The 1,120,649-nt window shown below is 51.3% G+C and overlaps 36 protein-coding genes, 10 long non-coding RNA genes, 6 other non-coding genes and 4 pseudogenes across 201 annotated transcripts; 24 read left to right on the top strand and 32 right to left on the bottom strand.

The window, feature by feature from the left end:
• Window positions 1-22,216: 22,216 nt before the first annotated feature.
• LOC139030828 (uncharacterized) lies at window positions 22,217-78,734 on the bottom strand. 3 transcript variants are annotated; one of them, XR_011483237.1, is made up of 5 exons: window positions 78,667-78,734; window positions 70,082-70,555; window positions 29,916-30,193; window positions 29,088-29,623; window positions 22,217-27,875 (listed from the first exon to the last, which is right to left on the bottom strand). It is a non-coding gene; the product is annotated as an uncharacterized lncRNA (long non-coding RNA). The 3 variants fall into 3 exon arrangements; XR_011483236.1 differs by having other exon boundaries at window positions 29,088-30,193; XR_011483238.1 differs by lacking the exons at window positions 22,217-27,875; window positions 29,088-29,623; window positions 29,916-30,193 and adding an exon at window positions 42,655-42,906.
• A 35,334-nt stretch (window positions 78,735-114,068) lies between these two features.
• On the top strand, window positions 114,069-122,592 carry LOC110125717 (uncharacterized). 2 transcript variants are annotated; one of them, XR_002310153.2, is made up of 5 exons: window positions 114,069-114,424; window positions 117,270-117,300; window positions 117,410-119,100; window positions 120,919-121,157; window positions 121,907-122,590. It is a non-coding gene; the product is annotated as an uncharacterized lncRNA (long non-coding RNA). The 2 variants fall into 2 exon arrangements; XR_002310149.2 differs by having other exon boundaries at window positions 117,270-119,100; window positions 121,907-122,592.
• On the bottom strand, window positions 114,757-115,752 carry LOC110125719 (uncharacterized). Its single transcript, XR_002310157.2, has 2 exons — window positions 115,538-115,752; window positions 114,757-115,025 (listed from the first exon to the last, which is right to left on the bottom strand). It is a non-coding gene; the product is annotated as an uncharacterized lncRNA (long non-coding RNA).
• On the bottom strand, window positions 117,134-118,216 carry LOC110125718 (uncharacterized). Its single transcript, XR_002310156.2, has 2 exons — window positions 118,127-118,216; window positions 117,134-117,654 (listed from the first exon to the last, which is right to left on the bottom strand). It is a non-coding gene; the product is annotated as an uncharacterized lncRNA (long non-coding RNA).
• Window positions 122,593-209,612: 87,020 nt separating the features above from the next.
• Window positions 209,613-211,217, top strand: IER5L (immediate early response 5 like). Its single transcript, XM_020874922.2, has one exon. It carries the CDS (start codon window positions 209,819-209,821, stop codon window positions 211,037-211,039), a length of 1,221 nt encoding a protein of 406 aa, XP_020730581.2. The 5' UTR covers window positions 209,613-209,818; the 3' UTR covers window positions 211,040-211,217.
• A 22,657-nt stretch (window positions 211,218-233,874) lies between these two features.
• PTPA (protein phosphatase 2 phosphatase activator) lies at window positions 233,875-265,657 on the bottom strand. 3 transcript variants are annotated; one of them, XM_070454369.1, is made up of 11 exons: window positions 265,350-265,657; window positions 261,305-261,396; window positions 258,261-258,358; window positions 254,642-254,728; window positions 248,934-249,059; window positions 247,059-247,176; window positions 245,703-245,802; window positions 244,663-244,787; window positions 243,627-243,727; window positions 239,176-239,283; window positions 233,875-235,308 (listed from the first exon to the last, which is right to left on the bottom strand). In XM_070454369.1, the coding sequence occupies exons 2-11, from the start codon at window positions 261,306-261,308 to the stop codon at window positions 235,228-235,230; spliced, it is 948 nt and encodes a 315-aa protein (XP_070310470.1). In that variant the 5' UTR covers window positions 261,309-261,396; window positions 265,350-265,657; the 3' UTR covers window positions 233,875-235,227. The 3 variants fall into 3 exon arrangements, with proteins under 3 accessions (XP_070310470.1, XP_020730397.1, XP_020730399.1); XM_020874738.2 differs by lacking the exon at window positions 261,305-261,396 and having other exon boundaries at window positions 265,350-265,656; XM_020874740.2 differs by lacking the exons at window positions 261,305-261,396; window positions 265,350-265,657 and adding an exon at window positions 265,166-265,238.
• Window positions 265,658-265,780: 123 nt separating this feature from the next.
• CRAT (carnitine O-acetyltransferase) lies at window positions 265,781-280,537 on the top strand. Of its 4 annotated transcripts, XM_020874832.2 has the most exons (15): window positions 265,782-266,365; window positions 267,877-268,017; window positions 268,693-268,956; window positions 271,407-271,525; window positions 272,627-272,680; window positions 273,238-273,403; window positions 273,736-273,910; window positions 274,317-274,495; window positions 275,041-275,141; window positions 275,482-275,601; window positions 275,751-275,873; window positions 275,958-276,093; window positions 276,636-276,698; window positions 277,449-277,586; window positions 278,080-278,914. In XM_020874832.2, the coding sequence occupies exons 2-15, from the start codon at window positions 267,991-267,993 to the stop codon at window positions 278,293-278,295; spliced, it is 1,881 nt and encodes a 626-aa protein (XP_020730491.1). In that variant the 5' UTR covers window positions 265,782-266,365; window positions 267,877-267,990; the 3' UTR covers window positions 278,296-278,914. The 4 variants fall into 4 exon arrangements, with proteins under 4 accessions (XP_070310466.1, XP_020730492.1, XP_020730491.1 ...); XM_070454365.1 differs by lacking the exons at window positions 267,877-268,017; window positions 278,080-278,914 and adding an exon at window positions 279,992-280,537 and having other exon boundaries at window positions 265,781-266,365; XM_020874833.2 differs by lacking the exon at window positions 267,877-268,017 and having other exon boundaries at window positions 265,781-266,365.
• Window positions 280,538-282,262: 1,725 nt separating this feature from the next.
• DOLPP1 (dolichyldiphosphatase 1) lies at window positions 282,263-292,675 on the bottom strand. Of its 4 annotated transcripts, XR_011483227.1 has the most exons (9): window positions 292,565-292,675; window positions 287,518-287,618; window positions 287,223-287,307; window positions 287,038-287,137; window positions 286,719-286,817; window positions 286,059-286,187; window positions 285,500-285,589; window positions 284,167-284,291; window positions 282,263-283,735 (listed from the first exon to the last, which is right to left on the bottom strand). XR_011483227.1 is itself a non-coding variant. In XM_020874936.2 (8 exons), the coding sequence occupies exons 1-8, from the start codon at window positions 292,603-292,605 to the stop codon at window positions 283,699-283,701; spliced, it is 696 nt and encodes a 231-aa protein (XP_020730595.1). In that variant the 5' UTR covers window positions 292,606-292,675; the 3' UTR covers window positions 282,263-283,698. The 4 variants fall into 4 exon arrangements, 3 of the variants coding, with proteins under 3 accessions (XP_020730595.1, XP_020730594.1, XP_020730596.1); XM_020874936.2 differs by lacking the exon at window positions 284,167-284,291 and having other exon boundaries at window positions 286,719-286,831; XM_020874935.2 differs by lacking the exon at window positions 284,167-284,291.
• Window positions 292,676-294,171: 1,496 nt separating this feature from the next.
• On the top strand, window positions 294,172-295,709 carry LOC110125726 (cytochrome c oxidase subunit 7C, mitochondrial pseudogene; annotated as a pseudogene).
• Window positions 295,710-302,099: 6,390 nt separating this feature from the next.
• MIGA2 (mitoguardin 2) lies at window positions 302,100-325,848 on the bottom strand. 2 transcript variants are annotated; one of them, XM_020874867.2, is made up of 16 exons: window positions 325,761-325,848; window positions 322,722-322,961; window positions 321,662-321,872; window positions 320,352-320,464; window positions 319,332-319,449; window positions 318,821-318,957; window positions 312,181-312,298; window positions 311,082-311,182; window positions 310,182-310,297; window positions 308,970-309,042; window positions 308,732-308,818; window positions 306,505-306,603; window positions 306,082-306,216; window positions 305,272-305,325; window positions 304,198-304,314; window positions 302,100-303,926 (listed from the first exon to the last, which is right to left on the bottom strand). In XM_020874867.2, exons 2-16 carry the CDS (start codon window positions 322,815-322,817, stop codon window positions 303,720-303,722), a joined length of 1,782 nt encoding a protein of 593 aa, XP_020730526.2. In that variant the 5' UTR covers window positions 322,818-322,961; window positions 325,761-325,848; the 3' UTR covers window positions 302,100-303,719. The 2 variants fall into 2 exon arrangements, with proteins under 2 accessions (XP_020730526.2, XP_070310453.1); XM_070454352.1 differs by lacking the exon at window positions 325,761-325,848 and adding an exon at window positions 325,655-325,748.
• TRNAG-GCC (transfer RNA glycine (anticodon GCC)) lies at window positions 314,941-315,013 on the bottom strand. Its single transcript has one exon. It is a non-coding gene; the product is annotated as a tRNA-Gly (tRNA).
• A 3,772-nt stretch (window positions 325,849-329,620) lies between the features above and the next one.
• On the top strand, window positions 329,621-344,871 carry SH3GLB2 (SH3 domain containing GRB2 like, endophilin B2). Of its 8 annotated transcripts, XM_020874875.2 has the most exons (14): window positions 329,622-329,869; window positions 334,096-334,237; window positions 335,196-335,324; window positions 338,146-338,279; window positions 338,559-338,651; window positions 340,015-340,026; window positions 340,804-340,866; window positions 342,025-342,174; window positions 342,614-342,637; window positions 343,175-343,264; window positions 343,549-343,649; window positions 343,911-343,925; window positions 344,062-344,302; window positions 344,604-344,871. In XM_020874875.2, the coding sequence occupies exons 1-14, from the start codon at window positions 329,807-329,809 to the stop codon at window positions 344,709-344,711; spliced, it is 1,365 nt and encodes a 454-aa protein (XP_020730534.1). In that variant the 5' UTR covers window positions 329,622-329,806; the 3' UTR covers window positions 344,712-344,871. The 8 variants fall into 8 exon arrangements, with proteins under 8 accessions (XP_070310292.1, XP_020730534.1, XP_020730535.1 ...); XM_070454191.1 differs by lacking the exon at window positions 335,196-335,324 and having other exon boundaries at window positions 329,621-329,869; XM_020874876.2 differs by lacking the exon at window positions 340,015-340,026.
• A 1,276-nt stretch (window positions 344,872-346,147) lies between these two features.
• NUP188 (nucleoporin 188) lies at window positions 346,148-388,422 on the bottom strand. Its single transcript, XM_020874741.2, has 44 exons — window positions 388,342-388,422; window positions 382,490-382,544; window positions 381,213-381,286; window positions 378,355-378,439; window positions 377,710-377,790; window positions 377,042-377,086; window positions 373,044-373,136; window positions 372,786-372,905; window positions 370,605-370,816; window positions 369,465-369,579; window positions 368,399-368,599; window positions 367,442-367,531; window positions 366,067-366,132; window positions 365,028-365,147; window positions 364,136-364,262; window positions 362,457-362,609; window positions 362,137-362,263; window positions 361,839-361,926; window positions 361,667-361,743; window positions 360,857-360,971; window positions 359,375-359,495; window positions 359,197-359,263; window positions 358,391-358,519; window positions 357,945-358,084; window positions 357,027-357,133; window positions 355,835-356,041; window positions 355,548-355,717; window positions 354,967-355,036; window positions 354,507-354,574; window positions 353,879-354,074; window positions 352,157-352,234; window positions 351,796-351,881; window positions 351,466-351,611; window positions 351,052-351,233; window positions 349,914-350,114; window positions 349,674-349,766; window positions 349,138-349,296; window positions 348,709-348,846; window positions 348,015-348,089; window positions 347,689-347,922; window positions 347,452-347,583; window positions 347,146-347,219; window positions 346,872-347,001; window positions 346,148-346,753 (listed from the first exon to the last, which is right to left on the bottom strand). The coding sequence occupies exons 1-44, from the start codon at window positions 388,371-388,373 to the stop codon at window positions 346,577-346,579; spliced, it is 5,256 nt and encodes a 1,751-aa protein (XP_020730400.2). The 5' UTR covers window positions 388,374-388,422; the 3' UTR covers window positions 346,148-346,576.
• A 14-nt stretch (window positions 388,423-388,436) lies between these two features.
• Window positions 388,437-390,551, top strand: DOLK (dolichol kinase). The gene has a single exon (XM_020874745.2). It carries the CDS (start codon window positions 388,784-388,786, stop codon window positions 390,398-390,400), a length of 1,617 nt encoding a protein of 538 aa, XP_020730404.1. The 5' UTR covers window positions 388,437-388,783; the 3' UTR covers window positions 390,401-390,551.
• Window positions 390,552-392,691: 2,140 nt separating this feature from the next.
• On the bottom strand, window positions 392,692-405,883 carry PHYHD1 (phytanoyl-CoA dioxygenase domain containing 1). Of its 9 annotated transcripts, none has more exons than XM_020874754.2 (13): window positions 405,487-405,878; window positions 405,106-405,194; window positions 404,924-405,004; window positions 400,987-401,145; window positions 397,494-397,569; window positions 397,309-397,356; window positions 396,979-397,034; window positions 396,831-396,893; window positions 395,986-396,007; window positions 394,640-394,783; window positions 394,208-394,324; window positions 393,217-393,343; window positions 392,692-393,104 (listed from the first exon to the last, which is right to left on the bottom strand). In XM_020874754.2, the coding sequence occupies exons 2-13, from the start codon at window positions 405,136-405,138 to the stop codon at window positions 393,059-393,061; spliced, it is 972 nt and encodes a 323-aa protein (XP_020730413.2). In that variant the 5' UTR covers window positions 405,139-405,194; window positions 405,487-405,878; the 3' UTR covers window positions 392,692-393,058. The 9 variants fall into 9 exon arrangements, with proteins under 9 accessions (XP_020730413.2, XP_020730415.2, XP_020730416.2 ...); XM_020874756.2 differs by having other exon boundaries at window positions 394,640-394,768; window positions 405,487-405,875; XM_020874757.2 differs by lacking the exon at window positions 396,831-396,893.
• A 2,183-nt stretch (window positions 405,884-408,066) lies between these two features.
• Window positions 408,067-435,713, bottom strand: LRRC8A (leucine rich repeat containing 8 VRAC subunit A). Of its 4 annotated transcripts, none has more exons than XM_020874742.2 (4): window positions 435,582-435,713; window positions 432,075-432,181; window positions 414,838-417,002; window positions 408,067-409,964 (listed from the first exon to the last, which is right to left on the bottom strand). In XM_020874742.2, exons 3-4 carry the CDS (start codon window positions 416,992-416,994, stop codon window positions 409,689-409,691), a joined length of 2,433 nt encoding a protein of 810 aa, XP_020730401.1. In that variant the 5' UTR covers window positions 416,995-417,002; window positions 432,075-432,181; window positions 435,582-435,713; the 3' UTR covers window positions 408,067-409,688. The 4 variants fall into 4 exon arrangements, with proteins under 4 accessions (XP_020730401.1, XP_070310272.1, XP_020730403.1 ...); XM_070454171.1 differs by having other exon boundaries at window positions 432,075-432,177; XM_020874744.2 differs by lacking the exon at window positions 435,582-435,713 and adding an exon at window positions 434,809-434,911.
• A 150-nt stretch (window positions 435,714-435,863) lies between these two features.
• On the top strand, window positions 435,864-468,496 carry KYAT1 (kynurenine aminotransferase 1). 8 transcript variants are annotated; one of them, XM_070454183.1, is made up of 15 exons: window positions 439,573-439,807; window positions 442,866-443,024; window positions 455,509-455,713; window positions 458,062-458,120; window positions 460,272-460,422; window positions 463,716-463,865; window positions 463,946-464,032; window positions 464,272-464,400; window positions 466,006-466,126; window positions 466,461-466,537; window positions 466,667-466,756; window positions 466,879-467,065; window positions 467,145-467,224; window positions 467,771-467,857; window positions 467,946-468,496. In XM_070454183.1, exons 2-15 carry the CDS (start codon window positions 442,936-442,938, stop codon window positions 468,009-468,011), a joined length of 1,578 nt encoding a protein of 525 aa, XP_070310284.1. In that variant the 5' UTR covers window positions 439,573-439,807; window positions 442,866-442,935; the 3' UTR covers window positions 468,012-468,496. The 8 variants fall into 8 exon arrangements, with proteins under 8 accessions (XP_070310287.1, XP_070310289.1, XP_020730409.1 ...); XM_070454186.1 differs by lacking the exons at window positions 439,573-439,807; window positions 442,866-443,024 and adding an exon at window positions 435,864-435,931; XM_070454188.1 differs by lacking the exons at window positions 439,573-439,807; window positions 442,866-443,024; window positions 455,509-455,713 and adding exons at window positions 435,866-435,931; window positions 457,685-457,871.
• Window positions 468,497-474,294: 5,798 nt separating this feature from the next.
• SPOUT1 (SPOUT domain containing methyltransferase 1) lies at window positions 474,295-482,739 on the top strand. 6 transcript variants are annotated; one of them, XM_070454228.1, is made up of 13 exons: window positions 474,302-474,397; window positions 474,797-474,861; window positions 475,312-475,357; window positions 475,671-475,796; window positions 477,730-477,889; window positions 478,127-478,216; window positions 478,320-478,369; window positions 478,594-478,724; window positions 479,796-479,868; window positions 479,976-480,074; window positions 480,532-480,634; window positions 480,828-480,944; window positions 481,962-482,739. In XM_070454228.1, the coding sequence occupies exons 2-13, from the start codon at window positions 474,823-474,825 to the stop codon at window positions 482,068-482,070; spliced, it is 1,143 nt and encodes a 380-aa protein (XP_070310329.1). In that variant the 5' UTR covers window positions 474,302-474,397; window positions 474,797-474,822; the 3' UTR covers window positions 482,071-482,739. The 6 variants fall into 6 exon arrangements, with proteins under 6 accessions (XP_020730481.1, XP_020730482.1, XP_070310329.1 ...); XM_070454217.1 differs by having other exon boundaries at window positions 474,347-474,397; window positions 474,841-474,861; XM_070454225.1 differs by having other exon boundaries at window positions 474,347-474,397; window positions 474,841-474,861; window positions 480,797-480,944.
• Window positions 482,119-485,982, bottom strand: ENDOG (endonuclease G). Its single transcript, XM_020874826.2, has 3 exons — window positions 485,126-485,982; window positions 483,867-483,976; window positions 482,119-482,466 (listed from the first exon to the last, which is right to left on the bottom strand). Exons 1-3 carry the CDS (start codon window positions 485,630-485,632, stop codon window positions 482,184-482,186), a joined length of 900 nt encoding a protein of 299 aa, XP_020730485.1. The 5' UTR covers window positions 485,633-485,982; the 3' UTR covers window positions 482,119-482,183.
• A 739-nt stretch (window positions 485,983-486,721) lies between these two features.
• TBC1D13 (TBC1 domain family member 13) lies at window positions 486,722-517,034 on the bottom strand. Of its 4 annotated transcripts, none has more exons than XM_020874820.2 (12): window positions 516,953-517,034; window positions 502,909-503,040; window positions 501,439-501,512; window positions 498,990-499,051; window positions 498,762-498,861; window positions 497,810-497,892; window positions 495,901-496,060; window positions 492,676-492,883; window positions 491,622-491,785; window positions 490,350-490,510; window positions 490,084-490,141; window positions 486,722-489,145 (listed from the first exon to the last, which is right to left on the bottom strand). In XM_020874820.2, the coding sequence occupies exons 5-12, from the start codon at window positions 498,831-498,833 to the stop codon at window positions 489,080-489,082; spliced, it is 972 nt and encodes a 323-aa protein (XP_020730479.1). In that variant the 5' UTR covers window positions 498,834-498,861; window positions 498,990-499,051; window positions 501,439-501,512; window positions 502,909-503,040; window positions 516,953-517,034; the 3' UTR covers window positions 486,722-489,079. The 4 variants fall into 4 exon arrangements, with proteins under 4 accessions (XP_020730479.1, XP_070310069.1, XP_020730475.1 ...); XM_070453968.1 differs by lacking the exons at window positions 502,909-503,040; window positions 516,953-517,034 and adding exons at window positions 499,655-499,695; window positions 502,516-502,632 and having other exon boundaries at window positions 490,350-490,447; XM_020874816.2 differs by lacking the exons at window positions 502,909-503,040; window positions 516,953-517,034 and adding exons at window positions 499,655-499,695; window positions 502,516-502,630.
• Window positions 517,035-517,105: 71 nt separating this feature from the next.
• Window positions 517,106-547,054, top strand: ZER1 (zyg-11 related cell cycle regulator). Of its 3 annotated transcripts, none has more exons than XM_020874815.2 (16): window positions 517,106-517,215; window positions 528,518-528,769; window positions 530,060-530,210; window positions 530,649-531,085; window positions 531,347-531,523; window positions 532,783-532,897; window positions 533,043-533,189; window positions 533,529-533,696; window positions 536,949-537,164; window positions 538,080-538,121; window positions 538,266-538,385; window positions 539,317-539,432; window positions 540,053-540,241; window positions 541,290-541,387; window positions 543,514-543,616; window positions 545,371-547,054. In XM_020874815.2, exons 2-16 carry the CDS (start codon window positions 528,612-528,614, stop codon window positions 545,426-545,428), a joined length of 2,295 nt encoding a protein of 764 aa, XP_020730474.2. In that variant the 5' UTR covers window positions 517,106-517,215; window positions 528,518-528,611; the 3' UTR covers window positions 545,429-547,054. The 3 variants fall into 3 exon arrangements, with proteins under 3 accessions (XP_020730474.2, XP_020730473.2, XP_070310052.1); XM_020874814.2 differs by having other exon boundaries at window positions 533,529-533,702; XM_070453951.1 differs by lacking the exon at window positions 517,106-517,215 and adding an exon at window positions 517,553-517,574 and having other exon boundaries at window positions 533,529-533,702.
• A 4,406-nt stretch (window positions 547,055-551,460) lies between these two features.
• On the top strand, window positions 551,461-554,960 carry ZDHHC12 (zinc finger DHHC-type palmitoyltransferase 12). 3 transcript variants are annotated; one of them, XM_020874827.2, is made up of 5 exons: window positions 551,461-551,602; window positions 553,255-553,391; window positions 553,749-553,826; window positions 553,995-554,161; window positions 554,301-554,960. In XM_020874827.2, exons 1-5 carry the CDS (start codon window positions 551,503-551,505, stop codon window positions 554,623-554,625), a joined length of 807 nt encoding a protein of 268 aa, XP_020730486.2. In that variant the 5' UTR covers window positions 551,461-551,502; the 3' UTR covers window positions 554,626-554,960. The 3 variants fall into 3 exon arrangements, with proteins under 3 accessions (XP_020730486.2, XP_070310428.1, XP_020730487.2); XM_070454327.1 differs by having other exon boundaries at window positions 554,285-554,960; XM_020874828.2 differs by having other exon boundaries at window positions 554,323-554,624.
• PKN3 (protein kinase N3) lies at window positions 554,900-568,122 on the bottom strand. 3 transcript variants are annotated; one of them, XM_020874831.2, is made up of 22 exons: window positions 567,951-568,122; window positions 565,410-565,650; window positions 565,062-565,207; window positions 563,788-563,899; window positions 563,584-563,711; window positions 562,448-562,631; window positions 560,692-560,838; window positions 560,495-560,604; window positions 560,240-560,383; window positions 559,732-559,807; window positions 559,487-559,655; window positions 559,194-559,296; window positions 559,018-559,085; window positions 558,640-558,703; window positions 558,404-558,495; window positions 557,797-557,973; window positions 556,735-556,797; window positions 556,516-556,592; window positions 555,934-556,076; window positions 555,738-555,845; window positions 555,568-555,604; window positions 554,900-555,417 (listed from the first exon to the last, which is right to left on the bottom strand). In XM_020874831.2, the coding sequence occupies exons 1-22, from the start codon at window positions 567,972-567,974 to the stop codon at window positions 555,224-555,226; spliced, it is 2,607 nt and encodes an 868-aa protein (XP_020730490.2). In that variant the 5' UTR covers window positions 567,975-568,122; the 3' UTR covers window positions 554,900-555,223. The 3 variants fall into 3 exon arrangements, with proteins under 3 accessions (XP_020730490.2, XP_070310265.1, XP_020730488.2); XM_070454164.1 differs by having other exon boundaries at window positions 555,524-555,604; window positions 563,596-563,711; window positions 567,951-568,121; XM_020874829.2 differs by having other exon boundaries at window positions 555,524-555,604; window positions 567,951-568,120.
• Window positions 568,123-571,576: 3,454 nt separating this feature from the next.
• SET (SET nuclear proto-oncogene) lies at window positions 571,577-600,267 on the bottom strand. Of its 6 annotated transcripts, none has more exons than XM_020874842.2 (11): window positions 600,195-600,267; window positions 592,188-592,249; window positions 584,370-584,441; window positions 583,202-583,282; window positions 577,009-577,066; window positions 576,239-576,381; window positions 575,814-575,917; window positions 575,601-575,714; window positions 574,833-575,003; window positions 574,593-574,739; window positions 571,577-573,387 (listed from the first exon to the last, which is right to left on the bottom strand). In XM_020874842.2, exons 2-11 carry the CDS (start codon window positions 592,225-592,227, stop codon window positions 573,364-573,366), a joined length of 954 nt encoding a protein of 317 aa, XP_020730501.1. In that variant the 5' UTR covers window positions 592,228-592,249; window positions 600,195-600,267; the 3' UTR covers window positions 571,577-573,363. The 6 variants fall into 6 exon arrangements, with proteins under 6 accessions (XP_020730501.1, XP_020730502.2, XP_070310359.1 ...); XM_020874843.2 differs by lacking the exon at window positions 600,195-600,267 and adding an exon at window positions 583,752-583,825 and having other exon boundaries at window positions 583,202-583,343; window positions 592,188-592,242; XM_070454258.1 differs by lacking the exon at window positions 592,188-592,249 and having other exon boundaries at window positions 583,202-583,343; window positions 600,195-600,204.
• DYNC2I2 (dynein 2 intermediate chain 2) lies at window positions 593,388-618,952 on the top strand. 2 transcript variants are annotated; one of them, XM_070454181.1, is made up of 9 exons: window positions 593,388-593,578; window positions 608,317-608,565; window positions 615,584-615,693; window positions 616,213-616,370; window positions 616,845-616,954; window positions 617,436-617,603; window positions 617,767-617,999; window positions 618,311-618,468; window positions 618,641-618,952. In XM_070454181.1, exons 1-9 carry the CDS (start codon window positions 593,573-593,575, stop codon window positions 618,877-618,879), a joined length of 1,431 nt encoding a protein of 476 aa, XP_070310282.1. In that variant the 5' UTR covers window positions 593,388-593,572; the 3' UTR covers window positions 618,880-618,952. The 2 variants fall into 2 exon arrangements, with proteins under 2 accessions (XP_070310282.1, XP_020730550.2); XM_020874891.2 differs by lacking the exon at window positions 593,388-593,578 and adding an exon at window positions 600,357-600,559.
• Window positions 613,781-613,887, bottom strand: LOC139031564 (U6 spliceosomal RNA). The gene has a single exon (XR_011484055.1). It is a non-coding gene; the product is annotated as a U6 spliceosomal RNA (small nuclear RNA).
• Window positions 618,943-679,530, bottom strand: SPTAN1 (spectrin alpha, non-erythrocytic 1). Of its 10 annotated transcripts, XM_070453976.1 has the most exons (59): window positions 679,406-679,530; window positions 676,700-676,833; window positions 668,238-668,477; window positions 667,114-667,239; window positions 663,226-663,366; window positions 662,895-663,041; window positions 661,416-661,549; window positions 661,105-661,249; window positions 660,868-661,022; window positions 660,032-660,167; window positions 658,558-658,659; window positions 657,558-657,695; window positions 656,958-657,068; window positions 656,053-656,130; window positions 655,789-655,944; window positions 655,369-655,573; window positions 654,673-654,854; window positions 654,078-654,321; window positions 653,766-653,888; window positions 653,025-653,242; window positions 652,207-652,299; window positions 651,491-651,625; window positions 650,260-650,408; window positions 649,127-649,186; window positions 647,834-648,032; window positions 646,341-646,445; window positions 645,886-645,909; window positions 645,310-645,345; window positions 643,186-643,233; window positions 642,365-642,456; window positions 641,906-642,050; window positions 641,627-641,808; window positions 641,002-641,101; window positions 640,679-640,876; window positions 640,429-640,575; window positions 638,932-639,035; window positions 638,664-638,826; window positions 638,267-638,281; window positions 636,508-636,639; window positions 636,116-636,253; window positions 634,219-634,323; window positions 632,453-632,661; window positions 630,623-630,743; window positions 630,315-630,436; window positions 629,842-629,974; window positions 628,178-628,276; window positions 626,456-626,615; window positions 625,792-625,868; window positions 624,987-625,196; window positions 624,355-624,651; window positions 623,722-623,834; window positions 623,380-623,397; window positions 622,232-622,294; window positions 620,951-621,005; window positions 620,335-620,531; window positions 620,193-620,246; window positions 619,961-620,107; window positions 619,726-619,873; window positions 618,943-619,418 (listed from the first exon to the last, which is right to left on the bottom strand). In XM_070453976.1, exons 2-59 carry the CDS (start codon window positions 676,730-676,732, stop codon window positions 619,293-619,295), a joined length of 7,533 nt encoding a protein of 2,510 aa, XP_070310077.1. In that variant the 5' UTR covers window positions 676,733-676,833; window positions 679,406-679,530; the 3' UTR covers window positions 618,943-619,292. The 10 variants fall into 10 exon arrangements, with proteins under 10 accessions (XP_070310077.1, XP_070310103.1, XP_070310080.1 ...); XM_070454002.1 differs by lacking the exon at window positions 622,232-622,294; XM_070453979.1 differs by lacking the exon at window positions 638,267-638,281.
• Window positions 624,634-626,862, top strand: LOC139030814 (uncharacterized). Its single transcript, XR_011483214.1, has 2 exons — window positions 624,634-624,718; window positions 624,817-626,862. It is a non-coding gene; the product is annotated as an uncharacterized lncRNA (long non-coding RNA).
• Window positions 679,531-679,751: 221 nt separating the features above from the next.
• LOC139030812 (uncharacterized) lies at window positions 679,752-703,781 on the top strand. Of its 4 annotated transcripts, none has more exons than XR_011483210.1 (5): window positions 679,752-680,026; window positions 692,960-693,203; window positions 694,349-694,502; window positions 699,838-700,095; window positions 701,299-703,781. It is a non-coding gene; the product is annotated as an uncharacterized lncRNA (long non-coding RNA). The 4 variants fall into 4 exon arrangements; XR_011483211.1 differs by having other exon boundaries at window positions 679,752-680,096; window positions 692,963-693,203; XR_011483208.1 differs by having other exon boundaries at window positions 679,752-680,096.
• GLE1 (GLE1 RNA export mediator) lies at window positions 688,588-713,018 on the bottom strand. The gene is made up of 16 exons (XM_020874808.2): window positions 712,814-713,018; window positions 707,533-707,754; window positions 704,135-704,245; window positions 702,096-702,244; window positions 701,787-701,847; window positions 701,348-701,602; window positions 699,704-699,935; window positions 698,940-699,052; window positions 698,705-698,774; window positions 695,347-695,489; window positions 695,057-695,247; window positions 694,366-694,495; window positions 693,468-693,572; window positions 692,292-692,374; window positions 691,325-691,388; window positions 688,588-689,754 (listed from the first exon to the last, which is right to left on the bottom strand). The coding sequence occupies exons 1-16, from the start codon at window positions 712,910-712,912 to the stop codon at window positions 689,686-689,688; spliced, it is 2,097 nt and encodes a 698-aa protein (XP_020730467.2). The 5' UTR covers window positions 712,913-713,018; the 3' UTR covers window positions 688,588-689,685.
• A 1,411-nt stretch (window positions 713,019-714,429) lies between these two features.
• ODF2 (outer dense fiber of sperm tails 2) lies at window positions 714,430-745,209 on the bottom strand. 23 transcript variants are annotated; one of them, XM_070454066.1, is made up of 22 exons: window positions 745,120-745,163; window positions 742,867-743,100; window positions 741,405-741,495; window positions 740,430-740,546; window positions 740,093-740,218; window positions 735,639-735,809; window positions 734,552-734,712; window positions 733,689-733,818; window positions 733,015-733,146; window positions 728,886-728,957; window positions 727,755-727,826; window positions 727,505-727,621; window positions 726,708-726,893; window positions 726,084-726,193; window positions 724,295-724,430; window positions 721,886-721,996; window positions 721,634-721,738; window positions 720,516-720,674; window positions 719,096-719,196; window positions 717,297-717,459; window positions 716,764-716,889; window positions 714,430-716,346 (listed from the first exon to the last, which is right to left on the bottom strand). In XM_070454066.1, exons 2-22 carry the CDS (start codon window positions 742,896-742,898, stop codon window positions 716,158-716,160), a joined length of 2,607 nt encoding a protein of 868 aa, XP_070310167.1. In that variant the 5' UTR covers window positions 742,899-743,100; window positions 745,120-745,163; the 3' UTR covers window positions 714,430-716,157. The 23 variants fall into 23 exon arrangements, with proteins under 23 accessions (XP_070310167.1, XP_070310156.1, XP_070310149.1 ...); XM_070454055.1 differs by lacking the exon at window positions 745,120-745,163 and adding an exon at window positions 744,215-744,304; XM_070454048.1 differs by lacking the exon at window positions 745,120-745,163 and adding an exon at window positions 743,888-744,023.
• Window positions 743,902-747,138, top strand: LOC139030813 (uncharacterized). Its single transcript, XR_011483212.1, has 2 exons — window positions 743,902-743,991; window positions 744,976-747,138. It is a non-coding gene; the product is annotated as an uncharacterized lncRNA (long non-coding RNA).
• Window positions 747,139-748,922: 1,784 nt separating this feature from the next.
• Window positions 748,923-749,497, top strand: LOC110125705 (glycine cleavage system H protein, mitochondrial pseudogene; annotated as a pseudogene).
• Window positions 749,498-758,627: 9,130 nt separating this feature from the next.
• On the bottom strand, window positions 758,628-762,310 carry LOC139030627 (peptidyl-prolyl cis-trans isomerase A pseudogene; annotated as a pseudogene).
• Window positions 762,311-762,792: 482 nt separating this feature from the next.
• CERCAM (cerebral endothelial cell adhesion molecule) lies at window positions 762,793-786,731 on the bottom strand. 9 transcript variants are annotated; one of them, XM_070453849.1, is made up of 15 exons: window positions 786,386-786,609; window positions 780,208-780,289; window positions 775,290-775,380; window positions 772,378-772,530; window positions 772,153-772,270; window positions 771,364-771,498; window positions 771,022-771,226; window positions 767,925-768,044; window positions 767,533-767,609; window positions 767,329-767,435; window positions 766,060-766,192; window positions 764,614-764,741; window positions 764,228-764,431; window positions 763,591-763,843; window positions 762,793-763,311 (listed from the first exon to the last, which is right to left on the bottom strand). In XM_070453849.1, exons 4-14 carry the CDS (start codon window positions 772,491-772,493, stop codon window positions 763,591-763,593), a joined length of 1,596 nt encoding a protein of 531 aa, XP_070309950.1. In that variant the 5' UTR covers window positions 772,494-772,530; window positions 775,290-775,380; window positions 780,208-780,289; window positions 786,386-786,609; the 3' UTR covers window positions 762,793-763,311. The 9 variants fall into 9 exon arrangements, with proteins under 9 accessions (XP_070309950.1, XP_070309954.1, XP_070309922.1 ...); XM_070453853.1 differs by lacking the exon at window positions 786,386-786,609 and adding an exon at window positions 781,630-781,751; XM_070453821.1 differs by lacking the exon at window positions 780,208-780,289 and having other exon boundaries at window positions 774,476-775,380; window positions 786,386-786,731.
• Window positions 773,242-773,336, bottom strand: LOC139031698 (small nucleolar RNA SNORA70; annotated as a pseudogene).
• On the bottom strand, window positions 784,680-784,889 carry LOC139031781 (small nucleolar RNA U3). Its single transcript, XR_011484290.1, has one exon. It is a non-coding gene; the product is annotated as a small nucleolar RNA U3 (small nucleolar RNA).
• A 9,436-nt stretch (window positions 786,732-796,167) lies between the features above and the next one.
• Window positions 796,168-812,194, bottom strand: URM1 (ubiquitin related modifier 1). Of its 2 annotated transcripts, none has more exons than XM_020874868.2 (5): window positions 812,087-812,194; window positions 807,632-807,702; window positions 799,364-799,445; window positions 797,835-797,883; window positions 796,168-797,466 (listed from the first exon to the last, which is right to left on the bottom strand). In XM_020874868.2, exons 1-5 carry the CDS (start codon window positions 812,119-812,121, stop codon window positions 797,398-797,400), a joined length of 306 nt encoding a protein of 101 aa, XP_020730527.1. In that variant the 5' UTR covers window positions 812,122-812,194; the 3' UTR covers window positions 796,168-797,397. The 2 variants fall into 2 exon arrangements, with proteins under 2 accessions (XP_020730527.1, XP_070310040.1); XM_070453939.1 differs by lacking the exon at window positions 812,087-812,194 and adding an exon at window positions 811,873-812,072.
• A 7,158-nt stretch (window positions 812,195-819,352) lies between these two features.
• SLC27A4 (solute carrier family 27 member 4) lies at window positions 819,353-833,370 on the bottom strand. Its single transcript, XM_020874938.2, has 13 exons — window positions 833,001-833,370; window positions 831,537-831,703; window positions 829,581-829,975; window positions 827,731-827,889; window positions 826,272-826,341; window positions 826,071-826,162; window positions 824,902-825,011; window positions 824,445-824,654; window positions 824,141-824,267; window positions 823,458-823,595; window positions 823,164-823,328; window positions 822,920-823,066; window positions 819,353-820,164 (listed from the first exon to the last, which is right to left on the bottom strand). The coding sequence occupies exons 2-13, from the start codon at window positions 831,695-831,697 to the stop codon at window positions 820,007-820,009; spliced, it is 1,932 nt and encodes a 643-aa protein (XP_020730597.2). The 5' UTR covers window positions 831,698-831,703; window positions 833,001-833,370; the 3' UTR covers window positions 819,353-820,006.
• Window positions 833,371-833,645: 275 nt separating this feature from the next.
• TRNAR-UCU (transfer RNA arginine (anticodon UCU)) lies at window positions 833,646-833,736 on the top strand. The gene is given in 2 exon segments: window positions 833,646-833,682; window positions 833,701-833,736. It is a non-coding gene; the product is annotated as a tRNA-Arg (tRNA).
• An 8,148-nt stretch (window positions 833,737-841,884) lies between these two features.
• On the bottom strand, window positions 841,885-854,083 carry COQ4 (coenzyme Q4). 3 transcript variants are annotated; one of them, XM_020874782.2, is made up of 7 exons: window positions 853,646-854,083; window positions 853,429-853,560; window positions 851,745-851,841; window positions 851,127-851,229; window positions 843,695-843,824; window positions 842,998-843,091; window positions 841,885-842,449 (listed from the first exon to the last, which is right to left on the bottom strand). In XM_020874782.2, the coding sequence occupies exons 1-7, from the start codon at window positions 853,728-853,730 to the stop codon at window positions 842,278-842,280; spliced, it is 813 nt and encodes a 270-aa protein (XP_020730441.2). In that variant the 5' UTR covers window positions 853,731-854,083; the 3' UTR covers window positions 841,885-842,277. The 3 variants fall into 3 exon arrangements, with proteins under 3 accessions (XP_020730441.2, XP_020730442.2, XP_070310022.1); XM_020874783.2 differs by having other exon boundaries at window positions 842,309-842,516; XM_070453921.1 differs by lacking the exons at window positions 841,885-842,449; window positions 842,998-843,091 and adding an exon at window positions 843,100-843,303.
• A 48-nt stretch (window positions 854,084-854,131) lies between these two features.
• TRUB2 (TruB pseudouridine synthase family member 2) lies at window positions 854,132-872,424 on the top strand. 3 transcript variants are annotated; one of them, XM_070453901.1, is made up of 8 exons: window positions 854,132-854,305; window positions 854,637-854,768; window positions 858,211-858,285; window positions 859,424-859,485; window positions 860,782-860,863; window positions 862,670-862,742; window positions 863,596-863,732; window positions 864,630-864,762. In XM_070453901.1, exons 1-8 carry the CDS (start codon window positions 854,197-854,199, stop codon window positions 864,665-864,667), a joined length of 708 nt encoding a protein of 235 aa, XP_070310002.1. In that variant the 5' UTR covers window positions 854,132-854,196; the 3' UTR covers window positions 864,668-864,762. The 3 variants fall into 3 exon arrangements, with proteins under 3 accessions (XP_070310002.1, XP_020730439.2, XP_020730440.2); XM_020874780.2 differs by having other exon boundaries at window positions 854,133-854,305; window positions 864,538-872,424; XM_020874781.2 differs by lacking the exon at window positions 854,637-854,768 and having other exon boundaries at window positions 854,133-854,305; window positions 864,538-872,424.
• An 8,536-nt stretch (window positions 872,425-880,960) lies between these two features.
• SWI5 (SWI5 homologous recombination repair protein) lies at window positions 880,961-887,416 on the bottom strand. Its single transcript, XM_070472839.1, has 6 exons — window positions 887,357-887,416; window positions 887,107-887,228; window positions 886,736-886,784; window positions 884,556-884,677; window positions 883,418-883,512; window positions 880,961-881,301 (listed from the first exon to the last, which is right to left on the bottom strand). Exons 1-6 carry the CDS (start codon window positions 887,414-887,416, stop codon window positions 881,237-881,239), a joined length of 513 nt encoding a protein of 170 aa, XP_070328940.1. The 3' UTR covers window positions 880,961-881,236.
• Window positions 887,213-904,119, top strand: GOLGA2 (golgin A2). 16 transcript variants are annotated; one of them, XM_020874772.2, is made up of 27 exons: window positions 887,213-887,610; window positions 889,121-889,243; window positions 890,210-890,290; window positions 893,336-893,452; window positions 893,720-893,763; window positions 893,866-893,929; window positions 894,332-894,391; window positions 894,582-894,662; window positions 895,447-895,485; window positions 895,980-896,042; window positions 896,131-896,224; window positions 896,315-896,421; window positions 897,500-897,558; window positions 897,845-897,986; window positions 898,850-898,936; window positions 899,040-899,147; window positions 899,362-899,449; window positions 899,795-900,132; window positions 900,443-900,556; window positions 901,200-901,445; window positions 901,527-901,602; window positions 901,850-901,938; window positions 902,222-902,440; window positions 902,534-902,636; window positions 902,734-902,840; window positions 902,914-903,067; window positions 903,153-904,119. In XM_020874772.2, the coding sequence occupies exons 1-27, from the start codon at window positions 887,530-887,532 to the stop codon at window positions 903,365-903,367; spliced, it is 3,099 nt and encodes a 1,032-aa protein (XP_020730431.2). In that variant the 5' UTR covers window positions 887,213-887,529; the 3' UTR covers window positions 903,368-904,119. The 16 variants fall into 16 exon arrangements, with proteins under 16 accessions (XP_020730431.2, XP_020730430.2, XP_020730437.1 ...); XM_020874771.2 differs by having other exon boundaries at window positions 901,847-901,938; XM_020874778.2 differs by lacking the exon at window positions 890,210-890,290.
• A 592-nt stretch (window positions 904,120-904,711) lies between these two features.
• Window positions 904,712-949,055, bottom strand: DNM1 (dynamin 1). 19 transcript variants are annotated; one of them, XM_020874768.2, is made up of 23 exons: window positions 948,757-949,053; window positions 934,780-934,853; window positions 934,383-934,532; window positions 933,843-934,046; window positions 933,450-933,548; window positions 933,184-933,344; window positions 932,066-932,208; window positions 931,815-931,950; window positions 931,547-931,614; window positions 928,530-928,668; window positions 923,064-923,150; window positions 920,309-920,379; window positions 920,050-920,101; window positions 919,833-919,844; window positions 917,380-917,493; window positions 913,308-913,417; window positions 912,268-912,379; window positions 911,801-911,812; window positions 911,239-911,409; window positions 909,704-909,945; window positions 909,117-909,332; window positions 906,938-906,974; window positions 905,253-905,332 (listed from the first exon to the last, which is right to left on the bottom strand). In XM_020874768.2, the coding sequence occupies exons 1-22, from the start codon at window positions 948,915-948,917 to the stop codon at window positions 906,953-906,955; spliced, it is 2,556 nt and encodes an 851-aa protein (XP_020730427.1). In that variant the 5' UTR covers window positions 948,918-949,053; the 3' UTR covers window positions 905,253-905,332; window positions 906,938-906,952. The 19 variants fall into 19 exon arrangements, 16 of the variants coding, with proteins under 16 accessions (XP_070309754.1, XP_070309749.1, XP_070309766.1 ...); XM_020874766.2 differs by lacking the exon at window positions 905,253-905,332 and adding an exon at window positions 905,929-905,997; XM_070453709.1 differs by lacking the exons at window positions 905,253-905,332; window positions 928,530-928,668 and adding exons at window positions 905,947-905,994; window positions 930,282-930,420 and having other exon boundaries at window positions 948,757-949,054.
• LOC139031583 (U6 spliceosomal RNA) lies at window positions 921,443-921,550 on the bottom strand. The gene has a single exon (XR_011484078.1). It is a non-coding gene; the product is annotated as a U6 spliceosomal RNA (small nuclear RNA).
• Window positions 949,056-956,165: 7,110 nt separating the features above from the next.
• On the bottom strand, window positions 956,166-957,458 carry LOC139030615 (uncharacterized). The gene is made up of 2 exons (XR_011483007.1): window positions 957,308-957,458; window positions 956,166-956,518 (listed from the first exon to the last, which is right to left on the bottom strand). It is a non-coding gene; the product is annotated as an uncharacterized lncRNA (long non-coding RNA).
• Window positions 957,459-957,549: 91 nt separating this feature from the next.
• CIZ1 (CDKN1A interacting zinc finger protein 1) lies at window positions 957,550-975,381 on the top strand. 6 transcript variants are annotated; one of them, XM_070453756.1, is made up of 17 exons: window positions 957,550-957,650; window positions 958,381-958,513; window positions 958,743-958,858; window positions 960,347-960,418; window positions 962,452-962,681; window positions 964,922-965,015; window positions 965,197-965,329; window positions 965,837-966,453; window positions 966,713-966,834; window positions 967,684-967,881; window positions 968,633-968,757; window positions 971,240-971,327; window positions 971,824-971,937; window positions 972,137-972,286; window positions 974,277-974,346; window positions 974,538-974,659; window positions 975,038-975,381. In XM_070453756.1, exons 2-17 carry the CDS (start codon window positions 958,386-958,388, stop codon window positions 975,251-975,253), a joined length of 2,595 nt encoding a protein of 864 aa, XP_070309857.1. In that variant the 5' UTR covers window positions 957,550-957,650; window positions 958,381-958,385; the 3' UTR covers window positions 975,254-975,381. The 6 variants fall into 6 exon arrangements, with proteins under 6 accessions (XP_070309857.1, XP_020730555.2, XP_020730553.2 ...); XM_020874896.2 differs by lacking the exon at window positions 957,550-957,650 and adding an exon at window positions 957,684-957,798 and having other exon boundaries at window positions 964,937-965,015; window positions 965,221-965,329; XM_020874894.2 differs by lacking the exon at window positions 957,550-957,650 and adding an exon at window positions 957,684-957,798 and having other exon boundaries at window positions 964,937-965,015.
• A 1,006-nt stretch (window positions 975,382-976,387) lies between these two features.
• BBLN (bublin coiled coil protein) lies at window positions 976,388-979,943 on the bottom strand. Its single transcript, XM_020874944.2, has 2 exons — window positions 979,702-979,943; window positions 976,388-976,867 (listed from the first exon to the last, which is right to left on the bottom strand). The coding sequence occupies exons 1-2, from the start codon at window positions 979,778-979,780 to the stop codon at window positions 976,695-976,697; spliced, it is 252 nt and encodes an 83-aa protein (XP_020730603.1). The 5' UTR covers window positions 979,781-979,943; the 3' UTR covers window positions 976,388-976,694.
• A 4,004-nt stretch (window positions 979,944-983,947) lies between these two features.
• LCN2 (lipocalin 2) lies at window positions 983,948-988,649 on the bottom strand. The gene is made up of 7 exons (XM_070473814.1): window positions 987,890-988,649; window positions 987,210-987,346; window positions 985,706-985,785; window positions 985,377-985,496; window positions 985,070-985,171; window positions 984,284-984,313; window positions 983,948-984,156 (listed from the first exon to the last, which is right to left on the bottom strand). Exons 1-6 carry the CDS (start codon window positions 988,025-988,027, stop codon window positions 984,291-984,293), a joined length of 600 nt encoding a protein of 199 aa, XP_070329915.1. The 5' UTR covers window positions 988,028-988,649; the 3' UTR covers window positions 983,948-984,156; window positions 984,284-984,290.
• A 15,462-nt stretch (window positions 988,650-1,004,111) lies between these two features.
• Window positions 1,004,112-1,009,697, top strand: PTGES2 (prostaglandin E synthase 2). Its single transcript, XM_020874836.2, has 7 exons — window positions 1,004,112-1,004,417; window positions 1,005,713-1,005,910; window positions 1,006,602-1,006,660; window positions 1,007,026-1,007,175; window positions 1,007,439-1,007,639; window positions 1,007,931-1,008,048; window positions 1,009,059-1,009,697. Exons 1-7 carry the CDS (start codon window positions 1,004,148-1,004,150, stop codon window positions 1,009,179-1,009,181), a joined length of 1,119 nt encoding a protein of 372 aa, XP_020730495.1. The 5' UTR covers window positions 1,004,112-1,004,147; the 3' UTR covers window positions 1,009,182-1,009,697.
• A 3,034-nt stretch (window positions 1,009,698-1,012,731) lies between these two features.
• On the top strand, window positions 1,012,732-1,012,804 carry TRNAG-CCC (transfer RNA glycine (anticodon CCC)). Its single transcript has one exon. It is a non-coding gene; the product is annotated as a tRNA-Gly (tRNA).
• A 7,355-nt stretch (window positions 1,012,805-1,020,159) lies between these two features.
• Window positions 1,020,160-1,053,356, bottom strand: SLC25A25 (solute carrier family 25 member 25). 6 transcript variants are annotated; one of them, XM_020874844.2, is made up of 11 exons: window positions 1,052,998-1,053,356; window positions 1,027,948-1,028,074; window positions 1,027,770-1,027,857; window positions 1,027,058-1,027,093; window positions 1,026,674-1,026,785; window positions 1,025,204-1,025,362; window positions 1,023,797-1,023,949; window positions 1,023,347-1,023,454; window positions 1,023,078-1,023,245; window positions 1,022,336-1,022,486; window positions 1,020,160-1,022,232 (listed from the first exon to the last, which is right to left on the bottom strand). In XM_020874844.2, the coding sequence occupies exons 1-11, from the start codon at window positions 1,053,250-1,053,252 to the stop codon at window positions 1,022,048-1,022,050; spliced, it is 1,542 nt and encodes a 513-aa protein (XP_020730503.2). In that variant the 5' UTR covers window positions 1,053,253-1,053,356; the 3' UTR covers window positions 1,020,160-1,022,047. The 6 variants fall into 6 exon arrangements, with proteins under 6 accessions (XP_020730503.2, XP_020730506.2, XP_020730508.2 ...); XM_020874847.2 differs by lacking the exon at window positions 1,052,998-1,053,356 and adding an exon at window positions 1,037,199-1,037,815; XM_020874849.2 differs by lacking the exon at window positions 1,052,998-1,053,356 and adding an exon at window positions 1,030,396-1,030,673.
• On the top strand, window positions 1,038,017-1,040,065 carry LOC139030586 (uncharacterized). Its single transcript, XR_011482978.1, has 2 exons — window positions 1,038,017-1,038,247; window positions 1,039,982-1,040,065. It is a non-coding gene; the product is annotated as an uncharacterized lncRNA (long non-coding RNA).
• Window positions 1,053,357-1,054,191: 835 nt separating the features above from the next.
• Window positions 1,054,192-1,059,199, top strand: NAIF1 (nuclear apoptosis inducing factor 1). Of its 3 annotated transcripts, none has more exons than XR_011482977.1 (3): window positions 1,054,192-1,054,959; window positions 1,056,906-1,057,432; window positions 1,058,268-1,059,199. XR_011482977.1 is itself a non-coding variant. In XM_020874840.2 (2 exons), the coding sequence occupies exons 1-2, from the start codon at window positions 1,054,449-1,054,451 to the stop codon at window positions 1,057,376-1,057,378; spliced, it is 984 nt and encodes a 327-aa protein (XP_020730499.1). In that variant the 5' UTR covers window positions 1,054,192-1,054,448; the 3' UTR covers window positions 1,057,379-1,059,199. The 3 variants fall into 3 exon arrangements, 1 of the variants encoding a protein (XP_020730499.1); XR_002310143.2 differs by having other exon boundaries at window positions 1,056,906-1,058,576; window positions 1,058,661-1,059,199; XM_020874840.2 differs by having other exon boundaries at window positions 1,056,906-1,059,199.
• Window positions 1,059,200-1,083,097: 23,898 nt separating this feature from the next.
• Window positions 1,083,098-1,087,397, top strand: LOC139030572 (uncharacterized). The gene is made up of 2 exons (XR_011482956.1): window positions 1,083,098-1,083,229; window positions 1,086,260-1,087,397. It is a non-coding gene; the product is annotated as an uncharacterized lncRNA (long non-coding RNA).
• Window positions 1,087,398-1,120,649: the final 33,252 nt, after the last annotated feature.

The raw sequence follows: 1,120,649 nt of genomic DNA, 5'->3' as shown, positions 1-1,120,649 counted from the left end.
AGCAGAGAACCGGCTATATATAACCAGTAACATCCTGAAGACCCTCTGGGAGCTGGGCAGGGAGGAGCGCTCATAACACACTGACCACCTGGTGAGACAGCCAGTGGCTCTGCGCATCCCGAATTTATGGAAGAAAAACTGAGGATACCGAGGAGGTTAAGTGCTTGGCCAAAGCTTCACTGCCAGGAAGGGACAAGGCCAGGATTCAAATGTAGGCAGTGGACGCTACAGCCGGGGCCATTTCCTGCCTGGAGAGGGAACAAAGCCTAGGGTGTGTGGGCGGGGCTGGGGGGCTGCCTCTCCCACCAGGGCCTTAAAATGACAGCCCAGCAGAGGGGAGGGGGCGCTGGGACAATAACGGAGATTTATGGCTTCCAACTCAATTAACCGCAGCATCTGGATGCCACACGAGACACCTGAAAGTATGGGGGACCCCAACCCTCGGCGATAAATAGCAGGGAGGAACAGACACGGTGGGAGAACTGGGGTGAGCTGCCAGGTTGACCGCAGTGCCTGGTGGGGCCCACCTGGCTCTCCTCAAGCAGATGCACCCCTGAGGGTGTCTCCAACAGAGAGTGATCAGTCTCTGCCGGTCTCAGGAGGGCCCGGAGTGTCGACTCAGAGGGAGAGCTGTGGTCTGAGCCACAGAAAAGGTCAGAGGATGAGCAGGAAGGTGGGGAGAACAGTAGTAATAGAAACAACCCAATGCTTGCTCTCAGTGTTCATGACCACCCACCATGTGACCAACTTTGCGATACCGGCCACCTTCTAGCTGTGTAATCCCCAGCCAGTGACTTCATCCAAGGCTGTCCTCTCACCTGTGACAATGGGATCATCCTGGTACTTACCTCTCAGGGTTATCTGAAGGCTAAAATAGATAAGGAAATGCACAGACTGTGCAGGAGTGCCTGGCAAAGAGTTAAGTTCCTCACCAGTGGTTTTAAGTATTATCCCCATTGGCCAGATGGGAAGATTGAGGCCTCAAGAAGGTAAACGACTTGCCTCAGATTGTACAGTGGGCTGGTGGCAGAGCCTGTACCAAAGCGGGACCTCAGGGCCCAAGGCGGCAATCCTGAGTCACACCACGGAGAGTGGTAAACCTCTTCCAGCTCCAGTAAGAGCTGCCATGTTCTGGGCACCTACTCTGTGCCTGGCACTGTGCTAAGAGCTTTTGTGCGTAACTTAACAGAACCATCACAACTTTCGAGATAGGCATTGCATTGTTCTTATTGTCCAGACGTACAAGCTCTGGGGAAGCCAAGGGGGTTGACCACCAGGACTGATTCTGAAGTCCTGGTTCTCAGCACAGGCTACTGTCCTCTGAACGGAGGTGGTCTTTATTTTATCTTTATTTTACCAACTGCTCCCAGCTCCCTTCTGTGTCTTTCTTTCCTCCTCCAACAAGAGGAGGGATAAATACGATGCTAAATAGGCCACAGTGGACCGGAAGTCTTCTGATCAATCCCTTCAGGGCTGGGGCCCCTCTCTCGCGCCTCAAAAGAGGGAGAGAGAAGGCGAGAAGAAAACTCACCCAAGCCCCTCCTACTTGCCTTTGCTCTCCCCAGGCTGAGTGGCCAGAAACCCCAGCCTACACAAGGTCACACTGGGGAACCAGGCTGGATGGAGGGGACGGGGGAGGGGATTTGAAGCAGCAGTCCCCTTTCTGCGCACACACGCTCCCTACATTCCCATCTGGTCAGCCTGGATGCTGAAAATCTAAGTCTGCCCCATACAAAAAACAAAAGCGTCTCTTTTCCATTATAGAAAACCCTAGAGACCTGGGCTGCTCTGCTTGCCTTCTCTCTTGGCCAGTGTGGCCGGGGCAGGGGCTGGGTGAAATGACAGTTGTCCTGGCCAGTGACGAGAGGTCTCAGCCCTTGGCCTGGGTTCCCACTGGAGCCATACCTTGGGGAGCAGCCCAGAGAGCCTGGAGCCCACCGACACCGCCCTGCCTGCCAGGAGCAGTGCCAGATGAGGAGGCTCCAGGCTCCTGGCTTCCACCCCAGCACATGGGCCCCCTAACCTGTCCTGAGATCTCCTGGCCTGTCCATCTGAGGTGACCCTTTCTCCTTCCCCACAGAAGCCCAGACCTCTGACCCTTATTAAAAACAAACAAAATCCAAAGAGAGAAAAAAAATCCTGCACCAACAGTCTGAGATGTGTCCCCTCCCTCCCTCCAAAACACACACACACACACACACACACGCACGCACGCACACGCACAGCCTCAGACGTGCAAGGTTGCAGCCAGGCCTCCACATAAACAAGTTGTCGCAGAGTTGCTTTTGTTTATGAAACATTTAGGTTTCCCTCAACTTTACGGGGGGTGGGTGGTGGACTGTTTCACAGTTTTTTGGTGAACAGGGAGTGGAGAGGGAGCCTGGGGTTTGCCTAGATTTCACTTCTCCCTCTGTGTCCTCTGCCGGTTAGAATCTGGGAAGGTGATACGAGGGGAAAGGGACCAGGCAACTCAGGAGGTGTATGTGGGGACGGGGGAACCCCTGGGCATCACCCGAAAGAAGTCACCCCGCGCACCCCATGGGAAGGTCAGGCTGAGAGAGGGCTTCAGGCAGCCAGGTCAGCCCCAGGGCCTCGTTAGACCGTCCCAGGCCAGGCCTCCGGGAGGGCAGAGCGGGTGTTCCGCGTCCCCTCGGCGTCCCGGACGCAACCCAGCGCCTGGCGCTCAGAAAACATATGGGACCGCGCGGGCTGACGTGTCCCTGCCCCCCACCCCCACCAGGCACCCCGCCTTCGACGCCTGGAAACCAGCGAATCCGCCAGAAACAAAGGCGGGGCTGCTTTTACAAACGCAAACAACAAACAGTTTAGCTTTTTCGTCTTTTTTTTTTTTTTTTTCCTTCCCATCCAAGCGGGCAGCTAGGCAGGTTTGGGGTCCGGGTGGGGCCAGAGCTGCAGCGTTTGACCCCCCCTCGGCGCCCCCCCACCCCGCGTCCGTCGCGCGGGGCTGGCCCCGGGCGCATGCGCGGGCCGGGGCGCCGGAGGCCGCGGCCGCCCGCGCAGCCTCGCGCGAGCCGGTCTCCGTGGCAACGGGCTCGCAGGGGGGAGGGGGCCGGGCGCGCGGGCCTCGGCGGCAGCTATTTCTGCTGCTTCCTGTTCCTCCCGGCCACGTCGCCATAGCAACGGTGTTACTCACCGAGGCCGCTTCCCGGCTCTGCCGGCGCGCGTGACCCCGGCCGCCCGCGCCCCCTCGTCTCTCACTTGCTGTGCTCGGGCTCTCTCCCCCCACCCACCCCGGCGTCGTCCTCCTCCGCCACCGAGCCCCCCGGTACTCCCTCCTTCCCGCCCTGCCGGTGCCCGCGGCCGCCCGGGAGCGAGCGAGCGAGGGAGGGAGAGATTGATGGGGGACGCTTATTAAAAAACATTGTAACCGTTTCCGTTTTTATTACGTTGACAAGGCAGCGTTATTTACTGTTATTGTTTGCCGAGCGGGCCGCGCCAGAACGCGAGCGGCCCTCCCGGGAGCTCACCTTTCGGGCGTTCCCGGGGTTAGTCGAGGGTGGAAGCGGGGGGTGGGCTGGGCAAGGGCCACCGGGGCGGAGAAGGGGGCGCGCTCCCCACCCCCGGGCAGCCCCCCCACGGCCCGTGGGGTTCGCTCCTCGCCCCATCCCCACGCAGGCCCGGCCGACCCCACCTCGCCAGGCCTGTTTGCGCGGGGGAGAGAGCGCAGAGGCCGGGTGACTCGTGTTGAAGGAGAAGGCAACAAAAAATAAAAAAAACAAGGAACAGATGACTTCATTCTCCTCGGGAAGGCTCTGTCCTACGTGGACAATTTCCTGGGGACTGTGGTGGAACAGCCCCGCTGCCGCTAGAAGCACACGAAACTAAACCGGATAAAGACCAGAAAATTCTCGGTCTTGCCTGAAACCCAGCCAGGGGAGGCTGGTGGCGCATGAACCGCGGGGAGGGTCGAATTCCTCCACTCGCGCTTGGGGCTTGGCTTCCAACAAACCACCCCACTTAAAACTCCTATACCCTAAGACAGTGAGCAAGTGGCCCAAGGTCACACAGCCAGGTTTCATTCTGCCCAGACATCTGCAGGGACAAACCCAGCAGAGACCGGGGAGCAGAGCCAGTGTTTGGACCCGGGGCCTGGGAAGAGGGGTGAGGCTCAGCTTGAGGCCGGGCGAGGGGAGATTAACTCGGCAGGTATAAACTCTGGTTCCTCCGACTCCAGGCTTACCCCCACCGGGAGCCCTCAACTGGGGAGGGGGGGGGGGTGCCCGTTGGGGATCGGATGGACCTGAAAGATGCCCCACCCCCCAGGCCCTGCTGAGATGTTAATCTCACCTGCTAATGAAAGTTTGCAATTCTGTCCCTAACTTAACTCCCCACTCTTGAACAGTATTAGCTGAAATGCAAACAGTGGTGCTCTGTACAGAGAAGCAGAGGAAAAAGCCAGAGGAAAAGAGCCTGAGTTCACAATGTTTATACTTATAAACAAACGACTCCCAATGAGCAGGCCAGGTTTTGGAAGGGACGTTCAGAGACTCCCCTCAGCCTGTTCTGTGTTTTTCCCCCCTTCTAAGGGTAGGAGGCTTGGGATTGGGTCGCTGTGGCCTCTCCCAGTCTCTTGGCCTTAGATGATCAACGAGGACCTTTCCAGCCCCTGGATGGTTTCTGGAGTCTACTGTGAGGGCCAGCTCCTGGCTAAGGCCTGTAGGTCTGTTGCTCTGTTTCCAACAACCATGCTGAGCTGTCAGCTTCGGAATCCCTCCCTGAATGGATCAAAAGGCTTGGGCTCCAAGAGAAGAGAGTACCCCCACTCCCTAGTCCTTCCACAACAGGATGCTGCCAGCCTAGTGGTACGGGAAGAGAAAGGGTAAGTAGGGAAGCCAGCACCACCCTTCGTGTCCGTCACCAGTACTTGCTATCCGTTTTGCCAGCCTTCCAAGCAAACCCATCTATGGCAGTAGGTAGCAGATTTAGAGAGTTGAGCTGTGGGTAGCGTTTGAATAGAAGCAAGTTGACAGATGACACCCAGCATCACAGAACTTCAGAGCTGGGAGGATCTTGGAGATTATCCAAACCAACCGCTTTCCGATTTTACCAATGGGCACACTGAGGCCCAGAGTGGGGAAGAGACCTGGCTGCCATCTGCCACTGTCTAGTGGCAGAACCTAGATCAGAACCCAGGCACCTTGCCACCCATTCGGGTGCTCATTGCCTGACACTGATTCTTCCATGGAATTATCTGTATGATCAGAAACAGGATGCTGGTGGAGCATGATAACCATGGCAAGGCAGGAGCCACTGAAATCAGACTGCCTGGGTTTTAAGGGAGACCCTGGACAAGCAACTTCTCCCTTATCCTCGCTTTCCTTATTAAATGGGGATAATGACAGTACTTGCCCTAAGTTTGTCTTAAGGAGTAGAGGAGATGGAAAAGCACCTGGACTAAGCCTGGTACACACTAGTACTTAACTGATGTTGGGAAGGATGCTGATAGCAGCATAACGGTGGCTCCCGCAAAAGATACGTCCACATCCTCGTCCCTGGAACCTGTGGATGTGACGTTATCTGGAGAAAGGGTCCTTTGTAGATGTCAAGGATACTGAGATCCGATCATCCTAGATTACCCAGGTGGGGTCTCCATGTCATCAAAAGTGTCCTTAGAGGGGATAAGGCAGGGACACAGAGGAGGAGAAGCCACGTTCAGGCTGAGGCAGACAGTGGTGGTGACGGTAACAGGCCTCAGCCTTGGACCTCCAGGCTCTGCAGGAGCTCGCTGGGGAGCTGTGGTCAGTCCCCAAGGCTTTCTGGAGCTCAGGAGTCTGTTCTCTGCAGTGAGGAGCTGGGATGGAGTGTCCAGCTGAAAGAGCAGAAAAATGATAAGGATGATCCCAGGACATCACTGCCCAGTGAGGGCCACGGGAAGAGCCAGACACCCTTCTGGAAGCTCTGCCATACCAGCTGCAAGGCCCCAAGCAAACACTTTAATCTGTTGGCCTCCTGTGGGGCCTGATGTTAGAGAAGATGCTACTTCATTCCTGGGTGCCAAGAACCTGGGACTCCAGCACTGCAGAAGTAGGGGCCCTTCCGCTCCAGGCCACGGGGCTGCATTAGGGTGAGGGGCCAGCAGGAAGGAGGGGACAGGAGTGTGCTCTCCCTGGCTCCCTGGGTGCCTGTCCCCTCCTTCTTAGGCAGAGAGAGCACGGGCTATTTTTATACACAGCTAAGCCTGCCCTGGTCTCCTGCCCCTCCCAGCTGCCAGAAACCTCCCTGCAGGAAGGGACCACGTACCACTGACCTGAGAGAGGGGGAATGAGAAGTCCTGGGCAGGGAACAGGCCCCTCCGGAGCCTGACCTGGTCCTCAACACGTGCGGATTGAGCGTGGACCATTTTCCAGAACAGCCAGCCCCTCCGTCCTTTCTCCATCCGGCACAATGGAGCCAAGACAAGATGGGGGTGGCCACCTCTCTTTGAATGTGATCTTTCTCCACCAGACCCTGGGCCACTCAAGGAAGACGTGTGACAAGCTGAGTAGAATAGCAGAGTCAGCCTGGCCTTGCCTTTCTTCCGGAGCCCGTGGCTCCCGGTAACCATAGCAGCAGGCAGACTGAGCCCCAGCCAGAGAAAGCCCACTGGTCTCTGGCAGAAGACGGCCAGGGTCAGGCCACTGGATTTTCTCTTATTAGGCACACTTGTATTAACTCCTCCCTCAACTTCTCTCTCTCTGGCTTTTTGCAGGGCAAGAATGATCCTAATAGCACTCATTCATTCACTTGGCCCATCAGGACAATCAACAAGCACATGCTCTTGCTAGGGACTGTCCTAGAAACGGGAGGCTTTCTGGACAGCAAGACACAGTTCCCGATCTTGGGAGGCACATATTCTAGGGAAGAAAGAGATAAAGAAACAGGCCAATATCAAGAGCCAGGGAACAAGACAAGTTAGAGAGAAAATAGGGTGAGGAGTTAGGCTAGAGAACAAAAAGGCTGGAGTTTAGAGAGGAAGGTCAGGGCGATGAGGATGGGGACAGTGGACTGACTGGGTGAAGGGAGGCAGTGAGCCCCGCAGAGAGGGGGAATGGGAAGTCCTGGGCAGGGGAAGAGCAAGTGCAATGAGGTGGTGTCTCCCGGTGCCCTGAGGGCTGGTGCAGGTCTTATGGGGGCGGGACTCAGATTTTCTCTATGAACGCCTGAAGCCAAAGGGGAGAGCGAGCCAGGGGCTGATCTGTGTTTTTAAAGAATCTCTCTGGTTTCTGAGTAGATCATAGCCTGAAGAAGCCCAAGGAAAGGTGGGAAAAGTCAGAAGCTGATGGGGTCCAGGCGAGAGACGGTGCTGGCCTGGCTGGGGACAGCAGCAGAGGGAGAGATAGACGTGGCTGAACTCAGGCTTTCTTTAAAGGAGAGTCATCAGGATTTGCCAAAGGATCGGATGTGGGTGTGGAAGAAAGAGAAAAGACAAGGATGACTGCTGTGTCACGAACAGTGGGAGGTACCATCCCGAGATGAAGAAGACTACAGGGGGAGTGGAGGTGGGGCAGGGGGAATCAAGGGTTGGCATTTGTACAGGGGATGTCTGCAAAGCCTACCTGATACTCACATACTGTGTGCTTAGCACTATCAGAGCTGTCATTTAATCCACACCACAGAAAGAGACTGAGACCTAGAAGACAAGCCTATGGTTACCAAAGGGGAAAGGCTGGGAGGGATAAATTAGGATGTTGGGATTAAGTATGCATTACTGTCCATAAAATGGGGAAGGGGATCCATGTATGCTTAGAACTGATTTGCACTGCTGTAAGCAGAAAGTAACACAACATTGTAAAGCAAGCCTGTGCGAACGGACTCAGTCACTAAGTCAGGCCTTTGAGACCCTATGGACTGTAGACTGCCGGGCTCCTCTGTCTATAGGATTTCCCTGGCAAGAATACTGGAGTGGGTTGCCATCTCCTCCTGCAGGGGATCTTACCCACCCGGGGATCAAACCCACGTCTCCTGCATTGGCAGGCAGATTCTTTACCACTGAGCCTATACGCCAATCAAAAATAGATAACCAACCAGGACCTACTGTACAGCACAAGGAACTATACTAAATATTTTATAATAACCTAGGAGGGAAATGAATCATTATGCTGTACACCTAAAACTAACAAGACAATGTAAATCAACTGTACTCCAATACATGATAATAATAAATCCACACAACCACCCTACGAGGTAATCACCCTTGTTATCCCCATTTTACAGATGAGGAAACTGAAATCTAGAGACAAATCTGCCCAAGGATGGCAGATGGTGAGGCTGCAAACCCAGGCAATCTAATTTCAAAGGCCATCCTCTTATTTATCCAATCACTGGCTCATGTGTCCATTCATTCTCTGTTGTCTGCACCACAGGCTAGGCCTTGCTCTAAGGTCCGGCAATGCAGGGATCCTTTCATGCTACACACCGTGCAAGCACTGGGGAAGCAAGCCAGACCCTGGCCCAGGCAGGAGTTGACTTTCTAAGGAGATAGGCAGGTGATGAGCAAAGAGAAGCAACGTGACGAGAGGCTCACAGATTTGTGCTAAGTGCAACGGAGCAGAGCAGCAGTGTGCTTATTCAAGAGAGTAATCGGGCCACATGCTGCAGAGCGGTTGGGGCTGCCCCAGAGGACGGGAGACATCTCAGAAGCAGTCAAGCCAAGAGCAAGAGGAATGGCATTCCCAGCAGAGGGAACAGTAGATGCGAAGGTTCTTGTGGTGGGAGAGCGGGCAGGGGAGGGGGCTAGACCGGCAGCATGTCCAGGGGGTTGAGTGCCCACAGAAACCAACTGCAAAGAGGAGGCAAGCAGGGCCAGGGGCTAGTGCAACGGGGAAACAAACCAAAGCCTCACAGACAAGTGGCCCTGGGGCGCCAAGAAGGATATCAACATCGAGGCAGCAGTGACAGATAAACCTGAAACATGTCTGGGGGCTGTGACCCTGGTGGACACTAGAACAGGGCTGGCCCAGGCCCACAAAGCGTGAAGGACACCACCCCCCACCCCCAGGTCTTCCCCCTTCTAATCTGAGCCCAGGGCTGACTCCACAGCTGTGCCCTAAAGCACCAGGCCGTTCCACCCCTCTTGGGGTTAACCGTGGCCTTCACGGGAACCCAGGGCCCAGCAGTGTCCCCTCTGGCACCACTGAGACTGGCTATCTAGAAAGAGCCAGGCTGACTCTTGGCCACCTGATGAGTCATTCATTCACTCACTTGTTCAACATTTATTAGTCACTGCTCCATCACTGGTACTGGGGAAGCAGGGAGTAAGACCAAGACCTTCCCATCACGGAGCTGAAGGTTTAGAAACAAATGGAAAGTCAGGGAGAGGTATAGGTATGAGGCGAGGACAGAGGGTTTCACTGTCAGAGCTGGAACGGTAACTCCAGCTTTGGAACTTTGGGACCCAAGGCTTGATGGATGCTCCCTGAGTTCAGGGGTCCTCTGGCCCACCCCGTCCCCTGCTCACGGTGATGCAAGGAAGAGTGAGCAGGGCTCCTGGGCTCCCGGAATCATTGTTCCCCTCCCCTCTCCTCCCCTCTTGGCCCTCCCTCGAACCTGGGTCCCTCCTTTCTTTGGGCAGCTGCCAATCTGGGGACAAAGCCAGTCATACAGGCACAGCAACCTCTCAAAGCCCAGAGGCCTGGATCTGAGCTGGGGAAAGCTGGCCTCAAAGTCTAGGCCAAAGCAGACTCAGCTCTGCCTCCCCAGCACACAAACGTTGTGCAGGACTCGGGCCCTGAGCCCCAGGCCTAAGATTGAACGCTTCCTGCCAGCTGGAGGGCAGGAAGCAAGCCTTACTCTTCAGAACAACACGCAGCAACATAAAACAGCTTTCGACAGCTACTCCCTTCTTACCCTCTACACTCCCTGAGTCAAGCATCCCCAGGTGAGTTCAGAGCAGCCCATGAGGGCTGGACTATCAATAGCCCCATTTTATGGAGGAGGAAAACTGAGGCTCCATGGATCCAATGACTTTCTCAGGTGGTAGAACCAAGGCTCCAACTCAGGGCTGACACCCAGCCAGTGCTGGCAGAAAGGCCGAGAAATCGGGTGACGGGGGCAGGAGTGGCAGCTGCCTTAGCCCCACGTTACAGGTGAAGTCAGTCACTCCCAAAGTTGCACAGCTAGTAAGAGGGAGCAAGGCTTGAACCCCAGACTGTTGGTCTCCAGGACCCAGGCTCTCAGGTACCTAGATGAACAAGGGGGGAAGAAGAGGGGATTGGAGGCCTGAGAACTCTGATGGCCTTTGGTTCGGGCCTTCCGAATCCACATGCGCTGGGCAGAGAGGAGCCTGGAGGACCAGGCGCCTCCGAGGCAGGCTTGGTGGTCACCCAGCTACTCTCTCCTTCCCCGTTACCAACTCTGGGGTCCCAGCCCCGACCTGACCCCTCTGCCCTCGGGGCTGCTGTCAACTCCTGGGTCCCTGCAAAACTTTGGCCGGGTCAGGGATAAGCCTTGCCCCAGAGCCTCAAATAATGCAGCCGCTAAACTGCTAGAATGCCAGCCCACCCCAGCCTTAGCTTTAGGCTGAGCCAGGAGGAGCCTCCAGGGATGGGGATGTGGGGTCTCCTCCTGGGGTCAGTCCTCACCCATCACTGCTGCAGGGGTGCAGAGCAGGAGTGTGTGTGTGTGTGTGTGTGTGTGTGTGTGTGTGTGTGTGGGTGGGCAGAGTGTGTGTGTGGTGGGCAGAGTGTGTGTGTGTGTGTGTGTGTGTGTGTGTGTGTGTGTGGTGGGCAGAGTGTGTGTGTGTGTGTGTGTGTGGTGGGCAGAGTGAGTGTGTGTGTGTGTGTGGTGTGTGTGTGTGTGTGGTGGGCAGAAACAGTGGATGGGAGAGGGAGGGAGAGAGAGAGAAAGAGACCCAGACTGAGCAGAGGGCGGGGTGACAGAGACAGCAACGCAAACCCAGAGAGCAGGAGGAAGCTTGGCAGCTGGGGAAGGAGCTGAGAGAGAGGGCGAGAGGACAGAAGGAAGAGAGGGGCACCAGCGAGGGACCAGCCTGGCAGCAGAATCAGCGCAGCCTGAAAGCAGAGCCCTGAAGGGCTGGATGGGGAGCGAGACCAGGAGAAGGAAGGGGTGCGGGGACCAGGAGTGGGTGCGGGAGCTGACCCAGAGTACAGCTGGGGGCCCTGAGCGGGGATGGGAGCTGAGGCTGTGGGTCTGAGACGGGCCAGTGCTGTCTCCATATGACAGCCTTCATCAGCCCCAGGATGGGGAGAGGCAGGGGCCCAACGCCTGGCCCCCTCAACCCCCGCTCCCCAGCTGCCCTGCGGAGAGGATGGGCATGCCAGGGTTCCAGCTGCTGCTGGGATCCCTCAGGGCCATGGACCCCCTGTCCTCAAGCCCCCAAACCCCTCTTCTCTCTACATCAGCCTGGGCTGTGTGACCTTGGGCAGGGACCATGCCTCTCTGGGCCTCCAAGCCCCCCTGAAAGATGCTGAGCTTAGGGTGGGGGGCAGGGTCCAGCAGACCCAGATGGCCAAGGGTCTGTACCTAGGATGCTTAGCCTCCCTGAGCCCCATAACACCCCTCGGGGGACGGGGATAAAATAGGGTCACAGCCACCGTGACAAGGAACAGAGAACTGTGTAAACTGTAAAGTGCCATGCACAGAGGGTTGCTTCTCTTACAGGATCATTCACAAAGGTTGAGGCTTTTGAGACCAGTTCCCCCGCCCCTACACCCGCACAGGACTCTGCCCCAGTGGACCAGAGGCAGTGGCATTCCCTGGGGCGCAGGGCTGTCCGGGGGCATTTGTCCGTCAGCAGCAGGTCCCACTGGGGTCAGGCTCGACCCGAGGGAGTCCTGGAAAGACATCCAGGTGACCCCCCCCCCCACCCCGCCGCTGACGGTTAGCCTTGGAGAAGGGGTGGGGGGCGAAGCTCGAAGAACCCTCAGGCTCCAGGGTCCCTTCACGACCTCCCGCATCCTGTGGTCCAGGAGGAACCCACCAGGGGCGGAGGGAACAGAGAACCGGGCACAAGGCTGGGGTCGGCGCGCACACCGGGGACCAGCTTCTTTGCCCAGAAGGCAGGAGGGAGAAGGGTGGGGAGCAGGGAGAAGAAGGGGAGGTGGGAAGAGCAAGGGAGGGGAGAGGGGCCCGGAGAGGGAGGCGGGCAGGAGAGGCGCACGCGGAGAGGGACTGAACCTTGAGAGGAGCAGCCCAAGGAAAGGAGTAAATGAGGAGAGAAGGGAGGGAACAGCCGCGGGGCCGCGGGAGCCCCGCGTGCGGCGGGCAGGCTCCGCTGCGGAGGCTTCCAGAGACAAAGGCCCGGAGGCCCGCGGAGGAGGTGGGGGGAGGAGGGGGAGCTGGGGAAGGGGAGGAGGGAGGAGGGGGGAGGGGAGGGCATCGCTCGGCCCCGACGCCGCGCCAGGGGGCTCCGAACCGGCCAAGACCCCGCGCCACCCCCCACCTCCATCCAGCTGAGGCTCTGACCCGCGGGAGAGGGAGCGCGCTCCAAACTTAAGAGGGAGAAAAGTCTGCCAGCTGCCCTTGGGGCTGTCACAACAGATAAAACCTCATCCAGGCTTCACCAGGAGCGCCCCTGCACACTAATGCACCGCAGCGAGCTAAAAATACTGGCTGGAGCTGGGAGTTGGGGGGAGCAGGATGGTGGGTGGAGGAAGAGGAAGGAGGGTGGGAGGTTGGAGAAGGATGGAGAGGGGGCTGGGGGGAGGAGGAAGGGGAAGGGGGGAGGAAGAGGGAGGGGAGGAGCAGGGGCTCAGGCAGCCCCGGTTTTCCGGAGCGTCCTAATGACCCAGATGTGCAGCTGCGGAGATGGCTGCTCGGGGAAACTGCAAATCCCCTGGCCCCTGGCGGCCCCTCCCCTTGGACGGGGCGAGGTGGGGGGAAGAACTGGAGGCAGAAAAGGAGAGAGGCAGGGAGGGAGAGAAGCCTGAGTAAGAGGGGAACATGGGAGATGGGGGTGCTCTGAAGGGCAAGGATGGGGTTGAAGGGGAAAGATGAGGACGGAGGGGAGGATGGGGAGGGAGGAGGGAGGACCAGGGAGTGGAGGATTCGAGGCAAGAGGATGGAGGACCATCCCTGGGGCTCTGAGGAAGAGACCTCCAGCTCTCTGCCCTGCCCCCTGCCCCTGGATATCGAGGAGTCTGGCTAGGGGTGTCTGGGTTGAGCAGCTGGCCTGTGTCTGGTGGCAGCCCAGTCTTTGGTCCCATCACTGGAAGGATGGGTCCAATATTGGGGTTTGGCTCCTTGGAGAAGACCTGCTAGTCATGGAACCAGGACCCAAGCCCAGCCCCAGCTAAGCTTTGACATCCCACTTAGTTGAACACTCGGAATGTCCTGGGGAGGGAGGGACCCATGCTATCCCTGTTGGTCAGATTCACTCATTCATTCACCACCATCTACTGAGCACCTTTTCTGGGCCGGCCTGTGCCGGGTGCCGGGTGCTGGGGAGAGCAAGACAGGAAAGTGCCTGTCCCACTTGGACAAAGACGTCCTTGGACCCATGATGGTGCAAGGAAGGGAGAGAGAGATCATGGTCAGGGAAGGACGGTCATGAGGGCCTCTTCCAGGGGATGACACGAACCTAAAACCTGAGTGGTGAGAAGCCACCAAATCTCCAAGAGCCCCGCCTCCTTGGTTCCTTACCATCCTGGGGGCCCACGGTCCCCGCGCACTGTGTGACCTGGTGCCTGCGTGTCATCCGTGTGACAGTGGGTGGCTGTGCCAGCATCTGGGACAGACCCCACCAGCCCATGCAGGGCCCGGTGACCACCTCACCTCTCTGCAAAGCAAGGCCTTTTTTTCTTTCTTTTGCCCATCTTGTTCATTCTGAGTCAGGATGCGGCGGCCATGGCCTTGTGGGGCGGGATGGCCAGGTGGGCTGGGACGGTAGGGCAGATTGTCTCGAAAGCCCCAAGCCACTCTCCCTGCTCTTGAACACCAGGTCTGTCCCTTAACCTCCATGCCTCAGTCTCCTAATCTCTAACGTGGGCCTCCGGTGAGGTCTTGATGGGCTGCCTGGTGCAGGGTCCAGAACAGTCAGCATGCCCCAGCTAGAAGCCCTTTCTCCCAGGGAGGCACCACCCCTCCCAGAGCACCCTTCCCTGCAGCCTTGTTTCTCCACAGTTATAATCCAGTCAGAGGCAGCAGCTTGCAGTCCAGCTACAGTGGTTACCAGTGGGGACCCTGGGCCGTGACTTAACTGGCTTTGCCTCAGTTTCCCCAGGCTCTACGGGGATGACGGCTGCCTCCTGGAGCTGAGGTAACTGCCAGCTGTCGGCAGCGTACCTGACCCAGGGACTCTCCAGCAGGCCTTGGCCCGTGGCCCCCTTGCTCTCTGCAGCTCTCTTGTTTCCTCTGCGTCTCCCGCCCTGGATGGTGAGTCCCCTGGAGCAGGGCCTGTCTGACCCGTGCCCGGAACACCAGGCGCCTGCTATGAGTCAGCTCCTGCCAAGTGCTGTGGCCAGCTGGGGCTGAGTAAATACGGACTTCTGGAGCTCCTCCCGCTGCTGGGGAATGCCTATCTTAGTTTCTTCTTCAAATTATCTTCGCTGACAGGGTACAGGGTTCAAAACCCCACACCAGGATCAAACAGGATGCCCAGCTCCTCCCCGCCCACTCTTCCTGACTGTCGCCCCCTCCTCCACTCCTGCAGCGCCACCTGGGCCCCAGGATGCCCTTCCTGGGTGTGGTCCCTTCCCCTCAGACCACCCTGGTCCCAGCAGCCTGCAGCTGGGTGCCCTCATGCACAGAGCACAGAGAAGGGGTGTCATCAAAAGAGGGACAGGAAGAAGGAGGAGGAGGGTCAGAGAGACCTGGAAGTGAATCCCAGGAGGTCAGAGGTTGTATATGGATCTGGCTTTTCCTTGGACTTCCTTATATTTTTATCCTACTGTCTTGCTAACCATGCAGTTCTAGCTTCTTAGGGTTATTCCTAACATCTCTGTCCCCTTGGCTACCTGGCCCCCTCTTGTAACTCCCCCTGTGTGTGTGTGTGTGTGCACGTGCGTGTGTATGTGTGTGTGGGGGTGGGGGGATCTGGGGCTGGGGCTGCAGAGTCCAGGGAGTGGCCTCTGGGGCTTCAGAGGGAAAGCGTTTGCCCCAGAGCTGAGCCTAGCAGGACAAGTGCCCCCAGCACCCGGGGCACGGCCAGATTTTGCTAAGGTGGCACCAGGCTGTGTGGCTGTTTGTTTGATTTCCCCCTACTTTCCAAACTAGTTGAAATTACACACCAAGCATCGATTTAATTAAGTTTTCCGGTGTGTGGCATAATTAGTAAGACACACGACTGGAACAGGGTGGGCGGGCCCATCCCTGTTCTTGCCTGTTAGAATTCTCAGCCCTCGGGCCACAAAATATGGCGAGTTGTAAGATGGGAGATGGAGGAGACGTGGGTGGGGGGAGCCAGCCGGAGCTGCCAGGCCACTCTGCGGGCTTCTGTTCCATGTGATGGGAGACGGACAGGTGGCCCTGCCCCATGGGGAATCAGCCTCACATGTGGTGCCAGACACTGAACTCGAGTGAAGTTCATGGAGCCTGTCACCCTCACGGGAACATCGGAACGGGCAGTAGGGAGCTAAAGAGGGGCCTCGCTATCCCCGGAGAATCAGTGCTTTGTCTATAAGGATGTGTTTCCAGGACAGGGTCACGCAGGCCACAGGCCACGGGGCCCGCCCAGCCTCTTGGCTGTGTTCTAACACAGATGGACAGATCCAGAGACACAGAGCCCCATCGAAGGCGGCGGGATGCTCTCCTCCCATCGACCCCTCCCTAACACTTTCATGTCACTCTTACACGTGGGCTGGACCGCGGGAGGGCAGCCTGTGGCCTGGAGGCTGCTTCTGCATTCCTGTTAGGAAGGGCAGGCCACCATGGCAGGTGCCCTCCCCAACAGGAGAGAGCTCCATGCTCCCATCCACCTGGATGAGGCTCAGACTGTCCCCAAATCTAGAAACACCTCTAGGAACCTACAGCCCACGTACACCTGGGGGAACTGAGGCAGGAGTGAGGCCAGGTCCTAGATACTGACTGAGTGAAGGAGACACCGCTGGCATAGACCCTCTGTTGAAAAGCACCCCACTGGACCCCACCTTGTCCAGCCTGTCTCTCCCCTGTGTGAACCACAGTTACCGCCTCACCCCTGCTCCCGGCCGCCCTCCTGCCCTGCCCCTGTCTTGATCCCCCCGGGATACAGATTGCACATCCCCTCCCCGCCTCCCCTTTTCCTTCCTTCCTTCTCCACCCCAAGGGGCCCTGCGTCAGAGCTGATCACCTCCCCCAGTGGACTCGAGCCCCCAAGGGCGGCCCCCGCATTTCTTTACTCCCCACGGTGTCCCCCAAGGCTGAGTTTAATGAAATGATAGTGCGAACATTGATTAAGCACTCACTGTGTGCTTTACATGGGTGAGCCCCCAGTTTATTGCTCCTTCCACTGGTCCTACACATCTGCCCTTCCGCCCAGAACACTGCGGCTCAGAGAGATTGCAGAAGCTTGTCCGAGGTGACGACAGCTGCTGGGGGTCTGAGTCTCAGAGCCTGTGGCCGTAGCCCACGAGCCTAACCGCCATGTGGAACAGCCTCCTGCCAGCCCTCTGTCCATTCTCTGTCCATCCTTTACCCACCTCATCCATCTTCCCATCCCTGTCCCACCCAGCCTCCCATCGGCCTCCCATCCATCTTCCATCCATCCCCATCCAGCCCCCTGTCCGGCCTGCCATCCGTTTTCCATCCATCCTCCCAAAGGCCAGTGTCCCAAGCCTTCACTACACTTCGCCACGCCTCCAAGTGCTTTATTCAGCTTCCTGTCCTTCATTGGCCCAGCCTCACACCTGCCTGGAGCTTTCCCTGTCTGCTGCCTGCTCCCCCCATGTGTACCTGGTCCTGTCCCTGCAGCATCAACGCCTCTGCCCCCAGGACGGCGCCTCAGTGCCCACCACCGAGCCAGCCCCAGTCAGGGGCCCAGGGGCCGTTGCTGGTCCACCATCTCATCGGGTCCTGCCTTCCGGAGTTCATTCTCGGTGGTGGAGGGAGCAGTGCCACCTTAGGGGCATGCACAGTGGGCTGGCCCTTGGGGGACACAACTAATTTTAACAACAGCCCTAGGAAAAAGATGCTTTTGTCCCTTTTTTCCCCTCCTTTGGGGAAGAATGTGTGTGCACATATGCCCCTGTATCTGCACATGTGATTCAGAGCATCAGAAATCAGAAAGCCTCGACTTAAGCATCACCTGGCCACCTCTGCAGCAGCCTTGCATGCTGATCCTTGGAACCCAGGGCCCCAAGTTTGCTCAGACACCCAAACTCTTAGCAACACCCTCACCTGCCTGCCTCGGTGCCCAGTAGCATCTCAGTGACCTCTGACCCACCTTGGGAGGCAGCTGAGCGGAGAGGGGAGAGCAGGAGCCTGGCCGGGGCAAGCTAGGCACCTTCGGGCCAGCTAATGACCTCTGCGGCCCTCAGCCACCTTCCCTGACCGGTGGGGAGGTGGACAGGCTGCCAGGAGGAGGCCAGGCTAGGCCCGGAGAGCACTGGGCACGCTGCTGGTGCTTCAGGCCTCTGTGTGCCCTCGTCTCCACGGACAGGCTGATTCGCCCAGCCCAGACCGGCTGACAGGCCAGACAAATGAGGGCATGGGACCCCATTCACTCTCTGTGGAACTACCTTGGAGTTTGGGGGCCTCTTGGGAGTATGAAGCCTTTGGAAACTCTCTCCCCAGTACCCACCACCATCCTTTTCCCTTCCAAGGCAGGATCCAGCCTCTTGAAATTCTGCACACTAATAAAATTGTAACTAATTTACATCCGAGATGGGGAGTGAGTGGCAGCGGTTGTCATGGAGACCATCTCCAGGGCCCTGGCTGCCTCCGCCTCTTGGTGCAGCCAAGAGATCAAGAGATTCTCGCTCCAGCTCTGCAGCTGGGGCCAGTCTTCATGCCTCCCGGGCACCCTGTCCTCCCCCCCTTCACTGGGCAGGACCCTAGGGGATGGGATGAGGGCAGGCACCCAGACTACACAGCTGTTCTAAGCTGAGGCTCAGCGTCCACCCTGATCCCTGCTTTTCTTTCACCCTCTGGGCTCTGCGGGCTTCTCTCACTTCTAATGGATGCCCCCAGAGGAACGTGAGGCCCTTTCCCTAAGCACTCAGGATGGGGACAGTTTCCAGGGATGGGACAGAGCAGCAGAGTCTTGTGCTACCCTGCAACCTGTCCTCCCGCGGTCCACACTGGGAGAAGCCCCAAGGGTCTAAAGACAAGGAGAAGCACTCATGGATGTCACGGAACTTGCCCAACATCAGGAAAGACATCAAAACCACGGAACAGTGACTGTGCCATGCACTGTGCCAAGTCCCACAGATGGGTCATCTCATTCAAATGTCAAAGCAACCCAATGCAGAGGGAATATTTTAATTTCCATTTTATCAATAATGAAAATGTCTCAGAGAGATGAATAGACAGCACCCAAGTTCAGATCCCTGGTAAGCATCAGGGCCAGAGGTAAAACCAACTCTCCTGATTTCTAAAACCATTATAGCAAAGATCATAAACTGCCTCCAAGGAAGCAATAAGACAAAATCATTATAACAAAGCAGTGTATGTGCAACCAGAAAAGGAGGTGAGGGCACGATGGGGCCCTCAGGAACTATGGAATCTAAATGGGGTTTTGAGGGCTGAATAGGAGTTCTCCAAGGGGACAAGTGGGAGAAGAGTGTTCCAGGCAGAGGGAACATGTACAAAGGCACAAGGGTGATAAGCTGCCTGCTGCCTTCAAAGACCATGAGCTGGATGCTGGAGGGGAATGGAGAAGCGAGGGGGTCAGATCTAAGCCAAGCTAAGCCCCCTGGTGCTTATCCTGCAGATGAGGCAATAAAAAGCTGAGGTCCAAGCAAAACCATGCCTGGCATTTGTGGACCCCAAGGCCAAAGTGAAAGTCCACGTCTAGACATTTAAGGCTAGCAATCTGGTGAGAAAACTGCTCTCTGAAAACCTGGTCTAGCCACCTTCCTTGATAACACAACTTCTCAGTGCTCCAGAAGGCCAGGTTCACATTTATATACTTGTGACCTTAGCGTTTTGAGCCAGAATGTGACAGTATGAGTGGGTTCCTGTCTTCAGCCCTGAAGGGGGACTTATTTGTGAAATGCAGGTTCCTGGGCCTTGCTCCAAAGCCCAGAAATCGTGCTCTTGGGAGATGGGTCCTAATGCCTCTCCATTTCAATAGGATCCCCAGGTGATGACTGTGAGTCAAAAGATGGAGAGGCCCCTGATGAAGAGAGTCAGAGTCTGGGGAGTAGAGGGGAACACCATTCTGATCTGTGTTCTAGAAAGATGTCCCCAGCATTGATCAAGAGTGGGTGAGACAGGCGAGGCAGCAGAACCAGCGTTCAGATGGGAGGGGTCGGAGGCCAGGGCCAGTGGCAGGTTGCCAGCTGTGTTTGAGATGCAAGGCCCGAACTGGATGAGGCCGAGGCCGGGTGCTGATGAGGTTTGGAGGTGAGCAAGGATCCAGGGTGGCTCCTTGGGGATCATAAAATCTAATTAGGCTGCAGGAGGTCTGGGCTCTGGGCAGACTTCATTAGGCAAGAGGCTGCTCTCCTCTGCCTGACCCCAGCCTCCCTGGGGCCCCTTCAGTGTCACACTGAGGGTCAACTCCAGGCTATGAGAGGGGAAAGGAATTAAAAGCTGGTCCTTCTCCCTGCCCCCACCTTGCCCCTAGGAGCTTGCAGCCCTGCAGTGGGGGCTGGAGCAGGCTGCATGGACAAGGCGGGCGTGATGGGCTTGTTCCAGTTCTAGGCTGGTGGGGGTGGGGAGGAAGGGAGGTTTCCTGCTGCAGTAAGACTTAGCCTTCCTCCGGAGAGCAGCAGACCCTCTCAGCATCCACACCTGGCTACACCACTCCAGAAAGCATCCTGGGAATAAAAATAAGAGCCCTGAAAACAACAGCAGCATCTCTTCCCATGGATGGGGCATTTATGGAAAGCCAGACACTTTCAGTGGAGGGACTGATGTTGAAACTGAAGTTCCAATACTTTGGCCATCTGATGCAAAGACTCGACTCATTGGAAAAGACCCTGATGCTGGGAAAGATTGAGGGCAGGAGGAGAAGGGGACGACAGAGGATGAGATGGTTGGATGGCATCACCGACTCAGTGGACTGAGTTTGAGCAAACTCAGGGAGATGGTGAAGGACAGGGAAGCCTGGCATGCTGCAGTCCATGGGGCCACAGAGTCAGACACGACTGAGCGACTGAACAAGAAGACAATGAGTCACACAGCAAGGGAGGTGGTGGCAGAGCTGGGCTGATGGACTGGGAGCCGGCCTCCTCTGGGCCCAGCAGAGAGGATTAAGACTCAGCTCCCAGGGGGTTCCCTGGTGGCCTAGTAGTTAGGATTCGAAGCTTTCACTGCCGTGCAGCCTGGGTTCAATCCCTGATCAGAGAACTGAGATTCCATAAGCTGTGTAGTGTGGCTAAAACAAAAACAAAAAAACATTTTAAAAAAAGACTCAGCCCCTGTCCTCACAGTCTGTTTGGGGCTGATACTGCTCCTAGATACATTTGAGGTGCATCTAGAAGGCTCTGGAGAGACCCATGCATCCCTAGAAGGTTATACTGCCAAACGCTGGCTTTTCAGACCATATGGGACTAGACTGTATTTATCAGCAGCAGGAAGACGGAGAGCCCAGAGGAGCTGCTGGGGAAGGCATCACTTGAGCTGAATGCTGAACCAGCAGTCATGTTTAAACAAGGGAGAAGAAGTGGAGAGGGCGACCTAGGTGGGGGGTTACAGGCTGGGCAGGGGTGGGGGTGGGGACGCTCTAGGAACAAAGGAAAGGCCCAGGGGCTGGAAGGACCAGTCACGGAGGCAGGGATGAAGATCCGAGCAGCCCAGGCCTGGCATGTACCCTCACTCGCATGCACTTTCCGGAGGCTCTCCACACCATCAGGCCCGAGTTGGTTCCCCTGAGTTCCCTCAAACAAGAGCCATCCAGGAGGAGGCATCATCATGAAGGGGATTAAGTTGAGCCTCTCCAGAGAACGAGGGGCCTCCGATCTCCCCAGAATCCTGGGAGAAAAGCTCATACGTGCTCCCTCCACACGTAGCCCCACCAGCGCCTGGTAACTACGTGATCCATCAACAGCATAGTACCAGCTATTACCTTGGCCCGACTGGGCCCTGCCTGCCACTAGCAGAAGTGAACGCTCTGGTTTCAAACGTTTCTCCTCCACTTACTATGAGAATTTAGGCGAGTTTCTCAACTTCTCTGAGCTCAATTTCCTTATGTATAGAGTGAGGACAAAAACACCAAACCCTAAATCACCAACTTCTGAAAGTGTGTTGATTTGTTTCAGGATTAAATGAGAGGATGTGGGGCACTCTTTCTGCCCCCTTCTGATGTCTATTTCAGACGCTTTCTCTACCTCTTTTATATTTTAATAAAATTTTTAAAAAAAATGAGAGGATGCAAAGAGAGCCTTCAGGGGAACACTTGGTGCAGGGTTCCCACGTGATAAATGGCGTGGCCGCAGAAGGTTCACACTTGACTTACCCTTTGAAAGTGAAAGTGAAGTCGCTCAGTCGTGTCCAACTCTTTGCGACCCCATGGCCCACCAGGCTCCTCTGTCCATTGGATTTTCCAGGCAAGAATACTGGAGTGGGTTGCCATTTCCTTCTCCAGGGGACCTTCCCAACCCAAGGATCAAACTCAGGTCTCCCACACTGCAGGCAGACTCGTTACCGTCTGAGGCACCAGGGACTACCTTACTTTGTGCTTGTGTAATTCTCACCACTCCTGCGTCATCTAACAGCAGAGCAGGGCTGGGAATCTCCTATGACGTAGATGGGGTTACTGGTGGCCTTTACTTTTTATATTTAAGTCTACGATCCATTGAGAGTCATTTTTTTTGTTTTGTATAAGATAGATTGAGTTTCATTTATTTTTTTTTTTAATGTCTAACACCATTTGCTGAAAAAAGTCCTTTACCCATTGACTAGTTTTACATCATCTTGATCTCCGCCATTTGGCCCCTTTGCTACCTGATCCTTTGTGCCTTTCATTCATTAATTTCATAAATACTGTGGGATACATAAAAAGAAAGGAATCTTGACCTTTACCTTACCCCATATTAAAAAAGACAATCAACCCACAATGGTTGACAGACTTAAATCTCTAACATAAAACTTAGAAAACACAGGAGAAAGATCTTTGAGACAGGATTAGACAGAGTTCTTAGACATAACAATAAAGTACAATTAGCAAAAGAAAAAAATTTTTGATATAATTTACTTCATCAAAATTTAACACTTCTGTTCTATAAAAGAAACTGTTATGGGAATGCAAAGACAAACCTCAGATTGGGAGAAAATATTTGCAAATCACATATCTGGACAAAGGACTTGTATACAGACTATATAAACAACTGTCAAAACTCAATAGTTTCATAACAGTCCAATTTAAAAACAAAAGACTTTTATAGACACTTCACCAGAGATTTACCAGATGAAAAATAAATGCGTGAAAAAATACTCAATATTGTTAACCATCAGGGACATGGGAATCAAAAGTATAAGGTGCCACTTCACACCCACTGGGATGGCTAAAATAAAAACTGACAATATTAAGTGCTGATAAGAACAGAGCAACTGGAACTCTCATACATTACAGATCAGGATACCCGACGGGACAGTCAGCCTGGAAAACAGTGTGCCAGGTTCTTAAAGTTAATCATACTCTTGCCCTCTAACACAGCTATCCTACTCCTGGGCTTTATCCCAGAGAAATGAAAACCTAGGTCCATGCAAAGACGTGTGTGTTCATAGGCACAGAGACATGGATGTTCATAATAGCTTTATTTGTAAAAGCCCTGAAGTAGAAACAACCCAGATGTCCTTCGGTAGATGAACGGATAAAATGGTACATCCTGACCATGGACTACCATTAGGAAATAAAAAGGAACAAACTATTGATACCCACATTACCTTGGATGACTCTCAAGGCCACAATGCTGAATGAAAAAGGCCAGTCTCAAAATATCACATACTGCATGATTCCATTTTCTCAGAGACAAATGATGCAGAACAAATCTGTGGTTGCCAGGAATGAGGAGCAAGGGAGGATGTGACTATGGAAGAACAGCACAACGGAGACTTTTGGGGTGATAGAAGACTGTTTTGCATCCCGCTTGTGGTGGTTACACGAAGTTATACACATGATACAAGTCACAGAACTGTACTCCAAAAAGGTGTCAGTAAAAATGCAATTTTTAACAAAGTCGATGCAGGGCCTCGAGTTCTCGGATGGCTCCTTTCTGCAGCCCACATAGGCCACAGCTCTCACTTAAGGCTCCTTTGAATGGGTTAGAAAAGGGCACCATCTCCTATGTGGGATGCAGCCTGTGTCAGGGCCCGTCATCTGGGACGTGGAGGACTGGCTGAATCATAGTTCTGCTTGCCTGCTAAGCAGTACTTTTGTGCAGTGAACAACCTATACACATGTCCACGTGGGTCCTAGAAGCCCCATTTCTCGTCTTAGCCACTGTTCTCTCCTCCAAGGATGGAGCTTTAATAAGCATCCCCCAGGGAGCTGGGGCCAGGGATGGGCTGTGCATTCGCCCTGACTGGCCAAGCGGGGGCTTCTTGCTAATGGCTGCAAATATACTTAATGCTGAGGCTGCAGGCCAGTGCTTTTCGGGCCTGGCGCTTAATGGCTCGCCTGCCAGGGAGAAAGAAGGATGGTCAGTCGGCCAGACACATAGCCAAGCTCTGATGGATGGAGGGAGTGGGGCAACCCCTCCCAGCCTGGAAACCCCCCTCCGACTGATGTGTGCGGGTTGTGAGCAGGTGCAGGAAGGACTCTGCTGGAGAGACCAGGCTGGGCCTGTCCCCTGCTCACCCTTTTGGCTCATCGACCCCGAAGCCTGGTCTGGTGCTGCCTTCACTTCACTATGAGTAAGTTGAGGTTCAGGAAGGTGAGGCCGGCTTGCCTGAGGCCACACAGCCTGAGGCTCTGGGCCAGACCTGTCTGCAAAATGGGAACTTGACCTGTTGACTTGCTTCATGCAGTCCCTGCAGACCACTTCAGCCTCTTCAATCCCACGACTTAACTTTTCTGAGTCTCAGGTTTCCATAGAGATGAAAGGGCACTTTGCTTTCTCATACATGAAAGACTCTCAACTCTCCCAACATGGGTTCTTCAAGATTAGTTCAGGCCCCACCTCATCCGGGAAGTCTTCTTTGACCCCCTCCAGGCTGGATCAGAACACCTCCGAGAAACAGGACTCCGCGCTCATCCTTGGGAAGTAAGAATGGGCCCCTGTTGCCCTCCTAACTGGCTCAGCTGACACCGTGAGGAGGGCAGAGGGACAACAACTGCAGAGAAGTCAAGCCAGAGCCCCAAGAGCATCATGAACCTCTGGATCAAACCATACCTGAATCAAAACCGTGCTGCGTTTTTCTATTACATGAGCCCACACTTTCTGTTTTGATTGGGTTTTCTGCCTGCTATAACAGAGTCTAAAGAGATATAGGAGTTGACCAAATGTGGGCAGTAGCTATTTCTGGGGGGACAAATATGAAGGAACTTCCATTCTTCAATGTATGTGTTTTATTTTATTATTTTTATTTACTCTAATTAGGTGAAACTGAAACGTACTGTCAGGTGAGCTCACAGCAAGAAGCAAGCAGCCTGATTCATGAGACATGAAGCTGCCCAGTCATGTGTGACTCTTTGCCATCCCATGGACTATAGCTTCCAGGCAAGAGTACTGGAGTGGGTTGCCATTTCCTTCTCCAGCAGATCTTCCTGACCCAGGGATTGAACGTGGGTCTCCCGCATTGCAGGCGGATGCTTTACCCTCTGAGTCACCAGGGAAGCCCCAATGTATGTGTTTTATACTGTTTGCAGTTTTACAGTGAATATGCAGCAAATCAATGCTGGTGTTTTTATCTGGAGCAAACAAGTTGGCCACGGACTTGTGGCTTGAAGAATCAGTGGCAATTCCCAGTAACAAAGGAGGAGTGAACTGGGGGGAAAGATGGCAGTTTAACCTGGCACATGGGAGGCTTCTATGGAGCCCACACTTAGGAGAAAGAAACTGATGCAAGTGTACGGCCATACCACCCTGAACACGCCCGATCTCGTCTGGTCTCAGAAGCTAAGCAGGGTCGGGCCTGGTTAGTACTTGGATGGGAGAAACTGAGGCAAAAGAGAGTCAAGATGGGGGCCAAGTGGCAGGGCTGAGGAAGGGGACACACTACAACCCACAGTCAAGATCTTATGCATCAGCCAAGGACATGAGGCTTCCCTCCCCCCACCCCGGATGCTCCCTTTGGGGGCTGTTACAGTGCCTCAAGCACCCCTGTTGTTGGAACTGATGACTAAGGCCAGCTGTGAGTGGCAGAACCCATCAGGCTCCACATTTCTTGGAAGTGGCCTTCCAGCCACCTTCCATTAGCACAGGTGGCAGAGACCCCTCAGATCCAGCTGACAAGTTGATTCCTCAAGCCTGGGCTGATGCCCTGTGGATGGTTGTAAATTACTGCAGCAACGTGCTCCCATCTGAGGCTTTTCACTGCCTGGAATGACATCCCACCCACAGTCTGCTTTGTCCACCCGGGGACCTGCGATGTGAGCCAGGCAGCCTTCTGCTGCAGTTTCACACAGAAAGAAATGCGGCACAGAGAGGCCAAGCTCCTGGCTCACAATCACCCGGTGAGGAAGAATTTGCTGGAAACTGAAGCCAGTTCTGCCTCCTGACCTGGTCACCTTTCTCTTGCCTCCTGGTCCTGGTCCTCACAGCAGGAATTGGGGCAGGAAATTGTTTTGGGTGAGGTTCCTCCAAAGAGGCCTTGAGAAGACCTTGGCAGGGACTGGGGAGGTGAGCAGTGAAGAGGCTCCCTGAACAAGTGAGGACGGGGGAGTCCCTGGCAAGGGATTGCTTTCTGCCCAACCCCCACATCTGCCCTGGGCCCACCAGGGTCCCTCCTCTGCCGTAAGCGCCTGGTCCTGTTCTCTGTATAGGTCAGCACTTTGAAGCCCCAAACATCCTATTATGACCCCATTTCACAGGCAAGGAGATGAAGGTTCAGAACAGTCAGGTAATTTGCCTAAAGTCACACAGCTAGTGGGGAAAGGAGGTCTTTGGCCCCTTGGGAGCCCAGAGCCGGTGCAAAGGCCCTGAGGTGCACAGGATGCACTAAAAGTGTTGTAAGGGAGACCAGCAGGCTGGGGCCGTAAAGAAAGCCGCAGGGGCCCTTCTCAGCCTCGTCCAAACCTTACGTTCTGAAGCAAAGGGCTCTGGCTTCCACCGGATGTGGCTTTCTGCTTAGTGGAGCAAGGCTCCATCCATCCTGGCCTCGGTTTCCTGTTTAGAGGGGGAAAGGCTACAGAGAGGCCTCTGGAGTACGAAGAAGTAGCAGCAGCTTCTGGGCAAATCGTGCTTTTTCTTTTTTTTTCTTTTTAAAAAAAGACCCAGAATGTGAAAGAAGTCGGTGAGGGCAGAGGGGGGAGGCCTGTTCACAGACTCAGGACGAAGACAGCTCTTTTTTCTGGTCTGCTCCACTTGGGACCCCAATCTGCCCGGGCAGCGCAGGGCGGGGTGCAACTGGGGCCGAAGAAACGAGCAGGGCTGGGCTGGGGGCCCATCGGAGCCAGTTCTCAGCGCCGTAGGACGCTAGGCGGCCGACCCCGCGATGCCAGAGCGCGCCCTCCCCAGTGCACGCTCCCCGTGGGCCGGGGTCGTGTCCGCCGGGAGCGCGCGGGCACAGGCGCCCCTCCCCCCCACCCCCACCCCACGCGGACACGCGCTCACGGAGCCGGCGGAGGAGCCGAAAGGAAGCAAGAAGTGAAAGTGAGCAACCTCTAGTGAAAGAAAAAGACATGCACAGACAGCTCGGGAATTTATGCCGGTGGCGACGGGCTGGGCGCGCGAGCGCAGCGCATTCCGGGCAGCTTAGGCGCGTGCTTGGTGGCCTGGCCAGGCAGTCATTCGGCTCGATGGCGTCCCCAGGCCCTACGGCGACCAGGCTCCTTCCCTTTCCCTTGGTTCCGGCCACAGCTGCCTCTTCTGGCCTGGCGGAGAGCCCAGGGCTGGGCACCCTGCGGCGCTCAAAACCCCCCTGGGCGGTGGCCAAGTCCTGCTACTAGGCTTGTCCCAGAGCCCAAAGGACCCTTAGCCTTGAGCCCTTTCCTCCTGTCTCCTTCCCCAGCCCCTTCCCCGAGGCTCCCTGGAGGATGAGACCCTGCAGCTGGTCCTGGCTCAGGTGGCCTTGGCCAGAGCCGGAATCCCAGAGACAGAACCTCCAAGTGACTGCCTTGGGAGGCTGAGGGCCACATGGCCGGTGAGAACGGCTCCCAGACCACGGCCTTGGGGCCTCAGGAGCCCCCTCCCCTCTTCCTTCCCTTCCAGAACCAGCTTTTCCAGCCCTGCCGCTGCAGAGCCAGGTCTCTGGCTGTGTGGATTGTTTTCCACCCCTGGGGCTTGGGTGGCAAGGAGGAACACAGGGAAGCTGGTTGCCCACGTGGTGTTCTGCTTTTCCCTCAACGCCTCCTCCAGAGGCGCCCCAGGGACCCTCACAGCTGAAACAAACACAGAAACCAGACCCAGTCTTAACAGAAAAGGCATAGATGCTGGGGCGCTCATCAAGTCGGGCCTTTTGGACACACATCAGGTAGAAGCTGTGAATAAGCCTGCCAGGGCTGCCCGGTCTGGAGCTCTGGGTGGGTAGGTAGTCCAGGGGCACGAGTGTTTCTCCAGACACCGAGAAGGGCGTGGCTTCTTTTCCAGTGGAAAGCAAATTGGTGGGAGAGGGGAAGACCCATCCCAGACCTTGTCTCAGCTGGGTGAAGTCCTGGGGTCCTGCAGGGTGTCCCCCACTGAGCCAGGATGCTGCAAGAAAACACGTGTCCCAGGCCTCTCGCAGCTCAGAGCCTAGAAGTAAACAAACAAAGCATGGTGGGCTGAGAGCTCCCCAAAACCCCCAGCCAGGGAAGCAATCCAGGGGAGGCGCAGTCAGACTGCCAAGATGCTCCCTGCAAAGGCAGGCTGGTGGTAAAGCAGAGCAGGCTAAGGAGGCCACAGACCCCCACACCCCATGTTCCCCAGTTCTATAGACTGGCCATGTTGCAGAGAGCCAGAGACACCATCAGAATGGAAGTGAGTTTCTCTCAAGGGGCCTGGGGCTGGCTTTCACTCTACAGATGGAGAAACTGAAGGCCTGAGAGGTCAGGGCAGGTGGCCCAGGGTCCCCCAGCTGGCTAGACTTCCGGCTGCACCCTGGCACATGCTGCCTGCCAAGTCACTTCAGTCGTGTCCGACTCTGTGCAAATCCATGGCTGTAGCCTGCCAGGCTCCTCTGTTCATGGGGATGCTCCAGGCGAGAATACTGAAGTGGGTTGCCATTTCCTTCTCCAGGGGATCTTCCTGACCCAGGGATCGAACCCAAGTGCCTTAAGTCTCTTGTGTTGAAAGGCAGGTTCTTTACCACTAACATCACCCCTGGCACACAATAGGTGCTAAATAAATAGAACTATGGGGATCGGGGATCGGAGCCAGGCCCCTCCCTCTCCCCTACAAATCTCTGTTGACTAGTTTTCACAAGATGATTAAGACACAAACAATAGCCTGATAAAAGTGTCAAGTGCTAAAACTGTTAAGTTTAGCCGTTGATAAGTGGTGTGATGGTGAGTGAATGGGGACACTGAGGAGGGGCCCTCTGAGCTGAACGAGGAGAGGAGCAGGGGCCACCAGCCGTAAGACCATTTGGGGACCCGGTACCCCAGGCAGAGAGAATGGCAGATGCGAAGGCCCTGGGGCAGAAACCTGCCTGGAGTGGAAGAAGAGCAGAAAGACAGACCTGAGGCCTGAGCAAAGGGAGGGAGGAGATGCAGGCCACAGAGAAGAGCTGGGGTTTGATTTCAAGTACATCGCCCACGTGTGATGGGAGTGGGGCTGCCAAGTGCTGCTGTGGGAGAGCCCACGCCCCGACCGCAGCGGGCGGGGAGGCAGCTCCAGGATGAGCCCTGGGGCTGCACATCTGCTCCTCGTTCCCTGACTCCTTCCACCGCGGCGTTTTCTGGGAGCCCATGGCCAGGAGGGAGGGGTGTCATCACTCACCCAGGGCAGGGCGCTGCTTTGGCTTACCTTCGCCACGTCCTCTGGATCACCCTGGTTTGCAGTTGCTGGAGGAACAAAAGACCCTGATGCTGGGAAAGATGGAAGTCAGGAGGAGAAGGGGGCGACAGAGGATGAGATGGTTGGATGGCATCACCAACTCAGCGGACGTGAGTGTGAGCAAGCTCCGGGAGATGGTGAAGGACAGGCATGCTGCAGTCCATGGGGTGGCAAAGAGTCAGGACACGACTGAGGGGCAGAATGACAAAAGAAACATCACCACCATTATCACCACCGGGGACATCGCGGTGGGTAGCATTTGTCCAGCGCTCCCTATATACCAGGTCCCGTGCCAAGCCTTTCATGCGTGTCTGTGAGTTTGGTGTCCACTTTACAGACCAGAAGATGGAGCAAGGCGAAGGCACCCAGCCGAGATAACAGGCTTGTGGTGTTCCAGGGAACATCTGGGCCTTGAGTGCTGGAATGAGCTGGAATGTCAGAGCTGAAGCCGAGCTGGAGCTAGAGTCTTTGCTCGGGCTGCGAGAGGTGGGGGCTGGGATTGGAGGCTGCAGAAAGCAGAAAAGTAGGCTGCAGGTCACGGAGAGAGAGCAAACCTGAGAGAAAGATGTTGACACGCCTCCATCCTGCAGCAAGAGGCAGCGTGGACTCACACGGGTGTAAACACAGACCTGCACACGCTGGCATATAGAAATGCATGGACCCACATACATGCACACACATGTGTGACACACACACAAGCACTGGATGCCTTGTGCACACCGCCATGCGCCCCCCCCCCTCCGGCAGACATGTGCATGCACGTGTCCATGAAGGCACCATACCCACACGTGAGCCCACCTCAGTGCTCGGGCACGTGGACACAAACCCAATCCGTGCTCACAGAACTTCATAATAGACCATCTGCACACTTCTTTTCTTAGCAATTATCATGGTTCATTCATTCATGCAACAAACATATGTTGAGCCATTTTCGGTGCCTGGCCAGGGGGTGGGCACGGCACACCCAGCCAAGAGGACCCACAGTTTCAGCCTGCCTTCCTCGGAGCTCACAGGCTGTGAGAAGACAGACGGGTAACAGTGGACCAAAATCTTCAAGGATGCTTGACGTGGGGGCCCTGGAGGAGAAGCACAGGGAGCTGTAGGCTGGAGGGACTGGAGGGCTGGTCCACGGGGACTTCCCAGAGGGGGTGTGTTTTCACGAGTGAGGGGACCTGCTTTGGTTCAAAGACAGACAAGTCAGCAGGGGGGGGTTGACCAGACAGAAGAGGCTCGTGTGATGGGTGGGTGAAGCTCAGATAGGCCTCAAGAGCACGGGGTAGAGGTCTGCTGCCCCAGAGTGGCCAGCTCCGGCCCAAGAGTGCCCACACACGGACTCCTTTTCCCATTGGGAGCCTCCGAGGGCAGGGCCAAAGGGGGTGACTCTTGTCTGTGCCCCCACCCCCGGCACCCAGCCCAGGTGAGCGCTGGTGTCTTAGGTGGGGTTCTGGTCTGCAGTCCGGGAGTGGCCACAGGGTGGTCTCTCTCCCCTTCCCCTCCCCACTCTGTCCCCCCTTCCCCCTTCTGCTTCTCTCCTCCCCCTTCCCCTTTCACTGTTCCTCCTCCCCTCCCTGGAACTCCTTTTCTCTCTCACACACACACACAGCCTCAGTTTTCCCATCTGTGTAGTGGGTGGGTACCAGCCCCGTCCTCACTGAGCTGTGAGGGTGAGTTGAGGGGAGCCTACTTCACGGAGGGGGCTTAGGAGGCTCCCTGATTCTCTAGGCAAAGCTCAGCCTTGGCACCTGGCAGTGGGCAAAGTCACCCCCACCCTACCCTATTTCCTATTCTGCCCCCATGTCATCCACACACACAACTCACCACATACAGCCCCTGCAGCCCCCACCCCACATCTCACATATACTCCCCCCACCACACCTATCTTGCATCAGCCCCCACACCACAGGCCACCTGCTACACACGGGCGTGCACGCACACACGCACACACAACACATTCACGGGGCCATTGGGGGAAGCCTGGCCAGGCTTCCCTACCCCACCCCCCCAGCCAGTCTCCCCCTCCAGCCCTGGGCAGGGCAGTGACAGACGGCCCGCGAAACCCCCCTGACCCTGGCTGCGGGGCTCTGCTCATTGATCCAGAGATGCTCTTTCCTTTTCCTCAGGCGCTTCTCTGAAGGATGGAAAAATCGATGCCCGCGGATGAGCGGGTGCAAAGAAGGTGCGGACAGCAGTGCTGGGGAGAAGGCCAAGGGCAGGGGGAGTCAGGCGTCTGGGGTCCCGCGGCTGTTTCCCATCTCCTAGGGCACACTCCGGGCACACTCCAAGGCGGGTGTGGTCCGCCCAGCCCGGCAGCGTGGTTTTGGTTTTTATCATTTTGTTCTGATTACCAAAGCTATAAGATGTGCATGTAGAACATCAAAATCACCAAAGCCCTCCCCAGAGGTCACCTCCCTGTTAACGTGCATAGTAAATCCTTCCAGTCTTTTTGCCTCTGCACATGGAAGGCACTTTTTATTTCTGCAAAAATAGGACGTGCTCCACCGCTTTTTTTTTCATCCGACACTCTACTGCCCAGCATCCGTCTGTTCTGTTACCTGGTGATCTGATGTTGCTCCTATCGCTTGGTGGATATGTGCACAGCGCAGGGCTTGAGGTCAGAATCTTGGCCCCTTGGCTGTGTCACATTGGACAGTTGGCCTCCACCCTCTGACCTTGCCACCCTCCTCTGTGTGGTTGGGGCCACTGATGCCAGCCTTACAGCCTTACTATGAGAATTACATGAGGTCAGAGGCAGAAAGGACTCATTCATTGCAAGCACATCAAAACTATTCCATCCATTGTGGGTATTATTATTTTTTGTCTCTCTGGTTATAGGGCTAAAGCATCATTTACTTAGCCAACCCTCTCTCATTGACCATTGAGGTTGTTTATTCAAATACCCTTAAAGAAGGCTTTTATGAATATCCTTGTCGAGAAATCTTTAACAAATCCTCAACTATTAATGTTGAGTAATTTCTAGGTGGAAAGTTAGACATGTTAGGAGAAGCAGGCTCGCTTTAGGACCAGTCTGTCTGCATACTGCCTCATGGCCCTCCTGAAAATGTTCTGATGACCGTGTCCTGGGACTGCCATGGCGAATTATCACAAACCTGGTGGCTTAAAATAACAGAAATGTATTCCCTCACATATCTGGAGGCTGGAAGCCCAAAATCAAGGTGTCAGCAGGACCGCCCTCACCCTGAAGGCTCTAGGGGAGCATCTTTCCTTTTCTGCTTCAGCTTCTGCTAGTGGCCCACATTCACCGGCCCTGTCCCCAGACTCTGCCTTGTGGTCACATGGCCTCCTCTATTTTTTCGCCTTGTGCCTCTTACAAGGACCCTGTCTGTAATCCAGGTTGGTCGCTTCATCTCAGGATCCTTAATTTAATTGTATCAGCAAGGACTGTTTTTTTCCAAATAAGGTAACATTTACGGCTTCTGGGGGTTAGGTCATTGTCATATCTTTGGGGGCTACCATTCAACCTCTACACGCTCCTACCAAGGAAAGAGAGTAGTGTTAAATTCCTTTGCCCCCTCACCACACAGGATATTCCAACTTTTTTGAACCGTTTGGCCAATTTGATAAGGTAAAAAGGATCTCTTGTTTTAAAGTGCTTTTTTTTTTAGTGAAGAGAAACCTATTTTCATAAACTTGCTGGTCATCTGTTTTTCTTATTTTGCAATTCTTATTTCACGTGCTTGTTGGTCATTTGTTTTTCTTATTTTTTTTTTAACTGATTCATGTCCTTTGCTCAATTCCCTGTCCGCTGTTGTCTTTTTTGGGGTGTATGAGAGCTCTTTGTAGGTGAAGATGAACCTTCATTATACCTTATAAATATCTCCCTAATTACTCACTTGTTTTGGGGTTTTTTCATAGTTCTTCAACATACATAACTTTTAAACTTTTTTGTAGTCAAAGTTTCAAGAGCATTTTACCATCAACTGAATAATTAAACAGACTTTTCCCACTCACATTATTTTCATCTAGCACTTTTACAGTTTGACTTTCATATTTTTGTTATCTCTGCAATTTATTTTACTTTAGGTGCATGTTAAGATGAATTACCTTCCCTGCTAATTATTGAACAGTTGTCTTAATAGCATTTAATAAATAGCCCATACTTTCCCTATTGATTTTAAATAATATTTTTTTATTCACTTTGGCTTCTGGTTCCAGTGACCTAGCAGACTGCGTTAATGGTGATACTCCGCTCACTCCTCCTGATGAGGAACACCAACAAAATTTAGCAACAACAACAGAAATAATCTAGAAAGAAACAATGGGAAATTCCCAGGTCTTGGAAGTTGGGAGGGGAAAACCAGAGCCAGAAACTATTTCATAACTGAAGACCCCCCGCAAAAGGACAGGATCCTCAGTGGAGAGGTCTTAGCTGACAGCTAAAAATAGAAACCTGTTTTAGACAGCTAAAAACAGGACAAAATGATCTACCGCAAGGGAGAGTAGGCATAATCTGAAACTGAGATCATAGCACATCTGAAAGAGACTATAAACCAAGTGTGCTTTAAATTGTTAAAAGGGGAAAAAAGACACCATAAGAAAATAAAAAACACCTTTTGAAAGAGGCAGGTTCAAAGAAAAACAAAGATCTAAGAATGAAGAACATGACTGCTGAAATTAAAATTTCAGTGGGTGAGTTAAATAGCAGATTAGACACAATTAAAGAAATGTTCATGAACTTAAAGACAGAACTGAGGAAATGTTGAATGCAGTTTATAGAGATAAAAAGAAAAACCAAAAATAGAAGCAAATAAGATAGAGTGAGGAGGTCTGACATATGTCCTAAAAGAGAGATTGTGAAGAAAATGGGAGAGAGATCATATTCCACATGGTAATGTCAGAATATTCCAAGAGTGATGAAAGACACTACTCCTCAGATTTTAAAAGTGTATTAATGCCAAGAAGAGTGTATAACATTAATCTACACTTAGATATAGATACTAAATATACAATGCTAAACACAAAGAAAATTATTTAAAGCAACCAGATGGGAAAACAGTGCTCTTAGTACTTTACACATTAACTTCTTTGGGGAGAGGCTATGCCATGCAACATGTGGAATCTTAGTTCCCCGACCAGGGATCAAACCCATACCCCCTGCATTGGAAGCATGGAGTCTTAACCTCTGAACCACCAGGGAAGTCCCCTACACTTAGCTCTTTAATTCTTCAAAACAGCAGTGTTAGCATTATCATGATCCACATTTTAAGGGTGGAAAATTAAGGCACAGAAAAGTGGTTAATCTTCATTACTTCACATTCCTTCAGTTATTTTGCTACAGTCATGGCCCCTGAAGAATCATATTTTCCCTTGATGGTAACCTTTTGTGAGGTGACTTTGCTGCTCTCCCTTCAAGAGGACACACTTGCCACAAGGGAGAATCTCTTTTCCCAACCTTGATTGTGGTCTGGTCTTGAGACGTGCTTTGACCAATGGAATGCAGCTGAGATGATGCTGTGTGGCTTTCAAAGCCAGACATCAAGGAGCCTTGCAGCTTCTACTTTTGCTCTTAGATTGCTTCTGCCATCTTGTCAAGAAACTCAATGTGGACTCCTGGTGGAAGAGAATTGAGATGACCTACCTGGCAACCCTGATAGCTCAGCTGGTAAAGAGTCCGCCTGTAATGCAGGAGACCCCCGTTTGACTCCTTGGTTGGGAAGATCCCTTGGAGAAGGGATAGTCTGCCCATTCCGGTATCCATGGGCTTTCCTGGTGACTCAGATGATAAAGAATCTGCCTGCAATGCGGGAAAGCTGGGTTCGATCCCTGGGTTGGGAAGATCCCCTGGTGGAGGGCATGGCAACCCACTCCACTATTCTTGCCCGGAGAATCCCCATGGACAAAGGAGTCTAGCAGACTACAGTCCATGGGGTCGCAAAGAGTCGGCCATGACTGAGCACACATACCTGGCAGCCAGACTAACTGCCAGGCTTTTAAGTGAGGCCGTGCTAAACCCTTTACCCCATTCAAGCCCCAAATGAGAGCGGGCACATGAACTACTCTAGGCAGGGCTAGCAGAAGAACTTACCAGCTGAATCCAACTCATACAGCAAAACTGAGAGCAGTAAATACCTGGGCACAGAATTACACAGTGACTAATGGCAGGGCCAGGATGTGGACCTAGTCCGCCCAGAACTCCAGGTCATGTGCTTTGACCACAATCCCACACATGCCACAAACAAATAACAAAAACTATCAACAACAATAAAGGCCAAAAGACAATGCAATAATAAATATATTCCAGATGATGAAAGAAAATATTTGTCAACTGAAAGTGTCTTTAAGCTAAACTGTCTTTCAAGAGTGAAAGCAAAATATAGATATTTCAGGGATTTCCCTGATGATCCAGTGACTAAGACTCCTCCCTCCCAATGCAGGGGGCTGAGATTCAATCCCTGATCAGGGAACTAGATCCTATATGCCACAGCTAAAGATTCCACGTGCTGCAATGAAGATTGAAAATCCTGCATGCTGCAACTAAGACCCAATGCAACCAAATAAATAATTTTAAAAAAAAAGAAATTTCAGACAAAGACTAAGAAACTTTACCACTCACAGAGCTTTGCTTAAAGAATTAATAAGGGGTTATCTAAGGAGCAAGGAGCTCGAGCCCTGTATCAGGTATGTGATGGGTGATGAGCAAAGATATTAAAATGTGGATAAAGTCTAAAGAAGAGTTGACTGTAAAAATCAATAATAATGACAAATGTAGGCTCAAAACGAGATGGAACCAAAATACTAGGCAATCATACATGGGGACTGGAAGGTATGGTTGGAGTTAAATCACTCTAAGACTCTGTACTGTCTAGGAGGAGGGAGGAGAATGTTGATTTAGACTATGTTAAGTCAATTATGCATGATAAAAATTTAAAAATAGCATCTAAAAGGCACAAATGCAATGTATAACTTTTAAACTGATAGAAGGAAAAGGGAAATAAAATGCAATCAGTCCAATATAAAGCAAAAAAGAGGACAGAGGGAAGAAAGCTATTGACTTTTTTGTATGTTTATCTTATAACTGACTACTTTTGTAGAAAGCTCCTAAATATCTAATAGTTTTTCATTTGCTTCCCTTGGGTTTTCAAGTAGGTGATTATCCACAAATAAGGATAATTTTGTCTTCTTTTTAGTGATTATCCTTTAGTTTATGTTTCTTGTCTTATTGCATTGTCTAGAACTTTCAGAACCATGTAAAATTATGGAAGGATTATTAAGCATCCTTGCCTTATTCTGGACATGGCTTGAATGCTTCCAGTATTTTACCATTAAATAAGGTATTGGCTTTTGGCTTGCAATAGATATTCTTTGTCATGTCATTGGATTAGTCAAGATAAGTAGATTATGCCACAGCAACAAATTATCTCAAAATATGATGGCTTGAGAGAAGTTTATTTCTTGTTCATATTAAGTTGGCTGTGTTTGCAGGTAGTTCTCCAGGACAGCTGTGATTGGCTCAGCATTGCACCTCCACATCACCAAATGCTCCTGTACTTACTGAAGCAAGGAATATAGAATTGGAGAGCCTTGCACCAGCAATTCATACTGTTCTTGATACTGTTCATGGGGTTCTCGTTGCAAGAATACTGGGGTGGTTTACCATTCCCTCCTCTAGATTTTATTTTCTTGGCCTCCAAAATCACTGCAGATGGTGACTGCAGCCATGAAATTAAAAGATGCTTGCTCTTTGGAAGGAAAGCTATGACAAACCTAGACAGCATATTAAAAAGCAAAGACATCACTTTGCCAACAAAGGTCCATATAGTCAAAGCTATGGTTTTTCCAGTAGTCATGTACAGAGGTGAGAGTGGGACCATAAAGAAGAATGAATGCCGAAGAACTGATGCTTTTGAACTGTGGTGCTGGAGAAGATTCTTGAGGGTCCCTTGGACTGCAAGGAGATCAACTCAGTCAATCCTAAAGGAAACCAACCCTAATATTCTTTGAAAGGACTGATGCTGAAGCTGAAGCTCCAGTACTTTGGCCACCTGATGAGAAGAGCCGACTCATTGGATTAGACCCTGATGCTGGGAAAGACTGAAGGCAGAAGGAGAAGAGGGCAGCGGAGGATGAGATGGTTAGAGAGCATCATCGACTCAATGGTTATGAATTTGAGCAAACTGGAGGAAATGGCAACCCACTCCAGTATTCTTGCCTGGAGAATCCCGTGGACAGAGTAGGTGGGCTATGGTCAAGGGGTGGCAAAGAGTTGGACACGAACTTAGCGACTGAACAAGTACCAGCAATTAAGTGCTTCTACCCAGAAGTGACATACATTAGCTCACAGAAACTGCCAAACCCAGTGGAAAGTGCAGTCCCAGCCTGGAAGGAGTACTGGAGAGACTGGCAAACATTGCAGATGTCACCATACACATATAAAGGAAACATGCTTTTTTGCTAATTTTAGACTTGGGACCCTGAAAGACCTTAAGAATCAACTTGAAAAGTCATTTGGCCTTGGCTATGGGATGAGTAGCAGAGGAGGTTAGTATTTTTTTTTTTTTAAGTGAAATCAGGACTTCCCTGGTGGTCCACTGGGTTAAGAATCCACCTTGCAAGGCAGGGGACTTGGGTTTGGTCGGGGAACCCTGGTCGGGGAACTAAGAATCCACATGCCGCAGAGCAACTAAGTCTACATACTGCAGCTACTGAAGCCCTTGAGCTCTGGACCTCGAGCCACAACTGGAAAGTCTGTTCTTGGCAACAAGGGATCCCACACATTGCAATGAAGATCCTGTGCGCCACAACTAAGACCTGATGCAGTCAAATAAATAAATTTTTTTTAAAAAGGTGAACTCATGCATTCATAGGCTCTGATGACTTCTGTCTCCATTGGAGCTGAGCTAACATGCTTTCCTCTTTAATTTCGTAAGGCCTCTGAATCTTTATAAGGCATCTTCCCCTTTTCTGAGCTCATTTAGCAGATTTCTATTTCTCCCTGCCCCTGAGTCTCAACCAGGATAATTTGCTGGTGTTTTAATTAGGATTTTTATCATATTCCCAAGCAAGGCTGGTCTATGGTTTTATGCTGTCTCCCAGCTCTTCATTTTTAGGTTGTGCTACATTCTTAAGATGTTGCTAAGTCAAGTCTGACTCTTTGCAACCCATGGACTGTAGCCCACCAGGTTCAGACTTTGTCCACGGGATTTCCTAGGCAAGAATACTGGAGTGGGTTGCCATTTCCTTCTCCGACATTCTTAAGATAGTTAGGGAAGTTTTCCATCTTTCCTGTATCCTGAGACACAATGTTTGAAATGTTTGAATATTTGCCAGTAAAAGTAAAGGACCTAACACTTCTCGAGGAAGTAGCTCTTTACCTACCATTTCAATTTACTCTATTAGGTTTTTTGGTTTTCTCCTACTTGTTGAATTGATTTTGGTTATATGTATTTTCTTATTAAAAATATCTGCTTTTTCTCATTTTTAAATTTATTATCATAAGGTTTTACTTAGTATAATTTAATTTAAAAAATTTTGTTCCAATTGTGCATTCACTTCTCTCTGCTTATTATCTTTGGATCTGCTGAAGTTTTCCTAATTTATTAGACTTTCCAAAAAAACAAGTCATTGGTTTATCTTTTATTTCTATTTTTCTTCTCAAATTTATTAAATTCTGCTTTTTGCCTTTTTCACCTTCCACTCTTCCTTATTTAAAACAATTCACATCATTGAGCTATGAATTTTCTTCCTTGTAACATTTTTAACCACCTTCCTATATGTTTAGATAAATATCTGGTATTTGTAGTGTTATTATTTTAAAATAGCTGTCACATAGGTTTTACTTAGGAGTTATTTACAAAAGTGGTTTTTAATTTTCAAATGGTTGGTTTTTCATTTAAACTTTTTGTTAATAATTTCTAGCTTAATTGCACTGTGGTCAAAGAATGAGGCTTTCACTATATCTGCTTTGGGGATTATATTGAATTTTTCTTTATGGCTTAATATATGATCAATTTTCATAAATGTTTGATGGGCTCTGGCAAAGAAATGAGTATCTTTTATTTGTTGGGCACCAAGTTCAATTATTAAATCAACCTTATTAATTATATTATTCCAATCCTATACAGACATGGGAGGGAGAGAACATTATTTAACTATGTCAAACACAGAAGTATGTTAAGTCTCCTCCAGGGGGTTTTATTTTGTTTGGGTGTTTTGTGTCTTTTGTTTTTCTTTTTGCCACTCCACATGACATGTTGGGTCTTATTTCGTGGACCAGGGATCAAAGACAAGCCCCCTGCAGTGGAAGCGTGGAGTCTTAACCACTAGATCACTAGGGAAGTCGCAGCAGTCTTTTTGGTTATCTTTCTATGTATTTAAGTTATTCCTCCCCTGGTCAGGTCTAATCATATAGGATGTAAAAAATTCTGACAGTCGGATCTTTATTGTGACCTGTACTCTTTATCCATTCAAAGGATCTGTCCCATCTCATGCTTTTTGCTGTGATTCTTGGTCCAATATGAATATTACTATCTTTGCTTTCCTTTGACTTGAACTAGTCTCATATAACTGTGCTCGACCTTTTATTTTCAACTGTTTCTCGTCCTTTGGTTTTAAGTGAATTTCTTTTTTTTTTAAGTGTATTTCTTATTAGCACTATGTAGTCAAATTTCCATCTTGGTCTTTGTTTTATCCAATCCAAGAGTCTTTGGTATTTTACTAGGAAAAATCACGCACTCACATTCATTGTTAACATCGACCCTGTGGATCTCACCTCCATGGGAGAGCTGGTCTCTGCCTTTTTCTCTTTATTTCCTCAGCTGCTTCCTTTTGTTCTTGAATTTTGTTTTATGGACTTCGAATTTTTGCTTTAATCTTCTGCAGACTTTGGTTAGTAGCTATTTCATTTCTTTTTAAAAAATTTTCATTGGAGTATAGTTGATTTACAATGTTGTGTTAATTTCAGATGTACAGCAGAGTGAGTCAATTATTTTGGATTGTTTTCCCGTATAGACCATTATAGAGTATTGAGTGGCATTCCCTATGCTATACAGCAGGTCCTTATGCATTATCTATTTTATATATAGCAGTGCATATATGTCACTACTTCATTTCTAATTGCACTCAAAGTTATCTTAATTGAAAAAGTCTTCTATTTGCAGCTGCCTAATCATTCAAGGAGAAACAGTGCCTCCTGAAACCCTCATTAAAGATATCTCTCAGGTACCCCCCCACCTTTTGATCTGCTTTTTCTACTCTATGACGTGCCATGTAAGAACAATTTTTGACATTTGTATTTAGTCTGGAAGTGATATTGACAGCAAATCTTTAGACTCACTGCTTTTTAACTGGCTTTTGTACTAATACCCAGGCTTATTTAAGGCCTAGGGGTTGTCATTCTTAGACTCCCAGCTGATGGGAATATACCTCTTAGTAATGAGTGTTCAGTAGTTCCCCCCAAACCTCATAAACATGGCTCCCTTACCATTTAGTGTGACACAACTTAAATCAGCCTGGGTTTGTTCTTTTAGAAGTAAAGCTCTTTCCTTCCTGGCGGCATATACAAGTTGTCATTATTTGTATGAATCGCAGTGTTTTTCCAGAACATGTCTCAGCAGAAGCCTCAATTTATTTCCCCAGAACACAACGAGCCTTTCCAATCTGCATATTCAGATCTTTTTGTTTCTTTTTAAAACACAGGTGAGTTTTCTTCATTGTATTCTAAGTCATCTCTTATTCTAGCCTTTTCTTCAAGAATCTCAGCTATGTGTTTGCTGTCTTCTCCTCCTTATCCCTTTCTCATGTTTTGTCATCTCTCAATTTCTGTCACACTCTAGGCAATGTCTCAAGATGGACCTCTCCCCATCACCGGTTCCACTTTCCTGCATTACAATGTCTGCTTTTTACGGTCTCCAGCGTGGACTTCAATGCATTGTTGTTGTCGTTCAATCGCTAAGTCCTGTCTGACTCTGCGACCCCGTGGACTGCAGCACGCCAGTATCCTTTGTCGTCCACTGTCTCCCAGAGTTGGCTCAAATTTATGTCCACTGAGTTGGTGATGCTATCTAACCATCTCATGCTCTGCCGCCCCTTCTCCTCTCGCCTTCACTCTTTCCCAGCATTAGGGTCTTTTAACTCCATCTGTCTCAGTTTCCTAGGGTCACTACACCAAACTGCCACAACTGGGTGACTTACAACAGAAATGTGTTCTCTCATGGCTCTGGAGGCCGGAAGTCTGCAGTCCAGGTGATGGCAGGGTTGGTTCCTTCTGGAAGCTCCGAGAGTGAATCTGTTCCATGCCCGTCTCCTGGCTTACGGCATTCCTTGACTTGTGTTTGCATCGCTCCAGTCTCTGCCTTCACCTTCCCCAGCCTCCTCCTGTTTCTTTCCTGTCTGTGTCTTCTCTCTCTTTTTAAATAAGTTTTATTATTTTTTTGGCTGTACCGAGCAGCATGAGGAGTCTCTTCTTCCCCCAGCCAGAGATCTAACGGGCACCCTTGCATTAGAAGCACACGGTCTTAACCCCTGGACAGCCAGGAAAGTCTCCAGGCTTTCTTTTCACATCTTTCAGGGCTGCCCTGTGCTTTGTGACTCCTGATTTATAGAGCGGGTCTTCCCATTAAAGTGGTCACATGGTTTCCTGAAGTCTTCTTCTGGTTCCTTTAGGAAACTGCTGTCAATCGCCTGATCTCCAGTGTTTCAGAATGCCAATTTCCTTCCATGTTCAGAAGTGTTTTTTCACAGTCCATTGTGGTTGATGCTTTTGCCTCTGCATTGTCCCTCAAACACAGAAACATTCATCCACACTCCACAATCAGAAGTAGACAGGATGTGTAGATTGCCTCTGGCCTCGTCCTCTTATTTACTTGTTTGATGGTTCCATCCCATTCTCAGTGTTTGGTCCAGGCAACAGAATCAAGTAGGCTTTTCTCAGTCCATGTCCCAGTTTCCAGCAGGCTCTGCCAACTGCAGCTCTGCTGAAAGAAGGCAGCCTTCTCTCCAGCTTAGTTAAATGATGCTTGGATTTTCTGAACAGACGAAATGAACAGAAGTCCCAGCATGCACTGCTACTAGGGAGTTCTCTGTTTTTCTCCCTCCACCCAGCTTCCCAGAATATGATCATGTTTGCTTCCCAGAATACCTTGTACCATGAAAACCCCCTGCCCTGCCCACTTTTTCTGAATGACCAGGGATATCAGTAGCATGTGGGAGAAGGACAACTGTCCAGTTTCCAGACTGGTGCAGATTCAGGTCTCTGAGTGGGAGCAACTGATGGAGAAGGTTCTGAGCACCTTCCTACCTTTGTCCCCAGTCTCTGTGTCCTGAGCTTTCTCTCCAACACTGCTCCCTACTATTACCCTCAGTATGGCTCCTCCCAGATTCTGGCATGAGGTTGGCAGCTATTTCCCACAATGAGGGAGGTTTCATCTTTCTACCTTCATGGGTATTTAGCGAAAAAATAAGAATGACTATCAGGGTTTCTAGCAATTTTTTTTTAGATAGAACTCCACAGGTTTTTAGTGCCTTTTTTTTTTTTTTAAAGCCCAAACTCACTCATTCACTCACGTTTATTTATTCCAAAAAAAAAAAAAAGTAGTGCATTAATGTCTTGGCTTCATAGTGAATGTTAGGATAAATCAGTTAATAATCCAGGAGAGTTCTGCAGTGATGGAGGAACAAGGAAAAGGCCCAGACCCCCGCCCCTTCGTCCCTGTGCTGTGCAAAGCTGACTTCTCCAGAAATCTCTCCATCTTGAAGGCCTTGTTCTTATGCTCCCAAATTAGCAGTCTGTAAAATCAGACACATTTACTGAGAACCTCCTTTTGGTCCAGGTAGTCTAGACGAGAGCAAAATAGAATCATTAGAATCCCTGCCCTCTTGGTGCATGGTTTCCATCTCCCTGCTTTAGAGCATGGCGCCTGTTTGTGTTCATGGTTTGTGATGATTATTTGATTAATCATTAATCATTAATGATTATTTGATTAATCACTTGGCTAGATTCCTGTCAGACTGATAGCTCTGTGAGGGCAGGGGCAGAGTCTGTATCCTTGTTTGTTAGCAGAGCTAGGACTGGGTTCAGTTCAGTCGCTCAGTCGTGTCCGACTCTTTGCGACCCCATGAATCGCAGCACGCCAGGCCTCCCTGTCCATCACAAACTCTGGAGTTTACTCAAACTCATGTCCATCGAGTCAGTGATGCCATCCAGCCATCTCATCCTCTGTCGTCCCCTTCTCCTCCTGCCCCCAATCCCTCCCAGCATCAGGGTCTTTTCCAATGAGTCAACTCTTTGCATGAGGTGGCCAAAGTATCGGAGTTTCAGCTTCAAGCATCAGTCCTTCCAATGAACACCTGGAACTGATCTCCTTTAGGATGGCCTGGTTGGATCTCCTTACAGTCCAAGGGACTCTCAAGAGTCTTCTCCAACACCACAGTTCAAAACTAGGGCTGCCTAAAGGAGAGGCCATGTGAGCTGGGCTCTGAAGGGTCAATGGGAGTTTGGTGTAGATAAGGTGGTCAATCCCTCTAAGCAAGAAAGAAGACTGAAATCTCTATCTCTGGGGTGTCCTCAGCCCAAACCTTCTTGGCTTTGTTCTCACTGTGGTTTCCACTGCTCCATGGAGAAAGTTCCTCTCTGGATCTCTTTAGAGGCTGAACAACCCCATGTCTGGGCAGTGCCCAGAGAAGGATGAGTTCTGCAGGAAAGGGACGCCCAGGTCATCTAGGCCTAAAAGCTCAGGGGTGGGGCTGCAAATAGACAGAGGCCGGAGTCTGCCTCCTCTGGGCTCCTATTCTTTAGCTTTTTAAAAAGCAGGCAAAAGTAATGCCGTCCCACCGTGGCAGCCTCGGGTTGTCCTCACTTTCCAACAGGAACATTCATGGCTGGGTCTCCTGGACGGGAGCCAAAAGCCATTTGCTTTGGAGGTAAGATTTGAATCAGGCCCAGCTGGGTCTTCCCATCCTTGATTTGCCCGATCCTATTAATAATTAATGGTACAGTAATGAGAACTGCTTTTAATAGAATCTGCTGCCATCAGTGTATTCTGCTCGCTCTTCACCGAGGGTTTCCCCAAAAGGATTCACAGTCACATGACTGCTCTTCCTGCCATGGCACCGGAAGGCCCCCTGCCATTGTCCTTCCCTCCTCTCTTCTGAGCCTGAGCCCCCTCCCCGCTGACCTGGAAGCCCCTCTTGCTTCTCTTACCATTTCCGGTCCCCTCCCTAAAGCCCCGCCCACCATCACTTCAAGGTTCCCACCGTGGACTGAGGCCACGCTATCCACCCAGGCAAGCTTCATCTGTCACCGGGGCAAACTGGCCCCGCTGGGCATGGACAGGGACATCCAGAAGCTGCCGTGTGCCCAGCTTGGGACAGTCACATAAGACCCACCTCACGCAAACAGGAGCTGACACTGGACCAAAAACTCACAGCAAAGGCCAATAGGATGGGTGTGGAAGAAAGGAAACCTGGCCAGGCTGGGTTAAGCCCTGGCTTGGCCACTGTTTATGGGACCCTGGAGAGTATTGTCATCCCTGCCCCCAGCCTCATTTTATTCACCTGCAGAATGGGGATGAAGATGGGCCCTATCCCACCCCCAGAATGTTCTGGGGGAGAAGGGGAGTGGAGCAGAATCAAGGGAAGCTTGGTAATACCTGCTCCTGGAAAATACCCACAGTGCGCCCAGGGTTTAGCTATCATGATGCTCTTTACTGTGGCCTTGTTTATGATCTCACAACTTGGAAGCCACCCACACGTTCAATAATAAGGGGTTGGCGCAAATAAATGTAAGCGTAGCCACACCTTGGGGCACTCAGCTGCCATTGGAAACCTTTGGGCCTCCTGGGATCCTGGGGAAATGCAGGTTCTGGGGCCCCTGGGCTGAGATCATGTACTTCTTTTCTTCGCTTTTTTTTTTTTTTTTGTCATGCTGCATGGCTTGCAGGATCTGTTCTCTCACCAGGGATTGAACACAGGCCACAGCAGTGAAAGCCCAGAATCCTAACCACTAGGCCACCAGGGAACTTACCTGAGACTGTGAACTTCTAACAGCTGCTGCTGGGGGTGGGGTGGGGTGGGGGACTCTCTGGGTACCAGCAGGCAGAGGCCTTGGGCAGAGAAGTTTGAGTTCTGCTGGTAAGAGGAAGAACCAGGTTGCAAACCAGAATGTTCTGTGAGCCCCTTGCTGGGCTCCAAGCAGATCCAGTGCTGCACACCTAGTACGAAGAGTCTGGAGGCTGGAGGCTCAGGCACTCAAAGTTCTATGGATGGGTGATGAATTATAGATCATTTAAAATTTTCTCTTTGGTTTATCTTAATTTCAAAATTATCCACAGTTTACATGTATTCCTTTTGTAAATAGGGGGAAATGTTATTTTCTTTAAAAAGAGAACAAATGTTCTCTTCCTTTCTCTACAACATGATCAGGATAATATTCAGCCTGGAAAGACGGGGAATTCTGGTCTCTTTCCAGAGCCTGTGTGCAGGGCTATGGGCTGGCCCAAACTGACCACGAGGCTCCGGTGCCCAGCGCACCCCCCCATACTAGGCCAGCTGTTTGCACCCAGGGTCCCTGTTGCCCACACCCCCAGGGAAGGGACCACCAAGAGGCACTGGTATCAGTGCCACTTTGCAGCTGAGGGATCCAGAAACTCTGGGAAGTAAAAGACCCACCTAGGGTCACCCAGCTTCCTGTTGGGGTGGGGAGGGGACTTCCAGAAGGACTTCTTTTGGCCAGTAGTCAGGGCAGCCTCGGGGCTTCCCAGGTGACACAGTGGTAAAGAATAGTCTACCTGTCAATCCAGGAGACACGAGAGAGGCGGGTTCAGTCCCTTGGTCGGGAAGGTCCCCTGGAGTAGGAAGTAGCAAGCCACTTCAGTATTCTTGCCTGAAAAATTTCATGGACAGGAACCTGGAGGTTCCTACAGTCCGTGGGGTTGCAAGGAGTTGGACATGACTGACGTGCGCGTGCACGCGCGCGCGCGCACACACACACACACACGGCAGCCTCACCAGAAAAGCAGGTGATGAAGAGCTTTGAAAATTAGCTGGAGCTTTTATGTCCTGGGGGAGGCGATGGGGAGCCATTGAGTGTTCTAAGTGAAGATGAAATGATTCAAGTTGTGGGCAGCTTGGAGCAGAGAGCTATAGTGACAGGGGCCCCAGACCCAGGCCAGGAGGAGATTACAGCCTGCCCAGCTGGGTAATACAGAACAAGGACAACAATATTAGTTAACATTTACTGAACTCCTATGACGTCCAAGGATACGATTAACGCTCTTCACTTAATCCTTGCAGCTACCCTAGGATAGCCGTGCAGTGGTTCTCTCCATCTCTGCGGATGGAGAACTGAGGCTCAGCGCCATGAGGAGGTGCAGGTCACGAGACTTCAATGTGGATGCCCTTAGCACAATGCTATGCCACCCAGAGAACAGAGGGAAAGGAAGATGGCTTCCAGGGAAGGAGTGGGGTGTGTGGATGGAGCGGGAGTGGAACGGGGTGGGATCGAGCCATCCTTCCACCATCACAAGTGACCCCACCTCCCAAGCTGGAGCCAAGCTGGAGGTTTAGAGATAAACAAGACGCACAGCCCCTTCCCGGATAGCCTAGTGTGGGTGACAGACAAGTAGACAGACCATGGCATGGGGGTCAGGGGCACCTCCCTGGAGAAGAGGAAGCCTGGGCTGAGTCCTAAAGAATGAACAGTTGGTCCGATGACCCGGGAGAAAACTCCAGTCCTCCGAACAGCGTGTCCCAGGGCACAGAGGCTGGAAGAGAGCTGGTCTGTCTGGAGCAGAGGTGGGGGTGGGGAGCCGAAAGGCTGCAGGGGTGAGCAGGAACCAGGTCCCCAGAGTCTTCAAAGCCAAGGAGACGAGCCAATTTCAGGCTATCAGAGTTGCTGGGTCATCGTGAGCTGGCGTGACGCTTCACTAGACCTACAGGGCCCTTTGTGGAGAGTGTGGGTCCCTGGGGCCATCCTGGAGGGGTTCCTGGAAGAGGCTGGTGTGGCATTCCAGGCAGGAGATGAAGGAGGAGTAGAGGGGGAACGGCAGCTGGGAGGGTGGGCAGATGTCAGTTCCCTGGGGAGGCAAAGTGGCTGCAGACTGTGGGAGGTGAGAGGAGGGGAGGAAGCAGGGTGGCTGGGTAAGACCCTTGGATGGTAGTTCCTGGGGACAGGGGATGAAGTCTGGGGGCTCACTGGCTCTTGGCAGCATGAAGGGGCTGGTATAGAGGGCCGCTGCCCACCCTGGATGTCCCAACCCCTAACTGTGGTCCTCCGATCAGGCTGCTGGGAAATTCTGGCCTCTGTTCCTGTGACTCCAGGCCCCTGACTCCGCTGTAGTAGGGCGCTGGCTGGAATCTCTGATGTGGTAGAAGGTGCCAATCCAAAGTTTGCTGGAGCTGCCCTGAGCTGAGGTGTGTGCAGCAGCGCATCACATCCTCCCTCTGGCCTTTCTCAGCAGGAACATCCATGGGTTAGTCTGCAGAGGGGGAAACTGAGGTCTGGTGTTGTGCGCCCAAGGACCCACATGGAGGGTGATGGGATCCACTGGAGAGGCTCCAAGACTGTGCCCCAGGCCCTTTGCTGGTCCAGGCTAGAGGAGGGGGAAGTGCGTTGTGACCCCTGCTCTCTGGGAGCCAGCCCTCCCCTGCCAGCCTCTGCCAGGGGACACCAGGTACGGGGGCGTGGCACCCTGGAGCCTTGGAGAGCTGGCCTTGGACCAGGAACGAGGGAGGGAGGGGGAAGCAGCCTGTGGAGGGAGCAGGGGAGGCAACTTGAGCCGCGCCTTCCTTAGCAGACTCTGGAAAGCAGACAGCCTGCTCTGCACAGTGTCACACGGACACTGCACCCGAGGCACGCAGCCACAACCTGCGGCACTGCCCGCCCGCCACGCTCAGCCAGCAGCCAGGACCACAAAAGTTGAGGCCTTTGGGCTGGGAGGCCTTGGGTCTCCATCTCTTTCCTCCATGGCTGTGACCCGGTTAATTCTCACTGAACCTTAGAGGGCAGGTACTATTGTTGCTGTTCAGTCGCCAAGTCGTGGCCAACTCTAAGACCCCATGGACTGCAGCATGTCAGGCTTCCCTGTCCTCCACTGTCTCCCAGAGTTTGCTCAAGCCTACGATGAGTGAAGTTAAAAGCCGCTCAGTTGTGTCCGACTCTTTGGCCCCATGGAGCATAGAGTCCATGGAATTCTCTAGGCCAGAATTCTGGAGTGGGTAGCCTTTCCCTTCTCCAGGGGATCTTCCCAACCCAGGGATTGAACCCAGGTCTCCTGCATTGCGAGCAGATTCTTTACCAGTTGAGCCACAAGGAAAGCCCAAGAATACTGGAGTGGGTGGCCTACCCCTTCTCCAGGGGATCTTCCGAACCCAGGAATCAAACCTGCGCCTCCTGCATTGCAGGCGGATTCTTTACCAACTGAGCCCTCAGGGAAGCCTCCGGTAGGTGCCGTATAAGTGGTGGTCGGCACTGGGGCTTCCGTGGTGGTCCAGTAGCTGAGAACACCTGGCATTGCAGGGGACCTGGGTTCCCCCCCTGGTCTGGGAAGATTCCATGTGCCTTGGGACAATAGGCCCGTGCGCCACGGCCCCTGAGTCCGCGCTCTAGAGCCCGCGCTCCTCTGCCAAAGAAGCCACCCAAGTGAGACGCCTGCGCACCACGACCAAGAGCAGCCCCTGCTTCCTGCAGCTAGAGAAAGCCCTTGCGGTAGCAAGAAGACCTAGCACCGCCACAAATAAATACATAAAATTATTTTCTAACATGGTGGCCACTGCTGGCCGCTCAGGTTCGCTGCTGGCACGTGGCCCGGCCCTGGGAGAGGGGCATGTGCCCTCTGGCTCCCCGAGACCAGGCGCTCCCTCTCCAGACCACCTGGGAGGGTCCTCGGAGGTTAGGGAGCACAGCCCCCTTCGTTTTATTGAGGCCCAGAGAGACAGCGGGCCTGACCCGAAGTCACACAGCTGGTTCTAGAACTGGATCCCGGGCCTCAGGTCCCCATCCTGTGCCTTGTCGGACACGGGGGTCCCCGAGTCTCATCCCGCTCGTGTCCTCCCTGCCCCTGGAGCCCCCTGAGGTGCATGTTACCCCACAGTCTGAGCTGTGGCTCCACGGTGAGACCGGCACAGCCTGACCAAAGGTCCTCCTTGGTCCCCGTTCTCTATACAGAAGGGGTCAGCCAGGGAACGTGAAGTGGGCACCCATAACATGCCAGGTGGGGACGCGAGCCACCCTGTCAGCCACAGTCGGCCACGCGGAAACCCCCAAACCTGCATTTGGGAAAAGATGGCGGGATGCTGTCGACTGCGCTGGGCTGTGAGTGCACAGTGAGTGAGAGCCTGGGCCCCAGCCACGCAGCTCGAATCCCAGCCGATCCTCTCACTGGCTGGGGATCTCGGGTGTGCTGCTCCTCCCAGTCTCATGGTCCCCATCTCTCAGCTCGGGGAGTAAGACCCCTCCCACCAGGCATGAGCTGCAGCGTGGAGAGCCAGGGGCTGCGTGGGCATGTGGGCCAGTCTCCTCCTTCAAGATCCGACAGCTCCGCCCACCACCTCTCCACCCTTTCTTCCTCTTAGTTCCTAGTGGGTCCAGGTTCTAAACCCACTTGGGGTATTCCAGGGCCGCAAGGAGTGGAGTCTAGAATCTTTGAGAAGGGCCATAATGTTCCAGAGAAATCCTTCCTGCAGAGGAAAAGTGGTTGGCCTGGGGGCCCACAGGCCACAGACACCAATGCCAAGCCACACGGTAGTCACGGGATTCTCTCTCCCTGGGTCTGAGAGGATGCATTTGTGTGTTTGTTGCATAGATAGAAAGGTGTATGTGTGTGTGTGTGTGTGTGTGTGTGTGTGTGTGTGTGCGCATGTAGCATCTGCCTGTTGTGGGGACCTGGGGACGGGGAGGGGGTGGTCCTCCAGCCTGGGAGAGCTCCACAAGCCAGGCCCATCCTTCCTCTGGAGCAACCACAGGACCCCGATTTGGGAGCATTGCTGCTGCAGCCGGATTAGAGCCGAGAGAGCTTCAAACAGAGCCCGCCTGGCAACAGGCCTGGAGCCCAAGCTTAAAGGGGCCGCTGAAATTATAAATAGCCATGTTCCCAGTGACTCCTCAGTCCTTCTTGGAGGGGGGATCATCCCACCAGCCCCTTCACCATCTTTCAGTCCAGTCAGCTTCGGGGAGGGAGGGTTGGGGCAAGAAGGAGCTGATGCCTGTCAGAAGGGTTGTGCTCAAACAAACAAGAATTCGCCTATTAAATGACACACGGATTTTAGGATGTAGGGAACAGGGCGTGTGTGCCAAGAGACCCTGCCAGCTGGACCCTGAGGACACTACCTGAGGAGTCCTTCAAGACTAGAGAACATGCTCATCCTCCCCAGCTTTTTGGCAATTGAGTGTCAGGCTCAGAAATGGCTTAAGGGGAGGGGCCGGAATCCACCTCTCGGGTCTAGGCAACCATGCCCGCCAGCTGACTTCTCTGGAACTCGGTCTCCCCACAGGTTGGGGAGAGAAGGGGGGCAGAGAGGAGACAGAAAGGGAGGCAGGGCAAACAGGACCGGCTCTGGGTCAGGCCTCGAGCCAGGTGCTGTCAGGGATCACCTCTGAGTCCAGGTCCCAGCTCACAAAAAGCATGACGACCGGAGGAAGTCAGTTTTGCTGAGTTTGTTAAATGGCTGGTAACCCTGCCCCAGGTCCCCCTCCCCTCCGAGGGCCTCCCTTTTCCATGTGTGAACTAAAGGATGGACAAAGGCAACGGAGGACCCGCCTGGAGGGCTGACCCTGCTGCAGGTAGGGGCTGCTGTAGCCGCCCCTGCACAGATGGGAGATACCGGCCAGATGTGCAGAGACTCAGCTCTGGGGACCACACTGCCAGGACAAGGCCCGTGAGGGTTCAGAACTCAGCTCCGTGTCACTCCACCGGGAGCTCTTAAACTCCCCCCGTTGTGCGTGCCTGTGAACTGATTGCCCCACCATTGGTTAACTGATTGATTAAGTGATCCACTTATTACCTGCCAAAGCTCCTCCTCCTGCCGGGCCTTCCAGGGAGTCCCCTCCCACCCCTACCGCCAGGTCCCAGGGCCTTCCCTAAGCCACCCCCAGGGGCGCCCCAGCAGGCTTTTGGAAGGGGGCGTGGTCGGGGGCGGGTCAGGGGCGGGGTTCTCGCCGCTTCCCGCCCCCGCCCGCTGGGAGCCTACTTCTTAATCTTCAGTGAAGCTCTGCCCATCGCCCGCCGGTTGTCAGGGAAACGACCTCTCCCCTCTGAGCCTTCCAAGGGCTACCCCCCGCCCCAATCCATGCGGACCCGAACTGAGGTCCTGGGATGGGAGAGACTGGGAGACAGACGGGGTAGAGACACCCAGAGATGGAGGGACAGGGAGACCGAGACGGAGATGCACCCAGCCAGGGAGAGACTTAGGCCGCAGAGATGGAGAAAAGAGAGATACGGGCGAGAAAACACACCCCCGCCCCCCACCCCAGTCACGGAGGCCGAGAAGGGGAGACAGACGGTCACGGCCGCGCGCGGAGACAAGGAGAGAGGCCGTGGGAGAGACAGGGTCAACAAAAGCTGGGGGGGGGGGAAATGGAGAAAGATCGAGGGCCAGCCAGGGAAAGAAGAGTCGGGAGGGGGCGAACTTGTGAAAATAAATATTTATAAATTGAGAGTTTCTAAATTCTTCCTGCATTTCCCGTAGTAAATTATTCATCTGTATATCTCCCTCTCTCCTAACTGCTTAGGGAGCTGCGAGGTTGGGGGTGGGGGGGTGCCTTCCGTGCCCCCCCCCCCACGTCTTCCTCTGCCCCTCCCCCACCTCGTTCCCTCCACCCCCTGCCCCCCTCCCTAATCTTCTCCTTCCTGCCCCTTCCTTCCCCCCTCCTCCCTCTTCCCTCCTCTCCACTTCCTATTCCCTCTAACCCCTCTCTCGTCCCCCACACCGCCACCCTCCTGGCCCTCCCACTCCCGCTTCCCATCTCCCCCCCTCCCCTTTCCCGCTCAGGTCGGAGCTGAGCACCGGAGGCAGGCGGGGAGGGGCCGCCGCCCGGAGGTGACCGGCTGCCACGCTCGCGCGTTTCCTCCCTGCCTTAAATAAGAATGATCATCTAAGTCAGCGGGGCTGGGATTAAAAAAACACTCGTCGCTGGCAGTCTGGCACCCCCAACCGGGACCACGGAAATCTTCCTCCGGAGGACTGGGGACACTGGAGATGGGGGGGAAGGTAGAAGCTGGACCAGAAGGGCTCTGCGGCCCAAGGAGCCTCCCCCACCCCCACCCCCACTCCACAGCTGGAGTCGGAGGGCCCACTGCTTCCAGAGAACCTGGCTGAGCCTCAGTTTTCTCCTCTGTGGGATGGGGCCAAAGACTTCACTTCCTGTTCTCTGGGGCCAAAAAGTGCTAGTGTTAGTCACTCAGTCGTGTCCAACTCTTTGTGACCCCATGGACTGTAGCCCACCAGGCTCCTCTGTCCATGGAATCCTCCAAGCAAGAATATTGGAGTGAGTTCCCTTCTAGAGGGCATTTTCCCGACCCTGGGATAGAACCTGGGTCGCCTGCACTGCAGGCAGATTCTTTACCATCTGAGCCACCAGGGAAGCCCCTCTCTAGGGCCCACTGGCTCTCAAATCTGGGAGTCTAGAAGTTTTCAAGGCCCCTCTGACCAGTCCCCACAGCTGATCAGGCATAGAGGAATAACAAGTCTTCGAGGTATGCTGTGAGTCCCAAAAATCAGGTCAGGAGTGGGGAAGAGCAGCCCAGTCACAGTGGACCATGCTGCTCTCTGTCTGTGGCCTGAAGAGCCTCGGTTTCCTCACCTGCAGACTGGGCCAGTGATGGTCCCCTCCCCCGGATGGAGGACGAGGTGCTGCCCCTGTGAACTGGCATGCTGCTGCACACGCCATCCTCCCCGCGGCCTCCAGGTCACCTGCGCGCAACAGCAGCAGGAAAGGAGGCAGGTGCCTCTTCTCTCCCAGCAAGGAGCGGTCAGAGGAGCCAGGGTAGGTGACAGAGCAGAGCCTGCCCTGCCACCAAGACCAGCTCAGAAGTCAGAAGCAAACTTCTGGGGGTTCTTCAGAGATCTGTATCCTTTTTCTTCCTGCGATGCTGCAGGAAGAAAGTAGCCTTACCTTTCTGGACCAGGAGGCCTGGTGTCAGGTCCTGAGTTTCATTCCTGACCCTGCTATTTGACCTTAGCCTTTGACAGCATATTAAAAAGCAGAGATATTACTTTGTCAACAAAGGTCCATCTAGTCAAAGCTATGGTTTTTCCAGTGGTCATGTATGGATGTAAGAGTTGGGCTATAAAGAAAGCTGAGCATTGAAGAATTGATGCTTTTGAATTGTGGTGTTGGAGAAGACTCTTGAGAGTCCCTTGGACTGCAAGGAGATCCAGCCAGTCCATCCTAAAGGAGATCAGTCCTGAGTGTTCATTGGAAGGACTGATGATGAAACTGAAACTCCAATACTTTGGCCACCTGATGTGAAGAACTGACTCATTGGAAAAGACCCTGATGCTGGGAAAGATTGAGGGCAGGAGGAGAAGGGGACGACAGAGGATGAGATGGTTGGATGGCATCACCGACTCGCTGGACATGAGTTTGGGTAAACTCCACAAGTTGGTGATGGACAGGGAGGCCTGGCGTGCTGCAGTTCATGGGGTCGCAAAGAGTCAGATATGACTGAGCGACTGAACTGAACTGAACTTTGACCTTTCCCCTCTCGGGGGTGAGAGTTCCAAGTTTCTTTCCAGCCCCCACCTGCTTAGGATTTAGTACTGCTCTTGACAACAGTGAGTATTACTGGTCTTTGACTCCCCAGGTGCCAGGAGCAGTGCTCAGAGTTTCATGGCTCCTTTCATGCCCCCCTCAACCTTGCTCACCTGGGACCAGTCACTGCTGCACCATTTTACAGATGAGGAAGCTGAGGCTCAGAGTGGGGACTTGCCCCAGGTCGAGTAGCTGGACAGTGGCTGATGGAGATTCTGGCTTCGGTGACACAGAGGGGTGTCCTCACCCAGCTCCTTGTGCTGCCCACAGGGACACCCTAGGCCAGGTCAGTGCTGCCCAGCCTGCCCCAGCCTGGTGACCCCAGGCCCACCAGGATCCTCGGAAACTCCAGTCTCTTATCTGGAGCCTTCTCTTCCTTCTGTCATTTTTCATGAGCACAGTGAGAGATACATGGGGAAAATGACCCCGTCTAGATAATTATCTGCCACCTCTACATCCTGTGACCAGTGACGCCCTCGCTGGCCTAGAGCGGTGGCTTCCAAGCCTTTCATAGACCCTTAAGGGGCATTGGGAGGAGGGGACAGAGGGTCAGGGTGGGCTCCTCCTTCCAGTGTGGATCACTTGGGTAAGATTTAGCTTGAGAAGGTCTAAGGCACAACGCTAAATATTCATTGGAAGGACTGATGCTGAAGCTGAAGCTCCAATACTTTGGACACCTGATGCGAAGAGCTGACTCTTTGGGAAAGACCCTGATGCTGGGAAATATTGAAGGCAGGAGGAGAAGGGGACGACAGAGGATAAGATGGTTGGGTGGCATCACTGACTCAATGGACGAGTTTGAGCAAACTCTGGGAGATAGCGAAGGGCAGAGAGGCCTGGCGTGCTGCAGTCCATGGGGTCACAAAGAGTCGGACACAACTGCATGACTGAACGACGACAACAAGGCACCAGGTTGAAACCTTGTGTAAGATGCGTGTGAAACATCAGTTTCAAACCCACTATCGTGAATAATTAGGAGCCATTTAGGACAGAAAATTGCCGCTTTCTGAGGTTTCCTCCCCAACTTACATAACTTGGCTCTCCCCTGGCTGCCACCCCAAGGGTGAGCAGATAAGCAAAACCAGAACTAAGGAGGCCTCTCCCAGGACTCAGGCCTGCCCAGAATCCTTTATGAGGTCACTGCATTCAGTCATTCAAACAGGCCCAGCACGTGGGGGTGCAAACTGAGGTTCAGAGACCTTCAATCATTTGCCAAACATCACACAGCCAAGTCCAGCCCAGCTAGGACACTCGGGCTTCTGACAGCGCCCAGCCTGCCCTGAAGAGGCAGCACAGTCACCCAGCACGTGCCATTCATTGGCTCTTGGCCCCGTCCTGCTCATGGTCAATGTCAAGCCATCCCCAAGGGCTTCTTTGGGCACCAGAAGGGCTCACAGATCCTCAGGAACAGATCTGAGGAGCTGCTGACAAAAACAGCCACGGCCCCGGGCAGAGCTGCCCTGTGGGTACTGCCAGATCCTCCGCATACCCACCCCTCAGCCACGCTCCCCACCCCCCTCTGCTGTGGATGATACAGCACCGGGGCCCTTGTGCCTCCGAGAGGCCCCAGAGGAGGGCTGCCAGGCTTCCAGGAGCCCCTCTTCCTTCTGGCCCGCTCTCTGCCTCACATCTCTTCTGGGCTAGGTTCTAGGGGCACCACTACATTGCCCCCATCAAGCCGGGTCCTAGTGAGTCCTGAGCTGCAGCCCCTTCCTCCCGAGAGATGGTCTGATGAAAGTAGCCTGGGGTGGACCCACCCCCCACCTTGCTAGACAGAGACCCAAACACATGGGACCACCTCAGTCCAAGCTGGGTCCTGCTGTGAACTTAGGAGGACTCACTGTCTGGAAGGACTGATGCTGAAGCTGAAACTCCAATCCTTTGGCCACCTGATGCGAAGAACTGACTCATTGGAAAAGACTCTGACGCAGGGAAAGACTGAAGGCGGGAGGAGAAGATTGAAGGTGGGAGGAGAAGGTGACGACAGAGGATAAGATGGTTGGATGGCATCACTGACTCAATGGACATGAGTTTGAGTAAGCTCTGGGAGTTGGTGATGGACAGGGAAGCCTGGCGTGCTGCAGTCCATGCGGTGGCAAAGAGACAGACACGACTGAGCGACTGAATAAAACTGACTGTTGCTGATGGAGGTGGGGGGCAGGGGTGAGAGGCAGAAAACCAGGGCAGAGGGATCAACTGTCCTTCCCACCAGCTGAAGGTGCAGCAGGGCAAACTGGGCCGGATCTTGGCCTCTGGGTGTCTGCGAGGTGAGGGAATGAAATCCCTGCTCTTGGGTATAGAGCAAGCGGAACTCTCTGGGGATGGGAAGTCATCAGCCCCTGCTTCACTGGTACCAAACCGTGCAGGCTCTGCTCCCCGAAGCTGGAAGAGCAGCTTCCAAAGTGGAAGCAGAGGGTGGGAGGGGAGTCCCAGGGGAGGCTGTGGGTGAAGGATGGGGGGCCAGGGAGGGGAGGGGGCGACTAAGAGCGACTTTCAGTCCCACTCAGGTGACTCACGCACCACCTTTAGCGAGAAAGGTAGAGATTTTCATTATCATTAGAAGGGGTGGTTGGAAATGTTTAGAATCTACGCAAGAGGAAGGTTAACGCACACGTTAACCAGAGTTAGTCATCGCTGACTGATGCTTTTTACCTCCTTGCTCGTAGTTTTCCGTGTTGCTTGAATTTATTTATTTATTTTACAAGAAGAGTGTTTGGGTTTTTTTCCAGAAACAACAGGGATGGTACCGCCCCCAGCGCCCCGAAAAAAGAAAATTTAAAAATCAACAAGACTAAACTCTACATACCAAGATGCTCTTGCAAAATGATGCATCAGATACAACGAAGGGGGAAAGTGAGAGGCTGATGGTTCTACAACCCAAGCAACCAGAGAACTGGACCCGGTGAGTCCCAAGAAAGCGAAGATGAGTTTTAGCAATTCCCTTGGGGAGGGACTTCCCTGGTGGTCCAGTGATTAAGAATTCACCTGACAGTGCAGGGGACACGGGTTTGATCCCTGGTCTGGGAAGATCCCACGTACCAAGGGGCAACTAAGCCTGTGCATCGCAACTACAGAAGCCTGTGTACCTAGAGCCCGTGCTCTGCAACGAGAGAAGCCGCTGCAGTGAGAAGCCTTTGCACCACAACTTGCACAAGCTTCCACTTGCTGCAACTAGAGAAGAGTCCTCATAGCAACAAAGACCCAGCACAGCCAAAAAAAAAAAAAAAAGAATTTTTTTTAAAGAAAGCTCTTGGGGAAACATGAGTGCCTTTGAGACGAGTCAGTAAAGAAAGGATCCATGAGGTCTCCAACAGGGAGCTGGGATCTTGGAACCCAGGAGGACTCAGCCGTCTGGGACCGTGGCTCAAAGGATGCTCGCTGGGCACCACAGCAAGCGACTCATCCCTCTGGAACTCGGCATTTGCTCTGTGTAAGATGGGCATGGCAGAGTCAAGACGCAAGGGGCACCCCCTCTTCCTGCTCCCTCTCTTGTGTCTGCTTTGGAAACCCCCAGGGATGGGAAACCCACTGGGGTCCATTAGCACCTGTTCTTAAAAGCCCCTCCTGACCCTGGAGGCAGCACCTGCCGCCAGAGAGTTGTCAGATGGCTCCTTGCACCTGCCCTCTGACCAAGCGATTCCATTTTTAGGAATTTAAACCACAGAAACACTCACACGGGTGACAAGGGAAAATGCACAGGAAATTGATTTCATCACTGTTTATAACAGCAGAACTTTGGAAAACGCCTAGACGCCCGTGGGCACGGGGTGGGGGTCACTGATTGCATAATGGGAAGGCACTGCCCAGTGAAAGAGCAAAAAGCTATGACAAATACCTGCCTGCTCCTTCAAGGAGTGAGAAAGAGCACTAAGCCCTCACTGGTATTTTAATGGGGGCAGCTGGTACGCACCTCGCTCGTCCACATGCAGAGTAGCCCTGGTAGCTGTGGTTGCCCTGGGAAGGGAGCCGGGGGCTTGGGTAGGAGAGGAAGTGATTCTAGCCTTAAACCCTCCTCTCTCTGATCCAGTTCACCGTGCACACGGACTGCCTGGGGAAGCCATCCGCTGGCCTTCCTCCCTCTCGGGTACTGAGTAGAAACTTCTGGTGCTTACCTGTCTTTAGTTCTCCTTCTCAGGACCCATCAGCCTTGCCATGGGGTGAAGTCGTGTGACCAGTGCTGGCCAGTGAGTTGTGGGAAGAAGTGATGTGATTCTCCTTCCCGTCTCAGTGACCTAGATGTGGAGGTGCCACGAGACAAAGGCAGTCTGGCCCACTGAGTTTGGTTTTTTTCTTTTTAACAATTTTGTTTATTATTTTTGGCTGTGCTGGATCTTCATTGCTGGGAGGGCTTTCTTCAGTTGGGGCAAGTGGGGGCTACTTTCTAGTTGTGGCGCGTGGACTTCTCGTTACGGGGGCTTCTCTCGTTGCAGCTCCTGGGTTCCAGGTACACAGGCTCACTAGTTGTGGCACACAAGGCTTACTTGCTCTGAAGCATGGGGGGTCGGGTCTTCCCAGGATCAGGGATCAAATCCGTGACTCCTACGTTGGCAGGTGGATTCTTTGCCACTGAGCCACCAGGGAAGCCCCCACCCTGAGCTTTCACGCGGAGGGGGGTTGCCATGGAGAATCACCTGGACTCACGGCAGCCTTTTGTTGTGCAAAACAAACTTTCGCTGTGTTGAGACACTTCGGTGTGGGGCTCATTTGTTACTGCAGCACAACCTAGCCTGGCTAACTGATGCAGATTTGGAAAACCGCATTCTGGTTCAAGGGATTTCAGAGAACCTGGACAGGTCCCTTGACTTCTCCAGGCCTCAGTTTCCCCATGTGTGTAGTGAGGCAAGTAGGCTTTTCTCCTCCGACTAGGTCCCGTGCTGCTCATTTCCCCAAACCCCAGAGGCCTGAGGAACATCTGCCAGTACTAAGTACCGCTGGTTCAGAGTGCTCACGGGACACTGGGTCGGCCCCCTCGGGGGCATCATGGAATCCTCAGGAGGCCCAGGAGGGAGGCACTGTCTTTATCCCCACTTCCTCAGGAGGAAACTGGGGCTCAAGGAGGTGAGATCACTTGCCCAGAAACCCCAGCATCTATGATTCTTACCTGCTGTAATGCAATTACCATCTGACATTTTAATTTAGCTCTTATAAACACAACTTAAAAGGAGCCCAGTGTTGACCACTTGGGAGAGCTTAGAATAAGGATTTTTTTTTAATTTACCATCTTCACCATTTGAAAGTATACAGCTCAGTGCCATTAAGTCCATCCACATTCTTGGGCAACCATCACCACCATCCAACTCCCGAACTTTTGTTTTTTTGTTCATGCCCCATGGCATGCAGGATCCTAGTTGCCTGACCAGAGATGGAACCCATGCCCCCTTCAGTGGAAGTTCGGATTCTTAACCACTGGACTGCCAGGGAATTCCCAGAACTCCTTTTACCTTGCCAAACTCTGTACCTATTAAACATTAACTAACTCCCTATTTCCCTCTCTCCCCAGGCCTTGGCATCCACCACTCCCTATGAACTTACCCATTCTAGGAACCTAATATAAGTGAAATCATACAATATTTGTCCTTTGGTGTTTGGCTTATTTCACTTAGCCTAATGTCCTCCAGGCTCACCCAAAGTGAACTGAGTGTCCAAACAGCCTTCCTTTTCAAGGCTGAATGATATTCCGTTATGTTTATGTACCACACTTGGCTTATCTGTTCATCTGTTGACAGACGCTTGGTTGTTCCCACCTTTTGGCTATTGTGAATAATACTGCAGTGACCACGGAGCATATACCTGTTGGAGACCTTGACTTCAATTCTTTGGGTTATATACCCAAAAGTGGAATTGCTAGATCATATGGTAATTCTATTTTTAATTTTTGAGGAACTATTGTACTGTTTTCCATAGTACAATGGACCATTGTACTGGACCATTCTACATTCCCACCAACAGTGTACAAGCTTCCAATTTCTCCACATCCTCACCTGCACTCGCTATTTTCTGAGCTTTGATAGTAACCATCTTAGTAGGTGTTATGTGGTGTGGTATCTCATTGTGGTTTTGATTTGCATTTCCCTGATGGCCACTGAGGGAACAGGATTTTTTAAATATTTGATTTATGTATTTGGCTCTTCTGGGTCTTAGTTACAGCACATAGGATTTTCATTGCAGCATTTGACATCTTTAGTTGAGGCATGCAAACTTTTAGTTGAGTCATGGGGGATCTAGCCCCCGGCCAGGGATCGAACCAGAGCCCCCTGCATCAGGAGCATGGAGTCTTAGCCACTGGACTAGCAGGGAAGTCCTGGGAATAGGATTTTTTAAAATGTCACAGGTGTGATCCCCTGGACTTGCTTCCAGAGGAGGAAGCAGGGGGCAAAGATGCTGCTCTGGTCCTGGGGACACTCTGTGCTGTGCTTAGTCGCTCAGTCGTGTCTGACCCTTTGTGACCCCATGGACTGTAGCCTGCCAGGCTCCTCTGTCCATAGGGATTCTCTAGGCAAAGAATACTGGAGTAGGTTGCTATGCCCCCTTCCAGGGGAATCTTCCCAAGCCAGGGATCAAACCCAGGTCTCCCGCACTGCAGGTAGATTCTTTACCATCTGAGCCACAGGGAAGCCCGGGAATGCTCTAGCCGTATCGCAAAGTCCCTGAGTCCCAAACAGATGAGCGGGGCTGTGCTCTCCTGGGAATTGTGCCGCAGTGACCTGTCCACCCCCGCTGGGGCCCCAGCTTCTCCAGAAACCCAGCCTCTGATGTTGCAGCCTCTGCTTCCCTCCTGGGCCTGAGCAGGGACTGAGCTGGGCCTTTCCGCCCCAGCTGACCTGGTGACACAGAGTCCCCGCCCACACCTGGGACACAGTAGAGAGGTTGGGGGAGGGGGCGGTCATCTGCATGTGCCTTGTCCTTCTGTATCCAAACTAGGGCAACTTTGTGTGGGGGACAAGGGTAGAGACTCTGGAGCCAGTGGACTCAGAGTTCCATCTTTGCTATTTGCCAGCCATGTGACCTCAGATAAGCCACTTCTCTTCCCAGCCTTCACTTTGCTCATCTGTAGAATGGCTGAAATGGTGCTTGCATGCGTACGTGCACACTTAAGTCTCTCAGTTGTGTCTGACTCTTTGCAACCTCATGGACTGTAGCCAGGCTCCTCTGTCCATGGGCTTCTCCAGGCAAGAATACTGGAATGGGTAGCCAGTGCTTGGCACACAGTAAGTTCACTAAACACTTCCCTTAATAATCAACGTTATCATCATTCTTATTATTATCCACATCCCACGATGTGGGATCCACGATGTGGGACCTGTACGATCAGGTCCCACCTATGCCAAACACCCTTGGCTTCCCATTGCCAGCAGGAGAATATCCACCACCTTCTCAGGGACTGGTAGGCACTGCCTGCACTGGCCCCTGCCGACCTCTCCCACCTCCTCTTCCCCTCGCTCACCACACTGCAGTCACTTGGGCTGCCTCCTGTCACTCAAAGGCTGCCTCCTTTGTGCCACTGGCCCTTTGCACATACCTTTCCTCCTGCCTAAAATGTACTTCCCTCACTCCACTCCACTCCCATCCCTCCCACAGTAAATGCCCAAAAAGCTCAGTGTCATTTCAAACTTTGCTTCTTCAACGATGTCTTCCTGGGACTTCGCTGGTGGTCCAGTGGATGAGAGTCTGCCTGCCAAGGCAGGGGACACGGGTTCGATCCCTGATCTGGGAAGATTCTACAGACAGAGGAGCCATGAAGCCTGTGCCCTGCAAGTACTGAAGCCTGCCCACCCTGGAGCCTGTGCTCTGCAACAAGAGAAGCCACTGCATTGAGAAGCTCACACACCAAAACAAACAGCAGCCCATGCTCACCACAACCAGGGAAAGGCCTCAGCGACAAAGACCCAGTGCAGCCAAAAATAAATAAATAATAAAAAAGATATCTTCCTGGACATCCCCACCTGCAGTCCACATGGGAACCGTTGACCTTCATGGCCCTGTACGCACCCCCCACACACACACTCCCATACCACTTCTCTTGGTCCTAAAATGTGAAACTATTTAAGGAATGTCAGCCTCCCCACATGAGCTCTGTGAGGCCAGGATCACCCGTTTTGCTCCCCATTATTGCCCAAGCTCCAAGGACAGGGTTGACCCAGGGACCCCCCCCCCCAGATATTCGTCAAATTGAAGTATTAATTTCCAGAATCTCCCTGATTTGTGAAACTCAGAGGCTTTTCAACAAGACAGTGCATTACCTACATAACTACATAAGTTTTAGGTTTCGTACTTTTGTAAGACTTTCGCGCTCATCGAATGAACAAATCTGAGAAAACCCTCTGCTACATCCTGTGTCCTAATTTTTCAGCTCAGAAAAATATGGTCATTGCACTCAGAGCAGCTGCTCGCAGTTCCTGCTGTGCCTCCTCGAAGCCCAGCCTCCGGCCAGCCCTTCCTCAGAACACGCGGGAGGCTGCGGGCTGCTCCGAGGGTCACCCCTTGCTTGGGGATAAATGCCAACGATGAGTAATGGTGGGTTGCTGAGGGAGGTGCAGATGCAAATTCAGCCCAGTCAGCAAGATCGGCGGGAGCCAAGGTGGCCCCTTGCCTGGGGTTAGGGCCTGACTCAGCCGGTCCACACACAGCAGCCTCCCCCCTCCAACTCCGCCCAACCAGCTGGGGAGTAAGAGTGTGGACCCCAAGGGGGCCACAGGGCAAGCCCATGCATTCATCCTCTCCCTCATCTATTGCAACAGTCCAGAGACTCCCGTGTGCTTGGCCCAGTTAGGGGGAGGGCTTAGTGAGGCCCAGGGCTCAGCCTCTCCCCATGCCCACAGGTTCTCTGAGCTTAGTTCCTCTGTGCATGCAAGCTCAGTTGCTCAGTTGTGTCCGACCCTCTTCATCCCCATGGACTGTAGCCCACCAGGCTCCTCTGTCCATGGGATTCGCCAGGCGAGAATACTGGAGTGGGCTACCATTTCCTACTCCAGGGAATCGAACCAGAGTGTCTTGTGTCTCCTACATTGGCAGGCAGATTCTTTATCACTAGGGCCACCTGGGAAGCTGGTAGGAGGCCCTAAAGAATGCTTCAGAGGGCCCCAGGGGAAGAGGTATTCAGAGAGGGGCAGTATTGAGGTCCATTCAGAATGGTTCTCAATGAAATAATTTTCTTGAGAGGCTGCAGGAAACAGTCACTTTAGTACCACTGGTGCGATGACTGAGGTGGGGACCAGTTCAGGGGAGGTGACACCTTGAGACCTGGAAGAAGGGTGGACTGTCCCAAAACACAAACCAGTTATAGGGAGGACTTAGAACAAGGGGTCATCACCATCTGGTTGGGCTCCGTGGACACGGAGGGTAAGCCTCGGGGTGAATGAGATCTGTCAAGAGCAAAGGACCTGAGCCTGGAAAAGGAGCCTGGCCTGGGCTGGGGTCCCGAGATGTTCACGAACATCAGGAACGTCCTGGAGAGAACCCCCCACTTTTTAGGTTCCCCCAGGGTTCACATTCCTGAGGGATAGATGATGGAGACAAATTGAAACAGACAAGCAACCGGTTGGGACATGGGAGGTGGTGAGGGCAAGGGGAAGACGTGGCTGGTCAAGGAGGATTCCCACAGGGAGCAGAGTTCGGGGGTGGGGTGGGGCGGGATGGGCCCAGGGGGTATCTGGGGGAAACTCCAGGAGAGATGGCCCAAGGGACTCCTGGGCAGGGTGAACTTGAGAGACTGGAAGAGAGTGGGGTGGGGTGGGGGGTTGGGGATGGACCTAGGGGAGGGGTGGGAGGCGAAGGAGGGATGGGGGCTGTCACACTCAGGCGCATATACACAAGGTGAGCTTCTCCAGAGAGCTGTGCATGGCCCTCGTTTTCTTCCCAGAATTCCCAGGCTCACCCATCAGGCAACAGGCTACACCCCATCCCCTGGTAACCACAGTCCTCATCAATGCGGGGCTTTAGTGGAGGGGAGGGGGTGGCTCAGCCTTTTTGGATCCTCACAACTGCCTGTGGGGTGTCCCGCCCTCCATTCTGCTGCCAAAACAGCAGAGATTTTCGCTGGAGAGGGGAGCAGATTTCCGGGTGGGGATGGAGGACGCAGGAGGCCTACACTGCAGGGAGATGGAAACCCTCAGGGAAATTCACACTCCAGCTGCTCGCCAGCCTGAGGACAGGCGCTCTCAGCTGCTGTCACATCGACACACACACATGCACGCTGACACACACGTGTGTACATGGACACATGCACAATCCCACCCTCACACTGAGACACACACTGGCAAACAGATAAACACCCACGATGACACACACACAGACCAACATACTGTCACACTGCACACACATACACACAAAACTGCCTCTCCAGTTGGTCTGAGCTTACACTAAAGAGATGGAATGGCCATCTCTTTAGGTTGGAGCCTCCTCTGGGAAATCTTTGCATCTTCATATGATCCTCCAGGCTGCCCCGCAGCTGCCACTGTCACCTAAAATCCTGAGAACTAAGGAAAAAATCCTTTAAAACTCACACTTCAGATTTTAGGCTGAAACAATATTTCGGAAATTCGAGTCTTCAGGCTCGTTCTGATGTGGGCTTGTGTTACCAGGCAGGTGGGGACAGGTAGGATGCTGAGGGCCCTGCAAGGGGAGCTAGGATTGGAGAGCAAGGGTTGTTAGTCTGGGCAGATTCCACACCCACCCCATCCTCCATGACTGGGAGCAAACTCCACAAAGCAAGAGCTGGCCAAGGGCTGAGTGGGTCAAGGAATGGCTCTGAGAATCCCACCCAACCCCACTACTCACTCTGCAACCCTCTGCAAGGGACTGCGAGCCTCAATTTCCCCATCTGAACAATGGGTGTGATCTACCTTTTGGGGCTAGTGCCAAGAGTTAAATGACACCCATTATACCTAAAAAGTTAAAAGCCCTGGAAGCCCAAGAAAATTAAGTTGGGGTGGTGGGGGGCACGGGTAGGATGGTAAAAACTCGCAGCAGTGGCCTCTCGGGTGTAACAGGGCTGAAAATAACCGGCATTTTCCTTTTCTCTGCGACTGAAGCAGCGCTTCCCATAGGACCGAGCCTGCTTATCAGTAGCAAAGCCGCTCTCTCTGCCAGAAGGTGACTGTGGGGCTCGGCTCCCCCTCCAGTCTTCAGCCCGACTACCACGGAGGAGAACAGTGAATTCCCTCCTCCTGGTTCGGGTTTCTACACCGCCCCCCCCCCAAACCCCCAAACAATTTTGCATATATTTAAATCTCCTCTGCTGTTTCTAGGCTTGAGCCGCCCACCCCCCGCCCCCGAAAAAGGGAGAAAGAAATTACAAAAGCCCGTCATTTGTCTCCGTCCCCGCACCCCATCTATCAGGGCCGCCGAGCCCGTCGCCTCGAATGATGCGCGCGCCCGGACGGCGCTTTAATGGGGCGCCGCGTGTGACTGTGCAGCCGGCCGGCATTTGCATACATATTAAACGGAGCAGTAAAAAATGCAGACATGCAAACCATTTGGACGGGCTCCTCGGCGAGCCTGCCAGGAAATCAATCTTCTGGTTTCTTAAAGGAAACCTGCTCGGGAGGAGGTGGTAAAGCCTCGCAGCCCACCGACGCTGGGAGGGGGGCGGCCAGCATCTGTCCATCTGTCTGCGGAGGGCAGTCGGTTGTGAGGGTCCTTCCCGGCCACGGACTTGGTGGAGCCCCAACAGGGAGCCAGGGAAGCAGAAGGCATCATCAGTCGCTTTGAGAGTGGGTCCTGGCTGGACCGGCTGTGCGCCCTGGAGTTAGAGGCTTGCCCTCTGTGAGTTCTGCTTACCCAGTGTAGTGATAATTTTGCGCAGCGCCTCCCCCATCCCCAGAGGACGCTGGAGATTTTTCCCCTCAATTCATGGTTCTGGGGCTTAACGACTAACCCAAGGTGGCCCATATCCTCTGTGAAGAGCCTGGATCCCAAACCAGGTGTGGAAGGGATCCCTTAAGAGCACGGGTTCTGGAGGCTTGAGTTCCAAGTCAGGCTCCACTCCTTACAAGCTGTGTGACCTTGAGCAAATGCATCAACCTCTCTCTTTTCTCTTAAAAAAAAAAGTGTGGGGGGGGGGGGCAATATACTTCCTTCTTAGGTGCGTTGTTGGAATAAAGTAGGTCAGTCATTATCTGGCTCACAGTAGGACTTAGCCGCAGAGCAGCGTGTAGGAAGGTCCTTGGTGATTACCACTGGTGTGGTTTTTCAGGTGAAAATTCCTCACCATGCCTTGATGGCTTGGGGACACTTGTCCTACAAGCCTCCTCATCTCTAAACGCGGTGTTTGATTCTCACGGGAACTCCTAGCTCACACGGATCGCCCACTCTGCCCTCTGCAGAGGTGGGGGGTCCCGGGGGCTCCACTGCCCATTCCAGAGAGATGTGGCCAGGACGGCACCTCTGTAGGCTCTGAGACCATCATCTGCTGGCAAATTGGGCAAAGCCCAGGGTCTCGGCGGGGGACACCATGAGCCAGCCCCAAGCAGACTGAATGTCTGTGGGACCAGAAAAGGCAAGTGGCTCAGAGTCTCCGCAGAGCCAGAGCAGTCCTGCTGCTCCACCCACCCTCTCCCTGAACCCCACTTTACAGATGAGGAAACTGAGGCTCACAAAGAGGTGCATGGCCACAGACTTGAAGGTGGTAGAACCAGGGTTGGAATTGGGTCTGAAGAGGTCACTTGTAAATACTGTAGACAGAAGGAGCTCTTTCTGCACTGTCAGGAACGCTGCTGTCCCTAAAGAAGGTGTGTGCTTGTGGAGAAAGACCAGTTTTGTGTGATCAACATGCTATTGAGAATTCATGAAGCTTCTTCCTTGAAGGGAACTGGAGGAAGGAGTGGACTGGTTTTTTGTTTGTTTTGTTTCGGCTGTACTGAGTCTTCACTGCCCTGTGGCAGGAAAGATCTTAGTTCAGTGTAGGATCTTAGTTCCCCTGCGGGGGATCAAACCCATGTCCCCTGCATTGGAAGGTAGAGCCATTACCACGGCACCATCAAGGAAGTCCCAGGAGTGCGTGGCTTTTGAGAACCAGCTTGAGTGTGGTGGGTGTTCCATCCATTTCCTCCACACTCCTGGAGGGGACCAGTGTCCCCAGGACAGGCCGAGTCGTGGACAGTGCTGGGCCGGTGATGGAGATGGTGGTTGATCCCAGCCCAGTGAGAGCCACCCTCCTCTCTGAGACCCTAGCCCTGAGCAAAGAACCAGGCTAGGGGCAGGAGAGGCCCTGGCCTTCAGGTGGGAGAGAGTCTCTGGGAATCAGAGCTTCCCATCTGAGTGGCAAAGTGGCCTCCACACAGTGCTGTTGTAGCCTGCTACCATAGGAACAAAAATGTCTGAACCCAGGGTGTGGCCCAGTTGGATGGTGGCGCCTCCCTGTGTGACCTTGGGCAAAAGCGTTACCCTCTCTGGGCCAGGGCGGGTGAGCTGACTGCACTCCTCTCTCTCTTTGGAAGCCCCTCCCTTTCACCCCTGGCCTCCAGGCTCTTGGGGGCCCGTGTCCCTCAACCTCTCGCTGCAGGCCCCAAAGGACAGGCCGCCCCCACTGCCCGGCAGGCGGCGGGTGGAGGAAGCCGGCAGGGCAGGAAAAGGCAGGAGGGGCAGGATTTACAGGAACCGGCTGGGCCTGGGCGATTGCTCAACTGGGGAGCCCGGCCTGGCCCGGCCTCCACAGGCCCCCACTTCCACCAGCCGCCCTCCCTCCTAGCTCTGCATTGCAAACATTCCTCGCCAACCTCGGTTGCTGAAGCCCCGGAAGGGGGAACTGCCGCAGACACAGCACGAGGCCTCCAGAAACACTTAACCCCTTCCTTGCTTCCAGGCAGAGCCCGCAGGCCGGAGGATGGGGCTGGGCCTGGGTTCCCAGACTCCGGTGTGACCCAGTCAGGTGCACCGCCGGCAGCCCTGGCTGGCCCCAGGTTAGCAACCTGGGTCAACAGGCCGCCTGTAAGATCACAGAGTGACCACTCAAGGACTTACTGGGCAGACATTTCCAGACTGTTCACTGGGTGCCCAGCACTGCATCTGGTATAAACAGAAAAATCCAATGGGGCACCCACAGAGCCCACCTTCTAGTAGGGGGAGGAGTGTGGATCAGATAAACAGGGTTTTTTTTTTAGCTCACGACAGTGATGAGTGTGCTCAAAGGAAAAGTACAGGGTGAGCCTGAGTGTGACCTTAAGTCGCTCAATTAGGCAGGGAGGGCTTCCTGGAAGAAGTGACATTTACCAAGCAACAAGAAAAAAAGAGGAGAGTATGTCAGGCAGAAGGTGTGAGGCTCCCGAGAGGGAAGAGAGTTTTCATGGTTCAGTCTGTGTGCCTGGAAGGCATAGGGTGAGGGGTCAAGAGCCCCTAGCTGGGAGAGCTAGGCCTATGCCAGACCCCAAAAGGTTTGGGGTCACTTTCAAGCTTGGATTGTCTTCTAAGGGCAGTGAGGAGCCATGGAAAACCTTTACCTGGGGAATGACATGGTCAAGTTCAGTGTCAGGCACTAAGAATCCCATAGCCAAGAATGAAACCAGCACGGATTTCAGATACAGATCAAATACACGCAAAGACCAGAATACCTGCAACTTACCAAAGTGCCACCAACAGGAGACATTTCAAATGGCAGCCTGGCAGCTGGGCCTGGCACCTGGTCATCCTGGGGCCCAGGGGCCACTCTGAGCCCTGCCATCCCCAGTCCAGCCAGAGGCAGCCAGCTGAGGGGGCTCCTCCTCCCAAGGCAGGATCCACCCCTCCCCCATCCCAGACCCCACTCTGCAGACAGCTGGAGCTCCATAAATGCAGCAATTAGTGTTGAAGTTGGGAGGGGCTGAGAGACCATCCAGGCCCACAGACTCCTCACTTCAGAGGCGGCAAGGGTTGGCTCTGGCTTCCACTGGGGGCCCATGTGCAGCTGGGCCTTGGGCCCAAGCTGGGGATGCTTGGGCACAGGGAGGCCGAAGGGGCACGCGTCCGAGCTGCCCACAGCACATGTCCAGAGAGGAGGCCAGCACACCCAGCCTGTCCATGACCTTGGCACCTCAAGATCTCTGTGGCCCTCCCCTGCCCCCCACCCCAACTAAAGCCCCTTCCCCTCCCCACCTTTCATGGGACCTCACAGAGGCTGAAAAACACAGAGATTCAAATCCAGGAGACTAGGAACTATTTGGAAAGGAGCAGTCACTAAACCTAGCTGATGGACTGCTCCCACTCCTGTAGAGCTTGAAGGCATGAGTCAGGGGACAAAGTAAGTTGGTGGGAAACTTCTGTATTGTTTTCATTGTAGCTGAGTTTACTTTTCTTTTCTCTTCTTCTTTTTTTTTAAAATGAAGTGCTACTTAGATCATCAATATACCAGACATGAAAATGGAGCTCTCTTGATTGGTAAGGAAGCGGGTGGCCTGGGACTTCCCCATGCACACCTATGTAAGCTCTGTGTCCTCCTGGGCAACCCCAGGTTCCTAGGGTGGGCAGGCAAGCCCAGCCTGAGACTTTAGGGATGGGGAAACTCAGGGCCTGGGAGGCAGAGACACTTGTCTGGAGTCACACAGCCCTGAGGGATGGAGTCAAGGGCTGTCAGGCCAGCCTGAGCCAAAAACCTTCCATCAGGCCAGGCCCAGGCTGCAGGATCAGGAACTTACACCCCCACTCTGTTTTCTGAGCATCTCTAAACCTGGCCTGTTTGTTAGGACAGCAAATTTAGCCAGAGCTCCCCAAATCCCGCCTTAGCGGGTTGAGACTTCCGAGGGGAAAACACGCCCAGGACACTCCCTCTGTTGAAATCATGCTGGGACAGGACAGGAAAGGGCCGGGCCAGCTCCATGCCCACACATGCCCCCAGCAGAAGCAAAGGCTGAGTTCCTTCCAGCCCCCGGGGTCGCCCATACAGGGGGCCCCAGCAGCAGCGACTGTCTGCTCTGGGTCTACTCTCCGTCACAGAGCAATGGTCTTTCCAGGCAATGGCACTTCTACAAAGGTTCTTTGAACCTAGGGTGCCACCACCTTGGTGATCCACCATCAGCTTTGCCAGGATAAAGCATACCAGAACCTTCTGAAGCCTCAGCATAACCGGAGGAGTTGGCCATTATCGACCCATTTCACAGACGAGAGACAGGGCCGTGAAGTCACTTGCCTGGTCAAAGAGTTAGTAACAGACATGGTGACTCGAGAAGCCAGGTGTCCTCGCCACCAGGCCACCACCAGAGATGTGACCCTTTTTCCCAGCATGAGAACTGGGGCAAAACCAAAGAACCCTCGGCTCACCCTGACTCCTCATGTTGTTTGTATTTTAGAATTTTACCTGTTTTATTTACGTCTGCGCTGGATCTTCACTGCTGCAAGATCTTCACTGCGTGGAGAATGGGCTACTCTGTTGCGGTGTGTGGGCTCCTTGCGGTGGCTCCTCTCGTTGCAGAGCACAGGCTCTAAGGGATGTGGGCTTCGTACCTTAGTTGCAGCACGTGGGCTCAGCAGTTGCGGTCCATGGGGCTTAGTTGCTCTGCGGCATGTGAGATCGTCCCAGACCAGTGATTGAATTCACGTCCCCCGCATTGGCAGATCGATTCTTAACCACTGGACCACCACGCAAGTCCCCCTCGTATTGCTAATGCACACAAAATAAATATTTCATCTCACCTATTCACTGTATCTTTGGCATTTATCCATCCTGAGTTTATACCCTACTTCAGTCTTCCCCCACATGGGTTCACACGGGTCATGGAATTTTTCTCTGCGTCTCCAGAAGGCAAAGCTACGTGTGTCCTTGTAGCCATCACTGCCAAAACAAACAAACAAACAAAAATCTCACTTTATACATTTCATAAAAATGAGCAACCTAACAGGAAATCCCATGGACGGAGGAGCCTGGTAGGCTACAGTCCACGGGGTCGCGAAGAGTCGGACCCGACTGAGCGACTTCACTTTCACTTTTCACTTTTTCAAACTTGGAAATATTGTGGAACCGTCTCCTTGGGGACGTGGATTGCACTATGCCATGATGCTGCTGAGGAACCAGGCATGGGATGAGGGCTCAACAAATAGGCCCGGATGATTGTTACTGCTGCTGTTCATGGGGGTTGGTGTAGCTGATAATTCCTAGTCTTTTCCTCCTTCACATCAGAGGTTAGCAGGGTCACTTCTCAAAGCTACTAATTGGCACTAAATGGTAAGAAACCAATTGTGAGAATGAGGCAAGTTATCCGTCCTTGTGCCGGAGAGATGGTTGCCGTGGCAGTCAGCCTGCAAGATGGTCTCCAGACGATTTCCACCCCCTTCAGCCCTCCCCACAATGAAGAGGGCTGCCCCCCATGGGGCCAAGAGGACAGTGTGGACAGGACCACATGTGCATTCCAAGGCACTGTGGCTTCAGTCTTTCTCGCTAGTGTCCATCTACGGGAAGCCATATAGTGAGGAAACTCAAGCAGCTCTGTGGAGGACTCCATGGAGCAAGAAACCAAGGCTTACTGCCAACAGCCAGGCAGTGAGCACATCATCTTGGAAGCCAATCCTGCAGCCCCAGTCAGATGAGAGCAGCCCCAGCTGATGTTTGGACTGCAACTTCAGTGGAGACCCCAAACTGGGACCAGCCAGTTATGCTGTGCAGTTGCTGAGTCATGTCTGACTCTTTGCAACCCCATGGACTGCAGCAGGGCAGGCTTCCCTGTCCTTCACTGTCTCCCAGAGTTTGCTCAAATTCGTGTCCATTGAATTGGCGATGCCATCCAACCATCTCATCCTCTGTTGCCCCCTTCTCCTCCTGCCCAGTTATGGCAATTCTGAATTCCTGAGACACAGACCCTTTGAGATAATAAATACCTATTGTTTTAAAGCGCTATGTCAGGGGTGATTTGTTACACAGCAGTAGGTAACTGATAGAAAAACAGAGAGACCCTAAGTTATGAGGGCTCTTCCTTGACTGGACTCCCAAAGCGTGTCCTTGGAATATCGACCCCAGGCTATGCTCGGGAAAAGTAATGGCAAGTAATGGCAGACTGTGGGCTTTCATCTCTTATTTAAGATTCCCAGTGTACCTTGGCATATTCAAGCAAACCCCTCTGGGCAAGGAGGCTGTTCCTCTGGAGTCTTGGTGGAACTCTGACATCATAGTTTCTTTGAGAAATACAGCTGAACTGCCACGGGAGTAGGCTCCTACTGCACATTAGACAATCGCATCCAATATAAAGACAAAAACACTTCCAGCCGGATATCCAGAGTGTGGCTGACGGTGTCCTATACAAAGACAAGATGGCCAGCCTCTCTGAGCTCCTCTTCTGGCTGAGGGGGCCGGTTTGCCCTGTGTCGCTCTGGTCCCACCAGTCACACCATCAGTGGTGTTGGTCAGGGCTCTGGGCCCATGTTTGGCCGTGAGCCTCAGCGTATCGGGACCACTGGGGCCTCCGATTTTGGCTCCTGCCTTCTGCAGCGTCGGCTCTCATCGCTCCGAAGCGATGGCCTTGAACTCCCCACCCCTCGTGTTTGCCACATCCTCAACGACAATGCCTCAGAGTCAGAGCCTGCTCAGCGGGAACACAACCATGGTCTTAAAACACGCACCACTGGAAAATAACGTTTGATATAGAGGAAAAAATCATTTCGCAGGCAACTTTTTCAGAGCGAATCCACCCCCTTCAGCGAGGAAAAGCTGTGCTCAGAAAACCACATTCTTTCAAACCCCTGGGGCTGTGTGGGGGTGGGAACAGAGATCTTTCTACACGCTAGGAGGCAGAGGCCTTTTCTTCTGTTGAAAACGTAATTTTACCCTCATGTTGCTTCATCTTTCCCTGCATGGCCTTTTGGGGGGCTCTCGGGCCTTTCTGGAGCCACCGCTTCCAGACACCAAGCAGCCGGCCCTCTTCCCTCCCACCTGAGGCCTTGGTGTGTAGCCCTGGCTGTCCCCAGCCCCGGCCTCCCCGGGAGCCCTGCCTAGGCCTGCTCCGGCAGAATCTGCACTGGGACAAGGTTCCCAGGTGATTCCAGGCACATGAAAGATGGGGAGTGCCCAGCTGCACCCCGAAACTGCCATCTCAAGGTGCCCTCCGCCTGCCCGCTAATGGGCCGCCAAGCCTGCCTTCCTCACCCGGCTTCCAGGCTCCCATCACAGACAGCTTCTCAGAAGTGCACTCCTGGAGCCCCATTTCCACACGCATGCTGCCCACCCCTGCATCATGCTCTCATCACGTTTGAAATCCAGCCAGAGGGTCACACACCACAGGGTGGGTAAGTCGGGACCCCTGAACAAGAGGTCATGGCAACAATAAAGACTCCCAGCCTTTACAGGGCACTGCCAACCAAGGAGGAAGCAGTGGGACCCAGCGGTTTACAGGGAAAGCCATCACCCCAAGGTCACACAGCTGGCTAGCGGTAGAGTCAGAGCCGCTGAGCTCGCCCCCGACACCCTGCGGCAGGAAGCCTTCCCTATGAGAAGATGGGAGGGGCTGCAGGGAGTACCAAAGACTTGTACCCCTACCCAACTTAGCCTGGTGGTTCCCAATCTGGGGTTCCTTGGGGGATCCTCCAAGGCTTTCTGCAGCAGTGGCGGGGGGGGGGGGGGGGGGGTTGGGTTCTGTGGTCTTTTGAAATCCCTGATAGTCACCACACCTTGACCAAGGGCCAGGCCACCACGGGGTCCATACAGCATTGCCTTTGTTTGCTTTGGATGGGATTATATCAACCCACCGTGCTGGTTCAGACTCTCCGACCCAATGGGAGTTGCAAGGCATTGGCATGGATGCCCTTGATTATCCCAAACTGAAGAAGCTTCTAGTACTTAACAAAGGCATCTTTCTTGTTGGGCCAATGTGAGACTGGAGACAGATAAGAACAGGAGGAGCTTTTCTGGTGGGAATGGAGAGAGGAATTAGCTTAGAAATTTGAGTTACTGAGGGGAGGGGATTTGTCACCGGGATTTTCGGCAGCAGCAGGCGCTTTCTTCTATTTTCTCTAAATCGAAGCTGGTGCTGCCCCACTCCCACCCAGCCTGGCCAGTGTTGGTGAAGGCGGAGGCAGCCCGGAAGGGCAGGGCTGAGCCATCCAGGCTTACTGCCCAGGTCTTCACGAGATGCCCTCTCGCCACGCTCTCCACGGAAGCAGACCTTAAAGACGGCGGGTGAACTCCTGTTCGTGGGAAGCCAGCCACAGACAAACCCTGAGTTTCTTGCAGAAACCTGCAGCAAGATGGGCGTGGGCTTCTGTGTGCAGTTTCCACGCCGCCCTGCACCTTTCTTCCCATCTTGGCTTGTCTGAGCACACGTGTGGGGCTGGAGTGGTGCCTCCTTGCTCCTCCCGGGCAGACCCTTCCCCTCCGCCCCCCACCTCCACCCCACACCCATGGGAGGTGCCAGGCCCTGGAGGTTCTGTGTCAGGAGAGCTCAGAGGTTAACAGCGGCTAGCGGCTCTAAAGTCTAAAGGGTACAGGTGGCTTGTGATCAATGTGAGCAACTGACAGCTTCACCTCACAGCCCCGACCACATGCTTCCTCCGTCTGGAGACACCCTTTTGGTGTGGGGACCCCAGATTCTTGACCACTGGAAGCTGACCTTCAAGGAGGGACTTGAAATCACCTTTGAATGGAGCGGGGAAGGGCATGGTCACTTTTTTAAAAATGATCCCCGTGGGTCTGAGTAGCAGGAGCTGGAGCCCTCTGTCCAGAGACCCCGTGACCATGGACTAGAACATCACAGTGAAGGACAAGCCAGCTGGGCTTCAAATATGACTCAGGAGGAGTCCATTTTAAGGTATAAGAAAAATGCACCATCCATTGGCCACAGTGAAGGGCTAGAACTGACATCAGTGCACCAACCAGGAGACTTTTCTTTTTGGGGGGCCACTCCAGGCGATATCCAGTGATCGAACCCGTCCTCCATGCAGTGGAAGCATGGAGTCAACCACTGGACCGCCAGGGACATCCCCCAAGGGACATTTTTAAAGCAAGTTCCTTCTGGGGTCTTTTCTGGTGCTTCTTTATGAGATGGATCAGCTCTGCAGCCTTGGGTGGCCCCTCTTACACCACATGCTTCACTGGTCTGTCCATGAGTCCCCCTCTCCTAGGAGATGTAGCTCCTCCCGGGCAGGGGCACCCCAGGTTGGTCTTTGTGCCCTGAGAGCTCACTTCGGGCCCTGCCATCAGGACTCACGTTTCTGTTCATCCGTAGAACTGAGCGCCCAGCTCCAAAGCCAGGCTCTTCAGTTTCTCAGGGTGGAAGCTTAAGCTCATCAGGTCCCCTCTCTGCGCCTGCCTCTTCTCTCTGGAAATGGCGATCCTGGTCCCTGGCATCTCACGGTTGCTGTGAGGATGGCCTGGGCAAGGACATGCCCACAAGGGGGGTACCACTCTCCAGACAAACTCCGATGCAAGGCTGGGCACACAGCCTTGGGACTCAGGGACTGTTTGGCGTTCAGATTTTTTTTTAAACTAACATTTCTTTTTTTCCCCCTAAATTTTATTTCTCTGTTTTTGGCTGTGCTGGGTCTTGGTTGCTGCACAAGGGCTTTCTCTAGTTGCGGAGAAACTCACTAGTTTTCGGTGCTCAGGCGTCTCCTTGCATTGGCTTCTCTTGTTTCGGAGCACAGGGTTCCAGAGTACACACGCTTCAGTAGTTCTGCCTCACGGGTTAGTTACCCTGAGGTTAGTGGGATCTTCCTGGACCAGGGATGGAACCCATGTCCGGTGCATTGGTAGCAGATTCTGAACCACCTGGGAAGCCCTACATTAACATTTCTTAAAGTACAAGGATAAACATTGTATACGACTTGTGGAGAATGTGATTTTTTTGCAAAAGAGAAAACTTGGGACTTCCCTGGTGGTCCAGTGGTTAAGACTCTGTGCTTCCAATGCAGGGGGTGCAGGTTTGATCCCAGGTCAGGGAAGTAGGATCCCATATGCAGTGCAGTGCAGCCCCAAAATAAATAAAAGTAAAGAAAATTTGACCTCTTTTTCCCCCACCAACAGCCAGCATTCAAGATAGATATTCCCCACGCATGTCTCCTTTTTACAAAAGAGTAAGTCAAGGCTCAGAGAGGTCAAATGAGTTTCCCAGGATCACTCAGTGACAGAATCAAGCTCTTAATCAAGAGGGTCTTGGATTTATAACCCCTGGCCTCCCTGAGGAACTTAAACCACTCAGAACTAGGGGCTCCATCCCAGAGAGGAGCAGCAAAGATCAAGTGCACCTATGAATTAACCAGGCCGAGAATCACATAGTAAAGTCATCTCCACTTCAAAGAACTCTTGAGTGGGAACCAATGTGACAAGGGAGGAAAATCTGAATCACGTCCCACCCAAAACACTGGGCAATTCCAGCAGAATACAGCTTCCTCAAGCCTGAGCTAACTCGGGCCACCTTCCATACAGGTCCCTGGGAAGCAAGCAATAGATGCAAAAAGGGCAGATTCAAGTCAGAAGCCTCTTGGGTTTTAGTACAAGAGCGGAGACCAGGGGGCAGGGGGGAGAGGGTGGGGGGACTCGTGCTCTGTGGCTTTCTTGAGGCAGGGGGTTTTCAAGAGGGTCTTTCAAGCTGCCATGTGAGTTGGTGAGTAGAATCTGGGTTCTCAAGCCACAGAAACCTAGGATTCCCTCCTGGCAAGCTGTGTGACCTCTCTGACCCTCAGTCTCTTCATCTGAAATGTGCTCAGCCAAGCTTTATTGTCCAGCTGCTCCTTGAGGAGCTGGTGCTGGGTACTGGGGACTCAGCAATGAATGGGAGAGACCAGACTGGGGCCTTCACCAAGCTCACTGCCTCACAGGGGAGACAGTGAGTGTGGAGACAAACAAGTCTAGGTATCCGCTACAAGGGAATAATCCGAGGATGAGAGTCAACTCTCTCTCAAGCTGGTGGTGAGGGGGCAGAGCGTGCATCCAAGTCAAGGCTGAGCCCATGGTGAGTGCTCAGTCCGTGAAAATGGCTTTAGTTGCTGCTGTGGCGACTATTATTACCGTAACCTGAATAAAACTGGGCTGCCTTGGGGCCCAGTCTTGTCACGATGTTATGTTCAAAAGCAATATCAGCCTGACATCCCCAAATCATTGCAAAGCAGTTTAAATCTTCCTGACGATCTCTCAGAGACACCAAAGGCGAATTCCTTTGCACACCACACAAAAAAAGCGTTCTCAAGACTCTCCGTGACAATGTGTCTGCCTAGAAGGTCTCAGAGCAGTTGCTCCAGAAACATCTCTGTTCCCAGCACCTCTCTGTCATCCTTCTCAGAGAGGCGGGGGCCGGGGGCTTGACCGCGGGAGAAGGGGTGCGGGGTATGTCCAGGCTCTGCCCTCACTAGCCATGTGGCCGTAGTTTGCTCATTTGCAAAATGTGGATGACAACAGCACTGCCTCCAACGAGGTATTGTGGGGACTCAATGAGATGGACGGAAGGCATCATCAACTCAATGGACATGAGTTTGAGCGAACTCCGGGAGATGAAGGACAGGGAAGCCTGGCGTGCTGCAACCCACGGGGTCGCCAAGAGTCGGACACGACTGAGCGACTAAACAACAATGATACAATGGCTTTAAAGTGTTGAGGATGGGCAGGAACAGCTGGGCGACCCCTTCTCCTGCCTCCCCGACCTGCCCTTTGCACCTCATCATTGATAGGAGCACCAGCAGGGTCTCCTGTAGTCAGTCTGGGCTTTCTAGGGCCTAGCATCCAGCGGCAGCCACTCCACCCAGCACAGGGAAAGGTCAGTGCCCAGCAGGTAGAAAGACACCCACCATCGAGGCCACTGCTTGCCAGAAGCCTGGGCAGTGTGGCCCAAGCTGGCTTCTCCTCTTCCTCCTGCATCAAGGATCTGGTATCTGTCTTCTCAAGGGTCTCTGGCCCAGGCCCTTGCCAGGCATGTGGTTCCTGCCCCCATAGGGCTCACAGATCCAGATAATCAGGGCCTGACTTCAGGGGAGACACCCAGAGCTGTAGGAGAAGACCAGCTGGAATATCAAGGAGGGCTTCCCGGAGGAGGTGGTACGGAAAGGAAGCCCACACCCAGGCAAAGGCCTGGAAGGAAAAAAGTGGTGGGTTCTAGAAGCTACAAAAAGTTCTCACCCACCTGCCCCAACAGTACGGTTTGCTGAGCTCTGTCACCTATACTATGTCACTTGGCACTCTTGTCCCTCAGATCCCAGAGGACAGAGGGGAAGAACTCTTACTCTCAATTCACAGAGGGGTAGACAAGTAGAAGAGAGAAAGAGACAATTCCTAGTTGGGACTAGAGCCCACATGGCCTGTCTTCTGGCTCAGGTGAGAAAATCAAGATGCAAGACTGGGCCCTGAACATCCCTAGCATCTGCCTGTGATCATCACTCCCATTTTACAGATGAAGAAACTGAGGCTCGGTGAGACCACAACATCCCTCCAGTCCTGCTCTTTCTGTGTATCTCTGGGTCCTAGGACAAGCCTGGAGTGCCCAGATGCCCTCCCCAGGCGGGGCAGGAAACAGCCAGGAACACGGGTGACAGGGGGTGATGGAAGGAAGGGAGCCAGGATGGGCTTGCAAATCAACAGCAGGCTGGGGAAGGCGGAGGAATGTGGGTCGGGAAGAGGTGAACCTACAAGGGAGGCCAGAATGGGAGGAGCCCGGAGCCCAGAGCCCTAGGCAGGACCCCCCCACCCCAAACACCGGAGGGTGAGACCCTGACTTCCCGGAAGACACCACCCCCCAGCTGGGCGGGGTGAAGGACCACTGCCTCCTGGCTTGCCCAATCAAACGCACTCCCAGTCCAATGGGGGAGGCGGCCAGGGCGGAGGGCTCCCACGGCCTTCCTGGGGGAGCCCCCCGGGACCTGCCCAGGACTCGGCCGCCCACCGCCCACTGCCCACCCCCAGCCTCAGTAGCCCCGACGCCCGGCGTCCTCCCCTCGGCTTTCGGTGGCTCCAGAATTTAAAGGTTAAATCCTAACCTCGTCTCAGCAGTTTCTCCCGGCTTTGCCTACCCAGCGCCAGTTGCTGGTAATTATATGCATCTCCGAGCAGCCAATCAGCTGTCAGACTGACAGATACTGATCTTTTCGTTTTATTTTTAGCTCTGTGCTTCCCCCTCTAGTTGCAAAAAAAAATTCTGTTTGTTCTGTGTGTGGCTGCTTGACTCCCAGCTCTGCACCCGGCTCTCATCTCCGCCAGCCAGGCGGGAGCAGGAAGCCGGAGGGGCTGGAGCCCCCTGCCCCTCCTGAGACAGCGGTGGGGTGGGATGGGGGGAAATGCACCCGCTCCACACACACACCGCCCCCCAACCCCGGCCCCAGCTGCAGACCCTGGGCTGCGATGGGGAGGGGAGGAGGCCGGTGCTGCCCAGAGGCGCCTTTGGAGGCCGACGGAGCAAGAGAGGAGCTGGACTTGGCGTGGGAGGGGAGCAGGTCCTCACCTACAGGCTGGAGACTGGAGGAGAGACAGAGACGGAGAGACATGCAGAGGCAGAGAGGAAGCTAGACTGAGAACAAAGCAGAGAAGGGAGTGGAAGGGGAAAGACCAGCTCTCGATCCCTGGAAATATTACCCCCCCACCCCCGAACTGAACAGAAGCGGGCAGGGATGTCAGCCCGGGGAGCCCAGCCCGGCCTGCAGGGCCCAGGCGTGGCCCCTCCCAGGCCCGCGTGCCTCCCCTGCTCTGTGAAGGGCAAGCGAAGTGCTCTTCAGAGTCCCTTTTGGGGGAACGTTCTGGAAGGTTCTGGGACCTCCTGGAAGCACCAGGAGGCAGGCAGGTGTGGGGCTGGGCTGTCAGGAGGCCCCTGTTCACCCATGGTCTGTGGAAGGAAAGGCCGGGCAAGCTTTTAGGTCCCAAAGGGTCTCCCAGTCAAGGGCTCTGGTCCAGGAGTCGTTGTTTAGTCGCCTAATCATGTCCAACTCTTTGCAACCCCATGGGCTGTAGCCCTCCAGGCTCCTCTGTCCTTGGGATTCTCCAGGCAAGAGTACTGGAGGCAGTTGCCATTCCCTTCTCCAAGGGAATCTTCCTGACCCAGGGATTGAACCCGCATCTCCCTGGTATCACTGATTCAATGGACATGAGTTTGGGTAAACTCTGGGAGTTGGTGATGGACAGGGAGGTCTGGCGTGCTGCGGTTCATGGGGTCGCAAAGAGTCGGACAGGACTGAGCGACTGAACTGAACTGACTCCCTGGTCCAGGAGCAGGGTCAGCAGATGATGGTCAATGCTTTTTTCCATCATCAAGGCACTCTACAGTTTGCAGAGCGTCTCGCCTCACCCCAGGGGTCTCCGCTTCTCCTCACAGTTAGCCTCAGGATGAAGTGACACTGAGGGGGCCAGGAGGACTGGCAGGGGTCGCCCCCCTTAACAGTGTAGCCTAGTGGTTTGGGGCAAACAGACAGGTTCAGGCCCCAGGGCTGCTCTTCAAGCTCCGTGAGGCCGAGCGAACGCCCCGAGCTCTCCAGGCCCCAGGGTCCCCATCTGGAAGGTGGGTCCCAGGCCACCCCCCTCCCTCACAAAACTGCCTGGGGAGCGCAGTCACCCTGCACGGTGCTCCGGACAGCCCCAGCATCCCCAGCCCGCTGGTGAGCAGGTAATATCAGTGTCTCCGTTTTGCGGTTGGGGAAACTGAGGTTCATGTGACTCGTGTTTGGCAGAACTGGGACCAGAACACTCCACCTACCCCCCTCTTTCTTGGCTTCCTTTTCTCTGACACCACAGATGGCGCGCTGAGAAAAAAGAGAGAGGAGAGCGGAGAGAAGGGAATTAGGAGATGGAGCGAGGTGGAGGGAGGCAGCAGCACCGTGATCAATTACTTGGGCTGTAAATTTCTGCTGTTTTGCAAAGTGAGCACACAACCTCGGAGAGGCATCACTCCCTGGTCTGCTTGGAAGAAACCAAACGGCCAAGCTCACAGCAGACGCTCCGTTGGTGGGAGCCCGAGAGGGAGAGGGGAGATCCCCTGGGTGGGGTCAGAGCTGCTCACAGCATGGATGGAGGGCAAGGGCCCCCGGAAAGAACCAAGGGAAGGCAAGCTTGGAAGCTGCCTAGAGCCCCCTTGGGAGGGCACTTGCCTTCCTCTTCTCTTTCCAGAAGATTCCTCTCCTGCTGTTGGGTGTGGGAAAGCCAGCACCCCTGCATGGCCAGACCCTGACTGCTGCCTCCACCGTTGCTCCTGGGAGTTGCTGGGGACGTGAGAGAGGGGGGAGGAGGTCTCAACTTTCTCACCTATAAAATGGGAGTAATAACAGCACTCATTCCCAGGAGCTGATCCAAAGGATCAGAAAAGTCTAGGATATAAATAGTCTAGCATGGGGCCTGCCACACACAGAGCAAGGAGAGTTCATGTTGTTATTATTACTGTTAATATTACAAAGATAAACAGGGCTAAAGGCTTCCCTGGTGGCTCAGATGGTAAAGAATCTGCCTGCAATGCAGGTGACTCGGGTCCGATCCCTGGGTTGGGAAGATCCTTTGGAGAAGGAAATGGCAACCCTCTCCAGTATTCTTGCTTGGAAAATTCCATGGACAGAGGAGCCTGGCGGGCTACAGTCCACAGGGTCACAAAGAGTCAGACATGACTGAGCGACCAACATTTTCACTTTCATTTTCAAAGGTAGTTTGGAAACTGATTGAATTACTTAAAAAGTGGGAACCAGTCCTCCCTTGGAGGTTCAGTGATGGAAAGAGTGGTCCACATATCATGGCCTTGACCTGTCTCCATCTCCCAGCATGTAGGGTTGGGGGACGGAGTCAGGGTACAATTTGTGCTTGGGAGATGTGGTCAGAGCGAGGCAGCCCAGGCCCGGAGTGCTGGCCTTGACCTTCCGGGAGCCTTGTTACAGCCCATCTGGGGAATGAGCATCAGTGGAGTCCAGCTTCTTCCTCTGGAACCCAGGTGCTCCAGGGAGGTGGATTCTAGCCACGGCTCTCTCAGGGCTTTCCACACAGTGGAACTGCAAAGACCGCAGCATTTCCAAAGCACTTACTGTGTGCTCATCTTCTGCTGGGCACAAGGAAATTCAGCAGTGAGCACTCCCCAAGCCCTGCCCTCAAGGAGAAAAGCAAATAGATTCAGCTGACTCTGAACCATGGTCTTTGGACCCCAGACAACAGCCAAAGTAGTGGGAAGCCTTGAGAAGGAACACGATCCCAGACTACAGACACAGTGAAATGAAGGAAGCCAGGTGGAGGGGCCTGGGGGCAAGGGGTGAGGCCAAGACTGGTGGTAAATCCGGGTCCTGGAAAAGATGCCTGGAGTTCAGGTGGGTGCTAGGCACAAGGCCTGCCCATGCACCCTTGGCAGTCTTGAGGGTCCAGGCTGAAGGCAGTGGCGGAGCTTTCTGCTTTAAAGGCAACCTAGGATGGATTCCTTTACAACAAAGAGCAGCTCCCCTGGATGCAGATAATAAAAATATTGTATTAGTCAGGATGGGCTAACGGATATAACAAACCATCCCCAAATAAAAGTTTATTTCTTATTCACATCACTGTCTACTCTGGGCTGGTAGAGAGGAAGTGGGGGCCCTGCTCCAGGCAGTAACTTGGGGCCCAGGCTCCCTCATCCTGTGGTTCATCATCTTCTAGGGCCTTTTCCTCCTCTGCAGTAATCTTGTGGAAGGGTAAAGAGAGTGTGGAGGAAGGCATAGAAGGAATTTATGGAGCAGGGTAAAAGGAGTGGTGGGGCAGATCACTTCAGCTCACGTGCCATTGGCCAGAACTCAGTCATGTGGCTACACATAACCACAAGGGAGGCTGGGAAATGTAGTCCTGCTGGGTGCCCAAGAAGAAAATAACGACCTAGGATTTGGTGAACACATAGCAGTTTCTACCACAAGTGCGGTTCTCCTTACATGGATGAGCTGATGCTCACAAAGCACCTGATGTAGGCTGGGCCACTGACTTGTGTGTTGAAGCTGGTTATTTGTCTTATAAAAGGAGAAGCTGCTTGCCTGAGGGTTAGGACTGGCATCAGAAGCCTGTGCCTAGTTCTCCTCCTGAAATGGTGTGTTAAGGTATGTGAGTGAGAGAGAGAGAGAAAGGAAGGGCGGGAAGAAGGGAGAGAGAGAGGGATGAGGGGATATTTTTTGGTCTCAGGGGAGCATCCAGAGGTTTCACCAGATTCTCAAAACTATGAGCATAATGGCTAAAAGCAACAGCTTAGTAGGGACTTTCCTGGTGGTCCAGTGGCTAAGACTCTGCATTCCACTGGGACCCAGGTTTGATCCCTGATCAGGGAACTAGATCCCACATGCCTCAACTAGAAGATTCCATGTGCCATGACGAAGATGGAAGATTCAGAGAGGCGCAACTCAGACCTAGCACAGCCAAATAAATAAAAGTAAATATTTTTTAAAAAAATAAAAATAAAGCAACAGCTTAGCTGTGCAACGCTGATATTTGGGAGGTTAGCAAGGTCTTGGTGCCGAGTACATCAATCCTTATGTACTCAGATGTACACATGGCCCCTTATGTACTTATGGTCCCACATAAGTAGGAGGTAAAACCAATGATTCTACAGCCACCGTCTTCCCTCCCTCGCTAAGCACACCCCCAGAGACTCCAGGGTTGAGCAGAGAAGGCCTCAGCTGATCCATGACAGCAGACACATCACTGCTGGTCAGCTGCAGTTGCCACGGCAGCTGTGGGGTCATCGATGTCAGCATAGGAGGCCAGCTGAGAGGCACAGGTAGAGAAACTGAGGCCAGAAAGGGGCCGCTTTGCCCAGGGTCACACAATGAGTCAGGGCAGAGCCAGGACGGACATTCAGAGGCAGTCAGCTTCCTGTGGTTGTAAGCAACAGAAATTGGGCTCTGTTTGCCTTGAGCAGTAAAAGGTTTCATCCCCAGACTGGGGGGAAGTTCAGATTGGAAGGAAACACAGGAGAGGCAGACAGGCCCCAGCAAGGATGCAACCAGGGAGGGCATGTTAGAGAGGAGTGACCCCGCCTCGGGCTGGCCATCAGGACAAGGAATGAGAGTCCCGTCCTCAGGGAAGGGGGACTGCTGACCTAGCCGGGGCTATAGGCCCATCCCTTGGCATGGAAGGACGGGCATCTGGACTGGCAGCCCACTCCCTAGGCTGCACACATAGGGGGAATTCCCCATGACGCATGGGGGACTTTTGCCAGAAAGAGGGGGGCCAGGGGTGTTGGGCGGCCAAAACAGCAGATGTCCGCTCTGGCCTATTGCTCCAGGGTTGTGCAATCAAAACAAAACAACCACGGGTTTGGTTTCCTGCAACCCAGAGCTGCAGGCTAACCAGACAATCCAGCCCAGAGCCAGGCCTGAAGGCTCAGAAAACAGGCGCTCAGCAGACTGGTGTTCTGGATTCTTGACGGCTCCTCTAAATGACCGGCAGCTCCCTGAGGGTGGCTCCACACCACGCTGGGCTCCCAGGGGGCTTGCCCAGGCTGGTTAAGGGAGATTTCACAAGCAAGGGACATACAGCTGGCGGAGGAGCTGGGCTGAGCGCTGGGGGTCCAGGCGAATTCATGGCAGGAGGGAGCTGGGAGCCCTGCCAATCTCACCCTGCCTCTGGTGGGGGCTGTCTGAGAGTTGAGGCTTGAGCTGGAAGGAGCTAGAAACCACTGACAGAGGAGGAATGAAGGGACACTTGGTGCCTGCCTGGTAAAGCTACAATCCCCAGCTCTTCCATCAAACACTAATCTTGGTGTCACTCCAAAGGTGCCCCGTGGATGTGATTACAGTCCATAATCGGTTGACTTAAAGTGAGACAGATTGTGCTAGATACTCTAGGTGAGCCTGAGTCCATCCCTTGGAAGACCTTAAGAGCAGAGCTGAGGCTTCCCTGATGGGGAAGAAATTCCGCCCACGGACAGCACCATCAGCCCTGGCCCCACCGTCCAGCCTGCTCTTCAGATTCCAGGCTTGTCTAGCCAGCTCCACAGTTGCATAACTGATTCTTTACGATAAATCTCTTCACATAGATCTCCTGCTGGTTCTGTTTCTCTGATTGCAGCCTGAGTGAGGCAGGTGGGGAAGGGAGGCTGCAGGGGTGCGCTTACTAGGAGGCTCCCAGTTCTCTCGGAGAAGCACCCACATCCCTACAGAGGAGTGCTAACTGGGTTGGGTCCCTTCATGCGGCCGGGGAGGCAAGGACAGGGGTGCCTGGAGGGGCTCACAGCCGCTGCTGTCAGTGTTCAGAAAGGTGGCTCAGAGCCCCGGGGCTGGAGCCTGACACCTGCCCCCGCCGTTTGCGCCCTGCCCACCTGCCACCCCCTTGTGTAGCAGACATGTCACTGAGCTGTGTTTTCCTGGACTTTCGGAAACATGGGGGCACTGATAGACTCTTGGACAAACCAGGAGACTGAGGCCTGGACTCACTCACCCGTCTGGGGGGTTCAGATGGCCTTGCACCCTCCCCTCTCTCAATGCAGCCCCTCCCTGCCCACTCCACAGGTGCTGTGGGCATGGACAGAGGCTGAGGTGCCCAGGAGATGGGCAGCCCCCCTCGCGGTGATGCCAGGGGGTCTGAGCTATCCTGGCATTGTATAGGGGCTTCCAGATCCCCACGGGCAGAAACCAGCCCCAGCTGACTGGTAGGGCTCAGGGAAGGGCAGGGCCCTGGTGGGGAAGAGGCTCCCAAACCAGGGGTCGCTGGAGACCTCAGGCACCCTAACGGTGCTCCCCAGCCTGTTAGTAGGGGACCACATACAGAGGCTTGCAAAGCCCCCACTCTGCCTTCTAGGGGCCTCAGCCATCACCAGAGTGGGGCGTTAGGGGCAACACTCTGCTTAGCATCCCCACTTCCCCTGCAACAAGCAGATTGCAGGCAGGGGAGAGGATGAAGAAAAGGGGCGACTCCCTGACACGAGCTGCAGGCCTACACCGACAAGCACCTGGGCTAGCAGGCGTCCCCGGGACATGTGCGGGTGGGCGGGGCTTCCACTCTTATTTATCCATAAAACTTGAGTGTAGAGCCCACCCTGCCAGGCTCAGCTCCAAGCACTGTTGGTTGTTCCCTCCTTTCATCCCGACGACCACCCTGAGAGGTGGAGGGGCTGCTGGTACCTTCATCATCCCCATTTTACAGAGGGGAACACTGAGGCGTCTCTTACCCAAGCCTCCACAGCTGGCAAGTGGCAGGCAAGCTGTTACCCCGAGGTTCAGCTCTGTCTCTTTGATCCCAGGGTCTGGCCCATCTCTCCTTCTTCGCAGGCCTCCAAGGGACCTCCCAGAGGAGGCCTCCTTGGGGCATCATCTAACCATCACCCCCCCACCCCATGTCAAGAAGATTCTGTCTTCTATTGTAGTGCACAGCGCAGCCCTGGCCCTTTTCTCAATTTCTGCTTCTCTCTCATCATGCTGTTTGTTTGGTCTTTGGGTCTTCCACCCCCCATTATCACAGCAATAAACACTCATGATGGAAAGTTTGGAAAGCACAGAGACCTCACACTGTGATGTAATTGATCTGTTCCCACACCCACCGGTTTCCCCCCAGACTTGTGGCTTCTGGAGGGGTGAGTGGGGGCCCAGCCCAGGGCAGGAGCGGGGAGGGTCCCTGCCGCCCGCTGAAGCCTTGCAAATCTTGGATTGGTTTGTTAACCCAGAACCCGGTGACATCCATCAGAGCCATCATTTGGGGGCACCAGGTTAGGCACTTATTTCCCCTTGTCCTCCCAGCCTTCTGAGACGTGCTGCTGTCAGCACCCCCACTTCTCAGATGAAGACACTGAGGCTCAGGAACACGGTTTGTACAAGATCTTACATCGTCTGGTCTCAGCGCTGGTGGCTGTCAGCAGCCTCGCCTCCCCTGGAGAGGCATTTCCAGGGCTTTGTTAAGTGACTTATTGCTGGCTTGGTGCAGACACGTTCTGCCTAAGACCTCATGATGCTAAGATGGAAACAAGAGGCTGCACGGAACAGCATCCACACACTCTATAGACTGGGACTTCCCTGGCAGCCCAATGGTTAAAATTCCATACTTCCACTGCAGGGGATGTGGGTTCGATCCCTGATCGGGGAACTAAGATTCCAGGTGTGGTGCACAGCCACGAAAAAAAAAAAAAATTTAAAAGATGATGGGCGAATGTCACCCTGAGACTATGCACCCAGCAGACCCTGAGGCTAACTAGTATTTTTACCTTAACTGGGGTCCCAGAGAGTCCCATAAACCTGATTTGCTGGAAGCAAAGGAAATGGGGATTAACTGAGTCTGGGTGGTCTCCATGGAGCCCGGATTGTACAAAACAACATTGAGCTTCTGCCAGGGGTACAGGCACCACAGATTGGGCAGGAAGTCTCCTAAGAAGGAGCCTGAGAGATTGTTCCACCACCATCCGCCAGCATCAGCAGAATGTCTGGGTCCCCGCACCATCCTAGCAGATGACACAGGGGCCATTGGGCACTGGCCATTCTTGCTGACCCCTTCGCTGGCCGGGAAAACACGGTTTTTATGGACATACTGGCTCTGGGTCTCTCGAGGCCCAGCTGCGGCAGCTCTGCCCAGCACTCTGTTCCCCAAGACCTGTCTAGGGCCAGGGGATGCCACGAAGATAGAATTTCACTATCAGGCAAGGAATTCCTCAGGGTCTCCAATGCAATCATTTGTTCATTCGGTCCATGTATTCGTCACAAAGTCTTTAATTTTTAGATCCTTTCTCAACTGTAGCTAAGGGGTTGGGAGCAGTCATTCCCTACTCCCCAAATCCCCCAAACCCACACTGACTCTCCATACCCCGCATTTCACTGAGGCTGAGCTGATGGGTGTGATGAATTGCATGCCTACGCAACACCTTCTCTGGGCATCAGATTCAATTAGACCATATCTTTAGAGATAACAGCAAGAGTTGGCACAGAGCTCTTATCATGGGCACAGTCTGTCGTATATCAGCCCATTTACAATAGCTCAAGATGTCAGTGCTAACACTGTATTCATTGTCATAAAATAATGTATTCGTTCATTAACGCTCTCAACAAATTCTGATTTGGGCACGGACTCCACCCTCCACCCCAGCCTGCGCGGGACCCTGGGGAAGCCCAAATTGAGTAAAGCAGAACTTGCTCTTGAGGAGCTAAGGGCACGGTGGCCAACTTCCAAGACGGCGCCTCCAGCTATTCACATCCTTAAGCCATGACCAGCAGAGTGGACACGACGATGTGTGATGATATGTGACTTCCCAGGCTGAGTCGCAGGGGGCGCTGTGGCTCCCGCCTTGCTCCCGTGAATCTAAAGGAAGCTGGCTGCCATGCTGTGAGGTCACTCAAGCAGCCTTGAACGGAGAGGCCAGGAGCTGAGCAGGCTTGCACGTGAGCCGCGGGGGACGCAGTTTCTCTAGCCTCGAGCAGTCCCTGTGGACACCTGAGTACAGCCTCCTGGTGACTCTGAGCCGGAAATACCCAGCTAAGCCTTCAGCCGGACTTCTGACCCGTGGAAATAATGAGCTAATAAGTGTCTATTGTTGTCTTAAGCTATTGTGTGTTTGGGGGGAGTGTATTTGTTATACACTAACAGATTACTAAGTGTGTGTGTGTGTGTGTGTGTGTGTGTGTGTCCGACACACGCAAGTGACAAACTTGTAAACAGATGACTCAAGTGCAAACGGGGATATAAGGGACGGTCTGGGGAAGGAAGGAAGGACTCCCGGAGCTAAGTGAGCTATTCCCAAACCTGATATCCTCAGAGTAGAGTGGAGGAGATGCACAGGAAATAATGATTCACAAGCTGTTTCGTTCATTCAAAAGACACAACTCTGAGGGACTTCCCTGGTGGTCCAGTGGCTAAGACTCTGTGTTCTCAATCCTAGGGGCCCAGGTTCAATCCCTGGTCAGGGAACATGCCACATGCCACAACTAAGTGTTCATACACCACAACTGAAAGATCCCACATGCCGCCACTAAAGATCAAAGCTTCCACATGCCACAACGAAGACACAGAGCAGCTAAATAAATAAAAAGAAACACAACTGTGAGTGGATATATGCATATATACGACTGATTCACTTTGCTGTATGCCTGAAACTAACATAACACTGTAAATCAATTATACCCCAATAAATATTTTTTAAAAAGATACACCTGTGCACTTGTGTGGGCTCCACAGTAGTAGGCCCAGGGGCCAGCAGACCCAGTGCCATCTGTAATAAAGCTTTCATTCCAGTGGGGGAGACAGATGCTAGATAAAGTCATAAACACACAATTCCAGATGAGATGAGGGCCATAAGAGAAGAGATGGGGAAGGTCTCACTTAAGGCCATACAAACTGAGGCCAAAAGGATCTGAGAACTTAACCAGGTGCTGCAGGGAGATGCAGGTAGAGAGCATTCCGGCCAGAGGGTACAGCATGTGCAAAGGCCTGGAGGTGGCGAGAAGCCTGGTGAGTGGGAAGAAAAAACTGAAGGTCAGTGTTGTGAGAAGAGAGTGAGCTCAGGACAGAGGGATGTGGGGTGTGGCTGCAAAGGTTAGGCACAGGCTTTGTGGGTCAGGCTAAGGCTTTCCATTCTATGCTAAGCAGAATGGAGAACTGCTGATGGTTGGAGTAGAAGAATAAGGGTGTGTCTCTGCTACCAGTAATAGAACACCAAGCTAGCTCCGAGTGGATTGAACCATAAAGTGTATTCAAGAAGAATTACTGACGTAAGAAGTTCTGAGGTCAGTCCAGTAGCTTGAGTCAAGATCAAAATTCATAATCACATCTGCAAAATTCTTTTTGCCACATAAGGCAACATGGGAAAGAGTGCCCTTCACCCTTTCACTCTGTTGTCCTTGGGTTTTTGTTTTTTTTTTTTTAATCTCAAATTTGTCACCTCATAGTTGCAAGATGGTTGCCACAGCTCCAGGCATCACACCCTCACACACCAGCATCCAGAAAGCTCTCTCTATACTTGTGAAGTGGAGGGAGGGACTCTTCCCAGAAGCTCCCAGCAGACTTCCCTTTCTATCTCATTAACCAGAATTGGGTCACATGCTCACCTCTGTCTAATCATTAGAAACGGGGAACAAGATTGCCATGAATAATGAACTAATCATGACTGATCCCCTGGGGTTGGCCTCGGTGTCCTTCAAACAAGACTGGGATTTGGTGAACAAGGAGAATTGACATGATTATGTAATCTTGATGTAATTTTCAAAAGAGAAGTACCCCACCTCTTCCTAAATTTTACATGTGTTTGTCTAGTACAGGCTGTGTCCAATGCTGAAAGGAGAGCAAGCCCCAGCAAGAAGGAGCCTGCACGAGGTCAAAGATTGTAAGCAGCCTGAGGAAGTGAACGATTCCCAAGACCCACGTCCACATCCAAGCAGATTCAGACCCTTCATCATCCAACTGGCCTCTCCAAATATTGGCTCCAATCTCTGGTTCCTGTTGTTCAAGCGGGGAGCTCAGGGGTCTAGCCAACCCCACCCCCCCTTAGCAGGGTGGGAGTCAGGTTAATGCTATTACTCTCAGGTATGAGAAGAGAGAGGCTTCCCAGGTGGTGTCAGTGGTGAAGAACCCGCCTACCTATGCAGGAGATTTAAGAGATTCAGGTTCAATCCCTGGATGGGGAAAATCCCCTGGAGGAGGGCATGGCAACTCACTCTAGTATTCTTGCCTGGAGAATCCCATGGACAGAGGAACCTTGGCGGGTTACAGTCCACAGTGTCGCAAAGAGTCGGACACAACTGAAGCGACTTAGCACGCACGCATGAGAAGAGAATGATACCCTTGACACCCAGGCCTTTGCCAGGTCACATCTTTTGTCAATAAAGGTCACATACTAACAGGGTCATTATTCTGCCTTCCACCAGAATGTAAGCCCCTGAGGCCAAAGGTACTTCCCTGATTTGCCCACTTGCAGGTCCCAAGAATCTTCAGGACCTAGCACACAGCAGGAGCTGAATGAATATTTGGTGATTTATGAACATGGGAATGAAAATGCTCCAGATTTCACAGGGAAATCTTTACAGAACTGTGTCTGGAATGAAGACGCCCAGTTCCCAGGCAAGTTCTGATTGCAAGGAGCAGGGCAGTGGTCCCCAGGGGGAGGTCAATCGAAGCACAACATTGGTCCTTGGCATGGTGGAGGGTGGCCCATCGGAGGACGTGTAAATTGAGCAGGTTGTGCCCATGATGTAGAGAGAGCAGACGTGAACTGCCTTCCAGATACAGAGAGGCAAAGTGATGCTGTGGCGGCAATGCCAAGGGGCACCTCCCATCTCTAGAATGTGGGAGAACTTTGCTTGTGACTGTGGGCAAGTAGTCAGGGCAGCAAAGAGTTCTGCCTTCACCACGCTTGGGGTGGCCAAGCGAAGATGCCATGAACTGGGGGTCGTTCACAGATCCAAGAGTCATGAACAGTGGCCATCATTCCACTGTAACACCTGCTGTTTGTTCAGTATTATTCTGAATCTATGTTTGTCTACAGAATTTTTTAAGGCAAAATGTGCATAGAGTGAAATGCACAAGTCTCACGCGTATGATTCTATGAGTTTGGACAAATGCATGCACCCATGTAACCCACACACTTATCAAGATATAGAACCTTTTCACCAACCCCAAAAGTATCTTTGTAACTTCCAAGACGATCCTACACCTCGTAAAAAAAAACCAATATTCTGACTTTTTTCATCATTGAATAGTTTTGCCTATTCTAGAACTTCATATAAATGGCATCATACAGTTTGTGCTCTTTTGCATCCAGTTTTTTCATTCAACACAGTGTCTGTGAGATTCATCTGTGTTGTGTACACTGATAGATCATTCCCATTTTATTAATAACTAGGATGCCATGGTATTAGATACACCACAGTTTGTATATCCACTCTCCCGGTAATGGACATTTGGGTTGTTCCCCGTTAGAGGTGTATTCTAAATAAAAGCTGCTATAAACAGTCACATACACATCTTTTTTGTGAACATGTGCACTTATTTCTATCAGGAATATACTTAGTAGTGGAGAATTCCTGGGTTAGAGGGTAAGTGTGTGTTTTACTTTATAAGCCACTGGTGAAACATTTTCCAAAATACTTGTAATATTCTGTGTCCCCATCAGCAATTTAGGAGCGTTCTGGTTGTTCCACATTCATACCAACATTTGGTGTTGTCAATCTTCTAAAATTTTAATCATAAAAATATCTTAATCATGAGACACTGCCGTGGTGTCTCATGGACTGTAATTAGCATTTCCCAGATAACTGATGATGTTGAGCACTCATTGCCCATTCATATGCATTCTTCATTTTTGTTTGTTTGTGTTTTTTTGACCATGCTTTACAGCTTGCAGAGTCTCAGTTACCCTACTAGGGACTGAACTCTGCCACCTGCAGTGGAAATGCAGAGCCCTAACTACTGGACCACCAGGGAATTCCCATATGCATTTGTTTCCTAAGAGTTTGTTCAGATCTTTTGACCATTTTGAACTGATCACGTGCCCTTTGATCATTCAGTTGTAGGATTTTCTGTCAAATCTGGACGCCAGTTCTTTACCAGTTATTTGTTCTGCAGTATTTTCTCCATCTTTGTGGTTTCCCTTTTCATTTTCTTCACAGTAAGCAGAAGTTTTCAACTTTGATGAAGTCAGTCTGTTGATCTTCTTTCTGGTCATTGCTTCCTGTGCCACATCTGAGGAATTTCATCCGGTTCATAGGTCATGAAGATTTTTCTTTATGTTTTCTTTGAGAAGCTTTATGGTTTGGGCTTTTACATTTAGATCTATGATCCATGTTGAATGTCACGTATGATGTGAAGTAAAGATAAAGTTTCATTCATCTCAATATGGACATCCAGCTGTTCCAGTACCGTTTGTTCAAAAGACTTCTTTTCCCCACTGAAATGCTTTTGCCCCTTTGTCAAAAATCAACATGCTGATTAAGTGTGGATCTACTTCTGATGCTCCAGTCAGCTACATTAATCTGTCTGTTATGCTTTGATTTCTTAGTCCTGAAATCAGTTTGGGTAAGTTTTCCAACTTTCAGCAATACAACAATTATTTTGGCTGCAATAAGACATTTGCATTTTCATATATGTATTAGAATCAGCTTGACAATTTACATATTTCCACAAGGCTGCTGAGAATATAATTGAGATTGTGCTGAATCTATTGGTCACTGGGGGGAACTAGCCACTTTGACAACACCGAGTCTTCCAATTCATGAATATACTATTTTTTTCATTTATCTTAAGACGTTTAAAATTTTGTTCTTTTGCTAAATTCATCGCTAAGTATTTATGTCTTTGTGTCATTACAAATGGAATTTAAAACTTTTTCATTTCTACCACTGTACACCTACTAAAATAGCCAAAATCCAGAACACTGACAGTGCCAAATGCTGCCAAGGATGTGGAGCAACAAGAATTCTCATTCATTGCTGACAGGAATGTGAAATGGTACAATCACATTGGAAGATGGTTTGGCAGCTTTTACAAAATTAAACATAGTATTATCATATGATCCACCCATCAAGCTCTTTGGTATTTATTCAAAGGAGTTAAAAACTTATGTCCACACAAAACCCTGCACACAGGTGTTTATAGCAGCTTTATTCATAATTGCCAAACCTTGGAAGCAACCAATATGTCTTTCATCAGGTGAATGGATAGATAGACTGTGCTAATCCAGACAACGGAATATTATTCAATGATAAAACAAAATGAGCTATCAAGCCAGGAAAAGACATGGAGGAAACTTAAACATATATTAATAAGTGAAAGTCAATCTGAAAATGTTGCATCCTGCATGATTCACAAAATTTTGAAAAAGGGAAAACTATGGAGATAGTAAAAAAATTAGTGGTTGCCAGGGATTAGGGGAAGGGAGAGTATAGATACAGCACTTTCTGGGCAGTGAAAATTTTCACTATGGTGAATACTCTCTATGTGGCTAATGGTAGATATGTGTCATTCATTTTACAGTTAGCCAAACCCATAGAATATACAACACCAAGAGTGAACCCTAGTGTAAGCTATGAACTTTGGGTTATAATGATGAGTCAATTTTGCTTCATCAGTTGTAATAAATGTACCACTGTGGTAAAGAATGTTGATAATGGAGGAGGCTATGCAAATATGTCATATCTGTTTTTTCACTGATGCTGAAGCTAAAGCTCCAATACTTTGACCACCTGATGGGAAGACCTGACTCACTGGAAAAGACCCTGATGCTGGGAAAGATTGAAGGTGGGAGGAGAAGAGGACAACAGAGGATGAGATGGTTGGATGGCATCACTGATTCAATGGACATGAGTTTGAGCAAGCTCCAGGAGTTGGTGATGGACAAGGAAGCCTGGCATGCTGCAGTCCATGGGGTCGAAAAAAGTCAGACATGACTGAATGACTGAACTGAACTGATGCAAATGTGAAGGTAGGGGTTATGTGAGAAATCTCAACAAATTTATTTATTTTTATTTTATTTATTTATTTTTTGGCTGTGTCTCAGGGCTTGTGGGATCTTAGTTTCCCAATCAGGGATTGAACCCTGGGCTACGGCAGTGAAAGCATCAAGTCCTAACCAGTGGGCCACCAGAGAATTCTCAAATCTCAACAAATTGAAAAGAAGTGAAATCAGAATGTGTTCTCTGATCGTGAGAGAATCGAAGCAGAAATTAATATCAGAAAGACAAGAAGAAAATATCCAAACATTGGAAACGAACAACACACTTCTAAAAATTATCCATAGGTCAAAGAAGTCTCAAAGGAAATTTTAAAACACATAGAACTGAATGAAAACAAAAACACAGAATATCAAAATTTGTGGAATGCCGCTAAAGTAGTGTGGTGAGGGAATTTATAGCACTAATTCTTACATTCAGTTCAGTTCAGTTCAGTCGCTCAGTCGTGTCCGACTCTTTGCAACCCCATGAAGTACAGCACACCAGGATTTCCAGTCCATCACCAACTCCCGGAGCTTACTCAAACTCATGTCCATCCAGTCAGTGACGCCATTCAACCATCTCATCCTCTGTCATCCTCTTCTCCTCCTGCCTGCAATCTTTCCCAGCATCAGGGTCTTTTCCAACCAGTCAGCTCCTCCCGTCAGGAGGCCAAAGTATTGGAACTTCAGCTTCAGCATCAGTCTTTCCAATGAATGTTCAGTATTTATTTCCTTTTGGATTGACTGGTTTGATTTTCTTGCTGTCCAAGGGACCCTCAAGAGTCTTCTCCAACACCACAGTTCAAAAGCATCAATTCTTCGGTGCTCAGCCTTCTTTATGGCCCAACTCTCACATTTGTACAAAACTACTGGAAAAACCATAGCTTTGACTGTCCATAGCTATGGACATTTGTTGGCAAAATGATGCCACTGCGTTTTAATACACTGTCTAGATTTGACATAGCTTTTCTTCCAAGGAGCAAGCTTCTTTTGATTTTGTGACTGTAGTCACCACCTGCAGTGATTTTGGAGCCCCAAAAAATAAAGTCTGTCACTGTTTCCATTGTTTCCCCATATATTTGCCATGAAGTGATGGAACCAGATGCCATGATCTTAGTTTTCTGAATGTTGAGTTTTAAGCCAACTTTTTCACTCTCCTCTTTCACTTTCATCAAGAGGCTCTTTAGTTCTTCTTTTCTTTCTGCCATAAGGGTGGTGTCATCTGCATATCTGAGGTTATTGATATTTCTCCTGGCAAACTTGATTCCAGCTTGTGCTTCTTCCAGCCTGGCATTTCACATGATATACACTGCACGTGAGTTAAATAAGCAGGGTGACAATATACAGCCTTGACATACTCCTTTCCCGATTTGGAACCAGTCTGTAGTTCCATGTCCAGTTCTTAGTGTTGCTTCTTGACCTGCATACAGATTTCTCAGGAGGCAGGGAAGGTGGTCTGGTATTCCCATCTCTTGAAGAATTTTCCAGTTTGTTGTGATCCACATAGTCAAAGGCTTTGGCATAGTCAATAAAGCAGAAGTAGATTTTTTCTGGAACTCTCTGGCTTTTTCAATGATCCAATGGATGTTGGCAGTTTGATCTCTGGTCCCTCTGCCTTTTCTAAATCCAGCTTGAACATCTGGAAGTCCATGGTTCACATACTGTTGAAGCCTGGCTTAGAGAATTTTGAGCATTACTTTTCTAGGATGTGAGATGAGTGCAATTGTGCAGGAGTTTCAGCATTCTTTGGCATTGCCTTTCTTTGGGATTGGAGTGAAAACGGACCTTTTCCAGTCCTGTGGCCACTACTGAGTTTTCCAAATTTGCTGGCATATTGAGTGCAGCACTTTCACAGCATCATCTTTTAAGATTTGAAATAGCTCAACTTGAATTCCATCACCTCTACTAGCTTTGTTTGTAGTGATGCTTCCTTAGGCCCGCCTGACTTTGCATTCCAGGATGTCCAGCTCTAGTCCAGTGATCACACCATCATGATTATCTGGGTCATGAAGATCTTTTTTGTATAGTTCGTCTGTGTATTCTTGTCACCTCTTCTTCATATCTTCTGCTTCTGTTAGGTCCATACCATTTCTGTCCTTTATTGTGCCCTTTTTTTGCACGAAATGTTCCCTTGGTATCTCTAATTTTCTTGAAGAGATCTCTAGTCTTTCCCATTCTATTGTTTTCCTCTATTTCTTTGCACTGATCACTGAGGAAGGTTTTTTTTTTTTTTTTTATCTCTCCTTACTATTCTTTGGAACTCTACATTCAAATGGGTATATCTTTCCTTTTCTCCTTTGCCTTTAGCTTCTCTTCTTTTCTCAGCTATTTGTCAGGCCTCCTCAGACAACCATTTTGCCCTTTTGCATTTCTTTTTCTTGGGGATGGTCTTGATCACTGCCTCCTGTACAATGTCACAAACCTCCATTCATAGTTCTTCAGGCACTCTATCTAATCTGTTTTTGTGACTTCTACCATACAATCATAAGATATTTGATTTAGGTCATACCTGAATGGTCTAGTGGTTTTCCCTACTTTCTTCAGTTTAAGTCTGAATTTTACAATGAAAAGTTCATGATCTGAGCCACAGTCAGCTCCCAGTCTTGTTTTTGCTGACTGTATAGAGCGTCTCCATCTTTGGCTGCAAAGAATATAATCAATCTGATTTCAGTTTTGACCATCTGTTGATGTCCATGTATAGAGTCTTCTCTTGTGTTGTTGGAAGAGGGTGATTGCTATGACCAGTGTGTTCTCGTCAAAACTCTGTTAACCTTTGTCCTGCTTCATTTTGCAGTCCAAGGCCAAATTTGCCTGTTACTCTGACAAAACAGTAAGTACTGTTACTCTGATAAAACATGGTCCAATGGAGAAGGAAATGGCAAACCACTTCAATATTCTTGCCTTGAGAACACCATGAACAGGATGAAAAGGCAAAAAGATGTGACACTGAAAGATGAACTCCCCAGGTTGGTAGGTGCCCAATATGCTACTGGAGATCAGTGGAGAAATAACTCCAGAAAGAATGAAGGGACAGAGCCAAAGCAAAAACAACACCCAGTTGTGGATATGACTGGTGATGGAAGTAAAGTCTGATGCTGTAAAGAACAATATTGCATAGGAACCTGGAATGTTAGATCCACGAATCAAGATAAATTGGAAGTGATCAAACAGGAGATGGGAAGAGTGAAGATCAACATTTTAGCAACAGTGAACTAAAATGGACTGGAAAGGGTGAATTTAACTCAGATGACCATTTATCTACTACTGTGGGCAAGAATCCCTTAGAAGAAATGGAGTAGCCCTCATAGTCAATAATAGAGTTCGAAATTCAGTACTTAGATGCAATCTCAAAAATGACAGAATGATCTCTGTTCGTTTCTAAGGCAAACCATTCAATATCACAGTAATCCAAGTCTATGCCCCAACCAGTAATGCTGAAGAAGCTGAAGTTGAACAGTTCTATGAAGACCTACAAGACCTTCTAGAACTAACACCAAAAAAAGATGTCCTTTTCATTATAGGGGACTGGAATGCAAAAGCCGGAAATCAAGAGATACCCAGAGTAACAGGCAAATTTGACCTTGAAAATACTTACATTGAAAGAGAGAAAGTCTCAGGTCATTCATCTAATCTCTCACCTTAAGAAAGTAGACTTTAGAAAGTTTCATGTGAATGAAATATCCCACTTACAAAGTATAAACTTTAAATGCAATATTGTATTGGTGGTGGAAATTAAAGATGAAACTAGGGGGAAAAGAGCAAAATAAGCCCAAAGCAAACAGAAAGAAGGAAGTAATTACAAAAGCAAAAACTCAATAAATTAAAATAATAAAAGTAGAGAAAATCATAGAAACAAAAAGCTGATTCCAATGCTCAATAAAATTAAGAATCTCTGGCAAGAATAACAAAGGGGGAAAAAAGAAGACAAATCACCAGTATCAGGTATGGAACAAGGGGTACTCTACAGACTATAAAGACATTGAAAGGATAGAAAGAGAATGCTGTGAATGGCTCTACAAATGTAAATCTAACAACATAGATGAAATGGACCAATTCCTTGGAAAGCACAAATTATCACAACTTACCCAATATGAAATAAATCATTTGAATAACACCATAAGTATTAAAGAAATTGAAAAAAAAAAAGAAGGAAACATTTCCAAGTCATTTTATGAGGGCAGTATTACCCTGATACCAACACAATACAGTACAAAAAAAGAAAAGTACAGATCATCATACATACAGATCAACATCCCTAATTAATGTAGATATAAACATCCTTAACAAAACACTAGAATTTGGCAATATATTTAAAAGATTTATACATTGTGACCAAATGGGACTTATTTTAGGAGTGTAAGACTATTTCAGTATTTGAAATAGATCAATGCAATCCACTGTAAACAGGCTTAAGAAGAAAAATCACATGATTATACTAAAGAATGGGCTTCCCTTGTGGCTCAGCTGGTAAAGAATCTGCCTGCAATGTGGGAGACCTGGGTTTGATCCCTGGGTTGGGAAGATCCCCTAGAGAAGGGAAAGGCTACCCACTCCAGTATTCTGGCCTGGAGAATTCCATGGACTGTAAGCCCATGGGGTTGCAAAGAGTCAGACACAACTGAGTGACTTTCACTTCCATACTTATGAATACAGAAAAAAAATGGACAAAATTCAACTCCTAGTCAAAAAATTCTTTAAGGAAACTAGGAGTAGAGGGGAATTTCCTCCACCTGATGGAGAACATCTACAGAAAAAAAAAAAAAAAGTCTACAACTAACTTTGTATAACAGTGAAAAATTGAGTTTTCACCTCCAAATAATGTGAAAAAGGATGTCTATTCTCAACAATCTATGTTTAGTGCTAGAAGTTCTATCCAAAGCAATAAGGTAAGAAAAGGAAATTAAAGGCATACAGATCAGAAATAAAATTAAAATGTCATATTTGCAGATAAGAATGTTTATGTAGAAAATCCAAAACAAAAAAAAAAAACTACAAAAAATCTCCCAGAACTAGTAACAGAGTTCATTCTGATCACAGGATACAAGATCAGCACACAAAAATCAATTGTGTATCTATATATTAGCAATGAACACATGGAAACTAAAAGGTATAATAACAACTCCAAAAAATGAAATAATTAGGTATAAATACTAAACATATACAGGGCTTACATGTTAAAAACTATAAAACATTGGTGAAAGACATTTTTTAAAGATCTAAATAAATGGAGAGAGAATTCATGTTCGTGGATTGGAAAATCAACATATTAAAAACATCAATTCTCCCAGAGTTGACATGTAAAGTTTAATGTAATTCCTGTCAAAATTCAATAAAGATTTTCAAAGATATGGATGATATTATACAATTTACATTGAACAATCAAAGGAATTAGAAAACCTAGAACAATTTTGAAAAAGAGTAATAAAGTGAGAGGAATCACTCCACCCAGTTAAAAACTATTACATAGCTACAATAATCAAGACTGTGTGATACTGGTGGAGGGATAAACACATAAATCAATGGTCAGGGACAGAGAACCAGAAAAAGACACACACAAATATATACATGTGATTTTTTTTTTATTAAGGTACAAAATGATTCAATGGAGAAAGGATAGCATTTTCAACAAATGGTCCTGGAACAACTAGACATCTGTAGACCCCTCAAAAAAAATTGAACCACAGACTAAACCTTACTTATATAAAAATAACTCAGGATGGATCACAAACTTATATGTAAAACTGTAAAATGTTTATTAAAAACTCTTCTGGGGCTAGTATCTGGGTCTAGGAAAAGAGTTCTTAGACATAACACAAAAAGCACAGAAAAAAATTGATAAATTGGACTTCATCAAACTTTAAAAGTTTTGCTTTGCCAAAGACTCTAGTAAGAGGATGAAAAGACAAACCACAAACCAGGAGAAAATATTTGCAAATCACCTAACATTTAACATCACAAATAATCCAACAAAAAACATATCTAGATTATAAAGAATTCTCAAAACTCAATAGCAAAAAATCCCACAAGCAATCCAATTAGAAAATGAACTCAATAGCAAAAAACCCCACAAACAATCCAATCAGAAAATGGACAGAATATATGAAGAGATACTTCACTGACAGTATACAGATGGCAAATAGGCATGTAAAAAAGATGTTCAACATCATTAGCCATTAAGGAAATGCAAATATAGTCCACAATGAGATAGCACTACAGACCTATTAAGACAGCTAAAATAATAAAACAAGATACAAAAGAAAAAATCAAATGCTGGTGAAGATGCAGAGAAACTGGGTCATTCATGAATTCTTGTTGTGGAAAACAGTCAGGCCACTCTGCAATATAGTTTGATAGCTTTTCAAAACACTAAATGTAGAGTTACCTTATGGCCCAGCAATCAAGCTTCTGGACATTTATCCCAGAGAAATGAAAGCTTATTGCCACACTAAAACCTGTACATGAGTGTTCATAGCACTTTTATTTGTAATAGCCAAAAACTGGAAACAACCCACATGCTCTTCAGGAGGCGAACAGTTTTAAACAAACCATGGAATAGTAAGTACTCAGCAACAAAAAAGGAATGAACTATTTTATATACACAAAGCATGGATGGATCTCAAGGGCATCACACTGAGTGAAAAAGTCATTCTGAAAAGATGACATGGTGTATAATTTCATACACAACATTCCCTAAATGAGAAAATGATAGAACTGGAGAAGAGATGAGTGGTTTGCTAGGATTAGGGGTGTAGGTGGCAGAAGTTGGGTGTGACTATAAAGGAGCCATTTGAGGATGATCTTTGGTCAATGGAATAGCCTGCATCTTGGTGGCTGTGGTAGTTACAAGAATCCACTCATGTGAAAAAGCGACACAGAACTCTGAACACACGCTGCACCAATGTCAGTCTCTGGGCTTTGCCATCGTTCTGCTGTGTGAGGTATAACCACTGGGGGAAGCTGGTTCAGAGTACTCTCTCTGTTCTGTTTCGAACTTCCTATGAATCTATAACTACTTCAAAACTAAAGGTTTTTTTTTAAAAGAGAAAGGGAAAATTCTTCAACCCAATAATTCTATATCCAGCAAACATATCCTATATGGTTGCAGACAAGACAGTTGCTTTCAGATTGAACACAAGTTGAGACTTTTAAAAACCATTTTTAAAATTGAAAGATAGTTAATTTACAATATTGTGTTAGTTTCAGGTGATGAGCAAAGTGGTTCAGCTTTACATATAAGTAAATATTATTTTTCAGATGAGTAAAAGTTGTGTTTTAGATAGGGACTTTTCACCAGAAGACATGTACTATAAGCGATCCTAAAAGCGAAAGAGTATAAAATGGAAATTCAGATCTCCAGGAGCACAGACCTAAAACTATCATAACATTGTTAATCGGCCATATCCCAATACAAACTGCTTCTGGTGTTAAAAAAATTAAAATTAAATAATCTTGAAAAAATTCTTTTAAATGATAAACATCTAAGTAAGTAGAAAAGATTATTTTTCCCTCTTAATTTCTGTAAACCATATAGAACTGTCTAAAGTAAAAACTGTATACATTTACCTATGACAACTATAGCATAATGGGTAGCAGGGTGGGAGCCGATGGACCTCCACAGATACCAGGAGTTTACATTTTATGTGATGTGGTTCAATGTTAACTACAAGTTGAAAAGTTAGGGAGGAATGAATATTTTAATCCTTTAAGCAATCACCAAATAATAATAATAGTGCAAAGAGGGTAGGAAAGAAGAAATAGTACAAAGAGGGCTTTTTAGCAACCACTAAATAATAATAATAGGGCAAAGAGGATAGGAAAGAAATTGCAGAGTTAAGCTTTAAATATAGAGACACAGATGGATTGAAAGTAAATCGATTGGGTCTTCCCTAGCAGTCCAGTAGTTAAGACTTTGCCTTCTAATGCAGGGGGTAAGGGTTCACCCCCTGGTTGGGGAGTCAAGATCCCATATGCCTTGTGGCCAAAATATCAAAACATAAAACTGAAGCAATATTGTGACAAATTCAATAAAGACTTTAAAAATGGTCCACATTAAAAAAAAAATCTTAAAAAAAAAGTAAATGGATGGGAAAAGATAACACAGGCGCACAGTAAGCCAGGGGAGGCTGGTGAGTTATATAAATATCACAGCAAAGACAGCTCTATCGCACGTGTCCTCAAGACTCGCTCCTTAACTTCATGCCCAGCTTCATCTGGGACCCTCTTCTGGGAAGCCTCCTGTGATACTGAGGAGGGATGGCTAAGGGCACGTCAGGCAGGGCTGTGTGTGAACTCAGGCTGGGTCTTCCTCCAGCCCCTTTCCACCGACCGAAGAAGCCTGGCCTTGGTTTGGCACCTATGCGAGGGGTGCTCAGTGAGGACTGGCAGATTCTGACAGATTCTCTGGGTTGCTGGGTGGTCTCTTGATACTGAAGGCTGTCATTGCCTTGGTCTACCAGCTCCTGATGAGCCAGAGGGTGGGGAGGGATTCAGGGGGTCAGCAAAATACTGACTGAGCACCTACTGTGTGCCAGACCTAGGGTTACACTGTGCATGCCAAGTTGCTCAGTCATGTCTGACTCTTTGCAACCCTATGGACTGCAGCCCACCAGACTCCTCTGTCCATGGGATCCTCCAAGCAAGAATACTGGAGTGAGTTGCCAAATCCTCCTCAGGGTTACATTAGTGGACAAAACAAACCCAGACCCTTGCTTCAAGGAACTCACATTCTGATGATGGGCTGAAGAGAGGGCACTGTAAACAGGAAACAGCCTAAAAAATAAATCGTGAAGTTGGTTAGGAGGCTAGTGCTATGGGTTTGTCATATGTGACCTTTATTATGTTGAGGTATGTTCCCTCTATACCCACTTTCTGGAGAGTTTTTAGCATAAATAGGTGTTGAATTCTGTCGAAAGCTTTTTCTGCATCTATGAAGATGACCATGTGGTTTTTACTCTTCAATTTGTTGATATGGTGTATCACACTGATTGATTTGCAGGTATTGAAAAATCCTTGCATCCCCAGAATTTGTGGGCTTCCCTGGTGGCTCAGATGGTAAGGAATCTGCTTGCAATGCAGGAGACCCGGCTTTGATCCCTGCGTCAGGAAGATCCCCTGGAGAAGGGAATGGCTACCCACTCCAGTATTCTCGTCTGGAGAATTCATGGACAGAGGAGCCTGGCGGGCTACAGTCCATAGGGCTGCAAAGAGTGGGACACGGCTGAGGGACTAAGACTTAACCCCACTTGATCATGGGGAACCGAGTGAGGCAGGGTAAAGGGCGGGGTGTGCAGGAGTGGGTCTGGACAGGTTGCTCGGAGTGGACTTGAGGTGAAGCTTGAGCCAAGACTTGAAGGGGAGGGAGCGAGCCCCCTGATCTCTGACGAAGAGCTCCAGGCAGAGGGAACCAAGGGAGTCTGGAAGTTTCCAGGAAGAACAGAGTCTGGGAGGAAGGTGAGCACTGCTGGGATGCTCCTGCTACGTAGGGCACACAAAGGCGAGGCGCAAGCTCTGTCCCTCGACTTTCGAAAGGACAGGCAATCGTCAGGGGGCTGGGGAGCTAGGCTGAGTCCCCAGTCTGGGAGGACTTGTTGGGGAAACAGACTTCCTGTTATCGTGGGCCAAGTCAGTCTAGGCTGCCTGGCGGCCAAGCTGTCAGAGTCCATGCGCTATCCTTCCCAAACCCGGACTTGTTTGCCCTGCCCACCCTCTGAACAGACCCCCACGTGTCCTTCCAATGGAGCTGGAGAATGTTTGCTGCAGGTCTCAATCTTGGACACATCTGCTCCCAAACCCTCCTTATAGGTGTCTAAGGAACCCTGGTGGTTCAGAGGGTAAAAAATCTGCTTGCAGTGTAGGAGACCGGGGTTTGATCCCTGGGTTGGGAAGATCCCCTGGAGAAGGGAATGGCAACCCACTCCAGTATTCTTGCCTGGAAAATTCTGTGGACAGAGGAAAATTCTGTGGCAGGCTAGTGTCTGTGAGGTTGCAAAGAGTCGGACACAACTGAGCGACTAACACTCTCACTTCTTGCTTTCAAGGAACCCACAGTCTAGATCCAGTGATCCCTCTTGTCCCTTTCTGCTCCTAAGGGCACCCAGCCTGGCTCCTTGACAACCACTGTGGTGTCACCTCCCTCTTCACTGGTTAACGGGCCTGTTTCACTCCAGAGGCTTCCTCACACCACCCTTCCAGCACCCAGCTCATCTCCTGTGCACCGCCCCCCTCCCCTTGGCTGGTATTAGCAAGCTCCATTTAGGAACATTCCATATTATACAGGTATTTGATATGCCAAATAAAATCTCAGCAACCCCCGTGAACCATCTTAACTGCCGAAATGCCCACAGGACTTGAGATTAGCTCCGCAGCACATGTGAATTGAGGGGATTTTGTTTGGTGTTTAGGATTTATACACGTATATTGTGTGGGGAGGGGTCCCAAATATGTATTTAAATCAAGTAACTTAATCCATGGAGTTCAAGGCTAAAACCACCCTAGGAAAATGGTATTTGCATATATTAATCTCTTACCAACCACAAGGGAGACCGTGTGGGAGACAGCGGAGCGACCTGGAATTGGAGGAGCCCAGAGAAATTGCCAGGTGGTGTTTGCTTTCTGTCCTCACCTGCTCTGGACCTACCTCACTGCCCCAGCCCCGCCCCCTCCAACACACACACCTGGCTGGACGCAGATTCACCAGGGTAGGGGCCGCCGGCATCTACCTTGAACTTTCCAGGACCTAGTGTTTCTTGTTGAACGAACAAAGGAATGAATGAATGTGTGCACTGTCAGGATGATGCCCTAAACAAAAACACGAGTTTAATGACGCAGCCCACTTCCTACTCCATTCAACAGATACTGAGGAGTCGGACAGGGTATGAAGACTGAGCCTGGAGGAGGTTGTGTGCTGGCTGGGGTGAGAGAACCGTGGAGGGGGCTTGAGGATGCCCCCTCTCTGGGACCTCTCTGGGGAGGCAGAGAGGAATCAGCCGATGGGTGATGGATATCCGCTCCGGTGGAGGGCACGGGGCAGGCCAAGGCAAGAGCTCGGGGTGATTGAGACAGGCTGTGGGGTGAGCCCCATGGCAGGAGCCAGCTCCTGGGGCCCCAAGAGCCATGGGGCAGTTTGCATTTTATTCCAAGCACACGTGAGAGGCAGCGGTGACAATCTGAGAAAGCGGCCACCTTCCTGGAGCAAGGACAGCTACTCTTCTCAGCCAGGTGACATACACCCTTGTGAGCACACACCCTTCCTCCTGCCAACTGCAGCCCACGCCTCCTCCTCATCACACACACACACACTCACACGCGTACACACATGCGCGCACACACACCAACAGTCAAGATAGCCTCAGTGACGGGGCCCACTGATCAGTGCTTTGGCTGACCTTGACCGTGGTGCCCTAGGCCAGGTGGAGAGGCCGGTTTCTTTTCTCAGCAGTTCCCAGTGGAGGAGCCAGAGCCAGGCCCTACCTGCAAAGATGCCCGAGGGCTCCTCGGAGTCCAGTGCTCCCGGCTCCTCTGCGGCAGGGCCCCCAGGGAAAGGCGGCCATGCCCTGTTCCTAATTACCTCCAGCAGCAGCAGCAGCAGCAGTGGCACTTCTGGGGCCTTGCGGTGTCTAAATTAATTAACTCCCTCTTGAGAAATGGTGAAACCAAGGCAGTGACTTGCCCGAAGACAGAGCCGATCAAGGGTAGGGCCTGGATTTGAACACCTCCTGGTCTACTCAGCCTGTCCCCCTTCTCCCGTCACCCGGCCACCTCCCTGCTATGTCAGGAGTTTCTGTTCAGCAGACTCTCATTCGTTCAAAGCCGCCTTAAATCAGAATTCTGGAGAGGAGCAAAGTCTCCTTGGCACCAAACGTGGAGAGAAGCAGGACTTGTAGAATAAAGCATCTGCATTCGCAAGATTAGTGGGGAAAGGGTTAACCTGGGAAGAAAGGCAGCTCAAAACCTTGAGTTCACGCAAGCTCCACACTGTAAGTCCACTCAGCCAGCATCTTCACTGCAGCCTCTTCCATCCCAGTTCACACCATGGGGAAGGGGGAGGCGCTAGCCTGGCTGGAGGAAGGTTTGCCTTTGCTCCCCACTGTGTGACCTGGGGCTGGTACACCCCTCTCTGAACCTCACTTTCCCATTGAAAGTGTAACTAAAAATGCCTTCCCCGTAGAGCTGCTGTTAGAGGTGATGTGTATAAAACCGTGTGAGGCTTGGTGTTTAGTAGGTGCTCTGTAAATCATAGGCATCTTACGAGAGTTAAAAACGCATCTCTTGAGACTTCCCTGGTGGTCCAGGGGCTAAGACTCTGCCCTCTCGATGCAGAGGGCCTGGGTTTGATCCCTGGTCAGGGAACTAGATCTCACATGCCACAACTAAGGGTTCACATGCTGCAACTAAAGATCCTGCGTCCCACAACTAAAAAGAAAAGAGATCTCGTGTGCCACAATAAGACCTGGTGTGACCAAACAAGTAAATAAATAAAGTACATCTTGAACCAAAGGAGTGAATCAGACATGAATCTGAGCAAACTCCGCGAGACAGTGAAGGACAGGGGAGCCTGGCACGCCACCGTCCATGGGATTGCACAGAATCGGACATGACTTAGCAACTGAACAGCAACAACTTGACCCAAATTGCCTGCATCTCATCTTCTCACTAATTCACACAGGTCTTCCCAGAAACGGATGAGAGCTCCACACCCAGTGCTTGCACCGGGCTCAGGGTGGGGTTCCCTGCACTTGACCCATCGATGGGTATCAGTCCGGCAGCAGATTCATGTCCGGTTCTCTGCTGAGGGCTGGCTGAGACAGGTAAGACCCTGCCGCCACCCCCTACCAGCAGTTCACCCCCATCATCTGGCTATTGACCGTGCCAGACAAGGGGGAGAGGAGGAGTGTAAGGGAGTAGGGTTGCCAGGTTAAATATAAGACTCCGAGTTACATTTGAATTTGAGATAAACAACATATTTTCAAAGTAAAAGTATATCCCATTCAATATTCAGGATATACTTATACTTGAAAGTTGCTGCTTATCTGAAATTTGTGCTGTTCTTTTCCTTTTGTCGCTACATCTGGCAGCCCTATAACACAGGTCTTTCTGTGTTTGGCAGTTACCCAGCCCCTTCAACAAAAGTCTCCTGAATAAACAGACCTGTGGGCCGGGGGATAAACAGAGGGATGAGAGAAGTATTACTACAAGAGGTGGTCCCGCAGGTTCCTGACAAGGTGACTTTTGAGCTCCAACCTGAAGCTTGGAAGGCAAGAGAAGTGATGTTACATTTACGAGGAGAAGGAGGGGTAGGAGAGCTAGGGAAGGTGAGGCAGAGAGTCACAGGCTTTGGAGGAGAGAGCACGGGCTTGGGGTGGCGGGGGATGGCAGGCTTCATGGAGGAGGCAGAACTGAGCCAAGCCTTGAAGCCTGAGGGTGGGGTCCCTGGACAGAGGGAAGGGGTGCTGAGGGACCCAGTTTGATAGGGGGAGGGCTCCCCTTCCTGGTAATCCAGGCGGCAGACCCCTGAGGCATGGTGTCCCACAACATGCAGCACCGCTCACAAGGAAATCTGACACATGGGGACATGCACACAATACAGTGTTGGATGAGGAGTTCAAGTTACAAGACAGGCGGCAGCTATGGTGTTTCAAGTGTTGAACTAGACCATCTGACCAGCACATCACAGGCGATCAAGAAATGTGGAATCAATGAAATCATCATTTTCCCATTTGCAAACAAACTCAGGGAAAGTAGAGGTATCTCTAAGGAGTCTTTCAGTTTTGAGAATATTTTACTGAATGGATGGATGGATGGATGGATGGATGGATGGATGGATGAATCCAATAGATGGAAGTTTAATAGGTTCTCCATCCAGAAGCCACTGGTCCCAGACTTAGAAAGTAATGAAACAACAAGCAAAGACAGAACCTGCCTCCTGGTCCCCGACAAGAGCCATGGCTGTTGAACTTGAGATAATTAATGCGTTTGCGAATTCCTGCTCCCTTCTCAGCCTGCCAGGTCTGCGAAGCCTCCTGCCAAGCACAGCAGGACAGATCAGCTCCACAGCCTCCAACACCTCAGCCCTGTGTTCTGGTCCGAATGGCTGTAAAATCCTGGCTTGCCCAGGAGGGTGTGGGGCCGAGGCAGGGAGCTCTGCGGGGAGCCCATCTGGCATAGCCTGGAGGGCTCATTCCCACCACCCTCCTGTGTGTCCTCAGGCCAATGGCTGCACCTCTCTGGGCCTCAGCGTCCTCTGTGAGGCAGGGACGGATAACCGGGACACCGCCCTTCCCTAATTCACAAAGGCTCCACGCCCATTCCATGCCAGGCTCCACACCAGGGGTGGAGTTACCGGAGGAAGGTGCTGGGACGCCCAGCTCAGGCTCTCACACGGAAGCACCAGACGATGAACCGGAGGCTCAGCCCACGGGATGACCACGTAGGGAGGTCTGGGAGGCACCCCAACCCCACAGGATGATCTTGGAGGAGGGGACAAGACAGACCCCTCCCTTACAGGCTGCGGGCAAGGGGGTTCCTGACATCCCACTCCTGCTGCATAAAAGGACCTCCTGCCCTAAGATCCCACCGTCGTGCTTAAAAGCCTGTGTGCGCTCAGTCGTGTCCGACTCTTCGCGACCCCACGGACTGTAGCCTACCGGGCTCCTCTGTCCGTGGGATTTCCCAGGCAATACTGAAATGGGTTGTCATTTCCTTCTCCAGGGGATCTTTCTGATCCAGAGATCGAATCCGCGTCTCCTGTATTAGCAGGCGGTTCTTTACCACTTGAGCCAGCAGGGAAAGTGGTGCTTAAAAGGCCCCTCTTAATCCCTCCGGGTTTTTTGTTTTTGTTTTTGTTTTTTGAGTAGGGCTGGCAATGACTTTTTACACTGAAGTGTAGTAGATGCACAATATAATGTAAATTACGGGTGTACAGTATAGTGATTCACAGTTTTTAAAGGTTATGCTTCATTTATAGTTATTATAAAATACTTCGATTCCTCTAGTTTTTTAAGCACTTTGGTATTAATGATAACACATGGGTTAAGTTTATTGAGCAATTATCACGAGTCCATTCCTCCATGCTTTGAGGGGTTAACGTGCTCTGACCACACAGTGGGATGGGGCAGAGGGGAGCGGAGGAGCCCTGCCAGGGCAACATGATGCAGCCAGCAGCAGGCAGAGCTGATGCAGTGGGACAGCCTGGATGCACCCTGTGCTGGCACCTCCTGGGACCTCTCCTAAGGGGAGGAGGGAGACCAGGGCAGGGAGGAACCCTTCCACGCATCCCTCCACCATCAGGCCCCTCCACCAAAGCCCCTCTGGCCATCAGGCCTCCCCCTTTCCCTCTCCAGGGAAGGAGAAGCTGAGGCTCCCAACTCCCACCCTTCTCCTCTACACCGATGCGCCCTCAGTGCACCCCACCCAGCAAAGCCCCTCCAGAGCCCCTCCTGGGACTGATGGGCAGATGACACACAGGGACAGGATGGGGGTGGGGAGGAGATCCAGACCTCTGCTCTGTGGCCGGGAGCCAGACCTGGGTGCCCAGCACCCCTCTAGGCCCACCCAGGTGCGCCAGGCCAGTGGCCACCAATGGCCAGCATAGCGACCCCTCCCTATGCACATTGCCACCCCCACCCGAAGTGTCTTGTTCAATGCCATTGTATGCCCCAGGGGTTGCAATGGTGGGGGTGGGGTGGTGCTTGGTAAGAGGAGACCCCTGCAGAATGGTGCGGTGGGATGGACAGCAGATCCTGGGAAGGCAGGGTGCCTGGGTTCCAGGCTTCTCCTTCCAAGGCCCATACACACTGCCCAGACTCCTGGGCCCCACTCTGTCTCCCCAGCCCCTCCCGTCACAACACACTCCCATTTCTCCAGCCCCTTCCCCTTCCAAATGATGAGGACTGGGTGACCAGGAATGACCCCATCACTGCTAGACCTCTCACCCTGAGGTGAAGCCAGGCCCACGCCCCAACTCGCCAGCTGGGTGACCTTGGGCACATCACTGGCCCTCTCTCATCAGCTTTCTCATCTTAAAATAGGGGTCACATCAGCCCCAATCTTGCCAGGCTGCTGGAGGAGGGAGGGTCCCCGAAGCTACACTCAGCACAGACACAACACCCAGGGCCCGAACCCCTCCTGCCAAACACAGGATCATCCACCTTTGGGACAACCACAAAATGAGCATCAGCCGAGTCTGCTGATGAGAATGAAAGAGCAAAACCCTATCCATGGCTGCTGCTCTTGGTCCCGTCCTTCAGGTACCGCCTTCAGTAGTCAATCTGAATCGCTGTATTATTTGATATTTTTCTTTAAATGAATCAACTATTCTTACCTGTAAATGTGTCTATCTGGGAACTTTATATGAATACTGAAAGTGGAAACTAAGACACCCCCCCCCCCATGCCATAAATAGAATCTAAAAGTAAAGGTAAATTACAATGAAAATAAACAGTTATCAACAGGTTCTATCCGGCTGTCACTGCCTGCCACGGTGTTCTGTTAGAAAGGGTTAGAGTGTATAAGCCGCTTTTCCAGGAAACGAAGGGAGAGAGAAAAGGGGAGTCAGTAGGACTCCTGGAATCACCCCCTCCTATGTCACTGGGGCTGTTTACCTACAGCGGGGAAGCCCTGACCAGTGGGGGACACAGCCTTCCCCACCACTGATCCTGGGGATGGGGCTCCCTGCAAGGGAGGGACCAACCTCATTTATTGCTGACAGGTACTGTCATTACCTCCCGGCAAGAGACAAGTGAAAGACATTGTGAAAACCGCAATCACAGAAAACTAATCAAACTGATCACATGGACCACAGCCTTGTCTAACTCAAAGAAACAATGAGCCATGCCATGTTGCGCCACCCAAGACGGATGGGTCATGGTGGAGAGTTCTGACAAAACGTGGTCCACTGGAGAAGGGAATGGCAAACCACTTCAGTATTCTTGCCTTGAGAACCCCATGAACAGGATGAAAAGGCAAAAAGATAGGACACTGAAATATGAACTCCCCAGGTCGGTAAGTGCCCAATATGCTACTGGACATCAGTGGAGAAATAACTACAGAAAGAACGAAGAGATGGAGCCAAAGGGAAAACAATGCACAGTTGTGAGTGTGACTGGTGATGGAAGTGAAGTCCGATGCTGTAAAAAACAACATTGCATAGGAACCTGGAATGTTAGGTCCATGAATCAAGGCAAATTGGAAGTGGTCAAACAGGAGATGGCAAGAGAAAACGTCGACATTTTAGGAATCAGCGAACTAAAATGGACTGAAATGGATGAATTCAACTCAAATGACCATTATATCTACTACTGTGGGCAAGAATCCCTTAGAAGAAATGGAGTAATCCTCATAGTCAACAAAAGAGTCCGAAATGCAGTACTTGGGTGCAATCTTAAAAATGACAGAATGATCTCTGTTCATTTCTAAGGCAAACCATTCAATATCACGGTAATCCAAGTCTATGCCCCAACCTCTAATGCTGAAGAAGCTGAAGTTGAACAGTTATATAAAGACATAAAACTAACACCAGGCTCCTCTGTCCATGGGATTCTCCAGGCAAGAATACTGGAGTGGGTTGCCATTTCCTTCTCCAAGAGGAAGGAGGCCACCCCCCAAATCTTCAGAAACTACCCTCGATTTCTCAGTGAAGTAGGTAAGCCAGATGATAATCATTACATAATACTAACAATTTTCTTTATGAGAATGCAATTCTAAGTCTCAGAAAGTGATATGTGAGTGAAAACGGGCAGTGATGACAAAGAGGGTAAGAAACTCACCAGTGTGCTAGGACAGTCCCTGAATGGTCCTCCATGTGGGAGGCCAGCCAAGATGGAAGGAGCACTTCATCCATGAAAGGACTGGCAGCTTTCTGTCCCATCCTGTCTCCCCAAAGCAGAGGAGGCAGAGACAGTCCATGCTGTGCACTGGCTGGCAGTGTCAGGGGCCAGACACACAGGCTGGTGGCATATGTCTCAGGTGTCAGTCGACCACTCGGCCCAAGTGCGGGCAGGAAGGCCTCTGTCTACATGGGTCCCACTGAGCCATGACCCGCTTCTGAAGCCTGTAACGTTCCCTACTCTGACCCCACAATTTCCCGGGTTCCCCTCCAGTCTGGAGAGCAGGCTGGACCCTCTTGAGATCCAGAAACTTCAGTACCCCCCTCATAAAGTGTGATCAGCCCTGGTGGGGAAAAGACGAGAGTTCCCAGACTCCGTCTGGGGAGCGTCTGCCTTAAACCCAGATCGCAGGATGAATTCAAAGGTGAACAGCCCTTTGCAGCCTAGAAGGGTAATTTTGCAAGTGAGGGCCTAGCTGGGGCTGTGGGGAAACCCCCTTGCCTACACACAGACCCATCATGAGAAACACTCAGTCCCAGGACCCTCACCCTCAGGGTCCTCAGATCCATCTTCTCTGGTCAGGGAGCAGGCAAGCAGGAGGGTCAGTGGTTGACAAGGCCAGCCCCCAGGCCTCCCACCCCACCCCTCAGGTCACCCTATACCTTGAGTCCTCCTAGGTCTTAGCCTGAAAGTCACATCTCAGCAAGTGAAACAGGAGCATCCCTCTCAAAAGGACTCTCTAGGGCAGAACTCGGGCTTCCCAGGTGGCGCAGTGGTAAAGAACCCACCTGCCAATGCAGGAAACTCAAGAGACACGGGTTCGATCCCTGGGTCGGAAAGATCTCCTGCAGTAGAAAATGGCAACCCACTCCATGAGAAAACTCCATGGACAGAGGAGACTGGCGGGCTATAGTCTCTGGGATCCCAAAGAGTCGGACACTACTGAGCAATTAAGCAGAACACAACGACAGGGCAGAACGCCCAAAACGCAAGGACGACCACCACGAGACACAGAGGGCAAGCAGAAAGCATGCTCCTAAAACATCTAAGTGCTCCGGTGCCAACAAGGAGGAGACAGGAGGGGCTTCCCTGCTGGTCCAGTAGTTAAGGCTCCATGCTTCCAATGCAGGGGCACAGGTTCAATCCCTGGTCAGGAAACTAACATCTCACATGCCTAGCAGCTTGGCCAAAAAACAAAAAAAGGAGACGGGAGAAGGTGATGGGTAGAGCAGGGGCTTTAGTGCTACCTGGACCTGGGTTCAAATCTCAGCTGCATCCAAGCCCGCTGTGTGATTCTAGGCAATTGGCTTCCCTTCTCAGAGCTTTGGTTTTCTCCTCGGCAAAACAGTTAAGATGGTAGCGCTGACCCAACACAGGCTTTCTGTAGATTTCCAGGCATTTCTATGGAAAGTGCACAATGCCTGGGATATATCTAATAAATAACATTGGCATGTTGTTGAGTAGCTTCAGTCGTGTCCAGTTCTTTGTGATCCCATGGACTGTAGCCACCAGGCTCCCCTGTCCATGGATTTTTCCCAGCAAGAATACTGGAATGGGTTGCCTTTCCCTTCTTCAGGGGATCTTCCCAACCCAGGGATGGAACCTGCATCTCCTGCGTTGCAGGAGGATGTTTTACTGCTGAGCCACTGGGAAAGGTTCAAATTGGCATCAAATTGGCATGCTGCTGCTGCTGCTAAGTCACGTTAGTCATGTCCGACTCTGTGCGACCCCATAGACGGCAGTAGGTGACAGCAATTATTATTACTGAATGCTATGTACAGACAAATATTGGCAGGTGTTAAACATAAGAAAAATTTAAGTAAAGAAACTTAAAACTGAGAATTCCTATACATCAGTTCAATTCAGTCTGCAGATTGGAGCAGATCCCTGCAGTTCTATTTCTGTTCAGCTCCTGTCAAGTCAGGAGTGAGGAGCAAGGCTCCTGGCTCTTTGGGGACACACGTGCTGGAGGGGTCCACAACAGGCTCTGAGCTTGAGTCGGTATTCCTCGACTCCCTGTTTGGGACAAGTGGCCTCCTCCTCAAAGTGAAGGTGAGAAGCCTGAGGGACCTGACTGCTGGATGCCAACTTTTGCAAGTCTGGGCTTCCTGAAGCTTGGTTGGCTTAAAGAGGGGCGTGGCCAAAGGGTGTGTGTCGTAAAGGGGCGTGGTCACAACGGGGCGTGGTCGCGGCTCCCTCTGTCACGCCCACCAGTGGAAGGAAGGGCCCCTGGGAGGGTAACCAAGAGAGATTCACACGGGCTCACGAGGATTTGGTAGCCCCACAAATCCCTGGTCCCTGGGGCACCCCGTTTGCAGACGAGAGTTGGCAACCAGACAGAACAGTTCTTGAGGCTGCACACCTGGCCCAGGGGGAGGGCCCGGGGGCCAGGTGCAGCCCGGGGCAGGCGGAGGGACTGCAGGAAGCTGGGCCAGGCTCCAGCGCAGGGCGGAGCCTCCCAGGGAAGGGCCGTGGCCTGTTCCTCGCTTACTCATTCATCTAGTTTGCACCATTGTGTGGCCTGGGTGCGGGTCACGGTACCAGGGAAGCCGGCTAAGACCAAACACACAGCCCAGCCCTCGGGGGGGCTCAGAAGGGGTCGGCAAGGTAAGGGAGAGGCGAGATCAGATCAGGACTGTGGAACAAGGGCTTCGTATCCCCCTCTCCCTGCCTTGAGAAGCCACTGGAGGATTCTGAGCCTGCGAGAGACATGGTTGGACTTGCATTTTAAAAGGATGGTTTGGGCTTCAGTGTGGAAAACAGGCTGAAGAGGAACGAGAGGGTGAGGCCTGGAGAAGGTCAGCTCATGCAGAGGAGCAGGGACAGCAGCTGGCCCCCGGTTCCCAGGAGACCAGGGGAAGGGGCTGTGTTTCCCATGTGTTTCAAGCTAGAGCTGACAAGACTCACTGGTCTGGATGAGGACGCGAGAGAGACAGGAGTCGAGGACACTTCCAAGCATTTTTGACCTGAGAAAATGAAAGCAAGGTGTTTCCATTTGCTGTGGGAGGGCAGGTTAGAGGTTAGCAGGTGGAGGACACACTGTTGGGACCGGTTAAGTGTCAGGAGCCACGAGCTGTCCACCGGAGATGCTGGGGAGGCCTGGAATGCAGGTGGATGGGGCTGGCTAGAGACAGGCGTCTTTTGGGGGACAGTGTCCCTGGAAAGCTGGTTCTCAGCCCCACGGAAGGAAGAGACCATCCATGGAGAGCTGCAGACAGACAGAAGAAGCGGAGTAGGACCAGCCCTGGAGCAGGTCCAGGTTAACAGGGAGACAGGAGCAAGAGGAAAAGTGGGAGGTCAAGAGAAGGGCATATTCAGGGCTGAGAGAGTGACCAGCTGCGCCCATTGCTGCTGGCGAGTAGACCAAGGGTAACCTCTGGGGCCAGCCACATAGCAGTCAGCACTGACTTTGGCAAAGGCTGTTTGGGTGCAGTGGCCAAGAGATCACTGATTGCAGTGGGCTCAGGAGATCACAGGAGGAGAGCAGTCGTGGAGAGACCACCCTGATGATGGAGTGTCCTAGAAGAGGGTCAGATAAACAGGGTGGAAGTTGGGGGATTTGGGGGTCAAGGGTGGTGTTTTTTTTTAAATGTGGGAGACATTCCAGCATGTTTGTTGCCTGCTGATAAAGATGATCCAGGAGAGGGGACGTGGGTGACACGGTGCTGCAGAGAAGCCAGAGAAGGGAAATGGAGGTGAAAAGATGCAAAGGCCCCTCACCAGTTCCATGCTTGGGGGCCGGATCACTAAAGGCAGAACGCTGGACTCCACTGGGACCAGGATTTATCCGGCAAATAGGTGGAGGGAAAGGGCAGGGGGCTGAAGGTGGATGCAACCAAGGGATTCATCTGTAACCTAAGGAGAGGAGAGGTGACGGGGGGAGGGGAAAGACAAGGCAAAGGGGGTCACAGGTTGCCGGGCAAGGAATGATCAGGTTCAAGGTCACAGAGAGAGTGTGTCGAAAGACAGGAGGTGGGAAATAGAGGAGTCGTCGTAGAGAGAGAGGCTGGAAGTGGGGACTCCAGGCGGGGGGAGGCTGTCCCTGGAGAAGCCAAGATCCAGGTGTGGCCTTGGAAGTGGCCGCTGGTGGGGGGGGGGGGGGTGGTGGTGGTGAAAGGTCTTTGGAGGAGAAGATTTCAGGGAACTGAGAGGTGAGGCCAGGTAAGAGGAGGATGAGGACAGAGGGAACCCTGTGGCAACCCTGCTTATCATGGAGGTCTATGTCTTTTCATGGTGGAGTCGCGAATGTTCCAGGGGGCCTGGCTCCAGCATCAGGGCAGAGGGCTGCCTGCACTTTCTGTGCAGACCACCCTCTGTCCCACTACATGAGGATATCTCTTGATGGTGGCTTCTGGCAAAGGCAATCTTCAAAGTTTTGTTTTTTTTTCAAGTGTGAAATACATAAAACTCAACGTTTACCATCTCCATCATTTTCAAGTGGCATTAAGCACATTCATGTTGTTGAGCCACCCATCTCCAGAACTATGTTCATCTTCCCCAACCTAATCTCTGTTAAACAATGACTCCCCACTCCCTCCTTCCCCAACCCCGTGGCAACCACACATGCTACTTTCTGACTCCATGATCTTTTTCTATTATTATTTTTTGGCCATACCACCTGGCGTGTGGGATCTTAGTTCCCTGACCAGGGATCGAACCCATCCCCCTTGCATTGGAAGGGTGGAGTCTTAACCACTGGACCAAGGAAGTCCTCTGACTCTACGACCGTGACTACTTTAGGGACCTCATTTAAGTGGAGTTGGGTTTCCTTAGTGGCTCAGCAGTAAAGAACCCACCTGCAGTGCAGGAGTTGCGAGAGACACTTGTTCAGTTCCTGGGTCGGAAAGATCCCCTGGAGGAGGGCATGGCAACCCAATCCAGCATTCTTATTTGGAGAATCCCATGGACAGAGGAGCCTGGCGGGCTATAGTCTATGGGGTCACAAACGGTCAGACATGACTAAGTGACCAACATACACAGACATAAGTGGAATCATACAGTTTTTGTCTTTTTGTGGTTGGCATATTTTACTTAGTATAATATTAGTATAATGTTGTAGCAGGTGTTCAGAATTCCTTTTTAAGGCTGAATAATATCTCATTGTATGGATAAACCACATTTTGTTAATCACTCATCTGTCTGTGGACATTTGGGGTGCTTTAACCTCCTGGCTACTGGGAATGATGCTGCTATGAACATAGGTGTACAAATATCTCTTCAAGTCCCTACTTTCAATTCTTTGGGACATACACCCAGAAGTAGGATTGCTAGATTATATGATAATTTGTACGTCTAGCTATTTGAGGAACCACCATATTGTTTCCCACAGCAGTTGCACCATTTTACGTTACTACCAGCAGAGCACAAGGGTTTCAAGGTATCCACATTCTCTCCAACCCCTTATTTCCTGTTGTTTTTTTCTTCTTTTTATGTTGGCCATCTGACATCAAAGTTCGTTGACAAACATCATCTCATTTGGTGAGGTAAGAACATCCCTGGTAGAAGGAACAGCTTGAGTGGAACAGGAGTCTGGAAGCTACGTGGGGTTGGGGCAGAAACAGTAAGTGACAGACATGTCTGGTTGAAGCGCAGGAGTGTCATCAGAGCCGAGGCTGGAAATGTGGCTGGGTGAGGCTGACCTCAGAGAGCCTCTCAGAGGTCACAGAAGGAGCCTGGACATCACTTGAGAGGCAAGGAGGAGCTCCTGCTGAGCTCTGAGCAGCGAGTGATAAGACCGCAGACGACAGCACTGATTAATCCTTGGGTGAGGGGCGCCGGGCGGCCGGAGCAGAAGAAATAGGAAGTTGGGAAGCCAGATGAGACAGACTTAGAACATTCTGGAAGAGAAGAGAGGGCGCTGCTGAGAGACACCCACCACCATCAACTCCCACCGCTGTGAAGCCTCACGTGGACCGAAACCCAAGGCCAACAAAGCCCTTTACATCAGTCATCTCCATCTGGTGGATACATGGTTACCCCAGTGGATGGGTGAGGAGACAGAGACTCAGAGAGCGTAAGTAACTTGCCCAAGACCTCGAAGTTAATAAATAGCAGAGCTGGGACTCAAACTCCAGTCTGTTTTCCATCATTCCTCAAGCATTTATTGTGCCAGGCCCCACAATGAGGGCTGTCTGACACTAAATCCACTGCTCTTAGCAGCGAGGCTACACCAGCTCATACGGTGGTCAACCTCCAAGCCATGATGCAGGAAGGTAACTCATGAGTGCATGGAGGAACTGGAGAACAATTAGAAATTGGAGACGGTGGCTAAACCATGTGGGCTATTCGATCACACACATTCAGACTCACCCAACACAGAATCTTCTGGGCCTGGAAAGGTTGATGGCCAACACGAGAGGGGAAGAGGGAAAGGAGAGTCCCAGGAAATTTCAGACCATCTGCAGCCCCCTCATTCAGCCAAGAACCTGATCGTCACCCAGTGATGGGAGTCCACAAAAAAAGGAGAGCTTGGGAAGGCTTCAGTCACAGGCAATTGCAATTCTTGGAGGTCAAAACCGACCACATTTTGTTGGATGCTCACATGGTCCAATCTAATACAGACGCTGTCGTGTCACTTTCGCTGCTTTTCATTCCTTCACCCAACACTGGGTGGGGTCCTATCAAATGCCAACAGTGGGAACACGGGAACAAAGCATGTGTGGCTCCTGTCCCCCTGAAGCTGTGGTCTGCTGCGGGTCACAGACAGAAGACACACAGTCACAAGTGTAACAGGTGATGGCAGCATGTCATAGGGGATTACCTGTCTGGGGGATTGGGAACAGCTTCCCCAGTGACGTGTAGTCCAAGCTGAGAACCACAGCATGAGCTGGAAATGCCCCAGCACATGAGGTAGGAGGAAGGTGTCCCAGAAGAAGAAATCAAGGGCCAGAAGGCTTTGGAGGAAAAGACAGGGAAGTCTGGCCAGGATTTACTATGGGAGTAACAGGCTGCCAGATAAAGGGAGACCAGGGTTTTCTTCTGTTTAGACTTTCAAAGGTCAAGCCAAATACGGCTTACCATCAAAAACATTTTAACAGGCGTAGGATCTTTGAAATGTTTCCTGCTGTGTTCTCCCTTTTGCTAATTCAGTATTTTTTTTCCTCTTCTCTCTCGAATTGCCACCACCATGAAACTTAAACCATGAGGCTTTTGTCCCATGACGGAATGCGGGATAACATCTGTAGCACAGAGAAGATTTGTTGCCAGACAGTGCAGGCGAATGGAAGGCCCTTTCAGGGCAGGAGGAGATGGTCGGAGGGTCCTAGGGCAGCAGAACGATTCAGGTAGGTTTAGGGGATGGGAAGGGCTTCCCTGGTGACTCAGATAGTAAAGAATCTGCCCGCACTGTGGGAGAACTGAGTGCGATCCCTGGGGCAGGAAGATCCCCTGGAGAAGGAAATGGCAACCCACTCCAGCATTCTTGCCTGGAAAATCCCATGGATGGAGGAGCCTGGCGGGCTACAGTCCATGGGGTCCCAAAGAGTCGGACACGACTGAGCGACTTCACTTTCACTTTCAGGGGATGTGCGGACACCCAAGGTGGTGCCTGTGTTCCCCCCCAGGGATGTGTCCATGTTGGGCCTGATGCTGCAGCCCACAGGGCCAGGCTGCCGGATGGAGGAAACGGCTGTGGGTCCCCAGGCAGGTGAGACTGAGGACAGTCTCATAGTAGGGACCCTCGCTGCCACACCGAGCCAAGGGAGCCCTGAGGATCCCGGGAGGCTATTACAATTGAATTGTATTCCCCAGAAAGCTATGTTGAGGTCCTAACCACCCCGGCCCTGTACTTGTGAATGTGAATTATTTGAAATGGACTCTTGAAAGATGTCACTGAGTTAAGATGAGGACATTAGGTGGGTATCCTCATATGACCAACGTCCTTATGAGAAGAGGAGGAGATGCACGCAGAGATGGGAGTGATATGGCTACAAGCCTGGGGCTGCCAGCAGTGGGCAGAGGCGACGAAGGATCCCCCCGTAGAGGCTTCATGGCACAGACAGCACCTTGATCTCAGACTTCTAGACTCCAGAATAAGTAAATATCTGCTGTTTGAAGTCACCCAGTTTGCAACAGCCCCAGTAAACCAACACGGAGAAGAAGAGGCTTAACTCAGAGATGAGAAGTATGGTCCATAAAGCAAGGTCCACAGTCACCATCATCAGCAAGATGCCCAAAGGTCAGTGCGTACCAAACCAGTCACACCTGAGCAGGTGCAGTGACAGCAAGCAGGACAAGACACTGCTTCCTCAACCCCTTTAGACGACATAAGCTTCTCCCTGCAGCCAGACACCACCTACAAAAGAAAACGGCAAGGAGACACGCTGGGGACAGAGGAACCGCCCTCACAAGGAGTCAGGGCTTTGAATTGACCAGATATTTACCTGGAAGAGGCTGTTTGACAAAGGAAGAGACTGACTTTCAGTTTTGTCACCCCACCTCCTCCACTGCCACAAAGTAGGCAGACAAGGGGACACAAAGGCAAATGAGGTCAATTCTAGAAAAATCAAGATTTTCACACACATTGATCCTAGAATGTACGTTTCATCCCACTACACTCGTTTTTACATATAGTGTCAATGGAATTGGGGCACCTCCTTAAGCCCAGGTAAAGGAGGAGCTCAGACAGGAAACAGAGGTGAATGAATGGGAACATATCCAGATCTGGTGACCTAATATATCATGAGGATGTTCACTGGAGCATGACTTATAAAAGCAAAATGTTGGAAGCAACCTAAATATCCAGCCATATGGGACTGAGAAATAAATAATTATAAGGGACTACCATTAAAATCTAGCTATCCAAAACTGCTTAATAATATGAAAGAAGATTGTAGTAAATGGTAAGTAATAATAATTTGTTTTTCATTCGCTCAGTCGTGTCCAACTCTTTGCGACCTCATGGACTGCAGCACGCCAGGCTTCCCTCTCCTTCACCATCTCCCAGAGTTTCCTCAAACTCAAGTTCATTGAGTTGGTGAGGCCATCTAACCATCTCATCCTGTCATCCCCTTCTCTTATAATAATAGTAATAATAAATACAAATCAGCTTAAAACTGCATCCACAGTACGATTCCAGTATTTATGTGATGGTGCTGTCTCAGGTCTTAACGAACAATGCCCAGAGTCCAGTGACAACACAGCCAAGGTTCATTCACCTTCATGGAACGATGAGGGGAGGGGGATCTCTATCCCACTGAGTCACTTCGGAACACAAGAGCCTTCTGACAATGATCTAGCTGCCCTCTAGGGTCCTGGAGTCCTTCACCGAGCACTTCCCACTTCCCATCCCATGAGCAGCAAGAGGAGAGAGCATGGAAGATCAGAAGAGCTTATGGGTCAGGTATGGGTGTGTGTGTGTGTGTGTGTGTGTGTGTGTGTGTGTGAGAGAGAGAGAGAGAGAGATCACTCCCTCCCACCTTCCATTGGTCAGACTCAATCACATCCCCAACTGCAGGGGAGGCTGGGAAATGTAGTCTAGTTGCCTGCCAGGAAGAGAAAGGAAACAGAATTTGCTGAACACATTACATCTGCCACTGTTAATATGCATTGAAAAAACTACTGCAAAGAAATCACATTCTAACAGTAATTATTTCTTGGCGGTGAAATTAAAGCCATTTAAAATTTTTTTCTTATTTATGTGACTTTGAATTTTCTAATTTTCTGAAATAAACAATCAGTACTTCTACAGACAGGAGGGAAAAAAATGTAACTTAATAATTGACAAAATTAAAGTCCCCAGGCTTCCTGTGGGATTTGGACAGACTTGTTCAGCAGTCAGGCTTCAGGTCAGACTTACAGGTTATATGATGCAAGGAAAGTTACATCACCTTCCTAAGTCTTAAAGTCTCCACGTCTGTAAAACAGACAATGAAAATGTATGTCGCATAGAGTTGATGGGTGAAATACCATTCATGTGGTGCCTGACATGGGGTAAGTCTGCAGCTGACAAATAGCAGCCATTTTTCTTTCTGCACCCACGCTGCACTTCCCCATGTCCGCTCACTCCTCCTCTGTGCTTGGTCACTCCCCAGACCGTGTCAGCATCACCTCCTCTCTGACTCTCTCACCTACAACCCTGTTCTGTTTCAGATGGACATGAGAAGAATATCCAGGGAGCTTCCCCGGTGGCTCAGTGATAAAGAATCCGCCTGCCAGTGCGGGAGATGTGGATTTGATCCCTGATCTGGAAAGATCCCACAGGCCGAGGGATCACCAAGCGCCTGAGCCACAATACTGAGCCTGTACTCTAGAGCCCAGGAACAGCAACTACTGAGGCCACGAACTGCAACTCCTGAAGCCCAGGGGGCCTAGAGCCTGTGCTCTTCAACAGGAGAGAAGTGAGAACAGTGAGAAGTCCAAGCACCACAGTGGAGGCTACCCCCTGCTTGCCGCAACTAGAGAAAGCCTGCTCACAGCAGCAACAACCCAGCAGAGCCAAAAATAAATACTAATACAATTATTTTTTTAAAAAAGAATATCCAGGGACTGCCACCACCACCCCGACCCCTGGCACCTGACCCCTCCTGCTTCCAGAGGTGCCCAGCCCTGCCCGGGTCACCAAGTCCCACCCCCCTGCCCTCTGGACATGCCCCAGCCACGCCCCCTTTCCTCCGCCTTCATCAATTTCCCCTCCCTGCTGGATAATCCTCACTCGCATTCAAAGGAGCCAGTAACTACTCTCATCTTTACAAAACCTCTGACTGCATGTCTCTCTCCAGCTATCACCCCATTTCTCAGCTCCCTTTTATTACAAAATTTATCAAAAGCGTTATCTGCCTGCTCTGCCTGCTGCTTCTCATCCCAGTCTCTCCAAACCTGCTGCCAACAGGCTTCTGTCCTCCCCCTCCACCAATACCGGTCTGGCCCAGGTCGCCAGTGTCCTCTCAGTTGCTAATCCCCAGGGCCCGTTGCCTTCCACCTCCTGTTTGACCGGAAGGGGCCCTGGTGCTGACCATCACTCTCCCTTGGCACTGAAGGCACATCCTCCTGATTTCCCTCCGCCTCCCCACCACTCCTCAACTTTCTTTGCTGTTGTATTCTTTGCCTCTTAATATTGGGATGACCAAGACTCGGTCTTCCGACTCCAATAATAGGTTGAATTGCGTCCCTCCCCGCCCCGCTCCGCAAGACATATGTTGGTGTGTGTTAAAGTGAAAGTGTTATTTGCTCAGTCGGATCCGACTGTTTGCAACCCCATGAACTGTATAGCCTGTCAGGCTCCTCTGTCCATGGAATCCAACAGGCAAGAATACTGAGTGGATTGCCATTTCCTTCTCCAGGGGATCTTCCCCACCCAGGCATCGAACCCAGGTCTCTTGCATTGCAGGCAGATTCTTTACCGTCTGAACCACCAGAAAAGCCCTTGTTGTTCCATTGCTCAGTCGTGTCTGACTCTTGCAACCCCATGGACTGCAGCACGCCAGGCTTCCCTGTCCTTCGCTATCTCCTGGAGCTTGCTCAAACTCATGTCCATTGAGTCGGTGACGCCATCCAACCATGTCATCCTCTGTCATCCCCTTCTCCTTCTGCCTTCAGTCTTTCCCAGCATGATAACACCTTTATTAAGGAAGGAGATCCTGACTCATGCTACAACGTGGATGCACCTTAAGGACATGAAGCTAAGTGAAATAAGCCAGTTATAAGAGGACAAATACTGTGTAATTCTGCTTCTGTAAGGAACCTACAGCAGTCAGATTCATAGAGACAGTAGAATAGTGGTTGCCAGGGATTGGGGGAGGGGCGAATGGGGACAGAATTTCAGTTTTTGCAAAATGAAAAGAGTTCTGGGAATGGATGTTGGGATGGTTGCATAAAAACATGACTGTGCTTAATGCCACAAAACTATACACTTCATTTTTAAATTTTTGGCTGTGTTGGGTCTTCGCTCCTGTGTGCGGGCTTTCCTCTCGCTGTGGCAAGCAGGGGCTATGCTCTAGCTGCAGTGTGCAGGCTTCCTGTTGCAGTGGCTTCTCCTGTTGTGGAGCACTGGCTCTAGGGCGCATGGATTCCGAAGTCATGACACATAGGTTTAGTTGCTCCCCAGCATGTGGGACTTTCCTGACCAGGGATCAAAACAGTGTCCCCATTTCAAGATGGATTCTTAACCACTGGACCACCAGGGAACCCCAGAACTGTACACTTTAAATGGAGTATAATCTAGAAAAATAGTGAGTCATTATGCTGGTCACTAATATGATACCATAAATCGATTATACTTCAATTTAAAAAAAAAGAAGTCTACACTTAAAAATGGTTAGGATGGTAAGTTTCATGTCTTGCGTATTTTTCCACAATATGCCAAAAAAGATAACCTAAAAATATTTCTAATACAATGCTTTTTAAAAGATATTTTGGGGACTTCCCTGGTGGTCCAGGGGCTAACAGTCTATGCTCTCCATGCTGGGGGCCCGGGTTCAGTCCCTGGTCTGGGAACTAGACCCCACACTACAGCCACAATTAAGAGTTCAAATGCTGCAACTAAAGATTCCACATGTCACAAACAAGACCCGCGCAGCCAAATAAATATATATCTTTTAAAGATATCTGAAGTTCTACCCTCACACTGTACCTCAGAATGTGTCCTTGTTGGAAACAAGGTTGTGTCAGTGTAATCAGTCAAGATGAGGTCATGGAGGGCGGGTCTTCTCCAGTTTGACTTGTGTCCTTACAAGAAGAGGACAGAGACACACCGTGAGAAATCAGATGAAATGTGACAATGGAGACAGAGATCGGAGTGGTGCAGCTGCAAGCCAAGGACTGCCGGCCACCACCCAAAGCCAGAAGGAGGCAATGACGGATTCTATCCAGAGTCTCCAGGAGGTATGGCTGTGCTGACACCTTGATCTCCAGAACTTTGAGAGAGGCACTTTCTACTGTTTTAGGCTACCAGCTTTGGCTTCCCAGGTGGCACTAGTGTTAAAGAATCTACCTGCAAGGCAGGAGACCCGGGTTCAATCCCTGGATTGGGAAGATGCCCTGAAGAAGGAAATGGCAACCCACTCCAGAATTCTTGCCTGGAGAATCCCATGACAGAGGAGCTTGGTAGGCTACAGTCCACGGGGTCATTAAAAGTCAGAACCAAGTGAACAACTAATACTTTCACTTTCACCAGCTTTGGTACTCTGTCACAGCAGTTCCCAGGAAACAACACAAGCTTCCCCTCTTCTCTCACTTCCTGGGTGGTCTCATCATATCTGGGGCCTTCCAGTACCCCTCTGGAGCCCACACTCACATCTTCACCCAGCCCTCCCCACCGACCCTGGAAGCCTCTTGTCAACACCTACCTAGTGGTCTAATTTGCATCTCAAATGTAAAATACTGGAAAAGAACTTCTGTTCTCCCTGCCAGAACTTGCTTTCTCATCTCAGCTAATGGTTCCTTATCCACCAAGTAGCCCCTGGGACCCAAAACTCTGGGGTCAGCCCTGACCCTGCCTTCTCTCAAAAACCCTCTTCCATCAGCTAATGCTGACACCAGCCAAACCCCCATGCGACTGCTAAGCCCCCCACCCCGAAGGAGACCTCTCCTCCCTCATCTCTTTCAGTTGCTGCCCACCTCTTCCCATCCCCACTCCAGTCACACCAGCCATCACACAGCTAGTCAGTTCTTTTTTTTCTTTTCTTTCTTTCTTTCTTTTTTTTTTTTTTTGCTGCATGGCTTGTGGGATCTTAGTTCCCTGACCCAGGGCCCCAGCATTGAGAGCACTAACCACTGGACCACCAGGGAATTTCCACACAGCCCAGTTCTCGTTTTCTAAGTACTCTGTGCTGAGCACTGTTTAAACCACACAGTCCATCCCAGAGTCCCCAGGGTGCTCCAGCCCACCTGCCCTGCCCTGCTCTGTGCATGTTCTGCCTTCCAGCCTGCAGCTGAAACTCCACCCTTCTTTTTTTCTTGACCTCAGCATCCAGCGACCTAAGACTGGTGTTTCTGAGGAACCACCCTTGGGCCCAGCCCCTTGAAGATGGTGGGAGGTACTGTAAAAACAAAGCCATCTCTGAGATCCTGAAACTCACATGGAGTTGTGAGTCCATACAAGTGAGTCCACACACAGTCCGTACAAGTGTTTTGTACCCAGAACCACCAGGAAACAATCCAAGTCAATGGCAGGAACCGGTCAGAATTCACCCTGGAGTGGCCAGAGTTCCTGCTTGTGCTTCTGTCAGAGCCCAAGTCTGTCCCCAACCTTGGCCCACGTGGCTGGCAGAGATTGGTACTCTGGGATCCTAAAACTCTGATATCTTCCTCTTGCTGGGATGAAACATTCCTGAAAAAATCAGAAGGTAGAAGTATAACTGGAGATCTGGCCCAACCCTTCCAACAGGAGGATGGGCCAGACAGGGAGCGCTGATTCTAAAGATGTCTAGGCTATGAATGAAACCCTAGAAACCCAGAACTGGACAGAGCCCTGCAGACCTACTCCCTCCTAACTTTTTTTTAATTGGAGTTTAGCTGCTTTATACTGCGATATCAGTTTCTGCTGCACGGCAAAGTGAGTGAAAATGTGAACGTGTGTTAGTCACTCAGTTGTGTCCAACTCTTTACAGCCCCATGGACTGTAGCCTGCCAGACTCCTCTGTCCATGGACTTCTCCAGGCAAGAATACTGGAGTGGGAGCCATTCCCTTCTCCAGGGGATCTTCCCAACCCAGGGGTCGAACCTGGGTCTCCCGTACTGCGAGCAGATTCTTTACTGTCTGAGCCACCTCGGAATCATCCATATGTATCCATATGTACCCTCTTTTTTGGATTTCCTTTCCATGTCGTTCGCCACCAAGCGCCAATCCCACCTAATTTATTGAGAAATATGAGGCCCAGGGAGGGGAGGGGACCTCCCCAAGGTCACAGAGAAAATCAGTGTCAGGCTGACATGGGTCTTCTGGTCTCACAGCCAGCCCTGTGTCCACTGAAGCACCAAAAGGGGGCCCCAACAGGACTCCAGAGGGAATTTTACTCTTGATGGTGGCCAAGGCCCTGTGCTAAGACTTTCCAACATCATTGCATCAAATCCTCCCACCGTACTTGGGAAGACACTGTTATTGTCCCCAGTTGTCAGAATAGAAAGGTCAGTGATAGGAAACATTTGCTCAAGGGCTCGTGGCAGTCAGGAGATGAGCCCATTTTAAGCCCAAACTCCTAACACTTCCCTCACACTGCACCTAAGAACTAGAGGCCATCTGTCTTTAAACACAGCCTCACCACTTTGGTCCCTAAGCCTCAGTCTCCTCATCGGCCAGGGAGGAGGCCACCTCTCTCCTGGAGGTTGTTTCAGATGAAGTGAGAACACATGTGGCCTGGCCCCTGGGAGGGGCTTGAGAAACAACAAAGGTGCAGTGGGAAAGCCGATCTTCAAAATTTCTGCGAATGTGACGTGCTTTTCTTCCCTTTTTTGGGTTTGGTTTGGGTTTTTTTTTTTTTTTTTTGCTATTTATTCACTGAAGTAAAATACACATAACACAAGAAACACCATTTGAACCATCTTTAAGTGTACTGTTCAGGGGCCTTAAGTGCATTCCCACTGTTGTACAACTATCACCATCATCCATACATAGAACTTTTTCATCTTCCCAAACTGAGACTCTGTCCCTGTCAACTCCCCATTCCTCTTCTTTACTTTTGAAAATGAAACTCTTACCTACATGTCCTGGTCCAACAGGCCAGAGAGGGAAGAAGAGGACAATAGGCTGGCAGAAGCATGAGGAAAAGGAAACAGGAAGTGAGGTCAAAGAAGAGGTCACAGGAAGTACATCCTGGAAGTTGCTCTCCGGTGGTTGGGGGTGGTCAGGCCAATTCCACCCAAGGCTGAGCCAGCCATAGCTCCCTGCCCAAGGAGGGGGACTCTTCGCTGTTGACCACCCGTCCACTGGTTCCCACTATCCCCGCTCCAGACAGGGCCCCGGGATGGCCAAGATGCTTTCCTGGCCCAAGCTTAACCTCCCAAGCTTCAGGTTCTCAGCTGTTAACTGAGGCTTCAGACAAGGTTGGTCCCGCCAAGGCTGTTGTCTGAATCAGTTGACAACACAGGTGTAAAGTGCTTAGCAGATCCTGCTGCGGAGCAGCGGGCAGTGTCGGCTGCCATTTTGTGGCTGTTATTACTCTATTCCGACGGCCAGAATCTGAGCAAAGGTCCTCTCATATCAGGAAGGAAACGGCTTTTCCATCCATTTTATCCTTCCCAGAATAGCCCAGCTGGTCTCCTCACACCCACCACCATGCCCCTGAACTGAATGTGGCCAACAGATGCTGGCGGATGTGGGCAAAAGAGGCGAGTGACATACAGTGCCCCTGGCGAGGGGCTCATCACAGGGGGCTCACGGAGACGTGAGGAGGCAAGGGTGAGATCTCTTAAAGTCACCATGGTCAGTGCACATTTAGGTTCTGGGGACGGACAATGAAGCGGCCCCTTTACTCGACCTAGGGGTCAGAGGAGGTTTCCTGGGGGAGATAAATAAAGATGGGCGAACAATCCAGAAAGGCCAGGAGGTGTCAGATGCACTGGGAAATAAAGAGAACCAGAAGTGATTTAGTATTACAGGAGCAAAGGGCAGTGAGGCAGAAAGAGTGAGGATGGGCCTGGGGGAGCCAACAGGGACGAGTGGGTGGGGAAGGTGGGTGGAGGCCCTTTGTGCCCAAGTACAGTTTGAACTCTCGCCTGCAGGTGACTGGGGCCAGGGGCTTGTATTTTATTTTATGTTTTTAATTTTTTTTACTTTTGGCTATTCTGGGTCTTTGATGCAGGTTTTTCTGTAGTTGCGGCAAGCATGGGCTTCTCATTGCAGTGGCTCCTCTTGTTGTGGAGCAGGGGCTCTAGGACGCCCAGGCTTCAGTAGTTGCAGCATGTGGGCTCAGTAGTTCCCAGCTCTCGAGCACAGGCTCAGTAGTTGTGGCGCATGGGCTTAGTTGCTCCTCAGCATGTGGGATCCTCCTGGATCAGGGGGTGAACCCATGTCTCCTGCATTGGCAGGTGAATTCTTTACCACTGAACCACCAGGGAAGCCTGGGGCTTGTATCTTGAAGCACTCACCCTAGGGGCTGAGGACAGAGAAGGGGTGAGAAATAGGAAGGTGATAGAAAGGTGGCCACTGTGAGTATCCTGCCAGAGACGGGGGCAGCCAGAACGGGAGGAGAGAGGAGAAGGACTGCACAGAGGTTTGGAAGGTCCAACTGTCAGGACTAGTGTGGTCAGCAGAATAGTGCCCTCAAAGATGTCCATATCCTGATCCCCACATGGATGAATATTTTGTGTTACTTGGCAGGGAGAATTAAGATTGCAGATGGAATTGAAATTGCTGATCACCTGGCTTTGAGATAAGATTATTCTGAATGATCCAATTGGCCAATGTGATCACAAGGGTCCTTAACCTGAAAGAGGGAAGAAGAGCCAGTCTCACAGTAAAGGAAGACCCAACTTCTGACTCTGGAGATGAAATGGGTCACAGGCCAAGCAACAAGGGCAGCCTCTACACTTGGAAATGGCAAGGAAATGTTTCTCCCCCACGGCCTCCAGAAGGAAAGCTGGGCTGCCAGCACCTTGAGTTTAGTCCAGTGAGATTTGTGTCAGATTTCTGACTTATAGAACTGCAAGAGAGTACATCTGTGTTGTTTTAATTGCTGAATTTGTGATGAGTTTTTACAGCAGCAATAGGAAGCAGATACAACTGGTGATGGGAATGGGGGGTAGGGGAATATTAAGGACATCTGGCCTGGAAACTGGAAAGATGGCAATGCCCCCAACCAGGGCCACGAGGACAGGATGAGTATCTTGTCTACTGCACTGACCTTAATGGCCCAGCCCAGGCCCTGCCTAGGCACAGAGTCCAGGGACTCAGTGAAGAAATTGGGGGCAGGGGTTAAATCATCATGACTAGGGATGCAGTAGCCCTTGTAGGATGGATGGATGACAAAATGCCCCACAATTCCGTGGGTTTCATTTTTCAAGCATCAAAACAACCATACTTAAGCTTCTGCTTCCCGAACAAGCCAGCGAAAGAGAATTGAAACCTCAAGGACTGAAGTCAAGGCGGGGTTAGAAGACCAGGGCATAAGTAAGGACCCTGTGGGCTCTCACGCCTTAAAAGATGCCCACGTACCAGATTTTTCCCGGAGGAAGGAGGGCAGGTGGGACTGGCTGGAATCCTCTCCCCTAGCGCTTTTCGCATTAATTCTTTTTTGTTTTTTCTTTCCTCCAAAAATACAAAAAGGCGGAGGTGGAGGGCTCCTCCTCCTTGCAGGAGGAGCGTGGAGCTCACCCCCGCCGGCTCCGACGGCCACGCTGGCCTCTCCGCAGGCTTCGTTCCCCGCCTTCCCGGCCCTTTGTCTGGCTCCCGCGCTGCGGCGCACGTGGTCGCCTGTCAAATTCCGGGCTGCTCCGGGGGACACGTGTCGGGAAACCAACGCTCCACGGGCCCCACGTAACCATGGAAACGGTGGCCAATGGGAGTCACGCTCTGCCTGCGGGGGCGGAGCCAAGCGCTGCCGGAGCTGGAGGGGCGGAGCCGAACTGTCAGCGAACTGAGGGCGGGGTCCAGATCGCCCGCGGCCTCACAGGATGCTCCCCAGGCCACAGCTGTGCAGTTATCTGGACCAGGCAGCTTTGCTAACATTTGGGCAGCCTTTCCTTGACACTTCTGGGATTTTCTTTGTCTTTAAGTATAAATATAAGATTCTAGACCCCAGTAGATCTGGGTTCAGATTCCGCCAGCAACATTTACCAGTTGCGTGCCTTGCACAAGTGACTGAAACTTTCTGTGCTTCCATTTCTTCAGCGGGTAAATTGAATAATTGTAAAGTTCCAGCAAGATAACAAGCAGTTCACCCAGGTGTGTCACCAGTAGGTGATCAATAAACAGCAGTGATCCTTGTGACTCAGATCCTTCTTCTGACCCTCCAGAAAGGAGGAAGAATTTGGGTGTGAAGAATCTGCTGGGGACCCAGGGTACTAACCTCTGACTCATTTGCCTAAGTCTGGTTCCACCACCAGTGTCAACATGCCCGTCAACAAAATGGGAAGATGGCCTGGAGTGTGTCAAGGTTCCCATGGCAACAGGTGTGCTGCTGAGTTCGTGGAGGCAGACATAGAGCTGAGCACCTTCAGGTTCAGGGGCAGAAGGAAAGGAAGAGTCAATGCCAAGTGCTAGGGACCAGGAGACAGTGCTGCCAACCAGCCAGGTGACCCACACAAGCGGTTTTCCTTCTCCGGGCAAAAGCATCTTGTAGAACAGTGAGTACGATACCTGTGACCCTCCCACTCAGCATGCTGGAGACTCTGAAATGAGGAAACGGATTCTCAGAAAAAACCTCTGTTTGTTTCCAAGTAAGCCTGGAAGCAGAAATGGATGGTCGCCTGCTCTGAAAGGCACCTCCCCTCTCTCCTGGCTTCCCCAGGGCTCAGCAAAGGGCATAGGACAAACTCCCTAGTCAGGAGCTGCCTTTAGCTGGAACCTTTCTTTCACTTTTATGAAGAAGCGGAAATTGCACTCCTTCATTCATTCCTTTGTTCGATCACCCAAGTTTTCTGCAGGTCTGCTGTATGCCAAGCCCTGTGCTGGTTCCTGGGGCTAGAGCAGTGAACAAAACAACATCTCTGCCCTGAAAGAGGTCACTGTCTGGCTGGGGAGACAGACATTAAAGAAATAAACATGCAAACAAACACGTGGCCACAAATATCCACAAATGCCCTGCAAGGAAACCTTGGGATTCATGAGCATGAAAGATATAAAAAAGGAGCCTGGGGGGAGAAGTCAGGCGGAGCAGGAAGTGACATTTCAGAGGGACTTGAGGACTGAGCAGGAGTCAGCCAGGTGAGGAGGAGAGGAAAGGTATTTCAGGCGAGGGGACCGACACATGGGTGCCTTGAGGTCAGAAGGAGCTCAAGGCATTCACATAAAGAAGAGGTCTGTGTGACCCAGAGATCAACGACGGGAGGAGTCGGCAGATACCAGTTGAGTCAGGCAGGGTTGCACTAAGGATAGTAATTTTGGGAAATGGGCCGTGACATAGGGTCTTGGGGACTTACATGACAATATACACCCCTGTTTTTCAAAGTTATCCCCTGGATTGGGCTGGTGTTCATCCTGGTCTTACCTGCCTTCTACCTTTTCCAGTCTGAAGGCACTGGCTCATCCAGAATCAGGTGAGTTTCCTTACTACTCGGCACAATCCACTGTCTACAACAGAAAAGGAGACAAACATTTACTAAAAGATTTTTAACCCAAAGGTTAGAATTAGGGTTGGGGTTAGGTTTCGGTTAAGGGTAGACTTAGTATTGGCTTTGGTCAGGAAAGGAATGAGGTTAGATCAGGGTTAGCATCGGGTTTGGGATTGGGGTTGGCATTGGGATTAGGGCTGGTATTGGGATAAGGGTTGTGTTTAAGGTTGGTGCTGGGTTAGGGTTTGGATTGTAGACTTGAATTCCACTAAGTATACTTTTATCACCAGCACTCAACAGAATATCTGGGAGGTGGTAGGTAACCAAAGGATATTTTTAATAAATTAATTACTGTGGTTTATTGTGAACCAGAAAGGCAAAGTGCCAGGCAATCCCACTTCCCTGGATATTCTACTTGTCTGCACGTTGTGCTGAGTGTAAACAGACGTAAAACTCACCTGTGAGCTACGTTTACATTCATCTGTCTAAGACTGCATTAAAAGTCATACTAAAGGAGAAAACAAGAGGAAAGTAGTCTGGGCATGTCAACCCAATGACCGAGGGAGAAGAGAGAGAAAGTGCACACAGAAGACCAAATGCTTCAAAACAGTCCTGGTGTAGGGGCAGAGGTAGTTCCAGGCAGAGGTCACAGCAAGGCCAGTGGGAGGTCAAAGGATCAGGCTGTAATGCAGGGTTTGGATGAGGAGTTGGGGGAGGGAAAAGGTGAAGAGATAAGTGATAAAGTTGAAAAGTTGGGCAGACCACAGATCGTGGAAAGCCCAGTAAGCCATGTAATGTAACCCTAGTAACTGCTGGGCCCCACGAGGCCCCTTCCCTACAAAGTCTCATTAAAAGGAGTTTGGGTGACCTTCCTGACTATGCAGTGGTTAAGACTCCGCACTCCCACTGCAGAGGACAAGGGTTTCATCTTTAGTTAGAGAACTAAGAAGATCCTGTATCCCACATGCCTCAAGGTATGAAGGGGTCCAAAAAAAAGGAGTTTAGGACAGCACCCACATATTATTTACAGGGATTTCCAATTTAAAAAAATATTTATTTGCTATTTTTGGTTGCACTGGGTCTTTGTTGATGCACGTGGCCTTCCTCTAGTTGCAGAGAGCGGGGGGCAACTCTTCACTGCGCTGAGTGGGCTTCTCGCGGTGGCTTTCCTTGTTGCAGAGCACGGGCTCTAGGCACACAGGCTCAGTCGCTCCAGCATGTGGGCTCAGAAGTTGTGGCTCACGGGCCCTAGAGCCCAGGCTCAGAAATTGTGGCTCGCGGGCTTAGTCGCCCCGCAGCATATGGAATCTTCCCAGACTAGGGATCAAAGCCATGTCCCCTGCATTAGCAGGGGAACTCATCCACTGTACCACGAGGGAAGTCCCTTTGATATTTTTTGTCTTGCAAAGAAGATCAGGGAGGGTCCTGTTTCTACCCCTCAGCGACCATTTCCAGTCCCCTCTCCTGTCCTTGCGGGGCTCTCGTATCTACTCCAGAACCCCTCGCTAGCAGCCCCGAATGAACATGGCTCTCCTGCCTCTCTCTGCCCACTGAAGTCTTTGTTTACAACTCCACTCAGTCTCAGGAACTCCAGTCCCTTCCTGCGCTCTCTGTTTGGCAGAGCCCCGGGTAAAGAAAAGCCCAAAACTGCCCCAGCAAGCACGCCCCTCTGCATGGCATTCCCCCTTCTCCTGGAGAACCAGGCTGGGAAAGGGAGAGCTCTCTGCAGAGGGGAGAAGGAAGCGCTGAATGGGCAAGTTTAAGATCCTCTTTTACGAGGCCTAAGTGAGGGGGGAGGGAACATCGCCGTGTCTCTTCCTTGTCACAGTATAAAGATTACAGCGTCTCCCGTGGACACTGGGGGCTGAGGCCTCGGGTAGGAGGGGTTGTTGAGTTGGAGAGTGAAGCAGTCAGATCTGTGAGCTCCTTGGAAGCAGGGCTCCATGTGTTTGGTGGGTGATCACCCCCCGACCCCACACCAAGAAGATCTTGGTTCAATATGTGATGAATGAATGGATGGATGGATGGACGATGGATGACTGAATTTCATGAGCATTCTGAATTTTCACGCAGGCCTCAGAGACCCCAAGACGACTGCATCCTTTACACAGCCTCTGTGAATCCTCATTCCTCATCTTTGTGCCAACCAACCAGGGGCCTTGCAACGATGACCTCCAGGCTCTAGGGGAACGAGCGCCAGGCTCCGCCCCTACACACACACACACACACACACACACACACACACACACACGCACGCACACAGTGGAGTATTTGGACGGACTCCATCAGTCTGCTAGGAATGGCCCGAGCTCCGCTGGGCAAGACCCACAGTACAAGGGGAAACCTCCCCGTGCTTTTGGCTCTGTCTACAATTCAGGTTTCCAGCAACACATAAAAATAGCTTCAAGGACATCCAGTTGGGGCGGGAGGAGGGAGACCTGGTCCCCTGACTTCCAGAAGAACTAGATAAATACAAGTTCTATCTCTCCTTTCTCCAAGGGCCCACGGCTGCCCGGATGACTCTGGACTTGAACCTGGGTCTGTATCTGTCTGTGAACCACAGGCCTAGACTTGCAAAGCTCCTTGGTGTTCAGCCCCCATCACCCAGCTTCAGGCAAAGAGAGGCAGATGGAAAAGTCATGCTGGGGAAAAAAACACCTGAAATCCCTCCCACTGCCGGCTCTGAGCACGACTCCTGCAGTGCATCATGGGAGGAGGCTGCAGAACTGGGCGGACCAGAGGAGCCAGCAGGAGAACCGGGGAGCAGTGCTGGGGAGGGGAAGCGAGGTGGGGGGCTTGCGGGCCTCTGCCTGGGCTCCAGTGCTTTGATTCCCCTGAACAGGGATGATGTAAAACTGTGCCACAGATCACCTTTCAGGCCCTGCAGGGCCCATCCAGGGACAGGAGCAGCCCCCTGCCAGAGGCAGGAAGAAGAGGTGGTAGAAACACTTTAATAACAGGTACATCATGAGCACAGACTAGTCCCAGAGCTGCGCATGCATCATAGGAATCCTTGCAACCCATGAAGGCCTCATGGTTTGTCCCACAGTACAGATGAGCAAAGTAAGGCTCACGGCAGGAAATAACCAATTGCATGGCCAGCAGACCACATGCCCAGTGGGCACAGAGGCAGGGTTTGCACCCAGAGGGACTCAGGATCCTGTGTTCACGCCTCTGCACTAAGGAGAGGTGCTGAGCGTGGATGTTTTCAGGGCCGGTGCCCATTTTCCTCCCTGCCTCCCGAAGGCCCCAAAATAGGCCTGCTTTCCTGACGAAGCTCTCCTCCCCTCAGCGCCACAAATACCCACATTCCCAGGCTGAATCCAGGGCGGGGCCTTCAGGAGCTCGTGCCCAGCAGGACCTATTTCTGGCTGCATCCTCGACCAGCCACAAGCGACCTTCTGTGGCGGCCTCGGCCGCAGCCCATAGCCAAGGCCCAGGCTCTGGTCAGGCCTCCAAAGGGCCCATTGTCTGGCTGCCTGGGCTGCCGAGCCTGGCTCCTGGACATCCGGAGCGAGGGGCAGAGGGTGACCGAGGGCAGGGTGGACTGAGGGGCCCGTGTGAGAGCTGCTGCCAGCTCAAAGATGTCCCAGTGTCTACCATGCCCGCTAGGGAAAGAAAACAGACTCCACCTCCGGACAGGCCTCAGGCTGGCCTCATACAGGCCCTGAGGTCTCACAGATACACACACACGGCCCCCAAAGGTGAAAAGTGCTGAGGGCAGCCACCACGTCGTCAGAGAAGCAAGGAGGTGACAGGCAGGGTTTAGAGCTGAGTGGGTTCATATTCAAATGCTGGCTTCTCCAGTGCTGACCTGGGCAGGTCATACCACCCCTCTGAACCTCAGTCTCCTCATTTGTGAAATGGGACAGCTACCAACCCCATTTTATAGAGGCCACCTTCAGAGGAGGGGCTTGCCTGAGGCCGCAGAGGCAGGATCTTTTTCATAACATTAAAAAAGTTTGGGGGCTTCCCTGGTGATCCAATGGTTAAGAATCCGCCTGCCGAGGCAGGGAACACGAGTTCGATCCCCAGTCTGGGAAGATTCCATGTGCTGCAGGACAACTAAGCCAGTGAGCCGCAACTACTGAGCCCGTGTGCTGCAGCTACTGAAGCCTGTGCGCCTAGAGCCTATGCTCTGCAACGAGAGAAGCCACTGCAATGAGGAGCCCGCTCACCACCGCTGGAGAGCATCCCCCACTCTGCAACTAGAGAAAGCCTGTACACAGCAACCAAGGCCAAGGGCGACCAAAACTAGAAAGTAAATAATTTTTTAAAGTTTTTATTAGGGACGTTTCAAACATTCACAACAGTAAAAAGAGCAGAAGTCCCGGCAGACCATCATTCACATTCAAAGATTACTGAGATTTTACCTGCTTTATTTGTCCCTTTCCATTATTTTGTTGCCATGAAAGGGCATATAAAGCCAAACACAGGAGGAGTTCCCTTGATATCCAGGGATTAGAACTCTGTGCTTCTACTGCAGGGCACACAGGTTCAATCCCTGGTTGGGGAAATAAGATCCTGCACGCTGCACAGCTCAACCCTATAAATAGATAAAGCCAACCCAGGACACGTCATCTCATCTCTACACACATCCGTATTCCTCTAATGTAAGGACATAATATCAATAGCATTCACTGTCACACCTAGCAAAATTAACAGCAATCCCACAGCATCATCTAATATCCAGTGAATAATCTAGTTATCCTGATACTGTCATCAACATGGATTTCCAGGTGATTTGTTTGAGTTAGGATCCTTGGAAAGTCTACACAAAGCATTCAGTTGTTGTGTCTTGTTGACTGTTTAAAAATGTTTTTCCATGCCATTGACTTATTGAAGAAACTGAGTCCGTTGTCCTGTGAAATGTTCACAGCCTGGTTGTCTGTTTGATTCCTCATAGTGTCACTTAAGCCCATAAGAGCTTATGGAAAAATCCAAATGAATTTTTGGCCAACCCAATATTTTCATCCATGTTTTATCATGTTTGAGTACTTTGTTCCTTTTTATTACCAAATCATATTCCATTGTATAAATATGCCATATGCTGTTTATCCACCCATTGTTGATGGACATTAAGGTTGTCTCTACTTCTTGCCCCTTATAAATAATGAACATACAAATATAATATAATAAGTTAATATAAATATAAAATAAAATATCTATGCACATGTTTGTACATGTGTTTGTGCAAATATTTATTTTCAATTATCTTGGGTGTATATACATAGGAATGGATGCCGGGTCTTATGTAACTCTGTCTTTAGCATTTTGAGGAATCACCTATCTGTTTTCCAAAGTAACTGTACCATTTTACAACACCACCAGCAATGTGAGAGGGTTCCGTTTTCTCTGCATCCTCACCAATGCTTGTAAGGGTCTACCTTTTTTATTTGAGTCATTCTAGAGAGAGTGAAGTTGTCTCTCATTGCAGTTTTGATTTGTGTTTTCCTAATGGCAAGTGGTCCCATCACTTCATTGGAAATAGATGGGGAAACAGTGGAAACAGTGTCAGACTTTATTTTTGGGGGCTCCAAAATCACTGCAGATGGTGATTGCAGCCATGAAATTAAAAGACGCTTACTCCTTGGAAGGAAAGTTATGACCAACCTAGATAGCATATTAAAAAGCAGAGACATTACTTTGCCAATAAAGGTCCGTCTGGTCAAGGCTATGGTTTTTCCAGCGGTCATGTATGGATGTGAGAGTTGGACTGTGAAGAAAGCTGAGCACCGAAGAATTGATGCTTTTGAACTGTGGTGTTGGAGAAGACTCTTGAGAGTCCCTTGGACTGCAAGGAGATCCAGCCAGTCTGTCCTAAAGGAAATCAGTCCTGGGTGTTCATTGGAAGGACTGATGCTGAAGCTGAAACTCCAATACTTTGGTCACCTCACGCGAAGAGTTGACTCATTGGAAAAAACCCTGATGCTGGAAGGGATTGAGGGCAGGAGGAGAAGGGGACGACAGAGGATGAGATGGCTGGATGGCATCACCGACTCGATGGACATGAGTTTGGGTAAACTCCGGGAGTTGGTGAGGGGCAGGGAGGCCTGGCGTGCTGCGATTCATGGGGTCGCAGAGTCGGACACGACTGAGCGACTGAACTGAACTGAATGGCAAGTGGTGTTGAGCCCATCTTTTCATGGGCTTATTGCAATTTGTATGTCTTCCTTGGTATTTTTTATTTGGATTACTTGTCTTTTACTATTGAGTTGTAAATAATTCTCTATATAGACAAGATCCTTATCAGATACATGATTTATAAATTTTTTTCTCCCATTATATGGGCTGTCTTTTCACTTTCTTGCCATCCTTTGAAGCACAAGCCTTTAAAATTTTGATGAAGCCCTATTTATCTATCTGTTTTGTATCCTTGTGGGTTTTGTTGTCACATGCCTAAGGAAGATCATGAACATTAACTCCTTTGTTTTATTCTGAGTGTTTATAGTTCCCACTGTTACATTAGGACTATGATCCATTTTGTGTTAACTTTTGTATATGGTGTGAGGTGGGGATCTAACCTTACTCTTTGCGTGTGTGATTCCAGTTGTCACTACCATTTTTTTTTTTAAGATTATTTAATGTGGACCACTTTTTAAAGTCTTTGTTGCATTTATTACAACATTGCTTCTACTTTGTTTTGTTTTTTGACTCCAAAGCATGTGGGATCTTAGCTCCCCAACCAGGGATCGAACCTGCACTCCCTGCATTGGAAGGTAACGTCTTAACCACTGAACCATCAGGGAAGTCCCACCATTTCTTAAAAAGACTCATCTTTCCCCATTACATGATCTTGGCACCCATGTAAAAAATCAGTTAAACATCAATATATGGATTTATTTCTGGACTCCCAATTCTATCCCGTCGATCTATAGTCTAGCCTTTTGCCACTGCCACACAGTCTCAGTTCCTATAACTGTGCAATAAGTTTGAAATTAGAAGGTGTGAGTTCTCCAGTTCTGTTCTTCTTTTCTGAAATTGTTTGAAGATTTTAGGTCTCTCATATTTCTATGTACATTTTAGCATCAGTTTTTACCAAATGCCAACTGAATTTTGATAGAGATTGCATTAAATCTATAGATCAGTTTGGTTGGTGTTGCTCAGTTCAGTTCAGTCACTCAGTCATGCCTGATTCTGCCGCCCCATGTACTGCAGCATGCCGGGCTTCCCTGTCCATCACCAACTTCCAAAGCTTGCTCAAACTCATGTCCATCAAGTCAGTGATGCCATCCAATGATGGTGTTGCTATCTTAACAATATTAAGTCTTCTAATCCATAAACATAAGATGTTTTTCGATTTAGGCCTGTCTTTCCATTTGTTTAGGCCTTCTTTCTTTCAATTCCTTTCAGCAATGTTTGTAGTTTCCAGTGTGCGAATTTTACAGTTCTTTAGTTAAACTTATTCCTAAGTATTTTATTCTTTCAGATATAAATGTAAATGGAATTATTTGCTTAATTTCATTTTACAGTGTTCATTGCTAGTATATAGAACTTGGTTTTGTATTTTGACCTTGTATTCTGAAACCTTTCTGAACTCATATATTTGTTCTAATATATACTTTCAGTGAATTCCTTACAGTTTTCTATACATAAGATCATGTCGCCTGCAAATAAAGATAGTTTTACTTTTTTTGCTTCCTAATCTTGATGACATTTATTTCTTTTTCTTGTCCAATTGTGCTGGCTAGAATTTCCAGTACAATATTGAACAAGAGTAGAGAGGCTGGGAATGCCTCTCTTGTTCCTAATTTGGTGAAAGCTTTCAGTCTTTCACCATTAAGCATGATGTTAGCTGCAGGTTTTTCTTAGATGCACTCAGAATTTTAATCCAGGTGTGAGGGATTCTAAAGCCTTGACTCTTATCCTAGCCCTAAGATATAAGAGCAGTGACCTGGTCAGGAGGGTCAGCAAGGAAGAGGCTCAAAGGGCTGTCAAAATTCAAGATGGGAGTGGAGGGTCTGAGTGACTTGGGCGGAGTCGGTTCCAGCAGGGAGCACCAGGTCCCACTGGCAGTGGGCCCTGTCCCCATTGTCCCTGTAGTCTTACAGAGCCCTTGGCCAGGCAGAACAAATATGAGAAATGCAGTATCAGAGTTCTGAGGCCCTCATCAATGTTCATTTCCTCGCAATCTTGGCACATATCCTCTGACCTCCCAAGCTGTTCTGAGACAGAATGTCTGTGGAAAAAGCAAGTGGGAACAGCTGACATCAGCACAGGTAGGGAGGAAGAAGGTGGGAGAAAACAGGCAGCCAGGTGGAGAGGTTGAGCGACTTGGGAGCTGGGCTTCTGGGTTCAAGCCTGGAGGTCCTCCGCACAATGTACCGAGGAAATGACCTTGGCCAAGTCATTTCAGCTCCCAGAGTATGCGTTTTCTCTCTTTAAAATAGGGAAAGTATTTAAAAGTCCAGAAATAGCCAGCACTGGAGAGGGTGTGGAGAGAAGGGAACCTTCCTACACGGTCGGCAGGGATGTAAATTGAAGCAGCCACTGTGGGAACAGACTGGAGTTTCCTCACCAAACTAAAAATAGCGCTGCCACATAATCTTGCAGTTTCACTCTTAGACACACATCCAGAGAAAACTAAAATTTGAAAAGAAGCATTCACCCCAATGTCTGTAGCAGATTATTTACAATAGCCAAGACATGGAAGCAACCTAAATGTCTGTTGATATGACAAGATGAATGAATAAAGAAGATGTTTATATACACACACACACACACACACACACACACACACACACACAATGGAATATTACCCAGCCATAAAAAAGAATGAAATAATGCCATTTTCAGCAACATGGATGGACCTAGAGAATATAAAGTAAGTCAGAAAGAGAAAGATAATACCATATGATATCACTTACATGTGGAATCTAAAATATGATACCAATGGACCTACCTAAGGAACAGGAACAGACTCACAGAGGTAGAAAACAAAGTTACAGGATTTCTCTGGTGATCTATAGTTAAGATGCTGCACTTCCAGTGCAGGGGGCATGGGTTTGATCCCTGGTCTAGGAACTAAGATCCTATTAATACATGCCTCATGGTGTAGCAAAAAAGACAATAAAGTTAGGGTTACCAAAGGGGAAAGGGATAGGGGAGGAATAAAGTAGGAATTTGGAGTTAGCAAATACAAACTACTATATATAAAATAGATAAGCAGCAAGGTCTTACTATATAGCACAGGGAAGTATATTCAATATCCTGTAATAAACCATAATGGAAAAGAATATGAAAAAGAATATATATATATATTTCTTACTCACTTTGCTATTATACACCAGAAACTAACACAACATTATAAATAAATCAACTCTACTTCAATTAAAAAAATTAAAAAATAAAACCCCAGCTTTGGGGGAAAGAATTCCAGGGAAGAGAAAAAAATAAAGTGAAATAGGGATATGACAAAATCCACCTTTCAGGGCCACTGTGAGGATGACTTGGGGTAATACTTGTAAGGTGTTCAGCACAGCATAAAGCACATTGTTGGCACTCCATAATTCTGGCTATTATTGCCTTTATGATTGTCATTTTTACTCTTACCTCCATCTGTAGTATTGCTGCTGGAATGATGGTGGCTGATCCAGCATTCCCAGGAGAGAAATAGCCTTCCTGAATGTTCAGCCCTTTTTTGGTGTTCAGCCCTTGTTCGGTCCAGCGGCCCCAGGGTCCCAGGTAGTCTCCCACACTCCTGTGCACACTGCACCCCATGTGAGGGAGCTCCTTCCACCAGAGCAAGAGCTCAGAAGGCTCCCCAAGGTCTTTGTAAGGCTCTATACCAGGCACTCCAGAGATGTTGCCTCATGGACTGCTCACCCCATTTTACAGAAGGGAAAACTGAGACTCAGGGAAATTGAGCAATCATCTAAGATCCCCTAGCTAGTAAGAGTCAGAGACAAGATCTGATCATAGGTGATTGCCCTCACCTACTGGGCTACACCCGTCTTCTCAGTCATTGGCCAAATTGGAAAGTTCAAGAAGTCACCTTGGGACAAGGAGGAGGGGGCCCAGGTAGAGGTCCCAGAGCGCCCCCAGAAAGGTCCATGACAAGACAGCAAAGCAAAGCCTACATCAGCAATGCGGTGTGATGTACTGGGCCCCAAGGATCTATCATTCTGACGCCAAGTGCCCACAGAGACCTTGCCCTGGGTAGCTGTCAGGGGCTGAGGGGCCAGCTGGGTACCTCTGGGGGCCTATGCATGCATGCTAAGTCACCTCAGTCATGTCTGACTCTTTAAGACCCTACAGACCTTAGCCTGCCAGGCTCCTCTGTCCTTGGGATTCCCCCAGGCAAGAATCCTGAAGCAGGTTGCCATTCCTTTCTCCAGGGGATCTTCCCAACCCAGGGGTTGAACCCGCCTCTCTTACGTCTCCTACATTGGCTGGCGGGTTCTTCACCACTAGTGCCACCTGGTAAAGCCCCTGGGGGTCCCTACTATTCTGTAATCAACCAAAGACCCATGGAGCTTCCAGACAATTGCTGACAGGACGACTGTCAACCCCATTCTTCAGCTGACTTTTGGAGCCAAAATGCAGGTGCTTTTTTTTTTTTTAGAACATTGGTGGAGTGATGACCATTTATGTATTTAGTGACTGTGCTGGGTCTTCGTTGCTGTGGCCGGCTTTTTCTAGGTGTGGTGAGCGGGGGCTACTCTTTGTTGCAAGGCCTCTCGTGGCGGTGGCTGCTCTTGGTGTGGAGCACAGGCTCAGGTGCCCAGGCTTCAGTAGCTGCCACATGCAGGCTCAGAAGCTGGGGCGCTCGGGCTTAGCTACTGCACAGCATGTGGGATCTTCCGGGACTGAACCTGTGTTCCTTGCATTGGCAGGTGGACTCTTATCCACTGCACCACCAGGGAAGTCCCAAAATGCAGATGTTAGCATTCCTTATGATAAACTCCCTCAATAAGTTGTAGACACCAGAGAAATCAAGAAATCATTGTGGATCTTAATTCTGCCCCGACAGGAACCAGCACCTCCCCCAGCTTTGGGCCCTGCAGAGTTGGGAACCCACCCAAGCCCCTCTCCCTTCTGCTCATTTGTGATGGAGGCTCTTTACTTCCTGGGTCCTTCACGACCCGTTCTTCATCCACAAAGTCACTCACCTCTGAGGATGGGGGTGGGCGTTCCTAGGCAACAAAAACCGTCGCTGAGCACAAGGACTCTAACCCTATTTCCCTGTCTTGTAAATCTCTCATTCAAGCAGTCCGCAGATTTACTGCGAAGCTGTACCGGGCGTGGTAGGAACTTGAGGCTCAGACTCCCAAGCCAGGGGAGGGACACGAGCCTCCATCTTTAGCCCCTGCTCTTGCTAAGAGCCACGTGCCTCATGCTTTCAGGCACCGACCCCTGAAAAGCCCAAGAACAATGCCAGGAAGTATGTGTTATCACTACTTCATGGATGAATGTGTCACTTTACCCAGAAAATATATGCCTTGAGCAGCTGCTAAGTGCTTGACTTGTGCAAGGGGGCGGGTGCACAATGATGGCAAAGATTCCCTAAGTCCCCTCCCTGCTTCCTTCAAAGATGGTCCCCAGTAGGAGAGGCAGACCCTGAAGAAGAGAAGAAAATAAGGAAGGGAGGAAAGCGGGTGGCAGAATGCAGTAAACACCGTGGGTGACAAGACTTCGGGAAAGCAACACGCGAGACCTACTTTAAGTATGCTGATCGGGGAAGGGACTGTCTGAGGAGGCGACATCCAAACCACTCCAGTCTCGTCTCCTTCCTTTCTGGAGCTTCGGGCCATGTCCACCCCCGGCAAGGATGCTGGGCCAGCTGGAGAGGCAGGCAGCCCTGTCCTCATCCTCTCCTTCCTCCTGCTTCCCCCATGGCGGGGGAAGTGGGAGGAAATATCACATCCTCCACCAAAGAGCTGTGTGACCTTAGGCAGTCACTGAGCCTCTCTGGGCTTGTGTCGGGAAAATGATCCACCCCATCCTGTCCTCCATAACTGAGGTCGGATATGAGAATGTGAGGGAGCATTTCATCTAGTTTAAAGCACTTTACAAGGCGCAGGGTAAACAGGCTTCTTCATCGCCCCCAAGCTCTTACTTACAAGGGCATCTGTGGGCCTTTGGGATCCTCCAGTGCCTAGCGGGGGCCCCATCACGTGCTCCTCTTCCTGAAGGGGAACTGAGGCTTGGGCCACATGGCCAGCCCGAAGTCTCCCAAAATTAGGGAGTGAGAAATAAACCCCCTGGTAATACTCGTGGCAGACACTATTGAGCACTTGCTGTGTCCAGGTCAATACCAAGGGTCTTACATGGATGGTCACAGTTCATCCCCCCAGCAGTCCTGCCCGGAAAGCTTTACGGCCGTTAGCTCTGTTTTATGGGAAGGTGGGCAGCCAGCAACCGTTCACGACCCTGTTTAGACCCAGAAAGAGGCAGGAAGGCCCTGGCCTGGATTTAAGACAAATGGGAAGTCATTCACTCATCCAACCCCAACAGATCCTGCCACATGCCAGACACGTTCTAGGCACTGACGAACCACAGACACACATGCAGGTCCTCATGGGGCTCATGTCCTAGCGGGAAGACAACAGTGAGTGAGGGAAAATGTGCTACGTTAGATGCCAGGGGGGACAAGCCCCCAGACCCTCTTACTCCAAGCACCACACCGTTGGGACAGCAAGCCTATGCTTTGCAGCCATTGGTGCTGGGAGGTGGGGTCACCTGCATCTACGGCTGCATCATGAGTGTCTGAATCTATCTATCTATCCTTCTGTCATGAGTGTCTGAATTCCCGAGACGGCAGACAGTCTGAGGCAGGAACTCACTTGAAGTGCACTGCCCGGAGGAGCAGGCCGGAGGGACCAAACGTGGGCCTCGGAGTCCTCCCACAAGCCCGGGGCCACACCTCCCTCATCACGGAGTAAGCATGTGATTAAGTAATCTTATTATGGGAGTCCCACATGATCAGACGCCAGGCGACACTTCAAACTGAAATTAATTCCAAGGTTCAGCCAAGTCCCTGGGTGTCTGCCTTCCAGGGAGGCTGTTGAGCAGGAAATGAGGTCTGCGTGTTCCCAAGACCCCAAGGAACCAGCCCCGAGGGCTGAGGCTGCCAGAGGTCGGGACTGGGGAGGGGATTCAACTGGTCACTGGTCATCACTCACCCCTCAATCCCAGCCACCTTCATGGACACGGGGTGTCTACAAGAATGCCCCACACATGTCTTGATCAAAACCAGGTTCCTGGGACTTCCTTGGCGGTTCAGTGGTTAAGGTTGCATCCTTCCACTTCAGGGGTCAGGAGTTCAATCCCTGATCGGGGAGCTAAGATCGTGCATGCCACACGGCAAGGCCAAAAAACAGAAAAAAATTAAAAAACCAGATCCCTTGTTGCACCTTCGTCAGAGAGGTTCCTCCTCCAAGGGCCCCTCACTCCACAAATGACCCCATCATCCTGTCAGCCATCCTCTTGAAGCTCTGAGTACCCCCTGCCCCACGGCCTCATGTCCAACCTGTTGCCGGGCCTGCCCGACTTCTAGAGGTGTCTCAAATGCCTTCTTTTGTCTCCACCCCTTCAGCCTCCTCCTCGCCCCCAGCCTCCAGCCTCCTCACTGACACTGGCTTCCTGGCTGTGGACTCTCCCGGGACTCCCCCTGCACAGGAAGTGATCCCCCTCCCGCCCAGAATGCCAGGTCCCGAGCAGTTGCTAGGGAGACCATGTCTCCAGCCCTCAGAATCCCTAACCCCCGCTCAGCAGCCCCCGAGGACGTGATCCCAGGAGGAAGCGGGCAGGTCCACACACGGCCTCTGTCGAGCGGGCCTCGGGCTGTGAAGGCTGAGTTGAGTGAAATAACGTGCTGTGTGAGCTTCAGGAGTCACTGTCCTTCTCTGGCCTTGGGTCTTCTCATCTCTAAAATGATCAGCCCACCCTGTCCTCTGTCACTGAGACCCACAGAGGAATGAAAGGGAAGCATTTTATGTATCTTCAAGCTTATACCAGGGTCTGGGAATGTTACCATCACTCCTGAAAACCCCAGGAGAAGAACATGTGTCTCCACCTGACATTGCCCCCCAAGTCCCACTGGCCTCCTCCAAGTCACAGCTAGGGGTCAGAGGAGATGGGAACCAGCAAAAGACCAAGCAAACATCTTCTGTAAGAAGCAAGGAAAAAAACAAGAGAATAGGACCTTGCAGGTCTCACTCATCACCGCACCCCCAGCACAAGGCCCCGCACACAGGAGGTGCTCAATCAACGCTCCAAATGAACAGTGAGGCCCCCACCCCACGTAGCTGCTCCTCACATCAGGGAGGATGATGCCAGCGAAGACCTGCATGGACCAGGGTGGTCAGCACGAGCTTCTTGAGGAGCAGAGCCTGGCCTCACAGGACTCGGCAAATGTGACTAGTCAAAGAAAGGGAAAGGTCGTTCTGGAAAGGCAGAGGGACACGGAGGGACAGGGAGGGTGGGACAAGGTCATGGAAGGACAGTAGCTAGAATCTAGTGAGAATGCCGCATCAGCCCGGCCCTGCATCAGTGCTCTGAGATGAATGATACAGATGGTGGAAAGTCCCACCGCCAGGGATTCTACCCCAAGTCAGAGATCCAGAGTCCTTGGACGTCATCGCTGAACTGGACGCCTCCCTGCTTGGCTTTCTTCTCAAAGCAGGCCTTGGAATTTGTGTGCACAGGAAGGAACTTTATAAGAAATAGGGTTTCCCATAGTTTGAATTAAAACTGTCCTCCTCTGATATATTCTCCTATTTCTGAGATTTATAGTCCCACTTCTTGACTTAAGGGCCAGGGAGAGGGTATGAACTTCAAGGAAAGTGTATGTTAGAAGGAACCTGAAGTCACTCTGGGCAAAGGATCAAGCAGGTAATGTAGAGGGAGAACAAAGAAGGGATACCTTCTAGCAGGCAATACCAGTTCAGTTGCAGGGTATGGGATGGGTCCCCAAAAAGCCAGAATGATTGACAATGTCAGGAAAAAAGTGAGATGTCATTCTTCCATTTATCCATCTATACATCCATTCATTCATTCCAGATTATTAATTAAGCCCATAGTGATAGACAGGGAAGCATGTAATTACAGTCAGTATTATCATGGGGTATAGGGTACCATGGGAGCCCAGAGGGGACACCTAACATAGCAAGAGGTTGGAGTGGTGAAGTCAAGGAAGGCTTCCTGGAAGAGGTGATGCCTAGCCTGATACTTAGAGGGCAAATAGGACTTGGTCCACAGGCTGAAGGAACCAAACAGCACCTGCCTACATTCAGAGGTGTGTGACTTTCAGGGACCAGAACAACTCCATGTGACTGAAGCAGAGAACACCAAAGAGGAGGCGTGAGAGGTGAGTTTACAGAGGAGGATGGCCAAAGCCAGATCTGCCTGGATCTTGGGAGAGCAGTGAAGACTTTAGTCTTTATTGGAGAGCAGTGGGAGCCTGTCAAGACTTCTAAATAGAGGAGAGATGTGGCCAGATTTCCTGTTTAGAAAAAGAACTCAGACTTCTGCTCAGTGGGGACTGGGTCATTTCGACCAGGCTTCTAATTGAAGCTAACTTAAAAAGCTGAAGTATCTATATTCATATAGAGACAGAGATGCATGCGTGTGTGCGTGCTCAGTTCAGTTGTGTCTCACTCTTTGCAACTCTGAGGACTATTGCCCACCAGGCTCCTCATTCCATGGGATTCTCTAGGCAAGAATACTGGAGTGGGTTGCCATGCCCTCCTCCAAGGGATCTTCCCCACCCGGGGATCAAATCCATGTCTCCTGCATTGCAGGTGGATTCTTTACCACTGAGCCAACAGAGAAGCCCAGAGATAGAGATCTATATTTGCAAAAGAATTACAAGTTTATAAGAGACTAAAAAATTTTCAAACCATACCTGAAGGTCAAGTAGGAACCCAGAGAAGAGAATGTACATGGAGACCATTCTTGCCTAAAGAGCTTTCCCAAGCCTAGAGGAGTCTTCCCTTTGTCAGCTATGAAGAACTAGATTCAGTTCAGTTCAGTTCAGTTGCTCAGTCATGTCCAGCTCTTTGCAACCCCATGGACTGCAGCATGCCAGGCCTCCCTGTCCCTCACTAACTCCCAGAGTTTACTCAAACTCATGCCCATTGAGTCAGTGATGCCATCCAACCATCTCATCCTCTGTCGTCCCCTTCTCCTCCCGCCTTCAATCTTTCCCAGCATTAGGGTCTTTTCAAATGAGTCACCTCTTCGCATCAGGTGGCCAAAGTGTTGGAGTTTCAGCTTCAACATCAGTCCTTCCAATGAATATTCAGACTGATTTCCTTTAGGACAGACTGGTTGGATCTCCTTGCAGTCCAAGGGACTCTCAAGAGTCTTCTCCAACACCACAGTTCAAAAGCATCAATTCTTCGGTGCTCAGCTTTCTCTATAGTCCAACTCTCACATCACACATGACTACTGGAAAAACCATAGCCTTGGCTAGATGGACCTTTGTTGGCAAAGTAATGTCTCTGCTTTTTAATATGCTGTTAGGGTGGTCATAACTCTTCTTCCAAAGAGTAAGTGTCTTTTAATTTCATGGCTGCAGTCATTTCACCATCTGCAGTGATTTTGGAGCCCCCCAAAATAAAGTCTGCCACTGTTTCTCCATCTATTTGCTGTGAAGTGATGTGACCAGATGCCATGATCTTAGTTTTCTGAATGTTGAGCTTTAAGCCAACTTTTTCAATCTCCTCTTTCACTTTCATCAAGAGGCTCTTTACTTCTTCTTCACTTTCTGCCATAAGGGTGGTGTCATCTGCATATCTGAGGTTACTGATATTACTCCTGGCAATGTTGATTCCAGCTTGTGCTTCATCCAGCCCAGCGTTTCTCACGATGTACTCTGCATATAAGCTAAATAAGCACAGTGACAACATACAGTCTTGACGTACTCCGTAAGAACTAGGTGGATAGGAACAAAAGCCCAGAACCTACAGTCTAACCAGAGATCCTCCCAACAATTAGCTGGGACCCCAAGGGCTACATCCTCAGGGTGAGAGTGACCGGAACCATACCAGCACTTCTAAGGGCCTATGGCTGGGTTTGAATGACTCAGGTCTTCCCGGGAACCTCAACCTTGGGTGAGGCTTGGTCCAGACAGGGATTACACGTGCACGGTAGAAGCAGCCAAAATCCTCTCTGGAAGAAGGTAACTTCATTCCATGCCTTGGATTTCCTTGCACTCAAGTTTTCAAATACTGTGACCAAATGTACAAAGAAAACTGGCACACAGCAAAGCAAGACATCACAAGAAAAAAAAAAAGAACAATAGAAACATACCTGTAAAGTTTTCAGATATTGGAGTTAGCATGAAACAACTATGTTTACTATGTTTTTGAAAATAAAAACACAAGAAACATCAACAGAGAACATAAAACTGTAAGTGACATAGCAAACTTACCAAACAGAAGTTCTAAAAATGAACATTACAATAACTGAAATTTAAAAAATCTGAGGCTTTACTTCTTGACCTTTTGGTGATGGTCCCATACTCTTCCACAAAGCTGTATGTTTATAATTTATGTGTTTTATGCATGTATGATATATTTCAAAATAGAAAAAGGTAAAAAAAAACACTCAGTGAATGGGTGTAAGAGCAGGTTAAATGAAAACAAAGCGAGAACTGGGTCAAAGGAAGATAAATAAACAGAAAGAATCCTGAATGTGTTGCAGAGAGACCCAAAGATAGGGGAAAAGAGAGAGTAAGAGACAGAGAAGATTGAAAAGATGGAGTTTAAAAGAAAAATAGAAGAAGAGAGTTGGGCAAAGGCAATGTTTAAGAGATAAAGGCTGATAATTTTCCAGAAATAATTAGCAGCATCAAGACACCCAAAGAGTCCCAGGAAAGACAAATTTTAAAAATTCACACCTCAGGACTTCCCTAGTGGTCCAGTGGCTAGGACTCTGCACTCCCAATGCAGAGGGCCTGGATTCAATCTCTGATCAGGGAACTAGATCCCACATGCCACAGCTAAGAGTTCACATGCCACAGCTAAGAGTTCACATGCCACAACCAAGATCTGGTAGAGCCAAATTAATTAATTTTTTAAAAAAATCCACACCTCAGTCCAGCATGGCGAACCTGCAGAAAGCCAAAGGTAAGGAGATAAGATACCTAACAGCAGTCAGAGATTTAAATTTAAAAAATAAAAAAATCAGATTCACTTTCAACCGCTCCCTAGTTAGACTGACAGCCAACTCCTCCACAGCAACAATGGAAGCCAGAAGCCATGGGAGATACTTCCCAGCCTGGAGGGTTAGAGGCAATGAAAGGACACTCCGGACTGCTGGGTGGAGAAGAGCACAAGGGCCAGAGCAGAGGCTGAGAAACCAGCCAGGGGCTGAGATGATGGCCCCCTGGACCAGTTCAGCAGCAGTGGGGAAGGAGATGAGTGGACGGGTCTGAGAGAAGCTGAGGATGCAGAGCCAGGATGACTCGGTAAGTGACTGATTTGGTTATGACTTGATGTCTGACTGTTCATGGGGAAGGAGAAGGTGAGCATGAAAGCCAGGTCTGACTCAAGGGGTTTCTGGGCTGGAGGGGTCCCACGGGGATGGGATTGAAGAGAAGGACCAGGTTTAGGAGGGGGTTCGGAGAAGGCAATGGCACCCCACTCCATTACTCTTGCCTGGAAAATCCCATGGATGGAGGTGCCTGGTAGGCTGCAGTCCATGGGGTCTCTAAGAGTCGGACATGACTGAGCGACTTCCCTTTCACTTTTCACTTTCATGCATTGGGGAAGGAAATGGCAACCCACTCCAGTATTCTTGCCTGGAGAATCTCAGGGACCGGGGAGCCTGGTGGGCTTCCATCTATGGGGTCGCACAGAGTCGGACACAACTGAAGTGACTTAGCAGCAGCAGCAGCAGGGCTTAGATTGGGATGTGGTAGTCAAGAAAATCAAGGCCATTGGTACCCAACAGAAGGAAAATCTTCCAGGCAGAAGGAGACAGGACAGACATCCGGAGGAAGAGGAAATATGTGAGTGTGTGCATGCTAAGTCGCTTCAGTCGTTTTTTATTCTTTGCGACCCCATGGACTGTAGCCTGCCAGGCTCCTCCGTCCATGGAATTCTCCAGGCAAGAATACTGGAGTGGGTTGCCATTTCCTTCTCCAGGGGATCTTCCCAACCCAGGGATCGAACACACATCTCCTGCGGCTCCTGCACTGCAGGCAGACTCTTCACTGCTGAGCCACTGAGGAAGCCCAAGAGGAAACACAGTCAGCTCTAAAGGGCAGGAGGTGGGAGCGCGGAGATCTACATGGTGGCAGGTCTGCAGAGCAAAGCAGTCACAGCTCTAGGAGGCAGCAAGATTGACAGAAGACTACGAGATCGAGCAAGCCTGGACAGGGAGGCTGGGCGGGCAGAGCCCCTGCAACCAGCAGAGGGTGGCTCAATACATGCGTTCAGCCAGCCCTTCAGTTTACCCTCAAGGAAAGCAACGACTGCTCCACACATAGTGGGTGATCATGCTTGGAGGCCACAGTGAGAGCAGCGCTTTGCCTGGTTTCCCTTCTCCATCCTGGTGCAGAGAGCCAGACCTGCTCACTTGTTATCTTCTCCTTCAGTGGTGGCTTCTGAACCATAGTAACGCCTCCTGCAAACTCCAGCAGGTGCAACACGAAGTCGGAAAACTGAGGCAATCAGAAGCAATGATTCCTTGGCAGAGTTTTTTCTCTTTTCTTAAATTTATTTAGTTTAGACTGAAGGATAACTACAATATTGTGCTGATTTCTGCCCTACATCAACATGAATCAGCCTTCAGTCATAGGTGTACACATGTCCCCTCCTTCTTGAGGCTTCTTCCCTTTTCCCTCCCCATACCATCCCTCTAGGTGGTCACAGAGCCTCCGTTTGAGTTCCCTGAGTCACACAGTTCCCACTGGCTATCTATTTCACACATGTTAGTGTACATGTTTCCATGCACCCAGCCCTTCCTGCCTGTCTCCCTGCTACCCCACTGAACCCTCCCCGCCTCACCCAGAGAGGATGTCTGCAGAGAAAGGCATGTATTCTCATCTCTCCTCATCACAAACTGAAAGTCAACAGCTCAGCCTTGCTGGTGTCCCCAGAGGTCCCACCTCAGGAGCTAAATGCACAGCCATCTAAGGACACAGAGACCTCTCCTCCCACAGCAGAGAAACCCCAGGGTTCCCCAAAGCCTGTAAAGTTGGGGGAACTGAAGCTTCTCGGAGCCCTCCTGCTCCTGCCTGCCTCGCAGCAGCTCGTTTCTACAAAACCTGTGGGCTGAGACTCTGCGTGTGACTCACCTCCCTCCCTTCCTCTCTCTGAGTAAATGTCAAGTAACATCAGTTATCCCGTCTCCTTCAGCAGCCTCACTCCCCACTCAGTTCTGGCGGAGCTGTTTACCTCGGCTGGATCAATCAACGTTTGGGGAGAAAATAGAAACCCTTTTAGATCCAATTAATGAAAATTGGGCAGCAGGAATGTGCCTGTTTAAAATTTCACTACCTGGGCAGGGAAAAGACTGGCAATGCAGGAACGTGGGCCCCGTTGTCAAGCCCTGGACCCTGCCAACATTCAGAAAAAAGAAAACCTATTTCTGCAGGGGAAATAGCTGGAGCCACCCTCCCTCCAAACTTGCTTCTGGTCAGACACTTCTTTGCGGGTACAGAGCTGGAAGCAGCCTGTTTGCCGGCTCCTTGCGGGGCAAGCAGGGACAGGATGAAGGAGTAGGTAGGGTTTGCGGTGAGACGGGGACCACGTGAGTAGCACAAAAGCTTGGGGGAGATTCAGGGTCCAGCAGCTGCTTTGGGTGGGGTTTCTGGCACGCAGACCACCCTGCATTGCAAGGGCCTCTGCTTCTGTCTCCCTCTCCCACCCTTCACACAGTCCCCTGGGAGCCCTTCCCAGCAAACCATCTGCACCCAGGCCTTTGCTGGGCTCAGACAGGGACAAGAAGTAACACAGTTCTTCTAAGCACGCATGATGATCACCTGGGCTGATGGTGTCCCACGCAGATCCCAGCACCGCATTATGACAGGCCCAGCACGTGGCAGATGCCCAATAACCAGGGTAGCTCCCCAGGGCGTGGCAGCGCGCATTCACCCACACCACGCGGGGTTGAGGGGACACCCAGGAGTAACACGTTCCCTGCCCTCGAGGGCCACGGTCTCCTAGGGCAGACGGAGAAGCTGACCATGGGCTGCAAAGCCTAGTGACCAGCGTCATGTCAGAGCCATAGGGGAGAGTGGGGTGTGATGGGAGAAAAAAGGAGGGATGAGTAGGGGCAGGAATGAAGTGCTTACAGGCACATAAGGCAGGAAACGCATTCCAGGCAAAGGGGACGGCTCGAGCCAGGGTTCCAAGACAGAAGACGGCACCAGGCGGTGGGCACAGTTGGCGGGGAGTGAGGGCGGGAGGAGGGGGCGGGCAGGGGTGAGGCTGGCTGGGCCCAGAGCCACGGGCTCCCCGCAGACTGTCTCCTGCCAGCGGGCCCTTCGCTGGCGGAGGGGGTATGCCTGGCTCCCGGCACTGGAAGAAGCACCTGGGCGAGCGTGGCACGAACGCCTCTCCACCCTGCCAGCCGCAGCTGGGGCTCTCGTGGAAGCGCCTAGCTCCGGAGGGGCGCACGCAGGAAGGACCCCAGCTGTGATCCACATGGCCCTGCCAGGTTCAGAAAGGCCCAGCAGAGAAGGCAGGCTGCCCTGTGCCAGCCCAGAGCTGAGGGCCCCGCTGTCCTGGCGTGGAGACGAGGCCACAGCTGAGAGGACTGGGTCTTCTGTGCAGCTGTGCGGCCCGGCCTCGCTCAGACTGTTCCAGGAAGCAACGCTCGAGCCCTCCCAGGGGCGCTCATGGCTCAGGGCTGGGGCTCAGTGTCCTGCCACCCTCTCACACGTGGAGGGCGGGGGCCTGGAGGTGGGAGAGTCGGGCTCAGCTGGAACAAACCCCCAACTCTCAATCTCGGTGCCTCCGCACAAGAGAAGTTGTTTTTTTCGCTAACACCTCGTAGCTCCCCACGGGGCTTTCTCGGTCACTGAGACAGGGAAAGACAGGGAAGTCAGTGTTCAGCCCAGAGGGGACCCCTGTCACTTCAAGTCTCGGCCCGTTGGACAGAGACAGAGCGAAGGAGCCAGGGCGGGAGACACAGATGGGTCGCTTGGCATGACCATCCTTGACACAAGCGACAATGAAGATCCTTCACGTGGGGCCCCAGACCTGGGGGCCTCGGGCACTCCGGCTCAACCTCTCAGAGTCTCAGTCTCTTGGCTGGTGGAACAGGGACCGGGCGGTCTCGGCCTCTCTGGGTTGGAGTGGGGAGCTAAGAAGTAGAGTCAGCAAAGCGCTTCCTGCCACACGAGACCCACAGACAGCTGTTCCCTGTGTGTGGGTCCTCCTCCCGTCTCTGACTGCAACGGTTATTAGTGAGAACTGTCAAAACATTTTGTTGCATTTGCTCTTATTTTATAAAAATGAGTTGGGAAATGCACGAGCAGAACCATGAGCGGAAAGGGAGGAAGGGTGAGCTTGGTTGGTGTAACATGACCAAGGGCAGACATCCAGAGCCACACCAGGAACCATGGATGCTGATCGTCCTTTGGCCATGCCCCAGATATACACACAAACTGCTGAACCTGTAGCACCTTGACAACTGTGAATAAAAAGACACAGTTGTCTTTTGCTGCTTTGAAACTGAAACTGAAGTCGCTCAGTTGTGTCCAACTCTTTGGGACCCCATGGACTGCAGACTACCACGCCCCTCCGTCCACGGGATTTTCCAGGCAAGAGTGCTGGAGTGGGTGGCCACTTCCTTCTCCAGAGGATCTTCCCAACCCAGGGATCGAACCTGGGTCTACCTGCATTGTAGGCAGACGCTTTACTGTCTGAGCCACCAGGAGACTGCTGCTTTAGGGGAACAGAAACCCCGTTATAACACTCAAGTGTGTATCATATTCACACATTCACCTGCCAAGAGTTTTCTTCAGGAACATCATATGTTGAAAGGAAAGGACTCCTGAGGCAAGATTCTGGGTGTCCTAGAGGTGAGGGGCAGAGGAAGGCTTAACAAGTTGCCAAGGAAAGTTGGCTCCACAGAAAAGGCAATATTTAGGGTTGACCAGAAAGGGTGACTATTTGGGGCCTGACCCGAAAGGGCTTCCCTGGAGGTTGAGATGGTGAAGAATCCGCCTGCAGTGCAGGAGACCCGGATTCAATCCTTGGGTCAGGAAGCTCCTCTGGAGAAGGGAATGGCAACCCACTCCAGTATTCTTGCCTGGAGAATTTCATGGGCTACAGTACATAGGGTCACAAAGAGTCAGACACGACTGAGTGACTAACACACACACAAAAGTGTGAATAGTCACATCCTGGAAAAAGGGAAACTAACAGACATCGAAGGTGAACTCTCCTGCCAGCGATTCCCCCAATTGCCTCCCATCACAGGGGCTGTAAAAGTCATGTGCTTACTTTCCCAGCCTCCCTTGCAGACGGAAGAGGCCATGGGACTGTGGCATATGAGGCAAAGGCTTCCGGGGTCTCGGGGGGGACTCCCTCCCTCCCTGATGAAAGGGCGGACGCACAGGAGGAGAGCACTGTCCCCCCACCCTCACTGTACCTTCCGTCACACACATCCTCACGCTTCCCACTTCGGGTGTGCAGACGGTGAAGACAGGGATGCTGGGGCTCTGGCAGCCATCTTGTCAGCATGAGGGCAGTACCTGGAGCTGAGCAGTCATCGTGTCACCATGAAAGATGCGCCAAGAGAGTCGCAGAGAAGCAACCCGGGCCCTGACCCTGACCCTAAGGTGGAATAAGCCTTGTAAGCGCCTTCCCTGGTCTTCTTTTCAGGTAAACTTTCATTGGTCTGGGAGTTTGTCTAACACCTGTGGCTAAAGGCATTTCTAAGGATATAAGGTAGGATATACGATCCTACCCAACAGGGAACTCACAACAATGAGCAGCCTTTGCCTCTAGAAACCATCTCAGGAAAGAAAGTAAATTCCCATTTAGGCACAGAATGTTTTCATTGTATCATCTAAAATCGGAAGAAAGGGTGTTCCTACATAGCAGCAAATCTGAATGTTACTCAAGGCCCCCCGGCCTCCCAGCTAGAGCCCACTCTCCTGCACCTTCTCCACGTTCCCAACTGCCCTTCAGCTCACCATGACCTGTGGTTCCTTAAACACACGGAGCTGTGTGCTATCTCCAAGCCCTGCCGGCTGTGCCCGACCACTGCCCTCCTGTCTTAGCTTGGGCTGCTGCACGAAACTCCATAGCCCGGGGGGGCTTCGACAGCAGGAGTGGATGTCTCACAGTTCTAGAGGCTGGGCGTGGAGGCCCGGTGCCAGCATGGTACAGTTCTGGTGAGAGCCCTCTGTCTGGCCATTGGGAGTCATTGGGTCTGAGGGGCTGTGGAGCGGTGGGATCAAGGGAGACCTCCTTTCTGACATTTGGGAACAAAAGGCACTGCTCTCAAGGAGACCCCACCTGGAGGCCAGGATACAGGAGACAGAGCCCCAGGTCCAGGGCAGGCAAGTTGTGAAAAGCAAGCAGAGGCTTGGCCAGGCCAGCAAGGGGTCAGGGGTCAGAGAGGGGACCCCAAGGCTGGGAAGGGCAATGAGTCTTGGAATTGAGAGGCAAGTCCTAGAGTCAGACAGACCCCGGTGGGCTCCAGTCCCCATCCTGCCACTTGGAGTTGAGTGATGGGGCCGCTCAGGGCCCCTGGAGCCTCTGCACCCTCAACAGAGACATGGGGCCCCAGAGGGCGGATGAGGACAAGGGCTCACTGCGTGTTCCCATCCTGTCACTAGTGACAAGCAGCGCTGGCATCTCTGTGGGAACCACCGTGTAAACGTGCCTGACCGGGGGTCAAACCCATGCCGCCTGCATCGGAAGCACAGAGTCTTAACCGCTGGACCGCCAAGGCAGTCTGGGAACCACAGTTTAGCAAGCTGTGAAAACTGCTGTATGCCTCCACCCTGCCCCCCAACCTTGCACCTAGCAACGCCCGCACCTCTGTAGCCCTTCCCATCTGCCCTCAGTTTCAGGAAAAAGCTCCTGAAGTCAAGGACAGGGGTGAAGCAACACCCAGGAGATTCTGGAATCCCATGGTGGGCTAGGCCTCCTCCCCCTCCCCTTCTTGGCCAGCTGCAGCTCACACCCTGGGCCTGGAGAAATATTTGTTCCATTTGGGATTGCCAGATTTAGCAAATAAAAATATAGGATGCTTTGTTACATCTGAGATTTCAGATAAACAGCATATAAAATCTTAACTCAAGTCTGTCCCATGCAATATTGAGGACATACCCACCCTGAAAAATGACTATTTACCAGAAATTTAAATTTAACTGGGTGTCCTGTATTTTATGTGGCAACTCTAATCCCCTTATGTCCGTATACCATACCCTCCCTAAAGATCCATCCGTGGCTCCCCAGGCCTTAGGCCAATGTCCAGCCTGCAGCATGCGGCATGACAGAGACCTAGCAGAGAGACTCCTGCTCTATGCCAGCCCCCGCAGGAAGGAGCAGTAGGGCCCAGAGTGTGAACAGCCATGAAAATCGTGTTGGGGGCAGGGTGGAGTGGTGTCAATTTTTCTTTTTTGAAGACAATGAGGAGACAAGAAAAGAAAACCCCATGCCACCCACCCCCATCCTGGCACCCTGCCCTCATCAGAGAGTAAAAAGGGCCAGAAAAGGCCCTTTTATGTTGCAGTGACCCCCCGACGGGAAGGGCAACAGAGCGATCCCTCCATCCATGTCACAGTGACCGAGCCCAGCATAGGCCTGGCGACCCTCCCGCTGTGGCCGCCCTGGATTCCCACCACGAACCTCATCCCCATCACAGACTTTTGCCTAAAAAGGCATTTCTTTTTGTTTTAAGCCGCTACATCCTCCTCTGCCTGGGTGGGAAACCCCTGGTTTCAGATCAAAGGGACCCAAAAATTCATATGGCATTTCAAGTTGAGTCGCAGTTGAACCGCTGACTTCAGAGAGTTCCCAAGGGCATCGCTGGGCAGAGTCGTCCTGCCCTTTGTCCTCCCGGCCACGGGAGGGAGAGACGCCCACTTCCCAGAACCCTGGACCAGCTACAAAGACCATGGGCCTCCCTGCCTTCAGACTGAGCAAGAGGCCAACCTGGGGTGTGACTTGGGGTCCAACGCAGGGATGAGACCCTAAAAGAAGAGATTAAAGCAGCAATAGTCGGGGTGTTTACAAGGCACGGTGCAGGAGCTTCCCAGGTGGTTCAGTGGTAAAGAATCAGCCTGCCAGTGCAGGAGACGCAGGTTCGATCCCTGGGTTAGGAAGATCCCCTAGAGAAGGAAATAGCAACCCACTCCAGTATTCTTGCCTGGAGAATCCCATGGATGGAGGAGCCTGGTGGGCTACAGTCCGTGGAGTGGCAAATGCAACTGAGCACACACATGCTTCACAAACAAATCTAATCCTTTGAAAGCAAGCTGGGTCCATAAGTGACCGACATCTGAGCCCCTGACCTGGGGCTCATCAGTCTCATTTACTTACTTGGGGAATGATGTGGTCAAGGTCGGTCTCCCCCATTGCTGGGGGTGGGGGGCACTGGTGCCCATCTGTCCGCCTCCCTGCTAACCCCCAGCACCCCAGCATCATGCCGGACATAGAGCAGGAACTCAGGGCAGATTCGTGGGACAGAGGAGGGAGGAGGGCCGTGAACTCCGTGAGAGCAGGCGTCTGGCCTGACCCGCTCCCCACTCTGCTCCCTGTGCTCCCGGGAGCACCAGGCACTTACGCGGTGGACCCCCCAGGAGCCTGTGTTGAAGCAACCAGGGCTCCCTCCATCAGCACCATAAAATCGGTTCCTGGAATTTAACCAGTGAGCCATCATCAGGAAATGCAATGTCTCACTTCTACGTTGTGCCCCCTCCGTCTCCCGGGGCAGGGGTTGGGGGTGGCATGGGTTGGGCTCAACGCACGATGAGGAAGCGCACGGAGCCTACTTCCTCATCACAGGCGGGCCAGCCTAAATCCCGGGGCAGAGACACGTGAAACTCTAGAGGAAGGCAGGGGAGGGATTCCTCCAAAAGTTAGGACGGGGGCTACCTCTAGGGGAGACAAGGGGGTGTGAACAGCAAGGGACACACGGTGGTGGGGGGCAGTGCAGAGGGGAAGGGGGTCTCTGGATGCTAGTGGCAACACTCTATGCCCTTACTCTCTGTAAGCATGTGAGAGAGGGATTTCCTGACCTGTGAAAGCTTTGCCGGGACTTCCCTGATGGCCCAGTGGTTAGGGCTCTGTGCTTTCACTGTGGGGGGTGTGGGTTTGATCCCTGTGTGGTGCAGCCAAGGGGAAAAAAAACAACTTTGGCTTCCACGTTCTGCTGCTCCTTTATAACCCGCTCCTCCTCTGAGGGTCCCCTAACGGTCTGCTCCTTAGGGCTCTGGCCCAGGTCCTCTCCTCACTCCTCCATCCCACACCCCCACCTCCAGGTCCCCTCCAGGTCTGGCTCCAGTCCCGTCTGCACACTCCCAGGCTTCAGCCCAGCTTAACCAGCTGCTGGTCGAACGGCAGAAGCTCCTCCGGGCCCCCGCGACATCCAGGCTGAGACCCAGGAACAGGTCAGGAGAGAGTGTTCAAGGAGCGGAGACAGTGCGTCCAAAGGCCCTGAGGCCAACATGAGCCCTCTGTGTTGCAGGAACTCAAAGCCACCCCTCGTGGCCGAGAGGGGGAAAAGGAAGGGACTGAAGGGGGTGAAACTGAGCAGTGGCAAGGACTCTGGGGTCCTCGCGGCACAAACGCCCATGTTTTCACAGAGCATCCACCTTACACCCCAGCATCCCCCAGAGGCACCAACTCAGGCCTCGTGTGTTCTCACAAGCGGGGTTTATCCTTCCAGCCCAATTCACGCCCTCACCTTCCAAAGCCACTCTCCCTCTGTCCTTCCTCCTCTCCCTCCTCGTCCTCACCCTTCTCCCTCCCCCCTTTTCCTCCTCCCCCTCCCTCCTATTTCACACACACTCCTGACTGTACGTGTTCAGCACGCTGTGCACAGCCCTTTTTGTTTTTGTTGTTGTCTAGTTGCTAAGTTATGTCCAAATCTTTTGCACCCCCATGGACAGTAGCCCGCCAGGCTCCTCGGTCCGTGGGATTTCTCAGGAAAGAACACTGGAGCGGCTTGCCATTTCCTCCTCTAGGAGATCTTCCCAACCCAGGGATCGAACCCATGTCTCCTGCCTTGGCAGATGGATTCTTTACCACTGAACCCCAGGGAAGCCCTCTCCTATTTCACACACGCTTTTCATCTGAACAAGGAAGCAGGGACTAGCACAGCCCACCTCACGTCCCCACCAGCTGGCAGAGCCGACACGACAGCCCAGGACCCTGGGAGCCAGGAGGTATGTTAAGCATCCACAACCAGCCCGGAAGCTTCTTTCCAAGAATGGCCTCAGTCTCCTTCCTGCTTTCTCATCCCACCCCTCCTCCGGTGGGTGCACCCAGCACACTGTCCACTTCCTGGACTGCTCCGACTGCCGAGGGTGGTCGAGCTCAGGCCTGGCTTTCTTCAAACACCACCCATCCCGAAGGGCATGAGCTGACGTGGAGGAGGAAGGGGTCAGGGGAGGGGGCGGAATTCTCCAGATTTTCTCCCAGCCTCCAAAGGGCCTCCAGAGAGGTGGTTATATAAGCTTTCTTTTTAAAAAGCGTGGAAAAGAATGTTCTCCAAACATTAAGAAGTGCCACACAGGACAAATAATGGGTGGATACCCTGCCCATGGGTAGGGCCAATCGTGAGCCAAGAAGACCCAACTGCTCCCTGGGGTTGGGGGCTGGACCAGCCTGTCACCTTTGGTCCTCAGGCCAAGCTTGGAGCCAGGCAGGAGAAGGCGCTCAGAGAATATTTGCAGACTTGGCAAATGAAATCAAGGGGGAAAAAAAGATCTAAAAAGGAGGAGAAACAGGCCAGGATTGGGGGTGCAAGGAGGGAGCCCGGGAGAGAAGGCAGGAGGGTAGCTCCTGATGGGAACGGGGCTCTGGAATCAGAAAAACTGCTGAGTAAAAACCGTCTTTGAAAAGGCCCCAGATTGTTCATCTAAGTAAGTCCTCATCTCGCTAAATTTCAGTTCAAGCGGCTGCAAATATTTGAAATGAGTAATTTCTCCTGATGAAGAGAGTCTGATTTTGATTCTGCCTGATTTATTTCAAGATTTCGGGGAGCACCCAGAGAAGAGGGGGCTGCGGCTGTCATCAAGTGGCTCCTGGCTGCCCTCTCCTGCAGGTGGCCTCCCTGCCCTGTCCCGCCCCACCCCAGAGCGGAGATCCTTGGAAGAGATCGGTGGACTGGTGCCCTGGACCAACGGAGGGGCCTGCCTGGACCACACGTGAGCCCTGAGGCCCAGGCAGCAGAGGGGCCCCCATCAGGGGACAGAATCAGAGCCGGGTGGCCCCAGGCCTCCATGAGCTCCTGGCCACTGCAGACTCCTCTGGGCCTCCAGGTCTCTGGTCTAGTCTGTCACAGCTGCCAGCCCTGGGCCCCTGGGCCCCTACAGGAATCCCTGAACCCAGTTAGTCTGGCCTCAGTTAACCTTCCGGCCCTGACCCTTCCAGGGCCCTTCTCTCCTCAACTCAGTAAGACAGTTCAGTCGCTCAGTCATGTCCGACTGTTTGCGACCCCATGGACTGCAGCACACCAGGCTTCCCTGTGCATCACCAACTCCTGGAGTTTGCTCAAACTCCTGTCCACCAATTCAGTGATGCCATCCAACCATCTCATCCTCTGTCGTCCCCTTCTCCTCCCGCCTTCAATCTTTCCCAGCATTAGGGTCTTTTCCAATCAGTCAGTTCTTCACATCAGGTGGCCAAAGTATTGGAGTTTCAGCTTTAGCATCAGTTCTTCCAATGAATATTCAGGACTGATTTCCTTTAGGACAGACTGGTTGGATCTCCTTGCAGTCCAAGGGACTCTCAAGAGTCTTCTCCAACACCACAGTTCAAAAGCATCAATTCTTCAGTGCTCAGCTTTCTTTATAGTCCAACTCTCACATCACACATGACTACTGGAGAAATCATAGCTTTGACTAGATGGACCTTTGTTGGCAAAGTAATGTCTCTGCTTTTTAATATGTTGTCTAGGTTGGTCGTAACTTTTCTTCCAAGGAGTGTCTTTTAATTTCATGGCTGCAATCACCATCTGCAGTGATTTTGCAGCCCAAGAAAAGAAAGTCTGTCACTGTTTCCATTGTTTCCCCATCTATTTGCCATGAAGTGATGGGACCAGATGCCATGATCTTAGTTTTCTGAATGTTGAGTTTTAGGCCAACTTTTTCACTCTCCTCTTTCATTTTCATCAAGAAGTTCTTTGGTTCTTCTTCACTTTCTGCCATAAGGTCGGTGTCATCTGCACATCTGAGGTTATTGATATTTCTCCTGGCAATCTTGATTCCAGCTTGTGCTTCATCCAGCCTGGCATTTTGCATGATATACTCTGCACATGAGTTAAATTAGCAGGGTGACAATATACAGCCTTGACATACTCCTTTCCCGATTTGGAACCAGTCTATTGTTTCATGTCCAGTTCTAACTGTTGCTTCTGGACCTGCAAACAGATTTCTCAGGAGGCAGGTAAGGTGGTCTGGTATTCCCATCTCTTGAAGAATTTTCCACAATTTGTTGTGATCCACACAATCAAAGGCTTTGGCATAGTCAATAAAGCAGAAGTAGAAGTTTTTCTGGAACTTTCTTGCTTTTTCTATGATCCAACAGATGTTGCCAATCTGATCTCTAGTTCCTCTGCCTTTTCTAAATCCAGCTTGGACATCTGGAAGTTCATGTTTCACATATTGTTGAGCGTGGCTTGGAGAACTTTGAGCATTACTTTGCTATCATGTGAGATGAGTGCACGTGTGCAGTAGTTTGAACATTCTTTGGCACTGCCCTTCTTTGGGACTGGAATGAAAACTGACCTTTTCCAGTCCTGTGGCCACTGCTGAGTTTTCCAAATTTGCTAACATATTGAGTGCAGCACTTTCACAACATCATCTTTTAGGATTTGAAATAGCTCAACTGGAATTCCATCACCTCCACTAGCTTTGTTCATAGTGATCTTCCTAAGGCCCACTTGACTTCACATTCCAGGATGTCTAGCTCTAGAGCAGTGATCACACCATCATGGTTATCTGGGTTGTGAAGATCTTTTTTGTATAGTTCTTCTGTGTATTCTTGCCACCTCTTCTTCATATCTTCTGCTTCTGTTAGGTCCATGCCATTTCTGTCCTTTATTGTGCCCATCTTTGCATGAAATGTTCCCTTGGTATCTCTGATTTTCTTGAAGAGATCTCTAGTCTTTCCCATTCTATAGTTTTCCTCTATTTCTTTGAAGTGATCACTGAGGAAGGCTTTCTTATCTGTCCTTGCTATTCTTTGGAACTCTACATTCAAATGGTTATATCTTTCCTTTGCTCCTTTGCCTTTAGCTTCTCTTCTTTTCTCGGCTATTTGTAAGGCCTCCTCATACAACCATTTTGCTTTCTTGCATTTCTTTTTCTTGGGATGGTCTTGATCACTGCCTCCTGTACAATGTCACAAACCTCTGTTCATAGTTCTTCAGACACTGTCTATCAGATCTAATCCCTTGAATCTATTTGTCACTTCCACTGTATAATTGTAAGTGATTTGAATTAGGACATACCTGAAAGGTCTAGTGGTTTTCCCTACTTTCCTCAATTTAAGTCTGAATTTTACAATAAGAAGTTCATGATCTGAGCCACAGTCAGCTCCCGGTCTTGTTTTTGTTGACTGTATAGAGCTTCTCCATCTTTAGCTGCAAAGAATATAATCAATCTGATTTCAGTGTTGACCATCTGGTGATGTCCATGTGCAGAGTCTTCTCTTGTGTTGCTGGAAGAGGGTGTTTGCTATGACCAATGCATTCTCTTGGCAAAACTCTGCTAGCCTTTGCCCTACTTCATTTTGTACTCCAAGGCCAAATTTGTTTTTACTCCAGGGATCTCTTGACTTCCTACTTTTGCATTCCAATCCCCTATGATGAAAAAGACATCTTTTTTGGGTGTTAGTTCTAGGAGGTCTTGTGGTCTTCATAGAACCATTCAACTTTAGCTTCTTCAGCATTACTGGTCAGGGCATAGACTTGGATTACTGTGATATTGAATAGTTTGCCTTGGAAATGAACAGAGATCATCCCGTCATTTTTGAGATTGCATCCAAGTACTGCATTTTAGACTCTTTTGTTGACTATGATGGCTACTCCATTTCTTCTAAGGGATTCTTGCCCATAGTAGTAGATATAATGGTCATCTGAGTTAGATCTTACAAGATAGCACAGTAGAAGGACATGCGCTCATCTTCTCCTGTGAGAACTCCAAAATTACAACTCGCTGCTGAACAGTCATCGACAGGAGAATGTTGGATCTCACCAAAAAATGATATCCCATGACCAAGGGCAAAGGAGAAGCCCCAGCAAGATGATAGGAGGGACGAAATGGCATTATGAATCAAACCCTATACCTGCCAGGGATGCTCAGAGGGCTCAGACAAAACCTTGTGCGCACCAGGACTCCCCACAGAGACTGAGCCAGACCTGCCTTTGGGTGTTTGAGTGTCTCCTGAGGAGGTCTGGGTCAGCAGTGGCCTGCCACAGGGGCAGGAACTCTGGGTGCAGCAGACCTGGGTATGGCATCAGCCCTCTTGGAGGAGGTCGCCATTAACCCCGCCATAGAGCTGCCCGAACTTACACAGGCCTGGGGAAACAGACTCTTGGAGGCACCAACAAACCGTGTGCACACCAGGACCCAGGAGAAAGGAGCAGTGACCCCACGAGGGACTGACCCAGACTTGCCCATGAGTGTCCAGGAGTCTCCAGTGGAGGCGTGGGTCGGCGGTGGCCTGCTGCAGGGTCAGGGGCACTGAGTTTGGGAGGAGGTCATCATTACCTTCATTAGCTCCACCACAGTTTGGTCTCAAGTCAACAACAGGAAAGGAACACAGCACTGCCCATCAAGAGAAAGTTGGATTAAAGATTTACTGAGCATGGCCCCACCTATCAGAACAAGACCCAGTTTCCCCCACAGTCAGTCTCTTCCATCAAGAAGCTTCCATAAGCCTCTTATCCTTATCCCTCAGAGGGCAGACAGACTGAAAACCACAATCACAGAAAACTAACCAAACTGATCACATGGACCACAGCCTTGTTTAACTCAATGAAACAATGAGCCATGCCATGTAGCACCACCCAAGAAGGACGGGTCATGGTGGAGAGTTCTGACAAAACGTGGTCCACTGGAGAACGGAATGGCAAACCACTTCAGTATTCTTGCCTTGAGAACCCCATGAAAAGGATGAAAAGGCAAAAAGATATGATGCTGAAAGATGAACTCCTCAGGTTGGTAGGTGCCCAGTACGCGACTGGAGAAGAGTGGAGAGGTAACTCCAGAAAGAATGAAGAGATGGAGCCAAAGCGAAAACAACGCCCAGCTGTGGGTGTGACTGGTGATGGAAGTGAAGTCCGACGCTCCTCTACTCACTATTGCCAAAGTGTCCCTGGGCCCTGGTGGCGTCTCATCACTCAGGCGGGCACCAAGCAGTCCCTTGTTTTTTCTACAAGGATTTCGAGCCCAATATCACCTCCTCTTGTGAAACCTGCCCTGCCCCATGGGAGGCAGGGAGCAACTAGGGTTCCCGCACCCTTCAGAACCCTTGACCTGAAAAGTTGCCATCTAGAGGCTTCCCTGCTTTCCTCCCAGGAGTGAAGCCCAGGGATGCTCTGTGACTTGTGGCTTCCCAACCTGGCGCACACAGCGTGCCAGGGAAATATTGGGGCTGAGAATTAACTATAAGTGCACAAACGAAGAAGTGATGAGTGTCCGGATAAACACACAAGGGAACCAGCAGATAAACTCAGAGTCCATCCTGAATGAACAGAGGTCCCCACATCCTCTCTGGCTCCAGGGGAGGTCAGTCTTTGGAACCTCTCCAGAGTCCACCCACCTAGACAGGAAATAAAAGGTCGGCCTTGGCCTGGGACCCAGACAACACAGTATCTCATCGGCCCCTCACCACATGCAGAGTGTGGCTGGCTCAGGGCCATATGTTGCCACTGGGAGAAGGCCACTGAAATGGCATACATTGGGCACTCAATAAACATTTGCCAAATGAATGAATGGATGGATGCAGACAGAGATGAGGGAATGGAGGGAGGGATGCAGGGATGGATGAATTGATGGATAGATGGATATAGACGGATGGAGAGATGGAAGCAGGGATGGTGGTGGTGGTTTAGTCGCTAAGTTGTGTCCGACTCTTGCAATCCCATGGACTGTAGCCTGTCAGGCTCCTTTGTCCATCAGATTCTCACGGCAAGAATACTGGAATGGGTAGCCATTCCCTTCTCCAGGGGATCTTCCTGACCCAGGAATCAAACCCAGGTCTCCTGCATTGCAGGCAGATGATTTACCAACTGAGCTATGAGGGAAGCCTAGAAGGAGAGATGGATGAATGTAAAGAGGGATGGATGGATGGAGGTACGGATGGAGGAATGAATGGAGGGAGTGGTAGAGAGATGGAAGGATGGCTGGAAGGACGGATGGATGGGTGAAGGGATGGATGGATAGATTGGAGGGATGGATGGATGGAAAGAGGGATGGATAGATGGATGGAGAGATGAAGGGATGGGTGGAAGGATGAATGGAGGGGTGGAAGGAGGGAGGGAGGGGTAAGGACGTTCCTTCTGATTCTAGAACCCTAGTAAGGAACACAGGCTCTGGATAAGAGAGCCTGAGCTTCAGTGAGGTTTTGCCACTTCCTGAACTCAAGAACACGTCAATCCACTTAACCTGGAGTGTGGGGCTTCCAGAGTATCTGATGTGCCTTCTCTCCAGGGGCCCCAGGAACCCGAGGCCCTGACAACCCAGATAACAGCTGCAACAACCCGGAGGAGCACTGACCGGGTGCCTGGCCTATGCCAAAATGTCTCCATACCATGTCACCGACAGATATACCACACTGACCTCGTTTCAACAGATGAGACTGAAGTGGGAGGAGATACAATACAGCGACAGGTCCCAGTTTAGAGAGGGGAACTATGTGCCCGCCCCAAATTAACTCAGTAAGAAGGGGAAAAAGCAGAGGGACAAGAACACAAAACCTGGGTCCAGGCCAGCTCTGCCCCTGCCAGGACGCCCACAGCCCACGGTCCTCCTGTCTCCGACTGTGAGCCTGCTGCCCCCAACTCTAGATCAAGCGACCCCCAACACAGGTGGGGGAAACAGGAGCTCCAGAGGACGGAGCTCAGCCCAGAGGCCTCAGTTGAGTCCTGAGCCCTAGAGACGGGGCAGGTGGGTGCCCAGTGGGCAGGGGCGTCAGAGGGCAGCAGCACAGAACAGGAAAAGGTGGGTGTGTTGATGCCTGGGTGCAGCGCCAGCTGCTGTCGCTTGCCTTTTCCCTGTAGAGGAAACTCAGCCTGCAGGTCAGGCATGTTAAAGTCACCAGGCAGGTGGCGACGGGCTGTACACCCAGGCCCAGGAGCCCTGGTCCATTTCAAGGATGCTTGACCCGGCCCTATAGGGCTCCAGGATCTATGCTGGGGTGGAATTCAAAACTGAGTGAGGGTGGGGGGGTCCCTGCCCTTGAGGGTTCGAGGTGGGGGAGGTGAGAGCTAGAAGGATCATTCGTGGGGGCAGGGACTGCACTCCAAGGCGGACAGGGCTGGCAGCTCCCACCACCGAGGATCAGCTTCAGGATAGAGGTGATACCAGGCCAAGAACTCCACCTTGACCCACAGGGACCAGTACGGACATTGCCTCCCATCCTCCCAGCAAGGCTGGGCTGGGCCTAGACCCCAGAGGGGAAATACATGAGCTGAGCAAGCAACTGCGTTCCCAGATTTCAGGATGCCTGCCCACGAGGGCTGGGGTAGGAAAAAGGAGGGGAATGTCTGGTTTAAAATGTAGGTTCCCAGGCCCCACTCCAGAGATTCTGATTCTGTCCATCTGGGCCCAGTCCCTGGAATCTGCGTTTAACCAATTACCCAGGTGACTCTTGGGCAACGGGTCCGGCAGGGCGTCACTGTTCGACGCTGTGTGGATGGAGAGCCTGGCAGACGTGAGGGCAGGCCCCGCCTTTGCCCCTTCCCTGCTGCGTGGCCTTCCACCTTCTACTGGTGCCACACCCAGCCAGTGGGTGCAGGGTTTAAAAGCTCAGGCTCCCCACTCAGGTGTCCTGAGTTTCTGTCCGACCTCGGCACCTCACCGCCGGTGTGACCTTCCACAGGCTAATTAACCTCTCTGGGCCGCAGTTCTTTCCTCTGCACAGGGAAGGTAATAATAGCACCTGCTCCCAGGGGTGTTGATGGAAAATACATGTGTACACTCAACACTCAATGAACCGTGACTCTTGGGCACCAATTCTCCACTTCCCAACAGTCTCCCTGCACCTGCCTTCACCCCCAGAGTAGCAAGAGGGATCCTATTAAAATCTGTGTTCCATCAGGTCACACCCCGACTGACCACCTGCAGAGGCCTCCTGGCCAGTCGCCTTCTTTCTCACCCTGGACCACTGAGATGCTGTCCGTGTCTGCACACTCAGCCCCATGCACCACCCGGCCCCTGGCTCACGGGCTCCTGCCCAGGAACCCTCCCTGGATTGGCTCCTTCCATCCAGGCCCCAGTCCAATCGTTAGTACCCATTGTGTGCTGACTTTTTTCGTTTGAAGAAACTATTCACATTTGTTCCAACAGGCACACCTCGTTTTACCAGGCTTCCATTTATTGCACTTCGCAGATGCGGTGTTTTTTACACATTGAAGGTTTGTGGCACCCCTGCGTCGAGCAAATCTCTTGGTGCCATTTTTTCCAACAGCATTGGCTCGCTTCACATCTCTGTGTCACATTTTGGTCTTTAAAATATTTCAAAAACAACAACAACAAAAATTATGATTCACTGAAGGATCAGGTGATGGTTAGCATTTTTTTGGCAACAGAGTTTTTTTAATTAAGGCGTGTACTTTGAGGGTTTTTTTAGACACAATAATATTGCACACTTAATAGACTGTTATAGTGTAAATATAACTTTCATATGCACTGGGAAACAAAAAAATACCTATGTCTCGGGCTTCCTTGGTGACTCAGTGGTAAAGAATCTGCCTGCCAATGCAGGAGACATGGGTTCTCTCCCTGGTCTGGGAAGATCCCACAAGCTAAGGAGCAACTAAGGCTGTATACCCCAACTATTGAGCCTGTGCTCTAGAGCCCAAGAGCCTCAACTACTGAAGCCCATGTACCCTAGAGCCCGTGGTCCACAACAAGAGAAACCATGGCAATGAGAAGCCCGCGCACCGCAAGTAGAGAAAAGCCAGCATAGCAACAAAGACCCAGTGCAGTCAAAAATCAAATAAATAAATAATTTTTTTAAAATGCGTGTGACTCGTTTTATTGCAATATTCACTTTATTGCAGTGGTCTACAACCAAATTTACAGTATCTCCAAGGTATGATTGTATCTACCAAAAGAAACTCTGAAAACTTCTTTAAAAACTAAGAACAATGATTACTGGGACAGGGAACCAGGCAGATAGGAAGTCTATTCTGGACTTTGAACCACATAAATGTCTTATATATTCACCCAAAAATAGTCTAAATAAACGGACGGATACTTCTTTTAAAAGAGTCTCCACTTTTTTCATTGAAAAAAATGAAAAGACAGCTTACTGAGTGAGAGCAAATTTTGCAAATGATGACAAATACGGGGCTAACCAGTCGGTCAATTCAGTTGCTCAGTCATGTCCAACTCTTTGCCACCCCATGGACTGCAGCATGCCAGACTTCCCAGTTCATAACCAACTCCCGGAGCTTGCTCAAATTCATGTCCATAGAGTCGGTGATGCCATCCAACCATCTCATCCTCTGTCGTCCCCTTCTCTTCCTGCCTTCAATCTTTCCCAGCATCAGGGTCTTTTCCAGTTCAATATATATATAAGCAGCTCATGCAACCCAACATCAAAAAAAAAAAAAAACAGATAAAAAATGGGCAGAAGAACTGAATAGACATTTCTCCAGGAGGAAATACAGATGGCCAACAGACACATGAAACTCAACATTGCTAATCATCAGGGAAATGCAAACCAAAACTACCCTGAGATATCACCCCACACCTATCAAAATGGCTATCATCAGAAAGAACACAAATAGCAAATACTGGTGAGGATGTGGAAAAAAGGGAATCCTCTTACACTCTTGGTGGGAATATAAATGGGTGCAGCCACTGCGGAAAGCAATATGGAGGTTTCTGAAAAGAACTACCATATGACCCAGCAATTCCACTCCTGGGTGTACATTGTCCAAAAATGAACACACTAACTTGAAAAGATATATGTATCCCAATGCTCATAGCAGCATTATCTACAATTGCCAAGATATGGAAGCAACCCAAGTGTCCATCAACAGATGGATGAAATTGGTTAGATGAAATAGGTTTCCCAGGTGGTGCTAGTGGTAAAGAACCCACCTGCCAATGCAGGAGGCTTAAGAGATATGGGTTCAATCCCATGGTTGGGAAGATCCCCTGGAGGAGGGCATGGCAATCCACTCCAGTATTATTGCATGGAGAATCCCATGGACAGAAGATCCTGGCAGGATACAGTCCATAGGGTTGCACAAAGTTGGACACAATTGAAGCAACTTAGCATGCACACATGAATACACACACACACACACAACACAACACACAACACACAAAACACAAACTCAGGCATATACCATGGAATACTATGCAGCCATTAAAAAGAATGAAAATTTGCCATTTGCAGCAACTTGGATAGACTTGGAAGACATTATGCTAGGTGAAATGTCAGAAAGAGAAAGACAAATACTGTAAGATATACAGAGTCTAAAAAATATAACAAACTAGTGAATAAAACAAAAAAGAAGTAAACTCACAGATATAGAGAACGAAATAGTGGCTATCAGAGGGGAGAGGAGAAGGAGAGAGGCAATATAAGTGTGAGGGAGAAAGGGGTTATTATGGGATTGTATGAAATCATGTGCATGAAACTTGAAAACTGTAAAGCACTACAGAATTTAAAGGTGCTTTCATTCAATTTTTTAAAAAAAGTGTGAACTATTACCTAAAATAAAAGTGACCTCAAAACTTGAAAAAAAAAATTTTAATAAATAAATTTTAGGGAATTTCCTGGCAGTCCAGAGGTTAGGACTCCAGTTTTCACTGCCAAGGGCCTGGGTTCAATCCCTGGTCAGGGAACTAAGATCCCACAAGCCGTGCAGTGCAGCCAAAAATAAATAAAATATATAAATAAATTTAAATTTTTTTAAATTCCTTTTTTAGAGAGGCTCTCCATGACCAACCTTAATAAACTATCTCCTTTCCATCACTCTCATCCCCTCATCTGCTTTATTTTTATTCATAATCCTGTCATTGACTACCATCATTTTAAATGTGCATTGGCTGATGATTGTATATCCCTCCCATTGAAATGTCACCCTGTTTGCAGGGGACCATATCTTGCCCCAGTGTCAGAAATGTGTCATAGATCCCAGAGGAAAAGAGTGAAAATCATCCCAGAGCTGCTCACCTGCCCAGCTGTGTGCATCTCCACACACTATCCAGGGCTGGTTGATGTCACACCCAGGCTTGAACCTGGCACACCATCGGTGCTCAATAAACGTTTGTTGAGTGAATAAAGAAATGAACGTCTGAAAGAATTTTTAATAGATGGGCACATATCATCCAGAGGGACAAGCAAAACCTTTTAAGAGGAAAACACCTAGAAGAGCTACTGGCATGGAGGAGTTAGGCCATATGTGGTAGTGACTAGAACTATACTAAATTGTACATGACTTACCTGAGTCTCTTTCTTTGAGCAGAAAGAAGAGAGCCCTGAGAAGATTGAGAGGAAGCGGTTCCAGAGACCCAAAAGTCTTCTTTGGAGTTTTTCTCCAATAATTGTATCATTTCCTTTTCCTTTTCAAAAATCGTGTGTTGGTGAGGGCCTCTGCTTGCCTTCTCCCCTCCCTGCCGTAGGACATCTAGACAGGAGCCCCCATCAGAGAAGCTACAGCTTCAGATTCATGATCAGGAACCCACAGCCCCCACAAGGGACAAAGGGGCCACACTTAGGTGTTGGGGACTAGGAGAGCAGGGGGTGACCGTCTCTTACTCCCCATCCACCCCCAGGGCCCCTCCAGGCCCTACTCCTAGCTGCCTTGAGAGGCTACAAATGTGCAGTGGAAGGACCTTGACTTCTAGAATGTGGATCCTGTCCCAGCTCTCGACCTTCCAGTACATTCTATGCCTCAGTCATCTTACCCACTATTGGATATGTCTGGTTTTATTTCACCCCCACATCTTTGGGAAACAATTGTGCTATTGCCCCACTTCACAGCTGGGGAGGTTGAGACCAGAGAATCGCTTGCCCCCACATTATAAGAGTGTCCTAAGCCAGGAGTCCCTCCCAGCTGATCTGTGCTCCCATCCCCTACCACGCTGCCTTAGGCAGGTGCTCCGACCAGGGATCCTCAGTTTCCCTATCAGGAAAATGAGGAAGATGGAGGCTCCTCTTCAAGTTTATTGTGAACACCGAGTCACTTGAAAAATGACTCACGGAAGCGTTTGACCCAGGAGGGGCTCGTCAAACGTCTCCTTCCCTCCCATGGGAAGCCTTGCATCCGCTCCCATGGACGACAGCCTTGGACGTACGGCTTCTTCCGTTTCCCGTGGGAGTGGGATGAGGGTGTGGGGAGGCACAGATGGAGGACGGCTGGGAGGACCTGCAGGGGCGCTGTGCCCACCAAGCCCGGCGTGGGGAGGGGCTGGGGCTGACAGCCCACGTGCCAGGACCCTGGACCCCCTCCGCACCTGTCCCCACAGTACGTGGTGCCTGCTGCCGTCCGCGCTCCACAGGGCTGCGAGGATCTGGCAAAGGAAACTAGACAGAGAGGAGACAGTAGCCCCCTCCCAGCTTTTGTCTCTTTGCAGCGCTGATTTTTGGTGGGTTTTTTTTCTTTTTTTTTTTTTAAATCCAGCCACACTGTGGTCCCATCCGGGGCCCCCTGCCTCCTCCCATCTCCTCACTGGTGGCTGTCACACGATAGACATTTTTAGTGGTGACAGCTGGCCTTGTGGAACTCGGCTCCAGTATGGGAATGGTTTTTTAAAAAACGAGCGAGCCAAACCACCGTCACTTTAAATAGCACTGCCTGGGGAGGAGAGGCGGGGAAACACGTGCAGGCAGGAGCTCCGTGTCCCCACGTCCCCACGTCCCCACGTAGGGCTGGGCTTCCACACGCAGCAGCATCGCTGGAGGCAGGTCCAAGCCGCCAAGACCTCAGAACCCCTGGCCCACCACCCCCTCTGCATTTGACTAAGGGAGAAACTGAGGTCCAGAGCCGGAGGACGTCACACCCAGGATCACAGGCGCTTGGGGTTGGCGCGGTGTGTGTGCGCGGGCGCGCGTGCTGGTCTGGCGCCACACCCTTCACTGTGACAAGACTCCGCCTCCCGATGCCCCCTGTCCTTCCCTGACTTTGAAGACAACCCACTGCAATGGACGTGACTGGGGACCGCTGCTGAGACCAGTGTTCCCAGACTGAGCCACCATGAAAGCAAAGCCCCTGCCACCCTGCCCGGGAACCTAGAACAGGCTGGACCTCAGTTAACATCTGTAAAGGAAAGTCAGGTCCAGGCTTGGATTCCCAGGGGTCCACAAGCCTCCCGGGAACCCTTCCTCCTTGTAACTGCAGGGATCTGAAGCCTGTGGCCTCCCCTTGGCCCCGTCCAACGCCAAGTCCTGTCACGTCTGTCCCCGCCACATTCCCTTCGGTAGTGTGAAACTGACCACCACGGGCCACCGACATCACAGAATGGACAGATGCCACCACCGCTTCACACACAGACTCTGCGCTTCTGCTCCAAGCCCAGGAGACCTGGGCTCCGATCTCGCCTCTTCTCCTCCTTGCTGTGGGCCGGGCAGTTCATGCCACACTGAGCCTCCGTCGGCATCTTTGTGGGTGAGGATAAGACTATCTGTGGACCTGACTGTGAGAATCAATCACAAAATGCACGTAGCACCCAGAGCCCAGCACGTGCCTCAGTAGGTGGCGGCCGCTCTTATAGTTACTAAGGCGAAACAGTCCCTTGCCCCTTCACCACCCAGGTCACCCCTCTCTGGACATCTGCCCTTTGCTCTGACACCCTTGCGGGGCAGCCGATGCCCAGCACAGAGTAGACGAGGTACACGCCCTTCCTTGTTCCAGAGACCGCGCGGCTCCTAGTGTCCCCTGAGGCCGAATCCCCCAGGCTTCCCCACCCCTGCGCTTTCCTGCCGCGTTCTCTCCGTGACACTTACCTTCAATGCCGTGTTGGCTGGTTTCACGTGCATCTCCCCACCACCTACACAATGGGGCTCCATGAGGGCAAAGGGTTTGCTACAACATTCAGAGCCCTGCCTGGCACACCCTGGGAATTTAATACACAACCATGAGGCTTGATGGGGCTTCCCTGGTAGCTCAGCTGGTAAAGAAACTGCCTGCAATGCAGGACACCCCGGTTCAATTCCTGGATCGGGAAGATCCCCTGGAGAAGGGATAGGCTACCCACTCCTGTATTCTTGCCTGGAGAATTCCATGGACAGACAAGCCTGGCAGGCTACAGTCCATGGGGTCACAAAGAGTCAAACACAACTGAGCGATTTTCACTCACTCATGAGGCTCTAACGTGGCCCTGGGGGCATCTCAGTTAACTGACAGCTTCTCCCTGTCTCATCCAGAACAACCTGGGCAGTCATGGGAGATGTTAAAAATTAGAGAAAGGAAGCATGAAGTGAAAGGGAGAAGTGAGAGAACAACTCTCGCATAGCAAGAGCGAACCTTTGTATCCTAGGAACCTTGGTTTAAATACAAACCTCCACATGCTCTCCTCTGCTGACCTACTGGGTGTCTCTCATTTGATCTGAAAACAGCCTGGGAGGTGAATTTTTTTTTTTTTTTTACCATCTCTTTACCTGATTTAACAGAGGACACTGAGGCTCAGAGAGCCTTGGACACTTGCCCAAGGTCACAAAGCACGAAATGTGAGACTTAGAATTCTAACCCAGCTCTGACCCTAGTGCCTAAACTCTTGCTATTAGTAACCTATTGACCGTCTTCAGCCCTGCCCAAGAGTCATCCTGCATCAGGGCAAAGAGAGAATCCTCTTCACCATAAGGAAGATTCGGAAATTAAACAGGTTGGGGACTTCCCTGGCAGTCCAGTGGTGAAGACTCCATCCCTGGTCCCTGGTCAGGGAACTAAGATCCCACATGCCATGGAGTGTGGCCAAATTTTTCTTTTAATTAAAAAATTAAACAGGCTGTTATGTAAAGCAAGGAGCTCGCCATCATTAGAAGTTTTCACACAGAGGCTTAGCAACCCCCAGAGATGGACAGGATGCCAGGGTTCCTCTACTGGGTGTGAGAGTGGGTGTCAACTAGAGGGACTTTAGGATCTCGATGCTGACTTTTTGATTCTGTGATCTATACCACAAACTGTGACCTGTGGGTCTGTACTTCCATAAGCAACACAGTTACTCTATGTTTCAAGGCTTAGAAAAGAAAAAACTAACCCAAAGGGTTAAAAAAATGTACTAGCATATCATGTCATAAACTGAGAAACACACTTATTTTTACCTAAGAAAAAATTTTGTTAATATCTAATATTTCATGGAGTTAATACATGCCAGACTATAACAATTATTTTACTATATCAAGTTATTTAAACATATTAGCCCATTTAATCCACACTACAATCCTGTGTAGTGTTTCCTATGATCATACATGTGGATTAGTCAGCTTTCTCCTTCAATCCTGCTGTGTAACAAACTGCCCCACCAATCTAGAGGCTTGCCACAATTTCTCCTCCTCTCTCATAGCCCTGTGGGTCAACCCGGGTGACAGTGCTTCATTCTGTGGGTCAGCTTGATTTAGCTTCAGTCCACGGGTCAGATTCAGGTCAGCTCCATGAGTGTCTCCTTCTAGAACCATCAGCTATGTGGGACATTTTGCCTTGTAGCACATGGCGGAAGCTCAGGCAGCCAAGCCCCAAACTCAACCATTTATCAAGCTGGTGCTTTCATCACATCCACTATGACCAACCTAGACAGCATATTAAAAAGCAAAGACATTACTTTGCCAACAAAGGTCCGTCTAGTCAAGGCTATGGTTTTTCCAGTGGCCATGTATGGATGTGAGAGCTGGACTATAAAGAAAGCTGAGCACCAAAGATTTGATGCTTTTGAACTGTGATGTTGAAGACTCTTGAGAGTCCCTTGAACTGCAAGGAGATCCAACCAGTCCATCCTAAAGGAAATCAGTCCTGGGTGTTCATTGGAAGGACTGATGTTGAAGCTGAAACTCCAATACTTTGGCCACAAAGCGAAAGAGCTGACTCATTGGAAAAGACCCTGATGCTGGGAAAGATTGAGGGCAGGAGGAGAAGGGGACAACAGAGGATGAGATGGTTGGATGGCGTCACCGACTCAACGGACATGGGTTTGGGTGGACTCGGGGAGTTGGTGATGGACAGGGAGGCCTGGCGTGCTGCGATTCATGGGGTCACGAAGAGTCGGACATGACTGAGCGACTGAACTGAACTAAGTCAAACTGGCCAAGGCAAGTCACATGGCCGAGCCCACACTTCAGCGGGCTGGGGATTATACTCTGGCGACTGCAGTTGGGAGGTGTACCACAAACTCACATAGCAAAGAGCATGGACATGTCATCCTGTTACAGGAGGGAATGAAAATTTGAGAATAATATCCAATCTACCCCCAAGAGGTGTCACAGGTGAGAACCCAGCCTCACCTAATGACACAAGTGACCCAAGGTCACATGGCTGGTAACTGGAATTCCAATCGAGATTCTGAACTAGGTTGTCTGACAGCGAAGCTCTCCACTCCCACAGGCTGTAGGGCAAGTACCTGATACGTACTAGGTGCTCCATAAATTATCTGTTCACTGTTAAGGTATGCACTTCAAATGGATGCAGTTTATTGCACATCAATTATAGTCAATGAAACTGATGAACTGTCTTTAAGAAGAAAATTTAAAGAACAAGAGAGAAATGATCAGTCGATGCCTGGCGCATCAATGCTAGTTTCTGGCGCGAGACTTGGTTTTGAAGAATGTCAGCTAAGGACTGGAGCTCAGCTTCCACAGTGAGAACCAGGAAGCCTCTGTGATGTTCGTAAGGGGCTGTTCACGGGGGAGGTCAGGCCTCCACGGTGAGGCTGCCCTGGAGAAGAGGCCAAAGAAGCTCTCATTCTTCAGAACCAAAGGTTGAGAGCGAGCAACTATAGTCAGCCTGAACATCGAGGAGGTAAGGAGAGAGATGGGTGCACTGCTTGCTGGGATCTGCCCCAAACATCCCTTGCACTGAACCAAAGAGGGTGATGGCCCAGACTCAGCCAGTGAGCTGGGGTGGTCTGCCAGATGCAGGGGACAGGACCAAGGCTGTGGCCCAACGTCAATCCCGACACTACATCTGCCCTTGCACCCCCTGGGTTGCAGAAGTGACCAAGGGTGACCACAGTGAGGATGGAGCCCTTGCCCAGAAAGGGCCCTTTGCCTTGCAACCCAGAATTTGGGTCCCACGTTGCCGCAGAGTCCCAGATTCCTCCTTAGTTAAAAATAAGAGGGCAGGAGAGGAGGTGGTAAAAGATGGTAAATAAAGGTAAAGGTTGGACCATCTGTTCTACCTGTCCAAGCAAACTGTATCACCTGGTGCCCAAACGTGGACGAGGAACATCCCAGCTAATTGGTGAAGCCAGGAGAGTGCTGGGCTAGCTGCACTGGGTGGCCCCCTGTGATTTAATGGGTCTGGGCCATGATGGGCAGCCGGCTGCAAACCTCCCCAAACCAGAAACCAGAGGGTATCGTGCCCAGCGGGGAAACATGCCACCACTGTGAAGTCATCTTACTAAAAACAGCGAACTCAAATCTGGAAGAGCCTCAGACCCAAATACCAATTTACAGAAAATACAAGAGCGGAGAAACAGGTTAGAAACTGTCACGGAGACGTAGTCGGCAAGATCCAGATCAAGGGGAACTCTTCATGACAAATATATCGCAAGGAAAACAAGACTCAGAGAGCCTATTTAAGAACAGATTAAAAACACTTGTCAATTTCAGTGTGTAGTCCTTATTTAGATGCTGATTCAAATGAAAATAATCACATATGAATGCATGTTGCATATATATTTTCACATATTAAATACATAAATATAAGTATACATTAAATATCTAATATAAGAATACCCTAAATATCATATTAAATAGATAAGTGTTTATATGTTTAACATAAATTGAGACCACTGGAAATGTGATGACACCGTGTGTTTTATGTGTATAATTAGGTATGAAATATATTTACACTTAGAAACGTGATTATTTGATTTGAGGTTTTTAGGTGTTAGAGTGATAGGTTACAATTTTTTCTTTTTTAATTAATTTTTAATGGAGTATAGTTGCTTTACATGTTGTGTTATTTTCTACTGTACAGCAAATTGAACCAGCTATACATATATATGTGTGCATGTGTGTGTGTGTGTGTATATATATATATATATATATATATCTCCCCTCTTTTTTGGACTTCCTTCCCATTTCTCACCACAGAGCACTGCGTAGCATTCCCTGAGCTGTACCGTAGGTTCTCATTAGTATCATTAGTAATCTATTTTGTAATAGTAGTGTATATATGTAATCCCCATCCCCCAGTTCAACCTATCCCACTTTCCCCCCTTGAGGTCCACACGTTTGTTTTCTCCTTCCATGTCTCTTGATGGGCCCCGTGTTCCTCAGTTGGTAAAAGCATCTGCCTGCAATGTGGGAGACCTGGGTTCAATTCCTGAGTCGGGAAGATCCCCTGGAGAAGGAAATGGCAACCCACTCCAGTATTCTTACCTGAAGAATCCCAGGGACAGAGGAGCCTGGCAGGCTACAGTTCACGGGATCACAAGAGTTGGACATGACTTAGTGCTACCTTTTTCTTTGGTTTCTGTGTCTCTATTTCTGTTTTGCAGATAAGATTACCTATACGGTCTTTCTAGATTTTATGTGTGTGTGCACCGTTGCTCAGTCATGTCTGATTCTCTGTGACCCCATGGACTGTAGCCCACCAGGCTCCTCCGTCCATGGGACTCTCCAGGCAAGAATACAGGAGTGGGTTACCATTTCCTACCCCAGGGGATCTTCCTGACCCAGGGATGGAACGTGAATCTCCCGAGTCTCCTGCATTGGCAAGCAAATTCTTTACCACTGAGCCACCTGGGAAGCCCCCAGATTCTACATATATGCATTAATATACAATACTTACTCTTCTCTTTCTGACTTACTATGCTCTGTATGGCAGTCTCTAGGTCCATCCACTTGGATAGGGCTTTATTTTCCAGAGCTTCATTCTGAAGTATTTCCAGATGAAACAATATGATGTATAGGATTTGCTTCAAGGTGAATAGAGAGGAAAAGCAAGTGGGACAAGAGGTGAAATGACACTGATCATGAGCCGGGTTACAGGCACACGAGCTCACTGCACCATCCTCTCCATTTTGGGGAAATGCTTTATATTTTCCATCCTGAGAAATTAAAGCTAAATAACTCCCATAATAGAAAAAAATTTAGAAAGGTTTTTTTTCCATTTTTCATTGGAAACACAGAAAAACAAAATTTACTGCCTTAGATATTCTTAAGTGTACCATTCCGTAACATTAAGCACATTCATACTGTTATGCAACCATCACCACCATCCATCACCAGAATCCTTCTCATCTTGCAACACTGGAACTCTATCCCCATCAAACAATGCCCCATTTCTCCCTCCCCACAGCCCCTGGACAGTTCAGTGCAGTTCAGTCACTCAGTCGTGTCTGACTCTTTGCCACCCCATGGACTGTAGCACACCAGGCCTCCCTGTCCATCACCAACTCCCAGAGTTTACTCAAACTCATGTCCATCAAGTCGGTGATGCCATCCAACCATCTGATCCTGTCATCCCCTTCTCCTCCTGCCTTCAACCTTTCCAGCATCAGGGTCTTTTCAAATGAGTCAGCTCTTTACATCAGGTGGCCAAAGTATTGGAGTTTCAGTTCTCACAGTTACAACTCTCACATTCAAACATGACTACTGGAAAAACTATGACCTTGACTAGATGGACCTTTGTTGGCAAAGTAATGTCTCTGCTTTTTAATATGCTGTCTAGGTTGATCATAGCTTTTCCTCCAAGAAGCAATCGTCTTTAATTTCATGGCTGCAGTCACCATCTGCAGTGATTTCAAAGCCCAAAAAAATAAAGTCTGTCACTGTTTCTATTGTTTCCCCATTTATTTGCCATGAAGTGATGGGACCAGATGCCATGAACTTAGTTTTTTGAATGCTGAGTTTTAAGCCAGCTTTTTCACTTTTCTCTTTCACTTTCATCAAGAGGCTCTTTAGTTCCTCTTTGCTTTCTGCCATAAGGGTGGTGTCATCTGCATATCTGAGATTATTGATATTTCTCTCAGCAATCTTGATTCCAGCTTGTGCTTTGTCCAGCCCAGCATTTCTCATGATGTACTCTGCATATAAGTTAAACAAGCAGGGTGACAATATACAGCCTTGACATACTCCTTTCCCAATTTGGAACCGGTCTGTTGTTCCATGTCCAGTTCTAACTGTTGCTTCTTGACCTACATACAGATTTCTCAGGAGGCAGGTCAGGTGGTCTGGTATTCCCATCTCTTGAAGAATTTTCCACAGTTTGTTGTGATCCACACAGGCAAAGGCTTTGGCATAGTCAATAAAGCAGAAGTAGATGTTTTCTGGAACTCTCGTGCTTTTTCAATGATCCAACAGATGTTTCCAATTTGATCTCTGGTTCCTCTGCCTTTTCTAAATCCAGCTTGAACATCTGGAAGTACATGGTTCACATACTGTTGAAGCCTTGCTTGGAGAATTTTGAGTATTACTTTGCTAGTCTGTGAATGAGTGCAAGTGTGCAGTAGTTTGAACATTCTTTGGCACTGCCCTTCTTTGGGACTGGAATGGAAACTGACCTTTTCCAATCCTGTGACCACTGCTGAGTTTTCCAAATTTGCTGGCATATTGAATGCAGCACTTTAACAGCATCATCTTTTAGGATTTGAAATAGCTCAACTGGAATTCCATCACCTCCACTCAGTTCAGTTCAGTTCAGTCGCTCAGTTGTGTCCGACTCTTTTCGACCCCATGAACTGCAGCCTGTCGGGCCTCCCTGTCCATCACCAACTCCCAGAGTCTACCCAAACTCATGTCCATTGAGTCAGTGATGCCATCCAACCATCTCATCCTCTGTTGTCCCCTTCTCCTCCTGCCTTCAATCTTTCCCAGCATCAGGGTCTTTTCAAATGAGTCAGCTCTTTGCATCAGGTGGCCAAAGTATTAGAGTTTCAGCTTCAACATCAGTCCTTCCAACGAACACTCAGGACTGATTTCCTTTAGGGTGGACTGGTTTGATCTCCTTGCAGTCCAAGGGACTCTCAAGAGTCTTCTCCAACATCACAGTTCAAAAGCATCAATTCTTTGGCACTCAGCTTTCTTTATAGTCCACTGCTCACATGCATTCATGACTACTGGAAAAACCATAGCCTTGACTAGATGGACCTTTGTCAGCAAAGTAATGTCTCTGCTTTTTAATATGTTGTCTAGGTTGGTCATAACTTTCCTTCCAAAGAGTAAGTGTCCTTTAATTTCATGGCTGCAATCACCATCTGCAGTGATTTTGGAGCCCCAAAAAATAAAGTCAGCCACTGTTTCCACTGTTTCCTCATCTATTTGCCATGAAGTGATGGGACCAGATGACATGATCTTAGTTTTCTGAATGTTGAGCTTTAAGCCAACTTTTTCAATCTCCTCCTTCACTTTCATCAAGAGGCTCTTCAGTTCTTCTTCACCTTCTGCCATAAGGGTGGTGTCATCTGCATATCTGAGGTTATTTATATTTCTCCCAACAATCTTGATTCTAGCTTGTGCTTCATCCAGCCCAGCATTTCTCATGATGTACTCTGCATATAAGTTAAATAAGCAGGGTGACAATATACAGCCTTGACATACTCCTTTTCCTATTTGGAACCAGTCTGTTGTTCACTAGCTTTGTTCATAGTGATACCCTCTAAGGGCCACTTGACTTTGCATTCCAGGATGTCTGGCTCTAGGTGAGTGATCACACCATTGTGGTTTTATATGGGTCATGAAGATATTTTTTGTATAGCTCTTCTCTGTGTATTCTTGCCACCTCTTGTTAATATCTTCTGCTTCTGTTAGGTCCATACCATTTCTGTCCTTTATTGTGCCCATCTTTGCATGATGGTCCCTTGGTATCTCTAATTTTCTGTGAGAGATCTCTAATCTGTTCCATTCTATTGTTTTCCTCTATTGCTTTGCATTGATCACTGAGGAAGGCTTTCTTAGCTCTCCTTGCTATTCTTTGGAACTCTGCATTCAGATGGTTTTATCTTTCCTTTTCTCCTTTGACGTCAGCTTCTCTTCTTTTCTCAGCTATTTTGTAAGGCCTCTTCAGACAACCATTTTGCCTTTTTGCATTTCTTTTTTGGGGGGGGACTGTCTTGATCACTTCCTCCTCTACAATGTCACAAATCTCTGTCCATAGTGCTTCAGACACTCTATCAGACCTAATCCCTTGAATGTATTTGTCACTTCCACTGTATAGTCATAAGGGATTTGATTTAGGTCATACCTGAATGGTCTAGTTGTTTTCCCTACTTTCTTCAATTTAAGTCTGAATTTGGCAATAAGGAGATCATGATCTGAGCCACAGTCAGTTCCCAGTCTTGTTTAGCTGACTGTTTAGAGCTTCTCCATCTTCAGGTGCTAAGAATATAATCAGTCTGATTTCGGTGTTGACCATCTGGTGATGTCCATGTGCAAAGTCTTCTCTTGTGTTGTTGGAAGAGGGTGTTTGCTATGACCAGTGTGTTCTCTTGGCAAAACTCTGTTAGCCTTTGCCCTGCTTCATTCTGTACTCCAAGGCCAAATTTGCCTGTTACTCCGGGGATCTCTTGACTTCCTACTTTTGCATTTCAGTCCCCTATGATGAAAAGGGCATTTTTTTTTTTTTTTTTTTTTTTTGCTGTTCTAGAAGGCCCTGGACACCACACATAGCCCCTGGACACCACCATTCTATTTTCTGTCTCTATGAATTTGACACCTCTGGTACCTCATATGAGTGGAATCATACAGCATTTGTCCATTTGTAACTGACTTATTTCACATAGCAGAGGAGCCTAGCGGGCTACCATCCATGGGATTGCAAAGAGTCAGACACAACTTAGTGAGTCAACAACAATGTCCTCAAGCTTCATTCATGCTGCAGTATGAGTCAGGATTTCCTTCCTCTTTAAGCTAATATTCCATTGCATGCATAGACCACATTGTGTTTATCCATTCATCCATCAGCGGTCACCTGGTGGCTTCCACAGTTTGACTATTTAAATAATGCCATGATGAACATGTCTGTATAAATATCCTTTTAAGTTTCTCTAAGAAGATAATTAAGGCAGCCATTCTTTCCACATCAGAAATGGGAACTCATAGCCTGACATCCCTGCAATATTCAAAATAAGACACATTAGGGGATTTCCCTGGTGGTCCAGTGGTTAAAACTCCATGCGTCCAGTGCAAGGGACACCAGTTCAATCCCTAGTCAGGGAACTAAGAATCTGTCTGCCATGTGGCATGATCAAAGACTTTTAAATAAATAAATGAAAAATGCTGGCACCTGCTAAATGCCAGGTGCCATTTTAGAGTCTATGGATCCCCCAATGAGCAAGACAGATACACCCTTGGCTGAGTGGAGCTGCCTGTCCCTTAGGACCCGTAAGGGCACGGGCCTCAAGGGCATTGCAGGTCAGGCCTGTGCTTTAGGGAGCTCTAGCAGGGTGTCAGGCTGAAAGGGAACAAGTTTACCAGGCAAGCAAAGGGCAACAGCATCATCAATGTCACTGTCCTGCCCCATCGAGGATGTGACCCCTCATCCCTTCCCTCCATCCCTCCCTCCTAACATTGGACTCAGGCAGCCCTGCCTGTCAGGCCAGCCAGCCCAGCAAGACTCAAGGGGTCACCTCTGCTTTTAAAGTGAAAGTGTTAGTCGCTCAGTCGTGCCCAACTCTTTGCGACCCCATGGACTGCAGCCCTCCAGGCTCCTCTGCCCATGGAATTCTCCAGGCAAGAATACTGGAGTGGGTAGCCATTCCCTTCTCCAGAGGATCTTCCAGACCCAGAGATGGAATCCGGGTCACCCACATTACAGGTGGCTTCCTCGCCATCTGAGCCACGAGGGAAGCCCTTACTGGAAAGGGCTTGCCCTACAGACAAGCCTTTTGAGAGACGTAGAATGCCTTTCTTTTCTCTTTCCCAATCAGTGTCCAGGCAAGGAGGGCAGTGCTTGAAGTGATGATGGCTTCTTTTCAGAACCTAAGAAAGCTGGGCCCATGCATTCTATCCACTCACTGTGAGCCCGCATGTGCCAAGGCTTGAGGGACCATCAGGGAGACGGAGGTGGGCACATCCCGGTTTCTGTTCTCAAGGGGTTCGCAGTCTAATTGGAGAGCCAGACACACACCCAACGGCAATACATCCCGGAAAGTGCTGTGATGGGAGATGTACAGGCACAAAGAAGGTCCCAGCCCACTGCACGGGGCTACCTGGGCCAGAAGGCACACCTGGCCTGACTCTGGGGCGTGGGGAGGCAGTGTGCCTCCTGTGGCTCAGAGGGGAGGGTGGCTGTGGGACTTCAGGAAAGAGGCTGGGCAGTGGGCAGGGCCAGGGAATGAAGGGCCTGCAGGCAAAAGGTCTGGATCTTACCCAAAGGCATTAGGGAGCCATCAAAGACTGTTCAGTGAGAGAGAGAGAACTGAGCACATATGCCCTCGAAAGTTCCATCACTCCGGCTGCTGTGGCAAAGATGGGAAGTAGGAGGGGGCAGGGTAGAAGATGGCAGATCGGTTGGAAGCTTCCACAGCATCAAAGAGGGACTCCAGCACCTTCTTGGGAAACTGCCTACAGGGAAAACCCCCTCCCCGCCACCCTCAGCACTGGAAAACTCCAGAAATGACTAGGGCCACTTCTTTGGCCTCCACCCCAGTCCCCTGCTAAGGCATTCAGGAAGACATGGCTAAAAACGCAGAGCTGCGAAGAGTCCACACGGGCCTAAATGGTTAGGAACTTGGGATGGAGATCAGAGAGACCGGCTGGCACACCTGGTATTTGCAAAGCCTTGAGGTCATCACTTCTCTGGGCTTCAGTTTCCTTGCCTATAAAATGGAGATAATGTATGTGCTTCCCCTTCAGGGAGGCAGAAAGAATCAATGAGAAAATAAAATCCAGTGCTACCACGGTGCTCACTCAACAAAGGTTAGCTACTGATCATCAGTAACAGTATTACTATGACACATGTCCCAGCAGTTCACAAACTCTCAACCCCTCCACCACAAGCAGCTTTGTTCAAGTGTTCCTGGCCTTTGCTACCTGCTCTTTTGTGACTCTTTCTGCTCTGAAGAGTCCCTTCCTTGACTCTCAAGCCAGTGAAATCCTGCCTGTGCCTCAAAGCCCAGCCCAAAGATCACCTCCTCTGCAAAGCCTGCCCGAAATCCCCCTCCCCACAACACAGAGACTCTCACACCCACAGCCTTCAGGGCTCACCTCTGGTAGCAGTTCCCAGTTTCCCACGAGGTAAGAAGCTTGTGTCACCTTGTCACCTCCCCCTTTGGTCTTTGAAGGCTGAGGTTCCAGCATAGGGGCTGGCATACTGACAGAAGTTCAGTAAATGTGGGATGGCTGTGTGGACAGATGGACAGAAGAATGAGTGAAATGAGCTTTCTGCATCAGTCAGAACTAGTTGCAAGTACAGAAACCCAACTCAAACTACTATAAACCGGAAGGCAGAGACTGCTTCAGGCAAGGCTGGATCCAAGTGTTCAAACAATGGCCTTTCTTTTTCTCCGTCTCTCTCCAGCTCTCAGCACTGCTATTATGTTGGCTTCATCTTTTCCCAGGCTGTCCACTGATGGTTGACCATATATCTTATACCTTACCAACTTTGACCACCAGCAGAAAAGGTTTTCACATTCCCCTTTATCTGAGCCCACGTCTCAGGATCATGTCTTGTTGCCCTTCCTTGAGTCACATGATGACACCCACAAGCCCTCTGGCCAGGGAGATGGCCAGGCCAGGATCACAGGCTCATCCCCAACAGAGGATGAGGAAACCACTTGAACCAGGAAACTGAGGGTGAGGCTGGGGTGCTGGGCAGGTAAAAACAACAGCCACATCCCATGTTCCCAGCCCCATCCCCAGTAGTGGATCTGCAGGCAAGGTTTGGCTCTGACCAAAGTGGAAAGAGTAGACAAGAGGGCCGTCCTCAGAGAACTCAGCCCCAAAGAGGAAACGGATGAGTAAACATATCACTAGGAGCCTCGCTGTCCGGCCATAGGAGCCAAGCAGATGGCCTGAAGGAGGTGACCAAGGAGGAAGCCTCCTGGATGGTCAGGAGGGGCGTCCCCAGGAGAACTGAGCAGGGTCATCACACCCACCTTGGCCAGGCATCCCAGAGCCTCCTCCACGGGCTCACCTGCCACCCCCGCCCCACAGGCCACACTCAGACGGGGTAGAACAAGGCCCACAGGTCTCCAGTTCCCACTGGCTCTGATCCAGAGGGTGGTTTCCCCCAACGCACAAGAGAAGGGCACCCACTCCACAGTGCGCACGCAACGCAATAAGAACAGGAGTCATTTAGATGGCAGTCAATTCAAAAGCTGTCACCTCCTCTTCTGCACTCCTAGGAACCATGACAATAATAATAACAATATGCACACCACACCCCGTGCAACCCCGGGAAGCAGCTGCACACCACGTTATCACCATTTCCAGACAAGGACTCGAGGGCCAGAGAAGGACGTCCCCTGCCCAGTGTCCCACAGTAAGCGCCGAGCTGGGACTGGAGCCTGGGTCTGTGTGACCCCGGAGCTGTGTTTTCAATGCTTCACTGCTGCCTTTCACTCCAGCCCACTGGCTCCACACTCAGATGCCCATCACCACTGCCTGGGGAGCTGTGTATAAAGCCTTATTCCTGGACCCCTCTTCAGATCCTCTGCACCAGGGTCTCAGGACAGGAGCCTAGGAATCTGCATTTCACCAGTCTCCAGGTAGACTCTGATACAGCCAGATTAGCAGGAGCCTGGGAAAACCATTTGGTTCCCAGAATAGCCCCATCAAAAGGGTGAGGAGCCAGATAGAGACAGTTCCCAAGGAAGGGACCTGAGTGACAAACACCCTCCTTGGTCTTCCTTCCTCCTCCTCGTGGCCCCACATATTCTAATCTTTTAACTTAAATGTTCAGAGTCCCCGCCCCTGTTCAAGCACAAATGTGCAGTTTCCACCAGGACTTCAGGGGGTGTGGGGGTAAGGTCTCAGGCCAACACTTTCTGTGTGTCCCAATCTTCTCATGAAGAAGAGGCCCTCGACCCTCAAGATAGATTTTTTTTCCCTACCATCTGAATTGCATTTGTGAAGGGGTCATTGATTCGCTTCCCCATTTTTTATTAATCAAAGACAAACCACAGCCAGACAGGCCTCTGATCTGGGGGACGTGGCCACTCTGACATGACCCCATCCTCACCCGGACCACAGACACCCAACGTTTCTGAGGGGATCCCGGGAGCTTCGTTCCTATTGGACTTTCTCGAGAATCCAAAACACTCCTCATAAGTCCAGGAGCCTGAGGTGCCAGTTAGGGGGCCTGGGTTCCAGGCAGAGGTGACAGAGTAGGCTGAGAACAATCTGCCAAGATTACCTTGTAAGCAAAAAACCCACGTGCTGTGAGCAGTAAGGCAGGGCTTCCTGCCAGTCCCTGTAGATGTGACCAGAGCCCAGAGCGTCCCCAGGGTCTCTTGGCCACAGGGCCAGAGCAGAGCAAACCAGAGCGGAGACCCAGGCAGAGCTCATTGTCAACAGCAGAGATCCAAACACACACCCCCCAACCCACCCCCATGCAACTAGCTGGGCCTGCAGACCCCCAACATCTGGCCTGAATCCTTCCTGCTTCTGCCACATCTGGGATGGGAGGGAGGGTGTGAAAATAACCTCCCCTATTTCCCAGGGCTGGTCCCTGACAGTTGGGAGAGTCGGAGGAGGAGAAGGTTCCTCTTGGATCTCACACAGAAGTTCATTTGGCAGAAATTTGCCAAAGTCTCAGTTTCCCCTCCCAGTAACAGGGATGCTGAGCCTCCTCCGCCCCCAGGCCGCAATTCCGCTGTCTCCCTGCCTGACTCCTGGAACAGCTCCACGACGGTAGCAGACTGGCTCCTGCTGCAGCCCTGCCCTGGAACAAGCCAGGACCCGGAAACAGGGTCCCATAGGCTGGGCCAGGCTCCACCACTGACCCCTTAGGCCGGACATCCTGCCCGAGAAACAGCCACCCATCCATTTGAGATCAAATGAACACTGCTCCCCGTGATTCCAGGTCCTTCAGAGGCCCCCCACTCGACTCACCACCTCTCACACTGGCCTCAGCCCCCAGACCCCTCTAATAAGCCTGAGTGAGAGCCCTCCCTCATGCTGTTCCCTCCGACTGGAACACCTTCACCTGCTCCTGATCTGGCCAGCCCGGGCCCAGTCTTAATAACACCGTCCAGTATCTTGAGCCTTTTTCAGGCCCCTGGGCCGCCCTCCCCACGATTCAGGTGGGGTCATCATTATGTGTTATTGATGGTTGAATGTGATCCTTCCCTCTCATGCGCACTCTAACCCCAAAGCACCAGACACACAATTGACAACGTTTGGCCAACGGAGACTGGAAAGTTTTCCGTGAGATCACAGGTTTTATAGCGCGGGCTCGGACGCCGCTGGGGGCTGTCAGTGAGAGGAGGGTGGGTGACTCAGGGATGGGGGCAGGCGCCCGGCTCCGCCCCTTAAAGGGCTCCCGGGGGAATGCGAGCGAGTGATCTAGAGGTCTTCAGCGTCCTGAGGGTTAATGCAAAGGGTCTTCCAAGAGTGTGATCTCCACCCAGGAGAAGGGCCTGCACTCCCACGCCGACAACGAGCCCCGCGGGTGCCTGGGTGCCCGGCGGCTCGGCGTACCTCCGCGCGGGCGGCGGCGCGCCCGGGGCGATGGGGATGGACTACAACTCCCATGATGCCGCGTTCCGTGGTGTGCCCGGGCGGAGCGAGAGCCGGCAGCACCGCCCCTCACGGCCTTCTGGGGACTGTAGTTCTCCCCAGAGGGGCGCGGCCTGGGCACTGAGGCGTCTGGGCGGTCTCTTAAGGGAAATACGGAGTCTCCGCGGCCTGCTGGTAGGGAGGGGCTGAGGACGCCGACGGCCCGGCTGGGGCTCCCTCCACTCCAGTAGCTGTGTCTCCCACCATCATTTCTTCTTCATCTTCATCGTCATCATCGCCACCGTCAGCAGCAGCAGCAGCATCACAAACTGTTTCGTGAGCTGCTACTTTGTGCCAAACCCTGAGCTAATCTCTTGGAAGACAGGGATGAAGACAGACATGGTCCTCCGTCGTTGCTGGCACACAGTCCGGGCAGGGAGACAGACTTGGGAGATTTAACTGCACAAATAATTACTTGTGTCTGAAAGAGTACAGCATGAGGCTCTAAGACAGGGAAGGTGACGGTGACTATTTTCTGAGCTAAAGACAGACATTGAGTGTAGACTGGAACCTCTGAAATTCAAAGAGTGAATTTGATGGGTGGAGTGGGAAAATCTAGAACCCTTCCTGTGCAAATCTCTTCATTCTCCCCCAAAAGGAATTTGTCCAGAGAGGTTTGGGGACTTGCCGGAAGTCACATAGCAAGTCAGAGGAAGCTGGTACAAGGAGGCAGCCCCGGAGGTTAAACTCCCCAGGGACTGGGCCTGGGTCTTCTGTCTTCTAGATGCGCCACCATTCTCCCTCACACATACACACCCCTCTCATCCCACCTTGCACACAGTGGTATGAGAAAGAGTTCCAGGGGCAAAGATGTCTCATGCCCAGCGTCTCCCTCAATGTGGCAGAACCCAGCCCTTCACCCCCTTGCAAAAGTCTTCTCCCTGAGCTGTTTCCCCATCACGGTAAAGGGGGCACAAAAGGCCCGCCCCGCAGGGGTAGTTCTAGCAGAAAAACCAGAGATGATGGACCTGAAACCCATGTTTGACAAGCAGGAGAGGTGTCAGTGCGAGCCACTTTCTGTTCTGTGTCCCAGTGCAATATTGTGGGCCGACCAGGAGCCATCTGTGGACAGTCACTGGGTGCCAGCCGACGGACAGCTGCAGCGCGGGAGGTGAGCAAAGGAGAGAGCTGGGAGCTGGAGGCCCTTCTCTGAGGAGTTCAAGTTTAACCTGAGCCCTGAGGACGCCCCCCTTCAAGTCCCCAAAGTGAGGGTGGAATGTGTCTCCTCAACAACACACTGCAGGTACTCAGCTTACATAGCACAGCTTCAGTGCAAATACAGCCATGTCACCCCTCCTGAAAAGTCATCCGTGGCTCCCTGTGGCCCTCCGGTAAACTCCACAGTCCATTGTCTGATCCCTGCCCACTCCTTACCCCAGAATTCACCAAATCCTTCTCTTTAGGGAGGGAGGGCCTTTGGCCAAAGCTATGAATTGGCAACCCAGAGAGCATTCCAGTCCCTCTCTCTCTCTCTTTTCTCTACTGTAGAGATGAGCAAAATTGTAAAATTCCTTTTTTCCCAGCCTCTCTTGCAGTTTGAGGCAGCCAGGTAACCCAGTTCTAGCTAATGAAAGGGAACAGAAGTCCCTGGGGAACAATTCTTTTCTGAATAAGGAGATGGAGTTGGGCAAGGAAAAGGCCTTTTCACCCTTTGCTCTTTGGCTTCTATCTCTTTCTTATTCTTCCTGCCTGGAACACAGACATGAGGCCCAGAGGTTCGGCAGCCATATTGTGACCATGAGGCAGCAATGTGCATTTTGAAGGCCACCCTGCTGAGGATAGTGAAAAGGAAGATAGAAAGAGCCAGGGTACCTGGTGGCATCTATAAACCTCTATATCACCCCCTGATTTCTCACCACCCCCCACCCCACCTGCCATTTGTTGTTGTCCAAGTCAGAACCCCCTATCTGTTTAAGCTGCTATAGTATAGTTTATTTATTTGACATGAAAGCAATGCTGATGGTACATGACCCTACCTGAATGTCCCCTGTTGCTCTCCTTGGGGTTCAGTGCTGCAGCCTCTGTCCTGGCCTCTTTTGGTGCTTTGACCACACTGAGTTCATTTCTGCCTCAGGGCCTTTGCACTGCCCATATCCACTCTTGACTGGCTCCTTCCATCATCCAAGCCTCAGCTGAAATGTTACCTCCTCCAAAAGTCCCTCCCTGGTCACTACACAATCTGGGGAAGCCTCCCTAGAGCCTCCCCTCTACCATTATGACCTTGCTTAATTTTACCACCATTCCTATTGCTAGCTGATAGTTTCTCTGTAAATTTATTTCTTAATTTGCTTTTTATACAGAACATGAGCTTTGTGGGAGGGAAGTTGTCAGGATTTTTGCCTGAATTATTCACCTCTGTATCCCCAGTGAAAGGCACATAGTAGGCGCTAAGGGTTTGTTGGATTGATTAATTAATTAATATGTTAATTAATGCTGCTGCCCTGCCTGACATGTGCTGTCTCTCCCTCTTTGCTTGGGAACTGGAAATACCCACTCTTTCTTGGAGCCACCCCTCCTAGGAAAGCCTTCTTGGTGCTCCTCTATTTGAGCTTGTCCAGGTCTGGTTCCCACACTCAGGACTTTGCATGTCTCTCCTCCTCTGCCCTTTCACAATCATGATCACAGGGCGGACGACATCTTCATCTGTTAGATGTCATCTCCCCCTCCAGGACGTAAACTCTTAAGAAGACTGTTTTCTTTGTTCCTCATTCCATGGCCAGTACCTGGCACAGGTAGAAGTGTTTGGGGTTGTTTTTTTCTTTGTTTTTAAATTTTATTTATTTATTTTTGGCTGCACTGGGTCTTCATTGCTGCATGCAGTCTTTCTCTAGTTGTGAGCAGGGACTTCTCTCTAAATTGCAGTGCACGGGCTTCTCATTGCAGTGGCTTCTCTTGTTACAGATCACGGGCTCTAGGGTGTGCGGGCTTCAGTAGTTGTGGCTCACGGGCTTAGTTGCTCCACGGCATGTGGGGTCGTCATGGATCCAGGATCAAACCCGTGTCCCCTGCACTGACAGGTGGATTCTTCACCACTGGACCACCAGGGAAGTCCCAGAAGTGTTTGTTGAGTGAATGAATGAATGATAGGAGCTACTTGCTGACTGTGTGCCAAGTACTGGGGAAGGGGCTGTTTCGATGACTTGATCACTGCCCCAGCCTGGAAGATCTCAGTCTTAAGGGCAGGGACCACTCAAGTACCATCTCCCCTGCCCTACCTGCTACAGGAAAAAACGAAATCAAAGCCGCGCAGCTGGTTCAGATCTGCCCTGCTCTGAACAAAGGGGCAGCCGGGGCTTCTGCCCAGACAGGCGCCGGCACCAGCAACCAGGTTGCCTGCGCAACCCCAGGGGCTCCGGGCTACTTCTCTGCCAGAGTTTGCCCCTTCCCTTCACCACATCCTTCTTCCTCACCCTTTCCCCCAAATAACAGCACAAACCCTCAGCCCTCACGTGGAATTTTTCGTCTTCTAAGCACTTTACAAACATTAGCTCATTAGCCAAGCGGCCCCTTGACACCAGGAGGGTGCTCCCTGGGTGTCTTCTGAGTCATAGCACTGGAGTTTACCGACAAAAACAAGTTTTTCCCATAGAGCGAGTGCTGCGCCACAGCCAAGAGCACTGTCTCAGAAAAAAGGAAGAAGGAAGGAAAGAAACACTGCCTCTGGTGAGCACAGCCAAGCCTGGTGTCAGCATCAGGAGAGCTGAGGGGTGCCAGGCTTGGGGTGGTGCCACCCAGTTTCGGTCCCCTGCCCAGGGCCCAAGACCCCCACGCGAGAGGAGCTGCTGGAGCATCGCCCCTGGCATCCTGGCACCTCTTCCTGCCTCTCCCTCCTGATCCACATCTGCCTCCCCACCACTGGGGAGCTCCTCACCCTCCCACCCCCCCAGCCACATGCAACCCATCCATGGTGAGTGGAGGATCACCACCCCCAAATCTCAAAGAGGTGGTATCAGTCATTGATACCTGATTTGGGATGGCTGATTTGGGACTGGGCGACCCGGGTTCAATCCAAGATTGGCACCCACAATCGTGGGGGCCCACGGGCAAGGGACTGAGAGTCTGTCTCCCCCTCTGCAGGGCAGGGCCAAGTTGGCACCACCTCCCTCAGGGGTGGTCCTGAGCCCTCGGTGGAAGACAAGTGAGAAGCATCTGGCACTCGGGGGTCTGCACTGTTCTCAGCGAAGGGGGCAGCCCCCTCCCTCCCTCTGCAGGGTGTGTCAGAGGTAGGCAGGTCTCCGTGGAGGGACCTCACCCCCGGGCATCACTGAAGCCCATCGCAGAAGTAGGCTCTCTCTCCCAGGGAGGGCCTGATCCCAGCCACCCCCTCCTGCATCGCCTGCGCGCCTCATCCACAGAGGAGGCATTTAGTGAAGGCCTAACTGAGGGCCCAGAGAACCCCACCTAAACCGCTGCAGAAGCTAGACTGGCTTAGGGTAAAAGCCCGGCGATACTGCTTTCTGGAACTCCCTCCCCTTTTTCCCAACAAATATTGACTGAGACCCTACTGTGTGCCAGGCATCGCATTGGACAGAGGATCCTACTTCCAAGGATAGTAAGAGAGAGCTAAGGGTCTCTCCTGTGCACACACCAGCTACTTGCTACTTCCTCCTACAGTGGAAAGCTCCAAATGTATGTGGCCCCCCAAACGTGGGCTCCTTGAGGACAGAGAGTCTGTTAGGCGGATAAGAACACTGCTGACCAACTGGGTGTCCATTTCACCCCCATCTCCCCTCCTAGGGGAACCTTGGTTTTAAGTGAGCAAGTATGCTCATATAAAATATTCACCTCCCAGACCCCATTGCAGCTAGCTGGGCTGGTTGACCCAATTCTGGCCAATGAAATGGAATTAGGAGTCCCCTGCTGGGAACACCCAGGAAATCAGTTGTTTTTTCTGATAAAAAAGAGGAATTCATTTGACAGAGGCCTTTTGTCCTTTTCCCTTCACTTTTCCCCAATCTTCGCCCTAATTTTCCTGCCTGGAATGCTGTCATGGTACCTGGAGTTAAAGCAGCCATTTTGTGCCATAAGGATAAATGGCACATCATAGGGATAGTGGAGCAGGAAACCAGAACATCTTGAGGTTGCCCAGCTATGACCTCCTCTCCTAGGACTGTCTGGGATGTGTAAGCTATCTTGGTTGGGTTTCTATAACTTGCAGCTAACTGTAACTCCTGCCTCATCACCAGACCACCTCAGAGACCCTCACAATGCCCAGTAGAAGTGCCAACAGGGAGCGCCTGCTTAATACACATGAGTGAACAACAGAGTGAATGAATGGGTGGGGGCAGACCAGCCCGGAGACTGCAGGGTCTGAACTGCAAACTCAACCCAAAGGGAAGCACAGCAGACAATCCCATCAGTTACGAGACCTGCATTCCCAGCCAGCCCTCCTTGAGCCATGCTGTGTGACCTTGAGCGAGTTTCTTCCCTTCTCTGAGCCTGTTTTCCTATCTGAAAAATTCATGTGAGCCTTTGATGGGTTTGCCAAGGGAGCAACTAGATTCACAGGCAGTGGCCACTGTGGTTCTTCTTTCTTTTCTTTCTGGTGAGAGCAGAAGGGCGCTCCTATCACTGTCAAGTCAAATTCCACAGTGGGGGCAATAAAGGAAGAAGCTGCTGGGTTTGGCTGTTATCTGGGAAGCGCTGGCCTTGAAAGAGCTTGCCCCTGTGCCAGACACCACCAGCTGTGTGTCATCTCCCTGAATCTTCACCTCACCCAACTAACTGGGTGCTCTTACTATCCCAACTTAACAAATGAGGAAACTGAGGCTCATGAGTTAAAAAGTTGGGCCTACTTTACAAGGTGAGCATTTGGCAGAGCAAGGACTTGTGAGCCAAAGGGATGAGTCCAGACACAACTGTGATCCCCACTGATGGGAACAGACAACCGGAACCTACAAGAGGTGACATTAGTTTTTCCAAGGTCCCAGGGAAAAATTCAACAGGAAGTCCCCAGGACCCGACCCCAGGTCTTTCTGCCTCCAAAGTAGCTGCCTCCTTCCAGAAGGAGCTGGCTATTGAGGTGAGAGAAGGATAGGAGAGACCGACATCAGTGTGAACCCAGCCCACGGAACGGGCTTGCTCAGCAGAGATGCTCAGAGCCACGGAGACAAATAGAAATGAATGATTCTGATGGGGACATCAAGAAAGGCTTCCTGGAGGAAGGGGCATTAAAAAGAGACATTTTAAAGGGGTGGGAACAGGGAAGGGATTGGAGTCCAGGCCTGAAGAGCCAAAGGAGGGCAGGACACTTGCTCTACCGTGTTCTCTGAGTGTGGGGGAGGCCGACAGTGGAGGCAGCCTGCCCATGACTGTCTCCCCCATCAGACAATGTGCCCCTCAGAGTCTTCCTCACGACTTAGCACAGGCTGGGGATCAGGGGAGGGAGAGTGGCCAGCTGAGGTCTAGCTGAGTCCCAGAACATCTTGGGGTGAGCAGGGAACGAAGGCAGGACTTTTTGCCAATCCCAGCATGGCATACAAGGTGGCATCCTCCCTGATGGGCTCTTACCTTTTCCTGCCACTCCCACCTCTGACATCCCCCGCCCCCACCCAAAAATCCCCAGCTGCCCCTGGGCTGCAGGAAGTGCTGGCTGGCTGTGGAGGCCAGAGGGGAGTCGGGGGTGATTAAACTCACCACTCCAGAGGGCCTTTATGATCTTACTCTCCCTCCATACATTTCTACATGATTAACAAGCCTTCATGTGGTCCTGAGGCACAGCCAGGTTTGAGAACCACTGACTTAACCTGCTCGAGTCTCAGTTTCCTTATCTGGAAAATGGGCCAATACATGTCCCACTCCCATAGCCTAGCTATAGAGACTGTGAGATGCTGGACAGGAGTGTTTAGCAAGGGGGAAGAGCCCTGCAGAAAGGTGCTGGTGACTGGCCTTCCACACATTCAACTAGTAACTGACCACAGCAATGGCCCTGACCTCCACCATAGCCCAGGAAGTGGCCCAGAATCTGTGCAAGAAGTGGAAGTGTTATTTTATTTGTGAAAAATTCATTGTGACCAAGTAGTTATTCAATACCTCCCAGACCATTTTTTAAAATGCAAATTTTATCAACAAAGAGAAGAGCCTAGTGCAGTAATTAGCGGAAGGGAAAGCAGAAAAGTGAATAAAATTGAAAACTAAATCAGCCTCTTCTACCCACTCCCACACATCCCCAGCAGGAGTCAAATATTAATTAATTGCTTCTTCCACTTGGACTCCCTGTTTGCAGGATTCATTCATGTTTGTTATAACAAACACTGCAGGAGCCAACCAACAAAGCCCATCCATCCCTTCAGAGGAAGAAGTAGAACCCAGTCACCAGCAGGACAGACACCAGGGTGGGCTGGACCTTGCAAAGTTCTCTCTTAAAACAAATGTACCCTAATTTTCAGTCATTTGTATATGATACCAGGGAGTGAGAGTAGGGTGAATTTACCTGGAATACAAGTATTCACAGGTGTTTGTAGCTATCAAAAACTTGCATTCTTGAAAACAGTAATCTCACAGAACATTTAAATAATAATCATGGTATGCAGGCACAGAGATCATTTCAACAAATTCCAAAGTCAAACACATTCTCCACACAGTGAAATAAAATTAATAGCTATAGAGTGTTCTTTTAATCTAACTTGGTGGAAATTTGAATCCTTTTTTCCAAGTTAACTCTTGAGATAAACAGGGAATTTGAAAGGAGATTACATCCTACTTTGATGTTTCATACTATTTGAACATTAAATACAATGAGAGCGTTGAACACTAAAACTTACAGGGTTCAGCCAAAGCAATACTCAAAGGAAAATTCATATCCATAAATATACCTAAAAGATATTAAGTCCCTAAGAAAGAGATTCTTTTGGCAAAAAGTTGGCTTACCCATCAAATAGCCCCCAATAAAAGGAAAAAGTTCTGTCTAGTTGCCTTGCCAAGGTTCCTTAAAGCTCATACAAAAGACAGATTGTGAATACACAGTTTTCTTTCCATTTCCAAACTTGAGATGTATGGTGATGAAATTCCAAGAACAGCACAGATGCATCAGTATATACTGGGTTTACTATTTTCAATAGACAAATAAAGAAAACAAGCTAGAGAAAGTCAGTAATGCCTACACAGAACCCTCAGCCCTGGTTCTATTCTCTTTACTGGCTTAGTTACCAGAAGCCTCCAGATAAGCAGTGGACTGGAAGTATCAGTTCAATTCAGTTCAGTTGCTCAGTCGTGTCTGACTCTTTGCAACCCCGTGGACTACAGCATGCCAGGTTTCTCTGTCTATCACCAACTCCCAGAGCTTACTCAAACTCATGTCCATCGAGTCGGTGATGCCATCCAACCATCTCATCCTCTGTCATCCCCTTCTCCTCTCACCTTCAATCTTTCCCAGCATCCGGGTATAAAAAGACCAAAATTCTAAACCCTGGCTCTTCCATTCATTAGCTGTGTGACCTGAATGAAATCACTGAACCTTTATGTAGTAGTCAGCTTTTGCCATAATGATGCTGTTTAACAAACAGCCTCAAACTCTCAGGAGCTTCCTCAGTTCAGTAGCTCAGTTGTGTCCAACTCTTTGTGACCCAATGAACTGCAGCACGCCAGGCCTTCCTGTCCAACACCAACTCCTGGAGCTTGCTCAAACTCATGTCCATCAAGTCAGTGATGCCATCCAACCATCTTATCCTCTGTTGTCCCCTTGTACTGCTGACTTCGCTCTTTCCCAGCATTAAGTTCTTTTCCAGTGAGTCAGTTCTTCGCATCAGGTGGCCAAAGTGTTGGAGCTTCAGCTTCAGCATCAGTCCTTTCAATGACTATTCAGGACTGATTTCCTTTCGGATTGACTGGTTTGATCTCCTTGCAGTCCAAGGACTCTCAAGAGTCTTCTCCAACCCCACAGTTCAGAAGCATCAATTCTTTGGCACTCAGCTTTCTTTATAATCCAACTCTCACATCCATACATGACTCCTGGAAAAACTATAGCTTTGACTAGATGGATCTTTGTTTGCAAAGTAATGTCTCTGCTTTTTAATATGCTGTCTAGGTTTGTCATAGCTTTTCTTCCAAGAACAAGTGTCTTTTAATTTCATGGCTGCAGTCACCATCGGCAGTGATTTTGCAACCCAAGAAAAGAAAGTCTGTCACTGTTTCCATTGTTTCCCCGTCTATTTGCCATGAAGTGGTGGGACCAGATGCCATGATCTTAGTTTTTTGAATGCTGAGTTTTAAGCCAGCTTTTCAGTCTCCTCTTTCACTTTCATCAAGAGGCTCTTCAGCTCCTCTTCACTTTCTGCCATGAGAGTGCTGTTATCTGCATACATGAGGTTATTGATATTTCTCCTGAATTCCATCTGTGCTTCATCCAGCCTGGCATTTTGCATGATATACTCTGCATATAAGTTAAATAAGCAGGGTGACAATATACAGCCTCCTTTCCCAATTTGGAACCAGCCCATTGTTCCATGTCCAGTTCTAACTGTTGCTTCTTGACCTACATACAGATTTTTCAGGAGGCAGGTAAGGTGGTCTGGTATTCTCATGTTTTTAAGAATTTTACAGTTTGTTGTGATCCACACAGTCAAAGGCTTTGGCATAGTCAATGAAGCAGAAGTAGATGTTTTTCTGGAACTCTCTTGCTTTTTCTATGATCCAATGGATGCCTATTCATTTATTCTCATTGGTCTGTAGGTTGATTGCAGTTGTCTGGACTCAGCTAGGTAGTTCTGCTTTAGGCTGTGGATCCCTTGAACTTGGCTCCAGACTATGAGCTGGGCTCATGCATCCCATGAGTTTCCAAATTCTTTTTATGATCAGAATCTAAATGGGATATATTTTGTTGTGACAGATCACAAACATGCAAGATGTAGGGCAGTAGCATGCACTATCTCCCAAGGCCTCCTCTTCAGAGACATATCATCTCTTCTTCCCACAGTCCCTTGGCCAAAGTCAGTGGGTCAGGAAAAATGATTCTACCTCAAGGAGAAGGGGAGTGAAGAATTGCTGAACAATAATCCAATCTCTTCTACTTTCTTAGCTTCAACTTCCTTATCTGTGAAAGGTAGTTGATGGAAATTTCTGGGTTTGATCCCTGGGTTGGGAAGAACCCCTGGAGGAGGGCATGGCAACCTACTCCAGTATTCTTGCCTGGAGAATCCCCGTGGACAGAGAGGAACCTGGTGGGCTACTGTCCACAAGGTTGGGAAGAGTCAAATACGGCTGAGCAAGGGAGCACAGCACAGAAAAGCTCGGGTCTCTTCGTCCGTAGATTGGGGATGATACAGCAAGCTGCCCAACACGGTGTATGATAGCCCTGCGGTGTGAACCAGCAAGTGCAGGGCCTCGTATGTACTCAGTTCTCAGTAATTGATGGTTCCCATCCCTTCCCCATGATTGTGAAATACCAAACAGGCTGCCTTTATCAACACGGGGTCAGAACTAGTCACTAAATGTGGGGTGACAGGGCAAGTTGTATGAAGTCCCTTATAAATGTTAATTAGTCCAATGAGTCAAACATCCAGACTTTAGTAAATCTAAGATGTTATCAATGGTAAGACACATAGAAATTTCAAGGGTGTTAGATTGAGGTCAGGGGACGGGCAGGGTGGGGAGTGGGTGCCTTAGATAGATTAAACTCAGTGTTTGGTACTACAGGTGAGAAATCAAGCCATGGTCCCAAGGAATTCAATGGCATCTGCTTCTATTACCTTGAAATCACCTCATCTCCCTGAGTATATTTCATCCCCTGGAGAACGACTGTCCTTTCCCTTTCCCTAGTGCCCTGAAAGGGATTAGCACATAGCAGATACCCCACACACATCTGTTAAAGAGTGAATCAGTCTCTCCTGCCATGCGTCTGAGAATCAGTGAACAAATCAGCAATGAATGACACTTGTTTTCTTTTTAATAATTGTATTTATTTATTTATTTGGGCTGTGCTGGGTCTTTTCTCTAGTTGCAGAGAGTAAGGGGCTCCTCTCCAGCTGCGGAGCGCGGGCTTCTCATCGCAGTGGCTTCTCTCGCTGCAGAGTGTGGGCTCTAGGGCACAGGGGCTTTGGTGGGTGCAGCATGTGGGATTTATAGTTGCATCTCCCAGGCTCTAGAGCACAGGCTCAATAATTGTGGCGCATGGGCTCAGCTGTTCCCAAGGCATGCGGGATCTTCCCGGATGAGGGATCAAACTCACGTCTCCTGCAGGCAGATTCTTTACCACTGAGCCACCAGGGAAGCCCGACACTTGTTAATTTAAAAAAAAAAAAAACCGTGTTCACCACTAGGAAAGGACTGCTGCTGCTGCTGCTGCTAAGTCACTTCAGTCGTGTCTGACTCTGTGTGACCCCATAGACGTCAGCCTACCAGGCTCCCCTGTTGGGGATTCTCCAGGCAAGAACACTGGAGTGGGTTGCGATTTCCTTCTCCAATGAGTGAAAGTGAAAAGTGAAAGTGAAGTCGCTTAGTCATGTCCGACTCTTAGCGACCACATCCAGATGGGCTCCTCCATCCACAGGATTTTCCAGGCAAGAGTACTGGAGTGGGGTGCCATTGCCTTCTCCAACTAGGAAAGGACTAGACTGGTTAAAACACTTTTTTTTTCCTTTCAAGAGGGATTTCCATGCTAGTTCAGTTGCTCAGTCGTGTCTGACTCTTTGAGATCCCATGGACTGCAGCACGCCAGGCCTCCCTGTCCATCACCAACTCCCAGAACTTGCTCAAACTCAAACCCATCGAGTCGGTGATGCCCTCCAACCATCTCATCCTCTGTTGTCCCCTTCTCCTCCCACTTTCAATCTTTCCCAGCATCAGGGTCTTTTCCAAAGAGTCAGTTCTTTGTATCAGGTAGCCAAGATGGACATTAAAAAAATATTTTTGTCCACATCTGATCCATGCGAAGCTAAAACAGTTGCTCACCAAGATCCTTTCACACAGAGAATGTTTGTTCATGGGACAGATAGAAATTGGGCACCTATTAAGTTAGGGACTAAACAAGGTACCAAGTACAGAGAGTTGTTTGTGGGTTCTGCCCATGCGGGGCTTCCCTGGTGTTTCAGTGGTAAAGAATCTGCCTGCCAATGCAGGAGACATGGGTTTGATTCCTGATCCGAGAAAATCCCACATGCCACAGAGCAACTAGACCTGTGCACCACAACTATTGAGCCTGTGCTCTAGAGTCTGGATGCCACTGAGGCCACAGGCCACAAATACTGAAATCCACGCACCCTAGAGCCCATGAATGCTAAGTAGCAGTCCAACTTTTTGAGACCCCATGGACGGCAGCCCACCAGGCTCCTCTGCCCATGGGATTCTCCAGGCAAGAACACTGGAGTGGGTTGCCAAAACCTCCAGGGGGGTTTCCCAACCCAGGAATCGAACCCACGTCTCTGATGTTTCCTGCGCTGCTAGGCAGGTTCTTTACCACTAGTGCCACCTGGGAAGCCCCCCTGGAGCCCATGCTCTGCAATGAGAAGCCCATGCACCGCACCTAGAGAAAAGTCCATGCAGCAACAAAGACCCAGCACAGCCAATAAATAAATAAATAATACACAACTATTTAAAAAAAAAAAGAAATGAACAGAACTAATGATGTCCTCACTGCCAAGGAGGAAAACCAGGCACTGAGGAAAGATCCTGCCATGAGGAGACTGCCCGAAGGGCAGATGAGGCTCTAGCTTCACTGTCCAGAGAGGTTCAGTAATGGGGCAAACCACCCTCCCAGCCCTGAGCGCTACAAACCGGAGAAATCAGGCTAAAAAGATGAACCAGCCCTGCATCAGAGGTTCACGAGTTCACAAGGACAGTCACCAGCCTCAGCTCTCAGAGTCCTGGAGGCCACCTTCTTCTTCCGGCCACCTGCATATCCAGGTGTCAAGGTTAAATGAGCCGGCTCCGGAGGCACGCCAGGCTAGATTGCAGTCAATTCACCTCTCTGAGCCTCAGCCTCCTCTGTAAAGTGGACAGGATAACAGAAGGATCTTAGTCATAGATTCTATCATGAGGATTCAACAAGATGATTCATGTCTAGAGCTTGGCGGCTAGTACCCAGTAAGTGCTCAATAAACAGGCTAAGAGGAGGACACTGGGAGCCGCTACCAAGGACACAAGGCAGAGAACCACTTTGCTACATCGTGGGGTCAGTTCCAGGGAAAGGTTCTGATCCTCTAGCACTAACCACTAAGGTTCACTCTCCAACCTGTAGGTCTCTCCCCTCTTCCTCCTTCTCGGCCAGATTATTCCCAGCCCCTTTGAGGTCACAGGCTGGGGTCCTTCCCTCATTCCCACCCCTCTTGAAGCCAGAGTTGTCTTGAGGTGTGTGTGTGTGTGTGTGTGTGTGTGTGTGTGTGTGTGTGTGTGATGGGGCAGGCAGTGTGAAGCCATGTGCTCCAGCCTCCCTCTCCACCACGCATTAGTGGAAGGACCCACACAGATACTTCTTATTTCTGTACCTCGGTCTCCTCATCTGTATGACAAAGGTAATGATGGGGCCCAGGTCCCCAAGGGCCTGGGTGGGTTTGCTTAGGACATGGATATCGAGGACCCTCCCGGGTGCCCTTTCACCAGCACAGAGTGGGAATTGACACCCTATTTAGGCCCATGTTTTTAAAAATCTCTAAATAAAAAGGAGCTCAGGAGATGAATTGAGGACAGATCATCAGTACTCACAGGGCTGTCTCTTTCGCACTCTCTTTCTTCACACACACCCGGTTGAGAAATTATTTTTTTGTTGTTGTTTGAGAAATGCTCTCAAAACAAAAACAAAAACTCTGCTCTGTTCCATGTAAGCAGCATTAAAAATTCACCAGTTGTGGGGAAGCAGGAGGGACAGAAGTGCAGCCTGAGCTCAGAACAGATTGCTGGAGAGTCTGCACCTCTGAAGCAGGGACTTGGACCTGGAGAAGGCCAAGGGATGGACGGAGGGGGCCCAGGGAGGGGTGGGAGCTTGGGAGCCTGGGAGCCTGGGAGGCTGGTCAATTCCCCACCACAAAGCCCTGTTTACTTCGTTATCACTCTCTTTGCAATCTTGTTTATTTATCTGCTTACTTTTTGCTTGTTTCCTGTCTGGTCTAGAATGTAAGGTCCTCGAGAGTGGGGTTGTCGTGGTTCTAGGAGTTGATGCAGAGCCTGGCGCACAGTGGGAACTTAACATTTGTGAAAGAACAAAAATACGAAGTGAATGAAGAAGTAAATGGGTGAATGGACAGAAGAGCCAGGACAAGGCACAGTCAGTCAAGACAAATGAGACAGTCTTTCTCTAGCTCGGATCAGAGCCTGGTACCCACAGACCAGCAGCAGCCTGGAGGTGTGTGGCCTCCGAGTTTCAGTTCCCTGGGCCTCAGTTTCCTCAACGGTGAAATGGGGATTACTCTGCTACCCACATCATCAGACTGTTTTGAGCATTAATGGGTAAAATCCATGTTAAACATAGCTCTGCGCCTGGCACAATGGTCTAGTTTTAATCACTGAGTGGGGACGTGGAGGAGGCAGGTGGCACACACACCAGCTCCCACCAGTCAAATGAAAACAAACAAACAAAAATTCTAAGATTCAGTTCCTTAGATCCAAGGAGCTTCTTACTCCTTAGAAACTCCCAGCTGAGGCCAGGGAGGGGACAAAGGTCTGTACTAAGTGAGTTATAAAAACAACTCCGAGACAGGAACCGCTGAGGGGCCCCCCACCCACCAGTACACACACACACACACACACACACACACACACACACACACACAGAGGACCGTCGGGATTAACTCTACCCTACCCAGAGTGTTCCATTTCTGGAAAGATTTTGAGAAAGAAGAAAAGAGGGAGGGGAGCAGTTTCCCATTTCCTTTCATTACCAGTCTCCTCAACTCTTCAAACACTTTCCTGTCATTTGATGTTCACAGTGCCTCCTGGAGGAAGGTGACAAATGAGGAAACTGAGGCCCGAAAAGGCTGATGTGCATTTCCTGAAGATTACAGGGCCAGTCTGGGGCTAGAACCCATTTCTCCCAACCTCCAGACCCAATCTGTCTGCTTAACCAACCCAGATGTCCAAAGCACTGAGCAGACACTCCATCCTCATCCCAGGGGCAGCTACCCAGCAGGTTTGCCATAAAGACTCCCAGCTGAGCCCTTGGCAGACATCACTAATCAACTGGGGCACCCGCCAAATCCCTTCCAACCCAGGGTTCCAGGCAGACACTACCAATCAATCAGAGTTGGCCAAGGAGATTAAAAGGATCCTCTCAGCCCTGCTCTGGGCAGACAGAGCTGTCTGGTGTTCCTTTAGCATGGCGACTGCTCATTGGCCGGTATTTGTTGCCGTTCGGTCACTAAGTCGTGTCCGACTCTTTGCGGCCCCATAGACTGCAGCAGGCCAGGCTTCCCTGTCCTTCACTATCTCTGTCCATGGTTATTGAGTGAGTGAATGAATGAGTGAGTGAGTGAGTGAACGAACAAATGAGCACCCAACCTGTGCCAGGTGCTCGGGCAGAGGCCCCCAGGTGAGATCACATCCGCTCTGTATGCACATTCCATCGGTAAGGACAGAATTCGTTCAAAAGCCAACAAATCCAAAACTAGCAGCAGGGGTCTCCACTCCTCCCCTGCTGCTCGTGGTGCCCCCCACTTCCCCAGAGCCCTGGGATCAGAGTCGCTTTTCCTCCCTTGCTGGAGGATCCCAGTCAAGTCACCGAAGCCCTATGAGCCTCACATGCTTCATCCATAAAATGCAGATGATAACCAAACCTGCCTCAAAGGTGGCTGTGGGGCTTCAGGAGACCAGCGCAGGAGGCAGTGGCTGGCAGAGAACAAGAGCTCCGAAAAGCCAAGCTGCTGTCAACCTTCCGCATTGCATGTAAGACCTTGAAGCCAGGAGCCATGATGTCTTCCTGGGCACTGAGCCTGTTGCCTTGGACCATGCTGGGCAAACACAGACGGGTCATTAACCTGTATGTGGGACAGTGACAGGATGCTGGGTCTTCAGGGCAGGAGGGGTGTTCCCCAGCTCTGGGATCCCAGCCAAGCTCCCCAGTGCCCAATAGCCACAGAACAACTTTCTCAGGGTGTAGCACCAGGCTCCCACATGCAAGCACCATGGACTCTGAACCTCAGAGAGGACTCAACAGTGACCCCTGCGTCCAGTCCTGCCCCACACTTTCTCTGCCACTGCCCACAGTGTCAAATCTCAGTCCCCATGGAGTAACCCCCACTCCAAGCCTCAGAGACAGCAAGCTGGGGCAGCCAGAGGCTGGACTGGGAGGTGGGATGTCTGGGTTTCAGTTCCATCTCTGGGCAACGCACTCAGCACATCCTTCCTCCTCTCTAGACCTCAGTTTGTGTGCGTGTATGTTCAGTTGCTCAGTCATGCCTGACTCTTTGCTACCCTGCCAGGCTTCTCTGTCCATGGGATTTTTCAGGTCAGAATACTGCAGTGAGTTGCCATTTCCTCCTCCAGGGGATCTTTCCAACTCAGGGATCGAACCCACATCTCCCGTATCTCCTGCGTTGGCAGGCAAATTCTTTATCACTGAGCCATCTGGGAAGACCTTGAGCCTCAGTTTACCTATCTGAAATTAGGGATGGGGGCAGCCTGATGCCTAGGACCCTTCCAATTCTAACAGTGTCTTCTGCATACTTACACTTACTGATTGATTGATTTCACAAGTGTTTATTGAGCGCCTACTGCATACCAGGCCCTGTGCTGAGCCTCAAGCTGTTCTCTCTGCTAAAAGACCCCTCCCCATCCTTGGCCTCCCAGTCTCAGCTTCCCGCAGGAAGCCTTCTCCAGGACAGCTCTGGGGACCCTCCTGTGCCCTCCTGCAGCCTCTTCCTTCCTATCATAGACTTACCGCTCTGCATCATCTGGTCTGTTTATCTCCCCTGCTTCCCTCTGAGTTGTGGTCTCCTGAGGGCAGGATCACAACTTGCTCCCTCTAATCCATTTGCAGGGATTCCAGAGTAAGGCTCTAGAAACATCTCTCTGGCCAGTGAACAAAGGATTGAAGAGGTCAATTCCAAATCCTCCTTCTCCCAACACAGACCTTCAATTAACCTTTTTGCCTCTGCATCCTCTTCCCGAAATTGGTCCCTGAGAACCCACCAGGCCAGTCCCAAAGCTGACTAGGAACTTCCTGGCATGTCTTCCCCTCTGAGCCCAGTGACCAAAGGTGTCCTCAGGCCTAAGTGGCATTTCAAGGTGTTCTCAGCTCCAGTGACACTCCCTGGGGTTTGACAGGAGCCCAAGTCCCGATTGGTTTTGTGACCTGCTCTTCACTGTCCCAGCATTCTCTCAGTAAATATTTAGGCATGAATTAACTTCCTCCAGAGAGGAGTGACTCAAGGCCAGATGTAATCCTCCAGCTTTAGGGGGAAAGGTGAGTGCCCCAACCTTTCTCAGGCACCCAGACCAATAAGGCCAGTTCTTCATCCCAAGAAGCCTTGTCTCACTTGGACCTGCCCTCCTGCACACATGCGCCCGCGGATATTCATACACACATGTATACATACACATACTCGATGCCCTGGACAGTCCGTAGTCCCCTGCTCTGAGCCATTGGCTATCGGAACAGAAGCCTTGTGTGAGACCCACCCATTCAGTAAATATCTGTGAATTCATACTGTGTACCCTCCCGTTTTCACTGTTCCCAGGGGCACCAAATAGCTCAGCTGTTGTGTTACCTCCTTCAGCAACTGTGTCCTTACAACAGCTGCAGCAACTCCCCCTCTCCAGGCCACCCCAAAAAAGATCAAGGGTTTTTATTAAGCTAGACAACTGCTTAGCCCTCTCCACTAGCCCACCTCTCCATTCCCGAGAAGGAGATGAGACCAAGTGAACATGGGCCCCAGAAAGGAGGACCCAAAGAATGGGGCCACACAGATGGGACTGACCACTCCTCAGCTGGCCCCAGGGAGCAGAAGAGCCTTAGCAGAGCTCAGACTTGAGGCAGGGGCTGAAGGGGAGGCTGGTTCCCCTGCCCTCAACCTGTGCTAGGGAATCCATTTCCCTCCCTACCCTGGTGTCCCATCTAGGCCCCCAGAGTGAGGAGGTGCTGCTCTGAGAACGGCTGTCAGTGATGAGCTGAGCTGTGAGAGGGATTTTCTTTGTGGATCCCACAGGCCCTGGTTTCAGAGCAGTTGGCAGGAAAGTGGTGGGATGTTGACCAATCAAGGTTACGTTCATCATGAGCTGAGCCCTGAGAACTGGACTCAGATTCACCCACGGCAGAAGCAAGTGGCTGATTTCAAAGAACCTGAAGCAAGTTCTACTGCTGGAAACAGACCTGGGTTCAAATCCTGCCTTCACCCCTTCTTGACTGCGAGACCTTGAGCAAGACACAAACGCTCAAAATCTTAGCTTGCCCCAATAAATTCTGGGCAAAGACAGAATGAAGGTCCCAAATGAGCATTAATAACACATTCTTAGACTCTCGCAACGTGCCAGACACTGTCCATCCCAGACTTGACTATAGAAACAGAACCTCCCACTCCTCTCCACACGGTAATGACATCTCAAAGGTGGACTTCAAAAATAAATGAATGAGGGATCCCCCTGGCAGTCCAGAGGTTAAGACTCTGAGCTTTCAATGCAGGGGGCGCAGGTTCGATTCCCTGGTCAGGGACTGAGATCCCACATACCTTGCAGTATGGTCAAAACAAAATAAATAGAAGAATGAAGTCTTTGTGTGTCTTTAAGATAGGCCCTAGGGAGGTAAGAAGCAGTATATTTTTATTTTTACAAATACTATCACATGAACAAGTTGCATTCTGTGTGTCCCTGTCAGCAGATCACCAATACAATGGAAGTAAGACACCTTTTCTCACAGTTCCCATAAAGTGTCAATCCTGGCTTCTCTGGGTGGGGGCAGAAGAGGTTCTTCCGATCACAGGGGCTCAGACCAGTCTGGGGTTGTGCACATGGCATGCAAACGCCAGAGCACTGGACCTGGAGCTGTGGGACCTTGGGCAAGTCCCTTCTGCTGTCAGCGCCCCAAGTTTCATCTGAAAAGTGGGGTATGTGCTCCTTAAATCTGTTTTTATCCTTGCTGCCTGGCACTGAGTAGATGCTGAAAAATTGTTGGAGGAAACAGACTTGGAGAATTCCTAAATCTGAGGGGACACTGAGAGAGCACTGGGTGGGCTGGCTAGGTCTCTTTACTCCTGCCAAGGGAAGAAGCAGGTGCTGAGGACAACAGGCCCAACGAAAGAAGAGACTCGGAAGAAACCCCAAGGAGAGGGTGAAACAGCAGGAAGTTTGCTCCTGAAACCTCCTCCCACCCAGCACCCCCTCCACACACACACAAGGCCCACCTAACCTTCACACTCTCTGTGAAGCCTGTTCCTCCTTCAAGGGCCAACTCAAGGACCCCCTCCTCAGGAAAATGTCCTGCCCACTTCAAAGAGACCCTCCCACCCAGGTGCCTTGGACACCCCATCAACTCTAAGCAGCAGTCACCCCCTTTCAGGGTAACAGTCAAGATCAAAAGCCCTCTGGAGAAAATCCCCACCGTCTCAGCTCCCAGCTGGAAGGAGGTGGCCCCATGAACGATTCAGGACAAGAAGGGACACTATCAACAAGAGTTAATTTGGCGAGTTCCTCAGCAGCATGATTTCCCGAGAGTCACCCTTCTCCTCTAAGACTGAGGTCCCTATCTGCAGGCAGTCTCTGGGAGGGAGTCAGGGGGTTTCTGGAAGGGCCTCTCCCATACTAGGTACATAATAATAGTCCCTATTGTCATTATTATTAGTTAGGAAAGAAAGGAGAGGTTACAGGACGGGTGATTAGGACACTGGATGTCAGCTCCCAGAACGCCTTTAGACTTCAGGTGTTTGCCAGGGGCACGCCTCCAAGCCTTCTCCATCTGGGGAATTCAAAATTCACCGTGTTTGGGGTTCTTCCGTCAGACCAACGGAGAGGACGGCCCTTCTCCGAGTGTTCTCTGAGGCCCCTCGACCAAAAAGTCAAGGAGTCAGATCCCACATTCCCAGCGACTGAGGGGACTTCTTTCCCCTGAGGAGTCCCCACAGGTCAAGCCGGCGGCCCCACGAGTCTCTTGCAAAAGCCTTGGGTCCAGTGGGTCACCCAGGGGGGCGAGAGATCAGAAAAGAGGTGCCGCGTGGCCGGGAGTGGGAGTTGCGCGCACCTGCCGCAGGTGAGGCCCAGCCATGCGGAAGGGGGAGGAGCTGTCGCGGCAGCACGCAGGTGAACCGACCCTGGGCTCCCAGGAACTAGGCCGAGGGCTGCCACGGGCTCCAACGTGACGGCTGCGAGGCGGCCACGTCGCAGACAGCGGCCCCCGTGACTCCAAGTCCCGCGCGGCGCAGCAGCCCCATGAGAACATTCGAGGCAGCGGCGGCGTTGGAGGCCCCGGGTCCGTTCGGTATTTGAATAGCACAAAGGAACCGCCTTGGTCTGATTGGCCAGCTTAGTGGCCCCGGGGCGGGCAGCGTCTGTCACTCGGGAGGTTTGGGGAACTCTGATTGGCTTATCAGGTGTGGGGCGGGGCCCGGACGCCCGGCTAAATAGCTGGGGCCCGGGCCGGCCGAGGCTCATTGCTTTGGCGCCGTCTGGGGAGCACGAGCCCGCGGTGGCGCGCAGCGCATGGTGGCGGCTCCTCTCGGAGCGCAGCCGACCCGCCGACCCGGGCTCCCTTTCCCCTGCCCAGCGCGTCCCGGAGGCCGGCTGGAAGCCGAAACAGCAGCAGCCTTAGCAGCAGCAACAGCCGCGGCTGCTCCGCCGCCGCCGTCTTCAAGGGAGCATGGAGTGCGCCCTGGACGCCCAGAGCCTGATCAGCATCTCCCTGCGCAAGATCCACAGCTCCCGGACCCAGCGCGGCGGCATCAAGCTGCACAAGAACCTCCTGGTGTCCTACGTGCTCCGCAACGCGCGCCAGCTCTACCTGAGCGAGCGCTACGCCGAGCTCTACCGGCGCCAGCAGCAGCAGCAGCAGCAGCAGCAGCAGCCGCCCCACCACCAGCACCAGCACCTCGCGTACGCGGCGCCGGGCATGCCGGCCAGCGCGGCCGACTTCGGCCCTCTGCAACTTGGCGGCGGCGGGGACGCGGAGGCGCGCGAACCGGTCGCCCGTCACCAGCTGCACCAGCTCCACCAGCTCCACCAGCTGCACCTCCAGCAGCAGCTGCACCAGCACCCGGCGCCCAGGGGCTGCGCGGCGGCGGCAGCGGCCGGGGCGCCCGCGGGCGGCGCGGGGGCGCTCTCGGAGCTGCCCGGGTGCGCCGCGCTCCAGCCGCCGCACGGCGCGCCCCACCGCGGGCAGCCCTTGGAGCCGCTGCAGCCGGGTCCTGCGCCGCTGCCGCCGCCGCCGCCACCCGCTGCTCTCTGCCCGCGAGACCCTCGCGCCTCGGCCGCCTGCTCCGCGCCCTCCGCGCCCCCTGGGGCCGCCCCTCAGGCCGCAGCCGCCGCCTCCCCGCCCGCCTCCCCGGCCCCCGCCTCCTCCCCCGGCTTCTACCGGGGCGCGTACCCGGCCCCCTCGGACTTTGGCGTGCACTGCAGCAGCCAGACCACCGTGCTGGACCTGGACACTCACGTGGTGACCACGGTGGAGAACGGCTACTTGCACCAGGACTGCTGCGCCTCCGCCCACTGCCCCTGCTGTGGCCAGGGCGCCCCGGGACCCGGCCTGGCGTCCGCCACCGGCTGCAAGCGCAAGTATTACCCTGGCCAGGAGGAGGAGGAGGACGACGACGACGACGATGCGGGCGACCTGGGGGCCGAGCCCCCCGGGGGTGTCCCGTTCGCCCCCTGCAAGCGCGCTCGCTTCGAGGACTTCTGTCCGGACTCGTCCCCGGACGCGTCCAACATCTCAAACTTGATCTCCATCTTTGGCTCGGGCTTCTCCGGGCTGGTGAGCCGACAGCCGGACTCCTCCGAGCAGCCGCCGCCACTCAACGGGCAGCTGTGCGCTAAGCAGGCGCTCGCCAGCCTCGGCGCCTGGACTCGAGCCATTGTCGCCTTCTAGGGACCCCCGAGGGCATGGGGACCCGGGGCCCCGCGGGGCTGGGGCCAGACAAAGACTCGGCCAAGGGGCGAGAGGAGGGAACGAACGGGCGCCCGGCCACTTCGGGCTGAGCAGGGGGCGAGCAGAGGGAGAGGGCTGATGTTTTATAAATTGTAAAATAAAAAAAAAAGAAATCTAAGATCTTGGACTTTATTTTTGCAGAGAGAAAAAGCGCCTATTTAAGTATGCTTTGTGTTTCTCCTACTCTTTTTTTTTTTTTTTTTTTTTATTGTAGTGATTGCAGTGGTGTTTAGCGAGGAGCCAGCCACGTGAGGAGGGGCTGCTGCCCGGAGGAGGTGCCGGGCAGCCGGGGGGCGAGGCAGGGCGCCGGGACCGACGGGGCGCGCCGGGGGCGCAGCGCAGGAGGGCGCGGGGTCCCGGACGCCGATTCCAATCAGTTGTCAGACCCAGGAAGCCCGGAGCTCTGTTCTCTCGAGTCCCTCCGCGGGGTGAGGAATGGGTCTTGTGAAATCCTGAGCAAAAACAAAGGCAAACTCTATCTCCGAAAGGGAGGTTTGGGTCACATTTCCTCTCTGGGGGCGGCCTCCAAAGTTCTCAAAATGAGAAGGCAGAAATGAAAACACTTCAACTTTTTTTTCTTTTCTTCCCGGGGCGGGTGTCTTGAACCCCTCGTCTCCCCGCCCCTCTGGCTCTGTTATCCTCCCCTCCTCCACCCGTCTTCCAGACTCGGGGGTGGCGCCGGACACCCCGACACTCTCGGACACTGTTTAGGGAAGGGGTGGGGGGCGGGCACGGCCGACTACATTTCCCATCATGCCCAGCACTGCGGTCCCCACTAAACAAAAAAGGAAGTCGATTCCTTCACCTGGATCCCCGGCGGCCCCGAGAGAGGGAGGGGCCGGGACCGCCGACTGCGTTGGAGACTTCACTAAGTTCCTGGTCAGATGTGGTGTTTGTGTGTGTGTGTGTGTGTGTGTGTGTGCTTCTAAGTTGCACTATCCTGGTTCAGCCTTCGGTTGCATTTCATGAAACCAGCATTGTTAGAGCCTGTGAGAACCCCGTCCTGTGTCTTCAGCTTGATAGATTTTGTTTAATTTAAAGCCTTTTGTTGTTTAAAAAAAAAAAAAAAAAAAGGTGGGGTTCGCCTGCAGCCCCTCTGGTTCTCTGCCATCAGCACCATGTGGACTCCAAAACAAGTTGCCAACCCTTCCTTTCTTGGCCCTTCTCCCTCCTTCCCCTGTATTTTTGTGCATTCTGAATTGTGTATCAACCGGGTAAAACTGTTCAGATGATTTGTTTAAATTTATCATCTTAATAAAAAAAGTCGACTCTAGAGGATGGCGGTGCCTTGTTTTCAGGTCGGCCTGGAGGTGGCGGGGAGGATAGAGGGAGGTGACACGAGACCCCTACCCTCCTGCAAAGCCCAGCTTTCCTAGCCTGGGAGGGCAGGAGCTGCCCACATCCGCAGGGCCGGGGGTGGGAGAGAGATGGGAGAGTGCTGTTTGCTGGGGAAGAAGCCGGTGCTGCGCGCTTCCCCGGCCCCCCCGCCTCTGCAGAGGTGCCTGCCCCCCACGGGAACCGGTTCCCCCCGCCCCCAGGATCTCCTGCGGGAAGCCGAGCGAGCCACCGTCACATTTCCTAACTCAGCCAGGGGCGCAGAGCCTGCTCGGCCTCAACTCAGAGCTCTCTTGGGCCGGGGAGAGCCGCCGGGGGACATCGGGGGCTGCTGGGCCACCCACAGTCCCCGCCCTGCGCCTCCGCCCGCACGTCCGCACATCTCCGGCTGCAACTTGGGGAAGTTTTTTCCTTTTTTTTTTTTTTAAGTTGAGTTTGTTATCACTGCTCGGTGCCACTTGGTGGTGTGCTGGCGGCGTCTCCCTCCCTCCTCGCGCCCCTCCCCTCTCCCTCTCCGCGCCCTCCCGCCCGCCTCTCTTCTTCCCTCCCCAGTGGATGGAGGCAGGAAGGCTCCAGGCGCGCTCTGCGCTCTGACCACCTACGGAATGACCTCAGAGTGGGAGAATGTGCCAAGGCCCCGAGGAAGCTCGCGTCCTCCCCACTGGAACCAAATTCACATCTGGAGCCGCGCCTCGGGCCCGGGGGCGCGCGGGGTGGTTCCAGCTTAAGAGGGGATAGGAAAGAAAGACTGAAGGGGAGGGCAAAAAAAGAAAGAAAGAAAGAAAAAGCAAAGAGGCAGCTTGCTCTCGATTTGATAGCCGCCCCTCTCTCTCTCTCTCTCTCTCTCTCTCTCGGTCCCTGGCTGTCTCCCCAGTGCTCTAGCTCGCTTTCTCGCCCCTGCGCTCCCTTTGGCTGCGCAAGCCCCCACTCCCACCCCGCGCAAGACGGCTCACGGCCCCCACCCTAGCCTTCACGCCCCTCGCAGGTAGAGGAAGGGCTGCAGCTGCGAGGACCCCCACCCCCCACCCCAAGCCGCCGAGAGGCGGACGCAAGCCAGTCCCAGGAGTCCGCTGGGCTCTGGGTCCCGGTGACGCGCGAGGCGAAGTTCTCGGGGACACTCCAGAGCCAAGGGGTTTGGGGGGGCGGAGGTGGCCGCGAAGGGCCTACGATGGGGGCGGAGGAAAGAAGGAGGCTACGGAGGCGTGAGTTCCGGGGAGGAAAGGCACCTTCACCCCCGCCCCCCACCAGGGCTGTTTTTTCGGCCTCCCACGGGAAGAGAAGAGTCTGGAGCTGCTGAGGAGGGGGAACAGTGGGTCGCCCTCCTCCCCGTGCGCCCCCCGCCCACACACCCCCTGCAAGTCCAAGGAATAGCCGTTTGATGCGCGGTTTTGATTCCATCCACCAAGCCAGTTGCCACAGCTCCCCCTAGCGCCTCTTCCAGGGCGCTGCAGAGGCTGCGGCTGGGAGTGGGCGAGGCACAACTCGGGGTGGCGGGGGTGGGGGGGGTGCTGTGGGGGGCTGCTCCGCGTCCACCCGGGGCGCAGCGCGGTCTGGCTCGAACCCTGGCTGGAGCGGAAACCCGGGGGCTGCGTGCGTTCCCCACTCCGGGCCCGCCTCGAGAAAGGGCACGTGGTCGGCCGCCTTTGTTGGGAGGGCGGACCAGGGCACCCGAAGGGACCGGCCGAGCGGCTTGGGACCTCCCACCTCTCCCTTAGGGGCAAAGGAGCGTGGGTGGTGGTCTGCAAAATAAGAGCTCTAAACTGAACGGGACCGCGGACCCGGGTTATCCTCCCCTTTGCTAGGTTTTCTTGAGCTTCAGCTGTGCCCAGAGACCTCAGGCATATTGGGATCCGGGGATCCCCGTGGGCAGGGGGTGGAGGACTCCGGGAGCACCCGGAAGAGAGATGCTCTCCCACTCAATTATCTTTTCAGGGCCGAGGGACCTTGGGCAGCCACGCAAACGGTCAGTCCCCTGAGCACAGCGTGCAGCAACCAATAACACAATCCCCGGGCCGGCCACCTCTCACACTAAGAGGGTCCAAGAAATCCCAACACAAGCCGTGCTGATGTTACAGCACACACCACACTGAAGGCCACACCCACCCAAACGCCCCGTCCCCAACACAAGAGCCCCAAGGAGCATCCCACTCCACTCGATGCCATGGCCCCACCCCTGGAGGCTGGCAAGAGCTCAGCCTACTCTCTCAGGACATCCTGAGAAACTAACTTATGCTCCCCAGCAGAGCACAGCTGAAAGGCTGGGAGTGGGGGGTGGGGATGGAGTGCGGGCAGTGTGGTCTTGGGGAAGGAGGAAGAGGGGCAAGCTGGCAGGCAAACCAGGAGTCCACAGACCCAGGTCCACAGACAAGCCCTGCTCCTTCCAGGAAAATGACTCAGACAGAGCCCCTAGGCAAGACTTGGGGTTGGGGGACACTCATTGAGGAGATAGGGAGATTGGAAAAGACTGGGGACTTAGTGGTGAGGCAGAGCTTTCAGAGAAGAGCAGTTCTGGAAGCCAGGGCTCTAGAAAGCTCTCCGCCCCTCCTCCCCCAAGTTAACCAGCGCACGCACACACACACACACATGCACACACATGCACACACACACACACAATTCCCCTAGCTCCTAGAACAGCGCAGGTTCTGCTGCCCTTGATACGTGGTGTAGGGCTGAGCCAGGCTCTGAGTTGCGCTCCTAGCAATATGGAGCTGCTGGGATGACAGCTGAGGGCCTGGGAGAGCTGCAGGCTGCCCTCCAGAGAAGCCAGGGGCTGGGGATGCCCTGGGCTCCCAGGAGGGTCACTGTGTGGGATGCTGAGATCTGAGTGTTTCTATTCTGTGTATGTGTGTGTTTGTGTGTGCGGGGGGTGGGTGTCACTCTGGTAACAGGGCATCTCTTTCTGCCTCTCCGTGTGGGGGACAGACATTTGCCCCACTTAGTGCCTAGCCAGGGCAAAGCACTGAGCTGATCACTGCAAAAAAAGAACATCAAAGAAGAGGACAGCAAAGTCCCTCTGTATGAATTCACTGAGGTTTTCCAGCTATTCTCAGAGAAAGATACTATGAGCATCCTTGTTTTAAAAGTGAGAAATCTTGCCCGAAATCACACAACTATGATGTGGCCAGTCTTACTGCTGGAGTTCACAGTCTAGTGGAGAAGAATTTATTACATACCTCAGTGTGAGCTGTCAAATGACCCTGATGTTGTCTAAATAGCAACACTGGTTAGTTCCAGCTGAACCTGAACTAACAGATTGGGTGCACACATCTTCTAACGCTTCATGCTCTGGGTGGAGGGATGGAGAAACACATAGGACACACAGGAGAGACACAGGGTGTCTGTATCCCACCCCACCCAGCGCAGAAACTGACCTCTTCCTGGTATTTGTCAGGACCCTTGTGATAGGGAACAGTGAGCTGACTGGAACCAGCATGGGAAGAAGTGGGATCTCTTGGTTCATGGCACGCAGCTGTACAGTGGGCAGAGATGGAGTGGGCTTCAGGTACAACTGGATCCAGGGACAAACCAAACAAGACTTTCTCCTCTGCACTGGGCGCCCACCCTCCTACTGCTGACCCATTTCTCATGACAGCAGCCCCTGGCTTCCCGTCCCACATCTTCACCACCCAAGAACGACTATCCTCTTCTCTTGTCAGCCCAGAAGACCTCAGGGAAGGACCCCATCCTGTCCCAAACCTGCAGCAGAGTTGGAGGGTGGGTGGTCGCCCCCACTGAAAGCTCACGGGCAGAGAAGGGGCTCTCTTTTCAGAAAAGGGGTACTCTACTCAGAAAAGTGACAGACCAAAGATGGCCTCCAGAGAGAGGAAGTTAAAGCGGGCATTTTCGTGTGGGACTTGGGGAGACCCAGGGCACAGGCATGGTTGCTTCAGGGCCCGGGTGATTAAATGCAGCCAACACAGCTCTGGAAAGGAAATACTCGCCCTGCTCCTCGCCAGGATAATGAGGCCACAGGGCCATCTGATTCTTCCCGGGGCTGCCACTCAGGACTCACCAGGGGAGGGGAGGCTGCAGGCCCCGGGGCAAGGACAGTGACACGAGCCACGCTCGGGGGACTAGGGCAGTGGGTACCTGCAAGGAGGCCAAAGTGGAGGATCTTGGCTGGAGCTCATAGATGGTTCCCCCTGGCATTCCCAGACTCAGCTGAAAAGGCTTTGAAGGGAGGCCAAGGTGCTGGCCGGCGGAATGGAGAGGGACATGCTGAAATTAACATGCCCACCTGTACACCCCCAGCTGGCAGGGCCCAGGGACATCTGGGGAACAGGTAACATTATCGATCACATGTGCAGACGAAACCAACAGAATAGAAGCTGGAAAATACTGAAACAGTTGAAAGGTGGAGAGAATACAGATGACCTTCGTTTCACCATTCGCACATTTCTGTGTTTTACAAATTTTCTACAATGAGCATGTATTACTTTTATATTTAGAAGAAAAAAATTAACACCACATTTTTAAGAGGAAAAAAATGTGACGTGACAGGTGCTATCATCAATGCACAGCATGCTACAGAGCAGAGTGCAGGGAGCACTGCTATTCAACCTTTCTGAGGCAGGCTCAACCCCTGAGAACAGAGCTCTCGACCAAGAAGCCTTGGCTCCCCAGAATTCAGCATCCCGCACTCTGTCTCTGCTAAGAGACTGTGAGACAAAAAGACAAACCCCAAGGAGGTATTCTGGAGGGAGCCTTGCTTGTTCTCACCTCTGACCCCTGTCCCAACTCCACCCTGTCCTTCCCATCAATCATCATAGAATGTTTTGCTCAGAGTTTTGCTAGATTATCTGGCCAGGTGGGTGGTAAGAGGAAAATGTGCTTGGGAAGTGTCTTCAGTGACTTAAGCTGAAACTAAAGACGAAGTGGCAAAGCTCAGCACAAAGGGCTGTGGACCAGGAGTCTGGAGACCCAGGGGCAGACTCTGGCTTGGCCACAGGCTCGGCTTGGGACCTGGGATGAGTCTTTTTCCTAGCCAGCCCACATTCCCAGGTCTAAAGGGACAGAGTGGGAGGAGACAAGGAAGGTCCGAATCCAATGTTGACACTCCAGACGTAGACAAAAGAACCATTGCTTCCAGGCTTCTGATGTCCAATCACAGTAAGAAAACCACCGGTGGCAAGATCAGACTCCACACTACTCACGAGTATGGCCACCTGCCTCTGTCACTGACTCATTCAAGAAATGCATGTACTCACCCATTCATTCAAATATATTGAGTACCTGTATATGCCAGGCACTGTGCTAGGCACCGAGGATGTGGCATGAACAAGACAGACGAGCACCCTGCTTTTATGGAGCTTATATGCTCATGGAGAGACAGACAATAAGTAAGTGAACCACTGAAAACTGAGGTGAGTGTTGTGGGGAAATGAAACAGTGAGGAGCTGGCAGCATCACTGTAAATCTGGTGATCGGAGAGGACGATACATGAGCTGAGATCTAAATAGACCAGCTGTATCAGTCAGTATGGGATAAGTTCTGCTGCAGTAACACATTAATCCCCAAATCTCAGCAGTTCAATACAACGCAGATTAATTTCTTGACCATGCAAAGGCCAACCGAATGGGACAACTCTCCGGGATGCTTCCTCCCACGCGGTGGCTCAGCGGCGATTCAGGAGTTGGATTATTCTGCAAGGGAAGGAATTCTTCTCACTTAACACTCACAGACCATTGGCCAGAATTACCCCCATGACCCCGCCTAACTGCAAGGGGCCTGGGAAAGAGAAGTGAAGTGCAGATGGGTGAGCCCTAGAGATCTCTGCCACACTAGCTGGGTGAACAATGGGGGAAGAGCATTCCAGGCAAAAGGACTAAACACAGGAACTCATTGGCATGCTGGAACTGGAAGATGGCTTTCAAGAGGCAGAGGGCAATGGACAGAGTGTCAGTAAGTGGGACCAAAGAGGAAGGCAGGGATGGGAGGATTCAGTTATCACCCAAGAAGGGGCTTCTTGGAATGCCTGGCACACAGCAAGCACTCAAGAAATGGTAGTGATTATTGGTGTTATAGAAATTTCCTGCCTTCCCCCAGGGCAATGGTGGGGAGGGGGTTGCTGATGCGGACAGAAGGAGGGGATAAACCTGTATAACAACAGTCTGGGGCAGCTGTCCAAACCAGTTCCCCTGGTGATGCTGGAGAGGCGGAGGCTCCAGGCCAATCCGAGCTTTGTCCTTCTTTCCAATGGATGGAGGAGGGTGGGAGGGCTGTCCTAGGGCAATACACCAGTTCGCTGTGAGACATCCCCTCCCTGGAAGTATTAGTATCAGATGAGAGAGCGTCGACCATCACGCAGAAACCAAGCACCAGAGGGCTTCCTGGGGCCACCTCCCCACGAGGGGGCGTGTCCAAAGTTGGGACTTGTCGTTCTAAGTTCAGCCACCGGAGCCACACTGACCTGGTTACACACGGGGCTCTGCCACTTTCAAGGTGACACTAGGCTCTTCGCAGCCCTTTTCCAAGTCTCCAAACCTTTGTCTGCACAGTGAGGATGCTCGTGAGCACCCACCTATGCCATGAGCCTTCTACAGCCCCACACCTGCCATACAGCCAGCGCCCAATAAACCAGAGTCGCAATATCGTCACTTGTCAGCTCTGCTCAGATAATACACACCCTCTGCAAAACGCAGGACACTTTTTCTACTGACTCTCCCCTGTTGAACAAAACTGATGACCTAAGAAGTAAGAAGATGCGCCTTTATCCAGAGGGACTCAGTCAAGAGCTTTTCACTGCTGGGACTGCTGGGACTCCAGAAGGGGAGTTAAAACTCTGGTGGATTTTTTGGGTCTTTCCACAAATTGGCACTCGTGTCTTCAAAAAGGTTAATCTCCAGTGAGGTGTCTGGGTATCTTTGAGGCCTGGCTATGCCTGACAGTCAACATTCACTTGGTGCGGGTTTAATGATTTCATTCAGGATGTAGGCTTGGCGATGGAATGGATGAAGGGATGGATTCAGGGAGTGGGTTAAAGGAAAAACAGTGGGTGAGCGATGATTTGTCCACCCTCCCCCAATCAACCCCTTCCCCACTCCCAACCCCCTGAGTCTCTAACTCCTCCCCCACTCTACCCTCCCCCCCGACCCAGTCATTTTCTGATGTTTTTTAAACACTCCCTAGAGCCTTTCTCAATTTCCTTCCCTGGCTCCCAGCCACCCTCCAGGCCACACACACACACACCTACATCCCCCAGCCCAGGGGGGAACGTGAAGGTCTCCTTTGACACCCACATCAACCAGCATGAGGAAGGTTGGAAGGCTGAGGAATAAAGCTTCCCTTTGTTGGGACAAAGAACAGGCAGTCTAACTCAGATAAAGGACCTGGCCAAGAACAGGATAGGTCCATTTGGGGAGGGGGCAGTCAGATCTCTGCGTGACTCACAGACATTTTGGATGAATTGTGTTGTTCAGTCACCAAGTCATGTCCGACTCTTTTGCGACCCCGTGAACTGCAGCACGCTAGGCTTCCCTGTCCTTCACTATCTCCGGGAGTTTGCTCAAACTCATGTCCACTGAGTTGGTGATGCCATCCAACCATTTGGATGGATGGACAGTTCCAAAACGCTTTAAGCCAAGCAAGGAGTCCAGGTGTCCAGATTCCCAGGCCTGGATCCTCTCCTCTGCAGGCCCCCCCTTATTCAGGCCTCAGAAACTCAATCGAAGCTGACTGAAGCAAAAAAGAACTTCACTGGCTCAGGAACTGGAAAGTCCGTGGTGTTTTAGCTCCAGGCACAGCTGGACCCAGAGGCTCACATGATGTCACCAGGGCTCACTCACTGTCTCTTGGCATTTCCTGTTTCTTCTTGGCCTTTTCTTGGGTTTTCTCTGGGGCGTGAGCAAGAGGGCCACCAGCCAGGGCCAGCTCCACCGGCACATGACCAGTACAGTCACCACCAGGGCCCCACGTTCAAAAGACTCCAGGCCTGGGGTTTCACGCCCTGCTGTCTTGATGGGGCTTAACATTTATGCTGTCCTGAAATCCATAATCATTTTGACTTTGAATCTGCATTTTGTAAGTGAAATGTGACGAGACAATGAAGCATGAGCTGAGGGCTTGGAATTTCAACTCCCTTGCCATCCTGCCTCCTGGTACCTCCTTCCCTCCCTGGAACAGGTTCTCTGCCCCTGACTCCCCTATCTCTGGCCCCCGGCCCTGCCTGGCATCACCCCTCCCCATGTGACCACTGCTCCCCTTCACCCCAGGAACAGACAGGGAGGTTGGGGTCAGACTACGTGCCCAGCAGCGCCACAGGGCATGGCGACAGCCCTTGTTACCCTGGGTTGGAAGCACCACGACCCATCTAGAAACCAACCAGAGACTGTGACTAGGAGGAGGCGGGCCTCTTACCTACCCTCTATCCAGGGACTGAGATCCTTAGGGAGAGGGAGGGGTCACCCCTCTGCTGGAGATTGAGGTGAGTCCTGTGGGAGGGGAGGTGCCTAGATCCAAACTCTGGTCAGAACTCAGCACATCAGCCTGGTGGTCGGTGGAAGGAGTAATTCAGTAACAGTCAGGCCCAAGGGAGGGAGGGAACGTGCATGTAGTCACGCATGGCCCGGAGGGGGGGTGTCTGCGAGGTTCCGCGACATCCCCTCAGCCACGCCACTGGCCTGGGGGTCCTCTCCTCCTGTGTGTGTGTGTGTGTGTGTGTGTGTGTGTGTGTGTGTTAGTCACTCAGTCGTGTCCAACTCTTTGCGACCCCATGGACTATAGCCCACCAGGCTCTTCTGTCCATGGGATTCTCCAGGCCAGAATACTGGAGTGGGTAACCATTACCTTCTCCAGGGGATCTTCCCAACCCAGGGATCAAACTTGGGTCTCCTGCATTGCAGGCAGATTCTTTACCATCTGAACCACCAGGGAAGCCCTGTCTCCTCACATAACCTTCCTGAATTTGGTTTGTATTTGTCTTTTCTGGCCATGTCAAGGTACCGTCAAGGACAAGCCACAAAATACAAATTGTGTAACTTGTGTTACATGAATTAAATGCTCTGATATTTGCATTTTAAACTGGTATTGCACAATATGAAGATGAATGGTAAAAATTTGTGCTAACCACTTAACATTTTTATTTCTTCCTTACTCAAAATGACATAGCAAATAAAAAAACACCATGACACGTTGAGAGCCTGTGGAGGAAGGAAAAGTGTTTCAGCTACTGCTAGTGGTACTTTTCTTGCTTTTTGAGCAGGGGATCCTGCATTTGTATTTTGCACTGGGCCCACAATTACACTGCTGGCCCTGCCATTAGCATCCCCAGGATAACTTTTCCCCAGCTTAGCAACCCTGGCAGAAGGGGCGTCTTCCCATGGCTCCAACAGGAAGTGCCAGGGATGCCACTCATTGGCACAGTCTGGGTCACGTGCTCTTTCCTGACCCAATCACAGCTGATGGGGAGGCAGGAGCCCTCTGATTGGCCAGGTCTGGGCATGTGCCCATCCCTAAGATTAAGGGGATTGGTCAGCTCACTTCAGCCCCTTTCCATAGGTTCTCCATAGGGAAGAGGGATTCTATTCCCAGGGGAATGAGGGTTGCACAGCCACCAATCCCTGATACCCTTCCTCTCACCCCTCTTACTTAGTGTGAGAAACAAAACCAAAAAATATCAGCTGGGCAGAGAGCAATTTAGTTCTATTCTCCTGGCTCATCACTCCCCAGTCTCCTTTGTGGGGCCCAAATGGCAACCCACTCCAGTATTCTTGCCTGGAGAATCCCCATGGACAGAGGAGCCTGGCAGGCTACAGTCCATGGGGTCGCAAAGAGTCAGACACAAAGTGAGTGACTAACACTTTCACTTTCTCCCCTTCCTCGAAATGAGGGGAGGCTCTGGGCTCAGACCTTGGCCCCCTTCTCCTTCCTGTTAACCTTCTCCCAGCAAAACTCATGCAGTCCCATCGACCTGCTGACAACTCTATCTCCAGCTGAACCTGCTGACAACTCCATCTCCAGCTGGGACCTCTATGCCAAATGCAATCCAGAGGTCCCAGCCCTGTGTGACTTCTCCTCTCGGGGTACCAGGCATCTCAGAACCCAAACCCCTGAGAGCCACCCCCAACACCTGCTTCCCATGCCTGTTCCCTGGGTCTTTCCCATTCCATCAATGGCACCATCATCCAGTAAGTTGTGCAGATGAAAAACATCAGAATATCTGAGCTCCTTCTTTTCTCAAAAACCCAAATCCAGTCCATCAGCAAATTCTGGCAGCTCCCCTTCAGAGGAGATTCACAGCCCACCCTCTTCTCACCACCATCGATTTTGCTCTCCTAGTCCAACCACACCATCACTCCCCTGGATCACTGCACTAACCTGCTAACTAGACGTTCTAGTTTTGTGATTGCTGGTGGTGTTGTTTTTTAAATATTTATTAATTTGGTTTTGATGCATCTTAGTTGCAGCCTGCGGGATCTTTAATTATGTCATATGGTAGTTACTTCCCTGACCAGGGATCAAACCTGAGCCCCCTGCACTGGGAGTCCAGAGTTGTAGCCACTGGACCACCAGGGAAGTCTAGACTTCCTATTTTGCTCTCAGCCTCCTATTGCCCACTCTCCTTCTCTCCATCCTGTGACATTTGAAGATGTTTAAAACAGACCATGTCCCTCCCCAACTCAAAACTTCCAGTAGTGTAAATGTTTAAATCCAGTTGGAAGATGGAGGACAGGGTTCATCTGTAGAAACTGCCCACCCCTGTGGTGTAAATACTCCCACCTCGGCGATTCCAAGCTGCCAATGTGACGTCACTGAACATCACAGAGTGGGAAAGAGATGTACATGACCAGCTTGCAGAAGCCAGCCGGTGGGACTCCAGCACACTCTCCTGCTGGCCCACTGAGATCAAAGCACAGCGCCCTTCTGTGGCCCACCTGACTCTGCCCAGCCTGGCTGCCTCTCCACTCGTCCCCTTGCCTCCCATCACTCACTGCCCCCCAGCCTCTACCCTGCCCTCCTACCTGCCAAGGCTGTTCCCGCTTCAGGGGCTTAGCAGGTGCTCTGCGGGTGTGCTCTCATGGCTCTCTCCACGGCTGAATCTCCCACGTCACCCTGACTCCCTCTCTAAGGTAGCACCCCACTATTGCATTCTCCCTTATTTTTTCATAAGCTGAATCACTGCCTGATGGATTCATTTCCCCTTTTTTTTTTTAAATTTGGTTGCACCAGGTCTTAGCTGTGGCATGTGGGATCTAGTTCCCTGACCAGGGATCGAACCCAGGTCCCCTGCACTGGGAGCACAGAGTCTTAGCCGCTGGACCACCAGGGAAGTCCCACTGCCTGATGTTTTACGGTAGATTTATTTGTTCATTCGTCCCTCTGCCTCACTAGGGCAAGAAGTCATCCGCCCACTTATCTGTCCCCAGTTCCTGGAGAGAACAGGGTACCGCACACAGTAGGTGCTCAGTAAACTTCCGTTAGCTGAATGGGTCCACTTCTCTAGGTCAGCAAGGCACTGGGAAGATGGTATGAATAAGTGCTGGCTTCCGTCAGTGAAGCAGAGGAGACCCAGGGGGGAGGCCTCAGAGGCAGAGAAGAGGCCAGCTAGGAGGCCTGCTCCCAGCAGAGCCCTGACTGCCAGGATGGACACTTCGACCTTTCCCTTGTATGTTAGGTGGCATCTGTATGTTATCCAAAGCAGGGCTTCTCCTGTTCCATCTCTTTCCTTGCTGCTCTGCCTCTCCACCCCTGGGGATCTCCCACAGACTCAGCCTACCCAAAGCCAAGTTCACATGGTCTGCCCTGCCTCCATCCAGGATGCTGCCTTGTGGTTCTCTGAATGAACCACAGAACCATGAAACTTCAGAGTTAGGGACCATAGAAAGTTGTCCTGCCAGCCTGACCATCCACGGGGCCCCAGGGCTCCTGCATTGGGCCCCAGGGAAGGTCAACTTGGCACCTAGGACCCTGCCCAGGCCATGCTGTCCAGCTTTTCCTAGAACAACTTCAGGAAGTTTTATTCATTCTTTCATTCTGGCAGCACAGGCAGTGAAGAATCTGCCTGCAATGCAGAAGAAGCAGGAGATCCGGGTGGATTCCTGGGTTGGGAAGATCCCCTGGAGAAAGGAATGGCAACCCACTCCAATATTCATTCCTGGAGAAGTCCGTGGACAGAGGAAACTGGCGGATTACAGCCCAAGGGGTCACAAAGAGTCGGACACAACTGAGTGACTAACACTTTTGCACTTTTCACTCAACAAAGAACTACTGGGCACCTACCGGCTCTGATAGGACCTTGATTCTGGGAAGGATTGAGGGCTGGAGGAGAAGGGGGTAAGAGAGGATGAGATGATTGGATAGCATCACCAACTCAATGGACATGAGGTTGAGCAAACTCTGGGAGATAGTGAAGGACAGGGAAGTCTAACGTGCTGCAGTCCATGGAGTGGCAAAGAATCAGATATGACTTATTGACTGAACAACAACCTACTCTGGGGCAGTCACTATTCCAGGCATTGGAGATTCAGTGGTGACCACAATCGACCTAGTTCTTGCCCTCACCAAGCTTCCAATCTATAGAACAGAGGGCCTACCTATGTCAGGACAGAGAACAGCTGAGGTGGTCAGGGCTCCCTCTGCAACCTAGAGAGAGCAGGGAGGGTCCCTGGGAGTTGGTGGCATCTGCGCTGAGCCCTAAACAACCAGACAGAGCCACTGTTCACCCTGGGGCCCAGGCAGTCCAAGCAGAGAGAACAGCAGGTGCAAAGACCCTGGGGCAGGAGTGAGTTTGGCATCTTAGAGGGCCAGGGAGGGAGCACAGGAAGTGGGAGGAAAATGGAAAGGGTCAGAGGGGTCAGATCGGAGTGTGAGTTTCCTGTTAGGAGTGAGAAGCCACTCGTGGAATACAATGGGACTCACCTGTGATCAGCTCAGTGTAGAAGCCAGTTTCAGAGGGCAGAGTGAAACCACAGAGGAGGATAGCATAGGGGCCTGCCGAGAGCTGACAGCAACTGACACCAAGGTGGCCACAGTGCAGATCAGGGAGAAGTGGGCAGAGCTGGGTTATAATTTGGATGGACCCAGGCTTCCCTGGTGGCTCCGAGGGTAAAGAATCTGCCTGCAATGCGGGAGACCCAGGTTCAATCTCTGGGTTGGAAAGATCCCCTGGAGAAGGGAATGGCTACCCACTCCAGTATTCTTGCCTGGAGAATCCCATGGACAGAGGAGCCTGGTGGGCTATATAGTCCATGGGGTCACAAAGAATTGGACACAACTGAACAAATAACACTTTCACTTTCACTTGGATGGACCCCATTGGACCTGCTCATGGGTTGGATTTGGGGAATGGAAGAAAGACAGGCTAATGCCTGCATTGGGGATCAGATGGGTGGTGCTGTCCACAGAGACAGGCTGCGTGGGCCTGGGGGAGAAGCAGGAGCCACCAGCCACCAGCAGTTTCCAGGGCTGTAGAGAATCCTCCTCTTGCCCAGCTGAAGTGTCTCGTCCTGCTCACCAACACAGGACCCGCATCATACAAGCCCACTTCCCCTCCAATTCCACAGGAGGAGCCAGAGGCCTTGCGCCGCAACTAAAATCCTCCAAGCCCATTTCATCATCCCTAAAATGTGAAAGTGATGCCAGTTTCCGGGATCGCTGAGGGGGCTCCGTGAAGGCACATGTAAGCACATCTTGCAAGATGACACGTGGCTGCCCGCCAGCACTGTCATTACCGGCCTTGCTATCCAGCTCTTCGTTGTCTTTGTGTGGACCAGCCCTGCCTCCCAGAAGGAAGCAGGGTTCTGGGAGAAGGTGCCTCTCAGACAGGACCCTGGAGAGACGAGCTCTAAAGCAGGAAGAGGAGGGGGCTCTCAGGCCAACTGAGTGAGCGTAGCACAAGGCAGCCAGGGCCACCCTGAGACCTCAGTCCAGGAGAGGCTCCTGGAGCAGGAACTTTGACAGGAAAGAGAGACTCAGCACTGCCCCCATCCAGCCAGCACCTTGACCCGCTTGGGCCTTGATTTACTCCTCCAAGAAATGGGTACATAGTTGGCCCATAGTGAGGCTGAGGTAAGACATGCTTTCAGGCACTTCACCCAGGGTCAGACACACAGGCCAGGCTCAGGAGCCACCAGCACTGAGGTCCCTCAGAGGACACCGGCAGGGGTTAGGGTGCATGTGGCTCCTGGGGCCTGGAGCAGCAGTGGCAAATGAGGATAAGCTCTGTGGGGGTGGGGGGGTGCAGGAATGTGTATGGAGTGGGGTGGGAACAGCCCCTAAAGGAGATTGTTCAGCTAGGAGGACTCACCAGGCCAGTGTGATCCAGGCTGGAGGTCAGGTCCGGGGTCGGCAGTCAGCAGTGGGACCACCAGGCCCAAGCCACACTTCAGAGCCTCCCCGGGGGTTCTCGCTGCTAGGGGGCCTTGACCAGCCTGCAGGGAAGCCTCCCTGCCCCCCTCCCATCCTCTACACTCCCATCACCCACCACAGGCCCTCTTGTATCATCCTGAAACATCCATGAGAAACTAAAAGCTACACTGGAGCTCAAGGGTTAGAACGTCCACGTGCTGTGAATGCGCGCTCAGTCGTGTCCAACTGTTTGCAACCCCATGGACCATAGCCCGCCAGGCTCCTCTGTCCATGGGATTCTCCAGGAAAGAACACTGGAGTGGGTCGCCATTCCCTTCTCCAGGGATATCTTCCTGACACAGGGATTGAACCCGGGTCTCCTGCATTGCATGTGAATTCTTTACCGACTGAACCCACCAGGGAAGCTCCAGTATAGTCCCAAGCATATAAAGAGGGGAAAAGGACCAGCAGGCCAGGAAGTCTATGTAGATAGAGGTCAGCGAAAATCCAGCTGCAGAAGCCCAGGAACAGCAGACAGAGACCAGCCCGGGACACAGCCCACTGCCCAGCGGAAGGGAAGATGAAGCCCCCTGCTTCTTTCTGCTCGTGGGGAGTTGACTACGTGCTGGGCGCTGTGAATGCCACCCCAGCCTCGGGGCTCTGGACTGCCATCCACATGCACACATAGGAAAACAGAGGTTCAGAGCATTGAAGACCCTTATTCAAGGTCACACAGGCTTGCTTGGTTCCCGGGTCCTTCCCACCATCACACGCCCTAAGAGCCCTGGTGCTGTCCCCAACATACCTGGTGTTGGGCATGGGGCCCTCAACGTCCCTTGCTCAGTGGAGGGTGCTGCCTTGAGGCTCTGCACCTTTGCTGGGACTTGGAAAACCAGCCTCCACAGTATTGAAAGCTCTGGGAAGAATGGAACCATTCATCCCACTGGTCCCTTGGTTTGTAACTGCGACCACTGCCACCCCTAACGCAGGTCGCAGGCAGGGGAAAGTACACTTGACTCTAGCATTAGTTTCTATACCCAGCCTTTGTTTGCTGTCATCCTGCAGGTGCCAACCAGGGGGCCACAAGCTCCCCTCAACTCCCCCCCCGCCCAAAGGCTCCAGGAGGAATCCCAGCTGCCTCCCCGGCTGGCCCAGCCTGCAGGAGTTCTCGTTACTGGTCCTTGACGGGCTAGAGTCCATGGGGTCACAGAGAGTCAGACATGACTGAAAAGACTTAGTCCCCCAGTACACTACTCCTGGAAGCCTCCAGCCCACCTGCCTGCCTCCCTCTCAGAGAGACTCTGCTAGAACATACCTCTTTTCTCCTGACAGATCTGAGCAAGTCTTCCCTCCCCACCTCTCTCCCACCTACCTTGCTGTCAGAAGTACACCAGACTCCAATGCTCTTTAGGGGGAAAGTTTTTTTAATTCTAAAAAATGACATGTGGATATTATGCGTGTGTGTGTGTGTGTGTGTGTGTGTGTGTGTGTGTGTGCACTCAGTCATGTCCGACTCTTTGTGACCCCATGGACTGTAGTCTGTACATGAGATTTTCCAGGCAAGAATACTGGACTAAGTTGCCATTTCCTACCCCAAGGGGGATCTTCCCGACCCAGGGATTGAACCCATACCTCTTGCATCTCCTGCATTTGCAGACAGATTCTTTATCACTGTGCTACCTGGGAAGCCCATGCCTTTGGATATTATAGAAATGCCTGTGGACATTATAGAAAGATTTAAAAATAAAATAGGAACAACAAAAAGCAAAGTCAAAAGTTCCCCATAATCGTTTGTTTTTTTCTTTTTGTGAGTTCAGTAATGATGTTTAACACTTTCATAACCATCTTTTGGAGGCAGAAATAGTGACGCAGTTTCCCAAAATCCTCACACCCCCACCACTCAGCAATAAGCACATTACTATCCAGAGAAACAGCCTTCTAGTCCTTAGTCCATGTACATGGACAAACAGAGGGACAGACTGATCAAAAATATAGATTTTTCTCTTTTTTACAAAAAGGGGTTGTACTTTCCTCCAGCGGTAAAGAATCTACCTGCCAATGCAGGAGATGCAGTTTCAATCCCTGGGTTGGGAAGATCCCCTGGAGATGGAAATGGTAACCCACTCCAGTATTCTTGCCTGGGAAATCCCATGGACAGAGGAGCCTGGGCGGGGGCGGCTACTGTCCATGGGGTCGCTAAGAGTTAGACATGAGTTAGCAGCTAAACAGCAAACAAGCAGTCGTTTTAGCTACCTTCCCTGCTTCACAACAGGTCGGAAGCATCTCTCTAGAAGAATACATGAAAAGGCATCGTCTGATGGCCCGCTGTATGGTTGCTCATCCAGCCTCTAACAATCCCCCACTGCTGGACACCAAGGATATGTCCAGTGTTCCATTAGGAGAAGTCATGCTAGAACAGGCTCTCGGAGGAGTGGTGGAAGGTGAGGAGGGGTTGAGGGGAGCTGTCTGTCTTGTTCACTGTAGCACCCCAGCACTCGGCACAGGTCTTGGAGCCAAGCGGGCGATGTTTGCTGGATGAATGAACCAACACAAGCTAGCCCTCCAGCTCCCCTCTACCCGTGACTCTGGTGCTCGGCCTGCGGGGGCACTCAGGTTCCCCAGGGTCGCCCACTGCACTTCTGTCTTGGTCTTTGTGCCTTGGAACTGCTCTCTGAGGTCCCTCGCATACCCCAGCTCCAGCGCTGGCCGGCTGGCTTCAGGACCCCCTCCACCTTTGCAGTGTCTCCCTGCCTGCGGGCTGGGTGCCCAGCTTCCTCTCCTCCCTCCCGATTCTCCTGGGCGATCTGGCCCACTTCTGTGCCTCCAGTGTCTGCGCTGTCCAGCACCCTCCTAGGGATGGTGGGGGACCAGACCCATGGCAAGGAGCAGGGAGGGATGATGAGCCCTGAGCTAAGGGGGTGGGCCTCAGGAACCCCAAGGAACACCAAGTAGAGAAGCTGTGTCTGCAAAGCAAACAGCCCCCTACCAGCCCAACTTCCAACTAGGTGGCTGCCCCCCCAAGTCCCCTCAAAGACCCTGGAGCAGCTGCACAGACACAGGCAGCCAGGTGTGCAGAGCGCTCAGAGCAGGGACAGGTGGACGGTCACACAAGCACACCCAGGACACCTGCCTGGTCGGGGGGTGGGGGGCGAGGCGAGGATCTCAGAGGAAGTGAGGGTGAGGCCTCAGCTGAGCCCTGAAGAAGGGCCAGGGGCTCCCAGCGGGGGAAAGAGTTCTGGGGAAGGAGCTGAACCCTAATTATTCAGTGGCCCCGAGAGTCTGAGAAGCTGAGAGGAGGCCAGGGTCGCTGATACCCAGAGAGACGGGGTGGGAAGGGAGCCTGAGGCTGGAGCACAGGCAGGGCAGGGGGGCAGGGTGCGTGGCGGGGGAACCTGGAAAACCCTGCAGCCTGACTCCTCTCCCCACTGGGGACAGGGTCTCAGCAGCCCCGCCAGCTTCCCCATCAGCCAGGTCCAGCAGGTCTACCCCACAGAGCTCCCCAAACTCTGCAGCTATGACCCAGTCCTGCTCCCTCCCCTGGGTGTGTCCAGGGTCCTCAAGAACCCCACCTTCTCCCTTGGCACCAAATCCCACCCCAACCTTCCCCTCCCAGCCCAGGGCGTCTCTCCGGCCTTCACAGGTGGGTCTCCTTCACCACCCCCCAGCCCTGGCACCAGAGCCAGCTTCCAACCCTGCACGTGGACAGCTGCCCCCCATTTCCCAAATCCCAGGCGGGCAATCGGGGTCATAGGTTTCTTTCTCTCCATCTCCACACACACACAGGTGCCCACTACACCCCCTCTGTGGTCACTGCTCCGGGGTTTACCACTACCTACCATGTGCTAGTCTTCGCCGGCACTGGGATCCAGCCCAAGCTGGTCCCTGTCATCCTGTGGCTCGTCTTCTAGTGGAGAAAACAGACAGTAACCATACATCTCACAGATAATTAAACGCAGTGGTGTTGCGCATCTTGAGGATGTATACAGGGCTTTGGGAGCCTCGCAGAGGTGACTCGGAGCCCCCAGGGGCCTCCCCCACCTGCCTTTCCAGCACTGCCCAATTGCCACACCTCAGCGCACAGCAGGGCCCCACCAGAATGCCCTCCGTCTGTGCATGCTCACGTTCAAGGCCTGGCTGAAACATCACCACCTCCCCAGAGCCATCCTTGAGCTCCCCTGGAGTCCTTTATCCCCCTTCCTCTACAGCTGGTCCACTAGCTATTTTAACATATATATATATATATATATATGGGTTTTTTTTTTTTTTTTGGATGCATGGGGTCTTAGTCACGGCTTGTGGGATCTTTTGCTGCAGTGTCTGGTCTTCTGGTTGCTGCCCGTGCCTGCACAGGTGGATTTAGTTGCCCCAGGCATGGGAGATCTTAGTTCCCAACCAGGAATTGAATCCAAGTCCCCCACGTTGTAAGGCAGATTCTTAACTACTGGACCACCAGGGAAGTCCCTCCACTAGCTCTTATTCCTCCCATTCAGAAGTTTCTTGAAAGCTGGACACTCACCTTTTCATCTCTGCATTCCCCCAAATGCCTTGGATGGAGTATGCATAAACTTAGTAATTTTTGGATTCAGAAAAAACATGTCGCCGGACTTGGGTACAAGAAAACCCTCACCTTTGTTCTCCTCCTAGGAGAACTCCTGCCTGGGCTTTTCCTCCTAGAAAAAAACCTCTTTGCTCTCACGTCCCCTGAGCGTGGCTCCAGCCTTGGCCCTTTCGAGCCAGAAACGAGCAGAGCTGGGTTCACCCTGTGCTCTGGGGCCCCGCTGGTGCAGGGCAGTGGGAAGCCAACACCCACTCCCCTCCAGCTTTGCGGCCAGCTCTCAGATTCCCCGGGACCCAGTGACAGCGGTCCATCCTTCACTGAGCACCGAGTGGGTGGGAGGCACAGACCCTCGCCAGGTTCCCTCTTCCTGGTCCTGTTGGACTTCCCACCCGGCCCCAAGTCCTGGCCCACATCCTGCCTTTCCCCACCCCAGGGGCAATTGATGGCCTTGCCTCACATCTCCAAGCCAGAAGTAATTCCCATAAGATCCGTCCAATGGATGCCCCTCTGTCAGAAAGGACAGGCAGCACGGCGCCTCCTCCAAGGCCCGCTCCCATCACTTGGCCTCTCCCACCAGCATCGCCACCTTCTCGCCTCTCCTGGGTCATTCCCAGCATACGGTGGACACGGACACAGTAGCCTGCAAGCTGGCCTGAACGTCCCCCACCCCAAAGCCTTCCCTGATCTCAAGCCCCCGCCCACCCACACACCCACCCAGTCTCTGCTCACTTCTCAACACAAAAGGGGAGGTAAGCTCTCAAGCGTGAGGCCCTGCTGCACACTCTTCCTTCTGGACTGGGGGACTTGCGGGGGAGGGGGCACTCCGGACTTTCACGAGCCCATCAAGCCTCATTGTGAGCATCTGGCCCACTTGCACGTGTGCGTTCTGTGGCCCCTCCCTGCCCCCCAGCCCGCGCTCTCCCCACCCCCTCAGCTGGAGCAGCCCTTGGTAAGGACAGCCCCTTCTCTGACCTTAAGTCACATGTCCAGCAGGTCACCGCCTCCTCCAGGGCCTTGACCTTGAGGTCTGCCGCAGCTCCCCTCCAAGTCTGCCCAGGGTCAGCCCCTTCTCTCTTTCATCTCCGGCTCCCAGTGAGCCGGGAGCCTGGGACCCATCACTTGCTGACCCCGCCCTGATCGGCTCCAGCAGCCCAGCTGCCTGCCCACACCTCTTCCTGGCACCTGACAGCCTCTGCCACCTCCAACAGCAGATCCTCACTTCGCTCTGCCCTGACCTGAGGAAGTGGCATCAAGCTGCAAATCCCAGGAAGTGGGGGTCTTCTTGGCTCCTGTTTTCCTCCTTGCACCCTCTTCCTGTTGGTGATACTCTGAACACAGCCTAAACCAGACCACTTACCACCTCCACCCTGAACCCTAATCCAGGCCACCAGCCTCACAGACTGGGTCACCTCCACCCATACCCCAGGCCCTTTCCAGGTGCAAGACCCTCCACAGCTTCCCAGACTACTCCGAGCCCCGCCCCTGACTCCAAACACTGACAGAGCTCACAAGTACTGCCCCACTGCAGACCCCCAGCCGGCCTCCTCCCCCTCCCCTCCCTCCACCCCTCCCCATACGGGCTCCACCACCTCTGCTGCTCCCCTGCCTTTGCCAGCAGATCCTTCTCCTCTTTGGGGTCTCAGCTCAGGTCATTCCTGACCCTGGTAGCTCAAGTAAACTGCCCCCCTCGCTGACCCTCTCTAGTTAACTGCTTTCCTTTTCTTCTTTATAGTAACACACCACCACCTGACATCTTGGTATTTTTGGATTTACTGTCATCAACATTAGAATGAGGAGTGTACAGCCACTAACTGTGAAATGAATGAATCCCAGAATCCATGACCTAAGTATTACTTTGCTCATTTTTCTGATCAGTGGCTCAGACATGAAGTCAACTATCAGGGTCTCCAAGCCACCAAGTGGCGCAGGCTTTGGGTTGAACTCACATCAGTCTGACTCCAAAGGCAGGGCTCTTGGCCACCAGGCTCTCCTTGCCCTGTGCGAGGCCTCCCCCACCGAGGCTGGGCCAAAGGCCAAGGGCTCTTGTTTTCGAAGGAGGGTTCGTCTGAAGACAGAAGCCAAGTCTAGGGCACAGCAGCCCAACCCAGACTCCCAACTCCAGCAGAACATGGACATGAGGAGTGGAGACAGCACAGGGGTACCCCCTTAAAAACTGCAGGGACCCGGTTCACAGTCAGGCCCAGTCCAATGACTGCTCAGGCCAGTTCAGGGCTGACCCAGGGACTCAGGAACAGCCACAGTGACCGCAGAGCGTTTGCTGCAGGCCAGGCCTTGTGCTGAGAATCTCACACCCCGCACTGGCTCCTCGCAATCACCCTGTGAGTATCCCCTTTTTATAGATGAGGAAGCTGAGGATCAGAAAGAATCAGTAATTTACCTAAGACCTTGTAGCTGGGCATGGCAACAACCAGGATTTGAACACAGGGCTCAGCTTTCAGCCTGCTCAGGCCCCCCAGACCCCAGCTGAAACAGCTCAAGCCCTAGACTCCTTGGCCCGAGGGAAGGGGACTTCAAGGGGGGACAGACTGCCGTATGGAGAGAACAAGCACGTGGCTTGAAAAGACACACCTCACACAGATTGACAGGTGCAAAACAGAGGCTTTAATCTGAACAGCAATGAAGGTGCCAGGGCTGGGGGGGCCCCGGGGGGCACAGGGAAGGAGGAGCCAAGAAGGCGGTGGTATGGGCCCGGCAGGGGAGGCAGGCGCTGAGCCTCTCCTAGGAAACTATTTCTGTGACTCTTGCGGCCCCTATCCCAGCCTGTGCCCAGGCCATCGGCCCAGACCCAAAGGCCAAGCCCCTCATTTGTGCTTCTCAGGTGCTCCCCCTTCCCAGAAGGGTGGGTGGGCCCAGATACGGGGAACAGGCAGCAGAGAGTCAGAACTGGGAGCAGCCCTCCCCGCAGAAGAAAACTCTGGAGCTGGCCAGCTGTTGCTAGCACCCCCCCCACCCCCCAGTCTGGCCCAGCCCTGCCCCTGCCCCTCTTCACAGCTCCTCCTGGAGCCCCAGCGGGCGAGTCCGGGGAGGCAGGAGGACAAGGGAGCTCGAGCTCCTGGAGGAGCTCTCCTGCGTCCACTCACCCACCACCCAGAGAGAGGGGCAGGGAAACAGCGTCACGGGCTTGCAGAAGCAGCAGCAATGAGGGAGCGGGAGCAGCCGGACAGGAGAACACAGGGAGCAGCCCAGGTGCTACCCGGCGGCAACCGGCCCCTGGCCCACCCTCTCTCCCCCAGAGTTTCTGCCACCCGCTCCCAGCCAGGGAGAGCCTGAGGAACAAGCCCTGCGGGCCCTCCAGAGGACACCCTGGAGCCAGAGAGCAGAAGACCAAGGATGAGGCACTGGCCAGGGGCCCACACAGGCCAGGGGTCAGCATGAGGAGGGGCTGGCAGGGTCACCGGCCAGAACAGTCCACGCTCCTCCCTTCCCAACCCCACTCCAGGCTGGCTGCCAGCCTCAGCCTCCAGCCCTCAGAACCCCCAGACACCCACCCAAACATGGCTTAGGAAACTGCCCCACCCCATGGGGGGAGCAGCTGCTCCAACCCCTAAAAAGGCAACCTGCGAGGGAAAGTGATGGCCACGGCAGAGTACCTCCCCCTGCCCCATGATGGCCGGGTTGGCCTGGGCTCAGATGGGACTGAATGGAAGGAGAGGGAGGCCAGGGCAGGAGCGGGGCCCGGGACCCTGCGCTGGCCCCCTCACCTTGCCCGTCCACCACAGGGCAAGTCGGGAAACTGGCCACACTTTGGTCATTTGTCCCAACCTCGGTCCTTCAGCCCTATGCCCTGAGCCTCCATCAGCCCCGCACTTACCACCCACCCCAGTAAACAGCCTCTCATCAAACAGAAAGAACAAGGGGAGGGGGTGGGGAGGGGGCGGCAGCTGGAGTCGGGGAGGGCAGGCATGGGAGCGGCAGCCGGGACGGGCCACTCTCAGCATGACGACGTGACGGGATGGATGGGCAGCAGGCTCCCGAACTTGAAGTGCTGGATCACGGGGAACTTCTCCAGGCACTGTGAGGAGACGGGGCAGACAGACCAGGTGAGGGCTGCATGGCGCCCTGCCAAGGCCCGCCCGGCTGCTCAGGCCTTGGACGGACCCTCGGACGGACCCCCGGACAGCTCCTGAGGCCCAGAGCAGTGTGGTTACAAGTGTCCGCCCGGGGCCCGGGAAGTGGCCCGGCTCCAGAGCAGTCCCCAAGCCTTTGGGGAAGAACAGAGCTTCCCACCCGTTCCTGACCAGCCCTTCCCACCCAAAGCCCCCCAACTCCATGACCATCAGGCCAGGCCCTGGTGAGGACAGGAGAGTGAGAGGGAAGGAGGAGATGGGGGGAGAAGGCAGCCCAACCCCACGAGGCAGCAGCCAAGAAGAGGGGCAGCCAAGTGACACCACTAGGCCCAGAGGGACAAGCTGGGGCCCAGAGGGGAAAAGAACCCTCCAGACCACAGGGACCCCTTGCCCAGGGCCCGCCCTGGAGAAGAGGCATGGGGACACCCTGGGACACCAGCTGAGACGGGCCCCAGGCCCGTTTTCCCACTTTTCAGTTCTCCAGGCTGAAAACGGCATCCTGGCACTTCAGAGTGAGGCAGGAGGAACCGGCTGACAGCCCCCCGCTCCCCCCACCGCAGGGCAGTTCCCAGCAGCCCCGTACTCGGACAGAAAACAAGTGCACCGGGCAGGGGGATGGCTCCCTGAAGTCAGTCGGGCCAGGGCCTCGGCAGAGGAAGGGAGACGGGAGCAGCAGGGCCTGGTCCCCAGGCAGACGGGCCCCGGGCCTGCCCTCTGGCCCAGGTGCTGTGGCCGCGCCACGCGGGACCCGCCCACACCCCCCACCCCAGCCCACCGCACAGGCGGCAGCCCCATGCATGCGAGGGAGGGGGCCTCCTCTCAGAACTCCGGCTGCACAGGCCGGCAGGATGTGCACCTCCTGGCTGGGCTGGAACAGGGTTCTGGCCTCAGAGAGGGCGAGGGTCCATCCTGTTACTGTCCCCTCCTCCTGCTACCTCAGAGGAACAAAGGCCAGCGCTGGCCCGCAAGAGCCAGCAGCAGAGAGATGAGGGGGCCTCTGCCAGTTGTGTGTGTGTGTGTGTGTGTGTTTCAGAGGGGTGCCTGTGTGTGTCAGAGCAGGGTGTGTGTCTCAGAGTGGGGGATGGTCCACAAGGCCTGAAAGGGGATGGAAGGATGGGGAGCTAAGCTGCGTGAGGGAGCAGAGCTCCAGGCCACAGTCAGACTCCCGGGCCCGGGGCAGACAAAGTGGGGGAAGGCAGCTGGGGGCGGCCCCTGGGCAGGGAGGAGCAGCAGATCCAGGCCAGAGGCAAAGGCAGCTGCCTCTGTGCTTAGGTCATGGAGGAAGTGGTAGGAGTTTGTCAAAGGGGGGCCCCCCAGGGCCCTGGAATTCCAGAAAGGGTCAAAGGTCAACCTGCTTCTAGCTTTCAGGCCTGAGAAGTTACAAAGCAAGAGGCTTAGGGGACTGGAGCAGGGGTTCTGTTCACTCCGCCCTCAGGGACCCCCCAGACAAACTTCCCCAGGGCCAGAGGAGGCAAGGAACTGGGCTCAAGGCAAAGGGCTGCTTGGGGCAAAGCAAGAGGAGCTCCAGGGTCACAGCAGAGGCGCCCTGGGCCGGGCCTTTTCTCCAGAGCACTGACCTGTGCCGCCAACACCTGTGCTCTGGACAGAGCAACTGCTTCAGCCGGGCTGAGGCCAGCGGGCAGCCCTCCCAGCTCCCAGTGACTCAGGGAGAGAAGGGGCTCCTGGGTCCTGACAGACCCTTCTTTTTTTTTTTTTTCTTTTCTGACAGACCCTTCTAAAGGGAGCACCAGCATGGGGCCAGCTCTCAGGTAAGACAGGCCCACCCCCACAAGGGCCCAGAAGCATCTGGTTCTTCCGCTCAGAAAGGCCAAGACAGGTAGCTTGAAGGTGCAGACAGTTGGGCCCAATCTGACGCCAGGCCCCGAAAGGCCTTTGTGGCAGCTCAGGGGACCAGCTCCCCTCCCACAGCCAACTCTGGCTGGGGCTCTGGCCTCTGCTAACCCCCATCTGCACTTCAGAACTGGCAGGCCTCGGAGGTCCCCAAGGACCAGAACCCGTTTGGAAGAGCGAGTCCTTACCTCGCTTTCCTCTGCTCAGGGAGCGTGACTCCACAGCCCCAGGGATCACAGACTAAGGGTGACCTGCTAGCAACTTAGAAACGGCTGCTGCAGGGCACAGGGACTCGGTGGCCCTAGACTCATGAGGCCACGAGTGCCAGGGCTGTCCTACCAAGGCACAGCCACCACACAGTGCCTGGCAGGCTGCATGCACCCAGAGCCACGATTTCTAGGTTTCAGGAAGGGCGCTGGGTTATCTGCTCAGCGCTCCCTCTGTCTGGTCCTGAGCTGCGGGCAGCTTTCAGTCGCTGACCTCCTGTGTTCAACAGGGAGAGACACGCGGACAACTGTTCCACCTTCAACCGCTGTGTCTGTGCGGCACCATCAGGGCTGCAGTCTTACTCTGCTCCTCCCTCATCCTGTTGGCCAGGGTTCTTTTGCCTCTGGACACAGGTAGGGACCGAAGGCAGGGCCTCCTGTTCCGCCCTTAGGGGCCCAGGTCAAGATAAGTTTAGTCACTCAAGTAAGAGCCTGCAGGAAGGACATCATCTAAGATTCCAGGCAGGAAAAGCACAGAGTCCAGCCTATGGGGGTGGGGGTGGGGAGACCCCTTCAGCACCCACTGTGGGAATGGGGTGGGGAGGGGTCAAGAACAACAGAACACACAGTGGACACTGACCCGGGGGCTCTCCAGCAGGAGGGCCAGTGTGGAGGGCGCCTGCCCAGCCCCAGCAAAGGCTCCTCTCAGATTATAGAGGCATGTGGGCTGGAACCTAAACACAGGATGTGAAGTCCAGAGGAAGGGGACCGGAGGGGGAGGGGCGGAAGGGAGGGAGAGGGGCAGGCCTGGTCAGTCCAGCACCTTTAACCCCTTCAGGGCCGCACAGAGGGGTCCAAGCCACTGGAAGCACTGGTACTCCCAGCCACACCCAGCGCCCTGCACCCTGCCCTCCCTGCTCCTCTGCCTCTGCTGACAGCCCTGAGTGAGCTCTGGGTGTAAGGAGGCCACCTAGACAACCTTCCCCTTCCCCAGAGAGGGATGACCAAGGATCAAGAGAGGAGCACCTCCAGGGCAACATGTGAGACCACCAGCTGAAGGGTGAAAAGAGGGGCATTTGGGACCCACTGCTCTGGGTGAGGGACTTCACACCAGGCCCTCTCAGGTCAAGGTCAAGCAGTTCTAGGACTGGTCTAAGATGTGGAAGGAGCTAGAGGAAAGGACAGGGTGGGAAGAAACGTCTCCTCCCTACTTGCCAGAGAAAAAGTCACGTCCTTGGCTGAGAGAAGGGTGCCAAAGAGGACGAGCAGAGGGGGCAGGAGAGAGGGCGGCCGCCTCCCAGCAGGGGGAGCTCCGGAAGCCCACACCTCTCACTGCTGCTCTGACTGGAGAGCAGGGAGGCCCCAGAAGCGATTATTAAAAATGTAGCCCCAGGCCTCCCCGCAAGACCTCCCACCTGCCCAGCCATCAGACACACCAAAGTGGGAGAGACATCACTCTGGATGATGTCTCCAAAGGACAGAGCCTCTTCCCAAGCCTGTTTCCTTCTTCACGTCCACACAGGACACAGAGCTGAGAAGGGCCTCCAGCCATTTGACAAGTGGGAAGAGACCCTGGAGCAACAGGGTCTGGCCTCAGTCACAGGGCTTTTCCGGCTGCCCATCCCACAGACAGAGATTCAGAGGCCTCAGGTGTCAGAAGGGGCTGGCCCACAACTCAGAGCTGGACGGAGAGCAGAACAGCGGGGTGGGGGTGAGGGCGCCCAGAACCGAGAGTGCCAGCCAGTCCCTGCTCACCTCGGCCTTATACATGCGGATGAGACCCTGGTTCACTTTGGACCAGGAGGGGACAGCGCTGATGTTCCACAGCTGGTTGGAGTGCTCTGCAAATGGGCCTGTCTTCATCTGGAAAAGAAGAGTTCACAAGCTGAAGAGGTGTGCCCTGGAGCCTATCCCCTGCTCCCCTGCAACAAGGCTGCTCCAGCACACACATGTGTACACACACACATAAGCAGATACATACACACGCATACAAACACACACGGACATATATACACAGACACACGCACACACACTCTCATGAAGACCAGGCGGAAGCATGTACCTATGGGGTGGCAGTCGTGCAGGCAAGCGCGTGTGTGCGTGTGTGCCCACACACACGCACACACACACGTGCGAGATACAGGGTCTCTCTTAGCCTGCCATAGGCAGAGCTGGAAGAGCCTAGGGAAGGGTCGGTTTGGGAGAGGGCCTGGACCAAGCCCAAACACCTGACTGCCCTCTTCATGGCAGGCGGAGGGAGGAAGAGGGGAAAAACATGGACCACCTGCAGCAGATTCGGGAAGAAGGTCTTTAGAAAGCCAGCCTGACCTGCCAGCCGAGTGGAGAAGGGATGGCAACCCCAGCAGCAAGGGACAGGAAGGAGCAAGGACCATATGGTCCCAGGCCCTCCTCTTGGAAGAAATCCTGCAGCAGGCCCAATGGAGCCCCCATGATCTCAGAAACCAGCACTGAGACGAGGAAGCACGTGCGCCTGAGTGAACCCCTCAGAAAGCACAAGGCCAGCACGTCTGTATTTATTAACAGGCAGTTCACAATCCCCTCCACACTGCCCCCTTCCCGGCTGATGCTGGGGGACAGGGCTCAGCACCCTGAGCGCAGGCTTCAGAAGAAAGAGTCTGAAACGTAGAGGCTGAGCTGGCAAGAAAGCAGACTTGGACCTTGAGTAGGTGGAAGGTTCCAGAAGAGGCTGTGTGTGGAGGCGGGGCTGGTGGAGAGCTGTTCTAGGGAGAAGGGATGGATGGGGGTCCCTCAGCCCCCTCTCCACACTGGGCATGAGTGCAGCTCCCACGAGCACAAAGTCCTCACCCATGGCTGTGGACTCGCCTGGTGACCCACTCTCTCACTCGCCCAGTGAGGGCAACTCTTACAAAACTGCAAGATCGAAGCTGAAAAAGCTGCCATTTTACCTGTCATCTCCCTCCCCGGCCCAAGTGCCCCCCCAAAACCTATCTCAATCCCCAGGTTCAGGAACATGGACAATGGACTCCTTCCCTGAGCAGTGAGGCCACAGCCCAAGGTCCCCACTGGGCTTCTCCTGGGCCGGTCCCTTCACCCAGACGTCCCCCTCCTACGACTCCCTCCTCCAGGAGGGCAGCCAGGAGCCCCCAGCCTGCATGTGCCAGCCCTCGGCCTCATGGAGCTTTGTTCCCAAGCCCCACTCCATCAAGCTCCACCCCATCCTCCCCTGGCCCCGCCCCTTCCCCAGGCGCCCTGCCCCAGGAGAGGAGCCCAGGCTCCAGCCCTCTCTTGCACAGTTCCAGGCCCTGAGAAGCTCAGGATCACTGGAGCTATAGAACCAGTCTCACTCTGGACTGAGCCCTGTGAGAAACCACCCAGGAGGCACCCTGCCGGCCTCTGTCACAGCAGCAGCTCCGAGAGTCTGCTCAGCAAGGGCTCTTCGGCCAAGGCTAGCAAGGGGGCGTGGGAAACCAGAGGCTCTTCTTGCTGGGCCAGCCTTCCCCACTAGGGGCACGGAATGGCAAGCCAAAAGGCCTCTCTGGCATCCTGGCAGAGTCAGGGGGAGGCCTGAGCCCCAAGGCCCCAGAGGCCCTGGCCCCCTCCCTGGAAAGGCCAAAGATGCTTTCTCTAGAGGGGCTGCCCCACCCCCGCCACCCTCACCCATCAGTCCTTTGGAAGGGCCTCTGCAACTCTGGAAAGGAAAGCAGATGAGGGGAAAAGGGAATGGGGTCGAGAAGACCAAAAAAAAAAAAAAAAAATTAGCTCATTCTAGCCACAAAGGGAGAAGAGAAAGCTAGAAGGAGCAAGAGAGCTGCAGTCCCGCAGTGACCCCAGGGGAATTGTGTGAGTCAGAGCAGCCATATTGAGCAGGAAATTACTCACAGACGCTGCGTTCCTGCCTCTCCACTCCCAAGAGAATCGGCCTTTTGTAAATGGTTCCTCTGTCAGTAACTGAGGGGGGATGGGGTGGGGGGGAGGCTCTACACAGCGCCTTCCTGTCAGCTCCTTCCCTTCCAGCTGAAATCTGATCCCTCCCTTCCCAAAACTCCAAATTTAGAAGCCAGATTGAAACTGAAATTCTTTTCCTGCCTGCCCTGGGCTCTTAAAGGCGCCAGGGCTGCATTTCCTGAGGTGGAGCAGCCTGCCCGCTGAGGGCCTTGGGTGGGAGGCCCAGGGCCACCAGGGCAGGTCCCAGGCTGGCCGGGTCCCCAGTCCGAGGCTTATCTGTTCAGTCTCCCAGCTGCGCCAGCCCTAGTGAATCCCTGGGTCTGCAGAGGCAACACTGCCCCCACCCCAGCCACAGCACACAGGCCATGATACACAGAGCTCCTCGCAGCCATCAGGGCCCCGCGGCCAGGCTCAGGCCTTGGGCCTCCCTCACCACACCGAGGGGCTGCAGGAACCCTGTCTGGGTGCTGAGCCCAGACTCTGGAGAACTAGCACAATATGTGCCTTCAACAGGAACCGCGCCAGCCAGCTCAGGGCCGGCCAAGTAGGTGAGAGGGGCCCCTGCCAGCCCTCTGAGCTCCGGGGCCTAGTGTCCAGCGTCTCCCACCACTCCCAAGCACCCAGACCCAGGGTAAGAACCAGGCCTTGAACAGAGGGTGCGGAACAACCTAGAATGTGAGGGCCTGCCGGCCTCCTCCCAGTTCAGGCCTCTCCCTCAACTGTTACCAAAACCTCCGCTAAGTTCAGTGTGTCTTTGGCACCACCTAGCGGCCACTGCAGGATTTCCTCCAGCAGAAGACCTGCGTCCCAAATTTTGGGAAGGCTTTTGGGTTTTCATACATACAAAGCATAACCAAACAAACAAAAATACAAAATTTTAACGTGGAGTCAATTCCCATATTCCCTGAGGCCCAGCCTGGTCTTCTGTCTCATTAGTTACTGATAGGGGCCCTGGGGCTTGGCCAGCCACCTGGAGGAGCCTAACCGGCTTAGCCTCTTAGAGGGGCCAGTGAAGCCACCCCTTCTCCCCGCCCAGCCCCAGGTATCTCTGGGCTCTGCAGACCCTCCTGACCTAGTCTGGAGACAGCAGCATGTGACTGGCTCTCAAGGCAGCGAGCCAGGCTGCCCTGGAGTCCTTCCGACCTTGGGCTGCCTACAGTGCTGAAGGCAGCAGATCTCAGAGAATGAAGCGGCGGCCACTCAGCCGTCAGAACAGGCTTCATTTGCTGACTTGGAAAAACGTGTCATTCCCCTCTGGCCTCTGGAGTTTGGCAGAGGCCTGAGCCGAATGCTGACCAGGAGAGCCTGGAGCTACGGCTGTTTAACCGGGTGGCCCCCTCTTCAGGGGACACAATGGGCAGCAGAGAGAGCAGCCCCCACAGGAAGGGGGGATTCACGAGTGTGCCAGGGATGTTGCTGGGGCCAGGGTGAATGTGTGCAGGCGTCAGGAAAGAGAATGGGAGCAGGACCTCTGCAAGAGGCAGAGCCAGGACACCCCTTGGCAGTCTGTGGGGGTCAGGCACTAGGCAGGGAAGATGAAAGGGCCTCCTGAGAAGCCCCAAAGCAGTGGGTCCCCAACTTTGATGCACAGTCACCTGGCTCATGTCATGTGTTTAAATTCAGGGTCCTAGCGTTTGTCCCCCAAGATTCGAATTCAGAAAGCTGAGGTAAGGGCATTTTAACAAGCTCTCCAGGTGACCCTGAGGAAGTGGTCCAAGGCCACATTGTGGGAGATCCTACTTTAGCAGGATAACAACACCCACCTAAATGATCCCTGCTGGGTGGCCTGAGGGTCCAGGCCTACTAACTTTCACTTCCAGCACTTCATGTGGCCCCTGTCCTCAGACACCAACAGAGGTGTGTCCCTTCAACAGAAATCTGTCCGGCTGTCCACTCCAGTCTCTCCAACTCCTGCAAAGGCTACATTACACACATCCACACACGCGTAGCTCTACAGACACTGGGGGGCCCACTCAAGAGATGATGATACCCACCAACCCTTCAGACCTGCTTCATCGGTCACCAAGTCCACCTAATGACCAGGTCTTAATCCGTCAGCTCCAACAGAAAGTGATCTAGGGAAGGAGATCCTGGATAGCCAGAAGGTGGCTTAGCCTTTCAGAGAGGCCTAGCTGGGCTTCCTCTTCAATAACCTACTTCAGGGGGTGGCCCTGCCACCTTCAGAGAGCAGCTCTGGCTCCTCTGTCCAAAGCCCCCAGCCTCAGTTCCTTTTGGCCCAGGGACTGCCGGGGGCTCCTTCCTCCCTCCTTTCCTCTCACCTCGGTGATAAACAGGATGCACTCCAGGAACATGTAGTCCTTGTGGTTCTCGTTCACAGCCTTCTCATCCACAAAGTGCCGGGGCTCCAGATATGGGTGGTCTGGAAACAGCAAAGAGCCCTGGGGTTCAGAACCAGGCACTGGCACCACCAGGCCACAGCAGACCAGCCCTGTTAACACCTGCCCGAGGGCCTAAGATCTGCCCCTGTGCCCTCAACACTTGATCTCACAGAAGCAATAAATGGCCCTGTGTGTGTACTCTAGTGTAATGAGTATCAGCTCTGCTTCTTTCTAGCCATGCGACTCAGTTTCCTCATCCGTGCAGTGGGAAAAGAACACCCTGTAAGGGCTGGGGAAGGTACCTGACCATCAGCACCGCCCTAAAGCCCTCAGCATGGCGCCTGCACAGGTCAGTGCTGACGGTCTGCTGGCAAAGAACCTGCCCAGGGTCCTCGCGATGATCTCCCTGAAGCACTGAGAGCAGGGCCTGGCACCAGGCAAGGGCTCTTTACTAATGTTATTTTGAAGACAGTTAATTCTACATGCAAGTAGACATGGAACCCTCACCCACTCTGGCTTGCCCGTGGGAAAGTGAGGGGAGCCACCACCAGAGCGAGCCCGTAGTAGGTGGGCCCCGGACCAGCATCTGGCAACAGCTCCCTGACAGCCCCCTGTGCACAGCTCGATAACAGTGGATAACGTTGGTCACCAAATCAAAAGAACCCCTTATTTTCAACACAAAACCCTGCAGCTGTGGCCAGGAGCGGGGGTGCATCTCACACCAGTCCACTGTGCACCAGGCGTGTGCCCTCAACCCAGCCCGTGTCACTTCCCATTATCTTGGTGGTGCGTGGCCTTGGCCTCCGTGGCCTGCCACGCCGCCGGCTGCAGCAGCAGGTCAGCAGCAAGCCGGCTCCATCAATAGCTGGTCTAATGCCTACTTTATAAGCTGTCAGCGCATGCCCTGGGAGGGAGGGGAAGGAAGGAGGGGATAAAGGAGGGCCAGGGGTGGGGGGTCTGTGCCCCACTTCAGTACCTATCAGCTGCGAACTGCCCCAGATGAAGGGCAGAAACTGGAAGTCATCCAGGCCCCACACACCCTGGCTGCCGGCCGGCTCCATCCGGTATGTCTTCTGGAGCTTCCTCATAACCTCAAGGTACCTGCACCGGAGGGCGGGGAAGGGCAGGCGGGTGGCAAAAAGCAGAAAGACAGTCTCAACCCTTCAGCCAGTAGAGCAGAGGAGGCTAGAAAGAACCACCGAGGAGTGTAACAGGTCAATTAAAACCTACATGCCAGAGTTACACATCAGCTGATACCCTCAAAATGATGTCGCTTCATTTTCCTCTCGCATTCAGCCTCCTCTGGCCCAGGAAACAGGTGACACACGGACCGGGAAAGGGCCTGGTGCCACGACGTCCTGACAACGTGAGAGCCGGGCAGGGGCTTCTCTAGCCAGGGTCTAAGGAGCTCCCCCCTCAGACCCCTTCAGGAGCTGCCCTGGAGCTGCCGCTTCCGCAGCACCTGAGTGGGGCCCAGACGGAAGTGTCAACGCCCTCTGGTGACTGAGACACACCCATGTGCAGGGAGGTGGCCTGGCTGGTGAGGGGAACAGTTCAGAGCCTGCCTGCCTGGGTTCAGCTGGCCATGACCTCAGTGAAGAGACCTGATTTCTCTATGCCTCAGTTTCCTCATCTGTAAAATGAAAACGACAGTTGCTACTTTCTCGGGTAGTCATGAGGATTAAAAGACTTGCATGTAAGGTGCTTAAAAAGAACCTCTACATGATAAACGCCACAGAAGCGTCAGCAGCCAGTATGTAACTTTCCCTTCACCGATTTTTTACTTGCATCTGAAGCTCTCAGGAGGCGTCTTGGACACCCCATCCACAGTCATGGCTTGACTAGGACAGAAGGAGAGGACTCCCGGTCACTCAGGAGCCCCACTAGGCCCCGGTCCCCAGTCTGACGGCAACGAGGAGGAGGCCCCGGTCCCCAGTCTGACGGCAACAAGGAGGAGGGACCCCTCCCCGGCCTCTCCTTCCACTGGCAGCCACCCTTCCCGCCTGGCTCACTCACCGATTGAACACCTGGAAGACTATGGCTATTTGGTCATCTACCCGCAGCACCCCAATCTTGCAGAGACAGCAGAGGAAAGCAGCGAAGGCTGCTTCATGTCCTGGGGAAGAAAAAACAGCCGCGGTTGCCAGTCTTCCAGAAGGAGTAGGACTGTTCTCAGCCTCATCAGAGTCCAAATCACCAATAACTTCCCATCTAAGGCAGGACGGTCAACATGGAGGTAGAGGGGCCTCTTCCCCATCCAGAAAGACTGGGGTCCTTTTAAGAACCACCAGTACTATAATTCTACTCTTAAAGGCCCAGGCTGGCGATTCTTACATAGGCATTCACATTTTATTTGGGAGGTTTAACTCACTCATCAATTCTACCCTGATTATTGAGCACCTACTATAGGAGCAGTCATGGTCCAGGTCAGGCACTAACGGGACAGAGGCAAAAGTCCCTGCCCTTGTTTGCTAGTTTATGATTCCTTGGGCCCCTCCAAGGGCCTGGAATGCTTATGAGCTGTTACTTTCAGCTGCACGGCTTGGGATCGTGACCAGCTAGAGTCCAAGCCACCACCACACAGGGGCGGTCATCACCCCCGTACAACAAGGAGCGTCTGAGAGTGCAGGGAAGACCCAGTCCCTGCTGACCTGGTCCCTCTCCCCTACAGATTGCTTGGTCACAGTCAAAGCTCTGCCCCTGAAAGTCTCACTTGATAATAAGCCTGTTCCTCAGCATCAGGGGAGCAGACGACAAAACCTTCCCATGACCCAGGTCCAAGGGGGCCCTTCTCCAGGCCTGCCCCTCTGGCCTAGGCTCCTCTAGAGGCAAGGGAATGGCCCGAGAGAGCAGCAGCTCCTGCATTTGCCTGCTTCAGTGAGGAAAGGCAAGGCAAGGCAAGACGGGCCTATCAAAGCAGGGACTCTCTCCAGCCACCCCAACCTACATAATAGAGAAAACCCTCTTTCTTTTTTAAGGTGCCTACAGCGCTCCCTCTAATGGGCACTGAGTGACTGAGAGTAATGCTCCACAGCACTGCCACAGACTGCCAGGCTCTTTCAGTTCTCAGGGTTTCTATAAGTGCTGTTTTGGGATATAGTAAGTGCTCAGTAAGTAGTCAGTTTGGGGATGGTGATGAGCTCAGTCAGGCCATCTTACAAGGAAGTGAAATCAGCTCTGTGCTTAAGGTCACCACACGTGTGACACCAGCTCCCCCTGGTGGACCAAGTCGGAGCAGCAGGCTTCTCTGCACCGACTGCACCCCAAGGATGCCTGTTCAGCGCTCCCTCATCCCACATGACCCAGAGCAAACAGGCAACCAAGAAAGAAACGCAGTGAAACCAAGCAGGCGCCGCCGGGAGTCACAGGTACCTGTGCCATAGTCGATGCGTGTGGAGTTCCCCACGGACTCCTTTAGGTAAACAGCCACCTCGGGCACAGCGGCTGCCAGGTGGGTGGGGACCACTGTGGCCACCAAGTTTTCTGCTTCCTGATAACACAAGAGACACGGTGGCAGCAGCAGATTAGGCAGGGGCCCAGGGGCAGCATCTCGGCGTGATATCCCAACTCCCTGCTCTGACTACCCACTGAAGAGATGGGAGAGCGTTTATTTCTACACAACAAAGACCACCCTGGGGTGGCTTTTCATCGGCTGACACTCCCTCCAGGGGACACAGCTTTGGGGACAAGAGGAGAGAGATCTAAAAAGAAGCCATTTGACTTTTCCATCGAGTAACTCACTGACATCCCCAGAGATGTCCTCCTTCTTCATACTCCCAGCAAGGGAGTTTGTGCCCAATGTTCACCAAAGACATATGCAAGGATGTTCACGGCAGTATCATTTATAGCAGCCAAAACGTGGAAACATCCCACAACTAAACTGCCCATCAGCAGCACAACAGATAACCTATGCTATGGTCCTACACTGGAATACTACATAGCAAGGAAGAAGGGGCACTGTTCCACATAACACAGGTGAATCACAAAGTTGAGCAAAAGAAGCCAGACATATGAAGTTCAAAAAGAGACAAAATCAATCTATAGGGGAGCAGTGAGAAAAATCTGGGCGATATCAACTAGAAAGGGGCACAAGGGCCCTGGGGAAGTGCTGGAATGTTCCATGGGAGGTGGATGCAAGGTTAAAAACAGGTTAAGATCTATCAAGTTGTGTAACTATGACTTGCTTGTCAGCTTTCTTTACATTATAACTCAACTAAAAAATAAGCCATGTGCCACCTTAGCACCCAGAGGCAGCCCCAGGTCACTCTTACACAAGGACAATGTTTTGCTGGGTCCTTGGGACTCCCCTCTGTTGCATCATGTGAAAATACCGGGACAAGAAATTAGGACCCAAGTTTCTTTAAGTTCAGTCTGTAAACACCCAGCATGAGACTCTCCTGGAGACCTGGTGAAAATCTGGATCCCCAGGCCCCGCCCCAGACCTACAGACCTATGGGATAGGGTGGCTACTCTGCATTTTTATCTTTTGTTTGCTTTGAACAAATATTACCTTTGCATGACTCAAAAATGAATACACTGTAGGAGGGATGTACTCAGAAATCTTACTTCACCCTTCTCTCCTCTGCATCCACCCCCGCCCCTCCCCCCGCCGCCCCCCAGCAACGCTCAAAATGAAACCACCACTTTATTTGCCTCTTCTGTATCCTTCCAGTGCACACTGAGAAATACAAACATATCTTTTTCGTTTCCCCTCTTTCTTACCAAAAGGCAGCTTGCCATGCGCACCACACCTTGCCTCCCCTCTAACAGGAGAGTCAGCCCTTCGGACCCACTGATGGAGAACCCGTGGACACAGAGGACCAACGGACCCGCCTCATTTTATACAAGGGGGTATCTACGGGGGATCCTGGACCCAATCCCCCACAGACACCGAGAGAGGGACCACTGGAAGTCGCAGTCCTTCCCCTGAGTTCCTGACTCACCTCCCTGTTCTTTGTTAGAGCTGTATGGTACTCCCTGGGTGGCCTTACTAGCTTATTCAACTGATAATAAACTGCAGATGGACACGTGGGCCATTTCAGTCTGCTGCTACACACAATCACCCCCGAACAGCCCTGTGCAGAGGGCTGTGCACCCATGGTGGTGATTCCCAGAGGACAGCGGGGGCAGAGGGTAAACGCATTTGTACTTTCAGGGAACAGAACTGCCATTTCAACAAACTTCCCAGTACTGATATCTGAATGCTTCCCCCGCGCAACCCCCAAGCCCATCCTGCGGTAGCCTCACCTGGTCAAGTTTGGCATACCAGGTCCTGTAGGCCTTGTTCCCAAATCGAGACGGCTGGTCCACTGGAGGGGTCTCATCAATCCACCTGTCCAGCGTGTTGAGAAGAGCGACCAGCTTCTCAATGGCCTGTGGAGGCAAATAGAGGGGGCCCAGCCAAAATCACTGCAGATGGTGACTGCAGCCATGAAATTAAAAGACACTTACTCCTTGGAAGGAAAGTTATGACCAACCTAGATAGCATATTAAAAAACAGAGACATTACTTTGCCAATAAAGGTCAGTTTGGTCAAGGCTATGGTTTTTCCAGTGGTCATGTATGGATGTGAGAGTTGGACTGCGAAGAAAGCTGAGCGCTGAAAAATTGATGCTTTTGAACTGTGGTGTTGGAGAAGACTCTGGAGAGTCCCTTGGACTGCAAGGAGATCCAACCAGTCCATCCTAAAGGATCAGTCCTGATCAGTCCTGGGTGTTCATTGGAAGGACTGATGGCTGAAGCTGAAATTCCAATACTTTGGCCACCTGATGTGAAGAGTTGACTCACTGGAAAAGACCCTGATGCTGGGAGGGATTGGGGGCAGGAGGAGAAGGGGATGACAGAGGATGAGATGGCTGGATGGGATCACCGACTCGATGGGCATGAGTTTGAGTAAACTCCGGGAGTTTGTGATGGAAGGGAGGCCTGGCGTGCTGCGATTCATGGAGTTGCAAAGAGTCGGACACAACTGAGCGACTGAACTGAACTGATCCACCATGCCTAGTGGCCCCATGCTAGAGCCACAGAGGGAAGCCCCAACGGCTGCTGGACAGTGACCACCAGGCCTGGCACCACTGGCACCTCCCTGCTGTCCCCCTTTCTTCCCAACCCTCCTGAGCGTGAAGGAGGGGCCAGGGGAACACAGTGAGCCTTCCAGAAAGGGCCCAGCACGAGGCTGAGGGACAGGCACGGCTCCCGCGCCCGGCTTCTCCAGTCAGCCTACCCAGGGTGGGGCGGCTGCTGGACAAGCATAAGCAGCAGCCCTGACTTTCCTTACTGCATTTTATCGAGGTCTTCTGTCTAATGCATAATACCTGCTCATCACTGACAACACAAACGTAAAAAGAAAGGAAACAAAGATGACCGGTAATCCCGCCACCCAGAAATCAATACCACAAGGTATCCCCTGCTTGTTGTAAGTTCACTTTCTAGCACTTCACTCTTGCTGAAGCCCTACAGTAGCAATGGTTCTTGCTAACCAAAAGAAACCTGAAGAGGCTTTTCAGTGCAAAGGATTTTCCCTTTGCACCACTTCTACTCACAAAAGCTTTCACAGAAACACTCTACTTTCAGATAGCAGGGGAGTCTATCTTAACATTTTAACATACTCTTCCATATCATCGTTTTATAGTGTTTTCCACTGCTTATCATAGTTAGAATTTTGAAGGCAGCTGGACCTGGATTTATATCCCAGCTAAGGGTGGGCCACTGGTGGCCCAGTGGTTAAGAATCTGTCTTCCCATTTAGGCGATGTGGGCTCAATTCCTGATCTGGGAACTAAGCGCCCACAAGCTGTGGTGCAACTAACTGCGCATGCCACAACTAGAAAGAGGACCCTGGGCTGCAACTAAGACCCAAAACTGCAAAAATAAAATAAATGTTTTATAAATAAATCCCAGTTAAAACATCATTTGGTTGCTGCAAGACCCTGACCAAGTAACTTCAACTCTCTGAGCCTGTTTGCTCATCTCAAAGCATAAAAATGGGTAATTAACTCTGAGGGCCACCTCAAGGCCTGAGTGACAAGCCATGAAGCACACCAGCGTGGTGTCTGGCATGGGGTGATGCGGTACAGCTACACACGCACACAGACCCTCAAACCAGGGTCTTGGGGCACACACTACTTTGTAGACTGATCAGCTCCCTCTCAACCCTCGTTCCAAGCAGCACAGAAACATAACCTTTGTGAAAGTCTCTTACGAGTGAGTGACATTTCACTATACCAATGTGCTGTGATTATTTACTCACTGCTAAACGCTTGGGCTATTTCAGTTGTTCACTCTGTGAACGATACCCTTTGTGGAAAGCTGGCGCCACAGGTCTGCATGTGGGCAGCAGTGGCTAAGACCCAGCTCTTATCTCTCAGCTCCACCTTTCCCACAGAGGGCAGGCTCTAAACAGTGGGACAGGTGTGACAGGCCAGGCCGTGTTAGCACACCTAACATTACTCAATGAGGAAATCAGGTGAGGCTGTCTCTCTCCAGCTCAGGTCTGTGAGGGTGACTCCCAAGGTACCTGTTCCAGATTCAGCACATGAGATGAGTCAGGACAGGGGTGTGGAAGGCTCGGGGAGCACGTGACACGGGGACATACGGAGGCAGGTGGCCTGGGAGGAGGGGTCCTGCCCAGAAGCAGGTCCTGCCTGAGTCCGCCAGGCACAAGTGGGCTGAGGAGACATCTCCGGGAGTTCCACGCTGGTAGGAACTCACAAGGGGCACCTGTGGGAACAGCTGTGACCCAGAGGGCAAGGCATGGCCAGGTATGCAACTGCTGAGCCCACGCAGAGAAGCGGCCCCGGGAGCTGAGCATGTATCTGTAAGGAGGGCTTGAGCTAACGGAGTATGCGGGAATCAGGGCACCCCCTCCCCACCGCACCACAGCTCCAGGAGGCACGGGCCACACGGCAGTCCACACAAACAGCACGACGGTGGCCCCGGTGCTGCCCTCCCTCACCTACGCTTGGGGCCTGTGGGGAGAGCAAAGTTACCTGTAAGAGCAGTAGGTTTCCCTTCCAGCTGGCCACAGGGCCAGGATGACACAAATCTGCACTGCTGAAATGTGACCAAAAGCACTGCCACTGTCTGGTGCTGTGATGAACTAGGTAACCAGGAAGAGCTGACAGGGTCCGAGCAAACCTGGCCCCACAAAGCAACTGAGATTTCTGAGGACGGGTTCAGTAATCATGGCCCCAGGAGGCACCAGACTGCCGGTCCCCCACCAAATAGGATAAAGAAGGTGCTCAGAGGCGGGCAGGGGCCAGGCCCCAGCTACCAGCTCATCTTGGCCAATGAGTAATTAGAGGCTCCCAGATCCTGCTGGAAAGGGCTTTCTGAGTGCAGGGGCAGCTTCTGTTGCTCCGCTGGCTGGGGGAGAGGGGCTGCAGGCGAAGGAGTCGTGGGCAGAGACCCCCAGAAAGCATGGGGAATCATTGGAGCCACCTTCTTTCTCCTTGGACCAAAGAGTCCTTTTTCGATTTCATGAACCAGTACAATTTTACTTGCTGATTTTAAATTCTGCCTTCATTTTAAAAATCACACAGAACTACAGCAAAATGTAAGCCTCCTATCTACTGTCAGCTATATTTTACAAAAAAAGAGAAAAACTTTTAAAAAAAATTTTATCCCACCCCCCCCCCCAAAATAGGACAATTCCAAAAGGAAGGAGACCCTTCTAAACGTGGGTCTAGACAGTCCCACCCCACGGCCTTGCCTGCTCCCTGTGCTGCAGGTGGTCTGGAAGCCGATCCCAGGCCCGGCGGCCCTTTCCCCATCTCCTGCACCAAGAGCTAGGAGTAAACAGCAGCAGGGGAGGCAAGCAGCTGCCCCGGGCAGCACAGGAGGCCACATGCTGGGTACGGTGCCTTCAGCTGCCCCTGCCAGCTGTGAGCAGCAGCTGAGAGACCCCCGGAGACCACGCTAGCCACCTCTGTCCCCCAAGTGAGGATGAACCCAGCTGAGGAAGAGCCCCAAGTGAAGCAACAACATTACTGGAAACTGAAAAACAGCTATTGATAACAATGGCTAATAAATGATAATGCCACCTGGTACATGCCAGGCACAGTGCCCAAAAAAACGCCTACACGTGGGATCACAGTGAATGCTCCCCAGTGGCCATGTCTGCAGCTCTTCCCACTCAACAGATGAGGAGATGGAGTGTCAGAGGGGACAAGGCCACCCAGCTCAGAAGTGAGAGGTTATCAAAACATGGTCAGCCTGACTCTAGAACCCCAGCACTCAAGCAGGGTGCAATCCTGCCTAAAGCACAGCCTCTGCACTAAGACAATGCCTGGCTGGTATGGACAGCTACCATCAAAGTCTCAGGGCTAATTAAGGGACCTGAGAGGGACTTAGCAGCTCAGGATCTGCTGGGGTAATTACAGCTCTCCTTTAATCAGACTTCCCCCGCCACATTCCCCAGCCCACTGAGCACAGCTCAGCGTTCCTTACCACAGGCTCAAGGAGGCGACCTCTCTCCCCACAGCCAAAGCCCCAGAGCAGTGACCAGGCCCAAGAGGAACCAAGAAGTCACTGGTGGGCCAGCTCCCTTATCTTGAAGGCTGTCAATCCCCAACACAGGTCTGGTGTCCCACAGGACCTTGGCCACCCAGCAGCCAGTCAGCGGCCAGGAGCATGAGGCCTATGCCAGCCTTGCGGCACGTGGACAGCCAGGCCAGGGCCAGGCCGTCCCCAACCAGCCAAAGCTAAGGCTAGAGAGCTGGGTGGCCAAGGCATTGAGAGGCTGCTCAGGCCTACAGTCTGAGATAAGAGAAAGCTCAAGGGAGTGCGAGGCTGCCTGGGACAAGACCTCCGGAGGCCCGGGACCCAGGGCTGGGTGGTGGAGTCCAGCAAGAGCCAGCAGTTGGCGAGACCACACCTTCCCCGAGTAGGAGCTTCCCCAGAACTCCTGCCCTTCCTCCATAAACAAGCCTGCCTTTGAAACACAGATAAAGAGCCCCCATCAAGCAATGTGTGCCCTTCAACTCAGCATCGCCACCTCTAGGAATCAATCTTTAGGAAAGAATGCCCACACAGACCTATGTGCAATGGCGTTCAGAGCAGCAATGTTTGGAGAAATGACCTCAAAGTCTAATTTGGGGGCTGTTTAAACCAGTGAGGGCATGGCTCAAGAGCAGAGGCGCTCCCGGGGCAGGTCTGGGTGACAGTTCCCACACTGTTAATAGGGGGCTGTCCCCAGGAATCAGTTATGTGGAGAAATATAGGGTGCTGCTGCTGCTAACTCACTTCAGTCATGTCTGACTCTGTATGACCCCATAGACGGCAGCCCACCAGGCTCCCCCGCCCCTGGGATTCTCCAGGCAAGAACAATGGAGTGGGATGCCACTGCCTTCTCCAGTGCATGAAAGTGAAAAGTGAAAGTGAAGTCGCTCAGTCGTGTCCGACTCTTACAGACCCCATGGACTGCAGCCCACCAGGCTCCTCCGTCCATGGGATTTTCCAGGCAAAAGTGAGAGTGGGGTGCATTGCCTTCTCCATGGAATACAAGGTGAGGCCAAGCTTTTTTATTAGTGTTACACGTTTCTAACAGCAACCTCTTCAGTTGGCATGTTTACTTCTTTTGTGATCGTTTTTAATTTAAAAATTACATGAAACACCAGTTAACAAAAGTACAGGCTGGAGAATTCCCTGACAGTCCAGTGGTTAGAACTCCAAGTTTCCAATGCCAGCACCTGAGGTTCAATCCCTCATCAGGGAACTAAGATCCCACAAGCTACAAGGCTTGCCCCCACTCCAAAACGCAAGCTATAAAATAGCTTGTATACCTTGATCACAATTCTATAAATATACATCTATACAGATTTTTTAAAAAATTGAAATATAGACACCTCAGTGTCAACTGCACACATGTCTGGGTGATCTTCCCAAAATAGCTCCCAGAGCCCGCAGTGGGACCGGTGGGCCGGGTACAGAAAATAAGATCACCCAGACCGAGCCTACCTCGGAGACCTTGTACTCAAAGCTCAGCTTCTTCCCCTTCACACCTTCGTTGAGGGTGAGGATGAATCCGATGTAGTCAGCGTATGCCTGCCAAACAGAGAGGGGAGTGAGGACGTGGAGAAGGTGTCAGATTTTCACTCTCTACACCCCAGCCAGCCCCCAGCTCCACCCAGTCACCGGAGAGCTCCAAGCTGCCCCCGGCTCCCAACTCCATAGCAGGAGAGTAGAAAGACAATGCCAAATACCCAACCCTGAGCCTCCAACCAAAACCGCTGGCAGGCCAATGACCACAATGACACCAAGACCTCTGGCCAGGCTACTGTGCACTCACTATTGCTGCCAGTCGTTTCTTCACACAACAACCCTATCGCTGTCCTCACTTTACACATGAGGAAACCAAGGCTTCAGGGAAAGTGACTCCTAAGACCAAGATCTCACTAGACATGGAGCTAGGACCCAGCCAGTCAAACTCCAAAGCAGAGAGGGGAGTGCTCCATCATTATACTATACCAAGGGTCCGTCCCCTGGGAACTTTCCAGATGTTTCCCTCAACAGGTAGACTGGCTGTGTGCCTGTGTGCAAATGCCCTGCCCCCAGGAGATGAAGCTGTTTTCCACCCATGGCCAGGTCTCCCACCACCCCCATCCCCAGCTTCCAACGGGGCACCCTCTTCCCTGGGGCTGCAGGTTACAGCCAACACACGATTAAGAAAGCACTGAGGTGCAGGCCTCTGGAGAGGCAGTTCTTGGGAGCTAGCAACTTCCCTGTGGTCTTGTTTCTTCATCCTTTTCGCGTCTCACTTCCTTTCTTCTTCTTTGCCCAAGCCTTAGGGATGCCAGTGGGGATCTCCCTTGGCAGCCCAGTGATTTAGACTCTATGCTCCCAGTGCAGGGGGCATGGGTTTGATCCTTGGGTCAGGGAACTATGATCTCGCATGGCATGGCCCAAAAAAAAAAAGCAAAAACAATGCTTGAGTTGCCACAGCAAGACAAGGTAAGCCCTGAGAGGTGACTGCTTGGGGTCTGGAAGGGAACACTCCTACAGCGGCCTGTGGAATGGCTGCAGGTGGAGTGCAGGTCACAGGACGGGCCCACTACATCAGCCACAGCAACACCCTCAGCCCAGGGCAAGCCTGAGTTCTCGTCCTGACTGCACCGGTGCTCACAACCATTCCTGCGAAGTACACCAGGATGCAAGAAGCAGCAGCAGAGGGCATGTTGCTGTCCACGGTCACTGTTCCCACATGGTTCCCGGACTCTCAGTGACTAAAACTTGTGAACATGACTGTGCGAAGTCTCTGCCCACACCATCAGCAATAATCGCCATGCCTACAGCTCCGTAAAGCTCACTGCGCACCCATGAGCACTGGGCCACATGCTCTTCTGGCTTTATATCATTTGAGCCCCCAACCAACCCCATTTTATAGTAGAGGAAACAGAGGCTTGGCCGGTTAGGCACTGTGCCTAAGTCACAAGAAGATAACAAGGCAGCCCTGAGGTTCCAGCCCTGAGCTCTCTGACCCCAGACCTGAGCTCCTGGCCGCTGCACTCTGCCACGTGATGAAGCACTGGTGAAGGGCTGGTCAACGCACAGCCCCTTGTCTGGCCACAGTAGTTTCACACATTTGATTGATGAGCTTCAGAGCAAGTAAAAGACTTCCATCAAGCATTGGTCAAAACACACTTCCCAAAAGTGTGGGTGCCTAGAGCGGGGATGGCAAACCACTTGCAAAGCACCAGAGAGTCAATATTTTAGGCTCCAAGGGCCACATGTTCTGGTTCACAAATTCTCAACTCTGCTCTTACAGGATGAAAGTAATGACAAACAACAAGTAAATTAAATGAACAAGGCTGTTTGCCAATAAAACTTTACTTACAAAAACAGATGGGTCAGGTTAGGCTGCCAACCTGTGGCCTAGGGCCCAGCAGCTCAGTCCATGGGGCTCCAGAGTCTTGGGGGCAACTCTCTGGAATCTCACCTCAACCAGTGACTATGCCACCAGGCTAAATGTCTTCACCTCCTGGCCTCAGTTTTCTCACTTTCAAAATGGAGATGACCTCAGAGTCCACCTCCCAGGTTTTCTGTGGCAATTAAATGAGCTAAAGTACCTGGCACATTATAAACACCCCATCTTTTTTGGAAAACATATAAGGGAAAGCAAGGAACTACAGCCACATTTGGATTCAGACAATCCTGCAGGTTCAGGGAAGAGAAGAACAGTGGTCCTCAACCTGGACGAGATGGCTCTCAGGAGACTTCCCACATGCTTAGAGACACTCTTGGTTGTGCTAAGCAGGAGGGCTGCTACTGGCATGGAGTAGGGAGAGGCTGGGGTGTTACAAAACATCCTACAGTGCACAGGACAGCTCCTATGACAAAGGATTATCTAGCAACATCAACAGTGCTGAGGTTGAGAAACTCTGAGGGACAGCAATCAAGATGATGAAAGGCCTAGAGCCACATCCTTTGATGAGTCAAGGGACTAAGGCGTTTATCCTGAAGACTTGGGGAGAAGACGAAAAGACATGATAACTTGATATCATCTCCTGATATTCAAAGGGCAGGCTTGTGAAAGAGAAGCCAGGCAGGCTTGTGTGGCCACAGCCCCAGTGAGGCCAGGACATGGTGGCAGTAGGGCCTGGGCTCAAGGTCAGCACAGCAGACTCCTCACAGAGAACCTGCCAAGCTCACCAGGACCCCCAGCCACCCTTCTGCACAAGCAACGCTTCCTGCCCCACCTGCCCAGACCAGGTACAGGCAACTGAAAGCAACTAGACCCAAGGCCATTCCTGAGAACTTGAAATTGGTTTCTTTTTCATAGTCCCAGTCTTTTCCACAGGCTGTACCAGAAGCCTGGCAGGTATAAGCTATTATCTTCTGACTACCATGGGGATGAAGTGCAGAAAGCTGGCTGAGATCCCAGTTCCCTGGTGTTTTAGGCTCAGCGACCTCTCTGGCCTCGGACTTCCCTGGCGACTCGGATGGTAAAGAATCCACCTGCCAAAGCAGGATACAGGTTCAACCCCTGAGTCAGGAAGATTCCCCTGGAGTAGGAAATGGCAACCCACTCCAGTATTCTTGCCTGAGAAATCCCATGGACAGAGGAGCCTGGTGGGCTACAGTCTACAGGGTCGCAAAAGAGTCAGACATGACTTAGCAACTAAACAACCACCACCTCCTTGGCCTAGGTTTCCATGTGGTAACCTCTTATCCATGTGATATGCTGATTCCCAGACCTGCTATTACTTGCAACCAGACATCAAAGGGATCCACTCCATCATTTCAGATGTACAGTCAATACAATAATACCCAAGGAGCAATGGCTTATAAGAACCAGGAGCAGAACTCTCCATGGCTATCTTCACCCTGGCTCCCAGAGACCTTCCCACTAAAGTGCCCTGTGCACTGCCCGTGAGCGGGGAGACCTTTCCACTAAAGTGCCCTGTGGGAGAAACAGCCAGCTCCCCTGTCACCTCTTTCCCTAGCTTCTAAACAGCTCTGGCTCCAAAAGCAAGAAGGGTCAAGAGCTCACAGCCCCACCCCAGCCTAGAAAACCACTTTGAAAAAGCCCAAGTCTCTCATGCCAGGTCTGAATCCAAAGTGCAGACACCACTGGTACCTGAGAACGCTTCCATTTGCCCATATCTGGAACAGTGTGGATCTCTTTCTTTGGAATGATGAAGTTCTGAGTGGTGGGAGGGGCATCCTCTGAAGAATCTTGACAAAGAAAATGAGAAAGCAATCAGATAAATAAAATCCTCCCCTCCCAACACACACACACACACACACACACACACACACACACACACACTTTTAAACCAACACTCCAACACCCAAGACCTTGCATAACGAGACATGTACTCCCAGGATTAAGTAATTGGGTTGTTAAGCCAAACTCACTGGCTTCCTGTCTCTCCCTACACTGTCTGCAAGGAGCTGGGCAGTGCTGGCAGTGCCCTCAGCAACTGATATATCCAGTGGCTCTGCCATGCTCTCTCCTCCTGCTCTCCAACCAGGCAGAAAGCTTAGAAAAGTAAAGCCAAGTTGACCTTTTAGACATAAACAGGCAACTCAAAGAAGAAAAAAAAAATGGCCGATAAACCAAATTTAAAAATTACCAACATCCAGAATAAGCAATGAGATGGAAATCAGATGAGACTGCTTTTCTAAATTAGGTCAGCAGATTAAAAACATCTGGCACTGATCAGGGACAGGGAGAGAGGAGCGCTCCTGCACAGCTGGTGGAGCCTTAGATGGTACATTCTGCTGAGGGGGCGACTCGGTGCTGTCCCGTGAAATAAAACTATACAACTTAAGCCAACAGTAGGAATCAACTCTACAGATGTGCCCAAAGCAATAGATAAAGATGTATATAAAAGTGCTTACTGCACCGAAAAAATCAGAAACAACCCAATTATCAATCAATAAGGTGATAGGTTAATAATGATATGCCCACATGATGGAAATCTTCCTGGCTTTTTGAAAAGAATAAAATCTAAATGACCGACATGAAAAAAACAGCCTAAATATTAATAAGTGAAGAAATAAAACTGTACCATTCAACATCACAGTAATCCAAGTCTATGCCCCAACCCCTAATGCCAAAGAAGATGAACAGTTCTATGAAGACCTACAAAACCTTCTAGAACTAACATCAAAAAAAGATGTCCTTTTCATCACAGGGAACTAGAATGCAAAAGCAGGAAGTTAAGAGATACCTGGAGTAACAGGCAAGTTTGGCCTTGGAATGCAAAATGAAGCAGAGCAAAACCTAAAAGAGTTTTGCCAGGAGAAGGCACTGGTCATAGCAGAACTCTTTCTTCCAACAACACTAGAGATGACTCTACACATGGACATCACCAGACGGTCAAGACCGAAATCAGACTGATTATATTGTTTGCAGCCGAAGATGAAGAAGCTCTAAACAGTCAGCAAAAACAAGACCTGGAGCTGACTGTGACTCAGATCATGAGCTTCTTATTGCAATATTCAGACTAAAATTGAAGAAACAGGGAACACCACTAGACCATTTAAGTGTGACTTAATCAAATCCCTTATGATTATACAGTGGAGATGATGAATAGATTCAATAGATTAGATCTGGAAGACAGAGTGCCTGAAGAATTATGGACAAAGGTTGGTAACACTGTACAGGAGGTGGTGACCAAAAGCATCCCAAAGAAAAGAAATGCAATAAGGCAACGTGGTTGTCTGAGGAGGCCTTACAAATAGCTGAGAAGAGAAACAAAAGGCAGAGTTCCAGAGAATAGAAAGAAGAGATAAGAAAGTCTTCTTAAATGAACAATGCAAAGAAATAGAGGAAAACAATAGAATGCAAAAGACTAGGTATCTCTTCAAAACAAACTGGGTACCAAGGAAACATTTCATGCAAAGATGGGCACAATAATGGACAGAAGCAGTAAGGACTTAACAGAAGCCGAAGAGATTAAGAAGTGATGAGAATACACAGAAGAACTGTACAAAAAAGATCTTCACGACCCAGATAACCATGATGGTGTGATCACCCACCTAGGGCCAGACATCCTGGAATGTGAAGTCAAGTGGGCCTTAGCATAACTATAAACAAAGCTAGTGGAGGTGATGGAATTCCAGTTGAGCTATTTCAAATCCTAAAAGATGATGCTGTGAAAGTGCTGCACTCAATATGCCAGCAAATTTGGAAAACTCAGCAGTGGCCACAGGACTGGAAAAGGTCAGTTTTCATTCCAATCCCAAAGAAAGTTCAGATTAGCACACAACTGCACTCATTTCACGCGCTAGCAAGGTCATGCTTAAGATCTTTCAAGCCAGGTTTCAACAGTACACAAACTGAGAACTTCAGATATACAAGCTGGATTTAGAAAAGGCAGAGGAACCAGAGACCAAATTGCCAATATCCATCGGATCACAGAAAAAGCAAAGGAATTCCAGAAAAACATCTACTTCTGCTTCATTGACTACACTAAAGCCTTTGACTGTGTGGATCACAACAAACTGTGGAAAATTCTTAAGATGAGAATACCAGACCACCTTACCTGTCTCTTGAGAAACCTATATGCAGGTCAAGAAGAAACAGTTAAAACCAAACATGGAACAACAGACTGGTTCAAAACTGGGAAAGGAGTATGTCAAAGCTGTATATTGTCACCCTGTTTATTTAACTTGTATGCAGAGTATATAAAAAAATTCTGGGCTGGATGAATCACAAGCTGGAATCAAGATTGCTGGGAGAAATATCAACCACCTCAGATATGCACATGACACCACTCTAATGGCCAAAAGCGAAGAACTAAAGAGTCTCTTGATGAGGGTAAAAGGGAGTGAAAAACCTAGCTTAAAACTCAACATTCAAAAAACTAAGATCATGGCATCCAAGTCTCATTATCTCATAGCAAATAGATGGAGAAAAAGTAGAAACAGTGACAGATTTTATTTTCCTGGGCTCCAAAATCACTGCAGACGGTGACTGCAGCCATGAAATTAAGACACTTGCTCCTTGGAAGCAAAGCTATGACAACCTAGATCGCGTATTAAAAAGCAGAGACATCACTTTGCCAACAAAGGTCCGTATAGTCAAACATATATGTGTGTGTGTGTGTGTGTGTGTGTGTGTATATATACGTATATATATATATACATATAAGGTTTCCAGTAGTCACTTACACATGGGAGCCTCGGACCATAAAGAAGGCTGAGCACCGAAGAACTGATGTTTCAAATTGTGGTGCTGGAAAAGACTCTTGAGAGCCCCTGGACTGCAAGGAAATCAAACCAGTCAATCCTAGAGGAAATCAATCCTGAATATTCACTGGAAGGACTGATGCTGAAACCAAGCTCCAATACATTGGCCACCTGATGGGAAGAGCTGATTTACTGGAAAAGATTCTGATGCTGGAAAAGATTGAGGGCAGGAGGAGAAGGGGGGGACAGAGGATGAAATGGTTGGATGGCATCACCAACTCAATGGACACGAATCTGAGCAAACTCCAGGAGACAGTAAAGGACAGGGAAGCCTGGCTACAGTCGATGATGGCACAAAGAGGCGGACAGGACTTGGCAACTGAACTTCAATGACATACTATATACAATATAATCTTACTGCTATTAAAAAAAACTATTTACATACTAACATTAACAATACATACACCTATTAGCTCATGTCTTAGAAAAATCTAAAGAGTTAAACACCAAAGTTAATAGTTGTCATCTCTAGGAGGTAAGATTTATAAAGGACTTCCATTTTCTAAGCTACATATTACTACTAAAAACTAGCATTATGATACTTTTGTAATCATAAATAAACTATTTTAAATGGATTTTCTATATTTTCAGAAGCTGAGGAAAAGAAAAACAGAGTAACATGTGTATCCCATTTAGCTGGAATTTATGTTTTGCTGCATAAATCTTCCTGTTTGACTATGGAACACTGCCTTCTGAAATCTGAAAAACTGTGAATTCCAAATACACCTATTTTGTAGGTTGGTAGTTGTGGGCCTGAATCTACTATTGGAGTTGTGTCAGATTATTAAGACCCTTCCTTTAAAAATGAAAACTCTCAAAAAAAAAAAGAAAGAAAAGAAAACTCTCAAAACTTCCCTAGTGATCCAGTGGTTAAGAATCTGCCTTCCACCCCAGGTGATGCAGGTTTGATCCCTGGTCGAGGAACTAAGATCTCACATCCCAGGGCTACTGAGCCCGTAAGCCACAACTACTAAGCCTGCATGCCACAACTAAGACCCAACACAGCCAAATAAAAATGTAAATAAATAAAAATGAAAACTCTCAAAAAATAGTTTTAATAAATAAATGAAAATGAAAACTTTCCAAGAAGAGTGATAGGCTATCAGTCACTCACAATGTAATATACTCTGTCCCAATGCCATCCTCCTAAAACCTAGCTCACATCAGTTACATGAACAAAGGGGACAAAGATCTAAGTAGGTTCTAGAGCATGTGACATCTGGGGGACTAGAGCCTTCCTGGAGTGGCCTTGAGGAAAGGAAATGTCCCAGGAGACGTGGAGACCTAAAGAGACGCGTGGAGAATGGGGGATGAGAGCAAGGCAAAGCTCTGCCTAATTCAAATTCAACCCAGGGCCAAAAAAAGACACCAGAAACTCTTTTCTTCAGCCCACCTGTTTTGCAAGTCCTGTTCCCAGAACCTCAAATTGATGACCCTACTATTAGCAAATTGCTACTTCAAGTAAGATGCTGAATTAAAAGCTTTTTAGGTCAGGCGGGTGACCTAACCACATTGTTTTTATGGGAAAATGTACTCCACATTTCAAATTACCCATTTGCAAATGATCCTTGGGAACAGAGTCCTTTTCTAAATTTAAGAGAGCTATTCCTCTCTCTAAAGGAAGAACCCTCCTGATATTATTTCACAGGGTCCTGTTCTCAGAGGAAAAGCTACTTGGAAGTTTTGTATCAAATCACTGATGAAATACACATACACTATCACCAGAACATGTAATTCCAAATTAAAAAAAAAAACAAGTATTCAGACTTGAAACTATGATCAATGAGGTCAGATCCAGTTTCTCTAGCCTCAGGTTATTGCTTCTCTGACAAAGGTGACATAGCATAGCTGAATCCCCAATAACTTCTCAGTATAAGATGGAAATATCCAGGGTTTTAGAGATGTTCCTAAAAACCCTAAAGAGTATATTACCATCTACCATTTGGGAACCTATCTATATGTTCAACTCAAACCACCTTTACTGACTGTCACCATGTCACGATTTGCCTGCATCACCTAGGGAATGCATACTACCAACCCTGCCAAGATGAGATAAGGAAACGGGCTCACAGAGGCTGCAGTTTGCCAAGTAGAGCCAGGTCTATGTAACTGCAAAATCCAAGGTTTTTATCACTACACCGAGTTAAGTAGTTTTTCTACTACTTGTTCCTAAATATCCTGAGTTTCAAACTTCCAAGAAGGACCACCTCCTAGGAATCTGAATCTTCTCAGACATAGAGAATTCTCTGAGCCCACCTCTGTCTCAGGGCATAGGTCCTCCCGCCACCCATCTTCAGGGACACATTCATCTCACTGATAATTCTGGTTGCCTTATATACCCTGATGTCATTACCAGAATTCCTAAGGGCATATGCACAGAAGTTTTGTACCAAGTAAAATAAATTTTGTACCAAGTAAAATAAATTTCAGTTGCCTTGACAGACCATACCCAACTCTTTGTCCAACTCTTTTGTGACCCCCTGGACTGTAGCCTGCCAGGCTCCTCTGTCCATCGGATTTTCCAGGCAAGAGTACTGGCGTGGGCTGCCATTTACTTCCCCAGGGGAACTTCTTGACCTAGGGATCGAACCCGAGTCTCCCGCACTGCAGGCAGACTCTTTACCATCTGAGCCACTAGGGAAGCCCTGGCAATGTTCGTGTGTGTGTGTGTGTGTGTGTGTGTGTGTGTCTAGGGAAGCCCTGGCAATGTTCGTGTGTGTGTGTGTGTGTGTGTGTGTGTGTGTCTAGGGAAGCCCTGGCAATGTTCGTGTGGCAATGTTCGTGTGTGTGTGTGTGTGTGTGTGTGTGTCTAGAGAAGCCCTGGCAATGTTCGTGTGTGTGTGTGTGTGTGTGTGTGTGTGTGTGTGTCTAGGGAAGCCCTGGCAATGTTCGTGTGTGTGTGTGTGTGTGTGTGTGTGTGAGACTAGGGAAGCCCTGGCAATGTTCGTGTGTGTGTGTGTGTGTGTGTGTGTGTGTGAGAGATGCGAGGGTATACCTCTTTGATCTTCAAAATTTCTCCCTCCTGAGACCTTCCCAGAAGCAAGACAGAGTAGAAGGAATATAGAATGGTTTACACTAGCTGTTTTGAAACAGCTGTTTGGCCAACCTATTTACACCTCTGACAATTGTAAAAGTCATCTATTGTCAGTTCTTCTAAACTCAAGGAAGGGGCAAGGGGAGTGGTCAGCAAATACACTTCCATTCCCCTAGGTAACCGGTCTCTCTAAGAGGATCCTTTCCCTATTACCTCCATGCCAATTATTCGAAATGAACTAAAAAGAAACAACAGCCCCGTAAACAAAAGTTACAGAAAATGATGCCAGAAAAGTGACTCGTCTCCTTGCACAACCAGCCTTTTAAAATTAGTGGTTTAGACGGCCGAGGGGCAGTATGTCTCGATAATTTCTCAGCCACTGAAACTCGAGTCCCTTTTTCCCAGGGGAAGAGAGGGGAGGTGATAAGGAGAGGTCAGAGAGCGGAGGGAGGCCGGCAAAGCGGGGCGAGGAAAGCCCCACGGAGCACCAGCCCCCACCCCCAAGGCCGGGTCTAACAAAGACAGCAGTCCCCATCCGTGGGGTGGGGGTTGGGGTGCTTACCCACCAGCTCAAGAGCTGAATTGAGCCCGAACAGCCCGGATGTAGAAAAGGCCTCCCCTTCTGGGCTCTGCCCACCCGACCCCTCGGGCCGCTCAGGCTCCCCGAGTCCCGGTGTCACGCCCCATTCATCACTCCTTTTCGGCCCCGGGATCCTGCCCTCCCTCACGACGCCCCCAGCACTCCTCACCCGGGGGCCCCGTCAACTCTTGGTCCTTCTCGAGGGCCCAAGAGCGTTTGCCCCTCGAGGTCCTCCAGCTCCCGAACCCCGCTTCCCCTCGCCGAGGCGCCCCCCTACACAACACACCCCTTCCCCGCCCCCACGCCTAGCACCGCCCCCGAGCCCCCACTCCACACGGGCCCCACCGTCCTACCTGACGGCGTCTGCCGCTCGCCCTCAGCCATCTTCCTATCGCCGGAAGCCGGCCGGGATGCCTGCAGTACCCTCTCCCTTTTCACCCCTGCACCACCCCGCCTTGCCTCGGCCCCACCACGCGCTCAGGGCTTGCTGAAAAAAAACGAGCCCCGGCAGGCTATAACCGAAAACCGAGAATTAAAGTCACCCCAGCGAAGACGTGCGCCATGTTGGTGCGGGGCACTCAGGGAGCATGCCCAGCAACGGCCGGCTCCGGGCAGCCGCGCTCAGCGGGGGGCGGCAGCCATGTTGGTGCGGGGCGCCGGCGAGCATGCGCACCAACGGCCGACTCGGGGCGGTGCGCTCAGCGGGGCGCCGGCGAGCATGCGCACCAACGGCCGGCTCGCCGCCCACGCGCCAACCGCCTGCGGGGAGTGTGCTGGGATCGCGGCAGCCATGCTTTTGCGGGGCGGTCCCCACTTGTCATCTTCGAGCCGGGCTCTGACCCGACCCCGAGAACTATTAGAAGACCTGCCTCTGTCAACATGGTTGTGTTTTCCTACCACTCTGAGGGCAACGTTCAAGGCCACCAAAAGGACTGAGAAGGAGTCCACACCACTGCCTCCCACAGTCTGTGGACGCCTTAATGGATGTGGCAGAGGGCGAACTGGACGGCGGCCTTCGGCTTGCTCCTCTTCCCGGGTTCCACCGCCTCGCGGCTTTCCCCAACCGCTCTTTACGCCCCGGTCCCGCCCCGGCCCCGCCCCGCGCTCGTGGCTTAGCCTCCGGGGCAGCAACCGGCCCGAGGCCCCGCCCCACGAGTCCGCCTTCCCCAGGCCGCCCGCCCGTCCGGCCCGGTGGGTGGGCGCGGGGCCGCCTCTACCGTCTAGCGGCCGTGACTCGGCGACCTTGGCCTGGAGGCTCTAGCAGGGACCCGTCGGCGGCGGCGCGGACTTTGCCCAGTCCGTCGGAAGTAGCGGACTGTGCGTCCGCGAGCGGGCCGCAGAGATGTTGGCATTCGCTACCAGGACCGTGGTGAGTGTGGCCGGGCAGCCGGCCTGGCGGGCCCTGGAGCGGGGCGGGCGGGCGGCGGACGGGGCCAGCAGGGCAGCTACGCCCGAGTGGGAAAACCGGCCGTCGAGGCGCTGGGATCTGGCGGCCTCTGTCCAACCCAGCTAGGAGCTGCTGGGGTGGGGTCAGCAGGTGAACTAACCCCGTTTGGCAGAGGGGGAGACTGAGGCTCAAGGTCAAGAGGCTTTTTGTGGCACTAAATTCCAGCGACCCAGAAAAGACAGTGAAGACCCTGGCTTCGGGCAGCACCTCCACCCTTAGACCCAGAGCCAAGGAGCGGAGAGACCAGGAATGTCTCCCCATGGTTATTCTCTGACTCAAACACCTGTCCATGGCTCAGCCTGAGCCATTTCTTCCCCGGCCACTTCTCCAACCCCATCCAGTTGGTCACCCTCCCTGGGTTGATCAAATAGCCCCTGGGGAACTGTGTGTGGCCAGAGGCACTCCAGTGAGGGTATCAAGCTGAAAGTCCTCCGAATTGGCGAAAGACTGCCGGCTGCCGGCGGAAGCCCCACGCCCCCCACTCCACTAGCCCCTCCCCGCAACTTGATTAGCATCTACAATCCCCCACCCCCAGTCTTCCCCAGGGCCGCTTGGAGCCGGTGTCGCTGCTCTCTGATTTAGATCCCTCTCCTCTCTACACCTAGCATATCTCTGTATCTCCCTGTGTTTGTGCCAAGAAGGATATTTAGACACTGCTAGGCCCCGAGGGCTGAGGTACCAATCTACTCTCTCGGAGGCTTTTCCAGATATTCCAGTGCCCCAGAGTTCCACGTCCTCCTTGCTGGCACCACCTGAGCCGTGTGCCCATCCCACAGATGGCCTGTAAGTCATCCCAATGACCTGATCACTGCCAGGAAAACTGAGGCAAACAGGCCTGCCTCCCCTGGTCAGGTGACTCAAATCTAGCCCAATCCCAAAGCCAGCATTCTTTGGTTTATTTTTAATGCCCAAAGGTCACTACTGGTAACCCCCAGCTGAAAGAACCACACCTCAAAGGAACTAGACTTTAGGAGAAGGGTGGCCCAGAGGGGTCAGAAGTCCTGGAGGGAATGCCCACTGGCTGCCCCTTCCCGGGGTCTGCTTCTCGGCTCCATCCCCAGTTTTCAGGACCACATTCACAGTTACATATAACCTTGGTGGTCTAGCAGTTTCTGTCCTCCAGCCAAGTATTCCCTCATCACATGGACCGATGCACATTCCAGCAGGTGGAGTTTTAATACCTCTTGGCCTGACTCCCTGGCACTGGGCCCGTCCAGGGAAGAAAGGGAAAAGTTTTCCAGGTTTCCTTCTCCTCCAGTGCACAGCGTTAGCCCTCTTACCTGCTCCCCATTCCTCCATTTCTGGAAGCTGGAGAGGGTGGAGCAGCCTCTCCCGTGGCAGTCAGAAGCCCAGATACCACCACAGCCGCTGCAGCCACCACCACTACCCTGTCTGCCTCCCCCTGAATCTTGGCTCTTGTCTTCTCTTTCCAGCCCAGGCAAGTGGCTGCCTCTTGCTAGGTTCTGCTCACCCACTTGGTAGCACAGTTAGGCTTAGAGATCCAGCCCAAGAGGCAGACAGACAGGGCTCAGAACCTCAGTCCTGCCATGGAGAACGAGCAGCAAAAAGAGAAGGTATGAAACGGAACCTCTGCCGCTTGCCTGCCCACTGCTGCCAGCAGCCTCGGACCTTCCTGTCTCTCTCTCTCTCTGCCACCAGAGCCTCTACACTCTCCCTGTCTTCCAACTCTCACCCTCCTGCCAGGCCACTCAGGTCTCTCTTGGCACAGCACTGTTCCCATGCCACCCCTCTCCCCAACCCACAGACAGGAAAAAGCCTAAAGCTCCTGTCATTGTCTAGCTCTGATTTTCTCTTCTTCCCTCCTATTTCTCAACCTGGTAAGGGTGGGAGAAAAGGAGGTGGGGACCTCCGAGAGGGAGCCATCACGTCACCACTGGTTGGCCCATCATCCCAGGGTGAGAAAGGCAGGGCCCTATGCATCCAGCAGGTGAGAGGCCCCTCTGATCTCTGCTGCCCCCAGGCAGGTGCCATCCATTCTGACTTGGTTGCTCTGAGCCCTGCCAAGATCAGTGGCCCCTCCCCACCCTCCCCCATCCCTACCTGCATCTCCAGGCCCCTAAGAGGTGGAGACACCTACAGCTCGAGGGCTGGGAAACCAGGGCAAGCCCCACCCAAGAGGCTGTCTCTGACACCAGGAATGGGCACATAAGTGCCCAGGACTTCAGCTTGGAGAGTGCCAGTCTCCCAGAGCTGGTGAGAGAATGAGCAGGATGTTCTGCTGCCTGCAGGTGAAGCCCCTGGGCCTCCTCAAGCCCTCCTCCTTGATGAAGGTTTCCAGTCGCTTTAAGGCACACCAAGACTCGCTCCCCCGGCTGCCCGTGCCCCCGCTCCAGCAGACCCTGGACCATTATCTCAAGGCACTGCAGCCCATCGTGAGCGAGGAGGAATGGACCCAAACCAAGCAGCTGGTGGAAGAGTTCCAGGTGGCAGGCGGCGTAGGGGAGCGCCTGCAGAAAGGGCTGGAGCGCAGGGCCAGGAAGATGGAGAACTGGGTGAGTGAGAAGGCAGGGGGCACACCAGTCCCTTTGGCGCATGTGGAGGGTAAGGGGAACAGGGCCACTCCCCTGAGGCCTGGGTGGTTGTGAGCGTCCCTCCTGTGGCCTGTTGCTGGCTGTACAGCCCCAATTTTCCAACACAGGCTGCGCTGGTGCATCCATTTGCACCACAGAGTTTCCTGAGCACTTACTCTGTGCCCAGCACCAAGCAGGGTGCTGGGTGAGCAAGAAGGACATTGTCAGCAGCCTGTTGGAGTTGACATTCAAGTATACAGGGTGAGGACACCCATGAGCGGACCAGGTCACATCAGGCGATGCAGTCCTCTCAGGTGAAAAGGACGAAGCAGGTGTGAGGGTGGAGGACAGCAGCTTCTTCGTTCCAATGGGGCGGGGAGGGCAGGGCAGAGGTGGTCCTGGGTCTGAGTCAGACAGAGGGAACAGCACAGGCAAAGGTGGAAACAGCTCAGGTTCAGGAATGGAGGCTGGAGTGGGGTGCAAGGGCAGGGTGGGGGCCCCAGGGAGCCCCTGGACTTGAGCTCAGTGGGACAGGGCTGCAGGGTGATCATATTGACAGTGACTGACTGTCCTGGTTCTGTGTCTCAGTCTTTTACAAAGATGTGTTCAGCATGTGCAGATATGTTTGCGCTGGTGCCCCGGGCACTTTTCTGTGTTCATCTCACATCCGGCATGAACTTAGGACTGCCATGCTGGTGGGAGGGAAGTGCAGATGGGAACAGGAGCCTGTGGGCAGGCTGGCAGGGAGAGGACAGGAAGTCATTCGATCCAGGATATGTTTTGGTGTCAGTGGCACTTGCTGATGGGGCTGGGGGGTGGACAGCCCAGGCCTAAAGCAACTGTGTGCAGGGAGGGAAGGAGGGTCATTGAGAGAGGGATGAATGAGGTGTGTAGAGAGAACCAGAGATGGGTCTGGCCCTGTAAAGTGAGAGGCGCTGTGAGGGAGCAGGTGGAAGGGCAGGGGCTGCACAGAAGAGGTGGAAGACGTCAGCCGGCCACCAGCACAGACAAACCTTAGCAGGTCGGGATCTTAGCATCTCTGGGATCTGGCAGTTTTCCAACTTTGTTTAGCCAGAACTGCTACTTCAGACTTAATCTTCTGGCTAAAGGGGTGGGATCACCACCCCCTCTCCACTCACGGGCCCTTGAGGGTTCTGCCCCTGCTCAGCAGATTTTTCACTGAGGGAATGCCCCCATGTGCAGGGGCTCCCCTGGATTCCAGAGCTCTGGTCAGAGGCTCTGAGATCTCCAGGGCTGTGGGGGCCCCTGGCTGAAGGGCAGCCCAACCTATCTGTCCCCAAGGGGAGGGAGCTTCTGTCTGCCCCTCCCCATCTATGGATGGGGAAACTGAGGCCCAGGGAGATGGATCGAAGAGCCACAGAGCAGCGCTCAAGGAGGCTCCAAGCTAGACAGGAGGGCCTGGCTGAGCGGGGGCCATGTCTCCAGGCCACAGATCAGCAGACAGAAGTTGCCTGCGGGTCTGCTGTGTGACCTGGGCACTTTGCCCTTCTTCACCCCTTGCCAGGGGCCCATGGCCAGCAGTTTCCCAAGGGGAGTCCGTGTGGTAAGAGGCACGTCCTACTGCATTTAAGATGGATTAGGAAGCACAGTGGGGGCTGTGTCTCCAGGGATTGAGGGACCTGCCACAAAGAGGCTTATGCTGGGGAGAAGGTGTAGTGGGGGCAGTACTGCTGTCAGCACATAAGGTTCAAGGGTGATGGTCACCTGCAGGTCCCAAGACAGGAGCCTTTTGCTGCATATCCATGGAAATACCCTGCCCTGGTCAGAGGATAGCCAGCCTAGTAGAGAGTCACCTACATCTTGTCACTAGTACAGTGATCTGTCTTTACAGAGGCTCTGAAATCTCTGGGGCTATGTTCCAGATTGCCCTGACCTGGAGATCCAGGTGGCTGTCCATTCCCTAGTCTGACAGCAACAAAGCTGAGGGCACAGAGGACCAGGGTTTCTGAGGGCTCCTGCTTCCCTAGAGTATGCCCACCTGAGACAGGCAGAAACTTACTCATCAGACTTTGTTTTCATATAACTTTCTCTCTTGTCTCCTTTCTATCAGATGTACATTTTTATTTTCTAAAAGTGCTAAAATCATTGACCTGAAATATATGAGAGAAAGAAAAAGTGACTGCTATTTCTGCCTCTGTTTTTCCCCCAACCCCAGGTTTCCTGCCAGTCTTTTTTCCTTGACAGTGTTGCCCGATTCCCTTTGCTAATGCTGACAGGCTCCATTAGAGGGATGAGGATGGGTCGCTGCTGGATTTACAGGACTGGGGGGTTCTGGATCTGAGCATTGAGTTTGAAAATCTGTGCTCGCTAGAGAGGGCAGAGGGCACCCAGCCAGCTCTGTTGGCCCTGGTAGCGAAGGAGCAACCAGGTCCCTCATCCATCCCTCCTCATGGGCTCTGGTCCTTCCCCAGCTGTCCGACTGGTGGCTCAAAACAGCCTACCTCCAGTACCGCCAGCCCCTGGTCATCTACTCCAGCCCTGGTGTGATGCTGCCTAAGCAGGACTTTGTGGATCGGCAGGGCCAGCTCCGGTGAGTCACCAAGGTGGGGGCAGAGCTCTGGACCTTCCCAGGGTCCTGATGTCCACTTCTTCCAGGAGAACAGAGGGGCCCCAGCCCTGTTCATTATCTTTCATTACCACAAATAGCCTTAGGAAATAGCCTTAAGAAGCATCATCCGTGTTTTATAGGTAGGGAAACTGAGGCTAGGAGCAGTGAAGGGACCTGCCCAAGATCACCTCTCAGGATTGACTGACCTGGACATGAAGCAGAATCTTCCTGACTCTTGTTAACCACCAAACTGCAGACTAGGACCCCTCCCTTCCCCTAAACCTGAGGCTACTCACCCCAGTTCTGGCACTTCACCCCGTCCTTCCCACTTTCTTCAGATGGCCACAAGGGTGACCTTTGTACACAGTCCCGTTTTCCACATTCGGTCATGTCATTTTGCCTTGGCCTCTATTCCAGTTCTACCAGGGATAAAAATACCAGTGACAAGATCTCCTGCCCAAGGACTAGTCAGTCTCTCAGGGCCATACCTGCTTCTCTTAAAGGGACCAGGGCACCCCAGGAAGGACCAGCGGTTCAAGCCCAGAAACTAGCCAGCAGTCCCCATGGGGCCAGGAGCACCCCCATGCATCAGGCATGGTTGATGTGGCCCAGACGGTTCAGGGGGGAAGGAGCAGGTTGACTGAGATGGCCTGGGGGACACACAAGCCCAGAAACAGGAAGGGATCTAAGAGACGGGACACCTTAAGGCACTACCCCCCCCCCCCCCCCAGTCACCCTTGGCTTTAGCCCACAATCCTAGATCCCTCCCTAACTGATGCTTCAAAACAGGGCAAAGGCCTTCCAGGCTCCAGGCTGTGAATCAGGGCCTCGGACCCTCTGAGGATGGAGTCAGAGGACATGACTCGTAATCCAGCCATAGTCATGCTGCCCAGTAGCACCAAAGTCCTGCCAGTTGTTTGGCCGACACATTACCCTAATCCCTTTCCCCAGAGATTATGCAGAATGAGATGGGAATACAGGTTCTACACTTGAACTCCTCAGGCTCTCTAAGCAGTGAGAGGAGTAAAGCAACCTCCTTCTGGCTGTCCACACAGCCTTCTGATCTTTACTTTGTCCCTCCAGGTTCGCTGCCAAATTAATTGAGGGCGTGTTGGATTTCAAGGCCATGATTGACAAGTGAGTGGCCCCATCCCCACCCTTTCACCTTCTAGCTGGACTGCCTAATTACTACAGCCACTCCAGCAGCCCATTCCCACCTCCTGCCTGACTGCTGAGCAGGCCCAGAGCTCAGTGGCTCTCACTTCCTGCTGACCTAGCCTCTTTGAGGATTGGGGAGGCAGAGCATGGGTGATCGGGGCACCTGGGTCCTCAGCTCCAGCTGCCGTGACGTCCTCCAGGGGGCCCTCTCCCAAGAGATCCCTGGAATTGACGTCCCAGGTGAAGAGGAGACCCCAGGGGATGACTCGTTGCTTCATCTTCCCTGTGGCAAAGTGAAGCCCAGAGAAGGGAACGGAGTTTCCAGGGTGACTAACAAGCAGGGTGGCTCACAGGCCTCCTGACCCAGTCGGCCTCCGACAACCACCCCTCTTCCCCTCTTCCCACGCTAAGTTGGGGGGTGGGCACCAAGGGGCCTAGCACTGCTTGTGTGAGCCCCATGGAACAACCCAGCCTGCAGCTAGACCCAGCAGCCCCCTATGGATCCCACCTACCTCCCTGTCCCTCTGCCCCTGCAGCGAGACTCTGCCCGTGGAGTACCTGGGGGGCAAGCCACTGTGCATGAACCAGTACTATCAGATCCTGTCGTCCTGCCGCGTGCCAGGCCCCAAGCAGGATTTGGTCACCAAGTTCAGCAGGACCAAGAAGCCGCCTATGCACATCACCGTGGTGCACAACTACCAAGTGGGTGGTCCCCCTGCAGCTGTTCAGCCCCCACATGGTTGCAGGAAGGAAAGGCAGGGCTCAGAGTCAGCTTCCCCAACACACTTGCCCACGTGCCCTTGAAACAGGCAGGCCCTGGGCCTCTTCTGTCCACTGGGTATCCAGACAGGCCCCAACCCGGGGGAGGCCTGGGAGGGTTAGGGCCTGGTCAGCCCGGGGAGAGCAGTGCAGAGATCTCCTCCTGCTCCTCGCCCTCGGCCTGACACCATCCCCTCAGCTGGGCTGGGAGGTGACCGCTGCCTGTCTGAGGCCCCCACAAAACCCCTTCTCTCCGCCTGCCTGTGCCCGGACAGTTTTTTGAGTTGGATGTGTACCACAGCGATGGGACACCCCTGACCTCGGATCAGATCTTCACGCAGCTGGAGAAGATCTGGAACTCGTCACTGCAAACCAACAAGGAGCCCGTGGGCATCCTCACCTCCAACCACCGTAACTCCTGGGCCAAGGCCTACAGCACCCTCATCAAAGGTACCCACACCAGGCCCAAGCAGCTCGTCACGCTAAATCCCCTCTACTCAGAGCGGGCGCTGTTGTCCTCATTGCACATGAGGGGAAACCTCAGTTGGGTTTAGTTTCTTCTTTTTGTTCAGTAGCAAGTTGCAGTGAGAACACATCCTTCTTCTGAGGAGCCCCCCCTTCACATTCCCTTCAAATCCCATGCTGGGCAAGGGCATCATCCCCAGAATCCACTCCCATGTTGGATCCCCAGCTACCTTACTGGCTTTCTCTGTGACCTGGGCTTCCGTTTCCTGCTTTCTGAAGCGGGGCAGCCGTGCCTCATGGGGTGCTCTGGGGCTACTGGGCCCTGTTAAAGGAAGCTCTGGAAGCCTCCCCAGGCCTAACCCCCACCCCCACCCCCCACACGTCCCCACAGACAAGGTGAACCGGGAATCAGTGCTCTCCATCCAGAGGAGCATTTTCACTGTGTGCCTGGACGCACCCATGCCTCGGGTCTCGGAAGACACCTACCGCAGCCAGGTGGCAGGCCAGATGCTGCACGGGGGCGGCAGCAAGCTCAACAGCGGCAACCGCTGGTTCGACAAGACACTGCAGGTGAGGAGCTGGCAGGGACAGGACTCCCACCCCTGACCCGCGCCCAGGCTCAGCCCACTGCCGCCTCAGGATTTCCTGTCCCTCCCCTGGACTCCGGTGTCCCTGGCTTCCCAGCTTGTAAAGCAGGGGGGAATCAGCAGGTGGACGCGGCTGTAATTAGCAGCAGTCAACCTGTCTTTCCCAAGCCTGGCCCAGTAACCCCTGTCACCTCCAACACATCCGTCCCTGATCAGGAGAGCCTGGAATGTGGGGCCAGGTTGAGCGGCACAGTCTTGGTCATGACTTTCCCTCTTACCTGTGAAATGGGGTGGTGGTAGGACTCCTGGGAACTGTAGGTGCAAGGACCCAGAAAAGTCTCTGAGCACAGGATGTGCTTAGCGTGACCTGGGACAGAGGTCCCGAAGTCCCCGGTAAGTGTTAGCTGTTATGAATAAGAGTAATAAATCAGCTGAAGCGCTTGAGATGGTTCAGAGCCCCCCCAGGGGACCCTGCCAGAGAATGGCTGCTGGGGCCTGGACCCGTCAGGGACCCCATCTCCCCCGCAGTTCATCGTGGCTGAAGACGGCGCCTGTGGGCTCGTCTATGAGCATGCGGCAGCCGAGGGGCCCCCCATCGTCTCCCTTTTGGACCATGTCATGGACTTCACGTGAGTGTGGGTCTCCCACCCTCCAGCCAGTTCTCCAGCTCCTGATGACAGGTGACACAGGTGACAGACAAGCTCTCAGAGGAGGAATGGCCATCTCCCTTGTACTGGGAATCTATGCTTCTACAGAGGAAGCCAGAAGGGGGTGTGGGTTTCAGAGTCCATCAGAGCTGGGTTTGCATTCTGGCTCTGCCACTTCTCAGCTCGGTGACCTTGGACAAGTCCCTTCCCCTCCTCCAAGAGTCTCCCTGAACTGGCCCCCTCTTCCCGATTGTAATCCCGGGGATGGACCCAGGCTCCGGAGGCTCCTGGCAGGAGCCTGAGACCCTCACATCCTGTGCAGGAAGAGGCCGGAACTCGTGCGGTCTCCCATGGTTCCCCTGCCCATGCCCAAGAAGCTGCGGTTCAACATCACACCTGAGATCAAGAACGACATTGAAAAGGCCAAGCAGAATCTCAGCATGTGAGTGCTGGGAGGGGCTCCTCCAGCCGGAACAAGAGCCAGCTCTGCCACAGTGCCCACTGGTTCAGAGACTGCCCTCAGCGCCTCTGTGGGCTTGGCAGAGGCTGCTGGGTACTGCTCCTCACCTCCCACCCCCACCCCACCCCCAGCATGATCCAGGACCTGGACATCACAGTGATGGTGTTCCACCACTTTGGAAAGGACTTCCCCAAGTCAGAGAAGCTGAGCCCAGATGCCTTCATCCAGATGGCACTGCAGCTGGCCTACTACAGGTATACCCCACCCCCCGGGAGGATGAAGCCTGGGGGCAGGTGGAAGGACCTGCCAGGGGCGAGCTCAGCACCTTTCCCACCCAGGATCTACGGGCAGGCCTGCGCCACGTACGAAAGCGCCTCTCTGCGCATGTTCCACCTAGGCCGGACCGACACCATCCGCTCAGCCTCCGTGGCCTCGCTGACCTTCGTCAAGGCCATGGATGATCCCAATGTGACGGTGAGGGGTCAGGGGCAAGGGTGGGAGAGCTGGGTTCAAGCCTTTCTGCCTTCCTTCTCCTTTTGTCAGTGCACGTTGAGCACTTACTCTATCCCAGTCCTGTGGTGGACACTGGGCATCTCGTGGAAGATGGAGCCATGAATTTATTGGTGCGGCCGCTTTCTGCTGGCCAAAGAGGAAAGGGAACTCCAGTGGATCCTTGAGCAACCCGGGGGTTTGGGGCACCACACAGTCGAAATTCCCTGTATCCCTTTAGTCGCTCTCTGTGTCTGTGGTTGTGCGTTTGCAGGTCCAGCCTTCCATGGGGTGTGTCATACTGTTGTGTTTTTTGATGAAAGTCCACATATAAGTAGGCTTGCAGAGTTCAAACCGAGTTGTTCGAGGGTCAGCCATCAGCAGTGAGCACTTGCCCTGGGTCAGGCCTTGGCTGGGGACTGGCCAGTCTGTGCTTTCAGGAGAAAACCTGGAGTGGGCAGTGGGCCCCTGAGGAGGGAGCAGGGACAGGAAGCATCAGCGCCCTCTTCCCCCCACCCCCCACCTAGGAGCATGAGAAGGTGGAGCTGCTGCGGAAGGCTGTGCAGGCCCATCGAGCCTACACCGACCGGGTGAGCCAGCCCCCGCTCCCTGCTCCCTTGGCCCTGGGCATGACCCACCAACTTGTCCATCCCTGCAGCAAATGGCTGCTCCCCTTAGCGTCAGGCACCCCTGCCCTAAGCACTGGGGCACTTGGAGCAAAGCTGAACATCCCATTCTACAGTGGGAAAAACCAAGGTGAGGCCTAGCAGTTGCCCTGGGCCCAGGTTGGCCTCTGGATCTTGTGTCAGGCACTCTCCCCACTGCCCCAGAGCCCAGGATACCGAGGGTGTGCATGGTCTGGCAGACCGCAGGGTGCCCGCCCTCTGACAGCTGGGGCTGCAGTCCAGGGGTGGAGGTGCGGCTCCCAGCCTGACCCTGAGTGCCTGCACACGCCAGGCTTTGCCCATGTTACACGCAGGCAACTACTTCAATCAGTGCCACCCCACAGAGGGAGTTCAGTGACTGTCCCTATCTCACAGCTGAAGACACTGAGGCTCCAAGACGTCAGTGACCTGCCGAGGTCCCACAGCCAGGATGGGGCCGGGCCACCCAGCTGCACGCCTGTGCTCTTGGGCTGTACTTTCTGGCCTCCCTGGAAGCAGGGGAGTTCCTAGGCCTCAGTTTCCCCATCTGTGAAGTGAGGGCTTTCCTGCCCAGCTGCTCTGGCCTCATGGGTCTGCGGGCCAGTGAGTGGAAGAGCTGTTGCCGCCAGAGGCTCCTGGGGAGGGTGGCAGCTGGTGGGCCTGCAGCCCCTGCTCCTGACAGCTCCCCTCTCGCAGGCCATCCGTGGGGAGGCCTTCGACCGGCACCTGCTGGGCCTGAAGATGCAGGCCATCGAAGACCTAGTGAGCATGCCCGACATCTTCATGGACACCTCCTACGCCATCGCCATGCACTTCAACCTCTCCACCAGCCAGGTGAGCCGCTGCCTTAACTGCCCTGGGGTGGGATGGAACGGGAGTCACAGAGGATGCACCAGGGTCCGAAACACAGTCACTTGGAGGTGATGTGACTCACACAGGCCCCTCCTGAAGCAGCTGAGTTCTGGGGTTGGGGGCCTCACTTCACCTCAGGCAGGCTGAGGAGTCGGGACCCCTCTTCTTCCTTGGCTTCATTCACACACTGATCAGATGCTAAGGAGCATTTGATCCAGGCCAGCCTGTGCTGGGCACTGGGATACTGCCCCCAGGGGATCACAGTCTTGGCCGGACAGTGACAGCCCCCCAGGAATGTCAGGGAAATCTGGTGACACCAGAACTGCACTCCTAAGGACTCTAGGGGACTCAGCTGTCCGCTGAAGACAAGCAGAGGGCGTCTCAGGCAGAGCATGGTGGGAGCCCACGTGAAAGGCAGGCTGGTGCCACCGCGGGGCTGGGATGAGAGCTGTCTGTGGTCCTGTGCCATCCTCAGGTCCCCGCCAAGACAGACTGTGTCATGTTCTTTGGGCCCGTGGTGCCAGATGGCTATGGCGTCTGCTATAACCCCATGGAGACGCACATCAACTTCTCCGTGTCAGCCTACAACAGCTGTGCCGACACCAACGCCGTCCACCTGGCACACTATCTGGAGAAGGCACTCCTGGACATGCGGGCTCTGCTCCAGAGCCACCCCCGGGCCAAGCTCTGAGCCCGCTGCTTGGCCTGCCGGTGCCACAGCCACACCACCTTGGGCTACGCCACCCACTCGGCTCCTCCTCTTTGCTCCCTCTTCCCCTGGGCCCCACAGATCTCAGTCAGGGACAGCCACCCTCAGCAGGGTCTGCAGACCCAAGCCGAGTGCCTTTCATGGGTCTTCACCAGCACCCAGGCTGAGTCCAGAAACTGAACAGAAGGTCGGCCCAGGCACCCACCGTGGCCTCCTCCTGGGAAAGGAACTAGCCGAGCTCAGCCCTCATGAGGGTGGAGACTGGACAGGCCCTTCCTCACTAGCTCAGCTCTGCCCAGTTTTTGTTAGCTGCGCGGCCAGGCTGAGGTCTGTAGCCTGATTCCTCAACTCGCAAGGACCTAGAGACGGAATTACATGGAGCTGGGGTCTCCAGGCCTCCCCACAGCTAAGGGGTCAGGAAGTGAGGTGTGCTGGTGGCGGGGAAGCCCATTCTGCATCGCTGCACCATCCCCCTGCTCTTCTGAGGATGTGGCTCAGTCGGCCTCAGCTCGCTTGCTTTCACACGGCTTGATTCCTGAACCATGTCCTGGTTGTATAACAACTTACAAGGCACTTAATAAAGGGGAAATGTGTTAGTAAAGAGTTGTTTCAGCCGAGGAGGCACGCAGGGTGGGGCAAGCACCTGGCTCTGCCCTCCCCTGGCTTTCCTTGCATCTGGAAGCTGATGTCCAGGCAGCCAGTGGGCCCAAGGCTGGCTCAGATCTCAGGGCTCTGGGCCAGCACAGCAGCAGACCCAGGCCCACATCCTTCAGATACAGCCCTCCTACCTGTGACTTGGCCTTCAGGTAGGGACAGCTCTCTGTGAGGCCTGGGGTCTGTGGTCTGGGCCCAAGGTTTCATCTGCTGCCCAGCACTGAGCCCAGCAGGAGTGGTGGCTGAGCAGCTGTCTGACCCCAGCCCTTGCTACTGCCTGGGGCCACCCAGTCAGAACCTTATATGTGTCCCCAACCCCAGTCACCCAGCAAGGGCCCCGTGTCCTGCTGCAGTCAACTGGGCAGCGTATGGAGAGCAGAGGGACTCTGGCCCTAAGGAAGACCCTGGCCCAAAGGAAGATGCTGAGGGTGGGAGGGACTACCCAGCCTGGGGGTGAGGTGCTTCTTGTCCTGGCTAACCTGTGACGTTCACTGAGGGAGGTCGTCTCCATGTTTCAGAGGGTGGAGCAGACTCAGGGAGCCCATGCCACATGCCCAAAGCCCCAGGGAGCAAGGATTGGAGCCCCGACCCCGTGGGGAGTGGGTGTCGCCCAAGGCCTGGCCTCTCCCAGCTTGGCCTGCAGGGTGGGATCTCAGCCGGGAAGAGATGCGTGGGTCCCCTTTAGGGACCTCAAGCAGGACCTGAAGAGAATCCCATCACAACAGCACAGAGGTCTTGCTCTGCAGCTGGGGAGCGGCTGGCCCCCAGCGTCCCCAGGCTGGATCTCAGGAAGCAGGGCCCACAGCAGGAGCTGAGTGCTTGCTGTGTGGCCCCATCCCAACTGGGGGCAGTCAGGGAGGGGAGGCAGTGATGATGCAGGCTGAGGACACAGCAGGGACACACATCCACGACTCCAGAAACTCAGGTTCTAAGAACTGCTTGGGTCTGATTACAAGGCAGGATTTTCCCCCAAAATGTTATCCTTCAGAAGTGAGGTCATCCCTTTGCATTTGGGTTGTTACAGGTCTCATAACGTGGAGGCTCACTCAGTTCTGTAGAGCAGCAAAGTACTGCTTGACGAAGACGCATTTACCTAAAACAGCCCTAATTGGTACCCTGGTGGAACTTGCGGAGGAGGGGGAGGTCAAAGAACCATGGAGATGTAATCATTATCCCTGGGGGTGTGGCCTATGACACAGGTTTCTGGACACATGAGGGGAGGTAAGTGTTGGGGAGATCACATACTCCTACAGGATCAACTTTTAAAATCCATCTGAATGCTCTGCCAGTGTTTGGAATAAAATTTCCAAGTACAGCACCATGCATGAAATACAGAAGGTCCTGCCATATCCCAAATTGCTTGTCTAGTGGACCCAGGAGAATTAGGTCAGCAGACAGGCTGCCCAGAAATAGCCAGACCCTGCCCTGATGCCAGTGATGCAGATGAACTTTTTTTTTTCTTTGCAAAATGAATGAAAAAGAACTGTCATAAGTTTATATATTTTGTGTAATACATCATTTGAAATTTGAGAATGTAATATATATATAATTAATAAAATCATAAAGAATACTTGGCTTTTGCCTAGATCCTCTGGAAGTTTGTCTCACCGGCTTGGCATGAACTTGATTTGGGCTCTCTCCATTGGGGAAGTGCAGGGGCTGGAATCAAGGGCAGGCCTGGAGTGGGGATGAGAGCCTGCCAGGCTCTCCTGTGTCCTAGCAGGGGCTCATGGGCCGGGACCCACACTGGCGTAGGAGGTGGAGAAAGTGGCTATTTCAAAGACGCTCACAAGGACTTCCCAGGTGGTCCAATGGCGAAGTCTCTCTGCTCCCAATGCAGGGGGCCCAGGTTCAATACCTGGTTGAGGAACTGGATCCCACATGTTAACAACTAAGATTCCACACGCCACCGTGAAGATCCCCAGTGTGTCAGCTAATAGCCTATGCAGCCAAATATTTAAAAAGAAAAAAAAAACCATAAACCTAACAGACTTAATAAAAAGGATCCAAATTTTGTCTTTAAATGCTTATGAACTGGAATGAGCAAGGTTTGGTGACCAGCTGAATGGAAAAAGGAGGAGTTAGGTGAAGTAGGCAGTGGGGTGCTGGTCTGAGAGCCCAAGCAGTACAGTATGTGAACAAGTGCCAACTGGGGTAAAAGCAATGTTTACCTGGGACTTGGGGGAAACCCAAGGGCTCATCAGACGGCCCTGCTGCTGCCTCTCTCGATGCATTCTGGATTTCCTCTGACTTCTCCAGTTTTCCCCTTCAACTGTGTCTAGTAGGCTGTTACTGACCTACCTATGGAGTTGGGCTTTTTTTTTTTTTGCTATTGTATTTTTCAGTATTCATTTAAAAATCTGCCAGAGTTCACATCTGTAGTTTCCTACTCTGCAGGTATTTTCAAGTTTGTCCTTTATTTCTTTAAAATGAAACAACTTACAGTCTGTGTCTGATCACCCCAGCCCCTGACATATGTGCGGGTTTCTTCCTAATACTTATTTCCTGCTAGTTCTCAAGGATGGTGGTGATTCCTTTTCTACCTGGTCATCTTTGTATTTTGTTCATGGTAATTTCTTAAAACTATATATGACTGAACTCTAGCACGAAGGTTCCTTCCTCCAGGGATCTGTTTGCTTCTGCCACCCACACGGGGTGAGGTCACCTGAACTAAATGTCAAGGTTCTGTGGACCACGGTGGAGCACCCAAACCCAGCCTTCGAGCTCAGGAGGATGGGATTACTTCTGATTCACCTTCACCCTAAGGGTGAAGCTCTTCTGAATCAGCTTTAATGAATTAAGGGTTAGAACCCCCACTCTGGACCCTTGAAATGACTTGTGTTCATTTCACTCCTACAAGGCCTACAAAACCCAGGTCAGTTTGCAGTTCTTTCTTTCAAAGCCCAATACCTGTCTGCACACTCAAGGAGTAGTGAATTCAACAAGGGGTGGAGCTGTTTATCCTGACAGAAGCTGAGGAAGGACAGATCTGCTGGCTGTCCTGTCCTCAAGCGCTGTCAGTCACACAGAGGAAAGCCCGGCTTAGTGAGGGCAGAGCCAGCCAGGACAGCACAGGGTGGTAGACGAGGTCCGGTGGGGCTGACCTCAGATCCTGGTGGAAAGGGTCACAGAGGCCATTCCGATCCTGGCTTTGGGGGCCGGAGGGGACGAGATGTCTCAGAGATCCTTAGGATTATTTTGGTCTTCGCCACACCCCCTTGCCCCTCAGGGTCATGTGTCCCCACAGCTGTGCCCCAGGCCCCTCCCATCAGCTCAGTCAACGTGCTCAAGCTGCGAGAGTTCAAGATTTTATTTTAAAACAATAGTAAACAATTTTCATTGATTTTTCTTAAGTCAAACCACCTCACACTTGGCTTGTCTCAGGCAAAAAAAAGTAAAAAATAAAAATAAGAAGGGAAGGAAAGGAAAATGTGGGGACCGACCAACCTTCCCCAAGATTAGGCCCCTGGTCCTGGCGTCTGGAATGGCTTTGGACACTGTCTTGAACAAATGAGAAAAGAAAGCACCAAAACATTGTGCTTCAGCAGCAGGTTAATAACCTCCATAAAGAAAAGGTGGGGGGCGGTGGGGGGGGATCGGAACGCAGGTCCCGAGCAGTCTGGTTCCGCTCTAGAAGCTTCTGAGTCTAGAAGCATCTCCTCTCCACAACTCCATTTCAAAGAGACTTCAAGATTGGGAGGAGCTGGCCTCCGAGCTGGGCCCTGGGGATCTGCGAGCCACACCCCGGGCACAGGCCAAGGTGACCCAAGCAGATTCCCAGCCTCTCGGAGGGGGTGGGAAGGATGAGGAATGCTCAGAACACACAGAGGGCAGGGGTGGGGGGCTGGGGGGCGAGACAGTAGACACCACCGCCTCACTCCCCCCGCCAGTTCCCACTCCCTCTGCAGTTTGTCTGGGTGGAGATGAAGACGAACCACTACCGGACGGCGGGACAGGAAAGAGCTGTAAACAGCTTGGGTTTGCTCACCCACATGTGCAGGCTCTTTTTGTCAGAGAGGGACCACTGTCTTGGGGACAGGGGACCAGAGAAAGCCCTTGTGGTGCAGGGTCGATGCGGGCAGGACACAAGGACAGCAGCGCCAGACACGCGCTCTCTCTGGGCCCATCCCCACGCAGGAAACACTGACCGAGGTTCTGGAATGGCATTGGCGCCAGGAAGGACGTGGGGATGCTCCCTCCCCTGGGGCCCCCAGGCAGGCCACCTCTCGGGCCCAAGGCAAAGGGCCTGGGGAGCTGACCTGGGCGCCTCAGTACGCAGGGAGGCCCCCGCACAGCAGGCTCTTCTAGCCTCCTCTCCAAAATCCCATCTGCCTTTGACAAAACCCAAAAATAAATAGTGTGCATTTTTCACGCCACCTGGATTTCCTGGCCCTGTGACCAGAGGTGCGAGCCCTCCTCCTCTACCCCACACCCCGGTGCCCATGCCAAGGGCACGCTCTGCCCGACTAGGGGCTGGCAGCAGCACTGTGAGGGTCTCTGGCCATAAGGCCACCCCCCCCAGCAGCAGGCCCTCCAGGGTCCTGGCTGAGGGGCTGGCTCAGCCCTTTGGTCCACTCTGTTCATCAAAATTAAAATAAGCAAAAAAAAGGCTCCACTCGGTGACTTGGGTCTGTAGAGGTCTCTGCTTCGTCCCTCTGACTGTCATCCCATCCATCCTGCAAGGAATCGTGCAGGCCAGATCTGGAGGCTGGAGCCAGCCACGCTCACCCGTCACTGCAGCTTCGTCCCCAGCTTGCGTTGTCTGTTCCTACAAAATGGGGGTGGGGGGGTCAGATGAGGGGGCTCCTGGCATTCAGTGAGCCGCCCCCTCAGCTGTCGCCTTCCTACCTCCAAATTCCATCAAAATGAGTGAAGGCCCGCTCCCAGGGGCCCCTGGGGTCGTGCTCGGGGACCTGGGACTTGGGGCAAAGGGAGGGTCAGTGTCTCTGCTGGGCCTGCACCCCTGGTGCTCAGCTCTGGAGTCCAAGTGCAGAGCCAGGAGCCAGGCGCACGGCTGGGGCCAGGATGACAGAATACAGGCACGAGGGACCTGGCTGGATTCCAGAAAATCTGGGAAGCTCCCACTTACAAGTGGGATTCTGTTATTATCAAGCAAAACAGACGAGAAGATTGTTGAGTTCTCCTTCTGGGATGTATGGAAGCAGAGAGGGGAACTGCTGACCCAGTGGATCCCAGTACCTGATTTGGGGGCATGGCTGTGCCTACAATGGGCTCAGGAACCTGAGGGAATCAGGGATAGTCCTGTTCCCTGGAGGGCCTGGCTGAGGCTCAGATAGGAGGATGGGGATAGTCAAGAGTCCCACCTGAAATGCAGAAACCCAACTATACCCACGGGTCCTGTATGATGCGGTCCCAGCCTCACCCCCTGGCCAGCCCCCTTCTTCCCCTGGGCTCTGGCCACATCTGCTGACTCAGAAGTTTTATACAAGCTGTTTCCTATGCTGAGAGCATTCTCCCTGTCAAATCCTAACTCCAATGGGCCCGCTTTCTCCCGCCACGCCTAGCCAGCATGGCCAACCACCCCACCCCTGCATCAGGTTCCCACCGCGGGCTCTCAAGACCAAGGCCCTGGTCACACAGGTAGGTGCCTGATTCCTCGTGACCATCCCCTGCCGGCCACCACCCTCCTGCTCTCTGCCTGCCCCCAGCACACAGCCTGGCACGGAGCAGGGGCACGTAGAAGTTTCGATGAATGAAGGGAGCGGTGGGGCGGCTCCAGGAGCCAGGTGGAGAGCCTGGGCCAGCTGCGGCCTCCGCCAGTAATGGGATTGACTGTTCTAACGCCCTCAAATCCCCTTTCCTTGTGGAGACAGGGCTTTACCTCTAAGTTCATTAGGATAATATAGACCATGATGTCCTGGACACATGTCCCGACTGCGGGGACCCCACCCCGTAGCTCCTCTCACCAGGAACCCAGGGCTCCTCAGGAAACCTCCCAGGCTTGCATGGGAGCCCAGTCTTGCCTCAGCTGCCCTCTGAACCTGGGAAGGAGCCAGGCCTTCCCCACTCCAGTGGGCACCCCACCCAGGATTTGAGGTGCATGGAGAGGAGAGCTGAGTCAGAAAGCACCAACGTCAGCTCCATCCTGACTTGCTGTGCAACCTCAGATACCCTTAACTCACCATGCCTCAGTTTACCCTTCCACAGGAGAGGGTCTGGACAGAACAGCCCCGGCGGGTATTGACACAGGTCCCCCTGAGAGTCCTGGCCGCCCAGCTCTCTGGTTCTGGGCCACAGAGGTTAAAAGTATGGCTCTGAGCCCAACAGCCTGGGTTCCCAGTCTGGCTCCCACACCTGAGGTCTGCATATACTCAGTCAAGCGACTCCTCTCTGAGCCTCAGTTTTCTCATCTGTAAAATGGGGTCCAGGGGAGGACTCAATGAGGCGGTATAAGAAAAGTGCTTAGACAAAGGCCTGGTTCTTGGGGTGCCTTCCAGAAATGGGAGCAGTGCTGCCTGAGGGCTGCACCCCACTGAGCCAGGACCTGGTGACTGCAATCCCCTTGACTTACCTGGCTTCTGCCCGGGTTACTGTGTATTCAAACCAGAGGACGTTGGGAATAAGGCTCGTGTCTCGGATTAGGAAGAACTCAGAGATAGGCCTGGAGAGACAGACACCCCGCAAGCCAGGAACACATTAAGGTCTGTCACCAAGCCGGACGTTCCCCCCTCCGCTGGGCTGGCAACACACCCTCCCCCTGCCAATCACAGTCTTTGCCCTAAGACGGGCCACTAAGAGACCCAGATGGGCCACAGGTGTGACACTCAGGCTGGGACACGGCCCCAAGATATATACAGCCCAGAAGGACACACACTGCTTTCCAAGTCCCCGAGAGGCCAGGTGAGGACAGAGGCTTCTGGACTGAGAAAACCCCTGGGGGAGATAGAAGCCAGGCGAGCGGGCCCTGCTCCCTACGCCCCTGGGCACTGGGGCCCTCCCCGGGAGACTGAGGCTGGGGTCGGCATGTCTGGGCTCCCCCACTGATGGCCCCTTGGCAGGAGGGGGCCCGGGACATAGTGTCTGGGAAGGTGCGGGGAGAGGGAAGAGCAACACGGGCTGGAGGCAGTTACCAGGCTGCTATCCTAGGGAACAGCGGGGTGAGGACCTCCTGGGTGAAGACGAACCAGGCGATGGCCATCAGGCCTCCAGCGATGCCCCCATAGAGCACTTGGCTCCAGGTGTGGTACAGCAGGTAGACCCTGGGCCGAGGACAGAGGCGAGTTCACAAGAGCCAGCCGGAGACAAGCCCGCACAGCCCGCGCCCCCATGCCCAAGTACCAGCTTCCCCGGGGAGCCCTGCACACACATGGGAGACACCCACAGAGAGGACAGAGTCCTGGGGCCACACGGACTCGGAGCTGCTTCCAGAATCAGGCAAGGCGCCGCACCCCAACAGGGGCACCCCCAACTCTATAGAGGTGAAGGGATGGCTTGGCTGGGACTTGTCCCCAGCCCTCGAACTTGGGAGTACATCTGTGAAGGGCTCCTTCAGGACATGGCAACAGACGGCTAACGCTGGAATCATGGCCCCCACCAAGAGCAGAGAGCAAGGACTGGGCGGCACGGGGCAGCTGGAGCCTTGGCCTTTTAACCTGAGAGGCTGGGGGTCCCCTTCCCGGCCCTGCTCATAGGCTCCAGGGCTCGGGTCCACCGTGAGGGCCCAGAATCCAGCCAGACCTCAGTGGGCAGGGCGGGGGCGGGGACAGGGGGGCTGCCCCCTCCCACTGTACCTGCTATAGGAGACTAGAAAGGCCACAGTGAGGAGACCCAGCGACAGCACATGCCTCCACAGCAAGTCCAGGAACCTGGCGTTGTTCGTTTGGTGCATTCTGGGAAAACAACCCTGTCAGGCAGCCTCAGCCCACAGCCTGGGGCCCTGGCCCCCCACACACTCAGCCCCCGGTCCCCATCTGCAGGCTCCCTGGGCTCCTCCTGCCTTCGCTGGAGCTCCTCCCACCCCCAGGAGAGGCCGAGCCCCAGCCAGCGGGCATCCCAAGTGCTCGCGGCACTTTGGGTCCCTGGCCGAGCCCGGCCGGGGCAGAGGCTCACCTTAAATACAGAAAAAGGAAGGAGTAGACGGAGAAGAACCACATAAACTGGGAGTGGCTGGAGGGCATCCCGTACTTGGTGCTCACTGCCGGATGGGGGCCTGCGGGAGAGAACAAAGCGTGGTGGGGGACGCGGGCCTCCCAGGGACGCCCTCACTTGGCGGGCTCCCGAGGCCCGGGCCCTACCTCCACAGGGTCGTGGCTCCTGGATGACGTGTTTGATCAGCCAGTTGACCCCCTCGTTCAGCGCCAGGCCCCCCAGGAACGAGATCTGCCGGGAAGATGTGTGGTCACCAGGGCCTCTGGGTAACCTGCTGCCTCCAACTGAACCTCCCAGCCCCGGGGACAACCTGGAACCAGCCAGGAGCCTCCACACACTTCAAGAGAGGTGGCGGCATGGAAGGGAAAGCAAAGCACCTGGGATGGGATGGGGAGGCCCCTCCTCCCCGGGGTGGGGCCGTGGGGAGCAGGACTCACTCACCGTGTGCAGCTCCCGTTTGAATATAATGAGGGTCACGAAACCAACAATGACAAATACAGGGCTGAGGCTCAGGTATGCGAGAACGTGGCCAGAGAGGTCGCCTGGGAAGACAGGGAGGACAAGATGAGGGCCGGCACGGCCATCAGAGACGGCCTGGGCCAGAGAGGCGGTCCCAACAGGGCCCCAGAGGGCAGGGCCAGCTGACCGGGGACGCCTCTGGGTACTGGCTGACCACACCACCTCGGCCACAGACACAGTGTGCCAAGGCATTTACTGAGCCCTCAAATCCACAGATCGTGAGTGTAAAGCAGGCACGTCACTGGGCCCATTCTACAGATGCAGGCACTGAGCCCCAAAGGGGCTGCATGATTGGTCCAAAGTCACACAGCAGGAAGGAGGTGGGATCTAACTAAGATCCAGGGGATGAGATGGCTGGATGGCATCACCGACTTAATGGACAGATGAGCTTGAGTAAACTCTGGGAGTTGGTGATGGACAGGGAGGCCTGGCATGCTGCCATCCATGGGATTGCAAAGAGTCAGACATGACTGAGCTACTGAACTGAACTAAACTTACCCACTATCTCACCAAAGCAGGAATGTGAACCTGGCTTTGTCGGGCCCCAGAGGCTGGACTCTGGACCAGGAGACAGCCCAGCAGGCACACGGATGCCTCTGGAACACAGCACTGTGCTGAGACGGGCCCAGCCAAGCCCTGGGCCTCCAGGCGAACCTGGCACTCTCTGGACAGCATACAGACTTGGGTCCACACTGCAGACTCAGACAGGGAGCAAGGCCGGTCTGCTCTGCCCACTACAGCTGCCTACTGCAGTAATGGCTGCCTGCTGCCGCTCCACGGGCAAAACAAGTGGCCGCCTCGTGACCGCTGCCTTCTGCCCCACAAAGGCCTGGAGGGGAAGCAGTATGAGGATCCTGAAGCCAGCCAGCAAGAGCCAGCTGCCCCCGTGCTCAAAGGCAGGGCTGACACCAAGTCCAAAGGCTGCCCTCGCCACTGGAGGCAGGGCGGCCACGTGGCCACTCTGGGGCCAGAGTGTGCGGTGCAGTGCCCAAGCCAGCACTGGCGGCTACATGAACTCCGGCAAGGACGTTACCTCCCTGACCCACGCTCTTTCACCCGTGAACCAGGGATATCGGTACCCACCTCCTCCAGCCATGGGAGCTTTGACGTGTGAGGCCTGTGTAATGCCCGCCTTGGTCCCTGGCACCCAGGGCACCTTTAGGTTTGGAGAACCCAGCATCAAGAAAGGGCCCCACCACCGGCCTGGCCTCGCGCAGGCAGCAGGGAGGTGCCCACACAGGGCTGAGTCCCACTTCCAGGCCGAAGAGATGGGCACACACCTGGCCTTGCCCACACTTACCCAGGGTAGGGCAGGCTTTGAACTGGCCTGGGAGAACAGGTCAGCCAGTGCTGCCCCAGGCCCACTGAGTGACACTGGGGTGAGGCTCTTCCCTCTTCCGGGGCTCTGTCTCCTCATCCACACAGTGGCCCGGCCCCTCCCAGCCCTGAGATTCTGGGTCTCTCAGCTATCTACCTAGTGCCCGGGACCCTGGCTCATGCAGACAGGAAGTGGCTGGCACCCCCAAACCTCTGGCCACCTCCATGGCCTGTCCCACAGCAAATGCTACCTTATAACTTCCTGCAGATGCTCTCAGCGACTCTGGCCTCACCATTCTCCAGTCAAAGCCCCGAGTGGCTCTCTCTGCCCTTGGGATAAGTCCCCCTCAGCCCAGCTCATCACGCTCTGCTTCCCTCCCACCCTCTGCTCCAGTTCCAGGGACTACATTCTAGTTCCCTGAATACACCGGCCTCTGCCCTACTTCCGGACTCTTGCACACGGTTTCCCGCACCTGGGAGGCAGTCTGGGTTAACACAACATAAATTAAGCACCCACCACAGTGGCAAAAAAAAAAAAAAAAAAGACATTTTCCTGCCATTGCAGAACTCTCAGAATCTGTAACCAGGGCGTCGTTTATGACACCACTCATCAGTGGAGACATCTGTCCAGTATGACACCACTCATCAGTGGAGACATCTGTCCAGTATCTTTCTCTTTCTCTAGAAAGCAGGCATCATGAGTGCAGGAGTGGGATCTCTACACCTCACCTGACCCCCAAATCCAGCACAGCACTCCACACTTAACTGGGCTCTAAAATGATGTTAGAGCTTCCCTGGTGGTTCAACGGTAAAGAATCTGCCTGCCAATGCAGTGCCGGGAGCCAGCACAGGAGATCCCACCCATGACAAGGTCATGAGAAGACCTGACAAGCAAGGCAGATCAGGACTTCAGGGATTTCAAAAAGCTGCCCCGGCGCTCACCTTAAAGATGATCTCTGTCTTTCTGATGCTTGCTATACTAGACTACTCCCTAATTTCTGTGACACGGGTAGGCCTTCCCCGATCTCTCTCCAAACAGAATCAACTTAGAACTTTAATTAACATGTCCGCCGGACGGCGGTATCCTATAAGATTATCCAGGATGAAAGGAGTGTTTCAATTAGACCCCTTTGCTGGCATTCTAGCTTGCTTGGCAAATGCGTACTAATGCACATACTAATGCACGTACTAATGCTCACAACACCTTAATCATAAACAGCATAAAGAACCTGATCACACAAAAGGCCCTAATAGGCACAGAGCCCTTGGGGGGGGGGGGGGGGTGAGGAAGCCCTATTAGAGAACACAAAAATATTATTCTAAAAGTGGTTAGAGTTAAAGATTTAGAAAAATAAGAGTTCAGAATTGTTAATTTTAACCAGGAATGCTAAACAGGGGCTGCCTCACCGGAGCTGCAGAGTCATTGTGTTGTAAACCTTTTAGATAAATTTAACTGATAACTTCTGCAAAAGGGCTGATCTTTGTGTTCATTAAAGAATAGATTACAGGAAAACAGCTTTGCATTCACCTAGGTCATAAAATGTCAATAGGCCCCAAGGCCAGAAGATAATGTACAAGACTCTCACAAAGAAGTATGCAGAAAACACCCTGGTTTCGTGAAGGATAAGCTGATGTAATATTAAACTATCTTCCCCTTAAAAAATGTACTAACTTAGAATATAAAAGCTACGGTAAAAAATAAAGATTTGCCAGACTCTGCTGCACCCCCCGTCTGGTCATTCTCTCTCTTTCTCTCTCCCTCGCAGACTTGGCCCCATCAAGGCTGGTCTCACGTGTGTTCTCTCGCCGACGCCGTTCATCCTGAGGGTACCTCCTAGATCCTGCCGAGGCTGGACCCCGGCATGAGGCTGGACCCAGAGACATGGGTTCGATCTCTGGGTTGGGAAGATCCCCTGGAAGAGGAAATGACAACCCACTCCAGTATTCTTGCCTGGAGAATTCCAAGGACAGAGGAGCCTGGCGGGCTATAGTCCATGGGGTCACCAAGAGTCAGACACAACTTAGCGACTAAACAAAAACAAGATGATGTAAATGAATGGAGAAAGGAAACAAGAGTCAGTGTGATGAGGGGTGTGAAGGAGAAGTGCAGGGGGGTCACAGAAGAATTAGCAGGGGACTAGAAGACCCCCAGAGAAGAGGCCCTCAGGCTCAGCCAGGTCTCTCCTCTGGTCCCTGAAAAGGGTCCTTCATCACAGCCTGAGTCATGCTGCTCACATCTGCCAGGTTCCTTCCTCTCACTGTGAGCACCCAGAAAAGCTACTCCCTGCCCAGGGAGGGGAAATCATGAAGGTGCTGAGACCTTAAGGCAAGACTCTTCCCTTTTCCAGTCTGCAGTTTCCCTCCTGTATAGTGGATTTTCTCCCCCCCTTCCCCACCCCCCGCTCCGCCCAGTCCAGGAGTTCAGGGACATATCCATCTGTTTACCATTCAAAACACAGGGCGAGCCCAGGGCTGGCATTCAGAAGGCGCTCAGTGGACACCAGCTCAATGAATGACGGGTGAACGGTGGGCAGGCAGGCAGAAGACAAGCTAGAGCAACAGTAGGGCCGCCCCACCCCCCACTAGAACCCAGAACACCTAGGGTCAAAGTTCCCTGGCATCCAGCCCTGGGGCCCTCAGCAGGGCTAGGTTCTCACGTCTCTGCACGAGCAGGCCCTTCCTGGGGCCACCAGGGCTCACTGAGAAGACACCCCCCCCAACCCCAGCCTCACCCAACACCCAACCATCCTACACAGAGATGGAGGCGTGGGTTTGAGAGGGTCCTGGCAAGGCGGGATCACGTTCATTGCAATTATCTCTTGAATATTTACTCTACGCCAGGCACTGCACTCAGCATTTCTCATACCTCCTGTTTCTGATTCTCGCACCACCACTAGAAGGGACGCACAGTGATCAGCTCCACTTTGAAAAGGCACAGAGGGGTGAAGTCACTTGCCACGGCTTAACTCTGACCCCAAGGCCCAAGCTCTGCAGCACTCTACTAAATCGCCTCCGGAACAGGTCACTCCAAGACCTGCCAGGAGGAAAGCCCTGAGCTTCTAGAGCTGGGTCCGACGGGAAGCTCCAGGGGCTGTCTGCCCCCACCCGCCCCCCATGTCCCCTGAGTTGTGGAGCAGTGCTCTGCCCAGGGCGTGGCATCAGAAGTACCCCAACAACGAAGAGCTGCCTGGCCTCGATTTGCACACTCCCAGCAATGGGGAGCTCTTTCTTACGGCTGCCCAATAGCACTGTTTGCAGAAAGCAGGCACTCCCTATGCGCCGGGGAGAAAGTTCAGCCTCTCCGGCTCCGAGAAGGGCAGGGAAGAAAGGCCCTGGTCCAAGCCAGTTATCCTTTCCCACCTCACCCAGACCACCGCCCCATCACAGCCCACCGGCGCCCCGGGACCCAGGGGAGCTCCCCGGACGCGCAGCCGCAGAATGCGCGAGAGACGCTCACAATTTCTCCCAGCTCATCGCCACACCACTGCGCCTGCGCGGCGCGCGCGCCGGCCGAACCCCTCCATGGCTCACTATTTGACAGTTCCTACCCGGGTGCCCCGGCGCCCCCTTCGCGGGCTTGCGCCTGCCAAAGCACCAGGCACTGACAGGCCGGCCTCGGGAAGTCATCCTCGGAGCCAGAGTTGCCTTTTACCTGCAGGATATTCGACGTGGGTGAGGGTCACCGGCCGCCATGAAGCAGGGAGCGAGCACTGTCCGTCCGCTGCCATCTTACCCGGAGACCGGGCTTCGCACAGCAGCCAATGGGGAGCCAGGGGGGCGGTGGTCCTGACCTATCACACTGGGGAGCCTCCTCTCACCCAATCGGAGGCCGATACAGGTAGCGGCGCAGCCATTCAGCGTGCAGGCCGTGGTGCTGGCCCGAACGGCGAATCAGAACGCAGGGCCCCTAGGAGCCTGTTAGCCGTCCCAGCCAGCGCCCAATCCGGGGCGAGCGCAGGTAAGTGCCTGACCAATCAGAGAAGAGGAGGGTTTCGGCGCACAACAAGAGGTAGAACAGCCAATCAGAAGGTGAGACCGGCTCGCCGTGTGGGCAGGGCGGGCCAATCAGCCCCTAGCTTGGGGGGCGTGTTGAACTTTTGGTGGGAGCTTTGGTTTTGCGGGGACCTGCTTGCGGAGTGAAGACTTCCTCAGTACTCTGATCACGCCCGGGGTCTGCAGGTCCCTGGGCTCCCATCAGAGTGCGTGCTCGAAGAGGGGAGGCAACCTTGGTGCGTTGGGGTCTGAATTCATCTACTCTTAGTTATGCGAGTAAACAGGCCAGAGATTCAAGGGAAATTTATTTTCCTTTGCCCTTTTTACTGACCGGCAACAAGACAGATCACACAAGACGGACGACCTTTCTATTAAAGGTGGGGGAGGGAAACCCCGGGGCGGGGCGCATAAGTCAGCCCCCCAAGATGCTTTATGGAACGGAAGCTTCAGTTCAGCTCAGTTGCTCAGTCGTGTCCGACTCTTTGCGACCCCATGAATCGCAGCACACCAGGCCTCCCTGTCTGTCACCAACTCCCGGAGTTCACTCAAACTCATGCCCATGGACTCGGTGATGCCATCCAGCCATCTCATCCTCTGTCGTCCCCTTCTCCTCCTGCCCCCAATCCCTCCCAGCATCAGGGTCTTTTCCAATGAGTCAACTCTTCGCATGAGGTGGCCAAAGTACTGGAGTTTCAGCTTCAGCATCAGTCCTTCCAATGAACACCCAGGACTGATCTCCTTCAGGATGGACTGGTTGGATCTCCTTGCAGTCCAAGGGACTCTCAAGTTAATGCTGAATGGATGCGTAATTGAAATTAAGAGACTGTCCCTCATTTCATTTGGTTAACACTGATTTAGTCACATTTATGCTGCTTAATGAGGCATCTTGGAAGCAAACACCTATACTTCAGTTTTCGCAAAACATTCCTCTCAGTGTCCTATATAGGGTTGCATGCATTAACCAGCCCTCACCACTCACCTCTCCCTCTCCTGCCCTCACTATCTCTCCGGCTAGATCGCAGTGCTTACCGTCTCGATAAGGTGCCGGCTCCTCTTGTCCACTGCCCTTTGCATATGCTGTTCCCTCTGCCTGGAATGCATCACCTCTGCCCTCCTCTGCCTGGCCAAGTCTGGTGCAGGTGTCTGATCTCACTTAGAGGTTTCCATGGCCAGGAAAGGGGCTTTCACTGGGCTCCCACTGTTGCATCCCCTCTCCTACCCCAACACTGACCACTGCTGGACTGTAATTGAATAGAATTTGTATCCTGCTGGTGTGTGAAAATAGTATAAATCTTAATTATGTTGATTTGGTTGATAGTGCTTTTCAGGTCTACTATATCCTTCTACTTTTCTGTCTATTCATTCTATTAATTTTTGAGAGTTTGATACTGAAACTCAAACTAAAAACCTATCTACTTAAAAATAATTGTAATATATAGTGGAACTATATGTAACTTTGTTCTGTATTTCCCAAGTCTCCTGTAAATGTGTTATCATACTTCGATAATTTAAAAAAACAAAAAGAAAAAAATATATATAATATATATGAAGCAGGAAACTGTGATACATAACTTAAGGAAAAATTGACCAATAAAACTGATCCGGGAAGGTCGTGAGGAAGCAGCGCACAGTTTGCAGCTGTCATTTCTTCCGCCTTCAGTCTGTTGATCTTTTGTAGAGCTTCCAACAGCGCTATGTTGGGACAGAGCATCCGGAGGTTCACAACCTCTGTGGTTCATCGGAGCCACTACGAGGAGGGTCCTGGGAAGAATATACCATTTTCAGTGGAAAACAAGTGGAGGTTACTAGCTATGATGACTTTGTTCTTTGGGTCTGGATTTGCTGCACCTTTCTTTATAGTAAGACACCAACTGCTTAAAAAGTAATCCATGAGACAGATAGGAATAGGAACATATTAAGAAGTGCAATGTCTTAAAAGGATCAAACCCTTGAACTCAGCATCCTAGATATGTTTGTAAATAAACTTAGGGCATAAATCCTTAACACCTCTTCTCTGAAATACGGAACATGATAGTTGAACACGTGCTTACATTTTATTTGGGTAATATTGCATTATTAGTTTCTTAATTAAATATGTATTTGATTTTTTAAAAAATAAAACTGATCCAGGGGGAAAAAAATAAAAAGAAAATGGCGCCTAGATTGATCCAGTAGATCTGGGTTATAACCTTGGAGTCTACATTCTTGTTCCCTGGGATTCTGATATAACTGGTTGCACCCATAGTTGGCGAAGACCTGGGCAACGTGAAGTTAGGGCTTGTTATGTATTGGAGCCTGGCCCAGGCTGATGCTAGAACACGTGCCTGATAGACTACCTAATTACTTGTCAGGAGAAATAAGAATACAGCGGAGTGGCTCCCTGACCAGAGTGGCTCACTGTGAGAACCATCCAGGCAGCTAGAGTCCACACCATGGATGGGGCTGGAAGGACTAGGGGGATGATGGTGACTTGGAACCAACCAGTGAGGCAGGACGTCCCCCGGGACTCCTCAGCTGGACTCAGCACCCCATCCGACCCAGCCTGGGCTTGTCTGGGTCAGCGGGCCCCACTTCCCTGCCACCTGCCCTCAGCTGCTTCAGGCAGGCGCTGCCTCTGTTAGCTTCTGAGAGGCAGGAGGTGTGAGCTGTGAGTTTCCCAGAATAGTTCCCTGGGACCGAGCTGCCTGGTCTGGCTACTTTGCCCCTCCCTGGTTAGAAGGCATTTCATGGGGGAGAAGCCAAGTCACTGAAAGCCAGGATCTTCTCACCTCAGAGAGAGTGTTGAGGAGGAAGCGGCCAGAGTGAGGAACTATACAATGAGAGGGACTTAGCTGGGGTGGGGTTTTCCTGGGGGAGGGAACAGCACAATGAAATTGGCAAGGGAGAGGTGAGGGGCAGGCAGAGAGGGACCCGGCAGGGGACTGGCCTCCCAAAATGTTGAGGGCCACTCTTGATGACCACGGAGGGGAACTTGAAAGATGACCGTTGTTTGGTTTTGCCTTTGGGAAAGAAAAAAAGCAAAAAGCATACCTTTCATACGGGAAAACCCAGAAGTCGAAGGTGTATAGCTTGATGATGTTTTGCAAACTAAGTACTCCTGTGTTAGCAGCCCCCTAGATGGAGAACCAGAGCTCCAGGAGCTCCTGACGCCCCATCTAGTCAACCCCGGTGACCACCGACCCCATGCCAGCCCCATACGTTAAGTCCGGCTGCTTTGGGTGCTTTTCTGTAAGCTGCCTCCTACAGTGTGTGCTTTGGGGGCGTGGCTCCTTTCCCCAGCATTGTTTGTGAGATCCGTGATGAAACCTCTGGCTGTAGTTCACTCATGCTTGCTGTGTAGATCTCCACGTTGTGAACGCACCATGGTTGACTTTCCATTCGAGTCTTGCTGGACTTTGGGGTGTTTCCAGATCTAGGAGGTTAGGAACGGTGTTTCTAGGAACAGCCTCCTGCATGTCTTTTGTGTACCAAGGGTTGCTTTTCCAACGGAGATGTGCCTAGGAGCCAGGGCAGGGTCCCATAAGATGACAGGTCAGACCTGCTATGTGGATGAGGAGCTGGGTGATGCAGGCATGAATGCTGTGAGGGGAGCCCTGGGAGGCTGCAGGAGCCACCTGCCCCCTCCCTGAGCTGCGAGGTGGACCAGCGATGCCCCTGGTATCTCTGTGCATCCTCGGAGTTTCTCCATCGTTAGTCACTGGTGTTACCTCCACTGCAGCCTGCGAGGCAGCTCTTCATTATGCTCAGTTTATAGCTGAGGACAGTAAGGGTCTGAGTGTCCCACCACTTGCCAGGTCACCCAGCTAATGTGTCACAGAGCCAGGATTTCAATCCTGTTCCGGTGGATGGGCAGGCCCAGGTTCTGAACTACCCTGCATCCTGTCAACTGAACTGCAGGCTGCCTCCTCCCACGGCCCACAGGAGTCCTCAGACCAGCCCCAGCAGTCCCAAGCAGAGCTGGCCTTTCACTTTGGCCTCTCCTCTAGAAGGAAGTTCACCGACAGGGCAGCCCCCAGATTAGAGGCACAAAATCTAACCCTGTGCACCGCACCCTAGCCACCCTGGCATGCGCTCAAAGTCCCTAGGGAAAAACTCTTCCCCACCCCACCCCCCAGGCCTGTTTCTCTGAAATGTGTCAGCTGCAGCCCTCTAGATTAGAAGTTCGTTCATGCATTTCAAGGACTGTTCAAGCTCCTAGGCTGTTGCCAGACCAAGTCTCGGCGTCAAGGGTGAAGAAGAGGATAAAGCCTAAGAAGGACGACACCCTGGAGAAACTGTTATTCCCGTGGAGGCTGTGAGACTGCGAGACTGCTGGGTCTTGAAAATGCAAAGAAGAAAGACAAATGGACTCAAAGTAGAAGTGACAGTTTTGGCTTCAAAACCTCTGAGAGGAGCCACTCATTGTGTATTAGAGGCTTCTAGAAGTCAGAGCTTGGTATTCCAGATACCATGGAGGCAAGACCTCAAGACACATTGTCTGGGACTTCCCCTGATGGTCCAGTGGCTAAAACTTTGCACTCCCAATGCAAGGATCCCTGGTCAGGGAACTAGATCCCACATACAGCAACCCAGGGTTACACAACTAAAGATGCCGCAACTAAGACCTGGCGCAGCTGTATAAATAAATATAAATATTGAAAAATAAGTAAAACTGTCAATTCAAAAATGTTTCTTAAAAAAGTTAAAGTCACTCAGTTGTGTCCAACTCTGTGTGACCCCATGACGGCAGCCCACCAGGCTCCTCTGTCCCTGGGATTCTCCAGGCAAGAACACTGGAGTGGGTTGCCACTGCCTTCTCCAGTGAACAAATGAGCCTTCTTCAACTGTCCTGTCCCATTTGTGTACCTGCCCTGAGAGCCATTTATATGTAATTGAACCTGCTTTTACCGAGCACTTGATGTGAACCATAAGGTGGACCCAGACAATGCTACGAGATTTTATCTTCCACACCCTGCTCACACTGCACCGGAATCACTCTCATGGGCAACGCGGCAGAAGCCTAATGGGTTCAGGAGAGATGGGTGTCCGTCCTGGGCTGCTGCCGTCTCGCCCGTGTGCTGGGGGGCGGTCGTCCTCCCCTCTCAATTTCCCCTTTCATCAGTGGGGGGATGGGGACTTCCCTGCTGGTCCAGCAGCTAAGACTGTGCTCCCAATGCAGGGGGCCTGGATTCCATCCCTGGTCAGGGAACTGGATTCCACATGCCGCAACTAAGAGTTCACATCCTGCAACTAAAGATCTCGCCTGCCACAACTAAGACCCGGTGCAGTCGAATAAACAAATATTAAAAAAAAACAAAAACAAAAACAGGGAAACAAACAGAGGGACTGGAATCTGTTACCTACTATTGTGTAACAAGCCAGCCTCAAACCTAGTGCCTTAAGACCATCACCATTTTGTTGTTCAAGATCTGCAACTTGGCTGGGCTCAATTCTGCTGGGTCACTCATGACTTGACTGGGCTTGTGGGGTCCCAGGCACATCCCTTAAATCTGATTCTTAGCTGGGGCTGCTGGCCCAGGTGCCACACTCTCCTCCATGTGGCCTCCTCAGCAGAGAGGCCAAGGTTTTCATGGCCGCAGATACTCTCCAAGAGGACCAGCCCCAGTCCTCCGGGGCTCACCAAGCCTCTGCTTGCATCACATCACTCTTGTTCACTGGCCAAAGCAGGTCACATGGCCAATGTCAGAGCTGATGTGGGAGAGATCTGTTTAAGGACATGGATTCCAAGAGGCACGATTCATGGGGGCTGTGATTGTAACAGTCCACTCACTGACCACCGGAGGAATAAATGAGCCAGGATTCCCCTGGGGGCCTTCCTAGCTCTGGTGTCTGGGTTTCTGAGCTTCCTGGGACTTGTTATGCTAGAAATGAAGTTCTTAAAGATGAGTTCGGGGGGTGGGGGTGTCTAAAGGACCCAGGAGCCAACTCAACTGGACTTCCTTTGGTCAAATTTATGACCATTGGAGCATCAGAAAAATGATTATAACTGAGTGTAAATTATGGACTAAATAATAATCCTTGAGTCCATAGTGGTGATTCAAAAAAGAGGTAAAACTCTTCACAGAATGCTATTCAGCAACAGAGGAATTAAATACTGATGCATAGTATAAAATGGATGAACCTTATATATAAAGAAGTCAAGCTCAAAAGATCACATTGTATGACTCCATTTACAGGAATTGTCCAGAAAAGGCAAGTCATGAAAGTAAACTGGTGGCAACCTGGGGGCTGGGGGAGTCACTGCAGTCAAGTACTAGAGGTCTTCTGGGGGTGGTGAGAATATTCTGAGACTGCACTGTGGTAGCATCACCACTCTAATGGCAGAAAAGGAAGAGGAACTAAAGAGACTCTTGATGAAGATGGAAGAGTAGAGCGAAAAAGCCGACTTGAAACTCAACATTGAAAAAACTAAGATCATGTCACCTGGTCCCATCACTTCATGGCAGTAGATGGGGAAACGATGGAAACAGTGACAGACTATTTTCTTGGGCTCCAAAATCACCGTGGACGATGACTGCAGCCATGAAATGAAAAGATGCTTGCTCCTCGGAACAAAAGCTATGACAAACCTAGACAGCACATTAAAAAGCAGAGGCATCATTTTTCCAACAAAGATCTGTATAGTCAAAGCTATGGTTTTTCCAGTAGTCATACATAGATGGAAGAGTTGGACCATAAAGAAGGCTGAGTGCTGAAGAATTGATGCTTTTGAACTGTATTGTTGGAGAAGACTCTTGAGAGTCCCTCGGACTGCAAGGAGATCAAACCAGTCAATCCTAAAGGAAATCAACCCTGAAATCAACCCTTCAGCATCAGTCCATTGGAAGGACTGATGCTGAAGCTGAAGCTCCAATACTTTGGCCACCTGATGTGAAGAGTCGACTCATTGGAAAAGACCCTGATGCTGGGAAAGATTGAGGGCAGAGGAAGAAGGGGACGACAGATGAGATGGTTGGACAGCATCACTGACTCAGTGGACATGAGTTTGAGCAAACTCCAGGAGAGAGTGGAGGACAGGGAAGCCTGCCATGCTGTAGTTCATGGGTCACAAAGAGTTGGGCATGACCAAGTGACTGAACATTTGGTAACAGTTTGACACCTCTGTGAAGTTACTAAAGTTACTAAAAACAATCATTTAAAGCGAGTGCATTCTATGGTATACAAATCATACCTTAATAAAGCTGTTTAAACCCTTATTTGGGGTGTATTAATTAAACACAGCATTAACTAAACACAGCATTGGGGTATTAATAATTACATCTCCTTGAGTATGAAATCAGTAGAGGGGAAGAATCAAACACTTACCCTCTTTTTAGGTTGAACTGGGGTCAACTGGGGTTAATCAGGAAAAGCTTTTCAGAATCCCAACAGATATTAGAGAGCTAGTGCTCATTTTTAAGGTGTGATGTTTGTATTGTGATTAAGCCAGAGAACTACCTTATTTTTAAGATAAATTTTTTCAAGTAGTTTAGGGAGGAAGCACAAGCCTAAAACTTACTCCAAAATATTTTCTAAAACGACTGTATGCATGAAACAACTATGGCAAGATGTTAATTACTGACTCGAAGTGTGGATTTTGTGTGTGTGCTTTATACGGTTTTCTTTTTAATTTCTGTACATGTAAAATTTTCAAAAAATACAGAAAAACTTTCAAGTACGGTGGTCCCAGCTTATCCAGTTTTGCTTTCCAAGGTTGCACTTACCCTTAGTCAACCACAGTCTGAAAATATTACATGGAAAAGTCCAGAAATAAATAATTCATAAGTTTTAAAACGCACACCGTTCAGTGCAGTGTAATGAAATCTCATGCTGTCTCGAGCCATCCTGTTCCGTTGCTACCTGGATGCGAATCATCCTTCTGTCCGGCGCATCCATGCTGTCTACCCTACCTGCCTTCTAGTCACTTACCAGCCCTCTGCATTATCAGAATGACTGTCACAGCATCACAGTGCTTGTGTTTGAGTCACCCTGTTTTACTAAATAATGGTCCCCAAGCACAAAAGTTGGAAGAGGAAATGGCCACCCGCTCTAGTATTCTTGCCTGGAAAGTCCCATGGACAGAGGAGCCTCGCGGGCTACAGTCTATGGGTTGCAAAGGGTTGGACACGACAGAGTGACTAACTCGCAAGCACCAAAGTAGTGATGCTGGCCGTCAGAATACACCAAAGAGAAGCTGACTAGTGCTTCCTTTAAGTGAAGAGGTGAAAGTGCTCGACTTAATAAGGAAAGGAAAAATATCTGTTTACTGAGGCGCTGAGATCTACGGGAAGGACAAAGCTTTTATCCATGAAATTATGAAAAAAATTCGTGTTTTCTGTCGCATCTCAAGCTGCAAAACTTACAGGTATGTAGTAAGTGATTAGTTGAGATGGAAAAGGCATTCAATTTGTATATTTTGAGAGACAGACCATATACACATTTTTATTAGTGTATTGTTTTAATTGTTCCTTCCATTTTATTATTGTTGTTCATCTCTTACTGTGCCTAATTTACATAAACTTTACCACAGGCCTATATGGGCTTCCTAGGTGGTGCAGTGGTAAAGAATCTCCCTCCCAATGCAGAAGATGCAAGAGACGTGAGTTTGACCCCCAAGTCGGGAAGATTCCCCTGGAGGAGGGCATGGCAACCCACCCCCGTATTCTTGCCTGGAAAAATTCCATAGAGGAGCCTGGTGGACTACAGTCCATGGGGTCGCAAAGAGCTGGACACGACTGAGTGACTGAGTTAATGACATAACATATAATATAGGTACGTATATAGAAGAAACATAGTATATATGGGATTCAGTACTATCCATGGTTTCAGACATCCACTGCGGGTCTTAGAATGTGTCCCCGCCCAAAAGAGGGGACTACTGTACTTTTGAAATAAGTCATGCGATTGTCCAGCTACCCATGAGAACTTCAGATTTACAGTGATCGAGGGGCTGGGTCTGCAGTCCCTGCCGGCTGCAACACCTGTATCTTAGAGACGGGGCCTCCGAGGCTCAGAGCCCAGTGACCTTACTTGATGCTGCCAGAGCGGGACCCACACCCAGGCTGCCCACCCACATCCATGGCGTTGCACTGGCCCCTCCATGCCGAGGGCCAAATGGCCCCACCAGGCCTCCTCTGCCCTCCTGGAGCCTCCCCTGACCCGCACTCCAAAGAGCAGGTCCCCACCCCCCGGAAGCAATGACCACATGTGCTTGGTAACGCTGGAAGGAAATCATTTATTTGACTCAAGAGTCGATGTGCACAGGCCCTACCGTACAAAAGTGGGAAGCTGCGACAAGTGCCAGAGGCAGTGCGTGGACATGTAAACACAGACAACATGAAAAGTGCCACTTCTGGGTGATTCGGGAGCAAATCAGAGCAGCCAGGGCCTAGGCCCAAGATCACATTCACAGCGCGGGCGGGGGAAGTGCAAATGAACGGAATGTTAGCTTGGAGGGGCCTCCCCGTCCTTCCCACCCAGGAGGAGGCAGTTAAGACCTCAGACACGTGGGTTTGGAGTCAGAAGCATAGTTAGTGCACAGTGGTCCCTGCAATCTGGGGGGATGGAGGGACCACATGGGGGTGGGAGTGGGCTCAGAGAAGATGGGCCCTCTCCCACCCCACCCCGGGGACCCCTCTGCTATTCAAGGGAGGGTGCCCCCAGGACTGACGAGCCAGTCCCAACTCCAGAGTGTGGAAAAACAGGAGTCTGTGTCTCTTGGAGGCAACCCCCACCACCCGGAAAGGGGCGGACCTCAAAATAAAGTGTTAAGGCAATAAATAAAACACCTGTTTCCTCAGGTGGAAACACCACAAGGGAAGCAAGTCTGCGGGGCGGACAGAAATCTGGCGATGTGGGCACCGATGCCCACAGCCTTCGGCGGCGGGCTCTACACTGCTACTTGGCTTGTGCGTCAAGTTGAAGGCTGAGAGCCAGGTGAGTTTCCCATCCTGATGCTGGTCCAGCCGCCTGCATCCTCTGACCATCCCCTGCCCCACACTCTTGCGGACTGAGATGACCCCGGTCAGAGCCTCCAGCCCAGCACCTAGCACCAGCCAGAGAGTCCCGGGCTCACAGAGGGCAGGGCGGGGGGCGACCAGCCCCACCTCCTCCACTTTTGGTGGTGGCAGAAGTGGGAGGAGAGACAGTCTTCAGGAGGGGCAGGGAAGGTCAGAGGACAGCATCCTGCTCAAGTGCTTGGTTTCTCAAGGGCCCGATCCCTGTCCAGACATAAGCCCAGGCGGGCCCATCAGGATGGCCCAGGCCCGCTGCCCACCGAGGTGCCCCCAGCCACCGCCTTCACCCCTGGAGCTGTTCTTTCGGGTGGCAGCGGGCCGTGAGCCCTGGCCAGGCACATGCCTGGACCTGACACTGGCCAGCCCAGGCCCCTTTACCACAGAGCCCTGCCACCCACTCTTCCATCTCCACCCTCCCAGCCCTATTCAGCAGTCCTCCTGGGAAGTGGGAGGTGTTGGGGACCCACATCCCGGGCATCCCATCTCTACCTGATTCTTCCTCTCTGGCCCCACTGGCCGCTAGTCCAGTCTCTGCTTCCCCAGGCATAGCCGAGGGCGGGTCAGGTGGGCCCCTCGGGGCTCCCTCCATCTCCAAGGAAGTCTGCCCTCCACCCCCAGGCCCTGGGGATTCCCAGATGATGGAGGTTGGGGTGGGGGCAAGGTCAGGGGCAAGTAAGTGCCCTTGGCCACCACGGCCTGGGCTCTGCTACTGCTCATGGCCAGATACCCAGGCCTCCCACGCCAATCCAAAGGCCTCTCTCTGGCGTCCCCCACGTGAAGGCAGCCCAGGCAGCCATCGTCCCGGGCCCACAGTGGCCACTACTGCAGCGCCTCTGGGGGCCTGTTCTCCCGGGGCAGCACGCCATTGAGGCCAATACTGCCGGCCGCCGGCGCCCCCAGATAGCCGAGCAGGATCTCGCTACGGCGCCGAGACAGCTGGAGGATGTCCTCGGCCAGCGCCGGCACGGACGTGTAGCGCACGTTGTCCAGGTCGAACATGTCGGTCAGGTACTGCACGATCTGGTGCTGGGGGACACGGCTGGCGTCAGGCTGGGCCGGGGCCCCTGCTCCCCGCCAAGCCAAGGTTCTCCAGGCCACCTGAAGCCACTCCCCTGACCGCCCCCCTGGGGGGGGGGGGCCAACTCAGCTCCTTCTGTCCTCTGTTCCTGCCCTCCCGGGGCCTCCTGTGGACCCACCCGGGGCCAGGTCCCCAGTGGAAGGGGCAGGCACCCCGCCCAGACCCTTCTCCGGACGCAGGGCCAGGCAGGCAGCTACAGATGCCAAGCTCCCTGTTTACCTTAAAGAAAGCACAGACTTCAGAGAGCTGAGGCTTGGGTCCAAGGAAGCCGAAGGCTAGGACAGGGCTAACGTGCTCCGATACGGAGTAGAAATGGGAGATGAAGCCATCAGGCACCTGTTGGGGGGAGGGCGGGGCACAGCAAGGCTGAAGGCTGGGACCCGGACAGGGAGAGGCAGCCAGGCCCTGGGTTCATATTAAGAGCTGAGGCTTTGGAGGCCTGTCTGGCTCATTCATGTCCTTGCTGGGTGATGTTGGGTGAGTGACTGGGACTTTCTTTAATTAAAAAATTTGTTTTGCTTTAAAATTTAGCAGCACTACGCAGCTTACAGGATCTTAGTTCCCCGACCAAGGACTGGAACCCAGACCCAGCAGTGAAAGCGTCGAGTCCTAATCACTGGACTGCCAGGGAAGTGTCCCGGTGACCGGGGCTTTCAGAGCCCTGGCTTTCGCCTTCGCAGCATAGGGGCCACCTCGGGGAGGTGGCGAGGGCTGCGAGCAGGGGCCCGGAGTAGGCTCAGCAGAGGAAGTGCCCAGGGCACATGGTGGTGGCAGCTGGTATCAGCTGGGCGGCAGAGCCGGGCTGGCGGGGGGGGAACAATGGATGGCAGCCCAGATAGGCAGCCGGTCGCCGCCTGGGAGTGCAGATAACGCAGCTCTCGGGGCGGGAGCGGGGCTCGGCCTGCTCCCAGGGCACCCTGCCCCGACCCGGACGCCAGCATCACCTCTGCTACACTGCACAGGCCCTGTCTCCCTCTGAAGAGGCCCTCTCCTCGCTTCTCATTCCCCCTCATCACCTCCCGACCGCCAGCTCTGTGCTGGGCCCTGGGTGGGAAGACGAAGCAGATTTCTGTGGGCCTCTGAGACCTTCCCTGTCAAGGGGGAGGTCATGGCAGGATGGATGACCGGTGCTGTGACAAAGGGCAAAAGCTGCAGCCCACCCCACCGTGTCCCACCCCCAGACCAGGGTCAGCACACACCAAAGGGAAGGTTAGCTGAGCTAGGCTCCACACCCAAGGCCGCCAGCCCCTGCGTGGCTGCTCTCAAGAGGCCCCGCACCATCAGCTCACTCACCATCAGCAGCCTCCTCTTGGCTTTCAGGACCGACCAGCAGGCAGTGGCCAGGGCCTAAATTAAAGAGGGCACCCCCCGGGGGTTGGGGTCAGACCAACAGGCCGGGCCTGCAGCTGCCACTCACCCGGAGCTGGGACCAAGCCTCTCCCCCAGCTTACCCACCCCAAGCAGGGAGATGGGAACAGCTGTCTGAAGTCTGCCTTTTCCCTGCCCTCAATTAGGAGTCAGGTGCACCTAAAGCTGAATTTTGACTCCAACCCTTACAGGGTGAGAAGCCAGCAATCTCCTTCTGGGCCTCAGATTCCTCTGTAAGATGAACTTGACCGAGTATCCCCGCCTTGCTCAGTGATTGTGGAGATCCACAGTTACTGCCTATCAATGCCCAGTCCCCACGCCACCCGGCACAGCTTGCCTGCCAGGGGCCCTGTGCTCAAGGCTTTCCTGCTGTTCCTCCTTTATTTTGTCCATATTTTAACTTGACTGAATGCATTCAAATGGAATAGAATTAATGGCAGCTGAGAACGAGTAGAATTGCCCAAATGAAACCATGAGGCAGGAGGAAAATACACGCCCAGCCGCTCTACAAGGATGAGACAAGAGCAAGGAGGGGCTCCCCTGGAAAGTTCTCCAGGGCAGGCGCTGGGGCGCCCAGTGGCCGGCAGCCTGCCCCGGGTGGGTGGGGGTGACTGCTCCATGATGAGTAGGGAGCCAGCCCCGGGGCCCAATGCCAGGGATGGAGGGACGTGGGGTCCGGGCGACACACGTGGGGTCACGTGTGTGCGTGCCTGGGAGTGGGGGGCGGCCACACACCGTCTCCTTAAAGCTGTCTGACAGCCAGCGGTTCCTCAGGACGGCGAGCACCGAGGACGGGGGGTTCTCCAGGTCCTCGAAGGCGTCCATGAGGATAAAGTCCAGCACGATGTCGAAGAAGCTCATGCACACCACCTGCGGGGCCAGGCGGTGCTCTGAGGCCTGAGAGGGCGGGTGTGCAGGGGTCCAGGTGGGAACACCTGGCTGAGCAGATACACCTCTGCTCCGCAGCAGGGTGTAGCGGGGGCCACCCTCCCAGCAGCCTGGGCCTGGGGCAGGGCGGGAACAGGGGCTTCCAGCAGCAGTGGAGCCATCTCAGAGCCTCGGAAGCAAGGCAGAGCTCCAGGGCGCACCTCCACCCTGCTCAAGGAGCTCAGGTGGGGGGATCCCAGGACACCAAGGCTCGGCACAACAGCGACTCACCCCTCGGCCCTCCAGCTCCAGCCGCGTGGTGGCCCAGGTCTCTGGCCGTAGGGCATAGCTCAGCATCTCCTCATAGCTCTCCAGGAAGCCTTTGGGGCTCTACAGGGAGAAGCAGAGCCTGTTTTGGCCACGGCCCCGACCCCGTTGGACTCTATCCACAGGGGCGGGTTGGACTGTGGATGGGGGACACTCCAAGGCCAGGCCAGGGCCAATGCCTGAGCAGTGGTCACAGAGAGAGTGAGGCTTTGCAGAGCCCAGGGTGTGTCCGGGAGAGAGGCAACACCAAGCTGCCCAGCAGCATCTCACACCAGCTCGTTACTGAGAACCGACCTCCTTCCAGAAGGTGTGCACCGGCTACGGAAGGAGCTCACTTTAGAAAGGATGCATGAGGGTGTGAGGTTGGGCCCGCCAACCGAATCTCCATGACCATCGGCCTCCCTGGTGAAACGGGAGAAGCTGCAGCTTTCCTCAGGGAGTCGGTGAGCTCGTTCATGTGACACCATCAGGCAGTAAATAGTGTGCAGGACCCCTGCTGCTGCACACAGGACCCCTGCTGCTGCACACAGGACCCCTGCTGCTGCCAGGTGCAGACGGTCAGCACCCAGGAGCAAGTCTTCACTCTCTGGGACGGGGAGCCCTAGCGGAGGCTGACGACGCAATCTGCAGACACAGATGTCATTTACGGGCCTAGAAAGTGAGCATGTGCCAGGGCTGACCTAACATGGATCAACTCATTTAATTCATACAACCCTGGGAGGGACCGGCCAACACTGTGCCCACTTTACAGGTATGAATCCTGAGGCTTCAGATCAGGGATGTGCCCAAGAGCCTGGCAGGACAGAGCTGACACAGATCACCACCGGCAGGGTGATGGCACTTATGAGAACCACAGGCAGAGGGGTCACTGGAGGGATGTTCACCAAAATGTAAACAGGGTGGGGCTGGGGACAATTTTTTTCCTTCTTTTTGCAGCATCTTAGCTTTTTCTTCAAAGAGTGTGAATCGTTTTTACACTTTTTTTTTTTGCCATGCCTCAAGACTTGTGGGATCTTAATTCCCTGACCTGGGACTGAACCCAGGCCACATCAGTGAAAGAAAGGCTGGAATTCTAACCACTAGGAAACCAGGGAACTCCCATTTTTATCATCTTTTTTTAAACTGCTTTCGTGAAGCTGCTTTTTGTTTTTTAAGACGTATTTATTACTGGCTGCGCTGGGTCTTTGTTGCTGCACTCGGGCTTTCTCTAGTTGTAGCAAGTGGTGGGCTCTAGGCACGTGGGCTTCAGGAGTTGTGGCTCACAAGTTCTAGAGTGATGGCTCAGTATGTATATGGCTCGTGGGCTTAGCTGCTTCACGGCATGGGGGATCTTCCCAGACCAGGTATCGAACCTGTGTCCCTCGCACTGGCAGGCGGATTCTTAACCACTAGACCACCAGAGAAGCCCAATTTTCATTAAGTTTTAAAGTTTGCTAGGATGACCACAGGCTATGCCTTCACTTCCCCAAGCCTCAGTTTCCTCGCATGTAAAAGTTGACTATGAAGATGAAGATGAGGGCTGGGCCTCGCTGATGCTTTTTATGGTCACTGACCTCAGCCAGTGATGTCCCCAGGACACGCCCATTTACACACGAGGGGACTGAGGCCTGGAGAGGCTTCACGAGTGGCCCTGGGCACAGTATGGAGGAAGGCTGATTCCGCAATTCCAGAGCCTGGGTGTGCGCAGCAGCCAGTATCTTCCCAGAGGCCAGCCCATCTTTACTGCCTGGAAAAATGTGGCGGGGCTGTCCGCTTCCTCAGTTCAGAGCCGGGCACAGGCTCTGGCACTCAGGAGCTCTGTGCTCGCCGAGCTCTTCTTGATTCCTTAATCAAAATTAAGCCAAGTGGGACTTCTCTGGTGGTCCGGTGGCTAAGACTCCACGCTTCCAATGCAGGGGGCGCAGGTTCGATTCCTGGTCAGGGAACTAAGATCCTACGTGCCGTCACTAAGATTCAGTGCAGCCAAATAAATACATTAAAAAAAAAAAAAGCAATATTTTCCAAAATTAGCATAGGAAAAAAAACCACAGAAACTCTCCCTGCTCTCCAGTGGCTTCCAGGATGAAGTCAGAGCTTATCAGCTTGATTTTAGATTGAGTTCTTTTTTTTTTTTTGAACAGGACTAAATAAAAGTTAGAAAGATAAGGGGTGGGGGAAGAAAAGCCAAAAAGAGAGCCCTGTCCACTACTACCTTCTCAGCCTTGGTCATCAGGCCTGTCACCATCTGCCGGCCGACCTCCCCGAAGAAAAGCTGGTGACTCTTGTCTTCCAGTAGGCCCTAAGGAATGAGGAGGGAGGGTGAGCTGCCCAGCTGGCGGTCCCCCAAAGCCACAGAGAGGGCAGTACCGTGGGATGGGCAGATGGTCCACCTGCTCAGAAGAGCCCACCCCCCGCCCTAGCCTCCCCAGCCTCTCTCGGACCACACCCACCTCGAAGGCCTGCCGCACACAATGCAGCTTGGCTAGAAAGTCCTGGTCACTGTAGCAGCCCAGCAGTTCTGTCCTGAGGGGAAGCACAGAGAGTCTCACCACCTGGGACCCCCGCCAGCGACACCCTCGTGGAGTCAGGGCGGAGCCCCCAGGGGCCTTGCCTCCGCCTGGCAGTGTGACCTCGGGCAGGGGGCTGGTCTCCTCTAGGCCTCAGTTTCCCCAGAACCAGCCGAAGGGGCTGGTAGGATGCTGTCTGAGGATGGGCTGCCTCAACGGCACGCGGTGCCACTGGACGGTGTGGTCACTGGGGGTCAGGCTGACCTCAGTCTCCTTTAGGCTCCAACCAGCAAAGGACCAAAATGGCCCAGTTTCCCCCAAGGCCAGGGCAGGGCTTTCTGGGGCAGCCAGAGGCACCCTAGTCTGAGCCTTTTATCCAAACCCTCAGGCCTTCAACTGGGTCTTCTGGCCAGTTTCAGCAACCTTTAAACACACACACGTAAATCTAGGAGTCATGACCATCATACAGAACAATGAGCTTAAGAGGAACAAGAGCTTTCAGATATAGCACAGAGGAGACTGATGCTAAGAGGGGTCAGGAGACTTGTCCAGGGCCACACGATACGAAGTGGCAAGGCTGGAGAGACCCAGGTCTGTCCCCCAAGCCTGGCTTCTGGACCGCTCCTTAAGGGAGTCTGTCAGAACACAGGGCCTAGAGGGCACTTCCCTGGTGGTCCAGTGGTTAAGAATCTGCCTTCCAGTGCAGGAGATGCAGGTTCGATCCCTGTTCGGGGAACTAAGATTCCCATGCTGCAGGACAACTCAGCCTGCATGCCATAACTACTGAAGCCCACGCACTCTAGAGCCCATGCTCCGCAACAACAGTTCCCATGAGGTATCCAGAACACAGGGCTTAGGGACAGTGCCCCACTTCCATGATTGGACACATCTGAGAACTTGGAACCAGCATGAATGACTGGTATTTTAATTACTTGTATTAGTTCGTTATTATGATCACTAACTCCACACTCACCTCTCCTGTACCAGGGCCATCCGAGGGCCTTCCAAGACTGGGGCAGGAGCCCTGGCCAGCCCACCCCGCCCTCAGCCTGGCTCAGCTGGGCCCTCACCAAGCACTCACTGCTGGATTCCCCAGCCTCCTCTAAGAGAACGGCGCCCCCAGCCGCCCACCTGCCTCCTTCCTCCTGTGCTCACCTGAGGGTCCGGCAGGGCACTTTGCCCTCCTTTACCAGCTGCAGGGCCTCCTCGTAGGCAGCGGCGGGCCTGGAGAGTGGGATCGGGTAATCTCCGACCTGCAGGGACTCAAAGAGCTGGGGGGAGGGTGCAAAGGGGGAGGGGGACACGCGGAAGCCTGTGTCAGCAGCATGAGTGAGGGGGAGGGTGCCTGCCCCAGGAACTTCTAGTAGGGGACACCCTAGGTTACAAGCTCTCTGAGGGGATGTCAGCAGGAACCCTGGCCAAGGGCAGAGGCCTGGATTGGAGTCCCCTCCTGGTCCTCAGCATCCCCGTCGCCAGGTGCCTTTCCCATCAGTTCAGTTCAGTCGCTCAGTCATGTCCGACTCTTTGCGACCCCATGGACTGCAGCTCGCCAGGCCTCTCTGTCCATCACCAACTCCCAGAGTTTACTCAAACTCATGTCCATAGAGTCGGTAATGCCATCCACCCATCTCATCCTCTGTCGTCCCCTTCTCCTCCTTTCCCATGGGGACCTTTCCATAGGGACCATCTCTTGGACACAGCCCATGTCCTCCCATCCCGGGCAAGGACAGCCGCCTGGTACACGTGGCCGTGGCAGGAAACGAACACCAAGCCACGAGCACAAAGCCTGAAGAAGGAGAGGCCAGTGTGGGCTGCAGCCGCTGGGGTCAGGGACCCCTGCCCTCACTCACGGGACCCTCAGCTCCTGCTTTCCCAGGCTTCCCTGTCCCAACTGAAGAGTCCCCGGGGAGGAACACTTGGCGACTGCCAGATTCTGCTCCGGTCAGAGGAAATGCCTTCACTTTCCCACGACCCATCGCTGGCCCCCAGCAGAGCCGACAGGGGCCCCCCGGCCTTCACCCCCTCCCCGAAGCCATCCCCCCCCACCCGCATCACCTCGGTGGCAGAGAAGAAAGAATCTTCCGAGGTCAGGCTGTCCTCATCGTCCGCCCGCAGACGCAGCGAGCCCTCCGTCAGGGGCAGCATGAGGGTCCGCTCTGGGCAGGGCAGGAAGAGGGGGGCTGAGCTGAGATCCTGAGTTCCCCAAGGCTGGGATGTACACGGACACCAAGCCTCCCAACACCGATCCCGGGAAGACAATGCTGATGGTCGCCAAGCTTCCAGTTTTTTCAGTACCCGCCAGTGGACCTGCCGCAGCCACATCGCCCGTGAGCCCTGAGCTCTGAGCGCGGGCTGTGCTATGTGGCCCCGAGCAAGTCACCTCCCCTTGCCAAGCTGACACTTAGCCTCTGATACAAAAGGGCCGCTCACTCCACACTACCGTTCCCATCTGTTCAAGGGCAAGTGGGTCTGGACCCTCAAGGGGGCTTAGGAAGGATCTGTTGAACAAATAAGCAAAGGCTACAGTCTTGAGGCCCCACCAGTCTTTTCTGCTGTGAGAGGAGGCCAGGGGAAACAAGACTATTCTCTGATGGGGACAGGCGATGGAGAATGTGTCACCCTGGCCAGCCCTCGCTGGCCCTGTGTCGCCCCTGGTAGAGCCAGGGACCCCGACACTCAGGAGTCTGGTAAGCCCCCTGGAAGCTGACGGCACCCAGGGCAGGGCCATGGTCACCGCACAGGGTCTGGCACGTGGCGGGCACTAGAACGCTGTGGCTGCCCGGCTGAGTAACTTCACTCCCTCTCGGCGATGTCAGGCCTCTTGATCTCAACAGTGTGGGCATGTGTGTGCTATGTGGCCTGCTGTGGGCTTACCTCCATGGGAGCCGCCCCTCTGCCCACCCAGCAGCCACAGGAGAGGGCTTAAGTCAAGGGCCCGGAACGGCCGCTGGGGTGGGCGGGGGGAGATGTGGACACAGCAGCGCCAAGGCCTGTTCCCAAGGGGATGGGGGCAAAGCACACTGACCAGGGACTCCCAGGGCCTCGTCCCAGCTCTGTTCCCGCCTGTGTGGCCTCGGTCTCCCCATCCGTGCAGTGGGCCCCTGATGGGATGAGGTCCTGGGCCCCAGGGACCCTGCACCCAGCCCCTGCTCACCCAGGTCCAGCAGCATGCTGTCAGCCGGGAAGGTGGACCCGAACTCCTCCTGCAGGCGGTAGGCCCGATGCAGCAGCGACTCCAGCTTCTCTGCGAACTCCTTCCGCTGGGACTCCGGCTGCGGGTAAAACAAGGAAGGTCAACCCGGGCCCTCGAAGCTCCCCTACACCAATGGCCCCTTCCTGCACCATGATAGGGGCCCAGCTCCCAGGGAAAGCGGTGGAGGTGGGGAGGGGGGCAGCTCTGAGGCCCAGCAGCAAGCGCAGGTCTGGACTGAGCAGCCCTATGCAGGAGCCACTGGCCAGACACGGCCAGCCCCACCTGACATGGGTGATAAATGTAAATGCACACTGATTTCAAACACTTCATATCTCCCCCCAAAAAACCCGCAAGAATACAAGAATGTTAAATACCTCCATGATTTTTCATCTTGATTATGTGTTGAGATGATAATATTTGGGGCATACCAGGTTATAGAAAATGTATTAAAAGTCATTTGATTCATTTCCTTTTGCTTTTTAACATGGTCTCTGGGAAATTTTAAATGAGATACGTGGCTTCTGATTGAACAGCGCCACTCTAGACCTGAGCAGACCTGGTCCAAACCCTAACACCATCAGTTCTGAGCTGTGTGACCTTGAGTAATTAACTCCCCCACCCTAAGCCTCGGTTCCCCTGTCTGTCAGCTGAGGTAAGAGAACCTACTTCCTTGGATTTCAGGGAAAACATGCATAGGGCATGTAAGTACTTCCCAAAAGATGGGCCCAGGGTGAAGGCCAGTCAGTGTTGGCTATTATAACCAGAGAGAAGTTAGGAGCCCAGAAAAAGCTGGGTTCCACCCCACTGCTGCTATTACCTGTGTGCACCTGGGAAGGCACCCCACCCACGGCACCACAGCCTATGACTCCTCGCTGCCCCCCGCCTCCAGGCCAGGTTGTGGGAGGAAATGTTTGTTTGACCCCAGGAGCTTGTGGGCCGAGGGGCCAGACACAGGCAGGCCTGAGTCTGTTTTCCACAGAGGCTGCCAGATCCGCAAGTGCATGTAACCAGACCCTGGGGAGGGGACGGGGGCCAACTAGGGCCTCAGGCCACTGGGGACAAAGAGCCGGAAGTACTCAGAGCAGGGCAGTAACAAGGGAAACCACCGCTTTCCCCTGAGCGTTGGGCGTGGACCGACACCTCGCTGGTCAGCCTCACGGCCTCCTTCAGGCAGGGGCTACCATGACCCCATTTCACCAGGAAAACTCAAGGGGGTTATGGGGCGGGGCCCACCCAGCTGGAGCCTGGCAGAGCCCGTGGGGCCCCAGAGCCTCTGGCCGTGTTGCTCAGCAGCCCCACTCAGTGTGGCCAGCAGGGCCTCGTGGCTTTGGCTTAGATCCTTCTCTGGGAAGTCGCCGTGGGTTAGAGAATGGTTTCTCACATACGGCACAGACAACCAAAGAACACAGCAGATACACTGGACTACATCCAAATTCAAACCTTTGTGCTTCAAAGGACACCGTCAAGAAAGGGAAAATACAGGAAATTTCCTGGGGGTTCGGTGGTTAGGACTTGGTGCTTTCTGCTGCCAGGGCCTGGGTTCAACCCCTGCCCGGTGAGGGAACTAAGATCCTTGGTGATGAGGCGCCACCAAGTTTAAAAAAAAAAGAAAGTGAAAAAACGGCCCAAAGAATGGAAGAAAATATGGACAAATCATACCTCTGACAAGGGACTTGTAGCCAAAAAGTATCAAAGAACACTAACAATGCGATAATAAAAGGACAAGCAGCCAGAGTTAAAACCAGGCGCAGGGTCTGAGAGACATTACTCCAGATGAGGTATACACAAGGCCGATAAGCACACGAAAAGCAGCTCAACATCGTCAGCATCAGGGCAACAAATCAAAACTGCATCACACCCGCTGGGATGGCTGGAGTCAGAGTCAGATGACGACAAGTGTCGGTGAGGGTGTGGAGATACTGGAACTCTCACACACTGCTGCTGGGAGTGTAACATGATACAGCTGCGCTGGGAATCCCCGGTGGCGCGGTGGTAAAGAACCCGCCCGTCAAGGCAGGAGACACAAAAGACGCGGGTTCCATCCCAGGGTCAGGAAGATCCCCTGGAGAAGGAAATGGCAACCCACTCCAGCTTTTTGGCCTGGGAAATCCCATGGACAGAGGAGCCTGGCGGGTTATAATCCACGGGGTCACAAAGGGTCGGACACGACTGAGCGCAGTCACACGTAGCTGCTTTGGAAAACTGTTTGGCAGTTCCTTAGGAAGTTAAACACAGAGTTACACTGTGATCCAGCAAATCCAGTCCAAAGTATAGACTCAAGCTTTTACTCAGCACATGCCGCCAAGCTCCTTCCCTCAGAACTACACTCAGCATCTCAGCATCTAGCCACTGTAACTTTGAACTGTGTCTGTAAAGACGCTTTTTAATAATATATATATGGGGGGAAAATATATATATATATATGAAGTGAAAGTAAAAGTCACTCGGTCATGTCCAACTCTTTGCAACACCATGGACTATACAGTCCATGGAATTCTCCAGGCCAGAATACTGGAGTGGGTAGCTGTTCCTTCCTCCAGGGGATCTTCCCAACCCAGGGATCGAACCCAGGTCTCCCGCATTGCAGGTGGAGTCTTTACCAGCTGAGCGACCAGGGAAGCCTAATACATATAAATATTGGTCTACAACAGGTCTTAGTTGTGGCACTCAGGATCTTTCAATCACAGTGTGTTAATCTTAGTTGTGGTATATGGAATCTAGTTCCCTGACCAGGGATCGAACCCGGGCCCCCTGCATTGGCAGCACAGAATCTTAGCCACTGAACCACCAGGGAAGTTCCTGTAAGCACCTGTGCTTTATCTCAATCAATTCTACACATATCTTAGGAAGATGTGTCTTAAGGGGGCTCAATACTTCTTTGCTTGATGTCACTTTGGCTTAAGAAAGATTTCCTAGGAATCCTCTACTTTCAGATAGAGGAGGAAACATACATGAAAGCCACCATACGACTGAATTCGGTGAATTGTATGGTATGTGAACTATATTTCAATAGTTATTTTTAAAAAATCGTAGCCTAGTTAAATGCTTGGAAGGATACCAAGTAGTTATGTCTGGATGAAAGATAACAGGCATCAATATTACCTATGATAAAGACGATTTACTGAGCACCTGCTATGGGCCAGGATCCTGTGGCTGGTCCCACTGAGGGCGCCAGGGCTCAGGGGGCCTGAGGGCCTCTGCCTGCCTCACACAGCTGTGAGCTGTCTGGTTGGAGACTGGGCTTCTTTTTATCCTCTTTTTTCTCTTTCTGTGGTTTTTTCACTACTCTATTAGGGAACATTTCATTGCTTTCACAATGAAAAAAACAAGGAAAGGTCTATAAATTTCAGATGTAGTATTAGGGCAGAGAAGGCAATGGCATCCCACTCCAGTCCTCTTGCCTGGAAAATCCCAGGGACGGAGGAGCCTGGTGGGCTGCAGTCCATGGGGTCGCTAAGAGTTGGACACAACTGAGCGACTTCCCTTTCACTTTTCACTTTCATGCACTGGAGAAGGAAATGGCAGCCCACTCCAGTGTTCTTGCCTGGAGAATCCCAGGGACGGGGGAGCCTGGTGGGCTGCCGTCTCTGGGGTCACACAGAATAGGACACAACTGAAGTGACTTAGCAGCAGCAGTATTAGCAACAAGGACAATTTTTGGAAACAAAGCTGCCTCCCTTCTCCTCCTGCCATCATTCACCAGCAGGCGCCCACCGTCTGCCCACGAGCAGACAGGACCTGGTGCAGTCGTGCTGCAGGCTCTGAAGCCTTGTCACCCACACCCCAGGCATCCACAGCCCACAATGACAGCCATCAGTCCTGTGTGATGGGCCTCGGAGCTAAAGTCCCAGCCGGGGTGGAGGGCACGCACACCTCCGACTTGGTACCCACTGTCCCGGACAGGTTCTCACCCTGCACTTCAAACTCTGTTCCCCAGGCTCACCTGCCAACTGCCTGTTGTCCCACCGAGGCACAGGTGGAGGAAGGGAGGAGAAACTGGGGGGGCGGAATGGGGGTGGGTGAGAAGCTCTCCCCTCCTTTTCATGCCTCATATCACATACCTGTACTCCACTCCCCGCTAGCCAGCCCCCTCTGTGGTGTGAGCCCCCTCGAGCCCTGGGGTCTCCCAGCGACTCCCTCATCCATGCAACCAATTCCCTGGGTTAAGCCCCCTTCTTCTTCAACACATGAAGGTGTTCCCACATCCTGGCTGGACCCCTCCCCAAAGGGGTGGCCTCCACTTTGACCCCACTCCAGTAGAGGACGAACACCCATGTTTTGTTCTGTTATTTAATACAGAGAAGCACAGGGACTTCTCTGGCGGTCCAGCAGGTGGTCAGGACTCCAAGCTTCCCCTGCGGGCCACAAGTTCAATCCCTGGTCCGGGAACTAGGATCCCACACGCCATAAATAAATTAAAAAATTAAATACAGGAAAAGTATCAAGACTAAAGCAGAAACAACCCACCATGCTAATACCTGTACAAGCCCTGCCCTTAAGCTTGTGCTCGAAACAAGAAAAGTCAAAACAGTAGAGAAAGGTATAGAAAAGTCCAAGGAAAGTCTTTTCCTCCTTTACCTGCAAACCCTCCTCACAGCTTACTGTGAACAGTCTTCCTGTGCGTCTGTTCAAAGGGAAATACAAGTGCACAGACATAGCAGTAGCTACCAACAGGCATACACAGGCATAGATTTATGCCTTTATTTAAAATGTACACACCAGCAGAAATTAGCATAACATTTTAAGTCAACTGTACATCAATTTAAAAAATAGTATAGTGTCAGTCGCTCAGTCATGGCTAACTCTTTGCGACCCCATAGACTACAACCCACCAGGCTCCTCTGTCCATGAGATTTTCCAGACAAGGATACTGGAGTGGGTTGCCATTTCCTTCTCCAGGGGATCTTCCCAACCCAGGGATTGAACCCAGGTCTCCTGCACTGCAGGCAGATTCTTTACCAACTGAGCTACAAGAGAAGCCCTGTTTCGATCAATTTGTAAAAAAAAAAAAAAAAAACCTCTGACCTGGGGCTCTCACTTCACCCCTCCTGTCTCTAGTTCTTTACAAACAGGCTTGACTTTTTTAACTAAATCCACCTCGCCTAAGGAAAACAGACAATGTTTTTTGAAAAATGTATATACATGGGCCGTGAATCACTCTTACAGATCTGTAACTTACATGATATTGCACACTGGCTACATTTTTTCAGTAGAAAAAAATGTACGCATGGGTCACTATAGACATTCTATATCTTGCTTTTTTTTCACTTAATAAAATACAGTGGACAGAGCAACTTATCAGCCCACAGAGCTTTCTTTCTACCCTTTAATAAAGGCTGGCTAGTATTTCAGATTCCTCCTAGTGGGCACTTCAGTTCAGTTCAGTCGCTCAGTCCTGTCCAACTCTGCGACCCCATGAAGCGCAGCACGCCAGGCCTCCCTGTCCATCACCAACTCCCGGAGTTTACTCAAGACTCATGTCCATTGAGTCAGTGATGCCATCCAGCCATCTCATCCTCTGTTATCCCCTTCTCCTGCCCTCAATCTTTCCCAGCATCAGAGTCTTTTCAAATGAGTCAGTTCTTCGCATCAGGTGGCCAAAGTATTGGAGTTTCAGCTTCAACATCAGTCCTTCCAATGAACACCCAGGACTGATCTCCTTTAGGATGGACTGGTTGGATCTCCTTGCAGTCCGAGGGACTCTCAAGTTTCCACTTTTTCATGTGTTTTAACTATTACAAAACACTGCTTCAGTGAACATTAATCTGAAGACATGTATTTGTTGTGCTTTTCACACAAAAAAAATTTTTTTGGCCACACTGCGTGGCTTGCAGGATCATAGTTCCCTTGATCAGGGATCGAACCCACACCCCCTGCAGTGGAAGGGAGGCTTAACCACTGGACCACCAGGGAAGTCCCTCACAAACTTTTTTAATTTTAGGTTGTTTTTACTTCCTGTTTTCTGATGTTGAGATATTCACTTATAGAACACCTGTTGTTGTTGTTGCTTAGTCGCTAAGTCATGTCTGACCCTTTTAGGACCCCCTGGACTATAGCCCACAAGGCCCCTCTGTCCATGGGATTTCCCAGGCAAGAATACTGGGGTGGGTTGCCATTCCTTCTCCAGGGGATCTTCCCGACCCAGGGATCAAACCTGCATCTCCTGTATTTGCAGGTGGGTTCTTTACCACTGAGCCACCAGGGAAGCCCCATAGAAAATTTAATCAAACTGTGATCAAAAAATGTATGAAGAAAAGATAAAACAAAGCTGTGTGACCCACTCACCTATGAACACGGCTAGTTCCTTCCAGCCCGTGAAGAACGTGTATTTTTCCTTATGCGGTCAGGATCAGGTTGCAATCACGGTGTGGTTTATCGAGTAACTACCAAGTGCCAGGGTGCGCTAATGCACACGACGTAAGTTTTCTTACTTGGCTGATCAACACTATGGTCAAGGGGAGAACTCTCATCCAAGAGGACATGACTGGCTGGCAGAAAGCGGGGCTGCTAGACACCTCCCGAGTGCAGCCGCCCTGCCAGCCACACTACCAGCCATCTCTGAGGCTGGGGGGTGGAAAAGACCCAGGGAAAGACGACCTACCTCGGACAGCGCCTCTGAAGCCGTCTCAGGGTTCCGGAGGCCGTCCCCTGGGGTAGGGGTGCTGCTGCTGTCCCCCCTCTGCCCCACACTCAGCGCCTGCTCCCATTTCTGCAGGGCCTCCTCGAACAGCTCCATGCCTGAGCGCGGGCAGGGGAGACGGGGAGAAGGGAGTCAGGTCCTCAGTGGATGAAGAGTGGCCAGGCCCCTCATTACATCATTCCAGAGGGGGATCAGAAGAGCCAGGCGGCAGCAGGGCCCTGAAGGATGGGAACGGGCAGGACCACGTAGCCTAATCCCTTTTCTTTAGGGCTGTCCACTTGTGGGTCTTCATGCAGACCAGACTTACTCCTGGAAATACTCCTTGGTCCAGAAACCATAGAACTGGGGGGTTTGGGGCGGGGTGAGGGTCGCAAGCAGCACCCGGAGAATCCGGGCTCCTGGGAGGAGGCAGTTCCCTCTCTACCCTGCCCTGGCAGCCGAGGGGAGTCGAGGCCAGCCTCCCGGCCCGCACCTTGCATGTAGAGGCTCTCAGCGTTGCCGTCCACGGTGGTCACGGACTCCTCTATCCCTCTGGTCTCCCATGGTCCCGAGCACGCAGCCGTGGGGCTGGATGAGTTCACCACCACCATCTGGGAGCCAAGCAGGGCAGGAACTCCAGCATAAAGGGTGAGGCCTTCCCAGACCCCGAGCAGGACCCCTCAGCATCCCCACCAACCCCCCTGCCTGACCGCACACCCTCTCCCATACCACCCCTGAAACCAGCCCCTGGCCACAGTGGCCAAGCATGCAGCACAGCACTTCCACCGACTCCAAGAGCCTGAGGACAGGTCAGAGAAATGGCCAAAGCAGGAAAAAAAACAGAGGCCGATGCCCAGCCCGGGAACCAGCCACCTCCTCCGGAAGCTGCCCCGAGCCCTGCTCCTGAGCAGGACCCCTCCTCACTCCAGGGCTCCACCACGAAGAGGACCGGGAGGACTCAAGGAGCACCTGTTACCCACGGGCCAGCAGGACCGGGCTCTCACCCACGCCTCTGTCCCTCACGAGCAGCCACCTGCCTGCCAGGCTGTGACGAGAGCCAGGGCTTGTTGGCACCTGGGTCCCCAGGGCTGTGGCCTGCTCAGAGCTGGGGCTCAGTACTCGCTGGATGAATTAATAACTAGATGAGTGAATGAGCCAAAAGCTGTTCCCCAAGAGAAAATAAACTCGTCTTTGTCTTATTTATCTCTATATCCTCAGTGCCTGGTAGTCCCTGGCAAAAATCCAGTGTAGCTCAATGTCTGATGAATGAATGCATGAACTTTCCTGGGGAAGTATCACACAGGCTCTCTTCCACACCTGTCCACCTGTCCCTCACCAATGCCCGGCACACACTGGTCACTAACGATCTCAGAAAGCCTTCACGGATGGATGAGTCAGTGAACAAATGAATAAATGCATGGAACCTCTTCTCCCATCTTCCTATCAGCCCATAAGCCCCCGGAGGGCAGAGACGGAGCCCCAAGGCCATTGACAGGCACCCTGGTACCCTCACCGAGGCCAGGCTGTGGGAGGAGCCTGAATGCTTGCTGGGCTCGATGGAGGAGATGCCGCTCAGGGTGTCGTTGCTCTTGCTACTGGGGCTCTGGACCCTCCGGCTGGAGTAGCCTGTGAGGAACAGGAGGGCAGAGGTCACGCCGGCTTCCCACCCAGCCTCTTTGCATGGGCTGTTCACGGCTCTGCACCCCTCTTTCCTCCCGTGTCATCTGGGAGCCTGTCCTGACCTTCTGCGTCAGACAGCAGAGCAGCCCCAGGGCATGCTGCTAGCAACAGAGGGCCAGGCCCTGGCCTGCTCTCCTGCTCACTTCTGTATCCTGGGCACAGAGCCTGGCATGGGGTGGGGCCTGGATCTGCTAGGTTAAGCTTGAGAAAAAGGCCCAGCCACTGCCCCACTCCTGACTCAGTTTCCCCTGTGTTGTTGATTGACTGATCTGGAATTCTCCTTCCAAAAAGGATTTGAGGCACCAGCTTTTTAAATACACAGGGTTTTTGTTTTATTTTTAGGTGAGAAAAATAGGGAAAGCAAACTAAGGTGGAACCAGAGATGGTGCTGGTATGGGGAAGGCAAGCGAGAGGAAAAGACGAAACTTTCCTTTTGCCAGGATAATTCTCGGTGAAAAGTCTTTGTCATACAAGGAAATTTTGCTTCTGAAAACAGGTTTCTCCCAAGACGAGAGAGCCTGTGAGGCCTCCTTGCCTTGGAAAGCAACCTGTATGTGGCAAACGCTGGGTTGCTGGGTTACAAGATTAACCGGACCATAAGAGGCTTTTAGAGCCACACAAGCAAACACAAAACAGACCAGTGGACGCCAGGAGCTGGGGGAAGGGGAGACAGGCTGACTCCCAAGGGCCCTGGGGGCTTACAGAGCAACAGCTCTTGACTGTGGTTGGACTGTATGACTATAAGTGTTTGTCAAAACTCATAGAGTTGTTTGCTAAAAAGGATGAATCTTACTATGTGCCAAGTAAAAAAGCAGGAAATAGTGAGATGACCATATGGCTCAGGAACCACAGGGCCTTTCCTACTTCTGAGGCAGGGGACTTCCCTCACTGAACGGAGGAGATGTGCCCCACCAGCCCACTCTGGACCTGACACTCCCAGAGGGTCCTCAGATAAGGAGAAACCATCGCTTCCAAAGACACGTGCATCCGGCCACATGACCCAGCAAATCCTTACAATGACCTGCTTCACAGATGAGGGGACTCGCCTTGGAGACAGCATGTCACTGGCCCAAGATCTCAGCTATCAGGAGCCCGGCTGAGACTCGACTTCAGGTTCACCCTTCCCCACCACCTCACACCTACCTTTCTTCATCGATGGGACCTTCCTGGCCATGAGGATGGGGAGGGTCCCCGTGCCCAGATGCTCGCCTCCCATCTCAGGGCCGACCTGCTTCTTCTTCCGCCGTCGCCTCTTCAGCTGGTGGGCGGCCAGGGCCAAAGCCACAGTTCCCAGGGCCGTGGCAAAGAGAACCTTCCGCAGGCCTGGTGTCAACCGCAGCTGGGAGAAGGCAGACTGTAGGAGAAGAGGGGGGCCCGCCGGTTACATCTGCCTGGGAGAGCTGCCCTGGGTGCCCAGATGGCCTGGGTGCTTCAGGCCCTTGGGGGATATTTCCTGACCAGGAATGTTGGAGAGGCAACCACCCCCTGGGGCAGGGACCTGGCCTCTGAAACCTGGATCACAGAGATGTAGAAGAGGGGGATTGGGAGTGATTGGGGAGGGCAAAATGACAAGGCCAAGGAGATGGTGTCTCCAACACCATCAGTCAGGATTCCACCAGTCGCAGTGACTGAGCCCCTGTCCCAGGGGCCACATCGGGATTGCACCTGTGTTACCTGTCCAAATGCCTGTCATTTTCCAGGCGAGGTATCCGAGGCTCACACAGCTTAGGGCACGGGCTTAAGGTGACGGAGAGGCGGAAACCAAGCCCAGGTCTGCCGGCCCCGCTGCTCAGCTCCTCAGGTACAGCGACACTCACCGCAGTGGGTGGCCCACAGCACCCTCGCTCTGGCTGCTGGACGGGGGACCCCTCATGAGGCTGCACCCACCCCACAGGGTGAGCTTTGGGGAGCGCCAAGGGGCCTGGCCAGCCACAGACATTTAAAGCTGGCAGGGAGGACCTGATCGACCCCTTTTATAGACAGAGAAACTGAGGCTAAGAGTCCAGAGACCTGGGGTGGAGACTGGGCTTGGGACCCCAGACTCCTAACCCAGTCCTTCCTACTCTACTCAAAGACGATGGCCTGGGACAGCAATTACAAAGGCCCAGTCTTCCTGGATGGTGAAGGACTCTGGGATGAGCGGCTCAGTGTTTCAGGGACCGGTGGGGTTAAAGGGCGGGACCACAACCGCCCTGATCTTTACCTGCCCGAAGGTCGTGTAAAGGAACACAGGGATCTCAGCCACCGTCATGGCCAGAGCCTGTATCATGGACACGCCCTCGGTCCGCCGGAACGCCATGGCAGGATCAGCAGCCCGGGCGAGAGCCCTCGGGGATGAAAGCTTCCAAGGAGAACGTCTTCAACTGGCTGCTGGCTGGGTCCTGGGTACCATCCACGCCCCGAAAGAACAGGGACGCGCAGACCAGAAGGTCCCTGCACAGAGCTGAAAGACAGATGAGCAAGTCAGCCACAAGGGCGTGAGCATGTAGGCACAGAGAAACACACACAAGAGTACTCTGGGGGGAATGAGCTGGGAGCAAAGCCCACGTGTGGAATGTGAGGCCTGGAACCAGGCCCCAGCCTTTTGTGTCTGCTAGCAGGAAGGCAGCCAAGCACCCCACAGACCCTCTGCCCACCTTGAGCCCTGGGAGCAGGAGGCAGTGCCTGGCCCACTGGCCCCAGTGCAGACCCAGAGCCTGGAGGATTGAGAGGTCACTCTCAAACCTGAGGCTTTAAACCACACTGTCTCAAGTTTTTCAAACCCATGGCGAGTGGGCTAAGCAGAAATCTTAGGCCTCTAAGGGTAAAGTCCCTGACTGAGAATCATTACATCTTTTCCACCTCCCATGAAACCAAGAATGTTGTACTTCCTGTGGACTGTATTATGAAAACAGCAGAGTATTTCCTCAAATAATAATAGTTACTATGCATTATATGGGTGTTTTGTGCTGCATTCCTTACATACATCATTTCATTGAATCATTACAAATCTGAGAAGTAGATGGGCTCTATTTCCCATCAGTTAAGTTCAGTCACTCAGTTGTGTCCAACTCTTTGAGACCCCATGGACTGCATCAAGCCAGGCCTCCCTATCCATCACCAACTCCTGGAGTTTATTCAAACTCATGTCCATTGAGTTGGTGATGTCATCCAACTATTTCCCATACCCCCGGCCAATTTCCAACAAGGAAACTGAGGCTCAGACAGGCTAAGTCAGGAGTCCAAAGTCACTGGCACCAGATGGCTGGTACCAGACGGAGTCAGGACGTGGGTCAAGATCTCTTGGACTTTAAACTCCACGCTCAACACAACCCTTTTGCCAAATCTGACATGGAGCAGGAAGTGGAAGTCCTGGAAGAACCACAGACCAGAAGGGCAACTTTGCCCTGGGGCCTTCTGAGATACCTCACGCCTTGTTCCAAGGCCAGTGAATAAGTGGCTTGAACACATAAGCCAGTCCCCAAGATCCTGCAGAGAACTCCCCGACCCAGCACCACCAAGGCCAAGTGTGCCTTCAAGGTCTCCTGGGACTTCAAACAGAAGGAATACAACAGCCAGACAGACCCTGTCTACTTCAGATGGCTGCCAAAGTCACTGGACCAGCACAAGAAACAGTTTATTCCCAGTGAGTGGGAAGGATGAATGATCCTATCAGTTAGCTCCAGGGGTGTGTGTGTGTGTGTGTGTGTGTGTGTGTGTGTAAGGGGGGCAGGCAGGCCTGAGGAAACTCACATTGTCAAGGATAGGGGACATCCTGCCAGGAGGCTCACATTGTCAAGGATAGGGGACAGTGTGTGTGTGTGTGTGTGTGTGTGTGTGTGTGTGTGTGTAAGGGGGGCAGGCAGGCCTGAGGAAACTCACATTGTCAAGGATAGGGGACATCCTGCCAGGAGGCTACAAACTAAGCTACGTGACCTTCAGTAGTCAGGGGCCAGGTTAATATCACAAGCCACCTCCCTCACCCCTCCAACTTGCCCCAAGCCTCAGAACAAAGGGAGATAAGAACATCAGAGGACCAGCAGCTACTATTTCCCAGGCACTTACTTTAACAGGCAGGCTTGGAACAGTCTCTCCATGCAGGGTTTTGAGTCCAGTCACTCAGAACCCTCAAAGCTGAGCTATTTATCTCAGTGATGGTGAAACTGTGGCCCCAGAAGATAATCACCCCGACTGAGGTCACTGAGTAAAATAGTGAAGCTGGGATATGACCACAGCTCTCAGAGACCCCAAAGCCTAGCATTTACCTGCAAGAAAGTCAAGAGCAGCCTCTGTTGCCTGGACTGAGGAAGAGTGTCAGGTAAGGACACCGGTCCCAAGACAGTTTCTCTTTTAGGGAAGGATTCAGATCCATCTATAGATAGCCCATCTATCCATCCCCGTGGCACAACCCAGGGACGAAGGAGAGAAGCCTCCACCCCCTCTCTGTGATGACAAGCCCACAGCAATGTCTCCCACCACGTGGATACTCCTAATGCCTTCCCCACCTGGGCAAGTCACCTCTCCTTCCTTGTAACCTTGGGCTGGAACCTCCTTATTCCCATTCCACCCCCATGCCGGCACTTACAACCTCTCAGCGAGGATGCCCAGGCTTTCAATCCCAGGCACCTCCTTCCCTGCCCTGAACCACTCCGTAAATTACACTAGCCTGAGCACCTTTCATTCCGCCTTGAGCCCAGCAATGTCCCCGGCCCAAGTGCTCCTCTGAGCGACCCCTCTGCCCAGTCTTCGTTCATTCCACCCTGGCAGGATCCGACCAGCACTGAGCACTCCGTACGCTGGACCTCAGCAATATCCCCTTCCTTAGAATCTGTCCGGACAATTCCTTCCGCATCCCCTGGCCAAGGCCCCTCCTCTCTTGCCCCGACCCCCGGAATATCCTCTAGGGTTGTCCAGGTGCCCCACTGCCGCCGTCCCAGGTCCGCGCACCAGCTCCTACTATTCCAGTACTTGCCCTGTTCGGGTCCAGGACCTGCGCCCCTGTTCCAATCTCTGCAGTGTTCCAGGCCCAGGCATCTTCCCACGGACCGGGTACCTTCTTCTGTTCCACCTCTCGCGCCGCCCACGGCCCGAGCACCTGCTCTTTCCCAACCCGGGCCCTTCTAGTCTGGCTGAGCCGGGACACCTGCGATCCCTTACCCAGTTCCCCGCGGAGGCACGGCTCCCGCCCGCTGCAAGTCTCAGTCCCAAACCCTGCGGGCGCCGCGCCGGCCCCCCGGGCTAAGCCCGGACCGCCGCCACTCACCCAAGATCCCATCGCTGCGGAAGGGCAGCGTCTCCTTCCCCGGCGCCCGCGCAACCAACCTCGGGGCCGCCGGGGGCGTGGCCTCACGCTGGGCCAACCTTCGTTTGGCCAATGAGCGTCGGCGATCTCGTCTGCACCGCCCCGGCCTCTGGGCAATTGGGCAGGTCACGTGACAACATTAGCTCCACCTCTCTTCTCCCTCTGTTTCGCCCCCTAAGTGCGGTTGAGGCGCGGAAGTAATTTTTTTTCTCTCCTGTGATTGGCCATCGGGATTAGATTGACCCGGGTGGTTAAGTGGGGGCGGGGTCGCCCTTAAAGGAATAAGGGGAAACAATCAGGTTTCGAAGGAGCTTTAAAGAAGGAACCGGCAGCGTTCTGAGCCCTAAAATTTAGTTTCTCTGCCGCCACGGTACCCACCCAGACAAGTCCTTCCCGCCCTTCGAGCGCCCTCTTTCCAATGCAACTGCCTCTAAAACTTCCTACAGCATCCTTCTGAGCATTTGCAACTCTCCTTTTTTGGGAGCTGTTTGCAAAAGTGCCACGCCTCCCTTACCAGTCAGAAGTCGTCTCCCTGAGAATTGATTCGGTTCTGAGAGCCCAGCAGTGCTTTGCGCTGAGCACTAGGTTTGGTATCATGCCGATCTGAGTTGGAGTCAAGTTCTGTCACATCAGCTCTCTGGGGTTTATTCAGTTTCAGGGTGTTAGTCGCTCAGTCGTGTCCGGTTCTTTGCGACCCCATGGACTGTAGCCCGCCAGGCTCCTCCATCCATGGAATTTTCCAGGCAACAATATATAAGAATGACTCAGTTTACTCCTCTCTAAAATGGGAATAGAATTCCTGCCTTGCCTGAGTAACAGGGCTTTGGTGCTTATAGTAAGGAAACTGTGGCAGTCCTTTCATAACCAGAGAACAGGACTCCTCTAAGTTTTTTAAATGTAATTATCAGTAAGGTTACATTCTTTCATTCATTCAACAACTAATACTTCTGTGTGACAGCACTTTGGCTGGACTTGATAGTGGTAGACAAGATACGTATAGTTAAAGTGAAGTCTCTCAGTCGTGTCTGACTCTTTTCCACCCCGGGGACTGTAGCCTACCAGGCTCCTCCGTCCATGGGATTCTCCAGGCAAGAATACTGGAGTGGGTTGCCATTTCCTTCTCCAGGGGAACTTCCCGACCTAGGGATCGAACTCAGGTCTCCATTGCAGGCAGATGCTTTAACCTCTGAGCCAGCAGGGAAGCCCACATGTAGTTAATTACAATCTTTTGTGGTATTGTTCCAATGGTGGAAACTCAGGAATCCAGGCTCCCTGCTATTCCTGAGTTTCCCCAGAGATGGACACCTGTGCTCCCATGGGAAGGTGAGAAACTCTAGAGAGAAAGTGATGTCCAAACAGAAACCTAAGGATGACTAGGAATTAGTTGGGCAGAGAGAGAAGAGGGAGGAATGTTCAGGAACAGCTTGGACTGTGACCCAGAGGCAAGAGCAAACCTGGCATCTTTGACTCAGAGTGGCAGAGAGAGGGGAGAGTGGCAGCTGATGAGCCAAGGAAGTGGTAGCCAGAGCAAAGGAGAGCAGGCTCCACCACTGAGCTGCCTGCATCTGGGGCCAAATCCATTGCTTACTCCCCTGTGTCCTCGGGAAAATCGTAACTTCTCTAAACCTTATTTCCCTTTAATAAGGAAGAGGATACTTTCTAAGTTGTTATGAGGCTCTCACGTGATTATTCACTTTAAAGTGCTCTGTGTTCAGCCTGGCAAGGGCTTAGGAAATTTCGGCCATTGCAATTAGACAAACTGTAATAACCGCGTGTAAACCTAGATAAACAGATGAAACATACAGACCGGGCAGAGACAAGATCAGGAATAACACTTACTGTCTCTCTCGTTCTCCTTTACCCTGTTGTTTTTCTTCCCAGGATCTGACATGGTTATATATCTGTTTGTCCAAGAAGGGAGGGGCCTTGTTTTGTTCACTGCTGTGTCTCTGACACCTAGAACACTGCCTACCACAAAATTAGTGCTGATAAGGTCTTTATGCTTGACCTGACCGAAGTCAGGCTCCTCTAAGCCCTCTACTCAACTAGGTTCAACCAGAAGCTTCCATCTTGTAGAGTGCAGTTTTAGCAAGAATTCTGTGGGGCCAATTTAGCAAAATCTCCAACCCCGGATTTCTGATCACCCTCCACATCTGATCAAATTCTTCATCCTCCATCCTTTATCCATCTTATCACCTGGGCCTGCCTTCAGCAAGAATCTCACTAGTCTTAATGTTCCTGCTTAGTCATTTTCCATCCACTGACCCCTAGTCTGTTCATGGGCTGTAAATCTCCACTTGACATTATTGTATTTGTAGTTGAGCCGAATCTGTCTCCCCTTCTGCAAAACCCCCACTGCACTGGACTCTCTTGAATAGTCTTCCTTGTCATCCTTAACAAGTATCCTGAATTTTTTTTTCTTTAACTGTGCTCAGTGTAGTTACCAAATGAGTGAACATGTTACTATATTGATTTGTAGCTGTTGAAAGGCAATATGGCTGGATGCTGGCTAAATGAATGATACAGTCAGCTACAGACAGACTCTGGAAAATAAGTCAATGATCAATACAAATAGAAATACGTAGTGAACACATAGAAACACACAAAGAAACAGAGATGAACTGCAGGTGTGTGAGTGACATGAACACTGATGATGACTGCATGCAGATAAGAATATAGATCAGTGGTTCTGAACCTGGGGTGCACATTTAAATCACTTGGAAGCTTTTCTAGACTCTACCTGCCAGGCTACACCTGTATGAAGAGAACCAGGACTGGGAGTGGGACCAGGGATTTTTTAGTCCCCCAGGTGACTTGAAGCTCACTCTGGAAAGACAGGCTGGGGTAGAAGATGGGGGACTGGTGTGAGTGCAGGGATGTAAATAAAGCTAGGAATCCAGGGGACAGAGCCAGAGAGGAAAGCGTACAGGCTCAGGAACAGATCTCTCCACTGTGTAAGAAAATGAAGTCTAGAGGTAGAGAGAGGCAAGCAGTGGAAACAGGTTATAAACCCGTTCCAAGCCCCTTGGGAGCGGGGAATATATGTGCAGGCCATCCTTCTGCCTGTCTTGGTCTGTGAGAAACTGGTTCAAGGTCAGCACAGTGTCAATGCCTGGAGGGTCCCTCCACCTAGGCTGAACAGATGCCTTCCTTTCTCTCCTCCTTCCCTCCCTGTTAAGTCCTCACACACACCGAAGAACCAGAAGGTTTCCTGAGGCCAAACAGCCATTCCCCAGAGGTGGTCCTTAGTGTCACTATAGTTGGAGCAGCAGAAGATGGGCGCTGGAGAGGTCAAGCTGCTGGTGGTGGTGGTGGTGGTGGTGGATGGTGGCACAGAAAGATCCAGGCCTAAAGAGGCTGAGAAATAGGGAGCCAGAGGGCCCAGCCTGCGAGGAGGGTGCGAATGAACAACAGGAGAGTCAGTTCAGTTCAGTTCAGTTCAGTAGCTCAAGTAGCGTCCAACTCTTTGCGACCCCATGGACTGCAGCACGCCAGGCTTCCCTGTCCATCACTAACTCCAGGAGTTTACTCAAACTCATGTCCATCGAGTCGGTGATGCCATCCAACCATCTCATCCTTTGTCGTCCCCGTCTCCTCCCGCCTTCAATCTTTCCCATCAGCAGGGTCGTTAAAAAAACAAAACAAAACAATAAACAGGAGAGTAAGAGGCACCAGTGGGGCCGGCAGCCACTGGACGGGTAAGCCAGAGAGGTTGGCCCACCGGCGGCCGCAGGCGGGCAGCCGCGAGCAGCCTCCAGGCAGGCCGCCCCGCCCCGCCCACCCGGAGGCTCCGCCCCCGCGACCGGCGCCCCGCCCTGCGCGCTCTGGCAGGCTCGGGCGGAGGCAGCGGCTGCGGCGGCGGCGGCGGCGGCGGCGGCTGGTACGGACGGGCGGGCGCGCTAAGGGCCGGAGCCCCGGCAGCAGGTGGGCGCGGTGAGGTCTGGCGGCGGCGGGCCGGGGGCTGCCGGGCGGCGCTCGGGCCGGACGCGCCGGCCGTGCGGAGCGCCATGGACTTCAACATGAAGAAGCTCGCGTCGGACGCTGGCATCTTCTTCACCCGGGCCGTGCAGGTGAGGAGGCCGTGAGCCCTGGGCCCCGCGCGGCCGGCGGGCACCCCTGCAACAGAGCCCGGGGTCGCGGGACAAGGCCCTCGCGGCCGCCGCTCCTTCCCAGGTCGCCCTAGGCCCTCACCAGCCTTCCTCCTCTTCTGCGCTGCCCAGTCGAGAGGAGGAGCCCCGGGGCGGCCGGCTGCACTGCCTTGTACTACCCTCTGCGTGGCCCGGGGGCCGGGGAGTGAGCTGGGCCTGCCTCGGCCCCGCTCCCTGGGCGGGAGGTGTCAGCCTCCCCCTTTGCGACCTGCCTGGGCCGAGTTATCCCACTGCCCTGGCGCCCGCCCCGCCCCGGTTGAGGCTCCGATGGGGAGCGCAGAGGGCATCAGGCGGCTCCTGCCACCCTGCCTGTGGCCAGCAATGACTCTTGACTCACGGCCGGCGTTTGGAGGCTTGAGATCCAGGCTCAAGGACTCGTGCACCCGGGCCCCTGAGCCCTTCTCTGAGCCTCAGTCTCCACACCTGTGTAATGGGCTGTCGGAACTGATTCCCTCAGGTCCCTTTTACATGCTTGGCTAGTCAGTCCGGAAGCCAGGAGGGCTGGGGTTATTATTTCCTTTCTGCTCCATGGCAGGCCTGTTTCCTCTTATTTCCCCAGCCCCAGAGGAATGAGGAGAGGGCTGGGGTCTGGCTGAGTGCCCTCCTTGGGGAGCTGTACGCTGGGTGATGCTAGGATTAGAACAAGTCCTATCCATTTGGGGACAAGAAGAGAAACTGAAGCAGCTTATCAGTGAAGACCGGGAGTCAGCTATGGGCATGGATGCCCCCTCTTGTGACTTTGAGAAGGGCGGGGGCTTCACCTCTCTGGGCCTCAGTTTTTCAGTCTTTTGAAAATGGCCTTAGCAACCCCTCCCTCCCAGCATGGATGTGAGTGTCCTCGGCACTCCGTGTGGACATGCTCACTAAAGGCAAGTCACTCTTGGTGTAACGTGGTTAGTATTGCACCCGTGCAGCCTGTGACCTTGGGCCAGTCACTTCTGTGGGAGCCTCCATGTGCCCTTCTGTCCATCAGGAGTGGCACCAAGTCTGCCTCCAAGGGTGGCTGCAGGCTTGGGGCTTGGCCCAGTCACAGCGCCCTGGGAACAGATCCTGTTGTTTGGCCTTGCCGTGGGGGTTGGTTCTCTGGAGGAGCCCGGCCCCAGACTGTCTCTTGGAAGCCCACGTGCCCATGTTTACTAGAAAGCACAGCATCCCGTTGAGGATGGATGCCCCAGAGAGGGTTTGCTGCCCTGGGTTTCCAGCCCTGCCGGTGACCCCAGCCTCAGTGGGGGTGCCTGCAGCCTGGAGCTCGTTGGCCAGCCCCAATCCATCCAGAAGGTGAGGAGTTCGCCCCCTGTGTTGGTATGGCAACCACTCTATCTCCCACATCTAGGAAGAACCTGATCTGCCAGTTTCCGGCTACTGTGGGGCCCTAGCACCCGATCCGACCAGGTCTGCAGAGCCTGGGGCGTGGGGAGGCTTGGGCCCCGTGGCCTGGTGGGGGCAGGCCCACTGGGTCGCCCATACTGGCGTGGGAGCCAGCGCCCAGGCCCCCCGCCTCCAGGGTGGAGGAGGGAGCTGGGAGCTTTATAAATAGAGGCTTTCTCTGGCTCCAGCCGCCCACCCCCTGCTGCTGCCATCTTGCAGGGAGCAGCCTCGGACTCTGCAGTCATGAGCCTCTGAAGCCTGGGCCCTTTCTCTTGGCCGAAATAGGGCCAGGTGGCGGCCCAAAGAGAGAGGGGCTTGAAATGTGGCCTGGGCAGGAGAGCCCACTCAGGGGACCCCCCCCCCCCCACCGAGGCCAGTCGGCCCTGGGATAGGAGTCAGCCTGGAGGGACGAAGGGTGGTTTATTATCAATGTGTGGGCAGCTCCTCTGCATGGGTGCCACCTTGCTGGGTGGAAGGACATGCTGGGCAAGTGCTCAGCCCCTCCAGGTACCGGGGGCACTTTGAACGAGCTTCACCTCATCCCCACCCTGTAAGGAGCGGGACCTGGGATAAGAAGCTGGAGGCCAGATATCTTTTGCACGGGTGATCCTAGGGTGGCTTCTCAGTCCTCGAACTGTGCCTTGAACACCAGGAGGGGTTTGCAGAGTTGATCCTGGTGATGGGAACAGCTCAGCGAAGGGCACCCAGGCAGGAAAAGCTAAAGCATATTTGGGTAAGATGCCAGTAGGGGTGGAGTCGGCAGTGGAAGTGCTAGTACCAATGCTGTCAGTAGTCTGACTGTATTACTAGGAGCAGAGGTAGGAGCGATGATAATAAAAGTCAGGGAAGCTGTAGCATTGTTTTCATCCTAGCGGGGCAGGCAACAGTGGACGTGGGAGGGATGCCCAGGACATTGGAAAAACCTGGTAGGGCTTTGAACGTGGGTGGATGTGTAGTGTGAGGGACAGGTGGCCAGGTGGCCGGGCGGGAAGTGCTGCCCATAACTGTGGCAAAAAGGGGAGGAGCTACTGAGTGTGACTCCATCACCGGAATCAGAGCGGCTGGTCCCACGGGGTAAGGACGTCCCTAGGTGGCTCCTGGGAGCCGAGGAGGGACCTGCGGGAGATCTTTTATTGATGATGATGATGACGTTGACGCCAGCTGACATTTATCAGGCCTGTACTGTGTGCTGACCACGGAACTAAGCACCTCCTGAATATTCTATGAGATGGAAACTGGGAGAGGACCAGAGAGGTGACTTTGCCTGTGAGCCTCAGTTTTCTCATCTGGAAAATGGAGCTAGTGCCACCCCCACCCCCTAAGAGGCTGGGTGAGGGCAGGCCTGTTCAGGGCCTGCTCTGGGAGGCCCCAGTTTGTGGAAAGTGAGGAGGAAGAGTCAGGAGAGCAAGAGTAACTGGCTCCCAGGTGGGGAGCTGCAGGCTCTGACCCTGGCCCACCCGGCCTTGCAGAGAGAAACCCAAGCCCCCATACATAATTGATGGCTGCTGAGCTGGAGCGGCCTGCAGCCGGTGGGGCCTCCCGCTCCCTGCAGCTGGAGCTGTCCTTGGCCTCTGGGTGACTCAGGGCTGCCAGATCACCTGGGAAGGGCCTCCAGACCCCCAGCTCGTGACGACCCTGACTCCAGTGCAGCCCGCCTCTTGCCCAGCCCAGCAGCCCCTTCTATGAAATGGGAAGCTCGCCCATGCTGAGTGCAGAGTCAGCACTGTCTGTCGTTGTCAGAGTTGAGCTCGCTCCTGTAGTTTGCCTCTGACCACCACCCACCACGGCTGGACGGGGCCTTTGACATCAGAAGGGCCAGGACCTGGGCTGGTTTCTGGTTGTTCCCATGTGGCCCCTGTGGCTTCAGCCAGCTCAGAAGGAGGACCCTGTGACATCCTGGCCCCTCCCTGGCCTTGGGGTGGGGCTGCTGAGCTTCCTGGGCCTGAGCATGCCCCGCAGTTGGCTTGGATGAGTTGGCACTGCTCCCCATGTACCATGCCAAGCAGCAGAGACCATCCTCCACCCCACCCCTCTTCCTTCCCATCAGGTCTTTATAGTATCAGCCCTTACACTGGGCACCAAACTCCCTGCCAGATCCTGGCCTTCATATCTTATCCACATCTTTTTTATTTCTTTCTCACAACAAGGGAGATGCTATTCCTTATTATTCCCATTTTCAGCTTAGGAAACGGATGCTCAGAGAGGCAAAGCCACTTGCCCCAGGTCACGTTGCTCATCAGAACTGAGAGTTGAATCATGTCCCTCTGGTTCCGGAACCTGGGTTCTTCCCACTCACTGCCCTGGGATCCCCTTCCCCGGGGCTCCCAGCTGCTCCAGCACCCACTGATCACCCCAGACCTTGCTCTGTGCCGCTTGTGTTCCCTGAGCACTCGTTACCAAGTGCTTCCCTCCAGAGTCAGGCTGGGAGGACCCTCAGTGATGGCCTCCCAGAGGCTCCTTACACCCTAAGTTGTGTTTGATTTTGTACAGGTGTGCATTTGGAGGGCAGGGGGTGTCTGTATCTTTCATTGGATTTCTGAAACAAACCGGGATCCACCGGCTCTGGCCCAACCATCCCATGTCACAGAGGAGCAAGCTGAGGCCCAGGGCAGGGTTGCAGTTTGATCAGGGTCCCAGATGGGGTAGACTGGTTCCTGGCCCTTAGGGCCTGAGTTCCAGCCAGGTGGGAGGGGTAGATGGGTGGGGCAGGGCTGGTCCTCCCTTCCCCCCTGCTGAGTTGTCCACCCCTGAGTGCTCCCCCCCACCCCCCACTCCTGCAGTTCACGGAGGAGAAATTTGGCCAGGCCGAGAAGACCGAGCTCGACGCCCACTTTGAGAGCCTCCTGGCCCGGGCGGACAGCACCAAGAACTGGACCGAGAAGATCTTGAGACAGACAGAGGTGCTGCTGCAGCCCAACCCCAGTGAGTGGACATGGGCTGGCCCTGGGCAAGGGGCAGGGCACTGCGGGCAGGGGCTGTGTAGGTGGGCCTGGGACTTGGGTTAGACTCTTGGGGCTTAAGGCTGCTGGTGGTGGCAGGGGAAGGGGGATGGTCCCCAGTAAAAACAGCAGTCTCGGTGTTGGGTTCCACAATGCACTCACTCTCTGGGACGTGGAAATGCAAGTTTTTCTCAGAGGTATTGAAGAGATACCTGGAAACTGAAACATCACTGGGAGAAGAGGCAGGAGAAATGGGAGCCTGGTCACTGGGGAGCAGGCAACAAGGTTCAGGGACAAAGAAGGCTCGTCCAGGGTCGCATGAGAGCACAGAGCAGGCCCCCACAGCTGCAGGGGAATCTGCCCTGGGGTCCAGAGACATGTCTGCCTGTATGTCTGCTCTTAGCTAAGGCAGTGTGCTCAGAGCTTTCTGGGTCCGGCCAGAGCGCTGTTCACATGTGTGGTGCGTGCATGCATGCTAAGTTGCTCAGTCGTGTCCGACTCTGCGACCCCGTGGACTATAGCCCACCAGGCTCCTCTGTCCAGGGGGATTCTCCAGGCAAGAATCCAGGAGTGGGTTGCCATGCCCACCTCCAGGGGATCTTCCCCACCCAGGGATCGAACCCGTGGTTCTTAGGTCTCCTGCATTGGCAGGCAGGTTCTTCAGCACTAGCACCACCTGTGTGTCATGCTCTGTGAGCCCGTTTTCTAAGGAGGGGGACGTGGAAGGCCCGTCACCACAGCTGGGTGACCTCGGGCAGGTCCTGCAGGTCTCTGGGCCGTGGCTTCTCCCTCCCTGTGAGGGGTTTCACAGGGTCGACAGCCCGTCTCACAGGGTGGGGAATCAGCAGGAGAACGTCCTGGAAGTCACCGGGCTGGGCGCCCTGGTCTGGCCTTGGGCTCCTCCGGAAGGGCCCCGTGGCTTTGGCTGCTGTCTCCCACAGGCGCCCGAGTGGAGGAGTTCCTTTACGAGAAGCTGGACAGGAAGGTGCCCTCGCGGGTCACCAACGGCGAGCTGCTGGCGCAGTACATGGCCGAGGCGGCCAGTGAGCTGGGGCCCACCACCCCCTACGGTGAGCCGCCCCCGCGGCTGGGCGGGGCCGCGGTCTCTGGCCCTGACCTCCCTGCCTCCCTCCTTTCCTTCCTTTCTCTGGTCTTGTATCTGCACATGTGATGCCTGGATTCATTCTGCCTGCAAATACCTCAATCACCAGAGGTGAAAACAGAGTGAGAAATAGACGTCTCCTGGGACTTCCCTGGTGGGCCAGTGACTAAGACTCCACACTCCCAGAGCAGTGGTCCTGGGTTCCATCCCTGGCCACGGAACTAAGATCCTGCATACCACATGGCATGGCTCAAAAAAAAATGGGAGCCTCCTTTACCCACTTTTGGTTTGTGTGCATGTTTTAATGGGATCATATTCTCTTATCTGCGCGATTCTGCAACCTGATTTTCAAACTTGGTGTTGCTTTACAGATTATCTGTTCACAGTAGCACTTAAAGAGCCACCTCAATCTTTGTTTTTTATTAAGTTTTGTTGAGGTACAGTTTAGGTACTGTAAAGTGCACTTGTTTTAAGTGTGTTATTTGGTGATTTTTAGTATATTTAGAGAATTGTACAAACATCCCTCAATCCAGTTTTTTTTTTTGATCCAGTTTATTTTTAAATTTTAATTAATTAATTCTGAACTAGAACATAGTTGATTTACAATATTGTGTTCGTTTCAGGTATACATCGCAGTGATTCTGTTATATACACATATATATGCTCCTTTTCAAATTTTTTTCACTTTGGATTATTTCAAAATATTGAGTATAGCACCTACTGTGCTCTACAGTAGGTCTTGTTGGTTATCTGTTTTATATATTGTAGTTTGTATATGTTAATCCCAATCTAATTTATCCCTCACTCCGCCCCCCCCCCCCCCCCCCGGCTCCCCAGTTTCTCCCAGGTTGGATGCGTGAGACAAGTGCTCGGGGCTGGTGCACTGGGAAGACCCAGAGGGATGGGATGGGGAGGGAGGCGGGAAGGGGGATCGGGATGGGGAACACGTGTAAATCCATGGCTGATTCATGTCAATGTGTGGCAAAAACCACTACAATATTGTAAAGTAATTAGCCTCCAACTAATAAAAATAAATGAAAAAAACAAAAATAAAAAAAACTGAAAAATAAAATAAAATTTTTAATTGGAGGATAATTGCTTCACAGTGTTGTATTCATCTTAAATCTTTAAACATGGTTCCATTTTTTAAAATTTTTTAATTGAAGTATAGTTGATTTTAATATGTGTTTCTGGTATATGGCATAGTGATTCAGTATTTTTGCAGATTATATTCCATCATAGGTTATTACAAAGTAATGGCTATGATTCCCTGTGCTATATGGTATATGCTGTTACTTATTTATTTCGTATATAGTAGTTTAATCCTATACCAGAATTTGTCCCTCCCTACCATTGGGGTTTTGGTGGTTTTTTGTTTTGTACTTATTTGTAATAGCTGCTTAGAAGTCTTTGTCTGCTAAATCTAATACCTGGGCCTTCTCGGAGATAGGATCTGTTGATTGCTTTTCTTTCCCTGCGTATGGACTGTACTTCCCTGTTTATTTGCATGTCTTATAATTCTTCCTGGGTTATTAGTGCTGTTTGTTTCTTTAGAGACTTGCCTGAGCTAATTGTTTAGAGTCTGTTTTCTTTGCTGTTTGCAGCTACTGATGTCTCTGCTTATTTTTCTTCTTAAATTATTCTTTTTACTTTTAAGCCTATTTTCCTAAGGGTTGCTTCCAGGTCAGCATATGTTGGTGATCAGCTAATGATTAATCAGAAGTTGTACTTAAATATCTTGCACCATTAAGGCTTTGCTTATGAATTTATGAGTGGGCTGGGGAACACACTCATGTTCAGGCAGTTTATATGTGTTCCTAGCTTTTACTTCGTGAATGTGCAAAGCCTCCCACTAGCCAAGAATGAGTTGATAGCTGAGGTTCTCTCCTGTCTCTCCCATGCTACACACAGACACAGCCTTCCAGACCACCAGAGCTGTCTAGAGTTTATCAAGGCTTACTGTGACTGTCTCATTTCCCAGATCTCCTGTTAAATTTCTGGCAGGTCTGGTGCTTATTCCATCCAGTCCTCCAGCTTCATGTTAGCTGTGATGTTGGCCTTTCCTGATGATTTGCCATTGGGATCGTTACTGTTTGTGACCATGTCTTGTGGGTTTTTCTGTGTTCCAGCCAAAATCAAGTCCGCCCCCTCCAGCAGCTTCAGGCCTTACCCCACCCTGATAGAGGGGCACACCACAGAACTTGGAGAGAGGGGAGCACACCCAGGCTAGAAAGCCACTGTCTCCATGGTTCTTATCAAGGTCCTGTAGTTCTGGAGTAAATGCTTCTCAGTTTGTTACTTGCATTTGGTCAATTTCCAGAAATGATTGATTTTGACAACTGTGTCCAGTTTTGTTCTGTTTTTGAAGGCGATAGATAGATAGGTACGGGTTGTTTTTTGCCATACTGCCTAGCATATGAGATCTTAGTTCCCCAATCAGGGATTGAACCTATGCCCCCGCAGTGGAAGTGTGGAGTCTTAGCCGTTGGACGCCCAGGTAAGTCCCTGTGTCCCTTCTAGGAGGAGGATTTGCTGAGTTTCTCCCTCTGTTATTCTGAAAGTCCCCCCCCCCCCCTTCTTTCTAATGGCTGTGAAGTGTTCTGGTTTTGGAGTGTCCCAGTATTTATTGGTCAATGGGTATATGGATATACAGATTTTCTCCCATTTTCCCAGGCAGCCATTTCTGCTCTTGCTTCTCAGAACATCTCTCTTGGGGCTCTCTCCTCCCTCCTGAGAGCCAGAGTGGCCAGAGCCTGGCCCGCCTCCTCACCCCCAGCTCTGCTTCTCAGGGAAGACGCTGATCAAGGTGGCTGAAGCGGAAAAGCGCCTGGGAGCGGCCGAGAGAGATTTCATCCACACGGCCTCCATCAACTTCCTCACGCCCCTGCGCAACTTCCTGGAAGGGGACTGGAAGACGATTTCGGTGAGGGGCCTGGGGCCGCATGCCTCCTGGTGACCCTGGCCGCCCTGTCCTCAGAGCCGCGAAACCCAGCCCGGGACCCCGACCCGCAGCCCTTAGGGCCTCCGCAGACGTGGCTCTTGTGGACCAAGTGGCCTGGAGTGTTTGACCTTGCCCATCCGGGCCTCAGTTTCCCTGTCTTGACCAGATGGTCCTGTGGGCTGGTCCTGCTGGGGCCGAGGGTCTCCCATGGCAGCTGTGGGGCTCATGTCCCTGATTCCCTCCCACCCTGCCCCGCAACAGAAGGAGAGGCGGCTCCTGCAGAACCGGCGTCTAGACCTGGATGCCTCCAAAGCACGGCTCAAGAAAGCCAAGGCTGCCGAAGCCAAAGCCACGGTAGGTGTCCTGCTGGACCAGAGCGGGTGGAGGCTCGGGGTGGAGGCTCGTGGTGTTTGGCATGACCTCCCTCCCCGTCCCTGCCTGGAGAAGCCTGGCTGGGGGGCACTGCTCGGGGCAGACCATGTGAGGTCTCGCCCATCTGCTCCCACCCCCGATGGAACCCTGCTGACCCGGAGCTCTGGGTCCCCGGGGCAGACGTTGGGGCGGGGGGCGGGTGGGGGGTGGACCCGCAGCGCCCTCCCCGAGCACAGGGCAGCCTGCAGCCGCCCCAGGCAGACAGCCGGTTGGCTTCTCGCATGCCCCCCGCACTGCCCTCCCTGGTGCTCGGCTCTGTTCCCGGCTCTGCCCGGGCATGGCTCCGCTACTAACAGCACACCCCCCCCCACACTGCTCCAGTGCTGTTCCCTGGGCGCCCCGTCCTGTCCTCAGGCTCCACTGCGCTGGTGTGGAGGTCCCAGGGCTGGGCTGCTTGCCTGCCCAGGAGTGGGTCTCGGGGCCCTTCAGGGAGCCCCACGTCGCTGGACGGAGCCAGGGCTATCTTGGCTCCCCTTCGGCTCAGCCAGGCCGATGGGATGTAGCGTGGGACACGGTGACCAGGGTTGGGAGAGCTGGGCCCCAGGGGCCCGGGCTGCTCGGGGTGCAGGGGCTGCACGGCCGCCTCACACCCCGGGGTGGGGACTCCCCAGGTCAGGTCCGGGACACATCAGGGACACTGGCACCTCTGCCTGCTGGGGCCCTTGGCCAGGGAAGGCCAGGCCCCCCCGCTGCCCAAGAGTTACTTACAGCCCCCCTCGCATTCCCCTCCCTTCGTGTGGCCCCCAGGGGCCAAGGAGCCTGGACGGTGCCCCTGGCGAGAGCCGTGGTGCCTCATCCAGGGGTGTGCAGTCCACACCGGAGGCAGGGCTTCAGCCACTGGCGTCAGGTTGGGCTTGGGTAGAATGAGCTGCGGCTGCCTGAGCGCCCGTGGACGGGACAGGCTCCACGCCCCTCAGGCAGCTCTCTGAGTCCCTTGGCCAGGACAGGCCTTCCTCCGGCAGCCAGGCCGGGGAGTGCTTCCTTCGCCACCAGAGTGACACACCTCCCATCCGGCTGGTTGGCCCAGGCCAGCCCTGAGTATGTGACTTTTAGCAGGACGCCCCCTCCCGAGCTGGGGCCTGGTCCAGCATCCCAGTGGGCCCCAGCCCAGCAGGGCACCCCCCCACCCACCCACCTGCCACCCCTCAGCACCCACACTCCGGTCAGGACTCCTTCCGGAGGGTGGGCTTGTGCGTCCCGGGGGAACCCGCTCCCGCCTGCGCTGTGGACTCACTAACTCTTTGTTTTTGTTCCTTTCCGTTCTGCTTTGGGTAACTTGGCTCAGTGTGAGGGAGATGTGAGTATACCTGTCCCACGTGCTGTGCTGCTTCTGGTTTGCCCACCTCGGCCTGGGGCCTCACGGGGCCGGGCCGGGCCGGGCCAACCAGGCCAGGGAGGGTCGTCCTCCAGGCCTTTTGCAAGCAGCTGGTCTCCCCACCGGGGCCTCCACTATGTGTAGCCTCTGGTCTGGGGGGATGCCAGGCGTTGGAGCCTGTTGAGTCAGCTTTTTGCAAATGTCAACCGCCTGTCACTCTGTCCATCCGTGCATCCATCTGTCCATCCTCGTGGCCGGGGAGGGGCCTGGTCCTTGCTGCAGGAAGGAGAGATGGGGTGTGTGTGGAGGTGTGGATGGAGCGAGCTGGGCGGGGTGGGGGCGGGCCGTGCTTGGAGAACGGTGGGTATAACTGGGGCCTCTGAGTGAGATGAGGCTGGTCCGGGGAAGAGGGGCCGGAGGACCGCCGGGGCTGGACAGGTCTGTGTCCTGCCTGAAGTTAAGGGCTGTGACAGCTGCAGGCTGTCCCCTCGCCGGCATCTGGTCTACCAGACTCCCCAGCATGTCCATCCTCTTGGTCTTTGTCCCGACTCTCCGAGACCCTCACTCAGCCTGCCTCCTGTGCAGGTGGTTGGTGTGCGGAGAAGGGGGTCCGTGTTATCTGTCCGTAGCCTCCTGTCCATGGGGTTGGTGGGTGGGGGTGGCTCCTGGCATCTCCCTGGGGAGACTCTAGGGCAGCCTCCCGGCCTGGCCCCCACCCCGCGTGACTCCCCCTCCCCCGCGAACTCTGTTCCCCGCCAGACGGTGCCTGACTTTCAGGAGACTAGACCGCGTAATTACATTCTCTCGGCCAGCGCCTCCGCGGTAAGCGCCCCTGCCCGCCCCGCCCCGGCTCCCCCTCCCTGCCCCCACCCCCAACACCCGGGGCCTGATGCCAGTCAAGGAGAGCAGGAGCAGAGGGTCAGGCAGGGGCCGCCTGGGCCCTGCGCCCTCGCCCCTCCCTGCCCAACGCTGGAGGTGAGCCTGGCCCGCTGCCCCGTGCAGCCTGGTGGACTCCAGGGGGCCCGAGAGTCCGCCCACCCCCACTCAGCACCCACCCCTGAGTGCCCTGTCCCCCCTGTGCCCGGAGGAGAGGGAGGAGGTCCTGGCCTGGCCTGCTGGGAGGTCACAGACCCCTGGACAGGACTCGAGGATGGCGCTGTCCATCCAGCGGCCACCAGAGTACATCAGCTAGGTGTCGGGGAGGCACCCAGAGGTCTTGAGATCGAGCAGGGCCCCATGGGAAGGTAGACCCAGGGGGGAAGGGCAGCCTGGGGCGGAGGCCCTGAAAATCAGGAATGAGACCCCCGCAGTGGGGGAACGGGCGTGTCCCGAGCTGGCCCCTCTGAAGCTGAGCGTGAGGGCAGCCGTGGGTGGGTGGGCAGGTGGGACCGGGTTTTAAGAGGGTGGGCTGGGCGGAGCGGGGTCAGGAGGACTTTGAACGTCTGGTATCTTTTTTTCCTACAGCTTGTTGAGATCTTGGTGTTTACTGTTTAGTTGGGGAAATAGGCAGACAACACCTGTCCCGTCATGCCTGTCGAAACCAGTGCTGGGCCTTTCTCTGCCTCTCTCTGTCCCTCCTTTCCCTGTGGGTGACATCCTCCCGCACCGCCCACCCCCCCGCGGCTCTTCTCCATCTGTCATAAGCATGTTGCTGTGTGTGTGTGTGTGTGTGTGTGTGTGTGTGTGTGTGTTTGTGTGTGTGTGTGCGTGCACACACGGTCCTGGTTCCCCGGGGGTGTTAACCGCAGTGTCGAGCCCCGGCCCCCTGTGGCTGGCTCACCCGCGTGTGTCCACATGGAGGTCGCACTTCCTGTGTTGTGCAGTTTGCCGAGCGGCACTGGGGTGGGGACCCCTCCGTCCCAGCCAGGCTGGCCTGGGTTTTGCTCTCTGCCCCGCCCAGGCCCCGTGTTAGGGTAGCAGCGGGCCGAAGGAACGGGCCTCCTAAGCCGTGGTGGGGGGAGGGGGGTCTTTCTTCTTTAGACTCTGGAGGACACTTGCCGCCCCCCTTCCTGGGCCGAGTGGAAGGAGGACTATCCAGGAGGGTGGAGACGGCCCTGTTTTTTTCTTGTGCCTTTGAACCCCAGTGTGACTCTGGCACGAGGCTGCCTTTCTCTGCCGAAGGACGGAAAGGTTCAGTGACTGGTCTAGGGTCACACGGTCCTGCCTCCCAGCCCAGCAGCCTCAGCAGAGCGTCAGGGTGGGGTGGGGGACGCTCGGTCTCCCTGGAGACCCCAGTCCGAGCCTGGGGGCTTGCCTGTAGGAGAAACCCAAGCAGGACTTCCCAGCTGGCTGTGCCCCCTCCCCGCATGTGGCATGTGGGGCTGGATGGACTGTGATGTCAGAGCCCCCCTCCCTTACACCAGGCCTCCCCCCCAGCCTCAGCTCCTGGTGGGGTTGTTGGGGGGACGTTGGGAAGCGTGGAGGGGTGGGAAGAGGTTGGGGCGGGGTGTTGGGAGCTGGGGCAGGGGCCCGGGCTCTGGGGTACAGCCGCCCCCCACCTCCGTTCCCCTCCCCTGCTGACCGCTGCCCCCTCCCTCCCTGCTGACCGGTCCTGCTGTGGTCTCTGCAGCTCTGGAATGATGAGGTGGACAAGGTGAGTTGGGGCTCAGGGAAGAAGCGGGGCGGGGAACGGGGTCCCGGTCGCCTGCTGTCGTCGGGGGCAGGTCTATGTCTGGCTCTGAACTCTGCCCTGCAGCCGCGGGGCCATGGTGAGGGGCGGCCACTTCCCCCCAACCCCGCAGCACACCGTGGGCCCTCCGGAGGCCAAAGCAACTGTTGGTTGAATTTGTCCCTGCTGGGTGGTGGCCTCAGATGGACAAATGCATGAGCGTGAAAGGCCGAGGAGGGTGCCTGAGGCTCTGCCTGCCCACCCAGCAACTGGCCTCCTCTGGGGGGGTCCCAAGCCGGGCTAAGGCTCCTCCAGGGGGTCAGGGCCCCAGGCCTGACGTCAGGGGTGAGAGGTAAACCCCTGCCCTGATGTCTGCACCCCTGGGTGGGGGGGTGGGGAAGTCCATCTGCCACAGAAGGGCAGAGGAGACCGCTCCCCAGCGGCTCCAGGGGCGGGAGGAGGCTAGTGGGAGGGCGTCTGGGGGCCATTCTTGCCCTCATGCTCATCCCCTGCCCTTCCCAGGCTGAGCAGGAGCTCCGAGTGGCCCAGACAGAGTTTGACCGGCAGGCAGAAGTGACCCGGCTCCTGCTGGAGGGGATCAGTAGCACCCACGTGAGTCCTGTCCCGTTTCCTCCTCCTGTCATCCCAAGTCTTGTCATCCATGTGTCCCCACAACTCTTTAAGTTCACATTGAGGCAGCTAGTGAACCTGGGTGGGGCAGAGCCCACGGTCCTTAAGGTCCCAAAGCAGGGGTATGGCCCCCTCCCACCCCAGGGAGCAAGAGCCCTGGGCAGAAAATGCCGGATGCCGAGCCAGGGTCTGCAGAGCGTGGGGTGGGGAGTGGGCTGCTTCGTCCGCCCGCGGGCGCCCGCTCAGCCACTGCCTCTTCTCTGCAGGTGAACCACCTTCGCTGCCTCCACGAGTTCGTTGAGTCTCAGACCACATACTATGCCCAGTGCTACCGCCACATGCTCGACCTCCAGAAGCAGCTGGGCAGGTGCCCACCGGGGGTGCCCGACTCCCAGCCCCCAGCTCCCCCGATCTCAGATAGCCCCTGTTAACCCCTGGGGTGGGGTGGAGGGCTGCTGACTGTGGTGGGGCATCACCCCTGCCTCTGGGCCCGGGCACCCCATCAGGAGGACAGTGAGGGGTGGCTGCCTCAGGGACCTCGGGCACGGGTTCTGAGACCCTGGGGTGGGCGGTGGCGGGGACGGCAGGGGTGTCTCACTTCCCCTTGTTTTCCTCTTCACGCCGCCAGCTCCCAGGGAGCCATGTAAGTAGCGAGGTGGCCTTGCCTCTGTGGCCCTGGGCCTGACCAGTGTTTTGTGGGGCACATGGGACCCCCCCCCAAAGAGGGTGGCTCTCAGCTACTGCGACAGGCACCCCCCCACACACACTGTCCTCTCCAGATTCCCAGGCACCTTCGTGGGCACCGCCGAGCCTGCCTCCCCACCCCTCAGCAGTACCTCACCCACCACTGCCGCGGCCACGATGCCCATGGGGCCCTCTGTGGCCGACCTGGCCCCTCCAGGGGAGGCCGCTCTCTGCCTGGAGGAGGTGGCCCCGCCGGCCAGCGGAACCAGGAAAGCCCGCGTCCTCTATGACTATGAGGCGGCCGACAGCAGTGAGCTGGCCCTGCTGGCTGATGAGGTGGGCCTGGACGCCACAGGGACGGATTGGCAGTCGGGGTGCACAGGCCGGTTTAGGGGGCCAGGGGACCCGGGGACATGGGGTCTGAGGACCCTGCATCACAGGCTCCCCACTCTGAGGGGTCCGGGGGGTGGGGGCAGAGCTGGGACCGGCTGGGGGGGACAAAGGTGGCTCCAGCTCTGAGGAGGCAGGCTCTCTGATCCATCTCCATAGAGCAGCTGAGGAGGGGGCGCCCGCCACTGGAGGCGCAGGGGCCCCGCGTAGCAGGGGCATGACCCTCCTTCTCCGTCACCCTCTTCAGCTCATCACTGTCTACAGCCTGCCTGGCATGGACCCCGACTGGCTCATTGGCGAGAGAGGCAATAAGAAGGGCAAGGTCCCCGTCACCTACTTGGAGCTGCTCAGCTGAGCAGGCGCCTCCCCCAGGCCCTGCCCGCTCTGGCCTGGGCAGGGGAATGGGTGCAGCCCTGCCTTGTGTCTGCTGGCAACCCAGCTGCTCAGCATCGGGAGGCTCACCCTAGCCCCATCCTGCCCCTTGGCCGTCCAGCTGCAAGGGGCTCCAGAGGCTGAATGATCCCAGCTCCTCCCCCGGCCTGCTTCTGACCTGTTTCTGGAGCCCCCCCACCCCTGCCTGCGTCCTTGAGCCCCCCAGCCCTCCCGGCTCCTCTCAGGAGGGCGGGCCTGGCTGCAGCAGCTGCGCTCGGAGCCCCAGCCTGTGGGGGGGTCAGTGCAAGATGGGCTGAGGATGCCCTGGGGCGCACACTTGGCAAGAGAGAACACCTGCCTTTTAGTTGCCAAAAGCAGCAGAGGGCGAGGCAGGCAGGCAGGCAGACAGGTCTGTGGCGGGCCGGAGTCGGGGGCGCATCCCCCGGGATGTGCTGCAGTGGAGGGGAGCCTGGCCGAAGCTCCCAGGTGCTAGCCCTCCCCTCCCAGCCCTGTCGCTCAAGCCAAGTCTGGTGGCTGCCGCCTGCACTCCACACATTCACTTTTTAATGGATCTTTTTACTCTGCCTGTCTGCTTGCTCTCTAGCCAGTGACCAATAATAAACTATCCTCTGTGTGCACGTCGCCTGGGCTCCGGTCACGTCGCAGGCCTCACAGGCGGGAAGGGGAAGACGAGGCGGCGGCACGCTGCCACACGGCGCCCTCCTCCTGGGGGAGGGAGTGATGGCCCCCTTTTCCCTCCCAGGGCCCCCATGCTGCTCCTGAGGAAGGGAATGCTGGTCTGCTGCAGCTGCATCGTTTTTTTCCTGAGAAAAACTTGCCTGAACTGGGGCAGAGTGGACTGTGAAATGTGCATGGTGGTTTCCACTTGGGTAACTGACAGCTGCCAGTGCTTCCCAGGGACCCGGCATTGAGTGTGGCACATGCACACATATTCTCGTGTCGTCCTCACAGATGAGGGAAGAAGAGAACAGAGTCACCTCCTCGAGGTTCCGTAACTGGCAAGTGGCCACGCAGAGACTGTAGCCCAGGTCAGCCTAGTTCCCGAAACTTCCCAAGTGATAGCTTTGGTCCACAAGCCAGGTTTTAGATTGAGGCTTGCAGCTGGGCCCAGAACTCTGATTAGGTCCCAAGGAGGCCAGAGACCACCCCACCCAGGGCCCTCTGAAGGGAGGGGAGGCACAGAGCTGTAGACAGGAGGAGCAGGGCTTCAGGAAAGGCTCTAACCCAGTGATCAACTCAGCCAGCTGGTAAATGGGGTTGGGGACCAAGACCTGGGTAGAAGGAAGACCCGAGTGTCCACCCAGTACCCCCCACTCCACTCTGGGCCCCTGGCCAAGGGAAGCAGAGCGATGCTCTGAGAGCTGGTTAGTCTTGGGCTTGGAAGGTATACCCACACAGTTGTGTATAAACAGTATTTTAATATTTGTATAAATAGACCACAGTATTACCAAAAACTGCAAGAACAGAGTGTGGAAAACAGATTTTCAAACCCGTGCACACAGCCTCCTGGCTGCACGTGACTGGCTCCCTGCCTCTCCCCTGGCCAGGGTCAAGTGCTGTGGGGAATGCTTGAAGGAAGAGAATATACTCTTTAGGGGCATTTTGAACGTGAAACTGAGTGCAGCAGACTCACAGCTCCCCACCCCTGCTGCTGACCTCTTGATCTGTTACAAAAATAACGCCGGGGTGGTGGCTGGAGTCGCGGCGACTCTGGGGAGGGTGACGAGCTGCTCTCAGGCCCAGACAGGCCGTCTGCCAGCAGTACCCTCGCTCCCCAGGTCTGCCGTGCAGGCTGGTGCAGAGTGTAGGCGGCAGCAGGCCAGTGCCCTATCTTTGCACATGTCGGACAAAGGCCTGCACCAGCTGGATCAGAGGCTCCTGACTCTCGGGGCTGACCTTGGAGAGAGAGGTGGACTTGCCCTGCGGTGAGGGAAGGACGCCAGCAGCAGGGGAGCTGGGGGCTCCCCGGCGGAAGTAGCGGGAGAGGCTGGAGAGGAGAGTGCTCTACAAAAGATAAAGCACCCGATGAGGCCCTGTGGCCCCCCTCTCAGGACAGCCCCAGGCACTGGGGGGCTGGGACCCCTGGGTCACCCTGGCAGGCAGGGCCCTCCACCCCTCCTACCAACTCTGAGCTGAGCTCCTGCTTCATCCGCTGCTTGTCCCGGGGGTGCACAGCCGAATCCCGAAGGTAACGCATCGCCTGGGAGATGAGCAGGTAGAAGCAGTTCTCCATGGTGAACATCAGGAGCGACCTGGGGGTGGGGTGGGGGGAGGCGGGCAGATGTGGGCACTGCTGCAGAGCCCACGTGGGCCATGTGCAGGAAGCGGGGATCCAGGAGAGCCGGCCCAAGACCACCCCAGCCCCGAACCAATGTCCAGAAAGAGGGCTTTCTCACTTCAGAGTTCTGGTCCCTTCCACTTGTGTGCTGAGCCCCACAGCCTGGGTGAGAGGCTCCTTTTTCTTGTCCAACTGGAGGAAGAGAAACGGGGGTTTGAAAAAAATAAGGTAGTAGTAACAACTCCGTCACTGAGACCTTCCCATCTCACAGGACCTACGCTAGGTGATTTTATCAGTTACTCGTTAACTGTCACTAGTTCTTAGAGGTCAGCTCAGGATGGGTACACAGGCCCAAGTTGGTGGTTAGGCAGTGGAAAGCTGGGAGGAAGGCTTAGGGTGAGGGGCCAGACAATATCCGACTCACCTCTCCAAGCATGTTCAGGGCCACATTCACGGTGGCCAGAAGGGTCCCGAAGGAGGGGGCCCCTTCAGAGTCAAAGGTGGGAGTGGTGAAGCTCAGGGCAAACAGGAAGCTGTATTCAGCAAGGTCCAGGGACTGCAAAGCAAGACAAGACTGATGGAGGGCGAGACCCCCAGGTACCTCTGGGTGCAGAGCGGAGCCCCGGTGGCCCTGTGGAGGCTGGGGCGTGGGGCGGAGTACCTGATCCAGCAGGACCTGGCAGACATCGGGGGTGAAGCGGCGCAGGGCAGCCAGGGTCCTGCTGAGGATCCTCAGGAGGCCGTACTGGACGGTGCGCAAGGCCCGCTGCTCCGAGGCCTCTGTGTCAGGAGCGGGCTGCTTGGAGGAGGAGCAGGAGGGGGCAGCCGGGGCAGCTGTGGGCGGCCGCTGAGCTCGGGGGCCGACGGCCGAGGGGATGCCCTCCCCATTTTTGTTCTGGCAGGGAGAGGGGAGACAACAGAGAGCTGGCGCGCGGAGGAGTTGGGGCGAGGCCGCCCGGGGTGGGCTGCGGCGGGGGGCTGGGTTACCTGCAGGTAGTGCTGCAGCATCTTGCGGCTGTGCAGGAGGGAGGTGCAGGCCTGGCACAGGTAGCCGAGGTTCACCTGTGGCCAACAGGGGAGGGTGAGGGGGATCCACGGGGCAGCCCCGGCCAGCTGACCAGACCCACCCAGCAGGGCGCGACCGGAAACCACGCCCTTTTCCCGCGTCCCCCGCACCTCCCTGCGTCCTCCAGGCCCAAACCCCCCAGCCACCAAGCAGGCTCAACCAGACTTGGGTCAATAGATGCCTGGACGGTTTCCAAGACCCAGCTAGATACCAGGTACGATATTAAGTCCTAAGTAAATAAATTAGATGGGGACAGTTTTCCCCTCTTATAGAAGAAGAAAATAGTGAGAAGTGAAGTGACCTGGCCAAGGTCACACAACCACAGGCCAGACTCCAGAGCCTGTGCTCCTTCCCCGCCTGCTCCTCCAGCTGGTCCCGTCTCAGTCCTGCACTAAGGGATGTGAACCAGGCTCTATGCCACAGAGCCCAGGTTCTCACCCTATAAGGCCGCCCTGCGCTATGGAGGCAAAACTTCCCTGCAGAGGAAGCAAGGTGAACCCAAGCCTGTGCTACCTAAGAAAACGGCCACGTCCAGCAACAGGCCCACCCTTCACGCCCTGCCTGTTCTCCCTGAACTTGTCCCCAGACTCCCAAAAAGCTGGCCTCAGGCCCCACCTGGACATCCCGCATGAGCTGAGGCAGGTGGAAGTGCCACTCCTTCCTGAAGCTGGAGAGCTGCAGGAGGAAGCCCACAGTGTGGTCCGCCTCCTCCAGGCACGCCAGACTCTGCACCGTCCTCACAGCGTTGAGGCACTGGGGGGACACAGGGAAGGGTGGGCTGACTCAGCCCTGCCGCGTCTGCTCCAGCCCTCCCGCAGGAAGGGGAGTCTTGGGCCCACAAACGCTGAGGCGACAGCATGACAGGTGGCTGGATGAAGAGGCTTCTGTCTGAGCTGATCCCAGACCGTTCCCCTTCCTCCTCAGGGCCTGTCAACCAGCAGTCCTCATGGCACCTCAGAAGTGGGAGCACCCACACTCAGTCCTGAGGAGCCAGATGTCCTTGAACCCCAAGTCCTGACCCCAAAGATGCCGGCAGCCCGTCACCTGTAAGGTCCGCTCCTGGTGAACCCCCACGAAGTCCAGGGCCTCAGTCAGGAAGTTGTAGCGCAGGGTTTTGAGGAGCCGCTCCATCAAGGACATGGAGAGACGGTAGACACCAGGCCAAGAGGGGGCGTCCAGGGACTTCCGAGAAGCGCCGGGCGTCTGAGACACAAACGGCAGGCAGGATCATGACACGGGCCCAGGAACCAGTTAACAGGGACCTTGGGGCTTCCCTGCAACCCAGCAGCTAAAGAAGCCTGGCTCCTTCGAGGAGAAAAGCTCCTGGAAGGGGCGCCAGCAGGGTCAGAGGGGGCCTGAGGTCAGGCGTTAGGTGGAAAGAACACCAGATGGAGATACGAGAAGCCAAAGCCCCAGACTCAGGCTGGGCACTGACTGTGTGAGCTTCTCTGGCTAGCGGTCAGTGCCGGGGTGGGGAGGCCTCTGCATTCTCGGTGCCTTAACTAGGCCCCTCAAGAAAGCAACCTCTGGGCCCAGTGACAGCACCAAAGGGCCTGGGGAGGCAGGCCCCTGGCACTCACCTGCACTGTCCCGTTGCTGCTGAGCTGGTACACACTCAGGAGAGGCAAACAAATGCTCTGGGTGATGCCAGCTCCAGCCACGGCCGTGGCCCCCTGCGAGGAAAAGACGCAGGATGAAACGACGCTGTCATGGCAGCTGCCCACCCCAGGGCGGGGTGGGGGTCTCTCAAGCTGGGAGAACCCCGGGCGGCATCAGCACCCACCGGCACAAGCCCAGCTGCTCCTCTGCCTGCTGCCTACCTGCTGGGTACGGGCCAGGGTGAGGAGCAGGTGCAGCGCTGCCTCGGTGAAGTGCAGGTTCTGCTTCACGCGAAGGCTCACCTCCAGGGTGGTGAAGAGGGTCGGTAGGATGGGGAGCCGGCGGGTCACCTGCAGCCACGAGTCCCCGTCCTCATCCACCTCACACAGCTCCTTGGCCAGGTGCAGGCCCAGGACACAGACCTGCTGGGCCCAGGGGCAGAGACGGTGAGAGGAGGAGGCAGTGCCGGGGGAGAAGGAGAGGAACAGGTCGCCCACGTCACGTGGGGTCAAAGTGAGCTCCCCTCTAACTGTACAATTGCGCTCACCTCCTAAATGGTCCCTCCTTCTCTCCAGATCCTCTCTATTCTGTTCTTCAGCCCAGTGGCTTTTCACCCTTATGGCCATGAGCCACCCAGAATAACCCATACTGCGCTGCAGTATACGCATACCTATATGTTTTCATTAAAGAGTACCTACCTTTATCCCCTGCAAAACAAGCTATTTTCTTCTACATTTTATTCTACTTCATTTAGAAAATGCAGGTTATAATCAAATGAGCCAAGATCCATGAATAGGTCCTGACCCACAGCTTGAAAAACACTGTTCTATACTATTAATACATCTAGCAGGCTTTCTAACATACAAATCTCATCATTTTTCTCCCTTACTTAAAATCCTTACATGGTTTCCTGTTTCACTTAGCACCCAGAATAAAGACCCTAGAAAGGCTACTGGCCATCCAGCCCCCGGCTCTCCAGGCCTCAGTTGACCACAGCTCACACCACGTGACTCTCTCCCACAGCTCAGCACAATGCGGTTCTCGCCACCCAAATCCCCCTGCTCCCGTGGCTTGCCAGCTCTACCAATGCCCAGGTCACTGCTGAAAGGGTGCTTTCTCTCCGAATCCCTAGATGAGGTGAGAACCTCACAGGGCACACTCTCCCTGCGTTTCACCTCTGCAACACTTGCCACAATGGAATTCTGACACACCTCTGCACAGTCTGGTTTGTTAACTTTACCTGTCAGGCTGTGACTGTGCTGCTCACTCACCACCCCGGGCCTGGCCCAGAGCAGGCAGCAGTTCACAGCTGGGGATGCAAGTGGGAAGGACACACCGACTCCCAGGGCGCCCCCTCACCCCGTCCCGCTGGTCCTTATGCCGGAGCCGGGAGCAGTCGTCAGTCTCCATGCTGTCCTTGTCTTCGGTGGCACTGCCCGCCGCCAGGCTGTGGCGGGTCTGGTCAAAAAGCGCGATCACTTCTTCTTGAAGGGTCTCGCAGACGTTCAGCACCAGCTGGGAGTACTGGGGGATGTCATTCACTGCAAAGGACACGGGAGGGGACTCTGTCACGCTACCCAACTCGTTCATCTGTCCCAGGCAGGCGGCTGAGAGCACAGGGTGCCAAGAGGAAGTGCGTCAGCCAGTGGGAGGGGAGGAGACAAAGAGCTTTCATGAAGACCAGAGTCCCAGGACTGAAAACTCAAGCTTCGGGGGAACAACCCCAACTCCGACGCAGAGGAAGCCTTGCCCCTCACTCCCTCCACCCCTCACCTCTCATTTCCTTCATCTGCAGCACCGTGATGAATGCTGAGAACACCTTGGCCTTGGTCTTCTCCATGAGCTGCTGGTCTGCCTGCAGCACTCCCTCCAAGATCTCCGTCAGGGGCCCGAGAATTTCATCCACAGACCCTAACTCTCTGGACACAGCGCAGAGTGGACAGGGAGATGGAACACACCTCACAGAAAGACCACACACAGCCCGCTCCCTTCAGGATGCCCGTGGGGCAGCACGCCTCTCATCAGAGGTCTGCTTCAGTCCCGAAACCCGAGGTGGGGCCGGTGAGGAGGGTGGGAAAGGCTGTCCCTCCTGGCCAGGCTCACCTCTTCCACTGCCGGAGGAGAATAAGCAGCAGGGTGCACATCATGGAGCCGAGGCGGAGGCAGTTCACGGAGGTGGGGACAAGGAGCTGAGGGGGAGACGGCATAGTCAGCATCCTGGGGGCTGACGCCCCAGGAAGCTGGTAGCACTGTACACAGGCCCCTGCGGCCCCAAGCCTCTCTCTCCTGGCAGCACGCTCATGGGGGTGGGCACGGGGAAAGGCCCAGTAGTAGCGGACACTGCCTGGCACCACAGCCTTGGGTCACCTGAGTGATATGACCACTTGCACGGCTACAAGCTTAGTAGCTGCTATTTGACTGCCATCTCCCTGGGAGGAAGGGAAACTCTCCCAGACACACTTACTAACGCCTTGGTCCCCTCGAGCACGTCAAGAAAGAGCTGGCGACGCACTGCAGAGTCCGTCAGGTGCGTTATCTCCGCCTGCAAAGGGACAGGAAGGTCACTGAGGAAAATTTCCCAGACTTCAGAAGTCAAGAAAGATGGGGTCCTCTGTCAGGCAACTGGTCACTGTCTCCTTGGTTAAAGTGAGACTCAAGGGCCCTGATGTTTCCAGGTCCTGCTTAGCCATGGTCAGAACCAAGAAGCTCAGGTTCATTCACCCCCTCCCCAAAAACATCCTTCCTCTGCTCAGACCTTTTGAGGCTTCCCAGTGCAACCCTTCTGGAAACACCAACTCCTCCACAAGGCCTGGGCAACCCTGAGGATCTGGTCCACCTGATTTTGGTATCATCCCCACTGTGCTCACTCAACTCCAACCCTACTGGCCCCCTTCCACCTCTGTGAAAAGGCTCAGCTCTTCCCACTTCTGGGTCTCTGCACTGTGACTCTGACTGCCCAGAGCATCATCTAGAAGCCTCCTCGCACATTCAGGCCTCAGTGTGAACAGTACCTCTTTAGAGGGCCTCCTGACTACTCCTACCCTCCTTTAGCATTCCCTACCATAGCATCCAAGTTATTTCCTTCACCGTGAAATATCATAATCCCGAACTATATTCATTTGTAAATTTGTTTACAATGTGCTTCTCTCATGGGCCACCCCACAAGAGATCAAAGACCGTATCTGTCTTATTCACTGCTGTATCCCAGTGCCTGGCATACAGTAAGCATTCCATTAATATCCATTAAATGAATGAAAAGATGATCAATATCCCAGACAAAACCAAAACAGGTTTCCTAGGGGAAAAGATGTTGGTGGGATTTTCAGAGCTGCAAATCAAGAACTGCTGCCCTGTCTGGACCTAAAAGGTGACACATAAATTCCCCAGAGAAGACTGAGCCTTTTGGTGTGTCTACAGTATCAGGGGTCCAAAACCACCGTGTCACAGCCCATCTCCAAGGCTGTGGACAGTCAGGCACTAGGGAACAAGTCGTGGAAGATATGAGTGTGCCTGGAACAAAGGGTATCTATTAAGCTGAAGTTACAAAGTCAAGATTCTAATTTGGATCCCTAGGGCAAAGCACGTCAATATCAAGTCCTTACTATACAGCAAGATGTTATCAAAGCACACACAAAAAAGCCAAGGAAAAATGCAAATTCTTCCCAAACATCAACGAGCTAAAAACCAATGCTCTGTAGACACACTGCAGAGACAATGGCCTCTGTTCTTTTTCTAAGAACACCAAGGAATACAGTTTCTAGAATCAACAAAAACCACTGTTCTCTAGAGGGTGCTGCTGCAAGCCATTATAGCTACCTGCTGACCAGTCAACAAATATATTTACCCAGCGTCCCCAGGGCACACAGTTGAGGCAATTATCCATGTGCACAAGAGGTGGATGACGGAAGGGGTCCCCAAGACCTAGCTAGGTCCGCAAAGGTAGCTACAGGAGGCTTTTATGAACATCTGAAGGGATTTAAATAATGCCTTCTCTGCACTTTCCTTAAGGGCCCCTTGCTGGCCAAAAAGCCTTCAAGCACCCCACATTTGGCACAGAACCTGTTACATTTTAGGTCTCAGAGAAAAACCATGATCATTCTTTAGCCCAAGGGGCTGTATCTGCTAAGCATCCCAGCATACCGTTGCTAGGATACCAAAGCCAAAACTCGCCCCAGGAGGTTCTTACATGACTGGTGGCGATGATGAGAAGCATCCTCCAGGCGGAGACCAGCATCTGACACTCCACCAGGGAGGTGCAGCTGCTGCCCTCGGTGTCGGCCATGTGAGCGGCCAAGGCCTTGACGTACCCCGACCAGTAGGCAAAGCGCTTCTCGCTGGAAAATTTCTTGAGTGTATCTTTTAATGACTGGTCTAATGAGCCCCTAGGGTGTCGGGAAAAAAATAAGACCTACGGTTAGGTATGAAAAGCAGATGGGAATGTGATGGGCACTGACCCTTGTTGAGGCAGAGAAAGCAACCTCACATGGGCTTAAAGGCAGACGGCTCCGGATCAGCTCCAGTGTGTGGGGCTCACACTTCTTGCTCAACATAATGGGTTAGGCTGAGGCCTTTTCCAGGGTTCCTTCTCCATAAAATCCCGAGCACAAGGAGTTTGCTTCACAATCACTCTTTCTGACAATCATAAATGCCATCAATGGACTGGCCAGGGACATGGATCGGTGGCCCTCCAGAAATGGCTCCAAACCAGCTCTCTCCTCTGCCTGGGATCATACAGCCACGCCCTCAGCAGTAGACTCCATGGGTCCCCCCGCCATAAACCTCTGATTAAAGTCTCAAAAGGGGAAAGGACTCACTTAACTACATAGTATATCTCCAAGCAAATTATCTTCATGATTAGGGCACAGGTTTCCAGGATGCTGGGCTGTGGAGGGGGAGAGCACAGAGTCGTGAGAACCTCTCCCCTGGGGCCCCTCCCTCCCATGTGGGACAGAGCAGGGATCGGCACTAGCAAACAAGAAAGCATGTTCCCTAGCGAGTGGGCATCTAACTTGCAAGAGCAGAAGTGTCAGGTCCACAGTGTCTCCAAGTGAGTGGGGACCAGAGAGCCACCGAGAGAGCAGGGCATGCCACCCTCCTCCCCAAAGCAAGACCTCACAGGAGAGGAGACAAATGCTTCTCTGAGAAAGAAGTTTCAAGTGAAGAAAACGTGCTGGTCATTTAGTCAGATGGGGGTAGACATTTTCCATAGCCCAGTCTCAGCCCAGCCTTCACTCCCAGGGCCTCTCTGCCACTGTCCCTCCTTTCACCACTCACCTCAGATGTTTCCGAGAGAGGAGAAAGTGTACCAAATAGCGGACTCGTTAGATTCTCCCAAAACTTGGGTCTGAAAAGAGAATACATGTCAGAAATCACACCTTCTCTCACACAGCCCTTTTCCTCCTCTTTCCACCTTCCCTTGGTGGTCACCTCTCCACAGTTTCTCAGTTCCAACCCTAACATCTGTGGCATAGGTCACCTGTTCCTATCATTATACATAAACAGAAAGGGGTTCCATGGACAAAACAGGGGTCCAGAGTAAAGCGTGTTCCATTCAGTTAAATGGCTTGAGCAAGTCACCCTCATCTGACTCTACTGTTCCTTGTGAACAATGGCTTTGGGGGTTGGCAGAAGGCGGGAACTTGAAAGGTGGGAACTCTAAGGTAAACACATCAGAGTAAAGATTACACCTGCTGGGGCAGTTTTTTAAAAAGAGAGTAACTCCCACACAATGACCCAAGCATGAAGCACTTTTAAGCATGACCTCTCACAACCAACCTCCCAGAATCACTGGCCCCTCATCTTACAGATAAGGACACGCACTCCAGAGACGAAGTAATTTCTGGAGTCAGACTCACTTGGTTCTGAGGACCAGCATGGCACTGTCCCGCCGGTCCTGCCACAGGGCGTGCAAAAAGGCGATGGCCGCCCGGTGCAGCAGGGGGGGGCACCAATAGCGGTCCTGCTGCTGAGAACTGATCAGCTCCAGCACTGCGTGGAGACAGCTCCACACCCCGAGGCTGAATTCCTGCAGAGGGACAGTGAGAGCTCAGGCCCACAGCTTCCGCCCACAGCCAGACCCGCGGAGTCCAGAACCCACCTCCCAGAGGGCCATCTCCCAGCTTCAACCAAGGTGCAGGCTCACCTTGGAGCCATCGCTGCCATCCTTCACCTCCAGATTCAGAAATAGTTCAATGAGGCCTGGCTGCGTCTCTACCGCAACCGTAAGGAATTCCAGAATCATGACTTTGATGCGCATATCCTCAATCTTGCTCTGCAGTCGGGTCAGGAAGGCGTCTCGGATGGCAGCTGCATCACTACCCAGGCAGGCATACACTGACATGGGGGCCACCTGGGGGAGACCGGGACACACAGGTAGAGCTCCACCTCCAGAAAAACCGCAATAGGCTGAAGAACTCTTGGGAATTGTCAGAGAGGGCAACATCCAGATGGACAGGTCTGGCCGAAAGGGACATCACACCAAACTACAGCAAAAGATGCCCCATGATTCCCAGAGAAAACAGCAATCAACATAAAAAGATGCATAACCTCTCTGACGGTTAAATAAACGTAAAGTTTTTTAAAAAAGATAACACTGATTTGCCTATTAGATTAGCAAAGATTAAAAAACTGGTGAAGTCACTGTGGCAAGGATACAAGACTTAGGTTTTAGGAGTATAAACTGTTACATCCTTTCTGGAGGCTAATTTCAAAATACCTAATAAAAATTTAAATGTTCTTTAACATCTAACTAATTTTTAGGAATTGTAAACAAAAGTTTACAGAGTTCTGTGGATAGCAATGTTCACTATAGCACTATTTAACAGTAAGACAGAAAATAGCCTAAATAAATTAGGACCCATCCATGCTATGGCATACCATATAAGCATCAGAGAAAGGTGGATCCCAATGTGCCCACATGGCAAGGCTGCAGGATATGGTGTTAAGTGAAGAAAGCTAGTCACAAAACAGTATGTATCGTGGAATTCTGCTTTTGAAAAGAACAAAAGCTCACACTAAACATCCTTTAATATATAAGCATGGATAACAAGAAACCTGGAGCAATGCGTACCCATCTGTTCACAGGAATTCTTAGAATAAGGAGATCAGAGGAGACCTTAATTTTCTGTAAAAGTTTATCTGTAACATTTAAATAAATATTTTAAAATGCGTATGTATGTCTTTTATAATCAGGAAAAAAAAGTGTGTGTGAGTGAGTGTATGTCTATGGCTACATCACTTTAAAAGTCCAAGTCAGTTACATCTCTTAGAAGAAAGACTGTTCTCAAGCACAAAGTCAGTTTTCTGGGGCTTTGACTTATTAGGTGGGATCCTACCGTGGCCAGACGTTTTAGCAGCTGGATGGCAAGACGAGGCAGAGCTGGGTCGTGTTTGTGGTAGATGTATTTGGCAAGAACAGCAATAAGGTTGTTCCCATGGGCACCTGAAGAAGTACAGGAAATAGTTCAGACACCAAAGTATGCCTAATTCAAGATCTTAGGAGAGGTTTCTGTTCAGAAAGCTCACATACATGAAGGAATTTACTCTCGACTACTTGGAGGGCCCAAGCAATGCAGGTGGCCCTGTCATTCTCTTTCTTCGGTAGCCAAGGAGACAGGCAGGATTGGGGGTAAATAGCTCAATCCAGTACATTACGAGCAAAATGAGATATTTTTAAAAAAATAGTCTTTTAACAAACAGATTAGAAAAAAGACATCACATTATATGTAACATGGCACTAAATGCAAAAAATCATAAAAATCCCCAAATGATATAGCTAGAAAAAGGTCATAGATGTTGTCCAAATGCCTACTTGAAAATGAGGAAACTGGGTCCCAAAGAGATTAAAAGAGTAGTTTAAAGCCAAAGAGTAATAACAGTCAACACTAACTAGGTACCAAGTTCTATAGGTAGTAATTGAAAGTTCATTATGATCTTACAAGGTAGATACTGCGACCATCCCCATTTTATAGATGAGAAATCTGAGGCACAGTTGTTAAAATAAGGTGCCCAAGGTCAAAGCTGGTTGGAGCCAGAATTTTAACCGAGATACTCTGAACATGTATTCTTTACTACTATTCTATCACCACTAGGAGGCAGACATGAAGTATGATACAGTCTTATTTCTAAGTCCAGTTGGCGATCATTAACAAATTTCCTCAAAGAGTTCATCAGAGAATACTGTTGACCTAAAACACAGCCTGCAGTATGTATTTATGGGCAGAAATGCTGCTGATTAGAAGAAAAATACATACCATGCTGTGTGAGAGCCTGTTCTAGAGGGGACACCACATTAGAAGGCGGTTTCAGCCGGATGACATTGTTGGTGACGGAGAATGCCAGTTTCACTGTCTTGATCAGCAGCTGGCCCTGGCCCTGGCCCTCTGCCCCATCACTAGGGTGCCAAATGGAAACCAAAGTTGATTCAGACAACATGACTTCATTCGCAACACATGTGCTCTCATGAATTAGATTCCAACAACAATCCCAGAGTTCAACAGCTTCTTTTACAGGCCCCAGTCCAAACTAAGAGAGAGGAGGCACAATCAACTCCCTTTGCTATGTGCCAGTCTACACAGCAGCTAGTAGGTTATACAAGGCTACATCCTAGGAAGAACAAGATTGTCTTTCTTAAACTCCAGTTTTTACAACATGCAGGCACGATAAAGATACATGGGGGAAGGTGGACAGGGAGGCCTACCTGCGGGGCTGAGCAGCCATGACCATGTCGATGGTGTCCACACCGATGCCCATGATATTGATCACTGTCTGTCCTGCTTCCGTGTAGGCCAAGCTGCAGATGCAGAGAGACTGCAGGCTGGGGGTGTGACTGGAAGACAGACACATTCCGAGTTACCGGGGAGCCATCAAATTTATTACTAGAAGTAAAGGATATTGTCCTAATCTAACCAACTGGACATCAGTGATACAAATCAGCTCTCTGCCAGAGGAAGCCACTCTGATTCGTTTCCTTAAACAGACCCTGAGAAACCATCTAAATATCCGTCGATTAATGAAAACGCTTACTGAAACGAATCACCATTAATCCATAGAATGGAATGCATGGAACCACTAAAACAAGACAGATCTGTATGTAGTGGCATGGAAATACAGTTACAGAAGATTAAGTACAAGCAGAGGAAAAAAACCTAGAAGATACATGTTAACTTGTTAATAGCCATCTCTGGGAAATAGGTTTATGAAGGGCATCTTGCCCTATTTCTCTATGAACATACACAGCTTTTGTAAAGATCATAAAAAGCATGTGTATAATTTCACTGGGAACAACCTTGTTTCCACTTCATTTGCTCTTCTCTCTTCAGAGGAATAAAGGAGAAACAGGCTGGTGGAAGGCAAATCAGAACCCCAAGAGCACTGAACTCTGGGCCCAACCAAACTGAATTCTCTGGAAGAACGAGCCAGCTGTGCAGAGCAGAAGTCCGAGTCTTTCCTTGCCGAGTGGCAGCATCTTAAAGTACCAAGCGCTAGAAATCTCCCCCCTCCTACCTGCTGTGCAGGTCTGTCTCATGGCACAGGTTCAGTATTGAATGAATCAGCTCCAGGATCAGGCAACCTGGACTCCAGAAAAGACAGAGGAGTGATGTGACCTCGTGTAACGACCCTTATCCCAAGAAAGAAAGATGTCCAGGGAGCCTCCCATCTTTGCTGCCCACGTTCTCCTTACCAATCTGTTCTCTCACACCATGAGAGTTGTAGCGCCACTTGTGGTAACTTGGCAGCATCTCCTTCAGCACAAACATGACACAAGGCACCAGCCCTTGGTTCTGGGTACTACCAAGCTGCCCCTATAAGAAACCTTGCTGTGAGGGCATATGGCACTTAAGGATAAGTCACTTTATCACTAGAGATTTGACTCCAAGACCACAGATCCAAAAGAAATCTGGGCAAACCTTGGCTATCGGGGGTGGGGGGGGGGGGTAGGCGAAAAACAACAAACATCAGAATACTCTAGTTCAACTGAATCCAAGTCATAGGTTTCCCTAGAATAGAGAAAGGGACTAAAAAGACAATGTGACAGTATCACAAAAGGCACTTACAAGAAAAAGATGAAGGCTAAACCTGAGCAGGAGAGAGGTCCATCTTAAACACAGAGGATACAAGATTGTTGACAATGGAAAAATGCAGGTTTACTGTCATGATCACCAACCACCCTCTAAATTCTATCCCATCACTCAAATATCAGAAAGGAGATCTGATATTCAAAATTCTTTGTCCTAATATTACTTGTTACCATCAGCTTCCTTATCTTAAAGGTGAGATTTCTTTATATAAACATATCTACTTCCCTATCTCTACACAGAACCGTTTCTATTTAAGCATTCATTGACTAATTCTTGCAAGCAGCACACATGCTGAGCATTCTTCATGCAGGGCCCGCTCAACTCCATGAGGTAGAGATCATTTATCACACCAGTTCAGAGAGGAGCTAAGAAATTTAATACTTGTCCAAGGTCATACAGCTATTAAGTGGTCAACCTGAAAGGTAAACCTAATTTTGACCCCCAAATCCATGCTACACAAGTATTTTTCAACCAGAGCTGTGATTCATTACTGGACTGTGAGATCAGCTTGTTAGAAAACATCAGAACGCACCTTGCATAGTACAAGTTGTATCACACTGTGCAACTACACTTTCTGTGTGCTTAGTCGCTCGGCCGTTTCCGATTCTTGCGACCCCATAGACTAGCCTACTAGGCTCCTCTGTCCATGGGATTCTCCAGGCAAGAATACTGGAGTGGGTTGCCATTCACTTCTCCAGGGGATCTTCCCAACCCAGGAATCAAACCTGGGCCTTCTGCATCGTAGGCAGATTCTTTACTGACTAAGCGATGCGGGAAGCCCCAACTCTACTTTAGAGGTAAACACATGATGTAAATACCAGGACATGATGAAATGTATACATATTACCCTGGGCTTTGTCAGAAATAACATTATGAAGTCACTGCATTATGCTGTACAGACTCTGAGTATTAAATAAGTTAACAAAGATGAAGCATCTACTATAAAGTCAGGCACACAATAGTCAGGACACAGAGACTGCTATCACTGTAACTTCAGAACAACTGTTAAACGCCTGCAAACAGATGACTACAGTAGCAGGATATAGGAAAACTATTTCAGATGTTTCTATCTGATGAGATTTTACCTTGACAAGAGTGGTGATCAAGCGCAGAAAGGCAATAGTGACCCCATACTCGCCCTGGGGCTGTTCACTATTCATCAAGAGGTTTCCATACCCACCAGCATTCATCCCCTCAGCACTGGGAAAAAACAGAGGAACAAAGGGGAAAAAAACGATGGAGGCTTTCAATAAACTGTAATCTCAATTTCAATAAACTATAATAATTCCTGTTATTGTCTCAATGACTTGGGCATAAAATGGAAAAGCTCTGCAAAGGCTACTTATTAACCAGGGGAAGCATTAAGGACTTTACTGATATACAATCTCTAAAGTGAAAAATCAAACATGAAGCAAGCATGTTTGCCTTATAAGCAAGAGAGAGCAAGGAGAGAATGCTCAGGTAGTAAGATGGAGCCTGTGTATTAATAACTGGTCCATCAGCAAGTTTGCATGGCCATGAAACACAGAAAAGTAGAGTGACCTCTGCTTAAAAGGGGAAGTTGAGCCTCTGGATCCAGACACCCCTGGATTCTCTAGACTAGAAAGTTAACTTCCACATGCCTAAGGTGGTTGCTGTTGGGTGAGAAATACCTCTCTCCCTCAGCTTTAAAGACTGTGAGCCATCAGTGCTCACCTAAGGAAAGAGCCTCTGTGCCCCAAGTCCCATCACCTCCTTCGCCTCATCCTGACTCATTTCTGGTGAGAGGACTGAAAAAGGCAAGTAGCAGAATGCACAGGCACAGAGAAGCACCTTTAAAACCATTGAAGCTAGCTGAGATCTGAAATGTAAGTGACACTCCCCAAGAATACACTCTACCCCAAGACCTGGCTCACCTGATCATCTGACTCATGTTGGAGACCTGGTGAGCCACGAAAGGCAAGAAGCCTGTGTGAAGAAGATCAGTCCAGACCTGGGGAGGGAAAAGAAGAGTCGAGCGTCTGTGGTGGGTCTTCAGGTATACGCCACTCGTGACATTTTTTGGCTGTTAGGAAGACTGTGGCTCACCTTTGCTGGGTTCCGGGCAGCCAAAACGGTCAAGCAATTGACACAAGAAGCAATGACATCCACAGGCGGGGAGATCACTGTCGTTAACCTGGTTAGAAAACAACGCACTGTACTCAGTAAAATGAATTAAAATGACTTGTTCAATCACAAATATTTTCCAGTCCTCTCTCCCCAGGTCCCTCCTGGCAGCAGGGAATGAAAACAGGAAATCCCTCTGTGGTGGAGAGACATCACACCAGGGCTTCCCACCGTGGGCTGCGTGCAGCCTCTGACCCAGTGGGAGGGACCAGATACTGACCTTTGCAGCAGCATGTAGATGCGGGACGTGATGGGCAGGAGGCAGTCTGCTATCGACAGGTCTGTACTGATGACTTTATGGACAAGGTCGATGATGGGTTTGACCCGCTGGCAATGCTGAATCACATCTGGGGGGGAAAAGTTGTGATCTCAATGAAAACAACTACTTTAAGATTACTGAATAGTCTCTGAGACCCAGATAAACAATGCTAATCACAACCTGGGAGGTTCTGAATCTTATCTTGAAAGTCTCTGTCTTCCAAATCCTCTAACCATGTCCATTTTTCTTCCCACAGCGATCGCTCTCCGAGCTGAGCTCACCTGCAGTGGAAACGACATGCAGCAGCATTTCAATCTCGCAGGTGAAGAGGGTCCAGCTGCTGTAGGAGTACTCCCAGCGCACCAGGTAGGCCCTGTCGTCCAGCATCACTTGGCCCACAGTGCCTTGAGGTATGCGAAGGTTGGTCTGACCCCCTAAAGAAGAAAGAGAAATTAGTCCAATAGGAAGAGGAGATTCCTATGGCAGACGGCAATATCTAATCCCACAGAGATGTACAGACTCTCTTCTTAGTACCCACTATTGTTATAGCTTTTTGCATTAAAAAGAAACAAAAACAAAAACTCTCACTGTCATAGGGGAAGTGAGTCTTCCCATGTGTCTGAAAAACAATCGAGTGCAGAGTGGTTCTCCACTCACATGATGACTATAGGAAGACCACCCTACAGGACAGCAGGTGCCTGGGTCACCAGGTTAAGTCACTAAGGATGCAGACACTAGAAGAGTAAGGCTGTGCCTTCCACATTTTATTCCTTGAGCACGTGGAATATACAAGAGCTTACAACTGTTAAGAGGCTACTCTCACACGCTGCCGGCAGGAAAGGAAATTGCTGTTTTTCTACAACTTAATTTGACACAATCCATTCAAAAATTTTCTACAATTTTTCTCAAGTTGTGGTAAAAAAAAAATACATAAAATTTACCATTTTAACCATTTCTAAGTTGTCAGGCCAGTGGCATTACATACATTCACATGGTTACCTTCACTACCATCAACTCAAAGATCTGTTTTTATCATGTAAATCTGAAATTCTGTACCCATTAACCTGTAATCTCCATTATCCCAGCCCCCAGCCCCTGTCAACCACCATTCTATGTTCTGTCACTATAAATCTAACTACTCTAAGTACCTCGTATGCATGAAATCATACGGTATTTATCCTTTCCGGACTCTTCTACTTCATTTAGTATCATGTTTTCAAGGCTCACCCATGTTATATATAGCACGTGTCAGAATTCCTTTTCTCTTTAAGGCTGAATAATATTCCAAATTTTGGCTCGTAAGAAAACTTGGTGTCTTACCTACATATACTGCATTTTAGAAAATCCATTTCATCTGTCAGTGGACATGTATTTTAAAATTTTATTGCATATACCCTTTCACCCAGCAATCCCACTTTAGGGATACTATGTACTAAAAAGTAAAAGCACCAGGATATAAAGGTATATGTCCCCAGAGAAGCACTGTTTGTAGTGGCAAAAACCTGACATAGCCTAAATGTCCTCTAAAAGGTGAAAGATAAAAAAATATGAAACATCAAGAATAATTATACAGTTATTAAAAACAGTGAGTCAGATCTACATGTAATAAAATCAATTTGCAGAATGAATCTGTGAGAGAATACAGAAATGTGTAAAAGGACACACACCAAACTCTTAACATTAATTATCTGATAGAGACAGGTCTGAATAGAGATTTGAATTTTTTAAACTGTAGCTCTGCATTGTTTCCCTTGTTATAATGAACAAGCATTATTTTTGAAGTAAAACAATCAAATGATGTACAACAGTAAGAAACCAATAATTTACCAGCAAATCAACAAGCACAGTGGAGGAGAGGATCCACTTTAAAGGCACCTGCCATGAAATATTAAAATGGCAGTAAGGTCAACACAGACGCCGTGGAAGAGGCTACTGAGCCAGGGTCGTCTGTCTCTCTCACCTAGAGGGTAAAGGAGTTTGGGTGTTTGCCTCCGCCAAAGAGTTCCATCTTCATGGGAGATCACATCATGGGGCTTGTGCTTATAGAGTTCATTGTAGAAAGACATCTTATCCAAGAAACTATACACCTGCCAAAACACAGGAAAAAAAACCAAAGAGCTACACATTTACTGAGGGACATTTAAGAGGCCTCCCATGTGCTTTTCTGCCAGACTGTGTATGTGCTGACTCTCAAACTCCCTGCAAAGCCATCCCTAGGACTCTTCTGAGACTTGCCTTAGCACTCCTTGTGAAGTCAAACCCTACTTACTCTTTAACACCCACCTCAAGGCCCCTCTCACTCCACAGACAGCTGTCTCTCCTGAAGAGTATGGTCTTGACCACTCAGGTGACATATATCACATAGCACCTGGCTTTACGGTTCTTATTTAGTCACTAGGCTGTGTCCAGTTCTTTGCGACCTCATGGACTATAGTCCACCAGGCTCCTCTGTCCATGGGATTTCCCAGGCAAGAATACTAGAGAGGGTTGCCATTTCCTTCTCCAGGGGATCTTCCTGACCCAGGGATCAAACCCAATCCCCTGCATTGGCAGGCAGATTCTTTACTGCTGATCCACCAGGGAAGCCCACTTAGCTTTACTACTTAATTCTTATATCCATTATTCTCTTCAAACTAGATATTAAGGAACTTCACATTTTGTCTTACTCCCACATTATCTACAATAGGTACTTAAGAAAATTTAATTTTATAGAACTGAGGAACTATCTTTGGCATTTTTCATTCAACTGCAGACTAATGCTTGCCATGGCAGTGGAACTGCAACATGAAAAGCAAAAAGGATTTCTAAAAAACATCTCCCATTCTGTTTAGGCATCTAACTTAACAACCTACCTTCTTAGCAGTAGATTTCCCTGATACAAGGGCTCGAAGCAATTGCAAGAGAGGGGAAAGGAGATGGGGAAACATCCCACATACACTGTCCAGAATAATCCCAAGACCAGAGGTTGGTTCCTATGACAGAAGGGAAGAAGTCACTGACCTTCATGTCATCCAGAAATTAACACATCTCTGAATTGCCCAGCAACCATAAGAAAATGTAAAATTAATCCTTTTCTTTAGGTAGACGGCATTTCTCTAATAATTTAAAACCCATGTTAAATATCCAGTGAAAAAGGCTTCAACAACTGACTGAGACAGATCCTGAAGAGAGACTACTGCTGCCTCCACTGACCTCTGCTAGGCATCCTCGCCACAGGAAAACACTAATTAGCTGTATATGATCTGCTTCCACTGATATGAAAAGCACCCACAGCCTGCCGGCAATTAGCACCACACGTGAGCATCACATCCTAATCTGCATTTTGTTTCCCCACTACCTCAGGAGAAAGACGGTATAATACACAGGCAAATCATTTAGGCCATAGTTCAAAAAAAAACAAGATTTACTCATCACCTGGGCCTTGAGGCTTGAGGCTGCTGTCAATGCTAAGACTAAATACCAGTGAGAAACTGTTCTCTCCAAAGCCAAATCCTTACCCTAACCTGTAACAGTACTCCAAAAATTTCTAAGACACTTACAATCACCCAATGGTATGTTCAGGAGTTATAGCACTACTGGTGCCTGAGACTCTTGATGTGAAAAAAAAGACTTGGTGGGTAGGAGAGAGGACACAGGTTAATAATGTGGACTAGAAACTCAAATCAGACAGAACTACATCTTGATCCTATCTAGCGGTAGTGATAGCTTGGGCAAGTAACTTCACATCTCTGAGCACCACATTTCCCCACACACAAAACTGTGATGATATTATCTAATTTATCAATTTTTGTAGAGATTACATGAGAAAACAGACTTAAAAGCTTAGTATAAGAACTAAAACAAATTCTGCTACAGAGAACACCACAGCATGACTCCCTCTGACATACTTACTGTTCCCCAGAACAGTTCTGGGAGAGAAGGGTCTGCCAGGACTTCACATGCTGTGTCAATTACATCCTGTTGAGGAAGGAAAAAGAAAGTGGTTTTTTTTCCTGGTTAAACTAGTCTTTTTTTTTTTTTTTTAGCTGCATTCTATTAAAATAAAAACATGAATAATACCTTCATATAGTATGTCAGAAAGAATTCTGGGATTAAAAAGTAAGGAATTGTAAAATGGTAAGCAAATTAACCTTTCTGAACTTCAAATTCTAATAGGGTGAAAATATTACCTGCTTCACAATGTTGTCCTAAGGATTAAATGAGATCATGTATGGGGAAACAAACTGCAAATTTTACACTGTATGTAAACGGGAGGTACTACTAGGCCCAGCTTAGCTGAACCATCCTCCCATCCACTCTGTCCGTGGGGAAATTATCTTCTACAAAAGTGGTCCCTGGTGCCATAAAAGTCTGGGATGCTGCTCTAGGGAACTAATGGATGGAGACGATGATGTGGTTTGTGGCTACCATAATTAACAGCACAGCTACAGGCTAAAAGAAATCTGACATACTTATCAACCAATAATATATGGATCTAATTTATTTATATCCTAATACAAACTTATGATAAACTTATGACATATACAACTAGAAATTTGAGTCCTACCTTATTTGAAGATACATTTCTCTAGATATGATAAAGGTTGTGAAGCTTTACTAAAATGTTCGTATTAAGTAAATACTGTCTGGGATTTGCTTCAAAATAACCAAGGAGGTAGGAGGGAGGTTCAAGAGGGAAGGGATATATGTATACCTATGGCTGATTCATGTTGCTGTGTGGGAGAAACCACAATACTGTAAAGTAATTATCCTCCTAAAAAAAAAGTAACCAAGGAGGGAAGGGGCAGAAATGATCACAATCAGCTGCACAGTGATAATCTGGAAGCTGGTGATCGAGCATGAGGGTTCATTAAACAAATCTGTCTCCTTCAGTATTATCTTTAAAATATTTCATTTTTTAAAAATATTGCACAAGAATATTTATTAGCATTCATGGATGTTTGGGATAAATGCATTACAGAGTAAAAAATTAGGTTGTAGAACAGTATATAAACTGTGATTCCGTTTCTAAAGAACTATTCTATTTTTACATTTGGAAGGGAATATATAAAAATGTTAACATAGGTTATCCTGTGTGGTGGGTTTATAGTTTTTTCTTTTTATCAGCACTTTGACTTTTTAATCATTAATATATAATACAGTAAGTGAAAAACAGCAATAAACAGCAAATTATACTTGAAGTGTTATATCAGCTCCAAAGGAGTATTTTAGGAAAAAGACTGCAAGCTGGGCAGTATAGACAATCTCGTGAAAGCCAGACACTGACCTGCTGATTGCCTAGGGTGTGCAGCTCCAGGGAGGTCAGGACAAAAGAAAGGAGTCCATAGACACACATGCACGCAGTACTGGTGGTACACTGTAACAACAGAGGAGTCAGGGGTAATTCTGAGCAACAACACTCTTCTCTAGGTTCGGCGTAATCCCATCACATTAATGTAGTCTCTAAACAAATGGGAAGAGAACTTGAGGCTTCACAATTTTCCTAATTTAGTCCCAAAATCAGGAAGACAAACGGAGAAAGGAGAAAGCAGAAGCTATACACATTACAACACAGTCAAGAACATCAAAAGGGAACCCTTTTCAAAATGATCAAAGTTTTCATAGGGAAGAAAACCACCTCCAGCCTACAAAAACGATAGAGCTTCTATGTGCTGGTATGAATGAAGCAGCTGCCTCAACTGTCACTGAGATAAATCAACCAGTGCCAACAATTTGGCTAAGGTTTCATTCAGCATGACAGAACAAGCTGATTAAACCATGCCACTCAAACTAAGCCCCAACACAAGACTCAAAAAGAATTTCTAACTCATCCCATTACAGTTGAATGAATAAGCCCTCTCCAAAGATTTATCCAGTCACTATGACCAAAGTTGTAAGAGATACTTAGTGGCACAGCATAACACAATGGCAAAGGGTCAGAAAAAGTAGGTTCAAGCGGGATCCACCAACTGCCAACTCATAGTTTCTGTGGGCAAACACCATCCCTTCTCAGTTTCAATTTCCTAACATGTAAAACAGGGTAATAATTCCCAATACACAGAAGTGTTCTGAGGATGAAGTAAGATACTGTGCAGAAAATGCTGAGAACAATGTCTACCACAGTAAAGGCTCTATAAAGGTTACAAAATTATCATCGTTATCCCCGTCACTGACAGTCATTATTACTATAATAATGATTCATCAATGAGCATACACCCTGCTCTCTGCCCACTTGCATGCTCACATCATTTCCTCCACTGGCCAGCGAGCGGAGCAGTCGGGTCAAGTACTGAAAGACATTCAGTTGGATAGCTGTCCCCCCTATCTTCCGGACCACACTGCTTGTCTCTTCTGGATTCAGGGTGTGACGGAGGAGGGCCCATGCCAAAAGCACTGGGGCATGATGCGGAATGTCCCCAAAGGTCAACATCAAACGGTCCATATCCTAATGAAAAGAGGAAACAACATCCATGTCACTTAAAAGAAAGGGTCAAGAGTCTCACACAGGATCTTTCACCATGCTTAATAGTCTTTCATCTACCTAGAGTGGCCCCTCTCCCATTCTAACATTTTACTCTCCCTAAGCCCCCAGACACTTCATGAAAAAGACCCCTCAATTACTCTTCCCTTTACCCACAATTTTCTCTCTTGATTTTAAGTTGTGCCAATTTAAGATGATAAAATTTATGTTCAAATGAAGACTCCTAGAAAATGTCCCTGATTCTTCCAGAACTTTCTCAGATCTCTCATTTTCTATCTTTCTGACTATCCTATCTCAATATTCTTCCCTGTTCCTCTTCTTTCACATGCTGCATAAACGCAGGTAACATCCAAGGTTCTGTCCTTGGGCCCCCTTTTGTCCTATCATCTCCCTAAGGGACTCTACTCATTCTCACAGATTGAACTATCACCTCTGTGCAAGTAATTAATAAATCGCAGATTTATTCCAAATCCAATGAACTGCTTTTTAAAAAAAACCATGTATTTATTACATATTTGACCACTCTGGGACTTAGTTGTAGCACACAGGACCTTGAATCTTCATTGTGGCATGTGGAATTTTTAGTTGCAGCATGTGGGGACTTTAGCTGATTCAGATGCAGTTCCCTGACCAGGGAGTGAACCTAGGTCCCTTAGTCCTGGGTGCTTGGGAGTTTTAGTCACTGGACCACCAGGAAAGTCCTTTAATTAACAGTGTAGAACCACAAATTCTACAAGAAGGAAATATGTGGCAGTGCACTTAGGTGGTTAAAAGCTTACTGCTAATTATATAAACATTCTGAAAAAAGAAGAGGCTGTTTCAAGTTCACCTGACAAATAAGTCCATCCTGAGCAAACTGGTGCAGTTCTCTTCTGTCATCCAAAGCACACTTATGCAAGGATTCAATATCCATGCCTTCCACCAGGATAAGGGCACTGAAGTATCTGGAGAGAAAAACAGTATCACGATGTCATACATGCTACTCTGAACCTCAATAAAGAATAAGGTAAAATGTAAGACACTTCAGCATCGAGTTATTTTACATTCTTTTTTCATATTCAAGACTTCTAAATTCAGTAGGTATTTTACACTTCCAGCACATCTCAATTTGACCAGACATATTTTACTTTTTGGCTGTACCACATGGTTTGCCGAATGTTACTTGGCCAGCCAGGGATTGCACCCGGGTCCTCAGCAGTGTGAATGTGGAATCCTAACCACTGGACCACAAAGGAATTCCCAAGACCAGTCTTATTTATATTATTTTAGTTTTATCTTTAAATTTTACTTATTTTTGGCCACATTGTGCAGCACGCAGGATCTTAGTTCCCTGACCAGGGATCAAACCTGTGCCCCCTGCAGTGGAAGCATAGAGTCCTAACCACTGCTCCACCAGGGAAGTCCACCAGCCGTATTTTAAATGTTTGATAGTCTCATGTGGCTTCTGCCCACCAAAGCACAGATCCAGTACTAAATGTTTCTACAGCCAACAACTATATCTAGCCCAGATCAACTCACTGGTCAAATGTGTATTTTTGTTCATAGAGGAAATAGGCTCAAAATGTGGATATATCCATTTCCATAAAATTTAAAAAGCTATATACACTATGACCTCAAAGAGGACAGGGAACACACCTGTCCTATTTATCACTGCTTTCTTAGCACCTGCACAGTGTTTCGTCTATAAGTTGCTCAATGGATTTTTCGCAGAACGAAAGGATGAACCCTTAGATGAAAAACAGTAAGAAATAGAATAGAATACGACACTTATTTTGAGAAAAGCTATCCCTCTCAATCCAGGTCTTTTCTCCCTGAATGACCTGGAACGTGGTAGTACACTGATCTATTTCCCCAGCTATTAAGTGAAAAATGTATCTAGAACCCTCCCCTCACCCATTCACAAGACCACTCTAATATCGATGCTCTAAATACTGAATAAGTTCTAAGACCTCAATTTATTCACACTTACCCAATCCGATCCACAAAAGGATCCATGGTCTCATCTACCAGGTGCCTGTTAGTCTGCCTACTACCAAATCCTTGCTCTTTAAACATCTTGGTTAACACCAATAGGTCACTAGGCGCCATCTCAAAGTATGCATAATACAGGAAAATAATTTCTAGCAGCATGGACTGCTCCCGAAGGCACTGAACAAACCAGCGAGACACCTGGCGCTCAGTCTGCAAAACCAATGAAGAAAAGTGGGAGAGAGATGAAGTCAGATTTTAAACACATTTGAATCCTTAAGTTATTTTTATTAGGTAATACATATATAAAAATAAGATTAGAAAAAATCTTCTCCCTACAATTTCTGTTGCCCAGGTATCCAAATCTATCCCCAGAGGCAACCACTGTTGGAGGTATTTGTCTTTCCTTCCAGTAATATGCCATACACTTTCATTCATTCAGACTAGTGGCTGCTGGGGGCCAGGTGTCACAGACTAACTGCAAACTTCCTAGTTAGACAGAAATGTTCTGTATATTGATTATGAAGGTGGTTACTGCATATAACTATATACAACTGCCAAAACTCAAAATGAGTGATGAATTTTACTGGATGCAAATTATACCTGAATAAAGCTGGGAGATGCTACAGATTAGTCATTTCATCATTTAAGTGTGAATGCATTTATGGAATAAACTCAAAGTGAAACTACTAGGTCAAGAAATACGTGCTTTTCAATTTTTAGATATTATCACAATGTTTTCCATTAAAAAATACACAAATTCAAACAGTAAAATATAAGTGCCCATCATCCCAACCCTTGGATGTGAGTGTTTATATATGTTCATATCATTCGCCTGTTTTTTCTTCAGTTATGCTTACTGACGTGTAGGCATTCTTTCCATTTTAAGAACCCTTTGTGCTATGAGTTTGTCTTTTGACTTTACTTACAGCACTACTTTTGGTGTTTTGCCTTGTAAAAGTTTTTGACTTGATGTTGCTGAGCTTATCTTTTAATAGCTTTTGAGTTTTACTTTTAAAAATCTTCTCCACTCCCCAAAAATAAAACAAAATCACCTCCCATGTTTCTTCTAGTACTTCTATGGTTGAATTTTTAAAATTTAAATCATTGATCACTCTCTGATTTTCCTCTGGTAGAAGGAATGGAGAAAGAGACAGAATCGATTTTTCTCCACATGGTCACCCAGTAGTCCCAACACTATTGACCTGAATAACTAACTAAGTAGTAATTAATTCCCTATTAATTCAAAATGTCACCTTTATCATACACTAATTCCCTATCAGCATTTAGTCCATACTAGACGTTCTACTATGTGCTAGTCTTCAGTCTATTTACCCATGTACCAATGCCATCTTTAAATTATTTTAGTCTTATTTATAATAAAATGAATCTTCCTTTCTCAAAAATTTCCTGGCTACTGTTACTTATTTTATTTTTCAAATAAATTTTAGAACCATATGTCTAGTTCCAAAATAAATGGCAAAGCAAATACTTGTTAGTACTTTTTCTAGAATCACACTAAATTTATAAGTTAAAATAAGGTCTGACACTCAGTGCTGAGTTTTCATTTTCAAGAGTGGCGCCATGTCTTTCCATTTGGTTATTTGGTTACAATATTCCTTTTAGCATTTTAAAGTTCTATTCACTTAAATTCTGGATTGTCATAAGCTTATTCCTGAGAAATTTGTGCTTTTGTCCTATAAGTGAGCCATTTTCTTCAATTAAATATTTTAAATAGTTACTGTCTATACTTTAGCTGAATTGTTTTAATAAACATGTACTGTTTTCAAAAGATAAAAGATTATATTCTAATTTATAAATCTATAAATGCAGATTGGTTTAAGATTTAGGATAAAGCAATCAGACTTACTGTCATACAGTTAATAGATGAGGATAATAAAGAAGATGAAATCTTGGGTTGAGAGTTTCATTAACCATTAAGAGAATATTTCAGGTAAGAAAAAAATAAACTAATTAGATTGACAAAGTCAAGAGAAAAGTCCAAATTAAGTACCATAGTTAAAGTCAATGTTTTGATTCATATGACATGTTTAAACTTTTCTAAAGAGTGATAATTTATAAATGTTTTAAGTTAGTAAGTAAATAAATAATTTAAACTGGAGCTCTATAAGCAAAGATACACAATTCTCCAGAGTTACAGGAGGGCCCAATAAGCACATACCATGAGGTTTCCATGAGTCTCCCATGTTGGTGCTTCAGTTTTATAAAGCTCTTCAAACTGCTGTCTATATTTTGTAACTAGCTCCTTTTCCAATTTATCCACACAGTCGGCATATTCAACCTTAAAAAAAATTCAAAACAGGGTAATTTGCATCTTTAGTAAAAGGTAAACATACAAATGAACAGAAATATTAATAAATTATTAAAAAGGACTAAATTTTACAGGGTAAAGAGAACCAACAGGACTAAATAGGCTTACCCTATAAGGGTGTCTTTCATCTTGGAAATAAGTGAGAAGGTGTAAGACACAACGAAGAATACAGGTTCTTTCCTCATAGTAATAATCTGCAATCTGGGAAGAACCCAAAGATTCAAAATCAGTTACTCACCTCTGCATAGAAGATATTCAATTTTAAATTTCCTGACAAAGAAATCACTTAAAAATGTGAAAGAAGTTCCTGAAAAACTGCATATATAATTCCTTGAACTATATAAGCAATTACAGAAATGGAAACACAGTGTTAAGCCAAAAAAGCAAAAGATCTTCTTGAACTAGGATACAAGTAAAGTCATACAAGATAAAAGGAATTATTTAATAATAAAAATAAGTTTTCTAGCATGATTTCTTAGTTCAGCATTCAAGTAACAAATAATGCTATAAACTGACAGGCCAAATACATGAAAGCATATATAAAAATATCACTAGTGTTATGTCCTAATTGCTTGCAACTGATGTACTCAGTTCTCATTAAACAGGAAACTACTTCAGAATTCATGTCAAATTCCATGTTAAAGTGAGATCCTATGCCCACTCTCACCATTTCTAGTCAACACAGGATTGAAAGTCCCAGCGATAGCCATCAGAGAAGAAAAAGAAAAGGTATCCAAATTGGAAAAGAAGAAGTAAAACTGTCATTATACGCATCTGACATGATCCTATATATAGAAAACCCTAAGGATTCCACACAAAAACTACTGGAACTGATAAATTCAGCAAGGCAGCAAGATACAAGATTAACATTTAAGAAATCCACTGCATTTCTTTACACTAACAATGAAATTATCAGGCAGGGAAAGTAAAAGAAAAAAACCCTTTTAAAACCACTAGATAATCAACAAGGATCTACTATATAGCACAGGGAACTCTACTCAATATTCTATAATAACCTATGTGGGAAAAGAACATGAAAAAGAATGGATATATATGTATTCATGTAACTGAACAGCAAGGAGAGATAAGAAAGCCTTCCTCAGTGATTAGTGCAAAGAAATACAGGAAAACAATAGAATGGGAAAGACGAGAGATCTCTTCAAGAAAATCAGAGATACCAAGGGAAAATTTCATGCAAAGATGGGCTCAGTAAAGAACAGAAATGGTATGGACATAACAGAGGCAAAAGATATTAAGAAGAGGTGGCAATAATACACAGAAGAACTATACAAAAAAGATCTTCACAACTCACATAATCACGATGGTGTGATCACTCACCTAGAACCAGACATCCTGGAATGAGAAGTCAAGTGGGCCTTAGGAAGCATCACTACAAACAAAGCTAGTGGAGGTGACGGAATTCCAGTTGAGCTATTTCAAATCCTAAAAGATGTTGCTGTGAAAGTGGTGTACTCAATATGTCAGCAAATTTGGAAAACCCAGCAGTGGCCACAGGACTGGAAAAGGTCAGTTTTCCTTCCAATCCCAAAGAAAGGCAATGCCAAAGAATGCTCGAACCACCACACAGTTGCACTCTTCTCACACGCTAGTAAAGTAATGCTCAAAATTCTCCAATCCAGGCTTTAACAATACATGAACCATGAACCTCCAGATGTTCAAGCTGGTTTTAGAAAAGGCAGAGGAACCAGAGATCAAACTGCCAACATCTGTTGGATCATCGAAAAAGCAAGAGAGTTCCAGAAAAACATCTATTACTGCTTCATTGACTATGCCAAAGCCTTTGACTATGTGGATCACAACACACTGTGGAAAATTCTGAAAAAGATGGGAATACCAGACCACCTGATCTGCCTCTTGAGAAATCTGTATGTAGGTCAGGAAGCAACAGTTAGAACTGGACATGGAACAACAGACTGGTTCCAAATAGGAAAAGGAGTACATCAAGGCTGTATATTGTCACCCTGCTTATTTAACTTATATGCAGAGTACATCATGAGAAATGTAGGGCTGGATGAAGCACAAGCTGGAATCAAGATTGCTGGGAGAAATATCAATAACCTCAGATACGCAGATGACACCACCCTTATGGCAGAAAGTGAAGAGGAACTAAAAAGCCTCTTGATGAAAGTGAAAGAGGAGAGTGAAAAAGTTGGCTTAAAGCTCAACATTCAGGAAACTAAGATCATGGCATCTGGTCCCATCACTTTATGGCAAATAGGTGGGGATACACTGGAAACAGTGGCAGACTTTATTTTTTGGGGCTCCAACATCATTGCAGATGGTGACTGCAGCCATGAAATTAAAAGACACTTGTTCCTTGGAAGAAAAGCTATGACCAACCTAGACAGCATATTAAAAAGCAGAGACATTACTTTGCCAACAAAGGTCCGTCTAGTCAAAGCCATGGTTTTTCCAGTAGTCGTGTATGGATGTGAGAGTTGGTCTATAAAGAAAGCTGAGCGTTGAAGAATTGATGCTTTTGAACTGTGGTGTTGGAGAAGGCTCTTGAGAGTCCCTTGGACTGCAAGGAGATCCAACCATCCTAAAGGAAATCAGTCCTGAATATTCAATGGAAGGACTAATGCCTAAGCTGAAACTTCAATACTCTGGCTACCTGATGGGAAGAACTGACTCACTGAAAAAGACCCTGAGGCTGGGAAAGATTGATGGTGGGAGGAGAAGGGGATGACAGACGATGAGACGGTTGGATGGCATCAGTGACTCGGTGGACATGAGTTTGAGTAAACTCTGGGAGTTGGTGATGGACAGGGAGGCCTGGTGTGCTGCAGTCCACGGGGTCACAAAGAGTCGGATATGACTGAGTGACTCAACTTATAACTGAATCACTGTGCTGTACACCTGAAACTAACACAATATTGTAAATCAACTATACTTCTATGTAAAATTTTCTAAAAAATTAATAAATAAAAAAATCACACCAAAAAATAAAATACTTAGGAACATACCTTACCAAAGAGGTGAAAAACTTATAAGCTGAGAACTATAAAATATGAAACACTGATAAAGGAAATTGAAGATGATTCAAAGAAATGGAAAGATATTCCATGCTTTTGGACTGGCAGAGTTAATACTGTTAAAATGGATTCTTTACTGTCTAAGCGACCAGGGAAGCCCATTAAAACAGCACTACTACCCCAAAACAACCTACAGATTTAATGCAATCCCTATGAAATTATCCATGACATTTCTCATAGAAGTAAAACAAATAATACGAAAATGTATATGGAACCATAGAAGACCCAGAATTGCCAAAGCAATCCTGAGGAAAAGAACAAAACTGGAAGCATAACGTTCCCAAGTTTCAGACAATACTGCAAAGCTACAGTAACCAAATAGTGTGGGATTAGGACAAAAATTGACATATGATCAATGGAACAGAATAGGGAGCCCAGAAATAAACCCACACACCTATAGTCAATCTTCAAAAACGGAGGCAAGAATATACAATGAAGAAAAGATAGTCTCTTCAGCAAGTGGTGTTGGGAAAGCTGAACAGCCACACGTAAATCAAGTTAGAAGTTACGATACTTCCTCATACCACACACAAAGACACACTCAAAATGCTGTAAAGACTTAAATATAAAACATGATACCATAACAACTCCTAGAATAGAAAGGCAAAACATTCTCTGATATAAATAATAGCAATGTTTTCAACACTTAGATCAGTTTCCAAAGGCAACAGAAGTAAATGAAAGCAAAAACAAACAAACAGGACCTAAGCAAAGTCACAAGCTTTTGCACAGCAAAGAAAATCATAAACAAAACGAAAAGACAACTTTGGAGGTTGGGGGAGATAAAGAAATTAAAAAATTCAATTTAGTCCTATTGCATTTAGACCTAGAGAAAAAATATACATGGACCAGTTCCCATCCTCAGTGGCTGAACAACCTGCTATGGAAAAAGGCTTCAGTTGGGTCCAGCGGAAAGCCTCTCGTTTCATAAATGAATTAATGAGCTTCTTCATTACGACATCAATGTTTACTCAACAAGAAGTCAGAACTTCCTGATGAAGCTGCTGCCCAATTTTACATCAAAGAATGGAAATGATGACCAGAACTGACCTTCAGAAGTAAGGCCTGGCTCTGCCTCTCATCTTGCAGCACCGTCTGAAGGAAGAAAGAGCAGTCAAAGAGCCATCTCATAAGGAAAATCAATTAACAAAGAAAAACGAAAGCATCTTCACCACATCCTTCAAGATTAAAACTGCTCATTCATCTCTGGATATGTTTTTTACCTAAGTATATCCAAGTCTGTGCTTAAATCCCCGCCGCCCTTCTCTGGTCTCAGTTTTCTCATATGAAAAACCAGGGGCTGGAAAGCCTAGATGTTGTCTCAGGTTCTTTTCAGCTCAGACACCCTGTGATTCTATGATTAACACATTAATCTTTGGCCTTTCAACCCCTCCACATCTGAGGACGGACTCCAACTTAAGCATATGTCTTTTATTTTTTTTAATTTTTTTTTTTTTTTAATCCATTTTGTTTTCTTTCAGATGCAATTTCATTCCTGGCAAAAATGGCCAGGCTGAATACAAGTTTTGCCCACTATAAGCATTTCTGAGGATACTCAAGCATATGTCTTTTAAAGTTTACAAGGTCTTTTCTGAGAATGGCTGTATCTAATCACCCATCTCTGCTGCAGAGAACTGGTACCAAAACTATATGAAGTGTCTAAAATCAACATGGAAAAGGATAAATGCAGGAGAAGGGAGCTGGACATAACTACAAACCTTTAGTGAGTCCCGAGTACCTCTGTAATCCTCCTGAAGGTAACACTGGAGTAACTGCACACTCTGTTCTTCATCAAGACCCTGCAAACAGAAGCCATAAAGGAGGAACAGACACCTCGGGTCAGAAACCACACAGAGCATGCAAAACCTAAAGTTCTGTCCTCTAGAATGAACACAGAACTTGAATAAACAAAAATTCTTTTAAAAGATTTCATAAATGTAATGATTTTAACTCAATAGGAGAACAAAGGAGCAGCCACTGATGTGCAATTTACATGCCAATTAAATTTACATGTCAGAAACAACTGTGCTTATTCACCAAGCTCATTAACATAGCAGGAGGCATGATCTGGGTTTCCAAAATTAAAAGGAAGCAGCTATATATTTAAATACAATCTAGTCAACTTGAAGAACACCACAAGCATGCTGAAGATGACTCTATGATGTGCAATAAACAGGGACAGGCAACTTGACTTGTGGCTTTTAGCAAGAAGAGTTGCTGCCTGGGCATTTTTGAAATATAATATGCTCTATTTAACCCTAAAACTGAACTAAACAGAATTTTCACTAACAATCACTAACAATAAAACCATGCATATCCACCTTGCAGGTAATAAACTGAAACCAGTGCTAATTTTTACTCACCAAAAACTTGCTGATTCTTAAACCCAGTTCCTTCAGTGGTGAAGCTGCATCTTTACTAGCTTTCACTTTTTCAGCTGAACTTGGACTATGAAAAGAACAGTGAATCATTTTTTCATTCTCAATGACTCTCTAGGGGTTTTAAAGAAAAATACTTAACCTTTCTCTGCTCTTTAGGTGCCTATAAAACACACACACATACACACAAGCTCATCTCTACAGACTTTATAACACAAAACTATGTCTAAGTAATAAATACAGTATATGTCTGTTACAAACTATAGTTATAATTATATTACTTGTAGTTATACTTAGTGACATTAATTATTTTGATCCTTAGAACTATCCTGGAAGGCAAACATTACTATCCCCATTTTGCCAAATGGAATTGCCAACACTTAGGAAGAACTTACCAAAAATCTCACAGCTAATAAAGTTGACGTGAAATTTAAAACCAGGTCTGTTAGCATACATACATATATTACCCTAGCTATGTCCACTGGGAAGGCCTAGCAGCAAACACACCCAGCACCCAGATCTTTATTTCTAACATCATTCTCTAATAAAAGGTATTAGGACTCCTTGGAGAAACAGCTGAGTCTAGAGCTGGGGTGGGGAAAATACTAGATGAGCCTGGAGCATCTTGTAATGCTGAAAAGTTAAGAAAATACTCAGAAAACAAAAGGGTGGGAACATATCAAAAATCTGAAAGGGTGCCCCATGGCCAAAGTTGGAACAGGTATAAACAAAGTATGAAATAAACAAGTCCATGATGATCTAAATAAATGAAAGAGTGAATAAATATATACACATAAACAAATGGGGGGGAAGGGAACAATCTTCCTTACAGAAGAAGTTCAGTAACATACATATATGCTACTCTATTTAGGAGGTAGTTTAATTCCACTACACCCCCACACTGAAAGTTGATTATACCAAGTGACTCATTTCTGATAAATAGAGGAAGGAAAGAGAAAAGTGACTTTACAGAGGAGACATCTGGCAAATGCTACCTTACCCAAGTGAGCAAGGTTAACATCACCAGTGACTTCATGTGGGTAACATGTATCCTCTGCCATGATATGATAAAAATGAGACTTCACCACTGTGTATTCCTTCCAAAAACCCACCATCTCAATCTAATAATAGTAATAATAATAAATCATACAGTTCTAAACTGAAGGCATTCTACTACAAAATACTTGACCAGTCTTCCTCAAAACTATCTGAAGTCATGAAAATCAAGGCAAGACTGATATACTGTCACAGCTAACAACAAAGGGGACATGACAACTAAATACAATGTGATTCCCTGGTCTGAATCCTGGAATAGAAAGAGGACATTAAAAAAAAAGTCTTTAATGGCTAAAAATCTGTGTTAAATTCAAATTAACCCTGCAGTTTAAAAGGAAAAACAAAGTCTGTCCAACTTTAAATCTCATGTTACTACAAAGGGAACTTTTATTTTTAAAAAAAGAAACTCATACCACAAATGCATATTGTTGCTGGATTTGTTTTTTTAAAAGAGACTCTCACATTTCACAGAAAATCCTCAACACAAAGGCTATTATAAAGTTAAATGACAAGTTCTGAAAGAGGCAACACATAATGATGATTAAGAACACAGACACTGGAGTGAGACTGCCAGGTTCGAATCCTGGTTCTACCACTTACTAGCTGTGTGACCTTGGGTAAGTTACTTAACCTCTTTGTGTCTCAGTTGCCCCATCTGTAAAATGGAAACAGTAATAATAAAAATACCTAAACGAAAAAAAAAAAACCTAAATGTGATAATATAGTGCTTATCTTCTTTTAAGTTCATCTATCCTAGATACATAGTAAAGTATTTATGGATAAAAAAACATGATATCTAGGAGTTACTTCAAGGTAACTATGGCAGAAGGGAAAAAAGAAAGTTCTTCACTAACATAAGAGAATGAAGATGGAAGGCGAAGATGTAGTAAAATCAACAGGTGTTCAGAAATAGAAGGGAAGTAAGGGCAGTTTGGGAACTATGAGGCATAACAGAATGAGACCTGGACTAGGAATTAAGAGAGTCTGGTCCTATAAGGTTTATTCTCTTTTCAACCACTTTATATTTTATTATTCTTCTCCACTTCCCAGCAAAAAAAAAAAAAAAATCTATATATTCAAACAAAGAATAAAAATAGTATCTATCTCATAGGGCTGTTGAGGGATTAAATAACTTACCGTAAGTCTAGTGCTTAGAGCAGTAATTGGTACACAATAAACAAAACATAAGTGTCAGCTGCTATTCTCATTGCTCACTGCTATATCCTAGCTTTTGGTGCTGACAGTTTCTCACACAAACATGATGGACTCAAATAAACATTAGGAGTATTAATTGGGTATTTAATAAAGCCTCCTTCCCAATACTAGGGTTATACAATAGATTCGACAATACTGTATTTCTAGAAGGATTTTCCTTTTCTTCAACAGACATAAAAAAATGTGCCGTACTCTTTTCCCCTGGTTAACCAAATTATGTTCTCTCTGGTCTAACTAACCTAGTAATATCATAAAATCCTACATGAGGTATGTTATCATATGTGAAACAGATCGCCAGTCCAGGTTCAATGCATGAGACAAGTGCTCAGGGCTGGTGCACTGGGACGACCCTGAGGGATGGGATGGGGAGGGAGGCGGGAGGGGGGTTCAGGATGGGGAACACATGTACATCCATGGCTGATTCATGTCAACATATTGCAAAAACCACTACAATATTGTAATTAGCCTCCAATTAAAATAAAAAATAAAATAAAATCCTACATGAGGATGGTTTCGTCTATCCCAGGTTCCTCAAGGAAATTACTCAAATGAGACCCACAGAATAGCCATACCTGGGAGGTCTGTAGTAAGAAAGTCCTTCTAACAGCCGCTGCCAATGTTTATTCAGCTCTGCCTCAATCTGATTCTGGGAAAAAAAGAAGGAAATTATATCAATGCTATTTTAATCATATTCTATGGTCACACTGAGGATAACATATTCCTTTGAGTCTTTTTAACGTGCATCTTTCCCCATAGCTAAATAATTTTGAATACAGAATTCTATAATCTGCTTTTCTTTATTTAACATTCTAACATAATGATTTAATATTATGAAAATCTTGATAAACATCCTTTCTAGTGGCTGCATAATATTTTATCAAGTGACTAGATCATAATTCATTTACCATTCTTCTATTATTAGATATACTTAAGCTGGCTGTTAATTCTTTATTCATATGAATAATACTATGGTAAAGAGCTTGTGCCCAAAATTCCTTCAATACTTCTTTCTTTTAGATATATTCTTAGAAGTGGAATTATCAGAAGAGGGCATAAAAAAAATGTTAAAACTCTAAAAAAGATGTAACATTTATTATGTTAATTATAATCACAACACTAGTAATAACCGAATGTCATCTTAACACTTTAGGGCTTCCCATGTAGCTCAGCTGGTAAAGAATCCGCCTGCAACATGGGAGACCTGGATTCGATCCCTGGGTTGGGAAGATCCCCTGGAGAAGGGAATGGCTACCCACTCAGTATTCTGGCCTAGAGAATTCCAGGGACTCTATAATCCATGGGGTCGCAAAGAGTTGGACATGACTGAGCAACTTTCACTTTCATTTTAACACTATCCTTACAGAGTCAGAAATGGGGGATGAACATGAAGAATTGTTCTTTACTGATTATATACTTGGAAATGCCCTAAAAACCTCAGGCTCTGTGACCTAAGCAGCTAGCTAAGTGGAAAAGGACGAAAAGGCAAGTCAGTATGAGATGGAGGAAAGATCTGAGAATCTTTCCTAGCCTGCAGTGGTAAAATGGTTTTTGGACCCCTACCCTCAGCAGCCAATCAAGTAGCACTGGTATCTTTTTAGAAAAGGAATCACTAAGATACAAAGAAAAGCAGAGACTTGGAAAACTTCAGCAGCTAGGCTGTAAGACAACACTGCATTTCAGTAGAGAATTGGGGAATACATAAAGCTTTTTTTAGAAATAAAATGGGAATTAATTTTAGGAATAAAAAAATGTGTTTACTTCCTATTTCAAAGAGAAGGAGGAAAATATTTTTTTGGTAATAAAAGCTACACAAAGAACCACAGAATCCATCCAAGAACATACCACTTACCAGTTCTCTCAGAGCTGACCTTCCTAGCAGAATTGTCCACAGTTCTCTACTGCTCCTGAAAAATGATAGAAAGCAGAGGTAAGTTTCCTCATTTGGGGAGAAAAAAAAGTGTATTTTAGAATTAATGAAACATAGTAATTAACAAAATACAGTACATCTTCTATGCTAAGAAGATGCTTCAATTTAGTATTTCTGTCTCCTCCCTTTTCATTAAAATGTAGTGACTAATAAGGAACAAGAATCTAGAAAAAGACTAATCTATTTCAGGACTCCCATCACCTCCAGAAATACATGACATAAAGCACTTTCTCAATCAAGCAAAGTCTAACAGTCATTACAAACGGCACTTCGTTCACTCACTCCTTAATGAATTCCCACTAGGTGGTATCTGCGGTGCTAAATACAGACGTCAAATAAAAACACAGGAGAGGTGGGGCCAGGTCTTGGTGGCAAATGGTGGTCTCCAGCACAGCTCACCCCAGTGAGTACTCCCTAGTACCTCTGCCACCAGTGTCCCTGACCCCACAGTGAGTCACAGTCGCCCCCCACCCTGCCCGCCTCCCCAGAAAAACCCTCCAAGACCATCAACTCATCACTCAACAACTGGCATATGAAGATTTCTGGAGAAACATGTTATCTCTGGGAAATATGGATACTGAGATGAAAAAAAAAGTGAGTCCTTTAATAAAAGTACATCACAGCAAGAGGAAACAAAAACAATGAAGGAACACAGTGAACTGTGCACGTATCTCCCAGAACAGCCTCTGTCTTCTCTTTAGCTAAGGAGCCATAGTAGCAAATTCCACTTCCTACATCATATTTTCATATATCCTTTGCTCAGATTCACCAAGTATTATTTATTATTTTCTTTCTCCCTCTTTGTATCTGTATAATTATATATAATACAAAAATGCATATATTTGTATACATGTACACATACGCACATTTCCCCAAAACTATACAAAACTGTATTAGAGACATATTCCTTTATCTCAAAACATTTCAGTGTGTTTTTCCTAAAAGCAAGAACAACATCTTACACAGCACAACTATCAAAACCAAGAAATTAGAACTCTCCTGGTAGTATAGTGAATAAGAGTCCACCTGCCAGAGAGGAAGGAGCCTGGCAAGCTACATTCCATGGGGCCGCAAAGAGTCAGACACAAGCGAGCGACAAAGCACAGCACAGCACAGCCAACACAAGGGGCACGGGTTCAATCCCTGGTCTAGGAAGATTCCACATGCTGTGGAACAGCTAAGGCTGCTGAAGCCTGCACGCCTAGAGCCTATGCTCTCCAACAAGAGCGGCCACCGAAGCCCACACACCACAACAGTGAGTTGCCCCCAGTCGCCACAAGCAGAGGAAGCCCAGCAAAGAAGACTTGGCGCAGCCAATAAATAAACGGGAAAAAAAATCAAACTGATACCAGAAGAAAGCACACATACAGTCCCTGCTCCCATCCAGCGAGCTCTTCAAATATACTCCCAACTCTGTGCTAACCCCATTTCCCTCCCTCAGCCATGCCTTCGGAATTTCAGGAAAACTTGCTTTGTGTGTTTTTTTTTTTAATCTAGAATTAAATTTCAAAATGCAGCCATTAAGAAATTATCTCAAGAAAGGATTATAAAAAGCATAGGGGGGGAAAAAAAAAAGCATAGGGATTATATTTGGGGAAGATTCTAAATAAGCCCTAGAATAGTTACCTGAAACAATTAACACTGCTTGGAAAGCCTATCTTCAGAGAGAAGATGAAAAGGTCCTAGTAAAATATATTAAGACAGTTAACAAGAAGAATGCAAGTTATATTAACTATGAGGATAAATTGAAAAATCTTTTCCTCATTAAGGCAAAACACAAAACACTAGCCCTATCTATTTAAAAATGGTCTTTCACGATTTTCCCATCAAAAGAGGATTAAATTAGACATCTAAAAATCATAAATCTCTCTTCTAAGGGTTAATGCTACTAAGAAAACAACTTCGATTCTGCTGAATCAATAATCACCAACTCCCACAAGTGCACTGTGGAATCACTATAAATCATTTTTCTGTTAACAAGAAAGCATTCACTATTTTAAAATTAGGAGATTACAGCCAGTTGATGAAACAAGTATGTCCCTTTGTACTGATAAACTATATTAAAAGGTATGACTAAATCAAGCCCTAAGAAATTAAAGACAGAAGCAAGCTCACTGTTTAAAGAAATGTATAGTAAATTTTTAAAGAATGCCTTTTGTAAAGACGATACGCATCTAACTTATTTGTTTGGTAAATCTGACTTAGCAAAAAATAAAGGGAGGGCTTTATTTAAAATGCCATATACTAAGCAACTTTACTTTACTCACTTCTTTATCATTGGAGAAGGAAATGGCAACCCACTCCAGTATTCTTGCCTGGAGAATCCCAAGGACAAAGGAGCCTGGCTGGTTACGACTGAAGTGACTAAGCAGCAGCAGCACACTACTTTCCCTTTACCAAGGACAGCTGCTGGTTTGCACCAAAAATATCAGGTATCTGTTATATAATAAATAGCTAATAATGGGGCTAACAGTATCCCATAATTAATGGAAAGAAATTTATTATTAACTGAAGGCTCTGGTATGCCTGAGCTAAATTACTCTTTCTGGATCATACATATTTCAATTGCAGAAGCGTGGGCACCACTGAGCTCTAATTTATCGGCATTTGTTTTCAGAACTTTTGATCTCTAGCTAACTAGGTAGCAGTGATTCCCAAGAGACTCAGAATATCACTACCTGTACTCAAGGACCACCTGCCAGGATCCAGAATTCTCTGTTTACTCAAATTCAAGCTGTGGGTTATTTGTTACACCAAAATCCACACAGTTCAAACAAACAAAAAATTTCCCAAAAGAGTGTTTCTCAGAATGAAGTTGGTCCTCAGGCCAAACAGCCAAATCAGCTGAAAACAATACAGTAACACTGCAGAACCCTGATCGTTCCCAGAACCACACATTCTCAGAGGTTAGGCTTGGGAAATCTACATTTTAAAATCAATTCCTAAATTACTACTGCTGGAGGGCATCAGCTTGTCTCAGAGGAGCAGGTCAAAGACCTTGTCAGTATAGACTTTTTTGCCTTTTGTCTGACATATTGGCTTTTTTGGGAGGTGGAGAGGGGAGAAAAAGATTCTGCTACAAAACAAGACTGAAGTAATGCAGTAACTTTTATACTTACTAATTAAAAGAAAAAAATAGCTATTTCTTTAGAAATAAAGATTCTCATTTGCAAAACCAAGTCATAGCATGGTCTTTTTGTTATAAGGTGTCAAAAATAATGTTTATTGAAAATGAGCTGGATATTTAGCCAACATTTACTGAGCCGTTACGTGGGGCACTGTGCTAAGTCTTTAATGCTTTGTCTTACTGAATATTTCAACTGACCTATGAGACAAATACTATTACTATCCGTAGTATCTCATCAGGAAACTAAGGTTTCAGAGTGGTTAAGTAACTTCTTTAAGGCCACAAAGCTAATATTTAATGGAACCAGGGCTTGAACCTAGGTTTGCAAGATTCCAAAGTTTAATCATTATAAGACAGGGCCTCAAGTTGCACCCAGGAATTCACTCTGCAAACAGGCAAAGACTGACGTGAAGTTTTCTGTCCTACAGTGTGGTATGCCATACTCTAATACCGAGACTGGCACACAGCAGAGGCCACCGCAATGAGAAGTCTGAGCACCACAACAAAGAGTAGCCCCTGCTCACCACAACTAAAAAAAAAAAAGCCCACACAAAAGCAATGAAGACCAGCAGAGCAAAAACTAACAAATCATTTAAAAAAAAAAAAAAAGCTACGAGTCCCTTTTAGACCTGCAAACTAACTGGAACAGAAAAACTAGAAAAAACAAATATTACATGCAGAAGTGCCAAGAGATGGCAGAACAAAAGAGAAAACAGTAGCTTATCAGGAAGGGAATCATCCTGGAAATGAGTGTTACTGGCTCCTCAATTCCTACACATTTATGATCTAGGAATAACGGAAGCAAATAAATCTAAGACCTTCACGACACTCATAAACTTAGTGTTGGGAATGATAAAGGATGGTAAACATAACAACACAATCAGCAAAAAAGTAGGAAGCACCAAAGGGCAGGACCCTAACAATTAAACACTACAAGGAATATAACCACATAGGACAGAAAGGAGTCAGAGAAGACAGTGATCACTAGGAGCTAATCCAGGGATTGAAGAAAGACTTCACCTCAAACAGACCGAGGTTTGAGCAGGTGATTCTCAAGACTCAACAGACAAGATTGGAATTGTGATGTTCAATTCAAGCCTCAGGGTAACATCTTCTACAAATACTTTCAAGAAATGAAATAAGTGTTACAGTGTCTGTCATTTATTTGCACAATAAGTAAATAAATTTGAGTTAAGTACAAACTAAGGCACAGAAATTAAATAATTTGCCTCAAAAGTGAGATTCAAAAAAGTTATTGACTTGCAGCCCAATGTTCTGCAGACAACATGGAACTCCACTTCTATAAAAGCTGGAGTTAGTGGAAGCAGGAAATAATCAGTAGAGATATCCACGTGGTTAGAAACCTTTGGAAGAAAGCAACCAAGAGATTGGAAATATCAGGGAAGTAAAAATCCCTTTTATTAAAAAAAGCTGCCTTGCCCGGCAGGAGCTAAACTTTACCCAAGATCCACAAGGACTTTAAGATAAGCCTGAGAAAAGGAGAGCACAGTGAGCACAATGCTGCCCAACATAAGAGCTGACATGATACAAGGGCAGGAGGAAGAAACAAGCCGGTTCTCACAAAGTTAAAAAGCAGTTCAATGGAAACTCCAAAAATGAAAATCTCACTCAAGCAGAGAGGTGAAAGAAGTGACAAGTGGAATAAACATTTACTTAGAGTCTATTACAGATCTTCTGGGTGTTGAGGCTACAGCAGTGAAGAGAACAAAAAGGTGGGGAAACGTTGCTGGTACAAGGGGGGGGGGGGGAAGTGGCAGGGGAGGTTGGGCGGGACAGGTGGAAGGGAGAATGAACACTCTGAAGCTGCAAGTGAGAGATGGAAGTGCGGCGATCCGGCTAAAGCTTCCGAGTGGCACACTCCAGTTAGGAGTTGGGTTTGTGAGTCATCTGTAAATTACAAGGTGCCTCCCCAGAGTTGTGGGAATTCAAGGAGATAACGCGGAGAACCAGAAACCGCGTCGCCAGGGTTTGGCGCTAGTACACTAGTAAGAACTGTCTTTTTAATATTTTCTCTTCCTGTCTTTTAAAGCCCAGTAATAGCGCCCGGGATGCCGACTGAAGCAATCAATGCAAGAGAAAACGACTAGACGGATGAATGAAAGAGCGGCGAAAAGAGGGCAGAAACCTCAAGGAGGTGGTTCCCCGATTCCTGAAACAGACCTCCCGGCGGAAGCACATGGGGGAACCGGGGGAGAGCCCGCCGGGCACTGGAGGCTGCGGCGGAGACCGGGTGGGGGCTCCCCCCCCCGGGCAACCGCGAAGCGCCCCGTCGCGCCTCGAGGGAGCGTCAAACCGGACAGGAAGAGCGGTGACGGGGGGAGGGGGGCGCCGAGGGACGCGCCGCCGGGAGAGGGAAGGAAAGGAGAAGGGCCGGGTGAGGAAACCGGAGGCCGGCGCCTAGGGAAGGGGGGAGGCACCGGCCCCCCTTTTACAGAAGTCGCCTCATATCCCCGCGCGCGGAGACCGTTTGGCCGTAACCGCCTCCCGTCCCGGCGCCCGTACACCTAGCCTAGCAGGCCTTCGCCCTGCCACTGCCGCCACATCTCGCCCTCAACTCCCGCCCCGGCTTGCACTTGGCTTGAACCCCGCGCCTCAGTCATCCCCGCCGACTCGGCCCGCTCCGCACCTCACACACGGACCGCCGGCGGCAGCCGCCATCTTCGCGCGCGCGCGCGCCTTAGCCCCGCCCCCAGACGCCACGCCCACGTGACAGCGCGCTTCCAGGGCGTGGACCGAGTTTTCGTCACGTGACTGCGGGGGCGGAGCCAACATGGCGATGCCGGGAGAGGTGAGGGACTCCAGGCAGGCGCGGCCGAAGCTGTGAGGGAGGTGGCGGAGAGAAGACGTCTACGCCGTGAGTGGGAGGCGGTGGAGGATAGCCTGACGCCAACTCCCAGGCGGCATAGAGTAGCCTACAGTGGAGCTTCCCTTCTGGAGGGAGCTGGAGAACGGAGAAAGAAGGTGCTGGCAAGGCGAAGCTACCGCTGTCTGCCGGGCGGGGATTAAAGGGCCAGAGTCCAAGACATCCCTGGTCACCCCGGTTTTCCGTGGGTCCAGAGTCAAGAGACATGACCCGAGAGTGCGCTCCCCCGACCCCTGGGTCCGGGGCTCCGCTGAGTGGGTCCGTGCTAGCAGAGGCGGCGGTGGTGTTCGTAGTGGTGCTGAGCATCCACGCAGCCGTGTGGGATCGATACTCGTGGTGCGCCGTGGCCCTCGCGGTGCAGGCCTTCTACGTTCAGTACAAATGGGACCGGCTCCTACAGCAGGGAAGCGCGGTCTTCCAGTTCCGAATGTCCGCGAACAGTGGCCTACTGCCCGCTTCGGTGGTCATGCCTTTGCTAGGACTGGTTATGAAGGAGCGCTGCCAGGCTGCGGGGAACCCATATTTCGAGCGGTTTGGAATTGTGGTGGCGGCCACGGGCATGGCAGTGGCCCTCTTCTCCTCGGTATTGGCCCTGGGCATCACTCGCCCTGTGCCCACCAACACCTGCGTTATCTCGGGCTTGGCTGGAGGCGTCATCATTTACATCATGAAGCACTCGCTGAGTGTTGGCGAGGTGATCGAGGTCCTGGAGGCCCTGCTGATCTTCGTGTACCTCAACATGATTCTGCTGTACCTGCTGCCTCGCTGCTTCACCCCCGGAGAGGCGCTGCTGGTCCTGGGTGGCATCAGCTTCATGCTCAACCAGCTCATCAAGCGCTCTCTCACTGTGGTGGAAAGCCAGGGGGACCCCTTGGACTTCTTCCTGCTCGTCGTGGTGGTAGGCATGGTGCTCATGGGCATCTTCTTCAGCACCCTCTTCGTTTTCATGGACTCGGGCACCTGGGCCTCTTCCATCTTCTTCCACCTCATGACCTGCGTCCTGGGCCTCGGCGTGGTCCTGCCCTGGCTGCACCGCCTCATCCGCAGGAACCCACTGCTGTGGCTCTTTCAATTCCTCTTCCAGACAGAGACCCGAGTCTACCTCCTAGCTTATTGGTGTCTGCTGGCCACCATGGCCTGCCTGGTGGTTCTGTACCAGAATGCCAAACGGTCATCTTCCGAGTCCAAGAAGCACCAGGCCCCCACCATCACTCGAAAGTATTTCCACTTCATTGTGGTAGCCACCTACATCCCAGGTATCATCTTGGACCGGCCCCTGCTCTACGTGGCTGCCACCGTGTGTCTGGCTGTCTTCATCTTCCTGGAGTATGTGCGCTACTTCCGCATCAAGCCCCTGGGCCATACCCTGCGAAGCCTTCTGTCCCTCTTCCTGGATGAACGAGACAGTGGGCCGCTCATCCTGACCCACATCTACCTGCTCCTAGGCATGTCTCTTCCCATCTGGTTAGTCCCCAGGCCCTGCACACAGAAGGGTAGCTTAGGAGGAGCCAGGGCCCTCGTGCCCTATGCAGGCGTCCTGGCAGTTGGTGTGGGTGACACTGTGGCCTCCATATTTGGCAGCACCATGGGGGAGATTCGCTGGCCTGGAACCAAAAAGACTTTTGAGGGAACCATGACATCTATATTTGCCCAGATCATTTCTGTAGCTCTGATCTTAATCTTTGACAGTGGAGTGGACCTGAACTACAGTTATGCTTGGATTTTGGGATCTATCAGCACCGTATCCCTCCTGGAAGCCTACACTACGCAGATAGACAATCTCCTTTTGCCTCTCTACCTCCTGATATTGCTGATGGCCTAGCTGCTGTGCATTAGTGATGGAGGCAGCAGGGACATGGGGAGGACCAACGGTCCCCAGAGCAGCCAGCCACTTGAGTTTGAAGAGCCAAGATGGGGAGAAGCAAATTTAATTTTTCAACTGATTCAGATTTAAAATAAAAATCAAAACACTCCTGGTTTTAGTTTTGCTGATATTTAAAAACGCAGAGAGACTTAAAGTCTAGTCCAACAGCTCAGAGAGTTTGAGTGTGCTATAGGGCCCCTGCCTTGCAATCGTTGAGGGGCCAGAGTAGACTCTGGACGCAGTAGGGCAGAGGGGTTAACACTTCAGGTTCTGGTGTCAACTCATGCAGTCAGAATACTTGGCTGAATCACTTCTTAACTCTGTGAGTCACTTAATCCCTCTGGGTCTCACTGCTGCTATCTGCATGCAAGATGGGAATAATAGACCCTGCACCTTATGGGGTGAGGGTCTGGTGAAGTGACGTGGATGAGGTGTCCAGCCCAGGGCCTGCACATAAGTGCACAAGGGCTGCATCAGTGAGGGACAGTGTCTTTGTTACCCAAGACCAGTCATTAGTTCAGCAAAAAGCCAAGCAAACCAAAGGGTTATATGGGTTGTACTTGGAAAGTAGAATGACCCTCCTTCTCTGGCTTCAATCAGAGGAGAGTCCAAGAGGAAAACAGCCAAGTGCATGTGGTTTCTCCCATTTGGCCTAGGAAGAGCTGAGGGGGAGAGAGGGCATCTGTTTCTTGCATCCCTGGAAGGGCTGGAGGAAGAGAATCCCGTCCTAGACCGACTCCCTGTCTCAGCCAACCCCACCCTGCCTCAAGCTCTGTACTGCCCGGCTGAGTGGTTCTGATGATGGACAGGCTGGACAGCACAGGATCCTTGTCCAAGTCCCTCCTGAGACTTCTTTGCCCTCCTGTCACATCCACACCTGTGTGGATCTCTTCTCTGAGCGAGGAAGTAGAGCCAAGGCGACTGGTAAAGCTTACGGAGTGCTCAGACTCGCTCTGCTGGGGAAGCCAGGGGTAGGCATGCTCCAGCCTCGCTCTCTGAGGGCAGAGCCCAAGCCGCGTGGTTCCCCACTGTATCCCCCGGTGCCCACACAGCCTGGCAGGTGGACGGAACTCAGCAGACCTTCGTTGAGTGGATGAACATTTCCCATCAGTGAGAAGATAGCACAGCAGGTTTCTCAAAGGTTCTGCCCGCTTCTCGCCAGCCTAACAGGGAGGGGCCTAGCAGGAAGAGGTGAGAACTCTGCCCCACCAAGGCTGGAAGCCAGCAGCCCAGCGCTGGAAGCTTGTGCCTGGGCATCACCAGCAGGCTCTCTCAGAGGAGGGTATTGAGACATTCCTTCTGGCCTCAAAGAAGCATTAAACCCATCCCTTTGCTCAGACTGCTGCTACTGCTTGGCTGAAGGAGGCAGCACCATGTTGGGGCGCAGAGTATACGAGTGCTGCTTTGCCTCCTGGCTCCCAGGTGGCCTTGGTTTGTCCACATGTACAGCAGGGGTCGGGAGTCAAGGTCATAGAATCCTAAGGCTTCTGAGACCAGACAGGGTACACAGTGAGAGAGGGCAGGGAAGGGAAGGGAAGAGCACACGTGCCTGTAAGGACCAGCTCCAGCCAGCAGTCACCTGGGCTGGACCATAGGCTTGGACTATTGACGCAGGCTATTGACCTGCTCATTCAAGGCAACTTAGAAACATGGATCGTTATGTGAAATCAGCTTTCAAAAGTTGTGGGTTGGTTGGTTTGTTTGCTTTAATGCTGAGGCCCAGACAGAACACTTCTGCGTTGTGAAATCAGCTGATGGCCCCCAGTTTGCAACCACTGGGCCAGACCCCAGCCAAGCAGGTTTGGGATTTGGTAATTGTTCCTGCAGATCTGGGTGCCTATCAAGTATGCCCAAGAGGAGGCCCTAGTCCAGCCCTTTGGTGGACTCAGAGAGAAGGGCCTGGCCTGAGCTGGAAGGCGACCAGAATCTAAGACTGGATTCCAGGCTCCAGTAGAACTGGGAGCGTAGCGGTCAGAGCACAGACCGTGCATCCGGCTGACCTCGCCGAACACCTGAATGGGTGTGGGACTTAGATCACTTAACATTCCCACGTGTCAGCTCCTTCTGTACACAGTGCCTGCCTGAAAGGGGTGAGGATCCAGTGAGTAAGCACAGCAAACTCCTGGCACCATGAATGCCCACAGAATGTCACTGACTGTTCCCCACCAGGCAGGGCTGGACCACATGGGATGCCTCTTACCAGGGCTCTCTTGAGAGCAAGGCAGCCTGGGAAAGGAGGAGCAAGATGCTGCATTCGGAAGTCATGTTTATTCAGTGTCTCCCAACATACTGACCAAGACTTCCATCTGAGAGGGGAGAAGATGGAGAAGCTGGCAGAGAAGCAGTGAGAACCCTTTTCGTGGCTGTGAGGCTGCCTCTTGGGAGAGGTTGTGTTGGGGGAGAAGCAGAGAGAGATGTCGGGAAGGGCACCCAGCCCGGGCTCAAGCTGCCTGGCAGCCACCTCGTGCCCGCCTGTCTTCAGAGACACCGGCATGAGGAAAACCCTGGAGGAGAGACGTGGCTTCCCTGTTGAGGCCAGGCGGTTGGGCGAGGCGCTGGTGTTGGTGGCCCGCAGCTTCACCCAAGAGCGTACGTGTCCCCGCCCTGAGAGGGCCTTTAGATGTACAGTGGGGGAAAGGGCAGCTCGGGGGTCGGCTGGAGCCTGCAGAGGATGGGGAGGGGGAAGACCTTGAGGGGCCAGGAGCACTGTCCAGGGCCTCCAGGGCAGGCCTGTTCGGGAGCTGTCTGGGGCACACAACAACCCTGCCACCTACCAGTTATCTGGGCTCCAGACGGTGCCAGCGGCCTCCATGAGGTGGAAAGTGTAGGCCTGGCGCGAACGGTCAGAGAAATTCCGCTCACTCTTGTGCACCACTTCTCCATGGATCAGGACGAGGGCCCCTGGCAGGGGCACAGCAGGTCAGGAGAGCACTCAGGGCAAGAAGGGACATGGTGGGCAGTCCCCTCCCTCACGCGGTGGTGTGGCTTCTTCATCCCCCTCCTCATCCCAGGAACCTCAGGGGCCTGGAGTCTGCCCCCGGTTGGCGGCTGTGCGGTTGGACGTGGGTTCCCCCAGGATCAAGTCCTTCCACCGTGGCCTGCACCCTCGCAAGCCTCGGCAGTGGCATTGCCTTCTGTGGCATTTCCAGAACCAGGCAGAAGCCAGCTGGGGCCTCACCTGGGAACACAGCGTTGGAACTCAGTTTCCCTTTTCTAAAAGAAAGGGTGTGGGACTTCCCTGGTAGTCCCATGGTTAAGAATCTGCCTTCCCATGCAGGGGACGCAAGTTCAATCCCTGGCTGGGGAACTAAGATTTCCACGTGCCCCAAGGCAGCTGCCTACATGGCGCAACTCCTGAGCCCACACGTCATAACTAACATCCAATGCAACCAAATAAATATTAATATAAAAATAAGAAATAAAAGGAAGTGTGCTGACAACCAGGATTTCTGAGCACTTGTGCGCCATCTCACACATAACATCTCACTGGCTTCCCCACTTGATGTTTGGGGAAACTGAGGCTCAGAGGGTTTCAGTCATTTGCTCTTAGGAACAATCTGGAAGTAGCAGCATCTGGATTCCAGCCCAGCCTGGGGGACCCTGGTGTCAGCCACACACACAGCTTTCAGTCCTCGCAGTGCCCACCTGACCTTCCCTCCTGCTGTGACTCCCCAGCCCTCAGGTCAGCTGGGTGGTCAGAGCAGGCACAGACCCCTGGGCATGGCCCCCAGGCCCTCCTCCCTGCCCTCTGCACCCGCCCCTTACCTCTCAGCACTGGTGTGGGCACAAAGAAGCTGTTATCCCGGGTTGGCTCAGACCCAAGGAAGCTGGTGCCAGGCGCCGAGCCAGCAGGGGCCCGGACCATCCTTCTCGACACTCCACCTGCAGGCCAAAGTGGGGCCTTCAGCCTCTCGTTTCCAGGTCCTTCTCCCATGGGGGCGGGGGGCTTCTCAGGTGGCTCAGTGGTAAAGAACCCGCCTGCTGATGCAGGAGACATGGGTTCAATCCCTGGGTTAGGAAGATCTGGAGTAGGAAATGGCAACCCGCTCCAGTATTCTTGCCTGAAAAATCCCATGGACAGAGGAGCCTGGTGGGCTGTACTCCATGGGGTCGCAAAGAGTCCAACAGGATCAAACACATACGTGCACATTCATGGAGAGTGAGGACGAGTGAGCAGGCAGAGGCAGGTGGCCTCACCTCTGTGGGAGCCAGGGATGAACCAGAGGCAGCCGTTCTCCAGCACGGCGTCTTCCAGCGCGATCCACAGGCCCAGCACCCGGCCCAGGGGCTCCGTGTACAGGAAGGAGGCGTCCTGGTGAGGGGTGACTGCAGCAGGCCCACCTGGGCATGAGAAGCCCCACCTCGCCTCACCTGGGCCCCAATTCTGCTCACTCCCCAGTCATCCCACAGCCCTCCAGGCTTCCCAGGAGCAGTTAGAATCTACCCACTTCCTGGGCCGGAGACTCTGGGCAAGAGAGATCACCTCTCAAAACTTCAATTTCCTAAACCGTAGAGCAGTCCCTATGATAACCTAATTTCGTGAGATTGCTGAAGAATCCCATGAGACAATATGTGCTCGACGTTGTAACTGCAGCCTGAAACGCAGCGGCTATTTTTTCATGGCAGCAGGTGACTCAAGCTGCTGTCCTTAGGCAGGGAGGGCACCTCGGCCACCAGATGGCCCAGTGTAAGCCCCCGGGGGCGGAGACTGAGAAATAGGGTGCGAAGCAAGGGACGGACACAGCATCCCCCTTGTGAACAACCCCTGCATGATGCTGGGGTCCAGGCCACCGAGGAAGACCACTCAACAGAGGAACTGAGTCTGTAATAACAAAAGTGGGTGCTAGTCTCGCCAAAAGCGGGTGATAGTCCTTTCCCGAGGAACTGTGTACTTTCTGAACACCAAACTTTAAGAGGGGCTTTGACAATCCAGTGTCCAAACAAAGGTGTCCTAATGGTGGGGGCCCCAAAACACTGGGAGGAGGAAAGGCTGAAGGAGCTGGAGGTGCCGGATTAAGCAGAGATGGCTCAGGGAGAGGATGGTCACCTCCGGGAGACTGTCCTTGGGCTTGATGGTGGAGAGGAGGGGGCCTCACAAAGGACTTGGGCTTATGCAGGAAGGGAAGAGCTGCCTGCAGGGGAGTGAGCCCTCTGTCACTGGAGGTATGTGAGAGAAGGGGATCATCGCCCATGAGGGAGGTGGGAAAGGGTAACTGTGATTCCAGCAGGTGTGTAATCAGATCAGCGATTTCTATGCTGAATCAGCCCTCCAGGGAACTTGGTAAAATACAGATTCCCAGGCCCTTGGTTCCCTCAAGATCTCAGGGAATGGGGCCCAGGAATTTGTATTTTTAACCCACAAGGGGTTGCTGCCAGGTTTGGGAACCACTGTGTCAAGGACTCCGGGACCCCCACCCCCCACCCCACCAGTTCACTCTGGAAGTAGCAGAGGAGGCTGGTCCCTCGGGGGCCCTGACAATGATTGATGTCCCAGATCTCCAGCCATGACCTTTGCCAGGCCCCCCAGCCTGCTCTTGGCTCACCTTCGCCTCCGAAGTGAGGTTGCTGCAAAAGAGAGGAGGGGCCAGGTCATCTCAGTGGGAGGCTCCTGCCCCCGCCACAGGTCTTTCTCCCAGGCTTCCCGTCGGCAACCAGCACCTTCTGTACCAGCCCATGAGGGCTGCAGACAGAAAAACACCCCTGTCCAGTCGGAGCACACCTCCTCCAGGACTCCTTCAGACTTCTCTGGGAAGAGAAGACTCACGTGCCTAACAAGAACGCAAGGCAGGGGGCTTCCCCAGAGGTCAGGCGGTTAAGAATCCGCCTTTCAACGCGGAGGATGTGGGTTTGATCCCTGCTCAGGGAACTAAGATTCCACATGCCACCGAGCAACTAAGCCCACGCACTGCAACTACTCAGCCCATGTGCCACAATAAGGACTTGATGCAGCCAAAAGTAAAATTAGCTTGTTTTTTTTTTTTTTAAAGACACAAGGCAGAAGTGAGGGCAGCGGGAGATACTGGGGCCCAGACCAGCAGTTAAGCCTCTAGGCTTCAGGGTCAAAGATGAGTCCTCTCTTCCCCAGGGAGTTGGAAGGCTTCTTGGAGGAGGTGGCACTGAGCTGAGCCTTGAAAGCTGGAAGCAAGGCATTTCAATAGCCAACAAAGGGAGGAGGCAGCCCTTGGGGCCCCTTCCCTTCTGCTGCCAAATTGTAACTGAGCACCAAGGAAGTGCCAGATATCCTAACCAGGGGAAACCAATTTCCATGTTCTCTTGCCCACTGAGTAGTGGGGAGACAGCTTGTGGCCCTTGTAAAGAGGGGCTGGTTTAAGCACTGTGCCCATTTTACAGAGGATAAACTGAGGCCTGAGGAAGACAGGGCACTCACCTTAAAGATATACATGCTCTGCACAACCACAGGCATCTGGAGGCCCAGACTTCTGGCCAAAGCCTGGAAGGGGGCAGAGGTCACACAGCCAGCCTGCCCACACTCACATCTGACCTACCTGCCCACCCTCGCAGACACCTCTGCTCACCTGCACCTTGGGGGAGTGTGTGACGCCCCTGAAGATGGGGTCATGGGCATGCAGGGCTGTGGGACAAAGGTGAGATGAAGAGCCAGTCCCCAGTCCCCAGGCCCTCCCGGGCCTAGGCCTGCGCACCCAGGATCAGGCTTCACTCTGATGTTCTCCGCTATTTTCTCTGCATTAAGCTTTCTGCTTGTTTATAACCGAGGAGTGGAGAGCAGGGCCCAAGAGGGAGCCTGCACCCAGAAATGCTATCTGTTGGGCTACTAACTTACTGAGTGCTTTTAAGGAAGGCCCCCCAACTCTTCAGACCTTAGGTTCCCCCAAGGCTCTGCTTACCATGGCCAATTTTGTTGATAGATTTCTCTGGTGGGACCAGGAAATTTCCTGTGGCACAAAGAACAGGTCAAGGCAGAAGAACTGGAATCCAGCTACCCGCAGACAGCTGGCCTCAGTGCAGCAACGCCCCAGCCCCCGGGGGGCAGACACCCAAATCCAGCCAGTCTAGGGCGCCAGTTCCAAACCTTGTTTATCAAAGACGCCTTTCTCAAAGAAGAATCGGATCTTGTCACCGCTGCTTAAGAAATAGTCTGTGCTGCCCTGTGGAGAGGGGACATCAGAGGGACTGAGAGAGCATCCCGGGGTCACAGGTGGGCCTGGCAGAGAGGGAAGAGGATTCAGATGCCCCCCAACCCTGCACCCAGCACAGAGCTGCAGACTCCACTGATGCTTCTCAGACTTGTTCACTGCAACACAGACAGTGAACTGGAAACCCGAGGGCCTGACAGCCCAGTCTGAGCTATAAGCACGGAATTTTTTTGAAATTTTTTTAAAATTAATTAATTAATTTGTCTGCACTGGGTCTTAGTTGTAACACACGGGATCTTTTTTCTAGTTGTGGTATGTGGGCTCTTAGTTGCGGAATGTGGGATCCTAGTTCCTTGACCAGGGATCAAACCTGGGCCCCCTGCATGGGGAGCATGGAATCTTACTACTGGACCATCAGGAAGTCCCCCTGGAAACCTCTTAATAAATCACATGACTCATACCCGATAATGGCATGATCAAACAGGCCTGGTTCCCAGGGAGCTCTGGGCCACCTGGGAAACCCTGGAGTTAAAATACTGGGGTTCAAATCCCAGCTCTGCCACCAATGGGCTGTGACCATAATCACATTACTGAACCTCTCTGGGTTTGGTTTCCTCATAAAATACACAGGCTATTAAAGGCACCTATCTCATAGGGTGTTGTAGCAATTATGTTGTTCAGTTGGTGACTGAACAAGAATAACATATATAAAGCACTAGAACAGTTGCTTGGAATGTTGTGTCATGTGACTATCTGCCTATTATTATTATTATTATTATTATTATTATTATTATTTATCACTGGGCTTCCAGGTGGCGCAGTGGTAAGGAATTCACCTGCCAATGCAGGAGATGTGGGTTCTATCCCTGAGTGGGGAAAGATCTCCTAGAGAAAGAAATAATGGCAACCCACTCCATTATTCTTGCCTAGAAAATCCCATGGACAGAGGAGCCTGGCGGGCTACAGTTCATGGGGTCACAAAGAGTCGGACATGACTGAGCATGTACATGCACACACACACATCCGGCTCTAGAACAGTCCTTGGAATGTTGGTGTCATGTGAATATCTGCCTTTATTATTATAGAAAACACTCAGTGAGGGCATGGATAAATCTTCTATAAATATAAGCTATTACTAATCTTTTTCTTAATAACTGTTCCTTGTTAATTTTAATATCATATTTCAAATTTCTTAGCATCATATGAAAATTGTGCTCCAGGAAGATGTCCCACACAAAGATGTGTGGCTTTGGTCACACATGATCACCATGCCATATATATAAGAACACACACAATGAAAAGTAAAAGTGAAAGTGTAAGTTGCTCAGTTGTGTCCAACTCTTTGCAACCCCATGGACTGTAGCCTGCCAGGCTTCTCTGCCCATGGAATTCTCCAGACAAGGATACTGGAGTGGGTTGCCAACTCCAAGGGATCTTCCTGACCCAGGAATCGAACCCCAGTGTCCGGCATCGTGGGCAGATTTGTTACTATCTGAGCCAACAGGCAAGCCCATACACGATACACATATATACATAATCTTCCTTCCAGGTAGGGGCATTGGTGTCACTCAACCGTGCTTATGTCACCATGGAAGGAAGATTGTATATACACAACACACACACATATATAATCTTCCTCCCTGCATGGTGACTTAAGGACAGTTGAGTGATGCCCTTACCTGGGTTCCCAGGTGGCACAAGCCCCCCTCCCCCTCACCTGAACACATCTGCTATCGCAGATGCCTGCCTGGCTCAACTCAATGACTCACTGTGGTTCTCTGAAAACTTTGAAAGCTTCCCACTGAACACTGAAAGGTTTATTCCAATATTCTCAGCTCCTCTGTACTAGGATCAGAGTGAGGGAAACAAGTCTGGGAAGCATAATTGCTAATAATATTAAAGACAGTGATGCTACATGAGTGTCAACGTTGTTACTTTAACTCAGTAATTCACAAAGGAACCAGCTACATGTTCAAAGGAGAATCCCAAGAACCACACAAATAGAGGCATTGAGAAACGCTGAAATGAATTTACAGATCAATGCAAAACCGATATAGCCACAGAGGCAACCAATAATTGCATCCTGCCAGACCCAGTTCATGCCCATTTCTATGGACAAGTATCATGTGAGTGATCACACAACTTGCAGGATTGTCAACTCAAAAAACAATGAAAAGTGCAGGTAAGCTGGAAAGGAGAGTTGAACAGGACACCTGCCGATCTTTTTTAATATCTATTGCAAAGTCTTTCACAATATCAGTAGTGAATATTGAGGATGTACTGGATACCAATGCAGCCAAATGAAACTGACTGTTGGGAGCAAAGCTGTCATCCTATAAAGCCCCTTTCCTTTTGGTCCCCATTCTCTGCGTGGCGTAGTAAGCTTTCCAGTCATTGTAATTCCCTTTAAGCCCACCAGATGGCAGAAGATTATTGCCATGAGTAAGAGGGAGGCCCCATTATGGAGCCTGGACCACAACTTATTTTGTTGTTATTTATGTATTTATTTGGCTGTGCCAGGTGTTTAGTTGTGGCATGCAGGATCGGCCATGTTTGTTGCAGCATGCAGATTCTTTAGTTGCAGCATGTGGGATCTAGCTCCCTGACCAGGGATGGAACCTGGGGCCCCTGCATTGCGAGTGTAAAGTCTTAGCCACTGGCCCCACCAGGGAAGTCCCTGGACTGCAGCTTTGGCTTGAGGGCCCAGCAGCAGGCAGGCTCATGAAATCAGACTATGAAAAGTTACAAGAACTGTGTGGGAGAACCCCCGGGTCTCAACTTATCCATCTCAAACTGTACTGAGTCCCATTAGGTCACAGGGATAGAGGTGGGGCGGGGCGGGGCGGGGCGGGACAAGCAGAGTTCCTAGTCTCACTGGGGGATGACTAACCCAGGTGGGCCCATCAGAATCATCAGACTTGTCCTGGGTTGTGGCCACAAAGTGGTCCTTTGTGGCAGGAAAACTTCTAAGGAAGTACAGCAGATCAGTGACAACATGAACTTGGTATCAGGCAAATCTGGGTTTAAGTTCTGGCTCTATTAGTGATTAACTGTGTAGTTTGGGACATGTGAACTGAACTTCAATTATCCTTAATTTATCTGTCAAATGGGGGCAATAATATTGACTTTATAAATTCATAGTAGGGAGTGAAGGAAATAGGCAAATAAGACACAGTCTGGAGCCTTAAGAAAGTTCAAGGCCTGACTCAGTGTCAGAATGAGTCGATGGGGGGGACTCCCCTGGCGGCTCCTTGTTAAGTGTTTGAGCTCCCACTGCAGGGGGTACAAGTTCTATACCCGGTTGGGGAACTAACTGAGCAGTGCTGCATGGCCACAAAAAATGAACCCATGGGCCTTGGGACCTGATGTTTCCAGGCTTCACCACCCATCAGAGACCAGGTCCCATCCCCACCTGCTCCAGGTACTCACCTGGGCACGCAGCTGCTCCTCCTCCTGGGTAGAAAATTCCGTGCGACAGTGGAGAGGGACATCCATCTCGGCCACAATCTCACCAATCCTCCTCTGCATGGCCTCACACTCATCTGCAGACAGGAACCCTTCCAGCACCAGGAATCCATCCTCCTGAAACTGCAGGCAGACAAGCAGGAGACTCGGGCTTCCCCCCACCCTCAAACGTCCTACATGAGGACTGATTTGACCCCTCCCCAAACCAGAAGTCGTCTGAAGGCAGGACCTAGCATCTCGTTCATTGCTCTGCCCCCATCCCTGGCCATGGTGTCTATGTCCAGTGAAGGGCAGTGAGTGTTGGCTGCTTGAATGAAGGGGAGTGGAAGCAGAGCTGTCCCACTGTAACCCTCCAGTGGGCTTCAGTCACATAGGGATACAACCTCATTCATTTACCCAACCACCATTGACTGTGCGTCTACCGTGCACCAGACATGGCTTTAGGAGCTGTAGATCCAGTCATGAGCAAGCCATCCATGATGCCTGCCTCCCTAAACCTGGTCTAAGAAAGGAGATAGACATCCAACAAACCAGCATACAGGGGAATCTATTACACAAAGTATGTTTATCTCCCTGGAATACAACACAGGTGATAGAAAAATATTTACTGACATGGGAATATGTTCTAGATATAGTATGAGATTAGAAAAAAAAAGTCAAGGGGCTTCCCTGGTGGTTCAGTGGCTAAGACTCCCCACTCCCAATGCAGGGGGGGCCCGGTTCAATCTTTGGTCAGGGAACTAGATCCCACATCCCACAGAACTAAGGGTTCACATGCTACAACTAAAGATCTTTGCATACCACATAAGAAGATAGAAGATCCTGAGTGCTTTGACTAAAACCCAGCCCAGCTAAATAAATAAATGTACTGAAGAGCCAACTCACTGAAAAGACCCTGAGGCTTGGAAAGATTGAGGGCAGGTGGAGAAGGGGGTGACATGACGAGGTGGTTGGATGGCATCACTGACTCAATGGACATGAGTTCGAACAAGCTCTGGGAGACAGTGAAGGACAGGGAAGCCTGGCATGCTGCAGTCCATGGGATTACAAAGAGCTGGACATGACTGAGCGACTGAAGAACAACAAAAAAGCCAAATACAAATTAGTATTCTAATTTGTGAGAATTTGGGCAAATGCTGTCCAGTGGGGTCACACCTGTCCTTCCACAGAGGGTTGCATGAAGGCCCAGTGGACAGCAGGAGTTCTAGGTCCCAGTACTGTGCCTGGAACATAGTAGGAGCATAGGGAAATGTGTTGAATGGGCAATTCTACCATCTCTAAGAGTACACCGAAGAACTATACAAAAAAGATCTTAATGACCCAGATAATCATGATGGTGTGGTCATCTACCTAGAGTCAGACATCCTGGAATGCAAAGTCAAGTGGGCCATAGCAAGCATTACATGAACAAAGCTAGTGGAGGTGATGGAATTTCAGTTGAGCTATTTCAAATTCTAAAAGATGATGCTGTGAAAGTGCTGCATTTAATATGCCAGCAAATTTGGAAAACTCAGCAATAGCCACAGGACTGGAAAAGGTCAGTTTTCATTCCAATACCAAAGAAAGGCAATGCCTAGGAATGTTAAAACTACCATACAACTGTGCTCATTTCACATGCTAGAAAGGTAATATTCAGAATTCTTCAAGCTAGACTTCAACAGTCTGTGAACCGAGAACTTCCAGATGTATAAACTGAATTTATAAAAGGCAGAAGAACCAGAAATCAAATGGCCAACATCTGTTGGATCATAGAAAAAGCAAAGGAATTCCAGAAAAACATCTACTTCTGCTTCATTGACCACACTAAAGCCTTTGACTGTGTTGATCACAACAAACTGTGGAAAACTCTTAAAGAGATGGGGATATCAGACCACCTTATCTGCCTCCTGAGAAATCTGTATGCAGGTCAAGAAGCAACAGTTAGAATTGGACATGGAACGATAGACTGGTTCCAAATTGGGAAAGGAGCACATCAAGGCTGTATATTGTCACCCTGCTTATTTAACTTATATAAAGAATACATCATGTGAAATGCCAAGCTGGATGAATCACAAGCTGGAATCAAGATTTGCTATTCAGTCCCTCAGTCATGTCAGAGTCTTTGTGATCCCATGGACTGCAGCACACCAAGCTTCCCTGTCCTTCACCATCTCCTGGAGCTTGCTCAAATTCATGTCCATTGAGTCAGTGATGCCATGCAACCATCTCGTCTTCTGTCATCCCCTTCTCCTCCTGCCTTCAATCTTTCCCAGCATCAGGGTCTTTTTTAATGAGTCAGCTGATTACCGGGAGAAATATCAACAACCTCACATATGCAGACGATACCACTCTAATGGCAGAAAGTGAAGAGGAATTAAAGAACTTCTTGATGAGGGTGAAAGAAGAGAGTGAAAAAACAGGCTTAACACTCAACATTCAAAAAACTAAGATCAATGGCATCTAGTCAGTCCTATGACTTCTTTGCAAATAGAAGGGGGAAAAGTGGAAACAATGACATATTTTATTTTCTTGGGCTCCAAAATCACTGTGGATGGTGACTGCAGCCATGAAATTAAAAGATGTTTGCTCTTTGTAAGAAAAGCAATGACAAACCTAAACAGTATGTTAAAAAGCAGAGACAGCACTTTGCGGACAAAGGTCCGTCTAGTCAAATCTACAGTTTTTCCAGTAGTCACGTTTGGATGTAAGAGTTGGACCATAAAGAGGGCTGAGCACCCTCTTTTTTGGTTTCAAATTGTGGTGCTGAAGACTCTTGAGAGGGTCTTGGACAGCAAGGAGATCAAACAATCCTAAAGGAAGCCAACCCTGAATGTTCATTGGAAGGACTGATGCTGAAGCTGAAGCTCCAATACTTTGGCCACCTAATACAAACAGCTGACTCATTAGAAAAGATCCTGATGCTGGGAAAGATTGAAGGCAGGAGGAGAAGGGAATGACAGAGAATGAAATGGTTGGATGGCATCACCAACTCAAAGGACATAAGTTTGAGCAAGCTCCAGGATAGTGAAGAACAGGGAAGCCTGGTGTGCTGCAGTCCATGGGGTCACAGAGTCGGACACGACCTAGTCAGACACAACAATTGTGATGGACCTTTTATTTGGCCCCACAGTGCAGCTTCTGGGATCTTAATTCCCAGTCCCAGCATCAAACCTGTGCCCTCCGCAGTGGAAGGGCCAAGTCTTAAGGACAGGACCACCGGAGAATTCCCCGGACCTTTCAGCGACTCAAGAGCTGTGTACCAAAGTAATGTCTCAGCGTAGGGAATGTATGTGTGCGTGCTCAGTCGCTTCAGTCGTGTCCGACCCTTTGCGACCCTGTGGCCTGTGCAGCTCACCAGGCTCCTCTGTCCATGGGATTCTTCAGTCCAAATGAGTTGCCATTTCCTTCTTCAAGGAAATGTATGGGATGTTTTCATTTCTTTTTTGAGATTTTCTGTAATTTTTTTTTTTTTTTTTTTGCATTTTCCTCTTGCCACCAGGAACAAACCACAAGGGTCAAGTTTTTTCAAACGTCTCCGTCGCGCTAATTCCCAAGGCTTAGCTCTTTCCAGGTGGCGCTAGTGGTAAAGGACCCGCCTGCCAATGCAGGAGACTTAAGAGACGCCGGTCGGATCCCTGGGTCCGGAAGATCCCCTGGAGGAGGGCATGGCAACTCACTCCAGTATTCTTGCCTGGAGAATCCCATGGACAGAGAGGAGCCTGGCGGGATACGGTCCACAGGGTCGCAAATAGCACACAGGCACGCTGGAACGCCCGCGGCTGGTTCCGCAGCCTAGCGCTTCGGGTTAGGGGTGGGATCAGCGGGTCCGCCCCCTCGTCGGTCCCGCCCCTTCTCAGACCCTCGCCCCCGCCCCCTCCCCAGCTCTCAAGACCCGGTGTTTTAGTCTGGTTTTGTCACCTACACGTTCCCACAGCACCGCGGGTGCCGTGGCCTGGACGGCCCCTGGCTGTGAACCGACCACTCTGGGCTTCAGGTTCCTGTTCTGAAAAGTACAAGAGGGCGGGGTCGAGTTTCCTGGACTATTTCAAGTTCTGAGGGGCCCCTTATCTGACCCTCGGGGTCTCCCAACCTTCAGGCCCCTACCTTCTGGAGCTGTGAGGGACTCAGGCAGGCCATGATGACCCAGGGCAGGGCGCAAGGGTGGCGGGTGGCTCTGGGTACCGAGGCCAAGGCTGGAGAGGAAAAAGTTCAGGAGGGGTGAGGGGCGGGAGCCTGGGAAGCCCGAGAACGTTTAACCCTTCCCTGCCCAGAGAAAACTCGAATCCTGGCCTCCCGTCCTTCCCGTGCCTCACCCGGAGAAAACCCAACCTAGCCCCCAGCCCTTCTCCACACCACCCCGCACTGTCTCGCTTCTGTCCTCCAGTGGGGCCGCCCTGGTCTCTGCCTCACACCCTGGGGCCATCCCTTGCCCCACCCCCCAGCTAATCCAAGATTAGCCAGTCCTGATCTCTACAAGGCCTTTACCTGAACTGTCCCCTTTCAATTTCTTTCCAGAAACTACTCCTGCTGGCTGTTTACAAGGTGCTATACAAGTTGTGTCCTAGCAGGGTCCCGGCAGGCAGGAAGACACCTGAGTCCCAGCCCAGGTGCCGCCACTGACTGGACCATCCGACCCACGCCTGCCCCTCTTCTGGGTGAGGATTAGACAGTGCCCAGGCCACCAGCAGTCCATGGGGTCGCAAAGAGCGACTGAATTGAACTGAGGCCACGTGGGATGAGATGGAATGCGGGGTGGGTCTCAGCTGGCCAGCAGACGGGCTCCCAGCGAGTGGCTTTGCATTCCAAAGGTGGAAGAGGGCCCGGGGAGGAGTGTCCACCCCCACCCTAGATCCCCCGAGACTCTCTAGGCCCTGAGAGGATTACTCATCTGTCTGCAGCTCTGAGCAAAGTCGAAGATAAAGGGGATCTAACGGGATGGGGGTGGGGGCTGGGCCTTCAGAATGAGGGAGAAGGAAGCCAGGCTTCCTGTTCCCCACCCTAGGCCCGAGACGTTGGTGTCTGAGGCTGGCGGTCAGCACACCCACCCTTCCAGCCAGCCCTGCTCAGCAGCTGACAGGGCCATTCTGAAAACTGGCTGCCGCTTCTGAAAACCGGCCACTGGCCTTCCCCAAAGTGACGCTTCCTGAATGGCGAAGGGACAGAGTGTCTTCGGGAGTGAGCATGGGGACTGCTCAGCCCTTGGGGGCCTTGGCCCTGAGTCAAGTCCTGCTTTCTGGGCCACCACAATGGGAGTAGCTGCCTGGGCCCTGCTTCCCCAGAGCAGAGAGCTGGAGGAGGGGTGCCCCCCCGCCTCCCCGCAGGCTTCTGAGGCTAGAGGGTGTGAGGTACCCCAAGGACAGGCTGGTGAGGAAGACACAAGAGAGAACCCTTTGGGGAAACACAGCCAAGACTCTGCTCCCTCGAGGCAGGGAGAGATCCCAGCTGTTGCGGCCCCTTCCCAATCGGTTGCCCCCACAGATCCAGAGAGACACCCGCCGCCTTGTGCCAGGAACACAGAGGTCCCCCTCTAGTGCTGGGCCAGCAACTCTTGGGGAACCCACCCCCAACAGCAGCCTGACCAGGATGTTATCATGCCCCTGGCCTTACTTTCCCATCGGCAGTTTTGGGGACAAAAGGAGTGCCTCCCGGACACTTGGCAAGTGCCACATACTGTTCGTTAGCAGGAGCTGTTCTGGGTGGAATGTGAAGGTATTTTTAGTTTATTTTTTGAACGTCCTCAAGTTTTCAAAAAAATTTTTTCAAAATTGCTGTTATAATCAGAGAAAAGGCCACCAGTGTGGTTTTAAGTCAAGTGAAGAGCCCTGGGTTGGGGGAAGGTGTAGGGCTGGGCCTCCCTGTGATTTGTCCATTCATTCTGCTCAGGCTTTGGGAAGTGGGTGGGTGGTGTTTCCACACAGCTGTTTTTTTCCAAAACCTAACTAGCTCCAGATCGGGGGCTGGGCCACCCCAGAGCTGAGGCGGGAGCACTGTGGGAGAGGTACCAGACCAGACAGGCAAGGGAGACCTCCACTCCTGAGATACAGGAGTGTGGTATGGGGTCACGGCCCGCTGCTCAAAAATCCCACGACAGAGGCAGAAGGGAAGACTCCTGACTCACTCCTGAGGTCACCCGGGCGGGGGGGTGGGGTGGGGGGGTGGTGTTAGTCAAAGTCCATGTGAGGAGGACATACTCTGGTGTGTCCCCATGTTGCCCGAGCAGCAGCTAAGGCCTCATGGTTAAGGCCAAGGTCAGACACAATGGCCGTTTTTCTTCACCAAAAGACCCCTGCCCCGGAGCCCATGTTGGCCCAGCAGGAGCATCACTGGTCCAGGAGGAAGACAGATGACTGACTGACTACCAGGAACCAGGCCCATTGCTGGAGTGGAGCACCTACCAGCAAAAGTGAAGGAATCCCCAGAACCATTCTGTGAGGTTGCCAACACCATCCTGACTGTATAAATGAGGGGACCGAGGACCCCTCAAGTAAAGGGCAGAGCCAGGATCTGACAGCAACTCTGCCCTTGACCCCAGCGCGGGCCTTCAGCACGTCCAGCCCAGAGGGGCTGTGAGCTGGGTCAGGACTGCCCACGGTGACTCTCGGGCCTGCCTCTGCAGAGCCCTGGAGACTGGCTGCTGGAATTACAAGGACCCGAGGAAAGCAGCGTAGATGTGCCCAATGCACAGATGGGGACGTGGAGGGCTCGGGAAGGGAGGGTCCGCCTAGCTTCACGTAGGGAATGCCTGAGCCGGGACAAGGACCCGAGCCTCCTGGCTCCCACTCCAGTCTTCCTTTCCCTCCCACCAAAGCTCACAAGGGCCCGAACCCTAGGCTCTGGCCGGCAGAGGACGCCTGGCTGCGGGATCCATGCCTGACGGGCAACAGGGGCTGTGTCCAGCGAGTGTCTGGTGGTAGCTGCCTGTGAGGGGCTTCTGGCTTCAGGGGGCAGGTAGGGAAACAGAGTTCCTTATCTTCTCGGAGCCCGGAAACAGTCACTCCACAGGCTAGACCACGGGGCCGAGCGGACCTCAGAGAGCTGAGGGACGTGGAGACCTCCAAAGGCCACTTTCTGTTATAGGTTTATTTGATATTCAGACCCACGTGTAACGGATTGCTTCATGGTTGTCAGAGGCTAGTGTGCATTATTTCTGAGGATTATATCGGATGACACGGCGCGGAAAACACAAATAGACGAATGGACATAATTGTGAAGACGAGAGACGCTAGAACGTGCCTTAGTGTCCAAGTGATCGGTCTAAGGTGGCGGGGACCCTGGAGACTGATCTCAGTAAAGTGAGCTGGCTTTCCCATCACCAGGCACTGCGTGGGCTGGGCGCCTGGGACAGAAACCGTAAGCAGAACCTGGAGAGCCCGTCTACCCCGGTGGCGACCCCGCCTCCAGGTGTCCTGTGCTGAAGGTGGCACGTCACCAGGTGAGGACAGGGCTGACGTCAGTAGCTGAGGCTTGTGGTGGCACTGGGCTAACTCATGACACATGAGGTGGGAAAGCACAGTCCAGGCGAGGTGGCTCCTCTGGGCTCCTTAACACTGCGACAAAGTCGGGGGGTGGCGGGTGGCGGGGGGGGGGGGGGGGGGCACGGCAGGGAGGGGGGCGGGGACGGAGCACCGTTCATCTGGGGATTAGCCAACCCGAGTCCCCTCCCTTCTTGGCAGTTCCGGAACATTCCCTTTGGCCAACAGCCACAGAAACAAGAGCCTGCCAAGATACATGGAGGAGAAAGAAAACAAGACACCAAAAAAAAACAAAATAATCCCCGCACTAGGAGGGGAGAGGGACAAACAGACTCCTGGACCAAGGTCACCGCGGACCGGAGGCATCCTGCAGCCTGCACCCCGGGGGAAGGAAACTGAATTCAGTGTCCTGCTGCTCTGCTGGGGGGGACAGCTGTCCTGCCCCGAGACTCCAACTCACTGGCCTTTAGTGTCCTTTTTTAAAATTTTTTTTTTCTTTTTGATACCCAAATCATCAATTTTCAAATTTTTAAAAACAAAATTTCTTTCTCCTTTAAAAAAAAAAATCTCAACGGTGGCAGCAAACCCCAGGCCTGGCTTCTCTGTCTGGTGGCCTGCTTTCCCAGGGGCTGTGCCCCCAGAGCCCAGCCTGGCACCTCTGGGGTGACCGTCCCACAGCTGGTTCACCCTGGACCACTCTGCTCACGTCTGGGTGGGTGCTAAAGGCTGGCGGCACCACCAAGAAAAGGAAAACAGAAACATGGCTACCCTTCCTCAAACAACACCCCCCCCCATCTGAGCTGACCTTTCTTGGGAATGTATAAGTTATCTGGAGGGAGGGGGCGGGAAGTGGAGAAAATAAATACCAAGAACTAAGAAGGTGTCCCTGGACCTCTGGCGTCCGCTCGGCCTCTGGGGCAGCGATGGCCTCCAGGGAGCAGGCCCTGATTGTCCAAATACTGCGCTCGCTGGGAGACAGACTGCAGGTCTCTGATCTCCCCCTCAGGCGCCCGCCCTGGGGAGCACGAGTCTCAAGGAGAAAAGGGGCCAGCCCTTCGGTGCGGTCCTGTCGCCCGGCCCGGCTCCAGCACCCCCGCTGACAGGCTGAGCTGGTGGTCCCTCCGGGGCTCCTGGGTTCCTGGGCCCGAGGCCTCCCTGGAGGTCTGGCTGCAGGCCGCCCGCTCCGGGCCACCCGTGCTCGACGCCCGTGCGTGCTCAGGCCTGCTCCTTGTCGGCCCTCCAGAGCCGCTCCTTCACCTCGGGGGGCAGGGTGTTGAACAGGTCCTCCTCTACCACCAGGCCGCTGCGCTTGAGCAGCGGGCACTCGCCCAGCTCCACGGGCAGGCACTCCAGCCGGTTGCCGCGCAGCTCGATCTGGGTCAGGCTGGTCAGCTCGCCCACCCGCGAGGGCAGCGACTGCAGCACGTTGTTGCCCAGGTGCAGGGCCCGCAGCTTCCGGCACTGGAAGAGCTCAGGGGGCAGCGCCTCGATCTAGAGGAAAGGAGCAGAGGGCAGAGTGAGGCGGGAGATGCTGGGACCTGGACCTTGGGGCCCCCAGCTTCCCTCCCCTGGGCATTGGCACATTCTCTGATGCCCATTTCAGCTACCCCGGACCTCAGGGACCAGCACAAGCTGGGCCCGAGTCTGGCTAACTACCCCCTGTTCTGCAAGTCTTGGCTTTGCCGTCACTTCCTCGAGGAAGCCTTCCTTGACCTCCTGGTAACCTAAGGCGCCCATGTCCCCCTGACAGCAGTGATCCCTCCATGGTAAAACTGCTTGATCTCCTGTCACTGGCAGATCCAGGGAATCTGAGAGGGCAGGGCTGGGTGTGCCATGCTCCCCGCTGTCTCCCAGCACCTGGCACCCTTCTCCACAAAGCAAATCACACTAGCCTGCTGGTACCAGCTCCATCCCCTCCTCCACCACCCAAGGCTTACCAGGAGCCAGACTGGGGGTCCTGCTGGGTTTTATGAAAGCAGAGCAGCCTACTGAGAAAACTATACCCTCAGCTATTTCTGAGAACTAGGGAGAGCTCACCAACAGGGTCAGAATCCCAGCTGTGTCACTTCCCCTTCCTGGGCCTCAGTTTCCTTATCTGTCAAGTCACAGGCTGATGGTGGGTGTGGTGAGCCCAGTCTTGGCCATTCAGAGCCCTCTCCTGATTCTGTGAAGTTTGAATAAGAGGCAACACCCACTTGCTGCTTACTACAGGTCAGGTTCACTCTGAGCATTGATGCTATTAACAGTTGAACTCTCAGAACTACCTCTAAGTACTTTGGAAACACTCGTTCCACTTTGCAAATGGGAAAACTGAGGCCCTGAAGGATCCAGCCTGCTGAGAGGTTCACAGCTGGAAAGTGGTGGAGGCAAGACATGAATCTGGCTCAAGAGTCCGTGCTCTAACTGTCCACTCTGTTGGTGGATAAAGGAGCAAACACTGCAGCTGGCTGGGGACACACGGGAAGAGCCCCATAAAGGCTGGCTTCCTCCCCACCCTCCTGTGAGCAATCACTTCCTCAGCCTGTTCTCCTACAACCAGCTCCTTCAGATACGGTGGGCAGGAGAGACCCCTCCAGCAGGGCAGGAGCCAGGGAATGGGTCCTGAGCCTAATAAGGGTGACGGGCAGCTTGCTCTGTCACTGTCCCCATTTTCCCGCTGAGGATGCTGCAGCCGGGCAGAGGCCGTGCCAAGAGGGGCACTGTGGACGCTGTAAAGGGGACTCCTGGCCTGGGCCAGTAAACCTGCCACTGCTGTGCCCCATGGTCAGGAAACGGGCAGGGTGGCTTCCAGGTGGGCAGGGACTCCAGGAAGCAGAGGACAGATGGGAGGAGGTGGGTTCCGGCAGGACCAGAGCCTCCCAGAGACTCCACTGCGCCCAAAACTGGCCTCTTCCGGTGACACAGACAGTGGCGGGGAGCGGGAAGGACTAGACCAGCGGGCGGCAGGACTGGGGTTCACATCGGGGCTCTCCCCCCAACACACCCCCTCCCTGGGGCACCCCTGGCTCCGCCGTGAGCTCTCTGCAGGCCTCACGGAGGGAGGGGTAGGTGCCTCTGGGGGCTCGGTCCCCACCCTGGCCGCTCCTGTCCTTCCTCCTGAGGTGTGCTCGCGCACTTAAGGCATGAAGTCGACTCCCATCACCCCAGTCCTGCCCTCTCTCACCTCCTCAGGGACCGCGACGGCTCCCCCATCAGCACTGGCTCCCCCTCAAGCCCACCTGGTCCTTGGGAAAAACAAGACAACCCTCCCAGGAGCCTCTGCAACCTTCCCAACAAACCGCCTGGAAAGACGCCATCTCTCTTGGCCCGCCAGGAGCCGGCTTCTACCCCTGCCCGCCCTGGAAACTACCCGGCCAGAGCCGCCCGAGGCCACTCCTCATCCACTGGACCTGCATCTGTTCTGTCATCACCCGACTCCCGAGCGGGCTGTGCACCCACCTGCCTGGCCCTGCTCTCCACTGTCCCTCCCGAAGGCTCGGGCCACACTCCCCTGGCCCGCACCCTCTAGCCCACCTCCCACCCCTCCCAGACTCAGGAAGGACCAATCTTCACCCAGGAGCCTGGGGGATGACTCCCTGAGCTTCAGGTTCAGGCTGACTCAACCTGGTCCCCTGGACATCCCAACACGGGACCTACCCTCTCCTCTCTGAAAACCCGTGCCTCGTCCTGCCTCAAGGACCCTCCAGCCACCCAGGCAGCCACATGAGAAACTCTGACCTATGTCCTGTGGATGCTATGCCCCAGGTCTCCCCCAGATCCACAAGCCTCACCCACTCCTGACAGCTGCACAAGGGTTTTTTTAAGATTTTTTTTTTTTAATGTGGACCATGTGTAAAGTCTATTGAGTTTGTTACAGTACTGTTTCTGTTTTAAGTTTGGGTTTTTTGGCTCTAGGGCACATGGGACCTTAGCTCTCCAACCAGGGATGGAATCTGTACCCTCTGCAATGGAAGGCCAAGTCTTAACTGCTGGACGGCCCTGCATATGGGTTTCTATAGCTCCAGACCTCTGTCCTGCCCCGCCCCGCCTTCCTGGAGCTCCAGAGAGAGACAGCTCTCTGCATTCCAAGGCAGACCCTTCCTCCCTTGCTCAGTCAGCAGGAATTTGGTGGACAGTTTGCCCCAAGTCAGGCACTGGACTGAAGAGCCAAGATCCTGGGCATCAGAGCGCAGAGGGAAGGAAGCAACGCAAGGCAGGTAATCTGCAACCAAGTGGGAAAAACAAGATGCCTTCAGCCCTGGCCTGGGGGGGCGGGTGGGAGGAGTCCAAATTCCAGGGGCTCAGCTCCCCGCTCTGCCCCTGGCTTTCAGTTCCCTGTGGACAGAACCTGATAGATGTTCCTCCTCCTCTTCACCTGGCTAACTCCTCCTCATCCCTCAGGGCCAGGTGAGACGTCCCCTCCTCCAGGAGCCCTGCCTGCCCTGGGCTGACCCCTGGCCCTGGGTGCTAACTTTGAGTTACCAGTTACCCTCTGTCCCTGCAAGAGGTGAGGTCAGGACGGGTTGGGGGGCCTTGTTGGTTCCTGGCCCCCGCCCCACCCCAGGCTCCTCGCTCCCCACTAGGAGTGCACAGAAAACACTTGCCAAATCAATGAATGAATATTCCAATAACCACACAAGGAATATGTGCCCTCAACAAGGTATTCGTTAGCATGACTTGAAACCTGAGAAAACTGAGGTGAGGGCCTGGGTCGACCCACACTCGCCCTGCCCTGTCCAGTTCACAGCTAGTAACCTGGGGGTAGGGGTGGGGGGTGGGATGGAGGAACCAAGGAACCGCCAAGCCCAGAGGGAGGAAGGAGCAGGGGAGGGCTCCCGCTGAAAAGGAGGAGGAGCCCGACCAAGTCTGGCTGGAAGGAACTTTCTTTCCCTACAAAGGCCTCTGGGATTCCAGGGGGCAGGGACAGGACGCAGCGAAGCACCATGCCGAACTGGGGGCCAGAGGGTCCCCTTCCTTAGGGACTGCGTGCCTCACCGCCACCACTTCCTGGAGGGCGACCTCAGTCAATGCGCGACCCGACAGCTGCGCCTGGAGTGAGGAGCTGGGGGGGCAGGGGTGCCGGGCTGGGGGCCGCCACACCCTCCGCCAGAGGGTATCTGGCGGGGAGCTGCCTGGTCCCCTTCCACATGCTGAAGGGAGGATTGTGGTTGTCCCCTCCTCCCCAAGTGGGGCTGCTCCCAGGAGTCCAATTTTCCTGACCGCTGGGTGGCTGGGGGGCCCTGGGGGCGGCTTCTCTAGGGTGAAGCAGCCTGGGATCCGACCTTCACCCCTGCACGTTCTCACACGTGCACACGGGTATAATTTGGGGGGGAAAGCAAGGATTTGCCACAATCTCTGGTCTCCAGGGAGAGAGGCTTGGGGAAGAGTGGAGGGGTTCTAGCGGTCAGAGGCCTGGGGTGCCTGAGCCTCCTACGTGAGTGATGCTGGACAGGGCGTGTCCCTCCCTGGAATGGGGGCATTTCAGGGGCTGCTGCCTCCTGGCTGCTGGAACAAGCCCCTGCTGTCCTCCCTGAAACCACCTGCCTCCCTTTGAGAGGGTTTCCACCTAGAACAGGAACTAGGAAGACTTCCTTCCAGCATCAGGTCCCCAGCAAGAGTGGGCAGGGCAAGCGGAAGGCCCCCCAGCAGCTGTGGCAGAGGCCAGGCCACAAAGCCACAGAACCACCTGCCCTCAACCAATACCCGCCTGCTTCCACAGAGGGGCCCTTGGGTGAGGGGGCTTCCCCAGACAGGCAAGGGGTGGGTACGTAGGAACCGAAAAAGGTCTCGATCACCGCCAGGGTGTGGCCTTCGGCTCTGCAGGCCCACGACAGTTTGCACAATTTCCTCTCCAGAAAGACAGGTGGTGACAAGCCAGCCCCAGCAGAGCCCAACTCTGCCCTTCGCCACCCTCGACATGCAGAGAGGGAGAGGGTGTGAGTGGCTCTGGGAGGTGCACCAGCCGCCCACACAGTTTCCATCCCCGGTGGGCCCATCCTGGGCTCCAAGTCTGGTCCAGGACAAGCTGAGGAAGACACCGCAAGTCCTAGGCCGAGTCCCGCCTCCCACGACCGAGCCCTGACGGAGAAGACTCCTGCCTATGGACAGCCCCATCTCCGAGGAACCCGCCCAAAGCCACCTTGGGGACTGGCACACCATCCCTCCTAGCAGAACTCGGCCGCATCCCGCGGTCGCGACAGGATCCCCAGCCCATGGATCCTGATTCAGCAGGTCTGGGCTGGGGGAGCAGGTGGGGGAGCCACCTGGAAATCTGGATTTTCATCCAGCTCCCCCAGGTGCTTCTGGGAACCACAGCTGCAGACCCCAGACTCAGGAGCACCAGGCTGTCCCGAGACACACCCCCGCCCCGCCACGGGCCACTCACCCGGTTGGCCGTGACAGCCAGGTTCTGGAGGCTCTGCAGGAGGCCGATGTCGGCAGGCAGGAAGGTTAGGTTGTTGTGGCTGAGGTCCAGATAGCGCAGCTTGCGGCAGTAGAAGAGCTGGGTGGGGATCTTCTCAATCTTGTTGCGGTTCAGGTAGAGGCGCTCAAGGTTGGTGAGGTTGCCGATCTGGATAGGGATGTAGGCGATGTGGTTGTACCACAGCTTAAGGCAGGTGAGGCGGTGCAGGTGCTGGAAGCTGATGATCTCCTCGATGGTCTTGAGGTTGTTGTCCTTGAGGTCGATCTCCTGCAGGTTGTGGAGGCTGAAGATGGAGTGGGGGATGCGCTCCAGGTCGCAGCGGATGAGCTCCAGCTCGGTCAGGTTGGCCATCTTCTTGAGGCTGTTGAGCACGATGAGTTTGGTGCCCTCGTTGTTGATGGACAGCTTCTGCAGGTGCACGCCCACGTCCGTGACCACCTGCGGCAGCTTGCTCAGGTTGCTCTTGAGCCGCAGCACCTTGAGCCGCTTGAGCTCACGCAGCCCATCGATGACGATGAAGCGGTTGTTCTCGGCGCTCAGGTTGCCCGTCAGGTGCAGCTCCTCCAGCGTCTTCAGGCTGTAGATCCACAGCGGGATCTCCTTGATGTCCGTGAACTTGATGTGCAGCGCCCGCAGGTTCTCGCGCAGGAAGGCCAGGGCGGGCGCCTCGATTTTGGCGGCTGTATGGTACAGCCACAGTTCCTTGAGTCCTGTGAGCTGTGCGATGCTGGGCGGGATGGTCACGTCAGGGATCAGCTCCAGCTTCAGCACCTCCAGCTCCACCAGGTCGAACACCGTGTCAGGGATGCCGCTGAGCATGAACAGGTGCAGTTCCAGCTTGTCCTGCGCGTTCTTGGTGAGACGCTGGCGCAGCTTGTCCAGCGTCCACTCGTTGTTGAGGTTCAGCTGCCTCAGCTTGTTCTCACTCACCTCCGAGAGGAAGACAGCGAAGCGCTTCGAGTAGAGTGGGTCATACTGGTCGATGAGGTGCAGCATGAAGGCGAAGTCGTTCTTGACGTCGGGGATGTCGCTGTAGCTGCTCTCCTCGCGGATGGACTCGAACGAGTACTTCTTCAGGGAGCGCCGCAGCATCCACCAGAGCGTATACATGCAGATGAGGCCGTAGAAGATGACCAGGCTGATGTAGAAGGACGCCAGGATCTTGAAGAGCGTGGCCAGTGGGTGGGCGCATCGGTATGTGCGGTAGCCCGTCAGGCTCTCAATGTCCACCGTGCAGTCCACGTCGAACTTGATATTGTGCACGTAGTAGACCGTGTAGCAGATGATGAGGATGAACTTGATCACCTTGATGATGGTTTGCCGCATGTACAGGCGGTACACGATGTCCCCCTCCTCCACATGGGTTCGGAACTTCTTCACCTTCTCGAACAGCGCCTTGGCCTGCTCACCCTCCTTCTTGTCCAGCACGCCTGTCTCCGAGCGGTCCACAATGCCCTGCTCGATCCGAGACTTGGTCCGCTGCAGCATGGGCACGGTGGCCTCCACGTCCTCGCTGACTGTGGACGACTTCTTGTCCATGGAGCCGTTCATCTTGCTGAAGGCTGGCTTGGGGTCGCTCTCTTCCACCACCGTCTCCGACAGGGCCCGCGTGGTCCAGGGCGAGTCGAAGCACTTGAGCAGGATGGACACGAAGTGCTCCAGCTTGGAGCTGGTGCGTGGGAACTTGAACCAGAAATTGCTGCAGGCCAGGAAGATGAGCGTGTGCAGGAGCACCAGGTAGGGGAAGTACTTGGCGAACCAGTGCAGGCGGTTCTCGTAGCACACGGCGTCCACGTAGTTGTACTGGTGCCGGTCCAGGTCATACTTGATGCCGGTGGGGCCGGTGTCGGGGGTCGGACCGATGGTGGAGTTGGGGTAGGGGGGCTCTGGGCCGGGGGCCGCCCAGCCCCGGAACGAGTCATTGCAGGAGTCCTTGGTGACCCACTTACAGGGCAGGCAGATCATCTTGTCCTGGGTGACCTGCAGCGTGCCCCCGAAGACAGCGATCATCAGCATGACAATGGAGATGTAGTCGGTGAACACGTCCCACCACGGCTTCAGGATCCGGTACGCTGGCTGTGTGTCCGCAAAGTAGCGGAGCTCTGTCACCGGAATCATGGTTCAACCTGAAAGGGACCACAGGAGGGGGTTACTGAGAGGTGGCAGGGCTTTCTGAGACCTGGGGGGCAGGAGCAGGAGACTATGGACCCATTGTCCAAAATTCCACCTCGAGGCTAGCTGTGAGTCACACTAGCTGGTCAACACTCACAGGGCAGCCCACAGAGTGGCCTTGGTCCAGAAACCAGATGGTCACTGGGTGGCTGGGAAACCACCAGAGGGAAGGTGGGCAGCCTCCCTATTCCACAGGCAGGAAGGCTGCATGAAGTCCGGGCCATGCTGACAGATCACTACAGAGCCTCATAGGGACCCCCGCCTTCCAGCAGGAGCAGTCCAGAAGTCCTGTCTAGACCCCATCCTGTTAATGACAAGACCAACCAGAGGGGCCAACTGAAAACTTCCAGTTCCTTCAGAACCAGGTGCCATGAAGCCACACCAGTGATCTTAAGAGAGGTTGTGCAGCTTTTGGGATCTTAATTCCCTAACCAGGGATTGAATCCAGGCCATCTGCAGTAGGGGTCGAGTCCTAACCGCTGGACCACCAGATTTATTCAAAGCCCCTGAAGAGATTTAGTCAAAGTATGAGAAAAGTCAAGTGCAAAAGAGGGAGTGAAATATGAACTAGCTTCTACAGAACAAACAAGGAAGCTGAAAACAGTTCACGTGTGTGTGTGTGTGTGTGTGTGTGTGTGTGTAAATATGGCCACACAGGATTCTGGGCATGTGGGGAGAGTGGCAGGAAGGACAAACACGCAGCAGGCTGTAATGACGGGTGCCTGGGGGAGGGGCCGGGCAGCAAGGACTAGAAAGCAGGATGACATGGTCACACACTTAGGGCATTTATGTCAGATTGTTTCCGGCTGTGCATCCACGTGTGTTTGTAAAGAAATTTAGAACAGCAGCAGATTCTCCCCCTGCAGAGTCCCACTCGGCAGGTCCTGAGTCGAGCCTGGGAGTCTGTTTTTTTAATGCCTGACTTCAAGGACACTAGTGCTTGGATAAGAGGCCACATTCAGAAGTGCAGCCGGGGAGGTGTGCAACAAAATGAACCCGAGAAGAAGCCCTGAATCCCTGGGCTGGCAGGGAGCGCCCTGCTGGGACACGTCACTCTTACAACGCTGCTCGGGCCATGAGGCTGTAACAGACAAGAAAGGGACTAGGTGTTCATGGAGAACAGTCAAGAAAATGTAAAGTATTATGGACGGGAAAAAAAAAACCCTGTAAGAACACCGCCCAGAGTCACCCACCCCTGTTAACTTTTCACTGAATGATAACCTTCCAGTCCTTTTGCAAATAAAATTATGATTTTGGGGACCTCCCTCATGGTCCAGTGACTAAGACTCTGCACTCCCAACACAGGGGGCCCGGGTTCAATCCCTGGTTAAGGAACTAGATCCCACAGGCCACAACTAATACCCAGTGCGGCCAAATAAAAACTTATGGGTCTGTGGGGAGAGGCACAAAGGTGCCAGGTTATGGGACTGGGGCCCTTATTTTGATTACTGATAGTATTAATACTGACAAACACTTCATAGGACAGGGCCTCCCTGCAAACACCAGATGCTCATATCATCTTGGGCATGCCAGGACAGGTAGGGACAGGAGGAAGGCCAACCTAGACCCCTCGAGGGAAATCACGGTGCTCAACAAATGGACATGTGCCAGGCACCAGGCTAAGCCCTTACCATGGGGTCCACCTTGTGGAGTCGCTTTGATGTCCAGATGCAGGGCCCTATCTTTGGCCCTATTTCACAGATGGGGACAATTGAGGCTCAGCAGCATCACCTGCCCAATGTCACTCTACAATCAGGGCAGAGCTGAGACCAAACTCCCCACTCGAGTTCTCACCAGGGCTCAGGCTCACTGTCCCCCCTGCTCAAGGCCCCACACAGGGTAGTGCCAACAGGTGGAGCCCAGGAGTCCAGCTTCCTGCCCCCCTCCTGCCAGGATTCCCAGAGCTCAGGTCACCGTGGGGCCAGCAGACACCACCACCCCCCCTCCCCGGGCTGGCGGCTCCAGCCCAGGGGGTCGGCCCTCCTGCTAAGTGCTCGCATCGCAGGAAGGCCCTCTAATGACCAGCTGGCTCCTCGTGCCACCCACACTCCTGGGCATCCAGGGGAGGCTGCTGAATCACACAGCCAGGCCCCCCTCCAGTTGAACAACACCCCGACATTCCTTCCTCCCTTCCTGGCTCCCCAAGTCCACATCCAGGCAGGCGCCCAAAGACTGGGGACCGGAAGGGAGGAGGGGACGAGCCTGAGGGCAGGCGAGAGCCTGCCCCTGGAAAGTCCGGGGCTTGGACCGCCGAGGCAGGATGCCAGGCACTGGGGGTGGGGGACGTCTGTGACCAGGCAGGATGTGGTTGCAGCCTCGCTGCTTCGGGGGAGTGGGTGTGTCACGCGACGGAGAACAGCCTGCCTCTCGCACCAGGAGGACCGGGCCCTGCTGTCCTGGGGCTTTGCGTACGTTGTTTTGGGTCTGAGGTGGGAGGCCCATTCTCCGTCACAGGTGAGGGGCCCGAAGGCTCCGAGAGGGAGACCATCCCATCCACCCAGTGTGTCTGGCTCCTCCTGCCCCCCCCAACACTTTCCTTCTGAATTCTCTGCAAACCATGGCCACACCTCCCTGCTGAGAAGGGGGCTTCGTGGAGGGGACAGTCCTGTGATGGTCCCGGGGGCTCCTGGCACCTCCTCAGCCCAGGGAGAAGACACAGAGGTTGAGAGGGGCAAGGCCAGGGGCCCAGGCCACACAGCTGAGAAGGGCAGGCCTGGCCTCGTGGCAGGGGGGACCTGGGGAGGTGGGGGGTCACCCTCGAGCTGCACCACATTTCGGCCTCTGCCACCAACTCACTGTGGAATTCTGGACAAGTCCCCGCCCCTCTCTGATGGCATTTTGGGGGAAATGAGGAAAGAAGGCACAGGTGCCAAAGCCCAGGCTTTCGTCCCCAGGGGGCCAGTGATGCGGCACCTTCCCCGCGATGGGTCCCCAAGAGGAGACGGCTGGGTGGTCAGGGCAGGTTGCTTTCTGGGCTTTGGGAAGAGCCCAGGGAATGCCACGCTTCTAAAGCGCTTTGTGCAGAGGGCTGCGGGCAGCTTGGGCTGGTGTCATCTACCCTCAACCTCCGCCCAGGTACTGCTGGAGGGCAAGGGTCTGCCGCACACAGCAGGCGTTCAACGTAGGTATCAAGAGACCTCGGAGAAGGCAAGGGGAAGAAGAGGGACTGGGAAGGGCATGGCCTGGGGGGGTTGGGGTTGGGGGCCAGGGAGGAAGCTAAGGCAATTGTGGGCGCCCCTCCCTCCCGGTTCCTGCCCAGCCCTCCCCAGGGGAAGGAGCGGAGCCCCCTCAGGCAGGGAGGGCCAGTGCAGGGACCTGCCCCCGGAGCCGGTGACTCAAGGTGAAGAGACACCCACAGCTGGAGCCACTCCCTGTTCTGAGAATGAGGGCCCAGCCCAGAACCCTCAGAGCCCAGGAGTCCACTCTGCTGGCACCCTCCCTTCTCAAAACTGTGTTATTGCTGTAAAATACAAGTAACCTATTTGAGTGAAGGACGTTCGTTCTGTTGCGCGGCCATCACCGACCACTCATCTTCAGAACTCTTCTCGTCTTGTGAAACAAACTGTCTCCACTGAGCACTGACTCCCCCCTCCTCCCACCCCAGGCCCTGAGCACCTCCATTCTTTCTGGCAGTATGAATTGGACTACTCCAGGGACCTCACATAAGGAGATCGTATGCTATTTGTCCTTTTGGGACTGGTTTCGTCCACTTAACATAATGTCCTCCAGATGCATCCATGTTGTGAAAGTGGAATTCGCTGTCTTGTCCGACTCCTTGCAACCCCATGGACTGTAGCCTGCCGGGCTCCTCTGTCTATGGGGTTTCTCCAGGCAAGAATACTGGAGTGGGTGGCCATGCCCTCCTCCAGGGGATCTTCCTGACCCAGGGATCGAAACTGGGTCTCCCACATTACAGGCAGATTCTTTACCATCTGAGTAGCAGGTGCCAGGAAAAGGAAGGAATCACCTTCCTTTTCCAGGCTGACTAACACTCCACACGCCCATTTTACAGATAGGGAAACCGAGATTTGGGGAGAGAGGTCATGTGCCCAGCATCACACTGCCTGTCACCTTCAACCCGATCTGGGGTAGACCCCTGACAAGCAGCACTTCCAAGGAGCAGCTCCCACCCAGCAGCTACCCTGGGCCTACCTGGGGATGGTCAGGAAAGCACTATAAGGTGAAGGAGGCAGGTACATGAGAGTGGGGACCTTTTCTCCCACTTACAGAAGACGTCCTTTTCAGGAAGTCCCCTGCAGGCAGTGCGTTCACCCCCTTCCTGCACTGAGGCCTCTGCAGCCAGGGCTGCCCCCAGCAGAGGCGTGCAACAGCTTCTCTTTGGGGCCTGCCTCCCCATCGGGAGAGGAATAGAGTCTGTCATGGGGGTGCCCACGTTTTGCATAAGGCAGTCAAGAATCATGGGGCGTGTGATCCAGGCTTCGGCTCACCCCAACACCTCCCTGCCCACTGGCATCACCCAGACACTCATTCATTGTCCTGGCCACCCCCTATAGCCATCAGGGAGGGGGAGGCGCCTCCAGCAGCCTGGACTTGGTCTCTCCATGATAAAATGCCCGTAGTAACAGATGCCCTGCCAAACTCTCAGGACTATCGGGGAGTCAGAGGAGTGAGGTTTCCCAGACAACCTGTGTCAGGGGACCTCAGGCAAGTGGAGAGCAAGGAGTACAGAGATGGGGGCTTAGAGGGAGGGCCAGGTGGGCTCTGCCACTCAGCAGTGGAGTGACGCTGGGCAGGGGACTTCACCCCTCTGAGCCTTGGTGCCCCCATCTGTGGAATGAGGCTGAGACAGGCACAGACCTGGCCCCCGATGGCGATCCTGACTTCAGCAGACAGCTGATGGGTGGATGAAAAGAGCGCAGAACCGGAGCATGATGGAAGAAAACAGAAAAAGGGAAAGCACCCGAGACGCTGGCTCCGACACCTGGCATGAGGACAGAGTTAGGTGAGGCTGGGCACACATGAGGCGGGCAGTAAGAAGATCCTGGTCCCAGCAAGAGGCCGCTAGAATGCAACTGGGCCTTCTCAGCAGAATAAAGGAGCTCTGTCTATAATGCCATTTTGAAAATAAAGCGAGATTCAGAATAATAAATAAATACATTGCCATGTTGATAAACCCTGACCCACCTGGAGAATGGCTCCCTGTCAAGAGTGGGAACAGGAGGCAGGATGAAAGGAAACTATAATGTTTTTACCAGCAGGCATTACCTTTGTGATTCAAAAGCAGCAAAGAATTTAAAATAAATAGAGCCTGGGAGAAGAGAAAGAAAAACTGAGCCCTCAGGTGGAGAGTTCAGGTGTTCTTTTGTGGCTCTCAGAGGGCAATCTCGGGAGGGTGATGGGGAGTCTGGTTGGGTCAGGTCTCGGTCCCAAAAGATGGAGAATTTGGAGAGGATCCTGAATAGAAGACAAAGATTAAAGGGCTGAAATCTAGGCAGCTGAGAAAGACAAAAAGACCGTGTGCCCTGCTGTCCTCTGCACTAACCCTTCTTCCAGAACAGAGGCATCACTTAAAGCTACTAACTGTGCCCTCCTGGAGGTCAGCGAGCTGGGATTCACCCCAGCTGCACCATGTAAAGCTCGTGGGCAAGAGGTTACCCACCGAGAGGTCGGCAAGGTAGGCTGGGAGCCCTGCAGGACAGGGACGCCTCCAGATGCATCCCAGTCCCCATGCAGAGCCCGGAACACAGAAAGTAGAGTAAAGGTTTGCTGAACTGAGCTGAGCTGGGATGGGGAGGCGACAGGAGGGTGGTGGGCAATAATCAGGCCAAGATTCTAGGACAAAGGTTTAGTTACAGGAACATTCATCATGGTGTTATTTATACCCCAGGAGAATTGGAAACCATCCAGATGCCTGTTACTGGGTGATTGGTTAAATACCTATTTAATGATCTGATATTGGAATATTATAAAACAATGAAAACATGTTAGAGCAAAACACTTGATGACCTGATGACATGACAAAATATCTTCAATGCCAAAAGGAGGTAACGAGACTATGATAGAAAAATAAGCCTTCTACAGTAACTTAGACGTATATTTGAAAAATACTGCAGTGACATTAGACTGATGTTTATAATCTGTTTTATTAACCCCAAACTTACCTCTGTTTTCTGTTATAAGAATACGTTAGTCAAGGAATTAAGAAAAAAAGATTCTTAAAAATCAAAATTCCCAAGGATCAAGTACAGCTACGACACCTGGGAAGAATAACGGGGAGGAGACCTACTATAAAGGCCTCAGAATTCGACCAATTTGGTGTTGATGTGGGGATGGATGGATGGACCAGGGGACTAGAAGAGCAGCCTAAAAGAGACCTAGAAATTTCTGAAAACGTAGACATGACAGTGTCGACTTTGCAGGCCGGAGGGGAGAGAATGGGTGTCCATAAGTGGAGCTGGCTTAGTTACCCACAGAAGAAAAGCTCAGCCCCATCAACCAACTTGCAGGAAAATAAATTCCAATGAATTCAAGACCTAAGGCAAAACTTGCAAATGTTTAAAGAAAAATCTAACAGACCACCTTAATGTCTTTAAGACAGGGAAAGATCTCTTATCCCAAATGAGTACAAATCCTTACAGGAAGAGGCTCATCTACCGATCACATTACAGTTTAAATGGACACACATCAAAGGACCTAGGTAAGTGAAATGCACCCACAGACCTGGAGGAGATACTTGCAGTGTGTTTACCTGCCAAAGGATTAACACCCAGAACAAAGACAGAACTCCTCCAGATACACAGAAAAGACAAACCAACAGGGAAAAAAATGGCAAAACATGAATAGACAATTCACAGGAAAAAAACACACAAATGGAAATTCATGTATGAAATAATTCTTAATCTCATTGTTAATCAGGGAATGCAAATTAAGACAATCACCAGCCATTTCACTCCCCTGTGACTGGCAAAAAATATTGAATCCTTAGATGAAAAAATAGAATGCATGCATCCTCCGACCCAGCAATTTTGCTCCTAAGGTTCTGAGTTGCCTTACATGTATGTGTGAAGCCGTGGACAAAAATGATCACTCCAGAGTTGTCCCTGATAGCAAAAAGTAAAAAACCTAGATATCCAACAACAGGAGAAAGGATGAATTACTCTAATACAGTGAAATGCTGAAGAAATGAAAGTATCAACATAAAAAAAAAGTTAAAAGTGAAGTCGCTTCAGTTCAGTTCAGTTCAGTAGCTCAGTCGTGTCCGACTCTTTGCGACCCCACAAATTGCAGCACGCCAGGTCTCCCTGTCTATCACCAACTCCCGGAGTTTACTCAAACTCATGCCCATCGAGTCGGTGATGCCATCCAGCCATCTCATCCTCTGTCGTCCCCTTCTCCTCCTGCCTCCAATCCCTCCCAGCATCAGGGTCTTTTCCAATGAGTCAACTCTTCGCATGAGGTGGCCAAAGTATTAAGAGTTTCAGCTTCAGCATCAGTCCTTCCAATGAACACCCAGGACTGATCTCCTTTAGGATGGACTGGTTGGATCTCCTTGCAGTCCAAGGGACTCTCAAGAGTCTTAGTCGAGGCCAACTCTTTGCGACCCCATGGACTGTAGCTCACAAGTCTCCTCCAACGCATGGGATTTTCCAGGCAAGAATACTGGAGTGGGTTGTCATTTCCTTCCCAAAACAATGTCCAAAACAATGTCGAACCCCAAAACAAGCTATAGAATACACACATTATCTAAGGTTTTCTGCAATGTATATACCCAAGTGCGGCAAAGGTATCAGAAACGGGCATGCTGTTGTTTAGCCGTAAGTCATGCCCAGCTCTTTGCGACCCCATGGACCACAGCCTTCTAAGGCTCCTCTGCCCGTGCAATTTCCCAGCCAAGAATCCTGGAGTGAGTTGCCATTTCCTCCTCCAGAGGATCTTCCTGACCCAGGGATCGAACCTGCATCTCCTGAAGCTCCTGCATTGCAGGCAAATTCTTTACCAAGTGCAAGGAGAGCCCCAAAATCAAGCTGAGAATTTCATCTAGAGGGAAGAAAATGAGATTGGGGAAGAGGCTTCAACTGTACCTGAAACGATTTGAGAGAGAGAGAGAGAGAGAGAGAGTGTGTGTGTGTGTGTGTGTGTGTGTGTGTCTGTATCTCTATGTGTATGTGTGTGTATCTGAAGCAATTACAAAACATTGAGATCCGGCAAACCTAAATCCTGGGTACAAAGATACCTGTTCTAGTTTCATAACTTTCGCAGGTGCTTAAACCATCTCATACAGAATCTACCACAATAACCATCTGTTTCTCCCCCTCTGGACTGGTCTGCTCTCTGGTCTTTACACCTGCGGGGTTCAGCCAGAGGCAGCAGCTACTAGGCCATCGCCAGGGCAGCAGACTCTGCTCTTTCCAACTGGCCTGCTCCTGGCTGGTGCAGCAGCACCAGTGGCCTCTGACAATACTGCAGAATGCAGCATCACCCCGGCCTGGTCCTCCCTGCCCCGGGGAGACGCAGAAGTGAGTAGGATGAGCCAGACCCTTTCCACTGGGCAGCGCCACAGGTGGAGAGAAGTGAGACCGGGTTCCTGAGGCAGGGCTAGAGCATCCCCATTCCCAGGCACTCAGAAAGACAACCCAGAGGGCCCCTCTCCTCCCTGTGGTGGCAAACAGATCCGGGAAGTGTGAAGAGCAATAGCTCTCAAGTGGGGAGACGCGGGTTCAAATCCAGCTGCAGCATGAAACAATTCGTGACTCTGGAGGGTCAGTGGTAAAGAATCTGCCTGCCAATGCAGGAGATGCAGGTTCCATCCCCAAGTGGGGAAGAGACCCTCTGGAGAAGGGAAATGGCAACCCACTCCATCATTCTTGCCTGGGAAATCCCATGGACAGAGGAGCTTGGCGGGCTCCAGTCCATGGGGTCGCAAAAGAGTTGAATACAACTTAGCCACTAAACAACAACACACCAGGGAAATTATTTAGCCGGAGGCTTGGTTTTTGCAACTTTAAAATAAAAACAATGCTACCTACCTCTTATCTGTACACAGTGACCCAGAAGATGTCCAAGAGATATTAAGTAATAATAAAAGACACTGGGTGTTCCCTGGTGGCCTAGAGGTTAGGATTCCAAGCTTTCACTGTGGTGACCTGGGTTCAATCCCTGGTCGGGAAACTGAGATCCCACAAGTCACCAGCCACAGTCAAAAAAAAAAACAAACTGCTGACCAGTCTTTAAGATACATGATGTATCATGTATTATAAAGTGATATAAAATGTCACAAAATGGGCAAATACTTTATGATTTCCATGTTTAGTACTCAAATCTGATACTTCTGTGAGTAGAAAAAAATAATTGGGAAAAGAAACAAAAGACCTTCCTCATTGTGTGGTTTCTGAAGAGTGTAAAAGAGTTTACGAGAACAGTACCTGCTGTCTGTCAAGTACGAAGAAGGTTCGCCCACCCCTGCCTGCCCTGCCCAGGTGAGCCCTAACACGCGCGCTTAGGGCGCAGGGAAGCCAAGCCTCAGCATGGGTGAGCTCAGAGCCTGGGGCCAGTGAGTGCTGTTCTCTGAGCCTCAGTTTCCTCGACTGTAAAATGGGAATGTTATAGTACCAATCTCAGGCTTAGTGTGAGAATTAAAAAGAACACAATGCACGTCTAATGGGACAACCCTAGGCTGGGCATACAGGAAGATGCATTGTACAGAGCTAACCTACCTGCCTTTGCAGAGAACCCTCCCAGAATTTACTGGGGGACAGACACCCGAGAGAGGGCCGAGTCCCAAGCAACAAACCCCTTCAAGCGCAGACCAGGCATCCCAGAGCCCCCAGGACTCAGACACCACACTCCAGGGCCTTGCACTCCTGCAGCCCCAGCTCAGGACTCCAGGACCGGACAGAGAGCAGGCGAGCCACCGGCAGAACCACCCTGAGGGGTCAAGCCCGCTCCACGTTGTTGATGTCCTCGCAGGGCCTCTAGCAGATGGGGAAGGAAGTCGAAGAAATGACATGCCGCCCCTCTGTCCAGAGGGTGGCCAAGCAGGCACTTGTGGGAGGGGACCACTCCCACGCTGGCCAGCAGCGCTCGGCTCTCACACCTGAGCCGTCGCAGGCCGGCCAGGCTGTGGGTAAACAGGGCACAGAGAGCCCTTTGTTAAAACCCAAATAGAGAGGCTGGGAATACTTCCCAGGAGGGAGGGAGGGGAGGCCGGAGGCTGGCCCCCCTCGCCCCTCCTTGTACCACGCTTGGGGAGGCTGACCCTCCAAGGCGCTCCCGGCAAAGGGGGAAGGGACTTTCCCAAGAGGTCGGAGGAAGACACTGGGTCACTGGCCCTGCCCTGGGAGCGCTCTGGGCCTGTGAATCTGCTCCTCGGTCAGCACCCTGGGGCCTCCTCTGCTCCCAGAGCAGGGGCCAGAGGTAGGGGGTTGGGGGGGGCGGGGAGGAGAGGGCCCACCCATCATCTGGGGAACCCAGCCCCCACCCGCCTCAGAGCTGGCACTGCCCTTGAGGCCCCCACACCCACCGGCGTGAGTCAGCAGCTGTGGGCTAGGGGGTGCCGCCTGGCTCCACACGCCCTGCGTCGAAGGGCACACCCTCACTTTCGGGGAAAGAAGAGAGGAGGCAGTCTGGAGCAGGGAGGGAACAAGTTTCAGTTCCAAACTGCTCTCCATGTGGGCCGGGCCTCCCAAACAGGTTGGTCCTCATCCGCTCTTGCAAGGGCGCGGTGGCCTCCCGGGGGAAGGGTGACCGGTGAAGGACACCCACCTTGGTTCCCCGAGCCAAGCACACAGAGGCCACAGGCCGGGTCCGAGGCTCAGGCTGGCCCCCTCGCCCCACCAGGCGGGTGTGTTACTGCCATGGGCTCCGGGTCACTGATGTGGACTGTGTGCCTGCACTGGGCCTGGCATGTCCAGGGCCTCGGCTCCCAACCTCCAGGAACCTGGTACGGTTCCCCGCCTCACCAGCGCATGACCCCGGGAGTCACTTCCCTCCTGAGTCCCTGGTTTCCTCATCTAGGAAATGGTATTCCTGGTTTGGGCGGTGGTGAAGATTGACGAGGCGGTCCATAGAAAGCTTTTGGCTCAGGGCCTGCCTCGTAGAAAGACTCTGTAATGTTAGTTGTTGTGACCATTACAGAAGGTTTCATCAGTCCCTTTAGGGGTGTGAAGTCGGGCCCAGAGAGGTTAACTGACCTACCCGAGACCATACAGCTAGGAGATGGTGGGAAAGATCGCCAACCGTCTGGTCTACCTTTCCCTTGCATGACTGCCTGTCTCGAAGGCCAACAGGTCCCCTGGGCCTACCTGGGCACCCAGAACCCTGCAAATGCTTCCTGGGACAAGACCCCTATTCCAGAGGGGTACCTGGAATCGAGGTCTCTGCAGGGAACTCTAGAAGACTATCCTCAGATGTCTCTGGTCTCTTAGCTACAGCTTTAAGGAAATTCTGGGAAGGAGCCCAGCTCTGGGTCTGGCTCCATGAGGGGCAGAAGGGCCTTGAAGACCGGTCTTGATCTGCTTTGAACACCAGCGCCGCCTTCCCAGACAGGGTAGGAAAAGTGGGCAGGAGCCCCAAAGAGAGGTCACAGATGCACCCGCCAAGATCCCAGAGGACTGCGACTGAGATGGGCCTGGCCAAGGGTAAGCCGCCTGTGGCCCAGCTCTCTGGACTGGAAAGGGCTGCCCGCAGGGATCCAGCCCCAGCGGGCCAACCGGGAGATGTGACAGCAGGACTTCCGCGTGGCCCTACCTGGTCAGCATGTCCGACCCTTTGCCAGGGCTGTGAGGTTGGCGGGGATGCCTCTGGGGTGCCCAGGTGGCATGTGAGAACCGTGGAATTTTACAGCTGCTTCTCTGGTGGAACACGGCTCCAGACCTGAGGCTATATCTTAGTGTCCATTTAATTTGGAGGTTTTAAGTCCTGAAGAGATTGTTAAACATAGAACTTCCTACGAGATGTGAAATGCAGTAGAAACGCGTTGGGAAAGAGAGCAGGGAGATGTTTGTGGCTGGGAGGAAAAATCATTCTAGAAACCTCAGCCTTCCCACCCTACACACGCTAGGAAGTCACTAAGATCCGGAGCCCAAGGGAGCCCAGCCCTGATTCCACGCCAAGGGCGCCTGGCGGCAGATGGAGGTTGGGACCAGGGCCGATGGAGAAGCCCTGGTCAGTGTTCACCGGCACGGTCGGCAGGTCCTCAGCCCCACGACGGCCTGGGGAGCTTCTTCAAAATGCAGATTTCTGGGCCCACCCCCTACTCAGTCGCTGCAGGCCTGTGGTGATGGGTCCAGAGGAATCAGCATTTTGAATAAGCTCCCAAACAACTCTGAAGTACCCTCAAGCCTGAGAACCTAGAGAAAAAGACAAACGAGAGGTGGGCTAGAAAGAACACAGGCTGGGACTGCCCTGGTGGTCCAGGAGCTAAGACTCCCCAGAGCAGGGGACCCGGGTTTGACCCCTGGTCAGGGAACTAGATCTTACACACTGCAGCTAGACCCCACAGACTGCAACTGAGACCTGGTGAAGCCAAATAAAAAAATAATGGAAAGAAAAAGAAAAAAAAAAAACAAAAACAGGTATCAATCAGAAAGGAAAAAAGGCCCAGCTGCCCAGACACACAGACCCAGGTCCACGCCCTGGCTCTACCACCTGAACTGTACAACTTCCAGCAAGAACATTCATGCCTCCAGCCCTGGTCTCCTCACCTGGAAAAGTAATGCGTCCTCACCCAGGAGGCTGTGGTGGGTCAGATGGCAAACTTCATGGTGACCAACCCACCACCTGGGCTCAGACCACGGCCACCATGGACATGAAGGCTCTGCTGCTGGAAGGAAGGCGGGCAGAGCATCGTCCACTGAGAGGCCAGGTCCCGGGCCGCCGCCAGAGGTGGCCCAAAGTGGCCCGTACCAGAAGGAAAAAGACTCCAGGAAAGACTGGGAGGAAGAAAGGGGAGAGGTAGATTGGTCTGGACGGAGAGCCGAGCTCCGCCAGCGGAGGGACACATCTCTGCACAGAGCTGACTCCCAGGGTGGTCCTGCCCACTAGGCTACCCAGGGGTCCCTCCTGCCAAAAAAAAAAAAAAAACAACCCCAGCTAGAGGTATCTACGCCCCAGCGGGGCATCCTGAGATCCTGGCCCCAGGGCAGCGCCCCACCTTCGCTTCGCCTGTCCACCCTCGAGACTAAAACCTAACAGGAGTACTCGAGGGACCAAGACCGAACGTCCATCAGGACGGCCTGGTGAGCCGAGTCCCGGCCAGGCTCAGGCCAACGCCACACTGTGGCCCTGCCTCAGGCAGACAGACGAGGGCCAAGACCTGGAGGCCGAAACCTCTGGGGCTGGCCCAGGCCATTCCTCCCCGCACGGAGGAGGAGTTCTGATCTCAGATAAGTAGGATGTGCTGCTTCCGGCTCGTCGCTGGCCAGAGACCTCAGCTCGGGCCTCCGCTACCGGGGCAGGGGGGCTGGCAGAGTTCCTCAGAACCAACAGCAAACTCCTACAGGAGCTTTAACAGGACCGACTTGACTTTAGGGAAAAAAGGCAAATGCTAACAATGCATGTGAGCGAATCCAGCCCTCCTCACTCACGTCTCTGGAGACCGGGATCACAGGAGACTCTAGCTTTCCACAAAGCATTAAAATCAAAACAAAACAAACAAAAAAACACACAACGGGCATGCAACTTTGCTGGTAATTACAAAAACAAAGCAAAACAAACAAACAAAAAACATCGGAGATACCATTTCTTCTAAAATCCAGGCTGGGGAGGGCCAGGCTTAGCCTTAACAAAAGCCACGGGGGGAGGTGAAGGCACGGAGAATAAAGGACCCCAGCCTGGGATTCCCGGACCTGGTTCCAGCCCCACACCCCTGCCTTCCTACCCAATGAGTTGCTTCCTTCCTCTGAGCCCCAGTTTCCATGTCTATAAACAGCAGGGGTGGGGAGGTGGGGGGGGGGGTGGATCAAGGCCACTGCCTGAGCTTCCACAAATGACCAAAGAAATCACTGATTAGGTTTGTTTTACAAATTATAAAGCAGCTTATACCCACACTCATTATGCTTAGAGAACATGTTTGAGGACACCCTGAGCCACCTTCCCTGTATCAACGTGTCCACCTTCCCTGTATCAACGTGTCTACCTTCCCTGTATCAACATATTTAATCTTCAAGATACTCTCAAGGGAGGCAAAGCGCTAATATTACCCTCTTCGTAGATGAGGAAACAGGCTCAGAGAGGCACAGCGACCGGCCCACAATCACTTATCGAGCATGTGACAGCTGGGACTCGCACCCAGGTCTGATCACAACGTCTGAGTTCTAACCAGTGAACGCTCCTGCCTTTGGAAACTGTTCTCCAAAGCAGAGGCCAAAGAACTCCCGTCTCCAAAGACATCCACGTGATAGTGTGGGGGAAAAACAGCTCGCTGGCTCCCTCTCAGAAACTCATGCTCTCAGTCAGCTCTGAGACACCTGTCAAGGCTCAGAGAAGTCCTGCAGCCCAGACCATAACAGGTTATTGTTCCTGGAGTCACCTGACCACTGTGACCAGAGAAACTGGTGTCCCACGGAACACACCTTGGGAAACATGGTCATGAGAGAGCATGAACAACCACCCAGACTGACAAAAACCAGGGGTTCACAATGCAGGTCCACACCTGCTGCGTGTGGCGTGCATGTATGCGCTAAGTCACTTCAGTCGTGTCCGACTCTTTGCAATTCTGTGGACAGTAGCCTGCCAGACTCCTCTGTCCGTGGGATTCTCCAGGCAAGAGTACTGGAGGAGGTTGCCATGCCCTCCTCCAGGGGACCTTTCTGACCCAGGGATCAAACCCACATCTCCTGCGCTGGCAGGCAGGTTCTTTACCACTAGCGCCACCTGGGAAGCCCCAATGCTACTCAGCTGACCACTGAGTTGGGAGAAGGAAGGAGAGTTTTGTCTTCTGCACCCCTGTCCTAGAAGCCCTGGCCTTACAGCAAGACAAGCAAAGGGCTGTGGGGACGGGGGACACTGCCCTCTGCCCCCTGCCTGGGGGCCCAGGGTGGCCTGGAGGGAGGGGGCCCAGTCCTTACCCTGAGGACGGCTCTGCTATCTGCGAGCTGGCTGATGGTGCTGAGGCTGGCCCACGTCTGTCTGGGCAGGGTCCTGGCATTCCTTTCGCTCCATGGAAGCTGCCTGCCTACGAGGAAGCAAGAGCTACCGTAAGCAGGGAGGTGTGTAGCATGAGCATTACCTGCTGGGGTGCCGACAGTTTTGGAGCCCCTGCTCACTGCCCAGCCTGGACTGGGGTGACGCCGGAGAATCAGACAGTCTACCGGGGAGACGCCAAGGCAAAAGTTACCACTGGCTCTTGACGGCCTGGGGCTCTGCTGGGGGAACCCGGGCCCTCTGGGAACGGGGAAGAAGCACTAGACCCAGACAAGTTGGGTCAGGGAAAGCTCCCTGGAGAGGGTGTTGCCTAAGCTGACCTCCTGGGAAAGAGTGGGAGTTGGAAAGAGAGCATTCCAGGCAGAAGGGACAGCACATGTTTGCCTGGAGGGAAGACAACAGGACATCTAGAGCACGCTGAGCGGTTCAGCCTGGCTGGATCTAGGGCTGGAGGCGGAAAGTGGCAAGAGGTGAGCTGCAGCGGGGTGAGCCGGATCCAGGCAGAGACACGCCCTCAGCCCAGACACGTGATTTCGACTCGAACACAAAATTCAACCATCATCCAGGAGGTCGTTTAGTCGAGGAGCGTTTAGTGAGCATCTACTCCATGCCAGGCACCCTGCTCAGAACGGTTCACAAGTCAGGAGGGAGGGGAGAGAAGTGTGATCAGACCGCGATAGGGTTCTTGTTGATGTTCAGTCGCTCAGTCGTGTCTGATTCTTTGCGACCCCCGTGGACTGCAGCACGCTGGGCTTCCCTGTCCTTTGCGATCTCCCAGAGTCCGTTTAGACTCACGTCCATTGAGTCGGTGATGCCCTCCAACCATCACATCCTCTGCCAGTTAGGGGGAGCGTTTAAACCAACCAGGTGCTGGGAGTGTGGCCCAGCCATTAGTGAAGGGGGAAATGACAAGGAGTCAGCAGGAAGGGGGAAGGGGCGGGGCGGGGGGGGGGGGGGAGATGGTTATACAGACAAAGGGATCATGGAGCCCTTCAGCTGCTTATACCATGGAACGTTTATCACAGCCGCTCAATGCCCAGGCTCTGTGCTGAGAGGAAAGAAGCAAGAGACTGTTTCCAGCTTCTCAGAGAATCCCACGCAAAGTGACGGCAGCTGGGCAGAGAAGCACCTGGGTCCATGAAGGCATGGAAGCCACGGGAGCCAGGCTCTACCCTCACCCCCGTCCTCCTTGGCAAGGAGAGGGATCTGCACCAAGGCTGGGAAAGCCGGTCACTTGCCCATGGCAGAGGCCGGCCCAGAACTCAGTCCACAGAACTCACTCGCACTGATTCTCCTTACCCTTCCTCTTCCAGGAAACACACATGGACCACCTCCCTGCACACTCACCCACAGCTAATGTCTCTTTCCTCTGGGCTGCCTCTGAGACATTTCTAGCATTCTGCTGGCCGCTGTGTCAACATTTTCCTGTCTGCCTCTCTTCCCAGACTATTAGCCAGGGACCGTGTTCTCCCAGCGCCATTCCTGGCCCAGGCCAGGCACTTACCAAAGGATGGTTGAATGAATGAATGAGTCAAGGCAGGGAGATGAGGTGTGCTGGGCTCTAGAGCCCCACATCTAACCCACCTGACTCCCCATGAGGTCTTCTTACACCATCAGCCTGTGAAAACCTAGAATCACCTCTACTCTCAGGGATAGGAAATCAGGCTGATCCCTTCCCTTCAACTCTACAAGCGAGGTCCAGGCCAAGCCAGCTCCCTGAGTTCTGACCCACTGGGACAATCCTCACAAGCACCCAGAAGGACCACAACTATCCTGGACGAACTGCCCAGAAGAACCACTCGAGGTCTGCAGAGGAAACAGGTTCCTAGTGGGTGTGCCCAAGAGATGGAGGATCTGGGTGAGTTACAGGGGGAAGTCACAAACGATCCTCAGGCCCTTGCTGTGTGCCCCACAGCCCCTGGAAAGCCCAGGGGGCATGGGAGGTAACCCCAAAGAATCTCTAAAACTGGGAAGACAGGGCGGCAGGGGCCACTCATTCATGCCCCAGCACCTCTCCAAAAGCCAGTCCTCCAGCACAAGTCATCTGTCCTTGCCTCCCCCTCCCCCCACCAGAGCCAAACTTGACCTTCACAAAGGCGCTGCCCAGTCCCTCTGAACAAACTCTCACTCCCCCTTCCCCTCCACAAGAAGAGTCACCAACATCAGACCTCCTCCTCCTGCCTCCAGTCTGTCTGTCTGCCCGTCCGTCTACGCAGACAGCAGGATACACAGTTCGTCAGCGGACTAAGGTAACTCCTAATGGAAAAGGGAGGAGAGGCCCTTGGGGGCTTTTAAGCGCCACCAAATCCTTCCTCTACAATTTAGGCCCAAATTCCCTTTCCCTCACACCTCATCCAGAAAGGCTTCAGGGGGGTAAGGCAGGGAAAGAGCCCTCAGGGAAAGGACGGCCCCACCCTTCCAGCCCAGTCCCCATCAGGAGGAGGCTGCTGCCAGAAACACCCCCAACCATCTCTCTTCCTTCCCAAAAAAGGCAGCACTGGCACCCGCAGAGAACCAGCCCAATCTCGGTTTCACTCCAGTCCAGATCAGGGGAGAGAAGCGGTCAACGCGAGGAGCAGAATCAGCAGGGAGCCTCAAGAGCCCGCGGCTATGCTGCTTCAGCTGGGCAGCCAACTTCGCGAGGTCTCCAGTTCGCACCTCATCAGACTTGGCTCTCAGGCCCATCTGGATGCACAAGATACCGACAGGGTTCGGAACCTCAGGCCCCGGGACTGGTCTTCCCAGGAACCCCAGCACAGCCCAGACAGGCCCCCAAGAGCCTAGCCAGGGATCTGCCCTCCGCCCCGCCCCCCCCCCCCCCCCCCAAGTCAGGGCACAGTTCCCGCCCGATCCAAAGGAGGGAGGGCTCCAAGGGAAGAGGAACGGGCCAGGAGCCCAGGAGAACCTTTGAAAAAGGCGGGGGGTTGGGGGGGGGAAGCTCCCAAGGAGAGGGCCCCGAGGTGGAACCATCAGTTAAGTGGGGGAGTGTGTGTGTGTGTGTGTGTGTGCGCCCCGACGTGGAACCATCAGTTAAGTGGGGGAGTGTGTGTGTGTGTGTGTGTGTGTGTGTGTGTGTGTGTGTGTGTGTAGGGGTGGGGATCTGGGGGAACCCAGGGGATGACAAGGGGACCTGGGGGAGCCGAGGCGGAAACTCCCGGTATGTAGAGCGCAGGGAGGCACTAGGGTGCCTGGGAGGGGGCTCGCGCGCCGCGGCGCCGGGGAGAAGCGGGGAGGACCCCTGTGACCCGGGGCGCGGGGAACCCGGAGGCAGGCCGAACCGAGCTGCCGCGGGAGGCCCCCAGTGAGCCAGTCCCGGCGGGCAGAGCCCGAGCTGCCCAAGGCGCCTGAGGCCGGGCAGCTGGCCGGGGACGTCCAGGAGTTGATTTCAAGAGATGACAGCTCGCGCCCCCTTCCCCTCCCCACCCGCTCACCTGGGCCCGCCACGCCCGGCCGCCCAGCCGGCAGCCCCGAGACCCTGCCGCTCAGTCCCGCTACCGGCCACTGCGCCCCTCCGGCGCCTCCTTTTGTTTGTCCCTCACTGCACCACTCAGCCTCCTCCGCCCCGGAAGTGACGTCACCGTCGGGCGCGAACGCGGCGGCCGGGGCGTAGCCATGTTTTTGAGGGGCGCTCTTCTCCTCGCCTTCTCCCGCTCCGCTCCCGGTAGGTGCCATGTTGCTTTGGGGCGGAAATAGCGGAGCCCGGGCTCCGCCCCCTTAAAGGGACAGGGACGGCTGTAACCTTCGGGACGTGGGGACGAAGGGTGAAGCGGCGGAGGCGGGGGTGAGTAGCCGGTGCCGGAGCGTTGTTGCCCCGAGATTAGGTGCCGAGGCGGGACGGCCTGACAGCCGGTTCCGAGCTTGATTGTGCCAGACTACTCGCTGCGTTTGGTGCTGCTGGTATAGCGGAGTGGCTACGCCGGAAAGGTTGACTTCAGTCCCTAGCTGTTGCGCGCGCTTCTCGTCGCCCGCACTCGGACACTGGGATCCGCCAGGCTGGTCCTCTCTGCATCCCCATCTCCCGCCCCACCCCCACTCGCGCGATCGTACCGTACGGGTGGGGAAGAGGGAGCTCAGGGTGACTGGGTGAATTCTGAGCGGAGCCGGGGCTGGAACAGGGTGCCGGGCTCCAACTCAACAGCTCTAAGTATCCCAAGTCCTCGGAGTTCCCAGATTGATAATAGTAACGGCAACCGCGTTAAAAGAGAATCCGTACAATGGAATACGGTGCCACCGCTAAAAAAGAAAAATGTTCACCATGCACTAATAGGGGACCGCTTCCAAGATACCATAGATGGAAAAGTGAAGGGACGGAAAGAACAGCGTTGATCGCTGCTACCGTTTGTGTGAAAGAACGTGAATGGGGGCGTGGGTGTCTGCCGGTGTGTATTCATTCAGTTCAGTTCAGTCGCTCAGTCGTGTCCAACTCTTTGCCACCCCATGGACTGCAGCACGCCAGGCTTCCCTGTCCATCACCAACTCCCGGAGCTTACTCCAACTCATGTGCATTGAGTCGGTGATGCCATCCAACCATCTCGTCCTCTGTCGTCCCCTACCCCTCCCGCCTTCAATCTTTCCCAGCATCAGGGTCTTTTCCAATGAGTCAGTTCTTTGCATCAGGTGGCCAAAGAATTGGAATTTCAGCTTCAGCATCAGTCCTTCCAATGAATATTCAGGACTGATTTCCTTTAGGATGGACTGGTTGGATATCCTTGCAGTCCAAGGGACTCTCAAGAGTCTTCTCCAACACCACAGTTTAAAAGCATCAATTCTTCGGTGCTCAACTTTCTTTATAGTCCAACTCTCACATCCATACATGACTACTGGTAAAACCATAGCTTTGACTAGACGGACCTTTGCTTTAAATATGCTGTCTAGGTTGGTCATAACTTTTTTCCAAGGAGCAAGCGTCTTTTAATTTCATGGCTGCAGTCACCATCTGCAGTGATTTTGGAGCCCCAAAAATAAAGTCTGTCACTGTTTCCACTGTTTCCCCATCTATTTGCCATGAAGTGATGGGACCGGATGCCATGATCGTAGTTTTCTGAATGTTGAGTTTTAAGCCAAAATTTTCACTCTCCTCTTTCACTTTCATCAAGAGGCTCTTTAGTTCTTTGCTTTCTGCCATAAGTGTGGTGTCATCTGCATATCTGAGGTTATTGATATTTCTCCTGGCAATCTTAATTCCAGCTTGTGCTTCATCCAGCCCAGCGTTTCTCATGATGTACTCTGCATATAAGTTAAATAAGCAGGGTGACAATATACAGCCTTTACATACTCCTTTCCTATTTGGAGCCAGTCTGTTGTTCCATGTCCAGTTGTTTGCAGGTTGGGTGGTCTGGTATCCCATCTCTTTAAGAATTTTCCACAGTTTGTTGTGATCCACACAGTCAAAGGCTTTGGCATAGTCAATAAAGCAGAAGTAGATGCTTTTCTGAAACTCTCTTGCTTCTTCTGTGATCCAACAGATGTTGGCAATTTGATCTCTGGTTCCTCTGGCGTGTGTATCAGCTGGCTAGTGAGATGCACGAGTGAGTGATGGCGGTGGCCTGGGACCGAGAACTGGGTCCTGGGTGCCCGGACAAGGGGGCAGAATTAGCTACCATGCGCACAGGTTGGTTAAAAATAAAATGGGATGATGAGGATATTAATAACTGGCTTCCATTTATGTCCAATGCTAACCAGTGCCAGGTTGCAGCTCTCCTGCTGGGAAGTCTTGTATTTCCCCATTATTAAAGGAGAAAACAGGCTCAGAGATTAGGGACCTTAGTAATATCTTAGAGCCAAGACATGGAAAAGCTGGAATTTGAGCCCAGGAGCATTTTACATTAATGCCATTCTTGCTCATCCCACTGCCTCCTGAAAAGCATCTTTTGTTGTCAGCCTCACAGCTCTCAGCTTGGGACCTGGCACCCAGCAGGCATCCAGTAGCTGTTTATTGGCTGTCTGTTGACTGAGGAAGTGAAACAGACAGGCAACAACCAGCAGTGTAGAATGAAGAGAGGCACAGATTGGAGGCCAGAACCCAGACCGGAGTCCAAGGCTTGCCTTTTCTAGCCTAGAGTCTGGACCTGGCACGTGCCTCCATGTCCCCTCCTGCAGAACTAACTGTGATCGCTGACACTGAGTGCTCCCTCGTGTCCTACTTTATGCCTTACACACAGATTAGTCCCATTTTACAGATCAGTAAGTGAAGTATAGAGAAGTTAAGAAAGTTGCCCATCGCAGCGTTGTAAATCAAGTATACTTTAAAAAAAAATAGTTGCCCAAAGAGGGTCCTCACTCCCCCACTTCTGGAGAGGTTGTTGAGCTCCTCAGTCTCTCCCTCAGCCTCCTGGGACCATCAGCACTAATTCTTGGAGACACCTCAGGTCAGTTAGTTGAGCTGCGAGAGGCTGAGGAGCTGATGGAGAACAGGACAGACACACAGTTCCTATCCTTAGAGTCTGGTGAGGGCAACAGACAACCCAGCTGTTGGCATCTATGATGAGTGCTGTGGTGGGTGGGCAAGCTCAGGCCTTGGGAGCAGAGAGGAGGTAGCATCTAGTTCAGCCCCAGGGGAGTCACAAAAGGCTTCTCAAAGGAGGTAACATTTAATCTGACTGAAAGGTGCATAAGCAACTTCCCTGGTGGTACAGTGGTTAGGAATCCACTTTCTAATACAGATGACACGAATTCTATCCCTGGCCAGAGAGCTAAGATCCCATATACCTAAGGACAACTAAGCCCATGCTCCACAACTAGAGAAAAAAAGCCCATGCCTTGCAACAAAGAGCCAGCATAGCCAAAAAAAGAGAGAGAGAGAAAGATGCATAAGGTATCTAGGAGGAGAAATGATGAAGCTGGGACCTGGAGCAGAGACACATTCGTACCTGAAAATAATTGACATGATCAGAGACTGTGCAGGTTAGAAATGATCTGTCTGGTTTCTTCCTGAGTCGGCTTTTTCCTCCTAGACAGTGCCTCCTCATGGCAACATCTGTGGCTTCCCACTCTCCATGCTGCACTTAACCTTCCACATCTCCAAAGTGGAGGACTCCCTAATGTCATAATCCAGATTGGGGCAACAAAGGAATACAGGAGGGTTAGCAGTGAGACCGGGAGGAGGGCATGGCAACCCACTCCAATATTCTTGTCTGGAGAATCCCCATGGACAGAGGAGCCTGGTGGGCTACAGTCCATGGGGTCGCAAAGAGTCAGACACGACTAAGCAATTAAGCACAGCAGTGAGAAAGTCCTTCATGCTGATGCCCACCCACCCCCATTCTTCTGGTCCCCAGGGTGGCAGCCAACTTGCTGACGTAGAAACTCTGCCCATGTGAACAAAACTGTCAGCACAGAAAAGTTCCTCCTGTCTTCCTGGCCATTCGTGCTCACCTGGGTTGTCAGGTCTCCTGTGTGCTGGGACATTTAGCTGGGCACACCCCGCTCCCCGCCTTCTGTAGCCAGCAGGCCAAAGTCACTCCAGCTTCAGCAAGAGATGAATCACCACTACTCCTGCCCTATTAGACCTGGGGCCATTTCCCACTCTCAGATGGCACTGCCCGCTCCCTGAAATACTTTCCGAACACTCATCTCACTTCCTCATTCTTGTACAGTGATACAAGTTTTGGATTCATAGCTGAGGTCCTTCTGTGCTTTCCCAGGACTTTCACTTTGGGTAAGTCATTTCCCTACTCTGACAGTTTCTCCATCTGTACAACTGATATGACTCTCTCTAGTCTTTCTGCCAGCACTAAATATATACACATATATTGTTTTCTCCTCCATGTGTAAAACTGCCCCCAAGAGTGAGATTTCAATTTTTGGATCTGGATCCTGTGCCAGGAGGGAAAAGGAGTGGCCTTCCTACTGTGTAACTCACTCAGGCTCCCCACCCACCAGCCCCTCTGGCCTGGGAGCCTGCAGTCTCCAGAAACCATTTCTCTCTCTTTTGCCAATTCCAAAGCCAAGGGGCAAGCATGCGTGCTAAGTTGCTTCAGTCGTGTCCAACTTTTTGCAACTCTATGGACTGTAGCCCACCAGGCTCCTCTGTCCATGGGATCCTCTAAGCAAAAATACTGGAGTGGGTTGCTCTGCCCTCCTCCAGGGGATCTTCTCAACCCAGGAATCAATCCTGCGTCTCTTATGTCTCCTACATTGGCAGGCAGATTATTTACCACTGGCGCCACCTGGGAAACCCGAAGCTAAGGGGGAACTGTGTCTGAGTCAGTGTACCTGTTAGAGCTCCCCAGACAGATGTCACCTCCCTTGGGGCAGAACCATTGACTCAACAAGTTTTCATCAGACAGTTGTCTTGGAGGGACTCTGTATGTCCAAGACAAACCAAAAGATAAATGATTCACTATCTGCAAGAGATTTTATTGTCCTACTTGGTTAACTAATTTTTACGGAAAGTCTTAGAGGTTTAACTGTTAGCAGTTTATTGTCATTGACAGGTTAAGTGGACCAAGAACCTGTGCTAAATGCTTTCCGAGGGTGATTCCATTATTATTTATTATTGTCCCCATTGCACAGATGAGGAAGCTGAGTCTGGTTGTGGTAGGACTGAGGTCTTATAGCTCGTTCAGAGTGGAGCCGGGACCATTTTACCAAGTTCAAGTTCTAAATCCAAGCTTTCATCTTCTGTGGTTGTTGGTATCACAGACCAGTCTTGCCTGGGCATGGTACCCAGGCCTCTCCTCCAGAGGTGTCATGGTTTGTGTTTTCTCAGTAACTGGACGGGGGGGTAAACATCCTTCTAGGCACCGTGGGAAGATGTAGATCTTCCCGGTGAAGAACTGACTCAGCCTAGACACCAAGTGTGCCACTATTGAGAAATACTAAAACCTGACATACTACACACAATTGGCGTCGGTGAGGAGCAGCCAGGCTGTAAAGCCAAAGCCACCTTGCCTGTCCTTGCAAGCTGCCATGCAGGGTGGAAGCTGGATAAAGCATGGCTCGTGTCCCCAGGGGCTGATAGTCTCCTAGATGCAGGGGAGCTGATAGAGGCAGCAGCACCCACCTCCCAAAAGGATTTTTGGGGTGGACAGGTTTTGACTTTGGAAACAGGTAAACCAGGGGTTGAATCCCACCCAGCTCAGGCTCTCTCAGCTGACTGAGCTTTGTTCATTCTCCTCTTTTTTTTTTTTTCCTTTTTTGTTCATTCTCCTCTTGAGCAAAAGAGACGATGAAGGCTTCCTGAAGGCTGTTGTAAAGATGAGCGTTTAGCACAGGAGTCAGGCACATCATAGGTGATCTGAGTTCTGGGGAGGGCCCAGACTGACCCAGAAGAATTCAGAGCTTGGGTTCAGCCCTCCTAGGGGGTCAGACTAAAGGGCCTGTCAGAAAGGATATAGCTTGAGCAAAGGTGGGCAACATCTATTCAGAAGCAAACGATTTATATATTTGGGAGTGGAGAGAACACAGAAGCTGCTAAGTCCACAGAGTCTGGACTTAGGCCTGCTCCAGAGGCCAGGTTAGGAGGCTTTGGACTTTATCCGGTCTCCCTCCAGGCTGCATCCAGCAGGAGGTGTAGCTGACATCAGCAGCCAGAGGATTGGGCACTGAGGCCTGTCCTGAGAGGTCATCCACCTGCTGTTCAGAAGTCGCAGTGACTTCTGGCCGAGAAGGTGACCAATAGCTGCTTAGACTGATGGAGGCGTGTATTGGGGGAGGCACTGACCGCTGGGCACCAGCCCTTTGCCTGGTAGCCAGGAAGCCTGAGATCTTAGGTGCCTCGGAGTCTGCCCAGAAAGGTGTCCTGAAGGTCACCTGGTGCATTTAAGCTCCCCTCTCCAGGCAGGGTTGGCCTCCCTAGAGCTGCCTGCACTGCAGCACTCCTCAGACTAAATTTTAATAATAACAATAACAGTGATACATTTTTGAAACACTGACTCCTTGCCTGGCACCAGACTAAGTGATTTTCGTGTGTTAACTCACTGACCTCTCACTACAACCCAGGGACCAGGAACTGTCATTATTTTCATTTCAGAAATGATGCTCAGAAAGGTTTAGTAATTTGCCAGAAGTCACACAGCTAGTAAATGGCTTCAGTCCAAGGTGTGGTTCCAGAATTTCACTGCCTCAAAAATAAATTAATTATTTAATTAAATAAACAAAAACACCACCTCAAAAACAACAACAACAACAGTTTTTTCCCCAGGTAGTGCCATGGTAAAGAAATCTGCCTGCCAATGCAGGAGACACAGGTTCAATCCCTGGGTCAGGAAGATCCCATGCAGTAGGAAATAGCTATCCACTTCAGTAATCTTACCCAGAAAATTCCATGGACGAAGGATCCTGGCAGGCTACAGTCCATGGAGTCACAAACAGTTGGACTGAGAACGCCCACCCGCGCACACACGGAAGTTTATGAGACCCTCCCCAATCCAATCCCAGGGAAAGTCACTGTTAATAACTTACACACAAGCACGTACAGTACATAATGAGGCAGTCCTTGCTTTCCAGTATAGTTAAATAACACCAGTCCCTCAATGAAAGTATTAGTCGCTCAGTTCAGTTCAGTTCAGTTCAATCGCTCAGTCGTGTCCGACTCTTTGCGACCCCATGAATCGCTCAGTCGTGTCCGACTCTTTGCGACCCCATGGACTGTAGCCTTCCAGGCTTCTCCATCCTTGAGAATTTCCAGGCAAGAATACTGGAGTGGGTTGCTATTTCCTTCTCCAGGGGAGCTTCCTGACCCAGGAATCAAACCGAGGTCTCCCGCATTGCAGGCAGACTGTTTGCCGCCTGAGCCATCAGGGAAGTCCTCAATAACACAGTTCAAATTTCATTTGCCGTGTTATGTCACCTGTGAGTAATTGCACCAAATATGAACTTTGCTGCTGCTTCTTCCATCCACAAATCACTGCGGAAATGACAGATGCACAACGGCGAGTGACCAATCACATCGCCTCTTTCAAAGCCTGTTGTTGATTGGTCAGTTCAGTTCGCTTCAGCGGCTCAGTCGGGTTCGACTCTTTGCGACCCCATGGGCTGCGGCACAGCCAGGCCTCCCTGTCCATCACCAACTCCCGAAGTTTACTCAAACTCATGTCCATCGAGTCGCTGGTTCTGATCTCATCCTCTGTCGTCCCCTTCTCCTCCCGCCGTCAATCTTTCCCAGCCTCAGGGTCTTTTCCAATGAGTCAGTTCTTCGCATCAGGTGGCCAAAGTATTGGAGTTTCAGCTTCAGCATCAGTCCTTCCAATGAATATTCAGGACTGATCTCCTTTAGGATTGGTCACCATGCGTGTTATTCAGTTCCTACACAGACAGCAAAGCATGTGGTTTGTGTTGCCTCCTGTCTCCTAGTGATAAACCCATGTGACATTTTACAAAAACGTGTAAGCAAAAGAATAGGAAATAGCTACCCAAAAGAGGAACTTGGGCAGCACACGGTGGAAGCTCAGGACATAAATGCAGAGTGATAAGACTCAAAGTGCAATCTGAATTGATAAATAGAATGATTTTTTAAGTAGCTGGCGAGGACTTCTCTGGAAGTCCAGCAGTTAAGATTCAGAGCTTCCAATGTAGGGGGCATGAGTTCAATCCCTGATCCAGGATCTGGGATCCCATAAATCGTGAGACGCAGCCCTCCCCCTCACCCCCCCCAAAAAAAAGCTGGCTCTGGGAATGTTGAGCCTGCAGCTATTTGCTGTTCCAGAAGCTCTAACTATGCAGCCAGGGAAACTCAGTGAAGGCGCATCATATCGACATACGAATGAAAGAGGTTCTGACAAAAAGGTTGATGTTGTCCCAAGGAAATGATGCCAGCAAAAACACCACATTAAAGGAACTGCCAGATACAGTTCATAGCATTGAAAGTACAAAGGATAAAGTATTTTAAGTTGATCTGAACTGAGAAAGGAGTGTGATGATTCACCAATGTATAGAGAAGATGCTGGTTCTGTATCTTAAGCTACACAACTGGAAGGCAATCACTGTTTAAACGACTCTTGATAATTTTCCCCAGATTTATTGAAGTATAATTGACAGATAAAATTGTAATATAAAGTATACAATGTGATGATTTACTCTGTGTGTACTTGGTGAAATGGCTCCCACAAACAGTTAATGATGTATCCATTACCTCATGTAGTTACCCTTTTTTCAGGGAGAGGATCTACTCTCTTAGCAGATTTCAGCTATACAACAATAAAGTATTGTCTAGTGCAGCCACCAGGCAATGTGTTAGAGCCTCAGAATCATTCATCTTATAACTGGAAGTTTGTACTCTTTTATCAACCTCTCCCTCTTTCCTCCATTCCCAAGCCCCTGGCCACCGCCATTGCACACTCTGCTTCCATGAGTTTGACTTTTTTCTTTCTTTCTTTTTTTTTTCAATTCCACATATAAGTGATATTGTGCAATATTTGTCTCTTTTCTTTCTGGCTTATTTTGCTTACCATAACATATTTCAGTTTCATCCATGTTGTCACAAATAGCAGGATTTCCTTCTTTTTAAAGACTGGATAATTCTCCATTGTATATACATCCATACCATATTTCCTTTATCCATTCATCTATCAACAGACACTTAGGCTGTTTCCAAATGTCAACTCGTGAATAGTGTGGCAATGAACAGGGGAGTGCAGATGTCTTCTTGAGATAGGACTTTCTTCCTTTGGATGTGTACCCAGACGTGGGATTGCTGGGTCATCCTTAATACATTTTTACAAGGAAAGAAAATACTTGAATGATCAATGATTTAGTATAAATTATACTAGCAACTTAATAAGTATTAAATGTATTATTATTAGTTTCACTACTTTTTCACTTGTCTCTACATTTATAACAGATCATCAAGAGGATTTTTCTTTAATCTTTATTTCATGTCTATGATGCGTATGTGGGTGCTAAGTCACCTTATTCGTGTCCAACTCTTTGTGATCCAATGGACTATAGCCCGCCAGGCTCCTCTGTCCATCCTATTCTCCAGACAAGAGTACTGGAGTGGGTTGCCATGCCCTCCTCCAGGAGATCGTCCCAACCCAGGGATCAAACCCGTGTCTCCTGTGGCCCTGCATCATCAAGAGGTTTTAATGCTTTGACAACACCTTTGAAAGGTCACTGAACAATCATAATTTTTCCCATTATTCAGTTTTCTCTGCACAATTTCAGCTTGAATGGTCATTTTTACAGTCTCACAGTACAGTGGGAAGCGAGAACTATGTATGTGTATGTGTGTGTATGCACCATCACATTTGTATCTATCTGTATAATTAAAAAGTGCAAGTGGACTGTGTTGTCGTCAACATGCCTCTTTCTTCTTACCATATATTTTGCATCGGGTCTTAAGTTGCAGCATGCAGGATCTTTTGTTGTGGTGCCTGGATTCTCTAGTAGCACGCAGGCTTAGTTGCGTGTGGGATGTCAGTTCCTCAACCAGGAAACAAACCTACGTTCCCAGCAATGGAAGGGCATAGTCTTAACAGCTGAACCACCAGGGAAGTCCCCACACATTTTTACAGTTGAGGTAAGATGCACAGAACACACATTTAACCATATAAAGTGTCCAAGTCAGTGGCATTTACTGTGTTCACAATGTTGTATGACCACCACCTCCTTCTAGTTTCAAAATATTTCTATTACCCCGGAAAAGCACCCTGTGTCTTTTGAATAATCACTCCACATTCCCCTCTCCATACCCTGGTAACTACTAATTTGCTTTCTAACACCACGGATTTGCCTATTCTGGACATATTCTGTGAAAGCAGTCATACAATAGGTGACCTTTTGTGTTTGACTTCTTAGGATGCTTTTGAGGTTTATCCCGAGTTGTACCACGTATCAATGTGTCTGTTGTTCCTTCTTACGGCTAGACAGTATTGCATTGTCTGAATATACCCCAATTTACCATTCATCTGTTGAAGGACATTTGAATTGTTTTCACCTTTTGGCTATTATGAATAACGCTGCTATTAACATTCATGTACAAGTTTCTGTGTGGACATTTGTTTTGTTTTTCCAGTATAAACCTGGGAGTGGTGTTGCTGGGTCATAATCTAATTCTATGTTTGGACTTCATAAAAATGTAAAACTTTTGTGTATCAAAGGACACTATCAAGAATGTGATCATTGATTCATTTTGAGTTAAGTTTTGTAGATGGAGTGAGATAGAGGTTCAACTTCATTCTTTTGCAAGAGGCTATCCAGTTGTCCTAGCACCATTTGTTGAAGAAATTATTTTACCCCCATTGAATGGTCTTGACACCTTGTCGAAAGTCATCTGGGCATAGATATTTGAGTTTGTTTCTGGGCTCTCAATTCTGATCCATTGGTCTATATGTCTATCCAATGCCAGTGCCACAGTGTTTTGATTACTGTAACTTTGTAGTATGTTTTGAAATCAACATGCATTTTTCATGTAACCTGAATATCTTTTCACATCAGAATGCTAGGGGTGGTCTCATTCCTTTTGGTGGCTGCATAGTGTCCCACTGTATGGATAAATCAAAACAAATTGAATCAACCTCCAACTGATAGACATTGAATTGTACTGTTTTTTCTCACACACAGTACTGCAATAATCATCCAGATTTATGTATATGTATGAACATCCCTGTAAGATAAACATCTAGAAGACAGAGTGTTTAAGTCAAAGAATAATATAAGTCACTAATATTAAGTTGCCCTCCAGAAGTTATACCAGTGACTTTTAGTGTATCATAGTATTGACTTGGTGGATCTCAATCTTATTATTCTCTGCCTGAGACACAGAAAATAGAGTTTCATTGTAATTCGCATTTTGTCAGTTATGACAAGGTTCAGTATCTTTTCTTTTTTAAATAATGGCACAGCACTTTTTCTTTTCTTTAATCAGAAAAATATGTCCCATGTTTCTGGGAGGGAGACCAGGTATCTGCAGGCCCTGCTCTGGGTGTCAGGGTCTTCACCACCCTGGGAGGAAGGCTTGGGCCTGGAAACCGGGGTGGGGCGGGTGTGAGGGGCGGGGTGTGTGTCTGTGGCTTCCAGGAACCAGGTCACTGCTAGAAGTGGCCATCACAGCCGCGTGAGACGGGCGCACACAGCATTGAGCCCTGGTGGCCGACGCTGCTCTCCCACCTGTGCCGGGACTCCAGGGGCAAAGGGTGGATGACCCTTGAGTGCAGACGTGGGTCGGTTCAGCATCTTTTCAAGTTTACATGCTGTTTTCTTTTTGAGTGTGAATTTATATGTTTTGCCCACTTTTTTTTTCTATTGAGATGTTGGTCTTTTGTTATTGATTTATAAGAATCATTTGCATATTAAGGCTCACACTCTATTAGAATGGTCTGGTTACCCATTTGTCTCCCTCATTCTGTGTGCACACCTGAAAGGAAAGAAAGGTATCCTATTCCCCGTTGTATGCCTGGTGGCTAGCCTAGGGCATAGCACATAATGGAAGTTCAATAAATACTTGCTGAAGTGATAAAAGGTGTGCACCTAAGTTCCTGCACCAGACGTTGATAGTAAAAAGATGAACAAAGGAGAGTCCTGGTTCTGATGGAGCTCACAGTCTGGTTGGAGAGATAAACACTCATTCCCTCACTCAGTGGAAGTTTACTGAGCATCTTCCTCCGGGACCCATGCCTAATAATGTCCCAGGCAGCTGCTACAATGAGAAAAATGCCAGGATTATGACTCAGGTGATCTGGCTCCCCCTGGAATCTGGGCTGGTCGGTGTCCCTCCCTGCTCATCACTATCCCCACCCATAAAATGTAAGCAACTGGATCAAATTCTCTCATTTCCCAGTGAGCATCTCTCGTCTGTGCTTCATCGATTCTTTCTGGCAATAGTGAGTCGGGAGCCCAAGGGGCCGTGGTGTCCCCTTGCTCCCCTTGCTCCACAGTGGCAGTGAGCACAGGCTTTGAAGTCTGTGTCCTGGGTTCAAATTCCAGCTCCGCTACCTGCTAGCTGTGGCCTTGGGTCTGTTACTTTGCCTCTTAATGGCACCTTTCTCATGGGATTAAAAGTGACGGACCCTGTGAAGTGCTGGGCAGGCAGCCTGGCACAGAAAAAGTGTGCAGTAAACAAAAGGCTATGGTCATTACGCTCCGGCCAGTCATCAGGGCTCTAGAGGAGTTGTCCAGGGAACTTGCTTCCTGGGAGATGAGAGATGAGGCACAGGGCGAGTTGGAGGTGGGTGTGGCCTGGGAAAGGCAGCCCCAGAGCCTTCCGGTGCCTCTGAATGAGGCAATGGTGAGCGCTCCCAGATGTCTGTGAATGAGCCTCTGTGGAGACGCCTAGGTCAGCCCAGCCAGTGGGAGAACTCTGGTCTGGGAGGCCAGCAGTCGCACCTCGGGGTGGGCCTGGAGCACACTCCCCACCGACGATCTCCTCTATGAAGTGAGACCACACTCCCCTCTGAGACACAAAGTTGTCCTCTGTCCTAATGTATCGTATGACTTAATGTCCAGGGCCAGCTAGCCAGACGTCTGGACAGGGCTGGCTCTGCATATCCCCTGCTGGTGGCCTCAGGGACAGCAAGCACCCATTTCCCACAGGGCAACGCCTTGCAGGGATTCCCAGGTGGCTCAGTGGTCAAGAACCCGCCCTCCAATGCAGGAGATGCAAGAGACCTGTGTTCGATCCCCGAGTCAGGAAGATCCCCTGGAGGAGGAAATGGCAACGCACTCCAATATTCTTGCCGGGAAAATTCCACGGACAGAGGAGCCTTGCGAGCTTCAGTTCAGGGGTTGCAAAGAGTGGGACATGCAACATGCAAGCAGCATGGCAGTGTAGCTGGTGAGGGCAGCCCACGTGGCCACCTGTGCCCTTCCCACCCTCGGCTCAGACCCCCAGTGGCTTTCCCTCCCCTTTAAGTTCCTAGAAACTGTCCCCATGACACCCACGGGCTCAAAGGAAAGAGACGTGCAAGTACTCAAGGGCAAACCCTCTTATTTGCACAAGCAGTCACAACCACACATGGATTTACCCACGTTCAAAGTCACATTAAAACTTTCAGGGACCCTATTCACTTCTACTTCATGGGCCCCTTTCTCCATTAAAAAAAAAATAACAAAGGAGAACTCCCTGGTGGTCCAGTGGTTCGGACTCTGTGCTCTCACTGCCAAGAGCCCTGGTTCAATACCTGGTCAGGGAACTAAAATCCTGCAAGCCACACAGCTTGGCCAAAAAATATATATATATATATATACTTTATAACTCTGTTGGTATAAAGAACAAATATCATCCAAGCTAGATTCATTATTATACATTCATTATTATGTTATATTCCCTTGTGTGTGCGTGCCAAGTCGCCTCAGTCGTGTCCAACTCTTTGCAACCCCATGGACTGCAGCCCCCCGGGCTCCTCTGTCTGTGGGATTCTCCAGGCAAGAATACTGGAGTGGGTTGCCATGCCCTCCTCCAGGGGATCTTCCCAACCCAGGGACTGAACACATGTCTCATGTCTCCTGCACTGGCCGGCAGGTTCTTTACCACTAGCACCACTTGTGTTCTTATTTTAAAATAAGTTAAAATGAAAACATTTTCACAGGCCCTTCAAGCTATCGCAGGCCCTCAGCACTAAGCCTCCTGAGATCTGATGAAGTCAGTCCCGCTGACATAGGTCATATTGTATGAATCCAGTGGGTATTCATAAAGTGCCCACTCTATTATTAACATTGGTCATTTACAGTCACCTTTTATGTGCCAGGCATTCAGTGAAGGGCCTTCCATGAACTACCTTATTTTTATTTATTTTACGGCTAGGGAAACTGACATTGAGAGAGGTGAAGTGACTTGCCCCGAGTCACACAGCCAAGGTGTGCATGCCCCGAAAGCCTGTGTCCTAACCTTCTCCCCCGGGGTCTGCTTGATGCCCAATCCCAGGCGGGCGTCAAAGGTTTGGCAGGACAGACCTGCCCCACAAAGGGTGCAGTATGATACTCACTCCCGTGCCCACAGGCTCACCCAGACACACACACCAGTCGCTGCCCTGGCAGTCCCCCGCAGTGGAAGCCGGATCCTGGTTTCCGGCCCCAGCCCCGAGGTAGCATGAGTGGTTAAGTGTGTCCTCATCCTGCACAGGCTCTCCCCGCCTCCACGGAGCCACGCGGCCCAGGCCACCCCCAGCCCCAAGGTACCACCTTTCCTGAGAGCTGGCAGTGAGAGTGAAGGGCCAAGACTGGCAGAGGAGAGGAAAGGGCCACAAGCTGGGATCTTAAACTGTGGGCATCCCGTGATTCGAACCCTCCCCCCATCTGCCGGAGGGAGCCCCATTTACGTGTTTGTTGTTTTTCAGTTGCTGGGTTGTGTCCCACTCTTTGTGACCCCATGGACTGCAGCACACCAGGCTCCCCTGTCCTTCAGAATCTCCCGGAGTTTGCTCAGATTCATGTCCATTGAGTCGGTGATGCCATCCAACCGTCTCGTCCTCTGTTGCCCCCTTCTCCTCCCGCCTTCCATCTTTCCCAGCATCAGGGTCTTTTCCAGTGAGTCAGTTCTTCGCATCAGGGGGACAAAGTATGGGAACTTCAGCATCAGTCCTTCCAGTGAATATTCAGGGTTGATTTCCTTTAGGATTGACAGGTTTTTGTTGTTATGTTATCATTCTTACAAATTTTCTTGCCTTTTTTTGTTTTGTTTGTAAGTTTTATTTATTCTTGGCTGCACCGGGTCTTTGTTGCTGTACTCAGGCCTTCTCTAGCTGCGGCAAGTGGGGGTCCCTCACTGTGGTGTGAGGGCCTCTCACCGCGGTGGCTTCTCCTTGCAGAGCGCCGGCTTTAGGCAGAGGCTTCAGTAGTTGTGGCACACGAGTTTTTTTACTCCGAGGCATGTGAAATCTTCCCAGATCAGGGATCGAACCCGTGTCCCCTGTATTGGCAGCCGGATTCTAACCTACTCGGCCACCTGGGAAGTCCCTTCCTTGCCTGTTTTGAGGATAGCACCTGCTTTCCAGGGCTGTTGAAAGGGTCTGATGACATCAGTACAGTCCTTATGCAGTGCCTGGTGCCGAGTGAGCGGATTAGAACTGATTGTATTAATATTATCCCTACCTCTGTGATCGGGCGAGGTGATGCAGGCGTGATTGGGGGCAGAGGAGGTGTAGCCAGCACTGGGCTCCCACCAGGCCGTGCGCCTCCCGTCCTCGGCTGAGGAACTTGAAGCAGGCCGGCACTTTGCCCCAGACACAGGGTGGAATGTCCCTCCTCAGATAATAATCGCGCTGCCCTTTGTTGCTCCAAGCTCTGGTTGTTAGCCGCAGGAAATAAATCAGAGGGTGAACTGACTGACTTCCCAGACCCTGGAATCTCGCAGCTCGCCCCCACGGGCCTTTGCACCGCCTGGCAGCCGTTCCCTTCCTCTGGGACTGGGCTTGGAGGCCACGTCCTCCCAGGAGCTGGCCGGAACTCCTGCCGCGGGGGCCGTGCCCCCGGCGCCCTCTAGTGTCGGGTTGTATTAGTTTCCCGGGGGTCTCTACCGAAGTACCACACGCCGGGTGGTTTTAAAGAGAAACGTTTTCTCTCAGTGTTCTGGAGGCTGGAAGTCCAAAATCAAGGTGTTATCGGGGCCATGCTCTCTCTGTCGGCTCCAGAGGAGAATCCGGTCCATGCTTTTCTCTTAGTTTCTGTGCTGTCAGGAGACCTCGGTGTTCCTTGGCTCGTAGCCACATTAATCTCTGCCTCACCCACGCCAGGGTTCTTGCCTGGAGAATCCCAGGAACAGGGGAGCCTGGTGGGCTGCCATCTATGGGGTCGCACAGAGTCGGACGCGACTGAAGCGACGCAGCAGCAGCCGCAGTCTTCACGTGACCTTTCTCCTGTGTGTTGGTGACCTTTTCTCCTCTTCTCACAAGGAAACAAACTGTACTGGCAGTGGTCCACTGATCCAGTGAGACCTCATCTTAAATTTTTCAAATATTTATTTATTTACTGTTACTATTTTTTGGAGAACGGAATGGCAGCCCACTCCAGTATTCTTGCCTGGAGAATCCCATGGACAGAGGAGTCCATGGGGTCACAAAGAGTCGGACATGACTGAAGTGACTTAGCATGCATGCATTGCTATTTTTTCTGGGCCAGTGTTAGTTGCAGCACACAGGACCTTTAGTTGCCGCATGTGGGATCTAGTTCCCTGACCAGGGATCAAACCTAGGCCTGGGTTTGATCCTGCAGCCCAGAATCTTAGCCACTGGACCACCAGGGGAAGTCCCACCTCTTAAATGGGTTACACCTTCAAAGATCCTGTTTCCAAATAAGGCCACATTCACAGGTTGTTGTTTAGTCACTCAGTCGTGTCCAACTCTCTGTGACCCCATGGACTGACCCCAAGATCCCCAGGGGATCTTCCCGACCCAGGGATTGAACTTGTGTCTCCAGCATGTCTCCTGCATTGCAGGCAGGTTCTTTACCCCTGAGCCACTGGGGAAATATTCACAGGTTACCAGAGGTTAGGACTTGGACATATCCTTTTGGAGGACACTATTCGAGCCATAACACACACTTTCGCATTGGTCAGGAAATACTTGCTGGATAGTAATGGAGACAGTGTTTGTGGGCATCTCTTGCCAGGCCTGGTCCACGCTGTGGTCCTAGCGCTTTGCCAGGACCTGGCCAGAGAACGTGCTCCGGAGAAGCTGATGACTGAGTGAGGACCAGAGGAGGAAGTGCCCCACCTTGGGACAGCTGACTAGTTTTCTGGGCTCTGAGATGCTTTGAAAGACCTTGGAGGAACAGGCTGGGTTGGGAGCGGAGTTTAAAAGGGACTAGGCTAGGGAGTTGCCTAGTTAAGGCCAGACTTATTTCTTTTCTTTCTTTCCCTCTTTCTCTTTTTCAGCTGTGCTGGATCTTAGTTGTGGCACATGGAAAAAGATCCGTGTGGCATGTGGGATCTAGGTCCCTGACCAGGGATCATTGGGAGCAGAGAGTCTTAGCCACTGGACCACCAGGAACATCCCATTGGCCAGATTTATTTCTTATAAGCAAGGGCCAACAGCTGTCCACTTCCTAGAATCTTCTAGTGTGGGCAAGCCTGAGCATTTGCATACATGACTGGGTTATAAATTACTCTCCTTTTATTTCTCCTCTATAGTAAAGTTAGAGTGTCGCACTGATAGTTATGAAATGTTGTGAATAGGTAGATTATTTCGGACTTCCGGTTTCCAGTCCTGTGTGCAAGGAGCTTGGACGTCATCACACTGTCCTTGCGAATGAAAAGCTGAGCAAAGGAAAAAATGAACACCTCTTCTTAGATTCATCAGAGAAGTGAGGCCACAACGCAAGCCGCCGTCTCTGGTTTGTGTGTGTCATCTAAGGCTGCTTTCCCAAAGCAGCAGCAGACTTGAGAAGCTGCAACAAAGACTGTCTGCCCCGCAAAGCCTGAAATATTTGCTCTGACCCAAGGCAGAAAATGTTTGCTGGCGCTGATATAAGATAAGGAGAGTGAAAATAGGGGAACAGTTAACAGACAGGAATGGTGAGTGTGGCTGGGAGAGAGAAAGCAAGAGAAACAGTGGCAGGAAACAACCTGGGGGTCTCACTTCTGATCTAACATGGCCTTGTAATATGTGGTAGGAACTTTGGGTTTTATTCTTACTATGAAGATTTTCTAAAAACAGAAAAGAAACTGAACTCGCTCGGTCATGTCCGACTCTTTGTGACCCCATGGACTATAGCCTACAAGGTTCCTCCGTCCATGGGATTTTCCAGGCAAGAATACTGACGTCTAGGAGATCTTCCTGACCCAGGGACTGAACCCGGGTCTCCCACATTGTGGGCAGGTGCTTTACCGTCTGAGCCCCCAGGAAGCCCAGGTCTTAGTTGTGGCATAAAGGATCTAGTTCCCTGACCAGGGATGGAGCCCTTTGGGACCGTGAAGTCTTAGCCACTGGACCACCAGGGAAATCCCAATGTACAAGTTTTTGTGTGGGCATATTTTTGTTTTTCATTTCTCTAGGAGTGGAATTGATAGGTCATATAATAACTCTATGTTTCACATTTTGAGTAACTTCTAGACTGTTTTCCACATCCGCTGCAGCATTTTACATTCCCAGAAGCAATATACAAGGCTTGCAATTTCCCACCATCCTTGAAACACTTGTAATTATCTGTCTTGTTATAGCCATTCTAGTGGGTGTGAAGTTGTGTCTTAGTGTGGTATTTACCTAATGACTAATGATGTTGATGATTTTTTCATGTGCTTGCTAGCAATTTATACCTCTTTGGAGAGAGTCAGATTTATAATTTGCAAATACTTTCTCCTATACTGTGGGTTTTTTCATTTTCTTGATGGTATCTTTTGAGACACAAAAGTTTTTAATTTTGATGAAATCTAAATCCAGTTTTTCTTTCATTGCTTGTGTTGTTATATATAAAAGCTGCTACATATGGTGTTATATATTAAAAAAAAAATCTTCTACTGCAAGGTCAAAAACTTTACTCCTGTTTTCTTCAAGGAGTATTATAGTTTTAACCCTGACTTTTAGGTCTATGATCCACTTTGAGTTAATTTTTTTATAAGGTAGGAGTCCAGTTTCATTCTTCTACATGGGGATATCCAGTTGTTTCAGCACCAATTTGTTGAAAAGATTGCTCTGTCTTCATTGAATTTTCTTTTCTTTTTTTGCTCGGGGGTTGCATAACTAGTTAGCATGCCAGAGTGTCCTTCTTTATCAGAATTAACCAGACAAATCACTTTACCAACTAAGAACGGCCATGTACCACCACCCACAGAATCGAGAAAGAGCTATCAGTCAGTCAGTCCTGTCCCTCATTGAATTTTCTTGGCACCCTTGTCAAACAGCAGTTGATCAAATAGCAGTTTACTTCTGGGCTCTCAGTTCGATTCTCTTGATTTATATGTCTATCCTTATGCCAGTATCACACTGTTTTTTGGTTCCTTTAGCTTTTTAGTAAGTTTTCAAATTGTGCAGTGTGTCCTTCGATGATTTTCTTCTTTTTTAAGCATTCACTTTTTAATTTATGCTTGTTGAATCTTTTTTTTTTTTTTTTTTTTCCTTGGCAGTGCTGCAAGGCCTGTGGGTTCTTAGTTCCCTGACTAGGGATGGAACCCGGGCCCTGGCAGTGAAAGCACCAAGTCCTAACCACTGGATCACCAGGGAATTCCTGAGTCTCTTTTAAGGCATGATCAGCTTTAGATTTGGTTTTAGCACAGAAATAATCTGCAGGTGGTATATGTGTTTCCAGAGTCAGGACGTGATGTAGGCTTGGGTCTGTCTGTGATGTAGGAAGCCATCCACAGTCTTCACCTGGATCATTTTTAATTAGAGGTGATTTACATTTTGAAAAGGTCACTATGGTTGCTGGGGTTGGGGGGTGGTCCCAGGGTTTCAAGGACTGAAGGATAGTCATGCGACAAAACACTTGTTGCCATGCCTGGCACAGAGCGACCACTCGATAAATACCAGTCCTTATTGTTCTTGTTATTAGAGCTGTGAGTGGGGGACCACGTCTTGGGCCCAGAGCCATTTTTCTGGCTAGGGTGTTCTCCCTTCTCCTCTGCCCTTGGAGGGGACATCGCCCCATGGCTCTGGGAGGCATGTTCAGAAATGCAGCGGCCATCTATTTGCACCTGGTGGGGCCCCTCCAGGGAAAGAAGTCTGGAGCTTCGCTCACCCGGTGTTTGCACCAGACTGTAAGTGCTCTCGCCCCTTGCGCTCTGCTGCTCACATGACCTGGGGCTCCTGGGATCTGGCTTGGTCCTGGCTTCAAAGCTGTGCATGAGCCTCCTCTTTCAGGAAGCATTCTCTGAGTGCAGACTGGGTGCGGGCCCTTCCTTTGCCCCTGCTTCTGCTCTAGCTTATAGCTCTGCATCCTTAGTGCTGCAGCCTCCCCGTCGGCCCCTAGCCCAGCCCAGTGTTTGGTACACAGTAGGTGCTTCATAAATGTTGGCTGAATAAATACATTATGCATAAAGTCAAGGACAGGCACTGGTTCCTCCCTTATCCCAGTAGTGTGTGATGTACGCAAAGGTCACTCCATCGAGCACCCCAAGTTTCTGGGGTTCCCCCTTTTTTATCTCCTCCCTGTACTCATTCAGCTCGGTTCATCTTTGTTCTCTCTCTGTACCCCTCTACCCCTTCACCCATCTCAACCCTCCTCAAGCTCCCTCACTCCAGCCTCTACTCCCCTCTCCACCACTGCCCTGACTCATCTTCGCTTTATTTCCTTAACATGATGCATATCCAGTTCAAAAACAAGTGCTTATATCATTGAACCCATAATGACATCAATATTAAGATACATTGTTATTTTAGGGACTAGTAAGGGAGGAAGAAATTGCCTATTAAATTCATTCTGTAGGTTCTAAGATACATCTGAAAGTGCAGTGTGCAAAAATACACATTTCAGAATCAAATATGATATGATCTCCATTCAAAAAAAACTTGGAAACATAGAAGAGCACACCCATAATTCAATCACCTACAATTCCACCACTCAGAGGGAACCTTTGTTAACATGTTACTATGTTTCCTTCTAAACTTTTTTCCATTCACATATGATCATACAAAATGTATATATACAAAGGTATTTCTTTAAATATAATTATACCATACATGCTATTTTGTCACCTGTTTTATTGATATCAGTACAGCACATTTATAAACATTCCTCTAAAATGTAATTTTCTCCCATATTTTTAATCATAAAAATAAAACATTTATTTTAGAAAATGTGGAAAACAGAAAATTATTAAGGAAGAGAAGAAAAAATGTCTGTTAACTAACCAAAGATAATCACTGCCATCTAACATTTTGGTGATCACACGATTTCCCTGGCAGAGATTATGCTATCATTCTTACTATTTCGATACATGCTGAGTGCCAGGCCAGGCGAGAGGTGTCAGGGCCTGGTGAAAGCACAGGGCTGCCAATGTTAGCAAAGCACCCACTCGGTGCCAGGCTGCACGCTGGGCTCTGTCTGAACGGTTCACATCACCAGGACTCCTAGGCGATAGAAAAACCTGGCCGGGGTACAGACGGTCCCCACACCCTTCTCCAGGCCCAGGGCCAGGAGCTGGGAGCCCTGCTGTTGCTGTTGTCCTGACCCAGAGCCCTGAGCAGCTCCTCTTCTGACCTTGGGCAAGTCCCCAAATCTCTTTGAGCCTCAACGCCCTCATCTTGAGATGAGGATTTTCCTGGCCCCTCTGATAAGCCTGCGTGAGGACTCGGACTGTGAAGAACAGTGAGGGTTCACCGTGAGCCACCAGGTGGCTCCACCACCTGCCGGCCCTCTGAGACTCCAACCCACAGGGACCAGGAGGCTCCGAGGGCCCACGAAGCCCGTGCCCCTATTACACTGATGGGGAGACTGAGGCCAGGAGGAGCTAACGCACTTGTGCAATATCACCCAGCCACGACAGACTGAGGACCTGAGCCTGATGGTCCCCGGGCCAGGCCAGTGTCAGCACACCTGTGGGTGAGGGGGAAGCTGGCCTGGAAGGAACCCAGGGAAGGGGAGGGGGGGTCCCCTGAGCCCCCGAAAGACTGAGCAAGTGGCCCCTTTGCCCAAGTCCAAATGTGGCCTCATCTCAAACAGGCCTGAGTCTTATCTGTCGTGTGACCTTGAACACAGCCATCTCCCACTCCTCCCTGCATTTTCTCAGCTGTAAAATGGGTCAAGTCAGGAGGTTCCAGGAAGTTCACGGAAGAGTTTAGCAAGAAGCCGCTGCCGTCACTGTTGCCCTATTCCGCTCTCCTGCTTCCTGCTGCTCCTCCTCCCCAGCCCCGCCTGGGTCAATTTTAACTGGAATCCAGTCTATGTCCCGGGACATGCGGAGTCCGGGCTGGCAGGTGGGCAAGTTCAGACTGGTGGCGCGGGGAGGAGCCAGGCGCGGGGAGGCTGGAGGAGCCCTGCTTTCTGCCTCCTCCCTGAGGGGCGGACACGGAGGCTATGGTCAGAGCAGTTGCTTCCCTGGGGCAAGCCCAGGCTGACCCTCCACTAGCTGTCTCCAGCTGACTCTGCTTGCTCTGTTGTCTCCAGCTCACCATGGCTAAACAGCTGCAGGCTCGAAGGCTGGACCGGATCGACTACAACCCGTGGTGAGCCAGGCAGGACTGGGGAGGGTGGTGGTGGGGGTCCCCTGGCTCCAGGATAGCAGGGCTGGCGGTCTCTGGGTTGGCAGGGACACAGTGGTACCCAAGACGGCTGCATACTCACACTGGAAGTTTTGCAGCCTCAGCCCTTGAGAGGTGAGACCTCCCGCCAGCCACCGGCTTGGGTTTGGGTCTCAGCCTCACTCTGCTTGGCTGTGGCATTTGAGGCCAGTGACTCACCTGCTCTGAGCCTCCGGTTCCGGCTAGGAAACGGAGATACTTCTGTCTCCCCTAAAGGGCCTTGGGAGGATGAGATGAAATACTGTGTGAGCCATGGCCACTACCCAAGCACTGGGCTAAGGGCTTTCCGGGTGGGGGGGTGAGGGGGGTCTTTCATTTCACACTTAGTAGAGAACAAGATAAGCTAAAGAATATAAGAAGGTAAGACATGGGCAGCTCCTCCCTGACACTTGCAGAGCTTAACATCTTTTTTTTAATTGACTCATTCTACATGTGAAAGACGTACGTGCCCGCTGTCACTAGTGATGCAATGGATGCAATCAAAGATGTGCAAGAAAGACTGAATGACCTTCCTTCTTCCCCCTTCTCCGACCCCTGCTCCCAGTCCACTCCCCCTCTGGCCAAGAGCACAGAGCCACCTCTGTATGTAAAAAAGATATCATTGGCTGTTGTTTTTATCAAAAAAAGGACCATCTTTTCCTTTCAAACTCCCCTCCTGTACTGCATTTTGTGTTTTGCAAAAATCTTCCACCTCCGCCTTCTCCTCCGGTGCTCCCTGGTGTTTGGGATGGGGGAGCCAGGCCCAAAGACCCTATGGTGTCTGGCTGCCCTCCAGGTTGAGCCCCCAGGATCCTGCTTCCCAGGCTGCCCCCTCTGCCCTCTCCATGAGGCAGGTGGGCAGGCCTGTGGCCCATTTTGCAGACAAGGTAAAGTCCAGCTGAGAGGGAGGAAATAACTGGCTGGAAGAGGCAGCTAGAGTCTCTCCTGACTCACAGAGCCAGCAGATTCTTGAACCTGTCATACCCATTCTACAGAAGGGAGGACTGAGTCCAGGAGAAGCCAAGTCTCAGGCAGAGTCAGGGCAGAGCTGGCCTGGGAGGACTGCACAGAGCAGAGGAGGAGTGCTAGGAGGGATGAGGGCCGTGAGAGGCCCCAGGTTCCTACGGACCCCAGGGTGGTGGCCTGAGGATCTGGCTCCGTTGTCTCAGCCACCATGGACCACCCACCATCTGACTTTGCATCTCAGCTCTGCTTTAGCCACTCGTGTGGCTCTGGGCAGGTCATGGGCCTCTCTGAGCCTCAGCAACTTTGTGTCTTCAGAGACTTTGTGAAGCTCTGGAGAGAACAAGAACCGATTTTAGACATATTTATTGTTAGGCAAATTCAAAGCCACCACACCTGATTCCTCTGCCCCCTGGCAACCTGGAACCGTGTGCCAGCCTTTTTATCCAGCTTCTCAGCCTCTCTGCCAGCTTCCCTAAAGAGGTGGCCAGCAGGCAGGCCCAGAAGAAGGGTGGTAGGGTGCCAGAGGTGGCAGATGGCAGGGCTGGTGGGACCACAGTCTATTCAGGGTAATTCTCCAGGGCCCAACTGTTGCTTCAGACAGAGGTGGACTCAAAAGCCAACTGTGCTAATTGGGAGCCATCAGGCAAGTCCCCCGAATCCCGCCTTCTCCATCCCCATTGCGACCGAGGAGCAGCACTTGCCTCACAGACTAACAGAGGCGGTATGAGCAAATGTTTCAAAGTGTGGTGTTGACAGATGCATGAATGGGTCATGAAATCCATTTCGGGGCGCTCAGCAAGTATTTGTAAAGACCAGAGTAGGACAGGATGGAAAAGACTGCTGTGGATCCCACTGGAAGGAGAACCTGGAGTCCCTGTTTGTCTCTCCAGAGTTTGGGATGTAAAAGGGATTTCTTACTGTGGATTGTGGTGGAAAATTCCAGAGCCCCTGGACTGAGACATGTGACCAGCATGGCATGTGACCAGTTATGACCATAAACAGATCAGGATGGGTACTGATTATCCAGTTTTTCTAGAGCAAGCCCAAGTGCCTTGCTCAGCCTGCCCTGGAATTGGGCAGAAATCCAGGTTGGGTGGAGGGTTCTGCTGGTACCCACTCTCTGTTACCCAGGGTGGAATTTGCCAAACTGGCCAGCGAGGAGGCTGATGTTGTAAATCTGGGCCAAGGCTTCCCAGACTTCTCACCCCCAGAGTTCGCCGTGGAAGCCTTTCAGCACGCCGTCAGTGGGGACTTCATGCTTAACCAGTACACGAAGGCATTTGTGAGTCTCCCAGCCCCTCTGGGGGACCCCAGACGTGGGCCTCTGCAGAGATCCCAGGGGAGGAAGGGGCAGCTCTTTCTGGACAGCAGGCCAATCGAGATGTTACGGTTCATGGGGCAGAGCCCTTGAAATTCAGTCCAGCCATGGTTCAGTGTTCACTGACTGTCTCCTTTGTTACAGGCCCTGGGACAGTTCATGGCCTGGGGGAAAGAAAGATTTAAAACAAAACAAAACAAAACATGAGCTGGGAGATCATGGTCTAGTGGGAAAAGCAGACCAAACAACAGAAGCAGAAATCAAAGGTAGTTGATTTGCTGTGATGGAGGAGCTTGGGGTCCTTGGGAGCACAAAGGAGGGAATGAAACCTGGGAGATCAGGGAAGGCTTCCTGAAGGAGGTGACACATAAAGCTGATGAAAGATATTTGATTATTTTTTTAACTCTAAATCCAAAACCTGTCTGTAAAGAACCACAGAGTAAATATTTGCCAGGCCTGGAGCAGGTTCTTAAACGTTGGTGTGCATCTCACGGCCTGGGGGAAAGTTTCTTCCAGTCCCACCACCCAGAGTCTAGCACTGCCAACAGTGTGCTACTTTGCTGAGTGTTTAGACTTTTGAACTTTTAACTTTTAAAAATGTTTATATAAACACATGTGAGATTTGTGTGGCTTTCTGTTGTTTTTTAATTGAAATATAAAGTTGACTGTCTGCATCATGTGGCCAAAGTATTAGAGCTTCAGCTTGATTTACAACATTGTGTTAATTTCTGGTGCTCAGCAAAGTGATTCAGTTATAATATACATGTGTCCCCATTTTAAAATATTCTTTTCCGTTATAGTTTATCATAGGATATTGAATATAGTTCTCTGTGCTATACAGTAGAACCTTGTTTTTTTGTTTTTTTTGGCTTTTTTGGCCATGCTGCTCAGTAGGTGGGATCTTAGTTCGCCTACAGTAAAAGCACAGTGTCCTAACCACTGGATCTTAACGGAAGGCCAATATTGTTTATAATATGAGTCCGTTTGTGTTAAAAATCACAAATCTTTTTCTAGAAACATACGACCCACCAAAATTTAATCAAGAACAAACAGATAATTTGAACAGACCGATCACTACAAGTGAAATAGAATCTGTAATTTTAAAACTCCCTACAAATGAAAGTCTGAGACCAGGTGGCTTCACAGACTGATTCTGCCAAATATACAAAGAAGAACTTATATCGATCGTCCCCAAACTCTTCCAAAAAATTGAAGTGGGAACACTCCCAAAGACTCTATGTGAAGCCATCATCATCCTGATACCAAAACTAGACATCAACAAATAAGAAAATTACAGGGCAATATCTTTGATGAATATAGATGCAACAATTTTCAACAAAATATTAGCAAATCAAATCCAACAACATGTAAAAAAGATTATACGCCACATCCCAAGTTCACAAGGATAGATCAGCATACCCAAATCAGTGTGATTCACCACATAAACAAAAGAAAAAACAAAAACCACATGGCTATCTCAATAGATGTAAAAAAAGCATTTGATGAAATTCAGCATGCATGAATGATAAAAACTCTTACCCAAGTGGTAATAGAGGAAACATATCTCAACATAACAAAAGCTGTCTATGACAAACCCACAGCCAATATAATACTCAGTGGTGAAAAGCTGAAAGTCTTCACACTAAAATCTGAAACAAGACAAGGATGCCCACTCTCACCTTGTCTACTCAAGATAGTATTAGAAGTCCTAGCCACAGCAATCAGATAAGAAAAAGAAACAAAAAGTATCCAAATTGGAAGGAAAGAGACAAAATTGTCGCTATATGCAGAAGATATGATACCGTATATAGAAAACCCTAAAGACTCCACACAAAACTACTAGAACTGATAAGCAAATTCAACATTATATATACAATATTATGGAACTTGTTTATTTCACTAAATAGTATGATAGGGGCATCTTTCCATGTCAAAATAGCCTCATTCTTTTGATGGCTGCATAGTATTCCACTGACTAGATGTGCCATAATTTATTTACCCGGCCCTTCACTGATGGTCTGGTTTGGCTATCTCACTATTAAGCAATGCCACAGTGAATATTTTTTTTTTCACAGTGAATATTTTGTGTGTACACATAGGTGAGCATTTATCTCAAATCACAAGAAGTAAAACCAGAGAATCAAAGGGTGTAAGCATTTTAGCCTAAGATGGATATCATCAAATTGCCCTCCAGTAAGACTTACATTCCCATCAACAGTCTGGTCTCAGAGCTGGCAGGAAAGTTCATTCTTTTCCTATCAATATTGAACATCAGCAATTTTTCTTTCATGACTGCCCTCATTATTTCATTTGGTTATGTGTATTTCGTTTTATTGCTTCACAAGAGCTCTTTCTGTTGCAATGTTTCTCTCTTAGTTTTCTAACTTTGCTCATGGAATATTTTGATGTATAGAAATTTTTCATTTTCATGTGGTCAAATCTGGTTTGGTAAATTATTTAGTTAAATTCCAGACCTTAGGTTTCAGTCCCTTGGCTTACCCTGGAATGTTTTATAAGTGTCCTCAGCAAACAAGCATATAGATCCAACATTCTTCTCAAAGTGAGGGGTTTCCAAAGCTGCAACATAAACTCTTAGTCCTGCACTTCAACTGCCATGACCTTGGGCAAGTCACTTCCTTTCTCTGGGTCTCTTTTTCCACTGTTAAATTATGGGAATCAAGTAATGTCTCTCTTGCAAGGCTGCCAAGAGGATCAGATGGCACAAAAGTCCTTCTTAAAGAAAGCAAAAGTGGCTCAGCCGTGTCCGACTCTTTGCGACCCCACGGACTGTACAGTCCATGGAATTCTCCAGGCCATAATACTGGAGTGGGTAGCCTTTCCCTTCTCCAGGGCATCTTCCCAAGCCAGGAATGGAACCCAGGTCTCCCGCATTACAGGCAGATTCTTTACCAGCTGAGCCTCAAGGGAAATCCCTTAAACTCTCTTAAACTTAAAGGGAGGTATTTAAAGCTTGGAATTGTTGTTATTTTGAGGGTTCCATTGGACTGTCATTCCTGAAGGCATACACTCTGTCTGGTTCCCCACCAATCCCAGCCCTGGGTGGTGGGCCTGGCACAGAGCAGGCTTCACAGCAAGGGGTGAAAGATGAAAGAACCCACCCCACAGAAGCTGACTTGACCCCCAGGTTTGCTGCTGAAAGATGCTAGAATTGCAGAGAGTGCCTGAACAGGAGGGTGGGCCCAGGCTGAGCCAGGCCCACCATGTCAGGCCCAGCCTGACCCATGCTGTCCTGGCAGGGTTACCCACCCCTGACGAAGATTCTGGCCAGTTTCTTCGGGAAGTTGCTGGGACAGGAGATAGACCCACTCAAGAACGTGCTGGTAACTGTGGGTGCCTACGGGGCCCTGTTCACAGCCTTCCAGGCCCTGGTGGATGAAGGAGATGAGGTGACTGGGCAAAGCCCGGGCTGGGTAGGGGTGAAGGGTCCGGGTGGTGCCAGCCCCAGCTCATCTGACCTTTGTACTAGGTTATCATCATCGAGCCCTTTTTTGACTGTTATGAGCCCATGACATTGATGGCAGGGGGTCGCCCTGTGTTTGTGTCCCTGAAGCCGGTGAGGATGCTGGTTGGGGTGTGGGTGGGAAGAGGGGTCCAAGGAGTGTGCTGCGTTGAACCCAGGGAGGTGGGAAAGAAGGAAGGAAGTGGAGGAGGCCAGTTTCTCCAGGATAGGGGGAAGGGTGTCCAGAGCCTCAGAGTAGAGACGGTGGAGACAGATGCCTGGGGGAGGAGCCGAATTCCTAGAGATGAAAGTCAGGAAGTAAGTATTGCCACCCCGCCCCCCTCTTCTTGCAGAGCCCCACCCAGAAGGGAGAACCAGATTCCAGCAGCAACTGGCAGCTGGATCCCACGGAGCTGGCCAGCAAGTTCACATCTCGCACTAAAGCCTTCATCCTCAACACACCAAACAACCCCCTGGGAAAGGTACCTGAGAGACCTCCTCCCTGGGCACCCCTCCAGATTGGTTTGCGTCCCTGTTCTGTTGCTCGTGTGCTGCCACGGGGCCTCAGTTTTCTTATCTGTGAAGTGGGAGAGCTAACTTCGGTGAGCTGTGAAGATCAAGGCTCCTAGGGGTCCCAGGGCCTGGGGCAGGGATCCCCAGGGAAGGTGTCAGCAATAGTGGGCTGGGCTGGAAGCCTCTATTACTTCCCCATAGACCTGGACCCGTGACTTCACCGCTCCAGTTTTTCTCACCTGTAAAATGGGAACATGGCAGAACCGATGTCAAGGAAGACCCAGTCTTCCACCTGTGTTTCTCCTTTACTGTCACACCATTATCACACTCTCAAAGCTTCTGACACCAGATATGTGTGGTTCTTTTTTCCCCACACTAAGCAATTCTGTGAGACCAGCTGGGTGTCCCACAAAATTCAATTCAGTTTAATTCAGTCCTGACACTGTCTACCTGGAGATGGTGTCAGCTCCCACCGGTCAAGGGCTCAGTCTGACAAGGTTGCCCCCCACCCCACTTCAGACGCCAATCACAAGTCAGTTTATAACCTGTGCTTCTGACCTATGGCTGTAAATCTGAGATGCCCAAAACCCCCTCTTCAGGTTCAGTTCATCTGAGTGGCTCACAAGACTCAGGGACACAGCTACTAACAGTTATCACTTTATGAAAGGAGATGATAAAGGATACAGATGAACAACCCGATGAAGAGACAATTATGGCAAGGTCTGGGAGGTGCCCGAGAGCAGGTGCTTGCTTCTGTCCCTGTGGAGTTGGGGGTGCGTCAGCCTCCTGGTGCCCGCATGAGCTCACCCACCTCTGCAAGCTCCCCAAACCCCATCCTATCGGGATTTTGATGGAGGCATCAATTATCAACTCCATTTCCAACCCCTCTCCCTTCTCTGGGGAAGTGGCAGGAAGTGGGATATGGGAGGGGGCTGAAAATTTCAGGCTTCTAATCATGGCTTGCGTGGTCTTTCTGGTGACCAGCCCTGATCCAGGAACCCACTTAGAGTCACCTCACTAGAACAGAAATGCTCCTAGTGCTCTTATCTCTTAGGGGTGTACAGGGGTTTCCATTGCCTGTGTCAAGGTCAGAATCAAAGACTAAACATTAGAGCAAAAGATGCTTCTCGTGCTCTTGTGCGTGCGTGCTCAGGCGCTTCACTCATGTCCAGCTCTTTGCGACCCCATGGACTGTAGACCACCAGTCTCCTCTGTCCATGGGATTCTCCAGACAAGAATACTGCAGTGGGTTGCCATGCCGTCCTCCAGGGGATCTTCCTGACCCAGGGATCAAACCCTCATCTCTCACGTCTCCTGCACTGGCAGGCGGTTCTTTACCACTAGCACCAAAGCCTTCTAGTGCTTTTACCACTTAGTAGTTACAAGGGTTTTTGGAGTTCGGTGCCAGAAACCGGGGCAGAGACCAACAGAGATATTTTCTGTTATCTCACAACTGACCTCACAGGGTCACTGTTGCGGGGATAGGAGAGGGCAGAGAAGCCCTTAGCACCGGCTCTGGCCGTGTGCTCGCATTGCTCTGAGATGGCCTCTCTGGTGGGGGACGGTCCATGCAGGTGTTCTCCAGGGAAGAGCTGGAGCTGGTGGCCAGCCTCTGCCAGCAGCATGACGTTGTGTGCATCACGGACGAGGTGTACCAGTGGTTGGTCTTCGATGGGTTCCAGCACATCAGCATCGGTGAGCCAAGCCAGCCAGGGCACCCCCGTACCCCCACAGCAGGGCGCCTTGAGTCCAGTCCGGTGTCAGCGCAGGTCTGGTGATTAGGACCGAGGGGTCTGGACCCTCACAGGTCAGGTGGCCTGGGGCAGTGACTTCACCTCTCTCAGGACAGGAGAACACAGTGGCACCTACCTCCCGGGGTTGTCATGAGGAGGGGCTCAAATAAGTCTTAGAAATAGCTTAGCACAGAGTGGAGTCTGCGGCGCTGAGAGCCTGGGTCCCTGCTGGGGCCCAGCCCCCACTCCGTGCCCCCACCCCCGTCTCAGCAGCCGCTCTCTTTGATCTTGGGCAGCCAGCCTCCCTGGCATGTGGGAACGCACCCTGACCGTCGGTAGCGCTGGCAAGACCTTCAGTGTCACAGGCTGGAAGGTGAGGCAACGAGAGTTTGGGGGGCCCCCTCCCTCTACGATCGTTGGTGGGAGAGGCAGGCCTGGGAATCCGCAAAGGGTTTGGCTGGGCCCCCAAGGGCCTCACCCCCTCCCTGTCTTCTTGGTCCAGGTGGGCTGGGTCCTGGGCCCGGACAGCCTCATGAAGCACCTGCGTACTGTGCACCAGAACTCCATCTATACCTGTGCCACGCAGGGCCAGGTGAGGGGGGCGGGGCCCGGGCGGGGCGGAGCGGAGCAAGAGAGGGGTTTGGGCCAGCTCCAGGGTCGGGCCACACCCGACCTGCTCGCTGCGCCACCCACCCGCCCCCACACCCTCCCCAGGCTGCCGTGGCTCAGAGCTTCGAGCGGGAGCAGCTGCACTTCGGCCAACCCAGCAGCTACTTTGTGCAGTTCCCACAGTACATCCAGCGCTGCCGCGACCACATGATACAGAGCCTACAGTCCGTGGGCCTGCGGCCCGTGATCCCCCAGGGCAGCTACTTCCTCATCACAGACATCTCGGACTTCAGTAAGTGGGCCCGGCCTGGCAGGGCCAAGGCTGGGACCCTGGAGGCTGCCCAGGACTCAGCACGTCCTCTTTCCCCCAGAAAACAAGATGCCTGACTTGCCTGGAGCGGCAGATGAGCCCTATGACAGACGCTTCGTCAAGTGGATGATCAAGAATAAGGTGGGCTGGGCTCTGCCGGGGCACTGTGTGTGTTTTACAGGCTGTGCAATGCTAAGGGTGACTGACCCCGGAGCTGATGGGTCAAAATCTAGCCCGGCCTCTGCCCTGAGCCGTGGTTCAGGGTTGTATCCTTTTCAAGGAAAGGGGAGCCTGTTTTTAATGTGCTCAAATAGGCCTTGTGGGCTGGCAGGAATTCCTGCCCTCTCAGGGTCTCAGTCTTCCCTGTACAGTGAGTGGTTGGCCCATTAACTCTGAGGTCCATCCAGTTCAGTGCTGCAATTCTGAGACATTTCTTCTATGTCTCTGCCCTGACCTGCCAGGTGATCTTCCTTGCTCTCAGCCTCCCTCTCTCCTCTGTACATAAGGAGGGACTTGGAATGGTGCGTTGGGATGTTTTACCTCTGAGCTTGACACAGCCCTGGGAGGTGCTGCATTAAAGCTTATTCTCTTTCTCCTTCCTCATCATGGAACCCTCTGACCCCTTGAGGCCCCCCAGAGGCCTGCCAGGCTGTGGGACGGTTGAGACATGGGCTTCCTCCTCCCCAGGGCTTGGTGGCCATTCCAATGTCCATCTTCTTCAGCGTGCCCCACCAGAAGTTCTTTGACCACTATATCCGCTTCTGTTTCGCGAAGGTAACGGACATGCCTGGGGAGGGCAGAGCTCCCCAATCCTCCCCAGGCCTCCTGGGGAGAGGGGTAGGACTTGTCTGTGTTGGTGCAGGATGAATCCACGCTCCGGGCCATGGACCAGAAGCTGCAGAAGTGGAAGGCTGAGCTCACGCCCTGAGGTCGTGACATCAGCCCTGGGCCCTGCCTGGTGCCTGCACACTCTGTGAGGCTCTGTCTTTGTCCAGCTCTCAGCCATCCCAGGTGGAAGGTAGAAGGTACTGGAGGAGCCTGTCTCTGTAACACAGAATGATCCCAGGGAAGAGTCCTGCTTTTGGTCTCTGGGGAGTCGGGAGCACTTCCTCATGGTGTATGGCTCTGTTCCTGTCGCAGAGGTGAGGGAGGCCTGACCGGGGCCTCTCCCTGGTGTTACCTGTGCTGGGCTGAATGGTCTTGGGTCCCCTCGCCCCTTCCCAGGCTCAGCTGGGACTCCAAGGGCAGACTTCAATACCGTACTGCCCTTGGTCCCAGTCCTGGCCCCAGCCAGGCCTTGGACATCCTTCCCCTTCCTTATCTACATTTGTTCTTGGGAGGTTGTATTTAGGCTTGAGTCCTCAAGCCAGTACTTTGTGCCCATAATAAAGTTTTAAGCTATTCAGACTCTTATTGGCCGCTTCTCTCCACTTCACACCCTGGTGCTGATTGCTGACAGGGGCTCAGTCAGAACAGAAGGCATCTTCCACCTCCCTGAACCTCAGCTCCCAGACTTTCTACAAACGTTTTGGAGCCCAAAGAAGGGGGGCCTTAGTTGAGGGTCTAACAGGAAAGATACAGACAATCAGGTCCCACAAGGATCAGAGTCCAGGCCAGGAGTGCCAGGGATTACATAATTAGAACAAAAGGGGAGGAATTCCCCTAGTCCAGTGGTTAAGAATCTGCCTGCCAATGCAGGGGACATGAGTTCAATCCCTGGTCTGGGAAGACCCCACATGCCACAGGGCAACTAAGCCCATGTGCCACAACTACCCAGCCCACATGCTGTAGCTACTGAAGATCTCGTACGCTAGAGCCTGTGCTCTGCGACAAGAGAAACCACCATAAAGAGAAGCCTGCGAGCCGCAAGAAAGAGTCGCGCCCTCTCGCCACAACGAGAGAAAGCCGGCATGCAGCAATGAACATCTAGCGCAGCCAAAAATAATTAATTAAAAAACAAATAATTGAAGGGCAAAGGAATGTTTCACCGAACATTTATCGTGCACCCCTGCTTCCTGGACACCTGGATGCCCATCATCTCATTAAACAGCCCCTGAGACAGGAGTTATTTTCTCATGTTACAAGCGAGGAAAGCACTTTGGAGGTCGGGTGACTTGTCTGAGGCCCTTCTGCTGGTAAAAGGTAAAGGGAGGGATTTGATCCCAGGAGTGTGCCTCCCACTGGAAAACAAGGCACCTTCTGAAATCCTTTTTGGAAGGTGGTGCTGGGGACTTGTCTTGAAGTTGCATTTGTGTAACAAGCTCATGGGTTTTGCTCATATCACTGATGTAATTGGGGGAGGTGATGGGAACATACAACATAATCAAATGTGTTGAGTCTTTGTCTGTGGTTCCTGGCACAGAGCTCCTAAAACCCTTGGATTTCCTGAGTGATGGTAGTGTCTTTTGTTATTCCAATGAACCCCTTCAGCCGTATGTCTTTTTAAGTAATTTTATTTACTTATTTTTTATTTTGGGCCGTGCTGGTTCTTCGTGGTGCTCAGGCTTTTCTCTAGTCGTGGGGAGTGAGGTCTACTCTCTAGTTTCAGTGCTTGGACTTCTCATCGCAGCGGCTTCTCTTGCTGCAGAACGCAGGCTCCAGGGCTGCAGGCTGCAGTAGTTGTGGCTCTCGGGCTTAGCTGTTCCTCGGCATGAGGGATCTCCCTAGATCAGGAATCAAACCTGTGTCTTCTGCGTTGGCCGGTGGATTCTTCACCACTGAGCCACCAGGGACACCCTCGACCATGTATTTAAAAGGTCAGAATTTTCAGCTCCAACCCCAGACCCCAGGGAGGGTAAAGGACTGGCCATTGAGTTCAGTTACATGGTTAATGATTTAATCAGTTGTGCATACGTAATAAAATCCCACATAAAAACCCTCAACTGGGACTTCCCTGCTGGTCCGGCAGCTAAGACCGCACTCCCAGTGCAGAGGGCTCAGGTTCAGCCCCTCATCAGGGAACCAGTTCCCACAGGCCACAACGAAGAGCCGGAATGCCTCAACTAAAGATCCTGCATGCGGCAACTAAGACCCGGCAGAGGCAAATAATTTTTTTTTTAATTTTTAACAATTAAAGAAAAGGGCTTCCCTGGTGGCTCAGTGGCGAAGAATCCGTCTGCCAGTGCAGGAGACCCAGTTTTGATCCCTGATCTAGGAATACATGACATGCCACAGAGCAGCTAAGCCCGCTCACCACAACTACTGAGCTTAAAAAAAAAAAAGAAAAACCAACTACTGAGCCTGTGTTCTAGATCCTGGAAGCTGCAACTCCTGAAGCCCTTGCACCCCAGAGCATATGCTCTGCAAAAAGAAAAGCCACCGCAATGAGAAACCCGTGTACCACAATTAGAGTAGCCTCTACTCACCACAACTAGAAAAAGCCTGCGCACCAACAAAGAGCCAGCACAACCAAAATAAACAATAAAAAAAATTTTTTTTAATACGATAAAAACAACCCTGAATCAATGAGGTTCAAGGAGTTTCTGGGCTGGTGAAGACCTCAATGAGCTGTAGGGTGGCCCATCCAGAGAGAGTATGGAAATTCCATGCCCACCTTTCCACCTTAGTCTAGGTACCTCTTACACTGGGCTGTTCCTGAGTTGTATCTTCTAAAATATAACTGTAAGTATAGCGCTTTCCTGAGGGCTGTGAATCGTTTCAGCAAATTATTGAATTTCAATGGGGTCAAAACCACCACTCCCATGAGGTGGTCATGGGAATGCCAGAATTTGCAGTCAGCCAGGCAAAAGTTGTGGGTGGCTGGGCACCCCACTTGCCACTGGCATCTGAAGTGGGAGGCAGTCTTGTGGGCTCCCTTAACTTATGAGATCTGTGCCAACTTGTCAGAATTGAATCAAAGCTTAGGACACCCACTTGGTGTCAGAGAATTGCTATTTGGAACATATTGGTGTTGTGACATAGGACACTCCACTCTCTCCCTTTCCAAACAATGACTTTGTACTACTATCACTGTTTCAAAGTCAAGACTGTGAAACAATACAACTCAGAGGCTCAGGCTTGGGGCCCCTTTGCCATACTACACATAGTCTGATAATAAGAACGTCCTCCAGAGCCAGAGGAGAAACTATACTCGTAGTTTTGAGTACTAAGGTGTCTTTTTTTTTTTTTCATAAACTTCTCTCTCTAGTCATGATCCAGCTAATCATCATTATAGATGAATAAAGATGCCCATTTAAAAGAAAGAAAGGAAACCAGACAGGTAGGTAGAAAGAAAGAATAAAAGGATTTCTTGGATAGAACTGAGGCAGAAGGCAGATGGGTCCCAGGCTAGGTATTTGCAAGGAGGCTCCTGTTTACATTTCTTGGGGCAGGAAAAAAGTGGACTTCAGGCTGGACATACACACATACACCCCTCGTTTGCATTTTCAGAGACAGGAGATAGGTGGGCTTCAGATTAGATATTTACGACCAGTTTCCTGCTTGCTCTCCAAAATGGGAGTAACAACTAAAACAGGGTAGATAACCAGGCTTTCTCTCCTGAAGACACCTTAAGATAACAGTCATGGCAGGAACAGAGAGCGGCGAAACCTTGTTTGAGTAACGAATCAAGAGGCCAAATATCTCCCATCCTCGGGGCAAGGGAGACATTGCATATGGGCAGAAAGGCTCCCATGGGGTCAAAAGTCAGGGGGTGCCAAGCCACAATAAGTAATGCTTCTTTACTCCCAAAAGCCTCTGCGTTGAAATCCATCTTGGAAAAAAGTTGTGCACACCTGTTGCCTAGGGCAGGTCAGGTGTGGAAAAATAAATCAGATTGTCGGCCAAAATTAAACAAAGACCCAGAAGAACTGCCCTATATAAGTTTTTTAACCACCTTTTTTCTGGTTCCTCCTCATTAGGGAAGGTGCCCACACACTTTCTCTCCAGGTGCCCCTGTCTTGCTTCTTTCTTAACTAAACGGACGGTTTCTCTGTGTGTTCTCCCACTTGTTGTGCTATGTCTCTAATAATAAACTTTGTGCCCATTTTTACAGTTTTTGCCTTCAGTGAGATATTTCACTGGAGGCAAGAGTCAGGGAAAGATAGCCTCTAGCCCTTGCTGGTCTGGTGGCAAGGATTCCTGGTATCCATCCAGGTCACCTGGATGGAAACACTTCTGCCTGGCTGACTGCAAATTCCAGCATTCCCTTGACCATCCCCCACCCCCCAGATTCAAAAAGTTCAATTCTTGGGCAGGGAATTAAGGTGTGGCTTCACGCCACCAGCTCATTCTGCTGCCTCTCTGAGATGAGAACCACTCTGACCAAAGGTTTCATAGATCATGAACCAAGCTAGAATCTGCCCTTAACTCAAATCTGTGACTCTACAGAGGTTTCAAGTCTTGGACCGAGTAACCTCAGCCAACTTGAGATGTGTAAATGAATTTGCATTTCATTAAGATACGGGCAAGGGGGGAATGGTGAAGTAAACACAATAACCCCTATAATGTTAACACACACATTGAATTAGAAATTAATCTCTCTTCTACTAGGTTGTAAACTCCAGATCAGTATTTGTTTTGCTGACCATTGTGTCCCTGGCAGTCAGCACTGCCAGGAGTTCCTGCCTCAAAATGGGCTCAGCTTGATAAATATTTGTTGACTGAATGGATATTGACTCAAATTTATCATTTAAAAAAGAAAGTGTATCTCATTCCTTGCTGGTAGGAATGAGATGTAACAAAATGGTATGTAACTACTTTGGAAGACAGTTTGGTGACTTCTTTCAAAGTTAAACATAGTCTAACCCTTGGATCCAGCAATCAGACTTCCAGTTGTTTATCCAAATGAGATGAAAAGTCAGGTCCACACAAAAACCTACACATGAATATTTACAGCAGTTTTATTTATAATTGCCAAATACTGGAAACAACCAAATGTCCTTTGAAAGGTGATTGGATAGACATGCTGGCATATCCATACAATGAATATTATCCAGCAATAAAAAGTGAATACTATCCAGCAAGAAAAAGAAATGAGATATCGAGCCACTAGAAGCTAGGGAGGAACTTTGAATACATATTACTTAATAAAAGAAGGGAGTCTGAAAAGGCTTCATATTGTCTGATTCCAATTATATGACATTCTGGAAAAGGCTAACCTATAAGAACAGTTTTTTAAAAAAAGATCAGTGGTTATCAGGGGCTTGAGAAGTGGGGGAAGTAGGTGGAACACAGATTTTTAGGACAGTGAATCAATTTTGTATGATACTGTAATGACTGGGGCTTCCTTGGTGGCTCAGACACTAAAGAATTTGCCTGCAATGCAGGAGACCCAGGTTTGATCTCATCATCCCAAGAAGATGCCCTGGAGAAGGAAATGGCAACCCACTCCAGTATTCTTGCCTGGAGAATTCCATGGCAATGATAGATATGACATTACATATGACATTACTGTCAAAACCCACAGTATGTACAACACAAAGAGTGAACCCTAAGCTAAACTATGACCAGAGCATCAGTATTGGTTCATCAGCTCTAACAAATGTATACATTAAGGCAACATGTTAATTACCAAAACTGTGGGAACTCTGTACTATCTGTTCAATTTTTGGTAAACCCAAGTCTTCTCTTTGGCCACCTGATGCGAAGAACTGACTCATTTGAAGAGACTGCTGGGAAAGACTGAAAGCGGGAGGAGAAGAGGACGACAGAGGATGAGATGGTTGGATGGCATCACTGATTCAACGGACTTGAGTTTGAGTAAACTCTGGGAGTTGGTGATGGACAGGGAGGCCTGGCGTGCTGCTTGCAGTCCATGGGGTTGCAAAGAGTCGGACACGACTGAGCGATTGAACTGAACTGGTCTTCTCTAAAATAATAAAGTCTGATAATTAAAAGAGAGAGTAAATGAACGAATCTATAAAATAACTGGATTTACTTATTGCCAGCTCTGAGTCACACTCCAGCTCTGGGCCCCAAGATCTCCATGTACAAAGGAGAGGTTTGACTTCTGCGCTCGACCAGAGCCGGAGGGGAGCGCTCTGGCAGTCCAAGGTTTCTGAGCACTGGGACACTCAAGCCTGCGATGAACTCAACACGACCACCCACCCCCTTGCCTCCACGCCGGAGCCGACTCCCGCTCACCGGGTGCCGCCCCCCATCCGCCCCTAGGCAGCCCATCCAGCACCTCCAGCCCTCCCCTGTCCACGTGCTCTTACGGCCCCGCACCTAGGCCACGCCCGCGCGCGCCACTGGCTCTATGATTGGACGGCTCGAAGGAGGTGTTGCCGGAAGGGGTGAGTCTGATTGGGCGGGCGGGGCCGACGGCGTGCGGCAAACATGGCGGAGCGCGCGAGGAAGCGGCCCTGTGGTCCGGTAGGTGGAGGGATGTGAGAACCCTGCGGCAGGGCGCGGGGTTGGGGTCAAGAGCCAGAGCCGCGTGGGGCCCCGTGGTGGGGCTGAGTCGCACCTCTAGCTCCAGGCTCGTCGCTGCTCCGCGGCCGGAGTCCCCGAGCTTGTTGCCTGCTTGTGGCCTCAGTTACCACTGTCCCGATGAGCAGCTAAGGTGGAAACTGGGGTCTGAGTCGGAGCCGGGACAGCGTCGGTAACTCATTACCTTCCCGGAGTCCTCAGTGGCAACTGTGTCCGGGGCTCTGATTCGGGAGGCAGGACCCGGCTCGCCTTCCCGAGCGCTTTCATGGCGTATCTCTTCTGATAACCAGGGCGGCAGTGGGCAGGTCCTGTCCCCCTGAACCTATTTCCTGTTCTCTCCAGTAGGAACTCATTTAACAACTTACTGAATGCTTACTGTGTTCCAGCTGTGGTCTCAGGCTCTGGGGGTACATGTCCCTGCTCTCCTGACTCTCTCTCCCGGGCAGTATTGAGTGTGTGAGTGTGTGTGTGTGTGTGGGGGGGGGGGGCGGGGGGCGGGGGGAGGTGTTCCTCGTTTCCTCACCACCCTCGTTTAAAGGGGCTTCCCTAGTGGCTGAGACGGTAAAGAATCTGCTTACCAATGCAGGAGACCCGGGTTCGATCCCTGGGTCAGGAAGATCCCCTGGAGAAGGAAATGGCAACCCACTCCAGTATTCTTGCCTAGAGAATCCCATGGACAGAGGAGCCTGTAGCTCTACAGTCCATGGGGCTGCAAAGAGTTGGACACGACTGAGCGACTAACCAACAACGACTCATTTAAAGAGGGGGCACAGCTGGGGAGCAGCAAGTGGGAACCGCCCCCCTCAGATGTGACCATTCAGCCTCACTCCTGTATCTCCCCCCGACTCCTTCTCCAGGGTGAACATGGCCAAAGGGTGGAGTGGCGGAAGTGGAAGCAACAGAGTAAGTCACGGACTAGGGGGCGGGGTGGGCCCAATGGGGAGCTAAGTGTCTGTGCTCACCTCCCGCACTCCATCAGTGCACAGCTGAATCTTGGGGAAAAGCCACCAGGTTTGTCCCCTGTAGGTCTCACTAGTACCCAAAATGGGGATGAGGAGGCCAGAAGCTATGGAAGGCTCTTCTGGCTGCTCTCTGGGCAGCACTGGAGTCTGCCCAGGCTGACCTACTGTGAGGACACCACCTCCTGGGCTGTTCCAAGTCTTTCCTACCTCCAAGTCACTCTTCCCTCCACCAATTGGGATGTCCTCTTATCCAGAAAAAGAGGAGAAAAAGAAGTGGAAGGATCTCAAGATGACAAAGAAACTGGAGCGACAGCGAGCGCAGGAGGAACAGGCAAAGCGCCAACAGGAGGAAGAGGCAGCTGCCCAGAGCGAGGATCAGGGTGAGCAAGCCAGGTCCTGGGCAGGGCAGAGAATGTCACAGGCGGAAGGGCCCTTAGGGGCCACTGGGCCCAGACATCTTGTCCTGATGGAGAAACTGAGGCTTGGAGAATGGGAGGGACCCAAAAAGCTGAGCCCTAACCTCCTACTTAGGTGAATTTCAGTTCTCTGGAGTATAAATGTCATATATCATAACTTCTAGAACCTTATCATTGTAATGGCTGTTTTTACTTTTTTTAAAGCTCCTTTAGCCATACTTTATTGTTTGAATATTTGCAACTGCTATTCTATACACAGATTTTAATTTCTTACAAAACTCCTTATTCCATATTGCTAGGTCACTTCACTCTCCATTTTTATGCCACATTTCCATCCAGATCTATTTCCCCAAATCACAATCTGCCTGATGGTGTGTTGTTTTGTTCAGTTGCTAAGTTGTGTCTGACTCTGCAACCCCATGGACTGTAGCCTATAAGCCTCCTCTGTCCATGAGATTTCCCAGGCAAGAAAACTGGAGTGGGTTGTCACAGTTTTTACTTTTTTATTGAGCACTTTCTGTGTGCTTTAAGTTTATTTCAAAAATCTCAGCAAACATTGCAGTTAACGTTTCTCCAGCTGTTAAAGTGAAAGTGCAGTCCAACTCTTTGCAACTCCATGGCCTGTAGCCTACCAGGCTCCTCTGTCCATGGGATCCTCCAGACAAGAATACTGGAGTGGGTTGCCATTTCCTTCTCCAGGGGATCTTCCTGATCTAGGTTTTGAACCTGGGTCTTTTGCATTATAGGCAGATTCTTTACCACCTGAGCCACCAGGGAAGCCCCTAGCTGTTAACACCCACTTATATCTAGGCGAAGAGGTATGTAGATACAATTTTACGGAAGTGAGGCTGCTCAATCCATTCACTTCTGGACCTGGTTTTTCTAATCCCACATTGTGTCCTGATATCCTTCCATACATTGTGTCCTTCTGTACATCTGCATCTAACCTAACAAATTGTATCTTTCCTCCTTGGTCAGACCCAAAATTCTGGAGTATCAGGGGGCCATGTTTTACTCTGTAAGCCCAGTGGTTGTTAGTGATGATGGTGACAGTAGGGACAGAAGCTGAGCATGTCAACTGTCTCAGACACCAGGAAAGCCCTTTATCTCATATGGCTCCTTTTGGATGACTCTGGGAGCAAAAGTGTGGTGGTTTTTCTGAAGTCAGCTGTTCTGCCTTTTGGTGACCTTGGGTCATGTATTCGGAGAAGGCAATGGCACCCCACTCCAGTACTCTTGCCTGGAAAATCCCATGGACGGAGGAGCCTGGTAGGCTGCAGTCCATGAGGTCGCACAGAGTCGGACACAACTAAAGCGACTTAGCAGCAGCAAGCAGCAGGGTCATGTATTTGACCTCTTTAGGCTAAAGGTTCCCCAACTGTCAGTGGGGATCATGGTAGTACCTACTTCCGGTTATTGGTTTATACCCATAAAAGGCACTAAGAATTATTATATTTTGTGGAGGCTGCTCTGCAACACGTAGGATCTTAATTTCCCAGCCAGGGATTGAACCCATGCCTCTTGCATTAAAAGCACAGAATTTTAACAGCTGGACCACCAGGGATGTCCTGTAAGAATAAATATTAACTCTCATTATCCCATTCTGTTGCCTGGAGAACTGAGGCAGTAGGAGGCAGAGGATGTGAATATAGGTCAATGCCTCTAACCACTCCCTGCCGTAGCTAGTGGTACGTCCTGTTTATGGGAGCCCTGGAGACCCCCCAAGTTCATTTTCTTCCTGGGGAGATTGAGATCTGGAGAGGGAATCTATGCTACTTATCTCAAAACTTCTCCCAGTAAGAAAACTTTCTAACTCTAGGCCCTGGGATTAGAGGGAGGGAGGGGAGAGATGGCCCTGGCTGCTCCAGCTGACCATGAACACCCTTGTCCTGCTTAGGGCGGCACTACACCCTGAGCGTGGCCCTGCCAGGCTCTATCCTGGACAATGCCCAGTCACCAGAGCTTCGCACCTACCTGGCCGGCCAGATAGCCAGAGCCTGCGCCATCTTCTGTGTGGATGAGATTGTGGTGTTCGATGAAGAAGGCCAAGATGCCAAGTGAGGGGCCTCCAGCAGGGTCCCGGCGGGTGTGGGGAGAAGTGGGGGGCTGCCAGGATTGGCTGGGCTGCACTTCTTTCCCTGCCTTCTTGCCTGGGCCGAGAATCCTGTCTGAGTGCCCCCACTGACACCCTGGTGGGTCGAGTTGCAAAGCAGGGGCACTGCTGAGGTTATACTGGGGGTGGGGGAGCTCTCAAAGAGAACCCGGTGGGCTGGATCCCTGTCTTTCTCTCCTAGCACTGTGGAGGGGGAATTCAGGGGAGTTGGCAAGAAGGGGCAGGCGTGCGTGCAGCTGGCCCGGATACTGCAGTACCTGGAGTGTCCACAGTAAGGACGGACCTTCCAGACCAGGGCGGAAGGGCGGTCACGGTGCAGGTTGGGCAGGATATGGCCTCCCTGGGAACTTCCCGAGCTTTGCGTTCTTTCCTAGGTACCTAAGAAAGGCCTTCTTCCCCAAGCATCAGGATCTGCAGTTTGCAGGTAAGGCTGGGGGAGCGGACCTGACCGCCATTTCCCATGGATCATCCTCCAGGCCCTGAGAACTCATGGTCCAGTTGGGAAAGCAAGACCTGTGCCTCACGGCACATAGCAAGTCTGTGGCCGAGCTGGATCCTGGCCTGGGGTTCCCAGCCTCACCCCACCCCCCGCCACCCCCGTGTGCCTCTGCACCTCCCAGACTCTTCCTGGCCCCTCTCCAACCGCAGGGCTCCTGAACCCCTTGGACAGCCCTCACCACATGCGTCAGGATGAGGAGTCCGAGTTCCGAGAGGGCGTTGTGGTGGACCGGCCCACCCGGCCAGGCCAGGGCTCCTTTGTCAACTGTGGCATGAAGAAGGTAGGAACTGGAGGGAGCGTCGAGACATGCTTCCCGGACACTCGCTGGGTTTGGAGGGCATGTAGGGGGAGTCCTGGCCCCGGGCCTCTCTGCCTGCCAGGCCCCCACTGATGCAGATTTGAGTTAGAGAAGTGCCTAAAATAGGGCTCAACAGATAGAGCCAGGAGCAAAATTTACTGTGTGTTTTTTTTTAAAAAAGCATATCAACAGAAGATAGTCCTTGTGCTAAAAACAAACCAAAACAAAAGCCTGCAAAATCAAGTTCAGAGTCTCTCTGGGGCTGCTCCAGTGTGATGCCGAGCTCTGGATTGGAGCATTCATTTGCCACCTATTAATCTCATGTCTCCTAGAGTCAGAGGCAGAAACATTTGAATGTATGGGGATCCCCTTCCCGCAAAAAGAACAGACCTGAGAGAACCGGCTGAAAGCAGACCAGGATACCCAGACTCAGGTGAAGGGAGAAATACACGTGAAATCCTCCAAGGAGAAAGCCATTCTGAAGTCAGAATTGGGACAGGGACTTCCCTGGTGGTCCCGTGGTAGGACTGAGCTTTCACTGCCGAGGGCGCTGGTTCAGTCCCTGGTCAGGGAACTAAGATCCCGCAAGCTGTGTATCGAGGCCAAAATACATACATAAATTGGGACACAACACAGACATCAGGTGTCCTTCATCACAGCTCCCATGTGGTCAGCGTTTACTTCATGCCAGACCCCATGCAGTGTAACAATAGCTCTTGTTTATGGAATGTCTCCTATTGACAGATGAGGAAGCTAAGGCTCAGAGGAGTGAAGTGAGCACTTGAGCTCCCCAAAATGTAGGAAACTGGGATTTCATCCCAGAAATACTTCCTACTTTGTGCCAGGCCTGGACTGATCCTTTTCACCTGCATCATGGGGTAGTCATTTTGCAAGAATGGTCTTTTGTGAGCAGGTCTGGCCCCATGCGCTGGGGAATAGGGCACAAAGGGTGACCTGGACCCCTGAGACGCCCCCGTGTCTGGGAGAGCAGTGACCCCTGCTATCCTGCAGGGGTGGGGCTGGAGCAGCAGATTTTTTCTGGCTTCCTCCCAGGAGGTGAAGATTGACAAGAACTTGGAGCCTGGACTTCGGGTGACGGTGCGGCTCAACCAGAACCAGCTCCCAGGTATCCTAGAGTGTGCCCAGCCCAGCCAGCCTGAGGGCTCGGAGCCACCTCCTTCCACTCCCTTGTCCCCTCACCCCATCTTCACAGCCTGTCTGCTTCCTGTCCAGAAAGCAAGACCTGCCGGGGGAAGGTCGTGTCGTCACAGGACCCTCGGACCAAAGCTGGTCTCTACTGGGGCTACACAGTCCGCCTGGCCTCCTGCCTCAGTAAGCACAGAGCCTCCTCCTATGAACATCTGTCTTCTTCTCTCTGTCTGGGGGACCTCAGAGAGCTTCAGACTGGGATCCTAATCCTGCTAACATGCTGTGTGTCCTTGGGCAGGTGCCTTTCCCTCTCTTGGCCTCGAGTGCACTGCCTGGGATCCTTTTAAGGACTCCTGAGGCAAAGCATCTTTAATGATGTCTGCCATGGGGCTGGGAATGGGGGCAAAAGGGCCAGATGAGTCAAAGGTACGCCACTTGTTTTTGGAGTTCCTTCCTCCCCAGCCTCCGCTGTTTCTCCAAGCTAGCTCAGGGACGGTCTCTGCCCACTCCACCCCTGACTTTCCAGCGGGAGTGCAGGCTGTGGCTCCCTTATCTCCACCACCACCCCAGTACACACACGCAGCCAGGTGACAGTGGCCTGGGGGGAACAGGGTCCCCAGAGAACTGGCCTCCCCGGCAGGTGCTGTGTTTGCTGAGGCCCCCTTCCAGGACGGCTATGATCTGACCATCGGGACGTCAGAGCGAGGCTCAGATGTGGCCTCCGCCCAGCTTCCCAACTTCAGGTGGGTCCAGCCAGGGGGCAGGGCACAGAGCAGGGGACCAGACTGGTGGGGACACAGCTGAACGGACTGGGCCCCTGCTATGTATGGGAGGACTGAGAGCCATGGGGGTGGCATTCAGAGGGCCATGATGGGCAGTCAGTGATCCCCTCCCGTGGGCACCAGGCACGCTCTTGTGGTGTTTGGGGGCCTCCAGGGGCTGGAAGCTGGAGTGGATGCCGACCCCAACCTGGAGGTGGCTGAACCCAGCGTCCTCTTCGACCTGTACGTCAACACCTGCCCCAACCAGGGCAGCCGGACCATCCGCACAGAGGTGAGCCCACCCGCCTCCCCGCCCTCTAGGCCCCGCCTCTTCACCACCAGCAGGGCCCAGAGCCCCTTTGTCTGGCCAAGGGGCTTGCAACTCTTTCACTGTCCTTCACCCCGCCCGGGGCTGCCCTGAGCCAGCCTTCTGGGGTGGTCCCCTCACCCCCTCAGCCTCTCGCCACAGCAGGACTACAGCAGGGGTGAGCTGAGAGTGAGCTGGAAGCCAGGAATCCTGGTTTTGATGCCTGTCCAGCTGCTCCCAGGCTGGCTGACCCAGGATACCCACCACGCCTGCTCCAGGCCTGTTTCCTTAGCGGTACGCTCCATGTCCCACTCCCCTTGTCTGACCGTGGTGGGCAAGGCAGCCCTCCTTGCTGGCACCTCTGTCCCCAGGGGGACAGGATGCAACCTTCTCTCAGAGCCTTCCACCTGGGCAGCACGGAACACCGTGCCTGTGGGCACCTGCTGGGGGAAGTGCCACTGCCTCCACTGGTCTCAACGGTGGTGACCAGACACATGGACGGCCTCAGTCTCCCTGTCGCCGGGAGCCTGGCCAGGGTCAGGTGCTGTGCGCTTCCAGTCTCAGCCTCCTGGCAGGAACCCCTGCTCCCACACTTCCGAGGGCCCTCCTGCCCATCGCCTCCCCGTCCCCGGCTGATCCTGGGAGGCAGGTATTATGATCAGCCCCATTTTACAGAGGAGGAGACTGAGGAGCAGAGAGGTGAGGCCCTTTCCTGGCAGGGCCTGCAGGTGGCCAGTGACAGTAGGACGAAGCTGAACCTGTCTCCCCACCTCCTCACCACCCCCGCCCCGGACGCTGCTGATGGCAGCATACCCCACGGGCCGGGGTCCTGGGCGGTGCCTCCCCACACCCCCTGGAGCCTGCTGATGGCAGCATACCCCACGGGCCGGGGTCCTGGGCAGTGCCTCCCCATACCCCCCGGACCCTGCTGATGGCAGCACAGCCCACGGGCCGGGGTCCTGGGCGGTGGGGCCATAGCCTGTTGCTGTGCTTCTCTTCCAGGAGGCCATCCTCATCTCCCTGGCTGCCCTGCAGCCTGGCCTTACCCAGGCAGGTGCCCGGCCCAGCTGAAGGTTCTGTGGGGCCCAGGATGGCAGAAAAGCAGCAATGAAGCCAGAGGATCCCACGGGTTACCTGGACAGACACACTGGAGACTTGCTTCTAAAAATAAACACTTTTAAGTTGATTCAGTCCCCCAAGCCCACAGTCCAGCTGGGGCTGCCCTTACTTGCTGCCCGCAGTGATGGCCTTCAAGCTGCCCGCCCGTGCCAGGATGTTTGGCACGAAGAGCAGTCCTGAGGCCCGCTCAATGCTCTCGATGGGCACCAGGAAGCGCTCCAGCGGGATCGCCTCATCCACCGGTGCATTGGGCATCACATAGGAGCGGAGTTCTATCTGCCCGCCTGCCGCCTCCAGGATCAGAACCTTGAAGAAGTGGGTGGGCACCGCCACATGGTTCTTGCCAATGACTTGGTACTTCACGTAGGACTTCCCATCAGCCTCTGTCCTGTGAGCAGACCCAGGCACATGGCCTTTCAGGACTCCCAGGGGGCTTGTTCAGACCCAAGGCCACCACCTCCAGGCAGCCTTCCCTGATTGGACCTCCAGTTTGTGTCACCTGCAGGACCACCCTCTCAGCGTGAGGCTTCTCTGCCCGGCTTGGCTTGCCCAGGAGACTGGGAGCCCCAGCAGGGTAGAGACTCATTCCTCCCCTGTTTTCCTCATGCCCGACACCGTGTTCAGGGAGAGTGGGTGGTGGCAATAAATGCTGCAGAAAGAATCGGGCCTTCATTCACATCCTCCTTGTGGACACTTGACTACTGTCGGTCTCTCCCTGTGGAGGGTGGGGCTGTGATAGCAGAATGCCCAGCACCAGCACAACAGCCTGGGGCGGAGCAGATGCCCAGAACACTGGACGGGTGACTGGCTAAGTCTCTGAGCAGTCCATTCCATTTCAGCAGGCCAGAGGAGGCACTGGCTAATTAAAGTGTATCAGTGCCTCGGTAAGCCTGTGCTGAGTCCTTACTACGGTGACATCCACTATCCCACTGTCCCTTAAATAACCATGTCATAGATAACTGGTATTATCCCCATTTTACAGGAGAGGATGTTGAGGTCATTTGCCCAGGGCACCCAGAGACTGAGGCTTCGCTGATGGCTCAGTGGTAAAGAACTCGCCTGCCAGTGCAAGATAATGTGGGTTAGATCCCTTGGTCAGGAAGATCCCCTGGAGAAGGGAATGGCAATTTCCCAGTATTCTTGCTTAGGAAATCCCATGGACAGAGGAGCCTGGTGGGCTACTGTGGCTACTGTAGCCCGCCAGGCTCCTCTGTCCATGAGATCACAAAAGAGTCAGACACAACTGAGCGACTAAACATCAAACCCAGAGACAGGTGACGGCCTGGGTTCCGACCCCAGCAGAGCCGGCTGCTTGGCCACAGTCCCGTGCCTCACTTATCCCAATCCTCAGCAGAAAAATCACCCAGCGAGCCCAGGGGAGCTCAGTCCCTTCCATCTGGGAGGCCGCGTGAGCTGCACAGGGACAAGAGTGAAGGCTCAGGGTCAGGAAGACAGTTCAAAGCTTCAAAGGGGAAGGAAGCCCCCGGCAGAGGAGACTGAAGGTGAGAACCCCGTGCGATGGTTTCTATCTGGGCAGAACATGAGTTAGGTGGATGTGACAAGTGATGACATAGAGGAACAAGGGCAGATTCAGGGCCTGGTACACACGGACAGAGATGTGAGTACCCCAAAGGTCTCTGCAGAGTAGAATTGGGGGCTCAAGGAATGGACAGACTTGCCCAGAAACCAGATGAATGGGACCTGGCAGTGTTGACACAGCCTGGGGGGAGCCTGGTTGGGATGACTGGAGGTGCTGCTGTCCCCAGGCCCCCCCAGCTCTAGCCTTACCTGGGCAGGAAGAGTGGCCCCGTGCAGACGTAGACATTTTGGTAGGTGCGGGTCAGGCTGCGGCTGTACTTTTCCAGGTTGTTCCAGGCGTTCTGGTTGAGGTGGGGCACCTGGCAGGAGAGGTGGGCTTCAGTGAGACTGACTGGGACACTTGCAGTCAGAGGGCTGCCCCAGGCCTAGGGGCAGGCACAGAGCCAGAAGGTTCCCACAGCGGGGTGGGGGTGAAGACAAGCATGCAGAGGAAAGTGAGGTTCATGGAAGGAGAGTCACTTAGCCCAGACAGAGCTCACAAGGGTGCTAGCTGCCCCTGACCTAGATTGGGAGAGCTAGCATCCCAGGTCTCCAAGCTGTTTCTCAGCCCCAAAGAGTCGTATGAAGGGGCAAACCTCCCAGAGAGAAACAGGTTTGCTCCTGCCCCAGGAGCTCATGGGAAGACCATCTCTTTCAACCATCTCTCCCTTCCTTCTCCTAAAGTCTGAACTGCAGAGCCCAGCAGGGAAGGTCAGAAATCTGACTCCACCACCTGAGCTCTCAGGTCCTTGGCACAGTGTCCAGTCAAATGGGTGGGGGGTCTCTGCTCCTGGGTGAGCACCAGTCAGGTCAGAGGCTGGGACCTCACAAGTCTCACTCAGAGCCCCACCATCCATCTCCACGTGGGTGTCAGGCCCTGGTGGGAACAGCGCTAGAGGAAGGACGGCTAGTCCAGGGTGCACAGTGACTGCTCCTAACAGCCACTGTGGGCACCTATCTATCCTTTTACTCCGGGAACGCAGGCAGGGTAGGACAATGGATTAAAAAAAGCTCAGGGTCCCCTAGACAGACTGCCTAGGTCTCCTCCCGCGGTGTGACCCTGGGTCGGTCACTGTCTCGCTGAGACTTCCCTCATTATAGCTCTTATTTACTAAATGCTTGCCAAGAACCAGGAAGCATGCCTGGTACTTTTATGGATGTGGACAGTCATCTTCAGTTCCTCGGCGCAAGAGGCAGGTGAATAACAGTTTCATCCTGATTTCAGGGAGGCGCTCGGGAGCCCTGGGGTTAAGATCAGAGCACAGTGTGTACTCAGCGCCCCACCGCTCCATCCCTCTCGCCGTCGGCGCGCGGTGCGTTTGGCCAGGCTCCTGACCTAGAGGGCGCACACTCGGCAACTCTCCCATTCTGCAAAGGGGAAAATCGAGGCTAGGAGGCGAGCGCTGGCCTCGCTTACCGCCGCCGGGGTCGGGGGAGCGGGTGGTGGCGGGGGGCGGCGCAGGCGCTACCTGGGGAGCGACGTTGCTGAGGTAGAAGGTGTCGTCCATTGCCTTCTGGCTCCAGCGGTGGTTGGCGGCGGCGGCGAGGTGGCCGCGATCGAAGCCGCTGCCGCGGTAGTCGGCGTTGGTGGCGCGGTGGTACGCGTGCACCGAGTCGTCCTCGTGGAAGTCGCAGGAGTGGCGGTCGCCGTCGCCGCGGAGCCCCTCGGGCCGCAGCTGCTCGACCACCCAGAGCGCACCGCGGGTGCGCGGGTCGTAACACAGCACGTACGATGCGCGGCTCTTGAGCTGCGCCACCCCGGGCAGCCCGTACTTGGCCAACTCGCCCGGACCGCCACCCGCGGGAGCCCCGGGCACCGCGGGAAGACCCGCCGCCGCCGCCACTGGCAGCACCGGCAGCCGGCTCAGCAGCCCCGGCGTCGCTCGCGCGTCTGCCCACTGCCGCCGCCAGCCCTCGGCAGCTGCACCCAACCCTGCGCCCAGGGCCAGAGTCAAGCCAGCCCGAAGAAACTGCATGGCCGCGGATGGTGGCCGGGGCGCGGAGGGAGGGCCGGCCCGCGGCGCTGAAGGGACGCCGCGACCTCAGGCGTCCGACCCGGAGGCTCTTAAAGGGGCCGCACAGGCCTGCGGGGGCCCAGCGCGGGTATGGAGCGGAGCGGAAGCGTGAGACGGGGGAACGTCGGTCCCTTCCACTCACGAACGCTCCGACGTACTGTCCAGTCCAACAGCTGGGGGGTCTGTGCCCACCTAACTGGAAGACCGGATGCTCTTTTTTTGCCCCTTTAGGACGAGGAGTTGCGGGAAGGGGCGGGCGTGGCATCACCACCGCGACTCATGATTGGCCGTCTCGGAACCGGCTCCGCCCCGTTTCGGCTCCCTTGATCTCCACGGAGGTTCCCTCCCACTCCGCAACTAAGATCCCTAAAAAAAAAAAGTCCTTACCTTCCAATTTACAGGACTTAACTGGGAAAACAAATCAGGAATGCATGGATTCCCTACCGTATTACTTATGATAGAGGCCAGGGAATAACTAAGATACTCAGAAACGGACTGGTTTTGGACATTTTTAGCACATCAGAATTATAGGTCGTAAAAATATTTTTAAGTCACACATTAGTTTGCTCACCACCTAAGGTAATGGGGGGGGGGGCAGGGAGGGAGGGAGAGACAATACACAAAACTGCATCAAGAAAATGATTATCATTGTATCAATTATCTAATGAAAATTACATCTGCAAAGAAAAGACCAACACAAGTGATTTTCTGCAGATGGTGGGCTATATGACTTGCTGAAGTTCAACTTTTTTTCAAAGAACTTACTTTGAAATCACAATGTAATACCTCTGCCCCACTGCATACTCTCCTCCCAACAGCTGCAAACTGCAGTTGCATAAGAAGAGTTGAACAGACTCTTTGGACAATTTCCTAGCCTTTTCCTTTAACCACTCTTAAGAAGCTCCTGACTTTGCTCATTTTTTTTCCTGCTCTGAGGTCTCAAAGGTTTCAGCCCATCACAGAACCAACATCTACTGCAAAGAACATGTGGTTTATTAAAGACAACTTGTCGTCAGCAGCATTTATTCAACAAACAAAACAAAAGAAAAAATAAAAGCAGACTAACATTCTGACCCTTGGAGTGAGACTGACTGAATTCATTCAGCTCATTCTGTACATGTCCGAAGTCCTGGGGGAGCTTCCAAGTAGGAAGCCTGGGAGTCTCTGGCTCTTGGGGCCTCCCTTGAGAGTCTGGGGTGGGGCAGGGGCAATTGCCAAGGGCAGGTCCTCCCACTGGGGGAGCTCCATCTAACCTGGGTATGGTCCCTGTGCTCTTCTGACCTTTCTCACAAGGCCAAGGAGAGGGCACTGGACCCAGGGCTGCCAATGAGGCGAATCAGATGCAGTGATTCAAGTAGTGCGGTCCAGGAGGGAGGACAGAGGGACAGGCAGGAGAGAATGCATCCGGGTACTGGGCAGTGTCTGCTAGGTCCCAGGCTGTGGCCCAAGACTCAGGCTCCGAAGGGATCAGGCTGGGAGTGAACCACCAGTCTACAAGTTCTGGCAAGAGGGTGACCAGGCTGCTAGCAAGCAGTGTTTCTGCCCCATGCCAGGGTCTTTACACACCAGTTCCCCTTACACTCAGCTGGACTACAGATCTCAGAGCTCCCCCAGCCAGGACCTCCTGGAAAACCAGGAAGGTCCCAGAGGCAGGGAGAAAGAGGATGCTGGTGGCCCTGAAAGGCCAGGAAGACCATGTTTCCACTTTCCGAGCCCTACCCTTCATCCCCAAAACAAGCACTTGCCAATCTGCAATAAATAACCAGGAGTCTGAATAAATAGTAAAATCTCCCAAATACTGTGCTGGGAGAGGAGGAGGAAAAAGGCAAGTGAAGCATCCACGGGACAGCCTGGCAGGAGCTGCCCTGGGGGAAGCTGTTCCCAGCCCTCAGCCGCAAGTCCTGGCTGTCAGACTCAGGGAGACTTTGGGGGGCCCTGCTGGATGGTCTGGGGAGACGAAGAGGACCCGAGCTAATTATCCAGCCTTCCAGATGCAAACCCCCTGCCTCCTTGCAGGAGGGAGCGTCCTGGTCAGAACAGGCCCAGGGTGGGAGGAGCCAGCTGTTCTACTGCAGATGCACCTGCCTCAGATCCCAGTCAGAGCACAAGACCAGAGAAGGGCCAGCACCGCCTTCAGCTCACCTGAGAGGGGGAGACACGGCACTCCAGGCCTGGACAGGACTCAGGCCTTTGAGCTCAGCCCTGCCCGCCCCCAAGAGGCTCCCTTTGGTCCCACTTGCCCTTAAAGGGACTTGCCTGCCCTGGGCCGGCACCTGGAAACCATGGGAACGACTACACCTCTGGAGCACCTGGATCCCAACCTTAATGCTTTTTTTCCTTTGGGAGAGGACCTCTGAGGAAACCTCTAGAAGACTCAGCTCTCCCTCTCCTCCCTCCCTAGGCAGGAGGGCGCTGGCTCTTCACAGGCCAACTGTTCTCAGCAGCTAGGGGTTTCCAAGAATTCCGTGGTGGGGCACGGGTTCAGGGCCCTCGAGTGAGGCACTGTGGACTGGGAGCCCTGGGCGCCCAGCGCTGGGGGATGGGAGCAGGCTGCAAAGGCCAAGGCTGGCCTCCAAGAACTCTGCTGAGCCAGACTCTTCATTCTGTTTCCAGGGTTCTGAGTCAACATTGAGGAGAGGGGAGGGGAGGGGCTGGGGATAAGGCAACCCAAGAGAGAAGGGCAAACGGACAGCAATGGAGACAGCGGCGGACAGGTGAGAGCCACACATTCCATGAAAGAGCTGGAGGGAGAGAAAGGGAGACGGAGGCAGAGAGGTGACAAGACAAAGAAACAGACGAGAGGGAGGTCACCTCCCCCCATACACAGGGACACACACACAGACTGGAGGAGCAGCTCACGCCGGGGGATAAGACATACACAGCAACCCACAAGCACACACACATACACACATACACTCAGTGGGAAAGGACAGAAGGTGTGACCTGGGCCTGGCAGCCTCTCAGCTCCTTCACAGTGTCACCTTCCCCATGGAGAAGCCCAGGAAGCACCAACCTCCAGAAGAAGCAGTTTCTGGCTCGTTTGCTGAGCACCTCCCTGACCAGAGCCCAGAAGATGGAGCAGGAGGGCAGGAAGGGAGGGGCAGAGCAGAGGCAGGGAGGGGCCTGCAGTCTGCCCCAGCCCCGGAAAACCACCTCGCGAGCCCCTGCCTTGCTCATGGCCTGGGCAGAGGGTCCAGGGCTGAAGAGTGGGGAGGAGCCTGGGCTTGGTGGTTAGGAGAGAGCGGGGCACAGCAGGCCCCTGACGGGAGGCCAGGACAAGGCCTGGAGCAGGCCAGTCCGGCATCGGCCCCTCTGGCTGGGACCCCACAGGCTTCTGCATGTCCCAGAAGCCAGGGCACCGGGGTCGGCGGGGGCTTCTCTTCCACACATGGGCCTTTTGCCACCAGGCTACTGTGAGTCTTGGAGTTCCTTGGCTTTCTGAAGGACCTGGCAGACGTCTGTGATGGGGTAATCCTGTGTGGGGAAAAGGCCAACAGTAGTACGCCTCTGAAGTCAGCCTGCCCTGCACCTTTGCAGTGGACCTGGCACCCAGCTGGACCCCGGGCTAAAGGCCAGGGCCCACAGGATACCAGACACCCCCCATCTGTCCAAACTCTGCAGGGAGTTATTGCTACACCCACTGCAGCACTGACTTAACCAACCCAGCCAGTCACCCCAAAAGGTCTCAGCCCCTTCCCCAGGACTGGGACTACCTGCCTCACCTCCCCCCACTTCCTGCCATCGAGCCCTGAGCTCCATGCACGAGCCTGGACCAGGGCCGGACACTGTCTGTACATTCATTCACTGGGTCACCTCAATAGCCCCGTGAGGGGTTATGCGAATTTGCCTGTTTTACAGATCGAGTCAGTGAAGTTACTGAATACCAACCCCAGGCCAGGTGTTGGCAAAGCAATTAAGGCTCAGAGAGGTTGCCATTGGACTTAGGTGACATGACTAGAACAGGAAAACAAAGATGTAAAGCCAAAATTGATTCCTGAGCCCATGTTCTAAACCACTAAGGTCCCCACGTTTCTTCCCCAGGCCGACCGCCATTACCAATGGGCATTATTACCACATACTGGGTAATAAGGCTGTTTCTCAGCTATGACTTACCTATGCAGAGTGCGTGGCTCAGAAAAACCAAGTCACTGGCCACATCACACTCAAGGTCAGTGGCCAAACCGGATTCAACCTATATCCAAACCCAGATCTGCCTCGGGGGTCTGGACTCTTAAGCCCTGCTACCTCTTCCTGATCCCGAGGCAGCCTGTCACAGCGGCTGGCATAGGGTGGCCGCCAGTTAAGTGTCTGCCTCATGGCTAAAGACTGAGCCCGAAAAAAAAATTTAAAAAAAAAATAAATAAAATAAATAAATAAATAAAGACTGAGCCGGTCCCCCTGAACTCCATTACCTGCAGGAGTCGCATGTTTACAGTAAAGTCCCCTTCCAGCAACTGCTCCCGAATCAGTCTAGGAAAAACAAGCAACAGAAAGCGCTGGGCCCCTTGACTAGTCTGAGAGCAAGCCCACCGGGCCTCCTCCTACCCCTGCCGCACCACTCCAGCAAGTTTGGACTGATGCTCCCCTGAGAATCCCAGAGGCTCAGTCCAGCTTCTTGACAGCAGCCCCTGCCCGCCCGCCCTCCCCCCCACACACATACCCCCATGGCCACACTCACATAAGCATGGCGCAGCAGACCAGGAGGAGGAAGTCAAAGCGGTTACTGTCGGCAAAGAGGGAGTCCCAGATCCGGATGACGTCAGGCAGCACGAACTCCTGGGACAGCAGCAGGGTAAGCCAGCGGAAGGCGAAGAACTGGGGCTTGATGTTCTGCTCTTGCTGGGGAGACAGAGGTGTGGGGTGGCTGCGAGAATGTGTGTTGGCTAGTGGCCACGAACCACCATGCAGTCCAGCAGGCATGAATTCAGATTAAGCGGCAGGCCCTGCGTGAGCTCCAGACACGCCAAGGCGGGATGGCACCGGGCCGCCCAGAGAGCCTCGCTCCGTCAAAGGGATGACTGCTGCTTGCTGCCAGCCAAGCTGTCAGATCATCTGATTTTTTTTGAGGGAAGCCAAAAACCAAGACTTTTTTATATGAGGACTTTAGATTTATAAATGATGGCTCAAATTCTTTTAAAACGCTACACCGACTGTCACTATGGATTTATGGACAGAGAAACCATTATTGGGCACTTACTGCAAGCCTGGCCTTGTGCGTAATACGTTAATATTTCATTTATTTAGTCCATACAACCACCGCACAAGGCAATTATTCCCAATGGAAACGAGCCCTCTGGTCGGCCACAGTGGATACTACTGACTGAAAAGCCTGTTACAAAACAATAAGCTATAATTCCATACTTGGTTAAAAAGATATATTTATGTATATTTTCTTGTTCACAAAACTGTTCCTGTTTATAAATAAATACTCTTCTTACTGCAGAGTTCCCTGAAACAAACATGAAATGCCACTCCCAATAATTTTTTTTTTGGGGGGGTGCGCTGCCTGGGTCTTAGGTGCAGTATGTGGAATCTAGTTCCTTGACCAGGGATTGAACCTGTGTCCCTTGCACTGGGAGCACAGTCTTAGCCACTGAACCACCAGGGAAGTCCCTCTAATAATTTTTTTAAATGAAGTTCACACTTCCTTTCCAGGAGGACTCTAATAGGCTGAACTCAAAGCATACAGTAGACATCCTGCACCATGCCTGGCACACAGGGCACCATACCCACCTCCCCTCATCCTCAGCCTGCCAGGCTCCAACCACCAGCTGCCCCACCTCCCCGCCCCACCTCAGCACCTGGGTCATGGCCCCCTGGCAGCAGCAGTAACTTCTAATCCTCAGACTCAGGCCAGTCCCCACCCTGGGCCTGGCTGGGGTGCTCAGGAGCCTGCTGTCCTCTACCCCTTTCTGTCTGCCCTAACCTGTGTGGCCCTGGGGGTCCTCACCAGTTTCAGGTAGAGTTCCACATCCTTATCCTTCAGGGTGGAGTACACCTTTTCCATCTTGTAGGTGATGCCACACTGTGAGTCGTCAAGGCTCTTGATGAAGTTGTCCCGGATCTCAGCCATGAGGTTGGTGAAGCAGAAAAAGGTATCTGCCTCAGCATGCTCTGGGAGAGACAGGCAAGGTCAGGGCAGCCGCAAGAGGACGGGCTTGCTCGCAACATACCCCACCTCTCAACTAAGTGAGAGCTCACCCTCAGCTCTGAGCCTCCACCAAGTCACCCCGCCCTGGTCAGGCTGCGTCCCTCCGTACCTCCTCTGTCTGTCACCACTCTCCACCCACCACTCTCCAGCCCCAGACCAGACATAGTTTTTATTTGGCCATGCCAAACAGTTTGCAGGATCTTAGCGAGCACCCTCCTCAGTGAAAGGAACGAGTCCCAGTCACTGGACCACCAGGGAATACCAATCTCTTTTCCTCACAACTCCGACAACACTACACTGACTCTGCAGTTGACTACATGTTCTTCTGCTGACGTTTTAAAAATCATTATTTATTTAAATTCTTTCTTTCAGCTTCCTGTCTATAGATCTCATCTCCTCTATCAGAAATTCGGTTACAAATATGAAGAGATCAGTAAACCGGGGGAGGCGCTTCCCTGGTGGTCCGGTGGTTAAGACTCCAGGTTCCCAATGCAGCGGGTCCAGGTTCGATCCCTGTTCAGGGAACTAGATCCCACATGCCACAACTAAAAGATCCACATGCTGCAACTAAGACCTGGTACAGTCAAATATATATATATGTGTATATATATATATATATATACATTTTAAAGAGATCAGTAAATATGTAACATTCTAGAAAGTTCAAGCCAGAAAAGATCTCAGACGTGATTCAGGCCAACCCCCTTATCCAACACAGAGAGAATGGAGACCCCAAAACAGAGAAGTGAGCAGCACAAGAGCTTGATAAAGCCCATCAGTCCAGCTTTCCTTGGTCCGTTTCTCCAGGAGGCAGCAAGAACGAACGTGAGCGGCCAGGAGCCCACCTGTTTACCTCTCCACTCGCTGCTGGGGTCGGTGGCAAAGGTGTAGTAGAGGGGTCCCACGATCTCGTTCATGCCCTGCACGTAAGCGATGCCGGGGTTGAGCTTGGCGTAGATGAACAGGATCCGCTCTACCACCTCCCAGTGGGCCTCACAGCCATTGGGCAGCACCACGTACTCGTTCATGGAGGGCGCTGGGTTCTTCTGTGGGGAGCTCATCTAGGGGACAAGGGCAGGGGCCTGGTAAGAAGGTGGGAAGCATGACAGACAGCGAGCTGAAACTTAACTTCCATTTCAGGGGCAACCCAGGGCAGAGAGGGATGTGTCCAGTGCCACTGGGAACGAGCAGATGAATCCACAATGGGCAACATTCCACAAGCCAGAGGGACTGAAATCTAATAATTTAGTGATAAAAGTCAGAATGGTACTTACCTCTGAGAGAAGGGGTACTGTCTGGGGAGGGGCGGGAAAGAACTTTCTGGATGATGGAAGTGTTCCATGTCCTGATCTGGCCGGCAGTTAACGTAGGTTTATACATGAGAAAATGTTCATCTAGTTGTATACCTAAAGTTTGTGCTTTTCTTGTGTGTAAGTTATAGTTCAATTAAAAAAAAAAAAAAAACTCAAAGTATGTCAACAATAGACAACTGGTAAAGATTCTTGAAGAAGTCAAATGCTGTGGGGGGTGGGGGGAGTGGAGGCCTGCTCCAGCTGAAGTGACTAAAGAAACTCAACATTCCAGTGCAATGCATAAACCCTAACTTGGTGCTGGTTAGGATTTAAAACGACAAAAACATTCTTGGCACAGGGAATTCCTGGTGGTCCAGTGGATAAGACTCCTTACTCTCACTGCTGTGGACTCAGGTTCAATTCCTGGTCAAGGAACTAAGATCCCACAAGCCATACAGGGTAGCAAAAAAAAAAAAAAAAAAAATTCTTGATACAACTAGAGGACACCCAAACCAGGATTGGATGTGCGCTGTTATTATGATTTATGGGTAATATTGGCAGATGTTACAATGGTGAGGAGGATGTCCTGATTCTCAGGGGAGGCCTGCTGAAGGACTGAGGGGTAAGGGGTCAGGACATCTGCACAGTTTACTCTCTATGTGATAACACACACAAACACGGCAAAAGGTTAACAACTGGTGAATTTAGGTGGAAAGTATGAGGGTGTGTGCTGTACTCGTCTTTCAACTTTTCTGAATATTTCAAAATCTTCATAAGAAAAAGTGGGAGATGAATGAAGAGATGATCTCACTAAAAACTTACATAATAGAGCAGAGGACCCATCAGGATCCCTTGGGAGTTTTATAAAAGTTCCAGTGCCTGGGGTTACCTATATGAAGGTCACGGGCACATCCCTGTAAGGTCAGAGTATAATGCTGTCCTGGAAGCCCAGGGTTTTGAGAACTTGAAACATCCTTTTCCATTGTCTATACACATCTATACACATACACATGTGTACATGTGCACACACTAAGACACACATATCACTAACATTTACCAAGAGGGTTTCATGGGCAAGACAAAGCCCTACAAGCTTCCTGTTTAATGCCCAAAACAGCCTAGAAGATTCTTTCCACATTAGTTTCAAGATGAGGAAACAGGTTCAGAAACACTAGGCCACTCATCAGACGTCTCGTATTAAGTGGTGGCATTGGACTTGGACCCAGGCTGGCTCTAGAACCCCAGGCCCAGGCCTCAGAGGGTGCCCACTGCTTTCCAAGAATCTGCACAGCAATGACCTCAGTTCACCCTCCTGGCAATTTAAAGCCAGACAGGGCAGAAATGAGGGTGCCCAATGTACAGAAGAAGAAACAACGGCTCAGGAAGGCAAGCCTGCTGTTACTTGGGCAGCGTCAGTCAGTCAGCTTTAACGCAAACTGCCCAGCCCGTGGACCCAGAGGCCTAGCGATGGAGCCTGTGGTCCGGTTCTCTACCACCAGGACCAGGTCCAAACCTAAAATCGGTTCTCAGCCACCAATTATTGTAGAGAGAGGAATGATAGAAGCCAGGTCCCCGTCTTTCCAGGCAGACAGAACATCAACAGCCCAGTAGGACGACCACCAACTCAGGCAGCTACGGGTCACTGAGCCAAGCGTTTGGCACCTCCTGACGCACCCAGCTCTGCCATGGGCAGGTGGAACCAAGGGATCAGCCAGAACTTCCCAGTCCTCCCTGGGAGGAAAGATGGCTGGTCTCCAGGAAACAAAGCCCTGATAGGTCATTGCACCAGCAGGGCAAGTGGGGAGTAGAACTGCTACAGTATCTGTCTCTAGCTTGCTGGGAGTTACAGAGAAGAATTTTTCCATTGTTGGAGGACAGTGAAAATTTTTGAGGAATAAGTCAAAGCTCCAGGTATGAAAGAAGTAGGCTTTAAGGAATAATATACCTTTTAGCAATAAGCAGCTTCTCAGAATCACGTTAAGTCTGCTAGAAGCCTGACATTCCAACACTCAGCATAACTTGACCAGCACAAGACCTACCCTTCCTTTCTCTGAGGTCTCTCAAATCATTCCCTCTCCACCCCAGTCCCCACCCCTACCAACCACAGCACCAGGCGGCCTCTCCACCTCCATTCCTGCCTCTCCCATCAACATCGTCCCAGTGTCCACGGCTATCTTTGACAAAGGCAGTCTTATATCCCTGCTCCAGAAATGCTGCAGGGATCCCCAGCCCCCAGGACAAAGGCCCACATGGCCTCACTATCACTCACTTCTCCAGCATCCTCCGGCCACCCTTCCCTCGCTGTCTCCCCCACCCAGCTCAGGTAAGACTCCTCCTTTTCTTGAACACACCCTGCTCTCTCCACACATGCCCTCCTCTCCTCCTGGAAGGCCCTTTCCTCTTCATCCTTTGAGCCTTGGCTTAAATGTCACTTCCTCAGGAAAGTCCTCCCTGATGCCCAGATCAGGTCAGGTCCCTGGCCATCACTGTTCCCACCGCACTTCATCACACTTGCAGTTCCTTTTCCAAGCGCCGCCTCCACCACAGACCAGAAGTGTGGCCCCTTCACTGCACAGCAGGGCACCCCCGCAGCCCCAGCAACATGACACCAGCCTGCGAATCTGATTTTCAGAAAGAGCCCGGAGAGGGGTGAGGCAGGACCAAGGCTGCTCGGGGTAAACAGTCAGGGCGGAAGGTCAGGGGCCCGATGGCCCGTGGCCACTAGTCCCAGGCAGGAAGGAAAAGGCTGTCACGGGGAGTCCCCAAGGCCCGCAGGTGCCCCTCACATTTGTGACGCCGCTCCGGTTCCGAGCCACCGTCTGGGATTTCAGGGTCGTCTGCTCCACCCGCTTACGAAGGGTCTCGAACTCATTCTGGGGATCCAGGATGAGGAGGCAGGGGTACTCGGTGGCCCTCTGGAAGAAGGATATGTCCGGACACAGCCTCCTGCAAGGGGGAAGAGGAGAGGACTGTTACTCAGCGAGAGGGTTTGAGGCGTCTCAGTCCTCTGCTGCCAGGGGCCCAGCCTCCCCAAAGCCTTCTGTGTGTGTTTCAGTTAGTAACAGCTTATTTCAAAAGCAATGCGGTCATCATGTACGCGTGCATACCCATATATCATGTGTATGTTTACAAATAGACACACACACATACTTTTAAGTGTCCTTAGAATCTTAACTCTTCTTTTAAACCACAGCTTTCCATGTCGAAAAGATAATATGAACAAAAAAAAAAAAAAATAGAAAAGATAATATGTACAAGAGTAGGAACTATTTGTATTGAGGCTAAAAATGGTAAAAGAGGCTTCATTAAGTTATAAGTTATACAATGGAATACTACAGCTGAGGAGATAGAGAAACAATCAAGTGGGGAGACAGTCTCTAGAATGTGAAAGTTTTTAAAGTGTATGTATCGCGGCACACACACACTTGTCCAGACTTCTTAGCTGAAGCTCACTGCAGACTCACCCTCCGGGAACACTGAACAACGTACTACAGTCACTGCCAGGCTAAGAACCTTTCTGCCCAGATCTGGGTTCAAGACGTGGTTCCTGACTTAAAACGGGGCGATGAAACACCTTGTGGGTAGAGGCTCCCCAATGCCAGCCTGAGAATGAAGGTGGCAAGAGACCCACTCTCCCCCTGGCTGGGGTCCCACCGGGGCTGTCTGGGAGGCGGGGGGCCTGGGCACAGTGCGCACAGGGGAGGAGTAGCCCCGGGCGGCGAAGAGCTGGTACCACAGCTGACAAGCAGCGGGGGTGGAAAGGGAGGCGGACGGACAGACTCTAGAACCCAAGTTCTGACCACCGGGCCACTGCAGACAGGCCCCCCCAGCTCCTCACCCAGCCATGTGGGAGAGTCACCGGCTGCCGGGCTCACCCACCCCGCAGGCCAGCACAGTCCGCTGGCCACACTTCCCTACCAAGAGGAACAGCGCGCGCACACGGTATAGCTCTCAATTTGAAAAAAAAAAACACTTTTCTGACCCTGTCACTCCTCTGCTTAAACCCTTTGGGAGACCGCCCCACGTCCCTGGGATCGAGTCCAAGGTCTGACCCCCGCCTGCCTCCGGTGGGGCCTCAGGCACACTGGCCTTCCCAGCGCTCCTCGGAGGGCCCAGCTCCGAAGGCGCTCAGGACCTCCTCTGGGAGGCACCACAGCCTCCCTTCCCCCGAACCCCCAGGCTCCGCAGAGTCTCAGCTGCTTCCTCAGGCGAGACGTCCCAACTGCCCTGAAGCACCCTGAACTCTGCCTTCAGAGCAGTCACCACAAATGTTAGTGACATGAAAGATACATTTTCTTGAACATCTTGTCTTTACACCTTCCCCCTCAGCTTCTAAGTTCCTTAAGGAAGGAGACCCTCCCTGTCTATTCCATGCTCAACCCCCCAGCCTGGCACTGAGCCTGTCACATAGCAAGGCCTCTGAATTCGCTGAAGGAAGGAGCAGATGAATCCATAGTCGCCTGGGCTACAAGTGATATCAAGGCAGGGAGAGAGGAGAGCTGGGCACTCAGGCCACTGCCAGCACCCCGCACCCCTGCACCTTGCCAGGCCTGCTGTGCCTATGGCCGGGACTCAGCTCCCCAGCAGTTCCTCAGACACCTCCCTGTGGGCCGGGGCTGGGCTGCAAAAGGGCAGAAGCAGCGGAAAACCCCCAGAAGCCCCAGAGCCGGCTCCCCGCCCCAGAGCCCTGCTCACCGGACATCTTTGTCGATCTGCAGCAGCACCTCGTTGTCCCTGAAGTATGTGTTCCACCGGCTGTCAGGGTTGGGGTTCAGAGGCTGCGGGGGAAAATGAGCCGCGCTATCCTTGGCCGGCTAGGACCCCACAGGCAGACCTCAGTCGCGGGGGCCTGAGCAGTAGCCCCGAACCAGCATTCCCAGCAGAGACGCAGCTACGGCTGAGATGGCCTGCGAGCTGGTCGAGCGGCAGCACAGGCCCGCCTCCGCAGCCTCCCAAACCTCCGTCCCCGTCCACATCCCACAGCCAAGCCCCAGGTCAGCTCTGGGCACTTCCCTGCTCAGCAGGAACTCTGCCCTTCCCTGTCCACGGCTCCAGAACGCTGAGTGTAACAGGTGCTCACTAAATGCTTGGTGAGTGAATGAATATTGCATCGTGAGGTCTCTTCGAATCTAATTCATCAATACTCTAAGTTACCAATTCCAGTCCTTGGAAGATCAGTCTGGGTCCAATCCATCTCCACTTCCCAACTGCGAAGCACCAGGGAGAAGTTGGGTATTTGCAGAGAGAATGAGGCTTCCTCTGGGCTGCAGAAACGCAGCCTCACCCCGGCCCTGCTCTGACTCCCTTCAACTACAGTATCACAGAAGCTTCCTGGAGGAAGGGGGCTGAGGAGCCAACGTGCGGAGGACTAGGCTCAGCACTGCACACACAGCACTCCTGGATCCCAGTCATCCCAGAGGTCTTGACTGGGCCTGGAGACTGGGGAGAGCACGGAGACTCAACAGCCTTTGGCGGCTAAGAAGCCAAATGGAGAAACGAGGTGCTGGGGGGCTGGGGGGTAAAAGGAACTAGGATCAGCGGCACCTGGCCTCTGGGCTGAGGGACCTCGCCCACCCCAAAGCCCACAGCTCTCCCCTGCCCCACTCCGTAGCCTCACCTCAGTCCCCACTGCGGGCCCCCTACTCACATGGTCCTCAAAGGTCACATCCTCCCTGGACACGCCCATGTTGGCCTTGGCGATGCCAGGCTGGATGATCATTTCCCTCAGGAACTGAGAATACAGCTCCCTGGAGGAGAGGAGAGGAGAGAGGGATGAGCCCGGAGCAGTGCAGCAACAGGAAGTGGGTTGGACTCACACCACCTGCTCTGCCCAATACAAAGGCCCTCCCGCCATTCCCCTGTGTCAGGGTCTCACCTCTGCTTGGCCAGGATGGAGGTCCATGAGGCTCTCTCCAAAGGGAGGTAGTTCAAGAGAATCTGCACACAGAGAGAGAAAAGCAAAGCTCTGGTGACTCCCCCCGCCCAACCCCTGAAGGAGACGGAGGCTGACAGGCCTCAAGGAAAACGTCTGATAAAGCCCAGAGAAGGCACGACAAGCTAGGTAAAACCCAGGAACGCAGGCACGGGCTGGGGTAGCCTCCCCTCTTCTCCCCACTGGCTTCCTCGTCCTTTATCCTGAAGCAGCCCTTTCTATTGCTTTCCCTCCCACAGACTCTCCCAAATGATGATAAAACCTTGTGCTCAAAGCGGTTGGGAAGCAGGACACTGGGCTTCTGCTCCCACCTCAGCAAAAAGCTTTAGGCAAAGCATAGCCTTTTACTGTCCCAATCAGCATCACCTCCACTGAGATGTCTGGATCAGGAAGCAGAGAGCTTTGCTGGCATCACAAAGCATTCCAGCCCCAGGGGGATCCCTGAGGGGATGCCAAGAGAAACAGAAAACCCAGAACTTCCCAGAAAAGCTTCCTGGGACAAGCAAGGAAAGGCAGAAAATAGGAAGAAGGGGCCAGGGGTGAGTACAGCCCATGCAGGAACCCAGGGACTCTCGGCAGAGCAGAAGCCCCACCCCAGGCACACCCACCTTCCAGCAGAGGCACCGCAGTCCGCCCTCACAGGGGATGCCTGTGGACACAGCAGGCAAAGGTCACACCCCCGCAGAGTCCCAGAGCCCCCCAGCCCGCCACCTCAGAGCCAGTCGGCAGGGAGTGGAGCGGGCAAGAAGTACTTCCTCAAGAATCATTCGCTGCCAGAAAGACTGCTAGACGATGCTAATCCTATGTCTCTCTCTCTCTGTGACCCCTGTCTGGAATGTTCTTTCGAGGATGACAGCTTCTGACCTTTGATATTTCTTCCTGAGAGTAGCCTTGACCAACCACACCACCTCTTCCCAAATAAAGTCAGGGCCCTTGACATAAACAATAATGGCTCCATCACATCTTCATGGCATCCCTCGCAAATGGGAATGTATGAAATAATTTGTACATTTATTTAACATCTGTAATCCCTAATACTGGGGAAAGCCCTAGAAAGATGAGGACCAAATCTGTCTGACTGTTCCACTACCTAGCCCAGGGCAGGTATTCTGTAAGTATTTGTGAAATATAAACTAAGCTCTGAATGTTCAGTGTTTTGTGTTTTACAGACTTAAAATTTCACTTAATCCTTATTATAGCCCTAGTAAGTAAGGAAAATCAGCATCATTGTCCCCATCTTACAGATAAAGAAACTCATCTACAAAGACAGAGCAATCAAGGACTCCAATACAGGTCTGACTCTAGAGCCCAGCTTGTAGCCACTGCCGCAGACTGCCTCCCCTGGGGCCTGGCAGATTCTTCAGCTCAGCACAGATCCCAGAAACCCCTCAAGATCTTCAGGGCCTAAACATCACTCCTGAATGGAAAGATGAACTTCTCCTGAAATACTGTCAGGACGCTCGCTAAAGCAGCTGTGGCTACAGTCTCCCTAGCTACCGTTAACAGTAGCTAGTGTCCTCACCTCAGAATCTGCATGGGTATGCAAGGGGCAACTCAAGCGTCCTTGCTGACAAAGTTCCAAGGGCAGAGCAGTCACAAGAAGCTACCAGAACACCCTGGGGTATTTTTAAAGACATGCAAGAGTCTCTGTCCTGAAAAGTTAGCCAGTCCAGGGAGGGCAAAGTCAAAGACTGCTGGGGTTCAGCTCCTTAAAGTGAGTGACTCAAGGCTGGAATTTTACAATGAACCAAAGTTCAGTATTACCTGAGTTGGCTTTTGATCCTAAGCCACGGAGAGAATGAGGAACCGCTCCGTAGCTAACCAAATTCTACAACCCAGGAAGCCTGCTAAGGAATGAGGAGACACCTCTCCTCTGTTCAAGAAGTCTCCCCTCTGCCCTCCAGTTACTCCCAGGAAGCAATCATCACTTACAGGCCAATGAGCACCTGGTCTAAGGTCTGTGTGTGCATGCATGTGCACTTAGTCACTAAGTCATGTCCAAATCTTTGCAACCCAATGGACTGCAGCCCACCAGGCTCTTCTGTCCATGTGATTCTCCAGGCATGAATACTGAGTTGCCATTTCCTCCTCCAGGGCATCTTTCCAACCCAGGGATCAAACTCGCATCTCCTGCACTGCAGGTGAATTCGTTACCACTGAGCCCCTAGGGAAGCCCAGTCTAAGGCCTACAGGCATGCTAACTCAGGGCGCCCCTGCCCTGTGAAGCCAGCCCGGGGCGGCCCTGGTTGCTCAGCTCCACACAATCTGGAGAAGTTCCCAAAAGGCAGGCCAGTCCCCAGAACTGGCCAGGTGTGGCCTTGGCTCGCTGCCCCTCCATCTTTATCACAAGGCTGCTCCAGGAAAACCCTGAAAATGGAGGGTTGGCTCTTACCACTAAAACTGAGTTCCCGAAGCTTTTCCAAGGCAATTGTGGGCTCCTTCAGGACATCCTGGAAATCTGCAATCCTAGGAGGGAGACAGAGGCAAATGACACACAAACCCCAAGATGACAGGCTTAGCGACCCCTCCTAAAGCCCACAGCTCCCTTACACCCCCAGTCTCCAACCTGTTCCTCCCTCCCCGTCAGGACACAAATATGCAAGGCACAGGCAAAACCCTGGCTAAAGGGCAGCTTTGAAGAATTACAGATCACTGTTTCCTCTAAGTCCAGAAATCTATAGATACTCTTGTCTAAAGGTTCTCAAATGAGCACCATGAAATCAGACACATTCTAACATTTACTGAGGCGGCATTTACTGGCCACTTCCTGCTGACCAGGTCCAAACCACACTGTCTATCTGAACTCCAAAAACCCTTAGAATCAGGAGTAATCTGATCTGTGGACAAGGTCCTGTGTAATCTGCACCCAGCATCCCAAACTCAAAAATAAAACCATTAGAAGACCTCTAGGCCTGCGGGCAGGCAAGGACAAACGGTTTAAAAACTGGAGGAAAAGTGAAGAATGAGCAAAATTAGCCAACGCTGCAGGATTTGGCCCCGGGGGTGGGGGGTGGGGGGAACAGACTGGAGAATCTACGTTTTCTAGCATTTCTAGTAAGAAAAGGGGACGTGGGAGCGGAAGCATTTGGATAGAGAAGGGTACTGGGGGCAAAGGGTTAACAAAGGGGGAGAAAAAGGGTGGGGGGTGCATCCGGATCGGGCATCAAAGCCCAAGAAGAGGAAGACACCAGGGGGAAGGATCCAGGGTGCGGGGGAGAAAGAGAGAAGCGGCAACACCGAAGGGCAGGAGAGATGTCCCCGTTCCGTGCCCCGACTCAGGCCCACAGCAAAGAGGCTGAAAAGTGGGGGCCCAAAACCTTCAGCCCGGGGAGGGGTGGGGGGTGGGGGCGGCGAGGGGGGAGGTCCCGATTCCTAGCCACATTCGCTCGCCCCCCCCCGCCCCCCGCAGGTCAAAAGGGACAGCAATGGCCACCAGTGGCCTGGCTGGTCGGCCCCGGTGCCTCCTCACCTGCTCTTGTGCAGACTCGACATGGTGTTGACTTCCGGATCTCCCCCCCGCTACCGCCGCCTCCGCCGCCGCCGCCCCTCAGGGACGCGGGGCGCTGGGCAAAGGCCTCCGACCAGAAACTCAGCCGCAGGCGCGCGCGTTCCGCACTGCCCCGCCCCGCCCCGTTCATGCGACACCCCTGCTCCTGCCACCGTCGGACGGCCCGGCGCGGTGGGCGGGGCGAGAGGACGCCAAGAACGAGGCCCCGCCTCTGCTCCACCCACCCCCCGTCCCCCAGCACCTACCTCTACCTAGTGCGTCAAGTTTGAGGACGCGCAGGTGATCGGCGCAGACCGTGCGCACCGAGGTCGCCTGGAGGTTAGGAGGGGCAAGCTTCCGAGTACGCAAACACACCTGTCACCTGGTCCTCTTCCTTACGGATTCCACACCTGCAGTGAGCTGCTGAGCTGTCATTTCAAGGATGTCCTGGTGATGGTTGAGTGTGTGATCCCATGGACTGTAGGCAGCCCACCCGGCCTCCTCTATCTGTGGGATTTCCCAGGCAAGAATACTGGTGTGGGTTGCCATCTTCTGCATCGGGGATGTAGACCCCAACCCCCTCGCTAAGCTATACAGGCCTCCCTGGCTGGTCTTTTCACTGCTGAGCCCCTAACACCTACAGGAGTGGTCACACTGAACAGATGGTTCAGTAAATACCGAACGGAACAGCAGGACCACAATTCAGTGATTCCTTGATTTTTGGATTTCATGAATATGATATTTACCATAGTATCAGAACAACAGAAAAACAAAAGTTCAGGATCCTTCCCAAGAAAAAAGTTGGCAGCCATACATATGCGTATTTATGTGCTAATTGTCCTTATTTTTTAATGTCTCCACAGATCGGTGAAAACTTTGTCACTGGACTGTATACTCTTGAAATCTCCTCCAGCTCTCGGCTGCTGCCCAACAAGACTTCACTGCCCCAAGGGCCAGGCACACAGACATCTGTTCCTTTATTCACTCACCACACAGTTTCCGCTCCCACTGTGTGCTAGGCACTGTACTAAAGGGCTCCGCACAGTACAAAGGTTACATTCCTTTACATGAAATATAAGAAATGAATAATGGGGAGGGAGGTGGGAGAGGGGTTCAGGATGGAACACATGTAAATCCATGGCTGATTCATGTCAGTATATGGCAAAAACCACTACAATATTGTAAAATAATTAGCCTCCAACTAATAAAAATAAATGAAAAAAAAAAGAATAAATGTTGACTTAATTGCTGGTGGCTCAAACGGTAAAAAAAGATCTGCCTGAGAGACCCAGGTTCAATCCCTAGGTTGGGAAGATGCCCTGGAGAAGGTAATGGTTACCAACTCCAGTATTCTGGCCTGGAGAATTCCATGGACAGAGGAGCCTGGTGGGCTACAGTCCATGGGATCAAAAAGAATTGGACACAACTGAGCGACTAACATTTTCACTTTTTAAAATATGACTTAGTTGCACAGCAGAAAAATTTTTTTTCCAGATAAAAAGAATACCAGACAGCCCTTTGAAAGTTTGATTAGGAAGACAACGTAAAACACAAGCCATGTGTTAAGAAAAATAGACCATTGGCTATCATTTGGAAGAAAAAAAGATCTATCTAATATCTGACTGAAAATTAATTCTAAATGAATTAAAGCTCTATAAGGGCAAAAACCTATGGGATTGAAAGAAAAATATATAGAAAAAAACATTTATAATCTTGGAGAAGGAAGACAGAAGGCCCAGAAGCTATGAAAGATAAGACAGATGTATAACTACATAAAATTTTCAGTCTCTTGACTTCCCTGGTGATCCACTGGTTGGGAATCTGCCTGCCAATGCAGGGGACATGGGTTCAGTCCCTGGTCTGGAAGGATTCCATATTCCTTGTGGCAACTAAGCGCATGTGGGGCAACTACTGAAGCCCGAGTGTTCTCTTCAACAAGATAAGCCCCACAATGAGAAGCCTGTGAACTGAAATTAGAGAGTAGCCCCCTACTTGCTCCATGGGGTTGCAAAGAGTTGGACAGGACTGACTTTCACTTTCACTTTCCCCTACTTGCTGCAACTAGAGAAAGTTCATGCACAGCAAGGAAGACCCAGCAAAGCCAAAAATAAATGAATTAATTTCAGTCTCTTAATGATAAAGTAAGACAAGCGTCAATATGGAAAAATATGTGCAGCTCTTATGATAAAGTGTTAATCTTCCTAACATATACAGAGTTCTTAAATCAACAAGAAAAAGAAACAGCCCAAAAGGGAAAAGCAATCATTCATTCAAGAAATGTACTCAGTGCCCCTGATGTGCCAGGTATGTCCTAGGTATTAGGGATTTAGTAATGAATAAAAGACAAAATCCCTTCCTTCGAAGCATTGAGGTTTTAGTGAGGGGAGTTAGATGTTAAATAGACTAAAGAAGTAAACTGAATGGTATGTCAGATGGTGATAAATTCCTACAGGGGAAAATAAAGCAGGAGTAGGCAGTGGGATGGACATGAGTTTGAGTAAGATTCAGGAGTTGGTGATGGACAGAGGAACCTGGTGTGCTGCAGTCCATGCGGTCGCAAAGAGTCGGACACGACTGAGACTGAACTGAACTGAGGTAGTGGGAGCGGGCTGCGATTTTACACAGTGGGGTCAGGAAAACTGCTCTGAGGTGACGTCCAAGCAAACATCTGAAGGGGGTAAGGCAGCAGAGTTTATGAAGCAGGCACTTCAAAGAAGAAAGAAAGATGTCTTGCCGATCTCTGAAAAGACACTGAACTGGACTCATACTCAGGAATACGAATCGAACAACCATATCGCACCACTTGGACTTAGAAGAGTCATCAGTATTTACTACACCCACCATCACCAGGGTGTGGAGAAACAGACTTCTCTCAAACAGCTTTCAAAAGACTTGATGTGCTACAGCTTTTTCACAGTCATTCGACAAGCACTGGTACCATTTTTTAAGCTTTATGTTATTGGCTGTGCTGGATCTTCAATCCTGCGCAATGGCTTTCTCTAGCTGGGGCGCGCAGGGGCTGCTCTCCACTTGCAGAGTGCAGGCTTCTCGTCGCAGCGGCTTCTCTTGTCACCGACCACACTGCCGCACGTGGGCTGGGTCGCCGTGGCTCCCAGGCTCTAGAACACAGGCTCAGAAGCTGTGGCACACGGGCTTAGTTGCTCCACAGCATGTGGAATCGTTCTGGAGCAAGGATCAAACCAGTATCCCTTGCATTGGAAGGCAGATTCTTCACCATTGGATCACCAGATAAGCCCCGATTTTTTTTAACTTTTTATATTGAAGTATTATAGGTTTTCCCTCAGTGATTTTTCTTTTTTCTCGGCCACACCACAAGGCTTGCAGAATTTCAGTTTCCTGAGCAGGGACGGAACCTGAGCCTCTTCACTGAAAGTGTGAGAGTCCTAACCCCTGGACCACCAGGGAATTAATACAGTATTACCAGCTTCTGGATATAATCATCTGTAAACGACTCATATTTAAAGTGTACACTTCTATTGGCTTAGACATATGTGAAACCACAATCAAAATAATTAACACACCCATCACCCCCACAGGATTTCTCCTGCTCTTTTCTATCTCCTCACTTCCTCCCTACCTCCATGCCCAGGCAACCACTGATCTGCTTTCTGTCACTATAGATTAGTTTGAGATTTCTTGACTTAATTTTTTTATCTGGCTCTTTTCACTCAGCATAATTACTTCAAGATTCGTGCATGTTGTAGCATGTATCAACACTTTTCATTGCCATAGATTCCATTACTAGATGAATCAACCATAGTTTATCCATTCATCTGGGTTGAACATTTGGGTTATTTCCAGCCACTATCAACACTGATGCAAAAGTCTTTTTGTGTGCACATACTTTCTTTTCCCTTAGACTGGAATGACTGGATAAATTTAAAATTTTTACACCACTAAACCATTTTCCAAAATGGCTGTAGCCATTTTATAGCCACTCCAGAAGTGTGTGAGAGTTTCTTTTGTACCATCTCCTCATCCCTGGTGGCGCAGATGATAAAGAATTCCCCTGCAATCCAGGAGACCTAGGTTCGATCCCTGGGTTGGGAAAATCCTCTGGAGGAGGGCATGACAACCCACTCCAGTATTCTTGCCTGGAGAATCCCCATGGACAGAGGAGCCTGGTGGGCTACAGTCCACGGGGTCGCAAAGAGTCAGACACAACAGCGACTAAGCGTGCGTGCACACGTGCACACACACACACACACACACACACATACACACACATCTCACCAGCACTTAGTGTAGTTGGTCTTTTTTTATCTTAGACATTCTAGTAGGCGCATAAAAATTGAAGTGAAAGTGTTACTCACTCAGTCATGTCCAACTCTTTTCTACCCTATAGACTGTGGAGCACCCCCAAGCCCCCAGGCTCCTCTGTCCATGGAATCCTCCAGGCCAGAATACGGGAGTGGGTAGCCATTCCCTTCTCCAGGGGATCTTCCCCACCCAAGGGTGGAATCCAGATCTCCCACATTGCAGGCAGATTCTTTACCATCTGAGCCATCAGGGAAGCCCTATGGTATTTTACTGATGTTCTAATATGCATTTCAATACAGATTAATCATGTTGAACATCTTTTCATGTGTTTTCCATCTACATATCTTCTTTGGGGAAGTTATCTGTTCAAATCTATTAAAATTTTCCCATTTTTTTCTATTGAATTGCTTATGTCCTTGTTGAAATTGAGTTTGGGGAACTCTTTAGATATTCTAGATGAATATATTTTATTTTTAATTGTGGCAAAATGAACATAAAATTTACCATCTTAATCATTTTAAAGTACAATTCAGTAGTGTTAAGTACACTCAACATTGTTGTGGATCTAGTCTCCAGAATTCTTTTCATCTTGCAAAACTGAAACTCTATACCCACTAAAAAACTCCCCATTCTCCCTCCCCCAGCCTCTAGCAACCTCCATTCTATTTCTGTCTCTATGAATTTGACTACTCTAGGTACCTCATGTAAATGAGATAATAAGAGTATTTATCCTTTTTGTGACTGGCTTATTTTGTTTAGTATAATGTCCAAAAGGTTCATCCATGTTTCAGCATGAGTCAGAATTTCCTTCCTTTTAAAGGCTGAATAATATTTCATGTTTTGTTTATCCACTCATCCATCAGTGGACACTTGGGTTGCTTCCACTTTGGGGCTACTAAAAATAATGCTGCTGTGAACATGGGTGTACAAATATTTCTTCAAGACCCTGTTTTCAATGCTTTGGGGTATATACCCAAAAGGTAAATTGCTGGGCCATATGGCAATCCAACTCTTAATTTTTTTAGAAACTACCATACTGTTTTCCATAATGCCTACACCCATTTACATTTTTACCAGAAGTGCACATTTCAGTTTCTCCACATCTTCACCAACACATTCTTTTCTACTTTTATGATCATAGTCATCTTAATGGGTATGACAAGGTACATCTTTTAATTTTTTAATTAATTTTTTTCCTATTTTTTGGTTGTGCTGGGAGACATTTGAGATCTTAGTTCCCCCACCAGAAATCAAATCCATGTCCCCTGTAGAGAAATTGTGGTGTCTTAACCACTGAACCATCAGGGAAGTCTCCATCTGTCTTTTTAAAATGTGTGATTTGTAGATATTTTCTTGTGGTTTGTGGCTTGCCTTTATAGGCTCTTAAGTTTTGTTTTTTTTAAGAGCATTATTTCCTAATTTTGATAAAGTCTGAACAATCTTTGATGTCATATCCCTCAATCTTTTACCTACTCTGATATCACAAAGATTTTTCTCCTACAGTTTATAGTTTTAGGTTCTATTGTTGGGGCCAGTGTGAAGAAGGCAGGAAAGACTCCATCTTGAAGCCTGTCATCCATCTTAAAGACAAGATGTGAACTGGGCCTCAACCTTGCCCAGGAGTGACGAAACCATTGCTAGTGAAAACCAGGTCTCCTGGAGACTTCCCTCCCTACAGATGACAAAGGGAGATTGTAGTTGAGGTCAGACTGCCCGTTAGATTAACCATGGAGACATCCCCCCTTGATGTATAATCACTGCTCCCCCCCTTTAACCTTAATTGTTTGTTCTCCTAGCACCTACTTGTTGTAAAACTCAATCATATACAACAAAAAGGTTGCTAAAATGTAATCAGTCACATAGTGGGGGGTATAAAACGGGGCCTCTCAGAAACATCAGGGTCCTTGTTGGGAACTGATTCCCCTTGGAACCGCTGGCATAATAAACTACTCCACTGTTCTGAGTGTCCTTTGAGGTGTGTTTGTGACTCTGGATTCCACAACACGATATTTAGATCTGTGATCCATTTTGAATTAATTTTTGTAAATAGTGTGAGGTATGTATCAAAGTTCATTTATTTTCATATGAATATCTAATTGTCGAAGCACCGTTTGTTGAAAAGGTTATCTTTTTTCCAACTGAATCAAAATCAATCATATACTTGCAGGACTTATTTCTGGACTTTCTGTCGCATTACACTGATCGCCTTGTCTATCCTTTTAGCCTCACAACACTACTTAAGTATCTCTGTAAGCCTAAGAGCTCTACACTGTAGCCCTATAATTCTGTAGCTCTATAACGTCTTAAAGTTAAGTATTGTTAAGTCCATCAACTCTGTTCCCTTTTTAAAGGTTATTCTGGCTTTTGCTCTTAATAATTTGCATTATATAGGAACTTCAGAGTCTGCTTGTCAATTTCTCAAAAACAAAATCTGCTGGGATTTTGGTTGGGACTTTTGAAACTACAGATTAAAAAAAAAAAAAGAAACTACAGATCAATTCGGAAAGAAGTGATATCCTAACATTACTGAATCATCTGATCCATGAACATAATACATGTCTCAATTTATTTGGGTTTTCCTGGTGGCTCAGTGGTAAGGAATCTCTCTGCCAATACAGGAGACCTGGGCTCGATCCCTGGGTCGGGAAGATCCCCTGCCAGTCCATGCAATGGCAAAAGTGGGACACGCCTTAGTGACTAAACAACAACAGCCATTTATTCGGGTCTTTAGTTCATTCAGCCATGTTTTGTAGTTTTCAGTGTATAGGTCTTACACATAATTGGTCAGATTTATTCTGCATGTGTGCTAAGTCGCCTCAGTCATGTCTGACTCTTTGCGACCCCATGGACTGTAGCCCACCAGGCTCCTCTGACCATGGGATTCTCCAGGCAAGAATTCTGGAGTGGGGTGCTATGCCCTCTTCCAGGGGATTTTCCTGATCCAACGATTGAACTTGCCTCTTATTTATGTCTCCTGCATTGGCGAGCAGGTTATTTACCACTAGCACCACCTGGGAAGCTCAGATTTATTCCTGAAAGTGAAAGTCACTCGGTCATGTCCATCTCTTTGCAACCCCATGGACTATGCAGTCCATGGAATTCTCCAGGCCAGAATACTGAAGTGAGTAGCCTTTCCCTTCTCCAAGGGGTCTTCCCAACCCAGGGATCAAATCCAGGTCTCCCACATTGTGGGAGGATTCTTTATCAGCTAGGCCACCAGGGAAGCCCAAGAATACTAGAGTGGGTAGCCTATCCCTTCTCCAGTGGATCTTCCCCTCGCAGGAAAAAAAACAGGGTCTCCTGAATTGCAGATGAATTCTTTACCAACTGAGCTATCAGGGAAGTCCTAGGTAATTCTAGGTATTTTTTGATGCTATCATAAATGGTATTTTTTTAAATTTCAAACTATCTGATACTGGAATACAGAAACCAAACTGCTTTTGGTTTCATTATTATTTATAATGATAAAATTAATTTCAAATAATACATTATTTATTGCTTTTCTTGACTCATACCTTGAAATCTTCCTGAACCCAATCATTAGTTTGAGAAGCTTTTTTGTAGGTTCCACAGAACTTTCTATACAGACAACGATTATATTAGGTTCCTAGGATTTATGTAACAAATTACCACAAACTCTATAGCAGTTTATTCTGCTAAGAATACAATTTATTCTGTATTTATTCTGCTGAAAATTCTGTTAAAATATTTGCATCTATATTCACAAAGGATATTGGGCTGTAGTTTTACACTCATCATGTCTTTATCTTTGGTATCAAGAGTAATGATGGCCTCATGAAATAAGTAGGAATGTCTTCCCTTGTCTTCAGTTTTATAGAAGTTGTATAGAGTTGGAATCATGTGGTACTATTTACTGCTTAAATGTATGGTAGAATTTATGGGAGATTTTTTTGTCAACCAAATTCCACCAATAAGAAAACTGTGCAATTAATGGAATACAATGCAACTATTCAAAAGAACTAAACAGGACTATATGATCTCACATAAAAAGTGATTAAAAATATGTCACAGAACAGTTCGCATAATATTATCCTATTTATATCATGAAATCCATCCTGCATTATGAGTTTACATATACATGTTTATTCATGCATTTTAACACCTTTATTGGGATATAATTCACATTTAGAGCATACATTTAAAGTGAAGAGTTTGGGACCTCCCTGGTGGCCAGGTGACTAAGACTCCATGCTCCCAATGCAGGGGGCCCAGATTTGATTCCTGGTCAGGGAATTAGATCCCACATGTCCCAACTAAGAGTTCACACGCCACAACTAAAGATCTCACATGAGGCAACTAAAGATGCCACAACTAAGACCTGGCACAGTCAAATAAATAAATGTTAAAAAAAAATAGGGTGAACAATTCACTGTTTTTCACTCTATTCATTGCTTTTCATTCTAACCAGAGCTGTACATGTACAACTATCATCTATCAACCACACAATGATCATCACCATCTAATTTTAGACCATTTTCATCACCCCAGAAAGAAACCCTGTACCTATTAGCATTAATTCCTATTTCCCCCACCCCTCAGTCCTAAGGCAACCACTAATCTACTTTCTCCAGTAGCATATTGGGCACCTACCAACCTGGGTAGTTCATCTTTCAGTCTCCTACCTTTTTGCCTTTTCATACTGTTCATGGGGTTTTCAAGGAAAGAACACTGAAGTGGTTTGCCATTCCCTTCTCCAGTGGACCACGTTTTGTCAGAACTCTCCACAATGACCCATCCATCTTGGGTGGCCCATGGCTCATCATTTCACTGAGTTAGACAAGGCTGTGGACCATGTGATCAGACTGGTTAGTTTTCTTTGATTGTGATTTTCAGTCTGTTTGCCCTATGATCAGTTCAGTTCAGTTCATTAGCTCAGTCATGTCCAACTTGAGAACCCCACGGACTGCAGCACACCAGACCTCCCTGTCCATCACAAACTCCCAGAGTTTACCCAAACTCATCTCCTTTGAGTCGGTGATGCCATCCAATCATCTCATCCTCTGTAGTCCTCTTCTCCTCTTGCCTTCAGTCTTTCCCAGCATCAGAGTATTTTCAAATGAGTCAGCTCTTCCCATCAGGTAGCCAAAGTACTGGAGTTTCAGCTTCAACATCAGTCCTTCCAATGAATATTCAGGACTGATTTCCTTTAGGATGGACTCGTTGGATCTCCTTGCAGTCCAAGGGGCTCTCAAGAGTCTTCTCCAAACCACAGCTCAAAGGCATCAATTCTTCAGCACTCAGATTTCTTTATAGTCCAACTCTCACATCCATACATGACTATTGGAAAAACCATAGCCTTGACTAGATGGACCTTTGTTGGCAAAGTAATGTCTCTGCTTTTTAATATGCTATCTAAGTTGGTCACAACTTTTCTTCCAAGGAGCAAGCGTCTTTTAATTTCATGGCTGCAGTCACCATCTGCAGTGATTTTGGAGCCCAAAGAAAATAAAGTCTGCCACTGTTTCCACTGTTTCTCCATCTATTTGCCATGAAGTGATGGAACCAGATGCCATGATCTCTGTTTTCTGAATGTTGAGCTTTAAGCCAACTTTTCCACTCTCCTCTTTCACTTTCATCAAGAGGCTCTTTAGTTCTTCTTCACTTTCTGCCATAAGGGTGGTGTCATCTGCATACCTGAGGTTATTGATATTTCTCCCAGCAGTCTTAAGAGGCTTATAGAAATTTCCTGATGGGAGAGACTGACTGAGGGAGAAACTGGGTCTTGTTTTGGTAGGTGGGCCCATGCTCAGTAAATCTTTAATCCAATTTTCTGTTGATGGGTAGGGCTGTGCTCCCTCCCTGTTATTTCAGTTCAGTTCAGTTCAGTCCCTCAGTCCTGTCGGACTCTGTGACCCCATGAATCGCAGCATGCCAGGCCTCCCTGTCCATCACCAACTCCCGGAGTTTACTCAAACTCATGTCCATCAAGTCAATGATGCCATCCAGCCACCTCATCCTCTGTCATCCCCTTCTCCTCCTGCCCTCAATCCCTCCCAGCATCAGGGTCTTTTCCAATGAGTCAGTTCTTCGCATGAGGTGGCCAAAGTATTGGAGTTTCAGCTTCAACATCAGTCCTTCCAATGAATATTCAGGACTGATTTTCTTTAGGATGGACTGGATGGATCTCCTTGCAGTCCAAAGGACTCTCAAGAGTCTTCTCCAACACCAAAGTTCAAAAGTGTCAATTCTTCGGTGCTCAGCTTTCTTTATAGTCCAACTCTCACATCCGTACATGACTACTGGTAAAACCAAAGCTTTGACTAGACGGACCTCTGTTGGCAAAGTAATGTCTCTGCTTTCTAATATGCTATCTAGGTTAGTCATAACTTTTCTTCCAAGGAACAAGTGTCTTTTAATTTCATGGCTGCAGTCACCATCTCCAGTGAATTTGGAGGCCCCCAAAATAAAGTCTGTCACTATTTCCACGGTTTCTCCATCTGTTTGCCATGAAGTGATGGGACTGGATGCCATGATGTTAGTTTTCTGAATGTTGAGCTTTAAGTCAACTTTTTCATTCCCCTCTTTCGCTTTCATCAAGAGGCTCTTTAGTTCTTCTTCGCTTTCTGCCGTAGGGTGGTATTATTTGCATATCTGAGGTTATTGATATTTCTCCCAGCAATCTTGATTCCAACTTGTGCTTCATCCAGCCCCACGTTTCTCATGATGTACTCTGCATATAAGTTAAATAAGTAGGTTGACAACATACAGCCTTGACGTACTCCTTACCCTATTTGGAAACAGTCTGATGTTCCATGTCCAGTTCTAACTGTTGCTTCCTGACCTGCACACAGATTTCTCAAGAGGCAGGTGAGGTGGCATGGTCAGCAGTGGAGGGGCTCTGAGTGTCTCAGACTAGGTTATAGCATAAGCCCTCTTGGAGGAGGTCGCCACTAACCCCACCATAGAGGTGCCAGAACTTACACAGGAGTGGGGAAACAGAGTCTTGGAGGGCACAAACAGAACCTGTGCACACCAGGACCCAAGAGAAAGGAGCAGTGACCCCACAAGAGACTGACCCAGATTTGCCCATGAGCGTAAAGGAGTCTCTGGCAGAGGCATGGGTCGGCGGTGGCCTGCTGCGGGGTTGAGGGCACTGAGTGTAGCAGTGCGTGCATGGGACTTCATTACTTCTACCACAGTTTGGCCCCAGGTAAATAACAGGCTTCAGCAATACATGAACCGTGAACTTCCAGATGTTCAAGCTGGTTTTAGAAAAGGCAGAGGAACCAGAGATCAAATTGCCAACATCCTCTGGATCATCGAAAAAGCAAGAGAGTTCCAGAAAAACACCTATTTCTGCCTTATTGACTATGACAAAGCCTTTGACTGTGTGGATCACAATAAACTGTGGAAAATTCTGAAAGAGATGGGAATACCAGACCACCTGATCCGCCTCTTGAGAGACCTGTACTCAGGCCAGGAAGCAACAGTTAGAACTGGACATGGAACAACAGACTGGTTCCAAATAAGAAAAGGAGAACGTTAAGGCTATATATTGTCACCCTGCTAACTTATATGCAGAGTACATCATGAGAAATGCTCGGCTGGAAGAATCACAAGCTGGAAACAAGATTGCCAGGAGAAATATCAATAACCTCAGATATGCAGAGGATACCACCGTTATGGCAGAAAGTGAAGAGGAATTAAAAAGCCTCTTGATGAAAGTGAAAGAGGAGAGTAAAAAAGTTGGCTTAAAGCTCAACATTCAGAAAACTAAGATCATGGCATCCAGTCCCATCACTTCATGGGAAATAGATGGGGAAACAGTGTCAGACTTCATTTTGGGGGGCTCCAAAATCACTGCAGATGGTGACTACAGCCATGAAATTAAAAGATGCTTACTCCTTGGAAGGAAAGTTATGATCAACCTAGATAGCATATTAAAAAGCAGAGACATTACTTTGCCAACAAAGGTCCATCTAGTCAAGGCTATGGTTTTTCCAGTGGTCACGTACAGATGTGAGAGTTGGACTGTGAAGAAAGCAGAGTGCCGAAAAATTGATGCTTTTGAACTTTGGTGTTGGAGAAGACTCTTGAGAGTCCTTTGGACTGCAAGGAGATCCAACCAGTCCATCCTAAAGGAGATCAGTCCTAGGTGTTCATTGGAAGGACTGATACTGAAGCTGAAACTCCAATACTTTGGCCACCTCATGCGAAGAACTGACTCATTGGAAAAGACCCTGATGCTGGGAGGGATTGAGGGCAGGAGGAGAAGGGGATGACAGAGGATGAGATGGCTGGATGGCATCATCGACTCAATGGACATGAGTTTGAGTAAACTCCGGAAGTTGGTGATGGACAGGGAGGCCTGGCGTGCTGCAGTCCATGAGGTTGCAAAGAAGGACACGAATGAGTAACTGAACTGAACTGAATCTACTTTCTGTCTCTAATAGATTTATATATTCTGGACATAAGAATATAATCATAAATGTATCATCTTTTGTGACTGGTATCTTAAATAATATTCCATCATATGACCATATTATTCTATATCCTATTCTCTCACCAGTTGACGGACATTTGGATTATTTATACTTCTTGATTATTATGAATAATTGTGGTATGAAATTTTCGTCTTGGGTATATGCTTAGGATTGGAATTGCTAGGTCATATAGTAACTCTGCTTAACTTAAAAAAATTTTTTTTTTTTTTTTTTGCCTAGCCAAACAGTACATGGGAGCTTAGTTCCCCAACCATGGATTGAACCCATGCCCACTGCATTGTCAGCTTGGAGTCTTAACACCTGGACTGCCAGAGAAGTCCTAAGTATACCTTATTTGATAATTCAAAATCAAAACACTTTTTAAAGGACTTAAAATTGTACAAACATACTTACAATGGTCAAAGACTAAAAGATGCTGCGCAGAAGGAAAACATCCACAAAACTAGTTATCAGAATTGTGGGGGGCAACGTGTCAGAAAGGATTCCTCAAGAAAGTAGCATCTAAGCTGAGACAAGAAGGACAAGAGATGTGTGCTGGATATAGATGGGAGCAAGAAAAGTGTTTAGTAGGGAATAAATGGCTCAGACGGTCAAGAATCCACCTGCAATGCAAGAGACCTGGGTTGGATCCCTGGGTTGGGAAAATCCACTGGAGAAGAGAATGGCAATCCACTCCAGTATCCTTTTTTTTTTTTTTCCACTCCAGTATTCTTGACTGGAGAATCCCGTGAACAGAGGAGCCTGGAGGGCTACAGTCCATGAGGACGCAAAGAGTCGGACACGACTGAGCGACTAACACACACAGACACACACACAGACACACACACAGACACACACACGGGATAGAAGATTTATTAAAAGAACACACACACACACACACACACGGGTGAGAAGAGCATTAAAAGAAGCAAAAGTGCTTTAAGCTGTCTGGATTGGAGAAAGGATTGGGGGGGATAGCAAGAAAGGGGAAAGAGTGGAGAGAGAGACGGGGGTGCCGATCATCCTTGTCTATGTTAAGGATTATTAGGCAAGGAAGTGCCGTGATCAGATTTATTGGTTTTGGAAACATTCACTACGGAACTGTGGAGAGCATGAGGGGGAAGGAGCAGGGGATTCCATCAGGAGGCTGTTGCAGAAATCCAGAGGAGAAACGATGGTGGACAGAGACTGTCCCTACTGGAGAAGCAGAGTGGCTGGTTTGAGAGACCCTTAGAGGATTTGACGACTTGGACAAAGAGCTGAGGAAAACGGCAGGAGCCAAAGCCGACTCCCCATTGCCCAGGGTGATCTCCGAGGCGCCCGAAGGGCTTAACTAACTGGAGAAGTAGCACCGCATTCTGGAAGAAGACGGTGAGTGCTTTTGGACGCGTGGGAGTGAGCTACCTGCAGAGAAGCCAGGGAGAGACGTCCAATAGGGCGCTGGACAGAGGGGCAGGCTCTAGAGGCGCCTCGTCGGTGCTGACGAGGAAGGTGGAGTCAGTCCACCCTTAACTATTCCCGGCCTCCGGGGAACCTCAGGTCAGAGCGCCGCCGGAAGCCGGTGTCACCGAGCCGGTCCCCGCACCACCCCCCCGCCATCAGCGCCCCAGCCCCGCGAGCGCCCGTGAGGAGCGCCCGGAGGGCGGACTGGAGCGGGGACCAACCACCGCTCCCCTCCTCTACTACTCACATACCTGGCCGGTGTCCGGGAGAGCAGGCGACGCGGGGCCCCGGAACCTTCGGCAGCCGCCGCCCGCGTTCGCCGTGGGAACCGGTCCGGGGAACCCGTTCGCTGTTGCTAAGGGGCGGTCCCGGAAGTGACGCGCCTGGGGTTTGTTGACAGCGGAGGCGGCGGCGGCTGCAGGCTCCGAGCCGTAGGAGCCGGATCGGGGGTGGGGCCGGGCCCCGGAGTCAGCGCCCGGCGGCCCTCCGCCCCGCCCGCAGCCCTAAGGGCAAGGTAACGGCCACGGGGTCCCCCCTCCCAGCGCCACGGCGCGACCCCCATCCTGCCCGGGGATCCGGTCCCTGGGATTCCCAAGCTCCGCCCCGCCGACCCCCGGTCTTCCCCCAGACCCCGGCCCTAGCGTGGCTAGATCCCCTGCCTCCGCAGGAGCTCTGGATCGGGATTCTCTCAGGGCCGCATCCTCTGCGCCTCTTCGCCGAGGAAAGCACACCCCGTTCGTTCCCGGGGCCAAGGGATGGATCTGCGTCCTACCCATTTCTCCTCCTGCCTCTGGTGCCTCACCATCGCCGCTGCAATCATTTGCATCTGGGCCGGAGGTGTGGGAGAACTCCCTGGTCTACCCCTGCTGCCAGGTCTGAGAAACGTGCCTTTAAAAAACTGAGCACCCTTCGTCCAGAAAGAAAATGACGCTCTGTTCATGGCCCCTACAAAATGGGGGATAGATGCAGGGCTGGAAGAACCAGCCTCTGCCCCTCCTACCTGTTGGATGAGCTTGAGTTCCCCCAAAGCAGTGCTTGAAAACTCAGGGATGACACGATTGGGGTGGTGGGAATCCAACAGGGTGGGAAAGGGATGGTGTAGTATTGTAAGCCTAAGGGCCAAGGGAGCCCGATAGGTGAGTTGAAAGTGAAACTGACTGCTGGCTATAGCTCTGTGGGTGGAACTTGACTTGGCTGCGTTGGGGCCCAAGGTGTCCAATATTGCCAGTCTTTGTGCCAGTAAGCACGGCGTTTGATTTTTAAATCAGAGAGGGAATGTCTGATGCCCCCATGGAAAAAATCCCCCCATATGGTCTTTCTCAGAAACAGTGTTTCTCTTCAGGATTCAAGCTTGTTAGAATGAGTATCGAGGACAGCTTTGAAAAGGGTCATAGGAGGCTGTACTTGAGAGCAGGAGGTGGTTGCCAGTTAGCAAAGAAGTCTCTCTGTTTCAATTAACTCGTTCATTCAGCAAATCAGAAAGTTATGTAAGGTGGAGAAAAATAGAGCAGGAAGGGCCATGGAAAGGGTCGGATACTGGGTTTGCCCTTTTTATAGAGGGTGATCCAGAGAAGGGCTCTAATAAGGTGTCTGCGCAGAGATCTAAGTGGGGGGAGGGAGCAAGTGCAAAGGTCCTGAGGTGGAAAATCTGATGGTTTTATGAAATAGCAGGAGGACAGTAGGGCTGGAGCAGAGTGAAGGAGGGGAAGAGTGATTGATAAGGAAGTCAGAGAAGAGTATGGACGAGACATTAGTGGGGAGGGTGTTGGGCTGTTCATGTGATGTAGGGTCATAAGGTGTCTAATGGGACACCTTTCAAAACTGCACGAATTTGAAGTGTCTGGTGGTCAGAGAAAATACAGATTTGTTCTAGGTGACAAATGGCCATTATGCTCTGCCTGGCGTTGTAAGTACTCTTTCCCATCTTGACAATGACCATTGATAGAATAAATTTTAAAAAGGATGGAAATAGAGCACTGTCGTTAAATCTGGTCATAGCACTTGCTTGCCGGTTATGAGAACTGAATGAAGGACCTTTTCCCACCTCTCTGTCCTCATCTACAGCATAGGATTGTTGGGCTAAATGAGACGTCACGTACTAAAGTGCTTGGTGCACTATTTGGTGCATATTAAGTCCTCAGTAAGTCTTGCAGGTATGCTGATGGCAATGATGATGGTGAGGAAATGTTTGCATGTGTCTGTCTCAAAGCCTTTCTTTTTAGCACCAGTTAATGATGTCACTAGCTCTTGGCTACCTCTCTGAACTCGTAGAATTCTGGAGAACAGTGGGGGAGACAAAGTGGAAACTTGTCACCCCTCAGGGGGAACAGTGGTTGCGTATCATTGTCATAGTACCTGGATCCTGGCTTTTCTGACACCAGTGGGAGGCTATAGGGGCTCTTTTTTTTTTTAAGGGCCCAGCAAATCCCCATTTTGCCATGTAATATAGGCCAAATGATGGTGTTGAAATAGATATGACATGGAGATGGGCCGCGGGGAGCAGTGCATGTTGCCATGTGGTTGGGGTGTGTGTGGCTGATGGAGACTGTTGATCCTAGATGCACCCAGCAGTGGCTGAGGTGTTGCAGCCTGCCTGATAAGGCATGGAACAGTGTGGTTGCTCTGTCTACTCAACCCCCAAGCCCGGAGTATGTCAGCAGGCTTGGGTTCATAAGCTGAGCAGGACAGCTGGGCCAGAGGATTTGAAAATGAAAAGCCATAGCACGCTGACACTGAGAGCCGGGGTGCTGGAGCCAGTTGCTGCGGGTAGAACCTTGGGCCAGTCGTCATCTAGGGAGCTGGGGTCAAGGCCAGCTCTGCCGCTGGTTCACTGTGTGAGCTTGGACACGTCCTAGCCCCTGCCTGGGCCTACATTTTCCTGTGTCTACCCTAGCTCTATGCTGTTGGGAGGATGAAACGAGACACAGGTATTAGGCTTCCTTAGTGGCTCAACTGGTAAAGAATCCACCTGCAATGCGGGAGACCTGGGTTCAATCCCTGGCTTGGGAAGATCCCCTCGAGAAGAGAAAGACTACCCACTCCAGCATTCTGGCCTAAATTCCATGGACTGTATAGTTCATGGGGTCGCAAAGTATCAGACACGACTGAGTGACTTTCACTTACTGCACTCTAATGCCCTCTACACAGGTAAGAACAGCTCTTGTTGTCATTAGCATTACCATGATTCTGTAGGCTTCACTTTGGGCAAAGGACTTCAGTGCCTCAGCTGTTCTTGACCCTTGAAATGCAAGTTCAGAGACCCCTGTTGGAGCATTTACTTTGAGACCAATATCCTGTGACTGGTTCAATCACTGATGCTAATTTTTCCAGCTTCAGAAATGGGCATAAGGAATAATGCTCTCCAAGCATTATTCTTGGGACATCCCTCCATAATTATTGGTTACCACCTTCTTGCCATTATTTCATCACGTCTCTTCAGCAAACCCATAAGTAGGTGCTGTTGGCAACTCATGGGCAGATAAGGACCCTGATGAGTATTGAGGCTGGCAAACATTGCCTGGGGACCTCATGGAGCTAAGGCTCCTTCACCTGCAACCAACCAGTCACATGATTACTGTGTCATGGAGACCCCATGAGTTACGCTGGGTCCTTTCTTCGGAAGCTTCTAGTCCTGTGGTCAAAAAATAATGTATGCCCATAGGATAGTCAGGGATGCCTGATCATCTATGCTCAGTGCCCAGGGACACTCCAGGTTGTAAGGAGGCGAAGGCTCATGCTACAGAAGGGAGAGCTGAGGCTTGAAGAAACGGTTCCTGCCCACAGCATAATGATGGAGAGAGCCAAGCTCCTCCTAGGGCACTTGGGCACATCATGACACATCCTTGAACCATGGTTTCTTCATCTGGAAAACAAAATCATATGTCTTTGTAGGTTATTTGTGGCTTCAATGAACACATGCATGGGAAGCACAAAATTCGGAGTCTCAGAGTAATGAATACATGTATACATACTGATCTGTACACGTGGACCTGTGTACGTATACATAGTCTGTGGCCAGCTCACCACTGAGTCTCAGCTGCCTCGTCTGTAAGTGGTCGATTATAACTCCCGCCTCGCGTGGTTGTTGGGAGAATTAAATGAGTTAGCACGTGCGGAATACTTAGCAGGGTCCTCAGAATACGGTGTTCAGTATGACTGTGATCGTCGTTCAGTTGCAAGCGTGAAACCTACATGTCCCCAAGGCCGCTCTGCCTCTTTGTACACCAGTGAGTGGCGATGCGCCTTCCATTTCCACATCTTCCTAATGTCACCCACCCTGCAGAGTAGTCTCTGCAGGTCAGAGACCAGCTGGGATGCCCTCAGAGCCTCGCCTGCACCCCTGCCCCCAGCACCTGCCCTGACCCCCTCCACAGCAGCCTCCCACCCCCTTTATCTGGCCTGTGATCCTCTCCCTCCTGGAAAGCTTCCAGCCTCTGTAAATAGGATATTTGTTTGGGTTTTCCCTGTAGCTCCTGGGTTAATATTTCACAGGGTGGGCACCACTCAGAGCTTCTGGCTCCCCCAGCCTCTGTCAGCTGGGTGTCAGGACCCTGGCAGGGTCCCATGCGCCCTGCTCTGGATCCCAGATTCCCTTCCCATTGGATGTACAGGAGACTGGATGACTTGGTAAGAAGCATGGGTTTGGTTTAGGTTTGGATTGAGTCCCACTCTTGTTAGTTGTGTGACTTTAGACAAGCCTCAGTGTCTTCATGGGAATACAGAGTAACAATCTCTACCTCAGGGTGTTTTAATGTGGCAGCTCCGGCAGAAGCAAACCTCTATTCTGTTATGTGCCAGGCACAGGCCAGGCCCCGAGGATCCAGGAGGGTGGAAGCGGAGAGGATTCCCCTCCTCCTGGATCGTCGGGGCCCAACCCAGGCTGGGGGAGGAGTCGTTAGACAAATTATCGTACAAGCAATGAATTAGCCACAGCACCGGATCCTTGAGAATGTCGTTTGTTGGTTAAGTTAGAAACTATATGAAATAAAGCCGTAAGGAGCTTAGACAAAGCAACCGATTTGGAGGCGGCTATTACCGTTCGCTCCCCACTGCCCCCCACCCCCCAGGATGTCATAGCTCCTGTCAGATGCAGGCAGGAGATGGCATGGAGGAAGATGCAGGGTTCTTCTTGCTGTGTGCTTGTTCTGTTATAATCAGGGTTCTTTCCATCTCCAGTTGCCAGAATCCCAAGTGGCCAGTGCCCGCCATGAGAATGCAGAGCCTGAGGGGCTAGTCATGGGGTGGGTAGAGATGCCCACCTCTGGCCGGAAGGGGTACAGTTAGGGGGGCCCCCAGGCATCTCAGCCTCTGTGCCGAGATGGATGGCCCATTCTTCCTCCGGCTCATCCCCGGCCCCGGCAGCAGGGCTGGCACTGCCAAAAGCTGGTTGCCAGATCTGTGCCATCTGGCCAGTTATCTTCTGAAGGCAGTTGGTTCATCTTGGCGGCTGACAAACTGGTGTTTCTTCCAGCTGAGGAGCAGGGTTAGGGCCGAGCGGCTACCTGGGTGGCTGGGCTTGTTCTATGGAAAGAGTGAAGGCCCTGCAGCTCTCTTGTCCCAAGTGGGGAGGGTTCTGCTGTGCCCCCTGGGTGCTGGCACTGTCCCGGGCACAGTGGGTGGGGAGCATCCGAGAGCATGCCTTGCCCCCCAGGTCGCCTGCTTGTGCTGAAACCCTACAGCATATGTGCCGTGCCCACGCGGGGCATGCGGCTTTTGTTCCGCCCGGAGTCGTGGAATCGAGGCTGTGGTGCCAGGGCCCCCACCCTCTGCCCTTTCAGTCTGGGAGCATCTTATCCTTCTTCCTGGAACGCCTTTCCCTTCTCTCCCTGCCACCGGAGTGAACTATGACTCATCTTTTGGGTTGCTGCTGAAATGTCACTTCCAAGGACGTCCGCCCTAACTCCCCAGCCCAGGGCAGGTCCCCTGGGACTCGGGCACCCAGAACCCCAGCTACCACCCTCTCCTTCAGAGCATGGGGTCCAGTGGCGTGGGTTTCTGTGCTGCTTTGGTGGGGGTGTCTGTCCCCCTCCAGAACCAATGTGCTCCACGAGGACTAAGACCTGCCTGATTTCGGTCACCCTCAGGCCCACAGTGCTCCATAGACAGTAACCCTGGGCCAAGTACAGGGATGGGACCAGAGGAGACAGCCCGGTTCCTGCCCTCATGCAGCTGGCTGTCTGGCAGGGAGGCTGGATCATTAAACCGGCATCAGTTCAAAATATTAATTGTTGTGGTGGGGCCCGTGGGGGCAGCCAGCTTGAGAACCCTGGCCAGGTCAGGGAAGGCTTCCCAGAGGAAGCAACACTAAGGCCTGAGGGCATGGAGACATCAGCTGGGTAAAGAGTTCAAAGGTTGGGAGATGCTTCCTGGAGGAGGGGCAGGAATGTGTTTTGGGCATTGGGAACGGGGTTGAGGGGAAAAAGTGGATGCCGAAGGTCTGAAGGTGACCCTGTGCCTCTGGCCCATTGCCAATACAACAAAGGAGGCCACTGTGGCTGGAGTAGGGAGTCGGAGACGGTGAGCAGGCTGCTGAGCTGGTTCCGCTTCTGGGGGCCTTGAGTGACTGCTTGAAGAGATGAACTCGGCAGTTTCCAGCAGGACGCGTGGCCCTGCCAGTGGTGTGCACGCTGAGCTCAGCTTCCCGGGCAAGAGGCTGCTGCCCTCTTGAAGATCTGAGAGTGAGCGCAGTCAGGGGAGGGCCGTGCCCAGGGCCGCGCCGCCTGTTTACTGCGCTTTTCCTCGAGGGTGTCACGGCCCCAGTGGAACAGCTGGCACAGTGAGCCTGGTGGCAGGGAGCCAGGGCCCTGGAGCTGGGGGGAACAGATCCTGCACTGGGGACCAGGGCAGGTGAGGCAGGAGAAAGGGATGATAACGGTGATGGTGATGTGAAAGCTTTTAGGGAGCAGTTACAATGTGCTGGGTACCATGCTAAGCCCTTTCTATATTCTTCTGTGTTATCTGCACTCGGTGTTCTCTGTTTCAGAGAAGAAACTGAGGCACAGAGAAGTGAAGACACTTGTCCAAGTTCACCAGCTCTCAGGCAGCGGGGCTGAGACTGGAAGCTGGGTTGGCCTGGCTCCAGAGCTCTTAGAGCACAGTCACCAGTGGCGCCAGAACCTAGAACTGGCCGTTCCAAGGGGCACAGTGTTCTGTGGCCGCCCACTCAGTTTCCCGAGCAGCCTAGAAGCCTCAAATGCGGATGCAGAGGCTCCAAGAAGCCAGGGGTGATGCTGGGGCCTCGACCCCTGCAGAACCCTCCAAGAGATGAGGTTCCCATCCCAGTTTGGACAGAGCAGCCCCTCTCTCTGAGCCGGAGTTTCCTCACCTGTAAGGTGGGGTCATGACCACCCGTTGTTGTGCACTGAGACCTGTCACGCCTGAGATGAGGCATTTTTCCCAACAATCTTGTGAAGTGGGGATTGCTCTCCCCATTTTCCAGATGAGGGAACTGAGGACCAGAGAGGTTAAATAATTTACAAGTGAACTGTGGAACTGAATTGAAACATGGCTCTAAAAAAAAGAAAAGAAACATGGCTCTGTCTAACCACAGAGCCTTCACTTGAAAAAAAGCAAAATCTATTGAAGGACACTATAGACTAGGACAGGCGCCCAGAGCCTGAGCAGACAGTTTGAATTTCCACAAGTGTACATACCTGTCCCAGCCCACCCAGAGACCCCTGCCACTTTCTGATTACTGCCTCCTGCAAAGGTAATCACCACCCTGACTTCTAACACCATAGATTCATTTTGCCTATTCCCCCGCCCCTACTTCTTTTTGATCTATGTTTATTTGGCTGCTCCGAGTCTTAGTTGCGACACACAGAATCTTCCATCTTCCTTGCAGCATGTAGGATTTTTAGTTGCGTCATATGGGATCTAGTTCCTTGGCCAGGGATTAAACCAGGGCCCCCTGCATTGGGATCTCAGAGTCCTAGCCATTGGATCACCAGGGAAGTCCCTTTCTCTCCCATTTCTGATGTAGACTGTCATAGGAAAATGGTTTGGGACTAATTCCCGACTGTCCTTGGGTCTGTAAATGGTTGATTGTTACCTGTCTTATTCACTCCACTTGGAGTTGAAGATTCAGTTTTCATTCTCTCTTTTCCCTGGTGCTCAGAGGTTAAAGCATCTGCCTGCAATGCGGGAGACCCGGGTTTGATTCCTGGGTCAGGAAGATCCCCTGGAAAAGGAAATGGCAACCCACTCCAGTATTCTTGCCTGGAAAATCCCATGGAGGAAGGAGCCTGGTAGGCTACAGTCCACGGGGTCGAAAAGAGTTGGACACGACTGAGCTACTTCAGTTTCACTAGCCACTTGCGGTAGCTGACGATGCATAGTCAGTTGGAATATCACTTACGTGGACCCCCAGTCCCTTTTAAATGTGGACTTCTTTGGTGTCCAGGCCATTTTCTTTTTTGTTGAATTGCAATATACATTTTTAGAAGTGCACATGTCGTAATAGACAGCTCTCTGAATATTGACAAAGTGCACACACCTGTATGCCCAGCACTCAGATAAGGGACTGGAAGCTTCTCAGCACCCAGCCAAACCCCCAAAATAACCACAGTCCTGACTTCTGCTACCACAGATTAGATTTTCCTTCTTTTAAAAAAAAATTTTTTTTTTTCCTTTTGGCCATGTCACATGGCATGCAAGACCTTAGTTCCCCAACCAGGGATGGAACCTGTGCCCCCTGCAGTGGAAGTGTGGAGTCCTAACCACTGGACCACCAGGGATTTAATTCTCAGATTATCTTGTTTTTTAACATAAGGAAGTAAAACATAAGTGGGTTCACTCCGTGTATGAGTATACACTCTTCTGCGTCTGGCTCCTTTCACTCAGCATTATGAGGCTCATCCAGGCTGTTTGAGAGGTGATGCATTCTTATTGCTGTGTAGTGTTGCATTGGTGAGTCAACCGTAATCTTTATTCTCATGTCTGGACATTGAACTTCTGTCCTGTTAGGGATGGTGCTGCTGTGGACATTCTGTCTGTGTCTTTCCATGAACATTCACATGCCTTGCTGGTGGGTGTATGCCTGGCAGTGGGGCTGCTGACCACTGACCGCGTGTGTGTGTTCAGCTTTAATAGCATCTCAGAGTATTCTAGTTACACTCCCAGTTCACGCCAGTTCCCACTCCCACCAGCAGTGTGGGTGGCCTCCTCTTGTTCCATAGCTTCTTTTTTTTTCATAGCTTCACTCAGGCTCGGTGTTGCCTGTTTTGTTGTTTCCAGTGGAGCTGTTCTGATGGCTGCAAAATGGTATCTCATTGTGGTTTTCCTTTTCCTTATGTTTATTGTTTGTTTCCTTATCCTTTATGAAAGGCCTGTTCAGGGCCTTTACCTGTTTTTTTGTTTGTTTGTTTGTTTTGTCTGTTTTTTAATTGGATTCTGTGTCCTGATCTGTATAAGTTTTTATATATTCTGAATACAAGTCTTTTGTTGGATATATTATTGGAAACATCTTCTAGTTTGTGACTTGTCTTTTCTCTGTCTTAATGGTACCTTTGGATGAAAAGAGTCTTAATTTTGAGGCAGTCCAATTTGTCAGTTTCTCTTTATAGATTTTTTTTTTTGGTGACCTATTTAAGAAATGATTGCTACTCTAAAATCATAAAGATATACTCCTATGTTTTTTCTAGAAATCTATTTGTTTTACCTTTCACATGGTCTGTGGTCTATCTCAAATTAATTTTCGTGTATGTATGAATGAAGGTTCTTCACTTCAGTGCATATCAGTTTATTGTCTTTATCTTATGAGTCCTTTTAAGAAAACTTTACCTACCTCAAGATCATGAAGATTCTCAGAGACTTCGCTGTTATTTTTTTTTTATTAAACTTTTTACTTTGTTTTGGACTACAGCAAGTTAACAACATTGTGATAACTTCAGGTGGACAGCAAAGGGACTCAGCCGTACATATGCATGTGTCCATTGTCTCCCAAACTCCCCTTCCATCCAGGCTGCCACATAACATTGAGCAGAGTTCCCTGTGCCATGCAGTAGGCCCTTGTTGATTATCCATCTTAAATATAACAGTGTGTACATGTCCATCCCAAACTCCCTCACTATACCTCATTTTTATTTTATTTATTTTTTTGCCACACTACACAACTTGTGGGATCTTAGTTCCCTGACCAGGGATTGAACCCTGGGCCCTTACAGTGAAGGCATGGAGTACTCACCACTGGACCTCCAGGAAAGTCCCCGCTTTTTTTTTTCTTAATTGAGGTATAGTTAATGTTACAGGTGTATAACATACTTATTCACAATTTTTAAAGGTTACACTTTTTTAGAGTTACTGTGAAATATTGGCTATATTCCCTACGTTGGAACAATATGTCCTTATACACTATTTATTTTACACCTGATAGTTTGTACCTCTTACACGCCTAACCCCATCTCGTCCCTCCCCTTCCCTCTCCCCACTGGTAACCACTAGTTTGTTCTCTATGTGAGTCTGTTTCTCTTTTGTTATATTCACTAGTTCGTTCTATTTTTTAAATTCCGCATGTGAGTGATGTCATATGGCATTTGTGTTTCTCTGTCTGATGAGACCTTGCTTTTTTAATAACAGTTTTATTGAGCTGTGTGATTCCCATGCCATCCAGTTCATCTGTTTAAAGTAAATCATTCAGTGGGTTTTGGGTCTATTCACAGAGTTGTGCAACCGTCACCAGGGTCAATTTTAGAACATTTTTCTTCACCCCAAAAAGAAATCCACAGCCCTTAGCAGTCACTCCCCATTTCCCTGCACCATCCCCCCAGCCTCCCAGTCTCAGGCAACCACTAATCTATCCTGTCTCTGTGGGTTTGCCAGTTTGGCCAAACATTTCATGCAAATGAAATTATACAATAGGTGGCCTTTTGTGATTGGTTTCTTCCACTTAGCATAACATTTTCAAGGTGCAGTGTTGTAGCGTGCACACCACGTTCCCGTTACCTCTGAGTAAGATTCCATGGCATGGTTATACCATGTTTTTGTCTATCCATTCGTCAGTTGATGGGCATTTGAGTTGTTTCCATTTTTGATGCTTTGGGATCATACCACGCTGAACATTAATGTACAGCTTCTCTGTGGTCATGTATCTTCATTTCCCCTGGGAGGAGCCCTCATTGCAAATCGTATCCGGTGAGATGCGGTGATGCCCTGTCTGTTAAATCCTGGCACACACCACATGTCCCCACCGTGACAGCTCTAGACAGGGTAGGTGACACAGCAGCGGACACCCCAGTGTAGCAGTTGGCAAAGGCCTCTGCCAGCCCCACCCAAGCGCTGGGTCCCCAACACAGACATCGGCCCGAAGACTTTGAGAAGTCACAGAGACGCTCCGACAAGACTCCCTGCTCTTTGCACAGGTCAAATCACGTGTAGATGGTAGCACATCAGAGTGGGCCATGGTGGGGTGCAGGGGAGGGAGGAGTCAGGAGTCCTGGGCCCTGACCCTGCTAAGCTGCTGAATTTGGTTTTTTGTTTTTAATTTTTGATTATTTATTTGGCTACATTGGGTCTTCATGGTGGCGCGCAGGCCTCTCTCTTGTTGCGACCTCAAGAGCACAGGCTCAATAGTTTGGCAGATGGGCTCAGTTGCTCCACAGCTTGTGGGATCTTAGTTGCCTGACCAGGGATCGAACCTGTATCCCCTGCATTGGAGGACAAATTTTCAGTCACTGAACCACCAGGGAAGTCCCTAAACTGCTCAATTTGTATGTGCCATCCAGGACCTCAGCTTGACTACTCAGACAGCAGACGGACCTAGGGCAGCTGGGGTCCCGGCCCTTGCCCGTGTCTCACTTAGCTGCTTTCTCCTTCCCCAGGCCACGGCTCTGCCAATGATTCTGTGAGTGTCAGGGCGTCACAGTTGCCCCTGGGGGCCCCTGTCCCAGTGTGGCCCACCTGCCGGCTCCCAGCATGGCGTCTGACACCCCCGAGTCCCTGATGGCCCTCTGCACCGACTTCTGCCTGCGCAACCTGGACGGCACCTTGGGCTACCTGCTGGACAAGGAGACCCTGCGGCTGCATCCAGACATCTTCCTGCCCAGCGAGATCTGTGACCGGCTCGTCAACGAGTGAGCAGGCGCGGGGCTGGGGCAGGGCCCGAGCCTCAGCATGGGTGTGTAGGGAGAGGTTGGGAGCCCTGAGTGTGCCCCCTTGGGGGTGTGCACACACGTGGCTATCCATGGGTGCAGGAGAGCAGCGGCCTGTCTGTGTCCATCAAGTTCTAATTGTACATGTTGGTATGTGTGTGGTGGTATGCACTCGTGAAGGAATGTATGTGCCCACACGTGGGTTTCTGGTGCACAGGTTTGAGTGTGAAACTGCCGGTTTGCATTAAGAGAATGTAGAAACTTCTTATGTAAATGAAGGAGTTGCGTGCTGTCCTGTGTGTGTGTGTGTGTGTGTGTGTGTGCACGTGTATCCATGCATGTGTGTGTACATGTGTCTGTGCACACATGTCTCTGTGTGAACCTGAACATTTATTACATGTTTACGCACCAGTGCCTGACTGCTTGACCCCTCAACAGGGATGAGATCATTCAGAAGCCCTCTCTGTGGCTTCTGCAAGGGACTCCCCACTAGTAGAGACTCCTAGAAGAGTAGTGTCTATGCCTGACTGCTTGGGGTTCAACCCAGGTTACCCAGAGGGAAATGGCTAGCCCAGAAAGTTGCCTGTAAAAGTGGGAATCTGTGTGTGACCCAAGAGCCCAGCTTGTAAAAATGTTCTGAGTATCTGATGTGGATTGGGCACTAGATTAGACACTGCAGACCAAAGTTGTGTCCATTTTACAGATGAAGGCGCTGAGGTCTGGGGAAGTTCACTTACTTGTGTGAAGTTGCCCAGGTAGTGAACATCCAATCCAGGATTTAGATTCTAGAGTTTTTGACTCCACAGCTTTTCCCAACCAGGCCAGGATTCTTGCCTCCACTGGTATCTCAGCAGAACTATTACTGAGTGCTTGCCCTGTACCCAGCTCAGAGCTCCAGACGCCTCGGCTCAGTCTTGCTGTTGGATGGGGTCCTGGGAGGGGCTGATCAAGGAACCAGAAGCTGGCTTAAAAAGAAAACGGGGAGTGTGGACGTGTGTGTTTGTTACAGAAGTGTCTACAGTTTAGAGGGGAAGAGCTTGGGATTTGCCAGTGATAAGAGGCCCTTCATCACCAGTTAGTTTACTTTTGGACTCCTGGGTCCATCCTTAAACTCACCAGTCAGGTGCTCAGGATCCAGCCAGGTACTATGAGGAGGAGGAGATGGAGGTTGCTGCTGGGATGATCAGGGAAGTCTTGGCAGGGGAGGCTTGTGCTGGGCCTTGAAGGGAGGGCGAGGGGCCCTGCCCTGAACCAGGCTTCCTTCCCTCCCAGGTACGTGGAGCTGGTCAACGCCGCCTGCAACTTTGAGCCGCACGAGAGCTTCTTCAGCCTCTTCTCTGACCCCCGTAGCACCCGCCTCACCCGCATCCACCTCCGCGAGGACCTGGTGCAAGACCAGGACCTGGAGGCCATTCGCAAGCAGGTGAGACCCAGTCATACAGGCCCCGGGCATGGCCACAGGAGGCCGCCCCAAGACAGTTAGGCAGGGAGTCGCAGCAGGAATCCCAAGGCCCCGCCAGCGCCCTTCTTATTGTGCAGCGCATGTGTGTGTACTCGCTAAGTCATGTCTGACTCTTTGTGACCCCATGGACTGTAGCCCGCCCGACTTCTCTGTCCATGGGATTCTCCCAGGCAAGAATCCTGGAGCAGGTAGCCATGCCCTCCTCCAGGGGATCTTCCCAATTCAGGGATCAAACCCTCATCTCCTGCAGCTCCTGCTCTGCAGGCAGATTGCCACTAAGCCGCCAGGGAAGCCCCCTATTGAGCAGACCCCTCCCCAATCCCACCTGTGGCCCAGGGCCAGGCCCAGGGCCAGGGTAGGGGTGGGCGGAGGTGATGACGGGGCTGTACCCGCCGCCAGGACCTGGTGGAGCTGTACCTGACCAACTGCGAGAAGCTGTCCGCCAAGAGCCTGCAGACTCTAAGGAGCTTCAGCCACACCCTGGTGTCCCTGAGCCTTTTCGGCTGTGCGAACATCTTCTACGAGGAGGAGAACCCCGGGGGCTGCGAAGACGAGTGCCTTGTCAACCCCACCTGCCAGGTGCTGGTCAAGGATTTCACCTTCGAGGGCTTCAGCCGCCTGCGCTTCCTCAATCTGGGCCGCATGATTGATGGGGTCCCTGTGGAGTCCCTGCTGCGGCCCCTCAACTCGCTGGCCGCCTTGGACCTCTCGGGCATCCAGACGAGCGACGCAGCCTTCCTCACCCAGTGGAAAGACAGTCTGGTGTCCCTCGTGCTCTACAACATGGACCTGTCGGATGACCACATCCGCATCATCGTCCAGCTGCACAAGCTGCGGTGAGCTCTGAGCTTGCGGGGTTGGGGCACGGAGGTGGGGGTCGGCAGTCCCAGAAGTTCCCTGACCTGCCAGCCAGGTAGCACGTGGGGCTAGAAGAGACAGTCCCATGCTTTACAACCCCTGTTCTGGCTGGATCGGGGCTGTTCAGGGCGCCTGGGTCAGCTGTAGCAGGGGCCTCTGACTGAAGCAGCAGGAGTCTACAAGGCAGGCCCAGTCTGTGTCCAGATCCTGACACATGACCCCCTTGCCCCAACCTCCAGACACCTGGACATCTCCCGAGACCGCCTCTCCAGCTATTACAAGTTCAAGCTGACTCGCAAGGTGCTGAGCCTCTTTGTGCAGAAGCTGGGGAACCTGATGTCCTTGGACATCTCCGGCCACATGATTCTGGAGAACTGCAGCATCTCCAAGATGGATGAGGAAGCGGGACAGACCAGGTGGGGCCCCACCTGCCCTGTTTTCGAGCGGGTGTCATCCAACAAGCGTTGACCAGGCGCCCCTGGGCCAACCGCTGTGCTAATGAGGAAGAAACAAATCAGGCCCTCTCGTGTGGGTGTGAGCTAGTGGGACAGGCAGGTCATCACTGGGGCTGTGGTAGGGGCAACACGGGGCTCCGGAGTGGCCCTGAGGATCAGAAGGAAGGAGGAGGAGGCACGGCATCCAGGCTGTGCCGAAAGCTCACTCTTGGGTTTGCCGGAAGAAGATGTTTACCACGGCGCTCTGGCAGAGGGAACAGCATGTGCAAAGGCTGGAGTTATGAGCACGGGGAGTGACTGGGAGGTTATAACACTCAGACAGTCTGAGCCGTGTGGTGGTGTTCATGGGAGACCAGCATACCCACCATTCATTAGGTGTTACTGCTAACAGGCTGGACCCTGGGTTGGTCGGGTGAGAGAGCTGATTCAGACCTCCCTCTAGCTATCTTTGGTCTTTTTTTTTTTTTAATATTTATTTATTTATCTGGCTGTGTTGGGTCTGGGCATGTGCTACATCTAGGCATGGGGGATCTTAGTTCCCCAACCAGGGATCGAACCCATCTGCCCTGCACTGCAAGGCAGATTCTTAACCACTAGATCACTAGGGAAGTCCCTGGTGTTTTTTTTTAATTGGAGTATAATTGCTTTACACTGTTGGGTTAGTTTCTGCTATACAACAAAGTGAATCAGCTATATGTATACATATGTCCGCTCCCTGTTACTGTCATTGGTCTTAACCCTCCCCCCAACCTGAACTGGAGTGGAGTCTGGTTGATGGGCATGTCCATTCATGGCTGTTGAGGGAACCTAAAGGTGATACGCCCTCCCTGGAACAGCAGGCAGGATTGGCTGCAACAGTTATCTCCCATCCCACATGTTCTCTACAATGTGACCTTGTCACCCTCCCATCAAGAGGTGGGGTCTATGTCTGTCCCCTGCCTTTTTTTTTTTTTGACCATACCATGAGACACGTAGGATCTTAGTTCCCCGACCAGGGATCAAACCCGTGCCCCCTGCAGTGGAAGCACAGAATCTTAAACACTAGACCACCAGGGAAGTCCCCTACTGCCTTTAAAATAAAAAACAGACAAGGCTAGAGGGCCTAGCAGAGGGCCCAAAGGAAATGTGCTTTGCCACCCCCAGGGAGGGGCTCTCCTTTGTGCAGAATCCAGGGCAGCCGCAGGTCCCACACCACTGATTCCAGCTCCCTCTCCCCTCAGCATCGAGCCTTCCAAGAGCAGCATCATGCCTTTCCGGGCCCTGAAGAGGCCACTGCAGTTCCTTGGGCTCTTCGAGACCTCCCTGTGCCGCCTGACGCACATTCCGGCCTACAAAGTGAGAGGGGGGCACAGGAAGGGGAGGACCAGGGCGCCCCGGGACAAGGGAGGGGGTGTCCACCCTGGGGTTAGAGATGGAATTAGGATCAGGCATCCCACCCCTCGGCCACTTCCGGGACGTTCTGAGCATGGGCCATCTCCAGGTGAGTGGTGACAAAAACGAGGAGCAGGTATTGAACGCCATCGAGGCCTACACGGAGCACCGGCCAGAGATCACCTCACGGGCCATCAACCTGCTTTTCGACATCGCACGCATTGAACGCTGCAACCAGCTTCTGCGGGCCCTGAAGGTCAGCACCAACCCTGGAGGGCCCTCCGAGGGGCTCTAGTTCATTCCCCACCATCCCCTCCTCAACCACCCCCCTCCTCTTTCCCAGGACACCGGCCATCCCACCCCCCGAACCGCAACTTCATCTCTCAGCACCTCACTTGGCCCAGCACTGACCCTGCCGCAGGACCATGGTTGACCCCAGTTTCTGCCCCCCAACCCCGACTCCTGCCCTCGGGGAGCAGGATTGGGCTGAGCTCTGCCCCAGAGGACCTGTCCAAGCCCCCGCACCCCGCCCCAGGCCTGACCCTGCACGCCGGCAGCAGGCCCAGCCAACCCCCGGCCCTGTGTCTTGGTACAGCTGGTCATCACGGCCCTCAAGTGCCACAAGTATGACAAGAACATCCAGGTGACCGGCAGCGCTGCCCTCTTCTACCTGACCAATTCCGAGTACCGCTCAGAGCAGAGCGTCAAGCTGCGCCGGCAGGTCATCCAGGTGGTGCTGAATGGCATGGAATCCTACCAGGAGGTGACGGTGAGCCCCTGCCCACTGCCCACCCTGGCCCCTCGCCCTGTGTCCCGGCCTCGCCGATCCCCACGGGTACCATGCTTGCTCTCCCCCTTTCTCTCCTGGCTCTGTCCCGCCCCCTCCGAACGCCCCCTTTCCCGGGGCATCCCTCCCAGACTCTGGGACCAGGCATTCAGGGCCCCCTGATCTGGCCCCACCCAACCTTCCGTCTCCCACCCCGCCCTCCCCCAGGGGCCCCGGGCCTTTGCTCCTGCTTGTTCTTAGCCCTTCTTCCCAGTAATGCTCTGCTGGGGTGGGTTTGTTTGTTTTTTTTAATAGCTGCTTTTGTTATAAAAGTAATCAAATTTTTACTGGAGAAAAATTAAAATTATGGGTATAAAGGGGGGAAAAAAGCCATAATTTCAGCACACAGAGATAGCCACCATTAATATCCTTCTGGCTTTTAGTCTGTGCATAATTATTGAGTAAACAGGACCATCCTGTGCGTCCTGTGTTTTGTAACATGGGTTTTCATTTCAACAGCATCTTGTGAATGTGAATATCTCCCATATCAACAAACACTTAACAAAAAAATTTGAAAAGTCATGTTTCTTTTCTGGCGGCAAAAAGTGAGCTCCCTAATACTTAGAAAACAAATTTAAGTAACAGAAAATGTTTAAGACTAACTAGAAAGTGAAAGTGCCAATCCTGGGGCTCCTCCCCCTGGGCAGCTGGTTTTAACAGTTCAGCTTCCTAATTGTTGATGTCAGCACTGTGTGCAGCGCCTCCCCCAGAGAGAGGCCGCCCTGGTGCTGATTCTGTTGGGGACTTGGAGGCCGTGGCCAAGCCCCATCCCCACGGAACAGTCAGAGGGGCTCCCCCGAGTACGTGGGCTGCACTGACTGAGTCAGCCCCACAGTTGAACATTTTAGGTTACTTTTCACGTTTTGCTATTTCTTTTTTTTTTTTAATTCGAATGTGCCAGCTCTTAGTTGTGATTAAGCGGGATCTTATTTGTAGTATGCGGGATTTAGTTCCCTGACCAGGGATTGAACCCAGGTCCCCTGTATTGGGAACTCAGAGTCTTACCCACTGAACCACCAGGGAAGTCCCCATGTTTTGCTCTTTCAAATCAGGCTTTGCTGAATACATGTAAGCCATGCTTGTTATGAGGTTTGTCTAAAAGAACTGCTGGAATGGTGGGTCTATGTATTTTTAAAGCATTTGGTATATATTCTTGCATTGTCCTCCAGAAAGGCTCTGGTGGGGATGCAACCTCTGCAGGAGTGAGGAGGCCCCCTTTCCCACTGGTGCCCAGCTCCAGACTTGAGAGCAACTTTTTCCTTTGTTGAGATAGATTTTATCATCAGGTAAAAGGGTTTGTTTTTTTTTTTTCCCCTTGGCTGTGCTATGCAGCATGTGGAATCTCAGTTCCTCAACCAGGGACTGAACCTGTGTCCTCCATTGGAAGCACAAATTAATCACTGGATCACCAAGGAGGTCCCAGGGGTGTCTTTTTTTTTTTTTTAAGAAAAAAGAATGCTAGTTGAAGACTTGCAAATTAATAAACTCATTCAAAGAAATAGAAATTAATAAGAAATAGAAATTAATAAAAACCACTTTTTGACTGGGGAGATTGATGATACCCATTGACGAAGGCCAGGGGAAGAACACGTTCCGTTTTCCATTGGTGAGGTATGAATCGGATAGCCTCTTCATGGGGCAATCGGCAGAACCTGCCAAAACTGTAAGTGCACTGACCTTTTGGCCTAGGTATTCCACAGTTAAGAGATATTCATAAACGAAAAATATATATACATTTTCCCTTTTTGATACATAGAAGTCAGAGGAAACCAAAAGCTTTCAACAATAGGGGCCTGGCCCTGCAAAGTAGTATAAGATCCACTCACATTATGGGATATGGTGGTAAATCTGTACATCCTAACATGGAAACATGGATGACCCTGTGGGTGGACAAGTGAAGAGAGGTTCTGGACCAATGTGGATAAAACCTCTTTTTGCTCTTCCCCTCCCCATATTTGTATTTTCATGGTAGAGAAATCTTGATGGTTGTGCACCAAACTTTTAATAGGGATTACTTCTGAAGAATAAAGGGACTTTCACTTTCTGCTCAGATAATGTTATTTGAATGTTTCACAGTAAGTCTTGCTTCTATAATTTAAAATAATTTTTCCCCAAATTACAAAATGTGTGTATATTATGGGGGGAAGGACAGAGTTAACAAGGGTTTGGCAGTGTTAGTACTCAGTCTTTTCTGACTCTGCAACCCTGTGGACTAGAGCCCACCAGGCTCCTCTGTCCATGGAATTCTCCAGGCAAGAATACTGGAGTGGGTGGCCATTCCCTTCTCCAGGGGATCTTCCCGACCCAGGGATCAAGCCCAGGTTGGTAATATTCTCTAATTTATGTAAGTGATGAAGTGTGGTGAACTTCCAATATCTAATGAGAAAGGATGGAGGGAAGTTAAATTATGAGGAAAATGTGCCAAGAATACTATGAAAATAAAAAAAAATAACCCACAGATAACACAAAAAGGGCGTGAAGCAACTGGAACTTTCCTGTGCTGCTGGGGGGAGTGTAAACTGGTACAGGACCGTGAGAACATTCTGGAGTTACCTGGTAAAGCCAAAGACATGCACACCTTGTCACCCAGATGCTCCACCCCACTCGTGGGTGGCCCTGGAGGAGCCCACACACATGGCTGCCTTGAAGAAACCAAACACCGAAGCCTACCCAAATGTCCACCAGCAGTGGGTTGGATGAATCAGTTGGAATTCTACACTGCAAATGAAAAAAAAGATAAATGCATCTCAGCTACTAATGACAACATGGTTGATCTTGCAAAGCTGCAGTGGAACATAAGCCGCAAGTTGCTGGAGAATCTTTCAAATGGAAAGGCCGGTATAGGGCGGTCTCTCAGGGAGAGGGCTTACGATCAGGAAGGGACACACGGGGACTTCTTGATCAGTGTCCGTTTTCCTGACACAGATGGTGGTTCCATGGTTGTTGAAGAGTTTGTTTGCTTTATAATTACTTGCAAAACTATACCTTGATATTTCATGCCCTCTACTCTGTATATTATAGTTCACTTTTTTTTTCATGTTAAAAAAAATAAATGGCCTCTTAGTCTCCTTCCAGAAAGCCTTCCTGGATTGCCACAGCTCTGGGACCCCACACTTCTAGAGAGACTCTCAGTTCCAGCTTCCAGGGCCACCCCTGACTGTGCTCCACTTGTCTCCTGGCCTCACCCAGGTCCAGCGGAACTGCTGCCTGACTCTCTGTAACTTCAGCATCCCGGAGGAGCTGGAGTTCCAGTACCGCCGCGTCAACGAGCTCCTGCTCAGCATCCTCAACCCCACGAGGCAGGACGAGTCGATCCAGCGCATCGCCGTGCACCTGTGCAATGCGCTGGTCTGCCAGGTGGACAATGACCACAAGGAGGCCGTGGGCAAGATGGGCTTTGTCGTGGTGCGTGCAGCAGGGGGCTGCCCTTCCCTCCTTCCTCCCTCTCTCTTCCAGACCCCCCTGCCAAAAGGGTGGATTTGGGATTCACATCCTAACAGTGAATGTTGCTTCTGACCCTAGAGTTCCTCCACCTAGAACTCTCTGTCATCCTCTCCCAGCCCCTCCATTGTCCCGGGAGGTCCCACTATACGAGTCACTCCTGCCTGCTCAGACCAGGTGCCCCTGTTACGTCTTTGCAGCTGGGATTAAGGAAGTATCTGAGGGGCTAGCTGTTTAACGTCAGCCTCCACCCTGGGTGGGAGACACCATGCTACATCCTTCCATCATCCTGTCCCCAGCACTTCCTAGCACAGGGCCTGGTGCACAATGGGGGAGATCATCAATATCTGCTGGAGAAAGGAAGGGAAGAATGAGGGAGGCACCTCCAATCTCCTTTCAGTCATCGCTGGGGAGGCTGAAGTCCACAGGGTGGGAGGGCTGTGCCCAAAGCCAGGCGGGTCAAGGTTGAGCCAGGCCTCCTAATGCTGAGTACCGGGTCTGTGGGTCTCACTTCTTCCAACAGCCTCCCAAATAGAGAGGCAGGATTTTTTTGTTTTTTTGAAATATTTATGTATTTAATTGGCTGTGTCAGTTCCTAGCTGCGGCAGGCTCAGTGGTTGTGGTACTTGGGCTTAGTCGCCCTGCAGCGTATGGGATCTTAGTTCCTCAGCCAAGGATGGAAGCCACGTCCCCTGCATTGGAAGGCGGATTCCCAACCACTGGGTCCCCAGGGTAGTGCCTAGAGAGGCAGATGTAGTCTCGTCAGGAACAGGAATGGGGAAGCTGACTTCTCCCTCCATCTTTTCTCGGAGGACACGGTAGCTCTTGAAGCCCTGGCCCTCCCGCCACCCCCCATCAAGTTTTCTTTTCTGCCCACAGACCATGCTGAAGCTGATTCAGAAGAAGCTGCTGGACAAGATAGTAAGTCAAGTCTTCATGGAGCCACCTGCCCCTCCCCTCGGCTGAGAGGGGACTGGTTCGCCCTGGGGGGTGTGCGCCTCTGTCCGGGGACCCCCCACCGGGTGCCCCCCGGCGCACCTGTGCTGAGCCCCCTCCCCGCCTCAGTGCGACCAGGTGATGGAGTTCTCCTGGAGCGCCCTGTGGAACATCACGGATGAGACGCCCGACAACTGCGAGATGTTCCTCAACTTCAACGGCATGAAGCTCTTCCTGGACTGCCTGAAGGTAGCGCCTCTCCAGCAGCAGCCGGACCCCCATGCGGCCTCTCCTCTGACCCCAGGTCCCCCAGCCACCCTCTCCCTGTGGTTCCCATGGAAGGGCAGTGGGGTCCACTCAGACCCACCAGCCCAGGATGTGCTCTGGAGGTCTTCCCTGACCCAGATGGCCTGGCTGGGCCTCTCTTGGAGCCCTCCCTCCAAGGGAATTCCCAGGTGGCGCTAGTGGTAAAGAACCCGCCTGCCAAAGTAGGAGACAAAAGAAATGGGTTTGGTCCCTGGGTTGGGAGGATCCCCTGGAGGAGGAAATAGCAACCCACTCCAGTATTCTTGCCTGGAGGATTCCACGGACAGAGGAGCCTGGTGGGTTACAGTCCATGGGGTTGCAGAGTCGGACACGACTGAAGTGACTTAACACGCAGCACACACTCCAAGGAAAAACCCAAACCGGTTCTTCTCAGCGTGGTCGTTCAAACTGCCCAGGTCTGACCAGAATCCATTGGGGTGTCTACTGGACAGAATTCTGTCCAGTAGGATGACCAGTTCATCCTAAAACTCATTCTTTATTTTCTTGCTGTAGTTTCCAAAAGGATTCCCTCAAGCTTAATATTTTGAGTTTTGGTAAATAGAATCATGTTTGTCCCATTCATAATTTTATAGGTCAGATCTGCACACTCAGCCTTTGAGTTTGTGGCATGGAGCCCTACTATTTTAACCCCTTGTAGTGGGTTCCCAGCACTGTCCTAGGTGTACTGGGCGGTAGGAGGGCAGCAAATTGCACCCTGTCTTTGTCCAGTAGAAATGGCCGGACAGATGCTCGTAAAGCTTCCAGTTACCAGCATCAGACACAAATCAGTTACTCACTCCGGTGAGTGAGTTACCAGCATCGGACACGAATCAGGTACTCACTGCTCTAACCCCAGTGGCTCTTATCTTGCCAGGAGTTCCCGGAGAAGCAGGAGCTGCATCGGAATATGCTGGGACTGCTGGGGAACGTGGCAGAGGTGAAGGAGCTACGGCCCCAGCTAATGACTTCCCAGTTCATCAGTGTCTTCAGGTTGGTACTTTTCGCCTTTCTCTTCTCGCCTTGGCTGCCAGGATGCTCAGAGCTCTAGTCAGTGCTCAATTGTAACAACTGCTATCAGCCTAGTTTTCTGTTAGGATGTCACCTTCACTCTATGGTGCAGTTTTTTATCCTTTCAACCCTCCATAAATGGTCCCCTTGTAGCGATATGTTATCTTAAATGACCTCAGAGTCCCTTTAGAAGTCATCTGGGGGAGGCTTCCCTCGCAGTCCAGTGGTTAGAACTCCACGCTTCCAATGCAGGGGGTCGGGGTTCGATCCCTGGTTCAGGGAACTAAGATACTGCATGCCACACAGCATGGCCAAAAAAAATTTTTTTTAATGAAAAAGAAGTCATGGGAAGTTCCCTGGCACTTGAGTGGTTAAGACTCAGCACTTTCACTCTCAAGGGCCCGGGTTCAAGTCCTGGCCAGGGAACTAAGATCCTGCTAGGTGTGCAGCACAGCCAAAAAAAAAACTGCCATCTGGGTGTGGATAATAAGTGATAAAGAAATCAGTAGTCCCTCTGGCATCTAATCTGAGTTGGAGTCCGGCAGCCGGTATCTGAAGTGGGCCTTGGGGATCTGGACTCCATTTTTCTTCCTTCCTGGCAGCAACCTGCTGGAGAGTAAGGCAGATGGAATTGAGGTTTCCTACAACGCCTGCGGCGTCCTCTCCCACATCATGTTTGATGGGCCTGAGGCCTGGGGCATCTGTGAACCCCAGCGGGAGGAGGTGGAGGAGCGCATGTGGGCAGCCATCCAGAGCTGGGACATCAACTCACGGAGAAACATCAATTACAGGTGCGGGGGCTGTGGATGTGGGGTCAGTGCTGGAACAGGCCGCTCCTCCCTAACGAGGCCTGGTCAGTGCTCCTTGCCCTTCTAGTCCTGAGTTGGGTCTTTCTAACTGAGGTGTGGTCCATGGCGAGTGCACATGTAGTCCATGAGGTGTGCACATAAAGGCGCATACCTCACCTCTTCAGCTTGGTGCCTTTTTCCTCACATCAACACCTGTGTATGCTAAGCCTGCCATTCACAGATGTTCAATCCATGTTCAGCTGTGGGAGAGGGAAAAAAAAAGGAGAAAATACATAAACAACAGGAAACAAACAGAAACCATTCATTCCTGAAAAGAGCATCCCCCTAACATTCCAGCCTCTCTCCTTCCAGCAGTTTTCTGTGCACAGATTTAACTACCTCCATCCAGCAGGCATCAAGTCTTACTATCACGTGATTGAATTTCCAGTCGCAGCTATGGGTCTCCTCTCCTATTGTATAACTGAGTCACTTTCTATGTGCGCCTGGGCCATGGTGTAGTGATTAACACTGAAGCTGAAAACCCATGTTGGGAGGAACAGGCTTGTGCTCGTGGCTTTGCCCATGCTCCAGTTACCATCCATTCAGAGGAGAGAGGAAGTGGAATCAATGGCCTGGGGAGAGGGTTGGGGGGGGGGCGGGGGGCGGCGGAGCCGGGGCTCGCACATACATCTTGCAAGCTTTTGGACCATGACTCCAGATGGCCGTGATGGGAAGTGCAGTCACAATCTCTTCTCCTTCCCAGGATCCTCCGCTCCACGGCCCAGGCGGGGGCTCTCCTCCCTGCCGCTGTCCCCTGTCTCTACACCACCTGATCTGTGTTCCTCTTCCTTCCCTCATGCTCATGATCTCTCTCACAAGGGAGCTGTCTCTGTGGAGCCTGAAGCGGGTTGAAGGACCATATGTCCAGCCCCCACGGTGTCCCTTCCATCCTGCTGATCGTTGGTCCAGGAGACCCTTCAATGAGGAGGAACCCCCAGTGCACCCCACCAATGCCCAGCATCAAAAATAACCTTGGTTTTTCTTCCTGCAGGTCATTTGAGCCAATTCTTCGCCTCCTTCCCCAGGGCATCTCACCTGTCAGCCAGCACTGGGCCACCTGGGCCCTCTACAACCTGGTATCTGTCTACCGTGAGTTCCCGCTCGCCCCTTGTTCTCTCATCGGTGTTGATCCGGGTGGGAGCGCTGTGAGAGCTGGTGTCGGTGTCTGCACCCCCACCCCCTCTGCTTTCTGGCATCAGTGGGACACTCAGCAGCATGGCTAGCTCCTGCCTCATCAGCAGAAGTAGGCCTGGCAGATGAGCCGGCCCATCCAGAGACCCCACACACGCAGCTTTCTTAATATTTCCTGCTTCAGATGAGTGAATAGTCTGATATCTCCATGCTATGACTTCCCTGGCAGTCCAGTGGTTAAGACTCTCTGCTTCCACTGCAGGGGGCAGGAGTTCGATCCCTGGTCGGGAAACTGAGATTCTGCCTGCTGTACCACGCAACCAAAAAAATAAGAAATTAAAATCTCTATGCCTTCTGTAAGGCAGGGTAAGACCAGCCCAAACCAGAACTAACCCGTGAGGAACCAGACATCCAAGAGGACAGGAGAGAACTTGAAAACAGCTCTCACTTATTTTCTCCGAGAGAGTCCCACCCTCCCTGAGAAGAGCCTGAGCTGAGTCTGCGCAGTGCCCTTTGGGGAGAGGAGGAGGGTGCAGCACTAAGAGGCTCTGGTGCAGACCAGGCTCGCCCCCTAGTTCTCTGCTTTGCTAGCTCTGTGATCTCGGGCAGGCAGTTTAACCTCTCTGGGGCTTGATTTTCTCCTCTGTAAAATGGTGGTGATGATGCCTACTTCATAAGGTTGGTGGGAAAAGAGAACCAGTGGAAAGTGGTGAGCCCTGGTGCCTGGATCCTGCTCTGTTAACTGGCAGGCAGAGGGGATGAGGACGCAGGCCCTCTGCAGAATTAGGTGGAAGTTGAAGGGTGTGGACTTGAGACTTTGATGTGTCCAGACCAACTTGTTTTGCTCCTGCGTATATGTGTTTATCCATGGACAGCTTGCTTGGGGTGAACATTTTGGAGACCTTTTATATAAAGGTGTAAAGAGGAGGGTTGGCTTGCAAGGCATGGAACAAGGACTTTTTTTTAAGCAAAGGCAGATATGTTGTTATTCTGAAGATTCCAAAAGCATTTATGACAGCAGCAGTCATGTACCTTACCAGGTGACAGGCAGCTAGATGGATGCTCTTGGGGGAGACTGAGCAAACAGCTTTCCATTTTAATAAACATTTATAAACAAACCAGAAAAAAAAAGAGGGCAGGCCCTGGGGGAAGACTGACTGTGCTACTTTGAGCAGGTTTCTCAACCTCTCTGGGCCTCATTTTCCTCATATTTAAAATGGGCTGCTAATAGTACTTATCTCATAGGATTGCTGTGAAATAAGACATATAAAGTGCCGAGAAGAGCACTTGGCACATACCAGCTCAGCCAATTTTTTTTGTTCCTTGAAGTTAGTCTTACTAAAAAGTAGCACCTTACCTCAGAGAGGCAGCGTGGCAGCTGGGAAGAGCTCTGAGCCAGGACTCTCTGACAGGGCCCTCGAGTGACTTCGAGTGGGTTACTTCATTTCTCTGCACCTCAGCTCTTTCATCATTAAATGGAGATGATAATAGCTCCAGTATACTGTACTATACTGTACAGCTGCTAGAAGGCCACTGAAATGCCCGTGTTCTCTCTGGAGTGTCTATATAGCCCTGGATCCCGAGCCCTAGAATGTTCTTTGTGGGAGTGAACCATGAAGCCCCGCAGTGGGCAGGCCTGGTGGTTTCCTCCTCGTGGGTCCCAGAATCACCTGGAGATATTTTGTTAAAAGTACAAATTAAAAAAAGAGTACAAATAAATACAGGTTCCTGGGTCTGTTGAATCAAGACACCCTAGGGGCAGCGCTTAGGAAGCTTTTGTTTTTACAAACACTTCTAAGAGAATAGAAGGGGCTGGACTGGGTGACATTTGGGGGAAATGCCACCATGTAGCAAAGGGAAGAGCCTTTCCCAAGGGGTTCACCCCTCACTTCCCCCAGGTGGCCTCAGGAACTTGGCCTTGGGGCTAGGCCAACATGGCTCCTGCAGCCTTGCCCTCACTCTGGCCCAGGTCTTCATCTCCCCTTCTGGGAGGGCCGTCCTCAGAGCAGGGGAGGGTTTCGGGGGCCACTGGCTGATAGAAGTCCCGCCCTGGTCACGTGCTGTCTACCCTTACCTGCCCACAGCGGACAAGTACTGCCCTCTGCTGATCAAAGAAGGCGGGATGCCCCTCCTGAGGGACATGATCAAGATGACGACCGCGCGGCAGGAGACCAAGGAAATGGCCCGGTGAGCGACTGGCAGTGTTTCTGCCTGGAGCCTAGACTGGGGGAGCCAAGGACACACAGCCAGGCCCTCTCGTGGTTGGGAATGGCTGACGTTCCCACGGGCAACCCAGAGCTGAGAGTGGAGGCGGACAGCATACTGATGTCCAGCTGGGGCCTCCCTGAGTGTCGTGATGGCCACTGCGTGGTCGGGAACTAGACGGTCCAGCTCTGAGCAGAGCATCCTTGCCCTCATTTGTAAGTTTTGTTTTACTTTATTCCCAGCAAATCCCGTCCTCTCATCCCTGGGCATTAGCAAGTCAGAACAGAATTTGTCCTTATTTTTGGCCAAAGACACTCCAACTAAAGAAAGGACACAGTGTGGTAAAATACATTCTAAGATTGGGCAGAATGCATGAGTTTCTGAACGTGAAGGTCCTGGACACAGGCCTTCCGCTGCTCTGTGGTTTTCACTTCCGGGTCTAAAATATCATCTCCCGGAATCTCACACCCATCAGTGCACAAGAAAGACCCTTAGGGGCGCTGCGTGTCGCGATCATCAGCAGCGACCGTGCTTCCTCCAGGATCCGTTTCTAGAAGGGGACGGGTTCTAAAGACAGTGTAGAATAGAAAGTGTCCTGGTGGGGTGGGGTGGGGTGGGGTGGGGTGGAGGGGCCCTTGGAGTTCAGAGTCTCCCCAGAGAAGGACCCACTGGCTGTTTCTGCAGTTATTTTTGGCAAAAGGCACTACTTTAAACATTTAATTGACAGATTTGTCTGAGTTTGAGAATGGTAAAATGAGTGGTTCTCCAACTTAATCTCCCCAAAGGACCACCTAAAAAGATTGTTAAAAATGTGCAGGCCCTACGCTAGATTTTCTTTTCCAATGGGTCTGGGCAGTGGGCCTGGGAATATGCATTGTCAACAGAGCTTCCAGGAGACTTGAGAAGCACTGGCTAAGACTGACCCATAACCTACCCCAATCACTTTGAAATCTCTGTAGGACCTAGCTGTGTCCCTGAGCTGGCCAGCCTGAGGGCAGGGTGCTTAGGAGAAGTCCACAAGTCCTGTCCCACCCAGGCATCCCTTAACTCCTGAAAGGCAGTGTGCGCCTCTTTGGCACAAAGAGGCTGCAGTGAACACCACTCCCACCACCAGCCCAGAGGCTTGGTGTGAATGGGAATGCTGTCCAGGGTTCAGGATGACACCTGACAGCAGTTCCCAAGGGCCAGAGAGAGTGGGAGAGACTGTCGACTGAGGACGTGCTGGGACCTGCCCCTCAGGGTGTGGAGCCCCTGTCCGTGGGCAGGCACAGCCGCCCTACCCAGACCTGCCCAGATCCTGCTGGGTCAGGATCTCTGGGGGAACCTCATGTGCAATGAGTTTGGGGACCACCAGTAGACTCGGGGGAAGAAAAAGGCCTGGGTGGACAAAGAAAAAGTGAAGGATGATGTTGCTGAAAAAGATCAGAAGGTTTTGGGGGTCAGGCCTAAGATGATTCAGGGAAGCCCCTAACCACAGATGCCTCAGTGCTGAGACATGGGAAGGGGAGGCCTGGGGAGGACAGGGGGCTAAAGGTATTCATGGCCACAAGTACCATTTCCTGGGTACCCTGCACACGCCGGCCACTCTGCCAGCCACTTGGCACACATCATCTCATTCAGGGTCAGCATGATGGTTAACATTTGCCAACAAATCCAGCAGCCTGATTAGCTGGGAGGGGCTGAGCCCACCCCAGTGAAAGCCCACCCTCCAATCTTCTTTCCCCCATTGTCTCCAGCAAGGTTATTGAGCACTGCAGTAACTTTAAAGAGGAGAACATGGACACGTCCAGATAAGGCCTCTGCCTCCACGGCCCACCACTGCTCTGGACCACGAGGCCGGGAGGAAGCGCGCTCAAGCAGCCCAGCTGGCAGATCCCCATGCCCCGGGGAGCCTCCCACTGGACGAAGGGACACAGGGGAACTTTTGCACAACCGACGCTTTTCCTTAACATTAGTGAGATATATATATTATATATATATATATATTATTTTTTTTTTTGGTTAGGAAGTGTGAAGTTTTGTGTGTATGATTTCTGTACAAAAACAAAAGAAATAACCCCCTGAGTCCTTGCAGCTTCCCTGGCCATCCTCAAGCCCCTACTTTCAAAGCCTTCATCGCTGCCACACTCACTCCCACCCCTGCCAGACTAAATGCCTCTAACAGTGTGAGTGTCCGGCCGGTGCCCTGTAATCTCCGACGCTGGCCTCGCTTCCTGTTCGGAGAGGCAGTGGGGCCCCCAAGAGCCCACTCCAGCCTCCTAACCCGCCCACTGAAGCCCGAGAATGCTATCTAGGTTCCTCGGTGCAGCTGATGGGGTCTGGGGATTAAAAACTAACCCCACTGGGTTTCCCCAATGCCTTGGTGCTCCCGGCTGTGGGCCTCTGGGGTGAGGAAGTGAGCCGTACCTGCCTCGGTCCAGGCAGTCCCAGCCCCAGAGGGCCCTCAAGGCGCCCAGTGGCTCTGCTGCCCTCTGGACAGGCCTGCCTGAGGCCACGCTGCTATGGAGGCTGCGTCCTAGTCTCCCACCAGGCCCCAGGCTGTGGAAGGCCCCAGCCCAGGGCTGGTCAGAACCCGGGCAGCCTCCGCTGCCCCTTCTGCCAAACATACCCGGAACCTGCGCATCCCACCACCTGCTTCCCACCCTGGAAGCCAACACCTCCCGGGGCCAGGGTGGTTCTCTCACTCCCCCACCCCTCATCAGCCTGCAGCCCCCACGGTGCCCAAGCACCCCACCAGCAGAATTGAGCCTGCCTCACCTACCCCTGCCTGCCCCATGGCCCAGAGGAGCCCACACCTCTTCCGCGGGCAGGGGGGGATCCCCACGCCAGCCTTCCCTGGCGGCCACAGGCAGACACCTCCAGACCAGCATCCTCCCCTCCCGCCTTGCCCCCAGGCTTCCCCTTGGAAACCTCCTCGCTGGGTTTCCGAGAAGTGTGTGAGACACACAGATGTATCTCAAAAATACCTTGTGGTCCTCCCTTAACGTCACTTCGAGTTGCTTCTCACGGCACCGACAGCAGGGAGGAGGCCCCGTCTGGAACAAGGGGCTGGGAAGCAGAGCTGACTGCAGGCGGCCTTTAGAGGGTGGCTTCTCGTCCCTCCTTCGCTGGGCCTGTGCTTCCGATTCTCCTGGCATTCCTGCCTCCAGACAGAACAGGCAGGATGAGCAGCCCAGGGGAGAGGCACCCGGCCTTCTTCCCCTGGGGTCTTCCCCCCACACCCCAGCCCTGGGAAAGGCCAGCTGCCCTGTGGCCCCTCTGCTCAGCACACGGGCCCCATCTGCCCCCCGCTTCCATGCTCACATGGCCTGCGCCAGACCCCAGGCAGAGCTCACATCGCATCGCTTTACCAGCCGGGGCCCGGGTAAATGTCTGTACTTTGGGATGTCACAGAAATACATTTTTGTGCAAAGTGGAAAACAGCAGTGTCTTTTTTTTGTGGAAGGGATGGGGCCATGGAGAGGGGGCCTGGGCTGGCTTGGGTGGTGTGCCTGGAGTGCAAGAGCAGTGACGGGAGGGTGCATTGGGTCAGTCTTTGGGCCCGGCCCAAGGGGAGAGGTGGCAGTTTGGTCAGTTGAGTTGCTCAGTCATGTCTGACTCTCTGCAACCCCGTGGACTGCAGCATGCCAGGCCTCCCTGTCCATCACCAACACCCGGAGTTTACTCAAACTCATGTCCATTGAGTTGGTGATGTCATCCAACCATCTCATCCTCTGTCGTGCCCTTCTCCTCCTACCTTCAATCTTTCCCAGCATCAGGGTCTTTTCCAATGAGTCAGTTCTTTGCATGAGGCAGCCAAAGTATTGGAGTTTCAGCTTCAGCATTAGTCCTTCCAATGAATATTCAGGACCGATTTCCTTTAGGATGGACTGGTTGGATCTCCTTGCAGTCTGAGGGGCTCTCAAGAGTCCTCCCAACCGCAGTCCAAAAGCATCCATTCTTCAGCAGTGGCAGATGGGACTGGAACACCTGCTTTTCCTCTGCAGTCTCTCCACACCCCTATGCCCAGACACTGAGGATCTGGCTGGCCACAGACCAACAGGGTCCCTGCCTGCAACTGTCTGATGGTAGAGACAAATGTTACATACGAGATGATGACGGTGTGTGAGGAGCGGGGAGAAGGGAACACACAGAGCAGGCCCCTCGGGCGGGCCAGCAGGACTGCAAGCAAGGACAGTGTCCCGGTGCAGGCAGGGGAGGCTTCTCACAAGGGAGACCTTCGAGCTGAATCCAGCAAGAAGACAAGGCTGCCAGGCCTGGCTGTAGACGGCCAGGGAAAGGGGAGTCCTAGACAGAGGGCCTCTGCCAGGAGAAGGGCCTTTCAGGGAGAACCGTGAAGCGGCTCCCGTGGCTGCCGCAGAGGGAAGGATCAGGGGCGCCGGGGCCAAATCGCGAGGTGACTGGGCTTTACCCAGCAGAGTCCGTGTTGACACCAGCTGTGTGTCCCAGAGTAACTCTCAGCAGTGCTCTCCATGCCCCCGAGGTAGTACTGAGGCCGCACCCAACGGTGGAGAGCTCCTCCCCAAGAACAGTCCAGGTGCTGGTCCCAGATCAGGTGGACCTGTTCCCACACGTGCCAGCGCCCAGTGAGAGATTCTCTGCTAGACCAGACTGGAGCCAGCTCCATGCCCTCTTCTCCACCAGGCCTCAGGCTCGGCCTATGAAAACTACAAAGTCTTCAGCTCCAGGGATTTCATCCACTCCCTCCTCTGACTTCACTCCTACCGTTTCTAAGAGCCCTGGGTCACACTTGGAAGATGACTCTACCCAACACCCCCACTTAAAGCACCTGCCTGAGAAACCTCCAGGCTGCCAAAAGAATTTATTGTTTGGGTCTTCTCCTGTGATTCAGTGGTAAAGAATCCACCCGTCGCCAATGCAGAAGACACAGGATCGATCCCTGATCCAGGAAGATCCCATGTGCCACGGAGCAACTAAGCCCACACAACTGCTGAGCCTGTGCTTTAGGGCCCAGGAGCCGCGGCTATGGGGCCCAGGTGCTGCAATTACCGAAGTCCACGCTCCAGAGCCTGTGCTCTGCAACAAGAGACGCCACCGCAGCTAGAGAGAATAGCCTCTGCTTACCACAACTAGAGAAAAGTCCATGCAGCAACCAAGACCCAGCATAGCCAAATATTAAAAAAAAAAAAGAATTTGCTCTTTAACACCTGAATAGCCTTTCTTAGAGCATTTACTAAAAACAACTTCAAGTTGTGAATGCTTTCTCTGTCCCCCTCAGGTGTATCTGTACCTCCTATAACTCAGCAGCATCTTTCTCAAGGACCTGGAAGCCATCCCGGTAAAATGTAATCATCAGGAAGGATCAGGCCTCTGTCTCCCAGTCTCCGAGGGAGGGCAGCAGCCTAACCTCATTTGCTGCCAGCTAGCAGACACAGTTGGCTTAATGAGCATTTACCCTAACCCGCTCTTTGCAAGTCTTCACTTCCCTGAGTCTCATCAAGCCCCTGCCCTTCCCCATCTCTACTCCCTCATTCTCCCTTTAAAATACCCAATCACCTCTGTACAAATCAAAGTTACATTCAGTTCTTTTTGGATCCTGTTCCCTACCACAATAGTATATTACTGAGTAAAATATGTCCTTACAACTTTAACTAATGTCCAACCTTATTTTAATCTTTGACACTAGCATAGCGGCTGACTCGTGGAACCCTCAGGATTCTTTCTTTTTTAAAATTTATTAAAAAAAATAAATAAAATTATTTTTGTTTGTGCTGGATCTTCATTGCTGTGCATGGGTTTCCTCTTTCTCACTGCGGTGAGTGGGGGCTACTCTTTGTTGCCATGTGCAGGCTTTTCACTTTGGAGCATGGCTCTGTGGCATGCAGGCTTCAGTAATTGCAACATGTGGGCTCAGTAGTTGTGGGTCTCAGGCTCTAGAGCACAGGCTCAGTAGTTATGTCTCACGGGCTCAGCTGCTTCAAGGCATGTGGGATCTTCTTGGACCAGGGATCAAACCAGTGTCCCCCTGCATTGGCAGGCAGATTCTTTAGCACTGAGCCACCAGGGAAGTCCCACAATTAGTAGATGTCCCCACTTGGCACACTAAGCCATGCAACCATTGCAGTAATTAAGACAGAGCTACAAGTGACAGACACTCAAACACTTACCTAAGTAGTGTATCTGTAGGAGGAATTTCATTAATGCAACTGGGAATCTAGTGTTAAGATCAGCCTTAGTAACAGTTGGATCTAGGGGCTCAGATCATGTTTTTAAGACCATCTCTCCAGACTTCCCTGGTGGTCGAGTGGCTAAGATTCTGCACTACCAGTGAAGGGGGCCTGAGCTCAATCCCCGGCCAATGCAGGGGATATTGGTTTGACCCCTGGTCCGAGAAGATCCCACATGGGGTCAGGGAACTAGACCCCACATGCCGCAACTAAGAGTTCACATGTTGCAACTAAAAATGTCTCATGCTGCAACTAAAGATCCTGCATGCCACAACTAAGACCCGGCACACCCAAATAAATAAATATCTTTAAAAAAAAGACTTTCTCACTCCCTATTTCAGTGCTGGTTATCTCTACATCTCTTTATAGTTGGCCTCCTCTTCTGCCAGAGTCTCTCACCACATAGCATAAAACCGGCTGCCAATTGCCATTATATCCTATTCCTCACGCTTGAGATCCAAAAGAATACCCCTTTCTCTCTCAGCATCTATAGCATACTCTCATGGAATTATTCTAATTGACCCTGCCAAGTCACATGCCCACCACTTAGATCCAATCACTGGGAATAATGAGATGAGGACCATGTTTGCCTTCTAGTCACAAGCCCACGGTCTCTCTCCCACCACCCTATAAAGTGAGGGACATAGTTCTTCCAGATCCACACAGGATGGAGTCAGTTCTCCAACAGAAAAGGGGATGCTGAGCTGACAAAAACAACAAATGTCTTAAGAGTATACTGCGGAGTCAGTAGGGCACTAATCTGATGGAGGAAGGTGGATGTTGGTATCCGTGGGAGAAAAAGGAGGAAAGGCAGGGCTGGATGGGGAAGGCCCTAGGAACACAGTAAAGGAATTTAAGCAGTGAATGACTAGGCTTTATGGTAGATTAGCCTGAAACCCTAGGTTGGGCAAGTCATTGGGTGTAGGTGCTGGTTTAGAGCTGAGGCGACAAGTCAGTCCTGTACTAGGCACTATTTCCAATATTTAGTCCTCCAACCACCTGAGGAGGGGTACTATTATCATCTCCATCATACAGACAGAAACAGAACTCCGCGTGGTTTTGTAACTTGCCCAAGTGAACACAGGTAGGAAGGGGCAGTACTGGGATTTCCGGCTCTGACCCAGTCAGGCCTCTCATAGTCAGAATCTGCTACCACGTACTTCCACTCTGGTCTCATCCCGTCTGCAAAATCTGAAAATGGTAATGTTATTACCCTGAAGTCACTTTGGTTTAGTCCTGCCTCTCTTGAGGCTTCGAGCATCTCATCTCTGAACCGGGCGCAATTCTGCCACCTTGAGTCACAACACCTGGATCTTCCTGGACGCATGCGTGAATCTGTGGCCTGGGGGCGGGTGGTGGAACTTCGGCGGGACTGGAGCGGGACTCGCGACGGGAGGTCGGTTTTCGAAAGTTACCTGGATGCTGGGGTTGGGGGAGTGGGGGGTGGAGCTGGGGGAGTTACCGGCTGCGCGCGCGCCGGCCCCGCCCTCAGCTTCTTCAGGCACCTGTTGGCTCGAGGGCCTACTAAACCGCAGCTGTCGCCCAATAGGCGGCCTCCCTGGCCCAATCCGGCCACGCCCACAGCCCGCATCCGCCAATCCCCGGGCGGCCGCGGGCCCTGTTCCTCGGAGGGCCCGCCCCTCTGAGCGCTTCTTCCGGGTGGGGCCCGGGGCCGAGGCGATGGCGCCCTGGGCGCTCTTCACCCCTGGGGTCCTGGTGCGGACCGGGCATACAGTGCTGACCTGGGGGATCACGTTGGTACTCTTCCTGCATGATACCGGTGAGCCGGAACCCTCGCGACCCCGGACCCACCCGATCCCGCGTGATTCCCCAGATGTTTGGGTCTCACTGAGTCCCTAGTCGAACCCCCCGGAGATCCTGGGATTTCCCCCGGACTCTTCCCGCGCCAGAGGCCCCCTCCCCACCTCTCATTCCAAGAGCCACCTGCTTTCCGCCTAATACCCAGTTGATCCCTAATTAATCCCAGACTCTTCCTGATCCCTGCCAGATACCCTTGTCTGTCCCAGGACCCACCCGGTGCCCACCTGATCCGACGACCCGCTCGAGACCCCATCTTCCCTGATCCTGGGACCCGCCCGACCCTTCCCAGGAATTGACTCCCAAGATTCCGAGGATCAACTAGATGAAGGGCTGGCATCCCGCCCACCCCATCCCTGCGTGGCCCTAGCTGCCCCAAGTCCGGGCTCCCCACCTTCAGGCAAGAGGACACGGCAGAGGGGAGCAGCCTGTCCCTCCTGTTCTCATCCCCGTGAGCGCTCATTCATTCCACCCGCCCACTTCCATCCTTCCCCCTCTTTACCTGCCACAGGCCACCTCCAACACAGGCTTTCCCCCTTCCTCACCACCACCACCACAACCCCCACCCCTTCCTCCTCGCTGCAGCCTAAGTTTCTGGACCAGGGGCATTCTCACTTTCCTCCCAAGATTTGAGTCTCCTCCACTGGCTTCACCCCTTAGCCTAAAAACCTGCTCAGTCTCCGCATTGGAAAGAAATCCCCCACTGCAACCTCCTTTTCTTCTCCACTCCCTTTTATAGTCAAGGGGCACCTGAGTTGTCCACACTCTGATGTCTGGCTGGCTGTCTCCTGCCTCTCCCTGCTCAGCTCTCCACCCCCTTCCCCCAAACCTTCAGTCACCTCCATGGGCTGGACCCTGGCAGTGGCCTGGGCTCCCCTACAGCATTCCAACCTGACAGCCACACCCTTCTCTATCTCTGTTTCTTGTGCATCTCTTACCTGGCCAGCCTCTTTCCATCTCAGAGCCAGAGTCCTCCTCCCTGTTCCCCATATCCAGCCAAGTCTGGTCCCATCACCCCTTACCTCCAATCTGGTCAACCCCCCTGCCATTACCCTTGCCCAGACACACTCCTCTCTGTGTCCTGGATAGGCCTCCCCTCTGATCCATCTTTACCTTAGCACTAAGAGGGCTTTCAGAAACATGCATGTTAAGTTGCTTCAGTCATATCTGTGCAACCCTATGGGCTGTAACCCACCAGGCTCCTCTGTTCATGGGATTCTCCAGGCAAGAATACTGGAGTGGATTGCCATTCCCTCCTCCAGGGGATCTTCCCGAACCAGGGATGGAACCTGCATCTCTTATGTCTCCTGCATTGGCAGGAGGGTTCCTTATTTTTAGTGCCACCTGGGAAGCCATTCAGAAATATATCTGACCCGGTAACCTTCCATGGTTCCCTACTGCCCTCCAGAGATAGTGTAGATTAACTGCTTTTTTCCTCTCCTCCCAAGCCTGAACTTCTCCCTGCTGCACCCTGTGTAGTGGCCACACCATTCATTCAGCCCCACTTCCACGCCTTTGTCCATCCAGGGACACACGCCCCGCCCCCAGCTGCGCGCTCCCCCGCCACGCCCGGCCCACGGTCCCGGCCTCACTCTCCCTCTCTGGCCTCTCCAGCACTGCGGCAGTGGGAAGAGCAGGGGGACCTGCTCCTGCCCCTCACCTTCCTGCTGCTCGTGCTGGGCTCCCTGCTGCTTTACCTGACCGTGTCACTCATGGACCCGGGCTACGTGAATGTCCTGCCTCAGCCCCAGGTAACTGGGGGGCCCAAACCCCTCCTCCCTCCACCAGGGAACTCAAGATTCCAGTGAGCCTCATGCTAGACTCAGCTGAGAGCTTTCCTAGGGAATCCCAAGGAATCATCTTGTCAGACCTAGGGCCCCGTCCTACAACGAGAAAATGGCCAAGGTCCAGAGAGGGGAAGTAACTGGCCAAAGTCACACAACCTCGCAGTCCAGGGCACCCTGCCCCACTCTGCCACCTCCATGACACATGGATAGGCCCCCAAATGTGCACACCCAGAGCTAAGCTGGCCCCCAAGGGAGACACACACAAGTCTCAGCTGCCTCCCAAGGGACCCCCATCTCATCCTCTGTCCCCCCCTTTTTCAGGAGGAGGCCAAGGAAGAGCAGACAGCCATGGTTCCTCAGGCCATCCCCCTTCGGCGCTGCGGATACTGCATGGTGCTGGTGGGTGATGTGGGGACCTCCGTGGGAGGACTCAGGCAAGGCCAAGACTTCTTGGCCTCACCCCCTTCCTCCAGGAAAGCCTCCCAGATGCCAGCCCTGACCTCCCACCCTCATTACTGGGCCTAGAGGGGAGCCGGTGTTGAGGCCCAACTCCCTCTGTGCCCACAGCAACCCCTGCGGGCTCGGCACTGCCGTGAGTGCCGTCGCTGTGTCCGCCGCTACGACCACCACTGCCCCTGGATGGAGAACTGTGTGGGCGAGCGCAACCACCCGCTCTTCGTGGCCTATCTGGCGCTGCAGCTGGTGGTGCTTCTGTGGGCCCTGTACCTGGCATGGTGAGTTGCCCTGGGTGTGGGGGAGGACCAGCACCCCCAGGCTCCCTCTTCAGGGGCCTTGGACCCTCTCCCAAATGGCCGTCCCCTCGGGCGACCCCGCCGCCAGCCCTGGGTCCTTGTCACTCTCCTTCCCTTGCAGGTCCGGCCTCCGCTTCTTCCAGCCCTGGGGGCTCTGGCTGCGGTCCAGCGGGCTCCTGTTCGCCACCTTCCTGCTGCTGTCGCTCTTCTCCCTGGTGGCTGGCCTTCTCCTGGCCTCGCACCTCTACCTGGTGGCCAGCAACACCACCACCTGGGAGTTCATCTCCTCCCACCGCATCGCCTACCTCCGCCAGCGCCCCGGAAACCCCTTCGACCGCGGCCTGACCCGCAACCTGGCCCACTTCTTCTGTGGATGGCCCCCGGGCTCCTGGGAGACCCTCTGGGCCGAGGACGAGGAGGAGGAAGGCAGTAGCCAAGCTGTTTAGGGTCACTGGAAGCCGGGGCCACCATCTTGTGCCTGAAAACCAGAGAGGCCGCACCCAGAGGGGTCGGCCCTCCAAGGGCCTGGGGCTCCTCACTCCTGCCCACTCCTTCCGGGCCTCAGAGTGGAGCTGAGGGGCTGTGCCCTGCCTTGGTGGGCAGCTCCGCCCTCCCCAGGCAGAAGAAAAGGACGAGGACCCGTGGGGGAGTCTCAGGCACAAGGAGAGACCTGGGCTTCGGACACCCCGGCCCCACCCCCAAGCCAGGCTGCGTCCAGCACACAGTTTTATAAATTTAATGAACCATAAAGCAAGTCAAGTATTAAAAAAAAACCAAACCATTCCTTGCTGCGCCACGCTTTCTGGTCTAGGTCTCGCAGCGGGCAGGGGAGAGGTCGGGGGAAGGGGGCAGGCAGCACTCGCCCGGTGACTGAGCAGTGCCCACGACAGCCCCATGGCTGCCACCTCCAGCCCCAAAGGCCCATCAATCCCTGCGTGCCCAGGTGGGCAGACAGGCAGGCAAAGCAGAGGCTCTAACCGTCCGGCGTGGGAGAGCGGGCAGGGGGTGGAGAGGCCGGGAGGCCCTCAGGGCTCCAGGAATCTCTCAGACACGAAGTCGAAGTCCCGGAAGGCAGCCTGCTGGCGGGCGGTGAGGGGGCTGCGGGGGTCGGGTGGGGTCAGGGCGGGCGGCAGCCCCGTGAACTCGCCCTCGAAGTAGCGCAGGTCTGTGGGGCCACAGAGGGTGGGCACAAAGGGGGGCTGGACGGTGCGGGCGAGCAGAGCCTGCCAGTCGGTGGTCTGGGGGCAAAGGCGTACATCAGATGATGGGAACAGCAGCCCCCGTGGGCCCTCGACCCCTCCCTCTGCACCAGGCACCAGGACCGCTGTGGCCACGGCCGCTCACCCTGAAGAAAGGCTGGGTCTTGATTTCCTCAGCATCTCGCTCGCCCGCCCCCAGGCGCTTCTCGGGGCATTTTTGGAGGAGCTGGGGGCGAGGACAGGGCTCATTCAGGGTGCTCAGCCCCAGACACTGCCCTCCTGCCCCCAGCCTCTTGGGTAGGGAGCCTGGAGAGCCACAAGTAGCCCTCTGGCCCAGCCCAGGACCCTGCAGCAATTACCTTCTGAATAAGCTCGAGGCCTTGCACCGACAGAAAGCGGGGGTATGGGGCTTCTGCATTGACGATGCAGTCAAACACCTCCTCCTCGGTGTCCCCTGGAAACGGGCACTGCGGGGAGGGGACTCAGCAGGGACGCCCCCCACCCAACCTCCACCCAACCTGGGGGCCCCAGCAGCTCTCCCCATCCAGCACTCACCTCGCCCACCAGCATCTCATAGAGCAGCACACCCAGCCCCCACCAGTCCACAGCCCGCGTGTAGGCCTCCTGAGTCAGCACCTCGGGGGCCAGGAACTCCGGGGTGCCGCAGAAGGTGCTCGTCCGGTCCCCAAAGCCGATCCCTGCCAACCAACATCCACACTGATGCCAGCGTGCTGTGGCAGCCACAAGAACCTCTGGTTGTAAGAATCAACCACCAACCCTTAGGACTCCATGCAAGGAACCCGCGCAGAGCCCTGCCCCACACCCTTGGAGGTGGGAACGGTTTTCATGCCACCTGACGGATGAGGAATGTGAGTCTCAGCGAAGCCTGTGTGCCAGGGTCATGCAGAAAGCAGAACCCAGCACCCTCTCCCAGGCCAGGCTCTCCCTCCGGCCGAGGGCAAGGGAGTCTTTCTGAGTTTTTAAGGCGAGGAAGGACGAACCAATGCGTCTAGCTGGTCCCTGGAAGGAGGGCTGGGAGGGACATTTCCTGGAAGATGCCACTTGCTCACCACCCTGCTGGCCTCGACAGAACGAGCAAGGCAGGAGGACACAGGCTCCTGGATGGGAGGCACCCACCTTCCTTACAAAGCCCAAAGTCCGCGATCTTCAGGAAACCCTGGGCGTCCAGGAGAAGATTATCCAACTTAAGGTCTCTGAGGGCAAGGCAGGGCAGACCCCAAAGAAGCTGAGACGTGTTGAGGCCCAGGGAACAGCGGCCCAGCCTCATAGCAGCCCAGGAGGAGGGCAGCCCCTGACCCCCTTGCCTACTCCTCCAGCATCCTGGGGGCCAGTTACCTGTAAATGATCTTCTGCTCGTGTAAGAACTGCAGCCCCAGGACCACACAGGCCAGATAGAACCTGGAGGGTTGGTGCAGGGGGGAGTTCAGGCCCAGGACTGTGGGGGACAGGGCAGGGAGGCACCAGGATGGCCATGGCCTGGGAACCCCCAATGTCCCTGCCAGAGTCAGGGGCAGGGCTCCTCCTGATAACAGCCTACAGTTCCCGGACCCTTAGATTATTCCAGGAATGACACCAAGTGTCCACATGCCCATCCTGGCATCCTCCTGGCAGCCTCCGTTGGTACCATCATGCCTATTGTTTTTTTAATTTTTAAAAAATGTGTTTTTTTTTTTTTTTCTGCACTGGGTCTTCATTGCTGTGCATGGGCTTTCTCTAGTTGCGGTAAGCAGGAGCTACTCTTCATTGTGGTGCATGGGTTTCTCACTGCAGTGAACTGGGGGTAATGATGACTGTTTCACAGGTTTAGCTACAGAACATGGGCTCGAGGTGTGTGGGCTTCAGTAGTTGCAGCCCTTGGGCTCAGTAGTTGCTCCGAGACATGCGAGATCTTCCTGGACCAGGAATCGAATCTGCGTCCCCTGCACTCGCAGGCGGATTCTTAAGCATTAGACCACCCAGAGAAGCCTCATCATGCCTATTTTTTTAAATGAGGATCTGAGACTCCTGGTAAATGACCCACCCTGGGTCACAGAGCGACTGGCAGAGCTGACACGTGAATCTGGGCTCCAGAGTCCACACTCTGGTGGGCAAGACATAAGAATGCCATCTGTCAGTCACTTACTGCTCACCAGTCCCTAGGCTCTGCAATTTCTAAATGTTATGTCCACCGATGCACCAAGCCTATGAAGCAGTTATTATCCCCAATTCACCGCCATATACACTGAGGTCTGAGGTCACAAAGGCTGTGAGGGTTTGATAACCAGGATGTGAACTGAGCCCTCACTGATTGTATGCACTTTTTGGCTGATGGGCACCATAGAAGAAGCAGGATGAACGGACTGCCAGGGACAGGGGGCCCAGGGAAGGCTGGCTGGAAGAGGCGAGAGGGGGACCCACCGGGCCTGGGGCTCAGGAAAGACGTCCTCATGGATCTGCATCATGAGGTCACCGCCAGGCGCGAACTCAGTCACGAAGCAGGCGTGGCTGGAGGTCTGGAAGCAGGCGAGGAGGGGAAGCAGGAACGGATGCCCTGTGCAGCCCACGGCCTCAAGGATTCGCTTCTCACAGTACAGGCTGCAAGAGGAGGGCATGGGTTTCACAGGCAAGGAGGGAACCCAAAAGGGAAGGAAGACCTCCACTGGCTGTGCCTTGTCACCCACACAACTCCCCTGGGTTACTGGCTCTTAAGACTGCCAGGCAGGTACAGTGACAGTTCATATGTATCCGAGACTCGCACAGGTCTTGAACTTGTACCACCACCCTGTTCCCATTTCACAGATGAGGAAACTGAGGTGCCCAGACAGGAGACCTGCCCAAGGGCACACAGTTCACAGCTGCAGTTGCTAATAAGAGAGCCCAGACCTGGCTGCCCCCACAGGGTCACTTCTTCGAACCCCCAGAAGTATTCAGCTGCCTTCTGGAGCCACCAGCCCAGCCCAGGCCTGCCGTCCTGAGTTCCCTCCAGACGCCAGGGTGCTGGGAGCCCCCTGACCTCCACACACACCTCTCGATCTCATCCCGGCTCAGCACCTCCTGCTTCTTCAGCGCTTTGATGGCATAGTATTGCCCCGTGCCCTTGAATTGGACCAAGAGGACCTGAAGACCAGAGAGAGGTTTGGGGTACAGGTGGGCAGTACAGGAATCTACTTCCCCTGCCCACTGCCCCCCAGAGTCCAGAGCCCCCTAGCTAACGTGCTGGGGCCTGCCCACCCCCTTCCGCCGCACCTCCTCAGCCCCTACCTTCCCGAAGTGGCCCCGGCCCAGCACGGCCAAGCAGCGGAAGTCCTGAAGCCGGGGGGGTTTCCTGCAAGAGAAAGGGCACAGGAAGCCCCCAGCACAAGGAAGGGCTGGGCCTCCACCAGGAGTCGCCCCAAACGCCCCGTGCTCGATCCTGGGTGGTCCCCCTCTATGGGGCTGCGGAGCCCGGGGGAGGCGGGCGGGGTTCCCAGGACTGCAGTGTCTTGGGACCTGGCAAGCAGGCCGAGCTCAATAATGTGGGTTCAACGAGTGAGAACCTGAGCAAGCCAAGGAGCCCGGGTGAGGTGTCAACGTCTGACATGCAAATACCCAGATGAGTGGATAAAAGCCTCAAACACCGAGGTGAGCCCGCCGGGGTACCTGGTAGCCGGGGCTGGCAGAGGCGGCTCGAGTCGAATCCTGGGCTCCATGTGGGGACGTTTGGTGCGCTGCGAGGGGAGAGGGTCTCAAGGCAGAGCAGGGCTTCCTTCCCTCCAGCCCTGCCACCCGACCTGGGCAGCCCCCAGGGTGACCAACCCTGCCCTGCTGCCCCTCACCGGCATCTCTTCAGGGGTTGGCTCCTGGGCCAGGTAGAGGCGAGGGGGCTTGGGTATGGGTTGGATCTCTTCTCGCAAGGGGGTTTTCTTGGGTGGGAAGTTACTGTGGGGTAGAAGCAGACACATACTGGGCACAGACAGTTGGAAGAGCAGCGGGCAGGGAGGGCGGGGGTGGACACACAGGCGAGACAGACAGACAGGTCAGAGGGCGAGCCACGGGGCAGGCACCACCTGCGTCTGGAGAGGTGACACTGCAGAGAAGCAGGCAGCCTGGGGTGAGCGAGGCTCCTCACCTGGGCGAGTCGGGGTCGGTGGCCCGCTGGGGTGTGGCTGGAGTCTGGGAGCACGCTTTGGGGGGGCTGATGGTACTTGGGGAGCTGCATGGGGGCAGCAGGCTCATGACCAAGCGTCCCCAGGCCGCCATGCTGAGATTCATCTGGGAAGCCCTCAGGAAGTCCTGACCTGGGGCAAAAGCAGGCTCAGTCTCGAGGTCTCTGGAGGGGCCCAACGCTGCTCCCTGCTCGCCAGCCTTCCATACCTCTGCGTTTTGAGAAAATGCGTTTCTGCCTCTGCAGTCGGGGCCTCCTCTCAATGACAGGGTCACAGAAGGTCACCTGTGGGGGCAGGGGGCAGGGCTGAAGACCAGTCCCCTCCCACCTGCCCCAGGCACCTCCTCGGCCTCCAGAATTCCAGCCTGAACCCGTTGGCAACAGATGCAAGAGCTACAGGGACCCAGAGAGAATGGATTCGGCATCCTCACTGGTACCAGGGGAGAAACTGAGGCCTGGAGGAGAAAGGGACTTGTCCAGGGTCGCACACGCGGCAGGGCAGTCAGGACAAGGATGCAGGCTATTCCTCTCCTGTGAAGTCCTCAGAGAGTGGCTGGGAATCTTTCATCCCCGGAGAGCTCCTCTCTCAGGGCCTGTTTCCACTCCTCACTGTGGGTTGGGGGCAGGGCGGGGCACAATCTCCAAGGCCCCTCTCACGTTAACAGAGCCAGGGGCCCATGAGGTCAGATGGCAGGGGCCGGGGGGGGGGGGGGGCACCTGGGCGAAGAGCAGTCCCTGTGGTACCAGGCTGAGGGACAGCTGGTGACAGGCATTGTCCAGGAAGTCCTCCAGCCTCAGGAAGGCCACGCCGCACAGCTGCCTCCAGTCCCGCCAGTGGACCCCGATCTCCAGCTCTCGGGCCTACACGGGGAGGTCAGGTTGAGTGGGGGTGAGCCTGGCACCAGCCACTACCCATCCAGCCTTCCACCCCACGACCCGCGATCACCCCGGTCCACACAAGGGCAGCCTCACCCGCTCCAGGGCGATGACAAAGGTCTGGTCCCAGGACTGCTTGGCCACAGGCCCCCAGCCCGTCTGGCCCACAGCGCGATTGTCCACCTTCAGCACGGCCAGCACCTCACCTGCAAGGCCAGAGTCGGGGCTCAGGGCAGGCCAGGAGTGGGGGGGGGAACCTTTGCGCTCCCCAGCTCCCCGGGCCCCCTACTCACTGGCCAGCTCGCCTCCCCCACGCTGCTGCTTGGCTCTGCTCCGAAGCCAGCCCTGGGAGGGGCTCCCGGCCAGCGCGGCCGCAGGGGAACGTCCAGGCACCGCTGTCAGCAGCTGCTCACAGCCCAGGAGGCGGACCTGCAGTGTCCCTGTCGGGGAGCATGGTGAGGGGCCATCATCAGATGCCATCCTCCAAGGGGTCCCTGAGACCCCAGGAATGCTGCCTTTTCATGGAGGTAGCAAACCCAGAGCCTGCTCACCTTACACCTTGGCAGCCACCTGCCACCCTGGGGGCCAACCAACTGGTCCTCTCCTCCTGCCATCCCTCTATGTGTGGGAAGAAGCAGGGACACAGAGGCAGAGGAGTCAGACTCAGACCTCAGTCCTCTCGCTGCCCAGGGCTCCAGGCCGAGGGAGCACCATGCCAGGGACAAGAGCCCCAAAGGAGCAGGGTGCCTGGCCGGCCACCTCTTCCCGGGGCCTAACTCAGCCCCACTTCCTGTGGTGGGTACCAGTGTGTTTTGCCAACCAAGTGGGCTCATTTTTAGGGTCACTAGAGATTTGTCCCTCCGAGGATAGAGGAAGCAGTGGGACTCTAGCAGCTCTTGAGGACATACATAGGGCTGAAGAGCACCATTTAGGAAGTTGGGGCCTGGGGAGTTATACTCTGAGAGACCTTATAAACCGAGGCAGTGCCCAGGATGGGAAGGTCATCCTAGAAAGAATGACTGGAGGAATGTGGGAGTTTAGCTGGGAGACAGCTTATGGGGTGCCTTCAAGTATCTGAATTTTAGACCTTTTAACAAGCCCTAGATATGGCTGGATAGCATCACCAATTCAACAGACACAAAACTTGGAGAAACTCTGAGAAATAGTGAGGGACAGGGAGGCCTGGCGTGTTGCAGTCCACACGGCAGCAAAGACTCGGACACGACTTAGCGAGGGAACAACAAACAAGACCTTGCCCTCACCTTCCCCAACTTGTTGACTTGGTCAACTCCCTTAAGCCCATCAAGGACATGCCTCCTCCTCCAGGAAGCATTCCTTGGTTCCCCAAGGCCAGGTGAGGGGGCCCATGCAGTCCCTGTACTTTTCCCGTTCAGCTCTGCTCACAATGGGATGAGGCCTATCTATTCTGTACCAGCTCTGTGCAGGCAGGGGCTGGCCCTCTAGTTGGCACTGGGTCCCTGTTGGGAAATTCAGGGCTTCCATAGTGTCGGATCCACTCAGGATAAGGAAGCACTTTCTAATAGTGCAAACTGCCCAGAACTGGGTACCAAGGCCTCCAGGGCTGTGAGCTCCCTAACACTGGCACGTCCAGCCTAACACTCTCATGGTTACTCATTGAAACACAATGGGGAAGAATTTGGAGAAGATTTTCAATCCTGGCTTCACCATCCTTAGCTGTGTGACCTTGGGCCACTGACACCCCCTTCTCCAGACCTCAGTTTATCACTCTGTCAAATGGGGGTGATAACAGAACCTAATTCATAGGGTTGGTGCAAAAATTCGAGCACTTCATGTGCAACAACTCACTGAATTGTCACACCAGCCCTATGAAGTAGGTGCTGTTATCACCCCCATTTGACAGAGTGATAAACTGAGGTCTGAAGAGGGGGTGTCAGTGGCCCAAGGTCACACAGCTAAGCGATGGTGAAGCCAGGATTGAAAATCTTCTCCAAAATTCTTCACCACTGAGTTCCAGGCTCCTCCCTGGAAGGGAAGGACAGCTCTGAAGTAGGAGGGGCTCCCGGGTACCTGTCATGGCGGTGGGTTTCACAAGTGTCCCTGAAGGCTGCGGGTTCCCAGACGCAGCAGTCCGCAGCTCCCGGGCCACTCTGCCACGCAGAGGGTGAGCAGGAGGCAGTCTCTCCAGCAGCTGCTCCAAGGCCAGCCGCAGGAGGTCCAGTTTCTGGCAGGACTCCTGGAGCTGGGCCTGAGCCTGCAGGAGGGATACGGGCAGGGGATACAGGGCCCTGGGGTAATGGCGAGGGCAACGGCTCAGGCCACCCAGAGGCACCCTGGATGAGGTCTAGATCAGATCCCCAACCTTTTTGACACCTGGGACTGGTTTTGTGGAAGACAATTTTTCCACGGACTGGAGGTGGGAGGGATGGTTTCAGGACAATTCAAGTGCATTATGTTTTTGTGAAGCTGATGTTCCAACACTTTGACCACCTGATGCGAAGAGCCGAATCATTAGAAAAGACCTTGATGCTGGGAAAGACTAAGGGCAGGAGAAGGGGATGACAGAGGACGAGATGGTTGGATGATATCACCAACTCGATGGACATGAGTTTGAGCAAGCTCCGGGAGATGGTGAAGGACAGGGTAGCTTGATGTGCTGCAGTCTATGGGGTCACAAAGGGTCGGACAGGACTGAGTGGCTAAACAACAACATTTTTGTGCACTTTACTTCTAATCTAGTGCTACCGCTGATCTGACAGGAGGTACCGGTCCGTGGCCTGGAAATTGGAGACCCCCGATCTAGACAAGAATGTGACTTCTGGGCTTCCCTGGCGGCTGAGTGGTAAAGAATTTGCCTGCCAGTGCAAGAGACATGGGTTCAATCCCTGGTCTGGGAAGATTCCGCATGCCTTGGGGCAACTAAGCCACACGCCACAATTATGGAGCCTGTGCTCTAGAGCCCGAGAGCCACAACTACTGAGCCCTGGAGCCTGTGCACCGCAACGAGAGAGTAGCCCCCACTCACCACTACAGAGAGGCCCAAGCAGCAACGAAGACTCAGCAGAGCCGAACAGAAAGAGAGAAAATTATACATATAAAAAGAATGTGCCTCCTGTTTCCTCATGGCCTGCCGAGCGCTATCACCGGCCACTACAGAGGGTGGAACCAGTCAGACAGGAAGCAATGGGAGGGGACCACGGTCTGACCTCGGCCAGCACCTTGCGGTCCTGTGTTCGCCGGCTACCAAGCAGCTTCACCACGTTCTTGGCGCCCTCGGCCACGGCAGCCTCGATGCGTAGACGGTGCCGTAGTTCCTCTACCATCAGCTCAGGACCTGGGAGGAGGAGGGGTCAGCCACCTCAGGCCCCAGCCTTGCTCCACCTGGCCCAGCCCCCTTGGCCAGGCCTCACCTGGCTCGGGGGACCCGCTGGCCTCCAGGCTACTGATCTTCATTCGCAGCAGGGCCACCTTCAGCTGGCTGTCCTGGAGCATCTGCTGGGCGGCTGCCAGCAGCTTCCTCTCCTATAGGGTTGTGACACATACCCCATCAGGCCAGGACTAGGCCAGAGCCTTCCTGGTCAGACTGGGGACTGGACCAAGCCTCCTCCATCAGTCTGGGCTGAAGCTAAGCCTCCCTCAGTAGATCAGATAACTACAGCCAGTTCAGCTCAGTTCAGTCGCTCAGTCATGTCCGACTCTTTGTGACCCCATGGACTGCAGCACGCCAGGCTTCCCTGTCCATCACCAACTCCTGAAGCTTACTCCAACTCATGTCCATTGAGTCAGTGATACCATCCAACCATCTTATCCACTGTCGTCCCCTTCTCCTGCCTTCAATCTTTCCCAGCAACAGGGTCCTTTCAAAAGAGCCAGCTCTTCACATGAAGTAGCCAAAATATTGCACTTTCAGCTTCAGCATCAGTCCTTCCAATGAATATTCAGGCTTGGTTTCCTTTAGGATGGACTGGTTGGATCTCCTTATAGTCCAAGGGACGCTCAAGAGTCCTCTCCGACACCACAGTTCAAAAGCATCAATTCTTCGGGGCTCAGCTTTCTTTATAGTCCAACTCTCACATCCATACATGACTACTGGAAAAACCATAACCTTGACTAGACGGACCTTTGTTGGCGAAGTAATGTCTCTGCTTTTTAATATCCTTTATATTTTATTTTTAAAAATTATTTATTTATTATTATTTGGGGGGGGGCAGGCCACATGGCATGTGAGCATCTTAGTTCCCTGACTAGGGATCGAACCCTCAACACCCCTTGCATTAGAAGTGCAGTCTTAACCAGGAAGCTTCCAAGCCTCCCTTTTTAGACTAGCTCTGCAACAGAGCCTCCCCCATCAGACTACACAAGGAAGGGATTAAGTCAAGCCTCCATTATGAGATCACGGCGAGCTTCCACATCATATTGGGAGTTGGGACAGGAGCTGGGACTTCCCTATCAGACTTGGGGTTGGGCTGGGATTCCCCATCACCCTGGTGTTTTGCCTTCTTTGTTAGACAAGGGATTGGAGCCAAGCTGAGATTTGGGGCCTGCCTCCCCCATCAGACTAAGGGGAGAGTGTCTCCCTTACAGGATCAATGGCTAGGCTGCATTTCCCTGTCAGGTTAGCCACTGGATCATTACCTTCTCGAACAATCTGAGAACACAATCTCTTCCCCCCAGGGGGCCTTACCTTGGGAGTGCCACTGGCGTAGGTGTGGGTCATGTTCTCAGCCCCCTGCCTGACCTTCAGCTCCACCTGCAGCTGCCTCTGTAGAGCCTCCAGGTGCCGGGCCCTTGCCTGCTCGGCCAGCGGCCGAGGTCCTGAGGCCGTGGGCTCTGTGTGCAGAGTGTGGGGCACGTGAACCCCTCCCCCAAGAGCCGAGAGCTCCCTCCCCCAATGCCTCGCTCGCTCCTCTCCAACCCTCTTAGGCAGGGCTCTCTCAGGAGAAGCTCTGAGAGTAGGTCAGGGCCAAGGTCAAGAAGCAGGGCCAACTTGTCACTTCCCATCCCAAGGGGCCTCCTCATGCTCCTCACTCACCAGCCGGGCCTGGCCCAGGCCCGGGCAGCAGGATGCGGGCGTGAAGCTCCCGCAGCTCTCCATGCAGCTGCTCCAGGCGGCGGTTGGAGGACCGCAGCAGCTGCTGCACGTGGCCCAGGTGGCGGCGGTCTGTGGCCACCCGCCGCAGGTTTTCCATACCCTCCTTGATCTTTAGCTCTTTCTGGATGGCCCGGCGGATCAGCTCTTTCTCATCCTCCAGAGGCCGATGGCCTGCCCCAGGCTGTGGGAAGGCAGGGGGATCAGGCCTCTGGGACCCCACCTCCAAAGCCTCTGCTCATCACAGAAGGAGGTGGGAGAGAGGCAGGTGTGGATGGCACCCAGGACTGACCCACAGGGTGTCTCTCTGACCTCAGAGCAAGTATCCCTAAGCCAAATGGATGCCCCAAGGCTACGTTCCAGCCCACGTTACTGTCCTCTGCCATCAGAGAGAAGGGGAAGAGGAAAAAAAAAACTGTTAACATTTATAGGGTGTTCTGTTCTAAGACCTGTGCAGACATGAACCTGTTGAACCTGACAGCAACTCCATGAGGTAGGTGCAGTTATCATCCCCATTTTACAGATGAGGAAACTGAGGCACAGAGAGGTGACGTAATTTGCTCAAGGCCACAACACAGAGACAGAAAGGCACTGTCTCTTGGGCCCCAGTCTTTCCCTGCCAGCCACACGTAATAACGCTGCTCTCAAGTCTAGGATCCAAAAAGAGACCCCGGGAACTTCCCTGGTAGTCCAGTGGTTAAGAATCTGCCTTCCAATGCAGGTGACTCAGGTTCGATCCCTGGTCACAGAACAGAGATCGCATATGCTGTAGGGCAACTATGCCTGCACGCCACAACTAGAGAACATGCAACAAGAGAAACCCGTGTGCCGCAACAAAGACCCAGAGCAACCAAAATGTTTTAAAATAACAACAACAACAAAAAATAGGCTCGGCACTGAGAAGGGACCTCCCAAGGTCAGACAGACTGCGCAATCTGTGGCCTGAGTAGAAGAAGCCAGGGCTGCTCCCTTGAAGGTCTGACCCGTCAGGTGGCAAAGCAGAGGCCCCTTGGGGCTGAGGAGGTCTCCAGGGGCCCACTCCCAGCGCAGCTCAGCTCTTGGGAGGAAGTCGAAGTCTCTCTGACCACTTCACCCCAAGTGGGAGCAAGAAGAGGAAAACCTCTTTCCCAGAGGCCATTTCAAACCAACCGGTGCCAAAGCTGACTTCGGCCCAGAGTAACTCATGACACCCCCACCCCAGGGACCCTGTGAGAGCTTCCATCTTACCTCTCCACGCTCCATCTCCCGCGCACAGTGGAAGGGGTGGCCACCCCAGTCTCAAGGACCCCCACCCCAGGCCTCCGCTTGCCCGCTGGCCCGGCTGTCAGAGGGCAGGGGCGGGCCTCAGGAAATCCTTTGAGGGCCCTAGGCCAGAGGGCCAGAGCCAAAGGCCTGAGCAAACAAAGATCTCATGGAGCTGGGGGCCCGGCACCGGGGTCCTGAGTCACCCAGCTGCCGCTGCTGGGCGGAGGTTAACAGGAAATCGGAAAATGTGTACAAGCCACGGCGGGAACAGGCCGAGGGACCTCCGGAGGAAGGGGGAGGGAGGGAGGGGGCAGACGCAGTCCTGAGAGTTGCCCAAGGGGTGGGGGCACTCAAAGAGTCTTCTGGAGAACACTTCACCCGAGAGCGGAGCGAAGCCCGCGGTCCTGCCGGCTCCGGGCTGGAATCCCGCCAAGTGCGCACACACCTCTCCTTTTCCGCTGGGCGTCTGGGGCCCAATCTTGTACACAGACGTCCCCATCCCCGTTTGCCAAGAGCTAGAACTCCACTTCTCCTCGCCACCTCCCCGCCCCCCGACCCCCAATAACGAGGCGAGACACACAACCTCAGTCTCAGGGCCCACGCGAACCTACTGCTGCAACCCCGCCCCCTCGCCATTTGGGCTGGAAGCCTCTGTGCATCCGAAGGTTCCCTCCCAGGCCGCTGGACTATGTATGCCCCTCCCCCGGGGGTCCCCCGAGCCCCGCCTCCTGTGTGCTGCGGGAGGAACCCCACAGAGTGCGCGGGGTCGGCCTCCTCCGCCTGCTGATCACATGCTTCTCTCCCTCCCCCTTCCCGCCAACCCGAGAAGTGCTCCCTGGGTGCCCGCACCCGCCCCCTTTGCGGTCCCAGCGGGTGCTCATTGATCTTAGAGTCCTACCTGGAAGAATAGATTTTTAGGAAACTCTCGGGCCCACCTTTGGTGGCCCTGACTGCAGATTCAGACGTGCTCATGGGCTGGCCCGACGGAGGCTCTGAGTCACTGGGAGGTGATTTGGGGACATTTCCAGGGGGGCAGAAACCACTTACCCCCCCACCCCCACCCCGGGCTCAGATCTGCTCTGCGGAGGTGTAGGGGGCCCAGGGCAGGGGGCTGGGAAGGGACAGGGGAAGGGGGCTGGGGGGCGCTGCCAGAGCCCGGGGCAGTGAACGAGCTCCCCCTCAATCCACCCCTCCACCCCGGTCCGCGCCCGCAGCCCGTCCTTTCCGGGCGCAGTTCACCTGCCGCTGCGCCCCCTCCTCCATGGCGCCGCTCCCGCTGCTCGGCCCCTCCTCTCCACCACTCCGGTTCCGGAAGCCCCGGCCAGGGCTTTCCTACTTGAAACTTCCCGGGAAGTCGCGCCGGAGACGCGGGATCCGGCGCCCCCTCCCGAGCTCCGCTGGCCCTGGCGGGAGCCGAGGACCAGCGCCACCCCTCGGCTGCGCAGGATCGAGCCCCAGTGCAGACCACGAGGCCCCGGATCCGACGTCCCCGCGGAATGTGGAACCCAGGGCGCCTCACCTGAGGCCGCGGTTCCCGCTCCCGTGCGACATGGGCCCCACCCCGGGATACAGGGACAGAAAGGGACATTTCCCGGGTCGGGGTTCTCCAGTCGCCGCTGAGTCGCTGCAGTCAGAGGGGCAGGCCCAGGTGCGGACAGCGCCGCCTGCCGGCCTCGGGGCAAGGCCTGTGAGGCCGGTCCGCTCCGGGACGGGTCAGCCTCGTCTTCCTCGGAACCCCGTCACGACCTGGCTCCCGCCCGAAGGAATCTCTCCTTCTCTCCCATGTCGTTGGTGTAAAATGGGCTAATATCATACCTGTCACCCCCTAAGAAGTCTTGGCTCTGTCTGTAGACACTGTTAAAATGTGTGCGTGGGAAAATAAAGCCTTACCCAAATGATACCAAATTAGGAATGAATCCAAAATCTCTCAGGACCTCCCCCCCACCCCCTCCATCATTTGACTAGACTGGAACTCTGGTTCAGCCAGTGCTAACCCTTTGCCCCAAAGGACTCATCTAAATAGAATATACATTTAAACCTTGAGGTGGAAAAAAAAACACCGTCTCAGGAAACTAGGTATTCTGGCAATGGCTTTCTAGGGGACCCTGGTTCTTTATTGCCCACTAGTCTAGGATTGTCTGGAGAAGGGAATGGCAACCCACTCCAGTATTCTTGCCTGGAAAAATCCCACGGACAGAGGAACCTGGCAAGCTACAGTCTGGAGGTGGTTTAATCGCTAAGCAGGGCTACAGTCTATGGGGTCACAAAGAGCCAAACAGCCAGACTGAGCAACCAACACTAGGGTTGTAGCTCTAATACTTTGGCCACCTGATGGGAGGAGCTGACTCACTGGTAAAGACTCCAATGCTGGGAAAGATTGGAGGGCAGCAGAGGATGAAATGGTTAGATAGTATTACTGACCAAATGGATTTAAGCAAGCTCCAGGAGATAGTGAAGGACAGGGAAGCATGGAGTGCTGCAGTCCATGGGGTCACAGGCAATCGGACACGACTGAGGGACTGAGTAACACAGGGTTGTTCAGCCAATCCCTGTCATCCTATGCTCACCAGCACCTTTTGCCATGACTTCACTGGAAGGAGCCTCCTCCACAGGGCCAGAAGTGAATAAGGGTCAAATATTGAAGGTGGCTTATTGCTGACTTTGAAGAGGTGCCCTCCAATGCTTTCATAGGAGAAACCATGTCAGTTCCTCTTTGACCAATTCCTTCACAGTGAATGGAAAGTGAGATGTGGCATAACATGGGCATCCTGGGATAGTCCTGCAATGGGAAATCAACCAAATTACAAACATATGCAAAAGCAACATGGTTCAGTGGGAGAAATGATGACTTCATAATCAGAGACAAGTGACACTTTTACATATATACAAACCAGAGCTGTTGAAGGCTAGACGAATATTTAACACCTAGTATGCTAGGAGGCACATGGTAGATTCTTTTAGGTGGGGTTTATTGAGGTGCCCTTAGCTGAATGTCGATGCTAAAAAATAACTGAGAGGTTACCATAGCACCTGAATTATGTAGAATTCAATGATTTTTCAAGTGTTTCATTGCTTTGTGGCCACTAAGGTAGAAAGGGGTTCCAAAGTAGAATACATCCACCTTTCCTAATGAACCCCAGGCTGGACAAACCTACAGCCCTTGGCTGATGGCTAAGTATAAAGAGATAGCTGCATCTTACCTAGATGTCTGATGGGTGACGATATTTCATAAAACCGTTCTTAGGAAAACTGAAGTTCACATTTAACATCCAGTGGATAGTGAACAGCCCAAAACAACTTTGGCTAATGAACTATTAAAGTTGTGTAACATCAACTTGAAAGGAACAGTCCCAACAGGCTACATAAGTGCACATCTACCCCTTTCTGTATCTTTTTCCTTCTGGATATGGCAGACATCACTCCACCTACATTTAGATTTACCTCCCTTAGATTTGCATCTGAGCATGCAATGTCACTAATCAAGTTGGCACACACCCTCCACTTCCTATTCTTCTCCTCACAAAACTGTAGTCCCTTTCCCCTCAAGAGTCATTAAAAATAAAACTTGTAAATCTCCATTAAATACAGCCACGCATACAAAATCTGACTTTTGCTATGGTGAGGGATACTTTTCAAAATAAGCTGTTGTCCTTTTAAACAACTGAAAATAATTTGCTATTTACTCATCTCCTGAAGAGTCTGTCTCAATCTTCACGAAATCCTGAACATTGTTTTTTTCCCCAAATAATTCCTCTTGCAATAACTAGGAAGGGTTTTATAGCAAAATCTAACAAAAAGGCAGAAAAACCAAATCTGTTTATGACCTCAAGTGAAACCATGTTATCAAACAGTAATGATAAAGATTACTAAATTAATTCAGAAACACAACTATACATTCATCCTAGGCCTGCAAACAGCTAACACATTTGTGAAGCAGGTCAGATATTAAAGCAGTTTGACATTTAGGCTAGGGTCACAAACTGCATTTCAGAGCCACTTGCTTGAAATCATAAGGACCTATCATGGCGGTCAGACCACCTCAACTGCAGAGAGTCCTTGAAATTTTTAATTGTAAAACACATAAGCTACTGTCCCCTATGTCCCAATTCATGTAGCTATTAAGCTCTCCTCATAAGCAGAATATGGCACAGCTTGGCAAGTAATGTCCCAGAGAAACTACTGTAACAAGCACTTTTTGTTTAGTTGTCGTTGTACCAAAGGAGCTTTGAGCCACTCACCTGGTAGTTTTCAAAACATAACTAAGGGCCTGCCCAAAAACTCTTCTTGCAGTTGGGAACAATGCAGACTACACTGTTTGCCCCTTCTGCCTTCTCAGTCTAGCACTCCATTAGGCATAAGGGAATCTAAAGGGTAGTCTCAGTAATCAGGAGGAAATTCCCTTTAAGGGGTCCCATCTTTTGAGCCCATCCCCAATTAACATAGTAGTTTCATTAAATAACCTAACAACACCAGCATACAAAAACCAGTTTTGGTTAAGATGTCACTTTGTGAAACATAAATCAGTTATTACTTCATGAATATTGTTTCAAGTGACCACTGTTTTCCTTTCTCTAGGGAAAAGCCCTTCACATGTTGAGACCTCAAAATCAAAGACTGAATACCCTCAGGAATTGACTACCTTTCAAATAACAGTTAATTTGTCCACAACTTCCAAACATACCTTTCCATGTAGATGTATGCACCTATGCTATACTTACTGAACTACCTGAAGGGGCAGTTCTCCCCATTTCCCAGTCACAATGAACACAAATAAAAACAAAGCAGAAAAACTAGCTTATCATCTAAATCCAAAAGTAAGTAGTAACATTTCTCTATGAAACAAGGAGAATGACCCCAGTCAAAAAAAATCTTTACGTTCCTTTATTGGAGTAAGATTCCTGACCGGTATACAGTGATGTATTTGCTACAGAGACCTGTGCAGAAATTACACACTATCCATCTAGACAGGTTTTTTGTTACACTTTGCCTACTGATGGAGTAGTTTCATTTATAAAGTTTTTATACATCAAAAAGCTTTGAATTTGACCCGGCTGTCCATTAATTCATCTCTGAAAGAGCTAAGTGGCATTCAATTTTAGCTACTATATTTTACAGCATTAAAAAGCTTATGCATTAGGTAGCTTCTCAAAATGTGATTTATGCACAATGGCATTTAGCAGATAGAGCAGTCCATCATCTCCTTCGGATTCACACAGACAGGTCTCACTGGAGAGCTATTTGCTAAAAAGCTGGTACTTTGAGATAAAAGTAATCCTAACCTGAGTTTCTTACCACCAACATGGACTTCTTACTCTGAAAGCCTGTCTTCTCAGCCACATCTTACAGTGCCAGTGAAGACATGCGAACAATTGCCCTGTGTTAACTCGGCAGAGGAGCACCAGGTCTGTCTGATGGTGGTGGCAGGCACTATTAATATCTAGGTAAATAAAAGCCCGTATTTTGAAGTAATGATTTGAGATACAAATCAAAGGTACAACACATTCAGAACCGAGTTTTCAGCGATCTGGTATCCCCAGTGACGTGATTTTCAGAATTTTCAGAAACTGATGGCAAATTGTACCCATGATGGGGTCCCAGCTATGGAGACATTAATACATTGATTCAAATCCCTTTACTCAATCAACATAGCCCTGAGGTCATCCTGCAAAGTGCGTATCAAAAAATATGAAGATAGGGTGACAAAAAGTTTGACAGTAACATTACACAAGTCAAACTTGGAAAGTCTTATTAAGTTTATCTGAGAGAAAAGCATCAAATCCTTTGTGTACACATTTAGTTTTATTGTAACAAAGCAACTTGTACACTTTTAACGTTTAAAACTGAGCATCATCTTTCCTTTCCAGTGAAACAAAAAGAAAAATTTAAAAATAAACAGGAACAAAATTACAATAGAGAATGTCAATTGCAAATAAGATCCTACAGGTTCTGCTGATTCTCCCATCGAGTGGCAGGGCTCAAGTCATCATTAGGAGAGAATTTTATTTTAAAAGTGTCATCTTAAACTGCAAGGATGTCCGTTAAACATCACAATTAAACATGCCAAAGGAGAAGCCATGTTGTCAAAATGCCCACTTAACCCACCCAACATCTCAAACCCACCCTTTGCTGACCTTCTATAACCCCATTTTTTTAAGTTTTTTTTTTCTTTTTTTAAACAAGAAAAAGTAGACAGATACATGTTGGTAAATGCTAACTGTCCATATTCACATAGAGACACAGTGTAATCTCTGAGCCCAATATACAGAGAAAGGAGGAAAAAAGCTAGAATTCTATGCACTACTACACAGGGGCCTAGCACCCTCCAGCTTCCAGCAGAGCTAAGGGAGCAGAAGGTTTTTCTTTTTTTCCCACAGAGCATGGTGGTGTTGATTCCATAGTTTTTGTTGAGACAGGAAGGGATAAAAATGAATTTGAAACAGAAAGGGGTAGAGATTCTTTTCCCACTGAATTCTGCTCAAGATATTTCCCCCCTCCCCAAATAAGTTGTGAACCATGGTATAAAGGAGAAAAGAGACCTCAAAAACAGGGCGACTGAGCACAAGAGGAGGAAAAAAAAAAAAAAAAAAAAGACTGCAACTTGCTCCCAGGGACTGGAGAAAATTAAAAAAGGTTGGAATCCATCAGTGTTCCATTAGTCATCTTCTCCTTCATCTTCCTGTAAGAAAAAAAAGCAGGCAGTTAATCTTTAGGATTAATTCTAAGGTCAGTCCCCAATATTCATATGGACGATGATGGACCCCACAGAACATGACGACATGCCAGGGGAAATGAATTTTATGAACCTCCATAGTGGTCCCTTGGTATGTGTGAGGGATGGTTCAAAACCTCCTCCACATATAAAAATCCTCAGGGGAACCTCCCTAGTAGTTCAGTGGTTAAGACTCCATGTTTCCACTGCAAGAAGCACAGGTTCAGTCCATGGCTAGGGAGCTCAGATCCCACATACAGCTCATCGAAGCCGATACAAATTTTCAAAACAAAACACAACACAACCCTCTGAATGCTCAAGTCCTTTAAACAAAAGGGCATAGTACTTTCATGCAACCTACTCACATTCTCCTATGTATTTAAATTATCCCAGATTAGTTGTAGTATTACACTGTAAATAGTTGTGAATACAACATAAATAGTTGTCAACACTCAGCAAATTCAAGTTCTGCTTTTTGGAACTTTCAACAATTAAAAGAACGTCAGCTGTTGGTTGAATCTGAAGAACGGGAACCAATAGATACAATCCATATGAAGGGCCAACTATACACCAGTCAACTACTTTTTTCCCCCTCAGGCCACATAGCTCACAGGATCTCAGTTTCTTGACCAGGGATCAAACCTGCACCCTAGCAGTGAAAGTGCTGAATCCTACCCGCTGGACCAGAGAATTTCCCAGTCTGCATCCCAATCTGATTTTTGAAAGACCTAGTGATGTTTCAGATGTATTAACTTCCAGCACTGACCAAATCAGACGTCTTTCAGACCAAGTAATCAAGCCAAACCTAATCTATCTCAATCTGACTCGAAAAATTTTATAATGGCTTGTCCAAAACATGCCTATTTTTGTTATTTGGGAGATTTGTCAGAATTTGGGCAGTTGTAATGTCCACAGTGCTTTCACTGAGTACTGGTCAGGGAATGACATAACTGACTAGTCATAAAAACTAACCACAAAAGTAGAACTAATTAAATCAGTGATACAATAAACTTATCAAAATTTCCTTCAATCCTGGACAAGACAACCTATCCTTTTTACACATCTCCCCACAACTAGTTGAATCAGTTTCACTACACAATATATGTAATCTCCAAAGTAACACGGTGAATTCTTTGAAGATTATCTGTTTGGATTTAACCAAATCTTTTTACCTCTCCTTCCTCCCCCTCATCATCATCTTCATCTTCTTCACCTTCATCCTCATCCCCTTCTTCATCAATATCTTCCAATCCTTCCTCCTCTTCATCATCATCGTCATCCTCTTCTCCTTCCCCTTCCTCATCATCCATGTCAGGAACCTAGGGAAAAACCAAAACCAAAGGTTACCTTAAGAACTCACTTTCAAACAAATGAAACAAGTACAACCTTAAATAAAAACATTCTCAACTCACCAAGTAGTACTGTAACGGATTTGGCCAAATATCATCTTTGATGACCTCTCCTAATTCATCTGCACCTGCATCAGAATGATCAGTAAACCAGGTGAAGAAGCTTTCTGGTTCCTCATGCTGTCTCTTCCTGCTGGCTTTATTCTGTGTTTGACTTGATCGTTTCGTCAAATCCTAAATGAAGATGGAAGAACTTATGATACACAGGCTCTCTATACCTCGTCTCTACAACTTAAATACGGTTTTAACCCAAAAGCAGAGCAAAATCTGGACAGTATATGATCTACACTATTGTTCTTATATGAAATTATAAAAAGTACAGTTAATAAAGAGAAGAAACCTTAGGATTCTAAGTCTGCAAAGAATGCTGTCAAATTTGTAGGCCAACCTTTTCTTGAAAGTTACTGTCTAGATTTGGCTTTTTAATACATATAAAATTAGTTCTACTTCAACAACCAGTATCTTTTTTTTTTTAACAACCAGTATCTTGAGACAGTATAATGTAAAATATTTATGTTTACTATTTAAATGCAGACAGAAATAGGTTTTGGGAAACAAAGCCACAATGTAAAATTCAAAATGATTTAAGTCCATGTCTACAAAAACTTGCTTCATTAACTTGTAAGACCATAAGCTACTGTACTTGGCTTTAACACAGATCTTTTTATTTTAAGGATCTGCATTTAACACATCACCAAACCATCAAGTATTAGTTAAATGGTTCAACTAAATCAAACTCTACAAAATATTAATGCACAAGTCCTCAAATACCTTTCCAGATTTCCATTTGATTTCAGTGGACTTTGAAGATGGGTCACCACTCTCATTCAGATGAAATTCTTTGGAGAGAATTTTATTTTCGAAGTAAGGGTTTTCATCAAAATACTACAATAAACAATAAGAGAATCAGAGTCAATACAAATATCCCTTCTAAGCAAAGCTCAAGTTAATTTCCATAGTGACAAATGAGTTACAGATACTTACAAAATCTATTCTGTAACCTGATTTAATGTCTTCAAATTCTGTCACTTCAACTCTTGTCAAATAATGCAGCGCCTCTTCATCCTCCTCCCCAAGCAGTGCAGACACTAGACCCACATGGAGACCAAGTGATTATACAACTCAGCAATCCCTTTTAAGATTGCCCAAATTTGGTTTCATAAATCCACTATCAATTGAATAACCAAATGGCTCAGAGTCGGAGCTACCATCATCTTTTATCAAATAATTAAACACAACCCCACATTAGCATATTATCTCTTATAAATAGAAGGCATTAATTGCAAGCCTCTCCCTCTTTCAAACTCTGCAGGTAACCAACATGTAGGATCGAGCCCTCAACCAAGATCCCTCCCCTTTACAACAAGTGGACATCCCATATCCTTCAATAATGCCCTGCCATCACATACCTTGTGGATGGTTAACAAATGTTGTTACCCAAAAATTGGGGATTTTGGCGATCAATTCTGACCTCTTCTGAAAAAATGGTTGGCGGAGTTTGTTATATTTCTGTTCTACTTTCAAAATCTCCTCACTGGCTTGTTCATTAAGTCTGAGGCAAATGAAAAGACACGTTGACCAATGATGGTACTTAACAAATACAAAAATGGCTGAGATTTAAATTATTGACTCTTGTTAGCTTTAGAACAATGCAAAGTACCTATTTGTAATAACCAAATCACATTTTTGCAGCCGAAGACTCAACTGAAAATTGAGATGGCAATCTAAACTGCTTTGCCAACAGGCACTCAGTAACTGACAGTTCTTAAAGTACCAAAACAGCATTTTGGTAACATTTTATACTTTATCTACTCCATTACTAGGCTAACCTCAATTGTTTCCCTCAAGAAGAAAAAGCTGCCAATCAAGTAACAAAGTTATTAGGCAAGTCAGAGCAACACTAATGCCATAATACTATACTATCAGAAGTCCACACTGCAACAATTCCTCCCCTTATGAAAGTAATCCCAATCTTTATACAAGGTCAATGTACTTTCATTAGCAACTTTTTGGTGACCTACAAATACATCACAGAAAAAATAACACTGAATCCTAATATTTCCAAGGTATAGTCACCTCCACTTAGCCAGTAGATACAAATTTACCTAACCATAGTTTCAATGATTACCAAAACATACTCAGGTCAGAAAACTTCAAAGTAAACTGAGAAAAACTTTACCTGTCTATTTCATTTTGTACTTCATCAATATGTTCAATTGCTTCTTGCTGTTCTTTTTCTGCCAAAAAAAAAAAAAAAGGTGCATGAAGAAGACTCAATACTAAATTTGAAGATAAGTTTAACTAGTTTTCCTTCCTGATGTTAACAGTCTGTGACGTGAGTTATATCAATAAAGCTCTTTAAAAAAAACCTGCCTACTACTACTACAAGGCATGCTCTCCACGTGTTCATGCGTGCAGTTGACAAACTACTTTTCAATTAGAAGAGTGCTCACAAATCATGCTGTTAAAACTACGAAAGAGTAGCTAGAATACGGAAACCCACAACAATATCAAAAATTAGGACACCACCATCTCCAGGTTGGAAGCACCTTTTATAATATTGAAAATACTGCTCAGTATCGATTACTGTTAAGACATCAGACATGCCGACAAGACGCGGAAGGCCTTAAAACTCCAACACTGTAAACACTCCAGTTTACCTTCCAACCCCATTTTCAGGCGGGCTGCTCTCAGAGGCAGCCCCACACGGCTTTGGAGCACACTTACAACGAGCAAGCATGCAGTCAGAAACTGAGCCAAAGAGCCGAGAGGAGGAAAGTGGGGGGTGGGGGGTGAGCTAAGGGAAATGTGCCCTTTTGTCGGGTGAAGACTGCAAAACCTACAAAGCTAAGTGGGCGTGAAGGGGCCGGATCGCGCGGTTCATTTCCGGCAACCAGCCCCGGTTGGTGTAGCCCCCCTGCCGAGAAAAGCCTTTATGGACAAGGCCAGGAGGTTTTGCCAGCGAGCCATTGTAAAGACCCTCCTCCGACACCCCAGGGCCGCCGCGCCGGGTTTCTCAGCGCGCTGCCGCCACGGGGTTGGCTACCCCACGTGGGGGCCGGCCCGAGCATCCTCCGAGCTGCCCCGGGGCCGCGGCGGCGCCGCCGGCCGCGTGCTTCCACGCGCCCCCACCCCGCCCCAGCTCGAGGCCGAGGGCCGCGCCGGGGCCGGCCTCCGGGTTGGGGGTGCGGGGGGCGCCGCCCGAGGGGCCGGGCGCGGAGGAGCCGGCAGGGTGGGGGGGATAGCCGCGCGAAGGCCCGGCCGCGGGGCCGCGTCCGGCCGCACCATGTGGCGGCGGCGGCGGCTGATGGGAGCGAGGCATCATGGCGGAGCACAATAAAGAGAGGCTTCTCGGGAGGGAGGGAGGGGGAGGAGAGCGAGGGAGGGGGGGGAGAGGAAGGGGGGGTCTCCTCCGCCCGCGCCGAGCAGGCCGCAGCGCCCCCGCCTCGCAGCGCCGTTCGCCGCCGCGGCGCCACCCGGCCCCGGGCCTCGCGCGCACAAAAAAAAAAAAAAAAGGCGCCGAGGCGCGCGCCGGCCCGTCCTCCCGGCGGGGGCCCCCCACCCCCAGCCCCGCGCGCCCCGGGCCCCGCCGGCGGCCTGCGGCCGGGCGGACGGCGAAGATGGCGGCGCGGGCCGGCCCCCGCCTCGCCTGCTCCTCACCTGAGGTCTCGTCGGCCCCGTCGTGGTTGGAGTTGAGCTCCTTTTTACTGACTTTGGCCGCCGGCGCCGACATGGTGCTGCTCCGCGGTCGGGGGGGGAGCGGGGAGGGGGAGAGAAGGGAAGGCGAAGGGGGGGGCGGGCAGCGGCTTCCCCTCACGCCACACGCGCGGGCGCCCGCTCGGTCCGGCCGCCTCCTCCCGGCGCTCTTTCGCTCGCTCGCTGTCCCTCCCCCTGGGCTCGCGCGCGCTGCCCTCGCGGCCTGACGACGAGGGAGGGGCTGTGGTGGGGGGCGGGCGGCGTGCCGGGCCCCGGCCCGGGCTCCTGCTTACGGAGGAGAGGCAGCGGCGGCGGCGGGCGGGCGGGCAAGCGGCTAGGCTCCCTCACTCACGCTCCGCGCTCCAGCTCGCTGCTCGATCTCCCCGAGCCGCCTCCTCCTCCACCTCCTCCTCACGGCGAGGGGCCGGCGGCAGGGCGCAGGCGCGCCAGGGCTCGCGCGCATGCCCCGCCCCCGGCCGAAGAGGCTCGCGCCGCCTCGTCATTGGCTGAGGGCGCCGGGACCCAGGCGGGGCGGAGCGGCGGCGAGGAGACACAGGGCTTGGCGAAGAGGCGGGAGAAAGGAACGCCGCGACGTACGGGGCCCGGCCCCCCGGCGCTGCGCTCCCCTCCCCCGCTTTCCCCTTCTCCAGCCCGACCCGGGACATTTGCGCGCTACGGGCGCGCGGCGGCCCGAGGGGCGGGGCCTCGCCGGGCTGCGCACAGGCTCCCGGGCGGGTGCCGTCGCGTGGTGGCTGAAGAGGCTTCCCTCCTCCGCCGGGGGTACGCGGGGAGAGGGGTGCCCGCAGACACCCCCACCAAAAGGGCAGGCCTCGGAGTACGCTGGCTTCAGAATATCGGGCCCAGAAATATATCCGCCCTGGGTTCACTAGGGCGCCCCTCTTCGCGGGTGAAGCAAGGCGGCACCTCCATCCTATTTACGAGACGGGGAAGCTGCCTTCGGACTCAGGCTTGCCATTGGGGTAAAGCCCGAAGCTGCCCAGTCCACAGGGCACAGGGCCTTTTCCTGGTTCTTAGTCTCAGCTCTGCCCAGCAGGCTGTGTACACCTGGGCAAGTCGTTTGCCCTCTATGAATAACCTATTTCTGCTAGAAAATTATAAACTTCACAGAAGACTAACAAAGTGGAAGTCCTCTGAAGGCATGGAGGGGCCACATTCATCTGTGGATCCTTTTGGCCCAATTCAGTACGTAATTCACAGAGCTTACAAGAAACCAAACAGAGCGCTACGCGCAAATCCCAGGTAACTGCGCCCGCGTGGCACTGAGGCCAAACAACTGGAAGATGGGGTCGAAAGTGTTCATTTTAAATTTAATTTCACTGTGTCAGAGAGGATCAACAAGGCCTGCTTTAGAGGCCAGGTCCTGAAACACGAAGGCCAAGGCACTTATATTTCAACTATGTGCTTTCCAAGTAATGTACATAAACTACTCAAGGCTCTACTCTGTCCAGCAGGGCAGACATGGCCAAGACATGGACCGCAGAAGGCCTGAAATATCTTTGGGTATTTGTAACCAAAACCAGGGGTTGAATTTTTTGCCTCCCAGGAGTCATATTTTACTATCAGCTCTTAAAGCTCAAGCAGTGTCTTTAATGTTCAAGCTCATCCATTGGTGGGTGACGGATAAATGTTAAATGGCGACAGTCCACGGGTAGAGAAAACAGACATCTTCTTGGGACTTTCCCCAAAACCCAGAAATTAATCTTTCTCCTCCAAACCCTATTATTCTCAATTAGCTCAATCCATACCTGTCCCAGTTGGAGGCTTTTTAAGGGAAAAATTAGTAGCACCAATAAGAAGCTGGGAAACTTTGACAGGCAGCTGCCAGAAGAGAAAAAAAACACACCAAAAAACCCTGATTGTAGCATTGGCTGACTTCAGTGGTGTATAAATACTCTCAGCAAGGCAAATTTCCTGCTACCACTTTGATGCCACTGAATAGAACTGGAAAGAATACCAGGCTCCAGTGCACTGCTGAAGTATGTAGCATGGGCCACAGACTGTAATAAGTATATGCATTTGCTTCTTTTTTAACCCTCACGAAGTACAAGATAGGTATTAATATCCTCATTTCAAGGATGAACTCAACTTTTTTGATACATATGGCAGAACCGAGGCTAATGAAGAACAAAACCCCTGCCCTAAGGACAGAGTTTTTGACAAACTACAGTAAGAGGTGGGCTTTCCCAGGTGGCTCAGTGGTAAAGAATCTACCTGCCAAGCAGGAGATGTGGGTTTGATCCCTGGGTCAGGAAGATTTCCTGAGGAAGGAAATGGCAGCCCACTCCAGTATTCTTGCCTGGGAAATCCAATGAACTGAGGAGCCTGGTGGGCTAGAGTCCAAGGGGTTGTGAAGATCTGGACACAACTAAGCATGTGCTTGCACGTGCGTGTGCACACAAACACCTACAAACAAAACAATGCTTACCCTAAGTCAGTGTTATGACTCTTCTAATCTATGTTATTTTCTTTAAATGCAGATCACTATCAACTAAAATGATTTCATAACACTCAAGTGGGATGAAAAGATCTGAAAAACACTGTGCTAAAGGTTACTGCTTCCATACTCTAAGCCTGCTCTCACTGCTTGGTACCAGTGACCCAGAGCATCTCCTGAGTACCAGATCTACAGGTGTTTGTCCTGTATGGGCAGTGGCTCCAGGGAGCCTTCCAAACCTTTCTGATTAGGCAATGGGCTTTCAAGGTTTCCATCCCAGCCCTTAGGACCATCCTGTTCCTGACCTTTCCCACAGCACTCCTCAAGATGAATTCAAAGAGCACACACTAGGAAGTAGAAGAGAAAGAGAAAGCAAAAAAGGGCAAGAGTTTCAGTAAACAAGGGAGTGGCATGGACACACCAAGAGATAATTCCCCCACTGTGAATTATTCTCCGTGGTCTCGCGGCCTCCAACATTAGGAGCTCTGCGTACTCTCCTTGGCCTCTCACCTCACTCTCAGAATTCTCTCCTCTCCTTCCCAGCTTTCTTTGAAGGAGGAGAACCCCACAATTTAAAGATTGGAACAGTGCAATGCTGGCATTCCCTACAAGCAGCAGTGTCCCAGGATGAACCACCTTGGAGGAACTATGGTTACACCTTGCCATCCCTTCTGGTCCTGTTAATTCTCCCAAGAAGCTAAACAGAAGGCGACCAGAAGGACTCATCCACATTTTGCTGCTCACAAGTGGGAAGGAATTTACTATCCGTCTCAAGAGCACTGATTATGAGCCAATTGCTGTTTTGTGTTTCACTTCCACTTCAGCCTCACAGCAAGCCTAACATACTGTCAAGTCCATTTTACAGAAGAGGAAAGGAGCACGGGTTATGTTGCTTGCCCAACAAGGTCACACAGCTGGACGCAGCCAGGCCGCAAGCCCTGGCCATCCAGCTTGACCACGTCGGGGTATAATCAGCTGGGCAGGAGGTCTTTGCATCTCATTTGGAAGGGGATTAACAGAGACTCCTTAAACTTAAACTTGCCACATCACCCAACAAACCCACAGGAGTTCTGCACTCATTATCCAGTGCTCCTTCCACAAGCAAAGCTGGACCTCAGTCAGGTCAGAAAATTAGGAAGATTCCCTGGCTCCGAGTCCCTCCCCTCTGCCCTGGGCCAGCCTGCTGTCACTTCCTGGGGCAGTGCTTTCCTGCCTCCTAGGACCTATCCAAACCCACCCCCACTCCCCAACCCCGCCCCCGGAACGCTCCACCACACCCCCAACCGATCAGGGAGGCCTCATCACCAGAACAATGCACTTTGTGCTCCACTCCAAGCCGTGTATCTGCAAAACACAGCCCTCACCTCCAAGTTAAGGGTTAATGCGGGGGTGGGGCAGACCAAGAAACCAACAATTACAATGTAAAGGCCAGACTGGAGACTCGGGGTGCTGCAGGGCCAGATGGGGGCTCCTGATAGGGGTCACCTGGCAGCTGTGGCTCAAAGGAGAATAGCCCCCAAAGTAACTTTTCAGCAGGAAACTGCAGGAGAAGGAATGCACAGGTGGGGAGACGGGAGTGAGCCAGGTAGAGGACTGTGGGTTTTCCAGGCCCCAAGGTGAGAGGAGCCCCAAGAGGTGAACAGGGTAAAGGTGCTGAGAGCCTGAACCAGAAGAGGTCCTCAGAGACCAGGTGGGCAGCGCCCCGGAAGTCTTAGTCCATACCTCGAGGGCAATAGGAAGGCCTGGGAGTCACGTGATCAGCTTTGCAGTGGCTGGAAGGGAGGAGGAGGAAGCCGGAAGCAACATGAGGTAGAGGTAGCAGTAATCCCGGCCAGAGTTTTGGGCTGGCGGCCACAGCAGGAAAGAGAGGTGGATTGGATCTGATAGCCGTGAAGGAGAGGAGGGGTCACCTACATTTCCACCAGCCTCAGGCTGGCTGCTGGTCCCTTTTAACTAAGAAACAAAAGGAAAGAGTTTGCGGGCTGGAATATAGGTGTGGGGTTACTGCCAGGACTGAACTCACATGCGCTCCAGGCCTCCCACTTTTCACCCCTTCTGGTTCTTTCTAAACGTAAACCTAACCCATGTGCCCCTTGCTGAAAACCCTTCAGGGGAGTTTGCAGTCACAACTCAAAAGGTTTGAGGGGTGGGGTAAAATCACCTAGAAGTCAATCCTTGCAAATCCCTTAAATCTCCAGTAAAATGTGGCGCTGGAACATACCTTCCTTCGGCAAATTTGAAGAAGCAGATGCCTCGTCTGGCCTGGAGGCAGGCGTCGGCCTGGCTTTCTTCAGTTTCTTCGCTTGGGATGGAAGAGAAGACTGGTGTTTGGGGGCCATGCTGGGGAAAAAAAGCCAAGAACCCTCCCAGGAGAAGAAAGAGGAACTGTGAGCTCAGAGAACTGAAGCAGTCCCAGGTGACAGAGGTTTAAATATGCTGGGAATGTGCCTGGAGGGGATATTTACAATGGGACACACCCCACTCCCACCCACCCTCCAATCAAAATCAACTTCTTTTCCTTGCTCTTTACTCTCTAAGAGCTTTCTCGGCCTTGGGTGGGCAAGATGTTTTCTTTGGGCAGGGGGCAGTTCTTTTCTTTCTAGGATCCTCTTGGTCTCTTGAAACCCTAGTGACCCATCCCCCAGTCCTTTCTCAAATCTTCTCTGGAGGCAGCCCTGCCATCATTGAGAACCTGGACCTCATTGAGAACTTGGACCTGTCCTCTTTTTTTACTCTGGCCTCCGGATGATTTCAACGTGCTGTTGCCTCACCTCAGCCTGTAACATTCTTCGGTCTCTCCACTCCCACCGCCATGTCTGGCTAACTACCTCCCAGGTAGTTAGATCTAAGCTTCAAGGAATAAATGAATGTTAAAGGAATCCAGTCAAAAATTACAAAGGAAGAGCAAAAGCAGTTATCCTTGAGGCAACTGAGCGCAACCATTCATTCTTTCACATACGATTAGAAGATTAAGAAGAACCTGTTGGGACTTCCCTGGTGGTCCAGTGGCTAACACTCCATGCTCCCAATGCAGGGGGCCCAGGTTCAATCCCTGGTCAGGAAACTAGCTCCCACAGGCCTCAACTAAGGGTTGGCATGTCACAATTAATGATCCTGAGTGCCACAATTAAGACCCAGCACAGTCAAATCAATAGATTAACTAGGGAAAAAAAAAAAAGTTAAAAGAACCTGTAGAAGACATCTTGTTTGGGGTTCCCCAAACCCAATGCCTTTCAGAGCTTGTCAGGTAATAACTGAGTAAGGAAGCAACTGGAATTCATAGCAGTTAAAGAAAGGTAGGTTGATAAAACCACTCTGGAAAACCATGTGCAGCTCTACCAACGCAGAGCAGTTGTACAGCTGGCTGCATGCCCAACAGAAATGCATACCTGTGTGCACCAATATGCACGACAAATGTGCGCAAGAATGTCCATTGCCGCGAGATTCATGACAGTCAAGATCTGGAAAAGATACAGGTGTCTACCTACAGCCAATAAATAGGTTGTGAGATAAGTACAATGGAATGTGACAAAACTATGAAAGCAAATGAACTACAGCTACATCCATAATGAGAATGCAGCCCGCAGACAGAATGTTGAGTGAAAGGCACAAGGCACAAAATAGGACAGGCTGTGTGATTCCACGCAGAAAAATGGGTGAAATTGATCTATGCTATTAGAAGCTCGAATGTGGTTACCATCGTCCTGGGGAGGGACATTGTCTGAAGTGGGCGTTTAGGGCCTTATGGAGTCCTTCCTGGAGATCCAGTTTCTGGATCCGGGGTTTGCTACACCAGTGTGCATGGTTTGTGAACCCCAAGCTACCATATCTTTGATTCTTCTCAAGAGCAGGCAGAGATACACATTTTTATATGAAATCTCTATTCTTTTTGTTTTGTTTGTTCAACCTGTAAGTCATGTCTGCCTCTTCTTGACTCCATGGACTGCAGCACACCAGGCTTCCCTGCCTTTCATTATCTCCTGGAGTTTGGCCAAACTCATGTCCCTTGAGTTGGTGATACCATCCAACCATCTCAACCTCTAATTAAACTTTTTTTTTTAGTTAAACTTTTTAAAACATACTTTGTGGCACTCCTTGGTGGTCCAGTGGCTAAGATTCTGCCTTCCCAATGCAGGGGGTCCAGGTTCAATCCTTAATCAGGGAGCTAGATCCCACGTGCCACAACTGAGACTCGGCACAGCCAAATAAATATATATTTTAAAAAAAAACACTTTGTGAGCCAAATAAAGCCTGTTATCAGGCCACTTGCAGCCTACGAGCCATGAGTTTCCAACCTGAGATAGTGCAAATTTTTTTCTTTTTTTCACCAATTAATTACCCTTTTAACAAATCAAAATAAATCAGTGATGTCAATACTGATAAAAAGCTGAGCTGTTTTCTGGTGGAAGACTGCACACCACCATCACCATCACCATCTCTTGCTCACCTTCTCTGACAGCTTCTTGGGAATTTGGGGCTTCTAAGTAAGACATTTTGGAAGTCTCAAGTGTGTTGGTTTCGCAGGTGGGCATACTGAGACCCGAGAGAAGAGATTTACTTAAGGTCATGGGTGGAATAACTGAATGATGGTGAAAACCACAGTTCTGGGGTCACTTTCTTGGAGGGATACACTTTCTAATCAACCTAAGTGTCAGTGTCCACACCTGTAAAATGAGTGATAATAATACTAGCCTCTTTGTTTTAGGATTTTCAATATAAGGAGAGTCAGTCATTTTTTTCCCCTGTTTTTACCAAAGAAAGTGTCCTAAAAAAAAAAACTGTGGAAAACAAAAACTCTCTTTTGATGAAACTGGGAGTCAGCTAACCCCCAAGCCACAGAATAGGTGGCTAGATGGTCAGAGCAGTGGAGAAGGAGCAGGATGTGTGCAAGAAGAGAGGACAGACACCCTAGCTGCAGATTTCTGGAAGTATCAGCAAAGGACAGTTCTGGAAGTTGAGGAGCAAACCCTAAATCCCTTGCTTGTAGCAGCCAGAGGGTGTGTACTTAGGATTCTGCACTGGCTCAGTTTTTAGAAACAAAGAACAAAGGGGTCAACTAGGAGTAGCAAAAGGAGCTTCTTGAGACCCATATAGACGTCAGCTATCTTGAGGTTCCTTTTTTTTTTTTTTAAGCCTCCAATCTGAGATCCAAAAGTTTAAAAACACCTTACCTGAAAGATGGCCCCTTAAATAGATACCAGCCCCTTTGGAGGGCAATCTAACCATCAGAGTAACTATTAAAAGTGCAGACGTACATACCCTTGACCCAGAAATTCTCCTAGGTATTTATCTTATAGGTAAATGAGACGGCACTTGTGTCGGCAATTCATTGCAACATCATAAAAGTGAAAGATTGGAAACAACCTAATAACTTCGTTTGGCCTCAGGGAACCAAAAGGGGTGACCCATACAGTGGAGTGAGCTGCAACTGTGGAATTAAGCGGGGAATCAGAGCCAGGTGGTGAAGTGAAATAAGCAAAGTCCTACCAAGTAGGTAGTATGTTACCATTCGGGTAAAAGGGAGGGTAGGAAAAAAAATACACATTCACTTATTTGCCTGTATACCTGTAATAGCTCTTAAAGGACTCCTGTGACCGTGATAACTCGGTCATCCCTGGGGAGGGAACTGGGTGGTGAGAAATGAAAGGACAGGGATACAGGGAGATGTTTCACTCTTCACCCTGTTGTACATTTTGAACCTTCTGTATCTATGTTGTTTAGTCACTAAGTCGTGTCTGACTCTTTTGCCATCCCATAAACTATAGCCTGCCAGGCTCCTCTGTCCATGGGATTTCCCAGGCAAGAATACTGGAGTGGGTTGGCATTTCCTTCTCCAGGAGAATCTCCTGGATGGAACCCACATCTCATGAATTGGCAGGCGGATTCTTTACCACTGAGCCACCAGGGAAACCTCTATGTATGTATCACATTAAAGCAAAACAAAAGATTATCTGAGCTCTGGTACTTGGAGTCATTTAAATCATCTAAGTACAGCACCTACTCAGTACTTGTCAGTTTAGATTCAAACAGGCAAGACCCCACCTTTCCTTTCCTCAGCAGCTTCCAAAACTTGAACTTCCTGGATTCCCAGAGGTATTACTAGGCAACTTGTAACTCTGCTCCAGAACTGGCTGCAGAAAAGGTGGCAAGGCAAAGGCCTCCCTCCGCCCCACCCAAAAGTTGACAGGATCATGATGTTCCGTATCCCTGAGGCCAGGCTGCCTCTGGGAACCAGAATTTTCCAAAACAACCCTAATACCCATACCTGTATGAGAGGATTTCAATATCATTATTCTTTTAAACCCTCCTATCAACCTTCTAGGACAGTATTATGTCCTTGTTTTATAGATCAAACCAAATGAAAAATTGACACTCAAAGAATCTTGTCCAAAAATCAAAGGAACAGGGGGTTAGAAGAGTCAGGATTCAAACAAGTATCTTTCTGGATTTTCTTGATGGTCCAGTGGTTAAGACTCTGCGCTTGCAATGCAGGGTGCACAGACTGGTCAGAAAACTAAGATCATGCCTTTTGGCATGGGAACAATAATAATAAACAAACAAATCAGTGTCTTGGGCTTCCCTGGTGGCTCAGTGGTAAAGAATCCACCTGCCAATGGGGGAGATGAAGGTTTGATCCCTGGGTCAGGAAGATCCCCTGGAGAAGGGAATGGTAACCCATTATAGTATTCTTGCCTGGGAGATCCCATGGACAGAGGAGCCTGGCTACAGTCCAGGGGGTCGAAAAGAGTTGGACATGACTTAGCAAGTGAACAACAACATTCTTACACCATCGAATGGTCTTGCCATCACTGTGAAAACAAAACAAAACAAAAAACCAATGTCTTTCTGATTCCTCTGCATCAATGATGGCCTTAATATGATGCAAATGGGTTACCACCCAGAGCACGATTGCCAGGTGAGCCCAGAACACACCAAGGGTTGTCTGTGGTAGAACCCCAGGCAACCATCTCTGGTCATTTCCTGCTAGATTTCCTATCATACTACACAAAGGAGACACAGGGATTAAGGCAGTATTTTGTTTTAAATGAGTGCCAGGGCCTGAAGGTCATTTGATACCTCCTTCATTGCCTTCTCACTGTGCTCTGGCTCCTTGAAAGTGAAAGTGAAGTCGCTCAGTCGTGTCCGATTCTTTGCAACCCCATGGACTGTAGTCTACCAGGCTCCTCTCTCCATGGGATAAGAATACTGGAGTGGGTTGCCATTTCCTTCTCCAGGGGATCTTCCCGACTCAGGGATCAAACCCGGGTCTCCTGCACTGCAGGCAGACGCTTTAACCTCTGAGCCACCGGGGAAGCCCTGGGCTCTCCTTAGTACTTATTAAAAAGTTCATAGTAGGGAACGCCCTGGTGGCCCAATGGTTAGGATTCAGTACTTTCACTCCCAGGGGCCAGGTGGGGGGCAGGGGTGGGGCTGGCTTTGATCCTGGCTCAGGGAACTAAGGTCTTATGTTGTGTGGCCAAAATAGAAAAAGTTAACAATAGTATTTGTATTAAAACTTAGAAAATTAAGAGGACTTCCCTGGTGGTCTGTGAGTCTGTTTTGTTAATAAGTTCATTTGTGTTGTATTTCATTTTATTTATATTTAATTAATTAATTGACTTCACTGTGTGATTTACTGGATATTAGTTTCCCAACCAGGGAGTTTGTGCCGCCACACTCTCTGGGGCCCCCCAGCAATAGAAATGCTGAGTTCTAACCACTGGGACCTCCAGGGAATTCCCTGTGTTGTACTTTAGAGTCCATATATAAGTGATTTCATATGATATTTGTCTTTCTCTTTCTGACTCACTTCACTTTAGTATGGTAATCTCTAGGTCCATCCAGCTTGTTGCAAATGGCACTATTTCATTCTTTTTTTTAATGGCTGGGTAGTATTTCATTGTATATATATATATACCACATCTTTATTCATCTACTGATGGACATTTAGGTTGCTTCCATGTCTTGGCTATCATAAATAGTGCTGCTGTGAACATAGCTGTGCATACATCTTTTCGAATTACAATTTTAGTCAATATATACTGATTTAGTCTTTTTATGAGAAAGCTACAGTTAAGAGTGATGGCAAATGTAAGAACAGATGGGACATAAGCCATCTCTCACTGAGTAACTGAGGTTCATAAGGTTTAATTTTACCCAAATAACTGTTTACATATCACTTTTGTTTTCACTAGAACTGGTGCTACAGTTCATAATGTTGACAAAACAAATACTGGAATTTACATATTTACAAGAAACTTTGCTTACATGGAACCGTATTCATTCATTCATTCAGTCAATATTTATTGAATGTCTAATATATGCCAGGCAGCAATGATTATGAAAAGTGCTATGAACAAATACAGATAATAAGGTCAGGCCTTTCTAATGAGCTGGCATTTGGGGAAAGACCTCAAAGAAGTGAGTAAGCAGCCTTTGTGACCTTCAGGGAAAGAGCATTCTAGACAGAGAAACGAAAAAGACTAAGTCCTAAGGCAGGAACTTGCAGGAGAAGCAAGGAGATCGGGTCATTGAAACTGGGTACATGATGGCTGCTGACCTCAGATAGTATTAGAGGCTCTGGTCTTGTAGGACTTGTGGGTAGTAATAACGTCTCTGTTTTCTATATTGAGCATACAAAACTCACAGCTGATTAAGACATGCCTGTGTCCTGAATGAGATCTAGTTCATATCAAAAACTATTAACAGATATGAACATAGTTCTATAGGACTAGAGAAAATAAAGCAAACAAATCTACTGGCAGAAATCAGAGAAGGTGAGATGTAAGCTGGATCAGTAATAATTGATTGGATGGTATGGGATTTCTTTTCAGGATGATGTCTTAAAATTAGTTGTGTTAATTGCACAATTCTGTGAATATACTAAAAATTACTGAACCGTACATTTTAAACAACCGACATATGGTATGTGAAGGAAAGAAAGAAAAATTGCTCAGTCGTGTCTGACTCTTTGCAACCCCATGGATTTTCCAGACAAGAGTACTGGAGTGGGTTGCCATTTCCTTCTCTAGGGAATCGGAGTGGGTTGCCATTTCCTTCTCTAGGGAATCTTCCCGACCCAGGGATCGAACCCAGGTCTCCCACATTGCAGACAGACACTTTACTGTCTGAGCCACCAGGAAAGCCTATGGTATGTGAAGTATATCTCAATAAAATTGTTGGAGTTAAAAAAAAAAAGATGAGTTCCAAGTAGAATGGATGTACTTTCAGGTCTTCATTGCTGCGCACAGGCTTTCTCTAGTTGTGAGCGGGGGCTGCTCTCTAGCGGCAGTGCACCAGCTTCTCTTTTCAGTGGCTTCTCTTGTTGCAAGGCATAAGCTTCAGTAGTTGCAGCTCACCAGCTTTATAGCATGGGCTCAGTAGTTGTGGCCCATGGGCTTTCTTGCCCCATGGCTTGTGGGATCATCCCAGCCAAGGGATCAAACTCATATCCCCTGCATTGACAGGAAGATTCTTAACCGCTGGACCACCAAGGAAGTCTAGATGTACATTTTAGATAAAGAGAAGCTTTGGTTTGGGGACAGTATTTGCAAGGAATCTTTTCTTTAAAAGATGAGAATTCCCTTGCCTGAGACTTTGAAAACTGCAAGGAATTTACAGCTCAGCCTTTTGAGGAATGGATATTATATGTGGTCAGGCACTAAGTTAGGCCTTATAGTTGCACAAATGAAAAGGATATAGTTCCATCATTCAAATCTCATAGACTAGGGACTTCCCCTGTGGTCAAGTGGCTAAGACTCTGTGCTCCCAATGCAGGGGACCCGGGTTTGATCCTTGGTCGGGGAGCTAGATCCCACATGTTGCAACTAAAGAGTTCACATGCCGCAACTAAGACCTGGTGAAAGTAAAAGTCGCTCAGTCGTGTCCGACTCTTTGCGACCCCATGGACTATGCAGTCCATGGAATTTTCCAGACCAGAATACTGGAGTGGGTAGCAGTTCCCTCCTCCAGGAGATCTTCCCAACCCAGGGATCGAACCCAGGTCTCCTGCATTGAGGGCAGATTCTTTCCCAGCTGAGCCACCAGGGAAGCCCAAGAATACTGGAGTGGGGAGCCTATCCCTTCTCCAAGGGATCTTCCCGATCCAGGAATCAAACCGGGGTCTCTTGCATACAACCAAGTAAATAAATATTTTAAAAAACCCAAAACTCATAGACTAGTGGAGTGCATGTATTCAAAAGGATTTGAGGGCACACTGTTTACTGAGCAATTTAGGTAGTCTACTCCGTTCTGAAATATAGCAATACTTTGACATACATTAAACATATACTTAAGTCTGTTTTTGGACTTGCTGTTCAGTAAATTGATACCTATCCTTATCCCAGGGCTTCGCAGGTGGCACTAGCGGTAAAGATTCCACCTGCCAATGCAGGAGACATAAGAGACGTGGGTTTGATCCCTGGGTCGGAAAAATCCTCTGGAGAAGGGCATGGCAAACCACTCCAGTATTCTTTACTGGAGAATCCCATGGACAGAGAAGCCTGGCAGGCTATAGTCCATGGGATCACAGAATCGGACATGACTGAAGTGACTTAGCAAGTATGCATGCTGTGATTATCCCAGTATCAATTCCATATTCTGTTATTATTTTATTTTCTCTCTCTTTTTTTAATAGTTTCATTTAGGTGTAATTTATATGCCATATACTTCCCTCATTGTAAGCATATGATTCAATGATTGTTGGTAAATTCACAAAGCTGTGTAAATATTACCACAATCTGATTTTAGAACATTTCCATCACCCCAAAAAGAAACCTCATGCCATTCTCGCCCCCAGCCCCAGGCAACCACTTTGTGTCTCTATAAATTTGCCTTTTCTGGGCATTTCATAAAAATAAATATGTCTGACTTTACTTTATATCTTAATATGTGGTAAAACTGGCTTCTTTCATTTTGCTTCAATTTTTGGAAATTTTGAGGGCATTCTCATGGGTTTATTCTTTTAAATGAACTGGAACAAAAGTCGTGTTCACAACCCATTTTATATATCAAAAAAAGATCAACCTTTTAAATCCTAATTTAATCATTTATTTTTGTCTCTGAATAACTCTGGACTCTCAAAATCAAATCCGTCTTCAAGGGACAGAGGATATTTTTGTTTTTGAGGGCCAACAAACTAAAAAGATTGTTCCAGAAGAAACTGTTATCACACAGAATTAAACTCTAGCCCCAGAATAAATACATACCTGATAACCTGACAAGGTAACTGATTGAAGGGCACTTCATGTATTGAGTTCTGGTTTGCTTTCTAAAAACAAAACAAATCTATATACTCAGCTGCACGACAAATCACTCTATTTCTGAACCGCAGCTGTTTGTTTGTAATCTGTATGATGCAGACTGTAACATTTGGAATGGTGACTATCCACTTGCTTTACTTCCAGTCTCCCTCTGTAGGGTCACACCAGCCCCAAAACACAAAAAGCATGCTCAGAACCAGGTACTTTAATTACAGCTACCTTTTATTAAGCTCTTGGAGGTGCCAGATGCCCTGAAGCCTCACGATAACCAGTTGTGGCCAGTATTGTAATCATCCCACGTTATGTGTATGCAGTGAAGTGAAATGAAAGTCACTCAACCGTGTCCGACTCTTTGCAACCCCGTGGACTATACAGTCCATGGAATTCTCCAGACCAGAATACTAGAGTGGGTAGCCTTTCCCTTCTCCAGGGGATCTTCCCAAACCCAGGGATTGAACCCAGGTCTCCCACATTGCAGGCGGATTCTTTACCAGTTGAGCCACTAAGGAAGCCTAATACTTAGGTGGGTAGCCTATCCCTTCTCCAGCGGATCTTCCCATCCCAGGAATTGAACCAGGGTCTCTCGCATTGCAGGCAGATTTTTTTATCAACTGAGCTATCAGGGAAGCCCCTTATGTGTATGCAAGGTGGGCACATACACTGATGACCTACCTACCATGGGTGAGCACTGGCCTGGCACAGGTAAACTGGAGGCCAAGGAGACAATGGTCTCAGCGTGTAATAGAGTAGGGAGACACACATTGCAAAGGAGGAAACAAACAGTGAATGTGTAATACCAAATTATGAATGCTGCCAAGAAAGCAGTCAAACAAGATTGCAACGGACAATAACAAGGAAAGACTTTTTCAATCAAGTCTTCAGGGAAGATTGGTCTAAGAAGAAAAATCTTCAATCTCAGATTTAAAAAATAAAAAGAATTCCTTGGCAGTCCAGTGGTTAGGACTGGGTGTGGAGTTCAATCTCTGGTTGGGGAACTAAGATCCTGCAAGCCATGCAGTTTGGCCAAATTAAAAAAAAAAGAGCCAGCGCTTTGCAGAGCTAAGAGACAAAAACATTTGCAGAGCTGAGAGAAAGGAAACTGAGCTTCAGAGAAGGGCAGGAAGCACACAAAGTCACACAGCAACTGTAGAATAAGCCAAGGTTTTAAACCCTAATGCCAGATGCCAAACTCTCCTCCATGACATTCTGATAATCGTCATTAACTGGGCTAGTGTGGGGGCTCCCACACAGCAGGTCCAAGGAGAAAGCAACGCCTTGTTTGATCCTGAGTGGACGGATGGCTGCTCCAGGATGGGGCTGAACCTATAGCAATGCTTGTGAGTACCAGGAGGAGGATTTATCCTCCTGGGCCCCCTGCTGGGGAAGGGGCGGGAGTTTTACCCTATTGTCCTTCCCTTCCTTCCAGCTCTCCAACTCCAGCTGGACAAAGCTGTTTTAAAGAGTTTGTTAAGGCTCCTTTGTCTTAGTCCACCTTTGAGCCAGGGCCTTTCCTGGTGGGGGTGGGATGGAGCCTATGCTGGGAGGAAGCAAAGGCCAAGGGGCAGAAGGAAGGGCAGCCTGGGGGTATTGAATTGACTTCTCAAATGTCACCTCCTCCTAAAGGTCTTCCCTGTCTGCTTTGAGTAAAATTCAGTTCAGTTCAGTAGCTCAGTGGTGTCTGACTCTTTGCAACCCCATGGACTACAACATGCCAGGCTTCCCTGTCCATCACCAACTCCCGGAGCTTGCTCAAACTCCTGTCCATCGAGTTGGTGATGTTATCAAGCCATTTCATCTTCTGTTGTCCCCTTCTCCTCCCACCTTCGATCTTTCTCAGCATCAGGGTCTTTTCCAGTGTGTCAGTTCTTCGCATCAGGTGGCCAAAGGATTGGAGCTTCAGCTTCAGCATCAGTCCTTAATGAATATTCAAGACTGATTTCCTTTAGGATGGACTGGTTTGATCTCCTTGCAGTCCAAGGGATGCACCCTTATCCTTCTCTGTTTCCCTCCATTGTTTTGTTTTCCTTCTGGTCCTTGGCTTATGGTAGTCATTCAATTATGATTTGTTGAATAAACTGGCTATTTGTGCTCTTCCATGTGAGAGGCCTGGGTTTGGGCCTTTTATCACCACTTCCTTCCCACCCCACTCTCCATCACCCCAGTGGGTGACCCCTTAGCCTCTTCCAAGTGCTTTCCGCCCTGTAATCACTTCTGTGTCAAAGCTCAGAGTGTCAATTCCAAGAGAGCTGGCACTGGTGGTGTTGGCTACTCTGGAGCACAGTGTCTGACTCTCAGAGGGTGTAGGATAATCATTTGATGAATGAATGAATGAATGAGTGGAGGAAGTAATGAAGCTCTTACCTGGTAAAGGCCTCCCAGAACTGAGCTGGGAAGCCTGCCATGTGACTTTGAGGTAATGCCTACTGCCCAGAACTGCATGGGATTTTCCTCTTCCAAGCTGTTCTTCTTTCACTGATACCACTTTTACTTTAAATAGTTCTGGAATTCTTCTTGAATAAGTGACTCTTAAATTTCAGAGCACAAAAGAATGACCTGGGAAATCCCAGAGCCCAGCTTAGAGATAAAGAAGTAGTAGGGCTGTCCTGGTCTAAGGGAATCTGGTTGTTCACAATCCATTCTGCAGCCAAGCCTCTTATTAAAATATAGAAATCAAATTAAGTCACTCCCTTGCTAAAAATCCATCACTGGTTTCCTAGTGATCTAGTGATAAAGTCCAAACCTCATGTCCCTTTAGCATCTTCATGACCTGGTCCCTGTCCACCTGCAGCATCAAGGCACCAGGTTCTCCATCGCCCTGGAGACTTCTGCACAGAGCTCTTCCTTCTGCTTGGAAGACTGCCTCCCTCTTTCTTTCTCCACCCCACCTCCCTCTTTCTACTCCTGTTTTCACCTTCACGTTGTCACGGCCACACTGACTGCTTTTCCTTCAGACCTTGGCCGAGAAGCCCTCTCCTCCCAAGGTTCCTTCTGGCCCCACACTGCAGAGGCCCTCTGCTGCCACACATCCCTGGCCATCACCCAGAGTGGGAGCAGGCCTTTATCACATGACCGTCGCTCTCCTGCTGTAAGCCTGTAGGGGCAGAAACCATCGCAGTCCTCAGAAACCAGCATGGTGCCTGGCACATGATTGGTGTCAACTTGGTGAAAGATGGCACTTACGTAGATGACCAGTTGTGTGTGTGTGTGCACGGAGAACCTACACTGTAACACAGGACTGATCTTTCCCATCCTTTACGGACCAGTCTTCCTCTGTGTGGTCTCTTTGAGCCCTTATGGCTTGGTGGTAATAATAATGCTAATAATTAAAGAGTGCTGATAAATACTGATAACATACTAGGCACTGCTTGGTGTGCTTGCTTTCCAAGTGTTAACTCATCCAGTCCTATTTCAACCCAATGGGATAGGCCTAGCATCTCAATTTCATAAATAAGAAAACTGAGGCATGGAGTGGTTTAAAGGAAGAAGCATAGGCCTGCCTAAAGAAAGGATCAGGCAGTTCTGGGTTTTAGAACCCAACCTTCACTTCACCAGCTATGCATGACTGTGGGTAAGTCACAAAGGTCTCTGAGCCTTCATTCTTCCCCATATCTGTGAAATGTGGATTGTAACAATACCTGGTCTATAAGGGTGTTGTGAGAATTTATGCAAAGTGCTTGCAGTGCACGTTGAGAACACCATACTCCAGGAGGTGTTATGATTATATAATTAGTTGTTTCATCCTTGGAGCATGGTATAGACACTCAAAATTTGAGTTGTTTTACTAAAAAGAACTGAAAGTTTCTAAAATAATTGCCACCAAGGTTTTAAAGTGGGGATGGCTTCTTTTTTGAGTTTTTGCCTCCCTGAATGTACTTAAACATTCTCTGAACAGACAAGGACTTCCCTCGTGGCTCAGACAGTAAAGCGTCTGCCTACAATGAGACCTGGGGTTTGATCCCTGGGTTGGGAAGATCCTCTGGAGAAGGAAATGGCAACTCACTCCAGTACTCTTGCCTGGAAAATCCTATGGTTGGAGGAGCGTGGTAGGCTACAGTCCACAGGGTCGCAAAGAGTTGGACACAACTGAGCAACTTCACTTTCTGGACACACAGTTACTGAACTTTTTTTTTTTTTACACTGAGAAGTAGAGGTAGGAAGCAGGAGGCTTCCTAGAAACAACCTGGCAGGCAGAGTGAGGTCTGGTGGAGATTTAGGAGGGTCTCTGGCCTCAGGCTTCCCAGGTGGAGTTAGTGGTAAAGAATCTGCCTGCCAATGCAGGAGACACAAGAGACGTGGGGTTTGATCCATGGGTGGCGAAGATCCCATGGAGGAGGGCATGGCAACCCACTCTAGTATTCTTGCCTGGAGAATCCCATGGGCAGAGGAGCCTGGCGGGCTACAGTCCATAGGGTCTCAAAAAGTCAGACTCGACTGAAGCTACTTAGCACACATTGTGTTCAGGAATTCCCTGGCAGTCCAGTGGGTAGGACACCATGTTTCCACTGCTGATCCCTGTTTGAGGAACAAAGATCGCCAAAGCTGCATGGTACTATCAGGAAAAAAAAAAAAAAAAAGAGCGGGAGGCTCTGTCCTATGTATAAGGCTGGAAACGGTTCTTACTGATGGTTAGACATTCATTCAATTAGTTTTTACTGTGTGTGCCAGGCACTGTGCTGGGCTCTGGGGACAGCTATGGTCCCCATGATGGGGGAGCTGACCTACTGGAGCAAAGACATGCATTACTACCTTGTTACCAAATTACAGTTTGAGGAGTGCTCCAGAGTAGAGGAGCTCAGTCCCCAGAGAGTCAACAATGGGCTTGGGATCTGGTCTTGAGGTAAATAGGGGAGCAGGGAGGAGTGCTCCAGGTGAAGGGAAGGGACAGGGAGGCAGAGGTCAGTGGAGGAGTTTGAATGGCTGTCAGGGTAACAGGGAGTGTGGCCAGAGAGCCTGTGGCTTTAGGATGGGGAAAGGGGGCAGAGAAACAGTGCAAGTATCCCTGCCGTCCCACAGTTCCTTCTTCTCCCTTCCTCCTCCAGTGAGTCCTGCTCTTCATTTGCGTACCCTCCTGTCTAGCACATAAGCCTGCTCAAGACTCTCTCATCTTGGAAATGTTCCCCCAACTTGAAACAGGAGGGAAGAGGGCAGGGCACAACTTTTGAAAGAATGACATCACCCCAGGACAAAACATAAACCGATTAGAATCAAATGGGTCCAAGATGGCAGACCTTGATCCTCAGTCAGCAAGCTAAATGACACACCCAGAGGTGCCATGACAGTTTCAAGGCACCGTCAAAAGACCAAAGAGTGGGTGGTGGCTCAATTCCTGGAAATCTCCACCCCTCCCCCCCAATAGTTGGAATATTCCTTCCACTCATTAGCCTATGACATTAGACCATAAAAACTAACCACGCACATTTTGGGGCCTCTGTATTTACCCTCTGCAGTGGCCCATACTGTCTGCACAGTGTGTTTCTGAATAAATCCACTTCTTACCTATCACTTTTTCTCTCACTGAATTCTTTTTGAGATGAGACATCAAGAACCTGAGTTTCATTAGGTCTTGAAACCAGGTCTGTGATCTCAGTTGGAAGACTGTGGGATGTGGGCTCAGTTTGAGTTTCAGCACGTGGATTCAAGTCCCAGTCTGAGGTAAATGGTTTGAAACTATCTTGCTCATTCAAGATATAATACTCTCACAAGCACAGCTAAGCGTTTGTTCATTCATTCTCTTTTCTTTTCACAAATAAACCACATAAAACTTTAACCCTTCTAAGAGAGAAAAACTTTAATTACCCAGAGGCAACTGTTATCAATATTTGTTTTTTGTTGTTGTTGTTGTTATCAATATTTGAATCTATAGCTCTGGGTTTTGTTAGAAACATATTGTTATAAAAACAGGATGTGTGCTAAGTCACTTTTCTCTGTGACCCTATGAACTGTAGCCCGTCACACTCCTCTGTCCATGGGATTCTCCAGGCAAGAATACTGGAGCAGGTTGCCATTTCCTTCTCCAGGGGATCTTCCTAACCCAGGGATCAAACCTGTTTCTTTTATGTCTAATATATTGGCTGGCTGTTCTTTACCACTACCACCACCTGGAAACAATGTATATAAATTGCATTTTATAAGAACCTTATTATGCTGCAAACATTTTGCCACATTTAAAGAGCAGTAACACTCTTGATGGCCACCTGAGCCTATATTCTGCCTAGCACACTTAACCAAAGGCTCACTGTCCATTCTTTCTCAATATTTAGTGAATACCTGTTGTGTGCCATGACTTTGCTTGGAAATTTAGGCTGGCTGCAGGATCTTGCTATTATTCTACTGTGAATGAGTAATTGCTGAATATCCTTGGCTCTCAACATTTGTGTGAATCTGTAATTGTTAATTCAAGAAAAATTACCAGAAGTAGGATTTCTAGATTAAAGAGGAGGCACACCTAAAGGTCAAATTACCCTCCAATTAGGTTTTACTAATTTACTCTCACACCTACATCCTATGTTGAACTTCCCAATAATGTCCATTACCTTCTCTACTTTCTTCATTCCTAAACCCTCTGCAGGCTGGTTTTTGTTCCCACTACTCTACTGAAGTTGTTTGGGGTGTTTAATACCTTGGGCCACCTTTCTTTTCTTCTTAAAAATATTTTATTTATTTATCTGACTGCACCAGGTCTTAGTTGTGGCATGTGGGATCTTATAGTTGTGGCATGTGGGACCTAGTTCCCTGATCAGGGATCAAACCCTGGTTCCCTGTAATGGGAGCACAGAGTCTTAGCCACTGGACCAGCAGGGAAGTCCCACCCTCCACCCTCCTCTTCTTGAAATAGTCTCCTTCCTTACTACGATAAAGCAGATTCTACTAGCATCAACCTTATTATATCTATTTTTATAGCTGGGAAACCAAGGTGCAGAGAGGAGCCAAGTCTGAAAACAGGACATAGCAGTGTTTAGTCTTCATATCCAAGCCTCCTGACCATCACAGCCTTGAGTTTCTTTTTGAACGTGAGTTTTGCATCCTTGGTGATGCTTGCAAACTTTCTAGTGTTAACAGGGCCTTACAAGGAGAATTTTGTCTGATTCTTTCCTTCCAGGAAGAAATTTCTATCGCATTCTGTCTTTCCAGTGTCACTAACCTAATCGGGCCTCACGGCCTTGACTTGAACTGAGTCCTAATTAGGGTTAGAGGACTCAGTCGTGAGGCAGTGCAGAGGAGCCTCTGATTGGGCGGGTTTCCATCACTCTGAGAGTTCAGGGGTAGGAAGAAAGCAGCCCAGAGGACCTGGTCAGAGGATTCTTGCCAAGAAGCTCAGAACCGGGTCTTGGGGCAAGCAAGAGTCTGTGGGGTCTTGGACAAATGTGATGTGGCCTTTATGGGTGAGCTGGGTAAATTATTATTTTTGACAATCAGCACCCTCAAGCGACAAATAACATTTGATTTCTCATAAAGTTATTTTAAGGATTTATCAAGATCAACATATACGGTAGACACTCAATAACTGGTAGTTGTTCGAGTCTTTAACTTCGGTTTAACAAGCATTTTTTCTACATTCTACTTCATTTGGGCCTTCCAACTACTCAACCACACTCTGGATCCATATATGGATATTTAAAATCTCCGTTCTATTGAGGCAGAAACCGAGGCTCAGAGAGCGAGCACTTGGCTTCGAGGTAGCCGCCAACTGGGCCTCTTCTGGAGCGCTCCGCTACTCCGCCAGCTCGGCAGCCCCAGGCCCCACAACTCTAAAGCCCGTCGCGGCCGCAGCCTCCCGCCCTTCCTTCTGCGCCGGGCCGCTCGGCGCCATCTTTGAACTTGGCACGGGTGCCTCGCTTCCGTACTTCCCTCCCCTCCCAGAGTAGCCGCGAAAGCCCCAAGCGTGCTCCCTCTGCGGTTGGAGAATCCAAAAACTGGAAATGGTTGTCGCATCATGGGAAAAGAATAATTTACCTCTTTTCGGGTGTTGGAGTGTGCGCTCTGACAAATTCAAAAATGGCGCCGGTAGCCTCACTGCCCCAGCCCTCCGCTCTGGAGGCGCGGGGGCGAAGGTCACGGCGGACTGCGTCGGCGCGAGGCGGGGAGGCGGGGAGGTGGGGAGGTAGGGGGGTGGGGCCGGCGGAGCCGTCTCCATGGCAACCAGCGCGCAACCCGGGCTGCTCGGCCTGGAGGGAAGCGCGGGAGGTGAGGCGCTGGCGACAAACGGGACTGCGAGCACCGAGGGCCCCGAGCGGCCTGGGCCGCTTCAGGACGAGACCCTGGGCGTGGCGTCCGTGCCCTCGCAGTGGAGGGTCGTCCAGGGCATCCTCGGGGAGACGGTGAGGGCGCGGGCGCGCCTCGGGGTGACGCGGACGGGAGGGCCAGGGTCGTCGCGCGGCAGCTGGGCCAGGTTATTTTTATATTTTAACCCACAGAAACTAACGTTAGTTTCTCACGTCTCAATTTCCCTAGTCTTTGAGTAGCAACCAAAAGGGTTTTTAAAGGCTCTAAAGACTCCAGGTTTTGAAGGATTTTGTTTGACCTGCAGTTTTTAGGCATTTCAAACTAACTTTTACTTAAAAAAAAAAAGACCAAACTGCATCTTAAGGTCGAGATACACACGTTTTCTAGTACGTCGTTTAATCCAAAGACACAAACGAGGTTGTCTGAAACAGAGGGCAGGGCTTCTGGGTGCCAGGGCTCCTGAGGGGTCTGTGTGTGTGTGGACTTTGAGCACTGCTGTGTCCCTGGGGATTCCTCAGTCATCAGTGGGTGAGCTCCCTCCTGGAGCTTATATGGGGTGCTTGTCTGCAGGGGACAGAAAGTAAACAGTGCAGGTAAGAAGTAAATATACAGTGTGTTAGAGGTGAATAGTGCCATAGATGAAAGAAAAAGGGTGAGGGATTAGAAAGATTGGGTTGAGGAGTGAAAGGGTCGTTTGCAGGGTGGTTGCACCCTTATTGAGAGGGTGGTGTTCCAGCAAAGACTTGGAGCAGTGAGAGTTGCTGCTGCTAAGTCACTTCAGTTGTGTCCGACTCTGTGTGACCCCATAGACGGCAGCCCACCAGGCTCCTCCGTCCCTGGGATTCTCCAGGCAAGAACACTGGAGTGGGCTGCCATTTCCTTCTCCAGTGCGTGAAAGTGAAGTCTCTCAGTCGTGTCCGACTCTTCACGACCCCATGGACTGCAGCCTACCAGGCTCCTCTGCCCATGGGATTTTCCAGGCAAGAGTACTGGAGTGGGTTGCCATTGCCTTCTCCGCAGTAAGAGTTAGTCAGGGTTATTTGAGGTAGAACAGCCCAGGGAGTGCAAGTGCAAAGGTCCTGCGGTTGAAGCAAAGCTGGTGTGTGTGAGGAGGCAGGTGGGGCTGGAGAGGAATGAGAAGGCAAGGATGGTCACAGGTGAGGTCAGAGAGGATAAGGAGAGGCAGAGCAAGTATAGGGCTTGCAGGTCATTTTAAGGATGTTAGCTTTCCCTCAGTGAAAATGAGCATTGGAAGGGGGCTGCATGTTTCCCACAGAGGAAATTGAGGCTTTGCTTTCTACACAGATGAGAGGTCCTGCAGAAGACGATTTCCTCACCAACACCAGTACCGGTGAGATTTCCATGAAGTCTTACCCTCTCTCCTCTTTAAATTTTTAAAATTTTATTTTTGGCCATACCACACAGCATGTGGGATCACAACCTGAGCCCCTTACAGTAGAAGCTTGGAGTCTTAAAAACACTGGAACACCAGGGAATCCTTAAAGTAGTAACTCTTGATTAACTCTTCAGGATGAAATGGTTGGATGGCATTACCGACTCAATGGATATGAGTTTGAGTAAGCTTAGGGAGTTGGTGCGGAGAAGGCAATGGCATCCCACTCCAGTATTCTTGCCTGGAAAATCCCATGGACGGAGGAGCCTGGTAGGCTGCAGTCCATGAGGTCGCGAAGAGTCGGACATGACTGAGCAACTTCACTTTCACTTTTCATTTTCATGAATTGGAGAAGGAAATGGCAACCCACTCCAGTGCTCTTGCCTGGAGAATCCCAGGGATGGGGGAACCTGGTGGGCTGCCATCTATGGGGTCGCACAGAGTCGGACACAATTGAAGCGACTTAGCAGCAGCAGCAGCAGGGAGTTGATGATGGACAGGGAAGCCTGGCATGCTGCAGTCCATGAGGTCACGAAGAGTCGGACCGACTGAATGACTGAACTGAACTTGAGGACAAGTTTCTTGCCTCAGACTAGCAGTCTGCAGATCTCAAGCCAGATCCCACTTCATCATACTGGATAGAAAAGATTCTAGGTAAAAAGCAAAGGCAGGACTTCCCCAGTGCCCCAGTGGTTATGACTCCTTGCTTCCAATGCAGGGGGCATGGGTTTGATCCCTGATCAGGGAAGTTCCACATCCTGTGTGGTACGGCAAAAAAAAAAAAAAAAGCAAAGGCAGTGGATATTTTAGTTGTTTCTGTTCATCTTTATTGAAGGTAAAAAGAGTGAGATTGAGGCATATTTTCTTGTACCTATGATTTGAACCAGTAGGGCTCCAAGAACTGATTCTAATACTTGAGGTGTAAAAGCTTTCATCTTAGGTGGTTCACTTAAATCAGTCTCTGCTGTTTTATTGAACAGTGTTATGTGTCAGTCTATGCTGTTTTATTTAAGTATGTGTGTGAAAGTCACTCAGTCGTGTCCTACTCTTTGTGACCCCATTGACTATACAGTCCATGGCATTTTCTAGGCCAGAATACTGGGGTGGCTACCCTTTCCCTTCTTCAGGGGATCTTCCCAACCCAGGGGTTGAACCCAGGTCTCCCACATTGCGGGTGGATTCTTTACCAGCTGAGCCACAAGGAAAGCCCAAGAATACTGAAGTGGGTAGCCTATCCCTTCTCCAGGGGATCTTCCTGACCAAGGAATTGAACAGGGGTCTCCTGCATTGCTAGCGGATTCTTTACCAACTGATCTATCAGGGAAGCTCGTTTTATTGAAGGGGATTCTTAATTAAGTCATAAGAGTGTTGGGAGTTCCCTGGTGGTCCAGTGGTTAAGACTCTGCCTTTCTACTGCAGAGGATGTGGACTTGATCCCTGGTCAGGGAACTAAGATTCTGCAACCTGCCTGGCATGGCCAAAAAAAAAAGATTCTAAGACTGTTGAAGGGGTTCAAAGAAAGAGTTAATTTTCCAGATTAACTTGTTTCTCTTTATAAAAGTTTCTTTGTCAAAATTTACTTGTTTAACTTATTTATTTTAAATATTTGGATGTGCTGGGTGTTAGCTGTGGCACACCAGATGTTGTTTAGTTATGACATGTGAACTCTGGCTGTGGCATGTGGAATCTAGTTCCCTTACCAGGGATTGAACCTGAGCACCCTGCACTGGGAGCTCGGAGGGAAGGACCACCAGGGAAGTCCTTGTATCCAAAATTTAGGAAAAAATCTGGATAAGGAATAATTGGAAATAAAAACTGCCCCATAGTCTCATTTTCCAGCAATTTGGTTTATACCTGCTCCCTTTCTCTTTTGTCTATTTTCCTCCACTTTTTTTTTTTTTAATGAAATCGCACTGTGCATAATATTTTGTAGACCTACTTTTTCACTCACTATGCCCTGAACATCCTTTAAAAAAATTTTTTTATAACTTCATTTTATTTAACCAGTCCTTTCTGTTGAACTGTTTCCAATTTTTCTCTTATCAGAACCCTGCGATGAGTGTTTTAGCTAAGTTTTTAAGTTTATGTTTTTTTTTTTAGTTTATGTTTTAATTGAAGGTTAATTGCTTTACAAAATTAATTGCTTACAGAATATTTGCTGTCAAATATCTTTTAAAAATCAGCCATAGGTACACCCATGTCCCCTCCCTCCCATCTCCCTCCCCATCCCACCCTTCTAGATTGTTACAGAGGCCCTTAGCTTAATTTTATATGCAGCTTCTTAATTTTTTTGGTAAGTTCTTCTGGAAAAGCCAAACATTGTTTTTTGCTTGGCCCATGTAGTGATGCAATATTGGAGTGCAATTTTATGTTCCAGTGATGGATTTTTTGTTGTTGTTGTTGAAGTATTAGTGATCTTTGGCTTGATTTAACTTTTCTTGCTTTATCTCGATTTATTCACAGGGTCCTTGACTTTGGGTTCAGACCAGGCTTTCAGTTCATGGGGACACTTTGGGGACTTGGCCTTGGGCCAGTCAAGTGATCTGCAAAGTGGGTCTTGTTAGAATACTTACATGTGGAATTAAATGAGGTTGCTAATAAGAAAACAGTTTGAGACTGACCCCCAGTTCTGTTCAGGTTTGGGGGGTGCTCATGTCTAAGTGTTTGAGATGAAGGGCTCCTAATTGCTTCAATCCTGGTCTCTGCTTTTTTTGAACTTGGCCAACACTGGAATGCCCTGGAGACTCTTGAAAAATATGAATATCTGGTCCCTACTTCCAGTAACTCTGGTTTAATTGGTATGTGGTATGACCTGGGAATCTGGATTTATAAAAGCTCCTCAGGTTATTGTCATAACATGAGTGGCAAAACTTGAGGACCATTTATTTAATCCACCCTCCTTTCCAGCAGCGTTACCTTTCTGAAGCCTGTTTGAATCCTGTCAGAATGTAGAGCGGGGGACTTCCCTGGTGGTCCAGTGATTAAGACTCTGTTGTTCCAGTGCAGGGGGCACAGGTTCAATGTGTGGAACCAAGATCCCAGATGCCGCAGGGTGGGAAAAAAAAAAAAAAAGAATATAGGGTGCATTCTTGTGGTAAGATACAGACAAGTACCCTTTTCTTGTAAGATACATACACATTTTACCATATTAAAGTGTACAGTTCAGTGGTGTTAAATACCTTCAGAACATGCAGCCATCACTGCTGTCTAGTTCTGGAACTTTCTATCAGCAGATGCATTCACTTTGGGCATTCAGGTCTGTCTCTGGACTATGGGCTCCCAGAGGGCAGGGAGTGGGTCTTGTGTACTTTTGCATCTCCCAGAGGCCTCCGGGAAATACTGAATGGAATCCTTGTGTCCTGTCATCCACAGCCTAATTCTGCTGAATTTCTCCCCTCCTGCTTTGAGTTAAACTTGCCCACCTGTCCGCTCCTCCCTCTTCCTGCACCTGGGGCTGCTTCCTCGCCTTTGTGGGTTCTGTAGCAGATGACACCCCCTGCTGGAGGGGTTTGTTTTTAACCTGAGGTTTGGCCTCTCACAAGTTTTCAGGCATTAGATTTTTGGTTCTCAACCTTTTGGAGTTTGCTAATAGTTTTGATACTAAAGTTTTTTTTTTTTTTTCAAGACACATGTGAAGACACCACCAGAGTAGCTGGCAGTAATTATAAGTGAAAGGTGTTGTGGCATAACAGCCTCCCAGCTTCGGTGAAAATGTTGATCATTTGTGTTCATTGGTTAACTCTCAGCTCCAGGTCATCCTTTGAGTAACTGTTTGCTACCCTGCTATACGGCCTTCCCTCATAGCTCAGTTGGTAAAGAATCTGCCTGCAGTGCAGGAGACCTGGGTTCAGTTCCTGGGTTGGGAAGATTCCCTGGATCCAGGCGGAAATGGCAACCCACTTCAGTATTCTGGCTTGGAGAATCCCATGGACAGAGGATCCTGGTATGGGGTCCCAAGAGTTGGACACAACTTAGCGACTAAACCCCTACCACCCTGATATATTCGAGGCAAGGTCAAATGAACAGGAGATCATACCCTGAAGTACTTTGATATTGGTTCTGGGTTCAGTTAACCTCACACTCTTGGAGGTCTCATATGAGTGAGACAGGAGACAATGTAAATGTCCATGTTGCATCACAAAATCCACTCAACTTTTTTTGTTTTCTTTTTTGGCTGTGCTCCGAGGCTTGCAGGACCTTAGTCCCCTGACCAGGAATGGAACCCGGGCCCCAGCAGCGATAGCACCAAGTCCTAACCACTGGACCACCAGGAAATTCCCATCAGTTTTATTTATTTATTAAATTTTGGCTGTGCTGGGTCTTGGTTGCTGCTCGCGGGCTTTCTCTGGTAGAGGTGAGCAGGGGCCACTCTCGTTTGTGAAGCACGGCCTTCTCATTGCAGTGGCTTCTGTTGTGGAGCGTGGGTTCCAGGCTCGTGGGCTTCAGTCATGGCTGTGCGTGAGTTCAGTAGTTGTGGTGGGCTTAATTGCCCGAGGCAGGTGGAATCTTCCCCAGCCAGGGATTGAACCGGCGGTGTTCCGTGCTCTGAGTGGTGGATTCTTAACCATTAGACCACCAGGGAGTTCCCGTCAACATTGTATCCAAGATATTCCCATGGTAGTTTCTGTTCGTTAACATCAGGATGTCTCACAGCGTATCCCGTTTTGTTGGTGTGCTGATAAAGAGCTGCTGAACTAGGTCAGGAACCATCTCAGCTCCCATCATGCCCAGGTGTCATCAGGTGTGTGTACGGGACTCAGAGAGGGAAGGACATGGAAGGGAGGGCCGGGAAGGGGGACTTCTGGGAGCTGTGTTCACACTGGCGGCGTTTCTCAGCCCCTGACGAGGAGCCCTGTCTCACCCTGTCCTCCCCAGCGGCCCTCCTGTGGGGCCAGCCCCCTTCCTTTGGGCTCTGTTAACACTCACCTGGTGCTTAAGAAGCCCAAACGGGGGAGAATGGGGATCCGGGCCCCTTCCCTGTCCTGTGGGTGCAGGTGCCTGGTAAGCGGCTACGTGAGGAGAGCCTCTCGTGGGTGACAGGAATCTCGGTCGTGTAGGAGCCCTCATTGGTAAAGGTTGTTCGTGTCCTCCAGAAAGGGAGGAGGCTGCGTCTCCTTCCCTGATGTGATGTCTGTCCCTCTGCCCAGCTAAACAGGGGACAAAGAACTGGAGACGGGTGTCAGGGTGGAGGGAAGTGGGAGCTGGGGAGCAGGCTGCCTCCCACCAAGCAGCTCCCGCAGACATGCATGCGTCCTGATCACGGGACACCTTGGAAGGTACCCCGCTGGAGAGGGCTGCGGCCAAGGGAGGGAGAAGAGGGGTGTTCTGCTACCCCAGGTGAAACCCAGGTCCTCAGATTCAAGTTGGGGGGGGGGACGACGTGAGCGCTGTTTGCACCTGGAGGGCAGAGGTGATGGGCTCTGGGCCCTGGGGTGTGGCCACAGGAAGCCTACAGATGGGATCTGAGTGCCCGCCCCATGGCATCACCTGGGGGCTTGTTAGCAAAGACCCCATCCTAGACCAGTGAACCAGAAGCTCTGTGGATGGGGAGGAGGCAGCAGTTTGTCCCTTAGCCAGCCTCCTGGTGGTTCTGTGACCCTGCTCGGGGAGGCCACCTGTCTAGTGTGGTCTCTGAGGTCCTTTTCCAGTCTGGAGTCAGGGGTGCAGCTCAGGTGTGTTGGAGGGTGAAATGAGGGGCTGTGTGCTCCGTATGAGCTGGTGGTGGTCACTGCCCAGGGGAGTGAGGGGGCTCGGCCTTCAGCCACAGCGTCCCGGACCTCTGTCCATTCTCTGTGTCCTTCTGTATTCCCTCACTTTAGAACACATCTCTTCAACCTCTGTTTTAACAGGTATTAAAAGGGGTGTGTCTCAGCTGATATGTATACTTAATACAGTTTCCTCCTGAAGAGCTGTTACTAAATAATTGTTATGTTTTATAATCAATAGTCAAGGAGATCTATTAATAGAAAGTGTATATATATTTAATTTCTTTTTATTTGGCTGTGCTGGGTCTTTGTGGCATATGAACTCTTCTTTGAGGCCTGTGTGATCTAGTTCCCTGAACAGGGATCCAACCTGGGGCTGCCTGCCTTGGGAACGCGGAGTCTTAGCCACTGGATCACCAGGAGGTCCCTAGGAGGTATATTTTTAATAAGAAAGTGACTGTCTTCTACTCATGATCTTGACGTTTTCCCACTGCCTTTTGACACCGCGTGAGTGGGTTTCTCTGGCTGGTCAGGGTTACTCCTTGTGGGTCATCTCCACTCACACCACACCGATTGGGTTCCTCCCAAGGAAGATGGGCTAGTTACTAGAGGAAGGGGACGGACGTCAGGCAGACAGAGTGAACAGAGGTCCTTTTGCCCAAAGATAAACAACAGCTGTGGGTGGGTGAGTGCCTGGGCAGGTGGTGCTGTGAGGAAAGCTGGCTAGTGACTGTGTTTCGATCTCCTTCTCCAGAAAAGTTGCCAGACGGCCAGCATTGCCACTGCTGAAGCGTCCGTGCAGACCCGGAAGCATGTGGATGCTGAGGTGCAGACCGAGGTCCCTGAGCCAGTCAGCCTGCCGTCTGTGCCTCAGTACAACGGCCCCCGGCTTGCGGCCTTTCTCCGGAAAGTGGAGGCCATGGTTACCCGAGAGCTGAACAAGAATTGGCAGAGCCATGCGTTTGACGGCTTCGAGGTGAACTGGGCCGAGCAGCAGCAGACGGTAGGGATGGGCTGGTACAGGCCTGGGATGCCTGGTTTGGGGCTTTAGCTCATCTTAAGTCCTTCTTTTGTGCCACCCAATAACAGCATATATGCTAAGTCACTTCAGTTGTGTCTGACTCTTTGTGACCCTATAGATTAGAGCTTGCCAAGCTCCTCTGTCCATGGGATTCTCCAGGCAAGAGTACTAGGGTGGGTTGCCATACCCTCTTCCAGGGGATCTTCCCCACCCAGAGATCGAACCAGCATCTCCTGCATTAGCAGGCAGGTTCTTCACCAGTAATGCCACCTGGGAAGCCCCGGCCCATCAGATAAATAGGAACACCAATAACAATCATAACAGCATTCACCAAGCTCTAAGTAAGAGCTTGCCAGACACTAAGCTAAGAGGTCACTGGGCCTTCCCTGCTGCCCTTGAGGGTGGTGCCTTGTTATTTCCATTTACTGCTAGTAAGCGGTAGAGGCAGGGTTTGAGCTTGGACAGTCTGACTCTGGGTCTTATTTTCTTGACCACTCCGCTGTGTTTCCCCAGGCACCCTCTGTGCCAACTTATCTGTCCCTCTGGATGGCCTGATGAGGTAGTTCTTTCCTGATCTCCATCTTACTATTTTTTGTCCACGCTGGTTCCCTGACCAGGAGTCTAACTCCGGGCCCTTGGCAGCGAAAGGGCAGGACCGCCAGGGAATTCCGACGATCTCCATCTCATAGATGAGATTCAGGGAGGCTAAGGGACGTGCCCGCAGTCACACAGCTGTGACGGCGGAGCTGGAGTTTGAGTCTCAGTCTCTCTGGTTTCACTCTTGTGCTCCAGTGACTTCTGCGTCGCCAAGCCTTTTCTGGTCTCGAGGCGGAGCTCCGAGCAGTCACTGTAAACACCAATGTCCAGTTGGAGTCACCGCTTTGAGATCAGAAGCCTCTGAACGAAGGTGGGCCCTTGGCTTTTGCTCCACCCTGTGTTGCCTGTGGACAGGCCGCTGACTGAGCAGTAAAGGCTTTTCTTTCTTTTTTTTTTTTTTAAGGCTTTTCTTATGCATTGTTTTCTTCCTGGAGAAATGGAGATGAGTAGCTCTGTATTCAGAGGTCATAGCCCTTTTCTCCCGGCCTTCCTCTTCTGTCTGTTTCTGGATATACAGCTGCCCTGTTCCCACTAAATCATTGATAGGTTAGGGAGAGTGGATTTGTTCGAGAGAAATCCTCAAAATCCCTCTGAGAAGCAGTTGCCAAGGCCACAAGGAAGTGTGGAGTCGTCGTTATCTTTTTAAGTGGAGCACAAGAAGGTCATGAACGTTAAAATCCGGGCTCAGCAGCCCCCTTTTACAGTTGGATTCAAAGAGGGTGAACTGTTGGTTTTTTTGTTTGTTGGATTCTTTTTTTTTTTGTATGTGTCTGAGGCTTAGTCGCAGCATGTGGGATCTAGTTCCCTGACCAGGGATCAAACCCAGATCCCCTGCATTGGGAGCACAGAGTCTTAGCCGCTGGACCACCAGGGAAGTCTCAAGGGCTTGTTCTTAATTGTTAAGGTGTTTCCACCTTTCTGTGCGTTAGTTTTTGGTCCACCTGTGTATTACTTTCTCCCCCTTTAAATCCTCTTCTCAGGGCAGCAAAGGAGACGCAGACATAAAGGACAGACTTTGGGACATAGCCGGGGGTGGGAGGATGGGGTGGGAAGAGAGAGGGTGGGGTGATTTGAGAGAGTAACACTGAAACATTCACGTGCTATATGTGAAATAGATAGCCAGTGGGAACCCAGAGATGCTCTGCGACAACCTCGAGGGGTGAGATGGGGAGGGAGGTTTAAGAGGGAGAGGACAGGGACTTCCCTGGTGGTCCAGTGGCTAAGACTCTGTGCTCCCAATGCAGGGGGCCCAGCTTCCATCCCTGATCAGGGAACTAGATGCCACATACCACAGCTAAGATCTAGTGCAGCTAAATAAATAAAAATAAATTTTAAAAAAAGAAGGGGGACGTATGTTTGCCTATGCCTGATTCATATTGATACATGGCAGAAATCGTCACAATTTTGTAGTTATCCTCTGATTAAAAATAAAAATAAAATAAATAAAAATAAATGTGCAAAACAGGAGAAATAAATACTTGTTTCTGATTACAAAAGCACTGCGTGTTCATTTTAACAGAGTGATTGCAAAAATACGGAACATGTAATGTGAGTGGGAACGCTGGTTCAAAGGCCTTTCCCACGCGACACTGACGCACAGCACGCTGCTGCTCTTGTTGTCATCAAGAGCATCTTAGATGGAGGTGGGAAACACTGTACTCGGTGTTTGTGAGCTTTCTTACTCGGCAGAGCTTTCCCGGTCCGTTCCTGTAGAGGAGGGGCCCCAGGCCCCCTAGAACCCGCGTGACGTGCCGCTGAGCAGACAGGCAGCCTTCCTGGGGTCCCCGTTGGTGGACATCCCAGCACAGCTTCGCTTCTAGAAGCATACCTTCCAGAAGCAGTGAGCAGGTGGGGGCTTAGGCAGCACCCCTGGGTGACCGTGGGCATGTGGTCACCCACGGCCCTGAAGTTGCTTTCCTTTTTGAGGGTTGGGCAGAGGAGTTCCTTTCAGATTTTGCTGCTGTATGGCAGAACTGAAGTGAATCTGTCTCTCTCACGTTGTTTTTCTTTTGCATGAATTTCGTGATGATTTCTCCCCAGTGAAATTATTGTGCTGGCTGATGCATCAGGCTGTTCTATCTCCACTCCAGCCGTCAGGGTGTTGGTCTTGACATTTCACTGCTGTCCTTGGCCATCGTAGCCCCAGAGAGGCTGAGACGCTGCTCTCAATGAAGCACTGCGCCTTCACGATTTGAAAATCAGTGATGACTTGGCCAAACACTTCGGAATTAGAGATGGGGAGGAGGTCACCTAGGGGCGCCACCTGGAACCTCTGACCTCTTTACCTTGTCCTGCCCTGGCCCTTGTTTCCACGTGTGTGGCTGATAGCGGTGAGGTGCTGTGACCAGTCTTGGGGTCTTTTCTCTTCAGAAGCAAAGCCTGGTCTTTGTTGTCAGGTTGCTATGTAGACTTGCCCTGTGTCCTTTCTATTTTTATTTATTTATTACCATTTTTATTTTATTTATTTATTTGGCCATGCAGTATAGCTTGTGAGATCTCAGTTCCCCAACCAGGAGTTGAACCTGGGCCCCCAGCAGTGGAAGCGTGGACTCCTAAACACCGGAGCACCAAGGAATTCCCTATTATAATTTTTTAAAAAGTGAAGTATAGTTCGGGATTTCTTTGGTGGTCCACTGGTTAAGACTCTGTGTTTCCACTGCAGGGGATGTGGGTTGGATCCCAGGTAGGGGAACTAAGATCCCACACGCCATTTGGTGTGGCCAAAAAAAAAGAAAAAATTGAAGTGTAGGTAATGTTATATAGCTTCAGATGTACAGCAAAGTGATTCAAGTTTTATATGTGTGTGTGTGTGTATAGTGAAAGTGTTAGTCGCTTAGTCATATCCAACTCTTTGTGACCCCATGGAGTGTAGCCTGCCAGGCTCTGTCCATGGAATTCACTCAAGAATACTGGAATGGGTAGCCATTCCCTTCTCCAGGGATCAAACCCAGGGTCTCCTGCATTGTAGGCAGATTCTTTACCATGTGAGCCACCAGGGAAGCCCATGTACATATATATACTCACTCATATATACATTCAGTTTTATATATATGTATAATATGTATGTAAATATATATTTTTCTTTTCAGATTCCTTTCCATTATAGACTTTTGTCCTTTTTAAACTGCTACATGATGTTTCACCATAAACTCTCTTGGAGTCAGGTTTATTGAGGTATGTTTTCCACACAGGTAAATTCATCCTGTGTGCTGTGTTTGGGTCTTGGCAGACACCCACCAGTGAAGGTACAGAGCATCTCATCTTTCTGTCCCTCTGCCTTCTCATCTTTAGATTTTATTTTATTTATTTATTTATTTATTTTCATCTTTAGATTTTAAAGTGTACTGATCATTGCAGTTATAAATGCTGTTATGATACATAATGCTTATAGTGTATTTTTTAATATAAACTTTTATTGAATTCATAAAACGTGCATAAACACAGGCACAGATTACAAGTGTTCAGGTCCATAATTTTCACACAGTGGAAACATTGGTGGAACCAGAACCCCAAGAGTTTTTCTCATGCCCCCTCTGCCTCCTGGCCCCACCGCTCGGCTTTGTTTTAAAATGACAGATTTGTTGAAGACTTTCCTGCTTGTCCAGGGGTGAAGACACCATGCTTCCACTGCAGGGGGCACAGGTTCAACCCCTAGTTGGGAAACTAAGATCCCAGTGGCACAACCAAAAAATTAAAAGGAAAAAAAAACCCCAAATTTATTGAGATATAGTTTACATCCCATATAATTCACCCATATAAATCATTTAAAGTGTGAAGTAGGTTTTGATATATTTCCAGTAGGGGCTTCCCTGGTGGCTTAGATGGTAGACTGCCTGCAATGTGGGAGACCTGGGTTCGATCCCTGGGTTGGGACTATCCCCTGGAGGAGGGCATGGCAACCCACTCCAGTGTGCTTGCCTGGAGAACCCCCTATGGACAGAGGAGCCTAGAGGGCTACAGTCCATGGGGTCGCAAAGAGTCTGACACGACTAAGTGACAAAGTGCACAGCACAGAGGTGTGTAAGCTTTGCCACAATCCATTTTAGAATATTTTCAGTTCAGTTCAGTCACTCAGTCGTGTCCAACCCTTTGCGACCCCATGAATCGCAGCACGCCAGGCCTCCCTGTCCATCACCAACTCCCGGAGTTTACTCAAACTCAAGTTCATTGAGTCAGTGATGCCATCCAGTCATCTCATCCTCTGTCGTCCCCTTCTCCTGCTCCCAATCCCTCCCAGCATCAGGGTCTTTTCCGAGTCAACTCTTCGCATGAGGTGGTCAAAGGATTGGAGTTTCAGTTTCAGCATCAGTCCTTCCAATGAACACCCAGGACTGATTTCCTTTAGGATGGACTGGTTGGATCTCCTTGCAGTCCAAGGGACTCTCTATAGAGTCTTTTCCAACACCACAGTTCAAAAGCATCAATTCTTCGGGGCTCAGCTTTCTTCACAGTCCAACTCTCACATCCATACATGACCACTGTAAAAACCATAACCTAGACTAGGTGGACCTTTGTTGGCAAAGTAATGTCTCTGCTTTTTATTTTTATTATTTTTTTACAAATCCACACTTTTATTTATTTTCAAGAAGTTTAAATCCTTAAAAATATGGAGTGCTTCACGAATTTGTATGTCATCCTCGCACAGGGGCCATGCTAATCTTCTCTGTATCATTCCAATTTTAGTATATGTGCTGCCGAAGCAAGCACTGACTCTGCTTTTTATTTTTTATTTATTTATTTTGTTTGTCTCTGCTTTTTATTTTTTATTTATTTATTTTTTTGTCTCTGCTTTTTAATATGCTGTCTCGGTTGGTCATAACTTTCCTTCCAAGGAGTAAGCATCTTTTAATTTCATGGCTGCAATCACCATCTGCAGTGATTTTGGAGCCCAAAAAATTAAAGTCTGATACTGTTTCCGCTGTTACTGTGTGGATCACAGTAAACTGGAAAATTCTGAAAGAGATGGGAACACCAGACTACCTGACCTGCCTCTTGAGAAACCTATATGCAGGTCAGGAAGCAACAGTTAGAACTGGACATGGAACAACAAACTGGTTACAAATAGGAAAAGGAGTACGTCAAGGCTGTCTATTGTCACCCTGCTTATTTAACTTATATGCAGAGTACATCATGAGAAACGCTGGGCTGGAAGAAGCACAAGCTGGAATTAAGACTGCCGGGAGAAATGTCAGTAACCTCAGATATGCAGATGATACCACTCTTATGGCAGAAAGTGAAGAGGAACTAAAAAGCCTCTTGATGAAAGTGAAAGAGGAGAGTGAAAAAGTTGGCTTAAAGCTCAACATTCAGAATATTTTCGTCACCTCCCCAAAAAAGAAATTCATATCCACTAGCACTCACTCTCCATTTCCCCCACAACTCCTGGCAGCTGCTCATCCCCTTTCTTTCTTTAGATTTGTCTCTTCTGGACATCTCACGTGATGGACTCATATAACATATGTTTATATATCTGTGTCTACCTAGCAGAATGTTGTCCAGGGTCCTTGTGTTGTAGCGTCTCGGGACGTCATTCCTTTCTACAGCTGAATTGTTCTCCGTGGTAGGGATGTACCACACTTGTCCGTCAGTCTGGACGTTTTTGGCTATCATGAATAATGCTGTGAACACTCTGTACAAGTGCTTGTGTTGGTGTGTTTATTTCCAGTTCTCTTGGGTATGTCCCTCGGAGTGGAATTGCTGGTCCACGTGGTAACTCAACATTCTGCGGAACTGCTGCGCCGGTTTCCACAGTGCCTGCACATTCTGCATTCTCACCAGAGGTGCACAGTGCAGCTTCTGACAGAGTTTGGATTTTTTTCCCATTGGTTGGTTTCTCTATTTGGAGTTATGAGGTCAAGAAGGGTGAGACTTTTCGCAGGCGTTTCGGCCTGTGGTGCAGATGAGCCCCTGGAAAGCGTACCGGTCCCTCACCGGGGCCAGCACTGCCGGCCTTCTCTGTAGCTGCTGCTGGCAGCTGTGGGCGGAGCCACAGGGTGCCCGAGCTTTACAAAAAGTGTGTGTTGAAACACACCTGACATGAACTGTACTCCTGTGACCATTTTTCGCCTGTGCAGTTATGTGGCATACAGGATACTCACGTTGTTGGGCAGCCTTCAGCCCGTGCCACTCCAGAAGCCAAGGCTTTGGAGATTTTGTGTGGAACGGACGTGAGTACAGGGTCCAGCTCTGATCAGGAGCCTGCCGTCTGTCTCAGTTCTCAAGGCTCTCCTTTCTGGAAGCATCCTGTTGGGGGGATTGATGGGATGAAGGCTCCACACTGTCCCCGGGCTGGGCAGTGGACTTGAATCTGACCGGGATCAGGAGCCCCACGCCTGTGCCTGCTTTTTGCTACCCTGCTGGGTGGCTGTGGGACTCAGAGTTGGGGATGGTCTGTCTCTTGCAGGTGACCTGCCTACATACCCTGAGCTACCCCCCAGCCCAAGGACAGGGTCTCCACGTGACTGGCGTCTCCTGGAACACCACTGGCTCTGTGGTGGCCTGCGCCTACGGCCGGTGAGTGGCAGCAGGGGTTGGTGTGGGGGATGGGAGGCCCTCAGACCTCATCTGAACCCATCTCCCTATCTGCGCAGAGAGGGGTGGGCCCAGAGCTTGGCCTTTCTGGGAATCTTCCTTTTCAAGGCTGCCTGAGCCTTGGGTTGGCAGGAAAAGACAGGGAAGTTTCTCCCAGTGCCCAGCTATCAGCAGTGGGCTGTGAGCCCTGGGCCTGCCTTGTCTCTCCAAGGCTGCGTCAGACATGGCCAGCTTCCCGCCCCTGCCACGTGTGGCCCCGTCCCTGGTTCCTGGAGACCCTTTTCCGGGGAAAGTCATGACCTTGGGGTGCCATATAGGAGCCTCTGCCACTTGGGTACCCAGCACAGTGTCTGTGTGTGATGGGGACAGAGACTCATCTGTGTTGGGGGTGTCCGGGGGGGATGAGCTGGGTCAGGCGATAGGAGCAAGGTGGGGTGGGGTGGCGTGGGTTGGGATGGACCTGGCCCTCGGGGCCAAGCTAGTGCCGGTGTGTCCCTGCAGGCTGGATGACGGGGACTGGAGCACGCTGAAGTCCTTCGTGTGCACCTGGAATCTGGACCGGCGAGGCCTGAACCCCCAGCAGCCGTCGGCGGTGGTGGAGGTGCCCAGCGCTGTCATGTGCCTGGCCTTCCACCCCACGCAGCCGTCCCACATGGCAGGTGAGCCCGTCACCCTGTGTCGTCTCTGTTCCGCATCCCACAGGGGGTGGCCGAGGCCAGAAGCAGGGACCACAGGGGGCCCTGGGCTCAGGTGGGGGCACTGGGCATAGGAGGAGGAGGAGGCAGGTCCTCAGCTGAGTCTGGGGTGGTACAGGCCATGCAGAGGTACAGGCTGGTCAGGACATGAGGCTGGACGAAGCAGGCAGTCTCGGGGTGCTGACCATAGTGATGTGCACGCCGGGAAAGGAGGCAGGTGAAGCTGGAGGAATGGTGGGTGTGGGCAGGGAAGAGCAGCCAGGTGGTGGGGGCGCTTCTGGGGGGCCACCACTGGGTAGAGCGGGTGGCCTGGGGACCAGGACTCTTTCCAAGGAAGTGGCCCCACGTCCTAGTGTGGTGGGCAGGAGGGGGTGGGTGCCCATCCCCAAAGCGGGGCTGTTGGCTGTGGGCGGCTCCCCATGCCTGCTTGGCCTCCAGGTGGACTGTACAGTGGTGAGGTGCTGGTGTGGGACATGAGCCGCCCTGAGGACCCACTGCTCTGGCGCACAGGCCTGACGGACGACACGCACACGGACCCCGTGTACCAGGTCAGGGCAGCGGCCTGCTGGGCAGGGCGGGAGGTACCTCCTCCGGAGCCGGGCCTTGCTGTCCGGGTGCCTGTCCCACAGCGCGGAGCAGGGGAGGGGTTGCCCGCTGGCCACCGCCCTGGAAGATCACCAGGGTGTCGGCGGTTGGCCAGCTGCCTCCAGCATCCTCGGAGCTCCTGGGCCCTGAGTCACACTCGCCCTCAGAGGGACCCCCCTGGGCCTGGCCCTGCTGGCCGCCTCCATGGAGGCCCTGCTGTCCTGGTTTTCTGCTGGGACTTGGGGGCATCTGGGGGGACCTGGGAACCCTCTGGGTCTGCCCGCTGGTGGGTCAGGTGGCTCCCAGGCCTCCTCAAGAAGTCTCCCTTTTTTTTTTTCCCCTCCTGGAAGAGAAGGGGAATATCACGTGGAGGCTGATAGCTGGCCTTGCCGGGAGGCGGGGCAGGTGTCCTCTAGTGACCTGGCTCCTCTCCCGGTCCCCCAGGTGGTCTGGCTCCCCGAGCCCCGGCACAGCCACCGCTTCCAGCTGCTGAGTGTGGCCGCTGACGGGAAGGTGCTGCTCTGGCAGGGGGTCGGGGCTGGCCGGCTGCAGCTGAGCGCGGGCTTCGCCCTGGCCGCGCAGCAGCTCCCCAGGAACACCAAGCTGAAGAAGGTACAAGGGGTGAGGCTGCCACCCTGGCCACAGGACCACAAGGCAGCCCTGGGCCGGTGCGCCTCGGGGGCGGGCGGGCAGGTGGGAGTCGTGCCCCCGGCTCCGTGGGGACACCGCGCAGGCTCCCACCCGCAGCTTTGCCCTGCTGTGTTTTCCTCTGCAGCCTTCCCGGGGGGAGACCGAGGTGGGTGCCACGGCGGTGGCTTTCTCCAGCTTCGACCCCAGCCTTTTCGTGCTGGGCACGGAAGGCGGCTTCCCGCTCAAGTGCTCCCTGGCGGCGGCGGAGGCCGCTGTCACGCGCATGCCCAGCTCTGTGCCCCTGCGGGCCCCGGCGCAGTTCACCTTCGCCCCCCACGGCGGCCCCATCTACTCTGTGAGCTGCTCCCCCTTCCACAGGTAGGGAGGGCTCACAGGGCCTCTGGCACAGGGAGGGCGGGGGGGTCCCACCGGGACCCACACAGAGAAGGGAGCTGCCTGAAGAGCCTTCCATCTGCCCTGGGCCCGGGGCTTCCCCAGTGAGCCCCAGTACCCAGAGCTCCCGCGGTTGGCTCCAGGGAATCGGCTCCTTACTTCCGGGGGCTCCACAGGTTTGGGAGTCTAGGGAGGCCTGTCGGGAGCACAACAGCCCAGGAGGAGTCAGGCAGAAAGCCCCCAGCCACACCTGGACCCCCAGCGCTCACCCCCTGCCTATCTTGTGTCCCATCTAGGAATCTCTTCCTGAGCGCAGGGACGGATGGCCACGTCCACCTGTACTCCATGCTGCAGGCCCAGCCCCTGACCTCCCTGCAGCTCTCACACAAGTACCTGTTTGCTGTGCGCTGGTCCCCGGTGCGCCCCCTGGTGTTTGCGGCTGCTTCTGGGGCAGGTAAGGCACGGACCCCAGGCTTGGATCCACTGAAGGGACATGAGCCCAGCTTGTTCCTGCAGCTGTGGGCTGGGGAGGCTGTGGGCGAGGGTGCCTTCCCTTGTCTTCGGGAACCGAAGAGGCTCAGAGGCTGTGGCTCTGGGCCTCTCTCACCCCACGACTCTCCTTGAAGGTGACGTGCAGCTGTTTGATCTCCAGAAAAGCTCCCAGAAGCCCACAGTTTCAGTCAAGCAAACTGAGGATGAAAGCCCTGTCTACTGTCTTGAGTTCAACTGCCAGCAAACTCAACTCCTGGCTGCGGGTGATGCCAAGGGCACGGTAAAGGTGTGGCAGCTGAGCAGTGAGTTCACTGAGCAAGGAGCCCGGGAGACAGAGCGCCTGGATCAGCTGGCCTCAGAGGTGGCCAGCTGAGGTGCGGGAGGCTGCCTCTGGGCTGTGTGTTTCTGACGGAAGTTGAATGAAGACAAGACAAGCTTTTGGGGAAGTCAAGTCATTTATTTGTCTTTTACATGAAAACAAAATTGGGGGAGGGAGAACAAGAGGGAAACTGGCCAGCTGCTCAGATTTTTCTGTAGTCGGAATGGGGCAGCCAGCCGTGAGACAGGAATTGGGTCCCCGCAGCAACGTGGCAATGGCGACTGGACCTAAAGCCGGTTACTGAAGCACCGTTTTCTACTAAATCTTAAACCAAGCTAAGCAAGTTAAGGTTACACTGGAAAGCAACACTGTCTGCAGTATTTCTCTTAAGAGCACAGAAAGGAGTTGACATGCAGCAAGGCGACGGCAGGGCAGGCAGCGTGGGCCAGGCTAACCTAGAAGCAGGATCAGTTCACAAAGAGCGAGCGGGTGAACTCGACGTAGTCGAAAGCAGTGGGGAGTTCGCGGCCCTTGCCATCCACATAGGGCTTCATGTGGGAGACGCAGTAGTCGGCTTGTTCCCGAGTCAGGTTCTGGAGGAAGAGGTACACGTCAGCCGAGCCCCTACCAGCCATACCAACTGTGCTGGGGTGGGAGGCAGTGGGCCCGACTTCAGAAACATCCGTGCCCGAGCTTCTGGATCTCTGCCGCTAATGGCCTTGGCCTGGACTTGAGTTTCACTTGAAAACGGGGTAAAAGGGCCTGCACACAGCAGCTGAGGCTACTGGGGGCTGCGACTCCAGACTCAGTTATGCCCCCAACCTCGGGGCCAGCCTTGCCTGGGCTTTTGCCTTTCAAAGGACACGCCCTCCCCCCGGCCCAGGAAGCAGAGCTCCAGACCTGGTACAGCTCCTCCTTGGTCACGTAAGGCTTCCCTTCGGAGCTCAGGGCCCGGAAGGCGCTCTCAATCTCCTCGCTGGACTTGACGTTCTCAGTCTCACGGCTGATCATGAAGGCCATGTACTCTTGCAGGGAGACGTGGCCATCCCTGGGGCAGGGGGAAAGGTATAGTGAGCAGGGAGGGCGCAGCAGGAGCCTGGGGCAGAGCTGCTTCTGCTCCTTCCCTGATGCTCACCTGTTGGGATCCACAGTGTCCAGGATGGCCTCGAACTCGGGGTCGGGCTCCCCTTCCTCCACCATGGGCAGGTCATAGCCCAGGGAGCGCAGGCAGGATTTGAACTCCTGGTGGTTCAGCCGGCCAGACTTGTCCTTGTCGAAGTGTCTGTGGCAGAAAGCCGAGGCCTCAGCCCAGAGGCCTTGCTGCTGAGCCCACCTCCCCCACTGGGGAGGGCGTGGGGGGTACTCACTTGAACATCATGCTGAATTCTTTCAGAGCCTCCTCGGTCACTCCTGTCGTGTTCCTGGAAGGAGGGGCAGGGTCAGGGACCAGGTCCTCCAGGCCAGGCAGCTGGCGGCACGCATCCCCCTGCCCGGGGCAGCCACAGGTACCTGGCCTGGATCTGCTGCTCCAGGTTGTGCTGCATGCGCATGCCCAGCTGGTCGAGCTGGTCCCACTGCTGGGCCAGGCCCACGGTGCTGTGCTCCGTGTACTTGTTGTCCAGGATCAGCGCTTCCTCCATGGCCGCCCCCAGGTCTTCAATCTTCTTGAGCTGACTTCTCATGGCTCGAATTTCCTGGTGTTTGCGCTGCGGGGCGAGGAGCAAAGACACGTGGGATGGGGGTTCTTGCCTCGGTCCCAGGGCTCAAACGCTTCCTTAACAGCCCTCCTTGGTCTCAGCACCCAGCCTGAGGCCTGGAGGGCTGCCTGCAAGGGGAAAGGAGGGATGGGATGAAGCTAAAACCCTACAGCCTCATAAAGGAAAGGAAGAGGCTTCATCGTGAGAGGCACCGATCAGCGGGCTGACCTGCCAGGGCAACAGGATACACTGAGGACTCAACGAGCCTCTTCCTGTCCAAGCAGGGCTCCAGGCAGCAGCTTCTAAAGTGACGGCGGTCCTAGGCTGCTTTAAGGCAAGGGAGAACGGGGGCCCCCAAGCAGCCCACCTCGTCCCTGACCTGCAGCCAAGGAGGCCTGCTGGCAGGGGTGGGCAGAAGGGGGGCTTACTTTGGTAGCTTCAAGCTGTGATTCGAGGGTCCCGGATTCTTCCACCATGCAGGACCTAAACACAGACACGCAGTGAGGCAAGAGGGCTGATCGTGAGCGCAAAGTTAACTTTCCTCAGATTAAAGGACCTGCAGTCTCGAATTCCTTCTATTGAGGGAACAAGACCTGTCTGCTATTGGCTATCTTTTCTCAGCAGCCCTGGGAGCCAGGGAGGGCAGGTACTGCTGTTCCAGTTTCAGGGCCCAGAGGCTGCGACCCGAGGCGGTGTTCACCCCGTGAGGCCCGCAGGTAAGGCGGGTCGAGCCCCACCCAGCCTGCTCTCTGCTCCCTGGCCGGGACGCGCTCACGCTGCTGGCTCCTCAGGCCCGGCCAGGCTGTGATGTGGGGCCTGAGCCAAGGCGGGCCCTCGCAGGGTACCTCAGGAGCCCACTTTAGGTTCCCCTGGGACAGAGGGGGCTGCAGCCACAGGGGAGGAGGGCACCTGGCCGCCCGCCACCTGACAGATGGGGGACCTCAGGGTGGAGGGGAGGCCGGCAAGCCAACAGCCACCCAGGGGTCCTCAGGTCCCCGAGGAGGGCACCCACGCTCCAGGGAAAGTGACCGTAATGGGGATGCAGTCAGAGGGCCCCTCGACATGGAAACTAGGATGCCAAAGAGATCATGGCCAGATTGGAGTTTTGAAAATTGTTCTCATTCTGCCCGGAGGAGGGGTGGCTGTGACTAAACCCCAGGTTCAGGTTCTGTTATCTAGAGACACAGCACCAGAGGCTCCTTCCAGGGCCAAGTTCTGGAGAGCGAGGGGCCTCTGGGGAGCCTCTATCTTCCCGACATAACACAGTGTGGGGTCACAGAGGCCACCAGTGAACAAAGACAGACAAGGTTACGTGCAGGGACAAGTCACACTGTGCGCGTGTCCTTCATGGGGTCTCGCCCGGCCTCCCCTGTACCCACATTTGCCCCCACCTACCCTTTTAACACCCAGCGAGCCAGCATTAGCTCTGCTAGCGCCCCAAGTTCACAGTGCTCTAGAGCAAGGCAAGGCACCAGGTATCCTCCTGCCCCAGCGGGTCGGACTCAAGTCACGCCATGTGCCCAGGGAGAGCACACCCCCGGACCCTAGGGGCAGGAGGCTGGGTGCTGGGGCAGTGGGAGGAGGACAGACCCCTCCTGCCCATGCGGCTGCGGGCGGTGGGTTAGTCAGAAAGCAGAGCCGCCTGGGGAAGTCAAGAGTGCATTGGTAAAACCACAGTGAGGTAAGAAGAGAAATAAGAGGAGAAAAACCTTCCAGACAGATCATCCCCAACTTCATACTGATAGACACGAATGACCCGACGATACGCTATGCTATTCAAAGAAAAGAAACCAAATGAATACACCAGAGGAAGGGAGGCAAGAGCATACCGAGACAGACACACACCACGAGGCCCAAGCTGGCAGTGCACGGGCAGGGCCACCTGGTGCCCCGGCAGGGACCCGAGCCGACGGTGGGCCTGGGAGGGCAGGCGGCCTTGGAGGGGGGCGGGTCACGAGGGGACCGAGCCAGACGGGGCAGGGCTGGGAGGAGCCACACGGTAAGGGGAGCATGGCACCCCGTGGACACAAAGACCAAGACCAGCAGACACAGCCAAGGGCACTGGGCGGGGAGCGCAGACACCAGGGCGGCACATGAGCTCCCGCTGAACCTGGTCCCTAAATCCCCCCACTCTGCCTTCAGCTGGTGCTCATCAGTGGGCACCTTCTCCTGCTGCCTCCTATAATGCCTGATGGACCTGCCTGCCGGGCCTCGGGAGCGCTAGTCTAGGCCACTGTGGTCCTGGGAGAGACTGCAAACGTGCCTGATCTGGGCAGAGGCCCCTGCCTGGAAAGGAGGCCCCCCAGGATTGGGCAGGACAGCCCTACGCCTCTCAGGTCTCCTCCCAAGCCCTCTCCCCCATCACTCAGAAACCCTGGGCCCTCACGCTTCCTGTGAAGATGAGAGACAGCCTCAGCCCTTGGGTCAGTGCACAGGAGGACTTAGCACGCCTGCCCGAGGCCCCTCAGCACTGTTGTCCTGTCTCATGCCCCTGACCTCTGTGGGACTAAATACAGTCCCATCAGACATGTGGGGCAGAAAAGAAGTCCAAGGTAATCCCCACAGCTGAACGAGCATGGGGACGCTCCCAGCCCTGGCCTCTGGCCTGGTCTCTCTCCCTAAGGGAACCCTTGGAACCTGAACAGGAACGTGGGAGGGGCTCCCCTTCCCGGACTGCAGGCCATCAGGGGTAGGGGGGGGTGGGTGCCGGGCGGGGGAACGTGCAGCCTGTCCGGGACGGGAAGACCCATCCCGGGATCCTCTGCAAGCCAGGCCACGACGGGACAAAGGGCAGAGGGACAAGCACATGAGACACCACCACACCACGAGCCCGCAGAAATAGGAAGTCAATATTAACCCATCGAGGAGATACGTTCTGTGGAGGCGGGATCCAAGCAGCCACAAGACAGGGCGGTGTCCGGACAGCAGCGATCGCGAGGGACAGAGGCAGACACGAGAGAGAGACAAAACCGAGATCATCAGTACCGAGTCGACTCAACTCGACCTGTCACCGTCACCGTGTGGGGCAGCCACACTCAGTCCCCCCATCCAGGACCAGCAACTCGTCTAGTGAAAAGCTTCCTGGAGAACACTCCTCACTCTGCCCACCCCTCCAGCTCCAGCCAGACCAGGCCGAGCTCCTGACCCCGGGCCTGGGCACCCGGACCCCAGGATCGTGCTCCCGGTGGCGGGGCCACACCTGGTCTCCTGGATCCACTGGTGGAAGGCGTTGGCATGCTGTGCGAACTCCTGGCGCAGCTTGTCGTTCTCTTCCTGCCGCCGCTGCTCCTTCTGCAGCTCCAGCTCTCTTTCCTGAGGACCAAGGAGGCAGGCAGAGGATGAGATGGTTGGACGGCATCATCAACTCAACGGACAGGAGTTTGAGCAAACTTCGGGAGACGGTGAAGGACAGGGAGGCCAGGCGTGCTGCAGTCCGTGGGGTCGCAAAGAGTCGGACACGACTGAGCGACTGAACAGGGAGGCAGAGGCCTGTCACCCCGCCCCTTCACAGACGGGCCCCAGGCTCCACAACTGCCAGCCTGTCTTAGCAGCTGGTAGGAACAGGAAGTAGTTTTCTGAAGCTGGACACGCAAGATCCACGCCCTTGGGGGGCCAGAGAGGACCAACTATTAACCTCAGCCCATAGAGGGCATAGAAGGCGTCTAGGAAGCATTTGGCAGCTCACATCCCCCAAGACTTCAGACTCGGGGTGGGGCAAGGGGACCCACACACAGTGACTTGTGATAAAGGAAATTGCCCTCCGTCCCCGACTCCTCACTCTTCACCGAGGAAGGGCTCCCCTGCCAGGGCCAGACCTCCTGAGGGGAAGCACCTTGATGATCTTCTGTAGGTTCCTCCAGGTCTCCTCCAGGGCCTCCATGGTGAACCAGGTGTAGGGGTTGGAGGCCACGCGGAAGCTCTTGATCTGGCGGTCCAGCTCGGCCAGCTGGTTGAAGTCAGCCTGGGCCGAGCTCAGCGAGGAGCGGAAGGCGTCGTGGGCCTCTCTCAAGGCCTTGATCTCTTCCAGGGAGTTGCAGCGCACGGGGTCTGTTAAGTCCTCCTCTGCATTTTCAAACCAGCTATTGAAGGCTGAAGCCTTTTTGGCAAAGGTCAGGAAGAGATCCTCCACCTGAAGGCAGAGGTGACCAAGTGAGCACAGTTGCGGGTGCTGTACAGGGCCACAGGGACCATCCTTGGTGGGCGAATGGGCAGGCGGCGGTAGAAAGGTGGGGCTCGTTCCTGGGGCATCGGGCTTGCTCGCTCACACCCTGCCTCCCTTCTCCCACTGCTACAGGTCCCTCCATCTCGCCTGTGCTCCCCTTTCTGGGACGTGCAAGCCCAGCGTCCTAGGTGCTTCCAGAGCAGCAGCCTCAGAAGACAAGGGCTGGTTTATCTTGATCCCACACCCCCGAGCAGAGCGGGTTTGCCGTCCACATGCACAGAGCTGGCCGGGGCCGCGCTTACCTTGCGGAAGTGACTCTGTGCCTCCAGCAGCTTCTTCTTCCGGGTGGCCGAGTTGGCCAGGAGCTGGCTCCACCTCTTCATGAGGGCGGCGTGGCGGGCCTCAATGGCCTTGGACTGAATGTGCTTGGCGGCCAGCAGCTGATCTTTGAGGGCAGTGATGTTGGCGATGCCCTCCTGCTGGAAGGCTTGCAGGCCAGCATCGAAGGTTTCCTGGAAGGAGGGGCGAGAAGGCAGGTGCAGGGACCACATGGAAATGAGAGAGATGAGACTGCACTCCGTCCAGCGCCCCAGCTGGGATGGCAGCCTCAAGTCCCCAACTTCCCCTGACACTGGGTCATACCTGGCCACTTTTCTGCATCTCCTCAGACCACAGGTCTTGTGGCAGCTCCTCCTCATCCCTGCTTGCAGCCTGGGGCTGATGCACAAGGCGGACTCGCCCCACTAACGCTGCCAAGAATGCCCACCTGGCTCTCCCTTGACCACTTCCAATTCACCCTCGTGATCTAGCTTAGATGTTGTCTCCTCTGGGGAGATGCTCCAATCAACCCTTGCCTGCTGGAAACCGAGGCAAGACACCTCTTGGGTGAGGCCCGGACCCTGCAGTGCTCAGCCCTGTTAGCACCCAATAGGCTGCAGCTCAGAGGCCTCACCTGAGAGCGTCCTGAGGACCAGGCCTGTCTCTCTTTCACCAATCATCCCCAGGGCCTAACATAACACAGTCAAAGAAACATGCTGACCATCATTCACCCCCCAGGGAATACTATGTGAGTAAAATCCAATCATCAGTCAAATAGCTGTCACTGACCTGTTTGGTGAGGAGAGTTTGGACAGAAGACAGATCTCGACCATAATCATCTGTCTTTAAGCTGTTCTCCTTTTCACCTGGAAAACCAAGCGAGAGTAATCAACCACCCCATCTCAATTTAAGAAATAAATGAAAAACAACAACAAACCAAAAGACAAGAAGACCAAGGCACCTATTGCTTACATTTAAAATCCCAGTACTACTGACAGCAGTCTCTAAGCGCACCTGCATCCAGGCCCCTCCTCTACGTCCCTGATGAAGAGGGCCCTCCTCCAGCCTGTGCCGGATGTGGTTCAGTTGCTACTTATGCTACAGCAACTACCAGGGTCATATGGGTCCTGAAATCAGTGCAGGTCCCCTTGCCAGGGGCCTGGACCACACAGTCGACCCGTGTAGCTCAGGGGACAGTGCTGACACAGGCTGGTCCTGCTGGTGTGGCCCTTGTGATGTGATGCCCAGGACCTTGGTTTTGTTAGCCCCCACACTGGCCTGGGGCATTGCTGAGGCCCCGCTCTCTGCCTCAGGACCCTGTTTCCTGCTGTTAGTGGTCTGCCCAGTGGAGAGGGTCTCTGGTATGCCCACATCCCATTGGTTTCTTCTCCACAGAAGAAAACCATCTGCCCAGGAGAGAACGAGACTCGGGCAGCGCTGAGGCCATGCGTACCGATCCAGGACTCCACCACGTCAGCCTTCCAGTTGAACTGGAGGAAGGCAGAGTTCTCGTCGAGCTTTGCCTTCCTCTGAGAGGCAGCCTTCTCCAAGTCTGACACTTTCCCGTTCAAGCCCTTCATCTTTGACGAGATGTTCTCCTCGTGGTGATTGTTCTAGGACACAGGGAAGGCAGCTGCCATCAGTCCTGCCCCTGCCGTGGTTACCTGATCTGCACCCCGCACCCCCCGCCCGGCAGGCCTGCAGCTGCTGAGACGGGCCACGCTCCCTCTGCCCCCCACTCCGAGGATGTGCAGAGGCTTTTCTGAGAACAACACAGAGTAAGAGTCTTACAGAGATGAGCACTGGCAATGCCACTCCTGTGAGTAATAATGCGGAATGTGATAAAATGTTTGGTCACAATGAGGTACTCACTTGTATTATTTTTGATAGCAAAAAATGAGAAGCCGCCAAAATAATTATGACAATGGTTACTATGTGTATGCCATAAAAAACGTCTCAGAACAATGTTTTCACACTGTGGATATTAGAAAGTATTAAGCTCCAATCACTTTGATTCAGTCTTGGTTAAAACTGTATGTGAAAACACAAACTGTTAAGTCAGCATAAGATTTAAAAGGAAACTCAGGGAGCATATGAAGACTGTTGTTGGGAACAGTGCACCAGGCTCTTTGCCAGGAAACTGAAGAACACTGGAAAGCGTCATCTCACAGGTTGAAAGGACAGAGAATGCTGGTGGGCACACAAGTGTGGCGAGTCCTACACGCGCCTCGTCTTTGTGGACACTGGTCTGTATCTGAAATTAGCCTCCATCAGGTTATTTGCCCATGAGGGCGAGAAGTAAAGCTCCTCAGCAAACATGGATTTTAACTATGTCGTTACCACCTGTGGAGCAAACACCAGAAGCAAACCTCTAGTCTGATCGCCAGGGCAAATTCTATGATGAGGAATCTTAATTCACTCATTATGTGTTTGTGGCAGGAAATCAGAGTTGATAGAGGTCATCTGTCTTGTGGAGCTCATGACAGATGAGGGCACTGTGGTTAGTCTGATGCTGAGAAAGCACCGTCTCCCTTATTTTTCACTTTCTCCCTTAAAGGCTGTTCGAATGCAATCAACCTTGTGTTTTAAGATACGTTTGTATAACGTCCTAGAGAGCAGCCGGGTTTTACCCTTGATGTACACCAATCCAACAGGTGCCATTTAACTTCGTGGGTGGCTCTGCACGAGGTGAGAGTCTGGGGGTGGGTGGGTCAGACATGGAGGTGTCAGCTGGGGTCATCTCTGGTGGGGGCTTTAGGGGTGACCACTTGTGTACTCTACCACCTCTATAAAGAGCTGAATTCTTGGAGAAGAAACTAGAGGAGCAGCCCCATGGCAACGCCTGTGTCCCAGAAAGACCAGCAGGGCTGCTGCTTTGCCTAATTAAGGCAGAAAAATTTAAGTGCTGTAGAGTAGCTTTACTTGCTGACTTCAAGAAGAGGGGGGAATTTCCCTGGTGGTCCAGTGGCTAAGACTCCAGGCTCCCAATGCAGGGGACCCCCTGGTCAGAGGATTAGATCCCATATGCTGCAACTAAGAGCCTGCATGCCGCCACTGAAACCCAATGAAGCCAAATAAATATTAACAAAAAAAGGAGAGATATCCAGTTAATCACAGAACACAGGGATGGAGCTGCTATTGGGAAAAGAGGCTCGTACCCGTGGCCCAGGCTCACCTTCTTAACCAGGTCTTGTCCATTAGTGCAGACGTCATTCACCCGGTCCTTGTGGACAGTGAAGTCCGTCTCGAAGGCTTCGTGTTTCTTCAGTAAGCCCTGCAGTAGAAGCAGTCAAGCCAACTCCTGAGAGCCTGGCATAGGTGGTGGGCAGGACTACAGAGGAGCAGGACTGGGGGTGCCCTCATAGGGACCCCAGTCCAGCTAGGGCAGAGACGACAACGGATACAGAATAAACTGGAAATCATAAAAGTGTTAAGCGTAACTAGAGATCGGTGGGCCAGGGAAGGCCTTTCTGAGGAGGTGAAGCGCTTGCCAGTCACCTAGCACAGGCCTTTTGTTCCCTGGAGACCACAGAATGGACATGGAGGAACCTTGAGAGAAGCACCAACTGAACAGTGATGCCTGCCCTAAGATTTAACCCAAGCATGTCTCCTGGGGACCTTCAAAGTCTCGTCTTTTCCTCCGCACAGCTGAAGCACTGGAAACAGTGCCCCTTGTGTTGGCTTTCAGGGAACTCGGTAATGCAGAGGACAGGAAGCCACTGCCTGCACTCCCGACCATCTGGGAGGGTTCCCGCTGGCAGGAGCATGGCTCAGGGGCTGCTCTGACAATCGGGAACGCACACTCTGCTTCCACAACTAGGGGCATGGGTGGAGGAACACTCAACTACAAAGTGCCACTCCTTTGAAGAGGGAAGCCGGGCTGCTCTGTCCCACAGGCCAGGCCTTAAAGCCCCTGCAGCCTTGCCTTGGCTTCCATTAATGCTGCCTAGAGAAGCTGATCTAACCTTGGACACTGAGAGGCCACGTGAATGATGTCACCATGGACTTCTCAGTCCAGTGACCCCCTGCCTCAGTGCAGCTGTGTGAGCGGTCCCAGTGAGAGAAATGCCCATCAATTTCACAGATTCATGGGAAAGAAACTGTTCTCTTTAGTGTTGTTCCACAGCAATAGCTAACCAATGTACTGAGGAGGTATGTTATGGGTTGAAATGTCTGCCCCAGAGATACTGAGTCCTAACCCAGCACCTAGGAATTTTGGTAACGAGGTCTCTGCAGATGTGACTAAGATGCGGGTGTCAGGGTGACCCTAATCCAGTATGACTGGTGTCTCACATGTATGAAAAGAGGGGAATCTGGACATGGACACACCCAGAGAGAATGCCATGGAAAACACAGAAGGAAGACCACCAGCCCTGGGAGAGCAGGACAGAGGTGGGGCTCCGCTGCTACAAGCCAAGCTACCAGAGCTGGAAGAAGCAACAAAGTGGAACAGCAATGGCCTGTTGACACCTTGATCCCAGACCTTTGGCTCCCCAAACTAAGACAAAACAAGCTTCTGTAGTTTTTAAAGCCACCTAGCTTGTGGTATTTAAGGCAGTCACAGGATGCTAATGAGGTCCTGTTAACCTGTGCTGATGACACCAGTGATACTGCTGGGCTGGCAACGGGGTTCAAAGAACCCAGTGAATCGAGGTTGATAGAGTCACCCCAATTCTGTCTACAGAAAGGCAAGCATCTCTGACATGGGCTCCTAAGGACTTGAAAATCACCAAGGTGACCTTGGCCTGCCAGCCCTGAATGCTCTCCTGGTACAAGCATGGCCACTGAGCAAGCTGGCAAGGGAAGGGTGGTCAGCAGGCAGCAGCCCCGGTCTCTGACCTGGATGGCAGCAAGAGTGTCTCCGTAATCTTCACTAGCCACCAGGGTCATCTTCTCATTGATCCAGGCTTCTTCCTCCTCCACGTTGGCTACAAACTGCTGATATTCCAAGGATTCTTCTAGTCGCTGGCCCCTAATCACAGGGTATAGTTAAAAAAAAAAAAATCAGTCATAAGCTCCTCTAACTTGGATGCTTAAAAACATGAGTGCTGAGTGTGGATCGTAAATGGTTCATTCAAGCTCTCCTCCTCCTAACATGAAGCAGCTAGTGCTGATGAAACAGGAAGTTCTGGAACCACATATGGGGTCCAGCATGGGACCACACGTAATGGGACCATCTCAGCCTGGAGCTGTCAGAGATGGTTCTGGAGCAAGGTGACTGTGGCACATGCACCCCCAGGAAGAGGTCCCAAGGGGCTGGACGGCCCAGAGCCCTGAGCAAGCCCAACCCGCTGCGCCCCCACCCCACTCACCGGGCGGCCGCCAGCTGCTTCAGCTCCTTCCAGTGCTCCACGAACTGTGCCAGGCGCTGCTGAATCTCCTCCTTCCCGATGGTGTTGTCATCGGACAGCTTCTTTCCAGTGTCCAGGACACCCTGACGGGCAAGAGCAATTAGACTCAACAGTGATCACCACCTGCTTCTACATGCATCCAAGAAAGGGCCTCAAAATCCGATTCAGACTTTCCCCACCGCTCTCTGGGATGAGGGGCTGTAAACACTGCGAAGACCTCAGTGAGATGAGCTTGCCCAGGCCTGTTCAGCTAGGAGGGGCCCCCTCACCTGAATGGCCGGCTCGTGGGCAGCCAGCTCTGCCTCTAGCCGTTTGTGCTTCTTCCTTAGGTTCTGGACGCCCGTCAGGTCGCGGCCGTAGTCCTCCGAACTCACCAGCAGCTTCTTCTCCCTGGACAACATAGATAGACAGTCAGCCTTCATGTCTTCAACTGGAGATGCGTGGTCACAGAGCTGTGACGTTCACGGACCCCACGATCTCGTTCCTGTGCCTACCCACCCCTTTAGAAAAGTCTGTGCTACTGTTTATAATAGCCAGGACATGGAAGCAACCCAGATGCCCATCAGCAGACGAATGGATGAGGAAGCTGTGGTACATATACACCATGGAATATTACTCAGCCATTAAAAAGAATTCATTTGAATCAGTTCTAATGAGATGGATGAAACTGGAGCCCATTATACAGAGCGAAGTAAGCCAGAAAGATAAAGACCATTACAGTATACTAACACATATATATGGACTTTAGAAAGATGGTAACGATAACCCTATATGCAAAACAGAAAAAGAGACTCAGATGTATAGAACAGACTTGTGGACTCTGGGAGAAGGCGAGGGTGGGATGTTTCAAGAGAACAGCATTGAAACATGTATATTATCTAGGGTGAAACAGATAACCAGCCCAGGTTGGGTACATGAGACAAGTGCTCGGGCCTGGTGCACTGGGAAGACCCAGAGGGATCGGGTGGAGAGGGAGGTGGGAGGGGGGACTGGGATGGGGAATACTTGTAAATCCATGGCTGATTCATTTCAATGTATAACAAAAACTACTGTAATGATGTAAAGTAATTAGCCTCCAACTAATAAAAATAAATGGAAAAAAAAAAAAAGAAAAGTCTGTGCTAGTCTTCTAAAGAACAAAGCCTCCGCTTCCCAAGGCACAGAGTCCGTGTACGTCTCGAGGCGCGCCCACTGTGCGCAGCTCTGCAAGGGCTGCACGGGAGAACAGGAGGAGCCACTGCGGACACCCTGTCAATCTCACCGTATCAGACACGCACCTGCCACAGGTGGCACCGTGTAAAGATGCTACTATAAACAGCTTTTTTAAAATAAGTTTTTTAAAAATTTTGGCCTCATTGTGTGGCGCGTGGGATGCGTGTGGGATCTTCGATCCTGGACCAGGGATGAAAACTGTACCCCCTGCAGTGGAAGCGCCAAGTCTTAACTGCTGGACCACCAGGGAAGTCCCATAAATAGCTTTTTAAGGAAATGAGGAATTGAGAGGATCTCGGCAAAAAGAGAATCAGGTGGCAGAGGATGAGATGGTTGGAAGCCATCAGCGACTCAATGGACATGAGTTTGAGCAAACTCCAGGAGATGGTGAAGGACAGGGAAGCCTGGCATGCTGCAGTCCATGGGGTCACAAAGAGTTGGACATGACAAAGCGACTGAAAATCAACAATCACAATCTGTCCTTAAAAATGGTCTGTTTACATGCTGTATCACTGGAAAAGGTACACTAGAATTCTGGGGGCAGGATGGTAAAAACAAAGCACAGCAAATTTCCCTTCTCCAAGCAGCAGTCTTCCCCAGGGAAACAGACTGTCTTCCCCAGGTGGGGCTCACTAACATTACCAGTCACCAGGGCGGGGTCTAGACAAGCCCTGGGCGCCATCACACACACTACCCCGTGAAGTCTGTGCTGGTTACCATCACCAGACACCAGGAGGGGAAGCAGAGACATCCCACCACAGGTGTGTGGCAAGGCTGGCACCAGCTGGACCCAGAATCTGACCCATTTCCGCCTTGCCACCAGGGTCCAGGAGACAACGAACCCCAGGGTTCCTAAGGTTCTGGGGATGCCAGGCGGGAGCACGTACTTGATCCAGGACTCCTCATCGTCCATGTCCCGGAAGAACTGGTGTAGGCGGTGGGACTCATTCAGCCTGGCTCGCCGTGAGGCAGCCATGCTCTTGATCTTCTGGAAACGGCCGTTGATGGTGTCCCGCTTGTCCTTCACTTGGGAGGTGTCGAAGGCGCTGCTGGTCATCAGGCTGTCCGCCTGGCTGTTCAGGTCCTTCAGGCGATCCTGGGGCCAGGGACACGACAGAGGATAGGAAATCTGAGTCTCCTGCGAATATCTGCTTGTGAATCAGAACTCAGAACTTCACTGAGGGGCTGGTTTAGGGATGTGGACCCCTGGGGCTCTAAGAGATCAAAACTATTTTCATAACAATACGAAAACATCTGCCTTTTTCTTCTCTTTTACTGTGTGAACATTTGCACTGATGGTGCAAAACCCACAGTGGGGGTGCCACTGCTCAAGATAGTGGCAAACTATGAGCAGAAATCTGATTCTTCGCTGCCACCACTTTTCAGCAAAAAGCGCTGTTTCACTTAAGCACATCCTTAAAAAAGAAGCCAAGTTGTTAATTTTATTACATATCCATCTTTGAGTACGTGTCATTTTCATATCCTATATGATAAAATGGGGAACCCACACAAAGTACTTCCGTGGGTGCTGAAGTCCATGACTCTCCAGAGGAGAAGCACGTTCCGAGCTGAACTGGCCACTTCTTTCAAAGACCATCATTTTCACTTGGAAGAATGGCCAATAAACTATCTTCATTCTTAACTTTGTGAGTGACAAATATTTTATCATGCATGAATAAAGTTGAACCTGTCACTTCAAAGAAAACTGAATTTGTTGCTAATGATAAATTCAAACTTTAATGAGAAAATTAGAATTCTGGACAATTGGCATCCACCTCCAGGAGCCTGACAACTTTCAGATACCTGAAGACCTTTTTTCCCTTGAGACTGAGTCTAAAGGACCTGGTGCATTTGGGGAAGGACAGCAATGTTCATCCCTGAGTCTCAAGAGCCATTTTATACTCTAAACTACTACTGACAGCCCATAGGAGAGTTTTTTTTTTTAGTTCTACCACTTTATTGCTACCAACCCATCTCCCTCCACCCTCGTGCACACATGCTCAGTCATGTAATCCCATGGACTTCAGTCCGCCAGACTCCTCTGTCCATGGACTTTTCCAGGCAAGAATACTGGAGTGGGTTGCCATTTCCTTCTCCACATAGAAGAGTTTATATAGATTTTACATGTCAACATTTGCCATTAAAAATTAAATGAACTGTTACCTTTAAAAAGATGTTTTTTAAAAAAAAGATGTTTAAGTCAAAAAAACCTCAGCACATTACCTACTGTATGTTTTTATTTATATGACACTCTCTAAATGACGAACTACAGAGATGGAGAACAGATCAGTGGTTGTCAGGAGTTAGGACAGGGTACGGGTACAACTATAAAGGTTACAAGGAAGCTCCTTTGTGCTCACAGAACAAGGTCTGTATTTTGATTTTGGTGGTAGTGACGCAGATCCACACACATAATATAACTCTGTGGAGCTATGTGCATATACTCACAGAAACAAAACTGAATGCATACAAAAACTGGTGAAATCTGAATAAGGTCTATGAATTGTAGCAAAGTAAGATAACTGAGAAAAATGTATTACTCTGGTTAAAATAAACCCATCACAAGTTAATATAAGTAACATTTCTTATGCATAATGTCTCACTTTGGCATGTATAATGCCCCAGACCCTTGCCTGGGTGCCACTCTGCTCACCTCATGGGCAGAGATATCTGCCTCCAGCAGCTGATGTTTTTTTAGCAAGTTGTTCACAGAAGCCAGGTCTTTGCCATAATCCTCAGAGGCCAGCAGGGCTTCCACCTGGGAGTGAAAGAGGAGATTACTGTTGGCCGCAAACATCTGTCCACACGCTACGTTCTGACTTGGTGTGACCAGCCCCACTGTCCACGCCCTCCCTGTCTGTCAGGCACAGACTCAAGGGCCCGTGAGTGTAAACACTCCAACTACCTTCACTGTGGCATGGTGGTGAAACACAGAGCAGCCCCACTTTTCTAGGGGAAACCTCCCTTGGGCAGAAAGCATCGGTGTGCCCAAGAGCATGAGAATGGTATGGGAATGGTTTAATTATGCCTTCACTCTGTGATGGTCTGAGGCAGTTATTCAAACTTTCAAGAAGAGTTTTTCATGACTTGAAATAACACTACCAATACATACCAATGATAAATTACTCATGGGCTCAAATACACACAGAGCCACAGCTAAACAAAAACTCATGGAAGGAGTAGGAAATGGCAACCCACTCCAGTATTCTTGCCTGGAAAATCCCATGGATGGAGGAGCCTGGCAGGCTACAGTGCATGGGGTTGCAGAGAGTCAGACACGACTGAGCGACTTCACTTTCACTTTCAAGACCTTGAACCCCCGCCCCGCCCCCCACTAACCTCAGAATTCTTAGCCCTGGATAATTGGCAGCTCCATGTTAGTCTTAACCTTCATTGAAAAATGAGTGACTGGTTGGAAGATTGACTAACCAGAAGTTTAATGCATACCAGAATGAGATGACCAGAGAGCCTCATGACAAAAGGGATAATGAGCCTCAAGATATGTCTTTTTAAACGTTATCTGTTGAAGCTTCTGATTTTTGATGCTTTAGAGAGAAATATGAACTGCAGAGCTGAATCATGGTTTATCAAAAGGAACAAAATGAACCAAGATTGGCAGTTTGCTGATCTCTTAGGATTACCTTTTCTGGAGAAAAGGTCACATGAAGTGCAACAAGCTTGTAAAGGTAAATAGTTATTAATATTTTGGGTAACATAATGAATTATGATTGTAAGTATGAACTGACTGGCAGCTTTTATTTCAGTATTAGCAAGTGTCTGGTCAGTGTTGGAGCCCATGTATTATTTCATTTCAATTGGATGAAATGTTTAATAAACGCAGAATGAAAAAAAAAACCTCATGGAAATAAGTGTGGACCAGATATATATAGAACAGTCTCTAAATTTTTCTAAAATTTTCTTTCTAGACTTTCTATACTCTCTACACTGTCTACAGAGGCTGTATGACTAACTCCAGCTTCTTGGCTCTTCACTATCCTGTTTCCACCTGGGCGCAGGCTTGGGGGAGTGGCCTGCACACAGACCCTACCCCCTCCTCCTATTCGCATTCTTTGTGGAGATAAGTGATCCACATCCCACACAGATAAGCTCTCTCTTCTCTACACATTCCCTCCTTCTGCTTAGAAACCCCCCGGAGCACACAGCTCACACCTGACGAGGAAGGTTCCTGTTAGAGGGGACGTCGGGGAGAGCCCTGCCTGTTCATGGAACCCCCTGGGGGAAAGGAGTCCCAGCATCACCTCAGAACCCCCTGAGAGGAAGGGTGCTGCAGCGTCACCTCAGAACCCCCTGGGGGAACAGCATCACCTCAGAAACCCCCCGAGAGGAAGAGTGCTGCACCGTCACCTCAGAACCCCTAGAGGGAAGGGCACCGCAGCGTCACCTCAAAACACCCTGGGGGGAAGTGTGCCGTGCGTCATCTCAGAACCCCCTGGGGGAAGGGAGCCCCAGCATCACCTCAGAGCCCCTCTGGGGGAAGGGCACCGAAACGTCACCTCAGAACCCCCTGGTGGAAGAGAGCTCGGTATCACCTCAGAGAGCCAGAAGTCGAAGTCCTTGATGCCAGTGTTGAAGTTCTGCTGCTTGTTGGCTTCTTTCAGCTTCTGGCTCTTCTCAGCCGACTTCTGCACCAGGAACTGCCATTGGTCAGCTAAAGCAGCCAGCCGGGCCTAGGCGAGAGAAGCTAGTCGTCAGAGACAGGCAGCCCCACGGCCAGCGCCCTCTTGGGAAGCCCTCCTTAGTGAGGTTGATGAAGAGACTCACAGGCGCTGCTCTCGCTAGCACCCATCAGCAGCACAGACAGAAACCGGGATATTTTCCTAAGATTGCGTTTCAGAGTTACCATCAAGTGGACTCTAATGCTGACAGGGAGGTCCAGCACCTCTTCTTTCCAAGCCAGGAGGAGGGGAGCTGGGGACTGTACCTTGACGGCATCCTCGCTGCCGGCGCAGGCCCCGCGATCAATGAGGGAGTTGCCCATGTCGATAACCCCACGGATCCGGTCCGCATTGGCGTGCAGTTCTGCCTCGAAGGCCTGGTGCTTCTGATGCTTGCTCTGAAAACACCAAACACACCCCCCCCCACCACCACCTTTCAAAACCAGGTCCTGCGAGGCAGTATCTTCAGGGATAAGGGGTTCTCAAAAGGGAGTGGTAGCAAACTTAGAGAACTAGGGGCAGGCGTCAACACTTTTCTAGAAGGCAGTCACAGAATCTGTGAGAAATGCTTCTGGAGTCAGTCTGGTGGCAGTTCAGCAATGGTCTGAGCCCAGAGAAAGGAAAGGTACCAGCTCAGGAGCAGGTAAACTGAGTCAACTCCTGAATCGGAGTGAAGTTCTACAAGCAGACACTTTCTAACACTTCTGCAGGAAGTGGCAATGGCCAATTGTAGTTCTGAATCTACCTGTCCACAATTTGTATGCATGGCTTCCTCCTTAGAGGACAGAAGCCCTAAGGAATAACACATCTGGCCTCTCATCACCTAGGGTGGCAGTCCCCATGACACCAGGCATACAAGGGTGAGCCTGCCCCACCATCCACAGAGAAGCCTGCAGCTGCCACAGAACTGGGCTTTCCCAGCTTCTCCTTCAGCAGTGGTCATCATTCAAAACTCCTGGATTTGTCAAAATCCAGGCTTGACTGTGGGTAAGAACTTCATTTTGCTAGAAGAGACAGCTGGGAGAATGATGGGCATCTGAGGGCAGGGGCCTGATGGGGAACTTAAAACTCTGCGGAGATACAAGCTGCGGGGGCACCACAGTAGACAAGCGAGAGGACGCAGCTGTGGGACAGCTCTGGGTGAGAAATGCAGGATCTTGGGTGAGGATGTTATCGGGGGAAAAAAAACTAAAAGGGAAAAGCAGTACAACTGGGGAAGGATTCTGCATCAAATGTTTCATTTCAGGGGCAGCAACTGTCATAAGATGGAGGGTGGTGAAACGCAGTGCCAACATAAAGCGTCCTGGCCACATACACTTGACGCTTGAGCCCAACTACAGAACAAAAAGGGTCTCAAGATGCCCACACACCCTGACAAGAGCCCAGGTCCTCTCTTTTCCTGATTGCTCTCTGGCTCAATTCCCATCCATTTAAGCCACTTCTAAGCTACAATTTGACTATGAAGTCTTCCACTGCCCCTTCGGTAATGTCCGCTTTGATCTTAACCTCTCATCCCAGCCTTCTCGTAGACTTGGAAGTGTTCTCACCTGCTACTCTGTGGACCTCTCACTGTCCCTCTCCAGTGACCAGCACTTCTGGACAAAAGGTCACGTGGGCAACGAAACTCTCCCAGTTGGCCCTGCCCCCATCCACCAAGAGCCCTGAGTCCACGGCAAGAAGAGCCCAAACTTACACAGAAAAAAAGTAATTTTGCTTAAAAACAGTGCATCTGTGGAAAGAAAGGAGTTCACTACTGCCCCCCAAATCAAACACTGTACAGAACCTGCCTATGTGATGAGCCAGGAGTAGGGAGGGAGGAGAAAGGGAAGGGCTCAGGCTAATTACAACAGAGAAAGTCACATCCCGAAGGGACACTTGGATGGAGTGTGATGGATGATTAGAAACGAAAAGCATGGATGAGGAAGACACCAGCAGACTGTGACCATGATTATGAGAATCTATACACAACAGCACAGACACTGGAGCTCATTTAACTAAAACTTTTTAAGAAAACATGAAACTTACCAGCAGCTTGGAAAGCTACAAAAACAGATTAAAATAACAAGAGTTCAGTACACTGATGTGAATACACAATATCACCTATTCAATAGAAACCGTCATACTTCCCCTGGGAAGGTCAGCATTTGGGAACAGTGGTTGTAAGGGGGTCTTTTCTACAGGCTCTAACGCAGGCACAGCCTCAGCAGCGTCAAGTGACAGAAGTAGCTTCGTAACTGGCTCTCATCATTTAGGGGAGGTCTTCCCACCAGTTCACTTACTAAAACACTTTTTCTTGGCATCACTGTGGGTATGAGGAGGTACCTAGAGATAACTCTCCCTTCTAAAGATGCCCTATTTTTAGCAAAAGCTACTCAGGAGCACAGGCTATCTCGGAGACACATAATTCATGGGTTCAGCGCACCTGGATGTTGGTGGGGTCCTTGTATGACTCATCACTTGCAGTCTGTAATTTTTCACTGATCCAAGCTTCAATCTCGTCCACATCCCGACTGAACTGCTGGAGGGTCTGCGATTCTCCCAGCTTTGACCTCTTCTCAATCATCTGAGCTTTTAGACGGCGCCACCTGAGAAGGTGGAACCGAGAAAAAAGGTGAGCACACCATGGAGATAGTCAGGCCAGGGCTCTCGCACAAGTGCGCCAGGACCCGTCAGCTGCACCGACCACCCACCTGTCCAGAACCTCATTGCGCCGGCTGGAGATGTCGCCTTTGGCGTAGTGGCCGCCAGCGATGAGCTGATCAGCAAAGGACTGCAGGGCGGCAATCTTCTCCTCCTGTCGGCAAAGAGAATCGTGAGGTCAGGGCAGGCAAGACGACTGCAGGTCCGAGAAGAGAACGGTTATTTTGGGTGGCTAGCTGGTGACGGGATCAGAATACACCGACACTTTAGAAGCAGGAGTGTAAAAAGCCAGAGGAAAGCTTGATTTCAATCATTATCAGAGTAGAGTTTAACTTAAGAAGGTGCCAGGTCACACTGGAGTGGGGCCGAGGTTTGAACACCAGCAGACATCACAAATGAAACTAGGCTTCATCACATATGAAACGTAGTCCACTGGAGAAGGGAAACTGGGCTTCACAGGGAATTAATTTCCAGGCGGTCCTGTGGTTAAGACTCTATGCTTCCAATGCAAAGGGCACAGGTTCAACCCCTGGTAGGGGAACTAAGATCCTACATGACTCAAGGAGTGGCCAAAAAAATTTAGGCTTCACAGAAAAAGATCATCAGATTTTCAACAAAATGGTTTATAAGCCAAAGACTTTTAAAACTTTCTGGTTCATGTTCTTATATGCACTTACCTATCCATAAATTTGTTTTTCTTCCCTTTCACTATAAAAAATTTTCCCTTGTGGCATCTGTTATCAAAATCTTTAAAATGCCAGAATTTATATATAAAGTTTAAAAAAACTATTTACGTATGTCACTTTTTCTAAACTGCACAGGTTTGTACTGGACCCAGTGGAGACGACACTGCTTCCTGTGTAGTCAACACCAAGTACTTTATTCATGTATTTCTTTTGGCTGTGCTGGGTCTTTGTTGCTGCATGTGCATTGCCTCTAGTTGTGTGTGGGCTTCTCATTGCAGTCACTTCTCTTGTTGCGAGCACAAGACTCTAGGCGCTCGGGCTTCAGCAACTGTGGCACATAGGCCATAAGCTCAGTAATTCCAACTCGTGGGTTAGCTGCTCCACGGCATGAAGAATCTTCCAGACCAGGGAGTGAACCTGCATCCTCTGCATTCACAGGCAGATTACTATCCACTGCGCCACCAGGGAATTCCCACTACCAAGTATTCTAATCCAAGGAAATTGCCAAAGCTCTCCAGCTGACTTAATAAGCAAACAGAAACTATCTTTTGTTCTAATCACTGACAGCGGAAAAGGAGAATATGCCAACAGAGAGAGAAGACATCAATCTGGGAACACCCAGATTTAGGACCTAAGGTATAAAGGCCTTGTTTTTCTTGTTAGTTGCTCAGTCATATCTGACTCTTTACGATCCCATGACTGTAGCCCACCAGACCCCTCTGTCCGTGGGATTTTCCAGACAAGAATACTGCAGTGGGTTGCCATTTCCTCCTCTGGAGGATCTTCCCAACCCAGGGGTCAAACCAGTCTCCTGCACAGCAGGTGGATTCTTTACCACCGAGCCACTGGGGAAGCCCCTACCTGGACATTAATTGCTTTGTCAAAGTCCTCATGTTTTTTGATCAGAGCCTCCACACTGTCTAGCGAGTCCCCTTTGTCTTCTGTGTTCAGGAAGGCCTCCCGGGCAGCCATCCAGTTCTCGGCCTGCTCGCAGTCCCGATGAAACAGCTAAAGATGGGGAGAGGGAGGTGAGGAGACAAGGAGCCTCTGGCACAAAACACCTGGCCTGAAACCCTGTGGCAAACAGGAAGCTACCATTCAGCGCAGGTACCTGCAATTCAAGGCACTGATCCAGCATCATCCTGCGCTGGACCCAGGCCTTCTCCAGGTCTGCGCGCTCCTGGTCTAGAACATCGAGCTTCTCTTTGATCTCGGGGCTGGCGTAGTGCCCATGAGCCAACAGCTGCTGCCCAAACTGCTCGAATGCCTGGAAAGTGCCAGCTCTGGCATCAATTTCTGTGCGGTGTTCCTGCCAAGAGGAGGGGAGGGATTAAGGTAACTGGCAGGATGAGCTGCCCACTCTCACGTCAACCACTGAAGTCCTCCTGGCCTGGCAGGGTCACCACGTATTCGTTGCTCAGCAGGCCGACCTACCTGGTGTCGCTCCAGCAGGGCCTCAGCTCCGGTGACATCCTTGGCTAGCTCATCTGAGGACACCAGACCTCGGATGCCATTGATCCAAGACATGAGGTCCCTAGAAACCAGAGCCACAGAGGAATGGCTGTTACATTCCCTGGCAAGTGGGCCTTCTGCCCAGGAAAAGAGAGGACTCCCTAAGTCTTGCCTCAGAAAGTTATTTGGGATTAATCTATTGAATGGGACTAGAGCTCTGAGTAAAGTATTTCGAAGCCTCTTGTCTTACTGAATTAATAACAAAAAAATCAAGAATTCCTCAGAGAAAGAACAAACAGGTATATAAGATCTTTCACTCTACAAAATAACAGGAGCTAACATAGACAGTAGCTGTGGTAGTCTCCTACAGCTTCAAATACAAATGCCTTTCTTTAGGATGAAACCTTTTTTCTTTCCTGGCCACATTCTGCAGCTTCCAGGATCTCAGTTCCTGACCAGGAATTGAACCTGGGCCCTCACCAGTGAAAGCACCAGGTCCTAACCACTGGACCACCAAGGAATTCCCAGGATCAAACCTGAGACGTGTTTAGCCTACGCATGCGTTTCATCCAGCTAGAAAGGCCTTTGGCCCGAGCTTGCTTCTCACCGGAAGTCGCTGAGGAAGCGCTGCAGGTCGTGGGAGTCCCCCAGCTTGGCCTTGCGCTGGTCGGCACGCTTGCCCAGGCTGCTCCATGCCTGGTTGAGCTCGGTGCACTTCTCCTGCAGGTCCTCTGCGGACTCGGGGTGGGACTGGATCAGGCGCTCGGCTGTCTCCCCGAGCGAGTTCACCTGGGGAAGAAAGAGGTGAGAGATGGGGAAGGGGGGAGCGTGGCGCCTCCAGCAGAATCGAGGGAAGCCGGCTCCGCGTTCGTCTGCCGCCTCTCACCTTGTCGCCAAGGGCCGCAAGGTCCCTCTCGAAGCCCTCATGCTTGCGCTGCAGGGCCTGGACACTGGCCAGGTCGTGGCCATAGTTGTCTGTGTTTAGAGCTTGGTTCTTCTCTTCGATCCACTCTTTGGTTTCGTCAGCATCTCTGTAAGTAAGACACACGTTCACATTCATGAGTGCAGGGTTTGGCTGCCTTGACCCTGGTGTGTTTCACTGGCACGTGTTAGTGGCCCACCAACTGAGCTGTAAATGGCATGGAGCACATGTCCACCCGCTCAGCAGTCCTGACTGAGCATCCATCAAGTGCCAGAGCACCAGCACGGACAAGATCCAGCCGAGGCGAACCTGATTGTCACTGGCTCCTTCTCCTGCCAGCCTGGGCTGCCCCTCACCTGTGGAGTCTGCCCCCCTACCCCCCACTGCCACAGGACCACTCCTGCCCGTGGAGCCACCCCTCACCTGTGGAACCTCTGCACTTCATGGGCGCTGCCCAGGAGTTGGCTCCGCTCCTCAGCCAGCTGCTGCAGGGACCGCCAGCGCTCATTGAGCTCCTACCGGAGGACATGAGGCGTCAGCCCACACCCGACTCCAGGAAAAGGGCAGAACCAGAGGCCTGGTGGCTTCATAAGAAAAGAAAGCCTGGGGCACCAAGGACTTCCTGGTTCCGACCTTCCCAGTTCAATCAGTGAGCACACCGCGATAGCCAGAGTCCAGAAAGTCAGATCTGGCCACAGCTCGCCAGACCCCACGGTGCAAACACTCCGCCAGCACCCGGCTTAGAATGGCTGTGGAAGCAGCAGGAGAGAGGAGGCTGATCTGTCCTCATCTCAGCGCCTAGCCTGGTGCCTGCCTCACAGCATCAGCTTTAGAACAACTGCCAAGTGGACAGAGCCCCACGTCTGCCGCCCCAGACTGATCTTGGTGGCACCACCAGTGGTGGGGGGAGGGAAGTGGCCTGAGCACAGCGTGGCTGCAGGACACTGTCCTCAGAAGACAAACTGGCCTGGGGCCCAAAAAGGAGTCAGGAAAGGCCTTCACTGTCTTCCGGATAACACGCACCCCACAGTTCCCAGCCCTCCTGGAGGCACTGGCAGGACTGGGTGAGCCGATCACAGCTCCTGCCGCACAGAGAGTAACAATGACCAGGACACCCTTGGAGCCAGGAGAGTGACAACTGCTATAGCTCACACAACTCATGAGGACAAGAGCCTTGCTGAAGATGGGAGCAGGACATGGGAAGGAGACCAGGGAAGACCAGGGAAGCTGCTCTGGTGTCTTACCTTGATGGAATTAAAGGTGGCCACGGTGTGAACCATCAGGCGAGCAGACTATGTAGGGAGGGAAGCAGAAGAGCAAACTAATCACGTGTCTGCTGATTACAAGTGCCATTAATTAGGGCCCAATTGTCCACCAAATGATTGTAAAAGAATAAAGTCAAATTTCTGAACAAAGCAGCAAGAAAGTACCACCAACAAGGAAAAAGTCAGGCCGAAACCCAAGTGCACAATCACATCCAACTCCATGATTAATTTTACAAAACAGTGAAAGAACAGTGGAAACCACAATTAAAACAGCTGACTGGACAGAAAAAAGAGGCTCAAAGACTACTGACTGGTGTCTTTTTCTTATACCTACTACAGGAAAAGAGTCCAGAAAACACAATGTAAGAAATGCTGGCAGCTGAGACTATTTAAACACTCAAGTGCACCAATAATTTCATTTCTATTTATGGTTACTGGATCATTGCTCCTTCTAACAGTGGCCCCTTGAGCTAAGGGAAACAACCACCTTACTGGATGAGAAAGAAGACACTGATGAATTAGCTTCCTCTCATCAACGTCACTTTTAAAAATCATGCTCCTTGGGCTCTCAGAGCCTACCTGGTTTAAGCAGAAAGAAACCCTACTTGGCAGGCATGTGAGGCCTCTAATCCTCAAGTACGTAACAAAAAGAAGGAGCCCAGTGTGTATGCAGGGAAGTCGGGCTCCTCAAATGTTCCAGGGACACACCCAGATGATGTTTTCAACCAATGTGGGTGTGTACAGGGGTCAGAAAGCAGACACCCATTGTTTCTCATTCTTTTCAGAATCAGGAAGTACTGGTGTTTATCAAGTCATCTGACATGTATTTCTGAAAAAATATTTGTTACCAGAAAAACTCTGGCAAACTCTGCCAGATGTCAGATAGCTAAGGATGCTGCCCATTCATGACACCAGTGATTAAATTTTGTTATGTAAGGAAATTAAGACAGAGAAAAAAGAAGAAAGTGGAATAAAATGAAACATGCATCTTTCCAAGCAATTTGCAGTCTATTTAATAAGCAGAATGGTCAGAGCCTGGAGAGATAAGAAGGCCAAAGAAACAAATCCCTTTCAACCTAGGTCCCCACGACAAGCCAGGTGATAGGGCTGGGAAGTACCAAACTAGGGACTGGTGTAAAAGGCTGTTTTTAGGTTTTCATGCTTTCTTTATATTTTAGGAAGGTATGACTTCATGAAGAAACCTGCTTTGTCCAGCCTGTCTATAACTTAAGGGACATATTCCTGAAGAGCTGAGTCAGGAGGAAAGATGCTCCAATTGGCATTGAGCAGCTAGTTCCATAATCATGGCTATTAGCACTACACATGAGAAAGCTCCCTGGTCCTGCTGGTCAATTATGTCCACCTTGGCTAAGCACCATCCCAGTCTCTGTGGAACAATGTCTACTGCAGCTTGTAAACATCTCTCCTCAGGACGTGGACTTTCCATCAAAGCCTTTCTTAGGCACCTGGAAAGAGCAGTCAGGCGGATGTTGAGAAGAAAGTCTCCTCCCCTTTTAATCTTCATGTCATTTCCTTTTGGGCTGCAGTCCTACTGGTGGGACCATGCCTCACTATGCAGTGCGACCTCTGCAAAGTGCAGCCATCCTCATATCCTTGGTACTTAAGGGGGGAAGGGTCCCAGGACCCTCCCCCTTCCCCGAGGTACTACAATCCATGGATGCTCAAGTCCCTCAGAGCTGGCACCCTGTATGCTCAGGTTCTGAATCCTTGGATTCAACCAACCATGGATCGAATGACAGCATTTTCAATTGCTGGTTGGTTGAATCCAAGCACGGATGGCCAACTGTACATTCTGGCAGAGACAGTGTGTGACAAACTCGACCCCTACCTGAACTTGTGCTGAGCATCTGCAGGAAGACATGCTGCTTCTGTGTTATTAAGCATCACATTTCAAGACATGACCGATTCAAAGAATGTTAACACCAGGGTCAGAAAGACACCAGGCCACACAAGGCCAGAAATGACCACAGGCCCAGTCAGACAAGCCTAACTACTAAGAAACAGGCACACTAGAAAAGGACACAAAGCATTTCCGGTCCTAGAAAACCTTTGGTATTAACATATTTGCAAAGAAACTCTTACCTTCCATGGGGAGGCTGTCTTAGAATCAGGTTCATCCTATTCAAAGAAAAAGGGACGAGTTTAGGGAGCCAATAAACTGAGCACAAAACAAAGCTGCATCAGCTTTTCCTCTGAACGATGGGAGGTTCAGAGAAATCAGAACAGTGTTCCCCACTGCGAGTCAGAACTTATCACTGGCTGGCAGCAAACTGCAGGACTGGCTGAGGGAAATGAAGCAATCAAACGGGAGTGAAAAAGCCTTTTTTAAAAATGCAGTAGGAGAAATGGAGAGAATGAGGAAATTTAATAAAATTTCCAGCTTCTCTTTTTATCATTCTCAGAGGATTCTTTGAAAAGGGATAAATAAACCTAAGTAACTGCTGGGGGGAAAGTTCTAAGAAACTGGACAGAGAAAAAGTTTTTGGTTTTTGGAGAATGACAAACAGAAATCAACGTATTTCTTTTGCACAGGCTTTTACACATAAAACGCATCTCTTGAGGTTCAAGAACAGAAATCTTTATGGGACTCTTGACTGTATACTCTTCCCAAAAGTTAATCCTCAAGTTCAAGTTATAGATGGGGCAACTGACACTTACCCTGGGCATCGCACCATACACCTCCTACAAGCAGAAAACAAAACAATCACGTTATTAGAGGAAACATCAGTAACACCTACCGCTGTCAAGTCAAACTGGAGGCGTGGGAGAGATTACAGAGAGACAGGCAAGGTGACTGGCCAGAGGAACTATTAAAGTCTACAGGGTGACCAAGTGTTTCTACACAGAACCTTTCATTTATTTAAGGAACTACATGAATTTATTACCAGTTAAGGCCTAAAGAAAGATTCAACAACTGCCATGATACTTAAGGGGCCTAAGAAGGAGACCTGTTTTTCCCTCCCGTCGAAGGTAAACAAGATAGTGCAGGTCACATGGAGAACCTGCACCCTGGCCACACTGTGCACCATGGGGCAGCGAGCTGGGCTACAACACAGGCTGCGGGGGAGCCAAGCTGCTCCCAAGCAGGCTCCACGCAGGAGCCAGACCCCCACCTGCTGCTGCACGGCCTGCACCTCCTCCGCCATCAGACCTTCCGACTCCAGGTCTTCAGCCACCTTGTTAATGTCCTTCAGCCGTGACTCATTGGCCTTGAGATCCTTCAAAGAACAAAGACAATGTCTAAAACTCACAACAGCAATCCAAAGGAGGACCACAGATACTCATGAACTATGGCCTGAATCCATAAATTTCTGTCTGACAGGTATCCCATAAGGAGTTTTTCTACTCCTTTACAGTGACCTAAATCAGAAAATCCTGCTTGCTGCTATTGAGGAAGTTAAGAAAACCACATGGCATTAGAAATAGCCTGTCTCTTACTTACTAAACTAACTGTAGTTAATGAAAAACTATTCTGATTGGAGAATTTTTTTAAAACCTTCCTTTGTGGGGGAGAGGATGCATGTTAAAAATGTGATGAAATTTTAAAGTTTGCCACTACAGGAGCGAGGCACTCCCCCATCCAACTGAATTGGTCATAAGAATATATATGTGCTTCTTGGCCACAGTATGCAGGCATCTGGAATGTTGCTGATCAGGGATCAAACCCGTACCCCCTGCACTGGAAGCACAGTCTTAACCACTGGCTGGCCAGGGAAGTCCCACAAGAGTATTTTTAAACTGGAGGAATGGATACACAAGATGTATATATATACACACCACGGAACATTAGCCAATAAACACTAAAAGATCACTGATCCATCTATAATGACAGGACTTTCAAAACCCTCTGTGAAGCCCTTAGTCACAAAGTAACATAACACTTGATTCCATTTACATGAAATGTCCAGGATACATACATGCAAAGACAAAAAGCAGCTTGGTGTTTGCCAGGTGCTGGTGTGGAGGCGGGGAAGGGGGTAAGGAGAGGCTGCTTCATGGGTCTGTGGTCTCCCTTCAAAATGATAATGTTTTGGAAACAGAAGTGACGGTAATAGAACACTGTAAATGAACCAAATGTTTTGAACTATACCCTTTAAAATAGTTAACTGTATGTTACGTGAAAGTCGCTCAGTCATGTCTGCCTCTTTGCGATACCATGGACTGTAGCCCACCAGGCTCCTCTACCCATGGGATTCTCCAAGAAAGAATACTGGAGTGGGTAGTCATTCCCTTCTCCAGGGGATCTTCCTAACTCAGGGATTGAACCTGGGTCTCCTGTGTTGCAGACACATTCTTTACCAACTGAGCCACTAGAGAAGCCCAATGTTATGTGAATTTAACCCTAAATAGAAAAACTACTTTTACACATTTTTGTATGACAGATTAGGAAAGTTCTTAAAACAACATGTAGAGAAAACTGCACGTATTGATATCTTCTCAGAACTAAAGTGGTGCAGGAAAAGTTATGATTAAACTTGTTTAAAAATGGCTACAGAGACAAGAGGAATATAATCTCTGTAATTTTCATTCCAGAAATCCACAGTCAAATGTCAAGAGATCCAAATCTTTGAACAATTTTCCGCTCAGTTGTTAAGACCTCCCGTACCTTCTGGAAGTCGTCAAACTTCTTCTGCAGCACTTCAACCTGCTCCAAGTCCGCACCGACCTCCTCACTTGTCAGGGCCGCTTCTTTCTCATTGATCCACTGCTGTAGCTCATTCGCTTCACGGAACAACATGAACTTCTTACAGCTCTTCTCCAACATGCCTTTACGCTTCTCTCCCAGTTCCAGCAGAGAATGGTACCTGAAGTAATTCAAGAGGGTGACAAGAGGGAGGGAAGGGAGGCGGGTTAGCTTCCTATGGAGGCAGACCACCAGTGTCTCCGAGAGGTGGTCCAAGGCTGTGTGTTGATAAGGATGATGCCATGGTGGCAGAGTATCAGACAGCAGGTGAAGACGCAGGCCCCGAGGACCCATGGACAGCCTCCAGGACAAGCACACACTGCACTGTTCACAATGGAGTGGCGGGGGCGGCCTCAGGGTCGCGTGTGCCCTGACAACACCACAACCACAAATGACCAAAACCAAGCGTTCAGCACAACACAGGCTCCATGCGACTACAGCTGCCAGATGAGAGATGGATTTGCTGGGCGCGGTGTATACAGAGGGCCTGTTCTCCTGTCGTATGATTCTGCCAGCAGCCCCCAGGTGGTGGGGGAAGGTACACTGAGCTTTATCACAGCCTCATTCAGGATGTTAGTATCTCTCGAACAGTAGGGAATTCCTACTGTTTCTATGTTAATATACTTATTTCTCAGGAAGTTTTGGCCACTTTGGAAAGAGAAATCACGTAAAGCACATTTTGCTAGCTGATTTCTTATGAAGAATCCAACAACACTCGAACCCTTGGGAACCAAAATACAAAAGGCTGAATTCCTGGTATCCTTGCAAATGTGAAAATAGCAAACTTAATACAACTGAGTTGAAAGTTAAAAAAAGGTCTAGAATAGAATCTAAGTTTCCCAAAGTGAAATAAAACAGGAACGCGTTACCAAGAACCAGAGACTTTTAAGAGGCATTTGGTTTCCTGCCGACAGAGGGACACTAGGGTACCGGCCGCCCGGTCTGCTGACAGTGGCTACTCCAGCACGAAAGCCAATAGGAGGCAAACCGACCAGGCTCTGAACGCATAGCTGCACAGAAGCACCAACGAGAGAAGCGGCCACAGCTGACACGGCTTCACCCGAACCCCTTCCCTCGTGAGCCAAAGCTGCTGCCAGAGACGGGCCCTCCCGCCACCTCGCCTTCCTCAACCAGTGAGCGCCTTCAAGAGAAGCGGGACAGGGAGGATGGACAGGGGCGGCGGGTGGTGCTCAGCAGGGCTTCCGGCCTACTCACAGTTCTTCCACCTGTTTCATACGCAGAGACACGCTGCCGGCCTCCTTAGTTACCCGCGTCCTGCACAGGGGGGCACAGCAAAAGCATGCACGGATTAGTGGGTTAATCCACGGGGTGGAGGCAGCAGCTCCGACGGGGGCCGGGACGGTGGACACTTCAAGGGGGAAGTGACGGAGTCATTCAAGAGCTCTTGGAAGCGGGCTAGGCCGGGAGTGAAGTCACAGTAAGGAAAGAGCAGGAAAATCAAACCCAATGACACGAGAGCGTCAGTTCCCGTTTGCTTTCCTGTCTGCCATGCTTTAGGCAGTAAACGTTCCTGGGCGAGAGACACTGGTCACTTCAAAGAGCCAGGCCAGGGGTACAGCAACTGCCTCGAGCAAGAGGTTTTCCTGAGGGCTGACATTCAACTGGAGTCAGGTATCTGGTCCACTTTTTTGCTCTCATATTTATGATCCAGGCCAAAACCTCTCATTCTTAGCAGTAACAGAAGGCATTGGTAAGTGTAGAAAAACTGACCTCTGTAGGGAGAAACAGGGTCAAAAAAGTTCTACCATTCCAACCTCTCATCAGAGTGTACCTCCTGGCTATCTTCCAGGTGTCCAGAGCTTTAGATTTCATTAGTGGTGTTAAGCTGTGCCCTAAAAGAAGGACATGGGTCTTTAAGGGAGCTTAGCCACAGGAAAGAGGGCAGAGCTGTTTCCTAAAAAATACACTCCACTCAGAGAACAAAACCACGATAGAGAAACACACTCTATGTGGCCTTTGGCAGAGAACAGAGCTCAAGGGATAAGGAACAGCTAAAAACCCCTTTTCAGAAAGCACCTCCTGAACTGGAGAGCAAAGATCCAGATGGTGATAATTAGCAAATGTTGTTTAGGAAAAGCAACTGGCAAATGCAGGGAAAACAACAAACCGACGGAAAAAAAATGGATGGGTTAGGGATCGTAGGTTCCAGGGATCAGAGCTGTGTGAGTAAGCTATGCTGTGGGGGCGGGAGGAAGAGTACACCTTTGAGCGCAGACGGCCACCAGGACAGCCCTCACCCTGGAGCCTCAGCTCAGGGCGGCCTCCACCTTGGCCGCGCACAACGCAGCCCTCCGCCGGCCCGCCGCCACCGCCCACGAGGCCCTTACTGGTTGTCGATCTGCTCCTGCCGCAGCGCGATGCTGCCCTGCTCCTCTAGGAGGTTCTCCCTTGAGGCGGACTGCGCGGGGTCCAGCTTCTTCACATAGGCGGCTGGCACAAAGCCCTGCCGGTCGTTCACTTCCACTTTCCACCAGTCCTACACAGAAAGAGACTCTTTTCACTGCAAGTTCCTCCCCTGACGGAGGGAGAACCCAAGGAGGCCTGTGCACACATGTGTGCACACATGGAAAAGAGCTACAGTCACGGCATGAGGGCCCCGTGATGGTGCCAAAGTCACCTGGTGTGAAGACGGGAATTTTGGTCCCCTTGTAACCTGCTGTGTATGGGGATGGTCATGAGCGAGGGAGCCATGACTTCACTGGAGCAGGAAGGCCACCTTCTCTTCGTACAGATGCTCCAGAATTGTGCTAACATGGCAGCCTCGAGCCACACTCCATGAAATTAAATGAAATCTCAGCTGCTCTGGTGCCTCTGAAGCCCTTCGTGATCACCTATGACTAGTGGCTTCTGTGGGGCCAACAAAGACACACAGTCTGCCATCACCACAGGTTCTACTGGACGAGGCTGCTCTTGAGTAAACCAGAGTCAGACCAGGCAGTTAGTTTAGGTTTAAGGTCAGCAGAACGACACTGGCCAGGGTTTCCTCAAAGACCCACAAACAGGTGAGTCAAGGGGGTGGGAAAAACAGGTGCCTAACACTTCTCCAGCCTACACCAAGACAGGGGGCAGGATCTTGGAGGGCTCGTCAGATGACACGTGGAGGCTCATAGCCTCATTCCAAGGCCACGGTCAATCAGAATGTATTAAGGAAGAAAGACTGATGAACCAGACAGCACTGAACTTGGAGAAGACGAGGAAGGAGCCTACAGGGTGACACTGACGCCCGTCTTCTACCCTCTGCTGTGGCCCCACAGTCTAGAACAGGTACGAGCAACAGAGAAGCAGACTTTGGCTCAAAAGAGAAAAAAATTCCACTTGGAAGTGGTCCATAATGAAAAAGCTCTCCTTGAGAATGAGAGTCACTACCCTAGCTCTCAGGTATTTATGGAAACAGAGTGGTCATTTCAATCACAGGCAAAACAGTAAACCCACATGACATGGGAGACTGACCTGGAAACTCTAGTAACTTCAAGTTTTAAACCAGCCTCATCCTGGAAAGACACACTCCCAAGACACCCAACACAAGGAAACCAACCCTCAGTCATCTTCTGTGCTTGCCTTATTGGTGCTGTTGAGTAAGGTGAGAATGTCTCCTTTCTTCATGGTGACCTCTCGGGGACTCTTCTCCTGATAGTCATAGAGCGCCAAGACCAGCTCCTTCCCAGTCTCGTCATCCATGGGGGCCACTTGTTGCTAAAAATCCAAAGGAAGGGCAAACACAGTTACGGGATGTCTCTGGAGTGCCGTCTCAGCCACTGTAGATCCCAACCTCAGCAGGAGACCCACATTCACCAAACATACGCTAGAGACAGTTCTTCTCTGAAGCTACCAAGAAGATCTGATTCAGGAAGCCCAGCAGTCTGGGACCTTTAAGGTCACAGGGAAGTCACCTACAGGGGCTTCCCTGGTGGGTCAGTGGTTAAGAATCTGCCTGCCAATGCAGGAGACACAAGTTTGATCTTTGGTCCAGGAAGATCCCACATGCCTTGGAAAAACTAAGCCTGTGCACTCAACTGTTGAGCCTGGGCACCCCAACTACTGAGCCTACACGGCCTAAAGCCTGTGCACCACAAGGAAGAGTAGCCCCACTTTCTGCAACTAGAGAAAGCCCACGAAGCAATGAAGACCCAACAGCTAAAAATACAAAAATAAAAGAACATCACCTATGACGATGCCACCTGCTGTCAGCATCTGGGTCTTTTGGCCTCCCTGCTCCCTGGCCCCCACCCAACCCCTGGCATCTCGCAGTTGCTGACAGGAAAAGCCTCATTTACCCGGCACGACTGGGCCTGCTCTCGCAGGGCCTGGATGCTGCTGCCATAGGCGCTGAGATCTGACATCAAAGCCTCGTGCTTCTTTAGCAGAGCCTGAAATCCAAGTCACACACAGCGACCCTGAGCAAGGAGCCAGAGCTGCCCCCCTGCCTCCCCAACACGCCGTCTCCCTCTGAAATCTGTTTAGCTAGCCAGTGACTTGATCACTCTCTCTCCCTTTATTTGATAATGTAGAGAAAATATGTTTTCTATGAGCTTTCCATCTATACTTAATTATGTGACCGTTGAAACAGACAAGGGGTCATAAAGAACATCATCACACATACAGTGATCCACCAGCCATCCTTAGAATTGAACACTCCTGGTTAAGTGGCAGCTGGGCACACGCCACTCTCCTCTAGGAAGCCCCTTCCCACCACCCTCCGTGCTTCCTACTTCTCCAAATCCTATTAGGTCGGGTCAATATTCAGCTTCTGACGGTTTATGTGAAGACAGGCAAGAAAAGGCAGGCACACAGCTATACCTAGACCTTCATGAATAAAATTTAAGAGTTCCATTCAGAAAAGATGACTAACAAAAAATTGTGCTTATGTATACTTATGTAAGCAGAAAAAATGAAATAAGAACGGAGACATGGTCACGGCTAACAGTGAAAGGCCAAGGCTGCCTTTTCTGTTTTGTAAGCATAGTAGAATTACCACAGAGAAAAGTGGAAAGAGATGCTGAAACACCTTCAAAGCCATGAGACTGCACCTTGCACACGTGGTCGTTCTCCTAACCATACCCAGTCCGAGCCTGGTATCCCCAGTATGCATCACCTCGGCCGAGTCCTCATCTTTGCCATAGTCAGTGCTGCCCACGATGGGTTCCTTCTCCCGCATCCAGGACTCGGCCTCGTTGGCGTCAGCGAAATACTGCTGGGCCTGCAGCGAGTCCTCCAGGTCCTGCCGCCGCTGGGAGGCCTTGGACTTCAGTGACTCCCACTTCTGGTTCAGCTCATGGAGCTTGGCCTTCACGTCCTCGGCGGCAAAATGGCCTGTAGGGTGGCAGGGGAAGGAGGACAATGAGAAACATGGGGACAAACAAGGTCCTCTGAGCGCGCACAGCCCCTGTGACACTATGTCCAGGGAGCCAGGTCCCTTCATAGTCCCAGTTTTATTTGAGGCCCAAGTTCCAACCCTCTAACAGATCTCCTCAGACCACGATGTCTGTCTAGACTCTAAGCAGACGGCCCTAGTTGGCATTAGTGATATCATCATAAACAAACAATAAAACCAACAGCCCCTCTGATCCTCTGTCATGGAGACTCATGAGTGCCAGGCACTGTCTCCGGCTCCTCAAAACTAACCTCATTTAGTCTTCTCAACTGTGGGAGAAGTTGAGAAGTTGGCGGGGGGGAGGGGGGTGGAATTCAGGCTCAGAAAGGTGACAGACTAGTCAGGGTCACAGTCAGGAGATGGGGGGATGGTCTTCAACCCCTAGCCCAGCCTGACTCGGGTTCATGCACTCAGCGAGTGCCACGAGGAATGAGAACGAAGCAACCTCCCAACAACACTCACCCTCCTCCACCATGGCATTCCCCTTCTGTGTGACTGCTTTGATGCGGGGCTCGTGGCCAGCAATTTCTGCTTGTAGGGCTTGGTGTTTCTTTAGCAGGTTCTGGACTCCAATTAAATCTTTGCCTGAAAGAGGAACCACTCCCAAGTCATCGAGAGAAAAGTCAACCCCCGTCACTCTCGGCTTTCCCCAGTTTCACTTAAAAACCCAGTTCAACTGAAACTTGACTTTGCTCATTCGGACATGGGTCCCCCTCCTGCTGTAAGGGTAGACCCGTTCCTAACTGGACTTCCATCTGACAGAAGCAGGCTGACCTCTGTTGGTGGAGGCGGCAATGGGTTCTTTCTCCCGAATCCACGTCTCTTCATCCTCAACGTCACGGAAGAGCTGCTGCAACCGTAGGGAATCAGCCAGCTTCTGCTTTCGGGCAACCATGGGCTCCTTGAGTGCCTCGTAGCGAGCTACCAGGGCCTCCTGCTTCTTCTTGATGTTTTCAGCATCAAAGTGGCCCGCGTCCTGGAACTGACGGGCCTGGATTGTGATGCCATCGATGCGATCCTGGAGACAGGAAGGACAGGGTCTTGAAAGCCTGGTCTGGGGCTGCCCAAGGATGGTTCTGGACATTTCTTGGCTGACGTTATTACCTCAGGTGTGGTTTGCTCACACACTGAGAAAATAACACAGAGTTGTCTCCCCACACCCTGGAGTATGCTTCCAGCCGTCCTTTCCCCATTTTGGGCTCCCAGGAAGCTCCAAGGGCAAGCAGGCCAACCTGAACAGAAGCAAGTAGTGCAACCACGATTCTCTAAGGCTCGACACACTTCACCCCCCCCGAACCGACTGGCCTTGGCTGACCGGCCCCTCTCCCCCCGGCGCCCATGGCCCCACATCTGCATCCAGGGCCCATACCTGGTGTGCTGCCACGTCAGCCTCCAGCAGGGCATGCTTCTTCTGGAGGTTCTGGACATTGGTGAGGTCTTTGCCGTAGTCGTCCGAGGCCAGATGACCTTCCACTTCGTACAGCCACAGCTCGATGTCCTCAACGTTGCGGTTAAACTGCTGCTGCTGGTTAGCCTCACGGAGCTTTATGCCTGGTCAAGGGGGCAAGGTCGAGTCTGTGAGAGAGTATCACCTTTCTGCCAGCGCTGCTCATAAACAGCGGCACCTCTCCGAAGGACCACAATGGGGCAGGGTTTCAGTGACGGCTTCATGTCTATCACAAGGTGAAGGAAAACTGCAAGCTCGGCTCTGCCTTCCAGATGCGGAGCTGGAAATGAGCCCCATGGGTTAAATGCTAATGAATGGTTAGGTGCCCTAGGCTCAGAGCTGACCTCTTCCACTGATGAGGCCCCAGTCAACCAAGCCCACTGGCCAAATCAGCCTCTCCTCTCTCAGGCTGCCCCACCGGCCAGTACACAGAGTCACATCCACCAACCCTACACATCATTAGGTACCCACGCAGCTGACTCCCTCAGGAAGTGAGCCCCAGCGCCCAGTCACCTGGTGCAGCTTGCCCAGGAGGCCCAAGGACCTAAACCAGGGAACCAGGGACAAGCATTTAACTCTCCACACCTCCCACCACAACCCCGTGCACGCCGCCCTCACCTTTCAGCTCGGTGGCCTCCAGCAGCTTCTTCCACAGACTGATGACCTCATTCATCCGAGCTGCCACCTCGTCCTTGGCATAGTGGTCAACGTCGATCAGCTTCTGCCCGGCTTTCTCCAGAGCATCGATGCGGCTCTGGTTTGCCGAGAGCTCGGCCTCAAAGGCCTGGTGCTTCTGCACTTTTCCTTGTAGGTTGGATGGGTCCTGCCAAGAAAGAGGTTCTCTCTCAAACCGGAGGACAGCAAGTTACGCTGCACTACACTCACACATATCTTCACAGGGGACGTATGAAACCGCCAGCTTACACCCAGTAGTGTGTTTTTGAAATTTCCAATCTCTTTCTTTAGCTATGTTTATTTGTGAGCAGAGTGTCTGGCTTACTGAGCAAGGGCTACATCGCACTGCCAACAGGATCTTACTTTATAAGCTTCATCTGTGGCAGTTTTCATCTTCTCGTTGACCCAACTCTTGAGCTCATCAGAGTCACGGAAAAATTGCTGCAGATGGAAGGAATCTGCGAGCTGGGCACGGCGGTACATGGCTCTCTCATGCAGGGCGTTGCGGCGGCTCAGCAGCTGGAAGGCAAGGGCCCCTGTGAGTCTCTACTCTCACCCCTAGCTGACCTGCCTTGGGAGGGACACCCACGGGTGGAAAGGAGGCTAGTGAGCAAGTTGTGCACTTACCGCGTCTCGCCGGGTGGCCACGTCTTCCATCGCGTAGTGGTTGTTTTGAATCAGCTTGGTGGCAAACTCATCTAAGGCCTAGGAGGAAGAAGAAGGTCTGTCACTGGTGAGGGCTCATCACAGCTTGGCCCCCGGAGGGGAGGGGAGTGCAGAACACAGCACAAAACGCTCTAGACCATGTCAAGTACTTCACTCTGAGGTTTGCTATGACAACCTTCATCCCTTAACTTCTGAGTTTTTAGTTGATGTCCTCCGTCAGATGGCTCAAGTGTAATGCTAGCTTCACTCAGGACCGCAGACACTGTCTGCAGTTAACATCAGGGCAGGATTTGACAGCGTTGGACACAGGTTAACAGCCTTTCAATTCCTAATTCTTTTTTTTTGGCCAAACCACATAGCATGAAGGACCTTAGTTCCCTGACCAGGAATCGAATCCATACCACCTGCAGTGGAAGCTGAGCATCGTAACCACTAAGTCCTCAATTCCTACTTCCAAGATTAGTGCTCAATGGGGAAAAACCTCTTACCTTAGTTCTTAGCTACTTTAACAGGGAGGAAATCTCAACCTGGAGGTTTACAACAAGAGAACAATTTCATTCTAGAAGCTGTGCTGTGTCTCCAGCAAGGTGGTTGACCACCCCTGTGACAGTGTAAGCACCCGGAGACTTCTCTGACTCTGCTTGGAAGCCTCTCAGAACAAGAGACCTCCGCTGGTAAATCCATGGCTAATTCATTTCAATGTATGACAAAAACTACTGTAATGATGTAAAGTAATTAGCATCCAACTAATAAAAATAAATGGGAAAAAAAAAACCTCAGCATTCCAAAAATTGAAAAAAAAAAAGAGAGACCTCCGCTGATGCCAAGGGTCACGTGCCGGCACAGAGGCCAGGAAGGGGTCTTACTGTGATCTTCTCCTCCTGGGCACTGAGGGACTTCTCAAAGTCTTCGTGCTTCTTGAGAAGTGCTTCCACACTATCCAAGGAATCGCCCAGATCTTCGTTCAACAGGAACGCCTTACAGAAGGAAACACAGTGTTGACATAATGTTCGACACCCTTCCCCTCTCAGGGCTGGAAAGCAAAGGCTGCTGAGGCCAAAATACAGAAAGCAGGGGAAGAGAGACTATGGCCATGAAACTCTCGGGTCTCCCCTGGAAGCCAGAGGTCCTAGATTTGCTTAAAACCAATCCAGCAAGAGCATGAAACCTCATTCTACCCTCTACTGAAACTTTGCTTCAACAGCTTTTGTTGCCTCTAGTAGATTTAGATCACACAAAATGCAAAGTTCTAAGGAAAAGAAAATCTAACAAAAAACTTTACATCATCACAGTCCTCTGAAAAACCAGGTCCTTTCCTAAGGGCCCTTCAGTCTCAGCAACAGGAATGGTGCTGGCAGCGCCCATGGAAGCCGGCAACCCCTCCCTCCACGTGACACAGAACCGCACCTGCACAGAACGGGCCAGCTGAGCAGCACGCACAGGTGGCCGGCCCCCACCCCACTCACCTCCTGCTTGCTCATCCAGTTGTCCACCTGCTCTGTGTCGCGGTAGAAGAGCTGCAGGTCCATGCACTGCTCGTACTGCTGCCGTCGCAGCTCCCAGAGCTCCAGCAGCGCGGCCCGCTCCTCAGAGAGGACGGTCAGCTGGGGGGGTGGGGGCAGGGGAGGGGAGGGGACGTCAGATACAGAGGCTCCCGGCATTTCTTAATCCTCTGCTAACCTTCAGGCCTTGGTTCTGACTTGCACAAGGATAGCATTCACTTGCACGTGTCAGCCAAGTCACCAAAAAAAAAAAAATCACAGATCCTGAGGGTTTGCATGGTTGTGTTAAACCTAAGAGTTGGCCTTGTTCAAATGAACCTAGAATTATTAATAATTTGTTGCCATATTATCACATACAATGTTAGACAGACATGACAAGTAAACTTCAGGTGGAAGAAAAAGGGCATCTATGTAAAAGTGAGGCAGCACAGGAAGGAGCAGTGACTCTTAGGTTAACAGATGTCAACTGAGTGGGTTCTCCTCAGAATACACTGACTAGATCCATCAATGCCCAAGACTTAATTTTAAGGCTGTATAGTTAACAACAATAAAGTGTGTCTTTAAAATGTCTCTTCCTGGTCTATATAGTATTAAAACCATAAAAATCATTATCTAATGTGCCTCAGCCATCTTTAAGAACATACTTTGAAACTTTAGAATTATATACACATACACATAATTTAATGTTTCCTCTCAACTCCAACTACTAATGCAGGACTCAGCTCCCTGCAAAGTCCCCTTTAAGTAGGACATGTGTTGCATGTGGCCCACACAAATGGAACTTTTTCTAATCAATCACCATACATCTTCTTTTTAAATCTCCGGAAGTGTTTGCTGCTCCTTAACTTCCAGGCAGAATCTCCTGCATTTTCTCTGACACTGTGGTGAATGCAATGTCTGGATATTTAAGGATGGATAACAGCTTCCAGAGACTTTTAGTAAAAGACCCTTTCTCCTCTTGTACCTTCTCCCTCACTTCATCTGAGGCATAGTGACCAGCTGCAAGCAGGGCCTGTCCAGACTCATCTGCAGATTTAAAGCTATCTTCATGAGCGTCAATTTCACCCTAATGGGGAAAAAAAAAAGGACAATTTATGTCCAGCACTTTGTAACAAACAGTAAGTTGTTGAATTCTGTATAACCATTCAAATCAGGAATATCACATCTAGAATGAGGAACAAACCAAAGATGATGCCAGGTTTGCTAGTTATCAGCCCAGGTCACCAAACTGGACAGCATCACTTACTAAGAAGTCTGCTTCCTACTGGCTTTCCATGCCATCTGTCAAACCATCAAGTGTCCACATATCTACAGGGCCCGAGCTCTCCATTATCTGTTCCGTTGGTCTATTTTGGGTCTTCTTGTGCCAGATAAACTTATGATTTTATAATACCTGGTAGGAAAAGTCCCTCCCCTGTTCTTCATAATTGTCTCAGCTGGTTTTTTCCCCAAATTAAATTACTTTCACATTTATTTATTTATGTGGCTCTACCAGGTCTTAGTTGTGGCATGTGTACTCTTAGCTGTGGCATGAAAGATCTAGTTCCCTGACCAGGGATTGAACACAGGCCCCCTGCATTGGGAGTGCGTTATCTTAGCCACTGGACCACCATGGAAATACCTTCCAAATTTATTTCAAAATCAGCATGTTTCATTTCAGAAACAAAGGCCTCTGGGCTTCTGCCTGGAACTGCAATGAACATATACATCTTGGGGAGAATTTGTACCTTTACAAGCAATCATTCTATCCATGCCCATCCCTTTATTCTGTTTCTCCCCTTTCCTCAAAACCGTACAGTTTTCTCCACTGATGTCTTAAACAACTTCTGTTAGATTCCCAAGTACTTTATATTTTCTCATGCGATAATTAGTATCTTTAAAAATTACGCTTTTAACTGTTGCTAGTCCAGAGGGGGCTGTCTGACTTTTGCATATTTTTTATTTCCAGCACCTCAGAAGATTTATAGTAATAATTTTTTAAACCTTAACAGTGTTTTCCAAAATTACTTAGCCACAGAAAACCCTTTTCTTAAAGTATAAAGCCTGTTAAGATCTCATAAAACTAATTTCCCATGGACATACTTTTGGAGAAAGAGCAGATTATGAAGTTTAGATTTACTCAAACCAACCATGAAGTTCAGCATTTAAAGATTTTTTTAAGATGGCACAGGATACATATGCAAAACAGCAGCATCTCCACCCTGCTAGAGCTTGGCCCTTTGCTTTTATGAATCATGGTTAAATGAGTTACATATCAGGAGAGTAACCATCTATTAGAAGCAGAAAAAGCAAGACTTCAAAGGCAAAACCAGCCCCAATCCCCATGGTGAGAGCTACCTGTGAGCAAGGTTTCAGCCACTCTGGGCTGGAAGTGACAGAGCAACAGCCATGCACTATAAGCTCATGGCTTTACTTCTGGAAGATCCTGGAAACCCTACCTTGTGCTCCTGATGCCTATCCAGCAGGGCTTCGGCTCCGGCCACATCGTTGGCAAGTTCATCTGCATTGATGAGGGCTTTCATCTCAGTGACCCAGCTGGTGAGGTCTCGGAAGTCGGCAAGGAAACGCTGAAGCCTGGAAGACCAAAAGTCCACAAGCAGAGGTCTCCAGGGGAGGCCTCGGGTAGAAGATGCCGCCCCAGAGCTCCGAATTCTATATCCTCAAGAGTCTAATGAGCCATACAAACTCTAGCCCTGGGAAAGGGAGGACTCTTCCAATCTAGACCAGTAAAACAAGACTGAAATCAATCCTTCAAAATTTAGGCTCTGTCCATCACTGTAATTCCCTGAGCTTGTCTCTTATGTTCAACTTCCTTGTCCCCAAGTTCAACTCCTAGTTACTAGTAAGAAATACTCTTTCCCTTTCAATCCCTGATTTACTCAATTTTAACAGAATATTTTACATGATGCTCAGATTGCTAAATGCTTATTGCTAATAGGTATTTCCATTTATATTGGCTCTAACAAAGTGATCTAGGCTAGAAAAAAGACATTTATAAAGTTATCAATACTGTGCGTGTACATGCAAACACTACAAAGTTGTCAAGTCTCTAAATATAATACAGGAATACATTAATATACAACAAGGAAATATATAACAAATATAGTAAGAAAAAGTCTTCTGCATCTTCTTACTAGAGGAAAGCTATGAAGCTATACCAAAGCTATAATAAGTTCTGCTTGTTACAGAGAACCAACCATCAATTCTGACCTCTCCAACTCTAAAACAAAAGCTTCACGGTACAGGCTGCGGAGCCCTGGAGGAGTGCGTCTACCTGTAGGAATCGTTGAGACGCGCGTGTCTCTCTGCGGCCAGGGTGCGGATCTGCTCCCAGTTGGTGATCAGCTCCTCTCGCTTCACCTGGATCTGGGTGGCGCTCAGAGGGTGGGACTGCTGCAGGCGGTCGGCCTCAGCACACAGGGCTTTGACCTGGAGACACAAGTTTGTCAGGGCTGCTCTCCCAGCCCTGGCGAGTAACTCACTCACAGAATCAGCTGCCTTCCAAACCCACCTTGTCCTCCAAGGCAGCAAGATCTCTCTCCAAACCCTCATGTTTCCGCAGCAGAGCCTGGACGCTGGCCAGGTCCCGGCCAAAGTCATCAGAGGCCATTAGCTGTTCCTTCTCCTTAATCCAGCTGATGGTCTCATCCACATCCCTCCAACACAGAGGTACCTGTTAGTCTGCAGCTGTGTCATCCATCCGGGACTGGGGCACCACACAGGGCAGAGACCCAGGCGGCCCGACACCTTCTTCGACTCCCCATGGGCCTCACCACACCCAGTTGGGAAATCCCATTCCCGCAAGCCCCCTCGGCTTGGTACCTGTTAAAGCGCTGGACCTCAGCTGCCCCGAACAGCTTCCCCTGCCGCTGGAGGGCCAGGCCCTTCAGCCGCTGCCAGGCCGCGTTCACCTCGTCCTGCTTCGTCTTGATCAGCTCCTCCTCAGGGTGCTGCTCCTGGGCCAGAAAGGACAGACACAACACTCAGACCCGCACCGGCGGCCCCGTCACTGCTCACCTGGCCTGGGCTCCCTGACGTGTCTGCCTCAGCAAACCTGACTGTTCTGAAGAATTACTGGCTTTTTGTGTGGAATGTAGGGAAGCTCCTTCCACGGAAGCTTCATTTCTTGTTCTATAAAAAGGGGAGAGCCCTTGTCTGAGCCCAGGAGTCATGTGGTGTGTCTCCAGAGTGGTTCTGGACATCTGTAGCAGCCCCTGCGCTGACACCCTGCAGCAGCACCTGTGTAGGCGCCTCATGAACGACTGCTTGCCCATCTGCTCCAAGTTCAGGGTGTCTGGCGTCATGAGGCTACCGAGAAGCACGCTAGCCCAGAAACATGGCTTCCAGATCTGTTCCTGACTCCACACTGGAGACACTGCTTTCAAAGTCTCCAGACTAGAGACACTCCTTTCAAAGTCACCTTCCTCACTAACCACATTTTGTCTTGTTTAAATAAATTAACAGGTAAAGTGATAAGGTGAAGCACTCCTGGGCTGTGGGAGCCCCTGTGGGATCTGGGGCTCGGCCCGCCTGTTCTCCTCGGCACGACCTGGGGATGGCCCAGGATCCTGAGGGGGCAGCTTGCCTGTCATGTGGAAGGCGAGGTTATGTCTGAGAAATGCTGGTTCTCCTTTCATCACTGAGCCAAGAGGAAACAAGTGCCAACCCCGAAGGATTTACAGGTTTAAAGTTTGCACCCCCACCCCCCCAAAGCAAGTTTTCCCTAAAGCAAAAACTCCTGCAGTCACTGTACTGGACCTCTCCAGAGCCCTGCAGGGTGGGCAAAGATAAAGCAGCAGCGACGGGCAGTCCCACTCCCCTCTGGCTGCAGAGCTCCCAGGGGAGAGCCTTGTTTCATTACAGGGCTCCCCAGGGCCCAGGAGTCCAGGGAAGCTCTGACTCAAGAAGAGCATTGAGGTGGCGGTGGACGCCTGCCAACCCTCTGCAGCTTTCGCCACCACACCCTAGTCTGAGAAACCCTGACGCCCAACTTCAACAGCCCATAAAAGCTTCACCAAGTCCTACCTGAAAGTGGGCGGAGGAAAGAGATCAAATGAACTCTGCCCTTCCTGCCCACAGCCACAAGTTGAAAAGCATTTTCTAATTTAGGAGTGAGCAGTACTGCTGCCTTACTGAGATCTAAACAGGACTCAGAAATGCTTTATCAAAACCTGTTCACCAGAAATCAGGCACCTGATCAAAAGTTCCTGGAAAAATTAATGAAGTTGTATCACATTAATGTTAATGCAAAGGCAGTTAACATAATGCTGCTATGAGAACACACAGCACTTTCCCATTTACCTGAATCAGCTTGGCAGCGAACTGGTTCACTTCATTGACTCTCTCTTCGTGGGCAGCCATGTCTGTCTGAAACTCTTCAAATTTCTTCTGTAACACCTCCACGTGCTCCAGGTCCTGGCCCAGCTCCTCAGACGTCACAATGGCTTCCTGTTTGGGGACCACAGCAAAGCCAGAGTCACCAAGACACACTCGGGCACAGTGGCTCCCAAAACCTATCATGAAATGGATGCCAGAGGGGCTGCAGCCGCTTCAGGGGACACGCAGTTTACTGTGTGTTCCTCTCCTAGTTAGGAGGTCAGGGTCATGGCACTTCCCTCCTGCTCAAACACACCTTGTCGTTGATCCAGTCCATCACGTCCTCACACTCCCGTAGGTACTGCACCAGCTTCTGGGCCTGCAGCAGCTTGATGCCTTTCTCCCGCATCTTCTCCAGAAGCAATTCCCACTGGCGGTGCAGCTCCATCAGACGAGTCTGGAGGTTAAAGAGCCCGACACCCCCCAGATGAGAGCCACATCTGGGGGACCTGGCTCCTCCACAGAGCTCCAACCAGCTAGGCACATCCCAGAGCTCTGAACAAGTCTTTTTCAAGATAATGCCTACACTGAAGGGAAACAGTAAACTGAACTGTATGTAAACACATATACTTCACAGTGTTCTGGTAGGTCTTAAAGTTGACCTACCAAACAACTGACCTTTTGTAAGTATGTGTATTCTAGTTTACTCCAAAGAACTTGCTATTATCTTATAATTACCAATTATTATTAACACATTATCAGTAAGTTTTTAGGTAATGCTTTTAGTTCTTATTGTTAAACTATAAAGGTGGGATTTCCAGGTCAGAAGACTCGGGGAGGGAAAGATGAGGTGTCACCGAGGAACAGCAGCAGGAATCACTGAAGGGCGTGTCCTGATTCACGGGGGTAACGAGGAAAGATCAAGAGGTCCTAGAGGCATCATATGTGTCAAGAAATAATTACGACGCACAAGTGAAGAGGAAAACCTTAGTGCAACGGAAAAAAAGTTGGCACCCTGAAACACAGTCAATTCTCAAAGAGGATTCATGGCCTAAGTTGTTTTGGTGCTTCTGTGAAAAGATACAGCATGTGGTGCACAGTTCATCCCAAGAAAGGGTGACAGCCACAGGTCCAAATAGTCCCTTCCCAGTATCTTGGGTTCTTATAGCACAGCCCTAGTAAGGACTAGTCAGGAACTGGGGCGATTATCATCAATTCATGCTTAGGTGATGTGTTCTGGCATTCTAACCCAATCTCAGGGTGTTGATTATGCCTACCCAAGATACTGGGAGTTTCTGGGTCACACAGACAGAAACGAGTGACACACACACACACACACACACACCCCGCCAGGAGAGAAGCCCGGGGTCCACCCATCGTTGAGACGCCACTCCCCACCAACTGAAAGGGTAAAAGCCACAGGCGAGTCAACGTGGGTGGATTCTCTTAGAAACAAGTACGGGTGGTTCATTTGAAAGGAGAAAACAGTGGGAGGAAAATAAATGCTCACACAATTCAACTTCCACCACAACAATCACTTTCATCGCAGATGGTTAAACTGGAGTCCACCACTGCAAAGGAAGTGACAGGCATTCCCAGGCAAGCAGGGGAAAGGCAACCAACGGCAAGTCCATATCCACCTACTCGGATGTGGGAGCCAATGTGGGTGGCGGTCACTATGGGGCGCCATGCCGTCCGGTATGGTGTGAAAGTCTAAACCGGTGACAGACAGGTTATCTAGGACATGGTCCTTCACACACCACCCACCATCTTCTGTGTTAATACTGTCTGCCCAAACTAGGCTACTGAGTTACCGGGCCAGACCAATTACCAAGTGGAATGACCATGTGATCTGGGAGCATGAACATAGGGATTCTATGAGAACCTTTTGCTCAGGGAAAAAACAAAAAAATTTCTTCATTAACTTCTTGGCCTCACTGCACGGCATGTGGGATCTTAGTTCCCCAACCAGGAACTGAACCCGTGCCCTTGGCAGTGGAAGCGTGAAGTCTTAATCACTGGACCACCCAGGAAATCCTCACTTCGCTCAAATTAAAATGGGGCCATAGAAGGCTCCAGAAAATCCTTCCCTACCAGTCAGCTGCCAGTCCCTCACATCTCTCACTACCACATCCTCCAGGAAGAACCGGGGCCAGGCCTGTTTCAGGACTGAGCAGCTTTCCCACTGCCGCGTGTCTCATCATGTCAACACTGCAGGTTTGACAAGAGGCCAGTTTCAGAAGCTTACTGGCGTGTGAGAGCGGGAGTGGGCAGGGCGGCAAGTGCGTTGGTGAAATGCGCGGACAGCTGGCAGGGTAGAGCGGAATTCCTGGCTGACTCAGGTGGGTTTCTCAACAGAGGCCTGAGCAAGCAGCGGCAGCTCTGAGGGGCAGTCAGGAGAAATTAAGGAAAGCAGGTAGGAGTGAAACATGGGCTAGGAAAATAAAGCGAGTAACTGTGACTGGAGAAAGAAAGGAGTAGACTGAAACACCAGTTCTGTCACCTACTGGCTGTGGAAACCTCGGCAAGTCACTCAGACTTCTAAGCCTCTGTTCCCACCCTTCCAGGCTACAGGTCCCTTGCAAGCTTCCCATGAAGATTAGAGATAACAGACATAAAAATCCTGGTGAAGTGTTTGCACCTAAATGGCTACTCACGGCTTCTCAACAAAGAGTAGCTAGTGCTTTCTAATGCTGCTTTAATAAGATCTCTTAAGAGGGAAGAGGGGACTGAAGGGAGCTTTGGGTCTCCTGCCCCCAGACTGATTACTAAAGCCAAACACGTGATCTGTATCTCACGTTCCCTGTCTGTAACCTGGTTAAACTAGCCCAGAGCAGCCCCATTCACTCTGGCTGATTGTATTTACAGTAAGACTATACACAAGAGTGGGGAAATGGGCAGATATATCTCTAGTATTTTTGGCTGTGCCATGTGGCATGCAGGACCTTAGTTCCCCAACCAAGGATTGAACCCGTGGCCCCCTGCAGTGAAAGAGCAGTCTTGACCACTGGACCACTAGGGAAATCCTATGTCTTTGTATTTAATTGCAGAGACATGTATTACACTGCCCAAATGGGTTGAATGTAGTAATTAAATGATTGGTCATATAGCATTTAGAATTTACTTTTACTTCCTATTCACAATCATTCCGAGTTAACAGTTTATTATTAACAATATAAGGCTAACTGCAGGTCTTCAATATGAGACTGCAGAGTACATGAGAACAAAAGAGACACAACAAGTATTTACTGCTGAAAACCACTAGACGAGATCCTAAGGGAATGACGTCCCTGTGGATGTTCCACCGTGGATCTCACTCAGGGAACTTCGGAGGAAGGAACATTTCTAGCTGGGGCTTAAGAATGTAGCTTCCATCTCAGTCTTTGGGACTGCCTCGACATGTCAAGGACTAAAAAGGCTGGTCCTTCAATGGAATGAGACTTTGGATGATAAAGAACAAAACACGTAGATAAGAAAGAAATCAAAGAGAGAGAAGAAATCAAACAGAAGAGAGCATCTAGTCATGAGAAACTAAGCCTGCACACCTCACCCTAAAGAGTCTTGTTTTCCCTTCATACCTCGGTATTAGAAATGTCAAAACAAAACAGAGAAAAACCAATTATGGGCCCAAACCCAATGAATGGCACCCAAACAAGTCAGACAAAGAGTCTGAGGACTCCTGATTCATAGTCAGTTACACAGCCATGGTCACCGACCAACAGGTACCACACTGTGAGGTCATTCCTCACAGCCGGACCTTTAACAAGCTTGCAGACCAGACCTCAGTAAACCCTCCTGGGGCAAGGCACCAAGATCCAGAGAGCAAGCTTCCCGACACAGAACCTGATGGTGTCTGTGATTGATCCTACTCATCTTTGTGTCCTAATCCCTAAATTCACCAATATGTTCTTCTATCCAGTCATCACTCTTCTTTACAGTCTAACTGCATCCTTGTTACTTCTGTAAGGAGAACATTACCTTCCTCACCGAGTACATGCATGCTTGTTTACAGGCATATGGATGGAGTCTTTGTATTACAAAAGCAGGATCTGGGGAGCTCCATTAGGATACTTCACAAATTCCTTTAAGAAACTAGGAAAATCTTATCTCCCCAGGAACCCAAATACTACAGGTAAGCATTAAACCACACCCATCCACCAACCAGAGAGAGGCAGGCCATCACGCCAGCAGAGCCTCAACTCACCCGGATGGTTTCGGACGCGAAGTGCCCTTCCGAGATCATCAGGTTACCAGTCTCATCCAGCTTCACGATGGCACCTGAGTTGGCCTGCACCTCAGCTTCAAAGGCTTGATGCTTCTGCAGCTTGCCCTGCCGGTGGATCGTGAAGTGAGCCATACTTGCCCCTCAGCATGCGTCATTCTGCTCTCCACCCCCCACAGCCCCTATTATTCCTCCCCTCCTGCATCCCACTTCCTCTAACTATGGACCCTCACTCAGCATCCCACCCATCCCCCTACCATCCTCAATTACTCAAAAGCTCCGCCTGCATCTACACCTGCTCCCTGAAGCCTGGCCACTGCTGACCACAACTTGGCAGATAGCAAGATGCTACAGAATACCCTCATTTGCTTCTCTGTCAGGAAACTAGCCTTTATGGACATCTGATCCCTCTCAGAAGTACAGAACCATACTGAGAGCTTTTTCTTGGCATGCAGTGTTTATCCTTGACTAACCTACTCACATTCATTCATTACATGACACTTTTTTTTTTTTTTAGCTTTAGAAGCCATACTCTTTGATTGACTTGATTTGATACATTCCATTTCTCAGTACCTCTGTTTAATCACCTGCAGAGCTGGGCAGGGCCTTCCCCTACACCAGCGTTCATCATTTTCTCTTCTCAGATGACTCTGGCATAATAAAAGAACCATGGGCACAACCACTGCGCCACTTATTAAAAAGAACTCTCTCACCAAAATCAACAAGAAGAAAGGCTTTGTCTTTTTTTAAAAAAGTTTCATAAATTTTCACCAGCAACACCACTCTGAGTTAGCATACCTGTCTCAAAAACACATACTCCAAAAGATCAACCATCTTTCCTGAAAAACTGAAGGATCACCAATGGTTGTCAAGCAGTGGACTGAGAACCATCAGCTCAAAGCAGCCCCACAAGAGAAATTAGAACCTGCAGGATTCCACATTCATGCTCGCTGATACAATTACTAAGGGCTTTTCAGAATCATGAGTCAGTCCTTCCTGATGTCTGGCCTACATTCTCCCTGCCACTTAATCTCTCAAGGTCATAACTCAGTACCTATCTTTGTACAAATTTTGAGCAATGATTTGAGCTCACATCTCAGACGCACCTGCAGGTTGGTTGGGTCTTTATAATTCTCATCCGATGCAATCTGAAGCTTCTCCTGAATCCATTTCTCCAGCTCCTCAGCATCTCTTTGGAAAAACTGGAATCGGTAGGAGTCTTCAAGCTTCTGGCGCCTCAGGGTCGAGAGCTCCTTGAAGCGGTGGTATCTATCCAGGACCTGCTGCCGCCTCTCCTGGATGTCCTCGGCTGTCTCCAGCACTTTGACCCCGCTTGGGTCCATTTTCTGAAAAGGCAGCAAGCCCTGAGGTAAGTGCAAGACACCAAAATAGACTGAATGGAGATTTAATGGAATTAGCCTCTTGGAAGGAAATAAAGAATTCCGAGAGCCTGAGCAGATAAATGAACTGAAGGCCATCCCTTCTCTGGGCTCAGTGAAGCCCAGACTCCATGCTTTGTAAAGAACAGCTGCCTACGTGGGCCCCTCAGAGGACACCTCACCAGTACTGCAAGGAGACCAGGCGAGAGATGTGAAGGAGAGAACTACGATCTGTGCTGTCAATTCTACAGAGTTTTGAGAATTCAAAGGAAACACCGACTTTGGAGCTCAAAGAATTACTGAGAAATTCACTCAACAGTCCTTTCATCTGGCCTGTGTATTTCATGATGTGGAGATTAGAGAACATTTACTCTTAACTCAGCTTTTCCATCTTTCTCCATCTCAGCCTGTTACTCAATGCAGAAAAGGGAAATGATTATAAAGTAACAGCCTTTTTTTGGTGTTAAAAAATAAAACAATAAGTCCCCTTAAAAAAATTAAGTAACTGAGTCTTTAACATCAAAAACCAGTAGAATTTACCTGAAGTGTGGATTTCTCAGTTACCGCAAAAAAAAAGTCAATCCTATAAGTCTTCATAGGGGTGCCAAGAGCCTGGGCAACAAATGGGCTTTACTTCCTCTGAGTGCACAAAATTAAAAATCACAGTATATTAATATTAAAAACAACAACAAAAAAGGTAAGGTGAAAAATTTGTCCTACCTGACTCTTACCTGCTCCAGTTAACCACAAACTCAGGCCAACTGAGTAGGTGGTACTTCCCCACAACACTCAATCCACGTCAATTTTAAACTCGGATTTCCAGAGTTTCACCAAACTTTAATGTCAAAAAGAAAACCTGACCTATTTGTGGCAGAAAACAGTACCTGCTCATCTCAGGAATAAGCCATTTTATTCTCTAACCAAAGAAGGACGCCCAGAAGGAAACAGGTGCAGACCAACAACAATGAGCAAGTATGCTGGCAACACATAACCTCATCTGAGCAGCCTTCCCGCCCTGAGACCAATTTCCTAGATGACTAAAAATGCCAGGTGATAGTGAGATGGTCCCAAGACCCTTCTAACTTTATATTCGACAGGGAAGAGTCTGTGACTTGGTGTTTTAAAAAAAAAAGATAAGCTTTACGGTCTCTCCTGTTGTTTTTGCATAATTTCTACAAGACAGAAAAATTGTGCTGCCTGAGAAACATTTGACAGCTCTTCCCGTGATCCTGTTCGTCTCGCCCAGCCAACAGGAAAGGATCAGCGGGTCAAGGATTAGGTATGGAGGCCCCTGTGTGCTTCCACTCCCTGCCCCCATCAACTGGGAGCTAAACAGCACTGTTGAGCTCCGGGCAGTTTCCAGCTCTTGAGAGATTAAAGCAGCTTCAAGAGGTTTCGAGAAAAGCACGGGCATACACCCAGCCAACTCTGAGGACTATCTTTTTGTGAGCAGACCTGTCTTCTGAGGGAAAAGAACACAACAGCACTTCAGCCCTATCATCCACCATTCGTCCAAGTTCCTCTCCACAGAGCAACCAGTTGTTGTTATTTTCCTGCCACAAAGTCCAATTTATTTATTTATTTGTCTGTGAAGAGAAACAGATTCTTTGCCACATCATTCCCACATTTTGAAACCTTTCCTGGCTCTGTCTCAGAGAGAAAAGAACCCATCTTAAACTTTAGCTGGACCTTCCAACCTGGCCCAACACACCTGACTGGCAGGTCTCACCCATGCCCCCCACCTTCCCTCTTGGCACAGAGAAATACTCTCCTCCCAAACAAACATATGATCCTCTCTAAAGACTCCAGGCTGGTTGCTCAGGCTTCCTTTGACAGAATGTCTTCCCTCTGTCCAGATAACTCCCCTTCAAGTCAGTTGAGCTGAAATGAGGAACTGCAGGATCTTGCCTCCTTAGGAAGCTGCACTGACACTTCTTCCCTCCCTCCTTCTCGGATTTAATCACACTTCTCTGTAGATTTACATGGCACTTGCACATACTTCCCACGGTATAATTAAGACTAAGCAACATAGTATCTGTTGTGTCCTGATTCCTAGCAGACAGAGGTCACTAACAAATGTTTGCTGAGTTCCCCTAGAGTGGCAGCCCCGAGTTCACTGGTGAAGGTAGAGAGAGAGCTCAATAGTCCACTTGAGTTTCTTTTTCCATATTGTCCAGGTTAACAGCTAGATTCTGTGACTCAATGAACTGCTAGAACGTGCTGACTGAAGCTACACCATGGGGTGTCAACCTAATGACCAGACCTGAATTACTGAGCTTGGGTGGCCCACACCCAGGATGGCTGCACTCTTCACCTTGGCAGGGTGGGATCTTAGGAAATCTGGTTCGAGAAGGCACAGTTTTGAGCATCTGGTTGTTGGTGGGAGGGGCTAGGGGAAGGGAGAGTTAGGGAGTTTGGGATGGATGTGTACACTGTGCTATACTTAAAATGGATAACCAACAAAGACCTGCTGTATGGTAAGGGAACCCTGCTCAATGTAATGTGGCAGCCTGGATGGGAGGGGGGTTTGGGGGAGAATGGACACGTGTATGGCTGAGTCCCTTCATTGTTCACCTGAAACTATCACTACATTGTTAACTGGCTATACCTCAATACAAAATAAAGTTTAATTAAAAAAAAATTTTTTTTAAGGCACAGTTCTGTATCATGAATAGATAGCCCGTGTCTGAAACAATAGTTTCTATTCAGAAAACAGGCTTCAAGCAAGAGTCCTTCAAACCAAAAACAGGGTGATCTGGGCAAACTAAACATCTGTTCAGAACAAGGTGGTTCTGGCTCACGCTGCAGCCCTAGATCATCTTCTTTGGGAGAAGGCTGACTTCCCACAAGGATCTTGACAAGAATCACTGTCGTGTCCGCCACATTACTAGAATGTAAACACTTCACTCATTCACCTGTGTTTTCTGCTTCAGGCAAATCTTTTGCTTCAGACTCCCTCATCAACCCTGGGAGGGCCCACTTCCCTGACCAGAAAGTTCCCTCTCAAGTGTTCTCTCCTCCCCCACTCCCAACCGGATCATCTAATACCTTTCAACCCCTCCAAGCCTCAGGCAGCTGCCTTGTCCTCTCTGCAGTCCTGAAGCAGACACCCTCACTCTCTCTCTCCCCCTCTTAGAGCATCACCACGTCCCATTCTGCCATGTGATTACTGTTCTCCCCTTGTGTTTTGGTAAGTTCTCTAGGGAATTCCCTGGTGGCTCAGATGGTAAAGAAGACGCCTGCAGTGCCGGAGACCTGGGTTCGATCCCTGGGTTGGGAAGATCCCTCGGAGGAGGGCATGGCAACCCACTCCAGCATTCTTGCCTGGAGAATCCCCATGGGCTGCAGCCCACGGGGTCACAAAGAGTCGGACATGACTGAGCGACTAACCACAAGAACTGGGGAAATTAGAGTTCCTAAGGAACTATTTTTTTGGAGCCACAAAAAATAAAGTCCGACACTGTTTCCACTGTTTCCCCATCTATTTCCCATGAAGTGATGGGACCAGATGCCATGATCTTAGCTTTCTGAATGTTGAGCTTTAAGCCAACTTTTTCACTCTCCTCTTTCACTACATCAAGAGGCTTTTTAGTTCCTCTTCACTTTCTGCCATAAGGGCAGTGAGTTGGAGGAGACTCTTGAGAGTCCCTTGGACTGCAAGGAGATCCAACCAGTCCATCCTAAAGGAGATCAGTCCTGGGTGTTCATTGGAAGGACTGATGCTGAAGCTGAAACTCCAATCCTCTGGCCACCTCATGCGAAGAGCTGACTCACTGGAAAAGATCCTGATGCTGGGAGGGATTGGGGGCAGGAGGAGAAGGGAACGACAGAGGATGAGATGGCTGGATGGCATCACCGACTCAATGGACATGAGTTTGAGTAAGCTCTGGGAGTTGGTGATGGACAGGGAGGCCTGGCGTGCTGCGATTCATGGGGTCGCAAAGAGTCGGATACGACAGAGCAACTGAACTGAACCGAAGGAACTATTTAAAAAAAGACCTTATCTTACTCTCTGACCACAGAACTTGGCACCTATTTAGAGAGTCAAATACACTCTGAACTTGGAAATAAAGAAGTTGCTGTCACTTCATTATTAAGTGATCAAGAGAAAGAAGGTCATCTAATAAGCAAGTGGTGGAGCTAGGGTGACCCAGGATGCTCTGGTTCCCCGAACAGCATGCTAGAAATAGGTATTCTAACGTGATCAGAGCTGATGCTTTTACTTTTTTATTCCTTTTACTACCGCTGATCTTTTCCATCCCCACCTGAGGGGAGGAAAAAGGAAGGATGATATATGAATTATTTTATGAAAAACCAAAATTACTTTTTTTGAGATTGAGTCCTTTTTTTAAAAGTTTTTTTTTTTTTTTTTAAAAACGTGGACCAGTTTTAATGTCTTTACTGAATTTGTTACAAAACTGCTTCTGTTTTATGCTTTGTTTTTTTTGGCCACGAGGTATGTGGGATCCTAGCTCCCTGACCCAGAATTAAACCTGCACCCCCTGTACTGGAACATGAAATCTTAACCACTGGACTGCCAGCAAAGTCTCAAGATTGAGTCTTCTTAAAGTCAGTAAACAATTAGGGTTAAGAATAATTTATATACTTCCTTTGTTCTCATCTCTCCAGAAACAGTTAAGATGGACAAACAGTAGGAAACTGTGTGTCTACTTTGCTTGCTTATAAAATTTCCAAGGAATGTACAGGTAGTTATGCATGCGACAACAGCTCCACTGTGTGTGCATTCCTGCAAGATGTCCCAGTCTTTGAATCAACATCTATGGTGTTTGTCCTGCCACCCCTTATCACAGGATTCACGGCACTTCCTTTAGCTGTCATGGAAATCTCTGATCACATTTGGAAGCAGCCCTTTACAATGAATAAAAGAATGTCCAACATAGTACTGCAAAGGGCCCCCCTGAGCAAGCCCCCCTGGGTGGGTTCCACTTGCCCATCTGACCCTACCAATCCAGGGAGACAGTCCAGTGAGGCCCTGCTGAAATTAACCAACCTAAAAGGCCCTCTTTGTCACCCCAGTGAAGTAGAACGAGTCAATTCTATACCAAGTGCTCCGGGCAGGCAATAATGGACTTTTCTTTCCTGCAGTAGATCAGCTGACGTCAGGAGGTGGGAGCTCTGCCAAGTCTCTGGGGAGCCGGGCATCTGCAAGCCAGCCGCGCTCACCCTCTGCTGTAATCACACCAGACACCAGAGACAGGTTTGCGGCAGCTCCTGCTACCCCTTCGCCTGACAGGGAGCTGTGCCTATACAAGTTCCAGTTTCTTTGGCTCCTAAGAGGGTCATTTCCACAGACTACATTGAACACCATAACAAATTTCGTATCGATAACAAACTATTGCCACTCAAAGGCACTACGACCTCCGGCCCAAAACTGAGTTGGTGGAATTTTCTGCCCTCCGCCAGGGTGCTGCACACACTGCAAGGACTCCGCCCCCAGCCAAAAATTCGCAGCTGACTGATAAGATGACTCCACAGAGAAAGCTCTGAGCTGTTCCCAGCCTTAATGGGATTAACACCTTTTGAGAGCTAGAAAGGAAAACTTTGGGAAATGTGTCATTAAAACACACACACACACACAAACCAATCTCCAATCATACAGACCTATCTACAGACTCCACTAACTGCCTAAAAACCGCAAAGGAGCCAAATTCCAGGACAGTGATCAACTGTCTCTCTGAGACTGCTTATCTCAAAGCACCAGAAGGACTCTGATTTTGTCAATCAGGCCTATGTTTGTGGAGAATGAAGAAGGGGAAATGAATGACTGGATGTATTCTCTATGTAAGGACAGCTTCCCATTTAAGGTAACTGAAAGAAAAAAGGTCAGATTTTGGCAACTAATTATTAGAGAAGACCGGCTATTTTAAAATGCTGCAATGCAGCAAGAGTGTTAGCTGCATCATTCAGCAAGTAATGTGAATTGAGCACCGGGGATAACACAGGAATTACAACTATGTCCTCTATTGTAATAAATAAAAAGGACTTGTCAGCATTTGTACAACACTGCTAGATCTCTGGGAAGAAAGTGGGTGTCTAAAGATGTGAATCTTGGCTAGAAAGTTCTAGTTCAACCCAAAGCCATGCATGAGAAGGATTTCTCATAACCAACACCAGCTTAATACATATTATCAACTGGAAATGATTCCTATGAAAGAAGCTGGCCATTAATTCCTATCTTTGTCTTCCTGATGATCACCCACAGACAGCTATTTGAGGCAGTCCTTGGTATCTAGGGAATTTTGTAAAGCCTTACCCTAATCCACAGAGGCTACAAAACCATGGTGTGAGGGGAGGGATCTGTCTCTGGAAAGTGGGGAGAGGGAGTGGGAGGGAAGGATACTGTTAAGCAACGGAAAAGACTGCAGAGACAAATACTTTCAAACCAAAGGTCCAACACTTTGAACCCTGCACACCAGGCACCTGCAGTGAAAGAGCAGCTTAGGACACCTTCAAGCAGATCTCAAAGAGTGGAAAAATCCAGTCAGGAGAGCTTCTCTATGGAACCTCAGAAGAGAATACAATTGTGTCCAAGGCCAGAGGAGTCACTATTTGGAAACAAAGGGTGGGGACTACCGACATCTTAGCCAGCTGAGCTTGCCATGAGGACAGGGGCATTTAGAGCACTGCAGAATGAATTTAGACCCCAGGCAGGACACCAGATACACTGGTGGGTTTTTTTTTTGTGTGTGTGGGGGGGGGGGGGGGGCCCAAAGGGGTTTTCGGGACTAACAGGATGAGGAGAGCATTTGGCTCTACAGAAAAATTTATAAACATCACCCAGAGTAAAAGGTCAGAGGAAGCATCCATTGGTTTTGTGTTTGTTGCTTAGTCAGACCCCAAAGGTGCAGAACCAACAATGCCCTTTCTCCCTGGCTTAGAAAGCCAGCACATTTCCAAAGCAGGAGAACGACATCCATGGATGTGGAAGAGCTCCCCCAGAGCAAAGCACCAAAGAATTAATTAGTGCCAGCACCCATAAAATTTGATGCTAATTGATTCTCAGATTAAGTGAATTGACTCAAAACCAGCTCAGCTACAGATTTTAGTGGTAGGCCTGAGGGTAAGCAGAGAGGTAACTAATACATAACTTAAGAATTTCAACCATGGGAAAGCCAGAAATATTTTTGCTTAAACCACATTCCAATCAGGATTGTAGATCTGCATGTCAGCCTTCAGCTTGGTTAATTCATTTGAACTTGTTAGAAGGATTCTGCAGAGGTGAGCAGGGATTCAGCTTAAAGCAGCAAAAGATTCATTCATACTGCACTGCATCAAAATCTAGAAACATGGTTAAGAAAACTTACTCCTGAATGCCTCAAACACTACCTTGCTGCTACTTACCTTTTATAACCTGTAAAATTCAGATGAGAGGTATTTAAGTGCAAAATATTGTTACTGAGATTCAAAATAGGAAAAAGGTATCATGTGCCCATTTTTATAAACCTTGTTTAATTAACCAGCCTGATTTATAAAAGGGCTTGCCTTGGATTTATCACCCATAATCACAGGAAATTTGCGGAGTTTAGAGTTCTGCTTATGGGATATCAAGACACTAATTTTAAGCATTTTTCTTTTGGAAAAAGGTCCAATTTAGCAAACACTCAAATACTGTACATGTATAAAAACATATATGATTAGCTTTTTTTAAAACAAGAAAATGCAAGCTCCATTTCAAGAATGCCAAAAAAAAGTCAGTCAATGGAAACAGGGAACAAACCCAAGTTTACAATATTTGTCACACTGAAAAACACTATTTTGACATGTTTTCAGATTATATTTTCTAAATATCTAAGGTAATGTGTTTAGTCCCTTGGTTCTTAAGAACCAAGTAGCCATCAATTAAAATTTAAAGAATTAGCAAACACTACATGCAAACACCAGTAGGATGGTAAGAAATTAATATATTCATGCCTTAATAAGAGGAAGGTAAAAAAACAAAAAGCTTTGCAAATTTGAGAATAAATCTACCAAGACTTTTGTTCAAGTAACAGCAGAGAAAAAAAAACAAAAGCCCATACCCTATGCAATCTGCTTAACAGAAAGGTCATGCAGGCAGGGGTTTTTCCCCCTCTCTTAGGGTCATTCAACCTCTGTGACACATACGTGTCTTCACTGCAAGCCAGGCCAAACTGAAAAAGTAACACATCTCCTGCATGCTGCTCAAATACCTGGACTCTGCGTTTACGAAACGATGACAGCATGATGGAAGAATGTGGTGTCTAAAGAGGGAGCAGGGAGAGCAAGATAACAAGCTTCTAAGGGCAAACTGAACACAGTGATTTCAAAACGAAGAACACAGATCCTGAAAGATACATAAATACGGGTACAAATCAAATTTCAGATATTCTCCCAGCACCCTTCTCATTCTACAGTTTCTAAATCCCACTAGGGACTTAAAATGTGAGAAAGAACCAAGGTTCCCTGGTATTAGCAGAGATGCTGCCTTGGCCTCTTCTGGGTCTCAGTCTCCCCACTTTTCAAATAATCCTGAATAATACTGAGTATCCTTTTTAACACTAGACATGCCCTCCTGCCCAACCCACATCCCGATAAATGAGCTGGGATTGCCAGTACTAGATGATTTCTGTATTCCCTTCCATTCAGTCATAAAACAGTATAACTCTTTGAAATCATCAGAAACGAGAAAGAACTCAAGCTATAGAGATCTAACCTGGGCCTAGTTTACTGGGACACTTCCTTAACAAAACACTATTTCCTGTTCAAAGCCCCTTTGAAAGGAACATGCAAAAGAGGTGGAAGGGAGGTACAAGTGCAGCTGTTCAGGTCCACTGGTCCCAAGTGCTCACTCTGCGTGCCTCCCCCGCATTCCTGGAGTCAGCATTTGCCATCAGGACACTGCATTCTGCTACCTACTCTGACCACAGCTGATGGACCGCAACAGACCCAGCGCATGACTAGCGGAGTCCTCGCATAGCCCACGGAGGATAGATTACAAGACCGGCCTCGCGCCCACTGTCCTTAGCGCAGGTTCAGCAATGCCAGGACTGTGGACTATTCCTGACACCCACTTCTCAGCACCTGCAGTCGGCAGCCCCCACAAAGGGAAGAAGGCAGGTAAAGGAAGAGCAGAGGAAATTCTAGCCCAGGGAACCCAAAGATATACTTAAAAACCAGCCCTCCCCATCTAAACCTGCTCATCAGATTGCTTGACAAGCTCATATTCGGAGCCTGTGACATATCTGGTTTCTCTAATTATTAGATTACTACAAACACTCTGCCAAAGACCAAAAACATATCAGAGACTGTTACCCGGCTGATGGTTTACTGCAGGCCTGCCTCACACCTGTCCAGCAAAGAGCGAATCCACCTTGCAAGTCTCGGCTCTCCATCTAGGTCCCTGGATAACAGCTAACACACTTTGAGGGTCCCTGGGAGTAATGCTGGCCCAGTTACTGAAAAAAGGCTTATAGCTAATTTCCTGCAGAGGCCTTTCCAGCAGGGTATTTCTAAAACTTGGACTTCAATCTGACCTTTCAAAAAGCTGATATTAGCAGCAAACAAAAGGGAAAATACATGACTAGTTTGATGAGCTGGAACCTTGGCTCCATGGCTTCATACAGCTGAGTGTTCCCACTGCTGTTCTTCAGATTTTCTGTTTCCTGGCTGCAGACACCCCCACCCTTCCATCTTTGATACATTCTGTTTTAGTTAAGTCCAATTGCTATGACGACGCCATTTCTCAACCCATTATGAAAATATTTCATATGCTCTCTCTTCTCTTCTTCCATGACAGCCATCATGATAAGTTCTTCTAAAATACCAAGAGGAAGACAGAACAAAGGGCCTAGGTAGTTTAGGATCTATTATATAAAAGAGATTTGACAAGGTGTTGCACCATCTCAACCCAGCTTTCTGAGACATTTAAGCTTTTAATTAAAACACATTCAACCCTTAACTTTAACAAGCCCTTTGTTTAAAATACATTCTATCCGAGTACATCAGAGAGACTTTTCAAAGCAATTTTCTTTGGGAAGCGTTTAAACCAAATTCACAGGGACCTCTTTCAAACAAAAGGCTGCTCTGTCATTCAACACCGGCAAGGCTGCAGAATTTTATACAAATAATATCTTGTCCTCGACTCTCTCGGCAAGGGCGGCGGGGGAGAACTCTTAAAGCTATTAAGTTGATTTGGGTCTCATACAAAATCAAGCGTCGCATTTTCCTGCTATCTACACGCAAATCACAGTTGGGGAAGGAAGATATGTTTATTACAGGAAAGAAACGGAGATGGCCAGTCCTGGACCCTTCCGCGTCCACAGAAGGCCAAAGAACCGCCACAGAGGATGAAATTAAGGTCAAAAAGCCCTTTACTCCCAGCTTTTCCTCCATCCAGGGCTGGGTAGGCATTGCTGGCGGAGAGCTGGGAAAAGGAGCTGCAGAAGTCGCTCCCCACCAAGGGAAGGGACTGGGGGCGGTGGTCGGGGGCGGGCGGGGAGCATTCTGACGGGAGAATGATGGGAGAAACGAAACGATCGGGGCCACACAGCCCCGGCCCCACCTGCGGCTGCCGGATGGGGCCGGGCGGGGCCGCAGTCAGGCTTGCGGGGCCGGGGTGGGGTGCGGGGGGGAGGGACTCGGCGGCCTCGCCGCCCCCTCCACCCAGTCAATGACATTCCAGCGGCCGGCGCCCAGACTCGGCCCCGAGGTTCCTCCGCAGCCCACGCACCGCCAGCCGGTCGCGGCCGGCTCGCCCGGCTCCCCGCCCCATACTTGAGAGAGCGGCGGGGCCTGCCAGGCTCACCTGTCCGCGCGCCGGCCCCGCCCCGCCTCAGGGGCTGCCCGGCTCCCCCCTCAGGGGTCGGCCGCCCTCGGGCCCCGCTCCCGCCCCGAGTTCGCTCGCTCCCCTCGCTCACCGGCTCCTGGGGGTGAGGGCAGTGGGTGCGTCGGGCCGGGGGCGGGGGTGCTGAGGGAACTGACGGGGCTCGGCGGCCTCCGCTCCTCGCCGTTCCCTTCCGCAGCGGGTAGTGGCGGCGACGCGCCCGCCCCGCCCCTTTTATAGGCGGCCGCGCGCGTTCCGGCGGCGGGCGGGCGCGAGCGCGGGGGAAGCGCCTCGGCCCTGCGCAAGGGGCGGGGGGCGGGCAGCGCCGGAGGAGCAAAGGGGGCGGAGCTCCCGCCTGCTCGGCGCCCGATCACCCGGCGGAAAGGGCCGAGCTCTCCCGGACGGAGCCGAAGCGGCAATGCAGGGCGGCGGGAGGATGGGCAAGGAGCGCGCGCGCCACGGGTGGGGGTTGATGGTGCAGTGGAGGTCGCTGCCTCCGCCTTGGCTGGTGGAGAAGCTCCAGCCGCACCGCCCTCCCCGCAGCTAGCATCCTCCAGACCTGTCCCTCCCTGCCCTGCAGAAAATCTTCTGCACCTCCACCCCTCCGCCCCTGGGAGCCCTTCCAGGACTGCAGTGAAGGGCGGGGCAGGGCCATTGCTGCAGTCGGCCTGGGGATGCTGCGCGCCCCAGCCGGAAAAACACCCAGTCCCAAAGGGTGAGATCACTGTGTGCTTCTCTTCTTCCTGTGCCCTTTCCCTAGGAGAAGGCTTGTGCCCGGAACTCAGGTCAGCTTTCTCTCTGGTGAGGTTGGGGCAAGGATGCAGTTTATGTCGGTCATTCTGAGGTGTTAATGACTTTTTCTATTCTTACGTCAAGAGCTTTTTAACAGTTCGCCAGTAGAATAGGATGCATGAGTTCTATTTTACGAATAAGACAAGACTCTTCTTGCCACAATTGACTTTCCTTCATGTACCAGGCACTATGCTGAACATTTCAAGTGTGTTACCTTTTTGAAAAATCTTTTTGCAATAATTTTATGATTCAAGTATTATTTCCTCATTTTACAAAAGAGCACTGTGATATGGAAGCTGGGTCTCTTGCCCTGGGTCAGGCAGCTAGCAAGAGGAAAGCATGGATTTGAATCTGGGCAGTCAGAACCTTCTTAAACAGTGTGCTTTGCCGTAGGAAAGGGAGGCATCGTGATGGTGGATGCTAGGATGCCGAAAAGAGAAGGAGAGGGTTTCTGGAATTTCTCTTCCTTATGGTCTTAGCCGTTTAAGGGGGTCTTAGCCGTTTAAGGGCCTGGCTCTGTAGCTAGAAGCCCTCGATTAGGAAGCCTTTTCCCCACCCCCATTCCTGGCGACAGCTGGGCCTCAGCCACAGAGAGTAACACCCAGATCATTCCTGTGCAGTCAGGCAGACCAGGAGCTCCGCAGCTCAGGAAGGCCTCCTCTTACTGGTTACCAAGCACCGTCCCCTTTAAATAAATATAAAGGCAGTAGGCACTGCACCAGGACTTGGGCCCAGGGCCCAACCCTGACCTTCTTGGTCCTCAGTAGTTTTGGCTTCTTCCCTTAGTAACTGGGATTTGCAATCAAGTTTCTAAGCTGCTCTGGCTTGAGCCCTGATCATGAAGAAAAACTCCCCTATTCCCTCACTCCCCCAGAGTGCAGAGAAAAGAAAAGGAGTGGCCACACCCCAAAAGCGGCTTTACAGAATCTGGAGGAAAAACGTAGGAGGCTGAGAGGCATTTCCTGCAATCCTCCATGCGGAGAAAACAGGACTGGGTAACTCCTCCCTGGGGTGTGCATTTCTGGAAACAGCTGATGGCTTCCAAGGCCTTTCCTCCAGTGGGTAGCAGCAAAATGTTAATTGAGTACTCAGGTCTGAGTGCAAAATGGCTAACACAATCATGGTTCTCCAAAATTCCCCAGACCTCCTGCTCCAGCAAAGAACGAGTCTCAAGGCCATAGACAGAAGCTGTAAAAAAAAAAAAAAAAACCAGGAAGGATTTTTCTTTTAAATCATTCTGGCTTCTTAGTGATGGGGGTTTGGCTGCATTTACCAGATGCAAAACAGATTTGAGACCTTGAGAGAGAGCTTGATACAGAAATGAAAATCTTTCTCGTTGATCCTTTGTCTGATCTGAGCCCTGGCCAAAACCCAGTCTCTCCAGCCCTGTGCAGGGCCCACCCACTCATCTGCCCTGGTCGGCATCTGGAAAGAAGCTCTGGAAAGAAGAAGTTGAAAAAGCCCATGTTCTATTGTCTGCCTCCCTCACCTCCCACCAGTTTCCCCACATGCCTAACACTCTGCTAGGTGTGGGGAGGGAGATGATAAAGCGGATACTGGCCCTCTTTGTTTTCTGAGAGACGCTCATTCAGAACAAAATAAAAGAACAGCACAGCGGCTCTGTAACCAATCCAGTCCTGTCCATCCCAGCCTCTTGAAAAGTCAGTGAGAGGAGAGTGGGGGATGACCAAATCCAAACTCCTTTTTCTTTCTTTTTTCTTTTTTTTTTGACTGCACTGCACAACTTGTGGGATCTCAGTTCCACAACCAGGAACCAGGGATTGAACCCGGGCCACAGAAGTAAAAGCCCAGTATCCTAACCACTTTGCCACCGGGGCACTCCTCCAAGCTCCTTTTTCTATTCTAGCAGTTTTAGGAAGGTTTGATATGTGCCCTTTTGATGCTTTTGAACTGTGGTGTTGGAGAAGACTCTTGAGAGTCCCCTGGACTGCAAGGAGATCCAACCTGTCCATACTAAAGGAAATCAGTCCTGAACATTCATTGGGAGGACTGATGCTGAAGCTGAAGCTCCAATACTTTGGCCACCTGATGCGAAGAACTGACTCATTGGAAAAGACCCTGATGCTGGGAAAGATTGAAGGTGGGAGGAGAAGGGGATGACAGAGGATAAGATGGTTGGGTGGCATCACTGACTCGATGGACTTGAGTTTGAGTAAGCTCTGGGAGTTGGTGATGGACAGGGAAGCCTGGCACATGGGGTCGTAAAGAGTCGGACATGACTGAGCAACTGAACTGAACTGATATGTGCCCTTAGGCATTTACGTAGTCTCAAAACCTTTTCATGTCATTTAAGAGCTCAACTATTGGGAAACACACTAACTGTAATGATGTTTTTTTTTTTAAGATAATTTTAATTAGCCTCCAACTAATAAAAATAAATGGGGAAAAAAAAAAAAAAGATAATTTTATTTTAGGGGTTTCCCTGGTGGCTCAGTGGTAGAGAATCCGCCTGCCAATGCAGGAGACAGGTTAAATACCCTGATCAGGTCTCACATGCCATGGAGCAACTAAGCTAGTGGGCCACAACTTTTGAGCCTATGTGCTAGAACCCAGGAGCCACAACTAATGAGCCCATGTGCCACAACTACTGAAGCTCGTGTGCCCTAGAGCCTGTGCTCCACATAAAGAAAAGTCACTGCAAAGGGAAGCCCACACACTGCAACTAGAGAGTAGCCCCTGTTCGCCACAACTAGAGAAAAGCCCACGCGGCAACAAAAACTCAGCATTTAATTGTGGCTCTAGCACAAGGGCCTTCTCTGGTAGCTCAGCTGGTAAAAAATCTGCCTACAATGCAGGAGTTCAGTTCAGTCACTCAGTCGTGTCCAACTCTTCGCGACCCTGTAGACTGCAGCACACCAGGCCTCCCTGTCCATCACCAACTCCCAGAGTCTACTCAAACTCGTGTCCATCGCGTCAGTGATGCCATCCAACCATCTCATGCCCTGTCGTCCCCTTCTTCTCCCACCTTCAATCTTTCCCAGCATCAGGGTCTTTTCCAATGAGTCAGTTTTTTTGCATCAGGTGGCCAAAGTATTGGAGTTTCAGCTTCAGCATCAGTCCTTCCAATGAACGTTCAGGACTGATTTCCTTTAAGATGGACTGGTTGGATCTCCTTGCAGTCCAAGGGACTCTCAAGAGTCTTCTCCAACACCACAGTTCAAAAGAATCAATTCTTTGGTGCTCAGCTTTATAATCCAACTCTCATATCCATACATGACTACTGGAAAAACCATAGCTTTGACTAGATGGACCTTTGTTGGCAAAGTAATGTCTCTGGTTTTTTAATATGCTGTCTAGGTTGGTCATAGCTTTTCTTCCAAGGAGCAAGCGTCTTTTAATTTCATGGCTGCAGTCACCATCTGCAGTGAGTTTGGAGCCCCCCAAAATAAAGTCTCTCATTTTTTCCATTGTTTCCCCATCTATTTGCCATGAAGTGATGGGACTGGATGCCATGATCTTAGTTTTCTGAACGTTGAGTTTTAAGCCAACTTTTCACTCTCCCCTTTCACTTTCAACAAGAGGCTCTTCAGTCCTTCTTTGCTTTCTGCCATAAGGATGGTGTCATCTGTGTATCTGAGGTTATATGCAATGCAATGCAGGAGACCTCGGTTCAATTCCTGGTTTGGGAAGATCCTTTGGAGAAGGGATAGGCTACCTACTCCAGTATTCTTGGGCTTCCCTGGTGGCTTAGTTGGTAAAGAATCTGCAATGTGGGTTCTGGGTTCAGTCCCTAGGTTGGGACAATCCCCTGGAGAAGGGAACAACTACCCACTCCAGTATTTTGGCCTGGAGAATTCCATGGACTGTATAGTCCATGGGGTCACAAAGAGCCGGACACAACTGAGCGACTGTCACTTAGACCCCAGACTCTAGAGCACAGGCCCAATAGCTGGGGTGCACAGTGGGGCACACTTAGTTGCTCTGCAGCATGTGGGATCTTCCTGGCTCAGGGATAGAACCCTTGTCTCCTGCATTGACAGGTGGATTCTGTACCACTGAGCCACCAGGGAAGCCTATAAGGACAGACATTTTCACTTACTTTGGCCATGGGAAGTTACCTGCCCATGTTCCCTGGGGAATCTCTCTCTCTCTCTCTCTCTCTCTCTCTCTCTCTCTCAAACACACACACACACACACACACACAGGGGAAAATTAACAGGCAAGCACTACTCTTTTTCCCCGCAAGAAGGGAGCTGAGTGGAAAGTCACACTGGCAAGTGGACTGTATTCTTCCCAGATGAGATTCTGCAGTGTCAGAGCTGGCAAGGAACAGCACAACTCTTCAAAACAGTGACTGGAAGGAAGAACCTTAAAGACATTCTGCTAAGTGGAAGAAACCAGACACGAAAGGACAAATACTGTATGATTCCACTTACCGAAGAACTCTGGAACAGTCAAATTCATAGAGACAGAGTAGGGGTTGCCAGAGCTGTGGGCAGGGGAGAATGGGGAGCAAGAGGCAGAGTAGCTTTTGCAAGATGAGAAAATTCTGGAGATGGATGGTGTTGATGGTTAACACAACAGTCTGAGTGTGCCTGATACACAGAATTGTACACTTGAAAATGATTTACACATACACACACACACAGGTTTACACTGTAAATTTCATGTTAAATTTTAAACTGTTAATGTTACCTTATTCTATGATGACTTCCTCTTTAATCAGGGGCCAGATTAGAGAAGAGGACTGATAGCTGCTGGGAGCATGGACTTGACAGGTTGGCTTGGTTAACAGGATGGTAGGAGAAAGCAGGGAGGTGAACCCCTCCCTCCCTGGCACATATTCCTGATCCAGTTTGCTTATTCCTCAGAAGTACTCTCATGGGATTTTTTTTTTTTTTTTTTACTTTTTGGCCATATTGCAAGTCATGTGGGATAGTTCCCTCACCAGGGATCGAACCTGTGCCCTCTGCATTGGAAACTCAGTCTTAACCACTGGGCCACCAAGGGAAGTCCCTCATGGGACCTTTTAAGTCCCATGATTGTCTCTCTCCTTCCTCTTCATACTAAACACACAGAATTCATTTCATAAACTATATGAAACCTTCTCAGAAATTCTAGTAGCTTGCCACTGCCTATAGAATCACCCAAACTATTTTAATATTCTGGAGTCTCCACAGACACGTGCCAATGTACCTTTCCACAGCAAAATTTCCTAATACTCTTCTCCAGACCTGAACTTAGCTGCTTCTATTTATTTTTCCAATGTCACACTTTTACTCATAATTTCCCCCTTAAACTAGAATGTCCTTCTTTCCTGACACCCAGATTTCAAAGATAAACCCAGGAATTGTAATAGTATAGTGAACTTCCATCTGCCTATCACCCAGCTTCAACCAGCATCAACCTCCTACCATTCTTACCTCATCCAGTACTTCACCTAGTTTACCTTCAACACAGTAGATGCCGAACTTCATTGACTTCCAAACTCTTTTTTAGGATCCTCCAGAAAAACTTCCTGGAAAAAGCTGCCCTAAATGAAATGGAACTATCTTCAGTGCTCTTGTCACTTTTAGCTCAAACCATCAAGCACTGCAAGTACATAAATCATTCTCTGTTGAATTAAAACTCTACCCACCGTGTCACCTATTTCAGTTTAAGAAGGAAGCATTTGCAAAATCTGATTTAGACTCAACTTTCCATCGGTGGTATAGGTTGATGACTTCACCGTCACCTTTGGTATCACCATCCTGTTTTCAGGGTTGAATTTGTCACCTCATCAGAATTGTAGGCCTAATTTTTTGTTGTTTTTAAGGAGGGGAGAGGATGATCTTTAACTTTTTTAAAATTTATTTTTGGCTGTTCTGGGTTTTCGCTGCTGTGCATGGCTTTCTCTGGTTGTGGGGAGTGGGGGCTACTCTCTAGTTGAGGCACACGGGTTTCTCATTGTGGTGACTTCTCTTGTTGTAGAGCATAGGCTCTAGGACACACAGGCTTCAGTAGTTATGGCAGGTGGTCTCAGCAGTTGTGGCTGCCGGACTTTAATGTGCTCGGTTGCAGAGTCATCTCTGACTCTTTACAACAGCATGGACTGTAGCCCACGAGGTTCCTCTGTCTGTGGAGTTTTCCAGGCAAGTATACTGGAGCAGGTTTCCATTTCCTACTCCGGGGGACCTTCCCCATCCAGGGATCGAACCCTGTCTCTTGCACCTCCTGCATTGGCAGGCAGATTCTTTACCACCAGGGAAACCCTGAGGGTTATCTTTTAATTTTGAAATAATTTCAACTTTGTAGAAAAGTTACAATAGAAAGAAATCCCATACACTTTCACCCAGATTTATCAATGTGTTAACATTCGACCACACTTGCTCTATTATTCTTACACATATGTGTAGATATATATTTTCCACCTGAATTTACTTGAGAATAAATTGAGGACATCATGTCTACTTACCCACAAGTACTTTAAGAACAAGTACTTTCATTATTATAACCACAATACAATGAACAAAGTCAGGAAATTAACATTGACATAATACTATTTTTTTTTTTCCTGCACTATGAGGCATGCGGGATCTTAGTTCCCCGACCAGGGATTGAACGTGCAACCACTGCAGGGGAAGCACAGAGTCTTAACCACTGGACTGCCAGCTAGATCTCAACATAATACTATTATCTAACGTATAGATTCTATTCAAGTTTTGCCAATTGTCCCCACGTCCTGTACAAGACAAACACACAGATCATTTTCTGAACCAGGTTCTAATCCAGGACCATGTACTGTACTTAGTATAAACATCCTGAAGAAGATAAAAGGAAAACATTTCTCGAATACATCATCTGTAGAGCCTGATGTTTTTTTTTTTTTAAAGTGGAGACTGGTTGTAAATGAGATGATGAATTCTTCTATAATGGGTGCTTCTGGGAGACCATAGCTCTCATCTGCTTTCTGCAGGTCCACAGGAAACTGAATGAAAAGGACAGGGATTCATTCGGTGGCACAGAGAATAGGGAAATGAATGGCCAGGCCTGATAAGGCACCTGTGTGAAGCTCTGTGGCTCTTTTGCTTTTCCTGGCAGAGGTAGAAGAGATCCAAATCTAATCATGTCACTGCCGTCAGCACAGGAAGCTGGACAAGTGGGAGAAAGCCCACAGTCTGGGTGGGCAGTCTCCAGAACAGCTCCATTCTTCTAACCAAGGCATGTTCTGGGTTTCTCTGCCATTGGAATTTTCAGTTCGCCATCAAATTTGCTTTAAAATGATGTAGGACAATGATAAGACAAAAATACAGGCACTCAGCCTAAGAAATGAGGTCAAACTTGAAAGGAAGCAAGCAGGCAAGTGAGTACTTGAATTTAAAAACAGAATGCAGTCCTGGGTGTTCTGACTCGAAGGAATCTGATGCGACTACCCACCAGAAGTTGCTGCTATCAGCTAGCAATCTCTACCTCTGGAGGCAACGCTATCAGTGAGCATCAAAAACCTGGCCTCCCTGATGCTCTCCTTTCTTGGTTTACCATCAAGAACCCAACAGGAATACCAGCATCAAATGACACTTGCAAGGCTGTTAAACATGTCTAGAGAAAGAAGATTCAAATACTGTAAGAGGTATTTTCTACGGAGTGGTACAAATTTAAAGTGGAAAAGAACTTAAGAGATCATTTTGTCCAGTGACCTTTCATAATTTCATTTTTGGCAGAGCAAAGCTTTGCTGTGTATAATCTTCCAAAGAACTCCAATATATATAGCACATAAAGCAAGAATGCTGTGGCGGAGAGAACCCCAGAGTTCCATGTGGGCCCATTAGTTCCACTAAAGACTGTACAAATGTGAGTTGCTTAACTCCATTAAGAGGCACTGCTCACCTCCTGGTATCGACTTTCATAGTTATTAATAGGACATTTTTCCAGCAGATGGCAGTAGAATCTTGAAGGAAAGTCTTAAAAATTTACACAAAGCCTCCATATGCTCAGTCCTATTCCCTCAACACCCTGAAGTCAGTGGCTCCTAAGTTGTTCTGTCATTATGCACAGTAAACTGCCAGTTGTCAAGCATAGGTAGAAAGCAAGTGCAAGTGGCCGTGAGATCCATACGCCCGGACACACAGGAAGGCTCTGCCCTAAGGCACAGCTATGAAGCACAATTTGAAAACTACTCATCTGGTGACTGGTCCCAATTCTTGTGCTTCGCAGGTAGGGATACTGAGGTTCAGAGAAGGTGAATGACCTACTCAAGGTCATGGACATAACAGTGAATTGAGTCCAAGTCTCCCGACTCCTTTCCTAGTATTGTGCCCATATCAAAAAATACTTTCCCATCTGCTGGATAAAACGGGTCAGTTATCGGCATATAATTCCAAAACCAGAAAAAAGCAGTTTTCCCAAGGTGAAGGTCAAGAAGGCCAAAAAAAGGAAAAAACATACTACTCTATACCCAGACTCAGATACCACCATACCCCTAATGATTTACACACCTCCAGGTACACAAAAGTGATCATACTGAACCAACTGGATACAGCAATGGGCGTTTTTAAAAACCAAGCTTTATTATTTCTATTTTGGCACCATAGTCAGTAATTCACAGAATGGGTCGCTTCAAGCTGTTCAAGATTACCAGGGAACCCCCTCACAAACACACCCCCACATACGACATTTAGAACAGAGGAACAGATTCATGGCCGCCGCCTCTGCAGAATGAAGGAGTCTTTTCATAGAGCAAATCTCCACTCTTATCTGAACAGCCAGACTCCAGATTTTTGTAGTGGCTTTAGTCAGGCAAATCTGTCATCCATTGCTCAGAACATGTAAAGAATTATAAGGCCCTGATTCATTGCTTACAGATGCTCAGCTCAAGTACAATGATGCAAGCCCCATCTCAGCCCATCTTAATTCAAACTGAGAAACAAAGTTTGGTTCGTGCATCCCGAGTCATCCAGGAACCAAATTCCAAAGTAAGAGGATAAATAGTTCTTTGTGGTTCAGTATAACATGTTTTAACAGTCGTAATCCCAGACACTAAGCTATCTCTGATGCAATTTGGGACTTAGTCCATGTCTACATCAGGCATTTCTTCTGAATTTATAAATACTTCACAAGCTAACTAAGGCAAAACAACCATAACCCAGGCCTGCATGTGAAGATTTGGGCCCCAACTATTAAGTGCTTGCTGCTTTAAAAGGGACCTCAAATCTTTGTTCATTCCAGAAATTCTGAAAAGGGGCAGCATGCAGGGAGGGGTTGGGTGTAGGGGAGTAAAAGCAGTGGGTCACCTCAGCTCAGAGTGAAACAGTCAAGGCATTAACCTAATTTCTGAAAGACACTTAAGAGACAAAGGAAATAAAGGGTAAGATCAAGCATTAACCTTTTATTCTCATAATTTTTTTTTTTCCATAAAAATGAGAAAGGCCAATTTTGTTTACTCTGTTGTGCAGACCTCTTTAAGGAGTCACCAGGCCTATTAAGGGACCTTTTAGATTTGTGGCCCACAGAAATCTCTCTTAGTCACAAGATACAAATACACAAACCACATATTGACACGACTTTTCCCATGTACAGCTGTCTTCAGTTGCTTTATTATTGCCCCTCTGCAACAAAACGGTGATGGTGGGTGCTGGAGTTACATCAGGAACGCCAGAAGGAGGAAGTCAGGAAGCCCTTAGGGACAGGAATCTCCCTGTGCTGCAGACATTTCTGGCCAGGCAAAGACAAAGAAAACCAAATGAGTCTCTGATAACACTGCTTCCAACACTTGACAGTTGAAGAAGGATGTGGTACATAATACATAGTGGAATATTAGCCATTAAAAAGAACAAAATCATGCCATTTACAGCAACATGAATGGATATAGAGATTGTCTTACTGACGGAAGTAAGTCAGACGAAGATAATTATATTACTTATATGTGGAATCTAAAAAAATGTTGCAAATGAACTGATTACAAAATGGAAATTAGAGTCACAGATGTAGAAAACTGTGGTTACCAAGGGGGAAAGGGGAGAGGGATAAATTGGGAGATTGGGACTGACATATACACACTGCTGCTGCATCGCTTCAGTCGCGTCCGACTCTGTGCGACCCTAGGGACAGCAGCCCGCCGGGCTCCCTGTCCCTGGGATTCTCCAGGCAAGAACACTGGAGTGGGTTGCCAGTTCCTTCTCCAATGCATGAAAGTGAAAAGGGAAAGTGAAGTCACTCAGTTGTGTCTGATTCGTAGCAACCCCATGGACTGCAGCTTACCAGCCTCCTCCATCCATGGGATTTTCCAGGCAAGAGTACTGGAGTGGGGTGCCATTGCCTTCTCCCATATACACACTACTATATATGAAATAGATAATAAGAACCTTCTGTATAGCACATGGAACTCTACTCAATACTGTGTAATGACCTATATGGGAAAAGAATCTAAAAAAGAGTGGATATATGTATAACTGATTCATTCTGCTATGCAACAGAAACTAACACATTATAAATTAACTACACCCCAATAAAAATTAGTTTAAAAGGAAAAGGCTGTGTATAAGACTTCTACTTCTGCATCAACTGTAGTGGAGGACAAAGGTCAGGTTATCCTTATGTCTATCCCACCCTCATCTCCACAGCCTGGCCTCACCATCCCCTACTGCTATTTCTCCAACTGAGCTACTGGAAACTTGAAGTCAACGGGCTGTCTTGGTAGATGTACCACAGAGTTCTCAATGATTTGTCAGAATTTACCTCTTAAACTTTTTTAGCACATGGAAAAAGGAAAGGAGTCTAACTCAAAGTACAGTCTGTTCTCATGAAGAAAAGTGACCAGTTGCCTAGAATGAAGAAAAGTGACCAGTTCCCTAGATCTGAGACTGAGAAAAGAACCTTGGACAAAATGCAAAAAAAAGTATCAGTGAGCTAAGATTCATTAAATTTATTTTACATATATTTTATTCTGCACAGGCAATATGGACAATGACACACAGGAAAATAATGAAATGGCACCCTTAAGGTGAAGAGGGAATGATGTACAAAAAGTAAGGGGGGGGGGGTGCATTTCCTGGTAGCCTAGAGGTTAGGACTCCATGCTGTCATTGCCGAGGGTCTGGGTTCAATCCCTGGTCAGGGAATGAAGATCCTACAAGCCACACAGCATGGCAAAAAAAAAAGTAGGGTTCAGAAAAATCAAGGTTAAGAGACTGCAGTCAGTCTGGAGGGGAGGCCCAAGACTTGTCAGACACAGACACTGGAGGCTGACAACAGTTTGGGATATGCTGGTCTAAGGGCACCTTACCTCCAAGAACTGCTTGAGGCGTATGAAGGAACCCATCTGCCCTGAGCTTGTGATGGCTTCAATCCTACAAGGAGAGAAAGAAAACAGTACCTATGGTTCACACATATCTTTTGGAGAGGGGTTAGGGACCTGCTGATCTGGAGGAAGTGGCAGAACGCATGATTCCCAGAGATATCTTCTAGACTTAGGATGCTGTCACTCTACTAAATGGTCTCAGCACTTTATTTCAGACAAGGGGGTAAAGAAGAGAGCACTGTTCCTTCCCAAGGTCTCTGTCATCAGGTAAGATGGGTGTTGCCAATGCCTTTCTCCCTTCAGTGAGTTGAGAAGGGTGAGAAAGGGGCTTGAAGTTGAATCCCCCAAAAGAGTCAAGCAAACTGGCTGATCAATCAGATTCACCAACTGATTTACTGAGGGGGTTAGACTCCTTGGCTTCCTTCATGACTGCATGTTGTCACCATCCCAGATAATCTGGGGGAGTCTGAAAAACGAGAGAGTTTTAAATGGGATCTGAATCCAAGATCTTCCTAATTTTTTTTTTTTTTTTTTTTTGATGTCTCACTCAACACAAGTGCTTTTGATTGAGTCAGAAACAATATCTGAACTTCCTTGGTGGTAGAATGGATAAGAGTCTGCCTGCCACTGTAGGGACAGGGGTTTGATCCCTGACCTGGAAAGATTCCACATGCTGCAGAGCAGCTGAGCTCATGCCCTTAGAGCTGGTGCTCCATGACAAAAGAAGCCATCTCCTCGAGAAACCTGCACACCACAATAAAGGAGAGACCCCGCTCAGAACAACTAGAGAAGGCCTGAGCACAGCAACAAAGATTCAGCGCAGCCAAACAAATAAATAAAATACAATAAATTTTTTAAAAAAAGAAACAGCATGTGACAGCAGCCCCGGGCATCTGATTTCATGAGTTTTCACCTACCAAATTCTCTGGTGTCTACCTAACAAGTCTAATACCTGGGGAAGTAGTCCTCTTTGATGAGAAGTATCATCTTCCAGAACTGGACCTGGTACTGCTTCATGAGGGCATTCCCACACACCTAGAGGGGAAGGTGCGCACCGTCAGAGCAGGGAATGAAAATGGACACTCAGTCATAAAGGATAATCAGCCCTTTGCCTCGCATTCCTATCAAGAATTTCAGCCACAATGCCATTCAGCCAGCTAAGCAAGGGAATTAAAATCCAACTTTCTTCTGAAGCATTCTCACATACGGCAATACCTCCATTTAACCAGACCGCCAGGCAGCCAGGTGTTTCAGAGGTCGTGACTCAAACTTAATTTACTATTGATTTTAAAGGAATAGCATTACTTCCCAACCTTGGTAATCAAGGTAGAAGGAATACCACGTGTTTTCAATGACTCGGGATCAATGTTCATTTACTGTGACTGCAAGAGCTGTCAGGTGAGTAGAAACTGTTGGCATTATGGGCCAAGTGGTCTCAGATTTGTTACAGCATGTGCTCCAAGCATTTATTCTTTAAGAACTGTCTCTTTTTCACAGAAACCCTTATTCTTACCCTATAGTGGGGGCCCCTTATAGGCAGATAGGACTGTACACAGCCTTCTAGATGAGACAGGTACCTGACCTAAGCTGGTTAATCTTATTTTCTCTCCTGTCTATTAGCAGTCCCACTCCATTGGGTGACCACACAGGCTGAGGGATACAGCCCAGGAGCATCTTCTCCACTGTGAACCGAGAAGCAGAGAAAGCTGGCCGACAGAGCAAGTAGGAGGCAACCCGCAGGAAGAGCGAACATGGAAAGACCAAGGGTCCCAGGGAGAGGCTGCCCTGGTCCCTGGTGACATTCCAGTTCCTGGTTCCAGGCCCTGAGGAGGTTCGACTATGCATCCTACTCTCCATTCTCTGAGTGAGTCACTTCTATATCCCTAAAGCAAATTCCTTTTCACTTGTACTGGGATGTAGTTTTCTGTTCTTTATAATGACAAGACATCCACACAGAGAAGGAAAGTACACTGGGAAGAAAAATCAAAAGCTAGCTTTCTCTTGGGGCTTGGGAAAAAATTTCTAACACTGGCCCCTAATGGTGTTCACCGTTAGTCTCTATTTGTCTATTCGTCATGTCACACAGCGGCCCACTGGTGCTCTCTCATGTGATAATTGTACTACGTACCTCTAAGAAGTCAAAGAGGAGGGTGGCCGTCACATCTGACAGGGGCTCCATGTTTAAGATCTGTGCCAACCAGCGCCAACCATGATTTAAGCCATGAGGGTGAGTCTGGGAGCAGAGAGGCTTGGTCAGGATTTAATCTCATTTTATTAAGAGGTCTAAATTGCCAACGTTATCACTCAGTCATTACCAAGGGAACATGAACCCCCTGATCACCTAACCTAAGCACATGCCACAGGGCAGAAATAACAGAGGCCGAACAAATTCTGTTTTTAAATATTGCAACACAATGGGACCCACACATTCTTTATTGGATTCCTTCAACACACAGCTGTCAGCCTCAGTTTCAGGAATTCTAGTTACTCTTATAAACAGTTATCTTTGTTATTGACATTTTATTAATTATTCCTGGTACCTTTAGCACAATACCTGGGACACAGCAGGTGCACAGTAACAAGTTCCTAGACTCAATCAGCTTATATTCCTTTCTCTTTGGGTTTCCAAGTCCACTAACTTCTCCATCTCTCTAATCTCCATTCCTTGCAAAATGAACTAGGCAGGCAGGTCAAAGCCCTGGCCCTCTGCTGTGGCTCTGACAAGTGTGTATCATTACAACTTGCTAAGCCTCCGTCTGCTCCTCTGTGAAGTAAGGTATGTAACCTTGGTATATAATTGGTCTCTAAGGCACCAATTAGTCTCTGAACAAATGACTCTGATGATCCAAAAGTTTCCTAATAATCAATAGCCACTTCTCTAAAGAATACCTACGAAGCAGCACTATTCTTTAACTTATCACATGATGGGACTGTTCTCTGAAAGGTCGGTATTTCCTTCAGGTAAGATATAATAATATGGACCCTGGTCCAACTGCTCATTATCCACAGTAACCCTTCTCTGCTACCTCTTGTCGGTTTCCATATGGCCACCGGAGCTGGATGATGGCGGCATAGAGACGGATCATCCCAGACATGCGCTTTAGAAAGTTGTCCTGCTGCTCTACTTTGGAATCCTTCACTTGGTAGCCAAGCATCCTATGTGGTAAGAAAAAATTCAATGTGATAGAGTCAAAGTGAGGGTGACCAATCCATTACTATTTTTTTTTTATGGCTAAAAGTAACAACATACCATTACATTTAGCATTATTACTAATACATTATTACACATGACTACATTGGTAGATGTAATTTTGCTTACAAAACACTCACATCCATTAACAAATCTGCAACATATAAACCTTGAGAGGTAAATTCCCAGAAGGTAATGAATATTATTATCCCCATTTACAAACAATGAAAAAAAATCTTTAAAGAGGTGAAAAAACTCCCCATTTTTGAAAATCTATTAATAGTCAAAACAAGGGTAAAATTCTAAGATCCCTGGATTCTAAATCCAGAATTCTTTCCGCTGTACTATATTGATTATTGATACCTAAATCCACAAATCCTAAAAGCCACCCAGTTTGCATGAAAGACACTGTATTCTCTGACAGAATGTTCAAGGTACATAAGAGATGCTCTGGGGAAATGAATCTCAATTCTCTCTCTCTCTCTTCCACTCATCACCTGGGGACAGTAAGGAGAACAACACTTCACCTCTGATAGTCTTCCAAAGCCATTCCCTCTTTGAATGCTGGATAGAAAGGAACAGAGTAAGGACACTTCTTGTGCAGGTGAGCCAGGATGAGGTCCCCTACTCTGGGGTGGAGCTCCCAGATCCCGGATGCCACAACCGCGATGGGGAATGCTGCTTCGTGATGGGAGGCCACTTCCTCCTCCCCTTGTTTCTGGGAGCACAGAGGGGGAGATTTTAAGTTAATACTTGAGAAAGGCTTAAAGGTTAGGCACCAGCCTCTTCCCATATCTTTGGCAATAAGGTTTCTCACCACAAATTTCTCTGCCAGTTTGTACTGGACAAAGTCTAGGCCCTGTGGGTTAAGTGTGACAGACACGGAGTGCCCGCCAGACTGAACAGGTTTTCCAGAAAGTAAGCTGTGGATCTTGTCAAAGATTTCCTTCAGCTTCGAGCCTGGGTATGACAGAGATAGAGTCAGTGATAAGATACAACTGTAGTCAATCTATTTTTTTCATCACTGCAATAACAAAGCCTCTGTATAAACCCAGCCCTACAGAAGTTCACAGCCTAAAGCCAAAATACAGATGCAGAAAAATATATGACAATCAAATGCATGTTGTGGAGGATGCGAAAGTACATAGGGTGTGGTATGATTTTGAAGGAATTTATCATTGGTAGAATGAACTAATTCTGAAACTGACACATCAGAGAGATGAATAGTATAGAAAGAGGTGTTGAATTGTTCTAGATGCAACGGGTGTGGCTGATGTCCATAAAGGAGTCACTTGTAACTCCAGGGAAAACCTTCTAAAGAATCTCCAATTCACAGTGGCTTCCCCTCCTTCTCTTTGACCCACCGTCCTCCACAGAAGCTATTATTACATTCATATTACAGATCCTGTGTGCCCCACCTTCCACACTGGCTAGTTAGATCAGGACAAGTGAAGCTGAGCTAATCAGCCAGCTGACTGAGTCAGTTCCCTGAAGTGGCCAGTCCTGTGACACACACACACGTAAGCAGTGGTGCTGTCCCTGTCACGTGGACCAAAGAACAGCCGTCTACAGAAGGAGGATGAAGGTGGGCAGAGGGAAGCCTAAGAGAAGAGAGAAAACATTTCTGGCTCCCGAGATGCAGCTCCACTGCTGCCATAGGAAACTGATTTATCTTTAGGACAAACCCCTTACTCTACCTATTTCTCCTTCCTTTCCTTTTTTTTGGCTTAAGCAGATCTTAATTAGTTTCTATTATTTAAAATCACTGCTTGAATGAATACAGCATCTCTAATTTACTTGCCAAGTTCCTAATACCCTGCGCCAAGTTCCTAATCATTTTAAGAAATGTTTAAAAAAATCTCAGAAATATCCTCCCCAGACCACTGATTCAGTTTCATTGAAAAAACAGGGAAGAGGGGTGGCACATTTCTTAGGAATTAAGAAAAAAAGGAAGAAACGAAGAGTTAAATAATGAGATGTCATAGAAATTTCAAGGCTAATAATCCCATGAAAACAGAAGCAGAGACTCTAACCTGATACATTAAAATATGTATGTTTCCATACAAATTTACTCAGCTCACATTCCTGCCAACCCATAACCCAACTATATCTTTACTGAAGGTTTCAGAGGGCCCCACTGGCCAAATCCCCATCCAGCCCCTCTCCCTGAGCCCCTCCAATTAGGAAAATCAGATCCCAGCCCGGTGCCTGACATGGCCTCCCGCCTGCCACAATGGCACCATATCTGTCTTTAAATTCTGCTCCACATTTAACTACTCATGGACATGCACCTCTAAAGAGGCAGGAATTAGGTCACCTCTTTCTCAGTCATTCCACACTTCCTGAGCACTACCTCTGCAGAATGTCTGTGTCTGACCGGGCAGTAAGCTCTCATAGAGCTTACGATAATGATGGGAACACAGGGACACAGCTGTGAAACAGGTGGGAAAGAACAGCAAAACTAGAGCCTAATCAGGTACAGACAGTGAACTAGAGGAGGCAGTCATGGGGATGACTCTCGGGTTCAGTTAAGGTGACTGAGTAGATAAGGTGCTAGTACTGGTTACTGAGAGCAAACAGGAAAAAAGGTGGGCAAGAGGAGGACGATGAGAGGTCAGCTTGGAACATGCTAAACCTGAGGAAGCTGAGACATATCTAGGCAGAGCTGCCCTTCGGGTAGCTGGAGCAAGGTAACCTGAAGCTCAGAGGAAAGGAATGACCCAGAGACTCAGCTGGGTGTCATGTGTGCAGAGGTGAAGTTTGAAGCCGGGGGGGGGTCTCAGAATGAGAACCGCAGGGTGAAAGCATCCCCAGGACACACCTACCACCCAGGTGGAAGCAGGAGACTGAGGAACCCACAAAAGAGAGAGAGAGGGGGGAGGAGGAGAAGCTGGAAATTAATGTTGCCTCAGAAGCCAGAGGACTAGAAGAGATAGAGAAGGGAATAATAAACAGAGCCAAAGGGTAACATGAAGATTAGAAAAGACTGAGAAAACACAAAATCAAAAGAAACAGGTTTTAGAATGTGAGCGACAAGCATGTTTAAAGGGAAAGGAGCTTGTAAAGAAAGTTATTTTGTTGAAAACGGAAGAGCTGTCTCTTGAGGGAGATAGGAGGGGATGAGTTTCCCGAGGCTTGTTCAGGGCCAAGGTGGAAGGGGAAGTGTGGGCTGGAAGAGCACTGCATTCTTTGAAACAGGATGGTTTCAAAGCAGGTAAACAGAGCTGTGTTCTACTGCAGTGGGTGGGTTGGGGGGTTGAGGGGTGAACCCGAGGATTTTACACCTGAGGTCTCAGTTTTCCAGATAAAAGAGGAGGCAGGGGTGGTCAACTGAGGGGTAAAGACCAAGGACAAACCTGAGGAGACCAGGGAAGGTGTGGGACAACTGTCTGGTCAACCTTTCCCCTCACTGCCATGGCTATTAAAGGAAATGGCACTTTCAATTCTAGAAAGTGATACATATTTATTTATTTAGACCTTGCTTTGTTCCAGAAGGAATTTCAGGCAGCAAAGTGATATGTAAGTTCAGTCACAGAGCCTCTCAAAGGCAGAAAATGCAACTTCCCACACTTTCTGGGTAACAAGTTAATCAAGGGAACCTGGGTGGAGGTTAAGTCAGAGCAGCTTCCCAGCTGCACAAGCTCCCCAGCCACTTGGCAGCACAGTCTATGCTGTGGAGGCTTCCACATCTGAGCTCTGTGGAAATGAACCTCTGTTTCTAAAGAAGAGCGGTCTCCGTGTGGTTCTTCCTCTCTAAATCTCAGTCTCTGGAGAAAAAAGGTAGGCATTCTCAGCATTCTCATGTATTAACAAGCAGGTTTTGAGTCTGGAAAAGCTAACGTTGTAGGACAAAAGCAAAGAATGCAAGTTACATCCTAGGCTCCCTAAGGGATGCTTTCCGCAGTAACTTCCAATCGTAGCTAAGAGTCTTCCTAAATAATTTACTACTAATACATAACTTATTTAAAAAGAAAAAAAGAGTCAACACATAATGATTACCTTCTACACTCAGAGAGTAAACCAGCCAAGGCACATAGTTTATACATCTGATCCAACAGTCAACATTTGCTCAGACATAATCTATTTATAGGAACCTTACAGACAAGTGGATTTGGAATCTCAATAAACACTGGTACAATGAGGTGAAGGGCCACGTTCTTAACTCTCTGACCAACCTGCAATGGTAGAGATCTGGCTCACTGGGATCGTGGCAGCCTTCTGGAGGTCCATCTTGATCTTTTTGGCCTGCCAGAGGAAAGCAGCGAGAAGGCCAACAGCGTTTTGAAGAGCTGAGTAGATGCCATTAGGATTAGGGAGGTGATGTGACAGGCGAGCTACGTTTCTTGGGGACATGAGGCTGTGGGGGGGCACCATCAGGCCCAGAGGATGCCCAACTCCTGTCCCTCCTACCTGACTGTCTTTGCTGTTGCTCAGGCCCTCAAAGGCCAGCACACACCGACTGGAGGCCTCCTGCAGCTGCTGGTACCACTGCATTGTACTGTCTTGCACCTTCACCTGGAGGTCTGAGGAATGAAAGAAAGATACTTCCATAAAAGGAGAATTTATTGAACACTTAATATGAGCTAGGTACTATTCTAATCAACTTAAGTAGAATTGATTGAACATTTAATATGAGTCAGGTACTGTTCTAATTACATATGTGTTAACTGCTTTCACTGTCATAATAAGCCTATAAAGTGCATTCTATCATCGTCATTTTATAGATAAGGAAACAGGCATGGAAAGGTTAGGTAATTCTGCAAAGATACAATGCCAGGAAATAGAAAAACTAGATTCCCACGGATCTGACTCCAAAAGCAGTATTCTCAACCATTATGCTATATCGATTCCCTCGTGTTTAAACATATATTCTGTACACACTTATTTAAAATACTCAATAAAATAAAATACTCAGTAACAGCAATATGTGGAATAATATATCTACTAGGATTATGGAGAATTTCAAGTCTTCATGGCAAGTGTTGGAATCTGAAGCCAGGCTCCACATCAATCAAAACTGAATGGAAATCATTAAAAGTACCGAATCTTACATTATGTAAAAGTTCTGATAAATTGTCCTGTAGCTTAATATAGTATTCAAAACATGTTCTCACTTCTTTTCACATTCTGAATTACACACCACGTTAAAGGACCATTTCCACATCAAGACCCACCTTCGTTTGGTTTCGCCCCTGGGCCCCGGTTGGGAACGGGCGACTCTTTGTGGGCCTCCGGCCTCTGCGGCATCTGTGCCTCTTGCTGCTTTATCCGGGCTTCCTCTTCATCCCGCCTCCTCTTCTCCTCACAGGCCCTGGAGATCTCCTGACGCAAGTTTGAGAGGAGGTCGCGCATCTCCTGTAGCGCTCCCTCAGCCGCAGCTTGGTCCTCTACTGTGGGAAAGCCGTTCTGTCACGGTGACAGAGGCAGAGCTCAGTGGTTATTTCCTGAGCACCTGAGGTGCTGAATCATACCTCACACAACTCCATGTATTTCTAAACTGGAATTGTGCCAAGGGAGTACCCACGGTCAGCATGTTGATACCTACTGCTTTCCTGTTCTCTTAAAGGTAATACTGATTTACCGTCACATTCACAGTACCGAAGGGTAGATCTTCCAATGCTCTCACCAACACTCGGAACCAGCCTGTGTTTTCTACTACCTTTTCCCACTAATAAGTGATAAGGCTTCATGAAGAAACACCCAATTTTAGGTCTGGAGAAGAAAATGTTCAAGATGAAGTAGAAAACAGCTTGCTTGCTTTCTGCTGCAACAACTACGACTGTCCCATGTCCAAGGGACAGAGAAGCCAACGTGAAGGTGTTCCCATTACACAATTTGAATAACAAACTATAATAGATGACATATTATACATCAATTATATAAAGTTCATATGTTCTTAATGATAGTAAAAAAAACAAAACAAAACCTCAAGTCACTGTGGGAAAATGCTAGGAAAGCAACTCTATACTCTGAAAACTGATCAAAGGAAAGACTCAAATATTTATCCTTCCTTCCCTATATAGACTGTACTTAAGATAGTTTATGGGGAAATTTTCTTTGTAGTAGAATTCTAGCTAAAAAATATGGAAAAATGATAAAAAAAAAACTTAAAATTTACCACCTCTAATGAAATAACCATCCTGGAATGTGAAGTCAAATGTGCCTTAGGAAGCATCACTATGAACAAAGCTAGTGGAGGTGATGGAATTCCAGTTGAGCTATTTCAAATCCTGTAAGATGATGCTGTGAAAGTGCTGCACTCAATATGCCAGCTATGTATTTGTCATGGTTATAGTAATTATGCTTTCAAAATATCATGTTAACTGAAAAAAGCAATATACATTTCTGTAAGGTTTTAATTTTTATCATAAACATGGCAGGTGTCCAGTATATATTAATGAACTAAAGTGTTCTGCAATTAGACGAAACAAATATTTTTTTAACCTAAGGTAAGAAACTCTCTATCAGGACTTCCCTGCTGGCCCAGTGGTTAAGACTGAGCTCCCAATACAGGGGGCCCAGGTGCGATCCCTGGTCAGGGAACTAGATACCACATGCTGTAACTAAGACCTGGTGCAGCCAAATAAATGAATATATATTAAAAAAAAAAACTCTCTATCTATAGAAGGCCAATTAGGGTGGGGAATCTCACACACACACTCTGTCAGAGAAAAAATAAATGCTAACAGTGGTTATCTCCAGGTAAGAGGATGACAAGTGATAATAAGCAGGTAATATTTTAAAATCACAAAACCATTTTGCTTTTAAGGCTCTTCATCTCAAAGACAGGAGAGAGTGTGTTCCTGAAGCCCCCTCACCTCAGAAGTGGCCCGGATGATCCCTGAAACAAGGCCGCAGAGCTGGTTGCCTCGGGTCCGGAAGGCAGACAGGTCGACCTGCAGCAGGTCCCTGTGCTGGTCGGAGGAGTCCAGCTGCTGGCTGAGGTGCAGCACCTCCTCCTGCAGGGCGTAGAGGCTGCGCAGGCGGGCCTGGCCTTCTTCCTTCCGGAGCCGCTCCTGCTCCTCTTGCTTCAGGCGCTGCTGCTCCGCTTCCCGAAGCTTCAGGTTGAGGATCTACAGAAAGGGCTGTCAAATTAAGGGGCTCCTGGGACTTCTCCTTCTACATGCCTCCAGTCCCACGCGGACTGCCTGTTCTCACAGATGGGCCCCAAGTCAGCCATAGCGAGGCATGACAGGGGCTGGGTCCTCTATGACTGCCAGACAGTGAACACCCACATGGGTTCTCCCGGGCGCTGACCTTCGCTCTGTGACGATGCTCGGCTTTCAGCTTCTCTTGCTGCCCCAGGGCTTCTCTGGAGCTGAAAGAAAAATGGAGGGAGGAAGAGTCAGGGATGCTTTCTAAAATAGTTCTGCCTCTCCTAAAAGCTTCCTCTCTTTGATTTGCATTGGTCATCTTTCCAAGGTTGGTCCTTTTTCTAGGTTATAAGCTTCTCTGGCTATTTTATTTTGGTATGTAAGGACTCAGATTCTTCCCTCTGGGTTTTATGTTGGGAAAGAGCTCTGGTTGACCATGCCGACATTCCCCTTGTAATTCAGGGAGACTCACCTCTTCTCCATTACTTCCCGTAAGTCCTGGAATTCTTTATGATGCTTCAGTTCCTTTCGTTCATCAAACCGCTTCAGCTGTTCAGATGCCATCTCAGAAAGGGCTTGTACCTTCTTCTCCTGCTCCTCCTGCCACTGCCTCAAGCCCTCCTGCAAAGATCAGCACCTGCTCTCTGGAGCTCCATTATACCCTGCTTGTCAACCCCTGTGAGATGCCCTCCCATCAGGCCTCAACCCCATCGAAGATACTCCGGGGCATGGAATCATCTTCCTACTTCTCAAAATTTTTGCTTGAGTCACCTGTCCCCTTTGGGTCGATCTTCAAATTCAGCTGTTGTGGAAAGCCTTTCCAACTTGCCCCACACTGTTCCTGTCACCCCAGCATAAGCTAAGAATGGACAGGATTTTACCAATATATTATCAAATAGCCCTGCACTTTTAAGTTTCCATCCTGTGCATTCTTTTTTTTTTTTGGCCACGCCCTGTGGCTTGTGGGATCTTAGCTCTCCCACCAGGGATCAAACCTGGGTTCTCGGCAGTGAAAGCAGGGTGTCCTAACAACCGGACTGCCAGGGAATTTCCATTCCGTGTATTGAGGGCTTCAGGGTCATCTAAAGAAATTCTTATTCTATTATGCTATTCCTATCTCACTCCTTTCTGTAAGTTATTATCTCTGCCTAGATTCTTTTCCTCCATCTTCACTTAGGAATATCCCTTTCTTATACATCTAAAGGTACCAGGTATTTCATTTATTATTCACAAGAGTACTCACATTTGACTTTTAAGGGCAATTAGACATTTTAACTATCAAAATTTAAAGTGTACATATCCTCTGACACTTGTTCCATTTTAGGAACTTGTCCTGAGGAAATACTTGCCTATGTGTGCAATGATATATGCATAAGGATATTCATTAGGTAATGAATTTGAAACAATTTAAATCAACAGGGAAATAAATATAGTAAGTCATACTAGAGAATACTCTGCAGTCTTTAAAGAGAATGACATGCTATATATATACTGACATGGAGATATATCAAAACATACTGTTAAAAGATACTAAGTTATTCTATTCTGAAACTTATTTTGCAACATGAGGGAGATTATCAGCAGTGAAAAACTTTCTACTTAGGTCTGGAAGAAAGTCCATGGACAAGTGATGACTGACAGAGCAGAGCTGAGAAAACCTGAATACACAAACACCCTCTGTCTTTCTTTCTAACCATTTCTCACCATCTCCACTGCTACATCCTTGAATCTAAGCAACCGTCATCCTTTTTCATCCAGTGTCAAAGTGACGGCTTCAATAAGTGTTGTTCTCTCTTACTCAGACTATAATAGCCTTCTAACTATATTTCACTCATTTCTCTTGCTTACTTCTGCCTCTCCCTCCAGCAAATAAACTCTGAGGACATGGGTTGTGTCTCCTTTGTTCAATGTTTTATCTAGACCTAGAAAAAAAGTGCTCAATAAGTATTTGGTGATTCCATGAATAAACAAATGAGGGTAGATGCTAGAATTTCACTTTATAAACTCACCTACTCTGTAAAAATTTTTACAAAAGCATGCATTGTTTTTCTAATAAAAAAAGTAAAGTATCAAAACACTGTTAATCCCGGCTATACCCTAGTACAAAATAGATGTTAAAAAAAAAAAGAAATAAAACAAAGTTAAATAAACATTAAAATAGTGTTATTCTTTTCTCAAGAGGCTGTTAAGGTCCATCTTCTCAGTATAACTTTATCTGACAATGCAGATCATCTTCAAATTTTGGAAAAGTAAATGGAAACCAGGGAAGTCTCAGTAATCTTCCTAAGTTCACAGGTAAAATAGAAGAGCTAGGACCTGAAACCAGTTTTGACTTCACAGAGTTTACTCGTAACTGTTACATTATAACTATCTCACTAACGAAATGAAGCCACTAGTAGATAGGGCACGATGATCAGCATATGGCGGACACTCCTAGTCCCTGAGGAATTGCATGTGAATGTGGCTCCCAACGGTCAATGTCAAGCCTGCCTTACTTCACGGGTTACTTACTGCTCCTTTCATTCTGTGCACCAGCTCATACATTCGAATGCAGCCTTCCACTTTCATCCCCCGGGGGGACTGAAGTACCATAGGTTCTGTATGTGGAGACTCCTGTTTGTCCTGTATAGACGGAAGAGAGAAAAATTAAGTTTTTAAGATGGTCAAGTTGGTATTATTCTGTCTGAACAAAAGCCACATCCCTGCTTACAATCAGCAACCAATAACAACAAAACAATTTGTTAGAACCAGGGTGCTTTTTGTTATATTGACCTTACTCTAATTGTTCTCCTTAGCAAATTAAGTGGGTGTTTTTGCTTTGGACAGTTTTTTTGTGTTATTTTTTTGTTTGTTTCTTTATTTTGATTTGCGCACCATATTTCCCCCCATTTTTTCTTTTCTAATAAAAGAAAATGTCCATTTTTGCTGGGGTGGGTTGGACGGAGAAACCCCAGCCCACATCCCTAGTTCATCCATGCCCCCTAGCCTCAGGGGTCAGTAGGCATGAGATCAGCCCAGCAATCAAAGTACTCTATCCCTCTGTACCCAGTGTCTACTTCAGGAATGAGGCTTATGACTTAAGCCAAAGTCTACCTCTGAACTTTTCTTTTTCATATATAATTTTATTTATTTATTTTTACTTGATTGATGACTGCTTTACAAACTTCTGAACTTTTCCGATGGAGCTATTTTGGAGGGCTTTCTCTTCTTCTGGGGACGCTAACCTAAGAAGGTATCTGTCTAAGGCTATCAACAGACATCCTGCCACACAGTCTATCTGAAAGATGAAATCAAGAAGAGTTACACAGAACTGAGAGAAGAGAAGCAAAGCCCCGTGTCTGAGTCACTGGATCAAGTCAGAAATGATTCAAGGAGAGACCACTTCTTACCCACTAGGATGGCTACTGTGGGGGGAAAAAAAAACAACAGTAAATAACAAATGTTAGCAAAGGTATGGCGAAACTGAAACCCTTGTGCACTGCTAGTAGGAATATAAAATGGTACAGCTGCTGTGGAAAACAATACGATAGGTCCTCAAAATTTAAACACAGAATTACCACATGATAAGAAAAAAAAAAAAAAAAGAATTACCACATGATCCATCAATTCCACTTCTGGTACATAACCCAAAGAACTGAAAACAGCTACTCAAACTAACAGATGTACATGCATGTTCATAGCAGTACTAGTCACCAACAGCCAATAGGTGGAAGCAATCCAAATGTTCAGTGACAGATGAATACAGCGAAGTATTATTCAGCTGTAAAAGGAAGGAAATTCTAACACATGCTACAACATGGATGAACCCCTGAAGACAGTATGCTAAGTGAAATAAACAAGTCACAAAATGACATATATGATTCCACTTATATGAAGTATGTAGAACTGTCAAATTCATAATGGTTTTTCGATACTGGGGATGGGAGGAAATCAGGAGTTACTGATTAATGAGTATTCTTAGTTTGGGATGATGAAAAAGTTCTGGAGATGGATAGCGGTGATGGTTATACAACACTATGAATGTGCTTAATACCATTGAATTCTGACATTACAAATGGTTAAATGGTAAATTTTATGTCATGAATATTTTACTAATAAAAAAATACATTTGCACCATTTTATCTTTGATGCCTGTTATACAGGCATTTATTTTAGGACAGCTAGAAGACATACTTTAAGATTAAAAAGAGAAAGCTCTCTATGCAGAAAGTTTTTCAGAGGAGTATCTTTAAAAGCAATGAAATGGAAAAACATAAATGCTAAATAATAAAGGAATAGTTCAATAAATTACAGGATATTATATATCCTGTAAGCAAATATTTACAAAGGTGGAAATAACATAAACAAATAATTCAAAGTTTGTGAACAAAGTCAAGTCAGGAAGGAAAATTAGAACACCAAAGTACACATACAATTTAATTATGCCAAGGTATAAGGATGCAGGCTTATGAGACTGGAAAGGAGTAACTGTTGACTGAAATGATGAGATCACAGGGAGATTTAACTTCTTCCCTTTTTTTTTAAAAACTTCTTCCTTTTGATGCAATGAAAACATGTTTCCAGTAACCAAAAATTTTCAGTGAGTATGAACAAAAAGGACTTTGTCTTTTGGAACCCAAACATGAAAAATGTAATCTCTACCTTTCTAAAGAGTTGCCTAGTCTTATTCTGCTGACACAAAAACCTTGAAAAAGAAAAATAATGCTGTAATGCATTATTTTAGTTTAGAAGGCTTTTCTTCTTTATATTCTTAGCCAAATACTACTTCCTATATCTTACTTCGATCCAGAAAGGATTTAATGCAGCTTATAAAGAACATAAACTATAACAAGCACAAATTAAAAGTCAGAAAACATATTAATAAGAATGAGGCAAATATATAGAGACACAGAAAATGAATCATCTGTAAGATATATTGTCAAGAGGAAAAACAGAAACCAATGAAAACAAACAAGATACACAACAGTATATTCGAGCAACTTTGTTTAAAAAGAAAGAAACAAACAGAACTGAAGAAAAAGCAGCACACATGGGAAGCTCTCCAAGACTACCCAGTGGTTAAGTCTCTGCGCTCCTGATGGAGGGGCAAGTGCTTGATCCATGGTCAGAAAACTAAGATCCCACAGGCCACACGGTGTGGTCAACAGATTAATTTTAACAACATAATTACCAAAAAGAAAATACATATGTTCTTGTATATCTGTACTTATACAAAGGAACTCTGGAAACAGGAAGAAAGAGAAGAGCAAAGCACAGCAGAGCATCGGCAACAATTTGTTTTTAAGTGGGAGAACCATCTCATCCTCTGTCTGCCCCTTCTCCTCTTGCCCTCAATGGAGGTGACAGAGGATGAGACAATTAGATGGCAGCATTAACTCAATGGACGTGAGTCTGACCAAACTCCAGGAGATAGCGGAGGACAGGGAAGCCTGGTGTGCTACAGTTCATGGGATTGCCGAGTCGGACACAAGTCAGCGACTGAACAACAATGATAACAAGTAGGAGAAACGAAGGCAGGAACAAGATTGAAGCAAAAAGGTACAAACTAATTTGGAACCAAAGACAAGGTATGTAAATCTAAGAGCAAGTATAAAATTTACTCTCAGTCTTCCAGCAGGCAACAACAAAAAGGGAGACCTTAAGAGTTAAACAAATGTAATGCTTATGAGAAAAAACAATTCAACTCCTCAAGAAATTAACTACTATTCTTGGTACTGAGAGGAATTTCGCCCTCTGCGTCTTCATAGAAAGATGTGGCAAACACTGTTCCTACAAATAGCTACATGAAGAAGCAGCAATCATTACTTTCTCAGAGTAAAGTCACTGTAGTATGACAATGATATTATAAGTAGACACTTCAACTCTGCAGCCACCATTGTCTTCTGTCCTGAGCTGAGTGAAAATCTTACCTTGGTTCCATTTGATGTTGCTGAGGAGACAGGTGAGAAGGCAGGGTTTCTGAGAGGAGATCTGGGAACAGATGAAGGTTGGTCGAGGGCTGAAGTAGATACAGAGGATGCTGACGTCTCAGAGGGAGGTGCGTTCTTTTGTATGTGAGGAAGGACATGATCTACTACCCATCCAGAGTAAGAAGACAGCTTGGGAAGAGACATACATTCTTGTAAAACATCCTAGAAGACAAGAAAAAAGTTAAGTCCAACTTGCATGTTAACTGATCTAAGCAACCAAAAAATAATTTTGTCCTTATAATCCACTTTATGCTTTATTGAAAACCTAGAAGTCCTAATAAACATTAATATATACCTCCATACCAAGACCCAAAGTAACTGTATTAACAATCAGAGATGAAAAGAAAGTACAGTAGTTTCTTGATAATGATCTTGACTACTATCTTTTTAGAGTATCAGACTAAACAATCCTAACTGCAGAAAAAGGAACAATTCACCAAGATGGTCATTAAAGTAAACCTGAAAGCAATCTAAAACACTGGAGTGGAAAAGAACACATGAGGAATTTTGAAGTAAACTTAGTCAGCAAAAACAAGACCAGAAGCTGACTGTGGCTCAGATCATGAACTCCTTACTGCCAAATTCAGACTTAAACTGAAGAAAGTAGGGAAAACCACTAGACCATTCAAGTATGACTTAATCAAATCCCTTATGACTATATAGTGGAAGTGAGAAATAGATTCAAGGGACTAGATCTGATAGACAGAGAGCCTGATGAACTATGGACAGAAGTCCGTGACATTGTACAGGAGACCGGGATCAAGACCATCCCCATGGAAAAGAAATGCAAAAAGGCAAAATGGTTGTCTCGGGAGGTCTTACAAATAGCTGTGAAAAGAAGAGAAGCGAAAAGCAAAGAAGAAAAGCAAAGATATTCCCATTTAAATGCAGAGTTCCAAAGAATAGCCAGGAGAGATAAGAAAGCCTTCCTCAGCGATCAATGCAAAGAAATAGAGGAAAACAACAGAATGGGAAAGACTAGAGATCTCTTCAAGAAAATTAGAGATACCAAGGAAACATTTCATGCAAAGATGGGCACAATAAAGGACAGAAATGGTATGGACCTAACAGAAGCAGAAAATATTAAGAAGAGGTGGCAAGAATACACAGAAGAACTGTACAAAAAAGATCTTCACGACCCAGATAATCACAATGGTGTGATCACTCACCTAGAGCCAGACATCCTGGAATGTGAAGTCAAGTGGGCCTTAAAAGCATCACTACGAACAAAGCTAGTGGATGTGATGAAATTCCAGTTGAGCTATTTCAAATCCTGAAAGATGATGCTGTGAAAGTGCTGCACTCAATAAGCCAGCAAATTTGGAAAACTGAGCAGTGGCCACAGGACTGGAAAAGGTCAGTTTTCATTCCAATCCCTAAGAAAGGCAATCCCAAAGAATGCTCAATTGCACTCATCTCACACGCTAGTAAAGTAATGCTCAAAATTCTCCAAGCCAGGCTTCAGCAATACGTGAACCGTGAACTTCCAGATGTTCAAGCTGGTTTTAGAAAAGGCAGAGAAAAAAAAAAAAGAAAAGGCAGAGGAACCAAAGATCAAATTGCCAATATCTGCTGGATCATCGAAAAAGCAAGAGAGTTCCAGAAAAACATCTATTTCTGCTTTATTGACTATGCCAAAGCCTTCGACTAGATCAAATAAACTGTGGAAAATTCTGAAAGAGATGGGAATACCAGACCACCTGACCTGCCTCTTGAGAGACCTGTATGCACTTCAGGAAGCAACAGTTAGAACTGGACATGGGACAACAGACTGGTTCCAAATAGGAAAAGGAGCACGTCAAGACTGTACATTGTCACCCTGCTTGTTTAACTTATATGCAGAGTACATCATGAGAAACGCTGGACTGCAAGAAGCACAAGCTGGAATTAAGATTGCCAGGAGAAATATTAATAACCTCAGATATGCAGATGACACCACCCTTATGGCAGCAAGTGAAAGTGAAGTCTCTCAGTCGTGTCCGACTCTCTGCGACCCCGTGGACTGTAGCCCACCAGGCTCCTCCGTTCATGGGATTCTCCAGGCAAGAATACTGGAGTGGGGTGCCATTTCCTTCTCCAACGGCGGAAAGTGAAGAGGAACTAAAAAGCCTCTTGATGAAAGTGATAGAGGAGAGTGAAAAAGTTGCCTTAAAGCTTAACATTCAGAAAACTAAGATCATGGCATCTGGTCCCATCACCTCATGGGAAATAGATGGGGAGACAGTGGAAACAGTGTCAGACTTTATTTTTCTGGGCTCCAAAATCACTGCAGATGGTGACTGCAGCCATGAAATTAAAAGACGCTTACTCCTTGGAAGGAAAGTTATGACCAACCTAGATAGCATATTAAAAAGCAGAGACATTACTTTGCCAACAAAGGTCCGTCTGGTCAAGGCTATGGTTTTTCCAGTGGTCATGTATGGATGTGAGAGTTGGACTACGAAGAAAGCTGAGTGCCAAAGAACTGATGCTTTTGAACTGTGGTGTTGGAGAAGATGCTTGAGAGTCCCTTGGACTGCAAGGAGATCCAACCAGTTCATCCTAAAGGAGATCAGTCCTGGGTATTCACTGGAAGGGCTGATGCTGAAGCTGAAACTCCAGTACTTTGGCCACCTCATGTGAAGAGTTGACTCATTGGAAAAGACCCTGATGCCAGGAGGGATTGGGGGCAGGAGGAGAAGGGGACGACAGAGGATGAGATGGCTGGATGGCATCACTGACTCGATGGGCATGAGTTTGAGTAAACTCCGGGAGTTGGTGATGGACAGGGAGGCCTGGTGTGCTGCGATTCACGGGGTCGCAAAGAGTCAGACACGACCGAGCGACTGAACTGAACTGAACTGACTGATGGCACATACACTCAGTGAATATTAGTGATTTAAAAGTGCTGACTGAATTCTATGTAAGATTCAATTTTTTTCCAGTTTTATTGAAAAGCAGATATACATCACTATAAAAGTGTAAGATGTAAACATAACGGTTTGATTTACATAGATTATAAAATGATTAAATAGGGTCAGCTAACATCCATCTTATGAGTGCATGCGTGCAATGTCGGTTCAGTTGTGTGCAATTCTTTGTGACCCTATGGACTGGAGCCTGGCAGGCTCCTCTGTCCATGGTATTCTCCAGACAAGAATACTGGAGTGGGCTGCTGTGTCCTCCAGATCTTCCTGACCCAGGGATCAAACCCACATCTCTTACATCTCCTGCACTGGCAGGCGGGTTCTTTACCACTAGCGCCACCTGGAAAGCCCATTTTCTCACATAGATAAAAGAAAGAAAAAAGGACTCTCAGCATGTACTCTCTTAACTTTCTTATATATGGTACAACTGTGTTAGCTACAGTCATCAAATTGTATCTTACAAATCCTAGTACCTTTCTTTTTGGATGCCATTTCAAAAGGTGTTTTTTTTTTTTTTTTTAACTTTACATTTCTGATATTTCATTGTTAGTGTAAAGAAATGTAACAGATTTCTGAGTGTTAATCTTGTATCCTGCTCCCCTGCTAAATTCATTTATCAGTTCAGGTAGTTCTTGTGTGGAGTCTTTAGGGTTTTTTTACATACAGTAGCATGGCAGCTGTATATAATGACAATTTTACCTCTTCCCTTCCAATTTGGATACCTTTTTATTTTTTCTTGTCTGACTGCTGTGGCTAAGACTTACAATACTATATTAGACAGAAATGGTGAGAATGGGCATCCCTGTCTCGTTCCAGATTTTAGTAGGAAGTTTTTCAGCTTTTTACAACTATCAAGTATTGTGCTGGCATGTGAGTATGTCATAAGTAACTTTTATTATGCTAAGATATGTTCCTTCTATACACACTTTGGTAAGAGTTTTTGTCATGAATGGATGTTGAATTTGAGACAACTTCCTTCTCATTCTTTACACCAAAATAAATTCCAGAAGCAATGCTTCAAATGTAAAAATAAAACCACACACACAAAAAACACCATAAACAGAAAAAAATTTTAACTGACAAACTAGAAAAAATATGCAATATGTATCTCAGATAAAGTAATGTTATTATCTCTAATACATAAAGAACTTATAAAATACTGGCAAAACCCAGACAAGAAAACGTGCAAAATGAGCCTAAGACATATAAATTGGCAATTCAAAAATAAAGATATAAAACTGGCTCTTAATACCATTTGGGCACATCAGAGAAACGGTTAAGGGCGAAGTTACCAGTAAACGCTAAGAGTGGAGGTTTGACAAAATACTAATTGGGGACAAAGGGAAAAATGATGAATTTTAAGTGGAAATATCTGGCAGATACCATTGTGATCAACTGATAAATTTAGCATCACCAGTGCTGGGATGGGCTGAAGCATTTATGTGTAACGGATTTGAGTTACTGAGAACACCTCATCATTTCTGCATTATCCCTGCCAAGAATGCATAACCTGAGTCGACAACGAACAGACTCATGATGGAATTCATCCTATAGAGTGTAAGGTATATATAGTCTTTAAAACTGTCAAAGACAAACAGAGAAATGCTTTATAAGTGCTATATATTTTCGTTTGAAGAGACTTCATACCTGTAGCTAGATTAAGAGCAACTCGGGAAAAGGCTATGCCTTAAATATCTCGACATTCCCACCTGCGCGGTCTGTTACGGGGCTTAGCACATCTTAGGTGCAGTGACCACGCCCCCATTAAGGTTTCCAGGTTTGTCCGATGTCATCTAAAAATTTGGTAGGGCAAGAGAAGGGATAGAGGATGAGACGGTTGGACGGCATCACTGACTCAATGGACTTGAGTCTGAGCAAGCTCCGGAAGATAGCGAAGGACAGGGAAGCCTGGCGTACTGCAGTCGCCAACAGTCAGGCACGAGTGAGCGACTTAACAGCCACCACCAACAACCGTTTACCGCTCAATCTGGATCTCCTAACACAAGAGACGCGCAATAATAAACTGACCCTGAGAGGCCAGGGCTGCTTTGACAACCAGAGCGGAGGAGCCTAACTTGGGCAGCGGGGAGCAGTGAAGCCTTCAGAGAAGAGCATCTCTGAAGGGGAGCTCCTGAGAAGCTAAAATAGTGGGGAGAGAGACAGCAGAAACTCTAGGACACGGCGACGCACACACAGGAGTCAAGAAGCGGACGCGTGTTGTGACAAAGAACTCAGGGCCTCCTCGGAGGAGGGCTTGCCAAAGGCTAAGGAAGCACAGAGGCCCCTGAGCCGGCCGCTTAGGGGCCGCTGCTCACCTCACCCCGCAGCAGCCAGTCGCGGTCGTAGCAGAGGCGACCTTTGTCGGAACTGCGCAGAGCCTGCAGAGTCTCCCAGCAGCGACCCTCAGAAGGCATGGCCTGCCCAGCTACAGATCTTTAGATGAGCCGCTGGTGACAAAACAAGTCCTCGAATCAGCCGCCCGGAAACAGGCCCTACCTTCCGCTTCCGGGGCGCACAGGCCAACCCCGCCCCCAACGACTTCGTGGCCCCGCCTCTCGTACCAAGCCCGCCCACCCATGCGCCTGCGTACAGGACTTGGCCTGTGGCTCCTGCTTTCTACCATGACTTTAGACCTGGGGGCTTCAGTTGGGTGGGCGTTATAGGTCACAGAAAAGCAAATAGGTTTGATGAGGTTGTGGACATGTTGGAATCCTCATACACTACCAGTGGGACTCTAAGATAAGGCAGCTCCTGTGGAAGACAGTGTGGCAGACTGTGCCCTTCCACTGCAGGGGAGGCTTGTGTTCCATCCCAGGTCAAGGCATTAAGCTTCTACATGCCATCCAACCATCTCATCCTCTCTTGCCCCCTTCTCCTGCCCTCAATCTTTCCCAGCAACAGGGTCCTTTCCAATGAGTTGGCTCTTCGCATCAGGTGGCCAAAGTATTGGAACTTCCCTTTCAGCATCAGTCTTTCTTTCCAAGGAATATTCAGGACTGATTTCCTTTAGGATTAACTGGCTTGATCTTCTTGCAGTCCAAGGGACTCTCGAGAGTCTTCTCCAACACCACAGTTCAAAAGCATCAATTCTTCAGCACTCAGCTGTCTTTATAGTCCAACTCTCACATCCATACATGACTACTGGAAAAACCATAGCTTTGACTAGGTGGACCTTTGTCGGCAAAGTGATGTCTCTGCTTTTTAATATGCTGTCTAGGTTTGTCATAGCTTTTCTTCCAAAGAGCAAGCATTTTTTAATTTCATGGCTGCAGTCACGGTCCTCAGTGATTTTAGAGCCCAAGAAAATAAAACCTGTCACTGTTTCAACTTTTCCCCCATCTATTTGCCATCAACTGATGGGGCTGGATCTTAGTTTTTTCAATGTTGAATTTTAAGACAGCTTTTTCACTCTCCTCTTTCATCTTCAAGAGACTCTTTAGTTCCTTTTCACTTTCTGCCATAAGGGTGGTGTCATCTGCATATCTGAGATTGTTGATATTTCTCCTGGCTATCTTGATTCCAGCTTGTGAACCATCCAGCCCGGCATTTAGCATGATATACTCTGTGTAGAAGTTAAATAAGCAGTGTGACAATATATAGCCTTGATGTACTTCTTTCCCAATTTTGAACCAGTCTGTTGTCCCATATCCAGTTCTGTTACATCTTGTCGTGCATACAGGCTTCTCAGAAGAAGTTCCATTTGGGTGTGATGAAAATATTTGAGAATTAGATAAAGTTGTGTGTGGTGGTCACACAACTTTGAATATATTAAAAACCACTGAATTATATACCTTAAAAGAGTGAATTAAATCTATCTCAATAAATGAAAAGCTCATCATTGCCTAAGGCTAGCTTTAAACTAGGACACTAACTTTTGACCCTTTTGCCCATTTCATAGGGTCTCTTTGAGGCAGAAAGGAAAACTCTCGAGTTTGAAGCAATATAAACATTTTTCATTTCCACAAACTCTCTGGACTTTTTGTAATACAATATTTTACAAAGAAAAACAGAACATTGTTGGGAGAATCCCAGCCATGAACTCAAAGAGAGGTGTTCCTACAGCATCACCACAGATAGCAGAATCCTGCACTGAGGGGGTTATCATTAGCTTGATGATAATGATGAGTTATACAGAAATGTATGCACATTGGTGTAAGTTTATCAACTATCTTTTCTTAGGAAGATCTTTCATACATTGTATGAAAGTTCAAGTCTATGTTAAAGATGTGAAAATAGGCATGGTTTCGTGGAAATGGTAGCTGTTGGTAGTAATTTCAGGGACCTTCCTTGGCAAAATTAAAAGCTGAAGATAAAATTTAAGAAGAAAACAAACAAAAACAAACCACTGAAAGCTGGAAACTACAAACGTCTCCAAAACTGGGGGGGTGGGGAGGGGTGCGGTTCTGGGAGTGCAATCCAGATGCCTGTGTGGGACCACTGCTTTTGGGGACACAGGGGAATTCTCCAGAGGTTTGGACTTGGGTTAGAGTGGCTGAGAGGGGACTAGACTGGATCACCCAGAGGCCAATACCATCTAGAATGGAAAGGTTAGGATTCAGCAGAGAACACCAAGTGTGTTCTCTTCTCTCTAAAGAATATATTGTTCTTTTAAATACAGGAACATGTGAGGAGGACAAAAATAACCCATCATCTTTCAGAAAGCAATGAACATTTAGAAAATGGTAAGACAGACACAGCCCATCTTCCTCCTAACAGCTAAAGTCATCTGCCCTCACACACCGAGCAGCACCTTACCATGTATCTCCTCCGGTCCTTTCATGGGATTGCAAAGTGAAAGCACGCAGAGGAGAAAGAGCCAACCCAGTCAAAATGAAATAGTCTAATGTTCCATGTACCACGTCCTTTAAAAAACGTTAACTGGCTCTTCTGCAGAGTTTCACTGAATCATTTTTAGAAGAGGGATCATGTGGTTAAAGGAGACCATCCTATGGAACCTTAAATATTGATTATAAAAGCTTTCTGTAAAACACACACATTTCAAGAATAAATGCATTCCACAGACACAAACCTAGCCAAGAGAAAAATCAGTGAGATTGGGATCGTAATTTTACAAGGCGAACTTGTAAAGCATAAGCCCTCGAGTGTCTGTAGGGAAGTGCATGAGGGCAAGTGGCCTTGAGGAAACTTGGCCACAGGTGGAAGGGGAGCACCTTGGAGAGGACATCGTACCCATGCAATGAGGAAACCAGTGCATGAACATGCGGTGCAGTGAGGACCTCTGCCTAACAGCTCCTGCTGGTTTGGGTCAGGGAAAACCAGAGAGAGAGAGAGAGAGCCCTAAAAAAGAAGAGAGCTGTAAAAGGGTCTGGAGGGAAAGTCCAGGCCAGACATTCTCTTGAGAAACGAAAGAGCCAATCACAGTGAGTTAAAACCTGACCCTAATAGTAGTGGCTTTAAGGCCTGTTGGGGTAATTAGAAATTTCCATCAGGTGATGCTATCGGAGAGGAGAGAACTAAGTGGGTTCGGCTCCATCCCCTGCTGCTCGAGGCACTTTTCTGGAGTTAGTGGCTAAGACAAGATCCTGAACATACTTCATCTCAGGAAGAGAGAGGAAAACCAACAGGCTTTCCAGGTATGGCTTAGCGACACCTCTGTTGCCACAGCATTCATCTGAGCTCCTAGCCCAAGAGCAGCGGCTTAGGTAGGAGGAGACCGGGAGCGGATGGGAGAGCTGGTCAAGTAGGAAGTGTAGGGACCATCCCCAAACACATTGGCGTAGGACGACTTGAGGAACTGGACATAGTTCTGCATGCTGCGGTTGGTGCTCTCCGACTGCTCCAGGCGGTCTTTCAGGTCCTGCAGACGGCTCTGGTAGCGGCGATCAGCCTGAGAGGAGGAACAGGGCAGGGGCCAAGTGTGTGGAACGCCCAGAACAGACCAACCCCAGAGGCCAGGGGATGAGGGCAGGGGGAATGGGAGTGGCTGCTAATGGGTCATTTTCTTTCTGAAAATATTCTCAACCTGGATTGTGGTGATAACTGCACAACTCAGAATTGTACAATCTGAATGAGAGAGTTTTATGTAAATGTCGTTTTAACAAAGCTGGTAATAAAAAGGGGATGGGCCTGGAATATCCTGAAGGGATGGGAAAGTGATGGGAGAAAAATAAAACCATGTCATATTCATAAAAACAACAGAACACCGAGGCCTGCCCATGCCCATGCCCTGCGGGCCCCAGGAAGCTCAAACCTCAACCCACGCCCTTCTTGTCTGCTCTCACCCCCTACCCCCAGCAAGACTCACATCGTCCCGGCTCCGCCGCAGCTGGCTGAGCTCAGTCTTGGTCCTGCTCAGCTGGGTCTCAAGGTCCAGGATTTTGTTCTGGGCTGCGCGCTCCTTGGAGGCTGCGTGCTCCTTGGTTTGTTCCACCTGCCCAGAAAGCAGAGAGGTGGGGCTGGCTTACCTGACATGGGGCACATCTGGTAAAGAAGAGGCTGGGCCGCTCCCACGAGCCGGTCTCACTGTGGGGGTTTCTGGAGCCTCAGGGCAGGAGCTAGTTACGGAGACAACTTCTGCAAGCCTGCTTCACCTGGCTTTTGCCAACGCTCCATGAGTCACCACCTCAGATGTGGGACACCTGTCTGAGGCCCACACCGGCAGCAATGACAGGAGCAGTTGTGAATCCAGTGCCAACTGCTTTACAATCATTTATGATGAATCTGTGGGAGCAGGTACTACTACAAAATGCCCATTTTTCAGATGCGGAGATAGGCTCAGAGAAGTTAAGCAATGTGCCCAAAGACACAGAACTACTTAACAACAGATGTGAGACTGACCTGCCTCCTGGCGTCTTCAATGGCGCTCTCCAACTGCCTCGCCAGGGTTCCACATTCCCGTGTTTTCTCCTCCAGTCGCAGCTGGGACTGGTGGATTGCCTCCTCCCTCTTGGCAATCACCTGTAGGAACTCGATATTCTGGGCACTGGTCGCCTCCAATTTCCTAGGTGAAAGCACTCAGTCAAGAGTCTGCCATCCCACTATGTGTCCTGTTCCACACGGCCGGGGGCTGCCAGCCACGCTGGACCGGGGTTCACATCACACCAAGAATCTCCAGGGAATAACAGGAATAAATCAAAGAAATCTGCTGATCATCATGACGGCAAGAAGCTGTATGGAGAGTGGGAGAAGCAAGCACAGGCTGTGCCACGTACGTATATCATCACATGTAACACAGCAGCTTGCAGCTCAGGAATGTGGGTTCCATTCTGATCCCCAATTTACAAATGAAGCAACTGAGCCACAGAGAGGCGAAGTTATTGACTCAAGGTCACCACAGCTGGTAGGTCTGCCACCAAAACCCATGCCCCGCACCCCCCCCCACCACTCCACTTCTTCATTGCTGCCACCCTCAGCAAAGGGACTTCAGCTGGACCACTCAACATCATTTGTGACCAGCCATGGGGCAGCAGTGACCATCTCGTGTGCACACGTGGTCCCTGCTGCACTTCCAGAACACCGTCCAATCTCAGGAGTTCTGTAAGCCCTAAACTTTCCAGCTGCATCTTTGAGGCCAGCAGAGTAGAGGTGGAGCCCAGGGGAGACCACTTGCTTAAAGTCCCTGCTGGCAGGCTGTGTGAGCCAGGTGGGCCAACTGCAGCCTCCTGGGATTCCCCAAGTCTTTCATCACTGAAACGAGGGCTCCAGCCCTCATTTTATGAACACTAAAAGCTCTGGAGGAAGACAGGCTAAGTCACAGCTTTGCCAAGTACCAGCTATGTGATCTTGGGCAAGTCATCTAACCTCTCCCCAAGCTCAGTTTCCTTGTATCTAAAATGGAGATAATAAACTCATATAGACTATCCTATATGGCGTGATTTTGTACACCAGGTAACACGCTATGCCCTCTGAGGATTATCTCGTGGAAGATCCACAACAACCCCAAGAACTGGGCTGTTCTCCCTACCTTGGTCCTTTTCTCAAGATGAGTAAACAGGGTGATGAGGTTCAAAAGGATCAAATGATTTGCTCAAGATCACAATGCAGGTAAAGTGGCCAAGTTGTGATCAAAGGCCAGAGATTCTGATTCCAAAATGTGAACTCTTTACCTGACTGCCTCCAATAGTCTGTAAGTAACAGGGAATAGATCAGAAAGGTCTTGGGAAGGGTGACCAGGAACAAAAAGCAGAATGCGGGGGAGTGTCCCTGCTGCAGCACCTGGCACTGCTGGTTTGCTTGGATAAAGCATGCCTTTCTGATAGGTGGTGCCTATGGGTGGTCTGATCCTTTTTTTCTTTTTTACTTTTTGGCCACACTATTCAGCATGTAACGTCTTAGTTCCCCGAGCAAGGATCAAACCCAGGCACTCTGAAGCGCGAGTCTTAACCAGTGGACCACCACTGGGTGGTCTGATCTTGATCACACTGTCATGGAGCATCCCCCCTGGCCAGAGACCACCTTCCTCTCTCCCACAATGCTTACCACTGCGGTGAAAACAGCTTTTCCTCTGAGGTCTGCCTAGTACCTTCCAGGGCCTCGAGTCCCTCAAACATTTCTGCACACTGAGCCCAAAGCAGCTAAGTGGCAGAAAAGTCTCAGGTCCTAGGAAGAGGACAGAGATCGGACCAAGTGCCTCTAACCTCTCCAGTTCATCCACCTTCAGACTCAGCTGTTTATTTTCCTTCTGGGAAGCCTGATGTTTCTCTCTCGCCATCTCCAGCTTGTCCCCCTGGTGTTCGATCTAAAATGACAGGAACACAGACTGGTTTACTAAAGAACCTCCAGGTACAGCCCTCCCTTATCCCTGTGACCTGTCATCCACACCCAGGAGAGAGGCGTGCTGCCCTCAGCAGGCATCCAAGTCTCAACGTACAACCTGGAGGAGAGAGGAGAGTGGGGACAGGTTAGGCCCGACCCCCGAGACCGAAGGCTCTCCCACACTGAGAAGCCAGCTTCGATCCTGAAGAGCCACGATGACACATTCTGGTTCAGGAGAGGCCAGTCAGTAGGATCTGGGCAGACATGAGAAGGCAAAAGCAGACAGCAGGCCTAACTGGTCCACGCAACCCACTACCGAGCTTTACCAAGGACGTTGGTGGGACCGCTGATGTCATTCCCCTTAACTGGGGACCAGTGCAAGCAAGGCCACAGGAAATCTATCAAGTCCTTCAGACTGGCAGGTTTAAGAAGTTATCCAGAAGACTCAGAAATCCGGGCCTGAAAGGCCCTGAGAACACTCAGGTTCAAGACTAGGCAGGTGATTTAACGTACTCAGACCATGGGCTTGGGAACCAGACGGAGCTGGCTGGCTTCCAGTCCCTGCTGACAAGCATTAGCTCTGTGACCTCAGGAAATGACTTCTCCCCCTCTCTGCCCTCGGCTGCATTTTGTACACTGGGGGAAATAAGACCCTTCGCAAAGTTCCTGGGAGAATTAAATGAGAGAATGCTGGAGCACAGAGCATGTGCTCAAAAAATGGCAGCTACTTCCACTGTTACTGCGAGGAAGCAGGTGTAGAGAAGGGAAGGGTCTCACCCAATGTCACAGTGCAGATGAGAAGCGTACCATCTCTTAGACCTCGCCGGCTTGGTTCCAGGCACCCAAAGGCAGATTGCCTCTGGGAGAAAAGCAGTCCTCTGTTGGGACAGAAGCTCAGGCAAGGGGTCTAGTCAGACTAGGGAAAGGCAGCTAAAGCAAGAGAAAGACGGAGACAAAGAAAACCTATGGCTTGGTGTCCACTGGAGGCACGAGGCTTGAAGACAGCAGCGGAGCGTTGAAGGGCAGAGGCCGGCGGAGACTTGGAGCACTCGGGGAGCGGCGAGAGCAGGAGCGCCCGGCAGCTCCTATAACTAAAATCACTTTGTGCAAACACAAGGCATTTGGCACACCAGACTTTTATTTCACAGCACTGATGATAGCTCACTCCTTTCAGAAAGCGGCAGCCAAGAAAAAGAAGTGGTCCTCCCTTGGGGGGGGTGGGGTGGGCGCGCGTGCAGCTCATCTTGGTAAGCGGGCCCCTGCTCGGGCCAGTTCATGGGACCCTTTCTGCCAGTCCCTTACCCGGCTGCGCAGGTCTGATATGATGGCTGTGAGGTCAATGTTCTTCCGTTCATAGCCCTGCAGCTGGTCCTGGCACTCGGCCAGCTTAGCCTCTGTGATCTTAAGGATATCGGGCAGCTGCTGTAGGTCAGCCAGCTGGGACTGGAACTGCCTCCGCGCCTGGAGTGGGAGAGAGGAACCCACGGTTGGGAAGGGCCTGGCGGCCGCAGCAACCAAACAAACTCCTTGGGAGTGTGGGCAAGGCTGCCCTCAGTCCCCTGGAAAGGATTCTGCAAGGCCCATGGGCAGAAGTGCAGCCTCCCGGCAGGCCACTAAAGACATCTTAACTGTTCTCTGGGGGGACGCATTTGGTCATGTGGTGACTGCAGCCTGCTGCTCCTTCACTCATTGAATAATGGCGATCATTTAACAAACTCCAGGACCCAGGCATTACTCCCTGAATTGATACAACTCACGCAGTAGGTGCTGCTGGCCCCACCTAAGGACTCTGAAGATCAAAGGGTCATTTGCCCAAGGTCCCTCAGTTAGAAACTGGCAGAGCCAGGATTCAAGTCTAGTGTAACCCAAAAGCTCCTAGGAAGGCAGTCACAATGCTCTGGGTCAGAGGGAAAGCTATCACCTATCTGGTCTTCACCCATCCTTGTATTAAGGAGGAGCCTGAGGACTGCAGAGGGATGGTGATGTGTCCAAGGATATGCAGCCAGGTACTGGCTGAGCCTGGACTCAATCTGTCTCCAAGGTCACTATTAAGATGATCCCTTTGCTTTCAGACAGCAAAGCTGTCTCTAGAAGAATAATGCTTTTTTGGGGGGAAGGGGACAGGAGGCAATTTTTTGGCTGGCACAAAATAAAGACATCACACAGAATGCATGCAGCAGGCACACCTACGGCCTGGCAGATCTGTGGATGTGAATCCACCTGAATGTTCCAAGCAGGGGAAATTTTTTTTTTAGGAAAACGAAGAAGGAAAACTGGGATGAGAAAGAGTATTCATAATGAGGAAGCAGGAGAGAGAAAGAAGAGATGAGAAGCACATCGGAAGCGTCAAGGGCAGACAGGAGGGACAGACTGCAGGCCCAGGACTGGGAGGGGAAGAAGGCGAGCACGGGGAGCAATACCGCTTCAATCTCTTTGTTCATCTCATCTTTAAGGATTTTGTTCTCTTTGTCACAGCGTTCCAGCTGGGCAGCCACTTCATCAGCCTCCAGTCTGGTCTTCATCACCTGTGGACCAACAAAGCATTGGGTAGAGCCAAGTTTTGGTGAAAAAATAAAAAAAACACCTTTCTGGGGGGAGGCCTTGGGGTGAACCTCCCTCCATAGCAGGAGGCGCTGCTGCCCTGGCAGGGCCGCTGGCACCAGACGGCCTACCTGACTCTTATAGTTGTCAATCATTCCCTCGTAGTTCTTAACCGATGCCTTCAGCTGCTGGACCTCGATGTGCGCCTGGTTGAGCTTGTCCTCCATTGGGGCGAAGCTAGCCTAGAAGGGAACCAGGTTAAGGTTAACTGGCTCGTGGGTAACCAGTAGGAAAGGTCCCGGAGCAGGTGGCCAAACCAATCCCTGGCTCCTACTCCGAGAGGCTGGCAAAGGGAAGCCCCACCTACTCGACCCCTGCCAGCAGGTTTCTGCAGAGAGGCACCAGGGCGGGGCTCCTGATATGACCCACTCAAGTGAAGATAGATGAAAATAAGAGATTCCCATGTTTTTCTGTTCTTATTACAAAAGCAATGCATTACTGGGAATTCCTTGGCAGTCCCATGGTTAGGATTCAGCACTTTGACTCCTGGGAGCCAGGATTTGATCCATTTTTAGGAAACTAAGATCCCGAATTCCTCGTAGCATGACCAAAACAAAGAAAAAAACAAGAAAAAAGACAGCACATTATCATTAAAGAAAATGGAGATAAAACCCAGAAAAACAAATCATGATTCCTTAGTATATGGCCATATATTGATAGCTGTGTAGATATTTTATTTTTCCCAATAAGCATGGCATTATATTATATCCAGTGCTTTGCAACAAACTCTTCAATTAACAAGTGTGTTGAGAACTACTTCTCTCATCAATAAATGTTCTATAACCCAATGCCCAATGCCCACCTTAGCAGATGGGACAAAATAAAGTCATGGTATCTCAATAAAATAATAAGCACTCATTTAAAAGAAAGAAAGCAAAAGAAAAAAAAGATATCCATGAAATAAGGTTGAGTGGGAAAATCAAGCTGCAGAATAACAGATGGATGAACGAATGTGCATATGTTTGAATATGCAAGTTAATATCAGGGTAAAAAAACTGGAATAAATGCACATACTATGGTTAACAGAGACCTTCAGTTCTGCTATCACATTTCTGTGATGTTTTCAAATATAAGCATATTTTACCTGTGTACTTATTATTACCTTTGTAATTAATGTCTAGGGAAATATACTTCTACAAACATTTTGAAGAGCCACACTGTATTTCGCCACACAGACATACAATCCTTCAAACATCACCCCAGTTAACTGTTAGAGGTGGGGTTGTCTGTCATTTATGCAACAATTGCACTGCAACCAATGACACACTAGTGCTCTCCCACCTTTTTAAAATGAAAAAGGTGGACAATACCAAGTGTTGCTGAGGAGACACGGAGCAAACTTCTCATACACCCTGATAAGAGTGGAAATCTGTACAACTGCTTTACTGTTTGCTGACATCTACCAAAGGTCAATGTACCACCTATTGACCGAGCATTTCTACTTCAAGGTATAGGAAGCTGTACCACCCACGCGTCCATCGACAGCAGAATGGATAAACATGTCGTGGTGTAATTCCTGCGATGGCAAAATGCGCAGCACAGAGAAGGATGGACCACCACACACGATGTGGATAACTTCCACAAACAGAATGCCGAGGAAGAGCCACAAGGGCCAGGCTCAGAGCTCAAAACCGGGCCAACTCATCTGGAGTGACAGAAGTCAGGATAACCGCTCCATTAGCAGGGGGTGTCTGTAACTAGGTGAGGTCACCAGGGTGGCTGGCTTTAAGGTTCCATCGGGGCGACTGGTGGACAAAGTATGTCTGTTTTGTGTACCTTTCTGTATTATACTTCCTTAAATCTATGTTACTTAACAAAAATCAGTAAAAAAAAAGACACTATTGCCCAGATCGGTTAAAAAGCAAGATCAACCTGGCTCTGCAGTGTCAACCTCTGTTCGGTGCCTCTCACCACAGGGTTGCTGGAGGGTGTAGAGCGAGTGGTTAAAAGCTAGTGGTTATAGCCCCAGGGTCAGACTGAAGTTCAAATCCGAACTCCCAATACTTCCAAGGGCAGAATCTTGGCAAGAAACTTAAACTCGCTCTAAGAGGTCTCCTTATTCTAGAAAGTGGAGTAATTATCACATTATTGGGAGGTTACAGTGAGAGTGAATGCACGTGGATGATCCCAACAGTGCGGCAGGAGCATCAGTGTTAACTTCAAGGTCAGATCTACCTCACGTGCACAGACTGAGTGTCACGTGGGGCACTTCACTTGCCTCACCCCCCACACAGACCTCACTTCCTCCCCCTAATGAAACTGCAGCAACAGCATGGCAGACATCCTGTTTGGGTCCTGCAGCTCTACAAGGTTTGGTCAGGACTTGAATCTCGGTCTCCCCGACTCCAGAGGAAGCCCTCTTAGCCCACTGCTGCCTCCATGCCCTTGGGAGGCCCCAGTGGTCATCTCCGGGCCCAGCCAGAAGTACCCAGCCATCTGCTCTCTACCCGAGTGTTCCAGGCCGGGCTCTCACGACCCACCTTCAGCCTCTCGTTCTCTAGCTTGAATGCGGAATACTCGGCGGTCTGCCGGTGTAGTCTCTCCACCAGGCTGTCCCGGTCTTCCCGCATCTTCTCCTCCAAGGTCTGTTGTTGGTTTACGAGATCTGTCACCCGGCTGGAAGGTCACAAAGCGAAAGCAGACACAATCAACCCCGCGGGCTGTGAGCAGCCTGCGTCTTTGTGTGGAGTGGGGCCTGGGGCTCCTTTCCAGGTCACCCATGTCCCTCTCCCTGGTACCCGGGCCGCTCCCAGTTTCCACTGCAAAGAGCAGCTGCCCCTGCATTGGTACCCGTGGCGTTCTCAGGTAGCCCACTTTCATAAAACAGTCTTTAAGGTCTGCCTCCCTTACCACTCCCTCCAAGAAGCCTTCTCTGTTCTGGTCGTCCCACAAGGTTGAGACATTCCCTAAAGACAAGGGCCACGAATGCAGTCCCTTCCCAGCTCCCCACAGCAGTTCCTGATCTCTTAGCCCATCAGGAACTGAAGTCAGCACAGCACTCCTACGCTCAGTGGTCAGGGGTACCCCCAGGCATCCATCTTCCTCACACACATATCACACTGGGGTTCCATCTCCCTCAGGTGAGGGCAGGCGCCACAAAGCAGTACAAAGGCACCTGGCTCCCCCTCCCCGCCCTAGTCCCCTTCCCCCACCCTGAGGCCCTTGGCAGGGGCGCTAATCCAAAAACAGAGTCTGAGGCCTCGGACGAGCCTGGGGGCTCTTGACTGCAGATCCACCACTGTGCCTTTGCACAGCATGTGCTCTGAGTATTGAGAAATTATAGTTTGCCATTCAGCAAATGTTTTCTAAGTACTGACTAGGCCCAAGCAAACGCATTGTATTGCTTCACCTGCAAACTCCCGCTCAACTTGAAAAACCCGGTTCCTACATCCCACCTCAGGATATGTCTTCCTTGATCCCTTTCGTCTGTACCTCAGATCCTTCTGCCTTAACTATCCATTTTCTCCCACTAGATGGGAGAATCCCAAGGATAGTGCCTGGCATAAGGCCCGGCATTTAGCGTGTTTCCCAGGATATGTTTGCCAAATTGAGTTGAAAACAACCAAAGGTATTCCTCAGGCAAAACATTCCTGACCTAGAGACCAAGTTAGCTCCCCTGTGACCCCTTAGCCTAGGGAGTCCAGGTCTCTGTAGCCCTGTCTCCTGCTGCAGTACACGGTTAACTCCATGGGGAAGGGAATGCATTTGTTTTTTAACTGCTGTAATCTTAAAGGCCAACACACAGCCTAATACATAGTAGTTGCTCAATAAACAAATGAATGAACACATGAATACGGCTGAACACTGTTGATAGTTCACCAGTGACAAGGAAGGTGTGTTCAGTCACCTTCAACTTAAGGCCACTTTTGCCCCCTACTCCCAGGCCATACCTCTGACCTACTGACTGGCAGAGACAAAGAGAAGCTGAGAGAAGACAGGACAAAGGCAGAAACCAGTTGCCTTGTCCCCCAAGAACTGGAAGGAGGATACCACTGTGGCTGGGCCTGTTTCTCTGCCATGCAGGTTAGGGCCCCGCTCTGGCCCAGGTATGAGCAGAGAAGGCCCGTCCATACTGCTCACCAGAGGCTAGGACCCTGGGACAGGGCTGGAACCAGGGCCTACCTCAGGGCCAGTCCAATGCGGCCCTGGACCAGAGGAGACCAGACGGCACCCATGTGACCCACATGAGCTGCCTCAGGATGCCTGGCACCACGCACCGGCTCACCCCCTCCTCCAATCGGTCCCATGCCCTCTCCTCAACAGACATACTCGTTCAGGACAATAATTTCCAGCTCAAGGTCTCCCTTGTCTTTTACAACTTGGTTATAGCGGCTCCTCCATGACTCCAGAGTGGACAAAGCTTCAGCGACATAAAGATCCTGGGAACGGGACAGTAGACAGGGTCCGTCGGTCAGGTGTCAGCACAGAGGCCCAGGGAGCTGACGGCCATCCCAGGCCACACCCCTCACCCTGATAACATGATAACCCCTGATAACCCCACTCCTGCGATTCCTTTCTAGAAGTGCTGAGACTAAAGCAGCAGCCAGATGCTACTTTTCAGTTTCCAGCATCACACGCACATTGACTGCAAATCCATAACCATCATTCCCACCCGAGATACTGATGTGGTTAGAATGTCCCACAAACCCTCCACTTGTCTCCAGCCAGCCGCCCTCCCCCATCACCACCCTTTAAGCTGTTTACTCCCTGACTGCCTCTTCCTCCAGCCAGCCAGCCAGCCAGCCGTCCTCCCAGCTCATTCACCCCCTCGGCTGCCATGCAGCTCTGCATTTGCCCGCCCAGCCACCTCTCTGGAGCTCTCCGCCTCCACCCGCGCAGCCGCTCCTTGCCCATCTACCGCCCCACCCGTCCCCTCCTCGGGGAGGCCGCCACCTTGTCGGCGAGCTGCACGTGCAGCTGCTCGGCATACTCCTCGCTCTTCTCGGCTCTCTCCTTCTGGGCTCGGATGGCTTTCTTCAAGGACTCTTTGTCTCGCTCCCCCTTCTGCTTCAGCTCCTTCAGCTGCTCCATGATGGCCTCCACTTCTGCCTTGTGCTGGTTCCCGCTGCGCTCCAGGTTCTGGGAGGCAGGGACAATGGTGGAGCAGAGACAAGAAGTCCGGGGAGGGTGTGGTGGCGGGCAGCACAAAGGAGGAATGAGGGAGACAGAAATCAGGTCAACTGTGTGGGAGGTGATACAGACCAGAGATGTGAGGGCCCTGCCCAGCTCCCCAAAGCACCTCTCCCATTACGGAACCCGCTGGGTCTTGGTGTTAAGATAGAACTCTTCTGGCATCCTTCCCTGAACTCCCAGTACAGTAGTCAGAGATATTCCTCAGTTACTCAGCAGAGCTGTGACCTTAGAGGGTCCCTGGCTCAAAGACATCAGCCCACCCCCTTCCCCCTACCCACCCCATGGGTAGTGAGGAGAACTGGAGGCCTAAGGGATTACGTGACTGGCTCAGGAGCACGGCACCCACTGGTCACTGCTGGGAAGAACACTCAAACCCCTGCTCTTGCCCCTGGCCCAGAGTGTCCCTTGCCACTGGCTCAGAGTGCTTTGGCAGCAGCCCCCCCCCCCCCCAAACCTTTGGGGGCAAATCCTGAATGTGAGCGCCTTGGCCAGGCCATGGTCCCTGGACTGCCAAGCCCCGCCCTCTCCCTTTCCCACCGGTGGGGCCAAGCCGGTACCTTGATCTGCATACACAGGCGACTGTTCTCCGCCTCTTTGCACCGAAGCTGTGCTTGCAAATGCCCCCGCATGGTCTCCATGGACTTGGAAAGCTCAGATGCTGTCTTTGCTTGAGCCTTTGGAAAGACGGAGAAAGTGACAGAGCCAGGATTTGAACCCAGCTCTGCAATTCCAGAGCATACTCTACCCACGAGCTGGAAGAGCGCACTCTCCCGGCCCATACGGAGGAGGGACTGTTGGGGATGGTACCTTCTCACATTGTATTTCCTGGAGAAGCTCTTCCACCTCTTTGTCTTTGTCTTGGAGCAGTAATAGCAGGCGCTGGGGAGAACAGACTGTCATGAGCTCCCTGGGAAGGGAGAGGAGGCTCAGCCCAGAGAGGACAAGACTCCTGTGAGTGCCTGGCCACTGGGCTCAAGTCCCAAAGACACTGGCCCATGTCACAGAGATCGAGCAGGAAGCACCTAACATCTATATCACAATTTTTTTTTATAACAATTTAAAATAATGTTAACTGTGGGAAATACTGACACACACAAAAAACACTAAGGAATATCCACAATCTCCCACCCAGAGATAACCACTGTTAACACAGACTAGAAAGCCAAGTACATATTTTGCTGTATAACCATGTTTACCATAGTGTGATTAAATATGTATCTTTTGATAAAGCACTTAGTATTTCCATTTACTGATGTATCATAATTTGACGAGGCTCTCGAGCTGGGAATGCACATTCAGGCATTATCACCATGACTGCTGAATCCTAGTGATGTTCAGCCAGGCACCAAGGGCCAAACCTTGGGAATCATGGTCTCTATTTCTTTCTCTCTCAAAACCTCACAACAGACATTAATACGTCTAATGCTCCAGAAAGTCTTGAAGTTAAACAGCTTGTTGAATGTGCCATTCAGGCTGGTCAGTAGTTTCCCATATTTATTTGGCCATGTATCACTCCTCCCCTCTTTTGTTTCTTATACCCATTAACACTTGAGGAACTCAGGTTTCCATGGAACAGACTTTGGAACATGCTGCCTTGGCAGAGATTCCTTGGGAGAACTGGAATTTTGGGGTCAAGAAGTCTACACCGTAATACAAACAAGGAAATTCAGAGAACAAACTGATGGCTTACAAATCCATCACCACCATCACCATCCCTCAGGCTGGAGTCCAACTTGGTGATTCAAGCTCTCAAGTGAGCAGCTAGACAAGCCCGGTGGAGCAGGAGGGATGAGAATATCTGCTCCATATTTTTTACAGATCATGAAACTAAGAACCCCCAAAAATATCAGAGCAGGGCTCCAGCCCTTCTGCAGCCGCTCAGCACCTCTATGCTGTCGCCTATACCCGCTCTGGCTGGCAGGGGGCGCTGTGTGTTACCGCTTTCTCAGAGTCCGCCTCCGCCAGCCGTTTCAATAGTGTCCCTTGTTGTTCCATCAGTCTGTCGGAATCCTTTAAGGGAAGGCAGGAAAAGCCCACTCGTTAACCAATAAACTGAGATGTCTACTTCCTCTAGATCCTATTCCTTTCCTGAAAATTATATTTCTCATGAGGGAAGCAATGAATTATATACTCATCATAAAATATTTAATGAACCCCTCTCCCCACCTCCAAACCCAGTCCTCCAGTGGCGAGTTTGGTGACTGTCCTGCCCGTCCTTTCTTTCTGCATTTACACAGAGCTACACCTAGAGAACTATCTTTTGGGAGGTGAGGGGTGGGAAGGAATTAATGCGTAATTTTACCAAAATGATACCATACTATAATTCTGTCTATAACTGGATTCTTAAAAAACACATTTATTGAGATATAAATTCAGATACAAGTCATCCATTTAAAATGTACAATTCAATAGTTTTTGGTATATTTGGTAAAATATAACAAACTTTGCCACCATTTTTAAGTGTAAAATTCAGTGCATATGGTACATTTACAATGCTGTGTAACTCACTACCATCTGAAAGAGAAAAGTGAAAGTATTAGTCGCTCAGTCGTGTCCGACTCTTCGTGACCCTATGGACTATATAGCCTGCCAGGCTCCTCTGTCCATGGAATTCTACAGGCAAGAATACTGGAGTGGCCATGCCCTCCTCCAGGGGATCTTCCCAACGCAGATATCGAACCCAGATCTCCTACACTGCAGGAGGATTCTTTACTGTCTGAGCCACCAGGAAGACCCACTACTATCTACTTTCAGAATTTTTTCATCACCTAAAAAGAAACCCGCACCTGTCAAGCAGTCAGTCTCCATTTTCTCTTCCTCCCTGCCCCCAGAAACCCCCAATCTGTGCTTTTAATGTGTAGAGGTAGGCTGGGGTGGCATGCCGCATGACTTGCAGGATCTTAGTTCCCTGACCAGGGACTGAACCCTGGCCCCGGCAGTGAAAGTGCCAAGTCCTAACCATTGGCTGCTGCTGCTGCTGCTGCTAAGTCACTTCAGTCATGTCTGACTCTGTGCGACCCCATAGACAGCAGCCCACCAGGCTCCCCCGTCCCTGAGATTCTCCAGGCAAGATTACTGGAGTGGGTTACCACTTCCTTCTCCAACACATGAAAGTGAAAGTGAAGTTGCTCAGTCATGTCTGACTCGTAGCGACCCCATGGACTGCAGCCTACCAGGCCCCTCCGTCCATGGGATTTTCCAGGCAAGAGTACTGGAGTGGGTTGCCATTGCCTTCTCTGGCCTAACCACTAGACCACCAGGGAATTCCCCAACTCCTAGTCTGCTTTCTGTCTCTAAAATGCAGTGGTTTTTTTTTTTTTTTTTAGTTCTACCAGTTTATTGCTACCAACCCATCTCCCTCCACCCTCTGCACACATGCTCAGTCATGTAATCCCATGGACTTCAGCCTGCCAGACTCCTCTGCCCATGGATTTTTCCAGGCAAGAATACTGGAGTGGGTTGCCATTTCCTTCTCCATAAAATGCAGTGGTATTTTTAACCTCTCCCCATAACTTTTGGACAATAAGGTGGCTCCGGGGTTTTGCAACAATAAATACCAGGTTTTGCAACAGTAAAATACTGAAGCAATAGACATGTTGAGCATATACCACAGTGTCTCTCCAGGACTGATACAAAGGGTAAGAATGGCTGGGCCAGAAGGTTTGTGATTTGTGACAGCTGACATGCCCTGCATAATGCCTGCACTGACTCACACACCTTCAAGCAGGATGTGAGAGCACCGGGCAGTAGCCAGCCTTTACCTCTTGCCAGTCTTGCCAGCATGAACCCTTCTGTTAATTCGCACTTCCCTAATTACTGAATTATTAAATAACTCTCATGCTTATTTAGCCATTTAGGCTTCCCCTTCCCCAGACTGTCTGCTCACACCCTTGCCCACTTTCGCACTGGGCTGTGTCTTTGTGAACCATCTCTATCCTTCCTCCCGGGCACCTGAACAAGTACCCCTAGAAGAAGGCTCACTCCTCTTTCCATTTTAATCTCTCAGTTCACCCTAACAGGCCAAGAGAAAAGGGCTCCCTGGTCCCGAAATTTCCCGGGGACCCAGGAACTAAAAGAAGACAGCACTGTGGTTTCTCCAGCAACAAGAGGCAAAGAACACAGGACCAAAGCCTGGACCGGGGATCCAAAGGATAGGCCATGACGCCCTCTGAGCCTCTGGGGGACTCTACACAGAATAGCATGTGACCACAGCAAATCCCCCACCCTATGGAGCCAGGCACTGTCACCATGCCCATTTCACGGACCAAGAGACTGAGGCTGGGAGAAGTGAATTCAGCTGCCTGAGATCACGGTCGGAAACGGCAGAGCTGGGCCCGAAGCCAAAGGACTCCAGAGCCAGAACGCTGCCCCCACCGCTCTGAGCACTCCCCAGGAAGCACTGAGATGGGGGTGCAGTCCCGAGGGCCGCATAGGCAGGAGGAGGTGAGCACCTGGATAGAACTGGGGACACCTGCTATGGGTGGGAGTTTAAATTAGCTGACCCCTCACCTCCAACTGGAGAGTCTGGGCTTCCAGGCTGTTATAATAGGAGCTAAGAAGGCAAAAAGGGAAAACAACTGGTAGGAAGAAGTTTTCTGAAAGCCCCTCCAGTCCCAGGATAAGCAGTAGCATCAGCCACCATTTACCAAGCACCCACCGTGTGCCGGGAGTACACACAAACCTTGTCCAGGCAACATCCCTAAATCTCTTACCACCCCATGTGAAAGATGCTATTCCCATTTTATAGGTGGGAAAACCGAGGCCCAGAGAGATTAAAAATCACCCACCCATGAACACTGAACTAGAAATGAGACAGAAATATTTTAAGAGAATAATTTAGCTGTAACTAGTAAAAGTCATAGAAATATATCCTGGAAACTCTCAAGAACACCAGGATAGTCCAGACAAATGTGCAAAATAACACTGCTTGTGAGCTCGAACAACTGAAAACTGTCTCCATCAACGGAAGGGTGAGTAAATAAGTTGTGGTACTGTCACAAAACGGAATAGAGCAGGGAAAATGAACCACCTTAGGTTTCAAGGATAAAAATGGATAGATCTCATAAAAACATTGACTGAAAAAAGCAAAGTAAGAAGAATACATATGGAACAATATCATTTATGTCAAGTCTGAGAACATGCTAAACTATACCATACGTTGCTTGAGGATGCGTACCCAAAAGAAAAACTATCGGATCGCAGATAAAGTTCCCCTCTGATGGGAGGGAGATGAGGTTATTGACAAAGGAGACCAAGAGGGATTCAGTCATGTGGACAAGGTTTTGTTTCAAAAGTTGGATAGCAGGTCCACTATTGTTTTAAATGTTAATTTTAAAAATAAAAGCAAAGGAAGGTGACATTGCTTTTTAAAAAAAGATGGTAAACTAACTGCCAGGGAATTCCCTGGCAGTCCAGTCACTGGGACTCTGAATTTCCACGACAGGGGGTATGGGTTTGACCCCCGTTCAGGGGTCTAGGATCCCACAGACTGCACGAAGCAGCCAAAAAAAAAAAAAAAAAAAAGCCCTAAACAAGCAAACAAACAAAATCTAAGAAAAATACCATCTTGTCAGGACTGGCATTTGGAGACTCCAGGTACCCTTTGGGTTGAACCAAGTGGGAAGAGAGCTGTTTATACTGTCAGTCTTTTCAGAATCATTTGCTAACATAAAATATATTTCAGAGACCATTTTTTTTTAAGAAAACAAAGTGATATCATACAATGTATCTGCCAGCCATTAAGCCTCCTACTTCCTAAACTCAGGTCTCCTCCCCTGCCTGCTTTGCCACACGAACCCTGGGATGGGCTAAAACCCCTCCCTGACTCCTCGCTGCCCTTCTGACTTCCAAGGTCCTTCTTGTACTGCCAGGCCCACTTCAAAAAGGAAGGCAGTCTGTCTACCAGATGCCCAGCGTTTCATGTGATTGATTTCAGCCAATCTTCCTATGATAACCCCTCAGGTCAGCAGGCACCAAGAATATTTTCTTTATACAGACAAGAGCCTGCAGGGCTGGAAGGGCCCAGGTTCCACATGGGAGCCTGGGTGGGGTGGGGGCCGCCGCTCACCTCTTTGCAGTGTTGTTCCCTCAGCAGGTCTCGCAGAGTGCGGTTGGTCTCTTCAAATGTGCTCAGCTTCTGCAGGAGAAGTTCCTTCTGCCTCGTTAGGGTGTTAATGTCCGAGCAGGTCATCTGTTTCTCCTGAAAGACAGGAGGCAATCTTGCCAGGCACAGGGGGAGAATGGAAGAGCTGGCACAGGGAATTTCCATGGGGAACTTAGGAGTCCCTGGTGCCAGGAAGCCTGGGCAAGGCAGCTGCAGGAGGAAGACCAGAAGGGATGGGCTGGAGCTGAGCCTGCTGAGAGTGCCAGGTAGAAAAAGGGGCTGGAGAGCTCAGTGTGGGCAAGCGCAGATAGGGCGGGCTTCCTGGAAGAGGTGCACTTCCTGGACGATATACTTGGTGCCTGATACTTGCAAGAATCAGACAGATGCCTGGATTTACTGTGATCCCAGGAGACCCATGATGACATCTCCTCGGAGGCCCCAGCTACCAAAGGTCATCTTCGAGGGTCAGGCCCCAGAAGTGAGAAGGGGGAGGGGAGGCTGAGGAGTTAAGAGTGCCCTGCCCTGGCCTGAAGATGTCATAAAGTCAGCACGATGACTGCGTAAAGGCCCCTCCAGAGTCTGCAGGTGCCCCCTCTCTGGGCCCAGCCCCGGGCTGGGCGGCTTTGGCGGCCGCTTACCGATTTCAGTTTCCCAATGGTGTCTTTCAGGGCCAGGACTTGTTTGGCGGCAGCAGCCCCGTCCATTTCAGCCTCCACCAGCTTGGACATGAGGCACTCCTTCTCCTGCTGGAGGTGTTTCTTCTGCAGCCTGGGGCCAGAAAGAACAGGACCCTGTGAGCCACCCCCCAGGGCCCTGCCCACCTGAAGCTGCAAGGCTCGCCTCACAATGCCCTGCGAGCCTCATCTCCTGGTCAGGGCACAGGAGTGGGGGAGGGGGGCAGGGATGGCCCTTCAGGCCCGCGCGGCCTTCTGGAAGGAAATGCGGTCACCAGAGCGGGGCCTCCATACCAGGAGACGTGCTGCCACCTGCTTGTCTCTCAGAAACCAGTGTCACCGCAGCCCCCGGCCACTGCCAAGGTCACCTAGCCACCATCTTCAGATCCACTTCTGAGCTCTCCCCTCTGCTCTCCCCACGTCTGGTCACACCACTCCCTTGCTTCCATCACCCTTCAGTGGCTCCCAAGCACCCTCAATGCAAATGCCTCCCAGTGGGCACCAAGAGCCCTTGCGAACCTGTGGCACCCCTGCCCTTGGCCCACCCTACTGCCCTCGCTCTGGCCTGCTTTTTCACTTCTCAGTCACAGACGCCTCCCTCCTTGGGGCCTTCCCGGAACACGATCCTGCGACCAGGTCTTCTGCCCCCGCACCCACTGCCTGGCTCCTAGCTGTCCTGCGGGACTCTTGTTTTTTTTTTAACACAAAGATCTCCCCATGCCCTCCCCCACTGCACTCTGCAGGGGATCAGGAGGGCATTAGTGACCTTGCTGACCCCTGGGACCCGGCGGGCGGGCGGGCAGGCGCCCGGGGGCAGGGCCGCTCACATGGTGTAGTCCTTCTCCTCCTTGATGCGCTCGATGTTGTGCCGCAGCACCGTGTTCTCGTGCTCCGTCTCGGCCAGCTCTTGGGCCACCTCCTCCAGCTCCTCCTTCCGCTCCTCCAGGAACCTTTTGGCCATCTGGCGCTCTCCCTTCTGCATCTTGACCTGTGTGGGGGCACGCAGCCAGGGGCCACTGAGGGGAGGCGGCCCCTCCCCACATCTCGAGGCCCATCGCTCGGGACCAAGCCGAGGGCACCTCGGACTGAGCGCTCAAGGGTCATGGCGGGGGCGGGAGGGGGGTCCTCTGGCCACAGCTCAGTCAGCCGTCCCAACGACCCTGGGCGGTCACTGTTCCTCTCATCTCGTCACTGAGGAAATGGAGCGGGCAGCGCCTGAGTGACTTTCTGCTTGGGGACGGAGCCAGGATACAAACGGTGCTTCAGCTGGCACACCACCGGAGGAGGTGCCACTAAAAGGCCCCTGCCCCGCAGGCTGTGGAGAAAGGCGGGCCTGTTGCCAGGCAGCCACCAGCCCCAGGTTCTCTGGGGAGGCCCGTGGGCCCTGGGCGTAGTGGAGGCTAAGGACACAGGCCCCACCAGCAGCCACAGCCTGGAGTCCAAGGCTGCTCCGCCAGCTTCGTACTTGGGGGCCCTTGGATTTCCAGGTTGTTTCTGATTCCCCTGCCATGTCCCACCCAAAGACATAGCCTAGCAACTGAGGACAAACTTCCTTCACCTCTCTGGGCCATTGCTTTGCTTTTTTTTTAAACTTCTGCATAAAAACAGAAAAGAGGCCCTAGTGTTCCAGTCATTTCATCTCCAAAACAGGGACAATAATACCATCGACTTCATTTACCGTTGCCAAAAAAAAAAAAATCAAACCAGGCCATCCATACAGAGCACCTGGCAAGGTCAGGGCCAGGCCCGGGCTAAATGCTTGATGGAGAGGAATCCCAGGTTGCCCTGACTACCTCCACAAGGGCATCTGAAACCCTGGGAGGCCTGCAGAAGCAGCGGGAAGGGGCTGTCCACCAGGACACCACCTGGCAAGTCTCCAGCGGCCTCGGGACGCTGGGCAGTCCAGCCCCTCACCTCAGATTTGAGACAACCAACCGCGTTCATTAAACTGTCAATCTTCTTATCATAACGGTTCATTTTACAGTGACCGGAGTCATCATCTTCTGTAGAGAGGTCACTTAACCGCATCACGGAGACGAGCTTTTCTGAAGACGGTGGCGTGATCTCCAGGCAGTGAGGTGGATTCTGATGTAGAGGAGGGAGAAATATATGCACTCACAAGGCAGAACTGCAGCCACTGGTCCCACCAGCCCCGACTGTCCACTGGGCAGGAAGAGCTAAAACCGCTAAAGGGCAACCACAGGGACCCCAGAGGAAAGGACACACCAACCACCTTGGTGGAACGTTATCTCATTACCTACCCTCATTTAAATGATGTTTCTGAAGCTCTTCTAATATAGAAATAAAAAGCCTGCGTTACAGTGTCAAGTTTAAAATGAAGGACATAACAAATTGGCAAAACCAGTAATTCCTAAAGCTGGCAAGAGTTTGGGGCAGGAGATACTCTCAAACACCTCGGGTAGACTCATGAAATATGGCAAGTTTTTTAAAAGAATATGAATACATGATAGTGGATCACTGCAAAGGCACACAAAGCTTCTATAACAGGTATTTTAAGGACAAGTGGAGATCTGAAGTTTGACCCAACACTATATGATTAATAAATGAAGTTTGGAAAAAAAAAATAGAAATGAAGTTTTCAGGATGAATCATTGTTATTTTAGCATGGAGAAAATGGTATTAGAAAAGCATACAGACTAATTTAGGGTTAAAATAGTGTGTCTGGAAAATGTTTACTTAAATATATCAACAGGAAAAAAACTTTTTTTAAATGCATGTGCTCCTCTGAGAAGTTTATGTAAAGCTGAGTAAGACCTTTGAGACTTCAAAAAGAAATTCTAATCTGGGGGCCAGCATTTCCACGGGGATTTGATACATTGAACTTTTTGACTCTCTCATTCTATACATTTATTCTAGTGCATTAAGTAGTTGCTATTTCTCACTATTTGCAGTTTTTTGCTTCTCTTAAGCTAAGGTGGTTAAACTTCTGTGCCAATTTCTAGGGCAAGATGATGGCTATCAGGAATAAAAGGATGTGTTTTACAAGCATGTAGCTGGTTATGTCAAACAAGTAAGACACATAGGGTGCAGTTTTAAAATGTATGTGCTCTTTACCCCAGTACACTGTATTTTGAGGAATTTATCAAGAATAAGAATGTGAATCAATATTTAAATTCAGGTTAGGATATAGATAAATGTACAAGAAGACAGTACAGGTTAAAAACTTAACAGTACACAAACGTACATACAATGGAATAAGGCCTTAAAAAAATAATGTACAATGCAAATACAGTCAAAATATAAGGGAAAAAAGGTTGTTCAATATGTAAAATATAATTCCACTGCTACAAAAATCAAAAGAATGAGTATATTCACAAGAAAGGATCCGGAAAGCTGACACCTAAAGTTACAGGGGTCTTCTCGGGGTGGCAGAATTACAGGTCTTTTTTACTTTCTTCCCTGGGCTGATTTTGATTTTCTGATTTTTCAACAATGACTGTGCATTGCTTTTATAAGAAAAAAAGTTATTCTTAATCTATAAAAGGAGGACAATAGGAAAATATATAGATAATATGACTATAATTTAAAAAAAGAAAAAACTCCGCATCAGAAAAAGTGATGATAAATGCACCAAAATAGTAAGTTTCACTGGTTTCGTTCAAGGGTGGGAGCGAGAAGAACAGGACCAGAGAGGACCTTCTGGGGAAGCTGGTGATGCTGATTTTGGAGGTGGGTGATAGTTACAGTTTATAAAAAGTCAACAAGCAGCACGCTTCTGATGTGTGTGCTGGAATTACAAGTGATTGTCTCTTTTATGGTATTTTCAACTTTCCATCATAAAAACAGATGACTTGCTTAATAACAGAGGAAAAAAACCCAGACGTGTTTTCTCCGAAAGATATCTTAGGTACCAGAAGAGGTTTTAAAAATCAAACAATAATAAAAAAAAAAATCAAACAAGAATCCCCACATCACACAGCAGCTACTGGAGTCCATGTTCAGCTCCACCACAAACTTCCTCCTCCTAAGGTCTTTTCTCTCTTGTCGATAATGGAAAGGATGGGCTGAGGCCTGCTGGGAATATGGGAGGCCACTGAAAAGTGGAGAGGAGCTAGTCCAAGAGGACAGCATGAGAGACAGCTACTGGTCAAGAGATGGTCGGCCAATCTCTGGGCCCCTCCATTTCTAGAATTCTGTGGCCTCAGGCCTGGAAGGGGGGTACTCAGCTTTCCAGAGGGGACCATGGCTCCTAGCAACCCATGTCAACAGGAAGTCCATTTCCACAGTGGCATGACTTTTGATATTTATATTTCCAAAAAACTACCTAAGTCTCTTCACTAAAAATAAAAAAAAGTGTTTTAAACTATAAAATATATTATGTGATAAAGACATTCAGGCAGACCACAAAAAGATAAAGCAGTAAAGCCTCCCACACCCGGAGGCAATCACTGCTTAATACTTCTAGTATTGCCTCCCAGAAGATGTTTGTACATACATATTCATACACACGTGGACACACAGATGTCCTTTTCTGCACAAACAGGGCCACACTCTCCATGCGGTGCCGCGTGGTGCTTATAGAGACATCCGCCTCCATCGAGCAGTGGTTGTGTGGCACTCCATTGCATGGATTCATCTTAATTTTAACCAATACCCTCCGTTAGATGGCGTCTAATTTTTCCCTAATACAAACAATGCTTCAGCAAACACCCTGTTACACACAGATTCCTGTGCTCTTCTGTGACTTTTTGAGCATCAATTCCCAAGTGCAGAACTACAGAATCCATGTTTAGATAAATGCTGCCAAACCATCCACTCAAAAACTATCTAAAAAGATTCGGTGATAGCCCTATATGCTTGTCAACAGAAGATATTCTGAATCTGTTCAACTTCTTTCCACTCAACAAAAATGATAGCTTGCTATTTCTTCGAAAATGTAGTTGGTTCTAATTTACATTTCACTGATTGCTAGTGAGGTACACAAGGTAGAAAAATCTTAGAAATCGTTTTAATTCCAATCTTCCTTGGAGAGATATGTCAGAACACTTGTCATGTACTCCTGAGAATACCAAACTCCCTTTGTCTCTTAAGGATTAAATGAATCAGGGAGTGAAGAGCATGAAGTATGACTCTAAACTTCAAAGTAATTACGATTATTTCTAATTTTAAAAGTAATAAGCTCTCAGAAAAAGAATAAATCTTTCAAAACAGAGCATGCATCATCCCTCGGTATCCACGGGGATTGGTTCCAAGACTCATGGATACTGAAATCTGAGGGTGCTCAAGTCCCTTATGTAAAATGGGGCAGTATTTGCATGTAACCTAGGCGCATCCTCTTGTACACTTTAAATTCTCTCTAGATTATTTATAATACTTGATACAATGGAAATGCTATGTAATTTGCTGTCACACAGCAAATTCAAGTTGTGCTTTTTGGAACTTTCTGGATTTTTGTTTTTTATCTCTGGATGGTTGACTCCACAGACGCAGAACCGGCGGATATGGTGGGCCGACTGTAGTCTCAAGGCCTTTACTTGTCTCAATCATGAGACTTCGGTCCAAAACACAGCCATAGGCCTTGCCTTATCGTTGGGTTTCTTCACTGCCATGGACCAGAATGTAAGCGTAGAGGGCAGAGCTGCCAGTGCACAGCAATGTCTCGAGAAATGCATGAATCACTGCACAGAAGGATGGACAGACAAGCAAAATGTGTTGAGGCATGGCCAAAAAGAGACAACAGTTCTCCTGGTACCTTGGCAACTAATACTGAAGGCAATTATTCCTCAGGAGATTGTTCCAATGTATGTTTTTTTAAGTTTCTGGCCACTCCACACGGCATGTGGGATCTTAGTTCCCTGACCAGGGATAGAACCTGTGCCCTGTGCATTAGGAGGGCTGAGTCTTAACCACTGCACCACCAGGCAAGTCCCTATTCCAGTGGTTTTGATTCTATCAATGGAGTAAGTGCATGGTCTCTTATGCGGGCGACCACAAAAGAGGAGATGCCTTCCTGGATGTGTACATTCTGGTATACATTTGTCAAGTCTGCTTCAGACACTAGCACAGTATTAGGTCCTCACATACAAATCAGAGAGGCTACGGGCACCACCTCTAGAATGAGACACCCCGAGCCCTACCTCCAGCTCTGCTACTCCCTCTGTGACACTTCACCTCTCTGAGCCTTGGGTTCTCATCTGCACGTTGGGAGAGCGGGTGCAGCTACCACATTACAGCGTCGGAAGGACTCGAGAAGATTCTCGTACTTTCAGGGTTTAGCAAGGCACTCAGTGAGCGGGACCCACTGGGACATCTCTGAGAGCTACAGCCAACCCTGAACCATACCGAGCATGAGGCCTGCTAGAACCTGACCAGTCCGAGAAGAAAAGCCTGAACAAGAATGAGCCTACCTCCCAATTGCATCCCACATGCCGGGCGGATGATTTTCCAGGGGGCATCCAAGGTACCTTGGTTTTCACCCGGACACTCCGCCGCACATTCACGGTGTCCCCTTTCATTCCGCGCTTATGAGATTTCTGTGGAAAGGGACAAACCCAGGGTCACTTCCCCACACAGCTGGCCGTGGCGTCACTCTGCAAGCGGCGTCCGCTTCCAACTCTGCAGGGGAGCCTCTTCTGACTAAGGCTACTGCTGCCTTTTCTGGGTGACTGTCCTGCCTACCTTCCAACCAGGCGACCGACCTCTGACAGTGAGTGCGTTGGCCTCACCCCCCTGGCATGCTCCTACCTGGCTGTTGGTCGCTGACGATTTGGAGAGTTTTTTTATGTGGACGTGGACAGGGGTGTTCTCATCCACATGAACATGTAAGGGGGGAGTTGAAGAGCGGTCCTTCATGGTTCGCTTCTGGCAGGCGGGGGAGGACAACACAAAAAAGGTTGATCTGCGGATGAGTAAACTGGGCATAAAAACCGAGTTCACAGCCTTGGGGGGCCGCTGAAAGCCTAGCCACCAAGCGAGCAGGACAGCGACCAGCACTACTGGTGTGCAGGCGGGAAGCGAGGCGGGTGTGCCGTTCAGCAGGCTTACGCAGAGATGCCAACTGAAGACCAGTGGGGAGACCCAAGGCCGCCCAAGAAAAGGGGCTGAGCGACCCACGGGTTCTACACTGAGTCCCAAACCCAAGGCCCCGGGGTCCTCAGAGCTCCATCTCTTTGCAAGCCTGCTGGAACACACAGCTCCTCCTGAGATGCAGCACAGCACAGCTGGAAAGCGGGTGGGGCCGCCACGCCGGATTCTGAAGGGGCATGTGGGTTAGCATGGGAAATACACAGAAGGGTTAGGGTGCAAGACACGACAAGCAGCAGGCAGGTAAAAGACGATCACGACAGAAAGCTGGAAGAAATGCCGAGATGAGAAGGTTGTACAGATTCTAAAGACAGCATGAGCAGGGCCAAACACAGATCCCCTCACCCACCAGCAGCTCCTGTCAATCCCCGTTCTTTTACTGTTTTTCCTTCTTTCTTTCTTGAAAATTTGTTTCATGATTTTTGAAATTTGTCTGGAAAGATTAAGACAACCTCCTCACACCCAGCAGCCTTACCACAGGCAAAACCAAATCCATCCATGAGCAGTCTATGTATGAAGGCACTTACTTAACAGAGCGCCGGGCCACCGGGGTGCCAGCAGAAGCATGCATTTTTTGTTTTTGTTTTTTTGGCTGGACCGAAGGTGGAGGGGCTGCTCCGAGCGCATGTCACCTACCGTCACAGTAACACTGGGTGCGCCGCAAGGTGTCCTCAAGACCTTTTTCTGCGTGAGACTCGTTACTCCGTTCTTTCCACACGATGGAAACCTGTACCCAGGCACAAGAACCAGATTATAAGCAGAAAACTAGGGCTCTTTTATTTCTTAGCTCTCCCGAAGTTATATACTACATATGGTGGCTAACGAGTTCACGGCTAGGAGAGCCAGTCTGGAATTATTTGGCTCCCTTGACACGAGCACCAAACACTCATGGTGTGCCCAGCAGGAGGATGGAAACATGGGGCAATGAGCATTCGCAGCGCTGGCTTTTTAGCCTGCCATTGTGTCACACTATTGTGACCTTTTACTGAAAAGCCCAGCTGTCATCCTTTCAGGAGACAAAAAGCAGACAGCATGTGGGTAGCAGTCAACATAGTAGCCTGGATGAGGGTGAAAGTGCCCAGAATACTGCCTGGGACAATGCTCAGGGAACGACTGATCTGAAAAGACAGAGCCATAGGCTCTGGAATAGTCTCTGTGACTCAGTCTCATAAAACTGATCATCAAATATTCAACTAAGAGGATGAAAAATGATTATTACCTAAAATATTTCACTTGCTACCCTTTAAGCACCTAAGAGGTAGAGTTATTATTATTTTTAAAAAATTTTTGTAATACCACATCTCACTTATACATAAATGGCCCCCTCACCAAATATGCAAATAAAGCAAATATTTAATCTCCAAATTTTGGGAGCAGTACATCCAAGAACTCCAAGACCGGAAGGGACTTGGAAAGTACATGTGATCCATCACACTGCCTAAAAGACGGACCCCAAAATACGACCTTGTCCTCACCCTCCATTATTTTGGGGGAAAATAACGCAACATAAAAATGCAACAAAAAATTCTCAAGCACTTTAGCACACACTTTGTTGTATGTATGTCACACCTTGGTAAAAAAGAAAACAATAAATAAATAGAGTCCTACTAATCGTCTAGCAAAGGAATTACCAAACCTGGGTAGACAGGTGTTTCTCCTCCTCAGATCATTTGTGAACACTTAAAAGTCAATAGATGTGGGAAAGCTCTCTTTCTCAGTAGGCTTTCCATCAGACTACCTGGATTCCATCAACATATGGCTAACTGTGACATCCACCTCTTACATGGTTATTTACCGACACCTAGCCTCCTTTCAAAAAAGATCTGAGCCTAGTATTCCAGTGACAACAATGGTGATCCTATTTGCTACCAGTAACTGGGGCACCTGAGGAAAGGGGCCAGAGGGAGGCAGGGAGGGTATCATGTGAGTGCATTTTCCTCCTTCCTCCTAAAATTTAGTTTTGAGTGTTTTGGCCCAGGCCTTCAGTACACAGAAACAGGGACGCTGAGAAAAGAATCCTTCAGCCAGCCCCGCCTGGGAGCCCCTGCCCACGTTTCCCCTGCCCGGCTGGCAGAGGTGCCCCCCACAACGGCAGTACCTGGGGGAGCCGCCTGAGGATGAGGCAGACATGGTTAGGCATCAAAGCCGCAAAGGTGGGCAAATGGGTCAGCAGGCTGTGGCTCAGGGGGACCCAGAGGGGCTTGTCAATGAGAATCTCAGGGGCCCGGCATCAAACGTCCTCTCAGGGGAGGAGGGTGGAAGCTTTAGGGGTGGCTGTTGGATGAAAACTTGGGAGACGCTCCTCTACTGTCCAGGTCGCACAGCAACTGTCCTGCCAAAGTTGGGGTGGGGTGGGGTGGGGGTGGGGAGGAAGACAGGAGAGAGGCTGAGCGACCCGGTGGGCAAGGGCTGTGAGAGCTCCGCTCCCTAGGGAGGGACAACAGGGGGCGGAACTTCGAGGGAAATGGACCACCACACCCAGGCCCCCCAGCAAGAGGGATGGCGGGGTGGTCACCAGGGCGGGGGTGGTGGAAACCTGAGATGCTGGCTAGCGTTACGAGGAAGTTGGGAGAAAACCGCTAGGCCCCAGGTGGGCCCCAGAGGGCCGGAACCGGCGCTGGGAGCTGGAGGGACATTCGGGGCGGGGCCAGGTCAACAGTCTCCTAGGAGAAGGGGCGTTCCCGGCAGAATAGACACCCGAGAAGGCCAACAGCAATTGGAGGAGGGAGGAGCGGAGGTTGCTGGGGCGGGGCAAAGGGGGCAGCGAGTGGGCCACCCCCCGACGGCGGAGGGAAAAATTGCTCCAAGGGCGCAGCAGCAGCGGCGGCCCTGGGATTTTAGTATCCTAGTTAAGAGCGGGGTCGACGCCGGGTTGTGGCAGGGAGCCGGGGGCAGGATTCCCCAGGAGGGAAGCCCGCTGGACCAGGGAGGCCCTTCTAAACCAGGTCGGGAGGCGGTCCCCGAGGACAGCGCTTGCCTACGAGGAGCCCGGCCCAAATAACCGTCGGGCCGATGCGCTCCAGGGAGGGCGAGGCGGACGGGGCGGGCCCCACCGGCCGGGGCAAAAGAGGGTGCGGGCCCAGTCTCCGTCGGCGGAGAGAGGAAGGACGACCACCCACCAGCGGGCTGGAGGGGCCCCGTTTCTGCCCATAGAGAGGAGGGCGAAGCCCTGCCGGAGGGCAGCAGAGGAGGAGGTGGCAGAGCGCCCTGCCGGTGTGGCCAGGTGAGGAGAGGCCCGCCCGTTAGCGGGAGAAGAAGGCCCGCGCCGGTGGGCGGGGCAGAGGGGGTGCTGGTCCAGATTCTGACCGGAGCGGGACAAGCGTGCAGGCGGGGGGCGGCCTGGGTGGGTGAGGGGGGGGTGTCTGGGCAGCGGGACCCAGCGATCCCGAAGGGGGCGCCCCCCCAACCCGGAGCGGCCTGGGTCCCGCCTCCCGGCGGCCTCTCACCAGGAGCGACACGGCTGCGCCCAGAAACGCCGCCTTATGAAGTCGTTGAAGTCGGAGGCCAGGGCCGTGCCATGGAGACGCCGCGGCGGATGCAGTCCGGCCCCGGCGGCGACTCCTCCCCGCTTCCGCCTCCTTTTCCGACACCCGGTCGGCAGCTCGCCCATTGGCCAGTTCAAACCCCCCCGGGAGCCTCTCGGGTTTAGCCATTTAGGCCCAGCCCCCGGCGTCACAGAGATGCCTCGCCAGCAGCGGCTGCAGCAGAAGCCCCGCCCTCTTCCGGGCGCCGCGCCGCGTCGTCATGGAGACGCGCGACGCCACCGAAGGGCCCTGCCCCGGCTTGTCTAGCCGTTCAAGGCCGAGCTTAACCCCCCGCCTCCGCCATTTTCACCCCGTAGTCCTCGGTTTCCCTCACTTAGGGTAGCAACCAAATTCCAGCCCGCCTTCGTATTGGGCCGATGGGCTGAGTGAACCTGTGAAGTCCCTCAGTCCTGTCCGACTCTTTGCGACCCCCATGGACTGTAGCCTACCAGGCTCTTCCATCCATGCAGTTTTCCAGGCAAGAGGACTGGAGTGGGTTGCCATGTCCTTCTCCAAGGGATCTTCCCGACCCAGGGATCGAACCCAGGTCTTCCCGCATAACAGGCAGACGCTTTACCGTCTGGGCTCAGAGAGGGGTCACCAAGTAAGTTCGTGTGTCCGCAGCTGCTGTGCACTGCGTCTGGAAATACAGTCCTGTCTCTTCTCCCCCTCCGTTGGTGCAGAGATGGACCCCCACTTCTGCACACCACCCAGACTCTCTCACCGTCCCACACCGTCTGTCTTCGTCCACGCTGAAGGAAGGGACTGCTCGTTCCCCAAGATCCTCACCGCCCTCCTGCACAGTATACCCTGCTGTGTGTACAGACCTATTCCGCTGAAGTTCTCGCTGAGTCGCCATCTTCTCAACTATGCTTCACTGTCAGCCAATCTGGGGTTGGGGGGGGGGGGGGCTGTCACGTGGCTCATGGAACCACCCTGGATTCTGGAAGACTTGGACATCCTCAGGGCCAGCCTGGTCTCAGTTCCTTAACATCATCTCCATGACTTTGCCCGCACTTCAGCCGTGCAGGCCCAAGATCTACACACCTGTTCGCTCTAAATCTCAAGTTCCAGCTCTCCTCCCCCTCCAAACAAAACTACTACTTCTGCTGTCTGCCTCCCCACCCCCCACTGTCTAATGTGTAGTCATTCATCGGTGTTAGGGAGCCATCCACTCCCTTTATCCATTTCATTTTCTCCCTGTTAAGTGATGGAGCCCCAATCACTACTGTAATCCAACCACCTGAGTGAGTCTCCCCAAAGATCAAACACACAAATCATTTCTTTCACCCTCAGATGAGCCTTTACCACGGTCCAGCAAGTGTCTAATTCATTCCTGAAGCCCTCCAACTCCCCACACTGGCTTTTCCAAATCTTTGCCTCTTCCGCATCCCATACACCAACTCTCCTTTTTCATAGAGGGGGAAAACAAAGCCATCCAGTGGAATTTCCTCCTCCTCTTCACCTTCCCTCACCTTTAACTTCCACCACCTTATCCCCCACTTGAAAGGAAGTGATGTCATTCTGAGCAGCCCAAGGTAATCTTGTTTACAGGCCTAGGTCAAACATCTCTGTGGAATGTCTCTTGCAACCCCCAGCACAAGAGTTGATCAATTCTCAGTGCTCCCACATTCAATGAATGAACATTAAGTCCCTAACTGTGTGCTAAGCCCAGTGTAAGGGACACCAAACTAACATGTCCCACTTGGCCTTCAAGGAGCGCACAGCCAACCACTTTAGCATGACCAGATGGAATGCTTAAAGCTTTTTCCTCCCCACCCACTGAAGGATTTTGCCTGCGGTTTTGTCCCCTACCTACCGTTTGAGGAGGGTCTTTCTGAGTTGGTGCGGTTCTTTGGGGCTTTTGTGATAGAGAAAGGTGGAGAGGTCACCACCTTAATACACACAAACATGCACACATGCACATGTGCACACACACGCTAGAGGTAAGTGACAGGAAAGATGATGAGGAAAATCTCACAAGAAGGGGAACAGAGAGGTATTGGTCGGGTGCTGAAGACAGAGGAACGGGGACACCTGTAGTGTGTGAAGGACGTGTGGTTGGGAAGAAAAGGGGGACTTTAAAGTATACTGTGGTCTGGATATCTGTCCCTTTTGTGGTATTTGAAAAATGCAGGTACAGAATTCGAATGATTCTGGTATTTTTTGGTTGCACCATACAGCTTGCAGAACCTTAGTTCCCCAACCAGGGATCGAACCCACTTCCCCCTGCAGTGGAAGCACAGAGTCCTAACCACTGGACTGCCAGGAAATTCCCTGATGTCACTTTGGATCTGGATCGTGTTTTATGCACTTTATCTTAGCCTAAAGGACAAAAAGTGATGGATCGTATTTTCTGAATTCAAGCCACTCTGAGCCTGGTCAGCACCACCCTCTTTGTTATTTTTTTAAGGGGCCCACCCAACACTGATGATATTGGGAAACAAGCAGTCCCATACATGGCTGGTAGATTTAAAAATTGATGTAACCTTTTGATAGGATGATTGAGCATTGTACTCCAAAAACCCAACACTCAACATCCTCTTTGAGCCAGAAATTACACACTTGAGAATATATTTTAATGGAATAACCATGGAGGTATATGAAGATTTCGACCTTAAAGAGAAATTCTCCTTCAGCCCTTGTTGTCTTTACCATGGCTTTACTTGAACTCCCCCTTCTTTACCTTCCCAAGAGGTGAGAGACTCAGGGAAAAAAGGGGAAAGGAGTCCCCTCAAGCTCACCTTTAGACTAGCAAAAAAAGGGATTCATGTGGTCCAGACTTCTGGAAAAGGAAACTTTGTATGATTCAGAGCAAAAGTGGAATTAAAAGAAAAAAAAAGTGATTGATAGTATGTATTTACCCAGTGTGTGCCCAGTCATGTCCAACTCTTTTGCAACCCCATGGACTGTAGCCCACCAGGCTCCTCTGTCCATGGGATTTCCCAGGCAAGAATATTAGAGTGGGTTGCATTTCCTTCTCCAGGGGATCTTCCCAACCCAGGGATCAAACTCGGCTCTCCTGCATTGCAGGTGAAATTTTTACCACTGAGCTGACTGGGAAGACTAGTGTACACCTGTGCATATTCTATCTGAAATCTGGTGCAAGAATGACTGATTCAGGAACTTCCCTGGTGGTCCAGTAGCTGAGACTCCACTCTCCCAGTGCAGGGGGCCCAGGTTTGATCCCTGATCAAGGAACTAGATCCCACATGCTGCAACTAAAAATCCTGCATACCACAATAAAGACTGAAGATCCCGTGTGCTGCAACTAAGCCCTGTACAGCTAAGTAAATAAAGATTAAAAAAGAAGAAAGAATGATTGGTCCAGTTCAGTTGAGAATACAGACTAGTTAGGGTAGGGTGGGGGTGGGGCACTTGTAGATTCTGTATCCCAGCTTACAGATCTGTCTAACCTGAGGTCTCACTGAAATGACTAATATTTGTGAAAGGATTAAGAATTTTAGCTACTTGATAAATTGTGCATGAGTGCTAAGTAACTTCAGTTGTATCCAACTCTCTGCGACCCTATGGGTTGTAAACCACCAGGCTCCTCTGTCCGTGGGATTCTCCAGGCAAGAATACTGGAGTGGGTTGCCATGCCCTCCTCCTAGGGATCTTCCTGACCCAGAGATCAAACCAGCGTCTCAAATCTCCTGCATTAGCAGGCAGATTCTTTCCCACTGAGCCACCAGGGAATCCCACTTGATAAATTACATTACATATATTCAAGGAAAGATGACTGAGCCATTAAAAATAAGGTCAATTGTTCTGAGGTATAAAGATCTCCAAACACAGAGCTGAGAAAAATAAAGGCGAGCTGCAAAGCTGTAAGTCAACCATGATGCCATTTGTGTAGGAAAATAACCGGTGTATGTTGATATATGGAGAAGGCAATGGCAACCCACTCCAGTACTCTTGCCTGGAATATCCCATGGACAGAGGAGCCTTGTAGGCTGCAGTCCCTGAGGTAACTAAGAGTCAGACACGACTGAGCAACTTCACTTTCACTTTTCACTTTCATGCATTGGAGAAGGAAATGGCAACCCACTCCTGTGTTCTTGCCTGGAGAATCCCAGGGACGGGAGAGCCTGGTGGGCTGCCATCTATGGGGTCGCACAGAGTTGGACACAACTGAAGTGACTTAGCAGCAGCATGTTGATACATACTTATAAAAAAACTCTGGAGGACTACACACTGAACTCTCAGGACTGATTGTTTCTGGAAGGTAGAGTTAGAGATTTTCACTTGTAAGATGTAGATTTCTATCATGTTTAAGTATTTTTGTAAAGGGACATGTTTCTAGTCAAAAAAATCAACAGATCAAAAACTTGTTGGAGAAAAATAATCATGATCTATTGGTTGAAAAAATACATTGTAGGAACAGTAAGTTCAATATAAGACCATGTATATATTTGGGAGGCTGAAGAGATATATATATATATATATATTCATAAAGAAAAAAACAAAATTTGAGCTAGAGGATACATGGATGTTTCTTGTATTATTCTCATATATTCTCTTAAAAATTATGAACGAAAGGGGGTATGTAAAGTGTATTAGTTTGCTAGGGCTGCTGTGATAAAGTACCACGCGCTAGGTGAACAAAACAACAGAAACTAAACAGAGCCACACCCGTGCGAACATGGCGCTGCAAGCGGTGCGGAGCGTGCGGGCCGCAGTCGGCAGCCTGCGCGCCATCTCGGCACCCAGCGCACCCTGCTCGCCGCGGCCCTGGGACTGCGGGCGGGGGCCGTCCGGGCACTGCGCACCGGCCCTGCTCTGCTGTCGGTGCGGAAATTCACAGAAAAACACGAATGGGTAACAACAGAAAACGGCGTTGGAACAGTGGGAATCAGCAATTTTGCACAGGAAGCTTTGGGAGATGTTGTTTACTGTAGTCTGCCTGAAGTTGGGACAAAGTTGAATAAACAAGAGGAGTTTGGTGCTTTGGAAAGTGTGAAAGCTGCTAGTGAACTCTATTCCCCTCTATCAGGAGAAGTAACACAAATTAATAAAGCTCTAGCAGAAAATCCAGGACTTGTCAACAAGTCTTGTTATAAAGATGGTTGGCTGATCAAGATGACATTCAGTAACCCTTCAGAACTAGATGAACTAATGAGTGAAGAAGCATATGAAAAATACATAAAATCTATTGAGGAATGAAAATGGAACCCCTAAATAAACTACTTTGAAACAACTTAATCTAGCATAGTTGTCTTAAATTAGTGGTGGATAGATATTTAAAAAGCAACTTTTAGCAAAAGAAACTACTTGTAACAATGTTTCCTGAAGAAAATACCCCTTAACTTTCTAATGCCTTCAGATAAACACTATCTTTTCCACAGCATCCTGTGATTTTTAGGCTAGGGTCCAGTTATACTATTCAGAATTCCTGAAATTATCTCTGATAAAACTAATTACAAAAATTATGTAATTCAAGGATAACATGGTTATCTTATACCTTATATGACATTGTAACTTGCTTACAGCTATCCTTGGATTTGGGTCAAAATGATCTTCCCACTAGAAATAACTGGCAGTGGAGAAAAGTTTGTTAGTTGTATAGTGTCCAGTGAAGGATATTACTGTCTTAACTTTGCAATATACTGTGTTTGCTGGTGCTATTTTTATACAGTGAAGCAACAGCCTTGCAGGAGAATAAACAATTTAATAATAAAATATTCAACTTCTTAAAAAATAAATAAATAAATAAACAGAGCCAAACAATAGTTCCAAAGGCCAGAAGTCTGAGACCAAGGTGTTGACCAGGGGCTTCCTTGGTGGTGCAGTGGATAAGAATCCGCCTGCCAAAGCAGGGGACGTGGGTTCGATCCCTCGTCTGGGAAGATTTCCTGTGCTGCGGAGCAGCTAAGCCCATGCGCCACAGCTACTGAGCCCACATGCTGCAACGACTAAAGCCCGGGCGCCTAGAGCCTGTGCTCAGCCGTGAGCGAAGACGCCACAGCAGGGTGCCAGCCAACCGCTTGAAGAGTAGCCGCTGCTCACCGAAACTGGAGAAAGCCTGCGAGCAGCAGCGAAGACCCAGCACAGCCAAAAATAAATAAGAAAAGAGAAAATTAACCAAAAAATAGTCTTGGCAAGGCCACGCTCCCTCTCACGGTGCTTGGGAAGGATCTAGTCCAGGGCTCACCCCTAGGCTTTGGCAGTTCCTAGGCAGCAGAATTCAGCCTACCAATGGCCCTCTGCATGTGCGTGCCTGTCTGCTTCTCAATTTCCCCATTTTATAAGGATAGTAGTTGCAGTGGATTGGGGCCCATCCTTTTCCAGTATGACTTCATCCTCACTAGTTCCATCTACAACAACTCTATTTCCAAATAAAATCGCATTCTGCAGGAGGAGAAGGGGACAACAGAATATGAGATGGTTGGATGGCATCATCGACTCGAAGGACATGGGTTTGGGTGGACTCCGGGAGTTGGTGATGGACAGGGAGGCCTGACGTGCTGCAGTCCATGAGGTCGCAGAGTCGGACACAAATGAGCGACTGAACTGAACTGAGGTACTGGGGGCTAGGACTTCAACATATTAACTTTTCACAGACACAATCCCACCCAAACGTAATACATATGCTCCATATAAAGATACACAATAAAAATCAAGACTTCCCTGGTGGTCCAGCAGTTAGGACTCCCAGCTTCCACCGCAGGGGCCCAGGTTTGACCACTGGTGAGGGAATTAGAATTCCCACATTCTGTGCAGTATGGCAAAAAAAAAGATGCATAATGAAACAAACACTAATGGAGCCACAACTCAGCTTAAGTAATAAAAGCTTAAAAAAAATTTTTTTTTAGCCCAGAAGGTACTATCTCAAAATGTTAATACTGACAATTTTAGTTTCCTCATTCTGTTCCTCTAAATTTCAACAACGAACATGAGCTTTTCCAGCTCATTAGGAATCATCACAGATGAAGGAGGAGCGGTCAGCCCCAGCACTGGCCCCAGCCCTGCATGAGGCTCCCTGAAGCGTCCTCAGGCTCTGCAGAGGACTCTCCATTTGCCCAAGGGCCTAATTACCAGCTCTCTCCTGGAACACCTCCTCCAGGGCCCTGATGCAACCACCAAAACACTGCCCAGGAGAGAAGGAATCTGTGCTCCAAACAGGGTCTGGCTTTCTTTCAGGTTAATTTGAGAGATTTCAAGTCCTGAATAGATCTGAGCAGGCAGAGAAATTTCTCCCAGGCAGCCATCTTGTTCTAACAAGTTCTCCAGGTAATTCAGATGCACTGTAGAGTTTGAGAACCACTTGCTTGACCACCGGGGAGGGACCTTGGAAGGCATATCCGGTCATTCTCCTCATTTTAATAAAGAGAAACAGGCATTTCAAAGAGAGGAGAAGGAGCAGGCTTGAAGGCCACAGATAATTAAGTTGTTGTTCTGTTGCTAAGTTTTGTCCAACTCTTTGCGATGCTGTGGACTGTAGCACGCCAGGCTTTCCCGTCCCTCACCATCTCCCGGACCTGAGTTTGAATTTGCTCAAATTCGTGTCCATTGAGTCGGTGAGATCATCCAGTCATAAGTGGCAGAGGTCAAACTGGAGTTTACCTGTTTCCAGAGACACCCCCCCCCCCACCCTCTGCCCCATCTGACTTTTTCCTCTGACTCAGGCAGACCACCCACATTCATCCAGATTCTCTGACATTGTCTGGAGGGTCACCGTGTGCCAGGCACCACACTCACCTGCATTAACTCAATGAATCCTCCAGATATCTGGTGAGGCTAGCTTGAGTGTAACCCCATTTTACAGAGCAGAAAACCGAACCTGGAGAGAAGTCAGGATACTTGCCTCTGCTCACGGAGTTAGAAAGGGCTGAGACAACTCAAACTAGGCTTCTCTGCCCCCAGCGCCTATGCTGTGGCTAGCAGGTTTGCAGGAAGGGCTCTTCTCCAGCATCCTTTAATTTTTTTATTTTGGCCACCCCTTGGTTCGTAGGATCTCAGTTCCCCACCAGGGAATGAACCAGGGCCCTCAGCGGTGAAAGCAGAGTCCTAATCACTGGACCACCAGGGAAGTCACTCTTCTCCGGCATCTACAATTTGACTAAGAAACAGGAAGGAAGACAAAATGCTCCCTAAGCAGGCGAAGGAGCTGGCAAATTGCCAATGCCCGAAGCTCCTGCCTTTTATGCCTAACAAAGCCCCTTGTCTTTTGGTTTTACACACAATTGTACTGACCTGTGGTGGGGGTTGGGGGGGTAACAGATGGGAAAGGCAAAGCGGATTTGAAGTAGTCACCCGGAAGGAGGAGGAGACCTGTTCTTGCCCCCTGCCCCCATCCCCTCTCACATTCTCACAGTTTCCATGCATCCCCCAAGCAGTGGGTGTGCCTTGGGGCAAGGTATCCCAGCATTTTTTCACGGCTGGGCACGCACAGAAAACCAAAATATTTACACAGCATTTGAGTAGTCTAGTGGGTATTCGGGGGATGTTTGAAAGTCTTAGTGAAAATTTCAAAATTCATTCTTCATAATATCTGTTAGGATTAGAAACTAGTATAAAGTATTATGGAAGATTTTAAAGCTCAGTTTTGTATAAAGCTTCCAAATAAAACTGGGTAAAAGAAGACAGACACAAAAGCCCAGGCACTGCATGATTCCATCTGGGTGACAGTTTGGAAAAGGCAAAAATCACAGGGACAGCAAACAGATCAGTGCTTTTCAGGGACTGGGGTGGAAGAAGGGAACTGATGGCAGAGATGCACAGGGGAGGTTTGGGAGACAGATGTATACATTCCGCATCTTCTGTGTAGTAGTGGTGAAATGACTGTTTACATTTGTGAAATATTATCTAAGTACAGAGACAAATACAGTATGATATCACTTATATGTGGAATCTAAAAAAAATACAACAAGTTCAGTTCAGTTGCTCAGTCGGGTCCGACTCTTTGCGACACCATGGACTACAGCACGCCAGGCCTCCCTGTCCATCACCAACTCCCGGAGTTTACTCAAACTCATGTCCATTGAGTCGATGATGCCATCCAGTCATCTCATCCTCCGTCGTCCCCTTCTCCTCCTGCCCTCAATCTTTCCCAGCATCAGGGTCTTTTCCAATGAGTCAGCTCTTCCATTCAGGTGGCCAAAGTAGTGGAGTTTCAGCTTCAGCATCAGTCCTTCCAATGAAAATCAGGACTGATTTCCTTTAGGATGGACTGGTTGGATCTCCTTGCAGTCCAACAGACTCTCGAGAGTCTTCTCCAACACCACAGTTCAAAAGCACCAATTCTTCTGTGCTCAGCTTTGTTTATAACCAATTCTCACATCCATACATGACCACTGGAAAAACAATAGCCTTGACTAGATGGACCTTTGTTGGCAAAGTAATGTCTCTGCTTTTTAATATGCTGTATAGGTTGGTCATAACTTTACTTCCAAGGAGTAAGTGTCTTTTAATCTCATGGCTGCAATCACCATCTGCAGTGATTTTGGAGCCCAGAAAAATAAAGTCAGCCACTGTTTCCACTCTTTGCCCATCTATGAAGTGATGAGACTAGATGCCATGATCTTCGTTTTCTGAATGTTGAGCTTCAAGCCAACTTTTTCACTCTCCTCTTTCACTTTCATCAAGAGGCTCTTTAGTTCTTCTTTACTTTCTGCCATAAGTGTGGTGTCATCTGCATATCTGAGGTTATTGATATTTCTCCCAGCAATCTTAATACCAGCTTGTGCTTCATCCAGCCCAGCATTTCTCATGATGTACTCTGCATATAAGTTGAATAAGCAGGGTGACAATATACAGCCTTGACGCACTCCTTTTCCTGTTTGGAACCAGTCTGTTGTTCCATGTCCAGTTCTAACTGTTGCTTCCTGATCTGCATACAGATTTCTCAAGAGCAGGTCAGGTGGTCTGGTATTCCCATCTCTTTCAGAATTTTCCAGAGTTTACTGTGATCCACACAGTCAAAGGCTTTGGCATAGTCAATAGAGCAGAGATAGATGTTTTTCTGGAATTCTCTTGCTTTTTCAATGATCCAACTGATGTTGGCAATTTGATCTCTGGTTCCTTTGCCATTTCTAAATCTAGCTTGAGTGTCTGGAAGTTTATGGTTATTGAAGCCTGGCTTGGAGAATTTTGAGCGTTACATTTCTAGCATGTGAGATTAGTGCAATTGTGTGGTAGTTTGAGCATTCTTTGTCATTGCCTTTCTTAGGGATTGGAATGAAAACTGAATTTTTCCAGTCCTGTGGCCACTCCTGAGTTTTCCAAATTTGCTGGCATATTGAGTTCAGCACTTTCACAGCATCATCTTTTAGGATTTGAAATAGTTCAACTGGAATTCCATCACCTCCACTAGCTTTGTTTGTAGTGATGCTTCCTAAGACCCACTTGACTTCACATTCCAGGATGTCTGGCTCTAGGTGAGTGATCACACCATCGTGATTATCTGCATCATCAAGATCTTTTTTGTACAGTTCTTCTGTGTATTCTTGCCACCTCTTCTTAATATCTTCTGCTTCTGTTAGGTCCATACCATTTCTGTCCTTTATTGTGCCCATCTTTGCATGAAATGTTTCCTTGGTATCTCTAATTTTCTTGGAGAGATCTCTAGTCTTTCCCATTCTATTATTTTCCTCTATTTCTTTGCCCTGATCACTGAGGAAGACTTTCTTATCTCTCCTTGCTATTCTTTGGAACTTTGCATTCAAATGGGTTTATCTTTCCTTTTCTCCTTTGCTTTTCACTTCTCTTCTTTTCACAGCTATTTGTAAGGCCTCCTCAGGGAGCCATTTTGCTTTTTTGCATTTCTTTTTCTTGAGGATGGTCTTGATCCCTGTCTCCTGTACACGAACCTCCATCTATAGTTCATCAGGCCCTCTATCAGATTTAGTCCCTTAAATCTATTTCTTACTTTCACTGTATAATCGTAAGGGATTTGATTTAGGTCTAGTGGTCTGAATGGTCTAGTGGTTTCCCTACTTTCTTCAATTTAAGTCTGAATTTGACAATAAGGAGTTCATGATCTGAGCCACAGTCAGCTTCCAGTCTTGTTTTTGCTGACTGTATAGAGCTTCTCCATCTTTGGCTGCAAAGAATATAATCAATCTGATTTAAGCATTGGCCATTTGGTGACGTCCGTGTGTAGAGTCTTCTCTGCCTGACCTGCCTCTTGAGAAACCTGTATGCAGGTCAGGAAGCAACAGTTAGAACTGGACATGGAACAACAGACTGGTTCCAAATAGGAAAAGGAGTGCGTCAAGGCTGTATATTGTCACCCTGCTTATTTAACTTATATGCAGAGTACATCATGAGAAATGCTGGGCTGGATGAAGCACAAGCTGGAATCAAGATTGCCAGGAGAAATATCAATAACCTCAGATATACAGATGACACGACCCTTATGGCAGAAAGTGAAGAGGAACTAAAAACCCTCTTGATGAAAGTGAAAGAGGAGAGTGAAAAAGTTGGCTTAAAGCTCAACATTCAGAAAATGAAGATCATGGCATCCGGTCCCATCACTTCATGGCAGATAGATGGGCAAAGAGTGGAAACAGTGGCTGACTTTATTTTTCTGGGCTCCAAATCACTGCAGATGGTGATTGCAGCCATGAGATTAAAAGACACTTACTCCTTGGAAGTAAAGCTATGACCAACCTATACAGAATATTAAAAAGCAGAGACATTACTTTGCCAACAAAGGTCCATCTAGTCAAGGCTATTGTTTTTCCAGTGGTCATGTATGGATGTGAGAGTTGGACTATAAAGTTGAGCGTAAAATAATTGGTGCTTTTGAACTGTGGTGTTGGAGAAGACTCTTGAGAGTCTGTTGGACTGCAAGGAGATCCAACCAGTCCATCATAAAGGAGATTAGTCCTGGGCATTCATTGGAAGCACTGATATTGAAGCTGAAACTCCACTACTTTGGCCACCTGAATGGAAGAGCTGACTCATTGGAAAAGACCCTGATGCTGGGAAAGATTGAGGGCAGGAGGAGAAGGGGACAACGGAGGATGAGATGACTGGATGACGTCATCGACTCAATGGACATGAGTTTGAGTAAACTCCAGGAGTTGGTGATGGACAGGGAGGCCTGGCGTGCTGCGGTTTATGGGGTCGCAAAGAGTCAGACACAATTGAGCGACTGAACTGTGTTGTTGGAAGAGGGTGTTTGCTATGACCAGTGCATTCTGTTGGCAAAACTCTATTAGCCTTTGCCCTGCTTCATCCTGTACTCCAAAGTCAAATTTGCCTGTTACTCCAGGTGTTTCTTGACTTCCTACTTTTGAATTCCAGTCCCCTATAATGAAAAGGACATCTTTTTGCGTGTTAGTTCTAAAAAGTCTTCATAGAACCATTCAACTTCAGCTTCTTCAGCATTACTGATCGGGGCATAGACTTGGATTACTGTGATATTGAATGCTTTGCCTTGGAAATGAACAGAGATCATTATGTCATTTTTGAGATTGCATCCAAGTGCTGCATTTCGGACTCTTTTGTTGACTATGATGGCTACTCCATTTCTTCTAAGGGATTCTTGCCCACGGTAGTGGATATAATGGTCATCTGAGTTAAATTCACCCATTGGACTGGATTCCAGTCCATTTTAGTTCGCTGATTCCTAAAATGATGTTCACTCTTGCCATCTCCTATTTGACCACTTCCAATTTGCCTTGATTCATGGACCTAACATTCCAGGTTCCTACGCAATATTGCTTTTACAGCATTGGGCCTTGCTTCCACATCCACAACTGGGTGTTGTTTTTGCTTTGGCTCCGTCTCTTCATTCTTTCTGGAGTTATTTCTCCACTGATCTCCAGTAGCAAATTGGGCACCTACCGACCTGGGGAGTTCATCTTTCAGTGCACTATCTTTTTGCCTTTTCATACTGTTCATGGGGTTCTCAAGGCAAGAATACTGAAGTGGTTTGCCATTCCCTTCTCCAGTGGACCACATTTTGTCAGACCTCTCCACCATGACCCATCCGTCTTGAGTGGCCCTACCTGGCATGGCTCATAGTTTCATTGAGTTAGACAAGGCTGTGGTCCATGTGATTAGATTGGTTAGTTTTCTCTGACTGTGGTTTCTAGTGAATAAAACAAGAAACAGACTCACAGACATAGAGAACAAACTAGAGGTTACTAGTAGGGAGAAGGAAGGGGAAGGGGCAATACGGGGATGAGGGAGGGAAAAAGTGAAAGTGTTAATCACTCAGTCATGTCTGACTCTTTGCAATGCCATGCAATGTAGCCCACCAGGCTCCTCTGTCCATGGAATTCTCCAGGCAAGAATACTGGAGAGCTTAGCCATTTCCTTCTCCAGGGGATCTTCTTGACCCAGGGATCAAACCTGGGTGTCCTGGATTGCAGGAATATTCTTTACCATCTGAGCCACCAGGGAAGCCCCCAAACTGTTAGCCACTCAGTCGTGTACAACTTCTTGTGACCCCATGGACTGCAGCTCGCCAGGCTCCTCTCTCCACGGAAAAGGACATGAATTCCTTTTGGAATTACATGAAATCGTGTGTGTGAATCTTTCCTTGTTTTGGCCACATTGTGCAACATGTGGGATATTAGACCCAGCACAGCCAAAAATAAATCAAATTAAAAATAGTAATGATAAGGGCTTCCCTTGTAGCTCAGTGGTAAAAAATCCACCTGCCAATGCAGGAGACTTGGGTTCCATCCCTGATACGAGAGGATCCCACGTGCATCAAAACTTAACTAAGCCTGTGTGCCACAACTACTGAGCCTGTGCTCTCGAGCCCGTGCTCCATGACAAGAGAAGCCAGCACAATGAGAAACGCGTGCATCACAGCTAGAGAGTAGTCCCCCACTCATCACAACTAAAGAAAAGCCCTCACAGCAATGAAGACCCCTGCACAGCCAAAAATAAATAATTTTTTAAAGTTTTTTAAAAAATTAATTAATTTATTTTAATTGGAGGCTAATTACTTTACAACATTGTGGTGGTTTTTGCCATACACTGACATGAATCGGCCATGGGTGTACACGTGTCCCCCGTCCTGAGACCCCTCCCACCTGCCTCCCCACCCCACCCCTCAGGGTTGTCCCAGTGCACCGGCTTCGAGAGCCCTGTTCCATGCATCGGACTTGGGCTGGTGATCTATTTCACATATGGTAATAGACATGTTTCAATGCTATTCTCTCAAATTATCCCACCCTCATCTTCTCCCACAGAGTCCAAAAGTCTGTGCTTTATATTTGTGTCTCTTTTGCTGTCTCGCATATAGGGTCATTGTTACCACCTTTCTAAATTCCTATTTTTTAAGTTTTTAAAAAATTGATGATATAAATGATCCCTAGACCAGCTTCAATCCAGCTCTGCCCGCCCCCCGCCCCCACCCTGTAGTCTTCTCCATTTCAGCTGATGGCAATATCATTCTTCCAATAATGGGGTTCCAAAACTATGACATCATGCTCAATCTGTCTCTTTCTTTTGTAGTTGTTTAGATCTTATTTCCTAATCATAAACTTAACTCTGGAATCCAGCTAGACTTGGAGGAGGGAAAGGCAAATAATGAAACTCAAGGAACTGCAGCAAAAGCCCAAAGATCATAGGCTGTCACCAGCAGATACAGGTGAGCAATGCTCTCCTGAGTCACGGAAGGAAAGGGCTGATGCTCAAGATGAAACACAGACAGCAATGGTGAGCCTCGTGCTGGTCTTGCCGTTCCTGGAACCAAACCCTCCACTCCTGCCACACCATGTCATGCTCCCTTTGCACCTGCCGAAGACCACATGCTTACCATCCAGCCACTCAGCCTTGGCAGTGCCGATGAGAAACCGGGAACCAGTTGTGTTAGGTACAGCATTTGCCCCAGACAAGATGCCAGGACCCATGCTTCAGGGTGAAATTCTCATTGTATTTCTCCTGTAGTTGGACCCCACCAGTGCCATGATAGTCTGAAAAGTCACCACCATGACACATAAATCCTGGAATTCTGTGAAAGCAGGACCCTCGTAACCAAACCCTATCTCCCCAGTGCTCTGAGCATGCAAGATTTTTTTTTTTTTTGCTGTCTTTGAAACTCTGCCTGCAAACAGCATGAGAGAGATGCAGCCCAAGGGTTCACTGACGATGTGGAAGAACCACAGTGGGGTTGACCTTGACTAGACATGGCAGTGGGGGGCTCCCTGCTGTGGTCCACAGCTGGCGGTGCCTCTCATCACCCCCGGTAAACACCCCAGTCTGAGGCACCATCATGTCTCCCCTGGATTGTTACTATGGGCTCCTAACCCATCTCCCTACTTCTACCCTGGACTCAACTACAATTCATTAGAGGAGCCAGGATATTCAAATTAAAATAAAAATTAGATTGTATCATTCTCTGCCTCAGCCTGGAGGAGATGGCAACCGGCTCCAGTATCCCTGTCTGAGAAATGCCATGGACAGAGGAGCCTGGCAGGCTACAAGCCATGGGGTCGCAGACTGGGACACAACTCAGTGACTGAACACACGCACTGCCTCAAACCCTCCGAGTGCTCGCAACTTTAGTGTTAGTCGCTCAGCCGTGTCCAACTCTTTGCAACCCCATGGACTGTAGCCTGCCAGGCAACTCTGTTCATGGGATTTTCAACTCCTTCAGTTCAGTTGTTCAGTCATGTCCAACTCTTTGCGACCCTATGAACCACAGCATGCCAGGCCTCCCTGTCCATCAACAACTCCTGGAGTTTACCCAAACTCATGTCCATTGAGTCAGTGATGCCATCTAACCTGCTCATCCTCTGTCATCCCCTTCTCCTCCCGCTTTCAATCTTTCCCAACATCAGGGTCTTTTCAAATGAGTCAGCTCTTTGGATCAGGTGGCCAAAATACTGGAGTTCCAGCTTCAACATCAGTCCTTCCAATGAACACCCAGGACTGATTTCCTTTAGGATGTACTGGTTGGATCTCCTTGCAGTCCAAGGGACTCTCAAGAGTCTTCTCCAACACCACAGTTCAAAAGCATCAATTCTTCGGTGTTCAGCTTTCTTTATAGTCCAACTCTTACATCCATATATGACTACTGGTAAAACCATAGCCTTGACTAGATGGACCTTTATTGGCAAAGTAATGTCTCTGCTTTTTAATATGCTGTATAGGTTGGTCATAGCTTTCCTTCCAAGGAGTAAGCGTCTTTCAATTTCATGGCTGCAATCACCATCTGCAGTGATTTTGGAGCCCAGAAAAATAAAGTCAGCCACTGTTTCCACTGTTTCCCCATCTATTTGCCATGAAGTGATGGGACCGGATGCCATGATCTTAGTTTTCTGAATGTTGAGCTTCAAGTCAACTTTTTCACTCTCCTCTTTCATCAAGAGGCTCTTTAGTTCCTCTTCACTTTCTGCCATAAGGGTGGTGTCATCTGCATATCTGAGGTTATTGATATTTCTCCTGGCAATCTTGATTCCAGCTTGTGCTTCATCCAGCCCAGCATTTCTCATGATGTACTCTGCATATAAGTTACCTCAGAATAAAAGCCAAAATGACCGCCAAGGACATTCCTGCTCTGGCCCCCAACCTTGGTCCTGTCACGCCCAGGTCTTGGCCCCTCCTTGCTCATTCTGCTCCAGCTACACTGACCGCTTCAGTGTCTTTTAAACCTGCCAGTCCCACTCCTGGCCTCAGTGAAAGTGAAGTGTTAGTCGCTCAGTCATGTCCAACTGTTTGTGACCCCATGGACCGTAGCCCACCAGGCTCCTCTGTCCGTGAACTTCTCCAGGCCAGAATACAGGAGTGGGTAGCCGTTCCTTTCTCCAGGGGATCTTTCCAACCCAGGGATCGAACCAAGGTCTCCTGCCTCGCAGGCAGATTCTTTACCATCGGAGCACCTGGGAAGCCCACTCCTGCCTCAGGACCTTTGCAGATGCTCCGCCCTTGGCCTAGAATCGTCTTCCTCTCTATATTCCCATAGTGTGTCCCATTTTTTCATGTCTCTGTTCTTCATGTCTCGATCATACTTGATATTTCCTAATTTTGTTCTGTAGAACTCACCACCCTCCAATATTTACTTCTCTGTTTGTGTCTGTCCCCCTCACTAGAATGTCAACTCTACAAGGTCAGTGATTTTTTTTTCAGTGATTTTTTGGGGAACTTTGTATTCACCACTGTGTCCCTAGAACCACAGAGGGTCCTCCATAAGTGTTCACTTTAGGGAATTCCCCGGTGGTCCAGTGATTAGGACACCAAGCTTTCACTACTCAGGGCTCGGGTTCAATTCCTGGTTGGGGAACTGAGATCCCACAAGCCAGGCAGGCAAAAAACAAAGTTCACGTTAATGAATGAAAGGGATGCCTGAAGCCTGGGAAGAAGAGATTTAGTCAAGGTCATGGCCATCCAGAATCAATGGCTTTTGGTCTTGGAAGGAACAAAGCGTCGATTCCATAGCTCTGGCCCAAAGTCCTTCACAGAGCCATGCCAGGCTCTGGGGCTAAAACCAGGCCAGTGGGCCTTCATCCCCGGGACTGACGGAATGCCCAGCCCCCAGAGGATGTGTGACTGACTCTGCCAGGAGGGCTTACACAAACCAAGCCAAGACGGGTAATGGGGGCAGGGTCTCCTCCGAACAAGGAAACCTGAAGATTGCAATGCCGCAGGGAGGTCTCCACTGGTGGAGGCCAAGGCAAGGAGCCACCTCCCCACCCCTCCGGCTGCCTGCGTGCAGGCACTGGAGACCCTAGAGAGTCTGCACTGCTGGGCCCTACAGGAGTGGGCAGGGAGGAAGGCCGGCAGTTTCCAAGCAGGAGAGCACAAGTTGAAGCCGCTGTGGGTAACCCAGAGGACAATGGGCAGATTCCAGGTGCCCCAGGCTCCCTTCCACGGGTTTCCCAGGTGGCGCTAGTGGTCAAGAACCTGCCTGCCAATGCAGGAGTCACAGGAGACCCAGGTTCAGTTCCAGGGTAGGGAAGATCCCCTGGAGAAGGGCATGGCACCCCACTCCAATATTCTTCCCTGAAGAATCCCATGGACAGAGGAGCTTGTCGGGCTATACAAATCCACAGGGGCGCAAAGCGTCTGACGCGACTGAAGCTACTCCGCACGCACGCTTGGTATGCGCCCTTCCCATTGTTGGCACCACACCAGCAGAGGGCGCCCTGGCACCACAAGGTCCAGGTTCCGCCACCTGCCGCCCTCTGGTGGCCACACCGGTCAGAGCGGGCAGGGAGCCCTGGATCTCCCCTGCCACTTCCAGGAGAGGGGTTCCAACTAAACAGGGGAATGTCCAAAGACAGGGAGCGGGGCCCCGGCGGCCCTGGGTCTGGCCTGGGCCCACCCTGGCCAGCAAGGCGAGGCCAGCGACGACCATGCCAGCCGCAGTGGGTACGCACTCGCTGTGGACTGGGCTCCAACTCCTTCTTACCCACCCAGCCCAAGAGGTACTTCTGCTCCCACCGCCCCTTTACCAATGAGCAGGCTAAGGAGGTGATACCAGATCACCTGATTCCTCCCCGAGGCCGCCCTCTCCTGTCTCCCCACCACAGATAGGGAACGCCTCCCCCCTCCCAGCCCTTTTAGGACACGCAAAGAGGCTCAGCCAGGAGTTAAAAAGTAAAAAGTGCAACACCAGCCAGCTTTTATTGAGGGCCTACTGTGTGCTAGGTCCTCCTCCCATCTCCCTGCACTTCCCACTGGCCAGGCAAGAGGGTGGCCAGTTAGACACACCTGTGAAGCTGGGTAGGGAGCTGACGGCGAGGTAGAAGAGGGCAGAGGGGCCACCGCAGCCGGGTCCTCAGTGAGGGGCACGCCTCCTGGGTCTGCCCAGCTTGATGCTGAAGGATGAGGGGGTGGGGCCTCCCTTCCTCCCTCCACCCCAGGCCCTGAATCAGATTGGCAAGGAAGAGGGCCTCTGAGCCCTGCCCTTGTGCTACATGGCCTTGGGGGAAGGGGACCCATCTCAGTGGTTTCTCCTGATGGAAGACAGGTCCAGAGGGTAGAGAGGCCATGCCCAAGGGGACAGCCAGGTCTCTACTGGGTCAGTGGTTCCTGGGGGTGGCTCTTGCTGTGCCCCCTGGACAGCTTTGATCTGCTCCCAGGTGCACCTCTGGAGTCACCGTCTAGCCCTGGTGGGACAGGAGAGGCGAGAGGAGTAGAAAAAAATTAGAGTTGGATAGAGGGAGATGGAAAGAGATGCAGACACAGAGACAGTCAGAGACAGAGATGGAGATGGGCTTAGAGAAAGAGAGAACAGGTAGACAGAGAAAGGCAGACACAAAGATGCAAACAGAGCCAAAGCCATAGAAAGAAAGAGAGGGGGAGAGGAGACAGCCGAGAAGGGGAATTGAGACCCAAACACAGAGTCAGCCAATGATGGGGAGAGAAGACCGAGGCCCCGCCCTCACCTAGAGCTCATCCCGGGGGTGGGGATGGAGGCTGTGCCCGCTGCTGCCTGCCAGGTCCAGGCGGGGGCCGCGCAGGGTCTTGTAGGAGCCGGTCCAGCTGATGAGGCGGCCACTGTCGTCATCCCAGGGCGAGGATGTCTCGGTGTCGCTGAGCCACTCGGCGTCCCCTGCGTAGTGGGTGGGGGCCGCGAGCAGGGGCCGGGCTGAGAAGGCCTGCAGGTCCCTCGGCCAGAAGTGTGCCTTGTACTGCTCACTGGGAGGAGGGAGGTGGGCTCAGGGGGGCTGGGGTGAACCGTCCCACCCCAGACCCATGCCAGCCTGGAGTCGGGCACCTCATCCCCGAGGCACCTGACTGCCCTCCCCATCTAATCCTGAGGTGGCATTTCTCTTATCCCCATCTTCCAGATGGGGAAACTGAGGTGCAGAATAGGAAAATTGCTTGCCTGGAAACCACAGGGCATCACAGAATTCACACAGAGGTTGGTCTGATGCCAAGGCTAAGCTGGGCTTTTCCTTGGTGACTGGAAGTGGCTCAGCCCTGCCAGCCTTGGTCTCCCCAGCTGCCCAATGAGGGGACTTACTACCTGCTGAGGTGGGCTCTGAGGACGGGCTGACCCTGCCCTGCCCTGTGACTCACTTGGGGTGCTGGTCAAACATGATGGGCAGGAACTCATCCACAGGCAGCATTCGGCGCAGCGGCTGGGAGGCCAGCAGCTTGCGGGCGCCCGCCAGGCTCAGGACGTACGCCAGCGTCCAGTAGGAGTAGCCAGCCACCACCAGGTTCGGCAGCCCCTCCACGGCTGCCTCCTCCTCGGGGTTCACCTGCTTCCGGCCGAGGTAGCTACAGGTGACACCAGGGGTCCCAGGAGTCACTGTTGATGTCCCAGAGCCCTCCCTGTCCCCAACTCCATCTACAGAGCCAAGCCCAGGGTTGGGGGGAGCTGGCCAGGGCTCCCTGCAGGAGAAGGCAGTCCCCAGGAGGCCCACCCCTCTCCCTGGCCCCTGGGGGCCCGGGCTGCCTACATCAGGTCCCAAGGAAGTTTCTCCGCCTCCACCTCCTCCATCAGCCGCTCCAGCCGCCCCTTGAAATTGCTCTCAAAGCGCACATCGTCCTCAAATACCACGACCTGGGTCAGGCCCCGGGTGACGACCTGAGGCACAAGGTGGGCGTGGGAGGGTGGCTCTTTAGACCCGGGCTATCGTCCCCTCCCGCCTGGCTCACACTGACAGACACTCCTGGCTTCGGTTATAGGCCAAGTGCTTGGCCCTGGCTTTGTCGCTCAGCTGCTCCAAAGCCTACTGGGGCTTCCCACGGCCTGGGGATTGAAACCCCAACACGGGGCTCTAGTAGTCAAGGGCCTCCAGGCTCCCAGTCTTGCCCTCCCAGCAGATCAGGAGAGAAATCAGAACGCTTGCTGCAGTCACTGAGCACAGCCCCATCTCAGGGGCCCCAGGGCTCGTCTCCAGGGACCCTCGGGAGGCAGGAGGGAGACCGAGACACCGGGAAGTGATCCCACGGTAGTTCAAGGACACCCAGCCCGGACGTGGCCGAGCTGGGGTCTGAGCCTGCATCTGCTGGGTTACAGAGCCGGGCTCCTCACTTCCGCCTCCTCAAGGAAGTGAGGCTGGGCTGGGGTCGGGCAGAGACCCTAGCTCCCAACACCCTGAGAAGAAATACTTTCTGTAACGTTTGGAGGTATGAGAAGAGCATGAAATCGGCTCAAGAAATGGTGACCCTTTGATCTATTCAGAGGCAGCATTCAGTTCAGAAAAACAGAAATAGAAGCTCACATGCAATGCATTTTGGCAACAGTAGAAAATGAAAACAAGGAGGATGTCTGTGCTTCACCTCCTGGAGGGGGCGCCCCTTGGAGGGCCCCGTCCCCGGTCCTCTCGGGCCAAGTCCAGGCAGTGACCTCTCCCGGGCACTCACACCCCAGCCCCGGGCCAGGGCTGCCTGGCCAAGTCTTGGGCCTTCCTTCTCACACACAACACCCTCCACCCCTTCAGCCCCAGGGGTCTGGGCCTGCACCGTCTTCCTCTGCTGAGAAGGCTCCTCTCCCAGCCCACCGACAGTGAGGCCCACGCTGACCCCACCGGAGGCCAGGAGGCCAGGCCTGTCCACACCCTCGCACAGCCGGTACCTCCCCGGACCAGGGTAAACAGTTCTTTCTCCATTTCTGTGCCCTGCCCTGGTCCTTCTGCCCCAGGAGGGCGCGGCTGTATTCTTCGTGTTCACCTCTGTGTTCTCGGAGCGGAGGCTGTCCCAACACACAGCCGGTGCTCAGTACATACCGAGGGGTAAATACAGTAAGGGCCGCGCCCACAGGAGGCTGACAGCTGCTGCCTGGGTCTTCATGAGTGTGCTCCGTCACCCACCAGTCACATGAGTGCTGGCACGGAGCCATGAGTGGCGAGGGGGTGCCCTGCTTTCCCCAAGGGCGTGGGCCGAGGGGGCAGGGTCCTCACCTCCTCCCAGATGGAGTAGTGGCTGAGGAAGCAGCCCACCTCGCCCTTGGTCAGCGTGCGGCCCGAGTAGGGGTCCTGGTAGCCAGGGAGCAGGTCCACGCCGAGGGTCCTCATGACACTGCTGTTGAGCATCCTGAGGGAGACGGTGTCATGGGGTCAGGGGTGCCCGTCAGAGACCCACCCAGGGCCGCCTGCACTGGGCAAATTGGGGACCGTCACACTGGAGTCTGGTTTGAAGGAGGTGGCGGTGGTGGTGGCTTAGTTGCTAAGTTATGTACCACTCTTGGCGACCCTATGGACTATAACCTGCCAGGCTCCTCTGTCCATCAGATTTCCCAGGCAAGAAAACTGGAGTGGTTGCCGTTTCCTTCTCCAGGGCATCTCCCCAACCAGGGATTGAACCCAAGACTCCTGCATTGCAAGCGGTCTCCTGTATTGCAGGCGGACTCTTTACTGCTGAACTGCCAGGGCTTCCCAGTAGAGAGGGAGGAGGCCTGATTACTGCTTCACGTGGCCTGAAGTCATCATGACTGGACCAGGGGGCTGGAGCTGCCTCGGGCGGGGTGGGTAATCCTAAGGGGAGCCAGACAGTCTGAGGAGGAGACACCCAGGATGAAGGGCAGGCACTTCTCAGGCAGGGGCCCGAGCAAAGGCTGGACATCCTGCGGTCCACCAGGCTGGGGCACATGCAGCCAACAGCAGTGGACATGGGGGGCCGGGTGAGCCCTGGCTCCGGGGGAACGTGAGTGGCCTGCTCCCGCACCCCACCCATCAGGGATCTAGGTTCAGGAGGAAAAAGAAGGGCCCTGATAATCAGAATGAAGACGCCATTAACCTTTGGGATATTTACTGTGTGTCAGGCCCTGGAGAAATCTTCACTAAACCCTTATAAACCCCTAAGAGGAAGGCAGCTACTCGCCATTTCCGCAGCAGGGCTGAGAGATGGGAGGACTTGCCGGAGGCCACACAGCTGGTGACCAGGCCCAGGAGCTTCAGACCCCGGGCCTTAACCACTGCACCCTCCTCCCTCGGGTGGGCTGAGGAAGGGCCCCTTCTGTCTATTCTGGGCGGAGGAAGGGTCCCTTCTGCCTATTCTGTCCCATTCTGTCTGCCCTGGGCTCCCCGAGACACAATGATGCAGGCCCTTTTTGAATACTCCTTGGAACAGGAAACTCGCTCGACACATCATCTGCTTTTCCCACCCTCAGGGAGCCCCAATGGGCCACCCTTGCACTGCACAGGGCCCTCTCAACGTCCCAGAAGCCTCACCGGCCGTCCACGGCGTCCACCACCCGCCCAGAGATCTCCATCTCCCACAGCGAAGTCAGCATGCGCTCTCGGCGGTCGGGCCGGCGGGCCAGGCTGATGACAAACACCTGGAGGAGGCAGGGGGGTGTGGGGGCAGGGGGGAGGCTGCAGGTGGACGGGAGAGCCCGCCGCCTGACCCCGGTCCTGCAGGCCGGGAGGACTCACCTCATCAAACCCCATCTTGCTGGGCCTCTTTGGGGGCCGGGACACATGAGCCGAGGCCCACATGGGGGGCCCATCCACTGCAGAGGAAAGCCCGCTGTCACGAGTCCCCACTGGCTCAAGTCAGCGGCACCCTGGAGTCCCAGGCCCCCCTCATTCCCGCCCCATTGGCAGGATGCCCAGTAGATCACAGACTCCACCTGCCTCCACTGTTAGGAGGGGCAGACTGAGGCTCAGCGGGGAAAGCGACTTGCCTGGAGTCAGGGAATGATATGAAGGGGAAGTTGACTCCAGCTCCGACTCCTGCCCAGCCAGGTCTGGGGCCAAGGAGAAGGGGCCCGTGGGAGGGGTGGGGAGTGATAGGGAGGAAGGACAACACCGGCTGGCAGCCTCACCCAGCGCTTCCAGGATCAGGTGGATGAAGTTGACTCTCTCGTCCTCCAGCCCCTGGTGGGATTGCACAGGCACGTTCAGGTACCCATAACGCTGCTCATTGCACACGTGGACCGAGACCCCTGTGGAGAGAGACCGAGTGAGTGCTGGCCTGCAGAGCGGGGATCTCAGAGCCCAGACGGCAGGTGTGAGCCCCAGTCCTACCGGTACCCACCATAGGAGTCCTCTCTGGGACCCCATGTCCCCATCTGTGGGGCTGGAGGGAGATAGGGCTTGGCTCAAACATCTCAGGGACCTTTCTGCCGAGATGGTATATATTCATTCAATAGATGTCCCCAGAGCACCAGCTGGGGGCAGGGGCGATGGTGGTGAGCAAGACAGACTGTCCCTGCCCTCAGAGGATTAAAGTGAGGAAGAGGCAGGCAAAGTCCCACCTGGCTATGGCCACCTGATGCCACGGGGCCTTGCTCCACCCTCTAAATCTGCCCATCCCCCTCACCCAATCCAGCACTATCACCTCTGGCCCAGACCCCTACACTTAACCCCTCCCCCTCTCCGGCCCCTGCCACGCTGTCCTCCACCTGGCAACCAGAGTGGCCTTTTTTTTATTCCTTCAGTGTTTGTCATCTTTATTATAATCATTTATTTAGCCTTTGTCTTCTACAGACTGTGAATCCTCCAGGGCAGCTCAGTCAGTCAGTCAGTTCAATTCACTTGGTCGTGTCCAACTCTTTGCGACCCCGTGGACTGCAGCACGCCAGGCCTCCCTGTCCATCCCGGAGCTCGCTCAAAGCACGGTGTCTATTGAAAAGTGAACTCCAGGCCCAGCACTGAGTAAACAGCCTAGCGGAGTGCAGGGGTTGGAAGCACGAATGAAGGAGACAAAACCCCTGTTCACGGGACTTCCTTAGTCGTCCAGTGGTTGGGAATCCACCCTCCGGTGCAGGGGATGCGGGTTTGATTCCTGGCTGGGGAGCTAGGTCCCAAGTGCCGCCGGGCAACTAAGCCCATATGCCACAACAAAAGATCCCGTAAGCCACAACGAAGACCCGATGCAGCCAAATAAGTAAATAAACAATATGACGCAAAAAAAAAAATTGGATATCTGCATATAAATAAAAAACTTTACAAAATCATTCACTAAATTCCTTTGAACCACTGACCAGTAAACAGCGGCTGATACTCAAGTAGAGGTAAACAAAACAAATAAAGTTGCTCAGTCATGTCCGACTCTTTTCCACCCCGAGAACTATACAGTCCATGGAATTCTCTAGGCCAGAACACTGGAGTGAGCAGCCTTTCCCTTCTCCAGGGGGTCTTCCCAACCCAGGGCTCGAACCCAGGTCTCCCACATTGCAGGCAGATTCTTTACCAGCTGAGACACACGTAGAGGCAGGAATGAAAAAATAAGGAAATAGGGAGTTCCCTGGTGGCCTAGTGGTGAGGGTTCTGTGCTTTCACTGTCGTGGCCCAGGTTTAGTCCCTGGTTGAGGAAGTGAGATCTCAAGAGCCGTCCAGTGTGGCAAAAAAAAGAAAATATCTGTGCTTCTTCTCATTTTTCGTCCATGTATTTGTTTCACCTTCATTCACGTTTTGCACTTGATAAGATCTTTTTTCTTCCTGCACATCTGCACGGTAGACGTCACCTCATGGTGCACAAAATAATCATGACGACACCCTTCTCCCTGGCTACTCCTCATACACTGCTTGCCCAGGTGCAACATTTCCTGCTTGAATCATCACTTCTAATTCACCTTGACCATGAGCAAAGTCCTGCACCCACCGGGCAGCCTTCGTGTTCTCACCACCCATGAGTGCACACGGTGAACTACGTTCTCTGCCACCTTCTCAAGGTCCTTATGCCAACAGCAGCATCTCTGTCTTGCCCTCAACTTCAGTTCTTCCTAGGACTGCGGTTTATCTGATCCAAACCCAAACATCCAAACATTTCCTTTTTTTTGGCCATGCTGCATGGCTTGCGGGATCTTAATTCCCTGACGAGAGCTTGAACCTGTGCCTTCGGCAGTGAAAGCACAGAGTCCTAACCACTGGACCACCAGGGAATTCCCCAAACCCAAATACTTCCTTGTAACTTTCATCTTAAAATTAACTATGCACAGCAGAATGATTTTTTTCCAGTGTTCAAGTCCAATTGGATGATTCTCTGATGGCTACCTGACACTCACAGGATAACAGCCAGACCCTTGCCCATCAAGTCCCCACAAGCTGGCCTCCACCCACCTTTCCTGCCTCAGCCTGCACTATGCCCCTTCCTTGTGTATTGCACTCTAGCCGCCTGCCTTCTTGTGTCCCTGGCCACCACAGGGCCTTTGCATCTGCTGGTCCCGTTGCTTGAAATGCTCTGTCTTGCTCTGTTTGCCTTGTTAATTAATGCCTGCCCATACTTTAGGTCTCAGTCCCAGTGATACATCCTCCAGGAAGCCTTCCCTGGAGACCAGGTCAACTCTAGTCTAAGCTCCCAGAACACCTATAATCAAGAAGCTCTTCTTCCTGTCATTGTGATTGATACTGATTTGTGTGATCCTTTGGTTGACTGGACTGGAGGATCCAGGAAGTCAAGGACCACCTGATTTTATTCACCACTGTCTCCCTGGTGCCTAGCACCTGATGCATGCATGTTAAGTTGCTTCAGTCATGTCCAACTCTTTACACCCCTATGGACTTTAGCCCGCCAGGCTCTTCTGTCCATGGGATTCTCCAGGCAAGAATACTGGAGTGGGTTGCCATGCCCTCCTCCAGGGAATCTTCCCGACTCAGGGATCAAATCTGTGTGTCTTACGTCTCCTGCATTGGCAGGTGGGTTCTTTACCACTAGTGCCACCTAGGAAGCCCTTGGCACTGGTAGGTGTCCCATAAATATGTGCTTAATGAAGGAATACATGAAAGTGCCATGGCGGGCACAGCCAGAAGGACATCTAACCTACTGGGGCAGTGGGCCCAAGAAAGCCTACGATCCAAAGGACAATTAGGAATTAGCAAGGTAAACTGTGGAGTGGGGAAGGGCAGGCAGAGCAGAGGGAACAGCATGTGCAAAGACCCAGAGACCTCAAAAAAAGGCTCAAGAAGAGCTGACCTTACCAGCAGCCTGACAGGCGTAGGCGAAGACGATGATGTCATCGAAGGGCCAGGTATAGTTGGGGTGAGGTGGGTAGAAGGCCAGCTGGGCCGTCCCCTCAGCCCGCAGGGATACCAGGAAGGTGGAGTGGACCATGGGGACACGGAAGCAGCCCCGGCGCTGGCGGTTCTTGGTAGGGAAGTAGTCGGCCGTGCGGCGGTAGTAGCCCTGGGGAAGGGGTAGCCCCAGGCTGTGAGAGGGCGCCCCTCCATCCCCAGCACACTGCTCCCCAGCCGGGGCTTTCTGCCCTCCACGTCCCTCCTCCTAGACCTCAAGGCTCCTGAGGCCCGTGTCCCCAACCATACCTGGGGGGTGATCCCACACCAGAAATTGGAGTAGTAGGTCTGAGAGTCCAGCATCGGGGCCACCACAGGCAGCCCCTGCTTGATCAGAAGCTGCAGCGTCTGATTGTTGGTCAGAATGTTGTCTGTGTCTGCAAACTGTGGGGATGGGGATGTCACAGGCCCCAGCCTTGTCTGGGCAGCAGCCTCCCAAGGATTCACTGAGTGGGATCCCTCCAGATATCCAGGGACCCAGGATATCTCCCACAATCCAATGGGGTTCCCTCAGAGAGCTCTAACCTATAAACCAGGAGATCTGTTTCTAGACCAAGGATCTAGTCTGGAGCACTGGCTCAGGGACTAGGTCCAGAGATTATGCCTGAGTTGCTGATCTAAGAACTTTATCTGAAGCCTTAGGAAGGAAATTCAAAGACCTACTCTGATCTCTGGGCAGGGGAGCCTGGCGTGCTGCAATCCATGGGGTCACAAAGAGTCAGGCATGACTTAGCCTGACTGAACAACAACAAAAACAACCCTGATCTCCAGTCTAGGGAACTAGGCTCAGTTTATACTCTGGGCTCTAGCCCAGGGATCGAGTCTCAGTATATACCCTGAGCTCTGTCTCAGGGATCTAGGCTCAGGACAGAGTCTGAGCTCAAGCAAAGGGATCCCAGCTCGATACTTGATCTGGGTTTTGATCCAGGTTGCTAGCTGAAGGGTCCAGTCTATAGACGGTTAAATAGCACCCAGATTTCTGTCAAAGACAGGTGCCACCACCTGTGGGGAGCCCGACCGTAGGTCAGGCTTTCTTACCAGGATATAGTCTGCTCCCCAGTCCCTGGCAAAGGTCAAGGCTTCCTGTTTCAGCTCCATCAGGAATTGATGCCTTTCTTTGGTCCAGTGCTTAGGGCCCTCTTCATCTGGGTAGGACCTGAGGTGGTAAAGAGATGAGATGTTCCATGGGGTAGGTGCATGTGGTCAGAGCCCTGGCCTGGAGTCTGTGACTCAGAGCTGTCCCTTTCCCTCTCTGGGCTGCACCTGTTGCCCATCTTCCCCAGAACCTTGGCCCTCAGGCCACACCTGGGCTCCCCCTCAGGCCTCCAGACCACAGCTGCATAGTCATCGCCCACAGCAGCCAGCCACTCCCGTAGCATCTCTGTAGTATTGTCCACATTGTGGTCCGTGGCACACCTGGGGAGACAGGAGGAAGAAGGGTGGGGGGGTGGCACAGCCACTAAAGGACCGAACCCTGAGGCAGCCTTGACCCCTGGAGCACCATCCCCTGCAGGACTGGCCTCTCCTGGAAGCAGAGGAGGTAGGTGTGCTTCTGAGGAAGGCGGACAGCCAGGTCCCAATCACAGGTCTGTGTTCCACTGTGTGACCCCAGGCAGCTCCAGACCCTCTCTGGGCTCACTTTCTCCCTCTATAACTAAAAGCTGTCCTGGCATGTTCAGAGGCTGAGATGACAGAACTCAAATGCATTTTTTTTTTTTTTTGGACAGGCAACTAGGATTTATTGGTGGGCATGAATAAGGAGAGAACAGCACCAAGGCTCTCATGAGTGCAAGACCTGCCATTTGTCCAGAGGGAGGGATGTATTTGACCCCAGAGCCATCAGGGATGAACCGCTTTTCTGCCACAATGTTTTCAAATTCACCAGCCTTAAACTTAGTAAATCCCCAGTTCTTGGAGATGTGGATCGACTGGCAGCCAGGGAACTTGAACTTGGCCCTAGGGAGGGCATCAGTCACATGTTCCTTGTTCGGCAGCTTGGTACAGATGGACATTACTACTTGGCCAGTGTGGACCCTGGCCACTGTGTCGTGGGACTTTCTGCCACACTTACCAGTCTGAAGCCTAGATTTGGGGACAGCACGCCAGTCATGAATGTCCACTGGAAAGGGCTGTCTCCAGGGCTCCTTAGGGCAACCTGGACGGGCAACTGGCCGCATACGCTCCCCAGGGGGCTGTCTGCATCCACTCAAATCCATTTTGAAAGATGAGAAGGACCTCAACTTTGAGGAACACCCCCACCATATTCCCTGGTTTTCTTCCTTCCCTGCTGTGTGACCTCAGGTTAGTCCCCTCCCCTCTCTGAGTCAGGACTGGACAGAGGAGCTGCTGCTTCCCTCCACCAGGAAATTGTAATAAGGACCAAACCACACCCTGAGCATCCCTGAGAAGACCTGATGGGCCTGAGCTCCAAGGTCACCTGGCACAGCCTCTCTGAAGGGGCTCTCATGACAAAGGGGGGTGAGGGGGCGTTAGCCAAGAGCCCAGGCTTTCGGTGATGCTGCCCCTTTAAGCCAGTCTCCAGAACTGAAGACTAACTACGTGTCAAGTCTTTTGGGGGTGGGAACTAACTAAACTCCCAACTGGTAATTGTGGGCGGCCTCCCCAGGCCACAGCTCCACCCCCAGCCCAACTCTGGTGAGTTGGGGAGAGTAGTTTGGTCATTTCTCTCAGTTTATCCCCAACCTCAGCTTGGGACTCCTCCCTGTTCTGGCTTCCACAGACCGTGGCCTCTGATTCCAGGGCCCTGTGGGGACACCTAGGGGGAGAGACGAAGGGGCTTTGCCCTTGGCCGGCAGGACCCAGCCCTCTTCTGAGAGAGGCTGGAACCAGCCCTGGGGAAGAGGGAGCGAGTGTGACACCCCCCACCCACAGAGCAGCATGGAGCCCAAGGCTGACAACACCCCGGCAGGCTCCCCAGGAACTCCCAGGCCTGCTGAACCCTGCCACATCGGGCCCCAGGGGACGCCAGCTGCTCCTGTTGGCCCCACTGTCAGGCCAACCACAGGTCCCACGGCTTAAGTTTCAGCTCTGGTGGGCTGGAGCAAGAGGGGTTGGGCCCAGCTTACACCTAGAGTAGGTCCCGAAGTAGGAGCAGGGGCCAGAGTGAGGGATGGGTGTCCCTGTGCCAACCCAAGGCCTCCAAGGTCAGTCTGCAGGTACAAGGGGACAAGCGGACCCGCCAGGGGGCTCGGGTCGCTGGAGGGCCTGTCTGCGAGGGGAGGGGCCTGTCTGGGTGGTGTCCGGGCAGGGAGCAGATGGGGCCAGCTGGAGCCCAGGCTGTCGGTGGGGCTGGGGCGGGGGGTAGATGCCCAGTGGGTGCCAAAGCCCAGGTCTATCTCACCAGAGGGCCAGCCTGGCCCTGGGGTAGTCCAGCCGCTCCAGCGCGCCCAGGTAGTGAGGCAGTGAGTGTTCGGCATTGCGGGCCAGGATGGCAAGGACCACGATGGGCAGCGGCGGCTCCGCGACTCCCGCAGCCTCAGGCCGCGGCCCCAGCAGGAGCAGCAGCTGGAGCAGCGGGGCGGCGGGGGCAGCGCGCATGGCGGGCGCTCGGGCGGCGGCGGCGGCCCCCGGGGCTCCCGGCCGCGCCGAGGGGAGTGGGCGGGGCCGCCGGGCCCGGGGCGGGGCCTGGGCCCGGGGCGGGGCCGAGGCGGGCCCGGAGTGGGGTGGGGGGATGTACCACCCCCTCCCAAGAAGGCTCCCACTCCACTCCCCATTCCTATCCATAGATTCTCAGATGTCCTCTCCTCGGCCCGGGGCATCGCAGGACCAGGGCCCGGACACCCACCCCAGACGCGATCCGGGAGCAGCCTCTTCCCGGCTGGAGGGTCGTGGGGCGACGGCTTCCGAGCCGCCGCGGCGTCTCAGAATAACTCGACTACGACTCCCCCCCGTTGCGTGCAATCCCCGGAATCCGGCTTCACGGAGCGCCCAACTCCCCTGAATCCGGACTGCCTGGCCATCCCTCCAACCCTCGGACTTGAGCTGCGTGCGGACCCTTTCCTTTTTTGACACCGCGACAGCCCTTTCCCAGGTTCCCGGGCTCCCGGCTCCTCCGCCGCCCCGTCCCCCGGCCGCCCTCTGGCGGGCCCAGACGGAACTTCGCAGAGCCAGACCCGCTAAGGGCTGCCAGGAGCGGGAGGTGGGGTCCCCCTGACCTGCGAGCGCCATCCCGCCGCGGTCCGAGCGTGGCGTCTCCCGCGCGACATCGTCCTCGCCTCCGTCGCCAGCACCAGCACCGCTCCGAGCCTTTAGGAGAGCAAAGCCTACTCTTAGACTGAGTATAGAACAAGGGGCACCACACAGCCCCCTCACAGACCCCCACCTCCAAAGCAGGGTGACTCCAGTGTCTGGTCAGAGTCGGAGTCCTGAGGCCCCTGCTCGTATCCAGCCTCTCTTAGGGAAGAGGAGGGCCCTGGAGGCACCAGTGGTGGGGCCTGCCGGTAGGTCACTTTTCTCCTGAGCCTCAGGTCCTCCTGGGTAGGATTGGGCTGTAACAACGCCCATCTAGCAAGGATTCCTTGAGAGCGTGAATGCACTTGAATTCTATGCGTGGAGCCTGGCAGGGAGAATTCCTGGGGCTGGAAGCCAGGACTGGAGAAGCCAGGCTCTCCTTCCATTCAATCCTTGCAGGGTTGCTTCTTTCTACCCACCTCCCCTAACTGGCTTAGAAGTGAAGTGAAGTGGAAGTTGCTCAGTCGTGTCCGACTCTCTGACCCCATGGACTGTAGTCCATGGAATTCTTTGCGACCCCATGGACTGTATTCTGCAGGGCAGAATACTGGAGTGAGTAGCCTTTCCCTTCTCCAGGGGATCTTCCCAACCCAGGGATCGAACCCAGGTCTCCCGCATTGCCGGTGGATTCTTTACCAGCTGAGCCACAAGGGAAGCCCACCCCCAAACCGCGCTGCAAAGCATGTGGAATCTTAGTAGCCCACCCCCAAACCGCGCTGCAAAGCATGTGGAATCTTAGTTCCCCAGCCAGGGACTGAACCCACACAGCCCCCTGCATTGGAAGCAAGGAGCCAACCACTGGACTGCCAGGGGAAGTCCCGAGGATACTCTCTTGTAAAGCAAAGCAGCTCCCTCACTTCACCCATCCCAGGGTTATCCCAGAGCTTCTGCCCATGCTATTAGTCATGGGGGCTTCCAGATTCCTCCCTCACCTCAAGTCGTCCTTCTTCTCCCAGTGCACTGACCTTCCCACCTTCACCTCTCTCCCTCCCCAGTCCACGCAGTGGTCCAGCCAGTTGCTGACTCCCTGGCCCCAGGTTTCCCCCATCACTCCTGCCTGGAAAAACCCTATAGTCATCTTCCTTTGGGGCATACTCCGGATCTCCACTCCCCACTGGCCTTGCACTGAGCCCAACAATTCGGTTTCCCTGGGCTCCTCCCCCCCCACCCCTGCCACCCAGTGGTATTTCACCAGCTTGATCTTCTGATGCCCTCACTCTCCTCTCCCTACCCCAGTGAACATCTCCCTGCCCTTCTTGGAGAAAAGAGAAGCCATTACCTTGGACTTCCCTGGTGGTCTAGTGGTTACCAGTCTGCCTTCCAACACAGGGGACCTGGGCTTGATTCCTGGTGGGGGGACTAGGATCCCACGTGCCTCCAGGCCAAACTAGGTCTACAAAGAAAACTAGCCACAACAAAGAGCTTGCATGTCTGGTGTCTGTCGCAGCTAAGGCCCCAGGCAGCCAAATAAATATTTTTTGGAGTGAGGGGGGCCTCCATGGTGGCTCAGTGGTAAAGAATCCTCCTGCCGATGCGTGAGTCACAGGTTGGACCCCTGATCCGGGAGGATCCCACATGCCACAGAGCAACTAAGCCCGTGCCCCACAGCTGTGGAGTCGGTGCTCCAGAGCCTGGGAGCCACAACTACTGCAACTCCTGAAGCCCGCACACCCTAGAGCCCCTGCTCTGTGACAAGAGAAGCCACCGCAATGAGAAGCCGGCACACCGCAACTAGAGAGGCACCCCTGCTCACTGCAATGACAGAAAAAGCCTGCTCAGCAACGGTGACCCAAAATAATAATCTTTTTTTTTTTAAAAGAGAGAGAAGCCAGCACCTGTGAACTCTCATTTCCAGCTTCCAAACCTTCCATCTCCTGCCGCCAAACCCGTCTCTTCTCTCACCACCTGTTATCGTGGAAGAGCACCCCTTTCTCATAACAGAACCATCCTTGGACTTCAAAAAAAAGAGCCATCCCTTTGCCCTTCCTGGATCACCAACACCCCTCTCTTCTGGATCCTTCCTTCAACATTCCAAAGGACTTAAAGCTCCCCCAACTTAAAATATGAATACAGTCAGCTGCCTGCTGGCCCCCAGAGGCAGCCCTATCTGTCTCCTTCCCTCCAAACCTCTGGAAAGGGGGATGTGGCCTATGCTTTGCTTCTGGTCTCACTTCCCCACCTTCATTCCCTGCCTGACACACACCAAGGCCTCTCCAGCCAAACTGCTCCTGCCAAGACCTGCATTCCTCCTGGCCCCTCCTGGAGTGGAATTCCTCCTCATACAGGAGAGCTCCCTCCGACACCCGACCTCATACACCACTCCTTTCTGCAAAACTGACATGTGTTTCCACTTCCCACCCGGACCCATCTGTCTAAAATAGAACCCCAGTCTTTCCTCCAAACCGGCTCCCACTCCAGTGGCCTCCCTCCAACTTGGGGACCTAATGATAAGTGCCTCTCTCTCCACCCACTCCACACTCTCACTGTGGCCAGACCACCTCAGTGTCTCCTGCATGTGGTCACACGTGTGGCTCAGAGCATCAGCACCACTCCCCCGGGCCACTGCACCTCCCAGTACTGACACCCCTACCCCAGGCTTTCTACCTGGAAACCTTTCTGCACTGAGCAGTCCTTCCTTTTTCTTTTTTTAAAATTTGGCCACACTACACAGCATGAGAGGCTTCGCTCGTGGCTCAGACAGTAAAGAATCTGCCTGCAATGAAGGAGGGCCAGGTTCGATCCCTGGGTTGGGAAGATTCCCTGGAGAAGAGAATGGCAACCCACTCCAGTATAATTGTTTGGTATAATCCCATGGACAGAAGAGCCGGTGGGCACAGTCCATGGGGTCGCAAAGAGTCAGACATGACTGACTGACTTCACATGAGGGATCTTAGTTCCATCCAGCCAAGGATGGAACCTGGGCCCCTCGCTCTGCCGTGAAAGAGTCAAGTCCTAACCCCTGGACCACCAGGGAATTCCCTCAGTAGTCCTTTCTAAACAACATGATGTTGCACCCATTGGGGGCGGCCACTGCCCTCAGCATAGAGCTCAGATTCCTCTAGGAACAAGGAGACCCTTCATGGCCTGCCTGATGCTTCTCCATCTTCTCTGACTTCCTCTTCCCTATCTCCTGCCCCAGCCAAACTGGACTATGTACAGTTTCCAGAACACTCCATGCTTTAAGACTTTCCCATGTTCTCTCTTTTTTTTTTTTTTTCAAATTCCTCTGCTTGTACTGGTCTTTCTCTTTCTGGTCAACTCCTCCAGGCCCTCTGGAAAGCCTTCCCCAATGTCATGTTGGGGGACCTACCCTTGCATTGCATCCTATATAGTCCCATTCACTCAGCAAATATTTATCGAGCACATGGCATGTGCAGGTAGAATTCTAGGTACTGGGGATACAGAGGTTCGGTCTCTGTTCCTAGGGTGCTCACATTCTGATGAGGGAAGACAGACAGGAAACAAGCAAAGTGACAAATGAATAAATAACTTCAGAGAACAGTAAATGCTATGAACGAAGTAAAACAAGTTAACGAGAACAGAGAGTATCTGAGGGTGGGAGGCAACACTGAATAGAGAGGTCAGTGAAGATGTTCCGGAGCATAAGGGGAGCCAGCCAAGATGAGAGCTGGGAGATGTTGTTGCATATGGAGAAGGGGCTAAGGCCCTGTGGTGGGAACAAGCAAGGAGACCAGGGTAGTCGGTGCAAAGTGAGCAAGGGGAATGTGGTAAGAGGTGAGGACCACTTAGGGTCTTAAAGCTATGGTGGGATTTTTTATTTTTATTTTTTAAGTGCAATAGGAAGACATTGGAGAGTGTAAGCACAGGAGTAACATGGTTTGTCTCAAAAAAGATCACTTTGGCTGCAGCTCAGAGGGTGGACTCTAGGGGCAAAGTTGGAAGCCCGGGAAAGCATGTAACCAGGAGAGTTGATGATGGGCAGGACTGAGATGTACAACGGGTTAGATGTGAGAAATGGAGGGAGGAGTCAGGTGACTCACAGGGTGTGATGTGGGCTGGGACTGAATGAGGAAGATCTATGCAGGGGCAGTAGAATGTGAAACCAGGCTCTGCACTGGACCTTGTTGTGAGCTGCCTTTTATCAGACCTGCAGGTGGAAAGATCACACGCCAGACCTGCCTGGCTGTGAGTTCTGAGGCAAGGACCTGTCTGCCTTCTTCACCACTTATCCCAGCCCTACAGTAGGGCTAGACAGGCATTGGGTGGGCTCACAATAGAAATATGATGTTACTGACTAGGGTGGGCTGATCAAGCACCTGTATTCTTACTGACACTCATACACACACACACACACACACACACGTGTGTGTGTGTGTGTGTGTGTGTGTGTGTGTATATATATATATATATATATATATATATATATATATATATTTGCCCCATAATATAAAAATAAAGCTTACTCTGCAAAGGTAATATGACATCAAACTCAGAAATGCTAAAGCAGTGATTCTTTAAGCAGGGTTCCTGGACCAGCCAGCATCAGCCTCACCTGGAAGTTGTTAAAAATGCAAGTTTCTAGGCCCCTCCCCATACCTGTGGAGAAGGAAATGGCAACCCACTCCAGTACTCTTGCCTGGAAAATCCCATGGACAGAGGAGCCTGGTGGGCTATAGTCCATGGGGTTGCAAAGAGTTGGACACGACTGAGCGACTTCACTTCACTCACTTCATACTTTATTACTGGAGAAGGAAATGGCAGCCCACTCCAGTACTCTTGCCTGGAGAATCCCATGGACAGAGGAGCCTGGCGGGCCCTGGTCCATGGGGTCACAGAGTCAGACACGACTGAAGTGACTGAGCACGCATGCACGCCCCATACCTGGGCTTCCCTGGTAGCTCAGCAGTAAAGAATGCAGGAGACTCGGGAGATGCCAGTTCCAGCCCTGGGTCGGGAAGATCCCCTGGAGGAGGAAATGGCAACCCACTCCAGTACTCTTGCCTGGAGAATCCCATGGACAGAGGGGCCTGGTGGGCTGCAGTCCATGGGGTCACAGAGAGTCGGACACGACTGGGCGTCTGACCAGCAGCAGCACCTCTCCATACTGGCTGAATCGGAAACTCTGGGAGTGGAAGTTAAACAAACCAATGAGCCTTTCAGGTGATTTTGGTACCGACTCAAGACTGAAGCTGCTGTTCTATGGGGCCTAAGGTCTCATTCTTGGGGTCATGCCTAGAAAAAAATATTTGGGTCCATCTGGCTGAATAGGACCCAGACCACCCTGGACCAACATCTAGCTGGGCTCTAGATTCCTCCCCCAACCAGCACCTTCACCCCCATCCCTTAGCCATGGTAGTTCTGGCCAAAGCCAGGTGGTGGCGCCAGTGCCTCAGGCTCCACTCTGGCTTCCAGAAATAGAGACCCTGGAAGGACTGTCCCCCTCCCCAGCACCCTCTTCTTCCCTCTGGGAGCCTCGGCTTCAAGGTCTGCCCACTGGCAGACTCTGCAGAGTGGCCTTCATCAGAGGGGAGGGCTCTGAGGTTGGCACAGCAAAGGTGAGGGCCAACCCCCTTTTCCTGGAGGTTAGGAGGATGGGTGAGAGGAGACCCTTAGGTCAGAGAGAAATTAGGGGTCTCCGGCCTATAGGACTTGGGGGTCAGGAGCCCTGGCAGGTGGCTGTGGTCTGGTGGACCCTGCCACACCCCCATTAACCCTTTGCCTTCCTTGCCCAACCTACCGCAAGGTCTCAGGTGCCGCTTCCCTTCCACTGGGTGGGGGCAGCCTAGAGGTACCCCAAGACCCAGACAGAGCCCCAGGGCTGGAGGCCTTCACAGCCTGGCAGCCAAGTAGATGGGGAGGGAAGCCCACAGCAGAGGGGATGCACGGATGGAGCTCTTACCAGCTGCTAGCTTCACGTCTCCTGGGTTGGGGGCTCTCTGGGCCCCTGTCCTGCTTTGTGGCCAAGGGAGCCCAGGTTCCAAGCCGGAGGAGGACCCCCCTCACGGGCCCTGGTCCTGGTATGTCGCTCAGCAGGTGGGGGTCCAGGAGCCCCCACCGGGCTCCCTCCCACCTCCGGTTCCAAGCTGGGGTCCAAGATGACCCAGGGCCGAGTGCAATCTTGCCCCTCATCTGCTCTGCTGCCCCTCATCCTTCCTATCTGAGGGGAGACTGAGACCCTCCCCCCAAATCCCAGCTGCAGTCACCACTCTGCTTAGACCTAGCATAGCTCCGGCCGTCGCTCCAGGAATCTGCCCCTCATCTCCAAGTGTCCCACCCAACGCCCACCCCACCCCAAAGGACCACCCTCTTGCTCTTGGCCAGGCCCTCCTCTCCCAGGAGCCCAGATGTGGAGCTGTCCTCTGAGGCTCTGCCCCGGTCTTCAGGAGGCTGGGGCCCAGCCAGCTGTTTTCCCCGGGCAGCCAGCTGTTTTGCCCATCACGAAGCCGCCCTGGCTCCTCTGCTAAGATCTTTGCCTGCTGCGTTGCTGTGGCTGGACTGCAGCGTGGCAGCCCCGCTGGGCCAGGGCCTGGGAGCTGTTAACTCCTCTGGGCCCAGGCAGCCCCTGCCCCTCCCAGCCTGATCCCTTTGGCCTTCCTCCGACCGGCAACCTGCAGCAGTAGCCCGCTGCCACACTTCTAGAGACCCCCAAGCAGGCCAAGCATTACTGTCCCCACCCCCACTCAACAACTGCGAACCCAACCCGCAGCCCCTCCCCTCAACAGGGCCTTGTCCTCAGGTGACCCCAGGTGAGAGGAAGGTTCAAAAGGATAAATGATACCCCGTTCAGAATAATAAGAGGAATAGCTCTTATTAACTGTGTGCTGTGTGCCAGGCGTTGTGCTAAGTGCTTGAAATGCATCATCTAATTGAATTTTCACAACAACCCTGTGAAGCAGGGAATACCTTCATTTTATAGATGAGAACACCAGGGCATGCTGAAACTAAGTCACTAGCTCAAGCCCACACAGAACCAGGCTTTGAAACTCCAACCAGGTTGCCGGCCTCTCTGGCTGGCCCTGGTGGGTTGCTGTTTCAGCTTCCCTGAGTGTCTCACCCCAGGCTTTCTTCCTCTGGTCTAAACCTCAGTAGCGCCGTCTGTGAAATGGGAAGCTGACGGGTGGAATCACACCACCACCGGCTCCATGGGCCGAGTCGGGAGCAGTGCCAGGCTCTGTGCTCAGCACCTTCCAAGTATTATTAGCGGATCATTCCTCTCGGTGGCAGCGGTCAGCCTGGGCTGAGATCCCAGGTTTCCTGCTTCCCGGCAGACTGGGTTTGGGCAAGGGAGTTTACCTCTCAATCTCCATATCCAAAGCTGGAAAATGGATATAAGAACAGTATCTACTGTCGATTTTTTGTGAAAAGGATGAGATAAAGCAGGTAAAGCGGTTGATCTCTACCTGACACAGCCAGAGTGGGTGGGAAATGTTACTCCTTCCTACTGTGACTATAAACCACAACCCGGGGACTTCCCTGGTGGTTCAGTGGCTAAGATTCCACTCTCCCAATGCAAGGGGCACAGGTTTGAGCCCTGGGCAGAGAACTAGATGCCCATATGCCGCAGCTAAGACCCAGCGCAGCCAAATAAGTAAATAAGGGCTTTCCTGGTGGCTCAGTGGTAAAGGATCTGCCTGCCAATACAGGAGACATGGGTTCAATCCCTGATCCATGAAGATCTGACATGCCTTGGAGCAAGCAACGAAGCCTGTGCGCCACAACTAGTGAGCCTGTGCACCCTGGAGCCCGAAGGAGCTCCACAATAAGAAAAGCCACTGCAATGAGAAGTCCATGCACCCCAGCTAGAGAGTAGCCCCTGCTTTATGCAACTAGACAAAAGCCCACACAGCAACGAAGACCCAGCGCAGCCAAAAATAGGTTAATTTTTAAAAAGTCAATAAATAAATATTTAAAAAAATAAAATAGGGGACTTCTCTGGTGGTCCGGTGGCTAAGACTCCATGCTCCCAATGCAGGGGACCCAGGTTCGACCCCTGGTCAGGGAAATAGATCCCACATACTGCAACTAAAAACCAGCACAGTCAAATAAATAAATAAAAATAAACATAAAAAATACATAAATAAACACAATCTGGAAGGATCTGAATGGCCAACCACCATAGTGCACCCCCATGCCCAGCATGGAGCTGGCATGTTTGAGGGCTGTGTCATTTCTTGTGAATGCATGCACCCTGGTCCAGTGATACCCATACCCATCCGGGCACAGCAGGCTTTGAGAGGGGGCACCGTTGTCCCTATCACATAGTTACGGGGGTAGAGCAGTGGGAATCCCCAGGTGCCTGACTCTGAACTCATCCTGAGGCCGGAAACTGGTCTGTCGGGAAGGGCAGGAGAGACAAGGGAACAGGGACAATCCCAGGGCTGAGACAGCCCAGAAGGTGACTGGGCCGTGGTTGGGTGGGATCTCAGGGTCTGGGAACGACCCCTCAGGATGCAGTGACCCGTGCTCTTCCCCTTTGTCCCCTCCCCCCTGCCCACCATGGGTCAGCTCCCTGGTCCCAGCCTAGACATCTGGAACTGGGACAGACAAAGGGCCGCGAGGAGGGACAATAACCTTCTGTCCATTTTCAGATGCCGGGCCGGGCCTGGCCAGGGCTGGGGGCCGGAGCCCCGGCAAGGCGGTGCCAGGCCCCCCGCGGGCAGCGGACAATGTTGGCAGTGATGGAGAGGAGGCATTTCAAAGCGTTTTGTTCCTGATGACCCCCTCCCCCCCAACATCTCGCCCTAGCTCAGGGTGAGGCCCCAGCCCCACCCCCAGTCACCCAGGCCCCTGCTCTGGGCGGCTTGGGGACCGGCCACATTCTTGACCTCAGGGGAAAAGTTTAGACTCTCTGCGCCCTGGGCAACAATAACAGTGTCACAGACCTGATTTAGGAGCAGCGCTTACCATCACAAAGCGGCAGACAAAGAGCCTGATCTGAGAACGAGCCGGGCCTCTGCGCCTACTCCTCCAACCTCTGTTCACTCCTCTCCCGGGCTCTGCTTGGGCAGGACTGGGTACCAGGGCCCGACCCTGGGCATAGAAAGCCAGAGCAGGACTCAGGAGTGAAGGAGAGGGATGGGGGATCCAACTGGGAATGAGGGAGCCTGAGAGCTTTCCTGAGAGTCCCTCTCCTCTCTGGGCCTCAGTTTCCCTCTCCGTAACCAGGTGGCTAAACTACAAGGCTGAAAGCAAGAGGCTCTGATCCTGCAGACAGGGGAGGTCTCTTTGATGATGATCATGAAAAGGATTTCTCACTTCATTCTGGGCGCTTCACAGAAGCCAGGCACTGAGATCACTGACTGACCCCTTGCTACCTTAAGTCACCACTTCTTTTTCTTTTTTAAATGATGGAGACCACGCAGCAGCATCCTCTGCCTGTTACTCTCCCAAAGGAAGAGACGAATTATCAGCAGCCAGTGGCAGTTGCAGAAACAACCCTCAGAGCAGGTTTCACACTCGAGAGAGAACGGTGAGCCTCTTCCTCGGGGTTTCTTGTGTTCGACAGGGTCAGAGAAACTTCTCTAGTAATGAACTATAGATGGGATTCCTGAAAGGAGAGTTTTTCACCCCCTTTGATCATTTAATCCTCACCAACCTCACAAAGCAGGTGTATCATTAACCCTAGTTTGCAGTTGATAACTGAGGTTCAGAGAAGCTGAATCGCTTGTCCAAGGCCACACAGCTTGGAGGTTACAGAGACGAGGCGAGGCTGGTTCCCCTCTGATTATAGATTCTACTGTGGAGGGAAGGAGAGAAGGGCAACGAGGCAGCTGGACCCTGCTGAGTCCTGGGTGGGAGGGCCTCTCCTCCCAGCCAGAAGGCTATGAATAAATAAATGTCTGATTACTCCCAGGGGGAATTCCACCCTTGGAGCAGGTGCCTTTAAAAACTAGATTGATTCTCGTCTGTGAGCAGAGGTTGGCCTGGCCAGACACCCAGATGCAGGGGATTGGACACAATGACCTCTAGTGGAGACCTCCGAGTAATTAGAGGCAGGATAGGGGAACATTTGAAGGCTTAGGATGCTGGAGTCAGCCTGTGAGTTCGAATCCCAACTCTGACTTTTCCTAGCAGTGTGTCCACAGACAAGTGACTTCCACTTTCTGCGGCTCTGTTTTCCAGTCTGCAAAACTGCACCCACCTTCTAGGAGACCATTCAGGGAAGTACATGCAAGGCCTTGGAATGGCACCTGACTCAGTGAGGGCTGTCTGCTCCACAGGGCAGGACACCTTAATTGGGCACTCTGGGGACCCTGTGGCAGGCAGGCAGCTGTTGGCCTCGCTTTCCAGGGAGTGGCTGGGCTTTGATTACGGCGTGAGACACTGTGGTTACACCCTGAGCTCTGACGGGGCCCTGTGCTCCGGGATCTGAAAGGCCGAGGCCAACCATGGCATCCGAGGGGCCATCAGAAGAGACTGTGGCTCCTCTGATGCCTGGGCAGGGGCTCTTGGGCCCTGGGCACAGTGCCTGGAGAGAGGATGGAAAGCGAAGGACACCCTGGGAGGTGCTGTCTGCAGTCTGCCCTCCCACTGCTGTCCCTGAAAAATCCAGAGGGACAAAACTATGTGGAAGGGCACGGTCAGGGACCCGTGCACGGCATCCACACGGCATCCACAGCACAAACGGTACTGCCCCTGGCGTCCTCAGGGGGCCTGGTGGGCTTGAGTTCCAACTCCGCCACCAGGATGAGTTGCTACCCCTCTCTGAGCTCATCCCAAAGGTCATTTAGGATCCAGAGTGTTCAGAGGAGACCATCCCAGGAACCTCTGTGATTCCACAGGTCTAATCAAAAAGTTGGCTTGGAATCCAGGCGTCCTGCTCGCCAGACTCCAGCCCCTTCTGCCTCCCTTCATCCGCAGACTTCCGCTCCAGCTCCTCTAATCACACTTTGGCTCCTCTCACCAAACTATCAGTGCCACGCACACTGCAGACAGAGGGCGAGACAGCCCGACAGAAACTGGCGCGGATTTCTGGGGATGCGTGGGGCTCCCGGAAGCCCCAACAAGGACAGCCTCCTGCTCCCTCACTGCCTGCTTGTGAGACTAGAGGAACACTCACCTGTGGGGCAGAGCGTCTGTCTTGGGGTCCCCTCGGCCCGGGAGGCGGGTGGCGCTGCTGGAGCCGCCGTCTCTGGCACAAGGTGACTTCCCTACCCAGTTCCTGCTGCTGAGAAGGGCCGGTCAGGCAGGCCTTCAGGTGCCAGCCCGCCCTTCCTGGGCACAGATTTTCCTGGCATCTGCCGGGCAGGGAGGGCACTGGCTGAGGGCTGGGCCATGGGGCTGGGCAGGACTGAGGCAAAGGTGTTTCCTAGGGGGCTTGTCTGCGGTCCCTGAACCCACTCCTTCCCTGGACCCTGTGGGCCAGGGGTCCAGGAAGCCTGGGCCCTTGGGAACCCGGAGAGGGTGATGGAGGAAGGCTGACAGGAGCCCCAGGCCCCTGCCCCATCCTGCCCCCTGCACCCCTCCACACCCCCCGCCCCAGCAGGCCAGCAGGGCTCAGGCTGAGGTGTTTGTTTTTCCTGTCTTCACACTGACTCCATTCAGAGAGGCCTTTCTCCACCCCCGGCCAGTGGCCAGGGAGCCAGGGCACCAGGGAGAGAGATCACCGCCCCCACCCTGCTGTTTGCAACCCCCTCCTGCCATCTTCCCCTCAGGAATGGCAGCCTCCTCGAGGGCTTCCTGGTTTGGGGGGGTACTGCAGAACCTGGGGGGGGGACTGGGGCGGGGGGGCGCCCACCCCAGAGAAGAGAAAAAAGGGAAACCAAATGGAGACGAGGCGGGAGCAGGGCTCCTGGCTGGAGGCTCGGGCAGAGGTGGGTGGGGAGGGGGCACAGGGCCGGAGCGACGGGATAGGGGACCAGCACCTTGACCGGCTGACGCAGGGCTGCACGCCTGGCTCCGGGCCCTCAAGGCTGGGAGTTCCCGACTCCCACCTGAAGAGTAGCCTCTTCCTCATCCCTCGGCCCAGGGCCCCAGGCGGGGGGTGGGGGCGGGCTGTGACCTGGTCTGGGGCCCCGGGGGAGGGAGGAGGGTGAAAAGTTTCCCCAAGTCAGAAGGCCACGGGGGATGCTTCTCAGGGGGGTCCCGCTCTTTGCTCCCTCTGACTGTCACGTTGGTACATAAAGGGGGTAGAAAGGTCAGATGCGGCCTTTCAGGCCCGTGGGAAAAACTCTGCCCATTTCCCTAATCCATATTTATTGGTGTGAGACACTGGGGTGGGAGGAAGCCCGCCACCCCCACCCGTCGCCCCGGCCAGGCCAGGTTAGCACTAAGAACAGGCTCCATGTCACCCAAATCCTACTCTTTGTCTCCAGATTGGCTCCAGAGTCCTCCCCCATCCCTCCTCCCCTTTGCTCCCCCTGCCACCACCCCCCCTTTGGGGTTGCCAAGCAACCGTGGAAGGGTAGCTGAGATATTTTCTTTATTACAAGCAAAAGCAAGACAGCATCATGGCCCCAGGAGGGGAGTAGGCTGGGGGCTGTGCTCTGGGGGGACCTCGCTACCTCGTTCTGCTCCTGGGTGTGGGCAGTGGGGAGACAGGGCCTCAGAGCCCAAGAGAAAGCGGAAGGCGGAAGCGAATGGTGGTGACTAGGCGGATGGGTGCACAAATGGGGACCCAGTCCACAGAACGCTGGAGGAAGCGGTGGAGCCCGGAGGCCCAGGGCTGAGCCCTCACCTGCCACCCACCGACTGTGTGTCCTGGGCTAAGGCACTTCCCTTCTCTGGGCCTAATTCTACCCTTTGATAAAATGAGAATAATAACGTGTATTATCTCATTTAATGCTCACATTAACCTCATGAACATTCATTCCCCTCCCCCTTTTAATGGCTTAGTAACCTGAGGCTCAGAGAGAATAGGATGTGTTTCCCAGGGAAATGGCAGAAAGTGAAGATTCTTGAGCCCCAACCGTTTTCTTAGCACCAGCTTTATTGTGATGTAACCCACATACCATACAATTTGCTCATTTAAAAATGTACAATTTGGGGACTTCCCTGGTGGTCCAGCGACTAAGAATCTGTCTTCCAATGCGGGGGATGCAAGTTCAATCCCTGGTCGGGGAGCTAAGATCCCACATGTCATGGGGCAACTAAGCCTGCACTGCAACTAGAGAGAAGCCCACACACCCCAACTAAAGAAGCCCGGGTGGTGCTCCAATGAAAGATGCCACGTGCCACAACTAAGACCAGATGCAGCCAAATAAATACATATATTTTTTTAAGTACATATTTTTAAAACACAAAATGTACAGTTTAATGACTTTTAGTGTATTCAGAGTTGTGTGACCATCACCACAATCAACTTTCAAACCTATACATCACCCCAAAAGAAACCCCGTACCCATTAGTTTTCACTCCCTATTCCCCCCAAACTTCTCTACATCCCTAGGTGACCACTTTTTGTTTTCTGTCTCTGTGGATCTGCCTATTCTGAATATTTCCCTAAATGGAATCAGACAATATGTCTGAGTCCCAACTTTTAACTTCCAATGGCTCCAACATCACTGGGTGCTGGGGAAATAGAGGTGTCAGATGGTGGCTTGGCTAAGAACATGGCCTATGTTGACAGGCAGACTTGGGTCTAAACCTGGGCTCTGCACCTGGGGGCAGTCACTTCCTCTGTCTGGGCCTCCAGTTCCTAGCATGTACAATTGGGAACACTAACAGTGTTCCTCACAAAGTCGTGGAGCCTTGAGAAGTGCTTAGCCCCAGGGGACTTCCCTGGTGGTCCAATGGCTAAGAGTGCACTCCTAATGCAGGGTGCCTAGGTTCCATCCTTGGTCAGGGAACTAGATCCCACAGGTGGCAGCTAAGACCTGGTGCACCCAAATAAATAAATAAAAATAGGTATTTTAAAAAGTGTTTAGCCTAGCACTTAGAACTTAATATATGGTTGTTTTGAACTAGATTATAATAACCATAAATCCGCACCTCTATTAATATTTATCCCTTTATTAATAAAAGTTAGCACCTTCTAAGAATCAGGCATTCTAGGAGTTGGAGATAGAGCAAGGAACAGGACATGATCCCTGTCCACACAGGGTTTACATTCTAGGGGAGAGACAAACTCGACAGTGGGTAAATAGCAGACTTTCGGGGAGGGCTACGGGTAATAAAGGGCTTCCCTGGTGCTCACTGGTAAAGAGTCCGCCTGCCAATGCAGGTGATGCGGGTTCGATCCCTGATCTGGGAAGGTCCCGTGGAGAAGGAAAGGGAAACCCACTCGAGTACTCTTGCCTGAGAAATCCCATGGACAGAGGAGCCTGGCGGGCTGCAGTCCATGGGGTCGCCAAAGAGCTGACTGAACGACAACAACAAGGACAACGTGTGACAGACAACAGCACAGCGTGAGGGCATGAAGCAGCTCGGGGGGAGGCAGCTACTTCAGTTTGGAAGGTTCTCTCTCCTGCCTTTCCTCATTTCATGGAGAAGTATGTCTTTTGTAAACTGAAATCTATTATGCAGGGTGGAGGGGTCCTGAGGATCCCCTCTGAGTGGGGCCAGTGGCCGGGCTGTGTCATCTTCTGAGACTGGGGATGTATCAGGCTGTCAATTCATTTCCAGGGCAGGCCACTCAGACTGTCACCACGTAAGAACACTGGCTGCTCTTAGAGAACTCTGCACGGATGGGGCAGTAGGAGCCCCGAGCCGGCAAGGGCCTGGCCTGGGGAGGCTCACTGAGTCATCGCTGGGCTCTTTCCTCTCTCCCAGGCCACAGTGAAACCTGGACTGATGGGAGCATCCGGGGACAGGACTCCGGGGGGGGGGGGGGGGCATATCTGGAGCAGAGATGCAGCCTGACTGACCTGTGGCCACAGCTGCTTCCAGAGCACCTGCCTGCTAAGCTCTGGTCCTGAGCCTGCCTCAGAGCACAGAATTGCGGCTGCAGCATGAAGGAAGCCCCCTTGAGTAAGCCCCCGCGGCAGTGCCCCCAGCTCCACACTTAGAACCTCAGCTGAGCGGCTATATTATGCACCCACAGTCAATTCCTTATTCACTTTATCTTCCATTCAGCTGTCCCAATGTCTGTTTTCTCATCCATCTATCTGTCTGTCCATCCACCCATTCACTGAAGTACAACTCCTATAAAGCATTCACCCATTCATTCAACGATTTGATTACTTGAGCATATCTTTTTTGCCGGGCACATTGTCTGGTTTAGTCCTTGGTCAGATGCCAGTCCAGTCCTGGTAGGAAAGGCATGCCTAGCTGGCAGTGTGGGTGAGTCTGCCACCTTCTTCCTGAGAGTTGGTCTTTCTTAATAAGGGAGAAGGGAGAGAGCAGAGACTGGGAAGACTTGCATACACACTTGAGCCTGAATGTGAATGTGCATGTATGCGTGTGTTAAAAAATAACGATAAAACCTGATTGCAAGCAAATGCAAGGCATATATGGACTTTCCTAACACTGTGACCATCTAACCATCTCTAGGGAAGCAGAACAGGAGTGATGGTCCCATTTCACAGAGGCAACAGCTAAGGTTCAGTCTGTCGGAATTCACTTGCCTGGAGGTGCAAGGCGATGCTGCCTCTCCCAGACATTGGCTCACATCCTCCCTATTGGGAGAATCAGTTAGTCCTGTACAGTCACAGAGGATTTTGCTAAAACTTCAGTTAAAGGGTTTTCCTGTGGCCCTCATCCTTTCACTGGGGCTGGTTCCTTTCTGTGTGCCTGTCTGTCTGTCCACTGGATGGAGATACTTCTGGACAGGCAATGTCAAACTCTGTTCGTCTTCCCCTTCCCCCTCCTCCCAGGTACTGGCATACACATAGTACAGATGCTCCCTAAATGTGACTCACTGCCAAGTGACCTGAGGTCTCCCGGACCGTTAAGAACCAGGGGGCAGGGGGTGGGTGCTTTGCTCTGCCATCACCTAAGCCCAACGCCCCCACCAGCTCTCACCTGCAAACCATCAGTAGCCTAACTGGTCTCCATTGTAGGCCAGCTCGCCTCTATATTCCGCCCCCTCCCCTGACTTGCTACACTTCAGAGTCAGCAAACCTTTGAATATGGAAATCTGAACTTCTCAGACCTTCCAGGATCCCCACTGCGTTTAGGGTAAAATCACGGAGCCTGCGAGCATCCTTCAGGGCCCTGCGGGGGTCAATCCCGGCTCTAACGCTACTTCCCCTTCACGTTCCAGCCATGCCAGAGCTCTTTCCCTCCCAGAACTCCCCAAGTTCTCTTTTGCCTGTTGGCTTTGGAGGTGCCCGTCCCTCCTCCTCGGCGCCCGCCCGCCTTCACCTTGCTGGCCTCTCCTCTCCTTCGGGTGCTCTCCTTTCCTGGCGCTCTCCTCTGCTGGGCATCTCCTCCAGGGACGTCTGCCCACGGCTGAGTTCCCCGCCTAGCGCACAGTAGGCAGGCTATAAATATCTCTTCAGTGACTGGCGGGAGGACCCTTCAAGGCTCCTTCGTTTCCCTGAGGGTGAGGGGAATTGACCCTCCTCTTTCCAGGACCGACAGCTTTAAGTAGCTCTGACGGACACCCGTGCAGACACCCCTCTCGTCCTCTCCAAGGTTGTGTTTTGCCAGACTCGTCTGGGGCTCGGCCTGGATTATAATTCATGAACAGACACAGGGTGCCTCCTGGGTTTCAGTTCTGAGTGCGCACTTACGCAAGTCCCCTCCATATCTTCTGGGGCATCCATATCTCACATCAAGGGTGGGAATCTATGGTGGGAGTTGGCTTCCAGTTCTGGCTCTGTCACCTGCCACTGGGGACAAGGGACTTAGCTAGCCACCAACCTCAGTTTCTTCATCTGTAAAATGGGGCTGCTAACAGTGCCTACTTCCCAGGGTCGTTGTGAGGAGTCAACAGGTTCCTACCTTTAAGGCACTTAATGCTTGGTACTTCAGGCACTTGTCACAGTTATGATTATCAGATGGAGCATTCCCAGGGAGTTAGGACCTGATAAGCAGGGCTCCCTCTCTATAAAAACTCAATTTCAAGTATTACTCATCAGAAGCCTTTTTCCTCAACTTCCTTAAGAAATTCCAAGAAGTTCATGGGGTTCGTGTTGAAGTCAGCGATGGCTATTCAGTGATTGGCTGCGGACAGGGCACTGTACTAGGCTCCCAACGCAAAAAGATCAGGAAGACCTACTTCCTGTTCCAGTGAGGAACACAGACCCACGGAGACTCGCAGTTGAGTGGTGGCCCACGGAGTGAGCAGAGGAGGGGATTTCAGTGGCAGGAGCAAGGCTGCTTTGGTGCCTGGGGAACCCTGGGGTACATGGAGAGCGGAAAGGGAAGAATGGCCAGGCGTGAGCTCTGCGGGTCAGGAACTGGCTCTACAGACCTGTAGACTGAGAGCCTTCTCTGCACTAGACCTGGCTGGGCTGGGCTGTGGTAGGCTCATATCAGACCTAGACAGAGCCCCTGCCCTCCTGGACCAGAGTGGCTGTCCAGTGGAAGAGACAATGACCAGACAAGAATGAATAGATTCCACGCCCCTCTCACACCCTCCTGCTCCGCCACCCCACCCCCACATCCCTGGCAGAGCTGAGATATCCAGGAGCCCGCCAGGAGGTATCCTGGGAGTTAGCTCTTGTCCTTGGCCTGAGTCTCAGGACCCCTAGCGGGGGTGTGGTCTCTGGAGATGGTATCTTCAGCCAGGGGGGCTTGAGACTGCATCTCCCCTCCCTTATTCGGCAGCACAGCCTTTTAAGGGGGTGACCCGCTGACCTCTATACTGTTTCCCCTCACCCTCCAGCTCCAAGTCCCTGGGGCAGGAGCTTAAGGCAGGAGGGCTCCGGAGGCCTCAGGTTTAATGCAGATGTGTGTGTGTGTGTGTGGGGGGGGGGGGTGTTGGTGGTGGCGCAGGATTGAGCCTTCAAATTCTGGGGTCCCCTGGGCACTCTTGGGGAGCTCAGTCAAGGTCAGGGGCCTAAGTTAGGTGCATGGGAGTGCAGGGCCGAGATGCGGGTGCCCGGCCCAGGAGAGGGAGGGGGCGATGGGCAAAGGGTTCAGGCGAGGGAGCAGGCGGGGCACTGGGAGTCTAGGATGCAGGATGGGGTTGGGAGGGCGAGGGGGTCCTGCCGGTGCAGGGGCGGGGGGTGGCCCCCGGGGAGGGGCACGCTATGTCTTTAAGAGCTGCCTGAGCGCAGGTTGCAGCTGCCTGGCCAGCCCGAGAGACAGCGGAGATTCATTACCCGCCGACACAATGACCATTGATGGCCCCGTGGCGTTATTCAAATCCAGTACCAATTGCAGCCGAGCCCCTTTCTCCGCGCCAGGCCCGTATTGTTGGAGCGGCCCACTAAAAGCCCGCCCCGGCCCCGAGCCGCCAGAGGCGCCCGCTCGGGCTCAGCCCTGCGCCTCGCCAGCCCGCCGGCTCCCAGCCCGGCTCCCCGGGCGCTGCAGGTGACCCGGCGGCGCATTCCAGAGCTCCCCGCCGTCCCAGCCACCGCCGCCGCTGCCACCGCCGGCGCCCCGGCCGCGACTCAGCCACAGGGAGGGAGAGCGCCCGAGCCGGTGCGTGCGCGGGGCTGGGCGGGGGCGGGAGACCCACCGGTGCAGCAGCCCGGACCCCGGGTTCGGAAACGCGACCCCGCCTCGGTTCCCTGTTTTTCGGATTCCCAGCGAACCCAGGGAGCCCAGGCTGGGGGCGGGGAGAGGGGAGTCGGGGTTCCCCGGGCCTGACACAGGAGGCTCCCCCGACCAGGGGCGGCGCAGAGACCCAGCGCGGGCTACTCTAGGGACCCCGGGCCGTGATTGAAGGAGACGCACGCCGGGGGCGACGGGGATCCCCACGCAGGGTCGGGATCCGCATGCTTGCTCGTCCACCTTACCGCGGGATGGGCCGCGACCGCCGAGCGTCTGCGAGGTCCGCGCAGCTCCGGAGATCTGGTCCGGTGCTTTACAGGAGCGAAGCGGAACCCCGCAGGAGACCGGGGCCCTGAACTCAGGGGCTTCGCCACTGATTGTCCAAACGCAATTCTTGTACGAGTCTGCGGCCAACCGAGAATTGTGGCTGGACATCTGTGGCTGAGCTCTGGGAGCGACAGGGCCGGGAGCCGCAGGGAACCAAGCTCGGCGCGGGCGAGACCCCTCGGGTGGCGGCTGGCTGGCCCCAACGCGAGGATCGCGGCCCCGGCCGGGCGCGCAAAGGAGGGACGCCGATCCCTGTCACCAGCGCCGCCATCCTCCTCTCTTCGTCGTCGTCCTCGTTCTCCTCCTCCTCTGCGGGTGACCAGTCCTGGCTGGCGGGGTCCTCCAGCCGATCGCGTCGTTTCCCCCTTTTTCAAATTTCGGCCGGGAACGAAGCTGGCACGACGCGGCGTGGCCCAATTGTGGTCCGGAGAGCTCGTCCTCGGCCGGAGCCGCAGGAAGTCGGGGGCGAAAGGAGATGCCGGCGGACTGCGCTTGCTAACTCGTTTTGAATTGATTCTAACCTAGCCTCCCCTGCCAATACCCCCCAAAAAAGCCTGAACCGACCCCTAAATCCCCAATAAACCGACCCTTCCCGCCAGCTCCTCCAGACCGACCGATGGGCTGAGCTTCCTCCGGCTGATGCTGGAGTCGGAGAAGCGTCCAGAACGATGCGCTCCAGCCGGGCAATCGCCTCGGCTTGGGAAACAGAACTTGGAAAACGAATCCTTTTCATTAAAGACAAATCTTCCGAGATAGTGGGGTTTATTTGTTTATTTCCTCAAAAGTGGTTTCAGGAGTTGCCTTGGCAGGGGCAACTAGGTGGTGTTGGGTCTGAGCCCGGGTCATCCATCCCTGACCCTTAACGCGCTCAAGCTGGAAAATGACCCCAAATGCTGTGGAGTGTGGCCCTGGCCAGCTTCAGGGCACCCCCTCCTTGCGTGGAGAACCTGCTTTCCCCAGCAGCGCGTCTTCCTGCCCTACTCCTCAGCAGTAATGCACTAATTGGGGTGCTGGGGAGGAATGGCTAGCCCGTTTCTACCCTTCTCTCCCCAGTGCAAGCAGGAAAGGAATCCTCTCACCCAGTTTCCAGGACTTGGAATGCTGTGGAGGGTGGGTAACGGGGGGCACTGTAAAGCCCAGTGGGGCTGAAGTCCTCCCCTCCCTGGAGGAAGGGACTTCCAGGTTACAAGAAGCCAGACAGGCTGATCCTTAAAGTGAGGCTGTCCCTTGCCCTGTTGCTTAACATGGAGACCCTGACCTCAGCACCTAGAGCGGCTGGTCACACAGCCTCTCCCTCGACAGGCACCTGCACCCACAGCCTCAACATGGCTACCCCCAACCCACACACACACCCAGAGGGCCTTCCTCCACCTGCAGCAGTGCCAGGGAGCAGCTCACCAGCCAGGGGGTCATCTGTCCCCAAGGCCTTGAGACAGCACAGCCCCTAGCACTGCTAGGGCAACTGTTCGGCACTTCTGTCTCACTGCAGAGTGAGAGCAGTTCCACCTTAAATTATTAACATTTAGTGAAAAGCAATGTTTGGGGCGGGATGATGTTAATGCCCTGTTCCCCCCCACCCCCAGGTCTCCCTCCAGCAAACAAAGCTTTTTCTCCAGGTCATGGGAAGTGGGGCTCAGCAGTCTTAACTATGCCTCCTCCGTTCTGAGGCTGCTGGCTGCAGCTTGTGGGACAAAGCCTGGCCTCGGACAGACGGGTAGGGAAGTGTCCTGGGACCCAGACTGGTCAGCACAGACAAGCCCTGCCACCCCTTCTCCAGATGGCCCAACCATATCATCCCTTCTCAGTGTCTGGGTAGTCTGGGTTTCAAGTCCTACTCTTTTTTGGGTGAAGGGCAGTTCTGAAAGCCCTGGGGTGAGGACAGGGAGGGTGGGACCAGAGAAGAGACTGCCAGCTGGGGGAACGTGGGGTCCCACCAGTTTCGGTTTCTAAGGATGAAGTTCCAGGCAAGGCCAGTAAACAACTTAGTCTTTTATTTGCCCAAGGCCAGCTGTTGCAGGCACTGAGGCCCCAAGACTTCCAGAAGGGATGGGGGTGGGGGGAGTCACCCTGCCTCCCAGGTGCTGCCTGCCCCATCCTGCTTCCTGCAGGAGATAGGAGAGTAGATAAAGTGTGCCCTTGCACCATCAAGTATCTCAATTTTGTATGTGTGTCAGTCACTCAGTGGTATCCGACTCTTTCGACCCCATGGACTGTAGCCCACCAGGCTCCTCTGTCCAAGGGATTCTCCAGGCAAGAATACTGGAGAGGGCTGCCATTTCCTTCTCCAGGGGATCTTCCCAACCCAGGGATCGAACCCACATTTCCTGCATTGCAGGTGGATTCTTTACTGTCTGAGCACCAGGGAAGTCCCCTCAGTTTTCAGATATAAAAAGTCCACTGTCGTTGGGGAGGAAACTGAGGCACATAGACCACCCCCCCAGGCCTCTATTTGCCAGTCCAAGGCCTAGCGTACACCCTCCCGCTCTCCACCCCCAGCGGAATGAGCTGCACACAAGGCAGCCTTTTGCCTTGGGGGTGGGGAGGGTCTCAGGAGCCCATCTGGTGGCCTGTGTGGGGGGAGGCTGACCAGGGTCAAGGGCTGTGGGTGGGGGAGCAGGAGGAGGGGTGTGGTTGGAGGAGCAGCTGCTGTGTGTGTGTGTTGGGGGGGGCGGTCGGTGCTGAATAGGGGACCCCAGCTGGGGTTCCATAATGATATCAATGGGGGACAGGCAGAGCCCTCTGCTGTCCAGATGGGGAAACTGAGGCGGAGGCTCCTCCCTGCTTTGAGAGGGGAGGGGCCTGCCGTCAGCTAGTGAGGTTCATTCCTCTTCCCTAGGAAGGCACCGCAGCCCAGGAGTGGCAGTGCCTCGTCAGCAGTCACTCAGGGAGACACAAGGAGGGACAGCAGCTGGTCACCTGGCCGCACAGAGTGGCACCGGCCACGCGGAGGGGCACCCTCCCCCATCTCAGCTGCTGGGAGGAGGAGTGCCGGCTCGGGCGCCTGCCTTCCCCTGCTCACGTGCCCGAGAAAGGCTCATTTTTAGCACCTGGCCTCTTTTCCCTGCCTGGAGGGAGCTCAAGGGACAAAGTAGGGAAGAAAGCAGCCAAGGGGGACAGGAAGATCTGGAAGTAGGGCCCCAGGGGACTGTCTGATTCTTCTGCTCTCCCCACCCCAAGGGGGCCCGGCACGGACAGGGGCCCTTAGCCGCCGTGCAGTGTGGAGATGAAGAGGACGCTGTCTTGGTCCTGAAGCTGGTAGTCCAGCTCACCCTGGTCCAGGAGAGAAATAAGAAGATTGTCAAGGGCACTTTTCCAGTTTCTCCCCGGGGTGTTGAGAGGGGAAGTGGGGGGCGGGGGCTAGCTGCTTTGAGAGGGGAAGACAGAATCTACCAGAAAGAAGTGGGTACCCTATCTGTTAACTAGCAAACCTCCAGGATGGAGGGCAGCTCACGACTTCCCCAGCGACCCACGCCTTCCTCATTCAGGGTGGGAGGCTTGAGAAGCCACCGTCTGGACGCCAGGTTTGGAAAGAGGGTGACCCACCACTCTGTTTGGGCCTGATGAAAGGTCCAAGGCTTTCCTACCACAGTGGTGGGTTGGGGAGGGGTTGAAGGAGGGCTGCTCCCTGAGGTACTGACCAGCAGTTCCCAGTCGGCGTCGTTAACCAGCACCAGAATCCCTGGCCGCCTGTGGGAAAGAGGGTGGTGAGTAGCAGGGCGTGGATGGCAGGAGCTGGCAAGAGCAGGGGCAGAAGCTTAGATGTTTGGGCTGCAGAGTCTAAGAGGTAAGGGGGGAGCCTTTTCTCTGGAGGGTTCCGGCAGAGAACACCCAGGGAGAGGAGGCGATAGGCAAGTCTGAGGGCTGGATAGAACACGTGCAAATTCCATTGCCACCTCCCAGATCTGAGGCAGATTCTTTTGTTTCCCTGAGCATCAGTTTCTTCATCTGAAAACAGGGTAAATCATAAGTGACTTCCTCACAAGTTCCCCGGGACGGATGAAGTGGGATGTCACGTGGGAGCTGCCATGGACCCACTGGCAGCAGCCTATCCTTCCAGGGGTCTAACCTCACTGTCCCAGGCCTCCCGCATGTGCATCCTGGGGAGGGGACCATCTCGGCTGCTATGAATCAGGGAAGGCTGCCATGGCCCCCGAGCCCCTGACCACCTGAGAGCCGCCCTGCCTGGAGTAAAGCAGGGTACAGGCACCTTAACCTGGTTCCTGCTGGCAAGGACCCAAAGAGCACTGCTGTCCTTGGGGGTGACCGCCACACTGCTGGACCACAGCCTGGGCTCCAGGCCCAGGGCCTGCTGGTGAACCTCTGCTTCCAGGCAGAGGAACAGGTCCCACAGGTGCCCTGCCCACTTCTGTGACGTATGAGGATGGCCTTGTTGTAGGGGTAAAGTGACTTCTTGGCACACAGAACCTGGATCCTTTCCCAGGAGGCTGAGCTGGGCCTGAGACAGACACAGAAGCTTTGGGCCAGGCGAGGGGTGTCCTCAAGTGAGCACAAATGCGCACGTGTGTGCGCATGCATGCAGTGACCCCCTGTAACCTGAGACCTGCATTGTACAGCTCAGTATCTGAGGCACACTTCAATTTAATTTCCATTCAGGGAAAACTGAACACTCGGTTCCTCAGTCATACTAGCAACATTTCGAGGGTTCAGTATCCTCAACGCCTAGCAGCTACCACACTGGATTGCAGAGAGAGAACATTTCCATCATTGCAGGAAGTTCTATGGGAGGGCACTGTCTGTCCCAGGTTGTCAAAGAATAAGAGAGACTTTGGGGAGCATCTTTTCTCAGTGCTGCCTGTACAGAGAGCGCAGTTGAGCCCAGAGTAGGGAAGTCACTTGAGCAAGGTTCTTTGGCAAGTTTGTGGCATCCAGAAGGCAGGACCTAAGTTTTTGGGTTTTTTTTTTTGTAAATTTACCAATCTCCTGACCCGGACTTTGGGGAAAAAAAACCCCAACAGTCCGATGTAGTAACAAGAAAACTGAAATAAACTTCAACAAAGTTGGGCAGAAGCAGTCCTTCCTTGGAGGGCTAAGAGGAGGATAAAGGGGAGAGGAGGACCTGGAGGAGGCAGAGTCTGAACCAAGGCCAGGGGTTCAAACCTCCTTCCCTCAGCCCGCCCTCCTTGGGGAAGGGAAGAAAGGGACTCACACACTATCTCCTTGGATGAACAGCTCTGGCCGCTCTTTTAGCAAATTCTTCTTGATCCAGACAAGGAGGCTGCGGATGTCCCCTGGAGAGGAAGGCACAGAACAAAACTAATGTCAAATTCAAGTGCTTTCTGGCCCTGAGGGCCTTGCCTGGAGCAGGAGGAAGTGAACCTGGGGCTCAGAGGGCCTCTTTTAGACCTGGCTGTCAGGGCGCCTGGACCTGTGGTTTCCAAGGTGAGGAAATGGACTTGGAGAGACCAGACAGGTCTTCTCAGAGACAGTGGCACCTGGCATTGCTGAAAGCTGGAAGAAGAGGTAGCGGGGACTCAAGGTGGACAGTGGGAGGAATAGTCACGTCTGAAAGGGTAGACACACTCACGAGGCCTAGGAGATGGTCTGACACTGCCAGGGGCAGGCTTCTCAGAGAGCCCCTCCACCTCTATCTCCCCAGTCAGTCCCAGATGGGAAGCATTCGGCTTTGCTCTTGGAAGGTCTGCATATATTTCCCTTTGTGAGGGAAGAAAAACAATTGCTGAGCCGATAACATCAGTTAATTTCCTCTGGCAGGAGAGAAGGATCCTTCACTAGCCAGAGATGCTGACAAGTCACAGTCCCTCCGCTACCCCTTTGCAGAGCCCTCCAGGTCAGGGGCAGCTACCCTGAGGAAGCGAGAGGCTGAGGGTCGACAGGGCCTCTCCTGCTCGGCTGGACACTGAGACCTGCCTCTGTGTGGTTCTGGGGCAGCCACCAAGCGCTGCACCTCATCTGGAGGCTAGGGGCCACATGTCCCCAGGGCCACCTCTCCTTTTCTGGGGGCCAGGTCCCAGGCCACGCACACTATGACTCCCTCGAAGGCTATGGCTCTCAATGATCCATTCCTCAAGCAGAGCATCTCCGAGGCTGCAGGAGTTTTCTCTCCCTGAGAGGACAGCTAGTCTCTGGGAAGCCAGCAGGGGGCTGGAGGTTAGCCATGCCCCTCCTGAGTCAGTCTCAGAGGGGGCTGCTGTCCTGGGCCTATGTCAAGGCAAAGGCCAGGGTTTCAGCTGTAGAAGCGCCCATGCAGTGCCTTGGTTTCCCTGGCTGAAGGCGGACTTCCAGCACGCAGGCCAGGAAAAGGCTGCAGGTCAGGAAGGGGCCCAGCTATCCCCAGGCTAGGCCCAGTGCGTGTTACCCACAGCACCAGCCTCGGGCAGGGTTTTAAGGCACTCTCACGAGCCTGCCTGCCACCCCCTCGGAGGCAGGCAGGCCACACCCTGCAAGGCCCGGTTCACTCTGCCCTGTGCCAGCCCCCCTGGACCGTCGGCCAGCAGAGCACAGGGCCGCGGGCAGCGGGCACGGGCTGAGCCTGCGCCTTTCCATTTCAATTCCTGCTTTTAAACAAAGCCCACCGGAGTCCTCAGGGTCCCTGGAGCGGGCAGGGATGGGGCGTGCTGCCTCCAAGTAGCTGTAGTCCATTTCGACTCCTGGCTGGCTTCCTCCCTGAGGCCTGGGTTTCAGAGGTTTCCCCGTGGCCTCCATCTTGGCACTGTCTGGTGGGCCGCCAGCCCATACATCTTGTGGCCGCTCGATAGAGCTGCCGGGGTCTGACACATCCGTCAGCCAGCCCCCGCGGGCGGGGCTCTGCCTGTGTGTGCCGGGCTCGGAGGGCCTGGGCAGGGCCTGGCCTGAGGGCCACCAGCTGCACCTCCACAGCCCCCACTGGCCTGTTTCGAACCAGGACTCCCTGGGTCACCGCCCCGGCTCTCTCTAAGCGGGGACCTGTGCTCCGCTCTCGTGGGCTGGGGGCGGCAGGGAGAACTAATGGTCATGTCGGGGTCATCCCAGTGACGGCAGCGTCATGGCGTCCCCAAAGGCTGGGCCGAGGGGCGTCTGCTGCGGGTGCTAGCTCATTTATCATGATGCTCCTCTTTGCTGAGGTCATTCCCTCCCTCCTCTGCGCCCCCCAGGCCTGCTCACATTCTTGATAGCCTGTTACCATGGTGAGGCCACCGCATCACCACCCGTATTGTTCCCCCATGCCTGGATTTGGGGGTGGGGAGAGGTGGAACTCCCGACTCCCTTCGCAGGCTGCAAGGGCCACTTGGCCTGGCCTGAAACACACCCCCAGGGACATCTTGCTAGGCTTGCTGAGGCCCAGACAATATGCAAATAGCCTCCAAGCCAGATGGTCGGCTTCCAAAGGCGCCCAGGGGAGGAGGAAGGGTTAAGCAGAGTCAGGGGCTGGTGGTGGCTTGGGGATGGCTCCGGGAACCTCACTGTCACCTTCCCTCTCTGCGTCCTCCTGCCTTCTGTGGCTTCCCATGGTGGCTGCCCTCCAGGGATCCCAGGAAATTGCTTGGGAGACAAATATTTACTGAGCAGCTACTATGTGCCAGGTGCCGCGGAGATGGCGGAGAACAAGATAGACAGAGAGCCTGCCCATGTGGAACCACACGCCATCAGGGGAGGTGGACGGTACTTCATTAGTCGTGACAAATGCGTTCTCCTTTGTGTGGGAGCAGGATGAGTTTTTCTGAGGGTGTTCACATTGAAGCTGAGGCCCCAAGGATGAGTCGGGTGGATGGGGGGAGCATGCCAGGCAGAAGGAAGACCATATGGGAAGACCTGAGGCAGGCTGGAACTGGCAGATTCAAGGTGACAGAACTGAGAAGGCTGGAAGGTCAGCACTAGATGCGGCCAGGGAGGCAGCCTTGGCTGGACTACGCAGGGCGTGCGGGGGCCTTGAGAAGGGGCTGCTGGGGAAGAGGGCCCCCTCCTCGGGAGCCTGAGCCCTAGCACACAGCACAGAACCTCGCACACAAAGCGCCCTGGACATGTTTACTGAGCACATGGGTCTGAGTTCGGCTGCATCATTTCCTAGTTAAATGACCTTGGGTAAGGAACTCTCTGTAGCTTCCTTCTTTGTAAAATGGGAATGGTAAAAATGCCTCTGAGGGGTGTTGTGAGGCTCAAATATTTAAGATGATCCATGGAAAGCTCTTGGCACTATGCCTGGTATAGCGATGCTGTAATTCTTCTGTGAGCCAGAGGAAGAACACTTCAGTTTCTCCTGCTGCCCCCTTTAGATGTTTAGACTCCTCAGAGGCTCCCTGGACAGCCCTGGTGGAAGGACTCATGCTGAGGGCACGCGGCACCAGGGCAGGGAGATGAGCACCCCAACCCCATGTCAGGTTTCCTGTGCAGGAGGCCTCGGGACCTGGCCTGCCCACTGTGGGAAGAGCAAGTAATGGGGCTGCTGCTCTCATGGTGGAGTGGTTATGAGTCTGGGTTCTGGAGCTGGAAGGCCCTGGGGTGTGCGCTAGATGGCCCTGGGTACAAGTCACTTCGCCTAAGTCTCAGGGCCATCCTTGGACAAGGGGGGGATAATAACCCAGCTCTTGAAGCCAGTGGCAGGCCTAGCACGGTGTCAGACAAGACAAATGTCCCTGTTCCTGCGGTGATTCAGGATTCCTTATCCCGGGGGCTGCCAAAACCTTCCCCTAAAGGCCGCTGGGAAAGGGCACCATGCATACCCCTCTTAGACCTACAAAGGCTCCCACCAGAATCCCATGTCCCAGTGGATCTGTCCTTGTCTGGGGATGACAACCACCCACTGTGGCGCCTCCCAGTGGTGTCAACTGAACTTCCGGTCTCATCTGATCTCACACAGCCAACCCTCATCCAACCTCTTCTTGCAAGACTTCCAGGGAGAGCTTTTCTCCCAGCCTGAAATCTGGCTTCCGGTCCCTCCCACCCACAGAGCCTAGCTGGGCCTGGGGACCACCACGCCAACGATGCAGACTCAGGAGAGCCAGTCCCCTACGGCTTCTCTCCCCCAGGTTAAGCGGCTCTGGTCCCCACTGAGTCCACCAGGCTCCAGGATAGGATCCTCTGGGAGTCCACCCCAGGCCTCAGCTGAAAGGGGAGAAGAAAGAGCTGGGATGGGGGGAGAAGAGAAGAGAGGGTAGAGGGAACATCAGAGGGTCCATTTACAAGTGAATGGGGGTAAGAATGGAGCAGTTTGTGGGCTAAACTGGCCTCAGAAGGAGGTTTACAGATGTGCGAGGGGACGCTCCTCATTGTTTAATTAAGCAGAAAGTGGATCTTTTCAAAAGCAATTTTGCACAGGGACTGGGAGGGGTGAGGGGGAGAGGAGGGTGGTAGGGAGGGGATCAGCAAACAGGCCCCAGAGCGGAGAAAGGAACAGCTGGCCCCAGAGAGGCTGTGAAATGCATGCTAAGCAGTTTAAAGCGCCTGGGAGCTCCCGAGCTGCCCCTGCCTCCCGCGCCAGCCTCCCTTCAATACAAAGGCAGGGCTGAGGAGCAGGGGAAGGTGAGGCACAGTCTCTTCCTGGGACAGGGGCAGGTAAGGCCCAGGCCGGGACCATCAAGGTTTGGGATTTGCTCCAGGCCCCTGACCAACCCTGGTCTGCGAGCCTTGAGTTGAAAGCATCCTTGATGCATTAAAAACCAGCTCTTAGTGGCCAGGGCCCAAAGCCGGTGGGTGCCTCCCAAACTCACCACTCAAAGCCTGTTCTGTGGAGGTGGCTGTTAAGAATCCCCACCTCCCTGCACAGGCAGCTGCTCAGTGGATCAATGCACCCTGCCTCCCAGAACCATGTGCTTAGATCTGGAAGCAACTTTTCCAAACTGCAGATGTCAAACTGATAACCAACTCGTGTGTGCTTGTACTTGGTCGTGTCCGATTCTTTGTGACCCCATGAACAGCAGCCCGCCAGGCTCCTCTGTCCATGGGATTTCCCCGGTAAGAATACTGGAGTGGGGTGCTATTTCCTTCTCAAGGGGATATTCCCAAGCCAGGGACTGAACCCACGTCTCCTGCACTGGCGGGCAGATTTTTTATCAATGAGCCACCTGGGAAGCCCAATAATTAGCTCAAGACAGACTAAATCGAGTCCAACCTCCTGCGTTTCAGGTGGGATAAGAGGCCTGCAGAAATAACTAATTTGCCAGCACATGCTGCCAGGGTGCCTCTCTCGCCATCTCACCCTCTTTGGCATTTCCCAGCCTCTCATTCCAAGTTGGCCGGGTTGGAAGCTCTCTGCTGGCCCAGGACCCAGGGCCCTGGAGTCCCCTTGTTTGCGAGACTTGTCACAATCCATAATCTTACGGCCGCCGTTTTCTCTGCTGGAGTCTCCAAGACCTGCTTGGCCAAGTGGCAGCCCCTGGGCTGGGAAGGCTGCCAGATGGCAGATCTGGGCATGGGCTTGGGGAGCAGTGAGGCTCTCCCCGTGGCACCAGGCCCTTGCCCTCCTGTTGGGCTCCGTGTGCCAGGGTAAGACCTGGTGGCTGCCAACCAGCTCTGCCGCTGTGATGTGACCCACGCCTCTGGGCACAGCAGGGCACAAGTGGGAGCCAGAGGTAAAGACCCACAGCCAAGGGCCCAGAACTAAGCACGTGGGCCACTTCCGCTAGCCTCCCTTCCTTCCATTTCATCCCAGAGAGGGGAGGACAGCCCCCTACCTGCCCCCGAGGCAGTAGATGAGGGATCCAAAACCTGGGTCTTAGGGACTTCCCTGGTGGTCCACTGGTTTAAGACTCCACATTTCCAATGGAGGGGGCTTGGGTTTGATCCTTGGTTGAAGAACTAGGGTTCCACATGCCATGTAGTATGGCCAAAAGATAAAAACAAAACAAACCTAGGTCTTAGCCAGCTTCCCTACTTGAGTAACTCTGGACAGGTCACTCTCTCTCTCTGTGACGTTTGGTTTCCTTGTCGATAGATAGTATATACTGGGGTCATCATGAAAACTGAGATCAGTAACTGCTGGAGGCACGGAAGTGTGAAAACTGGAGAATATCCTGCAGGTCTGAGATGTGATGTGGTTTGGGGAAGTTCTTGGGATAAATGCTGATGGGATAGTGGTACCCTGCAGGATGGGGTGACCCTGACATTGGCTTCTGAATCCCAACTCTGCCATGGCAAAAGCGCATGGTTGGGGGTAAGACCTTGGACATCTCTGGGTTTGGGTTTCCACTGTTTTTTTGGGGGGCGGTTCCACTTTTTAAAGTGGAAGTAATGATAGTTACCACCTAGGAATCTGTGACAATTACTTGTACCACCCTCTGGGTTCTGCCGACCCTGCCAAACTCAGCCTGTGCCCGGGGACAGGCCTTCTGCCTGGGGGCTTCACAAGTGCCGTACTCTCTACTTGGAATGGCCCCACGCACCTCTGCTCTCCCTCCAGTTTGTTAGGCTGGCTTCCTTCCATTCCTCAGGGCTTTAGCCTCAAAGTCTTCTCTCTGTTTTTCTGTGCCATGCAGCATGCAGGATCTCAGTTCCTGGACCAGGGAGTGAACCCGGGCCATGGCACGGAATGTTCGGATTCCTAACCACTAGGGCACCAGGGAATTCCCTCAAAGACACTTCTCTAAAGAGGCCTTCCCTTACCACCCTGTTGTCTCCTTCAAAGCACCCTTTTGTTCTGATGCCAGTGATGACCACCTGTGCTGCTGCACATCTGCGTGTTTACTTCTTCACTGCCTGTCTCCGCTTCCGTTACTCTGTTAGCTCCATCAGGGCAAGAACCGTATCAGTTTTGCTTAAGATCAAACTTGCACAAAGGAAAACACGTGTGTGCGCGCGCGCGCAGGCTCACGCATGCATGTGAGAGTGCGCGCGCGCGCTCAGTAGTGTCCAACTCTTTGCAAACCCCTGAACTGTCCAGGCTCCTCTGTCTACGGAATTTTCCAGGCAAGAATACTGGAGTGGGTTGTCATTTCCTACTCCAAGGGTATCCCCGACCCAGGGATCGAACCCACATATCTTGCATCTCCTGCACTGACAGGCAGATTCTTTACCCCTGCACCACCTGGGAAGCCTGGCATAAAGGAAAACACGTGTGCGTATTCAAAAACATGTGTGCCAACCACAGGAAAGAATAAAGTACTTTCTTCTACGACTGGTACTTGGTGAGCATTCAGTCAATGAATGAATGAAAAGGACTGGAATTATTAAACTTGGGCACTTTCATGTGGAGCAAAAGCAGGGGGAAACAAACCCTAACTTGTGATGCTTTAAAAACGTCCTGGGTAAGTCTTTAAGGCTGCATCTCTGAGAGGCTTCGGACAGCTCCTTGTTTCCTCCCAAGGCTGCAGAGCCATCTGTCAAACTAAGAAACCATCACCTATATGATCTTGGACCTTCCCCCACCAGGGACACGATCCCCCAGTCCTGACGTTTAACCTCAGCCTCATGCCCACACCCAGCTCCAGGGAGCAGTGCCCTGTGCCCTGGCCTCTGAATGTGGCACAGAGACCCGCCCTATGCCACTGCCCTCCAACCCCAAGGGAGGGTCACAGACAGCCTTGGTAGTGGGTGAATCTGGGCAACAACTGACACCTGGCAGGTGCACGTCCAGTCCCAGAAGAATTCTGTCAAACCTCACTTGACTTTCTCTACTGCCCACCTCCAGGAACCTCATTCCCCTGGCTCCTCATACAACTGACTTCCTCTTCTTCCCAGAAGTATCTCAGCCCAAGGTGAGATGGGCTCCCATTCCTGAATGTTCTGCTCTTGTAAAGATCCACTGCTAGGGCTGCAAAGCCCCTCCACAGTGGCAGTGTCCAGCCCCTGCCTCTAGGCTACGCTGCTATTTACCCAGCTGGACCTCTGGAAATCCTCCGCCCCACTTCCCCCAATCTGAAGGCAGGGTCTGTCTCCCAGTGCCTGGTACATGGTCTGTGGCATGGGAGGTGCTCAGGGTGTGTTTTCTAAAGAAAAGACGAACAAGTACTTGAATGAACAAATGGAAAAAACCCTCTGTCTCCCTTAGTTAACCTCCCCCCTCCAATCTCCTTGACTGGACACTTTTCTTCTCATTGAAATTCATTTAAGTCCATCTGCAGTGTTCCATTCTTGACAAAGGTTATCTCCTTTGTGAGGACATCCCTCTGCAGCCATCCAGTGATGGCAGAGGTGCCTGGTACAGCTGGCTGACACCTTTTAGCAACCCTGAGAGATATGGATTACCATCTCCACCTTTCACAGATAAGAACACGGAAGCTCAGAAAGGTGAGGTGACCAGCCTAAGGTGCTAAGGGGATTCAAACTCAAGTCTGAATACAGAACCTACACTTGGAAGGACGCAGTGATGCCATCTCCTCCCTACAAAGCTGGCTGACTCTGGAGAGGATGGAGGAGACAGCCTGGTGATCTCTCTCCCTTCCTCCCCACAGGCCAGGAAATCCTAACCACTCTCACTTGACTGGGGCTGAATGACCCTGTAGAGCACCTCCTGCTCAATGGTGCTCAAAGAGCCCGTACTCACAGGGTTCCTCCTGTCCAGGCAAGGTGACCTGATGCTTCTTCACACCGTCAAACAGGAGCTCCGCACCACCTCTGCAAAGGAGGGCCAGAGAAAGAACCTCAGAGACTGAAAACTGAGGAGGCTGGCACCAGATGCCCAAGAGATTCAGAGACCAAGGTTCAGGAACATCGTGGGTACCAGCCATCAATTCTCCAATGTGGCTTCTTGATATGGTAAAGCAGGACAGAAATAATGTTTATTAACATTTAAGTACGCAAATTTTCAGACTCTGGTTTTGACTCCTCTGCTTCTTCAAGAGGTAGCTTAGCACACAGGAGCAGAGCACAGGCCCTGAGGTGGAGACCAGGCCCCACCCGGGCCTGATTGGCGAGACCTTAGGCACGGGACGGCATCTTCTCAAGCCTCAATCTTTCCACCTGTAGAAGTGTTGAGGAGCTACCTCATGGCACACTGGAGCCCCTAGGTACAAGGTCTCCCAGGGCCAGGTGACACTCTGAAATCCCCCTGCCTGTGCCCCGTCCCCACCCCTGCTGCTGGCCTGGTGGGCAAGCCAAAGTGCGAGAAAGCGAGAGAACCCCACTGGGCTTAGCAGTAAGCTTGCCCTTTACAAGAACATTCGTCATCTCATTTCACCTTCATGGGATCCCGGGGAAGGAAGGAGGGAGGCAGATATTATTAACGCTGACCAACAGAGAAGCAAGTTGGGGCCAGGAGAAGTTAAGTGACTTGTCTAAGGTCAGATAGGCAGTGGCTGAACTAGGATTTGAATTCTAACTGGTTTCTGGAAGAAACAACTAAGACTCCCCAGAAGGTCAGGAAGCCCCTTGAGGGCAGAATCTGGCTCACTTCTGGGTGCCAACACCTGGCTAAGGGAAGCCTGGGCCAGCAGAGAGGCTCCAGGCCAAGTGCAGATGCCAGAACTCATGGTGCGGACACTCAGGCTCTTTCAGCGCTCCACGCTGCTCCTCCCCCGGAGTCTCGTCTCAGACTTCACGTGGATCTTAACTGAGAAGGCCTTAACAACTTGGGACGGGTGTGATGACTCCCGCCCCACCACCCTTCCCCAGTGCCAGAGAACAGAGGTGTCCTGAGACGGTCCACTGGGAGGCGAAGGCAAGGCACGCATTGTCATGAGGGAAACATGGGGCGACTGTCATCCAAACAAGGTCACGCTTTGTTGATGCAGAAATGTGGAGGGGGAGAGGAGGCCCATCTGTGGCTGCGCGCAGGGCCATTTCAGCTGCAAGCCCATACAGAGCCTCCATTTATCCCCTTCCAAGAGCCCCGCTCTCTCTTGGGTAGGGGCTGGCACATGCAGCAGCTGGGGTGGGGGAGGGCGACAAGCAAGGGGCGACAGGAGTTGGGGGGTCAGAGGAGTGGGAACTGGAAGCGCTGGCACCCAAGCAAACAACCCAGATTGGCCAAACCTGGTGGTGCCAGGCGCAGAGGCCAGCGCCGTTTTCCCTTCACAAGCAGATAAAGAACCAGTCTGGCTCAGCGATTGACCTGTCACTGCTGGCTTTGCCAGTGCCCGAGGGACGGGTTGGCATTTCTGTGGTCAGAACATCTGGAGGGTAGGAAGGTACACGCCCAGCCTCTGAAGTGATTCAGAGAGACAAGAGCGGGCCCAATTTGGTCCCAGAAGAAAACCAAAATCAAACTCTCGTAGTTCCTACAGGATTTGCGACTCAAATGCAATTAAGGCATCACAACCCAAGATACCTTGTCTTTCTTCCACTTCCCAGCTCTTGGTAGGAGGTGTCTGTTGGTACCAGTGACTGGTACAGACACTCTTCAAATGGTCTTCACTTTTTCAAGTTTACCTTCATCTTTTTATCTGAAATATTTTACTTTTGTTCATTTCTCCTCTACCTGTGGGGATGCAAGTTCTGCCTAAAACAGGGCCTGGTACACAGCAGGCACTCAAGAAATATTTGCTGAAATGAGTGAAAATGCCCATTTCCCCACTTCTTCTCTGACCCTAATGGCATTCCCTTCCTTTGCCAATACCTCCTGGACTCAAGGAGAAGGAAAAGGGAAAAGGAAGTGGGACTCTCACATCTAGGCTGCAGTGATACAACACACATCTGTGTTACCTACACTGCATCCTGGGTGACTTGAGAAATTGCTCTGGCAGGATGAGGATGGCAGACCTGGTCAGTGATAGGTGGGAGAAAGCAAAGAGCAGCCTTCCAGAGCGTCTACGAGAACTGGTGGGGCTGCGGGGACACAGCTGCTCACGGGAAAGGGGCAAAGTCCCAATCCTTTGGAATCTTCAAGGATCAAGGTGGCACTCAGGGACAAAAGGGAGAGCCTGATGGGCAAACCGGTTTCTCTGCAAATCTACTTAAGTTCAGAGTAAAGGGAGAAGGAAGTGGGCTGAGACACAGAAAATTAAAGAAAGGCCAAGGGGAGAAACAGGCACTGACAGAGACAAAGAGAGAAGGTCTCTGGGTTTAGCCTACATATTGGGCATTCCTGCTTCCCAAGAAGCTGCAGTTCTCATGGGACCCTGTGGCGGTGGGTGGTGGGAACACTGTCTTGCCTTGCTGGTGTTCACTAGTGCTCTTGGGGTAAGGGAGACAGAGATGGTGGTGCCAAACAGGAACTCCAGAAAGTCTGTAAGCCCTGGAGGGCAAGGACCACGTTTTCCTCATATGACTTCCCCACTGCTGCCAGCACAGGACCTGACAGACAGAAGACATTTCTGAAGACAAATGCCACGTCTGACTCAGTGAACATGAAAGGTAAATTGGCTGTGGCCGTGGTGGTGGTGGTTTAGTCGCTAAGGTGTGTCTGACACTTTCCAACCCTATAGACTGTAGCCCGCCCGGCTCCACTGTCCATGGGATTTCCCAGGCAAGAAATACTGGAGTGGGTTGCCATTTCCTTCTCCAAGGGATCTTCCTGACCCAGGGATCAAAATTTCGCAGGTGGATTCTTTACCACTGAGCCACCGGGGAAGACCAAGCCAAGCCGACTGTAGATAAGCTTCAACACTGGTAATCTGTAGCTTGTCTGTCTTCAGCTCTGCTGAGGCCTGTCAAAACAGCAGGGACCTCCTGGAACCTGCAGGCCATGGGGGACATAGCTGGGCAAAGGGTCAATAAAGCAAAATAGTCAGGTGGCCAGACTAACACAGTTCTAATTGGATCCATGGAGCCAGACAATATCATCAATTAAAATGCAGTTAACATTCATGAGACTACCCCCTCGTAAGGGACAGCAACGCTGAACACTGGAGGGCATGGACAAAGTTCTATTTATCTTTGTATCCTCTGTGCCTGGCTTGCTGCCTGGCACATGGTAAGCACTCAATAAATGACTGGTGAATGGACTATGCAATGAAGGGAATCCATGAAAGAAACTGGAGGCATCCAATTGAAGGAAAGGCATTTATAGGCAGAGGTTTCCGATTCCCATCCTAGACTTTCCCTTTCACATAAACCTTGGCTTGTTTATCTTCACACACATAGACAAATCTAGTCCCAGATTTTCCACATGACTCTAGAAATTATACCGTCCATCTCTGAACATCTCAGTGTCTCTGCCTTTTCTCTAAGCTTTGCACTTTTTTTTTTCCAGCTCTGAAATCACATTAAAAACCTTCTGTCTGTAAGAAGTAGAAGAGAATGCCTGGAGGAGACTTCCTCTTTGGTCTGTGTTTCTTTTGTTATTAGCGTGTATGCCCCCATTCTGCACTTTTTATCTTGAGCATACTATAGTGGCACAGAGGTAAAGAATCTACCTGCCAATGCAGGAGACCCAAGAGTCAGGTTCGATCCGTGGGTCGGGAAGATCGCCTGGAGGACATGGCAACCCAGTTCAGTATTCTTGCCTGGAAAATCCCATGGACAGAGGGGTCCGGTGGGGTGCAGTGTATGTGGTCGCAAAGGGTCGGACACGACTGAGTGACTAAGTACACGCACATGTACACGCACTAAATCTGTACTGTCAGGGTTAGACTCTACTACTGTGCTACCTAGCCCCATATCCCCACCTGACTTAAGACCTGCAGAAGGCACTCAGTAAGTTTACTAAATGTAGCGGAAAGGGTTCAGGTTTGTTTAACACCCTCAAATCTTCGGAAAGGTTGGTCCTTCTCGTTCCTAGAAGCTCAGATGCCAGACACACGGGCCTGCTCCAAAATGGAGCTGGCAAACAAGGCCGGGAGGCCTGCTAACCGTCACGCCTTTTGAGTCCCGTAGGGCGCAGGGCATGGAGGAGTGCCAAGAGCATACCTCCAACTCCTGGGTGTGCGCATCTATTCCCGGACATACGGCCTCGTCGCCCAGGGAGACCGAACCTCTCAAACTCTCCCAGGCGGGTGGCGTAGCTCAGGGAAGTTGCCGGGTACCTCGGCGATTCGGGGGTGACAGGCCCCAAGGCAGAGGGAGGGGAGTTATGCCCGACGACTTCAGTCCATCCCCACGACGCCCCAGCTCTGTGACTCACCCGAACTCCACCTCCACTGACAAGGGCGCTGCCATGTTGAGGAAGCCGAGGGCACAGGAAACTCCCCTCAACTTCCGGGCCTACTGGCCCCCGTTTCCGGTTGCCGCGGACGGAAGAGGCGGGGCCGGGGAAACTCTCCTCTTCAGCTATTGGAGGAAGGTTTGGAGCAGGAAGCTGAGGCCAGAGGACCGTGGCCTCTGTTAAGGGGCGTTTTGGTTGGTCGTCCTGTTTCTTTTCGGGACGGCGCTCAAACAGCCAGGGCGGCAAGCGACTGATATCAGCCACAACTCGGCGGAGGAGAGACCTGGCATCTTTGCGCTGTGACCGTGAGCCACGTTACTGTTTATCTTGCATTAGTTACCAAATTGCCTTCTGTCAGCACACCGCTTGGACGAACCCGTCCACTTGTCTTGAATTATCAGTGGCATCCAAATATTTACTTCCAGCCCAGAAATCTCTCTCTTGAGCCATCGACTTGCAGTCCAACCTCCCTTTCGCCGTCGACTTGGATTTCATTCATTCAGCAGATACTTATTGCACGTCCTCCGTGTACCTGGCATTTTGGTCGGTGCTAAAAGATGCCGGTGGTGAATCGGATAGGCAAGGTTCCTGTCTTTAGGGCACTCACAGTCTCGTGGGGGAAACGAATCAAACAAACATACGAGTCATGCTAGTAAGTGTAAAATCTCAAACTGAAAAACGATCCGGCATCATAAGGACTTCAGAAAGAAAATGGGCTGCACTGGACTTGAGCTGAGCTCTAAAGCCTGAGTCAAGCTAAGTAGGTGGATATGAGGAGAGAAAAGCCGCATTCCACCGAGAACGGAAAGTGCAAAGACTCTGGGTAGGAGGACACGCTGGAGCACCGGGGGAAGGTAGAATTTGGGGAGCAGGGGGCCTATAAGACACGAGGCTAGACGTGTAGGCAGGGGCCAAATCGTGACTTGTGAGCCAGGTAAAAATTTCAGTCTCTTATCCTAAGAGCAGTGGTAGGTAGGCCTTGGAAGGGTTTTGGGGTGTGTGTGTGCTTGTGACATTATTAGAACTGTGTTTTAAAATATCCTTCCTGGGACTTCCCTGGCGGTCCAGTGGTTAAGATTCTGTGCTACCACTACAGGGGGTGCAAGTTTCATCCTTGTTCAAAGAACAAGGATCCCCCATACTACGTGGGGCAGCCTAAATAAATAAGTAAAGCATTCTTCCTGACTGCAGTGAGAACTGGAAGGAATAGGGAAGGAGATAGGGAGACTCTGGAACCTGTTACAAAAGCCCAGGGCAGCTAAACCACACTTCCAAAATTGAACTCATCGTTGGTAGCTTAAGGTAGTGTACCCTGGTGGTTAAGAGTGGATGTAAGGATGTGGTCACTGCTAAGGGCTCAGAGTTCAACGGCCAGCTTTACATCCATGTCCCACCACTCCTCATCTGTATCTTTGGTTAAGTCCTTTAACATCTGTGCCTCAATTTCCTCGTCTGTGCAAATTAAGATAATAGCAGCCCCCATACGGTTGTCGTCAGAACTAAATGAGTTCTTGGCACAGTGCCTCGTTTCCTAAAACAGGCTCCCATGTGTTCCCCATCTCAAGGATACCACTGCCATCCATGGAAACACCTAAGCAAGAAACCTTTGACATTGTTCTTAATTCTCTCCCATATCCAGACAGTCACCACGTTTGGGTTTGGCTCTAAGCTGATTTTGCAGCCACGTGTTCTTCTACCACCACCACCTCTCACCTGCACCTGCTTCTCTGGCCTGCCTGCCTCCCACCTCCCTGCCTCTGACCTGACTTTCTTATACAGTTCAACTCCACAGACAGCTGTGAGTGCCTTCAGTGTATCGGGCAGTGTTCCAAAGCGCTGGCAAAATGAGGAAAGCATCAAAAAAAGAAAACCCTGTGGCCAGTGGAAGGAACCCACCTTCACTGTGCTGTGTGAAACTCAAGTTTTCTCAGTCTGTAGAGAAGGCTTTGGGACCAAATGATCTCTTAAAGGTCCTTTCAGTAAAAATGTTCTAGGGAATTCACTGATGGTCCAGTGGTTAGGACTCAGTACTTTTGCTGCCAAGGGCCTGGGGTTCAGTTCCTGGTTGGGGAACTAAGGTTGTACAAATATATGTGTATAGTAAGTGTCAGTAGCTCAGTTGTGTCTCAGTTGTGACCCCATGGAATGTAACCCACCAGGCTCCTCTATCCATGGAATTCTCCAGGCAAGAATACTGGAGTGGGTTGCCATTCCCTTCTCCAGGGGATCTTCCTACCCAGGGACTGAACTCTGGTCTCCTGCATTGCAGGCAGATTCTTTACCACTGAGCCACCTCTCACACACACACATATATAGTCTAAGATATTTCCACTGGCTTCTCCAAGGGCTGATGTCTAGAAAGCTTGCCTGATTCATCTTAGAGCCTTAGCTCATAGTAAGGAGCTTTATACATTGTAGGGGTTTGGTAAGTGCTTGCCGAATGAATGAATGAATGAATGAATAAGCGAAGACATATCAATTCCCTTCTTAGTCACTCACTGGCTTCTCTTTCCCAACAAGGTAAAGGCCTCTGACTTGAGGCCACCTTTAGTTAGGCCACATAGAGTTGAATATTCTCTAACTGCAGACTGCTGCCTGCTGAGCTGGAATGGGAGAGCTGGAGCTTTTGAAAAACTTCATCCATTTGACAAACATTCATTGAGCACCTATTAAGTGCCAGGCCCAGGGCTGGTGCTGGGAACACAAGGGTGGACTTTAAAAAAAACCAAGGGGTCCCTGCCATCCTGGGGCTGATATTTTGGAAAAGACACAGATGTGAAAATAGACTGCACAGGGCAATCAGTTGTTATAAAGGGGGAACGTGGGGACCTGTGGGAGATGAAAGAAGATCCAGTCCAGCCCTGGGATCAGGCAAGGTTTCCCAAAGGAAGTCACATCTAAGCCCGAGTCCCAGGAAATTGTGGGAGGTGGAGGTCGCAGGAGAGGACAGGTAGGGAGGCCAGAGGTGTTCCTTCCTTCCCAGAGAAGTGAGAACCCTTCCCACATCACTTCTGGGTAGGTCAGCCCACTCTGAATGCCTGGCTCTCACACTGAGAAAGTGCTTCCTCCGACTCCAGCCTACCTAACTCAACCTCCTGTTGTGTGCGCTCTTTGCGACCCCATAAACCCCTGCCAGGCTCCTCTGTCCATGGGATTTTCCAGGCAAGAATACTGGAGTGGGTCTCCTAAACTGGCAGGAGGATTCTGTGCCACCTGGGAAGCCCTCAGCCTTCTGTGCTGTCACTTCCGTCATGTCCTACGCTTTCTGACCCCGTGGACTGTAACCTGCCAGGCTCCTGTGTCCATGGGATTTTACTTGAGTGGGGTGCCATTTCCTCCTCCAGGGGATCTTCCCAACCCAGGGGTCGAACCTGCATCTCCTCATTGCAGGAGGATTCTTTACTGCTGAGCTACTGGGGAAGCCTCAATCTCCTGAAGAGAAGTGAAGTGAAAGTTGCTCATTTGTGTCTATGCAGCCCCATGGATTGTAGCCTGCCAGGCTCCTCCTCTGTCCATGGGGATTCTCCAGGTAAAAATACTGGAGAATTCTGCAGGGGGTTTTCCTGACCCAGGAATCGAACTAGGGTCTTCTGCACTGTAGGCCGATTCTTCACCAGCTGAGTTACCAGGGGATCCCTTCTCAACCTGCTAATCAATAGCAACAACGTACTCATTCAATGAGTAATGACCCTCAACTCTGCACCTGCCAGGTGCTTCACATGCATGACCTGCTTGATTCCTCGCAGGGGCTATTAGCCTCTGTTTTCAAATGTAAAAACTGAGGCTCAGAACCTGTGACTTGTTCACGGACCCCCACATGTCAGGCCTTAACCCCAGGCTGTCGTGCCTTCAGGACCCCTGACCCTCACTGCATCCTGTTGGGCTCAGCTCACTCAAATGCCTTCCCCTGGGACCCATGCAGAAGAAGGGCGTGGACCCTAACTCCTGTCCCTCCAGTAGGCCGGCCAGCCGGGCACTGGGCTCCATCCCTTCCGAAGCTCCGAAGGGAGACAAAGGCGGGGTCTGCGGGGGAGATGAGGGCGCGGGCGCCCCCCTGCCCGCTGCCCTTTGTCTCCCCGCCTGCTCCCCTCGTGCGCCCCGGAGGCTGGGAGGCGCCTCTCGCAGGCTTCCTCCTCCCATTCTTGTGCTAATTGGGTGTCAAGCTGAGATCAGTGAGAAAGGAATCTGCCCTGGCTCGGGTTAAACTGCCGCCAAAGACGAGGGCTGAGCCCAGAATATCATTAGGCTGGGAGGAAGCGGGGCCCCCTCCTCCAGCAGAGGGGCTGGCCACGCATTCAGGCTCCTTTGAAAGTCGCTTGGTCGCCCCTTCCCTTACCGCCAGCGCCTCAATAGGCCCCTTGGCGGTATTTAACCTTCTTCCCAGGAATTGAAAGTGATACGCCAAGCGCTGGCCTAGGCAGCCACTTGCCTGTCCAAGGGCGGTAGGACCTCCGGGGATGCTCAAGGCAGGCCTCTGGCAGCCTCCCTGGGCTCAGATTGCAGATGGGAATACTGAGACTGGGCAGGGCGGTGCCTCCCAGCGCTGTTATTCACAGGCCCTGTGGTCTGAAGACGAAAGCCTCTCTGAGCCTCCGAGTATATGGAATGGGGATAAAATAGTAGCTGCTTTGTGTTACGGATTTAATGATGATCAAGTGCCTGGCGTCGCATCCAGCACATAGGAAGCGCTCCACTCCTGGTGGCTGTTAGGTCAAAGGAGTGTGTTTGGGCTTATTGAAGGATTTCCTAGCAGAGCTCCCAGTCCTCCAGGTGTGCAAGGAGTGCCCGCAACAGATTCACTTTGCATACCCAGCCTGGACTCTTCCCCAGCCTCACCCCTGCAGCCCTACAGGCCCTTCTTTCACCTGCCCTGCTCGACCTGACCTTTCACTGCCCCTTCTATCTGGGCCATTCTTCCCTCCTCCTCTTCTTGAATGACTCTACCTTGAAAAGCCTGTGACCATGAAACACAACTTCCTCACCTCCTACCCCAGCCAAGACATGGGGTTAGGGTGCAGCTTAGCACAGACCCTTTGCTTCCTGACTGGTTGCCCCTTCTCCCCAGCCCCTAGACAGTGGGCTCCCTGAGGGCGGATCTCACCGTGTCCCCCCAAGCCTGCCCCCTGCATAGAGGCCTTTTGAATCTGCTGCGCAGATGAATGGACACTACTTTGTAAACTGTGTATCCCACCAGGCTCCTCTGTCCATGGGATTCTCCAGGAAAGAAGATGAGTGGGTTGCCATTTCCTTCTCCAGGGGATCTTCCCGACCCAGGGATCGAGCCTGTGTCTCTTGTGTCTCCTGCATGAGCAGGTGGATTCTTTGCCAACTGTCACCAACTGGGAAGTTGAAGCACTATATAAATGTCAGGAAATGCCCAGTGAACAGTAGCTCTTGTGAATTAACTTCACAAACAGGTGTTGAGCACCTGCTGCAGGCACGGGAGATGACTCACAGCCATGGTCTGGGATGAGCAGAGGCAGACAGGAGCTGCAAGGCCCAGGGGCCCACCAGCTCCACCCTTCTTGGAGGGGCTTGGGAGAGGGGGCTGGTACAGAAGTGGGAAACTTAGGCGTAGGCTGGGATCTTAACACCGAAAACACGTCCTTTTTTTCCTTTTAACTACCATGTACCTCAGATATCAGCACCAGTTCCTGGGCTAGATTTCCAATCACAGTCTCATTACATGTCCACAACTGTCCTGGGGCAGGGATTCCTGTTGTGTTTAGTCACTCAGTTGTGTCCGACTGTTTGCAGCTTCAAGGACTGTCGCCCGCCAGGCTCCTCCATCCGTGGATTTCCCAGGCAAGAATACTGGAGTGGGTTGCCATTTCTTTTTCCAGGGGCTCTTCCTGACCCAGGGATCGCACCCGTGTCTCCTGCATTGGCAGGTGGGCTCTTAAAACCACTGAGCCACCTAGACCACCACTTATAGGGGAGGACAGAGGCTCAGCCTGGCCAATGGACTTGAGAGCAGGCCTAAACAGGAGCTTTTGACCACTCCTCTGTATTGCATCTTAGTGACTGTGTTCAACCAAAGGGAAGGAACAGGCACCCCTGGGGGCTCCTTCCCATTGGAGAGCCCTCCCATTGCTGAAGGTTAAAGACACAAAGTTTCACCATCAGTCACACCCAGCCCCACTGGAAGCCCAATCAAAGGCCCACCACAGAGTGCTCTGGGCTGGGTCCCTTGCCTGGGGGTCACGTGGGGACTCTGTCCCTCCTTCCCTCGGCAGATCGTGAAGGGCTGGATCTGATTCTGCAGGACCCACGCGCCCTCTGCTGGTCATACTCGGGCACTGCGCCCTTGCCTGCCACTCCCAAATCCCACCAGGTATCATCTCCCTCCAAGGGCCAACTCCAGCTCTGCCGCCCCCTCGCTTCCCCCAAGAGTGGCATCGGAAATCCATCATCTTTCAAAGGTCACCCCCCACCCCAGGAGGTACCCCAGACTTATCCTGGCCACCTATCACCCAGTCAGTTGCTGGCTGGGGTGTGGCTCACAGTTGGCTCTACAAGCATGCGTGACATGGAAGCTGCCTTCTGCACCAAGGAGGCGGCAGTGGAGTGGTGGGAAGGGCATGAGGCTGGCATTGCAGTCCCAGCACTCACTCTGCAACTCCAGTCAAATGATGGACGGTGGCGAGGGTTAAATAGTGAAGCCCTGGCGTACGTGCTCTGCCTGTGGCCCTGGCTTGGGCTGAATGGTCTCCCCTCTCCCCCACTTCCCGCTGGGCTGAGCACTTCTAGCCTGGGTGTGACACCAGGGATGGGCTCCAGGGGACAGCTGGCCCTCCACTGGCATTGCAGACTCACCAGCTCTGGGAAGATGGCTCCAGGAAGCCTTCTCAGACTCCACCCGGCTGGCTAGGCCTGCCTGCTCTGTGGCCCGAGAGCCCCCAACCCCTTGGGAAAGTGCAGCCCTGGCAGAAGGAACAGCATGAACAAGTGTGGAGCTGGGACCCTGCGCCGGCCTAGGGCTTCCTCCCTCCGTGGCTCTGAACGGCCCATTCCTCAGCCTGGCTCCCTTCGGCTATCTGGATCCTCCGGATTCACAGAGGAGACAGTTACTTGCCCAAGGCCACAGGCTCCTAAGTGACACCTGGCAGGGCTCAGGTGGGAACCGCCCCTCACCTGAGATGTGGGGACCGTGGCATCTTACCTGCTACATCCCTCGGTCTAAATGAACGAAGGAGTGGGGGAGGGATGAATGGGGCATGGGCTGGGGTGAGTGTGCACACAGGCTCGGGGAGGCAAGGCGGAGTTTATTGGCTTCTGAGTGCCCCACGCCCCTTCTCCCCTCACAGCCAGGCCAGGAGGAGATGTGGACAGACCAGCAAAGACAGAGAGGCTCCGCCTGAGGGACAGCCAGGCAGCCGCCCAGAGGATGAGAGGGGTGCCCCGTCCAGGCTGCCTGCTGCAGGGTGGTCCCCTCCTGCCCCGCAGGGCTGAGGGACACTTGCGTGGTCCCAGGGCCTGGATCCTCTTCGGATGTCCGATCGCCGGCCCTCCCGGCTTCCTGAGTCTGGGGGCTTCTGCCCTGGTTCCATTTACAAGCTGCCTGTTCTTTGCCAAGTGCTTGGAGACCCTCTATTTCCCTTTGTCCTGACCCGAGACATTACCCCGCGGGGCCTAGTCTCAGTCTCAGCCTGAGGCCCAGAGACCCCCACATGGCCTTGAAGACATAAAGTGGATCTGAAGCTTTCACAGAAAGCCTCAGGGTGGAGCGGGGAGGTGGCAGTGAGTCCCTTGGCAGTTTTGAGGGGTACAGGTCGGCATCTCGGGGGGTGGTGCCAGGCCCTGCTTGCTTTGGTCTGGCTTCGCCCAGGACCCCTCCGGGGTGGGAGCTGGGGCTCTAGATGCAGTATCCGCTGGCCCTCAAGAGGGACTCAGGGCCAATCACAGCTTCTCCTGGCCTGCCTGGATGCGAGTGTAGGCCTCTTGGTCCAGTGGGACGTAGCAGCCCTTCCGGGCATCCAGGTAGAACAGCTGGTCTTTTACAACTGTTGGGTCAAAGCCCTCCTTCCGCAGTTCTGTCTTCTGTAGCTTAAAGGTCCCTGAGGGAGGGAGAAGACAAGTGGGAGAAGGGTCAGAGGGTGTGGGGCAGGGGTCCGACCTCCAGGAACCTGTCCACCTGGGCTGAGGAGGGGCAGGGAGGAGGGCTGGAGGGAACATAGGCGAGGGGAATCGTGGGAGGAGGGACACAGCCCTTTACAGTTTGCAAAGGCTTCATCCATTACAGAATGCACCGCTCCTCAGCAGCCCTGGCAAAGGGGAGGGGGCGGAGGTACCTACCCCTCTTTGTAGACAAGGAAACTGAGGCCCAAAGAAGGGAAGTTATTTGTCCAGGGCCACGTGCTCAGTGACATCAGGCTGAGGGCAGGACACCGGCCTTTCCTGAGGGCTCATTTAACCTGAGCACCTCCCGGGTACAGAGCTGATCTCAGGTAATCTGTACCTCAACCCCGGGGGCGGGGACAAAACCCTATTCTATGGATTCTGAGATGCACAAGATTTCAGATTTCAGCATCTCTGAAATAGTTCGATTACCATTTTCCCCCTTAATAAATTCTATACCTTTCACTCAATGGTATTGGCCCCACTAGACAGATGAGAAGACTGAGGCTCAGAGAAGCACAGTTCTGGGCCAACGTTACACAGCTATTAAGAATTTGAACTCAGGTACAATGGATACCAGAAATGCCTACAGCTTCCTGTCTTGGCTTCTCTGTCATGTGCATCAGCCAATTCTCCCAGCAAGAGCTGGAGTCTTTCTCAACGCCTACTTGAATTTAGACTGGTTTTACAACTTACTCTGACTCAGAGAATGTGGCAGAAGCCACACTGTGGGCGGTCTGGGTGAGTCTAGGCCTCAAGGGGTGTTGAAGCTTCCATCCTCACCCGCTTGGGGGTGCCCTGAGACCAGACTGACCTCTGAAGGATGGAAAGCCATGTGGAACAAAGGGGAACCGTCCCAGCAAAGGCCACTTAGACAAGGTCCGTCTAGTCAAAGCTATGGTTTTTCTAGTAGTCATGTATGGATGTGAGAGTTGGACTATAAAGAAAGCTGAGCACCGAAGAACTAATGCTTTTGAACTGTGGTTTTGGAGAAGACTCTTGAGAATCCCTTGGACTGCAAGGAGATCCAACCAGTCCATCCTAAAGGAGATCATTCCTGGGTGTTCATTGGAATGGCTGATGTTGAAGCTGAAACTCCAATACTTTGTCCACCTGAATGGAAGAGCTGACTCATTAGAAAAGACCCTGATACTGGGAAAGATTGAGGGCAGGAGGAGAAGGGGATGACACAGGATGAGATGGTTGGATGGCATCACTGACTCAACGGACATGAGTCTGAGTAAACTCCAGGAGTTGGGGATGGACAGGGAGGCCTGGTGTGCTGCGATTCATGGGGTCGCAGAGAGTCAGACACGACTGAGCGACTGAACCGAACCGAAGTGGGTAGTCACTGGCCATGTGTGGCTATGTAAATTTAACTAAACACAATTTAAAATTCACTTTCCCCTTCACACTAGTCGCACTTCAAGTGCTCAACAGCTACTGGGAGCTGACGGTTGCTTTGTTGCAGAGCGTGGTCAGAGAACACCTCCATCACCGCAGACAGGTCTGTGGACACTGCTGCGGGGCAGACCAGCTGGGAGCCTCACGTGAGGGAGGCCACCTCACACCCAATGGCACTATTTCTTTAAAAACTTAAAATATTTGGGGGCCACACCCCACGGCATGTGGGGCCTTGGTTCCCTGATCAGGGATTGAACCCACACACCCCCTGCACTGCAAGATGGAGTCTTAACCACTGGACAGCCAGGGAAGCTGTTGATGACACTATTTGACCCTAGGTGGGGCCAACAGAAGAATGCTCAGTTGAACGTCACCCCAAATTACTGACCCACAAATTGTGAGCAAATAAGACACCTGTTCGGAGCCCTAAGTAAGCTTGGGGGCTGTCTGTCCTACAGCAAAGCCTGTCTGAGGCCTAAGGTCCAACAGCCTCCCTGTCCCTCAGGGATGCAGAAGTCACAGTGGCCATCCAGTCCTCAGGGTGCTTGCTGTCTATCTGGACTCACCGCTTACCCTGCCCTTCTCTCATCTCCCCGTCCCCCAGGGCCATCTGCAGCCCCTCGGACACTGGCGGGCTTTGCAGGATATGAGTCTGACTGGGTCACTACCCTGCTCAGACCCTCCTGGGGTTCCCCTGGGCCCTCCCATCCCACCACAGGCCGCTGCCCACCCCTCACTGGCTCCAGCTTCGGGGGCCTCCTTTCAGTCCCCTAGCAACCAAGCACCTCCCTGCCGCAGGGACTCCGCACTGGCTGTTCCAGAGGGCCTCCTGTCCCCACAGAGTTCTCTCTCTCTCACTCAGGTCTCCTGCTGAACCGGAGCATCCTCAGGGGAGCCTTCCAGTCATCCCCAAGTCACATTCCCTTTCCTATCAGTTTCCTATCAGCACTGCACTCTTTTATCTTACCAATTCCTTATCCTGTGGCTGCCTCCTGCTCTGGAAACTCCAGGGAGGCACACAGGTCCTGCTGCAATTTGTCCCCTCCATCCCCAGGGCCCAGCACAGTGCCTGGAGCAGACCACCCCACTCAGTACTGGTTCCACTGATAATGGACACATCACCTCTCTCAGGAGGTGGCGTCAGCTCACAGCTAGGTCACGTTGCCGACCACCCAGAGAGGCTGTGGGGAAGGGCGAATGACAGCCAGCCGGTCTCCCCACAAGGGCCCGGCAAGGGGCCTGGGCTGGCACCCACCCATGATTTGGAGCTGGGCGTCGGGGGGGACACACCTGTCTTGTGCAGCTCGGGCAGGAAGCGCAGGAAGATGGGGCGGGCATACAGCGGCAGCTCCTTCTGCAGGAGCTGGGCTAAGTGCTCCAGGTCACAGCTGCCAGAGGAGCTGGCCACGGCGGCCATGCCGGCCCGGCCCTCGGTCCCTGGGGGGGTGGCAGAGTGGACAGTGAGCGGCTGGCTGGCCATGGCCCCGCGGGCTGCTCCGCACACACGTCTGGCCCCTCCCGCCTCTCGGGATACCTGGCACCTCGACGCCGTACACGGCCACGTCGGCCATGTCCAGCAGGCGGCTGAGCGTGCCCTCCACCTCGGTGGTGGACACGTTCTCGCCTTTCCAGCGGAACGTGTCCCCTGTGCGGTCACGGAAATACAGGTAGCCCAGCTCGTCCATCACCAGCACGTCACCTAGAGAGAAGTCATGTGGTGAGGGGGGCCCAGGGGCTTGGTGGGGGGAGGTGTTCCTGAGGGTGGGGCCCCTCAACCCCCCCTCCTCCCCAGGGGGCGGCAAAGGCCTCCGGAGAGGTGCCCACCCACCGCTGAGGTAGGCCTGGTCCCCCTTCTTGAAGACATCCTGGGCGATCTTCTTGTTGTTGGCGCCCTGGTTCAGGTAGCCGTCGAAGCGCCGCAGGGGGTCTCGCTGGATGATGATGCCCACCAGCTGGCCCGGCTCACCTGCGGCCAGAGGAGGCAGGGTCAGGTCCCCCTGGGGTCTCCTTCATACTAAAATGCCCCCAGCAGCAGCCCCCAGAAATGCTCCCTTTCCCCATCAGCCCGGGAGCCCCGAGGGCTGGGAGCTTCTCAGTAACACTTGGTCACTGAACAAATGAAAGGGTGGTCAAGCTCAGTGTGGACGGCCTAACCAAAGTCAGCACTCCCCAGGCCCCGCTCTGCTCAGAGGTTTGCATCCTGTACCACGCCGCCTCCTCAGCACAACCACGTGCAGGAGAGGGACTCAGGCACAGAGCTGGGAGGCTTTGGCGGCTGGGGCTCAGGGTCCACAGCACAAATGTGCATGAATGGGCTGATGGGTGGATGGGATGGTGACTGAGTGGATGGACGCATCAAGAAATAAATGCCATGCAGCCCTAACAGAAGGGCTGACTTCTGGCCGCAGATCAGAATGGGGCTCCCCACCCACCCACACACCCATCCCTGCCCCGTCCCCTTCCTGGGCCAGCCCTCCCAGCCTGACCCCCAGTTGCAACCCTCGGGCAGACCTGGCTTGCAGGGAATGCAAAGACCGTCAGGGCCCCGGATCAGCTCCATGGTGTCCTCGTTGACACGAACCAGCCGGATGGGGTACACGAAGGACAGGATGCGGCTGTTGAAGCCACAGGCCCCCACCTGCGAAGGCCAAGCCTTGGGCCCGGGCTCTTCCACCACGGGCCGGAAACCGGACAGTCTACGGGGCTGAGAGCCGGGGCTCCGGCTCCCGTGACCACACTCCATGCCGGAAGCCCGCCCTCCCCTCCGCCGTCCGTGTCTCCCGTGGGCCCTCTGCGTCCCCAACCTGGGCCGCACCTGGCCGTCGAAGTTGCCCAGGCTGCAGTTGCACTCCGTGGCCCCGTAGAACTCGGCCACCTGGGGGATGTGGAAGCGGCTACGAAAGTCGGTCCAGATGGACTGCCGGAGGCCGTTGCCGAGCGCCATGCGCACGCGGTGCCGGTTTTCCGCCTCCCGGGGCGGCTGGTTCAGGAGGTAGCGGCACAGTTCACCGATGTACTGCACGATCTGCGGGTGGACCTGGCATGAGTCTGGGCCCTGGAGGCTGCCCCTACTTCACAGCCTTCCCAAGCCCCTACCTCTACTATCCCCGGGGCCAGCTGTGCGATCCCTTCCCTCTCCAGGCCTCAGTCTCCGCTTGTGAACAATGGGAACGCTGCCCCGAGTAAACAGCTGGCTGCCTTCAGCTCTGTGTCCCTGCGCAGAACTGGTGGGAGGGGCGCAGGGGCGCCCCACCCCTTCCCTTCTCACTCACTGTGCAGTTGTACTTGATACAGTCATCCCAGAAGCGGGAAGCCGAGAACTTCTTCCGGATCACCACGGTCATGCCGTGGATCAGGCACTGCCCCATCCCCACGATGTTTCCTGAAGGCAGAGGGGGAACCCAGGGGTCAGGGAGACAGACAGGAGCTCTTTCCCTCCAGAGCCTCGTCTTTTTGTTTATTTTGGCCACCAAATATGTCACTTTATTTTTTTAACTATTTTGCACTGGGGTATAGCTGATTAACCAACAATGGTTAATGGTTTCAGGTGAAGAGCGAAGGGATTCAGCCATACATATACATGTAACCATTCTCCCCCAAACTCCCCTCCCATCCAGACTGCCACATAACACCTAGTAGAGTTCCCTGGGGCTATACAGTACTGAGTGAAGTAAGTCAGACAAAGGAGAAACATCGTATACTCCAGAGCCTCCTCTTGTACAGTCCAACCCCCTCAAAGACTCTCCTTTTCCCCTGTCCTGCCCCTCCAACTCTAACTGGTCACATCTCTTCCCAGTCAGACACCTTCCATGGCTCCCCAGTGCCTACGGGATCAAGTGCACACTACTTAGACAGTCCCCTGAAGCCTCTGGAGCTGGCCCCAAGCTCCTTCTCCCAAAGCTGTAACACTGCCATTCAGCCAGCCAGAACTGAGCTAGCCTGCCTGGCTTCACATCTGCCTGTAGGGGCATCTCCTCCAGGAAGCCTTCCTGGAGTTGGGCTCTTTTGAGTTGAACTCCTTGCTCCCTGCCCCTCCCCACACTCAATGCCCTTTCTTGCCTGAGAGTTCAGGGTAGGGTTCCCATCATTCAGTCTGCCCCCAACACACACACTCCAACTCTAAGCACCTTTAAGGGCAGAAACTATATTTAGTCCATCTCCGTCTTTCTATAGGGCCCCCAGACCAAGCAGCCAGGCTGTCCACACCCGTGGAAATGGACTGAATGGTCAGACCAGCCCAGGTGCTCTGCGGGACACCGCCGCACCCACCAATTATGCTGGTGTGGCCACTCTCATCTAGGTCAATGCCCACATCTGGATTTGAACCCAGATTTGACTCCAAAGCTTGTTATGTTTCTACTGCAACATGGAGCCTGCCAGGACGGGTAGGGCTCTGAAGGCTCAGGGGCAGCTGGGCACCGAGGGGGCGGGCCCAGGCTACCTGCAGAATGGTAGAGGGGGAGGCAGTCATAGATGATGTCGTCGGGCCGCATGCAGAAGCCGTAGTACACCAGGGCGGCCATCCGGTAATACCTGGGAAGGCAGAGGGTCAAAGGCTCCGTGGGCCTCTGGAAAGGCAGGAGGAGAGGCGCCCCAGGCCCCACCTCCCCAAGTCTCCCCTCCCAGGGCACCGTCCCCTTACCGGCTGTGCACCACGATGGCAGCTTTGGGCAGCCCGGTGGTGCCTGATGTGTAGATGTAGAAGAGCTTATCTGAGGAAAACAGGCAGGAGCGGCTATGAGAGGGGCCAGCACAAGGCTGGGCACAGAGTCAGACATTGGTAGGTGTGTATCACTTAACACCCATTCCCAGCACACCTCCTCCAGGAAGCCTACCCTGATGACCCCAGCCACCACTACCTGCACTGGTTCCTTCAACACTCTTCTGAGCCCTCACTCTGTGCCAGGGCCAGGGTGACATCAGTGACTAGTATGAGCACAGGCCTTGCCTAAGAGCGAGGTGCCTGCCCAGTGGGACAGGAAGATGAGTAGGCGGGCATTTCCAACAGCGAGCACTGCGTGTTGGCAAGCACATGGCTTGCCAAAGCCCGGCGGCAGCACTGAACCCGGGCTCCAGGGAGGGCTTTCTCAGAGGAGGTGATGCCTACTGCGTGGGAGGTACCAGCCGCAGGCAGCGGGGCTCAGAGGCAGCTTTTGCACCAGCAACCCTGTCTTTATCCCTCCAGATCTGAGCGCCAGGACGGCACGTCACGGTTTCTGTGTGAGGCTCAGTCCCACCAGGCTGAGGTTCTGGGAGGTCAGGCATGCTACGGGGTGACGCCACATGTTATGCAGTAACTCTCATGTTACAGGGTGCCCACGGCATGTCAGCCCAAGGCTGGGCACCAGACTCAACCAGCCAGAGGCCCTGCCCTCAAGGAGCTTACAAAAGCACCCAGCACACAAGAGCCACAGATGGCAGAGTTCAACGATAATGACCCCAGCTCTCCATGAGACCTTTTCCAGCCCTCAAGCATAGGTTCGGTTGCCATCCCGTTTCCTGGCTCTGGGAACCGAGGCTCAGAGAGCAGCTCAGGTGTTCAGGGTCACACAAGGGAAGCAGTAGAGCTGGACATGAACTTGGCCCAGGCTCCAAACGCCGCCCCCCCCAGGCCATGTGGCAAGCAGTGGGTTCCACATGGCAGGCTTGTGGAGCGGAGAGGAAGAGAGGCGAGAGGGTCTGGAAGGCTGCCTGGAGGAGGGGGTAGGGGGCAGGGAGCCCAGAGCAGGGAGAGGATCACAACAGGTGCCCGCCCTGAACGGCCGCTGGGTGACTATGAAAGGGCTCGCCGTGGGCCTGAGCCCAGCCCACACTTGGACGAGGCAGGCTTCTGGGCTCCTGTGTTCCTGCATGCATTGGGCATCAACGAAGGCTGTTCAAGAACTGCATGTTCAAGAAGTGCCTGGCACTTTGACACGTGCCAGCTCATGCAGTCTTCGCAGTAAAAGCTGGGGACTGTGCTCATTTTCCCCAAATGGAAAAGGGAGGCGACATGACTCACTCCAGGTCACACAGCAAGTGTACAGAGGAACCCAGGCCCCGAGGCCCCCGCTGTGTCTCTTGGCCATCTTTGAACCCTTCTGTGGGGGTGAGGGGCTCACCTACGAAGCCCTTGTTGGGATGGCTGGGCTGGTGCTTGGGGGCATCTTCCAGTAGCGGGTCCAGGTGATTTGTGCCAATGGGCACCGCGCTGGGCTCCCAAGGACCGGAGCAGAAGAGGTTGAGCGAGTTGTCCAGGTTGGCATGGATCTCAAGGACAGCTGTGGAGGAAACAAGATAGATCTGCAGGCAGGCCAGGCTCTCCCCCCCGACCCGTGTTCTGGGGACCTCTACTCATGTGGGGCTGAGCATGGTGTCAGGGGACGCTGGCTGGGTGTGGCAGAGAGGTGGGTGAAGCGCCTGGGACTTGTTATAAGGAAGATGCTGAGAGAAGCAAGGGCTCCCGCGAGCAGCTGGCTGATCAGGTGGCGGGCTCTTTACATGAATGCTCCTGCTCACACACCTCAGGAAACAGGTACCAGTAACAGCCCATCTTACAGATGGGAACACTGAGGCCCCAAGCACAAGAGGCACTCACAGCTAGAATGTGCCAGATCTGGGACTCAAAGCCAGCTCTACCTCACCCCAAGGTTTACGCTTCTATCCCCTGTATGATGCTAATCTGTGGGGGACTGGTTAGGAGGGAGGAGTCAGGGGGTGATCAGAGGCTGGCAGCCCTCCAGCCTCTTCACAGGGTGGCGGCCTTCTCTCAGGCTCTCCTGTGCACTACAAATGTCCAGACACTCAGCACCTGGAGCACAGGCTGGTCCTGGCCCACTCAGCCATACTTCCTCTTAACTTCTTCCAACCCTCTCACTCTCTCCCTGCCGCCTTCTTCCTCTCGTTTCAGCATCTCTGTAACCTCTTCTGCCCATTAGCCCACGACATTAGCCCATTAGTCGCAACAGCGTGGGGAGAGAGGCCAGGGACACTGGGGTCAAGCTCAAGCTAAAATCTCGGTTCCATCACCCACTTAACAGCTGTGTGGCTCTGGGTGAGTGCCTCGCACCACTCTGCACCTCAGTCTCGTCCTCTGTAAAGCCAAGATGACACTCTCTGCTTTCACCAGGCTTTGTGAAGATTAGAGTGGAGGCCAATAAACATAAGCTCCGAGGCACAACAGGGAGTGGCTTCTCGTTCCCGTTTTACAGATCAGGTAGGTGAGGCCAGGTATGGATGTGAGAGCTGGACTATAAAGAAAGCTGAGCACCAAATAACTGATGCTTTTGAACAGTAGTGTTGGAGAAGACTCTTGAGAGTCCCTTGGATGGCAAGGAGATCCAACCAGTCCGTCCTAAAGGAAATCAGTCCTGAATATTCATTGGAAAGACTGATGCTGAAGCTGAAGCTCCAATACTTTGGCCATCTGACGCGAAGAACTGACTCACTGGAAAAGACCCTGATGCTGGGAAAGATAGAAGGCGGGAGGAGAAGGGGACGACAGAGGATGGGATGGTTGGATGGCATCACTGACTCGATGGATATAAGTTTGAGTAAGCTCTGGGAGTTGGTAATGGACAGGGAGGCCTGGCGTGCTGCAGTCCATGGGGTCGCAAAGAGTCGGACAGGACTGGCTGAGTGACTGAACCGACTGAGGTGAGGCCAGGTGAGTCACAAGAATGGTTACCATCGTGTCTGAGTGCTGACCTAGCATCAACTGCTTTGTTAATGGTTCACTCTGTTAAGCACCTCTCTGAAAACGGTGCTGTGGTGAGGAGACCACGGCAGAGGACTACCATCTCCCCGGGTCTCCCGGCTCCCAAGGGAATGGGGAGGGAAGAGCCCACGCCGTCTGACTCCAGGGCTCATGCCCTTAACCTCTGAGCCACACACAGCCTCCCCTGGGGGCTGGAGGTGGGTTGCGGCAGTCCCATGGGACTCCCTGCCTGTCCCTTGCCACTTTAGGGCTCACCTGGGGCCATCTCGCTGCCAAAGACGAGGGCCCGGGCCTGGGAGGAGGTCAGGCAGTGGAGCAGCGCGTCCCGCCGGAGGTTGGTGTTGATGAGTGCCGCCTCCACGCCCAGTTTGGCCATGCCCAGCCACAGGCCCACAAACTCATTGCGGTTCTCCATGAAGAGGGCGACCACGTTGCCAGAGGCCAGGCCCTGCGCCTGCAGGAAGTTGGCCACGCTGTTCGAGTAGTCGTCCAGCTGCCGGAAGGTCCAGTGCGTGTCTGTGCCCTCGAAGATCAGGGCTGTCTTGTCCGGGTGGCGCTGGACTGTGGCAGCGAACAGCATGGGGATCGTGCGCCGCTCCCGTAGGTACCGTCGGACCTTGGCTTTCACCCTCAGGAGCACGGTGCCGCCGCTGGGGGAGGGGAGGAGGAGCAAGGAAGCTGTGACTGCTGGGCTTAGGAATAGGGGGTCCCGAGACCCTTGTCTGATCGCTTGCGACACCCCCTTCCTAGCACCCGTGTGTGGGGCAGCGTTACCTGTAGTGACTCACTGATGCTGCATGCTAACACCAGGTACCCAGGCGATGACTCCCTCCCCGCCTGGTACAGAGGAAGACACTGGTGCCCAGCACTTGCCCCGGGCTTCAAGGTGGGACAACGTGGCAGTGCTGACATTTGAACTTCAGTCCCCTCCGACTCCAGAGTTCAACCCCTTTTGCCCTCTAAGCTCTGCTCCGAGTCTGCAGCTCTGTCAGGGCCTTCCACGACTCCAGGGACCAAGCCAAAGTCCAAACTCCTCGTCCTGAACCTGGCACACCTCCAGATCATCCATCTTCCCCTCACCACTCCAGTAAAAAAGGACAAGTTTGCAATTTGTCCGGTTTCCCTCCCTGTGGGCCCGACAAGGGTGGGGCTCTGTCCTGCCTCACCATCTTGCTCCCAGGCCCTGCTAGGTGCCAGGCAGGGCACTGACATTCAACCGATGCTTGTGCAACAAGCCTTTGGCAACATCCCCCTGCCTTGCCCTGCCACCTCAGACCCCTGAACTCTCCTGGCTCCCCAGCCTCTCTGCCTTTGCTGCTGCCATGCCCTCTGACTGGCGCCCCCTGCTTCCACCTCCTGGAGGTGACTCTCAAGCACACCTGCTTCTCCTCTGGGAGGCCTCCTCTGATTTCCCAGGGCCCAGGCCTGAAGCCGTCTCTCTCTGCTTCACGCCCCCACAGCTCTGGGCTGCTACCATCCTTCCCGCGGTGGCGATTCAACTCCTTTGCAATCAGCTCAGATTGACAAACGCTGAGCTGCCTGTTCTGGGTGCGGGTCACACTGCTGGGACACTACCATGAGCAAGACAAGACTGCCAGGGTCTCTGCTCCCAGGGCCCTAACAACCTGCGGGTTTTCTGTGTCCTCTGCCGGTCTCCCTGACCAGTCTGAGCCTGTTCCAGGCCCAGGACTGCCCTGTCCACTCAACCCCACACCCAGTCAGCCCAGCGTCTGGTGCAGAGCAGGTGGCAGCCAGGGTTTCTGGTACAGGATATCCTCCTTGTGGGCCATATCTGCCCTTCTTTGTGGAGCAGCTTCTTTGTGGGCATGATTCAGGGTCTGCTTGAGAACCCACGCCAGCCGGAGGACAGGGACTTCCCCACAGGGTTCCTCTTCACCCTCTCACAAGCTACAGCATCTTCTTGGGACCCCTTACTGAGGTCTCCTCAACATGCCTGGTGTTCAGTGTATGGACCAGACCCCCAAGTCTGCTCCAGGCTAAGGGGCACCAGGTTAGGGAGATTCCCTGGGAAGAGACTTTGACCGTGGCAATGGAGGTATCATGTACTATTGTGAGGGGAAGGATGCGGAGAAAAGACTGCTCTTTTGGGGCCCAGGTGCCCTGTGCTGGTAGAGGCCATGTAGTCTGGTTTGGAGAGATTAAACCCAGAAGAGTGTAGGAGACCCAGGAAGGGCTGTACCAGGTACTCACAAGACATCACGCCTGACAGTCTTGATAAAGATTCGGATGAAGCGCCAGCCGCCAGACCCCAGGTAGAGGAAGAACAGGGAGCACCCCACTTGGGTCCAGGGCAGTTTCAGCACCAGCCAGGAGAACAGCAGCACCCCCAACAGAGACGCCCCAAGCAGCATTGTGGCCTGTGGGCACAGGGCGGTCAGTGGACCTGAGTGCCTGGGTCCCCTACCTCCTGGCCCCAGGCAGCCAGGCCACTATCATCTCAGATGGTCAATGTGCAGTGGGGTCAGATGGACCAGGGTAGCTGAGGACTGGGTCCCACCCCAGGACAGTCTGGAAGGGTCAGGCTAGAGGCCTGGACTTGAGGTGAGGAGCTGGGTTGTGGGTCAGAGGCTGGTTCCAGCCTCCCAGTCCCATTTATGCCCTGGACTCTCTGAATGATCTTGGACAAGTCCCTTTCCCACTTTAGTCCTTAGTCTTCTCCTCTGTGCAATGGGTATAACGAGCATTGGTCTCAGAGGACAGTCTTCTCGCCTGACATCTAGCATCCCAACCAAAACAGCTTGGTATTGACTTAAGTGCCTCTGGCTCGACTCCCCACTCTGAGACCTAGGGAGTTTCTGTGGATGATAAGGCCAAGTCACAGCACCCAGAGGTGCAGCTTCTTGGGAAGGGGCCTTGGTCAGTCCCTGCCCTTAGGCCTGGGAGCACCATGCCTCTGCTGGCCCACAGGGGGCGATGGAGAAAACAGGCAAAAGCCTGGAGGTGCCAGAGAGGTGATCTCCCAGAGGAGAAAGGTATTGAGAGGAAGAAGGCATTGAAAGCACCCCACAAACACACTCAGCAAGCCACTCTGATGACTCTTCGGGGACTGGGGCTTAAGGGAGGAGGAAGAGCTGGCAGGGCTGAGATTAGGGCTCTCGGACTCTATTCCTAGCACTTTACAGACTTGCTCAAGGGACAGCAGAAGGGGCTGTTGGCCTTCAGGCTCTCCTAATCCTGGGGAGGGGCTGAAGGTCACGGCTATGAGGGAGCCTGAGATCCTCCAAGCCAGGATGAAGACATAGTCCGGACCCTTTGACCATCTCCCCCTCCTCCACACGAAACGCAAAAGCCAGGAGGAGGACTGCACCAGCGCCTGCAACTTCAATGCCCAAAGTCTCCAAGGTCTCCAGAACTGTGGTCTCCCAAAGTCCGTCAGGGCAGAAGGCAAAAACCCGTCCCGAAAGCCTGAGGGTTGTGGACGAGGAAGGAATGGGATGCCCAGATCTCCCGGGGCCGCGATCCCGGGTCACTATGGATCGCACCGGCCCCTAAAAAGCCGGGGTAACAGAGCGCCCGGCAAGGAGACAGAGCAGCAGGGCGCGCCCCGTTTCCCCTTCTTCTCCGCCCCCAGCCCAAGCCGGTACTGCCACTTCCCCCGGACTCGACCGAGCACAGTCTCTCGCCCGGAGACCCATTGTTCTGGCCTGTGCTCACCTGGCGTCGGCCCCCGCCGCGGGGCACCTTGTCCAGATGCGGCCCGCCGGCTGTAGCAGAGTAGGGAACGCGGCGCGCATCAGCCGCTCCTGGGCGCGCGGGTCAGGTTCTCAGCAGCGCTTTGCCGGCTTTGCGCCTCGCCTGGCCCGGGCCACTCGGCCGGCCCCGCCCGCCCGCCGCGCTCCTCCCCCCGCCCGCCTCCCGCCATCCAAACCGGCTGCGCCGGCCGGCAACACCTCCTCCGGCGCCTTGCCCACGGGCGAGCGAGCCGCAGAGCCGCCCGGTGCAGCGCAGCCTCTGAGCGCCGGGCGCCGCCGGACTCAACCCGCCCCCTACGCGCGCGACGGCCTCGGGAGGGGCGCCGCGCCGCACGCTGGGGATTGTAGTCCGCGCGCCGTGCGCCCCCGCCAGGCCGGGAGGAGGCAGGCGGGCTCTTCCTGGACCCCCCACTCCCCCCAACCCGTGGGCGCCCGGACGTGGGGGAGGGCACCCCAACCCCGACTGCACCACTGGCGAGGATTCCGGGAATCCGCGCCCAGACACTGGCAAAGAGTTCGGCAAAGGCCCCCGCGCCGCACCTAGAAGGGCGCTAAAAGGGCGGGTGTTCAGGCAGAGGTATGCCGGCGCGGGGGAGGATGAGCAACCGGCTCTGTGGCGCAATGGATAGCGCATTGGACTTCTAGCCGGCCTGGGTGTGGTTATTCAAAGGTTGTGGGTTCGAGTCCCACCAGAGTCGAATTTTGACGGCCCCTTCTTCACTTCCATTCGGATATTTTGTGGCCTCCAGTGCCGTAAGGAGGAAGGACTGATGCTGAAGCTGGACAACTCCAATACTTTGGCCACCTGATGCGAAGAAATGACTCATTTGAAACGACCCTGATGCTGGGAAAGGTTGAAGGCGGGAGGAGAAGGGGACGACAGAGGATGAGATGGTTGGATGGCATCACTGACTCGATGGACGTGAGTCTGAGTAAACTCCAGGAGGTGGTGATGGACAGGGAGGCCTGGCGTGCTGCCGTCCATGGGGTCGCAAAGAGTCGGACACGACTGAGCGACTGAACTGGACTGAACTGAGTGCCATAAGGTTCAGAAGCACCCCCACGCTCCTGTGGCCCTCAGGCTAGCACCAGTGCTTCTGGGACGGCAATAAACTTGACACCCGGAGTGCTGCGTAGGAACCCTTTGCTATCCTTGCTACCTTGAAAGCAACCTGGCAGTAAGTACAAAGGGCAGGGGCCTGGAGACCGCTATAAATCTTTGGCCCCTGAAGAGAATGACCACATTTGTCGTGACACCTGCCCAACCCTGGGCCCCCTGCCAACTTCCCCGCCCTGTGTCACTCTGGACCTCTCAAAACTGGCCTCCTTGATAATGAAACCTGTTGGGCATCCACAGTTGCCACTTGTCGTTAAATAGACCCCTTAATCCGGAGAGAGGTTCCAGAGGAAGGGGACACATGTACACCTATGGCTGATGCATGTTGATGTTTGGCAGAAACCAACACAATACTGTAAAGCAATTATCCTTCAATTAAAAATAACAAGTTTTTCTTTTTTAACTTAAAAAAGATAGATTCCTCCTTAATCCCTTATTTCAGTCCAAGTCCTTCAAAGTGAGGAGGGACAATTTTCAGAGCCTGTTGATAGAAACAAAAATGAAAATTTGGGGGACTTCCCTGGTGGGTTAATGGCTAAGACTCCAAGCTCCTGATGCAGAGGGCTTGACTTCAATTACTTGTCAGGGAACTAAAACCTGCATGCTAAAAAGATCTTGCATGTTGCAAGGAAGATCCTGCATGCTGAAACTAAGACCTAATGTAGCCAAGTTTTTTTTTTTTTTCTATGAAATTTCGGTCTGATAAGTACTTGGATCTATTTCTTTCAGAGTACAGGATGCATCCTTTTGGGGGACCAAGGTATATAAAAGCACCACTTCTCCCTTGGGTATGACATTCGGGAGGCAGTGTGGTGCAGTGGTTATGAGCCTAGGCTTTGGCATCCAGCAGACCTGGGTCAACTTCTCAGTTGAAAGTTCAAAGTTTCCTTTTCTTATATGTAAAAATCAAGACATGCTAATAGTGTTCACCTCAGAGGGTTGGTTTGGAGAGTCACAGGGAGCATCTGAATTAGCAGTTGACATTTTTATTATTGTAACTTATAGGCTTGTTGACCACAAAGCACATACAAAACCTGGACCTGAAGATTACCTCTAATTGTATTCACAGGTCTTAGTGAATAACAGAAGCTCAAATAAATGCTTGTTGAATGAATGACACAGAGAGTGAATTGGAGGCCTTGACCCAGGGGCACTAGTAGTAAAGAACCAGTCTTCCAGTGCAGGTAGATGTAAGAGACAAGGTTGTCCCTCACCATGTGCTCACTGTACTTCAGTCAACACCCACCACACACACGTTACTGTGATTTAGCTTCTTTGCTTTCTGGTCAGACACACCTGAGTTGCCCTCCAGACCAGCTGTTCTGCATGTGGTGAGGGACAACCTATTCAGAGAAGAAATAATCTCTGCCTACCCACCTCGGTGTGTCCAGCTAGGCTATATGCCACTTTAGGGCAGACTGTCTTGTTCTTCTAGGTCCCCTGGCATCACCCCCCTCAGGCCAGGTACAGCTCTGGCTTCACCAATGTGTCCAGAGTGGAGGAGATCCATTTCTGGGGGGTTCTTAAGAAGGGCAAGCTGGATGCTGTGGTTTGCAAGACCTGCTGAACAGAGGCTGATCTCACAGCGGGCTCCTTTTCACTGACGTGCCCCCCCATCTGCCCTGCGTTGGGGAACTAACATCAGCACTTAAATCTCCAGACTTAACAGAGATGGACATAAGAACTCATGTGAAGGAATGAAACCTCCCCTGGGGGCTGGAGTGGTTTGGCCTCTGCACAGCAGAGGTGCTTACCCCAAAGATGTTCAGCTGTATTTGGCATTAGGACCTCGGAGCTGTGTTAAGTCCTCCTACTTGGAGTGTGTGCAAAATACCTGTGGCTGGACTATGGACACAGTGACTTCAGAGGAGGCCTTGAAGGGCCGTCATGGGAAATAACAGCTTCCACATGCTAAATTCTTACTCTGTGCTAAAGTATTACACTTGCACGATGGTCCTGTTGTGGGATAGGCCTGTATTCTCCCCATTTTACAGATGAGAAAAACAGAGGCTCAAAGGGTGATGTGATTACTACAAGGGCGCAGGGCTGGTTGGTGCCAGGGCCAGATCTGTCTTAAGAGCCTGTGCCCCCCAAACACAGATGGAGGGAAAGGGAGCTTCCCCTTGGCTATTGGGAGAAGACACAGGGCCTGCACATCCCAGGACAGGCTCCATCACACCCCAGCCATGTGACCCTAATGCAACTCTGCAGCCTGCCACGCTCCTATGTCCATGGGATTTTTGCAGGCAAGAATAGTGGAGTGGGTTGCCATTTCTTCCTCCAGGAGATCTTCCCAACCCAGAGAGCAAACCCGTGTTTCTTAAGTCTCCTGCATTGGCAAATGGATTCTTTACCACTGTGCCACCTGGGAAGCCTTGAATTTGAGAACAGTAAAACATATACTTCTGCTTCATTTACTATGTAAAAAGCCTTTGTGTGGATCACAACAAATTATGGAAAATTCTTAAAGAGATGAGAATACCAGACTACCTTACCTATCTCTTGAGAAACCTGTATGCCGGTCACAAAGCAACAGTTAGAACCTTACATGGAACAATACACTGGTTCAAAACAGGGAAAGGAGTACAACAAGGCTGTATATTGTCCTCCTGTTTATTTAACTTATATGCAGAGTACATCATTCAAAATGCTGGGCTGCACTCTCACCACTACTATTCAACATAGTTTTGGAAGTTTTGGCCACAGCAATCAGAGCAGAAAGAGAAATAAAAGAAATCCAGACCGGAAAAGAAGTAAAACTTTCACTGTTTGCAGATGACATGATCCTCTACATAGAAAACCCTAAAGACTCTACCAGAAAATTACTAGAGCTAATCAATGAATATAGTAAAGTTGCAGGATATAAAATTAACACACAGAAATCCCTTGCATTCCTATACACTAACAATGAGAAAACAGAAAGAGAAATTAAGGAAACAATACCACCCACCATTGCAAAAAAAAGAATAAAATACTTAGGAGTATAACTAACTAAAGAAACAAAAGACCTATATATAGAAAACTATAAAACACTGATGAAAGAAATCAAAGAGGACACAAATAGATGGATAAATATACCATGTTCATGTATTGGAAGAATCAATATTGTGAAAATGACTGTACTACCCAAAGCAATCTATAGATTCAGTGCAATCCCTATCAAGCTACCAATGGTATTTTTCACAGAACTAGAACAAATAATTTCACAATTTGTATGGAAATACAAAAAACCTCAAATAGCCAAAGTAATCTTGAGAAAGAAGAATGGAACTGGAGGAATCAACTTGACTGACTTCAGGCTCTACTACAAAGCCACAGTCATCAAGACAGTATGGTACTGGCACAAAGACAGAAATATAGATCAATGGAACAGAATAGAAAGCCCAGAGATAAATCCACGAACCTATGGACACATTATCTTCGACAAAGGAGGCAAGGATATACAATGGAAAAAAGACAACCTATTTAACAAGTGGTGCTGGGAGAACTGGTCAACCACTTGTAAAAGAATGAAACTAGAATACTTTCTAACACCATACACAAAAATAAACTCAAAATGGACTAAAGATCTAAATGTTAGACCAGAAACTATAAAACTCCTAGAGGAGAATATAGGCAAAACACTTTCCGACATAAATTACAGCAAGATCCTGTATGACCCACCTCCCAGAATATTGGAAATAAAAGCAAAAATAAACAAATGGGACTTAATTAAACTTAAAAGGTTTTGCACAACAAAGGAAACTATAAGCAAGGTGAAAAGACAGCCTTCAGAATGGGAGAAAATAATAGCAAATGAAGCAACAGACAAAGGATTAATCTCAAAAATATACGAGCAACCCCTGCAGCTCAATTCCAGAAAAATAAATGACCCAATCAAAAAATGGGCCAAAGATCTAAACAGACATTTCTCCAAAGAAGACATACAGATGGCTAACAAACACATGAAAAGATGCTCAACATCACTCATTATCAGAGAAATGCAAATCAAAACCACAATGAGGTACCATTACACACCAGTCAGAATGGCTGCTATCCAAAAGTCTACAAGCAATAAATGCTGGAGAGGGTGTGGAGAAAAGGGAACCCTCTCACACTGTTGGTGGGAATGCAAACTAGTACAGCCACTATGGAGAACAGTGTGGAGAGTCCTTAAAAAACTGGAACTAGAACTGCCATATGACCCAGCAATCCCACTCCTGGGCATACACACCGAGGAAACCAGAACTGAAAGAGACATGTGCACCCCAATGTTCATCGCAGCACCATTTATAATAGCCTGTTTATAATAGCCAGGACATGGAAACAACCTAGATGTCCATCAGCAGATGAATGGATAAGAAAGCTATGGTACATATACATAATGGAATATTACTCAGCCATTAAAAAGAATTCATTTGAATCAGTTCTAATGAGATGGATGAACCTGGAACCCATTATACAGAGTGAAGTAAGCCAGAAAGATAAACACCAGTGCAGTATACTAACACATATATATGGAATTTAGAAAGATGGTAATGATAAACCTATATGCAAGACAGAAAAAGAGACACAGATGTAAAGAACAGACTTTTGGACTCTATGGGAGAAGTTGAGGGTAGGATGATCTGAGAGAATAACATTGAAACATGTATATTATCAAGTGTGAAACAGATCGCCAGTCAGGTTGGATACATGAGACAAGTGCTCAGGGCTGGTGCACTGGGATGACCCAGAGGGATGGGATGGGGAGAGAGGTGGGAGGGGGTTTCAGGATGGGGAACACATGTAAATCCATAGCTGATTCATGTCAATGTATGGCGAAAACCACTACAATATTGTAAAGTAATTAGCCTCCAACTAATAAAAATAAATGAAAGAAAAAAAACCTAACATCTTGAAAGTAAAAAAATAAAGATGCTGGGTGGATGAATCACAAGCTGGAATCAAGATTGCCGGGAGAAATATAAAGAACCTCAGATATGCAGATGACACCACCCTTATGGCAGAAAGCGAAGAGGAACTAGAGCCTCTTGATGAGGGTCAAAAAGGAAAGTGAAAAAGCTGGCTTAAAACTCAACATTCTAAAAACTAAGATCATGGCATCTGGTTCCATCACTTCTTAGCAAACAGATGGGGGGAAAGTGGAAGCATTGAGATTTTACTTTCTGGAGCTCAAAAACCACTGTGGATAGTGACTGCAGCCATGAAATTAAGACACTTGCTCCTTGGAAGGTTTGTCTGTGACAAACCTAGACAGCGTATTAAAAAGCAAAGATATCACTTTGCCAATAAAAGTCCTTATAGTCAAAACTACGGTTTTTCCAGTAGTCATGTATGGATGTGAGAGCTGGACCATAAAGGAGGCTGAGCACCAAAGAGCAGATGCTTTTGAATTCTGGTGCTGGCAAAGACTGTTGAGAGTCCCTTGGACAGCAAGGAGATCAAACCAGTCAATCCTAAGGGAAATCAACCCTGAATACTCATTGGAAGGACTGGTGCTAAAGCTGAAGCTCCAATACTTTGGCTGCGTGATGCGAAGAGCCAACTCATTAGAAAAAGACCCTGATGCTGGGAAAGACTAATGGCAAAAGAAGGGGGAAGCAGAGGATGAAATGGTTAGATAGCATCACTGACTCAATAGACATGAATCTGAGCAAACTCCGGGAGACCGTGAAGGACAGGGAAGCCTGGCATGCTGCAGTCCATGGAGTCCCAAAGTGTTGGACACAACTTAGCGACTGAACAAGAGGTAAAATCCCATTGGCAAGCTATATCATTTCAAAAGCTTTACACACTCAAAATTTTGATAGTTACTGCCAAACTGCTGCTCAAAAAGATAACACGGATTATACTTCTAAGAAGTTTCCATTATTTTACATTATAGGCAACTGTAAATATTCCATTATTTACATTATAGGCAACTGAGAACATTTTTCACATTGGTTACTAATAAAAACATACAAATAAACCACTCACCAGAAAATCTTCAAATCTCTCAGAAAAATAAGACACTCATAATCATGGAAAGTCTGTTGTGTGTGACCCTAGGGTGCTCCCCAGACCTGAGACCCTCACTGCAAAATGAGGTTGTTGTGGAGACTGAATGAGATCTTGCCGGCAGGGTGCTCAGCACCATTACTTCAACCACGAAGCAGCAAGCCCCGACTGCCAGCCAGGCAGTGGTTCCCAACACTGAAGGGAAAGGTCACTGCCTTCCGGGAGCACCTAGCTCCTAACAAACGTGGTCATCCCAGCGTGTGGTAAGCACTGTAAAGAAAACCCTTGATGAGACGGCTTCAGACAGGGTGGTCTGGGAAGTACCCTTGGAGGTGACGTTTGAGTACAAGTGTGAATGACAAGGAGCTGACCACGTTAGGACCTAGGACGTGGTGTTCTCAAAGGTAGGAAGAAGGCCGCCGTGGTTTATTCAGACGAAGGAGGGAAGATTCTGGGCCTCCGAGGCTGCAGTAAGTGCTCAGTAAGTGGTAGCTGTTGCCACTGTCATTTTTTTCCCACCATGAGCTGGAGACCAGGGCCCCTCGCCAGCTCCTCCTGATACCCGGGGCCCATCTCTTGAGGGTCATGAAGGCCCAGGGTCATCAGGCACTGAGCGGCTAGAGCAGGTGAGCTTGCCAGCTGGGCAGAGAAGACCAACTGAGGGTCTGACCTTCCCCCACAACTGTCAACTTTTCCAGACCTCAGGGTGGAGGTGCTCTGGGCCGGGGCAGCAGCTGGCAGGTCTGGAAAGGTGGCCTGTACCGTGAGGATGAATGAAGTACAGGGAGCTCGCCCCGACCTGCTCCTCATTCTGCAGAAATTCAAAGTGCTTAGGACGAGGCTTCCCTCTTGAAAAGGCCATGGTTTCAACACAGGCCTCCAGCCTCCCACACTGTCCCTCCACCACTGGGAGTGCTGGACTGGGTACATGGTGGGTGTGAGGAAGGCTGAGGCGCCGGGGTGGCTGTGCCAACCAGGTCTTCAGACAGTCCCTGATTCCAGCCCTATCTCCGCTCCTACTGCCTCAATGAAATACAGGTGATGGTACCACCTCTGTCCTTGTGTTGTTGGAGGTGTCGATGTGGTAATGCACCTGGGGTACAGCTGTAAACTGCAGCCCTTATTATCCACAGGGAGGCTGCGGCACAACCAGCCAGGCTGTGTGGCCTGTGTTCTTTTTCCAGACACCTCCTTGCTTACGTCTGGGACTTCCATCGCCCTGCCCACACAATGAGGAGCTAGCCTCCAAAACTTCTAAAGGCTCTGCCACCCTGGGAGTCTTTCTGGCTGTAAATCCCAAGACAGGGCCGCCTACCCTTCTGACAACGCTCTTCACCCTGCCTGTCCACAATTCTTGGCTCTGACTCGAGGAAAATGCCTGGCTGCTACTCCAAAGGGAGCCTGCAGCCTCACAGTTGCCTCCTCCCACTGAGAACACAGCAAGAACAGAACAGCTCCTACTTGGGCCCCTTCTCTGGGCATCACCTCACGAACCCCCAGAGCAACCCTGGGAGGTGGGGGCCACTTCAATCCCTTCTACTGATGATGCAACAGGTCCACAGAGCAGAAGAGATTTGCCCTAAGTCCCTCTGCTAGAAGGCGGAGGAGGAGTGGGGAATTTGAATCCCAGAGCAGCAGGGAAAAGCAGCAAAAGCTCTGGCTGGAGGGAGTGTCTGCCCTCAGCACTCGAATGTCCAAGCCTGCCAGGGTCATGGGCAGCACTGGGCAGAGACGGGAGAAGCACTCGGGACCTGATGGGAGCTTTTATTCAGACAGCAGAGACCCGCCTGCCCCTCTGCCTCCCTCTTCGTCAGGCCTTGGGAATCAAGGGCAGCCCTTCCCCCCGTGAAGACCCCCCAGCCTGGCACCCAGAGATCACTGGCAGGCAGGGAGGGCTCGGGCACATGGGCTATGGACCTGAGCAATCCCTGAGCACATGGGGTTCGCGCTCGGCTCCCCAGGGGCTCCACTGGCTGCTCCCTCCCAGGGTGGCCTTCGAAGCCGCTCCACGGCAGTCATGATAAATTATAATGAGTGACGTCCAAGGGTCAGAGTTCACAGAGGAGGAAGCCAGGTGCTGGCAGAGGCGTGCTCCACTCCCGGCAGAAGAGGGGGGTGGGGCGGGGCCGCAGGTGCTCAGGGCCTACACCAGGCCCTCCACACGCAGGGGCGGCTCCGTGATGCCCAGCTCCTGCCGCAGAGCCTGCAGGGGCTGTTCCCAGCGCCGCTCGTAGTACACGTTGAGGACACATGGGGCTCTGCGGCCATTCTCAACTGCCCATGGGATCAGCTCCGAGATCAGCAATTGCAGGCTCCTGTGGGGCCGCAGAGGAGACAGAAGACAGAGGACCCGGGGTCCTAAGCGCCGGGCACGCCACCTGCCTGGAGCCAACGTGTGTGTTCTCAGTTAATCCACACACAGACCCAAGAGGAGGCAGTTCCCAGCCCCACTTTTCAGATGAGGAAACAGAAGCTCAGTGAGGTAAAAGCCCTATGCGCAAAGCCACACATTTTGAACACGCCAAAGCCCCTTTTTAAATCGAGGGCTCTCCCCACCTCCAGAAACTAATGCCAGACTGCGTCCCCAGGAACCCGCACCCCCACCCCACCAGCCCCAGGTTTCCTGACCCAACTGTTTTCACTTGATACTGGGGCCTGGCCCGTGAAACCCTCAAGTCCTATGAAGCGTCCAAGCTTCACACCTCATCCTGGAGCCCCTGCGCTAGGCCAGGTTCACGCTCTGCCCCAGCCTTCCCATCCTGGCTTCCAGAGATCCACTGGGGTTGCTCAGAAAGGCTGTGGGCTCTTCCCATTTCCTGGAACCCTGAACCTTCCCCTGACCCCTCAGCCCTTGAGAACTTACTGGGTGCTAAGCTGTATCGGTCCGAAGAGTGCACTCAGGACGCACATGGGCAGGCCGGTCTGGACAGCCTCAAACCATTTCACCACGATCTCTCCTGGCAGGCAGGGTGAGGAAGTGGGTGAGAAGTGAGGACGGGCCAGGGGAGGAGAGGCCAGTGATGCTCAGGGCAGGACACAGCGAGGTGTCTGTTCCACTCCGATCTCTACCGGGGGTCAGCAGTGCCCAGTCCTGGCCTGTGCTGGGCCTTGGGGCACTTGGCTTGGGGTGGGGGAAGAGGATCCAAGAAAGAGCAGAAGGAGGTAAGGGCTGGAAAGGAAGCTTGGGGTCAGGATGCGGAACTCCAAAAGCCAGGCTGAGGAGTCCAGGCCTCTGGGAACCGCTGAGGGTTTCAGAGCGTGGGGAGCCCAGGTGTCTGGACACTGCCACGTCAGTGTAGGAGCCGTCAGAGGCACTGGGGGTGGAGGATGGGGATGCGTGGCCCAGATACACCACAATGTTCGGGTAAAGGGAAAAATGAGGCACTGGGTCAGCTAACTGGTGAGCGGCTGAAACAGGTGTGCCCTGACCTGGCCCTGCAGATAGATCGGGAGACAGGCTGAATGGAGGGCCCGGCCCCAACTCAGGCCCCTCACGGGGTATGCTCCACCCCACCCGCACTCTGGAAGCATCCAGGGGCTGCTGGTTGGCCAGCACTCACCCAGGATGTTGGTGGGCATGCCCAGCAGGGTGTGGAGCATGTCGTGGATCTCCCGGTATCGCTGGATCACGTATGCCAGCTCCTCGTCGTCCACGAAGCGGGTGGGTGCGCGGGTGTCTGGGGAGACCCTCTGAGGATCATGAAAGTGAAATCAGTCGTGTCTGCGACCCCATGGCCTGTAGCCTGCCAGGATTCTGCATCCATGGGATTTTCCAGGCCAAGAGTACTTGGCCTGGAGTGGGTTGCCATTTCCTTCTCCAGGGGAATTTTTCAGACCTAGGGATTGAACCTGGGTCACCTGCACTGCAGGCAGATTCTTTACTGTCTGAGCCACTGTCAGGGGCTTCCCGCCCCCTGACAACCATGACCCCTCCCTAGACCCCTTCCTCGTGGTTCTCGGGGTCCAATTTCCCAGCCTCCCCTCAACTCTCAACCATGCCACCAAATTCACACCGCACCAGAACTATCTCAGGACTTTAGGTCTGTCCACACCTGCTGACAGGGGAGTCTGCAGGCAGGGAATATAGGGGGCGCCCCCGTGGCCTACCCCAACTCACACAAGATGTACACCCCCTGCTGGAATCTCAGAAACCCCTGGCCGGGAGGGGGAAACAGGAGGTGTTTACTGATATTGAGTTTCAGTTTTTACAAGATGAAAAAGCTCTGGTGATTGGTTTCACAACAATGTGACTATATTTAACACACTACTGAACTGCCCATTTAGAGATGACTAAGATATAAATCTTATGATTTTTTTTTCTTGAACCACAATTGGAAATAAAATGAGGAGGGGGGAGAGAAGATGCACCCAAGGCCCCCCCCCGTTCTTCAGATAAGCTGCTCCCGGCCTAGGGTGCTCTTTCCCTTTGACAATTCCTACCTGTCCCTTAGAAGCTGGCTCAAGTGTCCCTTCTGCAGGAAGCTACCCCTGACCTTCAGACAGATCAGGTCCACGTTATGGTCTCTTATAGCACCCGGTACTTTTTTGTGGCATCTGACATGACTGTATCGTGATGTCTGGGGCACGTGATCGTTAATGTCTCCTGTTCACACCAGCACTGTTGAGTACAGCAGCCAATCGTGGCAGCCACCAAGCCTTGAAATGAGACAAGTGCCAACTGAGATGTGCTGTATGTGTGAAATACACACTGGAGCTCCAAGGCTTGGCATGACGAGAATAATGTGAAATCTCAATAATTTTATAGTATCGATTACATACTGAAATGGTATTTTAGCACACAAAAATAAGATATGTTATTAAAAGTAATACTACCTGTTTCTATTTTGTTTTTGTTTATCTGATAGCAGCAGATTCTAAATTCCCTTCATGGTAAGCATGCTATCGCCGTGAACAGTGCTGCAATAGCCTGTCATCAGCCCAAGACCGGGCTCTCTGTTCTGTCTCCAAGGCCTGGAATCAACTTCTTGTAAATACAGGAGTAAAAGGCCAGCTCCAGGCACTTTCTGACCCCAGGCAGGGATAGCAACTGTCCTTCTTTACCTGCCCACCGGCAGGGATGGCAACTGTCCTTCTGTACCCGCCCACTGCCTCTCTGAGTTCTCAGTGGCACCATGCAGAGTAGGTCTTCCTAGTTTCAGAGCATGAGCTCAGCCTGTCCAGAGGTCAAGGGATTTGGTGCCTTTATTTTGGGGGCTGCTAGCCCAGTGCCATGGTCTGTATTTGTGACTTCATTGGGTCCCTGGTTCTAATTTCTTCTATAGAGTTCTATCTGCCGTGTGAAGCTGAAGGTGGTCAGTGAAGGCCGACACCTACTATGTGCCAGTACTGTATGAAGTCCTCCATACATATTGTCCTGCCACATCCTGAGGCCACCTGGGGGTAGATATTGCTATCAGCCTCAGATACAGATAAGAAAAAAAGGAGAGATAAAGTAACTTTGTCAGAGATCACACAGCTAATCAAGTGGCTGAGTCAGGATTCCGAACACAGCCCGCTGGATCCCAAAGCCTTAACATCCATTATTAATCAGCCATATAAGTGCCTTGGAAGATAAACATGAGGTTTCCTTACCTCAGATAAAGAGTCTGAGGCTCAGAGGTCAAGTGATTTGCCCAGAGCTTTAAAGATGGAAAGAAAGACTAGCAGTCAGTCTCAGGGGAGGTGGCCTCACCTTGACCTTTGATCTAAACCTCCAGTGGGACAAAGGTGTTCCCTTATGTTTTGTGGGCTGCCGGGTTTCTATACACTAGAAGTGTCACAATCTGCAGGGCTATTACTTAAGGCTGTGGCTAAGCAAGGTGCCCAGGGAGGCCTTGGCAGTTCCGTCCCATCTACAATAGGACAAAAGGCTCTAGGGGACTTCAGAAGGAGAATATCCTTTTCTGGGTGGTACCTGGAGCCAACTTCCCATTGATGAAATAAACTTGCATCTTGGTGAAATTTCTGGGTGATGGTATAAAATGGGGCACGGGCAATAGGGAGCAGTACAGGAGAGGATAGGAAGATGATTATTTTCTCAAGGACAATAATCTAAAGCAGATGTTCTCAACCGTCTACCTGAGGATAGCTGCAGTGTCTGGAGACATTTAAGGTTGTCACAACTTAGTGGGGCAAGTGCTACTGGAATCTAGTATGTGGAAGCCAGGGATGTTTCCTACAATGCACAGCGCTGCCCTACAACAAAGAACTCTCCAGCCCCAAAAGTCAACAGTGGCAAGGCTGAGACACCTAGCTCAAGAGCAATCTTGGCTCACTCTTTCACCTCCTCCAGGCTGGCTGGCTCCTGCAGCTGGACTGGATGGCAACTTGACAGAGATGCTCTGATGGGATGTGTATGTGTTGGGGGGCAGGAAAGGGTAGGAACAGAGACTCTGCTCTGCTATAGCCTAAGGTCCTTTTATAAAGCAGAACATGTTACTATCTGGCTCGAAACCTCAATGGCTTCTTATTGCTTCTATTACAAAATACAGACTTTGTCTCTAAGCAGATAGGGTAGGGGGCCCATGGAGAAGGAGAACCAGGCATGACATTCTTGAGATTAGAGAAGCCACTTTAAAGCCCAAGTCAACTTGTGATCTAAGCCTGAACACAATGCTTGCCCTTCAACATGTCTCAGTAATTAATCATCTTAAAGGAATAAAGGGATGCAGGAACTGAGGAAAAGCAGTTAAGAAACAATGAAAGAGAAGTGAAAGTGTTAGTTGCTCAATCATGTCTGACCCTTTGTGACCCTGTGGACTGCAGCCCACCAGGCCCCTCTGTCCATGGGATTCTCCAGGCAAGAATACTGGAGTGGGTTGCCATTTCCTTCTCCAGGGGATCTTCCCAACCCAGGGATTGAATCTGGGTCTCCAGCACTGCAGGAAGACTCCTTACCGTCTGAACCATCAAAAAATAATAGTTCAAATATAAAAGAGTCCCAGCTCCTCCTCAAAGAATAAACATTAACAATCTGATATGTATCTTCACACTTTTCTATAGGAACTAAGGCCCCCATCCAGGTGGAGAGTGGTATCTACATGCTAAGATCCCAGATTAGTTAAGAAATGATGATGTTGACCTGACTCTCCTGATATCAATCAACTAAGACTTGGACCCTGTCGACCTTTGCTCCAATTCTATGCTGAATTCTCTGCTCAAGATCTGATAGAGTGCCTGAAGAACTATGGACGCAGGTTCGTGACATAGTACAGGGGGCAGTGATCAAAACCATCCCCAAGGAAAAGAAATGCAAAAAGGCAAAATAGTTGTCTGAGGAGGCCTTACAAACAGCTGAGAAAAAAAGAGACGTGAAAGGCAAAGGGGAAAAGGAAAGATATACCCATCTGAATGCAGAGTTCCAGAGAACAGCAAGGAGAGATAAGAAAGCCTCCCTAAGTGAACAATGCAAAGGAACAGAGGAAAATAATACAATGGGAAAAAGTAGAGATCTCGTCAAGAAAATCAGAGATACCAAGGGAACATTTCATGCAAAGATAGGCATAATACAGGACAGAAACCATATGGAACTAAAAGAAGTAGATGATATCAAGAAGAGGTGGCAAGAATACACAGAAGAACTACACAAAAAAATCTTAATGACACAGATAACTACCATGGTATGATCACTCACCTAGAGTCAGACATCCTAGAATTCGAAGTCAAGTGGGCCTTAGGAAGCATCACTATGAACAAAGCTAGTGGAGGTGATGGAATTCCAGCTGAGCTATTTCAAATCCTAAAAGATGATGCTGTGAAAGTGCTGCACTCAATATGCCAGCAAATTTGGAAAACTCAGCAGTGGCCACAGGACTAGAAAAGGTCAGTTTTCATTCTAACCCCAAAGAAAGGCAATGCCAAAGGATGTTCTAACTACCGCATAATTGCACTCATTTCACACGCTAGCAAAGTAATGCTCAGAATTCTCCAAGCTAGGCTTCAGTAGTATGTGAACTGACAACTTCCAGATGTTCAAGCTGGATTTAGAAAAGGCAGAGGAAACAGAGATCAAATGGCTAACATTGGTTGGATCATAGAAAAAGCAAGAGAAAAACATCTACTTCTGCTTCACTGACTATGCTAAAGGCTTTGACTGTGTAGATCAGAACAACTGAAAATTCTTCAAGAGATGGGAATACCAGATCACCTTACCTGCCTCCGGAGAAACCTGTATGCAAGTCAAGAAACAACAGTTAGAACTGGACATGGAACAACAAAGTTGGGAAAGGAGTATGTCAAGGCTGTATACTGTCACCCTGCTTATTTAACTTATATGCAGAGTTCAGTTGCTCATTCATGTTCGACTCAGCAACCCCATGGACTACAGCACGCCAGGCTTCCCTGTCCATCACCAACTCCCAGAGTTTGCAAGAGTATATGCAGAGTACATCATGCAAAATGCCAGCCTGGATGAAGCAGAAGCTGGAATCAAGATTGCCAGGAGAAATATCAATAACCTCAGATATGCAGATGACACCACCCTTATGGCAGAAAGCAAAGAGGAACTAAAAAGCCTCTTGATGAAGGTGAAAGAGGAGAGTGAAAAAGCTGGCTTGAAACTCAACATTTAGAAAAGTAAGATCATGGCATCTGGTCCCATCACCTCAAGGTAAATAGATGGGGAAACAATGGAAAAAGTGAGAGACTTTTATTTTCTTGGGCTCCAAACACTGCAGATGGTGACTGCAGCCATGAAATTAAAAGATGCCTGCTCCTTGGAAGAAAAGCTATGATAAACCTAGACAGCATTATTTAAAAGCAGAGACGTTACTTTGCCAACAATGGCCCGCCTAGTCAAAGCTATGATTTTTCCAGTGATCATGTATGCATGTGAGAGCTGAACCATAAAGAAAGCTGAGCGCAGAAGAATTGATGATCTTGAACTGTGGTATTGGAGAAGACTCCTGAGAGTCCCTTGGATTGCAAGGAGATCAAACCAGTCAATCCTCAAAGAAATCAGTCCTGAATATTCATTGGAAGGACTGATGCTGAAGCTGAAGCTCCAATACTTTGGCCACCTGATGCCAAGAGCTGACTCATTAGAAAAGACCCTGTTGCTGGGAAAGATTGAAGGCAGGAGGAGAAAGGGATGACAGAGGACAAGATGGTTGGATGACATCACCAACTTGAATGAAATGTTTCAGCAAGCTCTGGGAGATGGTGATGAACAGGGAAGCCTGGCGTGTTGCAGTCCACGGAGTTGCAAAGAGTCAGACACAACTGAGTGGCTGAACTGAACTGGACTGTAGCCTGCCAGGCTCCTCTGTCTACGGAATTCTGAACAACAAGCCCCTTCATGAATATGAATATACCGTCAGCTTAAAGTTTCCTCAATTTTGCTGTTAACAGACAATGCTTTGGGAAAGATCCCTGGTGTTCTCCATACACACTGCAAGTAATAAATCCTTCCTTCTCCTGATCTTTGGTTTGGTTGCATCTTTAGGCTCAACACCCACCAAGAGTGGCTTTGGGGGTAACCCAGTTTCGGGGTGACACTCCCCGTGGCGCGCAGGGCCTGGCTGAGCTAGGCCGACCTCCCAGCCCACTGGCGGCCTCCCCACAGCTCATTCCTCTGAAGCTATGCTGGCCACATGGATCAGTCTTCCTTTTCCTAAACACACATAGCCTCGCACTTGCCAGTTTCTCTGCTCAGAATGCTCTTCCCCAGCTCTCCTCAGAAGTGACTCCTCCTTAGCCTCCTGGAAATCTCCACCCCTTGCCCAAAACGGTTGGAATAATCCTCCCACTCATTAGCCGATGAAATTACCCAGCCCATAAAAAAACGAACCCTGCCACATTTCGAGGCCACCACTCTCACCTTCTGTGGTGGCCCACACTCTGTCTGTGAAGTGTGTTTTTCTCTGAATGAATTCACTTCTTACTTATCACTTTGTCTCTCAATTGTCTGTGATGAGACATCAAGAACCTGAGCTTCAAGACTGTGGGTTTTGGCTGGGTTCGAGTCCCGGTCTGAGGTACACAGTGTTTCAGCAGGGCCTCCTATGACCACCCTGTTGGAAGTGGCCACCGGCCACCCTGACCCCACCCTTGCCCTCTATCGAGTAGGCTGTTGTCCTCACGGCACCACCCGCGAGGACAGAAGCCCCACAAGAGCAGGCGCTTTCCTAGTTTGATTCAGCGTGTCCCAGCTGCTGAGGACACTGGTGTGATTTTTCTTCTTCTGGCTGCACCGAGAGGCATGCGGGATCTTAGTTCCCTCACCGGGGACTGAACCTGCGCCCCTGCACTGGAAGGAAGATTCTTAACCACTGGACCATGGGAAAAGTCCCATCTGGTATGTTTTAAGTACTAAATAAATATTTTGCCTGAATTTTCACATAAAAGTTTTCTTCTTTTACTATTTTATGGTCTACCCGTTTCCTCACTAGAATATTAGTTCCATGAGGGCAAGACCTTGTCTGTCTAAGTTGCCACTATATCCCCACGCTTGCATCAGTGGATGGCGCATGACTGACTCTGAAGAAATGAATGAGTTCCTCGGTAGTTGGGGGTCCTGCCCACCTAGTCCCTGTCCTCTCTGGCTGGGGCTGGAGAGTGTCACAACTTGTCACACCCAAGGGGCACACTGTCTCTACAAAAGGGGACACAATGTGATAGTTGAGAGCATAATTCTGATTTGAATATTGCCTCCAATAATATGGGCCTGTGAAATCAACAAGTTGCTTAACCTCTCTGAGCCTTAGTTTCCTCATCTTGGCAGAGCTGTTGGGGGGAATTCAGTGAGATCACGTGTGAACCTGCCATGTGGCACACAGTAGAGGTTAGTAAGTGCAGGGCAGTGTAATTGCTTGGAGCGATGCTCCTGGCCCACATGCCTGAACCACAGAAAATGACAATGCCTTGGCACGAGAGACTGCAAGGCAGTCCTGCCTGTGGTGGAGGTGCAAGCCCCTCCTTCCTCAGGACATTACTCATGTGCTATTCATCTGCCCTCCCTGGTGACTGCCAAATGCACAGAAGCTGGAGACTCACATTCACATCCAGGAAACGGAGATACGCGCAGCCAAAGGAGCCCTCAGGAAGACCCCGGAGCTTGCCCATGTCAAGGGTGGACAGCGAGATCCGGGGACGCTCCCTGTGAAGCAGAAGGCAGGACTCAGATACTGGGAAGGCACCAGCAAAGGCAGGTGGAAGGTCCAGCTAGATCAAGGGTGTGAGAGGTGAAGGGGCAGAGGGCAGCAACGGGGTCAAGTCCTAATGGAGCCCCTACTACTGGCCAGACCGGTGGCAGGGACTGAAGAGACTACCACAAGCTAAGGCTGTGGTTCGTGCCTTAGGTAAATAGACCTCAGATGTGATCTGGGTAGTCACACAGGGCACTGCAGGGGTGGGAGTTACAGGCAGCCTATGTTATGGGAGGCACAAGAGCCCTGTTGTTGGAACTGGGCTGAGGCCACCATACTGCACTGTCCAGAGGTCATCAGAGTTGTCTATGTGAATGATACCTATGGAGTTGAGCAGTGCCCAGCCTGTGCAACCATCCACAGCCATGGTATCAAGAAAAGTTTCCTAGAGGAACACCATGTGATTCCACAGGAATCAGAATCCCCAAAGAATGCCCTCAATCCCCCAGGCAGAGCTGGGACCTACAGCAGGATCTGGGCACCCTCTGGATCCTTCTTCATCTGGTCCCTGAGGACCTTCAGGGTACGGTGTCCTGTGGTCTCTCCGAGAACTGCAACCATGTCTGAAAGGGAAAAAAATGGGGACAAATGGAGGCTATGATCTTAGGTAAATTATCTGACTTGGTCTAAACCTTAATTTCATACATGGTAAAACAGAGGATCTAGCTCTTAGTTATGAAGATTCAAGTGAAACAGTGAATCACCTGGGCACACAATAGAGCTCAGTCCGGCTCTAGTTACTATTGTCATCAGTCTAACGGGATGAGGTGGCCCTGGCTAGCACAATGCTCCGAAGAGTTAATAAATCACTTTCACATCCATCATCAGGACAGAATGTCACGTCTCTGTGGATGGGCAGACTGGCGTCAGACAGTGCTGGGTTCGAGCCCCATGTGGATCACTATGTAGGTGACTGTGTGCAAACTGCTTCATGTTCCCAATCTTCAGTGTCCTAATATGTGAAGTGCAGGTAATACCTTTCTTTTAGGGTCAATGTTAAAAGTCAAGAAGGTTACGCATATAAAATACTTAGCACAGTGAGCAAGTAAAATAAGGGCTCAGTGAGCAGTCAGCATTATCATTTTTACTGGAAAGAAGAATAGTGCTTTCAGGCCTAAGAATCCTAGAGGGGAGGAGAAAAACACTCAGGATCCCAAAGTGTCCTATTAAAACACTCAGCAAACATTTATTGAACGTTTATTACGAGCCATGCACGATCCCAAACGCTAACAGGATGCTATCATTTGATGGGCGCTCATAAATTATCTAGTCCAGAGGTTCTCAGTGTGTCTGAGTAACAGAATCTCCCAGGAAGCAGTTTTAAAAGGCAGAAGCTCAGATCCCACTTCCCTTCCATTCTCCCCTACTCACTCCTGCTGCTGCTGCTAAGTCGCTTTAGTGGTTTGACTCTGTGTGACCCCATAGACGGCAGCCCACCAGGCTCCCCCTTCCCTGGGATTCTCCAGGGGAGAACACCGGAGTGGGTTACCATTTCCTTCTCCGATGCATGAAAGTGAAAAGTGAAAGTGAAGTCGCTCAGTCGTGTCCGACCCTTAGCGACCCCATGGACTGCAACCCACCAGGCTCCTCCGTCCATGGGATTTTTCCAGACAAGAGTCCTGGAGTGGGTGCCATTGCCTTCTCCGATACCCACTCCTGGCAGATTCCAATTGTGTAAATTTAGGGTGGGATCCTGGTATCTACATTTTTATGAATGTTTCGGATGATTATGACTTGCAGCCAGGTTTGGTTATCCTGGTCTAGTCTAATCTACAGTTAACCAAGCAAACGGGGAGGCTTTGACAATGGCCGGGACCTGCCGGGCTTTAAAGGCAAGGGCGCATCGGGCCCCGGACCCCCGTGGTTGTTGTTCAGTCGCTCAGTCCTGTCCGACTCCTTGTGACTCCATGAACTGCAGCAGGCCAGGCTTCTCTGTCCTTCACTATTTTCTGCAGTTTGCTCAAACTCATGTCCATTGAGTCGGTGATGCTATCCAACCATCTCATCCTCTGTGTCCCGCTTCTCCTCCTGCCCTCAATCTTTCCCAATGAGTCGGCTCTTCGCATCAGGTGGCCAAAGCATTGGAGCTTCAGCATCACTCCGGATCCCTAGTTGCCCCAGTAAAGCGCCGGCGGGGCGGGCTGCCTTACCGTGGCGATAGGGATCGTAGAGCGCCATCCCGGCAGAGCCGGCGGCCAGCAGCACCTTCTGCAGCGGGGAGGTGGGGATGTGTTCGGGGTAGAGCAGGCCGGCGCCATGGCTCACGGCTCTGAGGGGAACACCTGCGGAGCAAGAAAACAGCCGTGCGGTCAAAGAAGCGGAGCGAGTCACGTCCCCGGCCCTCCTTCCCGCGCCCCCGCTGCTTGCCTGTAGAAGAGCCGGGACTGCCTCGGAAGGCGCAGAGCGGGCGCAGAAACCCGCGCAGCAGCGTCGCCATGGCAGCGGACACCATCGGACGTCCTGGGGGAATGAGCGGGGCAAGGCCGACTCCGCCCCCCCAAACTTCTCTGGAGACGGCGCGCCGGAGAAATCAAAAAGACTCGAGCCCTACTGCGCTGAGTGGGGAGGGCCTTTTGGGCGGGAAAAATAGCACGGACAGGAAAAGTCTCTCGCTAAGCATGAGAAAACCTAGGCAACCCCTTTGTTACCTATACCCACGGATATAAAATCCTCCTCATTTCACCTCAACCCCAAGAGAGGTTTCCAAGTAAGCCTCGCCAGGTTTGGGGTTCAGTACCGGACCCTACGTCCTTCTCCATAGCACGTTTCCCCCCCGAGGACAATAAGAAGGGAACCTCTTCCGGCCGTGAAACATGGCGGCGCCCATTGGTAGTACAATTTTTGGGGGGCGGGACCATACAGCACTTCCGCCCGAGTTCCGCTGTTCAGCGCCAACTGGGGCCGCGCCGGCTTCAGCCATGGGGTCAGCAGGCCTGGCTCGGCTGCAGGGGCTTTTCGCCGTCTACAAGCCCCCGGGGCTAAAATGGAAGCATCTACGGGATACTGTGGAGCTGCAGCTTCTGAAAGGTGGGTGCCTCGAGCCAGACCCAGGATCCCGCTCCCGTTCCCCAGGAGTTCATCTTAGCTTCTGATCCTTGTTGCAAAATAAGATCATGTGACGCAGTTGTCTGGGCACAGCGATTTCCTAACTGCCTGTTAGGTTCACAGTACCTCGCTTTCTCCCGTGTTCAAATGGGTAAACAGATTCAGTACTGCCCGTGGTCCTAAGTAATTAATAAGTGGTAACGTCAAGATTTGAACCCAAGTCTGTTTCTTAACTTCTGCTCTTCTCTGCACCGTGGACATCCAAGCTGTCTTCTACAACAGAATCGATGAGATGTTCTTTACGTGTATTCAGGTCTAAATGCTGGGAAGCCTCCTGCCCCTAAACAGCGTGTTCGCTTCCTGTTGGGCCCCGTGGAAGGCAGCGAAGAGAAGGAGCTGACCCTCACAGCCACCCGTGTGCCCACACTCATCGACCATCCCTTGGGTAATGCGCATTCAGGAAAGGGGCTGGGTGTCGCTTCCTCGGAAAATCCCTGCCCAAAGTCCGTGTGTCCCAGCCAGACTCCTCCTGTCCCCGACCAATGTAGGACCACAGCGGCAATGAAGTGTTTGACCAGAGATTGGCAGAATTTCCTGGAAAGGGCCAGATAGTCAATATTTTAGGCTTTGCAGTTTTCTGTCATTGTAATGCAGAAGCAGCTGTAGACAGTGTGTAATGAGCCTGGCTGTGTTCCAGTGACACTTTACCTGTGGATTTGTTGTTGTTCAGTCACTAAGTTGTGTTCTCTAAGTTGTATTTGATTCTTTTGGGACCTTGTGGATTGTAGCCTGCCAGGATTTCCCAGGCAAGGCTGCCATTTCCTTCTCAAGGAGATTGAACCCACATCTCCTGCACTGGCAAGATTGTTTACCACTGAGCCACCAGGGAAACCAGGCATCACCGGCTGAATGGACTTGAGTTTGAGTAAAGTCCGGGAGTTGGCGGTGGACAGGGAGGCCTGGCATGCTGGAGCCCATGGGGTCACAAATAGTCAGACACGACTGAGCGACTGAACTGAACTGACTATGGAAGCCCCTTACTTGTGGATACTGACATTTGAATTTCATGTATTTTTCATATATATCATGAAATAATATTCTTTTCATTTTTTTAAAACCACTTAGTAACATAAGAATCATTTTAACTTGTGGGCCATAAAAAAGCAAAACTTAAGGAGTTGACCTGTGGACTGTCGTTTGCTGACCCCTTTATTATTCTGGGATTCCAGGTAAAAATTGAGACCCTTAGGTAGAAGTCCTAAGGACAGACAGAATTTGGAGCTCCTGTGAAAGAGTGACTTAAGATTTTTTTTTTTATTTTATTGAAGTATAATTGATTTACAATATTGTGTTAATTTCTGCTGTACAGCAAAGTGATTCAGTTATATGTATGTATACATTCTATTTCACATTCTTTTCCATTATGGTTTATCACAGGATATTGAATATAGTTTCGTATGCTATACAATAGGACCTGGTTGTTTATCCTTTCTGTGTGTGTGTGTGTGTGTGTGTGTGTATGTGTGTGTGTGTGTGCGCTCAGTCACTCAGTTGTGTCCGACTCTTTGCAGCCCTGTGGACTGTAGCCAGGCTTCTGTGTCCATGGAATTTTCCAGGCAGGAATACTGGACTGGGCTGCCATTTCCTTCTCCAGGGGGTCTTCCGGGCCCAGGGATCAAATGTGAATCTCTTGTGTCTCCTGCATTAGCAGGTGGATTCTTTCCCACTGTGCCACCTGGGAAGCCCATTCTATATAAAATAGTTTGCATCTGCTAATCCCAAACTCCCAATTCATCCTTCACCTACTTCCCTTCCCCTTTGACAACCACAAATCTGTTGTCTATGTCTGTGAAGACTGACATTTTATAGTCGACGAAGCTAACCAACAGTGAAACTAGTTCTGATAATGAGCCCCCATCTTTAGATATAATTAAAATATATGTTTGGGAGGCTATGGGAAGGCTAAGGAGCTTAGAGGCCAGGAGTCTCTAAAACCCCTTGGACAGAAATACTCAGTGAGTCTACAGTGTTCAGTTCAGTTGCTCACTCGTGTCCAACTCTTTGTGACCCAGTGGACTGCAGCAGGTCAGGCTTCCCTGTACATCACCAACTTCCAGAGCTTGCTCAAACTCATGTCCATCCAGTCGGTGATGCCATCCAACCATCTCATCCTCTGTCATCCCCTTCTCCTGCCTTTAATCTTACCCAGCATCAGGGTCTTTTCCAGTGAGTCAGTCCTTCGCATCAGATAGCCAAAGTATTGAAGTTTCAGCTTCAGCCTCAGTCCTTCTAATGAATATTCAGGGTTGATTTCGTTTAGGATTGACTAGTTTGATCTCCTTGCAGTCCAAAGGACTCTCAAGAGTCTTCTGCAACACCACAGTTCAAAAGCATCAATCTTTGGCACTCAGCTTTCTTTAAAGTCCAACTCTCCCATCCATACATGACTACTGGAAAAACCATAGCTTTGACTAGACAGGCCTTTGTCGGCAAAGTAATGTCTCAGCTTTTTAATATTCTGTCTAGGTTGGTCATAGCTTTTCTTCCAAGGAGCAAGCATATTTTAATTTCATGGCTGCAGTCACCATCTTCAGTGATTTTGGAGCCCAAGAAAATAAAAGTCTCTCACTTTTTCCATTGTTTCCCCATCTATTTGCCATGAAGTGATGGGACCGGATGCCATGATCTTAGTGTTCTGAATGTTGAGTTTTAAGCCAACTTTTCACTCACCTCTTTCATTTTCATCAAGAGGCTCTTTAGTTCTTCTCCGCTTTCTGCCATGAGGGTGGTGTCACCTGCATATCTGAGGTTATTGATACTTCTCCTGGCAGTCTTGATTCCAGCTTGTGATTCATCCAGCCCGGCATTTCACATGATGTACTCTGCATATAAGTTAAATAAGCAGGGTGACAAGATACAGCCTTAATGTACTCCTTTCCCAATTTGGAACCAGTCTGTTGTTCCATGTCCATTTGAACTGTTGCTTCTTGACCTGCATACAGATTTCTCAGGAGGCTGGTAAGGTGGTCTGGTATTCCCATATCTTTAAGAATTTTCCACCATTTCCAAAACCCCTTGGACAGAAATATTCAGTGAATCTACAGTATAACAACAGCAATAGCAAGTATGATGTGTTGAGGGCCTACTCTGCACTAGGTACTGTGTTAAGCTTTTCCCAAGTACCATCTCACTGAATCCTGTGAAGTGGGTCCTAGTCCCATTTCACAGATGAGAAGGTGGAAGTTCAGTGTTGGCTAATGTTAAATCACGTAGCCTGGATTCAGTAGGCTCTTAACTACCCCATACCGTTACCCTAGGTTCCTCTTGATCTTCAGAAATGTAAAAGCTTTTAGCTCATTCATGCATTCACTGTTTTTTTTTTTAAGCCTCTTTCTTGAGGTATAATTGATTTACAAAAACCTGTACATACATAACGTACATCAGTTTGATGAATCGTTTATTCTTTTGGGAAATGGATTATTTCCCGAGCAGTCAGTGAGTTCTGGGCTCTGTGAACACACAGACCCAGGAGCTCACAGCCTCCATTTTCTCACTGGGAGACTGTCCAGAACCCACCTTCCACAGGAGCTGGACAGGGAACCCCCCAATGTCAATTCCAGTGTTCTGCCCAGTGCACTCAAAACCTTTCATTGAGGGAATAGTGACAGGCAGACTTAACAGGCCTCTTGGGTTGCCTTTTCTCTGGGTCCTGAAAACTGAAGAAATGTTTGGGACCCTAGGTTCCTTGGTGGGGAACCTGAAAGTCCAGCTTGATGCTGCTTTGGACTCCATGAGGCAACATTCTAAGAATGAGATTGCCATGCAGCCCAAAGCCATCCTGGAGGCTGGGTTCATCAAGCATAAAGACCTCATTTGTTTCTTTCCAGTTCGTGGACTCGCATTCACCAGCCTGAAGGTTGGCGTGGGACACCGACTGGATTCCCAGGCATCTGGGGTGCTTGGTAGGTGGTGTAGTGAGCCTGGGGTGCAGTGACAGAGGCCTGGGGAGCTCTGAGGAGCCCAGCCCACTTCTCACCTGACTGCCACTTCCCACTCCTGGGTTCCTCCCCTGATCCCTCCCAAGTCTGATCTCTAGGAAGATGACTGGTGGAAAGAGGGATGTCCTGATCGCCCACCCTTATCAACTGACTCTGGCCTGTGACATGTGGTTTGAAACCCTTTGTACACATGTATTCACCATAACAACGTTGTTTGGTAGATCCTGTATGATTTTAGGAAGAAAAGTAAGCCTCAAGGAGCACAGATGATTTGTCTTGGGTCATGTAGTGAGTAATAGTCCCTGGACCAGAGAGGAAAAGCCTCTTGCTTGTGTGGGGTAGCCAAGCGCCTGACCCTGGCCCTGCTGGCAGAGCTCTAGATGTCGCTGGGCACACAAAGCCCTGAGTCATGAGCCATCTGTGTCCCCTGGGTCAGGCGATGGCCACGTCCTCCACGCACAATAGTCACAGCAGTTTGTCCTGCTTCCTGGGACACAGGCGGGCGGACGTGATCTCATGCGCCCCTCCCGGTGTACCCTTTCCAGGAGTGAATGGATGGTCATTCTTTCCTTCAGCCAGAGAGAAAACAGGCCCCAGGAAAGGCAGGGAGTGGCCACAATGCCCCCGTTTATTGGGCCTGTCCTTTGTGCCGACCACTTCCTTCCTGCTTATTGCCTCGGTCATCACAACACCCACAGGGATCAGGCAGTAATTTTATTCCCATTTTACTGATGCGGAGCCTGAGGCCCCAGGAGGTTAAAGGACGTGCTGAGAGCCATCCCCAGATGGGAGTGTAGGCCTGTGTGACTGGGCTGGTGGTCTGTTACTTTTGCATGTCAGGATCCCCAGGGAGCTTGCTAAGGATACTAGCCCCCCACCCCCACCCCCACTTTGAGTCATAGTCAGGATATGTGGCTGGGACCTGGAAATCTGCCTTTTCGTACAGAGGCTTCCTTGCTTCCAGTAAAAGATGCTCTCCTTGCCCCCTGGCTGCCACATTCATCAGCAGTGGGAGTGTTCTGCTGGAGGGGGTGGGAGTTGGAGAGCCCAGAGGAACCGGAAGGGGGAGCCGGGTGTAAGATCAGGCTGGGGTACCTTTCAGTGCTCGGCGTGGGACACGGACGCAGACTCCTCACTGACATGTACAACGCTCACCTCACCAAGGTACCGGGGTTGGGACCGCCTGCTTATCCCTCCGCCCTTTCCCTGGGGGTCACTGGTAGGATTCTGAAGTGGAGAGAATTCCAGGAGGAATACCTAGGACATCAGTTGGCATTTTGGGGAGGGGCTGGTCTGTGCTAGGGGAAACTGTAACAACAGCATCATCGTGACAGCTCGCGTGTCCATGCTGACTGCTCTTTGTCCAGCGCCATGTGTGTGCCATGTGTGGACTCCCTTGTGGATGCCTTACAGCATCCTGGTGAGATGGGATCTACTGTTAACCCATTTTACCGATGAAAGAATGAGGCCCCAAGGAGGAGATGGCACTTGTTCTGGCTCACACAGCCTTTATTTCTTAAATTTTTTTGGCCACACCCCTGGGCTTGCAGGATCTTAGTTCCGCAACCAGGGATTGAACCCTTGGCCCCAGCGGTGAAAGCGCAGAGTCCTACCTGTTGGACTGCCAGGGAATTCCCTCACATGGCCTTTAAGGAGGCAGAGTCTCTCTGACCCCAGAGCCTGATCTTGACACCACTGCACTGTCTGCAGTGCTGAGAAGTGGATAGCACCATCTGGACGTCAGGGAGCTTGCAACCCTGCTGGGCCGTGGGGCCTGGCTTCATGAGCGTGTGCAGAGATGCCACGTTAGGAGATCCAGGGTGTTTGTGGTTAAGAGCAGAGACCGTGGAGCCAAGTGGCTTCACTTTAAGACTCCAACTTGTAGCACTCTTGTAGCCATCTCTGTGTCCTAGGCCCGATTACTTAACATCTGTGTGCGTCCATTTCCTCATCTTTGAAACGGGAGTGAAGATAGCACCTCCTCCGTAGGCTTACTGTGAAGATGAAATTAGTATGTAACGGGCTTAGCACAGCCGCTCACACGTGGTGGATGCTCAGTCAGTGTCACCGTTGTCATCCTCGCTGTCATTGTTGTTACTCTCAACTGAGGCAGAGGCAGGTAGCTGCACAGATCATATTTGGAGGGAAAAGAGAAGCCAACAGTTTGCTGGGAGGGGCCCGGGAGGCTCCAGTGCGGGTTGGATGGAAGTGGAGAGGCCTGGAGGCTGGGGTGGTCGCAGGGTGGCTCTGGGCGCCCTGTGCAGGCTGCCGGTGCTGCTTGCTGTCACAGGAAAGTCCGGTGCCCTTCCCCAGGGGCAGCTGGGCAGGGGCCGAGCGCCCGAGCTCCCTGAGCGCACCCCACCCCCAGCCTCCGTCTAGCACCCCGCGGGTCTGAGCTGCTGGACACACCTCCTTCCTCGGTGCAGGGCTTAGACCATACCTTCCCTCCCCGTCCTCCAGGATTACACCGTGCGCGGCGTCCTGGGCAAAGCCACAGACGACTTCTGTGAGGACGGGCGGCTGGTGGAGAAGACGACATACGGTGAGAGCCCAAGGGAGTCCCGGGGGGGCAGGAGGAGTGGGTGCGCCCGCCCTTCACCCCGACGTGGACCAGGAGGGTCCCTCAAACACTCTCAGACACACCAGGGAGGGCTGCCTCCCGGGGGCGAGGACACGTGACTCTGTCTCCCGAGAACGCCCTGTCCTCCCCAGGCTTTCTCACCTGGCTTAAATGTCACCTCCCCAGGGAAGCTTCTCCCTGGGGAGAAGCCCTCAGGCTTGGACCAGGTGTACTGTCAGAGAAGTCATCAGCTGACAATCAGTGGTTTCAATGTCTTTCCCACCAGCATGTCACCCATGAGAGCAGGGATGGTATAGTTCTGCTCCTGTGGTCCCACACAGCACTGGACCTGGGATGTGGGAAGCGCTGGATGGGTCCATGGATGGGTGGTGGATGGATGATGGATGGGTGATGGATGGATGGGTGGTGGTGGATGGATGGATGGATAGATGGGTAGATGGATGGGTGGCTTGTTCTTCACTTCTTGCTCTCCCCATGTTCTAAACTGTCCTGTAGAATCTGTCGCATTCGCTTGTTTGACATGTTTCTGAGCACCAACATGCGCCAGCCATTGTGGGGGGCACATATGGTGAATGAGGTGGGGTCACCAGTCTCAGTGATCTCACAGTCTAGCAAGGAGAGCAGACACACCGCTACGTCTTCCGGAGAAGAATAAAAACACGGCAAAGCAGTGCTACATATTTGCACTTTTAGGTGTGTGTCAACTACCAACAAAATGTTCCGAAGGTAGCTACCAGGTTGACACTTTAGGGAGAGCAGAAGCTGGAATTTGGAGGAGGAGAGGTGTTTGTTGGTGTTGGTCTGAATTTCTGGAAGAAGATTCTTAAGTCATTAAAAACTATTGTGAACACCCAGGAAAACTTAAGTGCTGCGAAAGAGAAGCAGGTAGAGAATGTCAGGAGCCAGGAGGAGGAAGCTGCTGGCTTCCAGATAAGACAACGGCATGAATGAAACCAGACAGAAGGGATGAGAGGCCCACGCCCTTCCCAGCTGGCCAACCTTTAGTCCCTACACCTGCTCCCAGAGCTCTGGCCAGTGGAGTCAGAAGTTGGCACCTGTCCCAGCTGGCCCACAGGTTTGGCCTCCCTGCGGGTTTGAGCATCCCCAGGCTTTGCTGCTTCCTGCCCCAGAATCCCTCGATGGGACCAGTATGCAGAGCCACTCCCACTTCTTGCCATCCTACTTCTGCGTTTGAACAGGTGGCACCCTCCCTCCAGGGATCCCTGGCATGAAAAACCTCAGACTGGGGCTCAGGGGGCCTGGCTTAGAAGAGCAGGCAAGTCATATCATACCTTGAGCCTCATTTCCAGAAGAAAGTGGGATTTTTTTTTTTCTTTTTGGTTGGATGTTTTTTTTGGGGTGACGGGGTGTGGGTTTTTTTTTTTTTTGGCCAAGCCATGTGGCATGCGGGGTCTTAGCTCCCTGACCAGGGATCAAACCTGTGCCCCCTGCATTGGGAGAGCAGAGTCTTAATAACTAGACCAATCAGGGAAGTCCCAGGAACAAAACGTTCTTAACCTGGAGCCTGTGAATCCCTTGAATTTGTCCTCCAGACGTTGAATTCATGTGTATATTTCTGAGAAGAGTGGTCCAGAGCTTTCATAAGATTCTCAAAGGACTTTCAACCCCTCTACTTGGGAACCCTGGAATCTAAGGATGCTGTGGGACCCCCTCAGGTCCAAGGACGGTGCTCGTTTGTGGGAAGGAAATTTCTAGTTTGCCGCCTCAGTGGGCACCTGTGTGCTGACCATTCCCTGGCTTTTCCAGACCACGTGACCAGAGAGAAGTTGGACCGCATACTGGCTGTGATCCAGGGTTCCCATCAGAAGGCTCTGGTGACGTAAGAAAGGCCTGGCCCACACCTCCCTGCAAGCGAAACCTCAAGGAAGCACTGGGTGGTTGTTCAGTGGCTAAGTCATGTCCAACTCTTTATGACCCCATGGACGACAGCACGCCAGGCTTTCCTTCACCGTCTCCCAGTTTGCTCAAACTCATGTCCATTGAGTCAGTGATGCCATCCAACCATCTCATCCTCTGTTGCCCCCTTCTCCTGCTTTCAGTCTTTCCCAGCATCAGAGTCTTTTCCAGTGAGTTGACTCTTGGCATCAGGTGGCCAAAGTATTGGAGCTTCAGCTTCAGCATCAGTCCTCCCAATGAATATTCAGGGTTGATTTCCTTTAGGAAGTGCGGGGGGGGGGAGGGGGGGCAGGGGACATTGAGGGGAGGAAGTGCCCGAAGGGTAAGAAGTTAACCATAGGGCTCTTGCAGTCTGCCTGCCCTGGGGCAGAGTCCATGGATCTTTCTTTCTGAGCCCAAAACCAGACATAAGCACCCACTCCTTTCAGGGCGTGCAGAAATGTTTCCTTGTACCGGGCATGGGCCAGCCCCTGGAGAGACCAAGGGGAACAAGAGACCCTGGCTGGCCTCCTAGGGAACATAGGAGCTAACAGAGAAGACAGCCAGGGGACCACAGTGTCTCAGCACAGAGTCAGGCGGAAGTAGTCAGTGCAGGTGCGACTGAAGAGGGGCAGAGCCTGCGGTTCAGGATTGGAGGGGACAGGAAGAGGCTGCTGCAGAGGTGGCTAGAGGGGCTGAGAAGGTGGGAAGCGAATGAAGAGCTTCAGGAGAGGCATGAGTGGGGCAGGGCTGGGCTAGGCAGTCAGCTGCCTGCTCTGGCCTCTCCTGATCCCCAGGTACTCCAACCTCGACCTACAGACCCAGGAGGCCTACGAGATGGCCGTGAGCGGCGTGATCCGGCCCATGAACAAGTCCCCGATGCTGATCACTGGCATCCGATGCCTCCAGTTTGCACCTCCGGAATTCCTCTTAGGTAAGTTGCTCTGGGAAGTTGGAGCAGTGCCACGGGGCTCCTGAGTTCATGTAGTCACTGTGGGAGACCCTTGCGGAGGCCAGCACGTGTGAGCACTGATCTCAACTGGTCAAGACAGTAGGGGCCCACTTCCTTCCCAGCCTGAGGCTGGACTTGGCTGATCACACGGCTCACAGAGCAGATAGATGTCTCCTGCCAAGTGCCCCTTTGAAGCCAGACCTTAACAAACAGGTTATATGTAGTGGCTCCTCTCCAGAGCCGCCCAGTGTCTCAGGTCATTGTGGGGCATCAGACACCACTTTCCACTCCGCCCTGATCCTACCCAGCTCAGCACCCGCTCTATCATCACTTCTTTCCTTATTTATTGTGTTAACAAGGGCTGCTTTCTTGAGTGCTGACCAAGACTCTCCCGATGCTAAGTGTGTTATAGAAATGATTCCTCGCAACCACCTTTTTTTTTTTTTTGACTTCACCATGTTGCTTGCCAGATCTTAGTTCACTGACCTGGGATCAAATCCGTGCCCCCTGCAGTGGAAGCATGGTGTCCTACCCACTGGACCATGAGGAAAGTCCCAATCTGGGGGTTCCTCTGAAAAGGCAGATTCTGATTCAGCAAGTCTGGATGGGGCCTGAGACTCTGCCTCTCTTAAGAGACTTTCAGGGCCAGCCCTGGGCTACGCTTAGAGGAGGAAGGGGTCTGGCTAAGGTTATTACACAGCCAGGAGGGCTCCCGGGGTGTGGATCTAGATCAGTGACACCAGAGGCTGTGCTCCTGACCACCACCTTTGCTGTGTGTCCCTGGCAGAGGTGCAGTGCATGCATGAGACACAGAAGCAGCTGCGAAGGCTGGTGCATGAAATCGGCCTGGAGCTGAAGAGCACCGCTGTCTGTACACAGGTGCGGCGGACACGAGACGGCTTCTTCACCCTGGATGACGCCCTCCTGAGGACCCAGTGGGACCTACCGAGCATCCAGGATGCCATCCAAGCTGCAGCACCCCGGGTGGTGGCAGAGCTGGAGAAGAGCTTAAGGCCTTGGCTGGGCACCCAGGAGCCCCCTGGTGCAGACCAGCCCTGGGACTCCGAGAGGCCACGCTCTGCCTTGGGGCCAGAGAGCCATGTGGGGCACTGACAGGCAAAGCAGCTGGTGGAACAGTGGATGTCTAAAAATAAGAGCTGGTGGAACAGTGGGTGTCTAAAAATAAGAATCGTTCATGGCTGGAACTGCTGACTGCAGAACTTGAGAGCAGGAGGGGCTCTTTTGCACTTGACAGAAAACCCTGAAGCTGTAAGAGAAACCATTAACAAGGAGCTCCCTAGTCAGGGAACGAAGATCCTGCAAGCCGTGTGGTGTTGCCAAAGAAAAAAAAAGATCAACAGACTTGGCCCAGTTAAAAACTTCTGTACAGAGGAAAAGATGCTAAATGAATGACAGACTGATAAAAAATAGTTGTTATAAGTTTAAGCAATAATATTTATAATATATAAAGAGTTCTTATAAAACAGTAAGAAAAACATGACAAGAAAGTTGATCAGGTGACGTGAGTTGTGTGTGTGTATAGTAAAAGCAATCCAGAAGGCTAGTAAACCTGACGTGATGTTCAGCCTCTCTAATGATGAAAGACATTCAGATGAAAATGAGATGACTTTTCCTTGCCTTTCAAATAAATTAAGAAAAAGATAACATCCATTATCGCTGAGGATGTGAGAAGATGGGCAATTTATACACTCGGTGCCAAGTTCAGTCATGTCTGACTCTTTGTGACACCATGGACTGTCGCCCGCCCGGCTCCTCTGTCCATGGGATTCTCCAGTCAAGAAAACGAGTGGGTTGCCATTTCCTTCTCCAGGGGATCTTCCCAAGCCAGGGATCGAACTAGCGTCTCCTGTGCCGGCAGGCAGATTCTTTACCACCAGAGCCGTCTGGGAATACGCTTGCTAGGAACACACAACTGTATAACCTTTCAGGAGTAATTCGGTGGTCTGTGTCAGCTTTTAAAATACTCCTGCCCTGGGACTTCCCTGGTGGTCTGGTGGTTAAGAATCCGCCTGCCAGTGCGTGGGATGTGGATTTGATCCCTGCTCTGTGAACTAAGATACCACGTGCCCTTGGGTAACTAAGCCCCACAATGACTGGTTCCTAGAGCTTGTGCTCCATAACGAGAGGGATCAAACTTGGGCCCCCTCTATTGGGAGTGCAGAGTCTTAACCACTGGACTGCCGGGGAATTCTTGGAAGGAAATCATTCTGAAAAGAATGAAAACAAGGTCGTATTCTGTGGTCCCAGGGATTAGGACTTTGACACGTGAATTTTTTGGGGACTTGACTTGACTCATAACAGGTGGTTAGACACTCAACCTGGGCTGGCCCAGTGCTTCTCAGAGCCCTGCTGTCCTGTAACCAGAAAACTCCCCCTGAGGTCAGTGGAGGCCCCTTCTTCCCCTCTGCTACCCTGTTACCACCGCAGCAGTGGCTGACTGTGGCACGTGTTATGCTGTGGTTAATAAACATTACCCCAGAACTTCTCCATGGGAGCACTGGGGACTAGGGCTGCTCAAAACGTTCCTTGCTGCCAGCCCAGGGAAGCAGCGAGGGTGCAGGGCCCCAGAGCCTCTAAGAGTGGCTCCCTGGGCATGGACTGTAGCTGACCCCTCCAGGGCCTCTCCAAGCAGCTCCTCTTCCATGGTCCAAATAGGAATTTAAGTCTTGATTGCACTATATGTAAGAAGTGTATCTGGGGACTTCCCTGGTGGTCCAGTGGCTAAGATTCCACACTCCCAATGCAGGGAGTCTGGGTTCGATCCCTAGTCAGGGAACTAGATCCCACATTCCACAACTAAAGTTGGCACGCTGCAGCTAAAAGTTTCCCTATGCTGTAACTAAGACCTGGTGCAGCCAAGTAAAAAATAATTATTACTTAAAGCAATGGAGATAGTGACAGACTTTATATTCTTGGGCTCCAAAATCACTGCAGATAGTGACTGCAGCCGTGAAATAAAAGACGCTCCTTGAAAGAAAAGCTATGACCAACCCAGACAGCATATTAAAAAGCAGAGACTGGAGAAGGAAATGGCAACCCACTCCAGTATTCTTGCCTGGAAAAGTCCATGGACAGAGGAACCTGGCGGGCTGAAGTCCATGGGATTACATGACTGAGCATGTGTGCATGAGGGTGGAGGGAGATGGGTTGGTAGCAGTAAAGTGGTAGAACTAAAAAAAAAAAAAAGCAGAGACATCACTTTGCCAACAAAGGTCCGTCTAGTCAAAGCTGTGGTTTTTCCAGTAGTCGTGTATAGATGTGAGAGTTGGACTATAAAGCTGAGCGCCAAAGAATTTATGCTTTTGAACTGTGGTGTTGAAGAAGACTCTTGAGAGTCCCTTGAACTGCAAGGAGATCAAAGCAGTCAGTCCTAAAGGAAACCAGTCCTGAATATTCATTGGAAGGACTGATGCTGAAGCTGAAACTCCAATACTTTGGTCACCTGATGCAAAGAACTGAGTCATTGGAAAAGACCCTGATGCTGGGAAAGATTGAAGTCGGGAGGAGAAGGGGACAACAGAGGATGAGATGGTTGGATGGCATGACTGACTCGACGGACATGAGTTTGAGCGAGCTCTGGGAGTTGGTGATGGACAGTGAAGCCTCGTGTGCTACAGTTCACGGGGTTGCAAATATCGGACATGACTGAGTGACTGAACTGAAGTGATTATTTTCTGGTTGTGCTGAGTCTTCATTGCTCTGCACAGGCTCTCTTTAGTTGCCCTGAGCCGGGGCTACTCTTCATTGCGGTGCACCAGCTTCTCATTGCAGTGGCTTCTCTTGTTGTGGAATACAGGCTCTAAGTGCATAGGCTTTAGTAGTTGTGGCTCTCAGGACTTAGAGCTTGGGGGCTTCGGTAGTTGCGGTGCAGAGGCTTGGTGCTCCGTGGCATGTGGGGTCCTCCTGGACCAGGGATCGAACCTGTGTACTCTGCAGTGGCAGGCAGATTCTTCACCACTGGACCACCAGGGAAGTCCAGAGTATAGTAATCCCTGTTTTACAGATGAGGAAACTGAGGCATGAAGGGGGCAAATGACAGGCCAGAGGACACCTGACAAGGGAGTCCTGAGCCCGAGACCACATCTTTGCTGTTCGGAGTCAGCAATACTGACCACTGCACTGTCCTGCCTCTTCTCGAGCTATTGCTGCTTTTGTGGGGTCGTTTCTAACCAAGTCCCAGGCCTGGCACATAATATGTGCTTAGGAAATATTTGTTTAAGGAACTGAGTACCTGGGCTTCCCTGGTAGCTCAGTGGTAAAGAATCTGCCTGCCAGTGCAGGAGTCATGGGTTCGATCCCTGGCCTGGGAGGATCCCATATGCTTCAGAGCAACTAAGCCCAAGCACCACAATTACTGACCCCACATGCTGCAGCTACTGAAGTCTGGGTGCCCTAGGGCCTGTCCTCCACAGTAAAGAGAAGCCATCTCAATAAGAAGCCTGAATTCACCACAACCAGAGACTAGCACCCACTAGCCGTTAACTAGAGAAAAGCCTGTGCGACCATGAAGACCCAGCACAGCCAAAGGGAAAAAAAGGAACTGAGTATCTATTGTGATACCGTCATGTAAAAAGAAATATATTTTTGGGTCTTCCCAAATATTTTTTGTTGTGTGTTTTATGCCCAGTTCTTAAAAGAGCTCCAGAAGGTGAAAGTGGCGAACATCTTTTCTTACTCATAACAGGCCCCTTACGGAACTTCCCTAGTGGATCAACCGGTAAAGAATCCACCTGCAATGCAGGAGACCTGAGTTCGATCCCTGGGTTGGGAAGATCCCCTGGAAAAGGGAAAGGTTACCCACTCCAGAATTCTGGCCTGGAGAATTCCATGGACTGTATAGTCCATGGGGTCGCAAAGAGTCAGACAGGACTGAGTGACTTTCACTTTCCAGTGGTTAAGACTGCGCTTCCAGTGCAAGGGACTCTGGTTCGATCCCTGGTCCAAGAACTAAGTATCCCACTTGCCTAGACAACTAAGTCTATGCATCACAACTAGAGAGAAGCCTGCAGGCCACAACAAGAGCCAGGGAACTAAGGCCCGACACAGCCAAATAAATAAAAAGCCCCTTTCAGTCACACCTGCCTACTTAACAGAAGCTCCATAAAAAACCTAAAGGATGGGGTTCTGAGAGCTGAGTTAGCCAACACATCTGGGTGCTGGGGAAGGGGTGCAGCCGGAGAGGCCTTGGAAGCCCAGCACCCTCCCACGTGGCTTGCTTGCCCTGTGGACCACCACCATTTGGTCCTTCCTGAGTTGTATCTTCTGTAATAAACTAGCGAACATAAGTGTTTTTCTGGGATGTGTGAGCTATTTGAGCAAACTTTCAAACTTAAGGAGGGGGTCATGAGAACTCCCGGCTTCTAGCCAGTCAGTCAGTAGTGCATGTAGGGGACAACCTGGGACGTGTGGTCAGTGTCCGAAGCGGGGGCAGTCTCATGGGACTGCGCCCTTGACCTGCATGGTGTGGGTGAATTCCAGGCAGGCAGTGTCAGGACTGAGTTAAATTGTAAGTCACCCAGTGCTGTCCATCAGGAATTACGGAATTGCTTGGTATGGAAAAGCCTCCACTTTTGGTGTCAGAAGTACTGTGTACAGAAAGGAAACAAGAGTTTTTACTTGTATATGTGCTCAGTATATACATATTACCTGAATAAATAACCGAAGTGGTTACTTTTGTATTTCCTTTGGCTGTGCAACATGAGGGACCTTAGTTCCCCAACCAGGGATAGAACCCATGCCCCCTGCCTTGGGAGCACAAAGTCTTAACCACTAGACTGCCAGGGAAGTCCCTCAAGTGATTAATTTTTTAACAAATTGGAATTACAATATACACAGTTATCACAATTGGCTTCTTTCATCCATCAGTAGAGTGTGGCCCTTTCTGGGCCTTCCCTGTTGGCCCTGGGGTAAAGAACCCACCTGCCGATGCAGGAGACAACGGGTTCATTGCCTGGGTTGGGAAGATCCCCTAGAGAAGGAAATGGCAACCCACTCCAGTATTCTTGCCTGGAGAATCCCGTGGACAGAGGAGCCTGGCGGGCTACAGTCTATGTTGTTGTTTAGTTGCTCAATCCAGACACAACTGAGTGATTAAGCAATGACAACATGGCCCTCTCCCTGTCTGTCCATCAGGTATGAGTGTTCTTTCCTCCAGACCCCGGTGGGGTGCCTAGAGACAGAGGGCTCTCTTAGAGGAAAGCCCTGACCTCTTCCCTTCTCTTGGGCTATGCCTTCCCATTGTACAAATTGTGACTCCAGCATGTGGCAACTTTCCCAGAGGCCAGGGTTTCAGCCAGTTTGGCGCCAGTGCTCAGTTGCTAAGTTGTATCTGACTCTTTGTGATCCCATGGACTGTAGCCCACCAGGCTCCTCTGTCCGTGGGATTCTCCAGGCAAGAATGCTGCAAAGGGTTACCATCTCCTCCAGGGAGCTTCCTAACGCCAGGATTGAACCCTTGTCTCCTGCTTGGCAAGCAGATCCTTTACCACTGCACCAGCTGGTCTGTCAGTTTATTCAACATTTACTCAATAAATATTCATTAGATGCCTATATAGTATTGGCCAGATGCTGGTATAGGCACCAGGAGTATATCAGTAAAGAAGATAGCCTAAATACTACATGGGGAAAGGTAAGTTGGTGACATTAACTAGGGCTGTCTGAGAAGTCTTCTGAATAAAATGCTGAAGAGGGTGAGCCACTGAGTCAGGAAATGATCTGGAAGTTGTTGTTCAGTCATTAAGTCGTGTCTGACTCTTTGTGACCCCATGGAATGCAGCATGCCAGGCTTCCCTGTCCTTCAGTATCTTCTGGAGCTTGCTCAAACTTATGTTCAATGAGTCAGTGATGCCATCCTACCGTCTCATCCTCTGTTGCCCCCTTCTCCTGCCCTCGATCTTTCCCAGCATCAGGGTCTTTCCCAATGAGTCGGCTCATCACATCAGGTGGCCGAAGTATTGGAGCTTCAGCTCCAGCATCAGTCCTTCCAATAAATATTCAGGGTTGATTTCCTTTAGGCTTGACTGGTTTGATCTCCTTGCTGTCCAAGGGACTCTGAAGAGTCTTCTCCAACACCAGAGTTCGAAAGCATCAACTCTTCAGCACTCAGCCTTCTTTATGGTCCAGTTCTCACATCTTTACATGACTACTGGAAAAACCATAGCTTTGACTATATGGACCTTTGTCAGCAAAGTGATGTTTCTGCTTTTTAATATACTGTCTAGGTTTTTCATAACTTTTCTTCCAAGGAGCAAGCATCTTTTATTTCTGTGGCTGCATTGACCATCCTCAGTGATTTCGAAGTCCAAGAAAAGAAAATCTGCCACTGTTCCCACTTTTCCCCCATCTATTTGCCATGAAGTGATGGGACTGGATGCCATGGTCTTTGTTTTTTGAATGTTGAGTTTTAAGCCAGCTTTTTCACTCTCATCTTTCACCCTCATCAGCCAAGAAAATGGCCAGTGCAGTTCAAATGGTGTCTGATACATTCAGGGCCCACAGTGGCCCAGGTGGAGACACAGTGCCCACTGATAGCTTGACTGCCTGTCAATAAGAATCACCTTTGGTCCTTCACACCCAAGGTGAATGTTCCAATATTCCACATTCTCAGAAACTGGGGCCTTGGACCCTTTGTATCAGAATTTCCCTTGAGTCCGAAACTGCTGCAGGGCCAGGATGGAAGATCTGAACCTGGGTTCCATGTGACTTATTTAACCTCATAGGGATAAGAGTCAGCATGACCAGTGTTGGTTCCTTCAAAGAGGCCCCAGTGCTGGGGGCATTTCCTCTGGCATTTACACCAGTGACTTCTACAGATGGTAAGAACTAGCTGGCCACTCTATTCTTCTTAGTGGCTGGACTGATACCATCACTATAATTTGTTTCCAGGGTGCAGTGCACAGCCCAGGGCCTGGGCAGGTTTGGCAGTCAGTAGACCATTGAACCTGAAGGGACAATGATGATATCACTTCCTAGGGGCTTCTGGTGTGCTGGGCTCTGTGCTAAGACCCTTACAGGGACATAGTATGGAAGTTACTATGATTACGTCCACTTCACAGGTGAGGAAAGCTGCTAGGGAGGGAGTGACCTCCTGTCCAGCTGAGGATCTGTCTCTCAGTAGGACCCTGCCACCCCCACCCCCATTTCTGAGCAGATAGTTACTCAAGACATCAGTTTAACCTGCATGCCTCCTGCAGCTCTGCATTGTATTCCATGCAGATGGAAATGAAAAGAAAGCCGAAGTAGCAATACTTATATCAGACAAAATAGACTTTAAAATAAAGACTGTTACAAGAGACAAAGGACACCACATAGTGATCAAGGGATCGATCCCAGAAGAACATATAATGACTGTAAATAAATATGCACCTAACAGAGGAGCACCTGAGTACATAAAGCAATAGAAGGATTTGGGGGGCAGAGAGAACCTGGAGTCATGGCCAAAATATTCAGTCAATGTGTAGCCCCAGTCTGCCAGGAAAGCTACCCCAAGTCCCTTGTTTTCCTTAGGTGATGTCTCTAACCTTAGAGTACTTAACAACGATTGTTAAACTGCACTAAAGTATGTAAGCAACATGAGATGTGGGAATTGGGCTTTCAATTTCACGTTACGTGACTGAGTTTCTTATGTCAAGAAATAGACCATTTTGAAGACAAAGTGCCAAATCGTCCTTACTGTGCTCAGAGTGGGCTCTCAAGAACATCAGCGTCATTAACAAACCCGCTGGCCTCCACGCTGGCCAGTTGCCAGCTGAGGTAATGGGAACTAGGGTGCAATGGAGGGGAGGGGGTGCAGCCCTGGACCTTGGTGGTGGAGGGGCCTGGGTGTGAACCCCGACTTGCCCAGTTTACTGACTGGGTGATTTGATCTCTGTGACACCTGCGACGGCATAGATGAACCATAAAGACATTATGCTAATGATGGATATCATTATATTCATTGTATTGTAAGTGAAATAAACCCATCACAAGAAGACAAATACGGTTTGATTCCATTTATATGAATTACTTAAAGCAGACATTCAAAGGGCCAGAAGATAGAATGGTGGTTGCCAGGGGCTGGGAAGTGGGGAGTTCATGTTTCATGTGTACAGAATTTCAGTTTTGCAAGATAGAAAGAACTATAGAGAGGGGCTTCCCAGGTGGTCCAGTGGCTAAGACTCTATGTTCCCAGTGCAGGGTGCCTGGGTTCAATCCCTGGTCAGGGAACTAGATCTTACATGTTGAAATGAGAAATCAATCCTGTGTGCTACAACTAAGATCCGGTGCAGTCAAATAAATTAAAAAAAATTTTTTTTAAGTTATAGAGATAGTTGCTTGTTTGATCCTGGGTTTTGGCACCAAAACACACACACACACACACACACACACACACACACACACAATAACAACAACAACAGCAACAAAAACAAACTGTAGAGCTAGAAAGTGGTGGTATTTGCACAATGTAAATGTATTGGGTTGCATTGGGTTTCCATAATGGAAAAACCTGAACAAACTTTTTGGCCAGCCCAATACTTAATGCCACTAAATTGTACACTTAATGATGGTTAAAATGGTTAATTTTATAAGTACTTTATGTATATTTTACCCCCCAGTTTTCATTCCAATCCCAAAAGAAGGGCAATGCCAAAGAACATTCAAACTACCACACAACTGCACTCATTTCACATACTAGCAAGGCAATGCTCAAAATCCTTCAAGCTAGGCTTCAACAGTATGTGAATGGAGAACTTCCAGGTATACGAGCTAGATTTAGAAAAGGCAGAGGAACCAGAGATCAAACTGCCAACATCCGCTGGATCATAGTAAAGGCAAGAGACTTTTGCTTATCCAGAAAGACATCTAATACTGCTTCACTGAGTTTGCTAAACCCTTTGACTGTGTATTAGTAGTGAAAGTTGCTCAGTCGTGTCTGACACTTTGCAACCCCATGGACTATACAGCCCATGGAATTCTCCAGGCCAGAATACTGGAGTGGGTAGCCTTTCCCTTCTCCAGGGGAGGCTCACAACAAACTGTGGAGAATTCTTAAAGAGATGGGAATACCAGACCACCTTACCAACCTCCGGAGAAACCTGTATGCAGGTCAAGAAGCAACAGTTAGAACCAGACATGGAACAACAGACTGGTTCAAAATTGGGAAAGGAGTACATCAAGTTTATATACTGTGACACTGGTTGTTTAACTTATATGTAGAGTACATCATGCGACATGCCCGGCTGGATGAATCACAAGCTGGAATCAGGATTGCCAGGAGAAATATAAAAAACCTCAGATATGCATATGATTCTACCCAAATGGCAGAAAGCAAGAGGAACTAAAGAGCTGCTTGATGAAGAAGAGAATGAAAAACCTGGCTTAAAACTCCACATTCAAAAAACTAAGATCATGGCATCCAGTCCCATCACTTCATGGCCAATAGATGGGGGAAAAATGAAAACAGTGGCAGATTTTATTTTCTTGGGTTCCAAAATCACTGTGGACAGTGAATACATATTCATTCAATGTAACTTGTTGAATGAATGAACATCAATATCAAGATAACTGCAGTTCTCAAGATATGAGTTTTTTTACATTTCCCAGCTCACTCCCCCTGCCCCCCACTATTGTACCAAGAATGTTAGCTCATTAAGGCCCCACTTTGAGCTACAAGGACCTTACTTTCCCAGAGGAGCCAGTAACATGCCTAGCACACACAAATGTATCATTATAACAATGAGCTGACATTTGCCTATTTCATTACGGTCATTAAACCAGCTTTTATATCTGTGATCACTTGTGAAGTGGCCACAGCAGGTATTATTTTACCTACTTTATAGATGTAGAAACTGAGGCCTGGGGTGTTCAGCCACTGGCCCAACCTCCCACATCTGTCTATACATGACACGGCCTGCTGAGCATTAGCTCTGTTTGGCCACAGAGTAAAAACAAATAAAACCCCGTTTCCACCACTGTATCATCATCTGATTTCCTCTGCAATATTCTGTCAGATACCCTGGCTGATCCCCCCGCTTTGAGCACTTCAGCAGGAGGCATGGGACTCATATGGAGGTGGGCTGGATAAGCAGAGGGACTGATATTATTCACTCTAAGAAGTTCCCTTCTGGGTGAAACTTGGCTCACCATGCAGTGAGGGCGGTGGAGGTTGACTAAGAGGCAAGCATCAGGTCGGCGGTCAGGTGTGATGGATGGGGTGATGGGCTATCCTGGGGCCTTCTAGCCTCCTCAGGGGTCTGCAAAGCAGCCCATGATCAAACTGACCCCCGTTGCCCAGCTTTCTTTTCGCTGACCTCAACCCTATCAGTACTTCCTGATCCCCTAGCAAATCAGAAGCCAGAAGAGCCTCAAGATGGCAAAACAGGCCGCCGAGTTCCTCCCAGGTAAACCAGCTGGGCAGGTCTGCTGGTGCCAGGGTGAAGGGTGGAGCCGCAGGTCAGCTCCAGCCCAGGAGCAGAGCTAACTAATGTTGGGCCTATGAGAAGCCTTTGGGGAGAAGCCAGATACAATCTCACCTGGTTTTGATCCAGGGCTGGCTCTTAGGGTCCAGTGGCTCTCTAGATGAGTTTCAAGATGGCCAGTTTGGAGGTAGCATTTGATTGGACGTCATTGTTGGTGGTTAGAAGCAACTTTTCAACTATCCAGGAACACTCACCGGGGAGATCAGATATCAAAAACACTTGGGGAGCTTGTTAAAAAAAGAAATACAGCCCTGTTCCATGCCTGCCAAAGTGCGATCCCCAAGGAGGGTTTAGAGACTCAAATCTTTTTCTTTAAAATCCCTCTCAGGTAATTGTGACACTCAGAGGTTTGGAAATTATTGTCGTTGTTCAGTCGTTAAGTTGTGTCCCACTACTCGCGACCCCATGGACTGCAGCACACCAGGCCTCGCTGTCCCTCACCATCTCCCAGAATTAGCCCAAGTTCACGTCCGTTGAATTGGTGATGCTATCCAACCATCTCATCCTGTGTTGCCCTCTTCTGCCTTCAATCTTACCCAGCATCAAGGTCTTTTCCAATGAGTTGGCAGTTTACATCAGGTGGCCAAACTACTGGAGCTTCAGCTTTAGTATCAGTCCTTCCAATGAGCATTCAGGGTTGATTTCCTTTAGGACTGACTGGTTTGGGGCTTCCCTGGTGGCTTAGCAGTAAAGAATCTGCTTGCCAATGCAGGAGACAGGAGTTCAATCCCTGAGACAGGAAGATCTCACATGCCACAGAGCAACTAAGTCTGTGTTCCACAACTGTTGAGCTTGTGCCCTAGAGCCAAAGAAGTGCAGCTATTGAGCTCATGTGCCGCAACTACTGAAGTCTGCGTGCTCTAGAACCTGTGCTTTGCAACAAGAGATGCAACTGCATTAAGAAGCCTATGCACCGCAATGAGAGAGTAGCCCCCGCTTACCGCAACCAAAGAAGAGCTGGCGTAGTAACGATGACCCAGCACAGCCAAAAATAACAAATAAATAATTAAGGAAAAAAAAAGATTGACTGGTTGGATCTCCTGTTCAAGGGACTCTTTAAGAGTCTTCTCCAAAAAAAAAAAAAAAAGTCTTCTCCAACACCAGAGTTTGAAAGCATCAATTCTTTTGGCGCTCAGCTTTCTTTATGGTTCAGCTCTCACATCCATACATGACCACTGGAAAAACCATAGCTTTGACTAGACAGACCTTTGTTGGCAAAGTGATGTCTTTGCTTTTTAACACCCTGTCTAGGTTTGTCATAGCTTTCCTGCCAAGAAACGATTGTCTTCCAATTTCATGACTGTGGTCACCATCCACAGTGCAGTGATTTTAGAGCCCAAGAAGAGGAAATCTGTCACTGCTTCCACCTCTTCCCCTTCTCTGAGAAAGGAGCAAAACCTCCTCCTCAGGAATCAGGACAGAGGGGCCAATGCCAAACTCAAGGCTGAATGAGGCTGTTCATTTTTGGTCACTGGCCTGGCCTCTAGGTCAGATCTTTGGTCAGATATGTGAGTTGCTTCAGTTGTGTCCGACTTTTTACGACCCTATGGACTATAACCCACCAGGCCCCTCTGTCTGTGGGATTCTCCAGGCAGGAATAACGGAGTGGGTTGCCATGCCCTCCTCCAGGGGATCTTCCTGACCCAGGGATTGAACTCATGTCTCTTAAGTCTCCTGCATTGGCAGGGAGGTTCTTTTCCACTAGCGCCACCTGGGAAGCACTTGGGCAGGTATAACCTTTTTTTAAAAAAAAAATTTATTTATTTATGGCTATGCTGGGTCTATGTTGCTTTCCACGGTCTTTAATTGTGGCGTGGGGGTTTCTCATTGCGGTGGCTTCTTTTGCTGTGGAGCACAGGCTCTAGGCACGCAGGCTTCAGTAGTTGTGACTCACTGGCCCTAGAGCTCAGGCTTAGTAGTTGTGGCTCAGGGCTCAAACCCGTGTGTCCTGCTTTGGCAGGCAGATTCTTATTCACTGCACGACCAGGGAAGTCCCAGGTACAACTTCTAAGAAGCATAGTAGAGATCTGTGGCTAAGACCTTGGGCTTAAAGGCTCAGAGTTCTGGATTCAAGTTCTGACTCCTATTAATGTGTGACCTTTGATGAGACTCAGCTGGGAGGCAGGACAGCCCACCATTGGCTAGGCTTTGGAACCAGGCAGTTTGGTTGCTTCTTGGATCTGTGACCTTGAGCAAGTTGCTCCACCCCTCGGAGTCTCAGTTTGGAAATCGGGACACTCCACCTCCTGGCAGTCTGGTTGGGAGGAGATGGAGACGGAGATGAAGTTCTTATCTCCCAGCTGATCCAAAGGGTTTCAGAAATGTTAGGTTGTTACTGCCATCAACCCTGCTCTGGGGAAACCAGCTTCTGACTGGTTTGGGTGGTGGTTGTCACCTTTCCCCTGATTTGCTACCCACGTGCCTGACGGTAACCAGAGCTTTCATCACACTGGCCCCAGGCATCAAGCCTGGGGCCCCACAGGCTCCGTTCTCCCATAGAAGAGGGCCCCAATCTGGCCTTCCTCCCCTCCCCAAGGTGTCCTACTGTTTGGTGACACTGCATTGGTGATGTCAGGCTGCCTGGAAATGACCTCTTTCAACCCTCAGGAATGAAAATACAGAATGCCCTTTGTTAGTGTTTTGAACTCCAGTGGACGTGTCAAATGACAAATGTTTTGGGGTAAGGTTTACACTGGAGGTGATCAAACATTTCCACTCTCACAGTGTCAGCTGGCAAACTGTTTCCTAGCACCATCTGGGCACGTCCTGAGCAATGGCACCTGTCACGGTCCACATTCCACCACCAGTTGGCTCCTTATTGCCTGGGATGGCAGTTCGGATCACTTCAGACTCGGGGTGGGGGGGGTGCTACCACAGAGGACCCCTTCTTCTCTGTGGGGCACTCTGAGGATCTGCAGCCAGTGGCTTGGTAGGACCAGACCTTCCCAGCCAGGGCCCTTCGGGAGGCAGCTTCCCTGGCAGTCAGGCATATCCCTGAGTAGACACTGCCCCCTTGAGGCCTCTTCCCACCATGACACCTGGGAGTGCTGGGTGATACAAAGGGACACAAAGGGACCTGGGTGATACTTTCCAAGCATCCTCCAAGGGTGTCTTTAAAATTGGCCCCAAATGCAAAAGTTTCTGGAGCACTGGTAGTGTAGTCCTTCTCAACTGGAGAACTTGGAACCTACCTTAGTGCCTTATATTGCCTTCCGGAAGAAATACAACTCAGGGCAATCATCAGAAAACAGGCACATAGGACTTCCCTGGTGGTCCGGTGGTTGAGAATCCTCCAGCTAATGCAGGGGACACGGGTTTGATCCTTCATCGGGAAGATCCCACAAGCCCTGGGGAAACTAAGCCCATGTGCCACAACTACTGAGCCCATGTGCCTAGAGCCCGTGCTCTGCAACAAGAGAAGCCACCGCGATGGAAGCCCACCCACTGCAACTGGAGAAAGCCCATGGGCAGTGACAAAGACCCAGTGCAGTCAAAGACAAACAAACAAAATACAGTCTTAAAAAAAAAAAAACAAGCACATAGTCGTTAGAGATCTATAATTTGCAAAGAGACAGGGGGAATTCCCTGGTGGTCCAGTGGTTAGGGCTTTGTGTGCTCACTGCCCAGGGGCCCTGGGTTCATCCCTGGCTGGGAAACTAGGATCCCACAAGCTAGGTGATGAAGACATAAACAAAAGAAAACACGACAGAATGTGAAGAGGCAGGGGTTTTAGTGGACTAGGGAGAAGTGTCCTTACTTTCTAGTAATTTTTGGAATTGAAGATAAGGTTAGAGTTAAGCAAAATGACTAGTATCAAGGAAAGAGGTAAAGATATCCTGTTGTAAGATTTGAAATTAGATACCAAAATGAGGTGGGAGAAATAAAAGAAAGGATCAATTAACTACAGAAAGGTCAACATGAGCTAGATTGAGAACTAAGCAAGTAAGAAGTGGTGGAGGTGTGGAGACATGGTCCTGTAGCTGTTGTACTGATGACAGTGTAACAACTGTGCATGCTGTATGTGGCACTTGGGATCTTTAGCTGAGGCAAGCGAACTCTTAGTTGCCACATGTGGGATGTGCCACATAGTTCTCCAAGCAGGGATCAAACCCGGGCCCCCTGCGTTGGGAGCACGGAGTCTTAGCCACTGGACCAGCAGGGAAGTCCCTGTCAGTGCTTCTTCCTTAACTGCTGGCAGATAAGCACTGTGTGGCAGAGAGCCAGGTCCTTTTTGTTCAGACAGAGGCAGGACAAGCCAACTGTCTGCAGCCTGCCACAGGACCAGAGTGTGGGCCTGGGTCATGCCGTCCCCTGAGCAGGACAAGTTGTTGTCCAGCATTTAAGAGGAGCTGGACTCACGTTCCCAGGCTCTGGGTCCTAGGCAGTTGCTCATTAAATCCCTGAAGCACTCTTTGGAGGTAGTACTTGTGGCTCCAACAGCAGCTAGTCCCCATCAAATATCCGGATGCTCAGCCTCATTTCCCAGGTGCCTTCAGTCAGTTTAGGCCACATAGCCAGCTCTAGAACATTTGTCTGTGAGAAGTGACGTCTGCCCATTTGGGAGTGAGTCAGTTCAGAGCTGATGTGTCTTCTCCATCTCTTTTACCCCCACTGTGGATTCTAGCAGTGAAGCTCTGAAATGTAGGAGGGCTACCAGATACTCATCAGACTTTGTGAGACAACAGAACCTTGATCGCATTCAGCCAAGGAGTCTGGTGGCTCAGACAGTAAAGAATCTACCTGCAATGCAGGAGACCCAGGTTCGATCCCTGGGTCGGGAAGATCCCCTGGAGAAGGGAATGGCTATCCACGCCAGTATTCTTGTCTGGAGAATCCCATTGACAGAGGAGCCTGGCAGGCTAGTCCATGGGGTCACAGAGTCGGACATGACTGAGTGACTAACAAGGAGGTCTGATTGTTAAGGCAGCTAAGGCAAATTGCCCTGATGTGTACAGTACTATTATAATTCCTATTTATGGAGGCCAAGCTAGCTGCCTATGGTCACACAGCTTCTAAGTGGGCAGAGCTGGAATTCAAACCCAGACCTGACTTGCATGGCTGGTTTTTATTGATAGAGACTATACTTACCTCATGACAGCCTGTCCCCAAGCACTGCTATCGCATCTGAAATCTTATGAGAATGTTCAGCATGGACAGGGCAGGGGGGCAGTGGGAATAGCCAGGATAACTAGTTAATAGTGAGATCCTGCGATTCTTGTTTGCACTGAGCAGTCACAACAATCAGGTTGCACTTCTGCCAGTTGATGGCTGCTCATGGTGAGCATCATGCAATGAAGAAATGACCATGGCTCACCCACACTTGGCAGAGGGTTTCAACAGGGGACTGGAACCCCAATTCTGTGGATCAGGGACGAATTCCTCCCAATGTTGCTATTTCACTCTCAGCTCTTACCTGCTCATTTCCCAGCTCACAAAGGCAGAGTTGCACACTAGAAGCTTCAGAGTTAAAGACTTGGGCTCAAATTCCTGCTTGGCCACTTACTGGATGTCTAACCTTAGGCAAGTCACTGTGCCTTTCTAAGTCTCAGTTTCCTCATCTGTGAAATGGAGATAGTAATACTAATTCCTCATAGGATGGATTGAAGCATTGAGGTAATGGATATAAGGCACTTAACACAGTCCCTAGCATGTGGAAGTCTGTTATCACATAGGGCAGGCCCTCTTTTTTCAGGTTAGGATCAGGGGGCTATCAGAGGAGAGGGAATCAGCATATAGATTTGAACCAAAATCGCTCATGTTTATTTATAAACAGGATACATATACACATACACAGGTATCATTGGAATGTTTCGGGAACCTTGGAGTTGGGGTCTCTTCCTGCTCCCCTTCTTCTCTGGCTCCCTCCTGACTTAGCTTGGGCTCTCTAGAAAGAGGGCTTCTGATGTTTTCTTGCTGGAAAGCCTGTGGGTTCTCTGGTTGGGCTTTCACTGCTTCTTCTCATGTCCGCATCTGCCTGTCTCAGTGGGCTGTGGACAAAGGGCTGTGAGCTCAGTCATTCATGTCTAGGCCAAATTCTGGATACAAGTCCTTGGTGGTGACACCTCGGATCACAGCTGGAAGGAAGGAAGGATGTCCAGTGAGCAAAGTGGGAGGGGGAATGGCCAAAGCCCTGGCCCACCCAGGACCCCCTCCTTCACTTTTTTCCTGCTCCTCTTCTTGGCCACATAATCTTCCTGCCATTCCTTCCAGGCTCCTCCACTGTGAGCCCTGTCCACTCACTCCAAACTGGACTCACTGAATCCTCACCCACTTGGCAGAGGAGTCAAACAAAGCTCCCCCAGAATCCTTTCTCCACCCAGAGCAACAAGAGTCACGAGCTGAAAATGTAAATCTAAACTGACATTGTATCTGTGACACTGCAAGCCCTGGCCCATGTGCCATGTCTGACCACTAGGTTTTTTTTTAAGATTTTTTTTTTTTTAAATGTGGAGCAGGTGGCAAAGAACCCACTTGCCAATGCAGGAGATATAAGAGATATGGGTTCAATCTCTGGGTCAGGAAGATCCCCTGGAGGAGGGCATGGCAACCCACTCCAGTAATCTTGCCTGGAGAACCCCATGAACAGAGGAACCTGGAGGGCTTACAGTCCATAGTGTCACAAAGAGTCTGACGTGACAGAATCAACTTAGCAGAGCGCACAGCACATGTTAAAGTCTTTATTGAATTTGTTACAATATCGCTTCTGTTTTATGATCTGGAGGCATGTGGGACCTTAACTCCCCCACCAGGGATTGAACCCGCATCCCCTGCATGGGAAGGTGAAGTCCTAACCACTGGACCACCAGAGAAGTCTCTCCCCTTGCCATCTGGTGATGCCATTCCTCCTGCTTCCTCAAAGACTCATCTCTCCTCCCACGGAAAGGGGTCTGTCTCCTGAGAGGTCTTCCCTGACCACTCTCTCATCCACTTGCCACCCTGTGCACACCTCAGTATTTTCCATCTCTGACCTTTGTTTCCTTCAGGGCACTTCACACATTTTATAATTCATTTATTTGTGTTTGTTTAGTTCGCAACTGTTCCCCTCTCCAACCCCAACATCAAAACATAAGTCATGTGAGAACAGAGACATTCAGATGTCTGGTTCACCAAAGTGTCCCCATATCCAGTGGAGTAGCACAGAGCAGGTGCTCAGGAAATACTCACTGAATGAAAGAAGGTAGGCTGCCTGTTCTAGGTCCTATGACCCAGAGGGACAGGTCTCAAGTTGGGTTCTGTCTACCAAGAGTTTATTGCCCTTGGCCTCTAGGCTACAGTCCCCTCGCATTCCTTCCTTCTTTTTTTCTAGTATTTGGCTGCACCAGGTCTTACTTGCAGCACACGGGATCTTTAGTTGCAAACTCTTGGTTGCGGTACGTGGGATCTGGTTCTCTGACCAGGGATCGAACCTGGTCCCCCTGCATTGGGAGTGCAGACTCTTAGCAACTGGACCACCAGGGAAGTCCCCACATTCCTTTCTTCTTGGGCCCAGATCATCCTCCTCTTTTCACTTCTTTTCCCCTCTTTCCGTTTTCTCCCTCCCCTCCTAAGGGACCCATTCCCCAGTGCAATATGGAGAAGCCCTTTCTGCTATGGGATCTCAGATGTTGATGGGGAATTCTGTGACAAGTGCTACCAATGAGGCAGCCGGTGGTCAGACAGCCCAGCTCTGAGCACTGTCCCAGCTGGACACTGGCAGTCAAACATCAGCATGTCCAACAATGGAAGCCAGGTGATGGGACCGAGGCCACATACACATTTCCTTACCCCCAGGTGCCTGTGCCCTGGCTCAGATCTCTGGATAGTGGGTACTGTGCTCAAAGAAGAACAAAATACCCCTTTAAGCCAAGAGTCACCCTTGCACTTTCTGCCTCTGTAGCATGCCAGCCACTTGAGGCAAGGCTGGGGTCTCCAATGGTCTAAGTAGACTCTGGGGCACTAGGAACCCGAGTCCTCAGGCGGGCGGGCAAGTCCCAGACTCCAACCTGCCTGCAGCTCCAAAGCAAGCTCTACACATGAGGAGAAGAACCCCAGGGACTCAATAAGAGCCATACAGCTGGTCTGCTAGTAAGGGCAGGGGCATTCAGGGAGCACAGCAGCTGAGAACACTGGTGGTGGGGTGGGATGAGGGTTGGCAAGTCAAAAGACCCAGGGGCAAAATCCCACCAACCTGGCCCATGGGGACTCTCTTACCTAGCCTTCCCAGCAGCATCTGGGCCGCATCCTTGATGTCATTATACTTGTGGAGCTGGGAGATGTGGTCCTCCAGTTCATCTACACTGTAGCCTCTGGGGTGGGAAATGGGGGGAGGGAGAGAGAGAATCGCTAAGAAAGCTGATAAGGCTTCCAGCTGCAGAGGTAATAAGGCCCTTACTCACTAAGGGCCGACTGGGTGCTCAGCACTGGGAACACAGCAATGCCGAGACAGACCCTGCCCTTGTGAAGCTTAAGGTAGGGCAGGGGATCTGCCCACTGTCTTACTCCTGGTAAATTCTCCCTGTATCCTTAGGGAGGGGTCTCCAGGCACACTGGTATTATGTAACCCTGGTCACAGCTGAGGGATTCACAGATGGGCACATGAGTGGTTAGTCAAATCCCCTCAAGCATGGCACGGGTATTCAAAGGTTCCTCGGTCTGTGGCTACAGCAAGGAGCATGGGAAAACGCAGAAGGTATGGAAGAGCCAGCGTCCCCTTGGCACTGAAAACCCACCTTCAGAGGAGAGGCAGAGCCCACGTGTGGACAGAAGCAGAGGCAGAGACCATGGGTTCCAGACAGAGAGTGGGAGAGCCATAGCTTTTCAGCTCCCAGTTCCCCTAGTCCTCCCGAGCCTGACCACACCTTACCTGAGACAGCTGTTGAGGCTGCTGGATGCCAATGGCACAGTCCTGTTTTTATGCTAAGCTAGGTTTCAGTTACCATTGCTGTTGTTCAGTGGCTAAGTCCTGTCAGACTCTTTGAGACCGCATGGACTGCAGCACGCCAGGCTTCCCTGTCCTTCACCATCTCCCTGAGTTTGCTCAGACTTATGTCCATATTGAGTCAGTGATGCTATCTAATCATCTCATCCTCTGCCACCCACTTCCCATCAGGAAGCTTGCGCAAGCCTCTTATCCTCATCCATGAGTTACTGGGCACTAGTTAAAAGTTTTCTAGAGCTTCTCTGGTGGTCCAGTGATTAGGACTCAGTGCTTTCACTGCTATAGCCTGGGTTTAATCCCTGGTTGGGGAACTAAGATCCCACAAGCCACATGGTGTGACCCCCGCCCACACCAAAAAAAAAAAAAAAAAAAAGTTATTCTAAGCACACTGAAGAACCCAACGAGACTTACTCTGATAATAATTGGGTGATCTCCTTGTCCAACATGTCGTTCTTCTCCTTGAGTTTCTGAATGTCAAGGTGTAGAGACTCCTCGCTGACCCTGTCAGCCTGGCCAGGTTTGGGAGATGGCCGCTGAGTGGCACAAAAAGTCACAAGCCAGATTGACCAATTATCTACAATTGAGAACCTTCACATTGTCCCCCCAAAAGCCACTCCCTGCTTCAGGGTGGTAACAGACAACCTCCACCCAGAATAAGACTACATTTCCCAGCTTCCCTTGGAATTAGATGTGGTCCTATAACTAAGTTCTGGCAAGTGCAACTTAATCAGAAATAGATTCTATGTCCGGGAACTGTCCTTCCGGGGAGAGGGTACACCTTTATATGGCCCTCTTCCTTCCTGTCAATGGAGGGACAATGGAGTTGAACAGTGTCTTAGATGATAGAGGCATGGGTCCCCGATGACTGTTTCAGCCACCATTATTCAGGGTTTCCTTTCACTTTCAGCTAAACCCAACTTTAACTAAAGGGCCCATCCTGGTTCCCAATCTGACCATAGAGAATCCACTTCAGGTCTACCTCTTGGATGCTCCTCTCCAATCTATGATTATAACCTCACTGGGGGATTTCCCTGGTAGGCCAGTGGCTAAGACTCCATGCTCCCAACACAGGGAACCCAGGTTTGACCCCTGGTCATGGAATTAGAAGCTACATGCTGCAACTAAGACGTGGTACAGCCAAATAAATAAACAAATATTCAAAAGAAAATCTAATTGGGTAACAAAACGCTTCCTTGGGGCTACAGTTCATCTTTGTCCTTTCTGCGTCTAAAAGCTGTGAAGGCAGTGCCTGATATGCTGCTAATCATCAAGAAATGTTGGTTGGAGCCACACTGGGGTTTTTAACCAGTCAACAAATCATGAGTAAGTGCTAGCTGCCAGGCACTGCCAAAGACTGCAGGGGTTTAGCAATGGATAAGACGTTAAGCCCGGCCCCCTGACTTCATGGAACATAGAGCCTAGTCCCAGACATACAACACTCAACAATGACGCTCTTCCTCCAGATATTTCCATGGAAAGCTGGGCTCACCAGTCACACTTCATCAGAAAAACCTTCCCTGACCACCCTATCTAACTGGCCACTCCTCACACACTACCCCTAGTCCTGATGTTTTCTAACATCTATCACCACCTGACACATTGTACATTTCATTAATAATATTATTTTCACTGATGGACTTATACTACTGGATGGTGAACACCATGAGGGCAGGGACTCTTGTTTTTTCACAGCTGATGGCCCTGTGTCTACAATAGGACCTGGCACATAAGTAAGTCGCTTCAGTCATGTCAGACTCTGTGACCCCATGGACTGTAGCGCGCCAGGCTCCTCTGTCCATGGGATTCTCCAGGCAAGAATACTAGTGGGAAAAAAAAAAAATACTGGAGTGGGTAGCAATTCCCTTCTCCAGGGGACCTTCCCAACCCAGGAATTGAACCTGGGTCTCCTGCATTGGAAGCGGATTCCTTACCATCTAAGCCATCAGGGAAGCCGGGACCTGGCACATAGAAAGCACTATTTCAAATGAATTCATCAAATGAATGAATGAAGGAAAAACAACCAATCAACTAACTAGCAGTCTGGAAAGTGTTTTGAAGTACAGTGTGCTAAGGGGGCACCTAACAGAGCAAGTGGCCTGAGCCTGAAGTGGAGCTGAGACTCCTCTGAGGAAGCGCAACTTTAAAGGTTGAGGAGGCATCAGTTTGGCAAAAAGCTGGAAAAAAGTATTCCACACAAGGGACAGCATATGCAAGTACTGTAGGGGCAGGAGAGAGCACCTGTGTTTGAGGGAATGAGAGTGGTTTCCACGTGGGTGGAATGGGTGAGGGAAGGAGGGTGGTGTGAAAAGAACAAAACCGACCAACCACTTGTGGCGATGTCAGGAAGGAGGAGAGACAGAGCCCCTTTGTAGGGTCTGGGGTAACAGTGACAAAGGACAGGAACGCTGTTTCTTCTCTGATGCCTGGAGGGCAGGAGGAAAAGATGATGGGGAAGGGCTGAGAAATGACCTGGAGTTTCTCTGCGGAATAAGGTCAGCTGGGGGGGTGGGTCAGCCGCTGTTAGGGAAGGAGGGTAGGGCTGGGAGCAGCGTACAGGGTGGAGGGCAGGGAGGGGGCACAGGTATACTCACAGGGGATCGGAAGGCCCCGCCGCAACTTTTGGAAAGTCCTGGTTGAATCCTGGAGAGGAAGCCGAGGGAAAAAGTCTGATTGGACCTAGAGGCCGCCTGGGGAGGAAGGGGGTACTGTGGGGGTATGGAGAGGAGGAACAGTTATGAACCGGGACTGGATCCGGTTGGGAAGGGGACAGAGAATGGTTCTGGGATCAGGGGAGGGATCTCGAAAAAGGGGAGTTTCTGACAGGGAGGAGTGGATGGTGGGGCGGGGGGCGCGTCTCTGGAGGTGATCTCTGAGGAGAGAGTCTGAGGCAGAGCTACAGGGGCGTCACGAAAACGGACTGGGAAGAGATGTGCTTTCCCCCTGCTGTCAGCTCCTCGCCCACCTCCTCAGCCCTGGCGTCCGGGGCCCCCGACTGGCGGGGCACTGCAGAGAAGGAGGGTCCAGGGCGAGGACGGAAAAGAATCTCCTCAGGTCTGCCAGGTACTTGGAATCCTGTGACGGAGACTAGGAACGTCACAAAGCGTAGCTGCTCGCGAACCCCGCGAGAGACGGCTCAGTCCTCTCCGCCGAGGTGGGCAGGACAGAGGTCGCTTACTCTGCGGCTGCGCGTTCAGCGTTTTTTGTGACTCCACCCTCTCTTTCGGGCTAGGCGGCGGCTTTAGCCGTGCGTCTCCGCCCTGTATTTTTCCCATTAACCAATGGTGTTAGACTAATACCGCCCCGGTACCGCCTTCTCTTGGCTGAGTGGCACCGCAGCGCGGTGGCTGCCGGAAGCGATTCCGCAGAGGTTGACGGGATCGTGGTGATGTGGCCCCCCCTTCCCCCGCCCCTTCTCGGGATGTCGGAAGAAACCCGACAGAGAAAATTGGCTGCGGCCAAGAAAAAGGTAAAAACGTGCGGGCTCGCGGCTCCCTGACCCCTCCGAAGGCCGGGCCATGGCCAGAGTTGCTGTGCTGCCTCTGAGGCACACGGGGCGAGCCCCTCGGCGCCCCTTGGCGCCCTCCCCAACAAAGTCTTTGCAGCCAGTCCCCCCCCCCCCCGCCTCCACTCCCCACCCCCCGGCTGCCCAGTCTCCGCTGCCTTCACTCGTCACCCCCAGGTGACTTTGGGTCGGTGACCCCCGGGGCTTCCCACACTAGGCTTGGCCTTCGTCTCCTGTCCCCCAGAACCGGACCTCCGCAGCTCCCTGGTCTCTCTAATTCCCGGACTCCGAAAACCTCGGTCCTGGCCTTGGCATTCCCCCCCCCCCCCCCTACACTTTCAACGCGGAGCGGCGACTCGGGCGTTGCTAGGGATGAGTGCCATGTGGCTACGTCATAATGCCCCTCGGAACTGTAGTTAATGCCGAGAAAAGTCGGTGTTAAATTTTACCACCCAGTTCCTACTGTGTTTTCACAACCTTTCCGGTCCTTCTGGGTCGTGGCACCAGCTTGAAAAAGGGGACTCGGGGGGCTGTGGGACCTAGGTCGGACCTGGGTTTCAGGTTTCCTCACTTCTAGACTTGTACCCCCATCGTTTGATGCTGATAGTGTAAAAAGCCTACACTTGCCACAGTGATCTCCAAACATTGACAGTATCTCTGGGTGGCCATGGGAAGAAGGTGTTTGGATTTCTCCCAGGTCTCTATCCAGAGAGACTTCCACATTTTTAATCGAAGTTTCTACTTCACATTCTAATTCCTTCTGTTTCTGAGACCAGAGGGCCCGTCACTCAGCATTCAGTGCTCCTCTGAGGAACAAATCCAGGGAAACTGAACTTCACAACTGGGAATCTTTCACAAATCATCACCTCAATGTGGGGCGGCCCAAGTGCCACAGGATAAATACGGGACTGATGGATCAGTTTTGCTTGGTTTTCTTGAGAGAGAAAAAACCTTTTATACTAATATACTTAGGGATGACATTTGCATAGATTTGAATGATTATAATGGACTTCTCTCTGAAATGTGTTTGGGTTGTCCTCTTTCTGTTATGTTCCCAGATTCACTAGGGGTGTGTGTCTTCTCTGCCTTCTGCCATTAGGATACATTGATGTAAAATTTTGAGAACTGCTGGTGTGCAGCTCTAATAGAGATGGAAGAAGGGACCCTGATGTCTGATTAAATGTTTACTTTTCCTGTTCTGCTGATTTTGCCCCCTAGCAGCTGCTGATTGATGTTGTAATCCCAGAACTCAGTCAGAAGGCTGGGTTTAAATTCCGTTGTTGCCTTTTATTCCCGCCTTTTGCTCCTAACCATGTTATCAGTCCATTTCAAATCATTGAGGACAACAGCTCTTGTAGGGTTGTTGTGGCATTAAATCAGAAGGCGAAGAGTATTTTGTAAACTTTGTAAAGTAGCTTGTGGATTCAGGGGTGCGTGTAGTTCTCATGAGCCTCACTGCTTTTCCTTTTTACAGTTACGGGAGTATCAGCAGAAGAACAGCCCTGGTGTTCCTGCAGGAGCTAAGAAAAAAAGAAAGATCAAGAATGGCAGTAGCCCTGAGACAACCGCTTCTGGTGATTGTCCGTCGCCTGAAGATGTGAGTCTTGCCTGGCCGCTTTCTGAGGATGAGGCTACTTAAGGGGCAACAGTAGAGGGTAGTGGTTAAGATTGTGGAAGAAATGTCAGATATTGGCTAAGAAGTTTGGGTTTGAATTCTCCTTCTCCCTCTGGGGGGGATATGGTTTTGGGCAAGTTGTTTAAGCTCGTTGGATCTCTGTTTCCACATTAGTAAAATTGGGGTAATACTGTCTTACACCAAGGAAGTTGAAATGAGATTGTCGTCATTTTTATAATAATCCCTTAAAACAGGGCCTGGTGCAGGGTAAACTTTCAATAAAGCATAGTTGCTAGTTGACTTACTGCTCTGGTGATCTTCCCCAGCCTCATGGAGAAAGCCAGGCAGTGAAAACAGCCTCTTGCCCTCAGACTTTCCATTTAGAGGCCCCAGTAGAGCCCCAGAGTGTGGTGAGGAGAGGGCCTCAGGCACTTGGATTAGGAGACCATCTGAGTTTTAAGACCATCTTTGCCACCAGCTTGCTGGTGATTGACCCTGGGACAATCACTTCCTCCCCTGGGCCTCAGTTTCCTCATCTGTAAAATGATACTGGTGGATCAGATTATTGTCTTTCAAGCTTATTTTTTAGCTGTAGCCCCTCTCCCCCCACTTTGTTCAAGTGGACCCTTTTTCTGAAGTCTAGTTTTTAAAAGTCTAGGCCTGAGGGTCCAAGAAGCTGTTAAGAACTGCATTGTTCATCTGAGGAGCTATGTGACTGCATTGTTCAGGGGACTTTTCCATCTATTTGTTTTGCTTGATTTCTGCCTTTCGCAAGGCAGCAAGTGGCTACTTGGAAAACTGACCTAGGCCGTGGTATTGATCCCTTTGACCCTTTTCTCTCTTCTCTGGCGTTCCATTGCCCCCATGTCTTCTTCTTTCCTGACTCTCTTGCCTCTCTAAGCCACTTTTCTCTTTCCCCCCTTGTTTTTCCCTTGTCGCCTCCTGTAGATTCAGGACATTCTGGAGGTGCTGGTGTCCGACCTTAACCGCTCCAATGGGGTAGCGCTCCCCACATTGGACAAGTGGAAGGTGAGGCAGTGCCACGACCCCCTCTCTGGCTTGCTCCCTCCCAGCTCTGCATGCTCTGAGGCGTCTTTGTTGTGGGGGAGACTTTGTCTCTGGCTTATTTTATGTTGCTGTCATTAACCCTCGGCCTGTTAATGTCTGCTTTTTCACCTGCTTGGTTGATTGGGTTCTTCCCCTTGCCTCCCCCCCCCCACCCTGCCCCCCCCACCATCTTTTATCATCTTGGAGAAGGTGGGATGCTCCTTGGAGGTTAAAGGTAACTTGGGAATAGTTTCTGGAGCAGGTGTGTGGGATTAGGGCTCTTTGAGCCTCCAGTTTGAACGCCTGGTGGTAGTCTCAGACTAGGAAAGGTTAAATAAAACCAAACCTTCAAGTCTTGCCCCCTGGGCATCTATTCCCAAAAGACCAGTAGACCACTAAGCAGTTTGTGATTTTTTTTTTTTTTTTTTTTTAGTTCATCGGTTCCTTTTGGTTTGGCAGTAGGGAATTTGGGTTAAGAGAAAAGGAGCTTTAGTTACAAGGATTGAGGTTATTTTTTTCAATGGAACTCACTGTAAGGGATGTGAGGTTCACCAAACACATGAGTGATCAGGACATTCTGCCCCTGTTCTCTCTTAAAAATCCACTGGACACAACTGTATTCAGTGGGCCATTGAGAGCAGACAGCTGGTGCTAGGTGCTGGAGAAAACAGGTGAAAGAAGCAGGCTAGGATGTGGCGGCATTCCAAATGCTCAACTGAGGTGGAGGTTCGTTCTAAATGGATTCTGGGCTGGAGAGGGTGGCATTTGAAGTTGGTTTGAGGATTTGAAGTGGGGAGCATTCATCCATATTGTGAGTAGGGGACCCAGGCAGAGGGTGTGGTCACAGGTAACCACCAGGACTATGAGCTCACAGAGTACTTTCCAGAAAGAAGGGGAGCCTGGGATGCACCTGGACTAGGAGATGACCTCCTCTGGACATGATGTTGGCACTTCCTCCTTAATTAACTTCCTTGGGGAACATCTCCCAGGCCAGAGGAGTACAACTGGAAGGAGGCCAGGTCCTGCTGGAGATGGGCAGGGGGAGAGGGGTGGGGCCAGGGCCCTGGTGGCTGGGGTCAGAGAGTCTTCAATCATCAGGACTGCTCACGCCCAGTCACTCAGGTCTGTTCAGGTGCTGTGACTCACCCTGTTGGCTCTCAGAGGAGACGCTGGGTGGCCTGGGGAGGGAACGTGGGCCTTCAGGAGTCCCAAAGCCCTGGCCCGCATCCGTCTGCTCTCCTGGAAATGAAGACCCATAACCCCATGTTCCCTTCTTGTTTTATTTATTTATTATACTTTTTTTTTGCTGCACTGCACAGCTTGTGGGATCTTAGTTCCCCAACCAGGGATTATTTAACCCATGTCCTTTGCATTGGAAGCATGGAGTCTTAACCACTGGACCACCAGGGAAGTTTCATTTCTTGTTGTTTTAAAATCCTCTCTATATCAATCCTTGTTTCCCTCTTAAGTTTTCTATTCTAGTTAAAAAAAAAGACTAGGCCTGTGATTACCGTATCCTAGGCATAGCTGATGACATTTTCAGAAATGAGGAACGATGGATAAAAAAAAAAAATTTTTTTCTTTTTTAATGGAATGGAACATTTGAGGGGAGTAGACAATGTTTTTTGAAATTCCATACTTAGTTTTATGATTCAAAATTATGAAATAACTTGGTGGTTCACTAAATTGTCATATTCTGTGTATTTCAGTCTTCAGACAAGTCCTTTTTTCTCCTTCTTAGCTCTCTTGTTTCTAATGCTAGGGATCCCTGGGCACCAAGATGCCAGGAGGGACTCAGGGCTCCCCAGGGCCCATGGATAAGAGTGTGCTCCCCTCCCCCAAAGTCTCATGCCTCTCCAGCTGCCGAACTCTTACTATTCTTACCTATTAGATTCAGGAGTACAGGTTGGCAAGGCAATACCAGGTTCTGGGGTCAGAGGTCGCAGTGTGGACAGTTGCCATGCCGACAGTTTGATTCATCTTCAGCTCCCCAGGGTCTGTGGCGCTTGCTGTAAGGAGGGCAGTAGATTTGAGTTTTCAGAGGCCAGGGCTGCGGCGTCCAGAGAGCAGGCTGCCTTTTCCCTCAAGAGAGGTGCAGCCTTTCCCTTCCAGATCCACCTTGGCTGGCCAGGCCTTGGCTGCCTGGCGCTCTTCGCTGGTCAAGCTTCAGCTGGTCAGTCCTCTTCAGTCTCACCTATTGAACTCACCTTCTGAACTCACCTTCTGGAACCAGCGGCTTGGACTCAATGTCAGTCAGGACTGAGCCTGGAGAGAGGCCGAGTGGGGCTCTGGTCAAGCAGGTTGATCCACCTGGGTGGGGGAAGAGGGAACTTCTCTGTGGCCCCTGGTCCTCAAACCCACAATTCTTCTCCAGGAGGCCAAGAGTAGATGTCTTCTCTCTGGTTTCTCAGCTGTTCTTGGTTGGGTAGGTGTTTAGGAGCTAGGAGCTTGGGGTGGGGTAGTCGCCATAGTTTTCTTTCTACCTCCAGGGGCAGGAGGAGCCTTCTTGTTTGGCGGCTTCTTTCCCAAAAAAGGCATGACTCAAGGACACACCCAGTGGTTGGGAGGAGGGAAGGAAGGGAGAGCAAGAAGGAGGAGGCAGATGCCCTCTTCCTTTATCACTGCTGTGTTCTGCCCAGCAGGGTCCTGGGGGAGGGTCACTCTGGCACAGACTGACCCTCTGGAGCAGTAGTGCCTGCTTCTCTCTGACCCGGCACACCTTCCTCTTACCTGCTGTGGCTGCCGCAGGGCAGCCTGGCCCTGCCTCTGGCTGAGCTCTGAAGAGGATGACGCTCCATGTTCAGGAAGCCCGCCTCATGGCCCTCGCCCTGAGCCTCAGTCCAGAAGGTGGCAGAATGGCCCGAGTTCTGGGCGAGCCGTAGCCACACCCCAGCGAGGCTCCCAGCACGTGTCACTGTCGCTGACTGCGCAACACCGGTCCTGCCCGCGCTGCACCCCTGCGCTCGTGACAGCGAGGCGCTCTTTGCCCTGCATGGCCCCCTAACCCCCTGCTCTGTTCTGTGACAGGCGCCCAAAGACTGCGCCGCTCCCGTTACACCGTCTGCTGATGACACCGTGTCACCTGGCAATGTCCCTTCCCCCAGTGCTAGTCCCCCCCGTGTCACTAGCATGGCATCAATTCAGGTTTGTGCCTCTTCTCCCTTGGCCGCTCTGTGTTCGCCCCCCTCCTCTTTCCCGGAGGACTGGACCTCCTGTGGACCCTCATCCTCTTTTTCCAGGTAGCTTGGCTCTGTGAGCCAGGTGCCCTTCCTGAGGACTGGGATTGGGGAGCCCCAAACCAGACTCCCTTTAAGCTTCAGGGAGATGGAAAGTGGTTGGAATAAGCTTGGTGCCTGTGGGTGGTTCTTACTAAAAATTGAATGACCAATTCCTGTGTTTCTTCCCAAACAGAACCATGATGCCGACAACAGTTCTGGTCTCATTGACGAAAGCACGTGAGTGTCTCCCACGGGGGCAGCAGTCCCTAAGCCACTGCCCCGTGACCCCCTCTTTCCCGTTGAGCCTCCTGCACCCCTGACTGCTGTGTTCATCCCCAGATCCTTTACATCTACTGAGAGCCTGCGACAGCTGTCTCAGCAGCTCAACGGCCTTGTGTCCGAGGTACCCCCCAAACTGGAGCTCAGCATGGGTTAGAGTAGGAGGGAAAATATGATAGAAAGAAACTGAGGCAGAGACTCCCCAAAGGCAGGGAAGATCCTGGGACCGGGCAGCTTGGCTGGATAATGTTTAGCTGACCATTGCTTCTCTGAGTCTCCTCTTTGAAGCTGTGCAAATGAAGGGGTTGGACGATGAGACTGGTTACATCGTTTGATCCTGCAGATGAGAGCTCTTTGAGAGGGGAGGGACAAGGGGGAGCTAAGAACCAGGAGAAACTGGCACAGGGAGGGATTAAGGGGCAGGAGGCAAGTTAGGCAGAAGAGGAAATGTTGCCAGTTGATGGGGAAGGCAAGATGCTGGAGGGGGTCGGAGAACATCTCCATGTGAGCTCTTCGTCTCTCCTAGTCTTCGTCTTACATCAATGGGGAGGGCCTAGCATCTCCTGCTAACATAAAGAATCTGGAGGTAAGTAGGCCTGCACCGTGGCCCAGTGACCCTGCAGGCCAGCCCTGCCCTCCACCTCCTCCCATGGCGGGGGCTGGGTGCCCCACCCAGCTGAGACAGCCCAGACACCCCCCAACCCTAATGATTGCTCTCTCTACCTCTCCCCCACCCCTCCTCCACCTCCTCCTCCTCCTCTCTGCATGCGCCTCAGAGCCGGTACCAAGAACTATCAGTAGCCCTGGACTCCAGCAATCTAACAAACAAACAACTCAGTAGCAAGATAGAGGAATTGGTAAGAGTCCGGTGTTGTCCCCTGATCCATGCTGCCAGTGTGGGGCTCCGGTCTCACCTTGGAGCTCTTGAAGAAAGGGGCTGGGGATCCCTGGTGCCAAGGGAGAAGAGGGTGCTGGGGGGCCTAGGTCTCAGCTGGAGGGACCCCTAAGCATGGCATGCAGCATGGCTCTCTCTGTGGCTGCCCTCTTTGCCTACTCTGTTCTCCAGACACCTCTGCTCGAGTCCTCCCCACCTTGCCATGGGTCTGTTGCCTGTAGGGGAGGCACTAGCTTGACTGGTGTGTTCCAGCCCTGACCCGGCCCCTGATTTGTTCCAACTTTGACCTTGGACAAGTCACCTCTCCTCCTTGGCCTTTAGTTTCCTGAGGAGATAGAATCAGAGGGTGTCCAAGGTCCCTTTTAAGCTCAAAAAAAGGTTTCAAGGTCCTTTTCATTCATGTCATATCTGTGTTAAGAACAGAACCTGGCCTGTGGTGTGTTTGCTCAGCAAACACACTTTGAGTGCGAGCTGGCAGAGGGTGGTCTTCACCTTCTCAGACTCCATTTCTAGAGGTTTATATCATTGTCCCTTCAAGGGAATTAGATCCAGATTCTCGCTGCTGTAGCCATGAGCAAAACCTCCCAAGACTCAAAGTCTTGGCTTGAGAAGCATTCGTTCATTCGTGTCCCTGTGAGCCCTCCCTTTCTAACCCCTTCCTGGTCCCTGCGTGTGGCCCCTCCTCCTTGGTCTGAGGATCGTGGGGAAGGACAACCTCAGTCACCTTCCTTTGCCTCTCCCCACAGAAACAAGAGAACCAGGAAACTTTGGATCAACTGGAAAAAGTAATGCGATTTCTTTGTTTCTTCCATGGCTGATGGGGCTTCCCTGGTGGCTCAGTGGTAAAGAATCCACCTGCCAATGCAGGAGATGAGGATTCAATCCCTGGGTCAGGAAGATCCCCTGGAGAAGGAGGTGGCAACCCACTCCAGTGTTCTTGCCTGGGAAATCCCATGGACAAAGGAAGCCTGGCGGGCTACAGTCCATGGGATCGCAAGAGAGTCAGACACGACTTAGCGACTAAACAACCCATGGCTGATGGGTTTGGGGGAGGATTCAGAAGTAGAGGACCATTCTCCTCTTGGCTGCTCACAGCCTGGAGGAATGGGGGCTTCCCCCTTGCCCTCCTCTCCCGTCTTCCATTCCCGGGGTGCCGATTATCTGTTCTCATTGGTGGGCCTGTCCTGGACCTATGGTGGCATCCCCAGGCAGGGCACATGTCCTTTTCTTTCACTTTTGCCTCCTCCCAGTAAGACTTGTTTCTTCTCTGTTTCTGCAGGAAAAGAAGGAATTTGAGCAGAAGCTAGCAAAGGAACAAGGGGCTCTGAGAGAACAACTGCAGGTGAGCGGGCTCTTCCAGGGTCCCTTGTGGCCCCCAGGAAACATTGCTTTTCCACATTCTCAGCACTCATTTGGCCTTTCTCCCAAAGGTCCACATTCAGACTATCGGGATTCTGGTGTCAGAGAAGACGGAGTTACAGACAGCTCTGGCTCACACCCAGCAGGCAGCCAGGCAGAAAGCAGGTGGGAATCTAGGCACCCTTTTACCCCTGGACCGGCTAGGCCTTTGGTGGGATTCCTTCTCTGGACTTCCCCTCTCTGCTGTCCTTTCAGGGGAGTCAGAGGATCTTGCTAACCGCCTGCAGTCTTCCAGGCAGCGTGTGGGAGAGCTGGAGCGGACGCTGTCTGCCGTCTCCACACAGCAGAAACAGGCCGACAGGGTGAGCCCAGCAGCCTGCCCATCCCCTGGAGGTCATGTGGAAGGGTCGTGAGCCTAAAGGTCTCTGCGGCAAGATGGAGTGACTTGCTGCCCAGACAGCAGCACTGGCCATTTCTTGCTTTAGAGTTGTGTGGTTGTGAAACGCAACCTGGACACGAGTTGGTTGCCCTGGGCAAGTTGGGGGGAGGGGTGGGGAAGTGCTACCTAGAGCGAGCACTGGATGAGCCCAAAGCCTGAGTGCCAGCCAGTCCTGCCTTTAACTGAACATGGGCTCTGGCTCAGGTGCTGGGTGTTCGGGCTGTAAAGGTTCAGATCAGTATTTTTAGTCCGTGGCCACACTAAAAAGGGAGAAGTACATGTGTGTAATACATATAACATGTCGGAAAGGACTTACATAAAACCCAAGGAAGGGACTTACCTGGTGGCCCAGAGGCTGACACTGTACTCCCAGTGCAGGGGGGACTAGCTCCCACATGCTACAACTAAGACCCAGCGCAGCTAAATAAATAAATATTAAAAAAAAAAAAAGCCCAAGGGAGAGGAATAGGGTGGCTTACCTGTCACTTTTGTACCTTCTGAGTTTGGGGCTGTGTGAGTGTCCCATCTATTCAAAAAATGAACAAAAGATTGCAATGCAATTTAATCCATCCCTCGTATCCATGCCCCAACCCCAGGGCAGAAAACAAGGTCAAAGAATCCCAGGTCTAAGTGATTTTAGGTGAGCTCCTTAACCTCTAATATTCCACATTCACCGATAAAATGGAGATAGTAGCTGCCTCCCACGGTGATTGTGAGTTGGAAATGGGAATGTTGGCTAAGAAAGTGTTCAGAAGAGGTTCAGAGGTGATGCTGCTAACAGTGAGAACGGTGGCCAGCCCAGAGTCAGACCGCCCCACCTGCCTCTTCCAACCTTTCCGAGTTCTTACTAAAACCAAAGGAGAGCATGAGCTTGGATGTACTTTGAAAAAATGTAAAGCCTCACACCAGGTGAGGATGTGTTGCTGGGAGTTGTTCTGTTGCTGCTGTTGGTCTGCATTTTCTGCCTGCCTTCTCCTGACCTCGCCTTTCTGTGTTCGCAGTACAACAAAGAATTAACCAGAGAGCGAGATGCCCTCAAGCTGGAATTATACAAGAACAAGTAGGATGGGGGGTAATGGGGGGGCGCTGGGAAGTGGGGGAGATCCAAGGGAATCGGGTGAGAAAGGGTACACGTTTGGACGTGTGCAGAGCCAGGCTCTCGGTCAGCATGCCCCTGACCCCTGCCATGGCCTCAGGCAGCTCGTGTCTTCTCTCTGGGCTGCCACTTGAGACTTCTGGTGCTGGGGTCCCTTCCAAAGCGACTTCTCTGGCAGGAGTCATGGGTGGATCATGGGAGCGTCCCTCTGTTCAGTACTCATGCCTCCCTCCGTCGCCTCTGGCCATAGTAAGAGCAACGAGGACCTGAAGCAGCAAAACTCAGAGCTGGAGGAGAAGCTGCGGCTCCTGGTGATAGAGAAGTCAGCCATGCAGCTGGGCATGGAGGAGCTGCAGAAGAAGCTGGAGATGTCGGAGCTGCTGCTGCAGCAGGTGGGGCTGAAGCCCTGGGGTGTGCGGGTCCCACCTGGCAGAGCCAGGGCCTCTCAGGGTCATTGTGGTGCCCTCCGACCAGGAACCAGAAAGTTTGGATCCTTGTTCTGGCTCTGCCATAGACTTCTCTAGAGACAGGAGCAAAAGTGGGACCTTGCCCAGATCTCTGGAATCAGAAGCTCAGGGATACGGCTTATTTATTTTTATATATTTTTTTAAAGCATCCTAGTTGAAAACTGTTGTTTTATGGATGACATTGGGTTGGCCAAAAAGGTCCTTCGAGTTTTTCCATAGCATTGCAAGGAAAAACCTGAACAAAGTTTTTGACCAAACCAATAGTTGTAAGGCCAGCCCATGAGTTTCTGCTTCCTTCCTCTCGGATGCCAAGCCTCCAGGTAGACCAGAGTGCCCAGGTCAGTTTCCTCTTCATTGTTTCGGCATGCCCAGCAAGTTTCTGCCTTCCTGCCATCTGTAAGGGTATGGTTAAAGTATGCCATGCTCATATATTGGAGTACTATGTAACCATTATAAAAACTAAGTTATCTTGTTTGTGGCAAAGTGAAATTAAGTTGCAGAACCATATATGATACTATACCTGGTAACTGCACTGTGAAGCATGAAGCATGTTTGCATACCTGTGGAAAAGGATCAAGAAGGATACACACTGGATTGGGGACGTTGGGAGAACTTTGAACACTTACTATCAGAATTGTTCACACTGAGTATTTAGTGAAAATAAAGCTTGTAGACACAGTACTAACAATATTAAGGATAACCCTGAGTTGTATGTTGACCTTTTGGGGGTGGGCATTGTGTGGAATAGCCTGGGCCCCCCAGATCTAACCTTGTTTTCCACCATCCAGTTTTCTAGTCAACCTGCCTCTGATAGCAGCCAGCAGTTACAGCAGGCCCTGGAGGAGAGGGCACAGCTGGAGACCCATGTGGAGCAGGTGAGGCTTTGCAGAGGGAGGGGTATGGGAGACCCCAGGTGATCAGGAGCAGGTGAGGGCCCCCCTGTGATAGCCCCTGCTAACTTCTGCGCCCCGTTCACAGCTGAAGGATTCGCTGAAGCAGCTGCAGGCAGAGAGAGACCAGTATGTGATGAATCTGAAGGAGGAGAATGCCATATGGCAGCAGAAGATGCAACAGGTGTTGCAACAGGTGAGGTGTGACCTTCGATTCCCCCCCTGCCCCGCCCCTCCACCTTGGATAGGTCAGTTGGTCTTCCTGGGCATCATGTCATTTTCTCTGCATAGCTGGAGGTGGATGTGTGTATCTGGAGGTGGGGGTACAGTCACCTAGCTCTCCCTTGACCTCTCCCTCCATGTGCACCCCGCCCCCACCCCCCCACCCCCCATCTCGGTGCTTTGAGCAGATGAGCAAGTTGAAGGAAGAAAAGGAGCGCAGTGTGAGTCAGGCTCAGGAGCTGGAGACCAGCTTGGCCGAACTGAGGAACCAGATTGGTGAGCTGGGCCCCAGGGACCTGGGGATGAAGGTTGGTGTTGGGGCTGGTGAGAGCTGCCAAGATTGCAGGTGGGTGGGTGGAAGGGCATTATGGCCCAGGGAAAGAGGTCCATACCAGGAGTTGGCAAGGCTTGCAATTCTCAGTGTCCCAAACTAAAAAGAAGAAAGGGGTGAAGTGTGCCCACTGGGTCTGAAGCATAAAGAGCTCTGAACGTGTCTTGAAAGATTGAGCCAGGAAGCCAAGATTGGGGGTAAGGAGGCCGAGTTAGGAGCCGTGGACCCCGAAGAGGGTGCTTTGGACACAGTCCAGCCAAGAGACTCTGATGGCGTGTTCCCTTCCTCAGCTGCGCCCCAGCCCCAGGAGCCCCCAGCGGGGCCCTCAGAGGCAGAACAGTGGCTGCAGGCGGAGACTGAGCGACTCCAGAAGGAACTGGAGAGCCTGGCCGGGCAGCTGCAGGCTCAGGTGAAGGACAACGAAAGTCTGAGTCACCTGAATCAGGAGCAGGAGCAGCGGCTGCTGGAGCTGGAGCGGGAGGCCGAGTGCTGGGGGGAGCAGGCGGAGGAGCGCAAGCAGATTCTGGAGAGCATGCAGAGCGACCGCACCACCATCAGCCGGGCGCTCTCCCAGAACCGCGAGCTCAAGGAGCAGCTGGCTGAGCTGCAGAATGGATTCGTCAGGCTGGTATGCAGCCCCGCCTGGCCAGCCCACTCTCCTCCCTGGCCACGCCCTTTGGGGGTGGGTTGAGACACTTAACCCCTCTGGCGGCTTTGGTTTTCCCACCTGTAGAATGGGTGATATGGACCTTTCATGACTGGTGCCCACAAAGGCACCCTGGGAGCCAGAAAGCCCCGCTTGGTGGGACATGGGAGGCCGTGCATGGGGGTGGACTTTCCTACCTGGCTCCACACTTCCCTGAGCTGTGGGAGCCAGACACCAGGTTCTGGGGTCTCCAGCTGCATGGGGTGGCCACTCACTGCCCCTCTCTGTGCAGTCCAATGAGAACATGGAGATTACCAGTGCGCTACAGTCCGAGCAGCATATCAAGAAGGAGCTGACCAAGAAGCTGGGCCAGCTGCAGGAGAAGCTGGGGGAGCTGAAGGAGACGGTAACTCCTGCCCCCAAAGGAAGGCCTAGGAGACAGTCACCCCCCCCCCCCCAGGCAGGGAGGTGGGGGGCAGCCAGAACAGGTGACCGCAGGGTCCTTCAGAGCCTGTGACTGATTACCCCCTGGCCTCTGACTTTCAGAGTTGGGTAGCCCTATGCCATAGGTCCTTGTCCCTGCTAGAGGCATCAAGCCCCTAATTAGAGAAGAGAGGATAGACATACGGTGGCTGGCTCCTTGGGTTCAGCTTTGTTTTTCAACCTTGCATCTCTAAGGCTCAGTTTGCTTATATTAAAAGGAAGTTAGCATTTTTCTCCTAGAAGCATTGGGGATTAAAGGAGAATCCTGCAGGTAAAGCTGCAGGCATTCAAGTGTGTACCTTACAGCTGTTGGCCAGAAAAGCTCTTCTGCTTTTCCACTCATCCACAGCCTTGAGTTAAGATAGAAAGAAGCTTGCTATGAGGGTTGAGGCTGGGTGAAGGCAGCATGGGGCTCTGGGAGAGGAACCTGGGGCCCGGGCAGCTGGCAGAGCCCTGCAAAGTGTCTGTCTCCAGCCGAGGGGTCTGCGCCTGGCCTCCCCAGCCCAGGGGCTCAGACTCTGGAAGTAAGCCACCACCCGCCCTCACCCCCTGGGGTCTGCCTGCAGGTGGAGGTGAAGGGCCAGGAGGTTCAAGATGTGCAGCAGCAGCGGGACGTGTACCTGAACCACCTGCAGCAGTATGTGGCTGCCTACCAGCAGCATGTGGCCGCCTACCAGCAGCTGGCCTTGGAGAAGGAGGTGCTGCACAAGCAGGTGTTACTGCAGACCCAGCTCTTGGACCGGCTGCAGCGCGAGGAAGTCCAGGGCAAGGTGGCGATGGAGGTGGCCCGCCAGGAGTTACAGGAGACCCAGGTGAGGGTGTCGGAGCGCTGGGCCCCTGAGAGGGAGGCCTGCGGCCTGTGTCCCTCCTCACTCTTTTCCCTGGCCCCTTAGGAGCGCCTGGAAGCTGCCAACCAGCAGAACCAGCAGCTTCAGGCCCAGCTGACCCTCATGGCTGTGCCTGGGGAAGGTCAGTGGGAAGGCCTGGAGGGAGGACACTGGCCCGAGGAGCAGGGGGACATCTGGCAGCATGGCACTGAGTTGTTCAGCCATGAGTTAGATGAGGCCACAGGGATGGCGAATCCGCTTCCCCCGGCCACTGGCTGGCCCAGGGCTGCAGAGTGAGGTTGGGGCAGAGCTGGCCTCCAAGCTTTCTTCCAGGCCTGCTCCGCCTCCGTGGTTGGGGGGTCTGAAGACCCCCTGTCTGTTCCCAGCAGGAGATGGACTGGACAGTGAGAAGCAGGATGAGGAGGCCCCGAGGCCTAAGCTGAGCGTGCCAGAGGAGCTGGAGAGCCGAGAGGCCCTGGTGAGCAGACCTCCGTGCTCTTCGCCCGTCTCACGCCCCCACCGCCACCCCACCCCACCCCCAGTGGTTCCTCTCAGACACTCTTCTTCGCGGTTTCCTCCCTCCAGCTTCTTTGGTCGTCCCCCAACCTCCCCTGGGAGCCATGGTCAGCCACCATGTCATCCTCCAACCACAGGCATGCGCCCTAAGACCCCGAGAAGGGGCATGTCTGTCTGCCTGCCCACCCACCCCTCGCTGGTCCTGCGTGTCCGCCACAAAAGCACATGTGCCTTCTCCCCCACAGGTGGAATTTTTCCACTCGGCCTTGGCCAGCGCTGAGGATGAGCAGGCCCGGCTACGCGGGCAGCTGAAGGAGCAGAAGCTGCGCTGCCAGCGCCTTAGTCACCTGGCGGCTGCAGCCCAGGACGGGGTGGAAAAGGAGACCCCTGCCCCCAGGATTGGGGGAGACAGTGTGCCCGCGGAGGCCCACCAGGCCCTCCAGGTGGCCATGGACAAGCTGCAGGTGCGTGAGCTGCCCCCCAGCAGGGTCCAGGAAGGGTGGGGGGCCCTGTGGGAAGGTCGCTGCTGAGCCCCGACCCTGCCCTTCTGGCCTCAGGGCCGCTTTACGGAGCTCATGCAGGAGAAAGTGGATCTGAAGGAGCGGGTAGAGGAGCTGGAGCATCGCTGTATCCAGCTGTCTGGAGAGACAGACACTATTGGTGAGTGGGGAGGTGGGGCCGGGGCAGGGGCTAGGGGCTGGCTGGGGGCAGCTTCGCATCGCATCTGAGCCCCATCTGCCCTCCCCACCTGCCGCAGGAGAGTATATCGCCCTCTATCAGAGTCAGAGGGCGGTGCTGAAGGCCCGGCATCAGCAGAAGGAGGAGTACATTAGCCGGCTGGCTCAGGACAAGGAGGAGATGAAGGTAGGGGTCCTTCTGCTGGTCTCTGCAGGTGGGGGTGGGGTGCGGTGGGGCTGCTGAGCACCTTTCCCTCCAGGTGAAGCTGTTGGAGCTCCAAGAGCTGGTTTTATGCCTGGTGAGTGAGCGAAATGAATGGTATGGCAAATTCCTGGCTGCCCAGAACCCTGCTGGTGGGCCCACTACAGCACCCCCCACCTACCAGGAGCCCGGCACTGCCGATAATGAGGGTGGTGAGTAGCGCCCTCAGGGGACTGGTGGGCAGGCAGGGGTGAGCTGGCATACCACTCCAAGCCCTGCCACCTTCTCTTCCCAAAGGTCTCCAAGAGGTAAGCCTCGCCGACAATGTGGAGTCCCCCCAGGGGGCCCTGCCAGGCCAGGCCACCCCTGAGAACCCCACCGCACAACAGATCATGCAGCTGCTGCGTGAGATCCAGAACCCCCAGGAGCACCCAGGCTTGGGCAGCAACCCTTGCATCCCCTTCTTCTACCGAGCGGATGACAACGACGAAGTGAAGATCATGGTGATCTAGTGGCCTGACACTGGCAGGCAGAGAAACTATAGACATGGGGCCGGGGGCTTTGCCCCCACCCATCCCTGCCTCCCCGTCCCTCCTTCCTGGCCCCCCCTTATCCCTAGACTAGCACGCTGAAACCCTTCAAGAAAGGGGTATAAGCCCCCCATCCAATGAGGGGAGACAAACAGGTGCAGACCCCTTGCCATCTTGGTCAGGGCTGTGTCTTGATCTCTGGACTGTTAATAGTTCCAGAGAAACAAAGAGCCAGAGGCTCAATTAAAGGCAGTTTATTTAAGAGGCAGGCCTTTTTGGGGAGCAGGGGCTCCCTGGTGGCCTCCTCACCCCTACCAAGCAGTCCTTTCAGAGGGGCTTATGCATCCTCTATTCAGAGGCACTTTGGGGCCAAGTGCCCCCTCCTTGCCCAGCTTGACAACTGGGCAGCACTCTCACAGGCCTTGAGACAGTTGGGCAAATTGAGGCCAGGCAAGGACATACGCTGATGGCGGAGTGGGTTCCCTCCCCAGTGTTCATACTGTAACTGTGTAACATTTTGTATATTCTGGAGGTAGGGCAGCCCCCCGTATCTCAGTGGAGGTTGGAGCTGGTGAATGGGGAGAAACTTCTATTAAATATTTGGGGCTGGGGAAACTTATTTATTAATAGTATAGGGTGAGAGAGAAGGTGGAGGCGGGGACGGGTTTGTGCCCGGGTGATTCGACTCCTGTTTCGTTTCACTTTTTATTTCTGAATAAATGAATTTAGCCATACTGCTTGTTCTGGTATGTGCCTTTCTTCTGTCACTGGGTCCTGGGGTCCGCGCCTTGAGCACTAAACGGGGAGCGGGTCGGGCCAGCAGAGGGCAGGCTTCTGGTTGTGCCAATCTCCAGGGTGTCTGGGCACGTCCAGCTGGGCTCTTAGAGGTCTTTTGAGGCCTGTCACCCATTGCTGCCTGGTGAAGCCAGGGGGGCTCCCAAGGGGCTCTCAGGGGCCGTCCTGCCTTAATCGCGGAGTGACTCAGAAGCTGGATCTGATCTCAGGGAAGGAAAGCAGTGCCACAGCACCAAGTGCTGACTTCCGGCTCGAGAGAGTTCCATTCCATCGCCCTGTCCCTCCACAGTGCCTGGCCGCCCGCGCCTCTCCTCCCGGGCCCCCTGGTGGCCAGAGCAGGGTTCGCAGGATCAGCTGACTCCAGGTGCTTTCCCAGGAGGCCTCGGAAAGGCTGGGGCTTTCCCCGCCCCCCAACATCTTAAAGCATTGTATGGATAGCTGGGCCCTCCCCCATCCCTCACCGCAATGTTCAAACCCTTACCTCCCCCCAAGCGCCACAGCAGCGAACACAAGGCCGCAGAGGACACGCTGTTCCCCATTGTCCAGAAATGGGTTTTATTCTCAGCTGAGAGACAGCAAGACTGGTAGCGGTCAGAGAACCATACAGCTGCCAGCACAGCACCCCCACGCCCGAGGAGGGGGTTGGGACAGGAGGATGGCAGAGGGGGGCTGGCTGTCCACAGGCCGGGCATGACACTGGGGCTCATTGGAGGTGGCACGCTTTGGAGGGGATGTCAGGGTGACAGTGTTCGTAGTTGGGCTACAAGATTCCTCAAGGACAGCACGGTGATTGATTCCCGACACCAGAGGCGATGCTTGGCCATAGCTATGTTTGTGTATATATATATATATATATATATATATATATATACGAGTATTTATAGGTATTTATAGAACGGGGCAGGAGCAAGACCACAGAGGGGCACGAAGTTTCACCAATGTCACACCTGGATGTGTCAGCTCACCACTACAACAGACTAAGTCACAGGTGGAGGGGAGGCTCTGGGGGCTGGGTAGCCACTGTCAAGTCACTGAACAGCCGTCCGGGCAGGCTTGGAAAGGGAGATCTCCGAGGAATAGGAGGGATCTGGTTAGAGGTCGAAGGGGGGCCTGGGGCTCTCAGGACGGGATGGACTTGCCTGACCCGATCGGCTGGCAGTTGGAGAGAAAGCAAAGAGAGAATGGGAGAGAGAAAAGCAGGAGAGAGCTGGTAAGGCAAAGGCAGCCAAGTCCGGAGGTGGCAGGGGGAGACGAGGGCATGGGCAAGGGTTCTGGAAGAGAGGAGAGAGACGAGAAAGGGAAGGTGGAAGGGAAGAAACTGGAGATGGGCAGGGGCCAGAGCTTCATGGGGGCCTGGGGTAAAGCTGGGGGCAGCCCCCACCCCACCACTCACGCTGTTCTCTCACACACCACCAGGCAGTGCACCCACAGCTCCAGACACGTGCTCGGCCCCCTCTGACATCCCTCTTCTCTGGCCTCCCTCCCCATGTCTTTCAACCCACTGGCCCGGGGCCATCCCTAGACTCAGGGGGTGTGGGGCCGTGAGCCCCACGCAACAGTCCCCAGACCTGATGGAGAAAGACAGGAAAAAAAAGAACACTGTTCGAACCAGGAGGCTAAAGCTAACAGCATGGCTGGAGGGAGCACTAGAGGCCCTTCTGGGTGGGCGGAAAGCCCGTGAGTCCCCCAAAGGGACCCTGGGGAGGCAGGGAGGGCAGGCGGCCGGATGCCAGTGGCCACAGGCTTATAAGTCTAACAGGGGAGCCTCAGCTGGTCGGGGGACCGCAGGTCGTGTAGGTGAGGCTGGGCCCTTCCTGCTGGGGAAAAGCAGAAGAGCAAGAGTCAGCACAGGTGCAGAGCAGCAGGCGGGTTCACTGGGTGAGTTTGGGGGGGGGGGCCCAGCCGGGGCAGAACTCAGAGAAGCCAACTTGCCCAGGTCCGCAGACACTGTCACCCCTTTGGCCAAAAAGGGTAGGCCACCCCCTAGGAGCAACAGGTCCAGGTTGGGGGAAGCCTGCGGGCTACCTAGCGTGCTCCACCTGGGGCCGAGGAGGACGCTGGAGTGATGAGACTATGGAGGCCGGGGAAGGGGCTGTGAGACCTGCCTGGCCTGTGAAGTGTGCTCTGGGCTGATGGTGTGGATGGGACACCCAGGCCCTCCAAAAACACTTGACCATCAGAGCCTTCGCCCCCCAACTGCTGCTCAGCTGCTGACACGCTTGAGGAGGTGGGACTTTGGACCTCCCCTGCCCTGAAGCTCTTCGGGTCTGAAGAGCTCCCCGGCGGAGAGCTGGCTGCCCCCGTCCGGGCAGCAGGGCTCACTCAGGTTGGGGAAGAAGTGTGGCACCCCAGGGTGAGGTTCCAAGGCCTCTCTGCCTCCTGAGTCCAGCCCTACACACCACCCTCACCAAGCTCCCTGCTCCTGACACCGTGAACCACGAGCTCTGCGCTCTTCCTGATGGCTCCAGAGGGCACCCCGGGGGGCTGCCAGCTTGGGTGCGGAGCCTGACCCAGGACCTCCCCAGGCTCTTGCCAAGGAGCTCGTGGGCGGCGCTGAGTCCCGAGGCTCGCTGAGAAGGGAGGTGAGAGAGCCAGCTGGCAGCGAGAACAGGAAGAGGAAAGAGTAAGTCTGGAGCTGGGGAAGGGAGAGGGAGGGGTTCCTGCCTCTGAAGTCCCAGGTGCGCCCTGCAGTGCGGAGCTGGTGCAGCAGGGGGCAGACACACCGTTCATGCAGCAGGCGGAGAGGCCTGTACCTACCGTGGCTGACGCTCCTCAGGGGTCACTGATAGTGATTCTGAAAGACAGCACGAAATCAACATGGCAGTTCACACGCACGGATGGGGCGGGGCCTGGGGCTGGGGGACACGCACACGCACACGCCCGGGCGTGCACACACAGGCGGTGAGGCCCCACGGCCCCGCATGCACACACTGACACACATGCCCACAAACAACACGCATACACCGCCCCCCCCAACCCCACCCAGGCCCAGCAACCTTGCTGGCCGGTGGCACGTGCAGCGTGGATCTGGGGCATGCAGCCACTGGGCACACTGAAGCACACACAGCGCTGCGGTCACAACACAGAAGCTTGCTCGCCTGCCCGCACACAGGAGGCAATTGGCACCAGCTCCCTGTACACTCGTGCCTGGCGTGCTCAGAGGGCCACCTGCATGGCTCCAGAGGGGACAGGCCTTGCTTTCTTAGAGTCCAGCTCTCACATCTCCACCCAAGAGCCTTATGTGGCTCCCTACTGCCCATGGCATTGAGTCCCAACAAGACAACCTCTTCAGTGGACTTTGAAGTTTCTCCAACCTGCTCCACCCCACCCAGGGCAATCTTTTTTGATTCTTCCTCATTCTATCTGCACTCTGCTCTGGCCAGCAGCTCTTAATGCATTCCACACTAAACCTTTGCCCACCTGCTGCTCCTTATCTCAAAGCACTCCTGGCTCTTCACCACCTGAACCTTATCTCAATCAGCTCTGGGATCTCACTGAAGTCAAGCTGCCTTGAAGCTTCCCAGACTGCTCTCTCCCTGAGGCCATGACTTCCCATGTGTCAGTCAGACCAGAGTTGTAGCAGGTACCAAATATTACAGCTCTCATGTCACACCTCAGCACAGGCTTGGGCATCTCAAATACCCTTAGAGATCTGAACTCAGGTTGGAAGTTGGCAGAGCGTTTCTATGGCCACTTTTGCAGTTAATGTGGTATCTCTATCTATAGTCACTGTCTCCCCTGATCCCGACTCCAGCCCTGGGAAGGCAGAATGTTAAATATCACTTCGTAGAAGGGAAACTGAGGCCCTGAAAGGGAAAGCGACTTGCCTGAAGGCCTACTCCAGTCCAGTGTCCCTGAACACCACCATGCTGCCTGCTTTAACCCCTCCACCTTGGCCATCAGGTCATCACAGAGCAAGCCCCATCTCTGCTTCATTTTAGATTCATGGATGTTAGACCCATGGCCCTCCCCTCCAGCCATCTGGAAACATAAATGGATGCTATTGGTCTGATGTGTGCTTCCTCAGAGAACATGGCCAGTGGAAACAGGGCAGACAGAGTTAAGACATCAGAGTGACCTTCCTTGAAAGAAGATCATGGGTCAAGAAGGCAAAGGCAAGGGTATGACACAGAATCCTTCTCCCTGGAAATTTCTGGGAATCGGCAGCCTTTACCCAACTTCTGCCCTCACACCCACCACCTTGGTCCAGGCTGGGTGGGGCCAGAAGCAAGGAGAAGGAAGAAAACCATCAGGCTCTCCCATGGCTCCCAGACCCCTTTCCCAGCTGCTCCATGCCCTACCACATGCCTGGGTGCCATTCTTATACTCTCACACCCGTGTGCACGCCCACACACACATATCACACACCTTGCTGGTCACACAGTCACAACCTGGCCTCTTTTCCTGTGGGACAGAGGCCGGACAACCTTGAGGACAGGTCCAAAGGTTCAGGACTGGGGAAGTGGGGGCACCAGGGTAGCCCTGAGTGTAAGTGAACAAAATCTACCCATCCAGAGAGGATTTGGGTTCAGATCCTCAGACCTGAGGTAGGCTCCCTAGGGGCTGGGAGACAGCAGTAGAGGATGGAATGGAGATCGAAGGAGAGCAGCTAGAAAGGAAAGAAGGGATGCAGTGTGGGAGAGAGAGAGTGAAAAAGGAGGGAAGCGCCATGCAAGTGCTGGAAAGAAGAGGGCAGGTGGGATGAGCCCCACCGCCCCCTTCCCAGAAACGACCACCTGCGGGACTCAGCGCTCCCTGGGGGCAGGCTCCGCCAGTCCTCGGCAACACCCCCAGTGGCTCTGGCACCCACGGTCCGAGTGACTTGGACAGAGGCCCGGCTCTGGCGACCCAGGCCGATGCTCCAGGATCCGGCCCCACCTCCCTCCCGGCCACTCCCGCCCGGCGATCTCTGCCATCGCTTTCAGCCCCTACTCACCTGGGGACCCCGGGCGGGGCGCGGTTGGGGCGCGAGGGCACCTGGGGGGGAGGACCGAAGGGGTCAGGGGAAGCCCCCGGCCTGGAGGGCACGGGGGGCGCTCCCCCCAGGGCGGACCCAGCAGGCGGAGGCCCAGGAGCAGGGCCCCGCGACCCGGGCCGGGCTGGTGGCACGGCAGGGGCTCGGCGCTGCGGCGTGGGGCTGGACGTGGGTGACCTGCGAGCGACAGAAACAGAAGGACAAGCAGGGAAGAGATGAGCTGCTCCGCCCCACACCAAGGCCCCGCCCCCAGCCTGGTGCCGACCACGCCCATGCGCGCAAAGCCCCGCCCCTCTCGGCCCTGGGTTCTCTGGGTGTTTGAGCCCGCCCCCCGCCAGAGGCTCCAACTTCCCTGCTCCACCCCGCCCGGCGGCCAGCACTCCACGGCAAGCCCCGCCCCGCGACAAGCCCCGCCCTCTCTAAGTCCCGCCCCTCGCTCCAGGTGGGAGCCACCCCGGTGACGCGGGCGCGCCACTGCCCGGTCCCGGCCCTCCTCCCGCGGGCCCCGGGCTGGGGGGCTTTGGGGCCGTGGGAGCCGGCCCTGGTACCTGCGTCCGGTCGGTACGCTCTGCACCTGCAGCCAGGAGTCGTCCACAGGCGGGGGCATGGGCGTGCTGACAGTGGTCGTGTTGATGTCGCCGATGATGCTGAGCGCCTCTTTCAGTGCGTGGTACATGCGCAGCATCTCGTCGCGCCGCTGGGCCTGCTCGGCCGACTCCTCCATCAGTGTGTTCTGGTCCCCGCACGAATACAGGTTGGCCAGCAGCTCCGAGAAGATGAATTCCTTGGTCTGCGAGTGGGCAAAGAGAGGAGAGGCTTGGACCCCGAGGCCTGTACCAACCAATTTGCCCTCCCCTCCCCGGCCCTTCTAGGAATCGGAGCTCGGGTATGGGGCTCTGCCACTGCCTAAACTTAGAGTCTCCCTTGCTTCCCCTCCTCCCCCACTTGCCCTTTTTCTCAGATGATCCAGAGAAGAAAAGTGAACTGTTCAGGTCATAGATCTAGGAGGAACACCCAGGGGCTACTAATTCAGGAAACAGGACTGATTACTCAAGCTTTATTCAACCTCAGTTTCCACATCTGTAAAATGAGGTGAATGAATACTAAGTTGTATCAGTCGTATCTGACTCTTGGCGACCCCATGGACTGTAGCCCACCAGGTTCTTCTGTCCATGGGATTCTCCTGGCAAGAATACTGGAGTGGATGGACACGCCCTCCTCCAGGGGGAAGCAAACCTGTGTCTCTTATGTCTCCTACATTGGCAGGCAGGTTCTTTACCACTAACGCCACCTGGGAAGCCCAAAATGGGTAGTTACACCCTTTCCAAAGACTTGTATGTTCCACTGGACCAAAATAAGGAAGATGACAGTTTAAAATGTTCTGAGCCCTTGAGTACCAGGTGTGAATGTGTGCCAGGACTGGGTGAAATACAAGTCTGTGTCTAGGAGGTGGGTTAATGTTCTTAAATATCCCTCAGTGTTACCTGGTCCAGGCTCTGGAATATTTGTGGAGAGAATATCTGTGGAGGTTTTTTATGCCATTGGCTTGTGTCTCATTTATTTGTTATTTAAATATACGTTAAGCACCTATTACATGCTAGGCACTGTGTTGTTACGCACTTTATACTCACTTAATTCTCAATTCTATTACTATCCATATTTTACAAATAAGGAAACAGAGGCTCAGAGAGGGTAGTTGTTTGCTTACAATCACCCAGGGAATTTGTGGCAAACCCAGGATTTCAACACAGTTCTAATTTTCCTAGGGCCATGCTTTTTCATTAAGCTACAAGTGGAAGTGGTTCTAGGGGGTATGTATTTCAAAACATGGTCTGGGAGTTCTCAAAAGATGCAGATTCTGAGCCCTTCCTGGAAAAATTTAAGCATGTCTGGAACAATTTGGTTGTGTGAATCTACAGAGTAATATGTGAAGCTCACACGACGTTTCTATTGGACAGCTCTGGCTTGGACCCCTGCCTCTCTCCCCAGATTCAGTCCCACGTGGCTGGCCTGTGCCTACCCGAGGTCAAGCTGGACACCCACTTCCCTGGTCCTACTGCCCCCCACATGGTGGTGAACCCACGTTGTTGATCATGAGATGCATGATCGTCTTGGGCATGAGGTCCCGGACAGTCTTGTTGACGATGGCCATGTATGAATCCACCAAGTTCCGGATGGTCTCCACCTGCCGCTCCAGCTGTGGGTCCATGGAGTGCATGAAGCTGTCTGAGCCGTTCTCCTCTGTCTCACTGGCCTGCCGTTGAGAACAGAGGGCATCAGGGTGGCTGGGCCCTCAAAGCCAGGTTTGAGGCATCCCCAGGGTCCCAGCCCCTTCAAGGATGGCTAGAATGCTGGAGCACAGAGAGAAGCAGCTGGCCTATATACAAGGACACCAGCTCCCCCATAGCTCTGGGTCTCTAGGCCCAAGTGCCCACCCTAGTGCCTCTCAGGACCCCAGACTCTCATTTAGCCTCATCTTGGCTCTGACTCTAGTACGTAGAATTTGCCTTACTTTTCCAGTCCGTAAATTAGGAAAAGGACATGAAAAGGACATCTCCAAGGTACCTTCCAGATTCTAAAGACCTGGCCAGATCTGGCCCTAGGCTAGAGATGCCTGGCAGAGGGTGAGGGAGGGGCACACTCACTTTCTCTTTGTCCTGGGAGGCCCACACCAAAGCCACAGAGGTCACCACACCAGCATTGCCACCACCGCCGCCGCCACCAGTGAGTGTAGCCGAAGCAGATAGAGGAAAGAGGAGGGACTGAGTAAGCAATCTGGGCACTGCACCCCAAGTCGAAGGCAACTCTCGACTTTGTGACAGTGAAAGAGGGGAGAAAAGCGAGGGCAGTCACAAGAAACAAGCATCATATGAAAGGGATACAGGAAATGCCATCTGCATCAGAGAAAGGGTCATGTAAAATGGCATTGGAGAAGGATGGGAGGAAGGCTTAACTCTGATCCCACCCCGGGGCAGGTAGGGGGAGGATCCCTGCTATTTCTGAGCCCAATATCTCGAAAATATGGCACGACTTGACATCACTGAGGGTGGCTCCCCCACAGGACCCCTTATTTTAAGCAGCTTGTCCCTCCCTTACCTCCCCTGCCACTCACCCCAACACGCTCAGGGTACACGCCAGCCCTTAGAAAGGAGGCCTTCCAGCTATCCACCTCCTCCTGTGTCTCACAGGCCAGCTCCAGCTGCCGATAATCCTTGTAGACATTCCTGCAAGGTGGTGCCGGTGGTGAGGGGAGACAGGGCAAAGCCCCTTCACCTTGGTAGTTAAGGGCACGCGTGGACAGGGGTCATCATGCCTGCAGGACCAGTCCTGGCTTTCTTATTTCCCAGCTGCAGCAAGTCCCTTCCTCTCTCCCAGCCTCAGTTTTCTCATCTGGGAGATGGGTTAATAATAACAATTCCTGGGACTTTCCTGCTGGTCCAGTGGTTAAGACTCCATGCTCCCCATACAAGGGGCCCAAGTTCAATCCCTGGTCAGGAAACTAGATCCCACAGCCCGCAACTAGAGAACTTGCATGCCACAAGATCGGAGCTCCTGTGTGCTGCAACTAAGACCCAGCACAGCCAAATAAATTAATAAAAATTTTAAAATAGGAACAATTCCTGCCTTTTAGGGTCATTGTGAGAATGAGTGACATGAGCAGTGAAATGAGCAGTAAAATACTCTGTTAGAAAGGGACTGAGCCCTCATCAAAGGGGCACCCATGACAGTGCAGTCCCTGGTTTAGATCTCAAGCCCCACTTCCCCCTCCCTGGCTTTCCCCTCTTGGCAGCTGTATTGAATCCGCATCTCTGAGTGGGAGAAAGCCATTAGAGTCAGCCCTGGGTTGGGAAGGGAGAGGCCTGGTCCTGCCAGTATCTTACCCAGGGCAGTTACTAAACAAGTGCTTGCAGAAGGGGAGGAAGGAGGGAAGGAGAGACTGGGCGGTGTGTGTGTGTGTGGGGGGGAGGGAGGTCTGGTGGGAAGGAGAAAGGAAATGGGGGCAGGGAGCACAGGCCAGGGAGGAGATTTTGACATGAGTCTAGCACAGAGTAGAAACTCAACAAATGTTTGTCAAACGAATGACTTGCTGAGGGCTCGGGGCAGGTGCCTCTCCCTTCTGGATCTGTGGGCCCCGTGGGGGCAGGCGGGCACCTCTGCTCCGTGTTGAAGAGGGCAAAGATGTGCTTGCTGGACATGAAGCCCTTCTCCACATCCCGTAACTTCAGGTTATCCACGGAGAGCATGTACTTCTTCTCTTTCTCCTGAGGGAGAGCAAGGAGTGATGGTGAGGTTGGCGCTGTTCTCTGCCGCCCGTCACTCCATAAGGATGCTCTGTGCTGGGGTGAGGGGTTGGGGTGGGCACCTGGGACTAGGGACCACCAGCCCCCTAGAACTGCGCAGGCGCTATCTGGTGAGAGCCTGGCCCCAGAGCCCTGGGCCTGCCGGACACCTTGGCTCAAGCCCTTCCCATCACCTCCGCATCCGTGCCAGAGCTCAAGAGCCCGGGGTGGCGAGGCTGAGCTTGGCTCCCACATCCCGCCCCAAGCAAGCCCTAGATACAAGCCAGGCCAGGCCCAGCCAGGGACCCCCACACTAGGCCTCTCTCGCCCCCGGCCTGGCCGACGGGGCCTGCATTGGATAAGCCTCTGACTTCATTTCCTGACTGGAGAGACAGGGTTGGGGGGGGGCGCCACCAGGGCCTGGCGTCTTCAAAGGGCTGGCTCAGCCCCCTCCCCACAGCCGCCCATGTGTTAGCAATCAGACAGACACACAGCACAAGCCTAGAGGTGGTGAGTGTATGCAATGTGTGGGGCCGTGTTTGTGCAAATCCATGCCCGCCAGAGCATGTGCCCTCTCACCATTGTCCCTGTGCCCGTGTGTCCTTGTGTGTGCATGAGGGTGCCTGAGGAGGTGCCAGTCCGACCGTGTGGGTGAGCATATTTGTACGTGTGCACAGTTTTTTCGGTGTGCATGGCAATTATAAATATCTGTGTGTTTGCACGAATGTGCCTCTGGGACACGTACATATAGTTTACATAACGGGCTGAACCTGGTTTATCTGTATCGTCTGGGAGGAGCTATGCTTATCTGTGGGTGGCATGTGGGTGCCAGGCCTATGTGCACATGAGTCTGTAGGCTGCTCTGTCCTACAGACAGTGGGGAGGAGCTCCGGGGTCTTCAGAGGAGGTACCCAGGGATGGGGCTCTGGGAGGAGAGGAAGGGTGTCTGCTGCCTGTACCTCTTAGCCCACTGGAGACTCCACCGGGCCCATGCCCTGGGGTGGGGTGGGGTGTCGGTGTGGGTTTGGAGGACTCCGGGCCTCGCCCAGGATCTTAGGCGGTGGGGTCGGGGTGGGGGTGGGTGGCAGGGCTGGGTTTAGGAGGACCCTGCTCCCCGTCGTCCTGGTGTCATCCTACCCACCTCCCTCTGCCCACCCCCATCCACCACCCACCCACCGGGCCCATCCAGCCGCATAAAGCCCTCTTTATGCCAGGCGGGTGGCCGGGAGCCCCAAAGGGCGGCTGGGGGAGGAGAGGAGGAAGTCGCACACACGGCCAGGGAACATCTGGAAGCATTCGAGGGAGGCCCCGCCGCCACCCGCCCTGGGGTTGGACCCAGTGAGGAGCAGCCTCCTCCTTCCCGCAGGCCGGCCCCCTCCCCAGGCCCCTCCTTCCCAGCCACAGCTCCCGCTCGCCCCTGCCACGTCAAAGGAGGCAGAAGGGGAGTCGGAGCAGAGAGGGGACCCCAGGCTGGTTGGGCTGGGCTGGGGGGCCTTGCATCTCCGGGACACGGGGCCGAACTCACACCCGACGGACAGACACTGCTGCCTGGATGGATCATGGGACCCCTCCACTCCGTCTACCCAGTGTTTAGACTATCTGTTCAGGACTCCCAAATTGTACAGTAGTCTGCACATTGGTTAGGCTGGGCTGGGTTAGACCCTCGGCGCCGCTGCTGGAGACCTGGACCGACCCCCGCCTGCCATCCCACAGCCGGAGCCTGGAGCCGGGGCAGGGGGCTTGGGGGGCACAGGGTGGAGGCTGGGAGGAGGCACCGAGGGAGCTGGGGGTGGGGGGGTGCCAGGCTGCTGCGGGATGGGGTGGGGGTGCTGATGGGTGGTGGAGGGAGACTGAGAAGATGGGGGGTCAGTGAGGGCTGGGCTGTGGGTGGCCAACTGTCTGCCCAGAGGGCCACCCAAGTCTCGAAGAGCAGATGGCTGGTGGCTGGGTGGAGAAGGGGGACAGATCAGCCTCCCCGCCGTCCGGACCACCTCTGTGACCCCAGCGGTTTTAGTGCAAAAAACAAAAAAGTCCACTCACATCCAACATACACAGGCACCCTCACCTCAGCACCAACACCCGCCCCCACTCAGAAACAGACATTCCCGCATTCAAATTTTAAATCACACATCCAATGTCCCACGCACACACACAAGTGCGCACACACACAAGCTCACACAGACACACACTCACACCCATGCACAATGGAACTCTGGTCCTCTCCCATCCTTACATCCCCAGTACATACAATACATATTCTCAAGCGTGCCACACGCACGTCCTCGCTCCTGGAGCCCACTCGCCACACTTACACACCAGTGCTTCCACACTGAGCACGGACACACATGGTCTGCCCCCAAACACACACGCAGACCCTCACATACCAAACACGCCCTGACGCTTATAACCCAAACACTCTCCTGTCAAACACCCACTCGCCACATCCACCCGGCCCCCACCTCCCAGCACTCTCTGCCCACCCCACTCCCACCCCCACAGACAGCGCCAGCATCACACATGACTCAACTCAGATGTACACACAAAACTCCCAAAAGACACCCCCCATGTACACACGTACGAGGCCGGGGGGGCCCCTCTCAGATATACTTCTTCCTCCCCCACAGTGTAGCCAGTCGCTGGCCCTCAGCCCCAGCTCACAATGTCCCCCGGCCCTGTGTAAGGAACTGCAGCCCCAGGGCACCAGGAGTTGTGGGGGCCAGCAGTCGGCACCCCCCCATCCACGGCACGTCTAGGGAGCCTCCCTGGGCGGCAGAGCAGGAAGCGACCCCCACCCCCCGCGTGCCCCGCCACCTCACACTCCATCCCTTCAAGGGGCCCCGGGCTCTGGGAGAGGCCAGGGTTGGGGTAATGAGGTCCAGATGGCTTGGCGCCCCTGCCAGTGACGACAGAGGGGGCCCGCCCAAAGTGGGGAGGGGGGCCTGCCTGGGACAACTCAGAGGGGGGCAGGGATCACCAAGGGGGGCTTGGAGACCAAAACCGCAGGCCACCACCCCAAGCTCTGCTTCCCGCTGTCCTTCAATGGCCCCCTCAGGAAGAAGAGGGTCCCTTCCCCCACTCCTTGGCCAGCTGGAGTTCATTACCACAAGCCCCCCCCGCCCCCCCCAACTCCATCCCAGCCTTCCCTGCTCTCTCTGGTCACCTCTGGAATCCAGATGTGGAAGCCAAATAGACTGGTTCTTAAAGGAGACCAACAGCCGGGGAGGGAAGTGGCAGGGGGGTCTATGCCTGGTGGGCAGGGAGAGGTTTGGTGTGGCACCTCTGTGGGCCCCATTGGTCTTGGACCCTCTGGCTGGAGGTACCCTGGGCATCTCGCTCGGACTGCGGGGCCTGGGGGACTGGGGTGCAGGGGTTAACAGTGTCTGGCAGCTGGACTGTGTGTGTCATGGGCCTGTGGGGGCCACAGAGGAGCAGGCACGCCCTGGAGCAAGAAAACAGGAAGGCTGAGGGACTGGTGGGGTCAGAGAGGGACGCTCAGCACCCCTGCTCACCCTCTCTAGGGCGCTCAGCCCCCACGCTCCCCCATCTGGCCAAGCCATCTTCCCCATCCCGCCTGGATGAGCCCCCAGAATTGCCTGCTTACAGTCCTTACTTCCCGCTTCCACTCAAAACTCTTTGATGGGACTTTTAAATAGCCCCGTTGGGAGACTTCCCTGGTGGTCCAGTGGTTAAGAATCTGCCTTCCAAGGCAGGGTACATGGGTTTGATCCCTGGTTGGGGAACCAAGATTCCACATGCCCTGGGGCAACTAAGTCCTTGCACTGCAACTAAGTACTGGACACAACCAAAAACAAGTCAATCAATCAATGAAACAGATATTAAATATGCCAATTTGGTGGTCCAGTCCACTCCAAGCCTGTGGTAGGATCTAAACCTGACTCTGGCCACCAGACAAACCTCTTGATGACAAATGTCCCTTTACTTACCTCATCATCCTTATACCAGGACAGATTCTCAGCAGTCAGCACAAACCAATACTCCTTGGAGCCTCCCTTCATGATGCCAATATTGTTGATGGTCAGCCAGCCCTTTCGGATGACCTGGAAGGTGGTGGTGGGGGGGACAGGAAGTCAGTGGACAGAGGCCAAGATTCCCCATGGAAGATGGGGTAGGCAAAGAGAGACACTCAGAAGGCCACCCCTCCCTCAGCTCTTGGAGGCCTGGCTGGTCAGGGAGGGTGGGTGCCAGACCTGCCCTGTTTTGAACCACAAATGAACAGAGTGGAAGACAGAGGTCAGTTCAGGATAAAGAGCCTCTGACAGTCAGAGCCATCTGAGTAGGCAACTGGTGGCCTTGGTAGGGGATGAGCTCCCCAGTGCTAAAAAGTGTGCAAGCTGAGTTTAGGTGGCTGAATGGGCAACATGACCCAGAGTATATCTTCTCAGCTTAAGAGTCAGCTTGTTCAAAGACTTGTCTCAGGGACTTTGCACATGCTGATGTTGACTCTGCCTAGAAAGCACTTCCTCCTGTTTGGCTGGCAAATCTGACTCCATTCTCTGGGCATAGGCTCAGAAGTCACATTCTCAGACAGGCTCTCCCTGGCTCCCAGGATAATCAGAACCCATATTATAATCTTTCATCACTCCCTGACGTTTTCTTCTATGATGATGACTGGGATTTTGAATCTGTGTGTGTGTGTTTGTGTGTGTGTGTGTGTGTGTGATTACTAGTTGATGTCAATCTACCTTGCTAAACTGTGAACTCTGTCCCCTACTGGTGTATCCTAGTACTTGGCAGTGTGCTCCGCAGACAGTGAGTAAGTGATCAATAAATATTTGTGGCATGAATACATGAAGGCTGCCACAGTGGGGTTCTAGGAGTTTTTGTCTCCAGGTCCCAGACAAGGGGGCGGTGGTAGAATGGTAGGCGAGGGTGGGGGTTGCTGAGCATAAATTGCCTAGACTCCTCTTCCCTGGGAAAACCCAGAATAATGGGCAAAGTTCTCTTTCCACAGCAGGAAACAGCTGGCCCTGGGACCGTCCTGAGCCATTGACACAGATCCGGGCCTGTGGATTCTGCTCCAAGGGTAGGGCCATCGACTAGACCCTGGTGGTGGGCCAGACTGAGGGGATGAGGGAGCTGCTTCCACTCCCTCCCCCAGGCCCTGGCCTCCCTGGCTTCTCCCCTGAGCATCCAGAGAAGACAGAGGAGTCTGAGGCTAGCAGGAAAGTCCTCTGGGGTCAAGCCTGCTTCTGAGGCTCTCAAAAGCCTGCCCCGCTCTCAGCCCTCCTGTACCATCTCTGGCTTCCCTGAGAAGCCTGTGGAGAGCCCAAGTCACACAGCAGATCACAGATAATAGCTGCCTTAGCGGTTAACAGGGACAAAGAGCCAGGTGCCCCCTTGAGCCTTCTCCCACCCTATCCCCATCTGGAGAGGACTCCCTCGGTGTCTTGTCACTGTCTTTAGAATTGAGTCCGAATGCCATACCCTGGCCCTCCATCTCCAGCATCTGACCAGCAGACCTCTGTGCCCTGCTCCTGCCTTGACTCCCAGCCTTTGTGCTCCCTCGGCCACCGCAGCTCTGCCCTCCTCCCTGCTCATCCAAAACCCCTTTCCAGAGCCTGGGCACCGGGAACCTCGTGTTCCCCCTGGGGCCTGACTGCAAGCCCAACCTACAACGGGCAGGACTAGAGTCAGACTCCTGTCCAGGGGCCAGCACAGTGTAGGCCCCAGTGAGTGTCTGCTGAATCAAATTGCTCTGGGATATTGCATGAACTCCTTCCTTCTAATGAGCACCTACTGGGTGCCAGGCACTGTGTTGGGGACTAAGGATTTACTGGTAAACAAGACAGACCCAGCCCTTCTCCTTAGAGGGCTCAAGAGGGAAATGATATGATGTCAGTAAGCACACAAACACCAAGATTATCACAAAGACACCATGGCCTCTGGAAAAGCTCCGACTCTATGGCTGAGGGTACAACTGGGGCTGAGAAGTGATGTTTCAGCAGAGATCTGAAGGACAGAGCAGGTGAGGAGGCCCCAGTCTCTTGACATTTCATTCATCTCTTTCCTCAACTCTCTGGTAGGGATGCCAGCTTAAAAACATTCTCTCTCATCCATCCATCCATCCCACAGATATTAAAGAGCTCCTACTCAATGCCAGGTCTCTGCCAAACATTCTGGCCCATTCCAGCCCATGTGGTCTCCCTCTGGATGAAGGAGATGCTTAGCTCGTGCACACCAAAGGACAGATTGGTAGGACTCTGTGTATGGCTAAGTCTTGCCTCTGGCCTGAGTGCCTGTGCAGACACCCATGTGTTGCTGTGTGCAAGCAGCTCAAACCAAAAGGTCTCTTCTTGACCCCTGAGCATCCCTGCTACAAATGGATCCCCTCCTCCCCCTCACTATACAAACCAAGAGCCCCAGTCCTGGTACTTACCAGAATCTCATCCTGCAAAGAGGTAACCATAGCAACCACGAGAGGCATCGGGAGAGAGGAGAGAGGGTTACTGAGGCAGAGTGGGAGGCTTGTGGCTGGCATCTGACAGGCTCCCTGGCCCCTGTGGGACCCTTCCCCTCGGGGGAGGGGGCTCTCAGAGCTTGGCGTCCATCCGGCACCCTCCATCCCTCCGGCTGGGGCACTGGAGTTCACTCACCTGGTTCCCTGAAGCCTTCTTCTTGTTCATCTGGTTGCTTCTCTGCTGAGCACTAATAAGGAGAGAAGGGAGAGTCCCAGAACCTCTCTCCAGAGGCCCAGCTTCATTGCTACTGTTCAGTGGGCACCAGACCCAGAGGCTTGCCTCAGCAGGCCTGGGCCCTACACACACACATAAACACACACACACACACACACACACACACACACACACACAGAGTCACACAAAGTGTCACCTTCTCTGACCAAGGAGCACTCACTTGGCAAAGCCTATGAAGTCCTCATGGTTGGTATTCATGTAAGCCAGCTCAATATCGATGAGGAGCATGACCTTCAAGGATACATAGGTCAGCAGGTAAATGGAAAACATACCATAGAGTTTTAAAATGCATGAACTGGGAGAAGCATACTTGCAGCATATAAAGAATCCATAAGAAATAAATCTATAAACCATAATAAACAAAGATATCTATAATAGTATCCATAATAAATAAAGAGTTCCTAGAAATCAATAAATGGAAGACAAGAAACACAAACTAAAATAGTCAAAGGAAAAAAAAATAGTCAAAGAACCTGAATGGGTGATCCATAGAAGAAATGTAGATAATCAATAAGGATATGTAAAAAATTCTCCCTCTTGCTCACAAAGAAATGTAAGTTAAAATGAGACCCTTTTTGACCTCTCGAATTAATAATAAATATTGGGACCAATGTGGGCACAACTGTAGGAAGACATACCATAGATGGAAGTATAAACGTGTATCACCTTCTTGGAGGGCAGTTTGGCAATATATGACAACATTTTTTTTTTTCCCACTGTTCAATTGACAATCCTTTATTATTAAGTTTAGGTAAGAGTCCAAAATCAGCCAGTGTAGATGGGTGAAAAACTAGGCTAAAACAGCAAAAACTGCAGTTTCATTTGGCAAAGGCCTACACTATGCAGAGAAATTCATGGGAAAGTGAGATCCCATTTGATACCATGACAGAAAACAGCAGCCACTATCTCACATGACCACCAACCTGGGTGCATCAGCAACACAGACAGAGCCACCCATCTCAGCCTCTGATCTGCCAGCTCACTTATAAAAAATGACCATGAATTCTTCAATGAAAAAGTCAGTTAAATATTACGTTTTCTCTCAAAAGCAATAAAATCACAAAAATCAGCTAAGATTTGAAATTTAGGGTAAGTTAGTACAATTTCCTGCTTCTTAATGTATACATATTTTAGATTTGACAATCTTTTCCACATATAGTCAGATAGGTTTATAGAAGCATTTCAACATATCAAATTAAAAAGCTGTTAATTCATACATTTTATGACTTCAATTAATTATTAAAATGTTTAGACTTCAGTGCTGCTAATGACACTAAATTCAATGTCACATTCAAAAAATATGGAACGCTTCATGAATTTGCGTGTCATCCTTGTTCAGGGGCCATAACTAATCTTCTCTGTATCATTCCAATTTTAGTATATGTACTGCTGAAGTGAGCACTATATGACAACATTAAAATGCATATACTTGGGACTTCCCCAGTGGTCTAGTGGTTAAGAATCCACCTTCCAATTCAGGGGATGCGGGTTTGATCTCTGGTCAGGGAACTAAGATCCCACATGCTGTGGGGCAACTAAAGCCTGTGTGTCTTAACTACTGTGCCCATGTGCCGTCGAGCTCATGCTCCACAACAAGCACGCTTCGTGCGTGCCACAACGAAGACCCAGCACAGCCAAAATTAGAATTGAAAAAAGTGAGTGACTGAGGACAGCACCATTGTGGAGAAGGAGTGTATAAGGATGAGGCTGGGGACGGAGCCAGAAGTGGGTATCGACGGAAGGATGACAGAGAGATGGACAAGGAATAAGGACTCACCTGTGAGCTCTGTGAGAGCTGTAAGGGGGCCTGCTTACTTCTGTTCCTCTCAACCCAGAAGAGCAGGCAGTGAGCATGCCTCTCATTGAATGAGTGGATGGGTATTTGATAGATGACTAAATAAAAGGAAGGGAGGGGGCCTATGCCGGGGTGTATGGTGACCCAGAGAAACAGGAAATAGAGAGAGAGGTCCAAAGAGGGATGACCAGAGTATAGAAAGTTGAGAAACAGATGGTGGGATTGTAAAACGGAACAGCTTCTGTAGAAAACTCTATGGCAGATCCTTAAAAAATTAAGCATAGAATTACCATATGATCCAGCAACTCCATTTCTGGGAATAAACTCCAAAGAACTGAAAGCAAGGTCTCAAAGAGATATTTGTGCATCCGTGTTCATAGCAGCATTATTCACAATAGCCCAAATGTGGGGTGAAAAAAAACCAACTCAAATGGATAAGCGAAATGTGATCTACCCATACAATGGAATATGATTCAGTCTTAAAAAGGAGAGTTATCCTGACACGTGCTACAACATGGATGAACCTTGAGAACATATGCTAAGTGAAGCAGGCCAGACACAAAACGACAGTTGTTGTTTGCTTCCATTTATATGCGGTACCGAGACTTGTCAAATTCATAGAAACAGAAAGGAGAATGGTGGTTGCCAGGAGCTGGGAAGAGGGTGGGATGGGAGTCATTGTTTTTTTTTTTTTTTTTTTTTCTTTTTTGCTGTGCCATGCAGCATGTAGGATCTTGGTTTCCCAACCGGAAATCAAACCTGCGCCCCCTGCATTGGGAGCGCAGAGTCTACATCACTGGACTGCCAGGGACTGTTTAAGGTGGAGGCGGGCAGTTTCATTTTAGGAAGATGAAAAAGTTCTGGAGATGGATGGTGGTGATGGTTGCAATCTAAATGTCCTTAATACCACTAAACTGCACAATTTGAAGTGGGTAAAACAGTGAAATTTATGTGTATTTTTTTTCTCACAATAAAAGACAGTAAGAGAGACGCATAAAGTTGATGTGGGGAGAGAAAGTGTAAGAGGGACAGACAGAAGAGACTAACTGGGAAGAAGGAGATGAGCCCAGGGGCAGGAGTTCAAGGCCGGGGAAGAGCGGGCAGTGCCAAGTGGGCTCACCTGCTCCTTGGTGCGACCCTCGCGCTCCCGGATGTGGGTGGTCACAATACGCTCCATCTCCTCTCGCAGCCGGGGGTATTGCTGGAGCTGAGAAAGGGTGGCAGGGGAGAGAGCCAGGTACACAGGGGGCATGGGCAGGGGGCACCCAAAGTCCACCAGAATCCAGGGTGGGGTGGGAGGGACACACAGAATGCCCAAGACTTGGGGGCCCAGGAAGCTGATGGCACCAAGCCACGGCCACCCCTTTCCCTCAGTCGTGGGTTCCAAGTGGCAATTCAAGGGTCTTCCCAGGTCCGGGCCCTCTTTACTAGCCTACCTGGGCAACTTCATGGGGGCTGGTAGTTCCCATGAGCACAAGTGCCTTGGAAATCAGCCTGCTCCTCGGCAGCCATCTTGCTGGCAGCCATCTTGGAAACAGACCTATTCGATTGAGGCCTTTGTTTGGGGGCACAGTTAGCTCCCCAAACGTCCACTCATCCTCAGGGCTACCCTTTGCCTTCTCAAAGGTTTGCAGGCACACTCAGGTGGGGAACCAGGCAGGTAACAGCCTGCAGACTACTATCCGGGGAGAATCTGGGGAGGTCAGGGCCCAAGGTGCCAGCTGGCCTCCTGAGTCAGGCTGGGGACAGGCAATGCTCCTTGTAAGAGCTGGGGGAGGGGAGGTAGGGGAAAACCAACAGTCACACGAGGGGCGTGCAGGAGGCACAGGCATGCACGGGGGTGAGGCGGCATGCGGAGTTGGGGGGGGCAGCAGCATGACCAGTACCCTGCGGGGGGCCTGGCTGGGCCCCAGGCCCTTCGGTAGAACCCACCCGACTCTGCGTCCCTTGCATGCCTTGGCCTGGCATTACCACCCCCCAGACACATTTGCCTGGCTCCGAGCTGGCTGGCCAGGCTGCCTGTGTCTGCCCCACTCCTTTGGGTTAGAAGTTCAGCAGTACCCTTCTCCCGCTCCCAGTCTTTAATCAACTGAGGCCAAAGGGGAAAGAGTTCCAAATCCTTGGCCTATGAACTCTGTCCTCAGCTCAGCCAGGCTCTGGACAAAACCCAGGTGGACTCCCTCTTCAAGAGTCTGTTGAATGTCACCTCTTCCAGAAAGTCCACCATGATAACCTCTATGTCCCCTCCCCCACCCCCCCGCAACACACACCCTCTTCCCTCACCAAACTGGACTGTAATTGCCCTGAAGGCAGAGGCAGGGCTGGGCACACCATGGTGCTCAAAGAGGGCAATGTTGAAGGAATGAGTGAATGAATGAAGGATGGATGTCTCTGCCCTCCTTGCCAGGGTGAGCGGACATGGGCTCTTTTGCCCTGTGGCTCATGAACCAGCAACTCCTCAGAGAGGGGGACTCGCTGCACTGCTGAGGATGGGAGTCTACTCCCAGGGACCTGCTCCTCTGCCGGGAGGGGCTCAGGCTGGGCAAAACTAGACCCACACTTTGTCCCTCTTCCTATGCTTGGCTAAGGTCTCTCAGGCAGATCCCCCTATGTGGGAAGAGAGTTGAAGGTTAGTGTGCCTGGGTCACAAGTAGGGATTCTGAGGGCAAGATGGAGGCCAAGGAGATGGGGTGAGGTCTTTAGGAGAGGCAGGAGGGTGGGGAAGAAAGCAGCGTCCTGGATGCCAGCCCAGGAGAAGCAGCCTTGAGAGATGCCACATCCCCCCCAACCGTCCCATGACTGTGCCAAGGGTGTGGCTCATGTGGCCAAGCTCAGGGGACCTGGGGGAGAGGCAGCCTGAGACCAGGGGCTTAAAAACAAATGCTGGCTGGAGGGGTCCAGTGGACCCTGCTGCCCCACAAAGCTCAAGGATGCGCTGTCATTCCTTTTTGAGCCTGAATCACAGCCACCAGCAAAGCCTCCTCTGAGATGGTCCCAAGTGCTCCCTCCCAGGGTAGGGCTGGGGTAGAGACAGGGAGGGAAGGGAGGGAGCAAATTGCCAAAGAGCATGACCAGTTCTCCCACTAACCTCCTGGATGCTACAGTTGTCAAGTTTTCCACGTGTCACAAGTGACAGGGCAGCCTCAGCCCCTTTGAGCAGTTCTGTTCCCTTTGAGCATCTTTTTCCATTCTGGCTGCCTCTGAGCATTTCCAGGACTTTCAGCCAATTTTTAAAATGGATCTTTTCTCTCTCAGTTCTTGGCTAAATGGGGCATTCAGCCTGGAGCCCACAGTTTAAGAGTCAGGAAGGCAGGCCATGGAGCCATATGGTTCTGGGTTCAAATCCAGCCCCCTGCCCTGCTGACTGTCCTTGGAAAAGTGATTGGACCCCTCTGAGCCTCAGTTTCTCCATGTGTGAAATGGGGGTAATAATAGCACCTTCCCTCTGGGCATTGCTGAGAGGACTGAGCAGCACAGCCTGTGCCGAACTCCAGATTTCATCCAGAGATGAAAACTCTAAGCCCAGCAGGGCTAGGAATCATTAGCAGAAGGGGTTTGCTAAATTTGGAAGACTTAGGGAGGAAAAAAAAAGATGAAGATGGGTAAATTTCACTATGTAAACCAAAAACCTACTATGCATTAAATCAACAAAAGGCAATTTTTAAAATAAATAATTTATAAGCTTTCCTCTCCGAAGTTTTTGTTGATCAGTTGTCTGCTTACAAAAACTTATCAACTCACTACAATAAATCTGAATATGACTAAAGTTTGTGAAGCAGAAATGGAAAAATTCCTATGCCCTCTCAAAATAATGGTTAGCAACTATGTCTTTGGAACTTTATAATTTACATAGGTTATTATATTGTATTTTATTTTTTGTATATTTATCATTTATATATATTTCTTTCCCCCTAAATTCTATACATTATTTTCTGAAACCTGCTTTTTCCCTCACAGTGATTGTGGAAGACATATGAATGGAAATAAATATCCCTTGCCCGTTTAACAACTATAGTCTTTCATTGTATAATACTATAATCAATATCCTCTTGATGGACATCTGGGTTGTTTCCAACATATTACCATTTATCCTAATTACTGCTTTTTTGGAAGGCAATTCAGCAGTGTTCCACAATTTTTATATCTAGTAATCAGTCTTCTAGGAATAGGTCCTAAGGAAATAATCCTAGAGAAAGAAAAATAAAATTCTTTATACACAAAGATGTTCATTGCCAGGGTATTCATAATACTGAAAAACAGGAAACAATTTCTGTGTTCATCAATAGGAAAATGGTTAAGTAAACCATGACATTAATAAATCTATTCAATAGAATATCATGCAATCATTAAAAATGCTCACATAGACTTTGTAATAACACCCACCAAAATGTATGTTATTGAGAGAAAAAGCAGGATACTAATAAATCCACAGTGTGAATACCTAATAATGTACATAAGTATATGTATAGAAAAAATAGTTTGGAAGAATAAATTGGTGAAAACTTTCTGGAGGGCAAATATTGCAGAAGTTACCAAAAATGTGAATGCTTACATCCATTGACTAGCCAGTTCTATACTAGAAATTTGCTCGAAAGAAACAACAGGATAAATGCTGCAAATACATTTATAAAGCTATTCACTGCAGCACTGTTTGTAAAAGGAAAAACAAAAAGTTGAGATAACCTAAGTGTCTGACAATAAGATACTGAATATGTAAATCATGTCATATTTCTACAGTGGAATACAATACACTTGTCCAAGGGCATAGTCTTTATGTAGCTACTGCAAGGATTTCAGTTCATGCTATTAAGTAAAAAAGAAGAGTTCAGGGATCAGTGTGGTCAGTGTGATGTCTCTTTGGTTAAAACTGGTGAATATTTGTAATTAGTTAGGGAAGGAGTGCTGCCAGCAGTTCTTATTTCTAGGGTTTGGGGTGTTAGGGACTTTTGCACTCTCTGTGCAGTTTGAATATTTTGGTAACAATCATATATGATCAGAATGAAATCAATACTGCTAATTTCATTTTTTTTTTAAAGGAGCATGCATGTGGCAGTCTGGATGAGAGGGGAGTTTATATATGTATGGCTGAGTTGCTGTGCTATGCACCTGAAACTATCACAACATTGTTAATTGGCTATACTCCAATATAAAATTTAAAGTTGAAAAAATAAATAAAAGAGTTAAATTTAAATAAATAAAAGAGGAGTGTATTTACAGAAAATGTACGAAAATCTCAATGTGGTTTTCTTGAAAGGGAGGGTTGTTGCTTCCTTTTTATTCTTAGGGGTTTTCCAAATTTTCTCTATTTGAGAATGTATCACTTTCATTGGGAAAAACCAAAATTAAAAAAAAATTAGATATATATTGTCTTCTTCTGTAAAGAGATTTGAAGCAGCTTAAAATAAATGCGTGGGACTTCCCTGGTGGTCTAATGGTTAAGGCTCCATACCTCCATGGCAGGGAGCTTAGGTTTGATCCATGTTTGGGGAACTAAGATCCCACATGCATGGTGCAGCCAAAAAATTAAAAAAAAAAAAACAAAACACCTCAGTGTTTTCTAGTTTAACAAAAGATCATATTGCTTAGTAGTCATGATGTTGTGGGACCATGATTTAGATATCATGATATGTACTCTACAGTAGAGAATCCAGCTCAGATTTGATTCCACCTGGATCAGGCACTGCGTGGACACTAATTTGCTTAATCCATTCCTATCTGGCACAGAAGTGAACAAAAGTGAGACAGGATTGTGAAAGGGGCGCGCAGGACTAACTGTGTGCGAGCACAGAAGCCACGATACCTTTCTCGAGACACGAAGTGAAGGCAGAACGTCCCCCGCCTCCCAGCACAGGGGCTTTCTCAAACACAAGCAAGGCTGCACTTACGCAGGCCTCTGGGAAGGACTGCTTCAGATGATCCGGTGGAAAATCCTCCAAATGCCCCAAAGTAGACAAATAGGAGAAAGGCATCTGAAAGGTCACAGACTACTCAAAAGAGGCTGATCCTGGCAAACGTGTATGGGTTGCAATCAAGGGAGTAATCCAATATGCTTTTAGGCAAGTTAGTTTTGAGGGACTGGGATGGCTCCCCTGGCCCAGGAGGCCCTGATCCAAGACCTCTTCCCCTGGTCTCTGTAAATCTGAATCCCACTCTGCTGTTCTTTTCTGAGACTTGGTTTTGTCATCTGTAAAATGGGGATAAGACTATCCACTGCTTAGGGTTGTTCAAAGGATGAAGTCAGATAACAAGGGCAGGCACTTAGCCTAGTGCTTAGCACACAGTAGGTGCTCAATAGATAGCATCCAGCTCCTTATCATTGTTGTCAAAGGGACCACTGAGGGTGCTTGGGTGAGAGCAGTCTGCCCCTGCAGAGGTGGGGACCTGAAGGAATTATGAGGACCATAGACCCAGGGTTAGAAGCTGGTACCGGATCTCAGAGCCAGGAGCCACCCGGGCTGGCCTGGGTCCACCTGGGCAGCTGAGAGGCCGCCGGGCTTGCTCAGCAGCTGGTTGTGGCCCACCACAGGAGGCCTGGGCCGTGGGGAAGCAATGGCCAGGCCCAGCCCCTCCCAGGCGGCCATCATACCTTTTCGCTACACTTTCTGATGGTGGCCGTGAGCTCACTGACTACCATATCCACACACTTGATACTGGGCTCTTTAAGCTTCTGCACCTGCTTTTTCACTGTGGCTTCAAAAGCGAGGTCAGGTGTGAAGAGGCCCGTCCTGCACCCGGGAGGAGGAGGGGGAACGGGGCGGGGTGCAGCCGGGGGTGGGCGGGCGAGGAGGAGGAGGGGAGTGAAGGCCAAGCGGAGCCAGGGTGCGGGGAGGAGGATGGCAGGGGCACGAGGGAAGAGAGAGACACCGACACAGAGAAAGAGACAGGAGAGAAGACAATGTGAGCGTTGGGCCTGGCCCTCCTGTTACCACCCAGACTGGCACCTCCCGGGTGTGGCCAAGCGCCGCCCCCCCCCCCGCCCCCCAGGGCTCTGAGGGCATGGGAGGGGTCTGAGGGATCAAGCCCCCGCCCCATCCAAGGGCCCTTACTGAGTTCATAATCTTTCCCAGGGCTTGGCTCCACGACTCTTCAGCTACCCTGAAGCCTGCCCCCTCTCTCTTTTCCAGCGCCATCTTTGTCACAGCCCAGGGTCCTGCTGAGGAGCTGACCCAGACCCGGACTCCACTCACCTCCATTCTGTTCAACGCTAGGTTTCCCAGAACCTCCTGTATTTGCTTTGTCCCACCTCCAGAGCCCAGCACCATTCCCTATGTGCCAAGGTCGTGGCAGCCCACTGCCCAGGCGGTACACTGCACAACCCCAGGGGGCGCCGTTTACATAGACTACGGGGCAGAGGACGCCTCCCGGGCTTTCTGTGTAGCTGCCTGGTCTCCATTCTCTACTTCCTGCTCTAGTCAGGCCCTTCCCTTTCTCCTCAAGGGGCATCCTGTGCCTCTCCTCCAATGGAGTCTGGAGGAACTCAGTTTGGAAAGAGAGAGAGAAGAGGAAAGACAGAAAAGAGTGAAGATGGTGATAGAGAGGGGCCAGGACGGCTGTGGGGAGGGGAGAGGAGGGGAGGCTGGGGGGTGGAGTCCAAAGCATTGGCTCGGAGTTACAGCTCTGCCACCTCCGAGCTCACATGACCTTGGGCAAGTCACTTGATCTCCCGAGCCTCAGTTTTCCTGCTGTGAAATGGGTACCATCTTCCCTGCCTTGCTCTGCCCTCCTTGAGTGGTTCTGTGAGGCAGATGGAAGAGGATTCTGTCCCTGGAAGGCTGGATGTGGATGGAAGGGACAGGGAAGGTCCTGAGTGAGGGTCCTGAGTGAGGGTCCTGAGTGAGGGTGGGGGTGAGATGGGGAAGATGAAGAACGGTGGGGAGTTGGGATACCTGCTTGACCTGGGTCCTCTGGATCCCTCTGGCTGTCCAGGCCCCTAGGGCGGCACCCAAGAAGGTCCTGTACCTCGTCTGTCTCCAGGGCCAAGACTTCCCCGAGACCCCTCCCTGGAGACCCCAAAGATGACCCCACCTCTGGGAGCAGGAAGGGGACTGAGTCCCTTCTTCTCCCTGAGCTGGGGGAGCTCTTGGTGGGCTCTCAGAGCAAATAACCACCACCATACCTGTCTTTCCAATGTCTAATCCCTTGGTCCCCCCAGCCTGTGGGCCAGGGGCTGGGTGAGGCCCCTCAGAGAGCCCGCTCTCCTGGACTGCGGTGGCCTGCCTCCCCCGCCCCGCTGAGTCTGTACATGCTACCAGGGGGCGGAGGGGTGGGGTGGGGAAGGAGCGCCTGGCAGCAGAGCAGGGCGGGGCAGAGGTTGGGGGGTGGCCGGGCCGCCGGTTACCTTCTTGGTGCACTGTCTAACGGTGCTGATTAGCTCCGAGATAACCATGTCCACACACTTGAGACAAGGTTCTCGGATCTTCTTCACCTGCTTTTTCACAATGGTCTCAAAGGCCATGTCTGGGGTAAAGAGCCCGGTTCTGAATGCCCGGAGCAGGAGAAGGGCACAGTGTCACAGGCCAGCTCCTGCCAGGAGCACCAGGCCACGGCCCCATCCCGACCCCCTGAGCTCTGCCTTCGGGGTCCTCCCACTACCCCTCTCTGGGCTTCAGTGTTCCCACCTGTACAATGGGCAGGAGGGACTGTAATGAAGGTCTTTCAATTGGTGCTTTTCAAGACAAGACAAGGTTTGCTTATAGTTGGTGCATATGTCCTGCTTTGTCTTCAGATTCTGTTCCTACAAAAGGCTCTGTGGCTAGAAATGGTTTGAAAACTGCTGAACTGGGTTGTCTCTGAAAGCCTTTCTGGGAAGAAAGCGTTTTATTTTAAGACTAGCAGAGAGATTTTTTTTCTTCCTGTGCCTTAGCCAATGCAGCCTGTAAATTTCATGCCAAACCTTGGAATGGAACCTGCATAAAAGCAGTGACATTTTGGTCTGGTTCACTGCCTGGGCACATAGTGGGTGTTTTAAATTTTCTTGTTGAAGCATCAGTGTAGCTCTGGGTCCCTGGAGCAGAGGCTAAGATTTTAAGGACCGGTCTATTTCCCAGTCTTCCTTCCTGCTCCACTGGCCTTAGTGTTGGCTGGAAGGAGGGAAGTGGGGCGGAATGGGGCCAACTTTGGGCTAAGGGGATCATGGGAGGGTCTGGAGGGTTGAGAGGCCTCATTTCATCACAAAAGGTTCACAGACCAACACCTGGTGGCCTATCTCAGGCCCTACCCATTGGTTTGGGCAACTTTGTGCTGGAGACGGCTGGTGGGAGCTGTCTCACCTTGGGGATGGGCAGGGGACCCAGCCCAGAGGGTGCTTCCCCTGCCACCTGTGCCTTGGGCTCTACCCAGCTAGTCTAGCCGCCAAGCCTTGTACCTAGGAACAGGCAAAGGAAGGCAGCAGGCTGCAGGTATTGGGGTAGCCCAGGTCTCCTATCCAGTGCCCCTCGCCAGAGCCTGTCCAAGTTGGAAGCCAGAAAGTCGGGGTTGAGGAGGCTGAGCACTAGGGCTCCTCATCCTTCCCGAGGGGAGCTCACTGCATCACTCCCTCTACCTCTGCGCTAGACCCCTTCTGCCTTCCAGGGTTCGGCTTCCCTCCCCGGTCCCCATACGTGCCTAATGCCATGGATATTCTTGATGGCATAGCTGATCTCCCTTCGGAGTTCCTTCTCGTCAAACTCCATCTGTGTAGGAGACCAAGAGATGGCTGGTCAGGGCCTCTGCTGGTGCTTGGGAGGTCAGGATAGGCTGCACCCCACTCCCAGGACTGGCAGCAGAGCCTCTAATGAAGTCAGCCAACATACGTGTGAGAGAGTTCCAGGTAGGTGAGTGGGTGGGAGGGAGGTGAGCCCTCCTGCCCCAGGGTGGGGGGGGCCCTGCCTACCTTGACCAACTCGAAAGGGAAGCGCTCATGGAAGATCCGGTTGATGCGGGCACCCCCCGACAGTTCATAGGTGTCAATCTGGTCCCCTGAGCCTTCGATGCGCTTCTCAAAGTCTACAGCAAACTGCTGGACCATCCTGGGGAGAGAGCGGTGTCACCTGAAAGGCAGCAGCAGGCCAGTGCAGAGAGCCCGGGGAGAGCCCCGGTGGTGCTGAGAGGCTGCGGGATGTCAGGGGTTGGGGAAGGCCTCACTGCAGCAGAGCCTTGGTCTTGCGCGCTGGGTCATCAGGGCGGAAGTTCTTGTACTCCTCCACCTCCTTCTCGATGGACAGCAGCTGGCTCTGGAGTTTGTTTCGCAGCCCTGGCAGTGTGTCCCGGATGTGGTTTGTCAGTTGCTGGGGGTAGGGGCGAGGAAAGCGTGAAGACCATGGTCACAGAGACCCAGAAAGCCCACAGGACCAGGCAGGGACCAGGATGTCTGGGGTCCATGTGGACATGGTGAGATGCAGAGCTACAGCCCTGCCCACCACTGCCCTGCCCACCAGAATGAAAGCTGCCTGGCACACAGTAGGTGCTCACAGAGGTGTTTTAATTGAACTAATGAGTCAATAATGCCATTTTTAATAGAAGCCAGAAATTTAGATTTTTATTGGAAATCATTTGATTTTGACTAATTCAATAGTGTTAGACACCACAAGAGCCAGGTGAAATAAATCAGGGGCAGTGATGACTGGAAGACTGCCCCCTTGTGCCCTCTAGGTTTAAGGCCTCCCTTAAGGTAATTCTCAAGTTCTGGGACTCACTCTGGTTAGGTCCCCCCACACAGTATCTCCCTGAACTGCACAATGACTGTAAGAAATGGGTCTTATCACCATTTTACAGATGCAGAAATAGAAGCTCAGAGAGCTGGAAAGTCTTGGTGGGTGAGTGGCGAAGCTGAGATTGGAAGCAAGGTGTATGGCCTCCAGGGACCCCAATTTTGCCCCACCTCACACTGCCTCCCTACTATCAACACACACACACACACACACACACACCCCAGTGATTCTGGAAGCCCCATTTCAGGCAGATAAATATCCAAGGAGTCCCCTGGGATCACCTGTCCTCAGATCAGCCTCTCCCCATTTCAGAAGGAACCAAGGTCTTCAGCCAAGCATGCTCCAGTCCTAGCCCCTAAGCCCAAGCCCCTGTCAATGCCACCCTCCATCCTGGGAGGGTTCGAGGGCTCCCCTACTGGCCCCAGACAGGGAAGGGGCAGCGAAGCTCAGGTGCTAACTTGCTGTGTGACAGGGGGCAACCCTCCCAAAATACACTTCAGTGACTCTCTCTCATGCTGGTTTCCCAGACTACATCCTGGCCTGAGCCCCTACCTGGTTGAGGACCTTCTGCAGGTAGGGTGTGCCCATGCGGTCAGCCAAGTGGCGGTAGGAAGGGTGGGAGAGGAAGAACTTGCGTTCAGCAGCCAAGGCAGCTGTGATATCTTTCTTACCATCGATGTCCTTCTGGCTTCGGTTCACGACTCCAATGTAGCCTGTGGGTGGGGTGGAGGTCAAGGGTCATTCAGCCTCGCAGGGAGTGAGGGGCTGGAGGTGAAAGGGAAGGGCTGTCACGTGGGTCAGGGGCATGGCCTGCCTACCTCTGCGCAGCGGGAGCAGCTTGTTCTCCAAAACATCGCGGGCATCTGTGCCCTCGTCCATCAGGTCCAGCTTAGTGATGACCCCGATGGTGCGCTGACCTGGGGGGAAGGGTGTGGCAGGAGGGGGTTGTCTACACCTGCACTCGCCCTCATACAGGAGACCCCAGGCACTCTGGATCCCACCACACTCCCACTATCTCCCAAGTCCTCTCCCTCCTTCACTCACTGCCTGCCTGTGCTCCGCCCCCCCATTCATTCTCCACGGTGGCCCAAACGACTTTTAAAGGCATAAATATGATCCCACTGCTATTCGCTTAGACCCTCCAGTGGCTCCCCCTTACACTGTGAATAGATCCCCGGGGCCCTGCGTGTCGGCCGCCTGTGGGAACCTACCCTGGGGGTCCACCTCCTTGGCGACCTTGAGGGCATCAGAGTTGGCCAGGTCGGAGTTGGCCGGGGACACGGCCAAGATGAGGCAGTTCTCCTTGGTGACGAATTGCATAAGCATGTCCCGGATCTGGAACTCGATGTCGGGAGGTTGGTCCCCCACCGGGACCTTGGTCATTCCAGGCAAGTCCACTAGGGTCAGGTTCAGCACTGGACAGGGCGGCGAGAGGGCGGGCTCAAGGCGAGGGGCGTGGCCATGGGCGGGCGGATTAAGGAACAGGGCCAGGCTTAGGACGTGTTTGGGGGCGTGGCCTTAGGTGGGTGGGGTTAGGGAAACGCAGAGGGCTAAAACGGAGACCCGTTAGAGGCGTGGCCAGAGGTGGGCGGAGCCACGGCTCGGTTGGGGGCCCAGAATGAGACGCGCCGAGGAAGAGTGAAGCCCTGAGGCGTCGCTAAGGGGCGGGGCCAAGAAGATGGTTCCCCCCAAGGGGCGGGGCTCGGCGAGGGAGCTGAGAGGCTGGGGGCGGGGCCAGGGCCAGATCTCACCGTGCGGCGAGTAGACGCGGAGGTTGATGGGCACTGGAGAGATGCCCTTGTTAGTGCCTGTTACCCGGTCGGTCTCAGCCTCAATCTCCAGGCGCACCTCTTCGAAGTCAGTGAATTTCTTCCCCTTGCAGTGCAGGAACTCGGCATATTCTGCCCCAGAAAGAGCCGGGCGCGGGGGAGAAAGCATCATAACCAAAGCTTAACTGGGTCTCATCTCCCACTGGGAAAAGACCCTTCACACACACACACACACACACACACACACACAAACACACACACAAACACACACAACACTGCCTTCTTCTTCCTCCCCGGACAACAAGGCCACCTCTCCGTTATGCATTTTTATCCCCGCTGTTCAGATGGGGAATGAGGTCCAAAGAGGGGAAGCCCATACCTGTGGTAGCATTGACCAGCTGCAGGACCAGGGGGCGTCGCGTGACAATTCCAGACCCTCGGGGCAAGAAGTCCCTGCAGTGAGTTGGGGGTGAGAGGAAAGTCAAGGTCTGAGGAGGCTCCCTGTGTCCCAGGGACACCTGTCCTGCCACCGGGGGCCTCAAAGCTCCCCAGAAGTGCCTCACCACACCTCAGCCCAAGAGATTCACTAAAGGGAGATGGCAGCTGAGAAAGGTGGAAAAGATCACCCTCAAGTCCTCTGGGTCACAGAATTTGTGAGTCTGAACTCACCCCCAGACCTCTCTCACAGTCTGCCCTGTGTTGGTTCTGAGCCAACAGGAAGTCCCTGCCCCAACTCAGTCACTGCCATTCAACTCAGGAGAAACTGAGGCATGAGGTGCCCCACCCCAATGCCCAAATGTCCAGTGGCCACAGAGTGGGTGCCAAGGAAACAGAGCCACACTTCCTCCCCTCCTTTCTGCTATGGGGAAAGGCAGCATCTCACTTCCCCTTCTCCTGGCCCCATCTGGCTGTGGTTGAGGATGAGGGGGATGAGGGGAAGGAGGAAACAAGGAAAAGGACTCATGCTTCTTAAGTGCCTACCGCATGCCTGACTCTTTGTGGGCAATATTTCATGGACTCTACACAATAGCCTCACTAAGAAGACAGTATTATTATCCCCATTTTACAGATGAGGAAACTGAGGCTCAGAGATATTCATGTTGTCCAGCCTGTATCTACCAGACTCTGCAGTAGATCTGTTTGACTCTCTGGTGAAGGCTTTCTGCCCATCATCTCCCAGCAGACCCAGCTCCTTTTGAATGACTGGATGGAGGGGGTCCCAAAGTCACTTCCTGCCTGTAGACCTGATATCTATTCTTTAGACATCTGCTATGTCAATTTCAGCCTTAGCAGTCCTTTTGGCTAACTCTTCAGGGTGCCACTTCTCTCTGTCCTGTCAGCTCTTTTCATCACCCCACCCATCCACCCACAGCCCCACCCAAGTCAGCACAAGTATGATGGTGGAGGCCTCTCCAGGGATCAGGCTACTGGGATTGGAATCATGGGATTGCCAGGATTCAGGAAAGAGGGGAGCTGAGGGGCCACAGAGATCTCCTTCATGGTGAGGCTCATGAAGGCCCAGGGAGGGGAAAGGATATACTCAAGATACTATAGGGCTGGGACAGAGCCAGAGCAGAAACCTGGATGCCCTATCCTGAGCTCAGAGCCCAACCTGGACTCACAAAGCTTTCTGTGCTCAGGTTAAGGGCAGAGGGTCCCGGGAACAACAGAAGCGGCCCGGGCTTCTGGGTTCAAGGCATCATCTGGGGGCCCTGGGAAGGGCTCTTCCATTCTCTGTCCTCACCCTGCCCCACCTCTGGGGAGAGCAGAGACTAATGAGGAGTCAGCCACTTTATGGGGAAGGAGGATGATAAATCCTGCATTTATCCATCATTTCTAGGTGCCAGGCAAATGCTTTTCATTTGCGCAAGACTGTGAGGCTCAGAAGGGCAGGGCTTGCACTTTTCCGTCACAAGAGGTGCTTAATAAATGGGCACTGAGGGGGCGCGGGTTCAGTTCCTTGTCAGGGAACAAAGTTTACATGCCATGTGGCATGGCCAAAAAATTAAATTAAAAAAAGGGCACTGAGGACTTCCCTGGTGGTACAGTGGATAAGAAGCCCTCTATCAATGCAGGAGATGCAGGTTTGATCTCTGGTCAGGGAAGATTCCACATGCCACGGAGCAACAAAGCCAGTGCGCCACAACTACTGAAGCCAGTGCATCTAGAGCCCATGCTCTGCAACAAGAGAAGCCACCGCAACGAGAAGCCTGTGCACTGCTATGAAGAGTAGCCCCCAAATCACTCCAACTAGAGAAAGCCCGCGAGCAGCAATGAAAACCAAATGGAACCAAAAACAAATAATAAAAGGGAACTGAATCCCCCAAATCCTCAAAAAAGTGCTCTTATATGGAGAAGATAACTTTACAGATGAGGTAACCAAGGCCTCAGAGACGTGAAATGACTCATCCAAGGTCACCCAGTCAGGAATGGCAGAGCCGGGGAATCAAACCCGCTGCTGTTGGACCCCAGAGCCTGGGAACTTTCCCATCAAACTCTGCTGCCCCCTAAACCTGAGGAGCCAGACTTGGCTTTTTATGTAATTCAATTAAATTCAGTGTAGAACATATTTGGGAGCAGCTGCTCTGTGCCGGGCCCTGTGCTGGGCCCTGGGGATGGGATGTGATGAGTCAGACGGTTCCCACCCTGAGGAGCTCACAGCGTGGTGGGAGAGACAGACAAGTAAACAGATAATGTGATGCAGTGTGACATGTGCTGGAACGGAGGTGCACCAGGCAGCACAGAGGGGTAGGTGGTTAACTTTGGGTGGGGGGAATTCCTGTCTCTGTCTTTACCCCTTACTCATTGACTGCTTTTTTGCAGGCGTGACCCCCTAGTGCTTGGGAACCCCCCCCCCCCAGGACTGGAGAGATAGGGCATCTCGGCTCACAGAGGCTGGGGAGGATATGGGGACCTGGGGTCTACCTTCTTCCCCATCTTCTCCTCACCCAGCTATACCATGGCAACTGTTGCCATGGAAACTACAGGCGGGGCTAGAAAGGATGGGACTCCCCACAGAGAGCCCCTCCCCAGGCAGAGACATGAACCTTCCCTGGAGCTCTAGCCTGAGAGCACCACCCCCCAACCCCCACCCCCTTCCTGCACAGATGGACCCACTTGGCCCTGGCAGGCCTGAGGGGAGGAGGTCCCTGAGGTGCCACATAGAGGGTGTGGAGAACCCAGGGCCCAGCTGGAGGGGTGATCAGGGGTCTGGGCCAGCCTGCTCCGGGTTGCTGCCTCCCAGGGCTACTTAAAGGACAAGCAGCTTATGGGAAGCAGAGATTAGAGCACAGGGCATGTGTGGGAGCAGTGCCTACTCAGACCCAGATCTCCCAGGCCGGGGTGGGGATGGGCGCCCCAGGTGGCCAGGGGCCCCATCTTGGCCCTGGCCCAGGCTCTCAGAATTCCCTGGGTGGCTTGTTCAAATGCACATTCCTCAGACAGGCTGGGTTAGAATCTTCAGGATTGGGGTGGGCAGGGGAGCGGAGGTGGGAATCTGGATTCTAAACACAATCCCCATGTTCCCACCAAGTTTAAGGCTCCTGGCTCAGTGATGAGGAACCGGGGCCAGGCAGAGGCCCTTGGGTTCGGGTACTGACTTGGCCATTCCCCAGCCTGGTGCCCCTGGGCCAGTGGCTTCACCCTCAGGGCCTCAGGGTCCTCAGCTGTAAACCACATGATCCAAACAAGGCATCATATATGACCACGCGTGGCTGCAGAATGATTCCTGGAGCCTTAGCCCATGCCTGGAACAGAGTGGGCACTTAGCAGCTGGAGGGGGCTGCCAAGGAAAGCCTCCTGTCCTCAGCACCCCTCCTTTGGAGAATCCTCCCAAAATTCAGCAAGGAATCCAAGATCCTGAAGAACCATCTGCCTCACCTCCTCTGGGCACTGAATCGGATCTCGGGATTCTGACCACATAATGTTGCCTGGAAACGATGGACCTCAAGAAGGAGGAGTTTTCAGAGAACATCTCATTCCCCGTCATTGTCCAGGGGGTGGGACGGAGGCCCAGGGAGGGGCAGGGAGCTGTGAGGCCACACAGCAATGGAAGGGATGGCTGAGATGGGCCCAGGACCCAGAAGCCTGCTTCTTAGCTAGGCCCACGCCTGGACAAGCAGTGATGAGCACGACTGTTCCCACATCCAGACTCGGTGCCTCACTGCCTGCTGGATTCTCATGCTGGGCACAGGATTCTCGTGCTGGGCACAGGATGGGCTATTGTAGGGGCTCAGGCAATCCTGGAAGGAGCAAGCATGGCTGAGCGACTCCACAGTTTCCACCTTTCGCCTGGACAGACTGTCCCATAGCCTCAGTTAAAGTGCCCCCTGGGGACTTCCCTGGTGGCCAGTGGTAGGGGGTCCAGGTTCGATCCTTGGTCAGGGAACTAGATCCCACATGCCGCAACTAAACGAAGACCCCTTGTGCTGCAACGAAGACCTGACGCAGAAAAATAAATAAATATTGAGAAAACAATAAGGTATCCCCTGGCGGCTTCGCACTGGGGATTCGGGCCTGATCTGGTCTCCCGCCAGAGCCACCTCTGCACCTCCCACCCAGCTCCTGGCTTGCCCAAGAGAGGACAGAACAGGTGCTCAGAGAAAAGTGCGCTGGGCCCACCAGCCTCGACTGACGTGTGGGAGGGGTGGATGGTGACTTGCCAGCGCCTCCCACTCGTTTGGACAGATGGTGGTTTCCTGGGGAGGCCTTGCCTTGCCATCTGCAGAGGCACCTTCAAACCTGAAGCACAGGCAGGGTAAAATAAACACATCTCACGACCTCCAGGCCCCACATACGGCCTATCCGAGCTGACACTGTCACCCCAGAGGGGCCTGGAGGAATTATACCCAGAGCTGCTGCTCCTAGTCTACAACTGCTCTGGGACCCTGGCTCCCAAGTCCTGCTGAGCTCAAACACCACCAGCAAGTAGCCTGCTTGGACTGGAGTGTGCCCGACGGCGGTCATCCTTGTAAGTCTCTTGTTTCCTGGACTCTGATGTCAGACAGGCCCGGCACTGGATGTCCGAGCTGTGTGACTATGGATAAAGCATCAGACGTCTCTGAATCTCAGTTTCCTTATCAGTAAAATGGGTTTCTGTGAGGCCTATATAACTTAATGTCTGTACCCAGGCATGGTAGCAATGATTATAAATAAAAGTTGAGTGAGCTGAGCACACAGCCTGGGTTCCCAGGACCATGTCATCCATTGATGCTGCAGGGAGGGAGCTAGAAGATAGGTTTCCTGGGAGTTGGCCAGAAGAGTGGGTGGAGGCCAGAATATTTCCAGCCCAATCTTGCCTTGGAAGTGGAAGGGAAGGGGCCCAACAGACTGTGAGGTGCCCTCTGAAGCAGGGAGCCAGGGTGGAGGCGAGGGAGTGGGTGGGCCAAGAAATACAGTTGGGAGGAGGTGAGACTGGCCCCAGGCAACAAGTCCCTCTCTGTTCCTGCTGCCCCAGGAGGCCCTGGGCTGGCCCATGTCACACAGCCCATGAATTTCCAGCTGAGGTTTGAAGATTTCAGGGCAGCCCTGGCCTTAGCTTCCCCTGGTATTCTAATGTCCTGAGAGCAGGGCCTGGGTTGGTCCTATTTACCACGGTATTCCCAGCACCCAGCTCGGAGCCTGGCATGGAGCAGGCACTCAGGACACTCCTGTCGGCTGAAAGAACGATTGGAAGAAGTTCCTCCATTTTCCCCATCACCGCCCTCATTGTACAGATGTGGAAACTGAGGCACAAGAAAGAGGGTTGCCCAAGTTCACAGTGCAAGTTGGTGACAGGGTAGGACTGGTGCCCCGGGCCCTGGATTCCAAGCCCAGCACTCTCCCCACAACAACTATTCTTCAATATTAAAGAAAATGTGTCATCTTTCTTTTCACCTTATCCTTCCATCCTTCCTACCATTCTTCTTTGCCTCTTTCCTTCCTGCCTGCCTCTCTCCCTGTTTTCCTCCCGCCTTCCTCCCTTTCTTTCAAGTGTTGGTGACTTTATACTTTCAAAATGGAAACGATTTCTTTTGCCCCTGCTTTAAAAAAATCATATGCTCTCTCATTAAATAATTTTTCAGAAAGTACATAAAATGTTGAAAAAACAAAAAGCGACCATCATCCCCAACACCTGGGGCTCAGCATTGTAAACGTTTTATCACTTATGAGAACAGTCATGGCAAACCCCGATGGATTGTTGATTGCTGGCCAGGGATGCTTCCGGGGGCTCTGAAATCTGCATCATCACGAGGTTTCTTTCGGGGGTGATGGAAGCGGTCTAAAATTAGATTGTGATGATGGTTGCACAAATATGCTAAAAATCATTGAAGTGTGCAATAAAGATGGGTGAATCTTACAACATGTAAATTCTACCTTAATAAAGTTGTTTAAGAAACCTGCAGCCTCTTGATTGATGCTCAAACAGCTGTGTGAAGTTGGCGTGGCCAGTTTCCCCAACTTGAAGGGGAAGAAACAGGCTCAGAGAGACAAAGCCAGGTGCCCCTCACGGACCCGGGCTCCGAGCCACACCTGGGTAGCAGCTCTGCCTGTCTGACAGCTCAGCGTGGACTTTTCCCAAATTGCTCAATATGGAGTTACTTCTGGATCCTTATTTCTTTCATTTATTTAGCGGTGCTGGGTCTTTGTTGCAGCATGCGAACTCTTAGTTGTGGCATGTGGGATATAGTTCCCTGACCGGGGATCAAACCCTGGTCCCCTGCATTGGGAGCACAGAGTCTTAGTCACTGGACCACCAGGGAAGTCCCTGGATCCTTATTTCTTATCATGAACAGCCTGAGGTGAAGGAATCTCAGCTCCACTAAATTATCTCCCTGCTCTGAACCTCAGTTTCCCCATCTGTGAAATGGGACACAATCCAGCAGCTCCCTCCTACGGCCAATGACGGGATGCCTCAAGACCCTGACTGTAGAAGGATCTAACTAGCAGGCTGCCCGTGCTGCCGTGAGTCACCTGAGTGCCCATCCTGGGCTTGGTGCCTACGTGTGCCAGGGAGCATTGCATTCACCTGCTGAGATGTTTCTCCCCTTCTGGGCTGGTGGCCTCGTTTCCCTGTGCTAAGATTGGGGACAAAAGAGTGGTGCAGTGATAAACAGGTAAAACATTCATAATAACCTTGGTTGGATCTCCTCTGCCAGGAGCTCTCAGCCCAAGGTCATGGGCCTCTTTCTTCTTCTGTGGTCCCTCATTCTGGGAGAAAACTGAGTCCTGCCCCACATGCCAAGGTCACAGGCTGGAGGGTGGTCAGGGAAGGCATCCTAGAGGAGGTGTTGCCTGATGTGAGATCTGGAGGTTGAGCCAGGGAAGGAAGAAGACGGAGGTGGGGTGAGGCACCTTCCTGGCAGAGAGAATAGCAGAGTGAGGGAGAGGGACAGCCCACTTCCCCATGAGCTGCAAGATACTTAGGTGGCGCCGGAGGGGCAGCCTGGCTGGGTAAGGCCAGCCTCAGGGCCCCAGCTCAGGAGATAAGGCTCTGCTTGGAGGGCAGGGAGCTAAGAAGGGCTTCAAGCAGAGGCATCTGAATGGGAAGCCCTAGAGAGTTTTGACCTGCCCGATGGAGAATAGCAAGAGAGGAGTCTGTCCTGGGTGGTGGGTAGGACAAAGGTGATGGTGGCCCAGGTACAGAAGGGATGGACTGGGGCAGAATCCACAGGGTCTGTAGACTGCATTGGATGGAGATGATGCGAAAGGAGCTGAGAGCTGATCCCGGGGCCTCCGGCCAGGGCACTGGGAAGGTGACAGAGGATGAGATGGTTGGGTGGCATCACCAATTCAATGGACATGAGCTTGGGCAAACTCTGAGAGATGGTGAGGGACAGGGAGGCCTGATGTGCTGCAGTCCATGGGCTCGCAAAGAGTCAGACATGACTTGGTGACTGAACAACATAGGAATTCCAAGTGGCTAGAACTGACTGCTGCAAACGGTTGGTGTTCCTTAGCCAGAGTTCAGTCCAGGAGCGGGCAAGAGTGCCCGAGAGATAACCAGGGAAAACAGAGGGGGAGAAGCTGAGGCGTATGGAGAGGCCGGCACAGGTGTTGGGGTGCAGAAGGTGGACATTCACATGGAGACGGAAGACCCGTGCTGGTTCCTGTCCTGCCTCCGATGCGCTGCTGTGTGATTTCAGGCAGGTCCCTTATCCTCTGTGTGCCATTTCACCACTTGAAAACTGGGGATGATGCTCCTCCTACTAAGAGGTTGCTGGTTCCAAGAAGACAATAATCAGCACTGCCCTTGGACCTGGGGGCTTGGGGCCCTGACCTTGGGCCCCATCCTTGTTGGGATCTTTGGCCTCACCTTCCCCATGAAGCAAGGGGTTCCGGGGGACCAATGGAAGGTGCCCAGCTGGAGCCTGTGCACCCCTCCTTGTTGTTATTGTTGCTTTGGTTGCTCAGTAAGTCTGACTCTTGGCGACCCCATGGACTGTGGCCTGCCAGGCTCCTCTGTCTCTGGGATTTCCCAGGCAAGAATGCTGGAGTGGGTGGCCATTTCCTCCTCCAGGGGATCTTCCTGACCCAGGGATCAAACCCGGATCTCCTGCATTGCAGGTGGATTCTCTGCCAAGGTACCTGTGCAGCCCTCCTAGGCCATACTTATGGGCCCTGGAACTTTCTCTCAGTCTCAAGGGTACCTCTAGGTTCTCTCCCACCTGCGGGCTGCCCTCAGTGCGAGGAGGCAACCTCGAGGCTACGGTTGATGCAGCTGGAAGATGAGGGCAGCCCGGGGAGTCCCCACCCCATCCCAGAACTCGGAGGAGTCTGAAATTCTAAATTCCACACCATCCTGCCAGGTTGCTTTGAAGGTGAACTTGTCAAGGTGGGAGGGCAGAATGCATTGTAGTTAGCAATTCCTTAGCTTGATTTATAACTGGAATATTTAGACATATGGCATGTGGGCTCCACTTCTGCCTCCTGTTCCAGGCCTGATAACACCACGCCTGTGACTGGCGGCCTCCGCTCCCACCTGACCCCTCTGCACCAGCCTGCCTGTGTCCCCTCCCTCTGTTTCTGACCCTCCAACCCCAGCCAAGGCCAGGGAAACTCAATTCTCCTGACGCCGGGATCAGATGCTGTCTGCCAGAGTCACCTTTCATTCCCAGCTCCTTGGGGCCACTGGGTGGGGCAGCGGGTTGGCGAAGACATCCTCTAGCAGGGGTGGGCACACAGGTCTGGCTGAGGGCATGTGCCAGGACCGTGCTCTGAGCAGGGAGGGGCACAGCATCGTGGGTTCTCTGGGTCGGGGTGAGGCCTCCCAGACCAGCCTGATCTCACTGCGATCTCTGCTCCTCACTGCCCTTCTCTCCTCCAGGTTCCACCTCCGGCCTTTCCTCAGGGGGGACCCTGAACCTGGAGTGGTTCACTCCTTTGCCTGACCAAGTCCTATTTTCGCTCAGGCCCAGACCTAAACGCTCAGATGCCTTCTCTGGCCCCCTGACGACTCCTGCTCCCTACAACCTTAGGGTCCTGGTACCCTTCTTCAAATCCACAACATAAGAGCTCTTTGTGTAATGTAGCCTCTGTCTGTCCCACCCAGCTGTGAGTCCCCCGAGAACAGGGATGGGTCTGGCTTGTTCACAGTTCTATCCTCAGGGCTTGGCGCACTGCAAGTGCCAAGGAGATGTCAGTTCCCTCCGTCTCTCTACTTTTGATGTTTCAATTATGCCCTAATCCTCTTTGGCCTCAGTCTCTGAATCTGGGAAATGGGATGTAGCCTGAAGTGTTCAGAGGAAGAGACAGATCTTAGTAGTGGAGAATGGTCTGTCCCCCATGGCAGGGGCTGGGGCTGACCAGCAGAAGGGCTCTCAGAGGCCAGAAACTGGCATAAGGTCTGTGCTGGGACCAGAATGCAGAGAAAGGGGATTGGTAGGAGGCAGGAAGCCTGAGTAAAAGGCTTCCCAGGTGGCTCAGGGGAAAAGACTCTGCCTGCCAATACAGGAGCCGCAGGAGATGCTGGTTCGATCTCTGGATCGGGAAGATCCCCTGGAGAAGGAAATGGCAACCCACTCCAGTATTCTTGCCTGGGAAATCCCATAGACGGAGGAGCCTGGCGGGCTACAGTCAGTCCATGGGTTGCAAAGAGTTAGACACGACTTAGTGACTGACCAACAACTCAGTGAGCTTGAGCTGGGGTAGACAGAGTCAGCAGAGGAAACCAAAACCCTATCCCCCAGGCTGCCCTTTGGGCTCTGGACAGAGGCTTACTCACCAGGCTCCCTGCCCCACCTGCATCCTTGCCCCTCCTCCCAGCTGGTACCTATGCCCAGGCAGGAACAGAATGGGCACGTCCTCTGGGCCAGACCTGACCCTGAGTGCTTCACGGGCATGATGTCAACACTCGCCACAGTCCCGTGATGGAGGTGCTATTATTATCCCCATTTTACAGATGAGGAAATAGCAGCTGGGCAGGGTTTAAAAAACATGCCCAAGTTTGCCCAGCGTGTAAGTACCAGAGCTGAGCTGCAAACTCAGGTCTGATTCCAGAACCTGAGCACTCAGCCCCTCTGCCACACTTCTGCCAGCCCTGGCCTCCCGGGGGAGCCAAACAGGAGGGAAGATGGGCAGTGCCCGACAGTCAGCACGCCTGGGCCTCAGAGTGAGGCCAGGGGTGCCGGAGCCTGGAAGCCTGTCCCAGGACACCTGACTTGGTGCCAGATGGGTATAGTGGGGAGGGGGCATGCATCTGGGGGCAGACGAAGGGTAACCTGGGGCACCAGACATCTGCTCACAAAGGGCTGGGGTGTCCGGGGGCCCACGCACACTCCACTGTCTGTGCTCACCACTGAGATGATCTCATCTACGCTCACGAGTTGACATCCCATCTCTTCCAAATTTATATTTCCAGCCCGCCTTCCCTCTGAGCTTCCGACTTGCATCACCACACTGCCCACCTGACATCTCAGACTTAACGAGTTCAAAACCAAACTCCTGATCTTACCCCCCGACCCCCAGCCTGCTCCTCCCAGACTCCGTTAATGGTACCAACACCCACCAGGGTCACGGGTGCTAAAGTCATCCTGGATTCTTCTTTCCTCACCGTCTACATCCCATCCCCCAGCAGGTTTTGTGGGACTGTCCTCCAAAATACATCCTGAACCCCACCACTCTCCCCTTCTCTCTGCTAAAGACCTGGTCCAGGCCACCTGTGCCCACCGCAGCAGCCTCCGCACCTGTTTCCTGTCCCCCCCTTCCCAAGTCACACACTTGCTGGAAGCAGCTCAAGTTATTCCACTGCTTAAGAGCTTCTGATAATAATAAAAACAAACATAGTTCCCCAGCTTAATCTGAGGCCCCTGCCTACCTCTTCCATGCTGTGTCCACCTTGCTCACCAAACACCAGCCACAGTGCTTCCTTTCTGTTCTTCAAAGATACCAAATTTGTTACTGCCCCAGGGCCTTTGCATGCGATGTTCCCCCAGCTTAGAATGCTTCTCCCCAAATAGTCACATGACTTCTTGTCCCTCAGTTCTCATCTCAGATGCCATGGACTCCTAGACACCTTCTCTGACCTCCCTGTGGAAAGGGCCATTTTCCCTCCCAGCATTGACCATGGCCCCCCGTTCTCTTCTTCACGTCCATCTGCTGGACGCCTGAATGAATCAGCCTTAGTCTTCCTTTCTGTAAAAAGGAGACAAAGAAAAAGAATAGACCCAGAGCAGCCCCGACAGGGTCCTGGGCAGCTGCCTGGGCCACCTCCACTACAGAGATCACAACAGGGCCCTCTTGGGTGCCCGGAAGCCTGGAGCAGCCTCTGCTTCCTCTGATATATTTTCCACTTCCTCTCCATGGGGGGTTGACTCCCGGGAAACCTCAGGAGACAGAGTGGCTGTTACCATGCATACGGGTCTGGGGAGCCAGCCCAGGGTGGAGAGCAGGCCATGCTCCTACCCTGCCCCAGACCTGAGCCTGGACACCCTGTGTATCCTCCCGTGGGGCTGCAGTTACAGGCTATTGGATGGTGGAGGGCAGCGAGAGGGTCTAGGCCTCTGGGGGCAGAGTCCGAATCTCACTGGATCCCTCAGCAAGCTAACAGTTGCGAAGTCAGCTGTGGCCAGGCTGGCCTGCTGTGCTGTCTACTGGTACCTCTCTCTGCTGGATGGTGGACTCTGAGAGGGCAGCGGCTAGGTCTTCTGGCCCATGCAGGCCCCAAACCTAACTGAATATCGGTATCTCCCTTCCACGTGTCTGTAAAAGGGGGCTTTTACACCCTGAACTCGCTGGAGCCCCACACCCACGTCTCCGGAAGGCAGGGCAGCAGCTGTCAGTGGGCCCATTCCTCGGATGGGGAACATGGGGGCCCATACACCTGCATGTGCCTGTGCTCCGCGCTGAGCTGGGCTCTGAGAGGTAGTGCAGGCCCCAGGTTGGAGTCTGCCAGCTGCGGTCCTTCTTGGCCCTGTGACCTTGGATAGGGCCTCTAACCTCAGCGTCTCAGTTTCCTCCCCTGCAGGGTGGTCATCACAGTGCCCGCCTCACGGGGCTCTTGTGACCGGTCCCATATAGGCTGGCAGGGGGCACAGGGGAAGGGCCCGGCAGATGGTGGCTGAGGTCAGCTGCCCCCCGGTGCCCCCTGTCCAGAGCATGCAGCAGGCACAGAGCACACGTGAGCAGAGGGAAAGGCAGACCTACGGTTTGTACCCTGAAAAGGGCAGGATGTCCATGACTGTCATCTGAAGCATGAGGGCCTCGGGGGCTTTATTGCCTCCAGGGTCCTTCCACCCCCCTCGCTCTGACTGTCGGGCCGTAGGGACAGGGACCATCTCTGTGTCTCTTGTCTGTGTCTCTTCTGCTCTGGGCGGGGGGGTCACATGAGCAGGAGAGGGGTTCTCTGGACGCCCTTCCCTGGGAGACAGACGGCGTCCCCCCTCTGCTGAGCAGATGGATCCGGCCGCCCCCACAGTGGCTCTCCCGCGTCCCACAGATATATCGCTCCAGGCAGTATCCTTCTCTCTCACCCCTGAGGCTGACACTGGGCTTCCCAGGTCATTTGAGGGGCGAGGACGACCGTCCAGTCTAACTGCCCATGTTAGAGATGGGGAAACCGAGGCTGAGACAGGGCAGTGACAGCAGAACCTGGCTTGGGATCCAGGATGTCTCAGCCCGGAACTGTCCTCCCTGGGATGGGGGGAGGAGGAAACCCTCTCTGCCTGCCTCCCTCTCTCACACAGGTCGTCCTCTTCTATACCTATGAAGGTCATCGGAAGAAAGCTAGGGTTTCTGAAAGAGGTGAGGGAGGCAGATGACAGAGTGGGGAGGTCAGTGTCAATTCTCTTGCCTCCTCCCTCAGTCTGCCCAGCCCCACCACTCCGCCTCCAGTCCCCCGTGAGAGGGCCCGCCTCTCCTTCTCAGCCCCCGGAAAGCCCATCTCTGTCTCCCCTTCTTGGGGGAGAGCCTGGGGGGTGGTCACGACCCTGCCGGCCTCCCTAAACCAGGGCTCTTTGTCTTGGTGGTTGCCCCTGACTCCTTGCCACCTGGCCCTCCCAGCGCCTTGTGGGATCCGAGGCAGGAGGGGGATTAGGTCGTGCAAATGGCTCCCCCCACCCCTCCCCGCCAGCCTGCCTCCCTCCATGTCTTAGTCATCTCTGTCCTCCACCGCCTTCTCCCTCCATTCCAATCCCTCTGCCAGGCCAAGGGGAGGACGACACTGACAGGCGGCCCCCCCCACCCCGCAGGGGCGGCGGCAGGGCAAGGGGCCGGCGGCTCCGGGAAGGCTCAGAGGCGCTGGCTCCCCCCACCCCCTCTTCCTCATCCTGCAGTCGCGCCTCCCCCCTCTTCCGCGCTGCGCATGGATGGCGGCTGGAGCCGCAGAGGTGTGTGTGACGGAGGAGACTGTATCTGGTCCCCGATGCCCAAGGGGCCATGTCCTCTCCCAGGGGTGACGGGAGGGGTGTCCCCCCACCGCAGTCCAGGAATCCCTATGAGAGGAGGGGGAGCTGTCCATAGAGCCTGGGGGCACGGCCCCAGGGTGCTGCCCGCTTCAAGAGACCACCCCCAGAACCGAGGGGAGTCATGCAAGCCCCTCGGTGCCCATGGTGGGTATGGGGTGGGGGGGACAGCCCTTTGCCCGGGTCTGCTGTCTTCCTAAAGGATGGAGCAGAGGAGAGGGGTGTGAGCCCGCGGCCGCAGGCTTGACGTTTGCGGCCCAGTGAGGGTGAGGGGGGTGTGGGGCGCTGCGCCCCCGAGGGGCTGTCGTGGCGGGGGAGGGCCGCCTCCTCCTACTGGCTGGAGGTGGGGGCGGGGGGCCCGCGCCGTTCGCGGTGCAGCGCCAGGGGCTGCGAGGTCGCGGCGCCGTCGGGGCCGGGTCCCGAGACCCGGAGGACCCGGGCGCGGGGAGTCCGCGTTCCAGGGGCGCGCCGCTTCCTACCTGCCTACGAAATTCTCGAGCACCGAGCTCTTGCCGGCGCTCTGGCCGCCCACCACGGCGATCTGCGGCAGGTCGAGGTCCGCGTTCTGGCCGATGGCGGAGAAGGCATCCTGCAGCCGGTTGACCAGTGGGATGAGATCCTCCATGCCACGGTTGCCCATGGCTGCGGCTGGCCCAGCGGGCTGCGATCCGGCCGCCGCTTGGGCTCCCGGCTTCGGCTCCGCGGATGCAGCAGCGCGCTCAGACGCTTTTCTGCGCGGTGGATCCCCCCGCCCCTCGGGGATCGGAGCGCCGAGCTGCGCTAGGGTGCCGCTAGGGGGCGCCCGCAGCGCCGCGGATCGGCAGCCGTGCGCAGGCGCCGCCCGTGGCACTATGGGGACTGTAGTTTTCAACTTCTGCGGCTTTTGGGGGCGCTCGAGCCGTGTTTGGGGGAGGCACAGATGCTGCACCGCACGTTATCTTTCCTGGAAACGGGCAAGGTCTCCTAGGTACCAGGTACTCTTAGTACCAGACCCCTTGGAGAGTAGTCGTGGCTGACTCACTCCCTCTTACAAATGGGGAAACTGAGGCTCGGAGGCACGGGCCTCCTCCAAGGTCATAGTCTTCTGACCTTCAGTTCCACTCGGCTTCATTGCCTTCTACTTTAGGTTGTAGCACTAATTTATCTCCGGCATTTCCCTTCACGCCTTTGGGCTTCAATCTCCCTGTTTCTAGAAGGAAAAGATATAGAGCATTAATTCAACAAATATTTACTGAACAGGTTCTGTAAGTCATACCCTGTTTTGGGCGCTGGAGATATAGCAGTAAACAAGACAGAGCAGGTCTCTACCCTCATAGATCTTACAGTGAAGACAGACAGTAAATGAATAAACAGATTAAAAAAAAAGAATAAACAGATAAATGAAACAGTACAAGTGAATATAGTGTACACTAATAGTGATGTGGAAAACAAACATAGCATATGAAGAGTTCTCTTTAGCCTGGCAGGTTAGAAGGGTTCTCTGTGGAGGTGACAGTTGAGAAGAGACCTTAATAGTGAGAAGCAGCTAGCCAGGCCAAATGAACAGCAGGTACAAAGGCCCTGACACTTGGAAGGGCCTTCTTGGGACAGTTGGAACGTCTTGTCCTGGTAAGTGAAGTCTTCTTCCCAAACCATCAGGGTGGTGGTAAAACAGTAGGGCTCGAATCCAGAACTCTTGAAACCCTACCCTATTTATTTTTTTCACATGGAAAGACCATGGGTCCCCAAGCCAAGCTGTCCACCTCTGCATTTAAGGAACCTAACTGGGACTCCCCACAAGGAGGCTAAGAAAGAGAGAACAGAGAGAGAACCCTGGAGAACAGAGGAGCCTGGCGAGCTACAGTCCATGAGGTTGCAAAGAGTTGGACATGATTTAGAGACTGGACAGCAACAACAACACTGTTCTACTGGGGATCATTAGGTCACCGTCTGCGAACAGAGTGGGGGCCACTGCTGGGAGATCAGTAGTCTGTAAATTGGAGACTGTGGTTCATTCACTCATTGAATACATATTTATTAAACCAGAAACTTTGCTAGGCCTCAGAGATAAAGCAGGGAGCAAAATGGATGAAGCCTTTACCTTCATGTGGCTTGTAGTCTAGTAGAAAAAGAAGGACAGAGTACAAATGAGCCAATAAATATGACTGTCAGATAGTCATGAGTGCTTTGGAAGACAAGAAAGCTGGAGAAGTTGGAGGTGGGGACTGTGTTGCTGTTTTGCATACAGTGGTTGGAGGAGGATTCTGGTAAGGTAAAAATTTGAGCAGACCTGAAGGAAGTATGGGAGTAACCCATGTGGACATCTGGGGAACATCTGGGCAGAGAGGAATAAGTGGATCCCATTCCAAGAGCCTGACCTGGGTCTTAGATAAGCTGTGTGATCCAGGTCCCTCCATATCTTTGAGCCTCAGTGATCTAATCTGGGTCATGGGGATAATAGACTGGAATGCCCGTGAAGGGCATGGCCCCGGTCTGAGGCTCAGGCAACCCTTATTAAACCACTGCTTTGAGGATGCTGATGATCACAATCTTCCAGAGAACTGGATGTGGATGTGGAACTGCACATCTTGTGTGGCTGCTCCTAGCCAGCCTGTTGTTATGCTCTGAGAACCAGAGAGGGCAGAGATGAAGCCTGGATTGGTGCCATTCATTTGGTTAGAGGGTGCCAGTTACAGATGTCTGCCTAGAGGGGCGCCATCGTGGCTGGTTTGTTTTTCCTAATTACAGTAGAGAAATGTATTGTAAAAATCAGACTTTACACAGTATTTGAAAACTTCTGGTCATCCTTCCACCCAGAGATAACCACTATTTAGAGTTTATTCCCTGGCTTATCCCATGTATATTAATTTTGTTTTTTACAGAAATGGAATCATACTATAAATCCTGTCTTGCTGAATCACCCATGCCAGATGAGCAGCCTGGGTATCACCCTGAGTTGGTCGGAAATACACAATCTCATGCCTCACTCATGACCTGCTGGATCACAACCTGCATTTAACAAGAATCAAGAGCCCCGGACATTCCTGTGCACATCAGAGCTGGAGAAGCTCTAATATATATTATTATATACAACTTGTTTTTTAGCAACAGTAAGTCTTTTAGGTCTCTCAGTGTAAGAACAGAGTGGTCAAGTTCCTTGGTCGCAGCTGCATAGTTTCCCACTGTTTAGTAGTGCTTTGGTTTTGTTCTCTGGTTTGGTAAAAATGATTGTGCTGGGCTTGAAGAATGGATCAATACAATGCCATCTGGTGGTGTGTGTGTGGAGAAGGGTTGATGTTCTGGGCAGAGGAACCAGCATAAGCAAAGGTGGAATCAGAAAGGAAATGAACCTGATATCGACACTGGCCTCATTCCCGTGGGGCTTCCCGGGCAGCTCAGTGGTAAGGAAACCTCCTGCCAATGCAGAAGATGCAGGAGACAAAGGTTCGATCCCTGGGTCGGGAAGATCCCCTATAGGAGGAAATGACAACCCACTCCAGGATTCTTGCCTGGGAAATCCCATGGACAGAGGAATCTGGCAGAGCTACAGTCCATGGGGTCACAAGAGTCGGACACAACTGAGCGACTGAGCACACACACACACACACACACACACGCACGAGTCATTCCCACAGGGCTTGGTGAGGACCAAAGGAGGGATACTGAAGATGGTTCTCCCAGGTGCTGAGAAGCTGGGGGTCCCGAAAACCAATGAGTTAAATGAGAGTCTTAGAAATGGCTTAGACTCTCTACTTTGAGCACTAACGAGGGAGAATTCTCTGTGGAGACCTTGAAGCTGTAACCACCACCTGTTCTGGCAGATCAGCAGCAGAAACAGTCATTGGGCATTTCTCCCTGGGCCAGATTACTGTGCTGAGAAAGTCAATCCTCAGGAGTGGGGAGGAGTTCCTATTAGTTCTCCTTGACAGATGAAGCAACTGAGGTGCAAAGAGGGATGTGGCTGAAGGCACAAAGCCAGAAAATGATAGCATGAAGATGTGAATGAAGCTTGGTGAGACTCCGGGCTTCCATGTTTATATCCTATACTGCACCAGCTATTGTAATCTGCATACTTTTTTTTAATCTGCATACTTTTAATGCACATGAAATAAAACGCTAGCCCCTTCTGATAGGGTTTTTGTTGGGCATACAGCAGGTGCTCAATAAATGCTGATTGTGTTGAACTGCACAATGGCTTTATTATGCAGCACTTGAGCCAAGCCATTATATTTAGTCATGAAGTCTGCTCCGAGTCTGGCCCTGTGGATTCATTCATTCTTCAACAGTTTTTTTTTTAAATGTTTTCTTATGTGTTTGGCTGTGCCAGGTCTCAGTTGTGGCACATGGGGTCTTCAATCTCTGTTGCAGGTATGATCTTTTTTGTTTTAGTTGCTGCATTCAGGATCTTTAGTTGTGGCATGTGGGATCTAGTTCCCTGATCAGGGATCAAGCCTGGGCTCCTGAATTGGGAGCTTGGAGTCTTAGCCACTGACCACCAAGGAAGTCCCTCTTCAACAGGTATTGATCAGGTACTTCATGCCGGACCTCAAGCAAGACATAAGGGGATGAAGAGGTTAACAAGATGCAGGAGTTGAACCCTCCTAGAATGTGGATGATAGGGGAGAGAAAGACAAGAAAGTAGTCCAGGTGGATGAAGAAGCCAAGACACATAGCTGTGTTGGGCAAGGTCACTGCTGAAGCCAGCTGGGCCAGGCTGGGGGCCCACATAGTGCCCTTCTCTGTGTGACTGGGGGCTGGGCACCAAGATTTCCCAGGGGCTTTGGGGCACCAGTGGTCCAGGCATCTGTGCTTGCATTGCCCCATCTTACAATGAGGAGCTCCCCATAAGCCTGGAACAAGGCAGATACTCTTGTGTACTGAGGATCAAGGGCACAGTCTGTTGCTGGACTGCCCAGTGTTCAAATCCCACCCCAACCACTGTCTAACCCAGTGACCTTGGACAAGTCATTTCACCTACCTAGCCCTCAGTTTCTGCATCTGCAAAGAGAGGATAAGACTATTAACTACCTCATAGGATTATATGAGGCAGGTTCAGTGATGTAATAATTCAGAGAAAATATGAGAACAGTGCCTGAAATAGTGAATAATTAGAGCCACGATTAGTGTGATTATAATCATCATTACCATGGTACTGTCTGAAGAAACTTCAACCTCATGAATGTAGCAAAGGATGTCATCTCTCTTTTTTAAATTTTATTTTATTCATTTAGCAGTGCCAGGCCTTAGTTGTGGTATGAGAGATCTTTAGTTGCAGCATATAAACTCTGAGTTGCAGCATGTGGGATCTAGTTCCCCAAGAAGGGGTCGAACCTGGACTCCCTGCATTGGGAATGTGGAGTCTTAGCCACTTGGCCAACAGGGAAGTTCTGGGCAGTCACCTCTTGATGGGAAGGTTAAAGGATTGTAGACACACCAGGATTTGTCCAGGAGAGACAGAGCTAGGTCTAGAGGCATGGATTGGGGGCCAACTCTATCCCTGGATGGCTCAGCTTGTGAGAATCTCAGGCCCCAGTGAGCCCTAGATTGTCCAGTTATTCCCCATGTGGACAGAGAGATTTGAGGGTGTACCTGACAATCAAGAAAGGCCTCTTGGGCTTCCCTGGTGGCTCAGTGGTAAAGAATCAGCCTGCCAGGGCAGGAGACATGGGTTCGATCCTGCAAGATCCCACATGCTGCAGAGCGGCTAAGCCAGTGCGCTCAACAATTGAACCTGTGCTCTAGAGCCCAGGAGCCACAACTCCTGAAGCCCACGAACCCTGGGATGTGTGTTCTACAGCAAGAGAGGTCACTGCAATGACAAGCCCGAGTATCACAACTAGAGAGGAGCCCCCGCTTGCTGCAACTGCAGAAAAGCCTGCACAGAAACAAGGACTCAGAATAGCCGAAAATAAATAAATACACATTTGTAAAAGGAGTTAAAAAAAAAAAGAAAGGCCTCCTAAGAAGGTGATGCTTGAATGGAGCAGCAAAGACTGGACAGGAATCAGCCTGGTGATGAGTTCGAGGAGAGGGGAGATTGTGAGGGAGATTTGGTTCCTCTGGGGACAGAAGGTCGCCACTGTGGTGGAAGCTGGTAAGTAGGGGTGGGGGCTGGGCGAGCCTGTTACACACTAGGTCCTGTCCGGCAGAGATGGCCACACTCAGATCCCAGGTAGGGCGGGGTCCTGCCCCAGGTCACTCTGCAGGGCAGGAGCAGCAACAAGGGCCTGCCCACCCTGCCACTCCTTACCTCTGTTCTCTGTTCCCCTCAGCTCACTTAGTAGCAGGTAAACGCACAGGTGGATGACAGCTTCTTGCCTGGAGACTCCATGGACAGAGGAGCCTGGCAGGCTACAGTCCATGAGGTCACAAGAGTCAGACATGACTTAGCAACACCACCACCACCATAATAATCACAGGATATAATGTCATAATGAGAAGAGACAGATTCCTGGACAGGTGACATGGTGTCATCTGAGTATAAGTCTATTTCACGGTGAAGGTGCATCTCAATGTGGAGGCAAGAATGAGGCCTCCAGGTGATGCTACATCCTCAGACCTCATTTGGGATGCAGAGATGAGGCCTCTCTTCTCCCTCTGAACATACTTCATTGGGGGGCTTTGCTTGCAAGGGGTTGATTTAAAGGAATTAACATGAGGGACTCCCCTGGCAGTACAGTGATTAAGAATCGGTGCTTCCCTGGGAAGACCCAGAGGGATCGGGTGGAGAGGGAGGTGGGAGGGGGGACTGGGATGGGGAATACATGTAAATCCATGGCTAATTCATATCAATGTATAACAAAAACTACTGTAATGATGTAAAGTAATTAGCCTCCAACTAATAAAAATTAAAAAAAAAAAAAAAAAAGAATCGGTGCTTCCACTGGAGCGGGTCTGGGAACTTAGATCCCACATGCCCTGATGTTCAGTGAAAAAAAAAAGCAATTAACATGAGTCTAGCCCCAAACAATGTCCTCAGAGCATTCTCTGATCTCCAGGGAGGCAGCACAAGGTCATATACATTCCAAAAAATGTCCACATCTGTCTCATAAAAAAGTCATCCAAACGGATCATAGCAAATTATTTTTTTTAAAGGAAAGTGAATCTCCGCCCCCATGAACCCACTACACACATTTATTCTTTCCAAAAACTGGGATCATAATGTGCATGCAGTTTTGTAACCTGCTGAGTTCATGTCATACCATATCGTGTTTAAATATCCTTTGAAGACATAATTTCTGAAGGCTATGTGCTATTCCTTAAGAGGCAGACACTATGATTTATTTAGCTATTCTCTAAAGTTGATTATTTCCTGGACCACTATTATAGATGTTTCTATGCACCTGCTGGCTTTTAAAAAGACTTGTTTCTGATTATTTTCTTGGGCTAGATTCCTACAAGTGGGGTTACCAGGTCAAGGGGCAGAACACATTCAAGAATCTTGATAGATAATTTGCAGATTACTTTCCAGAAAGATGAACCAACACAAGAAGCCAGTGCTGGCATCCCTATTTTCACCAACATGAGCATTAGTTTCAGGTTTATATATATATTTTTCAACTGTGGTGTTGGAGAAGACCCCTGAGAGTCCCTTGGATGGCAAGGAGATCCAAACAGCCCATCCTAAAGGAAATCAGCCCTAAATATTCATTGGAAGGACTGATGCTGAAGCTGAAACTCCAATACTTTGGCTACCTGATGCGAAGAACTGACTCATTTGAAAAGACCCTGATGCTGGGAAAGATTGAAGGCAGGAGGAGAAGGGGACAACAGAGGATGAGATGGTTGGATGGCATCACCGACTCAATGGACATGAGTCTGAGTAAACTCTGGGGGTTGGTGATGGACAGGGAGGCCTGGCCATGCTGCAGTCCATGGGGTCCTAAAGAGTCAGACAGGACTGAGCAACTGAACTGAATTATATATATTTTTAATTTTGGCAATTTGCTAAGCTCACCCTGTGCGAGATGCCAGTGCAAAACATTATGTAATATCACACACACACACACACACACACACACACACACACACACACACACACACACACACACCCTGGGAGGAGGCACTCATTTTACAGAGGAAGAAACAGGCTTAGAGAGGACTCCCACGTCTGCCAGGGCCGCTTAGCCAGGAGGCAGAGGAGCCCCAATTCAATGCTGGCTAGCGCTGAGATCTGCTTGGTTGGAAAAACGGGGGATCTCGATCCGTGTCCGAATCTGGGCGGATGTGATGCCGTCACACACTTCGCTGTTGCTTCCTGCCCTTCAGGTATAAAAAACCAGGCTCTGCTTCAAAGCCCGCAGCGCCCAGCCGCCCTTCCACCCGTAGGCGGGACATCCCCTTAGTTCCACCCACGTCCAGTCCCGTTGGCGCCTAAATCCAGGCCGAGTTTAGGCACCTGTGCGGCCGCCCCAGGGGCTGTAGTAGCGCGGGTCCCTAGCTTTAGGGCAGCGGGTCTCCGCTGGGCCGACCTCTGGCCCTTGCGCCACCGCGTGAGCTGCGCGGCACAGTTGGCGCCGGATACAAAGCGAGCGCATTGCCCTGGGCTGTTAGAGCCGTGGTCGGCTTTGCGTTACGGAAAAGGGAAAAGGGATCGCTCTCGAGTAACCGCACACTGTTTGTGACCCAGTGTGGGGACCAGGAGCGAGGCACCGGGACACCGGACAAAGGCAAAATTAAAGGGTCCTTGAGAGCAGGACGATGAGCGCCGTTTTTTTAAATCTTTGAACTCTGTCCCCCTCCCCGGCTCCGCCGCCAAACCCGAGAAAATACAAAAAAACACTTTCAAACCGAGCCTCCACCCCCACCCCTCCCCGGCCCACCACCTCTTCTGGGGCAAATTCTTGTGCCGGGGGCGTCCCCTCGCTGGGTCTCGGTCCCCGAATGTACAGCGGGTGGCTCCTCACCCCCTCCCACCCCCAGCCCCACGCGGGGCCCCCGGGATCGCGGGACAGTGGGGTCCTCGGGGAAGTCGGTTGGGGACGGTCCTCCTCAAAGCCCCCCGCCAAGTCCCTGCCAGACGACAGACCCCGTTCTGGGCGACAGACGGACCTGGGGTTCAGAGCCGCCCCTTCCTGATGCGGAGGATGCGGAGCGGAGGGTCTGCTAGGTGCCCGGAGCCCGCTCGCAGCCGGGAACCACTCCCGCCGCCGGCCGCGTGGCTGGGTGAGCAGTCTCCCTCACCCCCCATCCCCATACCGCCACCCACCACCCAGCACCGCCGTCCCCGCAGCGTGACCTGGACCTCCCGTCCTCCAGGGGGCGCTGCCCGGGCCCGGCCCGCAGACCGACCTTCCGAGTGGACAGGCCGGGGCGGAGCCGCGGGGAGACACGGGGACCCACGAAGCCGCGAGCCGGAGCGGCCCGGCCCGGCCCGGCCCACCCCGCCCCGCCGGTGAGGGCTACGGGACGGCGGAGGGGGTGAGGGGAGGCGGCAGTGAGGTTACCCGGGCGGGGACGAAGTGCGCGGGTCGGGCACGGCTCGGGGGGACGGCCGAGGACCCAGGGGCCACTCGGATGGAGACTGCGGGCTTCGTGGGCAGGTGGGGACACCGCATTTGGATGTGATGCTGGTTCTGTCCGTAGAGGAAGAGGCTGGTGGAATGGGGGCGGGGCGGTTAGAGTGGAGGGAAGCCTTCCTCTTACTTTGCTCGCGGAAGACAGTCAAAGGTGGCAGCGGGGGGGTGGGGGGTGGGGGTGATGTTATTGACAGAACGCGCGCACCCGGGACGGGGTGGGAGCATCAGAGGGGTGTGAGTGGCCGGGGGCTTGGTTTGTTCGGCAGGTGATTGGCCTAAAGAAAGGCCGAAGGGCGGGGTGTGAGGTGTATCAGTGTCAGGCGCCGCTCCTGGAGGGACCGGAGCGGGAAGAGTGGAGAGACGGAGGGCGGGATTGGGCGTTTGGAGGAGGAACTGTTGGGAAGATTTGGAGGCAGTTGGCGGGAGGGTGGTTAAACCTCGAGGCTGGTGGGATTGGAGGGGTATTGAAGGGACGGAGCGCACGCGTGGCGCGCTCTGGGCCGGACCGGAAGAGTAGCCGTGAAGCTCAGTCGGCAGCGCGCGAGAGCCGCGAGCTGGGGCTGGGCTACCGGGATCCCTCCGGCCTGACTCCCTCCCTTCTCGCAGCCACCATGTTCAACCAGCAGCAGCAGTTCCAGCAGCTCCAGCAGCAGCAGCTTCAACAGCAGCAGTTGCTGCAGCTCCAGCAGCTGCTCCAGCAGTCCCCACCGCAGGCCCCACTGCCCATGACCGTCAGCAGGTGAGCTCCCCACTGGAGGGCAGGGTGACTCTGGCCCGTGCCTTGGACTCGCCCCCTTCCAGCCCTTTCGCCCAGGGGCAGTCCTGTCTGAGCCCTGGAGGTCATCAGTTCCCACCCCAAGGGGATCCTCTGCAGTAGAGAGGGGCAGAGAAGGGAGGGGAGTGGGGTCAGAGAAGAGGGAGGGTCTGCCTCTCCCCATAACCCTTTGACCCCCGGTCTCAACACACAGGGGGCTCCCTCAGCAGCAGCCACAGCAGCAGCTCCTGACTCTCCAGGGGACCAGCCCCACCTCCCTCCTCAACGGCTCTGTGCTGCAAAGAGCTTGGCTTCTGCAGCAGTTACAAGGTATGGCTGCAGGTTCACCGAGTCTCATCCGAGCCACACAGCGACTCTGAGAGGGAGCTACTGTCAATATCCCAGTTTATAGATGAGGACACTGAGGCTCGGGGGGGTGGAAGTCCCTAGGTTGCTCAGCTGAATGCAGGTCTGTCTGATCACAGAGGCGAGCCTTTGGCTGTGGTGCTAGCTCTGTGGGCACTACTCAGCAGATATTTTGCTGACATTGAGAGATTTGATGATATGATGGATGGAAAGATCTATTTTGACCACCCTCCTTTGCATCCTGTTTGACAGATGAGGACATTGAGGTCCAGAGAAGGGAAGTCATTTGCCCTGGGTCACACAGCATCAGCAGTGGCTGAGCTAGATGGAGCCTTGGGCCTCCTGACCCCTGGATCTCTGAGTGGGTGTCTCTCGCCCTCTGCATTAAGCCTGTGCCCTCACCTGGGTTTCTCCACATGGAGAGCAGTCTTTCAGCTTTTCTTTCCATGATGCTGCTCCCAATACTTCAGCCACTCTGGGAGGAGACAGGGGTCTAGAGACATGGAGCCAGCTCTTCTTCAGACCTAGCCCCTCCCACAGGGTAGCTGTGACATGCTGACTGGTCCTTCAGGGCTGAGCACTGTGCTGAGCCCCTTACAAATCCAGTTTCTTGACTCTGCTGACAACCCTAAGGGGAGATACACTCATGGCCCCATTTTACAGATGAAGAAACTGAGGCCTAGGTGTTCATTAGAGGTCTTACTACAGAGCTTTGTTCTGAGACACCAGGCTATCCTGACTCCCAGCAGGGTATGCAGCCAGGTCAGAAGATGTGATGTTGTCACTCTTCAGCCCTTGCGTGGCCACATGGGTGTAGACAATCCTGGGAGCCAGCTTATAAATTACAGAGGGATGGATAGAGGGATAAGACCACATACAGGAACCCACAATGTTTACATACTTTTTTTCACTCTTTTCTTTCTCATTTTAAAAGTCACACTCTTCAAAGAAGAGCTAAAGAAATATTTTAAAAAGAGGACAAGAAAATCCAAATCATATGTAGACTCACTTCTAGAGAAAAAGAACACCCATTAAAGTGTTGGTATATTTCCTCCCATTTTTTTTTTTTTTTAGGCACAGACTTGGGGATTTATATATGATTGTGATTACTGATATATATGAAAGGCTGTATTTTGTTTCTTTTGCACTGAGCAGAATGGCATGTTCATTTACCATATGATTTGACAGTCTCGATAAAGATTATTTTCAACAGCTGTTTAATCTTCCACTGGAGGTGTGTGCCCTTATGTCCTTAAACTTTCTCAGCTGTTTCCTTCTACCTCTTTTCTTTTTTTCCCTTTTCTTTCTCTTTTTTGCTGCTTTAAATAATGGGATGAATATTGTGTTTGAGAATATTTTCTTAGAATGGATTCCCCAAAGTAGAATGACTGGGTCAGGGAGGATGGGTGTTTTATGGTTCTTGATAAGTATTGCCAAATTGCTTTCCCAAAGGACTGGACCAGTTTGCAATGCCACCAGCCACGTATGACAGTGCCGGTCTCACCATGCCCACGACAACACTGGGTATTATGCTCTTTTCTAATATATATGTATATATACATCTAGTCTAATTTGCTTGGCAAAAAGGCTATATCACTAATGCTTTAGTTTACATTTCTTGGAGTGCTTTTAGTTTACATTTCTTAGTGTGCTTGAACATTTTATACGTGTCTGCTGAATGTTCGTAATTCATTTTGTGACTTGTCCATGTCCTTTGTCCATTTCTCTTTTAGAGTGTGCCATCTTTTATCTCACTGTTTAAGAGCTGGCTGGTGTTCTCTCTGCACATATGTGTATATGTATTTAAGTTAATGTTCACAAAATGCTTAGTAAATACCAGGCACACTTGTATATTTCACTGAATCCTCATAAAACATTGTGAGTCAAGCACTATTACTATTCCCATTTTACAGATGAGGGAACTGAGGCTAAGACAGGGAAACTTATTTGCTCAGGGTCACAGAACTTGTACTGTAGAGCCTGCATTTGAACCATTTCTCCCAGCACATCTGACCCATACATGCCTGTAACCCCTGTGTTTCCCATCCCAGCACTGGGGTAAGGATTTAAACTGTCCTTTGTTGGATCAGATACTTCTCCAGTGCTCTGAGTCAGATGAAATGCCTGCCCTTAAGGAGTCCCCGGGTGGTTAAGTGGTGGACGGTGGGAAGCGGACAAGGAATTGTGCAGCTGGCCTGGAAACAGGGAAGCTGGGTTTCTGAGGACAGAGAGAGGGTCTGAGAAGCCCTCTCAAAGGAGAATCACCTAAAGGGAGGAAAGAAGGATGACTGGAATATGCAGAGGCAGAACAGTCCAAGCAGAAGGAAGAGCATGTGCAAAGGCCCAGAGGCAGGCAGACCCAGGCTTGTTTGAGGCAGACCCAGGCATGGGAGCGTGTGGCTGGAGTACAGTGTGTGTGTGTGAGAGAGAAATGCAAGAGAGGGAGTCGAGGGGACCAGGGCCCGGCCTTGCAGAGTGAGGAATGGGCTTCCTTCCTGAGCATCAGGAAGCTATGGAAGGGTTCAGCAGGGGGAGGGGGAAAGTCAAAATGTGGTTTTTAGAAAGATCACAGCACAGAGACTGTGGCTGAAATTCACACGTGGGATGAAGCGGCTTTGGAAGGAAGAGGGGCGATAGGAGTGGAGATCTGAAGGGGAGTCAGGCTAGACTGCGAAGAAGGGTAAGAGTCAGGGTTAAGAGAAATGGTGTTGGCTCACATGGGGGAGGGTAAAGAGAGAGGGGAATAAGAGGACCCCCAGAATCCTACCTGGGAGCCAGCGAGTGGACAGCAGTGCCGCTCCCAGAGATCCTGGACAAGCCATTCCTTCACTTTGTGTCTGTTTTATGATCAGTAGAGAGGATGATAGTTACCCTGATGGTGGCTGGATGGAGTGATTAAGGCTGTTTTTATAGCAAGTGCCCGGTCACCAAAAGACATTTCCTTTTTTTTTTTTTAGACATTTCCTTGTAAAAAAATATTTATTTATGTATTTGGCAGCACCAAGTCTTAGTTGTGGCCTGTGGGATCTAGTTCCCTGACCAGGGATCAAACACAGGCCCCCTGCATTGGGAACGTCGAGTCTTAGCCTTTGGACTTCCAGGGAGGCCCTCTAGGAGACTTTTGATGACAGGTAGCTGGTGTTGGTAGGAGAGTTATCTTGTTATTCTAGGGACCAATCATCTTGCTGGTTCTCCCTTTGGGTCCTGTGCTGAATCTTTTATATACCTGAAAGTGTACCCTAAAGCACGTCTGAGGGTGAGCAGTTTCTGGGGGTGCCCAAGCCACTGAGTTGGGAGGCATTTGAGGAGGGAAAAGGGCCCCTTCCCTCACAAGCTGGAGCAGAAAACCAGGCCGAAAGCCCCCTCCCACCAGTGCTTTAGGTGGGACTGGGCCTTTGGCTCTAATCTCTTCCCCTCTGGCTGCTCTTGGGTAGGAAGGATCCCCTTTGAAGTTATCTGTGATGCCCCCATGATGCTTGGGGTCACTGACCCCTGACCCTAACCTTTACCACCCGACCACAGTTGTAATCCCCCTTCTGCCCTCTTTTCACCCACAGGTAACCTCCGTGGCTACAACCCGGCAACTCCCAACCTGACGCCCCCCAGCCTCACACCCCCACAGCTGGCCACCCCAAATCTCCAGCAATTCTTTCCTCAGGCCACTCGGCAGTCCCTGCTGGGCCCTCCTCCCATCGGGGTCCCCATCAACCCCTCCCAGCTCAACCTTTCAGGGCGAACCCCCCAGAAACAGGCCCGGACCTCCTCCTCTATGACCCCCAATCGCAAGGTGAGTGGTGTCTGGGTGCAGAGCAGGTGTGGATGGGAGAGGACATATCTGGGGACCCACCAGTAGTACCCGCTCCAGCTCACATTGGCCTTGGGGCTATCATCGCCCTCTCTGTCCCTCAATTTCCTTATCAATGAAATGATAGGGGGGCAGAGTTAGACTTGTCTAGTGTTTCTAAAGCTTTAAATATTTCTGAACCCCAAAGTGATTTTTGCTATATCTGAACACCACTCGAACTATTTATTCCCTTTTTATTTACAATTTCTATTATTTACTAATACTGTTTGCTAACAATTCTCTCTTTTTGAAAAGACTGTGGTGTATTTGACATATAACACTGTATTCATTGTAGGTATATTTTACCAACTTTCTTTAAACCAGCACTGCCCGGTGGAAATTAAATGTGAGCCACATATGTAATTTAAAATTTTCTGGTAATCACAGTAACAAAGTAAAAAGAAATAGGTAAAATTAATTTTACTAACGTATTTAACCTACTGTATTAAAAATTATCATTTCAACATGTAATCAATATAAAAAATGAACAAGGTATTTTATATTCTTTTGAGAGTTTTTTTAAAAAATACTAATTCTTTAAAATTGGTATATATTTTATGCTTACATCTCAACTCAGCTTGCCACAATTCCAGTGCTGGAAAGTCAGGCATATGTATCTACTAGCTACTGTTTGGGGTAGTATAGCTTTAAATGAACACTACTTTTCTGTCACATTTATTTAAAAAAGAAACAATCACTATCTGAAATTAAAAAAAAAAAAAAAAGCAACACAGTAACAGTAACTCTGAATTAATCCCTAAGCATAGAAGTAAAAGAAAAGTGATTGGGGTAAAACAAAATGTTGTAAAATCCTAAACTCTACCCTGTTGCCAGCTCACCTTTCTGAGCCTTTAATGAGCGCTCCCTGATTTGAGCAGGAAGAACCAGAGAGGTTTTCAAAGGAAATAACATGCTCCCTATGTCTGCCCTGTCCCCGGATGTCCAGACAGCTCCTCACACACATCACACTCCTGAGAGCATCCCAATTGGGAGAGGGGGCAGCATCCACCTTTTCTGGCTCTGACACCACCCACATCCAGAGGTGAGGCATTTCCCTCCAGAGAGGGCTCACAGCCTCTGACCTTCCAGTTGGGCCTGTCCTAACATGGTCCTGTCTACTGTTTACCTCCTTGCCCCCATTTTACATATGGGAAGACTGAGGCTCAGAGAGAAGGGTGGAGATTGTCCTGGGCTGCACAGCTGTCCAGGCAGACCCAGAGTCCGGCCCTCCTGACTCTCAGACCAATGCCTGTGTCATGCAGGGTGAGAGCTGGGTAGTTTGTGAAGGGCATGGAGCGCTGATGTGGTGCATGTTTCCACTCACCGCTGGTCCCTTGGGCTTAGTAGGAGGGAGGCAACCGGCAGGTGAACCCCTGAGGCTCCCTGGGGTATCCTGGAGCCATTTGGAACTGTGTTCACTTAGCGGATGTCTGTTAATGCCCGGCAGAGGACTCTCTGGGGCAGAGAAGGCATCTGGCCTGGCTCTCCTGGAGATCCTGGGCTGGGGAGGAGGGTGGTAGTGATGATGAGACCTTAATATGTATAATTCTCCAGTTGATGAATGATGGCCATGGGAAATGCTGCAAAAAGGAAGTCCAAGGCCCCGGGGAACCTGTACTATGGGTTAGGAGGGCTTCCTACAAGAAACGCCTCTGAGGCTCTGGGAGAAGACCCAGGACTTTGGGGAGCCAGAGGGGCCAGCGTGGACACAGAGAGGAGAGGGAGCATGAGAGCTGAGGCTGGAGGGACAGGCCTGAGATAGGGGCCAGATTGTGCAGGGGTGTGGGGAGGGGAGTTATTTTCAGGCTTGGGTGTAAGGAGGGAATAGTCCAGGGCTACAGGAAGTCATGGGAGGGTCTCAGCCTGAAAGAGACAAGAGACATGATCAGGTCTGCATTTGAGAAGGGTCTCTCTGGCTGCTTCATGAAGAGGGTAAGAATCAGGGGGCAGCATCATGGACCCGGAGAAAGTATTGCATCGCCCAAACCTGCATTTACTTAACAGGCTGGCAGCTAGATGGAACCCCTGGACGTGATTCCCAGGGTGTTTAGGGTCTTCCCTTGGCAGCTCTGGGGCCAGGCTCCTTCATCCCCTGGAGCCTACATGTTGAAGCTGCTCTTGGGCAAGGACGTATTTACTGGGGTGGGTGGCAGATATCAGAAATGGTTTCTGAAAGGAAGTAGGATTCTTCTTCTCAGACGATGCCTGTGGAGGACAAGTCAGACCCCCCAGAGGGGTCTGAAGAAGCCGCAGAGACCCGAACAGACACACCTGAAGGTGAGGGAGAGAGGGAAGCTGCTCGCCCTTTGGAGGGACATGGGTTGGTGGGAGGTGGGTGTGGGGGGCAGTCAAGGAGGTAGATCTGGGAGGCAGGGTTCTTGCAGGGGGCGGGGGGTTGTGAGCCCAGGCCCCACCTCCTGGAACTGGGAGCTCATACGTGCTCCACCTGGCATGGCAGTCTCTCACCTGCCCTCCATCCCAGACCAAGAACCTCCCCAATGCCCAGATGACATCGCTAAGGAGAAACACACTCCAGCACTTGAGCCTGAATCTTGTGAAGCCTCTGAGCCGCCAGCTAAAAAGTCAAAGAGGTAACTGAGGCTGAAAACCTGCCTGGTACCCAGGTGTTCTATACCCTCATTCCTGCAAAGGCAAAGGGTAGGGGGAGGTGGGGTGAGATCCTTCAATGGAACAAGGCAAGGACCTTGGTTTCTGGCATGGGGGGAGGTCAAACCTAATTTTGCATCTTACCTGAGAAGGCCCTTGGCCAAATGGACTCTGGCTTCTTCACTGTGTCTGGGCCACAGTGAGGTGAGGGGGCCAGTGTGGAGGGGTAAAAAATGTGCGCCTGGAACCTCAGAGTGTGGCCAGAGGGTAGGCAGGCTTCCAGGGCCTTGAATACATACTAGTAGGTTGTGGGAGGTGGGAGCAAGGGATCAGTTTGCTTAGGGGAAGCTGGGGCCCAGAGAGCCGTAGGGGCTTGCCCAGACCCCAGCTTGTACATGGCAGAGCCAGGACTGGAGCCTAGGTCAGGGCCTTTGTTGGGAGCCCATGGGGCCAGTTGGCAGACATGAATGTGATCTTCTGACCCTTCCCAGCTCAGGGGAGCCCGCAGAGAAGGGGTCCCCAGGGCAGCTGCAGGCAGAGGTCCAGCTGCAGACCCGGATGATGGCACCCAAGCAGACACAGACACCCGAGCTGCTGCCTGAGCCCCTGGAAGCACGAGTGCAGCCACGATTTCAGCCCCGGGTCCTGCAGATCGCAGCCCAGGTGCAGCCACAGACCCAGCCGCAGACGCTCCCTGTAAATGTCCAGGTGCAGCCAAAGCTGCAGAAGCAGGCACAAACGCAGACCTCTCCAGAGCACTTAGCACTGCAGCAGGTGCAGCGGCAGCCGCAGAAGGAGGCAGAGCCACGGAGACAGGTGCAGCCGCAGGCACAGCCGCAGCCCCCCAGGCATGTGCAGCCACTGCTCCAGAAGCAGGCGCAGACGCAGACACACCCACAGGTCCAGACGGAAGCACAGCCGAGGCTCCAGCTGCCGGAGCAGCCACCCAAGCAACCCCTGGTGCGGTTACCGGTGCAGCCCCCGGAACCGACCCAGGGACGGCCTCAGACTCAGCCACAGGCGTCGGTGCCAGCGTCGGAGAAAGCCCCAGTTCTGGTTTCATCCACAGCGCCGGAAACTTTGCCTGATACAGTAGAAGCTGGAGCAGGTAAGTGAGCACTGACTCCCAGCTGGCCCGGTGATGGGACTTGCTCTGCTGGGACCCTGCTCCTCCCCCAGCCCTGTCCAGCCCTGACTGGGTGCTGCCTGGGACCGAGGGCTGGGCCTGGATCCAGGGTTCCGGTCTGTGTGCACTTGGAGGCTTCAAGGTCCTGGCTGTGGGCGGAGAAAGTGACTCTCAGGCCTGCATCCCTCAGGGCCCAAGTGGGAGATGAGCCCTGGAAAATGGAGCACATCTGTCGTTTCAGGCCCAGAGGAGGCCCTGCCAGAGCCAGTGGGCACCCAGGTCAGCATGGAGGAGAGCCAGGAGGAGTTGACCGGTGGCCTGGATGTGGCAGAATGTGAAAAAAGAGCGAGAGAGATGCTGGGGGTGGGTAGAGATGCTGATGAGGACCACACGGTGTGCCCAGCGGTGGGAGGGCCTCCTTCTGCCCCAGCCATGCCCCCCCTAGCCGGGACCCCCTTGTGTTTCCCCTCCTGTGAAATGTGACGGCAGCCCTCCTCCTGGGTTTGCGGGCAGACCAGATTGGGTTTGACAGCGTTCATCAGCTCTCATGTGGGCCTTTACATGCCTTTGCTTAGACAATCTGGAGGCACTTTTGATGATAAGGGTCCATTCCAGCTTGCTCACCCCAAAACTAGAGCTCTCAGAGCCCCCACATGGCTTACATGCTCCAGCAGAGAGAGCATGGTGTGGAAGCCTGCATCTGGGGCCTGGGGCCCAGTCTTGCCTTCTACTCTCTGTGCTAAGTTGCTTCAGTCCTGTCCAGCTCTTTGCGACCCTATGGACTATAGCCCACCAGGCTCCTCTGTCCATGGGATTCTCCAGACAAGAATGCTGGAGTGGGTAGCCATGTCTTCCTCCAGGGGATCTTCTCGATGCAGGGACTGAACCTGCGTCTCTCATGTCTCCTGCATTGGCAAGTGGGTTCTTTATCCCTGGCGCCACCTGGGGAGCCTTATGGTATAACTGTGGCCAAGCCCCCTTCCCTTCCTTGGATCTGTCACAGAGGCAGTGGGAACTGAGGGGGACCTGGGTTTTTGAATACTGACTGCAGTGCTGCCTGGCTGAGCAAGCCTGGGTGATACCTAATGGCTCAGAGCCTCAGTTTTCCCGCCTGTAAAATGGGCTGAAAGGAGTGCTCCTAGAAGTTTCGCACAGGGCTGACCCACCATAAGTGCTCAGCTGGTGGTAGCTCTGTTCATGCTGCCCGTGCAGGTGTGGGGGGCCGGGGGCTCCCTGAAGGTCACCATCCTGCAGAGCAGCGACAGCCGGGCCTTTAGCACCGTACCCCTCACACCTGCGCCCCGGGCTGGCGACTCTACCTCGGCCACCCCTGCGGCGGCCAGCACACCCTCTAAGCAGGCCCTTCAGTTCTTCTGCTACATCTGCAAGGCCAGCTGCAGTAGCCAGCAGGTACGCTCCGGTGGGTGGGTGGGAGATCTCGTGGGTGGGTGGAGGGTTTGGGGTCTGTATGTGGTACCCAGCCTGCCTTTCCCAGGGCTGCCTCTGTGTTCACTTGGGCCCCCAAGCCCCACCTCTGGCAACTGTACCTTTGCTCACAGAACATCTCTGGACCAGCCAAGGGGGCAGGATTTCAGAGTCGGGTGGACCTGGTGCAAATCAGCCCTGACCGGCTATGTGGGTTTTGGAAAGTGAATTCCACCTTCCAAACTGAGGCGTTGGTGCCTCAGTTTCTGCATGCGTCAGAAGAAACATTTAGAACCCACCTCTAGAAAAAGAAAAACTGCCTTCCAGAGAGGTTCTGGGGATTCAACAACTTGACATTGAAGTCACGAGTCCCTGGGCTGGCCCAGAGAGAGTGCAGCCTTAATAACAGCATCACACTGGTATGATTACTGTCACTATTGTTAGCGCCACCCCTCTGTGCCTGGCCTGAGCAGAGCCATGGGGACCTGGAATTTGATCAGATTGCTCCTCACCTCCGAGGTGCTCATGGTCTCCAGCAGGAGCAGAGGCTCTGGCTGGCGTGTGCTCACTCTGGGCCTCAGTTTACCATCCTTCTCTTGCCCAAATACAGGGTCGTAAGAGAAAGGTCCTCCTAGCGGTGGTGGGGTGGCCAGGAAGCCCAGGTTGGAGGCCTCCTGTAGCCCCAGTGTTCAGGGGCTCACTGCTCATGCCCCTTTCTCACTCCCGCCTGCTGTAGGAGTTCCAGGAGCACATGTCGGGAGCTCAGCACCAGCAGCGGCTCGGCGAGATCCAACACATGAGCCAAGCCTACCTGCTTTCCCTGCTGCCTGTGCCCCGGGATGTCCTGGAGAGAGAGGACGAGTGAGTGGGGTGTCCCAGAGGCTCTGGGCGGTGCAGGGGAGGTGGCCTCACAAGCCAGCCCAGGAGGAGTGGGCCCCTGATCTACCATCCACAAGGTCTTAAGGGATTATGACTGCCCTCTCCCAAATACTTCTTCACTAACTGTGTGGCCTTGGCCCTCAGTTTTCCTTATCTGTAAAATGGCCTGGCGAGGGGTGTACAGCAGGAACTCATGAACTAGACAGCCCCTCTGTTTTTAAAAGAAAAATTTTATGTATTTATTTTTGGCTGTGCTAGGTCTTCGTTGCTGCGTGCAGGCTTTCTCTAATTGCAGCAAGCGGGGCTACTCTCTAGTTGTGGAGTACAGGCTTCTCGTTGCGGTGGCTTCTCAGGCTGCAGAGCCCAGATTTCCTAGAGCATGCCAGCTTCAGTAGTTGTGGCTCATGGGCTTGGTTGCCCCATGGCATGTGGATCTTAGTTCCTGGATCAGAGATTGAATCTGTGTCCCCTGCATTGGCAGGCGGATTCTTAACCCCTGGGCCAGCAGGGAAGCCCCTAGACAGTCTCTTAAGGCTCCATCCAGGCAGGAACAGTGTGACCCCCTATGTGGGAGAGAATTGGGTTGTGGCACAGACCCCCCACTCCCCTGGCATATGTGCAGCCTCCAACCACAGGGCCTGATGGTCAGGCAGGACATGCTCATCTAATGGCCTGAGATTAGAACTTCCCTGGGTTTCCTCCTTTCTTGGTCATGGGGGCTTGGTCCATTAGAAATGTCAGCCCACCAGAGTCTGGGACTGGCTCTTGGGATGCTCAGTGGGCAACCACTGAGGCCTGCAGGAGCCGGGAGGCGTCAGCAGTGAGAGAAACAGGATGACATTGGCTCAGTCCACTCTAGGGGACTTGGGCTCTGTCTCACCAAACAGCTGCCACTCAGCTCCAGATTTCCTGGTTTCTCAGAAGCATCTAGAAACCGATTTGTATGTGATTCTCCCAATTTCATAATGTTAACAGCTAGTTCAGAATTAAAACCAGAACAGCAGACCTGGTGGTCCAGTGGGTAAGATTTCACCTCCCAATGCAGAGGGTGTGGGTTCGATCTCTGGTTGGGGAACTAAGATCCTATGTGCCTTGTGGCCAAAAAACCAAAACATAGAGCAGAAGAAGTATTGTAACAAATTTAACCAAGACTTTAGAAATGATCCATATCCGCCCCCCCCCCCCCCCAAAAAAAACTCTTAAAAAAATAAGAAACGAGTCCTGTGGAGGCCAAATCAGATCCTTTCCCTGGTCAGATAGGCTCTGAGTCAGTGGTCAGGGGCTCTGCCATGAGGATTTACAGAGAGTCACAGTTTGCAGCTCCCTGGGTGGGGTGAGGGGACAGGAAGGGCCCTTGGGTGGCCTCTGCTTGCATTACCTGAGTGACGGGGAGCTTTCTTCAAAGGCTGTGTCTCTGTTAGCTGGTTCTAAGTTCGAGAGGAACTTCCCTGTGGCTTTGTAGGATGGTCTCCACCCTTAAGCCTCCCCTGGCTTGCTGACCTAGGAGTTACACTTGGGCCAAATTAGCATAAAGCCAGGAGAAAGGTGACTCACAGAGATGTTCCTTGCAGAGTTCATGCAGTGGTGAAAAAATTTACTTGGAAATGATATAAAATATCCCAAACTAGGGACTTAGATCCATTCTTCCACTTTGTGGAAGAACTAATAATATATAGGGCAACGGCAGGGAATTGCTGACAATGTGGAAACATATGCATGATGCAATGTCAGGACCAAACAGGATCCAAAATTGCATTTGCAGAATGAGTTTGACTATATAAAAATAGATCTTGCGACAGAATGCAGGGCTGTAGCCCAAGCTGTAAACAAGCTTCAGGTGGAGAAGATTCGCTACACTGCGTCCTGACACTGCTGGATCCTGACTCAGCCCCGCCCAGAATGCGGCAGTCCTTCCTTTGGGCTGTCTGTCCTTCCCTCACAGTCAGGAGCTCTGGACTGATCCCCTGCCAAACCCCAGGGATGCTGGGGTGAGGTCCTGGCCTCCCAGAGCTCACAGTCCAGTGAGGGCAGAGAAAGAATCAGATCTTCCCAATCCATTGTGGACAGTGCTATGGCAGTGGCACTTTGGGGGGCCCAGAGCGGGGCCTGACTTACCGGCATGGAGACAGGTCCTGGAATTAGGGAAGGGCTCAGACAAGCTCTGGGAAAGTCAGGGCGTCCAAACTGGAGGATAGAGAGGAGTTCTCAAGGCCAGGTATTTTCTGCTCGGTCACCTGTCCTGGTGGCCTCCTGGTGTCCCCAGTGCTTCTAAATCTCATCCCTCCCCCCAGTTTTCTCTCTTATACTTAAGCATTCTTCTAGACGAACCCTAGAATCCGTTTGTTAAGTTTCCAAAAAAAACGATTCTGTTGGACTCGCATTCCATTTATGGAGCATCCGGAAGAGCGGCTGTCTTTCCAACAAGAATGCGGTGTCACACTGTACTTGTTTTGATTGTCATCAGGGAGCCTCCACCCAGGCGCTGGTGCAACACCTGCCAGCTCTACTACATGGGGGACCTGATCCAGCACCGCAGGACGCAGGACCACAAGGTACCAGGGCCCCCCCACCGCTGGCTGCAAAGGCACCCCATGTGTGGTCTCCAAGCCCAGGGCTGGGGAGGAGGGAGCCCAGGTTGGAAGCGGAAAGTAAATGTCAGTCTTTGTCCCTGCATGGCTGTAGCTCGTGATGAATCAGTCATGTTTCCTCTCTGGGCTTCAGGTTCCCCATCTGTCCAGTGTGGGCGAGGCACCATCTCACCCTGCATTCAGCCTCGGGGCTCATGGGGTCCTCTGGCACCTGCCCTCTCTGTCTTCTGACTGTCCTGTCTCTCTGTTACCATCCACTATCCCATCTTGTGTTTGCCTGTGTTCTGTGGAGCACAGTCTGCTGATTGCAGAGTGGCTTAACTCTAACCCTAACCCTGACACTGGAGGCAGCACACCCGAGGCCTGCAGGTGGGAGGTGGTGTCTCACTGGGCCCTGCCCAGCTGCACCTGGGGACGCTGCCCCCGCCACTGCCCACTGGGCCCGCCTTCCATTCCTCAGCTGGCCAAACAATCCCTGCGACCTTTCTGCACCATTTGCAACCGCTACTTCAAGACCCCCCGCAAGTTTGTGGAGCATGTGAAGTCCCAAGGCCATAAGGACAAAGCCAAGGAGGTAACCCCAGCTCCCTCAGAGGACAGGGGCCCAGAGCACTACGGAGCCTTGGCCAAGGCCACACAGCAAGTTGAGGTGTATTCCCGTCCAAATTCACAGCAGGGCCAGAGGGATTAGAGCTCCTCTGGGGTGTGAGGTGGTTGGGGTGTCACATTGTGGCTGCCCAGAGCTGACCTGAGCCCTTACCCACCCCGGGAAGCTGAAGACGCTGGAGAAGGATATAGCTGGCCAAGACGAGGACCACTTCATCACGGTGGACGCTGTGGGCTGCTTTGAGGGCGATGAAGAAGAGGAGGAGGATGACGAGGAGGAAGAAGAGATCGAGGTTGAGGAGGAATTCTGCAAGCAGGTGCTTGGGGAGAGGGGGCGTGGAAAGGAGGCTGGAGGCTGGGCTCCCAGACCAGGAGAGACCTTCCCCCACCCCCCAGGGGCCAGGAGACACTGTGCTGGCATTTGCAAGCACAAAGACGTGCCACAATCTAGTATTATTAGGAACTATCTTCAATATGACAACGTGTAAATATGCATCATGACAACGGTAAGGTGGCAGGTGAAATATGCAAGGTCTTGAAAGCCTGCCTGAAATTTTTTCTTGTGTTGTGGAAGAGAAAGGCATCCTAGGCCAAGAGAATAGCATCGCAGAGACATGGAGAGGGGAGCTACGTGGTCCATACAGGAAAGTCAGTGAAAGGTGATGATGGTGATGATGGTGGTGGCGAGAGCAGTCAACTTTTTTTTTTTAAAGTACTTATTATCAAGCTCTTTACAGAGAAACCTTGCCAGATTGCCTGATTTTTAAAATAATTTTATATATTTATTAATTTTTGCCTGTTCTGCGTCTGCATTCCCGCACAGGCTTTCTCTAGTTGTGGCGAGCGGGGGCTACTCTCTAGTTGGGTGTGCAGGCGTCTCATTGCAGTGGCCTCTCTTGTTGCAGAGCACGGGCTCTAGAGCGCCAGGGCTTCAGTTGTTGTGGCTCACAGGCTTAGCTGCTCCTCGGCATGTGGGATCTTCCCGGACCAGGGATCAAACCCATGTCTCCTGCATTGGCAGGTGGATTCTTTATCGCTGAGCCACTCGGGAAGCTCTCAACACTTTTTTTACTTTTTCTGCCATGCCACATGGCTTGTGGGATCTCAGTTCCCTGACCAAGGATTGACCCTGAGCCATGGCAGTGAGTGCCTGGAATTCCAACCACTGGGGTACCAGGGAACGCCCGCAGTCAGCATTTGTTGAGCACTTACTATATGCTAGGCATGTAATCGGGCACTTTCCTGGCAGAGTCTCACCCATTTGGATGCGAGGAAGCGAGACTCCACAGCCTGTGCTTAGAATACATCAGCCCTGCTGTCTCCCACGAGTGAGGGGCTGGATGAGCTTTTCAGTTTAACAGGTGTTTCCGGAGCACCTGTTCTGGGCCGGGCCCTGGTCCTGGAAACCAGGAATACTGGGGACCAAGACCTGGCCCCTGTCCTCAAATAGCTTGCCAGTCACAGTCCAGGGCGGTGAGGGGGCAGCCAAAGAGGGCATGCACAGAGGGGCTGTGGATGGAGGGTTGCATGCGTGGCCTCCAGCCCTAAACAAATTGGGGGTGATGCCAGCTTTGCTGCTCAGAAGTCAATAGTGGCATGACCCTGGGCAAGCCTGTTGGTTTCTCTAAGCCTCTGTTTTCTCTGCTTAGAAGTAATAGTCCCAACTCAGACTATAAGGAAGGGCCACAGCCTTGGGGGTGCTCATCATTTTTAGAGGCCACATTTGTTTGCCTGGTAAGTGGTCCAGGGCACTGCCAGGCATGGCCTTGTCCGGAAGGGGCTCATATTGAGCAGGTGATCACTTGAAACCCATCCCCCTGACTGTGGTCTCTGCAGCCTCTGGGAGCTGGTGGAGGCTCATGGTAAAGGCTAACCAGGGCTTGGGGTTCACCAGGGTTCACTACCCTACTCCTGCATCAACCAGCTGGGTGACCCTGGGCAAGTGAGTTAATGAGCCTGGGCCTTAGTTTCCTCACATGTGAGATGGGTGAACCATAGAAAGTTGTCACGAGGATTCAATGAAATGCCACGTGTGATGTGTTGGGCATGGATTATGGCCACTGTGGGAACAGGAGGGCTTCCCGGAGGAGGGGATGGACTGAGCCGAACCTGGAAAGTGTAGATCGGGAAGGCCACTCTGGGGCACCGGACCAGCATGGGCAAAGGCTTAGAGGATGCCACCCACAACCTCCTCCTGGAAATCCAGGGACTGGCATTGAAGAGCATGGGTGGGTTCCAGGCCCTGCCTGTGTTTAGGAGACTAAGGGAAGCCAGAACCAACCGGGGCCCACATTGGTGTGTTTCCAGATGAGATCCAGAGACATATCCGTAGAGGAGTGGAAAGGCTCAGAGACCTACAGCCCCAACACCGCATACGGTAAGACCCCAGCCCTGACCCCACCTGCAGGAGCTATGGGCCTCGGGTCCCGGTCACAGCGTCCTGGCCAGGCAGCCTGTCCTGGGCTCTTTCCCCACCTGGAGGCTATTAGGGGAGGATAGGCCCGTAGGTGGGGGGTAGGCTGCAGGCTGGCGTGGGGATGTGAGCGCTTAGACCCTACTGCCTCTCAGGGGTGGACTTCCTGGTGCCCGTGATGGGCTATGTCTGCCGCATCTGCCGCAAGTTCTACCACAGCAACTCGGGGGCGCAGCTCTCCCACTGCAAGTCCTTGGCCCACTTCGAGAACCTGCAGGTGAGTCCGGCCTCCTGCCCCGCCCGGCTCCGCCCTGCCCTGGGGGGTCAGGCTCCTTCCGAGCTGACGGGAACAGCCAGTGGCCACCTCCTTCCTAGGCTTGGCCTCAGCCCCTGGGCACAGCCCCCAACGAGAGGCTCTACCCACAAAGGGAATCCGAACCAGGTTGGGGCCGAGGTCTTTTTGCAATTGTTCTGGAGCGGGTGGTGCTGAGGGCGGGAGGATTAGCACTAGAGGTCCAGCCCAGAGAGGCGAGCACATCACACAGGGTCACACAGCCTGTCCGACAGTCTCAGCGGGGCCGGGGAAGCAGCCTGCGGCCAGGGGCACACCAGGTGGGGAGGAAGCCTGGACGTCACCCGCACTCTCTGTGTCCAGAAGTACAAGAAGGCCAAGAAACCCAGCCCCACCACCAGGCCCGTGAGCCGCCGGTGTGCCATCAATGCCCGGAACGCCCTGACCGCTCTGTTCACCTCCGGCGGCCGTGTGCCCAGCCAGCCCAGCACCCAGGACACAGCCAAAACCCACAGCAAGGTGATGTCCACACCCCGTCGGCCCCCACTGCCCCGGCGCTCCAGACGCCTCAGAACCTGACGGAGGGAGCACCCCATGCCCACCCCATCTCGGTCCTGATCGGCTATGCTTTTTAGGAGTCTGTGTGGAGACTTTGATATGGTTGGTATTTTTACTGAAAATCCAATAAAGGAAGGTAGTTTGGCCTGTATAGTCTCCACCAGCACTTCTGTCTGCATGGAAAGGGGAAGGGGGGCCCCCAGCCAGCTCTCAGCTGGCGCCCAGCCTCTGCAGATAGTGAGGAGGCACAGGTGGAAAGCTGAAGACACGGTCCCTCACCAGGGACTCTGGGATTATGAGGTGTTTCACCTCCTGAGCCTCAGTTTTCCTCTTTAGCATGTACCCAGGCTAGGAAAGTACTACCTTCAAGTAAGATCTCATTTAATCTTCACAGTGTCCCCAGGAGGTAAGTCTTGTTGTTATACCCAATTTACAGATGAAGAAACTGAGGCCTAGCAAAGTCCAGTGCCTGCGGAAGGTCACACATCTGGTGACAGGCCAGAATTTGACCCCAAGCCTGAGCTCTGGACACCCATCCTGGCCTCTCTCTAGCTGGACCTTACCAAAGTTGGTGCAGGAGTGGGGGGTCCTCACTGTTCAGGCCCTCTGGCTCCAAGTTCATATTCATTAGCAGAAGCTCCACCCTTCTTGTCAGAAGACCTTATGATGAATCATTAGTGAGTGGAGCCCTGGCTGAGCAAGCTTTTTAGTTCTTCCCCATCTGGAAGGACCCTTAGAGACAGACAACCAGACCAGCCCTTTGATTGGCCAGATGGGGAGACTGAGGACCAAGACTGAGGATCAAGAGCTGGAGGGCAGAACCCAAGGCTACACAGCATATCTTGGTCTTGGTTGTCTTGCTGATAGGCCCTAGAGCCCAGAGAAGCTGAGCACATCACCCAGGGTCACACAGCATGGCTGATGCTGTCTCAGCTGGTCTGGGGGAGCAACCTCTGGCCAGGAGCATATCCAGTGGAGAGGAAGCCCTGGCCTCACCTGCACCTCTGTGCCCAGAAATACAAGAAGGCCAAGAACCTCAGCCCTACCACCAGGCTTGTGAACCACCAGCGTGTGATCAATGCCTCCACTGCCCTGTTCACCTCTGGCGGCCACTGGGGTCCTCATCCCAGGATACAGAAGAAAGAGAAGGCACAGTGGTGTTGGAGACCCGTTTAATGTGGACAGTCAAGGCCTGGGCAGAGTGGGGAGCGTCCAGGAGTTGGGCAGGCAGGCATGCTGGGTGAGCCGCTGGCCCACACCTGGCTCCAGGAGGGGATGCTGGGAGGTGGGGGCTGGCCCAGGCACACCAAGGGAAGTACCAGAAAGGTGGCCTAGGCAGGCAGAACCCCCAGGAGATCTGTCGGCCAGCCCCTGAGAAGGTATCTAAGCCAGGTGGTGAGTGTTCAGGCCAGAGCCTGGACCAGCAAGGCAGGGTTGGGGCCTGTCTGGGGGCCCCCAGGGCCTAGGGGTTGGCATCACTTGGGGTCTCCCCAAGCTGCTGCTGGAACTCAAGGCGAGTCTGCCGGTTGGATTCAAGCAGTTCCTGGAGGCGGGCATGGAGGTGGTCATTCTTCTCCTCCAGGTGGTCCAGACAGGAGTTGATCTGGTCCAACATGGAATTGATGGCAGCGTATTCTGGAAGGAAGGGGAAAGACAATCAAGGTCCCATATCTCCTCAGAGCTCACAGGCGCCCTCCCCACCACCACCATTGTCTGCCAGCCTGTTTCAAAAAGGGCTTTGGGCAAGTCCCTACTCCTTCTTGAGCCTCACTGTCATCATCTGGAAAATGGGTGTATATCGAAAGAAGAAAGGCATTGGAGAAATAGGTTAATGTGCCATCTTTTTCTAGGGTTAGGGTGGTCATAGGGAGGTCAGGCAGACAGTGTCCAGCCTGGGAAGTCCTGCCAGATGCCGAGTCTCTCTACTTCCTGCATCAACTGCCTAGAGGCCAGAGCCCATGTGCCTGAGTCAGGCAATCCAGGCCTCTGTCCCCAGGCAGACCCTACTCTCTAGCCCTGCCTGGCTCCCCTGCCCTCAGAATAAGGTTCCTGGCAGACTCCCAGGTCCTGCTTCCTCCTCTTACCCCCCTCCCCTGCCTTCTCCCTTCTTCTCTCACACCTGCCTTTGCCCACCTCAGGCCCCTTGAACCTGCTGTGGTCTCTGCCTGGAGTATGCCGTGTCCTCCTCTGTCTTGCTTCCCTTCTCTTCTCCTGGAGGAGCCCCACCCATCCTTCAAGTGTAGCGCGGATGGTGCCCCAGCCTGGGTCAGGCCTCTATTCCTGACCCCCTTGCTCTCACAGCTCCATGGCCTTCATCTCCGGCTCGATTGCTGTGATTGTGTGCCGGTCTGTCTCTCCCACCACACTGTAGTGAGTGCTCTGCGAGAGGGGTCCTGTGTCCACTGCTGTTTCCCCAGTACCCTCACTGTCACACAGTGAGCATTTGTTGAATGAATGGATGAATGAATGGAGCCTGACTTTCCAGCCTTCTGCCTTTTCTCAACTGACCCTGCCACCCTGAATGCTTCAACCACAACAGCCATTCAAGGACCGGCTCCAAATGCCTCTTCTTCCAAGAAGCCTTCCCTAGTCTCCATCAGAAACCATCACTCTCTCCTCCACTGACACTTCTGACCTGCCTCTCTCAGCAACACAGTGTCTCTTAGGACCCAAGGTCTGGGCCTGTGCCCACTGCGGGACCCAGTTCTGAGCCAGCCCATGACTCAGATACACTCAGCTGCCAGCTTGGGACAAAGGGGAAGTGGCTGGCGGTGTGTGGGAATGGCCAGCGTCAAAAAAGTGTGTCTGGGATAAGGGTGCAAAGGTTTTTGCCTTCTGGGGGAAGGGTACCCATTGGTCAGAGTTGTCCTAACTCACAGAGGACAGAGTCGGAAAGCCTCTGTTGGATCTTAGAGTCCAACTCCCTTGTGGTACAAATGGGGAAACTGAGGTCCAAGAAGGAAGACACGTGCCTAGCGTCCTGCAGCTGGTTGGTGGTGCTAGGGGAGCAGGGGCACTTGGGTTTCAGTCCCAGTTCCGCTCCATCCCAGCAAGTTACTGCACTTTTCTGGGAAAAGGGGACAAAAAGTAGGTTATTGTGAGACGTCAAATACATATATCAAGAATTCAGGGTCTGGCCACAGCAAGCACTTAGTAGATGGTCACTATTAGCAACATTTCATATTCTGGTCAAGAGACCCAAGTGGGGAGGAGGCTGGGGGAGGCGGGTGTCTCCACTCCTGGGGCTGGGCTTTGTCTGAGTCAAGTGTCAAGGGTACCTCTCAGTTCCAAGTCTTTGCCTTCCGTTGAGGACACCCTCTTCCTTTATGTCCCAAGCCCTGTCAATCTGCCAACTTCCATTCAACATGACTCCTGGGAGGTCCTTCCAGATGCCCCCATCACAGCTCCCAGCACCTCACCTGGCTGCTCTTCACCAGCAGTGCCCAGGGGGAACTGGGCAGCCCACTGCTTACCCCATTTGCTCTACCTCTTTATTAGTAAAAATGCAGATCTTGAGTGAGGAAGTGTTCTAAAACTATTGTGGTCTTGATGGATGGGTGCACAACTCTGAATATCCTAAAACCCACTGAATTGTACAATTTAAATAAGTTAATTGTATAGTTTGTGCATTATCGCTCAATAAAGCTGTTACCCAAAACAGCCAAAAGCAGAGTCTATACTTAGCCCGCATTCACTAAGTCCTGACCTCTAAGTTAATACACTAATCTTTATTACACTAAAGGGACTAACCATTTACAGAACACTTGCATGCTTGGAGCCTACTATTCATTCGTTTTCTCATTTAATCCTGATACATCTCAGTGTGGGTGGACACTAAACCATTATTCTTATTTTACAGATGGGGAAACTGAGTCTCCAGAAAGTGATAAGGGAGCTGATCTTTCTCTCTCCTTATCCAGCCTCCTACCTCCCCCACCCGTTCCCCCTCGCAGTGCTGTGCAGGCAACAGGATGCTGGGTAAGCAAGTCACATTCGCCTGGACTCCAGACCACTACCAGCAAAGGTGGCTGGGGATGCTGACTCAGCAGGGTGGCACGCCCACCAAGATAGCCCCTTGTGCTAACCCAGGAGGGTCCACACCCAGCCTCGCCCCCTTAGGAGTCCCCATCTCCACAGGGGCTGAAAGAGGTGGTTGAAGTAGGTCCTAATCCACCGCCCCCCCAAAAGCGAGTGATCCCTGAAGCGGCCTCAGTTTCCTCATCTGTAAAACAGGCTCGACTGACCACAGTTCTCCAGGGCTGCGGTTTCCAGGGGCCAGCTCGCAGGTGCTCGCCCCGATTTTCAGGAAAGCGCCTGCAGCTCCGGACCCTCCCTGGGGCGGGGGATGGGAGGGCTCTGCAGTTTCTTTCCGGCCCCTATTCCTCCTCCCAGGAGGGCACCCCCGAGAAAGCAAACGTCGCTTCAGCAGCTCCCCCCACCCCACCTCACCCCACCCCACCCCGAGTCACCTGCTTCCCCGAAGCCGTCTTCCTCGCCTTCCGCGCCCGCCTCCACCGGCGTGCCCAGGTCCCCGTTGGGGCCCGACATTGCGGGCTCGGGCGCCGCAAGGGCCACGGGATGATGGAACGCGGCGACCGTCTCGCCGACTGCCGGCGCGGGGCGGAAGGTGGAGGCGGTGAATGGAACTCCGAGCCGGAAGGGTGGAACACCGCGGTGGAAAGCGCCGGGGCGGCCGGGACCCGCCCCTAAGGCGGAGCCCGGAGGCTGGAGCTCCGCCTCCACTGTGCCCTGCCTCCAGAACCCCGCCCCCGGCTGACCGCAAGGCTCCGCCCCCACAGAGCCCCGCCCACACCCTGCCTCACAGTCGAGCTCCGCCCACTTTGGCCGGTTTCCCCAGGCCCGCCCCTCTTCTGGCGGCCAAGTTGGACCATCCAGGGCGACCTCCAGGAGAATCTTAGGCGGTGGAGGCTCGGCCTTCACCTCGGGCAGCGACCTGGCACGAGGGCAGGGCAGCTGGGACCCCTACTCTTCCCTAGCTAGCGGGCGCCTGCCCATGGGCGAAATCTGAGACGCGTTTCTAAGGCCCCAATGTATAGAGCCTACAATTTTTGCAGTAGTCATGTGTGGATGTGAGAGTTGGACCATAAAGAAGGCTGAGCGCCGAAGAAGATGCTTTCGAACTGTGGTGTTGGAGAAGCCTTGAGAGTCCCTTGGACAGCAAGGAGATCAGTCACTCCTAAAGGAAATCAACCTTGAATATTCATTGGAAGGACTGATGCTGAAGCCAAAACTCCAATACTTGGGCCACCTGATGCGAAGAGCCGGCTCGTTGGAAAAGACCCTGATGCTGGGAAAGATTGAAAGCAGGAGGAGAAGGGGAGACAGAAGATGAGATGGTTGAATGGTATCACCGACTTGATTAATATGAGTTTGAGCAAGCTCCGGGAAATGGTGAAGGACAGGGAAGCCTGGCATGCTGCAGTCTATGGGGTTGCAAAGAGTTGGACAGGACTGAGCGCCTGAACAAAAATAACAATGTATAGGGACAGTATCCATTCACAGCCTCCTTGAGAGTCATAGTCAGCAGAGTGCAGCTTGTGGCTGTCAGTCAAGAAAGGCGTCCAGATAAGGTCTGCCCAGCTGCCATGATACCTTACCCTTTTTATCAGCTTGGAAAGGGAGCCCTGCCACAAGTCATCCAGCCAGAAATTCTCTCTTCTGAGCTGGCCCCACAGGTGTGATCCTGGCCAGGGACACAGCTGAGTCAGGCTCATGTCCAGGGGAGAGGGGCTTACTTACTGGGACTCGTCACTATAACTGCTCCGAGGCCTGGTTCTGGTCTCACACTGGTAATTCCTGCCAGAAGGCCATCCTTCAGGTAGGGGTCAGGCCCAGGTGTGTTCCCTGATGATGACAGCGAGGAGGGATCCTCTCTGTCCCAGAAGCTGCCTTGCTGTTTCTCCTAAGGAACGTGGAGGATGCAGTTGTGTCCCCAGTCAGCACCACCGCTGCATTGCATGATGTCAGCCCCACCTTCTCCCTGAACCAGGTGGAGTGGAGGCGAGGCCCATGCTGAACCAGATGGGAAGAATTGTAGTGAACAATCCCTCACCTGGGTCAGCTCACCCTCCTTGACTATAAGGGGTGGGTACCTCTCCTCCCATTCCCCTACCTGCCAGGCCTCCACTTGCTCCCCACCACCTGAGGCACACTCCCCAGCCTTCTCTGAAGGTACTGTGCCCATAGATGGAGCAGGTGGCAGGTAGCACCTGGGCCACTCCTGGAGAGGGAGGAGTCTTGGCTTCGGAAGGGTGCTGGGAGTGTGCCTGGGGAACTGGGCACTCAGATGGGTGGACATGTGCCATCAGGTGTCCCCGAGCAAGCTCCATGCATGAGCGTTCCCAACCACCTGCTGCGTCTGTGTGGTGTGTACCCTACGTGTGTTGGCATGTTTCTGGGAACCTGTATGTCTCTCTGAAGGTCTGCTGCTCCTTGTGCCCGGGTGTCCTCCTGTTTCACCCCTTGTATGTGGACTCACACACAGAGTGGACCCCTGTGATCCCAGGTATGATTTCACATCTGGGAGAAAACATGTGCCTGTGTTTTTCTTTGGGTGTCCTGTGCTTGTAAGGATATGTGTGTGTGGGATTGCGTCAGCATGTCCACATATGTCATCTGTGTTTCTGCCATGTCTCTGCACACTTGTGTGCTATACACAGACGCAGGTGTTTCTGTGCCCATCAGAGGACACAGGGCTCTTCTGTCTTAGTGAAATACCATGGTCACTGGGAGGGCCTCTCACCAGTCTGCCAAAGGCAGGTGCCCAGCCCTCCTTTCTCAGCCTTGCTCACTCCTCTGCCAGGCATTCAACCCCCTCTTTCCAGGGAGACAACCCAGCCCCAGACAGTACCACCTCCCCAACCCCAGGACTCCCATCCCATCATGGGAACCAGGTAGGGGAGGCCCTCAGCTTGTCCTCTTAGAAGTCAGACTCCATGGAAAACTGGGGACGACCCCCACCATGGTATTCAAGGAGCGGCTTTTCTTCTGGACCTGAGCTTGTGCCTGGGGCCTGGAGCCTGGGGCTAGAGATCTGGGCAGAGGGAGGCAGGTGGGAGGAAAGGAGACAAGAACCCAGCCAAAGCCTCATCCCCAGGCAGTGAGTAAGGGTGGGAGGATGGGGAGCTGGATCATGCAGGTGATGAAGCCCGCTACCTGGCTGGCCCCTTCTCTACTCCCAGAAGCCAAAGCGAACCTGGACCCTGCCCACGCCACTCCTGTGGTCAAGGTTCACACACCAGACCACAGGACAATGCAGCCGCTACACCAGCCAGCCTCGATCAGAGGTGGGGACCTGTCCCTAGGGTCCCCATTAACCTCTCACTCCCCATCTCACAAAGTCTGTCATCATTCCCCCCCACCCAGCACAGTGTGGCAGGCTGAATAGCAGTCCCTGAAGACAACTGGGTCCTAGTCCTTGAACCTTTAGAGTCCCTTAAACAGCACAGAGATCAAATTAGTCAATCCTAAAGGAAATCAACCCTGAATATTCATTGGAAGGACTGATGCTGAAACTAAAGCTCCAATACTTTGGCCACCTGATGCTGTGAAAGATTGAGGGCAAGAAGAGAAGGGGCCACAGAGGATGAGATGGTTGGATGGCATCACTGATTCAATGGACATGAATTTGAGCAAACTCTGGGAAATAGTGGTGGACAGAGGAGCCTGGTGTGCTGCAGTCCATGAGGTCACAAAGAGTTGGACACGACTTAGTGACTAAACAACGAGTCCTTGGAACCAGTGAATGGTACCTTATTTGGGAAAGGGGCCTTTGCAGAGATGACAAAGTTAAGAATTTGAGAAAGAGATTATCCAGGATTATCACAGTTTAAAAAGGTGACTGGGTGGGTGTGCAAGTCTGAGGGTGGAGAAGCCTGGGTTTTTTCAGAACCCTGCCTCTCCAGCCTCTGATCTTGCAACTGGAAGAAGAGGCAGGGAGGGGGTTCCTGATGCCGATAAGGAGGGGCTCCAGCTCCAGCTTGTTGGTGAACAAGGGCTTGTCAGGCCCAGCCAAGTGGTGGGTGCAGGCCTGGAGCCCTTGAGTCTTCTAGAATCTGGATTCCTGATGGTGTATTCGCCTCCCTGTGGCCCCCAGCTCTGCCCTTGGTGGTCTGGAGGTCATTATGGAGGGGGAGGCGTGGGTGAGGACAGGACGCTGAATGGGCTCAGCATGGTCACAGCCACCCACCAGTGGGAGCCAGAGAGTGATCCCTGGGCCAACCAGGGGCAGGGAGGTTTGGCTATCAGAGGGGCAGGGGACCACGCCTGAAGACGTTCCCTCCCCTGGCACAGTCTCAGGCTGGGCGTGCCTCTGCCCCACCACTGTGCATCCCTCCTGCCCTAGCTGCCATCTTCCAGCACTCACAGGGGTCCTGAGGAAGTTGAGTGTGATAGCACCTCAGCCCTCACAGCCCCCCTCCAGCTCCCCGTCCCTGGCTGAGCCTCTGTGGTGGTGCCTGTTGCAGGTGGCCAAACGTGGAAATGAGGTGTGACCCCTTCAGTGTTTCTGCTGGACCAGTCACTCCTTGAAGTCAGGGTCATGTGAGGCCTGCTGCTGGCCTGGGGTGGGGGGCTAGGAAGGGTTCAGCCAAAGGAACCGAGGGGCTCCGGGAGCCATGCTGATGTGAGCCCAGCCTTTGCCTGTCCTCTTCCCAGCGGCCCAGGAGTCCAGGAGCACAGTCAAGCAGCACAGACTAGGGGCGGGGCATGTGTTTATTTAGCAGGCAAGGCGGGGCTGCATCTTCCGGGCTGCAGCCCAAGGAGCTGCTGGGGGGCAGACCCGGAGAAGGGCCTCTGGGCTCTCTCCTGTCACTGGTGTCCAGGCTGGTGGGGGAGTTAACTGGGCGCTGGGTCAGGCAAAGGCTGGCATGAGGCGGGTGGGAGCAAAGAGAGACGGGAGGCACCTGAGAGGGAGACGGGGAAGTAGAGACAGCAACTGTCCTGGGTGGGGGGGCGCAAAGGTAGTTTGAGACCCCAGGCCCACTGCACCCCCTTGGCTCCCATCTGCCCCCGCTCCCCAGCCGTACTCACTGCAGGTTCACTGGTCATCGATGCACCGGTCTGTAGGGGAGAGAGTCTGTCAGAATGGGCAGGGGTGTGTCTATGTGTGTGTGTGTGTGTGTGAGAGAGAGACTTCTGCCCACTGGGATGCCTGCCCTGCCCCTGGGCACCCCAGGCTCCAGCCTGGCCCAGCACCTGCAGATCTGGGAGTTCCATTCAGGGCTGGGAGCAGGGGTTTGGGAGGAAGGCCTCAGGATGAGCAGCTCGGGGGCACCCCGTTCAGAGCAGGCCAGCGAGGCCCTGCCACACATCCGCTCAGCCACCAGGCTGCCCACCTATTTACCTGCTGGGCCCTGGCAGACCCCCAGCTACGGGGGTCTGCTGGCTCCCTGGGCGGCCCGGCTGGAGCCCCATGCCCAGACCAGGCTGCCTGAAGACAAGGCCGCCTTTCAAGTCAGTGGTGAGCAGGCCTTAAGGCGAGGAGGAAAGGGGCCCCAGACAAGGGGGAGGGAGGAGGAAGTGGTCCCAGATAGTGAGGGCCTGGATCGTAGGGAGAAGGGGACCCCAGGGCCGACAGACTGGGAAAATTTCGACGTGGGTCTGAAATCCTCATCTGTCAAGGAGGAACACTTGGGGCCCAGATCCCTGGGTGCCCCTCAGATCCCTGGGTTGGGGCAGGGTCTTCCTGAACCCAGAGTGGCTCCCAGAGAGGGGCTTCAGGGACAGAGCAGAGGGCCAAGCCCTTCCTCCGCCCCCCTCTCCCTGGGAGGCAGCGGGGGATAGCAGTGGGCCTGGACAGTCCACACTGGCCATTACCAATCGGGACGGTGAAGACAATGTGGTCATCAGTGAGGCGCAGGGACTTGGCGAAGTTGATGAAGTTCTCCTTCAATTCAGGGCTCAGCTCCTTGGTCCTCCCTGTGGTCAAGGTGGCCAGCGAGTGGCCAGCAAACACTCTCTAAACATTGCTGGATGTATGAACAAGGCCTCTGACCCCTTCCTCATGGAGGGTCTGCAGAAGGGCCTCCCTCCCTGGACCCCCGCAGGGGCTCGGAGCTGAACTGGAGAGGACCTGGGGGGCTGGGTGGGGATGGGTCCCTGAGGTCGCAAAGGAAGGACCCACCGTAAAGGGTGGTCTTGAAGTACCCCTGTTTCTTTTGAACCTTCTTGAAGAACACTATGGCAAACTGGTTGTAGTCGGTGTTCACCACCCGCACGGTGTAGCTCCTTATCCCAGGGTAGCCTGCGGGGAAGATGGGAAGGACAGGGAGGGGTCAGCTGCCCCTGCTGGGAGGAGGGAGCTGCTTTGTTCCCCACCTGTCTACACGGGCTCTCCGCACAGAACAGCATCCGTGTGGAGGGGCGGGGAGGACTGTGCCCCTTCTAGGAGGATCCTGCCTGCCCCCACCTCCTGGAAGCCCAACCCCAGGGCCCACCTCCCTCAGGACTCACTCTTAATATTGCCAAGGGTGAACTGGCCAGGCCGGGAGCTTGGGACAAAAGTTCTGATCCAGTAGTCACAGCCCTCGTCCCTGTGGGCGAGAGATGGGTGAGTGAGGGCAGAGGGGACAGGGGCTTGCGCTCCTGGGGCTGGACATGGTCGGGGCCAGGGCTGCAGCTGGAGGGGCTGGGATTCTGACGCTCCTGGTTTGGCCCAGCCCAAGACAGCCCATCCCCCACCACAGCAGGAGGTCCCCTCCCCACCCAGCTCAGATGGGCCTCTGAGCCGACCCCTGGGTGTCCCTGCCCGGTCCTCCCTGGGCCACCTGACCCTGCTCAGATCCTCCCTCTAGCACCCACTGTCCTTTCCTCTTCAGGGCTGTCTCCCCTTGGTGGTCTTCTCTACACACTGTCCCCTACCCCATTCCTCAGGCATTTATCCCCTACTATCTTCCCTCTGCTGCTTCCCTGTCTGGAAACTCTCCTGGGGGACTCACCCTCCAAGGTTCCAGTCTGCTCCATGCCAAGGACTCCTCTAGCTCCTGGGTCAACCCTGACCTGAGTTCCACCCTCTCCCCTGGTATTCCGGAGCTTATCTCCCCAAACCCATCCTCCCTCTGCTTCTTATTGCACACATGCTCCAGCCTCAGTCTCCCTGGGTGCCAGAGAGGCTGGGTGATCCTTGGCAGCCACCGTTTGTCTCTCCACCACACCCAGAGTTTCCCTGCTCAGACCCACTCCTCACCAGATCACTTCTGCGCTGGTGTCTGAGGACCCTGGCAGTGTGTGGGCTGCCCCCCTTGCCAAGCCACTCATCAGCTCCTGCTGGGTAGCTGGATGATGACTTGCTGCTTCCTGAAGGAGTGCTTCCCTCTGACTCAGAGTCCACCAATCCTTGCTATGGATACTCTATGCCTCCTTCCGAGGCAGAGTGGCTCCTTCAAGGCCCAGTTCTGGAGGCTACCTCCCTGTAAACCCTCAATGAAGACCTGGGTGGGGTTCCAGGCTGGATTCAGGGACCCTCTTCCCCACCCAGGAGAACCCTGCTCTCTCTCTGTGTCTTGTTTCCTGATGCCTGTGTCCATGCCCAGCACTGTCTATCTGCACTGAAATAACCAATAAATGATCTGATGAAGGAAGAGGGCTTCCCTGGTGGCTCAGTGGTAAAGAATCCACCTGCCAGTGCAGGAGATGCGGGTTTGATCCCTGGACCGGGAAGATCCCCTGAAGAAGGAAATGGCAACCCACTCCAGTATTCTTGTCTTGATAATCTCATGGACAGAGGAGCCTGGAGGGCTACAGTTCAAGGGGTCGCAAAGGGCTGGGCACGACTTAGCGACTAAACAATGCAGGAAGAAATGAACAAATATTAATATCTGAATCCACTGCTGAGCAGAAGGATGAGTGACTGCCTCTCCTCTGGTCAGCCCTTGACTGTGACATGAAATCTGCCTCTAGACACTCAGGCAGCCCCTCGGGTCTCCCCCACTTTCCCCAAGGAGATGGCAACTCTCACCTTAATAGGGTGGAGGTGACGTTGTAGCTGCCGTCTTCCTTCAGCTCATAGTTTGAGGTGTACATCTTAAACTGGTCTTGCTCTTCCTTCTTAATTGCATTCCCCGCCACGCCTATGACGTACCACTTTCCCTGGAACTACAGGGGGGACTGTAATAGGCAGAATCCACAAACCACCCTAGAGCCCCCTACAGCACTGTCCCTGCAGGCACCGCTGGCAGCTTGCCCCCGAGCCAGGAGCCCCTCTCACTGAGCAGCAGGCCTGGGGCTGGGCATTCAGTTCCTGGACTAGGAACTGAAGTAGTGGGAGCCAGTGGGAGCTGGGGGAGGCCAGGCAAGGAGGGAGCCCGGAGAATGGTAGGGATGGGGTGTCCTCCCTGGACCTCAGTTTCCTTCTCATGCAGAGGACTGAAGGCGTTCCCATCATCCACTCACTACAGAGATGATGGGAGAGAGTGTGGACCTGGGGAAGATCTGTCCAGGTGATTCTCTTGCCAGCAAGGTCAGGGTCAATGCGGGGCCATGGAGCCTGGCTTCCATCAGGGGGCCGGAGGGCAGGCTGAGCTGAATGAAGCCTGGGCATCCTGCCCTTGCATGTACGCTAAGACCCTTCACCTCCCGTCCCCTCTGCCCACACGCTTCCCTGCCCGCCCCCTGCCACTGTCCCTCCGGGGCCCTTACCTGGTCAGCCTGGAAGTTGGGCTGCAGCGGGATCTTGGACAGAGCTGGGGCCCGCAGCAGTCTGGGGGTGGAACTCTGGGCCTGGGTGTGCAGGGCCCCCAGGAGGGTGAAGCCCAGCCACAGGAGAGCTACGGACATGGTTTTGGGGCAGAAGAGGCCGGCAGTCCAGGCAGCAGCTAAAGGAGGAAGCGAGTGAGCAGGCTCTCTGGGGGGACCATATTTATGGTCCACCTGACCCGTGGCCCACCCCAGGGTGGAGTGATTCAAATTTTGCCAAATCCCGGAAGGGTGAGGCAACTGCCAGCACTCCTGCTGAAATACCTGGCAAGATTCTGCCCCTTTCCCCGCTGGTCAGGATTGTGCAAGACCAGGGGCCAGGGGGTGGGGAGGGGATCTTCCCCGGAACTCCGCAACCTCTGGCACTGGCAGGGACCAGGGCTCCCTCCACACCCGCTCTGTGCCCCTTCCCTTCACTCTGCTTGGCTCTGTATGTGGTTGGTGGTCCCCGATCCAGACGAGCTGTCATCTCTGGCTTCCAGGAGCCCCAGCTCAGCCCTAGCCCAAGGTGGGATATGTGTGATGAGACTCCTGCTTCCAACCCCCCAGTGAAAATAGAGAAATACTCACCCTCGCAGCCCATGTAGTCAAATAGGCCTGGTTCTCAGAAGGGACAAGGAAGTGTGGGGCAGCTGAGAGAATTCTGACCAGGAAGGACAGAGTGTGTGGTGTGAGCCCTGAGCTCTTGGAGCCCAGATCCTGCCCCCTGACCCCCCACCCAGGGAGCCCCACCCCAGGCCAGAGGCTGAAGGACACATGCCTTCCTCGAGTCGGCCCCTCCTCTCCTCCAGCCCCTAAAGTACTTGGCCCCTGCTGTGGGTCCAGTAGATGAGACCCCCAAGCTGGACACCAGAGCCCCACGTGTGGATGCTCAGCAAAGCAGGGCATGGATGCTACAGTCCAGGTGCCATGTTGGTGGGGTTGGGGAACAGCACAGGGTGAGCTGAGGCCTGAGGTCAGGCCATCCACTGGGCTGCTCCGGACACCAAGTGCTTTGAGTCACAGGGAGTGCAAGGACTTGGTCCTGTCTTTTTATTTTTTTTTTTAAGGTGAACCATTTTTAAAGTCTTTAAAGTCTGTACTGTAACAAACAGTCATTTGTTACAATACTGCTTCTGTTCTATGTTTTGACTTTTTGGCTGAGAGAGGCACGTGGCAGGTGGGATTCTAGCTCTCCAACCAGGGATTGAACCCCGCCCCACCTCTGCATTAGAAAGTGAAGATTTTTTTCTTTTTCATTTATTTCATTTTGGCCACACTGGGTCTTCTTGCTGTTCAGGGACTTTCTCTAGTTGCGGTTAGTGGGGGCTTCTCTTTAACTTTTTTGTCTCAGTGGCTTTCCTTGGTGCAGAGTGTGGGTTCACGGGCTTCAGAGTGCAGGCTCGGTAGTTGTGGCGCTTCAGCTGGGTTTAGTTGCCCTGGGGCATGTGGGGTCTTCCCGGACCAGGGATGGGACCCATGTTGTCCCCTGCCTTGGCAGGCAGATTCTTAACCATGGGACCACCAGGTGAGGAAGATGAAGTCTAAACCATCAGACTGCCAGGGAAGTCCCCTTGACCTTCTCTCTCAGAGGTCATTAGGCCATGTGCAGACTCTGGCCACAGTCCAGTGGCCTGGGCCTGGGACCCCAGAAATATCCCTGCCATGGCTGATCCCAGCTTTGTCCTTGAAGGGAGGCAGTTTCCTCCCTGGTGTCCTGGCCATCCTTGGGAGGCAGTGGCGAGTCCCAGTCCCTGGGCAGAGTCACCCAAATTGCTCACCGAGAGATAAGGTCATCTGGAGGCCTGATCTGTGGCCGAAACTGAGGGTCCACTGGCCCCAAATAAGACTGCCAGGGGCCTCGTTGACTCTCCCCACCTGCTGCTTGGAACCAGCTCCCCCGGCCTGGCTCTGGGGTGCCGGGCCCTGAGGGAAGAGGCTTTGGAGGGGTCCTGAGCTGGTGGGTGGGTTGGATCCTCCTGAGGCAGAGAGGTCCCCACAGGACCCCTGCCCCCTCAGGCCCTGCCCTCTCCGGTGGTGAAAGCACAGGAAGCAGAGATGAGCAAAGCTTCTTCAGGATGTTACCACTGAAGCCCGCCCGCGCCCTCCGGAGGCACCAGAGGCCATCCCACCCCTTTCGTCCTTGCTCGAGGCCCCAGGGCCTGCACTGCTGCTGCTCTCTTTGACCTTAAAAGGAATCCTCGAGTCCGTTGTTGGTCAGTTGCTAAGTCTTGTCCAATTCTTTGCAATCCCAGGGACTGCAACACGTCAGGTTCCTCTGTCCTCCCTGTCTCCTGGAGTGTCCTCAAATTCATGTCCATTGGGTCTGTGGTGACTGCTAGATGTCGGGGAGGCTGATGGATGGCGCTCCAAAGAATTTAAGTCGGAGAGGGGCAATGCCTTGGATCACCAAGGAACCACTGCAAGGAATATTCTAGATTCTAAAAGTCAGGTTACTCTTAAAAAAAAAAAGGAGTGGGTCCTAAAATAAAAAAAAACAAAACTAACGAATGAGACGGAGGGAGGGGTGACCTGTTCTCTTCAGTGTTTTAAGATTTCCCATTGACGTCGATAACCAATAAATGTGAAGACCTGATCTGATTGAGCAATCTCAAAAAAAAAAAAAGTCAGGGTGAGAGAATTCCCTGCTGGTCCAGTGGTTAAGCTGGGTGCTTTCACTGCTGCGGGTCTGGGTTCAACCCCTAGTCTGGGAACTAAGATCCCGCAAGCCAGGCAGCATGGCAAAAAATGAAAAATAAATAAAAGTGAAGGTGGCCAATGCTCCCTGGGTATAAATTGGGGAGGGGGGTTTGGGCTGGGTCTGCAACATGTGAAAACCAGGACCTGGACAGGAGTGGGGACAGGCCAGTTGCCCAGCTCAGGGGCCCCTGTTTGAATCCTGACTCCTCCAGGTGTTTGTAAATCTCTGTCCACTTATCCCGACCCCCTCAGTTTCCCCCTCTGTAAAGAGAGCTTCCCAGCAGATCCTGTGAAGCCATGTGGCCGGTGCATATACATGGGGTCACCTCTGAGCTTCTGACCAAACCCTCGCGGGGCCCATCTCTCTGTGCTGGCTATAGGCCTTTTTCAGACCCGCTGGCCTTCTCTGTCTCCCTGTCCTTATTTCTGTGTGGTCTCGGCCTTTGCTGACACCTGGTGATGGCTTTACCCTTCATCACCTGGCTGCCACTGCCTTCTCCCCTGGCCCAGCCCTGAAGGTTGGCCCAGTCCAGGAGCCAGGGGAAAGGTGAAATGGGTGAGGCTTGTACAGAGTCTCAGTGGTGTGCCACGGTGCCAGCCATACCTCGTGGGGGCCGAAGGATGGTCGTGGCCTTGGCCAGAGCAGAGGTCAGGCCAATCCCAGCCAACAGGAGGTGGGTTTGGGGATGTGTGGAGCTGTAGGGGCGCAGGGGATCAGCCAGGGTGCTTGCTGCAGTCTGCCTCAGGAAGGGAAGGGTCCTGTGGGCTGGGCTGGGGATAAAGGTCCTGCCCACCCTCTTCGGAGTCCAGCTGGGCTTCGGGGATGGGTCAGCTCAGCACGCATACTGCCTTGCACGAGCTGCAGACCCAGGTGCTAGGAGGGTTGGGTGAGGATCGTGGTGTAGACCTCCTGTTTAGACTTGGACCCTGGAGGCCTCGTTCCTCACCCAGCCCCCCTCCCTCTGAACCCGGGCCCTGGCCAAGGAGGGCACTCGCATGTCCACCTTGCCCAGAGCCGGGAGCAGTTCTTGAACTCCAGGGCTTCAGAAAGTTCTGAACTGCACGCCTGGCCCCGTGTGGGCGCCCCAGGTGCCTGCCTGACTCCCCTTGGCCTCTATCTTTGTTTCCACTGTGGCTCCTGGGCTGGTCTTACAGGGCCACCCTCGCTGGCTTTCCCTACCGTCTCTCTAGGAGCTGCAGATGCCCTGAGTGAGGCCATGACCAGCACACAGGAGTCTCGGGGCCAAGCCCCTCCTAGGAGAAGCCAGGGCTGGACCTGCTCTGGGTCTCTTCAGCAAAGGCAGGAACCTAAAAACCACCCACACCTGCCTCTCTGTGGCAAGAGGCCAGGAGAAGCATGGCTGCTCTGAATTTGTTCTGGCAGGCAGCTCTCTCCTCTACATGCCCCAGGGAGAAGCTCCCGGGGGCTGCTGGTGTGGTCTAATCCAATCAGGAAATCAGTCAAATGCTCTCTGACAGGTTTTGCATCTCAGGAATCCAGTCTAACCTCCTGGACTCGTTTCTGGAAGCTTGGGAGCCATGTTCCGTCCAATCTGGGGTGTTTGGGGCAAAAACAGCCCTCTCTCCCCGACTTGAAGGGCTGAGTGGGAGGACCCCAGGCAGGGGCCACGAGGTTCCCCAGAGCGGGGCCACACCTGGGAGCAGTTTGCAGGGAAGATGCCCCCAGGAGGCCAGTCATAGGGGCAGGAACTCTTGGGGTCCACCGATGGACCCTCCTTGGCCACTGCAGGTCTAAGAAGGAGGAAGGACTGTTCGATGTGAGGGGCCTGCTCTTCCCGGGACTTGACTGGAATCTCAAGATTCCAGAAGCAACTTTCCAACCCCCATCACTCATCTCTCAGCCAAGACTCACTGGAAGATCTCCTGGTTCCTGCCCTCTCCACATACCAGAGACCCTAGCTGTGGCAAAGCTCAGAAAGGTAGCCCCTACTAGCACCCCCCCCCCCCCCACCATATGCCCTCAGATTCCTCACTCTGGGGAAGTCTGTGGGGTCTACCAGGCAGCAGCGGCAGCAGCAGCGTAAGGTCTGGGCCCAGGTCCTTCTGCTTCTGGTCCTCGGGTGCCTGTCCCACACATGCACCTTAGATGGATGGTCTTGCCATTCGGTGCAGGGCCTGGACTCTCATGCGGGTGAGAGGGCCTACGATGACCACTAGGCGGCCAGCAGACTGGAGGCCACTGCTCTGAGCTTCCCTGGTGGCTCAGAGGTAACGAATCCGCCTGCAATGCAGGAGATGAGGGTTCGATCCCTGGGTTGGGAAGATGCCCTGGAGGAGGGCGTGGCAACCCACTCCAGTATTCTTGCCTGGGGAATCTCCATGGACAGAGGAGCCTGTTGGGCTACAGTCCATGGGGTTGCAAAGAGTCAGACAAGACTGAAGTGAATGAGCACATATACATATTCACAGGGGACTGGTGGACTGACAGTCACTGCTCCGAGCAGGATCTGCAGGAGGCAGCAAGCATCCCACAGGTGGTGGGTGGATTCTGGGTTCCCATGGAGCTGGGCAGGGGTACCTCTGTTCATAGGCCTTGCTTGATCCTGACAGTGGACAAGATCTGCTGTTCCCAGCTCAGGACCCTTCCTACTCATGACTCTCAGAATCATCTCAGGGGTGGGAACCCTCTGTAGAGGCATGCTGGGCAGGCAGAGGATGCAGGGCACAGGTGTGGGTGCTCTCTGTGGGCACAGAGTCCCTCAAGCTTCAGATGGATACTAGCCTCCCCAGGGTCAGTGCAGCCTAACTGCCCTCCTAGGAGCCAGCCTGGGTCTGTCAGGGTTGAGTGACCTATGACTCCTTGACCCCTAGCCACACCCCTGGGGACCCCTGTCCTGGGACACTGTTATGAACTGAATGTTCATGTCCCCCCTGAAGTTCATGTTGAAATCCTAATGCCCAGTACAATGGCATTAGGAGGGGACACCACTGGGAGGTGATTAGGTCATGAGGGTGGGGCACTCATGAAAGAGGTTAGTGCCCTTATAAGAGACCCCAGAGAACTCCATCGCCCCTTCCACCACATGCAGACCCAGGGAGAAGACGACCATCTGCGAACCAGGAAATGGGTGGAAATGGGCCTCATCAGATACCAAATATGCTAGTGCCTTGATCTTGGACTTGCCAGACTCCAGAACCATAAAAATTAAATTTCTATTATTTTTAAGCCACATAGTCTATGGTATTATGTTACAGGCTGATTCAGCCACCTGTCCACACTGCTGGGTCTCCCTGTCCTGGGCCCCTTCTCCTCGACATCAGGGGTTTCCCAGGGAAGAGTACTGGTTCAATTCAGTCACTCAGTCATGTCTGGCTCTTTGCAACCCCATGGACTGCAGCATGCCAGGCCTCCCTGTCTATCACCAACTCCTGGAATTTACCCAAACTCATCTCCATTGAGTCAGTGATGCCATCCAACTATCTCATCCTCTGTCATCCCCTTCTCCTCCCGCCTTCAATCTTTCCCAGCATCAGGGTCTTTTCCAGTGAGTCAGCTCTTCACATCAGGTGGCCAAAGTATTGGAGTTTCAGCTTCAACATCAGTCCTTCCAATGAACACCCAGGACTGATCTCCTTTAGGATGGACTGGTTGGATCTCCTTGCAGTCCAAGGGACTCTCAGGAGTCTTCTGCAACACCACAGTTCAAAAGCATCAATTCTTCTGCACTCAGCTTTCTTTATAGTCCAACTGTCACATCCATACATGACTACTAGAAAAACCATAGCCTTCACTGGATGGACCTTTGTTGGCAAAGTAATGTCTCTGCTTTTTAATATGCTATCTAGGTTGGTCATAGCTTTTCTTCCAAGGAGCAAGCGTCTTTTAATTTCATGGCTGCAGTCACCATCTGCAGTGATTTTGAAGCCCTTCAAAACAAAGTCTGCCACTGTTTCCACTGTTTCTCCATCTATTTGCCATGAAGTGATGGAACCAGATGCCATGATCTTAGTTTTCTGAATGTTGAGTTTTAAGCCAACTTTTTCACTCTTCTCTTTCACTTTCATCAAGAGGCTCTTTAGTTCTTCTTCACTTTCTGCCATAAGGGTATCTTCATCTGCATATCTGAGGTTATTGATATTTCTCCCGGCAATCTTGATTCCAGCTTGTGCTTCATCCAGCCCAGCATTTCTCATGACGTACTCTGCATATAAGTTAAATGAGCAGGGTGACAATATACAGCCTTGACGTACTTCTTTTCCTATTTGGACCCAGTCTGTTGTTCCATGTCCAGTTCTAACTGTTGCTTCCTGACCTGCATACAGATTTCTCAAGAGGCAGGTCAAGAGTACTGGAGTGGTTGCCATTTCCTTCTCCAGGGGACCTTCCTGACCCAGGGATCAAACCCAGGTCTCCTGCATTGGCAGGAGGATTTACGGTCTCAGCCACCAGAGAAGCCCCTAGATAGGCTGAGAATATCTCAAATCATTAAGTTACTACAACAAACAACCATTTATTGGCTTAAAATAACACATTCCGAAGGCCAAAAGCCCCAAATCAGAGGTTCACTGTGCTGACTTTAAGGTGTGGGCAGCCACACGCCCTCGGGGGTCTCCAGGGGACCATTCCTTGCCTCTCCAGCCCTCCTGCGTGCATGGCCTCACTACTCCCATATCTGCTTGTCTTCTCATCACCTTCTCCTTTGTGCATAATCTCCCTCTGTTTTTTTTTTTTTTTTTAACAAAACACTTTATTGCTAAAAAAAGAATACTATTATCCAAGTCTTCAGTGAGTCATAATGTTTTTGCTGTTGAAGGATTTGAAATATTTCAAAAATTACCAAAACGTGATGGAGACATGACGTAAGCAAATGCTGTTGGAAAAATGCCTACAGGCTCACTTGATGTAGGGTTGCCAGAAGCCTTTAAATTGTAAAAAATATAAAGATAAATGCACTATGCCTGCTATTACTTTTTAAGCGAGGCCTTCCCTCTGGCAACCTATTTAAATCGCAACCACACTTGTTTCCCACTCAGCAAGCACTTTTTCTTCATAGCCCTTTTATTGTTTACCATCTATTTTTGCCCAGAAGAAGGTAAACTCCAGGAGGGCGGGGATTTTTGTCTATTTGGTTTTTCATTGCTCTATCCAGAGTCCTTTAACAGTGCCTAAATGTAATGTTGGCACTCAAAAATGGCTGTTGTCCCCAGTGGTCCAGTGGCTAAGTGGTCCACTGTGCGCAGTGTAGGGGGACCGGGTTCTATGCCTGGTCATGGAACTAGACCCCACATGCCGCAACTAACAGTTCAAATGCCCCAACTGTTAATAAGAGATCCCTCATGCTGTAATGAAGGTTGACGATTTCATGTACCACAACTAAAGGCCCAGTGCAGCCAATAAATAAATAATTTTATTTACTTTTTGGTTACACTAGGTCTTCATTGCTGTATGAAGGGGCTAATCTCTGGTTGTGGTGCTCACGCTTAGCTGCCCCGAGGCATGTGGAATCTTTCCGGTCCAGGGATGGAACCAATGTCCCCTGCATTGGCACGTGGATTCTTAACCACTGGACCACCCAGGAAGTCCAATAAATATTTTTTTTAAATGGCTGTTGAATGAATGGAGATGCATATACCTAGGACCCTCTGGATGCTGAGAGGCAGATGGTACTGCCTCTCAGTCATATTCTGTATTTTAAAACGCTTGAACCTGAAACAGATATTGCAGTCACTGTCTTATTATTTGTTTGTTCGTTCAGTCACCAAGTCGTGTCTGACTCTTTGAGACTCCGTGGACTGAAGCAGTCCAGGCCTCCATGTTCCTCACCATCTCCCGGAGTTTGCCCAAGTTCGTGTCCTGTCTATAGGAGGACCTTTGGGAGATGCTAGTCCTGTGCTACCTGGGCCATGACATCCTGTGACATAACCATGCTTTACTTACCTTAAAAACAGTTATGGAACTTCCCCGGTGGTCCACTGGTCAGGACTCTGTGTTTCCACCGCAGCGGGCACAGGGTCAATTCACAGTCTGGGAACTTAGATCCCACATGCCATGTGGCACAGCCAAAAAAAATCAAAATAAAACACTGTCCTCATTCACTAAAGGGATTAAATCAGAATGTATCTGTTGAGCGGAAGACGGGACTACTCACACAGTTGCCAAATAAAATATGAGATGCACCGAATGCCTAATTAAATTTTGATTCTGGATAAACAACAAATAATCTCTTAGCATAAGTACAACCCATGCAGTTATTAAGTGGGTGTCTTGTGTTTTTATTTGCTAAATGTGACAATGCTATACTGATGACCGTCTTATCTGAAAAGTTATAAATTGTCTTCACATGGCCTTTCTACAAGTTATTATCCTCCTAGAAATGGAGGCAGGGAAAGAGAAGGAGGAGACTGCTAAGAGAAATCAGCAAGAATGCGACTCATTCTCATGGCCTCTGCTCATCTTATGAGAACACTCATGATGACATTTGGGCTTCCCTTATAATTCAGTTGGTAAAGAATCTGCCTGCAGTGCAGGAAAGCTGGGTTTGATTCCTGGGTCAGGAAGATACCCTGGAGAAGGAAATGGCAACCACTCCAGTGTTCTTGCCTGGGAAATCCCATGGACAGAGGAGCCTGGTGGGCTACAGTCCATGGGGTCACAAGAGTTGGACATGACTTAGTGACTAAACCACCACCACCACCACCATGATGACATTTAGGGCCACTTGGATAATCTGAAAAACTTTCATGTCAAATCCCATTTAACTAAAAATTTTGAACTGCAATATTCACTTTATTGAGGTGGTCTGGGAAAACTCCAATTTATTTAAAAAGCAAAGAAGGAAAGAAAGATGGAAAGAAGGAAGAGGCGGATCACCAGCTTAGGACACCTGACTTCTACTATTCAAATATTGGTGAATTGTGAAAATAATTTTATTCTTTTAGAAATCTGAAAACAGAATGCAAAAGATCATATTATGAATCAGGAATTAGGATATTGTCAATTTGCACGAAAGCAAAAAAAAGAAAAAAAAACCACAACAAAAACAAAACTGAGCCATACCAAGCAAAAAAATAGCTTGTTTGTTTGTTTCTGAAGAGAGTAACACATTTTATCTATAAACTGTAACAATCAGGCATTAGTAAGACATTAACTACTATATAAAATTTTTTAAGTAGTAATAAAAAAAAATATTTAACTTAGTCACATCTGCAAAGACTTTTTTCCAAATAAAATTACATTTACATTTGCAGGAATTTAGACAAAAATACCTTTGGGGGGAGCACTTTTCAGCCTATCAAAGCCCCATGATCCATATAGACCTCTTTTCCCCACAACCCAGTCCCCACCTGTCCTGAGCCATCCACACCCCAGACTTGCTCACAAAGAAACTTGGGTTCATCTCAGTCCCTGGCAGCCTAGTCTGTGCAGCTGCAGCTGGACTGCTGAGGAGCTCCAGGACTCAGCTCTGTCCAGGCAGAGTTCCTGGATGCCCCAGCATGTGCTGTGGACCTGTGGCTGGAGCTTGGAAGCCCTGCCCTTCTGCCACTGTCTGTGCCTCCTCCTGCCTCCCGATGTTCCCTTTCCTGCACGGCTGAGGGTTCTCACAGGCCCCCAGTGCACACCAAGTGTTTCCTCCCAGTGTGTGCTGTATTAGGAGAGGTAGGATAGGCCCCTCTGCAGATGACCTTAAGGTCCTCCATTCCCGATCAGAGCCCTCCCATTTTTATCTATGAATTATCCCCCCCAGGGGCAGGGAGGGGAAGGGGCTGTTTCCACCAGCTCCTGCCCAATGAGGGCTATTTTGGAGAATTATTGGAGAAGGGGCAGGGCCAACTTCTGAATTTGGAGCTTGTGGACTGGAGTGGGACTACTGCCAAGAAAAGTCAAAAGGCAAGGATGGACAGGATCAGATGCTGCTGGAGAGCAAAGAAGGGGAGGCTATTGAGATGAGGCTACTGCTCCAAAGGGCAGGCAGGGAGGGGTGTCTGGTTCTCCTGTGGCCCGAGTGGACACTGGGGAGTGCACCTTGGGGGAGGGTCCATTTGCAAAGCAAACCTGGCAAACAGCAATCTGGATACCATGAAGGGCCCTCACTGCCAACCAACCAGATCTAGCGTGAAATAGACTCTTAATGCCCTGCTGAGCTCACAATAAATAAGGAACATTCATGGCTTTAAGGATGTGTTTTAGGATAATTAGGAAGGCTCCAACATCATGAGCAAATTGTCCAAAATAAAAAGTATGAAAGAAACCACAGAATAAATCCAAAGAAAACAGAAGGAAGGAAAAGATAAAGTTAAAAGAAGAAGTTAATAAAATAGAAAGATACAATAGGAATATCAAAGCCAAAAAGCTGATTCTTGGAAAAGACTAATAAGGGACTTCCCTGGTGGTCCAGTGGTTAAGACTCTGCACTTCTACTGCAGGAAGTGTGGGTTCGATCCCTGACTGGGGAGCTAAGAGTCCACATGCCCCACGGCATGGCCGAAAAACAGGAAAAAGACTAATAACATAGAAATTTAGAAAAATTTCTCAAGACAGAAAGATATAAGGCACAAGTAAATAGAAATAAAAGAAAGATATAACTATAGATTCCATACAAATTATACAAGAACAGGCAAATGCTCCAGAAAATGAAACGGGAAATTTCCCAGTAAATTGTAACTTACCAAAACGGATTCAAGAAGCCATCACAGAAATCAAATCAATTATTAACAGATCTTCCCACAAATATCAGACAAGCAATATAAACTATGCATGTTCAAAGTGCACAATTTGACAAGATTTTAAAAACAAATTTTTTAAATAGTTTGATTTATATAAAAATTGTAAAGGGTTCTCATATACCCTGCACCTAGCTTCCCATATTATTAACCTCTTATATTGATATGATACATTTGTTACAGTTAACAAACCACCAATTGTACATTATTAACTGAAGTCCATGCTTTATTCAGACCTCCCTTGGTTTGTTCATAATGCCCTTTTTCCTGTTTCAGGATCCCACAGTACATTTAGTTGTTATGACTCCTTAGGTTTCTTTCTGCTCTGACACTCTCTCAGCTTTTCCTTGGTCTTGATGACCTTGACAGGTTGGGGGAGCACTGCTCAGGTAGTGTAGAATGTCCCTCTACTGGGATTTCTCATGTGTTATCCTCATGGATAGACCAAGATTAGGGGAGGAAGAGTACAGAGGTCAAATGCCATTTTTGCATCACATTCTGTCAAGGGTACATACCATCAAAATGATTGATCACTGTTGATGCTGATCTTGGTCACCTGGCTGGGGGGTGAGTGTTGGGCTTCTCCGCTGCAGTTAGCCTTTATCCCCCTTCCCACACTGTCCTCATGGGAAGGAGTCAACCTGCCCAGCCTGCACCTAAGAAGGGCGGAGTTTTTCTCCACCTTCTTGAGGGCAGGATGTCCACACAAATTATTTGGAATTCTGCACAAGAGATTTTTCTCTTCTCCTCTATTTATTAATTCAATCATTTATTTATATCAAAATGGGTTCATGGATACTCATTTTATACTTTGGGTTATAATCCAATACTACTTAATTTTGTTGATCAAATTATTCCAACTTTGGCCATTGGGAGCTCTGAAGTCCTCTTGCCATACCCCATTCATTGTGGTTTTTGAGCAGTTTGTTCAGTTATGATATATATATAAATATCCCATGGAACCACTGAGGAGGGCATGGCAACCCTCTCCAGTATTCTTGCCTAGAGAATCCCATGGACAGAGGAGCCTGGTGGGCTACAGCCCATGGGGTCACAAAGAGTCGGATACGACTAAAGCGACTGAGCATGCATGGAACCACTACCACAATTAACAGTGAACGCATTCATCACCCCCCTACCACCAAAGATTCCTCATGCTCTTTCCCTCCTGCTCTTCATCACACACTCCATACTCCACCCCCAGGCACCCCTCAATCTGCTTTCTGTCACCAGAGATTAGCTGGCATTTTCTAGTTGTATATAAAAGAAAGTGAAAGTGAAAGTGAAGTCATGTCTGACTCTTTGCGACCCCATGGACTGTAGCCTACCAGGCCCCTCCGTTCATGGGATTTTCCAGGCAAGGGTACTGGAGTGGGTTGCCATTTCCTTCTCCAGGGGATCTTCCCGACCCAGGAATCGAACCTGGGTCTCCCACATTGCGGGCAGGTGCTTTGCCCTCTAAGCCACCAGGGAAGTCTAGCTGTATATAAAAGTTGAATCAAATAGCCTATATACCCTATTGCCTGGCCTGTTTCATTAAGCACAATTATTTTGAAATTCATCTCTCTCCTAGGTTTTGGGTGAGATGAAGGGGCAGTGGGACACATGGGTAGAACCCACTGGGGTGGCAGAGAGGGGTAACTGGCAGTTTCAGAGGAGGTGGCAGAGCAGGGGCTTGGCAGTCATGGGGGGTGAAGAGGTTGGCAGGACTCTTGGGTTCTCCCTTGATGATGGAGGCAGGAACAGAAGAGGAGAAAATGGTTAGGTGGGAGAGATAGCCAGTTGGGTGCTTGTACCAGGATGAAGGTGGGGTTCCTGGGGGACATCCTGGCTGTCCCAGAAGCAGGGACAGGATAGGACTGCCCTGAAACCACAGGCTGCGCATTCACGACACAGATGGTAACAGAAACCAGGGGAGCAAAGTGGCCGAGGCCATATGCCTGGGACCTAGAGAAGCCAGCACAGAACCCTGAAGAACCAAACTCTTGGGGGTGGGGGTAGCTGCAGAAGAGAGGGTGAAGGAAGACAAAAAGGGGTGGGGGTTTCAGACCCACAGAGGGGCATGTGTCCGTCCAGGAGACTGATCACTAGGGTCAGATACCAGTGGGAGGTCATGGAGGCTGAATCCTGGAATGGGTCTCCTGGACTGGCAGGGTCTGGGCTCTGTCTGAACAGAGGCTGTCTTCTCTGCGCGAGAGGCCTGGGTCTCAGCTACCTGTCCCCAGATGTTCCACAGCAACAAGGAAGAGTATGGCCATCCCTGGGACTTGCTCAGACTTGGGCTTAGGGATCCATCCAGGTAAGTGACAGAGAGGAAGCCTTCGGCTGAAATGAGGTAAGGAAGAGGCAGTATAGGGACCCAGGGCAGACAGCACTGGAAGACAGGCCAACACATGTGAGTCTGCCCTTATGTCCTGCCCAATCTTGGCCAGGAGGACAAAGAGAGAATTTGCTAAGTATTTTGGTGGAGGATTGGGTTATTGGGTTTTCTTCTTATATTTGGCAAGGGTGGAACAAGCTGCCAGGTGGGCAAAAAATAGGGGTCTCTAAAACACTGGCCTCTCAAGCTTCCAGCCTCTTCCCATTCATTCCCCCATTGAATCCTGATACATCTCAATGCAGCAGACACTAATCATTATCCTTATTTTACAGATGGGGAACTGAGGCTCCAGAGGTGAGAAGGGAGCTGAGAGTTCTCTCTCCTGACCCTCCCTCCTTCCCTTCCCCTGCAGTGCTGTGCAGGCAACAGGATGCTTTGAAAGTAAGTCACATTCACCAGGACTCCAGACCACTACCAGCAAAGGCGGCTAGGAATGCTGACGCCCACCCAGATAGACGCTCTGGCTGAGCCAAGAGGGTCCAGCTCAGCCCTGTCCCCTTAGGAGCCTCTGTCTCCACCGGGGCTGAAAAAAGTGGCTGGAGCAAATCCCAATCCCAAAGGGCGAGTGACCCTGTAGCGGCCTCAGTATCTCCAGCTGTAAAATGGGGCCGGTTGACCACAGTTCTCCAATGTGCGGTTTCCAGGGACCTACTCGCAGGTGCCCGCCCCGGAAACTCCAGAAGAGAGCCGGCAGCCCTTGACCCACCCTGGGGCGGGGATGGGAGGGCTCTGGGGTTCCTTCCCAGCCTCGATGCCCCTTCCCAGGAGGTCATCCCTGAGAAAGCAAACGTCGCTTCAGCAGCGCCCCCACCCCCCGAGTCACCGGCTTCCACGAAGCCGTCGTCCTCGCCTTGCGCGCTCGCGTCCACCGGCGTGCCCAGGTCCCGACACCGTAGACACGGGCGCCACAAGGGCCCCGAGAAGATGCGACACGGCGACTGTCGCACAGAAAGGCTGGCACGGGGCGGAAGGTGGAGGCTGTGGACCGAACGCCGGACCGGAGGAGCGGGACGCCGCAGAGGGGGCCCCCGGCCCCGCCCCCACAACCTGGCAGACGCTGCCCCGGGCCCCCACCCGACTCAGAGCCGCGTCGCTTCGCCCAGTGAGCAGAGCTCTGCTTGACGGCCAGACCTTCAACTCCGCCTTGCCCCGCCCACAAGCTGTCCAAGCCCCGCCCCTTTCCCAGTCCCCGGGTGGGGCCATCCCGGGGCTGCCTGCTGAGAAGCCTAGACTTTGGAGGCTCCAGCCCTCAGCTTGGACGAAAGAGCCTGACAGAGGGGCGGGACAGCTTGGAACCCCACATTCCACCCCATCTTGCTCCTGGGGACCTGGGCTAATCGGCGACTCGGCACCTCCGACTGGGCGAAATCCGAGACACAGGGTTTCTAAGGCCCCACATGTGTATGGAAACTTTTATGGTTCTGGTCACAGAAGAAACAGTGCATCGGTGCGGGAGGGCAGAAAAAAAAATCCTGGGGTTTGTGGGGTGGGGGTGCGCGGAAATCCCAAGTCAAGGGCCTTCACCTGCTACGTGTCGGGCTGGGCAGTTTCTGCGGCTCTCATGGACCGGATGCCATGACGCTTTCCCTGACACTGTGAAGGGTTCAGTCTCTTTCGATTGGGTGCCTGTTATGGGTGATACTGAGGGCCACATATTAAAAAGCAGAGACATTACTTTGCCAACAAAAGTCCGTCTAGTCAAAGCTATGGTTTTTCCAGTAGTCATGTATGGCTGTGAGAGTTGGACTATAAAGAAAGCTGAGCGCCGAAGAATTGATGCTTTTGAACTGGGATGTTGGAGAGGACTCTGGAGAGTCCCTTGGACAGCAAGGAGATCCAACCAGTCCATCCTAAAGGAAATCAGTCCTGAATATTCATTGGAAGGACTGATGTTGAAGCTGAAGCTCCAATACTTTGGCCATCTAATGCGAAGAGCTGACTCATTTGAAAAGACTCTGATGGCGGGAAAGATTGAAGGCGAGGGGAGAAGGGGACGACAGAGGATGAGATAGTTGGATGGCATCACCGACTAAATGGAGATGAGTTTGAGTAAACTCCGGGAGTTGGCGATGGACAGGGAGACCTGGTGTGCTGCAATCCATGGAGTCGCAAAGAGTCGGACACGACTGAGTGACTGAACTGAACTGAGGGTCACAAGGCGAGCTGCATGCCTGAGTTCCTGCATTCGGCTCCGGGTCACCACCGAGCCCAGTTACGTCTACACTCTAGAAGCCCGGGGGCAGTTAGCAGACATCCTCAGGTGTTTCTGACAGATGTTTTAAAAGTTTTAAACAGATGTTTTTAAAGTTGGGTGCCGGGGAGGCACGCTCAGTCCCACGAGGGCTGCCCCGCCCCGCTCGGCGTCACCGTCACCCCTGGCAACCGGCTGGCCCCGCCCCTTCAAGGGAGCCAAGGCAGTCTTTGTTTCTCGCGCCCTTCCGCGGCGCCGGCGGAGCAAACATGGCCCACGCTGTACGGGCGCTGTGGCCCCATGGGCGGGCTGTGGCCTGGAGGCTGGGCGATCGGCCGGCGCTGGGACTCCACGCTCAGGGCCGGGCCGGCTTCACCAGGGCAGCGGGAGGCTCAGGCCCCGCCGCTACGGCCCGCAAGGGGGGTCCACGGCTTCTGGGGGCGGCGGCGCTGGCCCTGGGTGGCGCCCTGGGACTATACCACACGGCGCGGTGGCACCTGCGTGCCCAGGACCTCCGCGCAGAGCGCTCGGCCTCACAGGTAAGCCCGAGGTAAGGGCTTGGGTAGCAAGCCGCACAGGTAAAGCCCGACCCTTGGGTAGGGGCCCTGGGGTGACCGCGGAACCTCGGGACTTATGGGAACTGGCGGCGTCAGGAATCACCTCCTCTGTCGCCTCTTGACCTTGAGCGAGTGACTTGGTTTTAAGCCCTCCAGTCCTCAAAGTCCTCACCTGTGAAATGGGGCCTTACTGATGCTGCTAACTGGAACAGACTCTGTTTTAAAGTCGTTTTACAAACGTGTTTTAAGACTTTTTAATGGGAAGATTTGAAAATCACTGAAAAGGGAGTCTCTTGCACGGTTTATCATTTTCCAAATATTTTTCGCCTCCCTCCCCCTCCCCCTGTCTCCAAATCCTGAGGTTGTCTATTTTAGTGTATTATTAGTGTGTGTTGTTAGTATTTTTACAAAACTGATGACCATTAGATTCCAGGCCTTGAGACAAGGAACAAGGGTATGTTCCCCCAGGCGAGGCAGCCCAGCTGCCCTTTGCTATGCTTTGTACACAGCGCCAGCCCGCATCCCCACCACACCCCCACAGGCGCCCTTTTCCTGAATCCCTGGGAACAGGAGCAGGTAGATGGCGAGTAGAGTCGTCTATGTCTCCCTGCCCACCCACCTCCATGGCCCAGCCTCAGTCTCCCATCTCGAAACAATGGGGGAGGGGGACTGCAGCTGTGACTTTCAAACGTGAGTATGCGGCAAGCTCACCTGGGGCTCTCCTGCTCTATGAAGGCCAGGGGCCCAGATTCCACCCTCTCCTGTTGGGGCTTTGTACATGAGTTTGTGCAAACTCTGGGAGATAGTGCAGGACAGGGAAGCCCGGCATGCTGCAATCCATGGGGTCGCGAAGAGTCTGACACGACTGAGCGACCGAACCACCACCACCACCGCCACCCAAACGCTGGGCTCTGCCCCCTCACCCAGACATGCTAGGGAGTAGGGGTGGGCATTCCCAAGTTGAAACAGTTGCATCTGGGGGGCACACACCTGCTGGTGGCTGACATTTCCTTGGGACCGGAAAGAGCGGAGAGATGTCTGCCTAGCATTGGACAGAGATGAGAAGATCCCTCCTACACAGAACAGACTTTTTCCCTGGATGGGCGCTTGAGGCTGAACTGTCCGCTGCAAGAGCCCTTCCCCACCTCCCTGCCACCCATCCCCCATTCTTCCCGAAATTCTCAGAGACACACTGGAAAACTCCCCTGGGAAAGGTTTGCTTGGGGCCAGGGCCTGGGCCCCCGGCTTCAGAAGCTCCTCCTCTGCTCCTCGTCCAGCTCTCCCTGTCCAGCCGCCTGCAGCTGACGCTGTACCAGTACAAAACGTGTCCCTTCTGCAGCAAGGTCCGCGCCTTCCTCGACTTCCACGCCCTGCCCTACCAGGTGGTGGAGGTGAACCCCGTGCGCCGGGCCGAGATCAAGTTCTCCTCCTACAGGAAGGTGCCCATCGTTATGGCCCAGGAAGGAGAGAGCTTGGTGAGCCTTGGGGACCTGCCCCCTGCCCCAGAGTCTCAGGTTGTCCTGGAACAGCCCTGAGCTAGACCCTGCTCTGCAGTCCTGGGAGGAACGTGGGCTCTTTAGGCCTCCGCTGAGGATTATAAACCAGTGAGTCTAACTAAAGAAGGCAGAGCGCCACAGAGCTTAACAACGTGGTTTCTGAAGTCTGGGTGGCCTCGGTTCAAGGAGGGGCTCTGCCACTCCCTGGCTGTGTGACTTAGGACCAGTCACTTAGCCTCTCTGACTTGGCTTCATTGATCGACAGAGAACTGTACCCTGTGGGGTGTAGGGCTTGGCTCCTAGTCTGAGGCTTCTGAGTCCACCCAGCCCCTCAGTGCCCAGGAGGCCAGGTGGGAGAGGCGGCAGGGCTCAGATCCTGGGTCCTTCCCACCTCCTCCTCTCCATTAGCCACACTTGGGTCTCCCTTACATAGGACAGGCTTCCCTGATGGTGGGGACTGGGACCTGGGGGAAGATAGAACTCAATGAGCATCAGTTTTCGGGGTGAACCCCCAGGGACAGGGACACAACACCCAGGATCCCCCTGACCAGTTCCTGCAGAATGCCTGGGTGTCAGGATTGTAGAAGAGCCCCTGGTGATCCAGCCAGTGGCCAGTCAGCCAGTCCCCGCCACCCCTCCCAGCCTTGATCTAAACCATCCTCTTCTCCAGCAACAACTGAACGACTCCTCTGTCATCATCAGCGCCCTCAAGACCTATCTGGTGTCGGGGTAAGGAGCCCCTGCGGCCCAGGCTGGCACCATGTCTCACGCCCTCTCCTGTCTCAGGGAGGCCTCCCCTGGGCTCCTCCAGGGAGTGGGGGTGGGGCTGCGGCTTAGATGTCCAGAATGTGCTGTGGGTGTCACTCTGAGATTTGCCCCTTCCTCTCCTCCGCGAATCTCCCTCTGTCGGGGAAGTGCTTCCAGAGTCTGCCCCAAATCCCTCTTGCTGCAGGACCTCCTGTGTCACCCACAAGAGGGTGGGAAGCTTCTGCGGGTTGACTCAGGTTGGGGAGGTATTATTCATTCCGAGGAGGTGAGGGCTTAGTCTCCGGGAAGAAGAGAGAGTCAGGGTAAACTCTAGATGTCTCCCAAAGGCAACCCCTGGCGGACATCATCACCTACTATCCACCCATGAAGGCGGTGAACGACCAGGGCAAGGAGGTGACCGAGTTCTGCAACAAGTATTGGCTCATGTTGGATGAGAAGGAGGCCCAGCGGATGTATGGGGGCAAGGAGGCCAGGACGTGAGTGGGGCCGGGGCTGGGCCTGGGGTATGGGGAGGGGGTGGTCTCCCCCCGAGAGGACTGGGCTGAGCGAGATGCTATAAGCCTTGAGGGCTGGGGCTGGGCCACGGGCGGGACTGAGTCTCCTTGTGCCTCTCCCCGCCCCGGGTGCTGGCACAGGAAGCACACCAAGCCGGCCCTCTGCCCCCCTTGCCCACAGGGAGGAGAGGAGATGCTGGCTCAGGAAGCCCACCTGGCCTGCCCTCTGTCCCCCTCGCCCGCAGGGAGGAGATGAAGTGGCGACAGTGGGCGGACGACTGGTTGGTACACATCATCTCCCCCAACGTGTACCGCACGCCGGCCGAGGCCTTGGCCTCCTTTGACTACATTGTCAAGGAGGGCAATTTTGGGACCGTAGAGGGCGCCATGGCCAAGTACGTGGGCGCAGCTGCCATGTACTTCATCAGCAAGCGGCTCAAGCGCAGGTGATGGTGCACATGTGGATGCTTGGGTGGGTACGCATGCATGCACCTGGGGGCTTCCCCACCCCCAGCATTAGCCCATCTGAGACTCAAACCCCCAAACTCCTGATTGCCTCCCCCACCCCAGGGGAAGCAGGGCTGGCCTTGGAGTCCAGTTCTGGGTCTCTGTCTTGTACCTTACTCTGTTCCCCTCCCCTGCCCCGAGAGCTGTGCTGGTCCCCGGGCCTTCCCGCGCTCCCCACCTGTGCCAGGGTTCAGAGTGCTCTGATGGACTTCTCCTCCATCCCTGCCCAGGCACCACCTCCGGGATGACGTGCGGGAGGATCTCTACGAGGCTGCCAACAAGTGGGTGGCAGCTGTGGGCAAAGACCGGCCCTTCATGGGCGGCCAGAAGCCGAACCTGGCTGATCTGGTAAGTGTGGTGGCGGCAGGGGGTGCACATATCGGAGGGTCTCTCCTTGGGGTGTGGGGAAGGCCCAGGCTGGGAAAACCCAGGTGTGGTCAACACCTGCATCTCACAGCTCCTCCATCCCAGGGGCACCTGGCTCCACTGATTGTCAAGGGCTTAAGGAAAACAAGTGCTCCAGGCTTCTACCTAGCAAAAAGTACCGTGACAGGGTCTTGTTAGCCTGACCTCAGTACCAGTCCTTGAAGTAGTTCTACCAGGGTAGAATATGTGGCTTGTGAGGTTCAGGTCTTGGAGCAGGTAATGGGGTCCCCTCTTCTAAAATCTCAGGACCTGAGGGTGGGGGAGGGCATTTTCTCAGAGGAAATTCTTGAGTTTGTGTGTGGGGGGGGGAATGCGGTTAGTTGCCTGGAAAAGGGGATGTGGGTGCAGGGCAGGCAAAACCTGCAACCAGCCCACACACTTCATTCAAAGCCCCATGTGCAAAACTGGCCCATTAGTGGGTGTCTCACTAATCCTGCCGACTACGCCAATTGTATTGCTGATCCTGTTCATGACGCCAATTGTCTTGCTGTTCACACTGCACTGTTTGCTGAACCCAGGGGAGACGAGGCCCGAGCTGCAAGGCTGGAAGAAAGCTCAGGGAGCCGTAGGAACTGCAGACGCATTTATTCTCTCCTGGCTGGCACCACAGCTGTAGCAGCAGACATAACATAAGCACACACAACACAACACAACCGCTGGGGTGTTCCAGGTGGAGCTTATATGTGCTTACAGAACCAAAGTAGCCCGTGGCCAAGCGAGTACCTAGTGAGGTTCACACACAGTGCTATAAGTGATCTCAGCCCTTACATATTCATTATTGACAAAACATGGGGCGAAAGCCAGAGGGCATGGGGCGAGAGAGCCTGACCACCCATCTTGGCTAATTTGCTGTTTCCCTAGAATGGGTCATGGGGCTCTCAGAGAGGGGAGGTGATGGGCCGGTGTGGACACCCCTCTGTACCCACCCCCAGGCAGTCTACGGCGTGCTGCGTGTGATGGAGGGTCTGGAGGCCTTTGACGACCTCATGCGTCACACTCACATCCAGCCCTGGTACCTGCGGGTGGAGAAGGCCATCGCCGAGGCCCCCCAGTGAGCTCAGCCTTGTGGTCGCTGCCGGGGGAGGGCGGAAACAGCAGAAGATGCCGGCTGCGAAGGACCAGGGCCGCTGGGCCAGCAGTTGGCGACGCTGAGATACTGCGCAGCAGGGGACAGGATCATTCGGCCTCTTGCGCACCCCACCCTGGCAGCCCCCTCGCTTCTAACACTGGATGTCTGCTGGGGCCCTGGGAGACAAAGCCCAGGCTTGGTTTCCATCCACGGGGCACGGAAGGCTACCTCCCTCCACACTGGCCCCAGGGGCTGACCCTCCCCGACTCCCTGCCGGGCCTCCCTGCTCTCAGCCTTCTCTGGGGCTCTCAAGGCTGCCCTGTCTGTGCTGCGTGGTGGGAGTCAGGTCAGGCTCCTGCCCTGAGCAAGGGAAGCAGGGACCCTTCGGTTTTGGGAGACCCCATCCTTGGCTCCCTCTGGTTTCTGCTGTTTCCAGGTGCCCCCCGGCCCCCCCGGGACTGTATATCACGTTTGCAATAAAGAAAAGGTTTGCAGCTCCCCACGTGGTGGCGCTGTAGTGGAGGTCAGTGCAGGTTAGGGAAGGCGGCCCTGGCGATTAATACTGTTTGTCCAGGGCTTAGCGAGGGTCAGGCCTGGGTGAAAGGCTCAGCGGGCTTTGTGTCCCGGAATCCCTGGGTTCATGGCCACAGGATGCTCAGCAGGGAGGTGCAGAGATGGCCTGGGGCGCGGGTCTGGTTTTGCTCCCCACTGGCTGTGGGACTCTGGGCAGGCCAGCAGCACCCCTCTCTGAGCCCAAGTCTCCTCCTCTGTCAAGTGGGCACAAGGATGGTCCCCACCTCCAGGGGCAGTTGAGAGGGTTCAACTGCAAGACGCAGGTCAGTGTGTGGAAGGATGTCCGGCTCAGCGGGGCCTGGAGTTGTTCCAGTCCTCTACCCACCAGGAGACCAGGGGTCAGAGGATACGGGGCCCTCCGAGGCCCTCCGGCCATGGATGGCCACCCAGGGCTTCAGTCCCAGGCCTGGGACTTCAGGGGATGCACGGTAGGACAGGGGTCTATAAAGAGAAGCAGCTCTGGGACAAGGAGGGGCTGTGGGGTCCCTGCCTTCCTGGTTTCAGCAGATGATGGGCATGCTGGTCCACTGAGGTCGCCCTCCAGAGGCTGGACAGCCAGCCAGTGAGCTGATCACTACCTGCTGGGGCCTCCCTGTTGGGGAGTGATAGGCCAACTCCCTCAGACCCCCTCAGGAAAGTTTAACTTTTTTCTTTAACTTTTTTTAAAACATAGAAATAATGCATGGTCTTTGTATTAGCACACGTTCAAATAAGGTTGGTGATGGAGTTGGTGAAGGACAGGGAGGCCTGGCATGCTGCAGTCCATGGGGTCGCAAAGAGTCGGCCATGACTGGGTGACTGAACTGAACAGATAAGGTAGCACCGACCTGAAGCCCTCTGGAGGCAGACAGCGCCATGTGGGGAGGCAGTGGCCTCAGCTTCTGCAGGGCCGTCTGCCACCTGCTTGTCTTGGCTCCCGCTGTGGGCATCTGCCCTTGTCACCCTGTCACACTGGCGGGGTCTTTGCGTCTGCAGAGTGCTCCTGTGGCAGGAAGGTGGGAAGCTGAGGCCTGAGGTCACACCACACGTCTGAGGGATGAGGAGCTATGGAAGCCGCCTCTGAGGGGCCAACAGGTGTTCAGGTCTCCAGAGTCACCACTGTCCGGGATGCTGTTCCCCCTTCACTGATGGGCCTTTAAGTCCCCAAGGGACCTACGATGGCCCTAGAGCCTCCCTCACCTGGGCAGGAACTAGGCCAGGAGTGCCATGACGTGCTGGGGGAGGCCTTCCTATATCCCTTCCCCTCCCCGCTTTCCTTCTCTTCACAGATGGCCTTTTCCACGTCACCCGCCCGGAATTACTTAGTACTCTTCCAGCTGTTCAAGGAGGCTGGCTGGCCTTACTCTGTCTCAGTCCCAGAATCCCCAAAGGGAGCATTTGATGTGACCTGCTCGGGATAAGGCATCCCCCTTCAGTCCGTGGCACCGTGGCCTGGGGAGGGTCTCATGTCTCACAGCCCCACCGTGTGCTCCCTACCTTTTCTGCTCCTCCTGCTGAATCTGGTGACTGGGTCTCCCAGCCTTGGCTTCCTCGGGAGGCCTGGTCCAGCTAAGGAGACCCCGTGGTGCAGGCCAGACCCCAGCTGCTCATCACCACCCCTCTCCTCCTGTTCACAGAGATGTTTTCTTCTGACTTTGCATTTCTCAGAGAAAGATACGGTTAATGACAGAGCAGCCATCCTGGGGATAGGGGCCTGACTCCTCACTGTGGCTTCATCCCTGAGGTTGCTGCAGGTGGAGAGGAGCCTGTCCATACCGTCCTACCCTCATCCACCTCCACTAAACGGTCACCTTGAAAAGTCCAAGTTCCTTGGGCTTCCCTGTGACCGGGACTTCCCTGTGACAGGGGCTGGATAATGGCCAGTCAACGCAAGGCCACCAATGCAAGGGGCCCCAAGTCCTGCTTCTGTCAGAGTATTCCCCCCAGAGGTGACAACCTTGCCTCAGTCACCTTTTCTCATAATCGCCAGAGGGCGGTAAGAGGATGCAAAGCCCAGAGAAGGTCACAAGGTCTGGTGCTGCCACCTTGTGGCCAGTTCTGGGATTGCATCTTTGGGCCATCTTCATTCTCCAAGGACTCTTACTTGCCCATCTATAAAATGGGCTTCCTGGGTAGCTCAAATGGTAAAGAATCTGCCAACAATGCAGGAGACCTGGGTTTGACCCCTCGGTCGGGAAGATTCCCTGGAGGAGGGCATGGCAACTCACTCCGGTATTCTTGCCGGGAGAATTCCATGGACAGAGGAGCCTGGTGGGCTGCAGTCCATGGGGTCACAAAGAGTTGGACAGGACTGAGCGACTAACACAACACAACAAAAGTGGGTTTAACATGCAAGGGTCTGAAGATGAGTGGGTAGGGAGAGTCATGCGTCTCAGGGGAAAGAACTGCAGGCCAGGAACCCTTGCCCCATTTTGGTCAAGCTCCGGTCATGGCATATACCCTGTGGCGGTGGTGGCAGCAGGTTTGAGGTGAGAACTCTGTGCGCTGCGACCTTGGGCAAGCCCTTGGAGGTCAGTTACCCTTCATGAGGTTGTAATCGGGGATGGGAATGTTGCACAAAGTTGATGTGCACTGTTGATGGGTGAGGGGTGTTTTTCTGCAGCCGGCTTGCTGTTTCTTCTCAGAACACACTCCCACTCTGTTTCCATCTGGGCTCCTGGAGTTCACAGCTGAGAGCTACTGTTTCCAGACAAGAGCTCCAGGAAGTAAGAAGGGGAGAGTTGTGAGACTGTGCAGACTGGGAGTGTTCCCGGGGGGGGGGGGGGGGGGGGGGGTTTAAGGATTAGGATTCTGAGTTGCTTTTTTTTGGTTAGATTCTTAAATTTTAAAATTTCATTTTTATTATACAAATAATTGTGTATTGTGTATAAACAAATCTTGCAGAGAAACAGATGATACCAATTATTTATAGACCCATCGCTGAGATTAAAAATTTTAAAAACAATTAAAAAATTCAGGGGGCTTCCTTGGTGGTCCAGTGGCTAAGACTCCTTACTCCCAATTAAGGAGGCCCAGGTTCAATCCCTGGTCAGGGAACTAGACCCCACATGCTGCAACTAAGAGTTCAAAGATCCTGCATGCCACAGTGAAGATCCTGTGTGCTAAGACACAGCAAAGGCAAATAAATAAATATTTTAAAAATCAATAAGAAAAATCTTAAAGACATTTGTTTTTGGAGAATAGCCTTCTAGTTATCTTTTTGTAGGCTGCATTTAGTATGTGTGTATATATAGAGACATATAAACTATCTTACATTTTTACATATAATTTATATTTTACATATAAGTATTTATATGTATCCAACATATAAATGTTGGAGAAGATTCTTGAGAATCCCTTTGACTGCAAGGAGATCAAGCCAGTTAATCCTAAAGGAAATCAAGCCTGAATATTCATTGGAAGGACTGATGCTGAAGCTGAAGCTCCAATACTTTGACCACATGATGTGAAGAGTCAACTCATTAGAAAATACCCTGATGCTGGGAAAGATTGAAGTCAGGAAGAGAAGGGGACGACAGAGGATGAGATGGTTGGATGGCATCATCGACTCAATGGACATGAGTTTGCATAAGCTTTGGGAAATGGTGAAGGACAGGAAAGCCTGGCATGTTGCAGTCAATAGGGTCCCAGAGTTGGACACAACTGAGCAACTGAACAACAAATGTATCCCATAGTTGGTGGTCGTCTTGTTGCTCAGTCTTGTCTGACTCTTGTGACGCCATAGACTGTAGCCCACCAGGCCCCTCTGTCCATGGGATTCTCCAGGCAAGAATACTGCAGTGGGTTGCCATTTCCTTCTCCAGGGGATCTTCCCAACCCAGGAATCAAACCTGAGTCTCCTGCCTTGCAGGCAGTTTCTCTACCGACTGAGCTACAAGTGAAAACCGTCCAACAGTTAAATGGGGCATATTTTGTGGCAAGCACTGTTTTAAGCACTTTACACAGACTTTCAATATCCCTCTGAGGTAAGTACAAGTATTCCCATTTTACAGATGAAGAAACTGAGGCATCAGGTTAAGTGAATTGCTTGGTGTCACACAGTAAATAGCACAGGAAAGATTTGAACCTAGATTTCCTAGACCCAGAAACACTGATCTTAATCAGATTATAATATCCTCTCTCTAGAAATACATTTTTTTAAATAAAAATCCAGATCACATTGTAGTCCAGATCAGCAACCATTCTCCCTCACTGTTTCTAATGACTGCTCCACTGTATGCCACTGCTGCCTACTTTATTTAACCAGTTGGATGGGAAGGATTTGGACGGGCATTAGTGTCCAAGAGAACAGGGCTGATAGTGGTTGGGGGGGGGGGGGGGGATGGTGTGGTGGGCTAAATAATGACCCCCAAATATATCCAGGACCTAGTCCCTGGAACCTGGGAACATTACCTTATGTGGCAAAGAGACTCTGCAGATGTGATTAAATTAATGATTTGGGGATGGAGAGATTTTCCTGGATTATCCAGTTGGGCCCTAAATGTAATCACAGTCTGCTTGTAAGAGGGAGGCAGAGGGAGCTTTGACTAAAGAGATGTGAGAACAGAAGTGAGAGGCTGGAATGACGCCAGGAAGAGGTCACAAGCCAAGGAGAGCAGCCGGTCTCCAGAGGCCGGAAGAGGCAAGAAATGAATTCTCCTTGAGAGGCTCCGGAAGGAAGCAGCCCTGTGGGATACCTAGATTTCAGTCCATTGAGATTGATTTTGGACTTCCGGCCTCCAGAACTACTGGGAATAAATATGTGTTGTTTTAAGAGGCCACATTTTTTTTTTTTTTTTTTTTGTCTGTGATTTGTTGTTTTTCTTTTTTTTTTTTTTTTTTTTTTATTTGTTGGAGGCTAATTATTTACAACATTGCAGTGGTTTCTGTCATACATTGAAATGAATTAGCCATGGATTTGCATGTATTCCCCATCCCAGTCCCCCCTCCCACCTCCCTCTCCACCCCATCCCTCTGGGTCTTCCCAGTGCACCAGGCCTGAGCACTTGTCTCATGCATCCAACCTGGGCTGGTGATCAGTTTCACCCTAGATATACATGTTTCGATGCTGTTCTCTTGAAACATCCCGCCCTCGCCTTCTCCCACAGAGTCCACAAGTCTGTTCTATACATCTGAGTCTCTTTTTTCTTTTTTTGCATATAAGGTTATCGTTACCATCTTTCTAGATTCCATATATATGTGTTAGTATACTGTAATGGTCTTTATCTTTCTGGCTTACTTCGCTCTGTATAATGGGTTCCAGTTTCATCCATCTCATTAGAACTGATTCAAATGAATTCTTTTTGATGGCTAAGAGGCCACATTTATAGTGATTTTGACTATAGCGATTTGTAACAGCAGTCTTTTGTTGTTGTTCAGTTGCTGTGTCCAACACTCTGCACCCCACAGACTGCAGCATGCCAAGCTCCTCTGTCCTTCAGCATCTTCCAGAGTTTGCTTAAATTCACGTCCATTGAGTTGGTGATGCCATCTGTTAGGCGAGTGTATGTTCCTCGGTTCTGTCTCGTCACGACAAAGACTTGGAGTGACAGACATTAAAGCCCTCGGCGCATCACCGCTCTCGGGTCTTGGACAGACCGTGTTACAGCTCTTAGACAAATCAGTGTTACAGCTCCATGTTACAGCTCTATTTTATTTAGATGTTAGCAGGAAAATCCATCCTCGAGGCTTGAGGGCATGCCGACCCAAAGACACGAAGAGAAGAAAGTAGGGGAGCGTGCCAGCGAGCAGGGCAGGGAGAGAGAGAGACCCCCGGCCTTTTGGCTCCTCTTATATGTTTTTTTCCTCCCCCTGGGCCTGCCCTATGAAAATTGGGCTAGCCAGGAGTGTTGTTTGTTCTACCTAAGGTCCTCACTCCGGTCCTTGGACCTTCCTTTGTTCTATTTTCGTGGGCTTTTCCCTTCCTTATCTTTCAGTCACCGCCATTCTGGACTCCTGTTTCCTATTCTAACTGCCTAACACATCCAACCATCTCATCCTCTGCCGCCCCCTTCTCCTTTTGCCTTCAATCTTTCCCAGCATCAGAGTCTTTTCCAATGAGTTGGCTCTTTGCATCAGGTGGCCCAAATATTGGAGCTTTAGCATCAGTCCTTCCAATGAATATTCAGAGTTGATTCCCTCTAGGATTGAGTGGTTTGATCTCCTTGCAGTCCAGGGGACTCTCAAGTCTTCTCCAGCACCACAATTGCAAAGCATTTATTTTTTGACACTCAGCCTTCTTTAAGTTCTAACTCTCACATCTGTACATGACTACTAGAAAAACCATAGTATTGACTATATGGACCTTTGTCAGCAAAGTGATGTCTCTGCTTTTGAATACCCTGTCTAGATTTGTCATAGCTTTTCTTCCAAGGAGGAAGTGTCTTATTAATTTCCTGGCTGCACTCACCGTTTTCAGTGATTTTGGAGCCTAGGAAAATAAAATCTGTCATTAGGACACTAATACAAATGGTACAGACCAGTATAGTCAGGGAAGAGAACCGGCTACAGGGAGTCAAGTACCAGAGGCAAGTCCCTGGCTCTGAGTCAGTTTCCTTCTCCATAAAATGCGGGGCAGGGGTTGGGCTCTTTGGTGCAGTCAGGGGCCCCCACCAAACTGGCGGGTGTGGGTGGAGCCGGCGCCTTCACAGCTGCTGTGGAGAGAGATAGTCGTTCCTCCTGGGCCACAGGGACCATGCTGAGTGGTGATAGCAAAAGGCCCAGAGAGACCATTCCTCTGTACTCCCCATGCCCCTCTTCCGGCGCCAACCTCTGTGTTACGGAAACTGAGCTGGGGAGGCCTGGGGGCCAGGGGCAGCCCTCTGGCCCGCCTCTGGCCTCAGTTTCCTCATTCCTGGTTGCTCCCTCCCACTGCCTTCTTCCCACCCAGCACTGGCAGCCTCTCCAGCCCCTCTGACCGGGCTCCTGCCTCCTTGCGGGCCCTGGGCGGCAGAGACCAAGGTCCACACCTGGGCAGTGGGGCCCGGCATGCAGCCTGCTCCTCCTTTCACCCTTCCCCCACATTCCAGTCTGCTCGGACTGGTGAGATGGGGCCTGGGGGCAGCCTGGCCGCGAACCAAGGTGGAGAACAGGGCCTGAGGCTTCAGAGTCAGCAAAGCTGGTTTGTATCTTGGTTCAACCTATGCCCTTTAAAAGGAAAAAGAATATATGTGTGTTTTGGCCGAGTCATGGCTTGCAGGATCTTTGTTTCCCGACTAGGGATTGAACCCTGGGCCCTCCACATTGAGAGTGCAGAGCCCTAACACCTGGACTACCAGGGAATTCCCAACATTTGCCCTTTGGATGAATCTGGCATTCCTCCTGGCCCTGAGCTGTAAGGCAAATACTGTGCCCATCTTCCTCATGAGGAAACTGAGGCTCAGAGAGGCATGAAACTTGCCTAAGATCACACTGCCAGGTGCCAGGATTCAGGCACAGCCCTGCCTCACTTTCCCCCAGCTCTCTGGGGCCTCCTGGCCAGGACAGCAGCCAGGGACCAGGTGTGTCACCTACCTGAGGCCAGGCAGGGAGCCCCTGCCCCTCAGTGAAGCTCCCCACAGGTGGGTCGTGGCGTGGTCCAGGCTGCCAGGCTTGGTGTGGGGGCAGGGGCCAACCGTATCTTCACCCCCAGGCACACAGCCAGAGTGGGTCGCTCTGATCTGCTTCAGGGTCTTGTCACCTGTTCCCAGTGAGGCCCTGGGCAAGCCCCTGCCCCTTCTGGGGTCTTAGTTTCCACCTCTGTAAAATGGGGACATGGCGGCAGCAGCCTTTGTCCCCTGTGTGCCCTTCGGGGACTGACATGAAAGGGTCTCGCTCCAGGAAGGAAGCACACAGAACATGGGCCAGGTCCCCCCACCCTCTCACCCCCCAGAGCCAGAGATCCCAAGCTTCCTCAGTGGCAGAGAGTGAGGGGAAGCGGGGGAGGAGTGGAATGAAAAAGCACTTAGGGGAAATTACTCGGTGTTTGGAATCCAGGATGGTGCCGGGGCACTGCAAGTGTTTAAGGACCTACCATTTCCGTTTCCTGTCTCGTTTCAACTTCCCAACAGCCCTCCCAAGGCGTGTCTGGAGGTCAGAGGTCTGGAGTGTGTCTCACTGGGCTAAAGTCAAGGTCATCCTCAGGGCAGCGTTCCTTCTGGAGGTTTTCTGAGAAACTCGACCTTGCCTTTTCCAGGTTCTAGAGGCCACAGGAGTCTGACACGGGGCTCCTTCCTCCATCTTCAAAGCAAGCGGCCCCGTCCATTCTCCCTGGCATTCTCCCTGCCTTCCTCTCCCACAAGGAAGCATCTTGTGATCTTGGGTTCACTTGGATAATCCAGGCTACTCTCTCTCCCTGATTGACAAACTTAATTCCATCTGTTACCTTAATTAGCCTTTGTTTGCCTTGCCACCTAATGCACTGGTTCTGGGGATTAGGACGTGAATGTCTTTGGGAGGAGATGTAATTCTGCCTCCCACACATGGGTTTTATCCAATGACTTAACTACTCGTTAGGCCTGTAGTGGGTGCCAGGCACCTACTGGGAACAGCATATGAGAAAGTTGATCCTCTAGTTGATGGTGAGAAATACGAGGAAGACAAACAAATGGGGTGGGGAATGAGCTGTGGAGGGAACAGGGCTGCCCCCGTAAGCTAGGTGGCCAGGGAAAGCCTCCATGGGAAGGTGACATGTGATTGAAGACTGGATGGAGGGGACTCCCCGGGGGGTCCAGTGGCTGAGACTCTGTGGCTCTTAAAGCAAGGGCGCTGGGTTTGATTTCTGGTCAGGGAACTAGCTCTCACATGCTACAACTAAAAGATCCTATGTGCTGCAACTGAGACCTGAGGCAGCCAACTAAATAATTAATAAGATTGGAAGGAGGGAGGAGGGAACAAAGGAGGCGACCATAGGAAGAGTGGCTTGGTGACCAACACTGTCAACCGCCTCCCAAAACTAACTTCTGTGCTGGAGAAGCCGTTCTCCCAGCGAGTGGAACCGAGCACCTGAGAACCTGGGACCCGGCTACCGGCCCAAGGGGAAGCCTGGATGGGGCGGCTGGGGGGACCCAGTGGTTGGGAAATGGGTTATGCCCGTTGCCCTGGTAATAAGCTGACGCAAGTGCAGTGTTACTTTCCTAGCTGTAACAAATCACCCTGAACTTGGATGGAAAACAATAGAATTGAACTCTCTCACAGTGCGAGGCCAGAAGCCAGAAATCCCAGTGCTGGCAGGTTTGGTTCCTCCTGGAGGGTCCAAGGGAGAAAGCGTGGCAGCCTCTCCCCTCGCCTCAGGCGGCTGCCTGCAACCCTTGGTGTCTGATGTGTGGGTTCATCACGCCAACCTCTGCCTCTGTTGCCACGTGGCCTGCTCCCTACGTGGTGCTCTCTTCTGTGTCCAGATTTCCCTCTTCTATAAGGACACCAGTCCTTGAACTTGGGGCCCACCCTCGCCCAGGACGACCCCATCTTGATCACTTCTCCAAAAACCCTGTCTCCAAATTAAGTGGCATCTGAAGTTCCCAAAGGACATGAATTTGGGGGGTGTGGAGTGGTCCCTGTTGAACCCAGCAGAAGTGGCATATGTATTTCATACACGGGGCACACTCTTGTGGCCCCCTTACGGCCTCTAAAAGCCAGAGCCCCCTGGCACGTTCCCAAAGCTGCATTATAGTACGCCCCCTCACTCCACCCCTACCAGTGGCACCCAGGGCTTGTTGGGGGACTGGGGTGTGGAGTTATTTCATGAACACTTCTTTGCACTGGGCATGGTCTTAGGTGTTGGAGGTACAGCTGCAAACATTCCGTTTCCACAAAGCAAACAAAAGAGTGTTGGGGGGCCCTCCAGAGGGACGGAGAGGAGCCAACTCTGTGGCTGGAGAGGGGCAGCCAGCAAGCTTGAGAGGAAGAGGAGTAAGGAGGGACTCCTGGCAGCATTGAGGGATCAGCTCTGCCCTAGATAGGCTGAAACAGGTGAGAGCCGAGGAAGGACCTCCAGATGCAGCAACTCCCTGGGCACTGGCGACCTGTCAGAGCACCCCAAAGCCAACAAACATCCATTCTAAAGATGGAGTGCCTTGAGAAGCCTTGGGAGCTGCTCTGAGTCAGGAAGGGGAAGTTTTCTCACGTCCTCTGATGAGACAAATGGATTTGTACTCTAACACATGGGCTTCCCTGGGGCTCAGTGGTAAAAAATCTGCCGGCCAGGGCAGGAGACACAGGTTCGATCCCTGGTCCAGGAAGATCCCGATGGAAATGCCAACCTATTCCAGTATTCTTGCCTGAAAAATCCCATGGACAAAGGAGCCTGGCGGGCTACAGTCCATGGGGTCACAGACAGTCGGACACGACTGAAGGGACTTGAGTCACACAACATTCTAATGTGGAAACAGCCCCATGCCACCCAGGCCCAGGTCAGAAAAACCATGACTCCGTCATCAGCTCTGAAACTTTATTAGAAGGCTGTTTTAAATGACAATTCTTTCTTAATTTGCTTTGTCACCAATTCCAGTTACAACTCTATTTGTATATAACAGTAATTTTTGCATTGATCTTTGCATCCTATTTGAATTGTCCTCATCAGGCCATTCTGGTGAATAGAAGTGTGACCGTGCATGTGCACGGTGACCAGCATAAGTGAGCAGGGGGAGCAGGTGGGGGGGTGGTGGCCGGGACAGAGGGAGCCCGCTTCACACAGGGTGGCGGGGGGAGCTGGTGGCCTTCTGCTCTGGCCCTCACCCCCAAACTCACAGTGATAGGTACCTCATTGCCCTATCCTTCAAAAAGCGGGGAATAAATCCCTCCCCAGTCCGAGAAACGATTTGGACTTCATCTTCAACGGGGTGGGAGTTGCCCTCCCTCTTCCCGCCCCCGGATCAAACTCTCAGCTCCTAAGCCTTCCTAGGTGCTGCCCCCACCCCCGCCTCCTGACCTGCCAACGGCCCGTCTCTCTCTGGTCAGGGCCTTTCTGCCTTCTTTGCCTTCCTTCTGTCACCAGTTCCGAGAGGAATTTCTTTGGACAGGCACAAGGGTCACGCCCACGGCCCCCTGCTTCCTCTCCCCACCCCACCTCACAGGGGCGGGGAAGATACAATCCACCAGGAACATAAATATGAATAAAAAATGAACTTGAAAATGACAGGCTATTAATTAAACAAATCTATAAAAATAGTTAGGACATAACTCTGTTCAAATAAATACAAAATAAATAGGCTCCAAGCAGTGTGACACATTGCATCTGCGGAATGTGAAGTGGTCCCACTTGGCCCCCGTGGGGATCGGATGCAAGTCCCCAGGGGCGTCAGAAACAGACTTTAATGCGGTCAGCCAAGCCATTGGCTCGGTCTTCCTTCTGGAAGACTAGAACCTGCACGTTTGTTCAGCTTCTTTATGAACAAAACCCTTCTTCCAACAATACGTAATTATTAAGGCCTTGAACACCTTTTCCTTTTCTCTCCAGGGCGTGCAGACGCGGGGCAGACACGGCCCTTCCCGCTTTGACACGATGCCCGCTGCCCTCATGCCAGCGGGGCAGAGGGACTTGGTTCTGAGCTGGTACCAGTCCTGACAGAGTCTGGGCCTAGCCCAGAGCCTCATGAGCCCTAGCCAGCAGCAGGGAACAGAGGCCCTCTGGGTTCCAGGACCCGTGAAGCCATGCGCCAGGACACCAGGCAGCCTGACCCCCTGTCATGCACACGTGCATCCAGGTGCCCGCCTGCTGGGCAGCTCGGGAGCCAGACTCCTCCCTCTTCCCTGCACCAGCCAGCCAGCAGCAGGGCTGCCGGTCGGGAAGCCGGGCTTAGGTTTCAGGTACAACTATCCTTCCCCACGGACTGAGGGGAGAGGAGCAGCGTGGGGAGAGGGCCGGGGGCCTCCTCCTACCATTGAAAACAGCAGCGAGGAAGGAAGCGAGGGGGGCCCCCCGGGGAAGACGCTCAGCAGGCCAGAAGACGGCTGGCGCCAATGGTCCGGCTGCGAGGATGCGACGGGAGGATGAAGCCGGCCTCCCAGCCCTGCTCTTCGGCAGGGGCCCCTGGGCAGCGCTCACCCCCACGCGCTCGAGCCCATGTCCTGCTGAGCCCCGGGCCCTGAGGAACACTCACAGGTCCTCCTTGGAATGGACATGCGCGTCGGCCGGGGTCAGCGGGACGCACCCGGTGGGCCTGCCAGCTCTGTCCCCCCCATTTGCAGGCACACCCCAGGGTTTTCACAGCTTGGCTTCAGTCAGCGTAGTGTTGGTACATTCACAGAATGAGATGGCTACACATCCCAGGGCTGGGAGCCCAGGATCAGCGAGTCCACGCAGGCGGCTGGCCCCCTCGCCCGTCACCGCGACTGCACGCCCAGGGTGATCTTCAGGTTCTCATACACCACATAGCTGATGCTCACGGCTGGGATCACCTTCATGAAGTTGGGGGCCAGCCCCCGGTACAGGCCAAAGGCCCCCTCGGTCCGGAGAATCTGTTTGAAGAGGCTGCTCATGGTCACCTCGGGAGCGCCCTCCATGGAGGCTGCAGTGAGAGAGGCCACCCGTCAGGGGCCTTTCGCCGGCTCCTCCCTGCGTCCCAACCTGCCCCCGGGGGAGACAGGGCCCTGGGGGCCGCCAGGCCTTACCTTGGGCCTGCATCCGGGTCCTGACCAGGGCCAGTGGGTAGCTGGCCAGCTGGCCACAGGTGCTGGACATGGTGCCACAGGCCAGGAGCACAAACACTCCAGGGTCTGCACTGTTCACTGCATAGCGCTGCAGCCAGGCATTCTTGAGCGTCTGCAAGGGTACGGGGGGCGGGGATGAACTGAAGTGCCTGCAGGCCCCAGGAGGGAAAAGCCTGAGAGACAGTGAGGGACTGGGGGGGTGGGAGGGCTTGGGGGTTGGGGGCAGATATCGGATCCACACAGGAGGTGCTGCCCGGTCACAAGGACGGGATCCGCAAGGCCACAGTAACCCAACTCGCTTGGCCTGGGCTGGCCCTGAGCTCCTGACTGGCCTGCCCTTTGTTTCTGCTGTCACTGGGGATTCCCGGATAGGATGGGGAGCGGGGTGGGGTGAGGGAGGAGGAAGGGGCAGCAACCCCTTCCTCTCCTCAGAGAGCCGGACCCCTGTGCTCTGTAGCCTGCACGGGCCTGGGGAGCCCCCAGGGCATCGCGCTCTCTAGATCTGTCGGCCAAGCCCCTGGGGTACAGAACCTGGGGGCTGCCAGGGGCAGGCAGTGTGACAGGAGACCCCTTGCAAGGGACAGAGGAATCTGGAAGGAGACAATGGGGGGGAGGGGGCTGGGGAGGGATGATACATAGCCAGGAGGGAGTTTCTGAATCTCTCCTGATGCTCAAGGGGCCTGAGTCCTCCAGGGTGTCTCACCTCATAGACAGCCAGGTCTATGCCAGCGTAGGGGATGATGCCCAGCATGTTGGGGACGTAGCCTTTGTAGAAGGCAGCCATGCCCTCTCGGGCCAGGATCTTCCTGGCACAGTCCAGCATGCCCGAGTACTGGCCTGTCTTGCGCAGGGCCATCCGGGTCTTCAGGACCTGCAGAGCCCGGGGGGGTGATGGAAGCGTGAGCAGGGCCCACTCTGTCTGCCCACCCCCACACGACGGGCTGCCCGCCCCGGCACCGACGTGGCCCTCACCTCCATGGGGTAGATGCTGCTCTGGGCGATGGCCCCTGCCAAGGACCCTGCCACAAGCCTCTCGTGAATTCTCAGCGTCTCCTGGTCACTCCCAATGAGGCGTTTGATCTGGAATAAGGAGCCAACAAACTGAAACCCCCCTGCCGGAGACCAGCACACCTGCTGCTGCCCCGCCCGTCCGTCTGGGGCCGATCAGGTTTAACCGAGACCTGGTGTCCCTGGGACCTTCGATGCTGCCCAGAGAAGACACTGGCCCCCAGTGGAACGGGCTAGTGGGGCAGTGTGGGGGTCAGACCCAGGCCTCTCCAACCCCTGCCTGGCCCGGCTGTCCCTCAGGTACAAGGCCTGGCTCTGGGTTCCAGGGAATCAGCAGGGCAGGGACCTTGTCCCAGGGGGCGCTCAGGATGCAGCTGCCAAGGGGTGACTCTCCCTGGAGAGCCGGGTCCTCACCTGCTCGTAGGCCATAAATTTGATGGCCGACTCAGGGGCGATTTTGAGGACGTTGATGCCGTTGCCCCGCCATAGTGATCTGGCTCCTCCTTCTCGAATCATCTGGGTGAACCCACCCACGATGCACATGTTGTTGCTGCGGGAGGCGTGGACCTGGGGAGGGAAGGACAAGAGGTCGGAAGGAGCCACAGGGAGCCACCGTCATCTGACCAAGAACCAAGATAGGAGGTCGGCAGGCAAGGCTCTGCCCTCTCGTGCCTGAGACTGACTCAGCGCCCTGAGAGTCAAACGTGGCTGTGGGTCCAACCAGACTTTTCACTGTGCACCCAACGTTTATATGCCAATACCATGCTAAACACCTCTTACACCTCCTTGAGGACTACTTAAAAAAAAAAATTGAACTTTTTACTATGGAAAAACTTTCAAGCATATATAAAAGTACAGAGTAGCTTCCATGAACCCATAATAAGGTTCAACCATCATCAGGCCAGCCAATCTAAGTGCCCCCTATCCACGACCCCTCCTCTCCTACTCCCACTAATTGAATGCATTCCCAGTCTTAGTCATTTCATCCAAGGACAGCCTTTCATCTCTACAGCATTCCTGGGGATTTGGGGAAGAAAAACAAACTGACGAGGCAATTGGTTCGAGCCTCTTAGTCCAGAGGAATAGAAGACTTGGGAGTGAAGGGAAGTGCTCCCCGTCACCCAGATGGGAGGGTGGGGGGTGGGGCCCCGGATTGGGTCCAAGGCCCAGAGCTCCTCTGCCCAAACCATTCCATCTCCCTGGTCTGGCACCTTCTTCTGTCCATAGGCCTTGAACCGGGGCAGGGAATGGCTGACGCCTCTTCTGAGCAGGGTCCCTGGCATTGAAAAATGCCAGAACACCAGCCAGGGAACAAGGGGGTGACTGGTCACTGTTCAGATGACACTGAAGTCCCATGGTGTGTCCTCAGGTAGGTCGATTTCACAACCCTGCCTCTGACGTGGGTTCAGCTTATCTCTGCCCTGTGGACTTGGAATAGGGCCTCGGCCAGGGGACTAGTGTCTGGGCCAGGTGAGGATCAGCTTGCACAGCCCCCCATGCAGTGGTCTACATAAGATGTACATAAGGCGACAGGTTCCTGCTATACCCCAGTTCTCACTGGGGTCAGCTGCCCATATTACGGCCCTGTAATGTGACTCCCAGCTTAAGAGCCTCGGATAAAATTAGATCAGCTATGCGCAAAAGGTCACCTGGGCCAGGATCTAATGTCACCCTGGTCTGAGCAATAACTCCAATCTGATTTACTGAGCTAGAAAGGTATGAGCCCAGAGCAAGGCCCCAGGCAAGGGTAGGGAAGCAAACCGACTAAAGAACCCCAAAGAGGAAACGGGTGGCTCAGGGCCCGTCTTGCTGCGTACATACCTGCATGAGCACCTTGAGTCTGTCCAGGGGGGCTGTGCAGGTTCTCGAAACAGCTCCTGCCCCGCCGCCGGCCACCAGGTGCCTCCACCACATCCCTGTCTGCCTCTCCTCCACCGTGAACTCATCGGGGACTGTCAGATTCTCACCCACATCAAAGATCTGCGAGGAAAGCCAGCACCAATAAATCAAGCAGGCTCCCAAAGCTTGTGGCTGAACTACCGGCCGACAGCTAGGTCCACTGCCTTCCACTGTCTAAAATGGAACTACCACCATTCTGCACCCCCCCGCCCAACTCTGTGGAGGTGGCAAAGCTCTGAGCCATCTGTGGCCTTGAAGAGAGAGGCCGAGGTTAGGGTCTGAAAGCAGAGCTGGAAAAATGCAGGTACAAAACCAGGAGGATGGCCTGTCCAGATGCCACCAGGGGCTCCTGCAAGAACAGCTCACAAAGGCATTTCAGCTGAGGATTGCCAGGCTGGCTGTGCTCAGAGGATCAAGTCGGGGGTAAAAATTCTTCTGAAACACGATGTGTAACCAGGGTAAAAATCCTTCTGAAACCCGATGTCTAACCAGGGTAAAAATTCTTCTGAAACCCCAAGAGTAACCGGATCGCGCCGGCAGAGCATTATGCAAGGCTTCTGCAAACACGAGAGGGCTGTGCTGCCTGAGAAGTGCCTTCTCCCCTAGGGCAGCGGGCAGAGCCAGCTCTGCTCCGAGCCTGGGGGGTACAGGCCCAACCTGGGGAGCCGTCGGCTCCTACCCATGGGGTGTCCACTTAATTTCACCCCACAAAGATGCCAGGCGTCCCCTGAAGGCACCGAGGGAGACGGAGGAGGAGGGGTGCCTGTGGCCTCCCCTCTTAGAGCCGGTGGCCTGGGATGGTGGTAGGACTGCGACCAGGGGGCACTCAGCAAGGAGCAGCAGAAAGGGATGCTTGTGCATGGAGGGAGCACGTGGGCAGGGGGGTCAATGGGGCCACCACCAGGGAGGGTGCCCTGTGTTTCTGATCAGAAGTGAAAGAGCTATGTGTGTGTGGCAGTGGGGAGGTATTCTTTTGCCATAGGGGGAAATGACACAAAAACTGCGATGGCAGACGGAGAAGACACTTAACAGCTTGGCTATTTGATCTTTACCAGGCAGCTCCTACTGCCTCCCAGGAGGCTTTGCGAAAACCAGAGGGCTCAGTGAGAGGGGTGAACCCTGAAGATCGGGAAGCAATGGGGTCGACAGGAGGGCACCCTTTCTGGCAGAGGGAACCCCGTGTTTGGGGAATGGGTGGGGCCATTCGGGCTGGCTGGCACCTGGGAGATGGAGGGAGCACCTGGAAGGCTGGCAGCAGAGTAAATAGCCCTGCTGCTGAGGAGGGGGCAGGCCAGGAACCCCCAGCAGGATGGGGGCTGATGCTGGGCAGACGGGACCCTCTGGGCGGGGGGAAGGAGAGACCGCCTTCTGGCCCCAGGAGGCGGGACTCACCGTGGAGTGTTTCCAGTAGAGGATGATCTCAGGGATGTTCTCCACGGGGTGCAGGAGGTGATAGTCTCGCCACTCATGCCAGTCGATGGTCATCGTGCCGTTTTTGTCCATGCTGCAAGACACATGCACGGTCACCCACGTGGACGCAGGCCCATCTGTCAACCGTAACTGCCCCCCCACCCCGAACCTCCAGGGGAGCCAAGGGCAGGCGCATGGCCACCAGGAAACCACGGAAGGCACCCCTGCCCTGGAGAAGGGGCCAGGTGGCTCCACATCCCACTTGGCACAGACACAGGGATGTAATGGCCCACGAGCACCCCGATTTGATCAGGCACAGCAGTCAAGGAGGCAGGAGGAGGTCCCCAGGGTGACACGGATACTTACTAGGTGACAGGGCCCCAGAAGTGGCCCGTTCGTATTCTGACAGACAGACATAAGGAGGATGCAGAGGAGAGAGGAGAAACAACACAAATAAGTGCTCTGAGCGGAGGTTAGTGAGGCAAGCACATGGCACAGCATGGCGAGAGGATGCGCTCTGCAGGTGAGGGGAGCGAGGGCCAGGGGCTGCCATCCCTACCAGCCTGCCAGCCGGCTTTGGGCCCCCCGGGACTTAAGGAGGCTGGGGAGGTCAGGAAGCGACTGCGGGGCTGCTCTGGTGGGAGCTCCCAGCCCCTAGGACCACCATTTGCCTGGGGCTGACTTTCGGGGCAGTGCATCTGAGTGTGAAGTGAAGAGGAAGTTCCCCTCACTGGAGGGTGGCCCTGTGAGCCCTGCTGCTCCCTGCACGACCAAAGAAGGGTGTTCCTTCTCGCCTTTCACCTACTGAAATCTCCCCACTAGTCTTTTTCCTTCGAGGGTGGCTGGCGTTGGGCACCCTGCCAGGGGATTTGCAATTCTTCCACTAGGAGCTGACCTGGACCCTGGGGAGTGGCTGGTCTCTGGGAGGGGTTACTTACTCATCCCTTTCAACCACCAGGAGCCAAAGTTCATGGAAACAGGGTTAATACAATGAATGGCACCACGGAGTGAGTCCAAGAATCTTTCTTTCGTCACACTTTTGTTAAAGCAAACTCGGGCTGGTTACGCATGCACTCACCTCTTGAGGATTTTCTCTGCCTGCTGCTCAGATATCTTGACTCCCAGGTCCCGCAGGGACTGCATGATCTCCTGGGCGTCGATCCGCCCTGGAACAACAAAGGCCGTGAACCTGTGGCCAGCCTGGCGCAGAGGCCCAGGACTGCTGGGCAGCTGCTGGCCCCGGGGACAATGCTCACCATCATTCTTTTTGTCCAAACTCTTGAACACCAGCCTCAGTTTCTTCTCGTGATCTTGGAGATAATGGACGAACTCTTCGAAGTCTAGCTGCCCATCGAGGTCTTTGTCGCCAGCTTGTACGATTTTCTAGAAAAGAAAAGAAAGGTTTAGTCCCTGGGCTCAAACACCAGCTTCTCCTGAGTGGTGCCCCGTCCTCAGGGAAACAACTGCTCATCCATGAGGTGGCCTGGTGACCTGAGACACTTCCCCTCCTCCACTCCCAGGGTCACTGCCTGGATGCCCGAGGGCCGGCCAGAAGCCAGCCGAGAGCCCGCCATGCTTCCCTCACGATCAACAAAGGAAAAAAATCAATCCCCGAGAGAAGCCCTTTAGACAGAGTCTTTCTGGTTTCACTAGGTTAGTTGCCCGGCTCCCTGTCCCTGGAGCCAGGCCTCAGCCCCACATGCCCTCGGCCCACAGGTGGGGTGGCCCCGGAGCTCTAGATTTCAGCAGAAACACTGCAGCTTGTGCTTTTATCCTTAAAAGTGGCACTGGCCCAAGAAGAGTTGGGGGCGACCTGGGTAAAGGTACAGGGCAGAGCTGGCCCCTGCCAATGCCTGCTTGGTGGAGACACCGTCAGAGAGAACTCTGGAGGATGGGGAAGTGCTACGACCCACAGGAACTACTTTTGGGCCTGTGCTCAAAGGAGCTGTCTCAGATCTCGGGGGAGCCAGATGCTGTAACCAACCTCAGCTTCCTAACCAGGCGCTAGAAAGCAAGGCAGCTTGACTCAGGAATAGTTCGGTAACCCAGGGGTCTTTAAGAGACCCTCTCCTTGGCAATGAGGGTCCAGAAATCTGCACCTGCGCTTAGAGACGAGCTTGGTTCAAGCAGCTGCCGTCCGTTTTGGATGCTCAGCAACTGGAAGTTCTCCACAAAAGCACAAGAACTTGGCTTGTGCTCCAGGTCCTGCTAAACGCTTTACCTTGAGTAATCTGATGAATCCTTGCAAATAGCTCTAAGAGGTTGGCGGGGGGGGGGGGGGGGCTAGCATTTCCCTCACTTTTCAGAAAAGGAAACAGAAGTTCTGGGAGGCTAAGTAATTTATCCAAGGTCATGCAGCTAAGGAAGTGGTAGGTGGCATTCAAGCCAGGCCTGTTGGATTCCAGTCACCTCCCTATTGAGAGCCTGCTGCCACTGTAAAGGTTAATCTCAAGAAGGTGGGGAACATATATGAGTCACTCCAAGCCCAGCAACACCCCAAAACTAGGACTGAAAAATCTCCTAAGGAAAATGGGTATAGTCTCCTTGTGTTGCCCAATTCTCTCAGCGAGAAACACATCCTCTATCTACAAACCAATGTGGGTTTCAAAGTCTTTTGAGCCAGTGGGTTTGGAAATTGATGGATCATTGGCTAGCTGGTCCTCTCCAGATACTGTGTCACTTAACATGATCCAAAGACCAGCTCGGGGGTGTGACTGGAATGTGAGACAAGACGCTGGTACATGTTCCATCAACTCTCTGGACTCGGGTTAACTTCCTGCAGACATTTCTGCTCTCCATCAAGAATGACACAGATTATGTACAGGTAATCATCCTAGCTTTATGAGAGGAGTGGAAGTAGAACCTGCATGTCATTCAGGGAGGAGGCGAATGCAAGGAACAAAGCTCGCTGGAATCTGCACTGCTCTGGCACCAATGTGATCCATGTGCTTTGTTGGGGTGGGTGCCGGGGTACAGACAACCCAAGGACATGCTCACGCGGCTGGTTTCAAAACAGTCTAAACCCTTGCTTCTACCCTAGTCCGGTCTCCTTCCTAGGATAAGCACGTCATCAACCCCTGCACACCCTCTGACCTCCACTGCCACCATGAGAACCTGGGGACAGCGAGGGGTCCGATGACCGGCGAGGCTGGGGTGTCCCTGTAGGAGGAGGCCACCCTCTTCCCTGTATTTAAAATGGTAATGATCTCTGCTGCCTCCAGCTCCAAACAGACCTCCTAGGAAGGCCCCCTCACCCCTGCCCATTGGCCTGTTTCACCCAGAGCACAGCCCTGTCACCTCCAGCCTCCTCAGCCACAGTTCCAACTCCTGTGCCTCCAACAAGGGGCCTCTCCCCTCCCCCTCTCTGCCCCCCAGCTCAGAGAAAGATCCCTGCAGCAGCCAGACCGTGCCCCACTTTCCGGTTCTGCACTGCCCCGCACCCACTCTCCGCAAGAAAATTCCTTTCCCCCTTCCACAAGTGCCTCCCCTATAATTCCAGCCTCCCCTGGAAGTCACATGAGAGCCCGTCTCTCCCGTGACGCAGCCCTGTAGCCGGCTACAGCCACGCGCCCGCTGGGGAAAAACTGGCACCGGCTGGAAATCGAGGGAGCCGGAGGCATGGGACCCTCTACTAGCTCCAGCCTTCACCGAGTCAATGCTGATGAAATGCCTGGCCTGCCTGCCTTCTGCGTCCCGGTACAGACCTGCTTCCACTGGCGGTAGGTGGAGAACTCCTGGGAGGGGATAAAGACGCTGAGTTTGAAGATGGACTTCAGCTCGGCAGGAAGCCCCTTGGACTCGAAGTACTGGAACTCGGTCTGGGCCTCCCCGATGAGGGGCACATAGAGGCACAGGCAGAGCATGCTGGCCGGAGCTGCTTCTGGCGGCGTGGACGCCGGGAATGCTGCCTGGCCCCAGCACACTTGCACAAGATATGCAGGGGCGCAGCTGTCGTTGGCTGCCTCAGCCCTGCCCTTTGGCTTAATTGAAAAAAAAAAAGCCTGCTCACTGTACTTCAGGCAACAGCCAATGAGCACACAGCCCCGCGAGGAGGCGGGCACTGTCTGTGTGCCAAGGGATAAAGATCAGGACTGACGTCACCCGCTCCCAGGTTAACCCTTTCGAGACAGGCACCGCATTCAGCCCTGCCCCCCCCAAACAAACCTTCACCCACCGGCTGCCAACCCCTCCAAACAAACAGCCTTTGGCCTGTTTTTTTTCCACAAGGTCCCCAAATGCGTCACACAATACCGTAGTTTCTCCCCTTAGTAAATCATTCCCAGCAGAAAAATTAGTGGAGGCAGAGATTGAATCAGGGCTCACTGAATGGGTCCAGTTTAGCTGTGAGAGTAGAAAGTCAGGGGCGGCGGGGAGATTCTGGGAGGGGTCCCGTGGGATTGTAGGGGGGCTCATTCATCTGTCCTGGAGCTGCTCCCGAGCTGGCTGGCTCCAGGGACATTTCTTTCCCAGGCCACCTTGCACATGAACACCCCTTCTCCTGTAGGTTTTGCCTGGAGACCCCGCCAAGTGTGGAAAGGCTGACGTGGGGGGCGGGGAGCAGGAAGAGGACACCCTAGGCCAAGGTCATTGTGCTGGGGGGATGCCTCAGCAGCACCAATCTAGGGTCAGCCTGAGCCTCACTCAGGACCCATGGAAGTAGTTTTCAGAGTCCACGTTCACTGAGAACACTCCAAAGTTTAGTGGACTGGAGCTTTTCAGCTTAGAACCGTGCTACTCAATACAGAAGTTTTTCAATTTTATTTTCATTAATTTATTTCTGGCTGCATCACAACATGTGGGATCTTAAGTTCCCCAATCAGGGATGGAACCCTTGTCTCCAATGCAGGGGGTCTTAACCACTGGACCACCAAGGAAGTCCTCAATTTTAAATAAATCAAAATGAAACTAAAAATTCATTTCCTGGGTCGCATGGCTTGACAGTCACATGTATTCACCGAGCATTTCCATCATCACAGAAAGTTCTACTGAACAACACTGTCCTAGAACATCCCTTTTAGGTGAGGATGAGGGGAAAAAAAATCTCAGGTCCTGGAGAGTCAAGATCTGATCTTTATTTAAGAGCCACCCTGCCACCTCCACCTGTCCCTTCGCACGGAAGGTGTCAGATTCGTGCTGCAGAGGAAGAGCCCACATCACAGAGATGAAAAAGGAACCGTCTCGCCTTATTCCATCTACAGCGCGCCACTTCCTAATATAGACAAAACCTCACTACCAGGATGGGTTAAAAACGGATTTTATCATTTGCTGACCCACAAAAGTGAAAGGAACTTCTTAAATTCACTAAAAAGCTTTTTGTTAAGATCTTGAAAAAGGTTCTGAAAAGAAGATGCCGATGCTTATGTACCTCACTATAAAACAGATTTTAGTAACTTATATGATGGGGTTGGCTAAAAAGTTCGTTTCGTTTTCCTGTGAGAGGCTACAGAAAAACCCCAAAGAACTTTTTGGCTGACCCTTCTAAAACAGATCTGAGGCTAAGTCTGTAAAAACAGGTCTTGGGCTGTTTTATCCATCCACTTGGGTGGATCCGATGAGGTACTCAGAGGCAGCTCAGGATTATTTGGGCAAGAGCCTGCTCAGCCTCCACCTAAATCCAAGTCACTCAGCTGCCTGTTAAGCCACCCAATGCAGAATGTTCTACTTTAGGGCTATTTTAACATACATCTTATCTCTACTGTTGGGGTCCCTAAAGGCAGGGCCATTGTACCTCCTTGTCTGGAATGAGCCTTTGCCTTGATCACAGAAGGTGCCTGATAGAAGTAGTTTCTGAATGAATGAATCATACTTGGCAGGGCTCTAAGACCCCAAGGAACAAACATGACCATTCTCAATGAAGACCTTAGGTTTGGTTTCCCAAGCATCTGCAAATAAAGAGTCTTCAGGGCATTCTGTTTACCTCAACAAGATACTCTATCATTACTTTTATTTTAAAGGAAGTTCACATTTATAAATAAAAGAGCTGAACTTTAACTGCTGATCTTCCTTTTTTAAAATTACTCATGTGTGCTTCTGAAATGAAAACAAATTACACAGAACTGTTGACGTGTCTCATTTCAATGACGACTGTAATCCTTCCAATACAAAATGGCAAATATTTTGACTGAATGAATAAGTTGTTCAATTGGAGATGTTCATTTCCTACAAAACTATGTTTTTCAAATAATCGTGGTAAACATAACTGTACCGTTGAGGGCTTTTTTTTTTTTTGAACCACTGAGTTTTATGACATATTTACAAACCTGAAAAGAGATTTGAAAACAAAGCCAAATGAAAGTGGAATCAATATTCAACATATAAGGAATGATCTATATGTAACCTTATTGTATATTTTCCAAATCTCCTGTAAATGTATCATATTTTCATAATTTAAAAAATAAATTAAAACAGCATTATCAAACAAGGGCAACTATCTTCTAAAACAAACAGAATGGAATCTTTCTGATCATAACAGAGCTCATCATTCTACAGACCAATGGTACCACCAGGGTCAGAAATGTTCTCTGAAAACTTCTACATGTGCTTGTTAAGATGTGATCTTAACAACGCTTATATTAATTCTATTCCAATGTTATTCTTAAAAAAGAGCTCCAACGTATTTCTGTTTTGCAACTGTGTTTGCGTCCAACACAATGTCTTCACTGGACAAACGTACAATGGCGTTTGCTTATTTATTTAAACCATCCACCCCCCTGAGTTGCACAGGTCACACAGAGTTCTTCTGTCACACAGAAATGGCAACTTTCCAGTTGAGACCTCCAGGCACCTGGAGTTGCAAGGCAAACATTCTCTCCCTGGGATGACAGACACTGGGCCCCAGAGGGGCCCTGGGGTGACCTCTTAATCTCTGAGATGAAGAATCAGACCAGGAGAGGCCGCCTGGTTTGCTCAGGCCCCAGAGCCAGCTGGTGGCGGGGCTGAGGCTCACCCGGGGCCCAGCTCCAGTTACAAGAGCCATGTAAATCAGCACCCAAACCTGACACTGCCATAAAGAGATTTTAGAATTCAGTTTCCAAACAACACTTCCTCCACCTGACCCTGAGAATTACAATGAGCAGGACCTCACATGGGAGGTGGCAGGTGTGGGGGAGCCTTTTAGCCTTAGTTAAAAAAAAAAAAGTCACAAGAAACTCTGTTACAGTACTGAACAATACGTGAGAAATACAGATAAGGAAGAATAAAGCAGGGCTCGGGACCTGCCTGGCAGTTTGGTGGTTAGGACTCTGCTTCCACTGCGGGGGGCACGGGTTCGATCCCTGGTTGGGGCACTAAGATCCCACATGTCACATGAGAGTGAGTGTAGTTGTTCAGTTGTGTCCGATTCTTTGTAACCCCATGGACTGCAGCTTGCAGTTTTGTCCTTTGTCCATGGGATTCTCCAGGCAAGAACACAGGAGTGGGTTGCCATTCCCTTCTCCAGGGGATCTTCCCAGCCCAGGGATTGAACCAGGTCACCTGCATTTCAGGCAGATTCTTTACCATCTGAGCCACCATGGCGACCCACATGTCACGTGGCATGGCCAAAAAAAAAGGGTTCATAAAGCAGGATGTTTGACACCTGGTATTTGACACCAGTTCAGTTCCTGATGTTTGACACCAGCCCCAGACGTTTCTGGATCCTTTGATATAATGCGCTCTTTCCCCTCCTGCCATCTATACGTCTTCTCCGCTCTCTTTACCTGTTCTAATTTTGTGACCCAGATCCAATTTTGTCTCCTTTCTTCCAAAGTCCATTCCTGTAACTAATTCTGGGAAATGATGACAGTCACTCCTGATCCCTGAGAATTCAGTGGGATTCCATTTCCCTTAATCTGCAGTTCCTCTCACGAGCATCTTCTCACCTTCAGGCCTGCCAATGCTCAGACCCCACAGGCTTTCCTTGTTCTACTACTGCTTCATACCGGAGAGACAGGTGCTTCCAACAAGAGCTGGAATACCATGAGTAAGAACAGGTCAAGTTAGAGTACCTTTGGGAGTGTGGCATTAGCTCATAAAGCATTTCTGCCGCCCCCCTCCGATGACTCAGACCAAGCCCCAAATATTAATATGCGAAGGAGCCTTGCCAGCATCCGGCTACTCTAGCCCCGCCCACCCGTAAGGCTCTCAGAGCGTCATTTGCTGCTGCGGTCGCAGTGTCATTTGATGATCGGGTTGCCATGACAGCCCAGTGGAGCTGGTTTCCAATGAAACCTGCCTGCACTTGGCAATTAGACACACAATGGGCAAAAATTCTCTGAGCTTCTGAGGAGACGGCCCCTCAGGATTTAAAAGCGTGAATGCAGCTCGGGGTACCTCCCACTCCAGACTAATGGCTTTCTTCTCCAACTGCAGATTAACTGGAAGACAAAGATAAAGGGTAGAACTGGAACAGTTCCTAGAATAAAAACTTGCAGGAACCTGACTCACCAGCAGACATATTTAAAAGAAGGAAGTGAGAATTAAACAGAGTAGCAATGCTGGGAAACTGAGAAGCCTGAGAACCAAAGTGAATGTCTCCACCAGGTTTCCACGCGGTTGCGGCAGCCTCTGCCTGAGAGAAATGGCAGAGAAACAGCGAGCCAGGCCCCACCGGCCAATGGTCACAACCCTCAACCCTCTACCTTCAAGAGCAGCTGCTCGGAAAAGGATGCACTGCTGAACTGCTATTCCAGTTCGTAGTTATCTGCCTTTAAAGGGTCCACACTGCCCAGGTGCGCTCTCCTGCTTGCTTCAAACCAAACCAGCTAATCCACCTCCCTCTGGGGTGGGGCTCCCCCCACCCCCAGCCAGCTGATTCATGTTCCTTTGGGGAGAAGTGCCAGTGAGGTGTGAGTCTTAGGCTCCAGCCCGCCTTGCTCCCAATTCTGTAGGTCAGGAAAGAAGCTGTTCAGAACAGAGAGTTCTAATGCCAGCCAGTCCAGGTGGCGGGGGCAGGACTGGCAAGGGGTGCCAGTCAGTATGAGTCTGGGAAATGGAGCAGTTAATTATTAAAGTCAAAAGTGGGTGAATTTAAAAGGGAGCCGGCCAATCCCATAATCCCTTGACTGTAGGCAAGCAGGTCTGGAGATAAAAGTTCCTTCCAACAGATAACCCTGCAGCCACTTCCAAGCTCCTCTAAAATGATCCAAAGGTAGAGAGCGACACCTGTTATGCCTCAGGCACAGTACAGACGCTCAGACCCCTGCCACCAGTGGTTGGGCACAGACTAAGGATTTTTTTTCTCATTGCAACCACGGCAAAAGTTGTGGCGTCAAAAGTCCCTCCCGGGACTTCCCTAGTGGCCCAGTGGCTAAGACTTCATGCTCCCAATGTAGGAGGCCTGGGTTTGATCCCTGGTCAGGGAACTAGATCCCACATACCTCAACTGAAGATCCTGCATGCCACAACTAAGCCCCAGGGCAGGCAAAGAAATAAATTAAAAAAAAAAAAAAAAAAAAAAAAAGTCCCTTCCACTGAGCAAAGGAACAGTGAACATCTGTTTTGTAAATGCAGCAATCCAACCCAGCAGAACCTTTTCTGAGCTCTACAGTCTGCCACACATAGGGCAGACTCTCCTCCCTTTTCCCAGTAGATTTTTGCCTTGAAAAAGGAGAAAAGATTCAGACTAACCAAGGCTTGGGAGGTGAACGAGGCATTGCTACCTCGGGTGGGAGAAATCACAGCCAAGCAGCCTTGCTGGTTCTAATTCTGAACCGAACCAGACCAGTCCTGGCGGCTTTCTTAAGCGAAGGCGAGGCAGGAGAGGGCAAAGTTCCAGGTAGACCAGAGTGAAATTTCACCTCTGCCCTTCCTTTATTGTTTAATCCTGGGCAAATTACTTAACCTTTCTCCACCTCAGTTTCCTCATCTGTGAAATGGGGATGCCACCACTTACCCTGGCTCTTGAGGGGATCAGATGACATAACCCACACTCAGGGTGTGAAATGGATGGAAGACTCCCGCACTCAGCAGACCTGAGGACCACCGGCCTCTGCTCCCTGAGCCTCCAGCCTCCACTCTGCCCCACTGCTCCCCTCCTCCCCAACGGAAAGGTAAGACGGGTCTCCTCTGCCCACCAAGGCAGAGGGTCTGACCTCCGGGATAAAGGACAGGCTGGTCCTCCCTAGTTCCTGGCACCTGGGTTCACCTTTGAAGGTTCGCTCTGTGGCCCCCTTGAGCTCTGTCCTCCCTGAGCTATTTAAAATGCTAATACCTAAGACACACTGTAACTGTCCCTTCCTTTCAAATGGCTTTCTGGGGCCACAGTGACACATCCTAGGGTATATCTCCCATTGCATTCCACCTTCCTTCTTCAAATGGCCACTGAAGTGGTCACATAAGGTAATCAAGCTGGTGCAGCAGCCACAGGAAGACTGGACTAAAGTTGGGCTTCTTTATTGTCTAACACTTCTTTCTCCCCAGGCCCCTGGTACCAAACGGATTCACCCGTAAGTTTTCTCTTCCTCCCCCACGCTCCAGCTCTCTCCAGGCCAGCCCCTCACCGAGGAGGTCCTCTCGACAGTGCCATTACCTTAGGGAATTGCTCTGCAGGTCCAACCACCAGCAAGATGGTGGGTCTCTTTTCCGTGGCCTCAGTCCTTCCGTCCTGCTTCCCCAAAAAGCTTGGCATCTGGTCTCTCCGAGCCGGGGCCGGGGTGCCTCTGACTTCATTCCCGCTGCCCTCTCTGGAGCCTTGGCACCCAGCCCTGGGGAAAAAGCTCGACAGAAAATGCCACAGCATCTGAAACATCCCAGCTTGCTCCCCACGTCGCCTCCAGTGACCGCTCACTTTTGAGGGCTGTGGCCACCACACTGAAGGTCTCTGGCTACACAGCTGCTTGGATGACTAGCCTGGGGAGCTGGGAGGGCTGGCAGCCCTGCCTGCCGTGGCTGCTTCCTGCCTTCTCACTGCTGTCGTGCCTGGCCTGCGAAGAAGCAGCTCACTCTGAGAGCCCCGTCGGGGGGTTGCTGGCCAAGAGAGAGCCGCTGGAGCTTCTTCCAATAAAAACTCACTTTTGCAGGTGGACTGTGATCAAAGGTTTGGTTTTTTGGCAAAAAAATAAATAAATAAATAAAAAAGAAAGAAAGAAAGATAAGGCGGATGGCCCGACAGACCTCTCCCAAGGCAGAAGCCAACTTCTAGCTCCCGATCATTCAGCTCGTCCTCTCTGAACTAAGGAGCAGCATCACGCCGGCGAGCACCCGAGCATCTAAGCCTGCATTCACACTGCAGCAGGGCGCGGCCAATCACCTCTGCCGACACTACCGGGTTCATTATCCCCCCAGCAACGTCTCTCCAATCACAGCCCGCTGATTCCCCGCATGCGGCCGGCAGTTCTGCAGGGAGGTGCCCGCAGCAACCTCCAGAGGGGCTTCCAGTGGCCCGGAATCCACATGGAGAAGCCCGGCTTCCTCCTCTCCAACTGGCGGCTTCCGGGATGACACTCCCCCTCAAGTTTAACGCGATCAAGAGATCCTGGCAACGCTTCCTAAGACATCCGGCAACCCTTACCCTTGTTCAGTTATCCCATTCTCTGCGCCCTATCACGGTCGTTTCTCCTCTGCGGCGCCCTCTACACGGTGAGCTGCCTGGGGACAGGGATCAAGTCACAGATCTTTCTAGCCCTCGAACCCAGGACCAGGCATAGGTGAAGGCTGTGGACTCAACTGAGCAAACAATCATGAATAGAAGGGAATTAATCTTTGGTCATTTGTTTCTTCATTTACTAGCAGACAAACTGCAGTGTCATGTCATCTCTTGAAAAGGCAACTCTCTGATAGGGTGTTTATAACCATTATTTTAAAAACAAACACAGCATGGAAAAAGTTTAATAGACTGTATGGGGGAAACATATATCCTGATGCACTGTTACAAGAGTGTGAACCAGTGCAGTCTTGCTGGAGGGCAATTTAGTCACTGCTACCAGCATATCAAAAGCACATACCCTGTGACAGCAACTCCACTTTCAGTGAATTAACCTGCAGATATGTTTGCACATGTGGGAAATCATATATACATATGTTAACATATATGGGATGCATACATGTGATAAAGTGTTAAGTATATTTTTTGCAGCCTGATTTACAATAGCACAGGTTAGACACAGGAGAATGCAGGTTCAATCCCTGGGTTGAGAAGGTCCCCTGGAAAAGGAAATGGCAACCCACTCCAGTATTCTTGCCTGGATAACGCCATGAACAGCGGAGCCTGGCGCCCTATGGTCCATGGGGTTGCAAAGAGTCTGACACAACTGAGCGGACTGAGCACAAATGGAAACAATTTAAAGTTCTTTAAAAGGGGAACAGGTCTAAATTAATGCACATCCACACAATGGAGCCCTAGGCAGCTGTCAAAAAGAGTATGGCAGGGACTTCCCTGAGGGTCCAGTGGTTAAGACTTCACTTTCCAGCGCAGGGGGTGTGGGTTCGATCCCTGGTTGGGGAGCTAGGATCCCACATGCCTCACAGCCAAAAAATCAAACATAAAACAGAAGCAATATTGTAACAGATTCAATAAAGACTTTAAAAATGGTCTACATCAACCCCCCCCCCCCCAAATAGTAAGGCAGCACTACATCTACAATTATGGAACGACTTGAAAATATCTTGTTAGATGAAAAGAGCAACATGCAGACATCCGGGATAGTATGCCTCTGTTTATTTCTATGCTTGCATATATGAAGAATCTCCCTGGAAGGACATACTAAAATGGAAGAGATGGTCTGGGGTGGGGATGGCAGGGACTTGGGAGTTTGAGGGGAGAAAGATCCTCTTACATCTTGTGAAACCAGATCATGAGCATGTATGACCAGGCACGCATGTGTGCATACATACAGCTGTTATGTAAAAAGAAAACACGAAAAGGGAAAGCAAGACTGCCATGCTTGTTTGAGAGCGAAGGAGCCCACGGCAGTTGCCCTCTTACTGGATACACAGAACAACTTAATTTAGAAGGAGTTCTGTGTGTTGATTAAATGTCTGGTCTTTGGAGCCAGACCCCAGGTTCAAATCCTGGCTATCACTTCCTGGCTGTGTGATCTGGGTCAAGCTACTTTAATTCTCTGAGGCTTTAACAGCCTCATGTGCAAAATGGGGACAGTAACAGGACTGTACTGTTACTTCATAGAGTTGGTTGAAGATTAGTTAAATAATGCACGAAAGCTCTTAGAACAGTACATAATTAGCTATTTTTATCTAGAATATGACTGTGAGTTCATAGAACTAAATAGTTTTACTACAAAAGAAGGGCCAGTCTAGGGTAAAAATCCCTAAAGAAAGAATCCACTACTAAAAATTAATCCTTTTTTTTTTAAGGCACTGAAAATCTGGTGAATTGGGGCAGCTGGTGATCTTTTGGGCCCTCATCTACAAATAAAAGAGAAATCCCGTATTGAATAAGTAACTGGTTTTTCCTTTAATGGACTCCTCTGTACCACAGAACTAAGCTATGAACTCAGGGCGGGTTCCAGCCAAGATGGAGTAACAGGAACCAATTCATGTTCCTGACTATAACAACTAAATGTACAGACAAAACGTGAGACGATGGTTTTCAAGACATTGGGCAACGAAGGACAGGATGCCTTAGATTTCTAAACAAATGAGACCTTCAGTTGCCCAGGTTTCCTGCCTAGAGTTTCAAGGCTATCGTGCGGAGAGTGGACACCCAGCAGAGCCCAGCAGTCTCCCCACATGGAAGCGGAGGAGCTGGGAGGCCAGGACAGCTGGCGTTTGCAGGGCAGAGAACCAGAGAAGACAGAACTGTGTAGAGAGTGAGGTCTGGAGCTCTGCTGAGGGCCCCTGAGAGTCAGAGCATGTGAGCAGGAGGAAACTGCCTGTGGGTGGGGAAAGAACTGGCCAAAGGCGTCACACGGCTAAGAATAGTTCCTGTTCCCACTGGCTGGAGTGGAAAACCTCATAACATAGGAAAGTTCAGGAAGGGTACTCAGAAGGTTTTGCCTCCATGGCAGGGGCAAAACTGGCCCTAGACTAAATGCTGTTCTTGTTGAACTAACAAAGCTATAAAAAGCTGGCCCAAGAGAGTCAAACTGTTTCTAAATAACTGCATACCGGAATAAAGCTCAAGAATATTAATAGGAATACAAAAATATTCAAGATAAAAATCCCATAACAATATTAACAGCAATGCAAATAAGCAGGAGAAGATGACCCACAATGAGAAATCAATCCATTGAAACTGATCTGGAAAGGACATGTGTAATCGAATTAGGACACAAGGATATTACAAGTCATAACTGTATTCCACATGCCCAAGAAAGATACAGCACATTAAACAGAGACACTACAGATACTCTAGATGAAAATTACAATGTCTGAGATGAAAAACACACCTGGATGGTTTTAACAGCAGATGAGGAAATGCAGAAGAAAAGATTCAGGAACTTGAAGACACAGCAATATAAACTTTCCAAAAGGAAACACACATGGAAAAATAAAGCCATAAAAAAAAAGAGAGAGAAAGAGAGAGAGAAATGCATTAGTGACCTGTGGGAGAACTGCTAATAGACTAATATCCACCCATCTGAAATTCACGGAGGTGGGAACAGAAAAGATATTTAAATAAACAACGGCCAGGTTTTATCCAAATTTATTAAAACCTACAGACCCAAGAGCTCAACAAACCCCAAGCATAAGGAACATCAGAACAAAACAAAATTACAGTCAGGCACATCACTATTATTTCTGAAAACCAGTGATAAAGAAGAAAATCTAAAAAGCACCTTGAGAAAAACACCCATTACTTACAGAAGAACAAAAACAAGAATGACAGGGGATTTCCATAAGAAACTGTTAACCCAGAATTTTATACCTAGAAAAATACCATCCAAAAGGCAGGCAAAATACTTTCCAGATGTACTAAAACTTAAAGAATTTGACGGCAGAACTGTATTACAAGAAATGTTAAGAAATCCTTCAGATAGAAGGAAAATGATACCAGATGAAGAATGGAATGAAAAGAATGAAAAGCACTAGAAATGCTAATTATGTGGGTAGAAAGAAAGAAATTTTTCTTATTGTTTAAATCTCTTTCAAATATAAGTGACAATTTAAAGCAAAAATAAAACAATGTATTGTGGGTTTATACATGCATCCTTTGCTTTAGTCGTGTCCAACTATTTGCGACTCTTTGGACTGTAGCCCGCCAGGCTCCTCTGGCCATGGGATTCTCCAGGCAAGAATACTGGCGTGGGTTGCCATGCCCTCCTCCAGGGGATCTTTCCAGACCCAGGGATCAAACCCGCATCTCCTGTGTCTCCTGCATTGGTAGGCAGGTTCTTTACCACTAGCGTCACCTGGGAAGCCCATAAAAAGACAAGCCATAGAGGCAGCCTGCGTGGTTTATAACATACGTAGAAGTAAAAATGTATGAGAACCATGGCACAAAGGCTGGGAAGAAAGAAATGAGAGCATAATGTTTAATATTCTTAAACTAGGACTCCCCTGGGGGTGGTACAGTGGATAAGAATCCTCCTGCCAATGCAGGGGACACAGGTTTGATCCCTGGTCTGGGAAGATTCCACATGCTGAAAGAAAGATAGTGCTAAGTCGTGTCCGACTCTTGCAACCTATGGACTGTAGCCCGCCAGGCTCCTCTGTCCATGGGATTTTCCAAGCAAGAATACTGGAGTGGGTTGCCATTTCCTTCTCCAGGGGATCTTCCTGACCCAGGAACCGAACCCAGGTCTCCAGCATTGCAGGCAGATTCTTTGTGGGAAGCCCCACATGCAGAGGAGCAACTAAGCCCCAAGCCCGTGTGCTGGGGCAACTACTGAGCCTGTGCCCTGGAGCCTGAGCGCCACGCCGCCTGAGCCCACACACTGCGACTGCTGAAGCGCGGCCACCTAGAGCCTGCGCTCTGCAACGAGGGAAGCCTGTGCACCACACCTTGAGAGGAGCCCCCAGCTCACCTCGACTAGAGAAAGCCCGCGCCCAGTAACAAAGACCCAACACCGCCAAATAAACAGATGAAAATTAAAAAAGAACCTTAAACTACTTATGAAGTGGTATAATATCAGTTGAGGTAGGTTGTGATAAGTTAAAGATGTATACTATAATTCCAAAAGCTACCACTGAAGAGAGAGAGGTGGGGGGGGCGGGGAGAGAGACAGAAAATTGTAACTAGTAAGCTAACAAATGAGATATACTCTCCGACCCAAAAGAAGGCAGAAAGAGAAAGGAACATAGAACAGGTGGTGCAAATAGAAAACAAACAGTGAGATGGCAGATTTGTACTCAACCGTATCAGTAACAATAGTAGATGTAAATGGTTTAAACATCTCAGTGCAAAGGTAGATATTGTCAGGCTGCTCAAAAAAGCAAGATCTAGCTAGATGTTGCCTGCAAGGAACACACTTTAAATATAAAGATACACGTAGGTTAAAAGTAAAAGAAGAGACATAACAATCCTAAATGTTTTAGGACCACATTACAGAGTTTCAAAAGACAGAGAGTAAAAACCCAACAGAAGTGCAAGGAGAAGAGAGACAAATGCACCACTATAGTCAGGTCTTAACACCCTCGTCTCAGTAAATGGTGGAGCAAGTAGACAGAAAATCAGTGAGCACACAGACTTGAACAACACTACAGCTTATCTACCAACCTGACCTAACCAGCCTTTATAAAACACTCCACTGCACAAGACCAGAATGCACATTCTTCTCAAGTACACACAGAACATATTCTGGCTCATAAAACAAGACTCATTAAATTAAATATAAGTGGATTCAACCTGTACAAAATGTTCTTTTGACCACAGTGGAATTAAGTTAGAAATCAATGATACCTGGGAAATATTTAAATATTTATAAATGAAATTTGTTGTTGTTTAGTTGCTATGTCTGACTCTTTTGTGACCCCATGAACTGTAGCCCACCAGGCTCCTCTGTCCATGGGATTTCCCAGGCAAGAATACTAGAGTGGGTTGCCATTTCCTTCTCCAGGGGATCTTCCTGACCCAGGGATTGAGCCCGTGCTTCCTGCATTGGCAGGTGGATTCTCTACCACAGAGCCACAGGGGAAGCAGAAATGAAGTACAACTGTAAATAATCTATGTGTCAAAGAAGAAACCAAAGGAGAAATGAAAAAGTATTTTGAATGGTATGAAACCACAACACAGCAAAACTTGTGGAATGTAGCCAGAGTAGGACTTAGAAGGGAATGCCTACATCCCAAAAAGAGAGGTCTTAAATCCATGACCTGTTTCTACTTACCAGAAAAGAACAAATTACACCCAAAGTCAGCAGAAGAAAAGAAATAGTAACTAGGCAAGGAAGAGACCAGCACTATTTATCCTAAAATCTCCTTTGACCAGCACCCAAGACAGCAATCAATGAAAACATATTCAATTTGCATACTTTGCCAATATTTTTATTCTAAAGCAACCTTTCTAGTACCTTTGATTTCCTTGTGGGTTAATGTAGTACCTCTCTTTCCTTATATGACAGCATCACCAGTATCTGGTCGATCATTAGTTTCTTTCGCAGTCTCTATAACACAATTACACCTCACTTAACTTTCTTGAGGGACCCCTGATAACCAGAGATAGGACTGGAGAAGATAACTCTCCTGCAACTGAAGATTTATAAACATCAACAGAGCCTGGTTAAGCTGAGGGTAATCACCTGCAGAAGGAACCCACTCTTCCAAGAATCTAGGAAACAGACTTGGGGATAAAAAAGTGTGTCTCAGGATCTCCTATACTTTTCAGAGAAAACAACAAATTCTAATGGAATGGATTCCCAATGGGAACCCATTCTAAAGTATCCTAATGAGTTGCCCTGGGTAGAGAAGCCCCTGGGACATCACACAGAAAGACAACTGGGGGTTCCCGAGGGAGTCTTACAACAGGACAGAGAGCTCTCCCATGACTGACTCCAGGGTAATGCCCCTTTGTCTGCTGTTTACCAGTTTCACTACCTACAAATCTTCTATCTTAGAATTATAATTACCATTAGGAAGAGATGTAGTCAAAGGGACGACTGCTAACACTTTTAACCAAAAAATGAAGCCAGATTTTATTTGACTGAAAGCCAAAATGATTTGATTTGAAAACGAGGACTGCCTTGGCTAATGGGTTATGTGGAGGGTAACACAAACTGAATGGGTTGAATCTGCAAAAAACTCTAAGGTTTTGACCAAAACTGAAACCCACAAACTAAAACACTTAAATCAGATACACAGTACGCCAGAAATTATATCCTCTGCAGCTACCAAACTTAGGGACAAAAATTTTTAGATGCCAACTTAATATGCAATGGTGTACATATTTTTTTATATATCCTTTTGAATGGTGCAGGAGCAAAAGACTGAAGGATCTCTATATACTGGTAATAACGATTTGCTGGAGAAGGAAATGGCAACCCACTCCAGTACTCTTGCCTGGAAAAATCCCATGGACGGAGGAGCCTGGTAGGCTGCAGTCCATGGGGTCGCGAAGAGTTGGACACGACTGAGCGACTTCACTTTCACTTTTCACTTTCATGCATTGGAGAAGGAAATGGCAACCCACTCCAGTGTTCTTGCCTGGAGAATCCCAGGGATGGTGGAGCCTGATGGGCTGCCGTCTATGGGGTTGCACAGAGTCGGACACGACTGAAGCGACTTAGCAGCAGCAGCAGCAGCAGCAGTAACGATTTGCAGTTTCAAAGGCACCACTGTGGCAGGTGACATACCCTTCTCCAAAATGAGTCAACTGGAGAATTTAAATGCTTAGATCGTGGGTGTTGTCCCGTGCCGTCCCATGGCAGGAGGGGTCTTAGGACATCAGGCAGGACTGTTAAACAGCTTCCTGCCCTCGACTCAGCCCCCAGTTAGATGACGAAGAGGAGCCAGGCACTGGCCTCCTTTGGCACTGAAGATGACAAAACTACAGTAATGAAAAAGGTGAAATCCCCTAATCTATTTCCATTTTAGGAAGTAAAACCAGAAAATTTAGCTTTGGCCAAAACTCCCTGAAGGGGACTCCTGTGACTGTGGGAAAGAGAAGTGCCCCACAGAGGAAATAGTTTTTTGGATGCTTATTTACTCCTGGTGAAAAGCCAGTCTCCATTGAGGTCCCAAGTTCAAGGTCAATGCCTGTGAACAAAGATGTCTTTTTCTTTTCTCTAAAAGAAAGTCATAGGTGTACAAAACTAACCTGATTTTAAGTATAGGGTTTTGAGATCTAGAATGTAAATTAAACACCTGGAGAAACAAGAGACAGAATAGAAACACAGCATAATTTTTCTTCTTTTTCTGCTCTTATAGGAGCCTGATTCTCCTTTCAGATTACATAGATGTCAAATATAAAGCGGGAGAGATGGAGTGGTGGTGGTGGGGAGAATATGGTATTGAGGCTGGCCATATAAACACCCTAAGTCACCTAAAGTGATCAGAAATTTTTCAACCAACCCAAATTGACCAGTGGGAGCCAAACCATAGGCACATGTTCAGTTTACTCATGGAAGTCACACTTTCCTAGTCCTTCTTCACTCCCACGTGAAGTGGCAAGCCAGCAGATTATTAAAGCAACACTAGATGTTTGCAGTTTCTTAAAGTTGATTTCAGGATCGCCCTCTAAAACTGATATCATCTGAATGAGTCTGAATGCACGTGTGTTTGTGCTAAATCGCTTCAGTTGTGTCCAACTCTTTGCAAGACTTTGGGCTCTTTGGAGCCGGCCAGGCTCCTCTGTCCATGGGATTCTCCAGGCAAGAATACTGGAGTAGGTTGCCATGCCCTCCTCCAGGGGATCTTCCCGACACAGGGATTGAAACTGCATCTCTTACGTCTCCTGCATTAGTAGGCAGGTTCTTTACCACTAGCGCCACCTGGCAAGTCCTGAGTGTGAACGTAGCTGTCCCCAGCCTCTCTCTCTGTCCTGGGGGAGAACCTCAGAGAGAAGAAGCTCCACACACAGGTGTGAAACCCACCAGGTGGACGGCTGCTTTCTTCAGCAAATACACATCAGAGCTGCTCAGGGTGTGAAGGGCAGACGGGAGACCTCCATGTAAGAATGACTGGTTTATATCAAGTCAGCACTTTAGAAACAATTCAGAAAAGGCAGTTTTTAGCTACAGAACCATCTACCAGATCCTATTTTATATTTCTTATATAGGCTTAAAGAAAAGCCTCTAGCCAAAAAAAAAAAAAAAAAAAAATACACCCAAGATGTAAAGGAAGAAAGGAAAAAAGTTAACCATGTCCATAAATGTTATCACTAAAGGCTTCTATGGGATGTAATCTCTCCCATAGAAGAGGCCCTACATGACCGCATAAGGTGTTTCAGTAAGACCCTGGACAAGTTATTTAACGTGTCTGAATTGGACAAACCTCAAAGGCCTTTCCATTTCTAACATCCCAGGGGTTCAAACTCAATCCAAGGCCATCAACTAGAAGCAACAGGAGGGATGGTAAAAAGGCCAGGTGAGGATGGTGAAGGTGGGCATGGTAGTGGGCTGGTTTTAACCAACAGGACTCTTCAACTGCATCGGACCAAAGACAAGGAGGCAACACTCTGCTTATTCTGGGTGATCCAAACCATCCCCTGCTCTTTATTTTACCACTGGCATTTCAAAATTTTTTTCTCTTCTTTCCTTTTCTTTTTTGCAAGTTTTCTCACACAATGGAGGTGGTTTTCCCTTGTCTTTGGTAAGAAGACTCCAGCTCAGGAGGAGAGAGGGCTGCAAGAAAGGAGGCAGGAGGCCAGGGGTGGCTGGAGTGTGGGAAGCTTCACAGAGCAGCGGCAGGAACAGGGAAAGCCACAGGGCACCCCCCACCCCGACTCTGGGAACATAAGCCATGAGTCACCTTCTTTTCAAGCTTCCTGGCCAGGAGTTTAAAGCAGATAAGAAGCGCCTTCCGTCCTACCTTTGTTATTCGTTTACTTTAAAGGAAGGTGCATCTTTAAGTGAACGGCTTCTTTTTTCAGATGCTGTGTTGAGTCTTTTAGAGTCTAGAACAGACCTAACGTTTCCGGCATTGCTTCCTGAATATCGTGGGGGGAAGTCTTAAAACACTCAGCTGGTGTCAGGGCACAGATACGCGCCTGTCACAAAGTGTGAAAATAAAGGATGCATGGGGAATACATGTAAATCCATGGCTAATTCATTTCAATGTATAACAAAAACTACTGTAATGATGTAAAGTAATTAGCCTCCAACTAATAAAAATTAAAAAAAAAAAAATTTTAATAAGAGGAAAAAAAAAAAAAGAAAGAAAGAAAATAAAGGATGCAAAGTGTTAAGGGCTACTTAGGTACCGCCAGCCATGGAAGGACAGAGGCCGTGTAAGCTGAGCTAAACTGGGCCGAGAACAAATATCTTGGGTTCTGCCACTGACTCTGTCTTCAACCAGCCCAACCTCGGAACCTCAGTCCCACTTCTACAAACTAACAAGGTTAGTGGGACCATCTCCCAAGGTGTTAAGCTCTACTTGAAGCTTCCAGATCATCCATGGCTCATGAAACCACACAGGCTGACAAGAGTGGTGCCCACGGGGGCCCACGTCCACCCTGGGAAACATCTGGGCCAAAGACATCATTGTGTGTACAGTAACACGACTGCTTTTTGGAAACCTCCTGCCAACAGGGTTTCTTTCTCTCTCTTTTTTCTGTTTTAACTTTCCTAAAGGCTGCCCAGGTTTTCTGCAGCCCCATCAGCTGACAGGAGACTGTGCTGCTCACCCTTTATTACCGACACACCCTTTACAACCACATCCCCTAGGCTTTCTCCTTTCAAGTTCACTTTTCACCTCAGTAAACTAAGAAAAAAATGTAGATGGTTATCCCCAACTCTGGGCATCTTATTTTCAAAGACTCCCTGGGAAAAGGTCATTTTGGGTTGAACCCTGTTGCAGGTTCTTTATGAACTTCTTTTAGGATAAGGAGACTGAACCTCCTACTCAGCCTGGAGAGTTCGAGTAACTTGCTCAAGGTCACAGAGCTCGCAAGCAGCTGGGACAATACCCGAACCCACGTTTATACTGCAAAACCTGTGTTGGGTTATTCAAAAGTTTGATTGAGATATAACTTGCATACCAAGGAAATCACCCATTTGAATGTATTATTCAGTGACTTTTAGAATATTCAGGGATATTTGCAATCATCATCAGTTTTAGGCCACTTTCATCACCTCACAAAGAACCCTCGCCACCCCACCCTCCAAAAGAAACTCCAGACTTATTATTAGTTATCACCGTCCTAGCTTTCTCCACTGCCCTCCACTCCCTGGCCCAGGCAACCACTAGTCTATTTTCTATCTCCACTGCTTTCCCTGTTTTAGACTTCCAAGGAAAATCTGTAGTCTTAACTCCAGGGCACATTGCCCCAGAGAAGGGTGCAGGGAAGTGTGGACACGTGAGAAGGGCATGGTGAAAACTACTGAGCAGCAGCAGATTACAGGAAGACAGCTGTCTTCCAATAAGACAGGTGATTTCAGATAAGACGGCTGTTTCCAAGGGCCCTTAGATCCCGATTCTAGGTTGTTCCGGGAGGTACACCTGGGGCAAACGGGTAACAGACGCAAGGAGACAGACTTCAGTCTGATCTGAGAAAGAACTCAGACGGACCCCAATTCAGTCCACAAAGGAAAGGGCTGGGTGGTCCTCTGCAAAGGAGGATGTCACAGGAGGAATCCTGGGTGGGAGGCTGGCCTAGGATGGCCAGTTACCACCCAAGACTAAATTCTTTGGTTCTGCCAAGTTCACATTAGTGAAAGAAGAAATGGTTAAAAAAGAAAAGTCAGCTCAGATTTAATGAGACTAGTCCCCTCGGAGTGCAGTTTTATTCACTAAATTCATCCTGCGGCTATGTACTCAGTTGGACTAGAAATGAATACTAACAAAATATTTGTTTCCTTCATTCCCCTGTGGTTTCTGTGAGGCTTCAACAATTGATGGCTCTTTGAACATCAAAGGAATTCACCCACTGAAGCTCCAAGTCAGGCCCACTCTGGTATGTTCTTATTTAATACTTGGTCTAAGGATCAGGGTACCGGGCTCCATCTTTCCAGATATCAACTAATTAAAAACAAATATCTTCTAGCTGAATTGATGATGATAATTCCTCCAACCCAGGAACCAATTTTACAATATAACATAATCAGTTAAATATGTAAAGTCAATCTAGTCCGCGAATGGCATTTTTCTGTTTCTAATGTGTCATTCTATCATACCAAGTTATGTCTCCACTCTTTCCAGGGAAAAAGGTCTTTGTTCTGTAGACTCTCTTACCTAAGCGTGACTATTTAGGCAAATACCTGCCCCACAAATGGCCAGACACTGAAAAGGTATAGAGTCCAACATAGCGTGTGATCAAGCAATGCCAACTTGACATTATTCCAGGTCAACAGAGATTGCTTCCTGTATACTGTTCAGGTCAAGGAGAGAATTAGGGGAGGGCAGATTCTCATGTTTGATAGGATAATCTCTGAATAATCCTGAAACCTATTTTGGGAATAAAAGATGTGGTTCTAAAAAGTTGCGGACTTCCCTGGTGATCCAGTGGTTAATAATCTGCCCTGCAATTCAGGGGATGAAGGTTCGATTCCTGGTTGGGGAACTAAGATCCCACATGCCAAATAAAGATCCCGTAAGCCAAATAAAAGGATTATTCAAGTTCTCCCCAAAGCCCAGCTTGTCAGGCTCAAACTAGATGGAGCACATGCAAGCCTCTTGAGTCAGCAAACTTGATCATACCATCATCTAGAATCCTCACTTGTATCAAACACCAGCCGCTGAGGAGAGTCCCTCAAGCCTCAGCTAGAGGAATAACAGCTGACACGTCACCAGCTTGGGTTCTTTCCCTAATTGGCTGCCTGAGTTCCAGCCTATGTTTTAAATTTGTTTTCAGACAGAGATTTTGTTTGGTCACATGAAAATGCCTTAAATAGGCAATGCTATAATTAGCTCTCGCTGGAGTCTCATCTCCCAAAGCTGCTACTCTTCCCTTCTTTTGTCCCGGGACAGGCTTCCTGCTCACATGCCCTTTACAAAGAAAATTTCTCTGGCTGGCTGTCATTGGTGTCTCTGGCCCACTGCCATTTTAAGTAAATTTTCCTCGACTGTTCCAATTTCTTCTGAAACCAAGGCAGATGCCCAAAACTGCTGGCTTATTTCTAAAGAAAGCTTGACCCAGTAGTGGCAAGCTAGTGGGAGGCTCTGTGTAGTTGCAAGGCCTGGGTTCACCGGCCGCCCACTGATAAACCCTCACAGCTGATTCCTATGCAAACCCAAGCACCTCAGACTGGTCCTGTGGGTTATATGGAGCAGCTGCCAGAGCTGGACTTTGTGTCTTTCAATGCCTGTCACCGTGGCAGATAACCCATTTTGAAGGGCAGCCCCCCACCCCCAATTCTCTGTTGCCTTTGATCCTTCTGCAAAACCGCAGCACTACTTTTTCTGGGCGTAGCTAATACCGATAACTACTGCAGCAGGAAGTGGTAAGGGGGTTCGTGAGGCAGGGTGTCTTCCTGCGGCCCAGATATTCACAAGAAGGCAGGTTCTCTCTCTCATGCTTAAACCATTCGCTTGCAGGACTAGCCTGTGCGCCTCCACAGGTAATAAACGAATAAAATGAATCACTCCCAATCTCGCAAAGCTGTATAATTTCACATTCATCAGCTGAAAGAGTTGGTAGAAGTAGTCAGAATCCAAACGAAAAGCCATACACTGAAAGGAAACTTACTCCCTGAGTTAGAGATTGTAGAGCCAGTGTGACTCCAATGGGCTAGGCTCCTTTTGGTTAATCAAAAAAGTTTCAACACTGGAAAGAAAATGATCACTTTCTCCTTGTCTGCCCTTAAAATTTACATTTACTACCAAAAAAAAAAAAAATAGATTTGGATCCATGTCTGATGTGCCATGAATCATAAAAACACTGACTCCAGTTGAAGCACAAAGCATGGTGTAAACACTGAATACACTCCTGCAGCCCGATGCCCTCCATGTAACCTGGTGGCTAGGTTCACAGAAGCAGAAAGGCTCACCTCCCTGAGCCCGTAAGTCACAGACCCTCTGAGTTCAGCCATCTCATCTTTCCAAATGATTTATTCATCAGTTATGGATTAGAGAATATTCAGCTCAGTTCTGTGTAACACTCACTTGAAAAGACTCTTTAAAAAAAATCTTAAAAAAAAAAATCTTGCTTCTAAGCCTGTTGGACTTCACCCAACGATTCTATCTTGCATAGTGTTACCCTTGGTCTCCCTAGGCTGATCCTAAGTAGGTGAAATAGCTTGAATGTTGAGCCAGGATACTCTCGAAAAACACCTACTCGAAAAACAAATTGCTTAAATTCACTGCTGTTTTACCAAAACTTTTTTCACACTTAGCTATGAGATTCTCTAATTGGGGTATGTACAAACGGACCAAAGGAACTAACTTACAAGAGAAACAGGTTGCTAGGTAAAGTAGTCTTCCTCCAGGTTATAAATCAGGCTAAGCCACAATAAACGAAATACTGGAAAAGGGCAGCTACAGCTACAAATTCAGATAGGAAAACATACCATGAGAGACAGAAGAGGAAGAAACAGCCTCTGCTTGAGGGTTTCGTACAGAAAGGACAGCACATCTCTGTCCCTCCTTCTCCTTTGGCCAGGAGGCCACTCCAGAACAAAAGTAAAAAAGTCTCCTCCTAGGTGGGCCAGGCTTTCACTTTCAGGAAAAAATTTCCCCTGGATTCTTTCACTCACTCTCAAGGTTGTAAGAGATCTTGATCCCATTTTCTGGACAAGCACGTCAACGGGGATTGAGCCTCACCCAGAACTGTCAGTTCTTACCACCCACATGGCTCGATCTGCCTGAAACCCCAGTTCCCATTTTTTCCAACTCCCTCATGTTTCTGAGAGGAACCCGATCAGGGCCCACCGCTGGCATGGAAACGTGAGGCCACTGGAAGAGGATGGATGAAACCATTAATGATGGGTAGAGGGGAGCATCAAAGCTTAGTCTTGAGGTCAGAAGGTGACATACAGCAGACTCTGGAGACTTGGCCTTCTACTTTGGGGAAAGCCTCGGCAGAAAAGGGCTTTTCGGTCATCAGAATATCCAAAGGGTACCCGCCTGTACCCAGGGAGAACCTATCCCCGCACCCCTCTGCCCAGCCCAAGCGCCCACAGAGGCCAAGAAGGAGCTCTACTCCCACTAGGGCATAAATGGGGGTGTCCAAGTCTGTCATCCAGGGGGTCTCAGCCAGCCCGAGAGGCCTCCACCAAGCCTGCCAAGCTCCAAAGGGCTGCCGGTCGCACAGACCAGACCTGTCACCTGGACCTCCCAGAGGTGCTGGGGCGCGGAGGGGGTCCCTTCCCCGCCCGCGCGGAGGGGTGCGCGTTGCCTACCCGGAGCTCGCCCTCGGTGCGGTGTAGTCCCAGGCGCCGAAGTCCCACGGCCAGGTCGTTGACACACAGCCCGCCGTCGCGGTTGACGTCGAGAGTCTGGAAGAGGCTCCAGAGGCGCAGCCTGTGGTCCGGGCCCCCGCAGACGGCGCCGCCGCACGGGTCCACGGACGCCGGCGATGAGGCGGACGACGAGGCGGAGGCGGTGGGGTCTGGCGGCGGGGAAGCCACGCAGCGGCACAACACACTGCTCACCATCGGGCGCGAGGCTAGGGCGACGGGCCGACGGGGAGAGCGCGGACGACACGCCAGGGTCCTCGGTCGACTAGCGCGGGCTCAGCGATGCCGGCAAGCAAGCGGGATGGGCAGCTTCCGGGAGCCCCGCCCCGCGGCGCGCCGTCTGGATGGCCACGCCCCCGGGGGAAGACGTCGACTAATCACAGGCCAGAACAGCCACTGGAGGGGCGGAGCCACCCTGAGGACTGCCCACGCAGCCCTAAACTACCCAGATCAATGGAGAGGGAGGGGCAATCCCGGCTAAACCTGGGGCCGATTCAAACGGAGGGAGGCGGTGATTGGCTGAGTTGGGCCGGCGAGAAGAAATCACGCTGCGATAGGTAGGAGTCCTGTGATTGGCAAGCGGAAAGCCCCGTGTCCTACTTCCATTCAGCAACGCTGTTTATCCAGCGGAATCCTAGAAACGCGAGGAGCCGTCGTGTACGGAGAGATCGTCATCTCCAATGGGAAATAGGATTTCTTGAGGAGCGATTGTGATCTGCGGTTGCCAAGGCAAAGTTTGCGCCCTGGGTACAATTAAAAAAAAAATTAACTGGTCAACGGCTCAAGGCCGAAAGCACTAGGGATCCTCAAGGAAGCCGGGTTTTGGTAATCTAACTCCCTAAAACCACCAATAAAATAGCTGAATTTAACGGCGTAAAAGTCGTAATCATGATGATTGAACGACAGGACGACTTTCCAATGGGGGTGAGCAAAGACTATGTTGGGTGGGGCGCTCTGTAGCAACAGACACACCTTGAGACCAATGATCAGGCGACTTCCAGTAGGTAGGCGTGCCCTTTAGCTGAGCGACAGGTCGAAAGAACCAGTGATCGATGTGATATCTGAACCGCGACCAACCGGGAGGGCGGGTCTCCCTAGAGAAGCTCTGGAAGGCGGGAAGAGGGGAAGTGGGCGGATCTCCGCACACCCCGGCGGAAGAGGCAGATTCAGGAAGCCATTACGCAGCTGGCTGGCAGCGGCTGGGCAGGTCGGGGCTGGGCCCTACGCACTTTGCGTAGCGAGGGGGGTTACCAAAGGCCTGGTACTTGGCCTTGGACCAGCCCAGCCTATCCCCTGTAGGGGGGTGGGTGAGTAGCGAGGCTAAGGAAGACAGAAGGGGAATTGGGGCAGTTAGGGGATTATAGTTTCTTTAAAAAGCCGGGTGGGGAGAGGCCATGGCCGTCCCCGCCAAGAAAAGGAAGATGAACTTCTCTGAGCGAGAGGTGGAGATCATTGTGGAGGAGCTGGAACTGAAGAAGCACCTGCTGGTGAACCACTTCAACGCCGGGGTCCCTCTGGCTGCCAAGAGTGCGGCGTGGCACGGCATTCTGAGAAGGGTCAACGCCGTGGCCACCTGCCGCCGGGAGCTGCCCGAGGTCAAGAAGAAGTGGTCCGACCTCAAGACCGAGGTCCGTCGCAAGGTTGCCCAGGTCCGGGCGGCCGTGGAGGGTGGCGAGGCCCCAGGGCCCACTGAGGAAGATGGAGCAGGTGGGCCCGGGACAGGCGGTGGCAGTGGCGCCAGTGGCCCCGCTGTAGCCCCTGTACTGCTCACCCCCATGCAACAGCGCATCTGCAACCTGCTGGGCGAGGCCACCATTATCAGCTTGCCCAGTACCGCAGAGATCCACCCCGTGGCCCTTGGACCCACGGCCACTGCAGCCGCCGCCACGGTCACCCTGACACAGAGTGAGTGACCTCTCCCACCCAGTCCAGCGTTCCTAAATGGGAAGGGCCAGAAAGAGCTGGGGCAGCCCAGGGAAGGTTGGCTGCCAAGGGTCAAAGGTCAGATGGGAGTCTTGGACGACCAGGAGGCCTTCCAAGGGCTCCCCAGACAAAAGTGATCTTGTTTTCTCTCTGAGACTTCCTCAGCACGCAGTCTGGACTTCTGAGGGACTGGCTTGCCCTCCACTGTTTTGCCACCATTTGTGTCCATGACTAAACTGTTTGGTCCTTGAAGACAGAGACCATGTTTATACCCCTACAGGACTTTTTCCAGAGCCTGGTGCCTAGTAAGCAGTCAGGAGGTACTTACTGAATGAACAGGCAGATGGACATTGACTCTGGACAAAGACATTCTGGTTTTCACTGTGAACATTCATCAGGCACTGCTGAGGAACCTCCCGGTTCCTGGTGTTAATCGACCCCTCCATTCACTCATCAACCATTAGTGCAATTCTGTGCCAAACCCTGGGCTCAGTGCTGGGATTCCCAAGGTGTCTAAGAGATAGGTTGGTTATATTCTAGGAGGACAGATAAGAGGGACACATATATGAATAACTGCACTATCAGTCAGGGTCACCTAAGGACTCAGAAGAGAAAGGGGACTTCCTGGAGGTGGGGGTGGGACACACAGTTGATTTCGGCATTAAAGGGAGGGAAGAACTGATCTTTCCGACATGCTTGGAGGCCCAAACAGCCAGCTAGAGTGCCTTCAAAGGTTCTCAAGCTAGGAATGACAAACTAGTTGGTTGGACTTTTTAGTTCAGATAAGTTTTGCACCAATGACTGTTAAGTGGTCTTTGTGATGGGCTGGGAACTGAATCTATCAGTGGTTTCTCAATGGGGCTTGGGAGAATTGGGTGTGTGTGTGTGAGAGTGCCATACCCCAGCAGTGTCATATTTCTCAAGGATATGGAGGTGGGAAAGGGGATCAGACACTGGTCTAAATCAGCTGCTGTTCTGTAAGAGGAAGGACCTTTAGGCATTCCATTGACTAAGGTGATCAAGGAGACAGGAGGCACTTATTGGGCACTTTAACTGCTGCCTTCCCACTCCCACTTCCTTTTCTGCTTGGCCATAAAAGACATGGAAGTCAAGAAAGCACTGAAGGAGCTGGGACCAGTGGGGTTGCAAACTCTCACCCAGGATGCCTGCTGTGTGCTGGTACTTCTGGGAGCATTTGGCCCTGCTTTTATCAGCCAGAAGCAGCCCAGTGGGGTGACTGTGAACACCTTGGTCACTAGTATTGAGGGAGACCTGGGTTTCTTCCTATACCTGCTGAATAAGCTGTATGACCTTAGGCCAGTCGTACCGTGGTGTCTGAGTCTGTCTTATCATCTCTGAAAATGAACGTGACAGTATCTGCCTCTTGGTGTCATTATGAGGGTTCATGAAGCTAAGGAGTACAAAGGGTTAGCACCATGCCTAGCACATAGTAGGTGCTGGTCTTAACTATTAGCATCTTTGCTTTTGCCAGATCAGGGGCTGACCCTTTGGTTATTAAGTAGATTAAGATTCTGAATCCTTTGGAGTCTAGATTTATACATGCGTGCTGAGTCACTTCAGTTGTGTCCAACTCTGTGTGACCCATAGACTGTAGCCTGCCAGGCTTCCCTGTCCATGGGATTCTCCAGGCAAGAATACTTACTGCGGTGAGTTGCCATGCCCTTCTCCAGGGGCTCTTCCTGACCCAGGGATTGAACCTGCATCTCTTACACCTCCTTCATTGACAGGCAGGTTCTTTACCACTAGTGCCACCCAGGAAGCCCCAGATGTATAAATAAAAGGCTATAAAGTCAGGGGAGGCTGAATTCTCCAGAACAAGGCTTAATGGCCTACCCCCTACCCCATACGGCCAGCCTCACTCTTTCTAGAAAGTGACCTGCCACCGATTTGCTCTTTCTTCCCCACAGTCCCCACAGAGACCACCTATCACACGCTGGAGGAGGGAGTGGTAGAGTACTGCACAGCTGAGGCCCCCCCACCCCTGCCGGCCGAGGCCCCTGTGGAGATGATGGCCCAGCATGCTGACACCTCGGTCAAGCCACAGGCACTCAAGAGCCGCATAGCCCTCAACTCAGCCAAGCTGATCCAGGAGCAGCGGGTCACCAACCTGCACGTGAAGGAGATCGCCCAGCACCTGGAGCAGCAGAACGACCTGCTACAGATGATCCGTCGCTCCCAGGAGGTGCAAGCCTGTGCCCAGGAGCGCCAGGCTCAGGCCATGGAGGGCACCCAGGCGGCCCTGAGCGTCCTCATCCAGGTCCTACGGCCCATGATCAAAGATTTCCGCCGCTACCTTCAGAGCAACATGCCCAACCCCGCCACCACCTCTGACCCTGGACAGGTGGCCCAGAATGGACAGCCAGACAGCATCATCCAATGAGAGCAGGGGTCAGGCCAGCCTTCTGCTGTGAATGGATGACACCACGGAGGTCTTGTAAGTGGCTTGTGTGGTTGGCTTTAGGCTAGGCCCGGCCACATGAACGGCTCCCAGTTTGACAGACTTTTAGGGGTCTGCTGTTTCTGGGAGGTGAAGGAGACTGGGAAGAAGAATTTGTTGGGCTTCTGGGACCCAAAACTCTTGTTACCCACCCCACCCCTTGAGCTGTCCTGCTGAGAACCTGAAGACTGGATGGGCAGGGGCCAGGCGCTGGTGATGGGACCCATGTTGTCATGAGCAAGGGCTTGTGACTTGACCCAGACTCGGACTAGGACCACCATAAGGAGGGCTCTCACTGCAGGGGGGCGTTTCACAGCTGGGGGCCTGCGCTGAAATCCTGCCCCCACCCAGGTGCCATCCTTTAGAGTAAAATAACGTCAGTGGTGCTGGCAGTAGCACAATAACATCTTCTTCCTCCCTTGGGAGGCAGAGTGACCCGGTGGGCTTGAGGAGGAAACCCCCGCCCTTTTCTCCTTCTCACTGTGTCTCAGTTCTCAGGGGACTCTGGTTGGGGCTGTGCTCTCCCCCCTCTCCCCCCACCGCACCCAGGCACACCCTGTTAGTGCTCTGGACTGCCCCTGCAGTATACCAGGCTGCAGCCGGCCAGGCTCAGGGATGCTGTGTGTGGTGGGGACCAGCCTGACCTCCATCTGGTCTTCCACTGCGTTCCCCGGGCAGCCCTCTTGTGGCTTGTCCCGACAGCTTTTGACTCAGGTCAAGCATCAGGCTTTGGGTGCTGTAAATGTTACTCGTTGCCCCCACTTGCAGTGTTTCTAAGGCCCCGGCTTCTTCCAGACGGCTTTGCTGCAAGCCAGTGGTATTTATTGTACAGGAACCCCTCTGGGAAGGCCTCCGAGGGCAGCTCTGGCCACGCCCTTCCTCCTTCCCCCTCTACTGATCGCGCAGTTCCAAAACTCGGTGCAGAAAACAGCCTCCATCGCATCACGCCCTGGACTGCCTTCTCACAGTTCTCGGCGTCTCGTGTTCTCGCGAGAGCCTCACTGACTGGTTGGGTGAATCCGAAGGCCTCACTGGCCATGAGCGTCTGCGGTGAGAGAACTGAAACTGACCCAAGAAGTGGGACCTCGGAAGTCTATGCTCGAAGGAGAGCCAACCGACCTCGGTCGGAGTGCCGGAGGAGGTGGTATTCCCTGTTCTGTTTTGACGCTTTCTCCCCGTTTGTAAGGACTTTACCCAGCTGGCATCTGTCTTGTTTCATTTACAGAATCGCCATCAGTTACTGAGACCCTTGCACCTTCCCCGGTCCTCTCCCAAGTTTGCCATTTTGCTGCCGAGGAGTCCTTGGCCACACGTTGACCGTTGGTTGCAACTCAAGGCTCCAGATCTCAGCTAAACAAAGAAGGTGCTGCCCTTCTGGTGTACGTCTAGAATCGCCCAGCTCCACTGTGGCAGTTATGGGAAGATGCCCCCGAGGACGGTTGGGAGGTGACTCTTAGCATCATCCTCACTATGGGGGGTGAGGGTGGTGCCAGCTACAGAGTGAAGGAAAACTTCTCGGTGACTGAAAAGCAACAGCCTCCGGCCACCTGGGCGCCCTCCCTTCATGGAGCCTGATGGCCCCTGAATTTAGGAAGTTGGGGAAATTCCTGAGGGGTTTGCAGCTTGGTTTCGTTTTTCTCTGGGGTTGGCAATCTGAGCCAATATTGTGTCTGTTCCAATTGGGTATAAAGAGGAAGCTTAGAGTGACTGGGTCTTTCCAGGTCATAATTTTAAATTAAAGAAATATCACTTTTCAAAAAAAAATTACACAAATCTGTGTCTTCATTGGTTATATGTAGAGGAGATAGGGGCTGGCAGAGAGCAGGGGCTCATGGGTCAAATCTGGCCCCCCCACATGCCTTTGTAAATCAAGTTTTACTGAACACAGCCACATCCCATCATGTCCTTAATGTCTGGCTGTTTTGCTGCTACAACAGCAGAGTTGAGTGGTTGTGACAGATATCTGACCCACAGGCCAAAGATATTTACTCTCTGGCTCTTTCCAGAAAAGCCTGCCTGCGTATCCCTGGTTTAGGGCAGTGTCTCAGACGCTGGATGAAAGTTCCTTGGGAGTGTTTGTTTTTGTTTTTTTTTTTTCAGCCTCCCATCCCTCACTGCCGTGGCATCTCCTTCCCTCCTCTCTGAACTGGGAATTCTCCTTGCCAGAAGTTAGGGACCAGGTCCTCTAATTAGAGTCCCCCCACCCTTCCCCCCATCTTTGATTTTTAGAGGTCTCCTGAAACTGATGAATGGTTGGTTTGGAGGGGATTCCTATAACCTCAGGCACCTTCTCTCTACCCTCATTTACCCTAATTGTAAAAATTTGTTTTAGGTTAAAAGGCAGAGGAAGCAGTAAATACATGTGACTACATCACCAGCCTCTAGAAGTTCTTGCCCCTTAGAAAGCGCTCAGTAAATATTAGAACAAATGACTGAACACTGGAAGGTGGTGGAAGCTTAAAAGATATGGGTGCGGGGTGGGAAACAAAAAACAAGCAAAAAGATATACAGGGAAAATGAAAAAAAGAATCAGCACTTACTGAGTACCCACTGTGTACCATGCTTCCCTGGTGGCTCAGTGGTAGAGAATCCACCTACCAATGCAGGAGATTCGGGTTTGATCCCTGGGTTTAGAAGATCCCTGGAGAAGGAAATGGCAACCCACTCCAATATTCTTGCTTGGAGAAGTCCATGGATAGAGGAGCCTGGTGGGCTCCAGCCCATGAGGTCACAAGAGTCAGACCCAATTTAAGAACTCGGGAGTGTTTGTTGAATATAACCAATCCCTGGCCCCACGTCAAACCTAGACGAGACTCCTGGAGGGAGAGCTCTAAGAATATGCATTATAAACAAGTTCTTTGGGTATTCTCATAGTTTCTGAAGAACTGTGGCTCATACATAGACTGGAAGAATTCAGTCTATGATTTCCAAATTCAGCTGGAATCAAGATAGGAAGGACTGGTTCTCAGGAGTTTCTGTGGAATAGTTGAGAAGTCCTGCTAAGCAGTAATTCTCACTTGAGAGTGGCCCTTATTCTGGAGGGAGCTCAGCCTTTCTGGGCACAGTTAACACTCTAGTATTTAGTGAGAATAAAAACTGACAAGTTATCGAGCCCAGGTCTTGTAAGCATTACTTTATAAACTTCTTGCAACAGCCCCATGAACTAGGTAGTAATGCTGTTTTCAGTTTACAGATGAGGCCACTGAGTATCAGAGAGGTTAAACAATTTGCCTAAAACCCCACAGCTGCCTTATACCCTGGGGTAGCGTATAATCTTTAACTGCTGTTATTTAACTTTTACTACTCTGATCTGGCTGCCAGTGAGATGTGAAATCACTTAGAGATGACTTGAGCCTGATCTTGAGTTTTTAGGTCAGGTGAGAGGCCCAGGAGGCAACTTGTGTTGTTCTTCCTGGCACTTGAAACACAGTGACTTCTATTCTTTGTAGTCTTTGGACTTATTCTTGTAATAGGAAAAAGGGTGGTTTTAACAGAATTAAATCCACTGTACCTTGGGACTCCCCTGGTGGTCCAGTGGTTTAAGACTCCACGTTCCCAGTGCAGGGGGCCTGGGTTTGCTCCCTGGCGGGGGAACTAAGATCCTGCATGTTACGTGGCATGGCCTAAAAATGAAATAAATAAACCCACTGCACCTTGATGGTGCTGGTGAAGAATGGTCACATATATGAGAGTGATTCATTTGGAATCCTTCCCCGAAATGTGGAGTTTTGTGTAAGTGACATCTTCCAAGCCACTGAAGCTTACTACTTCAAGTATTGAAACTTTTAATTTTTTTTCTTTTTTTGACTCTGCCACATGCCAGATCTTAGTTCCCCATCCAGGGACTGAACCCACACTCTCTGCCATGCAAGCTGGAAGTCTTAACCACTGAAGCACAAGGAAGTCCCAAAACCTTTTACATTTTAAATCATTCTGATAGAAGTCTCTCATAAAGATTCCCTTTGTGAGCTATATCTTACCCAGATGTTTCCTGTTCAATAGAAATTGCACAGCAGATCAGAGAGGCAGTGCTTCCATGTTGAAAGTCCCTGGAACGAGGCAGGTTTGGGCTTGAGATCAACTCCACCTCTTATTCACTGGGTCTCTGAAGTTTTCTGAGCCCCAGTCTTCTCCGTTCTAAAATGATTATGATGAATAATAATCCCTACTTGACCAGGGTGTTACCAGGTGTTGTACACTTATTGAGCACTGACCATATCTAGACCCTGTTCTAAGCACTGTGTGTATAACTCATTTCATGAGATCGTGTATGTAAAACACCTGGCGTGTGCCTGGGACGGACATAGCATGTGCCAGTAATTACTGGCTGCTGCCATTATTAGTATTACCAGTCTGATATTCCAGAAAGCTAACTCATGCATCTTTTCTTGCGATCACAATGGGAGCTTGATGGCTTGATGGATTTCCAGGGCTTCCCAGGTGGCTCAGTGGTAAGGAGTCTGCCTGCCAATGCAGGAGATGTGGGTTCCATCTCTGGGTCAGGAAGATCCCCCCCAGAGGAGGGCACGGCAACCCACTCCAGTATTCTACTCCTGGAGTATTTTACTCCTGTAAAATCCCATGGACAGAAGAGCCTAGTGAGCTACAGTCCATAGGGTTGCAAAGAGTCAGACATGACTGACTGACTGAGCACAACTCAAGGACTTCCAGACAGTCCAGTGGCCAAGACTGTGCCTTCAAAAGACCCTGACGCTGGGAAAGATTGAAGGTAGGAGGAGAAGGGGGTGACAGAGGATGAGATGGTTGAATGGCATCTCATCAACTCAATGGACATGAGTTTGAGCAAGCTCCGGGAGATGGTGAAGGACAGAGAAGCCTGGCGTGCTGCAGTCCATGGGATGGCAAAGAGTCTGACATGACTTAGCTACTGAATTGAGGTTTATCCTAGTTGGGGAGCTAAGATCCCATGTTCCTCACAGCTAAAACATAAAACAGAAGCAATACTGTAACATATTCAGTAAACATTTCAAAAAATTATCTACATCAAAAAAGTAAAAAAAAAAAAAAAAAAAAGGTGGCTTGAGTCAGATCAGAAAAGATGTACAAGGAGCGAAAAGTAGGAAGGATTGAAGGGAGAGTGGGGGATGGGAACCAAGGCCAGGATGGGGAAGAGCTGCACATAATGTTTCTGGAAAAGGAGGGTTGATTGAGTTGTCAAGTGCTGAGATGTGGGAATCCCCTGTGGTTAGGACTCCGTGCTTTCACAGTCGAGGACCCAGGTTCAGTCCCTGGTTGGAGAACTAAGATCCAACAAGTCATACAGTGCAGCCAAAAAAAAAACAAACCCAAAACACACAAAAAAGGGCTGAGAGGCCGTGAGTCACAGTAGACAACCAGCCCAAAGGAGAGGAACAGACTAGGCTTTGATCACTGGCTGTGATGACATAAGCAAGAAGGGAAAGCAGCAGCTCTTTCAGGGTCACATTTTCCCCACAGCACAGGGCCGGGCAGGGTCAGATGAGTTGCAGGTGGGAATCATTTCACTGTTGGGAGAAGCCCCTGCTTCATGGACTTGGGTGTGTGTTAGGGGAACAAGAGCAGGAAAGCCAGGAATTCGAAAGTGCTGAGTCTCCCCACTACTCCTGATAAGAAGGAGATGCTTGGCAGAAGCGTCTGAGGCCTCCAAATTGAGGCATCTAGGCTAGGAATGCAACTTTGCCGAAGAGCATGTAAGGCCTGCCATATAAAGCTTTCCAAATGGCCTATAGTTGTGCCTGGAAGATCACACGTTGGTTTGTGGCCAGGAGCTGGACTCCTCATAAGTTTGTCTCAGGTCTTTGGAGTCAGCCTGCCTCTTACTGGCTGTGTGCCCTGGCATGAGGTCATTTACTTTCTCCAAGCCTTGGCTTCCTCATCTAAAATCCTCGGGACTTCCCTGGTGATACAGTGGTTAGGACTCCATGCTTCCAATGCAGGGGCTCAGGGTTCCATTCCTGGGTGGGGAGCTAAGATCCCATGCGCTGGGGGTGGGAGGCAGGTTCAAGAGGGACGGGATATGTGTCTACATGTAGCTGATTCACTTTGTTGTATGGCAGAAACTAACACAACATTGTAAAGCAATTATACTCCAATAAAAAAGTTAATTTAAAAAGCTCCCGGGTAAAAGAAAAAAACCTGAGTTTCCAAAAACTTAGAAAAAAGTTCTCATTCTTGTGTATTTGAATCTGTGGAATGAAATTTTGTATCAATGGCAATTATATAAAGGTATGTGAATATTTGGGTATTAATCATGTTATATATATTGTAATATATCAAATTAATAAATGTAAGCTATCAAATTAAAATAAAATATCCCACATGCCTCATGGTGCAGCCAAAAAAAAATCCTCTCTAATAAGATTGGTATCAAAAGTTAACAAGCTAATGCTCATATTTAACTTCTATGCAGAGTACATCATGCAAAATGCCGGGCTAGATGAAGCACAAGCTGGAATCAAGATTGCTGGGAGAAATATCAATAACCTCAGATATGTAGACGACACGACCCTTATGGCAGAAATCGAAGAACTAAAGAGTTTCTTGATGAAAGTGAAAGAGGAGAATGAAAAAGTTGGCTTAAAATTCAACGTTCAGAAAACTAAGATCATGACATCTGGTCCCATCACTTCATGGCAAATAGATGGGGAAACAATGGAAACAGTGACAGACTTTATTTTCTTGGGCTCCAAAATCCCTGCAGATGGTGACTGCAGCCATGAAGTTAAAAGACACTTGCTCATTGGAAGAAAAACTATGACCAACCTAGACAACATATTAAAAAGCAGAGGCATTACTTTGCTGACAAACATCCATCTAGTCAAGGCTATGGTTTTTCTAGTAGTCATGTATGGATGTGAGAGTTGGACTATCAAGAAAGCTGAGCACCAAAGAATTGATGCTTTTGAACTGTGGTGTTGGAGAAGACTCTTGAGAGTCCCTTGGACCACAAGGAGATCCAACCAGTCCATCTTAAAGGAAATCAACCCTGAATATTCATTGGAAGGACTGATGCTGAAGCTGAAACTCCAATACTTTGTCCACCTGATACGAAGAACTGACTCACTGGAAAAGACCCTGCTGCTGGGAAAGATTGAAGCAGGAGCAGAAGAGGATGACAGAGGAAGGATGGCATCACCGACTGGATGGACATGAGTTTGAGCAAGCTCCAGGAGTTGGTGATGTACAGGGAAGCCTGGCGTGCTGCAGTCCATGGGGTTGCAAAGAGTCGGACACGACTGAGCAACTGAACAGCAACATCTCTCTCTCCTGTAAACCAACCCCACTTTCTCTCTCACCTGGATTACCCAAAGCAGCCTCTTCACTTGCCTCCCTGCCTCTAGACCCTTCAGGGGATGGTATTTTGCAGTAAACATAGCCAGGTTCCTCCCTCTTCCACCCCTTCAGTGACTTTCCTTAACCTTCAAAGTGAAGTATAAGCTCCTGAATGTAACCTACAGGCCTGCTGCTTCCTACCCTCTACTCCATTCCAGCCACACTGAAAGTTTACTTCCTGGTCATTTATATCTCAATAAAACCGGGGGGTCAGGGAGAGAAAGTTTACTTCCTTAAAAATGCCAGGCTCTTTCAGCCCTCCAAACCTTTGCCTTTGCTATTTCTTTTGCTCAGAACAACTTCTTGCTCATCCCTTTCCCAATTCCTACTCATCCTTCACATTCAGCTTGGATGTCACTTCCTCCAGGGAGCCTTCTTTGGTCACACCCTGTGTTTCCTCCCTTGCACTGTAAGTGCTATAATTGCACTTTAAAAAATTTTATTTTTAAAATGAATTTTTATTGTGGTATAGTTGATTTGCAATGTTATGTTAGTTTCTGTGGTACAGCAAAATGGATCAGTTATACATATACATATAACCCATTCTTTAGATTCTTTCTCCATGTAGGTCATTACTGGTAGCTCTGTTGATGAAGAATCTGCCTGTAGTGCAGAAGACCTGGGTTCGATCCCTGGGTCGGGAAGATCCCCTGGAGAAGGAAATGGCAACCCGCTCCCATATTCTTGCCTGGAGAATTCCATGGACAGAGGAGCCTGGCGGGCTACAGTCCATTGGGTTGCAGGAGTCAGACACGATTTAGAGACTAAGCCGCCACCACCCTTCTTTAGATTCTTTCTCCGTGTAGGTCATTATGGAGTACTGAGTAGAAGGAGGAGCCAAGATGGCGGAGGAATAGGACGGGGAGACCACCTTCTCCCTTACAAATCCATCGAAAGAACATTTGAACGCTGAGCAAATTTCACAAAACAACTTCTGATCGCTAGCAGAGGACATCAGGCGCCCAGAAAAGCAGCCCATTGTCTAGGAAGGGAGGTAGGACAAAATATAAACGATAAAAAGGGAGTCAAAAGAGCTACGGACGGAGACCCGTCCCGGGAAGGGAGTCTTAATAGAGGAAGTTTCCAATCACCAGGAAACCCTCTCACTGGCGGGACTGGGGAAAGTTTTCGGCATTCTAACTGGGAGGAAAAATTAAACAAGGCCCACAGATTACGTGCCTAAAAGCAACTCCCAGCAGAAAAGTACGCCAGACGCCCGCACCCGCCAGCAACAAGCGGGGCGGAACGGAGAGGAGCGGGCGGCATTGCTTAGGGTAAGGACCGGCCCGAAGACCCTGAGAGCAATCGGAGGGAGCTTTTTTAAACTGTGGGATAGCAAGGGACAAAATTAACTGGCCCGAGCACACTGCCGGCGGTTCGCAAAACAAAGGGACTGAGAATCTCCAGAGAAGAGCCGGCCCATCCCCGCTGGAGGTAGGAGGCAGGGAGGAGGGGAAAAGGGCAAACTCAGCCCCTGAGAAGCCACCCCCTCCCACACTGCAAACAGGCCTCTGGGTTCTAGCTAAAGACTTCCTGAGACCCGACTGGCGGCGCGCGCTGGGGCCGCGGAGGGAAAAAGTGCGCCGTGCCCGGGGAGATTGCGCCCAAGCCTCTGGCTGCCTGGGCCGCTCGCCGCGGAGGGAAAAGGCGCGCCACATCTGGGGAAAGTGCGCCCAAGCCTCTGACTGCCTGGGCCGCTCGCCGCGGAGGGTTAAGGCGTGCTGCACCCAGGGAGAGTACGCCCACGCCTCTGGCTGCCTGAACCGCTCAGGCCGGGGAAGGCACAAAACGCAGGAGCAACCGAATCTGCGCTTTTGTGGAGTACCCGAAAACTGGAACCGCACTCAACACAGGGCCCGCTCCATATAGAGCAGCCGGGAGCCTGAGCAGTGTAGACGGGAAAAGCACTGACACCCGTGAGCGGGGCAAACCCAGTGTGGCCGGAACACGGTGAGTGCTATCCACACAGAGCGGTATCTGTCTGCAGCGCCCCGCCCTCCCCGTAGCAGGACTGAACTGAACTAGAGAACCTAAATAAGAGATCACCTCCGCCCGCCTGTGTCAGGGCGGAAATTAGACACCAAAGAGACGGCAAACAGAAGCCAAATAAACAAAGGGAACCGCTTCAGAAAGGACCGGTGCAACAGATTAAAATCCCTGAAGGTAACACCGACTACACGGGAAGGGGCCTACAGATATCGAGAAGTGTAAGCTGGAAAGAGGAGCTATCTGAAATTGAACTGAACCTACGCTGACCGCAACAACTCCAGAGAAATTCCTAGATATATATGTACATATATTTTTTTAATTAAAAAAAAAATTTTTTTTCTTTCCTTTTTTTTTAAAATTTTTTCTCATTTATTTTCTTTTAAAATTCCCTATTACTCCCCCATTACTCCTCAACTTTCATTTTCATATATTTTTACGATTTTTTTAATTAGGGAAAAAAATTTTTTTTTCTTTTTTTTTTCTTGTTTTTCTCTCCTATTTCCTTTTAAAGTCCTCTAATACTCCTCTATTATTCCTTAATTTTCATTTTGATTTCACTATAACCTTGCAAAAAAAAAAGAGAGAGAGAAGCCCTATTTTTAAACCAAACTTCATATACAATTCTAAACTTTTTTGTGTTTTTGTTTTTAAATATTGTATTTCAAAGAGTCTAACCTCTACACTAGATTTTCAATCTTTGTTTTTCAGTAGTATGTGATATAAATTTTGGTCATTTAAGAATCCAGTATTCAGTTCCCATTTCTATTCAGGAGTGTGGTGATACTTTCCCACTTTTGACTCTCTGTTTTCTACCTCAGAACACCTCTACTTCCTCCATTCCCCTTCTCTTCCTAATCCAACTCTGTGAATCTTTGTGGGTGTCTGGGCTACGGAGAACACTTTGGGAACAGATAACTGCGTAGATCTGTCTCTCTCCTCTTGAGTCCCCTTTTTCTCCTTCTGCTCACCTCTATCTCCTTCCTCCCTCTCCTATTCTTCATGTAACTCTGTGAACCTCTCTGGTTGTCTCTCATGGTGGAGAATCTTTTCACCATTAACCTAGAAGTTTTATTATCAGTGCTGTATAGTTGGAGAAGTCTTGAGACTATTGGAAGAATAAAACTGAAATCCAGAGGCAGGAGACTTAAGCCCAAATCCTGAGAAAACCAGAAAACTCCTGACTACATGGAACATTAAGGAATAAGAGACCATCCAAAAACTTCCATACCTACACCAAAACCAGCCACCACCCAAGAGCCAATAAGCTCCAGTACAAGACATACCACGCAAATTCTTTAGCAACGCAGGAACATAGACCTGAGTGTCAACATACAGGCTCTCCAAAGTCACACCTAACACAGAGACCCATCGCAAAACTCATTACTGGACACTCCATTGCACTCCAGAGAGAAGAAATCCAATTCCACGCACCAGAACGCTGACACAAGCTTCCCTAACCCGGAAACCTTGACAAACCAATCGTCCAACCCCACCCACTGGGTGAAACCTCCACAATAAAAAGGAACCTCAGACCACAAGAATACGGAAAGCCCACTCCAGACACAGCAATCTAAACAAGATGAAAAGGCAGAGAAATACCCAACAGCTAAAGGAACATGAAAAAAGCCCACCAAGTCAAACAAAAGAGGAGGAAATAGGGAATTTACCTGAAAAAGAATTTAGAATAATGATAATAAAAATGATCCAAAATCTTGAAAACAAAATGGAGTTACAAATAAATAGCCTGGAGACAAAGATTGAGAAGATGCAAGAAATGTTTAACAAGGACCTAGAAGAAATAAAAAAAAGTCAATTAAAAATTAATAATGAAATAAATGAGATCAAAAACACTCTGGAGGGAACCATGAGTAGAATAACAGAGACAGAAGATAGGATAAGTGAGTTAGAAGATAAAATGGTGGAAATAAATGAAGCAGAGAGGAAAAAATGGAGTACTGAGTAGACTTCCCTGTGCTAGACAATAGGCTCTTATTAGGAAACTCTTTTATACACAGCAGAATCTGTATGTCAGTCCCAGTCTCCCAGTTCGTTCCTCCCCTCTTTTGAAAAAAGATTTTCAATTTTTCATTTAAAAGTTTCATATGAAAATTTCATTTCTCATAGTTTGGGTCCTGCTGGTTGGGATTGACATATGTACATTGTGCGCTCACTTTGTGACCCCCATGGACTATAGCCCTCAAGGCTCCTCTCTCCATGGAATTTTCCAGGCAAGAATACTGGAGCAGCTGCCATTTCCTCCTCCAAGGGAATCTTCCCAGCCCAATGATGAAGCCCACACCTCTTTCGTCTCCTGCACTGGTAGGCGAATTCTTTGCCCATGAGTCACTTGGGAAGCCCGTATATCCTCTGCTGTGTGTGAAATGGACAACTTGGACTTCCCTGGCGGTCCAGTAGCTAAGGCTCTGCACTCCCAGTGCAGGGGGCCTGGGTTAGTTCCCTGGTCAGGGAACTGGCTCCCAGGTGCCGCAACTAAGACCCATTGCAACCAAATAAATAAATAAATAAATAAAGACAACTAAGGAGAAACTACTGTATAGTTCAGGCACCTCTATTCAATGCTCTGTGGTGACCGACATGGGAAGGAAATCTAGAGGGGTGTGTGTGTGTGTGTGTGTGTGTGTGTGTGTGTGTGTGTGTGAGTCACTTAGTCGTGTCCAACTCTGTGACCCCATGGACTATAGCCCACCAGGCTCCTCTGTCCAAGGGATTCTCCAGGCAAGAGTACTGGAGTGGGTTGCCATTTCCTTCTCCAAAGGGGATATGGATATATATATATATATATATATATATATATATATATGATTCACTTCGCTGTACAGCAGAAGCTTACACAACATTGTAAAGCAATTGTACTCCACTAAAAACTAATAAAATAAATAAATGTTTGGGCCCAGCTGTAGAAGGGTTTCTCAACCTCAACACAGTTGTCATTTTAGACTGGATCTTTCCGTGTTGTGGAGGGCTGTCTCATGTGCTGTAGTGTGTTCAGCAGCATCTTCATCTCTGAACACTGGATACCAGCAGCATATCCCCCTCCAGTTGTGACAATCAGAAATGTATCCAGATATCACCAATGTCCCTGGGATGGGAGGTGTTCTTAAAACCTCTAGTGAAGGAGGTAGAAGAGTAGGTGAGTGATGGGAGGGCTGCCGGGGCATGGGGCCTCTGCACAGGACCTGGCCTGTAGAAAGTAAGGGGTATGAAGAGAGGAAGGGGCCCACCTGAGGCCCCCACCCCCTGCCCCTGCACTGTCCTGGGAATTCCCTGGTGGTGTTGTGATCGCGTTAGGGGAAGCACACTGACTGAAACCGCCCAACCTGACCACGCACCGTGGTAACCATTTGTGTGAGTTGTTTTATGACATGAGGTCCTTGGAAGGAACACGGAACTAATGAGCCACCACCAACCAGAAGAGTTTGGGAAAGGTCAAAAGGAGACACTGCGTGTCTGACCACCTCCCAGAATCCTTCTCGCTGGCGTCCATCTTGGGTGAGCAATGAGTGCGCCTTTAGGAAGGACTCTGAGTTAGAATGATGGGCCAAAGACAACCCAGAAACTAATCCCATCACCATGAAACCCGAGACTGTGAGCCACGTGGCAGAGCGGTTCTCCTGGTTCCCTTACCCTCCTGCTCTCGGCCCAGGTGCTGTTTCCCAACAGAGTCTCCTGCTTCGTCAGCATGTGTGTCTCCTCAGATAATTCATTTCTGAGTGTTAGACAAGAGCCCCATCTTGGGCCCTTTCTTAAGGGGTTCCCCTTTCTGCAACAGTCAGGACTTGACACTTTCACTGCTGTGGCCCGAGTTCACTCCCTGTTCTGGGAACTAAGATCCCGAATGCCACTGGGTGGCCAAAGAATAAATAAAAAAGAACAACGGTCCTCCAGCAATACCATCTGTCTTATACTTCCTTGTCTAGAGCATAGCACAATCCCTGGATGTCTATTTAATCCACTTTTCATTGCAGTCTTGGTCGCCTGACCGCAAACAGCATTCCTGTGAGATGTTGTGCGTTTCCCCCACTCAGTAGATGAAGGCATTAACGTCAGGACTCTCCTGGTGGCACATCGCTCGTAAGTGGCGGAGCTGGGAGTCTATCCCAGGCATGTCTGGCTCCACAGCCTCCTCCCTGTGAGTCAGCTTCGCAGGAGAGGCTGAGCATGAATCACCTTCTGGACCTGTGGCCTGGACCCTGGACCTGTGACAGGTGTGACAGGAATCCCACCTGGAGCGGCCCCGCCCAGGCCGACCCTGGGCAGGTCACACCTCCCCACTGGGCTGCGGGAATTCCCCTGCTGTGCCGCCCCTCTTGCTGAGAGCTGATGAGAGATACATAGAGTAGGTGAGTGATGGGAGGGCTGCCGGGGCATGGGGCCTCTGCACAGGACCTGGCCTGTAGAAAGTAAGGGGTATGAAGAGAGGAAGGGGCCCACCTGAGGCCCCCACCCCCCCGCCCCCTGACAGCACATTCTCCAAGGATTCTGCTGATGCCGAGGTCTACAGCCACTCAGCTGAGAAGCCCTTGGGTCAGATAACAAGTTCCTGCCTGCATCTGCAGGAGGTCAGATAGAGGCTGAACTGTAGGCTTCAGGCAATCCTGACAGGCAGGAATGTGGGCCCACCTGCCCAATAGTCCTTTTTTTCACAGAAACAGCCAGAAATCTGGGGCTTTTATGAAAAATTTCCCAGTTGAAATATTTCGAGTACTAAATATTTGTAAACTCTGTGCAAGGCAAACGCAACACACCCGTTGCCTAGAGTCATGGAAGTAGCTTGCAAGCTGTATGTCACCCTCTGGGGGCCAGCCTGTACCCCTCGGGAGGAGCCAGAGGAAGGCAGAGGTTGGTAGGTAGGAGGCCTGGGTCCCAGATCCCTCATTCTCTTGTGCCTCAGTCTCACCATCCATATGATGGATGTTGGCTGGCCTAACTGGAGTGGTCCTAGGAAGGGGCCCCTCCTGGACACCCTTCCTTTGCCCAGGCTAGGCCTGACTCACTGGGAGGATCTGGGCTGGGCTGTTCATTTGACTCCAAGATGAGTCACTCTGGACATATGTGGGAATGGTACTCACGTGCCCCCTGCCTGTTAGGAACCTAGCACAAACAGGGACTGGCAACTGCAGGGGACGCCCACTGAGGCTGAGGCTGGCAGCACCACGGTTTCCAGGCAACCGTCCAGCACGGTCCTGTCCAGGGGAGAGATTGGGCCAAAAGACCTCCATGATCTCCTCTGGTTTTTTATTTAGTTATTTGGCTGCGTTGGATCACAGCTGCAGCACGCGGGACCTTTTGTTGCGGGGCATGGACTCTCCAGTTGTGGCGTATGGGCTATCTAGTTGTGGGCTATCAGTAGTTCCTGCACACAGACTTAGTTGCTCCATGGCATGTGGGATCTTAGTTCCCCAAGCAGGGGCCGAACTCGCATCCCCCATATTGCAGGGTGGATTCTTAACCTCTGGATCACCAGGGAAGTCCCTCCTCTGGGTGTTTTTAGGGTCTGCTCAGCACCCAGGGCTCCTCCTGGCTGTGGCACTCTGGTTTTCCTTTGAGGAACCATTCCTCCTGCACTCTCAGTCCATGCAGTTTGAGGCAGAGATCCTAATTCTGGCTGTAGTGGTAAGGATGTGGCCCAGGGCTGGTCCATGAGAGGTACAACATTCCTCTCTCCACAGTGACTGGATAAGGGTGAGCATGTGACTCAACTGGACCAATGAGAGCCTGCCCTAGGACTTTTGCTCTTGCCATTGATATTTCAAAGCTGGCAGGATGAAAACTTACCTGAGGCTCCGAGAAGGTCACCTAAGTCTGCCTAATGAAACCAACACAAGAATGTCTAAGCAGAGGGTGGAGAAAGATTTCAGCTGGAGTCTGGGCTTCCCTGGCGACTCAGACAGTAAAGAATCTGCCTGCAGTGGAAGAGACCTAGGTTTGATCCCTGGGTTGGGAAGATCCCCTGGAGAAGAGAATGGCTACCCACTCCAGTTTTCTTGCCTGGAGAATCCCATGGACAGAGGAGCCCGGCAGGCTACAATCCATGGGGTCCCGAAGAGTTGGACACGACTGAGCGACTAACACTTTGAGTACTTGAATCCAGAAATTTCCTTCTTTTTAATGGTTTTTAAAAAATTATTTATGTACTTGGCCACATCAGGTCTTAGTTGCGGTAGGTGGGCTGACCAGGGATTGAATGAACTGCATCCCCTGCTTTACAGAGCAGGTTCTTAATTGCTGAACCAACGGGGAAGTCCTAAACCCAGCAATTTCTGAAGCTAGATCTACTCTCCTGGATGCACCAGCTGCAACACCTGCAAATCTGCAGTTTTGCATCTGTCATTTTAAGCAGGTGTTTTCCATCAGTGTGACTTTCCTGGTGGCTCAGTTGGTAAAGAATCTGCCTGCAAGTTGGGAGACCCAGGTTCGATCCCAGGGTCGGGAAGGTCCCCTGGAGTAGGGACTGGCAACCCACTCCAGTATTCTTGCCTGGAGAATCCCATGGACAGAGGAGCCTGGCGGGCTACAGTCCATGGGGTCAGAAGGAGTCGGACACAACTGAGCAACTAATACTTCCACTTTCACTTTGCCATTAGCAGCCGAAAGAGTCCAAATACTGTTTCCAACCGACCCTAAGGGTCTACTGGCCAGATTCCAGGTCAAAGTATCTTCAGTGCTGGCCTAGACTAGCTGTTTCTCATGCTGTACTCTGAGAAGATTTAGCTTTAGCAGTTAATGTACATTTTTGAGCCCCGCCTTAGAGCAACTGAAATAGATACTGGCGATGTTGGGTTGTGGGTGTGGGTTTTCTACAAGCTCCCACGTGATTCTGACTAAACCTCAAGGGGAGAACACTGGTGGCCTCTGCCCCTCCCCCTTTCCACCCCCTTCCCTGTATGTTTCAGCCACGTGAGTCCGCCCATCTGGCCACAGCTAATTGGACCAGGAGGGGAAACCTGGCCCAAACTGAGTCATTGGTTCTCTTTCCCTGAAATACGGAATTGGGATCCAGGGACCTGCTCTGTTTGTGTGGCTGTGTGAAACTTCTTCCACCTCACACTCCAAGAAGTAGAAAAGTTGGTTCAGAGACTTCCCTGACGGGCCAGGGGTTAGGGCTCTGAGCTTCTTTTGCAGGAGCCATGGGTATAATCCCTGGTCAGGGAGGGAAGTAAGATCCAGCATGCTGCGTGATGCAGGCAAAAAATTAAAAAACAAACAAATAAACGAAAAAAGATTGCTCAAAAGAGGAAGGAGGGATCACGGGAGAGAAGGCAGGGCTGAGACAGTCCAGTGGAAATAACCATGTTTCCAAAAGGTTCCCAGCCCGACCACTCAGCACAGGTGCCCCTTCCCCACTACCTGTAGAACCCTGTATTTGTGGAGCCCTTTCCACTTTCTGACATAACTAACTTGGGTGATTTCTGCTGCTTGTAAGCAGGAGACCTTTATCTAAGATGTCATTCATTTCTCAAGGTCTCAGTCTCCTTGTCTGTAACATGGCCAGTGTGGCGATTCGTGTATGCCACAAGTCCTCACAGAGGAGCCCCTGCCTAAGCCACTCCTTCCGTCAGGAGAGGTCTTGGTGACGTGGGATACAGGGAGCTGAAGTGTTTTACTACAACAGTGCTTCTCAAAGTCTGATGTGCATTGAATTTGCCCGTGCTGTGCTCAGTCGATCAGCTGTGTTTGACTCTTTGCGACCCCATGGACTGCAGCCTGCCAGGCTCCTCTATCTACGGGGATTCTCCAGGCAAGAATACTGGAGTGGGTTGCCATGCCCTCCTCCAAGAGATCTTCCCAACCCAGGGATCGAACCCAGATCTTCCGCATTGCAGGTGCATTCTTTACCATCTGAGCCACCAGGGAAGCCCAAGAATACTGGAGTGGGGAGCCTATCCCTTCTCCAGGGAAACTTCCAGACCTGGAAATTGAACCGCGGTCTCCTGCATTGCAGGCGGATTTTTTGCAGCTGAGTTACCCAGGGAGCCCTGAAACTGCCTGAGATCTGTTTAAAATTCAGGTTCCTGGACCCTACACGGGGAAGCTACGATAATTAGGTGGGTGTAGGGGGCCCAATTGTCTATATAGCTACCTATATTACAGCTTTATTGATGTATAATCAACTATAATAATTCCATATATTTAACAATTTGATGAGTACGCATGTATATCTGTGAAACCATCACCACAATTAAGATGAGGAAGATTGTCTCGAAAATCTCCACTTAGTTTCTTGGTGACTCTTTATAATCATCCTTCCTTCCCTCTCCCCAGGCAATCACAGGTCTCTTTTCTCACTGTATATGAGTTTGCATTTTCCATAATTTTATCTGAATGAAATCATACAGCGTGTACGATTCCTTGGTCTGGCTTTTTTTTTCACTCAGCCCAATTACTTTGAGATGCACCCATGTTGATGTGTTTATCAATGGTTCACTTTTTATTGTTAAGTAGGATACATTATAATTTGTTTATCTATTCATTCTATTTTGGCCATGCCATGCAGCATGCAGGATCTTAGTTCCTCGACCAGGGATCGAGTCCGAGCCCCCTGCACTGGAGGTGCAGAATCTTAACCACTGGACCACCAGGGAAGTCCCTGTTTAGTTAATCACACGTTGATGGATACTTCCATTGTTTCAATATTTAGCTTTGACAGATCTAGCTGCTGTGAACCTTGTGTTGTCCTGGTGTACCAGTCTTGATGGTTATCAAAGCTTGTGCTGCGCTTTGTCGCTCAGTCATGTCTGACTCTGCGACCTCGTGGACTGTAGCCCGCCAGGCACCTCTGTCCATGGGGATTCTCCAGGCTGCCGGAGCCTGCCTGCAAACAAACTGGTCAAGAACACAATTACCAGAGTACCTAGGAAATAAGACTCAGAAAGATGGGGTTGAGAGGGACGGAGTCAGCTTGCGTCTGATTCCGACAACTTTATTGAAGAATATCACACCTATATATATGCTAACAGGAGTTACTAATAGATCAAAGGTTTGCATATGTGCAGAGCTACAGGCACAGATGTTTTAAATTCCTCCACTTAAGATCAGTAAAGCATTACCCTAGCGCCCAACATGATTAAGATCAATAGAACATTAACTAGATAGAAAACAGGCTTCAAACATGACGAGTTTATCAGCACCAGGAAAACAGGCGAAAGGTCACCGGGGTGTTTTTTCCCTGAAGGGGACAAATGCCAGTCTATACTTTAACAAGAAGGGGTGGCAGGACAAAGAGAGACCCTTTGTTCTCTCTTAGGGCCATAAGGGGCCTGTACATTCAGGCTGGCTCCCTGCACCAGGCAAGAATACTGGAGTGGATTGCCATGCCCTACTCCAGGGGATCTTCCCAAACCAGGGATCAAACGCCAGGTCTCCCTCATTGAGGGTGGATTCTTTACCATCTGAGCTACAGGGGAAGCCCAAGAATACTGGAATGGGTAGCCTATCCCTTCTCCAGGGGATCTTCCTGACCCAGGAATAGAACTGGGGTCTCCTGCATTGCAGGTGGATTCTTTACCAGCTGTGCTACCAGGGAAGCTTACATTCAATAAATACCTAGGAGTGGATGGCTGGATTATATGGCTGGTGTATGCTGAACATTTTAAGAAACTGCTAAACTGTTTTTCAAAGTGATTGCACCATTTTACATTATCACAAATGGTGCATGAGATCTCTGGTGGCTCCACAGTCTTGTCAATATTTGGTGGGGTTTTCATTTTAACCATTCTAATAGGTGGGAAGTAGGACCTCACTGTGGTTTTAATTTGCATTTCCCTAAGACTAATGGTGTGGTTATTTGTCATCTATAGATTTCCTTTGATGAGGTGTCTATTCTATTTAAATTGTTTTCTTTTCAATAAATTCTACATGTATCTAAATACAAGTCCTTTGTCAGCTATATTTTTAAAGAATAAATTTATTCACTTATTTTTGGCTGTGCTGGGTGCATTTATCTCTAGTTGTGGCAAGCATGGGCTGCTCTCTAGTTGCGGTGCGTGGGCTTCTCATTGCAGTGGCTTCTCTTGTCGCAGAGCACAGTTCTCTAGGGTGCACAGGCTTCAGTAGTTGTGGTTCCCATCGTTGGTCTGAGGCATGTGGGATCTTCCTGGACCAGGGATCAAACCTGTGTTTCCTGCATTGGCAGGCGGATTCTTTACCACTGAGCCATCAGGGAAGCCTTCAGCTGTATTTTTGTAAATATTTTCTCTGAGTCTGTGCATGCCTTTACATTTTTGTAACAAATGCCTTAGATGACTTTCATACACTTGGAGTCTGAGAACCTCTCCTTAATGACCAACAGTGCAAATTAAAACAGCAGCAGGCAATGCTGGCCCATCTGATGGACAAAAATAAAAAAGAGGGTCCTTGGGTGTCATTGGTGATGCAGAGTCAGGGGGACACTCCTAATACTCTTAGAAGGAAGGGAAATTGGGGCAAAATCCTAGGAGGACGATTTTGCTGATTGTTCATCAAAATCTTTAAAGGCGGATTCCTTTGACTCAGCAAGTTCTAGGATTTTTTTTCCTGAAAAAGGAATAAGCAATAGCAGTAAGTTGTCTGTCCTGGGATCTTTGGTCCCGGGGTTGTACTGACAGGAGGGAGTTGCAGAAATGCCTGGCTGGCTGACCTGGGATCTTGGTACTCTGCTGTGGGCTCAGAGCCCCAAGTGAAAGGCTCAGAGGGACCGGCAGGTCAGTGAGGCTGAGATTTGACTGGCCCCCAGCAGGAAGGCTGGAGGAAAGTCCTATGCAGGTCTCACCCGACTATGTCGGGAGTCTGGACCCACCCTGAGCCTGGCCTGGCCAGGTTCTAACAATCCACCACCAGTTCAGACTGAGAACAAGGGACGTTTGGCTGACACAGCTACCTGGGACCTAAGAAAGGACAACCCTTTGCTCCAAATACCCGTAGTTTCCCTGGGACACAAGGAGGTGGGGCCTTGGCCAAGGCCAGCCAGGATGTGCTGGAGCCGGGCAGAAGAAGGGAGTTGGGAGCCTGGAGACCTGGGCTGTAGATCAGACCCTGTCCTTCTGCGTCACTTGGCCCAAGCCTGTTCCCCTACTGAGGCCCCAGTCTCCTGAGCTGGGCAGTGAACACATGGATCAGGTACTCAGTCCCTTCCTGGCCCCAACAGAGAGGACTGAACGCATGGGTACTGGAACCTTCCAAACTTGAGTTCCATTTCTATCTCCATCACTTTCTGTGACTTGGCATGTTATTTAGCCTCTCTATACCTCAATTTCATTAAAAAAATTTTTATTGACATATAGTTGATTTACAGTGTTGTATTTCAGGTGTATAGCAAAGTGATTCATATATATATATATATATTCTTTTCCCATATAGGTCATTACAAGATATTGAGTAGAGTTCCCTGTGCTATATAGTAGGTCTTTGTTGGATATATGTTTTGTATATAGTAGTGTGTATATTTTAATTCCAAACTCCTAATTTATCCCTTTCCCCTCTTCTCCTTTGGTTCCATAAGTTTATTTTCTACATCTGTGCGTCTCCTTCTATTTGGAAATAAGTTCATTTGTCACATTTCTTAAGATTCCACATATAAGCACTATCATATGGTGTTTGTCTTTGTCTGGCTTACTTAGTAAGATCATGAGATCATGTCTAGGCCCATCTATGCTGCTGCATTGCTCATTCATATACCTCGGTTTCCGCTTCCGAGTAGAGCCCTGCAATGGCTCCTCAATTTGCTTTGGAAAAGGGCCCTCGTGATCTGCCCCTTCCCTCTTCTCCAGCTCCAGGTCCTGCCTCTCCCCCTCATTCATCACACTGCAGTTACCATGTGGCCCCTACACTCCCACCCTCCACCCCAAGGCCTTTACATGTGCTCCCACCTCTGCTTTCGAAGTCTGTGCCTGTCTCCCCGGCTCAGTCCTACTCATTCATCAGGGCTCAGATGCCAGTTTTTCAGTGTCAGACTGCCCTGATCCCAGACACAGCCACTCCTGCTATTGACCCCTGTCGTCACACAGCCGTGGTCATTAAACAATGCTACCTGTGATTATTTGTTTGGTGTCTCTCTGAGAGCAGGGACAAGACAGTCTTGTTGGGGACTGTGTCTCCTGCCATTTACACTGGCTTGGCAGAGAGTAGGCACCCCAGCAGCTTTGTTGAACAAGTAGTGTTAACACCCTATGCCATCCATTCTAACACGTGTTTTCACCTCACATTTTAACATCTCTGAAGTCAGGACGTATATTATAACTGCAGTGACTGGAGAGCAGCTGTGACATATTCTCAGTACCTGCCAGTTTGCATTAAAACTTACTGCTTGGAAGGACACCCCCAAGACAACGGTGGCATTGTTGTTGTTTAGTCACTATGCAGTGTCCGGCTCTCTGCAACCTAGTGGACTGCAGCCTGCCAGGTTCCTGTGTCCATGGGATTTCCCAGGCAAGAATATTAGAGTGGGATGCCCTTTCCTTCTCCAGGAGATCTGCCTGACCCAGGGACTGAACCCATGTCTTCTGCATTGACAGGCAGATTCTTTACCACTGAGCCAGCAGAGAAGCCTCAGGAGTGGCATACTCTGAAGAAAAGCTACTTTACCCAAGCTCTTGATGATATAGAACAATATTACCTGGGACATCACAGACTTCAGTGACTCCCAATGAAAAAGTGACATAGAAAAGTCAGATTCTAGGACTTCCTTAGGGATCCAGGGGTTAAAACTTTGCACTCTTGATGGAGGGCACCTGGGTTCTATCTCTGGTCAGGGAACTAGATTCCACATACTGCAAGTAAAGATCCCACGTGCTGCAACTAAGACCCAGCAGAGCCAAATATATTAAAAACAAAACAAAAAACCAAGAATCAGAGTCTAAATCAACTATACTCCTCCAGGGGATCTTCCTGACCCAGGGGTTGAACCCGTGTCTCGTGTGTCTTGCATCGGCAGGCGGATTCTCACTAGCGCCACCTGGGAAGCCCATACTTCAAAGAAAAAGAAACAAAGAAATGAAGTCTTAAAAAAAACAAAAAAAAAAGATTCTGCATGTGCAAACGTTTCAGGAATATCGTCACGAAATTATTTTGATCATAGTTTCCTTTTTATGTGTGCACAGTAGTGATATATGATTAAAATGATTGTTTAAAAGAGTGCGTTTAATAAGCATAAAAATAATAAAATTTCTAAGTGTTGAGGAAGTGTGTCCTGTTTTACTTGATAGTGCTGGAGACCCGCGTAGGGCGCAGAGCTCTAGAAGGCCACAGGGGGGCGCGCTGTCCACCTGCACCTTCCCAGCCCAGAGTTTCGGGAATCGGGGCTGGGAGGCTTGTGGCATGTCGTTCTTCGTGTGTCCTGTAGGTGGCGCTATACAGCCACAGTCAGGCGTAGCCTTGGGCGTCCCAGGCTGGAGGGGTGAGGATGGTGAGATAGGAGCGAGGCCTCAGGAGTGTCCTGTCCTGTGGCGGGGAGCAGGCTCTTCCACTATCCCAGGGAGAAGTCGTGGCAAGTTCTACCAGCGTGGCTATCCCAGAGGCAGCTCGGGGCGTGGACCGAGCTTAAGAACCAAAGACGGCAGCGCTCACCCCACCTGGGACGGCTGTGTGATTCTGGCCCCCCTTGCTTTTCTGGCCCCAGTCTCCCTCCCACTGCAGTGAGGGTGTGAGAGCCTGCCGCACCTGACCCCCGACAAAAGGCCCGAGGTGGCCAAAAATCTGCCACCAGCTGCCCAGTGGGCCACTCACGGGCTCACCTGCAGAGCCCCAAGCCCCGTGACAGCCCTCTGCTTGTCTGACCTTGCCCCTGAGGTCAAGATGTTGCCCTGACTTCCCGGGTTGGGAAAGAGAGGCCCAAGGAAACTGAATGACTTTCCCAGGACTGCAGATCTGTGAGCGGTTGGAGCCAGGTGTGTGTGAAAATGAACTCTGTTCACTCCTTCCACCATACCTGTCTGACCTCTTGTGGCGGAAGGGGACGCAGAGCAGGGTGGGAGGGAATTTCCCATTGAAGAAAAGGAACTAATTCATCCTTGGTAAGATGATGGATTAGTCATACATGCCTGGGACTTCCCTCGAAGTCCGGTGGTTAAGATTCTGCCTTCCAGTGCAGGGTGTGTGTGTTCTATCCCTGGTTGGGGAACTAAGATCCCACATGCCACACAGTGAAGAAGAAGAAGAAGAAGAAGAAGAAGAAGAAGAAAACCCACATGCCTAATTTATTGCCCTCCTAAAACTAAAGAGACTTTTTAAGCCATTGATTTTTTTGGGAAAAGACATGAAAGGCACAAATTATATAAGAAAATCTTGATGAATTAAACTCAAATGTTTAAATCTTTGCCCTTCAAAAGTTGTCACTAAGAGAATAAAGAAGCAAGTCACAGATTAGGATAAAAATATTTGCAATACATACCCTTGAAAAGGACTTGTATCCAGAATGTGATGTCTACAACTCAATAATGAGACAATCAGCTCAACTTAAAAGTGGGCAAAATATTTGAAAAATTACTTCAAGAAGATAAGTGCATCGCCAATAAACATATAAAAAGATATGCAACATCATTATTTGTAAGGGAAGTACAAATTAAAACCACAATGAGATACCCCTGCCTGCCCACTGGAATGGTTAAATTTTAAAAAGGCCAATAATCCCAAGGGTTGGTGAGGGAATAACTGGAACTCTTCTATCCTGCTGGTAGAATTGTAAAATGGAAAAACCACTTTAGAAAACAATTTTTCAGCTCTTGTAAAATTAAACCTATATTTACCACACACCCGCAAATCCACTCTTAGGTATTTACCCCAAAGGAATGAAAACTTCAGTTCAGTTCAGTCACTCAGTCGTGTCCGACTCTTTGCGACACTATGGACTGCAGCATGCCAGACCTCCCTGTCCAACACCAACTCCCGGAGTTTACTTAAACCCATGTCCATTGAGTTGGTGATGCCATCCAACCATCTCATCCTCTGTCGTCCCCTTCTCCTCCCGCCTTCAATCTTTCCCAGCATCAGGGTCTTTTCCAGTGAGTCAGTTCTTTGCATCAGGTGGCCAAAGTATTGGAGTTTCAGCTTCAGCATCAGTCCTTCCAATGAATATTCAGGACTGATTTCCTTTAGGATGGACTGGTTGGATCTCCTTGCAGTCCAAGGGACTCTCAAGAGTTTTCTCCAACACCATAGTTCAAAAGCATGAAACTTATGTCCTCCTAAAGTCTTGGGCTTCCCAGGTGACACTAGTAGTAAAGAACCTGCCTGCTGATGCAGGAGATGTAAGAGATGCAGGTTCGATCCCTGGGTTGAGAGGATCCCCTGGAGAAGGAGATGGTAATCCACTCCAGTATTCTTGCCTAGAGAATCTCATGGGCAGAGGAGCCTGGCAGGCTGCAGACCGTGGGGTCTCAAAGAGTCAGACACAACTGAAGTGACTTAGCATGCAAAGTCTTTTGCAGGATGTTCATAGAAGCTTTACTCACAATAGGCAAAAACGGCTCAAATGATCATGTGGTCATCCATACCACAATACTTGGCAATAAAAAGGAGTGAATCAGGGACTTCCCTGGTGGTCCAGGGGTTAAGAATCTTCCTTCCAATGCAGGGGTCACAAGTTGGCTCCCTGGTCAGAAAACTAAGATGCCACATGCCATGGGGTAACTGAGCCCACAAATGAAGAGTCTGCTCAGCAAAACAAAACAAAAAAAAGAGTGACTCACTGACATTCATAGCAACAATATGGATGAATCTCAAAATAATGATGCTGAGTGACAGAAGCCAGACAAAAAACATTCATACCATGTGAATCCATTTATATAAAATCCCAGAAAATGCAAACTACAGTGACAGAAATGGAGTGGGGTGTCAGGGAGGGTGGGAAGGACAGGATTATAAAGGGATGTGAGGGACTCATGGAGGTAACAGATCTGGTCATTATCTGGATTGTAGTGATGAAATCACTGGTGGTCACATACTGAAACGTGTACTTTTTAGGTATTTTGTGTATGTATGTGTGTGTGGCCACAGGGCATGTGGAATCTCAGTTCCCTGACCAGGGATCGAACCCACACCCTGTGCACTGGAAATGTGGAGTCTTAACCACTGGACCGCCAGGGAAGTCTGGTATTTGTACCTTTTAGATATGTGCATTTTATTGTTCATCAATTATAGCATGACAAAAAGTAATTATTAGCTTCAAGAAAACAGAAAAAAACAATGCTTAGCTATGAATAATATTTGCAGAGGAAAAAATCACAGAAGCACTGAACAGTGATTGTTAAATTGAGATATTAAATATATTCAGTGAGTTGCAAAAAGAGAGTGTGTAAATCTTAAGTGTGACTAGTGATTTAACCCCAAACCGCGATGGTACTTCCGCAGTAGAAGATGGAGGACAGGAAATGGGGGAGGCGGTGATGCAGGAAAGCAAAATTCTCCCTTCTCACAACAGGTAGTGGTAGAGAGCATTCAGAAGACAGGTAAACAGAGCAGGGAGGAAAAGATGGCTAGAAGGTATGTGTCAAAAGAGTGGTATGTGCTGATTGCTTAGGAGCATGAAATGTGTAAGTGCTAGAAAAAAATAAACCCAAAGACTCAAAAGTGGTTGCTTCTGGGGGAGGGGGGTGGCATGGGGAGACAGGGAAGGACAGACAGGAAACCAGTGCATGTTGTTATCTTCCTTTTCGCGTTAAGGTGGTTTTGTTTCCCATGCCTGGACTGTATTGCATCAATTCTAAGACGCCCATTTATTCACATGCTTAAAAACTGAAGTATAGCTGATTTTAATATTGTGTTCGTTTCAGGTGTATGGCAGAGTGGTTCATATGATGCTGGGAAAGACTGAGGACAGGAGGAGAAGGGGACGACAGAGGATGAGATGGTTGGGTGGCGTCACAGACTTAATGGACATGAGTTTGAGCCATCTCCAGGAAATAGTGAAGGGGAGGGAAATGTGGCATGCTGCTGTTCATGGGATTGCAACAAGTCGGACACGACTTAGTGATTGAACAACTATATATATATATATCTTGTATCGATCACTTCCTGGCTGGGTGACATTAAGGAAGTCACTTAGCCTCTCTGAGCCCCGAATTCTTCATCTAACAAGTTTGGTAATACTCCAGAATTGTAATACTAAGTAAGCACATGGGCAGGAAGCCCAGTGCTTGATCTACAGTAGGAGTGCAATAAACAGCAGCTGTTCCAATTAGCTCTTTTTTAATTTAAAATAATTGTTATTTTGTCAAAATAATGCCACACTTCAGTGAATCTAAGACATCACCAACTATAACATGCACCATTACTTATGCACCATGGAGAAATAAGCACTGCCAATTATAGCCGTCAGGTGCACTGCTGACTGTAAGAAAATGTATCTTGATTTTAAAGATGTTAAAATGTGAATCAGCGCCTAGAGACAATCATGCTGAGTGAAGTAAGCCAGCCAGACAGAGAAAGATAAATATGATATCACTTATATGTGAAATCTGAAAAAAAAAATAAAGTGATACAAATGAACTTATTTCCAAAACAGAAAGAGACTCATAGACATAGAAAACAAATTTATGGTTACCAAAGGGGAAAGGCGGTGAGGGGGAATAAATTAGGAGTTTGGGATTAATACATACACACCAAAATAAAGAGGGCCTATTGTGTAGCACAGGGAATTAATTATATTCAATATCTTGTAATAACCTATAATGGAAAAGAATCTGAAAAAATATATATATGTATATTATAAAACTGAATCACTTTACAACTGAAACTAACACAACATTGTAAATCAACTATACATCAATTAAAAAAAAAAACTAGGGAGTGACTAACTCCTGAGTACTACCTCTGTTTTGATTAGTTTGAAAGAGAGAGGGACCATCTATGGTCCCTTCAGTTGTAAAGCCCAGAGAGAAACAAAGACTTGCTCAAAATCACACAGCCTGACAAAGGTCAAGTTGGGCCTAGACCTGGGCCTTTAGCTGGGTCCTTTTCCGGAAACTTATCTTTCCCTTACTGTTACCCCAAAACTCAGGACACCACTGAGAGCTTGGATTGCAGCTCCCAAGTTCAGGCAACATTTCTGAGGCCCAGGTGGAGCCCTAGGAGGTGGACTCTGGGAAGGCAGGGCCAGGCCTGGTACCTGGAGGGGCTCAATAAACTTGTCACAGGAACACAGCAGGGAGTTCTGGGTCAGCAGCAGGGTGACCTCAGGACTGGGCAACCCCACAGGAGGAGACGGGGGGCACCAGTGTGGCAGGGACCAAGGGCTTGTCTGGAAGCTGTACTTGTGCATCGAGCTCACTGTTTTTAGGCAAAGGTGTCCATGGACAGAGGAGCCCGGTGGTCTCCAGTCCATGGGTCGCAAAGAGTCGGACTCAGCTGAAGCGACTTAGCATGCACGCACAGGCTTGTTCAAGGTCCCTGGGGCACTGGGCTACTAGTGGTTAGCACGATGGGGAGGGGGATAAAAACAGCCAAGCAGTCCTTCAGCTTTGCTTCCTCTTTTAGCCAAAAATTGCTCCCATCTCCCAACACTGAAAAGAGCCCTTGTTACTATTTACTGAGCATCTCACCGGTCCTCTGAACAGAGGCCCAAAGAGGTCAAGCCAGGCATCTGCAGTCGCACAGGCAAGAAGGAACCCGTCTGACCCCAGAGCCTGCACTCTAACCCTCAGCAGCACTGCTCTTGCATGGTATTTCTGTGTATCTGATGGAACATGGCCATTTGGGGCACCTGCCCCCCAAAGGGAAACCTACATCCTGTTTCCGGTTCCGCCTCAAAGATATGATTGTCGATAACAGTGACTGGGGAGCTAAGCACGCAGGCGCAGCCCTGCTGACTCTTTCCTTCCTCTCTCCTCTGGCCCTCTGCAGAGCTCCCAGCAGCCCCCAGTCTGCACTTGACCATGGCCTGCCCGTGGCCTTTGCAGCATTTTCACACCTTGTGTCTCAGAGCCACGTTCTCCTCTTCTGCCAAATGGGAGGGAGGGTAAAACTGACCTTGTGGGTCTCCTTTGGGGACGGCAGGAGTTAATGCATTTTCTGTGTGGTGCACTCCACTTGGTTGGGGATCCGGGAGGAGTGTCGAGGAGTCAGGGGACATGGGTGTGACCCTTGGGCCTGTCACTGACCGCTGTGCAGCCGGAGGCAAGCTTCTGCCTCTCTGAGCCTCGGTTTCCTCATCTGTATGATGGGGTGGCAGCCTTGCCCCACCTGTCATTTACCTGCAGCAGGCTGAGGCGTCAGACTGACGTTACTGTGGTTCTCGGTTATCTTCACTGCTCCGCGCCCTTGACCCTCTTTTCCCATCAAAAGAGCCCATCTAGGGACTTCCCTGGTAGTCCAATGGCTAAGACTCTTTGCTCCCAATGCAGGGGACCTGGATTTGATCCCCAGTCAGGGAACTAGATCCCGTATGCCACAACTAAGAGTTTGTATGCCACAACAAAGATCAAACATCCCTAATGCCACAACCAAGATCCAGCACAGACAAAAAAATAAAAAGCCCACCTAGAAACCTCATCCCAAGATTCCTCTGTTCCCTAGGGTGCTGGGAATCCTCACGGGACCGAACTGAGGGACCGCCAGGATCATCGAATCCTTCATCTGTGAAATGGGCACAAGGACAGTGTCTGCCTCACTTCAGTGTGGGGAGACCCACGTGAGTTGATGCATGTAAATTACCTAGGGGATCTTCTCTGATGGGAAACCTCCTTTCCACCAATGTGAAAGGGAAACAAGCAAGGAAGCTCATGGCAGCAGGATCTGGGATGAAGAGAAGGGCAAATCACCACGATCCATCTCCCATGTAGCCCCAGAATGCCTGGATCCCTGGGACTCCTCCTTGGGAAGCCCCTCCCGCATGTACGAGAGATGCTCTGAGTGACAGCAACCAAGGGGCCCATGCTTGCAGTATGATAACCACTTCTTTATTTTTTTGAAGTTTTTTTGTGTATGGATCATTGTAAAGCATTTATTGAATTTGTTACAATATTGCTTCCATTTTATGTTTGTTTGTTTGTGTTTTTTTGGCGGTGAGGCTTGTGGGGTCTTAGCTCCCTGATCAGGGATCAGACTCTTACCCCTTGCATTGGGAAGCAAAGTCTAAACCGCTAGACCACCAGGGAAGTCCCCATATAACCACTTCTGAGGTGAGGTTGTGAAAGACTGTGGCCTTCACCTGGGGCTCTCTCTGGGACAAGCAACTGTCACATCCTGGGGACACGCAACTGTCACATCCTGGGGACACTCAGATGACCTATGGGGAGGCTAAGGAACTGAAGTGTCTGGTCGAAGCCAGCAAGGAACGGACGCCAGCATCAATCACAGAAGTGAACCAGGAAGCCGATTCTCCAGCCGCTGCAGCCTGACTGCTGAGCGACCCAGAGCCAGAACAATCCAGCTGAGCCACTCCCAGATTCCTGACCCCCAGAACCTCTAAGATAGTCAACGTTTGTCTTTTCTTTGGCCGCACGCAATGCACATAAGATCCTAGTTCCCCTGACCAGGGATGGAACTCGCACCTCCTGCCGTCAAAGTGCGGATTCTTAACCCCTGGACTGCCAAGGAAGTCTCTAAATGTTTATTTCTCTAAGCTGCTGAGTTTGGGGGTAGTTTGTTTTATAGCAGCAGTTACTGTTATACAGCAGTAAATAACTGATACTGTTAAATCCGTTTTCATGTACACTTGTTGTGGAATGCTGTTGTCGTTTAGTCGTTAAGTCGTGTCTGACTCTTTCACGACCCCGTAGACTGCAGCTCACCAGGCTGCTCTGTCCATGGGATTCTCCAAGCAAGAATAATGGAGGGGGTTGTTATTTCCTTCTCCAGGGAATCTTCCAGACCCAGGGATCCAACCTGAGTCTCCTATTTCCAGGTGGATTCTGAGCCACCAGGGAAGCCTATGGAATGCCGTGTGCTCGGTCTCTCAGTAGTATCTGACTCTGTGACCCCGTGGACTGTGTAGCCTGCCAGGTTCCTCTGTCCGTGGAATTTTCCAGGCAGGAATACCAGAGAGGGTTGCCATTTCTTACTCCAGGGGATCTTCTCAACCCAAGGATCGAATCAGAGTCTCTTGCATCTCCTGCATTGGCAGGCAGATTCTTTATCACTGTACCACTATGAAATACTAGACTGATGTTTAAAAAATGAAACGGATTCCTGTGTCCAAACATGGAAAGCTATCCATGGCATGCTGTTAAGTGAAAAGAAATCTTGCAGAACAATGTGTATGGTGTGATACTTTTTGTCTAAAAATATGCTGTTATGGCCTAGCCAAAAAATCTAGGGGAATTTATCCAAACTATTAATAGTGGTTTTCTCTTTCATTGCAAAAGCAGGGAGGGCGCACAGAAGACCATCACTCATTATTTCTGTCCTGTTTGAACATTTTACCACATAACTGTCTTAATTTGGTAAACTGGTGGGGTAAAAAAAGATAAAAATTTTAAACAGATTTGCCTAAAATGAGCCTGGTAGAAAAACAAAATACACCAGTTTCAATAGCCAACGACACTTGAAATCTCAGTGTTGAACAGACTGGGAGTTAATTTCTTCATCTTATGAACTTCAGTGCCCAGCAGGGAGGGGTGGGTCGGAAGAGCTCTCCTGGGATCCGGCTGGATGAGGGGGCTCTGCGTCTTCACACGTGGCTTCCCAGGCGGCCCTGGGCACAGACACCCAGCTGGCAGATGGGGAAAGAGAGGGCAGAGGATGAAGTGCGAGAATTTTTTCATGGGTCAGATCTGGAAATGGTGCTAGGTCACTTCTGCCCACGTTCCTCTTAGTCAGGACTCAGTCCTCCTCTGGCTATGGCTCCCAGTACATGACCTCAGGAGCATCCACCCCTTCAGCTCCCCAAGGTGACTGTCCACGTTCCTTGCTGTGTCCCATCTGAACAGCTCGGCCACAGGAATATCAGGGCAAGGCCCTCCTGCTGACCCCGGATGCTACCGGCCACCCGGAGGAAGGAAGCGCTGACGCTGCACATTCTAGAACTTGAACTCTCCGCTGAGGGAGGCCCAGCGTGTCCGGTGTGGTCCGGTCTGTCCATCAGGAACACAGCCTTCTGACCTGGTGCCCCCCCTCCGCCTCCTCCTTCCAGGGTCAGGGCCCATCTTCTAGGGTGGGGCTGTTCGAGGATGAACTCGGGGTCACAGAGCCCCAGGAACTGCCGGCAAACCACCACGTGCATCCGTGTGTATCTGAACGGCAGTACCAGACTCGCCAAGGTCAAGAAGCACATGGAGGCTCTCCATGCCCTCCCGCACACCAGGCCTGCCCCTGTGTGCAGGACCTCCCAGCAGCTCTCTGAGAGACCCAGGTGGGCAAACTGAGGCTCAGAGAGGGGACGTCACTCACCCAAGGTCACACAGCTCCTGGAGGGGGAGGCTGAGAGTGCAGGCAGGTCTGCCGACTCCAAACTCAGTGTTCCTCATCCTTACTCCACTTCATTCATTCATTCATTCATTCACATATCCCTCGACTGTGGGCCAGGCTCTGTGTGTGTATTTTTTTTCTAATATTTACTCATTTATTTGGCTGCTCTGGGCCTTTGTTGCGGCACTCGAACTCTTAATTGTGGCATGTAAGATCTAGCTCCCTGATGAGGAACTGAACCCAGGCCCTCAGCAGTAAGAGCACAGAGTCCTAACCACTGAACTGCCGGGGGATTCCCATTTTGTTAATACCCTTAAAATTTTTTGGAATAGGGACTTCCCTGGTGGTCCAGTGGCTAAGACTCCTAGCTCCCAGTGCAGGGGGCCTGGGTTTGACCTGTGGTCCTAGGGACCACATACACGGCAACTAAAGATCCCATAGACCATAAGACCTAAAACCTGGCACAGCAAAATAAATACATAAAAGTTTTTTGAAATAATATTAGATTTACAGAAAAGTTGCCAAGATAATATAGAAAGTTTCTGTAAACCCCTCACCCGGATTCCCCTAATGTTAGCATCCTAAATTTACCATGCGGTGTTTGTCAAGAGGAAACAACTTTGGTGCATTGCTTTGAAAGAAATTCCAGCCTTCACTCACGTTTCACTTCAGTTCACACTGGTCCTTTTCCAGGAGCCCCATCCAGAATGCCACGTTGCATTTTGTCACATCTGCTTGACTTCTTCTGCTCCATCTCTCCTGTCTTTTCTTGCTTTGCATGACCTGGAGTTTTGAGGAGATTTGGCCAAGTATTTCGTAGAATATCTCTCAATTCAAGTTTGGTGTTTTTCCCTTTGATTATATTGGGGTTTTGGATTTGGGAGTAGGAAACTACAGAAGCGGATGCAGCGCCCTCCTCATTACATTATATTAGGGGGTGCGTGATACCCATATGACATCACCTAGGAGATAAACCTTCACCTCTCGATACTCGTGGTTAAGGCGGAGACTGATAGATTTCTCCACTGTAAGGTTATCATTTCCTCCTCTGTATTCTTCGGAAGCGAGTCACTAAAGGCAGTCTATACTCAAGGACTGGAGAATTAAACTTCACCTCCTGGAAGAATATAGTAAATTAGTTGGAATTCTTCTGTAAAGATGATTTGTCCCTTCTCTCACAGTTAAAAAAAAAAAGTTATTATTTTATTTTTTCTTCAAGCTGTGTGGCATATGGGATCTTAGTTCTCTGGCCAGAGATCAGACCCGTGCCCCCCATACTGGGAACACAGAGTCTTAACACTGGACCACCAGGGAAGTCTCTCCTGTTTATTTGATTTTGGTTGTGATGAGCCTTCGTCGCTCTGCGAGGGCTGACTCTAGTTGTGCTGAGTGGGAGCTCCTCCTTGTTAGGGTGCAGAGGCCTCTCAGTGTGGGGGCTTCTCGCTGCAGCGCCTGGGCTGTGGGGTATTCAGACTCAGTCGCTGCAGTACGCAGCCTGGGTAGTTGTGGTTCATGGGCTTACGGGCTTAGTTGCTCTTTGGTGTGTGGAATCCTCCTGGATCAGGGCTCGAACCCCATGTTCCGTGCATTGGCAAGTGGATTCCTACCCACTGAACAACCATAGAAGTCTCCTCCCATTTACTTTTTTATTCATTTTCTTATATTGGTATGGACTCACGTATCTATTTTATACTTTGAGTTGTAAAACCCTATATGACATTACTTATTTTGCTGCTCAAATGGTTCCAGCTTTGGCCATTGGGCGCTCTTGCAGGTTGGCTCCTATGTCCCATTGACACTCCCCTGTCCTTTTGTTTTTTGAGCCTTTCTTAGCTTTCCTGCACTACAAGATGCTTCAGGCTTATTTTTATGCTTTCCCTGTTTTGGCCTTGGACTCTGCTTTTTCTTAAAGGAGCCCCAATTAGTTTTATTGGAGAATGGCATTTAGAAACCAAGATCTGGGCATCTGGTCTTGGTAGCTTGTTGCTACAAGGATGTCGCAGCCTTGCGACATCCTTCTAAGCCTTGTGAGCCATCCCACGACTTTCGCTGTATCTATTCATTAAAAGCCAACCTCTAGACCCAGCCTACTCTCAGAAGGCAAGGATTACACGTGGAGGCAGGAATACCAGTCAATGGGCATCACTGGGGGTCATCTTAAAGACTTCTTGCCACCAAGACTTAAACCAAGATGGGGCAGTTGTGATGGTCAGGACCAACCCCATGTGCATGGTCAGAGGACAGGCAGGAACATGACACAGCTGTGAACAGGAATAAGGAAGCCCTGTCTCTACCGATACACAACGATCTCTAAGATCCTTTGTTCAGTGAAAGAGCATGGAACAGAGCCACAGATGTGGTGTAGGACTTTCCTTCTGTTAATGAGAGAAAAAACCAGAATATAAATTTGTGTTTGCAGAAACTATCTCTGAAAGACACCCAAGAAGCCCATAACACTGCCTTCTCCTGGAGATGGGTGGATGTTGTATCTAGATCTTTCTATGTACACATAATTTTTAAAAATTATTTATTTATTTATTTTTGACTCTGTCTTCATCACTGCGAGAGGTTTTTCTTTTAGTTTCAGAGAGCGGGGGCTACTGTCTAGGTGCGATTCTCGAGCTTCTCATTGTAGTTGCTTCTTTTGCTTCAGAGCACAGGCTTGTGGGCTCCTGGCCTTCAGTAGTTGTGGCTCCCGGGCGCTAGAGCACAGACTCAGTAGTTGTGGTGCTCAGGCTAAGTTGTTCTGAGGCATGTGGGATCTTCCTGGATCAGGGATTGAACCCATGTCTTCTGTATTGGCAGGCAGATTCTTCACCACTGAGCCAATCAGGAAAGCCCTGTACACATAGTTTTTAAAAATTTTGGAACCATGTGAAAGCATTACCTATTCCAGATTAAATTAAAAACAAAAAAAGTTGTTGTTATGCCAAGTGAAGGACAAAAAGCCGATGACTTCCCTGTGGTTTGGAAAAAGAAATATAGCGGGCAGGCCAGGGACCCTGGGGAACACACAGGCTGAACTCAACATGGTGGTGGGCCAACCTCACTTCTGCAAAACATCACAGTCTGTCACACTTGGTTTGTGCAGTAGCTTTAAATGCTGCTGTTCTTGCAGTTTGGTTTGTGCTTAATTCGTAGCTGTGTGGTATAGTGGCCAAGAATATAGGATGCAGGATCCTGACTTTGTGCGTCCAAAACCTGAAGCACCCAGTTAGGTGATTATGGGCAAATGATGGAGGTCTCTGAGCCTCAGTTTCCTCTTCTGTATAATGGGGACAATAATGGTCCCTATCTTGCAGGTGATGAGAAGGACTCGGTGAATTAATACATGTCAGGGGCACAGAGCAGGGGCGGAACAAGTGTAAAGCTAGTATGGTTACCAAGTTAATAGATATCTAGGGAACAGAATAATTAAAATAATCTATATCACCTCTGGGAATTTTTGAGGTTTTCTCCTTTTTATTTTTTTTTGAATTAAAATTTTGTTTTATTTATTTATTTTTAGGCCATGTGGCATGTGGGATCTTAGTTCACTGACCAGGAAGCATGTGCTGGAAGCATAGAGTCTTAACCACTGGACTGCCAGGGAAGTCCCAGGTTTTCCCTGTTTAAATGAATGCTTTTATTATTTGAGTTGGAGGAATGTGGGACTGCCACGTGTGCGTGGCCCATGTCCAGCCTGGCACTATTCACCTTTGGACTAGCATGGTCTGTCTCCTTCCCAATTCCTTCCCAGCATCCAATCCCAATTGAGATTGAGCTCTGCAGGGTAGGGAGGGTCTGTTCACCCCGCATCTCCGCTGTCTAGCCTGGTGGCCGGCACAAACTAACATCCAGTTAACACTGAGTGAATACGTGAATGCAAGCAGGAATGAATGAATGGAAAATCCGGCAGTGTGACCTTGTTACTGAACTTCCTCTCAGGTGATCAGGGAAGGCTTCCAGGAGGAAGTGTGGAGGGGGTGTGTGGCAAGGAGGGCAGTGTTTAGGCAGAGGGTTCAGCCTGGACAAAGGTTCAGAGATCAGGCAGCATTTTATTCCTTTGGAAACTGAAAGCAATCTGGGTGGAGGTCAGAGGGTGAGGGTGGGAGGTCATGAAGGAGAAGGGGTCAGGCAGGTGAGCAGGGCCCAGATCACTCACTGCCAGGAGCGGGTAGACTTTGCCCTGAGCAGGAGGGGAGACAGGGCCTGGGACGAGGCATCAGAGACTAGAGAGGGAGCAAAGGACTCCCAGCTGAGCTGGTGCCCCCCTCCCCCCAGGCTGCATATTGCTGTGTTGACTTTGGGCAGGTCGCTTCCTCTTTCTAGGTCTCAGTTCTTCCATCTGTGAAATGGGCACGGGGTTCTTATGAGGGTGGATACCAGACTGTATCACAACGCACACTCCCCTAACCCACTGATGGGCTGGGAGAATCTGCCTGCTGGTTGACAGGACAATCTGGCATAATGTATTACATCCTTACACTGTCCTTAACCTTCAACTCAGCAGTTCCTTTTCTCAGAACTTATCCTGAGATAATAATTTAGGACTTGTGAAAAGATTTGGCTCAGAGGATGTTCATTAGAACGTTGCCTGCAATGGCAGAAAAATTAGAGATGGCCTAAAAGTCCAGCATTAGGGAAGTGGATGTGACGCTATCAAAAGTTGTGCTTAAAATTTTCATCTAATGACATGCAAATGTTTCCACTGTACATTACAAAAAGTTTTTACTGCAAAATAGCACATCTCACTTTTAAAACATTCAGATCCTAAAGAAAATTATAAAGTAAAACCTGAAGATTCCCCTTCTACCCACCAATTTCTACTCCTGAAAGTTAACCACCATTAACAGTTTTTTAAATTGTCTTTCAGACTTAGATCAACAGGTATACAAACATATAAACATATATACATACCTATGTGTGTTAAATATCATATATATAAGATGGTATTTCTTTTTAAGAACATAAAAATAAATGAAAAAAATAAATAAAATTTTGCATAAAAAAATAAAAGAACATGCAAAGTTTTCCTTTCTTTTTTTTATTTTCTGAGCCTAATACAAGATCTTAATTCCCCTACCAGAGATTGAACCCATGACTCCCTGCAGTGGAAGGACAGAGTCCCAACCACAGGACCACCAGGAAAGTCCCCAGAACATGCATAGTTTCCTAATAAAATATTATCTAATGGCATATATTGTGCTAGATCATTATTGTAATGGCCCCCAAAGTATCTTGCCTCCCTCCATCTGTACCCTGGGGTGGGCCCTTCTCATGTTGAATTTGGACCTGATCATGTCACTTGCCTTGGACAAGGGGGCATTAACAAGCCAGATACAAAGAAGGGCTTAATAAGAGCTTGCACTTTGAGGTGTGTCCTTTTGAAATACTCTTGGGATCCAGCTGCCACGCTACAAGGAAGCTCAGGTTAGACTGGGATTAGCAGCCACGTGGAGAGAGGCCCTGGAGGCTGAGAGGCCACCTTGGAAGTTCCACCCCAGCTAAGCTCCCAGTTGAAGGCAACCACATGAGTGAGCCCTGCTTTTGCCTGTTTTGGAGTGGTTTGTTACTGAGCAATAGATGATAGAAACATGGATTGTTCTGCAACTGTTTGAAAAATCTTAACAATACATATATTGTGAATATCCTCCTAGGTCAGTTCATATAAATCAGCTCATTTTTTTAAATGGCTGCATAGTTTTTCATGGGGTCAATGAAGCATAATTTACTTACCTGCTTCATACTGATGGGCATTAGGTGGCTTCTGATTCTTTGCCGTGACAAACAACACTGCCTCCTTGTGTGGACTGTTGTTGTTTAGTCGCTCAGTCGTGTCTGACTCTTTGTGACCCCATGGACGGCAGCATGCCAGGCTTCCCTGTCCACCACTATTTCCCAGAGTGTGCTCAAATTCATGTCCATTGAGTCAGTGATGCTAACCAACCAGCTCATCCTCTGCCACCTCTTTCTCCTTTTGCCTTCAATCTTTCCCAGCATCAAGGTCTTTTCCATGAGTCAGCTCTTTGCATCAGGTGGCCAAAGTATTGGAGCTTCAGCATCATTCTTTCCAATGAGTATTCAGGGTTGATTTCCTTTAAGATTGACTGGCTTGACCTCCTTGCAGTCCAAGGGACTCTCAAGAGCCTTCGCCAGCAGCACAATTTGAAAGCATCAGTTCTTTGGCACTCAGCCTTCTTCATGGTCCAACTCTCACATCTGTACATGACTACTGGAAAAACCATAGCTTTGACTATACAGACCTTTGTTGGTAAAATGATGTCTTTGCCTTTTAATATGCTGTCTAGGTGTGTCATAGCTTTCCTTCCAAGGAGCAAGTGTCTTTTAATTTCCCAGCTGCAGTCACCATCTGCAGTGATTTTGGAGACCAAGAAAATAAAATCTGTCACTGTTTCCACGTTTTCCCCCTTCTATTAATATTTGCCATGAAGTGATGGGACTGGATGCCATGATCTTAGTTTTTTGAATGCTGAGTTTTAAGTCATATTTTTCACTCTCCTCTTTCATCTTGTGTGGATAGCATTGCCAACTGACACTAGAGTGCCTTTAGGATAAATTCCCAGAAGCAGAATTGCTGAGTCGAACAGTATGCACTTGAAAACTTTTCGTGGATGTGGTCCAATTACTCCTCCAGAATGCTTGTGCCAATCGGTGTCCCTACCCACAGTGGGTAAGCAGGCCAGGCCCCTAAGCCTTATCTAAGCTTGAAAAAACACTTCAACAGCAACAGGAGGCAGCGCGAGTGTGTGAAAGTGTTACAGAAGTGACTGGGGTGGAGGGAGGGCCGGGACCGTGGGGAAGACTCTTCTGCAGCTGCAGGGAGCAGGGTCTGGGGCCCCAGCCCGACCCCGCCTGGTTCCTTCCTCTTCTGCCAGAGCAGCTGTGCTCAGCACATCCTCTTTCAATGCAATGCTTGAAGGCGCTTCCCCAGCAGACCTGCCTCGAGGGGAGGATCAAGTTCCTCCAGCCTCAACCCCTGCTCACAGTGACCCTCTAGCTCGGATAGGACCCGGCTCCAGCCCCCACCTCCTGCAAAGACAGGAGCTCTCCAGATTTGCCTGTGACTCTAGATGAACCTCTGAACTTCTTGGAGCCCATAACTCATTTGAAAAAATGTTGGATTATAACCGTATCAACCTTTGGGTGCTGTTGTGTATTTCTTCAGTAAACATCTCTCTGTATCTATCTATCCATTCATTGCTTCTGCAAGCTTCCTAAAGAAGCATCCTGGCCTCTTGGCTCCCATGGTCTGTCTAGTGGGAGACAGAGATGGCAGGTAACTGCACAAGTATCTACTTCTGTTTACTGATATGTGGGGGAAGTGTCATCTGAAGTCCAGAGCAAGTCCATTGGAATCTGATTTAGCTGGAAGGTGGGTAACTGAACAGGCATTGAGCTGAGGCCATAGAATGAAGATGTTAAGAGGGTGAAAAGCAGAGTAACTGCATTCCTGGTGGGTGGAATGGCTTGTATAAAGGCCCTGAGGTGGGAGGGCCATGTCACAATCCTTCTGATACTGAAAGAATCTGAGTGCAGAGAGCGAAGGGGAGAGAGGACTGAGATAAACTGGAGGGCTTAACAGCATCACAGTGGCCTTATCAACCGGGGTTGACCACTGAACTAAGAACCTGAAGGAGCCATTGATCTTGTACATTTCTTTACCTGTGGTTAGGGTTCAATAAATGTTATTATTATTAGTTTTAACTTTCTTCACCCTCTAGGGTATAAGGCCAGAGAATTCCCTTTGATCCCAAAAGGCCCTGACTAGTCTGGGTCAGCTGTGTCCCTTGACTGGCGATGGCCCCAGAAATAGCCCTCCTGTTTTGAGAAATTAGAGTCCAAAGCCAGGGAGCTTCAGTAACCGGCCCCCAAAGTCACCCAAGGAGACAAGCTTGGGAACTCAGTTCTCTGACTCCAGGCCCTTGGTCTTGCCTGTTCTCATCATCTCCCTGCCCTGCTCGAAACCCCTAAGGGCTCCCCACTGCCTCCAGAATGCCCAGTCTGGCACTCCAGATCCTCTGCCCGAGGTTGTCTCTCTCTGGCATGAGTCCACACCAAAGTGAAGGGCACTATTCAGTGTTGCCCAGAGGTTGCCAGAGAGCCTGCTACCCCACATTCACGGGTGCTGTCCCCCAACCTGGAAATTGGGGAATGGGGGCGCTCCAGTCTCTTCCATGGTTATTCTTGCAGCTCATGGGGCCCAGCTGTCCTCCTATATTAATTTCCTATGACTGCTGTAATAAATGACCACTTAGTAGCTTAAAATGGGCCTCCCTAGTGGCTTAGCAGTAAAGAATCCACCTGCCAATGCAGGAAATGCAGGTTCGATCCCTGGGTTGGGAAAATCCCTTGGAGAAGGAAGGGCAACCAGCTCCAGTATTCTTGCCTGGAGAATCCCATGGACAGAGGAGGCTGGCAGGCTACAGTCCATGGGGTCCCAAAGCGTCGGACACGACTTAGCAACTAAACAACAACCGAAATCTTAAAACAACTCACATATATTACCTTACAGTTATAGATCTTAGAAGTCCAAAATGGGCTAAAATGAATGTTTCAGCCTCACTGAATTCCTTCTGGAGACTCTAGGAGAGAATTCCAGCTTCTAGATGTTCCCTGCATTTCTTAGTTCATAGCCTCTTCCATCCATCTTCCAAGTCAGCCCTATAGGGCTGAGTCCTTCTCACGCGGCCGTCTCTCTGTTTTTCCTTCAGTCTCTCTCTTTCACACTGGAGGATCCTTGTAATTACATTGGATGTAGTCACACTCAGATAATCCAGAATAATTTCCCTATTTTTAAGGTCAGCTGATGAGCAACTTCAATTTCGTTTGCAACCTGAACTCTACTTTGCCAGGTAGCCTAATGTACTCACACTAATCCCAGGATTAGAATGGGGACATCTTGGGGATTCTCTAGTGGTCCAGTGGTTAAGACGCAGCGCTTTCATTGCTGGGGCCCCAGTTTGACTCCTGGTTTGGAAAGCAAGAGCCCGTAAGCCACACGGTACAGCCAAATTAAAAAGAAAAAAATGATAAGGGCCTTCTCTGGTGGCTCAGTGGTAAAGAATCTGCCTGCTGATACAGGAGAAACAGGTTCGATCCCTGATCTGTGAAGAGCCCACAAGCCACAGAGTGACTAAGCCTGAGCATCACAACTATTGAGCCTGTGCTCTAGAGCCCGGAAGCCACAACTACTGAGCCCATGTGCCGCAACTACTGAAGCCCACAGGCCCTAGAGCCCCTGCTCCTCAACAAGAGAAGCCACTGCAGTGAGAAGGCCATGCACTGCAACTAGAGAGTAGCCCCCACTTGCCACAACTACAGCAAAGCATGTGCAGCAAGGAAGACCCAGCACAGCCAATGCTATCCACATCAAATTATCTGTTTAAAAAATGACTACAAAAAAAAGAATATGAATATCTTTGGGGGGCACTATTCTGCCAGCTACCCCTCCCCTCCCAGGCTCCCGGTCCTGCCCTTCCTAACCGTCCTCACCAGGCAGTTGCCCCCAGGGAATAACCTGGGAGGGAGTAGGTTTTCTTTGTGGTGTGTATTTGAGTTTGTAATGAGCTTTCACATACTTGGGGGCTAGCAGCATTTGCTCTGCTCCACATCTGAGAAGTTTGTGGTTGGAAAGTTTAAGTGACTGGCCCAAGGTCACAGGTTAGAGATGAACATTGCTGGGCTCACCCCCAGGCCTGACCCCAGCTCCCCCTTTTTCCCCTAACCACCCCCCAAATGGTCTCCCCCTCCCCAGACCATCCTAATGATTTTCCAAGGCCACTCCAAGGGAGTTCTGTGGCCAATTTGCCCTTATTTCTGGCTGCTGCCCAAAAGTCATGGGGTCATACTTGAAAGACTTCCTCAAACCTTGCAAGCCCTGGCTCTGGAGATTTCTGCCTGAATTGGAAACAGGCCTGTTTTCTATACCCTGCCAACCGGACTTTAACCAGGGCAGGTTTCCAGGGGAGCTGTCAATGTGTTTCGAAAGCCTTAAAAATGTGCAATTTATATGATTTCCAGTGACTTTACATCTTTGCCAATATTTGATAGGGTCAGTCTTTTTTTTTAAACTATAGTTTCTTTGGACTATATAATTTTCATATAATATAATTTTTATATAATTTTTTGACTAAATTATTTTTATAATTGTATTTATATACTTATTTTTTACTGTGCTGGGTCTTCGTTGCTGTGCATGGGCTTTCTCTAATTGGGATGACCAGGGGCTACTCTCTGGTTGTGATGTGCAAACTTCTCATTGTGGTGGCTTCTCTCGTTGTGGAACACAGGCTTTAATGTGAGCTGGCTTCAGTAGTTGTGGCTCCTGGACTCTAGAGCACAAGCTCATAGTTGTGGTACACAAATTTATTTGCTCTGTGGCATGTGGGATCCTCTCAGATCAAGGATCAAACCCATGTCTCCTGCATTGGCAGGCAGATTCTCTACCACTGAGCCACCAGGGAAGCCCCATTGATATAGTCAATCTTTTTAATTTTAGCTATTCTAATAGGTGTGTAAAGTGAGTGAAGTCAGCTCAGTTGTGTCCGACTCTTTGCGACCCCCATGAACTGTAGCCTACCAGGCTCCTCAGTCCTTGGAAATTTTCCAGGCAAGAGTACTGGAGTGGGTTGCCGTTTCCTCCTCCATGGGATCTTCCCGACCCAGGGATCGAACCCGGGTCTCATGCATTGCGGGTAGACGCTTTACCATCTGAGCCACCAGGGAAGCCCAAATAGGTGTGTAGTAGTATCTAATCATGGCTTTAATTTGTATCCTTGGTGACTACAGAGTAGAGCATCTCTTCACGTGCTTATGTGAGGCCATCTTTGTATGCCTATGTTGTCATCCCCCCCTTTTTTATTATTAAACTTTATTACAATAAAGTTTGACGAAACAGAAAGGTCACCTGGCCTTGATTGTCATTTTGAATCACTGTGTGATTAGTCACTGTCTGGGACTACATCGGATCCATCCTTTTGCTTCTTCGGGACCCTGTTGATGGACGTCTAGGTTGGCTTCGATTTTTTTGCTGTTCTCCCTAATGCTGTGATGTATGTGCTTTTCTGCATATTTGTCCATTTCCTTCATGTGACATCAGTGAGTAAAAGGGATGCACATTGTTTTGTTTTGGCCACGCTGTGGGGCTTGTGGGATGTCAGTTACCCAACCAGAGATCAAATCCATGCCCCCTGCAGTGGAAGTCTGAAGTCTTAACCACTGGGCCGCCAGGGAAGTCTCAGTACAGTTTTAAATAAGCACTAGGGATATAACATACAACATGATAAACATAATTAATTCTGCTGTATGTTATATATGAAAGTTGTTAAGAGAGGAAACCCTGAGAGAAAAAAAAATTTTTTTTTTTAATTTTGTAACTATATGAGATCCTGGATGTTCACTAAATTTATTGTGATGTATGTAAGTCATATCATTATGTATGCTGTACATAAATTTATACAGTTCTGTATGTCAAGTGGAAGGGGAAAAAAAGGTGCATTCTTCTTTTTTGAATGTAGTTTATTTCTGGTTGTGCTGGGTCTTGCTTGCTCCCAGCCAGCTTTCTCTAGTTGTGATGAGCGGGGCCTACTTTTTGTTGCAGGTGACCAGGCTTCTCTCATTGCAGTGGCTTCTCCTGTTGCAGAACACAGGCTCTAGGCTCAGTAGTTGTGGCTCACCAGCTTTAGTTGCCTTTGGCCACAGGATCAACCCAGGGATCAAACCCGTGACTCCTGCAATGGGCAGGCAGATTCCTATCCACAGCACCACCCGGGAAGTCCAAAGGCGTGTTCTTGATACACTGCTTTTTTTTTTTTTTTTTTTTTTAAGGCCAGTTCCAAACGTACACATGGTCTGATGTCCTTTCTGGGGGGAAAAAGGTGTTTGCGTGTGTGTATATTTCCTGGGTGATGGGTTCGGAGGTGAAGTACTTTTTTCTCTAAACTTTTCTGCATGTGCAGCAACGCTTTCTAACAACCACACGTTTGCCCTTCTATTTTACAACAAATAAAGCAACTTGCATTTTGCAAAAGGAAAACCAAGCAGGGCCTAGCCCCGCCCACCCATCGGAGGCTCCACCCCCTTCTCGTCCGGTCCAGCTAGGGGCCGGAGTTGACCCAGTCTCAAAGGCTTCCTGAGAGCCGGTCCCTGTGCGCTGCGGCCCTCAGGGCAGTGACGAGAGCTGCCCTGCAGATGCTTCCCGGAAAGCCCGAGCGTCAGCTGGACTAGACCATTAAATCACCCCAGGAAGGGACCCGAGCATTTCCTCTGCAGAGGGAGGGCCAGGGAGGCGGGGACGTGCGTGCAAGTTTTGGATAAGTACAGGAGCCCCCACTTATGCTTGGGTGAGGGATTAGAAGAGGAGGCAGTGCAGCCACGCTCCCAAGGAACCAAAACAGGGGCCTACAAAACCAGCAGGACCTTCCTGACTTCTCAGTGCCAGGGGCTCTCCGCTTCAGTCTCTGCCTCCCTGAGCACGTGGCTACCCCTGGTGGGTAGTTGAGCTGCCAGTCGAGACTAGCTGAGAGCCAGTTTCCCAAGATGGAATCTGATTGGCCTACCTTGGTCACGTGGCACCTACTCTGGATCCGGCCAATGGGGAAGAGCCCCGAACGCAAGCTGCCTGCTAAGGGGACCTCAGGGAAAGGGCGGACGTGGGCTGGATGGCTCCCCAAAGCCTGCCCTCCGGGGCTCCACAAGCAGAGAAAAACCTGCCGGGGTGGGGGGTGGGGCGGGTTACCCTCCGGCCAGCATGGTGCCTCCCTGCGCGGCTGCTGTCCCGCGGGGCCCAAGTATTAGAAAGGCAGCGGGGGCCAAGCCCCCTCCCACGGAATGGATCCCCACCCAGGTCTGTGCCATAGCCCGACCCTGGTGACAGCTGCTAAGTCGCCTGCCCCAGGGCAGCAATGGCAAAAGTCCTCTGAGGAATCTGAACGAGGCTGTCGGGGGAAGGTCAGCTGTGTCGCTAGGAGCAGGGATGAAGAGATAGGTACGGAGCAGGCAGAGGAGAGATGGTGACAGCTTTTGACCAGAGCAGCAGTACCACAATCACCACAACAAGCCACGGGAAATCATATTTCTGACAGGCATAGCAGTTTGCATGCAGGAGAACCCTGAACAGGAAGACACGCAGACGCTCAGAGGCCCTCGTCTAACCACTAGCAGGGTTTCTGTTGTTGTTTTCAGTTCTTTTTTTTTTTTTTAAATACGCTGTGCTTGGTCTTAGTTGTGGCATGCGCGTGTGCTCAGTCGTTCAGTGGTGTCTGACTCTTTGCGACCTCATGGGCTGTAGCCCTCCAGGCTCCTCTGTCCATGGAGTTTGCCAGGCAAGAATACTGGAGAGGATTGCCATTTCCTTCTCCAGGGGATCTTCCCCACCCAGGGATTGAACCCATGTCTCCTGCATTGGTAGGCATATCCTTTACCACTAGTGCCACTTGGGAAGCCCTTCAGTTTCAGCACTCGGGATCTTTGATCTTCATTGCAGCATTCGGGCTCTTCAGCTGTGACATGTGGGATCTAGTTCCCTGACCTAGACCACCAGGGAAGTCACCACCTCTAGTGTTGAATGCTAACATTCGCACTGATCCAGCACATTCTATAGCGGAGGCACCCTTTCTAAGCACCTCACATACAGCCCTTCATGCAACCCTTCTATCAACTCGACGAGGTAGGTACTGTTACCCCCATTTTACAGATGGGAAAACTAAGGCACAAAGAGGTTCAGTAACTTGAGGTGGTTCACAGGAGTAGGATTTTAACCTGGACAGCCTGGCTTTGGTGCCATGCTGGTAGCCACTGCCTCCTCCTCAGTCACTGGCAGGTGCCTGACACTGAGATGTAGACCAAGACACACATCCTACTTGTGGACCTGGGGAAAATGACCCAGATATTAACAATGACCCACATCAGGAGCTGTCACTGTTGTTTTAAGAGCTATAAGCTTGGTTGTTGTTGTTCATTGTTTAGTCACTAAGTCATGTCCGACTTTTTTGTGGCCCCATGGACTGTAGCCCACCAGGCTCCTCTGTCCGTGGGATTTCCCAGGCCAGAATACTGGAGTGGGTTGCCATTTCCTCCTCCAGGAGAACTTCCCAACTCAGGGATCGAACCTGCATTTCCTGCATTGACAGGCAGACTCTTTACCACTGAGCCACCAGGGAAGCCTGCAAGTTTGGTACCCTAAGAGAATCTAAAAAGGGACCAACGTGTCCTGGAGGAGTCAGGGAGGGCTTCCCTGCAGCACTGATGCTGAGGACTACAGAGCGACAAGCAGCAGGCAGGCAAGGCAGGGAGGACAGAGTCTATGGCAGGAAGAGTCCAGGTAAGAAGGATCTGCACGTGCGGCACACCCTAGATCAAGTAAGTGCTGAAGGTCACCCAGGACAAAGGTGAGAAAACATGAAGTCCCCGCCCTGGACTCCAGGTGACTGGCCTGCTCCTCTCTGACCCTGGCAGTCACAGTCACATTCAAATGCCCTTAGCCGTCTGAGGTGACAGCAGGACCAATCTGTGGACGTATTTGATCACTGTTTGCTACCAAATGGCCCGGAAGGACGTTAATCACTTTAGTGCCCCATTTGTGGGAGTCATGATGATTCAGGGAAAAAGCCACTCGCTGGCTTCTGGAAGGGAATTCAGCCAATCCAGCTATCCAAGCAGAGAGATGCTATTCAGAGGCCAGCCTGGGCACCAGTCACCTCAAGAGTGGGGCCCTGGCAGTCTATGGAGCAGCCCTTGGCCTTTTTCCAAGGGCTTACTGTAGGCACTGCTAGCTTCTCTGTATGAGTTCAAGAGCAAACGATGGGGTTTTTGAGAAGTGCTTCAGCCTCAGCATCTGATGAGATTCTCAGAGAGAACGGTCAATTTCTGCACCCTGGCAGCAACAGAGGGAATGTCACCACGAGAGGCTGGGTCACTCTTGAGCGTCAGGCACTGCTCAGCAGGGTGAGACAATGGTTTGGGCTCATACTGACCAGCTGGGCAGAGGTAGCAGCAAAGATGTGAGGGCAGAGAACTCACCATCTGCTCTCCAGGCTGAGCTGGTTTTGCCTTCCTGGATGGAATGTCTAAAATGCTCTTGAGGGACTTCCCTCGTGGTCCAGTGGCTAAGACTCTGAGCCTCCAGTGCAGGGGGCTGGGTTTGATCTCTGGTTAGGGAACTAGATCCCACAACAACAACAACAAAAAGATCATGGATGCCACAACTAAGACCCAACACAGCTAAATAAATAAATATAAAATAAAGTGCTCTTGACCTTTGGCCCAGAGAGTCCACTTCTGGAAATTATCCCCTGAGATCTTCTACCAGCATACAAGGAGCGTTTACAAGGGTGCTCACCACAGTGGCTTGAAGTAGTTAAAAGCTGCAGGCGCTGCAGGCATGTCCTCCTGCGGGCCTCCCTGGTAGCTCAGACGGTGAAGAATCCACCTGCAGTACAGGAGACGTGGGTTCAATCCCTGGGTCCAGAAGATCCTCTGGAGAAGGAAATGATCTCCACTTTAGTGTTCTTGCCTGGAGAACCCATGGACAGAGAAGCCTGGATGGGACCGGCTAAATCTGGTGTAGATGTCCTCACTAGAGACAGCCGTAGCCCCTGAAGAGAATATTCCAGCAAGAGGCAGCCTCTAAGAGTCACTTTTAGGTAAAACAAAACAAAACAACTTGGAAATGACAAAACAATGTGTATTGAATTATTCCTTTTTTTTTTTTAAGATGCCTGAATGACAAACTTTGAAAAAGCCCCCTGAAGTGTCTGAACAGAGGTCATTTCTGGGAAGGGGGACTGTCATTCTTTAAACTTTCGCTTTCTAGAGCATAAAATTATGCAATGCTTGAATTTTTCAAAGCTAAGTGTGCTACTTTTGTTTTGAGATCTTTTTTTCATGTTTTTGTTCACGTGGCCAGCGGGATCCTAGTTCCCCAATCAGGGATCGAACCTGGGCCCCTGCGGTAAAAACACCAAGTCCTAACCACTGGAGCACCAGGGAACTCCCTGAGATCTTTCCTTCTTTGTTTCTTTCTTTTTAATTTATTCACTTATATATTTACTTTTGGCTGTGTTGGGTCTTTGTTGCTGCGCACGGACTTTCTCTACTTGTGGTGCAAAGGCTACTCATTGCGGTAGCTTCTCTTGTTGCAGAGCAGAGTCTCTAGGGCACCCAGGCTTTAGTAGTTGTGGAAGCCTGCATCATGTGGAAGCTTTTTGGACCAGGGGTGGAACCCATGCTCCCTGCACCAGTAGGTGGATTCCTAACCCCCTGGACCACCAGGGAAGTCCTGAATCTTTCTTCTTTAATGTAAGAATTGACTACTGTAACTTTCTCTTTTAGCACTGCTTTCGTTGCATGCCATCCCACAAATTTTGGTCTTGTTGTTTTTGTTTTCGTTTGTTCTCAAGATATTTTCTCGTTTCCCTTGAGATTTCTTCTTTGACTCATTGAGTGCTTAAGAGTGTGTTGTTTAATTTCCATGTATTTGTGAATGTTCTAGTTTTCCTTCTGCCATTGATTTCTAGTTTCAGTCTGCTGCAGAGCATGTGCTACATTTGAAATCAGCAGAACACTGACTAAAAGAGAAAGAGAAAGTTTGGATAGCACAGTGGTGAAGAGCTGAGGCCCAGGGTCCAGACTGCCTGGATTTGAAGTCAGCTCCATCATTGATCATCCATGTGACCCTGGGCATGAGTTACCTATCTGTGCCTCAGTTTCTTCACCTGTGAAATGGGACATACCTCATGGGACTGTGAAGATTGAGAGAGTTCATATGCTGAAGACCTTGTATCAGTACTTGGGGCACATACTAAGATTTGAGGAAGTTTCAGCTGTGATGATGCGGAGGACAGGCCAGTGTCAGAGGCACCGTCTAGAGGGTGTTCCTGCTGAGCCCTGTATGGTGACCACAAGCACATATGATGGAGTTCCCTGCAAAAAGGCCCCTGAGCCCTGTTGTGATGCTTGCCCCTGAAAGGATTACTGTCAGTAGTGGCCTTTTTTTCTTATCTATTTTTATTTATTTGCTTATCTGACTGCACCAGGTCTTAGTTGCAGCACATAGGATCTTTAGTTGCGGTGCTCGAATTCTTAGTTGCAGCATGTGGGATCTAGTTCCCTGACCAGGGATGGAACCCAGGCCCCCTGAGTTGGGAGTGCAGTCTTAGCTATCGGACCACCCGGGAAGGCCCCTTCTTTCCTTCAACACTCATTCACTGGCCTCCTGTTATGTGCTTGGCCCAAGAGGGAGAATGGACATAAACTCTTCCATGAAATGGGAGTAATGACTGTTTGTTCTTGTTGTTCTAACAAAATATCACAGACCAGGTGGTTTACAAACAACAGAAATTTACTTCTCACAGTTCTGAAGGCAGGAAAGTCCAAGATCAAGGTACTGGCAGATTCTGTGTCTGTTGAGGGCCTGTCTTCTCTTTGTGTCCTCACATAGTGTGGATGGGGTAGGGGAGCTCTCTAGGGTCTCTTTTATAAGGGCACTAATCCTTTTTATGGGGACTCCACCCTGATGACCCAATTACTTCCAAAAGGCCCCACTGTCAAATACCATCATGCTGGGCGTTAGGGTTTCAACACATGAATTTAGGTGAGGGGATACAAACATTTGGTCTATAGCAATGATGGAACCCCCTGCAGCCTACTGGCTTAGGAGCACAGGGCTTAGCCCCAAGCATGTTCCTTCAGGGTGAGGTCAATACCTAGAAGCTGTTATTTAGACAAAGAGAAATGACAGCATCAGAGTATCAGGGCCACCTTGAAAGTCAGTCCCCTTGCCAGAGAAGGGTCAACACTGCCCTGTCTTGGGGCTGTGTCCTGGGATACATCACTGTATCGCTGTGTTGATTTCAATCCTCCCTGCCAACAAAACCGCACTGAGATCATGATTCTTGTCTGATTGTTCACACTTGTGCTTACATCAGTGAATGGCACAAAAGGACACTCAGTTTCTGATCTAGTTGAATAGGCACTATTCTAAGCACTTTACAAATATCTACTCATTCATTACTAATAACATCCCTGGTAAATAAATAGGTAATATATTTCCATTTTAGAGGAAATATATTTCTATTTTAGAGGAAACAGAGGCATACAGAGGTTACATAACTTGTCTAAGGTTACATAGCCAACTAATGACAGAGTTGGAATTTGAACCCTGGGAGGTATTTGTTGGAGGAAGGAAGGAAGGGAAAGGTGAGGGGTGGGGCCTGGGGGCTGTGGTTCTGAAATGCAGAATCAGAGAACAGGGCTCTTAACAAGCATCAGTCTCCACCCCACTCCCCTGTTGTTCTACAAGTGGGAAGTGGGGACCAAGGTCTGGAAGGGTGGGGCCCTAAAGCCAACCAGGAGAATAAAATTCAGGATTCCCAGTTCCCAGTTAGAAGTTTGGGGGATGCATCAGAAAATTCCAAGCGTTGAATTCCTCACTGTCCCTGGAAAGACTTTCACAGTGAGTTGAGTGGAAGGGACAGGTTACAAAACGGTGTGATGTTAATATTTGGTGATATTTCATAACATCTTATGAAAAACTCAAGAACTTTTTGGCCAGTCCAATAGCTAATATTTGACTCGTGCTTCCCTCCTGCCATGTATTTTGTGTACATTTCTACCTTGTGGAATCCTCAAAAGAATTTCCTGAGGTAAGTATGGTCGCTCAACCCGTTTTACAGCTGTGAAAGCTGAGGTTCAGAGTGTTCAAGCAACTGGACCCAGGTCACAGAGCTATCGAGGGAAGGAGTCTGGAACTCACACCATGGTCCCTGCTGCAGCCCCTGGCCCCCTCTGATCCCCCAGTGCCTCATCATGAAATGATATGGCTGATGATCTTCACATTTAAATGTAATAGATAGCTAGCGGGAACCTGCCGTATAGCACAAGGAGCTCAGTTTGGTGCTCTGTCATGACCTAGATGGGTGGGACAGAGGTGGGGTGGAAGGGAGGTCCAGGAGGGAGGGGATATGTGTATACATACAGCTAATTTACTTCTCTGTACAGCAGAAACTAACAGGACATTGTAAAGAAATTATACTCCAGTAAAAAAATAATAGCTATCATTATGTATTGAATGGATAAATAACAAAGTCCCACTGTATAGCACAGGGAACTATATTCAGTTTCCTATGATAAACCATAATGGAGAAGAATATATAGAAAAGAATCAGTTCAGTTCAGTCCCTCAGTTGTGTCCAACTCTTTGTGACCCCATAGACTGCAGCATGCCAGGCCTCCCTGCCCATCGCCAACTCCCGAAGCTTGCTCAAACTCATGTCCATCGAGTTGGTGATGCCATCCAACCATCTCATCCTCTGTGATCCCCTCCTCCTCCTGCCTTCAATCTTTCCCAGCATCAGGGTCTTTTACAGTGAGTCAGTTCTTTGCATCCGGTGGCCAAAGTATTGGAGCTTCAGCTTCAGCATCAGTCCTTCCAATGAATATTCAGGACTGATTTCCTTGAGGATTGACTAGTTGGATTTCCTTGCAGTCCAAGGGACTCTCAAGAGTTTTCTCCAACACCACAGTCCAAAAGCATCAATTCTTTGGCACTCAGCTTTCTTTATAGTCCAACTCTCACATCCATACCATAGCTTTGACTAGATGGACCTTTGTTGGCAAAGTAATGTCTCTGCTTTTTATTATGTTGTCTAGGTTTGTCATAGCTTTTCTCCAAGGAGCAAACATCTTTTAATTTCATGGCTGCAGTCACCATCTGCAGTGATTTTGGAGCCCCCAAAAATAAAGTCTGTCACTCTTTCCATTGTTTTCCCATCTATTTGCCATGAAGTGATGGAATCGGATGCCATGATCATAGTTTTTTGAATGTTGAGCTTTAAGCCAACTTTTTCACTCTCCTCTTTCATTTTCATCACGAGGCTCTTTAGTTCTTCTTTGCTTTCTTGCTATAAGGGTGGTGTCATCTGAGTATCTGAGGTTATTGATATTTCTCCTGGCAATCTATAGATTCCAGCTTGTGCTTCATCCAGCCTGGCATTTCGCATGATATACTCTGCATAGAAGTTAAATAAGCAGGGTGACAATATACAGGCTTGATGTACTGCTTTCTCAATTTGGAACCAGTCTGTTGTTCCATGTCTGGTTCTAACTGCTGCTTCTTGACCTGCATACAGATTTCTCAGGAGGTAGGTAAGGTGGTCTTGTATTCCCATCTCTTGAAGAATTTCCCACAGTTTGTTCTGATCTACACAGTCAAAGGCTTTGGCGTAATCAATGAAGCAGAAGTAGATGTTTTTCTGGTATTCTGCTTTTTCTATGATCCAGCAGATGTTGGCAATTTGATCTCTGGTTCCTCTGCCTTTTCTAAATCCAACTTGAACATCTGGAAGTTCACAGTTCACTTGCTGTTGAAGCCTGGCTTGAAGAATTTTGAGCATTACTTTGCTAGCATGTGAGGTGAGTGCAACTGTGTGGTACTTTGAACATTCTTTGGCATTGCCTTTCTTTGGGATTAGAATGAAAACTGACATTTTCCAGTCCTGTGGCCACTGCCGAGTTTTCCAAATTTGCTGGCGTATTGCTTGCAGCACTTTGACAGCATCATCTTTTAAGATTTGAAATAGCTCAACTGGAATTCCATCACCTCCACTAGCTTTGTTTGTAGTGATGCTCCCTAAGGCCCACTTGACTTCACATTCCAGGATGTCTGGCTCTAGGTGAGTGATCACACCATTGTGGTTATCTGGGTCATGAAGATCTTTTTTGTATAGTTCTTCTGTACACTCTTGCCACTTCTTAATATCTTCTGCTTCTGTTAGGTCCATATCATTTCTGTCCTTTATTGTGCCCATCTTTGCATGAAAAGTTTCCTTGGTATCCCTGATTTTCTTGAAGAGATCTCTAGATATTATTCTATAGGAAAGAATATACATATATATATATATATATATATATATATATCACTGAATCACTTTGCTGTACAGCAGAAATGAACACGACATTGTAAATCAACTATATTCTCATTTTTAAAAATAGTTGTTGGGCTTCCCTGGTGGCTCAATGGTCAAGAATCTGCCTGCCAATGTAGGAGACTTGGGTTTGATCCTTGTCAGGGGAGATCCCGCATGTCTTGGAGCCACTAAGCCCGAGAGCTGCAACTAGTGAAGGCTGCGTGCCCTAGAGCCCGTGCTCCCCAAAAAGAGAAGCCAGCACAACGAGAAGCCCAGAGCACCCGAGCACTGCAACCAGAAAGTAGGCCCTACTTGCCACAGCTAGAGAAAAGCCCACACGGCAATGAAGACCCAGGCCAGCCAAAAACAAATAATAAATAAAATTATATGAATAAAGTAAAAAATAGCTGTTGCTGACAGTAGCACCAAGCATGTGACTAAGAAATCCGAAAAGAAGCAGAGGTCAGCAAGGACTAAAGGGCTGTGTACATACCCAGGAGGTACCTACGAGGACGGGGAAGTGACCCGGGAACACCCCTTCTCAGTAAACACGGCCCTGATCACTGGGTGAGAGGTGTCGGACTCTTGACCGGTTATGTAAGCTCAGGATCTATCTGCTGATGCCTGGCCTGCTGGGTGGCGGTCTGAAAAGGCTCAAAAGACAAAAATTTAGCTCCAGAGTTCCCCTTTGAGGTCACCTAGCACATGGTCAGGCTTCCTGAGAAAGGCCTCAGCGACACATCCCAGAAATGGGACTTCTGCCTGTCCTTCAGGAAACCCCCAGAGGCCCCATCTGTGGCTTCGACTTGACTTTGCACAAAAGGAATTCAACTGGACTCCATTTCCAGGGTGGCTCTGTGCCATACACTTTCCCCTCATAGTTTGTGTAACTGTGCAAAGGTGTCATTATCTTTGTTTTATAGGTGAGGACACTGAAAGAGGTTAATAACTTACTGGAAGCAATAGGGCTGGGATTTGAACCTAGGTCACTTAAAACAAAAGGAAGGGCCCAGGAACTGTGTGCTCATGACGCATCTTGAGATACATGTGGCAGGCAGAGAAGGAAAAGTTAAAGAGGCTAAATTCCTTTCTTTCTTTTTTCTTTTTTTTCTGGCTGTGCCCCTTGCAGGATCTTAGTTCCCCAACCAGGGATTGAATTCGGCTCTTGGCAGTGAAAGCATGGAGTCCTAATACTGGACCACCAAGAAATTCCCCAAATTCTTGAATCTTACCGTCCATGTGGGGAACTGGCGTGGAATAATCACATCATCCTTTCTCTAAAATCTTCTGGGCTCCCCATTATCCCATTATTGTGCATAAAGCACAATACAACATCACTAACATGGCCTGCAAGGTCCTCCTGCTTACCTTTCTAGTCCTCCCCTTGCCTCTCATAGATCCTGGATGCCTAGCTCAGTTTACAGTTTCCTCTCTACCAACTCTCCTCTGCCCTGGCTGACTTCTACCCATTGCTTGGACTCAGGCTTACACACCACTTCCTTACGAAAGTCTGCCCTGACCACACGCACCAGGTCGGGCCCCTCTGGGTTCTCACTGCTCCCTCAACTCCTCTTGACCCCAGGTGTACCACATCTCTCATCGCTTGGGCCACAGTCACAGAGCAGATGGCGTGATAAATATCTGTGAATGAAAAATGAATCAATGAAGTGCTTGGCAGACCTTGGAAGGCTGGGGGCGGGAGCAGACAGAGAGTGAAGCTGGCAACACTGCTGGCCTGACCTGCAGGTTGTATTAATGACATTACTGCAAGGGCAGGGCCAGTGCCCAGAGCTGGGAACATAGGCTGAAGTTTGGACTTTGTCCCATCAGCGATCTAGCATCCTGGGCTGAGGGCTGATGGGAGCCAAAGTCCTGGTTGAAGAACATAAGCCTGGTCTTGAAGCTGTAGGGGAAGACCACTCATGGGTCTCTGAACACAGTGGAAATGAGGTCCAGCTGCTGGGAAGGCTCTCATGTTTCAATCTGGGAATGTGGCCTCACTTTCCACAGTGTCGGGTCAGTCGTTGGGCCTTGGTCTTCACACACTAACTAATCAAATCTGCCCAACAACCCCAGGAGGCAGGGACTGCTCTGGCCCCACTGAACAGATGGGAAAACTGAGACTTAGAGATATCGAGTAACCTGCCCCAAGTCACACAAGGACTCATCACTGCTGCCTTAATCAAGCTGCTATATTACAGCTTCAGTTTAGTTCAGTCCCTCAGTCGTGTCCAACTCTTTGTGACCCCATGGACTGCAGCATGCCAGGCCTCCCTGTCCATCACCAACTCATGTCTATCGAGTTGGTGATGCCATCCAGTCATCTCATCCTCTGTCGTCCACTTCTCCTCCTGCCTTCAATCTTTCCCAGCATCAGGGTCTTTTCCAAGGAGTCCGTTCTTCGCATCAGGTGCCAAAGTATCGAAGTTTCAGCTTCAGCATCAGTCCTTCCAATGAATATTCAGGACTGATTTCCTTTAGGATTGACTGGTTGGATCTCCTTGCAGTCCAAGAGACTCTTGAGTCTTCTCCAATGCCACAGTATTACAGCTTACTCAGGGGCTTCTCCCATGGCTCAGATGGCAAAGAATCTGCCTGCAATGCAGGAGACCCAGGTTCAGGCCCTGGGTCGGGAAGATGCCCTGGAGAAGGGAATGGCAGCCCACTCCAAAATTCTTGCCTGGAGAATTTAATGGACAGGGGAGCCTGGCGGGCTACAGTCCATGAAGTCACAAAGAGTCGGACACCACTAAGTGACTAACACACGCACACACAGCTTACTCAGATGTGGGGGACCTAAACCATCCAGAATTGTACCATGTAATATGGTAGTCATTAGCAAATTTTTAACTTAAATGGAGTTTAAAATTCAATTTCTCAGTCACATTAGCTACATTTTTAAGTGCTGAGTAGCCACATGTGCCTGGTGGTTAGCATACTGAATAGAGACAGAACATTTTCATCATTGCAGAAAGTTCTATTAGTAGTGCTTGTCTAGACCATGGAGGGGCTTCCTAGGTGGCACAGTAGTCAAGAATCCACTTGTAATGCAGGAGATGCAAGAGACATGGGTTAGATCCCTGGGTGGGGAAGATCCCCCGGGGCAGGAAATGGCAATCTGCTCTGGTATTCTTGCCTGAAAAATTTCATGGACAAGAGCCTGGCAGGCCACAGTCCACGGGGTTAGACGTCACTGAGCCACTGAGCACACACATCACAGACCGTGGAGGTGGATGGATCGACAGAGACCACTTAAATCAAGGCTCTTATTTAGCAGATAGTGAAAGAGGGGTCAGGGACGCATTCAAAGTCACGCAGTGAATCAGTGACAGAGGTGGAACTCAAAACCCGGGCTCCTGACTCCTAATTCAGTGCTCTCTCCACTGAAGTAGGTTGATTCTTATCTCTTAACTGGGATTTGGTAAGAGCTGCTGTGAGACAAACAGACACCACAAAGTCCAACAACCACTGATGAAGTGGAAATAATACTTTAACATATATAATAGAGGTTGATATCCACAATATGTAATAAGCTACTACAAATAAATAATGAAAAGATGACTCAAATTTTTTAAAGTGGACAAAGGTCATAGGCAATTTACAGAAATTCAAAGTGAAAAAAAAAGAAAAAGATACTAGTGAAAGAAATGCAAGCACAGTAGTAGAGGGTTTTTTGTTTTGTTTTCCAAACAGATTGGTAAAGATGGAGAAAGTATGGAATGGGCACTGTCTTACACCACTGGTAAGAGTATAAAGGGGCTCAGCCTTTTTGGCAGTTTGGCAGCATCTCTCAACAGCAAATATGCAAATACCCTTTGACTCAGTAATCCTTGGGGTGGAACCCAGGGCCGCCTGACTCCAGATCTCATGTTCTGAACCATGATTACTCTCCGTGACTGATAGTCAGGCTTGGTTTGGGAAGGACAGAGTTGGCTGATCAACAGGGGGGACTTGTGGACTTGGCCGTGGGAGGTTTTAAGTAGGACAGATCACCATGGCTGACTTCTCTGGGGCCTTTATCTTTTCCTGTGACTGGCTCAGATATTAGCAAGGAGCGTAACATGAATCGATACACCCCTGGTCAGCTGCTGGGGTGGCTCAGCTGCCATTCCAGTTCTGCAAATAATTGGAGCCCAGTCACCGGTGAATCAGCACCGACCGCCCCTGGCTAGCAGCGCTGGGAAAATGGCTTGGCGTGGCACTCCACGCTGGCTGTCAGGTGACCGAGAGAGCAAGCCAGCTGGGCAGATGCCCTCAGGGTGATTTGGGCAAGTGACATTTTCCACCTCGACCTCAGTTTCCCCTTTCTTTCTTCCTTTCATCTTCTCTTCTTTTGCTCCTTACTTTTTTCCTCCTGCCCTCCCACCTCCCTTCCAATGAATGCCAAGTAGGCACCCGTTTTTGCGATGGAAAACAGAAGGCAGAGCCCTCATTTTCTCTGTACACAGGCTGGCAACTTGGGGCACAGAGCAGGGAGCCAGCACTGTGCCTGATGTGGGGGAACGGGGTGGGAGAGGAGGCTTGAGCTGACACCTGACACTTAGTAGTAGTAGCTGTCACCAGCTGGGGAAGAGGACAAGGTCAGGACCTTTGGGCAGAGCTACAGGGACCTGAGGGGGGCAGACAGGGAAAGGCTGAGCAGTTGATTCTGGAGGGGCCTGAATGCCTGGCTAAGAAACTTTATTTTTTTCCAAGAAATTTTGACCTTATCCAGACCATGTTGGAGAAGCATGGAAGGCCTTCTGTTAATATCCTTATGAAAATGAATATCCTTATAATTATACAGTATTAAATTATAAAATAAATCTATCCTATTACAAAAAACAAACAATATCCCAGAATATTCATTAAAATAAACATTTTCCCCCAAACACTCTCCTTAGTTGGAAGCTTCTGATAACAGTTTAGTGTATCCTTTGAGGTTCTTTTCCATGCTGTGGTCAGTCGCTCAGTTGTGTCCAGCTCTTTGCTACACCGTGGACTGTAGCCCACCAGGCTCCTCTGTCCCTGGGATCCTCCAGGCAAGGATACTGGAGTGGGTTGCCGTGCCCTCCTCCAGGGCATCTTCCCGACCCAGAGATTGAACCCTTGTCTCCTGTGTCATCTGTGTTGTAGGCAGATCCTTTACCTGCTGACTCATTGGGGAAGCCCCATTCTTTCCTAGCACACATAAAAAACAAGGTGTGTGCTCAGTCATGTCCAACTCTTAGCGACCCCATGGACTATAACTCACCAGGCTCCTGTGTCCATGGAATTTTCCAGGCAAGAGTATTTAAGTTGGCTGTCATTTCCTACTCCAGGGGATCTTCCTGACCCTGGGATCGAACCCACTCTCTTGAATCTCCTGCATTGGCAGGTGAATTCCCACTGCACCACCTGGGAAGCCCCATAAATATGTCTATTTTCCTTGACAAAAGTAATCTCATCCTTTACATAGCTTTACAAACACATCCCCTGTGTTTACTGTGCCACAATAGAGTGGGTATCTCCCCCTTGGCACACACATCTCCAGCATCCTTCTCAACAGCTGAGAGCATCTCATTGATGATGCTTCCCTTCATTCCACAAATATGTATGTATTTAACCCTACTAGGTACTAGGTATTGTCCCAGGAGCTGAGGATGGAGCAAGGTACAAAACACATTACCTTCTCTCAAGGCCTCCCTCTTCCTACTGCCAGACATCAGGTTGCTTCCAATATTTTTGTGTAATATATAAGGCTGCAAGGCCATCTTGTATATCTAATTGAATGCATATGTGAGTATTGCTTTGGGTAACTTTATTTTTTTAATATTTACTTTTATTTACTTATTTGACTGTGCTGGGTCTTAGTCCTGGCACTTGGGATCTTTAGTTGCAGCATGTGGTATCTTGTTTCCTGACCAGGGATAGAACCCAGGCACCCTGCAATGGGAGCTTGGTGTCTTAGCCACTAGACCACCAAGGAAATCCCTGGGCAACTTACTGAAAATGGACTTGTGCACAATGAATTTTGATAGTTATTGACGACACTGAGGAGTTTAAAGTATGAGGTGACAAGGTTAAATCTTCAGCCATCCATCTACTCATCTATCCATGTAGCTATTCATTCATATATGGGGCTTCCCAGGTGGCTGGGTGGTAAAGAATCCACCTGCCAATGTAGGAGACTCAAGAGACATGGGCTTGATCCCTGGGTCGGGAAGATTACCTGGAATAGGAAATGACAACCCACTCCAGTACTCTTGCCTGGAAAATCCCATGGACGGAGGAGGCTGGTGGGCTGCAGTCCATGGGGTCGAAAAAGAGTCAGACACAGCTAAGCAACTGAGCATGCACATCCATTCAAATATACACACATACATCATGTATATTTGCATCTATCTATGCATCAGTTCCTTAGGCAACCATTTACTGAGTGTCTATCATGTGACAGGCCATGAACTGGATGTGGGGACACCATGAGTGAGGTGTCTTGACCCTGAGAGGTTCGTGCTGTAATGAGAGAGAAGAAAAATAGCATCACAAGAGTTTGTCCAGCATCAGATAAAGGTAGGGATTCTCTAAGGGTATCCCTCTTTCTCCAGCTGTGTTTCTGTTCTACAGGCCGATGCCGCAGACAATTCCTCCACTCCCCTGTATTCCTTCTTCTCTCCTATCCCAGTGCTCATGCTCACTTGCTGTTGTTGTTTAGTCGATCAGTTTCATGTCTGATTCTTTTGCACCCCATGGACTGTAGCCTGCTAGGCTCCTCTGTCCGTCAGTTTTTACAGGCAAGAGTACTGGAGTGGGTTGCCATTTCCTGCTCCAGGGGATCTTCCCGACCCAGAGATCAAACCCGCATCTCCTGTGTCACCTGTGTTGCCAGCAGATTCTTTACTTGCTGAGCCACTGGGGAAGCCCCGTTCTTTTCTATGCACACATAAAAAAAGATGCGTGCTTAGTCATGTCTGACTCTTCGTGACCCCCCTGGACTGTAACCCGCCAGGCTCCTCTGTCCATGGAAATTTCCAGGCAAGAGTACTGGAGTGGGTTGCCATTTCCTACTCCCGGGGATCTTTCCAACCCAGGGATCAAACCTGCATCTCTTGCGTCTCCTGCATCGGCAGGCGGATTCTTTACTGCTGAGCCACCAGGGAAGCCCATATGCTCACAGAACTCCTGCCTTAAAGAACCTGGTGGCGTTCAGTCAAATTCAAAATCCTGGTAATACTCAAACAGCTCTAGTGGGTAACTGTTATCTACACTCCACAGGAGTTCCCTCTCTCTTCCCGTTGTTCTGGCTCCACCCTGGTCTGAGCCACCAGTTTCCCGTTGGAATGGCTGTAACAGCCTCCTCACCTGCCTGCCCGCCTGCCTCTGTTCTTGCCTGCTGATGTTCAATCTGTTCTCCAAAGAGTGGAAAGAACTGGCAAGAACTTTCAAAAAGGTATCTGGATCTTTTCACCCATCTGCTTATACCCTCCAATGGTGTCCTTTTGGGCTTAGAATGGAGTCTAAACTCCTTCCAGGCCCACAGGTCTCACGTGAGCTGATTCCTGCCTGACTCCATACCTCTCTCTCCTCCCTCTATGCACTCCCCTCCAGGCTCTTCTGTCCATGGGATTCTCCAGGCAAGAATCCTGGAGCGGGTAGCTGTTTTCTTCTCCAGGGGAATCTTCCCAACCCAGGGATCAAACCTGGGTCTCCCACATTCCAGGCAGATTCTTTACCGGCTGAGCCACCAGGGAAGCCCTCCAGGCACACAGAGTCCTGGAAGCACGCCAGCTCTGCCCCTGCTCCCACAACTTCTTGTGCTTGGGGTCTGGGCTGAGATAAGGCCTCACAGAGGCTTTGCTTGACCACTGCATCTAAATCAGGACGACTCCCGATCCGTGTATCCTCTCTCACAGTGCCCTGAGAACCCTTCTCCAAACCACTTTTGTTTGCTTTAATGTTTATTTGTTTATTACTTTTGGCTGCTCTGGGTCTTCTTTGCTGTGTGGACTTTCTCCAGTTGCGGCCAGTGGGGGCTACTTTTCATTGCGGTGGTTTGTCCTCTTGCAGAGCACAGGCTCTAGGCACAGGTCTCAGTAGGTGTGGGTTCTTATCCACTGTACCACCAGGGAAGTCCTCCAGACCACTTACTTGTCTGAATTATCTTGCTAGGTACTGGTTTCCTTATATATCAGGTCAGGGCCTCAGGGAGGAAGTACAGGTTCTACTTGGCAATTTGGGGGGCTGGAGAAGTGAGGACGTGCCGGCCTGGTGCTCCCTGAAGACTGCTCTCTCAGAGCCCCACATCCTTCCAGGCCTGAGCCGTTTGCAGACGCAGCCTCTTGAAGTCCTCACAACATTCTGGAAAGGTTGGTATTCTTATTTTCAGTTTATAGGTAAAGAAACTGTGGCTCAGAGATGGGAAAGTTTAAAGTGTCTCCTTCAGGGTTTCTTCCCGTGCACAGAAAACTACACTCAAAGTGTATGTGACGCCAGTGGGCAATGTTGTGTCGGCCAGATTTCAGACCCCACTCTTTTGGTACTAGGGCAAGCGGTCCTAGCCAGACCATACTGAACCCCCTCTCTTTTCGGAGCCCCTGAACTTTGATGTCTGAAACCAAAGCCATACTACTCATATACATCAGGGCCAAGATACTAACTCAGGCTTGTCTCACCCTAAATGCGGCATCCTGCCCTGGCACCTAGCTCTGACCCAAGACCCATCTGGGAAATGAGGGAAAGGAAACTTCCTGGGTTCCCAGTCTCGACGCGGCAAAGAGATAAATACCCTACCCGAGCTAAGTCTGGCAGCCAGACCCACCCCGCTTCCTGTTGAAGCCCGGGGTTACTCACGGTCACAGCTGAGAAGTCAGCCAGGGACATCCTGGCTAGCTCTCTCCTCTGAAATCTCCTCCTGGGATCAGGTAGCTACAGGTCCTTCCCCTGTGAAAGGGGCCCAGCCAGGATTAGTGAAGAAACTCCCACCTCATCACAGGCAGCACAGTTCAGCACTCTAGAGCTTGTGCTCTGGGGTCAAGACCCAAGTCAAGTAGTTTAAACTCTCCAGGTCTCAACTTCCCTGGCTGTAAATGGGGGCACACAATAGCACTGGGAGCTGCTGTTATCAATTTTCTCCTATCTGGCTAGTGGTGTTTTTCAAACTGCAGGACAAACTGGAGAGAAGCAGAGGCTACCCACCATGCTATGGCTGGGAATCAGGAAGAAATCAGAAATCCGAGTCCTGAGATACATTTCCCAATCTCATCCCCAAGTCCACTTGCCTCTGTCTCTTGAATGCCTCTCAGACCCCACTTTTCCCTTCAGTGTTGTGGTTCATTGTCATTACCTGTTGCCAGGATAGCCACAAGCCCCTCATCCCTATTTCCCATCATCTCTCTATAGTTAGAGCGAACTTCTTGCAACAAAAAGCAAATCTGTCTGGGTCACTTAAAATGTGCGTGTGGCTCCCCTCCTTACTCTGGTCTACAAGACTCTGCTAGATCCAGCCTCTACAGGCCTTCCAGCCCCACCTCTTGCCCCCTGCCTCCCTCAAAGAGCCACAATGCAGCAGCATGCAGATACCCACAACTTTCTGCCGGCACTGTGCTCTCTGGCCGCCAGGCCTCTTGAGGCTCCATCTGTCTGCACCCTGCCTGACTCAGGGAATGCATCCTGCCAGTGGCTAGGATAACTTTGAGAGGTCTTCTCTCTGAGTCCCCTTCCTCTCCACTCCTGCCAGCACTGAGCTTCCCCAGTTCCCTCTATGTCCCCAATCACTGTCCTCATTCACCAGATTTGTCTCTGCCTGGGTCCCTGTCTGCTTCTCCATCTGATCTTGAGCTTGGGAAGGTTGGAGATGGCAGGTCCACCAGGCTCACTCCTAAATGCCAGCCTGGTACGCAGCCCTGAACATTTGGGGACTGAATCAATGAACTGCAGTGTGGAAGGCCTGGAACCTAAAAAGCTCCCGAAGTGGTCTCTGCGTCCAGGGCAGTTACTGCAGTCAGGGAGATCAGCCATACTGGGTAAGATGCTAAGCACCAACAAAAGGCTTAGATAGCAGTTTGGGACAGGAGAAGCTGGTTCTATCACCGGTTGCGTGATGAACTGCTTCAACTCACCCCCTTGGCGAAGGCTTTACAGGCACTTCCCTCCTCAGTGCTGGGAACTAGGGATGTGAAGCCAAAGAGCTGCTCATGGTCTAGTTTCAGCCACCTCTCTGGGTGTGTGTTCTGAAAAATGCGAGTCTACCTTCCGGGCCTAAACTAGTGGTCAACGAACTCAAGTCAGGGAGGACACTGGAGGGCCACCTCAGTCCTGGGGCTCATTTTATTTCTTCTCTTCATTGTTTCTCCTTTTTTATTTGCTCACGCCCTCCTCCTAGCCTGCATGCCTGTCCCGGCTTCCCGCCCCACGACCTCCCACCGCCTTCCCAGGGCCCCTCTCCCCTTCCCTCCGCTCCGCCCTGATCGAGGAGGCGGACCCAGATAGGCGACGGACCAATCCGAGAGCATCGAGGTGCCTCGGCCTCCCGCGAATCCCGCCCCACGCCGCCATCCGCCAATCACGCCCCGCGGCCGCCCCACCGGGCGGCCCAATCGTGGGCGTGCTGAGCCGCCGGCGCCCCGCCCCTCCCGCGCTCGGCTGAGGCTCCGCGGGCGGCCGCGCGGGGGTCTCGGCATTCTCCCAGCGGCGCC

Source organism: Odocoileus virginianus, chromosome 2, assembly GCF_023699985.2.
Source record: "Odocoileus virginianus isolate 20LAN1187 ecotype Illinois chromosome 2, Ovbor_1.2, whole genome shotgun sequence".
In the NCBI taxonomy this organism is placed as follows: domain Eukaryota; kingdom Metazoa; phylum Chordata; class Mammalia; order Artiodactyla; family Cervidae; genus Odocoileus; species Odocoileus virginianus.
Note: the sequence above shows the minus strand (reverse complement) of the source record. Positions and strands in the feature narration are given on the sequence as shown.

Coding starts and splice junctions, on each gene's coding strand:
- LCN2 (XM_070473814.1), bottom strand. CDS start 988,027: ATGTCCGTAGCTCTCCTGTGGCTGGGCTTCACCCTCCTGGGGGCCCTG. Junction 987,347..987,889: donor CCAACTTCCAGGCTGACCAG/GTAAGGGCCCCG, acceptor TCCCCCCTGTAG/TTCCAGGGAAAGTGGTACGT. Junction 985,786..987,209: donor GTCACCTCCACCCTATTAAG/GTGAGAGTTGCC, acceptor TCTCGCCCACAG/GGACGAGGGCTGTGACTACT.
- CERCAM (XM_070453821.1), bottom strand. CDS start 774,858: ATGGATAGGAATGGGGAGTGGAGTGGGAGCCTTCTTGGGAGGGGGTGG. Junction 766,193..767,328: donor GTGGACGCCGTGGACGGCCG/GTGAGGCTTCTG, acceptor CGTCTCCCTCAG/GATGCTCAACAGCAGTGTCA. Junction 763,844..764,227: donor ATGTTTGACCAGCACCCCAA/GTGAGTCACAGG, acceptor CCCTCCTCCCAG/TGAGCAGTACAAGGCACACT.
- SPOUT1 (XM_070454217.1), top strand. CDS start 474,362: ATGGCGGAGCGCGCGAGGAAGCGGCCCTGTGGTCCG. Junction 474,862..475,311: donor TGTGGTCTCAGGCTCTGGGG/GTACATGTCCCT, acceptor CTCCTTCTCCAG/GGTGAACATGGCCAAAGGGT. Junction 475,358..475,670: donor GCGGAAGTGGAAGCAACAGA/GTAAGTCACGGA, acceptor CCTCTTATCCAG/AAAAAGAGGAGAAAAAGAAG.
- DYNC2I2 (XM_020874891.2), top strand. CDS start 600,374: ATGGCAACCAGCGCGCAACCCGGGCTGCTCGGCCTGGAGGGAAGCGCG. Junction 616,371..616,844: donor GCAGCCGTCCCACATGGCAG/GTGAGCCCGTCA, acceptor CTTGGCCTCCAG/GTGGACTGTACAGTGGTGAG. Junction 618,469..618,640: donor TGCGGCTGCTTCTGGGGCAG/GTAAGGCACGGA, acceptor CTCTCCTTGAAG/GTGACGTGCAGCTGTTTGAT.
- PTPA (XM_020874738.2), bottom strand. CDS start 265,380: ATGGCTGAGGGCGAGCGGCAGACGCCGTCAG. Junction 258,359..265,349: donor CGAGCGGCAGACGCCGTCAG/GTAGGACGGTGG, acceptor TTCTTTGTCAAG/ATTCTTCAGAGGATGCCCCT. Junction 239,284..243,626: donor GCATCCTGTTTATCACCGAG/GTGAGAGGAAAG, acceptor CTTCTTTTCCAG/ATGAAGACAGGCCCATTTGC.
- COQ4 (XM_020874782.2), bottom strand. CDS start 853,730: ATGGTGTCCGCTGCCATGGCGACGCTGCTGCGCGGGTTTCTGCGCCCG. Junction 851,842..853,428: donor CTACGATCCCTATCGCCACG/GTAAGGCAGCCC, acceptor TTTCCCTTTCAG/ACATGGTTGCAGTTCTCGGA. Junction 843,825..851,126: donor TCCGTTTCCTGGATGTGAAT/GTGAGTCTCCAG, acceptor CATGATCCTCAG/AGGGTCTCCCCAGACACCCG.
- TRUB2 (XM_020874780.2), top strand. CDS start 854,197: ATGGGGTCAGCAGGCCTGGCTCGGCTGCAGGGGCTTTTCGCCGTCTAC. Junction 854,306..854,636: donor GGAGCTGCAGCTTCTGAAAG/GTGGGTGCCTCG, acceptor ACGTGTATTCAG/GTCTAAATGCTGGGAAGCCT. Junction 863,733..864,537: donor ACCTCCGGAATTCCTCTTAG/GTAAGTTGCTCT, acceptor TGTCCCTGGCAG/AGGTGCAGTGCATGCATGAG.
- ZDHHC12 (XM_070454327.1), top strand. CDS start 551,503: ATGGCGCCCTGGGCGCTCTTCACCCCTGGGGTCCTGGTGCGGACCGGG. Junction 551,603..553,254: donor ACTCTTCCTGCATGATACCG/GTGAGCCGGAAC, acceptor TGGCCTCTCCAG/CACTGCGGCAGTGGGAAGAG. Junction 554,162..554,284: donor TGGGCCCTGTACCTGGCATG/GTGAGTTGCCCT, acceptor GGTCCTTGTCAC/TCTCCTTCCCTTGCAGGTCC.
- BBLN (XM_020874944.2), bottom strand. CDS start 979,780: ATGTCGGGCCCCAACGGGGACCTGGGCACGCCGGTGGAGGCGGGCGCG. Junction 976,868..979,701: donor AGACGGCTTCGGGGAAGCAG/GTGACTCGGGGT, acceptor CCTTCCTTCCAG/AATACGCTGCCATCAATTCC.
- IER5L (XM_020874922.2), top strand. CDS start 209,819: ATGGAGTGCGCCCTGGACGCCCAGAGCCTGATCAGCATCTCCCTGCGC.
- ENDOG (XM_020874826.2), bottom strand. CDS start 485,632: ATGCAGTTTCTTCGGGCTGGCTTGACTCTGGCCCTGGGCGCAGGGTTG. Junction 483,977..485,125: donor TCAGCAACGTCGCTCCCCAG/GTAGCGCCTGCG, acceptor CTCTCCTGCCAG/GTGCCCCACCTCAACCAGAA. Junction 482,467..483,866: donor GGGCCACTCTTCCTGCCCAG/GTAAGGCTAGAG, acceptor GTCTGCTCACAG/GACAGAGGCTGATGGGAAGT.
- DNM1 (XM_070453653.1), bottom strand. CDS start 948,917: ATGGGCAACCGTGGCATGGAGGATCTCATCCCACTGGTCAACCGGCTG. Junction 920,102..920,308: donor GACTTCATAGGCTTTGCCAA/GTGAGTGCTCCT, acceptor TCTCCTTATTAG/TGCTCAGCAGAGAAGCAACC. Junction 909,946..911,238: donor TGCATCTCATGATCAACAAC/GTGGGTTCACCA, acceptor GCCCACTCGCAG/ACCAAGGAATTCATCTTCTC.
- ODF2 (XM_070454033.1), bottom strand. CDS start 744,378: ATGGGCGAGCTGCCGACCGGGTGTCGGAAAAGGAGGCGGAAGCGGGGA. Junction 717,460..719,095: donor AAGGTGGATGAACTGGAGAG/GTTAGAGGCACT, acceptor GCTTTCACCTAG/GAAATTGGAGGCGACCAGTG. Junction 716,347..716,763: donor TGCGGCGGAGCCGGGACGAT/GTGAGTCTTGCT, acceptor TCCTCCTCTCAG/GCTGATCGCCGCTACCAGAG.
- TBC1D13 (XM_020874816.2), bottom strand. CDS start 502,538: ATGTCGAGTCTGCACAAGAGCAG. Junction 490,511..491,621: donor TGGAACTCTACCTGAAACTG/GTGAGGACCCCC, acceptor CTGTCTCCCCAG/CAAGAGCAGAACATCAAGCC. Junction 490,142..490,349: donor GTCTGCTGCGCCATGCTTAT/GTGAGTGTGGCC, acceptor TGTTTTTCCTAG/ACTGATTCGGGAGCAGTTGC.
- PKN3 (XM_020874829.2), bottom strand. CDS start 567,974: ATGGAGGAGGGGGCGCAGCGGCAG. Junction 563,900..565,061: donor ACGCCAGTGGCACTCCCAAG/GTAAGGCCCCCT, acceptor ACAACCCTATAG/GAGAGGAAGCTGCTGGCAGC. Junction 556,077..556,515: donor CTTTGGGCTTTGTAAGGAAG/GTGGGTGCCTCC, acceptor GTTGGTTGGCAG/GGATCGGCTTTGGGGACCGG.
- URM1 (XM_020874868.2), bottom strand. CDS start 812,121: ATGGCAGCGCCCTTGTCAGTGGAGGTGGAGTTCGG. Junction 807,703..812,086: donor TCAGTGGAGGTGGAGTTCGG/GTGAGTCACAGA, acceptor CCTCCTTTGCAG/AGGTGGTGCGGAGCTCCTGT. Junction 799,446..807,631: donor GCCTGGACAGGAGGAACCCT/GTGAGTACGGGC, acceptor CTTCCTCTCCAG/GGGACATCCGCAGCCTCCTT.
- SLC27A4 (XM_020874938.2), bottom strand. CDS start 831,697: ATGCTGCTTGGGGCGTCTCTGTTGGGGGTGCTGCTGTTCTCCTGGCTG. Junction 826,163..826,271: donor GCCATCGTGGTGCACAGCCG/GTAAGGGGACGG, acceptor CTGCCTTCCCAG/GTATTACCGGATGGCCGCCC. Junction 824,268..824,444: donor TGGGCAACTTCGACGGCCAG/GTGCGGCCCAGG, acceptor TGGCCTTCGCAG/GTGGGGGCCTGTGGCTTCAA.
- DOLPP1 (XM_020874935.2), bottom strand. CDS start 292,640: ATGGCAGCGGACGGACAGTGCTCGCTCCCTGCTTCATGGCGGCCGGTG. Junction 287,138..287,222: donor GGAGCCACGACCCTGTGGAG/GTAGGGCCCGGG, acceptor TCTCTCCCGCAG/GCCCCCATCCGGCAGTGAGC. Junction 283,736..285,499: donor GTAACCCGGGCAGAAGCCAG/GTAAGTCAAGGG, acceptor CCCATTTTGTAG/GAACAGACAACGCAAGCTGG.
- GLE1 (XM_020874808.2), bottom strand. CDS start 712,912: ATGCCTTCTGAGGGTCGCTGCTGGGAGACTCTGCAGGCTCTGCGCAGT. Junction 701,603..701,786: donor AGCATCGTCACAGAGCGAAG/GTCAGCGCCCGG, acceptor CCCTTTCTGTAG/ATCCTCAACCTGAAGCTTCG. Junction 699,053..699,703: donor AGGGGCGAAACCAAACGAAG/GTGGGTCTTGAT, acceptor TTCATTCCTCAG/ACCTCCAGGTGAAGGTGCAA.
- NUP188 (XM_020874741.2), bottom strand. CDS start 388,373: ATGGCGGCTGCCGCCGGCGGTCCGTGTGTGAG. Junction 367,532..368,398: donor TGGCCAGTGGAGGAAATGAT/GTGAGCATGCAA, acceptor CTGTTGTTACAG/TGTACCACCAGTACTGCGTG. Junction 357,134..357,944: donor ACAGGCTCTCACACAGCATG/GTATGTATTTTT, acceptor GTACTTCTTCAG/GTGCCCATGGGAACAACCTT.
- CRAT (XM_020874833.2), top strand. CDS start 266,339: ATGTTGGCATTCGCTACCAGGACCGTG. Junction 266,366..268,692: donor CATTCGCTACCAGGACCGTG/GTGAGTGTGGCC, acceptor TGCTGCCTGCAG/GTGAAGCCCCTGGGCCTCCT. Junction 271,526..272,626: donor GATCGGCAGGGCCAGCTCCG/GTGAGTCACCAA, acceptor TTGTCCCTCCAG/GTTCGCTGCCAAATTAATTG.
- KYAT1 (XM_070454183.1), top strand. CDS start 442,936: ATGTCACCTGTGAGTAATTGCACCAAATATGAACTTTGCTGCTGCTTC. Junction 463,866..463,945: donor TGGTGGATGAAGGAGATGAG/GTGACTGGGCAA, acceptor CCTTTGTACTAG/GTTATCATCATCGAGCCCTT. Junction 467,066..467,144: donor CACAGACATCTCGGACTTCA/GTAAGTGGGCCC, acceptor TCTTTCCCCCAG/AAAACAAGATGCCTGACTTG.
- MIGA2 (XM_020874867.2), bottom strand. CDS start 322,817: ATGGCGTTCCGGCGGACCGAGGGCGTGTCCATGATACAGGCTCTGGCC. Junction 321,873..322,721: donor TTTACACGACCTTCGGGCAG/GTAAAGATCAGG, acceptor CTTCTCCTACAG/TCTGCCTTCTCCCAGCTGCG. Junction 320,465..321,661: donor GGTCCCATCGATGAAGAAAG/GTAGGTGTGAGG, acceptor TGTTCCTCACAG/GCTACTCCAGCCGGAGGGTC.
- SH3GLB2 (XM_020874875.2), top strand. CDS start 329,807: ATGGACTTCAACATGAAGAAGCTCGCGTCGGACGCTGGCATCTTCTTC. Junction 334,238..335,195: donor GCTGCTGCAGCCCAACCCCA/GTGAGTGGACAT, acceptor TGTCTCCCACAG/GCGCCCGAGTGGAGGAGTTC. Junction 342,175..342,613: donor CTCTGCCGAAGGACGGAAAG/GTTCAGTGACTG, acceptor TGGTCTCTGCAG/CTCTGGAATGATGAGGTGGA.
- DOLK (XM_020874745.2), top strand. CDS start 388,784: ATGACCCGAGAGTGCGCTCCCCCGACCCCTGGGTCCGGGGCTCCGCTG.
- PHYHD1 (XM_020874754.2), bottom strand. CDS start 405,138: ATGGCCTGCCTGAGTCCCTCACAGCTCCAGAAG. Junction 394,784..395,985: donor ACCTCACTTCGGAGGCGAAG/GTGAGCCAAGAG, acceptor TCTCATGCCCAG/GTGGGCCTGCTGCAGTCACC. Junction 394,325..394,639: donor CATCCCTGGCTCCCACAGAG/GTGAGGCCACCT, acceptor TTTGGCCTGCAG/GTGGAGTGTCGAGAAGGATG.
- PTGES2 (XM_020874836.2), top strand. CDS start 1,004,148: ATGGCCCACGCTGTACGGGCGCTGTGGCCCCATGGGCGGGCTGTGGCC. Junction 1,005,911..1,006,601: donor CCCAGGAAGGAGAGAGCTTG/GTGAGCCTTGGG, acceptor CCTCTTCTCCAG/CAACAACTGAACGACTCCTC. Junction 1,006,661..1,007,025: donor AAGACCTATCTGGTGTCGGG/GTAAGGAGCCCC, acceptor TGTCTCCCAAAG/GCAACCCCTGGCGGACATCA.
- NAIF1 (XM_020874840.2), top strand. CDS start 1,054,449: ATGGCCGTCCCCGCCAAGAAAAGGAAGATGAACTTCTCTGAGCGAGAG. Junction 1,054,960..1,056,905: donor CACGGTCACCCTGACACAGA/GTGAGTGACCTC, acceptor TCTTCCCCACAG/TCCCCACAGAGACCACCTAT.
- ZER1 (XM_020874814.2), top strand. CDS start 528,612: ATGGCGTCTGACACCCCCGAGTCCCTGATGGCCCTCTGCACCGACTTC. Junction 538,122..538,265: donor AGAAGCTGCTGGACAAGATA/GTAAGTCAAGTC, acceptor TCCCCGCCTCAG/TGCGACCAGGTGATGGAGTT. Junction 538,386..539,316: donor TCTTCCTGGACTGCCTGAAG/GTAGCGCCTCTC, acceptor TTATCTTGCCAG/GAGTTCCCGGAGAAGCAGGA.
- SWI5 (XM_070472839.1), bottom strand. CDS start 887,416: ATGGGAAAAATACAGGGCGGAGACGCACGGCTAAAGCCGCCGCCTAGC. Junction 887,229..887,356: donor CGCCTAGCCCGAAAGAGAGG/GTGGAGTCACAA, acceptor TGACGTTCCTAG/TCTCCGTCACAGGATTCCAA. Junction 884,678..886,735: donor GCGGGGCCTTCCGATCCCCT/GTGAGTATACCT, acceptor TGTGCCACTCAG/CGGCCATCTCCCAAACCTGG.
- SLC25A25 (XM_020874844.2), bottom strand. CDS start 1,053,252: ATGGTGAGCAGTGTGTTGTGCCGCTGCGTGGCTTCCCCGCCGCCAGAC. Junction 1,023,455..1,023,796: donor AATTTATGGCCTACGAGCAG/GTGAGGACCCGG, acceptor TCCTTATTCCAG/ATCAAACGCCTCATTGGGAG. Junction 1,022,487..1,023,077: donor TAGACCTGGCTGTCTATGAG/GTGAGACACCCT, acceptor GTACCCTTGCAG/ACGCTCAAGAATGCCTGGCT.
- LRRC8A (XM_020874742.2), bottom strand. CDS start 416,994: ATGATTCCGGTGACAGAGCTCCGCTACTTTGCGGACACACAGCCAGCG. Junction 409,965..414,837: donor TGGCTGTCACGGCCAACCGG/GTGAGTGGCCCG, acceptor CCTTTCCTCTAG/ATCGAGGCGCTGCCCCCTGA.
- CIZ1 (XM_070453756.1), top strand. CDS start 958,386: ATGTTCAACCAGCAGCAGCAGTTCCAGCAGCTCCAGCAGCAGCAGCTT. Junction 962,682..964,921: donor CTATGACCCCCAATCGCAAG/GTGAGTGGTGTC, acceptor GAAAGGAAGTAG/GATTCTTCTTCTCAGACGAT. Junction 966,454..966,712: donor TACAGTAGAAGCTGGAGCAG/GTAAGTGAGCAC, acceptor CTGTCGTTTCAG/GCCCAGAGGAGGCCCTGCCA.
- SPTAN1 (XM_070453976.1), bottom strand. CDS start 676,732: ATGCTGTCATCGTTTCGTAAACGCAGAGTCCAG. Junction 661,550..662,894: donor TCGCTGCCAAGCTGATTCAG/GTAAATGGGAAA, acceptor TTTCTGGCCCAG/GAGCAGCACCCTGAGGAGGA. Junction 649,187..650,259: donor CAGGAGCAGATCGACAACCA/GTAAGGGCCTCG, acceptor CCCCCTGTGCAG/GACGCGGGTAACTAAGGAGG.
- GOLGA2 (XM_020874771.2), top strand. CDS start 887,530: ATGTGGCCCCCCCTTCCCCCGCCCCTTCTCGGGATGTCGGAAGAAACC. Junction 893,453..893,719: donor CTAGCATGGCATCAATTCAG/GTTTGTGCCTCT, acceptor CTTCCCAAACAG/AACCATGATGCCGACAACAG. Junction 901,446..901,526: donor AGGAGTTACAGGAGACCCAG/GTGAGGGTGTCG, acceptor CTGGCCCCTTAG/GAGCGCCTGGAAGCTGCCAA.
- SET (XM_020874843.2), bottom strand. CDS start 592,227: ATGAAGTGCCCTTCAATCAGTTACCTTGTCAGGTTATCAG. Junction 576,382..577,008: donor GTACAAAATGAAATAGACAG/GTAAAGTTTTTC, acceptor CATTTGCCTCAG/ACTTAATGAACAAGCCAGTG. Junction 574,740..574,832: donor ATCCGTTACAGTACTACTTG/GTGAGTTGAGAA, acceptor GTTTTTCCCTAG/GTTCCTGACATGGATGATGA.